Raw genomic sequence first — 1,153,433 nt, forward strand, 5'->3', positions numbered from 1 at the left:
CCCTGTGCTCCTTAAAAAAAAAGTCCATCTTGGGGCCCCAGAGCTGCATGTTGTGGAAATAAGCTGTGTGATAAATATTCAGTAGCACCTATTCCAATAGAGGAGCTCAGAGAAATTTGAAGTAAAAATACATTATTATTTTCTTACATCATCTCCTTAAAGGAATCACACAACAAATCCTGTCTAAGCCCAAATAATCACCCCTTAATTTTATCTCTTCTATAAATGCTGATTTTCATGTTTGAGAATGGTTATTCCTCTAGAGTGCAGGGCACCTGGGTATGTCAGCCATTTAGCAGCAATATGGTTAAAGCGTTGAGAGTTAATCATTTCTATCCCTGCTCCCAGCAAATCTATTTTGTATGCCCCAGCTTGGAGAATGTTATGCAGGACTCGGGCGAACATCTGAAGACAATATATCAGCTAGGCAGCCCAAGCCTCTCTAGGGTGTGATATTTATGGATGTGGTGACTACTGAGTCGGCCGGGAAAGGACGTAATGACCTCGAGGCCCTGATGGTGTCACTTCCCAAGATCATCCCAGGCGCACTGTTTCTTCTAGGACAAGGAGGATAACGCAATGCAGCAGAGGGTGTATTCTTCAGAGAACAAAGGCCACAACAATTAGAAAGTTGCTAAAACCAGGTTTGATCTACTGAAGTCCACACTTAACATTCTTCATCCTCCCAGGTATGAAAACGACATTGAACATTTAACAACTCACGGTGAATGCAGACCCAGTTGGAACTAGAGTGGAACTCAAAAAAACAAGTATGGATTTAACATCGCGAGTCAAGCAGCACAGGGAGAAGGACGTTCTTGCATTCAGAAGACAAACAAGCTAAATGTCAGTTTAGCCATGTCCATTACTCCTCTCCAGTACGAAGCCTCAGCATCTACAAAATGCACTTAATTCTCATAGACCTCCTGGAGGGGGAGTGTTGTGGTTGAATTGTGTCTCCCCGAAAGATATGTTGAAGTCCTAACCTCAGCAGCTGTGAATGTGACCTTATTTAGAAATGGGTCTTTGTAGATGTAATCAAGTTAAGATGAAGTTATACTGGATTAGGATAGCCCCTAATCCAATTATTGCTGACCCGATAAAATGAGGGAAATTTAGACACACACAGAAAAAGCACGCCAAGTGAGAACACAGACACTCAGAAGGAAGATGGCAAACAATGGCGATATATAGCTATAAGCTGAGGGCACCAGGGATTTCTGGGAATCACCAGAAACTAGGAGGGAAGTATGGGGCAGATTCTCCCTAAGGGCTCATAAGAAGGAACCAATCCTGCTGGTACCTTGATTTTCAGCTTTTAGTGTTCAGAACTGTGAAAGAATACGTTTCTGTTGTTTTAAGGTACCCTGTTTTTAGTACTTTGTTGGGGCATCTCTAGGAAGCTAATACCATGATTATTCCTTTAGTAGGAGAAACAAACACAGGTTTCAGAGATGTTAAAGAAATTGCCTAAGATTGCACAGCTGGTAAATGATTAACATAGAGAATTAAAATCCAGGGTTGTGACTTCAAATCCTAGATACTTCCCCCAACATGAACTTGCTTTATGAGATGCAGAGAAGCCCACATTGTCCTGTTCAGAAAATCCACTAATCTATATCTCTGAAAACAGTTGGCATGGAGGTGAGTAAAACAAAAGACGTGCAGCAATTCCACATCTGGGTATATGCTCAAAAAGAATCAAAATTAGGGTCTTGAAGAGATATTTGTGCACTCGTGTACACAGCATTATTCACAATAGCCAAGAGGTGGAAACAACCGAAGTATCCCACAGCAGATGAATGGATAAACAAAATGTGGTCTCTACATGAATAGAATATTATCCAGCCTTAAGAAGGAATGACATTCTGACACATGCTACAGCTTAAATGAACCTTTAGGACATGATGCTAAGTGAAATAAGCCAGTCACAAAAGGACACACACTGTACGATCCCACTTGGATGAGAGGCATCTAGAGTAGGCTAATCCAAGATGAGAATGAGGAATTGTTTAATGGGTTTAGAGTTTCAGTTTTGTAAGAAGAAAGAGTACTGGAGATTGGTTTGACAACAATGCCAGTGTAGTTAACAATACTGAACTGTATACTTAAACTTGATTAAGATGGTAAATTTTATATGTGCGTTGTACAACATTTAAAAAGAGAGAGAAAGAGATGCGCATGGGGCTTTTTCTGATAACAGCATTATTAGCTTGGCCTAGATGTGGGAAGGCAGTCTGATAGAACAGGCTGGTTTCCTCACTCAAGGAAATATTGTTTCTCACGCCTGTAATCCCAGCACTTTGGGAGGCCGAGGCGGGGGGATCACGAGGTCAGAAGATCGAGACCATCCTGGCTAACGCAGTGAAACCCCGTCTCTACTAAAAATACAAAAAAAAAAAAAAAAAAAAATTAGCCGGGTGTGGTGGTGGGCGCCTGTAGTCCCAGCTACTCGGGAGGCTGAGGCAGGAGAATGGCGTGAACCCGGGAGGTGGAGCTTGCAGTGAGCTGAGATAGTGCCACTGCACTCCAGCCTGGGCCACAGAACGAGACTCCGTCTCAAAAAAAAAAAAAAAAAAGAAAATATTTTTTCTGCCTGCCTGGGACTTGCGTCCTATGGAAGCATTCACAGAAAGGGGGCTGCCTACCTTGCTCCAGTGGGGCCTGGAAGCCGACAGCTCTGACAGGTGCTGGCTTTGCCCTTCACACCAGCACATACTCTGCCACTGTTAGTCCAAACTGCTGTTAGAGTCAGCGTGGCTCAGGTGTTTAGCATCTGCTCCTGAGACTGACAGTGCTAGGTTCTTTTCTCAAAAGACTTGGGGAACAAACTCTTTCTTTGCTAGTAGGTGAGCGATTCTAATTGCATTTCTTCTTTATTTTGCTAGCTTGTGGTGAAGATAAAAGTCATGAGAGTCTTTTCTATGGACTGTCCCTGCCTCCAAAAGCATGCTGCTTAGTAGCAGAGCTCTGGCTAAGAAATGGGAGACAGTGCTGAGCTGCTGCCAGCTCCCGTGAAGTGCCCCCTGGCCTAGGGGGTGGTAGATGGGTGGTATATGCCTCTATTTTGTTTGCACCCCCGCTTGTCTTTGTGTCACTGACATACACATTCACAGTCTGATTTACTTAATGTCTGCAACTAATTCTACTGAGAGTTTACAGAGTGCAAAAGGGCATCATAGATTAAGCAACATCATCGTGTTATGTGATAAATGTGTTGGTCCTTCTCTGTCTTGCTCTCCAGGTCCACTCTCCACCCTTCTCTGCTGACCTCTAGGCATGGCATGTCCAGTGCTTCCTTTGTGCTGTAGCTGCAGCTGGTTTGTTCCTGAGTGGCACTGGCCAGAGACTGGCAGGCAGGAGGAGAATCCATCCATGGCAGGTATTCTCTCTGCTCCCTCTCTGCTGGTCCCTACCAACATCGAGACCCATGTGGAGGGTTGGGTGGAGTGGCCTATCATGGCCGCCTCTCTCCCCAGGTTGCAGCAACAGCTTCCTCCCGTTGTCTGCTAGGCTGTAGGGGTGTAAGAGCTTCCTGTTGTTGCTAGGCCCTGGGAGATAACTATCTTTTATTGGCTTCTTTAGCTCTTACCCACACTTCTGCAAATACACCCTTCTGTCATTAAACCCTTCAATCACTCCTTTGGGTACGATCTGATTCCTGCTGGGACTCTGACTCAGTGAGTGCCAGGAAAAAAAATACCACAGAGAACCAAGGGGCTAGGAAACAGCAAATAATATCAAAAATAAAAGTGAAAAGTTGGTTGATACACTTAGGTTCACTGCCTCACTGGCTGGCGTTTTTGACATGAAAGGCCCTTTGGCTTGGTTTCTTATTTTCAGTAGTCTGCAAATCTTTTAAGGCATCCATCCTCTGTATATTTCAACCACATTCCTCTCCACAAATAAGGCGTGAGTGGTTTGAGGACCAACTATTAGGAAGAGTTATGCACCAATGACCCAATTCAAAAGGATAATAGTAATCATGCTGATAACAGTGACAGCTAATATTAATATTTATTGTTTATCATATACCAGGCATTGTGCTAAATCTTTTATGTATCATCTCACTGAATCTTCACATCAGCTCCATTAAGCAAAAACGTGATTTTTACAGGGAAGGAAATCAGACTTAGAGAGGCTAAATATTTGCACATGATTTTACAGCTAGAAGTTGAACCTAGGCAATCTGACACCAGAGCCAGAGCTCTTAACTAGTATTGCACAGGTATTTCCCCAAATGTGGCACTAGTACCACTAGCGGCATAGGAGACCATCTGGGGACAGTCTGTGGGTGAAGAGTTTGATTTGTTTAGTTATGTATTTATAGTTAGGATTACCTTGTATTTATGACAGGTGATATTGACTTTTCATTTTCAATAGTGATATAATTTCCCTTTCAAAATAAATATAATTAAAAATAAATAAATTTAAAGGAAAACATTGAGGAACTATGTAGGCTGAGTATAGATATGGCCAAAATTAATGACTGAAATTTGGGGAACTCTGGACATTCCACACTGGCCCGCAGTGTGCTCCACATGTTCACACAGAACAAGACTGCTAGAAATGAGAAAAATTATATACCATCTGCTCTTCAGTGCCTTTCCCGATTAACTTACCTGTGTGTGTGTGTGTGTGTGTGTGTGTGTGTGTGTATTTGGAGACAGAGGCTCGCTATGTTACCCAGGCTGGAGTGTGGTGACGTGATCACAGCCCACTGCAGCCTTGAACTCCTGGGCTCATGCGATCCTCCTGCCTCAGCCTTCCAAGTAGCAAGGACTACCAGTATGAGCCACCATGCCTAGCTTAAATCACCCATATTTTCCCATTTCCAGATACTATTCATAATACAGTCAGTTTTGCTATAACTAGGGTTTCTGTGTCACCAATTGGCTCATATGAATTTGACAAATAAGGAATAATGTCAGCATAGTATGGGGGTTGTTGGTCGACATGTATCTTTTCCCAGATGAGAGATGCTGTAAAAATGGGAGTAGAGTTAAAATCACTAGCAGGAAAGGAATAGTCGCCCTCTCCCCTGGTGCACAGATTGGAGCTCTTCCAACTCTCCTTGAATTAAAAAGGAGTGCCTGTACCCAGGGTTTCCTCCCAGAGATGTGCACCCCCAGGCTTGCATTTATAGCTCTTGCCCTTTCCACATGATAGTCACTACATTCCAGAAAAAACCAAATGTAGTTTACTAGCAGGATAGAGCCAGGGCCCCAAACCCTAGTTAGAGGCACTAAGACATCCAGCGGGGGCAGTGGCAGGCTCTGTTTTTTTTTTTGTTTTTTTGTCTCCCAGATGCCTACAAAATGTGCCACCCTAACATCAATACCACGAACACAAGCACCACTTCCTCCTTTCTCCTGAAGCTGAAGTCTCTTCCAAGTTCCTCATCCAGTCATGACTAAGGCAGCAAATAATCAAGTTGCTTCAGCTACATAGTAGTGGCTGGAAGAGGGTTTAGCGTGGGTGCATCCTAGCTGTGGGTCTGAGCGATGATACAACCTGGTATTAACCGCTGGGCTTCCAACTGGTCCTGTCCCCTTGAAGACTTGATTCTGACTGGGGATAGGGTGGGGTGGGTGGGGCCTTTTGCCAATTCCACCTCCTCATTGTTTGCTGACATAAGATGAGGGCTCCCAACCCCCACCACCTCTTGCCAGGCTGATCCTTGCTTGAGTCATAGCCCCTCAGATGTGATAGACTGAATCTAGAAACAGACCAGACCACATGTAAAAATAGATCTTTGACCCACTCTCTGTACCAGAGAAGGAAACCAACCCCCTATGTACAATAAATAACCCAGGAAGTCAGCCTGCTCGAGCTCAGACTTGTAGGAAGCCAGGCTGCTATCTCTGGTGACAATCCAGGAAGCTGAACAATAACTTCTGTAACAATCAGCCAAAAATGGCCAGGACCTGATTAATAACTGACAGCTTCCCTAACTATTGTCACCATTTTAAATTTAGGAACAACCAGAGAAAGCCAAATCTGTACCTACCCCTAACCAATCACACAGTGTGCCCTGCTTCCAGTTAGCCCACCTGCAGCTTCCCCAAGCCAACAGCCTCCCATCAGGGCACACCTCAAGACTTCCCTTTTTTTCCACTCTAAAGCTTTCCCAGTGCTTTGTCTGTGCTGGGGTCTCTGACAAAATGCAAGTGATGGTGGCCAACTTCATTGCTATAGCAAGCTCAGAATAAATAGCCTTTGCTTTTTCTCATTTGGTTGGTCTTTGTCTATTTCCATGGAACCTATAACCTGCTTACTGTCAACCCACCCACCCTAGTTCCCTGCCTAGCAATGAAACTCCATACCTCAACTTCTCCTATATGGACAAGAGTTCTTCCTCTGCTGGGAAGAAGATCATGGCCAGGAGAGTGTCAGCAGAAGCACTTTCCTGGGAAAGAGCCCAGGCAGGGCTTGGCTGGACTTCTGGTGGTCTCCTGAGTGAGGTGCATGGAATGCCTGTCTTCTTCTAAGAGCCAGTGACCAGGGAAGACTGTAACTGGGTTTTAGCTCCAGTTGCTATTTTATTTCCCAGTCCCACCTACCCCACGAGAGTTGGAGCCTAGCCACATTATTCTCAGTGATGAAAGTGTTGCGTATGAACCCAAGCCCACTAGTATGGCCCTAACCCCCAGTGGGTAAATGTCCTCTCTGCCAGCTGCCTGTTCCCACGGCCAAGTCCAACTGTCTGGATTCTCTTTGTCCCACCCCTGCTCTGCCTGCAGGGAGCCTCTCAGCTCTTTCTTTCTTAACCCCTTCCCCAGCACACTATTGCTGCCTGCATCAGATGTGTGACTAGCCAGCACTGCTCTACAAGCCTCCCAACACCATGAAACTGGAATAATTCAGTCATCCTGCCAGGCTTAGATCCAGCAGAATTTTTGAACAGATTGAGAAGTGGCCACATGATGGCACTATAAATCTAGCAATGCCCTCAGAAAGTTGGCAAACTGCAAAGCTCCAGGGAGTCAGGATCTGTATTTTTTTTTTTTTTTAAATGAATGTCAGAAAAGTGAAAACTGGTAATGGTCAATAGCCCCCAGAAAATCTTGATCTTATTTTGCTAAGGATTCTTCCTGATCAATGGCCATTTGTTTTTGACACTTGCCAAACATTAGCTATCCCTCTTCAGCACGCATCCCACCGCCCAACGCTGTCTTCGCTTTGTACTCAACGCATGCACATTTCTGTTCTAAATAGTCTGCCGGTTGCTATGAACACAAAAATAGACACACAAACATTTAAGAAAGATGGAAATGTCTTACCTAAGCATGAGTTAAATGATTTCTTCTTTTGTTTTGGTCCATCATTATGCTAAATAAACGGAAGCCTTTTCCCTCTTCACACGCAGAGCTGAGCCAATCACAGGCACAAATGAAAATTGCCCATCCCTAGAAACAAATCCCTTGGCCGTCCTGGTTGATTAGTCATTACACATTTACATAGCACAGAAAAGGTTGCCCAGGTAATCATACAAACATTTGATATTTTCCCATGCCTTCTCTTGGCTGATCCAAATTCTTTGGAATTGAGATTTGTTTTGTGTACCCTTTTAAAAATGAGCACTGTGAGATTTACTCAGACCTCTTGTTTTTTCATGTGAGTGAATCATAGCCTGGTATGCCCTGAGCTTTGCATGAAAGGCAGCACAGCACAGTGGAGAAAATACATCTTCAGGCTCAAGTGGTGATGGGTAGTGGCTGGGGGCAACCTGAATCCTGGCTCAACTCTTTCTTGCTTTCTTGGCCAGCTGCTCTCTACTTTGACTTTCAATTTGCTTATCTGTGAACTGGGATAAAGAGTACTGAACTTCTAAATTTGTTTAGGGGACTAAATGAGATAATGTAATGTATGTAATAGGTGTTCAACCAAGGGTAGTTAGTATTCTTCTGAGTAGAGTGGATGACTCCAGTGTGTAACCTATGGCCAAGCAACTGAAAGGTGGAGAAAGTTCCTCATGCTCTTTTGGAAATCTCTTGTGGTGATTAAGAGCATGGTTTTTTGCATCAAACTGTCTGCATCCATACCCTAGTTCTACTATCTGTGTAGTAGATGCAACAGAAAAGCGTAAGCAAAGCTTTCTAAGTCTCACCATCTTGGTTTGTAATGTCGGTAATCATAGCCCCTGCCTCATGATGCTGGTGTGAGCCTGAATGAGACAATGCATGTGTTAGGGGTTGGTTTGTGTCCCAGAAAACGTGTTGAAGTCCTAACACCCAGTACCTGTAGGGTGACCTTATTTAGAAATAGAGTCTTTGCAGATGATCAAGTTAACATGAAGTCATTAGAGTGAGCCCTAGTCGAGTGCAACTAATGTGCTTATAGAAACAGGAAATTTGGACACAGAGGTGCCCACACAAGGAGAACACTGTGAAGATGAAGGCAGAGATCAGGATGAGGCATCTGTAAGCTAACAAATGCCCAAAATTGCCAACAAATGATAAGATGCTAGGAGAGAGGTATGGAACAGGTTCTCCCCGACAGCCCTCAGAAGGAACCAGCACTACTGGCACATTGATCTTGGACTTCTAGCCTCCAGAACCGTGAGACAATACATTTCTGTTGTTTAAGCTCCTAGTTGGTGGTGCTTTGTTATGGCAGCCCTAGCAAACTAATACAGCATGGATGTATGTGACCCAGGGCATGCCTCCTAGTAAGCAGCCAGTAAATGTTCGACACTATTGCTGTTGATGTGGCTAGTGAGATCTCCACTTTATCTTATTTATTTATTTATTTATTTATTTATTTATTTATTTTTGAGATGGAGTCTTGCTCTGTCACCATGCTGAAGTACAGTGGCATGATCTTGGCTCACTGCAACCTCTGCCTCCCAGGTTCAAGCGATTCTCCTGCCTCAGCCTCCAGAGTAGCTGGGAATATAGGCGCACACCACCATGCCCAGCTAATTTTTGTATTTTTAGTAGAGACGGGGTTTCACCATGTTGGCCAGGATGGTCTCAATCTCTTGACCTTGTGATACATCCACCTCAGCCTCCCAGAGTGCTGGGATTACAGGCGTGAGCCACTGCGCCCGGCCACCACTTTTTCTAATCAGTAGCTTCGCACAGGAATATTCCCAGCTGGTTTCTCCTACCTGTTACTAGAACCCACTTTTCACTGTGATGCTTAAACATGTGCAGAAAAGAAAAGAATATCCAAAAGCAGATTTCGATCAAGCTGTTGTTTAGATTTTTGGACCATTTAAATACCTTGAGCAGAGATTATTAAATAGAAAGGCCAGTGTATAAAGAATGGTTTTATACAAGGTGAGGGTAGAAGCAGACAACACCCGTGATTACATTGCGAGGTGTTTTGGCAGATGTCAGATCCATGGCTAACACAAGACAAACCAGCAGTACCGAGTGTGGGGACGTGGATTCCTGATTTGCTGTTCACGCATCTCTGGGGAGGGGAAGTTCACCTCATGAAAGGCACATGATTCATAGCAGGGCTCCTTGGTGGCTGCTTTTTTTTTTAACACTTGTTCTGCAGCAGCACAAAGGAAACAGTTTTATTCTTTAATTACTTGATATGAACTGTCTCGCTGATGACAACTGTGCAGAAGTCTTGCAGAACCTATCTGGCCTGTAACTTGAGTTTGGATCTTGGCATCGTAACTGTCTGTAAGCCATCAGAATCTCTAAAACCACCTACACAGCAGAGAAGCCTGTACAGCTCCTGACTCATAGAAGAGTTCAATAGTAAGTATTCGGTGTTAGAATAAATGAGCTGTGGGCCAGGCGCGGTGGCTCACGCCTGTAATCCCAGCACTTTGGGAGTGCTCCAACTCCCAGCTCAGGAGTTGGAGACCAGCCTGGGCCACGTGGTGAAACCCCATCTCTACTAAAATACAAAAAAAAAAAAAAAAAAAAAAAAAGATTAGCTGGGTGTGGTGGCGCATGCCTGTAATCCCAGCTACTGAGGAGGCTGAGGCAGGAGAATTGCTGGAACCCAGAAGGCAAATGTTGCAGTGAGCTGAGATAGTGCCACTGCACTCCAGCTTGGGCAACAAGAGTGAGACTCCATCTCCAAAAAAAAAAAAAAAAAAAGCTGCAAAAATAAATACATATTTTACTAATACTTGATTCTGGGACATAAAGATCATTAGGACAGCTTTATAGGAAAATATGCTTTTGAAGTTTGAGGTAGGAAGCCTTGGTGGTCTTTTTTTTTCTGGAGAAATTAAAATTTCAAGCATTTCCTTCCTCTCATACATGCTGTGTACAAACCATCCCTAGAAATGAACTGTCTTGAGTATTTTATTTCTTAATTAATCCAGTTTTGCTATTTGGTATAAATAGGATGATGTTCAGGCTGAATGAAAGAACACGAAAGTTTAGGGGATACAATTCAAGGAGGAGTTTCAACTCCCTCCACATCTGCTGCTCTATTTTGCTTTAAATTAGATTTTAAAATTAATTTAATTTTTTATTTGAAACTGCTGCGCTCTCCCCCATCTCTCTTTCTTTTCTTCCAGTAACTGGTGCTCCTCTCTGTGGCCCTGGTCCTTCCCAGAGCAAACACTGCATCATCTGACAGTTCTTTTTCCATCATTTTTTTTTCATTACTTAGCCAGACTGGTAATTTATTAATAAGAAGAAGATGGTATCAGCTGGCAGGACTAGGCTTATGGGCATATGAGAAAGACAAAGATCTCTCTCGCCAATTATAGAAATTCCAAGTTGTGATCCACTTCTTTCTAGCAAGCACCACCCTCTTTTAACATGAAAAGACTCAAAACACAACAGTAGATAATTTGACACGTCACCTTAACTTCTGCATCTGGAAAACTGAGACACAACATGGGATACCTATTTCACGGAGCTATTGTTGGAAATCCTATTTTCAAGTATTTATTAATTCTCAGCTTCCCACCAAAGTTTTGATCTTCTGACCACAGACATCATACAAGAAAAGAATATAAGATAAAATAAAGGAATCAGGAACAACGAAATTACTCATAATAGTAGAGAGTCTAAAAAGTCAAAACTAAGGAAAAATATGTTCAGATGTTGGAGAGGGGTGGGCCACATAGTTTTGGTAAATAAGCTTTAAATATGACTCTGAGATCCTTGAAAGTTCAATGTTGTCACAGTGATGTCTGTGGTCAGCAGATCAAAACTTTGGTGGAAAGCTGAGAATTAATAAGTACATGAAAATATGATTTTCGGTTTTGTGGTTTTTCATGATCAGAGAGAAATTTAAGTCTTTTTTTTTTCTTTCTTTTTTTGAGTTGGAGTTTCACTCTTGTTGACCAGGCTGGAGTGCAATGGCGCAATCTCGGTTCACTGCAAACTCCACCTCCCGGGTTCAAGCGATTCTCCTGCCTCAGCCTCTCGAATAGCTGGGATTACAGGCATGCACCACCACACCCAGCTAATTTTTGTATTTTTAGTAGCGACGGGTTTTCAACATGTTGGTCAAGCCGGTCTTGAACTCCTGACCTCAGGTGATTCACCCACCTCAGTTTTCCAAAGTGCTGGGATTACAGGTGTGAGCCACTGCACCTGGCCAAGAAGTGTAGGTCTTCTACGAGATGATGTGTGGCACTTGAATGTCCTTAGCCCCACCAGCACTTAGGTACAGTGAGGTGACATGTTCATTAAAAACAGTTTCTCCCGACTTTTGTCCCCTGCTTGTTGATCATAGACTCTTCTCATTCCTTTACTGCTCTTCTCCATCTCCTTGCATCTCTCTATTTCTTGCAGCCACAATACAAACAAACAGTGACAATAACAGCAGGCACAAAACAAGAACAATTTCCCACAGACATCAATATGTGCAAACAGACCTGAGCAGGGCATGGTCACCAGTCTCTCGTGAATTACGTGAAACCAGACTCAAGATTCTATTTAGGCTCTCTGGGACCCTACCCCTATAAGACTCTCCTGTGCAAAGTGATACACAAGTGTAGGATTTTATCAGTGTGTCACTGAAGACATTTAAAAGCCATTTAGGAGGTGGAAAGGAAAGGTGGAGACTGAAGACAAACGCTGGCTCTTTCCTCAACTTTCTTTGCCTTGTCTCTAGGCTTTTTTGTCATTGTTGCTGTTTAAACCCCGATTTCCTTTGTATTCTTAAGAAATGGTGGTGGCCGATTCTTCTGCTTAGTGGTGGGGTGGGTATGAAGAGGGGGAATTCAGATCTTTTTGGTTTTTAATTTAAAGTGGTCTCTAAGTTACCTGTTTTGAACACAGTTGAAACCCCTTGGGTGGAGGGGATAATGAATTAGGGAATTAATAGAAGTCAAAAGAAAGAAACCAGGAGAAGTCTCCCTGTATTCTAGCTGAGGACTAGGCTGCTGACCAACAGCCCCTGTCAGGCTCTCTTCCTTTTTCGCTTTGGAGATCTTTTTAGGTTACACCCTAATATACCCTTAGCAGAGTATTAGCTCTGATGCTGGGCAGCATCACTTTTTATTAACTCGTCTGTCTCTCCTTCTGGACTGTGACATTACTTGAGGGGAGAGTTTTGTCTTTTATCTCAGTATCACCATTTCCTAGCAGATTCTTGGCTCCAAGAGGGAAGAGAATTTATTTTATTATTTCCTGTACCTCTTACTCAGTCTCCAGTAAATATTTATTGCACGGATAAATAAGTTACCTGGCAAATTGTAGGCACTTAATAAATATTCGTTCAATTATTGAATTGTACATGGAAATTAAATCATATTTTCAATCAGTCAGGAAGTTACCTATTTTGAGAAACATCTAATGTATCCTATGTGAAGTGACTTTCTTCTCCATTTAAAATTCCTAGTTTTCTTTTTAGTTTTTCCAGATTATGCAAATAATACATGTTACAGAAAATCAGGAAGTCACAGAAGAAAATAATAATGATGCAGAATCCTTTCATGTCAAATTAAAAACTTATATTGCATATATAATTTTAAATCCTGCTTTTTACATAATCATGACTATTTTGTTACATCATTAACTTTTTTGGCTTAACATCCTTTTTAGTGGCTATACAACATTCTGACTTATCAATTTGCCTTAATTTTAGCTATTTCTCTTGTTATTTACACCGTAGTTTGGTTTTAATTTTTCACTATTATAAAAGACATTTAGCAATGAAAAGTTTGAATATAAATTCCTGCTTGCGTTTCTGACTATGTGCTTAGAATAGATTTGAAAAACTCTTCTTTTTCTCCTAAGATGTTCAGGGCAGTGTATTTGAGTAAAGACTGGCATTTTCTGCCTTTCATTAGTGACGCTGGGTAAAGGTAAACATGGTTACTAGCTGTTAGTTTGCCGATTGTCCTTTCTTGAAAGATAGCGACCCAATACTTTTGAATACCATAGCCTTGTGACCAGCTCCTGAACTGTATCTTTAACCAGCCAGGCTTATAATCCAACCCTCTATCTCCCTCACCCTCTGACCCCAAACCTGGGTGCTCTGGACATTCCCATGACAGCCAAAGAAGGATTTTGAAAAAGCTGAGATTGATGGGGCCCATTCAGGCGTGCACTCTTTAGGTGAAAGGGATAAAAGGTAAATGCATTTTTATATAGCTTTCAGTCATCCTGAACACCTATTGCCCTAACTGAACTGACCCCCTGAGTTTATGCCCCTGGTAACCCTCTGAAGAGTACTCTGGGCTCTAATACAAACTCAAGGAGATGCTGATTCTTTTTTTTTTCTTTTTTGAGACAAGGTCTCACTCTGTCCCCCAGGCTGAAGTGCAGTGATGTGATCTCTTCTCACTGCAACCTCCGCCTCCTGGGTTCCAGCAATTCTCCTGCCTCAGCCTCTTGAGTAGCTGGGATTACAGGCATGCACCACAACACCTGGCTAAGTTTTGTATTTTTAGTGGAGACGGGGTTTCACCATGTTGGCTAGGCTGGTCTCAAACTCTTGACCTCAGGCGATCTGCTTGCCTCAGCTTCCCAAACTGCTGGGATTACAGGTGTGAGCCACCGCACCCAGCCAAGGACACGCTGATTCTATAAAGACAGTGTGGGGCAGCAGATCATCCTTTCTTCTTGCTGCCAAAAATAGCCCATTAGAAGAGGAGATGGGAGACCAGGTGACATGGCTCACCAGCACTTTGGGAGGCTGAGATGGGAGGATCCCTTAGGCTAGGAGTTTGAGGACCTTGTAAAAAAAGAAAAAGAAGAGGAGATAGGTATACTTTAGTCCAATATGTTGTATAAGCAATGCCAGAGCATGAGGAACAGCATATCTTTATATTTATTTAGAGACAGTCCATTCTCATCTAAAAACCTAAGTGGCTATTGATTTTAACTGAACCAAGTAGAAATTGCCACAGGGTGAAAAATCCAGAACTGGTTATAGACACCAGCTGTGCACCAGGAAGGCATCTGTGTAAATCCTTCCTGCCACTGGGTTATGGTCTTCAGCAGCAAGTGGGATAGAGGCTGAGTGACTTGTATGGTAAGACACAGCTGATGGTACAGGATGGAGCACAAGAAGGTCACATGGCTCAGAAGAGTGTCAAGAGAGTCAGAATACCAAGCACCCGCCTCTCCTCTTAGAAGTTGTGTGGGTTCCGGAGCCTGACGTGGGGTGGGGGGAGGGGGGAGGGATAGCATTAGGAGATATACCTAATGTAAATGATGAGTTAATGGGTGCAGCACACTAACATGGCACATGTATACATATGTAACAAACCTGCACCTTGTGCACATGTACCCTAGAACTTAAAGAATAATAACAAAAAATAAAAAAAAAGAAGTTGTGTGGGTTACAGTTCCCTGAGAGATTGGCAGGTCCGGCAGGAAGAAGTTCTTTGAGGGACAGGGGAGTTGGGGTCATGTATTGGGGAGCTGTGTGCCCCAGGCCTGAGATGAGCACAGAGGCAAGGACAGTCAACAGGGCGGTGGAGGGAGGGCAGGTAACTGTCACCATACCCACCTTCACAGCCAGTTAGTTCATTCTGTTACTCTGAGATTTTTTGTTTTAGAATAAAATAAACTGTGTCTGGAAATAGATGACAGGCAGGATTAAAGCAGGCATTTATTAATTAATAGCATGAACTTTAAATAAGTGATACACACACTTAGCTGTAGCCCAAACAGTGTGGTTTTTTTTTTTTTTTAAATCACATGGCCAACAAACCTCGCCAATATATTTTTACAAGGCTGTTAAATACTGCCAACACTCTGTGATGTTGAGCCAAATTATTCTGGAATATCGTGGTATATAGCACAACACCATGTTTTTGTGAAAGACTAGAGATACCAGGGGAGCAATCCACAAAGCTCATGAATGTCTCACTGTAAATGGAATGTCTCAGTGTGAGCCAGCCCCTTGGGGCTGAGGGTCTCACCTCCTTACCTTTGATGGCTTGTGGCGGTAGAGTTAGGCTCAGTGGGGCTTCTCATTTGGAGGCAGGGGAGCCAAAACCTGGGTCTGTCTTTTAAAACCCCAAGACTATATCTCATAACTAGAGTTGGGACTTTCACCTCAGTAAGTGCCAGTGATCTTTTCCAAGAGCCAATCTCAGAGCTGGTAGGAGCTCAGCTTGCAGGAGCCTGGAGCATATCTCCTTGACGTCATCAATTTCAAGCAGGCCCAGCATCCAGCTTTCACCAAATGCTCACTGCATCCAGGGCCAGGCTGGTCTGCCGCCTACCTTACTAGGCGCCATCCTGGCCAGCGCTGCTTGCCACCACTCCCAGTGGGACTTCCTTCCTGTCTTACTGCAGCCCCTCTTAATCCAGCCCGATTGCATAATTAGCAAACTGTGCTTCAGTCTGTACTTCAGTGCAAGGAGATGCAGAGGACTGGGAGTTTGGCAAAGATTTGAGTAGTAGACAAACCAGAGTACAGCTGAGAGGCTGTGGAGTGTGCAGACGATCCACATCTGGCTTTCTGCAGAGGTTCTCAAAGAGCTGGCATGATGCATGATCTCCCACGGTGCTAAGGGAGATAGCACATGGGTGCTGGCTGAAGAATTGAAATTTACTGGGGTACAGCAAACACACAGGTCATCAGCATCAGCATATAACACATGTCCTGGAGCAAAGAGTAAGTGTACCGTAACTATTTACTAAAAGAAAAAGGTCATTCCAACCATGGATAACATTGTGAAGGACAGAAAGAAGTATTTTTATACTGGGAAGTGTGGATCACTAGTTCTTTTCCCAGTAGCAACTCCCCTTCCTACCCCAATCTCTACCCTCTGAAGGGAGAGTCCTCTGGATATGTAATGGGGCTACATTTACCTCTTCGATGTATCCCCTGCAGTTTTTCTGCCATTAAGATGAAGCCATGACAACTGAATAGGAAAGAAAGAGGACTTGACCTAAGGAAGGTCTTACTGGGTGGAACAAGGAAAGGAGAGTGCTCCTTTCTTTGTGGATGGGCACGAACTTGAGAGGAGATGTAAGGTGGAGGCAAAGGTCAGCTCAAGCGCCTGGTGGCCGCCTGCAGTGGTTAGGTGAGGTGTTGGTGGCAGGGTAGGGTCTGCCTACTAGCAGTGGGCACTGGAGCACATCCTTCTGTCCCTCTCCTTCTCCACCCAACCCAGCCTTCTGTCATGAAGTATTTCCCAGGCTGCTGTGGCTGGAACCTGCAAATGCAAAATAAAAGAACAAAAAACGGATGGTGCCAAAACAGTGTGGTCTGTGCTTGCCATCTGTGAGTTTTCAGAGTGATTTTGCTTCCAGCCTCCCCTCCAGAGGCGGCTGACATTACTTTCATATGCAGAGCTTCCGCTAGCCTGGCAGCCTTCTTTGGCTGCCAGAAATAGAGTATCCAGGTCCAGAAGCCTCCCCAGAGATCTGATCCACTCAGGAAGAATGTTCTCTGTGGCTGTGACTCAGTGGGATCTGGGCAGCCTTTGCTTCTGCTGATGCATTGAGTGTGTGCTGTGTGTCTGGGCAGCCTTGTGCATGATGGGAAGCTGAGAAGGCTGTGCAGCAGCTCTTTCATCATCAACATCAGCCCAGCACATGGAACCTTCAATGACCCCATATTTCTCCATGGGTCATTTCTTAATGAAGAATTCTAAGCCTTTCTCCTTTGCTTTCGACACCCTGCTCACTCTGCCCCCATCCTGCTTATGTAAGTTGTTTTGCACTTGTCCTTAATATCCCTTCCTCTGTCTGGTCGCCCTATTGGCCTCATTATTAAATTTCTCATCTTCCATAGAATCTTCCAGGTCTTCTGGCTCTCCTCCCTTCTGATTACCAGTGGCACTTACTATACAGTTGGCATTCATTGTGCACCTTCTCGCAAAGCTCACCCTTGTCTTTTGTCAGTCTTTTCTCCCCCCCAGCTCATTTAAAACACATTGAGGTCAGGGTTATGATCTAATTCTTCTCCCCAGGCCCCATTTTGGTAAACACAGACAAGAGTGGAGCTTTCCTTGGAGTTCAGGAATTCCTAGGCAGGAGATCCAGTGATTTTCAGCTATGACCTCCTGTGGAACAGAGAAGGACAAGCCAGCTAGTTCTTAGAAGAGGAAGAGGAATGAGGCAGTTGCTGCCTGACAGGGAGGAAAATTCCTCCTCAATCCTTGGTTATTCTCAACTAATCACAAAGATACTGGAAAGCTATACCTATTATTTGGTGCATGAGCAGGAATAGTAGGCACCGCCTTGAGCCTCCTAATTCGAGCAGAGCTGGGCCAACCAGGAACTCTACAATGGGATGACCAGATTTATAATGTTAATGTTGCAACTCCTTCCTTTACATACAAGCAGAACAGCCTTCAGGATGGCCAAGAGGGGGTCTGCTCCTTCCTGCTGTTCTGTTCCTCAGCTTCACTTCTCCCTCAAGGCATTGTGACCTAAAGTCAGGCCTGGAGAAGAAACCCTAGCCTCAGTTCCTACTGGGAGGAAATCCACACCACTTCACCATGCTGGGCCCGTCCTTGGGTGGGGAGGGTCTGTGGGAAGGAGAGAGGCATTTGCCACAAGAAATTGCGCGTTTGGCAGTCTGGCTGCCGTAGGCTCCCATCCAAGCATCTCTTCTGCAGTAGGAAGACGACTCTTCTCCCTCTTGGTTTCCTCTCATTGGTCATAAGGGAGAAGTGGGAGAAACCACAGCCAGAACGGCTGCAACTCTCTCCCTCTACCCTAAGGAGGGTGGAAAGGGAAGCCCCCAGGTCCCCTGGAGTGAACATTCTGCTTCAAGGAAGACCTGCTACCTGCCTTCTGTCCCCTCTCTCATATGCCCTCCTTGTTTTTAAGAACCTGCGGTCCATACCCACTTCCCTCCTCCAAGAAGTACATGAGATGCTCTTTATTGTGCCCAGTGGCAACAACCAGGAGGGCCCACAGTGACAGTCACTGGGTGGCAGGATAAGACCCCACCCCACAGTTTAGGGCCCAGGCAAGCATGGGGGTGTTGGGGGAGAGAAGAGACAAGGGAGGGAAGGAGAAGCCCCTTGTGAACAAATGTTCCTCTATCTCAGACTCTCCCCATTGATGTTGAGTCTCTGGAGATTGTACAACCCCTACCCATTGCCAGGGGACTGAGAGAGCCTCGAGCTTGGATGCTGGCTGGAGGTGGGAGTCTAGGGCAGGGAAAACCTTCATATTTGTTGAAAAAAACTTTAAACATCTTATTTAAAAATTTGTGCACTCCACTACTCTGTTGTAGACCACAGCTCCCATTTCCCAGCCCTAATTTTGGGCTAATTTGTACGAATTATGTCATCTGGGGCAAAAGAGGGAGAAGAAAAACCACGGATGTTTATGGACACTCCACTGTGTGCTATGCCAAGCCCTTCACACCTGTTATCACCTTCTCCCAGCCCCTTGCAGAGATATTTTTCTATACATTGTATCAATGAGGAAGCGAGGGCAAGAGGAGGTGAGTTACTGCTGACAATGATCTTCACATCACCCTCCTGTAACTCTCTCCTATCATTTATGCCCTTGTCCACTCCAGTGCTGTTCACAGTGTCCTCACTGTTCCTTGACCTTCCATGCTTCCTTGTACTGTCAGTCCTTTGCTGTAGCCAGTGTCCCTGCTTGCAGCATTCTTCCCCTGGGAATCCCAAATAACTGCTTGGCTAATTCTTCATAGCTTTCATGCCTTTGCTCAAATCTCCTGTTCTCTACAAGGCCCATTCTGACTACTGGATCTTAATACTACAACATGTGCCACATCCACACTCCACATCCCTGAGCCTCCAGTCATCTTACTCTGTTCCACTTTTAAACTTTGCAATAGATCCTATCATCTCCTAACTCTTATATGATTGACTTACTTATGAAATGTATTGTCTTCTGCTAGAACGTAAGCTGCATAAGAGCAGGGAACTTGGCCTTTCTTGTCCACTGATGTGTTGCCAAGCACTTGGAATGGTGACAGGCGTATGGTAGGCATTCAGTCCATAGCTGATGACTCAATTTTTATGAAAGGTCACCCTAGCCTTGATCTAGTAAGAGGCAGAGCTGGACTCAACTCAAAAGCTGGTCATCTTGCCTTCCCACCAAAGAACCCATGGCCTGTCTAGGTAGAGAGCATATTGTTGGTTGCTCAAGAGATGCCCATTTGTTAGATTTCACCATTAGACTGCTCCTTCATAGCAGAGATGCCAGACTGGTGTCTGTGAACATAGGACCTTGCCTTGTCTTTCCTGAGTGACAGGTTTTCCCATGGGCCCACCTGCTGCTGGCATCCTGCTGTTTCAATGAGTTGGCACACTCCTGGTCATAGGGCACCAACCTCTATGGTCCTTGGGAGTGTCTCCAAAACAGCACAAGCTGTTGGGTCCATGCTAGATGCTTAAGACACATGCTTGAGATTTCTCCAAGTCAGACACCTGTCAAATCCAGGGTTGGCTCTCAGCCTCTGCTTAAAGGATTTGCTTTCTAGGAAATGATGGAAGGAAACAGCTGGGGCTTGTCAGATGTCAGCTGGAGGTGCCAGGCCAGGACAGAGCCTGAGAGGGTGTGAGGAGAAGCCAGTGGAGCAGGAAATCATGCATTACCAGGGTGGCTGCTTTCTGGGCAGGAATGCAGTTGAGTCTTAGGATTGGGCTGCTGCGGTGGTTTTGTTCTGTTTTGTTTTTTTGTTTTGTTTTTTCGACACGGAGTCTCGCTCTGTCACCCAGGTTGGAGTGCGGTGGCGCTATCTCGGCTCACTGCAAGCTCCGCCTCCCGGGTTCACGCCATTTTCCTGCCTCAGCCTTGCGAGTAGCTGGGACTACAGGCTCCCACCACCACGCCTGGCTAATTTTTTTTTGTATTTTTGGTAGAGACGGGGTTTCCCCATGTTAGCCAGGGTGGTCTCGATCTCCTGACCTCATGATCCGCCCTCCTCGGCCTCCCAAAGTGCTGGGATTACAGGCGTGAGCCCCTACGCCCGGCCTCTGTTTTGTTTTTAATTAGGATTTGGGATGGAGGTGTTTACTGCAAAGAAACTCCATACCATGAGGGCACACTTGGACCAACTGGTGGGGTCCACCAGCTTTAGATTACAAATATGTAGCTGTTTATCTCTACCTCAGTTTCCTCAGTATAGATCCTCTTCTGAACTCCCATTCATCTGATCTTTTTTACCTATTATGCATGTGGTTCTGGTTTCTGTTTTGTTTTTCATGTTTTTGTTCCTGTTATTGGCTGACCTTGTTTATGCTGGCATTAAGGGCAATTTTCATTGTAATCTCAATAGCTTGGTAATAAAAAGTTACATATTGTATGGATGCTGGGCGGAAGGGAACATTCATATTTATTCTCATACTCACTGGCTCACTATTAATGTTTCTACAATAGCCCAGGAATTAATGTTTTAATGAAAACTCCAACTGCTCAGGAATACCATCCTGGCACATATTAACCCAGTCAATGAGCAGCCAGTTAGACTGGTATTTGGTCAACAACAAGCATTTCTTTCTCACAAAGAGAGTAATGGGATTCATTTAGCATTTCCTAGCTTGTGGCATCTATTTCAACATAAATCTCTCTATGGAGATCGAATGCATCTATAACTATAAAGCAGAGTATTTGGGGGAATAGTATGATGAAGAAAATCAGAACACAAGCACAAATCAGGCCTTGGCTGACGGCATGCAGGAAGCCAATGCGTATTCTTGGGAACAGCACTTAGAAAATGGGCTTAATGAAAATAAATCACTTATATATAATTTCCCAGCACAAGAAGTTGATATCTGCAAATATCTCAGTACTTGGAATGAACATGGCATTCCTTTTGTTAATTTTGGATGATTTTCTTAGTTTTGCTCCCAAAGGAGATACATTTTCTCTTTATTAGCTGCTTTGTAATGAAAGATTTCAAAGCATGTCTCAGGATGCGGATTGTCACTTTTTGATCACTTAACAAATAAATGAAACAAATCTTTTAAAGAGCACCCGAGTGGCTTTGAGACAATATTCTCAACTCCCCAGAGTGCAGCGTTTAGCAGCATGCAGTTTGTCCATGGCCCCTTGACAAGCCCACCTGCTCTAGCAGAAATATACTGGGTATCGCACAGAAGCAACTTCCTTTTCCACATGTGCATATCTTCTTTCGTATTTCTTTCTTTCTTCCTCTTTTTTTTTTTTTTTTTTTTTTTGAGATAGAGTTTTGCTCTTGTCGCCCAGGCTGAAGTGCAATGGTTTGATCTCAGCTCACTGCAACCTCTGCCTCCTGGGTTCGAGCAAATCTCCAGCCTCTGCCTCCCAAGTAGCTGGGATTACAGGTGCATGCCACCATGTCCAGCAAATTTTTGTATTTTTAGTAGAGATGCAGTTTCATGATATTGGTCAGGCTGGTCTCAAACTCCTGACCTCAGGTGATCCACCCACCTTGGCCTCCCAAAGTGCTGGGATTACAGGCATGAGCCACCGTGCCTGGCCTCTTCTTTGGTATTTCTAATTGAAATTCCTAAATGAATAAAAAACCACGTTTACTGTCTGTTATCCGGGAGCATGGAAGACAAAATGAGCAATTTTAGCAGAATTCTACAGATCCAAATAGATCTGTGCAACAAACCTGCATTTGGGGGGGCTCGTGGTTAATGGAACCATCTGTATTTAATTGTTTACTGTAGGATCTGTCTGAAACAGTGGTTTCCAATCTTTTTCAGGTCACAGGCTCTCCTCCTCCTCCTCTTTTGAGAATCTGATTAAACTTTTGTATCTTCATTCCTGAAAAATACACATATACGCACACCCCCTGAGACCCCAGTCATGGGCCCCTGGGTCAATAATCACTCATCTGACACCATGCCAAAAATTTGTTGTGTTTATATGTTCTTAGGTGTGCACTCTAGAAATGTACCAGAATTGTGCTGTTTATATTAAAACATGTGCACATACTACCTACATATGTGAATGATATTTTTTCTACTGAATGATTACATGAAATAATGTGTATGAAGATATATCCTAAAAAGTCAAATGTGAGAATGTCAATATTGTTCTTCTTATTTGCACTGGCCATTTAAACATTCAACACTAAAGCTGCTGGGTGACGTTGCAGCTGGTAAGTTATCTTATGGAAACTGCTCTTAAATATGATCTTTCCATTCTCATAATCCAAAATGCTTTTTTATTCTTGTTTCATTTGAACGATTTATTTAAAAAAATCACAGCCTTCCTACTCTCCAGGCTTTACAGAACCGATATTTTTTGGGTGCATACTATGTGTAAGGCCCTTTGCATTCTGTGAAAAACAACAAAACAACACTTCTCTGTAGTATTCTGTCAAGCCTGCACATAGCTGTAATTCCAAAAAAGGTCTTGCCAAAAGCAGTTGAATTCTGACCTGAATTAGCAATTTTATTAATTACATTTCAAGCAAGCCAATTACTTGTTTGTTTAATGGATTTCTTATTATGAATTGATTATAGACCATTAATGTTCGTTAACATACCAAACTAGATTTCATGTCTCCTGCACCATATACTGGTGCATATACTCTTCTCTCTGAGAGAAGAGTAGGAAGAGAGACAATGTTTATTTTCCGTTTTGAAAAATAGCATCTTAGCTCAGTAGAATCAAGTTTGAATTCGTGTATTCATGCAAACTCTAGGGGCTTCAATAAAAAAAGACCTCTGGCCAGCCAGTATACACACATTTGTTGAATACCTGAAAGAATGGATGCCGTCTATTGATATGGATTATACCCCGTAGGAAAAAGGACAAAAGTTATATTCATAGTCATTTATTAGATACTTATTATGAACTATGAGCTAAAGTCAAAGATGAATAGGTGTAAGTACGATATTTTTCTATAAAAGGGAAACCATAACTTACATATTGTTTTCTAGCCAATCAACTTTAGACTTTAAAGTTTTTCCAATTTGTCTCCTGAACATGTGTTTCAAACAATCTTCTAAATTGGATATTTTGGTTGTTTCATCTTTTACCTATTACAAACAACAGAGTAGCAACGACTAGCTGAAAATAAATGAGGAACAAATGAGAAAAATGCCCAATCCCGTTTCTTAAAAAGTGACAAAAAATGTTTAAATTCTGGACCCATAAAGTGTTGAAAAACAACCCCATTGTACAACAGAATGATAACAGTTGGCAAAACGGACTGGGATATTAATTTTTGACCAATTTTTGGTATTGACTGATTTATATTTGTTCAATTTATAAAGTTAAATTCCTTTTGACAAGTTGTTTTTGTCTAAATCACTAGTAGAGAGAGATAGACTGGCAACAAATAATTGTAATATAATGTAATAAGTGCATCCATTAAGGCTTATAGAAGACACTAACAGAACAAAAAGGAAGGAGACAGGGAAAGCTTCAGAGGTGACATTTGAACTGGGCTTGAAAGAGTAGGTATTGCCATCTAAGCTCAGTGAGAAATTCAGAACAAGATGTTCCAAAATGTCTTTTCTCTAAGTAATTCTTTTAAAAAAATCACAGGGCTGCAGGCTGATGAGTACTGTGCTATTAAACTAATAGAGTCAGTGTCTTAAAAATAATCTAAGTTCTGTCTCTTACATGATCATTTAGCTTTCATCATTTTTATGCTCCACTTGGTAGAATATAAAACGAGGCTGGTATATTTGGGTTGGCAGATGAAGGCTTAGGAAAGTGTTACTGTCAGTTATATGAAAATTTGGAGTTAGGATCAGTTGTGATCCAAAGCAGGGTGGGCAAAGTTTAATCACGGACATTTAAAATGATAATTTTGACGGCCATGCCTTCTACAGGCTTTATTTTAGGCTTATCTGTCTTTCTAGTCTCTGAGAACAAGTCCTTCATGAACTCAGAGATTTTCTTCTCTGAAATCTATTCTTCAGTGGAAACCACTTATTAAATATCATTTTTGAACTTTCATGGGTGTGCCATTTGTAGCTTCTCATCAGCAAGTTCAGTACTGAAATATGAAGGAGCTCATAAAGGCTCAAAAAATACATCCAATATTTTTGCTGTGTAGGGTCAGGGAGGATACAGAGATCACAATCAAGGCTCTAAACCTGTCAATGTCTAGTCGCTGGTTTCTTCATTTCAATGAAGACCGCTCAAGCTAAGCAGAGGCTCCAAATGGTGAATCGTGACTAGGCTATAGTCACTTTTGCCAGTCATTTAACTGTTTTCTCTCATCTCTATTTCCCAAACTTCCTCAGGTTGGCCCTGCATCTCAGGGAACTCTATTTTTCAGACTCCCTTGTCCTGTTTTCTTGATAGTCTTGACCAATGGGAGGCACTGGCAAAAGATTGGAAGGAAGGGGACCCCAGGATATGTCTTCTGTTCACTGTGCTTCTAGTGATGTCTCTGGCAATTCCTACATCTCCTTCATATTCTGCCTCCTGTTGGACTACTGCTCCTCTCTGTCATCTCACTTTCTGCTGGGAAGTCCTCCATTGCATATCTATTAATAGTTCATGCTCTGCTTCCTATTTCTGGTCTGTGGTGACATCACCTCCACATTGTGTCTTTCCATCTCCTACCCCAGATAGAAGCATCCTGCTGTTGTTAATTTCAGTATTGTCATCAGAATTCATCATCCTTTGTGTGGCTTCTCAGCTCTCTCATCACAGGTATAACCAATTCCCTGTGTTAAATTTCTTCTTTTTGAGATAGAGTATTTTCTGTTTTCCTGGCTGATAACACCACTTGTAATGTCAAAGATAATGATTATGAAAGAACATGGGAGGCAGGACTAAACCAGGAAGAAGTCGAATCCCTGAATAGACCAATAACAAGTTCTGAAATTGAGGCAGTAATTAATAGCCTACCACCAAAAAATGCCCAAGACCAGACGAATTTGCAGCTGAATTCTATAAGAGGTACAAAGAAGAGCTGGTACCATTCTTTCTGAAAGTATTCCAAACAATTGAAAAGGAGGGACTCCTCCCTAATTCATTTTATGAGGCCAGCATCATCCCAATACCAAAACCTGGCAGAGACACAACAAAAAAAAGAAAATTTCAGGCCAATATGCCTGATGAACATGGATGTGAAAATCCTCAATAAAATACTGGCAAACTGAATCCAGCAGCACATCAAAAAGCTTATCCATCACGATCAGGTCAGTTTCATCCCTGGGATGCAAGGCTGGTTCAATATACACGAATTAATAAATGTAATCCATCACATAAACAGAACCAATGACAAAAACCACATGACTATTTCCATAGATGCAGAAAAAGCCTTTGATAAAATTCAACAGCCCTTCATGTTAAAAACTCTCAATAAACTAGGTATGGATGGAACAAATCTCAAAATAATAAGAGCTATTTATTATAAACCCATAGCCAATATCATACTGAATGGGCAAAAGCTGGAAGCATTCCCTTTGAAAACCGGCACAAGACAAGGATGCCCTCTCTCACCACTCCTATTCAACATAGTATTAGAAGTTTTGACCAGAGCAATCAAGCAAGAGAAAGAAATAAAGGGAATTTAAATAGGAATAGAGGAAGTCAAATTGTCTCTGTTTGCAGATGACATGATTGTATATTTAGAAAACCCCATCATCTCAGCCCAAGTACTCCGTAAGCTGATAAGCAACTTCAGCAAAGTCTCAGGATACGAAATCAATGTGCAAAAATTACAGGCATTCCTATACATGAAGAATAGACAAGCAGAGAGCCAAATCATGAGTCAATTCTCATTCACAATTGCTACAAAGATACTTAAATACCTAGAAATACAACTTACAAGGGATGTTAAGGACTCTACAAGGAGAACTACAAACCACTGCTCAAGGAAATAAGAGAGGACACAAACAAATGGAAAAACATTCTATCCTCATGGATAGGAAGAATCAATATTGTGAAAATGGCCATACTGCTGAAAGTAATTTATAGATTCAATGCTATTCCCAAACTACCATTGACATTCTTCACAGAATTAGAAAAAACTACTTTAAATTTCATATGGAACCAAAAAGGAGCCCATAGAGCCAAGACAATCCTAAGCAAAAAGAACAAAGCAGGAGGCATCATGCTACCTGACTTCAAACTATACTACAAGGGTACAGTAACCGTAACAGCATGGTACTAGTACCAAAACAGACATATAACAGCATGGTACTGGTACCAAAACAGACATATAGACCAATGGAATAGAACAGAGGCCTCAGAAATGACACCACACATCTACAACCATCTGATCTTTGACAAACCTGACAAAAACAAGCAATGAGGAAGGGGTTCCCTATTTAATAAGTGGTGCTGGGAAAACTGGCTAGCCATATGCAGAAAACTGAAACTGGACCCCTTTCTTACACCTTATACAAAAATTAACTCGAGATGGATTAAAGACTTAAATGTAAAACCCAAAACCATAAAGACCCTAGAAGAAAGCCTAGGTAATACCATTCAGGACATAGGCATGGGCAAATACTTCATGTGTAAAACACTAAAAGCAATGGTAACGAAAGCCAAAATTGACAAATGGGATCTAATTAAACTAAGGAGCTTCTTCACAGCAAAAGAAACTATCATCAGAGTGAACAGGCAACCTACAGAATGGGAGAAAATTTTTTGCAATCTACCCATCTTACAAAGGGCTAATATCCAGAATCTATAAAGAACTTAAACAAATTTACAAGAAAAAAAACCCATCAAAAATTGGGAAAAGGACACGAACAGACACTTCTCAAAAGAAGAAATTTATGTGGACAATAAACATGAAAAAAAGCTCAACATCACCGATCGTCAGAGAAATGCCAATCTAAACCACAATGAGATACCATCTCACACTAGTCAGAATGGTGATTATTAAAAAGTCAAGAAATTGGCTGGGTGCAGCGGCTCATGCTTGTAATCCCACCACTTTGGGAGGTCGAGGCAGGTGGATCATCTGAGGTCAGGTGTTCGAGACCTACTTGGCCAACATGGTAAAATTTCGTCTCTACTAAAAGTACAAAAATTAGCCAGGAGTGGCGGCGGGTGCCTGTAATCCCAGCTACCCAGGAGGCGGAGGGAGGAGAATTGCTTGAACCCGAGAGATGGAGGTTGCAGTGAGCCGAGATTGTGCCACTGCACTCCAGCCTGGGTGACAAGAGCGAGACTCTGTCTCAAAAAACAAACAAACAAATGAACAAACACACACAAAAAAACAGTCAAGAAACAATAGATGCTGGCACGGCTGTGGAGAAATAGGAATGCTTTTATACTGTTGGTGGGAATGTAAATAAGTTCAACCATTGTTGAAGACAGTGTGGCAATTCCTCAAGGATCTAGAACCAGAAATACCATTTGACCCAGCAGTCCTATTACTGGGCATATACCCAAAGGAATATAAATCATTATACTATAAAGACACATGCACATATATGTTTACTACAGCACTACTTACAATAGCAAAGCCATGGAACCAACACAAATGCCCATCAATGACAGACTGGATAAAGAAAATGTGGTACATACACACCACGGAATACTATGCAGCCATAAAAAGGATGAGTTCATGTCCTTTGCAGGGACATGGATGGAGCTGAAAACCATCATCCTCAGCAAACTAACAGAGGAATAGAAAACCAAACACCACATGTTCTCACTAAGTGGGAGTTGAACAATGAGAACACATGGACACAGGGATGGGAACATCACACACCAGGGCCTGTCAGGGGGTGGTGGGGTAAGAGGTGAAGGGAAGGAGGGCACTAGAACAAATACCTAATGCAAGTGGGGCTTAAAATCTAGATGACGGGTTGATAGGTGCAGCAAACCACCATGGCACATGTATACCTATATAACAAGCCTGCATGTTCTGTACATGTATCCTGGAACTGAAAGTTAAAAAAAAAAAAAAAAAAAGAACACGGGAGGGATCCTCACCTTAATCTCTTCACTATATGCTGCCTGCTTCTCAGGGTTCTATCTAGGTATATTGGTATATTCTTAACCATCAGAATCAAAGAAAAAGGAAGGGGGTTTTTCTGACCCCATTTGAGATGTGGGGTCCATCAATAGTTTAGCCAGTGGTCTCAAGGGAGTTTCTCCTGTGTACCGGGGGAGTCACCAAGTGACCTCTGCCCAGTGGAGTATTAATTCTTGGATATCTACTTGGAATTACTTGGAGTAGTAATTCTTGGAGTAGTAGTTCTTGAATATCCATCTCAGGAGGAGAAATACAATTTCATTGCCAAATGGATTATTTTCCTACTTCCAACTTTTTATAGAAATATTGCAGGCAAAAATGTAACATATATTTGTAGGATGGGAGAGGAGAGGCAATGTCTCATTTTTCCCTTTACACCTTTTACCCTAATGTAGAATAAAGCATTTATTTTGGAGAGTATTTAAGATTCGTTTTCAGCAGAATATCCTCTACAGTTAATCAATAGATAAAGAATCTTTAGAAGTCTTTGCCTGGACGTGCTGAAACTTCTATTTAAAGAATGAGCTGTGTACGTGAGCCAAGAATGCTTTTTTGGTTTGGCAGTCTTTATCTAATCTTTGGGAGAGGTTAAAAGCCCAGATATACAATGTGGAAATTTTGAAACTTCCCCTTAATGCAATCATCATTGTTTGAAGAGGACCAGAAAGAAGAAAGCAATCTATTGTATATTTTTTAAAGCAGCAAAATACATTCAAGAGCTTGTTAAAATTCTTTTTAATTGTGGCTTTGACATACTATATGGTTTTTTAAAAAATCTAGTGTTTAGAGAAATCCTGTATATTGATTTATAATGGCGACAAAAGTCACTTTCAGATTTTCAGGGACTGACTAATCTCTCTGAGATCGTTTGTTTTTCTCCCTCTCTGTCCTTTGATCATTTATGTCAGCACCTCCTCTGGAGGTAGAGACAAGAAGATAAGGTGGATGATGGCGAAATCGTAATCAATCATTTTGTTTCTGTTAGAATGGTTGAAGACAAGTCAGCTTGGAACAACAAAGTGAACTTATTTGAAAAAAATGTAGCAATACAATTATTAATGGATTCGCTTTAGCCCTAGAATCCTTGGTCCTATTACTAGAGAGGATTACAGAAAGGTTGCAGTCACTACAGAGAAGTTCTTTATTATTTACATCACTCACAGTGCTCTTCAAGTGTTCCATTGAACAGAAGAAGCCAGCCCTGGATGTGTGGGCATGCCAATTTAGGCATTGATAATGGCTCAAACAAACAAACAAAAACATCCCGACTCCCTTACCCTCAAACCAAAACCAAACAAGACAAACTCTAGCAGACTTGAGAATATCTGATATGTCTGTTGATCTCAAGGATAGTGAATAGTTCACAAGCAATGACAAGGGAAGAATATAGCTTGGACTCTTGTGGGTTTTCCCTAAGACAGTTGGTATATTTTGAACATACTAAAATATGAGAAAACCATCCTACTTTGGTAAGTTTATTTTGAAATTGTAGTGATGCAATTTTTCTAATGGCAGCTTATACTTAGGTGTCTCACAGTTAAGGTAAACACCAGATTTTTCACTAAAAATAGAATCTGTATTCAACTTTGTAGATAGAAGTACCACTTTGAGTTAGTAGGGCTTAGCAGGGCTGTGTTCTGTTGCAGACAAACTTAAGATGAAAATCATGTGGATGTTTTTGAACAGGAGTTTGAGACTCACTTTTTCTTCATTTCTTAACAATTTGTTCACTCTTCACCAAATGTTCACTGAGTGCCTCTTATGTGAAGAATGGAAGGGTAAACTTGGGTTGAAAACAAATGTGTTCCAGATGCTATATCAAATCCAGTATTTATATTAGCAAATAAGCCATGATGCCCTCCTTTTTAAATTTTAAAAATTCTATTTTTTGCCTACTTGCCTTTTTTCCTAGTCAAGACTTGCAAGAAGCAAGTCTAATTTGCTTACTGCTAAATTCCCCAGGACCTATGACAGTATCTGAAATATTCTGGTTACTTAAGAAATATTTGTGGAATGAATGAATGAATGAAAACCAGTAATGACAATATAGTGTGACACATGAATAGGAGTTTGCACAAAGTCCTTTGGAGTCCCATAAGAAGCAAGAACAAATTGGAATGAGAAGCAGACTGGTCACAGACATATAAATTGAGACTCAAAAGGAGGAATAGACATTTTCCAAGAAGTGGAAGGAGGTAGACCAGGAAGGCCTTTTCAGGGATAATACAGAAAAGTGAAGGCCAGCAGGAGTGAGGCATATGGGGGGAAGGAAGTGGACTATGGGTACTTTGTTCAACAGTGTTAGCCTCTCTTCAGAAGCTAACAGCCTTATTCTTGTGTGGGGAGTGCCAGAAGAAAAGGTAAGTGTTAGTTGCATATAATTTACATCTCCACTGCTATAGAAACCAAGAGCTTTTTGTTTTGTTTTGTTTTGTTTTTGTTGGGGGGGAATAGGTAAGTAGACTCTCAATCAAAATCACCTTATATATTTTTCTTTGAAAGTGATCAGTTTTAAGTCACTGTAAGTAATTTTCAAACATATAAGCTGATTTTGGAAGCAATGCTGGTTCTTTCAGAAGAGTTATTTCAGTAAGCCTTCCTAGTTCATAAAATTGATTTTGTTGGTTTCCAGAGCTACTCTGGGTTGAAAATAAAACTGACTTTCAATCTAAAAGGAGTTCTTAGCTGTTGTAGACACTGTCTTATTTTCATTGGATTGTTTGAATACACAAATAACACAATTGATAATAGTGCAACAACCATGCAGTTTGATCCCCATTTCTTCTACAAATGCTAAAAAACCCCCACAAACCAAAAAATAAAACTCTACTGCTCGCTAACAAAAAAATAAGTGGAAAAATGTCCAATTAGTTCATGATGCAGGTGTGAAGAAAAAGAGCTGGCTATTTGTGTCTTCTCATGTCAGAGAAGAGCTGAACTTTGACCTTAGAAGATGAGTAATAACATGTGTTTGAAGCAGTCTGACTGAAGGAAGGCATCCAAAAAAAGCCTAGGGTTATTGGAAACGGCAAGTAAAATAATAACAAATGTGTTGTCATAACAAAACAAGCTGGAGGCTTCCCAAGGTAGAGGAAAGATGATTATTTTATAGAATGGAAAAGCTGAAAGAAGGGGCTGGAACTCATGGATTGAAGGCATGAGCTAAGACCTTTTACATATATTAGTTTTTTAATTCTCTGGAAAGTAGATATGATCCCTCCCATTTTATGGATGAGGACACTAAGGTTTTGATGTCTTGTAATTTGGGTGTGGTGGTCTCTAGTCTATGCATGGAAATATTCTAGGCATGTGTACTGCTGTTTCTTGCTCAAGTATCCACAAGAGATGTCATGCAATGCACAGCCTAGCTGTTAGGCCTGGACTGATCACTCCTCTTATTTTTCAGATTAAGGAAAGGGAGATGTGAAGAGTAAGTGCTTGTTCCAAATCACGCAGGGAGTTAATGACACTATCTAAGGTTCGGAACCCTTGTCTGGATTCTTAGTGAGGTCAGCTTCCCATTGGTCCACTGCACCTACTTTCTACCCCTTCTGTATACTGCATCGTATACAGAAAAGAGACTTAGGCTTAATGTATTTTAATGGGGGCATTAAAAATATATTTTTGCAACTCCCTGCAATGATTATATAAGTCACAAAGTTATCAATTTGACAAAAGCAAGATAGAGAAGGAATGTGGATAGCTGAGAGGCACTTAGGGTTTATTTAACCAGTGAGGTTCATTTAACCAGTGAAGTGCAGTATTGAAAGGCAGAGTGGTAAAGAGGTTTTGCACAGGAAGGAAGATATTTAGTTTGCTTCTCCTTCAGTCACTTATTAAATAGAGAGCCTTGGGTCATAACAAGCCAAAGCTGTCACATACATGAAAGGGAACCAATAGCATCGTGCCTACCTCAAGAAGTTGTTATGGAACCTCCCATCCTAGTTTGGCGAGGTGATTGTGTTTCTATTTTCCACAGAGAATTCCAAGAGTTGGAAAGTCAGGAATAAAGTTCCCAAAGATTTTGTGAATGGGAATCATTCGTTTCTCCTAGGAGAGTTAAACAAAACTAAACAAAACAAACAAAAATCTCTCAGGTGCCAGTGATTTTGGAAAATACTGTTTGAAAAGCAGTACATTTTATGACCCTGTTTGCAGAATTGTGAATTAGTAAGTGCTTGTAGCCTAAGGCCAAAATATCCCAGTATGTGTAAAAGTTTTTAGAAACTATACATCTATCACTGTTTTCTAACGTTTCACGGTAATTTGCATTCACTGGGGAATTAAATGGATCTGTGATACACATTTAATTTATTCTGTCGGTAATGGCATGTTTTAAGGGGACTCAAAGTAATCATAATAATGGCAAGCCAACAAATCTTTGACAATTAGCATAGCAATGAATGTAAAAACGCGGGCGGGGGAAATGAAGGTATTTTTCAGAGGTCATTTCCAAGAACATTTTATACATTTACATGATATATAGCCAAACTAGAAATTCCGTGTAGTCTGTGCAAGTGACACTCACGTTAAAATCAACAAGAACAGTAGAAACAATTTGAAAAATGACTTAAAAATGCAGTTATTGGGAAAAGAAAGCCAATGAAACAATTGCTGAATAAAAACAAGCATGATTGTAGTTAATACTTTTGAGATTCCCCTAATAAGAAAGAATTATGTATAAGAATCTAGTGTAAATCTGTTTCTAAAAGATTTAGGTGTATGGCTTATTGCAGACTAATGCTTTTGCAGAAAAGGAAGAATCTGTGTTTTCAAAGTGACCAAAGTTATGTCAAATTGTACTTAAACCTTGAGGTGGAGACAAAAATGCAGGAAAAGGTACATATTCTTGTCATGATTTGCTAATTAACTCATTAATTGTTCTGATAGTCTTGGGATTTCCATTTAGCTAGAACTTAAAATTGTTTTTTTCAACTTTAGTGTGTGTAGGAATAACACAAAGGGCTAAACATGGGTATTCCAGGACCCCATCGCAATTTTGATTTGTTAAATTTGGGGGAAGGCTTTGAAATCTGCATTTTAACAAACCTTAGCTGAGATTCAGATTAGGTAAACTGTAGCCCACATCTGGAGAAAGAAACACAGCAGTAGGCCAATTCCTAAGGGTGAACTCTGAAATTATACCTTTATTTTGGAGTGGCTGGTTGGAAATAACATATGCGCTCATATATGGCCTTTTTTTTTTTTTTTTGAGGTGGAGTCTGGCTCTGTCGCTCAGGCTGGAGTGCAGTAGTGCATTCTTGGCTCACTGCAACCTCTGCCTCCCTAGTTCAAGTGATTCTTTTGTCTCAGCCTCCCAAGTAACTGGGATTACAGGCATGCGCCACCACGCCCGGCTAATTTTTTTTGTATTTTTAGGATTAGCATGAAATCTTACCATATTCCTGTGTCTGGCAGCACAGATGAAGGATAGAAAAACAGTTCCTGTTGCTGGGAAAATCCCGATTTCCTCATATTTAAAATGAGAGTTGGACTAAATGCTGTCTATATTCCCCTGTAATTCCAATACTTAAATATGTATCTGATGCCTGGCAAATATTTCTTGAAAACTGTGACTCATGTATTGGCTAGTATGGAGGATGGAATGAGCCTGGAAAAAATAGAAAGGAGGCTTCGGGCCATAAAATCAGTTAAAAAGTTTCCTAAGACTCCCCTTCCTGCCCTCACTCTTCAGCCACAAGGTAGGGAGCCTCGAATGGCAATTATATATGAACTCTATGTTCAAATGAAAAAGATTTTATCTTGTTAACTTTGAAAAACTTTTCAAGCAACCATCTACATATCATTATCAGTCATTAGATGTATTTGTTGCCAAGCTGCCATCTCTGTGTTGATGGCTGATTAGTATACATAAACACCATGCTTAGAATAAATTTTAATAATTCTGTAACCAACAACATGAACACAACCAACATCAATTTGTGCTACCATAATTTAATTCAGAAGGTTCCCATTTGACTCTGTTAGGTAATAAGCTAATTTCTTTGGTGCTGTTGTAATCATTTTTTGTTTTTTGTTTAACATATGAGGCAGGGACTGTGACATTAAGTCACATAAAACAACAATGGGCTGTTCAATACTAAAAACTCTATTGGAGGAGTCATGCCTTACTTTATTTTACATGATGTAAGTGGATTAAAAAATAACCTGTTGATTGAGAGTTGATTCTAGTCACAAACATGTACTTTAATTTTTTTTTAAAGTGTATTGCTCAGTGAAAGACATTTGCAAATAGTTGTAGCAAAGACTATGAATATAAGATCGAGTTTCCTAATTCATGCACTTTCTCACTCAATTGTGAACTACACTCTTGGCACTAGACAGAGAAATGGGGGAAAATGCCAGTTGAAGTTTCTTTTCTCATGGGGTTTCATACTAAGGGGTTAGAAAGACATAAATAAGGAAATAAATATGTAATATAGCAAATGCTAAGCAGAAAATAAAATAGGGTAGGGGACAAAAGGTGGAGAGAATTTTACACTGATTTGTCAAAGAAGCCATTCTGATGAGGTGACAATTGTGCAGAGACCTGATAAAGAATGAGCTATAAAAATATTAGGGAAAGCAAGTTCCAGGCAGTGGCAACGGCAACCAAAATATTTGAAATATTCTAAGAAGTACAGTACGAATTTGAAGAACTTAGAATCTGGGCTTTTTGAAAAATTTTGGAGGATCTCCTATAGCATAAGTTCTCCTTTTTCTATTAAGCCTCTTTGACCACTCAAACGCTATGGACCTCCTGTTCCCATGAACTTATATAGAATTTTAGCTTGTAATTTAACACAACTAAATGCTATTTTTGTCTTGTTTTGAGGGGTGGTGTGCGGTTAGTCTCATTTTCTTAGCTGCATTGCAAATTTATGAACAAAGAACATAGTTTGTGCTATTTCTGACATCAAAGCTTCTAGCCTGTGTGTCCTGGTGTTGAACATACGTTAGATCCTTAATAAAGGTTATTTGATTACCCAAACACTGTATATGCAAAATTATGTGCAATGTAAAGTTTCTTAATGGGAAATATTTCCTTGTCAAGACCCTACAGGTGTGGTATGGAAATGCTGTTAGGATCAAATATTTTTATTTGCAACTGAAGGCACTCACCCCTTAGATATACAAAAGCCTATACTAAAAAGGAGAAAAATATAACAAATGAGGAGATATATTAAAAGACTTTATTCACAATAGAGAAATTTTACAAATATAATTTTTAAAAATTATGTGTCAATCTATTGTTTCCCATAACACTGGAGATTTTATATATAAAGTTGAAAATGACAGAATGGATTTATGTAAAAATAAAAAACAATCAATGTACACAATGTGTAGCTCATATGAAAACCTCATGACAAGTCACTGAGTTCTGTAAACTGCCATACAACTTACATGTGTAATATTAATTGCACAAAGTATATCAAGACATATTGAAGAAACACAAAATTAAGTGCTATTTTAACAGTTCATCTTTCAGTATGTGAATACGTATATAAATTTAACTGCACAGTTTTGTTGAAAATAAGTTTCAACAATAAGACTTCAGTTGTTAAAATTAACCCAAAATATAACTTTAATTAAATTACATCACTACAATATTAATCTCTTATCTTGTTTACATTTTTGGTGTTTTGGGACTTTTGTTAAAAAAAAATCCAAGTTCTAGAATTGCAAAAACTTCATTGTTGCCACTGAGAGAACAACATATAGTACAGCTTCTTGTCTATTCACACCAGGACACCAAGGTACCTCATAGTGCAGTGTGTACACACAACCTGATTTTAATACTCTATCTGCTGCAGAAATACTTATCAGCTTTCAAATCAAAGTGAAAAGAAAATGAGTTAATTTAAATGGCAAATTCAAGGACATTTATACAAACATTATATTCTTAATACATACGGCCCAATTTTGGCAATAATTTTTAATATTTTGCCTTAAAGTCCTGGGAACAAAGGGCTCTTGCTATCCATTCATTTCATTAGGTGAACTGAAGATATGAGTGGGAGAAGTTATTCTGGATCACAGACACACATTAGCATGGAAATAATGATGTACAGAAGAGTCGTTTTCATTTACTAATTTTACTAATTTATTCTTTGACATACACCAATGTATGATATTGAAAAACAGAAAGCAGGTCATAAAGATGGTCCTGTCTGATAAAGGAAATCTTTTAAAACACTTTCAAAAGCTAAAATAACTAAAACTATTATGCCTATTGATAGCTAAGAAAATAATTGTCTTCAATAATATTAGGTGGAACCATATGAAACTGCTGACAGTTTTTAAACTACAAATGCAGCAATTTCATATGCTTCAGCCTAATTGATGGGGTTGTACTGATCTTTCTGACCATTCTCGGCTGAAAATTCACATGGTCAAAGTCTTTGCACTTCAGTATATGCATCGTATTAGCCCTTTCATGGAAGTATATCTACATAAATATATATGTATATATAGTGGGCCAATGTAAGCAAACACAAGGTATCACACCAAATCTATTCTTGAGAAAACCATTCCTATTTCAAACTTAATGTTTAAAAGAATCATATATTGATTTTGATTTACTCCAGGACTGTGGGGGATGGGGAGTGGCCATTTCTTTATATTTCTTCTAAGTTGTGATCTCTATGTTGACTATAACCATACTAAATATGCTATATTCTTATTTGGCCTAAAATTTATTAGATTTTCCTTGATTGATCATGAATAAATAAAATTGGCAAAGCTTCTTTCAGAGTCAAATCCTGCTTTCACAAACTGAAAGGAAATAATTTACTACATTTGAGATAGAGCCTTTTTCAAATCTGAGAAATCTGAACCAAATAGAATGCTTTATTTTCCGAAGAAAAAAATCAAGATGAAATACAAACAAATGAACTAAAAGCCATATGAAATACCCTCTCTTTAGACAGACCCAATTTCTTCATATATTCAGTTAAACCCAAAAGCTAATCCATTAAGTTGTACTATTTTCTTTAGATAAATGTAATTCAGTGATAGCAGAGCTCTGCAAAATTTGAAAGCTCACCTCTCTGTGTAGTAGGGAATGGAAGAAATTAACTAGTATATAATCCAGAAATGACACAGGGCATTTAAAGTAAAATTAAAGGACACATTTACAAAATAGAAAACACTAATATAATTAACTAACAAAAATATACTGCAGTTCCGATGAAATGAGGTCAACATGACATGATCCTTTTGGAATGACTTTCTAATTTGAATTACAATGTGAGTGAAGTATTTCAGAAGACATTCTATCAAATAATGATAGACCTGCATAAGGAGGCTGTCACAGTCAGAAGATCTGTCTCTGGTGGACAGACAAACCAGATTAACATGAAATTGAAAAGGAAAAAGCTTTTTTATACTTATTATTATGGCTTTTTGCAACATGGCAAAACATTACAGCTTAAAGCAGACATCATCTCCTCTTAGAGGAGGAAAAAGTTTTGCAGTCAAATCAAATTATAATTAAGAGGTCATTGCTATACAATTCTATTCAGTTTAACAAAAACGATATTACACCTTCATGAACTCCAGAGATAATAGGTTACTTAAAAACATAAACAAAAAACTGGTGGATACACTGGCTGAATTAATAAAGGATATGATAAGGAATCTAGGTCTACCTATACCTATGATAATAAACATAAAAGACTGCAAAACAATTTAAGAACTTAATCACAGACCTACTAATCAAAGTTCATCATGTGCCTGATTACCAGAAAAGGAATTATTAAGGTATACAGTGAAGGGAATGGAGCAGAATAAAATATAAAATGTCTTTTTATTCCTCTCTGATTTCAACTTCCTTTTTATCTTTAGGGAGGATAGGGAGAAGATGTGCCTCGCTATTGAAGATCCAATGCTCCAGTGGAAGAAGATCGTCGTCAGAAAATATTAGGTACAAATATCTGGTGAGAGAAACATAAGTATATGAGGCCCAAGAGACTAGGCAGGCAGTGAAACCACAAACACACAGCAAAAACCACATCAATGTCTCCATTCATCTTACCAAGAAACATGGACAAGAGTCAAATATATCAAAACCCTGAGGGGTTATACTCATTAACATGAAGCAGCTACTCAGTGCTTTGGTGTTAGCAGTACCAAGTCACTGAACCTAGTTATTGAGAATACGCCTGCAATTATAGCCATGCCTGATATTCTGAATCAGTCATACTTGATATTACTTGAATGTGTTCATGATAAAGACATCTACAAAGATCTGTCCAGGTACCTTAGCCACATGGTTTTAGAATAATTTTCACCTACTTCAATGTCTCTGCCAGGAAGAAACTCTGCTGCACGTCATCATAACTCTCATGAAGAAGGTAAACATCCCTTAGGCCTGAATAGCCTCCATTCACTCTGCAATGGTTTTCCAAGGCCTAAATTATAAAGAGGAGGGAAAAAAAATAGTCACATTTCAGTAAACTGATTGTCACTAATTTTTATTATTAGATTGTCAAGTTCAGATAAAACATTTTTTTTTTTTTTTTTGAGACAGGGCCTCACTCTGTTGCCTGGGCGGAGTACAGTGGCACCATCATGGGTCACTGCAGCCTCTACCTCTTGGGCTCAGGTGATTCTCCTGCCTCAGCCTCCCAAGTAGCTGGGACCACAGGCATTCACCACCATGCCTGGCTAATTTTTTGTATTTTTTGTAGAGATAGGGTTTTGCCATGTTGCCCATGGTTGTCTCAAACTCCTGGGCTCAAGCGATCTGCTTGCCTCGGCCTCCCAAAGAGTTGGGATTACAGGCATGAGCCACTGTGCCCAGTCAAAATTTATTTTTTACAAATTGGATTCAAATTACATGAAAGTTTGTTATAGAGTTTTAGGTAAAAAAAAATTAAAACCATAAACTAAATGTAAATTAAAAACGAAGTCATAGAACATATGGACCACATATCTTACCTAATTTGAAACACTTCTGCCTTTAGTTTTGGAAAAATTTTTCACTGATTTTTACCAATTCCCCCTATGGTCTGGAGCAGGGTTTAGCAAAGTATGAACTATAGGCTAAATCCAGTCCACTGTTTATTTTTGTAAATAAACTTTTATTAAACTACAGCCATGTTGTTTAAATACTGTCTGTGGCTGTTTTTGTACTACAATGACAGAGCTAAGTAGATGCAAAAGAGACTAGCTGGCTGTCCTCCAAGCCTGATATTGTCTGGCCCTTAACAGAAAGAGTTTGCTGACCCCTAGTTTGGAGAGACTGCTAATGTCAACTGGGATCATAAACCACTGGTTGAGAAACCGTACTGGAACAAATTCAGGTGCTTCTATAATCAGAGTATCTGAGTTTCTGAAAATTGATTGTAGGGTACTAATCAGTGATATTGGTAACAGAGCTAAAAGAAGAAAATGAAAGACAGTGAGAGACATGTGGCTGGGATCTATTCCTAAAATACATGTTTTTTTTTTTTTTTCAGTCTAGTATGGAAGAAGATGGGATGACTCCACTGACAACTCTCTAGAGAGAAATGATCCTACATTTCTGTAGTTGTCTGAATTTAATGAATATTTGGAAAACAGATGGGTTGGGCAGTGTGAGGATGAACATTTAGGTAACAACCTAAACCAACCTGCCTTCCACTTTGTTGGTTACCACTAAGATGGCTGCTGTTTGTGTTTTCTTTTTCCCTTTCAGAGCTCACTTTCTTTCTTTTGTTTGTTTCTATTTTTCTTTAACCTTTTTCCAGCTTTACCGATGCATGACAAATACAAATAGTATATACTGGAAGGTGTACAGTGTGATGTTTTGATATACACTACTTCTGTGGATATACATCATCTTCTGTGGTGGATATACATCATCTTCTGATGTGGATATACATCATCTTCTGTGGATATACACCAAGAATTAGGATTGCTGGATCATATGGTAGCTCTATCTTTAATTTTTTGAGAAACCTCCATACTGTTTTCCATAATGGCTATATCAATTTTCATTGCCACCAACAGTGTACAAAGGTTCCCTTTATTCTGCATCCTCACTAAAACTGATTATCTCTTGAATTTTTGATAATAGCCATTTAAACAGGTATGAGGTGATATCTCACTGTGGTTCTAATCTGCATTTCCCTGATGATTTGTGATGTTGAGCATCTTTTCACTACTGGCCACCTGTATGTCTTCTTTGGAAAAATGTCTCTTCAGGTCCTTTGCCTATTTTGAAATCAGGTTGTTTTTCTGCTACTGAATTGTAAGTTCCTTATATATTTTGGATATTAACTCCTTATCAGATATATGGTTTGCACACATGTTTGTTGTGTTTTTAGTTGATTGTTTCCTTTGCTGTAAGGAAACTTTTTAGTTTGATGTAGTTTCATGTGTTTATGTTTGCTTTTGTTGCCTGTGTTTTTGGATCGAATCCAAAAAATCATTGCCAAGCTCAATGTCAAGGAGCTTTTCCCCCGTTGTTTTCTCCTAGGAGTTTTATGGTTTCAGGTCTTACATTTAAGTCTTTAATTCATTTTGAGTTTTTTTTTTTTGTGCTGTTTATATTTTGAAATTACATTTGTTGCTCTGCTAGTTACCAGGCATATTCATCTCTAGGAAAGTTATTTTCTGCTCATCACATCCTAGTAATCCTATTAATTATATGGTCAAATAAAAATTTCCATCGTACAAAAATTGCCATCTGCAATCTGGTTCTCATTTATTGACTGTAGACAAAAATAATAAAGTTTAAGACTAAAACCCTAATATATTTTATAGTGAAACAAAGAAAATATAAACAAGATATACTTACTCTTAGTTTCTCCTGTCGTTTTTCACTTACGTTTTAGTTTTCTCCTGTGGATCATAATTCTGTCCCTCTTTTTTTTTTTACATGTATAATTGTACCCCATTTTTCTCCCATTTAATCCAACTACCAAGAAGATGGAAAGCATAGACTTTGCCTTATTAGTTGAGAAAAACCTTCTCTGGCTAGAAAGGATTTTGGAGGAAAATAAGGCTCTAAGAATGTAGAGCCCAGAAAAGAGGCGAGGGAAAGTAAGTACCAGCCACGGATTCTCATGAGCAGAGATGTTGCACTGAGAGCTCAGCTCCCATCTGCAGATACTGATAATGAGGTTATTGATTTTTCACATCAGGGCTGGAGGACAGAAGGGAGAGAGCAGAGAGACTATGAGGAGAAGCATTTAATTACCTGGTTAAAGAAATTCTGGCCAGCAGGCCACATGAATAAAGAAAATAAAGAAAATGCCTCATGATTTCATACTTTTAAAAAGCCCTGAAGAAAATAAGACCGATCAACTTAAAAACAGATGCTTTGATTAAATTCTAAGTTCCAGACAGTGCGTCAAATGGAGGATGAGCATGAAGAAAGAAACTTTCAAGTCCTATTATTTTTTCTTTCCTCCTCTTTTTTGACAAAGAGTCAAATACCAGATATGTAGAGTAAGCCAAAAATTATTGGTTAAAAAAAGGAAAAAAATCAGAATTTAGAAAAAATGGGCAAGCTTTTTATGGGAAACCCTATTTCCGGATATTTCTTTAAACAGATTTTAATCCCAAAACCTTTTCTTAGTTGTTCCCTTGAGGTTTTTTGGTAATGAGCTAATGAGAGGGCCAGCCATGATAAACAGCCACTCGTCCTCTCCATGGAAACTGCTCTAAGCTCCTTCTTTTGTTAGAGGAGTTGCTTTTGGGGTGGACAATGCCTAATCACCTTTCTTTCTAGTTCACCCTCTCATTCTTCTTCCCCACAAGTCCTCTTGGGGTAAGCTATAGTATTCAAGAACACAGCCAAAAATTTTGAGTAGTGGGCCAACTTCCAGCTTGAGACCCCCTTATCAGTGGCCCCAGAGGTTCCACGTCCCAGGCAGCATCTTCCTTCTCAACATGGGGTTGTACGTGAGAATAGAACAAAATGAAGAAATGCTTAGACAATAACAAGGGCTTCAGAGGTTTAGAGAGGCCCAGCCACTTTGTTTTTGAAGTTTTTGGTAAATTAAAAAAAGTTTTGTTTTTTTTTTTAAAGGAAAAGCACCCAAGAACTGCCCCTCACCCCTTACGCAAAAGTCTAGATTTTAAGACTTTAGGAATGTGAAGCTGGGGACAAATAGCTTTCCTGGGCCCTTACAACAGCCCTGATTCTATCAGCATCTCAACAGTGGAAGCTGTCACATGTTTGTATGACTAAGTCTAACCAGATCATCATTGTACTACAATCTGTTCTTGGGATTCTCAGCCTCTAGGCATAGGGACCACCTTGGTTTTGAGTAAATGCTTCTATTATTAGTGATCCTATGTGACTGGGATGTGCTAATAGCAGAGAACAGGATATGAGAATGTTTATAATGATTGGAGCTCTAAACAAAGGATGAAGGGTAGGTAAGAAAATAGCAAGCATCATGAGTTAAATCCTAAGTCAGAGGACAGAAGAGTATTCTCTTGCCTACCAGATATATAAATGGCTGATCCGTGGAGTAAGGCTGTCTGCTTGAATGTCGTCTGAACTCAAGGATAGAACACAGAGAATCAGGCACCTTGAAGAAATCAAAGAGGGTTTGGAAACAGGATGAAGCCTGAGGAGGCAGGAGTAGGAAGGAAGAAAAGAAGTCACTTTCTGAGAGTCGAAATGTCTGAGTGGAAAAGGTTAGGTTTAGAAGAGCAAAGAAAATGTCTGTGCAAAAAAACAAAACCAAAAAACCTGAAACTACCAAAAAAAAAAAACACCCCTAAAGCCAAAAAAAATCCCAAATCCCTAGGTAAGGCTTTACCCTTTACCATAGATTAGCTGAGACATTATATAATCTATGTGAATATATACATACAATATTCTGATAAAGCTCATGCTGTAAGTTATCAGATGTTTAAATGGAAGGAATCTGTCAGTTTCTCATGATTTTTTTTTTTTAAATTTTCGAGAGAGTCTCGCTCTGTTGCTCAGGCTGGCGTGCAGCAGTGTGATCTTAGCTCAAAATAACCTTGAACTCCTGGGCTCAAGTGATCCTCCCTCTTCAGCCTCCTGAGTAGCTAGGGACTATAGGAGTGTGCCAGCATGACGGGCTAATTTTTAAATTTTGTAAAGAGAGGGTGATGACTTGTTGCCCAGGCTGATCTCAAACTCCTATCCTTGAGCCATCCTCCCACCTCGGCCTCCCAACATGCTGGGATTACAGGCTTGAGCCACCACGCCTGGCTTTCATGACATTTTTGAGAAAAAGCAAAAGAAATTATCAGTTAAATATTATTTCTGTCAGGCAGACTCACAAGTGCTTGAACACCTGTGATTAATGGAGTGCTGTTAACCTACAAAAGAACTCTCTAGTGTTGTACTGCTGGATTATATACCTTTTCACATCTTATTTGACATTATTATTAGAAATTTAATTAAGACACAGAAAGCAGGTTTCTCAAGTGTATCAGTGAAAGAAGGCTGGGAAGGGAGTGCTTTGTTAGAAGATAGGAAGACGGCTTACAAATACTTTACAAACTGAAAGTATGGGTGAAAAACCACAGTGCAAAGGAGATGTGACTCAACAGTAACAAATGGAGAAGCTAACACTGACCATAATTTCAATATAAGCCAGTTTTTTTTTTATTTTTTTGGAGATGGAGTCTTGCTCTATCCCTCAGGTTCGAGTGCAGTGGCGTGATCTCGGCTCATTGCAAGCTCCGCCTCCTGGGTTCACGCCATTCTCCTGCCTCAGCCTCCTGAGTAGCTGGGACTACAGGCGCCCGCCACCACGCCCGGTTAAATTTTTTTTGTATTTTTAGTAGAGACGGGGTTTCACCGTGTCAGCCAGGATGGTCTCGATCTCCTGACCTCATGATCCACCCCCTTTGGCCTCCCTGTTTTTTTTTTTTTTTAAATATAAATCTACTAAAAGAACAAGTTGGACCATAAGCTGTGAAAAAATCACACTGCGAAGAGAGAAGAGAGGTTTTTGAGACACACTATTCAGCCCTAAAAGACCACAGCTGGAAACCAGGTCAGGAGAAGAAAATCAAGGGAAATGATGGATGAGGAAAGGAAGAGATGGCAGAACCTGCTGTCTTCGGATAATTGAGGAGCTGAAATGCAGAAGGGAGATTTTTTTCCCTCTGGTACCCCTAGAGCACAGAACACTGTAAATTGTGGCTTCAAAATAAATAACTTTCTAACATCTTCAATATTACCAATTGGAATGAGTTACTTTATTAGTTGATACATTCCCCTTTGCTGGAAAGTCCTTGGGTTGATGAGGAACACCTATCTTGCAAAGATATGGAGGGGAGTCTTGTCTTTAAGTGGAAAGCTGGATGAGGTGATTTTTAAGACCCCCTATGTTTCAGTTTGCGTTCCCTTAAAAATAAAGCATGAGACAAGCGTTGGACGCAGGATGCAGGAAGTCTATCAGGGAGGTGACATCAGGAAGTGGGCAAGTGGGAAGAGCAAAACAGGGACAGAAGAGCTAATGAATCATATTGTTAGAACTGTGTGCAATGAGGCTCACTCCTGCTAGAAACCCTCTGAAGAACCATGTAGCATGCATTCCAGAATGATTCTTGAAGGAAAGAAGACTGGGATAGTTATCCACCAACTCCAAAACCTCCTTGGTTGACAGCCATTAACTCCCCAGACCACAGCCAGCTGGCTAGGGAAAAGCTCTTCCACCTTCTTTTCCTGACATGGTTTCCAGCTGTGGTCTCAAGTATGCATCAGAACAGCCAAGTGCTGGAGGTGGGAGCTGCAAGCATATGCGGGGCTGCTGCTGAAACACAGGAGGCCACGGGGGTGGGCATAACACCAGGGGAAAAACGTGCGGCCATGCCTTCGAAGTCCCAGTTTTTCTGGTTTAAAAAATGCAAGACCCTACAGCACTCCTGGCTCACCACTATAGCTCAGGTTCTAGCAGAGGTTACTGGGGGCATCCCCAAAATTGAGACCTCAGTGTTGTGACACAGGGAAACGATTTCACATCATATATTATGTTAAAGAGTTGACAAGAAATAAAAATCATAACACATAAACCAACCTTATGATCCCATAAACAACCAACCCCCTGAAGAACACAGCAAACCAAAGCATCCTGTCTACCTGGCAATACGAATTTGCTTACTTCCCATTTTTGATCCCTTCTCGGCCATACATTTTGTACATTCTAACATCTATAAAATGGATGTCATAACTTAATTGGCAGTGTTACTTTTCTTAGTGGTATATAAAATAATGATGCTTCTTACTAATTATGGTGTTTTAGATTTGATGGAACGCACTATTCCTCGTATTTTCAACTTAAAATATTCAATTCATTTGCTGGCCAAATGAAGAGCAAAACAATTCCCTATCACCAAAGTTTAGAAAAGCTTCAATTTTAAGATTTTTTCCAGAGGAAAAAAAACAGAAATGTAAATAAATTACAATGACTACTGATTAAATGTAATAAAACTGCCCCCTCAAAGAGGCCTAGAGAATTGCTGTTATTTAAAATGACTGATGATTAATGATAAGACACATATTAAATGAAGAGGATAATAAGCAAGATTCACCGATGGCTTCCTAAGATATTAGTTAAATTTTACCAAAGGCAATATTCATTTTAGATTTCCTGAGAGAAGTCATTCCTCATGGACAGTTTTTAAAGATAGCTAACTTTCTAACAAAGAGTGCTAGAGAATGAGAGTGTAATTAAAGCATTTGCTTGTTCTTATCCCCTGAATTCCCTCCCACTCCTTGAGGAATAATAACTCTTACAATTAGACAGACATTGTTAGATGCATATCCTGCAGGTTGCCTCCTCAGGCATTCGGCACACAAAGCATTCACTAGATTGGTTTAGGAAGGAGGTATACTATCCTCGGCAGGAATAGACCCAAGAGGTGACAGACAAAACAACACACTGGGCAGATGGAAAGCTTACAGATATTCCAAGAAACCTGAGACTGGTAAAGGAATATCCTTATACAAAGTAATTCTTCTATAAGTGCTTTCTAAAAGTTAGATCTAAGTAGCTATTTACTCTAAGTAAAAGCATATACTAGCATTTTAAAGCCCAAAGACAGAAAAAAACATGAAGTGGTTTATTGAAATAGAGGTGAATATCCCCAAGCTGCCAACAACCCTTAGGTGGAATTAAGAGATCATCATTTTTGTATTAATGGGAACTTAATTTTAGACTATGCCTTTCTAGTTATCTCCTTCAATATCTAAGTCTATCAGTAGATATATCTATATCAATGTTATACAAAGCAAAGCTGAAGCCAGGGATATAAAATGACTTCAATGAAAATACACAGTCCTGTGTGGAAAAAATCCTGGTCGAAGCATTAAAAATTACAGAAAAGTTGATAAGCCTGATTTATGGGTATCACTGAACATTTTTTACTATGAAATTTATCTATAAGAAACATGCAAATTAAAACATCACCTCTACGGCTTCCCAGGCCCATTTCCTGTACTTTGGATCATGAGTCAGTCTCCACATATACATGTAAGTCTCCATAACTTCTGGCCGTAAGATGTAGTATTTTTCATTTTGTCTTGTAGCGATAGCTTCAACACCACCATCAAATCTGAAAGCTTCTGGTCCCAGTTTCATAACTAAAGGACATGGAATGAATGAATAAGGGTTATTTTCCTGGACAGTGCTTACAGTCAATAACTTAAATGAAACTAGAAAGTACAGTCATCCCTCAGTATCTATGAGGGATTGGTTCCAGGACCCTCCGAGGATAACAAAATCCATGGATCCTTGAGTCCCTTATATAAAATGGCAAAGTATTTGCATACAACCTAGGTACATCCTCCCATATACTTTAAATCACCTCCAGTTTACTTATACTACTTAATACAGTGTAAATGTTATGTAACTAGGTGTTATACTGTATTGTTTAGGGAATAAAGATAAGAACAAAAACTCTATAAATGTTCACTACAGACAGAACCATCCATTTTTTGGGAACATTTCTGATCTGCAGTTGTGGAACCCAGGAATACGAAGGTCTGACTGTACTTTAACAACACTGAAGAGAAATGTCAAAGTAGTCATTTTAAAAAAGAGTTATAAACATCATGTAATATATAATATTCATATACTTAAACAATTTAGTCATTGAAAAGAGTACATTTTAGAAAATATTAACAATTTATTTTTTTCATTTAACTCCCACTTACTGAGCACCCACCAGGCAGATACAAGGCACCATGAAATACCATTTGAGTTAGCCAGAAACTTAGTGGTTGACAATCCTAAGTAATTTCGTAACAAAAGGCCAGTTATTTACACTTTGTGTTTCAAATTCCTATTTTATAAGAAGGGAGTGGGATTCGTGATCTATTTCATGGGGGATGTGGAGAAGATTAATAATGGTTAATAAAATGCTAAGTTTCTCTTTGCAGGGAGATAGAGACCCTTGCCCAATGTTATTGGCAAAAGCAGAAGTCAGTAAATTAGGCTGGCTTTAACTCTTTATGGCCTGGATTTTTGTTTCTTGGTAAACTAAAGGTAGATATTTTTAGGAAGAAAAGCATTGCCTTTTAAAATAAAATATACATTCCTTTGAGACATTAATCATGATCATCAAGCTTCATAGGCAGAGTGGATAGTCTTTTGAGGGCAGCAATGACAAAACTGCATGAAATCAAAGCATGTGGGAATAGACTGTAAATGAAGAATAACATGTACTCACATGTTCGATTATATGATTCATGACAAGTACGGGCAATTTCAGCCCCGAGTTCAAGGTAGTGTTGGGCCATGCCTTCGGGAGCTGCATCAGCCCCGAGTGCGAACATGCCCCCGGCAAAGCAGGTCAGGTGGCCCATCTTGTGCTCCAGGAGGCCCCCTTTCCACTCTGCGATATAAGTTAGTCCGCTGCTAGACTTGCGGATCAAATGAGTCTCGATAGCCTGTGAAAAACACTTATTTTTTAACATTTTGTAATCTCTTCTCAAATTTATACTAAAAATATGCCCAACATTAAAAAAAAAGAATAGAATACACCTGACAATCAGAGTTTGGTGTTAAAAATCCATTCAACCTGAAATTACATGCTATTGCTTTCTGTATTCCTCCTCTAGTTTATGCCTTATTTGTTTGATTAGTCAGAATTAACACTGCTGCACCAGCACATTTGGTTTTGCTTGGTTCTGTGACCAAACATTGTATTCCTCATATTCAAAAAACTTTCCCCTTCCCAAAGACAGGCCACTGTGCAGCAGTAATAGTTGGTTTGGTACATTTTCATTTCCATAAGTGGTGAAATAACACAAAGCCCAGGCCCTAAGGTGGATGAAGAACACAGCATATTTGTGCATGAGATCCAGGATGGTGGCAGAACTCTTCCTTTCACTTCCGTAGGCTTGGAGGGATAACAAAATAGAGTGGCAAAGAGGAGGTGTTCTGGGGCCAGAAGACTTGGCTTCAAATTCCAGCTCTGACACTATCTCTAATTTGTGGGAGTGAACAATTTGCTTACTATATCTCTAAATCTCAGCATCCTAATCCATAAATGGGAAAAATAGGATCTCCTGATACGACTCTGCCACATTTTGTTTATAAAGCAGTCACTAATGCAAGTGGCACTTGATAAAAGTCATTTATAATTATCATTTACATCTCCAAAGTGGTGACACTTGAATCAAGTTCCTCTCTAATACTTCTATTAAAAAGCACACTATTATATAATGAATAAATGTATATATTTTACAAATCAGAAAAATCTTTAAATTTGGGAGAAATGATAATGTTTACAAAAATGATTTATAAAACATCTTTTATTTCTATCCCAGGTCTGTTGATATTCTCTTAAACTAGACAGGCAAGTAAAATATGCCTTATATTTTAAAAAGCAAAAATAAAGTGTGTTTGGCATTGCTAATCTCCAATTACTCTAACAGAAAATGTTCTCCCCACTGCCCCACAATTACTTCATGGAAGGAAAAAGGACATGACTGTGTCTATACCTGTACACTGCTATCAAGAGAGAGGGATTTGTTAGGAAGCACATTTGGGAATAATAGACACAGAAAAAAACTTGTGATAGAGAAGAATGAATGAAAATGAACACACAGGAAGCTAAAACCTTTCCTACCTTTATTAGAAATAAACGAATGAAACCAAGATGGTAAGAAATAAATGAACATATTACTGTGCTCATTAACTGTGGTTAAGCTAATGTTATTGATGGTTTAGTTATTACATTAATATTTCATTCTTATTTTATGCGACTGGAACATCTTAGCTATTTATACTTCTCATAACACAAATTGCAATAAAGTCCTTCAAGCAGATACTTGTTCATCACCTAAGAAATTATTCTTTCTACATGGCAAGAGTAATAGCTTTTGAGGATGAATTAGAGAAACATTATTACCCTGTTATGGATCCTAAATAAAGTATTTCTGGCATGATTCGGACCAAGTTGCTACCTCCTAATAAAAACTACAATGAAATTCCAAGACCTTCAAAGCAATAATTTTGTGTGGCCATGGGAAATATAAATAAATACAAAGAAGGATAGTCTTTAGTAGATCTGAAAAAACTGTGTCAAGGATACAGATAATTGATTAGAAAAAAGAGTACTATATATTTTGTGATTTAATCCTTCTATAATTGATTTAAAAAATTGGTTTGATGAAGGCTTCAGAATCGTAAGTGTCTTGATATGTCATCTGCCCAGGTATCATTTGCCATTGTGAGTTCCTAGTGTAGTCTCCAGATAGGGCCATGATAGCCAGTTGAAAGCTCAAAATATTTTGTTATTAAAATAATCAAATAAAACATATCACTCTGGGATTAAATGCTACCCAAAATCTACCTGAAGCTACAACAGAGTAGCCGTATCTTCAGTAATCAACTGTCCAGAACAATAGTGTACAGCATCCTCCCCTTGGTTACAATAATCTTCTAAAGTACAACTTAGCAGAAATAAACTTTGCTGTATAAGACAATGCTACTTCTCAAAACAGAAATTTAGTTGTTCTAGCTTTGCTTTCTAAGTTGAAAATATACAGTGGACTGAAAATTAGCTTTTACTACTAAGAGAAGCAGGAAACACTTTGACTTCATTTGTTCTTAATGGATTTTCCTGTCAATGATTTGTCTGAATACAATATACTAAAAGTTGTGTGGGTATGGTTTTAGGAATTAGGAAGAAAATATTTCAAATAATATTTTAAAGCTGTCTTTTTTTGAACATCAAGATCTTAGACGGCCAATTTAAGATTAGAATAATTAAAATGTCTGCCAGTACGGTAATTAGAGGATGACAGAATGGAAACTATAAAATATGGAGAACTCCCCAGGTTAAAATCTGAAACCTCAGAGCAATGAGGAAAAATAAACCTAAAAGAGGCCATGTGGATCATATCCTAGTTTGCTTTTGATGTTAATCACGTGCCTTTATAAAGGCTGTGCCAAATGTAGGCCAATGTTCTCACTAAGGCGCTTCTGGTTCCTACATGTGAAGTAGTGAAGACTTGTAAAGGAAACCAGTGTCATACTCAGTGTAGTTAACCAGAACAAAGCAAGCTGCATTTATATTTAAATAAACAAGTACGCCTATGTCAAAATAACCCAGACCTCTTGTTAGAAAGACCAATTTTATAATGGCTACATCTTTGGAATTACAAATTTCCATTTTTTTCCTATGAATTAACACTTTATTAAAAAATTTCTAAGCTGTCAAGAAAAATACAATTTTTCTGAGGACTGAGCCACTATTTTACAACACTACTTGAGAAGCCTTGATAATAATATTAAAAGAATATATGTATTACCACATAAAATACTTAATCGCAAAAGCACCTGATTCGACTAAAAAATTTTGTTCCTGAAGAGTACAAATATTTTAGATAAAGTAATTTTCTTTCTAACTTTATTTACTTTCTAACTTTATTTTCGGTTTTGATTGAGGCTTAACTGGAGGTGTTTCTTAGTTTACTTTTATACTAGTCTCCTCCTAGAGACTTTAAGTAGTTTCTAACTTACCTTACTAACTTACTGCTTGCAAATTAGTAAATGAAGATTTAAATGTAGAATGGAAATTCTTACAAATAAATCCACAGTGGATGAGCTAAAAGGAACATGTGCTGATATAGACAAACTTTAATCTTAATTTTGGTTTGACATGTAATCTATCTGAGGTACAGCAACTTTATCCGTAAAACTGGGTAATATCTCAAGTACTGTGAGAGAGAAAAAAACCCAACTCCACCACTTCATTTAACGGAGCTACCTAACACACAGCTTAGCACATGGTAGGCAATTCAACACTCAGCTGTTGCCTCTTACTTCTCCACTGTAAAGAATCTTTGATACTATTAATGATCTTCCCTGAAATATGAGTTTGTTCAGATTTTTATGTGTGGATTTCCTTAGAGTACTGTCCATTTATCTCTGGGGACAAGTTTACTTCACATGGAGGTAGCCATTGGGACTGTCTGTCTTCTCAGGCAATTTTAACTTAGGCAATTGTCAGAATACAAATTCAGGATATCCCCCTGCATAATTTAAATTGTGGTCCTAAGGAGAGAATTCATATTTATCAAAGAATACGACTTTTTCAGATATGTGACTCTTAACTGAGGTTTAAACCATGCAAAAACTTTACCAGCCCTATTAGAAATAAACATCAAATATGATTACCATTATTACAATGATATTAGCAGATATCGAACTCTACCTAATTGGAAATATTTTGTAACTCACTCATGTAGTATACCACTTATTCATTAAAACTTGATTAATATACAAGTTATAAGTTAGGGCTGAGTGGCAAAGATGATTTAAATATTGGGTTACCTGAACAGCATCAAAATACATCTTCTTAGCTTCCAGATCTGTCTTGTCAGACATTAACCAGGCCTTCAGCAAATATTCATAGAAGCTGTCTCCAAGTCCTCCAACTGATACATGATCTGGAAAGAGAGGGAAATGAATTTTAGAGTGATTCAGCTTTTAATTCAGATAATGCAGCAAAATCACATTAGCAACTAGGATGCAACCCTATGTCAACTGCAAGTCACTGTTACATTTAAATTCCAACAAATCTCTTATTTTCAGAAAGATATTCTGAAATGAGCAGATGGGCTATTAACTAATGTAACATACTCTAAATAATTACCAGAGTAGTTTTGTAAACATGGAAGATAAAAGATATGTAATTACCCCTAATTCTAAAAATCTGGTTCTCTAGTGAAAAACACCCAAGTAAAATGTTCACAGTATATATTTAAATACATTTTTTATTTGCTTTAGTTCTGAATAATATAAAATTCTGGCAAAGCTATGAGTATTAGCAAATCTTTTTTAGAAGGTGGTTTGTAATAACTAAAACAAGAAGCTTCTCAGGTTCTTGCCATTATTATTTCTAAACTCACTCTGTCACCCAGGCTGGAGTGCAGAGGCACGATGATAGCTCACTATAACCTCGAACTCCCGAGCTCAAGTGATCCTCCTGCTTCAGCCTCCCAAGTGGCTGGGACTACAGGCACGCATCACCACGCCATTTTTAAATTTTTTGTAGAGACGGCATCTTGCTATGTTGCCTCAGCTGATATACAACTTCTGGCCTCAAGCGATCCTCCCACCTGGGCCTCTCACAGAAGAGGGATTACAGGCATGAACCACTGTGCTCAGCCTATTATTATTTGATAAATTTTCTAGTGCTATGAATCTGAAGGGTCAAATACCTATGGGACAGGGGCAGTCAGAAAGAATATGGGGCAGAAGAAGTTTTTCCTCCTAATACTCCATTCCTATAGTCCACCTTCACTGCCATTTATCATGCCAGATCCACTACATGTATTATCAACAATCTCACAACTGTGGGATAGGTATCTTCATTTTTTTTCTTTTTTTTTTGAGACGGAGTCTTGCTCTGTCACCAGGCTGGAGTGCAATGGTGCGATCTCGGTTCATGGCAACCTCCGCCTCCCAGGTTCAAGCGATTCTCCTGCCTCAGCCTCCCGAGTAGCTGGGATTACAGGAGCCCGCCACCACACCTGGCTAATTTTTGTATTTTTAGTAGAGACGGGGTTTCACCATGTTGGCCAGGCTGGTTTTGAACTCCTGACCTCATGATCTGCCTGCCTCAGCCTCCCAAAAGTGCTGGGATTACAGACATGAGGCACTGCGCCTGGCCCAGAGTTCTAATGACAGTGCCCCTTCAATCTATTCCCCACATTAATGTCAGAATAGCCGTCTTAATACATGAATGCGATCACCCTTTACTCGAAGCCTTTCAATCCTGTGTGTTTGGTGCCATGCAAGATCTCAATCTTCTCTATGCCATTCAGTCTTGCTCCACTTGCTCTCTGCTCACTTGCTATACAGCCCTTCTTTTGGCTCCTCAAAAACATCAGGTTCCATCTCATCTCAGGCAGGGCTTCTATAGGCCTTGTTCTCTCTGCCTGAAATGGACCCTAGGACCCCCTTCCCCTTCTTTAGTAGTTGTTACTCATACTTCGTATCTGGGATCAAATGGCACTTCCTCAAAGGAGTGTTCTCTGACAATGCCACTAGGTTCCTTTGTCACACACTTTTTGGTAGCACACACTTATCACCTGCAATTTCATAATGTGGTAACATTTTCTTCTGTCTCCTCCACAAGATCATGAACCAAGAGGGCAGAGACCAGACCTATTATGTTTCCCAGTCCACCCCAGCCCCTGGAAAGTGTCTTGCACATGGTAGGTACTCAACAAATAATTGATGAACAAAGCAAAATTCTTCTATGTCAACCTTAATAAAGGGCTGTAACTACTCAAGCTAAAGAGCCATGTTTTAAAGTAGTTAAGTATGTGATTTTATTTTTGCAGAAAGTGTAGAATTATAGTTTAAATTTTAGTGTAAAAATATATTTAAGAAATTCTAAGTCTGATTCTTGAAGTGACCTTTACAGTTTCCTAAATCAACACAGAAACCTCTGACATTTACAAACTAAATAGACTAAGTACGAACTCATCAATAATAAGCCCTGTTGTTATCAACATGATTGCAGGAGACACATGCAAGTGATGCGTGGAAAAGCAAATCATGGTTTGGCATTGTCAAAACAACACTGACTTGATGAAGTGATAGGAAACGATGGCCAGGATCCAGACGTGTCATTTGGAGTTAAAGCAATGAGAGCTGAAAACCAATGGCCAGAAGCAGCTTGATGTTTTCCTCCCCTTGGGTTATGATTTTCTAATAGATGGAAGAAGCAAGTTTGAGCAGCTGGGGATTTTTTTAAAAAAAGAAAAAAGTGTTATATAAGAATACATTTGTTTTAATTAATTTTGGTAAGTGCTAGTTTTCTATTTTTAAAATTTCCTGCCTATAAAAATTTCACATTTGAAAAAAAAAAAAAAAACAAGACAAAGGAACGTAGAAGAGAAACAGGTCTTCTCATTAATTTAGCATGTCACTCACTAAGCTTCCTTCAGGCCTGGATGGCTGTTTGTCAACACAGTCCTGTGTAAACATCTTAGTGGATGTCGGGGAGAGCAGGCCTGATTTTATCAGCAGGAAAGGATCAACCTACTTCTGGAAATAACATAATATGGTATTTTTATGTCCAACTGCTCTAAAGGTGAGGTGTACTGTAGTCAGTCAAATATTACGCTCTTCTCTGAAGGAGTAATTTATTCTTTTCTTCATAAGAATAGGTCCCATAAAAGGATTTCTAATATCTAAAAAAGAGAAAAAGCAAGTAGCAAAAGAATCAAGACAAAGAAGAATTAAAATACTCAATATCTCCCTTTTAAAATTTTTGTTGACTTCATCTGAATTTCTCTCTTTGAAACAATCCCCCAATGATGCTAGTGACACTACACATAGCTAGACTAGATATAGATAGATGGATGGCTGTTACAGAAATCAAGGGATGATAAATACTCTGTGTACAGACAGGAAACCCTGCCATCTGGCCTCAATAGTAACAAGATCAGTTCATATTATCAGTGACCAGGACCGGATACTGCCTTTCAGCCACAACTGAGGAGCAGGGGCAACTGCTAAAAGAGAACAAGCAGAACAACCATTAAAAGCAGAGGCAGGTCCAGCGTGGTGTCTCATGCCTGTAATCCCAGAACATTGGGAGGCCGGGGAGGGCGGATCACCTGAGGTCAGGAGTTTGAGATCAGCCTGGCCAACATGGTGAAAACTCATCTCTACTAAAGATACAAAAGTTACCCTGGTGTAGGGGCGGGCACCTGTAATCCCAGCTACTTGGGAGGCTGATGCAGGAGAATCGCTTGAACCTGGCAGGTGGAGGGAGCTGAGACTGCACCACTGCATGCTACCCTGGGCGACAAAGTAAGACTCCGTCTCCAAAAAAGAAAAAAAAAAAGGTAAGGGGCAAAAAGGTAGATCAGATACAGAGCACATATGTATTCCCAAAATTCAAGTAAGTAAACACCTACTAGGTGCAAGACACTGCGTACTGGCTTAGTAAATATGACTAAGACATGGTTACTACCTGCAAAAGCTTTGGATCCTTAGGAAGATGCATATGGATGTGAATCATCAGGAAAAGGTTTGTGATAGGAAAGCACTCAAAGCGCTGGGGCAGGGAAAGAATAGAGGAAAAGTGGATGCTAATAAATCCCAACCGGAGCACTGAAGAGGGGATCCTGGAAGAAATGGCAATTGAGCTGGGTCTTGAGAGGTGGGAGGGCTAAGGAAATGGCACAAGCAACGACCTGAACATGGCCAAGCAGGCCTCGATTGAAGAATAAAAAAATAAGTGTGTTTTCCTCTGGCTAGAACACAGAATGGGTGTTGGGGCAGGAGAGAGAGCTAAGACTCATCAATCCTATTTTGTTTTTTGTTTTCTTTTTCCATCAGGAAATTGGCCCATAAGGAATCTAAATATAAAGGGCTCTTTGTACTAGGAAACATGGCCAAATACATAGCATACAGGTGACCCAGAAGGTGAAGCGGAGATGTTCCAGTACAACTGCCTCCTTCTGTCCCCCTTCATAGCAGCTTCTAAATCCTAAATCATAGGAGGGAAACAGTAAATGAAGGAGACTTTTCTTCAGCTTTTGAAATGTGTGGTGAGGGAATACTCCAAAAATGCTTGTGCTTTTAGAGAATCACATCCTGTCACCTTATACTTAGAAAAATATACAAGGGCCGGGAGCGTGGCTCACGCCTATAATTCCAGCACTTCGGGAGGCCAAGGTGGGCGGATCACCTGAGGTCAGGAGTTCGAGACCAGCCTGGACAACATGGTGAAACCCCCATCTCTACTAAAAATACAAAAATTAGCTGGGTGTGGTGGTACATGCCTGTAGTCCCAGCTACTCGGGAGGCTGAGGCAGGAGAATTGCTTGAGCATGGGACAGGGAGGTTGCAGTGAGCTGAGACTGTGCCACTGCACTCCAGCCTGGGTGACAGAGCGAGACTCCATCTCAAACAACAAAACAGAAATATACACAAGTTGTTTTATCCCCAGTCCTCTGGTGGCCCTCAAACTGTTGAGTCTCAGCACCCTTTTGTAATCTTCAAAAGAAATGGACACCCCAAATAATTTATGTAAATAATACCTATATTTACTACATTGGAAAATTAAAATAATTTAAAAATATTTTTGTTACCTCATTTAAAATAATAATTACATGCCCATTATATTAACATATACAATTTTTCAAAAAAGTTATATTTTACAAAACAAAACAAAAAATTAGTGAGAAGACTGACATAATTTCACATTTTTGCATATCTCTTTCTTGTTTGCCTTGACAGGAGACAGCTGGATACTCATGTCTGCCCTACTTTCAATCCTTTGCTATATGTTGTTTTGGCTGTAATATATCAAGAAAAGTCAGCCTCACACAGTAATACAGTCAGAAAAAGAAAGGATATTTTAAGAGGCTTTTCACACAATTGTGGATATTTTTCTTTGATACTACAACAATAGTCAACAAGTGGTTTCTTTTTTAAAGGTTAATTGCATTGTAAAATTAGAAATTACATCAATGAATTTTCGTATTGTTACATTAAAAGCCACTGGTCTATCTTGTACTTTACACAGATTGTTTTCCATATATGATCTTATAATAATATCATGCTTTGGTCATTTGGAAAATACTGGCTCACTGAACTATGCAGATCTTCCAAATATTGACCCATTCCATTATACAGTATCAGAAAACCACATTTGTTAATATCATCATCAATCTAATAGGAAAAGTATTTGTGTCAAGCTCATGGTTGCATGTACAAGTTTTCCAAAATTCTATTTTTTATTTAGAAACTGGGATTATAATCATTGGCACAAATACTGTGACTTTTCCTTGAAGTGACAAGCTCATTTTCAAGAACATGGCTCCTGATTACCTAGCCTAAATAACCATTTTTTAAGTTGTTCTTTCAAGTGAAAATGTTGAATCTGTGAAACAGTAAGTGGCTAGCTCAGCCTGCAACTCAAAACACCCAAGAGCTTTTCCTTGATGCAACTATCATTTTTCATAATTCAGCAGGAGTGATTTATGAGTATTTTCCATTTCACCTCACAGAACATGACAAAGGTGTGTACTCACGGGTTGATATTTATTAGAATCACTAATTTTTTTTTTTTACTGTTTCAGTAAGCACATTCGTAAATGAAACCAGTATCCTTTTTTTAAATGCTATTAAGAATACATTGGGGGCTGGTGTGGTGGCTCATGCCTGTAATCCCAGCACTTTGGGAGGCCAAGGCAAAGGGATCGCTCAAGCCTAAAAGTTTGAGCCCAGCCTGGAAAATATGAGACCTTCTCTCTACCAAAAAAAAAAAAAAAAAAAAATTAAAAATGGCTGAGCATGGCATCGTGCACCTGTAGTCCCAGCTACTCGGGGGGGCCGAGGTGGGAAGATAGCTTGAGCCCAGCTTGAGCCCAGGAGGCAGAGGTTGCAGTGAGCTGAGATTATGACACTGTACTCCAGCCTGGGTGACACAGTGGGACCCTGTCCCACAAAAAAGAAAAAAAAAAAGAAAAAATATGAATATTAGTACTATTTGGTGTTTGTTTGCCTTTGTTCTCAGTGAGGCTTCAGCAGTATCACCTAACACTGTAGGTGTAAATATCAACACATTAGAAAAGGCAGAAAGTCTTTCAAAGTACCACTATTAAAAGCAGAGGGAGAAAGAGAGATGAGATACACAGCACATATGTATTCACAAAATTTAAGTAAGTAAACATCCACTAAGTGCAAGATACTGTATACTGGCTTAGTAAATATGACTAAGACATGTATTATATGTCTTGTTATTATATATTATTATACTAGTATTATAATAAAAATAGTTTTGACCTTGTGGGCCTCCTCAGAGGTCTCAAGGACTTCCAGTGATCTGTTGACCACACTTAGGTAAGTGGTAACCTTGACTATAGTCCTAAGGTTTCAACAGCTAGGCCTTCCAGAGCTACAGACATATTTTAGCATATGGATTTTGGCATATTCTTTCCTATTAAATTATTCTTTAAGAAAAGTACTTCTAAAGTAATAGTGAGGTATCTAAGAAGATGATATTAAAATATAAAGAAAAAACCCAAATTAGAGTAAAATCTGAAGGCAGTGTACTCTTGCCACCGTTGGGTATCTCAATATTCTTCACTTGTTTTCAGCTATTTAATCTACTACTGTTTTTCCAAATGAGCTTGAGAACATTTCTTTCAACTACTCTGAATCTTTATGCCCCTGCTCAAAATCGTCTGAAGAGTCTTAAGTGCAGGCTTCTAGGATCAAAAGTTCTTGTGCAATACTTTCTCCCATCCTAAAGGTAATTCTACTGGCAAGAAACCTTTATATCTGGCAGCTTAAAATTAAGAAGAGAAAAACAGGCTGTTTGCTCTTCCAATTTCCCAACTCTTAAAAATTCAGGCTCCTCTCTCATTATATAGCCATGCAGAAACAGAATGTTAGGAAGCAGAATGGTCTACCTACTCTCTATAAAACCCTCACAGTCATTAGTACAAAGGAATGAATTTCCTTCCTATCCACATGACCAGCTTGTTACAGGTTAACATCCCCACACTACTCTGGCCAGATCTTCCCTTTCTGATTAATAGCTGTAAATGTGCTTATATGTCATCACACTTGGAGTTATATATGAAAAATACACAATCCAGTTTCCTAATAACACAATCTGATGACAGAAGCCTGTTTATTAAAGGAGCCATGCCCTTTTCTCCTTTTCTAAACATTTCTCAACAAAATCTGTGCTGCTTTTGTGCTTCCTCTCTCTCTACGAGTACAGTACCAAAAAGAGCTATAATAATGCAAATCTTCTGACTTACGTTGACCCCACTGTCCACTACTGGGATTCAGATAGTTAGGATAAAGGCCTTGTGGTTTTTCCAGTTTGTTCAGTACTGTTCGAATATTCATTACCTATAATAGAAAATAAAATGTTACCGTGAAAATCTAAAAAACAATTTTCATGCCATTCTTCTTCTTCTTGAACATACGAGTTGACTTAAATGATGCAGAGTTAGAACAAAGATAATTGCTGTTAGCTTATTATTACAAACATAATGGCAGTAAGTGAATATAGTCACACTGATTAGTTATCTACCATTAGCCAGATGCCATACTAGGAACAAGGGGCCAGTGGATAAACAAAGTCACCGCACTCTTAGAATTGTGCATCCTAGTGGGATGGGACAGACAATAAATAAAAAAAGTCTAGTCATGTGTCCCTTAATGACAGGGATACATGCTGGGAAACACAGGCAATTTAATTCTTGTACAAACATCATACAGTACACTGTCACAAATGTAGTTGGCACAGCCTACTGTTTCTAGGTTACAAACCTGTGTAGCGTATGTTACTGTACTGAAGTATTTGTGTATCTAAACATAGAAAAATACACTATAAAAGATGAAAAATGATACCTTTCTATAGGGTTATACATTTTATAACCCTATACATAAATACAGGGCATTTTGTATAGGGCATTTATCATGAATGAAACTCGCAGGACTAGAAGTTGCAGTGGATGAGTTAGTGAGTGAGTAATGAGTGAATGTGAAGGCCTGGGATGTTACTGTATAGTACTGTAAACTTTATAAACATGGTACACTTAGCCATTATTAATACATTTATAAAAGCATTTTTCTTTCAATAATAAATTAACGTTAGTTTACTGTAATTTTACTTTATAAACTTTTTAATTAAAAAAATTTTGACTCTTTTGTAATAACCATTAGCTTAAAACACACCTTGTATAGTCGTACCAAAATATTTTCTTTCTTTATATTCTTATTTATAAGTTTTTTCTATTTAAAATTTCTTTTTAAAGTTGTTTAACTTTTTAAACTTTTTGTTAAAAACTAAGACACATATACACATTAGCTTAGGACTCCACAGGACCATCAATATCACTGTCTTCCACTTCTACATCTTATCGCACTAGAAGGTCTTTCAGGGGCAGTAGCACGCATGGAGCTGTCAACTCCTGTGATAACAATGCCTTGAAGAGGAACACCTCTTGAAGGACCTTGCTTCTACAGCTAACTTAAAAAAAAAGTGGTACATTCTAAAATAACAATAAAAACCATAGTAGTACATAAATCAGTAATGCAGTCATTTAATTATCAAATATTATGTACTGTACATAATTATATGTACTATACTTTTATATGACTGGCAGTAGAGTATGTTTATGCCATCACCACCACAAACATGTAAGTAATGCATTGCACTACGACATTATGACAACTATGATGTCACAAGGCTGTAGGAATTTTGTCAACTCCATTATAAACTTACAGGACCACTGTCACACATGTGGTCCACTGTTGAATAAACACTGTTAAGTAACACCTAACTGTATAGTATGTCAGGAGATGATAAATACTGTGGAAAAAATAAAAGGGTGCTATGGATTGAACTGCATACCCCTAAATTCATATGCTGAAACCCTACTTTCCAGTGTGATTGTATTTGGAGATGGCATTTACGTTATGACGGCAGAGCCTTAAATGGGATTAGTGCCCTCATAAGAGACACAAGAGCTCTCTCTCTCTCTGTGACTCCTTCTCTCCCTCAGAGCACAAAGAAGACATCATGTGAACACACACTGGACAGTTCTCGTCATCTACAAGCCCAGGGAAGAGGCTCAGAATAAAACCTACCTCATGGGCAGTTTGATCTTGGATTTCCCAGCCTCCAGAACTGTAAGAAATAAATTTCGGTTGTTTCTGGCTGCATTTTTGTTATGGCAACCCGAGCCGATTGAGAGTTAACGGGACAGGGTGATGTGGAGAGGCTATCCCATGTTAGTCAGAGTGGCCTGGCGAGGCGGAGGTGTTTGAGCAGAATATTAAAGAAGTGAGGGAGTAGGCCACATGGAAATGTGGAGGAAGAGCACTTGGAATAGAGAGAGGAGCAAGTACAAAGGCCCTGAGGAGACAGCAGGTTTGCAATGCTACTGAGGCCAGAGGTGAGGAGACAAAGGGGAGAATGTCAGCAGGTAGAGGAGAGGAGAGCCAGGGCCCAGGTCACCCAGGCCCCACAGGCCACAATAAGGGCCTATTTTACTCTGAGTGTCATGGGAAGGCTGAGGGGGTAAGTGAGGAAGTGGTGGTCAGGTGGCTACTGTATGGTGTACATACAGTACACCAGGTGATCTGATGGATCCCAGATCAGGACAGCAGTAGAGGCAGTGAGACACCCAAAGGATTTCTTAGTGGACTGGGCCTGGGGTTTACCAAAAAGAAGAACCAGGAGGAGACCACTGGGTACAGTGAGATGTCATTTACCAAGATAGCAAAGACTGGAGGAGAAGCACGTCTAGGCGTTAAGTCCAAGGCATTTTAAGTGGGACTTGTCTATCAGGCCTCTTAGTGGAGATGTTTAATAAACAGATATAGAGTCTGGAGTTCAGGGGACAGGTTGGGACTGAAATAATAAACTTGGAGTCTAGAGTATAGAGATGGTATGTAAAGCCCAGAGACTAGATGCAACAATGTAGGGAGTGAATATAAAAAAGCAGAGGCACAGGATTGAGTGCTAGGGCTTTCCAATATTTAGAGGGTGGGGTGTTGAGGAGGACACAAAAAAGACAGAAGGAGCATCCAGCAAAAGAGGAGACAAACTGGGAGAGTATTACATGCCAAGCGCAAAGTGTATCTCAGGAATGAAGAACTCACTGACTGTGTCGAATGCTGAGAGGGCAAGGAAGATGAAGGGGAGAATGGTAAGTGGCTTTAGCACTGTTGTGCTCACTGGTCACTGTGACAGGTGTGGCTGGGGGAAAAGTCCTACTGGAGCAGGTTCAAGAGACTTGAAAAGTAGCCAACAGAGATGACTCTTTCAAGGAATTTTACTGTAAAGGGAAGCCAAAAAGCAGGTTGAAAATAAAAGTAGAGTGATGGGGGGAACATGAATTTATCCAAATATTGATGGGTTTGCTTTCGGAAAACGAGGGACCAATTCAGGTGCAACATCACATTTGTATGACACTTTCAGTCTGTCTTTCACATAGTTGGCTCATGTAGTGCATTTATTACTAAATATTTTTAGATAAGGAAACAAACTTCAGATGGGTTAAGTAACTAACTTAAGGTAGAGGGAACCAGAGGTGGAAGCCATGCCCTCACATCTTGAACTACAGTGGTGCACTGGAAAGGTTGTAGGTTTACAGTTTGGCTAAATGAAATGCTGCATGTTGCAAAACTTCAGAAAGAGCTATAACAAATTTGGTTATTATTTCCACTTCAAAAATTCCCAAACCTTCTGAGATGATACTGTTTCTCATAAGTGTTGCTTTGCAGGCCAAGGCACATTGAAGAATCTCACCTTTTCAGCAAAGATGGGGTTTCCTGATAAGTGGCTCAAGTGCATAAACTCCAAATGCAGGGTTCCAAATTCTGCCAGAATACTGCTGCCTCCAGAGGCCCAGGGCCAGTTCCTTCCAATACCACTAAAGAAGAGATGACATCGAAGAGTTATGGGTCAGACTAACTCCGTTTTTTCACTATCTAAATAGCAGACATGAAATAGACAGCTTTTAAAAAAAGGCATCCTAGCTAATAGTCCACTCTAGATATTATAAAACCAAGCACTGTCTTCTTTGGCTACCAGTTTTAGGGTTTGACTCCTATCTCCAAATTGAAAATTACTGTTGACTTAATTTAGAAAAAAGCTGCTGAGTACTTGCTGTTGGTGAACATGCAAATCTTTTGGAAAGTACAGGTGCTATATAGATGCATAACCATTCCACATAGAATATAAAAGAAAATCTGACCAAAACACTCCCACCATGCCCAAATGCCACATAAAGCTCTTCAACATTTCAATTTCAGCCTAAGAATCCAAGGAATTTTGGACATTCACATTATATACAAAATTTTATGTGGATAGAAGATAAATTTCAAAGATTCACTAATTATACACTCACTTCATCCCTCTCCAAATCTTCCTGCATTTACCAGACTTCCTTTCTTACGTGTATCTTCACACTATTTTATCTTTTTCTAAGCATATTACCTAAGGTGCTAACTCATTCTGTACTCTATATAACCTATGATCAAGAATCTCAACAAAATTATGTTATAAAAATCTGGAAAGGTGAAAGCCATGAGCTTCAGAAATTACTGCTTCATGGCCTTTCTTGGAGAAATGCTTTTTTAAAAAACCAGGCCTTTTAAAAAAGTTATAAACATACATACATACAAATACACATAAAGTGACTCCTGAGACATGGCAGTACTCTTGGGTACAGTTTATTTCTGGAGAGCCACTTAACACTTCAAGAAAGATGTGGTAATTCAAAGAATAAAGTTCGTTATTCTCCTAATAAATTCCCTTTCTGATAGCTAAAATCCTACACTTTTAGTTTAGATGCACATTTAGTGCATGCCTACTATTTGCTAGGACTATACATGGCATTGGGTTACAAGCATGGTTATGATAATCAATCACTTTTTCTCAAAGACCTAATAGTGCAATGACAGAACAAGAACTAAGCATAAATAGTTCCAATCACAGATGATGAATGCCGAGATAAATGTGTGAAGAGTTCTCTGAGCATCTAAAGCTGGGACACACAATCCAGCGTGGTGGGGATGGATCACAGAAGACTTCTTCAAGGAAGAGACTCCTGAGTTGATTCTTGAAGGGTAAGTACGAGTTGGTGAGGAAAAAATGATGAGAATCTGGGCAAGGGAGAACACACGAGCAGAGGGGCTGGCCAGGAACCAGAGGCAGCTCTTACACTGCAGAATGGAGGAAAGGGAGGTTGGTGGGAGAGAAGGCTGGAAGGACAGGCTGGAGCCAGGTCTTAACGGCTTGTGGAATTCTCGCTTTCCTCTCTTTCTAAGGTAGACCCCATCAAAATGCTGCTCTTGGTGTCCACCCCCACTTTGTTTTTTGCCACGTATCAGTCACAGCTCTGGGTAAACCCTTTCAGTCCTGTCCTGGCGTCTGCTGCCAGGCTGCTGAGGAATGCTGAGGAAGAGAGAAACCATGAGGATTACTGGCGCTTGCAGTCCTGGGCTCGCCTCACTCTCACTTCCTGCTCCTTTCTACAGCAAAACCTAGAGTTTCCTCCAAAACACTGATATACAGTACATCTAAGAAAAAGTAAAGAGAAATAAGACACAGAGATCTGAAAATGATATATTCATTTATTTTACAAAATGCCCTAAATTTATTAGGCTCTGGGAATGTGAGTCAGGTTTTATTTTCATAGTTGGCTTATAAAAAAGAATTTCCAACCATCCAAATAGGATGAATAGCTACTTTCAAAGTTTACTAACATATGGCAAATGCACATGGTAATTGGTCATTAACTAGTTGTCATGACATATCAATGTTTTATTCCAATCACTCCATCACTGACTAATGTCAATAAGCCTATTTAGCAAAACTACAAATTTCTGTGGTCTGGAGAAATATTAAAAACAAAGCTGCGACATAAGGCAATATCAGGGTAAGAGGAGATGATGACTTTATCCTGGAAAAGAAAGAGAACACAGTGTTGAGGAAGCCCAGCCCGCCTTCCAGATCTTCAGGGACTGGTTAAGTTTGGGGATTACAGCACGTGGTAGCACACTCAGATGAGAAAGTTAAGCAATATATATGTACTAAATGAAACCTCAAATTACTTTGTATCCATGTATTTGTTCTCTGCCATTAATGTGGTGAATCGAGAAAAATCCAGAGATATACTGGAAAAGCATTCAATATGTTTAGAAACATTTCTTAACATTTCTTTAATTTAAAAAGGGTTAAATTTATCCTTCCTCCCTCTTTGTACACATTCATATCAGAAGGAAAATGGTACTCTTTTCTGTCACCACCCCCCCAACCCCCAACCACGGAAGCAAGAACATTAAAATCACTAGCAGAGGAAATGTTACGCTAATAGAAAGAAAACTGGATTTAGAATATAAAGTATGTTCATATGAAAGGACATCTTTGGTTACCATTCATTCAGTCTGCAGAATTAATGTATTTCAGTAAGATTACTTATGAGATCAACGGTTCTACTGGCTCTTTATAAGTCAGGGAAGGGGTTCAAGAAATTAGAGATGGCACAACTATAGACATTAGATGAGGACATGGGGCACACATCTATCTACCACATGCCGCCACAGCTGAAATGTGTGTGTGTGTCTCAGAGAAATGGCTGCCTCCTGTCTTGCATAGCAAGCATGTAAGCTTTGGTCACTCACAGATTGAGGGAGATGAACTGAATGATTTCTGAAGTCATTTTTGTCTTTTAAATTCTATAAATCTACTGAGGAATCTATGTGTTTATAAGGCTTTAATGTTTAAAATGATGTATGGACATGGGCATTTGACACTCGAATGGGGGGGTTGGTGACAAAGGGAAATGAGGCCAGAGAGAGTTTAGCTCCCTTGGTCTGGTGGAGGGGGGTCACAGTGTCTCGGGCATTCCCGGTTACCAAAGGTGAGGCTGGGCCAAAAACGAATTTTATCTATGGCAGTGGGAGATTTAAAATGTCTCTAACTTCAGTTCCATTATGATAGTATTTTAAAGACAGCTATGGTGTTCTTTATCTGGTCTATTTTATAAAAACTACTAATATTTAGAAAAATATTTTAAAGATAAAATAATAATTTGTGTTCAGAAACCATTAGTTCCATAAGACAGGCATGAAAGGAAAAGATATTTAAATATTACCAATCTTGTTACAATGACTACATTTCAAGCCAAGACGACAAGTTGGCCAGTGGAAATATATACACAAAAAGGCAATAAATGTGGTCTGGGGAGCTGCCAAGTGTTTGGTTCAAAGGATTCTGCAGCAGAACTTCCAACTTCTACATCACTCTAATTATTTATTTCTGTTTCTTCCAATTCCTACTTCTTCCATTTTAAATTGGAGTATTACTTAATGTATATGTTTCAATTTTTAAATTTTCAGTATTCTATAAAGGTAATAAATATTTAAAAAGAAATATATCACAACTAAAATAATAGATTTTGGCAACTATAATTAGAAACATCTCTTTAAAGGAATTGAGTCACTATGATCTTTTGAAAGTGTGGAATGCTTTTGTTGCTTTGGAGGCTATAATTTGAATGTAGTTTATTAACTGTGGTAATATACTTCATCCTACTTTACTCAAACACAAGAAGGCATAATTATTTACAGACCTCAGAGCTCTGATAGCAATGGGCTTTATGTGCTTTTCCTCCTGTCTCCTGGGAATGGTTAATAGGGCCGGAGGAAGGAACGACAGTACTAATGGTGCTAGTCTATTCATATCTGAATCCTATGGGAGAGATGCTAACTCTTTTCCTAGAGCCCGTAATGATTCAACTAGTTGGAGGATTGCTCTGGATTGATGGTGTATTCTTTCAAAATAAACTTAAATTAAGGTAACTCAAGGTACAGGTTGCTGTGTGTGATGCATCATTCCGGTAATCCCAGCACTTTGGGAAGCTGAGGCAGCCAGCCCACTTGGGTTCAGGAGTTCGAGACCAGCCTGGGCAACATGGTGAGATCCCATCTCTACAAAAAATACAAAAATTAGCCGGGCATGGTGGCGTGCACCTGTAGTCCCAGCTACCTGGGAAGTGGAGGCAGGAGGATCACTTGAGCCTGGGAGGCAGAGGTTGCAGTGAGCTGATTGCCACCGCACTGTAGCCAGGGTGATAGAGTAAGACCCCGTCTTAAAAAAAAAAAAAAAAAGGTATAGGTTACAGTGACTGTCCCGATACAATCTGGATCATTAACAAATATATTTGGCTACCTATAATCATCAAATGTACCAGATAATTTATAGAACTGAAGCAATTCTAAAAATTGCCAGATGAATATATAAACAAAGCATTAAATAGTTATAAACTCTGGATTAGCTATGACTTTCGATTTATTCTTCCTCACTGCTTGCTATTTTATGCAAAATGGGAAATGAACCAAAAATAATTTTCTTGAGAATTCTGGTTTGAATAATTTCTGAGCTGTAAACAAACTTCATTCAAGTTCATAGTCCAGAATATAGCTGACTCCTTGGGGTTATACAGTTATCAATTTTTGGAAGAAAAAGACTCCCTCACATCCCATACAATTATTGCAAAGGCTCAGTCATGTATACAAATAGAATGGCAAACAGGGATATTTAATTCAAAAGAGCAGATAATCCAACACTATTCCTTTTGGATTTTAGCACAGATTGGGAAAGAATAATCAGAAATTTCATCAACGATTGCATCATTTAGCTGTATTCTCAAAGTGAATTGATTTTTAGATAAAGCAATTTGGGCTTCACTTACAAACGCGTCCTTCCTGAAAAGGTTTGCACAGTGCCGATCTTTCAAGTTTACACTCTTAAGACCTCACTAAGACCTGCAATAACAATTCCAGGGGACTGGCATTCTAAGACTAGCCACGATTCTATTGCAGCTTGCAGAAACTGACTGTGGAGGACTATTTCCCAATGACTATCCCTTGGGGAAAGGTGGCTAATAGAGGGCAGCTATTTACTGAATTAACCCATAAACCCCAGCTTCCTGCTTTCAAACAGCAGCAGGGTAAATCTCCACACAACTTTTTAACTAAGGGCCAAAATAATGTTTAAAATTAGTCATATCTTGCTCCATCTCATCACGGGTAGTTGTTTTAGACAGAGCTGAAACTGAAGATGTAACAATTTAGTTTACTCTAACTCTCAGTACTGCTGGTCTTACATCTGACTATCTTGGGCTGTGCAGGAAGACGGGGGTTATGAAGACAAAGATGGCGAGAGGCACTCTCTGATTCCACAAATAACCTGTTCCTGAGAGGTTCAAAGATGCCATATTTCTCGTTCCCATCCATCTTTTGGGTAAGATCTCCTTGCTAACTTCTATCAACAAATTGCAGATAAGTCGAGTGCAGTTTCTGTCCAGTTACTGGGCAAGTTGGGATATTCTATCAATAGCTTCAGAGAACACCACCAAAAAGGCGAGCAGAACTGATGAAAAAGCAGTTTGGTGTATTTAGATGGGCATGCATATACACCACTTAAAAAAAAAATCAGTCCTACATGTTGCTTTAAATATATACTGCATTTTTCACAAACATTTTCCATACCAATCAGTGTACATCATTAGTGCTGTTGAGTGCATACTACCTGACTAAACAGATACATTATTTAAAAAAATTTTCCAAGGATATATTCCAATTTGTTTAAACTCACTGCAGCACTGGACACTGAAGCTAATTTATTTTTATATTTTTGCCACTATAAACAATTCAGTGGTGTCTAGTTTCTTTTTTTTTTCATTCCTGTCATGTTTATGAATCATTTCTTTTTAAAGCTAACTTATTTTCAGACAAAAATGTCTACAAAGATGCCAGCTGGAAGATGTCAGTTTAATTATCTAAACTGATAATGAGGAAGGACTTGGGAATGTGTATTAGAGACATAAACATCCACTACTTACAGAGCTATTTCTCTTTCCAGTGTGGGCCAATGATATCCCACCTCATATGGTAGCCTCCACAGCCCTTGGGATTATTGCACATCCACCTGTTGTAAATCATCATATTGAGTCTTTTTAAAACTGGGGAGGAGAAATCTACACACAATCATTTATATCAAGATATTTTTCTAATAAGCTTCAAGATGGAATAGAAGCATAGTATATTCCATCTTCGGAAATAATAATATATGAAGTTAGTTTGCCAAACATCTCTTAAAATTTCCCCTTACTTTGATTTTAGATACAACTGTCCCATCACTGTAAGAGTTAAACACATATTTTCATTTCAAGACAGTACTTAAGACACTAACACCATAGTGAAATCTGGCTATGTTTTCCATCTCTGTCTTTCATTCTATGGGTCTGTGGATCATCTATGGCTTAAGACACATGAAATCAGTACAGACTTCAGGCTTTTAGCAACTCTCCAAATTCTGTCCTATGGTCTCTTACTGTAGCCAGTGTGGCCAGTATTACTCGCTTCTCCTAGTTTCTAAGATCATCAGCAACAGATATCTGTGCATCACGCACATGTTTTATCCCAAAGTCTACAGCAGTGCCAAGAAAACAGCAGTGCTCAATACATGTTTAATTTAATAAAACCGAAAAGCAAAAACAAAGAGGTTGTGTCATTGGCTCCCACCCTAAACTTACATCTAGATAATCTAATCCCATATTTAGTGTCACCACATACATGCCCCTCTTATAGCCAATTTAAGGAAAACTTCCTCTTCCAGGCTGATCCCATGATTTACTATCATAAATTTGCAATGGTCTGAAGTGACTTCTAAGAGTCAAGAAAAGGTGAAATGAGGAAAATAACAACAGGGTGGTAACTTCTTATGAAGGCTTAAATTTTATTTAATTTAAATGATTGTCTTTTATTCTGAATCTCTGTCCTTCCTATTTTTGTGATGTTAAGCTTTTTTTTTTTTTAAATGAAATAATAGTAGGAATTTTTTTTTTTTTTTTTTGAGATGGAGTCTCGCTCTGTCACCCAGGCTGGAGTGTAGTGGTGCGATCACGGCTCACTGCAACCTCCACCTCCCAGGTTCAAGCAATTCTCCTGCCTCAGCCTCCTGAGTAGCTGGGATACAGGTGCCCGCCACCATGCCTGGCTAATCTTTTGTATTTTTAGCAGAGATGGGGTTTCACCATGTTAGCCAGGATGGTCTCGATCTCCCGACCTCGTGATCTGCTCGCCTCGGCCTCCCAAAGTGCTGGGATTACAGGCGTGAGCCACTGTGCCCGGCCAATAGCAGGTTTTTGTTTTTTTGGTATACTTTTTAAATGAAATAAAAACATTGGTAACCTAAGGCCAATCTCTCAATAATTAGGAAGATTTTTACCTTGCCCATGAAAGCTACAAGTCTGGCACCATTAGTCTCAGGGCCCAGCTGAAGCACCAGAGCAATTACTATTGGAAAGAACAGTTCACTATCAATTATACCAAAAGTAATGGTAGTTTTTGGCAGAAATTCTGAGGCATAAAGGCCAATATTAAGTGATTCTGTTCAACAGGTTAAAAAGTAAGCACTTCGGGGATGCATCTTGCCAAACTCAGCAACTTAAGACTGAGCCAGTCAGTCAGGCATAATTTACTGAGTGCTTACTCTATGCCCGTTACCGTGCCATCCAAACACCAAACACCCTAGGAAATATGCTCAGGTTATTTTTGATGACCAAGATATCCTACCCTGAAATGTTGGAGGATTGGGGTCTCAACTGCAACTCAATTAAATTTTGTTCTGACAGCTGAGTAGAGGAAAAACAGTTTTTGGAAAACCATTTCTGTTCCTCCTCTGGGCATTACTTAGCCAAGATCAAGAGGGTCTAATTAAACTTCTATAAAATAAACTGAACTTCATCTGACTGGTATATGGAACACACTGATATCTTATTACCCATTTCAGCAGATCCTTACTGTAGGTCTTTTCCAGATATTAAACTACTTAGGATTAAATGGAACGGATTCATTCCTTGATGCCTAATACATTCATTATCACTACACTTCAGAGTGGGTAATCAACTGTTTTAAGGCAGGATCAGTAAAATGGATGCTATAAGGAACCCACGGGGAGAAAATGGTATTCAAATTCCCAAATGATGAATTAATATGAAGCGAGTTTAGGAAAACAGATGATGTCTAGGTAATAAGGATCAATAATTAGGGTGTAATTTTTAAGCTGCATGAGGTAAGTTTAGATAGTTCTCTTCAAATTAAATGCATCTACCCAACCAAAAGAAACCAGACAGTTAATTAAACCATCTTATAATTTAAAATGGTAGCTTTTCTTACTTTTGGTTTTTTTATGAAAGAAGTAATGCACAAATAAAAACGTGTGCATAGCTTGTGATAAAAACAAACAGATTCAGAGATTACTCTCAAACAGATGCTGAAGAATAAAGCTACCAAACTACTTCATTCTCATTTTTCTTCCTTCTGCCTACAACTTATGGTTTGGAGGTTGTTGGATGCTGTGTTATGAAACACTTTGGCATCTAAAATTTTAAAAACATAAAGATTAAAGAAAAAGACAAAAGAATAAAAAGGACAATAAAGAATAAAAAATGAGGAAAACTCAGCAATAAAGATAGATAATCTTTTCAACACAACATAAACTACTACAACGAAGTCAATGTGTACCCTGTTTTGGTCCTTAGAAACACCTTTATATAAAATATAGTCAGCGTTAAAGGACAATCTGCATATAATCAGCTCTTTGCTGCCTTGCGACATCTTCTGTGTTTCAACTTCTCATGCAGATCTAAAGGCAGAAAAACAATTCTGTTTCTTTTACTACCACCACCGCTCCCTCAAAAAGATAGTTATGTAATAGATGCCATTTTATAACTGCTGCATTTGTAATAAGGCAGCGACAAATCCATTTCTAACATATCACGGTAATCCATTATATTTTCTATGAAATAGAAAACAAACAAGGTTTATTACTCAAGAGTTAAAATATTTTCATGTATTGATACTTTCAATTTATGTTTACCTTTAATTTACATCTTTATACATTTTCAGTGATTAAGATTATATTATTGGATAAACATATTGCAAATGTAATGAAACTCCTAAAAACATTTTTTTTTTTTTAGATGGATTCTTGCTCTGTCAGCCAGGCTGGAGTGCAGTGGCACGATCTTGACTCACTGCAACCTCCGCCTCTTGGGTTCAAGCAATTCTCCTTCCTCAGCCTCCTGAGTAGCTGGGATTACAGGCATGCACCATAACACCTGGCTTAATTTTTGTATTTTTAGTAGAGACGGGGTTTCAACATCTTGGCCAGGCTGGTCTCGAACTCCTGACCTCGTGATCTGCCCGCCTCGGCCTCCCAAAGTGCTGGGATTCCAGGTGTGAGCCACCGCGCCCAGCCCTAAAAACCTTTATAAAGTAAGAATAATCAAAATGGGGCTACTTTTCATGCTCTGAACTTCTGGTAGCCTCTTAATAATGATACTAACATTAAAAAATGTTTCAAAGAACAAAGTAACTGGCTGATAGTAAAACTACATATTTTCTAGAAGAAATATTCAAAATATATCAGTGTTGACAGAAATAACTGCAGTTTATAAAATAAGTTTTTAAATTGTAAAATGCAAAAAGTAAAAACATCACTGTAGTATTTTGTATTTTTGTTTTGTGTTTTTTAGATAGGGTCTCACTCTGTCACCCAAGTTGGAGTGCAGTGGCATGATCTCAGCTCACTGCAGCCTCTTCTTCCTGGGCTCAAGCACTCTTCCCACCTCAGCCTCCTGAGGCTCATACCACCACGGCTGGCTAATTTTTTGTATTTTTGGTATAGACGGGGTTTCACCATGTTACCCAGGTTGGTCTCGAACTTGTGAGCTCAAGTGATCTGCCTGCCTTGGCCTCCCAAAGTGCTGAGATTACAGGCATGAACTACCACACTTGGCCCACTACAGTATTTTGAAACAAATTACCGTCATTATTTTGCCTTTAAGGAAATACTCAGATAAATGAATGCTGACACAAAAAAACTGTTAACTTTTGGAAACTGTATTTTTTAGAAAGCATTATAAAATGCTAAAATAAAAATCTCAGAATAGCATTTTGAAATTAGAGATACTACACTCATAGGTGGGAATTGAACAATGAGAACACACGGACACAGGAAGGGGAACATCACACACTGGGGCCTGTTGTGGGGTGGGGGGAAGGGGGAAGGATAGCATTAGGAGATATACCTAATGTTAAATGACGAGTTAATGGGTGCAGCACACCAACATGGCACATGTGTACATATGTAACAAACCTGTACGTTGTGCACATGTACCTTAAAACTTAAAGTATAAAAAGAAAAAAAAAACCAAAAAACAGAAATTAGAGATACTAATCATTCTCATTTTATCTTTAAGGAAAAGGAAGAAAGAAAATAAAAACCTTTCTTCTTTATATTCTGCTAATGGAATCTGGGCTTTACATGGCATCAAGCATACAGTATGAGGTAAATGGCAAAGGATACAGAAAAGTTTATGTAATAATTAGGCCCAAAACTCTCACTTCTAGGGAATCATTAGGGTTAGAGACTGGTAATGTGATAAGAAGAGTCTCTACGAGATAGATGAATCTGAAACAGCAGGAGAGAGGCTGAACTTCAGACTGTTTATACTAGACTAATACCAGACTTTTCCAGATAGATCTGGTGTGAAATGAACTGTTGAGAAATAAAGCAATGAGCCAGTGGGAAGATTCCACAATTTATAGATTGGGTCTACACTTGGCACAAAATATATCTTATGGTTGGGATGAGTTCCTTCTTTTTCCTTGAATGTCAATTTAAGTATAATAACAATATTTTTTGGGCTATTTTTCTCTTTACTCAAAATGAAAATGTTTTCTTGGATCCCAAGGGGGAAAACAGATATTCTTAGAATTTAAGATTACTTATTTCAGTTAACAGTGGAATGCCAATGTGAAAAATGGCAAAACTGTCTTGTAATGTGTGACGTGCAAAATAGAAAATAAAACAGGTTGATGTGATGGAGTCTGATGAGAAGCTTCTTTAGACTGGCTTGTGAAGAACATGTAGAAGCAGAGATCTTCAAGGTGAGACCAGAAACGATCGAATGAACCTGCCAGTGAAGACCTGGGAGTGGCTCTTACAAGTGTCCTAAGTTAGGCATGAGTCTGCAAAGTGTGAAAACAGAAGCTTGGCTGGTGTAGCTGACAGTCAGTGAGGGGACTCCAGTGCCAGGGCCTCTGGAGAGCTGATGCAGGGGCAGATTACACATGGACATTAGGTCAGATCAAGCGTTTCAATTTATTCTAAGTGCAGTGGAAAAGCATTCCAGGCTTTTAAACAGGGGATGATAAAGTCTGATTCACATTTCTAAAGTTCACTCTGGATACTGTGGGAATAATAGGTTACATAAAAGGAAGAGTGTAGGCAAGCAAGCAAATGATTGTATAGGCAAAAGGCAGATGGTTGGTGGCTTGGTCTGGGTGCTGATAGTAGAGATGGACTGACGTGGAGGAACTGGAGCGATGTTCGGGAGGTAAGAGTTGTCAGGAAGAATTGGATTTGGGGATGAGGGAAGACAGGATCAAAGATGACTTCTAGTTTGCTAGCTCTAGCAGCTGGGTAAATACTGATAGCATTTAAGATGGGGAAGAGTGAAGTAGGAGCAGGTGTGGTAAAGACAAGCATGCGTTCTCTTTTCAGAGTTTGCTATAATAACTATCACCCACAATTACAAGGAAAAAGCCAAATTCAAGCATTTTAATTTTCCTTTTTTAGTTATTTATAAAGATCAATTTGTTCAATTTGAGGAACATTTTTTCTGCAATGGCTTTTCTGAAATCATTAAAAAGTATAACAATAACATACATATGGTGAAAAATTGAAAAGAAACAAAAGATTATTTAACAGAAATGAATCTGCCACATACTCCAGATCCCACTGTCATTTCTCAGAGTAAACGTCAACGATGTAATGAAATCTCTTCCAAAATTTCCTAGTGCACAGTCATGTAATGAAGAGTCAATACAATAAAAAAAACCCAACAACAACAAAAAAAAAACAAATGGAAGTATACCATACATGTTGTTGTATACTGTGTTTGCTGAAAACAGAAAGTATCCTGGTGCTCTGCCTAATTACAGCTGCACAGTATTCTGTGGATGTACAGTAGTTACTTATTCAACATTTTTCTTTTGCTTCAAGTTTTGCTACGATAAACAATGTTGCACATGCATGGATAGGTCTCCAGGATAAAATCCTACAAGTCTAATTCCAAGTCATAAGGCATGTATTTAAAATTTAATAAACATTACCCAATTGCCTTCCAAAGAGTATGTCCTAATACACACTCCCTCTTAATGGGCATGAGAATGGTCTAGTTGCTCACTAACTGGGCATTTATCAAACTTTTAAAACTTGGTCAATCTTTTAGGTTAAAAGTAACATCTTAATGCTGCTTTAACTTGCATTTATTTAATGATAAGCTTCCAGTGTTGAATGGCAAACTGATTTTGTTTTGTTTTGTTTTGTTTTTTAAATGGAGTATTGCTCTGTCGCCAGGCTGGAGTGCAGTGGCCCAATTTCGGCTCACTGCAATCTCCCCCTCCCAGGTTCAAGCAATTCCCCTGCCTCAGCCTCCTGAGTAGCGGAGACTACAGGCATGCACCACCACGCCTGGCTAATTTTTTGTATTTTAGTAGAAACAGGGTTTCACCATGTTGGCCAGGATGGTCTCGATCTCCTGACATCATCATCTGCCTGCCTCGGCCTCCCAAAGGCGTGAGCCACTGCGCTCAGCAGCAAATGGAATTCTTTTTCTGAGAAGTACACCTGTTTATGAATGTCTCATTTACATATTGAGTGTCACTCCCTCTTTCACTTCTATTATGCTTTATAATTTTAAAAAATTACACAAATAATGCATACTCATTGTAATGAGTGAAATAATGTAAAGATGATAGAGAAAAATCTAACACTGTATCCCTACCCCATTGCAATTCCTCCTGCGCCTCCAACCTGCCAATCCTAGTTCAACAATGTTATCCATCCACATGCACACACATATATGGATATCTAGAAAGGGAGTTTGTTGTTTTTCTAATAAATAGGATTACATTGTATACATTACTTAGCAACATGCCTGTTTCAATTAGTAGTAGCTCATCATAGACACTTTTCTAGGATAATTTTTAACAGCTGCATAGTTATGTTCCATAAGTGAAGAATCACATTTCATTAAACCAATCCTCTACTGACAAACAGGTAGACATCTCCTAATTTTTAAAAATTCTACAATCTTGCCACATTAGCCACCAGTGGTCATCCTAATGGTTTTAGAAAGAGCTTTTTATACATTAAGAAAACTTGCCTTTTATCCATCCTATGTTTTGTATTTTTTTTCTTGATTTGTTGTCTTTTGATTTTAGTCATGTTTTGGGTTATACTAATTTTCATTTGATAAAAATTTTCAATTTTTCCCCATATGTGTTCTGGGTTCTGTACCCTATTTAGAAAGCTTTCTCCTCTCACCTAAGATTATGTTTAAAAGACCCTGAAAATCTGTACAATAACTTATTTTTTCCTAATTAGGTTCAGGAGAGAAAGTTGTAGTAGTATATACAGTATGTAAAGTTTACTGTTTTAAACTATAAATATTTATGTTTTTCACATCAGATAACACATTGTATTAGGCTCACCTCTTCAATATCTTAGCTAATTATCGCTATCAAATATTAAACCACTGAAGATCCTCAAATAAGGTCTTTTCAATGTCCTTTACTTATAACATCGATAAAAAAAAATACTTGATTCCAGGCTGGGGCCACTGCCTGTACAGAGTTTGCATGTTGTCTCATGTCTGCATGGGTTTTGAGTACTCCAGCTTTTCTCCCACATCTCAAAGCTGTGCATGTTAGGTGAATTGGCATGTCTACATGGTCCTAGTCTGAATGAATGAATGAATGAATATGTATGTATGAATGTACCCCGCGCTGGGATGGCGTACTGGCCAGAGCTGGTTCACACCTGGCACCCTGAGCTGCCAAGGTAGGCTCCGGCAACCAGCGACCTTGAACTGGAATAACTGGGTAAATAATTATCTGTTCTTTTTTAAAATTAATCTTTCTTAAATGTTAAGTATAGCTCATATGTACTTCAATGTTTAATATTAGAAATGCTTTGATCTTTAGAAGTTTGGTGATGTTTTTGTGACCATGAATGTGCTGTAGAAACTTAACCCTTGTTTATAACAATTAGCCAAGGGTAAAACTAGTTTGGTTATATGTCATCTTGCTTAAAGCTGCAGTTTCAAAGAACCTACTGATGACATTAAGTGAGGACTTACTGTATTCTGAAGTTAATTTTCACTTTGGCATTTCTTTCTCTTTTCCCATCTTACTGCAAAATTTCACTGATTTATTTTTTCTTTATAGAGATTTAGTGTTTTCATCAATATTTCTCCATAAAGAGAAGGGAAAATCATTGCATTTAAACAATAGAGAACATTTTATCCAGAGGAGTTTTGACAATAGAGAGACTAAAGGTAAATTAGGGAATGGGTCAGATAATCATTAAGCAGCATTTATGCACTTAGAGAATTTTCAGGTGTTATCTTGGGCATGTCCCTTCAACTCTTTGACAGCAATTCCCTGATCTATAAAACAAAGTAACACTTACCTATCCCACCTTATAGAGTTTTAGTGGATCAAATGGAATAATACACATGAAAATGCTTTGAAACTACAGGGATTAGTCCAGCAAAACATTTTTATCTTTTTGGATTAAGCAACTGACATTTAGCTAACCAAAAGAAATCTGTTTTTGTTTTTTTTCCCTTCAATTTTAGACATCTACTCAAAAAAAAAAATTCACCAAATGTTCACTTGGAGATAGAATTCTAACACAAGTAGTAATGAAACAATGTAAGGTATTCCCAAAATTTAAAAAGTGTAACAAATTGCTACTGTTAACAGCCAACTTTCTTAAAGCAATGTAATTGCTACACAACTACCAAATATGTAGCATTTTAAGAAAGCTCTTACATGTCATACGTCTTCTAGAAAAAGGTAATAGAAGTATTTGTAATAGTAAGAGACAGCCACAGACATCAATGACACATTATACAACTTAGTAAGAAAAGCTAGGAAAATCTTGTCTGGTGATTTTTTTTTTCCTCAAAGGAATATCTTGCAGGTGGCTAAGTAATCAACTATGAGTTCTTACAGAATCATCATTTAAAAAATCCATACACTTTTGAATATCCACATGCACAGGAAATTAATAAAAGTTATTCTCTTTATTCCATCATAAGAGGACTTTTACCACAATCTTCATTTTAGAATGATTTTCAAAAGACTACCACAGAAATCTTTCTTCTGCCAAAACTTGTTCATTACAACTACTTTACTATGGACAATATATAAGGTTTGTAAAGGACATCATGATATTTGGAGTTGCTGATCCAATCACCAGTGAACCCACTGGTAAAATGCAATAGAAAATTTAAAGCTTAATTCCAAGAGGTAAAAATTTGATAACATAGGAATTTATTTTACTTGGTGAGTTTAAAGATACATTGATTAAATTTTAATTTAATTAAACATTACTTTCACATAGTGTAAAATGTAAAATATGTAAAATGGTTTTATATTTATATGTAAAATGTAAAATGTATATGTAAAATGGTTTAAGTTTCCTTCTCTTTAGAATGACTTGTAAACAAATAAGGCAATGCATATAACCAATGTTAAACTTCTAGCCCTTCATACTTATTGGTAATCCACATTAAAAAAATTAACAGGCACCTTCTTTAAATGAGGACACTACAAGTAAGAGTTGTTTATGTAATTCAATTAATCACCACAACAACCTCGTAGGTGGTAGGATATTACTGTTTAGCAAAGGAAACTGGGACTCTACAAGGTTAAGTGACTTGCTCCAGTTATTAAGTGGCAAGGGTGGGTGGGTTTCCACCCAGGTCTGACTAGTTTAACAATGTATGCTCTGGTTTTTTCAGATACTACAGGATGTCATTTTTCATATAAATACTTTTATATAGGTTAGCAGTTAAATTAGCCAATTTCCTGAGCCAAGGAGAGCAAAGGAAATTTATTAGCACTGAAAATTGAGATATCACCAATCTATACTTATTTGAAACAACATGGCATTAAAAAAACCCAATATGTACAAAACTGACTCATAATATACTTTTTTCTTTAAAAGTCCCCAGTGAAAACATGTTATAAAAAGACAATAAAAGAAAAACAATGCTGACATGTTGTAACAAAGAAAAAGAAGTCCAATTTTTTAATACCCCCGAAGCAAATTCTAAATGTATTATCAGCAGGTCAACAACAGTTACAAGCCCAGTGCTTTAGCATTATCTGAAAAAATTTCTGAGCATAAAATAAATTTTTCTATTTTTTTAGGCTCCAATCTTTAATGACAATATTCTCTTTCAATATGTAATTTTTATTAGATAATAAAACGTTTCAAAATATTAAAAAGCATAAAAAAGTAACCACAAATTTTACTTCCAATTCCTGCCCCATCCACACTTTTCCTATTCCCTCTCCACAGATAACCACTGTTACTTGTTTCTTCAATCCCATTTTAAAGATAATTTTTGCATATACTGACAAATATGAATAGATATCTTCCTCATGTTACCTAATACTAGCAAACTAAACATACCATTAAGATCATATTCTTGCTTTGTGTCTAGAATATTCAGAGACCCATTTTCTTTTTTTTTTTTTTTTTCGAGACAGAGTCTCATTTCTGTCACCCAGGCTGGATTGCAGTGGCACAATCTTGGCTCACTGCAACCTCTGCCTCCTGGGTTCAGCAATTCTCATGCCGTAGCCTCCCCAATACAAAAAAATACAGGTAATTTTTGTATTTTTAGTAGAGACAGGTTTTCAACATGTTGGCCAGGCTGGTCTCAAACTCCTGACCTCAAGTAATCTACCCACCTTGGCCTCCCAAAGTGCTGGGATTATAGGTGTGAGTCACTGCGCCCGGCCTCAGAGACCTATTTTCCAAAACTTTATTTTTAATGAAAAATGTCAAATATATGAAAAAGTAACAGCAAGAGTAAGATAAACACTTAAATTTACTCATATACCCACCACTTAGATTTAACAAATATTAATAATTATTTTGTTGTAGTGGCTTCACCTATCTATATATAAGCATAATATTCTTTCTCCATATTAATATACTTTTGGGAAATTATTTTGAAGAAGTCACAGATATCAATTCACTAAATATTTTACTATGCATCTCCAAAGAGTAGGGAAATCCTCCTTTATGACCACAATACCATATGGCAACAAAGAACATTACAAAGAACAATAATTTCCTCAAATGACCTAGTATGTTGTTCATATACAAACTTCCCCAACTGACTTCAAAATGTGAAGAGCCATATTTTCCAGAGTTCATTTTTGCTACAGTACTATTAGCATAAGATAAATATTATATTTTGGCTAATATAAAACATATTACGGATAATACTTTTTAGCTAATAAACACCCTGAAGTGTTTTTTATTTTGGTTGTTGTTATTATAGTATCTTTCATCTTTTTTTTTTTAAGGATTTTTTTTTTTTTTGAGACAGGATCTCGTCCTGTTGCTCAGGCTGGACTGCAGTGGTGTGGTCATGGCTTACTGTAGGCTTGACCTCTTGGGCTCAAGCAATCCTCCTACCTCAGCCTCCCAAGTAGCTGGGACTACAGGCATATGCCACCATGGCTGGCTAATTTTTTAAGTTTTTATAGTGACAAGGTCTTGCTATGTTGCCCAGGCTGGTCTCAAACTCCTGAGCTCAAGAGATCCTCCTGCCAAAGTCTCCCAAAGTGCTGGGATTACAGGCATGAGCCACTATGCCCGGTCCACCTTTCATCTTTACAAAACAATGACAACACAAAATGATCTTGATTTCATTTTCACATTAGCACACGGAAACTTCTTCACCATGACTAGTTTTCTACAGTTTGAAAAATGCACAAAATTGCCTTTAAAATGTTATTTATATAATCACAGCTGAAATCCTGGGCAGAGTTTGGGAGTGAGGCGGAGAAAAATCCAGCTTCTCTGGTGGCAGAATCTCTCTTCTCCTTGCCGCAGAATCTCTCTTCTGCTTGCCCCATAATCTCTCTCCTTCCCGACCTTGCCACTGGGATTCCATTTGGTACTCCCATTTTGTTATTCAAAAGGGAAGGGAAATTTGTTGTACTGATGGTTGCACAACTCTGTGAATATACGCAAAACTACTGAATTGAACCTTTTAAGTGGATGAATTGTATGGTATGTGAATTACATCTCAAAGTGGTTTAAAAAGGGGGGAAGGGAAGAAATAAGAAATAGGAAAAGAATATTTTAGAATGAATATTTAGAATATTCATTCTAAAATATTTTGTGAACAAAATTAGTTCCCTATAGTGGAATTTAAAAATTTTCTGTTTTTGTATTTACTGAAATAACAGTCTAATAATTAAACTAAATAAACTAAAGCTCCTACTCATTCTACTATTTTGGTTATATAACCATATTACAAGTGATATTTTTCTTAATGTAAGCATAGCCTATGCAGTTTATAAAACAATCAGGAATAATTTTTTTGCTTATAAAACAAATCAAATAATTCTTTTAGCAGAAACGAAACAACACCAAATCTCGTAAGTTTAAAGTTATCTGACTTAAAAAAAAGTAAGTAACCTTACATTTCACAGGTGGCACTGAAAACTGGCACAACTATTCTGCAGGGATGTTTGGAAAAATGTATCAAATGTATTAATATTCATACTTACTAACTGAATTCATTTCTAGAAATTTGCCCTAAAAATTATAATTTTATCCCCAATAAAACTTATATTCCCAAGTAAAAATGGTTTATACATTATAGTACTAGTTATACTATTATAAAACTGAAAAGAGTTTGGATATCTAAAAACGGGAGACAGGTTAAAAATTATGGCCTATTTAGGAGATCTGATATTATGCAGCTACTAAAGGTCAGAGAATGCTTAATGACAGAAAATTATTTAGGATATTTTAAAAATGGAGGGACTTCTGGCCTCTAGTAATGGTGAAGAAAATTGGTTACCAAATACTCCAGTAATAGCAATTATAAAATCTGGGCATTATATATATATATTATAAAACTCAACTATTTAAAGGCATTAGAAAGTGACCAAAAGCAGGCACAAACTAACAGAGCATTAACCATTGAAAGACAGCAACAGCAATTAGTAAGAATTTGAGTTAAAGGCTTTTTAAAAAAACCTGATTTTAAAAAATTGCAGTTATATTTTAAGATGGCACAGGACAGAGTTAAAGGCTGGCAGGGTAGCTGAAAGTTCAGGGTGGAATCCTGGAAACAAGTAAGCCATAGAAGAGGTGGGACCAAAACACTGGGTATAATCTCTGCTGAAATCCTTGGATGACCAGTAAATAAGACATGCTATAAGGGAGACACTGGGGATCACCAAAATAGCTGAGAGAAACCAGAGGGACAGCTATCTTTGAAAGACAGACTGCACTAGACAAGATTTCATGTTTGCTACTTTTATAGACTGAGTACTCCTGAATCCATGCTCTACTCAGGATGCAGGAAGCGAAATCCTTACTGAAGTGTCAGAAGACAGAGCTTAGCAATGTCTACAAAATTTGCCAAAATCCTTGACTGAATGCTAAATTGCACAGGTACAGAGAAGATCCCCAGGGTGCCAGGTTAAAAACCAACAGCTGGAAATGGAAAGAACTGAGCAGAAATACCAGCTGTCGCACTCGGCAGGGGACACAGTTTATGGTTTGAATCCAAGAGAGTTAACGGCTAGGTAAACAATAACAAAATAATTCTCAGAAGAATGTAATATATCAAAAGCTACTCAACATATCTAAAATATCCAGTTTTTAACACAAAGTTAGTAGACATATAAAGAAATAGGAAAACGTGACCCATGCTCAGGAAGAACAACAATGAACAGAAATGGACTCTGAGTGGGTCTAGATGCTGGATTTAGCAATGACTTCAAAGCAACTATTTAAATACATTCAAAGAATTCAAAGAAAATGTGCTAAATAAATGGGCAGAAGAAACAGTAAACTTGAAGATATCACTAAAAATAATTGTATCTGGGGCCGGGTGCAGTGGCTCATGCCTGTAATCCCAGCACTCTGGGAGGCCGAGGTGGACAGATCACAAGGTCAGGAGTTCAAGACCAGCCTGCTCAACATGGTGAAATCCCGTCTCTACTAAAAATACAAAAATTAGCCGGGCGTGGTGGTGCACGCCTGTAATCCTAGCTACTCAGGAGGCTGAGGCAGGAGAACTGCTTGAACCCGGGAGGCAGAGGTTGCAGGGAGGCAGAGGTTGCAGTGAGCCAAGATCGCGCCACTACACTCCAGCCTGGGCAACAGAGCGAGACTCTGTCTCAATAAAAAAAAAATTGTATCTGAAGAATATTCAGAAAAGATTAAATAGAAATGAACAGAGCTTTGCAGACTTGTGAAATAACATTTAGGGGTCAAAGAAAAGTATAACTGGAGCCAGGTGCGGTGGCTCACACCTGCAGTCTCAGCTACTTGGGAGGTTGAGGTGGGAGGATCACTTGATCTTGGGAGTTTGAGGCTGAAATGAAGTGCCACTGAACTCCAGCCTGAGTGACAGAGTGAAACCTTGTCTCTTAGAGAGAGAGACAGAGAGAGAAAGAGAAGGAGGAGGAGAAGGAGGAGAAGGAAGAGGAGGAGGAGGAGAAAGGGTAGAAAAAATATCTGAAGTGGTACTGGCTAAAAACTCCAGATTTTGTGAAAGCCATGAATTTACCAATATAAAAAAACCAGCAAACACAAGCAGGATAACCATAACAAGAACCACCCTAGCTATGGACATCAAACTCAAACTTCTGATAGCCAAAGATAATGGGAAAATCTTGAAAGTACCCAGAAAATAAATAACACATTACATACATGGAAACAATGACAAGATTAATGGCTGACTTCTCAGAAACAATGAACAGCCATAAGACGCAACAATGGCATTTTCAAAATTTGATAAAAAATCTGAAAACCAATAACCCTTCTTTATATATTTTTTAAACAACAATATATCTGATGAAACTTTTCTTCAAAAGTGAAAGGGAAGTATTTTTGGATTGGCAAAAAATGAGATAATTTGTCACCAGCAAACCTGCTATAAAAGAAATACTAGAAGAACATATTTAGGCTGCAGGGAATAGCTACAGAGGAAAAAACTAAAGGCACTGAAAATGGCAAATTATGTAGGTAGATATAAAGTACATCTGTCTGCCTATCCATGCATCTATCTGAATTTTTTTGCAAAAGGTAAAATGGTTAAAAAGATCTCTACTATTTTAAAGTTCCTATAATTTACTTGAAATACAATACTAACTCTAAGTAAATTGTAATCCCTAGAGCAGCCATGAGAAAAGAAACTAATATGAAGACAGACAACTAACATGTCTAAAGAGGACTCAAAATGAATACTAAAAATATTTGATTGCCATAACACACACACACAAAGCACAGGAAAGGAGTGAAAGGAACAGCAGGCAGCATGAGCTTCATCCATGCATCAGTGCCCCTTGCCTTTAACGTTACACAAGGGTGACGCACAGCAGCCTGGGTGGACGCTGCACATGACACTGGCTTGTGTTACAGCTGAGGGAACCCTAATCTTTAAAAGGTGCTGCTAGGAAACATGCCCAATCTTTGTTCCAGAAGGAAACATCATTATTGTGGACAGCAAACAAACTAAAAACAAATGAAATCAAACAAACAAAAAACTGCCCATTGTCCTAAAAGATGGTATTTTAGACACATCTTCCCAGGCTGTTTAATAAACATCCTTGAAAAAGACAGTAGGGAATAAAAATTGATATGATCAATAATTCCATTCATAGGCATCTACCAAGAAGAATATATAAAATGTTCATACAAAGACCTGGATATGAACTTTTTATTTTTTAATTTGAGACAGAGTCTCACTCTGTTGCCCAGGCTGGAGTGCAGTGGCGCAATCTTGGCTCACCACAGCCTCTGCCTCCTGGGTTCAAGCGATTCTTGTGCCTCAGCTTCCTGAGTAGCTGGGATTACAGGTGTGAGCCACCAGGCCTGGCTAATTTATATATTTTTAGTAGAGACAGAGTTTTGCCATGTTGTCCAGCTGGTCTTGAACTCCTGGCCTCAAGCAATCCTCCTGCCTTGGCCTCCCAGAGTGCTGGGATTAGAGGTGTGAGCCACCATGCCCGGCCTGAACGTGAACTTTCATAAGCAGTTTTACTTATGATCACTGAAAATTAGAGATAACACAAACATCCATAAACAGGAGAATAAACTATAGTATATTCATACAATGAAATACTACTCAGCAATACAAAGGATTGAACTAGTATACACAGAATACTTACTAATGAACCGCAAACACCATGCTGTACCAAAAAAACTATACAGCAGAGTACATATTGCACATTTGCTTGTATAAAATTGTAGAAGAGACAAAACTAATGTATACTGACAGCAACATATCACTGGTTGCCTGGGGTCAGATGATGGCAAGTGAATGGCTGCAAAGGGTCACAAGGAAAGTTTTGTGAGTAACGAAAAGTTGTATATCTTGATTGTGGCAGTGTCCGCACAGACGTATACATTTGTCAAAATACACTGAAATTTACACTTAAAATGGGTGTATTCTTTAGGTAAATTATGCCTCCAAAAAGTGGATACAAAGCAAAAACGAATGGAACGAAAGTATACAATTTCATTGTTTTGTTTGTTTTTGAGACATGGTCTCAGTCTATTGCCCAAGCTAAGTGCAGTGGTGTGATAATGGCTCATTGCAGCCTTGACCTCAAACAATTCTCCTGCCTCAGCCTCTCCAGTAGCTGAGACCACAGGTGCACACCACCATGAGCAGCTATTTTTAAACGTTTTGTAGAGATGAGGTGTCACTACAAAACTACTCTACTATGTTCAAGACATAGCCCAGGCTAGTCTTGAACTCCTAGACTCAAGCTATCTTCCTGCCTTGGCCTCCTGAAGTGCTGTGATTACAGGCATGTGTCATTGCACCTGGCCTGTTTTTTAAAAATGAGAATTGAGTGATGCATATGTTAACACTGGATTGAAATTTCGAGTGATTATTTTTTCCCATGAAAATTTTTCTATAATCAGAAAAAAGAAACTGTTTTATAAAGTGAATTTAACAAAAAGTTTTACTCACTAAAATTTTAAGAGAATGCACTATATATAGAGAAATACATCTGCAATAATATTTCATTGCTCTGTTCATTGAAATGCTTAGGAAACCAAAACTTTTTTAAAAATATGAAAGTATTTATTGGAGAGAAAAAGAGACAAGAAACAAAACATTTTATATCCTAGTTCTTAGTTTAACATATTCAACTAAAAGTTAAACAATGTTGAAATTTATTAGACTTGTGAAAGGGATATGGTTCAGAGAGACCCCTGTAATACAGTTTTATAGTAATTACTTATTGATTGTTCACCAGCATATTTATTCCTCAATAACTTAACTGAAGAAAGTTTTACCTTTAGTTTAAGAGCAAAGAATGTGATTAACTTCATTCCAACCCTAGTGGTATTTCATGTGTTTATAATGAATCCGAAGCTTTGGGTAACACAAATGATCATAATGCAAATATCATGACATTGTGGTATTGACTTAGGGTTTTCTTTAATAATATATAGTGATAATTTTCAAAAATCTTAATAATTCTTACACCAAATTTTTCACTGAGAAACTCAACCATCTAGACTTGCCATTCAAATATACATAATGGAATACGTTATTAGAACACAAAAGACCCTTGTAATTCAGAAAAAGAATTCTATGACTATACATCCTAAATTTTTATCACAAAATAGCTCAGACTCTTTTAGAAAACTATTTTTTTTAAAGAAAAACCCCTAATTTCTTAGCCACAATGATATGAAATTCAGAATAAATCTGAAGAACTTAAAAAAACAAATTTGGAAGGAAATGTTAGAATTTTTCTAAATAAAGATACAAATTATGTACCTATCCATAAATGAAAATAAATAGTTATAGTATGTCAATCTTATACTTTTTAAAAAATGACAAAATATAGGCATAAAAAGTGTGGGCCCTTATATAGCGGCCCATTGCAAAACTTCATATGTGTAACTATGTGTGACTCTCCCTTGTTCTCACTACTTGGCCTCCCAGCGTTCAATTCTCTCATTGAGGGCAAACAGAAGCCTGCTTTTTTATTTTTATTAAAAAGAAGCATAAACACAGCAATAATGCTAATTTTCTGCAGTGGGTACTTTTTAAGATTTCATATTACACACCACAGAGTATTCTCATTAGTAACTAGTATACATGTGTAATAAATGACTTACCTCAAATTATTTTCAAATATATTTGAGGTAAGAACTTTATTACTAGGGTAATGATATTAAGATGACTATTTTGAAGGACATATAACAACATTTATCAGAATCAGTGACTATCAAACTGTGTTCTGGAGAGAAAAAAAAACACGCAGATCAGAAATACTAATAATTGTTTTGGATAAAAGAGGTTCCATGGTGAAAAAAGTTTGGGAAGCAGTGTTATAATAAAGCTCCATCCCAGAGATGAGCAATGTACATTGCACATTAGCCAGTTAATAGTTCTGCGAAGTTTACAGTAATGAAACCTTTTAAATCCAGTGTTGACAAACTTATTTATCTATAGAGCTGTTTTCTTTTCATAGATCATCAATTAATATTTCATGGACATAATATTCTGGGTAATGCAATTTGGGAAATATTACTTATCTATAAATTGTTATGTTAGCTTAAATATGTAGGTATATATTTCACAAATGCAGTTGAGCTGCAAGCATTTTTGACTGAAAATCAATGGCACCCACTTATGTCTTCTGAGTGTAAATACTTTAACAATACTAGCACAGACATTTCATTTTTCATGAACCTTTCTCTTGGTTTCCTACAGTGCTAATCCCTCTGTCATGTTTTCAACTCAGGCAATCCCCTCTTCTCTGTTTTAAAAATAAAGAAAATAAACAGATAAAGATATGTACATATATCTGCCCGTTCTGACTTCAGTTTTTTGGTAACTGGACTCATTCTAAGCTGTAACAATTGTGAACCTGAATCCATTTTACACGACATTCTCTTCTTCAAATTAAATGAAGATTCTTTTTTTAAAGTTATTTTTGACTATCTGAAACAAGCGAACAGAACTAAAAAATACAAACTTGCTAGCTGTGTCAAATACCTGCTCTATCTCACAAGTCAGGCCTTTGTTTTGGTAGCAGTCTCTAGTCAAATGATCTGATGACAGATGATCTCAAATGAAATCTTTACTGCTTGATGGTGAAACCAATTCCAGGAGACCAACCAGAGTTTAATATTATACCCAACATTTCAAAGGCCTATCCAGCTAGGAACTTGCATTGCAGGCTTGTGTTTTTGGGAAAAGGTAAACAAATATCAAAGAGGTAAAACATGACAATCTAAAACAATCGCTCCTGATAGCTGGCATGATTTGATCATAATGCTTCATGGCTCTTGAGACAGGGATGAGCAGTGAACCTGAATTAACTAAACACAAACACGACCATGTCCTCCTCAGGACCCTGAGTGCTTCCCACTGATGCCAAGACAAACCTGAGACCCCACCACAGAGTCTGTCAGTGTTCGCTCTCCAGCCTGCTGCTCTCTGCCCCAGGCGGCTTTGCCATCCTTCAGCCTCTTGGCCTTGTCCTGCTCCTTTTCAATACAGAGTTTTGACACTCCACATGCTCTGCTGCCTGGACCATCCACTCTCTTCTCTTCCCCTAGCTCTCATCTATACATCCCCTTGATCTCAGCTCAAAAATGACTTCTTCACATCCTGCAATTCGAAATGTTTTTGTGATTAACTAATGTCTGTCTCTTCCCTAGACTATAAACTCTGTGAGAGTCACCAAGAAAATGTTTACCACTTATCTCCTGCACCTGGTCCAGGATCTAGGAGAAGGGCGTTCACCTGATATTTCCTGAATATGAACATTTTTTTGTTTTAGGGGAAAAAAACCCCAAGTGAACATATTACTTTTTAATTCTCCCAAGAGCTTTCATTTTCTTGCCTTCTACACAGTTATGTATGAATGGAACTTTGTGGAGTCCCTCAACTCCATAGTATAGCTTATACTGGCAATGGGAAACCAAGTGTTATGAGAAGCAGGTGGTGATTACTTTTCCAAAGTGGGGAAGGGACAAGGATGAGAGAAAGAGATGATGACATCTTTCACAGATGAGATGACACAACGGAACCTTTAAAAATAGCAGGGTTTTGTTGGAGGTAAAGTCCTTCAAAGGGGCTACATGTGGATGAACATAGGGTTACAGAGTGCAGTGCCTAAAGACAAGCCCTGAAGCTTTTGGAAAACTATTAAAGATTCTTGATTAAAGGGAAAAAGTATGAAAAGCAGAGTGCTAATATGCTTTGAGACAATGAATCTTGAATTATAATCACCATAATCCCCACGTCTCAAGGGTGGGTCCAGGTGGAGGTCACTGGATCATGGGGCAGTTTCCCCCATGCTGTTCTTGTGATAGTGAGTGAGTCTCATGAGATCTGATGGTTTTATAAGCATCTGGCATTTCCTCTGCTGCCACTCACTCCGTCCTGCCGCCCTGTGAAGAAGGTGCCTGCTTCTCCTTTGCCTTCCACCATGATTTTAAGTTTCCTGAGGCCTCCCCAGCAATGCGGAACTGTGAGTCAATTAAATCTCTTTCCTTTATAAATTCCCCAGTCTTGGGTTTTTCTTCATAGCGGTGTGAGAACAGACTAATACAATTACTGAGGAGCTTTCATCTAGAGAAGCCTCCTCAAGGCTGGAGGCTTGAGGAGTCAGGACAACGTGGAGGGAAGACCAAAGGTCTCCTCATTCCCTGAGGGCCTGGCCAAGGCACTGAAGGAAGGATGAAGCCCCTGGACTTGGGGGGAAATGCTTTCACTCTTACCACTGAGGCTCTCACTGAATATAGTTTCACATTTGATCACATGATCACAAAGACGGGGAGAAGACAGAAGAGTAGTGGAGTCAAAAAGATGGCATAAAGGAAGGAAAATCAGTTCTAACAAAACATGTTTAAAAGAATTCAGGTTCTATAATCCTAGCTTTCACATCCAGGCAAGAAAGGTGCTATGTATATAGTTGCCACTTTTAACTCTTTAGAGAAAGATTTTGAACTTTACATTTATTTTTTATCTTTAAATAGTGAGAATAAGCTTAATGAAAGGTGGTTGTATATATCAAACCCTAGGATTACTGGTGAAATATAGTTCTGGTAGGTACGTAGAATTCAACCTGACCCATGGAAAACTTTTAAAAATAACACTGGAGGCTGGGCGTGGTGGCTTATGCCTGTAATCCAGCACTTTGGGAGGCCGAGGCAGGCGGATCACGAGGTCAGGAGATCGAGACCATCCTGGCTAACACAGTGAAACCTTGTCTCTACTAAAAAATGCAAAAAATTAGCCAGGCGTGGTGGTGGGCACCTGTAGTCCCAGCTACTCAGGAGGCTGAGGCAGGAGAATGGCGCAAACCTGGGAGGTGTAGCTTGCAGTGAGCCGAGATTACACCACTGCACTCCAGCCTGGACGACAGAGCGAGACTCTGTCTCCAAAAAAAAAAAAAAAAAAAAGAAAAACATTGGAATTACTTAATGATCAATATACTACAAATAGACAGAGTGATAGCCTACAATGCCAATAAGTGATAGCCTACAATGCCAATAAAATACTAAGATAATTTTATCTTCCCTGCCTTTGCCCCGAGTATTGGGAAGTTTAAAAGCATAAAATTATTTCTTTCAGTTCCAATAGTTCCAAACTATTTCAAAAGGAAATTCAAATTATAAAATTGGATATTCATGCTTGTACCAGATTAGATTAAATCAAATTAATGAGACTTTATATATACACATATATATATGTGTGTGTGTATATATATATATATATTTGGAAATCCTTGTAGGCTATAGAAAATTACAGAAGCATAAGGCACTAATATTAGCTTATCTGGCTGCCTATAGCTTCTAAATTCATAATTTTCCTGACTCCCGCCTCTTCTCTTTTACTCTCTTTTCCTTTAGAATCAACACAATAATGTATTTTGTAACGTCTTCAGTTTGAAAAGGGACCTATTTTCCCTTCTTTAGAAAAACTTGAAAAGCAAATTTATAATTCTTAAGGATTATTCTATATAGTGCTTATGCTTACACCACAAATTCCATTTTTTGAAACTTCTTTATCAAACATAAATATGAAATTATCACTTTCTTGCTCATTAGACTCAGAAACTCAGATTAGTGAATTCTATAATTTGAATCCCTTTGAATCTAGCAAAAATTTTGGATACTAGCACCAAATATGTTGTTCATTTATCACTCTTTTAGTACAGATTGACACCCTCCACCACTTTATTGCTTACCCAACCAATATTAGAGAGTAATGTGTTTAAGTACTTTCCAAGCGATTTCACATGAAAACCACCTAAGAAAACCTCTTTATCTAATCAATAACCTCTCTGGGCACATGAACACAGTTTGGCCTACTTTAAAGTGGAGAAAATTAATACAAATAAGAGTGTGCCACAAATTTAGTCTTGTAATATTTACATCTAGTTAAAAATAATTTAGAATTTTCCTTTAAGCCAATTTAAAAAATATTCTCAAGAGTAATCTAAAGAGGATCAAAGTCCACTTAATGTAATGAGACAATATGCCCATTATAAACTGTCAGATGATAAGAAACTGGTCTGGGCTTAAAGGTAAATGACATTTAGATATTTATTGTTTATGGCAGCAGCCTTTGAAGCCAAACGCAGGACTCTTAATTAGAGTGCAATAAGCACAGGGTACAAGAGGAAACTATCAAAGCTGCTAATTCTTAAATCTAAAAGCAAGAAAAAAGGCTTTCTTAAATCTTCAGACATACATTGCTCCCATCCCTTGGTGCTTCTGTGAAAGGTGACACACAAGAGATGCTAGAGATTCTTGCAGAGACTCCACAATAAGAAGTTGGTAATGGGACCCTCACTGTTCTACAGCTTTCAGAGGCTTTTGATGTATTGCGGATTATGAGTTATAGAGTGCCACCAATGCAATTAATTTTAAAATCCAAAACCTTTGCACAGTAGAATTATTACATTATCACAATACTTTGTAAAGAGCTAGACAGTGACCACAATAATATCTGCACCAGATTTTTGGATTGTCTTGAGGCAAAGTATTTAATCAAGAGTTGTCATTTCACAAAATAGAAAGGTATCCCCACATTTGCTGATTTTTTTTCTGTGACAAGTGGTTGTCAGCAAGTATGCTTCCTACCAGATAATTTGAAAAGAAGAAAACAACACACTTGATCTCCCACTTCAAGATAAAGGAGGTGACAATTTAACAGTAGAACAAATCCGCATTTTGAAAGAAACTCATTCTAAGAAAAGATTACTTTGAAACTAAATTTAATGAAAATATTTGTGAAAGTGGTTCACCTTTAAAATTCATGTTTGCATTTAACTTAAAAATTGAGTTTTTCTACCTTGTTTTAAAATCTTCCAGAGGAAAAGTTTCAGGAGTTTCTGAACTCATTTTTAAGAATTGTGTTTGTATATGTGTGTGTGTATGCATACAAAATAAACATTAAAAAAATTTTTTTTTTTTGAGAGACAGGGTCTCACTCTGTCACTTAGGCTGGAGTGCAGTCTTACAATCATGGCTCACTGCAGCCTTGATCTCCTGGACTCAAGCAATCTTTCCACCTCAGCCTCCCGAGTAGCTGAGACTACAGGCATGTGCCACCATGCCCGGCTAATTTTTGAAATTTTTTGTGGAGACCTCGTCTTTGTTCTTTGTTGCCTAGGCTGCTGTTGACCTCCCAGGCTCAGGCAATCCTTTTGCCTCGGCCTCCAAAGTACTGAGATGACAGAGTATGAGTCACCACACCCAGCCACACAATTCTATATATTAAAAATTATACATTTAAAAAATTTACATACAGGGATACCTCATTTTACTGCACTTTGCTTTATTGCACTTCACAGATACTGTGTTTTTTACACATTGAAGGTCTGTGGTAACCCTGTGTCAAGTCTATTGATGCCATTTTTCTAACAGCCTGTGCTCACGTTGTGTCTCTGTCAAGTTCTGGTAATTCTTCCAACATTACAGACTTTGTCATTATGATGATATCTGTTATGGTGATTTGTGATCAGATGGTACAATTCTAAGTGTTTTAGGGTGCCACCAACCACGCCCACATAAAACGATGAACTTAACTTGTAAGCATGTGTGTTCTGAGCTGCTCCACTGACCAGCTGTTTCGCATTTCTCTCCCTCTCCTCAGGACCTTCCATTCCTTGAGATACTACAATATTGGAATCAGGCCAATTAATAACCCAACAATGGACTGTAAGTGTTCACATGAAAGTGAGAATCGCATGCCTCTCACCTTAAATCAAAAGCCTAGAAATGATTAAGTTTAGTGAGGAAGGCATATCAAAAGTGAAAACAGAACAAAAGCTATGCCTCTTGTGTCAAACAGTTAAAGGAAATTAAAAGCTCCAGCGAAACCATGAATGATAAGAATGCAAAACAGCCTTATGGCTATATGGAGAAAGTTTTAGGTGGTGTGGATAGAAGATCACACCAACCACAACATTCTCTTAAGCCAAAACCTACTCCAGAGTAAGGCCCTAACTCTCTTTAATTCTATGAAGAAGTGCAGAATCTGTACAACAAAAGTTTGAAGCTAGCAGAGGCTGGTTCATGAAGGTGAAGAGAAGAAGCTGTCTCTGTAACATAGAAGTGCAAGGTGAAGCAGCAAGTGCTAGAAGTGCAGAAGACTTGGCTAAGACTACTGCACTAAAATGTGTTAGTGGCCACACTAACACATTTTCAATGTAGATGAAACAGCCTTCTATTGGAAGAAGATGCCATCTAGGATTTTCATAGCTAGAGAGGAGAAATCATTGCCTGGCTTCAAAGCTTCAAAGGACAGGCTGACTCTCCTGTTAGGGGCTAAATGCAGCTGGTGACTTTATGATTCCAGAAATCCTAGGGCCCTTAGGAATTACACTAAATCTGGCTGGGTGTGATGGCTCACGCCTGTAATTCCAGCACTTTGGGAGACCAAGGTGAGCAGATCACTTGAGGTCAGGAGTTTGAGACCAGCCTGGCCAACATGGCAAAACCCCATCTCTACTAAAAATACAAAAAATTAACTGGGTGTGGTGGTGTGCTCCTGTAATCCCTGCTACTCAGGACGCTGAGTCAGGAGAATTGCTTGAACCAGGGAGGTGGAGCAGTAAGCTGAGGTTGTACCACTGCACTCCAGCCTGGATGATAGAGCAAGACTCCGTCTAAAAAAAAAAAAAAAAGAATTATGCTAAATCTGTTCTGCCTGTGCTCTATAAATGGAAGAAAAAAGCCTGGATGATAGCACAGCTATTTATAACATGGCTTACCGAATATTTAAAGCCCACTGTTGAGACCTACTGCTCAGACAAAAATAATCTTTTCAAAATATTACTGCTCATTGACAATGCACGTGGTCACCCAAAAGCTTGGATGGAGATGTACAAGGAGATTAACGTTTTCATGCCTGCTAACATAATGTCTGTTCTGCAACTCATGGATTGAGGAGTAATTTTGAGCTGGGTGTGGTGGCTCACGCCTGTAATCCCAGCACATAGGAAGGCTGAGGCAGGTGGATCACTTGCTGGTGTCGAACTCCTGACCTCCTGGCCAACAAGGTGAAACCCCGTCTCTATTAAAAACACAGAAATTAGCTAGGCAGGGTGGTGGGTGCCTATAATCCCAGCTACTCGGGAGGTTGAGGCAGAAGAATGGCTTACACCTGAGAGGTGGAGGTTGCAGTGAGTCAAGATCGTGACACTGCACTCCAGCCTGGGCGACAAAGTGAGACTTTGTCTCAAAAAAAAAAAAAAAAAAAAAAAAGGAATTTTGACTTTCAAGTGTTATTATTTAAAAAGTACATTTCATTAGGCTATAGCTGCCATAGACAGTGATTCCTCTGATAGATCTAGGCAAAGCAAACTGAAAGCCTTCTGGAAAAGATTTGCCATTATAGATGCCATTAAGAACATTTGTAATTTATGGGAGGAAGTAAAACAAAAATCAACATTAACAGGAGTTTGAAAGAAGTTGATTCTAACCATTCTAACCCTCCTGGATGACTCTGAGGGGTTCAAGACTTCAGTGGAGGAAGTAACTGCAGATGTGGTAAAATAGCAAGAGAACTAGAATTAGAAGTGGGGCCTGAAGACATGACTGAGTTGCTACCATCTCATGATAAAACTTTCATGGATGAGGAGCTGCTTCTTATGGAGGAGTAAAGAAAATGGTTTATTGAGATGGGATCTGGTGAAGACACTGTGCACACTGTTGAAATGACAACAAAGGATTAAGAATGTTAAACACAGTGATAAAGCAGCAGCAGGGTTTGAGAGGACTGACTCCAAATTGGAAAGAAGTTTTACCATGGGGAAAATGCCATGAAAGAGTATCACATGTTACAGAGAAATCTTTCATGAAGGGAAGAATTAGAGCAGTAAACTTCATTATTGGCTAGGTGTGGTGGTGGCTCACACCTGTAATCCCTGAACTTTGGGAGGCTGGGATGGGAGGACTGCTTGAACCCAGGAGTTTGTGACCAGCCTGGGCAACATAGTAAGACCCCATTTCTACAACTTTTTTTTTTAAAATTAGTCAGGCATGGTGACTTGTGCCGATAGTCCCAGCTTCTTCGGAGGCTGAGGTGGGAGGATTGCTTGAGCCTGGGAGGTTGAGGCTGCAGTGAGCCATGACTGCGCCACTGCACTTCAGCCTGGGCAACAGAGTGAGACTTTGTCTCAAAAACCACAAAAAAAACTTTGCTGTTGTCTTATTTAAAGAAATTGCCACAGTCATCCCAACCTTCAGCAACCACTACCCTTATCAGTGAGCGGCCATCAACATCGAGGCAAGACCCTGCACCAACAAAACGATTACAATTTGCTGAAGGCTCAGATAATTGTTAGCATTTTTTTATCAATAAAATAATTTAAATGAAAGTATATTCATTGCTCTTCTTAAACATAATGCTATTGCACACTTAATGAATTACAGTATAGTGGAAACATGACTTCTATTTGGACTGCGAAACCAAAACATTTGTGTGACTCGCTTTTATTGCCATAGTTGCTCTATTGTGGTGGTCTGGAAACAAACCTGCAATACCTCCCACGTATGCTTGTATTTATATATTAAAATTACATACACATAACACCTATTTTTCTATTAATTTGCAAGAATGTATGATGATATCAGGAAAGACAGACATTTGCTAGCAGAATTTTAAGAAAATTCTTTGCATAACTGGAAGATGGGATTTGAAATAAACATGTTTTAGGAATGTCAGCCAATAACACACTTCTTTCATCAACACCACTTTGTGTCTTTTCATCATGTGGGACAGATGTTAAAACCAAGTTTTGAAATAAGCAACATAGACTTCTGAATCGCTCACCATACCACAAATGTTAAACTGGAATTTTAAGAATGAACGTATTCATTAAAAATATCAGTATCCCACATTGCTCTCACTAAAACTTTTCATCCATTCTCAGTAATTTATAAAGATTTTATTTCTTCATCTATATATTATCATTTTACAACTTTACTTTTTGAATGCATCAAAGTGAATATGACATATTAGTACAGTGGTGCATGTAAATATAATTTATAAATAAGAATACATGTTTTGAGGTGAATGCACAAAAATATTTTACTGATGAGAGAGCGATCAAAACAGTTTAAAGACCACGGGTTTACGGTCCTGATATATTTGTGGGATGCAAATTCCTACGCCATCATGCAACTAGCTATAGTAATTCACATGTAAATAGATGAAAGGACTGCATTTATTATAGTATAACATTAATTTTTCTGCTGTTAAATGTAAGAGCCTCATAATATTTCATAATTAAGGAAATCGCCACAACTTTAGTCCTTATTGTAGTTTCATTTTAGGGTATTGCAATAACTGAAAAATAATCATTCTTCAGCTGGGTAGTTTCACTGTATACTTCTCTTTGCTGTCCCAGATGATGACAATTACTATTAGGACTCTATAATGCTTCCTTGTTTGCAGAAGACTGTGCATTTTAAAATGAATACGTGGGGGATTGTTAGAACTACAGATGTGTATATACATCACACACACACACACACACACACACACACACACACACACACATAATTCTTTACTTCAAAATCCATTCTTCCTTGCTAAGGTCTAAATCAAACATAGTGTGGATGGCCCCTTGATGATTTCAGGAAATCTGGATGGGCACTATGCTGGCAGCAACCTGTATGAAGTCCTGAAATTCCATAATGATCCATTCTCTTGGGTGTAAAATATTGCTCAGCTCCTCAAATTTCTAGGTCCTGTCATAAATGTGATCTTTGTAAAACTGATACTACTTATTAGTCCTACTTTAACAAATAAGAAAGTCAATGCTTAAACAAGGTATGTTGACTAATGGCTGGGTAGCATGCTACTTTTTTTTAAATAAAAAAAGATATGTGATCACACTTAAAAAGATAGAGTTATATTCAATAAAGCACAGCACTTTAAATACACACAGTTAGATGGACCTAGGCAAATATATGTTAACTGTCACATTATTCTTAAAGTGATGGAAGCAAGACTTACATCCCTGCTCTTTCTGCCTTTTCTTTTCTGCTTATTTTTCTTAAACACAGTCAGCACAGTTATAGGAATTGGCACTGTCAGATATTAAAAATTATGCAAATATGTAACTCATAATTTACTCATTTTTCAATGTCCATTGAAAAATGTATAAAAAGGTACCATGCTGACTTTGTCCCCAAAGGGGACAAAGAGACAATAAGACAAGATATTCTATAGTTCTCAGTGAAGAGATAACACCAAGGACACAGGACATAATAAAAGTAGAGATGAGAGAACACATAAGAACATGTAATTGTTTTGTCCATGGCATACGGAAGACCTCTTGTAAAATTATATGCTCTAAGGGCTTCGCAAGTAGATTAACTGACCTTTGAAATAAACAAATGTAATCATATTTTAAAAGAAAGAAACATACAAATTCATACTACTTGTATAATGAACTCGAACACAGCTATTTGAAATGATACCCATCTTAAAATGGCATATATAGTTTTTAATGTACTTCGGGGGGTCAGAATAGATTTATGCTTAAATTTTGAAAAACTGTTCACTGATAAAGCCATTATAGTAATTGCATAGGGTCTGTTTATTAATTTGTCACAATTAAGTCAAAAGAGCTTTACTAATGTCCTATTACTTGATTAGTTTTGAAAGTGATTATCTTAAGAACTTGACTTAATTGGAAGCCTCTCAATTTACAAGGTACATTAAACTCTCAGTAGCATCTTAAGATTATTCAACATATGCAGGTCAATTACCAGTAATCACTGTTTTGTACAAATGTTCCATAAAAACCATAGCATGACATGACAAAGAGGGGAAGCAAGATTTAATTTATAATGTTAAACTCCAACTTACATTTTCAGGATAAAAGGGCAACATGAGCATTCACATAAAGTCCTCCTGAAACTGGGTCTCTCTTTTTTTTTTTTTTTGAGACGGAGTCTTGCTCTGTCGCCCAGGCTGGAGTGCAGTGGCGGGATCTCGGCTCACTGCAAGCTCTGCCTCCCGGGTTCATGCCATTCTCCTGCCTCAGCCTGCGGAGCAGCTGGGACTACAGGCACCTGCCACCACGCCTGGCTAATTTTTTATATTTTTAGTAGAGACAGGGTTTCACTGTGGTCTCGATCTCCTGACCTCGTCATCCGCCCGCCTCAGCCTCCCAAAGTGCTGGGATTACAGGCGTGAGCCACCGCACCTGGCCTGAAACTGGGTCTATTATTAAAAGATGAATAAAGGAATCCTAATAATTCTCCACCTTATAGATGAAGATAATTTGTCATGATTGCTAAATCACCAAATTGCACTGCCTTTACTTACGTGCAGCTGCACATTAATTTCCAGATTTGTAAATTACAATTAATTCTCAGTATTGCTCCATCACTTTTTTTCTCTAGTTAATAAAAAGAACTGCAATTAATAATTCTTCATCCCATTTTTCAGAACAGAACAACTATAACTATTACTGCACAAGCAGGAAACATGGAGTAGTTAATGTATCCACTGAGACTGTGAGGCCTTTAAAACTATTGGCTGTAGCCTAAATATTTTATACTGACCTTCCAATTCCCAAAGATTTAATGTAGTTAGTTGAATATTTACAATGATTAACAATTATGAGGGCTGATAAAGTGCCTTGATACCTGGGCTGATTTTCAACCATGTATTCAAACTATTTCATAAATTTTAAAATTAAACTTTACTAATTAGATATTTGAAAGGTTTGTCCCACAATAACAACATAAGACCAGTTTTGAGATTAATCACAGGAAAATTGATTGCTGGGTCATTAAAAACCTGGGGAATTCAATTCCTTGAAAAGATTATTCCATTGCTAGCTTGTGAGGGAGGTATATGAATTTATGCATTCTGACTTGTTCCCAATCTAAGTTCTGTACACACCATAAATTTCAAATTGCTGAGGCTGATTCGCAACCAATTGTGTGAACAGAGTGAACAAAGCTGAATCTGTAAAACACTAGTTCTGTGCATTTGAAAAACTTGAGATGAAAGCCACTTTGAAATTGTTGCATTAAAATAACTATAATTGTCCTTACATGAAATTTTCCTGGTGAGTTAACTGCCTAAACTGTGGTAGATGCTATGGGAAAAGTAGTGGTCATATTTAACAATCCAGTCCCATCTGCTTTGAACCAAGGTTCTATTTGCCCAAAATTGAAGGGTGAGGAAGCCCTCTTAACAGACTTCCCACATACAAGTCATTTAAAAAGGGATTTAAGCAACTCTCGGGATAAACTGCCTCTAAATTCTCTACACATCGCCTTGGATAAATTTCTGCACTTTAATTATTCATATGCTACAATTTACCCTTAAATTGTAGAACTTTCTGAAAGTATAGAAAAATATTTTAAAATATCTAATTTATTGTTGGGAAAAACGTGAACCTGGTCATTCCATTCATGTCAATTTCCTGCTCTTGCCCTATCAGAAACACAGCAGGAGCCTGAGCAGATGGAAATTCACAGAAAAGGCGGGAGGGTGGGGTGCAGAAGAAATGAGGAACGCTACAGCCTGTGTTCAGAGGCAGATATGGTCTGCTCCTGCCTTCAGAGAATAAAAGACACTTAAAAAACCCATTTACCTGAGTGTTAACTTCAATTATGACCAGAGAGGTGGGAAGAAAGGAAACTGTTCAGGCATCCTGAGGTTCAGGCATCCTGAGGTTCTTCAAATTCCTACTGCCTCACAATGCATGACTAAGAACATCCTTTGTTCAGACTTCCTTGTCCCTAATGTCTCCATAAAGGGGGCTATACACAAAGTACATTTAAATTAAGTGTTGCTATCCTGTTGTAACTGTCCACTTGCAATAAATAAATGTCCTTAGTTTGGTCAAGGTATTGAGTGCCTGGCAGAGCTGTAGTGATCCAAAGTTTGGTGACAGGATTAAATGATCACAGAAGAGACCTCTATTCCCTCCTGCTCATCTGGTGGGAGGGTAATCCCTGATTCTGCTTCATTCTTCGCAGTACCCTTAGGTACAGGGCCAGGTTACCAGCTGTTTATAGTAAAGCCATTTTGCCTGAAGCTACAAAGTGTGACTTTATGGAAATAGCTTTACTTTTAAACAGTAACCCAGAAGTTTCTAATTAAAAATGCTTATTTTTTCCCCTCTATGCTAAAAATGCCTAAAGTTTACTTTCTAGTCTCACTGGATTAAAAAAAAAAGTACAAGGGTAAAAAGGACATGCAAACTCTGGGTAATTACTGCTTGGAATTGGCTGCTTTCCAGAAGAAGCAACAAACTGCTTAGAGTTAAGTGGAAACTTTGTGTAACTATTAATGAAAGTAAACTAATGATAGAACACAGGCCCCACTCCTGCTTCCCCAACAGTGGACCTGGCTGCCTCACTGAACGGCTCTGAGATTTAACTACATGGCTCTGATGGCTCAGTCATTTCTTATTACAATGGTTCTGAAAGTGTGGTCGTTGGGCAAGCAGCAGCAGCAGCAGCAGCAGCAGCAGTAGCTTCCCCATCAGCTGGAATCTGGTTAGAAAAGCAAATTATCAAACCTTAATAAATACCTACAGAATCAGGCTCTCTGCTTATGATCCAGCAATGTATGTTTTAATGATCTCTCCTGGCAATTGTTATATATTCTAAAGTTTGAGAAGCACTGTTCTATTAAAGCTGGGTATTTTCAAAGTAATTTTCTAGGATTTTAAAATTTCAATAATTAAATTGACCATCAGTGAATAGGGAAACGTTTTCAACCCAATGTTTTCAAATGCAACTGAGATGAGAAATAAAAGCTAACCTCAGCATATAAATGCTGGGTTTAAAACAATGATTCTTGACCCTAGCTGAATATTAGAATGTCCTGGGAGGTTTTTAAAAAATGCCAGAATTTTATACCCAAACCAATTGAAACAGACTGGGGGAAGGGAAAGATGAAGGCAGCAATTATATGTGTATGTGTGTGTGTGTGTATGTGTGTGTGTATATACATATTAGAATCCCAGTTATTCTGAGGCATGGGAAAGTTGAGAGTCACTGATACAAAGCAACCAGAACAGTTAGACCCTTAGCAGAACAGTCCAAGAACTAGGAAACAGGGCTATGTGGCTATTTATAGCAGACAGACAGACAGACACACACACACACACACACACACACACACACACTTTCATAGACTGGGTTTGCACCACATTAATTAGGCACTAGCTAGCATGTAAGACTTAGGATAAGAACATAACTCTGGATTGCCTCGCATCCTTTTAAAACCTAATCGGCTGAACAGTTCTAGTTTCTAGTACATAATTCACTAATAAATATAATTTTAGGGAGCAAATTTAGTTTTGATCCTATAGGTTGGATCCCAAATAATTTAAAAAATAATAAAAGCTTGAGCATGGAGCCACCACTATCCTACATAAACCACATTGAGACATTCTCTCCACACATCCAATTGGTTCCATCATCTCTTTTCTGCCAGAGGAAAATACAACTCCAGCTTGAACAGGTCAGGAGCACTGATGGCTTAAAAATGAAATGATGTCCATGAAAGGACATCAGAACCAAGTTAGTCAGTTCTAGATATATACTATTTTATCATATACCATATTCATATATACTCTTTCATAATGAAATATTGAGAATAGAACCATAAATTAAGAAAAATTCCAATGTCCATCTGTTTCATAGCACTCTGCAAGGTTTAACCTTCTTCTGCACATTAAGCAGATTTCCATAAAAGCCTTATGAGGTCAAGATAGGCATTATTATTGCTATTATTTTAGTTTTACTTACGAAAAGTTAAGTGAATTTTCCAGAGACAGACTGCTAATAGCAGCTTTAACTAAGGTAATAATATTCTAATGTTTGACATTAATAACTACACACCACTATTAAAATCTTAAAGTATTGTTGATTACTATTTCCAGAAGACTACAAATGGCCAAATGAATTAAAATAGATAAAAGAGGGAAGTGGGAAACCCAATATTTAAAAAAAATCCAACTGGGGGAAGAAAAAGAAACCATAAAGAAGGTTAACTTAAAATACTTGGAAAGATGGGAGGAGCCAAGATGGCCGAATAGGAACAGCTCCGGTCTATAGCTCCCAGCAGTGAGCGACGCAGAAGACGCGGAAGACGGGTGATTTCTGCATTTCCATCTGAGGTACCAGGTTCATCTCACTAGGGAGTGCCAGACAGTGGGCGCAGGCCAGAGGGTGCGCGCACCGTGCGCGAGCCGAAGCAGGGCGAGGCATTGCCTCACCTGGGAAGCCCAAGGGGTCAGGGAGTTCCCTTTCCGAGTCAAAGAAAGGGGTGACGGACGCACCTGGAAAATCGGGTCACTCCCACCCGAATACTGCGCTTTTCAGACCGGCTTAAAAAACGGCGCACCATGAGACTATATCCCACACCTGGCTCGGAGGGTCCTACGCCCACGGAACCTCGCTGATTGCTAGCACAGCAGTCTGAGATCAAACTGCAAGGCGGCAGCGAGGCTGGGGGAGGGGCGCCCGCCATTGCCCAGGCTTGCTTAGGTAAACAAAGCAGCCGGGAAGCTCGAACTGGGTGGAGCCCACCACAGCTCAAGGAGGCCTGCCTCTGTAGGCTCCACCTCTGGGGGCAGGGCACAGACAAACAAAAAGACAGCAGTAACCTCTGCAGACTTAAATGTCCCTGTCTGATAGCTTTGAAGAGAGCAGTGGTTCTCCCAGCACGCAGCTGGAGATCTGAGAACGGGCAGACTGCCTCCTCAAGTGGGTCCCTGACCCCTGACCCCCGAGCAGCCTAACTGGGAGGCACCCCCCAGCAGGGGCACACTGACACCTCACACGGCAGGGTATTCCAACAGACCTGCAGCTGAGGGTCCTGTCTGTTAGAAGGAAAACTAACAAACAGAAAGGACATCCACACAAAAAACCCATCTGTACATCACCATCATCAAAGACCAAAAGTAGATAAAACCACGAAGATGGGGAAAAAACAGAACAGAAAAACTGGAAACTCTAAAACGCAGAGCACCTCTCCTCCTCCAAAGGAATGCAGTTCCTCACCAGCAACGGAACAAAGCTGGATGGAGAATGATTTTGACAAGCTGAGAGAAGAAGGCTTCAGACGATCAAATTACTCTGAGCTACGGGAGGACATTCAAACCAAAGGCAAAGAAGTTGAAAACTTTGAAAAAAATTTAGAAGAATGTATAACTAGAATAACCAATACAGAGAAGTGCTTAAAGGAGCTGATGGAGCTGAAAACCAAGGCTCGAGAACTACGTGAAGAATGCAGAAGCCTCAGGAGCCGATGCGATCAACTGGAAGAAAGGGTATCAGCAATGGAAGATGAAATGAATGAAATGAAGCGAGAAGGGAATTCTAGAGAAAAAAGAATAAAAAGAAATGAGCAAAGCCTCCAAGAAATATGGGACTATGTGAAAAGACCAAATCTACGTCTGATTGGTGTACCTGAAAGTGATGAGGAGAATGGAACCAAGTTGGAAAACACTCTGCAGGATATTATCCAGGAGAACTTCCCCAATCTAGCAAGGCAGGCCAACATTCAGATTCAGGAAATACAGAGAACGCCACAAAGATACTCCTCGAGAAGAGCAACTCCAAGACACATAATTGTCAGATTCACCAAAGTTGAAATGAAGGAAAAAATGTTAAGGGCAGCCAGAGAGAAAGGTCGGGTTACCCTCAAAGGGAAGCCCATCAGACTAACAGCGGATTTCTCGGCAGAAACCCTACAAGACAGAAGAGAGTGGGGGCCAATATTCAACATTCTTAAAGAAAAGAATTTTCAACCCAGAATTTCATATCCAGCCAAACTAAGCTTCATAAGTGAAGGAGGAATAAAATATTTTACAGAAAAGCAAATGCTGAGAGATTTTGTCACCACCAGGCCTGCCCTAAAAGAGCTCCTGAAGGAAGCGCTGAACATGGAAAGGAACAACTGGTACCAGCCGCTGCAAAATCATGCCAAAATGTAAAGACCATCGAGACTAGGAAGAAACTGCATCAACTAATGAGCAAAATCACCAGCTAACATCATAATGACAGGATCAAATTCACACATAACAATATTAACTTTAAATGTAAATGGACTAAATTCTCCAATTAAAAGACACAGACTGGCAAGTTGGATAAAGAGTCAAGACCCATCAGTGTGCTGTATTCAGGAAACCCATCTCACGTGCAGAGACACACATAGGCTCAAAATAAAAGGATGGAGGAAGATCTACCAAGCAAATGGAAAACAAAAAAAGGCAGGGGTTGCAATACTAGTCTCTGATAAAACAGACTTTAAACCAACAAAGATCAAAAGAGACAAAGAAGGCCATTACATAATGGTAAAGGGATCAATTCAACAAGAGGAGCTAACTATCCTAAATATATATGCACCCAATACAGGAGCACCCAGATTCATAAAGCAAGTCCTGAGTGACCTACAAAGAGACTTAGACTCCCACACATTAATAATGGGAGACTTTAACACCCCACTGTCAACATTAGACAGATCAACGAGACAGAAAGTCAACAAGGATACCCAGGAATTGAACTCAGCTCTGCACCAAGCAGACCTAATAGACATCTACAGAACTCTCCACCCCAAATCAACAGAATATACATTTTTTTCAGCACCACACCACACCTATTCCAAAATTGACCACATACTTGGAAGTAAAGCTCTCCTCAGCAAATGTAAAAGAACAGAAATTATAACAAACTATCTCTCAGACCACAGTGCAATCAAACTAGAACTCAGGATTAAAAATCTCACTCAAAGCCGCTCAACTACATGGAAACTGAACAACCTGCTCCTGAATGACTACTGGGTACATAACGAAATGAAGGCAGAAATAAAGATGTTCTTTGAAACCAATGAGAACAAAGACACAACATACCAGAATCTCTGGGATGCATTCAAAGCAGTGTGTAGAGGGAAATTTATAGCACTAAATGCCCACAAGAGAAAGCAGGAAAGATCCAAAATTGACACACTAACATCACAATTAAAAGAACTAGAAAAGCAAGAGCAAACACATTCAAAAGCTAGCAGAAGGCAAGAAATAACTAAAATCAGAGCAGAACTGAAGGAAATAGAGACACAAAAAACCCTTCAAAAAATCAATGAATCCAGGAGCTGGTTTTTTGAAAGGATCAACAAAATTGACAGACCGCTAGCAAGACTAATAAAGAAAAAAAGAGAGAAGAATCAAATAGACACAATAAAAAATGATAAAGGGGATATCACCACCGATCCCACAGAAATACAAACTACCATCAGAGAATACTACAAACACCTCTACGCAAATAAACTAGAAAATCTAGAAGAAATGGATACATTCCTCAACACATACACTCTCCCAAGACTAAACCAGGAAGAAGTTGAATCTCTGAATAGACCAATAACAGGAGCTGAAATTGTGGCAATAATCAATAGTTTACCAACCAAAAAGAGTCCAGGACCAGATGGATTCACAGCCGAATTCTACCAGAGGTACAAGGAGGAACTGGTACCATTCCTTCTGAAACTATTCCAATCAATAGAAAAAGAGGGAATCCTCCCTAACTCATTTTATGAGGCCAGCATCATTCTGATACCAAAGCCGGGCAGAGACACAACCAAAAAAGAGAATTTTAGACCAATATCCTTGATGAACATTGATGCAAAAATCCTCAATAAAATACTGGCAAACAGAATCCAGCAGCACATCAAAAAGCTTATCCACCATAATCAAGTGGGCTTCATCCCTGGGATGCAAGGCTGGTTCAACATATGCAAATCAATAAATGTAATCCAGCATATAAACAGAGCCAAAGACAAAAACCACATGATTATCTCAATAGATGCAGAAAAAGCCTTTGACAAAATTCAACAACCCTTCATGCTAAAAACTCTCAATAAATTAGGTATTGATGGGACGTATTTCAAAATAATAAGAGCTATCTATGACAAACCCACAGCCAATATCATACTGAATGGGCAAAAACTGGAAGCATTCCCTTTGAAAACTGGCACAAGACAGGGATGCCCTCTCTCACTGCTCCTATTCAACATACTGTTGGAAGTTCTGGCCAGGGCAATCAGGCAGGAGAAGGAAATAAACGGTATTCAATTAGGAAAAGAGGAAGTCAAATTGTCCCTGTTTGCAGACGACATGATTGTATATCTAGAAAACCCCATTGTCTCAGCCCAAAATCTCCTTAAGCTGATAAGCAACTTCAGCAAAGTCTCAGGATACAAAATCAATGTACAAAAATCACAAGCATTCTTATACACCAACAATAGACAAACAGAGAGCCAAATCATGAGTGAACTCCCATTCACAATTGCTTCAAAGAGAATAAAATACCTAGGAATCCAACTTACAAGGGATGTGAAGGACCTCTTCAAGGAGAACTACAAACCACTGCTCAAGGAAATAAAAGAGGATACAAACAAATGGAAGAACATTCCATGCTCATGGGTAGGAAGAATCAATATCGTGAAAATGGCCATACTGCCCAAGGTCATTTACAGATTCAATGCCATCCCCATCAAGCTACCAATGACTTTCTTCACAGAATTGGAAAAAACTACTTTAAAGTTCATATGGAACCAAAAAAGAGCCCGCATCGCCAAGTCAATCCTAAGCCAAAAGAACAAAGCTGGAGGCATCACACTACCTGACTTCAAACTATACTACAAGGCTACAGTAACCAAAACAGCATGGTACTGGTACCAAAACAGAGATATAGATCAATGGAACAGAACAGAGCCCTCAGAAATAACTCCACATACCTACAACTATCTGATCTTTGACAAACCTGAGAAAAACAAGCAATGGGGAAAGGATTCCCTATTTAATAAATGGTGCTGGGAAAACTGGCTAGCCATATGTAGAAAGCTGAAACTGGATCCCTTCCTTACACCTTATACAAAAATCAATTCAAGATGGATTAAAGATTTAAATGTTAGACCTAAAACCATAAAAACCCTAGAAGAAAACCTAGGCATTACCATTCAGGTCATAGGCGTGGGCAAGGACTTCATGTCCAAAACACCAAAAGCAATGGCAACAAAAGACAAAATTGACAAATGGGATCTAATTAAACTAAAGAGCTTCTGCACAGCAAAAGAAACTACCATCAGAGTGAACAGGCAACCTACAACATGGGAGAAAATTTTCGCAACCTACTCATCTGACAAAGGGCTAATATCCAGAATCTACAATGAACTCAAACAAATTTACAAGAAAAAAACAAACAACCCCATCAAAAAGTGGGCGAAGGACATGAACAGACACTTCTCAAAAGAAGACATTTATGCAGCCAAAAAACACATGAAAAAATGCTCATCATCACTGGCCATCAGAGAAATGCAAATCAAAACCACTATGAGATATCATCTCACACCAGTTAGAATGGCAATCATTAAAAAGTCAGGAAACAACAGGTGCTGGAGAGGATGTGGAGAAACAGGAACACTTTTACACTGTTGGTGGGACTGTAAACTAGTTCAACCATTGTGGAAGTCAGTGTGGCGATTCCTCAGGGATCTAGAACTAGAAATACCATTTGACCCAGCCATCCCATTACTGGGTATATACCCAAAGGACTATAAATCATGCTGCTATAAAGACACATGCACACGTATGTTTATTGCGGCATTATTAACAATAGCAAAGACTTGGAACCAACCCAAATGTCCAACAATGATAGACTGGATTAAGAAAATGTGGCACATATACACCATGGAATACTATGCAGCCATAAAAAATGATGAGTTCATGTCCTTTGTAGGGACATGGATGAAATTGGAAACCATCATTCTCAGTAAACTATTGCAAGAACAAAAAACCAAACACCGCATATTCTCACTCATAGGTGGGAATTGAACAATGAGATCACACGGACACAGGAAGGGGAATATCACACTCTGGGGACTGTTGTGGGGTGGGGGGAGGGGGGAGGGATAGCACTGGGAGATATACCTAATGCTAGATGACGAGTTAGTGGGTGCAGCGCACCAGCATGGCACATGTATACATATGTAACTAACCTGCACAATGTGCACATGTACCCTAAAACTTAAAGTATAATAAAAAAAAAATACTTGGAAAGATGTAACTTCTTTTTAAAAAACTTTTCTACAGTTTCTAAACTTGTCTCTGACTTCTTAATAGATCTATAAAGTATATAAATAAAACATAAAGTGTAAGATGGAGCTCTGATTTTATACTCAGGCTTATATCACTGCTACAGAACATTTTTAGGATAATTAAGCAATATTTTTGCCTCATAGAATACTAGCACCATTAAATCAATTTGATCTTATGTTCAGAAAATTTGTTTATTGATATTTTCATATTATTTCTATTATATTAAAGTATGGAATTGTATTCTGCTTCATTTGAAAATATACTTCTTTCAAATCTGAAACCAGGAACTTTAAAAAACTGTTAGCAAATTTAATAATGCAGAAATTTATGCTTTAACTGTCAAGTAAAAACATAGGGAGATATAGGAAAACACTTAAACAATATTTAACCTATCAGATCATCTTTCATAGTTTGTGTTTATTAAAATTAACCAACTATAACGTAATATTTAAACATTTTATACCACCAAAGTATTAATAAACCCAACAAGGGGGCTATCACCTTTTCTTAAAATATAGACATTATATGCTTCCCTAGGATAATCTTTCACTATTAGAAGACAGGCAGCTATGTACTATTCTTAATTAAAGCCCTATTTCAGTCAAAGTAGGGCAATCTGCAATTTAATTATAATAATATAAACTGTAATGTAACTAATGACATCGTATGTATTTTCATCAGATAATTAGAATAGTCAGTAAATAAAGCTTTACAAAGCAGGAAATAAAACAGGTGAGGGGTTGTGCCTCATTCATCACCTCACTGACTAATGAGAGTCTGCATGAAGATCAGTCATTTCCTATACATGCCTTCATGGTGTGCAATAAAAGCACACACTGTAGACAGCTCTACTAAATGTAACACCAAGCGGGAGTCAGAAAAATCCATACAGAGAAGTGATAAAATAGTGTATAGCTAAAACTAACTCATTTATCAGGAAAGACAGAAAAATTATTAGGAATGCCCAGACTGTATGCCCTGTGATAGAAATGAATAATGGGAACATTAACTACATTATTTTAAGAACACACTTTAAAAAACCCAAAATCTAAGTCTACTCTACCTAGACTTGAATTACCTTTGGAAATACAGAAATGGTGAAATGCCTGATTTTACAAATCACAGAGATAATTTTTCTGCTTCAGGTTCGAGAAAAAAAAGCATAGGCCTCTTGCTAATAGTAATAACAAGAATAGACACCAAACTTTGACATTTTCACATTAGAGAAATTGAGTTCTACCAAAACCTAATATTAGAAAGGCAATGATTTTCTTTTAGCAGAGGTGTGTAACTTATGCATTCTCATTCTATGATCATATTGGTGAAGGAAACATGTTACTCTAGTGAGGAACTGTATAGCATCTAGGTTATCAAATGAGTACTTTCCATTAAATCACAATTTCAGAATCTATTGAATTAAGAATTCTTATCGAATTAACAATTTAAATAGATGTGGCAGAAAAGACAATTAAATTTTTTTTTTTTCTGAACCGCTTTTGGGATAGAGTTCCTCATGTAGTATATGAGTGAATTATTTAGGGTCTCTGCATATATTCAGCTTGCACAAATACTGAAATACAACTTGACTTATTGATGTTTTGTCTCCAAATACATAAACCTCCCCAATTCAAATTGCTGCTTGCTTCAAATTCAACCTGGTGAGTACTTATTATCTCTCCTTGGTCCATCTTAGGTTTGTCAATTACATGTGTGAGTGTATAACACAGAAAAATAAATTCTGCTTTACCAACCAGGCAGTGAGTCCCCTGAGGGAAAGATGAGGGAAAGAACATGTCTGTTATCTTCTTGAATAAAGTGAAGAGAAGTAGAAACTCTTCCCAGGACTTAGTAAGAAATCTTTATCACAGCGGAGACTCAAATAAATGCTTAGTTTTGACAAAGAAAAGGTAAAGAAACCAATTATCTTTAGGCAATAACCAGAATACCAGAGGAATGTGAACAGATAATACGAATAAGTTCATACTGTTGTTAACATATAGATGTTGACAAAGAGACACATTCAAAACTATTTTCAAAATTGAGAGGGAAGAGCAGAATTATGATATTACAGCCAGCACATTCAGTGTCTCTCCAGTGGTAATTCTTGCCAAGAGTTTCAAAGCCAGTCAACAATGAATGCACAGCTAGTCTAAAAAGCATCTTTAAGCCCCCTTTTTTTCTTCTCCTGGGCAGCTTTCTACATTCTCTTATTCTGAGAAGGTAATTAAGAAAATAAGATTTTGCCAGATATATGTTTCCCCACTCCTTTGAAACTTTTGCTGGTGACAGCCTTCCAAAACTACGAAAGCAGCTCTAGGCCAGCTGTTCCCTATACCTTGACCCATACTGTGAAAATAAAGTGATTCGCAAAACAGTATATATGTACAAATGACACCAACAGCACATTTTGAAAAGTAATCTTGTAGATAAATATGAAATGTCCCTTCTTGCCCTACAGGAAAACTTTTAAGATGATAAATCAGTCTCACAGCTGGAAGTACAGCTGATTCAAGGAGTGTACTTGATTAGGCAAAGGAACAGGGGGAATTTTAGTGAACTAATATCACTATTAATTTTGCCAGTGCTTATTGTGTGAATTTGGGTAAGTCACTGGTATTCAGTAAATGGGATTGAGAGTGGATACAATATATAATTAAAAATTCATGCATGTTGCCAAGAAGAAATTATTATCAGCTGCCAAATGGTTGCTCAATTTCATCCAGTTTAACTTCAAAACATCAGTGAACACATAAATGAAAATGACACATTATTTTTCACCACATGCAATTTTTCTGTAATCTCTGAAATTAAATAAATTCTAATGTAAAATACTGCGCAAAATGAAGTCTTATAAAAAATTTGAACGCCCTGGTTAATAAATTCTTGACAGACAAAGGTATGAAAGATACTAGAGGAATTAGTAATTTAATAAATTAAGTATTTATGTACTGAAAAATATCTCCATGGTACACTAAGGATAGATTTAACTACGGAAAAATCCACTTGGCAGTTGGAAATAAACAGTAAAGTTAAATATACTTCAAAATAGTATATTCTGAATTCCAATTTCTTATGCTTATTTCAAGGGAGGCCAGTACTAATTAAGTAATATCAGCATCTCATAAAAATGAACTCGACTTTTGCAAAGATGTAGCCCACACCTCTATTAGATTTAGTAGGCCTTTCTCCAATTTCATTACCTTCCAGGAAACGAGATAAACTAGCTTCACAGAATTTAACAGAAGGCTGGAGTGATCATCTGCTCTAGGATTGTAAACTGGGGGTCATTGGTGGTCTTCCATTGTACTGTTAGCTTTTGGAAATTGTGTAAAAATCCATGTAGTCAGGAATATGCACTTTATGAGAGGGATATGTTCATCGGAATCTGAAAGTGGTCTGTGAACCCCAAAATGTTCACAAAGTAACTACTGAGTTCACCTACCTTCCTGGTTACAAATTAGCCAAGAGAGTTTAAATGACTGCTGCAAAGACAAACCTCGAGTAGCTGTGAAGACCTAGATTCAGGTCTCTTGATAACCAATTAGTTTAGTGTACTACTATGCCCATAACACTTTTCTCAGTAGGGAAAAAAATGAGTTAATTGTGCACGGTGCTTTTGTGACCAGATCTTGTTTTAGGTAAGAGAGTAGTATCTTGGTCAGAATACTACCTATAAATACAAATTCTGAAGATATAAAAGGTAAGAAAGAAGGTCTACAGGAGTCAAATACTCATGGGCCTCCAAACACAAACCAAGCTGCTTCCAAGCCAAGCTCAGAGCCACCCCTGCATTAAGGCCCTACAGTACATGTATGATCTTCAAGCTGACAGAGAAAGCCTGAGGACCCCTAAAGGAAGAACAGATCCTGAGGCATCACATTCTGCAATAGAGAACGATTAATATCTCAGTTTAACATGGCCCAGAGGTGTGAACTCTCCCCACCCCACTCCCCACACCTATAGATAGGTACAGGATGATTTCAAGGTGTAGATATATAATATACAAATGAAACTAAAGCATGGCATCTCACAAATTTGTTAAAGGAAAAATAAAATAAACTGATTAATTTCATGGTTTTATGATTAATATTTGGACAGAATGTCACTAAAATAAATAATTAGGAAGAAATGTGCATTAATCTTGCCAAATCATGCTATGCATTCTCTTGGTGTTTCTAAACCAGAAAGCTGTTTCATTTGTACATATGCATCGATGTGTGTATAGACATCTAAGTACATATTCTAGCTCTACCATTTACTTACTGTATGATATTAGGTAAATTAATTAATCTCTCTGTGACTAGAGCTTCCTACTGGTAAAATGGAGATAATAGCATTGACCTTACTGGGTTGTTGTGAGGATAATACGTGGTAAGAGGACTAAAGAGCCCATCACATTTTATAGTGACAATAATAGCTATCATCACTGTCTCATCATTATCACAGAGAGGTACAGGCAATTAATAACTTATGGGCAGGAAGGCGTTAAGAAGGAAGCTTAAGACAAAATCGTTTATTAATGAAATGCTTAAGTTATGAAAACTCCAACTACTCTCTGGGAGAACACCAGAAAGTCTGTTCAGCCTGGGATGTGTGTGTGTGTGTGTGTGTGTGTGTCTTTTCCAACTGGAGCCACATTCTCAAGAACTTGGCATATCAGGGTTCTCCACCAAAGAGGATGAGAAGGTTGGATTGATCTGGGTGAGTGCATTGGCTGCCTTCCCTTCTTACAACTGGGGGCTGGGTAACCACAGGTGCTCCCAGTCTCCATTATACCAGCTCCTTTTATGGGGGATCTGATTAGGCCAAATATTGTATTTCTGCCATATTTCTGACCAGTAGCTGAACTTAAATAAAGGTTCTTAGGAATTTGCTTCTTTGGAAGTGAAATGCTTTGATGACAATTAAAAGATAACGGGATTCTTTTGGTATTTATGGAGACAGTATCATTGATGCAAAGTCACTATGAAACAGTGTAAACCTCCAATCGTGTCTGGCCTGAATGACTCTGTTGAGGTTATGCCATCCCACAATGGGGACATATCTGAGGCTATGGAACACTGAAAAGCTAATAGCTGCCAACGAAAAGACAGATCTCAAGACTCCCAGTGGAGTCTGTTAGTCACCAGTATCATACAAGTAATTATCTATCATTAGATACTTATTAGGCAACAATCTGGAATATTTCACCTTAAAACATGTTGTTGAAAATGAAGAGTTTTACCTTTTCATATTCAGCAATGCCCAAGGTATTCCAGAGGGAGTATGAAATGCAGGTAGCAATTTTACCCCAAGTTCCACTGCTTTCTTTCGAAAAATCTGAAAAGTCAAACAGTTAACTGTAAGCTACTGTTGCAAGCAAAACAAGATGTACTATACTATTATCTAATAGTTACCGCTTTTCTACTTTAATATTTTAGTATTTTCTACTTTAATATCTGACAAAAAGTTTACCAAATTAACAGAATTACCCAGTAAAGCAACAATGGTCCAGGGGCCATCATACTGGGGGATATTTATTCCCAATCTTGGTTGCTCATTAGAATCATTTGGGGAGATCTGGATGCTACTGATGTGAACGTCTTACTCTTGAGATTCTAATTTCTATGGTTGTAAGCTTCTGGATCAGGATTTTAAAAGCATCACAGACGATGCCAGGTGATTTCAATGTGCAAGCCAGTGGGAGAACCACTGTTGTTGGAGGATAAGACCTGGACTGAGAACCAGGAGATCTGGTCTATCCTACCTTCAGCACTATTATTTACCAGAGCACAGAGAAAGAAGTTGGAAAAAGACGTTATCACAGGTCTGTGTGTCTCCTCAGCCCTTGCAGCTTTAACTTTCTCTGATGTTAAGTGTAAGTGATATAAAAAATACTAAGTTAAATTAGGTACAGAGTCTGCCCAGAGTTTACTAGGGAAGATAATTATATGTACATAAATATCTAGAACACAGATATAATGAGAGCTGGAGATAAAATACTAGGTGAGTTCAGTGAGACTGTATGCTGGAGATGGCATTTAGATGAGGACTGTATGTAGCATTGAACTGGGGCCGATAATACCACAGACCGGAGTGAAGATTGAAAAGTAAAGAGGGAATCCCTGAGGGATCAGCCTCCTCCCCACAGAAGAAGGCAAGTGGGGCCCTACAGAATACACAGGGAATGGGGCAGCCTGCCTGACAAAAAGGGGATACTGGTAAATGAGGTCAGGCATCCACAGCTCAGGCCAAAACATGGAGGGCCACAAATGCGAGGCTAAAACTTTCATTCTGGTTAGAATGGAAAAATAATGAAAGTCTAGTGTGCAGAACTGTGTTTTAGGAAGATTAATTAGATGAGACCCATCCTCAGTTTTAGGTTCAAAGAAAAGCTCTAGCTTATTTACTGAAGAAAGGCCTGCTACAGTTGTGGCACCAAGCAGGTACCTGTTCCCCTCTCCTTTAAGCTGTATGACTGAGCATGGTGGACTAGAAGCATACCATTTCCTCCTCAAACAAGGAAGAAGTGAGAGAGGCTGGAGGAGCCCTGAAGAGCATGGAAAATGGAGGCAAAGTTCTCTGTCAGCCACTGGGGAAGCATTCACTAAAGCAATCGACAAAGAAGTCACGTGTGGCTTCTCCAGAGGGAAGGGCTTCAGTGTCTAACTCCTGCTCTAAGTCCTTTGCCTCTCCACTGAGACATCCAGGCACTTGGGCTCCCAGACTGAAGGTAATCCAGTAATACCAATGTTGAGGCTACTTCCCAAGCCCTATCTTCTGGAATCTTAAAAAAAATTTTTTTTTAATTTAAAATTTTCCTCATGCATACCACTGATCTTTTGGAATCTAACTCTCATTTAGTAGTGGAAGTCAATAAAGAAATGACTTTGGTTGACAGTCAATTTAGATAAACTGACATTCCTTGTATACAAATAAGGAAATACATTTATAGTATACAGAAAATGCTAAAAAACAGAGGTGCCATTTTTTCCACAAATTATTGTAACTCTTGTCAAAGGGGACAATTTCCTGTATCAATAACTTGTAGTGTATGGAGAGGAGAAAAAAAAGTAGAGCAAAGGATATATTCTTCTTTCCCTTTCTCTGCCTTACCCCAGAGAAATTTCATGTTGTCTTCTGCTACAATGATTTATCCAATCACTGCCCAGCCATCTGTTGACTTTCTGGTTTCTACCCAACTTTTAAAAACTGTTAATTAACTCCTTTTCAAGAAACTTACATAAGATCGAAGTCAAACCACATAATTAAAACACCAAGTTGGATATAACCATATGGCACAGTTGAGGGCTTTGAAGCACAACGCCTGTGCTTGAATCTCAGCTCAGCTTCTCCAAACTGGGCAATCTTGTACAACTTGCCTAATTTCTCTGTCCTAACCTTCCTCATCTGTACAATGGAGATAACAACAGCATTTACTTTTTTAAAGGCTGTGGAAAGAAATAATAAGGTATTATATTTAAAGACTTTTAGACACATAGTAAACACTAACAGGTAGTTGTAGTTTTTATGGTGATAATGATAATGGTATTTCCTCAAGAAGGTGGCTTTTATCCAACTGTTGTTTTGGTGCCTTCTACTTATTCAGACTCCTCTCTCTTGTTCTCTCTCTCTCTCTCTCTCTCTCTCTCTCTGTGTGTGTGTGTGTGTGTGTGTGTGTGTGTGTGTGTTAGTTACTCCCCACCTGCCTCTTCCCCGACATACACACTTTTAATCATGTGCGTGCATTCTCAAGAGCTAAGGCTTCAGTTCTCACCACCTATTTGCATTCTCAAATTCAACCTTCTATTTTAGATCTAGTTCAGTACTTCTACCTGTGTACACACATCACAACTTGGGTGTCTTGCTATTTTCTGAAACTTAACATGTCCAACATGGAATTAATCATTTAATATTCTGGGCAAACTTCCCCAGCTCTATCACTGACATTATTTTCTGGTCAGTCCCTTGGACTCAAGTGAACAGGCATTTTGACTTTTGATTTACTGCCTCCATCAGTCACTAAGTATCACTGTTAACTCATCTGAAATGTCTTGTATGCAGTTCATTCTCTGATAGGAGCTTAGGCCATGTTCTCATCGCCAGGTACAATGAAATGCATGATTAAAAAAAAAAGAAGGTCCTCCTATCTAGCCTGCTTGTTTCCTTATTTCCATTAATAATTTTTCCTCATTTCCATTAATCTGTATTTACGTTACCAACTTTCTACCACACAATTTTCTTGTTCAAGAAATGATAATGACTTCCTGTGTTGTCTAACATCGGGTCAAATCTGCTCTACTAACGGTTCAACCACCTCTATGAATCAGACCCTTCAATTATTTTCTGTCCGTCTGGCTCTGGCTCCAGCTCCAGCTTTTGAGTCTTCATGGTCTTAAGTTCTCATTCATGTTCAGTCCATCTTAGCAACTTTATTTACACATTCTCTCATTTTAAATCACTCTCTTCTGCCTCCTTTTGGCTGATCCAAATTTACCTATTCTTTAAGGCCAAAGTCAAGTCCAGGCCAAGACTCCAGGTCAAGATCTTTGCCTTCTGTGAACTCCCACACTGATAACTAGTACCATACAATGCAGTCTTTGATACAGATCTCTAAATCAAGATACAGAAGGCAAGAGAGAGATCTCTGAACGTTTTCTTGTGTGTTTTCTCTCATATCCCCCAATAATTTTTCTTCCTAGAAGTAGAGAAAAAGACCCCAATTTCTCCTTCACTGACTATTATACAGATCTAACCCAGATTAAGTCATTTTTTATTTAAATTTACTGATATCACCACAAGGCTCCTATGAGTAGTAGGCAGGAAGATATTAATATTCTCAGTTAACAGACAGGAACAGTGGCCCCTTCCCATATAGGGGTTTTTGCACTTGCAGTTTCCTCTACCTGCAATGCTCTTTCCTGAGCCCTCTGCATGCCTCGCTCATTCTTACCTTCAGGAATCTGCGTAAATGTCCCCTTCAAGAGGTCTTTTCCTAACCACCCCACACAAAGTTGGCCATCCTTATTTATTATCATAACACCTTGTTTCTTTTCCATTATTTATCATGTCTTAATTATTTTATTTACTTGTTTATTGTTTGATAACTCCACTAGATATGATCTCAACGAGGGCATGGAAGCAGCTGGCACTCAATAGATGTTCATTTAATACATAAATGAATCAATTTAAGATTAATGATTAGGTGAGTACAAAAGTAATTGTGGTTTTTGCATTGTTGGAATTGGCCGTTTGATACTGGAATACATTCTTGTGGTTATGTTACATAATTTTAATGGGCATTTCTCGCTTTATTCATTTTTTCCTAATGAATTATTGTTTATTTTATGTTGATTTTAGACTATGGAAAGGATGTTAGACAAAAAGCAAATTCGAGTGATTTTCTTATTTGAGTTCAAAATGGGTGGTAAAGCAGCGGAGACAACCTACAACATCAACAACACATTTGGCCCAGGAACTGCTAACAAACATACAGTGCAGTCTTGATTCAAGAAGTTTTGTGGCCGGGCATGGGGGCTCATGCCTGTAATCCCAGCACTTTGGGAGGCGGAGGCGGGTGGATCACGAAGTCAAGAGATAGAGATTATCCTGGCCAACATGGTGAAACCCCGTCTCTACTAAAAATACAAAAATTAGCTGGGCGTGGTGGCGCATGGCTGCAGTCCCAGCTACTTGGGAGGCTGAGGCAGCAGAATCACTTGAACCCGGGAGGCGGAGGTTGCAGTGAGCCGAGACTGCGTCACAGCTCTCCAGCCTGGTGACAAAGTGAGACTCTTGTCTCAAAAAAAAATAAAAAAAATAAGTCTTGCAAAGGAGATGAGAGCCTTGAACATGAGGAGCATAGTGGCCAGCCATGGGAAGTTGGTAATGACCAATTGAGACCAATCATCGAAGCTGATCCTCTTACAACTACATCGGAAGTTGCCACAGAACTGGACGTTGATCATTCTATGGTCATTTTGCATTTGAGGCAAGTTGGAAAGGTGAAAAAACTGGCTAAGTGGGTGCCCCATGAGCTGAGTGAACATAAAAAAAAAAATCGTCGTTTTGAAGTGTCTTCTTCTCTTATTCTACACAATAATAATGAACAATTTCTCGGATTGTGATGTGCGACAAAAAGTGGATTTTATATGACAACCAGTGATGACCAGCTCAGTGGATGGATCGAGAAGAACCTCCAAAGCACTTCCCAAAGCCAAATCTGCACCAAAAAAAAGGTAATGGTCACTCTTTGGTGGTCTGCTGCCGGTGAGATACACTACAGCTTTCTGAACCCTGGTGAAACCATTATATCTGAGAAGTACGCTCAGCAAATTGATAAGATGCACAGAAAACTGCAATGCCTGCAGCTGGCATTAGTCAACAGAAAGGGCCCAATTCTCCATGACAACGCCCGACTGCACGTTGCAAAACCGCTTCAAAAGTTGGTTTTGCAACAAATTGGGCTATGAAGTATTGTCTCATCTGCCACATTCACTTGACCTCTTGCCAACCCATTAACCACTTATTCAAGCATCTCGACAGCTTTTTGCAGGGAAAACATTTCCACAATCACAAGGATGCAGAAAATGCTTTCCAAGAGTTTGTCGAATCCCAAAGCACAGATTTGTACACTACAGGAATAAACAAACTTATTTCTTGTTGGCAAAAATGTGTTGATTGTAATGGTTCCTATTTGATTAATAAAGATGTGTTTGAGCCTAGTTATAATGATTTAAAATTCATGGTCCAAAACCACAACTACTTTCGCATCAACCTAATAACATACCTGGGGCATTGTAATAAGAAGCCATTGATATTATATTGTTTGCAAAGTGCTCCATCCCGTTCCACTAGTTGCTACTGTCTGAAAATAATTATCTCCAGTATTCTAGAGTCTCAACCTTCAGCACAATTAGGGCACAATTACAAAATATTTTTAGATAAAAATATTAATTAGCTCACTGATGCTTGAATCACATCATACATGAGACTGAATCAACTTCAATTCTCAATGTTTGATTTGTTATCTCCTCCTGAGCTCTGATGAGGTTACTGGAGGAAGAATCCAGATTCTGAAAGAGAACATCCTTCTACCTAAACTGGTGAGCTTGTAATAAAACTAGCTTGTAAAATTAAAATTGTTGAGAGAATGAAGGAGGCATATCACAAATCATTCTAAAGGGCAATTAAGTTTTAAGCAGCACATATTAGATGATGTGCTGAAAAGCAAATTATTACAAAAAGTACACTAAATGGTACTTTAGTGCTACTTCAAATGGGGATAGGCATGATGGAGAGAGCCCCGGACCCAGGTCCTTGGACTGGCTGTACTACTGTTTCCATGTGAGGCCTGAGCTGGTCAGTTAACTCTTCTGGTTCTCAATTTCCCCAGAAAAAAGAGGGAGAGTAAGGCTGATCATTTCTGTTTTTGATTTATCACTGGAAAAATAAGTACTCAGAAGCTACAAAACTAGTACTAAAATGTGACTGGGAAAAAAGTAAGACAAATATCATCTTTTGAAGATAGGAAATGTTAATTTGCCAACCAATTCCAATCTTGGTTTCTGGTGTTTGTTGGTACCTCTATTTGGTGGGGAGGATTTTATAAAGTTAAGAGAGTCAGGTGAAAAATTACAGTTCATAAAATGTAATCCTTGCTAATAGAAGATATTTTTAAATGTCCACTAAAAGAAAATATGGTTTTTGTACAACTAGCAATCAGTTTGGGATGGGCAGACATCTTATGATCCAACAAGAATTTTCTAAAAGATTTTGCATTCTAGGGATTCTGATTACATTCATAGCAAAAGTCAAAACAATGTAACTTGCTGAAAGAAGGGTGGTAAAATATGATGCAACAGTTCTTTTGAGCATGTAACTAACAAATAACTTTAAATAAAAACTTTTATAGCCTAAAGTTAAGAATTTCAAAATAACTACATGAAAACTGTATCTTTTCTTTACAATTAAGTAACATCATCAGTCTTACTGCTGTTTTTGATCAACGTTTTAAAAACTTCAAAATTTAAAATCTATCAAATAAACACATTTATCTTTTTACTTTACCCTGACAGACAGTATCAGACAAGGCTGTAAACAAGACATATGGTTTTCTTTGCCTTTCTAGTTTGCAGTTCCCTAAAGAACTATGTAGGAATATATACATGCCAGAGCAAAGAATAAGGAAAAAAGAAATGAATAAGAACAGATGGCTTTGGAAGGAAATATTTTCAGTTCAGACATGCTTCAGTTTGAAATGCACAATCAATATCAAAGCTTTTCTTCAAATGCTCATGTTGAAAACTTCACCATTAAAAGATCAAACACTAATTCACCATTAGTACAAGTACAGTTTACCTATTACTCATTTTCACTACATAAAGCTTTCAGCACAAGATGCCATAGACACAACAAATATCTTTGGCTGCAAATAACTAAACCTATATACTGTTAGTTGAGTTGATAAACTTGCACATAATATGGGCCAAAATCAATCACTAAACCAGTATGTACTTATTAAGCTATTCTGGCTTTTTAGAGTAGACCCTTGAAAGATTTAAATATCAGAATAAAGGTATGTAAAAATAACTAATCCAGCAGAAACTTAGAGCTGGAAGGGACATCAAAGGTTATCTAGTTCCATAATCTGATACACAGATGAGGAAACTGAAGTTCAGAGAGGGCCTATTCTCCTAGTTAAATGCTCTGATGTGGGATGGTTTACTGCCAGCTACACCCAAGTGAATACCAGCTTCCTGTCATCTCAGAGATGGGTGATCCTTTTGATCCAGAGGGACTCTCCCTTGTGGGCACACATCTTTCTTTCTCTGTCTCTTTCTTTCTTCTCATTCTGTTTCTGTAATTGATCAAAACCTAAAACCGAAGTTTTAAATTAAGAAAAATTATGTGTTGTATTTGTCAAATTTCATTACAAACTTCATTTTTTAAAAAATAATATATTTAATTAGATGACTGCTTTTGTCAATTACTTTGTTTTTCTCCCCTGTGATTCAATACAATTCAATTTTTCGCCTTCAGGCAGTTAGATGAGAAGAGTGTTGCTTATTTTCCTGAAATATTAAAGCACAGAGATCTTCCCAACTTGTTTTTTTTCAAAATAAAAAGGCTACACATGCTATCCTGCCAATAACCATCAATTATAACCAAGAAGAATCAATGTAGCTGTCCTTTAGTCTTGAGTTTACTAATATATAAAAGCATAAAATTTAAACAAAGGAAAACACTTCCAATTGTAAGCATAGTTTAAAAATCTATATGTAGAATGTTCTAGTGAATAGGCACTTTAGATTTATCTAGCTTTTTAAAGATATTTATTCTCATGAAAAAATAAGAGGTAGTGAAGAGAAGTGGCTTTTATGCTATCTCCTAGTCAAAATGAGTAAATGTTGATAAATGAATGAATAAAATTGTATCTCATTATTTTTTTTTTTCCTGAGAGAGGACTCTCATTCATTCCCTAGTTCCTGAATAGAGAGGGTTTTACAAAGTTAAGAAGGCAAGATGAAAAATGGGGAATGCAGGGGAGAACTTCAGGCTGTTGTTCAGGACATGGATATCACCACTGTCCACGTGAGCAGCAGTAAATGCCATGTTCTAAGTGGCAGTGTTTCCCTGAGCATCAGCGTGGTCAAGGCTGCCTGGGAATAGGCACACTGAACTAAGAGTCAGGAGCCCTAGGTTCTAGTTCAGGGCTTGCTACTCACCAGTTATGTCATAAAGAAAATGGGTCACTTCACTGTTCCAATTTTCTCTTTTGTAAAATGGGAACACTCGATAAGACACTTCCTGAGGAACGTTTCTGCTCCACAAGACAGGCTTATTTTAAGACTTAATAAGCATTTACTACATATTTACCAATGTGGTAAGGGCTATAAGAGAGATACATGAGAAAAAATTAAATCCCTGATCTCAAGAAGCTTACAACCAGGAAGGTAAGTCAGCCATATAAAACCATATAAGCATAAGATATACAACATAAAATAATACAAACCATAGGTAGAGAATAAACTAAGTGATACATGCTGTAACTGTGGGAATTTTTTTTAAAAAGTGAGTTAGGTCTGGGGGAGAGGTAAGGTTGAAGAGGTGACACTTATATAGATGCAGGTGTGTACTTATTTGGGAGTAGGTATGTACATGTTTGTGTACATGGTCTGGATTAATGTGGAGGAAGACAAGAGATAAAGCAAAAGGGAAGAGGAAGTGCTTTTCATGATAGCGAGCAGGTGGAGAGCTACATTACTAGGGTCTAGAAAACGGTGAGAGAGAGACAGATTAAATAAGATAAGCTCATGGCCTTAAATACCAGGAAGAGAAGTTTAAAAGATAGTTAAAAGAGCACATCAGCTGTCTTAAGGAAGTCCTAACACTACCTTAGTGCCTCCCATTTATGGTAAGTGGAGAGATTTCTGGGTCATCAAGGTTATGAGAAATAGGGCAGGAAGAAAGGCAGTAGTTCTCATTGGTTATGGGACTTTTCTGAGTGTAAGAGGCAAACATATATGAACAACAACATCAAAAAAATACTGTATTGGCTACCTGATAGAAGGAAAATAAATCTTAAGAAATAGGGTCCTTTAAAAAAATTTTCCTCAAGAAGAAAGTATATGCTTTTGTACACATAAATGAGTAGCGGGCTGGGAGCAAGGAAATAGTATGATAAAAGTTACATGTCCTTCTAATATGCATTCAATATGGAAGTTAAAAAAGGGAGAGGAAACCCAATGGCTATACAGCTCTAGTGCTTCAAACTATTCTTAAGTGTACCACATGTGTTATTGTAGGCTTTCTAATTACTAAAATACCTGCCCAAGAATGATAAATAATAATAAATTACAGCAAGAACACCACAGTAATCCAAGTCATTATACAGTGCCTAAAGCTACTCATTCGATCTCAATTTTAGGTTTAAAAAATGGGCAAATCGCCAACATGACATTTAGAAAAATATGCAGTATATAGTGAATAATGTTTACACTAAATATGACAAATAATTTCTGAAAATACATTTCACATCAAAAGGAAAACATCTTTATTTTAAAAAATATAATGCCTACTAAAGGGATGGGAATTATGAAAGCACACATACTCTATCTGGCTATGATTTCTAACTGAATTTATGGACTCCACTACATAGATGTTAATATGTGACATCATAGGGTTAAAATTGGGGATGTTCTATTTACTATGGCTTTCAGACATCAGAAATCATTAAAATATACAAAATCCAGGCTTGGTGATCTTTGTTCAAGAAAAAGACAAAAGAAAAAATGATAGCCTCATCTATGCAAATACAATTGGACCTTTGTATCTGTGGGTTCCACATCTGTGGTATCAACCAGTTGCAGATCAAAAATATTTGGAAAAAAATGTATGGTTACATCTGTACTGAACACGTATAGACTTGTCATTATTCCTAAACTACACAGTATAACAACTATTTACATAGCACTGACATTATATTAGGTATTATAAGTAATCTAGAGATGATTTAAAGAATACAGGAGGATGTATTCAGGTTATATGCAAATACTGTACCATTTTATATAAGGAACTTGAGCATCTGTGGATTTTGGTATCCTCAGGGGGTCCTGAAACCTACCCCCACAGATACCTAGGCATGACTGTATATCATAATTCCCTGACATATTTTAGTTACGAGGCATTCTACACTAGTGAATTTTTTTCCTGTTAACTGAACCTCATCTCTGAAGAGCATCAAAATATTTATAGTTTAATAATTTATATAAGTTTTAAAGACATATAAGTTTATATAAGTTTAAAGACAGATAAGTTTATCTTTTTTATGATTCGGTGAAATGTAGAATGATCCTGCCTTTACTCAGCATCACCATCATACGCATACAGAGCTGGGACTAGGTGATGGAGTTTTCCATAATCACTTGAACAGTCTATACGATCTTGAACGCTCACTTAACCTCCTTTCTGTGCCTCAGTTTCTAAATATGTGAATAGAGAATAATCTTCCCAAATCACAAGATGGTTATAATTAAAGGAACAAGTGCTTTTTAAAAGAGCAACAATAGTTATTATTCTTGGCTATAAGATAGTGGTTTCCTCAGGAATAATAGAAGGATACTAGGCCTTTTGTCCACACACTAAATGGTCCAAAAGCTGCTGAGCTATCATGTCTGCTTTCTATAGTCCTACTGCTTCTTTGAGTTATTAGCTATCAGTTCATTACAACGAGACTTGTCACTGTTGTATTCATTCTTCTTCTGAGTTGCTGACTTATTTTGTAAACAGTTACCTGCACAAGGATCTGATAAGTCAAATGTCCTTCCTCTATCTTACGGTGAAGGGCACAAGCTTCAGGACATGGTCCCTTTTTGTGTCACATGCCTGAATTTGAACAATTAAACTCTACAGGTATGAAAGAGCAATTAATTACCACATTATGTAGCAGTAATAGTTTGCAAATTTACAAAGTCAACCGAATACCTATGTGTACAGGTTTTGTTTCTTTTAAAAAATGTAAAACGTAAGCTACTCATTTTTTCATTCTATTTAAGCAAATGTAAACCTATCCAGTACACACCTAATACCATTAGGCAGGTGGTTTGTTATTTCTGCATAATCCTCCTTTATCATATATTATACACTGATACCTTTAAATTGCCTTTGGGTACAGAGTCTATAGTTTTATTTCAGCTGACAGATAAGCATTTTAAATTATCAAATGGTGACACTGCTGGACAGAAAATTTGGCATCAATGCAAGTTTTGTCTTATGTTTGTGCCCCTCCAGGCAAGTAAATTAAACTCTTAGTCTCAGTTTCCTCATCTACAAAATGGAAAAACATATTTGTGCACCTTGAAACTCAGAGAAGTTCTCTTTTTCCCCATGCCAATATTAAATTTTTATCTTCTTAAACAATGAATACATTCTCATTATTGAAAAATCACAAAATTAGGCATAAAATATAGAATCTTATTAATCTTGTCTACCCAGAAGTAACTATTAACATCTTAAGTGTCTAAATGGTATTGATTGCATTTTTTTAAAAAAGGTATTGTTCTATATATACTATTTCATAATGTTTTAAACCCAACCCTACCAATTTAATCTACATTGTATACAACATTCTATATCAGGGGTCAGCAAACATTTTCTATAGAGGGTTAGATAGTAAATATTTTAAGCTTTACTAGCCACATACTCTGTCTCACGTTTATTTTTAATAATCCTTTAAAATTTAACAACCCACTCACAGCTCTGGTAGTATAAAAACAGGTCTTGAGCCAATTTGGCCAAAGGGCTGTAGTTTGCTGACTTTTGTTTCCTATCACTGGATACATTTCTGTAACATCTTTTTAAAAATAGCTGTATCATACACTAGTTCTGGTATAATAAGGATACACCAGAACTTATTTAGCCAGTCTTCTATTAGTCAATATTTAGGTTTCCCTTGTTTTGATATTACAAACAGCTTAGAATGAACATCCCTGTACATACTTATTTGTATATATAACTATTTCCTCAGGTTAAATGTTTGAAAGTGCAATTTCTGGTCAGCATTCATTCAATTCATTCACTCACTCACTAACTATAGTTGTAGGGTCAAAGCAGCCATAGACAAAATGTGAATGAATGGGCTTGGCTATACTTTGCTAATCCCTGAATTTTGCTAATTTACTTGAAAGCATCTTTATTTTTTTTTCATTTAGCGGCTTTAACATATTTTCATATATCCCATTTCATGACAACCCTGCATCTGTTTTTAATAGATCAGTGTTATATTCTTACAGTACTATAAACAACTCAATGAAACAATGCCCTGCCTTAATAACGATCATCATCAGAACATCAAAATGTCACATAACTCAGCATCTTTTTTATTAGAAGAGTTTTGAAAATATCAGACTGAAATAGTTTGGCAGGCAAACGCCTCTTTAGAATACAAACACAAATAATCACAAGAAACATAATTTATGTTGTCCATTGTAGCTACTCATGCACTATTTAAATGTTTTGTTTTTTTATTGCCTTTTTTTTTTTTGAGATGGAGTCTCGCTCTGTTGCCCAGGCTGGTGTGCAGTGGCGTGATCTCGGCTCACTGCAAGCTCCGCCTCCCAGGTTCATGCCATTCTCCTGCCTCAGCCACCTGAGCAGCTGGAACTACAGGCGCCTGCCACCACGCCCGGCTAATTTTTTTGTATTTTTAGTAGAGACGGGGTTTCACTGTGTTGGCCGGGATGGTCTCGATCTCTTGACCTCGTGATCCACCCGCCTCCACCTCCTAAAGTGCTGGGATTACAGGCGTGAGCCACTGTGCCACGCCTATTGCTTTTTAAAACTATTGCACACACACACATATTTCAACATAGTTGAAACTTTCTAAATTACAAACTTTCAAAAAGGAATTGCTTGCATAATTGACCTTTTAAAAATGTCAATCCATTTATTCAACAAATATTTATTTAGTGCCTATGTACTTACGCACCAAGTTGCACAAACACTTGGGATACATAAGTAAACATGACAGCTGTGGTCAATGACTCATAGTAACACTTGTTTTTGAAGTGTAACACTGGAAAAATGTGATACATAGGAAAAGGATCAAGTAATAACTTCCACTCCTCTTCAAAAAGAAAATGAAGACAAATACTATGAATACTACACAAGGTAATCAGATAAATTCTCACCATCAATCTTACCACATACAACTGGCAAATTTAGAAAGAGAATAGCACAAAACTGTAAAGAAAGTTCATTTAAGTGTTTTTGAAGATCTTAAATTCAGTTTTAGATAAAACTGACTTTACCCAATATGATTTATGTACATTACATGTATATGTTTTCTTCTGAGACTGGCCAACATCCTGAAGGTTATTGTTCAGACAAGAATCATCCTAAGTAGTGAAGTAACTGATCTATTAGATTTGTTGAAAAGGACTAGTTCTAAAAGAAAGAGTGAGATAGCAGCATGTGTGTTTAAAAAAGACCCAAAGCTCTAAGTGGAAAAAACATAGGCGGGCAAGGGTTAAAAGGGAAATAACAGAAGTGATGGTGGATGGCAAGGCAAGGGTAAAAGGGAGTAACAGAAGTGGTGGCAGTGCAGAGTCCCGTCCTGGGGCCGGGCACCAAACAATGGCTGTCTATAAAACCCACAGAATCAAGGTGCAAAAGAAATGGAGTCAAGCTGTTTCAGCACTAAACAAATACAACAACACACTGGTTAAAAACTTAATGTCAATACTGAACATTTCATTTGCTATAAAATAGAGTAAAAGTGAGGTACTGTTATTCTGGCCCTAATTTTAGTCACTCCAAACCAATACCATTGAGGGCAAATGGCTGATAACCATGGGAAAAAGAAACTATCTTATTTTAGGCAGTGATAATAAAAACAAATAAACAATTCTGGTAAAGGCCAACATGGATCTTTAAGGAAATAAGATTTCAAAAGCCTGTTTAAAAAACTTTATTATATGGCTATTATAAAAAGTAAAAAAAAAAAAAATAAATAAATAACAGAACCTGGTGGGGTTGTGGAGAAAAATGAATACTTACTCACTGCTGGTGGGAATGTAAATTTAGTTCAGCCATTGTGGAAAGTAGTTTGGTGATTTCTCAAAGAATTTAAAACAGAATTACCATTCAACCCAGCAATCCCAGTATTGGGTATATACCCAAAGGAATATAAATTGTTCTACCATAAGGACACATGCATGTATCTATTGTGCACTGTTCATAATAGCAAAGATACAGAATCAACCTAAATGCTCATCAGCAGTAGACTAGATAAAGAAAAGGTGGTACATACACCATGGAATACTACACAGCCATAAAAAATGAGACCATGTCTGTGAAGGTTAATACTGAGTGTCAACTTGATTGGACTGAGGGATACAAACTATAAATCCTGGATGTGTCTGTGTGGGTGTTGCCAAAAGAGATTAACATTTGAATCAGTGGGCTGGGGAAGGCAGATTCACCCTTACTCTTATGGGCACAATCTAATCAGCTTCCAGTGAATATAAAGTAGGCAGAAAAACGTGAAAAGGAGAGATGGGCCTAGCCTCCCAGCCTACATCTTTTTCCCGTGCTGGATGCTTCCTGCCCTCAAACATCAGACTTCAAGTTCTTCAGTTTGGGGACTTGGACTGGTTCTCCTTGCTCCTTATCTTGCAGACAGCCTATTGTGGGACCTTGTGATCGTGTAAGTTTTATATGTAAAAGGGGAGTTTATTAAGTATTAGCTTAATACTTATAGTTTATTAAATATTAACTTAATAATTATAGTTTATTAAGTATTAATTTAATACTTATAGGATATATGTAGATCTACAGATATATAGTTCTGTCCCTCTAAGAGCGCCCTGACTAATACAATGTCCTTGCATCAACATGAATAAAGCTGGAGGCCATTATCCTAAGCAAACTAACACAGGAATAGAAAACCAAACACCACGTGTTCTCACTTGTAAGTGGGAGCTAAACATTGAGTACATATGGACACAAAGAAAGGAACCACAGACACCGGGGCCTTCTTGAGAGTGGTGGGTGTAAGAAGGGTGAGGACTGAAAAAGTTACCTATTGGGTACTATGCTTATTACTTGGGTGAAAAAATAATCTGTTTACCTAACTTCCGTGACACGCCATGTACCTACCTATATACCAAACCTGCACATGTATCTCTGAACCTAAAGTAAAAGTTAAAAATAAAGGTAACTCAATTATGCAGCCAGGGAGATTAAGCAAAATATAATACAGGAAAAAACAACAATAAACAAAATACGAAAAAAAGAATCTTCACTATATATTAATGATAGAAATTTGTGTCATATATTCTTCAGGCATTTTAAGAGGGCTCTTCTACCTGTTTTATTTAACAGGAGTTTTCCCAAATATAAATGAAACCTCGAATAGTTTAACACTCCATTTGATAAATACAACATTTGTAAGACTTCAAGAAGAAGCTTTACTATGATCTCCTATAGAAGAAATGTTTCCTTCAGTTCTTGACCCAGTAAATTAGAACATGCTTTCCTAAAGAGTGGTGACAGCCAAATCATGAGGTCTATTTTTTGTTTTTAGCTAACTTTTTAAAAAAGAATTCTGCTCATTGTAGAGAGAATGGTTTCATGGTAATAGGTCAGTGGTTCCCAAAATGTGGTCCTCAAGACAGGCAGCATCAGCATTATGGAGAAACTAAGAAATGCCAATTAACAGGCCCAACCCAGATTTACTGAATCAGAAGCTCTGAGAGCAGGGCTTATACATTTGTATTTTAACAAGCTCTCCTCGGGATTCTGATGTACACTACATTTGAGAACCACTGAACTAGGTTAACTCAGGTAATTTGAAAGGAATGGGAAATAAATTGATTGGAAACAATACTTTAATCAAAATATTTGTATAATACAAGTACTGTATTGTTCCTGCAGTGAACAAAGCAAAAATTGTTAATAATCTTTAGTCTGGCAAATAGCACATGAGATATTAAACCATGAGATCCTGAATGTGCAGTTTAACAATCAACTCTCCATTTGCTGTTACATTTAAGAGTAAATAGGACAGCCAATTCCTGAACAAATGGCATGCCATCACTGCATAATTTTGGTTTTTATGTGCTTGCGGTTGTTGTTTAGGAGCTTATTTTACTGTTAAGTCATGTCTCTAAGTCATTTAAGAGCATTAGAATGAAAAGATATGGTCAAGTTTATGAGGCCAAGAATGAACCTCGTGTGAGTACTTTACACCACATTGAGAATCTAATTATTGGTCCATAACACAGCATTTATTACTGTTTTCTCTTTTCATACAGACTATGTTGCAAATTGGCATACAATAGTATCCAGTTTTAAAGGGCCATTTATATGTAAAGTAGCTATTTTTATCTATTTGTGGTAGTTCATGGGTAAAATACCCTGTTTTAGAATAGGACTGGTGATACGAGGTTAAAAACATTTTTAAGAAATGAAAACACCTTTCAACAGTGAAAGCTATGCCAATACTGTAGATTTGGAATAACATAATTGAGAAACATCTGTAAAATGAGGCCTGTCTTATTTTATGTACAACTTTCCTGAGATACATTTTGTACAACTTTCCTGAGATACATTTTGGACTTCTTTTAAGTGCCTTTTTTTAATTTTTTTTTTTTTTAAGACAAGGTCTCACTCTGTCACCCAGGCTAAAGTGCAGTGACACAATCATAGCTCACTGTAGCCTTGAAAGCCTAGGCTCCAGTGATCCTCCTACCTCAGCCTCTCAAGTAGCTGGGACTACAGGCACGCACCAATATACCCAGCTAATTTTTAATTTTTTTTGAGACATGGTCTTGTTTTGTTACCCAGGCTGGTCTCAAACTCCTGAGCCCAAGTGATCCTCCTGCCTTGGCCTCCAAAAGTGCTGGGATCATAGGCATGAGCCACTGAGCCTGGCCTCATTAAAATTCTTAATAGGGAAATCAACAGGATGGAAATATAAACTAGAGATGTATGTAAATATTTATTGATGTCTAAACACTTCAGGAAACTTGAACATTTTAATAAAGTTTAATAAAAATGTTAAATAAATAAACATTTAAAAAAATTTCCTAAGGTCTTTCCAAACTCTTCACACAGCCTAAACTTCCTCTACCAATGATTAATTAGAATCCAGAAGGCAGGGGAAAATAAACATATTGGTTTTGTGCTGGTTCAGCTTTTACATTTGAAAAATCATAATACGGTGAGAAATAGAAGATTTCCCACTAACATCAAGAACAAGGCAGGGATGTCCCCTCTTACCACTGCTTTTCAATATTGTACTAGATGTCCTATAAGAAAAAATAAAAAAGGAAATAAAAGGTATACTGATTAGGAAAGAAGAAAAATAAAATTTTGTCTGCAGATGACATATTTTCTATGCAGAAAATCTGAATCAACAAAAGAAATCTGAAACTAATAAGTGAGTATTGCAAGATTTCAGGATAAAAGGTTAATACAGAAAATCAATGTTTTCCTATATATCAGCAATGGACAAGTGGAATTTGAAATTAAAAACACAATACCATTTAGATTACATTGTGAGCACACACCTAAAAAGTGAAATACTTAGGTATAAATGTAACAAAATATGTACAAGATCCATATGAAGAAAACTGCAAAATTCTGATGAAAAAAATCAAAGAACAGATGGAGATATTACATGTTTATAGACAGAAGATTGAATACCAAGATGTCAGTTCTTCCCAACTTGGAATAATAGATTACTGCAATCCCAATAAAAATTCTAGCAAGTTATTTTGTAGATACAAACTGATTATGAAGTTTATGTGGAGAAGCAAAAGGTTCAAAATAGCCAATTTCTGACAATGATTGACACTACCCAACTTCAAGACTTTCTATAGAGATACAGAAATCAAGACAATCTTGTCTTTATTTGTGGTACTGGTGAAAGAATAAATCAATGGAACAGAATAGAGAGCCTAGAAATTGATCCACATAAATACAGTCAATTGATCTTTGACAAAGGAACAAAGACAATTAAATGAAGAAAAGATAGCCTTTTTAACAAATGGTGCTGGAAAAACTAGATACCCATATACACATACAAAAAAAAAATGAATGTAGACACAGACCTTATACCTTTCACAAAAATTAACTCAAAGTGGATCATAGACCTAAATATAAAATGCAATACTATAAAACTCCTAGAAGATAATACAGGATAAAATCTAGACGACCCTGGGTTTCCAGATGACTTTTTAGATATGACACTAAAAGCATGATCCATGAAAGAAAAAATTTGACAAGCTGAGCTTCATTAAAATGAAAAACTGCCCTGCAAAAGACACTGTCAAGAGAATGAGAAGACAAGCCAAGGCCTAGGAGAAAACATTTGCAAAACATGTATCTAATAAAGAACTGTTAATGAAAATTATACAAAGAACTCTTCAAAATAATGAGAAAGCAAAGATTCCAACTTTAAAAATGGGACAAAGATCTCAGTAGACACCTCACTAAAGAAGACAAACAGATGGTAAATAAGTATATGGAAAGATGTTCCACATCACAAATCATCAAGTAAATGCAAATGAAAACAACAACATACTAATTAGTACCTACTGATTAGAATGGTCAAAATCCAGAACACTAACACCACCAAATGTTGGTGAGGGTGTGAAACAACGGGAACTTTCATTCATTGCAGGTGGAAATGCAAAACAGTACAGATAGTTTGGAAGACAGTTTGGCAGTTACAAAACTAAACACACTCTTACCATATGATACAGCAATAGCACTCCTTAGTATTTAAACTAACAAACTGAAAATTTATGACCACACAAAAAACTGGACAGATGTTTACAGCAGCACTTTCAGACATGTATTATAGAATATTTACATGTACATATTTGAATTATGCTTGTTTTATGTTGAAATATAATCTGTAATTTACACACATCAAGATAACTCAGTACATTAAGTATTATTTACAGAGAGAGATCCAAAATATATCTCAAGATCTAAGGCAGATTCCATTAAGCTTGACTTTCTAAATAACCTTTTAAAAATTATGTAGTTATTTCAAAATATTTTTAATTAAAAAGAGACACACAGATATGAACTCTCCAACACAAACATACAGATGTATAGCCTAGTGTAACATTATAAGACACACGCCATACTAAGCAGCATCCAGATCAAGAAACAGGACTTTGCCAGCCACCCTAGAAACCCTGCGTGGGCCTTGTCCCAATTATACTTCCTTCTCTCTCCCCTAAAGTAACCACATCCTGGCATTTACTATCTTACATGGTTTTAGCAACCAAATCTACATGATTAGACACTATAGACAGTCATGATCATTTCAAAAAAGGATGACTTTGAAGCCTCTTATTTTAAACCATAGGCGTCTCATTTTTTCTTTTCTTTTCCTTATAATTTATGTGGACAAATTTGGGTTATTTGAACTGTGGGAGACTTATTCTATGGGTTCCTGACTGCATATGTGTGGTGGAGTTTGGCACATTCTTCCTTCTGTATTCATGACAAATTGGAAGCTGGATGTGGAGACTTGATGCCTTTGGCAAGACTATAGGTGATATGTTATCAGGAGGCACGTATGTGGTTTGCTCTCCTTTTGAGAAGTAAGCAGCTGTTGGTGACCATGGCCCAGATCCATTAATTCATCAGGGGTTGTAAAAATGGTGATTTTCTACTTTTATCATTTCACTTCCATTTGTAAGCAGGTATAATTTTAAGAGAAACATTGCTTATCTCCTATTTAGTTACCAGTGATATAGTTCATACAGGAGGGGCAAGATAAATGCCTGATTCTTTTCCTTTATTTACCAGACTTCTTTTTCTTTAAAAGCAATTTATTTGATTCGGACCACAAAATACAGGGAAGGAGCAAGGGCTACCCTGTAACGCCCTGGTCACACATCTTCCCAGTCTATGCTTCTATACATACTTCTATACATACTCTTTGTAAAACAGCAAGCTTATACTGTCATAAGTATGACATATGTGTTATGTCATAAGGGTTTTTTTTTTCCCCACATTATCACAGCTGCAGAGTATAGGATAAGGTGGGAAGTTAAAACAGATGGCCCATTCAGAAGGTAGGGCTCCCTCCAATGCATGTTCCAGCTCCCTTTTGCTAATCTTGAAACCAAGGTAACTGGCTCTTCTTACTATTGTTTTCCTTTTTTTTTTGAGACAGGGTCTCACTCTGTCACCCAGGTTGAAGTGTAGTGGTGCAATTTTGGCTCACTGCAGCCTTGACCTCCCGGGCTTAGGTGACCTTCCCACCTCAGCCTCCCAAGTAGCTGGGAGTACAGGCATGTGCCACCATGCCTAGCTAATTTCTGCATTTTTGTTAAAGATGGGGTTTCATAATGTTGCCCAGGATGGTCTCAAATTCCTGGACTCAAGCGATCTCTTGGCTTCTCAAAGTGCTCGGATTACAGGTATAAGCCAATGCGCCCGGCCCTCATTTTTCTAAAAGAACACTCTCATGAACGAGTAGGCCATAGACAAATTACGCCTGAACAATTCTTAGAGTTGTTTAAAGTAACAATATAGAAAGGCAGTTGAACAATGCCCTTTCCTTACCCCCAGCTTCCTAAGTCCCAGGCTGTCTGTGGCACCTGGATTGCCACCCTTGGGTCCTCTACACCCCACGGCAGCAACGGTGGAAGGGCAGGCCAGGCCAATCATAAGGAATAAAGTCTTTACTGGGCTCAAACCAGGAGTCCACAGGTCTTGAGGACCTCTGTGTAATTGCTTTCTCCTCCACATTCTTTTGGACCTGTTTACATAGCCTCATAAGCTGTTTCTCCTTCCAATAGCAGATATTGGCCTTCTCCTTCCTCTTCTCCTGGGTGGCTTTCACTGGCTGGTACTTCCAGCCAAACTCGTGAACCAGGCACCCCAGATAGGCAAATTTTCTCACAGGCTTCAGACACACAACCTTGGGAGCAGCAGGAAGCATCATCCACTTTTTCTTGTCATACGGCAGTGGGATCCCATTAAACACCTTGGGGTGGTCAGGGACGGCCTGGCCTCGCTTGGTCTTGCAGAGCAGCATGCCTCAAGCGGTCTGCCAAAAGATGCAGCTGGGAGGCCTCAGGAAGGGTTGGTGTTCATCTACTTGTGAAGGAAGGCCAGGTACTCCAACCTGTTTCTGTGGAAAGTGCCAAAAATGTTGATGCCTTTGCAGTGCACGACCACCACCTTCTGGCCCAGCAGTACCTGCCTATCCAGGACGGCTGTCAGGCAGACCAGAAGGTGGCCTTGGCCAGTGAGCACCAGGACCTGCCCCTCCATCTTTGGCAGCTGCCTGGGAAAATACCAGTTTTCAAGATAACTGCTTTCCTGTCATTCTTTGAAGGTGACCAATTATTTTTGCTTTTCATTATGATGAACTTATCCATTTATTGATTTTTATTTTTAATTAGAGATAGGGTCTCACTATGCTGTCCAGGCTGGTTTTGAACTCCTGGGTTCAAGCTATCCTCCTGCCTCAGCCTCTCAAGTAGCTGTGATTACATGCATGCTTCACTGCCCATGCCTTGAACTTATCAATTTAAATGTACTTAGTGGATTTTAATCTATTATAGTTCTTATTTTTACTGAAACTCAAAATTCTCATTTTTGGCCAATGGAAGCCTCTTCCAGTTGGCTCCTGAGTCCTTTGACCTTACTCTAGCAGTCTTTGTTAGCTTCTTTGTTACCTGGTTTGATATTTCAGACTAATCTTGTACATTTCCAATTTCAGTCTCTTCTCCAAGAAGCCCTGGTTAGTGGAAAATATTAATTCAAGCCTGCACTCTGTGTGTTACAGATGATCACAGCTACTGGTTTCGTTACTGTTTCTAGGTCTTTTCAGGGGACATACATATATACGCATATTTATGTATATTTAAAATACAATATATCATATGCTTATATTAATATTTTCAATTAAAACTCAGAACTACAGTGTTTTTCTTTTTAACATATCATACAATTCACCCATTTCAAGTATACACTTTAGTGGCTTTAGTATACTCACACTGAGTTGATTCACAATTTTAGAACATTATCATCATCTCAAAAAAGAAGTGCTGTGTGCATCAGCAGTCACTCCCCATTTCCCTCCAACCCCTCTTGTCCTAGGCGACCACTAATCTGCTTTCTGTCTCTATGAATATGCCTATTTTGGACATCATACAGTATTTATTTGGTTGTCTGAAGCTTGTTCCCAGGTATATTCATCAGGAAAGGCTCCTGGAAACAATATTTCCAAGTTCTTGCATGCTGATAATAGCCCGCTTGTGTCATTTACACCTGAAAGTCAGTTTTGCTGGGTATAAAAATCTTTGTTTCTCATTCTCACCACGGCTGCCAGAATATCCCTTGAGTTGGTCATTAAAATGAGAGATCTATTTATAATACAATAGAATGCAACCTGCAAATTTGGGGTAAGAAATGAGTTAAAACTGTGGTCATGCCCTAAGTAAAGAATCAGTACATATTCCCAACTGTTTCTGTGAATATTGCAGTTTATTGTTTTCCTTGAATGACTTCTCTACTTTTTAGCATCTTCTTTCCACTATCCACCAACTACTTTCTCTTCCATAGAACACAATATTTTTCCAGGGGAAAAAGATGTCCAACTTTTCTACTTCTTTTTCATTCCCATGTATACATATCTGGACTACCTAAGCATTGCATGGCAAGAAACACAACTCTACATTTCACTGGAAGGAGTTATTGTGTTTAGATACAAAAATGGGTTAAGAAGTTTTGAGTTACAGGAAGGAAATTTATCCCACTATACCCCTCCCCTAATTTATAATATTCTGTGAACTTGAATGTTAGTGTATCATAGGAATTTATGATACTTTAAAGGAATGCTTAAAAGACATTTATTTCATATTCCACTACTTAAATCAATTAAAAAAAAACAATGTGATAAACGGTTTGCTCTAGGTAATACATAATAACCAAACAGAGCCTGAGAAACCAGAATTCTAGATTCTAAAGGTAATGTTCTTTCCACCCTATAAGAGCTACTTCTTAAGTTCATTAGCTGGATGTCTCCAATACAATGATTATTTCAAGTAGCCCCATCTTTTTTTTTTTTGAGGCAGAATCTCACTCTGTTGCCCAGGCTGGAGTGCAGTGGCGTGATCTCAGCTCACTGCAACCTCCGCCTCCCGGGTTCAAGCAATTCTCCTGCCTCAGCCTCCCGAGTAGCTGGGGTTACAGGCATGCACCACCACACCCAGCTATTTTTTTTTTTGTATTTTTAGTAGAGACAGGGTCTCACCATGTTTGCCAGCCTGGTTTCGAACTCCTGACCTCAGGTGATCTGCCTGCCTCGGCCTCCCAAAGTGCTGGGATTACAGGCGTGAGCCACCATGCCCAGCCAACCCCCTGTTTACAAATGATTTACCTATAGGCTAAAAATTTGGTGATTTCCCTTAGAAAGAAAGAGAACTAGTAAGGGCCTCAGATCACTACATAAAAGTCTACTCCAATTACATGTTCTCAGACAAGTAGCTCGTATCCCATTACTGGAAGGAGAAACATAGTCTTAGGGTGACAAGGAAGTAAAGTGACAGAATACATTATTAGCTTTTTGTCACATCTATAGATTCCATGAAACAGCTTTAAAAAATTAAGTATTTCAAATTTACACACGGCTTCAATATCGGTGTAGTCATAACCAAACTATCAATTCCTATCATGAATAGTCTTACATTTGCTTTGGATAATTAAAAATAAAGCAAAATATTACAAAATTGTAAACATATACTTTCTAATTGTCTTCAGTTTCCATGGTAAAGCAAGTCTAGATTTTGATTTGTAAAGCCTCACGAGTTTCTGGTAGACTGTGTCCTTCCCTTTTAATAGTCACCTCTTTTATCTCTCAGACCAGGTTTTCTTTTTTCTCCGGCTCATTACTGAACAGCTTTTCTCTTACTCCCTTCTTTCTCAAGCAAGCATTCATTCTTTTTGAAGTTTCTTAAGGGCCATTTACTGCTTGTAACAACAGGAAAAAGGCTCTTTGCTATGCCTTTCCTAACACCTTTCAATTAGATCCTGTAGGAATAGACAAAGTCACTGACTGTGCCAGGTATCTCAGTAGCCCAAAATTTCCATGTATGTTAGTAATAAATATAAACTTTATTATATGCTTATCTATAGCAATAATATATTAATAGAGCTTATACACTTATCACAAATAATTCAACGTTTGACTTCTAAATGGTTAAGGAAAATGAAAATAGATTAGAAATGCTCAATTTTTTTAAAGAATACAAAATACATACTATTTTGTACCACACCTTTGATTGATTTATGAATGTGTGTGTGTTTTCAACGGAGAAATCTTGTTACTATCAGCAGCCTTTGTCTTTTTGAACTGCTTTGGATAATATAAAGACAAAGTAGTTGGATCTGAGACTGTGCAACGATTTATGACCAATCTTTAAGCTTTATGTCACCTCCATTTCCATGTGAATTGAGGATAATATTAACAGCTAATAGATGTTGTTGTAAATAAACAACCTTCTAAGATGGAAATCTATAAATTGACTATAAAGAAGGAAATCCAGTTACCACTAAGTCATTTTCTTTATGAAACAGATGTCAGAAAGGGAAAAAGGTGACTTTCAAGACTTTATAAGCTGAATTCCAGTATGAAAAGTTAAAAAAATTTAAATCTTTAGAGGCTGGAAAAACTGAATCCTGAGTAAGACTGGGGCAGAAATTTAGTTAATGATTGTTTTCCAAATCTGTTGTGATTTTCCTTTAATATTTTCTGATCAAAAGAATATTACAAGTTCAGTATGGAAATTCAGATGAGTACAGAAAAACAGGCAGGGGGAAGGATCACATACCAACCTGAAGCAAATATTTAGGAATATTAGGTTTATAGTTTAGAAATAGCTCCACATGCATTTTTCTCTATATTTTCCATAGCTGAAATCATATTATACATGAAAGTATCCTGCATTATTTATCATATCCATACTTGCCCATGCCCTTGAATAAACAAGCATAAATTTTAATGGCTGCATATTACTCTGTTATGTGAGCATTCCATGATCTGCTGCACTCCCTTACTGCTGAATATTTGAGATGTTTCTTCTTATTTACTAAATATATAAAATATTTCCAAGACCTGCTTCTGGCATAATATAATTACATTTTTGGATTATTTCCTTTGGATAGATTCCCCAATGCAGGATAAGAGTAACTGGAGCTAAAAGGATCTACTCATATACACAGCACTTGTTTTTCTTTTCCAGAACACTTTTATCACATTACATTCCCAACAGCAATGCCTGAGAGTAAATTTTTGCCCCACTCTTACCAAACTAGGTATTAACATGATTTTCTGTCTTTGTTAATTTGATAGGAAAAAAAGGTTGGGGGAGAGGAGTCTAAGTGTTGGTATTTTATTCTGAGTATTCATAAAGTGGGTAAATGCTGATTCGGCATCTATCTGGACATAGGGGAAAGCATTGAATAGATAAGGAAAAGTAGTGGGAATTGCAACACCAAGTAGTGGGGTTGCATGAGATTGAGAACATCTGTCAGTGTGGAAAACTGCCCATTTATGAGTAATAATTAAACTCCATTATTTGAGGGGACCTCCTGAGATTTCACTATGGGTTGGATCCCTATGGAAAACTCCTGACAGATGCCAGGTCACTGGATCTAATCTTAGTTTAACCTTAGAAGCACTGGTTTTGAGTGTTCTCATTTGTGAACAATTAACATAATTAAGAGAAAACATACTATAAAATGTTCACTGTAAATCTTTAACTATAATGAGTAGATATTTTGTAGTTACTTTTATGATATATGACAGTAAATCTGAGCAATCCTGTCTCACTTTTTCTAAGTGAATAAAATATAAAGAGCACTGGAGTCCAAATTTTTATTCAGTCTAGAGAAATTCATTAAAGTGCTGTCAACACATGGTAGATTTACGAGCTATTTCTAAGTGCTTTTTGGAGTTCTCTAATTACATAAAAGCATACCAATTGTATTGGTAAGCCTTCATAATTTATGTCTGTTGATAAAGCCAAAATATTTTAGTTTCATTTGAAATGACAAGGTATTACCTTTTCCCTTCATTTATATCAGATATGATTTGAAAATTGAAAATAATATTTTTTTCTAAATCGTGAACATCTACCTCATTCAGTGTCTCAACTACCTCAACTACTACCATTTTCAATATGCCTGAGAAAAGGCTGAAGGTATACCTTAACTGTCACAATGTCACACCAAAATATATACATTTTACCAACATTTTGAAGTGTATCTGACTTTAGTTCAGAACAGAGAGAGAGATTAAAGCTGAAATCACATGGCTGTCTTTATATATATTGAAAGTTTTTGTTATATGTACTTACTGGATAATGAAAACCATTTTACTCTATTGATGAAGAGAGTCAGAGATTGAGGAATAAAAACATGGGAAAGAAAATGAGAATTTTTTCAATTTAATGAACTATATTAAAAATTCAAGGACAGCTTTGTGTTTTGAGAAAGACTTAAGTGCAATGAATAAATATTTTCAAACACAACTTGTGCAAAAATCTATTATTAACTCATAAGCATTACGAGTGTGATTATGGTTTAGTTTTCATAACTTAATTATTCTTTTTTGCCCAAGAAGTGGAAGATTTCATGGGCTAGAAGGTTGCTGCTAGTTCATTTTTTTTTTTTTTTTGAGACAGAGTCTCACTCTGTTGCCCAGGCTGGAGCGCAGTGGCATGATCCTGGCTCACTGCAACCTCTGCCTCCCGCGTTCAAGCTATTCTCCTGCCTCAGCCTCCTGAGTAGCTGGGATTGCAGGCATGCACCACCATACCCAGCTAATTTTTTTATTTTTAGTGGAGACGGGGTTTCACCATGTTGGCCAGGCTGGTCTCAAACTCTTGACCTCAGGTGATTCGCTCGCCTTGGCCTCCCAAAGTGCTGGGATTACAGGCGTGAGCCACCGTGCCTGGCAACTGCTAGTTCATTTTTATGAGATTTAGGTATGTAACTGATGAGCAAGTAAACAGAAAAGGAAGAAAAGTTGTGGTACCAACCCTGGCAACACTGGTTTTGGGAATAATATGTGGACACGGTCATGTGCTTTGCTACAGACAGCAGAGTCTAATCCCATTTCTGTCATGTCCTATATGGCTAAGGAATTAGCTTCTCAGAGCTTCAGTGTATCTACAATATGGAGATGATGTAATTACCCCAGTACTGATACTGTGTACTTGGCACACAATAAACCATAAAAAAAAGTTTTATCACCATTGCTGCCCTCCTTCTCTTCTTCATTCCAAAGGAAAGAAAGAAATGAACCATCAATACAGAACTCTTAAGTTCCTCTGTTTAGAATGTTATTTCCTCGAAATCTTCCATGGTTGACCCTTCTATGTCATTCAGACTGTGGCTCCGATTTGGCCTAAAGTAGTCCTCATCATCTCCCTTTCTCACCCTCCATCACTTTATCACATGGTTATATTGTATTTTCTTCAGAGCTCTTACCGCCATCTAAAATTATCCTGTGAACTTGTTTAACATTTTACCCCCTTATCATGTAAATTTCACAAAAGCAGAAACTTTGTCTAATTTGTTCACTGCTGAATCCTCCAGAGACTAGAACATGGCATGGAACATAACAGATGCTTAACACATTTGCTGAATAAAGGAGTGAATCATAAGGGACTAGACATGTTAAAAATTGGAAGCCTGACCAGATGAGACCTGACCAGTAGAGAAGTCTACTATAACTAGTTATTCAGGGCTCAATTCTAAATTAGTATTATTCCAAGTTTAGTTATAAAGCATTAGACAGCAGAAACTCATAAATGCTGGAGTTGTTATTTGCCTTAATAGCTAAACCTAAACTGTATTATACAGTGTTCTTTCTACCTGACTATAGTAACTACATCAGAGAAAACTAAGGAAGTCACTATTTAATAATCATAATATCAAGTTGGACTTAAGAACTGAAATACGTAAGTTAGCAGTAATTTATAAATTAGAGCAACTGTGGGTATTGTTTTGTCAATAACTAAAAATAACATAAAATATCACTACACAAGTAAATGCATCAACCTAAATGGTATTTATAAAACTAAGATGACAATCTCTTCTGCTTATCTTTTCTAACCCTAGCCTTCTACCTAATGGCAAGAATGAAAAACAAAAGTGTTTAGAATAAAGAGCCACGAAAAAAATTCTTCTGTTCTATGCCTATCCTATTAAAGCTCTGGAATTTCCTTGTTTCTGAAGGACCTTAGAATCTCTATTTGTACTACTTCAGAGGAATCGGATACTTCAAATTATTATAAAATAAAGATCAATTGTTAAGTTAAAAACAAACATTGCCCTCAAGGCTTATGTTTATTTTATTATAAATTTAAATGAATTTTCAGCTAAATTATAAGACTGGAGCTGTTTGCTTTCAAATGCAAACAAATTGTGGCATACTCAGATATATGACCTCTCTTGGGAAAACATTTCATCATGTAGCAGAAGTGAATTCGTTATTAAAATGGTTAACCCTATGATCTGTCAATGAACTATTTTCTAAAATGTTTTAAAGAAAAAAACTTAAAAAAATACATAAACCATAAATCTACATCATAAAGTGATAACACAAGAAAGTATGGCAAATGAAATCTTTAGAGGACTTCCTTTAGAAGGCACCTAATTCCCAGACCATAAAAATTTTTAACAAAAACAAACTTTTTTATGAATCAAATGATAGTTTCATACATTAGGTAAGACTTAATTTATAGAAGAAATCCAGGCCAGGGGCAGTGGCTCACACCTATAGTCCTAGCACTTTGGGAGGCGGAGGCAGAGGCAGGAGGGTCACTTTAGGTCAGGAGTTCAAGACCAGCCTGGGCAAAATGGTGAGACCTTATCTCTACAAAAAAAATAAAAAGTAGCCTGTAATCCCGGCACTTTGGGAGGCCGAGGTGGGTGGATCACGAGGTCAGGAGATGGAGACCATCCTGGTTAACAAGGGGAAACCCTGTCTCTACTAAAAAATACAACAAATTAGCCGGGTGTGGTGGCAGGCGCCTGTAGTCCCAGCTACTCGGGAGGCTGAGGCGGGAGAATGGCATGAACCTGGGAGGCGGAGCTTGCAGTGAGCCGAGACTGCACAACTGCACTCCAGCCTGGGTGACAAGCAAGACTCCATCTCAAAAAAAAATAAATAAATAAGTAAAAATAATTAAATAAATAAATAAAAAGTAATTAGCCAGGCATGGTGGTGTGCATATATAGTCCCAGCTATTCAGAGAGCTGAGGCAGGATTCCTTGAGCCCAGGAGTTCAAGGATGCAGTGAACTATGATCGTGCCACTGTGCTCCAGCCTGAGTGACAGAGACCCTCAATTCTGAAAAAACAAAACAAAACAAAAACCAATGACAAAAATCCAAAACAAATTCACAGCACCACAATCAAACTGTCTACATTTATCTATGCAGACAAAATTCCAGTATAGTTTAGAAGAAACAGCTCTGTATAGGTATAGTTGCATTAAAATCCAGCTAATTAGATGATATTCATTTTGTTTACATTTCTACTGCCAACTCTAATTATCTGACTTACTTCTTAAGGCTCTAGAGTCATAATGTTTGTTCAACAATCACATATTTAAACTTCATTCTGCATGAATATTTCCCTCTGCTTTTTGTTTAAGCAGCAACCTTTGCTGAGTACATATTTTAGTATGGATTTATGAATTTTATAGAAAGTGTCTATATTTTAGCAGTATTAAAAATCAGTTCACCGGTACTTAGTTTTTTTTTAAACAGCAATTTTTACATCTTATTATTTTTAAAATTGAAATATGTTGCATCATCAGTGATAATAGATATCTGTCCCCTCAAAATCTCATCTTGAAATGTGCCCCCCCTCAGTGTTGGAAGGTGGGTCCTAGTAGGAGGTGTTTGGATCATGGGGGTGGATCCCTCATCAATGGCTTGGTGCCGTCCCCTCGGTGATGAATGAGTTCTTGCTCTGCAAGTTCACATGAGATCTGGTTGTTTAGAGTATGGCACCTCCCTTCTCTCTCTTGATCCCTTCTCTGACCATGTCACATGCCTGCTCCCCCACTGCCTTCTGCCATGAGTGGAAAGCTTCCTGAGGCTTCATGAGAAGCCAAGCAGATGCTGGAGCCTTGCTTATACAGACTGCAGAACTGTGAGCCAAATAAATCTCTCTTCTTTATAAATTACCCAGCCTCAGTATTCTTTTATAGCAATACAAAATGGACTAACACAGCCATGCAGATAGACTCTGGCAAAATCCCCCCTCAACCACTCAATCTCATGTTATCTTAGATTATGACATCACTTAAAACTGCTCCATTAAAAAAAACTCTTAATTCATACATCCCACCATATAGCCTTAACTTTAAAAGCTTCCAATAACCTGTTAAATTATGGCTACTACTGCTACGCTACTTCAGCTAAACCTCAAGCAATTCAACCAGTCCATTTTCTCTCTAACCACTACTCACCTGCCTTTTTCCTACTGCCTTATATTCATCTTGGACTGCATGGTCTATACATTCAATAAATTCTGCCAATACTTTAAAATCCATGCCTTTCTCTCTGTGTTACCTGGCTACCAAACCTCAACTAAACCCAACTAACTGCCTTCTCCATGCTTGTACCTAAAGTGCCGAATACTGTTGGAAAAAGTATCATACACCTATGAGGATTGAGGCTACCATAAATTCATGGCTACCAGCCTAGACACTGTCTAGAACCTCTACCATGTTTCTGTACTCAACCCTTTAGAATGACAATTTTAAACTGTACACGTTCACGTCAAACATCTCTCCTCTTCCCCTGAGTCTCAGCAGAAATCCTTGTCTTGTATTTAACAGGATCCACCAGAGAATAACTATCTCATTTATTTGCCACCAAGTCTAACAAGTTACCTACTTGTATTCCTACCTTCTCCTCCGCTTTCTCATATTGCAAAGGATGCCTCCCCAAAGGCCATCTGTTTTCGTGAATGCCACCTTCCCCTAACTGCTTAAAGACCTTGAACTAATCTTAATTTCCTTACCACCTTCTCTTCTTCAATCAAAAACAATTTGGATTCTATCCTATTACTCTACTGAAGTACCCTCCATAAAGTCATCCATGACCTCCATGTTGTAAGATGCTAAAGAGAGTCCGTATACAACTTCTAGCAGCAGCACTTGACACAACTGAACATCTGTTTTCAAAATAGTATTTTCTCTTGGACTCTGTGATGTCACATTCTACTAGTTTCCCTCCTACTTCCCAGACCACGACTTCTGAGTCTCCTTTTCTAGCTCTTTCTTCTCATTAACACTTAAATATTAAGGCCTACTTTCTCAGTGTATAATGCCCTGGACAATCTTACTCCTGTCCATTCTTTCAATTATCATTTAGTTGTTGATGACTCATGGGTTCAGGCCTATCAATATCTTATCTTCTGTGCTTGAGATCTCTAATGTCTAGCTGCTACTCAGTAGCTGGGAGCCAGAATGCCCAAGTTTGAAGCCTAGCTCTGCTACTTTGCATGTCCTTGGGCAAATAACACTCTGTGCCTCTGTTTCTTCCTCCATAAAATGAGAATAAAAACAGTTCCTACTCCTACTTTATAGGGTTGTTGTGAAATTAATATTTGAATTAACATTTGTCAATGGGGACTGTGTTTCTCTTATTCACTGTTGTTTCTGCGGCACCAACTGCAGTGCCTCAAAGCAGGTATTCAATAAGCATCTGCTGACTCACTTAATGAATGAAATTACCAGATGGTAAATTATCACAATTCTGAGGCATTTTCTGCTAGCCCTATTAAATTTTAAATTTCTTGCTATAGCTATCTTATATACCCTTCTAAAGGAGATCACAATTTGAAAGAAAAATAATTTGCAAGAACATTCCTGAAAAAAACAACTTTTGTTGAAAAACATTCACTCACAGGCAAAAATCTGTGTTAGAAATCCATGTCAATATGACTCAGGCAATAAAAATGATTTGAAGTATTGGTTTCAACAGTCATTATGAATTATAAAGTGATTCAATATAAATCAAAATAGAACATATTACCTCATCTCTTTCATTAGGCTTTTGAAAAATGAGAAGTGACTGACCTAGTGAGCACTGAAATCAAAGAAAAAGTGGTGGAAGGAAAAGCACCAGGTCTTTAACATCCAGGCAACACGGCAGGCCGCTGCCAAACAGCAACTGGCTCCCACCACAGACAACAGCCGTGGTGGTACAGAGGGCAGTATATGTCTGTCTGTCAACTTTACTGTTTCAAATCTGGAAGGCCGGGGAGAAGCCTATAGAGTAGAAGGTATTTTCAGGAGAGGGGAAACTTTGTAAACAAGTGCTTTTTACTTGAAAATTTAGTGAAGATGTGTGTTAGTGAAGATTCATATCCCAAGTCACACTCGTCACCCTACTTTGGTGCCACTTTATTGAAGGCTTTTTCCAGTGAGACTGGCTGGCTCCAGTTTGGGGACTCTTGACAAAGTTATCTTCTCAGTAATTCTCATCTTCTGCTACTCTGGGCAGTTAAGAGGGCTACACAGTCTAACCCAAGGAAGTGGTCTCTGTGGTGGTCATGAATGCTGTTCATCACCACCTCCTCACCCCTTTAAGTCGTAATGGCCCTATGACTTGCTCTGGCCAATGACATGTAAGCTGAAGTAACATGGGTCTTTCAGACAAGTGCATTAAAAGCCAGTGTGGGATTTGCCAGAATCTCTTTTGCCACCACTCCCTCTTCCCCATGACAACTAGAAATGACCTAGATGGCAGCTGCCCCAGCAGGTTGGACTCTGAAGGAAGGATGATGAGAAGCAGAGTCAAGGTAGAACATGCTGTCTTAATCCATTGAGATTTCAGGCTGTTGCTGAATGATAACACAGGTCTATTTCTCACTGATGTGAATTTGTAGTTTGCTGCTATGTGTAGGGAACTATGCTAAACTAAAAGGGATAAAATATTTCATTAAAAAACAACTGAATTTGGCCAGGTGAAGTGGCTCATACCTCTCATCCCAGCACTTTGAGAGGCCAAGATGGGTGGATCATGAGGTCAAGAGATAAGAGACCAGCCTGGCCAACATGGTGAAACCCCATCTCTACTAAAAATACAAAAAAAAAATTAGCCAGGCATGATGGCGGGAGCCTGTAATCCCAACTACTCGGGAGGCTGAGGCAGGACAATTGCTTGAACCTGAGAGGAGGAGGATGCAGTGAAGTGAGCCAAGATCGCACCACTGCACTCCAGCCTGGGCAGCAGAGCAAGACTCTGTCTCAGAAAACAAACAAAACAAAACAACTGTATTTTCTGACTTTCCCTTTCCGTTAGGTTTCAAGCACTCACTTGGCAATGAGGTCAAGGGCTAGGCCATTTTCTACCATTTACACATTAAGTATAAATAAGTTTCAGGGCTGGGATTACTAGTGAAATGTAGAAATGTGCTCATGAACTGTGGAGATAAAATTTTTACAGCTTATAAAACTATGCTTTCAAAAACAATTATCAGTACAAGATAGGGCTTATGCAGAGGGACAAACAGAACAGATCTGAGTTAAGGGGTAGGTATGATTTCTGTAATTCACTCTAGGACAAGAAAAAGCAGTAATTTCTTTTGACTAAAGTATGTGTTGTTTTTGAATCAACTCTGTACACTCATATATTCCTTTTAAAGTACAAATTAAATTTACCAATCATAATGGAATAGTCAATGTGTAACAGCTATAACTCATTAACCATGGAAATTTAATTATAAACATAATAAGCAAAATTACAATTCTCTGTTTTACTGAATTAAACTTTTAAATGAAAATATTAGCTATTCAGTATTTTACATTCCTTTCTTATAAAAATTTCAATAATGCCAAATAGTAAATTAATATTTAAAATATATGTAAGGCTAAATCTAAACCTCTAAGAAATCAAAGGGCCAAACACATTAATATACAACAATTACATAATTATATAATTACATTAATATAACAATCAGTATCACCTGATAAATATACTTAAAATTGTTCCTTTCTAGGAAATTGGCATAAATGTATCATTAAGTTTTAGTTAGTTTCCTCAAATTAAGGACCATATATATACCTTGTAGAATCACTTTCACATTTACTTTTTATAATTTCTTCTTAGGTTTATAATTTCAGAATGCTCTATGTTAAATCTATTTTAAAGGTCTACAATAAATGACCTACTGTATTTAGTAATGATATAATCTACAAATAGTCTCCAGCTGATTTTCAAAACTTTCTTTTTCAGAGAATCAGGATGTACAGAACAGATAAAAAGGAAGATGTTTTGCTAGCTGGGGTGGGGGTTGAAGGTGGAGCCACAGAGGCTATTTGTGGTTAGAGATCATGCGTATTGTCAATCACCTTACTACATTACATTTTCTCCTTCCCATCTCCTACCCCAAGCCTTCCAGGCTAGTTGCTTATTTATATTATCCATATACAGATTTTACTTTAAAAGTTACTGGAAGAATTTTCTGTTGCGGTTTTAAAAAGTAAAGGTCACAGAAAACCTGTTGAAGAGTTTTAGTCAATGACTAAATGACTAAACATTTACTAAATGTTTTCTAGTGCCAGGCATACAGCGTTAAGCATGAGGATATGAAAACAGCAGAAACGTCATTTTTATTTTTGAGTTGTACAAATCCTACTGGGGAAAAGGGAGTGAGTAGGTGAGAGGGCTCATAGAGCCATAAACAATGAACTATAATAATAGCGTACGCAGAGAATGCAGGAAAGGAAGTGAAGGAGGGGGAGGGGGTGTCTTAGTGTTGTACAGCCAGGGAGGGCCTCGGAGGGGCTGTATCTATCTTGGCGGGTGGAAGGAGCAGGGTGAAAGACATTCTAGGTAGAGGGAATGCAGATTTAAGAAGCACACAGATGTGCTTGGTGCGTTTTTTGGAAGAAAAAGGGTCTGTTATACAGTGGAAGGTCCATGAGGACTGTTAAGAAGGAAACCAGAAAAGGTAGGCTGAGGCTGAATTACAAAGGCTTTGTAGGCCAAATCAAAACGACTCAACTTTTAAGGCCACACGGACCAGTGGTGGTTTGCAAGAAGACTGTGTGGAGTGATGACAACTTTCCTTAGTGCCACAGTGGGGAAGAGACTGAAGAGGGGAGACGCTGGCAGTACGAAGGTCAGTTGGATGAACATCACTGTCGGTTTTCTCCCTGTGTACTGGCCTGTCATTCCAATAACAAAACCGACCAACTAGAACATCAACTTTTTTTCTTACAGGTCTCATCAAGTTTTCCAGTTTTGGTTTATGAGCTACATTTAATCACTAAAATGTAAGCTCCACAAGGCCAGGGATTGGGGGCTATTTTATCTCAGGCATATCTCGAGACCATGAGCAGTGTCTGACATATAGTTGGCACTCATCCAATATCTGCTGAAGAGATACTTGATTTCTTCCAAATAGTGATTGTGATCTGGAGCACATCTCTCACGGTTTTTTCCCAATCACCGCCCAATCTGATAAGCACCATTTCCATGTGCCACTCTGTACAGGTGAGGACACTATATAAAAACATGCCTAGAAGAGTCTTCCTGCTGAGGGGGCCACTCAAACTCACGGTCATCAAAACTTTCTGTCTCTTAATAAGTGAAAAACATGGTTCTTACTGCTCTCAAGGTCTTTCCCAGAAGACTGTCTCAATAAGGACGCTGTTGAGAAGGGGCAGAGAAAGCTTTACCAGCTTTTCTTTCATTTTGCAATCTATTTATATTCTTATTTTTGTTACGTCTTTTTGTTTTTTTTTCCCCTAAATTAATGAAATATAGACTTAACCACATATTCATTTTTTCTTAATGCAGACCTTTGGAACTATGTATTTTTTTTAAGTATAACTCTGGCTGCTTTCCAACAAATTTAATGTGATGCTTATATTGTAGTTGTTAAGTAGTCTAATATTGTATACTCATTCCTTGATCTAGTTATTTGAGAGATTTTTAAATTTTCAAGTAGTTTTACCATTTTAAATATGTGTACATTTCTAATGTTATATTTTGATTGGAGGTATGATGTACATATTTTCCTAAAATTTTCATTGTCTATAGCATATGAAAAATATTGTAAAGAATTTAATTACTATATTAGTCTGTTTTGTGTCACTATAAAGGAATACCTGAGGCTGGGTAATTTATAAAGAAAAGAGGTTTATTTTGGCTCATGGTTCTGCAGATGGTAGAAGCAGCATAATACCAGCATCTGCTTCTGGTGGGGCCCTCAGGAAACTTACAATCATGGCAGAAGGTGAAGAGGGAGCAGGTGTCACACATGGCCAGAGGGGGAGCAGGAGAGACAGGGGGAAGGGAAAGGAGGTAGCAGACTTTTTTTTTTTTTTTTAAAGTAGAGACAGAATCTGGCTTTTATTGCCTGGACTTGTCTCAAATTCCTGAGGCTCAAGTGATCCCCCTGCCTTAGTCTCCCCAAGTGTTGGGATTACAGGCTTGAGCCACCATGTCCGGCCAGATTCTTTTTAACAACCAGACCTTGCTGTAACTAATAGAGTGAGAACTCACTCATTACCCTGGAGGAAGGCACCAAGCCATTGATAAGGGATCTGGCCCCATGACCCAAACATCTCTCATTAGACCCCATCTTTAACATTGGGGATCACATTTCAATATGAGATTTGGAGGGGACACACATCCGAACTATATCGATTATCTAATTTTTAATTTCACTGTATCACTATTTCAATTCTTCCTTTTAACTGTATTGCATAGCTGTTATTTCTTCACTGTATGGGATTAACATATATTTTTATTTTAAGGTATTGTGATCACTGTTTTCAATTCTTTTTTTTTTTCCAATTAGGCCTTTTGTTGATATCTCTACTTTCTGGATTTAAATCTACCTAATTAGAGATCATAATTAAAGTTCTTTCCATATATAAGAGAGCAGGATAAATGTGAGCTCAATTTTTATAATTTAGAATTTAGGCAGGATTTGGGAGGGTGCTAATGTATTTCTGGTGGATCCAAATGTATTGTTGGATTTTTCTTGTTTATACCACATATTTCTACCTTTTATGGAAAATTCAATATAAGCAATATATGTGGGTTATTTTATGGTATCAAATTTTTTGTATTCATAAAAATAGCAAAACCAGATTGCTGTTAATGCTCTTCCATTCTTTGCTCTGGTCACTAGGAAACCGGAAGATACATTTCCATCCAAAGCCCAGATGATTTACAAACTGGCAGAATACACTGCTATGTGCTAACCTTATCTGAAACTTTAATATGCCCTAACTTTATTCTCTGTTTTTCCACAGCTCTGTTTGAATCATACACATTTTCTGGCACTCTGATTTTTTTGCAGAATCAGGCAGGAGACAGATGGATAGTCTGGGAGATGACTCACTTTCTAATGAATTGTGGCAGACATTGAGTTTGAAAGGTAACCAGTCATATATCCTAATTTTCTAGAGAATTTCTAAACATTTTTATGATTATCCATAACTAAACAAACTCTAAAAAATCAATTTCTAACCCCCAAATACTCCGAATGTCTTAACCCTATTATGAAAAAACAAATAAATCTTCCCACCAGTAAACTGACATTCTTAATCTTCTCTCTCTCCTCCCTACTCCACAATCCTACTCCCCTCTGTGTTTCCTCCTTGTTAGTCTTAAAATTTGGCAGTATTATATTTATTGAGTAAATCTCTTTCAGCAATATTTCATACTGGTGTTTGCAGCAGTGGATAACTTTTAGGGGGAATCTGAAGAAAAATCTTTTGCTGCCTTCAAAATGAAAGGTTATCATAGTAAACTCATCTACTGTAAAAATCCATTCTGTGTCTTTTACCAGTCTTGGATAAGATGTCTTCCGCATCTTTTTTCTTTGAAAGCTAGTTCTTAATCATTTTGGCTTCCAGGAGTTGGCTACTGTTTTTCTAATTTACAAAGTTAAAATGTACTGGCAGAATATTTTCTTTGAGGATTAAAAACTCTGGTCTATTCTAAATGTCGTCTCTTAGCTTACAAAATATTTTTGCAAATCAGATTACATTTTTTCAGATATCTTATTCAATTGTCAGTTTCCATATGGTTTGTCTATTTTCTCTGCCATATTTATATTCACCATAGTGGGCGAAATCTTATTGTTGGCTCCTACACGTCCTATCTCCCTGCTCTTCTCACAGGGCCTCGATTTCCTGTTCAGGAATTATCTATACTTCCTTATACTACTCAGTCTTCACGGGATATGAATCCAAACTTTGAGGAAGACTTCTATCGTATCCTTTTTCATTCTCCAAGATCCCCAAAGAGGCTGCATGTAACTGAAACCCTGACAATTAGCCTCTTTCTTCAGGGACTTTGTGTCTTGAGTAGAGTAACAGAAGGGTGGAAGAAATAGTCCATGTTACTAATTGCAGGGTGTCCCAAGGTGATAGTACAGCTATAGAGATCCCCTATGCCAACTTGACACTTTTTGTTCCAAGTTGCTCTTCAGCCCTCTCTCTGATTCAGTAACATTTCTATGTCCTATTACACTCACTTTCTGCTCAATATAGCTATTGGTTTCTGTTGTAAAACAAATAATGTTACATGGTATATTCACATAAATTCTTTTCTACATGTGTCATCTTCTCTTGCAATGTCATATTTTACACGTTTTGCACTTGTCAATTTCAATATCATCTTTGCTTTATTCTTATTCTGTAGTAGTATTTCCAAAATTTGTTCTGAAAAATAATTCTAATATACTGTTAACAGATGTCACTTTTTTTTTAATAGAGGAAGGCTATTGTTAAGTAAGTGTGGAAAATGCAAGGATAAATAAGTTAATTCACTTCTTTTTTTGTGCATTCTGAATTTCCAAGAAAGAATACAGGATGTAGCTCTTCCCAAACTTATTTTTAGTATGTATACAGATACAGATTTATCCTGCCATATCAAAAGAAACTAGTGGTCTTTAGAACATATTTTGGGTAATCATATTCTAGATGCTGCTATATTTACTATCTCCAGTGAGAACTTTAGCTCCCTTCCAGCTTATAATAGAGCAGTGCTATCTTTAAAATTTAATACTGATCCTTCTTATTTAATATTCATCTTATCCCCATCCTATCTGTTTGTAATTCTTGTGGTTGAGCTTCTTATATAGCATTTGAAAATACTGATGCTTGACTTTTTTATGGTGCTACAAAATATTTTAACTGAGCTACGAGGTTTCAAATTTTTGAATATGTGCCTGTAATCAAAGTTTACTACAGGTACTTCATGTTTCTATTATTTTTTTGGTAGCTTAGACTTCTGCTGGGATTCTTAACTATTGTCCAGTGTTTCTAACTGTAACTTTCCTGAAACACATATCACAAATCAGTAGTACTTCTTCTCCTGCTTTTGCATACAAATTTAAGAATCTTGAGCTGATATCAATGTGGGGTCTATCTACTTCTGATGGTGATTTGTTCTTAAAATACTCCTGAGCCTCAGTGATGAAATCAGAATGTTAAATTATGGTGGTTTAAAAGTCCCTCTATGAGACACACAGAAAGACGAATTGTCCTAGACACCTTAGTAAATTGTCTGATCTATGTAAAAAGTGTGTGGTATAAAACTTTATCAACTATTTAAAACCAACTTATTCATAATTTGCTATGTTGGTGTTCTATTAAATGAATGCTCATTTAAAAAAATTTTGATATGAATACAAATAGCTCAAGAACAGACCTGGGGTAAAAAATTTTCTGGATCACATTTCTAATGGCCAATTCCCCTGAATGCATTCATCAAATGAAAATCAATTGTCAGGGTCTAAGTAACTGGGAGAAATAGGCAAGTGATGATGTTAAAACAATCCAGTATTAATCACTTCTCACTTGCCAACACCACTTCAGATAAATATTCATTAATTATAGCAATATTATTCAAAATAAAAAGATACTGAAAATAATCTAACTCTTCAACATTCTGGAAACTATAAGAAAAAACATGCTAAGAATATGGGTCCCTATAACTAAAGCACTCTACAGATACAAAAATAAAAGAAAAAATCTTAAATTTTATCATAAAATTTAAAATACAGAAAACCTGCATGTAATAAAAACAAGTTTGTATAGTGATAAGGACAAAACAGACTGAAAGAATAGTTATTTGCAATGGAAGTGTTCTTTGTAGCCATTTGTTTACTAAAGTTCACTATACAGAATTAAAAAATATCCTTACAAAGTCTTAGGCAAATTATTTTATCTATAGGCAAACTATAATATCTGTGGGTATTATAATTATATATATACATATCAAGTATACACATATATAGAAACACATATATGTATGTAAACTTAAAACACTGAGTGAAAACGTATCCTAATCAAACATGATGTATATTTAGAATAGATACATATGTGTTTTTCTTTGTATGCTTTATTATCCTAATTGAGCCCAGACACAAAAGGATGCAATCCTTATTTCCTCCAAATTGTCTCACCTCCACATAGATTATGGAAAAAGTTAAAACCAAGGTCATCTTAGCATATCATGTTCAAAGCAATGAGAACATCCTGGCATTGGATACTCAAGGACAAGTATTCTAAAAGCAGAAACCTGTTAACTAAAATAACATTAGTTAATTTTAAACATAACTTTTTAAAAATATAGGGTTTTAGGGTTTTTTGGTTTTGGCTTAATCCTTACTATACCCTAAACTGAACTGAACATATGAAGTTATCTGGTAGTGGAAAAACAGAAAAAAGGGAGGAAGAGGCATAATAGACCAGGGGATCACATTACCCTGGCTGAGAAGGTAACAGAGTTCACAATGAACAACATTTAACACTAAAACAGGAGAGATATAGATGAATACAGAAGTCATCTATATACTTTGAAAAGATCTAAGGTAGAATAAAATCTAAACAGAGAGGAAATGTAAGATTGTGAGGTTTGTATGTTTTGGTTAAGAAAGTACTTGAGAGACAGGAACAAAGTCAAGCAGCTTTTCTCATTAAACATTTATTGTTGTGCTTAAATCTGTTTGAAGGAGCACAGCAATACATGAAATACTGGTTTGGGTAAGATCTACTCTTTCCCCAGCCGGAATGCTGAGGCTAACTCAAATCTGATTGACGTGCAACTGAAATATGTGACAGTTTTTCCATAATGTCAACATTTAACACTGTCAACATTAAAGATGAGGCCCATTCCAACAACCCTTAGTGGACACTCAAACGATATTCATAAAGTTGTCCAAAACCTTTCAAGAAAATAGCATCAGTGACCTTTATGAGGATGATACAAAAATCCTTTCTTAATCTATCAATAAAAGGCAGCTAAATTTAAAATTCCTGCTTTGCTCCAAGCAGTGGATAATTAATGAAGCCTTGACTCAGGAAGAGCTCCAAAGCACTTGATACAGGGATGCTGGCCTTTAGGACTGCTTACTTGGTAGCTACGTGTCTCACCCCCTTAATTACATAAAACTACAATTTTTATATCTTACTTGCCAGGCTTTATTCATTTAAAAAAATTTTTATTTGTATTAACATTAAAATAATTCTCAAAGAAAAAAATTCATCCACAAGCCTGCCACTACACTAAACTTCTTTAATTTGTCCATAGGCACATATAATTTGTAGCTATAATCACACCATACATAACATAATAGAGCCAGTTTCTAAAGGCATTACTTAACATTCCCTGACAATATGTTCTGCCAAACTTTCCCAGCTTGCTCATTTCATTAGTACATATTGTAAGAAATTCAGTGTAAGCTACAGCTTCATTGAAATATAAAAATTCCATAGATTCCTTCTAAATATATGTCACGAATGGCATATTTTACCAAAAATGTAGTTTAAGACACTTTATAATTCACATTTATATACCACTTTTCATCTTACCTCTTCTCCAGACAGATAGTAGGCTGAGAGTAGTCCCCCAACAAAGCGTATATTTACTTCAAAGACAGAAATTTCAGCATTCTATGGAAAAAAAAATTCAAACATGATGATAGTACACAATTCAGAAAACCATTATTGTGATAAATTATACTAAATACTTAAATTTTGTTCAAATCTTATGCTTGCCCAGAGAAGTTTATATACAGGGTGAAATGTTTTCCCTTTTAAAATTAAGGTATTAAATATCACTGTGCATTATACGTATTGAAACATCACTAACGGACCCCCAAAATACGTACAATCATTATATGACAATTTTTAAAAATAAAGGAAAAAACATACTTAAAATAAATGATATGGTTTGTCTCTGTGTCCCCACCCAAATCTCATCTTGTAGCTCACATAATTCACACATGTTGTGGGATGGACCCAGTGGGAGATAACTGAATCATGGGGAGGGGTCTTTCCTGTGCTGTTCTTGTGATAGTGAATAAGTCTCACAAGATCTGACGGTTTTAAAAAGGGAGTTTCCCTGCGCAAGCTCTTTCTCTCTTTGCCTGTTGCCATCCATGTAAGTTATGACTTGCTCCTAGCCTTCCGCCATGATTGTGAGGCCTCCCCAGCCATGTGAAACTGTTAAATCCATTAAACCTCTTTTTCTTCCCAGTCTCAGGTATGTCTTCATCAGCAGTGTGAAAACGGACTAATGCAAGAGATAAAAATAATTTTGACTCCTAAACAAAATTACAAAAATATTTGTCAGATAAAGTTCTTTCCTCTCTCTTCAACAGCAGATACAATACTTGATATTCTCTATTTGTGTAAACACAATGGGGCCAGGGCATTTTTTTTTTCTGCTCTGCATTCTCCTTTATTTTATTCATTTGTCTGCTTTTTCTTCCTGAAAGGCTATTCAGCCTATACTTAGGCTGGTACTTCAACATTAGTCTAGGAATCTTTTCATCATGATGCACAACTGGACTGCAAATAGGATTTGAAGTCTGAGGACCTGGGTTCTAGTGCTGGTTTCCAACTTTTTGCCTGTGGCTTGCGATTGTTCTTCTCATCTCTGAGAAGATATTTCATCTTCGCATAAAGGACATGATAATAATCATGTATGTTATATCATGCTGAAATAGCCCTTATTTACATCAATAATAGCTTGCTTTTATTATTTACAACGTGCCAGGTGCTGTGCTAATGTCTTTACATAGACTCTTTTAGTCCTCACAATGACCTTATGAATTAATTACTATTCTTATATCCATTTTAAAATGTTGAAGCTGAGACTTACAGTGGTTAATGTGACTTTTTGAAGTTCAGACAACTAATAATTGGTAGAAGCAGGATTTGAACTTGAGTACTGTGGCTCCTGATTCAGGGCTCTGCTATTCTGACTTCTATATACCTCATAGGATAATGCACCAAGTCTCTTTGTTCATGGTCATATAATTAGTAATTACTGCTAATATTTTATACTTGATTGGTAAATAGATCTGTCTTACATTCTGTTACTAGATAAGTTAGAATAGCTAACCTACTATTTAGATTATAAAGTACATTTCAAGCTTTAGTTAGCTTCTTTTCATGTTCATTGGGCCTACTGAGTAGTTGTTCACTTTTGCCTAACATCAAACCATTCACTAATAATCATGGGACTCACAGCAATTTATAATATATGGAGTCAATATCTGGCAAATAAACTTAGTCAAAATCATGAGATATTATTTCCTTTAACAAGCATTTATTAAGCAACTACTATGTGCCAGACCCTTTCCTAGGTGATAGGGAAATGGTAATAAGGACTGATAAGGTCCTCAAGCTCACTTGAGTCTACATTTTAGTGGGATAAAATATTTCCAGAAAAAAAAGGAGATATGTATTAATTTTATCCTTACATGCTCTCTGTAAAAAGGTTTAAGAATCTAACAATTAAAGCCAAGTAATTGCTTAAGTTAAAAAAATTCAAAAAAATTCCTGTAAAAGGACAATTATGAAAACAAGTTAGGAGACAGAATTACTAAGTCAAAGTTAGGCAAAAACATCACAAAATAAGACTGGTGTGTTTAACTGTATTTTATAATTTGTAATGTGCACCTGATATAATCTGATTAAAAGTACTATATATAGGTGTAATTTAACTTTGAGGTCTATCACTCTGAATGAATTTTACGTAAATATTGGCAAAGGCTTTAATATTCTACAAAATTACTGATAAGGAAAAGCGAAGCTAATCCATGTATTTAGTTTGGTTCACGTGACTACGTTTCCTATGTTTAAGAGTAATAATAACTAATAATAAAATCTAATAAACTTAAACCCTCAAATCATATTCCTCTCAATTAGTACTTGTATTTTTCAGTTTTTAAACCTGGTTAACAGTTTCCCACATTTCTGCCTATTGAAGACCATTAAGATGATTTTATATTCTTATTCTGGCTATAGGTTCTTGACATAATGCATTTTCTCTTCCTCCCGTGAAAATTTTGGATAATCAAGACCTTTATATAGAATATAAAAATTATTGCAAGGTGGAGGTCTGACTCATGTCAAACACCGCCAGAATTATATCTTCAGCTAGACATCAATCAACTGTTGGATGCAGTTATTCAACCAGTTATTGATCCAATTACATATTCTAAAACCTAAATTCTATTTATCTTGTACTGTACGATATTGAGAAATGACCCTGCAAGGTGCCATACTCAAGGTCACTTGCTATGGCTTTGGATTTCATGGATCTAATAGTCCGTCCAGTGAGCCTGTTTAAGAAGCAAATCTGGTTTGTTAGTCAATCCATGAAGGATACCAGTGACTGCTATGTCCTTGTCTTTAACAAATCTTGCTCTGGAACATCACACCACCAGCATCACTAGTTCTCAAGTCACCATCTTCTCTGTTTGAAAACCAGAACCACATTCGAATTTCCAACATATAATTCTTTCTCTCTCCTTTTCAAAGTTAAGTTTAAATAATTTAGAAACCTTAATTTGAGGTCTCTTTCAATATTCTAGGTTGTATTATGTTTTTAGGCCAAAAGATTGAAATTTAGACCCTTTAGTTAACTCTTTATAGATTCGTAGATGAAAAGGACTAAGAAGATAAAAATTCTTCCACCACACCAAATTGGTTGGCTATCCTGCAGAAATCAGAAAGACCTGGGATTGAAGGCTGATTTGGAAGCCATCTGAGTTTGAGGTCCCAGATAACTAATTTATTCTGAGTCTTGGTTTTGTCATACGTAGAAAGGGACAATGAATTCCTCCATGATGTAAAGCAATGTACACAATAGCTGGTAACGCACTCAACAGACACTCAATAGACAGCTGTTGCCGCTACCACTGTGCAGCTCAGCCTAAAAGAACTAAAACCTACCTTCCCAGGGTCGCTGGAAAATCAGAAACTTTAGAATCATAAATACTCATCTTCTTTGGCCCATATGAGGTCTTATTTCTCAAGGGCTTAAAAATCCTCTTTTGAAATATAGAAGTTGACCAACTTCCTTTGGGGCTTGATATATTTTGTATGAAATCTGGATTTTCAAAAGTGAATTTCTACAAATCAGGGTCTCAGGCCATTTTTATAAACTTCTGATTCTAATTTCCATTAAAATAATAAATTTAAATGAATACATTCTTATTAATAGTCATGATGTTCTAAAAGTTTTCTACCGACTTACCCTAATGACAGAGGGGGTATTTGCAGCAGGGGGAAGACAGTAGGCAGACAAAGCAGCCTGTAACACTAAATCTTGTGAGATTTATCCTAACAATTAATGTGAATTTTGCAGTCTACCTATCTGAGTTTGTTTTAAAATAAAATTAACTTCCCTTTTACATCTTTAGGATTGCATTCCAGTATGCCCCATGTATTCAGTGGCTTCTAGTACACAGTCTTACATCAGTGGCAGTTTAAGAAGTACATCCCGTCTTTTATTTAAATTCCATGTACCTATTAGTTAATGTCAACTGATAAGCAAGAGGAGATTGGAAGTTTTCGGTTAAGACCAACCAATAAAAAAATCAGAATTGGAGAAATTGTTCTTTCATTTTGATTTACTTATAGCAATGACCACTTAATCAAAGAACACACTAAACCAGATTCATCTAAATTGAATTCATATAAATTGAATAAAATACATGGTATGCCTAAATTTACACCTAAAATCAAGAGATGAGTATTACAAATCATGAAAAAATTATGCCTCAGTACTAATCTCTATTATTGTCTTGGGTGTTTGAGATTGATAACTTCCACCTTAGATCTATCCCTTTTCCATATATTTTTGTCTACTCATTTACTATACGTGTATGTAAATTTATGAGATAAAGTGACAAAGACTGCTAACATGAAAAAGAGAGTCTAATATATAAATTATTTTGTATGCTTCCCTCCTTCAGTTCTAACATCATGCTCCATCTCTCTGCAAAGAAAGGCTTCTTCTGAACCAACATATCATGAGATCATGGACAGGAAGTATCTAACCCCATCTAGGCAACAGAGAAAATGAACACTTCAAAATCTGTTTCCAAATGAGTACCTGAAAGACCAACCTCTTCACACTAGACAAGACAGCACTTTAAATAACTCTGAAATTTGATATTTTTATAGGCAACTTATTCACCAAAATTAGCTATACAATGACGTATTTTAATAGATTTCACTAAGTGAAATAACAGGCTTGATAATGAAAATAACAAATTTTAGTTTTGGAGCAGATTCAGCCAGTTTCCTTTTGCTTGAGGAGCTATATCAAGATGCAAGCTTTCCCTGAGGAACAGATAAATTGTTTCTTTGGATCTTCAAGCCTTATGATGTTTATTTAGAGTCACACTTATATTAGAATTCTCCTTAATTATTATCTTATGATTCCATACAGCATGACAGATCTGATTGATTGCATTAAATGGAAAAATATTTGTTGGAAAAGAACTTATCAGACATATTTAAATTCTATTCTGAGTGTTTGATTTTCAGAGTGAACTAAAAGTGTAATAGTTTTTGTTTTTAAAAGGACAATTCTCCGATCTCTACAATCAGAGACTACTCTTTCGCTAGCTATTCCTCCAAACTCTGTATCAGCTTTCTACTTAGTGAATTATGAGCCTGGGGTACGGGACTACTATCATACATGAGAATCAAGCAAGCTTTAATAACTGCCCACTACATACCAATGCAATATTTCTGTTTAATATCAACTGTTTCACCAAAATCCAATGTAAATAACAACTGCTCCATTACTAACACATGATAACGATACTTTAATCAATGGCTTTGTTAGAAGCAACATGAGACTTTTCAAAACAATTGATTAAAGACTGGTAACTACCAATAAGCCTTGCCTATGTTTAGGCTTAGCATACACCTTTATTTATAAATGATACTTCAAAGTGTGTGCTGGATTAACACTTTGAGGATTAAAAGTATACAACTCCTTTAAACGATTAAATTGCAATATTTCACAGTGTAAGTCAGTCTGTCACAGTGTGTCCTGGCAGCCTTTGGTTTCCTATTTAAGCAACGTGACAAATCTCTTAAGACTGCTAACAAAGTCCAAGTTCTGTGGGCCACAAAGATATGCAAATACCTATCTTCTCTATGTTAATAGATTGGTTTTACCATGCAGGTCCAGAGGCTCTCAAACAGCAGTCCTAATTACCATCAGAGAGAACAGCACAGTATCCTCTGAAAACCAAAACCCAAATCATCACTCTTGGTAGGTATTCCCTAGCATTCAGATGGAACACACTCAATAACTTCATTTAATAGGATAATTAATTTAGTTATCTGCGCCCATCAGGATGTAATGTGGCTCCAAAACAGACCTTTCTCAGGAGCAACACTAAGGCAAAAGTAACTTCTTTCATACTCTATGGCATGGAACTCTGGACCTAAGCCAGTACTCAGTCATGCATTTGAGAAGATCCAAAGTTGCTTCTTGAAGTCAACATATATCCTCCTGACGGGGAACCCTACAACTTACTTTCTTGAAAAGTAGGAGGGCATTCCAACTGGGTATGCAAACAATATGGATCTTAACATTAAAGAAAAAAAAAAGTCACTGTTGCCACCAGTACTTCTGTTCTCCAAAACACAAGGTGTTCATTACAACCAAAGGCATGATCCAGATGCTTGCCAAAGATCACAATTACAGTGTGTTGCCAGTTAGTGTCCACAGCAGGCTGATCATCTATCCTTTGCCATTCTCAAGGCTCTGCCTCTCATACTGAGATATCGCTTTACCGCAGTCCAGAAATACGGCTTTAAGGAAAATTTTAACACAGCTTTAGCTTTTACAGAGGGTTAATATAAGAAATTGTTATCTGGAGAAAAATTCTACATATTCTATAAAATTCATTACAGAAGATAGTTTTCAATATTTCTCATGTGAGGTTCTAGGTAACCAATAATGTTTTAAGTGCCAGTAAAAGAACACAATTGAAATTAGAAATGCCCAAATAGGAAACCCTTGATCATTTGTTCTTATGCAACTGATCTTCCTGTTATCAGGGGCCACTACAAATCTGTTCTGGAAATAGGTTAGGTAATAACAGGTAGACCAAGTGACTTGAACTCCAGATCATCTGTAACTATATAAACAGATGACACAATACAACTACCCTTGCACCTGAGCTTTTCTTCCAGCTGAGTATAGTACAGACTGTCAGGAAGTAGGATAAGATGGCTTAACTTCTCATTCATTTAACAAATATTTATCAAATCACTATTGAACAATAAACTCTAATTAGTAATCTACTATTAAGATGACATGCCTAACCTCAGAGGACTCAAATTCTCTGGCTGCGTATATATTTCTCAACTCTTTGCATTTCTTCTCCAATTAAAAAAACACAAGGTCATTGAGTTAGGCAGACTGTGTTCAAACCAGAGATCTTGCTGCATAATTTGGGACAGCCTAATTAACCACCTATTCATCTATAAATACAGGGAAAAATACCAGTTACTACTCTGTATGCTTGTCACAAAGATTAAACATGATACACCCATGAAAAAAATCACCTATCATAATACTTGGTATGTATCACATATTACTAAATAGTTTCCTTTTTTTTTTTTTGAGACGGAGTCTCGCTCTGTCGCCCAGGCTGGAGTTTTTTTTTTTTTTTTTTTTTTTTTTTTTAAATAGAGATGGCGGCAGTGGGGAGGGTCTTACTCTGTTGCCCAGGCTGCTCTTGAACTTCTGGGCTCAAGAAATCCACCAGCCTGGGCCTCCCAAAGTGTTGGGATTACAGGTGTGAGCCACCATGCCTGGCCAAATAGTAGTTGACCTCTTTTCATTTCTTCCCTCCTGAGATAGCCTGGCTCTAGCTAGGGTTCTCTGACTACTTTTCCTGCTAGACTAAATGCTCCATAAGGGTAAATGTTTGATCCTTAGAAGATACTTAGTAAATAACACATGAGTGAATGAAGAGTGACTAACCAAGAATCAGTTTTAGATCCTTTGTCCTAAGATTACTTTGAGTTAAAATTAGAAAATGCATTCATGGAGTCAATACTTAGGGTTTTCTGCTAATATCTATGTGCCTCTACAGATACTTGAACTGAATACAAGCTCCTTCTGTGAAGTCCTTGTTCCTTACTCCCCAGAACATATTATCCCAGTAACTTATTTTAAGCCAGATATTAAAGTCATTTGAACTTTGTGCTACCAAGTATGCAAAATGAATCAACTTCCTATGCCCTAATGAAAAGAAAATGAGTTTTAGTTAATTACAGTATAAACCAATAGAAAACATTTACTTTATACTTTTCAGTGATATAAATTGGATATTTCACATTAACAAATTTATTCTTGAGTGTAAAATTTGTTTATACTTAGGAGCACCATAGGATAAACCAACTCTCAACAATAGTGTTTGTTTCATTTTTATTTTCCCTTTGCAATAAATTTAGATGCATTAACTTTTCTTTTTTTTTTTTTTTTTTGAGTCTGAGTCTCACTCTGTTGCCCAAGCTGGAGTGCAGTGGTGCAATCTTAGCTCACTGCAACCCCTGCCTCCCAGGTTCAAGCTATTCTCCTGCCTCAGCCCCCCAAGTAGCTGGGATTACAGGCGCGTGCCACCATGCCTGGGAAATTTTTTGTATTTTCAGTAGAGACGGGGTTTCACTGTGTTAGCCAGGATGGTCTTAATCTCCTGACCTCATGATCCACCCGCCTCGGCCTCCCAAAATGCTGGGATTACAGGCATGAGCCACTGCGCCTGGCCAACTTTTTAAATAATACCCTTACACTGTCAATTAGAAGAGCTTATCAGGAAAAAGTGTTAACTAAAATATAAGTAATAATATTTATAAGCTAGAATGATACTACATGTTATTTAGTATAATTTTTCTTTTTTTTGCTAAGGCTTTTTCAATTTCTCCTTTCTTCATATAAATGAGAAAAATTTCTCAATGTTTTTTGAAGAAAAATCCTGTAATTTTAAAAATAATCATTTGGATTTCTGGATAGAATGGGTGAACATAAGACAAATTCTAATGTGACATATTAAAAACAACTAGAATACAGTAAGCTGGAAAACTTCACAATGTAATGATTAGAAAAGTTAAGTCAATATACCTCTCCAGAATTTATATGTTACTATTTTTAATATGGGAAACATTATTATTTGGATATTGTTGACAACATATTTTTTAAAAGGAAAACATGGTAATACCCAAAGAGACCTGCAACAAATATTTTTCAAGACCTCTTATATTAAGAAAATAGTATAATAAAGACATCTGAGAAATATGGCTGTAATTTTTTGAAATATGTATATTTAATTTTTATGAATACATAACAGTTGTATATATTTTAAAATTATATCTTGAAAGGTATAACCCAAAGCTATCATTAACAGGCCTAAAATATATATGCAAAAGTCTGCATACTAATTGAGTAAAATTTTATTAAAAACTAAAATAAAAATTTAAATAAACAAAGAAAACTTCAAAGTTCAGTATCTTAGCAATAACTCAATGTTAGTCTAATCCTTTCACCTTACAAGTAAGGAAGCCCAGTAAATTCTTCTCTTCTACATAGTCTGATATCCCCTACTAAATTCATCTTTCCTTCTCCCAGGTCCCCAGGACCCATGGAACACATTCAAGGCATCCTGTGGTGGTCTGAGGACAGCCAACTGCCTTCTGTTACAGTAACATCTTGTCTGTTACCTTTGCACTTAGTCATTTTAAATAAAACTGCTCCTCATCGTCCACCAACCCCAACCTCTGGCCCCAAGTCCAGAGCTCCTCAGACTAGCACAGGTTGCACAGGTCGTGAAAAGAAAAAAACCGCTATTATATTTGAGGAGGTTTGGGGCAACAATGCTACAATTACCAGATGGACCAACCCAAGATTCAGTAAGAAACTTGGACACTATTCATAAGTCAAGTGTTACTAAAGTATGCTTTCCAGTTTCCCATCATTAGTTTTTCAGAGGAATTTAGTTATTATTCCCCTACCCTTTCTTGAAAAGACAGATATCAGTTGGTTTCATATATAGCTAAAGAAAAGCCTGCAGGTTTTTGAAGGTAGGAGCTGATTTTAATAAGAAGGTAGAACTGAAGGTTTTTTTTTTTTTTTTTTTTTTTTTGAGATGGCGTCTTGCTCTACTGCCCAGGCTGGAGTGCAGTGGTGCAATCACAGCTCACTGCAACATCCGCCTCCTGGGTTCAAGCGATCCTCCTGCCTCAGCCTCCTGAGTAGCTGGGATTACAGGCACACACCACCATGCCTGGCTATTTTTTGTATTTTTAGTAGAGATGGGGTTTCACCATGTTGACCAGGCTGGTCTCAAACTCCTGACATCGTGATCCGACTGCCTCGGCCTCCCAAAGTGCTGGGATTACAGGTGTGAGCCACCACGCCCGGCCCACAGAATATTATTAAGAAAGCAAACCTCCAAAATGAAACAGTTTTTTTCCAGTGCTTTAATTTTTCATATTTAGCTCTATCAATATCAGCACTACCACAGGTCATTCTAATCAAATACCTCCTATAACCTTGAGCAAATCACTAGCTCCTTATGCCTGCTCTCTCATGTTTAAAATAGAAGGGTTTAACACATTGATCCCCAAGGTCCCTTAATATTGATTGGAATATTGTCTCCTTTATATTCTAGATTCAATTATTAGGCAAATTAAACACAGACTCATCTGCCTTTTAGGTCTCCCAAATGCGGTATATATAGCAATTAATTAGGGGAGTAGAAACAAAATATTAAACTTTTAATTTATATAAGTTTTTAGTTGAAATAGATGGGGGAAAGACTTAGCTTTACTGATCCTTAATATTCTACCTAACACTGGTGTCCTCATTTGGTCTCTGAGAGAACAAGAGTGCCATAAAGCAGAGGCAAAAAGCAGGGAAATTCTCTTTGTCCACTTTCAACATACAGCATGTTACTTGTGCGTGGTGACTGGGATTTACAGAAACTATCAAATGCTTACCCGAAAGACAAGAGACTTTACGAGAATTTCTGCAAAGTGGTCTCAGATTAGAATACCGATAACGCACACTGAAGTGAACGACTAAAAAATTCCATGGCCTACATGCTTTCTTTTCTTAGTATAAGTTCTTTGTCAATATCATTATAAAGTAAAACAATGACTATCAAATTAGAGCTGATAAGACATAGTCCTCCCCAGTCAAAATTATCAAGAAGTATTAGAAGTATTCACTATCCTTAATTCTGATTCTTTCCCTCAGTATACAATGGGCCATGAAATATTTGCTAAGAATGATAGCATACAGAATTTAAAAAAATATATCACATATATAATCAATTTATTTTTACTGAGAGATGAATAAGATCTACAAAATTTGAAGCTTTCTTTACGGGAAAATGAATGCTGCTGCTACTGCTGGATACACCATGACACAGTGTAAAAGCATAAGCACTGGAGCCCCATGGACCTACATCAGAATCATAGTTCTTGACACACAACCAGCTGTGCAGTCTGGAGTAAGCCTCTGAGGTTAAGATGTTTAATATACAAAGGTGTGAAATTAATGCCCATCTCACAGAGTTGCAGTGGGACTGAACAAGAATACTAGGCACATGTAGGTCTCAATAAATACTAATTTCTTTTCTCTTACTCTTAATTTGCCAAAAAACAAAGACACACATTTGTGTAGTGAGGACAATTTAAGAATATAGTATAAGATAATAACATTTGTAGTATCTAAAGTTGCAATATTTTTGTTAGGGTACATTATAATACAATAATACGGCCCACTACAGAATTTATCCATGTTAACTGAAATTTAAGGACTGAATTAGCAATTCTTATTTAACTTACCACATTAAAATCTAAATTTGCTTCAACCCATGATTTTGCTTCTTCAAATTCATGTTTCATTTCCATAATAAAAAGTGTATCCAGGGCATCTACTATAGTTGCTCCTTTGATGTTACCTGAAAAGATCAGAAAAATATTTGATAAAATACTTTGGCTAGACAAAATATATGTAAATTGACCATAGCTAAGAAAGGGAGAGGGTAATACTGGATTTATTAATAAGCAATAATATTAAACATAGTCTAAAATTCTTTCAATGAAAGTATAAAACGGCACCAAACTAAAAATTATCACGGGCTATCGACCGATATACTAATCTTTAAAGTTTCTTCTGAGTTATAAAAATAAATGTCTCAGAAACTTCTCTTAGAAATTTCATTAGTGATTGCATTCTCTCTCTTTTTTTTTTTTGAGATGGAGTCTCATTCTGTTGCCCAGGCTGGAGTGCAGTGGCGCGATCTCAGCTCATTGCATCCTCCACCTCCCGGGTTCAAGTGATTCTCCTACCTTAGCCTCCTGAGTAGCTGGGACTATAGGCGCATGCCACCACGCCTGGCTAATTTTTGTGTTTTTAGTAGAGACGGGGTTTCACCATGTTGGCCAGGATGGTCTCAATCTCTCGACCTCATAATCCACCCACCTAGGCCTCCCAAAGTGCTGAGATTACAGGCGTGAGCCACCACACCCAGCCTGTGATTGCATTCTCTAGCAAGAAAAGAATAGGCCTAAAACCAAGGAGCAACAGACTTATTAAGACTGATGTAATTACATCAAAGTGCACCTGTACAAAACTCTAAATATAATTAGATCTAAAATTGTTCAGTGATAGTTCTAAGAAGACATTACTCTAAAATGAAATTTCACCCCCGTATGAATTCTGACTGATGCTAACTACCCTCCATCCCCTACAAGTCCTGACCTCTGTGGTTTATTTCCTCTGAATTCCAATGACATGGAGACTTCCTGTTGCCCTGGCATTCATCACCTTCTATCTTGTATTAAAATTACACGTGTGCATCTTTTAGTCTATAAACTTTTTTTTTTCTTTTGAGACAGGGTCTTGCTCTGTCCCCCAGTTGTGCAATCATAGCTCACTGCAGCCCCAAACTCCTAGGCACAAGTGATTCTCCTGCCTCAGCTTCCTGTGTAGCTGGGATTATACGTGTGTGCCACCATGCCTGGCTAATTTTAAAATTTTTTTTGTACAGATGAGTCTTGCTATGTGGCTCAGGCTGGTCTCAAACTCCTGGCCTCAAGCAATCCTCCCACTTTGGCCTTCCAGAGTACTAGAATTAGAGTCATGAGGCATGCACTTAGCCTATAAACTTAGAACAAACAAGTCATGTCTTATCTCCAGATTCCTTATGGTGTCCTGTGGAATTGTGACAATGATGCCCAATTGTAATTGAGTAGTTTAGCTTCAAAACGCAGTTTAAAATGTTTTTCTTTGTCCTTTCTTCCAGTCTCAAGATGTAACCTTGAAACAAACTGTAGAAACCTTTTTCCTTAGTCTTAAAATATGCCCTTGAAACATGCTTTGAAACTTCACTCCCCTTTCCCACTATGCACTCCTTCACCCCATGAACATTTACGTAACTGTATATTTGGATCTAATTATGTGCTTACTAAGAAGTTCCAGGGGCTAATCTTGTGACAGATCAAGCATGGAGACCCAGCTGCAAAACTTCAGACTACCTCAAGGCAGTTAGTCAGCAACCCAGCTATTGTTGATATGTCAGCCCGCACTCCAGGTAGACTACAGCTAGAGACAGCCACCAGAACAAGACATGCAGATCTTATACTCAGGCACCCTTCCCATATGCCTCCCAGTCCAAGTCCCATTTTTAAGACCCTCTTCCCAGCCTCAAGTCTGAAGCAGTTTCTAGAGGAGTAAGCCGGCCACTCCTAGCTTTGGCAATAAAAGTCATTTTCCTTTCACTGAACTTCATCCTTGTTATTGGCTGTGCAAGTGGCAGGCAGCCGATCCTGCACTCAGGAGCACAATGAATTGCTGCTGAAAGACTGGGCACTACACTTCCTATATGTAATTAGCACTCTGGACGATCCAAGACCAAATCTATAAATATAAGTGAAAATTATTTCACTGGCACATGCCTTTCAAATGCGAAGTTAAGAAGTTATCGTTAGGAAACTATAAACAATAGAATATTAAAACCCTTGATTTTCAAAAAAGATAAAAATTGTAAATCTTATCTAATAATAATGAGAAAGAAACCTGAAGACCCTTGCATTTTGTGAAATGTTTTACTGTAATCCAATTTCCTTTAAATTTTTTGAAGCTAGAACTATGGATTCAGAGAGACACTGGAGGGAATATTTTAAAGTGGGCATTTTGAAATATATCAGCTTCATATTTTCATTGACATTTCATTTCTAAGTTATTAAGAGCCTTAAGTTAATATTTTTATTTCTTGTATTTTAGCTTTACATGAGTATAATTGGTCAAGCACAAAATACCTCTCTTTGAGGTACAGTTTTACTTGAAATCTTTTGTACCACTGAAATCTTGAAATAAATAGTTCTAGTTTCCTGTTTAAGATGGAATTGGGAGATCATGAATACTTAAGATTTTTTATATTCATTAAAGTTGTTTAGGAAGGAACCAGTCTTACTCTGTCTAGGAAAAAGATGGATGCTTCAACATAGCTGGTGAGAAACAACCATGAGAAGGAAGCAGACCTGAAGAGCTCCCCAACGGCTAATAACCGGGAAAAGATTCATAATGCCTAATACTTTCTCCGAAAAGGTTGTTTTTAGGGTCAAGACTCAAAATAACTTAGCTCAAACTAAAAACTATTTCCTAAGAAGCCAGGTGGTAAAGAACTTACATTTTCCTATCCTCTCCCTGGTTTGCTGAGCAAATATACGGTACTACATCCATTACACAGATAAGAAATTTGGCTGAGAAGTGGGCTAAAGAAATCATTTACAAGTTTTTCTCATCTATAAAAATGAAAACTTTGTATGTCTTTGTAACAAGTTCCACTGTATCGCTATTTCTATAAGAAAATCATTATGTATTTTATTTTAATTTGAAGATGGAATGAGATTAAATACCATTTGAATTATTAATATTTCATTTCCTTATGCTAATACCTGAAGCTCTTTTTCTAAGAGCAAGTTCTTGATTATGAAAAGTGTTTTTTACCGAAAAAGCCAATGAAAACCAAAAAGCAAAAGTCAGGCCTAAGAGACCTAGCATATTTTTAATGTTCAATAACAAATTTTAAAATCATAAATGTTTTAACAGAGAACCAAATAATCCCTCTGATAAAGATTACGGCAATTTAACACATTAACTGATTTCTTAATGGTACCAATGACTTTTATAGAGATGAAAGCAAAATGGAGTTATAATTTTTTCAAAAAATGTTATAATAAACAATGAAAAAATAAAGGCCTCTGGCTCTGCATGAGGTTTCAGAGTTTCTCTCTTCAATTCATACCTCTCCTTACCCATGTTAACTGGTAGCTGGGTCCTAAAAACACTACTTTAGAAGTGTCTGGAATTACTTCTACTGCCTCTACTTCAGGTATAGGCGCTCTTCATCTCAAAACTGTGTCACTCTGATAGACCAACAGTCTCTTTTCTTCTAGTTTTCCCAGCTCTTTCTACCTGTTCTTGCAAACCCTGCAATGCCTTTCTCCCAACCTGAGATCCTACTGGTTCCTCAGAACTTCATGGAAGTATATACTGAACCACCTGGTGCACTGATAAATTACTATTTACATATTATATGCTGTGTACTAGGCAAAGACTTGTGTAAAGACCTGTGCAAAGACTCGTATTATTTTCGTTATCACCAGTGCTACAAGTAAAGCCAAACACATGGAAGGTTCTAAATAAATGGAAAAGCAAAATGTCAGAATTAAGAGCATGGACTCTAATGTTAGCCACACCAGGGTTCAAGTTCCAGCTCTGCCAGTTAGTAGGTGGCTATCTCTGGGAAAACTATTCTCTGGGCCTCATTTTTCTCACCTATAAAATGTATATTTTAATGAGGCTAAATAAGATAATGCATGAATGGCACTTGGCACACAGTAAGTGCTCAATAAATGTGTGCTGAAACTGCTATTATGTGAATTGCTATTATTTAACATTTTCAGTTAAAGTATAGAAAGTGTTCTATTGTTGAATTCAGAAGTTCCAGAGTAACACCGTATTCCCTTCATCCTGTTACTTACAGACAAATTTTGAGGATTAGAAAGAAATCAAGTGCAGTGGGAGGATACTGGGCAGCTCTGTGACCCAAAGAATCCATGACACCCTTGTGTTACTTAGCTTCCTTACTTCCACAATGGAATGTTATTTAACACCCACAGTACCAGTCACAGAGGGCTGCTGTGGGAACCAAACGCAATAAAGCTTGCAAAAGTGGATAAATGGAAGTTCAATTAATCTAATCCATCCTCACTTTCTCTTCCATGGTACAAACAGGAGAAACCTACAGCCAAAATTGAGATACAGTGAAGATCACCATGGCTGGCTGCCTTGCCCAGATTATCTATAAAGGCACAGCTTTTACCTAACAGGAAGCAGTTAGTGCAGCCCACCAAGTGCTTCTATGCTAGGAATCACCCCAGAGGCTAAAAATTATGATACTGCACCCTATAACCATTAAGTAAGAATCTTTAGAAGTATGCCCCAGGCATCAGTACTCTTTAAAGTTACGCAGGTTATTCGAGCACGTTATTCGAACACATAACCACTACTCTAGCTGAAGGACACACTATGCACAATCCTTATCTAATTCCATCAGGTGTGCAAGTTTCCTAACCAAATGGCCTGGAGGGCCATATTACACAGACTTCTCCACCATCCATAAGCTCAAGCAATTGGGGAGAAGTTATTGTCACTAAGAAAACAAAGCACATCTACTCACCAAACAAACTGCTTGAATGGCCTCCTTTTGATATAGGTTTGAGTTCATTTAATCCCCAGGCATAACCTTTATAATTATTCCAAGCATGTTTCATCATCTGAAAAAAAAATAAAAACAGGATTATAATTTGAATGGAGATGTTTTTGCTACAAAATAGGTAATATATTGAAGAGCAAAGGCTAAAATGTTAAAATTCATTAGTTAAAAGGATGACTAAGTAAAAGAGTTATGATTATATAAACCAGAACACACATGCTCATATAAACATGCTGGTACACATACACACTACCTTTTTATGTTTACAAATGGGAAGTTTTCGTTTTTGAGTCCATTTAATCCTATTTAATACAAATACCATTTTCAAAAGTCAGTTCCCAACAATAGGAATTTAGCTTATCTTAAAAGCATGAACCATGTCTACATTTATCTAGTTCATTTTCATAACAGATTAAATCTGCAAAGACTATCTTTAAAATTTATATTTCTGCACAAAGTTCTTCTTACTTTGTTGGCCTCACAGCATACAGACAAATATTCAGGTTATCCGTTTAAACCACTTTGATGTTTCCTGACGAAGACTATATGGAGAAGTATTTTAAAATATTTACAGGAAATAAAAAATAACACTGTGATTATGCCTAGATTTTGGAAAAACTTGTTTATTTTAATGTAATCAATCTTTAATTGGATACATGTGTGTATATGTAACTGAAGATTGATCCAGTATATTCCTAATTGAGAGTCTACACACCAATAATGGTTTTAAAAGCCAAATCCCTCTGCCATAAATTAGTTGTATAAACTTTTTTCAATGACTCAAAGAACACATATAATTATTTTTGTATACATATTTTTTAAAAGGATTGGGACTCTTCAACTGTCTAGAACTCAGTAATCAAAATATGGACATAATTGAAAAAGGTTCCAATCAGGCTCCATATTCTAAAGTATCTTAAAGCATCACACAAAGTTATAGATATTATTTACGGGCCGTTTACCACTCAAAATCTTCATTGAGATATCATTTTATTAATAACAAAGTTTTCATATGTTCCTGAACACAACAATCAGCATCTTTAACCAACTTGTAAATTACCTTCCTAACTCACCACTATTACTACCAACAGTTACCAAGAATCAGTACTATCTGCTAAGTACTCTGCTAAATGCTATAACTTTAGTATTGTAACCAATTCGTGCTACAACCCTATGAAATATGTTTTATTACCATTGTTAGGGAGATGAAGAAACTGAGGGTTGGAAGTTAAAAAACAACTTTACTCAGTCACCACATTTTTCCACAGACAAGGTGCCAGGGTTCATCTCCAAGCTAGCCTGACTCCAAAGCCCATGGCATTAACCAACACACTGCATCACCTTCCTTTAATGAGAAGGCAAAAAAATCTTCCTTTACTGAATCAGATTATTGATCTTCCAACAATCAAAAGAATGTGTATATGGTAGTGTTTTCAGGATTTTTTTCTTATACATTAATTTTGTTGAGAAGTAAAACAGATTTGAGGGTCACATGACTTGATTTATAATCCCTACAACGCCACTGATGAGTCACATACTTAAGGATGAGTCACAGTTTTTGTGACTCTTATCTGAAAATTTGGGATAATTCCTTACAGGATGCATGTAAGGAATACATGATCGTGGTATATGTTTTTGCACCGTGCATACTGCTTGACAGATGGCAGGTAATCACGTTTATTAAATTTTAAATCTATATTCAAACTAATTAAATTCACATCACAGGAAAATAGAAACCAATGAGCCTCTGAAAGACTAGGTATATAAAAAATCTACAGAACACCTAGAGATTATATTTGAGTTTTATTTGTTTTTTTCCATTAAATGTACTACATTTAGTAAATTCTTCATTCCTGTAAATTCCCAAAGATACTTTATAAATTCAAAAGCTTTTGGAATATACTGAACATCAAAACAGAAAAAAAAGTTATGATAATTTGTTTCAGCTTTGTCAAAAATGATCATTTATACAATGTACCACTAGTAAAGGATCTCCTAAAGTAACCTCTGTAGTATGTATTAACTTTTCCTATCTTCTTCCCTCAAGGGAAAAGCTGACACTAATTGGTTAGTTTCCTACATTTCAAAAGTTGCTGACATATTTCTCAAAATGGGTTCCTGATCCCATGGGATTTCTATGAGTTAAAGTTAGAAAAGATGAAAATGATGTGGTCAAAATGCCCTGAACGAAGCACTGGGAGGGGTTTATCCAGCAATTATAAAGAGGAACAGTCATATTGTTAACCAATTCCACCAGCTGATCACTTCTGGAAATGATTTACCACATTAAAGCTAACTGTAAGACATTGTGTGAGTGTGTGTGTACACATGCATAGAATAACTATAAGCTTCAATTTAAAAGTCACATATAAAATCAACTTGTTAACTCAGATTTACGACTTATACAAATATTTGAAACATCAAAAGGCTACCAGCTTTTAATTTTGTAGTATTAAGCCATTACCCAGCTGAGTGGCGATGGGGATAAAGTCATTTAATTTCTCTAGACCCAGTTCTCATGAGCTGGCAGGACAAGGAAGTCACTTCTAAAAGTTAACTACTAACGAGGACAGAATTGATCCCCCCTCTTCACAGGCTCCTTAGGTTTCTTTTGTAGTCTTTCATTAACTTAATTAGGGTTCTAAAGCCTGACATTCCACGTAGAAGTAAAATGGGCCCAAATTTCAAATGCAGTAGTGAAACCCTCACAAAAAAAGATAAACTGAAAGCAAGCCAAAGATGTTTTCTTCCTGAATACGTATATTTGCTCCTGGTGAAAGGTAGAGCTGACACACTGTGTGAAAGGAAACAAAGGACCAAAATTTCATAATTGCAACCCATTATTTAACCCAGAAAATATTAAATTGGGTATAAGGCATTAAAGAAATAGTATTACTTCCCCTTGACTCCATGCTTATAAGAAAAGATTCTTTGATTTGTACTTTCTTCTTAATTGGCATCAGGGCTCATTAATTAGGCCAGGTCATTTATTGAGTATCTGCTACACTATGAAAAGATTCTAAAGGACTAAAAGGGAAGTATACAGGATGCTGTCTCACTTACTATCTCATTGATAATGTATGGAAACATAAGATACTGCCTGTTTACATACTAAGTAAATGTTTATGAATATAGAAAAGTAAGAAAACTAATTAAATGTTGTATACAACTCTATTGTTGTTTCTAACAAATTAAGTTTAATGTCCTGATCTAATCAAGCACACTGAAGAAAGAAATATGTTGGAATTTCCCTAGTATGCATAGACTTCATATCTTGCATATTTATTGCTAGAACTACTCTTAGCAAATACTTCTATTTGCTGAAGTTTTAAACACATAATCTTTAAATTTTTATATTAGACACATTAAAAGTCTTTGAAAATTACATGATTTTTCCAGACAGATCTCAGGAAAACTTTGGGCTTTCATTGCCCTATTTCACTGAAGCCTACAAGTTCAAGACCCACTTATGGCCTCCTTCTATGGGATCTTACATAAAATTTCCATAGTTTGTAGGATGTGATGCTGGCCCAGCTGAATGAACCGGGGCCTGGTGCCCAACTCAAAGGCAGATAGCTGAGAGCTAGCCATGAGCCTCCAAGGTGGGGCGCCCTGGTGTGTAGTTCTCACTAATGGATGGGATGAGTCAACCCAACCATCCACTCTACCTAGGGAAGTGTAACTGGGAAACATTCAGAGAGAACCTACAGGCCAGAGAGTGATACAGAAACAGAGAAGTACAAATACACAGGAGAAAGGGCTGTGAAGCAGTAGAAGCCATGAGGAAGAAGACAAGAAAGGCAAGGAGAAAAAAGTTAAGAGGAGGCTGAGGCAGAGATGATTTTGCCACTTGGATGGTTCCCCAGTGGAACTGTGTTAGGCCTGTACAGCAGCTATAGAACTATCAACAATGCTGTGGAGTCCTGAATGTTGGTGAATCATCTTCCCTTTTCCTCTTTGCCTTCTGGGACTGTTTGTTTACTTCCCCATGTGTATTTGTAGAAAAGCTTCTCACTTACTGAGGAGTAATGCGTAAAAGCGGGTCACGGGCGAACGCATATGAGAAACTGGGTTCATATCTGAGCTCTGCCATCGTCAGTGTGGCTCTAAGCAAGGCAATTAATCTCTCTGAGCCCACTTTCTGCACACACAAAATGTGAATAAAAACACCTCACTGGTTGTGGTGATGATTAAATAAAACAACGCATGTAAAGAGTTTAACATGCTGCCCGACACACATTAAGTGCTCAATGCATTTTAGGCATTATTAATACTTTTATTAAAAACCTAAGAATGTCTGTGATCTTTGCAATCTAAAAGAGCTTCATAATTTTTCCTAGTATAACACATAAATAGGAGGGACAAATATATGTGAAACCAGGCAAACTTATATTGTACACAAGCTCTTTATCAATATATACATTTAAAAATATACACAACTATTTGGTATCCAAAAGATGGAGGAAGAAAGAAAGAGTAGAAAGGTCCTCTCCAGGTGTAAGGCAATGTGGGGTAATCTTTAGCTATGGAGGTTCATACACTAGCTTTCATAAAATCTTAGTTGTGCCAAGGTACTGCTGTGTAGTGGGGGTTTGTTCGAGGGATTTGAGGTTGATCTGGGAAAAAGACAGGACCACAGAGGCAGTTAACACACAACAAGCTTTAATGAGTGGTGCTTTGTACAGGGTTGCATGGGAGGGCATCCAGAGGCTTAGGGTGAGGAGGTCACCATGCAGAAGGGGAGGAGGGCGAAGGAACTCCCAAGGGAGAGGTGCATCGGAATGAGGGCTTAGGACTAAGTGATGTCACTTTGCAGCATGATGGAGTATCTCTATTATCAGAGGACTTTGAAGGGCAGTAGCAGCTCAGTGTCTTAAAACCACAAAGCTCTATCTTATCAATGGCCAACGGATGCTAGGTAAGGTTTCACAGAATGTGTAAGGCAGGCTCTAAATAGCTAAAAATCTGCTTGTTTGGGCTATTTTTAAAATAATTAGATGTATTAAAAATTAGTTTGGTGTTGGCGGGCTCTTGAATTAACAGGTCTCAGCCTGCAGTGAGGAAATAACCTAGAGACCAACAGACAGAGGCCATGTTTGGCTCACTTATATAACAGTCCGCTGTTTGTCATGAAAGGGAAGAAGCTCTGTGGTCCAGTGATACTCATGTCCCTGCTGTTCTTGGGGACACAAGGGGCTGCGTCTGGTTCAGGCAACGTCTGAGGTGGAAGAGCAATCTAACTCACTGATTGTTAAACCTGAAAGTGATGTGCCATTTCTCTTAAAACTACACTTAGGGTTGATGCTTTGAAAAACAGTGATTTTAAAAGCCTGACAGCAATTTCCATCAAACTTTGCTTAAAATTACTTGGCTGTCATATAAAAGTAACTTCTAGAACTTTCAGATAAAATATTTTTAGGGTCATTGAATTAACCTTATTTCTTTCATTCTTTGGTGGAACTGGAAAACAGAAGGGAGAGACATAGATAAAAAGCAACTTGGGGGAAATTAATTCACAATTTCTCCAAACCTTCACTTATCCATTGGAAGAGAATTTCTCCACGGATCAACAAAAGACGGCAATCTAACCACCCCTTCCACCGCTTATCTAATGCTATCCCCACCACCTACATTTCCTTATGGGAATGAAGATCTGGAGGGCCAGAAGGACAACTGGGCAGCAAGAGATCTGATACTAAGGCCGGTCTATCACAGCCACATGGCAGAGCAGGTCACAGTGGATAAGCCTAAGGCCAGCTGCCTCAGGGTCTGCCCTTCTACCCCTTAGTTCTCTCATCTTTCAAAAAGAATAACCCATTTTAACAAATGCACCACTGTGGGTTGAGGTGCTGAGACTGCGAGGTTGTGCCTGTGTGGGGACAGGGTGTATATGGGAACTCTCTATACTTTCTGCTCAATTTTGCTACGAGCCTAAAACTGCTCAGAAAATACAGCTTACTAAAAAAGTAAGTATTATCTCCCTTACAGCACAGTGAGGAGATCAGGGGTGACAGGGCACCTGACTAGAAGACACTCAATGAGCCTGGCTGACCTTTATCCACTCACGCCACCTCCTCAGAGTCCTCCTAGGCTTCAGGAGGTTAAACAGAGATAAGGGAGAACTTAGGAAGGAAGTTCTCCTTCCTTTGATGCTTTGACCTTTAGCTGAACTCAGAGTGGGCAGAGCAATTACGGGAAAGGAAAGAAAAGAGGCTAATGTCACCAAGAGGTGACAGTGCAGAGCCTGATGTGACTCCGCCTTCACAAAGACTGCCTGCCTGGAGTCTACCACAATTACATCTGAAAGTATTTAGCACCCTCTCATGCAACAGGTATCAAGATGCCACCCAAGACAGTCTTAGGAATGATCCTTGTCCTCACATCATTCCTCAGTGAGCGAGGGCCACCTCCAGTCACCTTCTAGCTGTCATCACCCAGTATGTGAAAAAAAACCCTCTAGCCATGATAGTTTCCAATTTTACCCCATATCAAATTCAAACACTCATTCACATGCTTTGCTCTTTCCAATGCTGAAATAAATGTATCCCCTTCTCTCTTTCCCAAAGGCTGTCAAGGTGTTCTATTTTCAAGATTCTTTACCCCAATGTTACAATGACAATTACTACTTAGTAGCTACGGTTGCGAGGATGAGAATTATAAATGGGAATAAAGCAGTATTGCCAGATTTAGGAAATGGAAATATTACACAGAACCTACTTATACTAAAAAAAAAAAAAAGTTGTTTATCTGAAATTCAAATTTAACTGAAAGTGCTACATTTCATCTGGCAACCCTAGGACAATGGGATAGGACACATTCAGTCCCTGGTTCTGAGTCCACTGTCTGCTCTCTGGTTTGTGCCCCTGTTCTGTGGTAGGCTCAAAAAAGGGGTCAGAACATTTGAAGGGCCAGACAGGAACAGAACCACCAAATCTAGGGCAACTAGAAGTGAATGGGAAATGTGACAAAACGAGAGTCAAGCCCCTGACTAAAGCTATTTAAAAAAAAAAAAAAAAAAAAAAAAAAACAACCTACGCTGGCTAAGGGTTAAAAAAAAAACATCTGTGAGCCACAGTTAGCCCACAGCCCAGCAGTTTGCACTGCAACCTCTACTTTACAGGCACGCGTCTAGAACTAACCACTCTGTTTTTAGGTCTGTGGGCATGGGGCTTCCCACCAGCCCTGGTTCCCATAGGTCTGCGAGGAGCTTCTATTTCACTTCTAGCATAGGCTGCCCTTCAGGGCCAGCTTCCTGGACTGCTCTGGTAGCAACATATGTGCTATCTCTTTGCCACAAATTAGCAAAAGTCTTTGAGATCTGAGGTGCATAAAGCATTATGTGTAAGCTTCTCAACAATTCTTTCACTGGATGAGTAGTAGTTTCACATTTTAGAAGTATTATTTTGTTCTACAAATCAAACTGTAGGAGCTGTTGTCATCATGGGTTATGGAGGCCGAGGCTGTAAAGGAGGAAGTGAATTAACTTTGTCAAACAGCTACCACACTGCACTGTGAGGGGAATTTGATATAATTTAACACATCCAATCCTTACAACACCCTCTCTGGGGTATTATTATCCCTGTTTTACATATGAAGCTGAGGCCCAAGGTAATGTAGAGAAGAGCAAGGCTGGAAACTCTCTCACACTGATTTTCTCCACTATACACTGAACAGAGCCCTCACTTTTTTGCTGCTTGCAAACCTCAGACAGTCATCTGAGGCCTCTGAGCCCTCCTGCTCCTCCATGCACAGAAGGCAGCTCTATCTGGGGTCTGAGAAGCTGTGGCCAGGCCTGGCACCAAAATGACACACGCCGAATCAGGATTGGGAGCTGGCTCAACTGAAGACTCTCACAGCACCACCTTTCCTTGCCTGCCCTACATCGTTCAACTCTCACAGCCTTTCTCCTCCTCCACTTTGGCTCTCAGCTCCAGCTCTGTACCTAACTTTTCTCCTCCTGCCCTGTATGCTACTTGGGCAGACAAGATGGTGTTGCCCTATTCGACCTGGCCTGTCACTAGATTTATGGAGAACCATGAATTCCTCTCCTCATGCCAAGCTGCTGTCTACAGCTCTGATATTTTCTGAAGTTTACTACCACCACGGGAGCTAATGTGGACCAGCTTCTCTTTCCTCTTTCTGTATTACTCGACTTCTTTCTTGTTGCTATGTGTGAAATTCGTTTGTTGCCAGGTACTCGAGGTTGCCTCTTATCTACTGAGTGGAGAATATATATATGGATGGGGATTTTCTTCAGATTGAGGTGTCCTGAATTCTCCTACAGCCAATTTTAATGTACTTCTAAGTTGGCAGGAGATATATAAAGAAACAGTAATTATTTAATGCTATTGCATGAATTCTAATGTGCCACTGAGCATTAATTCCCCAGTGAAATGAAAGCGTGGTTAGCAATAGCAATTTCTTTAGAAAAAGAGTCAGAATGACTGATAAAGCCAGTTTTAAAAAATGAGAATTCTAGTAATCACTACTTGTAAAGGACAGATTGTTCTGTTTCTAAGAAGTATCTTGTTCTCCTAAGGAAAACCCAGTGTTTCCAGTTCTAGGTAAAAAAATTGGATCATATGCATTTAATGGTTCTCTTTTTTTATGGCCAAATTTTGACATTATTTTATAAAAACTCTTGTGCTGTTACGAAATGGCAGAGGGTACAGGGGAAAAGAAAAAGAATAAAGAAATACTTGACCAAAATATAAGTCCATTTCTCTAAAACATTCTAAGGGATTATAATTTAGCAACTCAAAAGTTAGAGGTCAGAAAGGGCTTACTCATAGGTGAATATCTAGTCGATTCCTTTTTGGAAGGAAGCACTATTGCTGAGAACACTTTCCTTACATAGAACAGTTTGGCATCAGCTTAGGGTCTACCATTTGTAGTTATTTCCTTATCAAAAATATCTGTCTTGTGGTTGATGACTATGGTCTCCAGGCAGAAGCTGTCACTGAGTTCAGAAGTTGTCACTTTGTGTTTGAAGGTTTAACCTCAGGGTTTTTGGTCTGTTTATTCGGCAGATTCTTAATTAACACGGAAAGTTTGAATTCATTAGATTAGCCTTGCTAAGACCTCGGTGGTCAATGTGAGGCCAGCAAGTGACCCCCCTTGCAGGCCTGTGGTGACAGGTGATCTTCCTCACTTGGTCCCCAGGCCAAGATCTTACAGGGCTTTCCCAACATGGGAAGCATCAGCAACTACAGATCTTTAGTGATCAAGAGAAAAAGGTATTCATTTTTTGTGGGTTTTTTTTTTTTTTTTTGAGATGGAGTTTTGCTCTTGTCGCCCAGGCTGGAATGCAGTGGCGCGATCTTGGCTCACTGCAATCTCCGCCTCCCGCGTTCAAGCGATTCTCCTGCCTCAGCCTCCTGAGTAGCTGGAATTACAGGTGCCCGGCTAATTTTTGTATTTTTAGTAGAGATGGGGTTTCGCCATGTTAGCCAGGCTGGTCTCAAACTCCTGAGCTCAGGTGATCTGCCCGCCTTGGCCTCCCAAAATGTTGGGATTACAGGAGTGAGCCACCATGCCCAGCCAAAAAAGGTATTCTTTGCTGGGATATAACAGATGCTCCCTTAATATCCTAAGGAGAGCTAAAAAAGTATTCCATAGAAAACAAATACTATTTTCATGTAATGTCTAATCTCAAAAGTTTTTTTTAATACTTGTAATAAAAAGGTAAGCCCAAACATTCTAACTCATACATATATCATTCTACAACTTCAAATTTTCACATTTTAATTTTTGCAGTAGTGACAAAATGATTTTTAAAATTGAAATGTGCTATCTTTAAAAGATTTGTTTATAGATTTGTCAACCTTATAAAGACTAAGCTTTTTCTTTTAGATTCCTTTTTTAAACTTTACAAATACTATGAGGTTATCACTAGTATTACTAGTAGTTAATAAAGTTACTAATTATTTAGTGATCGATGAAAATGAATTAGCTTGAATTTCATTAAAATGAGCAAAGTCAGATATAGTTACCTTTTTCAATTATATTCTTTTATTCTTCTTTTTTTTTTTGAAACAAGCTATCCCTAGAGTCAAGCCCCATTCTTCAGTTAGCAAGAGGAGAATTGCAGGGCACAAGTATTTCCCTTTTATCCTTTCTTTTGTGTGTGCATGTTTTCTAAAACAGACTTTTTTTTAAACAGAAGTTTTAGATGCACAGCAAAACTGAGTGGAAAGTACAAAGTTCCTATATATCCTCTGTACCCCAAAGGCACAACCTCCTCACTATCAACATTACGCACCAGAATCGTACGCTTATTACAACTGATGGACCTACACTGACACATCATTATTACCCAAAGTCCATGATTTACATTAACGCTCACTCTTAGTGTTGTATATTTCAATGGTTTTGACAATGTATAATGGCATGTATTTACCACCATAGTATCATAGAGTATTTTCACTGCCATGAAAATCCTCTATGTTGTGCCTATTCATCCCTCTCTCCAATCCCCAGTAATTTACTGTCTGCATAGTTTTGTTTCATCCAAAATATCATATAATTGGAATCATAAAATATGTAGCCTTTTATATTGTAGCCATGTTACTTCTTTCACTTAGCAACATGCATTTAAGGTACCTCCATGCCCTTTTATTGCTTGATGGCTCATTTCTTTTTACTGTTGAATAATATTTCTTTTTAGTGCTGAATAATATTCCATTGTCTGGATATACCGCAGTTTAATTATCCATTTACCTATTGAGGAACATCTTTGTTGCTTCCAAGTTTTGGCAATTATGAATAAAGCTGTTAAAGAAGAGAGTTGCACAGTATAAGCATTTCCTTTTCGAATTAAGGCCAGAAATCACTATTTTCTTAATTAAAGGATTATGAATTGTAATTCTGTAAGTTATTATTATTTGAAGGTAGAATTCATAAAAAATAGATTGGCCATAAAATGTCACATATTATAGGAAAATTTGTTTTTCCTAAAAAAAAAAAAAAACCTTCTGAAGTAACTGTCCTTAAAATTGTCCATTATTAATAAGTGGAATATCCGTTGTCATCTGGAATCCATGATCTTGTAAGATTCTGAAAGTAATCCTTTCATACTGCTGATAACAGTTTTACAAATTATTATCTCGGCGTAACAGTAATAAACATGTATAAAAGGACTTTACTTATGAAATGTAATACTACCAGAAATGCTGGTTCCTAAGGATAATCTTGGAGTAGCAACTAGTGATTCTACAAGACTTAAAATCCATAATTGGTGTGTCCCAAAAATGTATTTTCTTATCATCATCCTTGTCACAGAAATAGCATTTACTGAACACTTACACATCAGGAAGCAAGTAAAGCATTTCTCCACTCATCCCTTACAACAACAAGAAGGTAGTCTCCCCAGAGAGAGTCCCATTGCACAGATGAAGAAATCAAGAGGTAAAGTAATTTTCCCAACATCAGATCTTGGTGGTGGAGGTTGGCTATGAACTCAGATTGAGTCTGAAGCCTAACATATATTACCTTGTACACTGTCCTGAGCCAAATGTGTGACCCATGCAATCTGGGGGAAACTTGGCTTCCAAATAAAGTGTTACTCATGTGCTGTTGATATACATCTTTGTATGTTTCTGTTACTTATCTCATTATTCTGGAAAAATTTACATTATGTTTAAGAGTGAGGCTTTCAGAAACATGACATGCAAAACCAACTTCCAACCTTTCTTTTTTTGAAAACCTTGCAGATGCAGAGAAAGCATTAAACGTACTGCTATATTAAAAAAGTGAAAATATGAGTATCTCTTACTTCTGTACCCTGTAGGGAAAAAGTTACCTGACATATACTGAAACAGAACTTTGCTTTACATACATTTTAATAGCTAAAAGTTCCTTCCTTTGAAAGGTATCTGTTCACCTCTACTTGGGCATCCTACATGGGTTCTTTCATCACCATGAGTCTTGGTTTCATTGAGGATTGTATTTCATCACCAAAAGAACACCCTAATAATTTCATTTTGTTACTGAAAAGAGACATATTGCTCAATATTACTAGCTTGAATGTCAATAATACTCTAAACATTGCCACTAAATGGCAATATCAGATTTCTCATTAAACACATGCAGAAAAAAAGTAGAGATATGGATTATTTTTCAAAGCTCTCTTCTATGGTTTCATCTAGACTTCTACATTACTAAGATTATCACTAAAAATGGCAAATAATTATTTTAGACTATATGTGATACAGTACCATCTTGCAAGCACTAACATCTAATATGCCTGTATCATTACCACCCTAAAATCATATTTTCTATGGACTGAAGATCATCTGAGGTATTTTGTAAGTGATGGCAAATATTTCCTGGGCCTGCAAATGCATTACTCTAACCCTTCTGGTAGGGTTTTAAAATCTGATAGAGCCTGATTTTTTTTTCTTCAAAATGGTAAAAATAATAATAATAATCATCATCATCATCATTCATTCTATTGTTGATGGATGGCAAGTGGCCAGCAATAAATATATGCCAGATTTGGCAACCTGTTAAAATAGACTGCATTACTTAATATGAGCTTTGAATGCAATGACTTCCAATTTTCTTCAGCTATTTTATGGCTTAAAAATTGGGCAAAGACCGCCATAAATTTAAGAAGTAAAAGAAATGTCAAGTTTGTCAGCAGAGGTGAAATTGCTTTATTATTCCAAAAGACTACACAAAGCTGCAAAACAATAATAAAAATATGAATATCTATTAGACCTACTGCAGATAATATAGATATATTTACCCCACAACCAAACCTCTTTTTCCTTTGCTTCTTGCTGAAACTGACAACTGTAAAAGCGTAATGTTCTTTCTCAGCCTCTTCACAGCTAGAAGCGGCTACTGGTCAAAGTTCCAGCCAATGGGACTTTTGTCAAGGTCAATGGGTATCTTTGCTTTCCCTCTTCCTTCTGCCTTGAGAAAAGGTGTGGCACATGCAGATATGCTGTCGCAGTGGTTGTTCTGCTGTCATAAATGAATTAAAGCCAGGAGAACTGCAGTGGTATCTTCTATTTTTTTTTTTTTTTTAAGAGACGGAGTCTTGCTGTGTCCCCCAGGGTGGAGTGCAGTGGCGCAATCTTGGCTCAGTGCAACCTATGCCTCCTGGGTTCAAGTGATTCTTCTGCTTCAGCCTCCCAAGTGGCTGGGACTACAGGCGCTCACCACCACGCCTGGCTAATTTTTTGTATTTTTAGTACAGACGAGGTTTCACTATGTTGGCCAGGCTGGTCTCAGACTCTTTACCTCGTGATCTGCCTGCCTCGGCCTCCCAAAGTGCTGGGATTACAGGCATGAGCCACTGCGTCCGGCCAGTATCTTCTCTTAAGGATGGGTCAGCCAGTTGTGTTTAAAGTTCAAACTAAAGTTTGAACTACCACCAATCACTAAGGCATTTAGCATTTAAGTAGTTATACTTTGGTTGTTTTTTTAAAACTAGAGTGATCAGCTCAAAACTGGGCTATGCACTATTGCTCCAATTTGAGAAAACAGAAGTTTTTCTCTGCAGTATTTTTCATATTATTTGGTAGCTGAAACTACTCTAAAGGTTTGACAGTGAAAACTGTGTAATAATAAATAGTATGATTTACCAAAAAAATTACAGTAGCCAAGTCCTCTGATTAAGTTTTAAAGACTAATGTGGGCTTGGGGGAAGGCACAAAAGGTTAAAAACAAAAAAAAAGAGGTATGTGGTCGGGGTTCCGGGATTCACTCAGAAAACAGCAACATCATGGAATAATTTGAGGAGTTTTTCTCCACTTTCTTTGAAAAAAGTAAAATATTTGACCAAAATCAAATAAATTATTCAAGTAAATATTGTTATCAAAGAAGGCTATATTTCTTGGTATAAACCTCAAATATTAAGGCATCTTCTATAATACAATTTATCTGTAGTGCTAGTAAAAACTGAATTACCCCAATAATTACATACCACTCTGTTAATAACATTAAACAGCTTCAGCTTTGTGAAAAGGGGCTCTTGTTAAAAAATATTTTATAATAGTACTTGTATTAAATACTACGTTTCTAGTCAGCAAAACTGATAATACTATTTGAAACGTTTAATTTTTACCTAATTTTACAGGGTATCATAGCTGAATTACAATTTCTCTTTCTCAAATGTAAAATTTTGGACTCTCAAATATGTATATGTGAAAGAATACAACTTTCTCCCCAAAGTTTTACTGTAACTACATGAAATCTTATTTAAAATAGGTCAGTATACTTGTGATCTTCTACTATCGATTTCCATATAAACTGACTCTCTCACACTGTTTTCTTTTCAATGTTTGAACAATATTAGAATTTCATATCCTTCATTTCTGGAAACAAGACTGTTGTTCCAAACAGAGAAGTAGAACCTTCTACCATTGACAGAAAATACCTTCCCAGTACTGAATATAAAATGCTGTCCTTGGCTTAGGACTCTCTAACTTGATTTAAAATATCCTTGTTTAAAATGCTCCTCCAAACCAGAAGGATATTTTACCTTCTACAGGATGCTCTGTCAGGATTTATGAAGGATCTGTCCCTCTCGCCTGCTTCCTTGGTCCTGTCTCAGAAGGTCACCTTCCCAACAACTAACTACTCACCTTTGAATTTCACTGACAAAGAACCAAGGTCCTGAAATCTAGTGGATTGACTAAATGGCCTGCAATTTTTTTTTTTTTTTTTTTTTGAGACAGGGTCTTGCTCTGTCTCCCAGGCTGGAGTACAGTGGCACAATCTCAGCTTACCGCAGCCTCAACCTCCTGGGCTCAAGCAATTCTCCTGCCTCAGCCTCCCAAGTAGGTGAGACTACAGGCACGTACCACCATGCCTCGCTAATTTTTAGTATTTTTAGTAGAGACGGGATTTTGACATGTTGGCCAGACTGGTCTTGAACTCCTAACCTCAAGGGATCCACCCACCTCAGCCTCCCAAAGTGCTGGGATTACAGGCATGAGCCTCCGCCCCAGCCCTGCAAATGTTTACTTTGAGCAATGGTAAAAATGTTCCAGGGGCCGCAGCCCTCCATAACAGTGGCCCACTCCTGTAGAACTCACAGAGAAGGAAGCAGATCACAGCTTCCTGAGCCAGGCAGAAAGCAAATTCCCCAAGAGATTCAGTTGGGCAGCAGGGTGGAACCTGTCCTAGTACTGGACTCTCCAGACCAAATGCCATTCCCATGTTCCTTTGTGCCAGGCAGAACCATTCATTCCTTCCACAATCATCTTGAGCACCCACAGCTACATGGCCTATACTGCATTCAATTCCTGTCCACAAGGAGCTCACTGGTGTACAGCTGTATGTCTGTGATGATCTTATCCACATTACTAAGTGTTGTCATTCTGGTTCCATTTCTGCTTTTTTTCTTCTCCTAGGCTTGACCCTCTCAGTACTGGGCCCTGCTCAGCTTAGACCAATTACTACGATGATATGCCTTGCCAGTATTCTTTGGAATCCAGACTGAGATCTCCGTTCTATTCGCAGAACTAATGGTAACCACCTTTTGTAAAGGAATTGTCTTCCTAGTATGAGCTCTAGTCTTTGGGACCCTCTAGTCACTGGTCCAGAGTACCACAATAAAATGCCACTATGTACACCGAAACGAGGCAAGAAACATGGTCCTGTGTGTGCTATTTGCTACTACTCGGCCAGTCCTATTTACAGAAATTATATAATATACATAGACACTGATTCACTATAATCCAAGTCTCTCTTCCCCAGTGTTTAATCCGTCTCTTTTCCCCAGATCAACTAATTATTGATGAAGACACTTAAGTATTTCCCCATATTTCACTGATAAAACTGTTGAGTTTTTTCCAAAAATGTCTTCAGCATAAGGCTCTGAATTAGGAAGTAGCAAACCAAGGTGTGGGTAACAATCATTTCAAAGTAGAAGGAAGGCCTTAACTAGTTTTCAACCGCTACGTAGCTGGGTCTTTGATGTGGTGCTCAGCACGTAACTGAGCCCACAGCAAGGTGGTGGCTGATAGAAGATGTTCTCTGTTCTAACACCCTGACATCACAGGACACTGGCTGGACTTTGCCCAAACCCTTGAAAGGTGCCAATTATATTTAAGGCTGATCTCTCTTAATCACAAAGTCTGTGAAGAAGTACTTATCACTGTTACACCACTTTACAGAGTGTCAGAAAAACAAACTAGTCAAATTGAACAAAAGATCGCATTATAAAATGTAGTTCTGCTGTAAGCTGCTTTTCCCAGGTTCTAGCCCTAATTTAAAAATATGGCAGACATGATTTGAATCAAAAAGGTTTTGTTTCTTCCTTTTAAATAAGGAGTCAGGGTGTTTCCCTTTATGCCTATAGATTCAAAGTTGTAATACAATGATCCAAAAATGATGCAGTGGTTATCATCCTCGCTGCAATTAACACCTTCCTTTTGCCATATTGATGTAAGCCACAAATTTGTTAAATACCATGAGACAAATGTATTTCTAATATGATCACAATCTCATATGTTTTTTTAACCAATACTTAGCAATTGTATCATGTAATCAATTATCAAATATTTTTAGCACTTAGTTGATGCCCAACATATCAGTGTTCTGCTTAATCTTAATGATGAACAACTGCAGGTTATTTTTGTTTGTGTCTTGTGATTCTCAGTTTCTCCAAGTAGGTTAACAGAGTGGAAGGTATGGGAATGTGCCCAGGTTCTTTCCTACATGATCCAGGATGTCAGTCTCAACAGCTTCTGCACCCTGTGGTCATGCAAGTGTTGATGATTAAGTGACCTATCATCAAAAGGACAAATTCTGTAACCACAAGAATGAACAGAGTCTCAGACAGTCCTACAGAATCTTGTATGGACAAATCAAATAGCTAAAATTGATAGGAGAGGTGGTGGAGAAAAAAGTAGTTGAAGAATACCCTAAATTCTAAACTATTCAATATACCTACGGGATGAGACGGAGTGAAGAGAGCAAACACATAAGCCTTATATAATATTCAGAAATAAAAATAACAGTGGCAAAAACATTTTGGGACTTGCAAAATTTACCACTACTACAATATAGGTAAATTCCACATAAGCAACTGTAATGCATAGTTATCTTAACTCTCACTGTGTTTCAACATACACAGTAACAGCAAGTTTCCAAATCCAAGTACAGCTGACCCTTGAACAACACGGGTTTGAACTGTGGGAGTCTGTTTATACTTGGATTTTCTTCCACCTCTGCCTGAGACAGCATGAACACCTCTCCTCTTCCTCCTCCTCAGCCTACTCAACACGAAGACAAGGAATGAAGACCTTTATGATGACTCACTTCCACCTGAATAAATATATTTTCTAACAATTTTTTAAATAACATTTTCTTTTCTATAGCTTACTTTGCCATAATAATACAGTGTATCATACATATAACATACAAAAGACGTGTTAACTGACTGCTTATGTTTAGTCAGTAAGGCTTCCGGTCAGCAGTAGGCTATTGGTAGTTAAGTTTGGGGGGGAATCGAAAGTTATACGCAGGTTTTCAACTGCATGAGGGGTTGGTGCCCCAATCCCTGCATTGTTCAAGGGTCACCTGTAATTTCATCCCTTATAATCTCCAGAAGAACCTCACTGGAAAATTAGAAAATGAGAACTCCCATTCAATGATTCACAGGATCAGAGTATTTCTTACCCTTAATTATATATTCTAGAAGTTAAGCACACTCTTTTCCTGTGATATCTCTTTTTATAATCACCAGAACAATTATTTTCTACTTTTCACTTTATTGTAGAACTCAGAGCCCTATGGCTCTCAGTCAAGAATTTCCTCATTGTTAAAAGTCACTCATGATACATGAATATTTTATTTGAAAATGAAGTTGTAACTAAAAACATAAAAGGCCACTGGTTTAAACAGGGGCTTTTAATCTTGACACTACTGAAATTCGGGCTGGATAAGCCTGTGTTTGGGGGGTTGGGGAGGGCAGCCCTGTGCATTTTTGGACACAGAGTGGTGTCCCTGGCCTGTATACACTAGATGTCTGTATCTCACCCCAACAGATGTGACAACCCTTATCTCCAGACACTGGCAAATGTACCCTTGGAAGCAAAACAGCCTTAGTTTAGAGCCAATGGTTAAAGCATACTATTCAATTAAAATCATAATCCTAAGACTCACACAGCACTATATAGTAGTTACAATTCCAGACACTTTACATATATCAACACATTTAGTTTAATCCTCAATAATAACTCCACAAAGTTGGGCCTATATTTACCTTAACAGATGACAAAACTGAGGTACAGGGAGGTTAAGTAACTTGCCCAAGGTCACTGGACACATAAAAGAGAGGGAAATCAGAATCAGGGAGTCTGGCTCTAGAGTTTTTGCTCCTAACTTTTACACTATACCTGCTAAGATGCAGGGTGAATAAACAAAAATTAGAATTATTTTTCATTCAAGATTTTCAGTAGTCTGGCCAGACATGGTGGCTCACACCTATAATCCCAGCACTTTGGGAGGCTGAGGTGGGTGGATCACTGGAGGTCAGAAGTTTGAGACCAGCCTGGCTAACATGGTGAAGCCCCGTCTCTAGTAAAAATACAAAAATTAGCCAGGTGTGGTGGCATGCACCTGTAATCCCAGCTACTCAGGAGGATGAGGCAGGAGAATCGCTTGAACCCGGGAGGCAGAGGTTACAGTGAGTTGAGATTGCACCACTGCACCCCAACGTGACAGAGCGATACTCCGTCTCCGGGGGCAGGGGGGTGTGGATTTTCAGTAGTCTTACAACATTGGATACTTTAAATACCCCTATTGAGCCCAGAATACGAACAATAATGGAATTGAAATAAGATAGTTTGTCAAAGGCTTCAACAAAAGTCCTAAGAAAAAAAATGGAATATTCTTCCTATTGATCAATATTCCCTATATGTGGATACAGCATGTTTGCTTGCCTTCTCTATTTGCATATACTAGAAGTTGCTATACAAAGGAACTACTGTATGACTATCAACCTAGCTTCTTTTGATTTGCATTACTCCTATCAGCAACCTGAGGCACAAAATATCTCTTGGGTAACAGTTTATGTTTGTTGAACATAAATCACAGCAACAGACCTGTTGTTAGGTCTAGGGTCAGGTTCCAGCCCATGCTGAGGTCCGAGGGGAGTGGGTGGATGAATGGCAGATAGCTGAAAGAACACTCAGGGGCCGTAGATAGGTGAAATACGGCTTTATTCAGCATCTCTCTTACACTTTCTGCTCTGTCTCGGCTGCTTGAGCCGGCTGCTCCCACGTATACCTGTGTGGGCGGCTCTCCCTGCCTTCAGGGTCAGCAGCTTAACTCTTTCTCTCTCTGGACATAAGCAGGCCGAGCTGTGTCCTGGCTCCTCACTGTCTGTCTACAAAGATGGAAAAGACGGACAGCTCTAGCTCTCTCTTTCTCTGGGCACGAGCACCTGTATAGCGTCAGCAGGACAGTTATACCTTTTACAGACAATAGTGGTCCAGAACCAAGTACAAACTTACACAAACAGGTTATAACAAATGGAGTATGCACCTGTGCCCTAAACTCACTGAGTCATGCAGGCTCGGATGTCTGCCTTGGCCTACTCTTGACCAAAGTGCATCCATGTACATTATACCTCTATTAGTCTGTTTTCACACTGTTATAAACAACTGCTGGAGACTAGGTAATTTATAAAGGAAAGAGGGCTCATGGACTCACAGTTCAGCATGGCTGGGGAGGCCACAGGAAACTTACAATCATGGTGGAAGGTGAAGCAAGGCAGGGAAGGAAGAGCCCCTTATAAAACCATCAGATCTTGTGAGAACTCACTATCAAGAGCACAGCATGGGGGAAACTGCCTCCGTGATTCAATTACCTCCACCTGGCCTCTCCCTTGACACGTGGGGATTGTAGGGATTATGGGGATTACAATTCAAATGAGATTTGGGTGAGGACACAAAGCCTAACCATATCAAGACCACATGATTTACCACTGACTGTTGAGTAGCTCTACGTATGCAAGTGACTGTGCTTGACTTCACACACTGTACACATACATAGTACCAAAAGTGGTAAGCAGAGTGAATGACCACTCTACCCCAAATATTTCCATGCTGTAATCCCCAGACCTGTGCACATGTTATTTCACATGGCAAAGGGAGTTGGCAGGTATGATGAAAGTTACTTAAGAACAATTAAGTTGCCCTTAAAATAAAGAGCAACTTGGATTATCCAGGTGGGCCTGATCTAATAAGTGGGCCCTTAAATGCAAAGAACATTCTTCAGCTGGGGGCAGAAGAGATGCAGCAGAATGGAAAGTCAGAGATTCAGCTGAACAGGACTCCATGTGATGTTGCTGGTTTGAAAAAGGAGTGTTCAGTTCTTGCTTTGTCAACATGTATGAACACTGGAACAACACAGAGAAGATTAGCACGGCCCCTCCGCAAGGATCATGTGCAAATTTATGAAGCATTCCGTTTTTTTTTTTTTTTTTTTTTTGAGACAGGGTCTTGCTCTGTCGCCCAGGCTGGAGTGCAGTGGCTCAATCTTGTCTCACTGCAATCTCCACCTCATGGGTTCAGGCGATTCTCCTGCCTCTTCCTCCCAAGGAGCTGGGATTACAGGCATGCACCACCATGTCTGGCTAATTTTTGTATTTTTAATAGAGATGGGGTTTCGCCATGTTGGCCAGGCTACATTCCATATTTTTAAGATGGTAGTACAACATGGTGACTATAGTTAAGAACACTGTACTGTATACTTGAAAACTGCTAAGAAAGTAAATTTTAAGTGCTCCCACCAAAAGAAATGGTAAGTATGTGAGGTAACAGATATGGTGATTAGCTGAGTTTGGCCATTCCACAATGGATACATATTTTGAAATGTGTACACCATAAATATATACAATTTTTGTCTAAATGAATGAATGAATAAAAAGAAAATGAAGGAAGCAAACTGATGAAGAATGCAGGTGGCCTTCAGAAACTGAGGTGACCTTAGTTCTACAGTTGGCAAGGAACTGAATTTTGCCAACAACCTGAATGAGCTTGTAAAACAGATTCTCCCTGGAGCCAGAGAAGAGCCTGGGCCAGCTGACAGCTCATTTTTGGCCTTATGAGACTCAGTGCAGAGAAACCAAACAAGGCCACTCTGACTCTGACCTAGAACTGTAAGATATTAATTTGTATTGTTTTAAGTCACTCTGTGATAATTTGTTACAGCAATGAAAGAAAACACACCACACAACATGCCCAAGAAGAACAGTAAGTCACCCACTGCCATACCATGAATTACCAAGTGGCAGACAGGGATTTAGAAACCCGGTCTTCAAACCCCAAAACTATTTCCTTAAGTAATCAATATCTGCAAAGGTTTCCTAGCATGCAAATAGTTTTGCATCCGCTCACTTGCTGGCTCCTCACATCCAGGAAAGGTAGGCATTATCATCACTCTCACAGGTAAGAGATAAAGCTCAAATGCACTGTATATCTTCACAGGGTTGGACTGTTAATAAGTGGCAAAGCCACAAGCTCTCTCATCTCAGTGCCTTTGTGTGTGCTGCCTTTAACACTAAGAAAGTAGTAAGCAGGTTAAAACAAAGTGAGTCATAAAAACAGAGAAAAATAATTTTCTGCTGTTCAGGGGATAAGAACAGGCAAGAATTTATGGAATGAATAAGATTTAAATTGGGTCTTGATAGACAGGTAGGATTTCAAAAGATAAGACCTGATTATTTTGTAAATTTGGAATCAAATTCTTGATTTGATGTGTGCAGGTGTGTGTTTTAACTGGTCACCATTTACCTGTTTAGACTTCATCACATAATGAAGCAGCAATATGAGAGGCTGTGAAACGGTTACCATCTCAGGGAAAGTAAGTTTGGTTCGTGAACTGATATTTTGCAGGAATGTTTGTATGACAGTTAATGGAACAACATAAAATGCTAAAGGTGGGGAACTGTCACTTCAATAAGGTAAAACCTTCCATAATGAATATACAGCAGAACCCTGGACAACTTGCCTCTGACAAGTAGGCCCACAACAGAGAAATCTTCAATAAGATAAATACAGCAAAGCAGATGTCTGGATGCAGCAGAGATGCCAGAAAACCTCTGTGCAGCCAGGCAATCCTCTTCTTTCTGTCACTTAGGAGGCTCTGTGCCATGCCTACATTTGCACTAAAAATCAATACTCCACCCCCTGGCCATAGATGATTAGACACTTAACTAAAGCTGGGTCAGATTCTCCATTCTGGGAATTTGGAATTGAGCCTCTGAGATGCTTATTATAAAGTCTATTAGTGTTTAAACTTATTGGCCATGTAAACTTGAGTACTGATTCATAAGACAGCCTGTCTGCAGAGGAAAGAATAAAGCATGTATGACTGAAGACAAAAGACTAGGTAGCCCAGAGTAAGAAATGAGGAATAGTGGTCTTGGTTCCCGGTACCTTCACATTTGTAATTTCAGGCTCTGTGAGGTCTTCGCCTAAATCCATGAGAAATTCCTTTTTATAATAAATACCCCCCCCACCCACTGACTCCAAATTAAGTGGATTTACATTCTTACTAACAAATGATCTCTTGTATCAGATTCTCAAAAAAGCACTTGGGAACATGTGTCTTCCTTGATAGGTCAATCTACTTGTCTGTCTTGTCCAAATATGGCAGAGTGGTTGAATCCCGCTAAGGAAAAATCAAACGAGTGAGCAGAGGGGGCCAGCTGCTGGCTCCAACTGTGTGCTCAGCAGTGCCCAGCAAGTATTCTGTTTCTTTACTCAGCCTTCTCATTGCCCCTTGTCATCCTGCAGCTACCACCCCACCTCTCTGGCCTCGTTCACAGTGACCTTCTTGAAAGAATAGTCTGTGCCCTTCCTTAGCTCCACTGCAATACAGCTGCTACCCTGAATACTGCACTGAATCAGCCCCAGTAAGGGTCATCTTCTACCTGCTTCTTACCAAATCCACAGAACACTTCTTAGTCCTTATCTTGACTCTCAGCAGCATTTGACACTGCTGAGACTCACTCCTTCAAATACTGAATATCTAAAAATGCTCCAGAGTGCCACACTCTGCCAGTTTTCTTCCTGCATCTCTCTGATTGCTCCTTCTCTGTCACCGCTTACTCTGCACATCCTGTAAATGTTGATGTTCCTTGGGCTTCTAGGCCCTTGACTCTTTGTACAGGACACATTATCCCTAATGGATCTTATTTATTTCCATAGTTTGATGGCCTCAAGATTGGCATCTTTACCTAGACTTCTCTTTGCAGTGCTTGTTGTATACATCCAACTGCTCACAAGAGACCTCCACTTGGACATCTTTCTCCTCTAATGCCACATATCCTAAACCACATCCATTACCCCTCTCCACTCCTCTCTCTCTCCTGACGATTCCAACCATCAGAAAATCCGTGACCCAATCAGGAACCCAAGAACCTCTTTATCTCCATTTCCTCTCTCACTCTCCATTTTTAAGTGCCCACAAAGTTCTATAAATTCCAGTTTTAAGTATCCCAAGGATCTGTTCACTTTCTCTATCTTCACTACCCCTTTATGCATTTAGGCCAACCTCATCTCTCACCTGGATTACTGCCGAGCCTTCTAACACATGTCCTGGACTCCAGTCTTATCCGAAAATGCAGATTTGATATTATTTCTGCAACTTAAAACCCTCCCATGGTTCCTGATGATCTCAGGATAAAGTCTAAACACCTGGTCAGACGCCTTCTCTGCTTCATTTCTGTGGCCCACTTCCTCTTCTCAGCACAACTACTCTGGCTCAGTCCTCTGGCTGCCCTGGGGACCTTCATACATTCCATTCCTATCCTGCGGCCCTCTTCATCTTGCCTGCAACTGGCTAATTCCCACTCATCCTCAGGTCTAATACTTTACTTCATTTAGAAAATGTTCCTGAACCCCCCAATCTGCCAGAGTTATGTTCTACTCCAGGCTCCCATAGTACCTCTAGGCCCCTCCCAGGGTACTTGTCACACGGCCTCCTTACTCTCTACCCCTTTGGGGTCCATGTGGGCAGTGGTGATAATGGTCTTGTTTACTGTCATCTCTCCAGTGCCTTGCACAGGGTGGTACTTCTAAATATTTGTAGGAGGGTTGTTGGAAGTGATTCTTAATCTGATTTATTAAAGGAAAATAATATTAAAATTAAAAAAAAATTATTTGGGTTTGAATGATAACTGTATTGCCCCATTTGCAGAAAGAGTTATACTGTCCGGATCTCTTAAGATCAATTAAACAGAGCCTTTGTTGTCACTTCTATATACAACTTGACTGTCAAGTCAGTAACAACATATTATTTTGACTCATAGAATTCTTTTTGGTGATATACCTCACTGTGAATTTAAAATTCAAACTGCATTTTTGTTAATGTGGTCACACTTTATAGAATCTCTTGCTTAAAAATTAAATAATTGTAACATTATGTATTCTAAACTTTAGGAGTCATAGTTGCCCCAAGATGAGGGAGAATAAAGGAAGCAAATTTAGATTTGTTTCTTCCAGTGACAATTGTTTTTCTCTTGATTTAAACAACTTTCCAGAACCCCCAATAACTTTCATTAATGCTTAAGGTATTATTTTAGATAATTATATACATACACATAACCATGTACATATTATGCATATATATATATATATATATATATATATAATCAAGGGGATATAAACATACATGAACACATACTAGTAAATATAGTTGTTAAGTTGAGCACAATATTACTCTTGAGAGGCTTTTCCAAACAAACTGAGCACTGGTGTTGCTTTCAGAATTAAAGCATGTTGTCTGCCACAAGCTGGGGTGGAAATTGTGCCAGTCCTCACCTCACCTCACTTCCCTTTACTTCCTTCTCAGGCAGAGGAGTGACTGCAACAGGAGTCCTGATTCTTTATTCAAGGTGGGTAAGATCTGAGCCTGCCAAGGCCCCAGGGGATATGGGGAACCCAGCAGAGATGAGTGCACAAGAAGAGGGTGGAGGCAGGGACAAGACAGACCTGGATTTCAACCTCGCAGGAGCTGCTTGACCCTGGGCAATTTGCTTGCCCCTTCCTGGCTTCAATTTCCTATGTATAAAATGAGGAGAATAATGTCAAATATCCGTATTCTGAGAAAAACCAAATACTTGTTGTTGTGAGAATTTAATGAGAATATGTACATAAAGTGGTGAGCATAGTATCTAACAGGAAGTGAACACTCAACAAATGGTATCCTGTAGTTACCGGCATACTTTTCACCATTCCAGAATTAAAACTGCAGATAAAGGAGACAAAATCTATGCCAAGATGATATTTTAAAAATCTCATTATTGATTTCCTTAATTATATATAATAACACTAACTGATGGTATAAAATCAATTAAGGAGCCACTCTCAGAACAGGAAGAATAACAAACACATTCTATTAGGAGAAAAAGGGAATACATGATGGAGTATAACTGAGAAGTTGCACTTTTTATTAAAAGTATAGTTTTAACTGTTGCCTCTATTTTAAACCTAGAGAAAAAGATAAAATTATCAGACATTGCTATTATTGCTGTTGTTATTCATAAACCAAATATACTTGCAAATTAATAGCTGAGGTTTAAGAGCCAACTGGCCGGGCATGGTGGCTCACGCCTGTAATCCCAGCACTTTGGGAGGCCAAGGTGGGAGGATCACCTGAGGTCAGGAGTTGGAGACCAGCCTGGCCAACATGGTGAAACCCAGTCTCTACCAAAAATACAAAAATTAGCTGGGTGTGGTGGCGGGCACCTGTAATCCCAGCTACTTGGGAGGCTGAGGCTGCAGTGAGCTGAGATCATGCCACGGCACTCCAGCCTGGGCGACAAGAGCAAAACTCCGTCTCAAAAAAAAAAAAAAAAAAAGCCAATTGAGGAATATAATTTTTATTTTAAATACGAAGGCAGAATTCTTTTTAAAAGAGAAATATCTAACTTGGGGACTTGGTATATACCAGTGGAAGACTCTGGGTGGCATAACACACAACAGACACTCTTATGGCTACTAATGTGTTGTGTGCCCCCGGGGTTTGTGAAGACAGGGCACTCCAGAGTAAAGTAAAGGAGCAGAGATCTCACCCTGAGGTGGAGGAAGAACCCTCCCTCCCTGCCAGTTTGGTTTATTACCTTCAAATCAGCCCCCGAAAATGCTGTCTGCAAAAATCCCTCAGTGTTTTGGAAAACACTAGCAACACGGGTGATGCATGAGATTTCAAATCAATCAAAGGCATTACTTCCTAAGATAGCTTTCAAGCAATTCTATTGATAACTAAAGGTCCACAAATATGCTAACTAATCATATAACTAGACAGCTTCCTCCCTCAGGAATTCTAAAAGGTAGGAGTGAGTGCCCACAGGTCAGAAAAAGGTGATCCTTCTGAACACCAGTGGTAATGTATGGAATTCACCTCTCAAGGTTCCAGGAAGCGAGAGGGCTGCTCATTCCCTGCTGCCAATCATAGTCAATTACTGAGTATTAAGGTGACTAGTCTTCCGACGTGTGTAACATATATAATACCACTTCTGCAACTCTCCTGATGTCTGCCTTTGCACCATTAGTACCGCCTCTCTCCAGCAGAACACACTGAAGGATGGAAGATGATTAAGACCATGGGTAAAGTACCACAGAAAAAGACAGCTAATACTAAATTAAGCTAATTATTAAGCTAGAACTAACACCTGATTACCTGCAGCATATCTGGCTATAAAATCCTCAACCTCTATTACCAGATCAGTCAAAAGTGGAGAATTTCTGTCAAAACTTGTATTTATCAAGAATACATAAATTCAGACTAGTTTTCTAATAAATAATCTACCCATGGTTAACTCAGACCAATACCTGGTATTATACTTTGCCCATCTTCTTCCTAGTTTTCAAAGAAGTCCCTTCTAAATGTCTAAATTCTAGTGCCTTTACCTTATAAAAACCTAGGGTGTAATTCTTCAGATCACAGGTGGGTGGAGAACTACAACCACAGAAGCAAATACACTGACTTCCCAGACTCTCAGGTATATTCTAATAGGACCGTAGTTAAAGCTTTAAGCAAGAAGCAGATGGAAAGCATCACCATCCCCAACTCTCCCAAAGACACCTGTTTTAAACTTCCTATTTCAGCTCATCCTACTATACTATATCTTGGAATATAACTCTTTTTTCAATTTATAAAATTACAATGGTTTATTTTCGATCAATTTTAGAAACATTTGACAAGGTATGGGAAGTAAACAGAAATAACCTTTGATTTTAATTTTCCTATTTTCTTTACCATCAACAGCAAGCAGATTTTAAATTCTAAGATTGAAAAATATAGACCTAGGGGGATTTTAAAAAGCTTGGGAAAAGAGACCCAAATATCCTCGTGCCCAACAAAGAATATCTTTCCTTTTATTAGTTGGTTTTTATAAAACAATTCTTGCCTTGAAGTCTAACATGAAATACTTTAAAAGTTAAAATTAATATCACAGATTAAAAGCTTTCTATTGTTTCAGGTTGATTCATAAGAACTTAAGTGTACCTTGTATGTTAAGACTAAAACAGCCAAAATGTTCTTCTGGAAATCTTTAAGAGTATAATGTTCCAATAAAAGGAAGTAAACTTTTAGAACATTAGTTGGTGTTCTGTTTCCAAATCTAATCCTCCAGGCATAAACTACAAAGTTAATAAGGAGCAGATTAAAACCACCCAAGAACAAATTATTAATTCAGTTTTCCATTTCACTCTTGAATTCTTGTCTTAAATGCACTAGGAATCTCTGCTGCCAATGTAGTTAGAGCTGCAGCAGCTCTAATAATCAACGGATATTATCACAAAGGGTGGATACATCCTAAAATGAAAGCACCATATGCCTAATTATTGAGCTAAATTTACACATGTAGTTATCTCTGAATGAAACATTTTCAGCTTTTCAGCTCACAAAAATTATTTCTTTCTATGCCCTGAAGGTATTTCTCCAGATTTCTTTATCCCTGGCTTTCTTTCCTCCCCACATATCTGAGTGTTGTGTGACAGCAGGCCCAGAAGTCAGAAGTAACTGGACACTGATGAATGAACGAGGAACCACTCCATTCAACACCCTCTCTATGGTTTTCCTGAGGATGAGCATCCCTTCTGTGTAATAACAATTCTAACAAGGCAAAATAATGCTTACTTTCCTGCCATAGGAAGTGAGAAATTTGGCAACAACAACTAAAAGAGGAGGCAACAATAGAAAATAGAAGCTATTGGTCAATACAGCAATACTGCAGCCAAAACATACTTTTCTTTCCTGGAAATGACTTTCTGAATCCAATTTACTTACCAACCCCTTTCCTTATCACTCCCACCAATTCCTAGCTGCTAGTAAGTACATACTATGTATTGAATAATGAATGATACATGCCAGGCATTGCGCTGAGAGATTCACATACATTTTCTATTTTAATTCTTACAACAACTCTGAAAAAGAGGAATTATTAACTCCATTTCAAAGGCGTGGAAAGGGAGGACAGAAGTGTTTCTACTCTGCCATACTGCCTCACATTTATAAAACACTTTGTTGATATACTTAATCTGGGTTACATTTAGGATGAATTGCCTTTTATTGTCAAATTCTGGGCCACGGACCTATGAGATAAAAAAGGTGTCCCCACTTCTAGGGTGTCTGAAATCTACTTGAAAGATAACATATATGCACACAAAATCAGTAACACACAGGCCAAAGATAGAAATAATCAATAACATGGGAATTTGGAGAAGGGAGAAATCAGTGAAGGTTGAGAGTGTAGAGAGGGCTTCATGAGGACATGGATTTTGAGCAAGCGAGAAGACTCTCCTTTTGAGAACCATAAAGTAAACAAGGTGAAATCCTAAACTACATGTGTTCTGGAGATAGTAACTATGTAAGTTTTGTGGAAGCACAGTCCTTCCTGGGAAGTAACAGAGATACAACTCAAGAAATAAACTGATGCAGATTTACAGAAGACTACGGATGCCAAGCTAAACATTTGTGACTTCACTGTGACTTCATTCTAGAGCAAAATGTTTTTCTAGCTGAAGTCACTGGACCAGAAGCATCAGTATCACCCAGCAACATGCTAAAAATGCAAATTCTGGGGCCCACCCAGGCCTACTGAATCAGAAACTCCAGGCTTTTAAAATTTTTTTATTATTATTTTTTTTGAGACAGAGTCTCACTCTGTCACCCAGGCTGGAGTGCAGTGGCACAATCTTGGTTCACTGCAACCTCCGCCTCCTGGGTTCAAGTGATTCTTCTGCCTCAGCCTCCCGAGTAGCTGGGACTACAGGCTCACGCCACCACATCTGGCTAGTTTTTGTATTTTTCGTAGAGACAGGGTTTTACCACGTTGGCCAGGCTGGTCTTGAATTCCTGGCCTCAAGTGATCCTCCCTTCGGCCTCCCAAAGTGCTGGGATTACAGGTGTGAGCCACTGTGCCCGGCACCAGCAATCTGTTTTAACATGCCCTCCAGGTGATTCTGATGCATGTTGAAGTCTGAATCATTACTTTATAGGAAATGGAGGACCATTAAAACCTGAGTTGGGCAATATGAGAGAAGTGATGTTTTAGGAATATTAATAGTCATCTGTAGAATAAACTGCAAAAGGGACCACTGACAAATGCATAAAATTCATTGAGCCTCCACCATGCAATTATTTATATGACACAGCACTTTTCAGGAGAAACAATATGAAATTGGGAAATAGAAAACCAAGCTTCTTTCTCTTTCTCAAAATATCACACCTTCTTAGGGAGGAACATGTTTATGTAATTCTGATTTCTCTAGTGGAAAATAATAGCTAACCTATGACTTTTCATTTTAGTGTGGTACTGTAAGCATTACTCATTAAGACACCTTTATCTCTCAAAAAATTTTGCCAAAATGGAAACAAAACAGAACCAACTCTAGGTATATCCTGTATAAAATTGAAATACAAGAAAAATGGCAACCCTTATTAAATACTGTCCAGTATTCTAGGTAATAAAGAAAATAAATGAAGACTCTACCTACTTTAAAAATAACATATCTAAAAAAAATACTGGCTGTAGATATAAACACTTTTCAATAAAATAACAGAATCTTTATATTCGAGTGTTGACCTTTAAAGGAATCTCACAATCATCTACATTTATTTCAGCAGTGTTGTATTTGGTCAAAAGATTTTTTTTTTTTTTTGGCACCACTTTCACCAGTTTACAGCATATAAGAAAATAAATGCAGTTTTCATTTTATAAATCATTCTGGAAAGCAACTTGAAAACTGGAAAAGGCATTTCCTATATTCATTAGTCTCTTTATTCACTAGGTCTGATTCTAAATGACTTCTGACTGTTGTAAAAAAAAAAAATCAAAAAGACAAAGACTTGTAGCCCATGAGTATATACATTAGAAAGGACTTCAAAGATGAGTGGACACCACTTCTGGAATACCAGATTACTTAGTGCGAAATCACACTTAACCTGAGTAACTCCTGTAGGCATGTTTATTTTAAAGAGCATATTCATTCAACAAATACATACTGGGCCCTATTATGGGCAGGGCCCAGAGCTAACTGATCTGTTGGACACATGGATGAATAGGGGAAGCTCTTTCTCCTGCCCTCAATATGATAGTTCTGGAAGGGACGGATGACTGCGAAGAGCCAATGTCATAGAAATTCTGTGTTCTTGGGAGTTAGGGAAAACAGAAGTACTTCCAACCCTACACTGTGGCTTTATCTTATTACTGACGGAATACTTAATAAATCATCATTTTTATTCACCCTAACTGCTAAAGCAGCTTTCAACAGTAGTTAATAAATCATCTTCATTTTCTATTCTCCTCAACCACCCCCCTTTAAAGCTACTGAGTTCTTCATTACACATTCTATGTTAAGTAACCACAGGAGGATTAAATAATGAAGACCAACCAAAATGCTTAATATGAGTGAATGTATACAATGCATTAGATATATGCCAATTATAAAATACATTTTTTACTACATAAAGTTCATTTTATACTTCCTAATAAGAATGCCTTATAAAATTGCTGACTTGGGCTAATAACTCCTTAAATCACAATATGAACTTCTCAGGCATTTCTAATTATGAGCTGAAAACCTGTAGTTGGCTAGATAAAACATTCAACACTGCTAGTTGACTAAAAAAAAAAAAGTTTCCAAAAATAGCATTGTAAATATTCTAAAATTACTATCATGTCTAACCACAATTTATAAAAATAATATAGTACATTTATGTCAATCGTTATTCATCATGTTAACACAGTGTTATAGCCAAACTTAAATAGTTCTGGCGCTTGGCAGACTTTTATGAACCAAGGTCAGAATATAAATACATTTTGAAATATGCAGCTCTTCACTATCTTAAAAAACATGACTAAAAACATTTGAAGGATTTAGGGTGGAAAAAAAAAAACCCAAACTTCACACACAAAAAATCATGCTTTTCTTTAAAAATAAAATATCTTTGACAAAATGCATATTTATCCTATTTAGAACACTGAAGGCCTCTCACATACAAAAGATTAGCCTGCCTCTTCACACATAAGAACAAATATTTCTAGGAAATCTCATGATTTCCTTTTGGTTAATTTTTCTTCTTTAAGAATTCAGCTTTGTAAGACTTGCCATTTTTCTGGCATCATTAAAATCACTTCTGAAATTCTATTTGGACTACTTTTGATCTTCAACTATTAGAAAAGCATCCTGATTCATTCCAAAAGGAGAAAGATCCTTCCGCAGATCTCCAGAGAGGTCAACACCTTCCTCAAGTATCTGAGGCAAAATCCCAACTGTCACTTAAAAATGAAGATGCGCTGGTAAAGCTGGCTAGGTCTCAGCTGAAGGATGTGGGCTGTCCCAAGTGCCTGGTAAGAGCTCCTATCAATAAAGGATATTTTATCCTAAGTGTGCAATCTAGGGGAAAAATTTTTTTTCTTCCAACTTTGCTTTATAAAATCCTAACTCTCGCCTTCAGGACTTTGCCTCCCACAGGAGTCCACCTTCATTGAGCCGGCTTGCCAGATCCATCTCCCCTGGTGGATTTCACTCCTTAGGCCTCCAAGCTCTGCCATCTTCTCTATCTTCCTCCTTTCAAAATTTCCTTGTTCTATCTATACAACTCACAAGGAAGAAATGCAAATGATCAACACAGGAGAAAGTGTTGACAAAGAAAAGCAAACTGAAAATGCCATATACTGCTTCATCACCTATGAAATTCACAAAGAATCAACAGACTCCATTCATTATATGACACATGGGAGTATAAATGGTTTCTGGAAAGTTATCCCTCAAAATGTACTATCTGTTGGCCAATTTATTTCCCCTCTTAAGAATTTAAGAGAAAATCCCACTTACCAGGGTGTGTGCAATAAAAAGTGAGACAGAAATTTACTGGACAAAGGTGTCTGTCTCAGCATTTTTAATAAAAACAAAAAAGTGGAAATAATCTAAATGTTCAGGTCCAAGGGACTGGTTAAATAAAGTATCATGTTTTGACATGGATATACTGTGCCAACATAAAATGACACTTGCAAAGAAAATGAAAAACAAAAAGTATATATAGTGTGGTTATAACCCGGCGTGGGGGGGTGGGAATGAACTTACATATTGGGGTTAGGGAGGAGCATCATTGAGACTACTTAGTGACTGATAAAACTATGAAGGATTTGGGTTTTTTTCTACTCTAGTATGCTTTCAAATTTTTCTTTCCCAAGCAGACATGAGTTTATAAAGCAAAATAACACAGTGGAAGATACTTGCTTCAACAAACCTATTCTATCCTTTGATAAGACAAATCTCAAAGTATAATATTAATAATTCTGCTGAGCAACTTTATCCATCTATTTCTAAAGCAAGCCTTTAAGAATCAATAAATGGACACGCACGGTGGCTCATGCCTATAATCCCAGCACTTTGGGAGGCCAAGGTGGGTGGATCACTTGAGATCAGGAATTTGAGACTAGCCTGGCCAATGTGGGGAAACCTTGTCTCTACCAAAAATACAAAAATTAGCCAAGCATGGTGGCAGGTGTCTGTAATCCCAGCTACTCAGGAGGCTGAGGCAGGAGAATCGCCTGAACCTAGGAGGCGGAGGTTGCAGCAAGACAAGATTGCACCACTGCACTCCAGCCTTGGCAACAGAGCAAGACTCCATCTCAAAAACAAAAACAGTAAAAAGGAAACACTGGTGGTGAATTTCTGGCAGCTGGGAATGAGATTTTGAGACTGGGTAGATACCCCTGAGCTTCCCTAATCATTCCACAGGTCTGTTCTCGTCTTATGCCCCGATAGAGAGAGATACAGTGAGGAAACACACTCCCCTTTTAGTACGTAGCTCCAGCATGTATTCCCATGAAAGAGGAACTAGGGACAGACAATCATGACCTAAACATCAGCTCAGGAAGCTGGACATGCCACCCCCAGTGTAGGCTAGGATCCCTGGCTTCCTGTCCTATTTCTGAGATCATCCTGTCACTTAGAAGAATTGAGTGTTCAGAAGGGACCTTGAGAAGACCATTTAATGAGGAAGGATTTGGCAGAAATGGAGACACTAGCAATAGCTTGTAGTCTATGGATGGCTTGAGTTCACGTCTTGGCCATAGTCATTCACAGGCCTTCGGACACCAATTACTGCCACCCCCTTTCTCATAAACTCCTAGCACAGACAAACAGGCACCAGCAACAAAGGTTGTTTCAGAGGGTAGCAATGCTGTGTTATTAAACCACCCTTTCAGAACTTGGTGTCCTTCATCAGGTTTTTATCCCCTCATCTCCACGCCCTCTCTCATACTAAGCTGCTAATACTAAACACTCCCACACAAGACAGGATGATCTAATTAGTGACCCACATAAAACATGAACAATGCAAATGAAAAGTTAATATAATATGTTCTGAGTGTCACTTGAATGAAGGATGTAGAGCAAGAGTGATGAGAAAGCAGCAGAGCAAATCAGGAACTGGGCTTTTGGTAAACTTAAGAGCCAGGGAGATGAGCAGACTGAGAAACACGAGAGAGGAGGAGTCATTCTAGTCACAAAAGTCAAGTAAACAGAAAGGATACGTGTACTTTTCAATTTTATTATCTCTGTTCTGGATTATCTGCAGGACTGCTCAGCTCTAAAGTACCTAAAGCAACTACCAGAGTATTCATGACAGAAATGAGGGCTGTGACTTTTAAATGCTCTTAAGCCTTAATCTCATTTGGTTTTTTTTCAAGTACCTAATGATCACAGAAGTCTTTATCAAAACTCAGTGGGGGCGGGGCACTGCTGCCACATTCTCCTGAGCAAAGGAATTAGCCAGTATTGCTTTCTTAGGCAATCCCCTACCCAGCAAAGACGTCCCACCTCCCTCTAGGATGGTCTCAGTGGGGCTTCTGGCAGTTGGCCTGCCATTTAGGGCTGACGAGGAGGGAGGGCCTGGTCAGCCAGTCACCAAAGCACACGTTCTCATTAGAGTCAAGATTATCCCAGGTGGAGTGGGGCCTGGTTCTCAGTACTTCTCAACACCTAAGAAGCAATTCTCAGCTATTGTTTGTACACTGGGGGAATCTCAGGAAGTCACAGCTCACGGGCCTTATTTCTCATGCGTAAAATGAGTAGTGGGTCTGGAATCCTAATAAATCTAAATTCAATGTGAAGCTCTCAAAAAGACAAACTTTCTGAGCTACAAAATAAAACTGATTTATGCTAACTTTGACTACCAGGTGATGGACTGAGCTCTGATTATAGAATTTATCATAATTATATAATTTTTGCCAAGCCTAAAATAATAATTCTCACTTCTTAAAAACATTCCTCCAAGATGAAACAGATTGAAATTCACTTTACTCGATCTCTCTCTCTATTTAGAAGAATAACTTCAATACTTAAGATAGATAACTCAGCCAAGGCATGGTGGCTCACACCTGTAATCCCAACACTTTGGGGTGCCGAGGTGGGAGGACTGCTTCAGCTCAGGAGTTTGAAACCAGCCCGGGAAATATAGTGAGACCCGATCTGCATTGCGTAAATAAAAAAATTATTTATTAGAAAAAAGAGAAATTAAGATAACTCGACTGTGACTACTCTGAAAGATGGTATCTGCAGGAATAGGCATATTTGACTATGAGAAAGAGACAAATTAATTCTTTAACATATATTCTGAAGAAGCTGAAGATGTATATGCAGTAAGTATATCATTCTAAAGATACTTAAGTTTTTTTGGAATTTGGTAAATATCAAAGAAAATCAGAGTTGACCGTAGCACAATAAAATTATAGGTATATGGGAAGGTCTTTTTGATGAACTGGAAATGTATCCCTTTAAGCACTAAAACTCAATTTTAACTATTTTTGATACCCTTTTGAAACTACATTATCCACTTTCCTGAGTTATTAAACAGCATATGGATCAATGCAATCTTGGCTTGATGGCTTTAGGTGGTGACCAGTAACAGCAATAATCACAAGCAGCATTTATTGTGTCCCCACTTCATGTCTGATACCATTCTAAGTGCTTTACTATCACATTTAAGCCTCAGGATCCAACAAAGTGGGTACTATTAACCTCATTTTACAAATGAGGAAACTAAAGTTCTGAGAGATTAAGTAATTTGCAGACGGTCACAAAGCAAGAGAATGGTAGAGGCCAGATTCAGACCCACGTTATCCGAGTCCAGATCCACCCTTCTAACCACTACATCGCTCCAAATGGATGGATCAGAGACAGGTAAGTGCATCCCAAAAGAGAATCGCCAGAACCTACTTGGGTGGAGAGAATTGCCCATAGATTGGTGTGATTTTTACATGTCTACTTTTAAAACAATCATCCTTTAGGTTAGCTGTCATTCTTCTATTATCCATGGTGCAATATCAGAAGAGCACACACATTTATAATTTTAAAGCAGCCCTTCTAGTCATCACATGTCCCTTCTCTGGGTGATCCCCTTTCACCCTTTGTATATACAGTAACTCACTCTCTTCTTCTCTCCCTTCCTTCTTCTTCCCTACTTTTCCTCATAAAGAATGTTTAACTGAATGATTACAAATGCCTGTGCTTCTTGGAGAGCTCTTTATAAAGAAAACAAGATGTCCTATCAAGCTTTCCCTGGGTGTCTTTACAAAGAAGAAGATTTCTAAACCATGACACTGGTAAGATTTTTAAAAATTACTATAATTAACTTAAAAACTACTTTGATCCATCGTTGGCTGAAAAAAGAAAAACCACCAACTTAGTATAAGGTCAAATTTATAATAATGCAGAATTGTATGTTTTCTGTACTCTCTATTAGGGTCTGCAAATAATAAGCACGGATAATTTATACAATTCTTTGGAGTTTTATTTAGGAGACAAGCCATGTGGGAGACAATGCGCAACACTCACAGAAGACTGGGGCTTCCCTCTGCAACTCAACTCTGCCACTAGCTGGTGATGTGATTTCCAGAATGATCTTTGTGTCTTGGTTGCCTCTACTGTAAAATGAATGAGCTATCTCTTAGATCTCATTCAGATGCAATACCTTACGACTTGGAGCATACACTTAGTTTTAAAATCTGAGATTTAAAGTTATCATGGCATAATTTGCAGAGTTTGTGTAAAGGGCCTTTTAACAGATTGAGAGGTTGGGGGTGGGTATAAGATATAGTTCAATCACTGAACACCAAGCAAGGAACTAGGCTAAGAATACTGAGGGAAAAGTCAAGACTTATTTCCTCAAAGAGGGAATCTCTTCCCTAAACTACCAAACAGGTATCTTGTTTATTATTTTCGTCTACTTGGGGGGGAGGTTGTTTTGCCACTCGTTTCACAGTATCTCTGGAGCCCACAGTGGCTATTCCTATTTTGACTAATCAAACCCTTCTTTGACCAACATACACACGATTATAAAGAAAGAAATTTAAAAGACCACAGGTGCTTGACTGGGTTAGGGGGTATAACCAGGTTCCAGTGCAATTCTGATCTACCCTGTGTATTTAGCCCTCATCCCTCACACGGATCTGCAGGCATTCCTCCCCTCTGACCTTCGGACACACGCTTAAAATTCTCTTCAATGAAAAATTTGTACCACCACAGCTTATGAAATAATCTGATTCAAATATGTAAGTTCTTCAATGAATTCCAACCAATTCAGATCTCATACAAATGCATTTTGTGTAATACTAAGATAAATTTTTCAAGATGGTTTAGTTCATTAGGTCACCTAAGAAGTACAGATAGATGCATCTGTTTGAAAATACATTTTTTAAAACCTCTTTTCACACTTTTAACTAGTTTCTAAGTCCCATATACATAAGAAGCTCCTTTATATGAATCCTAGTTGCCTGATAAGAGGAAGACAGAATATTCTAGGAGAAACTATCAACAGCTTACAGAAAATGAAGCTGAACGTAATTAACTACCCATTAATGTATATATGTATTTTTTTGCTTTTGTATATTAACAGTCAGCACCTACTCCAGTACTTAAGCTGTTGAAAACTAACCTACTTGCTAAGGAGAGAAAAACCTTCACAAACACTCCCTGTCCTCCCTGCTCTGAGGAAGGGCCTCTGGGTGGAGCAATCCCACACTAGCCTATGTTCAGTAGGGAATGTGTCACGGCACAGTGGCACAGGCAAGCAACCTAAGGATGCTGAAGCTTCTTGGGTCAGGTCTCCAAATCATGGCTTTTATTATTTTGTAAATATTATTTTCCACCCCAGAACTACCCATAAAAATAAACTGGAAAGTTAATTGTCAAAATAAAAGTGTTTTGTTTTAACCTGCCAAGGCAGATTATTCTCACATCTGATCTTTACTGAAAGGGTATAAACTGTCAATAGTTAACATAAATTATAGGCTATATGCCTAAGGCTAGCATAAAGTATAATAAATGTGAATTTTAACTATTAGCCATCAATATGAAAATGTTCTTTAAATTCATGATTACACAAATAGGTCTGGAATAAAATACTAAAGTCTTGTTTTAGAACTGAGAGAAGAAAACTGTGACCCCACAGGTGCAGGGTCCTAAAGCCTTACATGACAAATCTAAGGCTGCCAGTCTACACATACCCCTAACCCCCACTTAGGTTGGTGAGGATTCCAGCCTGAGAAGAAAGGAGTCCCCTCTGACAACCTGACTGTCTTTAGCCCCAGCCCCTATTACTCAGGTCTCCCCTTAATTTCAGAAAAACGAAAAAAAAAAAAAAAGTCATCCTCCAAATTGGATTAAGGTTCTAATCCTAAAGGACAGCACAGGCTAATCGAGAAAATGGGAGGGGTTGGCGGGGGGGCGGGGGGGAGGGGAAGCTAAAAATGATTTCTGATTAAAAAAAAAAGTAAATGGACTATTTTTCTAAAACTTCCATGCTGCTATTTTAACTTTTGTGCTTCATTATTCTAACACTGCTTTTTAAAGCTAAGGACAACCTGAGTACAATTTTAAGATCAAACTCATGAAAATAAACATACACTATGTATGTATCATAAATCTCAGAGAAATCCCAGGGTTAATTTACAAAATTTTAACAGAGGTGAAGGGAGGAAGATCTTAATTCTATTTTGAAGTTTTACATCAAAGATTTACCATCCATCAAATTAGTAGTGGAAAGCATTTAACATTTTTTGTGAAGCATTCTGTACAATGACCTATTTGAAATTAACAGAGTATCTCCCCTAAGACACGAAGTTGTTAAAAATCTACTGCAGTACTAGTAACATAATTGTGCCGTAGATATAAAAAATAGTATTGACTGACTTTGAACCAAGTACAAAATAACAGGTTGACTCAAATTACAATCCAGTCTTCCAACATGTTAGACTTGAGTGCACTTTCTAAATTTTAACTATAAGTGTCGGTGCATTCAGGTGTGATAGAGAACCTAAGTATAAAGAGAATTAGAAAATACAGGAACAGGTCAGGCATGGTGGCTCATACCTGTAATCCCAGCACTTTGAGAGGCCAGGCGGGTCGATCACTTGAGGTCAAGTTCGTGACCAGCCTGGCCAACATGGTGAAACCCCGTCTCTACTAAAAATACAAAAATTAGCTGGGTGTGGTGGCACGTGCCTGTAATCCCAGCTACTTGGGAGGCTGAGGCAGGAGAATTGCTTGAACCCAGGAGGCAGAGGTTGGAGTGAGCCGAGATCGCCCCACTGCACTCCAGCCTGGGCAACAGAGCCAGACTCTGTCTCCAAAAAGAAAGAAAAGAAAACACAATGGTAAAGAAAAAAACTAAGGCAAAGATCTACTGGTTGATAACAAAATGTCCACAGTGGAGCCTGAAACTGAATCCAAATATGTAAAGTTAAAGTCCAGTGCCCTATTTACAATGGGCAACCACTCTTGCCTCTCTAAAGCCAAATATTTACAGCACAGTTTTTAGAACAGCATCATAATTTCTTTTTTTTTCTTTGGTTTACAAAGGAATACATCTGCCTGAACTAATCTGATGGAAAATCATAATCCATTTCTTCCCATTAGCCTTTGACTAAACGCTAAAGCTAATTATGCTGGCTCTTTTGGGTTCTCAGAGCAACAAGGAATTTTAAAGAACACATTTAGTTCCACTACTTTATGCAAGACTGAGCGGTTTCAAAACATCTAGGTGCTAAGATGTTAGACAGAGACTACGTAAATCTCGTTTACATGGTTAATTAAGACCTTGTGATTTAGGCATACAGACAACATGGATCTACTGGATGGATATGCACACTGTTAATATGCTGTCCTGAGTCTGAGACTGCTACTGCCCCACTGGTTCTGCTCTGAATGCACTTGTAATCACTGTTGGTCAGTACCAACAGCTTAACATCTATGTATCTTTCGTATTAAAATCTTTTCCTCGGACAACTGTGATTTTTGTACTAGCTAACTGGCAGCTCGTATGACTTTGGAGGCATGAAATGTATGAATTACACCGTTCAACTTTAACAGAAACACAGGCAGATACAGATCATTTGGGGTTAATTTCCTATGGTTTTGGTTGGATATTATTAAGGAGTCTGGGAGGATTTGGTAAGAGGTAGAGCTTTGTTCCACCTTCCTGATTTGGTAGCACAGGCAGGATTTCATGGAGAAAGGAAACTGCTAGACAGTTGTTCTGGAAAGTAGAATCCATTCCCCCAAGTATGGGAGGGTTCTGTCCCTGAGAAGGGGTCTCAGAAAAGCAGATATGCTGATGGACTGTGGAAGGAAGCTATCTGCATAGGAGGGATGAAGGCATTCTTCCTAAACTGAAAGGGATCCAAGTCCACTTTAACTTGCTCAATTACAGCTTAACCAAATTCAGCTGGTCTTATAATACAAAGTCACAAATCCCATGACAATCCTGCTGCCTTCATTCTGCAGCCACTTAAGCTAAACACCTCTCAACCACCTCAAAAATCTGTTTACTCTCTGAAAATGGGATCAGGGACTTCCTCTCCTGATTACCTACCCAATATGAAAATACAATATTTATTTTCACAGACTGTATTATTTTTTAAATGGCAAAAATATTACTTCCATTCATATCTTAGAAAATTGAACCAAGATTTGGAATGACATGCTTTTAATGTGGTTCCTACAGCTTTTCTATGTAAAACGCAGGCTGGCACCGTTTCACACAGGGAAGTAGCTCAGAGAGGAGGCATGTCCACAGACCGCGTGGTGACAGGTGACTGGGGGAAGTTCGGACCTCGGGCTTCAAGTCCTGACTCATCACTAATGGGTTCTAGAGCTCTGGGCCCTTCGATTTTCATCTTGAAAATGACAGCCTGAAAGGACGTTTTACGGCTCCCTTCAGCTTTAAGCTGGTCCTGATCTAATCACGTTTCACGTTCTAACTGAAAATTACGAGAAGGAAATTAGGAAAGATGTATCAAAGTCCATGTTTATCCTGGATTAAGTTTGTCACCATTGTGCTGCTGTGGAGGCAAACCTGTTGCATCACATGGAATACCCTATTTCTGGCTGTGCATTAGAAATACAAGAGGCAGCCGACTGGCTTTTTATATTTTCATTTTTTAAAAAAGTAAACAACAGTATCCCTCGATGATGGGAAGTTCTCAGGTTTCACCTTTATAGTCTGAAAGTACACACAGAATGCCACCTGGCAGACAAGGGCCACATAGCTGAACCCGGGGTTTGCTGGCTCGCTTTACCACGCGTGAAAACTCACCACGTCCCCAATCCTTACCAGGGGGCTGATCAGTGCCGTCGCTGTTACTGGTGGGGCGATTAACCGTGTAGCGGCCAAAGAATGAGGTTTGTGTATTACCTGCCCATGTATTTATACCCACCTCGTATGGCTTGTGGTCACCAGAGCAAGAGCATGCAAATTAAAAGCAACGAGATTTGACCTTAGATCTTACTGGACACATCTACTACTATATTGGAAACAGGAAACGAAAGAGCTTTTGACACAGCACCTGGTGGAAGGGGCAAACCTCCATCTCCCCATACATTGCATTGTTGCAGTCTTCAGAGTTTCAAAGGCTTGCCGTTTCTCCCTGAAAAACACGGCCGGTCGGGAGGGATTTCTGGCGCGGCCCACTCACCTCTTTGATCTTTGCCCTTTTCTCGCGGATGGCGGCGTCGGCGGGCTCCCGGCTCTCCACCCCGATTGGGGGCACGAAGTCCACCGGGGGCAGGCCTCTGAACGGCGCCTTGTCACGCAGCTGATCCTGGGCCACCTTCTTCTTCTCCAGTAGGATGTCTCTTTGGATCTCTTCGGGCAGCTTCTGCAGGGTCTCCTTGGCTTCCCTGAGAGCCCGCTCGTGGTTTTCGCGGATCCTGGCCAAGTTGTCCTCCAGGGCGGCCTCCGGGTCCCCGGGTGCCCCCTCCTCGCGGCGCCGGGCTCGCCCTTCGGCCGCGTCCTCGGCGCGCGCCCCGGGCCCGGGCTTGTGGTCGGCGGCCGGCTGCAAGGCGGGGCTGGAGTGGAACAGGACCCCGCTGAGCAGCTTGGAGGAGTCTGGCAGGAAGAAGATCGCCCCGAAGCAGAGCGTGATGAAGGCGCTGAATACCAGCAGCAGCACGAACTTCTCCGTCAGGCGGAGGGCGGCGGGGCCCGACCCCTTCCTGCCACCGCCGCCGCCGAGCCCCCCGCCCAGGCCGCCGCCCGCGGGGCTGCTGAAGAGCGGCAACAGGCCCCCCACGGGCATCGCTCCCGCTGTCCAGTGGTCCGGCGCCGCGCCGCTCAGCAGCCAAACTTCGCCGCCGCTGGGAGTCCGCGGCTGCGGGGCTGGGTCCTGCGTAGCCAGGCCGCCCGACCCCCTCGGCTGGGCTGCGGGTCCTCCCTGGGGGAACAACTCCGCGCCGGGTCTTCTCCCCGGGGCGGCTCCTCGGGCACACAGGCACGCGCGACAGACCGCTGGCTGCAGCCCCTGCGGGGAGAGAAACAGTAAAACGAAGTAATTAAGGCGATAAAGTTTCCAGCGGGTCTCCGCCCTCCGACTCCTGGCGAGCCTCCAGGACCGCTCCCCTTGAGCAGAGTCCCGTCCAGCTCCGGGCACCGCCCTCGCAGCCCACTCTTTGGACTTGGTGTGAAGTTTTCAGGTCCCGTGGGTAGGGGAGGGGTGTCCCGCGCAGGAGGGGGGCAGGGCAGCGCGCGAGCACCTCGGGGAGGGGCAGCGCACCTCTGGGCAGGAGGGGCGCAGCGTGGGCGGGGGACTCGTCAACTTCGCCCGCTCCCCATCTCCGCGCTGAGACTGCTGCCTCTTTCCTAGGCTGGGCTGAGCGCGCTGTCCCGCGGTCCCGCGGTCCCGCAGCCCCGGCGCGGCTTAGGTGGGCGAGCGCGCCGACCTGCGGGCGAGTGGCAGCGAATAGAGCAGCACGGTACCCTCCGCCGCGGCCCCGCGAGCACTAATCTCACTGCCGGTCTTGGGGCGGTAGGAAACGAGGGAGGCGACGCGGCCGGAGAGTGACGGCGCGGCCGGGCCAATCACGCGCCGTCCAGGGTCCCACGGGGGCGGAGCCGAGGCGATGAGGGGGCTGCGCGGGGCGGGGAGTTTACGGGAAGCGCAGCCTCGGCGGGGCCCGGCCGGCGGCGGGGAGGTCGCGGGGCCGGGAGGCGCGAGGTAGGCGGGAGCCGATGTGAGGAGGACGGTCGAACCCGTGGCTGAGGCCCAGCGCCGAGAAGCGGCAGGCAGAATTCGGGGTCGGGGAGTTTATCCTGCGCTGGCCTCGGCAGGGGTCCCCGGGGTGGTTGATCCTCGACTGGCCCGGGAGGCGCCTGGGCCGGCGCGGGACCTCTCTGCCTCCTCCTCCGACCCGCGCGGGGCTGTCGGGGGCGCTCCCGAGGGGGTCCCGGGAAAGGCGGGGTCTGGCAGGGGGTCCTCGGCGCTGGGTCGTTCAGAAGCACGGCTTTACTCCAGTTACCCTCTTTTTATCCAAGGCCGGGGTTCCCCGGGTGCCTGGTAGCAGTGAAACCCCAAGTCCCTCGGTTAGGGGAGCCGTGACCCTGGGAGCTTTTGAGCTCCCTGGTATAACATCCTTTTACATCCTAAGAGACACAGTTCTGTGCTTGTTTAGGACTTTTTTCGTATGCGCCCTTTCTTCCCCCAAAAAACAAAAAACCGAAAAAACTTGTCTCTCCCGCCCACCCCTACTTTCACTATTCATTTACCTCATAGAAGTTGGTCAAATTTTCCATTGGAAGACGAGTTTTATGCTGCGGTAGCTTCAAGCAATAAGTCGAACACTGTGTTGAAATTAAGTCTTGGATCCGACTACTTCCAGCGAAGTGAGGAATTGGTCCAATAGAAATTATTTTCCAAAATGTGTTGTAATTCCCCTGTTGCTCCACAAATAAGGGGTTATCAGAGAGGAAAACGTTGACTGACTTCGCATTTCTGAAAGCTGGTTTGTAGTCGCCTTATTTCATCCTTACCCTTCTCTGGAAATGTGACATTAGTTCTGTTTGTGCTTAAGACAAAGGAAACAGCTGGCACCTTTCGGGAAGGTGGCTCCAGTACAGTTGTTTCCAGGTGTTAAGCTGTATGAGAAAGTAGAAAAGTAATCAGCAATCCTTACTAGTTTTCATTTAATTATTATTAATTTTAACCATCATTATTTGTCGTCTACTTGTTTTGTGTAAAATGAGTCATACACTCAAAGTTCTTGTTAATAGGAAATTATTGTTTGATAAAGCTGGCTTTATGGCTTGGTTATTTTGATACCTGCTATGAAATTCTATGTCCAGAAGAGTGCAGCATATCCAAGCAGGGTAATAAGTTCAGAAGGACTGAAAAAGAAAACAAGGATGATTTTTCTTTAATGATGGAAAGGCAATTTTTATTTCAAACGATTATGCATTTGTAGGTTGTGCATAGGCTGAAAGGTTTGAATCATTGTGAAATAATGTTTCTAACAACATCCTTAAAACTGAGTTACCTCTTGAATGGATAGATAAATAGGAACTGGGTTAACTACCCCAAACGCTAATCTCTTTATGATCATCCTTTTTTGGAATGATTTATTATTTTAAAAATTATGTTTTAAGAATGGAATTATAGCCCCAGGAATATTTAGAAGCTTTATTTCAAATTAATGTTATTAAGTATTCCAGCAAAACAATAAATTGCACTTTTAAGTATATGTTAAAATGGTGATGAATAAAAGTTATAACTTAATTCTGACACTTTAATTTTGATACCAAATCAGTTTGGGCATTTAACTTCTGTAGTGGAAATATTAAAAATTTAGTACGTGGGTTTAAGGATTTTTTTCCCCTAAAAACTTTAAATTTATCTATGTTGTTTCTAAATCTTTTAAAGTAACTATTCTTTTTAAGGTCATCATGAAGCTTATTTTAAGGTTTTTTTCTTATTTTCCGTATTTCTTAAATGACAGGGTTATACTTGCAGCCTGGCTTTGATAATATGTTAAACAAGAAGTTAACATGGGTGGTTGATTATAGGTACATATTAAAGGGTGTCTGTGTACATTAGGTGGGATAGGAACTATATGGGAACACCAATATTTGGGCCAGAGCAAATTTGAAAAATTCACAAAGAAGGTATCTGAAGAGGCATAGCAATCGAATTATGCATCCTCTTTAAAATAATCACATGAAGCCCTGTGTGCTCATGGTAAGGGAGGAGTAGAAAATAGTCAACAAGTAAAATTGTGCATTTTGTAGAAGCAAAATCGGACACTTTCCTCTGATTTCAGTACTACAAAGCACTTGACATTCTACCATTGAAAAAAGTACTTTGTACCCTGAGATAAAAATAAAGGTGATTGGTTCTTGTCCTTCAAGTAATGAAACCTTGACTTTGTCCCCTAAGTCAAGACTCCCTAGCCACATCTACCTGAAGGTAATATCACCATCTTTATGAATGCAATGATAGTGCTGAAATTGCTGTTTCTCATTATGGATGGTCTAATGTAAACCTAAGAACCTTAGTAATTTTGTGGGATTTTAAAAAAAATACTTGCTATGTTTTTTTATTTGGCCAGCCAGTCCTTTTGAAGTATAACTCCCTTGTAATTTTTGCAGGTTTGCTTGCAAACTTAATTCTTACATTTTCCTTTTTCAACACTTAATGTTTTTGTGTATTTCTTTGATAATTTGTAAATTTTTGTGTTTCAAGATTATATCTTTGAATCAAGTAATTTTTTAAAAACCTGATCATCAGTGATATCACAAAACACTACAAAGAAATCCCCAAATAAATGTTGTTGCTTAGATTTTTCTACTTTCAAAAGAGATTACCAAAAGGTAGATTTAATTTTTACATTAACATGCCTAAAATGAAATACAGTAATAATTATGAGCAGAGTTACAGAGGAAAAATTGGCAGTATTTTTATAAAACTGATAAATTTATAGTTTTATAAAATTATAAGTTCTCAAAAATTGAAGTGCAAAAACATTTCTTAGGAAGTTTCTAGGCAGTACTAGTTAGAAGTTTGTGGAAGAATCCTTTTGAGGATTTTTGTTCTCTTTAAATAAAACTTAATCTAGTAAAAGAAATGAATTTAATCTACATGTATAGTAAATAATGACTGAAATTCTCCAACAAGTTAGATTTCTGATAAAATCTTTTAATGGGAGATTTTCTAGGTCCCAATAGGTCTTTGCTCTTATTTTTTAAAAAATCCAAATGTAATACGTAAAAAGTGATTCATTGTGAATATTAATCTTGAAGTTTCAATACTGCAATGGGCACTCTCAATTTTACATGAGATATATTAAGGTGGAAATTAACCAGAGTTTTAAAGGAAACTATCAGTGTTATTTGTATGCAAATTGGAGTCTACTGTTATATTTCTGATTCCATGTTTTTGCTCTTCCTCAATTTACTTTGGAACTGCCTGAGTGGCAGATTATTTTTATAGAATTCCAATCACATTTTTTTGAGGGGGCATGGGTGCCAGGGGCAGTGAGGGCAGGAGCCCTCTGTTCCTGCAGGCTCCTGTTGAAAGATACGGTTTTGTTTTGAACACATTTCATAAATATTAACTGTCCCCAACTTAAAAACATTGTGTCCTGCAAGTATTTGTGTGCATTGGCTCTTTGGAACTTTCAGAGCATTTTTTTTCATAGAAACAGGGTTGTAAATGGTGCTTTGGGTTGCTAGCCTGCACTGCAAAGACCTCACCCTAGGGAAGAATAACATGTTGGAAAAAGTACTGTTGCGATGCTGGTAATCAAAGTAACATTAAATTAGAAAGTGTTTTACTTATTATGAATGTTGGAGCCTGAGGACAAACAGATTTATTTGAAAGAGGAGATATAATGATAGTTTCAGAAATATTCTAAAATCAACTTGCAAGGTCAGAAAGGTGTATGGAAGTTCTTAGGTATAGTTTTCCTTCACTGTGTGTAGCTTTCTTTTGGTTTGAAAAATATCACGACTACTGCCCTTAAGGTATTTTTACTTTGGTTTTGTTTTGATTTGATTAACAAAGGGACTGAAAGAAATAACAGGGGGAGGTTTTCCTGAGGTCACTGGGCAAGGGTTTGAATAAGAGAGGAATTTATTGTAGAGCACGTGCATGCGCATGTGCTTGACTCTGTGACCGTGGCCAAGAAGTCACCTATTCTGTGTCTCTCATTCTTCATCTGCAACTTTGTTGTTCCTCTCAGGTTAAATGATGTAACTAATGTGTCTGGCACAGTAGGCATTTAAGAAATTTAAGTCCATTTTTCCCCTCTCTTAAAAGGGTAATTAATGTTGGGAATGAGGAAATAACAGTGTCTGTGGGATTCTTATAAAGAAGACCCAAGAAAGGATGGCAGGAAGGATATTTTAGATTATGTGGCTCTTCATATGGTTGTCACTTTTCAACTCCCAGCCCTTATTTGAATAATATCCACTGGAGAAGAAAGTATGGTTGGGAGGAACAGCGTTGGGTTTGGTAGCTGGAGAGTCTTAAAATGTTTCTTCACCCTTTATAGGATCAAAAAGGTGACCAACGAATCTACTGCTACTACTACTACTTGTTAATTGGCAATTTATAATTGTATAAATTTGTAGGGTAAAAAGTGGTGTTATGATTTCTGAATATAATGCAGAATACTTAAATCCAGGTAGTTAACATATCCATCACCTCAAATACTTAATATCTTTTGTGGTAAGAACATTTGAAAATTACTTTCTCATCCAGTTGTAAATGTACAGTATTCTATCATAAACTATATTCACCATGCTGTGTGATAGAACTAGAAACAGAAATTCCTCTCATCTAAGATTTTGTATCCTTTGACCATTATCTCCCCATCCCCAGCCTCCGCAGGGTAGAATGATGATTCTGTTCTCTGCTTCTGAGTTCAGTTGTTTTAGATTCTATATATAAGGGAGAACATGTGGTATCTTCCATGCCTGACTTATTTCACTTAGCATTGTTCTCCAGTTCCGTCCACATCATCACAAATGACAGAATTTCCTTCTTTTTTAAGACTGAATAGTATTCTTCATAGTTCTTAAAGCCTTGAGAAAATGTGAGTGATGGCAAAGTCTCAAAGTAAGGAGACTTATGGTTCAGTGCGTGAAGAATTAGGAAACCAAGGTCTTAGAGCAGAAAGGTGGCACTGAGAATGCTAACAATGACCACTGGGGTCCTTGTATATAAAATGTTTGAATTGTATGACTTGAGGAGAATATACTATTTCAACTAAGTGAAACAAAGGAAAAGTTTATTTCCATGGCCAGAGAAAGATATAAAATATTTCCTTTTTCAGTTTCTAGTACATTAAATATATTTTTAAAATAAATCAGTTTTTCTTTTAGAAAATCTTTTTTTCTCTCCATTCTCTGTCCCATAAAAACCACATGCTTTTCCAGAACAACAAAAAATTCAGAAAGGGAAAAAAATAGTGAGACGTCATTCTGCCCAGTTATAATTATTTTTCATGAAATAAAGTGAAATGAAACCACCACATGTGCTTGTTCCTATTTTGGAGAAACTATCTACAACTATGACACGACAGCACTTGGCTTCCCAATTTCATTGCAAAATAAATGTACTGTTTGCACAACATGTTCTGTCTTTCATATGGTCCTTGAGGACAGAACCTTGTCTTAGCCTTGGGTCCCTGTAAATGGATAGAAACTTGCCTGCGGTTCTTTGTCCACTAAACTTATTTTTTAAGTTCATCTGGAGCATTCTCCTGGAATGTATAGACTCATTTATGGGATAAGGTGAAAGCAGATCTGTGTTGCAGAGAGTATCTTGACAAATTATATTTCTGTATGTTTGATTTGTAGTCATTTCATTTGGCGTAATTAATACTGGTCTGGATTTGGGGAAGGAGAGAGAGACACACACTGAAATTACCATCGGAAAAAAGAAGGGAAGAATTCCAAATCAGTGACCCATGTATTTATTAGACTTAATTGGCTGGAACTGGCAGGATCTCATATACGGTTTCTAAATTACTGGGCTTAAAATGTGATGAGTTTGAGATACTTAGCCTGACTCCTAGATTATAAACAGTTTTTGAACATTCATTGAGATCATTAGGTTCTCCAGTTTTCTCCAAATGCTAAATTTGTGTGATATATTCTACCATGAAAATACTGACATATCTTCCACAGTAACCAACAAGAAATGAAAATATCAAGTGTTAACAGTGCCATCTATTTTATATTTTTATTATTAAAATTCATGTATATCTTCACCAAGAAATTGACTTCAGTATTGTTAAAAGCAAGTCAGCATTATAAATAGTTTACTTAAGTAATTCTAGGGCTATTTTTTTTTTATTTCTTAGGTATTCGTGGGGTAGAAAAAATTACTGTAAGAGGAAAGGAAATTTAAATTTGTGAAACTTCAGTTACTAGAGAGGTATATATAATATGCCATTAAGTACATTTTATTAAGTGTATGTAGCTTCATCGTTTCTCCTTAAAAAAAGTGTTTTTCTCTCTGGTAGAAATGTAAAATGGTGCAGCTGCTTTGGAAAACAGTGTGGCAGTTCCTCAAAAGGATAAATATAGAGTTACCATATGATCCAACAATTCCACTCCTAGATACACTCAAGAGAAATGAAAATATATGTGCACACACAAATCTGTACATGAATGTTCGTAACAGCATTATTTATAATAGCCAAATGCTGGAAACAACATAAATGTCCATCAACTAAGTGGATGAACAAGTGTTGTATATCCATACAAGAATTATTATTCAGCAATAAAAAGGAATGAAATGTTGACACATACTACAACATGCATGAACCTTGAAAGCATTACACTAAGTTAAAGATGTCAGTTACAAAACACCACATATGGTATAATTATATTTATATAAAATGTCTGAAATAGGTAAATCTATAGGGACAGAAAGTAGATTAGTGGTTGCCTCGGGCTGGAGGGATAGGAGGATGGAGGGTCACCATAACGGTATAAGATTTCTTTTGGAGGTGATAAAAATGTTCTAAAATTTACTATGGGGATGGCTGCATGACTTTGTGGATATACTAAAAAAGTATTGAATTGTACTTTAAACAGTTGATTTTTATGATGTGAATTATATTTCAATAAAGCTATTACTAAAATAATGTTTTCCTTTCAGAACTGTTTTATAAGAATCTTAAGAACCATGGAATATCTTACTAAAAATATATAAAAATAACTAGATGAAGTTGACATTATACTAAATAGCATTATTAAATTTTGAAGTCCAAAAAGTACCAAGAGGATAAGGTCAAGAACCATTTTCAGAAACACAGAAGAAAATGCTATTGTTTCTCAGCTTGAGAAATATGTATTTTTGTTTAGTAGTCAAACCAAGGGAATTTTTTAAAGTTGTGAATCACTTCTATGCTGTATGCTCATTCCTATTAAGTAAAACATAGTCAAGTAATATCGTTCATATTTTTGATGTGTGGAAAATTACTATTAAATGTACCTCACAGCACTGTACTGACCAAGATGTTTCCAGGAGAACTTAACTTGTTTGTAGTTGGTGACTTTTGTTGTTGTTGTTGTTGTTGAGGTGGAGTTTTGCTTTTGTGGTTCAGGCTGGAGTGCAATGGCATGATCTCGGCTCACTGCAACCTCTGCCTGTTGGGTTCAGGTGATTCTCCTGCCTCAGCCTCCTGAGTAGCTAGGATTACAGGTGTCTGCCACCATGCCCAGCTAACTTTTTGTATTTTTCGTAGAGACGGGGTTTCACCATGTTGGTCAGGCTGGTCTTAAACTCCTGACCTCAGGTGATCCACTTGCCTCGGCCTTCCAAAGTGCTGGGATTACAGGCGTGAGCCACTGCACCTGGCCGGCAGCTTTGAAACTTATACAAAATGATGCAGAGGCAAGAAAGCTGGATTGGGAATCAGAAGATCTATTTTTAAAACTGACTATGAGTTTTATGAATTTAAACAGCCTCAATTCCTTTGTAAAATAATGGGGACTCCTAACTGAAAAATTTGTTGTGAAGATCAAAATAGATATATATGTACTGCAGAACGCTGTACAACTGTAAGGTGCTGGAATAACAATTATTAATAATTAAGATAAATCATTGGGAACAGTGGCTCATGCCTGTAATCCCAGCGTTTTGGGAGCCTAGGCAAGACGATTACTTGAGGCCAAAAGTTCAAGGTCAGCCTGGGCGACATAGTGAGACCTTGTCTCTACAAAAAATAAAAATGTTAGCTGGCATGGTAGCATGTGCTTGTAGTCCCGGCTTAGGGAGCTGGTGTAGAAGGATTGCTTGAGCCCAGGAGTTTGAGATTACAGGTAGCTATGATTATGCCACTGTACTGCCTGGAGAAGAGCAAGACGGTCTAAAAAAAAAAAAAAGATATAAATAACACGAATATTATTTGCTAACATTTTGTATTATTGTTGTTGGAGAACCTAGCATTAAAATTCCAGGCTGGGTGCAGTGGCTCACCCTGTAATCCTAGCACTTTGGGAGGCCAAGGTGGGTGGATCGCCTGAGGTCAGGAGTTCGAGACCAGCCTGGCCAACATGGCGAAACCCCATCTCTACTAAAAATACAAAAATTGTCGGGCTTGGTGGCTGGTGCCTATAATCCCAGCTACTCGGGAGGCTGAGGCAGGAGAATTGCTTGAACTCGGGAGACAGAGGTTGCAGTGAGCCAAGATCGCGCCACTTCACTCCCACCTGGCAAAAGAGCAAAACTCTGTCTCAAAAACAAACAAACAAACAAACAAAACAGTGAAATTATCATTGAGAAGACCAAAGGGATAAAATTTCTCTCTCTGTCTCTCGCCCTCACTCTTGTTCTCACTCTCCCTCCGAGATCCTGAACTCAAAAAATTAAAATATTTTGGAGAACTTACTATTATTCCATTTTCTAGAGAAATCATGAATATTTAATAAGACATTATCAAATTTATAGCAAAACCTATAACTGACTCTTTTATGTTCAGTTAATCTCATCAGAATAGAAACCATTATCTTTCATGCCTTCAATAGCTAGTATCAGTATATCCTGAGATCTTTTCTATTGTGCTTTCATATAGTATTCCCCATTTAACTTATATTTCTTTTAAATGGATTTTTATCCTTTTTATTGTTATATATTCTTATAACAAATACAATACATAGGTATAAATAAAATTTAGAATATACAGACCAGCCAAAAAAAATGAAAAAAAAAAAACCTTAAAGTTCTTACAATAATAAGTTATACATGTCTTATAAAACAGCATAATTGTGCTGTCTTTCAAGATGTTCAAATAAACATTCTTTCTGGATTTCCTCCTCCTCCCTCCATCCTTTAAATAATTATTTGTAGTGAGTAGTATCTGTCTTTCTTGCCTGACACGGAAAGCAGATGGAGATGCGTAATGCTTTTGCTAAATCTCTAAATGTTCTCATTTTTGAAAAACAGTAACCAATGGTAAATGAAAGAAGTATTATCACTGATTCCTCTTTCTAATCAGTGGAGTTTTCTGTTTACTCTGACCACCTATTTCGTTACTCTTACTGGATGCCAAATCATTACAATGTGATTTGGGGAAATAAAAGACATTATAAAAAGAGAAACCAGTTATTCATACCTCATAGAAATAATCACATTTAATATATTTTATATCTGCCATATATATATTTTGTATCTGCCATATATATGTGGTGTTATATATATGGTTATATATATATGTAGTTATATATAACCAAAAATATTTAAACACGAAGATGTAAAACTGCTAAACCATTCAGGTGCAATTTCTTTTTCAAACCATAGAAATGTAGAGAGAATAATCTGAACTAGTCCAAGGAGACTTCTCTTAGCATCAGCTCTTCTATGTGCCTATGCTGTTTTTCTTAGTAGATTAAAATTATGCAAACCTTGTTTGGTTGATTAAAAGCTGTAATTACTCTCCACTTTTTTGTTGTGGTTTGCTTTCTCCTTGGCTAGAAGTTTTTAGTTAGATTTAAAATGTTTGGTTGTTTTTTGTTGTTGTTTTGTCTTGCCTGTCACATATGAAATCTACTGAGAAGAACCTGGCACATTAATTATTTCCACTTCTCAAAATAGATTTATTGTTAATTTCCCCTTTCAGTGTTACTATTCTTTCAAAGAGATAAAGATTTAATCCTGGGCACTGCCCTACAGAAGCCATACAGGACATTTTAGTTGACCAATCTTTAAGTAAAAACAGAGTCCTGTTTCATTTCATAAATACCTTGCTGTTTATATATTGCTTATAGCAAATAAGAGGTTCGGAAATCTGAAATGCAAAGATAAAATTCTTTGCAGCAGTTTTCAGAAGTAGTTATTGATAAACTGAATGCTATAACAATGAGTTTTAATTAGGATGCAAAGTAAACAGAACACATAATTGTTTATATTCTAATTTTCTTCATTTAGTACACGAAGGGAAGCATAAGCTGTTTTTGAAATAAGGGGTGTGTGTGTGTGTGTGTGTGTGTGTGTGTGTGTGTGTGTGTGTATCTCTAAGATGTTTGGCCAAAATTTCATTTCTAGCTCCTAAAGTTACCTCAGTATTCCTCTTTAAAAGATCTTTTTCTTAACTGTCCTCTCTGCCCACCAACCTACTTAGATTCTGTGGTTCATAATTCCAAGAAGTGCTTTGCCGTTTTCTACTTCATTTTTTTTTCCAACCCTCTAACTTTAGCAAACATCAACGTTTTCAGTACCAGCACCCTAGCAGCCCAGGTCTTAGCAGAAAAAGTACGGTATGGCAGATTGATTCCATCAGGTTTCAAATCTGACTTCAAATGATCCTCAACACTGTCTGGCAAGCCCCTTGTTTCTATTTGGTTGACTTACTTTCCCACTTAACAAGACACTTCCAGACTTTCTCCATTCTCTTCTACTCTCTCCAACCCAGTGGTTGTCACAAGAGAGTGGGGTTGTGGTGGGAGGAGCAATTATGCCTCCTACCCCTCGGTGACATTTGGCAATACCTGAAGACAGTTTTGACTGTCACTGTTTGGGGCGGGCAGGAGTGCCACTGAAATGTAGTGGGTAAAAGCCAAGGATGCTGCTCAACATCCTGCAACTCACAGGACATTCCCACACAGTATAGAATTGTCTGGTCCACGATGTCAGTATGCCGAGATGAGAAACCCTACTCTAGCACCTTCATCTCGGCAGATGCCTTCTTTTCTTTACAGAGAAATAGCAGCTAGCTTTTGGGAACTCCCTCATCTTTTCTGTTTCAAACACAAGACACGTTTTTCGGCACTGAGCCTCACATGTTGTTATGATAGAGCGATGATACCCTTCTCCTGGCTGAGGCTAACTCTACCACCCATGCGTTGGACTTCAAAACCTCTCATTTTCTCTGTAACATCAAACTATTTTTATCCATTTTTTGTTCATGTATATTCAATTTTGCCTTTTATATTCGCCCTTTTGACTTTAAAACAATACAATTTCTTCAACTAGACAAAATAAAACCAAAAGACTTTCTTTTCTTTCAGGTACTGCCCTGTCCTTCTCCCTCTTCACAGCCACATTTCTCCAAGTGGTTGTTAATGATACCAGCTGTCTACAATTCGTCACCACTCACTCACTGCCCAACCTACTCCAGTCTGGCTTCTGGTCCTACCACTCCATTAAAATAGCAATAATGAAAGTCACCAGTGCCCCTCATGTTGTGAATTCCTGAGGTATTTTTAAATCTTTCTTTGACTTCACGTTGTAGTAGCATTCAACAACGCTTATCTCTCCCTGCTTTTTGAAACAGTCTTCCCTTGATTTCTGCAAGACACAGTCTCTTGGTTTCAACATCTCTGGTCAATTATTTTGTTTCAGATGGATTCTTCTTCCTGGCCTTTAAATGTAGGCATTTCCTTAAGGTTCAGTCCTGGAACTTCTCAGTTTTCACTGGCTTCCTAACTCATGCCGTTCAAACCCATTGCTTTAGTGAGTATGTATATACAAGATATTTTCAAATTAGTATTCCTGTTTCAGACTTGGAGTTTGAGGTCCGTATGTCCAGGTACCTACTTCTTTTTCTGTATGTCTCAAAATATCTCAATTTCAACATATCTCTAATAGACATCTGCCTCTTTTCTTAGATGCTCCTCCTTCCAACACCCCTGTTTCTCTTAGAACATGTTTATGGTCCTCTGTGGTTGTAGGACCTCCAAAGTGACCTCAGTTTTTGTCTATTTTTCAAGCCTGGTCATTCAGAAAAGTAGAGATTGTTATAAGGGAGCTTATTTGGAAGGGGTCTTTCCCTGTGCCCTCATCCAATCTTTTGGAATCACTCTTTCACAATCAACTGTTATTTTCATGTGAGAACTAGATAGATTAATATTCAAATGTGGCAGCCCAAAAGTGGATTAATATTGGGAGTGGTGAATGTCTGGTTTTGGTTTTGGTTTGCAAGGTTGGAGGTGCTGTTAGCCCAGTAACTAAAAGTTCCTAGGTTTTAGTTCGTACCGTGAGACAAAAATTTATGTATTTGAATTTGATAATCTCTTTCTTTAAGATTACTAATGCCAACAAAAACACTGACTTCTGCTGATAGTCACTGAATTGTTTGAATTCTTCACTGGTGGTGGCAACATTGTCTCCTAGAGCTTTATATCCTGTTGGGCAGTTGAGCTCAGGTGACCAAGGAAGATAATTTAATTACCATTTAGTCATTTTACGCCATATACTTCTACATTATCTTCTGAAAATATTAAGGACACTTTCATGGCTTTATGTAACACCCTACTTCCTGATTCCAAATTCTTTCAGTTAAGATGCTTTTGATTGCAAATATAACAGAAAACAATACTGGTTTCCTTCAGCAAAAAAAAAAAAAGAATTTATTAGAAGGATATTAGAAGGATACATAGGCTCACAGAATCAACATGTGACTACTATTTCCTTAAATGAGGTGGTTATGCTGCTAGAAGGAAATAGAATGATTTGCAATTTATATCTAGAGTTAGAAACCCAGGCAGCCTCAGGACAACAATTATAAAGTAAAACCCAGGAGGAGAAGGCTTAGACATCAAAAGATTGTAGGTCTCCCCCAGTTTATATCAGTAGCAATCACATATACTCATGTAAGAATAGAATTTTAGGGTATATGACCAGAGATGGAGAAAAGTTTTAGATTAGTCTGAACTTATCAAAATGAGTTCACTTACTAGGGATTCCTGATGCCATGTAATAGAAGCTGGGCTGGTTAACACTAACTTGAACTTACATCTGAACTTCAGGTGTCACAAATGCCTTAGAATAACATGAAGAAGATTATTAAAATAAGTGGGAGATTGAAATCTTGGATTTGAGTTATCATAAGTGTCCTGCCACCCATCCAAAAATGTATCCCTAAAGCAGGCCCAGAAAACATTCAATTCATTAGGGCTTTTGAGATATACATTGTATTCAAAGCTCTGACATATTTCAAAAGGGTTGTGCTGGTTGTTCTTTGCAGGTTGTTCAAGAAGCTGAAATAGAAATCAATTTCTTGATTTCAGTAGGAATAGTGAGTCCCTGAGAGGGGAGAAGCCAGGTGAGTCACTTATCACTGGAGTAATAAACGGTGGGCCTGGTCACCATAATGGCAGCAGGGTATGAAATGGGATGACTACAGAAATCTCTAACAGGGAGTAATGGATCATAGAATTCTTGGGGCTGAAATAGAACATTCCATTAAGGCCACGTTTGATTTTACTATCCAAAAACCAAGTCTGGTGAACAGAGTTCTTTTCTGTATACTCTATAGTAGAATAAAATATATATCTTTTATTAGTGGAGGTTAATTCTAAAATTTATTGTTTAGACTACAGAATACATATCACAATGAAACTGGAGGGAGAAAGGATATAACCTGGAGACTGTAGATTTGTGACTAAATAGAGTAACTGATGCGATTTGTGATTAACTTCATTTGGAAAAGGAATATACTTTTGTAATATCCCTTATCCAAAATGCTTGGGACCAGAAGTGCTTCAGATTTTGGATTTTTTTGGATTTTGGATATTTGCATGTACATAATGAGATATCTTGGGTATGACAACCAAGTCTAAACATGAAATTCATTTATGTTTCATATACACCTTATATACATAGGCTTAAGGTAATTTTATATAATACTTTAAGTAATTTTGTATATGTGTTTTGACTATGACCAGTCTCATGAGGTCAAATTTTCCACTTTTGGGTGTAAAATTTTCTGCTTGTACCATCATGTTGGTACTCAAAAAGTTTTGCATTTTGGAGCATTTCGGATTTCAGATTTTTGGATGAAGAATGCTCAACCTGTACAAATAATACCTATATTACATTAGGAGGAACAATCTTTTGGGCAGTGTAATTTTGAGAAGAAGGATATGAGTGAATGTTGTGGTATACACTTGCCATTTTATTTCTGACTGTCTAATATTTAACCATGTTGTTGTTGTATGCTGTGCTCTCTATTTGGAAGCATTCCCCAGTGAATATAGTCTAGGAAATAAAAATGCTTCATTTCCTGCTACTGACATGAAGGTGTCAGATGCTCTCTCTCCCTATAATCATAGAAGCCAAGGCTTGGGTGTGTCACCTCATCAATTAGACACTGCTGCCAGGGATTGTAAATTTAAGTAAGAAGGACATAAATGAAGACAGGATTAGGATTCATCTTTGGTAGTACGGTGGCATGATGCTTGTAGTGTCGGGTCTCCTGGCCAGATGATTCTTGTCCAAAGACACTCTCTGGTTTTCAGGCATTTTGCTCTAGCATCCTTTGATTTGGCGAGTTCTTGATTTTCTCCTCCAATTTCATGTTTTTAGATAATCAGAGTTCATTTATATTGCTTGCATCCTACTGGACACAGAATTTAAAACCACCCTAATATTTTTTCCTCCCTAATCCTGGTCCTCTTCTAATATTCCCTGTCTCAGTGAACAAATTGAACAGGCCAAAAACCCAGGGTGTATTCTTGATAATCCCCTTTTCTCCAACTCATGTCTAATCCATCATTAAATTTTATTGATTTCTCTGCTTGAATCTATCCACTGCTCTCTAGCTCTACCACCATCAACACCAACACCCGAGTCCAAGCCATCCTCATGTCTCACCTGAACTACAACAATGTATTTGTTCAACCTAAGCTCTTTTCTTCCCCCAACCCATTCTTCCCCAAATCCTTTAAGTGTAAAATCTGATCATGTTATACACTACCCTGCCAGCCAGCCACTTCCACTTTCTCCCTCAGGGAAATCGCCTTGCTTCCTACCTCCAGGCTCTTTCCTCTTTCTGGAATTCTCTTCTTCCCCTACTCCCTCCACATAGTTAACTCCTATTCATCCTTCTTCACACCTTCTACCTCACAGTCTTCCCTTATGATTGCTGTCTTATTCTGCTTGGACTGCTAGAACAAAATGCTACAGATGGGGTGGCATAAACAATGGAAATTTGTTTCTCTCCATTTTGGATCTGGGAAGTCCAGGATCAAGGTGCTGGAAGATTAGGTTCTTGGTGAGGATTCTCTTCCTGTCTTGCAGATGGCCAACTCCCTATTGTGTCCTCATATGACCTTTCCTTGGTGTGTGCTTGGGAAGGGAGAGAGGGAGAGAGGGAGAAAGGGGGAAAGAGGTAGAGAGAGAGATAGACAGACAGAGAGAAAGAGAGAGAGAATCTTATAAAGCTACCAATCCTGCCATCTTGGAGCCCCACCCTTATGACGTCATTTAACCTAATTACCTCTTAAATTCCTTATCTCCAAATACAGTCACATGGAGGTTGTATTAGTCCATTTTCACGTTGCTAATAAAGACATACCTGAGACTGGGTAATTTACAAAAGAAAGAGGTTTAATGGACTCACAGTTCCACGTGGCTGGGGAGGCTTCAAAATCATGGTGGAAGGTGAAAGGTATGTCTCATATGATGGCAGACAAGAGAAGAGGGCTTGTGCAGGGAAACTCCCCTTTATAAAACCATCAGATCTCGTGAGACTTACTATCATGAGAATAGCATGGGAAAGTCCCACCCACATGATTCAGTTACCTCCCACTGGGTCCCTCCCACAACATGTGGGAATTGTGGGAGTTACAATTCAAGATGAGATTTGCGTGGGGACACAGCCAAATCATATGAGAGGTTAAGACTTTAAGTATGAATTTGAGGATGGGGAGACAAGATTAAATCCATGGCAATTGACTTCCTCAAACTCCCTGGCAAGGTTAGAATCCCTATTGTATGCTCTCATTGTCCCATGTAACTCTTCCTTAGAGTACTTGTCCTGGTTGCATTTTACATTTTATTTAGATGATGTGTGATTAATATTTGTCTACTTCTAGGAGGGTAGTTCCACAAAGACAAGGATCTTGTTTGGCTTTTCTTACCAGTGTTTCTTTGTAAGAACTGATGTAAACCAATCTGGACAAGCACAATGAGTATTTCTGTTTTATAGATAACAGAAGCTGCTAATAGTTAGATATGGGTGAAGGTTGGGTGCTCCCCCACAATCTCTTCTCCAGGTTATGATGAAAGCAAGCCTTAGACTAAATCCTGCCACTCAAATAATCATTTATTAAACAAATACGGATTAATAAAAAGGCAAAGCCAGTGTATATTATCTATTCTGGTAAACTGTAAAATCCCAGTATTCAGTTCTTTTATGTACCTAAATTACATTGGAGAAGAAAGTTTCACTGAAAGCAGATGCAACATCAATTTAGAGTCAGGATTCAGTTATCTTTATAGTTAGCACCAGATGCCAGAATTGTCTGAACCAATGATTAAATTCGAGAGATCAAGCCTTCAGTGTCATCCCACATGGTGAAAGATGAAGGATGAAGATGAGCTGTTCACTAGACTCTTATCCCCTGTTCATGGAAACATGGGAGTGGGGAAGGGGGCTCTAGAATACCCTACTTTAACCACCTATTTTGAATACCACTAATTTCACTAATGGGTATCCATTTCTAATATCCCCTATACTAACTAACAAGCCACTAATGTTACCAAAGAAAATGATTTTCTCATATTCTTCATACTAATTCATGGAAACCTCTGCTTGATATGTATAAGAATGCTATGTGTAAGGATGACTGAAACCCTTGTACTAGCTGGTTCTAAAATGTGGCCTTTCTGAGTACTGTATATGTTAGTTGATGACCCTGAAGTTCAGGGACAGACAGTTTTTGTTTAGGGCAACAAAGAAAAAAACACACATTTAGGGTACAACTTCAACATGTATTATCACATTGTTTATGCTAAAGTATTTTAAAGCAAATTACAGATAAACATTTACAAGTGCCCAGCACTCAGCCATTTGGTGAATGCTCAATAACCATGTGATACATACACACGTGTTCTTTGCAGCTCTATTCACAATAGCAGAGACACGGAATCACCCTAAATGCCTATGAATGGTAGACTGGATAAAGAAAATGTGGTACCATATACACCATGGTATATTATGCGCCACAGAAAAGAATGAGGTCATGTCCTTTGCAGGAACATGGATGGAGCTGGAGGCTATTATCCTTAGCAAACTAACACAGGATCAGAAAACCAAATACCACATGCTCTCACTTATAAGTGGGAGCTAAAGGATAAGAACACATGGACACATAGAGGGGAACAACACACACTGGAGCCTATCAGGGTGGAGGGTGAGAGGAGGGAGAGAATCAGTAAAAACAATGAATGGGTACTAGGCTTAATACCTGGGTGATGAAATAATCTGTACAAAAAACCTCCATGACACAAGTTTACCTATATAGTAAATCATCGAATGTACCTCTGGAACTCAAAAGTTAAGTGAAAATAAAATGTAGAAAAAATAACAGATATTGGTGAGGCTGTGGAGAAAAAGGAACACTTATACACTGTTGGTGGGATTGTAAATTAGTTCAGCCACTGTGGAAAGCAGTTTGGAGATTTCTGAAAGAACTAAAAATAGAACTACCACTTGAACCAGCAATCCCATTACTGGGTATATATGCAAAGGAATGTAAAGCATTCTGTCAAAAAGACAAGAGACACTCATTTGTTCATTGCAGCACTACTCACAATAGCAAAGGCATGAAATCAACTTAGGTCCATCAATGGTGAATTGAATAAAGAAAATATGGTGCATATACACCATGTAATACTACGTAGCCCTAAAAAAGAGCAAAATCATGTCCTTTGCAGCAACATGGATGCAGCTGGAGGCCATTATCCTAAGCCTATCAATGTAGAAACAGAAAACCAAATACCGTGTGTTTTCACTTATAAGTGGAAGCTAACCATGAGGTATACATGGATATAAAGATAGGAACAATAGACACAGGACTACTAGAAGCAGGAGGGATGGAGGCGGGCAAGAGTTGAAAAGCTACCTGTCGGGTACTATTGATAGAGACAGGAGACAGCCAAGGGTTTCTGATGAAACTCCACCTTCAAGCCTAAAACAGCCTGAAGGCTGAAAGACCAGACTGCTGGTCCCAGGTGAAACCCACGACCTAGAGGGAGAACTGCCCCTGTTTGCCCACACTTTCCTGACTGATTCTTTCTGAATAATGCCCACATGCACACTGGGGGAATGGGGTGGAGCCACTGGAAGTTTGTGCGTTGTGCAAGGATGAGCGTGGGCTCTTCAGCTTGGTATTCAAGCTGAAGGTGGCCTGGTATTCAATCTGTGAGGTGGGAGCCCGTTGGCAGGAATCCCTCTAGCTTTGCTGAGCGCTGTTTTTTTTTCGTTTTTGTTTTTGTTTTTTTTCCTTTTCACCCACTAAATTCTGCTCTGCTCACCCTTCAGTGTGTCCATATGCCTATCTTTCTTGGTCGTGACACAAGAACCCAGATTTAGCTGAACTGAAGAGCAAAAATTCTGCATCACTATGTTAACTATCTGGGTGATAGGATCATTCATACCGCAAACCTCAGCATGGCACAATATATCCATGTAACAACTCTGCACAAGTACCTGCTGAATCTAAAATAGAAGTTGAAATTTTAAGGTAAAAACTATGTGATGGGTGATATAAATGAATCCATGAATGAATGATGAATGAATGAACATTAGCCTGGTTTGTATTGTTTGGGAAAAGATTATAATGCTACTTTTACTTTTTGTTATATTAATCATTGAGTTAGTATATGCTACAGATGCAGTCAGTTGAAAATAAAACTGTTTTCATTTTGAATAACAAATTGGCTTATATGTCCTGAGGGCAATATTTTGGCCTCTTTGTAGTATCAAATGCTCTGATCAAATGTTGCTAAAGGACCCACTTGAGATAAAGAAGTTTCATGGAAAAAAACAAACTCTACATGGCTACAGAATTGCTAATATCTAACAGCGTAATGCCCAACAGGTTCTCCTTGTTGCTGTCTAGACAGACCGGATTTATCAAGACAGGGAAGTTGCCATACAGAAAGAGTTTAATTCACACAGAGCTGGCTGTACGGGAGACTGGAGTTTTATTATTACTCAAATCAGTCTCCCTGAAAATGCTGTAGCGGCCAGTGAGTCGGCGGGAGTGCTGATTGGTTGGGTCAGAGATAAAATCATAGGGAGTCTAAGCTGTCCTCTTGCATTGAGTCAGTTCCTGGGTGGGGGCCACAAGACCAGAGGAGTCAATTTATTGATTCGAGTGGTGCCAGCTGATCCATCAGGTGCAGGGTCTGCAAAAATATCTCAAGATGTTATCCCCAGGAGCGATTTGAAGAGGGTCAAAATCTAGCTGCATGACTCCTAAACCATGATTTCTAATCTTGTGGCTAATTTGTTAGTCCTACAAAGGCAATCTAGTCCTCAGGCAAGAAGGGGGTTTGTTTCGGGAAAGGGCTATTATTGTCCTTGTTTCAAAGTTAAACTATAAACTAAGTTCCTTCCAAAGTTAGTGCAGCCTATGCCCAGGAATGAACAGGCTCAGCTTGGAGGTTAGAAGCAAGATGGAGTTGATTAGATCAGATCTCTTTCACTGTAATGATTTTCTCAGTTATAATTTTTGCAATGGTAGTTTCAGTTGGAAAGAAATATTAATAAACTTCACATGGCTACAGAGTTGCTAATATCTAAGTCTCTCTTAGGATAAATGACAATTGGGAATGGGACTTCAAATGGTGTTCAACATACTGTCTAACTCATAGAAATGCTCAGCAGAGATTTACTGAACTATTACACGGAATGGGGGATGTTTTACAGCAGTGTTCCCAATACTAGGGCTCATTGAAGGCAACATGAAAGGGTCCTGAAGGTGAAACTCCATGGCCATAGCAGTGTTTCCCAAATTTGCTTGAAGATAAGATACACCAGGAATGGGTGATTAAAAACAGATTCCAGAGCCCTGAGCCAAATCTGTTATACCAGAATATCCAGAGACATGGCCTAGAAATCTGGTAGTCAATAAGCGCTGTAGGCCAGTTGTTCTCAAGCTTTACTAATACACCAGAAGCACCTGCAGAGCTTGTTAAAACAGACTTGAGAATGCTGCTCCCCTCTCCTCTCTAGCTTCTGATTCAGTAAGTCTGGGGCGGGGCTTGAGAATTTGCATTTCTAACATTGAGAATCACTGCTTTAGGCTATGAAAGTGCTTCTCAAACTGCATCTGCATCATCTGGAAGCATAGTCAGATTACTAGCTTCCAAATCTCAATGTAAATTTAACAACACATTTTAACATGATTCTGTGCCGATTAATGTTTGAGAAGCATGGTTCTAAGTGCTTTGTATTATCAGAAAATTTAGAAAAACTACCATGAATAATATGATGCACTTGCATTGCAGAAAACTTGTGAATACAAAATAAAAAGGCAACCAACAGATTGGGAGAAAATATTTGAAAACCATACATCTGATAAGTGGGTAATATTCAAAATATATAAGAAACTCCTACAACTCAATGACACAAAACAAAGCAAAACAACCCCCCCCCCCAATATCCTGATTGAACAATGGGCTAAGGACTTGAATCAACATTTCTCCAAAGAAGACATAAAATGGCTAGCAGATAAATGAAAAAAATGTTCAATGTCACTAATCATTAGTGAAATGCAACTCAAAACCACAATGAGATATCACCTCATTCCTGTCAGGATGGCTATTACTAAAAGGACAAGAGACATGTGTTGGCCAGGGAGTAGAGAAAAGGAAATTTTGTACACTGTTGGTAAGCATATATATTGATATAGCCTTTATGGAAAACAATATGGTGGTTCCTCAAAAAAGTAAAATTAGAACTACTACATGATGCAGTGATCCCTTTTTTGGGTATGTACTCAAAAGAAATGAAATCAGTACCTTGAAATATCTGCACTCTCATGTTCATTGCTGCATTATTCACCATAGCTAAGATACAGAAATAACCTAAGTGTCTGTCGATGGAAGGATGGATGGATGGAGAAATTGTGATGTGTATATATATATAATAGAATATTATTCAGCCTTAAAAATAGGGATCTGCCCATTTGAGACCACATGGATAAACCTGGAGGACATTCTGCTTCATGAAATAAGCTAGACAGAAAAAAATTGCATGATCACACTTAACATGGGATATACTAAAAAGTGAAATACAAAGAAACAGAGGTAGAACAGTGGTTACCAGGGCTGGAGAGGTGGGGTAAATGGGGAGATGTAGGCCAATGGATACATAGTTATAGTTCTGTAGTATGAATATGTCTAGAGTTCTAGTTTACAGCATGATGACTGTAGTTAGTAATACTGTGTTGAATATTGAAATTTTGGTAAGAGATTAGACTTCAGGTGCTTTCAAGGAGGCACACAAAAAAGGTAACTGTGAGATAGGTATATTAATTTGCTTGACTGTAGTAATTATTTCACTGTTATATGTGTATATATATATAAAAACATCATGTTGTATATGTTTAATCTATACAATTTTTATTGAAAAAATACACTTTGTCCATGAACAGTGGTATTTAGACAATATTCACTTCTAGTACTTTTATAAGCCACTTCTAAAATATATTACTTTTTTGATCTTGACAGCAACGCTGTTAGACAAGCAGAGCAAATATTCCTATTTCTGTTTGATAGTTGAGACACTAAAAATTAGTGTAGATCAATCAATCATTTATTCAAGGTCATACAGTTAATATACGACAGGATTTTAGTTTGAATCAAATACTCTGCCTCAAGTCCAGTACTCTTTTCCTTAAGTCATACTTCCAGATTCTGCTATCTATTTAAAAAATTACTAATCTGGAAATTGCATTACCTGAGAGAGAATTGATCTTTTCAACCAAACCTTTTAACATGATTTGTCAGCCTGCCTCTTCCAATTCTCTAAAAAATAGCTTTCATCCTTACTACTATCATTATGCTCTTCCAAGATGTTCTTTTCATTTTACTTTTTTGACACTTGGAATATAGCTCAAGTCAGGAAATAAAGAGAGCTCTGCACAGCAAAGATGGGAAGAACAAGATGAAAATACTAAAGCTTATGCAGTTCATTCATAGATAAATAATCTCTTACATAGAAAAGTTCCTGGAGCCCTCTCTCAAAGTTGGGATACTCTCAAACAAGTCCTAGAAGGATGGAAATTTCTGTTCGCCCTTCCTTTTCAATCTAAAGCATATAAAAAGCAGCATTTGGAAGGAGAAGAGTTGTTGTGACAGGCAGATATAATGACAGAAGTAAAAAAAAAGTGGACCTTTTACAGTGGAAAGGAGACAGTATCCATAAAGCAAAACAAAATAACTCACAAAGCTCAGCAATACTCAGTCTTATCCACCACAGTAGATCATGCAGCCACCATTGCTGTACACTAGAGTGGACTTTTATTTTAAAATAACAATAATCTTATATCATCTAAGAACAGATTAAATTATAGAGTACTTTGTTTAAGAATGTAGTGAAATAAGCAATGCAATTTAGAAAGATTTTTATAAGAAGATTCAAGTGAGAAAATCTTTGACATTTCAGAATGACGTATTCTCTTAAGGATTCCTGAAGATAAGATTTTATTATAATTTTCTTTCTTTTGTCTCCTTTCTTATTGTAGTGTTTTAGAGCATGGGGACGACATATTACACTTGCATTTTACTTAACAGGATTCAACTATATGTATCCAGGACAAAAAAAAAAAAAAATGAAGTGAAAGAATGAAGAAAATAATTTTTTTTTTTTTTTAACCAGCCACTCTACTCAAGGGGCATATATTTTGGCATGAGGTTGGGATAGAGGACAGGTCATTGCTGTAACTTCAATCTCAGTTACTCTCAGGGCTCACATGATGTGAACATTTTGCTCTGTGAATGTAGCATTTGAAGCCACATATTTTTTGGTGCCACATTGCCAAGTAAATGTTTTATCTGTTGAACAAGTTAAAAAACATTAAACTCTTTAAGCTGGAGTAAACCTCATTGTATTGTCCTTATTGAGAAATATTGTGTTTGTTTCCAGTGCGTAGTGTCAAATAAAAAACAAATTTGGACACAGTAAAGAGAGATTTTATTTGCAGCGATTATTACAAGGTGGAGAAAGGGCAAGAATCTCAAGAGTTAGGCAAAAAAAAAAAAAAAAAAAAAAAAGGTTTGGCTTTTCTTTTATAGAGAGGAGTAACCTAGGCTAGAATGAACTGGGTTGGGGGAAGAAGGATGAAATGGTGGCATGATCTGACAGAGAATGTTTGACTCTGAGACCAGTCTGCTCTCTTGGGGGTGCTGTTTGTTTAAGGAAAGTTGTGTGCTGGCTCAACTTGAGGGTAAGCCAAAGTTCAGGGATTTTTGGGAAAGGAAAAAAACTTAACCAAAATTTGGTTAATAAGCATCCTGTTTCCATCCGTCAGTGGGAATGAGCGGTTTAGCTTTTGATTTATGAGGTTAAGAATGGGAATTTCAATCTATCTTGAATTAATTTTTGTATAAGGTGTAAGGAAGGGATCCAGTTTCAGCTTTCTACGTATGGATAGCCAGTTTTCTCAGAACCATTTATTAAATAGGGAATCCTTTCCCCATTTCTTGTTTTTGTCAGGTTTGTCAAAGATCAGATGGTTGTAGATGTGTGGTATTATTTCCAGGGGCTCTATTCTGTTCCATTGGTCTATATCTCTGTTTTGGTACCAGTACCAGGCTGTTTTGCTTACTGTAGCCTTATAGTATAGTTTGAAGTCAGCGTGATGCCTGCAGCCTTTTTCTTTTGGTTTAGGATTGTCTTGGCAATGCAGGCTCTTTTTTGGTTCCATATGAACTTTAAAGAAGTTTCTACCAATTCTGTGAAGAAAGTCATTGGTAGCTTGATGGGGATGGCATTGAATCTATAAATTACCTTGGGCAATATGGCCATTTTCACAATATTGATTCTTCCTATCCATGAACATGGAATGTTCTTCCATTTGTTTGTGTCTTCTTTTATTTTGTTGAGCAATGGTTTGTAGTTCTCCTTGAAGAGGTCCTTCACATCCCTTGTAAGTTGGATTCCTAGGTATTTTATTCTCTTTGAAGCAATTGTGAATGGGAGTTCACTCATGATTTGGCTCTCTGTTTGCCTGTTCTTGGTGTATAGGAATGCTTGTGATTTTTGTACATTGATTTTGTATCCTGAGACTTTGCTGAAGTTGCTTATCAGCTTAAGGAGATTTTGGGCTGAGACGATGGGGTTTTCTAAATATACAATCATGTCATCTGCAAACAGGGACAATTTGACTTCCTCTTTTCCTAATTGAATACCCTTTATTTCTTTCTCTTGTCTGATTGTCCTGGCCAGAACTTCTAACACTATGTTGAATAGGAGTGGTGAGAGAGGGCATCCCTGTCTTGTGCCAGTTTTCAAAGGAAATGCTTCCAGTTTTTGCCCATTCAGTATGATATTGGCTGTGGGTTTGTCATAAATAGCTCTTATTATTTTGAGATACGTCCCATCAATACCTAGTTTATTGAGAGTTTTTAGCATGAAGGGCTGTTGAATTTTATCAAAGGCCTTTTCTGCATCTATTGAGATAATCATATGGTTTTTGTGTTTGGTTCTGTTTATATGATGGATTACGTTTATTGATTTGCATATGTTGAACCAGCCTTGCATCCCAGGGATGAGGCCAACTTGAACATGGTGGATAAGCTTTTTGATGTGCTGCTGGATTCGGTTTGCCAGTATTTTATTGAGGATTTTTGCATGGATGTTCATCAGGGATATTGGTCTAAAATTCCCTTTTTTTGTTGTGTCTCTGCCAGGCTTTGGTATCAGGATGATGTTGGCCTCATAAAATGAGTTAGAGAGGATTCCCTCTTTTTCTATGGATTGGAATAGTTTCAGAAGGAATTGTACCAGCTCCTCTTTGTACCTCTGGTAGAATTCGGCTGTGAGTCCATCTGGTCCTGGAATTTTTTTGGTTGGTAGGCTATTAATTATTGCCTCAATTTCAGAACCTGTTATTGGTCTACTCAGGGATTCAACTTCTTCCTGGTTTAGTCTTGGGAGGGTGTATGTGTCCAGGAATTTATCCATTTCTTCTAGATTTTCTAGTTTATTTGCATAGGGGTGTTTATAGTATTCTCTGATGGTAGTTTGTATTTCTGTGGGATTGGTAGTGATATCCCCTTCATCATTTTTTATTGCATCTATTTCATTCTTCTCTCTTTTCTTCTTTATTAGTCTTGCTAGCAGTCTATCAATTTTGTTGATCTTTTCAAAAAACCAGCTCCTGGATTCATTGCTTTTTTTGAAGGATTTTTTGTGTCTCTATCTCCTTCAGTTCTGCTCTGATCCTAGTTATTTCTTGCCTTCTGCTAGCTTTTGAGTGTGTTTGCTCTTGCTTCTCTAATTCTTTTAATTGTGATGTTAGGGTGTCAATTTTAGATCTTTCCTGCTTTCTCTTGTGGGCATTTAGTGCTATAAATTTCCCTCTACACACTGCTTTGAATGTGTCCCAGAGATTCTGGTATGTTGTGTCTTTGTTCTTGTTGGTTTCAAAGAACATCTTTATTTCTGCCTTCATTTCATTATGTACCCAGTAGTCATTCAGGAGCAGGTTGTTCAGTTTCCAGGCAGTTGAGCGGTTTTGAGTGAGTTTCTTAATCCTGAGTTCTAGTTTGATTGCACTGTGGTCTGAGAGACAGTTTGTTATAATTTCTGTTCTTTTACATTTGCTGAGGAGTGCTTTACTTCCAACTATGTGGTTAATTTTGGAATAAGTGTGATGTGGTGCTGAGAAGAATGTATATTCTGTTGATTTGGGGTGGAGAGTTCTGTATATGTCTATTAGGTCCGCTTGGTGCAGAGCTGAGTTCAATTCCTGAATATCCTTATTAACTTTCTGTCTCGTTGTCTAATATTGACAGTGGGGTGTTAAACTCTCCCATTATTATTGTATGGAAGTCTAAGTCTCTTTGTAGGTCTCTAAGGACTTTATGAATCTGGGTGCTCCTGTATTGGGTGCATATATATTTAGGATAGTTAGCTCTTCTTGTTGAATTGATCCCTTTACCATTATGTAATGGCTTTCTTTGTCTCTTTTGATCTTTGTTGGTTTAAAGTCTGTTTTATCAGAGACTAGGATTGCAACCCCTGCTTTTTTTTGTTTTCCATTTGCTTGGTAGATCTTCCTCCATCCCTTTATTTTGAGCCTATGTGTGTCTCTGCACATGAGATGGGTCTCCTGAATACAGCACACTGATGGGTCTTGACTCTTTATCCAAAAGATTAAATGGTAGACCTACAACCATAAAAACCCTAGAAGAAAACCTAGGCAATACCATTCAGGCCATAGGCATGGGCGAGGACTTCATGACTAAAACACCAAAAGTAATGGCAACAGAAGCCAAAATTTTAAATTATTTGGACTCTAAATTGATTGTAATTAAACTGAAGAGCTTCTGCACAGGAAAAAAAACTACCATCAGAGTGAACAGGCAACCTACAGAATGGGAGAAAATTTTTACAATCTGCCCGTCTGACAAAGGGCTGATATCCAGAATCTATAAAGAACTTACATAAATTTACAAGAAAAAATCAAACAACCCCATCAAAAAGTGGGCGAAGGATATGAACAGACATGTCTCAAAAGAAGACATTTCTGCAGCCAACAGACACATGAAAAAATGCTCATCACTGGCCATCAGAGAAATGCAAATCAAAACCACAATGAGATACCATCTCACACAAGTTAGAATGGCGATCATTAAAATGTCAGGAAACAACAGGTGCTGGAGAGGATGTGGAGAAATAGGAATCCTTTTACACTGTTGGTGAGACTGTAAACTAGTTCAACCATTGTGGAAGTCAGTGTGGCGATTCCTCAGGGATCTAGAAATAGAAATACCATTTGACCCTGCCATCCCATTACTGGGTATATATCCAAAGGATTATAAAACAACATGCTGCTATAAAGACACATGCACATGTATGTTTATTGCAGCACTATTCACAATAGCAAAGACTTGGAACTAACCCATATGTCCAACAATGATAGACTGGATTAAGAAAATGTGGCACATATACATCATGGAATACTATGCAGCCATAAAAAATGATGAGTTCATGTCCTTTGTAGGGACATGGATGAAGCTGGATACCATCATTCTCAGCAAACTGTCGCAAGGACAAAAAACCAAACACCGCATGTTTTCACTCCTAGGTGGGAATTGAACAATGAGAACAGATGGACACAGGAAGGGGAACATCACACACTGGGGCCTGTTGTGGGGTTGGGGGAGGGGGGAGGGATAGCATTAGGACATATACCTAATGTTAAACGACGAGTTACTGGGTGCAGCACACCAACATGGCACATGTATACATATGTAACAAACCTGCATGTTGTGCACATGTACCCTAAAACTTAAAGTATAATAAAATAAAAGCACAACAACAACAACAAAAGAATCTACTGCTTAAGATGACTCTATTAAAATTATTATATCCACAAATATAAATTTGAAATTTCAGTTCTTGGTATTTTGAAATCTCTAAAGAAATGAGATCCATATATCTAGATGAAATATAAAGTCATGCTATTACCTCAAAGAAGCCTTTCTCAATTCAGATCACTTCTGATTTAGAAGCCTGTTAGTTGCTTGAATTCTCCTTCTTAATATTTGTCACGTTTGTAAGCCATGCACTTAATATTTTTCTTTAGTGATAGATGGCAAGCTCAATGTGGACAGGGAGCCTACTTGTGTTTTTCACTATTATATTTCAGCACCTGTCCTATAATGCTCAGTCCATATTTCTTGGATGAATGAAAGATGTTTATATCATTCTCTCATTGTAGAAGAAAAAGTTACTTCACCCTATGTCCTCTATTGTGTGTGTGTGTGTGTGTGTATATATATATGTATATATGTATATATGTGTATATATGTATATATGTGTATATATGTGTGTATATATGTATATATGTGTATATATGTGTGTGTGTGTATATATATATATATATATAGAGAGAGAGAGAGAGAGAGAGTGTGTGTCTGGCTCTGTCACCCACGTTGGAGTGCAGTGGCTGCATCTCAGCTCACCTCTGCCTCCCAAGCTCAAGCTACGCTCCTGCCTCAGCCTCTGAAGTAGCTAGGACTACAGGAACACCACCACACTTGGCTAATTTTTGTATTTTCTGTAGAGACGAGGTTTCCGCATGTTGCCCAGGCTAGTCTCAAACTCCTGGGCTCAAGCTATCAATCTGCCTGTGCCTCCCAAAGTGCTAGTGTATATTTTTTTGACTATTTATTGTAATTTAGGTTGTGAAAACTGGAAGAAATGTCTGGAGATCATTTTATAATATTTTGCATAAGACTATGTAAGTGAAATATTGTCACTTATTAATCAATGTACCTAATATTTATTAAATGCTTATTATATGTTATATGCTATGCATAAATTATCTTTTTAAATCTACAAAATAATCTTATGAGTAAACTATGGATTATATAAGAATGGATCTAGACAATTTAGATACAAATACATGTTAGAACAGTCAGAATATCTTACTCCTATTGTAATCATAAACAGACCTGGTGCATAGAAAAAAATGGTTTCTCATGTCAGTGTGGTATCTTTATTTTCTGGAGGTATTTTGTACATCTGAAATACATAAATTGTCAAAACATAGTGGTAAAAAGAATTTGGAAAATAATTATTGCTTATGAAGTCCCATTCCAAATTTACTACCATAACAGTTTATAATGGCTTCTCCTCTGGCTGCAAATATAGATATTTTTGTGGGTGAAAAATATGAAAGAGGAAGTTATTAGCATTAGACAGAATTTATGTAGCGTAAATTCACTTCTGTAGGTCACGTAAAATGACTGAGAATGATGTAAGTTAAAAAATTATTACATATAAATTAGGGACTAATAATAAAATTTGAAAGACTATCCATTTGTCCTAGCAGGGTATCCAGAGTACAGAAGAAAATGAATGAAGATATAAGGGACAGAGGACCATGGTATTGGTTCCTTTGGCTGGGTCCAAAAATCCAGACTTCTGGTCATCATTTAATTCCTCACAACTACAGCAAGTTTAGTGTTTAAAATAACTGAGCACTCAGAGATGGAACAGCTTCCCAGATTTTACCTACTTTTAAATTATTTGGACTCTAAAATCTGGCTGGACCTGTTAGGTTGTGATGGCCGGAGTAGAAATTTGGCATTTCATCTTCCTCTCCCTTCTCGCCTTCCTAATGCCTTTGTGTATTCTATAAATGTAGGGGTTTGGGAAAGGATGAAGGAATAATTAAGAACAGAGCCTTTCTTGCCCTTTGTTCTTTGCCCTCTATTGCCCCAAGGCAGAACCTTAAATATAGTTCTGAAATTCAAAGCTAGCTTATTTAGATTAATAGGGAACTGTCATTTCAGAATAGGCAAAGTTGTGATTACTCCCAAATTATTTCCAAAATCCAGTCTGTTCTGGATCCTCTTTTTTAGGATTTTGTTTGGTGTAGGATAATAATGGTTATCAGAATTAACTCAGGTAGTTATTGGAAGGCAATTTTCTTTTTGAGCTAGTTTTGTATGCCAGCCACTGTTTTAGGACCTGGAGACAATGTATGAACAAACAAAGTTCTTGTTTCCTGGAGCTTAGGTCCAATGATAGAGCCGAGAGATAATCATAAACAAAAATATAATATGATTTCAAGTAGCATTAAGTACTTTGAAAGGAAGCAAAGCAAGATAAAGTGTAGGAAATGATGGGTATGTGTGTCCTTTCTGTTGAGGTAATGTATGGATAAGTGATTTCCACAAAATGAGAGAACAGGGCAAGCAATAATTTGAGGGAAGAGCTGTCCAGGTAACAGAGCAAGTGCAAAAGCTCTGAGGGAAGCATGTGCTTGGCAGAAAGCCAGTGTGATTGGAGCAGAGTCAGAGTATGTGTGAAGGGAACAATTAGAAAGGTATTCTGAGAACAGATCATAGAGAACCTAGGAGGTCATAGGTTAGGATATTACATTTTACATTAAGTATGATTGGAATTTATTGAGAGTTTTAAAAATATATGTATTTTGTTTTTAATTTTTGTGGGTATATGGTATATCTATTCATGGGCTATGTGAGATATATTGATAACAGGTGTATTAGTCCATTTTCACACTACTATAAAGATACCGTGTGAAACTGGGTAATCTATAAAGGAAAGAGGTTTATTTGACCCCAGTTCTGCATGGCTAGGAGGCCTCAGGAAACTTACAATTATAGTGGAAGGGGAAGCAGGCACCTTCTTCACTAGTCAGCAGGAGAGAGTGAGTGCATGAAGGAGAAACTGCAAAACACTTAAGAAACCATTAGATCTCATGAGAACTCACTCACTGTCATGAGAACAGCATGGGGGAAACTGCCCCCATAATCTGATCACCTCCCTCCCTCATCATGTGAGGATTACAGTTTGAGATGGATTTGGACAGGGACACAGAGCCAAACCATATCAACAGGCATGCAATGCATAATAATCACATCAGGGTAAATGGAGTATCCTTCTCCTCAAGCATTTATCCTTTGTATTACAAACAATCCAATTATACTCTATTAGTTATTTAAAATTATTGTTGACTATAGTCACCCTGTTGTGCCATCAAATACTAGGTCTTCTTTATTCTTTCTATTTTTTCGTATGATTAATTATCCCCACTTGCGACTCCCACCACCCCTACCCTGCCCAGCCTCTAGTAATCATCCCACTCTATCTCCGAGTTCAATTGCTTTTAGTTTCACTCCCACAAATAAGTGCAATCATGCGAAGTTTGTCTTTCTGTGCATGGCTCATTTCACTTAGCATAATGACCTCCAGTTCCATGCATGCTGTTCCAAATGACAGGATCTCATTCTTTTTTAGGTCTGAGTAGTACTCCATTGTATATGTACCACATTTTCTTTATCCATTCAGCTATTGACAGACACTTAGGATGCTTCCCAATCTTGGCTATTGTGAACAGTGCTGCAATAAGTATGGGAGTGCAGATATTTCTTTGATATAGTGATTTCCTTTCTTTTGGGTATATACCCAGCAATGGGTTTTCTGGATCATGTTGTAGCCTCTTTTTAGTTTTTTGAGGAACATCCAAACTGTTCTCCATAGCGGTTGTACTAATTTACATTCCCAAAAACAGTGTACTAGGGTTCCTATTTCTTCACATCCTCACCAGCATTTTTTATTGCCTGTCTTTTGGATAAAAGTTATTTTAACTTGGGTGAGATTATGATCTTGGCTCACTGCAACCTGTGCCTCCTGGGTCCAAGCGATTCTCCTGCATCAGCCTCCCAGGTAGCTAGGATTACATACCCACACCACCATGCCTGGCTAATTTTTGTTTTTTTGTTTTTGTTTTTGTTTTTTTGAGACAGAATCTCACTCTGTTGCCCAGGTTGGAGTACAGTGGCATGATTTCAGCTCACTGCAAGCTCTGTCTACTGGGTTCAAGTGACTCTTTCACTTCAGCCTCCCTGGTAGCTGGGACTACAGGCATGCACCACCATGCCTGGCTAATTTTTGTATTTTAGTAGAGACAAGGTTTCACCATGTTGGCCAGGCTGGTCTCGAGCTCCTGACCTCAAGTGATCTGCCTGCCTCGGCTTCCCAAAGCGCTGGGATAACAAGCGTGAGCCACCGTGCCTGGCCTGTAGTTTTGATTTGTATTTCTCTGATGATCGATGATGTTGAGCACCTTTTCATATGTTTGTTTGCCATTTTTTGTCTTCTTTTGAGAAATATCTACTCAGATCTTTTGCCTATCTTTTAATTGGATTATTAGATTTTTTTCTATAGAATCATCTGAGTTCCTTATATATTCTGGTTATGAATCTCTTGTCAGATAGGTAGTTTGCAAATATTTTCTCCCATTCTGTGGGTTCTCTCTTCACTTTGCTAATTGTTTCCTTTGTTGTGAAGAAGGCCTTTAACTTAATGTGATCCCATTTGCCCATTTTTGCCTTGGTTGTTTGTGCTCATGGGGTATTACTCAAGAAATCTTTGCCCAGTCCAATATCCTGGAGAGTTTCTCTGTAGGAGATGGGCCAGGGTGGTGGGAAAAATTATAGGGAAAGATGAAAACCTTCTTAGAAGGTCAGGAGGTTTTGCAAAAGCTTCGAATGAGGATATAGCTGAAGGCATCCAGATTCCCTTATCTGGAGCCTGAGAGCAAAAGGTAGATAACAAGGGAATGTAAATGAACTTATCTAGATAAATTTGTTTACTCTTTTCTCCAGAAACCAACCTTTGATCATTCACATGCAAGACTGATCCTGCAGTCAACAATGCTTATTACCCCAAAATTTTGTATGCTACAAGCCTTTGTCATTAAATCTGTACTAAATAAATATGAGCATCGCTGGCTTACGGGAACTGCTAACTCTCTTCAGCCCCTAATGCCAGCAGTCCTGTATCCCGCTCTTTCACTGGATACCTGTGTCTGAGTACTCCTTTCATCCGTTGCTCAGCCAGAGTCTGCAAGACAGACTCAGCATTTCCCCGATGGTTTCTTTTAATAGTTTCACAGTTTGAGGTCTTAGATTTAAGTCTTTAACCCATTTTGATTTTATTTTTATATGTGGTGAGAGATAAGGGTCAAGTTTTATTCTTTAGCATATAGATATCCAGTTTTCCCAGCACCATTTATTGAAGAGACTGTCGTTTTCCCAATGTATGTTCTTGGCACCTTTGTCAAAAATGAGTTCTCTCTATGTGTATAGATTTGTTTCTGGGTTATCTCTTCTGTTCCATTGGTAATGTGTCTGTTTTTACACTAGTACCGTGCTGTTTTTGGTTACTATAGCTCTGTAGTATAAATTGAAGTCAAGTAATTTGATTCCTACAGTTTTGTTCTTTTTGCTCAAAATAGCTTTAGCTACTCTGGGTCTTTTGTTGTTCCATATAAATTTTAGGATTGTTTTTTCTATTTCTGTCATTAAGAATGTCATTGGTATTTTGATAGGGACTACATTGAATCTGTGAATTGCTTTGGGTAGTATCAACATTTGAACAATATTGATTCTTCCAATCCATAAACATGAAATATGTTTCCATTTTTTTTGGTGTCCTTTTCAATTCATCAGTGTTTTATAATTTTCATTGTAGAGATCTTTCACTTGTCTGGATAAGTTAATTTTTAGGTATTGTATTTTATTTGTAGCTATTGTAAATGGGATTACTTTCTTGATTTCTTTTTCAGATTGTTTACTGTTGATATATAGAAATGCTACTGATTTTCATATGTTGATTTTTTATCCTGGAACTTTACTGAATTTATCAGTGCTAATAGTTTTTTGGTGTAATCTTTAGATTTTTCCAGATATAAGATTATATCATCTGCAAACAAGGATAATTTGACTTCTTCTTTTCCATTTTGGATGCCTTTTATTTCTTTCTCTTGTCTGATTGCTCTAGCTAGGGCATCCAGTATGATCTTGAATAACAGTGGTGAAAATGGGCATCTTTGTGTTCCAGATCTTAAAGGAAGGGCTTCCAGTTTTTCCCCATTGAGTATGATATTAGCTGTGGGTCTTTCCTATACGGCTTTTAGTATGTTGAGGTATGTTCCTTCTATTTCCAGTTTTTTGAGGGTTTTTATCATAAAGCCATGTTGAATTTTGTCAAGTGCTTTTTCCACATCAATTGAAATGACCATAGGGTTTTGTTCTTCATTCTGTTGACATGATGTATCACATTGATTGATTTACAAATGTTGAACCATTCTTTCATCCCTGGGATAAATCCCACTTGATCATAATATAAATGATCATTTTAATGTGTTGTGGAATTCAGTTTGCTAGTATTGTGTTGAGAATTTTTGCATCAGTTTTCACCAGGGATATTAACCTGTAGCTTTTTTTTTTTGGATGTGTCTTTGTCTGATTTTGGTATTAAGGTAATACTGGCCTTGAAGAATAAGTTTGGATGTATTCTCTTCTCTATTTTTTGGAACAGTTTAAATAGTATTGGTGTTAGTTCTTTAAATGTTTGGTAGAATTTGGCAGTGAAGCCATCAGGTCCTGGGCTTTTCTTTGCTTGGAGGCTTTTTATTATTGCTTTTATCTCATTTGTTTTTGGTCTGTTCAGGTTTTTTATTTCTTCATGGTTCAATCTTAGTAGGTTGTATGTGTCTATGAATTTGTTTCTTCTAGATTTTCCAATTTATTGGCATATAGTTGCTCATAGTAGTCACTAATGATCCTTTGAATTTCTGCAGTGTTGGGTGTAATGTCTCTTTCATTATCTCTGATTTTATTAATTTGGGTCTTCTCTCCTTTTTTCTTAGTCTGGCTAAAGTTTTGTCAGTTTTGTTTATCTTTCCACAAAACTACCTGTTTACTTCATTGATCTTTTGTATTGTTGTCTTAATTTCAGTTTCATTTATTTCTGCTTTGATTTTTATTGTTTCTTTTCTTCCACTATTTTATGGAGATGGGGGAGGGATGGTGCAAGCACTCCCTTAGGTGCTCCAGCTGGTGTCTCACTATGTTGCTTGCCTCCCAAGTCCACTGGCTGTGAGCCCATATAGTACAAGCACTTGGCCAGGAATTGCAGTCATTGTAGTTTAGACTGCCTTTCAAGTATATTTAGGATCCCAGAACACTTTAGTCTTAGTGGCAATGATTGCCAAAACCAAGTTCTGTCTGCTGGAATGGGCAGTTCCCCTCTTGTTAGGGCTGGTCTAAATCTTCCTTCTGTATGGATTTGCTTTCCATTGTGACAAGGCAGCACTGAGTTCAATGCAAAGTCCCGCAGTCACTGCACTCTTCCTCCACCAAGTGCACAGATTTTTCTCAGTGCTACACAACTGCTGCTGGGGGATGGGAAAGGGGTGCTTTTAGTAATTCAAGACTGTCTTTCCTACCCTCTTTGGTGCCTCTTTCAGCCATATAAAGTTCTAACCAGGTACTGTAATTGCTCACCTGATTTTTGGTTCTTATGAAGGTAATTTTTTGGTGTAGTTAGTAAATTTGTTGTTCCAAATTTAATAGGAGGGACAATTGGTGGAGGCTTCTATTCAGCCATCTTGCTCTGCCCCTTCTCTTGGAGAGTTTTAGTGGAAGAAAAACATGATAGTATTTATATTTGCAAAAGAAATTCTCTGGCAGAAGAAAATTATACTGCATAGAAATTTGGTCTACACAGAGGTATGAAGGACACTGGAAATGGTGACTATATGGCTAAATATAAAATACTTTATTGTCTTTACATCTAAATAGACTAAAAAGAAAGTTGACTGTTTAAAGTAAAAATAACAATAAATTGTAAGATTTATAACATATGTAGAAGTAAAATATATGTCAACAATAGCACAATAGCCATTTGTTCATTGTCTCCAGGACCCAGAGTGGCTAGCCTATAGAACTAGCCCAAAAAGAAAACTGCATTCTAGTAAGTACCTGAGTTAGTTTTGGGAGAGGAGGGAGAGGAGAAATGAAGTATGTTTTTTATGTTGTTACACTACATTTGTAGTGGTAAATTATTATTTGAAGGTAGACTGTGATAATTTAAAGGTATACACTATAGGCTGAGGATGGTGGCTCATACCTGTAATCCCAGCACTTTGGGAGGCCGAGGTAGGAGGATTGCTTGAACCCAGGAGTTTGAGACCAGCCTGGGCAACATGGTAAAGCTTCATCTCTACCAAAAAAATACAAAAACAAAAACAAAAATTTACTGAGCATACTGGCATGCACCTATAGTTCCAGCTGTTCAAGAGGCTGAGGTAGGAGGATTGCTTGAACCTGGGATGTGAAGGTTGCAGTGAGCTGAGATCATACCACTACAGTCTAGCCTGGGTGACAGAGACTCAGTTTTAAAAATATATATATATCTCACTATAAACCATAAACAACAAGTAAAATGCCAAAACAAAAAGTCATAGCTAATAAACCAATAAAAGAGAGAATATAAAATTATAAAAAATTAATTCAAAAAAAGAGAACATGGAAAAAGGGAATAAACAATAGATCAGAGAAATAGAACACAAATAGAAATGTGATAGATTTAAACTCAACCACGCATGAACAATTATTAAATATAAATGGTCTAAATACTCCAATTAAAAGGCAGAGATTGAGTAGAAGAAAAAGCAAGACCCAATTATGTATGGTTTACAAAATTCAAGTTACACAAAGTAGGTTTTCTGACCACAATAGAATTAAATTATAAATAAGTAACAGGAGGACAGAAAACCAAACACATGTTCTCACTCATAAGTGGGAGTTGACCAATGAAAACACATGGACACAGGGAGGGGAACATCACACCCTGAGGCCTGCTGGGGGATGGGGAGCAAGGGGAGGGATAGCATTAGGACAAATACCTAATGCATGTGGGGCTTAAAACCTAGATGATGGGTTGATGGGTGCAGCAAACCACCATGGCACATGTATACCTATGTTAACAAACCTGCATGTACTGCACATGTATCTGAGAACTTTAAGTATAATAATACAAAAATAACAGGAGGATAGCTAAGAAATCTCTAAATATTTGTAAACTAAATAACACTTTTCTAAAGAATCTGTGAATTAAATAATAAATTTTTAAAAAGTTAATTGTATTTTCAATGGAATACAAATAAAATGTGAAACAAATTATTTGATACAGTTAATATAGCAATTACAGAAACATTTCTAGCACGAAACATTTATATTCATTTGACAAGAAAAAGGTCTCAAATTAATGACCTCAGCTAAGAGCAAATGAAACACAAAATAAGCAGAAGAAAGGAAATAAAGATCAGATAAAAATAAATGAATTAGAAAATAGAAAATGAATACTGGAAATCAATGGAATCACCAGATGGTTTTTGGGATTAATAAAATTAATAATCCTGGCCAGGCGTGGTGGCTCACACCTGCAATCCTAGCACTTTGGGAGGCTGAGATGTGCAAATCACTTGAACTCAGGAGTTTGAGACCAGCCTGAGCAACATGGTGAAACCCCATCTCTACCAAAAATACCAAAAATTAGCCAGGTATGGTGTTGTGTGCCTGTGGTCCCAAGTATTCAGGAGGCTGAGGTGGGAGGATCGCTTGAGCCGGGAGGTGGAGGTTGCAGTCAGTTGAGATTGTGCCACTGCACTCCATCCTTGGCAACACAGTGAGACCCTGTTTGAAAATAATTAATAATCCTGTAGCTAAATCAATAAATATTAAAAGAGAGAAAATATAAACACCAAGAATATGAATTAAAATTATGATAGATTCTACAGGTATTACTTTGTGCCAATGTAGTTAGCCATTTAAATGAAATGTTCAAATTCCTTGAAAGTCAATCTACCACAGTTTACTCAAGAAAAAATAGATAACCTCAATACTTCTAAATCTATTTAACAAGTGAATTCATAGTTTAGATCTTTCCACAATAAAAATTCCGTGTAAGATATTTTCATTGATGAATTCTACCATATATTTAAGAAAGGAATAATATACATTTTACACAAACTCTTCCAGGAAATAGAGGGAAAGGAAAAGTTTCTTATTCTATGAGGATAGTATTATTCTAATACAGAAAGCAGGCAAAGATAATACAACAGTAGAAAATTACAGACCAGTATACATCATGAACATAGATAAAGATATTCATAGCAAAATTTTAGTCAATTCAATCAAATGATATATAGAAATGAGAACACATGACAGTCAAGTGGTGTCTATTCCAAGAATGCAAGGTTTAACCAACCTCAACATTTAAAAAATAATGAAAACAAGTCAGTGTATTACTAGACTGTATTAGCTCAGGCTGTCTAACAAAATACTATAGACTGGGTGGCTTAAACAACAGAAATGTATTTCTCACAGTTCTGGTGGCTGGGAAGTCCAAGCTCAAGGTTCTGGCATAGTTTCATTTCTGGTGAGGACTCTTTGTTTCACTTGCATACAGTCACCTTTTTGTCTTCACATGGTGGAGAAAGAAGTAATTCTGGTGTCTCTTCATTTGCTTATTGGGGCACCAGCCCTATTGGATTAGTATTCCAATCTTACGACCTCATCTAACCTTTATAATCTCCTCACAGGCCCTATCTCCAAATATAGTGACAACGGGGTTAGGGTTTCAATATATAAATTTTGAGGGGGAGGGGGACCCAAACACTCAGTGTATAACACAGACTAAAAAGAAAAAAAAAACACAATTATCTCAAAAGATGCAGAAAATACATTTGACAAAATTCAATGCCCACTCCTGATAAAAATTCTCTGCAAATGAGTAATAGAAGAGGATATCCTCACATTGGTAAAGAGCATTCATGAAAAACTGAGCTAATATCATATATCATGGTGAAAGACTGCCTGTATTACCCCTGTAAGGCATGGATTTTTGCTCTTACCACTTACTTCTATTCAGCATCCTACTAGAGGTTCTAGCCAAGCAATAAAGCAAGAAAAACAAATAAAAGTTATCTACATTAGAAAGGAAGAAAAATAAATATTTAGTCATATATGACATGATCATTATATAGAAAATTCTATGAAATCTGGAAAAAAGGCACTAGAACTAAGAAGTGAGTTTAGCAAGATTGTAGGATACAAGATTGATATGAAAATCAATCTTTCTAAATATCTGCCTTTCTAAATAACTGAAATGGCAATCAAAAATTCATGTTAAACAATACCATTTATAATAGCATCAAAAATACTGAATATGTACCAATAAAGCTTACAAGATGAAGGGATTACAAAAGGGTATGAGGAAACTTGGGAATGATAATTGTGTTCATTATCTTTATTGTGGTGCTGTTTTGAGGATATTCATAGGTTAAAATTATTCACTTTAATTAGTTTAATTTATTGTATGTCAATTGTGTTTTTCAATAAGGTGACTAAAATTGCATTATAATAAAACTGTGATAAATGTACTTTTATTTTTTCCCAGCAAAAATAACTTGTCCTATCTAAAAGTTAAATAGTAGGCAGAGTTTTATTTAAGAAACTTTACAGTGAAAGCAGAAATATGATCTATTGTTTCCTATTACATGTATCCATGGACCCTTTTATTGTATGTTATTCTCCTATTTTAAGAGATCATCTTATTTTCCAATTCTGGCTTGAAACAACTTAATAGATCAGTTCAATAAATTATAATATATTCACTCCATAAAATAAAACACAACTCTTCAGAAGAATCAACTAAGTTTACACTTATAGACCTGGAAAGCTATCCATAATGTAATATTAAAGTAAAAGAAAATTGCAGGATAACAAAATAGGATCCCATTTTTGTAAAAGGAAGGAACAGGCTGGGCGTGGTGTCTCACATGTGTAATCCCAGCACTTTGGGAGGCCAAGGTGGGCGGATCACAAGGTCAGGAGTTTGAGACCAGCCTGGCCAATATGGTGAAAACCTATCTCTACTAAAAATACAAAAATTAGCTGGGCGTGGTTGAGAGTGCCCGTAGTCCCAGGACTCAGGAGGCTGAGGCAGGAGAATCACTTGAACCCAGGAGGCGGAGGTTGCAGTGAGCCGAGATTGCACATTGCACGCCAGCCTGGGTGACCGAGTAAGACTCTGCTTAAGAAAAAAAAAAGCAAGGAACAATAAGCCATTTATAGATGATAAATTAATGTATATATTTGTGTGATAATGGAGAGGGGTGGCAAAAGATTTACATCAGCTATCAACGTACCTTGCTGGTAATGGGAATGGAGAAGCATAATTTTTTCCCCCTATCATTTTTCTGGTTACAATGGATGACTATTACTTTTATAAAAACAATCAATCAATGAATTAAAAAATAAAGTAATTTGATAAGTTTTCTAGTAACATACCCATGGGCTATAAAGCCATTATTCTGATTTGGTCTTTAGGTATATCTGCATAAATCATTACTTAAATATAACACTTTAAATATAACTACTATATTTTAATTCAGTGGATTTTAATATGAATGTTATACTATTTATCTGAGTAATGTATACTACTTGCTCTTCCCACACATACAAGCTAGAGGCAAGACCTTAGACAGTCTTCAGTTTCCTCCCAAGTTTATTTTTGAGATTTAAATAAACTGATCTATACTAAAGTACTGAGAAAAGTGACTGGTGCTTAATTAACATTCAGTAAATTCTATTTATTATTACTAAATGATAATTTATTCTTTTTTTATATGACTTAGTAACAAGTTGCAACAGATTGTGTTTCCCAAAAGTGGTTTAAATAATATTTCTTCACTCACATGTTCTTCTGCAATCTGATCTTACTTCTACTCCATCAAGCGGTGGAGTTTGGATGTGTACAGTAACTGCTTTGACTATCAGAATATAGTGGAAGCAAGACTCTGTGCCAGTTCTAACTAGAACTCTTAACTTATCTTAGCTTTCATTTCCTGAGCTGTGGAATGCTTGCTTTTGGGACAATATCTCTTGGAATGCAGCTGCCATTCTCTGAGAATCTGAAGCCATAGGGAAGACCACATGTAGATGCTCCAGTTGACAAACCCAGCTGAGCTCCAAGTTGACAGCCATCATTAGTCACAAACCACATGAAGGCATCATGGCTGTTTAACTCAGTTGTAACTTGTAATGACTCTAGGCCCAACTACCATCTGACTGCAACTGCCTAAGACACTCTAAGTGGATATTATCCACTTGAGCCTAGGAAATCTTCAGAACTGTGAAAGATAATGATAAGTTGTTTTAAGCGATTCAGCTCAAATTGTAGTACAATTTTCTTATCAAATATCATAATTTTACTATATATATTTTAGCATTTTAAATACAGCATGCTGTTTTAAAATACTTACAATATGGCTGCAAAGCCTATGAAATATTTATTTAAAAATTAATTTGTTGAGCTATTTCAGGGTAACATTTTATCTACCATCTTTGGAAACCAACTATTTAACTTGGCATAGAGTAGTATTCTTTGAAATTAGCATAATGTTTTTAACAGAGCAGACCTATCTTGCCTTTTACACATTCTCATTCCTTAGTTCATAAATATGTAAAATTTTTATCTTCTTAATCAAAAACATATATCCATTAGGCATTATGTTACTTTAAAATTAACAATCTGAAAGTCACCAACTACTAGGAGGGTTTCGATAGGAGTAATTTGAGACTGAGAAGGTTTAAGTCATTCTTCAATTTCTCTTTTAATATAGTTGACTTGTTAATTTATAATTCTTATCCCATCCTACACAAGGGTATCTATTTCATTTTTATAAAGTTCTTCATGTCGTAGATCTTGCAGCTCAAAGAGAACATATACATCTAAGGCTTAAGAAGGTAGAAAGTGCATAAAGCAAAGCTCTGGACTAGTACTCTGAAAAACTGGATTGCAGCTCCAGTTGTGTGGCTAGGTTTGGTCACTTCACCTTTTAGTTTTTATCTTCTTCCTCTATAGACAGATATTAGCTCTTCTTTAAGGTCCTTTCTACTCTAGTTGGTGACAAAGCAAGTCATTTTTATTATCAGTACTGTCCTCTTTTCCTGCAATGCCTCTTTTTCCCCTAACTTTTGAGAAGTGGCCAAGTTATGCTGTATCACCTTGTTTTTCATGGTTGGCTCAAAGTAAAGGTTATGTCTACCTATAACAGCTGCAAAAAAATAAACTAAATGTGTGAATATCTCCATTTTTAGACATCCTATTATTATCTGTGTCAATTTCTGTGTTCACATGTGTGTCAATAAAGAAAATATAATATTGGAAAAATTGTAGATAATATTATGAATTGTGTATGTATATAAATACAATAATTAAAAGCAATTAGAAACCATCTTCCTAAATCTGTGAATTTCTAACTTTACAATATACCTCTCAAAGTTGTAGTTACATATGGTTAGCATTTGAAGATGCCTGGCATATGGGAGCTAAGCTGACTTAGGAGGCTGACGTGAGAGAATTGCTTGAACCCGGGAGGCAGAGGTTGCAGTGAGCCAAGATTGCGCCATTGCACTCCAGCCTGGGCAACAAGAGCAAAACTCTGTCTCAAAAATACATATATATATACAAAGACATTGATAGATAAATCTGTAAAAGGAATAAAAAATAAATAGGACACAGAAAAATGTTCACCTTTTCAAATAATTGAAGAAAAGCAAATGTATGGTCTCTGAAATGTTTATATTCTTTTGTTTTTTTTCCTGCTTTATGGTTTCCCTTTTTGTATTATTTACAGCAGTAAAAACTAGAAATGAAAACCCAACATTAGAAGAATGACAATGTAAACTATAGTAGATATATTCTGTGTAACATAAATTCTTTAAAAACATTATTTACAAATGCTATGAAATAAAATGAAAAAATATTACTGAAATATTGTCATGTGAGTAAATAAAAACATAGCACTAAGTAACTTGACTGACCTTTTAAAAAATACTGGATTAAACATATATTTTTAAATTTTTGAAAAGGGATCCATGACCTAAAAGTAAGAAATATCCAGTCCAAAACGAAAATAAAATCAGGAACCCAGGTAAGTAAACAGAGGATTGAGGCTGGGGTATTATTATAACCTGGTGAACTTCAACTTTAATCTGCATTTTGGGGGTAGTGATTTTGGAGTGTGGCTTAGGCACGAGAAAGCAAGCCCAGAATTTGCCCACGGTGTGGGATTAAATAGAAAACATCTCTCACTAAGCTGGAACACTAAAGGGCTGTACCTTCTGCTTGGGGGTGAAATAAGAACATTTCAGACAAGATAAACTGAGACAGTTTGCCACAACCAGAGGCTAACCAAAGGAAATTTGAAAAGTTTTACTTCAGCTGAAGAAAGGTGATGAAAGATCTGAGATGCAAGAAGAAATGAAAGTGAAGAAAGCTGTAAATATGAGAATAAATTTCAGCTAACATTTATCTATACAAACAATTCTTTGGAGTTAAAAAATGACAGAAATAAAATTCTTGATACTAACAGCATGCAAGTTAGGAGGGAATTACATGAAATTAAAGTGTTCTAAGACCATTGTAATATACAGGTAGAAGAAAAATATATTGATCAATTTTTAACATTGTGAAATTAACTATGGATATTGAAATTTCTGAGGTAACCACCAAAAGAGAACACATAGAATGTTCAACGACCAAATTCATAATAGGATAAAACATTCTACAATCTAAAGTGACATAAGAAAGAAAGTGAAAAACAGAAAAGACAGAGTTTAAAAAATTCAGGTAGAAATCCAAATGCTTCAGTCAAAAAATCCAAGATTATTGGCTGGATAATCAGAAAAATAAAATAAAATTGAGAATGTAGACACACCAAAAGCATAATGCTACACAAACTTAAGAGTAAAAGAACAGAAACATGTTTTAGACAAAACCCAGACAAAACCAATGTGGCATAAGTTTATTATTTTTATCATACAAAATAGTTTTAGGCAAGAAGCATAAAAATAAAGAGGATTAACAATTTTCAGAGATTTTAATATACTTCTCTCAGTAACTGACTGACAAATGCAGTAGAAAAAAGTAAGATATAGACTATTTGAACATGATTAACGATAAAATAATCAGGGTGTCTCACAACTAAAGTGTAAACATTTTTTCCCCAAGCACATAAATGTGTATAAATAGAACATTTTAAAAAGTTACTTCATACTGAACCCTAAAGTAAGGATCCATTTTCTAAAGATTGGAATTTTGCAAACCATATTATTGACCACAATAAAATTAAGCTAGAAAATTTTAATAAAATAATTATCTAACAAATAAATTCTGTAGATAGAAAATGAAGAAATGAAGCAGGATGTTTCCCTGACGCCTTCCCAGGTGGGAGTTGGAGTGCATGAGCTCTAGCTGGCTGCTTCAGAGGTGGCAGGGGCAAACTCCACTCACTCGCTGGTCCACACCTCATGGGACGGGTAGTGCAGGTGAGTGGGTGCAGGAGCCAGGGCAAGTTATTTTCGGCACTGGAAAGAGTGAACTCCATACCGGCCCTGCAGCAGCATCCTGGGGGCGTGTCTGTGACCCCTGAAATACCAGGAAGAGTGTTACAGTGCCCTTTTGGCTTTGCTGTCCGTGGATGGCTTAAGTGTTAACACCTCAGTGGAGGGTCAGTGTGACAGCCTTTTGTACCTACACTCTTGGCACCTGAGTTGTTGTCTGGCATCCAGGAGGAATTAGGTTGCATGAATGAATTGAAGATGGTAAATGTGGGGGATTTTATTGCCGATGAAAGTGGCTCTCAGCAGGAAAGGGAGCTGAAAGGGGACAGAATGGGAAGGCAATCTTCCTCTAAAGTCCAGCTGTCCCTTGGCTGGACTCCTTTCTGAAGGTACATTGTCAGGCTGTCCCTCTGAAATCAAGCTGCTTCTCTCCAACATCCAACTGTAGCCTCTAACGTCCAGCTGCTTCTCCTCACTCTGCCAGCTGAGCCTGGAGTTTTTATGGGTGCAGGATGGGGGTGGGGCGGGCCATGAGTGGTTTTGGAAAAGACACATTCGAGCTGGAAAACAGTGATGTGAAATTCTCACTTGGTGGTATCAGGCTTTTTGGCTTGAGGGTGGGGCGCTTGCCAGGGATCCGCCCTCTTCTGCCCAGAATTTCCCTGCACTCTGTCCCTATCATTTCCCCACCTCTGAAGAGGCACATCTAACTGCTATTAGAATAGAGATGATGACCAGTCTTAGCTACATCCTGCTGACAGGGGGCATTGTTTTGGGGAGAACAGCAGTCAGATTCCTCCCACAGGTCTACCTAAGTGTCCCCGGCAAAAGGGAGCCATTGTTCAAGGCTCTGGTTGCCTGACCATTTAGAATTTGATGGCCTCTAGGTGAGAAGAAACAAGTTTTACAAGGTTAGGTATGCATGGATCAAACGTGTATTATACAAAAAGGGGTTAAAAGGAAAGAATCTAGTGCCAAAGATTACAGAAATAAGAGATGAAATACACTAATTATTCTGAAAACAACATTGTACCACATGGTATAGAACAGAATGAAGGTAAGAACAGCAAGCATAGGCAAGACTATAAAGAGGATATTCATGGAAGGTTAATTATTATCTTTTGTGATTTTTTAGCTTGAGGTCCCCAATATCTTCCCATTGGTACTTTTGGGTGCTCTTCTGGGTTGACAGAGGTAATTCTGTTGGTTTCCCAGGCCTTTACTCAGGCATAATGAATTCAAGAATCTATTCCAGTGGCCTTCATTGCCGTAGGAGTATAAAGAAGTACAGTGTAAGTTCCCTCCCAGTCTGGCTTATAGAGGGAGAAAGGGAAGGGACTACTTTTACCAGTACTAGGTCTCCTGGGTTGAATAGAGATGGTCCTAGTTCGTGGGGTTGGGCGTCTGACAGTTGTTTCAGTTCCTGTTGGAAATGGGCCAAAGAAGTTATATGTTTAATCAAATCAGAGGTTTCTTGGTCTAGTAAGAAATCACTGGTGTGAAAATGCTATCCATACATCACTTCAAAGGGACTCAAACCTAGCCTTGAAGGCATATTTCTACTATGTAGAAGGGTTATGGGGAGACAGGTAGTCTAGGGGAGATGAGTCTCCTGAGACAGTTTCCTGAGATGCCTTTTGATAATATCACTTGTCTTTTCTACCTTTCCCGAGGACTGTGGTCTCCAAGCATGATGAAGATGGTACTGTATGCCTAGTGCTTTTTGAGACCTCCTGGATGACAATGACCTTGAATGAGGGGCCATTATTGCTCTGGAGTTACTTAGGGCGTCCAAAGTGAGGAATTATCTCATTAATTAGTACATTTGTCACCTCAGAGGCTTTCTCTGTCTGACATGGAAATTGTCCTATCCATACTAGGAGATACTGGATGCCCCTTTCCTTTGGCATAGGGGTGAAATCCATTTGCTAGTCTTTCCCCAGGTAGCCTCCTGTCCTTTGGATTCCTGAGGGAAGAAGCCATTGCTTGAGGGTATTATTTTTAAGGCAAGTCTCACAAGCATTAACAACCTGTTTAACTATTTGTATCAGGTTTGTACCTGAGAACAATCTCTGGGACAACTGATAGGTTTTCTCCTTACCTAGGTGGAAGGCCTGGTGAAGTCTTTTAAGAACTTTCCTTTAGTTGGCAGCCAGTAGATGACGCTTGTCATCCTCTGATTGTAGCCATCCTGAGGACTGAAAGATGTATCCCTAAGAAGTGGCCCATTCTGTTTCCACAGGAGAATATTGAGGTTCTATTTCTCTTATGGGGCCCTCCCTGATTAATCAGGCTTCAAGTGGACCAGAAATCTGGAACCTTCTCACTGCTGATTTAGCTGCTTGGTCTGCCAACCTATTTCCCTTGGCCACTTCATCCATCCCTTTTGGTGGCCTTTATAATGTATTACTGCCACTTCCTGTGGGAGGAAAACTGAGAATAGTAGTCTGTTAATTTCCTGAAGGTATTTAATGGAAGACCTGTTAGCTGTGGGGAAGTTCTTTCTTTCCAGTTAGTGGCAGGGGCATGGAGGACTAGGAAAGCATACTTAGAGTTAGTATAAATGTTAACTGCTTTCCCTTTGCTTAATTCAAGTGCCCTTGTGCGGACAATTAGCTTGGTTAGTTGAGCACTTGTGCCCAAGGAGAGAGAGGTGCTCTCAACAGGATCATCCAGAGTAACTATTGTGTACCCTGCTTTATGGATCCCTTATTCTACAAAAGAACTTCTTTCTATGAAGAGAATCCAGTCTGGGTTCTCTAAGGGGGTTTCCTTGAGGTCTTCTCTGGCCACATAGGTTTGTACTACTATCTGTTTGTAGTCATGTTTAAGCTCCCGAGCTTCCTCTGGGAGGAAGGTGGCTGGATTTAGGGAGGGGCAGGTTCTTAATTGTACTGAAGATCCCTCTGATAACAGAGCTTGATACCTGAGGAGATGGCTGTCCTTTAGCCAGATACTCCCCTTAGAAGATAGTCCTGCCACATTATGCAGAGTATAAATGGTTAAGTTATTGCCCATGGTAACTTAGTAGCCTTTGGTGCCAGCAAGGTTATCACTGCAATTGCACAGAGGCAGGCCAGTCATCCTTTGGTTACCAAATCAAGCTCCTAATTTGGTACCCTACAGGCTGGTGGGATGGACCTCAGGCCTTGGTTAGAACTCCCAGGGCCATTCCCATTCTTTCTGACACATAAAGATTTAACATCTTCCCTATGGGGAAACTAAGGCCTGGTGCTTTAAGTAAGGCTTGTTAGAGTTGAGAGTTGGTCAAAGGCCTTTCTAGCCTCCAGTTCCCAATTTACAGAGTGAGTTTCAGCTGCCTGAGTCTCCTTTATTAAGTGATATAAGGGATGAGCTACTTTACCATACCCAGGTATCTACAGTCTGTAGAATCCTGTAATGCCTCTGAAACCCCTCAGTTGCTTGAGGGTTTTGGGGAGGGGAAAGGAGGAGATAGGCTTAATCCTTTCTTTGCCCAGTGCCCTGGTCCCCTCTGACAAGACCAAACCTAGGTATTTCACTGAAGTCTGACAGAGCTGAACTTCAGATTTTGAAACCTAATATCCTCTGTTAACCAGAAAATTAAGAAGACCTTTACTGCTCTCCTGAGAGATTTCTTCAGTTGGAGCACAAAGAAAACTATCATCTGCATATTTTAAAACTTTAACCTGAGGATAAAGGAATGTGGAGAGGTCCCTTGACAATGCCTTCCCAAACAAGTGGAGGCATCTCAGAATTCCTGAGGCAACACTGTCCAGGTTAACTGGGTGGTTTGGTTAGAGGGATCCTCAAATGCAAACAAATACTGGGAGTTGGGGTGTAACAGTATACAGAAGGCATCCTTTAGGTCCAGGACTGTGAACCATTTCATTCCCTCAGGTATTTGAGCTAGCAGGGTATACAAATTGGGACTCACCAAGTGAATTGGAACCACAGCCTCATTAATGAGGTAGAAGTCCTGAACTAGTCTCCATTCCCCATTGGATTTTGTATCCCCAATATCAGGATATTACAGGGGCTATTGCAAGGTTTGAGGAGGCCTTGCAACCTTAAGTTGTCAATGATGGCTTCCAATCCTTTCCTAATTTCTGGTTTGGAGGCATATTGTTTCTGGCTAGGAAAGATGGGATCCTTAAAGTGGACCTTGACCAGTATAGCAGTTGTGGCCTGACCAATTTCCCCTTGAATTGCCCAAACTTCTGGGCAATCTCCCCAGGGGGAGAAAAATAGTTTGTCCTGGGGCCATCAGGGTGGTGGTCCCATATGGGTCAGAATATCCCGGCCCAGCAGAGGAGTTGGGCTCTCAGGCATATTTAGAAAGGCATGGGTAAACAAGAGGCTTCCCCAACTACAAATCACAATTTGGGAAAAATATTGGGTTAAAGGCCTTCCTGAGACACCCCTTATGGTCGTGCTAAGAGAGAAGAGGAGAACTGAGAGACCAGCCCTGGTGTCTAGAAGGAGGTCCACTTTTCTTCCTTCGATTTTTAGAATTACTTGGGGCTCCTGGATGGTAATGGTGGTCTGGACCACTGCAGCTGGCGAGAGGGGCCCCAGGACCCATCAGTTCTGCTGGACCATTTGGGAGATTGGCTCTGGGCCCAGTGAGCAGTGTCCCTGGGGACAGTCCATCTTCCAGTGGTCCCTGTTGCAGATTGGACAGGATTGAGGTGGCTTCCTCATGCTGCCTGGGCAATCCTTCCTAAAATGCCCTGGCTTACCACATCTGTATCAGTTAACAGGTGCACCTCAGGAATTCTGGGGTTTGTGTGCTTGCATGGTGGCCATTAAAGCCTCCATCTCTTTCCCGTGTTTCCTCTCTCTCTCTCGGGCCTCCCTATCTATATTATAAAACACCGAGGTGGCCACTTTCAGGAGGTTCTCTAAAGTACTCTCTGGCCCCAGGGCCTATTTCTGCAGATTCCTCTTGATATCAGGGACTGCTTGAGTAATAAATTTATCCTTTAGGATTAGTTGTCCCTCAACTGAAATCAGGAGACAGAGAGATGTACTTTACCAAGGCCTCTCTTAGCCTTTCCAGGAAGGCAGTGGGGATTCTCATCAAATCCCTGGTCTATCATGGATAGATTGGTATAATTGAGAGGATTAGTTCTAGTCCTATGCAAGCCCTCCATTATGTACACCTGAAAATGTCTCCTCTTCCATTCTCCCATCTCATCATTGGGATCCCATTTAGGGTCATCCGCTGGTACTGCTTCTCTTCCCATTGGATAACGTTCGACCCTTTCCCTCACACTATGTGATACAAAGCTCATTCCCAAATTTCTCTGCTGCTTGCAGAGCGGCCTGCTTCTCAGTGTTAGTCAGGGTTTGAATCAAAAGTAACAATGTTTTTCCAGGAGAGTTCAAATACTTGGGTTATTCTGGAAAGACTCTATATATTTCAGGGTCATCTGAAAGCTTACCAAGATCCCTGCTAATTTGCCTGAAGTCCTGTAGAGAGAAGGAGACCTGACCCTTACTGTGGCCAAATTCACCAGGCATCTGTTGGAGGGGCAAGAGTGAGACTGGGGCTTGTCTAGGGTGAAGATTTCAGGGGGCAAGCAAGAGAGAGAAACTGGATAGGAAGGATGGAGTGGACCTGGAAAAGCAGGCTGGAGGGAGCTGGCCTCCCTGCTGGAGATGCCTCTAGGGTTTGTTTCTTTAGTTCCCTGGGATTGCCCTTGCAGCCTCTTCTGAGATAGCAAATAAGAGGACTGGATCAATCCTACACTGTTGGCAAAGGTCTGGATTACCCTGCAAGGTAAAGAAAGCCTGCACATATGGGGCCTCAGGCCATTTGCCCTCACATCTACAGAAAGGGTCTTACTGCAGGATGGTATAGAAATGAGTGGTTCCTTCCTGAGGCCAAGCCAGTCCTTCCTGCAGATTATAATTTGTCCAAACCTTTGTGCAGAGGGCTATGAGGCCAGCCCCACAGCAGCATCTGGCAGCGGTTGACTGTGACCTCTGAAGACCCAGAATGAGTATTACAGTGCTTTTTGAAAAACATATTTAGAAATAATTTATATATAAAGAAGAAATAAAAGATGGCTAAATAGGAACAGCTCCAGTCTACAGCTCCCAGCATGAGTGATGCAGAAGATGGGTGATTTCTGCATTTCCAACTGAGGTACTGGGTTCATCTCACTGGGGAGTGTCAGAAAGTGGGTGCAGGACAGTGGGTGCAGCACACCGAGCATGAGCCGAAGCAGGGCGAGGCATTGCCTCACCTGGGAAGCACAAGGGGTCAGGGAATTCCCTTTCCTAGTCAAAGAAAGGGGTGACAGACAGCACCTGGAAAATTGGGTCACTCCCACCCTAATACTGCGCTTTTCCAATGGTCTTAGCAAACGGCACACCAGGAGATTATGTCCTGTGCCTGGCTCGGAGGGTCCTACGCCCACGGAGCCTCGCTCATTGCTAGCACAGCAGTCTGAGATCAAACTGCAAGGCGGCAGCGAGGCTGGGGGAGGGGCGCCCACCATTGCCAAGGCTTGAGTAGGTAAACAAAGCAGCCGGGAAGCTCGAACTGGGTGGAGCTCACCGCAGCTCAAGGAGGCCTGCCTGCCTCTGTAGACTCCACCTCTGGGGGCAGGGCATTGCCAAACAAAAGGCAGCAGAATCCTCTGCAGACTTAAATGTCCCTGTCTGACAGCTTTGAAGACAGTAGTGGTTCTCCCAGCAGGCAGCTGGAGATCTGAGAACGGACAGACAGCCTCCTCAAGTGGGTCCCTGACCCCCGAATAGCCTAACTGGGAGGAACCCCCCAGTAGGGGCAGACTGACACATCACACTGCCGGGTACTCCTCTGAGGCAAAACTTCCAGAGGAATGATCAGACAGCAACATTTGCTGTTCACTAATATCCACTGTTCTGCAGCCTCCGCTGCTGATACCCAGGCAAACAGGGTCTGGAGTAGACCTCCAGCAAACTCCAACAGACCTGCAGCTGAGGGTCCTGACTGTTAGAAGGAAAACTAACAAACAGAAAGGACATCCACACCAAAACCCCATCTGTACGTCACCATCATCAAAGACCACAGGTAGATAAAACCACAAAGATGGGGAAAAAACAGAGGAGAAAAACTGGAAACTCTGAAAATCAGAGTGCCTCTCTTCCTCCAAAGAAACGCAGCTCCTCACCAGCAACAGAACAAAGTTGGATGGAGAATGACTTTGACGAGTTGAGAGAAGAAGGCTTCAGAAGATCAAACTACTCCGAGCTAAAGGAGGAAGTCCGAACCCGTGGCAAAGAAGTTAAAAACCTTGGAAAAAATTTAGATGAATGGCTAACTAGAATAACCAATGCAGAGAAGTCCTTAAAGGACCTGATGGAGCTGAAAACCAAGGCACGAGAACTATGTGACGAATGCACGAGCCTCAGTAGCCGATTTGATCAATTGGAAGAAAGAGTATCAGTGATGGAAGATCAAATGAATGAAATGAAGCAAGAAGAGAAGTTTAGAGAAAAAAGAATAAAAAGAAACGAACAAAGCCTCCAAGAAATATGGGACTATGTGAAAAGACCAAATCTACCTCTGATTGGTGTACCTGAAAGTGATGGGGGGAATCGAACCAAGTTGGAAAACACTCTGCAGAATATTATCCAGGAGAACTTCCCCAATCTAGCAAGGCAGGCCAACATTCAAATTCGGGAAATACAGAGAATGCCACAAAGATACTCCTTGAGAAGAGCAACTCCAAGACACATAATTGTCAGATTCACCAAAGTTGAAATGAAGGAAAATATGTTACAGGCAATCAGAGAGAAAGGTCAGGTTACCCACAAAGGGAAGCCCATCAGACTAACAGCTGATCTCTCGGCAGAAACTCTACAAGCCAGAAGAGAGTGGGAGCCAATATTTAACATTCTTAAAGAAAAGAATTTTCAACCCAGAATTTCATATCCAGCCAAACTAAGCTTCATAAGTGAAGGAGAAATAAAATCCTTTACAGACAAGCAAATGCTGGGAGATTTTGTCACCACCAGGCCTGCTGTAAAAGAGCTCCTGAAGGAAGCACTAAACATGGAAAGGAACAACTGGTACCAGCCACTGCAAAAACATGCCTAATTGTAAAGACCATCGAGACTAGGAAGAAACTGCATCAACTAACGAGCAAAATAACCAGCTAACATCATAATGACAGGATCAAATTCACACATAACAATATTAACCTTAAATGTAAATGGGCTATATGCTCCAACTAAAAGACACAGACTGGCAAATTGGATAAAGAGTCAAGACCCATCAGTGTGCTGTATTCAGGAGACCCATCTCATGTGCAGAGACACACATAGGCTCAAAATAAAGGGATGGAGGAAGATCTACCAAGCAAATGGAAAACAAAAAAAAGCAGGGGTTGCAATCCTAGTCTCTGATAAAACAGACTTTGAACCAACAAAGATCAAAAGAGACAAAGAAGGCCATTACATAATGGTAAAGGGATCAATTCAACAAGAAGAGCTAACTATCCTAAATATATATGCACCCAATACAGGAGCACCCAGATTCATAAAGAAAGTCCTTAGAGAACTACAAAGAGACTTAGACTCCCACACAATAATAATGGGAGACTTTAACACCCCACTGTCAACATTAGACAGATCAACGAGATGGAAAGTTAACAAGGATATCCAGGAATTGGACTCAGCTCTGCAACAAGTGGACCTAATAGACACCTACAGAGCTCTCCACCCCAAATCAACAGAATATACATTCTTCTCAGCACCACACTGCACTTATTCCAAAATTGATCACATAGTTGGAAGTAAAGCACTCCTCAGCAAATGTAAAAGAACAGAAACTATAACAAACTGTCTCTCAGACCACAGTGCAATCAAACTAGAACTCAGGATTAAGAAACTCACTCAAAACCGCTCAACTGCCTGGAAACTGAACAACCTGCTCCTGAATGACTACTGGGTACATAACGAAATGAAGGCAGAAATAAAGATGTTCTTTGAAACCAACAAGAACAAAGACACAACATACCAGAATCTCTGGGACACATTCAAAGCAGTGTGTAGAGGGAAATTTATAGCACTAAATGCCCACAAGAGAAAGCAGGAAAGATCTAAAATTGACACCCTAACATCATAATTAAAAGAACTAGAAAAGCAAGAGCAAACACACTCAAAAGCTAGCAGAAGGCAAGAAATAACTAAGATCAGAGCAGAACTGAAGGAAATAGAGACACAAAAAATCCTTCAAAAAAAGCAATGAATCCAGGAGCTGGTTTTTTGAAAAGATCAACAAAATTGATAGACTGCTAGCAAGCCTAATAAAGAAAAATTAAGAGAGAAGAATCAAATAGATGCAATAAAAAATGATAAAGGAGATATCACCACCGATCTCAAAGAAGTACAAATTACCATCAGAGAATACTATAAACACCTATACGCAAAGAAACTAGAAAATCTAGAAGAAAGGGATAAATTCCTTGACACATACACCCTCCCAAGACTAAACCAGGAAGAAGCTGAATCTCTGAATAGACCAATAACAGGCTCTGAAATTGAGGCAATAATTAATAGCCTACCAACCAAAAAAAGTCCAGGACCAGATGGATTCACAGCCGAATTCTACCAGAGGTACAAGAAGGAGCTGGTACGATTCCTTCTGAAACTATTCCAATCCATAGAAAAAGAGGGAATCCTCCCTAACTCATTTTATGAGGCCAGCATCATCCTGATACCAAAGCCTGGCAGAGACACAACAAAAAAAGAGAATTTTAGACCAATACCCCTGATGAACATCCATGCAAAATCCTCAATAAAATACTGGCATACCGAATCCAGCAGCACATCAAAAACTTATCCACCATCAAGTGGGCTTCATCCCTGGGATGCAAGGCTGGTTCAACATATGCAAATCAATAAACATGATCCAGCATATAAACTGAACCAACTACAAAAACCATATGATTATCTCAATAGATGCAGAAAAGGCCTTTGACAAAATTCAACAGCCCTTCATGCTAAAAACTCTCAATAAATTAGGTACTGATGGGACATATCTCAAAATAATAAGAGCTATCTATGACAAACCCACAGCCAATATCATATTGAATGAGCAAAAACTGGAAGCATTCCCTTTGAAAACTGGCACAAGACAGGGATGCCCTCTCTCACCACTCCTATTCAACACAGTGTTGGAAGTTCTGGCTGGGGCAATCAGGCAGGAGAAGGAAGTACAGGGTATTCAATTAGGAAAAGAGGAAGTCAAATTGTCCCTGTTTGCAGATGACATGTTTGTGTATTTAGAAAACCCCATCGTCTCAGCCCAAAATCTCCTTAAGCTGATAAGCAACTTCAGCAAAGTCTCAGGATACAAAATCAATGTGCAAAAATCACAAGCATTCTTATACACCCATAACAGACAAACAGAGAGCCAAATCATGAGTGAACTCCCATTCACAATTGCTTCAAAGAGAATAAAATACCTAGGAATCCAACTTAGAAGGGACGTGAAGGACCTCTTCAAGGGGAACTGCAAACCACTGCTCAATGAAATAAAAAAGGATACAGACAAATGGAAGAACATTCCATGCTCATGGGTAGGAAGAGTCAATATTGTGAAAATGGCCATACTGCCCAAGGTAATTTATAGATTCAATGCCATCCCCATCAAGCTAGCAATGACTTTCTTCACAGAATTGGAAAATACTACTTTAAAGTTCATATGGAACCAAAAAAGAGCCTGCATTGTGAAGTCAATCCTAAGCCAAAAGAGCAAAGCTGGAAGCATCATGCTACCTGATTTTAAACTATACTACAAGGCTACAGTAACCAAAACAGCATGGTACTGGTACCAAAACAGAGATATAGACAAATGGAACAGAACAGAGCCCTCAGAAATAATGCTGCATATCTACAACCATCTGATCTTTGACAAACCTGACAAAAACAAGAAATGGGGAAAGGATTCCCTATTTAATAAATGGTGCTGGCAAAACTGGCTAGCCATATGTAGAAAGCTGAAACTGGATCCCTTCCTTATACCTTATACAAAAATTAATTCAAGATGGATTAAAGACTTAAATGTTAGACCTAAAACCTTAAAAACCCTAGAAGAAAACCTAGGGAATACCATTCAGGACATAGGCATGGGCAAGGACTTCATGTCTAAAACACCAAAAGCAATGGCAACAAAAGCCAAAATTGACAAATGGGATCTAATTAAACTAAGGAGCTTCTGCACAGCAAAAGAAACTACCATCAGAGTGAACAGGCAACCCACAAAATGGGAGAAAATTTTTGCAATCTACTCATCTACAGAATCTACAATGAACTCCAACAAATTTACAAGAAAAAAACAAACAACCCCATCAACAAGTGGGCAAAGCGTATGAACAGACACTTCTCAAAAGAAGACATTTATGCAGCCAAAACACACATGAAAAAATGCTCATCATCACTGGCCATCAGAGAATGCAAATCAAAACCACAATGAGATACCATCTCACACCAGTTAGAATGGCGATCATTAAAAATTCAGGAAACAACAGGTGCTGGAGAGGATGTGGAGAAATAGGAACACTTTTACACTGTTGGTGGGACTGTAAACGAGTTCAACCATGGTGGAAGTCAGTGTGGCAATTCCTCAGGGATCTAGAACTAGTAATACCATTTGACCCAGCCATCCCATTACTGGGTATATACCCAAAGGATTATAAATCATGCTGCTATAAAGACACATGCACACGTATGTTTATTGCAGTTCTAGTCACAATAGCAAAGACTTGGAACCAACCCAAATGTCCAACAATGATAGACTGGATTAAGAAAATGTGAAACATATACACCATGGAATACTATGCAGCCATAAAAAATGATGAGTTCATGTCCTTTGTAGGGACATGGATGAAGCTGGATACCATCATTCTCAGCAAACTATCGCAAGGACAAAAAACCAAACACTGCATCTTCTCACTCATAGGTGGGAATTGAACAATGAGAACACATGGACACAGGAAGGGGAACATCACACACCGGGGTCTGTTGTGGGGTGGGGGGAAGGGGGAGTGATAGCATTAGGAGATATACCTAATGTAAAATGATGAGTTACTGGGTGCAGCACACCAACATGGCACATGTATACATATGTAACAAACCTGCACGTTGTGCACATGTACCCTAAAACTTAAAGTATAATGAAAAAAAGAGGAAAGCATAAAGAAAATTTGTATATAAACCAGAATAACAAAAGCATTATCTGCCAGAATTTATGGGAAGTAGCCAAAGCCTTATTAGAGGAAAAAAACTTTAACAACTTCATCAGTAAAGCTGAAAATGAATTATGTGTACATCTGTGAAACAATAAAATCTCTGGACCCCAAGCTTACTATGCCAAAGGGAAATTTAAGGTTGGAAACTGAGACATTCAAAACATTGTCTTCCTTTTGTTCCCAAACAGCTGTAATTTCACATACTTATTTTATCTTATGGAAAATGTAGATTTCCTGTGCATGAGACAAATGCATAATTAACTTTTTCCTCTACTCCCTTCTTTCCACATGTACAGTGTAGATTTACTGAGTGCTGGCCAGCTGCAATGTCTCACATCTGTAATCCTAGCACCTTGGGAGGCCAAGATGGGAAGATCGCTTGAGCCCAGGAGTTTGAGACCAACCTGGGCAACATAGTGAGACTTTGTCTCCAATTAGGAAAGAAAGGATTTACTGAGTGCTAATCAAAGCCTCACAATATGTAACCACTTGCTTCATTGCCTATTCTCCCTCCTTTTTTTCTTCCTTTTCTGCTTGCTCTTTCATCTTAAAATATTGAAGTTTCAAAAACTCTACCTGGAAAAAGCACAAGTCACAGATTCTACTGTAAGTTGTGTTTCCTTTTCCTAGGTGCATCCTCAACCTTGGCAAAATAAACCTCTCAACACTTGAGTTGTGCCTTAGTCACTTTTTGGTTTACACATCTTAAGAAGTGAGAAAATAAAGAGCTAAGTAATCTCCAAGAAAGTAGAAGGAAATAAATAATGAAAATAAGAGTAAATATTAATTAAATGGAAAACAAACATAAAATAGGACAAACAAAACAAAACAAATCTTTGTTAGATTAACAAAATCAATAAACTTCTGTCAAGCACACTCAGAAATAAATGAAAAAAGGCAAACAATATTAGAAATGAAGAAGTGGACATACCTTCAGATACTGTAGATATTAAAATGATGAAGACACTTAAAGCAATTTATTCCCATACATTGAAAGCATAAAAGAAAGGAACAAATTCCTAGAAAAATATTATCTACCAAGTGACTCAAGAAGATATAGAAAACCTGAATATCATTTGTCCATTAAAGCTGGTATAATATTGTGAAATAAATATTTGGTTTTCATTGGTCTAATCTCCTAAAATCCTTGGAATGTCCAAGTGATGTCTTTTTGTATGGTAATGATTGATTGATGGCTGACCTTTCCTAGGCAGCTTCAGGATGGGAGCTTCTCACCGGAAAGACCAAGGCATAACTAGAGGATTGGAACGTTTCAGCGTCAATCATGTCTACATAATGAAGCCTGCATAAAAACCCAGTGGGATGTGGTTCAGAGAGCTTGCAAATAGCCAAACACAAGGGGCTTACACATCGACATGCTGGGAGGGTGGAGCACCCCAACTGCATGGTAACAGAAGCTCCTGGGCTTGGGACCTTTCCAGACCTGCCACTATGTATTTATTTGGCTATTTATTTGTGTCTAAAATATTATTTGTAGTAAACTGGTAAATATTAAGTATTTCCCTGAGCTCTGGGCAGATAGTGTCAGAACTGAATTGAATTAAAGGACATTAGCTGATGCCCACTGCAGAACTGATAGCTTGCTTGCTGGTAGGGAGAAATACCCATACATCTAGTGTCAGAAATGTGCTGTGAGAGAAGACAGAAACTGCGTTTGTTTTTGCTTATCAGCTGAAATTGGCAAATGATGGTGTATGAGCTAAATCTGCACTGTGGTCAGTTTTTGTATAGCCTGCAAGCTAAGAAAGGTTTTTATATGTTTAAAATTTATAAAATAAAAAAAAAACCCAAAAGAGAATATGTTACAGAGTTTGCATGTGGCCCACAGAGTCTAAAATATTTACTATCTGGACCTCTATAATAGAAGGAAGAAAAAGTTTGCTGATCCTTGCATTAAAACAATTTAATCACTATTTAAAAATTCTTCAGGGAAACTCTAGGCCCATGTGATGTTAGGGGTGAGTTCTATCAAATATTCAAAGGACAAACAATTCCAGTGTTACCCAAATTTTTCTAGACTATAGAAAAAGAGCATTACCCAACTCATTTTAGAAATTAGTATAATCTTAATAACCAAACCTGACAAAGATAGAATAGTTACAGGACATTTGTACTTGTGTACACAGATGGAAAGCCTTAAAATATTTTTAGCAAATCTAATCATCAATATATAAAACATGTAATAAATATAACAGAAAAAGTATATCTCAACCCCTTTCCATTGGCTGGGTCAAAAGAGCACATCATATGCACAAGAATAAGAATGCCTGTTTCCAAGTCTGTAAGGTTTTTATAAACAGAAGTGAAGAGGGTAGCCAAATCCCTATTGCTCTGTACTCTCCTAAACTCAGCCTTACCATTACTACACCTACAGATTATCAGAAACAATATGGTTATGCTTGCTATATTTTTCTGTTAGTTTTACAAAAAACACCATATTCTTTTGTCATCCCCATCTCTTGTTTTCTCTTACCATTCATCTGAACATTCTATTCTCTTCCTCTCCCACCTTTCTTCAACACCTGAAATCTTTCCACTGGAACTTCTGGAGCTAACATTGAGTCATTGGCTAAATTCCTTAGGTTTTCAAACTTTTGCTTAAATGCTTACTTCACTTTCTTGCTTCTGTGGAAACCTGACTTTCACCAGAGGACATTGCTCCTAATACTGTCTTCTCAATCTCAAGTGGTGGATTATTCTCCCTCCACACTTCTCCCTACTCCCAGAATTAAATCTTGAGATTCAGTGATGTTCCAGATCATTCTTTCTCTCTCCTCTGAAGCCTCCACTCAAATTTTGCATTTCAGATTATCAGTTAACACAACTCTCCTTTTTTGCAGTCATTTACTGAGCCTGGTTCATTCATCCCCATTCCTTAAAATCTTACCTCCCAGCTATGTCTTACTCTCTCCAACACTATTCTTATCTTAACTATTAGAGATTTCAACAGTCACATAGGTAATCCCTTTAAGATCTTACTCTCTCAGTTCATTGACCTCCTATCTTTTAATGAGTATGTTATTTATCCTACCTTAGCTACTTATTCTCAGCAGCATACACTAGCCCTTTTCAGTACCAGTGTTAACACTTTCAAAATTCTCAGTTTCAAGTATCCCATTTTCTGAACACCATTTCATCTTTTTACAGCTTTGTTGCTGTAATACTCTTACAAGGTAATTTATGTAATGCCTAGAATAGTGCTTGGCAAGTTGGGGTAAAGGGCATACTTGTGAAATGAATGAATGATCAGTTTGGGTTTATTCCAGGAATAAAAAGTAAGTACAAAAATAGAATATTTATTAATGTCATTTGCCACATTAACAGATTAGAAAAGAAAAGCCATATAATTTAATATATGTAGAAAAATGTTGTGATAAAATAACACCCATTGAAAATTTAAATAAAATTAAAATCTTCTTTTAACAATCTAGCAATAGAAAGAAACTTGGAATAATAAAAGATATCTATTAAAAAAATATAGAAAACAGTATTCATCATAAAAGCTTCCCTTTGAGAATGAGAGTAAAGATGTCCCCTGTCTTCTATTCAGAGAGTCTAGACAGTAGAAAATGTCAAGGAAAAAAGCACACATATTACAAAGAAGTAAACTGTCATCATTGTCAAAAAATTAAATTGTGAAGAAAATCCAAAGGAATATGGTAAAAATTTATTAAATAACTCATTTCACAAGATTTTTAGATTTAAGAATCAATATACAAGTATCAATTTCTATGCAACACAAAAAATATTTAGAATATTGAAATTTAAAATGATGCCATTTAAAATATTATCAAAACATCAAATGTAGAGGAATTAATATAATCATACATGAGCAACACCTTTATAGAGAAAATTATAAAACTTTAATTAAAGTTATTAAAGACCTAAATAAAGGAAGAGATGTATCATAGTCATGGACTGGAAGACAATATTTTAAATATGTCAATTCTTCCTCTATTAATCTATGGGCTAATGATGGTTCAATAAAGTTCCAAATCAGGTTTCTGTTTGGAGATAGGAGAGGTTGTTGCAAACGTAACGAGGTGATTCTAATTTTTATGTAGAAATACCAAGAGCCAAGAATAACCTATGTACACTTAAATAAGAAGACCATAGGGGCATTAGCTCTACTTAATATCCAGATTTTTTATTATAAACTATAGTTGTAAATACACCGAGACATTGGTTCAGTGATAAGTATCTAAGTGGTACAGAATAGGGCACCCCCAAACAGATCACACAAATGAGACTTGACATATGATAGAGGTTTCATTGCAGATAGGTGGGAAAAGAATTTTTTAAAAATAAATTATGTGGAAAAATTGATTATTCATATCGAAAAAATTAAACTGAGATTCTAATTTTTGTACAACACAAAAATCAATTCCAGGTAGAATAAAGGTATAAATCTGAAAGGCAACATTTTAAGATTTGAAAGAATAAATTTGAGAACATCTTTATGAGCTGAGGTCAGGAAGAATTTATAAATAGACACAGAAGGACAAAACTAATGGAAAATACCAATCAATTTCCCTTCCTTATAATTAAGGAACTCTTTTTCATTTTAAAAAATAGCAAAAAATAGGTAAAAAAAAATAGCTAGGAGAAAACTTTGCAACATATATAACTGAAAAAGATTAGTATTTAGAATACACAAGGAACTTTAACCTGTCAATAAGGGAAAGAATATGACAGAAAAAAAATCACATAGTGTCTTTCTTTTTATGTATGTATTTTATTTATTATTTTTATTGTTATTTCAATAGTTTTTGGGGAACAGGTGGTGTTCAGTTACATACATAGGTTCTGCACATAGATAAGAAATCATAGTGATTTCTGAGATTTTGGTGCGCCCATCACCTGAGCAGTGCACACTGCACCCAATGTGTAGTCTTTTATCCCTCACCCCCTCCGATCCTTTAACCCAAGTCCCCAGAGTCCATTATGTCATTCTTATGCCTGTGCATCCTGAGAGCTTAGCTCCCACTTATATGAGAGAACATACGATGTTTGGTTTTCCATTCCTGAATTACTTCACTTAGAATAACGGTCTCCAGCTACATCCAGTTTGCTGCAAATGCCATTGTTTTGTTCCTTTTTATGGCTGAGTAGTATTTCACGGTAGTATTTCAGTATATAATATGTGATATATATATATTTCATATATATTTATATATCATATTTTCTTTATCCACTTGTTGGTTGATGGGCATTTAGGTGGGTTTCATATTTTTGCAGTTTCAAATTGTGCTGCTATAAACGTGTGTGCAAGTGTCTTTTTTTCATATAATGACTCCTTTTCTCTGGGTAGACACCCAGTAGTGGGATTCCTGGATCAAATGGTTGTTCTACTTTTAGTTCTTGAAGGAATCACCGTACTGTTTTCCATAGTGGTTGTATTAGTTTATAGTCTCACCAGCAGTGTAAAAATGTTCCCTTTTCACCACATCCACACCAACATCAATTATTTTTGATTTTTAAATTATGGTCTTTCTTGCAGGAGTAAGGTTGTATTGCAATGTGGATTTGATTTGCATTTTCTTGATAATTGGTGATGTTGAGCATTTTTTCATGTTTGTTGGTAATTTGTATATCTTCTTTTGAGAATTATCTATTCATGTCCTTAGCCAACTTTTTGATGGGATTGTTCATTTCTTGCTGAGTTCTTTGTAGATTATGGATATTAGTCCTTTGTCAGATGCATAGTTTGTGAAGATTTTCTTCCACTCCGTGGATTGTCTGTTTACTCTGCTGATTATTTCTTATACTCTGCAGAAGCTTTTCAGTTTAATTAAGTACGATCTATTTATCTTTGTTGTTGTTGTTGCACTTGCTTTTGGGTTCTTGGTCATGAACTCTTTGGTTAAGCCAATGTCTAGAAGAGTTTTTCTGATATTATTTTCTAGAATTTGTATGGTTTCAGGTCTTAGATTTAAGTCTTTGATCGATCTCGAGTTGATTTTTGTAAAAGGTGAGAGATGAGGATTCAGTTTCATTCTTCTACGTGTGGCTTGCGAATTATCTAAGCACCATTTGTTGAATAGGGTCTTCCTACGATTGTTTTTCTAGTTCTGTGAAGAACGATGATGGTATTTTGATGGAAATTGCATTAAAATTATAGATTGCTTTTTGGCAGTATGGTCATTTTCACAATATTGATTCTACCCATCCATGAGCATGGGATGTGTTTTTATTTGTTTGGGTTGTCTATGATTTCTGTCAGCAGTGTTTTGTAGATTTCCGTGTAGAGATCTTTTAACTTTTTGGTGAGGTATATTTCCTAAGTATTTTATTTTATTTTTGCAGCTGTTGTAAAAGGGGTTGAGTTCTTGATTTGATTCTCGGCTTGGTTGCTGTTGGTGTATAGCAGTGCAACTGATTTGTGTACATAGATTTTGTATCCTGAAGCTTTACTGAATTCATTTATCAGATCTTGGAGGTTTTTGGGTGAATCTTAGGGTTTTCTAGGCATATGATCATATTAGTGGCAAACAAAGACAGTTTGACTTCCTCATTACCAATTTAGATGTCCTTTATTTCTTTCTCTAGTCTGATTGCTCTGGCTAGGAATTCCAGTGCTATGTTGAATAGAAGTGGTGAGGGTGGGCATCCTTGCCTTGTTCCAGTTCTCAGGGGAATGCTTTCAACTTTTCCCCATTCCGTATAATGTTGGCTGTGGGTTTATCATAGATGGCTTTTATTACCTTCAGGTATGTCCCTTATATGCTGACTTTGCTGAGGGTTTTAATCATAAAGCAGTGCTGGATTTTGTCAAGTGCTTTTTCTGCATCTACTGAGATGATCATGTGATTTTTGTTTTTAATTCTGTTTATGTGGTGTATCACATTTATTGACTTGTGTATGTTAAACCAATCCTGCATCCTAGGTATGAAATCCACTTGATCTTGGAGTATTATCTTTTTGATATGCTGTTGAATTTGGTTGGCTAGTATTTTGTTGAAGAGTTTTCATCTATGTTCATCAGGGATATTGGTCTGTAGTTTTGTTGTTGTTATGTCCTTTCTTGCTTTTGGTATTAGGTTAATACTGGCTTCATAGAATGATTTAGGGAGGATTCCCTCTTTCTCTGTTTTTTGGGAATAGTTTCAGTAGGATTGGTACCAATTCTTCTTTGAATGTCTGATAGAATTCAGCTGTGAATCCATCTGATCCTGGACTTTTTTTTTTTTTTTTTGGCAATATTTTTACTACCATTTCAATCTTGCTACTTGTTATTGGTCTGTTCAGAGTTTTTATTTCTTCCTGGTTTAGTCTAGGAAGGCTGTATATTTCCAGGAATTTATCCATAACCTCTAGGTTTTCTAGTTTGTGTGCATAAAGTTGTTCATAGTAATCTTGAATAATTTTTTGTATTTATGTGGTATTGGTTGTAATATCTCCCATTTGATTTCTATTTCAGCTCATTTGGATCTTCTTTCTTCTTTTTTGGTTAATCTCACAAATAGTCTATCAATTTTGTTTATCTTTTCAAGGAACCAGCTTTGTGTTTCACTTATCTTTTGTATTTTTTTTTGTTTCAATTTCATTTAGTTCTGCTCTGATCTTGGTTATTTCTTTTCTTCTGGTGGGTTTGGGTTTGGTTTTTCTTGTTTCTCTAGTTCCTTAAGGTGTGACCTTAGATTGCCTATTTGTGTTCTTTCAGACTTTTTGATGTAGGCATTTAATACTATGAACTTTCCTCTTAGCACTGCTTTTGCTGTATCCCAGAGGTTTTGATTGGTTGTGTCACTATTATTGTTGAGCTCAAAGAATTTTTAAATTTCCATCTTGATTTAATTGTTGACCCAAGGGTCATTCAGGAGCAGATTATTCAATTTGTATGTATTTGTGTAGTTTTGAGGGTTCCTTTTATAGTTAATTTCCAACGTAATCCATTGTGGTCTGAGAGAATACTTGGCATAATTTAGATTTTCTTAAATTTATTGAGACTTGCTTTTTATGGCCTATGACATGGTCTATCTTGAAGAATGTTCCATGTGCTGATGAAAAGAATGCATATTCTGCCATTGTTGGGTAGAATGTTTTGTAAATATCTTTTAAGTCCATTTGTTGTAGGGCATAGTTTAAGTCCATTGTTTCTTTGTTGACTTTCTGTCTTGATGACCCATGCAGTACTGTCAGTGGAGTATTGAAGTCTCCCAATATTATTGTGTTGCCATCTGTCTCATTTCTTAGGTCTAGCAGTAATTGTTTTTATAAATTTGGGAGCTCCAATGTTAAGTGTGTATATATTTAGGATTGTAATATTTTTCTGTTGGTCTAATCCTTTTCTCATTATATAAAGTTTCTCTTTGTCTTTTTTAACTGCTGTTGCTTTAAAGTCTGTTTTGTCTGATATAAGAATAGCTAGGTACTTCTGCTCACTTTTGTTGTCAATTTGCATGGAATATCTTATTCTGTCCCTCTACCTTAAGTTTATGTAAGTCCTTATGTGTTATGTGAGTCTTTTGAAGACAGCAAATATTTGGTTGCTGGATATTTATTCATTCTTCTATTTGTATCTTTTAAGTGAAGCATTTAGGCCATTTACATTCAACATTATTATTGGGATGTGAGGTACTGTTTTATTCATCATGCTAGTTGTTGCTTGAATACCTTGCTTTTTTTTTTCATTCTGTTATTGTTTTATAGGTCCTGTGAGATATATGCTTTAAGGAGGTTCTACTTTGGTGTATTTTGATGTTTTGTTTCAAGATTTAGAACTTTATTTTAGCATTTTTTTTTTTTTTTTTTTTTGTGGTGCTGGCTTGGTAGTGGTGAATTCTCTCAGCATTTGTTTGTCTGAAAAATACTTTATTTCTCCTTCATTTATGAAGCTTAGATTTTCTGGATATGAAATTCTTGGCTGATAATTATTTTGTTTCAGAAGGCTAAAGATAGAACCGCAATTCCTTCTGGCTTGCAAGGTTTCTGCTGAGAAATCTGCTGTTAATCCGATAGGTTTTCCTTTATAGGTTACCTCATGCGTTTTCCTCACAGATCTTAAAATTTTTACTTTCATCTTGACTTTAGATAACCTGATGACTATGTGCTTAGGTTATGATCTTTTTGCGATGTATTTCGTGGGTGTTTGTTGAGCTTCTTGTATTTGGATGTCTAGATCTCTAGCAATACCAGGGAAGTATCCCTCAATTATTTCCTCAAATAAGTTTTCCAAACTTTTAGATTTCTCTTCTTCCTCAGGATCAACAATTATTCTTAAGTTTGGTCATTTAACATAATCCCACATTTCTGGAGGCTTTGTTCATTTTTAAAAATCTTTTTTCTTTGTCTTTGTCAGATTGGGTTAATTCCAAAACCTTGTCTCGAGCTCTGAAATTCTTTCTTCTAGTTATTCAATTCTATTGTTGAAACTTTCCAGTGTATTTTGTATTTCTCTGAGTGTGTCTTTCATTTCAAGAAGTTGTGATTGTCTTTTCTTTATGATATAAATTTCTCTGGAGACTTTTTCATCCATATTCTATATTGCTTTTTAAATTTCTTCAGGTTGATCTTCACCTTTCACCTTTCTCTGGTGCCTCCTTGAGGCATATAATAATTGACCTTCTGTATTCTTTTTCTGGCAATTCAGAGATTTCTTCTTGGTTTGGATCCATTACTGGTGAGCTAGTGTGATCTTTTAGGGGGTGTTATAGAACCTTGTTTTGTCATATTACCAGAATTACTTTTCTGGTTCCTTCTAATTTAGGTAGACTGTTTCAGTAAAAAGATCTGGAACTCAAGGACTGCTGTTCAGATTTTTTTGTCCCACGGGGTGATCCCTTGATGTGGTGCTCTTCCCTTTTCTCTAGGGGTAGGGCTTCCTGAGAGCTAGACTGCAGTGACTGTTATTGCCCTCCTGGGTCTAGCCACCCAGTGGGGATACAGGGCTTCAAGCTGGTGCTGGGAAATATATGAAAAGAGTCCTGTGATGTGATTGGTTTTCAGGTCTACCAGCCATGGATACTAGCACCTGCTCCAGTGATGGTGGCAGGAAACTGAAGTGGACTCTGTGGGAGTCCTCATTTACAGTGCACCTTTTTTTAGTGCACTGGTTTTCTCAAATGCTGGTTATGCTAGCAGAGAAGTTGTCATGTGGATAGACTCATGACCTCTGGTTGGCCAGGGTGCTGCAGGCAGTGGAATTAGCTATTGTTTTCTCCTTTTTTTTGGAGCAGGGTGTTTTGTTATGAGTTGCTGTAATGGCTTGAGTTGGTTGGCCTCCAGCCAAGAGGTAGTGTTTCAAGAGAGTTCCAGCTGTAGTGGTAGAAGGGGGATATAATATTGCCCTACATTGGCCTGGATGAGTACTTGGGTTTCTCAGGTGATGGTTGGGGCCATATAGCTTCCAAGAGATTATGTCCTTTGTCTGCAGTTACCAGGGCAGGTAGAGAAAAAACATCAGGTGGGGTCAGGGCCAGGTGGGCCTGAGCTCATACTCTCCTTGGGTGGGGCTTACTGTGGCCACTATTGGTGATGGGAGGTGGTTCTCAGGTGATGGAGTTATGTTCCCAGGGGGATTATGGCTGCCTCTGCTGTGTCATAAAGGTCATCAGCTAAGAGGAGGAAAGCTGCAGTGACAGGCCTCACCCATCTCCCACACAGTCAGCTAGGCCAGTCTCACTCCCATGTGTCTCCCCAAAAGCACTGAGTTTGTATTCAGGCAGCCAGTGGGAGAGCAGGGCTGAGATTTTGCTCCAGACTATAAGCTTGCTTGCTGACCCTTCCCCAGTTCCACTGGCTGCCTTCCCTTACCTAAGCACCTCTGTGAGATAAGGTCAGGAATAGCTTTCCTGGGGCTCTAGCTGAGGACCAGGAGTACCTACAGGGCTCTTTCCATTGCTTCTTCTACTTTTATATTTTTCTCAGCTCTCTAAATCTGCTTCAGCTCTAGATAAGGTTAAATCCTTTTCCTGTGATCTGGATTTTCATGATCTCCAGTAGGGATGTATGTTCAGAGTTCAACTTTTCCTCCTCTCATACTTTGGGTATTCAGTTTTTCAATTGTCTCACAGTGTTTGCAGTGGCAAGTTCCTTCTTTGAAATGGCCTGTGAATTTCTTCAGTTCTTCTGGTATGCTCCTGCAGTGGTTCTTGGAGCAAAAGTTCACAATGTGAGTCTCCAGACACTGTTTTCTTCATCTAAGTGGCAGCTGCACATTAGTCCTGTCTCCTATCTGCCATTTTTAGCCATTTCCTCCACTTAGGCTCTTTCTAGAAGAGGAAATCCAAACAACCAATTACCATATGAAGATTTGTCCCACATCATTAGTAATCACCAAAATGTCAATAAAATCATAATGGTTTATAATTTTTGATCCATCAAATTTTGAACCTTAAACAAGTTTCACAATGGCAAGTATTGTCAAGGATGTAGAACAATAATAATAATACACACTATTATTACTCTGCCTCCTGCAGCCTGGGTGGCCACACATCCGTGTCTGTCTGCAGGTGTGTGTGTGGTGGCATATGTTGGTAAAAACACTGTGGATTCCCAGGCAAGATGGCTGAATAGGAAGAGCTCCAGTCTGCAGCTCCCAGCTAGATCAGTGCAGAAGGTGGGTGATTTCTGCATTTCCAACTGAGGTACCCGGTTCATATCATTGGGACTGGTTAGACAGTGGATGCAGCCCATGGAGGGCAAGCAGAAGTAGGGCAGGGGTGTCACCTCACCCAGGAAGTGCAAGGGGTTGGGGAACTCCCTCCCCTAGCCAAGGGAAGCCGTGAGGGACCATGCCGTGAGAGATGGTGCTATCCATCCTAGATACTACGATTTTCCCATCCTTCACAACGCACAGACCAGGAGATTCCCTGGTTTCAAGCACAAAACTGGGTGGCCATTTGGGCAGACACTGAGCTAGCTGCAGGAGTTTTTTTTCATACCCCAGTGGTGCCTGGAATGCCAGTGAGACAGAACTGTTCCCTGCCCCGGAAAGGGGGCTGAAGCCAGGGAGCCAAGTGGTCTAGCTCAGCAGATCTCACCCCCACAGAGCCCAGCAAACTAAGATCCACTGGCTTCAAATTCTTGCTGCCAGCACAGCAGTCTGAAGTCTACCTGGAATGCTCGAGCTTGGTGGGGGGAGGGGCATCTGCCATTACTGAGGCTTTGGTAGGCAGTTTTCCCCTCACAGTGTAAACAAAGCCACTGGGAAGTTCAGACTGGGTGGAGCCCACCACAGCAGACTGCCTCTCTAGTTTTCCCCTCTCTGGTCAGAGTCAGACTGCCTCTCTCCATTCCTCTTTTCTAGGCAGGGCATCTCTGAGGAAAGGCAGCAATCCCAGTCAGGGGCTTATAGATAAAACTCCCATCTCCCTGGGACAGAGCCCCTGGGGGAAGGGGCAGTTGTGGGTGCAGCTTCAGCAGACTTAAGTTTTCCTCCTTGCTGGCTCTAAAGACAGCAGTGGATCTCCCAGCACAGCACTTGAGCTCTGCTAAGGGACAGACTGCCTCCTCAAGTGGGTTCCTGACCCCTGTGCCTCCTGACTGGTAGATACTTCCCAGCAGGGGTCAACAGACACCTCATACAGGAGAGCTCTGGCTGGCATCTGGTGGGTGCCGCTCTAGGATGAAGCTCCAGAAGAGGTAGCAGGCAGCAATCTTTGCTGTTATGCAGCCTCCGCTGGTGATACCCAGGCAAACAGGGTCTGGAGTGGACCCCCAGCAAACTCCAGCAGACCTATAGAAGAGGAGCTTGACTGTTAGAAGAAAAACTAACAAACAGAAAGCAATAGCATCAACATCAACAAAACGAAGACCATGCAAAAACTGCATCTGAAGGTCCCAACAGCAAAGACCAAAGGTAGATAAATCCATGAAGATGAGGAAAAACCAGTGCAAAAAGGCTGAAAATTCCAAAAACCAGAATGCTTCATCTTCTCCAAAGAATCACAACTCCTCGCCAGCAAGGGAACAAAACTGGACTTAGAATGAGTTTGATGAATTGACAGAAGTAGGTTTCAGAAGGTGAGTAATAACAAACTCCTCTGAGCTAACGGAGCATGTTTTAACCCAATGCAAGGAAGTTACGAACCTTGATAAAAGGTTAGAGGAATTGGTAACTGGAATAACTAGTTTAGAGAAAAACATAAATGACTTGATGGAGCTGAAAAACACAGCATGAGAACTTCATGAAGCATACAAAAGTATCAATAGCTGAATTGATCAAGCAGAAGAAAGGATATCAGAGATTGAAGATCAACTTAATGAAATAAAGCACGATTAGAGAATAAAGAATGAAAAGGAATGAACAAAGTCTCCAAGACATATGGGACTATGTGAAAAGACCAAACCTACATTTGATTGGTGTATCTGAAAGTGATGGGAAGAAGGGAACCAAGTTGGAAAACACACTTCACGATATTATCCAGGAGAACTTCCCTAACATAGAAGACAGGCCAACATTCCAATTCAGGAAATACAGAAAACACCACAAAGATATGCCTCGAGAAGAGCAACCCCAAGACACATAATTGTGAGATTTACCAAGGTTGAAATGAAGGAAAAAATGTTAAGGGAAGCCAGAGAGAAAGGTCAGATTACCCACAATGGGAAGCCCATCAGCCTAACAGTGGATCTCTCTGCAGAAACCCTACAAACCAGAAGAGAGTGGGGGCCAATATTCAACATTCTTAACAAAATCAACCCAGAATTTCATATCCAGCCAAACTAAGCTTCATAAGTGAAGGAGAAATAAAATCCTTTACAGACAAGCAAATGCTGAGGGATTTTGTTACCACCAGGTCTGCCTTACAAGAGCTCCTGAAGGAAGCACTAAACATGGAAAGGAAAAATGAGTACCAGCCACTGCAGAAACAAACCAAAATGTAAAGACCATTGACACTATGAAGAAACTGCATCAACTAGTGGGCAAAATAACCAGCTAGCATCATAATGATGGATCAAATTCACACGTAACAATATTAACCTTAAATGTAAATGGGCTAAATGCTCCAATTAAAAGACACAGACTGGCATATTGGATAAAGAGTCAAGACCCATCAGTGTGCTGTATTCAGGAGACTCATCTCACATGCAGAGACACACATAGGCTCAAAATAAAGGAATGAAGGAAGATCTACCAAGCAAATGGAAAACAAAAAAAGGCAGGAGTTGCAATCCTAGTCTCTGATAAAACAGACTTTAAACCAACAAAGATCAAAAGAGACAATGAAGGGCATTACATAATGGTAAAGGAATCAATGCAACAAGAAGAGCTAACTATCCTAAATATATATGCACCCAATACAGGAGCACCCAGATTCATAAAGAAAGTTCTTAGAGACCTACAAAGAGACTTAGACTCCCACACAATAATAGTGGGAGACTTTAACACCCCACTGTCAATATTAGACAGATGAACAAGACAGAAAATTAACAAGGATATTCAGGACTTGAACTCAGCTCTGGACCTAATAGACATCTACAGAACTCTCCATCCCAAATCAACAGAATATATATTCTTCTCAGCACCACATAGCACTTATTCTAAAATCGACCACATAATTGGAAGTAAAAAACTCCTCAGCAAATGCAAAATAAAGGAAATTATAAGAAACCATCTCTCAGATCACAGTGCAATCAAATTAGAACTCAGGATTAAAAAACTCACTCCAAGCCACAGAACTACATGGAAACTGAACAACCTGCTCCTGAATGACTACTGGGTAAATAACAAAATTAAGGCAGAAATAAACAAGTTCTTTGAAACCAATGAGAACAAAGACACAGCATACCAGAGTCTCTGGGAACAGCTAAAGCAGCGTTTAGAGGGAAATTTATAGCACTAAATGCCCACAGGAGAAAGTGGGAAAGATCTAAAATTGACACCCTAACATTACAATTAAAAGAACTAGAGAAGCAAGAGCAAACAAATTCAAAAGCTAGCAGAAGACAAGAAATAACTAAGATCAGAGCAGAACTGAAGGAGATAGAGACACGAAAAACCCTTCAAAAAATCCAGGAATCCATGAGCTGGTTTTTTGAAAAGATTAACAAAATAGATAGACCACTGGCCAGACTAATAAAGGAGAAAAGAGAGAAGAATCAAATAGACACAATAAAAAATGATAAAGGGGAGATGACCACTGATCCCACAGAAATACAAACTATCATTAGAGGATACTATAAACATTTCTACACAAATAAACTAGAAAATCTAGAAGAAAAGGATAAATTCCTGGACACATACATCCTCCCAAGACTAAACCAGGAAGAATTCAAATCCCTGAATAGACCAATAACAAGTTCTGAAATTGAAACAGTAATTAATAGCCTACAAACCAAAAAAAGCCCAGGACCAGATGGATTCATGACCGAATTCTACCATAGGTACAAAGAGGAGCTGGTACCATTCCTTCTGAAACTATTCCAAACAATAGAAAAAGAGGAGGGACTCCTAACTAACTCATTTTATTAGGCCAGCATCATCCTGACACCAAAACCCGACAGAGACACAACAAAAAAAGAAAATTTCAGGCCAATATCCCTGATGAACATGGATGTGAAAATCCTCAATAAAATACTGGCAAACTAAATCCAGCAGCACATCAAAAAGCTTACCCACCATGATCAAGTCAGCTTCATCCCTGGGATGCAAGGCTGGTTCAACATATGCAAATCAATAAACATAATCCATCATATAAACAGAACCAATGACAAAAACCACATGATTTTCTCAATAGATGCAAAAAAGGCCTTTGACAAAATTCAATAGCCTTCATGCTAAAAACACTCAATAAACTAGGTATTGATGGAACATATCTCAAAATAATAAGAGCTATTAATGACAAACCCACAGCCAATATCATACTGAATGGGCAAAAACTGGAAGCATTCCCTTTGAAAACCAGCACAAGACAAGGATGACCTCTCTCACCACTCCTGTTCAACATAGTATTGGAAGTTCTGCCAGGGCAATCAGGCAAGAGAAAGAAATAAAGCTTATTCAAATAGGAAGAGAGGAAGTCAAATTATCTGTTTGCAGATGACGTGACTGTCTATTTAGCAAACCCCATTGTCTCAGCCCCAAATCACTTAAAGCTGATAAGCAACTTCAGCAAAGTCTCAGGATACAAAATCAATGTGCACAAATCATAAGCATTCCTATACACCAATAGCAGACAAACAGAGAGTCAAATCATGAGCAAACTCCCATTCAGAATTGCTACAAAGAGAATAAAATACCTAGGATGCAACTTACAAGGGATGTGAAGTACCTCTTCAAGGAAAACTACAAACCACTGCTCAAAAAAATAAGGGAGGACACAAACGAATGGAAAAACATTTCATGCTCATGGATATGAAGAGTCCATATCATGAAAATGGCCATACTGCCCAAAGTAATTGATAGATTCAATGCTATTCCCATCAAGCTACCATTGACTTTCTTCATAGAATTAGAAAAAACTACTTTTAATTTCATATGGAACCAAAAAAGAGCCCATATAGCCAAGACAATCCTAAGCAAAAAGAACAAAGCTGGGGGCATCACGCTACCTGACTTCAAACTATACTACAAGGCTACAGTAACAAAACAGCATGGTACTGGTACCAAAACACATACATAGACCAAATAAAACAGAACAGAGGTCTTAGAAATAACACCACAGACCTACAATGATCTGATCTTTGACAAGCCTGACAAAAACATGCAATGGGGAAAGATTTCCCTATTTTATAAATGGTGTTGGGAAAACTGGCTACCGATATGCAGAAAACTGAAGCTGGACCCCTTCCTTACACCTTATACAAAAATCAACTCAAGATGGATTAAAGACTTAAATATAAGACCTAAAACCATAAAAATCCTAGAAGAAAATCTAGGCAATACCATTCAGAACATAGGCACGGGCAAAACTTCATCACTAAAACACCAAAAGTAATTGCAACAAAAGCCAAAATTGACAAGTACAGTCTAATCAAACTGAAGAGCTTCTGTACAACAAAAGAAACTATCATCAGAGTGAAGAGACAACCTGCAGAATGGGGGAAAATTTTTGCCATCTACCCATCTGACAAAGGGCTAATATCTAGAATCTACAAGGAACTTAAACAAATTTACAAGAAAAAAAAAACAACCCCATCAAAAAGTGGGTAAGGATATGAACAGACACTTTTCAAAAGAAGACAAAGCCAACAAACATGAAAAAAAGCTCATTATCACTGGTCATTAGAGAAATGCAAATCAAAACCACAATGAGATACCATCTCACACCAGTTGGAATGGCCATCATTAAAAAGTCAGGAAACAACAGATGCTGGAGAGGATGTGGAGAAATAGGAACACTTTTACACTGTTGGTGGGCGTGTAAATTAGTTCAACTGTTGTGAAAGACAGTGTGGCGATTCCTCAAGGATCTGGAACTAGAAATACCATCTGACCCAGCAATCCTATTATTGGGCATATACCCAAAGGATTATAAATCATTCTACTATAAAGACACATGCCCACGTATGTTTATTGCAGCACTATTCACAATAGCAAAGACTTGGAACCAACCCAAATGCACATCAATGTTAGACTGGATAAAGAAAATGTGGCACATATACACCATGGAATACTATGCAGCCATAAAAAATAATGAGTACATGTCCTTTGCAGGGACGTGGATGAAGCCAGAAACCATCATTCTCAGCAAACTATCACAGGAACAGAAAATCAGTCACTACATGTTCTCACTCATAAGCGGGAGTTGAACAATGAGAACATATGGGCACAGGGTGGGGAACATCCCACACTGGGGCCTTTTGTGAGGGTTGGGGGAAGAGGAGGGATAGCATCAGGAGAAATACCTAATGTAGATGATGGGTTTCTGGGTGCAGCAAACCACCATGGCACATGTATACCTGTGCAACAAATCTGCATGTTCTGTACGCGTATCCCATAACTTAAAGTTTTAAAAAAACCCAAAACACTGTGGAAAAAAGTTGACATTAACTAGAAGAGTTGAATAGTTTTGTAAAGCATTTTACTATAAACATTATGCAAGGCCCAAGCTGCACTTTCATTAATATGCTTAGGAATTTCCTCTGCTAAATATCTAAATTTTATTGCTTGTAAATTTTACTTTCCACAAAACACTAGAACATAAACACAATTCAGCCAAATTATTTGCTACTTTCTAACGAGGATCACCTTTCCTCCTGTTTCAATTAACATGTTCCTCATCCATCTGAGACCTCACCGAGATGGCCTTTAACATCTATATTTCTACCAACATTCTTTTCATGATTATTTATGTGTTTTCTAAGAATATGGAGCCTTTGTCTCCAGTCCTCTTCTTTTCTTTCTAAATTCTGACCATTATAACCAGTAACAATGGTATTTCTACCAACAGTCTCTTTATGACAATATCAACTTTTCTGAGCCTGCACCTCAAAACTCCTTCAGCCCATAACTATTACTTAGTTCCAAAGCCACTTCCACATTTTTGGTATTTCTTATAGCAACACCCTACTTCATATTACCAACATCTGTCTTAGTCTTCTGGGGCTATCATAACAAAATACCACAGATGGGATGGCTTAAACAACAGAAATTTGTTTTCTTATGATTCTGAAGGCTAAAGTCTAAGATAAAGTTCTAGCAGGGTTAGGTTTCTGGTGAGAGCTCTCTTCCTGGCTTGCAGATGGCTGGCTTCTTACTGTTTTCTCACATGGCAGAGAGAGAGAGAGAGAGAGAAACCCTTGCATCTATTCTTGTAAAAACATTAATCCTATTGGGATCAGGGCCCCACCCTTATGATCTAATTTAACTTTATCTCCTTATAGGACCTATCTTCAAATACAGTCACACTGGGATTAGAGGTTCAATATATGAATTTTGGGCAAGACACAATTCAGTTCACAGCAGGTTCTGAGGCTGGAATATCTCTGGTACCATTGAGGAAACCAAGTTGCCTGTGTGACTGGAGTGGAGCAAATGAGAAAACATTAAGAGATGATATCACAGAGATGATCAAGGCAGATTGTTAGGGCTTTAAATGTCATTGCAAGGACATTGGCTTTTATTATGGAAGAAATGAGTAGCAGAGGAGTGACGTGATCTAAATTACATTTTAACAGTGAAAAGCCAGTTGCTAAGTAGACTGTGGAGGAGCAAGAAGGAAACAGTGTCAGCAGGTAAGGAGGTATTATAATAATGCAGATAAGCGAAAATGGTTGCTTGAACTAGTGGTAGAGCAGTGTCAGTGGTGTTAAATGATCAGATTACAGGTGTCTTTTGAAACAAGTCAACTGTATTTGCTGAAGGGTTGGATAGGGATGTATGTGAGAGACAAGGGCATCAAAAATAACTACAGATTTTATGGCCAAAGAAATTGGAGAGATGGTCTTGCCTGAACTAAATTGAGAAGGATATATGTGAAAGTGTTTGAGGGGGAAAGTTGAGGGTTGAGTTTTAGTTATATTCACTTTAAGAGGTTTGTTAGATTTCCAGTGGAGATGAGGTGTTGGATATACGGATATGTAATTCAGAGGAGAGTGCTGGGATCAAAATATAAATGTGGAAGTTAGCAACATGCAGATGGTGTTTAAAGTTATGGGATTAGGAGAGTGAGTACAGATAAAATAGAAGGGTCCAAAGACTTCACCCTGGATTATACCACCACTAAGATAGGCTTTTTTCCTGTGTACAAAAGAGGACATGTACAAAAATATTTATAGCAGCATTGTTCATAGTAGCAAAGAACCAAAGATTATTTACATGCCTGTTAATGGTAGAATGGAAAATATAGATTGTGGATTACTATGGGTTATTTGAATGATGGAATATTACACAGCAATGACAACGAATGAACTAGAGTCATGCACCAACATGGGTGATTCTCATAAGAAAATGTTGATAGAAAAGCACAAACCACAAAAGAATACTCAAAGTGTGATTTCAATTATATAACATTCAAAACTGAGGCAAAATTGAGCAATTTATGCTCAATTATACTCAAAATTGAGTAATATTATGTTACAGGTACATTAACATCGGGCAAATATATAAAGAATAGCAAGGAATGATGAACACAGAAGTTGGAGTGAAAGATAGGAGGATGTGATTACAGAGAGTCATCTAGGGACTTTTAGAACATTGCCAGCAAAATATATTGCAGCTTTGATTTTAAAAACACATGCAGAGGAAACTAGAAAGAATTATACCAAAACGTTAACAGTTGTATTTGGAGAGTGACTTTCAGCACAATTTCTGCTCTGTGGATTTGAGTTAAAGTGAAAGTAGCAAAAGCAGAATCAATCACTTTGTTTCTTGCTTTAGTTGATTAACATAATTTTAATCACAAATATTTCTTCATGCTTTTATAAGTTTTGTAAACAAGGCAGATAATTCAGATAATTTTTCTTCCTTTTTTGGATATACATATATAGTTTAAAAACACAATATGTTGTGTTTATAATTATATAAACTTAAAAATAAATTATGCATTTTGTTTCCTCTTTCAAAGGTAGGACAATCAATTGAGAAGACTTTTAGAATGTCTTGATATGTTGTTATAAGCCAGAAAAGCATACTCTCTCTTTTGAAAGTGTGACAGCAACACCACACTTCAAATCCCACAGCATACCAGGAGATCTGACCGTGGCATGCCTGGGTCTGAGGCCAGCTTTAGAGTTAGGATTCATCGGCTTAGCATTCAGACTGGTGCCCAGCTGGTCTAGCGAGAAAGCCTTGGCTTGGCTATGACTCCAAACACACATGTCAATACTCCCTAATAATCTCCTCTACTGCCAGGTGGAGCTCCTGTGACAGAGGAAGAGAGAGTCTGGGAGTCCAGGCAGTCTACAAAGACTGCTGTCTTGTCAGTACCCAGAAATATTAGGCAGGATACAATGAGGAGAATGGAATAGGGTCCAGTTGGTGTTCTGTGTTACAAGGAACTGCAAATCTTGTTAGTTTTTGAAAACGAAATATAACATGATAAACTGGAAGAAGAGAGGGTCCTACACGTATATCTCCAAAGAGCCTACTTCTTGTCTTGTGTAAAGAGAAGAATGGATGTGGGAAGCTATGTATATTTATTTGCAGTATACCTCGATAATTTTACTCTACATTCTTATACTTTTATAACAATGAATGTGTTTCTCATTAGTAGTAACCTTGGTCCATAGGATACAGGTATGATTTGGGAGTTTTCTCTTTCACAGACAAAAAAATGAGGACCTATATTTGTGAAATGATTGTTTTAGTGAATTGGAGTTTAAATTAGTAAGTTTTAGACATAGATTATATTGTTTAAATAAAAAGTTAACATGAAATATTTTCATGATATTTCACAATGTGTTTAGTAAACCTGACTGCTTACTTTGCTTTGTCTAGTTTATCTTCCCTGAAAATAGGGTGAAATTTTTGATTGAGCTAGTTGGTTGATTTCTTGCTTGCTAAAGATTTGACTGATTGCTTAAGTTTCCTGGCTTATTTTTATTTGTTCTTCTATAAATTACCAGAGAAGGCTTCCTACTTTTCCTCTGTAGAGAGGACAAATATTCTAGAAAGAATACAGTTTCTCAAATAAACTACTTGTACAATAAGATTTCTCAAATACATAAAAGAAACAGAAAGCCTAAACTGTAATTTTTGTTAAGATATATATGTTTGAAGCTGGGATGGAAATAAAACCTCCTGGTCACCAAGCAAGGTTTTGAAGATCCTTTAAGCTAAACTTCTGTGATGACCTTTATTCCCTGGGAAAAGCTTTTTCTGTGTTCTAGGCCTTCTAAAGTTGTAAGGTCATGGATTAGACATGAAAAAAAATGACTTGGTGGAGAAAATAATTGATGTATGAATATCCTCCAATTCTCCTCCTTCTCTTGTCATGCGGCCTTGGGTAGATCATCCTTGGGCCTTTGTGCGGAATTCAGTTAACAGGTAAGGGAGAGGCAAAGAAGTTACATAGGCTTTTTTTTTACTTACATTGGATAGAGTAAAAACATTTCTTCAGGATGGAAAAAGACTAGACCCAGGAAAAGAAGGAAGGAAGAGACTCAATAAGGACCGCATTTCAGGGAAAATGTTTTAGGAATTTTTGGAGTAGAGGTGAGGAGAGAGCACTTCGTACTGTGTAAAAAATTGAGAGAAAGATGTGGTAAAGGATAATTTAAATTTTTGCTGTACCTTATAAATATAATGACTCAGGCATTTTTGAGAGACAACAGTAAAGATTTTAATTACTTTCATTTATTTTTGGTCATTGAATTTGGACTGAATTCTAAATCCAAAAGAAATGAATTCCAAAAGAAGTAAATCTTTTGAATGGGATATTGTGTAAAAACAATCCTTAAAGAAGGTGGGATGACAAATGTCCCAGTTTTATTCTAGTTGGAATCATTGTACCTTCCCTGAGTGTATTTGATACTTCAACCTTCAAGGAAGTTAATAAATACATTTGTTTACTCTGATAATCCCTGAACTTAAGGGGATTGAGATAGGCCTATGGGGGTAAGCAGGAAGAACAGGTAGGAGAGAGAAGAAACCTTTTGTTTTCTATCTTTCCTTGCACTGGAAGCTTTGTCTTTATCAAGCCCTTGATTTCTGAGTATAGCAAAGAGGCAAGAGGCCAGTATGTTTTCTCCTAATTAACACATGACTGATGAGACATTGCTACTGTCAGAAAAATAGATTCAGCCGAGAAAAGCAGCAGCAGTTCAAGGGGCAGAACTTAAGTGCCTTGGAATGAGAAGCTGACTCAGACGCTTGTCTTCTATCTTTATTCCCGTTTGACTCTGAGGTTGGTTAGGAATAAAGATAAAAGTAGAAAGAGCATGATGTCTTGGAGGTTGGCCTTTTGCAGTGAGCTAAGTTCTTCTGTGATTGTAGAGTCAAGCACTCCTATTTCTTGTTCCTTTCCCTAGGATTTTTCTTCTTGGCCTCACTTTTACTTGGGTCTGTCCTTCCATTTCTTTGTTTGCATTTTCTATCAATTGTCCATATTCACTGCTGTTTTCATTCCTGCAGACACATACCTATATACCTTCTCTTTTCTCTTTCTTCATATCTCTCTTTTGTTTTTACATTCTCCTGCCCCCTAATGCACACCCACATAATTTTTTTTTTTTTTTTGCTTCATAATATTCATCAATATTGATATTTATCAAGGTTTGGTTGGTTCCTATCACCACTCCTTCATTTCATACTTGCAGCACTACAATGGACCTATACTAGTTTTTTACAGAGCTAAGAGCTTTCCATTCTAAGAGACAGGATATGGTGTTCCAAGGGGCTACCAACCTTTCCTCCTTCTGAGGAACATTATTGCAGTAAATTCCTGTGATTTGCCCTGCAGCTGATTGAACAAAGGGTTCATCTGAAGGCACCATCCTTAGGTAGGTCAGTGACCTTGAGCAGCCTCATGGGAGAACTCTGTCTAGCAGGAATGCTCTTTCTGGATAGTGTCTAATTAATCACCTTGAGAGTTTGAATGCAGGTCACTAGAATAGGCAGAAGTGGTTGGGAACACGTGTACTCAGAAAAGAAGCAGCAGAAGTCGTGAGGCAGTGGAGGCATGAGAACGTAACAGATCAGAGGAAAAAGGGCTTTAGAGGCAGAGACAGAGAGAGGCTGGCAGTCACTAGAGTTGTTAGAGGAGGGAGCAGAAGTACTCACTTTTGAGAGTTCAGCTGCTTTTCCATCCAGGAGGCCTGGCACTGGAGCTGTTAGACTGAAGCAACCAGAATGTACCTTCCTTTCCCTGGCGGCCTGAAATAACTAACATGTATATTATGTTATGTAATACTCACAATTCCAAAAGGTTATTACCATTTTATTGACGAGGAGTCATAATTACAGATAAATTACACGATTTGACCATTGTCTTGTGAAAACCCCAAGTACTTGCTTGTAATGAATAATATTAAAGCAGTGTTTTTGGAGCCTATAATTCAAGTAGTCTAATGTGATATTTTTTCCTATTGTAATTCCCTTTTCTGTCTATATTCTGATGCAACTTTAATGCCTTACTATTTTCTTTCTTGCCACTCCTCTTTTTGTCTCATTAACTGATACACGTTTAGATTATTTCAACCATGTGCCCTTTGATGCCAATATTTTAAAGACTGTCTTTAATAAAGTACAATTGGGATGTTCTAATTTTGACACAATTTATAAAATGAAATAATCTGTACATGCTCAATCAGAGCTACACCTGATTTGAATTAACAGTGTACAGGAATATATGTATAACTTGCGACTTGAAAAACTTAATTTCCCCAATTAGGAACCAAAGGGCATGATATGGTCTGTAGGTCCATTTTGGTTTAAAATGTTTACTTATAATTATTGAGGTTTTTAGAAAATATTTTAAACTCAGGACATTAGAAAACAAATTATTTGGGAAGTCACTGCAATATGTATAACAAAAAAGGTTGTATTTAATTACTATTCCCTCCTTAAGATAAGGCAGATTTTCTCTATTGATTTATTATCTATCTATCTATCTATCTATCATCTATCATTATCTATCATCTGTCTGTCATCTCTATCATCTATCTTCTATCATCTGTCTATCTGTCTATCATCTATCTATTACCTATCTGTCGTCTGTCTGTCTATCTATCTATCATCTATTTTCGTCATTCCAGGATGAGAGGCTGTTGAGTCCTGGTCAGGCCCTCTTTGTTTTCCTCAGATCCTCACCTCCTCCTGAGTATTGACACAGAATTTCAATTTCCCTCAGGGGTTTTTCCTTCTTGAATGGTTGAGGATTATGTCTTGCTATCTTGCCTCAAACAAATTCTCTACTTTTTCTCAGACCTTTTGGGCTTTGTGCTGAGCTTGATTTCCCTCATGCATTTCTTGTGCTAAACTATGCAATCTAGCTATGTGCAATCTCTGTACATTCTCAGAAAACAAGCCTGAGGCCTCCTTGTCCAGGTGACATTTAAGCACTGGTGATTTCTCTGATTGCATAATATTCTTGTTTTCCACATTGCCATGGTTGTTTTGGCTGTGTGGTTCAATTGTCAGACACTACTATCTTAGCTTGGACTCTTCCAATTCTTTTTTTCCATGATCCTTGAAATGCCACTGGATGAACAGTCCTTGAGAAAACATGGACATCCTGGTCCATGGTCACTTCCCGCTTTCTATCCTTTTCCATATGTGGCTGAGAGAATTTAAATCATGCTGTGGCTTGCAGCTGGGGCTGTGTATAGCTGGAGAAAAGCCTCACAGCACAAGATTGTTTCTTAAATCCTCTATCCCTGCTTTATACTTTATAATGGTCTCTCATTGATGAAATAGAACCATAGAATAGCTATCAAATAGAAAAATAACAATAAAGACATCTGGCCCCAAATTTGGCTATTTACATTTTTTTCTTTACTGAATTTTTCCAGAAACTAAACTTAAAAAGATATTTTTCCATTCTCATCTAGAAGAGGGTCCTGTCATCATTCCTCAAGGATTGCTTGGGAAGAGAAGCCATCGTGGGCTATGCTTTCTGAGCTAATGTGGGGATAGATTTTATTTCAGTCACTAAGGGCTCTGGAAGCATCTAGCGTTGTCTGACTTAAACCTTACCTGGAGAAGCGTTTCTAATCTACCCAGTGGGGCTGGCTTCATGGGCTTGTGACCTGTGCAGTCACAGAGGGGCCCACATTTCGAAGGTCCTCACTCTTGGTTTATTACTTTGCTGTCACCATCTTGAAATTTCCAATTATTTTTTAGCAAGGGGCCTGCATTTTCATTTTCTACAAATTATGTAGCCAATCCTGCTCCTCAGACCATTTGCCTCAGAATCACTTGGTGTAGGAATATAAATCAGATTCTTACTGTATCAGATCCTCTAGGGCTAAGGCCCCTGAATCAGCATATTAATAAACATCCAATGTATTTTTTGCAAAGTTTGCAAAACTTGAGAACTACCTGGATAGAGAGTTAAAATATCAGGTTCTTGGGCAGCTCTGCTTGATGAAAGATTTAAAGCAGAATTCTTGACTTTTATTTCAAGTGAGGGAAAAAAGAAACATTCATAACTAAAAATGCTTTATTTGAAATATAATAGGTGGTTTTGTCTTATTGCCAAAACAAATATTTGGGAGTATGCCTAAATTGTTGATCTGAGGATTCTCACACACTCTTTGTTCATTCCAGCATTATTTATTTATGTTTATTTTTATTCATTTCCCATTAAGCCAGGGAAATGCTTCCCTTATTTGTTAACTAATTAGATCTGCTAAAAGAGAGTAATACTGTCTGAAAATAGTTTCACATTTCCTCCAATCCCCTCAATACCCTGACAAATCAGAAAAGATGGAGTCCTCATAAATTACTTGTAGGTTTTTGAGAAGTGCTAGTTGATGTTTCTGCAGGCATATGTATTTAGTTTTTATTCCAAAGTAGCTCCAAGATAGGAAAGAAACAGCATCAGCCTGCCAGACTATTTCAACGACAGATGTTAACCTGGCTCCAGAAGGCAAGGCCCCGGATTGAGGGCATCTGGGGATCTTTTTTGGGACTATGAACAGGAAGATAATTAGTATTAGTTGCTCTAAGATTGTAGCATTAAATATTTAATCTAGGCTAAATCACCATAGAGCCATTAGAAGGACACAGCTTTTCATTACAGTGCATAGAACAAGATTTTCACCAGCACTCTAGGGATGAACAAGTTCACCTGACACCAGAAAGTCTTGGATTCATCAGATGGCAGCACTGTTTGATATTTACGCTTCAAATTTTGTTCTTTCTGACCACACCTGACCAGATCTGTGAACATCAAGTATTTTTCTAACTCATATTCTCAGACACTTGCCGATCAATAGACTCTTTTAACTGATTTTTGGTGTACTTAAAAAATAATCTATATCACATTTTTTCTTTCTGATAAAAATAAGATTTCATGGCAAAAGATTCAGAAAAACAACTATGTATTTGGTATGGTTAGGCTTTGTGTTCCCACCCAAATCTCATCTTGAATTGTAAACCTCATAATCCCCACATGTCAAGGGAGAGACCTGGTGGGAGGTGATTGGATCATGGGGGCAGTGTCCCCCATGCTGTTCTTGTGATAGTGAGTTCTCATGAGATCTGATGGTTTTATAAATGTCTGACAGTTCCTTCTCTACACTCTTGCCTGTTAATATATGAGACATACCTCTTCCCCTTCCACCCTGATTGTAAGTTTCCTGAGGCCTCCCCAGTCATGAGAACTGTAAGTCAACTAAGTATCTTCTCTTTATAAATTCCCCAGTCTTGGGCAGTTCTTTCTAGCAATGTGAGAACGGACTAATACATTATTTTGGACAAATATTTTAAGGCCTTTTGAGATTTCATCTTACTGAATCCATTTTACTTAATACTTAAAATTGTTTATAATATATAGTTGTCATCTTTTTACTAAACGTGTGAATAAGAATGTTTAGAAGTCAATTAGGAATACTATAATTTAGATATTTTATCATTACTGATTTGCTCTCATTGCATGAGTTTAGATTTAAAATTAAAATCTTTTAGGATGGAGTACGTTTAAAAAAACACTCATTTTAACCTGAATTTTCAACAGTCTTTTGACAAATTCAATTTTTAGAGAGGATGGAAAAATATGCATAAGTCAGACCCAAAAGTAAATAATATAAATAGTTCCCTGATGGCCTCTTCTCATCTTTTCTGTGTTTCCTTTCTGATTCCTTTGCCTCCAAGCTTGGGGCGTGGATCAGTCCTGTGGCTAATAAGCAGCCCTTAACATAAGCCTCATCTGAACCTCTCCCAGAATGACATTTAGGCATCTATTCTGCCTGGATATAACAAACTGAACTTGATTACTAAAATAAGTCAAACAACTAGGCAAGAACCTTAAAAGATACAAACAGACAAAACTTCAAATATCTGAGAGGTCATTATTGTTTGTTTTTGATGTCATTATTCAGTTAAGTAGTTACAATTTGTGTAATTGTTCCTAATTTCGTTTGAGCCCTTTCTCTATAAAAGATCTGTCTCATCATTACAGAATAATATACTCTGTAAACAGATTTTATGTAGTTTATAATTATTTGATTAAAAAAGGTAAACATTAGCAGGATGTTGAAGAAATATTTTCACGTGATGTTCATTGCAGCATTATTTAGAACAACCAAGGTGGAAGCCACTTAACCATCCATTGATGGATAAATGGACAAAGAAAATGTGCTATATGCATACAATGGAATATTATTCAGCTTTAAAAGGAAGGAAATTCTGTCACATGCTACAACACGGATGAACTTTAAGGACATGATGTTAATTGAAGTAAGACAGTCACAAAAAGATAAATACTGTAATGATTCCACTTATATGAGAGATCTAAAGCAGTTGAAATCTTAGAAATAGAAAGTAAAATGGTAGCTTCCATGGGGTGGGGGAAGTGGGAAATGGAGAGTCGTTCAATAGGTATAGGATCTCGGTTTTGCAAGATGAAAAGGTTCTAGAGAGCTGTTGCACAACAATGGGAATATACTTAATACTACAAAACTGTACACAAAATAGTTAAGGTAGTAAATTTTATGTTACATGGGGTTTTTTTTAAACTACAATTAAACAATAGCAAAAACAAAAGCAAGAAGGTAAACACTATATAATGAGTGATTAGCTCAGTTAGAGCAGGCAATAAAATTTAGCCCTAACTTTAAACTTAATTTTAATGTAAAACAGTGTGAATTGTCTGTCTTTGAGCCAGTTAGCTCTCTCTCTGTTGTATGTTCTGATTCTACATTAGTTAGGTTGGCCAGCTCTTTCTGAATGCTTGCCTAATGTTTCATGGAATTGCTACTGAGCTGAAAATTTCAGTGGCATGCCTTTATAACAGCTTCGTGAATGGAAAGGATAGCACATTTGCTAAATACACCACCGTGTCACATAGCATTCTAAAAGTACAACTCTCTAATCTTCTTAAGTTTAAAGGTTGAGAAGAGGCAACAAAGAAATTCCCCACTGCCTTTCCATTTTTCCTTTCAAATTAATTTTTGTTTTACATTATAAAAGTATATTACATTTATAAACTCTAAAGCTGGGGAATTAAAAGGGAATTTTATTTTTAATTAAACATTTTGCTTAAACTATGCATTAGTATTTAATGGATAAAGTTCATCAACAGATTGCCCATTTTACAAGTTCATTTTCTATTATTTTATCAGGCACTGCACTATAATTAGGAGATTATATGTGTACGTTTTCTATGTGCAAATCTTGTACAGTTCTTGTAAATACTAAAAAGATGTATTGGGTTAAGTGTTTACAATTTTTTGCCAATGACTAATTTTTGACTGTTGTAAAATAAAAATGCTTTGGGAGGCCGAGGTGGGCAGATCACCTGAGGTCAGGAGTTCGAGACCAGCCTGGCCAACATGGTGAAACCTCATCTCTACTAAAAATTAAAAAATTAGCCGGGTGTGTTGGCAGGCACCTGTAATCCCAGCTTCTCAGGGAGGCTGAGGCAGGGAGAATTGCTTGAACCTGGGAGGCAGAGGTTGCAGTGAGCCGAGAGTGTGCCACTGCACTCCAGCCTGGGCAACAGAATAAGACTCTGTCTCAAAAAAAAAAACTTTGGATTTAATTTTGATACGGTCCAGTTACAGAAGTGCTTGGGAGGAGTAGTGCCAACTTTAAGATCATATAGTAACAACAAGGTTTACTGGCATAGCTACATTATTTTGTACCATATTCTCTGACTGATCTTTTGTCATTCTCAGTAGTGATATGTCCTTATAGGAATGAAACAGATTTTGACAAAAATATATTGAGCTAACTTATTACGTTGTGAAATGTTCAGCTTAATTTTTGTAGGCAACATTAATTTATACTTCATTGCATTATATTCTCAATAAATTATTGGGAGACTTACACCAAAAGTTTTTGCTCAGATTTAGATAATTACTTTTGGCTTAAGAATGTAACTCCATAGGGATTCAACTATTAGCCTTGTATGAAATTCGTTTTATTTTTAATCTCACTTGTATAGCATATTTCAATTACCTCAGTTGTATATCATCTATCCCCAATCCAAGCTAAAATTACTGCCGTGTCTTAATCATTGTGTCATTTATTTTATTTTACTATTCCCTTTTGGATAATCAAAATGCAATTAACGTAGAATTAGAACAAAATGAAAGGTTAAGAGAAAAAATTATAAGCAGAAGTCTATTATAATATAGCTCTTTGTAAAGGATTTAGATACACTGTGGTTACATTGTATTCTCTTCAATGTAAAAATTAAATTTATAGTTTTCCTGTTAATGTAGCCTTAGGCCTGTCTCCCAATACTAGTATCGTAAAGGAATTCCATTGTCTTGGAAAATAATGGAATTTATGGTAAATGTATACATAAGGTAAATATAGTGGGACAATAATTTTTTATGTTTGTTGCAGTAGTGTTGCAATTTGCTGTACAGAAAGCATTGCTGATTGTGTAGAATATGCTTATAGTGCTGGTGCCACTTACTGGCAGGGATCAAGGATTCAAATGAAATTAAGAAACAAGTTAGAGAGTGAAAGTAGTCATAAAAATAGTTTTAATTCTTTCATTTTGACAAATGTTTTTATTTTTGAAATTATTTTTCCAGTAAGCTATTTACTAATGAGCAAACGAGGGCTTCCATCTATTGAACAATTTTAGACCTTAACATTCTTCACTTGCCAGATCCTACCTGCTTCCTCATGCTCTCAGCAGATGGCTTTTCTTGTCTCCTAAGGCACAGAGAGGATCAAGTCTATCAGGAGACAATTTTCTCGACTTCCTATTTCCTCCTCCACCTCTTTCTATTAACATAGCTCTGTCTAGGCCAGGACATAGCTTACTCTCTTCATTTTAGAGGAATTGTTTCTCCCACTGTCTGAAATTTAATCTCCATTTGTTTTGCTGATCCTCTTCCTATGATTTTGAATGTTTTGTAGCAGACTACTCCCTCTCTTATACCTTTGTTTTCCCAGGATCTCATCTTGGCCTGTAAACATGCTGCTGTCTCAGTACCAAATAAGACAAAGCAAAAACACATTCACAAACCCACATCCCTACAAAACCCTTTATTGACTCTATTCTATCCGCTGACTTCTACTCTATTCACTATCTTATTTTTCTAATTCATTTGTAACTGAAATCATCCCAAGAAGATGACAATTGTCTCCACCTCTTTCTCTCTTTTTTGCACCTGAACTCACTGCAGTCCACTTCCATCATATAATTAAAATTTATCTTTCCAAATCATCAGGGTCCTCATTGTTAAATCTGATGCTTTTCAGCTATTTTCTCACTGTATCTCTCAGTGTTCGGCATTAGTGGCCATGTTGTCTATGAAACATTCTCATCACTTGTTTTCCCATTATACCAATCTTTCATAGCTTGTGGAATATCTTTTTGGCTCCTTCTTCTTTTAGCTTTCCTAAAACATGCATACTCCCTAGTAGTCTGTGCTTAGACCTCTCTTCTTTTCTTTTCTTTTCTTTTTTTTTTGGAGACAAGGTCTCACTCTCACAGGCTGGAGGCCGAGTGCAGTGGCGCGGTCTCGGCTCACTGCAACCTTCGCCTCCCGGATTCAAGTGATTGTCCCACCTCAGCCTCCCGAGTAGCTGGAACTACAGGCCCAGGCCAGCACGCCTGGCTAATTTTTTCTGTTTTTTGGTAGAGACAGGGTTTCACCATGTTGGCCATGGCTGGTTTTCAATTCGTGACCTCATGTGATCCTCCTACCTTGGCTTCCCAAAGTGCTGGGATTACAGGCGTGTGCCACAGCGTCCTAGTAGAGATGGGGTTTCACCATATTGGTCAGACTGATGTCAAACTCCTGACCTCCAGTGATCCACCCACCTCGACTTCCCAAAGTGCTGGGATTACAGGAGTGAGCCAACATGCCCGGCCAGACCTCTTTGCTTTCTAATCTACACACTTTCTGTGAAAGGCTTTATTTAGGTTGCTGGCTTCAACTATGACCTGCATGCAGATGAATCTCAGACCCACCTTTCCATCCCAGATTTCTCTTCTGGGCCTTTGATCCCGACTGTGCTACAGGCACCTCAAAGCCAACGTGTTCAAAACTGAAGTCTCCACTGAGTCTGGTCCTCTTCTGGGTGCTTTCTTGTTCAGTGGATGAGCAGCTAGCCAGTTAACCAAGATAAACTGGGACACAGTCTTGGTTTCAACGTACCCTCTTCACATTATGTCTAATTAGTGGCAGAGTCCTGTAAATGTTATATTTTTAATATCTCTGATCCATCCCCTTCTTTTGTCACTGGCTGAATTTAGAAACAGTTACCCTACTACTCTTTTTAAATCCAACCTTGATCCCATTAAAATCCATTCTTCAGCTTAAAAAATAGTAAGTTTTTGAAAACACAAAACCGGATCATGTCATTCATTGTCCAGTTTAACACCTTTAATAACTCTTCATTGCCTTTAGAGAAAAATTCTAACTCATTAGCATGGTAGAGCAAGTCCTTTCTAATTTGACCCCTACTGACTTTCCAAACTCATCTTGTAATACACTCTGCCATTTATTACCTACAGCCATCACTCAAATTGTAGCAGACCACACTCAGTTTGTGGAAAAGGCCAAGTGCTCTCCTGCCTCTATATTTTTACACACTCTATTATTGCTGTTTGGTACATCCTTCCTGTCCCTTTCACATTTGTATATCCTTCAAAACTCAGGGCAGGCATCAACTCCTCAGAGAAATGTTCCAGTTTGGTTTCATTGTCTGTCTTGTGAGCTCACTGTAAATCCTGTGCTTAGCTCATAGGGCTTTTTCATTTATATTAAAATTATTTTGCTCCCCAAACTCCCGGAGAGCAGGGACCTTTATCTCTGATTTCTCAGTGACTGAGAACACAGTAATTGTTGTTCAGTAAATGGAAAAGAATGAATGAAGATGAAAAGAAAATTAGCTGTTGTGTTACAGCCTAAGAAAGAACTTGAGATTCTGTTCTAGCTCATAGTGAGATTTGAGAGAGCCACTCAGTTTTGGTACCTAGAAGATAGAATCAATTGTGATGATGATTTCTATTTTTCCTTTGGACAGATTTTGATAATAGAATATCCTAAGTATAGAATTTTAGGACTAGAATATATGTTAGAAATTAAGGATGTGTCTACTAGCCACATATTTTAGATTTTGTAATGTCAAAGAAATATAAAAGTATATATACATGACTAAAAGACAAGATGCAACATCCTCTGATAATTACTCTTGAAGCAATCTTGCTTATTATTTTCAGTGGTGTAATGTATATAAAAATGGACCCATTGTAATAAAGCTTTTCCTAAGATATTCTTCTAGAAAAATTAACATTTCCTTGGCTTTATTATAATCTGTAATGTTTTTGAAACATGACTGTTGTATAAGTTCTTAATTAACAAAGTACAAAATCAGAATCATTGTAAGTATATAATTTCAAAATCAAAAGGAGAAAAGTGCTTTCCTTTTTTTTTTGTACCAATTCAGAAAAGTATTTACCAATTCAGAAAATTTAACAACCATAAGCAAGTAAGTTTCCATTGCCATTTTTAGTCTCTACCTTGTCAAAAGTAATGATTGAACAGTAAACTAATTCAGTCAACTGAGTGTTTTATCTCCTTGACCTATAATAATGGGTTTGGCTTTTGCCTGTATTTCCTGGAATTGTAAAAAAATCAGCCAGTAATTTTGATATCCTGGAATTATTAGGAGCTAAAATGTATTATCAGGCACTACAGTTGCAAAGTTTTACACAACTATTCTTTAGACATTTTTGGACCTGTGTGGAATGGTAAAAACAATAGATATATAATTCAAAGTAAATTTGAAAACCAGTCTAATAAACTGACATGTCTAAAGATGCTTTAATCTAAAAAGTCAAAAGTAAACAAATAGCCAAAATATAAACATTAGTACTCCCACAAAACCTGCAAATCCTTCTCAAATCTACCACCTAAATATTTCTCATTTGTGAGAATTTCTACCTGTAACCTCGTTCATTGGCTCTTGTTCTACCTACTTATGGAGGACTCTAGCCTCATAAATTCCTGGAACGTCTGGAAGTCCTCACATATATATACACACAAACAAGTCTCATCAATTACTGAGTGGCCTTACCCTTGCTCTCCTACACTCTCCCTCCCCTGTCCTATTTTCCCACCTCCTTCAGCTGCACTTCCAAGATTTGTCTTCTCTAAGCCAGTCTGGGGAGACATCCTCTCTTTATTTTGGTTTAATACACTTAGAAAGTTGCCAAAGTACCATTGCCTTGTGTCCCAATTGTTTAATGAGATTTTAGGGCAACTAGCTCTTAAATCAGTGGAGATAGGGCTAGGAACCATTCCATATCGTCTGCTTTTCTTGTTATATGCGTCACCACCCCAAATGCAAGCCTCTCCATGCACCAATAAATTCTTCTTTCTTGACTTTTTTAAAAAAATTATTTTTAACTGACAATAATTGTATATATTTATGCGGTATTTATGTGATGTTTTGATACATGTTTATATTATGGAATAATTAAATCAAGACAATCAACAAATCCATTAAGTACTTTTTTTTGTGATGAAAACATTTAAAGTCTACTCTTTTTAGCAATTTTGAAATACACATTATTATTTATTATAGGCACCATTCTGTGCAATAGATCACAAAAGCTCATTCCTCCTGTCTGCCTGAAACTTCACACTCTTTGATCAACATCTCCTCCTTCCCCACCCACCCCTCTCCCCTACAACAATAAATTCTTGAACAGAGGAATCACATCTTACTTGGAGGATGGATTATATAGTTATGAGAGGTGACAGCATGTGCCCTCGCTCGCTCTCGGCGCCTCCTCGGCCTTGGTGCCCACTCTGGCCGCGCTTGAGGAGCCCTTCAGCCCACTGCTGCACTGTGGGAGCCCCTTTCTGGGCTGGCCCAGGCCGGAGCCGGCTCCCTCAGCTTGCGGGGAGGCGTGGAGGGAGAGGCACGGGTGGGAACCAGGGCTGCGCGCGGTGCTTGTGGGCCAGCTCGAGTTCCGGGTGGGTGTGGACTCGGCGGGCCCCGCACTCGGAGCGGCCGGCTGGCCCAGCCGGCCCCGGGCAATGAGGAGCTTAGCACCCGGGCCAGCGGCTGCGGAGGGTGTGCTGGGTCTCCCAGCAGTGCTGCCCACCGGCGCTGCGCTCGATTTCTCGCGGGCCTTAGCTGCCTTCCCGCGGGGCAGGGCTCGGACCTGCAGCCCGCCATGCCTGAGCCTCCCCGGCCCCACCGCTCGGTGGGCTCCTGTGCAGCCGGAGCCTGCCGGACGAGCGCCGCCCCCTGCTTCACGGCGCCCAGTCCCATCGATCACCCAAGGGCTGAGGAGTGTGGGCGCACGGCGCGGGATGGTCAGGCAGTCCCACCTGCAGCCCCAGTGCGAGATCCACTGGGTGAAGACAGCTGGGCTCCTGACTGGTGGGGACTTGGAGAATCTTTATGTCTAGCTAAGGGATTGTAAATACACCACTCGGCACTCTGTGTCTAGCTCAAGGTTTGTAAACACACCAATCAGCACCCTGTGTCTAGCTCAGGGTTTGTGAATGCACCAATGGACACTCTGTATCTAGCTACTCTGGTGGGGACTTGGAGAACCTTTATGTCTAGCTAAGGGATTGTAAATACACCAATCGGCACTCTGTGTCTAGCTCAAGGTTTGTAAATACACCAATCAGCACCCTGTGTCTAGCTCAGGGTTTGTGAATGCACCAATCCACACTCTGTATCTAGCTACTCTGGTGGGGATTTGGAGAACCTTTGTGTTGACACTCTGTATCTAGCTAATCTAGTGGGGAGGTGGAGAATCTTTGTGTCTAGCTCAGGGATTGTAAACTCACCAATCAGCACCCTGTGTCTAGCTCAGGGTTTGTGAATGCACCAATCGACACTCTGTATCTAGCTACTCTGGTGGGGACTTGGAGAACCTTTGTGTCCACACTCTGTATCTAGTTAATCTAGTGGGGACCTGGAGAACCTTTGTGTCTAGCTCAGGGATTGTAAACGCACCAATCAGCGCCCTGTCAAAACAGACCACTTGGCTCTCTGTAAAATGAACCAATCAACAGGATGTGGGTGGGGCCAGATAAGAGAATAAAAGCAGGTTGCCCCAGCCAGCAGTGGCAACCCACTAGGGTCCCCTTCCACAATCTGGAAGCTTTGTTCTTTTGTTCTTTGCAATAAATCTTGCTACTGCTCACTCTTTGGGTCCACACTGCCTTTATGAGCTGTAACACTCACCGCGAAGGTCTGCAGCTTCACTCCTGAAGCCAGCAAGACCACGAACCCACTGGGAGGAACGAACAACTCCAGACGCGCTGCCTTAAGAGCTGTAACACTCACAGCGAAGGTCCGCAGCTTCACTCCTGAGCCAGCGAGACCACGAACCCACCAGAAGGAAGAAACTCCGAACACATCCGAACATCAGAAAGAACAAACTCCAGACGCGCCACCTTAAGAGCTGTAACACTCACCGGGAGGGTCCATTCTTGAAGTTAGTGAGACCAAGAACCCACCAATTCCGGACACAGTTAGTATTTAAGACAAAATTAGAATTATTTTTGGAAATCCTTTAAATTATCCATAAAGGATAGTGAATATAGTTTTGAGGATATAGCTCTGTTCAGCAGTTCTTTGAGAACCACCAAGGTGGACACGAGGAAGGAACAAAGAGAAAGGATATAGGCAGGTGTGTTTGACCTGTCTTCAAGGTAACCACTACATCCTTGGAGGTAAAAAGGGTTGAGGATTCTGGAATGTTCCAGCTTGACTGCTGATTACATCACTCTGTTTTAATATTAAGCCTTTATAATCTTAACACACATACACTTTGCTTTGTGGTTCTGAGGATTAAATAAGATAATATATGCAGATGAGCCTAGCTCAGGCCCTGCCATATAGTAGATGCTCAAAAAGTGTTTGCTGGATTCAAGGCTAAATCTTGCTTGGTCAGATGAACATGTGTACTGTTCTTCGAAAACGGCCACCTGTTTCCTGTTTTTCCAACTTGCTTTTTCTCTTTGAACAGCTGTTAGTTTCACGGCCGTTGAAGTGGAGTCACAGGGTTAGGAAGATCTAAAGTCAGCCTGTCTGGTAAACGTGCATGTCATGAGGGTCACTAAACTCTCAGCCCAACCGCGCACTTCTTTGTACACGTCTCTTCCGACTCAACAGACCTGCGTTATCCTCCCCGTTGCTCCATCCTCTAAAACCCCTCTTTCTTGAGTAACAAACTGTCCAGTATTGCTAGACTTTTATCTGACTCTTTTCTCCAATTCCTTTCCTTACCTGACACCCAGATGGGCACTCAGCCAGGAGTTTTTTTTGTTTTTTGTTTTCTCTGAGACAGGGTCTTGCTATGTTACCCAGGCTGGAGTGCAGTGGTGCAATCTTGGCCCACTGCAGCCTCAACCTCCCGGGCTCAAGCAGTTCTCCCCCCTCAGCCTCCTGAGTAGCTGGGATTACAGGCACAGGTCACTACACCTGGATAATTTTTGTATTTTTTGTAGAGACAGGGTTTTGCCTTATTGCCCAGGCTTGTCTTGAGCTCCTGGTTACAAGCGATCCACTGCCTTGGCCTCCCCAAGTGTTGGGATTACAGGCGTGAGCCACCATGCCCAGCAGAGATTTTTTTTTTTTAATTGTATAAATCTGATGTACTTTTTGGTTTGTTCCATGCTCCATGTTTTTTTTTTTTTTTTCTCTTTTTTTTTCCTACCAAAAAAAGGCAAAACCTTCCATGTTCTTCAAGGCCAGCAGTGGGTGAGTTTCTTCCTGGCTTCCCAGGGTTGCTTCCAGACCATCGCTCCTTATTAAAACCCTGCTCCTTGTCCTTTCTCCTAATAATATCGGTTAATGTTTATTGAACACTTCTAGGAGCTAGACAGTGTACTAATCATTTTGCACAAATTATTTCACTGAAAACTCACAAAAACCCCATAAGATAGGAACAAACCTTATCATATCATTGTGAGGTTTAAAGAGGACAAAAAACTTATTCTCATTTGTGTAATGTGAATTCAGAAGTGTCTAACTCGTTGGCTTATTGTGAGGTATAAATATATGTAAAGTACTTAGTAGATACCATCTGAGTGTTTGGTGTTATTTTTGTTGCCGCCAGGGTCTCTGTGAGAAGGTGGTTAAGCTGGGATTCAAACTCTAGCAGTCTGACGTTAGAGCACGTATCCTTAGTCATTATGCATGGCCAGGTGATGTTTTACCAACCTCTCTTCATTCAGGGGAGATATCCCTGGCTTACAGCTTTCGAAGCCAACTCTGCTGTAGTTCTCATAGGCTGTTTCATAATGCCTAGGCTGACTCATTCTCCACCATTGCTCTTATTTCCTTTGCCTTCTGATATGGTTTGGATCTGTGTCCCCACCTAAATCTCATGTTGAATTGTAATCCCACTGTTGGAGATGGGGCCTGGTGGGATGTGATTGGATCATGGGGGTGGATTTCCTCCTTTGGTGCTGTTCTTGTGATAGAGTTCTCACGAGATCTATTTGTTTAAAAATGTGTGGTTAATCCACCTGCCCCCACTCCTGTTCCAGCCATGTAAAACGTGCCTGATTTCTCTTTGCTTTCTGCCATGATCGTACATTTCCTGAGGCCTCCCCAGAAGCAGATCTTGTCATGCTTCCTGTACGTCCTGTGGAACTGTGAGCCAGTTAAACTTCTTATTAATTACCCAGTCTCAGGTATTTCTTTATAGCAATGTGAGAATGGACTATTATACCTTTTCTGTGACAATGTTCTTCTTTTAGCTTCTCTACCTTAACTGCCAAAACATCCTGCATCCTGCCTCTGAAATTTCTGACTCAGGTACTGTATTCCACTTTCCAGCTGCAGGCTAGTACCATTTCACTGAGAACTCCACTCCATTAATGCCACCACAGTTTCATTATCTATCAACTATCCCTCACTTCCCTTTTTGTCCAGCTTAGATTTTATGGTAGAAGTCATAATCATGTCCCTACAGACACTCTCACCTCCCTTATTCAGTTCTGCGATGAGCACACTCATCTGCCACAACTTTAGCACTGGTTGGACCTATCTACCTTCTTTGTATTTAGATCTGAACAAATGTGTATGGCTGGAGAAAAATCAATAAGGAGGCTGCCTGTTTCATTAAATAAATTGATCATCATATTTAGGTGCCTTAAATAGGTACTCTGCACTGCCTGACAGTGTTTCCCTAATAAACTTAATCATTCTCAAGAGAACTATTTTATACTTTCTCCCCTCCCCCTTACATCTTACTCACTCTCACTAATGACCTCATTTCTTATTTCATTAAGAAAATAAAAGTAATGAGATAGGAACTCTTTAAACTTCCCATTGTCAGGCTCTGTATGGCAGACACGCCTGATAACCGTAACTTAAGCATACACTGAGAATGATCCTGTATGGCAGATGCACCTGAATATGTGTTCAGAGTTACAAGTTAAGGAAACTGGGAGTGGCCAACTCAGAAATTCATTTCTTATCTATGAAGAACATATGAACCTCCACCTGTCCCATGGAACATGGGCTGTGCAGGGGGTTGAGGCCCTTTGTTTTGGGTTAAATGAAGGCTGCGAGGTGGAGGTTGCTGGAGGAGGATGCTATGCAAAAATGCTATATAAATTGCATGTTTTTTGCAAGTGGTAGCAGTTCTGTCATCCAACCCATTGCCACTGGGCCACTCTGTATCTAAGTCCCCTTAGTAAACCCTATGTCTTGTTTGCTCGCTCTGGGTCTCTTCTTGAGCCTCTTGAACCTGATACCATCCCTAATGAAGTTAATAGGGATCCAGCTTGACAGGTCCATAAAACCACCCCTGCATTAGTTCCCTCCTTTCCTTGCTTCTTGTTAATGTAGAGGAAGTGTCCCTCTTCTTGTCAAAGACCAGCCTCTACATGTGTTCTGGATCTGACTCCCTACTGTTTTCGCAAGGAGTTTTCTGCATGTCTAACTCTCCCTCTCAGTGGGGATTCTTCTCTTAGCATTCCGCAGTGTTCCAGGCTGGCCCCTCTTAAAAGCTCTCCTGCAGCTGCATATACTTTTCGATTTCCGGGAAGCTTAGATCTGAAGTGGACCGCTGTCTGCAATCTCTGTCTCTGCTTCCTTACCCCACATTCACTTTATCCCCACCTCATCAGCCCTCTCCTGTTTGGCATCTACACCACTGTTCCACTGAAACTGCCTTTGTGAAGGTCTCCGATGAGCTTGATGCTGTCAAACCAATGGATGCTCTCCAGTCTTTAGTTAACTTGCTCACAGTATGGCTCCATCTTTTCTTTCAGAATCACATCTCCTTAGAGAGGCCTTACCTAATGACTCAGCCTGAAATATTCTCTCCCTTCCCCCACTGTGGTGTTATTACATCACTCTGCTTCATTTTCTTCATAGCACTTATTATCTGAATTTATCTTGTGCTTATTTGTTCATTTGTTCACTGTATGTCTCATGCCTCCACCTAGAACAGTGCCTGGCACATCACAGATGCTCAATAAGGATCTCTGGAGTGACAGACAATGCTTTATTTAGAATCATCTCTCCCCTTCAACAACTCAGCTTTTGTTAACTGGATGGAGTTTGTCTGCCTGACTCTCTCTAACATCAGGATGAGTTCACTGCTGACAAGCTGCCTTGCCCGTCAATCAAGGAGATTTCCTGGTGGGCCCTCTCATTTTTGGACATATCTAAGCCCCATGTGTGATCGGCCTCATTTTGGATCTGGGCTTTCCCTCCCTTTATTCCTTCTTTTATTCTGAGTCACTCACATTATTCTGGCCACAGGTTTCTAGTCTTTTATTTTCTTTTTCAATATGAGCCTCAGTTATAAAACCTCCTTCTTTCTAAACACTAACTACAGGCTTCTCTGTTGGTGGTAATGAACAGGCATCTCAGAACCAGTTTGGGAATGTAGCAGTCTTACATTTGCCCCATAGTCTGGAAAACTTCCTTGTTTTAGGGCCAGCTGGCTAAGCTCCAGATCTTGTCTCCAGTCTTCTGAAATCTTAAGTATCTGGGTCAAAGTTATTTGCGGACTTGACTTTGGTTATTTAGCCACAAAACTATTGTGGCCATCCTGCGCAGCATACTGACAGTGAAAATTAGGCGTGTTCCAATGATAAGTCCAACCTGTATGTTTTTCTAGGGTGTGTTTGACCAGCAGGACAGGGAAAACCAGCAAAAGTACCAGAAAGAATATCCAATTAATAAATATCACCAACTGCCAGCCAGACAATGTTATTTTCCATTCTTCTATTGTTAAACAAACATGAAAACAAAACCCACAAAGTTATCATTGAGAAATTTTTAATGATAACTTCACTGTATGTTTTCTTTGAATTTGTTTCTTTTAACCATGATTTAATGATAACACAAATATTCCTATATGCACAGAAGCGTAAACATTTTCTTGAGACCTGGACTCAGCATGGGTATATGCTAGAAATCTAATATTAAAAAAATGCCCAGAGCATGACCCAGTGCCATTGGTTGTTCAACTTCAGCCCTTATTCTGACTATGTCCAATAGCTGTATCTAGGGTGGTCATTTAATTTATCATCCAAACTGGGACACTATTAATAATTATGCTGGAATAGTATGAGTAGACATAGGCTGTTCTGAGAAAATGGAAACGTATGGTCATTCTTACCCTAACTTTGTATAATAAGTGTGGAACTATCCAGCCTTCCCCAAGCAAACAAAGGCTCTGGCCTTTGCAGCTGTAACTCAGTACTGCCCTTGGTCCACAGGCTTGAAGGTGTACAGAGGCACAATTAGTCACTAACTAGAGCCTTCTTTAATTGCTATAAGTGCATTTTAGTTATCTTTTCACAAATTCATGATAACAGGGACCATATTAAGATTTACCACTGGGCTTGGTGGCTCACGCCTGTAATCCCAGCACTTTGGGAGGCTGAGGTGCACAGATCACCTGAGGTCAGGAGTTTGAGACTAGCCTGGCCAACATGGTGAAATCCTGTCTCTACTAAAAATACAAAAATTAGCCAGGCCTGGTGGTGGGCACCTGTAATCCCAGCTACTCAGGAGGTTGAGGTAGGAGAATCACTTGAACCTGGGAGGTGGAGGTTGCAGTGAGCTGAGATTGCGCCACCGCACTCCACCCTGGGCAACAAGTGCAAGACTCCATCTCAAAAAAAAAAAAAAAAGATTTCCCACCCCACTTCCCACAAAATAAAGTAGGCCCTCAAAAATTCACTTTTAGAAGGAAGGAACTGAGAGGGAGGCTTGACGGAACAAGCTTCCATTGTCCTAACACAATGACTGTCTAATTCAACCCATAGGCTGTTATGGTAAGTTTGTGTGTGTTTGTGTGTTGGGCATGGTGGAGCGGGTGGGAAAACAGAGTAGAAAAGTACTGGGATTGGAATTAGAGGTAAATTTGCTTCTCTGCCCAAACTGTGAGATACATACATACATATATATGTGTGCATGTGTGTGTGTGTGTGTGTTTGTGTACACACACACTTAATGGAAGAAACATATGAACCAATGAGTTTCTTAGAGAAAGGTTCTTAAATGACTGCCAAAAGCAAACAAATAATCAACTGGAAAATGCTTATATTCCAATAAATTTTTTAAAAAGTTCATGGTACCAGATTACTCTTCTTCTCTCCTTTGGGGTCATCAACTCCCACCTCCCTCTTGTTGGCAGCCTTGAGGTAAAGGCTAAACTATATTTGAGCATTTCAAGTGGTAGTAAAATTGTTATCTGCCTTTGAACAGCTGTCTTTTTGTTGTTTTATTTCATTTTAAAATAAAAATAAATATGCACATAAAATTGTGCATATTTATGGGGTTCAGTGTGACGTTTCAATACATGTATACATTGTATAATCATCAAATCAAAGTATTTAGCGTACCCTCAAACATGGATCATTTCTTTGTGGTAAGAAAGCTCTGACTCTATGTCTTTCTTTAATTGAACTGAAATCTGTCATCCCAGGTGACCAACTGTTCTGGTTTGTCTGGAGCTGTCCTGTTTTAACACTGAAAATTCTGCATCCCAGGGCATCCCTCAGTCCTGGGCAAACCAGGACAGTTGGTCACTCTGCCTCTAATTGCCATCTGTTGGCCTTATTCTCCATCTTGGGCTATGCGAAGAATGCTATTTTTTCTTCCAAACAACATCCATTTTGACACATTTAAGGCACATTCCTCTAGCTCCAATCATTCTTACCTGACACAGCTTTAGATTGTTTACTTTCCACTATATCTGCTCAGAGTCCACTATCCCCTCTTCCAGGAGGAGCTTTCTGTTCCAATCCACGTTTCCATAGAGAAGGGGAATTTCTCTTCCCTCTCCCTGGGGAGGGTGGGTGTGAACACTGGTTTCATCCTCCACATTGTCTTTCATCCCTCTGAGAGGAAGAGTTACAGTAAACCTGGTTTTTGAGAATCCCACATCCTTTGGGCCAAGGGTCTCACAGTGGCCAGGATTCCTCGACCTCAGAGGTGACAAACAGGCTCTGTACTGCCTCTTCCACTGCCTGCCTTGGCCTCATGGATTCACAGGAAGAACCTGGCTCTCCTCCTTCCTCTTTTCTGCCTCTAAGCAGTGAACACATTCAGTGTAGAGAGGCAGCCTAGAAGGAAGTTTCATGTTTTTGCTGTGATTTCCAATTTCCCTACTTCCTGGGTGAATGCTTAGGTCAGCTATGCCCTGTAAGCTTGGTTTTTTCGTTTAGAGTGGGTGGGAAGGCGGAGGCCCCCCACTTTCTCCTGTTTTTCTAGAGAGCCCAGCACATTGAAGGGTACATTTGTCATAACAAGTCTAATTCTTTGATTCCTCTTTTGGTTTAATTTCCCACACTTTTTTCTTCCTTGCTTGCAATAGTGATGGAAAGGAGAAGTGAATCTCTGAACTTTAAAGTTCATTAACCTGGCCTGTAAGATGTGGCGTAGCACTGAGTACAACACTGAGTGCCACACTCAACTTTATTTGCTCCAGTTCTAGCACTTCTTTAATCCAGCCTGTGACCAAATCAGTTTCGTACTGACTTTATTGTAGATTCAGTTTTCTTACTGATAACTGACATCCCTGATAAGGCACACATTTCTCCCCACATGTGTGCATTGATTGCTTGTATCAAAGTCCAAAGATTTGATAATCTCTGTTTCTGCTATTCCGTTCTCAGCTCACTGCTATGAGGCTCCTGGTCCCCAACACTTCAGAGCAAATGCTACCACTAAGCTTACTGATGACTTTCACTAAATGATGATCTTCATCTGTGACTCCTCCGCCTTATCTCTATTCACTTACTCTTCTGTGCCTCCTTCAAACCAATGGCTTTATCTATCACCTATGTATTGATGATTCTCAAACCTATACTCATGTTCCTGACCTCTCTTCTAGGCTTCATATTCACATAATCCACTTGTTTGCAAGAGAGCTCTATCTAGATATCATACTTGCACCTTAAATTCAACATGTTCCAAATCAAATTCATTATCTTGGTATAAGATTTTGATTTTACTCCAGTATTACCTATATTGGAGACTGGAACCACTATTCACATAGTCTTTTAAGTCAGAAATCTGATTACTCTTTACGGTTCTCCTCTCTTTTTCTTTCTCCATCTTTAATAGGTCCTGTTAACCCCACTTCTTAAATATCTTTTACAACCTTCTCTTGCTCTTTGTTCTCATTGTCGCTACTTTTCTGTGCCCTTTCCTTTTGGCATTGCTTCAGCAGCTTCTGAATTGTTCTGTCTGCCTCCAGTCCTGGCTGGCCCCATTGTCCACACTGTTGCCAGAGAACCCTTTCTAAATGGCAAATCATACCATGTCATGCCCTACTTTCTAAATCCTCCGTAACCGCTCATATTCTTCAGAATATGGATCAGATGTTTGGTTTAATATGGAATGTGTTTCATGGCTTGTTCCCTGACTGTGCTTTAGCCACATGTCCTGCCACGTCCCTGCCTCTTGCACCATCCTTCCTCCCATTCTCAACAACCTGAGAGTTCAAGAGTGTGTTACGCTGCTCTATGCCCCAGTGCCATTTCCACACACACTGCTTCCTCTACCTGGAGTGCCACTTGTCTTTCTCCCCCAGCAAACTCCAGCCCACCTACCCTTCAGGCTTATGTGAGGACTCACCCTCTGCAGATATTCCCCCGACCCCATTATCTCCTCACCAGCAACCAGTCTCATTTTTGATGCTTCTATTGAAATCTAACTAAAACTCATGGCTCAATAGATGGCCATTGCAGCTCTACACTGAGGTGGCTCAAAAGATTATTTACGGATGGAGTGTAGACTTTTCTGTAGAAAGCTCTTCTACATCTATACTATCAACAAAACATATATATATGATCAATGTCCCAAAGCTATACTATAGAATGCATGGGCACGTGTATGTGTGTGTGTGTAGATGGTGGTGGATATAACATATCCTGGAATATTTTCAAAGGAAGACTTGTCAGTTGCCTGTAACAGTCAGAGGGAGTTCTTAGTAGTTTGTTCAAGAAACATCTGGTTTAGTGAAACTGAGCAACAGAGCTTCCCAGTGAAACTGCCAAGTTCCTATGTAACCACGTGAATGATTGTTAGATGGAATTATTGAATATAAACTAATTAAACCAGGGAATAGCTGCCAAAAATAATGATTTTCATCTTTAGAATTATTGGTCATAACCTATTCTTTCTAACACTCAGACAGCTGAACCAATTAATTTTCTATTACTGTTATTAGTTCATGACAATAAAACTTTGTCATCAGCATAGGAAAGGGATATTTTTCTTTCTCTCTATAGTTGAAGACTGTGCGTTTAAATATCCTGAGGGGGTTTTGCTTCATTAAAATATGTTTAAGAGGTTTAAATTATAATTTGATCTTTTAGGAAACTTTCTACGGATCCCACTTCTCACGGTGATGCTAAAGAGAAGGTTCTGTATAAGAATTGCCAGCTGGGGGGCATCCAGCTTAAACTAAAGCTCTTGGTTTGCAGAGTTGAAAGCTGAGGACAGTCAACAATCTTTCATTTATACCAAAATGACTGCCTGTGTGGCCAATACTTGTTATACTTTTGTCTTGACAAATGTCTTCACAAGGTGATTAAAGTTTAACAGGGTCTACATTGAGATAGGGAACACTGAAAATTACCAGCTCGACTCATGCTTTTTTAGCCTAAAAATTTAGAACTAAATGGACATATGGGTTATCTACAAACGTGACTGTAGTTTGAATAAGCAAAGGATTGTTTATTTTTACAAATGAGACAACTGATATTTCATACCTAGCTAGCAAATATCACACCTAGATGTAATAAAGACCAATTAATTCTCAAGAATTGAGAGCCATCAGTGAGAACAAACAAATTCATTTTTTGGATATGGTTTATAAAACAGAGAAAAATAAGTCTCCTAGGTGCTAGTAAGAATCCAGGCTTCTGCAGACTGTACCTGATCCGTGCCACAGACAAGTTCATCCCCAATTACACCTAGATGTTTAATATCTAATTAAATTGATAAATGTCAAAAAAAGTTGTGTCGAAGAACATGTAATTAAGAAAATTCTTATCAATGTATATTTCATGAAAAACAAAATATTTAAATGAAAAAGCTTAACAAAAGCATATATAGTATGATCTTAATTTTTAAAGATGCATATATATGCCTATAAAAACATTGATGAAGCATTCGGAAAGGCATTTTATTTGTTTGTTTATTTTGAATAAGTAAAGTGAGGGGAAATGGCCAACACCATTTAACTATGCTTCAAAATCCATCCTCAGGATTATAGTAAGCAGATAGAGGCAAACTGTACTGTAGTCTCCAAACATGTGGCCCTCCAGAGATGGGTACAGGAATGAACATCTCCTCCATCTTCTCTCAAATGCTATCTTGGTTTCTGTTTTTGATTCTTTTTGGTGAGGAATTTTTTACAAGAGCTGACATAGCTGATCCTAGAAGAATGGCACGGGAGGAGATGGCCCTCTACCACACCGACCCTGGCAGAGCATGGTACTCTGTGGGTAATCAGTCCACACAGAGCAGTTTTCAACTGTACTGCAATTGTTTGTCTTCACTACCATACAGTTGTGCTTATTATTTCTCGATGTGCACATATCTGGAGAAGCCAGAACTTCTGGCTCTTACATGGAGGACCCCAGTGCAGATGAACCATTTTCACTGAAGAAAGACATTAGGATTGGTTTGGGGAGGCGAAGTAATGTTTTTCCTTGTTGCTGTCTCTGTCACAGGGTACATAGGCATATGGAAGGAAGGGTAACCACTCCTGACATCACTGTGAGCATTGTGTGGGCATGTGTGTTTGTGCGTGTGTGTGTGTGTGTGTGTGTGTGCTTGTGTTCATGGGTGCATGAGGGGATATGAAGAGGATGTGGTGGCTTGGTCTGTAGGATCAAAGGGTTTGAGCAGCATGGGTAGACGTTGCCTGCACACACAGGGATAGAAAAAGGCATGTTTTTGTTTCTGGTGGTTGGGGCAGATGGTGGGCTCATTCTAGCCTCTGTGTGCTTCGAGAAATGAGAAATCAGGCAGCACAGGGAGCTGAGCGGGCCCGGAGCTGGTCCTGCTAGGTTATGAGTGAGTGAAGGAGTGGGCTGTGTGTGTGTTTCCAGCTTCTATTGCAGGAACGACTTGCATACAGGCCTTAAATAGGAAAACTACTAGCGATTCTAGCTCAGTATCCTTTTTAGATATGCATGAGGAGAGAAAGTTGGGAGACACACATTCAGCTGGCAGGAAGTTCCTTTTTTGTGCCGACTCAGACATGGTTGAAAGCTGTCTCTACAGGACAGTACTCATGGCATTTTAGGCTGAAGCTTTGAAGCTTTGCCTCACTGCAGCTATTTATAGAGGAGCTGATTTTTATAAGAACAGAAAGTGTATTCTTGAGGGCAAGCTTTCCTTTCTTTTAAGATTTCTTGAAAAGATTTAGAAAGGTTAAACAGTTACTACAGAATCTTATGGTAAAAGGCATAACACTGTTTAGAGTAAATAAGGGAGTCTTTATGAAAACACCATGATGCATATACAGTAGCTTCTGCATGAATCAAATTGTATGCTTTGAAAGCATAATTGATATTCTTAGGTGGGATGATGGCTTGGTCCTGTCAGTATACTGAATAGACCAGTGCCATCCTGTAAGGGATAATGATTAAATCAAAAGAAATGACACCAGCAGAGGAGTACAAATAACCCATATTAGAATATCAGCATGAACTTGAGTTTGGGAATTATTTATAACCTTGAAATTCAAAAATAATTTCTAGGGAGCACATATGAACACATACAGATGACTTGTCTCAGCATCTAATAGAAACTGCTTTTCACTGGTTCAAGTAAATGGTAATTCTTAGGTGGAATTGTGTATCTCTGTTAGGAAGATTATGATAATTTGCTTGGTCTTGGAAATCATATGAATAAAAAAAGAGCACAATTCATAGATGGAGGGCCTCTTTTTTCTTCTTTCACTTTTTCTTAGCATATACATTTTAAAAAGTAACTATTTCAGAAAGCAAAATGAATACAAGTTATTGATAGAGTGTGTTGCAGAAGAATTTTTCTTTTTGAGCTTACAGTTCCTATGGGAAGGAATGCAAAATTCTTCTAGCTATTGAAAAGCATTGGAGTGTGATGGCAGAGCTTAAATAATGTCCTGTTTTTATTCAGGGAAAGGGTTCGATATGTCCCTTGTGTACCACGGTGAGAACAAATATACAAATACTTACATGACATTGGGCTGTCTTCCTCTAAATGTTTTTGTTCTGTCAGTGGTGTGAAGGGGGGAAAAAGCCAGTAACTCATAAAAATCGCATTTCTCCATTTCCTTTCAAGTGCAAGTTTTGTTCCTGAGACATATTCAAAGTGGTGAATAGGACAAAATATGTTTTATGTTCCCATTCATCTTTAAAATAGCCTCTTGACACTGTTAGCTTGTGACCGGACAATTACTTGGCACGTAACCCATGCAGAATTAGAGGAAATTCTTCTCCAAGGATGAAGTGTTCTTGAAGAATTCACTGGAAGCACTAGATACAAATTCGCTCTTTTTTCTATATCTCATGCATGCCAACTTGCTTGCTTACTCATTTTCATGTGTTATAAATGGTTTTGCTTGTTTCCTGTTTCATTTCCACAATTATCCCTTCCCTGTGGTTCACATCAGTTAAGCAGAAGATGGAGGTATTCCACAGACTTGTAATTCAGGTCTTCTCAGAGCATTTTTTCTGGGTTATTTTAGAGGGTGCTTACATGGTGTCAGCAATAACCTACATAATTCTTCAAGTGTCATAACGTCTGTAAAAAAAAAAAAGCCTCCATTTAGCTCACTTTTCTTGCTGAACAAAACGCATTCTCTGAGCATGGATTATAGTTATAAAGAATAACATTTATTCCAGCCCAACCTTAGGCTTCCCTATGCTCAAGTAATAGAGTGAATGACTTGCTTACTTAGGGAGACTGTTAGCTGCCATTCTGGATCTTCAAGGGGTAGGGTAGAAACATCTTCAGCACCACCCCCCCTCCCCAAATGACAGTACTATATGTGAGGAGAAGAATGGGGGTACAATCCTGAGAATTTCTTGAGAAGCACAATGCCTAAGTACTCCCACCTAACCTCCTGCCCAAGAAAACAGACACAGAGACGCTCATACCCTTTATCTGTAGTGTTGTGTCAAGGAACATTTTTAAGCTCAGTCTCCTGAACTCATTCTCTTGGTCTTGCCTATTCTCATTCTTTCAGACTTCTAGCTTCAGATCCCATTTTTCTACCTGGCCTTGGCCTTGATGCTTTAGACTTTCCCTTGCCTTCCAGCATACTCATGTCTAGGATGACTGCTCCTCTCTGATTTTATGTCCTGCTTCCATGGGTAACCTTTACCTCTGTGTGGTTTCAGATTTCTCCCTGCTCCTTACTGGTGCTCATCACCAGCAACAGCCTCAAGGGACTGTGGCAAGGGTCAGAGTTAAAGGAAGGGGAGGCTGTAGAGAAAAGAAAATGCTTTTTCTTCATCCTCTTTTGTTCGAGTCATGGCCATGAGTATCTGTAAGCTATGTGCAGAATTCTAGCAAGTTGTGCATGCCTGGAGAGATAGAGAGTTATAAGGAGGAGCTTTCTTACTCATTTACCTAAGACTCATTTTAAGCCTCTTTCCTTTCACTCTATAAAGTAGACCACTCTCTCATGATATCCATGCATTTATCTTTTACTCACATGAGTGTGTCTCTGTGGCTTCTGTGTCTCAGTGACAGTTTGGGAAGGATTGATCTAAGGTTGCATTCCCTGTTTGCCTTCAGTGGCTTTCCTTGTGCTCTGTTTTCACCATAGCAAGGGCAGGACCACCAGACAGTCATCCCCAAAGCAAGCCAACGTCAAGAGGAGAACTTGAAAAGGTCTGTCCACTGGGAATGTGTTCATAGGTGGTCACTCTTCACCACATCTTCTTACACAGTGCTTACACAGTGCCCTGTTGTGCTCTCCTGAGGGACACGGGCATGTGGAAATCAGGAGCTAGGCAAACCAGCACAGAAGGCACTCATGATTTTTACAAAAGTGGGGTTCAAAGCCTCACAACATTTTAATATTACAAAGAGTTAGATTTTAGCGTTCTATTGCTTCAAAGATTATCAAATGAAAGTCTTCTTCTGCAGTGTTATAATAAGCGTGGATCTTTTGAACATATTGGGCAGACTTCAACATAAATGATAGTGGTCTCATTCCCCTGTTAGAAGTTTTAGCTTGGAATCTGAGAATCATTAAATTATTATACAGTTCAGAGTGGTATTGAATCCATTCATTTTTGCAGCACCAGAGCCAAAAAAAAGTCTTTTAATGCCTTCCTAAAGACTCCCACTAGTAACAGTTTTAAATAAGGTGAAAATATATTTGTGTTATCTAAAGTTTTAGATTAAGTTTGCTTTGGAAAGATCTTTCAAAAGAAGAATTGTTTGAAGCTTCTAGTTGATTTAAAATTTATTTTATTATAATTTCAAAGGAGTTATCATTTTTTACCACTTACCCATGGCACAGAAGACATTAGCATTCCCAGGCAACATTGGTAAGGTTAGGTTTTCAATGTGAGATGCATACTGATAAATAATGCAGGTTCTTTCTCTTATCTCTATTAGTAGAGATGGCTTAGTGGTATTGACACTACAGGAAAATTATAAATTGATGTAACTCTGACAGAGGATAGCCCCCTGCAAAAAAAGTTGACTCATAATCTCTACTTTGGAATTGACACTTTAAATCCATTCCAATCACTGTTAGCCACACTTACGCTGATCTGTTAAAAAAAAAAAAAGTTGAAAGCACTGTTGTTTGAGTGATTCGATACTAATTTTTGGAACAATTGCTATATATGCCAGGGACTGTGCTGGGCCCCAGGGATAGAGCAGTGAACAAAAAGACAAGAGCCTGCTCTCATAAACTTGTGAAACAACATACTTAGATGACTCAAAGCCAAGAATCAAATAAACCCTACTGGTTTTCTCCAGATGTTTTTGTCCTTGCCTTTTCCCCCCTCTAATGAACTCCTGGCTCTAGACCCAAGCATTGGCTCCCACCATTGGGGAGCCATACCATATTTGAAGCTTTGCCACTCACCTCTGGGCATTAAGGATCTTTGCACAATTTACCACTTTCAGTTTTGCACTTCTCTTTGACTTCTGCTTCCCACATTGCTTCAGGCTAGGACTTACTGCAGGTGACCCTGGCCCTAAAAGACCTACCCGTTTCTACCTCCCCATGCCCTGACACCCAGAAATCTTGGCGCCTGCGTGGTGATGGTTTCTGTGACCACAGAGTCCCCTTGGAAGTGATGTGGATCTGTCTCTACTTCCATGATTGCAACTGGGAAATTACATGGAGAAATTTGGGGGACTGTAGCTGAAACCCCACCATGACAGATATTCAAATATGAGACAATAATGCAAGGATGACAATAAATTGGAAGAAAAACTTCTGAGAATTGTTTGATTTGCCCTCCTGATAGTTTCATTTCTTATAAATAAAAAGGGGAGCTGCCATCTTGGATCTAATTCTGATGAATAAGGGAAGCCGTTGCTGAAGTGGAAGTGACTATGTTATCCTATATGTACTAACCAGAGGAAAGAGCCCTCAACTTCTGGGGAGAGGCGGATTTTTCAAAAAGCAAAATTCTAAAACCTAATATTCCAGAAGGAATCCAAGAGGCATGAGTGGCTCTTAAAAATAAAATTAAAAAAATAAGATAAAATAAAATTCTGATAGTCCTGCAAGAAATAGTTCTTATAAGGGATAAAAGTTAGTCATCTAAAGAAGTAGGGAGCTCTCAGGTGAGCTCTCATCTTGAACTGTAGTTCTTATAATCCCATGTGTCGTGGGAGGGACCTGGTGGGACATAATTGAATCATGGGGGCAGTTACCTCCATGCTGTTCTCATAATAGTGAGTTCTCACGAGATCTAATGGTTTTATAAGGGGCTTTTCACCCTTTTACTCGGCACTTCTCTTTGCTGCTACCATGTGAAGAAGGACGTGTTTGCTTCCCCTTCTGCCATGATTGTGTTTCCTGAGGCCTCCCCAGCTCTGTGGAACTGTGAGTCAATTAAACCTCTTTCCTTTATAAATTACCCAGTCTCAGGTATGTTTTTACTGGCAGTGTGAGAACAGACTAATACAGAACATAAACCTGTTCTTGGAATCTAAAGTGAGTGTAGCTAATGAGTAGCTGTTTTATCAAGCCATGTCTTTCCTACTCACCCTTGTTCAGTTTACTTTGTTTGCCCTTTAATGCTTCCTCTGGCTTTTGATTTCCTTCTGCCTGTGAATTTACCTATGTATTTAAATTTCTCTCTCTTTCTCTCTCTCTGTCTCTCACTCTCTCTCATCTCTATGTTTGTTTCTTGGAATATCTCTCGTTGGATTTCAAACCTACTTCAACCTATATTTGCATGTGATCTCTTTCTCCTTCATGGTCTTGGTATACTCCTGGTACCATACTTACACTTTATTGGTTTCTTCTTCCCCTTCCCTAACCCTTGCTCCCTGTTGTGATGGCCAGAAAGACTCTGCAGAAAGACTGTGTCCTCAGTAGGGGTGGGGGACTGAAAGATTCGGAAGCTTTCTACAGTGATGCTTCCTTCTCATCAACCCTACCATGCCAGCTCCACTTTTTACATTCAAACACTTACCTGAAAATTTAAAGATAAATTCAAGAGTGAATTCATTCACTTTACAAAGTAAAGAGGGATGCGAGTCCCTTTAAGAAGCATCTTCTCAAGTGTTAGTTTACAGATCATTAAATATTTAACTTAGTAAGAAACTAAAAGCTGAAAATGTTCCAAACCACTGTTGATTAAATAGAAAACTGGAATTAAGATAAGGCAAATCTGAAATTGAAAGAACAACCAATTTGAAATTTTCATGTTATCAGACAAGAAGTTAAAATACTTGACTGGTTCAACAGGTGACATCTGGCAAGCCCAGATCTTGCCTTTTCTGGCAACTGAGACCTGATGTTGAGCTTTTGGGTCATTCTGAAACCTGTACTGCATCTCTCCAGGGCAGAGGGTGCCTGCTCCATTCTTAGCCCTGCTCCCTACCCGCTTTTGTGTCTTCACCCTTGGCCAAGATACAAACGATTGAAGGATGAGCTAATTTCCAAGGATGAATATTGCTAACGTGGCTAAAAATACAAGAATATAATCAGCAAGTCTAATCCGCATCATAAAAGTGCTAAAGATAATATAAAAGGATGTCCAAAACTGTACCTTGAACCAAAGAATGAGGAAGAAATAAAGGCTTGATGGAGTAGAGATGGGCGGGGTAAGGCAAAATGATTGAGAAAACAGAACCACTCAACTTTGAATTCACCTTCGTCTACTGTAGCAAGGAGAATGATCTTCAAACTGGAAAGAACAAAGCAAACATAGTTAAGAAGGAACAGAAACCCCAGATAAGGAAAGTGATAGTGAGAAAACACTTAGCTGACAAAGCATTCAAGTCTGTGGATAAACTGCGTTCTAGTAGAATTACAGTGTTTACAAAACTACTCTTGGTAATTGTGGAGAATTTATGAAGAGAGATACAGAAAGACTAGATGGATAAACATCTTAATTTTTTTTTGTTTTTTTTTGGATATTGTACTTGATATTATATTTGGTGTCTGTTACATATACAGCAAATTGCAAAAATAGATGATAGAAATATATATTATATATAATATAATGTATATTAGGCACCCTGAAACATGTTATGAAAAGACTAGCTCCAAAAGATGAGAGGGCACTGGTCATGTGGAGCAGTTGTCCTGTCGACGGTGTTGCAGAGACCTCATGTTGAATTCGTGTCTGCTTGTCCATCATCTGAGCACAGTGCTCATCATGTTGCCCCATCTTAATGGTTAATGAGGGGAGAAAGTGGATTTTAGACACTAAAGACAGATTAATTTGAAATCAAGATCTAGAAAGGGACATAATGACTCCTAGTATCAGCATGGATTTAGAAAGTATTTCGTTTCCTTTTTTCTATGTGAGTATTTAATTTCTTTTTATAAAAATTGCTGCACACTATGCCATTATTTACTTTACTGATTCAGGCATTTGATAAATACATACATATGAAGTACTTACCTGGCTCTGAGTCCAAGTATGGGAGGACAGAGATAATCAGACCCTGACTTTGACCTTGAGACCTCCCAGTCTATTTGAGAACATAAGGAATTGTGAAGAACAGAACAGATGTGGGTCAGTAGATGATGACTTTGGTCTTTGGGTGTGGTGGTTTTGAGGTGCCATGGATCTCCAGGTTGGGATATCTAGTAGTCATTTGGAGATGTCTGGAGCTCTGGACAGAGCTCTTGTCTGGGAATATAGGTAGGAGGTAGGTAAAGCTGTGGTCATGTTGAGAAGAAATGAGAGTGAATTATGGAAAGGGCTCAAAATATAGGTATCAGGAGAGGAGCCCGTTACTGTGACTGAGACAGAATCAACAGAAAGTTAGAAGGACCATGAAAGGCTGCCAGGTGGAAACCAAGGGAAGTGAGACCATCACAAAGGAAAGGATATGGAGGTTAGAAAGATGAATTCTGCAGAGTCTACTACTTCCAGAATTAGATCATTGATGATCTTAGCTAGGACAGCTTAGTGGAGTGGTGAGGACAGCAGCCAATAGCAGTAACCTAAAGAGCGATGGATGTGAGAAACTAGAGTGCCATGGTTTGGATGTGGTTTGTCCCCACCAAAACTCGTGGTGAAATTTAATTGTCAATATGGTGGTTTTGGGAGGTGGGGCCATTGAAAGATGATTAGGTTGTTGAGATAGATTAAGTCTTTCTTGAGAGACTGGATTAATTTCTGCAGGAGTGGGTTGTTATAAAGTGAAGTTGCCTCTCATGTTTTGCTCTCTGCATGTGTCCATTTCCTCTTCCACTTCTTTGCCATGATGTGATACAGCATGAAGCCCTCACCAGAAGCCAAGCAGATGCTGATGCCATGCATCTTGGACTTCCCAGCCTGCAGAATCATGAGCCAAATAAACCTCTTTTTAAAAATATGTAAATTACCTAGTCTCATGTATTCTGTTATAGCCCCAAATAAATGGACCAAGATCTGGAGAGAGTGAATGAAGATTTTTATGGTCTTGGTTATGAAGGTTAGAGTAGGGCATGAGGTAGATGGAGAGATTTTTTTCTTTCAAATGATGATACAGATGTAGTCATTTTCTAATAGATAATGCAAATACAGCTTCTGTTTATTGAATATTTAGGCATTGTGCTGAGCATTTTACCTACATTATACCATTTAATCTTCATACCATCTGTGGAGGTAGGTACTATCATTCTCAGTTTATAGATTAAAATATTGAGGCTTAGAGATGGTAAGTCATATGACCTCAGTACACAGATTGGAAGGAGCAAAGCAGGGCTCCAAACTCAGATTTCTTTGGTTGCAAATCTCTGTTTGTACTCAATATTCAGAGCAGTGGTTCTCAAACTTTAGCATGTATGAGAATTACCTGGAGATAAATACCTGTTGAAACACAGACTGATGGGCCCTAGCTCTGGAATTTCTGATTCAGTAGGTCTGAAGTGGGGCCTGATAATTGTGCGTGTCTAACCAGTTCCAGGTATGATTCTTGTTTCAGGACCACACTTTGAGAACCACTAGAAATGCAAACTCTTGAGTCCTAGCAATCTGTATTTTACCAAGTTTCCCAGATGATTCTGATGCATGCTAAAGTTTGAGAACCACTTTCCTAAGGTAAAGAAGAAGTTGGTGGAAAGGAGGACGTGGAAAATAAAGGAGAAGAAAAAAGTGATGCATAGAGGACCTGGAGGGGATGGGAAGTGCTGGGATTCATGACACAGGTGGACCTGGCAAAAAGAGTGAACTAGTTCTGAAGTGGGAGGAGGTGGAAAGAGGGGATGAGGATTTGCAAGTGCCTGAGAGAAGACTGGGGACTGGAAAATGGAGGGCAGTGCTATGGCTTTCAGTGTTTCAGGATTTTAGCAAGACACTTGACAGTACCTCTTTTGATATTTGTTTTGGAAGGTGAGGAAATGAGAACTCACTGAGAGTGTATTAAGTGGCTTTGAAGCTGGCTGTCTCCTAGAAGAAACTTTCAGGGATGTGCCACTACGTTCTGTCGAACTTTTAATCAACCAGTGGCAAAGCACAGAAAGTACACTCTTCAAATCTGGAGATGACATGAAGCTGGGAGCAATAACTAATTACTGGGACAGCAGAGTCAGGATTCAAAAAGATACTGACTGGCTGGACTGATGGGCCAAATGAAACAAGATGAAATTTAATAGGTATAAATGTAACTTCCTGCACTTAAGTTTTTAAAAAAATCAACCTTACCATTAGAGGGGAGATTTTAGGAATCTGAGGCCAGTAGCTCAGGCAGCTCAGCATTGTATTAGCCTTATGGCTGCCTGGTTTAGCCTTAAATCTGGGTTCTATAACAAAATTATTGACTTATTCCTTATGCCAAATTCTTTCCTTGTCACCTACCTCTGGTAACATTTAACCACCTTTTGTTCCTGTGTCTCCACTTGTTCCACACTCCTGACCTGGTTTTTCTGTTCCTAAGTTTCTCTGGAATCAGAGTTGGCCTTTACTCTTGCCATTCTTTCCTGAGCCCACAGTCTTGGCGTGAACTCAAGTGCCCACATCTCTCTAGGATTTCAGCCCCTGGGGATGCCTGACCTCCCAGATACCTATCACATCTCTTCACGTCTTAGTGTGTTATCTGTCTGTGATGCATCGTAGCTGTTGCCAAAACTGTGTGGGTCCTATTGCTACTTGGCAGTATTTCTGACATCACCTGTTTGCCTGCCACTTGCTCTTGTTTTCTGCTGTTGGGTCCACCCAAAGCTACAGGAAATACATAACTGTAGAGATTTCTAATGAAGTTTCATTTTGAATGAGTGGGAGCTCTAGTTTCAACTTATGTGTAATTGCTCACAAAAATAAAATCTTGTACTCATATTGCACTGTAAAATTTATGAAGTACTTTCATGTTTTTTTTTTCATTTAAATTTGACTGTAATCCTGTAGATAGGTTTTGGAATCTTCATTTTGCAGCTGAGGAAATTGGAGCTCAGTATGGTGAAATGACTTGCCTAAAGCCACACAGCTACTAATTGGTAGAACTGGGATGGAAACCCAGGCCTTCTGATGCCAGCTACCGCCTCACATCTGCACCTGTTAATCAACTGTTTGAAAACTTGGTTTTTCTCCCAAGTGTTAGCTTTTTCTAAAGATATATATATTGTGAGAGTGTCAAGTAGATAATGACTCCAGTGCATTCAAGTACTGCAAGGCCTTGAGAAGGGATTACCAAGTATGACATATCAGAGGGTTTCTAAAAATTATTATTTAACACATCAGCAACCACATCACACTTAAACTCTCAGTAACTAAAATAGATAATTGTCTTAAGGAAACATAAGCAATGCAGCTTAGTTCAGTGGGGAGACATCATTCATGTTTCTCTGGTTCTTGTCTAGGCCCTCATTAGTTTATGTTTGGATTTCTGTACCAATGGTTCACTGATGCACCTGGTTCCATTTTCTTTAGCACCAGTTCATTCTGCATCACACTATGAGGTGACTCTTTCTTAAACATTGCTTTTATTATTGCCTCACCTTGGATCAGATACTTTTATTGGCTTCCTCTTGCCTGCAGCATCAAGTTTAAACTCCTTGCCTGGCTTTCAGTGCCCTTCATAATTTGACCATATCTTATCTGGCACAAACCTATTCCTTAGGAAAGACCAATCTCCTCTCTATTTTATCCATGCTGGTTAGTCTTCATGTTTTCTGAACTTCTCAGATGGAATTCACTTCTTCACACATTTTAGTTATCTACCATAGGCAGTACACTGTGCTCAGCCTTGCATACTTGTGGGAATATTATTATAGTGACTGATTTAGCTAGAGAAAGCGTTTGCCACCAAAACAAGTAATTGTAGTGGAAAGCCAGGTTTCCAAGCATGACTGAGAAAATTTCCTTGAAGAGAACACAGATTGGGAGTTTAAAACCAACCCTAATAAAAAAAAAGCTTGATCCTGAGGAAGATATTGTTTGAAATCTGTGAAAATTGTGACTTTACAGAGGTCATGAAATCTCTTTGTTTCAGATATGGAAGGGGCATGAGAGGTTACTTTTAGATGATAAATATAGTGTAGTAGAAAGAACAAGAGGTTTGGTGTTAACATCTCATCTCTAACATTTACCAATTTGTTAACTTTGACCAACATTTTACCTCCTCAGGCCTCATTTTCCTCCATCTGTAAAATGATAATGATACTTACCTAGATATATGGTTGCTGAAAAAACAAATGAGTGAAGTGACTTACATAAGTGTGTACAGTACTTACCACATAGTGTGGTGCTTAATAAAGGAGCTACTATTATATAAAAGAAATGTTAATTTGGATGTTATAGTGTTTGGTGGGAAACTCAGATCCAGAGTATCCTAATCCTGTCTTATTTTTTAGGAAGTACCCAGGCAAAATAAACAACCCCAAACATATGCGCATAAGGCAATTGTCCTCCAACTCAATGTCCTGGCCTTCCCTGGAGAGCTGTAAGTTCTTTCTCTCAGGCACTAAGGAAGAGACCAAAGAAAGAGGCATGTGCCTCAGTGTGGGCAAACCCTTCACCTCCTGTAGAAATCACCCTTTCACACTCAGTGCACTCCGTCACGGGCTGACATGAAGTATGCAAGAGCAGAAGACCGTGCATCTCCTTGCCTGGTCTAGCATCCAGCTTCCCACAATCTTACTGATATGAACTTTCTTCTACAGACTCAAATTGTATATTTTTTATTTGAATGCAAAACAGAGAGAACTGGCCCTTCTTGGGGACAGTACTTTAGAAAACAGGGTGTCAAAAGGTCTCATGTGGAATCTATTTATCTTTAGGGAGTCATTGGACTATAGGTTAAAACTAATAACATGGGGTCCTGAACACATAAAGAACAATTTGAAGCAAACTTTGGGCCTTTTTCCTTCTAGGGAGTGAAAATTTGGAAATTTTAAATTGCTTAGCTCTTCCCAAAAAAAGGAAATAGATGTACTCTTTGATCTAACAAAAAAAAGTGACTAAATGATGTGTATTATGGCCTTTTGAGGAAGAGTGAAATAATTGAGGAAGAAAAAAATTAGGAAAAAAGAAGGGAAGAAACCAAGGGAGAGAAGGAGATGGGAAAAGCAATGCCTGGGAATAAAGAAGGAGTAAAAGGAGAAATAACAAATGCATGGAAAAGAGGGAGAGAGGATAAGAAAGAGTGGAGGGGATGGGCTAGGGGGAGATATCTATGTAGAAACATTTAATTTCAATATGGTAGCTGAGAAGACTTTCCTGGTTATCTCTGTAGCTCCATACCAGGCAAGGAAATGGGGACGGAGACTACAAAATGAATGTATGTATGGAGCGGAGGGGAATGATAGGAGTATGAGAAAGCCCAGAAAACAACAAAAACAAGGGAGAAAGAGTCTTCTAAACCCCCAGCAGAGTTGCCTACAAGATGAGTTCTATGTGCCCGGCAGGATACTGAAGCAGTGAGGAGAGGAGTGGGCCTGAAGAGACGGGCTAATGAGGATGTGATTGTCATCTGGGTGACAGTGACCTGTGAGGACTGCTGAGAAAAGACCACAGGGCCCGAGGGCATCTCACTGATGCTGCCATGGATAGACAGTATCCCAAGGGGAGAGATCCTGCATTGACTGAAACTTGAAGTTCATTGCTCAGAAGAATGGGGGAATTCAAAATAGAGATAAAGTTACAGAAAAAAAAAGGTATATTTATTTGTATGAGAATTTAGTGTCTGAGAATTTGGTCCCACTATATGGAAAGTAAGCATGGTTATACAGTTACCTTATTCTGTGCCTGTACTGGGCTGAATCATGCCCCCTCCACCACCCCTGCCCAAAACAGATGTCCACATCCTAATCCTGGAACCTGTGGATATTAACTTACTTGGAGAAAGAATCTTTACAGATGTAATTAAGTTAAGGATCTTGAGATAAGGAGATCATCCTGGATTATCTGAGTAGGCCCTAAATTCAATGACAAGTGTTCTTATGAGAGGCACACAGAAGAGAGACACAGAAGGGGAAAGGATGTGCAGATGGAGGCACAAGTCAAGGAATCCTGATAGTGACCAGAGGCTAGAGGAGGCAAGGAACAAAATCTCTCCTGGACCCACTGCAGGGAGTGTAGCCCTGCTGACACCTTGATTTCAGACTTCAGGCCTCTAGAATCGTGAAGGACTAAGTTTTTCTTGTTTTAAGCCACCAAGTTTGTATTAATTTGTTACAGCAGCCACAGGAAAACTAATAGTGTTCAAATTCATCTTGCTAGAGATCTGTCTCCCAGAACAATTCTGAACAAACACTCTTTTCTATAAAGTGTACACTTTACATACTTGAAGACTGACATAAAATGGCAGAAATTCAAAATAAAAGGAGATCTTAGAGACAGTCTAATTGTCTTGCATTGAGGTCCTTTGCTTGTGGTTGGCAAATGAAGTACTGGCCAAACAAAGATGAGAGCCACGTATCTGCCCTCCCAGTTCAGTGCTCTTTCTCCTACCCTGTGCTACCTCCTTGTAAGAACATAGGCTGTGTGTTCATCTGTTTTCATGCTGCTAATAAAGATATACCTGAAACTGGGTAATTTATAAAGGAAAGAGGTTTAATTGACTCACCGTTCCACATGGCTGGGGAGGCCTCACAATCATGGCAGAAGGCAAATGGGGAGCAAAGTCACATATTAATATGGTGGCAGACAAAGAAAGAGCTTGTTCAGGAGAACTCCCCTTTATAAAACCATCAGATCTCCTGAGACTTACTATCACGACAACAGCATGGGAAAGACCCACCCCCATGGTTCAGTTTACTCCCACCAGGTCCCTCCCACCACACTTGGGAATCATGGGAGCTACAATTCAAGATGACATTTGGGTGGGGACACAGCCAAACCATATCAGGCAGTATCTTACACATGTTTCATATATTCATCCATCAATTATGTATTGATCACAAATGATGGGCACTCTTCTAGCTATTAAAGATATAATAAAATATATTTTTAATTATAGTATATGTTAATGTATGTATTGGGGAGGGAGTGGTAGGAGTATGAGAAAGGCCAGGAAACAACAAAAACAAATCTTAAAAATAGAGAGAAGAGTCATCAGCACAGTTGCTTTCATAGAGAAGGTGCTCAGATGTTGGTTTACTACTTTCGCTTTCAGTTCTTTTCTTCGCTAAAGCTCCTAAGGAAACTCCAAGATCATTTTTGACTCTGGCAAGCTGCATTACACAGCTCCAGTTTCCTAACATTTCCTTGATGGATTATTGTGGTTTCTTAAGAATGATCTCCTTTAAAACAATATTTATGTTACTTCTTAAAAATGTAGCATGGCATTTAAGGTACAAAGACAGATGTAGCCTACATGGACTCATCCATATTATCAACACTGATTAAATTCACCCTGTGGAAATCGTGCCACACACAGGCTTGGTAAAATAAAATTTTTAACCAGATTGCAAATCAATTAGTAATATTCTGAATCATATGTTCCTAAGCATTATACTTAATTTTAAGTTTTCTATAGTGATTAAATATCCTTTCACATGTTATGTTTTATATCTTAGCCATTCTTAACAAATTTTGGTTATGCTGGCATCTTGCTAATAGAAACAAAATATTCCAGCTTTCTTAACAGCACTTCTAATAATGTTGTACTTATACTTGTCATCAACACACTTCACAGTATTTTTTTCTTTTAGACCAGAATTATATTAGTATTTCTCATAGCATTAAAAAAATTCCAGTTTTGCCCACTAAAAGGTCATAGTACTTAGACAAGGAAACTGATTATATTTCTTATGTAGACAAATAGAGACACCAGGAACACTTACAGACACAGACACAGACACAGGCTGTGAATACATAACTCCAAATGCCTAAATAAAAATTCAACATCAAGTTAACTTCCAATTACTTGGATACTTGCTGACTTTTGGGGAGAATTATATTTAATGGAATTTTAAAATGTTGTACTAAAAAACTTCCTATTTTATAGACTGTGAGCACCATGAAAATGAGGTAATTTTTATCTGTGTGACTTCAACAAGTTACTTAATCTTTTTGTGCCTGTGTCCTAATCTTTAAAATGAGGATAACAGTAGTAGGTACTTCAGAGGCCTTAGTGAAGACTAAATGACATATATATGCCAGAAAATAGAACACAGGCACTTGACATAGACTCTTTATTGGTATGCTTGCTGCCTTGCCCAGTGACTGACACAGAGGAGATGAACAATGATATTTGTAAATGAATATAGACAATGACAGGCATAGAGGGAGGCACCTGGAGTGCCCCCACAGAACATGACTTAGGAGCACATTTACAAATACATTGTGTTTCCTTTTTCCAATGCAGCAGATATTTTCTTCCTTTGCTACCATCTGGCTTTTAGACTGGGTGGTTGGGGAACAGAAGCAGGAAAATGTCATGAAGTAACTTTGCAGTCTCTTCATCACTCTCAGGGCAAAGGTGTCCAGAATTCAAAGTTTATTTGGGTCTCCACCCACCTACTGATTTAGTGTCCCTCTAAGTCTTTAGTGCCCCTGTGAGAGTCCTACTAGAGTGTTAATAGGTTGAGATTGAAATAAAAATTGCTAACATTTATTATGTACCAAATGGGCCAGGCACTAGAGGAAGCATTTCACCTGTTTTATTTCATTTAGGCTTCACAACAAACAGAAGAGGCAAGCACTATTATTTTGACTACTTTATGGAAGGAGAAACAGAGAGTTAAAGAGTCTGACTGACTTGCTCAAGATCACCTAAATTTGCGATGGATGGTCTGGAACCCAGCTGGGGCTCCTGCAGTTCATATTCTTATTTAGTCGGTATTCCATATCTGATGGCAGCCTGTGATCTTACACTCAAGGAAGTTTGGATGTCTCCCAATATTTCTCCCCAGGTTTAAGGAGTCACTAGCTGCTTGGACATTATCAGATACTGGGAGGTAGCAGTGAATATACTTATGATCACTGTCCCCATTTCACTCAGTGTGGCTAAATGCTTTTGTTCATTAGAGAAAAAAAATGAGATGGATGAGTCTCCAAGAGAGTATTGGATTCAATTACTTTAATTTTTGTGTGTGATTTAAATGCACTTACCACAGTTTAGAAAACAGAGGATCTGAAGCTCGGAGAAATATAACAAAGCTGGCATATGGAAAATGAAATCTAGGCCTCAAATCTCTCTTAGTGCAGCATTTCTGCTTCTTCTTCTGCTCCCTATGCAAGAAAAGTAGTTATTTGTAGGAAAAGAAGAGCAAGAAACCAGGTGAATTTTATATACTGGGCTGAAACAAGGCCAGTGGCAATGCCACTATATCAAAAAAAGTTGTGGGAAAACCAATCTTAAGACTGGTTATAAATGAACAACTTGTTGCAGACAAATGCTCCTGATGGGAACAGCTTAAAAAATCCAGCTAAAATAGAAAAATCATATGTTTTAAAGTCTTGGCTAATTGTCCGGGCAGTCAAGACTTGAAAAGCAAATCACAGAAAGAAGGGAAACTAACTAAGGTGAGCACAATATTAGAAGCTGGGCAGAAGGTGACAGCTAAGAGATAATGAGGCCAGCAGAACTTTAAGCAATTGCATAGCCATGTGAATAAAAAATTAGAATTCTGGCCAGGCATGGTTGCTCACACCTATAATCCCACTGCTTTGGGAGGTTGAGGTAGGAGGATCACTTGAGGCCAGAAATTTGAGATCAATCTGGACAACAGCAAGACTCTGTTTATAAAAAACAAACAAACAAAAATAATTAGAATTCTACTTTGCCATAATAGGCAGAGCTTAAAAAGCCAAGATCCTAGAGAGAAATGAAGTACAGAGAAGTGAGCCCAACACTTGAGACATTTACTGATGAAGATATGCAAGGCAAGAGGCTAAAAAACTAAGCAAAAAGTAACTGAATGTAAAAAGGAATTTTATGCAGCCTTGTGTGCTGGAGAGACAAAAACTGGAGTTCAGGAATTGGTAAGGAGGAAGGGCCCTAAGAAAGAACTGTAGATATTGGGCTTATTAGATACAGACTTAAAAATAATTGAGATTAACATATTTGATTAAATAGATGACAAAAATGAAGACTTTCACTACAGAATTGAAATTGTTAAAAAGCAAGTGGAAATTCTGGATAAGAAAATATAATAACAAAATTACTTGAATTAATTAACTCAGATGGGTTTAAGTGGAAACTGAACATACTCGAAAAGGGAATTAAAAAGCTGGAAAATAATCAGTACAAAATGTCTAGATTGAAGAGTTAAAAGTAAAAATTATAAAAAGTAGAGAAAATTGTGTAAGAGATTTATGGGGCATGGACTAATATGTATAATTGGAGTCACAGAAGGGTAGGAGAGAGATTGGAGTAGAAGCAGTATCTACTTCAACAGAAGAAGCATTAATGGCTGAGAATGTTCAAAACCAATGAAAGACAACATCACAAAATCAAAATGCACTTGCAACCCAAAGCAAGGTAAGTACAAAGAAATCATAGATAAATACTTAACAGAAAAACTGCCAAGAACCAAAGTGATAGATTAGATATTAGCATCTAGAAAAAACAAAAGCACAATACCTTCAAAAGAGTAATAACATGACAGACAGCTGGCTTCTTAAAAGAAATACCAGAAGCTGAAAGAAAATGTCTGCCAACTTAGAATTTTATATACAGCAGAAATATCCTTCATAATTATGATGAAATAAGAAATATTTCCAGACAAAATGAAGGAAATTATCACCAGCGGAAAATATGCAAAAGAAATACTCAGTAACTAAAGAGAGCTTTCAAGGCAGAAAGAATCTCAGCAGAAACAAAGTGAAAGCAATAACAACAGCAACAACAGCAACAGCAAAAGGAAAGGAAAAGCAACAGAAATGGTCAATACAGTCAGTTCTGTTACAGCACATTTCTAAAAATCACAAAACTATACAAAATTAGTAATGAAAACCGCAGGCTTAGAGGGAAAATGAGTTTACATTTACAGCATTTAAAAATTTCATAGTTGACACGAAAATATAGACAGAAACCTAATGAAAACTAGCAAAGTTTTACACATTAAGTGGTTAAGAAACATATCAGTTCTACAATAAATATGGCGTTTTATCTTCAAAAAAACTTTGTGTGTGTGTGAACATGGGTATCAGAAAGTTTGCAGCTTGTGAAGTGGTAAAAGTAAGGTTATCTGAAATTTGACAAAAAGTTGTAATGGATATAGCTCATAACACACATGGTGAACTGAGGCAGCTGACAGATGTTTGAGATGAATACCTGTGTACATTTTTATATTTTATTTTGCTCAGTTAAGCTGAGCACAGTTTTTCTTTTTTTGCATTCATCTGTGTTTCTCATGGATAAAATTGAGCAAAAGCAAATGCAAAATTTACATTATACTAAAGTGAGTTTCTAGTATATCAATTGCATTAAAACAAATTCATGTTTTCAAAGCAAGCATTATAGAAGCACTGACTGTATGAAAGAAAACCTAAATAAATATTGGTTGTACAAAGCAATAAGAGATATGTGCATAATTAACATTTATGACAATATTGGCACAAAAGTTTGCAAGGGGGAAATGATGTTAAATTTTTTTATGATCATAATATGGTTTGGGAAGTGGAAATAGTACTAATTTAGTCCTAATAACTCAAAAGGCATGTAGTAATTTCTAGGGATATAAAAAGTATACCTAAGAAACTAACAGAGGACAATGAGTAGAATTATAAAATAAATATGGGTTAAATCCAAAGAAAAGCAAGAAATGGAGAAGGGAAGAAAAACAGGTGGACTAAATAAAAAAATAGTAAAATAATAGATCCAAACTTAAATATATCAGTAACCACAGTAAATAAAAGGGATCTAAATACTCCAATCAAAAGACAGAGATTGTCAGATTATATTTAAAAAATTCTCTGTGATACTTACAAGAGACATCATGTATATATAAGTATGCACAAACCTGAAAAAAGTGAATCAAAAAAATATATTAAGTGTATCAGTTTGCTATTGATACTGTAACGAATCACCAAAAACATTACTTAAGACAATATGAATGTATTATCTTACAGTTTTTTTCAGGCAAAAATCTGAAATTGATCTTATGGGGCTGAAATTAAGGTATCAGTAGAGTTGCATTCGTTCTAGAGGGTAGAGGAGAGAATCTGTTCCTTGCCTTTTGCAGCCTGCATTCTTTGTCTTGTGACCGTATTCCAGCAATCATATCACTCTCACCTGTGCTTTTCTCATCATATTTCTTTCTCTGATGCTCCTAACTGGCTTATATGAAACACTGTTCTCAACAATGGCACCACACATACTTCGTTTAAATGCATGTGAAACATTTATCAAAATTGAGCATATAATATGTCATAGAGTAAGTCTCAACATTTTGAAAGATTAAAATCATTGAGAGTACAATCTTTGTGTCTGAACACATTGTAATTAAACTCAAAATCAATAATATAAAGATAACTAGAACATCCCCAAATGTTTTGGAAACAACCCATGTGTCAAGGAGGAAATAACAATGGCAATGAAAATATTTTGAATTGAATAATTTTGAAAATCAGACATATTAAAAATTGTGGAATGCAACCAAACCTGTGTTAAGAGGAAAATTTATAGCTCTAAATGCTTTACTATAAAAGAAAAAAAGCTGAAAATCAATGATATAAGTATCCATTACAAAAGTTACAAGATAACAGGAAATTAAACATGAAAAGTAGAAAGATTAAGATAATTAATGTAAAATAGGAATTAATAAAATAAAATAAGAGAAAAATTACCAAAGTCAAAATTTAGTTCTTTGAAAAATTAGTAAAATTGATAAACCCCAAGAAAGATTGATCAAGGAAAAAAGAGAGTACAAATTACTACAATTAGGCATTAGAGGAAATAACTAAATTTTCCACAGACATATATTAAAATAATGATATATTGTCAATATATTTGGTAGTATATATAAAATTAAAGCTTATAATTTACCAAAAATTATACAAAAGGTAATTAAATATAAATAGTCCTACATCTATTTATACACAAACACCTTCCCCCATCCCCAAAATCTCCAGGTCCAGAGCCTTCATCAGTGAAATTGAAACGCTTAAAGAAATAACATCAATTTTAAGAAGCTCTTCTAGAGAATAGAATGGCAAGCAACACCTTCCAACTTACCTTTCAAAGCCAGCGTAACTTTGATACTAAAATGTGAGAAAGATGTAAAAATACAGGCCAATTTCTCTCAAGGATGTAGATGCAAAATTCTACTCAAAATGCTAGCAATTTGAACCAGTGATGTATATGCAGAGGATAATACATAAACAGTAAACTGGGTATTAACAGTAAACTGGGTATATTCCAGGTATTCCAGGTATGCAAGTTGGCTTCACATGAAAAAAATCAGTCAATGTAATAAATCACATTAATAGAATAATAACAAATCACATACTCATCTCAATAGATGCAGTAAAATATATTTGACTAAATTCAACAGTCATTTCATGATTTAAAATAAAACTAACACCACCACCCCTGCCCCTCATGGAAAACTAGGACTACAGAGGAATTTCTTTAACCTGATAAATGATATCTGCAAAAAATATATAGTAAATATTCTATTTTGTGGTGAGTTATTTAAAACTCTCCTGAGATTAAGACAATGCAAGGATTGCCTTACCACCTCTTCTTTTCAACACTGTACAGAGGTTTTAGCCAGAGCAATAAAGCACGAAAAAGGTGTTAGGATTGGAAAGCATGAAATAGAACTGTCTTTATTCTTAGATGGCATAGAAATCTAAACATTATAGAAAATAGAAAAGAGTCTATGGTCAAACTATTCAAATAAGACAACTTAAGTGGGACTCTAGATACAAAGTGAATGTACAAATTCAATTGTATTTCTTTATACTAGCAACAAATAATTGCAAAGAAAATAATAAAAATATTGACATCAGCATCAGCAATCATCAAATACCTATAATTAAATCTAACAAAAGCTATATGAGGATTTTATACATAAATCTACAAAAACATTATTGAGAGAAATGAAAGCAGACAAATAAATGGAGAGTCATTCTATGTTTGTGGATTAGAAATTTCAATATTGTAACTATTTCAATTTTTTATAATTGGTCTATGGATTCAGTGAAAAAACAATCAAAATCCCAGCACAATATTTTTCCTGGAAATGGACAAGTTAAAATCTTAATTATGTATGGAAATTTAGAGGGCTGAAAATACTCAAAGTATTAGTCAGTTTTTCTAATTGAAGAAGAAAAAAAGCTAAGATACACACTACAAGATTTTAATATTTGCTACAACATTATAGTAATTAAGACAATGTTGTATCAGCTGGAGGATAAATAAATAGGGCAATGTAACACAGGAAGTCCAGAAATAAATCTACTAGTATGTGGTCACCTGATCACCGGATATAGATGACATCGACAGCAGTGAAGAGAGAAAAGAATGGTCATTTCAATGAATGGAATGTTTCAATTGGATATCCATGTGGAAAAAAGTGAATCTCACCTGTATGTCACTTTACACACAAAAATCAAATGCAGATGGATTATATTTCTAAATGTAAAAGGTAAATCAATAAAGCTCACAGAAGACAGCATAGGAGAATGTATTTGTGACTTTGGAGTAGGCAGAGAGTTTATCTTAAAGAGGACACAAAAGGCATTAGTCATAAAGGGAAAGATTGATAAATTGGAATTCATTAAACTAAACAGCGCCTCCGAAAAATACACGGTTAAGAGAATGAGAAGGCGAGCCACCATGGGTGAACATACTTGGGATACATATTTAACAAAGACACATTCTCAGTATAAAACCAATTCACAATAAGAAAATGATAGACAACATAGTTAGAAATATGCATAGACTTGAACACGCATTTGAGAAAAGGATATCCAAATGGCTAATCAAGAGTGAACAAATCAATTGTAGAATATTCACAAAATGTAGTAGTATATAACATGAGAATAAAGAAATAACTACTACATGCAATAACACTGATGAATTTCACAAACGTTGCTCAGAAGAAGTCAGACAAAATAAAATACATATTGTATGAGTCTATTTACATACTCTTCAAAAATGGGCAAAAATAATGGATAGTAATTGACATCAGAACAGTGGTTACCTCTGGGGAGCCAAACTACTGGGGAGAGAGAAGTGTGGGTAATATTTTATTTCTCAGTCTGGGTGATAGTTACATGTGTTCACTTTGTGAAAATTGAGTTAGACACAGGATTTGTTGCATTTTTCTGTACACTTGTTACACTTCAATAAAAAGAAAATTTTAAAAATGAGGTGATAGAACACTCAAATGCAAAGTTGAACTTAGATTAGACACTGCTAATATGTTTTTGGCACAATATGGGAATTTGAATATTATCTAGATAAGAGATGACATTAAAATATCTTTTAGTTTTTTGATGTATCATGGTATTATGGTTATTAAGGAGAGTGTTCTCATTTTTAGCAGAGGTAAACTGAAGGGATTATGAGTTAAGTGTCAAGATGTTGGCAACATACTTTGAAATGGTTCAGTGAAACATATGCATATATAAATACATATATATATGTGTATACACACAGGGAAAGCAAACACAGTAAAATGCTAACAAATATTTACAACTGTCAAATTTAGGATACTTATGATCAATGTACCAATCCTTTGACTTTTTGTATGTTTACAAATATTTATCATAGTGAATTAGGAAAGAACATTCTGAGGCTTTAGAGTTAGTGTTTGTCTCCATGTGGCTTATGTGCCTGAGGTCCTATGGCTATGTATATTAGCCAGAGTGATATGTAATGTTGTTTTGCCTGTTTCCTCCAAATCTTGATCAGCTCATTTCACATTCCCTGGAGTCAGAACACAAGGCCCAGGCCAGCTGCCCCCTCGGACTACCAGATGTCAGGCTGCCCTTTGCGGACTTCTCACTTGGCAACCTCTTCCTTTTCCTTTTCTCCTCACCTTGGACACTGCCTTCCTTTTCTTCAGCCCCTTCTCATGGCACCAAGTGGTTCAACTCCATTGTTTTGGAACAAGGGAAAGAGAAACAAGAAAAATAAATATATCACCCCAATTCACTGGAGGAGTCTGGAATTGAGCAAAATTAAAACAATTTCTCTGTAGCCAGCACCACAGCAGGAGCTGGGCTCTCTGAAACATGTGAAACACTCTTTCTGTGTGTAAATATTTTTAAATTGCCTTGTTAAAGAAAAGAGGAAACCCAGGCAGAGTCATACATTGCCCAGATGTATTGGATCAGAAGAATGAAAGTACAAAAGGTCAGAGACTCTATTCTGAAGAGGAGAGAATATCTCTATTATTTATAAAGGGCAGAATGAGGATTATGCGCATGAAGGAGACAGATACAGACAGGCTGCCCCTGGAAAATTAATGGAGCACTGGAAGGTGCAAGCAGGAAAAAATCCTGGCCACCTGTGAATTGGGTTAGAGAAAAGAGGAAAGGCTTTTGTACAGATATCCTGCAATATGAGGGCTAAAGGTCTCCCTACAAGTAGGTGATTGCTTATTGATCCTAATTTCCCCTATGTACACTACTAAGGAACACCAAGAAGAAAAGTTCTTCCAACAAAAACAACGTTTTGATGTCTGCCCCTCACTCAATTTTAAAAATTTTCAAGGTGGACTTTGGAGTCAGACTACTCAGACTCTATTACTTATTTATTAATGATGTGACCTTGGACAAGTCACTTAACCTCTATCTCTAAATATTTTCTCATTTATAAAATGACAATATTATTAGTATGTACCTTATGAGCTTTCATTTAGTGTTAGTTACTATGTGTAAAAGGCTTGGAATGATGCCTGGCATAGATGAAATGCCATCTACTTGTAAACTGTGACTATGGTAATGGTGATGATGATGATGAGGAGGAGGAAGAGGAAGAGCAAAGAGGAAGAGCAGCAAAAAGAGGACTGCATAGGCATTATCTTCTTTTCAACAGTCTTCACTTACAAATTTCTGTTTATGAAACCATCAGTTCAGCGGCAAGACCCCAGCTCTCCAAGTTGTTGCAGACTTCTTATTTTCTCTAACACTTCCAGCATTCAATCCATTAGTTGACGAGTTCTGTAGATTTGACCTTTTGTGTTTCTCCTATCTCTTACCCCATTTTATTAACAAAAATTTCACTCTAAGTTTGCTTCTTACCTGAAAAATTGAAGAGGACTTCTTGGTCTCACTGTCTCCCTAGACCTCTCCCCTCAATGATGTCTCCACTCCATGTGTTGACAGATTGGGTAACGTAAAAACCTGCTCATAACCCTGCAATGGCTGCCCATTGCCTGTCAACTAAGCATGAAACCTTTAATCCAGCATATGGAGCCTTGGGAAATCCTGATCTGCATTTCTAGACTTAGTCTTTTTATTTATTGATGTGTATGCTAAATGTTCTATTCACACTAGATTTCTCATGGTTACCTGAATCTTGGTCAATTTCAGATTGCGCTGCTTTTGGCTATATGGCCCTGGGCAATTAACCAGAGTATCAGTTTTCTCTTCTGTAAAATGGGAATAATAATAGACTTGACTTTGTAGTGTGATTATGAAGATTACAGGATTTAACACGTTAAGGATTTAGCACAAAGCCTCATACAAATTAAGTATTCAGTAAATGTCAGTTATGATGATGATAATGATGACGATGAATGCTCTTGGTTATGCTGTTCTTTTACCTACAACTTCCCTCATTTCTGTTTTCTTTTGACAAAACACATGCCATCCTTCAAGTCTTAAGTCTTTTCACAAATCCTTCCCATTTATAGTCTTTTCTTACTCCATCCAACCAGGTGTCTGGTTTCCCTCCTCTGAATCCTCCAGATGCTCCCTTTTCTTTTATAAATTAGATTCCTGTGTGACCTACAATTATTTTTGTACTTAAAATGCCTTTCTGCAGCTTATCCTCACTTTAAAACCATAATAAAAATTTCTAAACAGGCAACTAACCCTTTGAAGGTAGGGACTGCTGCTTTACTCACCTTGGTATCAGTTGCAATATCTTGTGCAGCCATATGAAAAGCCCTTATAGTGTCCTTAGTTGATAATTTAAGTTTAATGGATAAATTAACTATTAAGCTTTTTTTTTTTTTTTCTGTTTTAGACGGAGTCTTGCTCTGTCGCCATCCAGGCTGGAGTGCTCTGGGGTGGTCTCAGCTCACTGCAACCTCCGCCTCCCAGGCTCAACCGATTCTCCTGCCTCAGCCTCCCGAGTAGCTGGGATTACAGGCATGTACCACCACGCCTGGCTAATTTTTTTTTTTGTATTTTTAGTAGAGACAGGGTTTCACCATGTTGGCCAGTCTGGTTTCAAACTGCTAACTTCAAGTAATCTTCCCGCCTCGGCCTCCAAAAGCGCTAGGATTACAGGCGTGAGCCACTGTGCCTGGCCAATTAACTATTAAGTTTAACTGATAAGTTCACTTTGCTAGATTACCTGTCATAGCTCCCAGGAATCCTATATTTTGAGAAGATAACCATAGAATTAGGTCTTAAATACTTCCTAAAGTCTCTGACTCCTGTAGGGGACTAGCTGTCCTTAGTACAACCATAAAATGATGGTATCCAAAATTGTTTGGAAAAAGTATTATGTTTTATATATTACTGTTAACAAAGATCAAAATGATTCACATGATAATTATTGGGGGCAGGGAAGAATTCGCCATAATTTTTCCAGTGTTTAGGACTATAAAATTCTTAAGTCTCATCCTATTTTTTCTTCTCCCTCTGCAGGGAACTTTGCCCAAGCTTACCGTTTTTCCCCCGTATATTCTTCTGCACCCGTTTTTCACTTGTGTGTGAGGTGGTGGTGGGAAGTTTAAGGAATGAAAAGGATGCCTTCTCGTGGGAAGACTCTCTAAACTACATTTCCTTATCTCCTTTACCCCATCTGCTCAATTCTAAGGTAGCTACTTGCCCCTAAAACCCTGCAGGAGTTTTAGCAGCAGAGAACTGCTGATTCCAGGCTTCGGAGGAAAATCAACAATTTCCTCCAGCCAAAACAGAGACTGTTTCTCTGGGAGGCTGTTACACCTGGAGACTGCACTCCCTGGAGCACCCTTCAGCAAACCAGACCACCTTAGGCAAGATTTTGAAAAACCAGACAGGTGCGATAATGAGGACTTTTTTTTTTCCCCCAGATTTATGACTTTATTGATACTCTCTCTATAGACTGGCTATATAAGAATCCATGCCCCATAAGCTGAGTAAGTGAGGACAAATCTGACCTAACCTAAGGAAGTTATAGATTCAAGAACTAATGATTAGTAAGTCTTCATCTTAGGACCAAGGGATTGCTTATGCTTATTGGTCCTGCTATAAGGCCAGGTCGCAGTGTCTCTCACCTGGATCTGCTACAGTCATGATTGAAAATTGCTGACTTACACAGGTAATAGACTCTCTTTAAAGATACCTCTCTAATGTATTTACTTTCCAGAAAGCAAAATGCCAGGCTGCTAACAGATGAGTTGTTTGTACTTTAAAAGTTTACTGTTCCAGTTAGGACATTCTTGATGGTATTTTATATTCTCTTTGCAGTGCAGCCAGCTGATTCATGCTGTATTCTGAAGGTTATGAGTCTCCATGTGATGTTAAGAACTATATGTCTGAACCATTAAAGAAGAAGTGTATAAAATGCAATGCTGCTCAGTAGAAGTATACGAACCAGAAGTATTTCATTTTATGCCACGGCTCTGGTTACGTTTGTAGCTTTTGAGCACGGGCATGTCTTCTACTTTCTCTCACTTTTGGAGTTATAGCTGTCTTCTCTGTTGGAAAAACATAGAGCAAGGTTGTTACCAGATAAGCTTTCTGTATTTATTAGATATATTTTCAATTCAACTCAAAAATGCCTGTATCTATTGAGTTACTGCTGTAAGTAAGGTTTATGGCTAGATGCCAAGAGGCCTACCAAGCTGATTATGACATAGCTCCTGTTTTTTTTTTTTGGTGGGGGAGGGAGCTTGTAAGTACACCCATAACTGAAAGGCATGGCAGAATGTGCTAGAGATTCTCAGAGGAGTACAAAGAAATAGATTCAAAAAGAAGGGAGAAACATTTGTTTAGAAGATGTGGAAAAATTTCATGAAAAAATATCTTTTGAGATGTGCACTGAAAGATGAGTAGGATTTGAAAAGACAGAGCTTGTTCAGGGTAAAGGAATTCCAGGAAAAAGGAACACCATGAATTCAGCTATAAAATCTGGGAAAGTGTGAAGTGCAATTGAAGAAGAATGGGTAGTCATGGCTGAGGCCTTGGGGGCTTATAGAGGAATAGACAGATCTTTGCCCATCTAAGCCTCCTACTCCCCTCTCTAGTGTATATGAGTTATAACTCAATCAAAGACTACATTTCCCATATTACTTTGGAATGGAGGCAGAAATGATGGGTTATTTCCAGGCCTCATGTGCCAGTTAGATATTAAATTCTGGGATAACCTTGAAAGCCTCATATTGAAGTTGATATAGCTTCTGTCAGCTTGGATGCTGAATGACTGAGTGGAGCAGAGCACTCCCTACCTTTCCTTTCCTACCTTGAGTAGGAAAAGGAAAAAAAAATCCGTTCAGTGTGTTAAGCCACTGAGATATTGAGTTTTCTTAAGGCAGCTGTTTTTTACCTTTAATGTGGCAGTTAAAAGGGAAGGATAGACTTGGCCTATGTTTTTACAACTCAGCATGATATAGTAGAAAAAACTCTAGTCTAGAAAACATGGATTTCACTTATTTATTTGTTCATTCATTCATTTGCTCATTCATTCATTCATTTGCTCATTCATTCACTCATTCATTCATTTCCTATTTATTGAGATTTTACAGACTGTCAAATCTGAATGCTGGACATGTTATGATTAACAATGCATAGTTCATGGCCCTATGGAACATACGGTGGAGTGGAAGAGAATGAAATATAACCAGGCTGTGAGGATACACTGCAATGTCTTATTTCCCAAAGTGTGGTCCTCAGACCAGCAGCATCAGCGTCACTCAGGAGCTTGTTAGAAATGCAGAATCTCGGGCCCCACTCTCAAATCAACAGAATCATAGACTGCATTTTTGACAAGATTCTAAGGTGATTTGTGGGCACATTAAAGTTTGAGAAGCCCTGGTAAAACGAGTGGTATTGTAGGGACAGGCAGGGGTCAATGAGGACTCAAAGAAAGGACACTTAGACTTGAAAGTTTCCAGAAGGCTCCCTAGACTAGATGGCAGCTAAACTGGCTTGTGAGCAGCACGTTTTGGTCATAAAGATTGTGCGAATTTGGGTAAGCCACATATGTTCAGCTTTGATTTTCTTGTCTATAAAAATAGGGATAGTATTATGAGGCTGTTTTGAGCTTCAGGACCTTCCAAGATTGTTTTGAAGCTCAAATGTATGTAAAAGTAAGAGTGATTTGAATACTCAAAAACTGAATATGAATGGAAAACTTATACTTTTTCAATGACAGTTAAAGTATAGAAAAAATGTGTTCTTTGGCATAATAATGCATTTTAGCAGTGTTTAGTAAGAAAAAATATCTAGTATGGATTCTTTGTTTTGATTAAACACAGAACTGAAAGAAGTTTTTCCTCCTACTTATTGCAGAAGGGTGTAATATCTGAAAAATAGGTCTGGTATGTTGGTCAAATAGAGTGTCTGCTGGAGTTGGAAAATGCATTCTCTTGGGGTTTGTGCAGTCTGGACTTCAATCATTTGTGTTCTTATATAGTGTATCCAAAATATACATAGAGACAGTGGGAAGGGACTTTCTTCTGGCTAGGGGAAACATCAATTCCTTGACACAAACAAAAATCGAATTAAGAGTTTATTCTGAATTAATAGTACTGAGGAAGGTTAATGAAAAATAAACAAAGAGTAGTCATTTATTAAAAATATTAGCAATCCAGTAATATAGTCTCCATATGGAGCATCCTCACTACTAACAGGCATCTTTAGCATTTATTAGATGTCAGGCAAGGCTCTCTTTAGTAGCCTTTGTTCAGGCACACAAAATGACCTGCTCCTTTATACTTCTGTACTTTTAAACAATCTATTTATTTATTTAGATGGAGTCTTACTCTGTCACCCAGGCTGGAGTGCAGTGGCACGATCTTGGCCTAATGCAGCCTCTGCCTCCTGGGTTCAAGCGATTCTCGTGCCTCACCCTCCTGGGTAGCAGGTGCCTGCCACCACGCCCAGCTAATTTTTGTATTTTTAGTAGAGACGGGGTTTCACCATGTTGGCCAGGCTGGTCTTGAACTCCTGACCTCAAGTTATCCACCTGCCTTGGCCTCCCAAAGTGCTGGGATTACAGGCGTGAGCCACCTCAACCAGCCATTCTATGCTTTTGCACATGGTTTTTCCCTTTGCCTGGACTGTTCTTCCTCATCTTGATCACCTGGGCCACCATCTCAGCCACCAGAAGACTTCCTGCAAGACTTGGTTCAGACATCACAGTTCAGACAGGATGAAGCCTTTATCAACCTTCCTCTGTAGTGCTATGCAGGCAAGAAAAGTGTATTGAATTACACTGTGTCCGTCATTCAATGTGTTTATCTCACACCTGATACTGTGACAGCCTGAGGACTGTACTGTGTCAACTCATTTCTTATCCTTAGCATCTGGCATGGTGCCCAGCACATAACAGGTCCTAAATAAATGTTTGTTGAATGAATATAAAAGTCTGGCAGCTTTAAGAATAAATAAATAAACAAAAAACTTCATTCTAATCCTGATGGAAGTTTAGTTACTTCTGTCTCTCAGAAGGGGAATCCTGTCAAATAGTCTAAGAATGTGTAAAAGGAGGTAGTTATTCACAGATCGTAGAGGTTTCTATCAAAACATGCTTAGATATTAATAGGTACCTAACATTAGAAATTCCTTAACCCAGAAAGGCTACTTATAGAAATTTATCCTAAGGAAATTAAGAATGTGCATAAAGACGTAGCTATAAAGATGCTCATTTTATTCTGTTTATAATACCAAAACACTGTAAATGTGCTACATAGCCAACAATTGTGTATTAGTTAAATAAATTATAGTATAAAATTAAAGCAATGATGTAAAATGTATTTACTAATTTGGAATGATATTCATGTTACAGCAAATGTAAAAAGCAGGTTACAAAATTGTATATTCACTAAGTTGCCATTTTATTAAAAAGAAAAAGAATTTAGATACTAAGAAGGAGAAGTCTGGGAAGAGATATGCATGAAAATGCTAATAGAAATTTCCCCTAGCTGTTGAAATTATGTGTCGTTTAAATTTTTATCTTTGCCTATAGTTGTTCAACATTCTCACATTAAAATGTATTGATTGGATAATCATCTTTAAATTACAAAAGAAAACATATAATCCTCTTGAAGGCTTCTAGAAAGGCCCATCGCTTTTAACATTTCCATATTCTTTCAAAAGCCTTCCTCTTTCAGTGGATTTCTAGAATACTATAGGCTGGTGAAGAAAAAGAGGATGGAATTAAGGAACAGAAGGTGTAGGACATGAATTCATTGTATCCATACTCTCCAAGATTAGCTGCTGAATGTAACCACTAGAAGTTGATGTTTGGGCTGGATGAGTTGTCCTTTTGGGACACTGATAGCAGGACTTGCAGTAAAGAGGAAGATGTGAGCCAGAGGTCAAAGATATTGACAAAATGAGGTATGTGTGATGTGCTTCTTAGACATGACAGGGAGCAGAGAGAGAGAGTGAAACAGCAAAGACTCATGTTCTTTAAAAGAATGTGACATTTTTTTTGAAGTGAGTGAGGGAGTTTGGTTCTAAAAGCAGCAATGGGGAACAAAACACTCAGCACATCTATAGATCCTGAGGTCCATGAGATATGAGAGAACAAGTGGGTACCCCTTAGAGGGTCATAGGCGGATATGGAGTACTGGGAGAGCCAGGTTTCAGTTAAGGCAGGAGGTGTTGCTGGTATTAGATCATAATAGTTTTACACCTCCAGGTCAAGTGGCAGTGGCTATCCCAGGGATTGTGGACTTTCATGTGTAGCTTAGGTTAGTTATTCTTGTGGAAAACTGCCCAAGAAGAATGAGACATCGTTCCTGCTTTAGGTAACTTCTGCCAGGTAGGAAGCATACCTACCATACATAAAAAACATAGAAAACATTTTGATGTTGACCCATTGCAGTTGGCTGTCAGCCTTCGCTTATAAAACCAGTTCAGCTGTATCTAAGCTTTTGAACTTACCACCCTTTGAAGGCAATCCCTGCCGCTGAGTCCCTTCTACTTTCTTGGCTGCTATCCGACACAACATGCTGAAATTCCATGTCATCAAGGAGGCACCAGACTGACTCACAGTGCAGCAAGGATTTAGAGAAAACACATCAGAGTAGCAGGGAAGAGCTGGAATGGGGATGATGCATGAGATTGACTTAATCAGCTCTTAAGAGATGAATAAGTTTACTTTACGGACACTGGGAATAACGTGAGTGAGCAAAGACATAACAGTGAGGATGAGCATAATATGAATATTATAATAATTCTTTTTGTATCATTAAATTGTATTTTGTATCGTAACAGTTCTAATTTCCTAGCCCATATTTTAAAATTAAGTTTATTAAGGTATAACTTACATATAATAAAATTTGCCCTTTTTAGTGTATAATTTGAGGAGTTATGCATTCAGTATCACAATCAAGATACAGAACTGCATTGTCCAATAAACCACATTGTCCAGTAGAAATAAACCACATATGTAACTTTACATTTCTAGTGGCCACATTAACAAAGTAAAAAGAAACAAGTGAAATTTAATAATATGTTTTATTTAACCAAATATATAAAAATATATCACTATGTAATCAATATAAAAGTTATTGACATTTTACATTTTTTTCAAATCTTTGAAGTCTGATGTGTCTTTTATACTTACAGCACATCTCAATTCAGACTAGTCACATTTCAAGTGCTTAATAGCCACATGTGTCCAGTGTGTACTGTAATAGACAGTAAAGATACAGATTATTCCCATCACACCAAAACGTTCTCTTGTATCCCTTTGCAGTCAATCTGTTTTCCCCAATCCTGCTTGACTCCTGGCAACTACTGATCTGTTTCTGTCCCTGTACATATTTGTCAGAGTTGGAAAAACAGACCTGAGAGAGAGAGAGAGAGAGAGAGATTTTTAAGGAATTTGTTCCTGTGGTTGTAAAGGCTGGCAAATCTGAAATCTGCAGGGCAGGCCAGCAGGTTGGAGGCTCAAGGAAGAGTTGATGCCATAGTAGCTCAAGTCAGAAGGCAGTCTGAAGGCAGAATTTCTTTTTTATGGGAACCTTAATTTTTTTTCTGAAGGCCTTTATAAGGCCCACTCATATTGTCGGGGGCAATCTGCTTTACTCAAAGTTTACTTATTTAAATTTTAATCACATCTGAAAAACACCTTCCCATCCTTTTGATTTAGCAACTCCACTTCTGGGTATATACCCAAAGGAATTGAAAAGCAGGGTCTTAAAGAGATATTTATACACCCATCTTTATAGCAGCATTATTCACAATAGCCAAAAGATGGAAGCAACTCAAGTGTTCATCAAGAGATGAATGGATAAACAAAATGCAGCATATACTGTTACTCAGCCTTAACAAAAGGAAATTCTGACATGTACTATAACACAGGTGAACCTTGAGACATCATGCTAAGTGAAATATGCTAGCCACAAAAAGACAATAGTGTATGATTTTACTTATATGCGGTAACCAGAGTAGTCAAATTCACAGAGACAGAAGGTAGAAGGTTGATTTCCAGGGTCTGGGGGAAGGGGACTGGAGAGTTATTGTTTAATGGGTATAGAGCTGCCGTTCTGTAAGACGAAAAGATTTCTGGAGATAGGTTGTACAACAATGTGAATGAACTTAAAACTACTAAATTGTACTGTCAAAAATATTTAAGATAACAAATTTTATGTTACATGTATTTTACCACCACCACAACAAAAAAACACCTTCAAAGCACATCTATACTGATATTTGATGAAAAACTAGGTACCAGGACAGGCGCGGGGGCTCATGTCTGTCATCCAAGCATTTTGGGAGGCTAAGATGGGAGAATCACTTGAGCCCAGGAGTTTGAGACCAACCTGGGCAGCATAGCAAGATCTTTCTCTCTAAAAAAAAATTACAACAAAAAACTGGGTACCATGGCTTAGCTAAGCAGGCACACAAAATTAACCATCATACTGTAAGTTTTCTCTTTTCTAGAATATTAGACAAATGGAATTATACAATAAGTAGCCCTCGGTGGCTGGCTTCTTTCACTTAACCTAATGCTTTTGAGATTTTTCTATGTTGTTGGAGGTATCAGGAGTTTATTCATTTTTATTACTGAGGAATATTCCATTATATGGATATACTATAGTTTCCTTATCCATATACCAGTTGGTGGACACCTGGGTTGTTTCCAGTTTTGAGGTGTCATTAAGACTGCTATGAGCGTTCCCTTGTAGATCTTTGTTCTAGTTCATTTTGAGCATCATTGTATCATGTAGAATGCTTGTGGCAACAAGTAACAGAAAAGCCACCTCAAATAGAATAAAAATAAAGAAATGTATTATTTTATTAACAAAATCCAAAGAAGCATGGCTAACCCCACTCCCACCTGATGGTCCTTCCTTATCCATGCTGGTAGTGGAAGACAAAGGGCATATAATCTTGGGGGTTCTAGGGCCCTGCCCACTGCCAGTCCCTCTCCACACTATTACAGCTGATGCTTTCTGGAAAGCACACCTCCTGGCAGGAGGCCAAACAGCACAAAAATAGAGCATTAAACCACCAAAGCTAAGGACCCTCATGGAGTCCATTGCACCCTCTGCCACCTCCACTGGAATAGGTGCTGGTATCCACAGCTGAGAGATCCATAGATGGTTCAGATCACAGGACTCTGTGCAGACAACCCCCAGTACTAGCCCAGAGCTGGGTAGACTTGCTGGGTGGCTAGACCCAGAAAAGAGACAATAATCACTGCAGTTTGGCTCACAGGAAGCCACATCCATAGGAAAAGGAGGAGAGTACTGCATCAAGGGAACACCCTGTGGGACAAAAGAATCTGAACAACAGCCTTCAGACCTAGACCTTCCCTCTGACATAGCCTACGCAAATGAGAAGGAACCAGAAAAACAACCCTGATAATATGACAAAACGAGGCTCTTCTACCCACCCCAAAATCACACTAGTTCACCAGCAATGGATCCAAACCAAGAAGAAATCCCTGACTTACCTGAAAAAGAATTCAGGAGGTTAGTTACTAAGCTAATCAGGGAGGGACCAGAGAAAGGTGAAACCTAATGCAAGGAAATCCAAAAAATGATACAAGAAGTGAAGGGAGAAATATTCATGGAAATAGACAGCTTAAAAAAAAACAACTAAAAATTCAGGAAACTTTGGACACACTTTTAGAAATGCAAAATGCTCTGGAAAGTCTCAGCGATAGAATTGAACAAGTAGAAGAAAGCAATTCAGAGCTCAAAGACAAGGTCTTCGAATTAACCCAGTTCAACAAAGACAAAGAAAAAAGAATAAGAAAATATGAACAAAGCCTCCAAGAAGTCTGAGATTATGTTAAACAACCAAACCTAAGAATAATTGGTGTACCTGAGGAAGAAGAGAATTCTAAAAGCCTGGAAAACATATTTGGGGGAATAATGGAGGAAAACTTCCCTGGCCTTGCTACAGACCTAGACTTTCGAATACAAGAAGCACAAAGAACACCTGGGAAATTCATTGCAAAAAGATTTTGCCTGGGCACATCAGGTTATTCAAAGTTAAGATGGAGGAAAGAATCTTAAGAGTTGTGAGACAGAAGCACCAGGTAACCTATAAAATAAAACCTATCAGATTAACAGCAGGTTTCTCAGCAGAAACCCAACAAGCTAGAAGGGATTGGGGACCTATCTTCAGCCTCCTCAAACAAAACAATTATCAGCCAAGAATTTTGTATCCAGAGAAACTAAGCATCATATATGATGGAAAGATACAGTCATGTTCAGACAAACAAATGCTTAGAGAATTCACCATTACCAAACTACCACTACAAGAACTGCTAAAAGAAGCTCTAAATCTCGAAGCAAATCTTGGAAACACATCAAAACAGCACCTCAAGTCAGTGTGGCAATTCCTCATGGATCTAGAACTAGAAATACCATTTGACCCAGCCATCCTATTACTGGGTATATACCCAAAGGATTGTAAATCATGCTGCTATAAAGACACATGCACACATATGTTTATTGTGGCACTATTCACAATAGCAAAGACTTGGAACTAACCCAAATGTCCAACAATGATAGACTGGATTAAGAAAATGTGGCACATATACACCATATACACCATGGAATACTATGCAACCATAAAAAATGATGAGTTCGTGTCCTTTGTAGGGACATAGAGGAAGCTGGAAACCATCATTCTCAGCAAACTGTCACAAGGACAAAAAACCAAACACTGCATGTTCTCGCTCATAGGTGAGAATTGAACAATGGGAACACATGGACACAGGAAGGGGAACATCACACACTGGGGCCTGTTGTGGGGTGGGGGGAGGGGGTAGGGGGTAGGGATAGCATTTGGAGATATACCTAATGTTAAATGACGAGTTACTGGGTGCAGCACACCAACATGGCACATATAACTAACCTGCATGTTGTGCACATGTACCCTAAAACTTAAAGTATAATAAAAAAAAGCATAAATCGCATGAGACCTATAAAACAAAAATACAAGTTAAAAAGCAAAAACAAAAAACAAACAAAAATCCCAAAGTACACAGGCAACAAAAAGCAGGATGAAAACAGCAAAACAAAGGTACCTCACATTTCAATACTAACATTGAATGTAAATGTCCTAAATGCTCCACTTAAAAGACACAGAACCGCAGAATGGATAGTAACTCACCAACCAACTATTTGCTGCCCTCAGGAGACTCACCTAACACAGAAGGACTCACATAAACTTAAAGTAAAGGGGCGGAAAAAGGCATTTCATGCAAATGGACACCAAAATTGAGCAGTGGTAGCTATTCTCAGAGAAAACAAACTTTAAAGCAACAGTGGTTAAAAGAGACAAAGAGGGACTGTGTATAATGATAAAAGGCCTTGTCCAACAGGAAAATATCACAATCCTAAACATATATGCACCTAACACTGGAGCTCCCAAATTTATAAAACAATTGGTAATAGATCTAAGAAATGAGATAGACAGCAACACAATAATAGTGGGGGACTTCAGTGCTCCACTGACAGCACGAGACAGAAAGTCAACAAAGAAACAATGGATTTAAACTATATGTTGGAACAAATGGACTAAACAGATGTATACAGGACATTTCATCCAACAACTGCAGAATACACATTCTATTCAACAGCGCATGGAACTTTCTCCAAGATATTCCATATGATAGGCCTCAAAATGAGCCTCAATAAATTTAAGAAAATTGAAATTATATCAAGCCCTCTCTCAGGAGACAGTGGAAAAAAACCTGGAAATCAACTCCAAAAGGAACCTGCAAAACCATTCAAATAATGAAAATTAAATAACCTGCTCCTGAATATGAGCATTGGGTCAAAAATGAAATCAAGATAGAAATTAAAAAAATATTTGAACTGAATGACAGTAATGACACAACCTATCAAAACCTCTGGGATACAGCAAAGGCAGTGCTAAGAGGAAAGTTCATTACCCTGAACGCCTATATTAAAAAGTCTGAAAAAGCACAAACAGACAATATAAGGTCACACTTCAAGGAACTAGAGAAACAAGAACAAACCAAACCCAAACCCAGCGGAAGAAAGGAAATAACCAAGATCAGAGCAAAACTAAATGAAATTGAAACCTAAAAATACAAAAGATAAATGAAACAAAAAGCTGGTTTCTTGAAAAGATAAATGAAATTGATAGACCATTAGCAAGATTAACCATGAAAAGAAGAGAGAAAATCCAAATAACTTCACTAAGAAATGAAACAGGAGATATTATAACTGATACCACTGAAATACAAAAGATCATTCAAAACTACTATGAACAACTTTATGCACACAAACTAGAAAACCTAGAAACCTAGAAGAGATGGATAAATTCCTGGAAAAATACAGCCCTCCTAGCTTAAATCAAGAAGAATTAGATACCCTAAACAGACCAATAACAAGCAGTGAGATTGAAATGGTAATTAAAAATTACCAACAGCAAAAAAAGTCCAGGACCAGATGGATTTACAGCAAAATTCTACCAGACATTCAAAGAAGAATTGGTACCCATCCTTTTGACACTATTCCACAGGATAGAGAAAGAAGGAACCCTCCCTAATTCATTCTATGAATCCAGCATTACCCTAACACCAAAATCAGGAAATGACATAACCAAAAAAGAAAACTACAGACAGATATCCTTGATGAACATAGATGCTAAAATTCTTAACAACATACTAGATAAATGATTCAAACAACATATCAAGAAGATAAGCCACCATGATCAAGTGGGTTTCATACCAGGGATGCAGGGCCGGTTTAAAATATGCAAGTCAATAAATGAGATACATCACATAAACAGAATTAAAAGCAAAAATCACATGATCATCTCAATAGCTGCAGAAAAAGCATTAGACAAAATCCAGCATTCCCTTATGATTAAAACTCTCAGCAAAATCAGCATATGAGGGACATACCTTAATGTAATAAAAGCCATCTGTGACAAACCCACAGCCAATATAATACCGAATGGGGAAAAGTTGAAAGCATTCCCTCTGAGAACGGGAACAAGACCAGGATGCCTACTCTCACCATTCCTCTTCAACATAGTACTGGGTGTCCTAGCCAGAGCAATCAGAGATGAGAAAAAAATAAAGGACATCCAAATTAGTAAAGAGGAAGTCAAACTGTCCCTGTTTGCTGATGATATGATAGTTTACCTTGAAAACCCTAAGGACTCCTCTAGAAAGATCCTAGAACTGATAAAAGAATTCAGCAAAGTCTCCGAATACAAGATTAATGCACACAAATCAGTAGCTCTTCTCCACACCAACAGCGATGAAGCAGAGAATCAAATAAAGAACTCAACCCCTTTTACAACAGCTGCAGAAAAAAAAAAAAAACAAAAAAAAACTTCAGAATATACCTAATAAAGGAGTCGAAAGACCTCTACAAGGAAAACTACAAAACACTGCTGAAAGAAATCATAGATGACAGAAACAATGGAAACACATCCCATGCTCATGGATGGGTAGAATCAATATTGTGAAAATGACCATACTGCCAAAAGCAGTCTACAAATTGAATGCAATCCCCATAAGAATACCACCATCATTCCTCACAGAATTAGAAAAAACAATTCTAAAATTAATATGGAACCAAAAAAGAGCCTGCATAGATAGGCAAAGCAAGACTAAGCAAAAAGATCAAATCTGGAGACATCAAACTACCTAATTTCAAACTATACTATAAGGCCATAGTAACCAAAACAGTGTGGTATTGGTATAAAAATAGTCATGTAGACCAATGGAACAGAATAGAGAACCCAGAAATAAACCCAAATACTTACAGCCAACAGGTCTTTGACAAAGCAAACAAAAACATAAAGTGGGGAGAAGACACCATTTTCAACAAATGGTGCTGGGATAATTGGCAACAAATGGTGCTGGAATATAGGAGAAAAAAACTGGTTCCTCATCTCTTACCTTTTACAAAAATCAACTCAAGATGGATTAACGACTTAAACCTAAGACCTGAAACTGTAAAAATTCTAGAAGATAACATTGGAAAAACCCTTCTAGACATTGGCTTATGCAAAGATTTCATGAGCAAGAACCCAAAAGCAGATGCAATAAAAACAAAGATAAATAGCTGGGACCTAATTAAACTAAAGAGCTTTTGCATGGCAAAAGGAACAATCAGCAGAGTAAACAGATAACACACTGAGTGGGAGAAAAATCTTCACAATCAATACATCTGACAAAGGACTATATCCAGAATCTACAATGAACTCAAACAAGTCAGTAAGAAAAAAATCAAACAATCCCGTAAATAAGTGGGCTAAGGACATGAATAGGCAATTCTCAAAAGAAGATACACAAATGGCCAACAAACATGACAAAATGCTCAACATCACTAATGATCAGGGAAATGCAAAACAAAACCACAATGCAATACCACCTTACTCCTGCAACAATGGCTATAATCAAAAAATAAAAAAACAGTAGATGTTGGTGTGGATGAGGTGAAGAGGGAACATTTCTACACTGCTGGTGGGAATGTAAACTAGTACAGCCACTATGGAAAACAGTGGGGCGACTCCTTAAAGAACCAAAATTAGAACTACCATTTGATCCAGCAATCCCACTACTGGGTATCTACCCAGAGGAAAAGAAGTCATTATTTGAATAAGATACTTGCATACACATGTTTATAGCAGCACTATTCACAATTGCAAAATCATGGAACTATCCCAAATGCCCACCAACCAACAAGTGGATAAAGAAACTGTGAGATCTATCTATCTATCTATCTATCTATCTATCTATCTATCTATCTATCTATCATCTATCAATCTCACAGTTATATATATATCTCACCATATATATGTTATATAAATATATATTTATATGATATTTGTATATCATATATATTTATATTTTATATATTTATATATCATATATATTTATATTTTATATATTTATATATGTGATGGAATACTACACAGATATAAAAAGTAATGCATTAACAGCATTTTCAGTGACCTGGATGAGACTGGAGACTATTATTCTAAGTGATGTAACTCAGGAATTGAAAACCAAACATTGTATGTTCTCACTGATACGTGGGAGCTAGCCTATGAGGATGCAAAGGCATAAGAATGATACAATGGACTTTGGGGACTTGGGGGGAAGAATGGGAAGGAGTGAGGGATAAAAGACTACAAATTCGGTGCAGTGTATACTTCTCAGGTGATGAGTGCACCAAAATCCCACAAATCACAACTAAAGAACTACTCATGTAACCAAATACCATCTGTACCCCAATAACTTATGGAAAAAAGAACCCATTTTCTGGGGATGAGGCATGTATAATTTCCCCTAAAGCACAGAGCTGTGCAGATGAAAGTGGACACCTGAACAAAGTAGGCATTTGCCTGGAGAAAGAATAAATCTGCTCCATGCCGCTTTTACACTGATTAGATTGTTCCTGACTTATGACAAACTCTTCAAAATACTTGCACATCTATTATTCCATTTGTACTAAGAGTCTAACCAAAACAAAATGAAGCTCCAATCTCATCCTTTAGAATAGATAAATGAAACTTGTATTTATTCCCCCTTCAAGACTCAGTTCTAAATTGTTTCAATCATTTATTCAACAATAATCTGCTGAACCTCTATTCTGTGGGAGGCTTTTCAGGGCAACTGAGAGGGAATAAAATTAAGATTCTTGTTCTTATTACTTTACAATCTAGTTTGGAAGACAAATAAAAAGTGATAAGTTAAATAACCACAGAAGATAGAAACAGTGGTTCTACATAACGCTGCAAAGCTGGCACAGGTGAGGTTATGATTAATGGTTAAATGACAGTAAGTACCACAGCAGTTCAGAGGAGGACAAGATACCTGCGGGCTGGAACAAGCTGAGAAAGCTTTCCAGAAGAGGAGGGATTATAGATGGATCTTGACAGATACGATTTGCAGAGACAAACAGGAGCAAGGGAGGGCCCCAGCTGCAGCATCAGGAACTATTTGAACAAAGTCATGGAGCAGTAAAATATTTGCTTGTATCCAGGAAGTAGGGCAGACTGTTCAAATACTGTTTTTTTTTCACCCACTCATTAGCTTAATATTTGTTGTGGCTTATTATGTCTTAGGCAACTGTTATGGGAAATAGGGATACTGTAGGAAACCAGACAGGTAAAAATTCCTGTCCTCATACAGGCTGTGTTTTAGTAGAGGAAGATAGCCACATAAATAACGAAAATATATCTAATGTCAAATATAATTGGGAAAATAATGAAAAGGGAGAGGCAGTATGATACAGAGGGCATTGTGATTCTGAGGATATCTAAACCTGGGGGTCTGAACTGGCTTTTCTGACACATGTATGCAAAGATACAGAGCAGGGTCAGATTGGCCTCGAAGGTTTCAAGGCAGATGATGGGGGCAAGGCTGTAGAGGAGAAGATAGGGTGGGGGTCTTGCCAGGAGTATGCAGAGATCAAGGCCCCCTCTTTATTCCTGCCAATGGCGAAGGAGAGCCTAGAGAAGGCTCAGACTTACCCAGAGCTCATGAAACTCTTGAGGTTCTTCCTTACTTCTGCCATGGAGAGGAAAAGTTGAAAGGGAGTGTCTTACTCTTATGCACCGTAGGAGTTATGGCTGGAAAAAGAGGTTGGAGCCAGGTTACAGAGGGCCTTAAAAATCAGAGTGAGGAGATTAGGTGTGGCCTCGGTGAACTAGAAGATGGTTCAAGTCTTGTTGGTTTGTATGTCAGTTTGTCAGCATGATAAAAGCAGTGTGTACAATGAATCAAGTATTCCTTAAGTATCTTACAATTTGTAAAATTCCTGATGTGTTATAAAACAGAAGAAAACATGAAACGGGATAGCAAAAAATTGTGGACTATTTAAAATGTGTAAATTTCATAAATGAAGGCTTTCCTTAGGTATGAACACAATGTAATATAATTGTGCTTTTCATAAGATGTTACAAGATTTATTTTAGAAAAGTTAGTTCAAAGTGCACTTTTGATAGTAGGTTCAGTCACGGGACTGTTATTTAAAGTTGTGTGACAAGTGCCTTCTTTCAATCCTGTCAGCATGTCTCTGCAGCTGTGTGTGTAACCTCATCTGAGTGTAATAACCCTCTACTTTGGGCTAACCTTCAACTCTTGCTGATTTTCCGGTTGTTCATTGTTGGCCTTTTATCATTCTCTGTCCTCTGCTGTCAGTGTCCTTTTGACTTTTTTTTTTTTTGGTTAATGACTTCTGACTAACTCCGTTGCTGTTGTGACCCTCATGTTTTATCTGTATCCCAGTTTCCTGGTTCTGGCTGCCTGCCTGTTTCCCTTGACCTGCTGTCATTTACAACCTGGCATGACAGATGGCCATAGGCTAATGGCAAGGGCACTCCATCAGAGCCTTGGCTGCGCCGTCACTGAAGACGCGTGACAGGCAGCAGAGGGGAAAACATGAATAGGAAGCATGATGCTTTCCACGGCTCCGGTACAGTGCCAATTCTTGGCTGGACTGTTTGTTGCCCACCTGAATGAATAACTGTAAATGAGACTTTGCGTAAACAGAATCTCCCTTTGGGTTATACTACAAATTATTTTAATTCAGTGCATGCTTAAGTACCACAGCAGTTCAGAGGAGAACAAGATACCTGAGGGCTGGAATGAGCTGAGTAAGCTTTCAGGACCAGTTGTACACAAAGCTGCGCTGGGTACTGTGAGGGATGACACAATACAAAGATGACATGACATTGTTACTGCCCTCAAGGAGCTTATAGTCCAAGGAGGGAGATGCCCATATAGGCAGCAAATTGTAAGTCAAGATGGGTAAAGTCCTGTGGCAGACATCCAAATCAAGCCTCAGGAAGCACAGGGATGAAGCCATAAACTTGACCAGGTGAAGGATACATGGAAGACTGTAGGTTGTAGCTTTAGTTTTGATGGCTGTTTGTGGGCCTTGAGAACCACATTCATGGCAGTTGTCCCTGCTAATTGTTTTGAATAGTTTAGCAGTCATTTCAGCTTTAGATAGAATCACCATAATAAAGAATTTATCTACTCTGTAGATGGGATTCAAAAGTCAGTCGTAATTATAGAAGAGGAGGAAACAATGTAAAAAGGGCAAAGAAGAAATAGCTCATTACGGTAAAACTGATATATATTAATCAATGAATGTTAATGTTGAAGGTCAAACAGTATGTAGACTATTTTAATCATTCCATTGTCAGGGACCCACTGGGCCAACTTCAATAAGCCATTTGTCATTTAACCATTTTAGGCTATAAGTTTTTCACTTGAAAACAAAAATGTCTGTTCTTTACTCATTATATGTGGCCAAGATTGATCAGAAAAAACTCTTGAAAGTGTTTTGAAGTTATGGAAAAAGACTTTTCGGAAGTACACTATATGAATTACTTAAATGCTCCAACTGATATTCCTAGAGCTTATTTTTAAATAACTGTATTATCAAAACAAGCCACCTTATCTTTTTGAGAAAAAAAAAAACAACAACAACCTAATGACAATTTTAACCCCACAGAAAATGTACAGGAAGATTTTCTTTGTAAAATGTAGTTAATAGCAGCTGGTTCACATTTTTCCTACCAATGTTTGCTCTGAGAAATGCTGTACATATATGAATTCATGTAGCTGGACATATGCATGTATGTAAGCATCACCTGCTAGCCTGTTGTGCCACTGGAACTCCCATATACATGTATATAGAAAAATCATATCATCCTGTTTCATGTTTTGAGTCTCAATATGGACCCCAGTGTATAGAATGAGGTCTGCAGGAAATATAACTTTATTTTTCTAAAACCATAATTTCTATTTCAAGTGGGGTTAATTTATACTTATAAATACAAGCGTTCCTCCCATATCCCTCAGACTGATGACTGAGATGTAGGGGTCTCCACCCTGTCAAGATGTTGGAAAGTAGCTTGTCTAGTTCCAAATGCTATCTGTCCTTTCATAGAGACATCAGAAAAGATATCTTTTATTCGTGTTTTGAAGGATCCTAAGATAAAAACCAATTACCATCTTAAAATGTCCCAAGGCATTAAATAATGTATTATTTTACTGCAGTTCATTCTTTTAGGTATCTCGTTAAGTATTCACCCAACTGTTCTGTATGTATGTAATATCTCTATGAAAAAAGAATGAAACTGCGGTAAATATAATCTGAGTTTCAGTTATTTTTAGATATACCTGATGGAGCCATCTTAAATCCTTTATGCAAACAGATATAGATATAAATAAATAAATAAATCATATGACTGATGAATTTGTAAATTACATTATTTATAATTTTATTTCCTCCAGGAGAATTTTAGGAAGCTAACAGAAATTAATACAGTAATATATCATTAAAAAGTTCATACAGTAAGTTTATGGAAAATTGCCAGAACTGGGTTGCAAATTTGCTTCTGAGATTTTTAGTAGTCAAAGCAAAGAGGAGATCACGGTCTACTGAGGGATTCATGTGTCAACACAGTACTGTTCAGAGGTAGCACAATTTCCCCACCATTGGGGCCTCACAGAGAGGTCTCTGGTACTTCTTCATATATGGGACCTTAAGATTTTTATGGGCAATATCCTTAGTGGAATTTCTAAAAATTATCTAATACTATCAAGTGCAGTTCATGAAAGGTGATTTTCTAAGGGGCCAAAGCCATGTTTTTCAAGTCCTGAGTTCTTTGCTGGTGTGGCTTGAACCAGGAATGGTTTTTTTAAGACATCCAGAGGAGTAGAAGTCAAGTCAGCATTCAGTTGAACTGAACACTTCGATTTTGATTGAATGGAGGTCAGGGGTGTCCATCCAACAAGAACACATCCTAGCATAATGTTGGTATTTAGGAGCTCCTGTACCACTAATTGGAATCTAGTTGCTGACACACTTAGTTTAGAGTAAAAAACATAACATTATGACCTTAGAGTTGAGAGCAAAGCAGTCTTGGAGCCCAGGACAAGTAGAATGAAAAGCAAATTTGTCACCTATGTAATTTATGATGTCGCTTTCAGTTAGTGCTATTATCAGAGGGTACCATCTGGTCACTGCCTATTTTTACTGGTTATTTTTGCAGCTAAGTGCTGTGCTCACTTGTTTCTGTGTTGCTGAAAGGGGACATATACTGTAAACAAGTAAATGCCACATATTTTAAAAGGAACAAATTTAAATATATATGTAATATATATCAAATTATTACTTGATTCTAAATTCTAAATTGTGATGGCCCAAGACAAATGCCCAGGTACTCTAGTCCACTGTAGTCACATCCCAAAGTAAGCGCCTCAGAGCTTTGTGAATGTCTCCTGTTTCAGATCTGATCTCTTGTATCCTAGCCACACTCGTATCTCAGAAACCTGAGAATCAAAGTCCTTGCTGGTATATTGATTTTTATGAATTGCAAAGGTTTATTTACTGTTTGGCTCTGTATCATTTTGCAAGTTTCCTGGAAGCACAAAGTATTTATTTGACTTAGACATATATTTTTAAATTTTAACTTTCAAATATTTTAAAGTTTTTTTTTGGTAAATACAAAAAGTATAGAGAATTATTCTTTACCATATATCCGCCAATCAGGATTAACAAAGGGTGACTTTCTGTCATATTTTCTTCCACCTTTTTGTTGGGAGAAGAAGGGTTGAATTATAACTTACGTACAATAAGATATATAAATCTTAAGTGTGTGGTGTGAGGGATTTTGACAATTGTATGAACCCATTTAACAACCACCCAAACTAAAATATATGACAGTCTCATTAGTCCAAAAAGTTTCTTCATTCCACTTTTCAGTCTATTCCCTGCCCCTCCAGGGGCAACCACTTCTTGACTTTTCTGTCATAACAGATTATATTTTTCTGTTTTGGGACTTCATAATAAGGGAAATCATCCAAAGGATATTCTTTTGTGTCCATGTTCTTTCAGTTAGCATAATATTTTTGAGATCTACTCATGTTGGTGCATATTATAATTTACTTATTTTCATTGCTAATTAGTATTTCATTGCATTTGTCCATTTTCCTTGTTGATGTGTGACATTTAGTTTGTTTCTAGTTAAGGCTACTGTGAAGATTCTTGTACAAATAAGTCTTTTTGTGAAACTATGTTTTCGTGCTTTTTTTGGGTGGGATGGTGATGGTGGTATAAATACTTAGGAGTGGGATTGCTGGGTCAGAGGGTAGATGTATGTTTAACTTTATAGGAAAATGCCAAACTATTTTTTAAAGTGGCTATGGCATTTTACAGTTTCACCAGTAATATGTGGGAGTTCTAGTTGATTCACATCCTCCTCAACATTTGGTATTGTCAGTCTTTTCAATTTTAGCCATTCTAGCATTTTTAATTTGCATTTTTCTGATGACTAAAGATGTTGAGTGCCTTTTCATGTACTTATTGGACATTCGTATATCTTCTCTTTCTAAGTGACTGTTCAAATGTTTTTTATTGCTGTTTTTCATTTCATTGTCTTTTTATTACTAAGTTGTAGGAGTTTTTTATATTCTGGATACAAGTCCTTTGTCAAACATACATATTGCAAATATTTTTCCCCAATCAGGGACTTGACATTTTCATTTTTGTCTATACCAATTTGTAAAGATGTTCTCCATTTTTTTTTCAAAAAAGAAACTTTAAAGTTTTAGCTTTTTTCAGCTTGAATTAATTTTCTCTATGGTTTCAGGGTTCTCATTTTCTTCTCTCATCTGGATGACTAGTGATCACAGAACCATTCATTGAGAAGATTTTCTTTTCCTGTTCAAATATTTTCTTTGACGTCTTCATTGAAAAATCAATAGACTGGTTTAGTGTGGTCTATTTCTGAATTCTCTATTCTGCTATATTGACCTATTTGTCTGTCCTTATGCCAATACAATTCTATCTTGATTACTGTGGCTTTTCATTAAGTCTTGAGGTTAGGTGGTCTAAGTCCTACACCTTGTTTTTTAAAGACTGATTTGGTTATCAAGGATTATTGTATTTCTAAGTAAATTTTAGAACTGGCTTATAACATTCTATAATATAAGACAGCTTCTTGGGATTATAATTAAAATCGAATCAACAAATTAATTTTGAAAAAATTGACACTTTAATAATATTGATTCGGGCCGGGCGCGGTGGCTCACGCCTGTAATCCCAGCACTTTGGGAGGCCGAGGCGGGCGGATCACGAGGTCAGGAGATCGAGACCATCCTGGCTAACATGGTGAAACCCCGTCTCTACTAAAAATACAAAAAATTAGCCGGGCGTGGTGGCGGGCGCCTGTAGTCCCAGCTACTCGGGAGGCTGAGGCAGGAGAATGGCGTGAATCCGGGAGGCGGAGCTTGCAGTGAGCTGAGATTGCGCCACTGCACTCCAGCCTGGGCGACAGAGCCAGACTCCGTCTCAAAAAAAAAAAAAAAAAAAAATAATATTGATTCTTCCAACCTACTATCATAGTATATCTCTTTATTTAGATCTTTGAAATATTTTCTCAATTTTTAAAATCAGTGTAGATGTTATGTTTTTGATGCTATAATAAATGGAATGATTGTTTAAATTTTACATCTAATTGTTTGGTGCCAATGTACAGAAATACAACTGAATTTTTCATATTGACCTTGTATTTTATGATACTGCTAAATTCACTTAGTAGTTTCAGTAGTAGCTTTGTAGATTTCTTAGGATTTGCTGTATTACAATCATTTCATCTGAAATTAAAGATAATTTTATAAAATCCCTTTCAATCTTTTTCTGTCTTTTGTTTCTTTTATTTTGTTTACTGTAAAAATGGTAACATTCCATTATATTTGCTTCAGGTAATTTTTCTTTTTCATGGATTGTATCATATTACCTTATCCATGTTCTTCTCGTAGCTCTAAAACTCTCTTAATTCTTAAGATGTCCATATTTCCATTTCTGCTTGTAGATTAGTCATATTTGCATTGATAATCCATAGCATTTTAAAGTATTCATGTTAGGGAGGCTCAATGCGGAGCATTTTCATCTATGATTAATAAGAGAAAATTAAAATACACATTTTTGGGGAGGGCTATCCTTTACAGTCAGGAAATAGCAAAATTCTAAGTGGGTAGTGAATTCCAAGGCAGGGAATTTAGTGCAAAATTACCTGAATAAGTGAATTGCAAATAAATCCAGAAGTGACTATTTACTACTCAGAAGTGCCAGACTCTTTCTAAGGGCATCTTGACATTGCCTAATTGTGGAGATGTAAAAGTCCTATAAATTGCAAGTCATTGATATAACAGTTTTATTTGGTTCATTTAAAATGATAAATTGATAGAAAAAATTTGTTCATGGCAGCAGATGCTCCCTCATATTACAGCAATTATAAAGAAGACCTCTTCTTTCTCCCTACAAGTTACAAAATGGATTATTGCATACAAGTTCTAATCATAATTTTACCTTAAAAACTTACAATTGATTTAATTAATGAATTCATATGTGAAGTACTATTTTCTCTAAATTAACTGAGATTTCTCGTAGAAACAATAAGACCATCAAATGATAAATTGAAATTGCTTTACCAATATATAGTTCATGAAATAAATGGAAATCTATTTCATAAGAAGAAAATACTGATAAAATGCTGAAATCTTATCAGATTATTACTTTTCTGAATCTATGTGCTTATCCATCCACTTACTTATCTATGATAGTTCATATTTGAAATAAAATTTTATTATATAAGTACACCAAGACTCAACCTTTAAATACAATTAATTTTAGTTCTTAAAAATTAATGGGCGACAACGAAAAATTTGTGCAAGGGAAAAATGCATTCTGTATATTAAAATCTAGTATTAATTTTCAATTTATTGATGGTCCTAAATATGTGAGGATCTGTAGCACTGGATATGCAACACTTAACCTTTAGGGCAAAGGTTTTTGTCATGGATGTCACATGAGACTCATCTGTGGTGCTTCTAAATATCTTGATGTCTAAGCGACACTTCCTTCTTCCCTGTGAGATTCGTGTCATTTGTCCATATCAAGTTTTCTCCAACCTGGTCACTGGCACCACTGTATTAGCGTGCTATTGCTACGTAACAGATCACCACAAAGTGAGTGGCTTAAAGCAACAATCACTTATTAGCTCACAGATTTGTAGGTCACAGTCCAGGTAGGCTTGATTAGCTTCCCTGCTCAGGGTCTCACAAGGCCAGAATGAAAGTGTGGCTGGGCTGGGCTTTTTCCTGGAGGATTGATGATGGGGGTTGGGGAGGATAACCTTCCAATCTGATTTTGTAATTAGCAGAATTTAATTCTCTGCTTGTAGGACTGAGATCCCCATCTTCTTGCTGGCTGTTGAAAGTGAGTTGACCTCATCTTCTACAGTCTGTACTCAGGTCCTTCCCATGTGCCTGCCTCCTTCTTTGAGCTAGCATTGGAGAACTTCTCATGTACCAAAACCTCCCTGTGCTTCTACTCTCTGACTTCCTCTTTGCAACCAGCTGGACAAGAGTTTCAGTTTTGAAAGGGTTCATGTCATTAGGTTTGACCCATTTAGATAATCTCCCTGTTTGTAGGTCAACCGATTAGTAAGCTTAAATACATCTATAATTGCATTATGCTAGGTAATGCAACCTAATCACAGGAATAATACCGTCTTTGAGGAATGAGGACCATCTTTGAATTCTGCCTACCTTGCCCACCAACCTCCAGGCAATGTCCCCATATCCGCTAACCACTTGAGCATCAGCCTCCAAATTCCTTCACTTTGCTTAAATGATATTAATCTCTAGACCTTGTTATCATCATTGAGAAATACTGTATATCTGAAGTCTGAATACTTGTTTTCTACTCTTGGAGAACCGTCTCCTAATTTTTAAATTATAATCCATATTGATTTTATCATGAGGTATAGCATAAAGGAAAGGCAGAAAGTTAGCAATGGGTGCAGCCAGCGATATGGGGATTGACTTTGAATTCCAGGAGGTTTGGATGGTTTAGTTCAGCAGAGAAGTAGCAGGTCATTCGCTGTGTTCAAGAGACAAGGCTTAGTGTTGATACCTAAGAGTTCGCTTGCATGGCTGGGGCACAAAAGCTGGAGTTTTTGGCTTCAGTGATGCTGAAATAAGTGGAGTGGTCATGTTTTGGGACTGAAGGTAACTCCGGATTGAAGCTGGATCCCAACCCAGCAGGTGACAGCATAGTGACTAAGTTCCATGTTGGGTGTGAAGGCTGTCCGGGATTAGGTGTGTTGTTAGCATTGCAGGCAATTGTTTAGCATTATGGCAGGTCTCCACTCTCACTTTGGAGCTTCTGAGGAATCAGGAATTGGGGTATAGAACTGGGCAGCCACTGGAGGAGTTGGGGGAAGACTGTGGCTAAGGTGAATATGGAGGCTGGGCTTCAGACAGCAAGATTATTTTAGATCCCATGTGCTGGAAGGACAAAGTCTCTAATAATCTTCTGGGCTTGTAGTCTAGACCCAGTGACTACATCAGGCTAAGTGTGCTATCTAAACATCTAATTCCTCTAGCTGGATGGGGCTAGGAAGGGCAAGACCAACATCCTCTGGCTTTCTAGTCTCACTGAACTTCTCTCTCCACAGCCTCCTGCTTGGTCCTTTCCCCGTGTGGGAATTGAGAAAAGGGTCTCCTCTTCTAGTTCATCCCACAGGGACTCAGTGGGGTGTGAGGTCCTGGATGCCTTTATCCCCTGGTCACACTGCAGATGGTAAGCAAGTGGATGGATACCAAGTCAGGTCCTGGGGTGGGAAGTGCTGAAGTCAAAACACAGAAAGTGAATCCAAACCTAGGAGCCTATCAAGAGGGGTCAGCTGAGCAATGGTAGCCAGGGCACAGGGTGAAAGGAAGGGGTTAAAGAACCAGGAGAGTTAGGGCGGCAGAGAATGGGAGGCAGACTTGATGAAATGCAGGCCCCTAGGCCAATTAATTAATTAATTCATTCATTTCTCTCTCTTTCTCTGTCTCCTTCTTCTTAAATATTGTCAGTGCATTTTAATATGAGTCAGCCAGAGTAGGTAGACACATCTATATGCATCTTTTACATCATTATATTCTCCAGTGCTTAGGACAACTTTTTTTGAGTACTTAATGATAATTTAAATTTACAAAAGCATAATAAGAGAGATAAAAAAGATTTCGTTCACAATCAGGGCAGAAATATCATCCTAGGCTTGTATAATAATAGGATTTTAGCACTATCTTCCTCAAAAATGATTGGCAGCTAACAGTAGGCCCAAAGTATAGATACTATGGGTGTTACTTGCATTTCGTTTTGTGAATTTATAGTTGAGTTAAGCATTGTAAATGTACATGGTTTATTCCATTGCAAGGGGGAAATTCCTTTCAGCCTGTCCTGTTCCTGTTCTTATAGAGCTCTTGCAAGTAAAAGCTCGTCAAGTATTGTTACAGAGAAGTGCTTTAACAAAGTGTGCCCAGTTGATTGTTTCAGTGGCTCTGCTGATGTCCAGATCAGTAAACCCTCTTCCCTTTGGGGTCTGACTCTGGAGGTGCCCATGAAGTAAGAGTCACAAGACTACTGTATACCCTTTACAGCAAAACCAGATAAGGTCATGTCATGGTAATGTCATGCCACACCCCACAGGGCACCCAGTGTTCCAGAAAGAGTTTGAAGAGCTGCTCAGGTTGGGGTGGTCAATTATTGTTTTCAGAGGGCTTTGCTGTTTTTTTTCTGAGCAAGAATGTGGAAAACTGGCAGCACCAGTGGCCTGCTGTGGCCTGAAGTTTGCTGGTAGTGTTTGCTTCACCTTTCTCACCTGGCCCAAAGTGAGAGCACAGGCCTCATTCCTACCTGGCTCTCAGCAGCACTATTGGAAACAGCTGTGTATCACCAATTCCCTAATAATTCCTGAGAGACTGATGCATTTCTGTAACAAGCCTGATTTACACAGTGTGACTACAAATTAAAAAGATGGATTTTATTCTAGCTTGTTGAAATTATACTTTACAGACAATGTTTGAAACAACACTTATCAAATGCTCTGTGGTCTACTTACTCCCAGATATTAATCTCTGCCTGCAGTGCTGCGAGGCGCTTTTCCTCATGAAAAATTCCATTCTTGTGAATTTAGTCTATTCATGTGGAGTCAACCTTATAGGACTATTATTGCCTTCTCTTTTTTGAGAGAATAGAATAAAAAAAGAAAAGGCATTGGCAACTCATTTTGTGGCCTGGTTCATAGAAAGGGAGACAAATTATCTTTTCTTATTTTTTAAAGATATACAAAGCTCTACTAAAATAGAACTTCGTATTACAGGTTGCAGTTATTAGGAGGTAATAGGGTTTCTACTTTCTCACGATAAACGCTTCCTATGTTAACACCACCTACTGTATAATGTCTTGGCATGATATGCAGAATTTTCTTTGTTATGTAGTTAGTGAATGGCAGCTTTTCCCTCATGCATTCCAATTTTTAGGCAAAGATAACTGTGAGTCCTAAGAATGTAAGCTTGCATTCTCCTTAGGAACAGTGAGCAAGGAAGTAAAAGAGATACTATTTTTAGATTTCTTGTTGATCTCTTGTTTTATTATATGCCACATGTACATTATTCGGAAAACTTTCCTAAAACATGAACATGAATAAATAATTTAATTCTTTACCATCAACCTGATATTTCTAGAAAAATGTGTGGAGGAAGAAAGGAGGCATAAGGTTCTATGGCCTTCATTCTCAATCTTCCTGGCCCCACACTCCCGACATCTATAAACTTACAACTTCGCCTAGACCCTGTTCCCGATGACTCAGAAAGACAGGGTCAATGGATGTGACCAAGGAGACAAACTTTTTGAGATTCCCAAAGCTTCCTGTACTGGGGAAGGGGAGTGAGTGCTGAGGAAAGAAAATTTGTCTCTAACACAGGGATTGATTTGAATTATGGCTGTGGGACATAGGGATTTGTTCTTACTAATTAGTTGATAATGGTGACTTAAAATTTGCATAGGGCAAAATTCTTTCTTTTGGCAATCTCATTCTTATGAAGGAAAAGTTTTCCTCCCACCTCATATGCAAATTCTTCCTTTCTTCCCTTGAATTGTAATCTTTCTATATTGGCTATTTAGAAAATGTTTATTTGGAAAATGTTTATTGACTATTAGGACCTAGGAGTAGTGGCAAATTGTTTCCAACCAAATTGCTCCAAATCTTCATTTTGATTTGAGATCAGAGGGACAATCGAGGAGTTATTGGATTTCCATAACATCCATAACAATTTCAGAGTTTTTCTTTTTTTTTCTTTTTTTTTTTTTTTTTGAGATGGAGTCTCACTCTATTACCCAGGCTGAAGTACAGTGGCACAATCTTGGTTCACTGCAAACTTCGATTCCGGGGTTCAAGCGATTCTCTTGCCTCAGCCTCCTGAGTAGCTGGGATTACAGGAGTGCACCACCACGCCGGGCTAATATTTGTATTTTTAGTAGAGACAGGGTTTCATCATGTTGGTCAGGCTGGTCTCGAACTCCTGACCTCGTGATCCACCTATCTCAGCCACCCAAAGTGCTGGGATTACAGGTGTGAGCCACTGTGCCCGGCCTTGAGAGTTTTAAGTAGTGAAAAGATTTTTTAGTTTTAAAAATTTTCAGATTCATGTTGCAAATTAGGATGGACTTAGGGAAATATTGGTGTGTTGGAAAAGTATAAAATATAGTTCTGAATGTCTTTAGTGTAGGACAGTGGAACAGTAGATCAATAAGATTCAGAAATAATAGAATAATAAACCCATTTTTACTTTTAAAATATGGGAGACATTTCACTCTGCTTGTTATATAGAATAAATTGTAGAAGAAAACATTGAGAATGTCATGAAGTTTTGTGTTTTTGACTTAGGATTCTGTTTAGAATGCTGATTGTCATTCACATTTTATGCATGTAAAACAATAAGAGTTTTATAAAACTACAAAGTTTATGAGAGGATTAGGCAGGTTTTACTTTTATAGTCATAATGTGTTCAAATGCATTTGCATCAAATGGTAGATGTAATTTCTCTTTGTAATTGAAGTTTAAATTCCAGCATAAATATAGTGCTTAGAAAACTATTTTATGAGCCTTTCTTTTATAAGGATCCTGCATAAAAAGAAGGTTACACAGCTGGAGATTGTTTAGAGACAATTAAGACTTATTGGCTTTTCAGCTGGTGAGAAAAAGCAGGACTCTGAGACTCTTGCCATCTTGAAATTGTTACTCAGGTGAGTTTCCTTTACAACACCAGGCTCTTTAGTATTTTTAAAAAATTATTTAGCATCAGAAACTTAAGAGATGATCCATTGGAGTTTAAGTTCATTATGAATGCAAAGTGCACATTTGACTTTAACATGATTCATCTGGGTGAATCTGAGACCCTAGCCATTTTTTCAAGACTATTGCTCACCTCTTTTCCTAAGGCAAATATTCAAGTATGCTGCTGGTTTTTAGCACTCTCTGCTTCCTATCTCTCATCCTCTGAAATGGTACCCCACTCCCTTTAGATTTGAACATCTACCTCCTTCCCTTCTCTCCTCCAGCCTAGGAAAAAGGATGCCTGATCCAAATACCCTAATAAGGAAATAATTTTGTTTGATAGCCAAAATACCTCTGATTGGGGCAAGGGTTTTACGGATGACTCTTACAAGTGAGGAGCTTTCAGAATCTGTTGGTAAAGTATGTTTCATTGAAGGGATATTTCTGGTGGCTCACAAATCAGATCTATATTTTCACAAAACCCCAGAGAATAAGATGTTTTATAGTTGTACACTTTAATTTGGCAGTTGGCTTGATCCACTGCTAGAGAAACCCAAAAGTGACCCCAACACTCAGGTGCAAATAGATTACCTGAAGAAATCGATGTTTTAAGTGCTTTTATTAATGTGTCTACTAAGAAATTTCACTTGTCTTATTCTTGTTAGTGTGAATATGGATATTATACAGGTAAGGATGAATCTATGTTACAGAAGTTTGATTTCCCACTTGAGATTTTTTCCCCTTATTAAATTTCTCTAAATTTTAAGGTGACAGAATGTATTTCTTGACACGTAGTTCAAGGCAGGCTGAATACTAAGTTAATTAATTTGTCTTATTTTACCAGTTCTATGTGTCTATTAACTTTGTGTGGGGGGCACATATTGAACTTGTCTTTGATTTCCTGTTTCATGCAGGGATGAGAGATGGTGTCACAAACGCTTCCATCTCTACTTTGCTTCTGCTTGACATGGTTTTGTTCTCTTTGACAGACATTCAGTGGCAAAAAGTAGCATAATTATTAATTTCCCACTTGACATTGTGAACATTTCAATGCTAAGTTAGCAGGTAAAAATGTCACAATCTATTTCTATTATATCTACTCATGAACTTCAAAGGGTTCTTAGCAATTGTTCTTGAGTCAGAAGGAAGACTACTGTGACATGCAGATACCAAGTAAAATTAACTTTGTTAACAGTACTTGACCTTTCTGTAAAATACTCAGTTTTCTCAGATACTTTCTTTCATGATGATAGTTAGAAAAAAAATTAACATTCATTGTCTTATATTGCTTCTGTTAACTGCAAAGAAATTACTTTAGCAACAGATGCACATCGGTCCGCCACATGTTGAGAAAACTCTACTGCCTGGGGCTACAATAACTAAGCTGCAGAGGTACAAAGAAATACCAATCTGTTTTGCTGAAGTGATATATGGTGAGAGACAATTACTTCTTACAAATGCACTGCTGATTAATTGGCCTTAGAGAGTTACGTCTTAGTCATATTAACTTGAGTGTTACTGCAGTGAAGAGCATTGGCACACAGGTATGGAGAGGGAACCTAGTTTTCAGATTATCATGACCTTACAGCTCAGCCTAATAGAAATATAATGCTAACTGGACTCAAAAGGACTTTTAGTAGCCACATGAAAATTAGACACGGGGAATACATTTTTATAATGTATTTTATTTGACTCAGTATATCCAAAATATTATCATTTTGACATTTGACATTAGTCACTTTTCCAGTGCTCAGTAGCTGCATGTGGCTAGTCATTATTCTATTGGCCAGCATAGCTCTCAGGATCTTCGAGCTATTTGAGTTGCCAAATGCAAAGCCTATTCTCTAACCCAAATCTTGTGTTCATGTGGAACATATTGAAATATTATTTAGGCATTGTAAATATCATATTTTGCCTTTCATTGGCAGTTCTAGCTCTCTCTCTCTCTCTCTTTTTCATTAGCTGTGATCTGGATAGAAAGAAAGAGGTTTATCTGAATGCGATTGGTGTGGTGGAGACAATCCTGGGACAAGTGTTCAGACTACTGTAGTTTGTCAGGGTCATTTACTAGTGACAGGGACTATTTGAGCTAACCTCACTGCGTGTAATTTCCTTATCTAGAAAATAGAAATACTGTAATAAACTCCATCTAGCATAGTACCATGTGTAAGTAGGCATATAAAAGTACTTAAAAAATAACTGTGAAGAGCTAATTAGTACAAGGTACTTTTTGGGCTAAAATTGTTTGAGACATGTTAAAATAGTTGGAGTAATTCTTTGGGGGAACCTTGACTGGAGGCTTTATGCGTGATCCTAAAGAATTCTTTCATATGAGGCTACTTTCTTTCTCTGGTTTCTGTGTCAATCTCTCCTTTAAACTTATGGGTCAATTTTCATTCTTCTTCAAAACATCAATTTTAATTTTTTAAAAATTCACTGTCTGCTTGGTGTAGGTATTGGGCTGAGTGCTTTGTATACATCATCTCATTTAATCCTTATGACAACTCTACAGGTTTTGCTTAATTGTATGGATGAAGATGAAGCACAGAGAGATTAAGTAACTTGCCCAACATCCCATAGATTATAAGCTGCCATTTAAGCCAGGTCATCTGAATCCAGAGACTGTGTCCTTGAGCTCTAGACTGACTACTGCCCATCTTAATTGCTGATGTGCTGTGCTGCTGAACTACAGCAGGCAGGACAGGACAATATTAAATTGATAATAATAAACTTTTGAGTGAAATTTTGTTTTACCATACTATAGTGGTTTTTCAACGCGGGGTGGGGGGAGCATAAAGAACTGTAAATGACCAAAATATCATAAAAATGACTGGAGATTTCTATAAGTTTAGTGAAGACAATCCTACGGAGAGAAAAAAGAGAATTCTCTGTGTCATTGAAACATTTAAAAGGAGAGAAATTTTCTAAGTTTTCTTTAGAGACTGGTCAAGTTACAGTCAAATTTCAGTTTTTAGAGATATGGTGAAACTGAAATTTTGATTCTTGATATATTCTTGAAAAAATGTATTTGGAGAAAGACTATGAATGTGGATAACAGATGTGAGTTTAAGATAGAGTGGTGACAAAAAGTACAAAACTTCATTCTCTATTTTTGTCTGTATGGTGTCTCTAAAATGAGAAGTAAACAAATTAACAATAATTTATTGCACACACAATCTTTTTAGGGCACTGTTGGGTATAAAAATATGACAGCAATATTGTAGGTACTTGCTATCTTATTGGAGAGCTAAAGCACACCACATGGAAAGCCAGGCAATGTAAAAAGGAATAAAAGATGTGGGATGTGATTACTGGCTAACAGAAGGGTCAGGCGATACTTCCTGTGGTCAGGATAAGGTAAGAGCATTGAACTGGGAGTGCAATGGTAGAGCCTCTAGTGAGAGCTGAGACAGATAAGGGCCAGAGAGATGGTATAGGGTTTGGAAAGTCAACAAAGATGAGAGAGTAGATCAGATACTTAAGAAGGTATGTGATTGACTTAAAAAAATTTCCTTGTGGTAAAAACACAGGACATAAAATTTATCACCTTAACCGTTGTTGATCGTAGAGTTCAGTGGTATTAAATACATTCATAATGGTGGGCAACCATCAGCACAGCTCATTTCAGTTGGTAAAAATGAAGCTCTATACCCATTAAATAGTAAGATACAATATTGTCCTTTTGTGATTGGCTTATTTCACTTAACATATTGTCCTCAAGGTTCATCTTGTGTTGTAGTATTACAAATGACTTATATGTCATGATTAGAATATGGCAAGAAGGTGGGAGGAGACATAATTTATCTGTGTGTTCATGTAAACTTTCATAACAAAAATGACTCTCAAATGGCTCCAGAATGCAGGAGTGTGAGACCATTTGCCAGATGACTGACCTCATTGAGAAGAAGCTTTGATCTATCAGGATTGAATAATTTATCCTTAAGAAAATATATGTTCTAGTTACATGGAAGTGAAACTTAATTATAAACAGGATGAAGCTAGATGACCAGGAGGAAGGTCAAAAAACATCTCTGCTTGGTAAACTCGACCCTCCATAGGGTTGTGGAGTTCTTCAAGGCTGTGCTGGGACATGATAAAGTCACCTGCCTTACCAGTCTTCCAAACCCTCACTGCTACAAAGATTACACTTCCTGAGATCATGTGATCTCCATTGCTGTGTTCACCTGGCACTCTTCCAATCATTGTTTTCTGGTTCGTTCCCATTGATATGTTGGTTTTAGGTGCATATACTTGTCACAAATTGAAGGCTCAATAATACAAAAGAAATGATTGCTATTGCAGATTGTAGAGAGGTAAACTTTATTTCACAAGCCCAAAGGGATAATTTACTTTTCATCTCATCCCTGTCTTTCAAAATAGAGAACCTCCAGCAAATGGTATATAAAGGAAAACAGAGCAAACAAAATAGAGAAACTTTGCAATTTATTAACTCAAGCATGAAAGCACAGAAAATAAGCAGGGCTCAACTTAGTTGGAAAAATAAGTCTGAACTTATTGCATTAAAACATGGTGTTGCACTAATCTAATGAGTTTTTGGGCAAATGAGGCATGAAACTTTGCCAAAATATGAAGTCAGTAAAATATCCAAATTACTGTTTAATGTCATTATATGTTTTATTTTATTGGGAACTGGTAAAGAATAGATTATTCCTAAATATGCATTACTAGCAAAGTAAGTAGAATTATTTTATAAAGAATTTATTATTCTGATAAATTGTCAATAATGACAAGTCAAAAGCAACTGAAACTCCAACAAAAGATACACATGTGCCTAATTTAGAAGAAGGCATTAATGTAAGAACCTGCTTTTACTTCATTCATTCATATCCTAGGAATTCAAAATAATGCTAAAAGAGATAAAACATGGTAGTATATAAGCAATTTTGAGACCAGCATGAAATGATTAATATACTTTTAAGAAAAGACATAGTTATCAGACACATCCATAAGACTCATTTAGAAAGAATAAAGAAAATATCCTTATCCTAGAGTTAATTCTAGAGTTATTCTATTACATTCTGGATATGGTTGAATGCAGCATTTCCTGTAGTTTGAGTGGGATTAGTGAAAAGGTTTGGGTTATGTTTTCAGTAGTGAAAAATGAAAATGATTTATTCTAGAAGCCCTGATTGTATTATAGTACTGTCAAATTATTAAAATATTGCCAAATTATGTACAGTTTAGTAAGAGGTGGCAGCTCATGAATTTTTTAAATCCTTATTTATACGGTTGTTTGAATCTATTTGTGTGCTATTTGTAATTATTTCTGATGATTGGTACTACTGGCTATTACATGACAAAACCTTTTTGAGAGGAAAATTAATCTTTCATCCTCCACATTATCGAAGCAAACTCGTCACTTAAAGCCATCTTAAGTGACTTCTAGTGGATTTAATTTTGTATTTATTCTGCCTAGGTTAAGCAAGACTAACTTTATAATTTTTACCTGTCCTAGCTATCTCCAGTGTGTATTGACAGTTCATTTGCTTTCGAATGTCTCTGAACAATTCTTCACAGTTGGATAGATGTGCTTATCTAGGAACAAGCAGGTTTCTTGTGTGCACTTGTTTCTGTCACCTTGTGCTGATTTAAATGCCCTTGGTGCTCTAGAATCATATTGCAGGAGAAGGGCATTAGAAAAAGAAGCTGGTGCAACAAGAAGGAGAGGATCCTGAATTTCTTTCTGACAGGAATGAGAAGTTGCTCATTTGGTCTGTAGTCTACCACACCGCCAGGGGCCTAGCCAGAAACTCCATCATCATCCACAATTCTCCATTACTCCCTCCTACAACCAGCTGGTACTTACCTAATCTTTGGTGTTCATGCTTTATCTTCATCCTTATATCAAAAATTGAGACCCTCGTCCTCCTCACTCCCTGACCTAGCTCTGCACCTTACTTTCTTGTCAAATAGAGCTACTTGCGCTTCCCTAAATGAGTTGTATTATTTCCTTCTTCATTTCCAGAAATAAAACTAATGCCAGTGCAACTCATGCCTTCCATCTGATCACCTGGCCTTTAAAAAGTCTGGTGAGATAAAATTTCCAGTTGACCACTACCAATAAGTTATAATTAGCATACAAACAGCAATGTACTTGATGAGAAAAGAAATCTGTCTGGACTTCTTCAAAATATGCCTATGATTTTTATGGTAATGGAGCACATAATTTAATTTGCCATTGAGTCTCCATGACAAGAGATGAAATCTTTAGTCCATATCTACACTGTTTACAGCCCTTGCTGGTATCAAGGGCAAATTGCTTTGGTTTTTTATGAATAAGTGTGAGAGAAATAAAATAAATCTATTCCTATATAAGTAAATTTGTTTAGCTGTTAAACAAAATTAAGCAGATATATTTACTGATGCTTTTCTTATGTGTTAATATGCATTGTGAACCTCCAAGAGGAAGACTTCATCAGGCAGTGTTTCCTATGCTTATGTCAGCATGCCTATCTCTTCTCAGGACACAGTCTGTGAGAGGCTGCTCTACCAAATGACGTGTGGAGGAGTTCATAAGTCTACCTACTGTGCAGTGAAATTTAAGCCCTGCCTTCCCGATCTTTAATTGGCTTAAATGTTGAATCGCCAAATTATAAATGTCAGATTAAATATCTGTGAGCATATAATCAATACTAAAATACATCATTGTGCTTATTGAAGTTTTCCTGCTGTAATGTGGACTTTTCTGTTGTGCTAATAAAAAGCTCCTCCTGGCCCCATGTGGTGGCACATGACTCTAATTCTAGTACTCTGGGAGGCCGAGGCAGGAGGATCGCTTGAGCCCAGGAATTTGAGACCAACTTGGACAACATGGCGAAACACCACCTCTACAAAAAATACAAAAATTAGCCAGGTGTGGTGGCCTGTGCTCGTAGTCCCAGCTACTTGGGAGGCTGAGGTGGGAGGATTGCTTGAGCCTGGGAGATCGAAGCTGCAGTGTGCTGTGATCATGGTCACTACATTCCAGCCTGGGAGAGAGCATGAGAGCCTGTCTCAAAAAAAAAAAAAAAAAAAAAAGAAAAAGTTCTCCCAAATTAACAATGTAAATCATCAGAGAAAACAAAGAAAAGCACACTCTGCCTGGATTATTGTAATGTGGCTTATTTTTTTCATTGTTTTAGGGAGAGGCAGAAATTGGGGGCCCTTCTTAGACATTTTATTAGTTAGGTCACTGCTCCTTGCCTTTGCAAATGTTCCCTTAGTCTTTAATGTTATGATTCAGGGTTCTTAGCAGAGACTCATATGTGAAAAAACCTAGGAAAAGAAAAGGAAGAGTTACTGGCCCACACAAACTGAGGAAACCAGGGAAGGGCAGGAATATAACCAGAACCAGCCCTCGAATAGAGAAAAGACTCTTCCCCCGAGTTGCTCCTTTTCTCTGCTTTTGTCTGCCTGTTGGCTGCATTTTTTTCTCTGCAGTTCTGCTTTTTCCACATGGCCTTGAATATGGCTGCCAACAGCTTATTGCCTGACATTTTCCTTGCTTTACCACCAGAGAGCTGAAGGCTCTGTTTTCTTCCTTCTAATTTAGAAAACCAAGAAGGAAGATGCTGACCAGCCCCTCTTGGATCACTTGCCACCTGGACCAGTCACTGTGGCCCCAAGGGTAGCACCATTTAGGAAAATGGCAGTTTCTTGTTAGAGCATCCCTCACTACAGAGAGGAAAAAAGCAATGCTCTATAAGACACAGGGTATAGCTCTGGAATGTGAATAATTCCTCAAATATTAAACAGCCCCTTTGAATGTCCCTTTTTCTTTCCTGGTTAACTCCATCACTTTCCCAGATCTCACCTCAGGGGACTAGGGCCCTAGAAGCTTTTCCCAGCCTCTCACTACCCTCAGCCAAGCTGTCCGAGAACCTGAGAGCTTTTGGTGAGTGAAGGGGAAAGAAAGGACATAGGAAGGATAACAGAGCAAGCAATGTTTTCTTCATTAACATACTGAAAGTTAGTTATGTTTTGGGGAGTCTCTCCCATGGTGTTGGTGTGTATAAAACAGGAACATCTGTCCCTTAACTTTGTTGCTTGTAAAGGAATCAGTTTACCAGGGGTGATTTGTGTCTGTCTGGGATGATTTCTTAAATCTCTTCCAGTCCAGTGATTCTGGTTATTGTCCTTATGTCTGAGTCCTAGTGCTTGTGACATTTAAGCTAGTTCCAAATTAGTCTTTTATGTCCTCTTCAGGGAGAATGAAGAGGAGATGGGGGAGGAGGAATGATGCTTCCGTGTCTTTTCCTCCATCTGATGAACATTGCCAATGTGTGTCTGTCATTTAACTGAAATTTTGAGCATACTGATTCTGCTACCACTAGCATTTTGTTAGCTTACCTGATATCTGTGAGTGGATTAGATTTGTATAATTATAATAGATTCAAAAATGGAGTTATGAACTTCATTTGGTAGGGTTTACTTCAAATACACATGTAAATCAAATAGTTTTTATGTTTTATTTCTGCTAATGTCTACAATATGAAGTGAATATTTCATAAAATTTCAGAGTGTTAGAGGTATGTAGAAATTTAGAAATCACCTGAATCAATACTGTCTTTTTCTAGAGATGAGAATGCAAATGTCCAGCATGAAGACACAAGAGTTAGTTGAAAAAGTAGGTATCTTGACTCCCTCTATGCCAGAGATTTTTCTAGTTTCTATCGATGACTCTTAAGTCTTAAATCAAGTAATTGGAAAGTAATTAGAAAACTTATATTTCATCAATTTTTAAATATTAGTCCATGTGGAGAAGTCTAGATCACTGGGTTCCAAATTTAGGGTGGTTAATATAGAAACAGTATTAAAAGAGGAGTTGCCCCAGGGTTTTTTCCTCTTGAAATTACTTGATTGCAAACACAGTTTTAAATCTTCTTCTTTCCCCCTTCTTCTCTCCCTTCCATTCTTCTTCTAGTGTAATGATCATTTTAAATGGTCAGTATGCATCTTGGTGTCCAGTTGCTTGGAATTAAACATATGTCCCCAAGAAATGTACTTTTATTTTCAAGAAGGATATTGTTTAATTTAGGAAGAACAAATAAACTCACACAGCAAGATTTGTCAATAATAGATGAAAATCACAGAAGCCTGACATGGAAACTTCTCATTATTTATTTCAAAGTTGTAGTGGATTTTTAGAAAAACAGAGCTTACATTTGCTTACATTTTTTGTAGTCTTTTATAGATGGTAAAACACTTTCATACATATACGGTCTTGTTTAATCACAGTTGTCAGATTTACAAAAAAACAATACCCAGTTGAATTTGAATTCTAGGTACACAATGAATAATTGTTTTAGTGTAAGTGTGTTTCAAATATTTCATAAGACATTGGAAAAAGTTTTCATTGTGTATTTGGCATTCAAATTTAACTGGCCATCCTGTATTTTATTTGACCACCCTGTATTTGATCCTTCTGACAATCCTGTAAAGTTGGTAGGACAATGTCCCCATTATACAGATGAATCTGAGTATCCCCCTATGTGTCAGGTCCTGGGCTATTCTTGAATACAGCATGATGCATACATTATGCATATTTTAAGGATACTACAGCCCAGTCATCAGAAAACCACTTCAGTGTGTTGCATGTAGTAATAGGGGAAAGAACACGGTCCTATAGAATCTTATAGACAAGACACCTAATCCAATATTGGCAAATCAGAAGGCTTTGTAAGGGGGACATCTATGTTGAATCCAGAATACTGAATAAGACTTAAGTACAGACAAGACTGGGTAATGAAGAAAGAAATAGGAGAAAAGTTATTATGGTATTACTTAAGGAACTGTACATTGTTCAGTATGACAGGCTGGAGGATATACTTTGACAAGTGAGGCCGAAGAGGTGAGTGAGAAGGAACTCAAGAAATGACATGCATAATGCAATTGTTCATTTTCCTCAGGGCACCAAGTATGCTTCAAGATGAGATGAAACTATCTAATTTGAGTTTTAGTATGACTATTGTGTTGCTGTTTGAAGAATGGACTGAAAGGGGAAAGGCTAAAGAAAGACCGTTTATTTATTCAACAAATTTTTATTTAGTGCTAACTGTGAACTAGGTACAATTTGGGAGACCTGTAGTAATTCCAGTGACAACTGAACGTATTGAAAACTAAGATAATGGCTGTAGGGATGGCGAGAAGTGGATCTCTGGAGAGATACTAGGAAGTGAATCAACAGAAATTGATTATTAACAGGGCTTGGCGTGTGAGGAGGAAGAAATAAGTGAAGCCACTGGAAGCTGAATGAATGAGTGACATTGTTTGCTGATATAGGAAAAAAATCCCACATGGGGAAGGGATGAAAATACTTTTCAATTTAGGATATACTGTTTGATGTGCCTGTGGGGCTTCCAAGGGGAGATATTAAGGAGGGCAGTTTTTATAAACACCAAACCTTGAAAGGAGATGTGGGCTGAAGATTCTTCATGATTTATGAATGATGAGTTTTTAGAGCTGGTTATTGAAATAATAGGTGAGAACAAGATCACCCAGGGAGTGTTTGGAGTCAGAAGACTGGCTGCCAGACAGAATCCCCAGGGGAAATCCACACTTAAGAAGCAAAACTAACAGAGGAAGTTAACAACAGTGCAAGAAAAGCTGCAAGAGAAACTAAACAACAATGCCTAGAAAATAGAGAAAAACCGATGAATAAGACCTGTTCAAAGATCCAGAGGTCCAGTTTGTCAAAAGCTGAGGACAGATACAGTAAGATGAGAACTTAAAAAACAAGTTCCATCTTCAACTCTACAAGAAAAGTTGTTATTGATCTTTGGCTTAATGAGGACTGGCTCAGGAAATAAGGTGAAGTGTACCTACAGAAAATGAAGTGATCTGTACCTACAGTTGGGGCCCGTTTGTAAACAGAGTTATGAGTTTAGGAAGATCAGAATAGACCACAACACTTGTCTAACTGTATTTCTTGGAGCATTAATACAGTGAGAAGCTTCCTTGAAAACATTTAGAGCAAAAGAAATTTGGGAAATAATACATATAGTGTTAGCATATTTAATATTTTGAGAAGTTTTGAAGCAATGACATTCACCTAATCTTACTTATCCTAGTGTTGAGTGTAAATATAATGTATATATATATATAGTTTATAAAGATACATTATACACACATACACACACACACACACACACACATGCACACATAATGTCATGGACCACAGTTGGAGAAATTCTGGGCTACAGCAAATAAGTCCGTTGATGCAAAAAAATTGAACATATTTGTTTTAAGAAATCCAGACAATACTAGGTCGGGCCCATGGCTCCCACCTGTAATCCCAGCACTTTGGGAGGCTGAGATGGGCAGCTCACTTGAGCTCAGGGGTTCGAGACCCACCTAGGCAACATAGTGAGACTCCATCTCATTAAAAAAAAAATACAGGTAACACTGACGTAGCCTTTTAGCTTAAATAATATTGTGAATTATTTGAAGAGAAAATAAAAATTAACTATAATCCTACCACCCAGTTATAATAATTGCTAACACATTTCACATATATACACTTAAAAAATAAAAATGAGAACACCCCATTCATTTTGTTTGGTGATCTGGATCCCCCACCCTTTTAACTCTGACCCCATGTGCCAGGGGACCCTTGGAGATGCCAGACTTGCCTACTGGGGAGACTTCCGGGTTGTTAGCCATGCCATCATTACCCCTTTCTTTGGAAAGGTTTGGTTGATAACCTGATACTTTGGTTTATAGAGCTTGGCCTTTACTGTTTTATTTTATGAGGTAATTTATACAAGTTACAACCAGGACGGATCAGAAGCATAACATATTCTGCAAAATATGAATGTCCTCTGTACTCTGTCCAGGACAATTGCGTTACAATACTTGCTATTTTGTAACATTTTTATTTAGAGAATGGCAGTGACCTGGCTGTTCATGGAGTTTGTCTATGGGATGAAACTCTGCTGGTGGAGAGAAGTGTATTCCCCCTACTAAGAATTTTGATTAAAAAAAATCTCCCCAACAGAAGAATGAGAAACACAATAAATATTTGCTCTGAATCTTGATCTTACTGTCGTGTATATTTGAAAACTAGTTTAGGCCGGCAAAGAAAAGGCCAGCATTACCTAAAACACATAAGCATCTTTTAAAGTGTCCACACAGAAACCATCATTTAAAATTTCTAGATCTATTTTAGAGAACAATTTTTAATTTAATCAATTCCTAGTTATGAGGCATTTAGGGTGTTATAATTTATCATTACTATTTATAGTACAACACCCAAATCTTTTCATACAACATACACTCAAACACATACACTCGCATGCACACCTACACACACTCACAATCTTTTCACATGGTTTATTATTATTTTTCCCCTTGGTGTTAAGTTTCAGAAGCAGGATTGATGGGTCAATGAAAATATAAACTTAAAATTTAAAATCATACGTAATGTCAAATGGCTTCCTGAAAGCCTGTACTAATCTAACCGTCTAACAGCATGGATGTTATTAAGTGTTTTAATATTTGCCAATCTAAGTAAAATGAAATATTGTTTGATTTTTATTTATTTGATTAATAATAAATTTGAACATCTTTTCACATGTCAATAAACAATATTTTTTCATTTACTTCTTTTGAAATTACCTGTACATATTTCTTAATCAGCTTTCTATTACTGTATTTGTCTTTTTCTTATTGATTTGTAAAAGCTCTTCTTATATTAAAAATATTAATCCTCTTTCCATTGTATATGCTCCAAATATTTTTACAGTTTTCCTTTTTATTGTAACTTTTTTTGGTTATTTTCATTGTGATAGTTGAATCTATTCATCTTTTGTTTATAATCTTTGGCATTAATATTTTGCCTTATAATATATTGACATCCCAAGTTTATATTTATAGAAATATTTACACAAATTTCTTTCTAGATTTTCATCTCTCATATTTTGACCAATCAAAATAGATAGAATGTACATTCTCAGGTCATCCTTCAGCTTTACCAGGGCAAAGTTGGTAACTGAGACATTCATTTCACTTAATACTTGATTAAAAGAAAAGCAAAATCACGTTTTTACATCTCCTGGTCATCATTTTGGTGTAGCCAAGTCAAAATACTCATGTTTAAAAGGATAGGTTAATTCAATTGCCAAGATGTATTGTTAGGTCAGAACGAATGGAGGACTACCTTCTTCCTAAGGGAATTTTATAATCTTTAGCATTGAGTTTGTGAAGCAATAAGTGTAATCTTCTGCCTGCCCCACCACCCCACATTTGAATTTTTCAAATGACTTTCTGTTTTCTTGAAAGCCCACAACAATAATATTTTGCACTGCTATTCTGAAGAACACTAGAAATATATATTCTATATGCTAGGAAATGTCTGCTGAGTACATGGAATTAGCTCATACATGTGACGACAATAGTGGACATCTACTGCTTTCGCTTGATCACTATTTCTTTGTCTCTTAGAACCAACACACTGATTTTCTTCTGGGAAATATCCTCTCCTGAACTTCATGTGGTCCTGTGGGGCTATATGTTATTAGGCACTCTTTTCTCTGCTCCATGTTTTATGATCAGAATGGCCAATTCGATCACATCTTCCTCCTTTTGGTCTTTGTGATTTTTTCAAGGATAGTCCTGTGATCCAAAACTGGGTTGATGAGTTTCCTAAGATTTGGTACGTCACTCCTTGGGGTAGAGGAAGAGAGAGTCATGTATTTTTTTGGATGACAAATTGTATTGAAATCATTAGTTGGAATTATGAAGTTGTGTTCTTTTTTTCTTTTATAAAAGAAATTGAGATTAACATGGAAAGAAGCAGAGAAAGAGATGAGGAGTGGAGACCTGAACCTAGTCAGCCCTAAAATCAGCACTCAACTCTCAACTATTCGGTATTTATCTAATGAACTAACTCTTTCTCTTTCTTAAAAAGCTAGGTTGAATTATTATTTCTTGTAACTTGCAACTAAACGATTGTTGATTAACACCTCAATAGAGCCACAGCCTTAGAAATGGTAAGATTATTACTGTTGGGTAGAGATTGATTGCTAGATTTTACTCTTGCTATAAATCTGGAAACAGGTATGGAATGTGAAAGAACATAAGGTTGAACAATAAGACAATCCTCTGGTTTCCTAGTAAATGGGTCCTGAGAATTATTTTTAGATTTGTCACTGGCTGACTACCTAATTCTGAAAATGACTGCATTATTAAAGAATGATATTGGAGTGATACTAGTTAATTTTGGTAAGTCACTAAACAGCACTCTCCCATAGTCCCTGCAAATGAACAGTGGCTATTTAAGCTACACACTATCAAACAAAGGTGTGTGATAGGGATTGATTAAATGGTTTCAAATGGCTGGAATTCCCCAGAGAATATGGCTATGTAATAGACGGTGTCATTGCCTGTGTTTAAACAGCGTGTTTAGAGGTGGGTTTTTACTGCTGTTATCATGATTGACTTGCTATTGCAGCATTCTATATAGGGCACAATAAACACAGGTGTCACTCCTCATTGCATTGCTGACTTGGGAATACCAGATAGGTGATAATATTCAAACAACAGTCTTTTAAGAACTAAGTAGGTGTTACCACTTTAAGATGTTAAATGTAGCTCTCAAAAAGAAAAATCCTTCCATTTTGTTATCTTAGTACATGATACATTGCACACTTTTAAAAAGTCATACAAAAATTTAAGTAATTGAATGGCTTGAATGACATTCATTCTTTCCTTCTTCTTTCTTTCCTTAAGAAACAGTTTGGTTGGGGTGCTGTCTGTATTCCTATTTTCAGTTTTATTCTAGTTTTTGGTACGGCTTTTTCTCCACATAAACCCATTTCCTCTTCTCACGAGATATCCATTATCATAGATATCCATTATATCCTTCAGAAATGTAGACAATAGAGAGGTAAGAAGATGAGTTTGATGTTTGATTTTTCATTTTCCCACACCTTTTAACAAAATAACAGTATGACTTTAGTAACATTTTTCAGAAAATTCACACTCAACTTGGCAAGATGATGTTAGAAACAGAAGTGAAAGAGGAGGAGAAGAATGATGACATAAGCCAGGATATAAAGCAATCGATATAAGTGTGGCTTTATTTAAAAATTTTTATTGAACCATAAAATACAAAAATTTCAGCAGAACCAGTTTATTAATTTTTACATGTGTATGTGTCAAAGTAAGCACCACACAGGTGAACATACAGAATATTTCTAGACCTTCAGAAGTCTCCCTCTTTTCCCCTCTGGTCGGTCTCCACCGCAGTGATAACCACTGTTGTGATGTTTATCATAATGGATTGGTGTTTGCCTGTTCTTAAATTTCCATAAATGGAATCATATAGCCTATGCATTTTTTTGGCTTGGCTACTTATATTCAATATTTTGTCTGAGATATTCATCATTGTTATTGAATGTAGCTGTAATTTTTGCTTTATAAAAATATAACACAATTTACTTTTTGTAAGAATATAACACAATTAAGCAAATCTATAGAAACAGAAAATAAATTAGTTGTTGCCTGGGGCTCAGGGTGAGAAAAGGGATTAACTGTAAAGGAACATGAGGGATCTTATCAGGGTAATGAAAGTTTTCTAAAACTAGGCTACAGTGATGGTTGCACAACTTAGTAAATTTTCTAAAAATCATTGAGTTGCACATTTTAAACTGGGTGAATGGTATGGCATATAAATTATATTTCACTAAAGCTTTTTAAAAATGCCACAATTTATTTATCCATTCTACAGTTAAGGGACACTTGAATTGGTTCCGGCTTTGTGCTATTATGAATGAAGGTGCAATAAACGTACTTCAGTGTGTCTTTTGGTGAACATATGCACTCATTTAAGTTGGAGTAAGATTGTTTGCTCAAAGTTCATTACTTTTTATGAACTTATTGTAATGCAGTATTTTATTGATTACTAAAAGTTTTACATTTGTATTGTAGTATTCATCTTTAAAAGACAAAGACAAGAATCCAGGATGATCATACTTACCGTCCAGAATTGAAAAGTAACAGCACCCTGTCATTTGCTTTAGATATTTGTCTTTCCTTTTGAAAGAAAAGAAATGTAAGCCTAATTCATTGACATCTGGCATATAGTCAGTATTCATGAAATATTAGTGAAATAAATGTATTTAAGGTAACAGTTTTTAGATTGCAAGAGGAATGCACACTCAATGTAAGAGTCTTTTATAAACGGTATATTGAATATGCTTTTTTACTGCCTACTTTAAAAAATAATACTTAATATTTATTTTTCGTTTTCTCTGTGTCAGAAGGTTCTACTAAGCACTTCATAGACCTTATTTCATGAAAAACATATATTGTGCACGCAATTATTGTAACATAATTTATGATGATTGAATGTATTTCTTTGCGCAAATTTATCATAATTTATTTTAATAATCTTCTATTCTTGAACATTGGTTTGTTTCCAAATTTTTACTTTTCTAAGTGACAAATCAAATAAATTCTTTATACATAACTTTGATTATTTCCTTAGTATAGAGCTTTGGAACTAGAACTATAAGACCAAGGAATAGATACATTTTAGAATTGTATGGTTTGTTTTGTCAGAATAAACTTCAGAAAAGTTGTACCCTTGTAGACTCTCACCAGTAGTATAGGAGACCAGCTTAAGGCAAAGAAGTAGGTTTTGTTTCGATACAGGAAATAACATTTTCACAAAATAGCTGTCCTGAAGATATTCAGGCAGGTGTTGAGTGAACATCTGTCAAGGATGCTGGAAAGGGGAACTCACACTGGGTGGCAGTTGGTTTATAAATTTTAATGACCTTTTCTACTCTCAAATTTGTGAAAATACTATTTCCTATTCCTCATTCCTCATTGCTTAATTCTCTTAGAACAACATTTTAATAAAGACTTGTTGATCTTAATGTCAAGATTACCTTCTGTTTGCTATTTACAATTCTCATTAGGTCCAATGTTTGCATTTCCAAGTAAATAAACTGACATCTCTTTATTATTTTATTTATGACTAAACTCTTTCTAAAAGGGCATCAGCACTGTACCCATAAGAATAGTCTCATGTGAGAAACTCATTTAAAAATCATATTTTGGATCCTTGGTAAAACCACTCTTTTCTTTTTGTACTGGGAAATGAAATATACAGTGTTAATGCTTGATCCCTGTGAGATTAGAGTCTCCTTGAGAAAGCATTCTCAAATGTGCACTATGAGAATAAAAATATGGACATAAAAATTAGAAAAATAATGTACTTAAGTGAACTTTGGAAGGATTTTCCCACTATACTTTTACACTAAAGTCTTTTGAGACCAGCACGATTACTTATATTTTAGGTTTGTGTAAGATAAAGTATTTCATTGGAGGATTGACTATTTCATAATTAAGTCACCACTGAGCACAGTGGTAGTGGGTTTCATTTGGTGAAAATTATCGACATGGTATTGTGCTGCAATATCACACATGTATAAAAAGTACAACAACATAAGTTCTTTGTCTTTGAACACTGTACAATCAATATTCTATTACTACAATGCTGGTTTTGTTGCATTGTAGCTAAATTAGTGTGTCAGGTACAGAGATGCTTAAACCAGACATTCACATAATGAGGATGATGCAAGAATTCTAATCATTTTGTCACCTAATACACATTTATCTTTTCCCCCCAGAGGTTTCAGAAATACTTCTCAATTTAAAAGTCATTAAGATATTTATAAATATCTAAGGAAGTGTGTTAATTTGTATTATTGTAGATAAAATTGTATGATAAAACTGACATTTTAGTAATAATGATTATATTCATACAGGGCCCTATTGTTAGCATCCAGTGGGTGTTAATTCTCAACTTGGTATAAATATAAATCCTTAAAAGTATGGAAATGCAAGCTACTTAAAAAATATAAATGGAATATGGAAATGTTACTGAAATACTAATAATATTACATAGTGAGCCCTAAAGTGTGTCTAAAGTACAAGCTATCTGTATCCCTTTAACTGGGAACTCGCTAGGAGAAAGAGAAAATATAGTGGTATATACATATGTTATGACAATATGTAACATACCACCCGAAAAATGCATAGAAGCTAACAGAAATACTTTGAGCTTAGCTTAAGCAATGCTATATCATCTTAATGTTTTTATTAATATAAAATCCAAATTACTTAGGGCAAATACCATGTTGCATTGAAATATTTATTGCATTCATTTTTATTTACTAACAGGAATTAACAAGTTTAAGTGTATACATTTCTTATAGTTTTTCCAGCATTTTCAAGCAGGTGTTGCAATTTTGCCTACATTTTTTACAAGATTTAAAACATTTATATATATATTTTTCCTGATTTTAGAATAACTTTAGGAATTAAGGCTTTTTCTGTGTGTGTGCATATGTGTTTCTCAAGGACAGGACTGAGGCAAAATGACAATAACAAATATATATGTAGTTGAACAATTGCAAAGTAAGGACCACATTTTTCTTTTTATTATCAAGCATGATGGCTTAGTGAGGCTGAATAGTGACAAATTGGTTTTAAAAGTACCCCAAAAGATGAGAGGAATTTTATCTGAATTGGATAAGGGATATTTCTTGATTAGGACAAATATTTGAAATTTCTCCATAAATGATAGACTATACACACACATACACACATTTGTCTCGGTGAACCTGCAGGTTGTTCTTTGAGAATAATTTTGGCAGGTTATGTGGACAATGGCTTGCTTTTCTCTTTACCACCTGGTTTCTTAACCCCATATCCTATTATGATCTCTCCCTCCTGATTTCTATACCTGCGTATCATTTGTTTATACATGGAGGTGTCTACACAGCCTCCCAGTTGTGTGAAAACAACCTGGCATATTGCAGCACTGAGGTGAGTGCAGATGTGACTGAGGGAGTGGGTGGACCAGAGCAGGGACACACAACTGGGATGAAGACAGAAGTGATAGAAGTAATAACTGGACAACTGAGGGCCGGAAATGACTGTAGTACCAAGGCTCGGGAAGAGGTAGCAAAAAAAGTTATGAGTTATGAAAAGCTTAACTGCAAAAATGCGAAGAAATTAACATTTTAGGCACATTTGATTTTTGTGACTGAGTAAAATTCAAACCTGCTACAAAAGCAAATCACATAAAATGGAAGTTTTGTGTCTGCCAAGCTTACTCATCTTAGGGTCATCTATCATCCTAAGCAAAATATTAAGTGCACTATTCACTTAATGTCGAGAATTCATGTGAATCTTGAATAGTCTGCATATAATATTAAGTTTCAATGGCCATATTCATTTACTTTCAGTTAATAAATTGATTTGTCTGCTTCATGATGGGTCTTTGTTTTACATTTGAAAATCTCTAGCATGGACACCTTTTCTTTTGGCAGCTTTCCAAAATATGTTCTCTTATTCTTAGCTCCAAAGCACCCAGGAAATCATCAATGATGTCTCTAACAATCCTCTCAGAACTAAGTAAAGGACATATATCATGGTTAATATTATAAAACTCTTTTATTATGATTGACAGACAGATGATATAACCTTTAGGGGCTAAATTGTTTCTCAGATTAAAATTAAAGCAACTGATGGTTTCTTTTAAGAATAAAATAAAGATGAGTTTTACAAACATAAATAATGAATACATGAGAAAGTGAAAACGCCCTGTAATCAGGGGAGGGGTTATGTATAGAGGGACGATCAGAGAGATAGGGCACATGAAATTACTTGACAACATAAGACAGTGATTTTGCATTTTGACAGATTGTTTCACTGTGGCGGCATTAACATGACTGCATCAAAAATAAATGTCAGAATCTCAGCATCGGGAGATTGCTGTGGGAATGCAAAAGGGCTGAACCTGCCCCATCTGAAATGTGGGTCTGTTGTTCAATGGTGATCTCCTTTAATAAAACTGTATCAGATGAATAAACAAACCTGCTAATCAGATTATATATATTTGAGAATATGCAGTTCTGCTTTGTGGCAAAGGCATCAAAATACATAGCACAATGTATCAGCACCTTTTCACAATTTTTTTTTTTTTTGCCAGAGTGATGTCAACACAATCTTTCAAATTAACATTTTTATCTGTCAACCATTGTGGGTGAACATGGTTACCATGTCAGCATGAGTAGAGAGAGAGGGAAGAGTGAAAGAAGGGGAAAGGATAGAAGCATTTGCAGTTTGTAAGTAACTCGAGTTCAAGAAGCATTAAATCCTGGCCATTTGTGACAGCCTTATGACAACTAACATGTAATCCTACTCTGAAAAATTATTCCAACTTTCATTAACCGAGGAAGAAAGGAATAAAACCAATTAGCAAAACAGACTCCTCCACTCTAAGTGGCCTAGGCTTTATTATTTGAAACATTTAGAGCCAGACTCGTCAAAGTGCAAAACAATTCTCAGTATGAAGCAAACCTGTGCCAGTAGGGGGTGAGTAAGAAGATCAAATGGTTGGGCTTCCTCTCCTTCCTGATCTGGCTCTTGGGATCCCTGAAGCTGTTCTGCTGTAAAATTAAATTAGTACTTTTGGGTAGGAAAAAGGTTGGGTTAGAGTTTTTCTTTATGATAAATTACTTTAGGGGATTTGCTCTGTGAGAAAGCTTAATTATTTTTTCCATAAAAAATTCTCTCTAGCATTCTGGCTCCAGGGAGACATCTTTAAAAAGGAGGGAGACTTTGTGGAAGATCATATAGAAGGTCCCTCAAATATATGTAATGAATATGGAATAGCTGAGCAAAGAACACCCTTTTCCCTCGCAGCTAAAAAGTAAAGATTTTCTTTTTACTTAAACGAAAAACTAATGATATGCCATGGTTAAAATCCTTTATTGTGCTAACTCATCACCATACCCTGTCTTTCATAGGCATATATACACAATTCAGCAGTGTCTGCATGTTTTCTCATTCTTTAAAAACCACAGGTGACAATAGTGAGGCAACGTGGTGTTGAGGAAAGGACTGGGCGCAGGTCTAGATTTTGGCATTTATTGGCTGGTGAATTAACGCGAGGGAGCAAACCTCTTGAGTCTCAGTTCTGCACGTCTAAAAATGGAGATAACGATGTTTACTTCAGAGGTCTCTTTTGTGAGGAATAAATGAGATAACGTTATGTAAGAGAGGTTGATAAACTATAAATGCAAGTTAATTATTATTGCAGGGCAGGAAATCGAAATAATGATGTAAACTTAGTTCTTTTTAGGTGGGCAGAGTTAGAAACAGTTTGCAAAATAAATCCTTGAATGGCATAGATTCCAGGGATGAAAAAACCATCTAAGAGTGCTTAAACACAATTCCAAATATTGTAAACGCCCCTCCCCGCAATGATAAATATCTACTTTGCTTTTAGGATAAAAGCTAAAAGCCATCTTTTTCATTAAAACTAAACTTTAGGTACAGATGAAATTTCAAGATTCAGGCCCAGTTTTAAAAATTCTTTTAAAAATATATGTTTAGTCCTCTTCTTCCTCCTCTCAATCCACCAAATATTGTCAGCAGATCCTGTGCCAGATGCTATGTTTAGAAAAGAGTATAGGAGAAAGTACATTGAATTGGCAGCAAAATTACTTCAGTCTGAGTTTCAAATCCTTTGTTCTCCCTGTACCCTCCCTTTCCTGCCCACTTTTCCCACTCTCCCTGTCTCTTTATTGAACCAATTCTTCGCCTTCCAGGACCACCTCAAGCTCTTTCTGCTCCCGCGAAGTAATCAATGGTGACTCCAGCCCTTAGCAGTCTCTGCTTATTACACTTCTAAAACCTCTCATTTTGCACTTATCAGGTGCTCCTTGAGTGATTAGTAACAATTTATTGTGTGCTTGAGTTTGCTCCATCCATCCACCCATGCATCCACAAATACATATTTAAGCACAATTATGTGCCAGATATCAAACTAGATGATAGATGTGCAATGCAGTCATGGTATATACCCATGTGGATCTTAGATTCTAACTTATAGTCTCCTAAATTAGAATATTGCTCTGTGAAAATAGGGGCTGTGTCTCATTACTGAATCATAGAATTTGGAATCAAGATAAACAAGAAATGTCATCTTCTTCATCTATGTGTACCCAATTTCTATTTCAAGCCTTATTCTGCCAGGGTAGCAGAAACTAAATGTCAGTGAATTAAGAGATTTCTCCTTCTCCCACTTCCTCCATTCTGTGGGGTTGTGTCAAAGTTCCAAAGAGTTTAACTAGAGCCAGAACTAGGGAGTAGGGTGGGAAAGGGGTGTATTTCAGGTCCCTGCTGTCATCTGGCTACATGGGCATCTGCTAAAATAGCCTTTTCCCAATCAGCTGCTTGGTCAGTTGACCTCATGCTGGGCTGGAAACATCTTTGTTCTTGGCCACATGACCCCAGAAAATCAGGTACCTTTCTTTGCTGCTTCTGCATCACTTCTGGATACAAAATGCTCATTCTGTGTCTCTTCTACTACCAAGAGAGATTTGAAACTCACAGGCTGCCTATGACCCTATCTGCCTAGACTCACCAGGCAGCCATTTTTTTTTTCTCTGCATCCTCCCTGGGATTCTATCTGGAACTTGGTGAACAGATCCCACTTTCTCTCTTTCTTTTTGTCTCTCTATCTCTTTCTCTCTCATCAATGTTATTGAAGTATTATTGATAAGCAATAAACTATATATAGTGTATTTTTCAACTTTTATTTTAGATTCAGGGGGTACATAGGAAGTTTTTTTACACGGGTGAATTGCGTGTCACTGAGGTTTGGGCTACGAATGATTCCATCACCCAGATAGTGAGCATAGTATCCAAGAGGTATTTTTTCAACATTCTCCCCCTTCTCCCACCTCCTCGAGTAGTCCCAGTGTCTATTGTTCCCATCTTTATGTCCATGTATACGCAATGTTTAGCTAGCAGCCACTTATAAGTGAGAACATGCAGTGTTTGGTTTTCTGTTCCTGCATTAATTTGCTTAGGGTAATGGCCTCCAGCTGCATCGATGTTGCTGAAAAGGACATGATTTTCTCCTATCTTATGGCTGCATAGTATTCCATGATATATATGTACCACACTTTCTTTATCCAGTCTACCATTGATGGACATCTGTGTTGATTCCATGTCTTTGCTTTTGTGAATAATGCTGTGATGAGCATACGAGTGCAAGTGTGTTTTGGTAGAACAATTTATTTTTCTTTTGTTATATACATAATATTGAGATTATTGGGTTGAATGGCGGTTCTTCTTTAAGTTCTTTTAGACATCTCTAAACTGCTTCCCACAGTGGCTGAACTAATTTACATTCCTGAAAACAGTGTATAAATGTTACCTTTTCTCTGCGACCTCACCAACATCTGTTATTTTCTGACTTTTCAGTAATAGTCACTCATATTCATGTGAGATGGTATCTCATTGTGTTTGATTTGCATTTCTCTAGTGATTCGTGATGTTGAGCATTTAAATAATATATTTATTAGCCACATGTATGTCTTCTTTTGAGAAATGTCTAATAAACTACATATATTTAAAGGTAAAATTTGATATTTTCTGATGTATGTCTATACCCATGCAACCATCACTACAATAAAGAGAATGAACATATCCATCACCCACAAAGGTTTTCTTGTGCTCTTTTGTACTCCCTCAATATGTCCTCTTTTTCTTCTCTTCCTCTGGATCTCAGAAATCTCCTTTATTTGAACTAGCCTGAAAAGCCTGTATGGGGCCCTCTCTTTGGGAAACACCATTTTTATCTCTCCTTGGTTTTCCTCTGACTATATATCCTTGCTCAAGAGTAGGAAAACTTGAGGGGGGCATAAAAAGAGGAAGCCTTGGTTTTATTCATTATGTTTTTTCTCAACTCTGTGATGTATACTGTAAAAGCCTAGGTTATAGAAACACAGAAGTCAGAAAAATACTATTTATTTTTTTCCTTCTACTCTTAGATCATTTCTCTGAGGCAATCATACACCATGTTTCAGCTGCTTGCTTGACTGATTGAAGGGTGGATGATATGGTTTGGCTTTGTGTCCCAACCCAAATCTCATATTGAATTGTCATTCCCAGATGTTGAGGGAGGGACCTGATGGGAAGTGATTGAATCATGGGGGCAGTTTCCTCCATGCTATTCTCGTAATAGTGAGAGAGTTCTCATGAGAGCTGATGGTTTTAAAGTGTGACATATCCACGCTCTCTCTTGCCTTCCACCATGCCTTGCTTCCCCTTCACCTTCTGCCAAAATTGTAAGTTTCCTGAGGTCTCCACAGCCATGCCAAACTGTGAGTCAATTAAACCCCTTTCCTTTATAAATTAACCAGTCTTGGGTAGTATCTTTATAGCAGTGTGAAAACAGACTAATACAGTGGGTGAGTTCGGGAGGATAAAGGGAGACGTGAAATATTGAGGAGAGGAGACATCAGTGAATGTTTCAAAAAATGTTCTTGCAATATATAGCCATGAAAGATATTTTATTCTATCACACTTAAGAAACTGTACACACTAGATAAACAATAAATGACTGTTCAGTGACTGATCCCAATGACCTAGACATCCATAGGAGCTCAGCTGTGTAGGTAATATTGTGCCCAATAGACAGTGCCACTATTGAGGTGAGAAGAATAAAGCTGGGGAAAGAGGAAAATAGCTTTGAAAAATGTATAATTTATGTGTTTGAATTTAAGAAACTCAGCTGTCTCATCATTCTTTAAGGAGGATGATCAAATACAGTAAAATGATTGGGTTGGATAGGAAGAACTCTCAGGTACTCTTTTCTAAAATCAAACGATCCTATTATGCTAAGCATAACTGGCAAGTTCGATTATATGATCCCTCAAATTGCTAATTTCATTTGTTTTGTTGTTATACTGAATGGATAAAGCACGTGTACATTTTAATATTGGTTGCAAGGAAATATGTTCAATCTTTCTAGAAAGTAATTTATAGTAAATATTTATTGTAGTAGTGGAGAGCTTACCACTTGAGAGGACTGGACAGAATCCTCTCTTTAGCAACAGCAGCAGTAATATTTATCAAGGGCTTTCTATCTGCCAGGCTCTGTCTTAGTTTACATGTATTAACTTATTTTTGCCTTGCAATAATCCTGGGAATTAGGCATTATTTCTTCTATTCTAGAGATGAGGAAGCTGAAGCATAAAAAGATTAGCCCAGATTACACAACTAGTCTATGATCAGACTAGAATTCAAACCAGGTAGATTCAAGCTTTTAACCACTATGTCAAATGCACATTATTATATCATTTAATACTCCTAGGACTCTGCCACATGAATTATTATTCCCTGATTTGCAGATGAAGAAATAGAGCCTCAGAGAGGATAAGTAATATACCTAAGAGCATAAATCGCATAATTTTGGTGGATTCGGGATTCCATATAGGGTATATCCGACTTTAAAAATTCATGCACTTAATCATGGGGCTATAACATCAAGAATGGTAAAATGTTAAAGCACTTTGACCTAGCAATTTAACTTTTCTATACTGCGGGAGTAATCAGAAATTTTTAAATTTGAACATACAAAATATTACATACAAATTAAAATGTTTAAAGTATTCTAACTGATCATGGTTAAATAAACTATGTACATTCATATAATATTTTGGAATTATTGAAATGATATTTATAGAACGTTTTTAATAATATGAAGTGTTCAGATTATAATGATAAATTGGAAGAAATCCAGGATATAAAATTAAATGGTTATTTTGTTGCAAATGTTTTCAAAATTGAGCAGAGAAAAAAGAATGGAAGAAAATACATCGAAATGTTAATGAATAATAAAAATATTCGAATGGTTGGGTTATGGACAATTTTACTTTTATTCAGAATTTTCCATATCATAAAATTTTGTCTTAATAATATGAAGATCAGTGTTGAGTTTTCCATTTTATATTTGCTTTGATATAAATTTCTCACAAAAATGCAGTTGTTGAGAACAAATTTTTAAAAATATTTACCGTTAATACTCTCCTAAGTATACCAAAAAAGCAAGTTATTTAAATTTGTCAGTACAGTATGTTTAGTAGTTAAGTATAATTCTTCCTGTGAGGATATCCTTGTGGAAGCAAATTAAATTTGGTATGTAACCTCTGCACTTTGATAACATTTGATCTACAGCTGACCAAATAGAAAGTGCAATCTCTCGTTGAGAGACAAAAGCTGAATTCTACCCTGTATCAATTATACATATAAATTTACCTCACCAAGTCCTGCAGATGATGGGTCTTGCTTTAAACCTTAGTGATTGATGAAAGCAGACAAAACTTTCAGATTTCCTGTGTGAGTTAGAAGCATTGCCACCCCTTGTCCTGGATCCCCAGCCTGAGTTACAGAACACAGTTATAGGGAAACATCCCAAATTCCCAAACCGGCTGAATTGACTGAATTTCTGCTTACATTTTACTTTCATTTAGTGATTTTGGGTAGGTCACTTGCTTTTGAGAGTTTAGCACAAACACAAGATTTGTTTGAAGAATACTACTATGGAAAAAAATGTATTAGCAGAATTGGGCACTTTGAGGTTGGAATTGGGAAGAAAGTCTTTAGCACAAAGGCCAAGACATAGAATAATTACTTTCTGTCCTGAATGGGCCTGGAGAGAAATATTGCTAGAGGAATGATCTGTAAGAAAGCAGATGAAGGAGGGAGAGGGAGGCCAGAGGAAGGCCCAGTGGCACCTCTGCTATCTGTATAATTATGACATTAAATTTCAGTCAGTCTACAGCACATTTCCTAAAATTAAAACAAAGTTTTTGATGACTGTTTTCCGAAATGAATCATACGGCATCTGGGGAAGTGCCTCTAGGGGTTTTAAACAAATCCTCTATTAGTCATGAGCAATAGGCTGAGTTATAAAACCACATCTGGAGAATTACATTTCAAAAGACTCATCCTTTTACCTTTTATGTTACCAGGTGCTGAGCCAGGTGTTCTACATAAATTATCTCATTTGTTTTTTCTGACAACATAATAAGGTAAGTATTATAAATCCCATTTTATAGATGAGGGAATGAAAGCTCAAACGGTTCAACAGTTGCTCAGTGTCACTCAACTCACACTGGGATTTGACAGGTGATCTGCTCAACTCCAACGTCCTCCAATGTCCTTGCCATCCTCCTGTAGCCCTTGCAGGAAGGCAGGCATGGTATTTAAAGGTGCACAGAATACGAAAGGCACGTGGCCATGAGCTCACAGAAGGTAGTGATTATATGGCCAGGAAATAGAGGACATGAAGTAAATATATGCAGTAGGATCTATTTTTAGTACTATTACATAACAAATAGGTGAAAATATTTGATAGACGTGTATGGGGACGAAGCTATCTGGAAATAATAACACAGAAGAATTTAGTAGGTTGGAAAGAAGTCCAGATTCTACCAGGTAAATAGGCAGATCTAGGAAAATTACAGACGTGGCTTAAGGACCTTATTACAAGCATAATACCTTCTGATGGATGTAGTTTCAAGCGCATGCAGGTTTAAAATAATTTACATTTGATTACTTATGGATGGAAGTGAGTTTTGGGGAGGCAAAATGTATTTTGTTTCCTCTTGGGAGCCTTGTGCACTGTATCAAACAGCCTAAATTAAAGTAATTTTACTGGCCTGTGTGTGTTGATAAAATTACTATTTAAAGCAAACAGGCACCTTCAGTTTTTCAGAAGAGGAGAAAATTAGAGATAGAAAATCGGTAAGCTGTGACACCTGCACAGAATCCTTGTTTGAAATTCAGAAAGGGAATGAGCTACGTACAAACTTGGTTTTTAAATTTTTTTAAAAAAGAGATGCGAGATGTTACTGCTGTAGTCTAAATGAACAGAACAGGAAATGTAATGAATTAACTAAATAATTTCCGTATAGTCTAGTTTCCAAGAATAAGAGACATTTAATTGGGATGTGCATAGCAAGGTGATTCAGACAGATGGGTATAGGAATGTAGGACAATGTAGACCAAAGATGACTCCTGTTTGGAGCTCCAAACTAGCTTGGCAGAGTCAGACAGGAACATTAGGGGGCTCTGAGTTAGCACCAGGTATAAATGGGAAAGTCAGTTACTTGCTACTCTTGAGAAAAGAATACTGAGGTCCTTGGGCTGTTGATGAGAAAGGCTGAGGCTGAGTATGTAGAGTTCAGATGCAGCCTACACTATTAACCTACCTTCTGGAGAATGGAATCTGGAAAGTACTTTGCGATTAGCAGCTTGTGCCAGGTGGTCCAGGCCAACAGAGGTGTATCAGTCAGAAACCACTCCAGCTGGTTAAGAGAAAGGATTAATTACAGTAATTATAATCACTAAATTGATTATAGAATCAGTGATAAAATAGTGGAAACAGAAAATTAAGCTTTCAGAGACCACTTTGAATTCATATCATGGAACTAGGTTATCAAAAGAGCTATTGCCTTTCCTGTGATCAGTAAAGTTGTCATGATCAGGGAACAGCCATGATCTGGAAGACCAAGGGAAGCCATGGAGGTACAGCCTCATTTTCAGTTCCACATTTCAGTTATTGTACAAGTGTTGGGGGAACTTAATCATATCTGGAGTCCTAGCCCAAGTTATGTACTCTGACTGCAGAAAAGTGCACCAAAAGGAGGTTGCATGGGTCATGTGCCTGTTCACCACACCCAGCACAAGAAGCATTGTGTGTTTGGAGGGACATGCCTGCTGTGGGCCAGATAACTACCGGAGATGATGTTCCTTGTCTGTCACTCTTTCTGTTTTATTTTTTCTTGAAGGAAAATTCTCCATGCAAAACATAGACAAAAAACAAAAATAACTAAATTTTATGTTTTACAGTGTATGTAGCTAAATGATTAATTACATTTTCCTCATTTTTCTGGAAGAAAATATTTTGATATTGTGTTACTTTTAGGGAGAGTTATAGAAAGTGTAGGGCCAAGTGTATATTTTTCCTTTATAGGAATTAGTCTTCTACCCCAAATGCTATACTCCTCTTGAATAATGCTCTAGATGCTGTTGTCCAAAGAGAATGTGTTCTGACCCAGGTCATGGAAACAGAGCCACTCACGAGCTGTTATTTCACTATTTTTATTATTATTTTTTAAGACAGAGTCTCACTCTGTCACCCAGGCCGGAGTGCAGTGGCGCGATCTCGGCTTACTGCAACCTCCGTTCCCGGGTTCAAGTGATTCTGCTGCCTCAGCCTCCTATGTAGCTGGGATTACAGGCGTGTACCACCATGCCCGGCTAATTTTTGCATTTTTAGTAGAGACAGGGTTCCTCCATCTTGGCCAGGCTGGTCTGGAAGTCCTGAGCTCAGATGATCCACCCGCCTTGGTCTCCCAAAGTGCTGGGATTACAGGCGTGAGCCACTGCGCCCAGCCAGCTGTGATGTTTTAGTAAAGGGAGGGGTGTTTCTGATGTAACCAGTCAGTTTCTCATTTTATATAGTTTCTACTTCTTTTCTTCCTGGAAAATTCTTAGGTACTAAGGTTGCAGGTGTTACCTGAAATATGTTTAAATGTGCAGAAAAACATGTATATTCTTTGTTTTGTTTTCTGAACCCTTGCCCATGGAGAGAAATCTTAAGTACTCCCTCATATATTTTGAGGTTAATATCTACGTTTTAAAAAATCATAATTATATATTGTTGCAAAAGATGTACTTTTGGTTATAATTACTGATATTTTAAAAGAAAACGGTTACATCACTCAAATATATCCAATAGAATCAAAAGTAGAAAAAAGGTATAAATTTAGAACAATTCTATGGAATTATCAAATGGTTTCAGATAATACTAAAAATCTCGGGTTTATCATATTTCTGTGCTCTTCTGCCCACGCCCTTGCTGAGATGTTGCTGGGTGGGTTATGTGTGTGTAGGAGGGAGAGGATTCACTCAACCTCCTGGCAGAGGGGAGGAGTCACTTCCCAGAGGACCAGTTGGTGACAGGAGAAGAGAGAGCCCGACCCACTGCAGATATCTAACCTACTTTCCTCTGAATAGTACCAACAGTGCCAGAGACAGGGAAGTCGGGATATGGCTGGCTGTTTCACATTCTTTGCGTGTTCAAAAGAGGAAGACTTCTTTTTTTCCTCCTGTCTACCACAGAGCTCTATGCTTCATAGCTTAACTATCATAATCTTCTCTCTTCTGGTAGTCTTCAACTTCTTTTATTTGAATAACCTCAAAATGATTTTCAAAATCTGTAAACCTCATCATACATTTTCAAGTTATTGTCTAAAATTTATCACTTTAACTTTAATAGTTACGAAGAATGTAATTTATGGAGCATGGTAAGTATTGATATTTTTAAAGAAACCGTTAAAACGCTTTTTAAAATGTGTCCAATAGAATCTAAATATGATTGTAATTTGACCTGCTATTATCCAATTATAAAATATGAGCAAGTTCTTCCTTAACAATAATTTTACATTGTTTCTTTTTCTTCTAAAATTTTTATTTTCATTTAGTTTCTCTCCTAAGATTCTACCATACTCTTTAGGATAAAAATGCCTAATGTTTAGGGTAAAACATCCTATTGTTATAATATTATTAATATATGTTATTATGGGCATATACTTCTATGATAACATATTTTATTTCTAATCAAATATGTAAATTGAAATTTATTTTATTTCCTGTAGCTTTAAGTCTCATTTCACTGTCTGTCTGGTTTTGGTATTGGTGTAATACTGCCCTCATAGAATGAGTTGGGAAGTGATTCCTCCTATGCTATTTTTTGGAAGTAGACCATTAGCTTTTAATAAAATTATTGAAATGACTGGATTTAAGTCTACCATTTTATTATTTGTTCTCTATCCCCTGAATTTTCTGTTTCTCAGCTATTTTCCCCCACTCCACTTCTTTCTACCGTCTTTTGCATTATTTGAACATTGAATTTTTGGCTATACATCTTTGTATTATTTCTCAGTGATTGCTTTAGGTATTACAACATAAATACCTAACTTTTCATAGTCTAATATGGCTAATATTATACCACTTTATGTTAAATGTAGAAAACTTGCAACCATATAGCTCTTTAACCTGTTTGTCCTTCATGGTAAAATATCATATAACATCTCCATACATTGAAAATCCAGAGTAGAATGTTATAATTTTTGCTTTCAGCAGAACTTAAAAGAAAAAAATAGTCTTTTAATTTATACATATATTTATCATTTCTGTTGTTCTTTATTTCTAAAGAGTCCAATAATCTTGTGGTATTATTCCCCTTCAATTTGAAGAATCTTGTTCTATCATTTCTCGTAGATAATATCTGCTGTGGATAGATTTTGTTAGATTTTTTTTTTCATTTGAGAATGTCATCCTTTCTCCATTTTTGATGGACATTTTTGCAGAATATGGAATTCTGGGTTGACTTTTATTCAGCAGTTTAAAGATGTTTTCCCACTGCATTCTGGCCCCCAATTGTTTCTGATGGGAAACCCAGGGTAATTAAAATCATTGTTCCACTGTGTGTCATAGTTTTTTTCTCTAGCTACTTTCAAGATTTTTTCTTTATGTTTGGTTTCAAAATTTAGATTATAATGAATCCAGGAATGATTTTTATTTTTGAGGTTATCTTGTTTGGCAGTAGTTTAGAACTGTGAAGGGTCTGAGATTTTTACCTTACCTGCAAGCTAACAATTTCATGGATGCTGGTAGAAGATACAATACTCCTGGGTAAGAGACAAAGGACTTTATTATTCATGGCACTGCAGGCAGCATGAGCTTCATATACTCATTGGTTTACCTGCCTCCAAAGTCCCATAGTGTGATATGGAGTAGCCCAGGAAAGTGCTGTATGCGTAATAGAGTTGAATTATAGCTGAGGAAAGCCTGAAATTTGAGAGGGTACTGATAACAGACATACCCAACTTTTGCCTGAAAAAAGACATTATCTTTTATTATAATGGTCATGAAACAAATCTACCCTGTGCCTCAGAGGGACATACTGTCTCTATTACTCAAGGTTATTTGCTATACAGACATGCTTGAAAATATAATCTGAAATGAAAGCTGATATAAAATGTGCATAAATGCCATAGAGAATTGTTTTCCAATAAGGACATGCTGGACTTCTTGAATCTGTTAACATATATCTTTTTCCAATACTTACTAAATTTTTGGCCATGAGTGTTTTCAAATAATCTACCTGAATCTTTTTCTCCTCTCCTTTTGGGATTCCAATGTCCTGTATGGAGACCTTTTGATAATGTCTCATGGGTCTCTAAGGCCTGCTGATTAAAATATATAGTTTTATCTCTTTTCTTCAGATTAGATAATGATGGCAGCTGCAGCTCCAGATGGCCTGCTGCTGCTATCATGCCAGCTGTGGCAGGGAAGCACCACCAGGGTTGAGGAATCCATGGAGCTGGAAGGGAAAAGCAACATCCATGCCTCTTCTGAGTTGGGGTGGGAGCTCCCCAGGTGCCACAGCAGCTACCCAAATTGTGGCTGCAGACCTAGGCCTCCCACTACATGGAGCAGGAAGAAGCTCCACCCACCAGAGCACAACTGCAGCCTCCCAAATTGCTCTTGGGGGCCAGGGAAGGCACCCCTGACCTTGCAGGCTTGGAAGTGCCTGCTCCCACTGCCTGGCTTCTCCCTGCTGTCATCCCTGGCTCTGATCTTGGAGCAAAGTTGGGGCCAAGCCAGGGCACCATGAATGGCAGAAGGAGGAGATAGATTCCTGAGCAGAAGGGGGCAGGTCCCTGTTGAGGACCCACCTTCAGGCCAGGGCGGGCCTGAAGGCTGGGAGCTGGGCTACCAGTCCTACAGACCAGAGTGGGAATTTGTAGTGCCTTTTCTGGGCTGCCCATGGCTGTCAATGGACGAATCAGTGTGTACTTCCTCCCCACTGATGTCCATAAAAGCCTAAGGCTCAGCCAGAGCTGAATGGACAACAGGAGGACCAGTGGCAGAGAGGAGCTACTCTCTCTGCTGATAGCAGGAAATGTTGGGATGACCAACTACAGAGAGGAACTACCCACACTAGGGCCTCCTCTCTGCTGAGGTCTTCAGAGACTTGCAGAGATGTCTGGACTACCAACTGCAGAGAGGAGCAACTCACTACAGGGCCTCCTCTCTGCTAGGAGCTAGGAAGACAATGGGATCACCTGCCTGCAGAGAGGAGCAACCCATTCCAGGGCCTCCTCTTAGCTAGGAGCTGGGAAGACAATAGGATGACCTGCCTGCAGAGAGGAGCAACCCACTCCAGGGCCTCCTCTCTGCTAGGAGTTGAACACTTGTCAGGACACCTGGCTGTGGAAAGGAGCTACCTGCTGTGGACCTCCTGTGAGCTATTCTGTTGCTCAATGAAACTCTTCTTCAATTTGCTCACCCCCCACTTGTCGGCATACTTCATTCTTCATGGTTACAGGACAAGAACTCAGGACCTGCTGAATGGTGGAGCTAAAAGAGCTATAACACAAACAGAGCTGACACATGCCCCTTGCTTGCCACATTGTAGGTGAAGAGAAGGCGAGAAGAGCTGTGGCCCCTCATGGATACCAGACCTAGGAGCTTTCCAAGCCAGGGCTGTGACTCCCTCTTTGGGATCCTGTGGTACCTGGCATGTACAAGCTTCCAGGCACCACTGCATTCCCCGGTGCCAGCTGGGAAGCTGCTTGCAGTGCACCTGGTCCAGCCACAGCCTCGCAGAGAGCTGGTGTCCATGCTGGCACCTGGGGCACCTGCCCAGCTGCAGCAGCCAGTGTGTCTGTGCAGTGGCTGGACCCTGCGCTTGCTCACACACCCCTCGCTGCTGCACACCTGACTCACCCTTGGCAGGTGTGGAAGCCAGACCAGTAGTGTGAGCTGAGCACAATCTGCCAGGCTGAATGGGTGGAATGCGCCCAGTGGGCCCTAGCAAAGCTTGTGCTAAGGTGCCACTGGCCAGAGGTTTCAGGCCAGAAAAGTGACACCCCAAAGATCCTTTAACAATAACTTCTATTGATTCATCTTCGAATGCACTGATTTTTTTCCTCTCTTGTTTCCAAACTTCTGTTGAGCCCATCTGGTAATTTTTTAAATTTCAGATATTGTTTTTTCAGTTCCAAAATATCCATTCGGTTATTTTTTGTAGTATGCACTCCTCTAAGAACTCTTACCTTTCGTTCTTTTTAAATGTGTTATTCTTTAACTCACAGAGCATAACTATCACAGCTGCTTTAAAGCCTTTGCCTAATAGTTCCAACATCGAGTCATCTTGGGAATGGCATCTGTTTATTGTATCTTCCCTTGAGAACTGGTCAGACTTTCCTGGTTCTTGCCATGTTGAGTAATCTTGGCTTTTATCCTGGATGATGTGAATGTTATAATGTACAGTCTCTGGATCTGGTTATAATCCTCTGGGGAATGTTGATGTATAATCCTCTGGAGAAGGCAAACAACTTGCGTTGGTTAAGATCAAGTGTTCTGTCCGATCTTTTATGGCTGTGGTTTATATCTCAGTTAAGTTCTCAAAGCATTTTCAATGCTAGTTTGAGCGTGTGCCTGACATGAAAAACTCAGATGCTAGTCTGAGATATGGGCAGTGGTTTAAATCTCAGTTTATTTCTCGAAGCCTTACTGTGCTGGTTTGGGTCTGCCCCACACATGCACAGATGAGGAGTAAGCCTGAGCCTTATATAGATTTACAGATTTAGTAGATCTCCTTTTCTAGGTCTCAATATCCTGGGATTCCCTTACACTCTCCAGCATGCAGGACCTACTTCCAGGCAGAAATATGGGGTTCCCCTAGAAGTTTTGTGGCTGCTGCCACTGCCAAACCACTCTATGACTGGAGTTCACCCTGGATACAAAGTTGTGAGAATGAACAACAACAAAAGAAAATAATGCCCAGTTTTCTTTTCTCTCTGGCATCTGCCTGATTTGTTTACTTTTCAGAACCTTCAGTAGTTTTTTTCAGCGTTCTCAGTTAATTGACAACAAATTTCTAGTTCTAGTTCACTGGAGGAATGAACTTTGGTGTTTATATCTGGTGCTGGTTCTGAAACAACTCCCACCCCTTAACTATTTTAATGTGCATAATAATTTTCTCTGTAAGCTTCATCCTGAGAAGAGTTTTTGGTCAGTTATAGAAAAAATGGTGATTATATCTTTTCTTTTCTTTTCTTTTCTGATTTCTTGTCGTATCTTATATTATCCCATCTTTCCCTAAAACACGCAATACCCTTATGTTTTATGCTTTCTAGTGCCTGTGATTAAAAATCTTACCTAGGCACGTTCTCATCTCTTTCTTAGTATTTTCTCCACTCTGTTAAGAATCCCATTTTCTCAGTAATCTACTTGAACTTAGTTATCAGGTGAAGCACATTTGATAGCCTAATTCTCTTGAAGGTGCTGTTGTCTGATAATGGTTATCGCTGCAGTCAGTGTTCCACTGAAATACTTTAAGGTATTTTTGGAAAATGACTTTGTATCAAATCTAAAGCCTCATCTCTGATACTAGAATTTTAAATTTCAGTATCAGATAATTATAGACATACTTTCATACAGAGTAAATCAGTAGTAAAATTTTACCCATATATAAGGGCAATCATGGTTGATTATTTATATGTGACAATTCTTATATTTATATTTTATAATAAAAACATGTATGATAATTTTAAAAAACCATGTTAGTAATAAAAGTGAATATATGTTTTAGTAATGGTTTAAACTTTTAACTAATAATTTTTTGGTAATTTAGTTATATTTAGTAATTTTTAAAATTCAGCAATAAAATATAGAAAATCTCTCAGGAACAGCTGGGATTATTGTTTTGTTATTACTATCATGACACCCTTTAAGACATCATTAAGTACTTTTACTAAATAAAAGGAAAATGGTAAATATAATGAACTGTGAAAAACAGATAAAAGGCTTAATTATGTTTTAAAAATTCTAAAAACATCAGATTTTTCTACCTTCTCCTCAAGTCACCCAAACCTACCTGAGTGAAATTTCTAGGATGTAAATCTAATGTTACAAGTTCTCTTTTTCATATTGCCTGGAAGTAACGTATGAAAACATTGGCCAATAGCATAGCATTTAGGCAAAATAATTGATAGTCCTTAGAATTTAGGTCAGACATCATCATCTGCTTTGTAGCTTTTTCCCTGCCTTTGCTCAGAAGAATGAAGCAATTCACTGTGTATATATCAAGAAAATATTTATCATATTGTGTGCTAACAGCTTGTTTCATTGGCAGTCTCTTTCACTGGATTATGACTTCTTTGAAGTAAAAAACTCTGTCTTCCTCAATTTTGCTTCTTTAGAGTAACAGTAAATCCTCATTTAATGTCTGTCCAAAAGGAGCATGAAAAGTAGAGAAGGAAGGATGAAAAGAAGGAAAGATCATGGATAGCACCAGGGTTATTATGGTCCAAAGGAGCCAGGCATGGAACAGCCAAATATAATTCAAGTGAGTGGTAAAAAGTACAGTTTGGAAATCTAGAGCCCAGGGTCCTATGACATGGCAAGAGGAAGCCAGTTTGTTTGTGTTTGCTCTGGGTTAGGAGGTAAAGCATTCATCCAATCAACAAGAGAGGCAAGGCAAGCAAAGAGAGAATCCACCATGACATGCCATGACCAACTGGGTTGAGGTCCAGGTGGTTAGAGTTCAAGGCGAGCCAGATACTTACCACAGGAAACCATAAATGTGAAGAAACTCTGCTTTCAGGGGCATATTCTGACACAGTGGTTGAGGAGAAGGTGTGATGGCTGTTGGCATCCCTTCTTTGGTACCTTCTTTAAAAGCAGCTTTGGAGATTTTATTTCATCCCTAGACTTGGGTTATTTGAAAGAGTCTCTCAGGAGTCTGCTTAAAACAGCAAAGTATGTATTAAATGTCTAATGTGAGCAGACAGCTATGCAAGATGCTAGGAGCTGTGCTAACCAAAAGCTCAACAGACAAAGCATGTGCTTTAGGGAAAAATAATATGAGGGGTGTGTGTGTGTGTGTGTGTGTGTGTGTGTGTGTGTGAATTCAACTAGGCTGAAATAATGTGTTTCAAGCTTGGCCTGGTAGAAATTCATGTTGTGAAAAAGTCTTAAATAATATTGGGAGAGAAAATGCAACAAAGACTTGAAAATCAATGAAGGTTTAGAGGTTAGCGAAGGTGAAGCATTTTTCCCTTGTGCTTTACACTGTTTTCTTTTATCCATCAAGACATTGGGCTAGATTCTACCATATGATAAATAGAAATTTACTAACCCCATTTGGGAAACTAGTCATTCAATCAATTCAGTTAAATAAATATTTTCAAATACCTTCATGTGTCCAGTGTTGTGGCAAATGTGGAGAAAAGAGAATTATTGGCATCATCTTGCTTTTGAAAATTTATTGGCAGAGGACAAATGAAGCAGTATGAAATAACAAGAAGAAGGCTTATCACAAAGATCTTGAATGAATTTAATGAAAAGCCATGAAGAGCACCAATATACAAAGCTACTTCTTGCTTTCTCAGATTATCTGTTGCAGGGTTAGTCAAGGACTTGGATGACCATTGCGATGACTTTTGAATTGAGTTCCCTGCTTGATTTTGCTTCTGTTCTCCAGATTCCTTTCTTTCTCTTGAGTTCCTGGACAGTGCTGGGTAATATGATATCATTGTCATGGCTTCTGTGCTGGTAATCTGGCTATGTCTCTCCCAGTGCTGGGCCTGTGAGACAGTCCTAGGGATGGCTGGGCTTCCTACCTTCTAACTGGCAGTAGGAAAGTAACAGAGCAGTCTGTAAGCACTGGGTGGATGCCTTTGAAACAGCTGGAATGGGCACCATTAAGAAGCAAATGTTTTTTCAGCTTATATTAGGCGGTTATAATTGACTCTGTTTCTTTGGAGGTTGAGAAAACACATCTTTTTCTGCTCTAACGTCAGCTCTTATGGCCAACCCCAGATGATCTTATCTTGGGTGATCCCAGCTGTTGGTGTTTTAATTTCTCAGTAAATGTTATTGAAGAACTTAGAATACACTTTTCAGGAATGGTGTACTAGACCTTTGATTGCAAGAAACAAAGCTAGCTGAGTGAAAGGATATTTACTTAATATATAAACACGGAAATAAGCTGGGTCTTGTGAGAATGAAGTTGGAAACTGGAAAGCTTTAGGAATGGAGATAGATAATCCCTCTGCTTCTCTCTGCATTTCTGGCTTTTGCTTCTCTCAGCACATCTGCTTTAATCCCTTGTTTCGCTGTGCACTTTGGCTTTTTCTAACTTAAACATTAGTTCATACAATGGTCAGGCGGGTCACCCCAGCTCCACCTCTATGTGACCTGTCAGTGGAAGTTCCTGCTATCTGACTCTAGCTTTGTAAGTCTTAGTTCAAAATGTCAGAGAAGGAGCTTTCCTGGAGACATGTGCCCACATACTGCTCAATCACTGTGGCCATAGGAGCAGGGTCATATGGTAAATATGTGGCCACCAAGCTCATCCCTACAGCCGATGTTGTGCTATAACAAATAATATGATACCAGCTGTGCAAGAATCCCCAGACCTACCTACAGAAGTGCATAGGAGTGAGATCCAGCCTTGGAGCAATCCTTCTTGCCCAAGTCAAGTCACCTTGCTAGCTCTTCCTGAAACAGGATGACTCACTGCCTTTCTAGATCCAGAGTTTGAGAGTTCTCTCTTTGTTCAAGGGGTTCAGGGGTCTAACTGCCAAATTTCCAAATTACCTTTTTTTATTTTCTTAAAGAATATTTATGGATATGGGTCCTCATGTATAAGGAGTTCTGGTGGCCTGCCACCTGGATATCCCAAGGTTCTCTGGATGTGCTCAGCCTGCATTGGATATCAGCGTAACCCTGGTCACATACAGTTTAATAAATTGCATGTTGTTAAAAAAGGGGAAGAGATTAATATGGCTAAGTTGATATGGGAAAATATTTTCAGTGGCAGAAAATTCCCTTCTTTGATTGTTTCTTCCCCCATAGGCTTGAAAGAAAGTCAACTGTTTGGAGCAGACCAAAATCTGTCTTGAAAATTAGGGAGTAAATTTTATTTAATTCATTCAATGAACATTTGCCGTTCCATGCATCAGACACTGTGTGAAGTCCTATGCCAATAGAGATGATGTTCCTTGATTTGTAATGGGCCTCTCTGTATGCAGGATGGGCTACACAATTTGAGGGGCCCAGAATTAAATGAAAATGCAAGGTTCCTCCTTCGAAAATTATGAAGACTCTTCAAGTTGGTGATAGAGCATTAGATTAAGGGCAGGGCCTTTCTGAGTGTGAGACTCTGTGCGTTGTGCAACTTGCATGCGCACAAAACCATCCCTGGCTGTATGAGCATGGGCATACTTTAACTATGTTCCTCATCATGCCATGAAGAAAATAGGGGATACTTTATTTCCTTCCTATGGAGTAGATATATGAGGTAGCCCCAATTATTTCTCTCCTTCTTCAGACTGTTTGCACCATAGGCAAACAACAACAACAACAACAATAACTTCACAGTTTGTAATTATTTTAAACAGTAAAACTCATTGCTTTTAATTATGATCTATCATAATTTAGTTACAATATGGAATAATCAGTAGTCATTAGTTAATTATAAATATGTATTCCCTATAGCAGTTTTCATGTTAAATCTCCCTTTTTCTTGTTATTGTGTAAAACTTTCAGGTGGTATGTTTATAAGCTCCTCTGTAATAGATTTTACATACAGTTAATTTTGGTTTAGTTTGTATCCTGGATTATAATAGTCTACAAAATAGCAACTCAATACATTTTAGCTGAGAAAGACAATTGACCGGTTGTGTTTCAAAGGGATACAGTGATTTATAATGCCTGAATTTGCGAATTTCAAGTCTTTATTATGCGAAACCAGAGGGAAGTGGTTTATTCTGAGGGGAAAATGGCAGATTTCTACAAGCTGTATAATGTACCTTAAAATAATTTAAGTAATAAGTTTCATCTCAGGATTTTCATTAACTCAAGCAGCATGTATTATAAAACACATCAGGTTGATGTATTATAAAAATTCTGAATTTTTTTAAGAAAGAAGGGCTTATGTAAAATATTTAGATGAAAAAGTTTCTAAAGCGAGAATAAAGTGTCTTGGGAATTATTCATAAAAATTACAATAAAATTATCCTTTGTAGCATCAATATTTGGCCTGAAATTTAATACATAATCATATTGTGAAGGTCATTTTCTTTTTCAAGGCTGGACTTCTGAACTGATCTATCTTCCCTTATGTATTCTTTATCCTTCTGTGATGCTCCTGTGGACCTGGGCTCTGCTCTCTGCAGGACTGTCTCACTCTCCCATTTGCAGATGCCATCGTTTCAGGGGCAAGGAAAGGCTCCATGTTAGATGCAGGCAGAAACTGAAGCTCTGGGTATTCCAGCCTGCCATCCACAGGCTTGTTTCACCCTGCTTGGTTCCCTAAGTGGTGGGAACTTGAGAAACAATACACTGAGAGTCCCTTTCCTACCATTGAGAATGATCTGTAAATAGTCTGTTAATTTGAGCTCATTGTCTGGTACATGAGAAAGATTCAGCTCTGGCTAAGCAGAGGTCTGCATCTTCCCTTATTCTTGCAATCCCATTGGAAGTATGGCCAATCTGCTGTATAGATCTGCTTGATGGGCTCCTGCCTTCTGGTTCCTACTCTAGTTTTTTCCTGGGACTGGATCCTAGGCCATGGGGTTGCCTGGTACTCAACTTGATTTCCAAGTTCCTGTCAGGTTCTTCTCTCTGCTTCAAGCATTTATTAGAGAGACTTGAATATCTATCAAGTCTAATCTGACTCTGCCTGCCAGTTGACTGGACAACTCTTCCATTGACTGGACATTCTTCTGTGCTCATTCCCCTGCCCCTTGGAATTAGATGTTGGTAATGTTGCAGCCTGACCAGACACATGCAAGCATTTGCGATGCTCCAGTGAGATTGCTGATCTCTTCCCATAGTGGCCTCACCTTATTGGCAGATTTCTCTCAGCTCCTACTCTATGCTGGTCTTAAAGGCTCCAGATTGTTACCAGGGCTTGGGCAACTATAACAGCAACCAGGAAATTGATTGAGATTAATCATTAGTTGCAGTGGCTTATCAAAGTGCCTTGGATGTGATCTGAGTTGAGTGGTTGTAACTGAATTGATCTCCTCTATTGACAAAATATAAAAAATATTCCATCTATTTGCAGAACAATTCTTGTGAGGTAACAAAGAAAAGAAAGTACCATTATATGAGCACTTAGCCTACCTTCACCCCTCCTGTGGGGTAAAAATCAAAGTGTGCCTGCTTTTCTTTTAGCCACAGAGGCTGATGATCCACTATCCTCTCTGGTTTAGTGGCTCCAAGAGACTAAGAAGTTCTAGAGTTGACATGGGCTTCTGTTCTTTTCTTTGGTGGCTCCCTGACTAAGAATTGGCTCCAGAGCTTGCTCCAGAACACTCAGGGGGAACTGAATTTCAACTCTCATTAGGCAATCCCCTGACTACTAAGGACCTACTACTCTCCTTTATCTCTCTCTTCTCCATTCTGAGCCTGCTCAGAAACAGAGATTTTTCCCTGGACAAAGTTGCCTGGTAGTAAATGTAACAAAGAAGGGTCCTTTCAGCATCTACCATCTCCCATCCGGGCCCTGGTTTTTTGTTCCCTATACCCTCCAGGTTCCTTGTTTCATGTCAAGACCCATTTTCAGGTTCCATTTGGGAAAAAGTAGTACACTTTCATTGTAAAGTGTAAATAAATAATAGCTAGCTATTGTCTTATTTTTATTAGATATGTACATATGTATAAATGTGTATATCAAATATGATATTATCTATATGTATTGTACTTATGAACAAAAAAGACATGAGTTATTTTTAATGCTAGGTGCATAAGTAAAACAATCATTTGAATGAAGTTAACAAATCAAAACCCAAATAGTGAGGATGAGGAAATTTGAAGTTGGGTGAGAAAATTTGACTGAAAACATAGGTTAAGAATACTAATGTAATTGAGAATTAATGTTCTCTCTGAGCTTTCTGATATCTGAGGGCAAAATGACAGTATGATTGGGTTCATAGATCTTATTTTGTCCTTGATCAAAGGAAACACATACGTTTAAAGGAGAGATAAAATGATAAAATATCTATAATCTCTACACTATGAGAAAAATTTAAACTCACAAATCCTCTTATGTAAGGGTTATGAATATATATTACACATTACTGAATGTTTATGAAATATATACATGGACTATACATAGTGTATATGTATGAATATACATATTTATAGAGGGTATATATATGACTATAATTTTTAAAATTTTATTAGGGAATAATTATTGAGCCCAAAAGGATTGTGAAAGGATATTTAGGTGGTGTGCATTGTTCCTTATGTCCTCAGATCACACCACCAACACTACCCTTGGAGCCATGATTTTCTCTGCAGGAAGCAGAATGCTTCTCACCAAGTAGGAAGCACATTCCCATGATGCCCTTCTCCAGTACAGTGTCTAGGGGTTTCAGGACATGTCTAGTCCCGAAGCTGTATAAATAATTCAGTAACTTCTCAGGTTATGAGATTACCCTCTGGTGAAGTCACCTGGGCTTCAGGATTGGTTTGGCACAGATCGTTGTTAGTAGTTATTTGTCACTGGTCTTTTAGTGTATTACCTTTTTAGTATAGATTTTATACTTCAGGTCAATTCTGGCAGCCAGATTGGCTGCTGTAATGAAGATGTGTGGATATATTTTCTATTCAGGGTTAGTGACATAACTGAATAGGCTTTCTTTGGGTTAAGAGTGACAAGTTAATCTTAGCAACTTTAAAATTATTTTCTGCTTGCTATATTAGAACATATAAATACCTAAATGGGAATTTTTTTTGTTTATTCTTATTTTTCTTCCAATACTTAAGTAAAATGCCACTAGTAGGACTGATTTTCCGTTAGAAAACATTTTAATCTGTGCACGCATATATTCTTTCTAGAAAAAGAAAAACATCCATTCATGAGAGTTCAGGGATACGTGAAAATGAAGCAAATGAGGAAAGACCCATTCACATTCCTCCAAAAGGTAATAGAATATTAATACTGAAAGGAGTGTCAGCTAATACATAGAGATAAAAATCAGTAGTATTCTGCCTACAGTTCTTTCATTTTAAAATAATCTTTATGAAGAATTTGATAAAGATAATCAGCATAAAGTAATGAATCAAAGTACTTAGACTTCTAGAAGTATTTGGCTTGGGGTAAATATGACTTAGCAATGGGTATTTCCTTGGTCCTGGAGAATGCCACTGTGCTCACAAATGGGAACACACAGCTCTGAAAAGCTAATCACACCTGCGATGTTGGTGGCTGTTTCTCTTAGAAATTCTTTCTGAATCTATGTCATGTCCTCTTTCCAGATCTGCGGCTCACTGGAATCATGTTACTGGCTCCTGGTAGTCCCTGACTTTACCTGTTTGTTCCAGGAACTTGCTTTATGGCCATTTGTTCTGATGATCAGTTTGGACAACCAACCTTTATTCCTCCACCTCAGACAATATTCAACATCCTGTAATCATCATAGCGGTAAGTAAGTACTTATTTCTTCCCTCATAGACTGCTTTATTTTAAAACCATTTTTCAGATGGGGTCTTTCTTGGACAAGCAGAGGATGCTTGGAAGCATTCCTCGCATACATTGTGTTGGGTCATTCTTATCTTCATAACATATCTCAAATGTAGGCAAAATCTATAGGTGTCTAAACCTACCAGTGCATCTTTTCATGTTTGATGCTCCCTTAAGAGGAGAATTAAATGGAGAACAGGAATATCTATCACATAATTAGGGACAAACTCTAAAGAGCAAATATTTCAGAGAGATACTAAATATGGGGTTGAATTCATTCTAAGTGTAAGTGACTGATACCTAATCTTTTCCCTAGTCATATGGGTGGTGATGAGTGGAGGCAGAAACAGACAGGTAACAAGGGAAATGAATGTGTTCAGAGGAAATCTGGGATAATGTGGAGAAAAACATTTGGGATGGGTTGGGGAAGAGGCAAACCTGGAGACTGGGAAACTTCATAAATTTTACCGACCTCAAAATGGCCCCTGAAATCAGCTCTGCATGAAACTTAAAATAAGTTTTGGATTGCCATTCTGGTTACATGCCTCCCCTGGCCAAAATATTAATAATTGGAAGTTGATGAGACATGAAAATTTAGGTGGAAATCCCTAAAGACAAAAGTGTGTAAATGCTAATCATCACTCTACAATGCGAAACAGGTACCCACTGATTCTTAATTCACGTCTCCCTCTCAGTGCCAACTTGCTTTTCTCCTGGTTTTTCTCATGTCATTAAATGGCACTTCTTTTATTCCAAGACTCAGGCTGAAAACTTTGTAGTCATCGTGATTCCTCTCTTTCCTTCAGATTATGGGGTCAGCATAAAATGCAAATTTGTTTCCATAGCTGATGGGCCCTTCAGGGTCTGGTTCCTGGTTAATCCCTGACTTTGTCTCCTTCCATCCTCCCCTTGCTCACCACACTCCAATGCCATGGACTTTCTGCTGTTCTTGGTAGATATGTGCTCCACCTCAAGGCCTTTGCACATGCACTTCTCTCTGTGTTACTCTTTTCCTGGATATCCCTCTGGTTCACTCCAATCAGGTCTCTGCCCACATAGCATATTACAGAGGTCTTCCCTGGCTACTGTATCTTAATTAGCACTTCCCATTACTCTCTGTTTATTTTGCCTTTTTTTTCATTATAGCATTTACTATTACCTGACATGACATAATATTACATGCCATGATGTTATGTATTTATACATGTATTGATGTATTGATCAATTGTGTCTCTCCCACTAAAAGGTGTTATATCAGTTTTTCATATCTGTTATTTGTTTCTCTTTTGTAATCTCAAGATTTGTTGAATGAATAAGTAAATGAACAAGAGGTGATGTTTTTGGAAAGTAGCCATAATCTAGAACTATGTACATTAAAATGACTTTATGGTTCAGGCAAGGGTAAATAGCAGGCAACTACATAATTTTCAGGGTGCTAGGTGTGGAAGCCACTTACTTTTTAACCCTAGGTGCTGCCTGCTTTCCTTGGCCACCAAGGGGAGGTGTTACCATCTGGTGGGTCAGAGGTAAGAAACTATATCCTGGTGCCTCCCTGGGGAAACCCGTCCCCATGCAGAAGGAGATGACAATAAATCTAGGGAAGGTCTTTTTCAACTTCTTGAACCACAGTTTTTTTTTTTTATGAACTAGATTACTGTCAGGTGCTTTTCTAAGGAAACTCACATCACAAACACTTAAAAATAACAGAAGTAAACCCAGCAGTGACAGTGACTGCACATTCCTGAGGAACTTGGGGGAGGAAGGAGACAAGTTTCAAGCCAGAGTTTTGTGGTGACTAAGTATCCCATAACTTTGTCTGACAACCCTCCCAAACTGTGGGGGTGGCCTATGGGGACTGCTTCCAGTCTGGGCTACTTGGTACAATGGTATGAATACATTAACAATAGACAATATAGACAAATTACGTACTTGTATAAGGTAAAACTATATGATCCTTGTAAACAGAGAAGTTTCTCTTCTTTCTCAAGTAAAAGACAGACTTGAATTAGACCAATAAGTTGATAAAATGAACCAACAAGGGTATGGTGTATAGAATTTGTGAGGCCATGACTGGCCACACTCTTATTATGAAAGCATGGAAGGTGTGAATTTCGGAGACATGGAAGGGCTCAGCGACAACAGCGAAAAAATAATTAAAAAAACACAATCCAGGAAGAATACAATTGAAATTTGAGCCAGTAGCTGTTTACTTATTTATAAAGGGGTCTTTTGCAGAAAATATGGAACTGCTGTTTTTTACTGCCTTGTTTTTGAAATCCCCGTGACAATCTATTCCTGTGAAACTCATACCCAACTTTCAGAGCAGTTCCTCAACTATGTGATGGTTGAACTTTGCAGCCTGGAATGTCCTTCATCTCCTTTTGTTATCTGTTATTTAGATTTCAAGGTAGGCACCTCCCCAACCCTTCTATAAAAACAAATGCTCTGTGTTCTTTTCTTCCATGGCGTTGTAACTTGTTTACACCATCACTGTGCCACATTGGCCCACAGTAGTGCTTTCAAGACCTGCTCCCCGATAGCCTGTGATTTTTCATCAAGGCAGTATTGCCTTATTCATTTGTCTTAGTTTGGCACAGAGTAGAATTGTTAGCGGATTTCACCGTCTCTACCAGTATTTTCATTGCTTCAGTTTTCTCTTATTATTTATTTATATATTTATTTTTAAATTTTAGATTCAACGGGTACATGTGCAGGTTTGTTATATGGGATATATTGTATAATGCTGAAGTTTAGACTTCTATTGATGCCATCACCCAAGTAGTGAATATAGTACCTGATAGATAGTTTTTCAACGCTTGCTGCCTCTCTCCATCCTCCTTTTTGGAGTCTCCAGTGTCTATCATTCCCATTTTTGTGTCCATGTGTACTCAATGTTTAGCTCCCACTTACAAGTGAGAACATGTGGTATTTGGTTTTCTGTTTCTGCCTGAATTCACTTAGAACGATGGCCTTCGGCTGCATCCATGTTGCTACAAAGGACATAATTTTGTTCTTTTTTTATGGCTGTGTAGTAGTCCCTGGTGTATATATACCACATTTTCTTTCCAATCCATCATTGATGGGCACCATTCTGTTGCGGGAAGTCAGGGACCCTGAACAGAGGGACCAGCTGAAGCCATGGCAGAAGAACATAAATTGTGAGGATTTCATGGACATTTATTAGTTCCCCAAATTAATAATTTTATAATTTCTTATGCCTGCCTTTGCTATAATCTCTGAACATAAATTGTGAAGATTTCATGGACACTTATCACTTCCCCAGTCAATACCCTTGTGATTTCCTATGCCTGTCTTTACTTTAATCTCTTAATCCCATCATCTTCGTAAGCTGAGGAGGATGTATGTCACCTCAAGACCCTCTGATGATTGCGTTAACTGCACAAATTGTTTGTAGAGCATGTGCGTTTGAACAATATGAAATCTGGGCACCTTGAAAAAAGAACAGGATAACAGCAATGTTCAGGGAATGAGGGAGATAACCTTAAACTCTGACTGCCAGTGAGCCAGGCAGAACAGAGCCATATTTCTCTTCTTTCAAAAGCAAATGGGAGAAATATTGCTGAATTCTTTTTCTCAGTGAGGAACATCCCTGAGAAAGAGAATGCATCCCTGAGGGGAGGCCTCTGAAATGGCCGCTTCGGGGACAGCTGTCTTTTACGGTCATAGTGGAGGGATGAAATAAGCCCCGGTCTCCCATAGCGCTCCCAGGCTTATTAGGACTAGGAAATTCTCACCTAATAAATTTTGGTCAGACCAGTTGTCTGCTCTCAAGCCCTGTCTCCTGATAAGATGTTATCAATGACAATGCATGCCTGAAACTACATTAGCAATTTTAATTTCACTCCAGTCCTGTGGTCCTGTCATTTCGCCCTGCCTCCATCTACCTTGGGATATCTTATTACTCTGTGAACCATGTGATCTCTGTGACCCACACCCTATTCGTACACTCCCTCCCCTTTTGAAAATCACTAATAAAAACTTGCTGGTTTTACGGCTCAGGGGGCATCACAGAAACTGCCAACATGTGATGTCTCCCCTGGACACCCAGCTTTAAAATTTCTCTCTTTTGTATTCTGTCCCTTTATTTCTCAGACCGGCTGACACTTAGGGAAACTAGAAAAGAACCTACGTGAAATATCGGGGGTGAATTTCGCCCGATAGATTCCATGTCTTTGCTATTATGAATAATGCTGTGATAAATATACAAGAGCATGTGTCTTTTTGGTAAAATGTTTTATTTTCCTTTAGGTATATGCCCAATAATGGATTTCTTGGTGGTAAGGTAGTTCTATTTTCAGTTCTTTAAGAAATCTCCAAACTGCTTTCCACAGGTCACTCTCCCAATTTTAAAGTAATCCATGTCTCCACTAACATTGTGTTTGTATTTCTCCTGCTGCATTTGTCATAGTCTGTGCTGCCTTGGAACTACCTGAATTTATGTGGGACCCTCTTGAGGGCAAGAGCCAAGTCTGATCTTGTATTCTCTAACAGGCCTAGTGCAGTAGCTGGTCCTTAGTGAAGGCTCAAAAACAATTTCTACATTGTACTGAAGGAGCTATTGATGTAGTCGAAAACTTTTTTTTTTTACTTAGCTAAGACATTGCCTGACTGTGATGGTTGTTAATCATTGGTTTAGGTAATATGATGTGTAATTTATTTTTTGAAGATTATGTAATTAAAAATGGAATAAGTTCATATCTTTGAAGGGGGAAGAATGGATGTCATGACCTTACAACTTACTTCATTTTACATCCAAAATTTAGTAAATGTCTAATTTTAAAATGATATTTGTACTCTGCCTTAATAATTTTCAAGCATGCTAACCTAAACATGCATGTGAAGTTCTATAGCAAATGGAAATTCAGAAATACCAAAGGCTATTACAACTACAACAAGCTTGGCCACAAGAGACCATAGTACATTTAAAATAAAAATCCTATAAGATCCAAAAGATTGAATTGCTAATAGTGGAATTTCAGGCACAGAGGAGGAAAAGGGTGGATTTCATGATAAGATTTGTTCAGCCTTTCAAATCATACCATGAAGGATAAGTGTCTACTCATATTCTAGGCTGGTAAGAAGACAACCAATTATGCCATCATTTCCTTACATGATTGAAAGTAATTTCTTCAGATAAAGGGACTTATGATTAAACTATAAAAATGTAGAGCAATCTATGAAGTCTTTTCTGCATCCTTGCTTGCTCTATTGTTTTACTCACAGTAAGTCACTCAGCCAACCTTATTAGATGGTTGTGTGATGGATTTTGCTCCTCTATATAAGCAAATCTAATATTTTACTCTTTCCTTCATTCAAATGTTAGATATAATATTATAGCAGAGCAGCTTTTTCTCATTGGAAGAATGTGAAATACAGGTTCTATGTGTTTGGGGCCAGTGGAGAATACTCTCCTATTTCTAATAAGATAAATCGTTCACTGAAGTAAAAGAAAAGTCGAGGAAAATCTCCCTTTAGGTATTCATTTTGAAAATCTTACTGAATCAATGTGGTTAAAATTTTTCACTTCATTTTATAGATCACATAAACATACTTCCCTCTTTTCTCCAAGCCCCATTTGTCACGTACCTGTTAAGATACTATATGCATTGTTAGTGATATCTAATAGGCAATATCTAATATTTCTGTTAGTGATATCTAAGGCAATATCTAATATTTCTGTTAGTGATATCTAAGGCAATATCTAGTATTTCTGCAGAGGAGAAACAACATTGACATTTTTTGTTAGTCCCTTCAAGTAGAAGCTTAAGAAATTTCAGTGTTTGGGAATTTAATCAACCTTAAAACAGATATTCCTTGAGGCCTGTTTTATTTTAAGGGTAGTATTTTTGTTTTTGCACATAGTATATTCTAAAGTAGCTGGCAGAGAAGATATTATAAAAATGGATTCATTTTGGAGTTGCGCTGTGAGCTTCTTATTCTGTAGATGGCTCTGTTTATTAATCAATCCAAGTTCCATATTTTTACTATAAAAAGGATTGTGTTTCTTCAGAATTATGCTAACTTGTAACATAAATGCCTTTCTACGAGGCACCTGCCATAAAATAAAACTCCTCTAGAAAGAGCATAAGGATGGTGATGCTGAGTTATTCTGTATCTTCCAGGAAATCTCAAGAAGTATATGTTTCTCTGAAGGTCACATGCCTCATTGCTTTTGGAGAATAGGTTGACTTCAAGTTCATGTTCTTCTCTTTTACTGAAGTTGCATTTATTGGTCTTAGATTATCTGTCAAGAAGGATGGGAAGGAAAATTAAAATGCAAGCTCCAAGAGGGTACACGCTGTTTGTTCATCATTTTCCAAGTGTCTAGCATAGCTTGAAGCATAAATAGGAATTTAATAAATGCTTATTGAATGAACGAAGATCAGTGGTTTTCAGGTTCATAATTTCATTCTTTATACAGGAGATTCTTTATGTTCATAATCTCATTCTTAATTACTTCACTAAATCACAGAGATTAAGAATAAGAGTTTTGGCATCAAGCAGGCCTGGATTAATTGTTGACTTTGGTTAAGTTACTAAATATTCCTTTAAACCTCAATCTCTTCTTCTGAAAAGGTGAAAAATGGGGTTGTGTATGTGAAGTGCTCTGAAGTATTTGGCATACAATAAACTCATGATAGATGGGCTTTATTATGAGTAGTAGATTTTATAGGACATTTGCTTGTATTTATGCATATGAAAATCTACTTCAACTAAATAAAAAGTATCTAAATAAAGTGAGAGTTTTTTCTTTTTTTCTTACTTATTCTGTTACATAAAAATCAGCAGTCCTCGCCTGAGCTTAAACTGTATTTTATTCTTGAATTAATACTTCTCCATGTATGTCTGGAGAACTAAGTAAGGGTCTTGTCTGGGGATTATGTATACTGTAGAAAGCACAGAAGTGCTTCTTGGAAAAGGCCATTATAGCGGAAGTGAAATTTGAGGCATATTGCCTTGGTCAAAGTCAAAGGCAAAAGATTAGAGTATGGTTTTCCAGTTGCTCAGCCAGCTCAAGATTGAGTGCTAGATTAAAACTCGTAAATAACAGTGAGCAAATACTACTAAAAGCCAAAAGCAAACATTAAAAACACTATCGATTTCTCAGCAAAATCTCCATTAGTCTTTAAAAACATAAGACACCTTCAGCATCATTGGTTCTAGCAGTGTCTGCAGCTGTAGAGAAGGGTATGACTTGGGGAAATGGTACCATCAGAACACAGGATGCCTGGCCAGTCTGAAATAGCAACCTCAGTGGAGATATCTTCAGCCTCCCCAGCAGCACCATCAGCATGGCCACTCTTATTTGTGTATCACCAGTGGCATTGATGACCCAAGTATTATCATGACAGTGATATGGTGCAACAAAAGTAGGAAATGTGGGTTGCCAGCCACATGGTAACCAAGATCACTAGTTCAGATGTATTAATACTAGGAACTTGTTAGGAATGGCACCTAACAAGTTTTGTGAAATTTGTGAAAAAGTTGAGGAAAAATTCAAGTTCCTGCATGATTGTAAGTAAATTCAAATAAAATAGAGTTTTGAGATTTTTAGTGTGCCCTTAGATTTTGCCTGTAGACTGTGACGTATGGTCCACTTTGAGAGGAAATAAGTCAATGTAAATTGTGGTTAAAAAAAACCTTTAGATGATCTTGACTTGATAAATATTCAGTGTTATATAAATTTCTGTGGGTACAAAGAAAGTGCATGATTATCATCCCTGAACAAAAATTGCTTTGGAAGAAAACAAGATTAATATTTCAGAGTTTTTAAAAACTAAATTTCTCATTTTGTTCTGTGGAATCAATTATAAAATTCCTACTGGAATTACTCAATAAAAATCTGATTGTCATAATCCCTAGTTTTAGAGGGAGAAAGGGAATTATAAGTCACCTACAATTAGTGTTGCTCTATATTCTCTTTGGGATCACCTTTATTAGATGATGCTCATGAAGTACGAGTGGATTAAAATTTGTTGGTTCTGCAGGAAGTGAAAAAAGTATGACATTATGCTGCATATTCCAAAGATGAAGAAATTAGTTTATAAATTAGTAGTTTAGGAGTTTGGATGCAAACAACAGAAACTGACTATGGTTAGTAGATATAAATTTTGTTTTTCTAAAGATATAATGTAGGTCACAGAATTGATAGAAAAATCTTGATATTACTCCTATGATCCTCTTGATAGAGCATTATCCTGTATCAGTTAACTATTGCTGTGCAAAAGCCATCTAAAACTTAATGATTTAAAAAATAGGAGTTTTGTAATTGATCATGAGTTTATAAGTCAGATGGATGACTTTCTGATCTGCTCCAAACTTGGCTGACCTTGGCTAGGCTCACTCATGCCTCTGTTGTCAGCTGGGGCATCTGACATGTTTAGGGGCTAACCGGCTAATGTCTGTAGTGATGGTGATAACTCAGCCATATGTCTTTCCAGTGAGCTAACTTAAGCTTTTTCTTATAGTAGCCATATACATATGTAGTTCTTATGGTAGGTGTATACATCTATATGTACGTAGCTACTGTAAGACTAGTGTGTATACACACACACATACACAGTCACACACATACACATGTATATTAACTCTTGAGATCGAGGTTCAAGATTGGCATACCATCACTTCTGCCACTTGGCCAAATTAAGTCAATGGAGAAAATAAAGTCTATCTACCTCTTGCTGGGAGGGGCTCAAAGCTACATTGAGAATTGAATGGATAAAGATGAGGGCGACAGGGAAAGAACTGGGAACATTCTATTTAAGCCCACCTTTATTTAGTTCCCTAATTCCAGGATCCCCAGAAGCTTCCATCAATCATGACATCAAACTTGAATTCCAGAGATGAATGATCTTAATCAGGTTCAGATATGGCTCCTTAGATATAGCTCCTTTTGATTCAGAGATGTATGAACTTAAAAGCAAGTTAGCTCTCTTTCCCTCAGCCAACATACAGTTGTGAGATAGGGACAGATAACTGCAAGTGAGACTTCCATCAAAAACAGGAAGCATGGGAGTCACTGGTTTGTAGCAGCTGTGAAATCGAGCTGGAAACTTTTGCAGGTCGTCCTGTACTAGGAGCTGAGAATGCCCCTTAATTGGACGTGGGTTTTTTTCCCTGGGAATATCTTCTCAGCCCACTTGTCTCTACTGCTTCTTAGAAGTGGTGGGTTGCAGTCCACTGGTTTTTCTCGCTCTTTACCCTGTCATCCTTCCTTGTCCATCACCTCTTTGGCTGCTTCTGAAGAAACAGTTCACCTTTGCCAGCTAGTATGATTTTTGAAACTGATTCTTTCCCATAGAAAGTTGAAGGCTAAAACCCTTTTGCAATTTGAACAATTTCAGTTCCTTTTAGTCCAAGCTGGTGGTATTTTCACATGTGTACTTCCTAAAAAATCTTCCTATGAATTGAATCAAAATCCATTCCTTCTGACAAAAGATAAGCATGCCTCTTTTGAGTTACTGCTACTTCGGGATTACTTCTGTGGAACCACAGTCTTAAGATTCCTGATGTCCTTTTGCCTAAATGAGAAAACCTGTAAACTGCCTTAATTCTTTTTTAGGTTTTGACTCTTGGCTTAGTCTTTGTCCTCAGGCTGGGGACACTGGTAATGAGAAGTTCTATTTTCCAACTCGCCAAATTATGGTTTATTATATTCTCTCCAAATTCTGCTTTCAAATTTGTCAGTGATTTCTTTATGTTATCTTTTTTTTCCACCTCTGTATAATATCACACACAGCTAGAACACTTTTAACATCTTTCCTGGAGATTTCTTTAGTCAAATCCAAAAGTTCACTACATACAGTTTTCATCTTTCAAGTAAGGCAGGCAACTGTTCTGTCACCTGCTTCACTACCCCATAATACAGGCCACCATATTTTCATCCTCTAGTATTATTTTCTCACCATTTTTCTGACTTTTGCTAACAGTCTGCCCACTATTTTCCAGCCTCTGCTTCTTACCCAGTCCCCAAACCAATGGTGTCTTATGTGTTTTTAAGGCAGCATCCCATTTCAGGTATCAATTTTCTGTATTCTTTAGATATTGCTGCATAATAAATCACTCCAAAAAATAGTATGAAAAGCCCTGGCATTTTATTATTGGTCACAAGTCTATGGGTCTGCTCGGCAGTTTTGATCTTGGCTGGCCTTGCGCACATGTGCATCATTCAGTGCAATGGCTGAGTGAAAAAGGATGTCTGGAGGTTGGTTGCTGTTGGCTGATAGGGGTGACTTATTATCCAGCAGATGAGTCTGGAATTATTCTCATGATGCTGGACAGAGTTTCAGGAGAGAGAAAGTAGAAACATGAAAGGCCTTTGGATGTCCAGGCTTGGAAGTGGCACACAGCCACTTTGGTCCATTCCAAGAGCCACATCGAATCACAGGGCCAAACTACATTCAGGTGGGGAAATAGATTTTACTGCTTGATGAAAGAAACTTAAAAGTCACATTGCAGAGGCATGAATAAAGGAAAGGGTGAAGAATTGGGGCCATTTTTGACATCAATTCTGGCTCTTGGGGATCTATGGAGTCAATTCTATAAGTTGTTGGCTGATGCCTGGCTCTTCCTATCTTCTCTTGGAGGGAGTACAGCAATGCTCAATGAATGCATTGGAGTGTGGCCACATATGGGTTTACTGCTTGCTACTGACAGTAGTGGATAACTCCTAAAATACAATTTATCTCCATTGTTATAGCTAATAGCTCAGATCTTTGGGATTGGAGGACATCTTTGAAGTGCTTTGCCAACCCTACAACTTACTCCAAAAAATTATGCACCTAGCAAATTTAACCCAAGATATGGTTAGGCACAACCCCTTCAGGTGTTTTAGGGAGAATGTGGGCTAGATTTCATAGGATTACTGTTTTAGTGTTACAGTACTACCCCCTTATCTGTGATTTCACTTTCTGTGATTTCACCCACCTATGGGCAACTGCTCTCTGAAAATAGGTATGGTACAATAAGATAATTGAGAGAGAGAGAAGGAGAGACTACATTTGTGTGACTTTTATTACAATATATTGTTATAATTGTTCTGGTTTATTATTTGTTATTGTTATTAATCTCTTACTATGCCTAATTTTAAATTAAAATTTATCATAGGCATGTATGGATATAGGAAAAAGCATAGTATATATGGAGTATATATCTGTGGTTTTAGGCATCCACTGTGGGGGTCTTAGGAAGCATTCCCGTGGATAAAGGGTTACTATTACTGTATTGTATTTTGGCATGTTAACTTAAGACTTTTTTCTCTTGTTTCTACTATTCACCTTTCTTATTCCTTTCTCCTCAGCTTTCTGTATGAGCTGGCTTCAGGGTGAGTGATTATTCAGAGCAAGAAAAGGATAAAATCGTTAGCATTTGAATTTCTGGGGAGATATTTGTACATCATCAAAAGCCATGATTCTGGCATAAACAATAGGTTAGTCTGAATAGTTAGGCAGATTGTTGTGCCTTTGGGAATAAAGATAAATCAGTTGACCTAGGGTGGGAGTGAAGTTGAGAGAAGAGAAGAATAAAATTGGTTATTGTGAGTTCCTGGGAAAGGAATATACACCTGGCTTGTCTTTGGGGTTGAAGCTCTTTGTGTTAGCGGGGCAATAGAAATGTGAAACAAGTTTGGGGTTCTCCAAGAAGAGGGATCTATACCTTCCTCTCCAGGTTGCAATCAGGAGAAATTACAGGTCTCTCTGAAAAACGCTTGGTGTAGCATGGGGCCAGGACATGAGTATGGCCCTAGTTGACAGAGATGTGTAATCTGATGGGTCCTATATCTCACTGTAGGGTGGGAAAGGCAGCTGGGAGTGTCTGAGGTTCCCTAGTGATGGACAAAAAAGCTGACTGACTTGCAGGCATCTTGCAGTGTTGGTCATGCCAGACACAGAACACCTGGACTGGGAGAATAGAGACCTTGAAAGGGTTCCAGATGACCACAGCAGATTGCATCACATGTCAGCTGAGATCCTGTGGTCTGAGCAGAACTATGGCACTCTCCCTTGTGAAATTAAGAAAACAGCCCCTCTCTCTGAACTATCTCTAGGAGAATTCTGTTTACCCAGATGAGACTGAGTAAAATCCAGAAAAGACAGAGTTTACTTTGAACTGGGAAGATGAATGTGTCTGTTATCATCAGTAAAAAAGGAGTTTGAGAGTTAAGTATACTTATAGAAATACTTTAGTTCACTGATTCCAAGATGCACGTTTTTTCACATCTTAACATATCTGAAATTGAGATACGGCTCAAAAATCCATGGTGTATCATAGTTTAGCTGGCAGTGATTTCTCTTTCTTAATAGTACGCAAAATAACACTGCATCTTACAAATGATGGTATCTTAAATTCTATGAAATACAGTATAATGGAATTTATATCTTTGCATACTTGGGATTTGTAAATCTCACTTTTTGCCAGTGAAAATGCTAGTAATTCAAGACCTGTAGCTCAGCTATTCTTGGCATTCCTAACTCTTCTTTTATTCACAGTGACACCTTTACTTTTAGTCCCACAAGCCTAGGGAATGACAGCTTAAGGTTGTGGGGGCACCTAAGATCGAAGGAGCTAGTCACAGCTGCTTGGAGCTGAATGCCACTTGGGGCTAGGGCAGCAATGGCATAGGGGTCACAGGCCTACTTCTGATCTATCTTTAACATTTTTGCATGTTGTCAAACTTTATTGAGGGACCCTCTGAGATTCACCTGCACATGCAGTTCTTCCCCACATTGGTAATTGCCATGGAGCCTCCCCTTCACCACTATGAGGAATCCCAGGATGCTCAGATCCTTGAACAATCCCGTGAAAATCTGCCTGAAAGCCAGCATCCTGTGGGGTATGGGAGTGGAATGAAATCTTCTTAACTTTCACCATGCACCATCTTTAAAGACAGGGCCCTCCAAGACTAAATAATCTGACAGCCTTTTCATTCTTTAGAATGAATGGACTATTCTCTGGTATAGTCCACTGCTGTAACAATTCCATTGTAAAGTAAACATACAATTCATTTTTTTTCATGGCATTTACTCTACATACAAATTTCAGAACTTTGGCACCTAGTGTCATGATCTTAACATGGGCAGTGCCTGATTAACACTGGCTTGGATTCTCTTCTTAATTCCATCATTTCTCTCTGGTAATATCCCTAGAAATAATCTTTTCCAATATCACCAGAAGTAAGCTTTTCCAGAAATAATCTATCTTTCTCCACAATTCTGCATTCAAGGATGCAAAAGTATAGGTAATTCTCCGTGAGTCCATTTTCTCATACCCTCTGCATGAAATTTCCTTTAGAGATTAACCTCATAAATCCATTCCATGTTGCAAATCTCAGCTTTCTGGTTCTGAACTTTATTCTCCTAGAGTGTCCATGGTGCTTTGATCATATTTTTCTCCACTACATTATTCTCCCATTGAAGAAGCATTCCTATTCCCATGACTACGCAAGCTGAATCTACCCCATTCCTTGACACCACCTTCTAATAGTGCAACTTCTATAGTGAAGTGTTCCTGGATCTGTTCTATGCTGTCACTTTATTTGGGCCTGGTCAGACACTGCTTGTATCTCAATAATCCAAGATATTGGTTCTCCCAAATATAACCCCTTTATCATACCCACAACATCTCAAAGAGAATGCAGGTATATCCATTGGCAGAAAAATAAAATTATACCATTAGGTAATTATAAATATACAGGAAGCCTGAGGATGATGCAAGATATTACTTTTCCCATCAAGTCATCTTCAAATCCAGAGACTCTACCTCAGGTAGATGCCTAAGGTTCCTTTGTTTGTGGGAGCATGGCACCAGGTTCTTGAACTTCTCAGGGTTTCTCTCAGTGCCACTCTAGAAAGTTAATATTAAGAGCCTTACCACGAAGAGCTGGAAGAAGATTTTCTTTTCTTTTCTTTCCCTTTTTTTTTTTTTTTTTTTTTGTGACAGAGTCTCACTCTGTCACCCAGGCTGGAGTGCAATGCGCGATCTCGGCTCACTGCAAGCTCCGCCTCCTGGGTTCAAGCGATTCTCCTGCCCCAGCCTCCTGAGTAGCTGGGATTACAGGCATACACCACCAAGCCCGGCTAATTTTTGTATTTTTAATGGAGGTGGGGTTTCACCATGTTGGTCAGGCTGGTCTCGAACCCCTGACCCACGATCAGCCCACCTTGGCCTCCCAAAGTGCCGGGATTACAGGTGTGAGCCACCACACCCAGCTAGAAGTTTTAAACCCTTCAAGTTTAAGTGAAGAATATGCAAAAAAAAAAAAAAAAAATCTGTATTTGGAAAATGTTGACTTTATCTTCACATAACTCAATGGGCTCTTAGGCTAGCAGTGTCAGTATCTTTACTATGTTTTACCAAAGAGCTTCCCAAACCTCCTCAACATGACAAGAAGGATGTGTTCAGAAAACGGTGATGAGAAAAGAAAATTCTATTCTAGAAAAATTAGTTTCATTTTCTTTATGATAATTATAGTTTCCCCCTTCCTCAGAAAAAAAGTTTCCAAGTCTTATAAGTTACCTTTCCTTTGTAACTTGTACTTTTTCTTCATTGATGTCTCCAAAGTAAATATGTTTGATTAGGTCATTGGGATTATATCATAAATTATCCAAGCTATAGAAAATTAGCTATGGCATTTTCCTATTACAAGAGTGCAAAAAAATTTAGTGAGTTTGAAAATAATGCTGTTTCTCCACATAGTTGAATTTTGCATAAATGTATTTTATTTTGGACCTCATAAAAGAGACTTAGCTACTGAGAAACCCAAAGTATCTTGTTCTTATAAAACTACTTCACCTATAAAGTGTGGTCTTGTAGCATGGACTTCAAGGATAATATTACAGTAAAATTTATTTCTTCTTATTTTTTTAAGACAGAGTTTCACTCTGGCACCAGGCTGGAGTGCAGTGGTGCAATCTTGGCTCACTGCAACCTTTGCCTCCTGGATTCAAGTGATTCTTGTGTCTCAGCCTCCTGAGTAGCTGGGACTACAGGAGTGGACCACCATGCCTAGCTTAATTTTATATTTTTGGTAGAGGCAGGGTTTAACCATGTTGACCAGGCTAGTCTCGAACTCCTGACCTCAAGTGATCTGCCTGCCTTGGCCTCCCAAAGTGCTGGGATGACAGGCATGAACCACCACTCCTGGCCATATTACAGTAAAATTTAGAATCTATGTTAGCTGAAAGTAAGCAATATTTGTCTCAAATAAAATGGAAGAAAAAAGTTCTGGGATGCATATTGCTGGTGAAAGGGGATTGCTATAGTATTTCTACCAAATTTGGCAATGCATATTAAATCCTTAAATGTAGCCATAGCTCTTGACACAGCAATTCTTACCTTATGAGAATTTATCCTAAAGAAACCATTAAAAGTACACACAAAGTTTTACATATAAGGATATTCCTCACTGTATTATTTATAGCAGCTAAAATCTAGAAACAACATACATGTTTGACAAGAGGTATGGTAGATTGCAAATGGTCACAAATTCTTTGCAGTTGTCTCCCATAAAGAAGTGGAATCCATTTCCTCACCCCCTTGAATCTTAACTGACCTTGTGACTTGGTTTGACCAATAGAATGAGGCAAGAATGACATATAAATTCCAAGCACAGGCCTGAAGAGACTTTGCAGCTTCTGCTCTGTCTCTCAGAACCCTGCTACGACATGAACAAGCCAGGGCTAGCCTCCTTGAGGGTGAGAGACTTCAGGGCAAGTGAGGCCCAGCCATTTGAGCTGGCTCAGCAGGGCCCTGGCATGGGAGTAAGCCCAGCTAACATTACACGGAGCTACTGAGACACCTCAGATGTGCTCAGCCCAAATCGCTGATCCACAGAATTGTGAGCAAATAAATAATTATCATTTTAAGCTACTAAGTCTTAGGGTAGGTTGTTGTGCAGCAAAGACTAACCGATATGCAGAAGAGTATTTTAGTTCAGTGTTTCCCACATTATGTTGTATAGTCCACTAGTATCTCATAAGATATTAATAGAAATCTTAAAATGGATTATATAAGACTAATATAATAGATATGCATTATCTAATGTAGAGATATAATAATGTGTAAGAATAGATTATATAATAATAATAAAATCATGAAAAAGGATACCATTGGTAGTCAAATAAGCATGGGAAAACTTTAAATTTACTACTGATATAGGGGTTAAGGAGAAATTATTTAGGCAGACAGTGAGGATAAATAAGTCCTTGGTAAGGTTTTCCTTTTTATGAAAAGCAGCCCCCAAGTCATTTTCTTTTATAACAAGGAGTAGCTTGTAAAATCGAGCTGCAGACATAGACAAGTTCAAAGCTTGCGTGGGTGAATGCTGGCAGTTGTACCAATAGGAAAAAGCCACTTGGGACTAGGCATGTTCAAAATGGTGGCTCCATTTTCCCTTCTTTTTGCAGGCCACGTGTACAGTAAGGAACAGAAAACGTAGTGCTGCCAAGTGGAAAGCCCATTTGCATAATAATATTAGGGTGGGGTGCCCAGCCTTCCCCACACGCTATGTAAACGTCACACCTGGTCCAGCCAATCTCTGGGCCCTATGTAACTCAGACACCGCCTCCTCAAGCCTGTCTATAAAATCCGGTGCACTCTGCTGCAGGCCGGAATTCCCAGTCCGGCGTCCCTCTCTCTCGCAAGAGAGAGAGTCGTTCTCCTTTCTCTTTCTTTTGACTATTATATATCTGCTCTGAAACTCACTACCTACGTGTGCTCCTTCCCTAATTTTCTTGGCGCGAGATAACGAACCTCGGGTATTTACCCCAGACAAAGATGCGGCTGCACTACTCTCTTTCAGTCTGGTCATGCACATTAACGTATTATAACTCTGAGAATTTCTTCGTAAAACACTTATTAACAGTGTTTGTCAGATTTATTAAGACTGCTCTCTTTTTTTGTGTAATATCCTCTAACATCACACCAGATGGTACTGTTTCAAGGAACACTGTATGGGTGAAGCAGTTTTTGTAAACTATTATTATTTACATAATAAAATACTTGGCACCATTAACAACATTATTTTGCAGCGTTTTTAATAAAGGTAAATATTCTTACAGTATATATAACGTGACTAAATTTTGTGAAATATATTTTGTACTATATATTATATGTATTCTATACACTGAAAACAGTTTGCAAATATATTTTGATAGTAATGTATGCTGGATAGTAGAGTTATGAGTAATTTTCATTTTCATTTTAATAATCCTATCATTTCAAAATTTTCATAATTGCTATGTTCTTTAAAAAATTGTAAAAGATGATTTTTTAAAAATTACAATGGACCTTATGGACAATCTCCCAGCCACTACTGCTCCCTTCATCTCTTTACTTCATAGGCCACAAACAAAGGAGTGCACACCCTCTGCGATGTACATACCCTTAGCATTCCATGAACTATTGCTTTTAATGAGGCTCACATGCCAACAACACTTCTTATTTTCTTCTTCTTCTTTAATAACGCTAAAGTAGTTAGTAATGCTAGTTAATTGGTCAGCTAAACATTGTGTGTGGGAATTTTGAAGAAATTGCAAATCATACCCTCTAGAAAATATACTGGACATCGAAATATTTTTACATAATTTGCTCTGTAATATTTAGTAATTGCAATCTCAGAATACTAAGCATATTGCACCTCTAATAGGATTTACTTTCTTTCAGCTCAGTTAATTACTTTGTTTTGTAGTTTGTTTAATCCCTGATTAATAAATTGCAAAACGCTAGATAAGCCATTCTAAAATAATGTCTGATTAACTATGCTTGTAAAATATCAGGGTGAGGGACTCCACGCACCTTCAAATCTGTGTTTCACAATGTTCACCCTTTTATTATTGTCTTCTCACATACTATATATTCAATAAGCTATTACTGAACAAAGTGTAATGTCTAAACTAATACTCTACACTATAAAATAGTATTACATATTATGCTATAATGCTGGAATTTTATGCTCCCATAAAATTGTTTTAGGAAATGATTTTTGGGTCCAAGCTTCAGGCCCTTTTTCTTCCAGCACATCTCATTTGAAAAGCAGTTTAGTTGGCATTTATTTTTCTTAAAGATCAAACACCATGAAACATGATAGAATATTGATCACCTCCATTTACTATTTTCAGAATCCATCGTCTCCGTTGTGACAGGGAACTGTTAACACTGCATGGTTTGGTAGCTCACCAAGATTCATAGAAAGATTTTAGCAGAGGCCTCATGCAATGCACAGGATGGCATCCAGGGCACTTACAGGGAACTTCTTGGACTCCTCTCTGAACCCCAGTTCAAGCTCAGATAGAGTATGACTTTTGTCAAAATTTTTATTCATTCCTAAATACAAACAATTTTGATGACTATACAAGTTTCTCAACCTTTATTCTGCATACATGTCTATTGAATTTTACATTCATGGTCCAATTAAAAAATATTTGTAGAGCAAGTAAAACCATTCTAAAACAGTTGAGAGGAAGTAAAAACAACAAATAAAATAATAAAAAAAATCACGCAGATCACATATTGGTATAATGTTTATACAAATTTTTTCTGAAACAGGACCTCAAAAGATGGCATAGAACAAGGAAAAATGGTTACTCTCTTTATTAGAAAAATTCTAAAGGATATTTTATCTTTTTTCTAGATGCCTACTCAACAAATAATATAAATTTAGACCAGAACATATTTCTACATACACTATTGAAGAAAAGTCACGAATGCACATTATAATGTTACTTGTTTCTTAGAAATTAAAGAGATGTTGAACTTCATTAAAATTAAAACTTTTGTAATTCAAAGGGGTTTATTAACAAGGTGAAAAGAACTTACAAAATTGGGGGAAATATTTGCAAATCATATATCTGATAAGTTACTGGTATGTGGAATATATAAAGAATTTCACAACTCAATTATAAAAGGACAAACAACCCAATTACAAAATGGGCAAAGGATCCAAATGGACATTTCTCCAAAAAGATATACAAATTACCAATAAACACATGGAAAGATGTTCAATGTTATTAGTCACCAAATAAATGAAAACCAAAACAACATGCACTACAATGGCTGTAATCGAAATGACATAATAACAAGTGATGGCAAGGATGTGAAGAAATTGGAACCTTCATACACCACTGGCGGGAATGTAAAATGGTACAGGCACTTTGGAAAACAATCTGGCAGCTCTTCAAAAGAAGAAAAAGAGTTATTATAAGACCCAGTAATTCTTCCCTTAGGTATGTACTCAAAGAAATAAAAAAATCTACAAAGAAAACCTGTACACAATTATTTATAGCGCCTTATTCATTATGGCCCCAAAATGGAAGCAGCCCAAGTGTCCTTCAACTGATGAATGGATAAATAGAATTAGTATCTCTATACAATGGAATATTATTTAGCCACAAAAGGGAATGAAGTATTGATAAATGCTACACTGTGGATTAACCTTGAAAACATTATGCTAAGTGAAGAAGCCATTCATTAAATACTGGCTTTATATAATCCCATTCATATGAAATGACTAAAATAGACAAATCTATTGAGTTAGAAAGTAGATTAGTGATTCCCTAGGGCTAGGGAGTTCAAGGGAAACAGAGAGTGACTGCTAATCTATATGGAGTTTTGTGGGGGGCATGATGAAATGTTTTAAGACTGATTGTGGTGTGCCTACTTCTGTGAATATACTAAAACCATAGAATTATGCTTTTTTTTTTTTTTTGACAGAGTCTCACTCTGTCACCCAGGCTGGAGTGCAGTGGCGCGATCTCAGCTCACTGCAACCTCCACCTCCCAGGTTCAAGCGATTCTCTGCCTAAGCCTCCCAGGTAGCTGGGATTACAGGTGCATGCCACCATGCCAGGCTTATTTTTGTATTTTTAGTAGAGACGGGGTTTTACCATGTTGGCCAGGCTGGTCTTGAATTCCTGGCCTCAAGTGATCCATCCACCTTGGATTCCCAAAGTGCTGGGATTATAAATGTGAGCCATCGTGCCCTGCCAAATTATACACTTTTAGTAAGTAAATTGCATGGTATGTGAATTATATCTCAAGAAAATTATTAAATTGTATCTCTGTTAAAAATTGAAGCAAATACTTCTCGTTCTGCTGAAAAGGAGGATTTCTAGTTCCACCAAAAATTGATAGGTCCATTATTCCTCTCTTGTTCTCCTTACAACTAAATGTACTCTAGACATAATTCAAAAAGCATAGAAATACTCTGAAGAGTGGAAATAAGAAGGTGAGCAACTGAGGTACCTCAGGACTTTAGGAATGACATGGCAGTGATATAGCTGGGTTTACTTATTGCTTCCCATACATCATAGACAGAGCATCACGGAAGCCTCCAATCCAGAAATGGCAAGAGACAAAATTGGCTCCAAAAACAGCTTTCCTTTTAGGTAAGGGATAAAAAAAAGTGGTCTAACAGCAGAAAACCAATTCGGCAATTCCCACCCTACTCCAACCAAACATCAGTGGAAAAAACATCCTGTGCCTTCTACAGTTTCAACTTTGCCATATTGGGAGTTGATTTTCCACCATCCCTTCCGCCCCTCCACCCTGAAGAAGAAGGCAGCAATTCTGATTCCCCCATGGTGTGGTGTTAGTGGGACCAAGCTGAGAGCTGTTTTTCCATCTTCTGCCCAGCAGAAGCAGTCAGCAGTTATCTGATTCCCCTACTGATGGATTATTGGCAGAATGAAGGGGGGCAGCTGATCTTCTATCCTCCACCAGGGAGAAGCAGGCAGCCCTCTGATTCTCCTGCCGGGGTAGCATTGGTGAGGCTGTGGGAAGTGGATCTTGTATTTTCACCTGGTAGAAGCACATGATGCTAAGATTCCCCTTGTCAGGGTAGTGTCAACAGGGTCCAGTGGCATGCTGAACATATACTCCCACTCAGCAGTGACAAGACTTAAGGCAGTGTAAGGCAAGGCTAGTGAGGCAAGGCTAGTTGACAACACTAGGCTTTAACACCTACTATCCCATGTTAACAGAACCCGGTGGGGAACTGATCCTACATCCATGAGGTGGAAGGAGGTGGAGGCAAGTAAGGTTAGTTGGCACCTTGATTTTCCATCATCTCCCTTGATTCAGTGGAGAGCTGTTTCTGACTCCATAATGTAGGAACAAAGAGGTGTGAGTCAGTCCTCTATTCTAGTGGCAGTGGAACTCAGATTAGAGGTGATCTTACAAATCCACTCAGAGCCAACAAGGCAGTGCAAGTCAGCGGTACACTTTTGCTGTCAGGGCCCAGAGGGAAGCTGATCATACACACCTACCCATCCATTATGTTACACCTAAAAAGAGGGACTGCCTGCTGAAAAAAATGATTCAATAGCATCCAGAGTGTCACAACATAATATACAGAAAGTCCAGAGTATTATAGAAGAGTGTTATCATACCAAGAACTAGAAAAATAACAACATGAATGAAAGAAAAATCTATAGACACCAACACTGATATTAATCAGATATTAAAATTATCCAGCAAGGATTTTAAATGGTTCATAATAAAAATATTTAAACAACCAGTTATTAATTTTTGAAACAAATGAAAAGATAGAAAATCTCAGCATAGAAATAGAAATTGTAAGAAAGAACCAAACAGAAATTTTAGAACTGACAAATATAAGAACTAGCGTAAAAGCTCTCTTGATAGCCACATTAATACAGTGGAGATGAAAAGGACAGAATCAGTAAAATACAGATCAATAGAAATTACTCAATCTAAAAAACAGAAAGAAAACAGAATAACAACTCACTCCCCCAACCCCCCCAAAGCCCCCAGAATTTCTGAAGCTAGTGGGACAATAGCAATAAAGCAAGCATTCATTCTAAGCACATTTCCAGAAGGAGATGAGAGAGTGAACCTGAAAAATTTATTGAAGAAATAAAGGCTGAAAATCCCCCAAATTTGGCAAAAGACATAAATCTATGAAAAAAGAAGCTAAGAAAATACCAAATTAGATAAATCCCAAGAAATCTATGCCAAGCTACATCATATTTGTACTTCTGAAAACTGAAGACAAAAAGAAAAAAAAACTTGAAAACAGCCTGAGACAAGCAACACACTACTTATATGGGAGTATCAATTTGAATGACAGTGGATTTTTCATCTGATACCATGGAGGCCAGAAGTAAGTGGCATAATTTTTTTCAAGTACTAAAAGAAAATAAATATAATCCATGAATCCCATATTCAGGAAAAATATTGTCAGAAATGGAGGAGAAGCAAAGACATTCTCAGTTGAAGGCAACCTAAGAAAATTTGTTGCCAGCAAATCTAACTTTAAAAATGACTGAATAAAGTTCTTTAAATAGAAAGAAGACGGTAACAGAGTAAGATTTGAAGGTTTTAAAAGGAAAGAAGAGTATCAGAATGTGTAAAAATAGAGGTGAATATAATGCAGTGATCCCCAACCTTTTTGGCACCACGGACCGGTTTTGTGGAAGACAAATTTTCCATAGACTGGGTTAGTGGGGGATGGTTTCAGGATGAAACTGTTCTGCCTCAGCTCATCAGGCATTTGATTCTCATAAGGAGTGCACAGCCTACATCCCTTGCGTGTGCAGTTCACAGTAGACTTCATGCTCCTGTGAGAACCTAATGCTGCCGCTGATCCGACACGAGGCAGAGCTCAGGAGGTAAAGCTTTCTCTCTTGCCAGTCACCTCCTGCTGTGAGGCCTGGTTCCTAACAGGTGATGGAACTGGTACTGGTCTGCAGCCTGGGGGTTAGGGACCCCTGATATAATGGACTGTCCTACTTCTCATAAGTTTTTAAAATTATATTTGATAGTTGAAGAAAAAGTTATAACAGCAACTGATCTGGTATTCAATATATGTAAAGGGAACTACTTAGGACAATCATATTTGAAAAATAGAGAGGAAAAAGGACCTAAATAGAAGTTTTCTACACTTCACTTGAAACGGTAAAATGTTGTGAAAATTTATATATGTGTATTGTAATACCTAGAGCAACTACTGAGAAAGCTCTACAAAGTGATATTCTCAAAAACTATAAATAAATCAGGATGAAATCTTAAAATATATTCAAATAATTCACTGGAAGGTAAGAGAAGAGAAACAGAGGAAACAAACAGAAAGCAAATGATATAATGGTAGAATGTAAGCCCTAACATGTTAATAATGACAGATATTGACTGAGGTTGTGTCCCCTGCACATTCATATGTTGAAGCTTTAATGTTATGGTATTTGGAGGTGAAGATGTTGGGAGGTGATGAGGTCATGAATATAGAGCCCTCTGATGGGATTAATGTCCTCATAAGAAAAGGAAGGGAGCTAGTTCTTTCTCTCTCTCTGTCAAGTGAAAATACAAAATAATCGGGAACTTCAAGACTTTACTCAGCAATTGATAGAAATACTACACAGAAACTCAGCAAGCATATAGAATTGTACAATAAAATCAACCAAAAGGATTTATTTAACTTATATAGAATACATCATGCAATAATAGCACAATAAACATTTTCTTCAAATGCTCTTGGAACATTTACTAAGATAGACCATATACTATGCCATAAAACAAAATTTCACATATTTAAAAGAAATGAAATTATACAGTTTGTTCTCTGGTTATAGTAAAAGCAAACTAGAAATCAGTAACAGATAACAGGAAAGTCTCTACACGTGAATAAATTAAACAACAGAATTCTAAATAATCCATGAATCAAAGAGGAAATTGCAAAGTAAATAGAAAAATAGGTAAAATTGAATGAAAGTAAAATAAAATATATCAAAATATGTGGGATGTAACTAAGGCAGTGCTGATGAAAAATTTATAGTTCTAAATGCTTACATTAGAAAAAAGGAAGGTCTGAAATGAATAATCTAAGTAGATAAATCTGAAAATTAGAAAAAGAAGAGCAAAATAAACCCAAAGCAAACAGAAAGATGAAATAACAAAGAGAAGAAATCAGTGAAATAAAAAACAGGAAAACCATAGAGAAAACCAATGAAGATATTTCTAAATGACAAGAAAGACTCCAATAAAGTCAATAATTTCTAGCAAGACTGACAAAAATCCGTATCAGGAATGAATAGGTGATATAATGACATGTCACACAGACACTAAAAGGATAACAAAATACTATGAATAATGTAATACTCATAACTTTGACAACATGGAAGAAATGGATGAAAAAAATCTCAAAAACACAAACTATGAAACTTCAACCAAGATGAAATAAGCAACCTAAATGATACTATCACCATCAAAGAAATTAAATTTGTAACTAAGAACTCCTGAAAAATAATTCACCAAAAATAATTTCACTGGTGAATTCTATCTGGCTTTTAAAAATTAACACTAATTTGGCCAGGTGTGGTGGCTCACGGCTGTAATCCCAGCACTTTGGGAGGCTGAGGTGAGTGGATCACGAGGTCAGGAGTTAAAGACCAGCCTGGCCAAAATGGTGAAACCCTGTCTCTACTAAAACTACAAAAATTAGCTAGGCGTGGTGGCAAGTGCCTGTAGTCTCAGCTACTCGGGAGACTGAGGCAGGAGAATTGCTTGAACCCAGGTGGCAGAGGTTGCAGTGAGCCAAGATCGTGCCACTGCACTCCAGCCTGGGCGACAGAGTGAGACTCCATCTCAGACAAAACAAAACAAAACAAAACACTAATTTTTTACACAATTTATTTCAGAAGATGAAATGAAAGAAAAATCTTCTCACTCATTTTATGAGGCTACTATTACCTGAATATTAAAAGCAGATAAAGACAGTATCAACCCCACCCTTCAAAAAGAAAGAAAAAAACTACAGACACAATATCTTCCATGAACTTAGACACAAAATCTTCAACAAAGTATTAGCAAATTAAATCATGTAATGTATAGGAGTAATGTCATTAAGGTCATCAAATGTTGCAGAGTGGGAAGTCCTAGACTCTCTTTTCCTCCACAAACACATCAATTCAACAACAATTCATGGACAAATTCCCTGTGTAGGCAATTCAGAAAGTAATTGAAAGTCTCCTGCACCCTTGTCAAATGTGAAACTATACTCACCAAAGCTGATAGGGAAATTTGGGACACCCTCTTACTGGAATCCTTACCCCAGGCACAACACCATATGATTAGAAAGAGACTGCCAAACCCTCAGCTTTTCCGCGGAGAAAGAATTGTTTCATGCCTCTAGCACATTCAGGAGCTCAGAGTAGCTTGTCTTGCCAGCCACATGGGGGGAGAATAGAGATGGCTGTTTGGCCTTGTAGATTCTACAGTTCCTCCTTTCCCATCAGCACAGAGAGATCAGATGAAAAATCTCAGCTCTCAACTTCCTGCTGGGAGAGAAAGAGTTGATCCTTGTGTCCAGCGTTCTAACTTCTCTGGGGCTGCCCCAGAGAACTGGTATCTGTTTTGCCAGCCTTAGACCTCTAACGGGTGTTGTGCAGTCTAACTGCCTGGGGGAGAACAGAGACAGTGGCTTGGGTTGGTAGATGCCATAGTGCCTTCCCCTAACTCAGCACAGAGTGAGCAGACAAAAACCACAGTTATCTGCCTCTCTCTGTGGAGGAAAATAATTGGTCTCAGTGAATGATGACACAACATTTCCAAGGGCTTCTCAAAGGATTGGCCTCTGACTTGCCTGACTTGAAGTGTTGAAGGGACCTGAAGTAGTCTAGCCATGCAGGGGAAAGTTAGAGGAGAAATGGAGATTTGTGCTGGCAGTCACCATAGACCCACTTCCTGGCTTAGCACATAGCAAGTGGGCAAAAATCCCCAGCATATAGCTTCTCCCTGGGGAGGAAAAGAGTTAGGCATAGCATCCAATGATCCAACTTTTCTGGGGGCTGCCAAAAGAACTAGCTTTAGTCTCACTTGGCCTGGTGCACTGTGAGGACCCAGAATACCCTAGACACCTGGGGTGTTAGGAGAACAATGAAGCGGGTCGGACCAGCATGAAGGATTGAGAGGCTCCCAGAATCTCTGACTGGTGGGCGTCTTGTTCTCTATGAGGCCAATCTGTACAGTTTAGGAGAAAAGGTTGCTTTACCTAATGTACAGACACCAACACAGAGTGTCAAAGAAAATAAAAGTCAGGCAAAGATGTATCCAACAAAGGAACATGATAGAACTCCAGAAACAGACACTAACAAAACAGAAGTATATGATTTACTTGTCAGAGAATTCAAAATAACAGTCATAAAGGTGCTCATGGAGGTCAAGAGAATAATGCATGACAAAGCAAGCATTTCAACAAAGAGATAGGAAATATAAAAAAGTACTAACAAGAAATCATAGAGCTGAAGAACATATAACTGAACTAAAAAATTCACTATAAGTGTTCAACAGCAGACTATATGAAGCAAGAGAATCAGAGAACTCAAAAAACAGGCCACTGTAAATAATTCAATCAAAGGAGCAAAAAGAAAAAAGCAATGAAAAATTGTGAAGAAAACCTAAGGGAATATGGGACACCATCAAGTGGACCAATATACATATTATAGAAGTATCAGGAGAAGAGATAAAGGACCAGAAAGCTTATTCAAAAAAAATAATGTCTTAAGTTCTACAGATAAGTTTCCAAATCTGGGGAAAATACACAGACATCCAGATCCAATAATTCTAAAGGACACTAAATAAAATAAATCTATACCAGGACACATAATCAAATTGTTAAAGTCAGACAAAGACAGAATTTTGAAAACAATTTTGTACCTTTATAAAGGTACAAAAGAACTTTTAAAAAACTATCAGTGGGTTTTCCAGCAGAAACCTTGTAGTCTGGAAGTAAGAAGGATGATATATTCAAAGCACAGAAAGAACAAACTGCCAACCAAGAATACTGTATCCTACAAAACTGTCTTAAAAAATAAAGGAGAGTTAAATACTTTCCCAGGCAAAGAAAAGCTGAGGGATTTCATCATTATTAGAACTGCTTTACAAGAAATGCTACAGAGAGTTCTTAAAGTTGAAAGACAAAAACACTAAATGGTAACACAATATCATAAGCATAAAAATTGTAAAGGTAAACAATTGTAAGTATTAGACAAATACAGGACACTGTATTACTGTAATGGTGTTGAGGAAATCACTTTTAATTCTAACATAAAAGTTAAAAGACAAAAGTATTAAAATACCTATAACTAAAATATGTTAAAGATATACAATATAAATAGATGTGAATTATGACAACTATAGCATAAAGTATATGTGTGGAGGGGGACAAGCTAAAGTGTAGTGTTATTGTGTGTGACATAAATTAAGTCGTTATCAGCTTTAAATGGATTTATGTCTAAGATATTTTATGTAAACCTCAAGGTAACCACATACATACACAAAAACCCATGCACACAGTTACACACACAGAAAACATAAAAGAACCAAAACACACCAATAGAAAAAACTCAACAAAATACAAAGAGAGACAGCAAGAGAGGAAAAGACAAAATAATTACAAGAAATTGTCAATTAAGAATGCTATATCCCACAAAATTGTCTTAAAAAATAAAAGAGAGTTAAACACTTTCCCAGGCAAAGAAAAGCTGAGGGAGTTCATCACTATTAGACCTCCCTCACAAGAAATCCTACAGAGAGTGCTAACAGAAAACAACAATATGACAATAGTACATTCTTCTATATAAATAATTACTTTTAATAAAAATGAATTAAACTCTATAATAACAAGACATAGAATGGCTGAATGGATGAAAAAACAAGGCCTAACTATGTGCTGTTTATAAGAAACTCACTTTAGATTTAAGGACATACATAGGCTGAAAGTAAAGAGATGGAAAAGGATATTTCATAGAAATGGTAACCAAAAGAGAGCAGGGGTGGCTATATTGACATCAGACGAAATGGACTTTAAGACAAAAACTGCCACAAGAGATTAAAAAATGACATTATATAATGATAAAAGGGCCAATCTACCAGGAAGATATAACAATTATATATGCACCCAATATCAGAACATCTAAATATGTAAAGCAGACATTGACAGCACTGAATGGAAAATAGACATCAATATAATAATAGTAGACTTCAATAACCTACCTTCCATAATTGATAGAACATTCAGACAGAAGATCAATAAGGAAACGTGTAACTGAACACTATAAAACAAATGGACCTAACAGATTATACAGAACATTCTACCCAAAAGCTGAAGAATACACATTCTTCTCGAATGCACAGAGAACTTTTCCCAGGATAAATCACACATTAGGTCACAAAACAAAGCATAACAAATTTAAGAAGACTGAGATCAGATCAAGTATCTTTTCTGACCACAATAGAATGTAATAAGAAATCAATAGCAGAAAGAAAATTGGAAAATTCACAAATATGTGAAAATTAAACAACACACTCTTGTACAATCATTGGGTCAAAGAAGAAATAAAAAAAGAGTTTAGAAAATACCATAAGACAAATGAAAACAAAAACACAAAATACTAAAACTTAAGGAATACAACAAAGGCAGCACTAAGAGGAAAATTTATAGTGATAAAAGCCTGCATTAAACAGGAAGGAAGATCTCAAACAACCAACCTAACTTTATGCTTCAAGAAGGTACAAACAGAAAAATAAACTAAGCCCAAAGTTAGCAGAAGGAAAAAAATAACAAAAATTACAGCAGATATTAATAAAATAGAAAATAGAGAATAATAGAAAAACAACAAATAAGTGTTGATTTTTCAAAAAATTAAAACTGACAAACTTTTATTAATAGCTAGAATAATTGAAAAAGGTAAAAGACTCACATAAATAAAAAATAAAAAATGAAAGAAAAAACATTACAATTGATGCCACAAAAATAAAAAAGACCATAGAGAAAATTAAGAAAAATTGCATACTAACAAATTGGATAAATTGGAAAAAATGGATACATTTGAAAAAACATACAACCTGCCAAAACTGAATCAAGAATAAATAGAAAGTGTGACCAACCTGTAACTAATATGGAGATTGAATCAGTAATTAAAAACCTCCCAACAAAGAAAATCTTCAGACCAGGTAGCTTTAATGGTAAATTCTACCAAATTTTTGAAGAATTAATTCTCAAACTCTTCTAAAATTCAAGAAAAGGGAATCTCATTTTATGCAGCCAGTGTTATCCAGATACCAAAGTAAGACAAAGATACCACAAGAAAAGAAGCAATAAGCCGTATTCTTGATGAGTATAGATACAAAAATTCTCAACAAAATACTAGCAAATAAAATCTAACAGCACATTAAAAGGCTCATACACCAGGACCAAGTGGAATTTACCCCTGGGATGCAAGGATTGTTCAACATGTAAAAATCAATTAATATAATATACCATGTTAATAGAGTGTTGTATAAAAAATCACATGACTGTCTTAGATGCAGAAAAAAACACTCCACAAAGTTCAACATCCTTTCAGGATTAAAAACTCTAAACAAACTAGGAATCAAAGGGAAGTTTCCAGACATTATAAGGCTACGTAAGAAGAAGTCAAAGATAACGTCATACTCAGTTGTGATAAACTGAAAGTTTTTCCCTCCAAGATAAATAACAAGACAAATATGCCCAATTTCACTCCTTCTATTCAACATGGTACTGGAAGTCTTAGCCAGAGAAAATAGGCAAGAAAAAGAAAGAAAGGGCATCCAAATTGGAGAGGAAAAAGTAAAATTGTCCCTGCCTTGTTTGCAGATGACATAATGTTATATGTAGAAAACTTTAAAGCTTCCACCAAAAGAACTGTTAGAACTAATAAATTTAGTAAATTGCAGGATACAAAGTCACTCACCATCAAAAATCAGTTGTGTTTCTGTACACTAAGGATGAGTGATCGGAAAAGAAAATTATAATAAGACTTTCATTTACAATAGCACCAAAAATAATAAATTACATAGTAATAAACTAAACTAAGTAGGCAGAAGACTTTTGTACTGAAAACTACAAAACATTGGTGAAAAAATTAAAGAAGACACAAAGAGAAAGGCATCTTGTATTCATAGATTGGAAGACTTGGTGTGGTTAAAACGTTCACACTACTAAAAGTGATCTACAGATGCAATGCAATCCCTATCAAAATCCCAAGGGTATTTTATACAGAAATAGAGACAAAGTTCTGAAATTCATATGGAATTACAAAAGATTACAAAAAGCCAAATTACTCTGTAGAAAGAAGAACAAAACTGGAGGCATCACATTTCTTGGTTTCAAACTATATTATGAAGCTCCAATAATCAAAACAGGATAATATGGGCATAAGACAGACTTCTGGACCAATGGAACAGAATAGAGAGCGTAGAAATACATAAATGCTTATAAGACCAAGTGATCTTTGACAAGGATGTCAAGAATACATTATGAGGGTCAGGCATGGTGGCTCATGCCTAGAATTCCAGCACTTTGGAAGACTGAGGTGAGAGGACTGCTTGAGCCCAGGAGTTTGAGACCAACCTGGGAAACATAGTGAGACCTTTCTACAAAAAAATAAAAATAATTAGCCAGGTGTGGTTGAATGTGTCTGTGGTCCCAGCTACTCGGGAAGCTGAGGTGGGAGGATCACTTGAGCCCAGGAGGTTGAGGCTTCAGTGAGCTGAGTTCATGACACTGCACTCCAGCCTAAGCAACAGAGCGAGACCCTGCCTCAAAGTAACTAACTAAATAAAATAAAATAATAAAAAATAAAAACAATCAAACAATAAAAAAACACCACAAGGAAAAGAGAGTCTATTCAAAAAATGGTTTTGAGAAAACTGAATATCCACTTGCAAAAGAATGAAATTAGACCTTTATTTTACACCATAAACAAAAATCAACTCACACTAAAGACTTAAAAGTAAGGCCTGAAACTGTAAAAGACATGGAACAAAACAGGAGAAAAGCTTTATGCATTGGTCTTGGCACTGATTTCATGAATATGACATCAAAAGCATAGGCAACAAAAGTAAAAATTGATGAGTGGGATTACATCAAACTAAAAAACCTTTTGCAGAACAAAGGAAATAATCAACAGAATGAAATAGTAATGTATGGAATGGGAGAAAATATTTGCTGACTACACCTGATTAACAAGTAATATCCAAAATATATGAGAAACTCCTAGAACTCGACAGCCAAAAAAACCCCTGGTAACTTGATTTAAAAATGGGCTAAGGACTTAAAAAGACATTTCTCCAAAGAAGACATGCAAACAGTCAGCAGGTACGTGAAAAAAAATCCTGTCACTAATTATCAGTGAAGGCAAATCAAAACCACAATGAGATATTACCTCATACCTCTCAAGACGTATATCATCAAAAGGAAAAAGGTAAGTGTTAACAAAGGTGTGAAAATGGAAACTCTTTTACATTTGGGAATGCAAAATGGTGCAGCCAATATGGAAAACAGTAGTGGTTCCTAAAAATATTAGAAATAGAACTACTATATAATCCAGTGATTCCACTTCTGGGCAAAAACCACTTGTACCCCCAAGGCTATTGAAATAAAAATTTGAAATATAAAAATAAAAGAATTGAAATCAAGATCTTGAAGAGACAGTAGCATACTTCCATGCTTATGGCAGCATTATTCACAGCTGCCAAGATGTGGAAACGACCTACGTGTTCATCAATGGATTAATGGATAAAGAAAATGTGGTATCTGTACATATAATAAAGTATTATTCAATCTTTAGAAAGAATAGAAATTCTGCAATATGACACTATATGGATACATTTTGAGGTTACTATGCTAAGTGAAATAAGCCAGTCACAGAAAGACAAATAATGCATGATTCCTCTTATATGTGAGTAGAGTGGTAGTTGTCAGGGTCTGGGCAGTTACTAATCAAGGAGCATCAAATTTCAGTTAAGCAAGATGAATAAGTTCTAGAGCTCTTCTATACAACATTATACCTATAGTCAACAATACTGCATTGCACACTTAAAAATTGAAGAGGGTTGATCTCATGTTAAATGCTCTTGCCACAATATACTTAAATTAATAAGGTAAAAACAAAATGACAAAAAATAAAAAACTCAAATCTAATAATGGATAAAACTGATTATGTACTATGAACAAGTGGGATGTATTCCAGCAGTACAAGGCTAGGTGAATATTTGAAAATCAATCAGTATAATCTACCCTATCAATAAGCTAAAAAAAGAAAAATCACATGAATACCTTAATTAATGCAGAAAGTGTACTTGACAATATTTGAGAAGCCCTCGTATTAAAAACTTTCAGCATACAAGGAATGGATGGGGAACTTCCTTGTATTCATAAATGGTTTCTACAAAACACTTATAACTAACATCATACTTAATGATGAATAATGGAATGATTTCCTTCTAAGATCAAGATGAAAGCAAGGAAGCCCACCTTCACTTCAATAAAAGCCCACCTTCACCTCAATATGACAAGAAGAAGAAATGAAAGGCATACAGATTGGAAATGAACAAATAAATTTGTTTATATTTGTAAATGATATGATTATGTATGTAGCGATGGAATCAACATAAAATCTCCTGTTAGTAAGTTTGTTCAGTAAGTTCACTGGATACAAGAGATCAACTATATTTATACATACTAATAATGGTCACGTGAAACCAAAATTAAAAATATGATACCATTTATAATCACCCCAGAGAATATGACATATTAGGTATAAACTTAACAAAGCATGTATAATATCTGTATACTGAAAATTACAAAATGCTGATGAAAGAATAAAAGGACACCTAAATAAAGGTAGAGATTATATATATCATGTTCATGGACTGGAAGACTTCACGTAGTAAAGATGTTAATTTTTCCCAAATTTATCATAGGATTAATGAGATTCCTATCAAAATCCAAGCAAGTCTTTCTGTAGATACAGATAAGATTTTTCCAAAAGTTACGTGGAAAAGTACAGTCCCTAGTATAGCTAAATCAATCTTGAAATAGAAGAATAAATGGGAGAAATTATTCTACGCAATATTAAGGCCTACTATATAGCTACCGCAATCAAGACCACATGGTTTTTGTGAAGGGATAGACATCATTGGAAAACAATAGAGAATCTAGAACTGGATCTACACAAATACACCCGGCTGATTTTTTGATAAAGGTACAAAGCAATTAAATGGAGAAAAGATAGATTTTTCAACAAATGGTGCCGCAGTAAGTGGACACCCACAAAAATAAACACAAAAGAAAACAAAATAAATAATTAACATGAACCTCACACTTTCATGGATTTTTTTTTTCAATTTTTGTATCAAGATTGGCCTAGTCTCACAAAATGATTTGATTTCTTCCCTTCCCTTCTCTTTTTAGAAATTATGTAAGGCTGTTGTTGTTTCTTCCTTAAAAATTTAATATAGTTCATCAAGAATGGTGGAAGCTTGGTTTTAGGCATTGTTAGATAGGTCTTTATTTGATTTGCTCTTGATTCTTAAGACATGCTTCATTTTCGTTTCAATGGAAAGTTACTCTAACTTGGCAAAATATGAACTCTAAAGTGCATCTCTCTCTCTCGTGGGAAGCTGCAGAAATTTCTCCTCAGCTTTTTAAAACTCTCAGCTGTTGATAACCTCCCTGGGCTCTTTGGAGTCTTGTCTCACCATGTGTTCTGGAGTCAACCAAGGATTTGAGAGAAGTTTCTACACAGTTTTTGGTATTCACTGCCATGGGTCCCTCAATTTCCAGTCTCTATCTTCCCCTAAATGTGTCTTCTGACTTCCCAGGGCAGCTTTATTTTTTTATTTATATTTCTGTCTTGGGCTGGGAAAAGCCCCTAGGAAAAAGCTGAACAAATATTATCTTACCTAACCTGTCCCTTTCTCTCAAGAATTGAATCCCTTCTGGTCTTAATCTGCTGTTGGCTGCTGCCTTTAATTACAGCAGATTAATCTGCTGTAATCTGCTGATGTGCTGCCTTTACACAGTTGTACTTTGTCCTTCTTTTATAGCTTATGATTTTCTGGGCAAGAGGATCACTCTGATAACAAGCTATTCCACCATTACCCTTAGTGAGGACATAGTAAACTTCATTTATTGTTAACATTACACTAGAGAATTTACTGATTTTTATCTTATTATTATTGTAAACATTATTATCAACAATTTCACTTCCATTTCTTCATTATAATTTTGTCTTTAGAAAATAGAATTGTTGTGCTTTTATTAATAGAAGTGTTTTGGCATCATTCTTACATGGTTGCAAACTGGATGCAGATTTATTAGAGATATTTTATCCATTCATTTTTTTCCTTACTAAAAGTTAATCCATGGGTAAGATAAAAAAGAAACCACCAAAAATAAGACTCCCAGAACTCACAAGCATTTAATTCCTATGTCTATTAATTCACACCAGTAACTTGATGACTGTTAAATACTATTAATAGTACTTATAAATATTGCCCACCATGATCAAGAAGCTGGACGTGAAGATGTCAGCATGACAGATGATATGGGCTTTCATTTTTTTTTTTTTTGCCTTCTCACTTTGGCTTCATAATCCCATTGCTAGTCATGATTAGGGCCTTTTTGTCTTCAAGCTTCAATGAGCTGTGTTCATAAAGAAGCAGAACAATGGCAGAAGAATGAGGGAATAAATGAAGAGGCCATGGAGGAGGGAGTCTATTCTTGAACAATTATGAATTGTTCATGGGGAATGGTTGGATATATATATTAGTACTCTTGACTTTTGGCAACACATTTACTGAGAAAATAGCTCCTATTACTCTACAATGAGAGTGTTGAACATATTAACTGCTTACAGCTCCACTTCATGTTCTTTTCAAATTAATCTCCTCAAAGTCTTTCTTCAAGAATCCATTAGCAGGTCAGAAGGCCTAACATCAGTTTCATTCTCTATTATTCTTTTCCCTCCCATGGCTTTTTTTCCTCCCTTGCTTTGATTCTGTTTTTCCTCCTCCTTTTAGAGACTGTAAAATATCTCCGGGATATAATTTTTTCCTTGAAGTTAGAATCCAGAGTATTAGTAATTAGGTGCTTATGGTACTTAGTAATGACATTATTATCATTTAGTAAAATGGTTGTTTGTAAGGTAAAAAGAACATTGTTAATAACTAACATATAGATTTTTCTAAGTAATCTGGGGCATTGCTAGTATAAATCTAAATATAAATATTTTAGGTGGAGGAAAATATTTGCAGGAAATTCAAATTTTCAAACCACCACTCTTTCATCAGGCTTGTAATTTTCAGTAGGTGTGTTGAAAAGTTAATGTATGTAAGACTGGCCATTATAACTTATTCAGTTTAATACTAATGAGCAGTGTTTTTATTTACTTGAAAATGGAACAGTATTTAAGTGTTCTTAAGGAGAAACACTGCATTTCATTGTTTGTAAAACTTATAAGGCAGATCCTTTATTAATCTCCTTACAAAGTTTCCTATCTAATATTTCTCATCTTTTAATAAATATAAATAGGACTTTGGAAACTTTGTTAGGATAAAAGAAAGCTAGATAGTCACATGGACCTGGCCAAAAGTTTTAAACCATGAATTTTGGCCTAAAGAGAGAGTATAAGTGGAAGACAAAACTCTAACCCAAACCTAGAATTATAGACTCAATAATAGACATGAATATCTATATATCCAAATAAAAAGAGTATCACCAAAGAGTCTATAGGGTAGATCCTTCACCTGTTTCTCTGTATCTTATCCTCTAGCTGCCTGGCAATGAAATAAACAAGTTAGATTTGGACTAAAAGACAAAATGCTTCCTCAGATAATTTTATTTGTATCTGAATATATTTGATTTCTTATCATTGCTTTATCTATTGTGAATTACTATTACACTTTTTTATATTGATGTGTACATATAAAATTGTGGTATGTATCATTTTTAGAGTACTATAAATAACATAAGGACCAAGATGTTGGAATGATGTAGCTGCAACAGTGCTAAACCCATTAATTTACAATTTGACCCATTTACCTAAGTGGTTGCCTTCCTGCCTCAAAAGTCCTTGTGGATTTCTTTCAAAGCAGTACATTTGTGTGAAGAGGGCTACCCTTTCAGAGATTTTCTTTCATGAATGGTATGTGGGTAATTGCACTCTATTGCTAGACTCTCAAAGACAGCACAAAATGTTTGGTTTTCCAGCTACTAAATTTGAAGTGGTTTTTTTTTAGATACATAGGTGAAACTTCTAGTTTTATGTAACAGTTAAAATTTGAAATTGTAATGAGGTGAAGAATTCTCCAGAAAGTCCTCACAAGAATGTCTCATGAGATAGGAGTGATACTAAGGGGAAGTGAGAAGGGATGATGTATCGGAAGAGCACAAAGTAAAGGGCATCTCTAGCGGCCTTGCAGCAGCTGGCAGGTGGAGAGTGGGTGGGAGCTGAAATCATCTTGGTCTCTTCCTGTTCTGGAAGTGATGCTCAGTGAATTAGGGAAAATGAGGAAGTGAGATGGAGAGGTAAAACACAGAAGGGCAGAGTGCTGGAAAATCTTGGTAATAACATTAAAAATTTTTCTGGATTGGTGGATGAGGCAATAGAGAATAATTGCAGTGCAAGAGAATGGAAGAGGAAAAAATGATTTTTATAACATTGCTGTGGGTTGTAAATTAAGTCTCAAATTTTATTTGATATGCAAGGAAAGACTGCGATTATTTCAAAATTACTTTTTGTTGCTGTGCTGTGCTGCTTTGAATGTGACTTTGAGTTAAGCCTGAGCCACATGGGGTCCTAGATTTATTTTATTCACGAAATTCCTGGTTTCTAAGTGTGAAAAAGATACATTAACAGCTGACTTATCTTTTAGAATAAGAGGTTCAAAACTGAGAATAGAAAGAACAACAGACTCCTTGAGTTCTAGCTCTGAGTCTTCTACCACGTGCCTGTAGGACTTACTTTGGGGAGCTTTAAACAGTTCTGGACCACGTTTTCTTAATTTGTAAAAGAAAAGATCACATGAGGTAATTGAAAGGTTAACTCTCAGCTCTGAAAGCTTGTGCTCGTTGAGTTAAAAATGTCAGCATAAGCAAATGCAATTATTGTATTGTTAATGGCTGTCAGCATGCTTATAAAACAATAATTTCAATAATAAAACATTATCCCTCAATGAGTCCTTTTTTCTAATCAGAAATTATCTATGTATTATTTAAGTATGTCTCATTTAATTTTGACAATAGTCTTACAAGGTGGAGGTTGTTTTCCTCATTTTATAGTTGAGGAATGGAGACTTAGGAAATTTAAATTAGCTGAGACCAGAAGGTTTTAGCTAATTGGTACAAGAAGTGAGATTTGAAACAGGTCTGCCTGAGTCAGAGGTCAGGCTGACCAGCATCATGGGAATTTCCCAGCAATTCCCAGAACAGGGTTTCTCATGGAACTGTCACTGAGTCACCTGGAGCCCCATTGTGGCATCCAGGTTGACCTTCTCTAGCGCTGTAGCATTCGCTGAGTCAAGACCGGCTGCTGTTTCCTTCCTCCTCGAAAAAAATCACTATCCATATTCAAGGTGTGCCTACAGCTTCCAGTGTTCTGTGCAAGGTGAGCACCCAGCAACTCCTGGGTTCTATGTACAGAGGTGCAGAAGGGTATTCTTAAAAATGTCAGACTTTTTTTTTTTTAAACTTCAGGGTTAAAGCATTTTGCTTGTGTCCATTACTACTCTTGAAAGATATTATTAGGGTTTCCCTATTATGATTTGCCCAGAATCACAGTACGTATCAGGAAAAACAGTTCTGAGGGTCTGAGGGTGTGAAATATATATATATATATATATGTAGGTATATATTTTATATATGTATGTATATATATGCATGTACGTGTGTGTGTATGTGTATATATATATATACACACACATATGTGTATATATGTGTGTGTGTGTGTATACACAGAATCCTGCCCTGTCACCAGGCTGGCGTTCAGTGATGTGATCTCGGCTCACTGCAACCTCTGCGTCCTGAGTGGCTGGGATTACAGGTGTGCGTCACCATGTGCAGCTAATTTTTGTGTTTTTAGTAGAGAGAGGGTTTTGCCATCTTTACCAGGCTGGGCTTTAATTGCTGACTTCAAGTGATCTGCCTGCCTTGGCCTCCCAAACTGCTGGGACCACAGGCATGAGGAACCGCACCTGGCCATTTTTTTTTTTTTTGCCAAATACAATTTAAAACCAGTCCACAGGCCAGACAGGTTGTAAATAAACTATGATGGTCATCCTTCTCTCATCTGCCCCTTCTACCCTAAGGCAAACACATTCCTCCATTCTCTAGTTACAAAACCCAAGCTTCCATGCATTTCTAGGTCCTTCCCTGATGGGAAAGGGAGAATGGTGTGTGAAGCTGTCTGCATTTATTTTAGCCAGCCAAAATGCCACCTTCCACCCAAATCAAATTTATGGAGGAAATATCTCAGCTGAGTCCTGGACACAAAGAGTTTGTTGTTTTGACATCTAAATCAGGCCATGAAAGTTTAGGGAATACATCACGGTCTTCTCCCACATAAATTTTTATGCATAATTATGATCTTTCCATGTAGAATTAATTGCTTTCTCTTCTGTAGTCTTATACTATATTTATTTATAACTCTATTATAATATGGATCCTACTTTTTTCTTGCATGACCATGATTTATGTATTTGCCTTATCTCTGCTTCTGGATTGTAAATTTCTTAAGGCCAGATACCATATTTATAAACCTAAACTGAGTATTTAAATCTTTAGAAAGATAGCTTGAATATTTATGATATGCTTCTATCATATATCTGTGAAACATCTAAAGTTAAGTTTTAAAGTTCAGAATAATGACTTTAACTTAGAATTCAAGGTTGGCTAAGATACTTTGAATTATTTCTTTATAGTAAACAGAATTTTAGGAAAGAAGATTATTAAGATATATAACATGTTGTTACCACTCGGCCAGGTCAGATCCTAACAGCGGGAGCAATTCTGTGAAATAGAAAAGAAAGGCATATTTCTTTTTCTATTGACAGATAATTTCACTCCACAAAGCCAGGATACTTTCTTATTCTGGTGCACAGAATGGTGTACCTACAGCCATTCTAGGCTTATGAAAGATGCAGTTATCATTTCTGTCTCAAATTCAGTCCCTAAAAGGATAAAGACATACAGGATAAATAACATACTTCAATCAAAGTGAGACCATCACTTTATTAGAATATATATGTTGTTTAAAATTTTAAACTTTATTTACTTTGACTCAATCAGAGATGATTAGTCTTATTGTCATTCCAAAGCACTTTGGAGTTATTTATCCTGTTATTTGTTGTTTGGAATATGTCCTTTTCCTCTCGCTCCAGAAAAGATCAATGTATGAAATTTTAGAAGTTTTGGCTGATAAATTCTGAAAGGTCAATAAAGTGACACTTACATTAGAGATCCTGACAATTAAGTTGTATCAGGAGTTCTCTCTTGCTCTCTCTCTCATATCAATCATCTGTCTATCCATCCATCCATCCATCCATCCATCCATCCATCCATCCATCCATCCATCTACCTACGTATCTATCCATCCTTCAATTTATGTGCATTCTTAGTCCAAGAAGCTGCCTTAGATAACCAAATAATCCTCAAATTTTGCAAGCATAGTCTTCCTCCTTTCCTTCCTTGTTCCTCCTTCCTCGCCTCTCTTCCTTCTTTCATTCAATTTTTCTGTCCTTGAGTTCCTACTTTTGGCCAGGTACTGTATACAAAGGAAATAAAAACCTTAATAATATCAAGGTTGGAGGACTTTACAGCATAGCCATGATGCAAACTGGAAAACAAGCCATTTTACAAAACAATAAGATAAACAGCTCTCATGGTTATCTTCAAGGTAAAATGAGAGCAGAGGAAAAAAAGCAGGCAGGAAAAAGAGATAACATTTGAGTTGAAATTTGAAAGATGAGTGAGTAGGAGTTTTTATACAGACATTTCAGGCAGAGTGAATTATATATGCCAAGATATAGAGGAGGGGTGTGAGTCAACAGGGCATGTTCGAAGTATTAGAGACATTCAGTATTGCCTATGAGGCAAATTGTGTAGGAGGCATGGGGGATGGGATGTGGAGATGGTGACCTTGGATGTCATGCTAAGCAGTTTGTTCTTTATCCCAAAGGCTCAGGGAGCCCTTGGAAGATTTTAAGCAGGGAATGATAAACCCAGATTAGCATTTTAGATGGATGGCAGGGCAAGACTGGAGGAAAGGTACAGGAAAGTAAAGTTGGCCTTTCTCCTTATATCCTTATACATCATTATATTATCTCACTCCAGGTAAGACATGTTTGAGGGACTGAATAAGAGCAGTGGTAATGAGATGGAAAGCAGGGAAAGTTAAAGAGTTGCTTAGGAAATAAAGTTAGCCTAAGTCAGTGATTGGATAAGAGGGAAAGCAAGAGAGACTGTATAGTTCTTTTTAGCCCTTACTGCATTCTGTATATTTCTCATTTGAATTGTTTTATTAAACATTGAACTTTGGCATTTCATATGCTCTCAAATAATCTATTGATCAGAATAACCTATGTGCATTAGTTGAAAAAATTTTATTTTGAGCTCTACCATCAAATCATACGTGGACTTCTACTAAATTTCCAATAGTTTAGATTTGGAGTGAGAGATTTTCTTTCAGAGATCTCTGGAGTACCTCATAGGTCTGTATTCCTGGTAGACTGCGCTGAGATGACTTGCTTTTTACAAGTTTTCCCCATCAGGTGGGTGGTCTCCAGCTAGCACTCTTAAACCTTTTGAGGTAGTCTTATTCATAAGCATGTAAACTCTTTTAAAAATATCTGATTTGTCAGAGCAAACACTCCAGGAAGCCTCTGAGTTCTTGTGGTCTTTTCAGCATACCATAAAGATGTATGTTACCTCTGGCAAGATTAGAAAACATATTGGTTAATTGTCAGATATTCTGATTTGAAACAATTAGATCTATGAGATTCCTTTAATTATTAACACAAAACTTTTTGGCAGTTTTAAAATAATTTTTTTTGAGAAAATGCTGTAGTTGGCGTGATTCCTGTTTTTAACTTGTGTTTAACATTCTCCTTTTGTTCCATCCTGAATAGTTGGAGGAGTGCATGATTGAGCCTGTCAATTTGAAATATGGTTTTTAGATTTCAGGATATGGTAGAGATATTTTTTCCTCTTTTCTTCACATGACTGCAAGAGTTAAGTAGCTATTTTGGATGATATTTTTGTTCCCATTTTGTGAGACATTCCACTCAGAATATTCAACTCTTACTCATTCCAATAATAATAATAACAATAATAATGCTAGCTAAAGTTTATGGAAATATAGGTATATTTTGGTGCTACATAAATTTATGTTTTATATGATTTATCTCATATAAGCTTCACAATAAGACTATGAGTTAATGTTATTATAGTCATTTACAGATGAAGAAACTGAGGCATAGAAAGTTTGAGAAATTTCTTTAATGCTAAATAGCTAATACAAACAGAGCTGGGATTTGAAACCAGTCTGTCTGACTCTAGGATCTTAATCACTTTACTATATCAGACTCTATATTTTTGCTTAAATGTGGGTGTATATATACATAATCTTAGAAACAAACATTTTCAAGACTGGCCATCAGATAACTTCATCTTGCACTTTGTTTCTCGTGTTTCTAGCTAGGTGTGTAATTTTATAGCATCATTGATTTGCTTAAGGTAAAATTATATTGGTTGAAAACAGTAACAAATGAATATACATGTGACAAACAGGTAGGGTTTTCCTTAGATAAATAGATTCAAGTTTTAACTTTTACAGGGTTTGGGCAGAAGAGTTCTAAAATGTGCATTCAACTTAGTGAGAACCTTTTAACAGTGACAAGTCTGATGTTTTCAACCTATAACCACAGCTCTGTTGAAAACCTCAGGCACTTTTTCACTTCAATTGGTAGTGCATAAAATTGTTTTAAAAGTAGGTGTCTTCTGACTGGGGGAATTGCAAATATCCATTTTTATTCAAAAACTTGAATTATAGGTTATATCTTACACATATGAGAAATATGGCTTAATTCAAAAAATGTCCTGAAGTATTCAAACTCAGAAGTAGAGAATATCACTAAAATTCAGGGACATTAGGGATGGAAACTAGTTGGAAGGAAAATTGTGAAGTAGGCAGCTTGCTCTCTCGGTTGTCAGCTTTCCCAGTGCGCACTCTCTCCTTTTTGTCTGGGACAGCAAGTGTCTTTGGGCCTCACATCCACTAAGATTGTCTTCCTGATTCTTTGTAGGTCTGGCTTCCAAATGATTGAAAATAAGGGTATTGAAAGGGTAAGATACCCTTCCAATGATATTTTTGTCTTAAAGAAATAGAGATTTTACCTAAAAGGATGAATAGATAACAAATTTTAGGCAGGAACCAGGAAATAAAGGTAGTTACTTATGCTCATGGGGCCTTCTGGTCCTTCTAAAAAGCACAGCAATATTTGTCTATATGTGGAGCTGGCCCTGTCTCTTTAGCTAATTCTTCACTAGTCAAATTAGTCAACCACATTCAAATGTCCAGTGTATACAAAGGAGATCATAGCAATGATTCATGTCCTTTAATTTCAGACTAATGTGAGATAAAGGAACTAAAGATAATAAAAATTACAATTAACACTTGTTTAATGTGTCACAGTTTGCAGAAAACACTTTTTATATGCATCATCTGATTTCATTATTTCCACTTTATAGACAATGACACTAAGCTTTAGAAAGAATCTGAGCCAGTCTCAAGTCATCTGCAAACTGAGAGCTTGAACCATTGTCACAGCCTCTTACGGTTCTTGGGACATGGTAGCTAAGTAAATATTGATTTTCTTTCTTATTTCTCACTTGCTTTCTGCCTTCTTGCCCCCATTCATTGTTCCCTTCCTTTTTTCTTTAAACCTGTCAACTCATCAATCCTCCCTCCCTATGATTTATATGAAATAAAAACCATATAAATGTGTAATATCGGTAGTATCACATAAATTTTTAATAATAATTTGTCAATAAAACTGTGTGAAAAAATAAGTGTATGTGTGTGTACATATATATACATATATGTATATATGTATATACGTCTATACATATGTACACATGTGTATATATGTGTATATATATGTACACATGTGTATATACATATATACGCGTATATATGTATGTACACATGTGTATATACGTATATACGCGTATATACACATGTACATATGTGTATATATGTATATATACGTATATACACATGTACATATATGTATGTATATGTGTATATATACATATATATACATAGTTATATATATACGTATGTATGTATATACATATATATACATAGTTATATATATACGTATATATGTATATACACACATATATATATAATCCTTAGCAAATATAAGTTTGTGATGAAAATTAATGAGGGAATGTATGGTGAATGAATGAGTACATCAACCAATTAGAGCAGTGGAGAAATCTAGGCAAATTGAGAGCTTGTCAGCTCAAGAGAAGTAATAGTGTGGGCATCTGGAAGACTTTCTGACCTCCTCCCGTCTCTTAATGCATGCCTAGTCACTGTCTAGTGAAGATCTCATTTACTTTGTCCCTTAATGAGCCATTTACTCAAAGACAGCTTTCACAAAGCCTCTAATTTAGAACTGAGTTTCTTATATGTTTTAGTTGTGGGAAGTCATAAAAATTAGGGCAACATCTGTATAATCAGAAAATTGTCATTTTTGATCTTGCTCCTTCCCTCTGCCATATGCTTCATTGTGTTGTGGAGTCTGGAAGGCAGAGGCTGATGTTGTACATGTGTTGGACGGTAGGATGGTCTCATAGCTCATGGCCTGGTAAAAGTGACCTTGTAGGTTGGTCCTTCAGCATCATCATGTTGTCTCCATGTGAGGCACGGGGATGGAGGAAGTGATGATAGGGGGGACTGGAAGGCCCAACGCTATGGCTGGGAGTTGGACAGGAGACAGGTGAGAGTGTTGTATAGAGCAGAAAGCACAAAGAGGTGTGTCAAAGTTAGGCAGGCAGGACAATCAGACATGTCACATGAAAGCCAAGAGGACACAGCAACTGAGACAGATAAGAGTTAGAACACCTGGGTTCAAGGCTCAGCCCCCACAGCTCATTTCCCATATGGACTCAAGCAAGTCCTTTTGTGTGTAATAAACCTCAATTTCCTTGAAAAGAAATACAAAAGGATATCGGTATCTTTGCTTCTTATCATGAAGATGGTCTCAAAATCAGAAGAAATAATGCAATCCACACTTGTTTACCAAGACCACTTGAAATATAAAATGGGATAGATCCCAAAGGAAAACGAGGGTGTCTTACCAGTAGAATTGGGAAAAGACACTGTGCAAGCAAAAACAAAACGTGTTCACTAGTGGAGAGGACAGTAGGGATCTCTTTGTTAGATTTTCCTTATTAATAAAATAATAATGAAAGCAGTGGGTTAGCAAGTGTTCAAAAACTGGTTCCCCTCCTCCCTAAATACATACACTCACATACAATTATATAATTATATATTTATAATATAAAGGATATGTAGCCCCAGATTTACAAATAATAATACAAAATATAATACTCTTTATTGGAAATCTCAAGTGGCCAAGTGATTCCCATAAAATGCTTTCATTGATTTTTGTCGAATTTTTATATCCATAGCCAACTTATGACTGCAATTGATGAATGAATGTAGTTCCAACAGGTATGTTGGTTCACATTTATATTTATGTTAATGATTAAGATGAAAGCAAAAAGCTTGTATGCTTGAACTTCATTTATCTTTCAAAGATATGAGTGAGTTCTTTGCCAAATTAGCCTTCAAATAAAGATAATAGCCTTCAAATACAGGTATACCTCAGAGATATTATGGGTTCTGTTCCAGACCACTACAATAAAGTGAGTCACACAAATTTCTGGTTTCCCAGAGAACATAAAAGTTGTGTTTATACTACTGTCGCCTATTAAGGATGCATTAGCATTATGTATAATTAACAATGTCTGTACCCTAATTTAAAAATACTTCATTGCTAAAAAATGCTAGTGATTATCTGAGACTTCAGCTAGTCATAATTTTTTTTTGTTTTTTGAGATGGAGTCTCACTTTGTTGCCCAGGCTGGAGTGCAGTGGCGCAATCTCGGCTCACTGCAACCTCTGCCTCCTGGGTTCAAGCGATTCTCCTGCCTCAGCCTCCTGAGTAGCTGGGATTACAAGCATTTGCCACCATATCTGTCTCATATTGTATTTGTAGTAGAGACAGTGTTTCACCATGTTGGCAGGCTGGTCTTGAACTCCTGACCTCAAGTGATCCGCCCACCTTGGCCTCCCAAAGTGCTGGTATTACAGGTGTGAGCCACCGCACTCAGCCTAGTCATAATCTTTTTGCTGGGGGAGGGTCTTGCCTTGATGCTGAAGGGTGCTGACTGATCAGGGCGATGGTTGAGGTCATTGTGGCAATTTCTTAAGATAACAATGAAGTTTGCCACATTGACTGACTTTTCCTTTCACAGCATATTTCTCTGTAGTATGCGATGCTGTTTGATAGCATTTCACCCACAGTATAACTTCTTTCAAAATTGGAGTCTATCCTGTCATACCCTGCTACTGCTCTCCATCAACTAAGTTTATGTAATATTCTAAATCCTTTGTTGTCATTTCAATGATATTTATAGCATCTGCACCAGGAGTATATTCCATCTCAAGAAACCACTTTCTTTGCTCATCCACAAGAAGAAACTTATCTGTTCAAGTTTTTTGTCATGAGATTGTAGCAATTCAGTCACATATTCAGGCCTCACTCCTAACTCTAGTTCTGTTGTTAATTCACCACATTTGCAATTACTTCCGCCTCTGAAGCCTTCAACTCCTCAAAGTCATCCAGGAGGATTAAAATCAACTTCTTTCTGAGTCCTATTAATGTTGATATTTTAACTTCCTTCCATGAATCTTGAATGTTCTTAATCTAGAATGATTAATCCTTTCTAGAAGGTTTTCAATTTACTTTACCCAGATCCATTGGAGGAATCACCATCTCTGGCAGCCATAGTATAATGAAATGTATTTTTAAATAATAAAATTTAAAAGTTAAAATGACTCCTTGATCCATCGGCTGCAGAATGGATGTTGTTTTAGCAGGCATGAAAACAATTGTCTTATACATCTGCATCAGAGCTCTTGGGTGACTATGTGCATTGTCAGTGAGCAGTAATATTTTGAAAGGAATGTTTTTTCTGAGCAGTAGTTCTCAACAGTGGGCTTAAAAGATTCAGTAAGTTATGCTGTCAACAGACAAATTGTTATCCAGGCTTTGTTGTTCCATTTACAGAACACAAGCAGAGTATAATAGATTTAGCATAATTCTTAAAGACCTACGATTTTCAGAATGGTAAAAGAACATTAGCTTTAACTTAAAGTCACCAGTTGCACTATCCCCTAACAAGAAAGTCAGCCTTTTCTTTGAAGCTTTGAAGCCAGCCATTTTCTCTCTAGCTATGCAAGTCCTAGATAACTTCTTCTTCCAATAGAAGGCTTTGTCTACGTTGAAAATCTGTTGTTGAGTACAGCTACCTTCATCAATCATCTTACCTAGATCTTCTGGATGACTTGCTGCAGCTTCTACACTAGCACTTGCTGCTTCACCTTGTGCTTTTAAGTTATGGAGACAGCTTCTTTCCTTCAACTTTATGAACCATCCTCTGCTAGCTTCATACTTTTCTTCTGCCACTTCCTCACTTCTCTCAGCCTTCATAAAATTAAAGAGATCTAGGACTTTGCTCTGAATTAGACTTTGGCATAAGAAACTGTTGTAGCTGGTGTAATCTTCTTTCCAGACCATTAAAACTTTCTCCGTATCATTAGTAAGGCTGTTTTGTTTTCTTATCATTCACATATTCACTAGAGTAGCAGTTTTTTTCCATTAAAAAATGTTATGGATACATAATAGTTGTACTTATGGGATACATGTGATATTTTGCTACAAGCATACATTGTGTAGTAATCAAATCTGGGTAATTGGGACATCCATTATCTTAAACATTTGTGATGAGAACATCCCAAATCTACTTTTCTAGCTATTCTAAAATATACAATACATTTATTTCTAGTTGTAGTCACTCTATTGTTCATTGGAGCACTAGGTCAATTTTTTTCTAACTGTATTTTTTAATCCATTAACCAGCCCCTCTTAAATCCCCTCTCCTTACTACCCTTCCCAATGTCTCATAACCACCATCCTATTCACTACCTCCATGAGATCAATTTTTTTTGGCTCCCACATATGAGTGGGAACATGTGACATTTGTCTCTCTCTGACTGGCTTATTTCATTTAACATAATGTTCTCATTCTCCATTTACATCCATGTTGTTGAAATGACAAGATTTTATTCTTTTAATGGCAGAGTAATATTCCATTGTGTGTATATATCACATTTTAAAAATTCATTCATTCATTGATGGGTACTTAGGTTGATTCCATTTCTTGACTATTATGAATAGTGCTGCAATAAACCTGGGAGTGCATATATCTCTTTGATATAATGATTTCTTTTTTTTTGGGTATATACTCAGTAGGGGGATTGCTGGATCATATGATAGCTCTATTTTTAGTTTTTTTGAGGAACTTCCATACTGTTCTCCACAGCGGTTATACTAATTTACCTTTTCACTGGCAGCGTGTGTGCATTCCCCTTTCTCTGCATCCTCACCAACGTTTGTCATTTTTCTGTCTTTTTGATAATAGCCATTTCAACTGGGGTGAGATGATAGCTCATTGTGATTTTAATTCACATTTCCCTGATGGTTAGTAACATTGAACATTTTTTAATATACCTGTTGGCCATTCATAAGTCTTCTTTTGAGAAATTCTATTCAGATCTTTTGCCCATTTTTAATGAGATTATTTAATTTTTTTGCGATTGAGCTGTTTGAGTCGCTTATACATTCACACTGTTAATTCCCTTCAAGAAATTTGTATTTGCATTCACAGTTTGGCTAACAGTTTGGCACAAGAAGTATAGCTTTCAGTCTGTCTCAGTTTTTGATATGCATTTCTCACTGAGCTCAATGATTTCCGGCTTTTAATATAAATTGAGAGATGCACAACTCTTCCTTTCACTCAAACGCTTAGAGGCCATTATAGGGTTATCAACTGGCATAATTTCAGTATTGTGGTGTCTAAGGGAGTAAGGAGGCACAAGGAGAAGGAGAAGGGGAATGGCCCATTGGTGGGCCAGTCAGAACACACACAACATTTATCAATTAAGTTCACCATCTAATATGGGTGCGGTTCATGGTGCCCCCAAACAATTACAACAGCAACATCAAAGATCACTAATCACAGATCATTATAACAAAGATCACTGATTACAGATTACCACTGTTATTGTTTAATAACAATTAAAATTTTGAAATAGTGCAAGAATTACCAAAATGTGACACAGAGACACAAAGTGAGTACATTTTGGAGAAATGGCGCTCATAGATGCTTGATGCAGTGTTGCTACAAACCTTTAATTTGTAAAAAATCCAATATCTATGAAGCACAATAAAGTATAGTACAATAAAATTAAGCATGCTTGTACTGGAAAAATGTATTCTTATAATGTGATGGCTACAGAATGACATACTTTAAAGTTTAATCTGCTTTAGTAACATTTTCTGTATCACTTTTTGCTGTAGACTGAACTGTGCCCCCTGAATATTTATATGTTGAAGCCCTAACCCCTGATGTAAATGCATTTGGAGATAGGGGCTATACAGAGGTAACTGAGATTAAGTTATGAGTGGGGCTGTATTACAAGACACATGAGAGCTTGCTCTCTCTCTCTGTGTGTCTCTCTCTCTCTATCATACAAGACTGCCGTGAGAAGGTGCCATCTGCAAGCCAGGAAGAGAGCCCTTACCAGAAACCAAACCCTCCTGGACTTTGATCTTGGGTTTTCTAGCCTCTGGAAGTGTGAGAAAATAAATTTCTGTTTTTTAAGCCACCCAGTCTACGGTCCTTTCTTTATCATTGCTTTATGTAAGTAGATTAATTAATACACATTCTTAAGTCTAGTTCAGGTTTTGGCAAATTATGATCCTCAGGACAAACCTGGCTCACCAAGGGTGAAATTCTGCCATACTAATTTATTTACATATATATGATATGTACATATATAATATTTGATATATATATTTGATATATGGGATATGATATTTGATATATATTACATATATGTGATATTTACATATATTTACATATATATCTGATAACTTTTGTGAAACAATGGCAGAATTGACGAGTTGTGACAGATATTACATGGCCTTAAACACCTAAAGTATTTGCTATGTGGCCTTTTACAGAAAACATTTGCCAACCCTGGTGTAGGCAATCAAGACTTGTAAGTAGCATTTGCTGATTTCCTTGGTATAAATATTCACACTATGGCAGATTTCAAGCTGTCCATGTAATATCACTGAACAGAGTTGGGATGAGATGTGCAGTAGTAGTGTTTCCACCATAGTTAAAATAGATATAAATAACTTCAAAAGCACGTAATACTAATGTGTTCTAAAATAATTGGAAATTGATAACTTTAAGTATTTACCTTTGTTTTTAACATTATTAACTTGCAAGTTTGTATAACTTTTAATAGTAGCTGTGTTTAACAAGTGGTTTGCAAAATTCCTACATAACTAACAATTGACTCTGATGAGCCAATGTGAGCCAGTTTCAGCTCATCACAGCTCCCTTTAAATTCCAGGTAGTATTTAAGTTTTCTTTTAGAGCTACATTGCAGTAGCCTTAAATCTTTATGTTTAGCATAGTCCATAACGTGGATTTTCTAAAACAGAAGAAAAAATATTAATTTAGAAATTTACTTTTGAGTGTTTTTTTAAAGGCACAAATTAGTTTCATATCTTTCTTCTAATTGTTTTCCATACTTTCCTGATCATAAGTATCACTTGGAGTGCTTGTTAAAAAGATAAAGATGCCTGCCTGTGGAAAAGAAGGGATACAGGAAAAAAAAAATTTCTCTCACCAGGTTACCGAAGATAAAAATAATGGCAAAACTTTAAATCAATAAAAGTATGGGAAAAACTTTGAGACTATGTACTGTTAGTGGTAAACTGGAAAAACTCTTCTAGAGCGCTTCAAAATGTGAAATATTCATGGATTTGATTCAACAATTTCATCTCATTAATTTTTTTTTTTACTTTAAAGGATAATGACACAAACTTGAACTCGATGAAGTGATTTTTTTTTTTTTTTTTTTTTTGAGACGGAATCTTGCTCTGTCGCCATGCTAGAGTGCTGTGGCGCCATCTCGGCTCACTGCAACCTCCACCTCTTGGGGTCAAGTGATCCTCCTGCCTCAGCCTCCCAAGTAACTGGGACTGTAGGAACGCGCCACCATGCTCAGCTAATTTTTTGTATTTGTAGTAGATATGGGGTTTCACCATATTGGCCAGGATGGTCTCGATCTCTTGACCTCATGATCCACCTGCCTCGACCTGCCAAAGTGCTGGGATTACAGGCGCAAGCCACCGTGCCTGACTGAAGTGATGTTTTAATGGAAAAAAATTGGAGCAAACTTTAATGCCAGTTCATAAGGCACATGTATACCAAAGAGCCATTCTGACAGGCAACTTACATTGTAACATACACCTTTATTATAATGAAATAGAGTTTGCCTGTGGTTATTAACAGTTCCAGGTAAAATCCAGGGCTGGCTGCTGAACTTTTACACTGGGAGGTTTAAAGGAGCAAACTAGTTGAAAGTGAATGGTGAGGACTTCAAAGAACAATATATTTTAACCTTGATTGTTGCTTATTTAGGGTGGTTTTTGGAAGGAAATGCTTGTAGAGATCATTGGTGTTATTGATCAATTCCAAATTATCCAATACTTTCTAGGATCCAATTTTGCTAATATAAGTTTTACCATACTTTGCCTTATTTGCAGGCCTAGACCCCTCAAAAGCCTCCAAAGTCAGTTAATCATAATACACTGGCCTCTTTTAAGCTAGGAATTTTATCCTTATAAATGTTTTGAATTCTAAACTGAATATGTACTATGTGTTCTCCCAAGATTGATCATATCTTTTTTAGCCCCCTTTTGTCCTGGCCTGACACTTAAGAGACAGTGATCTCTAAGTCCCTTGAGCAGACTTTTTCTATACTTATAGTGGACCCTTTTTCTCCACCAAATCATCTTATTAAGGAGAAGATTCGACCACTGATGTATTATCTACCCCATATTTTGTCTTTAAAGACTGAGTCCAAGTAGGTTAGAGGCCTGCTTCTTAGATTGGTAGTTTGGTGCCCTCGGTGCACATGGGATAAACATGCAAAGCTTTATTCTATGAAAAATGATAGTCGAATTGGTTTACATTACAACCAATAATCATTCATTACAGAGGGTATTACATATTTCTTTTGGGTTTTATGCTAAACCAGGAAAATTCAAAGATATTTTGAAATTGTTGCTAATAGAACTTAGGGATCTTTCACAATTCCTAATCAACCCATCCCAACTGAGACTATAGTAGGTTCATGTTTTCACTCTTCTGTACCATTAGGGAGTTCATGGAAGCTTTAGAAACGTATTGGGTTGGAGGCCTGATTTCTGCTTTCTAGAGTGTTACACTATCCAACTTGCTGTTGGATTCCTTTCCCTTATACTTGGCCAGCCCGCCCATGTTGATGTATAGGCACACATGGACTTACTCCCTGATACCTTCTCATAGCCACAGAGCTTCCTTAAGATTCACCTGTCAGATCTGTTCAAGGTAGTGCTGATCCCCCATGTGAAGTGTGTTTTCATGCTTGCTTAGGGGCTTTACTGAGTTTTCAAGGCAGACATTGTCTGCACGGCTGGTGTCCTCCAGCTTTGATTAAAGTAATTCATATAATTCAAATGAACTAATGTGAACATAGGTACCCAACTCACATTACCTTCCCATTCTTGTTTCATGGATGCTAAAGGGCAACTTAAAGAGATAGGGGTTGTAGCAGTTGGAGAAACCAATAGAGGAAGCTGGCAGCATTTCTTCAGATATTCCTTCTCTGGAAACTGCTAAGTTTAGAGAGGACTTGAAGGGCACTAAAGTTCTTCCATGATTACAGATACCTGCAAGAGACTTAACCTGCCCATCTGTGACACCAGCACAGGCGACAGTCATATCCTCACTCTTATCACACCAGCAACAACTTTTTATTGATTTTTTTTCATGGTTCAGAGAGTAGAGTTTAACTGTTAGTTTAACTTATCTCTGTCGTTGTGTTGCTAGGCTATTTGGATTGGAAGTCATAGGAGCAGAAACTCTTGGTAATGTTGAAAAAAAGTTCCGTTAGCTTTCAAGTATTTCACTCAGTGGGTAAATCAAAAAATTATTTTGAATCTGAAGGTTACTCATGTAATAATTAAGATGACACATTTCAAACTCACCCTTCCTGACAAGTGTTTCTTTAAAGAGACACTGATGCCTCATAGAAAACTTGCAAGACATGACACATCAGCAGAAATTGTTTCTGTACAGAATGTTTTCCAAAGATTTTTTCCTGAGTAATCACTGGCATTTCCCCCCTTTTTTCTATAGTCTTTGCAAAACCTTCTGTTACTTCATGCTTCTTATTTTTTGTGCTGTTAGTAAAGGTTTCATTTTTTAAACAACTTCTAAAACCACAGTATAGGTAAGATTGGGTTTAAAATAAGTCAAATGCTCTGATTTGAATACTGATTAGGATAACACACACTCATCAATAAACATGGAGCCACAGTGACCTCAGGAGGACAAGGAGCTTGTGATGTGCATCAGTTGTGTTTGGCAAATAGCTTTTACTTATGACTCTGAAGTCTGCTTAAATCCAGGTTCCCAAATGTAAAGGACATGAAGCTTCTACCTCAACTGCTAGCACTGCATCAGGCAAAGCTTCTATTTTTGTCAGGAAGTCAAGCAGCATAATAACAACATAGTCAGTTCTCTAGATCATCTTTCTCCTCTTCCTACTCCAAATTGCTTTTTAGGGGTTTTAGGAGAGGTTTTCCATCCTGGACATGCACTTAGGGAGGTAATGAATCATTATTCCTAAGCCATATTCTTATTCTATTGCACAGATTTAAAAACAGAAGAAAAAAATCAAAATGCACTAATTTCCTGTGAGAGGAATAGGATGGTTTCATGCAGTATGACTAGATATTGATCCTGTGATAGGCTGATGAAGGCCAGCGGCTGGGAATTCAATGCAATTGATGTGATTGCTGCAGGAAGGGTCTGTTTAGGTGCCCTGGAAAGGAGTTAAGGAGCATCTGATAGCACCAAGCGTTTCAGCCTCTGTTTGGGGAGCTCATGGGCACAACTTTTGTAGTGTGTCCCACTGGGCTTCGGTGGCGAACAGAATATAAGTCAGCTGGAAGCTTTCCCTCATTCTGGAAGCCCAGCTTCAACAGCCTAAGGCTATGTGCCTTGGACTAGGATGGATGCCAGCCCCAGGAGGAAGAGGAGTGGGTGTGCAGGTCAGAGTGGGCAGCTCCATTCTGCCCCATTGGTAACTGGAGCCCCAGGGGGGACACTAAATTTGTGCAGAGGAAAACTTTATCTAGAAATTTGTGCCTGCTGGCTGCTGCTCTCCCACTCATGTACCCAAACCCGGCATTTCTCTCTCGCCCCTTTCCTCTTCTTCCTAGTTGGTGTTACCTCTCTCATGAAAGCTAAGACTCAGAGCAGAAATTTGCCTTGTTTGTTGCTGGAGAAACCTTCCACGATGTGGTAATTTCAGTACTAATTTGAAACTGAAAAAAAAATAATATGGTGGTTGGGAGGAGGTAAGGAAGAGGGCAGAAAGACATTAAAGATAAAAAAAGAGATTAAAAAAGAGAGAAGCCACATGAAATCAGGAGAAATTCCTGAAAGCAGCAACCCTTTGAGGAATTTACAGCTCTACTGATGCCTATTTAGCCACCCATCTGAAAGATCCTGGCAGGTTAATAAGCTTTGACAACTGGCGGCTCTATCTCATTTTTTTTCACAGCTTTATGAAATACTCTACAGACCCCAGCTTATTGATAATTGATATTAATGTTGTAACAGCTGCCCTGGCTCACCTGGTGTGTTATCAAACGCTGTGTGCTCAGCCCTGCCATGTGCCATGCCCTTGAGCTGCTTCCTATTCTGCACACAGGCCTGACTAGCAGGAGCCATCCCGCACCTTTTGCAGGTATCTAGGGCAAAGCTTTCAGCACAGGTGCCCTCATGTCACTTCCAAATTGGGATCCTGGTGGTTCGTTCAGATTTGACACAATTTGGTAGATTTCAAGGTGTAAAATGTCCTGAAACACAGGTGCTGGGGAAAAGATGTGCTTTGTTTTAGTCCCAGGCAGCTTTTGGCTACATTCTCATGAAGGAAATAACTCATGGGAAAGTAATTAAATGGGTTTGCCTCATTCAGAAAGGGAGAGGTGAGAATATCTTCTTTTAGCAAGTTCAGTAGGCACAGTTGGGACGCACAAAGTAATGCTTCACACTGTAAACACAGCCCTGAGAAGTACATTGACTTACTTTTAAATTTTAAGCATTCTCCAAGACTGAGTTTATGACTGAGTTCTTATGAAACAGCAAATTATATTGGATTTACTAAAAATCACTTAATAAAGAGTAGCTGTGGGGAGGAGACAGTCCTACTAGTGAATGATCTCAATATTGATTTCTGTTTGTGTTTCCTAATGGAAAATAGCTACAGTGAAATGCAATAAACATTGATGGAGAAAGATCATTATAACTAGAGGGTGTTACGATAATAAATTAGTGATTATCCTATGATATCAACAGCAGCTGATAGAAGGTGGGCAGGCAAAGAGCAATGGCCAGTGGATTACAACTATTAGTGATCCCAGATGGGGTACTGGCAAGTTTGGAATCATCTTAATCTTTCTTGGTGACCTTTCTTTACTATGTGGCTTTTGTTATGGAAATTTGGTGCTTTGACATAGAAGTATGAAGACATTTATATGATACACAGAAGTCTGTACTGTGGTACAGTGAATAAAAGAGAATCTAGAGGCTGAAGCATACTCTGAAGGAAGATGGCAAAATGATGATATAATGCATTTGCTACTAGGAAGAGCTATGCCTCAGGAGAAATTTCTCTCCACAAATAGGCCTCTATTCTTTCTTGCTCATGTGCTATAGTTCACTCTCTCATGGTGGAACATGAGGCAGTTCATCTCATAGTTGATTTCCTCATCTGTAGAATGGAAATAACCACATTTGCCTAACTCTTAGGGTAATTATGCAGTTCAGGTGAGGTAATAGGAGAAAACGCCTTTGAAAAATTATAAAGCCTCCTATAAATAACAGGGACTGCCTTAGTCCTTTTGGCTACTACGACAAAAATATCTTAGACTAGGTAATTTATAAGCAATGGTAATTTATTGCTCTCAATTCTGGAGGCTCCCAAAGTCCAAGATCAAGTCTCCCAAATATTCAGTGTCTGGTGAGGGCCTGTTCCTCATAAATGGCACCTTCTCTGTGTCCCCACATGGCTAAGGGCAAGAAAGCTTTCTTGGACCTTTCTTATAAGGGCAGTAATCCCCTTCATGAGGGAGAGTCCTCTTGACTTAATTGCCTCCCAAAGTCCCCACCTTCCTGATACCATCACCTTGGTGATTAGTTTTCAATATATGAATTTTGGAGAGACACAAATATTCAGACCACAGCAGTGACCTGCGTTTGAAGATCTGTAATGTGTACATTACCTTGAATGTGCCCATCTGAAATGGGGTGAGGCAATATGAGAATGGGTGATGGATTTCTGTTTCCATTCTCAGCCCATAGCAAAGACAAAGAGTCATGAATAACAACACGCTGGATCCATTCACTAATCAACAGGTGAATGGTTTCCTGAAGTCTGGAGGGACTGATCATTGAAGAATGAATATAATTTTACCAGATATCTAGAGGAGGTGAGAAGGGGAAGGGCACTGGAGCACCTGTTCATATTTCTAAAAGCTTGGGGTGCTTCCTGCTATGAACAATTTCTCAAGCCTTTAGTAAAACTGACCCCTCCTACTTCTCTGTCCCATGTGTACCCTGTGTGAGATTTTTATAACAGAACTTATACCATATTTTAAAACGTACTATTTACATGTCTGAGGTGCTCTACTCAATTGAGATCCTGAAAGTTGCAGAGTGTGATTTATTTTTAAATGGCTCATTTCTAGTATAATGCCTGGCATGTGGTGAGTGTCCAATATTTATTTCTTGAATAAATTCATAAATGAGGTCAAAGGCATGGTAGCCTAGAACACAAGATGTGAAGCTAGCATATTCATGAAACTGTAGTGCAGCAAGTCTAGTTTGTAGGCTACTTGGGTTGGGGAAAACAGAGTTACGAATAGGAACTCCTGGGCAATCAGGTTAAAACGGGAAGATGGATCAGATTAAAAATTTATGTTTAAGGAGTTGAGGTTTAATTTTATGAACCTTAGAATCTATAAGAGTTATTAAGTAGGAGAGTAACAAGATCAGAAAAGTCTGACAATGAGGAAGATGGATGGAAGGGAGAAAAACTAGAGGTGAAGAAACCAGTCAGGATACTATTCCAGTGGCCGTGGGAAAGATGATGGGATGATGAGTGTTTGAATGAGAGCAGTAACAGCTCTGAAGAAATAGGAAGGGAGAAGAAGGCATAGATTTGACAGCCATTTCAGGATGAAGCTGGTTAATTTCTGTAATACTTCCTCTTGATCGTCATCATACATGCCTATTGAAGCAAATTTGGTTCACACTGTGTTATGGGTTGAATTGTGTCCCCTACCCTACCCCTGCTCCCAAAGATATACTTAAGTCTTAATTCCCAGTACCTCCCAATGTGACCTTATGTGGAAACAGGGTCTTTAAGAGGTAATCAAGTTAAAATGATGTCATTAAAATGGGTCCCAATACAGTATAACTGGTGTTTATAAAAAAGGAAAATTTGAACACAGAGAAAGATATGCCCAAGGAAAGATGATGTGAAGACACATAGGGAGAAGATGGCTATTGGACTGGAGTGATGCACGACTGGAGTGATGTGTCAAGGGCACATCCCTTGACAAGGGATGTCAAGGATTGCCACAAACACCAGAAGTTACAAGAGGCAAGGAAGGATTCTCCCCTAAAGCCATCGGAGGGAGCATGGCCCTGCTGAAACCTTGCTCTTGGACTTCTAGCCTCCAGGCTGTAAGACAATACATTTTTGTTGTTTTAAGCCCCTCAGTTTTCAGTACTTTGTTACAGGAGCCCTAGGAAACTAATACATATACAATAGTATGTGAAATTAGGGAAAAAAACCTTAATACTAACTCACTGAAATAATTGCTATTAACATTTTGCTACATTTCCTTCAAAACTTTTTCAAGCCTCTACCAGGAGTAAATGAAAGTGCTCGATTTGCCACATTCTGTCTAGCACTGATCATCATATTTTGTGTTTATTTTGCTGATTTTATAGGTAAAAATAATTTATGCCCTTTCCAACTGGGGCCTTTTGTATAAAAAATGTCAAAGTATTACAGAGGATGAAGATCCCACTTCTCATACCAGTCATTCATAATTCCATGCTTTTGTGTCAATTAATCTCAATATTTTAACACTTTCTTTCAGTTTCATGTAAATATTTTCACAATTGAGTTTGTTATATTTAAATAAATTGAATTTTACTTTTAAAAGGAAATATTAAATTATATTTACTTTCCCATGTCATGGAGACTTCAGAAACTTACTATTCTATCATCTATTAGAATATTCTATTAATAGATGTACCATGACATATTAAGCAATTACTTAATGGGGAGCATTCATGTTGTTCCTATAATAAATACCCTTTTACTTTACAGAAATGATCTACATTTCTGGTTATCTCCTTGGGACATTTCACAGAAGAGTAACCTGGTGAAAAGAAAATGAACAATGATAAGACTCTTGATACCTATTGCCACTTACTGCTTTCTGGTATTGTACCAATTTGTTCTCTCACAAGCAGTATATGAGGGAATCTATCTCGTCCAATATCATTAGGTGCTTTCATTTAAAAAAAAACTTGGCTAATTTGACAGGAAAAAACCACTGTATATTATTGCTCTTTTAAGTAACAATCCTTTCATTAATGGTAAGTCTGAATATTTTCCTGTATCTTATTTAGATATTTTCATTTTCACTTTTTAATTTGTTCACATTCTTTGTACTGCAATTTTAATCTTTTTCTTATCAGTTTGTTTGACTTTATTATACATTTAAGATATCAACCCGGCCGGGCGCGGTGGCTCAAGCCTGTAATCCCAGCACTTTGGGAGGCCGAGGCAGGCGGATCACGAGGTCAGGAGATCGAGACCACGGTGAAACCCCATCTCTACTAAAAATAAAAAAATTAGCCGGGCGTGGTGGCGGGCACCTGTAGTCCCAGCTACTCAGGAGGCTGAGGCAGGAGAATGGCGTGAACCCGCAAGGCGGAGCTTGCAGTGAGCCGAGATTGCGCCATTGCACTCCAGCCTGGGCGACAGAGCGAGACTCCGTCTCAAAAAAAAAAAAAAAAAAAAAGATATCAACCCTTTGTAATATTGTTGCACATACACACACAATTTCCCTTTAATTCTTTCTTTTTTTTTTACACAAAGGAGTTAATGAATTTTAGAAAAAAAATTATTTTCTGTTTTTTTCCATGTATTCATGTCTCAAAGAAATGTAGTAGGGTCTCCTAGGTAACCTAAACTGGGATTCTGTTTCACTGTTTGTGGATCTTGTGAATGGTGCCATCTCATTTATGGAGCATGTATTTATTAAAACTGATATTTATTTTAGTTTGGGGAATTGGCTAGACAAAGAATGAGAAGGTTATCTTTGCAAGCTCATTGACTAGTCTAATAGAGAGAATGGAACACCACTGGTTTCCTCCCTGATCTTGAGCCCGAGTGGTAGTTCTAGGGAGTGAAGGGTGAGAAAGAGGATGGGGTAGATTTCTGAGAGGCACTGTGAGAACGGGGTGCCTGTAATGCTGCTTCTAGTTCAGGAAACAGCATGCAGCCTGAGTGGGGAGGAGGGCCCTGTCTTCACATGCATATGAAACCTGACATTCTCTGCTGTCTCAAAGTGTATGGCTTTAGGAAACCTGTGGGAGAGGATTCTAGGCAGCATCATTCATTTTCCGTGATTGGGCACCATCCACAGTGGCAATTATGAAGCACTTAAAGGTGGCACCATGGGCAGGCCTCACGTTCATAAGGAGACACTAATGCAGGGAAGAGCAAACCTTGAAGTTGGTTTGTGAGCACATGCGAGGCTCTCCCTTAGAAAATTATGGATACTGGGAGATCTATGTTCAGAGATTGTAAAGAGAAAAGGAACTTGGGTGATTGCACCTACAGGTGGGTGAATCCCAGAACATTATTAACATTTAGAAAACCTTCCACAATTCAGATCAAGTTAATATTGAGAGATATTTTAAATGTGGATTGACAAGATTTAGTGACTGATTGGCCCCAAGAGGTAAGAAAAGGCAGCTTCGCAGGACTGGCCATGCTGGAGTTTCTAGTTTGAGCAACTGGGTACATTCTTGCCTAAATCTTTCCTGTGGTTCCATGATATGTCCAGATAGAGGGTAAGAGAAAGGCCTTGGAACATAGTGAGTTGAGTTAGGAGAAAGATAGTACCAGAAGTACTTTTGGAAGTCATGGAATATGGTGAAAAGTTAAAGCCATGAAAATAAATTAGATCAATGATGGAGAATAACATCTATTCATGCATTCATCTTGTCTTTTATTCCATGATTCATTCTTTGGCTTTTGCAGAAAAAAATTTAAATCTGTGAAATGCAGAGCATTTAGAAGTCTTAGTTTCATTTCTGAGAGATGTTTCAGTGGAGTGAGCAGAGAGAAGCCAGATTGTAGTGGGCTGAGAAGCAAATGAGAAAAGAGGAACCGTGGGTACAGAATTTAGGGTTTGGAAGGAAGGGGAGGAAAGAGAGAATGTTGTAGTCAAAAATGGGAAGCAGAGCCTTGAAAGTGATTTGATTTTGGATGGGAAGAAGGAAAGGAGAAGGATGTATATTTCTTAGAGTGAGCATATGTACCAGGCATTGGGCTGAATGCTTTATGTACAGCATCTCATTTAATTATCCCCTAAAATCTTGTGAGGCATGGATTATTACTCCCATTTTGTAGAAGAGAAAATTGAGGTTAGAGAGGTTGCCCATGGTCACATATCTAAAAATTAATATCATAGCTAGAAAGATCTGTTGGCTTCATACCTCTCTCAGTGGATACAGAGAAAATGAAAGTTTAAGAATAAGGTGGCTAAACATGGTCACATTTCTAGAAATTAATATCATAGCTAGAAAGATCTATTGGCTTCATACTTCTCTCAGTGGATACAGAGAAAATGAAAGTCTAAGAATAAGGTGGCTGATTGATGGAGAGAAACCCTGGAAGATGTTGAAAGGGAGGGAATCCATATATGACATTACCTTGTGAGAAAACAGCAGGAGAGAAAAAAAATAAAGATAGAGTTAAATAAGGAGGAAAGAAAGTTTAGAAGAAAGAAATTGAAGAAATTTGTAATTTGATGGCCTCTATTTTTTAGTAGGATATTATGACATCTGTTGATAGATTTTGGAAGTGATTTCAGGGGATCTGGGATAAGATTAAAAGTTTGAAACAGCTGCATGGGGCACGGGGATAGGCCACAGAGTGGGAAAAGTGATAGAACTGCAGGCTATCACCAAAGGCCCTGAAGTTGAAACATGTTTAGAATAGGTCTTATTAGCATGTGCATGTGATTATTCATCAGCTCTGTCAGATGCAAGCAAGAATAGATATTTTAGTTCCTTTAGGAAATACTCCTAATTCATTCATCAGACACTTGTTGAGTACTAGAACCTGTGCTAAATGCTAGGGATATATGCACACATGAGTCAAAGGTCTTTTGTTAGAACACTGCCTGTGAAGGAAAGTTGACTTTATAGTTACAATATCAAGCTTTAAGGATTGTGTTAAACAACATTGCAGTGGAATAAGCTGTCTGGGAAGTAGCGAAAGTCCTCAGAGATGCAATTATTTAAGGTGGGCCTTGAAAGCATTCTAAGAATCTCTTATTTCTAGGCCTACTTGACTTAATTGTTATCTTGGATGACTTTCTCCTTTGTCCTGCAACAATCAAAGAGTTCCAAGTGAACTATTGGTTTCTGGCCGTTCCTTAACCAGCCCAAACATGCAAGGCTCTTCCTAAGTACACTTGGCCTTAAAAAGGTGAAGACTCTCCCTTCATTGACTCCTAGCTTAGAGACCTGCATTTAGTGTTCACTAGAAAGTATGAAATAGACCAGGTAAGACCTAACTTACGATGTGGAGGGCTAAAATTAAATAAAGCACTCACCGTGTTTAGGGAAGAGGGAGAATTCACTGAATACCCCAGGGTAACCCAGGAAACTGGAACACATTTCCCTCCACTCTCCTCTGGGTATTTTGCTCCTTAACAGGAGTCCTCTGCTGCCTAAAGTAAATGCTATGTGATGGCTATTTGAGAGTAAGCTGGAGCGGGAAATGTGATTTTGCCTGAATGCTGGATAGCTAACGTCCTTCAGTGATTTTTATAGCCTTCAGTCAGTATGTTCCAGGCAGAGGCTGTAGAACTGTGGACAAACATTCCTCTCTAGGTCAGACAGGCAGAAAACATTCATTCTATCTCATAATAACAAAACATCCTTAAAAGGCGGCCTTGGAATGATGGAGGGAGGCATTGAGTTGAATAGCTATTTCTTGCTTCCCTTAAATACAGTGCTAATATTCTTCTCAAAACTTTCTATATAAAGGCTATGGTATATTTTTCTTCCCTCTTTTCTCTGAGAATGAATATTTTCTAGAATATGCTTTAATGGTGAAACAGACTTCAAGCTTCTCATTTGCATTGTTGTGCTATGTTCTTTCATAGTTTCATGAACAATAACCTCCCACTTCTCCACAGGCTGATGGGATAATTTGCTCTACTAAGAAAATGAAAATCAAAATGTAGAGATTTTTTTTTTAAAGAGTGTTGTTCAATGGAAAAGTTTCCAGCAGTGCAGGCAGTGAAGTTTTAGGTGTTTTAGATTATAGACTGGGATAAAAGATCTTCCAGTAAGGAAGACTATGTACATTGCATATGATGGATTGTTTTAGACTTAAAATCTTTTAACAATACAGCTGTTTCTCCTGTGGTTTCCTGGCAGTGATACTGAGAGGAAACAATACGTCTCCCAGGCTTGGTTTCAACTTTGCCTGCTATTGGAATAATGATGGCAAGGGAAGATTCCCTCTATTCTTCACTTATGATCTGGTGTTTCCTAAATTTCCTTTATGATTTACAGTCATGATGAAAAGGGAAAGTTAGACCGTGGAAGACTGCCCTTGGGAGAGGAATTTAGCTCTGAGGGTCTTGTGCTTGAGTTTCAGGATTCTGACCAACTGCCTCTTCTTGGGTGCTCTCTCTTGGTGTCAGGGTTGAGAGCTGCAACATGCAATTCTATCTGCTCACACTGTCCTCTGAAAGCTACATCACAAGGCCAGTGGGAGCATAGAGAAAAATCCGTGGAATTTTGTGATGTCCTGCTTAGAAGTATTGTCTGTGTTCATAATACTGGGTAGGTAAAAGGCTGTTCTGTTCAGCTTTTGCCTCTGAGACTAGTGCAAAACAGATAAAGGGAGACCCTTGACTTGCTCACGTCCTTAGTGACTGGTGGTAAGAAGACACTTGCCTTCATTTCTCTAACACAGTCATTGTTAACCTTTTTCGGGGGAAGAAATTATGATTCCCCAGGGGACATTTTTATTAGTGCTCACAGGAGAGTCTAGGCAACCCTAGGAAAGCATAATGCCAAGAACCAGTAATAAGGGATTATGCTTCAGATTAACTTTGGGTGTTCAAGGTTTGTTTTGCTTGAGTGACTGACTCATGTGGTACTCTAATGGGAGCATTCTATAATCATTACTGTTGTGCTTTCTGTAGGAAATGCCATAATCTTAACAGATGCAATTCATATTTATGGAAATGTCTAATGCTTTCTTTGAGCTTCACTAAGCCCCACACTCTGTAACAGTGAAGTCAGCAGGTGAGCACAGGGCATAGCTGGCTTCTCATGCTGCAATTCTTCATTTCCAGTCCTCCCACCCCTGACTCCCTGGCAGAAATGCTGCAGTCAATTTGACACCTCAAAACACCCACTTAGAACACCAGAGGAGTAGAAGAGATGTAGATGAGGCTGATGTGACAATACACATATGTCCTTCTGGAAAAAAAAGCTTCTTTAATACTTAATAACTGATTTTCTCCAGAATTCAACAAGGCTTCTGAGTGAATTAAATCTGTTGCCCAGAGATTTCAGTTAGAGTAGGCAAGGCTGTAGTAACAAATAGATTTCTGTTCTCTATTTCTCTTTCTTTGTGAAAGTTTTGAGGCTGTTATTGTTAGGTACATTAAAATTTTGTCTCTTTGATCAATTGAAATTTTTAGGTGAAATGACCCACTTTATCTCAAGAAGAGCTTTGTGTCTTAGAATCTATTTTCTATTTGTATTTGTAGTTTATATAGCCAAACCATCTTTCTTTTGATTAGTTCTTATTAGATGCATCTTTCTCTTATCTTTTGTGATGTTTTCCTTTGTCGTTTAACATTCAAACTTTCTTCATTCATGTTTTAGCTGTGTCTTTCATTCAGTTTAAGATCTTCCTGATTCTTGGTAAGGTGAGTGATCTTTGACTGAAACCTGTACATTTTGGGTATTATGAGATGCTGGGTATTATTTAAAACTTCTGTTTTAACAGGTCTTTTCTGGCAGTGTTCTGACAACGGAAGTGGGGGTGAGGTTGAGACAGCCTTGTTACTGCAGAGTGGGGAGTGAGAGTGGAATTTCAGGTTCCCCATTTGGCTTTTCTTTGACACTCAAGGATGGGTGTTCCTTGTTACTGCTGGGCAAGAGTGAGGGTTCTGGCTCCCTGTTACCCTACACTGGTACCTCCATGGCTGGGGGGTATAGGAGTGCCTTTTTACTACTCCCCACATCTAGGGAAATAGGTGATGGTGAAAATCTTGGCTGTCTGCTAAGACTCACTTACACCATCCCAGTGGGGGTGGGAAAGGGTGCTTTGGTACTGCAGGTTGAGGATGGAATTCCAGGCTCCCCGTGTGGTTTCTGATGACACCACAGAGTGGGTGATTCCCTGTTTGTTGTTATCTGACACCACTCTTGCAGAGTGGGAGGCTGGAGTGCCATATTACCTTTATTATAGCCCAATAAGGGTGGAATTCTAGGCTCCCCACAAGTCCTTTGCTGGCATGGGTAGGGCCACAGTGTTTTCTGTAGTGTTTGTCTGGACTTGAACAGTTACTCTCTAAAAGTTTTCGCCCTGCTAGGCTGCTCCTTTCTTTGTCCTTTGGCTAGAGCAAGCGGTATTTTTGTTGTTGTTATTTGCACTTTTAGTGTTTTTCAATTGCTAGCTTCTTTGGCAAGAAATCTGAGATATATGAAAGAAAAAGGAAACCTAGGGAACTCTCTATTGTGTTGTCCTGGGGTCTTGAGGTCCCTAGTTGTTCTGCCTTTTTCTTTCCACTGTATAGGATCATCTTATGCTTGTTTTATATTTAATGCCCAAACTTTTTAGTTGCACTTAGTAGGACAAGGAAGGGAAAGTAAGTCTACTCCATCTTCCTGGAAGAGAAAGTCTCCAACCTGCCTTTTATAAACAGCATTTAGCTTTTGTTTTTTCAAAATCCATTTTGAAGACGTGTGTTGTAAATGAAGCATTTAGTCCTTTTACATTTAATGTAATTACTGATGCAACTGTATATACTGTACTGTCTTATTTTGGGCTTTCTGTTTGTTGCCTCTCTTATGTGTTTCTCTTCCTCTTTGTATTTCCTAAGATTAATTTTTCTCCTTTGTTTTTTCATCTACCTGTTTAGAAATTATATACTTCACTTCTATTATTTTTTGTAATGACAATATACATGCTTAACTTAACAAAAAAAGACCTTAGATGTGTTAATCCTATTCACCCTTCTCTTTGTTAATTTTTTTTTGGTGACTGTCTATTTTAATTATCTTATTTACTGTATAACACATTGTTATTGTAGTTTCAAATAATTAATGTTTATTTGACTGTGTTCATCAGTTTCTGTGTACCTCATTTCTTCTTAGTGATCAGGCCATCCGTCTAGGATCACTTGCCTTCTTCCTGAAATGCATCCATCTATGTCTCACTCTGGACTCCAAGTAGACATATGTAATACTTTCTCATTTTAATTGTTTATGTCTCTTAAGTTTTGTTTTCTACCACTTTATCTTTCTGTGCTACCTTTAGCCTGGGTAAATTCTTCACATCTGTCTGCCAGTTACAAGTTGTCTCTTTATCATTTATTTGCTGTTAAACCTATCTACTGTGTTTTGAAATTTCACTCATTTTATTTGGTTTCTAGAAATTATATTTGGTTGGTTTTACATATGATTTTCCTATCGTGCATATATTTGTTCTGGCTTAAAAAATTTTAAAACATATTAAACATAATCATTTCATGGTCTGTGTCTGTTGTCTGAATGAAGTCCTTTTGGATTTCATGTTCTTTCTGCCGGCTCTCAAGCATGGTGCCTCTTTTCCTTTTGTTTTTAGTTAATATTTGTGAGCTGATGATTTCTGGGAAATAAGGGCAATTTCTTTTGAGAAGATTTTTATTTGCTTTTGTCGGACAGCTAGGGGCAATTCCATTCCAGGTTAACTAATTTTAATTATTAATTTGAAGCTTTTCCAAACACTGAGGCAGTGTGCATTTGTTCTGTGGACATTTGCGAGGGTTTGGCTTGAGGTTCTAAATTCTCCATGAAGATTTTTCCCCCTCTAGTTTGAGACAGGCAAATTTTCTTGAAGGCCTCTGGGGTTGAGGGGCAGAGCATTCTTTTTGGTTGCCTATTACACTTAAGGTTTACCTCTCTGGGGTTACAACTCCTAAAATCTCACGAGTCTAAAATTGAAGCTTAAATATACTTAGGCAAATGACCTCAGCATAAAATAAGGCTTCAGTATTCTGCTTACTTCTTTGAGTTCTCGTTCTTAATTAGGATTTTTTTTTCCTGCTTGAGATTTTTTTTTTCATTCTAGCAGCTCATTGTTCCTTTTAGAAAGTTTAAAAATATTTATTATAGCTAGGATGATTGGTTATTTTCAACAAAAGATTGTTCCAGATGCTTAACTCAATGTATTACAAAAACAGCAGCAAAACCATATTTGAATCTGAACTATAGGAATTATATTGGCCGTATTTGAAGTATATTTGTATTGTTCTTTTCATTGGTTTGGATTTTTCTTTATTTTTTCCGTCTTAGCTTATGTTGATCCCTTCAGTTATTTTTCTTTTTCTTTTTATTTGTCTACTTAGAGCCCACCAATTCTAATACATAAATGTTCTATGTATGTATTTCTTATGTCTGGGACTATGTCATAGTACCCGAAGAGCCAAGACAGTTATTTTTGTCTCTTTGATTCCCAAAAAATCTTTGATTCAAAATATATTTGGCTAAGGAGTGTCTTCCAGAAGGTTATAATAGTATTGTTTAAATAATATTGCTAAGCCGTGATAGCATTTACTTAAAAAAGTAATACAGCATTTTAAAAGATCAAAGTAAGTTGATTTAGTCTCCTCACTCAAGGAACTCTGAAAGAGTCTATTAAAATCTTAATTTGTAAATCTATAAAATCTGTTCATATGCAAACACTAGAAATATGTAGGTTTTACTTCACTATAAGATTTTATAGAGGCATGAGATTTGTTCAACAACCTGAAGTATGAGCCACTTAAACATAACTTAGATGCTTATGTTACTAGAAACTTGATATAACTTCTGAAAGGATGGTTATTCAAAAACTCATTCATCACTTAATGCCTAAAGTTCATTCATCATGAGTACTTTATGTAATTCTTAAAAAGAAAAAATAACTTTATCAGAGATTCAAATTTCTGCAAGGCACATTGTGATATGTCCATATGGTGCATTTTGCAACTAACAAAAGAAGAAGGAAATAACATCCTAATCTGTTTCATTCATTCATCTGCTCTCTTTATGTCACTCAGGAGATTTTCAACAGAAGAGCTTCAGTGATGGTGGAAGCTGCAAAAATAATGTCCAGAATGCATTATTGGATGCAAATTTTAGAGAAGAGAGAGGAGCCTAAATATTTCTTCCTGTTTTGCTCTGCATGGCTAGGTCTATGTTCCTATCAGAAAGGGAGAGAGGTTTTCTCATAATATTTTCTATAGGAAAAGACAAAACAGGGGTTTTATTTTTTGCAGTGGAAGTCTCAGGTTAAAATACTAATTTAGAGTGTTTGGGGACAAACTCTTATAGAAAACGATATAGCTCAAAATATAGTAAGGCAATTGAATGAGCATAGTTCATCTAAACTAGCATGCCCATTAGAATATAATTCAAATCACATAGGAAATTTTAAATTATCAAATAGTCAAATTAAAAAAGGTGAAAATAAACAGATAAAACTAACTTTTGTACTATATAATTTTTGCCCAATGTACACAAAATATTATTTCAGGATGTGAACAACATAAACTATTAGTGAGATATTTTACATTCTTTTTTTTTTGTACTGAGTCTTCAAAACACAATGTGTATTTTACCCTTACAGCACATCCTAATACTAATATCAGAAATATTTTTCTGCATTTAGATTTCATAAAACATACAGCAGAAAAAGTAGATTTACATACCTGAGTTGTTCCAAAATTACTTAAAATTTCCCCAAAACTGAAAGCAATACCAGTTTTTTAATTTAAATCTCAATTAAAATTAAAATTAAATAAAATCAAAATTATACTAGCCACATTTGAAGCATTCAAGAGCCCCCTGAGCTAGAGGCTCCTTTATTGAACATTATAGCTCTGAGCCAGTGTTAGATCTGAGAAACAAAACCTTATTTAGTACATACAAAAGATGTTTAGACTAATGTTTTGATAATGACTTGGCAAACTTAATATAACTTATATAAAATTGCATAATTTATATCAAGTATATGACAATTCATGCAGCAATTTTTATGGTGATCTTGTCCTCAAGTCTAAAAGTTCTATGTCTAATTTTGGCAGGAGCATAGAGGCAACCACTTGTTCTAGATTTGCTATTTTCAGGCTAATCAGAGTCAGAGCTCATAGTCAGCAACAACAAAGTGAAATCTAGGTTAGGTGTGGGGCCTGGGTCAAAACCTTGGAGGTCAGGGTCCAGGGTGGGGTGAGGCAGTGGCAAAGAAGCCACAGAGAAAAGGGGCTTGCCTTTCACCCCAGAAATACTAAGGCTCAGAATGGTGTTAACCCCTAATTTCTAACTAGCCTGCTACACTGTACTGTCAGGTCTGTGAAGCTAGCTGGTAGGCAACCCAGCAATCAGTATTGTTTATTAACAAATTGATTAATGAAACAAATAAACATATTGTACCTCCCAGGCTTCATGTTGGAGGTGACTTAACTGGAATCACCAGATAAGATATTTTGATATTGCATCTCTGCAGATAAAATTTTGAATGACAGAAGAGAATACACATCTGCTAAAATTCCCAATTTGTTTAACCAAGGCTACATAACATAACCTCATGGAGTGGGGTTACTATATGGAGCAGCAGCAGAAGCAACATATTTTGCATAGCTTTTGCCTTGCCCCTTTTTTTACATGAGGTATGCTGCAGCTGGTGATAATTTCTTCTCAGCTAAGATCTTGCCAAAGTGAAAATGAAGGTGGATTTTTTATAAGCCACTGTTCTTTTTACTGGGGCTTATAAAACTATTTTAGAAGAATTACACTAACAATGTTGGTACTTCCATTTAAAAAATGTCTAAAAACATTAGCCAGTCATTTTCAGTTCTTGAACCAATCTAATGTCAACAAGTCCCCTTCCTTGCCAGGGCCCAGGTAACTCTGCATACATTCTGCTCTCTCAGTGAATTGGAAAGTCCATCTCCCCATAGATATGTTGCCCAATTTTGTTGATGTTGTTCCTCTCAGTAATTTCTCTTTATCCTTTGACTAGAATATGGAATGAAAATACGGGGAAAGAAGGTGGCAGAGAGCCTTAATTGACAAAGATCCCATTTCCATCACCTAGCAGAATGGGCACTCAAAATATAAAGTAAATTAAGCTATAAAAGAAAATTATTTCTCTTGAACACCTAAGATTGTTGACCTAAGATTAACCATACTTGTTACAAGTGGTAGCCTGTCCAGAATTTCTAAGAATCCTCATTGTCACCCATCTCTGAACCATAGACTTATTATAAACCTGAGTCCAAAGTCACCTAGAGGCAATGGATGTTATTCCGTGAGGGATTTCATGTGTGACAGATGAGGGGGACTTAGGGGGTCACTACAGATTTCAGTGAAAATTTTAGTATGAAGTGTCCTAGATTTCCCTTTTAAAGGAATTCGTAGATATAGGAGAACTGGCAAAAAGAAGGAATGTAGAAGGTGATTTTTAAGGCTATCATGGACTCTGAATTTCTAAAATAGCTAAATCTCTTCCTGGCAAAAGAAGAATCCTTCTAGCAGTGTCAGCTAAACTGCTCCCCGCCGCCCATTGAATCTGCTGTAAGCATACCAGCCTGCATATATGGGGAGAAGCATTCATTTTATGATATGTTTTTTTCATTTCCAGAAATTATTTTTAAACGTGTTCTTCCTCCACTTAAAATAGAATTTGTAAGGCATTCACTGCCACAGGACAAAGCACCAAAACACAGAAAGGAAACTTGGGATTTTAAAAATCTAGGCTATTGAATGTCAAAAGTCAAGACTGCATAGTAGGTCCTGACCAAACAACAGATTCAGAAGAATATGCATTTTATTAATAAGAACTGTTTTTCCCAACCTAAAATCTAGATACATTTTTCCAAATGAGAGGCAAGGGTAAGAGGCAAAGGTATCTTTAGGGCCATAAGACAATGTAGATTTTATTGGGTCCTTGTGAAGGGGCATCGTGTTGGCCTATCTTAAACAGTCCTGTGCATGAGATATATAATATGATGACAGTGGCTTGACCAGTGGTGGAAAAGGGTCGTATATGGACATGTTTTAACAAAATAGACAACCAAATTTGCATACGGATTGAGCAAGTGGTGTTAAAAAAAAAAAAAAGAAAGGAGTCAAGGATGACCCTAAGGTTTTTGACTTGAGTTTTAGCAGGGAATTGCTAACATTTGTGCCACAGAAGGCTGCAGGCAGAAGCAGATTTTTTGTTGCTGTTGTTTTATTTTTTTGGTGAGGGAGTGAAGATCAATGATTTAGTTCTAGGCAAGTTAAAAATGAGGTGGTCATGGTCGGGCGCGGTGGCTCACGCCTGTAATCCCAGCACTTTGGGAAGCCAACGTGGGCGGATCACGAGGTCAGGTGATCGAGACCATCCTGGCTAACACGGTGAAACCCCCCCATCTCTACTAAAAAAAATACAAAAAAATTAGCCAGGCGTGATGATGGGTGCCTGTAGTCCCAGCTACTCGGGAGGCTGAGGCAGGAGAATGGCGTGAACTCGGGAGGCGGAGCTTGCAGTGAGCCGAGATTGCACCACTGCACTCCAGCCTGGGCCACAGAGTGAGACTCTGTCTCAAAATAAAAATAAAAATAAAAATAAAAATGAGGTGGTCATTAGGTATCCAAAGGGAGTTGCTGAGTAGGCAGTAGGCCAGGAGTCAACATAAAAATTTGAGAATCACTGTCATATAGGTAGGGGGTAAAGCCCTGAGACTGGGTAAGGTAGCCAAGAAAGTGAATGTAAATAGAAAACAAAGAAGAACAAAGAAACACAACATGGGACATTCCAAAATTCTGAGGTGTATGGAAGAAAAGGATCCAGTAAAGAGGATGGAGGAAGAGCAATCAGTGAGGTAACAGGAAAACCAGGAGTCCCCTGAGGGACATACTCACCCAACAACCCCCACACTCTAACACTTTCTGGTGTAATCTTTATTACTTGAAAAGGAGCCATTTTATACATAGGAGGAGAAAAAAATGGAAAAATGTTGCCAGTCCTCCCTACCCCAGCCCCAAACACACTTTGCTGGTTTTCCATGAAAATACATGGATTTGTGGGCTGATTTTGTCTATATAAAACCCCCAGGTCTGATTCAGCATCTGCTCTTGGCAGATCAATCTTTCTGTTTGCTGCCTGCCTTCTCCATGAGTCACTGGTAGAATTTTTTGTGGCTTTAGGAGAGGCCTCTCATAATTCAAGTCCAAACGATGAATACCTCAATCTTTCTATATACTGGAATTGTCTCATGCTACCATTTCCGGACATTTTTACAGCTCTGCTTCTTGAACTGTTTCTCGTCATGAAGTTTCCTAAACACTTCTCAAAAAAGGATCTCCCATTCTTAATGAATTTTCTGCTTCTAGAATAAACTTGATTTAGTTAAGACAGATAATGTTTCTCATTCTTTTTCCCTTGTAGTAACTTCTTGTTTAGGTACGTTTGAATTCTACATATAAAGAGCACATGCTAACAAATTATTACTAAATCTAATGATTCAATGTCCGAATGCAATATTTAAAAAATAAGATAGACTATTTAGAAAATAAATGAGGATTAGAAGTCACGCCATTTTCTAGTATATTATGGAGGAACGTTTTATCTGAATGAAAGAGTTCTTGAGCCCAATGGCTCAAGTGGATGCATCAGAAGCCTTAAAGGTAATCAAATGGATTCTGACGCTTATGAAAAGTTGACTTCTAGAGAACAGAATGCCCTTTGCTGGCTCACTGATAAGGCAAAACTAGTAACTATCAAAAGCATTCCCTGCCTGTGCAATCCTTTGTATTTCCTCCATGCCTTATTTTGACCTTTTTGCCCCTAGGGAATAATACATTTAAGAGCTAATGTCATTTTACAAAAGGACAGAGCCATTTCTCTTCTTTTTATGCACAAATTCAGTTACCAATATATTCAGAACACAAATAACTGACCCTGAAAATAGAAAAAAACAATCTTTTAAAATCTTTCATAGTATTAACTATTTGTGTATTACACAGAAGTGTGTCTTTCAATGCATATAGCAATGTTGTCATTCATTTGAGCTCTGGAAGGAAAGGATTATGTCTCCTTCATGCGATTTGTAAAATACCTAAGCATCGTATTTTACCTCTACTTGAATTAAAATATAACTTAGTGATGACATTATGCTTGGATACATTAATGATATTTAATACTGCATTGAATAATAATGGGTATTTACCTGTCAAATGCAGACCATGTCTCTTTGTTTGATCGCCATTTCTACACAAGTTAATAATTAGGATGATTTTTCTATCTTTTCTTTGCAGAAATTGCCTTCAAGCCTTAGCTAAATCTTTAGCTGTATCTTGTGCACTGTGACATAGTCTATGGCACTGGAGTCTGACCATTATAGTATTTGCCAAGCAGACACAAAGGTTAATTGAAAATATGTAATAGCTACAATACTACATGGACAAAATCCTCATAGCTATTTTCTTCATTTATAAAGGCTTGAGCCTGTCTTACCATTAATGTCAGAAGCACAAATGATTCCTCTGAATGGGATTTTAGAGCACAGCAATCTGCAAAGAGGAAAGAGTTGATGCATGTGGATTGCTTTCCAGGAGGTATGCAATTCCTTTCACAGGCTTACTTCAAAAATGCCTTCCTTACATTTGCTTACAACAGATAAATATGTACTAATAGTGGAGAAAGAAATCAATTGTAAGACTAATGTAAGGTATAAGTAAGTCACATTTAGGTTATCTTGCAAATCATCAACTTTTAATTAGGCCTTTCAGATGATGTTCTAAGATGAATATTCAATTTTGTATGTGAGAACAAAAGGTTCCATGACCAAAAAAATAAATAAAACAACGAAAAACAAAACAAAACAAAATGAAAAAACAAACAACAGAACTAAACTGAGAGTTCACAAATCTTGAGCCTTAGTGTTTTCATGATGTTTTCTCACATAATACTCGGAGAATTCACCCTCTGGGTTGAGACGGTCAATTGAGACTTGAAAGGCTCTGATTTTGAGATTGTTTGCTTACTGACATTTGATCTTGGCTAAATCACAGAACCAGTTCTGCTTTATTTTCTCATGATAAAAGAAAGATGATCCTTGACACCTACTTAGCTCATGAGATGCCATTAGAGTACCTTTGATTAATGTGGTATTGAAGAACGTTTTTGATATCTTAAAAATCTAGGAAAAAGTCTCTATTAGTGTTATGTTGTTGCTATTGAGTTTTTGTGTATATAGGAAGAATTTATGTTAGGTCTATACTTGACTCTATAATTCTTTGAAAATCACATGAACTACAATATACTCTTTGTTTTATAAAGAACAACTAATGTAGAATATATGAAGTCAGGAAGAATTGCTCCTTGTGGCAGTCCATTAATTAATCAAATATTTTTCTTATCCTTCTGCTGAAATTTGAAAAGTATTTGCTTCTTTTAAAATCCCTAACTAGTTCCTGTCATCAGTTTGAATTAGAGCCTTTAACTTCACAGTAGAGAAATTGCCATGTAAATACTTTAAGTTGTAAGTTACCATCTTAAGCCAACAAGTGATTATCCTTCACAGTAGAGCTACAAATGGTGTCTTAATTAATGAATATCTTAAGTGCCTTTCCCTGTTTCTGTGACCTAAAGGAAGAAGGCCTAAATAGATGAGATAATCTCTCAGAAAAGAAGAAAGGAAAACCAAATAAAATACATCTGAGAACTAATCTCAAGTGTGCTCAAGACAGTCTCTCAGTCATTCGATTCACCTTGCAATTTGAAACATTGTAATGCTTTTGTGCTATTACTGCCCATTTTGAGTGTTTCCTAAGATTTCCATTTCTTTTGTTACTACTTTACTGCTGAGAATTGCTTTATTCTGCGTTACTGAGATTATTTTTCATTGTGCTTTTCCTTACAACTTCATAACTGTAGAATTTGTTCCCCTCAGCAGAAACTAGTTCCTTGTTATTTTCCCATCTTCACTTATTTCCAATATACTAGTCAGCCAGGCAACCAGTAAAATGAAAGGCCTGTTGGCATCATTATGTGTGAGAATTTCTGTGGGAAAGATTTTCTTTCACTCACTTTTTTTTTTATGGTGCCTAAGTTGAGGACATGAGGCAAAAAACTCAAATTGGATTTTAAAAAATAAAAATATAGGAAAAGGCACCAGCTCACAAACACAGGAGTCTAAAATGCCATCTTCATTCTCAGAACTGAGTATAGTTCTCAGATTGAATTCAAAGGGTTCTTCTTTTTGGGGTCAGCTCAGCTTAGAGAACAGAAGGCACCATATGGAACAGGCTCTAAATCAATTATACCAATCAGAGCTTGTAGTGGAATGGTTTAGAAATAATAAAAATCTAGATTAACTGAGACCCAGTTAACTGGAACTTTCTATTATCCATTTTTTAGTCTGCTTTTTCTCTTTTAGAAGAATAGCTAAGTGGTGATTAAACAAACTTATAAAGTTAAAAATCCTTTCTTTTGTTATAGCGGAGGAAAATAAGGCCTATGGCCTAATGATTACTACCCATTTTTCTGCCTAAATTCAAAGTTCTAGCAACTATCTCTTATTAGAGATGTGTTAGAACAGGAAAACTCCTAATTTGAAGATATCAAAGATCATTATAAAGTCAGTCTACTTGTCTATAATTTTTACAGATATATCTGCTATACTGTACAAAAGGGACTAGACAAGGTGCCAAGACTGGATTGAAGGTCTGCCACTATCTAAGTGGCACTGGGCAAGTGACTTCCCTCCTGTATCTATCAAAGTCCTCGTCTGTAGAATAAGGTTGGTCCTATCCCTTTCAAACACTAAAATGATTTTTTGAATCTAGTAAGCACTGATCTTCAGAACGGTCACACCACGGCACTGCCAGATTCTCAACAAAGATGAGTGATTTTTTTGATTCACAATAGTTATAATGTATCATGTGCCAGGGAAATTGCATACATCATCCTTTTTACAGAGAAAACAGCTCAGAGAGGCTAGATAACTGAACCCATGTTCACCTTGCCAGTTACAGCGTCAGAATTGGGATAAGGACCCACAGCTAAGTCTTTTTCACAAAATCAATAGATACATCCCAATGACTCTGTTGAATTTGAAATACTTAAATGGGAAATAAATATGAATGTAAACTAAAGAAGTACTGAAATACCCATTAAAATCCCATGAATTTGATCTGAAGTTTAGGGATTGCAGGAAATAGGGTAATTAATTCAACATAAATCAACGATACAATATAATGTGATAGGTTTTTAATAAACATTTATTCAATTTCAAATATACAGTTATATAGTTTGAGCATCCAAATAGGTGTTACTGCTTCTAAATTATGATTACTTGCTTCATTGTTGATTGGAATAGTCTTAGAGGATTTTATCTAAAGCCAACAACACATTTAAAAAAATGTACCAGTCTTGATGAAAAATTCTCATCTTTTGAAGATGGCTTATATTTTGGAATTGGTGAAATGTTGATAAATCCCTTAAGAGAAAAGGCTATATCTTCCTTGTGTTATGTCTCACCATGCCTATCCTAGTGTCTTTTACTTTATAGACAGCCAGTAAACAATTTTTAAAAATTTGATTTTTTTTTTTTTACCGTTCTAAAGTGTGAGAACTTTGTAAAATTCTCACTTTTAATGGATTTATATGGCAGGGCAAGGAGAGTTGTTTAGCATAAGACATTATGTTTGTTATTTTGATTATATCCAGGAATATTCTTTTTTGTCTTTTTGAGAAGGAGTCTCCCTCTGTCGCCCAGGCTGGAGTGCAGTGGCGTGATCTCGGCTCACTGCAAGCTCCGCCTCCCGGCTTCACGCCATTCTCCTGCCTCAGCCTCCCGAGTAGCTGGGACTACAAGCACCTGCCACCACGCCCGGCTAATTTTATTTTTGCATTTTTAGTGGACACAGGGTTTCACCGTGTTAGCTAGGATGTTCTCGATCTCCTGACCTTGTGATCCGCCCACTTCGGCCTCCCAAAGTGCTGGGATTACAGGCGTGAGCCACCGCGCCTGGCCAATATCCAGGAATATTCTTAAACCACTGTTAGCAACTACCAAAACTGAAGTACGTTTTGTCTGATATTTGTATCTGGATCCACAAAGACAGGTTTCAGAGGCAAGAACAAATACTTGCCCCATAGAAAATGGGTTTCCTCAGCCTAAGTATGCAACAATGGATGAACAGATTTTGCAAATGTGATTTGTATACACAATGGAATCCTATTCGGCCTTTAAAAATCAGGAAATTCTGTCATTTGCAACAACATGGATGAACCTAGAGGACATTATATTAAGTGAAACAAGCCAGGCACAGAGACATGAATACTGTATGTTCTCACTTACGTGTGGAAGCTAAAAAAAAGTCAAACTGATAGAAGCAGAGAGCAGAACAATGGTTCCAGGGGCGGTAGGGGCAGGGGATTGGGGAGTTGTGTAGAATATGGAATATGTAGAAAGAGGAGATGCTGGTCAACAAGTACAAATTTATAGTTAGGAGGAATAAGTTCTGGGGTTCTATTGCACAACAAAATGACTATAGTTAATTAAAATGTATTGTATATTAAGAAAAGAAAGTGGGTTTCCTTTTTATTGGAAACATGAAAATAATACATTTACTATTTATAGTCTTTTAGGTCACAGATGCATAGTGGGTCTTCTCATTTTCCATGTGACTCATTAGATGAAAAGCGTGCAATAAAAAATTTAAATTAAAAATGGCTGTTTATGCCAGGAGGTTAGCTCACCTTGTGAAAATCCTAAGGATGACCTGAGGATGACTTGCCTTGTAAAAGCTGCACTTGTGGGTTCTACACCTGTTTTGAATAGGCAGTGACTTTGTCTATCTGTGCTCAAATGTCATTCCCAGAAACAAGCTCATGTAGGCCACAGGACACCTGAGCAATTTAGACCTAGGCCTGAGGGACAAGACATTTTCTTTGATTTTATTTGATAACAGTCACTCCCCCTTTATTTTCTCGTGGGCAAAACAAACCCAAATGTATATTTTTTATGATGGTGTTTTAAACATTTCAAATTATTTATTGCAGGTCTGAAGGATTTTAAGCAAAGGTAGAACCCTCAGAGATCCCCATGATCCTAGAAGGACAAGAAGAATTTTTAGGGACAGAGGACACTATGTTATTTGCCACTAAAGGAGAATCACATGATTATTTTGCAAACTGAAAAGTCATATGCTCATATTTTTCCTCTGGAAGAGTCCAAGCATGGGTATAAGGCTCCCATTAAGGTTAATCTTTCTGAAACAGAGCTGGAAGGGTCAGAATTGCTGTGGCAGATAGGCAGATTCTGGGTGTTATTCCTCCTGCCTGTGAATCAGCACATTCTATTATGTTTGAAGGAATCATCACATTTTGCTGCTCCTGCAGTCTTGCAGCATTTCCAATTAAAAGTGCCTGCTCTACTGAACAGGTTTTGTAAGTTTTCAAAAGACACTTTTGTGTTTATTTTCCTTAATTTGTGTTTTTAAGGTCTTTTTTTTGATATTGCCTTAGCGAAGTAGTAATATGGAATGCTTATGTATACTGCTGCCAAAGGGCTTATAGCAGGAGTATGTGGTTTCTTACACAAATAGATATGAAATATTTGTTGGAATCTAGGAAGTTTCACCTGGACCAAAGGCTTTTTGAGGGCAGTGTTTGGAGTGAAGGCATGTAGATTGGGGTGAACGTCGATCTAAGACAGATTTTAATAAGGAATTGGAAATATTGAAGTACAATTCAGGAGAGAGTAGGAGCTGAAGCTGGAAGGAGTGAAATAAAAGGAAGCAGTAACAGATAAAGGAGAATCTGAAATGAGCAGAGTGGAACTGAAAAGGACAAATTGTGGGGAGACTTGGGCACCTATCGGTGAATTGAGACATCTGGGGCTGACGAGATCTGACTCAGTCACTGCACTTATTTTCCCAGATGTTGCAATGAAACACAGGGACATTAAGGCGTTTTCCCCAGATCATATGATTGAAGGATGATGGACTTGGGATTCAAAAGCAGGAGATCTGAAACAATTTTACTTTCACTGTAAAAAATGCATTTGGGATATGTGTCCTGCGTTATACCGTCTCTATTTTGATATGAAATTCCTCCATGATCGTACTCTCATTTGTGCCCCTTACTGCCAGCAAAAAAAAAAACTTCATTAGCTATTTGTGTTTGATACGTCTCTTCATCTTGAAGAGAGTGTGGGTATTTTCTGCCTTCTACCTTTCCTGTGCCGTGGGATGATGGCCCTCTGGTGATGATCTCACCTTATGACTCAAATTCCTGCAACTCCTTTCTAAGAGTAATTAGCCTGGGACCTTGTTCCTAAGCTCAAACCCCAGGCTTTCCCTATCTCTCTGTCTCGTTGCTGCATCAGCCTACTTCTGACAAGTAGAATATATTACCAAAGGTAACAGAGGGAGCAATAATTTGAATATCTTAAAGAGAAGGAAATAACCTTATATGCAGGCAGAGGGGACTAAATTAATATTGGGGACCAGCACTATTTCCCTGAGAGATGATTTTTATTTGCTTAACAGTGTTTATGCATAGGAGTGTTATTTATAATAGTTTCCCTTAGAATACCCCTGAGTGCTCTTTCACCTTCTTAATCTATTTGTTTGATTATGTTGACTTGGCAGGAGAAAGTGTTTGAACACAGTAATGTTCAAATATTCTTATTTGAAAAACAAGCCAGCAGAAGAAACTATACCCGACTTGTGTTACTACATTCATAAATCTCCTTATTTTGAAAGTCATAATATGTTTATTACCACTGCCCCTTGATCTCACCCACTCCAAGCTTTTGCGAGAATATAAAGGTTACTGTATGTTAGATACAAGAGAACGCAGTACTGTACATTTGTTTCACCAATTTATTGCCATAATATGAATAATATTAAAAGGAAATTGCTGGTCAACAATGGTGAATAGATTGTTAGAAAAACTCTTCAGTAGATAACAATTATAAACACTGAACAAAATGAACACACCACACACGTGCGCGCGCGCACACACACACACCTATTTAAAGGCATGGAGGGCCACCCTAAGCCGGCAGCAACTGAAGGTATTTCTGCCTTAAAAGAGGGCAAGTGCTTAGAGTGCAGTCCATATTTACAAGCATCTTTCTCCTGAGGACATCCCATTGAGTGTGGCCTGCAAAGAAGCCAGAACTCAAGGAGAAAGCTGCATTTTTCTCAGCTTGAGGTGTCAGTGGCAGAGTTTGGAAGTGCAAGAGAGACTGGTAATTAAAGAGGAAACTCCTGGAGTAAATGGAGCCCTCAAATCTGAATATAATTTCCCTAAAATACTTGGCTGAACCCTACAGAATGTTTTAGAGGACTCCAAGCTCCAAGGAGCTCAGCAGAAAACCACAGCTAGAGAGCAAAAAAGGATTTATGAGGGATTTTAGCAGCTAGATGTCACAGATGAGAAAAGGTTGATGTTTGAATCCCACCAAATTAGAGCACCTTGGTAAAGTAAACCAAGCCTCCGCAAGTTCAAAGTGATAAGCCAGTAATCCCACTGCCTGTTTGAATACAAGTCAATACTCTTTACAAGAAGAAAATAGAATTCAGTGTCTGAAATGTTTTATCTAAAATCTCCAATATATAATAGCAACGATAAGATATGCAAAGACATATATGATTCATTGTTGAGGGGAAAAAAAAGCAGTCCATAGAAACAGGCTCAATCATGACCAAGAATTTGGAATTAGAAGACAGGGACTTTGAAGTTGCTATTTTAAATACGATAAGGATCTAAAGAGAAGGTCATAATGGTTTAAGAGACAAGGAAATTCAAGTAGAAAAGCATAATTGACAAAACTAACCAAGTAGAAAATTAAAAACACAAAACCCACAATATCTGAAATAAAAAAATTTACTGGATGGGCTTAATTGTAGAGTGGAGAGAGATAAAGAAAGGGTCACCACACTTGGAGATAGATCAATGAAAATTATCAAATGTGAAACACAGAGAGAAAAATTATTGAAAAAAAATCACGGATAAGATAAAGGGTACTATTTAAAAAATTCTGTTAACCCAGAAGGGCAGAAAAGAAGGAACAGAGAAAAAACAAATAAGACAAAAAGAAAGCAAATAGAAAAACAGTACAGTTAAAACCAACCATGTAAATATTTACATTATATATAAGTTGATTAAATATTTGGACTAAAAGTCAGAGATTATCAGAATGGACAAAAAACAAAACCTAATAATATGTTCTATACAAGAGACATACTTTACATCTAGAAGCATAAATAAGTTTAGTCAAAGGATAAGAAAAGATATGCCATGTCACATTAAACATATTAAGATGAGAGTGGCTATTTAAGTATATCGGACAGAGTAGACTTCAAGATAAGAAATGTTACCAGAAATAGAGAAGAACATTTTACAATAACAGATTAATTCATCAGGAAGACATAGGAACCCTTAATGTGTATGAGTCCAATACAGCTTAAAAATGCATAAAGCAAGAATGGACAGAGCTAAAGAGTGAAATTGAAAATGTCAAATTATAACTAGAGATTTTAATGTATCTAAGTAACTGATAAAACAAATAGACAAATTGTAAAATGATAAATAACATTATCAACCAACTCAACCTATTTGACACTTATAGAGCATTATATACAACAATGCAAAATAGTCATTCTTTACAATTGCAACATTCAATCGAATGTTCACTAAAATAGACCATCTTCTAGGTCATAAAACAAGCCTTAATATATTTTGAAAGATAAAAAATTATAGAATATGTTCTCTGTCCACAGAAAAATTAAATTAGCATTTCATAACAATAGATAGCTAGAAAAACCCTAAAGACTTGGAAAAAATCACTTCTAAATAAAACATGAGTCAAAATAGAAATCACAAGGGTAATTATAAAATATTTTAACCAGATGATAAGAAAAATACAATACATCAAAATTTTGAATGGAGCTAAAGAAGTTATTAAAGGGAAACTTATAGCTTTCAAAGCTTAGAAAAGAAAAAAGGCTTAAAATCAATGCTTCAAATTTCCTCTTGAAAAATATAAAAAGAAGAGCAGGTTAAACACAAAATTCAAGAAGGAAACAACAGAGGTAAGAGTAAAATCAATGAAATAGAAAATGGACAAATAATAGAGAAAAATCAAGAAAGTAAAAAGTTGCTTATTTGAAAACATTAATATTTATTACAGGTTAAATATCCCTTATCTGAAATGCTTGGGACCAGAACTATTTTGGATTTTTAAATATTTGCATATACATAATGAGATGTATTGGGGATGAGACCCAAATTTATTGCAACTGAAGGGGCTGGGAAAGTCTTTTTTCCCCTGGGAATGTTGAATAAACTGTGTGTTTTGTACCTGCATTTTGACTGAGATTCATCACCTTAGGTCAGGTGTGGAATTTCCACTTGTGGCATCATGCACTCAAAAAGGTTTGGATTTTGGAGCATTTCAGAGTTCAGATTTTCAAATTAGGAATTCTCAACCTGTAAACCTCTAAATCAGTGTATTAAGGAAAGAAACACATATTACCAACGGAAGTAATAAAAAAACAGGATGTCACTACAGATAGCATAGATATTAAAATATAATAAGGGAATATTATAAAGTTATGCCAATAAATTTGACAACTTAGATGAAATAGACAAATTCTTTAAAAGCACAACATGCCAAAACCAACACAAGAAAAAAAAATCTGATAGCCCTTTAATGTTAAAGAAAAACAATGGATAATAAAATTCCCACAAAGAAAAATGCGGTTGACTCTTGAACAATACATGTTTGAATTGTGTCAGTCCACTTGTACAAATATTTTCTTTTGCTTTTGTTACCAATGAGATAGCAATAACAACCATTCCTCTTCCTCCTCTTCCTCAGGCTACTCAACATGAAGACAACAAAGACCTTGATGATGATCCACTTCCGCTTAATGAATAGTATATATATTTTTATTCCTTATGATTTTTCTTAACAACACTTTCTTTTCTTTATATTACTGTATTGTAAGAATACAGTAGGTAATACATATACCATATAAAAAGTGTTAATTAGCTGTTCATGTTGTTGGTAAGCCTTCCAGTCAATGGTAGGCTATTAGTAGTTAAGTTTTGGGGAGTCAAAAGTTATATGCGGATTTTCTACTGCATGAGGCAGGTGGCACTCCTAACCCCCACATTGTTTAAGAGTCAACTGTACAGGCCCAAATGTTTTCACTGCTGAGTTTTATAAAACATTTAAGAAAAAAGTAATATCAAACTTACCAAACTCTTTTGGAAAACTGAGATGAGGACACTTCACAACTCATTTTATGAGGATACCACAACCTTGAGACTAAAACATGATAAAGATATTACCAAAAAATTATGGAACTAATATTGTGTATGGAAATTCCACAAAAGCCCTTGACAAAATATAGCAACTTGACTCAAATTATGTATAAAGAAGATCATACATGATGATCAATGAGATTTATCCCAGGAATATAAGATTATTTTAACATTTAAAAATCAATTAATGTCATTTACGTCTTGACCAAATAAAAAAATAAAATTGAGTATCTCAAAATACACAGAACAAAGTATTTGATCAAATTAAACATCAATTCAGGAATTAGGAATAGAAGGGAATTCCCTTAATAAAAGACATCTACACAAAACTACAACTACAGCTAACTCCATACTTAATGGAAAAACCTGAAACATTTGATTTTAAAAATTGGGAACAAGTGTAGTTTTTCTGCTCTCACCTTTTTTGCTTAACATTGTACTGGAAGGTGTAGCCAGTGCAATAAGTAAAGAAAAAAATTAACAGTATACAGATTTTAAAGGAAGATGTAAAAATGAATCTATTCACCAATTGTCCACATAGAACACCTTACCACGAAATCTACCAGAAAAAAAAAAAAAAAAGCCAAGCCCCAAACATACAAGCAAACAAAATATCAGCAAAAACAAAATACGATTACAACTTACAAATATGTTTAGCAAGTTCTCAGGATACATGGTCAATATAAATAATAAATTGTATTTCTATATATTAACTGCAAACAATTTAAAAATTCAATTTAAAAAATTTTATTTTCTAAAGAATCAATAAAAATAAACATGTTAGGAATAAATGTAACAACGGGATATCTAAGGCCTCTTTACACTGAAATTTATAAAACTTTGCTGAGTGAAACTTAAGACACTTCAAATAAATAAAGGAGCCTTACCATATTCATGGATTGGAAGACTAATAGATTTAATATTATATCTCTGAAAATCTCAGCCAACTTTTTAAATAGAAGTGGACAAGTTGATTCCACAATTTATATGGAAATGACAAGAACTAAGAATAGCCAAAACAATTATGAAAAATAACAAAGTTGGAGGACTCAAAATACCGGATATTAACTCTTAATATAAGCTATTGTAATTAAGACAATATAGTACTGGAATAAAGATAGATAAATGATCAACGTAACAGAACAGGGAGTCCAGAAATAGGTCCATAATTATACATTCAAGTGATTTTCAACAAAAGTACCAATGTAGTTTAATGGGGATGGGCCATGCTTTTATAGCTGTGGGGCTGGAGCAACTGGATACATGTATCAAAACAAATAATCCTTGATTACTGCTTCATAACCCACACAATAATTGATTTAAATTGGATCAAGGCTTAAAGGTAAAACTAAAACTATAACGGTTGTAGAAGAATACATAGACAAATATCTTCAACATCTTGTGCCAAAGTTTCATAGACAAAATAGAATGTACTGAAGATGAAATTAAAAACTAATAAATTTTACCAAATTTTAAAAATGTTTGCTTGTCAAAATACATGCTAAGAAAGTAATGACAAGCTAGTACAATTGGGAGAAATAGTCTTAACACATATATCTACCATCTGGACTTGTATCCAGAATATATAAAGAACTCCTAAAACTCCATAATATATAAAAAAAATTAAAAATGGGTAAGAGACTGGGATAATTTACAAAAGAAGATATACCAATGGTCAATGAGGGCATTCATAGATACTCAACATCATTAGGTGACAGAGAGATGCAAATTAAATAATTTCATGCCCACCAGGATGGCTAAAATAAAGAAGACTAATAATTGAAAATGTTGGCAAGGATATAAATTAACTTGAACAGTCATTCAATGTGGGAGGGAGTGTAAAATAGTACAACCACTCTGTACAACTTCTGTACCAGTCTCTGAAATAAATATATGACCCAGCAATTCCAATGCTAGGTATTTACCTAAGATAAATGAAAGCCTATGTCCAAGAAAAGAATTGTACAAAAATATTTACAGTGGCTTTATTCATAATAGTCTCAAAATAGAAACAACCCAGTGTCCCTTTGAGTACGCATAAACAAATGTCACAGTAATAAAATAGAGTACTACTCAGCAATAAAAAATGCTAACTGCTATATATGCAATGACATCTCAAAAAGCTTTATGTTAAGTGAAAACGTCAGTATTATATGAAAGGGTACATATGATATAATTCCACTCAAATGAAGTTCAAGAAGTAGCAAAACTAAGATATAATACAAATTAGAACAAATGGTTGGTTGTGGGGATTAACTGGTAGGGAGTGCATGAGAATTTTTTGGAGTGATGAAAATGCTTTATAGTCTTGATGCAGGTGTTAGTTACACAGCTGTGTGCATTTATCAAAACTAATTTTTTGTACACTGAAGATTCATGAATTTTACGATATATAAATTTTAAAAAGAAACTCTTAGTTTCCTGTATGCTAGAACCAGCTCTAGACCTGCATTTGATTAACTAGCTATCCAATCCTTATTTGTCTGTGTCCTGTCTGATGTTTATAGATCACACCTAGCACTTTGCTGAGGGCTTTTATATGCACTGTGTGGTTTAATCATCATGGCCTCATGAAGTAGGTGTTGTAGGAGCTTTTTCCATCTGACTGTCCACACCTGTTGCCTGACTTGGCCTCTATCACCTGATCCTATTTCTTGCACTGGTTTTACTTGGTTCACTCTAATTCTAAAGTCCGCTGAGGGCCAATCAGACAAAATTTGTTTTCCTTATCTGTTCAATCACAAGGAATGTCAAACTCCTTATTTAAGGGGCTTTCTCAATTGAATGCTGACTTTCTACTGTCCAAATCACTTCATCTTGCTCTGCCTCACCTTTTCTGTTTTTAATGAGGCAGAAATGCATCCTTACTGAATGTGTGTGTTGAGGAATACGGAAACAATGGCTTTCAATGGGGGGTGAAAAATTATATGATGCCGGGTGCGGTGGCTCACGCCTGTAATCCCAGCACTTTGGGAGGCCGAGGTGGGCGGATCACGAGGTCAGGAGATCAAGATCATCCTGGCTAACACGGTGAAACCCCGTCTCTACGAAAAATACAAAAAAATTAGCCGGGCGTGGTGGTGGGCGCTCATAGTCCCAGCTCCTCGGAAGGCTGAGGCAGGAGAATGGTGTGAACCCGGGAGGCGGAGCTTGCAGTGAGCCGAGATCGCGCCGCTATACTCCAGCCTGGGCGACAGAGTGAGACTCTGTCTCAAAAAAAAAAAAAAAAAAAAAAAAAAAAAAGAAAGAAAAAAATTATGTGACTATCTATAGAAATTTCGAATATATACTTTTATTGTTTATTAATAATAATGACTTAGTTCATGCTCTTTAACACCAAATAGCACCAAATTTGTACAACCTAAATATCTAGTAAAAAGAAAAGACTGCCTTTACTGCTATATTTGTAGAAAATTCCAAAATGACTGCATGCTTTCGAAATGGACTATAGCTTGTTGGGGTGATTTCTCTAGAAGCCAAGTTTTAGGAAATCATTAAATAAAAGAAAGAAATTATAGCTGAGCAGCAAGATAGAAGCCTCGCAGCCAGCTCCACACGAATGGCTTCTGATACATAAAGGAAAATAGCAATTTCCCATCTCATTGAGGGGGGAAACAGGCAAGTGGTATTACATTCTCCTGTGCCTAATCAGGAGACCAAAACAGGAAAAGTTATGTATTCTCATCAGGAAAGCTGTTGGGTGGTGTGGTTGATGAGGGACAGATTATGATTTTCAAAAGAGGGAAATTTACAAATGTAGTAACACAAAGGTAGTGACAGATGCAGAATCAAAGAACCGCAGGGTAGAGGGAGGCTTTTTAGCTGTTGCTTATTAAAATACTGTGTGGGAAGTGAGAAACTTTTCATTCTGCACCAACGCATTCATCTAAGGGTATTTGTCTTTGTGATGCAAAGGAAGCAAAATCCTGTGATTCTTAAAATTTTCTACCAAAGGCCTCAACAGTAGATGAAATCACACATTTATTCAGGAATCTAAGGTGAGGGTAACAGAGGGACAGAGCAGAGCATAAGAAGGCTTGGTGGAGGGAAAGGATAGAGTCTACAATGATCCTGTGCCAGTGGGAAAGTTTCTTGAAATCCTGTTTATCTTTAAAAAGTTACATAAATAGCAACACATTTAATATAATCCGATTATTATTAGATAATGCTTTAAATTATTCTCAAAGTTAACTTGTTACATTTGTCATGTGGATTATTTTTTGGTATCTTAGATTAGAAAACTGGATGAATGTATTATCAATGGTCTTCATTTTCCTGCTAAGCTTTCCCATGCTTTAAGAGGACCATAAGAAGTCCACGTTGTTTCTTTTTCTACTATTTCCCTAATGTGCCCAACCTTGGACAGGTGGGGGTGATGGTTGGGAGGTGGGTGTGGTAGTGGTAAAGGTTGGAGGGCAGGCAAGCAATAGAGAGTGAGACCCAACTTCTTCCAGTTATGGGTCCCTGACATCCATATTTTCCTTCCACTCATCAGTGCTGGCAAGTGAGCTGGTTGAGACAGCATGGAAATATAACTTTAAAATTTATTGCTTAATACTGATGTCATCCAAAATTATCGGAAGGAGCTATAGATCACCAGTCTCAGGATGCTTTCTCGAGCAACAGGCTCAAGTTAGCCTTTTATAGTATGTCATATTCCTTTTTTTATGGCATCATTCTTTGTCTGAGAAACAAATTCTTCCAAGAGTTTTCCCAGATGGCTCTTGAAGACATCATCCATAACTACATTTCATTTGCATCTATATTTATAATTCTAATGTGGGTAGCATAGGTGTGGATGCTATAGGCAGGGAAAGCAGCAACAGCACACACACAGAGCAGCTTTGCCTGAGCCTTTATGTCTATGTGATCATGTTCCATGATGATTTTGCTTCTCTTACTCTGTGATTTAAAAAATGAAAGTAATTTCACTATTCTCTCCTTTTCCTCTCTTTTTTTTGGTCTTATTCCCTTGTTACGGCCTGCTTACAGATCTTCTTTCTCTCTTTCTCTCTCTATGCTACCTCAAGGTCAGCATAATTTGAATTTTTTCCCCTGAATTTACTAAGTTAACTTCTATACTTGAACCTTGATGCTTTGTCTTTCTTGCTCTAATATATATTTTTCTTCTCTGATCAATATTTCCACACAACAGTCTTACATGTGTTACAGCAGCAGCTATAATAATAATAATAACAATAATACTTTCTATTTGTGAACTTTGCAGGCACAGAGTACAGTACTTGTGTATATAATATTTAACGAATAAATGGATAATGATATTTAACAAATGGATAATGATAATAGCCAACACATATTGGGCATTTGTTGTATGCCAGACACTCATTACATGTATTTATTTAATGTTTATAACTTTTTGAATTTACAGTAATTATTATCATAGATTGCAGATGAGGAAACAAACACAAGGAACTTAGCAATTCATAAAGGGTCAGAGTTCTCATAGCAGTAATTGTAGAGCTGGGATTTGAACATAAGTCAGTTTGATTAAATATATTTTGGGTCTGCCGCCATCAACACTAGTTCTAAGTGTATTATGATGGTGGCCATCTTGATTGTTCTCTTTTATAAGGCTTTGCTAAAATAGTCAACACTGAGTTCTGGTAATCAAGTATATTTTAATTTCCCTGTGGATTTCTCATTGTAGTATACCAATAGTCTAAAAATTAGAGCTCACTATTAGGAAACCTACTTATGTTAATAGGCAAACAAATTATCAGTTCAGTGTTTACTTGAATCTTCAAGTAAGAATGTATTCAGAGATTGATGATGCTATGGAATGTGCTGTCATAAAATCATTGACTTTTACACCTGAAAAGAAAATTAGATAATGATGATCATAATAATAATAACAATAATAGTAATGATAATAATACCTGCCAGGCATACCAAGTTTTCTATATTCTGGGTCTTTTGTGATGATCATTATATACATTGTTTCATTAAATTCTTAGAATGACACTATGAAGTAGGCTATCATTTTGCACTATGATGATTTTACCAGTGAGAAAATAGACTTGTTATAGTTAGATAACTTCCTAAGTGATAATTGGCCAAGCTGAGATTCAAATACTGCAGAGCTTGTGCTCTTAAACATTGTTATTTGTTACAGTTTATTATACCCACAAATTTTCACAAATGCTAAAGTTGATGTTTAGAGAAGTTACTTGGCTTTTGCAGACCCTAAAGCTAGTCAGCATCTGCATCAGTCTGTTTTCACACTGTGATAAAGAACTGCCTGAGACTGGATAATTTAGAAAGAAAAGAGGTTTAATCAACTCACAGTTCTTCAGGCTTAACAGGAAGCTTGACTGGGAGGACTCAGGAAACTTACAATCATGGCAAAAGGTGATGGGGAAGCAAGCACCTTCTTCACATGGTGGTGGGAGGGAGAGAGAGAGCAAGGGGGAAAGTGCCATACACTTTTAAACCATCAGATCTTGTGAAAACTCACTATCGTGAGAACAGCATGGGGGAAATCAGTCCCCCATGATCCAATCACCTCCCACCAGGTCCCTTCCCCAACATTGGGAATTACAATTCAACATGAGATTTGGGTGGGGACATATAGCCAAACCATATCAGTGTCTACCACTGGCTTTTAGTTGAAGATTTTTCCCGTTACTGGTCACATTTTCTTTCACGCCACTTTGCTTTTTCAACAAAGCTTCAACTATTACCATCTTCTTCAATCATTCTTTCAACTAATCCAAAACTGAAGGTTAGGTTTATGCAGAGAATAAAGTATAATAGAGAATACATAGATGAATATGTCCTCTAAGATCTTATAAACTAATTATGATAGAGAAAAAAACTACATAAGCAGCTAATTATGCTTCAAAGAAAGAATTATACAATATATTAAAAATCCAAGCAGTCTTAAGTTGGACTTGGAAAAAGTATTCAGATGATATGGAATTTGAAATGAGCCTTGAAGGAAGGGTAGGGAGTTTGAAGGTAGGGTATTCCATCCAGATAGTTATGGATGAGAGCCAGCTAGGTGCTGTGAGAGGCACAGAGGCAGTCCAAGAAACAATCTGTCATCATGAGGACATAAATGCTACCTGATGAGGCAAGACTTACATATGTGGCATGAAAGTGCCCAGCATAGTGTTAAAGAGCTTGTAGAAGGTCAGAGACAGATAAATATTTGAGAGCCAGAGTAGCCAGGGAAGGTCTACACAGGGAGCAGAGCCTGAATTGAACTTTGAAACCTTGAAAGATAGGCAGTACTTTTATATGAGAAGAGGGGCAGTGCAGGCAAGGGGAGGGTCCCAGGTACAGTCAGGTAAGAGTGCATGAGGGTGTTGATGGCATAGTGAGCAGACACACAATAGTGTGTGTTTGTGTGTGTATGTTTAGGTGGGTACACACAGGTGATGGCTAAAGAATAACTGTGACAGACCAGAAGCTGGGTAAGTGATGCCAGCAGGCAGTATGACAACATGTTAACAAGTAGAGATGGGTGACCTAGTGCAGTGTTCTGTAGACTACAAAATAATGACAGGTCCTGGAGAAGGTTATATAGCCCTGAGTGATCGCAGCTTATGCATCCGTCATGTGAGTGCTGCTGGCTGAGTGTAATCTTGTTAACATCTTCATCTTTAAATAAGATTAGGAAAAATAGTCCATGGCAATACAAGTTGTTTATTTTTAAAGGCTATCTTCATTTTTTAATAGAGAAAAATAATATTGTTATGTGCAAAATCTAAACATACTGGAGAAGTCGGTATCAGCTTACATTACTTTTTCATCATTATTCATTCACACGGTCTCTAATACACTTGCATGAAAATTTAAATTAGATCACTAGTGATAACGATACTTGAATTCTGGCATACAAAAGTAGTAGAGTAGGAGAGACAGCAGAGAGACAAAACTGACTTAGGTTAAGAATCTGTTATGAGGAGTGTTAGGAGCTGACAACCTCCATCTGCCACACTGTTGGGATCTGCTTCAGCATTCACTTTGAGGCCATACTCCCATGAGCTGCTCCCAGCTGATGCTTGAGCATAGGGCCTGGCAATTTCTGCCCAATATGGGGCTTCTATATGTGTGATCTTTGCACTGGTGTTTCCCATTGGGTTGGCTCAAACTTTCTCAAAGCCCTACTGTGTCTGAGATGCTTCCTAATGAGTCCCCCTTCCTCCCCTCTCTCCTTTTGCAGGTATCAGCTTTGCATCTTGGCCTGAAGGCTTTCCCTGATTACTTCTACTTCCTATCCCCCCAATCAATCTCTTGCCCTTGAATTCTTTCTTGGTATCTGTTTGCTAGAGGACCCAAACTTACCCAGCATCTTTGTGATTATATAAATCAAATAAATAGAGCTATAGTTGAGAATAGAGGTCAGCAAACTTTTTCATAAAGGGGTAGCTAGTAAATATTTTAGGCCTGGTGGGTCACACATCGTCTCAGTCATATGTTATTCTTTATTTTTTCTTACAACCTCTAAAACTCTAAAAGCCATTTTTAACTTGTGGGCTGTAAAAAACTGGCAATAGTTTGCCTACTCCTGATATAGGGTATAAGGCATTTAATTTTAAAAGTATTTGCTTATTTTCTCCATGTTTCAATTTTACTAACTATAAAATAAAGCTAGATCTGCCCACTAAGCTCGCAGGGACTTTCTTTTAGCTTTATCAGTGGCAGTGAATAATTTCAATCTGGCCTTGAAGTCTGAAGAAGGAGGAGACTGAGATGTGGTAGAAATTCAGGAAGTGGAGGGGGTGCCAATGAAAATATGTGGATCTAAGGCAGGTAGTCTCTGATGAATAGAGAAAAATCATAGAAACAGAAAAAGTGAAATCATCAGAAGCCCTTCCTTCCAAAACTTCCATAAGCCAGCCATGCATGAGAACTTTGAATAAGAGGAAAGGCAGGGCGGAGGTAGAGAATAAGAATGGATGGAGAAAGAAAGGCAAGGAGACAATGAGAAGGGCAACAAAAGGGAGAGAAGTAGAGGCTGTTATGTTATTTTATTTTATTTTTACATAACAAAATGGTTGAGAAAATATAGAAATAAAAATATCCAACCTCTGGGAGTGGAGTAGACAACCTAAAATTTGATTGAAAGAAGTAATTGTCCAGAAGTCATATTTTTCACTGCATAAAAGTAGCTCTCTGGGAAGAGAGCAGTATGTAATGGAACCCTGATTAAAGTCAATTATAATAAACTCAAGCAACATATTCTTAATAATTCAGATTTGATGTCAATGTTAGCTTTCAGAAAATTGATGCTATTTTAATGACAGCCATGAGAAGAAAAAGGGATTTAGAGCACTTAATAGAACACTGTACAGAACAGTTCTGTTCATTCCCTCCAGGAAAATGTATCAGGATGTAGGAATCTTTGTTCTCTATTAAATGTCATAGGGGAAGGAACATAGGGTGTGGTTTTAGACTAGAGGATATAAGTATGAAATCAAACCAAAGCGAGGGTCTAAATGGTATTAACTCTGAAGCAGATGCCTGTTGTGCTTAATTACACCATTTCCTTTTTCTGGGCACTTAAGTTGGGGCAATACCTCTGAGTTTTAGCTAGTGAGATGCAGGCAGAAATGTCCCTTAAAACATTTCTCTTGACCTCTCTCTCCACTACTCTCTACTTCTGCAGTGATCTTGAAGGTCAAGCATTGCAGTTGGAATAGCTACAAGTTGAAGGAGGGCAGCCCTATCAATGCCATGCTATGTCCAAATGAGAAATAAATTGAAATTAGATTAAACCAATAATATTTTGTGGTTTATTTGCTACTTTAACAGAGGCTAGCCTATAGTGACCAGCAGAGATTCTGCAGGCATGAAGCCGTGGTCAATGACTTGCTACACGCGGAGCTCAGGAAAATATTTGAATGTTACATTTGGTAAGCCAGCGTGGTTAAAGGGGGCATACAGGGCCGCAAGAATGCCTTCTGTTGAAAAGCAGATTAAGAGGGAAGCAGATGTTGCTGGAGTCATTTCAAGGTTTCAGAATTTGTTTAAAGCAGAGCCCAAAGAATGATACCTGCCCAGATGAATTCAAGCAAGCCTTTCAAGGCTATCGGAAAAGAAAGAAAATCAGACCCGATATACCATCGATAGCAACACTGTGGCAGCATCTGAGGCCAATTGCTGGTGCTGTTGGGTTCTGGTTGAGATTCTGTTTCCTATTATTTAAAAATTAGTGAATAGGGAAGGTTTTCCTGAAGAGAAATTATTGTAGAAAATAGAGAGTGGGTAATACAGAAAAGGTAGATAGCTGTGCATTGGAGGCCTGATACAGTCAGCTACCTGCTCTGATCTTTCCTGGCCCCTGCTAAAAAGTGTAATGGGTCCTCTGTCTTCTCCCTAAAGCCCCATACATGTTTACCATACTGGATTATTTCCTGTTGCCCAAATGAATCTTCCATTCTCCTAGTTTAATGGCTTCACTTATCTTGGTTTCCCTGATAGACATGCTCTTCTTTCTCACTTTTTCCTGATGAAATCCCAGCTCTTTTTCAAGGCCTAGATCAAATGCCATCTTCTACACAAAGGATTTCCTGTTGATTCTACTCTATCATTTTCTTCCTCAATTCTCACATAGAACCACATAACTTTCTCATACCACTTTCCTTCTACTTGTACTGTAGTTATTTGTATTTATGTCTTTTCTCTCCAACTATTTTGTAAACTTCTTGAGATCATGTTGAATTTATTTTTTGTATGCCACGTAGTACAAATCAGAATTTCTGGTCTTAGTGTGTGATACATAAATGTTTAATTCAATTGAAGATAATTGAAGAATAAAAAGACTAATTTCTTTTGGCATTACTAGGTATGAAGACATATTAAATATGATGAATTAGCAGAATAGTGTTATAAAAAATGAAGTGAGATGAAGGGAAAAATTGGTAGCCAAACAGTTCTTAGTAAATATGAGGTGACACAAATAATGAAATATTATAAATTAATGATGGTGGGATAGTTACTTTGATATTTGTTTAAAAAATAGGAAAAAGAAACAAAATTGGTTTAGATCTTATCTTATACTCTACCAAAACAAATTCCAGAGAGAAATACAGAAATAACAATAAAATAATCAAGCCAGAAAACATAGAAAAGATTAATATCTATTCTGTGTCTAGATTTGGAAGGACTTATAGCCTTAAAAGCACTGGAAGAAATCATAAAGAAAAAAATTATAACAGACTTTAAAAACAAGTTCAAACAACTTTGGTACTTAAAAACAAACAATACAAACCATAATTTAAAGACAAGCCTCAACTCGGGGGTGGGGGAAAATATTTGCAAGGAATATCATTAAAAACAGAATTTATAACCCTAAAGTATAAAGAGCTTACATAAATTAGATGAATAATAGGACTACAACAGTACTTAAACTGATAATTGATAAAGAGAAAATAAAATGTTCAACCCATTAAAGAAATGCAAATTAAAAGAACAATGAGAAACAATTTTTGACCTATAGAAAATATTAAAGATTTAATGTACTGAATTTTAATGTGGGTCAGTGAGTCATTCATTTATATAATACTAATGGAAGTGAGAATGTTCTAGAAAGCAATTTAATAATATGTATCAATAGACTAAAATATTCATAACTACTTACTGATTAATTCCACTTTTAAGAATCAGTACCTAAAGAAATTTTGCACATAATGATGTTTATAAAAGTGTTATTAAGAATGGTGAATATAAGCAACAATCTACAGTGTATATTCAGCATGAGGAAAATTAGTAAATTATAACATATTTAGAGAGAAAATTTTATGTAGTCTCTGAAAATAATTTTTATAAAGAGTTTTGAACGATGTGAATAATTTCTTATGATATGATATTGAACAAAAACATAAGATATAGTATACCTGTGTAAAATTTCATACAGAGAAAAGTTTTTCAAAACATTTGTGCTGGTGTTGGCATAATACATGTATTTTTCTCTTTCATAATTTTCAGATTTTCTCAATAATCATGCAAAGATTTTTAGACAGAAAACTGTAAGCAAAATATACAAATTTTTAAGACTAATGACTTCAATACAAAACTGGGAAAGTAAGATGATAAAGGACCTACGTGTACAAAATAGAGTTTGAATTTCAGAGTATTTTCAAAGGCCTTTAGAAGGTATGACATTTAGAAGAACATTCAATTTGCATAGATTGAAGTAATTTTAATAAAGGGATCACTTATGAAACTACAAGAGATAGTTCATAATCCAAGGGCTACCAAAATGAGAAGCTGTTTCCACCCCTAGAGCTGAGGTGGCAATGAGATAGAGTGGTGACCAGAATCAGAAGAGGGTAGCTGTATGGAGAAGTTTGCCTAGCAGGGTCAACCAGTATGCAGAGATCAGAAGGGGGAGCAAGGGGCATAATGACCTCAATTTCACTTGCCTCTACTTGCCAAGCTCCTGCAGATGCTCTCCATTGGGTGACCCCAACTGGAAGTTAGGGACCAAGGGGGCCTGTTGGTGCAGATCAGCTTCCCAAGGCACGTAGCAGAGTGGAGGGAAGAGAGGAGATCAGAATGATAAATGAAAATACGGCACAGATGCTGTGGGGAAAAAAGAAAAGCTTGTCATGAAGGATCTCATAACGCATTCTTTACAAATTGTTGGTTAAAGTCAATATGAGTTGGGGAATTGATTAATTGAAGATCTTCCAATGGAAGAAGAAGCCTGATCAATAAGGTTTGTTGCATATGCTACACATAGCAAAAGATTTTTGGATACAGCTAATATTGTGGGGGAAATAAAACAGGCTATAGTAACAAACAATTTATAAACTCTCACTAAAATGAAAGCAGAATGGCAAAGACTCACCAATTTAGGGATAAAAATTTCCTGGAATAGCAAAAATGCTGTAGCTTACAGATAAATATGTGTTTGAATCAGGGAAAGAACTAAGAAGGTTAGGACAAATTGTAGTAAAGAGGATACAGAAACTGGTGAGGTGAAAATGATGGTAATTTGAAAAACTGGAATGTAGCAGAAGTTTATGTAAATTGCATACATTTTGGTATCTTTATGTAAAAAAGAACAAAAGTGGAAGTTTGGGAGGTGAAGTTTGAAGTTAAAAATCTATTATGGTTTTGTTATTTGTGATTATTTAAATCTAAATTTAATAACAAGTTTTGCAATCTGCCTGTCTGCTTTATCGAATGTTAATGTTCAATGATACTGCATTCATTTGAAACACATTTTTCGTGAATTACTTAGGAATGCGGTCATGTTATAAAAAGCAGAATATGGTAGCTTGCCAAAGTTTTTGGATAATTGTTTTAGTGGTCATAGTACAGTATCATTCTTGGCAAATAAAATGTGGCTGTTTTGGAAAGACAGCATTTCCTTCAAAGGTTAAAAATATATTGACAACCTCTGAGATTCAACAGGAACTCATCTTTAAGATAAGGCCCACATGAAAAGTTTAGATATTGCCTGATGGCAGAGAGATAAATGGTTGTCAGAAAATGAAAATGGCTCATTTTCTAAGTGTGAGTGGCAATTTTCCTATAACTCTGTCATATAGATAAAGTACATGCCTTTCTGAAGCAGCCTGGCTGAAGGGAAGGAAGGAATAGCCAGGATTAATGAGATCAATGAAAATAATATTTATTTTCTGAGGCACTCTATTAACATCTTCGAGTGGGTCTGCCAGAATCTTTCTCCCAATATCATTATGTGAATGACATAGTTAAGACATTTATTAAGTTAACAGAAGTAGAGAATAGAGGTACCCTGCAGAAACATCTTGGCAAAAATGAAGGGATCTGTTGCGACTCTGCATGTATCTGTTGCTCTTCTTTTGCCTAATTTTATCTCTGTGTGTTTGAAATGTGTTCACTGTACTTCCGTTCTATTTAGAGCTTGATAAAGGGAAGTTGAAAGGTATAATATGACATTTTTAACTCTTAAGAATAAAGATAACCTATGGCTTAGCTAAAATATTAATTTCACAGCAAAACTATTGCTTGTATCAGAGAGAGAAAGAGGAGAGGAGAGGAGGGGAGGGCAAAGGAGGGGAGGGCAAAAGAGGGGAGGGCAAAGAAGGGGAGGAGAAGAGAGGAGAGATTTGCTAATATAAGTTGTGACCTAAAACTTAAAAAGCATTTTTAATTGGTCAGACATGGAGTATGTTTGCCTGTTTAATCTTTTTACTCACTTGTGTATTGAAGAGTACTTTCAAATTTAGCTGAGTGTCCTCTACACATTCAGGAAAGTAATACTTATGGGAGATAGTCCTGTCAGATACATGTGTGATATATTTGTTAATATATAGTATAACACAAACTTGCATTATACTATAATTTCCCACTCACTTACCCTAAATGCTAACCCACTAATGTTAGTATGAGACCAGCCGTGAGGCAGTCTTGAACTTATATGCTACTTCCCTGTCTCGGTCATTTTATCTTGAAAGTACCCTACAACATCTACAGATATCTCATACAAAATACACCAATCAAAAGACCAACAGCATATGTATGTACATTTTGCCTTGCCCAGTGTATCCTTTTGGATGTTTTTGGTTCAATCTTCAGATCTGCATAAGTATTGGAGGTTCTCAAGGGCCCAATAATCCCACTCTCCAGAGGCAAACTCTGTTATTAGTATTTATCTTTCCAGTCTTACTAGATGCACATTTAAATGTGTATATGTTCTATATTATGCATACCGAACTGTAATCTGCTTTTACTCATGTAATATGTGGTAAGTCAGTACCTAAAAATTATCTGATCCTTTCAAGTGGCTGCATGGTATTCTGCTGTATGGACCCACTCTAATTTATTTTAAAAGTGATTGGTGAATTCTAGGTTGTTTCGGATATTAGTAATGAAATAACGACTTTATGAACCTCACAATGACACATACATTTGCATTTTTATTTATTCCATAGGATAAATCCAAAATGTGGAATTATTGAGACTACATACATTTAGATTGTTGGTGTGCTTTGCAACATTGTCATCAGAAAGCTTGTGCTGTCTATATTCCGGGTATGAGAATTAATTTCTTCACACATTCGCTAGCATTGGAATCAATAGCTCTTCTTTATTTTTGCAGGAATAATAGATAAAAAGTGATTTTTTTTGTTTTAATTGTTACATTTCAACTAGTAGAAAGGTTGATTAAAATTTTACTTTTTAGGCCAGGCGCGGTGGCTCATGCCTGTAATCCCAGCACTTTGGGAAGCCAAGGCAGAAAGATCACCTGAGGTCAGGAGTTCGAGAGCAGCCTGGCCAACATGGTGAAACTCGGTCTCTACTAAAAATACAAAAAAATTAGCTGGGTGTGGTGGCCAGCGTCTGTAATCCCAGCTACTCGGGAGGCTGAGGCAGGAGAATTGCTTGAACCCAAGAGGCAGAGGGTGCAGTGAGCCGAGATTGTACCACTGTACTCTAGCCTGGGCAACAGAGTGAGACTCCATCTCAAAAAAAAAAAAATTTACTTTCTAAAAGTTAAAATCCAAGCAGTTAACAAAAAAAGAAAAAGGGGGGTTGGATTTTCTTTTTTCTTTTTTCCTAGAATACACTCATTTTCCTCATTATTTGGGGCAGATGTTAAATGGTATCATTTTTCTCTCTCTCGTGCCACTTTATGAACCCTCGTGTTTGCCGGTGTTCCTCCTGTAATGTTGTGACCACAGTTACTGATCCTTATTATAATCCGTGTGGACTCTTCCCTTTCTGAAAGAATGCACATCCCTTTGTGGGATTAACCGAGAAGGAAAGGTTCTCTGTCATCTGATGAGATTGATGCTAATCCTGACATGACTCACTGAGTGGAACCTATTTCTTTCTAACTTAATGGTGGTGATTTTTGCAGCTTTAAAAATAAATTCTATTTAATATTTGCCTGTGACTTAGGATTTTTCCCCCGTGAACAATTTCCTTTGTACAGCAGCGTATATGATTATATGATTTCTGATTGTGTGAATTTCAGCTGGATCAGAGCATAAATGTCCAAACTCAATAGCCATTAGACATTGATAGTTGTTAAAACTTCTACCAGACACATTATTTCTCTGTGTGCTCAAGCATGGATTTCACAGTTTAACAGAAGACTTTTTCTGCATGTTATATTTAAGAAATCACATGAATCTTATGAATATAGTAAAAAGAATGTGTTTAAGATTTAAAGCCTTGTGTCTTATCATTTCAATGTTATAATAACATGTATTGGGGTAGTAAAAATGGCACTTTCTCTGGCTTTATACGAGACTGATATTATATATGTGCATGAAAAGAATTGATGAGAAATGGAACTGTGAATAAATTTTTTCATATCAGTTATACCTAAGACCATAAGAATATGATTATCTAGAATGTGAATTTTTGAGTTTTTAATCACACAGTGGTTTGTAAATTTAAGATCATAACATTAAGTAATTTTCTTCTTAGAACAAGGGTTATTTAATCTGGGAAATGAGGATAATATCATTCCCGTCCCACATATAAAACAATGTATTTATAATGTAATAAATCTGTATTTGACAAGAAAGAAAATATGCATCCATTTTCTAATCCTTGTTATTACCTAAATCCTGTTTTTGCTGCTTATGTAAAATGTCAAGAATTTTATGTGGCTGTTCTTGATGCTTCATACTAATTGTCTAAGTAATCCAAGTACATAGTTTATGTGTCCAACTTCAAAAAGAGATCACCCTCTAAAGGGAGAAACATGGACATCACTGGGGAACAAAAAGTTCAGGAAAAAATTCCTATTTTGTATTTTCATTTTGCCTTACATTCTTCTTTTCCACATTCCCAGTCTGATTTTTAATGCTGTGTCAAGTATATGTATTAAACCAATATCTGAGAGTTGACATTAAACACTTCAAAATAAAAACAATTTCTGCTTTACAGACGGTAAAATGGAATCCCTGCGAGGTTAAGTGACTTTCTGAAGAATGTGCATCTAGTAGGGAAGGAGCTGGGCCTGGAACCCAGAGCTCTTCTGTACCCAAACATTGTCCTCACCTAATCTTCCCTGCCTCCTTGGGCATTTTTTCTCATGTATCAATGTTGTATAACCTGTGTATTTTATGAGTACTAGCTGGTATAGTAAAAAGAATGCTGCACTAAAAGTCAGAAATCTGGAGTTCTAGGTCAACATTTTTATCTTATTAGTTCTGTGATCTTAGGCTTTGATGTAAATTTTCCTGAACTTTCTGGAGAATGAGGCTGATAATAATACCTACTTTTCTTACCTATTTTGCAGGAATTATGTATGCACACAATACAAATTTTATGTATTGTGAAGCTTTCTGAGAAACTATTATTGTTCAAAATTTTCACCGTGCCTCCCTATGGCAGGATTTATACTTCCTCTTTCCACTGATGTATGATTGGGCATGTGCTTTGCTTTGGCCAATAAAACATGAGCAGAATTGCTATGCTTTGTTATAAGCAGAGACTTTTGATTTTTTTTCCCTGACTCTATTTTCTTTTATTTCTGCTTGCAAACCAGGCAATTCTTTTCTGAGCTCATCTCTTTTTTGTAATTAGTTGCTAAACATAGCCAAGAGTAGCCCATATACAGTATTAAAAAGCTCCAACTGTTAAAAGACAAAACTGTAAAGGCCTTGAAGCCACATGAGCTAATTAAAACAAACAAAATGAGACAAAAGCAAGAGTATGGCCCTAAATTCCATTGTTAAAAATCTTCAAATTGACTGAGATGACACCTGCTAAATTATTTCAGCTGGATAAAATTTCCCGGGGAGAAAAGATCGTAACTCTCTGACAGAAGCCTGATATGCTAAATCTAATGTGGAGGTGTGTTCTAAAAGGAATTGCTGCTGTGGCTCTTGTCACATAGTGTGACTTGAATCAAATAGTCAAGACATTATTATTATTATTTATTATTATTATTTTGAGATGGAGTCCTGCTCTGTTGCACAGGCTGGAGTGCAGTGGCACGATCTCTGTTCACTGTAACCTCTGCCTCCCGGGTTCAAGCGATTCTCCTGCCTCATCCTCCCTCAGCCTCAGCTGGGACTACAGGTGTGTGCCACCATGCCCGGCTAATTTTTTGTATTTTTTAGTAGAGACGGTGGTTTTACTGTTTAGTCAGGATGGTCTCGATCTCCTGACTTTGTGATCCACCCACCTCAGCCTCCCAAAGTGCTGGGATGACAGGCGTGAGCCACTGTGCGCGGCTGACGTTGTGTTTTTATAGGCTAGTGTGACCCCAAACCCAATTAATCCTAAGTAAAAGAGACTCAATTTTCAAAACTTAATATGACTATTGGGCCTATCGTCTTTTATGGGCAGACAACAGGATGTCAAATTTGCTCAGGTTCCAAGAAGGTCTTATGATCTAATGTCCTCCTTAGAGATAAAGGAGGATGAGGGAAAAAGAGCTCCCATAGGGCAGAACTCATGGCTATTGAGAACAATGGAATAGAGAGCTTCTCCCCCAGGTAGAAGCAGAGCCTAATCAAGAAACATTTCCTACTGATTGGTCTGCTAGGGCTACCATAACAAAATACCATGGACTAGATGGCTTAAACAACAGAAATATATATTTTTCACAGTTTTGGAAGCTGGAAGTCTGAGATTAGGGTGCTAGCACGGTGATTTTCTGCTGAGGGCTCTCTTCCTGGCTTGTAGGCAGCCACCTTCTTATTGTGTATTCACCTGGCCTTTCCTTGGTGCATGTATGTGATGTGTGTGTGTGTGTGTGTGTGTGTGTGTGTGTGTGTATGTGTGGTAGGGTGTGGGGGTCGGTGGGGTGGTAAGAGGCAAGTTCTCTTGTGTCTCTTCTTATAAGTACACTAAAGATGATATCTCTAAGGAAGGAGGTAAGGTTAAATGAGGCCATAATGGTGGGGCCTTGATCTGATAGGAATAAAATACAACTACACTGGGCGGGGGCAGGACTTCATGATATGAATTTTGGAGGGATACAAACATTCACTTCATAATACCTACCTTCAAGGTTGGCTACTTACAATGCTTGAGAGCGGGGTTTTAGAATTGCTGTGAAACAATGGCTGGATGCATCTTTCATTCTTCTTGTTTCTGAATAGGAGTGCTTATTATGATGGGGAGTGGGGAAGGAAGGGCTGATAACTTGACTTTTTTGTTTTGGATCTTTGGACCAAGGGAAACCACACATAGACCTAATGTTGAAACTCTCATAAGAGTTTGAGTCTCATGCTTTGACAAGATGATGAATCTTTGAATTGCCTCCTTATGGAGATAGGAGGGGAATTATTCTGTTTTGTACATGGACAGAAGATGTTAAATATTCGTGAACAAGAGAGTAGAACTATGATATGACATGACACAATGTGTTTTCTGTCCTCCCTGCTGTGCCCCTTCTTGTGTGTCTCCCTGTGGAAAGATTATATATTCTAATCCCATTGATGTCAGATTTGGCAATAAGGCTTGTTTTGTGTGGCCAAGAAAATGTGAACAAAAGTGATTTTTGTCACTTTCAAGTGGCAACTTTAAGCTAGAGTGTGCTTCACTGGGAGGTGAACAGCATTCTAGATAAAGGTTACTTTGTCAGTCTGAATGCTGTTAAGATAACACTGAGCAGAACCATAATAGGCATGTGGGACGGATGTGGGATAGAGAGTAAAAGTACAATGAAACAAAGCTTTTGTTGTGAGCCACTGAGATTTTCAGATTGTTTATTAGCACATTATAACCCAGCCTTGGCAAGCTGATAGCATCCTGTATGCATATAAGGAATTAATTTACATTAGGTGTATATTATATTTAATTCATGCGAAATGATCAAAGGATTAAATAGATACTATTTTATTTAATTTGCTAGGATCTTGAGGGTAAAATTAAACTACAGAAAACCACATTTTCATATTGAGAAGTAGCCCAAAGCAGAGGTAAATAACTTATTTTGCTTCAGTGTTAGTATTATAAGATCCATTAAACTGTTTTAATACAAGTTTGGAATAACGTATTTTTTTTCTTTTTTCTTTCTTTCTTTTTTTTTTTTTTTGTGACGGAGTCTTGCTCTGTCACCCGGGCTGGAGTGCAGTGGGATGACCTTGGCTAATTTTTGTATTTTTAGTAGAGACGGGGTTTTGCCATGTTAGCCCGGCTGGTCTCAAACTCCTGACCTCAGGTGGTCCACCCACCTTGGCCTCCTAAATTTGGAATAACATCTTAAAATGAAGAGCAGAGATTTTGGAAAATAATTAGTTCTTCCGATGAGTATGCCATGACTCTCCAGCTCCTTTACTTTATCGTGTTGGGGTATAGTGCACTATTTTGGCTTCCAGAGATGACAAACATGCTGATGCACCCAGTCCCATTTTATTGTAATAAATTTAAGATGACTTCAGCAACATTTTCTATGAACTGGCCAAAGCTATTAAGAGGCTAAATCTGCTTTTTCCTAATTTAAATTCAATTGATGCTCCAGTCTGAGATCTCTAGCTTATCTGGTCTTCATTAAGAGCCTGTTAAACTATGGCAAAAGCATTACATTTTGGACATTTACACCATTACATATAATATTAATTGCCCAAGTGTACTAATTAGCTGATTAGAATAACTGTTCTTTGTATATATATCATTTTACTGACTCAAGAGTCTGCATTTTGACTAGCATTAGGAATGGAGAAAAAAAGATTTTTTGTGTTGTAAAGGAAAGAGTCACCCAAGCATTCCATGATCATCAATATTCTTTTGAAAGTTACCTCAACTAAAATTCTTTTAGTCACATCTTGTCTTCAATCACTCAAAAGGACTTGAGTGCTCATTAATAAGTTTCTCCAACCAATTTTTGGTGCTGGGCATAGTGTTGAAGGAGGGAAATGTAATGAACTTACTCAGCATTGCAGATAGGATCAATTGATCTTCCAGGCAGCAAATACTTGATCAGCTCTTCTCATACTTACCCACATCTTTATGTGGAGACGTCTGAAATCAGTGAACAGCAGCAGCTTAGTAAGTAAGATACCAACAGAATGAGCTATAATTATAAAGACATTCTGTCTGCCTACATTAAGACCCAGAATAATTTGTGGGCATGAGGGCTCAAGCTAATTAACAAGACTGTTTTTTGTTCTTCAATAATTCTAAAGTCATATACCGTCTGTTATCAAGTGAATGCAGAATGAGATCTCAATGCAAATACTTAAGTTTGTAGATATAAAATACAAATATTTGCTTAAAGTTTATATAATGTAAGAAAAAGAAAATTAAGATGGTTTTGTTATCAACACAGAATGATTCCAATTTATTGCTTTGGTGCCCAGGACTACTAAGTGTAATGTGATCATTTGTAATAACTCAAACTGGGAGATCTGAGTGGTGAGAAAGCTAAGTATTCTGGGAGTCAGACCACTGAAGTACTGCAATGAAAATATTTGAAAATAGGTGACTTCCTTTATGAAAATAGAAAATAAGGGCTATTTCTAGCATGAATAGTGTATTATTTGAAAAGTCTATGTCTTTGTTTTCTGAATATTGCCAATAGAAATGCTGATAAAACTCATGGAAATTTCCAAATATGGCCCCCAAACCTCTAATATTATATGTTGCATACTTCCTTGTTTTGCTGTTTATTTATATTTGTGCTTTATTTTCATTTTAATCAGTTTATGCTCTCCAAATATTTGGGGAAGGTAAATCCTTATTGTCAAATCTTCCTGCAGTGTAACAGGGATAATTTAATATTCTTGTTCATATTTATTCAATACCTAGCTTTCTCTAAGTGCTTATTCAGTTTTAACAATCAGCTTATGTGTTGGCAACAAATTTCTATTGATCATTCACTTGAGTAATTTCTTAAACAATGGCATGGCTAAGACTTATATTTATTTTTGTGCTCATTTTCAATGTTGATATCCCTTGCTGTGTAAATAAGACCATTGTTAAGGAAGACTACAATTTTTCATAGGTGTGTGTTGAAGAAAGTTTAAGTATTTACCATTGAAAAACACCATTAAGAGATTATTAACTAAGAAACTGATAGTCTGATGTTGCTAGTATAGGATGTAGTATATATATATATTTAGTAAAGGGTATATTCATATAGGATATCATAAAAGATAATCCAGTATTTAATCTAGTATAGGAGTCTGAGAAAATATTGGGAAAAAGATAATCAAATATGAAGATATTTCAAAATGATTTTAACTTGATTCATAAATAATTTAGAATATATAGTAACATTAGAAATGATTGTGTGTAACAGAGTATAAACCTTTAGATCTGAGAGTCCTCGGAAATTACTTTGTTCATCTCCTAAATATGAGAGATGAGGGAAAATGACCCAGATGCATCCAATGCCACAGTGCAAGGGAGTGACAGATTTGAGGTTTGAATAAAGGACTCAATGACTAATTAATGCTCTTCCACTTGAAAATGACTCCTTAGGTTCTTAAAAAATGATAACTTAGTAAATATATTAGGAAAATATCAGGGAACAATCAGAGTTTCTTTTTCTTGTCAGATCAGATGAGTATTGGTTGGCATTATGACCCAGCAAAATGGTGATTGTCCTTGAACTACATTCTAAAATTTGTAGTTTCAGAGAGAATTGGTGGAAATTAATATTTAATTGTCCAAAGACAGGTGTGATTTTCTGAAGTTCTTTTTATCTGGATTAACTCATCTTTTGTTTCTGTGTGTAATGTCTTTTTGTCCATTTACTGAACAAAAGGCTTGGATAAAGAATCTTATCAAAATCTTTTTATTCCATTATTTGTGATATGTGGGAATGCCTATTACAATAAAATGAGTGACAGTTATTTTTCAATATAACTTGCCTATGCTGACTCCCTACTCCATTGCAATATATGTCTATGTTAGGAGAACTTGATTAATATAGTTCCCATTATTTCTCCAACTCTATTCATTTTACTTAGGATGAATAAGGGTAGTTTATCTGATTTGAGAATTTGGGAAAAATAAGCTCATTTCTGCATCAGTTCCACCTTTTTTTCTCTTCGGGGCTAGCTGGCCCAGGAAAAAAGGATTCTCCACCATGCCAGCTGGAGAGAGGAGAGCTTCTATTGTTTAGTGTTGCCTGTAACAAGGTGGTAAAATCTGCCTAATTCTTGGGTTTAGTTTGCAGGTTAGTCATGGTTCTTGAAACAACCTGTGTCCTCTAACTCAGTCTCATGGGTAATAAATGTATATTTTGATCTATCTTTCTTCCCTATCTAAGTTTTCAATTTGGCAAAAACGAGGGCCCTACTCAGATATCTCAACTAATTCTCCTGGCATAGACCAACAAAATCATAACTCACAAAAATGTTATATCTTAAAATTCGCGGCCGGGCGCGGTGGCTCACGCCTGTAATCCCAGCACTTTGGGAGGCCGAGGCGGGCGGATCACGAGGTCAGTAGATCGAGACCATCCTGGCTAACATGGTGAAACCCCGTCTCTACTAAAAATACAAAAAATTAACTGGGCGTAGTGGCGGGCGCCTGTAGTCCCAGCTACTCGGGAGGCTGAGGCAGGAGAATGGCGTGAACCCGGGAGGCGGAGCTTGCAGTGAGCTGAGATTGCGCCACTGCACTCCAGCCTGGGCGACAGAGCCAGACTCCGTCTCAAAAAAAAAAAAAAAAAATTCGCTTAAAAATATAGCGAGAAGTAAACTCCCATTTTCCCCCTTTTCAATCGATTAGATTAGTGAACTCTTGAGTGAGTGGCCTCTGAGGCTGGTTATATATGAAGAGACTTCGCACTAGGACACCTTCTTGGTGCTGCAGTCCCTATCTGGTTCTGTATAATGAGATCCTTCATTTCCTACCTTCTGAAAGTCTGTGCTTAGCCTTCTCTCTCTCTTGGGAATCTGTCAACCTTGTACATCCAGTATTGCATAGAATCCTGGCTATCTCACACCTGCAAGCTTCTTCCTGAAAAGAAGCTCACCATTTAATTTTTATTTAGTTCTATGTCCATGTTTCTCTCCTTCCCCTAAAACTGTGTTCTCATTGGAGTTTCTCTCTCTTTGTCTCTCTTCCTTTCTCATACATTTCTATATTTCTTCCCTCAGATCTCCACCCTTGCATATAACATACACACCTGTATCTATATCTCTGTATAGTATACATTATTCTTATGTTTTGTACTATAGAAAATAATGATTTGCAGTGAATAACTCACCCACTTTGCCATGTATATCTCTATTTCTGTAGAGATATATACCTGCTATTACTCTTTAGACTCAACAGAGAAGAGTCACCGAAACTGACAGCCTAGAGAAACTGACAGCCTACCTCACTTCACCCCCAACCATTGAAGAGGGAAGTCAATAAAACAAATGGAGAGCCCATTACAATTTACTAGACTGCAGTGCTCGGTGTTGAGGTATAGTTGCAAATTTGATTTTTTGAGAAGAAAATACGTGCTGCTAAGAGTTTGATGAGCTTCGGTGAAGAGTCATTTTTTCTTTATCTGTTGCACCTTCTTTGTTCTGACTACAACTTTTGATATTTTATATCCTATAAATCTTCACTTTGAGTATAGTGAAAAGCAACATTTGAAATTTCTTTCTTTTGGAGCCATACTGTTAGAAAAGGAGAGATTTTACAAAAATTTAGAAAATGGTCAGTGCCTCATTTGGCAAAGCAGTATGAAGTGATAGGAATTGTTTCTAGGATGCTGAACGGCAGACCAAATTTAACAGTGTTGGAGGAATCTTGTTTATAAGGTCTTGAAATTCAGATCATCTATGAGGTCAAATTAAACTACTTAGCAAGTTTTAACTGCAACACTGGCATTACTCAGCTTCAAGGACAAGGACTAAAGTCAATTAAAGACTGAGGCAAAGTTCACTACCAATCAACTGTGTTGAGAGGATGTCAAGTAAATTGCTCTGTGATGGGCTGAAGAAAGGCAACTTAGTGCAAGGTAACAGAGGACCTCTGCTAAGCAGACCTCAGTTCCAGTCTGTATCAGCTTCAAACATTTGAGAAACAACTTAGATCAGGTTGATGTGAGGATAAGTGGGTGATCAAGAAAAATATCCAATTGATCGAGAGGTGAATGCAGAGCCTAAACGGGGAGTCTTAACGGGGAGCAAGAGAGTTTTAAAAATTAATCTTTGGTTTCATTTAAAATATTAGTGCTAAAATATCAACAGGAAAAGAGCCATTGACTATGTGTTGACATTTCAGGTCATAAACGTACTGGAAGTAACACAAATACACCCTTCAAATGCTGATACAATTGAGTAACATTTACATGGGAGAAAGACATTAAAACCATATTTTCCCCTCTCTTAAGGATATGCACCAAGGTTAGGGAATTAAATAATGGCCTTTTCTAAGGATTTTTTAATTTATAATGTCTAGTTTTGTTCCAGGGGCTTGTTGGGCATTAAGACTGATATCCAAGTTGACCCCAGGACCTGAGGGCTTTCAGATCCTCTTTAATGATGATAAAGCCCTCTCAGGGCAGTTTTGTGTAACCTTGTATCAACATTAACCAAAAGGGTAAGCTGAAACTGAGTCATATCTCAGAGCTGATGATGACAAACAATAGTGGTTCCAAAACTTTGTCATATTTTTGTTAATATTAGCCAAATTACGGAGCAAACATTTCCTTATGCATGTAATTATTTCCTTTCAGGACAGAAGTCACATATAGCATCCTTGGAGTTCAAATAGCTTATATATAGGTTTTGTTTATCCTTTTCAGTTTGACAAACATTGAGAATGTTTAAAAAGTTCTCCAGATCTTCAGATTCTTTTGAAAAATGAGAAGCCCTGGCACCACTCTTGCCACTTCCCTCATGGCAATGGCTTGATGAAGTTGAGTTGTGTTGCACATCCTAGCAGAGAAGCTACTTTCCTGGGTGATACCACTCCCTACCATGTGGTCCCATGTGTTAGACCAGCTGCCTTACTTACTTTTCCTGAGTGGCCTTGTAGATATTTGAATTTGTGACCATGCGTTTGACAATGTAGCACTCACGACTGCCTGGTCTATCTTCAGATTGTCTCCTGTAGAACTTTTTGTCTATCTTGCCAGTAACATCAATTTCCTATATATTTGAAAAATAAAATACTAGGACAGATGAAAAAAAATCAATCCTTATTTCCCTCACCAGCAACTGTGTCAGACTTTGCCATCTTGACCATTCTTTATTTTAAAAATTTACAGCATCTGTCATATTGGTGTGGTGGGTGGTGGTGGAGAATGTGAGAAGATTAAATAAGAAGAAATTGGTATACTGACATTCTTCTTTGTGTAATATAAGATTAGCTAAATAAGTAGAAGTTAGGAAATAGGAATATTTACTTGGTGTAAAACAGTATTCATGTTGTCCTTTGGGTTTCTGTCTTGTATTCTAACAGTGCTTTGATATGTTGGTCTTTCTCTTGAGATCTAACTAACCTGTGTCACTTTGCTGCCTTTCATCTCTCTGGCAATGTGTTACATTTAATGATTAAATTTCAGTGGATATATATGTGAACACCTCAGGCAAGCTGCTCTATGGGGAAGGAAACTCTCCTAACAGTCTTATTTTTCTTTGACTTACCAAGTAGCAAAACTCCAACTTGCTGCTCTGGTTCAGTGAGTGCAATAAATTAGGGTTAGGTATATCGGTATTGAAATTCCAGTTCTGATGGCGACCCAGTGTTAAACTGATTCCAATTTATTGCCTGTACTACATTATTCTTATTTTTTAGTTTTTGGTTGAATTTTTAACATTCTGTTCAACCAGACATTGACCAACATGATCCTTAATGTATGGATGAGGAAGGAGTGTTAATTGCCCTTTCTTTTCATCTTAGAAACACATAAACACATACAGTGAGTATGAAAGCATCCTAATCTTATTGTCATCTCTTTTAAAGAGTGCTTATACCTAATACTTCTTTACAAAAATTAACATGATTATAGAAGTTACCCCTCCCATTTAGACATTTTCTGGTCTGATTTCAAGATTTCAAGTAACACCAAACCTGAAGATGATAAGATAAAGTATACCCTCACACATTAGAAATTTGATTAGTTACTTGTTAATATTATATTTTGGAAAACAATGGTGGTATTTATTGAGTTTTACAATATGTACTGTAGGATGACTGGCAATGCAAATTGGGAGACTTGGTAGGTGAAAATATCTTGATCATTTGCTTAAAACCCAAATTTACCCTACAGGGGAATAAAGCCGAAGACAGCATATTCCATGAGACATGAGTAAATCTCAGAGGAAAGCAAATAGTTTGCACAGTAAGAAACAGAATTTTTTTAAAGTACATTCCAAGGTTGGAGATGTATAAATACCTTGAACACGGAGACTAGTTTTGTTCATCTGTGAATCTCCAGGGCTGAGCCCCATGCTGATCTATGGGGAAGCACTCAGTAACTGTCAGGTGAATACCTTGAATATGGTGGTGTGGGGAATTAGGCTGCTACTAAGATTTCTAGGGACAGACAGGCCCTGTGGGAATGCTTGTCTCCCAAGGACCTACCACTAATAACAAGTGTCCTTCAGACAATGTAAAAATGATATGGAAACATGTTACCGTTGCTGTAATAAAATATGCTTGTTAATTTAAAGACCAGTTGAACTCAGTGTATTTTAAGAGACCCAGATAGAGGCAAGCCTTGAAAACTGCTGACTGATGCAAAAACAACTGGAAACTGAAGATAAAAAAATTATGTAAGAAAGAATAATGAATTGCTCATTTTCTTTTTCTAGGATAAATTAATGCTGGAAGAACACAGAATTTTAGAGCTCTTGAATGTACGTTCTAGCACAGTGCAAATGAATGTTAGACATGACACTAAGGATAATACTGATTAAAGGCTTTGCACTTCAGTGATAGAGTTCTTTATGATCTAGATTAGTGGCTTTCAAAGTTTTCTGAACACTAGGTATGTCCCCTTAGATAGATGCATATACATATAAGTGAAAAGAACATGATTATAGAGGGTTTCTCCCAAGTGGAGACATTTTTTAGATTGATTTTAACATTTCAAATAAACTCATGATCACACTCATCCAGTTGCTCTGTGATAGTTATTTTTCCTTCTCTTTTACTATTTTAACTTAAAAATAGGTTGGATTCAATCCATTAAATTGATTTTATGACTCACTAATAGGTTGTAAAAACCTGTTAGTGAGTCATAACTTTCATAAGTTTGAAAATCACTGTAGTAGAGCCACCAAAAGCATAAGAAACTAAGTTGATACAAATGTTTGGTTTTGTTTATTTTTTCCTTAAAGCAGTGCTTACTAAACACCTTGAGAGTACTTAGTCATTCAGTCTTCCTTGGCTTATTTAGTTAATATGTGGTAATCATTGATAAGCACACCTGTGGGAGGCAGGATTCTAAGATGACCCCCAAGATTTCCCATCTCCTCCCCAGACTGATGTTCATACTTTGCAAAAATCTCTGGAATGATGAATTGGATTTTTACTTTGGTGGTAAAAATAAAAGATTATGTTAATCGAATAGTTGATGCTAAGATAAGGAGATTTATCTAGTGGCCTGAACAAGAAAGGAAATAAGAACCGAAGGGAATCACATAACACATTTAAAAGCAGAGAGTTTTCTCTGTCTAGCGGCAGAAGAAAAAGTCAGAGATTCAAAGCATGAGAAGAATTTGATGCTCCATTACTGACTTGAAGATGGTGGGTACCACAAGGCAAGGAACATGGGCCTTCTCTGAGAGCAGCTCTGACTGATAGCCAGCAAGGAAACAGGGACCTCAGTCTTACAAAGTCAAGGAATTAAATTCTGTCAAAAAATGAGAATAAGCTTAAAAATAGACTTTGTCTTATAACTTCAGGCAAAAAACCTTGTCTAACACATTGGTTTTAACCTTGTGAGTCCTTAGCTGAGAATCCAGTCGGGCTACATCAGACTTCTGACCTACAGAACTGTGAGCTAGTACATTTATGGTGGTATATGCTACAAGTTTGTGGTAGTTTGTTTTGAAGCAATAGAAAATTAATATACTGACAAAAGTACTTTGTCATTCTTGATCATAAAACATTCTGTTTAGCACATTCTCCCTACAAGGCAAGAAAGTATTGAATACATTATAGAATATTATAAAGACCAGTATTAAACAAGGAAGATTTTCTTTATTCTTCAATCATTCTGCTTAATTGAGGGGTTGCTTTGTGAATATTTCTGTCAATAATAATTTTTTCCATTTAAAAAACATGCCTCAGAAGATTTAAATGTCAAATTTATATACTAGATACTGGCCTGAGTTTATACGTGAAGATGAAATACATAAAGAGTAGAAACTTGCTTAATGTGGCAAACCTACAAAATGTTGGAACTGGCTAGATCACAGATATTGGATTAATTTATTCTTTGATGCATACACTTACTCAATACTATTTATCATAAGAAACATTGTTCTAGGTCCACAGAATATTGTGGTGGTCAAAACAGAAAAAGCACTTCTCTAATGAGGCTTATATTCATGTTTGGACAATATAAAATATTTTCTATAATATGGTTCTTTCAAGCTTTTTTAAAACTTGTGAAATATAACATGTATGTATATTTATGTACATGTATATATAATATATATAATTATAATATAATATATAATATATAATTACTATATAATATATAGAATTATTACATAATATATATAATTATAATATAATATATAATATATGTAATTATAATATAATATATTATGTATGTAGTTATCATATATAATATATTATATTATGTATATGTTATATATAATTATTATATATAATGTTTTTATATAATTATATGTACATATTATATAATTTATATAATTATATATATATATAAATAATATATAGTATAATTATTATATAATATGTAATATACAATATAGTATATAATATATAATACAATATGTCATATGCAATATAATATAATATAATATAATATATATAATAGTGCACAAACTAAGGATGTACAGCTTAATGCTCTATAGCAAAGAAAACCTTGAGTAAACACCAAATACAGCAAAACATGATAGATAATACTCCAGGGCCCTTCATAGACCCAGTCACAAACACTAGCAATCATATCCCTGATGGTCACCCTTTTCTTGAATTTTATGGCAAAGTCTTCTTGGTTTTATTATCTTACCTTCCAAGCTGGCATTCCTAAATGTAATTTTTTAAAAACTTTATAAAAATAGACCATATAGTATGTATTCTTTTGTATCTGGGTTATCTCAACATGAAAAGTTTGTGAGATTTATCTGTGTTACTGTGTTCATTTTCACTGCTGTGTAGCATTTATGTGAATATCGCAATTTACTTGTCAATTTCATTTGCTAGGCCTTTGGGTTGTTTCCTGTTTTGCTGTATGAACATTCTTATACCTGCCTTTTGTGTGTTTGTGTGCATGCATTTTTGTTATTTGCGCGGGAGTAGAATTGCTGGTCAGATGGCATGAGTTCAGCTTTAGTTGCAATTATAAACATATTTTCCCCACTAGTTTAATCAACAGATTCTAGAATGAGCCCCAATAAATTCCACTTCCTGGGGTCCATGCCTTTGTGTGATTTTCTTCCTTTCAGTGTGAGCAGAACCTGTGACTTCTAATCAATGGAATGTGGCAAATGTGAGGAAAAGTCACTCTCTTGATTAGATTACTTTATATAGCAAAGGTGAGAGGATGTCACCTTCATGATTGTTATATCAGATTCTATCTGAAGAGACTGGAATAAGACACTCTTGTTGGCTTTCAAGAAGTATGGTGTCATGTTTCAAGAGGGCCCATAGACATGGTCATGTGGTAAGGAACTTTGGGCAGCCTCTATGAACTCTCAAGTGATCTCTAGCTGACAGCTAGCAATAAAAGGAAACCTCAATCTGTAAGAAAATAAGTATGTTTTTCGATGAATGATGTTTCAAATCTATTAATCTTTTCCCCTTTCCCCCTTATAGTTGTTGCTTTGTGTGTTTTCATCTTCCCTGAAATAATGAATATATTATTCTATATTTATGAGTTTTGTTATTTTAGCATATAATTTATATTCATAATGTAACCGTAGTTTATTTTGTGTCAAGTGTATAATGGAGGTCATCTCTTTATTTTCCTTATGGTATAAATATCTGATTGGCTGACAACAGACACATGAAAAAATGCTCATCGTCTCTGGTCATTAGAGAAATGCAAATCGAAACCACAATGAGATACCATCTCACACCATTTAGAATGGTGATCATTAAAAGTCAGGAAACAACAGGTGCTGGAGAGGATGTGGAGAAATAGGAACACTTTTACACTGTTGGTGGGAGTGTAAACTAGTTCAACCATTGTGAAAGACAGTGTGGCGATTTCTCAAGGATCTAGAACTAGAAATACCATTTGACCCAGCAATCCCATTACTGGGTGTATACCCAAAGGATTATAAATCATGCTACTATAAAGACACATGCACACGTATGTTTATTGTGGCACTATTCACAATAGCAAAGACTTGGAACCAACCCAATCTCCATCATTGATAGACTGGATTAAGAAAATGTGGCACATATACACCATGGAATACTATTTAGCCATAAAAAATGATGAGTTCATGTCCTTTGTAGGGACATGGATGAAGCTGGAAACCATCATTCTGAGCAAACTATCACAAGGACAGAAAACCAAACACCGCATGTTCTCACTGTTAGGTGGGAATTGAACATTGAGAACACTTGGACACAGGGCGGGTAACATCACACACTGGGGCCTGTCATGGGGTGGGGAGAGGGGGGAGGGATAGCATTAAGAGAAATACCTAATGTAAATGACGAGTTAATGGGTGCAGCACACCAACATGGCACATGTATACATATGTAACAAATCTGCATGTTGTGCACATGTACCCTAGTGAGAGGTGACAGCATGCTGGCAGCCCTTGCTCACTCTTGGTGCCTCCTCAGCCTCAATGCCCACTCTGGCTGTGCTTGAGGAGCCCTTCAGCCCACCGCTGTACTGTGGGAGCCCCTCTCTGGGCTGGCTGAGGCCGGAGCCGGCTCCCTCTGCTTGCGGGGAGGTGTGGATGCAGTGGCGCGGGTGGGAACCAGGGCTGTGCGCCACGCTTGCAGAGTTTCGGGTGGGCGTGGGCACTGTGGGCCCAGTGCTCTGTGTCTAGCTAATCTAGTGGGGACTTGGAGAACTTTTGTGTCTAGCTCAGGGATTGTAAAGGCACCAGTCAGCACCCTGTCAAAACGGACCAATCAGCTCTCTGTAAAACAGACCAATCAGCTCTCTGTAAAATGGACCAATCAGCAGGATGTGGGTGGGGCCAGATAAGGGAATAAAAGCACACTGCCCGAGCCAGCAGTGGCAACCCGCTTGGGTCCCATTCCTCACTGTGGGTGCTTTGTTCTTTGGCTCTTTGCAATAAATCTTGCTCTGCTCACTCTTTGGGTCTGCACTTCCTTTATGAGCTGTAACACTCAGTGCGAGGGTCCGCGGCTTCATTCTTGAAGTCAGTGAGACCAAGAACCTACCAATTCTGGACACGCTAGAACTTAAAGTATAATAATAAAAAACAAAAACAAAAACAAAATATCTGATTGGCTGAGCACTGCCTGCGTCTATTCCCACTGTCTGCAAAGCTATTTTATTATCAATTGACTGTAAATAGATAAGTGTGTGTTAGTGGGTCCCTGCTCCATTGTCTATTGTGATATTATCTTTTCTTTTTTCTTTTTTTTTTTTTTTTGAGACAGAGTCTCACCGTGTCCAGGCTGGAGTGCAGTGGCGCAATCTCGGCTCACTGCAACCTCTGCCTCCTAGGTTCAAGTGATTCTCCTGCCTCAGACTCCCAAGTAGCTGGGACTACAGGCGCCTGCCACCATGCCCGGCTAATTTTTGTATTTTTAGTAGAGATGGGGTTTCACTATGTTGGCCAGGTTGGTCTTGAACTACTGACCTCATGATCCACCTGTCTCGGCCTCCCAAAGTGCTGGGATTACAGGCATGAGCCACCGCGCCTGGCCTTCTGATACTATCTTTTCAAATATTGCTTTGCTCCATTCATTCATGTGTTTTTTCCCCTTAAATTTCAGTTGCACGGGTAGATCTTTTCATTGTCTTTTATGTCTTTTATCCTTTCTCTATGTCTGTTGTCTCTTTGCGTTTAGCTTTAAATATATTATTTGTCATATTTAAGTTCACTGATTCTTCAGTTCTTTCTAATCTGCAGGCACATTGATCTGTTAAGTTCTTAATTGTGGCTATTTTATTGTATTATTTCTTGTCTAGAATTTCCACTTGTTTTTTATGTTTTCTAGTTCTTTACTGAAATTCTCAGTCTTATCTTTTATCTCTTTATGTGAAGACACGTATTTTAAAGCCTATGGAGGACAGTGCCTTAATCTGTAGGCTGTAAAGTTGTGTTTCTCTTGTATTTTATTCCTGCTGATTTTCTACCATACACATGGCTCCACATATGTACAAGATAATTTTTATTTTGAGGCTGACATTATGTTTGTAATATTGTATGAAGAAATAATTCAATGCTTAGAATGATGACATCTTCCTTTTGAGAGAATTTGTATTTATTTCTGCCTGGAGGTCTAACACTCTGAAGGTTTGGAACCACTTGCTCTCAGAGATCACCTTAATACAGTTTTAGGAACTGGTAAGATTCAAAGTTAGGCTACAGTTCTTACGAGACCTATTTCCATTACTAATTTACCTTTATTCCTAGATTCTAGCCCTTTAGAGTCAAAATCCATAGTGAGGTGAGTTCACTAAGAGATCCCACTTCATGGATCTGATCCTGGACTTCAATCACTGCTCCTTTATTCCCAAGAGACCATCCAAAGCTTTGCTCAGTCCCTTGGTCTCTCAGCTACTCCTTCTACAATCATTCAGTGCCCTCAGGGGGAAATTAGCACCAAACATAGACTCACTTTCCTGGGTCCCTGTACTTCTCCAGTTTGTGTTTTAAAAAGTTTTCGTTGGACCGGGCGCGGTGGCTCACACCTGTAGTCCCAGCACTTTGGGAGGCCGAGGCGGGCGGATCACGAGGTCAGGAGATTGAGACCATCCTGGCTAACACGATGAAACCCCGTCTCTACTAAAAAATACAAAAAATTAGCCAGGCGTGGTGGCAGGCGCCTGTAGTCCCAGCTACTTGGGAGGCTGAGGCAGGAGAATGGCATGAACCGGTTAGGTGGAGCTTGCAGTGAGCCGAGATCGCGCCACTGCACTCTAGCCTGGGCGATAGAGCGAGACTTCGTCTCAAAAACAAACAAACAAACAAACAAAACCCAAAAAGTTTTCGTTGTCTTTAATGCCTTCAAGCAGCCTTAAAAAATTTTGTCCAGTTTCTTTAGGTATTCCCAGCTGGAGAGTTGGCTCAAATTACTTATCATTACCAGAATTAGATGTTTTCAAAGCTTTTAGTTTATTGTTTATATCTTATTAAAATCAGTGATCATGAGAAAAACCTTTTTTTGAATAGCAGGATACATGTTGATATATGTTTTTGAGTTGAGTATCAGATTAGTCCCTTCTTAAGTGAGAATTTTTGAATTGGTTTTCCCTAGAAAAATATTATTTTTGGGATGATCTCTCTGCCAAACTAAAATAAACTATGTTGTTTACCCCACCGGTAGAACTTGTGAGCTACCTAAAGCTGTAGTCTTGCCTTCCTTTTTTAGAGTATTGCATTAAGAAGAACTCTAGACAGATTGGTTGACATCCTTTTAATTACTACCCAATCGCTTTGGGGATAGTAGTTGATCATTGAATTTGCATCTGCTGTATTTCCTTTGGAGATCATTCTATGTATATTATAATCTTGACATTGGGACATTAAAATTTAATTTTAATTTTTTCATAATTAAGCTCTTAATATATAACAGAAAATAATTTTATTTTGCTGAGGCATGAACTTGACTCATGTGCTCTTTGAGGCTGGTGTGGTGCTTGGGGAAAGTCAGCTGTTAGCCCGTGACTGGGCAAGCTGGCTACTTAGAACTCTCCTCTTACTTAGATATACTATGCAGATTTGTGCTTCTCTATAATGATATTTTAAAGTGTAAGGATAGTGAAAATTCCAGGAACTATCTAATCTAAATGTCAAGAGCCTAGTGTGTTTCATTTTAATTAGTAAAGAGAATGTGGTTTCCTCACTTAAGTTTTAAAATCTTACCACAGCTTTTGCAGACAAACAGTTGGAATATTGGGTAGCAAAAACATCTTGAAGAAATGAGCCTGTAAACTGAAAATTGTATGAGAAACTCTATCCTAATCAGCTTTGGAAGCCAACCACATTAGACCATTTGTAAACACATGCATCTTTATGTAGAAACATCTTGGCATTCTCTCTTTAATATATGAAAGTAAGAAGGAAGTGACTTCCTATCATTCAAAATATGCATATTGAGATTTAGAAGGCAAAATAAATTCTGATCTTGGGCACTAATAGTTAAATTCTTAAAATAGATTTTGATAAGTTAGTTAAAAAAGCTCTTTACTAGTATAGTGTAGTAAAATTGTTACCAAAGTATTGAGCTGTTTAATCTAATTTTCTTCTTTCTTGTGTAATTTCTGAGTTTTTATAGAAGCTTAATAAAAATCTTAGGGAATAGGGGTTTAGGGTTCACTGAAGTTTCTGATTAATTGGTGCTCAAGCTTATAATATTTTTATGTTGATGGAAATAAAAAAATTGCATCCACTTGACTAACTTAGTAAAATAAACTGAACATAATTGAATTTCCTCTTTTGATTGTGACACTTACAATAAATGATTCATAGTGGTCATTCAGAGCACCAGAGTTTCCTGTGTTGTTTAGAAAACTGAACTCAGGGGAAATAATTTCCTCAAATTGTGTGATATTAGTGTGTCTCTTGTAATTTCACTTTGTCCTTTACACTTGTAGACCAGAGAATGTAATGGCATGCAAATAATGGTTAATAGAGATAGGACATCCATGTATTGGGAATAAAGTTATTTGCATTAATTTGGGGAGGTGAAATATTCACTTTTTAGACAAGAACAAAATAACGAAGTTAAAATATTTAATTGTGTCTAAAACATAATTTACATCATTTGGTATTAGTGTAAATTTGGTGGCATTTTTGGCTTGTTAAATGACTGATGCTTGATAGGTAATTGGAGAAGCTATGGCAGCAATTTCCTGTAATAGCTTACAAGCTGTGTCTAATTTCTCCTTGGGGGAGAATTTCAATTGTGTATTGGTCCCCAAATATGGACAAATTTGGCTGCCAGTTCTTTCTTGAATTTGATATTCACTTTCTGGTGAGCTTGCAGTTTTCATGTGTTTATCACAATATTTTTTTCTTCAACTTTTATTTTAAGTTCTGGGGTACATGAATCGCATTTATTTTTTATGTGAAGAAATAACAAAATCCTTTGATATTTTCATAGCCAGGAATTAACATCTAGGTTTTAGAAAAATTAACGGCAAACATAAAAGCAAATGTCTTTGCTAGAAGTCTCTGAGTTCAGCTTTCAGTGCTAACAATCATCAGTATCATAATTATTCAATAAAGGGCTATTGGGAGCCTGCTGTTCTGCTGTGTGTCAGGCACAAGGATGAGCAGACTTTATGGATACATTGTGGAGCGTGGTCAACAGGGCTGTGGATCTCATGAGTTTACATTTTATAATCAATGATACCATTTCCTACATGCATACATACATACACACAGGATTTCTATATTTCAAAAGCTTTTAGCATCTTACTTGATCCCCAGGAAATATAACATTTTGAACTTGAAGTTTAGAAATTTGCTAAGGTTCTTCATTATGCTACTGCTGTGGTGTCCAGTGTTGTGTTGTGAGTTTTCTGGTCACTCAAAAGATTACTAATTTTCCTACCCTGTGTGACACATAGGAGATATCTAAGGTGACAGTGGGGGCTTTTCTTGTTTTCTTCTTTTAGTTCAGTATAGTGGCTAAGAACACAAGTATTGGACACTGTCCTAGTTCTGTCAAATTTTGAACAAATTATTTAGCCCTTTGGAGCCTTAGCTTCTTCACCTCTAAAATGGGTAAAATGGGGGGATACTAAGATTTAACTCATAAGATTGTGAGAATTTATCAGTGATGACACTTGTTGTTTTGGTATTCTGATATTTCTTGTGCTGCTTACCAGATTACTTAGCCTCTGAACTTACCAGCTCAGGAGCTGTTTCATCAGCAGAAAAATCTGTGGTCAAAACCGCTCTTCCCTGCACAATCTAACTTCGTTAACACAGAATATTTTTTTTAAAAAAATATTGTATTTAACAGAAGGAAAATTTTAAGGTTCAGTGAAAAACCAGCCAACCAAATGATTTCTGTTCAGGGATTCCAAAGTGGTAAAGAATGAAGGTCTTGGATATATAGATGGTAACAAGTTATAGTTATCACCCATTATATCAATTCTGCTGGTTTCCAAAACAAGAAATAGGTTGAACTATCTACCTGAAACAGTAATTGTGGAATCTTTCTGGTATTTTCAGATTGTCCACTTGAAACATATGCCTGATTCTACCCCAACCTTTTTTAATCTGCTACTCATCTTGTTTTATACCCTACATCCTATCCTGTGTATGACCTCACACATGCTTCTTTGGCCTTTGGTTTGTTTGTTTTTGCAGCTGGTGTCCCTGTCCTTGTCTTTGGCGTCCCTCCCTCCTTTTTCACTATGCGATCCTCAATTGAATACACAGCATGGGCTTTTTCAGCACTAGCCCAGGGCTTCTCAAACCTTAGGCACACAAATCACCTTGCCGTCTTGTTAAAATTAGATTCTGATTCAGTAGGTCTGGATTAGAGCCCAAGATTCTGTATTTCTAACAAGTTTCCAGGAGCTCCTGATGCCGTTGGTTCTGGGACCACACTTCCACTAGCAAGGCTCACTTCAGCTAGTGTATTGGTCCTCACCATCCACTGCAACCCAGTCTTAGCCCCTAATTGTAGCCATGCTGACTAGTCACAAACTGTGCTTCTGCTTATGGGATAATCTATTGAATGTACATCTGATGTCTATAAAAATCAAACTGAATCCACCTTATATGACTTTCAAGGGGGCAGAGGAAGGACAATCTTTGAAGTCTTAGTCTACTGTGGAACTATCAGATCATTAAAAGTTACAGCTTTTATGACTTTTATGCAAATATAACTACAGTTCTTTAGCAACTGGCCATATATCTTAGAAATCAAATATATTACTATTCATTTGAAATATGCTAAGATAGAAGGACTAAAATTTTGTTCCTAGCCATTCTATTAGACCTGAATAATATAGTCAAGATGGAATTGCAGCTGTTGCAAGCCCACAATCATTGAAAAGATTGAGCATCTGAACCAAAAGAAACCTGTAACGCTCATGAGATTTCTGAGGATGCCTGTTTCCCTGTTGACGGTCATAGGAGGAAATGCATGCATTTGGAAATGTCATTGAAGTTGGAATCATGTTTTTGTTTTTCAAAATTACTTCAGTGAAAGAAAGAAATAATAATATTGTTTCTGGGACTGTAAAAGTTGTATTCATTGATTTTGGAGTCAACTTTATATCAGCACAAGTTATCACAGACAATGCTAGGCTTTTGAGTGCCCGGTGTCCACTTACTTTCTCATTTAGGTAGGATGACTATTTTTGTTCCAAATTGCCATACTGCAGTAAGGTAGTTTCTATGTAGATTCAGATGTTTGTTAGTTAATATTTCATGAATTCACAAATATTCCATATCATTGCCCCAATTTATACCACCTTGTGGTTCAAGTTTATATGTTATAATACAACATAAGAGGACAAGTAATTTAGGGGAAAATCTTATCTTTTTTGACCTTCACAGAAAAATTTAATATACATTTAAGAGACTGAAGTGTAACCAAGGCTTTAATTCTGCTTCACTTGTAACAGTTATTTTTCCACAAGCAGATTACATTGTATATATATTACTGTCTGACCCAAGTTGCTGCTTCCAGGACTGTCATTTATTTGCTAGGTATTAAGTTTGCAAGAAAGCAATATAAAGCTGCTCTCAACCATTAGCTGGGGGAGAAAAAGCTATGAGTTTTACATCAGTGAATTTGGAAAGGGCAATATATTTAGTTACCTGTATGTGAGGTGATTATACAATTGCTCTATGTCTTTTTATGTAGTGATCAATTGAGAAGGCTTTAAAAGCTTATTTGAATTTATGACTGTTGCCTGGCCCTCCTCTGGCTTTATATTAAGCAGGGTAAACAGGGTGAATTCACCCATGTGGGCTCACTGTTTGACAACTTACTGGGGCTTACACTCATTGTTGCAGGCTCTGCAGTCACTCCACATGAAAATGCTCATTAACAACATAACAAAGGCTTAGCTGTCCTCCAGGAACTTCTTCCTAATCAATGGCTTTGTGGCTGATCTCTTTAGAGCTCCACAGCCTGCAGACTAGAACATGCTCAGCAATCAGATTCCGATTCACAGGCACAGTAATTTGCAATGACATTCTGAACATGTCAGGTGAAGGGGTCAGCTTCCAGGGCTGTACACAGCTAAAAGTTATTCAACAAATTAATCTGAAGCATTGAGTTTTCTTTTTTCCTCTTATCTTATTCTAGAAAAGATATCAGACCCCAAAAAACAAATGTCTTTTATTTTACCCATGAGGAATGATATTAGTGTTTTATATAAAAAATATATATATAGATAGATAAGGTTGTCTTTTCTGTGGCCAAAAGCAAGAAGCACTAAGCATGCTTCTGTCCATTTTCTTAAGATATAGACTGAATCAACAAAGTCTTATACAATAGGATCTTATAGCCTCTAAAGTCTAATATATAGGTCTCTATTTAGAGCCCATGGCTCAGATGTAAAATAACTATAGGAATTATAAAGTGAAGTTATAAAGCTCCCTTTGTCACTATTCTAAATAAGAGACATTCATGTAGTGTCTCTGAACTAGAAGGATAGGTTAAACCCTGCTTGAAAGTAGGTTAAAAAATCTTCTGACCAAATAAGTAAAATTTTCTAGCCTATAAGATCCATATGCATTCTAAAATCTAATCTCAAATTATTCTATCTGGAATCATTCAAATTTAAAAAAAAATCATAAATGGTAAATGATACTTAGCTTACTTCACATTTGAGGAGGCCTAGCTGCATAGCTAGTAAGACTACATAGCCATGAGCAAGGAAGTTATTCTATCAACAATAAGTAATTATTTTGAAATTTTATTGATTTATGTTCTATCAGTTTTTTCTTTAATGGCAGATATAATTTTTTTTTTCTGCAGATTTTCTCTTTCTTATAGGGAGTAGATGACCTTGTGGCTTGATTCTAATTTGTGAGCTAGTTCCTCTTTGTGAGGATTTTTGTTGTATTTGCAATTCTGGCTTTTCTTCATAATAGCAATCAAGGCTGGTTTGGGGAAGAAGGAGAAGACCTGGGATTTCCATTAAGAACACTTATCAGGTGCTCTTTTTTTTTTTTTTTTTTTTTTTTTTTGCTTTTACCACCTTTTCCATCCCAGAAAGATGTGTCATGAGAAGTAAAGAATTAAGAGTTTTCAACTGGCCCAAGGAGAAGGAACAGTCTCAGTTACTGTGTTATATGGCATCATAAATCAGCAAGAATAATGTCTGTGCGACTGTAATCTGGTATTAATTTGGACACTAAAAACTTAATGCTTTCCTGGCTAACCCTCAGAAATGTTGAAGGGCAATATGCGACAATGTTACTGGGGCACTCTGAGTCCTTCTGGAGGTGCGTATTTGGGAATTTGGAGAGTCCCTCTGCAGATGGGTTTTGTTAGGTTTATGTGTGATTACAAATGCCATCAATGAGTAATCCAGGGGCTAGGAAAATGGTGCATTGAGTGTCTTTAACAGTTCATCCTTCATTTTTTCTTAATGCTGATATCAAGTCTCTGCTCCACTCAGGTGTATAATAAATCCTGAAAACAAGAATGTTGAAATTTTTATGAAAAGTATAGGTTTATACTTTTCTTTATGGACAAATAGATTAACATTATTTGCCAAAAGAACCAAATCAACATTCCTTTCTGCCACTTCATTTATTTAGACTTGCCATGTGGGTGACTATTCCTGTCTGGATTATGTATTCTGGACTATGTACATAAGGCTCAATACAGACTTACTCTGAATATTGTCTATTCTTCTCATTGACTAAACTGATGCTATCAAGAGTGACATACTAATCCTATGAGGAAAATGTTTTGTGGAAGAAGAACTGACACTAATAGAATCTGTATAGTTTGATAAGAGTGCAAAAACATGTAAAATTAGTTTTGGCTGAGCCCGTAAGAAGAAGTTCCAAGTACCCTCACATTTCAAAGTGAGGCGCTAGACCCCCAGAAGAGGGCTTATAAAGTGGTAAGAACCATGGCTAGCCTCATCTGGGTGCATGTGTGTGTGTGTGTGTGTGTGTGTATATGACAGACACACATACACATACACATACACAGAGACAGTTAGAGAGCACGCATCTTGAGACACAAGATGGCTACCCAGAGTCTGATCCCTGATCCATCTAGGGGAGGAAAGGGACTTTTGAGGGATATATGACACCCCAGTTAGAAGGAGTTTGAGTGGAGGTCTACTGCCCAAAACTATGGACTAAAGGGGAACTCTTTCCTGTCTAGAGGGAGGATGAATACTTACGTCAGGGAACTGTAGGGGAGATATTTCCAGGGATAGAGGTGGCTGTGATTCTGAAGACTCCCTAGAAATGTCCAGGAGAGAGAGAGAACTTAAGGTAACTTAAGTAGGGCCAGTAGAAGACAATGCCACATGACATTGGTACCAGTCTTGGAAGATTTGTTCTCTTTATTTATTCATTTTTGTTTCCTTTCCTCCACATCCATAGGAATATCTGGAAGCTACAGCTATGGGGGGAGAATGGAAGGAATGGTTTTGGGGGATGAGGAGCTAATGAACAAAGAAACAGCCTACCCGTGCCTCCCTTTCCTGTTGTAGGATTCCTGCCTGCAGCAAGCCTAAATTGGGCAGAGATATTTTAGGTGTATCTGGGAAACAGAGTAAAAGCCAAAGTGATTGAAGACATATTGGGGAAGTTAAGAATGGTGTGAGGTGGGGTGAGAGAGGTTAGTAGGGGCACATCAGGTAGGGCTTCATAAGCTAGAGTAAGGCAGGGAAACATCTAAGGGTTCTAAACAAGGAAGAAATATTTATGAAATTATCTCACTGATGTAGAGAATGGATTGAAGGAAAGCAAGAATGGAAACAAGGAGACCAATTCAAAAAGATTCCAAAGTCCAGATTGAAGATAACCATGACTTGGATGAGAGTAATAGGGATAGAAATAGAGGGAAGTAGTTGGATTCTGGATATAATTTGGAAGTAGTCAGTAACCTTAATGATGCTTTGATGTGGAGGTGAGGAAAAATGTTCTCAAGGATGTGTCCTAGAATTTTGCTGGAACAACTAGGTTGATGTTGCTACCGTCCATCAGTCCACCACTGAGGAGACTGGCTTTGCTTCTACCATAACAGAGTTACAATGAAAAACTGATCAAGGTTAAAAAGAAGCTTTTCATTGGTGCTATCACCAGAACTGTAATAAAATCAACATCTGACCTCAGAGGAGTGGTAGTATTAATTCCTTCACTGGCAGCAGTTTTGGCTGCAAATGGTTACTGAATTGGTGGCAGTTAACAAAGGTATTTGTGACACTGGGACAGTAGTGTGGATTCTAACAGTGGTAGAGTCACTGGAGGAGCTCTAGTGTTAGACATCAGAAATCATATGAACATCGACATCATTTTTGATGCCTGCAAGAGTAACTGAAAGAGCAGTATTTATGGCTGACATAAGCTATGACAGTGGTCACAAGGCAGCATAGCTACCACTTTTGATGTTGGTTACAAAATGCATAAACAATAGAAACCTAAAGCAGGAAGGCAAGAAAATGATGGTAGCCAAGAGAAGTAATTACTTCTTGGTTTACATGTGAAAAATTCTATGCTGTTTCCTAGAACATTTTCCAAAGGATTTATAGGATGCTTGAGTTCTCAAAGAACTAGTGGGAGAGGAATAGAAACATTTGGTTTTGTAGTTATGTACTTGAATACCCTGCAAAATATAGATCACACACAAGTGTAGCAACTCTTAAAAGAGATAAAGTATATAAATGTGATGCTATATAAAAGCATTTGGGTATAATATAAATGGTTTAAAAATGAAAGCTATTAGGTACAAAAAATTATGGAGTGGCATCTAGAGATGTTATATGAAGTTTTGTGGGTGGGAGTGAACAAGCAATTTTGGTTGCAGTGGAGGTTTTCATTTTGAGCTGTGATTTTGGTATCTCTTCCCTTTGGAACATGAACTTTTAAAATGTTTCAACGGCTTCGGGGCACCTGGTTTTGCACTGAATTTTTGGGAGATAATTCACCATAAAATGGATGCTTGAAGCCAGATTTGGATTCGGAGCACTAGGAAATATAGCTTTAGTGGAGTCAAGGTTTCCCTAGGATGTGATTTAGTGGACTGGCCGTAAAGTTTGTTATAGTGTGGTTTCCTGGGACATATTCTCTTCCCAGCAGGGCTGTGACTCAACCTTTCAACCAACCAAATGGAGTGCGGGAAGAACAAGACTGTAAAAAAATAAACCTTTACCTGGACTTTGCAGGCATAATGTTGTTATGACTAACAGAAATTGGTCCAAAGTGCCCCCTTTCCTTTTTTGCCATTAGGTTCTTTTCTGTTTCCCCCCCCTCCCCCCCCCCCCCCCCCCCCCCCCCGCTTTTCCCCTATTCCTGAAGGGTTTACATTTCTTTGGTGAAACAGCATGTGTGGGATTTTGAGAAATGCTTTAGAGTGAAGTGCTATCTATCAATCCAAAACACTACCAAAAGATTTATTTGTTGCCTGCCTGCTCCTCCCACCTCTCTCACCTCTTTGCTTCCTAACACATTTTTCTTCCATTTCCGTTTTTCTTCTCTCTGCAGCAAAGAAAGGCTGCCTACAGCTTTTCCCCAGAGCCATTCAGCAGAACAGTCTTAGAGAGGAGTTAATGTGTTCAGTGTCTCCCCTGACAGGCACTAGATTTTTTTTTTTTTAACTCTAGCATCACTGATCTCTGGCACCAAATAGCCACCACCCTTCTCCTCTGCCCCAAATAAGGTATTCTTATCAATGTGATGGTGGATGGGCCAAGGGAACTGTTACCACTGTTACGAAGCCTGTTTTCACTTTTTCTTTTCTTTTTTTTTTTTTCACAGAGGAGAAAGTTGCCTTGCTGCACATGTTTTTAGGAGGAATAAATAATGCTACTCACATGATTTAAGTTGGCAAAATAACTTACCTAGCAAATTTTAGCTGGTTCAGAAATGCTATTGAAGCCCAAATAGCCTAACTATAATAAGGGTGCATCTGTCTCAGTGAAAGACCATTGCATGTATTAGAAAATGAAATAATGTACAGAATCACCCTGATTTGCCCCCCCAAAATGCCCCTGCCCATTATGCATTAGTATGTCAATATCTACATCATGCTAGTCCCTTGTTGTCACATTGTTTGAGCCATAGCAAAAGAACTGTCTTAAGGCTTTTGCTCAGAATAACGGAGTTCTTGTTTTTAGATGCCATCTTGTCCAGATTCTTTATTTAGTCAATAGCGTTAGGATAGGCTCATTGATTGAAACTCTGACCTGGTTATAACAATCAAAAAGTTTGGATGATTATCTAAAGCCTGTAGGAACTTAATCACATTGCTTTAATTATGGAAATAATCCAGGTTTCCACAATCAGCTTTTCAAGCAAAATATCTGTAGATCTGGGATTGAAAAAAGACAATGTGATCCTTCTTTTTAAATAAGACCTTCCTTTTCGAACAGGCAGTGGAGAGTCTGTGTTTTAGCAGGTTTAGGCGGCATGAAATGGTGAGGTCCTTGCTGTGATCATTAGTGGTATTTCTGAATTTCTAAGAGTTAATATCAGATTGATTGTGATTGAGAATTTAAAATATCCAAATCATTTTAGCACAGCTAAGTAAGTTTCTTTTTTGCTTTAGGGTGTTATAAAAAACCATCTTAGAAACAATTGGGTTCCATTTTAGAAGAAATGTGACTTCAAAATTCTAAAAGATTTAATTGATATTTTAACTAAGTGCTCAAGTTTTTAGTTAATGTTAATCCATCTTCTGTTGACAGGTGTGTGTCTCTAGTCTCTTTTTTATTTAAGGTCATTATTTGGCCCTGGATCTCACCCCCTCTGTCTGCCTGGGGTCACTTAGGGGCCAGCAAACTCTGGCCAGAGAGCCTGCTGGCACATTTTTTTGTCAGTAAAGTTTTATAGGAACATAGCTATACCCATTCGTTTACATACTGTTTTTGGCTGCTTTTTTGGTTGAACAGTTGTGATAGAAACCTTGTGGTCTGAGTCTAAAATATTTACTGTCTGGTCCTTTAAGAAAAAGTTTTCTAAGCCCTCCTTCAGTCTATAAATATACAAATATCTTTCTCATCCGCACCAACCCGTGACTCTGTATAGAGCTTCTACACCTATCTAGCCTGTTTCACCTCCCTTCTATTCAAATTTCTCGAAAAGTACTCGCCACCCACTGATCTATCTGTCTCCCACTCACTCTTCAACTCTAAACTCTTGCTTCTGCTCCTACTCTATTGTAACTACTGTTGTTTAGATTAAAAGTGATTCCTTGATTATCAACTCCAATAGCCACATTTTTTGATCCCTTCTTCATAGTATTTGATGCCAGGATCATGGATTCTCATGTAGGACTCCCTATGCTCTTGGTTTCTGTGACAGTGTTGTTAAACAAAAAAGTTTTCATGCCACTCATTAAAGACAAGTGTTAAAATTGGCTAAGGCTGACTATTCAGGGGGATGGTTACAATGGGGTTTTGTAGCAGGACAGAGTGATGGGACTCCAAATATGATAAGAAAAAGTGGGAATTTATAGCCAAGGAGCAGGAGCAGGATGGGTGTCAGTGGATGGAAAATTACTAAGAGGAAAACCAAAGCTAAAAGGATTCTGGCTAAACTGAGGATGATCACATACCAGCAGGATTTTTGCTAAAACTGGACGAAGCAGGTCTAGGATAGAGCTCAAAGTCAGGGCCTCCTCCAAAAGAGGACTCAGAGGAGCCCCAGTAAAGTTTGGTTAAGGAGAAACTCCTGTTAATGTATTCTCCTGTTTCGCCTATGACTTCTGTGATATTCCACCTTGTGCTTCTTTGAGGCCACATCTCAACTGCTATGACGATTTCAGCACCCATCAGGTCTCGCTTGGACAACTTAGCCAACTTCTAACTAGTTTTACCTTCCTGTCCTCTTTAAAATCTGTTCTCATATAAAGTGATATAATTGAAACCTAACAATACTACCCTGTTTACAAAGCTTCAGTAATTACTATTGTTTATAAGAAAACTTTAAAGCTCTTTCACAGCGGCAATGAACAAGCCAGGCCTTAGGCTGCTGCCTTACCCACCATCTCCTTCTGAGGAGAATTGTCCGAGACTACTATTTTATAACCTGGATTATATGCTAGGAAGAGCAAAGCACATTGTGAATACAGAGTGGGATACAGAATGTCAAGTGAAGTAGTTCAGTATTTCACAGGGTGCCTAAGGGTGATGGGGGTAGAAAGTATGCAAGAACTCTGAGTTGTGGACAGATCATAAGAAAACTAGTATGCTGTACTAGAGAATTTGTATTATTCAATAAGTATCCATTGAGTAATTATAAGCCAATTAGCATTGTCAGGTTTATATTTAAGAAAATCCATTCTTAAAATGCCACAATATTTCCAGAAAGCAATTTTTGTAATATATGTTAAGATAATGAGTGGATTATAGGTCTGTGTCTTTTTTTTTTTTAAGTAGGAGAGATTTGAACATATTTTTATACAGCTACTGAACAGGAGAAGGCTGAAATACAGGAGAAAGATGGGATAATTGGTGGAGTGATTTACCAGGGGGACAAAGGTTGAAGGATTAGCGTGGATGGAACAAGAGCTATCTCAATAAAGGAAAAAAGAAGAGTGGGAATATCTGTGATATCAGGAAGGGTAAATAAAATTGAGGCATTTCTCACGGGCCTTACTTAACTTATGAACTGGAAGCCATATGACCATCTGAGAATGATGAGAGAAATGGTGGCAGATGGTGTATAAATGAGGTGTTTGGACTAACAGTTGAGGAAAATGGGAGCTAGTGATAAATGTAGATGGGCAAAAAGATTATTTGGCAATGTTAAAGATCATATAAGATGGGGAGTCATAAATTTATGGTGACCTCCGTAGAAAAGTCTTCTGCTAAAGTAATCAGCCAATCATAGTGGACTAGGAAAGTGGGAGGTGGCTGTTTGGTTAGACAGGTACAGGCCCGAAGTTTTGTTATGTGAAGAGGTCACAGAGGTGAAGCATATTGACAAATACCATTTTTGAAGTCCTGCATCTCAGAGTCTAAGGCTGGCTGCAGATGGAGTTTACTTTCACAGATTCAGAATTATGATTGGTACACAAAGCATCAGCCCATCATGTTAATACTCTTCAGTGGTTCCTAATTGCTTTGCATGTTAATGCAATCTATCAGTAATCAGCTTTAATGTCCTCCAACTGTTAGCTCTCTTTTTCCTAGCAGTTGTGGATGTTTTAAGAGGGAGAATCTCAGGCAGAATTGAAATGAACTATGAAGAACACCCAGTTTATGGAGGCAGCCAGCTTGCCTAAGTCTGTATTCCTCATTTTGTTCCTCTGAAAATATTTTCTCATTCTCAAGCTTCCTTTGTCCTCTTCTATCTCAGAACCTTTTGTTGTTCATTTATTCAGCCAATAAATATCTGAGTATTATGTATAAAACTCAGTAATTAAAGTTTAATAACATCATCTGAGCTGGAATGTTTAGTCTTAGTATTTTTGGACAGGAAAGAATTTGAGAAGTATGCTTGGTTCTAACGTGTTGGGTGCTAGCAGGTCTAGCTGGGACTTTTTCAGAGCTAATGGGTAGTGCTATATGATAAGGGGCCAAAAACTCACAGAAAAAATAAGGTAACTGCATGAAACCAGCAAAGGCAAACATCTCTTACTTAGTGGGAAAAGACTCATTTGAACTTTCAGTCTCTCCTTCTCTGATACTATCTCTACTGTGTATTATAAGATATTGGTGGCTAAGGAGATAGGGGTTTTAATCTATATAAAGCTTTCTTTATATTTATTTATTTGTGCTTGACTTGAGATGGCATTTTCTTGCCTCTTCTCCCACCAGACTAGTCCAGGAAGGTAATGACTGATATAGGGTACATGCTCAAATGTGTGTGTTGAATGAATGAATGAATCATGCTGACAGACATCATGAGCCTAGTAAAGTTTTCTAATCTGCAAGCCAAGACTGGATTATGTTATAATCCAGAGAACCCAGTGAACCCTGGCTACTGATATGATTAACATAAATTTCCATAAACTCTTTTTCTATGATGTTTATTTCAGACAGGTCAATCATTTTTGCAACCTCTCATGTGATTGGTTACTGCCTTCTCTACTTTCTGTCTGAAATATCTTCCAGGCAAGTTGCATCTGAAAAACTGATCTAAAGAATACAAACTGTCACAAGTTATTTCCTGCCGACCATTACAATCACTGCCAAAGGCTTCACCCATTTCTTCATGTTTTCTGTCTCCTCATTCCACAGTGCTATCAAGTTCCGGGAGAAACAGCATTGCCCGATAATGTGTTAATTATATTTTTATGCCTTGACAAATATCTGGGACCTGATAGTGTGGTTTCTTGTATCTGCTGAAATAAGAAAACAAACAAAACAAATAATAAAGTAAACAAACAAAAATAACCAAATGCTTCTATGTGCAGGTTCTTAGAATACATAAAAGTCACTGTCCTGATGCCTATATCTGTAGCTATATCATGTCTTTAGATTTTTAAAATTATCTTTTTGAGACATAGCCCATACTGTTGCCCAGGCTGGAGTGCAGTGGTGCAATCTCAGCTCACGGCAATTTCTGCTTCCCAGATTCAGGCCATTCTTATGCCCTAGCCTCCGGAGTAGCTGGGATTACAGGTGTGCACCACTGTGCCCAGCTAATTTTTGTATTTTTTAGTAGAGATGGGGTTTCACCATGTTGGCCAGGCTGGTCTTGAACTCTTGGCCTCAAGTAATCTGCCTACCTCGGCCTCCCAAAGTGCTGGGATTACAGGTATGAGCCATCGCGCCTGGCCTAGAGTTTTTTTTTTTTTCTCTCAATAAATGTAAGTCTAGAATTCATTTACCTTCTAACTTTCCATAGTTTTTCACTAAGTGGATATTGATAAATGACATAGCCTGGGGAGGTAATTTTTCTTGAGAGCCTCATTTGGTTCTCATAATAAACCTATAAGTATTATCTTCATTTTGCAGGTAAGGAAGAGGTTCAGAGAGATTAAGTAAATTGATAATAGCAATGGTTGTTATTATTATCAGAGTAGCATTAAAATAGATGATAACAGAAACACCAGGCTAGGTAGGTAGTATTATCACCATTTTACAGATGAGCTAGTTTCAGTTCAGAGACAGAAAGTATTTTGCCCAAGGCCATTCAACTAGTACTAGATGTGACAGAGGCAAGTTTTTCAGCCTGGGTCAGTCTGACTTCAACATGCGTGCTCTTCCAGGCTGACTGACTTGTTTAACTAAGGGCTTTTCTCTCAGCAGGGGACTGTTCTTGAGTTTGTACAGCTTCCCTGTAACAGAGAAATTACTGGATGAAATTGTATGCTGTCTTGTCCAATTATAAGACAATTAGTGTTGAGAACACCTTACAGGCTAAAAGTGAATGTTAACACTTCTGTTCTTTTACCAGTATAGTTTAGTCCTGTTCTTAGGAAAGTAAAACATGATAAGCAACAACAAATAAAAATCCTACTGCTGTTCACTGTCTTTGCCTTCTTCGTTCTTTTCTCCTTAGTTGGTGCCAAGTTAATCACCTAATCCACAACCCCCACGAGAATTATGCTGACAGGTCCTGATGTTCCACTACTGTGTTTTCATTGAAGCTGTGTAGTTACGTCTTTGGTCAAATGGAGATAAGCTGTGAGAGATGCTGGATGGATTTTTCAAAAAGGAGTGAAGATCACAGCAGCCACTTCTTGCTGACTATCAGGGGAAGGGAAAAGAAGGAAAATGAAATGAAAATGAAAAATAGTAGTTTTTTTCATATTGCCATATTAAGGTACTTTTCTAGCTGTGGTCTCTACACATTTAATCACATCCAACTAGCTGATGAAATAAAAGCTCTCCTCCCTTGGCCCCATGCTAATTATTCTTGTTAATTATTTTTTAATTATCTTTCTATCACTACTTCTAGAGTAACTGTTATAATTTCCACCTCAGAGGTTCCAGACATGACATACCTATAAATGTAGTAGAAAGGATGGTGGCTGGGTTGTGAATGCTTTCAAAGGAAGCACAGAAGAGAAATCAAATCCAACCCCATCTTCTACCACATTAGCATGGGCGAGGCTTTCAAATTGCTTCTGTTAATTATTCATTATAGAAGCACATACACACTAAACCCCTTAATTAGTTGAGGGTTCACATTACATAGTTCATATCTCCATATTTGCAGGGTGTCTGACAACATGTTGGACAAAGCAGTGCTCAAACAGCCTGTTAAATTGTCTGACCTAACCTGGGTAATTAAAACAGGAATAAGGTTGGATATTTGCCTTTGAGGCCCACCAAATAATATCTAACTCTTTTGCAGTAGAGCGAAGCCATTAGCCCTGTGCTAAGCACTCAGTGTTGGGGGGGGATATAAAATTATTTGGTTTCTGTTCTGTATTCTCAAGTAATTTATAATCTCAATAGAAAGGCAAAATGTACACATGTCACATTAAAAAATTTAAGGACTAAAGAAGTGGTGGACATTGTAGTGCAGACCATTAGGACAAACTTTCTGTGAAGGAGAATTGGATGGGAGGACATAGCCAAGCATGCATAAGAATTTCAAGGGCTTAGTGGTGGCCACAGACATGGAGTAGTCAGTGGGAAGATGGCCTTATTGAACTGAAGACTATGTGAGAGAATACCAATAGATAAGATAAACAGCAGTACATATAAAATATAAGCTATGTAGTAATACAAATAGTAATACTTATAGCAATATGTATAGCTAATATATAGCATATATATCATATGAGGTGTTATACACCACTTACACAGGATATCATTGGTCAAGTTCCTTTTCGAAAGCCTGAAGTCCTGCAATACTCATAATACAGTTAGCTTTTCTTCTCTTATATGAGATTAACAAATTGTACCTAAAGTCAGTCCCATCAAGATCTGGGTGTTTGTTTCTCAGAAAGACAGATTTTTGTATTATCATCACAACTATATCACATGATAGTTATAAAGTCTCTTGCAAACTCTTTATCCAGAAATTGGGCCAGCCTTCAGTTTCATTAATGTGGCTATGAAAGATCTGGGAAGAACCTGTCCCTTAAAAATAATTCATATTAAATAATCAAGGTTGATTGGATAACCATCTCTTCCAATCATTTCTAAGACAGGTTATAAAGGTCTGTCCTCCCTACTCCATTAAAACAGGCAATGAATTGAAGTCAGAACCCTCAGTGTCTCCCCTCAAAGAGTTGGGTTATCTAGTTATGCTCAAATATATGAGAAAACAGATCATCTTTCAAGTAGAATCTAAAACAATGCTATTATGTCTGAATGTGTTGAAATGACTGAACAGTAAAATAACACTTAGACTGGTTTTCAAATTTTTTTATGTTCCAAAAACCATTAAAAAGTCTTGTAGTTTTTTTAGAGACTGATATTCATTTAAACTGCCTCGACCCTACCCAAAATTTCAGATTATAGAGTCAGCATAGATCAATGTTCAGATTCAAGCTCTGTCATTTATCAGCCATTGGACAATTGATTTAATGCCTTTTAACCTTATGTAATAAATAAAACTTCTTGCAGAAGTCTTAGAAGAAAAGAAACTTGAGAAAATTTTGTCCTGGAAAGATCTGTCTGGTGGTAGAAAGGGTATTAATCTTAGGTGCATACAAATTGGCCCTGGTTCTTAATCTAAAGGCTTCCAGAGAATTGTTTCTTAAAGCTTGGTTCATCAAATGCTAATAGTTTTTACCCATGTGAACAATACAAAAAATGTTCTAAAAATAAGAAGAGTAGGAAATTCAAGGTTAAACTAAGTGAAATAGTATTTTTCATTGCTGAACTTCTCAGAGTCTTAGATTTACCTATTTGGATGTCTATGGAATAATAGGCAGAATTTCCCCAAACTACTTGCTGATTGACCTGTTTTTTGTGGAGCACATTGTGGAAGTAATGATTAAATGCTCCTTTCCTGCAGACTTTTCCACTGGAGAAAGTAGAGGCAAGCAGTCTGATGGCTGCTCTGTCTGAGCCACAGTAGCTGAAATTAATGGTTCCAGCATCTGACAAGCACTTGGGCCTCTAGCAAAGGAAGGAAAGACTGATCCACATTGCTCTGCCACATTACACTGATGGTCCTGATAGCCAAGAGAACTGATGTGAATAAAAACATAAAAATGCTTACTTTTGTGGGTTAGGAATCTAGACTTTTCATATATATGGAAAATGAACTGGAAGGTGACACCTTTACTTTTATATTTCTGCACTGAGACAAATAAGAGAAGGAATAATAATCCAAATAAATCTGGACAAAGTTAGACAAGAAAAGGAAATGAAAATTATTGAGTGTCTGTACCTGTAGGCTGGTAGTATTATAAATAAAACACACAGCATGGGTGATGGAAAAAATTATGAGATATAAAGATTTGATATATAAAAAAGGTCTTATTGCTGCAGGATAACAGAAAAATTTTAAACATTATTGTGCAATGTGTTTGCAAATAGAGTGATGAAGGAGTATAAATGGGAGGATTATTGACTAATTTTCACATAAGAAGAATACATTTAAGAGAGAAAGTTAGGTTTTATAAAAGGTTTAAAAATAAAGCTGCTAGGAGTAGGTATATGTTACAGACCTCTAGGACAAAAGAGATAAGTCAAAGAAATATATGAAATGATAAGGGAGCAATGGAAGATAACAAGATTAGACTTAGTGCAGATTTCAAACTCCTTATTGTGATGTGTGATTTGTCAAACTTTTGAGACAAGGTTAAAGTGAGGGAAAAGGACATGATGGATTTTCTAAATGGTAGATCATAGGTTCTTTTAATTTGCATAGTCACAACTGACAAAGGCTTCTCAAGCCATTCTGGTTAGGGTGAAATTTTCAGTTCAGCTATAAATAGATTTCAAACACTGTCATATACAGGAGAAGTATAGATCAGTGCAAACTTTTATGGGGTGGCTTCTACCAAAAGAAAATATTCTTTGTACTATGCAAATGAATAGCAGTGAAAACTGCTCCAACAGTTTCTGATGTTCCCCTCAACATTCAGTATTATTCCAAAGCAATATTTGCTGGGATTGGGTAAAACTCGGTTACTCTGCTATTCCTGAATTCTTCATGGCAGCTGTCTCGCAGTTGAGTTCATACAATCTTAGGAAGTCCCTGCTTGAGCATCAGGGTCATGGTAAGTAAGTTTTCCTGCAGAGCCCCTGAAATGAAGGAAATAAAGGAATGAAATTAAAATAACCCTGTAAATAACTTATAAAGTAATAAATTAATCTTGGATGTCTATATGTGTGTCATTATGAGCATACTGTTGATTTTTACATACTCTTTACACAGAAAACCTTGTTTATTAACAATCCTATTCACCTAGGATTGGTCAAATCTTTCTGAATTCTAGGTAAATGGGAGCCAAATTGCAGCATGCTTCACAATGTGTTTCTTCCTCATCCTCCTTGAATTGTATTTCTGGCTTTGCTTTTTCCATAAAAGATCTAGTAATATCTTTCCATTCAAGATCTGAAAATATCTTGGCTCCATGGCCCTGCAAGCTCCTTCTTCATTTGATTTAAGCTTTAGTATTATTGTGCAAGTGTGTCTGTCTTTCCTACTGTTGCTGCCTGTGCTAGCCTTTTGCCACTGCTAGCCTTTTGCTACTGCTAGTCCTTTTCATTTACTTCTGTTTATGCATGCACTTTCATTATATTGTGGAGTTAGAGATACCTCAATTAAGTCAGGAAAAGTTACAAGTTTTTCTTTTACCTGTTTCGTTAATATTTTTCTAGCATAGAATTATGTGCTACTTTCTTGGGGCACCAATTTACACTTTTAATTAGGTTACCAATTTAATAATTTTACCCCCAAAAATTTCAGTATTTGATTGCAAACCACACATATTCTTTGGCTGCTTAATATGGGCCAAGTATTTCGTAAAGTGCAAGAAGAAAATATCTTCCCTTTCAAACAACTCATAATCTAGTGGAGGAACTAGAGGTAGGCAGCTATGTAGGACTATAGGTTGAGGGCTATCATAGAGGTTTCCATTTGGTACTATGTGAGCCTGGATGAAAATGGCAAAGCAAAAAGAAGTCAGGGAATGCTGTATAATGAAGATGAGGTTTTAGTTGAGTCTTGAAGTTATAAATTATTAGAAAGGTTCTGTTTAGACTTCAGCTCTCCTGATAGCTGTGATCTTTTAGCTATATCGGTTATATTTTTTATTTTGTAATATGTTAAATACAAAAGACTTAAGTTTAAAGACATCAAGCCTGCGCAAAAAAGGGAGGTCATATATTTGTAATAGTAGGGTTTTTCAAATTCTGTCATTTATTTTCTTTTATTTTCCAGTATAAGAAAAGATAAATGGAAAAATAAAAATATTCTTGTTCATTTTCTAGTTGATATTTTATGGTCCATTAACTCTCTTTTCATTACCCTAAACTATCTTGTCTGGGTTTTTTTTTTTTTTTAAGTTAAGCAACTGATCAAACTTTCAGTTTAGAAAACCCCAGCTATTGGCATTCTCCACACCATAACTTCACCAGAGCAGCTTAGCAGTGTTGGAGAAAGTGTGTAGAGGGAAGCATCTACATCAATGCTTAACAGTCTGTTTTTCTGGTTGCTTCATTCTCTTACTCCTTACATAAAAATGTATTCTCATTTATTTTCACATCTCCAATAGCTTTTACCTTGCTCTCCTTTGGCTTCGCATATCCTAAGCAGATTATATCTACCTCACAGATAAAACTGAACGATCAGGTGGGACTGGCCTCATATCAGATCCTACACATCTGAGCTGTCCGCTACAGTTCCTCTAGCCTCTGGCTTTCTTGTTTTAGAGGATGTATTTAATCCTTACACCATGGCTTTGGAATCTATCATTCCCACATTTTCAGGAAACTTATACCATGAATTATCGTTTGTTTCTTGAATTGTTTCAGCCCTTTATCACTCAACCGAATGTGTCCCATTGTTTTTATAATATACTCACAATACCTTAATAAAACTATGTCATAACAATTACTTTCCCCTGCTTGTAGCTATTGCCCTATCTCTCTTCTGTTCTCAGACAAACTGTTAAAACAACAACAGCAGGCTGGGCGCAATGGCTCTCACCTGTAATCCCAGCACTTTGGGAGGCCAAAGCAGGCGGATCACGAGGTCAGAAGATCGAGATCATCCTGGCTCACACAAGTGAAACCCTGTCTCTACTAAAAATACAAAAAATTAGCTGGGCATGGTGGCGCGTTCCTGTAGTCCCAGCTACTCGGGAGGCTGAGGTAAGAGAATCGCTTGAACCCGGGAGGTGGAGGTTGCAGTGAGCAGAGATCCCGCCACTGCACTCCAGCCTGGGCAACAGAGTGAGACTCCGTCTCAAACAACAACAACAACAAAACAACAACAGCAGCAGCAAACTTATTTATACTAGTTTTTGCTCATTCCCTCATTTCCCACTCATTAACCTACCTGATAAACTTTGGCTCTGTTTCCCCACCCAAATCTAATGTTGAATTGTAATTCCCAATGTTGGGGGAGGGACCTGGTAGGAGGTGATTGGATCATGGGGGCAGATTTCCCCCCCTTGCTGTTCTCATGATAGTGAGTGAGTTCTCCTGAAATCTGATGGTTTAAAAGTGAGTGGCACTTACCCCTTTGCTCTCTTTCTCTCCTGCCACCATGTGAAGATGTGCTTGCTTCCCTTTTTGCCCTTCTGCCACAATTATTAGTTAGCTGAGGCTTCTCCAGCCATGCTTCCTATAAGGCCTGTGGAACCTTGAGCCAATGAAACCTCTTTTCTTTATAAATTACCCAGTCTCAGGTAGTTCTTTACAGCAATGTGAGAACAGACTAATATACTACCCTAATCTGGATCTGGCCCAATCACTCCATAGTGAAACAGCTTTTGGTAATGTTACCAACTTATTGCAATAGATATTTTTTTTGGTCCTTATCTCACGTAACTTCTCGGAAATATTCTATCCACCTGACAAATCTTTCCTTTTAGAAATGCTCTCCTTGGCCTCTATGACACAGCATTCTCCTGGTTCTTTCCCTAACTCTCTGGCTTTTGTTTATTTTCTCATCACAGACTTATATTCTTTCTTTAGTTGACAGAATCTGGAATTCTTCAATGGTTAGTCCTAGACAGCTTCTTTCCTGCTATATTCTAAATGTTTGCTTCCCCACAAATTCATATGTTAAAATCCTAAACCCCAAGGTGATTGTCTTAGGAAGTAGGGTCTTTTGGGAAGTGATTAACTCACAGGATACTATTTTATTTGTGCCCTAATAAAATAGGCTGAAGGGAGCTCCTTTGCCCCTTCAACTATGTGAGGAAACAGCCAGATGGCCTTGTGTGTGAACTGGAACATGGGCCTTACACAGACATTAATCTGCCACTGCCTTAATCTTGATTTTTCCAACCTCTAGAACGTGAGAAATAAATATCTTTTATTTATAAGCTACTCAGTTCATGGATTTTGTTATAGCAGTCCAAATGGACTATGACATCTTTTCACCTTATATTCTTTTTCCAGGCTGTTTCACTTATATCCATGACTGTTATTTTAACCTATATGCAGAAGACTCATAAATTTTCTCTTTACTAAAAACATTACTGTCAGTTCCAGATTCATATATCCAATTCTCATTTGACATCCCTCCAGGGAGCCTCAAACTCAATGTAATAAAAAATTGAATTCAATATTTACCCCCTTCTCAAAATCTGATAGTTTTCTCACAACACCAACACAATGAATGGTACCAACTTCCATTCCCTTGTTCAAGCCTGAGTTCTAAGGGCCATACTTTGACATCTCCATTCCATTGTGTATATGTACCACATTTTCTTTATGCAGCCTATCATTGATGGGTGTTTGGGTTGATTCCACGTCTTTGCTATTGAATAGTGCTGCAATGAACATACATGTGCGTGTATTTTTATAATAGAATGATTTATATTCCTTTGGGTATATACCCAATAATGAGATTGCTGAGTCAAATGGTATTTCTGTCTAGGTCTTTGAGGAACTGCCACACTGTCTTCCCCAATGGTTGAACTAATTTACATTCTCACCAACAGTGTAAAAGCACTCTTATTTCTCCACAGCCTTGCCAGCATCTGTTGTTTCTTGACTTTTTAATAATCACTGTTCTGACTAGCGTGAGATGGTATCTCACTGTGGTTTTGATTTGCATTCCTCTAATGATTAGTGATGTTGAGCTTTTTTCATATGTTTGTTGGCCACATAAATGTCTTCTTTTGAGAAGTGTCTGTTCATGTCCTTTGCCGTTTTTTAATGGGGTTGTTTGATTTTTTTCTTGTGAATTTGTTTAAGTTCCTTATAGATTCTGGATATTAGACCTTTATCAAAGATTGCAAAGATTTTCTCCCATTCAGTAGGCTGTCTGTTCATTCTGATGATGTCTCTTTTGCTATGCAGAAGCTCTTTAGTTTAATTAGATCCCAATTTGTCAATTTTTGCTTTTGTTGTAATTGCTTTTGATGTTTCCGTCATGAAATCTTTGCCTGTGCCTATGTCCTGAATGGTATTGCCTAGATTTTCTTCTGGGGTTTTTATAGTTTGGGGTTTTACATTTATGTCTTTGATCCATCTTGAGTTAATTTTTGTATGATATGTAAGGAAGGGGTCCAGTTTCAATTTTCTGCATATGGCTGGCCAGTTCTCCCAGCATCATTTTTTGTTTGCTTGAAAAATACAGTATTTATTATAATGACTAGAGTAGCAAGAAGAAAAAAAAACTAAGTGGAACTACATGTTTAGCAACAGAGCTGAATAATTATGAATATAAAAAATTGCTATTTGGAGAAAATATATTATGTTCATTGCTTAGAACAATGAATGATACTTATATATGTAGGAAATATAGAAAAGTAAAATAGGTTAAGGTAATAAGGATATAGGCAATTACATTTTTATTTTAAATTTTATATAGACTTTTATTTTTCCTTACAAACTGGGGTAGTTAGGAAATCCAATAATAGCTACTTCGCTTTTATTTAAATAGGGGATCCTTTCTCTATTGCTTGTTTTTGTCAGGTATGTTGAAGATCAGATGATTGTAGATGTGCAGTCTTATTTCTGAGTTCCCTATTCTGTTCCATTTGTCTATGTGTTTGCTTTTTTTATCAGTACCATGATGTTTTGGTTACTGTAGCCTTGTAGTATAGTTTGAAGTCCAGTAGTGTGATGCCTCCAGCTTTTGTCTTGTCCATATGAGATCTTTTTTGGTTCCATATGAATTTTTAAATAGTTTCTTCTAATTCCGTGAAGAATGTAAATGGTAGTTTAATGGGAATAGCATTGAATCTATAAATTATGTTGGGCAGTATGGCCATTTTCTTAATATTAATTCTTCCTATCTATGGGCATAGAATGTTTTTCCGTTTGTTTGTGTCCCCTCTGATTTCCTTGAATAGTGGTTCGTGGTTCTCCTTGAAGAGGTCTTTCACTTCCCTTGTTGGCTGTATTCCTAGGAATTTTATTCTCTTTGTAATGATTGAGAATGGGTGTTCATTCATGATTTGGCCCCCCTGCTTGCCTGTTGTTGGAGTATAGGAATGCTTGTGACTTTTGCACATTGATTTTGTATCCTGAGACTTTGCTGAAGTTGCTTATCAGCTTAAGAAGCTTTTGGGCTGAGATGAAGGGGTTTTCTAGATATAGAATTATGTCATCTGCAAACAAAGACAATTTGACTTCCTCTCTTCGTATTTGAATGCTCTTTATTTCTTTATCTTGATGGATTGCCCTGGCCAGAACTTCCAATACTATGTTGAATAGGAGTGGTGAGAGAGGGCATCCTTGTCTTATACCAGTTTTCAAGGGGAATGCTTCTAACTTTTCCACTTTCAGTATGATATTGGCTTTGGGTTTGTCAAAAATGGCTCTTAGTATTTTGAGGTATGTTCCTTCAATACCTAGTTTACTGAGAGTTTTTAACATAAAGGGCTGTTGAATTTTATCAAAGGCCTTTCTGCATCTATTGAGATAATCCTGTGGTTTTTGTCTTTAGATCTGTTTATGTGATGAATTATGTTTATTGATTTGTGTATGTTGAACTAGCTTTGCATCCCAGGGATGAAGCCAACTTGATCATGGTGGATAAGCTTTTTGATGTGTTGTTGTATCTGGTTTTCCAGTATTTTATTGAGAACATTTGCGTCAGTGTTCATCAGGGAAGAAAGGGTATCAGCTCTTCTTGTACTTCTGGTAGAATTCAGCTATAAATCCATCTTTTCCTGGGCTTTTTTTTGGTTGGTAGACTATTTATTACTGCCTCAATTTCAGAACTTGTTATTTGTCTGTTCAGGGATTCAACTTCTTGGTTGAGTCTTGGGAGGGTTTATGTGTCCAGGAATTTATCCATTTTGTCTAGATTTTCTAGTTTATTTGCAGAGCTGTTTATAGTATTCTCTGATGGTTGGTTGTATTTCTGTAGGGTCAGTGGTGATATCCCTTTTTCATTTTTTTTTTCTTTTGAGATGGAGTTTCATTCTTGTTGCCCCAGGTGGAGTGCAACGGTGTGATCTTGGCTCACTGCAACCTCCACCTCCTGGGTTCAAGTGATTCTCCTGCCTCAGCCTCTCAAGTAGCTGGGATTACAGGCATGTGCCACTATGCCTGGCTAATTTTGTATTTCTAGTAGAGACTAGGTTTCAACATGTTGGTCAGGCTGGTCTCGAATTCCCGACCTCAGGTGATCCACCTGCCTCAGCCTCACAAAGTGCTGGGATTACAGGCGTGAGCCACTGTGCCTGGCCCCCTTTATCATTTTTTTTTGTGTCTATTTGGAGAATCCCCTTCTTAAAATCTTTTATGTACTCCCATTTCTAATTTGTAATAAGAACTTTATTAAGATAAGTTTATGTAATATAAAATTGACCCTTCTAAAGTATATAATTCAGTGCTTTATAGCATAGTCACAGAATTTTGTAATCATCACTAGTATCTAATTTTAGAATATTTTCATCATCCCCAAAGAATCCTCCTACCCATTGATAGTCACTCTCCATTCTCTCAGCTCCCCTCAGCCCTGGACATCTACTTTTTGTCTCTATGTATTTGCCTACTCAGTACATTTCTTAAAAATGAAATGATACAATTCCATTGCTTTTTGGATAAAGGCAAAACTCCTTAACTTTGGCTCTAAAACTGTACAAAGCCTGGCCCCTAATTCTGCTCAGGTCTTGTCTCAAATTATGCTCTTCCATAGTGTCTGGATTCCCTTCATATTGGGCTTCTTCCCTCATTCCCCACTTTCCAGGCTTCCTCTGAGTAACAGCTTTTGCACATGTTGTTTCCTCTCTCCCACTCTTATCATCTAGTAAACTCTGCCTCATTGTTCAACCAAAGCTCAAGTGTCCTGTTTTCAGAATAGCCTCCCCTAACTCCTCTGAGTATCTCCAATCTTCCAAGTACAGGGGCTGATAGCACCGATTACTTCTACTGTCCAGCACTGCCAGAGTTGTAATATCCATTTGCTTTTTGAATTGTTCAAGCAATGTCTTTTTCCTCTGGTCCAAGCTCCATGAGATCAGGGACCACGTCACTTTTGTACACCATTGTAGCCCTAGAGTCTCACATATGGTGGTAGAAGCTGATTAATGTTTACTTAACAAATCAAATAAGTTTGGAATAAAAAGATTTACAGAAAATAGGTGCTGAAGTTGAGCTGATTTTAGAAAGAAGATGAAAATACAACAAGCACAGTATTTAGTAGTGGGAGGATGCAGCAAATGTTAATGGGGTTAATATTTCTGGCATCCTGGGATATACTGTTGCTTATCTTTCTGCACCTTCTTGCCTCTCCTTCCTCATCTATAAAATGAGGATTACGTTTGCCTTTTTATGTCCCAGACTAATTAAAATACTCAAATTAGTAATGTATTTGAATAAGGTTTTCAAACAAGTTATTAGAAAGTGTTCTATTGGCCAGGCGTAGTGGCTCATGCCTGTAATCCCAGCACTTTGGGAGGCTGAGGCAGATGGATCACAAGGTCAGGAGTTTGAGACCATCGTGGCCAACACGGTGAAACCCTGTCTCTACTAAAAATACAAAAATTAGCCAGGCATCGTGGTGCATGCCTGTAGTCCCAGGTACTCGGGAAGCTGAGGCAGGAGGATTGGTTGAAACCGGAAGGCGGAGGCTGCAGTGAGCTGAGATCACTCCACTGTTTGCCATTGCACTCCAGCTTGGGTGAAAGAACAAAACTCTTTCTCAAAAAAAAAAAAAAAGAAAGAAAAAGAAAAGAAAATGTTCTATTAAATCACCAAGAAATGTATATTAAATAATCTGGTTATAGTGTATAAAACCAGATTATGTGAAAAAATTGGAAGAATGACAAAAATCTCCTCATTCTTGTCTGTAATATACATATTTGTTAGTTATGAAGATTAAATCTGTTTTTATGATTGAATGTGAAAGACACTTTGCAGTTTTATCAAAAAGAGGAGGAGTGATTTGATGTAAGGTAAGAAAGATGACATCTGTGACAACAGGGTTAGGTAGTAGCCAAAACCATGAAAGCTGGCAGAACTCCTTGAGAACATAGATATGATTGAATCACGAAGATGTTCAAGGTGAGTTTGCCGAGTAGGAGTGATGTAAAGTTTGTTTAGGAAGAAAAACGCAAGAGATGTCTATGGAAATGGGTGTTGCATTTGAAAATAACCATATTTTAGTTTCATATAGTTGATTAAATAAATTATACCACTTTAATTCAAGTATTTCTCTGAGTTCTGTGTATTCACTCATCAGTGGGTCATGTAGGATATTATGTGGAGACCAATCTCCTTAACACTAGAGAGAAGGAAGATCGGCTTTAACACTAAATACAGTGCCTGTATATAAGTGTGTTACATACATTTATGTGTGATTTCTATAGGCTTAGCATTTGATTTGGTTATTATATATGCCGAGGAGAAAAAGATCATTTATGAATGCTTAAATTCCTAATATTACAAAATTTTAGGAGAGATAGGGCATTAGCCATCATTGTGTTACAATCCATGGAAGGTATGGCTTTTTATGGACTCACAGCTGGTTAGAGGCAGAAGCAGACCTAGAGCACAGGTATGGTATTTCCAATCATTGTTTTTTACTACTCACACTCTTCATTCCTAAATGAAGGAGATTTTCAGCAAAGAGAAGAAAAATGGTGGAATTGCAGCAAGTAAATATTCTTGGTGGACGAGGAAGATAAGTTATCTTATTGTTCCATTCCATTTGCAGCTATCTCCATTTTTAGCTGTACCACCAGAGTTTGACTTGTTTACAATCTCACCTGCAGACCAGTGTAAAGGGGCCCATAATCCAGTTCCAGCAACATTACCCTTTCAATTTAGGGCTACCATGAGTCAGTTGAGAATGTTAACCAGGAAAGATTTGGGATAAAGGGTTGGACAATATATAAGAGTCTTTGGCAACCTTGTTCTTCTTTAATTCCAGTAAATGTCAACATGTATTAGCTAAAGAACCAAACAAAGTATTAAGAGTGTACTGATCTAATTGTAACTGAGGAATAGATTATACTGTTCAAGGACAGTCAATATACCAGGTTTTAAATATTTGATCTGCTGTTGAACCATGTCAGGAGGAACTTTAAAAAAAAAATCAAGCATCAAGACACTATACAGTTTCTCTATTATTTTGATGTTTACTTATATATGATTTAGTGCCAAGTGCCTTTCCTATACATTTAATGCCTGCAGTAGATGTGCTTTATACATATGTTTATTCTGGAATGAGTCAGACTGTAAGAATCTAGTCTTTGTGAAGGGATGGGACTGAAGATACATCCATGTTTGAGGTGATGAATATCCCAGTTACCCTGATTTGATCATTACCTCTTGTATACATATAAAAATATCACATATTCCCCCCAAATATGTACAACTATGATATGTCTATACAAAAAGTTTCTGTCAAAAAAAAGAAATAGAGTTTAAAAAATAAGTTTGGAAAAAATTTTGACTTTATGAAAATCCGTTGATAGCTGCAGAATGAGGGAAGCATTCAGAAGAGGATAATGGAAGAGAAGTGGTATTGCAGGAGTACACCTAAGATATGAAGGACAGAGATGATGGTAGTGTCAAATTATCTTTGTGTTTAGATCCCCATGGGCTATATTTTAAAAAGTAATTTAATGTTTTTTGTATTTTAAATGTCAATATTTATATTGCACCAGAAATTGTATCTTTGGTAACCATTTAAACTTAATATAGAAAAAAAAATCAGAAGTCAATCGAGTGTTTGAAGACGTACAAAATTGTTCAGAATTATTCGGAGTCATAAGGCAAATAAGCATGAAGAGCAGTTTAAATAGTTAACCTTTAATTTTTTTTTCCAGTTTTGAAATCCTGTGATTCAAGACACCAGTGTTAGCATTTATTTAAAAATACACAAAGAAATTCTTAGGAGCTGGGAAATTTGTCTTTGTTTTCTTCTTTGAACTCATATTTCCATACTTCTCTTGTAAACTTTTACCCTAATGCAATATACTTTTGTATTTCTGAAAGTATTTTATTGGTCACCTATCATATATCTCTGCAACAAAAACATATGTAGAAATTAAAATTTAATTATTTTTAGTTTTCTTACAATAAGGTTCTAAGTTTCTTCCATATTTAGTTTTATGAAAATTATTAGTAGTACATAATTGATCAAAACAACATAATATAAATTTTGATAAATACTTATTAAAGGTAAAAAGTAAACCATACTGAAAATGAATCCCTTAATAAAAAGAATAGCCTATTCCTGGATAAATATTAATTATTATCAGGTTGAGGTGAGATTCAACATCAATTATATTCATATTTTTATATTTTATATATATGTAAGCACTGAGAAAGCTTGTTATCATAAATAAGTAGATAGAAATGGAAGGAGTTTTAGTAGAGCAATGTCATTCAATTCTTTGAACTCCTTCCAAGTTATGTGCCAAAAATCCTTCTAGTAATATATCATCAAAAATATTTTTAATTATCTGTCAGCTGACAATTCAATTAAGTTCTCTTCCATTTGGATCCTGATTTGTGAAATGATTTGTCACCCTGTTATTAGGGTTATTTTCTTGCTCAATTTATAGAAAGTATATTAAAAAGGCTTTGTTGAGACGTATTCAATAACTTTTATTAATTTTGGTACACATCTAACAAATGCAATAGTTTTAATTAAATGCTTTCTTTTCATGCACTTTAAATACACTATTGTCAAAATCTCAGGACTACAGGATTAATTTATGGAAAATATTTATCATTTGCCTATTTGGCAAAGCCCATCATCATTTCAAACCAATCAGCCAATAGATTTACTGTCTGTCAGAAATTCTGACTTCATTTCTTAATTCAAATATGGGTATTAATATGCATCTTCATGAAACCCTCTCACATGAGAGTTCTAAGATAGAGAGTCATGACACAGAGACCTGATAAGACTTTATTGGTAGGATGAAATAAAGCAATTTTGGAGTTGTGTAAAAGATAAGCATCTTGGGTGAAAATGTCTTAGGATGCGTAAAACAAAAGTAAAGAGATATTAGTCCTAGTCGAGGATACCTCTAGATTTCCTAGAGGCTGGGCTCCCAAGGCTGACAAAAAAGAGATAGGCACATCATAAAACCAGATACTCTTGAAGGGAGATTAGGTCTTAGCAATAAGCATGTGACAATCTGAGAGTAAAATCACTAATTATTTTAAGGAAAAAAATAAAGGAAAGAGAAACAAAGAAATCAATGACACTTTACAGGAAATGTGATTAATTCAGGTTTTAAAGGACTCAAAAGTTGGAATGAGGAGGGCCTTATTACATGCATTGAAAAAGTGGCAGAACTCTGGAAGAACATCAAAACAGATGAAAGTGAGCAGAGAATTGTGAAAGACTGCTACAGAGGCACAAGATGAACACGTTTCACTAGATGCTTCATCTCTTGGATGAAAGATACAACTCAATTTGACCTTTTTTCTTCCATGTTCAAAAGCAGGAAAGTTACTTTTCCAGCCGAAAAAGTAGAATTGAAGTCTAAAATATGCTAATCTCTTTTACATGAAATCATCTTAATTTTAATTAAATTATCCTATAGTTTACTGAAAGGATTTACAAACACAATTGCAGAATTTCCATCAGTAATATTTAAGAAATAATAGTTAATATGAATGGTACCACACTAAGAGACTGACAATTTTCTAAAAAATGTATCATGTCCTAAAAATTGGGTGTTGATATACTTGATGACAATATTAGAAACTTTTTAGAACTGAAAACTATAATAGTTGACTCATGACCTCTTAAAAATTCTTCTTATCTCTCCCTTTTTCTCTCTCTTAGATCAGCCAGAATCTCCAGGTATAAAACACAGGGAACCAGATATCAGCTCAAGGAAGGACGAGTTTTCTTAAAATTTACAGTGGCCCAAATTTGGACCATCAGTAATAACTGCATGTTCTCAGTGTATGTAGTGGACTGAGGCCAAAGCAGAACCACCACCACAGCCGGAAGAGTCCTTTAAGAAATTCTCTTATTGGGCGGGGTTGGGATTAAGTGATCTCAAATTTCTGTTTTAATCCTGAGTTCCTAAAATTCTACACATCTGTCTTGGGTGAATGGAATAGACCAGCTTACAAAACACAGATCCATTTCACTGTCTTCTAGGTTTCACCCATTATTGGTATGAGATGGCATGAGGTCTAGAGGAGTATGGAAGCTCACGTGAGCATCCTTACTGAGGGGAGAGGACTTGCTGTCTGCACCCCCTGGGCTGTGTGCTTCTCAGAATGAGCCACCTGGAAGGTCGATCCAAGTACATGAAGATTGGATTTTCTGGTGTCCAGAGTAACCTCTTCACTTTGGGTCTCTGGCAGGCCCCTATTCCCTTTATGGATTTGGAGGCCAGGACACTTTCGGAAGTGCCTGAATCATCGACAAAATCTGTCCTTTTTTTCTTGTTTTTGCTTTATGCTACTATGTCTGTCCCTGACTTCTGCTGAAAAGCTAGTTATGCATTTCATTGATCATTCCTTGTGTGGATACCTGTATTGGCTTTATTAACAATGTGTTTATGGCCTTCAGTTTCTTCCTTATGTGAAAGAGGGACTCCAACTTCTCTCAACATTTAAATATATGGACGTTCTGCTGTATTCTCTCTCTCCTTCATGGTGAAAAAAAGGGATGCTGAAGGGTTTGTAGGAATTCATTAGTTTTCCACAATAAAAATTGTTTGAAAATTGCAGGCCATGGTAGAAGCAGGTATGGAGTTCCTTACAAGATAATTCTAAGAGGTGTGTGTGTGTGTGTGTGCATGTGCATGTTGAGATGAGTGGTTTCAGGCATCCATTGAAGTTACATTTTCGTGTGTGCTACAGACGTCACAGAGCAATCTCTTAGCTTCCTTTATTTACAAACCAGGAACTTCAGCTATTTTATTAAAGACTGGATGTGAACGCTGAGGTGCTTTGCCAACACAGACATCAAAGGGACACAAGTGCACTTTTCCCATATGTTTTAGTTAGTTTTTCCCTGCATGTCTGATATCAGTCAGAGAGAGTGCTAGAACATAATACCTCACACCTTGAAGATTAAACACCTTCTCAGCTGGTATTTCTGTTTTGACTTCATTTGCTGCCACCTTATATCATAAGCACCTTGCACCATGTCATAGACACTGTTGGTTCTGTCTATGCAATGAGATTGTGTTTTTCAAAAGCGTTTTTTTCTGCAAGTAAGTAAACTCTGCCTGGTCTTTGATGTGAGCTTAGTCACTGAATGAATAGCTTTGTTGGACAATGAGATAAGATTATAATAGAGTCTATAATAATGATGCCAATCACAGATGGCAGGAAGGCTGTTATTCTTAGACTGTTGTATTTGTAAATCATGCTAGATTTCCCATGACAATCTAAAAATGCCACCTTGTTAGTGATTGAGGTTTATATTTTAAGTTCCCAAGAAAAATATTCCAGAAAGAACTTCCTACTCTTCTTTACTGTGTAATAAATAAGTTCCAGGAAGGACTCACATCATTGCAGGAATTACCCAGGGGACATTTTTACTTCTTCACCTGACCCTGTAACAGGCAGGCAGTTGTCACATTCACTTATATGTAAAATGATTCTTACTTGTATTGAAGGTTATATATTTATTTTCTGTAGTTTTATTTTTACCTAAATTGGAAGCACATATTCTGTTATGGGCCAGGGAGTTGGAGTATGGAAGCTCAGGGGTTAGGGCACAGGCTTATTAGGAAGAAGCAGCAAGTCTAGGGACCCGTTAGAGGTGAGGCATCAGAACTTACACTTGGAGGTAGGTATTAAAAGGAAAAAAAAGAAAACAAAGTGTTTCTAAACATTCTTAACTTCTTGGATTTGGTATCTTCTTAAGGGCAAAACACTAAGGCATAGAAAAATCAGAATTCATGTTTCGTTTGTGTTATACCTTCAGAAAAGTTTTATGTTTTTATCTCAGAAAGTGGCTTCTCAAATTTTGGTTTTAAAATTTTCTGTTTACTTCCAGGTCCCTTCTCTATACATCCCTGTGACTAAAAAGCAGAATATGTGCCACGTGTAGCTAGAATAGCAAAGGAACTGTGGAATGTTCCTCTGTAAAGAAATGACCTTTTTCAACCATGTTCCTAAAGACGATGGTCTGAGTGCAGTGTCCTCTCCAGATTCAATGTTAAAATCCTAACCTTCAAAGTGATAGAAGTAGGTGGTGGGGCCTTTGGGAGGGATTAGGTCACAGGGGCAAAGCCCTCATGATTGGGATTAGTGCCTTTATAATAGAGGCCCGAGAGAGAACTCACTACCCTTCCATTATATGAACACACAGTGAGAAGGCACTGTCTATAAACCACAAAGCAGGCTCTCATTAGACATAGAATCTGCTGGTGCCTTGATCTTATACTTCCCAGCTTCCAGAGCTATGAGAAATAAAGTTCTGTTGTTTATAAGCTATTCAGCTTATAGTATTTTTTTACAGCAGCATGAACAGACTAACACACTATGTAGTAGCTGACCATGAGAATGAGAATCTAAAAGCTAGGAATGGTAGCTTTATAAACTACCACTTAAATGAGTACTAGCATTTAAAAGGAAATTTTAATGAAGTGGTAAAGAAACAATCATCGAATTTAGACTTAGAAAGAACATCAGATTATTTTGCTCAATCATTGCAGTTTAAAGATAAAATGAACATCAGAGAAATTGCAAATTGTGTCACAAGTTTTGTTAAACAAGTAAAATCCTGGTCTCTTGAATGTCATTCCTGGACTTTCTTGAGTATATTTGATATCTCCTGTAATGTAACTGTTCATACCCAAATCTACCTATTTTGTAATAGATATAAGATTTTTTTCAAACTAAAAAATGTCTTTAATCACAAATTGTCAGTCGTAATGAGGTAGCAACTAAAATCTAATACATGACTATTTTTCTCTATCAAAAAAGTTCTGAAAGATTAAACTCATATAAAATAATAGCATATTATAAGATGATTTATTTTGTATTGTAATTTTTAATTGTAAAAACGTTCACAGCTATTCTCATGTATTTTTCATTAAAAAAACTTGCAAAGTAAGTGGCTATTAGCTGTGTTTTACAGATAAGAATCCTGAAGGTCAAAATTTAAAAGATACATTTAAGATAATAGGACTAAGTCTCATGCCCAGGTCTTGGTCTTCTGACTCAAAATCCTGTGTTCCTTTCACTGCCTCGTAGTTTGCTCTTTAATGGATAATTGACCACCCTCCTTTACTTCATTGGTTATCTCTTAAATTGCATTTCATTTCAGGAAATAATAATGAGAATCATAAAACCAAGCAAATTGTAGTAGGGAATTTCTAAAATAATACTGCAACCGAGGAAACACATCTAGAAAGACTAATACGGGGAAGTGTACTCTTCTGCCAACTAGGAGGGACAGAGGCGTTGACATGCTGGAGTCAGCTCACACAGGCTCGCAAGAACTGACAAAGTTTCAGCAATTTTGCTGTTAAACTTAAATTATATAAACAAATTGAACATTATGTTAAAAACAGGTAATAAATACTCAAGGCTTGTCCTTTCATACTACATTTTACGCTTATCTATGCTATTGGTGTTATTTACATCTACTGTGTCTGTATGTATTATACGTATGTCTTATAACGGTGTGCTGCTCTTCTCAGTGTGGTGTGGGTGTGGTGTGGGTAGTTTGAAATTGATCATGATGGAAATATTAATACTATAAAAGTCATGAATGCTATAAATTATTGTTTTCTTCATTATCTAGACTTTAAAATTATGGACAAAATATTAACAATACGGATTAATCTTAAAATTGTATTGTGTTTGTAGCTGTTACATTGGAAGTAGCATATAAATGTAAGAAAATATTCTTCTAGTATTTGAAAACTCATATAATTTAGTAAAGCAGTTGTATACATCATCGAAAGCTGAGTGACAATGAGCAGTGACAATGAGTTGTGAACCCAAAATAACAAAGCAGACTGACTATTGATACATGGGATAATAGTCAATGGTTATAGTTCATAGAGAAATGGTTAAATGATTATTTAAAAGGGGATGGGGGCTGGGCACGGTGGCTCATGCCTGTCATCTCAGCACTTTGGGAGGCCAAGGTGGGCGGATCATTTCAGCTCAGGAGTTTGAGACCAGCGTGAGCAATATGGCAAGGCCCTATCTCTTAAAAATAAAATAAAAGGGGATAGGGTATAATATTTTAAGGAGAAAACCACAAATGTGGATCTCTTTGTTATCCATATATGAATATCTGCCTCTTGTACTGAGATCAGGACATACTTATAGTGAGATCTCTGTAACTGTCTGCTTAATGCAATTTCCTGTATTAGGTGATTGCTGATTTATTTATCTGAAGTAACCCTTTCCCTGAAAGCCCTAGATTACTAATGTTGTGCTCTTTTATTTTTTAAAATTTTACTGTCAACTTACCGTCTGATTGTTTTTCTAGATATTTATATATGTTATATGATATATAACTATTTGCAGTTAAAGTATAGAAATAATTTTTATTCACATGGAACATATTTGTCATGGAATATATCTCACTGAGTTTTAAAAGTAGTTTACCAAATAATACAATAACATGTTTGTTTAAAAATATGTATGCAAATAAAAATATCTGGCATAAAAAGAATTTACCAAAAAATTAGTGTGATGATTAATCTGGGTGGTGAGTTTATGGCTTGTTTTTATTTTATTGTATTTGCTCATCTCTATGTTTCAATTTTTCTACAATGAGCATTTCATATCAATATGGAGTATTCCATACCAACATAACCAAAAATAAAACAAAATCTTCATTCTGATATTTCTGATGAAAACAATTGAGCAGAACAAATGGGATCTATCACATAAAAGTCACTCAGGAGCAATAGTGTGTGTCCTCTTGCTGCCTGGATGCCTCTCTAACCCTCTGCCTACCTGGCTGCCCTGAGCATCACAGTATCTTTGAGGAGATGATGGACTATTGCACCTCAAATCAATCAAATTCTTACCTGGATGAATTTTCTAAAAGATGGGAACAAAAATCTGAACAAAAATGGGAACATTAATCTTCCCATCCCCACAGGACTCTTCTAGAAGTTTCCAAATCTTATATTAAGCAGTCAAACAAAATAAATAAAATAAAAAGAAAATAAGAAATAACCTTGTGAAAGCTGTCAACAGTTTTGTAGACGAAGTCTTTCATCTGGGCTCTTCAAGCAAACGTAACTCTAAGCTTTTTAATGATTATTCAGTATCCATGTGGTACTGTCAGTGACAATGATAGGGATATAAAGTGCTCTCAGCATTACGTTTCTTATAGATAAATCTTGAAAAGTACAAGAAGTACTCATCAGATATTACCTGTGAGACACTCACACAAGTGAGAGCATAACCCAGGAATATAATCCACCTGAGACAGCACTTAACTCCAGGTAAGAGATAAATGACATAACCAAGAATGCATATGGTTCTTGAGAAACTTTTATCATTCTCCTTATTCGCACTTTCTTTTTTCAGAGAAAACAAGATTGCAGACTTCAAGTTTTTTTCTCATAGCTCCTATGGAGCACTTGCAGTCAGCCATTGTGTTTATATTAATGAGAAGGTAGAGGAAGACTCTTGGGTTTATATCACTGTGAGATTATTAATTCCTTTAATATCCTTGTGATTTGCTGCATTTAGAAAATTGATAAATCATTTATGTTACACTGTTACGAAGCTTTAGGGGTAGTAGGCTGATTATTGGTCACATGCATAGGATAGCTGATTAACTGACATAAAGCCACGTATCTCAGAATGTAGGTCGTTTCCAAATGTAAGCAAATTATATGATTGTACAATTTTAATATAACAAATATTTTGATGACTTTTTACTGATTAGCAAAGAGGAAGTATAAATCCAAAATCATTGAAAATCTTGTCTTAGGTTTCTTTGCAGAAGTTTCTACCCTTCTCATTCTCTTTTAATTTTTATTAATGTTTTGCTGATGAGCCAGTTGGAAATGGATTTTCAGTAGTGATGCAAGTTACTATTGAGAAGGCCAAAAGCAAGCATGATCCATATTCTCTTCTTGTTCTTTTCCTCAGCTTACTTGCTTTGTTTTTCTGTTGCTTTCTTTGTATCTGCTTTTCTGTCTTTCTTTGATGGATTTTTGTTCTCCTCTGACTCTTCGATCGATTTCTTTTTATTTTCTCAAGTGTCCCTAATGTGTACATCTTATTCTCCCTACTGCTTTTTCCCATGATGATTCTCATTCCCCGACTTCAACACCTCAAGGTGCTGTTTTCCCATTATCTCCTCCTTGCAGTGCCTAGTATCCCCCACCATCTCTCTTCTTTCTGACCTCCAAGTAATCATTTTGACACTTTTATCCCTGTGTGAATTTGAGACTCATTGGGGTTTGTCTTACATTGGCAGCAGAGGAGAGTTTTATTTAGGGCATGGGACATGAGGTGCAGTGAATGCCTCTCATCGACTGTTTAGCCGAGATCTGGCCTCTTGCGAGAACCAGGAATCAGTCAGAGAGAACCAGGAATCAGTCAGAGTTCATGAGAGGGGAGTTTCGAGCGTAAAGGTCATGGTGATATATGAGGTCAGCTTTGGTAGGTTGGGTGATGCTGAAGGAGTGGACACTGTGCGGATTTGTAGGTCTTGGGCCCTATAGGTAGGTTTTAATGCTGATGAACAAGATGCTGATTATAACAGGGCAAAGTTATAATCCCTGTCCACTCTACATTGAATTTATGCTATATATTGTTGTCAAACTAATTCACCAGATTTGCTGCCTTAATCGCAATCTCTCGTCTCTTGAAACTTCTTCAGAAACTCCAGTTACTGTGCCACGCAACCCTCAACTCCTCAAGCATCTTAGTCAGCACTAAATGAAAGCCCTGACCTCTCTCTGTGCCCCCATTTCAACTTTTCTTCCTTCTCCCACTCCCACTCTTTGCATATATTTATTTAACATTTTCTCCCAGACTCTCCTTCTTATTTTTAGAGAGACTCAGTCCAGCTTTGCCAGCAGGATGTACCTCATTTGTACAGCCCCACTCATTATCCCCAGGTTTTCAATGTCCTTGTTAAAGCTTAGCTTCAAGCTTATGTTTTCCTTACACATTTTAATCCCATTTTTTTCTCTTTAGTATATAAGCTCTGTGCATAAACTCTACACCGATTTTGCCTATGTCTAATAAACATTACCTTTTAATGAGGACATAACTTCGCTTTAAAATTTTTTTATGATTGAAACAATTGTAGTACTTCTGTGTGTAAATAACAGTACTACAGAAGACAATGATCTTAAAAGAATTTTATAATATCACGTTTAATATTTAAGGAGTAAATATTCTTCCTACTCATGCTCCTTTTTCATAAAAAGTGTTGGGAATAATCACATTATTCTTTGGCTAGGCTTACATCCAAAGTCTTATTTTCCAGTCCTACTTTTAAGTGCCTCAAGGGAGTATCTTCAGGACTGTTCTCTTGGTGGAATGGTACAATAGTCCTTGAGGTTTAGACCACTTGCCTCTCTCTAGGAGATGTCAGGGGCTCTTTTCATGTGTTTACATGTCTTTTGTTTTTGTCCTGTACTATAATTTCCTGGCTCAGTTTTTGGACACTCTCTTTAAAGTCAAAATCAATGGGATATTTCAAGTACCCTAATGAATAGTTTTTAGGAAAAGCTAACGTTTTGGGGCCTTATTACACATGTAAATAGATATGTTTTCTGTAACTTCTATGTCCTTCTCATAGAGACTGAACAGCCACTGCTAAGTGTGCAGCTAGCCATGTGACACTCACTGAAAACCAGCCACAGTTTGAGATCAGCCATCTACATTTGGCCAACCAGATTCCCTCTCCAAAAATTTGAAATTGGGACACAGGGATTCTCCCTTGTCAGTATTTGAATTTATAAAGGATGTTAAGCCAGAACTGGAAGCGAGCCATTGACTCACATGTGAATGGATAGATAAATTTGGACAACATGAAAGGAAAACAATAGAGATACAAAGCTAGAAGCATAGATAAGACCTTGTGGTGTGATAGGTAGAGACAAGAATAGGCAAAGAGCAAGAGAGGCAAGGAGAGACAGATACACACAGAAATGGGAGAGACATATAGAGACAGACTTAGGGAGAAGGAGAGAGAGAGAGGAGAGATGGAGAGAGGGAGAGGAGAAAGATAGAATAGTTGCCTCAAATCCTAACAACTTCGCAGTTCTTGATTCCAACATCCCTTCCCCTACTAAGACAACAGAGGTAGAGCCCCTTCCTTGTGCTGAAGCCAGGTTGAATTGGTTCTGTTCCTTGTATCCAAATGATTCTACCATAAGATAAAGCCTACCCCTAATCTATGCATGTCTAACTCAGAATAGCTTGCATCATAGCTGTTCCATGTTCCTACTGTCAATTATGGTTTCATAGGTTCTGTTTCTGCAGTTAACAAGTTGTCAAAGTTGGCAGTCAGTATCATATTAAATCAGCAATGAAGACTTTTTTGTTAAATGATATTGAAACATTGTCATCAATTTTTGTAACTTGTTGTCTGGGCGCTCACGCCTGTAATCCCAGCACTTTGGGAGGCCGAGGCAGGTGGATCAGTTGGGGTCAGGAGTTCGAGATCAGCCTGGCCAAAACGGTGAAACACGTCTCTACAAAAAACACAAAAATTAGCTGGGAGTGGTAGTGCATACCTGTAATCTCAGCTACTTGGGAGGCTGAGGCATAAGAATCACTTGGACCCGGGAGGCAGAGGTTGCAGTGAGCCAAGATAGTGTCACTGCACTCCAGCTTGAGCAAAAGAGTGATACCCTGTCTCCAAAATAAATAAATAAATAAAAAATAAAAGTAACTTGTAGTGCTTTATTAAATTTATTGGTTAATCAAAATAATTCACCAGTGTGTAAAGAGAATTGTCTAAAAATAAGTAACATTAACAATGACAAAGACCCAAATGGTGGTCCATCAGGTTCCAAAGCATCTATGTGGGTGTGTTTTCCATTAAACTAACCTTACTAATTTTCTTTAAACCTAAGCAAATAAGCAAATTAAACAAATAATTACTTACATTGTCACACTAATTTAATATTTTAAAATATAATTTCATTGGTTTTGCCATTTTGCTATAATTTAACTTAAAAAATTGCTTAGGTATTTTCACTGTATAAGAGCTATATATAGAAGGACTTTATACCCATTTTTATGTCAGTACACATATAAGTAATATTAGTAAAGGAATTTAATATTTGTTTTTCTAATATTTTCCCTCAAAGAAGTTCCATACATTATTCGAATTTGAGAAACATTGAATTAAGAAGTTGTTTTTCTAAATGAAAGTTTATTATTTTTAATTCACTATACTTTTTCAATTTTTGGTAATATTCCCAGATTTATCCATGTATACTTAATGTTTTCTTATCTTATGGTAGGCTTTTTTAAGGGTCAAATAAATTTAGATGAGTTTTATTTTGAGCAGTTATAAATTTTCTGTCTGCATTTTTTTTTCTCAGTAGATTTCAATCTCTTCTCCAAAAAGCAAGAGGTAGTTGGTCAATTTTAGTTCGAACGCTGTATTGGTGAGGCCAAGCTTGTGGTGTGAAGATAGGGAACTACGTCATTTCTCTGTGGTTTCTCACTGCCCACGGCTGCTGGCCAGAACTCCTGTGGATGCTGCACTAGGATTCATAGGAACACTGGATGCAAATAATCCATCTTAGCCTCATGTAATACAACTCACGTTGTTAAACCAAAAACATTATTTTTGCCTTTACAGCTGAGTACATCACTGGACTAAACAGAAAATGGATACAAATAGCAAAAGCAGAATGAGAAATCATCATACATAATTTAGAAAGAGGCAATACTTACTTTTAAATCCTCCCCAAGCCCCCATATAATTTTTCACTTAAGGTGTAAATTAACTTCTGGGGAAAAATATCTACAAGCTCTGAAAAAAAGTTTGAGGAGACTCAAAAATAGACCCACTTCCCTGTGGATCCTAGATAAATTTACTTTAACAGTTTGTCCCTGTACACACACACACACACACACACACACACACACACACACACACGCACACACACACAGAGTTGACCCTTGAGCAACACAGGTTTGAACTGTATGGGTTCACTTATAATGTGGATTTTCTTTTGCCTCTGCCACCCCTCAACAAAACCAACCTCTCCTCTTCCTCCTCCTTAGCCTATTCAATGTGAAGATAATGAAGATGAAGATCTTTATGATTGATGATCTACTTCCGCTTAATGAATAGTAAATATATTTTCTCTTTCTGATTTTCTTTTCTCTAGTTTACTTTAAGAATACAGATTAACACTTTAAGATTAATACTTTAGGAATACAGATTTAATACATATAACCTACAAAATATGTGTTTATCAATTGTTTATGTTCTCAATAAGACTTCTAGTCAAGAGTATCGATAAGGCTTCTGGTCAGGTTAGGTGTTTGGGGAGTCAAAAGTTTTATGCAGAGTTTTGACTGCACAGAGGGGTTGCTGCCTCTAATTCTCACATTGTTCAAAGATCAACTGTATATATTTCAAGGAATTGGCTATGTGATTGTGGGTTGGCAAATCTGAGGGCAGGCCCTCAGGCTGGAAACTCTGGGGCAAGAATTCACGCTGCAGTCTTGAATCAGAATTTCTTCTTCTTCAGAAACATCTTAGTTTTGTTCTTAAAGCCTTTCCAGTGATTGAATGAGGCCTACTCACATTATGGAGGATACTCTCCTTTACCTAAAGTCAATGGATTGTAGATGTTAACCAGATCTACAATAGACCTCCATAGCAACATCTAGATCACTATTTGTTTGAATAACTGGACGCTATAGCCTAGCCAAGTCGACACACAAAACTAACCATCATAGTTCCTAAATCTGATCAGAATCTTCCACATGCCCACAGGTAGTAGCTCAGTTTTCCTCTTATATGCTCTCATATTCCCCAAGAAAGGAATTTATATTTGCTTCAACTTCTGTACCCAAACATTCTTCTCATCTCTCAGTGGCTCTTAGCCTCCATGCTGTAGTTGTCTTTAGATCTCAGGTGCTCTCCTGAAATTCCTGACCCTCTGACAAAGATATTCTTCCAGTGGTGCTGATGACTCCTTGTTCTATGAAATCTCCTTTCCCCACAACCTATTCTGCACTCTCTTACCTCTGCTAGAACTTTGGCAAGTTATACTTTTTACCTGATGTGGTGACTGTAACCTTTATTCCCATAGAATTTGAACTCTTTCTGGCTTTTAATAGAGGTCGTGTAGACTCCCATCAAACATAATTATGGATGTAATAAGAGGCACGCCAGTGAATCCAGTGGATACCCCATATAACCTCCTTGTCCCTAATCTGTAGCAGCAACACAAGCACCCTTGGCTATAGGAATAGGTCACCCCAATAGTACTAATAGCCACCTTTCTGCCCACCAATTCAGTGGCATAAGAGCCCCAAATTAGTAGGAGGTAGATTTAGCTTCCAAAGTAATGGAATTGTGACTTTGTTCTCAGTTAGAAGTATTATTTTCTTAGGAACTCATAATTCCAAATTTTTGAAACCCAAGGGTAAAGGAACAAGGTGCAAATTCTTCAGCATAGAGATTTTAGGCTTAAAATTGAGGGGACATGCCCACTTCCACTCTTTGGTTCCTGGACCTGGTTATGGTTGAAGTGGGGGGACATTATTATATATTGGTCACTTGTTTAAATACCCCAAACCCCTCCTCCTCAGCTTGTGCCAGAGCTGAGCCTTCAATAGGCCATCTGCTTCCAAATGATGGGACATGTGATAAGACTGATGAATTCCATGAGCATGACTATTGCTGCATTTGTTTCATTACAAAGCGACTTTCTTGGTTGAGGGTGATATTTTGTGGTATAATATGTCAGTAGATAAAGCATTCATTTAGTCCCTTAATAAGGACATGTATTAGTTTCCCAGAGACACTGTAACAAAATACTATAAATCGGGTGGTTTAAAAGAACAGAAATTTATTCTCACACAGTTCTGGAGGCTAGTAGTCTGAAGTTCAAGTGTTGGTAAGACCATGATCTCTCAAGGCTTTAGGAGAGAATCTCTTCCATACTTCTAGCTTCTGATTTCAGTGGCAATCTTTGGAGTTCTTGATTTGCAGCTACAGAACTAAAATCTCTGCCTCTGATGTCACGTGACACTCACCCCCCATGTCTTCATACCATCTTCTTATAAGGACACCAGTCAAATTGAATTAAGGGCCCACCTTACTCCAGTATGACTTTAACTAATTATATCTGCAATGACTGTATTTCCAAATAAGGTCACACTCTGAGATACTGAGGATTAGGAGTTTAACATATGTTTTGAGAGACATAATTCAACCCATGACAGAATGAATGTTAGAAGAAACATTGTGGACTGAGAGGCCAATCCATATCTAGGATTCCTGAGGACAAAATCTCTATTCCCAGATAGAAGGGATCCAGCAGGGAGCTGGCTGGTACCTTTGGGGAATGGTTCCATAGCAGACTCACCACTGGCCTCCATAATTGACAGACTTAGCACCTAGCAGTTGTGATAGCCAAAGCAGCATTGGGGAGAGAAAAATCTATGTTGCTATTATTTAAATGTTTGTGTTACTTCCAAATGCATATCTTGAGACCTAATCCCCAATGTGAAAGTATTAAGGGGTAGGCCTTTGGGAGATGATGAGGTCAGGAGGGTGGAACTCTCACAAATGAGATTAGTTCCCTTATAAAAGAGGCTTGAGGGAGCTTGTTTTCTCTTCAACATGTGAGGACACACAAGAAGGCACCACCATCAGGAAAGAGGCTCTCACCAGACACTGAATCTGCTGGCCAATTAATCTTAGACTACTCAGCCTCCAGAACTGTAATAAATAAATTTCTGTTGTTTATAAACCACTTGCTTTATGATATTTTGTTATAGCAGCCTAAATGAACAAGACACTGATGTATAACCTGCAGGTTTACTACCACAGCCACTTAGAATGAGCACAGCATTTGCTGAGCAAGGAGGCTGAATGGCATCTACACTAAGGATCACCTCTATCAGTATTAAGAGACTGTTCTGCAGTAGATGCCCTCTGGTAGGCTTTTATATATGATATGAATATTCTAATATTCCCGATACGGTTTGGCTGTGTGTCCTCACCCAAATCTCCTCTCGAATTGTATTCCCTATAGTCCCCACATGTTGAGGGAGGAACCTGGTGGGAGGAGATTGGATGAGGGCAATTTCTCCTATGCTGTTCTTGTAATAGTGAGTGAGTTCTCACAAGATCTGATGGTTTTATAAGTGTTTGACAGTTCCTCCTTCCCATGATCTCTCTCTGGCTGCCATGTAAGATGTGCCTACTTCCCCTTCAGCCATGATTATAAGTTTCCTGAGGCCTCCCCAGCCATGCTGAACTGTGAGTCAATTAAATCTCTTTCCTTTATAAATTACCCAGTCTTGAGTATTTCTTTATAGCAGTGTGAAAACAGACTAATGCAATTCCATAACCATTCGGAGAAATCTGTCCACATGTCTTGTCCCCGGAACACCTTGCCACCAATTCTTGCTTTTCCAAGTCACTAATGAAATGGACATCCCATTAGCTTTTCCCTGGAGTCATTGTGGATCCATATAGTAGACCATCTATCCCTCCACAGAAAGTGGAAAAGCAAATGTACTACCTGGAATTCTGTCCACTGGGAATATTTCCATTTCAGACTAAATTTCAGACTGCTACAAGTGGGTCTAGAGTGTAGCAGCTGTTCATTTCTGGATGGAGTTAACATCTATCAAACAGACAGGCAATTTTTCCTCCTTGCTAATAGTCATAGATAACTTCATAGCCATGGTTTGAGGAACTGCCTTCACAGCAGTAGGAGTAGATACTTTGAAGTCTGATTCTGTTCAGAGGAGTTATTTGAGTTTTCTGGACACCCTTTGTCCCTGTTAGGTATATTCCATTCCTATTTAATAATTTGATGCTGCTGCACACATCTACTTTTAGGTTTTCTTTTGATCAGATGATATCCAATTCATGATGAGCAGCTTAGGTCATATAGTCTCCTGGTTGCTGTGCTCAGGGGTTATTATTTGGTCGTACCAAGATCCAGTAGCAAATTAGGAACAGCTTTAAAGTGGAAATAGTTGTTTGCAGAACAGAGTTTGAATTTACTCAAAAATATTAGGGTCCACATTATGTTTTTCCTATAGAGGCATATTGGGGGCTCCAAAGGGTGCCTCTATTTCTGACAGAATTCAAATACCATTTAGATATGCTAGCTTATGATGTCTAATTGATGGGACAGCTTTTACCACAACCTGGACCTATTGCTATCCCTCTTTTGCTCTGGGCAACATTCAAAACTGGTATCCTTGTGGATTACTCAGGAAATGGATAACAGCAGTGTTCCCAAATATAGCATATGCTTCCTCTAAAGTCAAAAGACATGTTAAATGAGGTGCCTCATTCTTTATGGTAGGAAGTTCAAGGTGCAGTTAACTGCATTTCAGAGGGGATATCCCACATGATCTACAACAAAGGATTCCCAGAATCTTTGAATTTGGCAGAATCCCAAATCTTCGTGGTATTTGGGCAGAATTCCAAAGCTCTGTGGGTTTTATTTTCTATTCACTAAATCACAAGTGTCTTACTAAGGCATCTAGGTGCTTGCAACCTCCTGCTTATCAGGTCTAATTAATATAATGTCTTCACTGCAATGGATGAGATGTTTTCTAAGATTTCAATGTGGTCAAGATTTCTCTGGACTATATTATGACAGAGATCAGGAGAGTTGATATAGTCGTGAGATAAGACACTGAAGGTATACTTTTGTTCCTACTATTTAGATAAAGATGAATTACTTTTTATTTGTCCCTAATTCAGATAGGGAACGAAACAAAATAAAATGAAATCATTTTCTAGGTCAATAACTCATCTCACCAGCGCCAGCAGCTGTGTTGGTGGTACTGATATTTCAGGGTCATTCTAAAGTATCCATTTGGCTTTTGTATCAGCCAAACTAAAGAGCTAAGTGAGGATGGGATAGAAATCAAATCACCATTCCTGTTTCTTTCAATCCTTGATAGTAGCACTAGTTTCTGCAATTTTTACCCCAGGGATATGATATTGCTTTCTGTTTATTATTTGACAGGGAAAATTCCAGGGGCTCCAGTGGGCTCTTCTCAACATAATGACATCAGTGGCATCAGTCAGGAAACCGATGTGAGGATGTTTCTAGTTGCTAAGTATGATTATTTCAGGTAGTCAGGCCATGAACACAGAAAATAATGACTAGGAAGGGATGTAGCCCATCAACCACTCTAAGACAGATATAGGCCAAGACTCCATTTATTTTATGACTTTGTGCCCATACTAATTAGTGCTAAATTGGGGCAATAACTAATGGCTCCTAGGTAGTATCATTACTTTTCTTTCCTAGTTCACTCTCACCTTGTTAAATGGCCATGGGTTCTCTCGGGGAACGCTCGGAGGAAGAATTACAGTGTATCCTTGTGTCTACATTTCAGGGTGATTCCTTAACAGAAGCTAGCCTCCATCTCAGAAGGCTCTGGGTTTATGAATGGGGTATGAGGTCATGAACTCCTACTATAGCACTTTGATTTGATGTATTGCCTACTAGAAGAAGAAATGGTCTGATAACATAGACCAAGTAGTATTTTAGAAGGCTGACAATCTGTTTCATTTGTAAGGTCCTCCTAAAAATGTTAGCCACAATAAAAAAATCCATGTGGGTCAAAACACTTGTATTACCATTCTGTCCTTGTGGTTTGTTGGGGGTAATTGTTCCAGTCTCATGCCCAAAACTGAGCACTGCCACCTGGCCTCTAACACTCCAAGACCCCATAATTCTCATTAAGATTAGAGAGCCCAGATTTTCAGCAGCATCTCTGGTCTACAGAAAGTAGTCATCACAGAACTCTTATGAGATGTGATTGCTTAATACCAAAGTATTCTTATTGCTTTGGAGAAGGAAGTATTCTTCAACCTTTTTGTAGCTATAGTGACGGTGTGTTGGAATAAGTTACATAGAATGGATTCACTCCAGAATGTTCACCTCCCTATGCCTTTGGATGTTCCTCTTTGTGCCAGAGTCGTCCCAGCATCTCAACCTCATTATTGTAGGTCACCATTGAGCACAGGTTTCACCAAAGTGTTAGAGCCCATCCCAGATTCTTCCACTGACAAATTATATCTAGAATCTCAGGTGAGTTTTCTCATATTAATAAATTCTTCCAGAACTAATCTCATATTTTTCTCTCCTTGATGTAACCCCTTCAGAATAAATTTCTAAACACACTTTTCCAGTTGTCAATGTCCTAACACATCTCTGGTTTAGAATGTATTGCATCCTTGAGGATACCTTGCACTTCTCCTTCTTGCTGTGTAAGCAATGAGTGATGATTGGGGTTAACCTTGAGAATGAGAATCTCCTTGCAAGGTAAGTGCTGCTGATGAAGTCACTGAAAGTAGTTTTTGCAGACAGGTTGGAGGATTGCTTCAACTCCCAAAAAAAGATTCACGGGCCTTTAAGAATTTAAGTTAAGGACCCCATCTCAAGTCTCTGGGGTCCTCTTTTTCCAACTAGTGGCTCATTATAACAAGTTTCTAAGGTTACAACTGGGTCCCTGTTTACAATGTACTAGGACCCTGAGACTTGACATGGGCTAGTAACCCTAATTTTTGCATGAACTTTTGAAGCCCACTGAATTGATATATTTACCAACATTGAAACTCTGCTCATACCATCACATCTTGGTCCTGATCATCAATTATGTTTGTTCTGCAGATATACAAGACAAGGGATACATTTAAAGCTGATTAGTTCTCCCTCATGCTTTGAGTTGAGTATTAAAGGCACTAAGCTGATATTTTTATTTTTGTAAGCTCTTTAACAGAGTGAGAAGCAGCCTGTAATCTTTATTACTATAGTGATCAAATGACACACACATAATCTTCCAAAGCATTGCTCTCCACTGATTATTCTATACGCCCTCTCCCCAAACCCCAGCAAGGAAATCGTCTGTATATTATAAAATAATATGTGTGGAATCCACACTAGAATTTTAACCTGAAGGGCTGTTTCTTGAGGCTACTCCTGGTACCAATTAGTGCATTGCCAGGGGCCCAGCAGGAGACAGAAGGCACACTAATGGAATTCTGAGGAGAATTTAATGAATGTACTAGCTAGAGATATGTGGCATTTGGATTAGAAAACAAACAAGAGAAGCGGAGGGACCCCCCGACTGGCAACATCGAGGTGTTACCATTCCTAAACCTGAAGGGGTGGGGAACAGTTCACCAAAGCCCTGTGAGCCAAAGCCTCGGAGGAGGCGCTGCCTGGCAGGAGCTGAAATCAGAGAGAGTCCCATCCAATGTAAGAATCCTAGCATTAAAGCAGGCATGAGCAAGCCAATAACTGGCCTGACCTCTCTCTTCCTTCCTTCTGATTCCTTGTTAGGCTTTTCATTAGCCCATGCCATGCACTCTGTAGGGTTCAGCCTTTCAGGCATACACAGAGCACAGAGAGAATGGATCTGGGTCAGTGGAGAGCGGAGGGTGGCAAAGAGAATAATTTGCATGTTGTAGTGATGGTAGGAGCTGTCTATGCAGTAGTGGTGAATTCAAGGAGAGAGTCCTATTGCATTCGGGAATCCTTTTAGTATTGCTCCTCGTGGAGAATGTATTCTTTCAGGCTCATTGTATCTCAATAAGAAATCCCTTTCCACGCCATATCCTACCTCGGTATGCCAGAAATTCTTTCCTGTGGGCCTCATGGTCCCCAGGCAAATCGGGATATATGACTAGAAACTGCTTGGGTGTCTAAGTATTCTGACGGTGAAGGTGATTATATATGGTTGTAGCATATGAAAGCCTCCAGAGAGATCGTTGCTAGTGCACCTGAGTTCAAGCCAAGAGATCCTGTTAGAAGGTGAAGTAAAAGAAAATTAAGGTGAGCATTACTTGGAAGCAAAATTAATTTATAATATGATGTGGCAGCAGAAGAGCTGAATGTTTTCTGAAGATCTTTATGAAGAAGAATCACAGCCATAAATATTTCTTCCCACACAATTCAGTTACAATACTTCAGATATCACATCTGACTTTGAATGTCTGAGTAACAATAAGTTGCAGACATTTGGTGGATTAGTAGAAAGGAAAAGTGTGCAATTAAATAAACGAAAAAAGCGTTACTGGTGAAGAAATACCTGCCTCCAAAACAGAGCGAAATAGATTGATCTCTATGCCCCAAATTATAAAAGGTGTAATGTGTTTAAGACACATATTAAATGGTATGATAGAGACTACAGGGAAAATATAACTTGGGCATGAGAATGACTACTGACACTCGGGTATCAGTAATACAATCTTTTTGATAATACACAGAAAATCAGTAATGCACAGAAGAAAAACTTGTAATACATAGATGTGTGGACGGGATGTTGATTGTAAACTGTAACTTGTTTAGTCACAGGTGTGCATTCCTTTCTATGATGTATTCCTTAACTCTGTGAATGTGAAAATTCAAACTGGGCATAGACCTGCAAAATGAGGAAACAGGAAATTTTACTTTCTATTTCCCATAAGTAGAACAAATTTAGCTGTATTTTGCTAGAGGCAAGTTTTCTGAACTTGAATAACCTTTACATTGATTGCTATAGACATCTAGATATGATTGCAAAGCATTCTCTGTGGTGTTGCAGTTTTACACAGTGTAGGTTTTTGGTCATTGTGTCAATCTACATTGCTTGCCTCAGACTATCTCTATTTGAGAAGCTCTTTTAAATAGAAAATGGCCTTTACTTGAGTTACTGGATTTCACATTGCTATGCTGAGGGGGAGGGCATGCAAACTTCGAAGCTAGTTGAACAAAGTTGCAAACTTTGAAGTTAGTTGATCTTGCTTTCTTCACTTAGTAGCTGTGTGACATTGGGCACATTTTTAGCTCCTGTAAGCTTTGGCTTTCTTTTCTGTAACAGGGGATGATTAACGCTTATAGTTATGTTTTTAGGATTAAGGGGGATAATATATATAAAACATCCAACAAGGCTGGCATTTAGGGAGACTCAATAAATAGAAGCTGCTGAAATTCTTCTTCTTCATTGTCTTCTTGTTTCTCAATTAAGGAATCAATATGCTTTCCCTGTGGAGTAGAGTTGTGGTACTTCCAGGATAGGGAATGTTGGCAGGGCAGAGACTTGTCTCTGTTGCCAGAGTTAGACACCATTTACCTAAAGTAGCTTCTCCATTTCTACTTCTCAGAATAGACTGATTCAGCACCCCCTGGAGACTTTAAATTCTTCCCTAATAAATGAAAAGTTTGAATCTGAAGTCAGGTAACATTTTGCCTTAAAGCATTGTCTTAAATGGATTTTTCTTTCCTGCTTTAAAGAAAGTCAGGAAAGATTTATTATAAATGCTCTCAGGAGGCCTTTTCCAAAATGCTTCCCCTTAAAGTGGTAGTCACAAAAATGAGCACTGAATGCTGCCTTGGAGATTTAAAAATCAACAGCAAAACCATTTTCTGCATGTCTCTTACTGAATTGGGGATGAGTTTGAATATGCTCAAAATTAACCTAAAACTTCACATTTGATTAAATTAAGATCCACATCTGAAGACATGGATAACAATTCATTTTTAATAAAAAGAACCAATTATAAAAAGGAGATATATTAGAAAGCTGATAAGCAAGCCAAATTATATTAGGTAGCTGTATAGTTACATCTTTAAGGCCAGTATCTCTTTAAGAGATAATTTCATCAGTATTTATTTAAATTACTTTATATATTACATTCGGCTGAAATAGCAATTCTGAGTTTAATTCAGTAACATAAATAAGTTTTGCTTTTATTCTTTGACATTTTATAAATCTTTGCAAATAATGTTAATTTTTTCTGGGGGATGGGGTGGGGATAAAAATGAAGAACATTAAATTTGCCTTTTCAGCTGCCTTTTTCTGTCTGTAGGCTCTGAGCGCATTTTGAATTTTTGAAGGAAGAAAAAAGCTCACAGTTTGCACACTTGCTTCATTTCTACTCCCTAACTGCTTAACAACCATTGAGAAGGATTGCTACCTATCTAGAGATCCTTCCTAAGTTGACCTTTTCTCTGAAACATAATAATAGCCTAATAGATGAGCAAATAAATGTTAGGAAATGTTAGCTCTCCTTAGTAGATGTGATCATTTATTTCCTTTTCCAGTTTTATAATATTTTATAATCAGTTAATACAGAATGGTAAACTGAGAAATATGCCGGACTTGGCATAAAAACTCCTAGATTCTATTCCTGGTAATTCAATTTATTTGACACTGTGTCTTGCACAAGTCACTTAGATTTTTCTGAACCTCAGTGTCTCTATCTATGAAATGGAAATACCAACTCCTGCCTATGATGAATGTAGTAAATTTGTTTGTCCTTAGCATCCATTTCCAGCTTCTTTGGTCTGACCTTCTTATTCTACAGAGGCTGGGGAGCTAAAAAAAAAATCCATACTTCCCAGGGTTCCTCAATGCTAAAGTTTGGAAGCAAATTGCGTCCTATCATTTAGAAGTATTTATTCAAGCTTTAGAAAGTGGGGCTAATATGGAAGTCATATTCCTGCAGCTTTTGTTTTTTTCTTCTAGAAAATAGGTTGCAAAGCTACGGCGTTTTCCTTCAATAGTGTTCCAGCATTCATCTCTAGTTAGTAAAGGTGGCAGCAGAAGCAGTGGCAGCTTTCGCATTTCCAGGCCACAGCTATAGCAAAATGTTCTTGGCTTGACAATACCAGTGATGGCCTCTTGCTTTTTATCTTCCAATTTTGGCAAAATCTGCAGTCCTCCTAGTGGTTCAGTTGTGCAGTGTTTGGGGCTTGTTCCTGGAGACCCAGCTTAGAATGTGCTCTTCCCAAACTTCTAATTATTTTGTAAACATATATTTTATTGAATTAAACCCATTTTCTTAACATACGTAAGTGTGTATATTTATGCTTTTGAATGTTAATACTTGGTCTTATTTTAAGATGCTTTGTTAAAATGCTATATGGACATAGGAATTATACACACACACACACACACACACACACAACAAGATTTGCGACATTCTTTGTCTAGTAGATCTTTCTTTTCTTTTCTTTTTTTTGTGATAGTGTCACTGTCACCCAGGCTGGAGTGCAGTGGCACATCGTGGCGATAACAGCTCACTGTAGCCTCAAACTCCTGGTCTCAAGCGATCCCCCTACTTCAGCCTCTTATCGTGACTAGTGGCATTTAACTGGAACATACCTTGTAATGTTTTCTGCTTACACCATGGTAATGGGGTCAGGGCAGAGTGAATTGTGGTACAAGAGGGTGGCCTTATGCTTCTCAAGCAACTTAAGGTCTGGCTATGTAGGGGTACTTGGTCTTGAGTAATTTCCTTGCTCCTGGGCTCTATTCTTCATATCAACCGCCTTTGATTAGAATTTTCTGCAGCTCTTGTGAATTTCAAGAATCTCAAAGTCAGGGTACTGGGTTATGTCTTGCTTTCCCTTTTTTTCTTATAAGCAATGTCCTTTGGGAAACTAAGGTTAAAAGTTTGAAATTGTAAAGGATTGAGCCAATTCTTAACATCATTGGTTATTCTGAGATGCAATCCTGGTATATTTCCTGCAAGAAATCAAATAATTCAGTTTGAAAATATGATGATTCTTAAAACATAACAGGAAAGCTGTATGTGCTAAATCAGCACTCTGGGGTCTCAAAATTTCTGAGTTATGATTAGCTAATCTCATTATTACCACTCATTTAATAAAGCCACCTATAATATTTGCAACTTTGGATTTGTGGTGGGTATGGTAAATAAATCATGATTTTTTTCCTTAACCTTGGGGAACTTAAGATTTTTAATCAGTGGACTGCTCTGCTCTGATCAAACACAATCAATTTTAAAGGAAAAGTGTTCCTAGTACTATTCTGAATTGATAAGCACTTACCAAAAAACAAATGTTAGTTTTACATTAGTAATGTATGCATATTTTATACTTCCTTATATCAAAATGATGCAAAAGAGGGTTTTGACTGCAACATGTGGTAGGAATGAAATAATACCTGGTAACTGCCTTAACTGCCTGGTGGCTTTATTTTTTTATTTTTTTGTTAATTTCTTTTTATTCTTTATTTTTCTATAGGTTATTGGTGTTTGGTTACATAACTAAGTTCTTTAGTGGTGATTTGTCAGATTTTGGTGCACCCATCACCTGAGCAGTATACACTGCACCCTATTTGTAGTATTTTATCCCTCATTCCCCTTTCACCCTTTCCCCCAAGTCCCCAAAGTCTATTGTATCATTCTTATGCCTTTGCATCCTCATAGCTTAGCTCCCACTTATCAGGGAGAACATACGATGTTTGGTTTTCCATTCCTGAGTTACTTCACTTAGAATAATAGTCTCCAATCTCATCCAGGTCACTGTTAATTCCTTTTTATGGCTGAGTAGTAATCCATTATATATTATATATATATATATATACACACACACACACCTACCATATATATACCTACTATATATATAGTGTATATATATGCTATATACATACACTATATATATATTTATATATAGTGTATATATATAGTATATATATACACTATATATATTTATATATATACCTACCATATATATACCTACTATAGTATATACTATATATATATATATATACTATATATATATGTATACTACAGTTTCTCTATTCACTCATTGATTGATGGGCATTTGGGTTGGTTCCACAACTTTGCAATTGCAAATTGTGCTGCTATAAACATGTGTGTGCAAGTATCTTTTTCGTATAATGACTTTTCCTCTGGGTAGATACCCAGTAGTGGGATTGCTGGATCAAATGGTAGTTCTACTTTTAGTTCTTTAAGGAATCTCCACACTGTTTTCCATAGTGGCTGTACTAGTTTACATTCCCACCAGAGGTGTTCCCTGATCACCACATCCATACCAATATCTACTGTTTTTTGAGTTTTTGATTATGACCATTCTTGCAGGAGTGAGGTGGTATCGCATTGTGGTTTTGATTTGCATTTCCCTGATCATTAGTGATGTTGAGCATTTTTTCATATGTTTGTTGGCCATTTGTATATCTTCTTTTGAGAACTGTCTATTCATGTCCTTAGCCCACTTTTTGATGGGATTGTTTGTTTTATTCTTACTGATTTGTTTGAGTTCGTTGTAGATTCTGGATATTAGTCCTTGGTCAGATGTATAGATTGTGAAGATTTTCTCCCACTCTGTGGGTCATCTGTTTACTCTGTGGACTGTTCCTTTTGCCGTGCAAAAGCTCTTTAGTTTAAGTCCTAGCTATTTATCATTGCTTTTGGGTTCTTGGTCATGAAATCCTTGCCTAAGTCAATGTCTAGAATGGTTTTTCCAATGTTTTTGTCTAGAATTTTTACAGTTTCAGATCTTAGATTTAAGTCCTTAATCAATCTTGAGTCGATTTTTGTATAAGGTGAGAGATGAGGATCCAGTTTCATTTTCCTACATGTGGCTAGCCAATTATCCTAGCACCATTTGTTGAGAAGGGTGTCCTTTCCCCACTTCATGTTTTTGTTTGCTTTGTCGAAGATCAGTTGGCTGTGAGTATTTGGGTTCATTTCTGGGTTCTCTATTCTGCTCCATTGGTCTATGTGCCTATATTTATACCAGTACCATGCTGTTTGGTGACTATGGTCTTATAGTATAGTTTGCAATCAGGTAGTGTGATGCCTCCAGATTTGTTTTTTTGCTTAGTCTTTCTTTGGGTATGTGGGCTCTTTTTTGGTTCCATGTGAAGTTTAGAATTGTTTTTTCTAATTCTGTGAAGAATTATGGTGGTATTCTGATGGGGACTGCATTGAATTTGTAGATTGCTTTTGGCAGTATGGTCATTTTCACAATATTGATTCTACCCATCCGTGAGCATGGGATGTGTTTCCATTTGTTTGTGTCATCTATGAGTTCTTTCAGGAGGGTTTTAGGAGGGTTTTTTAGTTTTCCTTGTATAGGTCTTTTGCCTCCTTGGTTAGGTATTCTTAAGTTTTTTATTTTCAGCTATTGTAAAAGGGGTTGAGTTCTTGATTTGATTCTCTGCATGGTTGCTGTTGGTGTATAGAAGAGCTACTGATTTGTGTACATTAATCTTGTATCCAGAAACTTTGCTGAATTCTTTTGTCACTTCTAGGAGCTTTCTGGAAGAGTCTTTAGGGTTTTCTAAGTAAATGATCATATTGTCAGCAAACAGTGACAGTTTGACTTCCTCTTTACCGATTTGGATGCCCTTTATTTCTTTCTCTTTCCTGACTGCTCTGGCTAGGACTTCCAGTACTATGTTGAAGAGGACTGAGAGTGAGCATCCTTGACTTGTTCCAGTTCTCAGAAGGAATGCTTTCAATTTTCCCCATTCAGTGTTATTTTCGCTGTGGGTTTGTCATAGATGGCTTTTATTGCATTAAGGTATGTCCCCTGTATGCCAATTTTGCTGAGAGTTTTATCATAAAGTGATGCTGGATTTTGTCAAATGCTTTTTCTGAATCTATTGAGATGATAATGTGATTTTTGTTTTTAATTCTGCTTTATGTGGTGTTTTATTGACTTGCATATGTTAAACCATCCCTGTATCCCTGGTATGAAACTCACTTGTTCATGGTGGGTTATCTTTTGATATGTTGTTGGATTTAGTTAGCTAGTATTTTGTTAAAGATTTTAGTGTCTATGTCCATCAGAGATATTGGTCTGTAGTTTTCTTTTTTGACTGTGTCTTTTCATGGTTTTGGTATTAGGGTATGCTGGCTTCGTAGAATGAATTAGGGAGGGTTTCCTCTTTATCTTGTGGAATAGTGTCAAAAGATTTGTTACCAATTCTTCTTTGAATGTCTTGTGGACTTCTGCTGTGAATTCATCTGGTTCTGGCCTTTTCTGTTTGTAATTTTTAAATTACCATTTCAATCTCACTGCTTGCAATTGGTCTGTTCAGGGTATCCAATTCTTCCTGATTTAAGCTAGGAGGGCTGTATTCTCCCAGGAATTTATCTATCTCTTCTAGGTTTTCTAGTTTATGTCTAACGGTGTTCACAGTAGCCTTGAATGATCCTTTGTATTTCAGTGATGACACATGTAAATCTCCTGTTTCATTTCTTAATGAGGTTATTTGGATTTTCTCTCTTCTTTTCTTGGTTAATCTTGCTAATGCACTATCAATTTTATTTATCTTTCCAAAGAACGAGCTTTTTGTTTCATTTATCTTTTGTATTTTTGTTTGTTTCAGTTTTATTTAGTGCTGCTCTGATCTTGGTTATTTCCTTTCATCTGCTGGGTTTGGGTTTGGTTTGTTCTTGTTTCTCTAGTTTCTTGAGATGTGACCTTAGAAGGTCAGTTTAGGTACTTAGGTACTTAGGGCTATGAGCTTTCCTCTTAGCACCACGTTTGCTGTATCCCAGAGGTTTTGATAGATTGCATCATTATTGTCATTCAGTTCGAAGAATTTTTTAATTTCCATCTTGATTTTTGTTTTTTCCCTAATGATCTTTCAGCAGCAGGTTATTTAATTTCCATGCATTTGCATGGTTTTGAGGATTCCTTTTGGAGTTGATTTACAGTTTTATTCCACTGTGTTCTGTGAGAGTGCTTGATATAATTTCAATTTTTTAAAATTTATTGAGGCAAATTTTGTGGCCAATCATATGGTCTATCTTGAAGAAACTTCCATGCACTGTTGAATAAAGTGTGTATTCTGTGGTTGTTGGATAAAATGTTCTGTACATACCTGTTAAGTCCATTTGTTCCAAGGTATAGATTAAACCCATTGTTTCTTTGTTGACTTTCTGTCTTGATGACCTGTTTAGTGCTGTCAGTGGAATATTGAAGTCTGCCACTATTATTTTGTTGCTGTCTATCTCAATTTCAGGTCTATTAGTAATTATTTTATAAATTTGGGAGATCCAGTGTTAGGTGCATATATATTTACGATTGTGATATCTTCCTGTTGGACAAGGCCTTTTACCATTATATAATGCCCCTGTTTGTCTCTTTTAACTGCTGTTGCTTTAAAGTTTGCTTTGTCTGACATAAGAATAGCTAACCCTGCTCACTTTTGGTGTCTATTTGTGTGAAATCCCTTTACCCCTTTGCTTTAGGTTTATGTGAGGTTTTGTGTGCTAGGTGAGTCTCCTGAAGACAGCAGATAGTTGGTTGGTGAGTTCTTATCCATTCTGCAGTTCTGTATCTTTCAATTGAAGCATTTAAGCCATTTACATTCAATGTCAGTATTGAGATGTGAGGTACCATTCCATTTATCGTGCTATTTGTTACCTGTGTACCTCTTTTTGTTGTTGTTGTTGTTGTTTTTGCTAATTAACTTGTATTTTTGTTTTATAGATCCTGTGTGATTTATGCTTTAAAGATGTTCTGTTTTGATGTGTTCCCAGGATTTGTTTCAAGATTTAGAGCTCCTTTTAGCAGTTCTTGTCTTGGTGGCTTGGTAGTGGCAAATTCTCTTGGCCATTTGTTTGTCTGAAAAAGACTGTATCTTTCCTTCATACATAATGCTTAGTTTTACTGGATACAAAATTCTTGGCTGATAATTATTTTGTTTGAGGAGACTAAAAATAGAGCCCCAATCATTTCCAGCTTGTAGGGTTTCTGCTGAGAATTCTGCTGTTAATCTGATAGGCTTTCCTTTGTAGGTTACCTTGTGCTTTTGTCTCAGAGCTCTTAAGATTCTCTCCTTTGTTGTAACTTTAAATAACTTGATGACAATATGCCTAGACAACGATCTCTTTGTGATTAATTTCACAGGTGTTCTTTGTGCTTCTTGTATTTGGATGTGTAGGTCTCTAGCAAGGCCAGGGAACTTTTCCTTGATTACTCCCCCAAATATGTTTTCCAAAATTTTAGATTTCTCTTCATCCTCAGGAACACCGATTATTCTTAGGTTTGGTCATTTAACATAATCCCAGACTTCTTGGAGGCTTTGTTCAGATTTTCTTATTCTTTTTTCTTTGTCTTTGTTAGATTGGGTAAATTTGAAGGCCTAGTCTTCAAGCTCTGAATTTCTTTCTTCTACTTGTTCAGTTCTATTGCTGAGACTTTCCAGAGCATTTTGCATTTCTATAAGTCTGTCCAATGTTTCCTGAAGTTTTGATTGTTTTTTCTTTATGCTATTATTTACTTGAATATTTCTCCCTTTACTTCTTGTATCATTTTTTGAATTTCCTGGCATTGGACTTTGTTTTTCTCTGGTGCCTCCCTGATTATCTTAATTACTAACCTCCTGAATTCTTTTTCAGATAAATCAGGGATTTCTTCTTGGTTTGGATCCATTGCTGGTGAGCTAGTGTGATTTTTTGGGGGTGTTTTGTCATATTACCAGAGTTGGCTTTCTGTGTGTGTGTGTGTTTTTTTTTTTTTTTTTTTTTTTTTTTTCGCATTTGGCTTGGCTCTGTCAGAGGGAAGGTCTAGGGCTGAAGGCTGTTTTTCAGATTCTTTTGTTCCATGATGTGTTCCCTTGATGTAGTGCTCTCCCCCTTTTCCTATGGATGTAGCTTCCTGGGAGCTGAGCTGCAGTGATTGTTATCTCTCTTCTGGGTTGGCCAGCCAGCAAGCCTGCCAGGCTCTGTGCTGGTACTGGGAGTTGTCTGCACAGAATCCTGTGATGTGAACTGTCTATTGGTCTCTCAGCCATGGATACCAGCACCTGATCCAGTGAAGGTGGCAGTGGGGTGAAATGGACTCTGTAAGCGTTCTTAGCTTTGGTGGTTTAATGTTCTATTTTTGTGCTGGTTGGCCTCATGCTAGGAGGTAGCGCTTTCCAGAGAGCATCAGCTTTGCTAATATGGAGAGGAACTGGGGGTGAGCAGGGCCCTAGAACTCCCAAGAGTATATGCCCTTTGTGTTCAGCTTCCAGGGTGGGTAGGGAAGGGCCGTCAGGTGGGGGTGGGGCTAGGCGTGTGTGAGCTCAGGCTCTGCTTTGGTGGGTCTTGCTGTGGCTGCTGTCAGAGTTGGGGGTGAGTTTTCCAGGTCAACAGAGTTGTGTACCTAGGAGGATTATTGCTGCCTTTGCTGAGTCATGCAGGTTGTCAGGGGAGTGGGGGAAAGCTGGCAGTCACAGGCTTCACCCAGCTCCCACACAATCTGAAGGGCTGGTCTCACTCCCACTGTGCCACCTCCAACAGCACAGAGTCTGTTTCCAGGCAGCAGGCAAGCAGGGCTTGAGAACTTGCCCCAGGCTACCTGCCTCCCAGCTGTGAAAGAAAAGGACTTTAGTTCTTCCCCCACCTGTGGAATCTGCTGGCTGGATTCATGCCCTCCAGCAAGTTCTGGCCAGGAGGCTTCTCACCTGGTTCAAATTGTTATAAAGTTCAGCTGGAGACTTCCTTATCCCTGTGGCATTTTCCCCATACCTCTGGACACCCTCCTGAAGGATCCCTGTGGTGCCAGGCATGAATGGCCTGCTTGGGGACCCAACGAGTTCCCAGGACCCTTCCTGCTGCTTCTTCTACCCTTGTATTTTGCTTGGCTGTCTAAATTGACTCAGCTCCAGGTAAGGTCAGAAACTTCTGCAAACCTTCCGTTTCCCCAGTAGGGGTGTGTGTTCAGGAGCAGAGGATCTCCCTTTTCTACTTCCACAGTTTGGGCACTCACAGTATTTGGGGTGTCTCCCAGGTCCTGCAGGATCAATCTGCTTCCTTCAGAGGGTCTGTGGGTCCTCTGGGGATTCATGGTTTGTTCTTGCAGTCATTCTGGAGCTAAAATTCACGATGCGAGCCTCCGCATGCCGCTCTGTCTGAGTCAGAGCTGCAATCTAGTCCTGCCTCTCATCCACCGTGATGATCTCCTTAATTGCTGCTGCTCACCTCCTGCTATGCAGCTCAGTTACTAACAGGACACAGACTGGTACAGATCTGTGGCTTGGGGGTTGGGGACCCACAATTATGGAGGTTGAGAAGTTCCTAGGATCTGCAGACAGCAAGCTGGAGACCTGTGAGAGCCAGAGATGTAAATTCCAGTCTGAGTTCAAAGTCCTGAGAACCAGGAGAGTTGGTGGCAGTCTCAGAGAGTAGGAGAAAACTGATGTCCCAGCTTAACTGTCAGGCACAAAGAGAGCGTGAATTATTTCTTCCTCCATGTCTTTGTGCTATTTTGGGCCCCAGTGGCTTTAATATTTGGAGAAGTGAGCAGGATTTAGCTATATGAATTCTTTCTACTTTGCTAAATCAAACACATAATTGCACAAATTCAGATATAGTCTGTTTTTACTTCTAAAAAGTTTTTCAAAGCCAGGCTTAAGCCATGTATGAGTAAGATAAACCTACGTCATTGAACAATCTTCTCAACCCTTTTGAAACATACATTGTTACCCATGTGAATTAGAAGATTGCCTGGACAGCTGTAAATTTAGAAAATCATGTTTTAAAATGTTTTTAGAATTTATCTATGAATGTAATAAATGTTGGGCAAGTTTGAAACATTTAACCTCTATTAATACTTAAATAATTATCATCTCCAGGCTAATTTTTATCACTATATAACTGTATATACATCTATTTTTATATTAACAATTTTATAAATGTGTGTGCAGTAGTCCTCTCTTATTCTCAGTTTTGCTTTCCTCACTTTCGTTTTCTGCAGTTTCAGTTACCTGTGGTCAACTGTAGCCTGAAAACATTAAGTGGAATGTTTCAGAAATAAACAGTTCTTAAGTTTTAAACTGGATGTCATTCTGAGTCGGGTGATGACATTTAGCAGTTCTCACCTGGGACATGAATCTTCCGTTTGTCTACAGAATAGCCATAGTCGCTTAGGAGCCATCCTGTTTATCAGACCAACTGTCTGGGTATCTCAGTGCTAAATTAAATTGCTTGACATAAGGTTTGCTGGAGGAGATCCAGAATTAGACATTAATTATTTGTAGAAATTAGGCTTTGTAACTATAAAATAGTTATATTATTCAAATGTATGTACTGATTTTTTCAAAATGAGAGCATGCTATAGATGCACGTAATCTTTGCACATACATTAACATTGTCATATTTAATATACATCCAATACTTGTTCTAACTTATGAGAACTCAAACATTTTTCTTTTATAATTACTGCTTTTTATGTCATGTTTACATTTTTGCATCTATAATATAATGGTGTGTAATATAAAGTTGTATAATGTGTTACACTATATAAATATTTATCTCTATATGCCTATAGCACTTACATGGCTTTACTTTTAAATTTAATTTGTGATTCTTTTTAAATTTATTTTTGGGTAGAATAGAGCAGAACCTATCTGATTATTTTCTATATTGCTCAACAATTGTCCCAACTCCATCATTAAATTATTCTTTTCCTGTGTCAATTTAAGAAGCCATTTTTATCTTGTACCGAATTTTTATATATTTGTGTTGCTGTCCTCTCTTTTGAAGGTACCATACTTTCTTGATTATGATAAATTTAGACTATGCTTTAGAACCTGGAAGGATAAAGTCCTTCCTCATTAGCAGCCTTCCTTTTCATAGTTTTCCTGGGCACCTAGAGAACTTTAAGATAATTTTCATCAATTCACTGAAAAAATATTAGTATTCTGACTGAAATTGAATACATTCATAGCTTAATTTTGGGAAGAATTTGTCTTTATAAAAATGTGCCTTTCTCTCTCATAATATGTGTGTTTTCTACATATTCATTTTCCTTATATGCTTCTGAGTAAAATACTATAATTTTCTTCATATAGGTGATCTAATTTTCTGTGAAGTTAATTCCTTATTTTTATGTTTCTTGTTACTATTGTATGTTGCTTTAAGTTTTCTAATTTTGAAAACATTAATTTTTTGGCTTATATGTCCATTTCAATTATTTTATTTTCTATTTTTAATAGCTTCTTAGTTGGTTTCTTCATCTTTTTTGTAGGTATGTAAATATTTAGATTTTTCCTATATTTTTGTATTTTTCATTGTTCATATTGTATTTTCTTCTTTAATTGCATTGGCTATCTGATTCAGAATAATCATGTGTGCATTATTTGTGGGAAACATGATTATTATTTTTGGCATTGATGCCACTACCAGGTATTAATGGTCATGTATGCAATGTTTAAATAGGAAGTTGGCTAGAAGGGTTGTGATTGATTTTAATATATCAAGTCTTTCTATTCACGTTTTTAAGAGATTTTCCATTGGGAGTGGGTGTTAAATTTATTTAATGTCTTTTTTTCAATGTATTAAAATTATTTGAGATTTTCTTATTTAACTTAGTCATGATATTTATTTGATTAATAAATTCCCATATGTTACCTATGTATTCCTGGTATAAATACAAAGAATATTAATTTAAAAATGTACAGCTGGATTTGATTAGTTGATGTTTTATTTAGAGTTTTGATTCCTTATATTCACTATTCACATTAGGATAGATAGATACAGATATAGGCACAGATATAAAAATAATACATATAAATATATAAATATCAATATAATGTTTTAGTATTTAGACATAGTCTAGTTGAAAGCATGGCCACCATCAGCTCTTTAGACTCATTTCTCTATTGTTAAAAACGAACTGACTTTCTTTTTTTTTAATTCCTCTGCAAAACCCTTGAAGAAAGATTCTCGTTGGTCACTTTGAGACCAACTCACTGTGGTTCATTATATGCTTGTGAATTGGAAGAACAGCAGTTCCCCATTGAAGCAAGGATGCTGGACTATAATTTATATCTTTAATCTCTGTAACAATTTAATTGAATATTAATTGAATTTAAATGCTGATTTGTTTGTAGAAAACTTGAAGCAGAAGCTTTGGAAATTTCTTTTTTTAAATGTAGGACCTCTGGGGTTGGAAAGTGATGGGAAAGTGGTGGATAGAATATTTCTTTGACAATGTTCTCAATGTATTTCATTTTTTATTTCAGTTTCAATTTATTTCTTTGACAAGTTCTCACTTTATTTCATTTTTGGGGGATCTATTCATGTTTGAATTAATCATTAAAATATATTTTTAAATTCAGTTTTGTACATATCTCATATTTTAGATGTTATACTCTTTTCATATACAATATCATATGCTCATCTTTCTCTTTTTTGCCTAGTCTTATCAGCATTTTGCTTATTATACAAGTCTTTACAAAGAAGCATTTCCTGTGTTTAGTGTTAATTCTACTATTTTCTGTTCCTCACTTATTAGTTTTTCTTTTTCTTAATAATTTATTACCTTACTTTACTCAGAATAGTAAATGTATCCTCCATACTTGGGAAGAGAATGCAGACTGTAGAGTACAGTGTATAATTTGTTTTACATATAGAATACGAATGTTGATGTATATACGTATACCATATTTTGATTCTAATACATATTTTGTTTTCACATTTTAATCTCTTCAGTAAAGATTTGCCTTACAAATGATAGTTTAATTGGCAGCATGTTTACCTCTCCTAGTAGAACATAGTAAATGTACATTTATAAATAGTGACATTTTTGATTTGGTGAAACATGTATCTGTTAAATTACTTATCAGTAATACTATCATAACTCTTTAAATATAAACTTATGTTTTTATATATATACCTGATGTGTATATGTTAGTCTCTCCATATTATATTTTTACCAATTTTATACTCACCCAAATTTTTTTCTGAATGCAAATAGTAGTTACTTTCAGATATTTAATGTGACAGAAACTATAGCATTCATATATGCATCTGATATGGTTTGGCTGTGTCTGCACCTAAATTTCAACTTGAATTGTATCTCCTAGAATTCCCACGTGTTGTGGGAGGGACCCAACGGGAGATAATTGAATCATGGGGGCTGGTCTTTCCCGTGGTATTCTCATGATAGTGAATAAATCTCATGAGATCTGATGGGTTTATCAGGGGTTTCCGCTGTTGCTTCTTCCTCATTCTTCTCTTGCCACTGCCATGTAAGAAGTGCCTTTTGCCTCCTGTCATGATTCTGAGGCCTCCCCAGCCATGTGAAACTATAAGTCCAATTAAACCTCTTTTTGTTCCCACTTTGGGGTATGTCTTTATCAGCAGCATGAAAGCGAACTAATACAGCCTTTTAAATTTTTAGCTATGATATGGAAGAAACTCTAACCAGTTAAGAGAGAGTTCAAATTAAAATTTCAATGGATAAGGTGAATTAGTTAAAAAAATAATTAACTGCACAGCTTGAAAAAAGTCACCATATAGTTGACTAAAAATTGCTGTAAATTTAGTTGTTTAGAAAAAAATTAAATTATTTTTGAATGAAATATACATTAAAACAAAGAATAAGATAAATTGATCTAAATTCAAATTTAGTAGAAGTGTTGGAGGCAAAATTGGAAGATATGTCACCAGTTGTCATTTAGTTCACTATAACATCACTTTCTCAATACGCAAATCATGCCAGGTACTGAGCTGGGCACTGATGGGGCTGAGATGAAAAAGACAGCTTCCATATTCTGAAGGAATTATTGTCTAATCCTACATGGGCAGGATCTAAACAATACTGGACCATTCTTTGACTTCTATTCTTATGGATTCAATATCAAAAGATATTGAATTATTCTTAGACTTAGTTATAGAACAATAAATTAACTAAAATAGAATGTATAGTTTCCAGGCCACTGTAATCACTCCATGCTCCACAGAGCGATCATGCAAAATAAGAAACAAATATAAAAATATAACAAACTGAAAGTATACTTACACTGGAATATAAAACTTTTTGACCAGGTGTCACAAATGGCTACTGAGAATAATACACGGTTTCAGAACTTATAAGTTAGCATTTATGGAGCATCTGCTCTTGGGAGCCCTATTCTAGACTTCTCCCCTAGTCATCCACATCTTACAACTGCCTCATCATCCACCTTTTTTCCGACCAATAACCTAGATGTCATCTTTGATTCTTCTTATTTTCTCATGGCTTTCATGCAAACCATGAATGAGTCCTACCTTCTGGCTCTACTTTCAAAATATATTCAAAATCTTACCATTTTTAATCACCTTCACAGTTACTACCTCAATCCAAGGCACTACTACCTCCTGCCTGGTCCATTGCAATACCTCCCAACTTGTCTGTCAGCCTCCACTTTTACAATGCCCATTTCCCTCAAAGCAGCCAAAGTAATAGTCTTGAAATACAAGATGGATTACATGACACCCTTGCTCTAACTGTCTGTAAACTTCTTATTCCATAAATGTAAAATTTAAATATCTTACCACAGTCTATATTGGCTGTACAGGATCTGGCCCTTTTGAACTCTATCTTATATGCATCTGTCCCTCATTCACTTAGCTCCAGCCACACCATTCTTCTGAGGTCTTCGAGCTCACAGGGCTCATCACCACCTCACAGCCATTGTACCTTTTGTTTTCTCTACTTACAACATTCCTCCACCCAGATCTGCCAATACTTTCTTCAATACAATCAGGTATTTGCTTAAATGTTATTGGTAATTTCTTCTGAAATAGCCATCATCTTTATTTGTTTCTAACTCCTTAATTTGCTAATATGTTTTTATAACACTTTTTGCTAGCTAAGATTTTCATAGTTGTTTACTTGTTTTATCTTTACTCCAGCTCTACTCTCCACATACATATTCAATATAGCTGCATGGGGGCAGGAGACTTATCTCTCTGATTCTCTACTATATTTCTTAAATCTAGCAGAGTAACTGACACAGAGCAGGCACTCAAGAAATATTTGATGAGTGAGTGTGTGCATTGATTTGGTAAGAAAGAAGAATATGTGGTGATAAAAAGGAGTTAAGCAAAAGTCAAAATATGTGTTGTCAAGGAACTTCAGGTCTAATCAGAGGGAAAAAAAAGACGCCAATGCAAAATAATATGAAGGACTGCAGATTGAATGCATAATACCCGAGTAAGGCAGAGCAAAGCAGGACATTTTATTATGTATATTACATGGGCCATCTGTCTCCCTCCTGTTTCTTTTGCATTTCTCCATAATGCCTAATATGGTCTCTGCACATAAATGTTGACTATGACTAATTGATTATTTTTTAAAATATGCAAGTACAAGTAAAAAAATAATATTGAAAACAAAACTAAAGTGAAGGCTTGAAATAGCTTCAATTACCTGTGATTTAATTTTTCCATACTTAGTCACAAACAAGGATGAATATGTATTGGCTTTTGTTTAGCTGTTGGACATTCATCAAACCAGTTTTTTTTTTTTATGGCATGGTACCATCTTTTTAAGACACTAATAGCTAAACACAAATTTATTAAAAGTTTCAATTCCCAATGCTTTACACTTCCATGTCTGTGATTCTTATAAATTTTAGGAAACTAGGTTACACAGTTTCCTTGAGAATCAACTTTGTTATAAATTGACTATATTCTTAGGATGTAGATGAAGAACGTACAATTTATTGAGTTGGTTATTGATTTAAAAAACTGTTGCTCATTGATTTGGGTAGGCTGGGGTTAAAAATGTAAATAAGGTGCAGTCCCAGCTCTCAAGAAGCTTACATTGTACTGATTAATTCATCTGATGTTTTTAAACAATTGAGAATTAACAGATTCCCAACGCTGTCCCAGACATTAGGAATGTAATTGTGAAGAAGGCTGTCAAGGTCCCCACAGTCACAGTACTTAAGGTTTGGGAAATAGATATGGTGCAAATGTCAACAAATGTGATTTTACATAAAGAGAAAGAATAGAACAGAATGAGTACATTTAACAGAAGATGACAAATTTGAACCTTCAGGGAAAGCCTGCCCGAGGAGTAACATTGAGATTAGACTCCAAGTGTAAATCTGGGCAAAGGTGAGGGAAGGGGAGAGGAATGGGCATGCAAACAAATCCCCATAGTACAGTGCAGTTAAGGGCTTTAGTACAAGTAAGGAAGTGAGTATAGAATCTGATGGTTGCAATGAAAAAGGCAAGATAAACATTACTCTTTGGCATCAGCAAAGCTTTACCCAAGAGAAGATACTTGGGTTGCAGGAGTATGGATTTTCCAGAAGGATAAGGGAGTAAATTAGCAGTTGGAGGGAAGAGCATGTGCACCAGATGAAGATGCTAATACCGGAGGAGAAAGTGAACAAGTGGTGTGACTTAGCCTCACACAAAGTGGACTGGGGGTGTGAACGGGTCTAGGGAGCCTGGCTGGTGGACTTTTTCTTTCCTATCTGCATGTCAGAGACTGTGACATTTAGAAAGATGATTAACACTTGGGAAGAGTACAAGACAGTGTTTGGCCCACTGATCTCTCCCAAGAGCTGCCTAAGGCGAACTCATAGCATGACAAAGTGCAGTGCTGCAGACCAGGGATTTGCTCTTGCTTGGATGCCATGCTGGCTGAAAAATGCGCACAGTTGCAGGATAGAGAAATTGGCTTTATTGCTTTACACAACGCTGTCCTTGGCTCTGGACATGAAACAGAGAAGTGGGGCTAATAGGTTTCCAAAATGTTTGGGAAATGAACAAACTGTGTTACATAAATGTAGATTACATTGGTGTATAAAAGTGTAGATTAGGTTGTGTTTTTTAAAAGCATAAGAAATAAACGGGGGCCGTTAATTTTCCCTTTAAGAAAGATATTTATGAAGATGGTTAGTAATCTGTTCTGGACTGCTGAAGAAACTAGATAATCTTCAGGGGATTTTTTTCCCCACAAATCAAAAAATGTGTATGTATTATGACATCCGGTTTTACACAAATACAGAAAAAATTGAGATGAGAGAGATTCATAGCAACGAGTTGAATTCTTTAAGGCAGACTTTTTAAAAAAGGGATCTGCGTTAGAGAGGGTTCTTATTGCAGAGGACCGTGATTTTCTTTATGGTGGCCTGAGAACATGGATTTACTTGGCTGTTATATACAATTGCTGCCTTCTGTGGCTTTCTAGGCAACAACATTTTTCATATACGCAAAAAGGAGGCAACTGGATTTGTGAAATGCTGTGTTGTTCTGTGTGTTGTTGTTTGATTAGCTGTATGAAAGCTGCCTTCTCATGAGAAGTCTTAATTGTAATAATTCTTTGGCAGAACTTAGTGGTGCCTTTTAGGCAATGCTACTATTTAAGGCTTTGCTTCTGCCCTAGCCAAGCAGATGTATTTGTTTATATGTCTGATCTAAACGGGAAGACAAAAGGGATTCTGCTCACAGCCTTGCACTTCCTCTAATACAAATAAAAAGGGAGGAGAGATGCAAGCAACTGAAGCTCATGGAAATGAGAGTGGAAATGAAGAAGAACCATGTAGGTGTGAATCAAACTGAGGCAGCTGTGCTTTCCTTTTAAGTGCTGCAACAGCTGTGTGGGGGATGAAATGAAGCAGAGGGAGAGCTAGCTGGTGCGCTGGTTTGGGGTGGGTGGTCTCCTCTCTCTGTGTGCCTGAGAGAGAACGGATGTATAATTGTCCTGCCTGTGCAAAGATGCTACTGACAGGGCACTTTTCAATTCAGGTGCAGCTAAGCACGTAGGCATGTCACTGTTGAAAGCTGTGACTGCACAAGGACTAACAGAGGCAGAGGCTGCTTCTCTCCAAACATAGATTAAAAGCTTTGAACAGTTGGAAGAGCTTTGAAAGTGGAAGACCTGCAAATTTAGAGCATATAGAATGGAAGAAATGAGACTGAATAATGAAGTGGTCCTTTAGGCGGTAAAATGAGGGTGGTGGGACAGGGACTCCAGGGGAGGCTCACACTCCAGAGGAGTAGGCTGGGTAATAGCGGTGGGATCTATGGATAGCAGTGGAAAATGAAGAGAGCATTACACTTTTTCTTGACTAAAACACTTGAAAAAGGTGTCATGAATTAAGATTTTTATCTTCTGCTACTTCTTAATTCCTTTCTTTTATACTTAATGATGTTATACAATAATGGAAACCTTAGGCAGAAAGCCAAATCCAACAATTACAGTACCAGCAATGACTTTGTAATTTTGTCTGCTGTTTCTACTCAGTGAAAGAAAGGATGCTATTAGTTGTAATAATTCCTTCAAAATATATTTATTGTTCTTTTAGTCATAGGTTAAGAAAACAGGTACAAAATTGCACACACACACACACACACACACACTCACACTCTTACAGAAAAAATGTACCTAGGAACTTTGTCTATCAAACTCATTTGATTCTAATTTTGGGTTCTTTATCAAATTCTGTTTGTTAAAACTCATTGTCACAGAAAATAGCTTTACCAAAGAGAATGAATAACACCAATTTTTGTGTGGCATTTCTCTCAGGGCACTGGCCCTATACGTTGAAAATGGCACTAGAAATCAACAGTGAATTGTAGAATTAGAGTCAGCTAAGTTTGTTTTTCATTTTTAATTGGTTTGTTGGTTCACTAACATTAGGGCCAGGGATTCTCCACTTTCATTCTAAATATTTAGTACTTATTGTGAACAGTAAGAAAGGTGGCAGTCCTCCGTGTCTCATTTGTCATTAGTCTGCAATTAAGCAGGGTCAAATGCTCAAAGATAAATATGTATAACTTAGACTTCTGAAAACTGTTTTTGAAAATGAACATATCTTGACAAGCAAAATACATGTTTGTGCATAGATTTCCATTGAATGTGTGCTGAGGTTCCTAAAATTGTATATACATTAGGGGTGTGTGTGTGTGTGTGTGTGCATGCGCTTAATTCTGGCAATGTTGGAAATTGAAATGGGGACTTGTTTAATTTAATATGAGGATCCTAAATACAGATTTTTAGGACATGGTGTGAAATTGCACATTTATAAAATCCTATTTATTTCAGCAAAGAAAAATATTAACCTTATTTCTATTTTTCTTACTTAATCTTCAGGTCAGAAAGGAGCAAAAGAATGAATAGCAGGAGGTGATAGGGTTAGGCTGTGTTAGCTTTTTGGTTTTCTGATGGATGGGAGGGCACCAGTGCTCATCACTACAGCTCTGCCAAGGGATTGGCAGTAATATGAACCTGTATGTTTATTGAAAATAGTGTTTTTCTGCAGAGGATGTGTATTTAAAATATGCATTGCCATGGGTTCTCCAGTATTTGTTTTTAGTGTAAAGGTGCTTTCAAATATAGTAGGTGCTTTTCTGGTAAGCAAAGTATTCAAATATGTAAAGCATCTTGATCTTTGGCTAGCTGATGTGTTTACTAGCTATGTGAGTGGTTAATGTGTCAGGGGCTGTGAATAAATCAAAACTGTGTCTGGTTTCCTGTGATGGGAGCACCAGCACACTGCCTCTTTATGTTAACCTTTTTATAGAGACCTCCTTATCACTTTAGAAATCTATATCTACTGATTCTTAGGCATAAGGGCAAGTTACCAGTCGCTTTAAATTGTAAAAGAAACAGTAAAAGAAACAAGGTAATTTTCCATCTTTGAGAACCTCCTGCATGCTGCTCTGTGGTAATTCCAAATGTCAGCATTTAGCACTGGGTAAAGTGGGCTTTCTCTTTTGGGATGTAAAAATATGGACAAGGAGAAGAGTAAACAGTGACTTGCACTAGGGCCTATTTTTATTTCTGAATTAAAACTGTATGGATTTTTATCACATGGAAAAGCTCTTTTCAATTTTTAAATCAAGTATTTTGAATGTTCTAAGTATGAACTGGACAGTTTGTCGAGATAGTAATAACCTGGTATACTTTGTTATATTCCTTTATTCATAGGAATATTTGTATGGTATTCCTTTATTCATAGGAATTGTCGTATACAAAGATAACACTGCCTCCATGTTTCTCACTCCACCTTGAATGGTATATTCAGGGTGAATTCAGTGGAGAGGTTTAAAATGTGGAATTTTTTAGGCTGTCTATGAACTTGTTGATTTGATGTATTGGAAATAATTTAGCTCTTCATCTCAGTTCTGAACTTTTTCTATTTAGCTCAGAAAGCTGGTTCCATTTCATTTTCTTCTATTCAACTAAGAATATAGATTTGGAAATTAACTGGGTACTCTGGGTTATTTCAAAGATCAAGAAAGAATTTTGTTTCCATTTCTCATATGATATATACAGTTTGGAAGCAGGAAGATGATAACTGAATATGGTCATAACTAATTAAAATATTGTATTCAGGACTGGGATTAAATGTAGCTAAGGAGAAAAATACTACAGATGCTGGAAACCTGTAAGGCTTCTGAAATAGCTGAATCCCCAGCGAATCTTCATTATTGACTAGAGGTAATAGTATGGTATTCTTCTTTGCAAGGCTTGAAAATTTATTGAATTGCCACTAAAAGCTTACAGAAGGTAAGGGAAACTTCCTAGAAGCAATTATGCTACATTTTGCCATTGAAGTTTTCTAAATTTTTCCCTTATGTGATAGGATTTTGAATGAAACTAAGGAAAACAAAATGTTAAAATAGACCATCATAGTCTTGTCTTGAATTAGTCCATACTCACAGGGTTTGAAAAGTGGCAGTTGAATATAGATGTCTCAGAATACAGCTTATCTGCCAAATGACAGATGGTTCAAACCAGAAGAGAAATGCTCCAGAAAATGTAGCTGAGGATAAGGCTGATTCTGGAGAGAACTGAGCAGCTGTTTAGTGGTTGTGCTATCACCGATCATTAGCATAGCCTCTTTTTCATTCCGCCACATTAATTTGTTATTATTTTCACTTTTGTGATGATTCAACTATGCCTTTTGTTAGAAAGGATGATATGTGCAGCAAGGTTCACTGAGTACAAATATTCTAAAACTATTATGCTGAACTAAATATTTTCTTTTTGATGGAGGAGCATGAATGCTTTGTATCGCACATTAATTTAAAAAATTTTGAAAATGGGTTTTTGTTGTACTTCATTATAGTGTTGAGAGCATGTCATTGTGTCTTGCTATTAGAATTCAATTAAAAGAGGCTCCAGAGAAGTAAGAGAAAAACTTCATCATGTAGAGTTCATGAATTGTCATTTATGACCTTTCAAATTACCAAGTATCTAGTTTTTAATTTATTTGTTTAAGTCAACCTTATTGACATAAACGATAAAATGCACCATATTAAGTGTGTGTCAATGGGTTTTGACAAATTCAGCCACCCTTGAACCCCGCTCCCATGTAAACACCACCACAATCAAGATATAGAATGTTTCCATCACCTTCAAATGTTTATGTTCCTTTCTATTTAATCAATCCCACTGGAGCCCCAAGGGATCACTGATCAGTTTCCTATACCTATATATTAGACGTCATTTTTTTAGAGTTTCATATTAAAGGAAATCATATAGAATGTACACTTTTGTGTGTAGCTTCTTTTGCTTAACAAAGTCTTTTTAAAGATGCACTTGGTTGTTGTGTGTTTCAATAGTTCATTCCTTTTTATTGATGCATAGTATTTCATTGTATGAATATGTCACAATTCACCTATCGAAATACATTTGCGTTGTTTGGCCATTTTGAATAAAGTCGTATTGAACGTTTGCTTATAGGTCTTCATATGGGCATATATTTTCATTTCTCTTGGTTGAATACCTTGAAGGGGAATTGTTGAGTTATATGGTAAATGTAAATTTAAATTTATAAAAACTAGGAAACTGTTTTCTAAAGAGGGTATGCCATTTTACATTCCCTCTGGAAATATATGTATGAGATTTCCAGTTGTTCTATACTCTTGCCAAGACATGGTATTAACAGTTTTTAAAAATGTTGCCATTGTAATGGCTATATAATATTATCTTATGGTTTTAATTTGCATCACACTGATGACTAAATATGGTAAGCATATTTTCATATGTTATACATACATATATATGTATATGTATACACACACATATGTATATCTTTTTTTGTGGAGTGTCTGTACAGATCTTCTCCCGTTTTCTTATTGCCTTTTTTGTCTCATTGAATTGTGAAAGTTCTTTTTGTATTTTTGAAACAAGTCATTTTTCAGATATATGTGTTGTGAATATTTTCTCTGAGTCTGAGCCTTGCCTTTTAATTTTCTTAATAGTGTTTTTTGAAGAGTAGAAATTTTAAATTTCGATCAAGTTCAATTTATTGTTGTTGTTTTTTCTTTGATGGTACTTTGTGTTGAGATACTGATCTCAGTTAATTCTAGCACCATTTGTTCCCAGTGATCCAAAATAGAAATGTGGTCATTCTTCATTTATCTCTTCTCTTTGTAGTCTATGTTGATTGCATCTTCTAAATCTCTCCAGGCTCCATCTACTTCTCTCCCTCTACTTCTCTCCCCCTCACCTCCATTCATCTAGTCTAGACGATCATCTTCTATTGCCTGGTTTGCTGTAATAATGCTCTTGGGTGATCATTCAAAAATATGCACCTGATGACTATACTTTCTGCTTAAAACCCAGCAGTTGATCATATTTGTTCTTAGAACAAATTATAAACTTTTAAATATAGTCCTTAACGATCTGGACCTAACTTACACTTCCAATTTCCTCTTTTCCTACTTTCTCCCTCTAATGTACCTCTGCTTACAATGTTCAACTTTTTAACCATGCTGAACTTTGATTATTTCTTCAAAGACTCTAGCTTTTTCTCAGTTTCATGTCCTTGGTCAAGCTATAGTCTACTCACTTTTTGTGAGTCTAGCTAGGCATCCTTTCCTCTGGGGTATTTCCCCTATGCCCAAGGCTGGATTATGTGGCCCTGACAGTGCTTTCCATTTAGTGGGGGCATACATAGACAAGTAATTATGTATTTTTAAGAAAGTGAGATAAGTACTATGGATAGAACCTTATAAAGGAATTACTGTTAGTTGGGGAGTGTATTTTATGTTTCAAGTTATTCTTTCCAATGTGAAACCTTGCAGTTTTACCTGGGTACACTCTATACACTGCACTATGAAATCAGGACAAGGATTCTTAACGGTTTTGAACAGACATTAATCAAGGCCAGTGGGCAAAGTGGGAAGAGGCCCGTAGGGGGCAGCAAACGACCAGATACAACGAAAGTCATCGGCGGGGGCAAGTGCTTGTGCAGGGACCTCTGTAATTAGCCAGGGGGTTAAACCCTTTGCCCTTTTATCCTCCATAGTTAATAAAGATAAAAGCTAAAGGAGTTGAGGTGTAAAAACTCACAAACACAAGTGCCTATAGAGATGTGACAAGAAACATACTTCTGTGAATGTGACCAATGAAAGACAAAAGGTGATGAAGGTCTGTGGCCAAGTTGAGAGTACATGCTCTACCTGGAGGCATGCAAGTGAATTCAAATGCGTGCAAATGAAACAGCTTTGCTAGACAATCCACATGTGATATCTCTGCACATGTGCTGTGAGTTGGTTGCTCTGGGATGCTATCTGAAGAGGGTGGGAATGGCAGACCATACCAAGCCAAAAAGGAACCCCTTTTGAAGATGGAAAGGGGACAGGAAATGTCAGCTGAGTGAGAACTAGAATCAGGACTCGAAAATGATGGAAATGAGGATTTAGCTGAGGTCAGTTATAGGGGAGTAAGTAAGGATGGTGGTCAATAGTGATGTGAGGGCTGAGGAAGAAGTGATGGAATTACTACTTATTGGGTACCTACTGTGTGTATCATCAAATACATATATGTTTGATGATACTATATATATGTGTATATATATATAGTACTATATATATAAAACATATATAGTACTATATATATATACACATATATACACATATATATAACATATATATATATAACATATATATATATATATCTTCTCTTAATTCTAATGACAACCCTTGGGAAGAATGAGTTATTTTCCTCATTTGCACATGAAAAAACTGTATCTCCTTATGCAAGTTCACACAGAACTCAGGTCTATCTAGCTCTAACTCCATGTCTCTAAAGTAGGTGGGAGAATTGGTAAATCGAAGCTTGGTAATCAACCACAGGTTGGCAATAAGGTACTATTAGAGTTGTGGGCCAGTGCTTTTTAAGATTTAAAGTGCATCTGAATCCCCATGTAGGAATAAAGATTCTGACTTAGGAGGCATTGGACGAGGGTTGAGATTCTGTGTGTCTAATAAGCATTGGATGAGGCCTGAAATTCTGCGTGTCTAATAAGATAGATGATGTCCATGTTGCTGGCTCTGTAGATCTGTAGAAGCGAGGTTCCAGGCCAGGTTCAACTAGACCTGATATTGTTGCAATAGGTTTTATTGTACTCTCTAACTCAAAAGGCCAGAGTAGATTGAAGAAAGTAACTTTTATGGGGATGAGGGGCTTAATTGCACACAACCTAGTTTCTGAGCTGTGAGATCTTTTGTCAGAAGATCTGGATTTTAATCTGTCCTCCACTAATTCCCACCTGAGTGATTTTGAGCAAAGCAACTACCTTCTTGAATAATTAGTTGCCTCATCTACATAATGAGAATAATAAAAGTATCTACTATGAAATGAATAGTAACACACTTTTGCAATGTTAGTATTTCGTACTGTCAAATGTGACTGATCAAGATCATGGCACAATTTTGAACATCATAATCATCATAATACTTTTATATTTACACTCTGTTGAGGATGGATATCTTGTAATATTATTAAACATATACTCTTACTTTTAAGTTTACTCTCACTTTCTAAACTTACTTTTCCTGGACAGTACTAGGTTAAGGCTCCCACTTGAAATATCTCTGGTCTAACCCAATGTCTTGAGCTTCTCTCATTTACTCTGAACTCCTGACTGCCATGTTGCCATAATTCCCTATTGGAATAAATAAATATATACATGTGCCTTGCAAATAATTCAAAGTGAGAACTAGAGAAGCCATGGCTTTGGCTGGGACTATCTTCATTTTTCTTATCTCTTGTAAAATTTAACTGTGATATTTTGGAGATGACTCAATATTTGTGATAGAGGAGATTTTGATCTGTAAAGGATTGGAGATTGATGGTTTCCTGTGATTGACATCTTTTTGACTTCTTATACTCCCTCAAATCTCTAGATCTGGGTAGTGAACTTCATCACCTTTATATAGGGCTGTTTTTAAATTTGCATTTGAGTGACTTTTCTTGGATGCAGCTCGTTGGAGGGCCATGAAATACTGTTTATGGAGAAGGAAAATTAATATTGTGGTGACTGTATCTGGCAGATATTTACATCTCCCCATTCATGTAATCATTTATATGAAACTTCCTTCAGTGGGCAACAACTCACAGTTGAGGGAATTTGTCTATAATAAACCACTTGGCTTATGTTACATCAAATTAGATCAGATCAATTTCCTTCATTCTTAATTCCTTCCATATCACATCAGAATGCTTCTTAAATGAGATGCCTGCAAACAGATCTGGATCCTTAAGGGAATGTCAAACTGGTTTTAGGAAAGAAGATTTCCTTTTTGTGAATGATCAGTTGAGGAATGGCAGAATGCAGAACTAGGTATAGGAAAATATTTGAGCAGAAAAATAAATATCTAAGATATACTATTTTAATTTGTTGCTAAGTCAATTTATATATTTTTGACTCTGAAAGCTTGTGAAGTCCTTATTTTAACTCTTAAGGAAAGGATGTTGCTGCTTCATAAAGAATATAGAGAACAATGTTAATTTATAAAAGAAATAAGTGTCTAAGTGACCACTACAATATTGGAAGGCCTCCTGTGGGTATACCACTTTATAATACTGATTTCCCACAAGCATATATCAGCTCATATCAATGCGCATATAGATAGGTACACCATCTGTTAGGCAGTTAAATGCCAGAAAACATTTCTATGGGTTTTCTTGAATCATACTAATTCAGAGAGTGTCTATGATACTTGATAAACTTGCTGACCAAACAGGTAAGAAGAAGTTGTGTTTACCTCTTGACATAAGAGTTTTTTCCCTTTCAGACATTACTTGAAACTTTGCTATCCTGAAAATGTCTGTAGGATTTATTGCCTTACATCCCATTTTGAATTTTTATTATTTTTCCATTCATCCTAATTTTTCCATTCATCTTTCTTGTGAATGTGTGTTCTTTCTCTGTGTAATTAACAGACAATAAAAGCTAAGTGATGACTATAGGGGTTGAATGGCTGGAATGGTTTTTCTCTGCTCAAAGAAATGAATGTACATAATCACCTGGGTAATCAAACAAAGTAAGAGAAAGAGAAAGACCAATTTATTTCAACTTATTTTCTCCAAGATAAAATTGGATAATACAATATACTGTGGTTGAATGCATAGAGTATCAAGTTACTTAGTAGTAATTAGAATTTTTATATCAAGTGTTGACATGCACTCTATATGGATGGTTAAAGGAGAAAGACAACGAGAAAAACTTGTAGCTCAGTAACACATGAAATCCTTAGACTAGCAGAACTGTCAAGATCATGTTAAATATAAAAACAGATTTGAATAACTTTTTCAAACAGACAACTCAAATAACTCAGGAGAGGAGACAAATATTAAAATTCTATGGCTTGGGTCATATCTCATATCATAGACAGAGTGTTTGTGTGCTTTGTACCATGGCTACAAGTCATAGGAAAATCAGCAAGAAGAGAGGAATTCTTGTGGGATGTTTGAATCAATTCATGTCATATTTTAAGCACAACTTTTCCCCCCACTGGGTGAATATATAATGTCTATTTTCATGTGCAATAATAACTTGGCTGATATTTTTGGAAATTCTTTGTTGGTTTTATTTCTCTTTGTATTTTTATTTAATTTACTTGTTTGTTTATTTATATATTTAATTTTTGTAGAGAAAGGATCTCACTATGTTGCCCAGTCTGGTCTTAACTTTTGGCCAAAAGCAATTTTCCTGCCTCAACCTCTCAAAGCGCTAGGATTAGAGGTGTGAGACACCATGCTCAGACTATTCATTTGTTTTTAAAGACATTAGACAGACACTGGACAGGTAATGTACCAGACTCTAAATATCCCCAAAGTGTAGATTTTTCTTTTTTTAAAATTTAATAGAAATAAATAAATTAATTAATATTTAAATTTGAGATTTGGGGATACATGTGCAGGTTTGTTACTTGGGTATATTGCATAATTCTGAGGTTTAGGGTATGAATGATTCCTTCACCAAGGTCCTGAGCATAATACCCAATAGGTAGTTTTTCAGCCCTTGCTCCCCTCTTTCCCTTTCTACTCTAGTAGTCTCCAGTGTCTATTGTTCTCATCTTTATGTTCACATGTACCTGATGTTCAATCCCCTTATAAGTGAGAAGATGGCATTTGGTTTTCTTTTTTTTTTTAATTATACTTTAAGTTTCAGGGTATATGTGCACAACGTGCAGGTTTGTTACATATGTATACATGTGCCATGTTGGTGTATTGCACCCATTAACTCATCATTTGCATTAGGTATATCTCCTAATACTATCCCTCCCCCCTCCCCACACCCCACAACAGGCCCCGGTGTGTGTTGTTCTCCTTCCTGTGTCCAAGTGTTCTTATTGTTTAATTCCCACCTGTGAGTGAGAACATGCGGTGTTTGGTTTTTTGTCCTTGTGATAGTTTGCTGAGAATGGTGGTTTCCAGCTTCATCCGTGTACCCACAAAGGACATGAACTCATCATTTTTTATGGCTGCATAGTATTCCATGGTGTATATGTGCCACATTTTCTTAATCCAGTCTATCATTGTTGGACATTTGGGTTGTTTCCAAGTCTTTGCTATTGTGAATAGTGCTGCAATAAACATACGTGTGCATGTGTCTTTATAGCAGCATGATTTATAATCCTTTGGGCATATACCCAGTAATGGGATGGCTGGGTCAAATGGTATTTCTAGTTCTAGATCCCTGAGGAATCGCCACGCTGACTTTCACAATGGTTGAACTAGATTACAGTCCCACCAACAGTGTAAAATTGTTCCTATTTCTCCACATTCTCTCCAGCACCTGTTGTTTCCTGACTTTTTAATGGTCGCCATTCTAACTGGTGTGAGATGGTATCTCATTGTGGTTTTGATTTGCATTTCTCTGATGGCCAGTGATGATGAGCATTTTTTCATGTGTGTTTTGGCTGCATAAATGTCTTCTTTTGAGAAGTGTCTGTTCATATCCTTCACCCACATGTTGATGGGGTTGTTTTTTTCTTGTAAATTTGTTTGAGTTCTTTGTAGATTCTGGATATTAGCCCTTTGTCAGATGAGTAGATTGCAAAAATTTTCTCCCATTCTGTAGGTTGCCTGTTCACTCTGATGGTAGTTTCTTTTGCTGTGCAGAAGCTCTTTAGTTTAATTAGATCCCATTTGTCAATTTTGGCTTTTGTTGCCGTTGCTTTTGGTGTTTTAGACATGAAGTCCTTGCCCATGCCTATGTCCTGAATGGTATTGCCTAGGTTTTCTTCTAGGGTTTTTATGGTTTTAGGTCTAACATTTAAGTCTTTAATCCATCTTGAATTAATTTTTGTATAAGGTATAAGGAAGGGATCCAGTTTCAGCTTTCTACATATGGCTAGCCAGTTTTCCCAGCACCATTTATTAAATAGGGAATCCTTTCCCCATTTCTTGTTTTTCTCAGGTTTGTCAAAGATCAGATGGTTGTAGACGTGTGGCATTATTTCTGAGGGCTCTGTTCTGTTCCATTGGTCTAGATCTCTGTTTTGGTACCATTACCATGCTGTTTTGGTTACTGTAGCCTTGTAGTATAGTTTGAAGTCAGGTCGCATGATGCCTCCAGCTTTGTTCTTCTGGCTTAGGATTGACTTGGCAATGCAAGCTCTTCTTTGGTTCCATATGAACTTTAAAATAGTTTTTTCCAATTCTGTGAAGAGCGTCATTGGTAGCTTGATGGGGATGGCATTGAATCTATAAATTACCTTGGGCAGTATGGCCATTTTCACGATATTGATTCTTCCTACCCATGAGCATGGAATGTTCTTCCATTTGTTTGTATCCTCTTCTATTTTGTTGAGCAGTGGCTTGTAGTTCTCCTTGAAGAGGTCCTTCACATCCCTTGTAAGTTGGATTCCTAGGTATTTTATTCTCTTTGAAGCAATTGTGAATGGGAGTTCACTCATGATTTGGCTCTCTGTTTGTCTGTTATTGGTGTATAAGAATGCTTGTGATTTTTGCACATTGATTTTGTATCCTGAGACTTTGCTGAAGTTGCTTATCAGCTTAAGGAGATTTTGGGCTGAGACGATGGGGTTTTCTAGATATGCAATCATGTCATCTGCAAACAGGGACAATTTGACTTCCTTTTTCAATGTAATCCAGCATATAAACAGAACTAACGACAAAAACCACATGATTATCTCAATAGATGCAGAAAAGGCCTTTGACAAAATTCAACAGCCCTTCCTGCTAAAAAGTTTCAATAAATTAGGTATTGATGGGATGTATCTCAAAATAATAAGAGCTATTTATGACAAACCCACAGCCAATATCATACTGAATGGGCAAAAACTGGAAGCATTCCCTTTGAAGACTGGCACAAGACAGGGATGCCCTCTCTCACCACTCCTATTCAACATATTGTTGGAAGTTCTGGCCAGGGCAATCAGGCAGGAGAAGGAAATAAAGTGTATTCAATGAGGAAAAGAGGCATTTGGTTTTCTGCTCTTGTGTTAATTTGCTTAGAATAGTCGCCTCCAGTTGCATCTATGTTGCAGCAAAGAACATGATTTCATTCTTCTTATGGCTACGTAGCATTCCATGGTGTATATGTACCACATTTTCTCTATCCAACTAGCTGCCGGCATGGGCAACTGGGTTGATTCCATGTATTTGTTATTGTGAATCATGCTGCAATAAACATACAAGTGCAGATGACTTTTTGATAGCATAATTTAAATTTCTTTGGATGTATATCCAGTAATGGGAATGCCGAGTCAAATAGTAATTTTGCTTGTATTTCTTTGATGAATCTCCCAACTGCTTTCCCCGAGCGTTTAACTAATTTGCACTCGCACCAACAGTGTACAAGTGTTCCCTTTTCTCCACGAGCTTGCCAACATGTGTTATTTTCTGACTGTTAATAATAGCGATTCCAACTGCTGTAAATGGTATGTCCTTGTGGTTTTGATTTGCATCTCTCTGATGATCAGTGACGTTGAGCATTTTTTCCATGTTTGTTGGCATTTTTATGTCTTCCTTTGAGAAGTGTCTGTTTATGTTATTTGCCCATTTTAAAAAATGGAGTTATTTGTTTTGTTGTTGATTATTTATTTAAATTCCTTATAGATTCTGGATATTAGTCCTTTATTGGATGCATAGTTTGTGAATATTTTTTCCCATTCTGTAGGTCATCTGTTTACTCTGTTGATAGTTTCTTTTGCTGTGCAGGAGCTCCTTAGTTTAATTATGTCTCAATTGTCAATTTTTGGTTCTGTTGCATTTGCTTCTGAGATCTTAGTCATAAATTATTGGCCTAGGCCAATGTCTAGAAGAGTATTTTCTAGGTTTTCTTCTCGGATTTTAAAATCTTGAGGTCTTACATTTAAATCTTTAATCCATCTTAAGTTAATTTTTTTATAAGGTGAGAGGTAGGCATCTAGATTTACTCTTCCCCATATGGTTAGCCAGTTTTCTCAGCACCATTTATTGAATAGGCTATTATCTTCCCATTGTTTACTTTTGTTGATGATCAATTGATTGTAGATGTGCAGCTTTATTTTGGGGACTCTATTCTGTTCCATTGGTTGATGTGTCTATTTTTGTACCAGTAACATGCTGTTTTTGGTTACCATGGCCTTGTAGTATATTGAAGTTGAATAATATGATGCTTCCAACTGTATTCTTTTTTTTCAGAATTGGTTGGATATTTGGGCTCTTTGTTGGTTCAATATGAATTTTAGAATAGCTTTTTCTAGTTCTGTGAAATACGATATTGGTAGCATTGTATCTATAGATTTTCTTTGTCAGTATGGACAATTTAATGATGCTTTTCTTCCCATCCATGAGCGTGGAATGCTTTTCCACTTATTTGTGTTGTTTATGATATTTTTCAGCAGTGTTCTATGGCTCTCCTTGTAGCAAGATTTTATCTCCCTTGTTGGATGTATTCCTAGGTATTTTATTTTTTTTGCCATTATAATGTGATTGTGTTCTTGATTTGACTGTCAACTTGATTGTTATTGGTAAACTGATTTTTGTACATTGATTTTATATCCTGAGACTTTGCTGAAGTTGTTTGTTAGGTCTAGGAGATTTTAGCAGACTTTTTAGGGTTTTCTAGGTATAGAATCAGCAAAAAGATAATTTGACTTCCTCTTTGCCTATTTGGAGGCTTTTTCTTTCTTTCTCTTGCTTGATTGCTCTGGCTAGGACTTCCAGTACTATGTTGCATAGGACTGATGAGAGTGGTGACAGTGGACATCCTTGTATTGTTCCAGTTCTTCAGGGGAATGTTTTCAACTTCCATTCCATGTATTATTTGATGTTGGCTATGGTTTTGTCATAGATGATTCCTTATTTTGAGGTATATTTCTTTGATGCCTAACTTGTTGAGAGTTTTTGTCATGAAAAGATATTGAATATTATCAAACACATTTTCTGCATCTATTGAGACGATCCTATGGTTTTTGTTTCTAATTCGGTTTATGTAGTGAATAACATTTATTGATGTGTAAGTTGAACCATCCTTGCATCCCAAAAGAAAGCCCATGTGATTGTGGTGAATCAAATTTTTGATGAACTACTGGATTCAGTTTGCTAGTATTTTATTGAGGATTTTGTGTCTGTATTTATCAGGGATATTGACTTGTAGTTAACTTTTTTGGTGTATGTCTTTGCCAGATTTTGTTAAGAGGATCATACTGGTTTTGGAGAATGAGTTAGGAAACAGTTTCTCCTCCTTGATTTTTTGGAGTCATTCCAGTGGGATTGGTACCAGCTTTGTAAGTCTACTAGAATTCAGCCATGAATCTATCTGGTCCTAGGCTCTTTTGATTAGTAGGTTTTTAATTACTGATTCAATTTTATTATTTATTATTGGTTTGTTCAGGATTTCTGTTTCTTCTTGGTTCAGTCTTGGAAGGTTGTATGTTTCCAGGAATGTATTGATTTCCTTGAGATTTTCTAGTTTGTGTGCATAGAGATGTCTCTGAGGAACTTTTGTGCTTCTGTGGGATCAGTTGTGATGTCACCTTTGTCCTTTCTGTTTGTACTCATTTGGATCTTCTCTTTTTTTCCTTTGCTAATCTAACTAGTGGTTTATCAATCTCGTTTATCCTTTCAAAAAAGTAACTTTTTATTTTTCTGTTCCTTTATTTGTTTTTTTGGAGGTCTTAATTTTATTTAGCTCTGGTCTTATTTTACTTATTTCTTTTATCCTGCTAGCTTTGGGTTGTTTGTTTTTTCTAGTTCTTTCAGATGTAAGGTTAGGTTGTTAGTTTGAGATCTTTCTGTCTTCTTGATTTAGGTGTTTAGTGCTGTAAACTTTCCTCTTAACACTTCTTTTCTATATCCCACAGGTTTTGCTATGTTGTATCTCCATTTCCATATGTTTCAAAGAATTTTTTGATTTCTGTCTTAATTTCGTTATTTACCCAACAAAAGCCATTCAGAAGCAAGTTGTTTAGTTTCCGTATGTTTGTTTGGTATTGTGAGTTCCTCATTGCGGTTTGAGAAGATGCTTGGTATGATTTTGATTATTATGAATTTATTGAGACTTGCTTTATGACTGAGCATATGGTCAATCTTAAAGTACGTGCCACATGCATATGAGAAAAATGTATATCCTGTGGTTGCTGGATAAAGTATTCTTTAGATGTGATTAGGTCTGATTGGTAGAATGTTGAATTTAAGCCCAGAATTTATTTTTTAGTTTTCTGCTTTGATGATCTATTTAAAGCTGTCAGTGGGATGTTAAAGTCCTACACTATTATTGTGTGGCTGTCAAAGTCTTATTTTAGATCTAGAAGTAATTGTTTCATAAATCTGGGTGCTCCAGTGTTTCCCTTTGTGGTTTCCTTGTCCGTTTTTTGGCTGGGTAGTGGCTGCAACACATCAGTCCAACCTCAGGCTGAAGGTGAGTTGCATTCCAGTGTTAAACTCTTGAAATGATGCCTTGGGACTGGGACCAGAGAGGGTGGGGCATCACCTAGGCAAGCAGTGTGAGCAGAAAACTGTGAGGAGTGCGGGCCACTTGCATCTCAGCCTCAATAGCAGCTTGCAAGAGGGCAGCAATTACCCTCCTGGGAGTGTGCCTTTCTCTCTTCCTCTCCCTCCTTGGAGCAGTGCAGTGGCTGCAGCCCTATATGTAGGTACCCAGTATTTTAAACAATGCATTTTAAAGGAATGACAAAAACCACAGTTACTTTTGCACCAGCATAATATTTAGGATAGTTAAGTCTTCTTTTGAATGAAATCCTTCATCATTATGTAATGTCCATTTGTCCCTTTTTTACTGTTGTTGGTTTAAAGTCTGTTTTACCTGATATAAGAATAGCCATCCCTGCTGTTTTTTGTTTTCCGTTTGCATGACATATCTTTCTCCATCCCTTTACTTGAGCCTATGGGTGTCATTATGTGTTAGATGTGTCTCTTGAAGACAGCAAAAGGAATGATCTTGTTTTCTTTATCCAATTTGCCACTCTATTTCTTCTTAGTGGAGCATTTAGACCATTTACATTCAAGGTTAAAATTGGTATGTGAGGTTTTATTGCTGTCATAGTGTTGTTAGGTAGTTGCTCTGTAGTCTCAATTATGTAGTTTCTTTATGAAGTCGGTGGGCTATGTGCTTGCATGTGCTTTTGTGGTAGCAAGTATCATTCTTTTATTTCGGTGTTTAGAATTCCCTTAAGCCTCTCTTGTAGGACTGGTCTAGTGACGATGAATTTCTTCAGCAATTGTTTGTCTGCGAAAGACTTTATTTCTCCTTCATTTATGAAGTTTAGATTGGTGGGATATGAAATTATTGGCTGGCATTTCTTTTCATCAATGATGCTGCAAATGGGTCCCAGACTCTTCTACCTTCTAAGGTTTCTGCTGAGAAGTCTGTTGTTTGTCTAATGGGTTTCCCTTTATAGATAATATTACCCTTTTCTCTAGTTGCCTTTAAGATTTTTCCCTTTTGCGTTGACCTTGGGTAGTATGATGATTATCTGCCCTGGGGATCATCTTCTTGCATAGTATCTCCCATGGGTTTTCTGGATTTCTTGTATCTGTATATTGACTTCTCTAGCAAGTTTGGGGAAATGTTCCAGAATTATATCCTCAAATATGTTTTCCAAGTTGCTTACTTTCTCTTCTTTCTTGGGAATTCCAATAAGTCACAGTTTTGGTGGCTTTACATAATCTCATATTCTAGAAGTCTGTTCATTTATAAAATACTTTTTTCTGTATTTTTGTCTGTCTGGGTTGATTCAAAGGACTGTTTCTTTGAGCTCTGAGATTCTTTATTCTGCTTGGTCTAGTGTGTTATTAATGCTTTCAACTGTATTTTGAAATGTCTGCAGTGGGTGTTTCAATTCTTTATTTTATTTTATTATTTATTTATTTATTTATTTATTATACTTTAAGTTCTGGGATACATGTGCAGAATGTGCAGATTTGTTACATAGGTATACATGTGCCATGGTGGCTTGCTGCACCCGTCAACCCGTCATCTACATTAGGTACTTCTCCTAATGCTATCCCTCCCTTAGCCTCCCACCCCTCAACAGAACCTGGTGTGTGATGTTCCCCTCCCTGTGTCCATGTGTTCTCATTGTTCAACTCCCTCTTTTGAGTGAGAACATGCAGTGTTTGGTTTTCTGTTCCTGTGTTAGTTTGCTGAGAATGATAGTTTCCAGCTTCATCTGTGTCCTGCAAAGGACATGAACTCATCCATTTTTATGGCTGGATAGTATTCCATGGTGTATATGTGCCACATTTTCTTCATCCAGTCTATTACTGATGGGCATTTGGGTTGGTTCCAAGTCTGCTTTTGTGAATAGTGCTGCAATAAATATACATGTGCATGTGTCTTCCAGTAGAATGATTTATAATCCTTTGGGTATATACCCAGTAATGAGATTGCTGGGTCAAATTGTATTTCTGGTTCTAGATCCTTGAGGAATCACCACACTGTCTTCCACAATGGTTGAACTAGTTACACTCCCACCAACAGTATAAAAGCATTCCTATTTCTCCACATGCTCTCCAGCATCTGCTGTTTCCTGACTTTTTATTTATTTATTTATTTGAGATGGAGTCTCGCTCTGTCACCCAGGCTGAAGTGCAGTGGCACGATCTCGGCTCACCACAAGCTCCGCCTCCAAGGTTCATGCCATTCTCCTGCCTCAGCCTTCCGAGTAGCTGGGACTACAGGGGCCCGCCACCATACCCAGCTAATTTTTTTGCATTTTTAGTAGAGACGAGGTTTCACCGTGTTAGCCAGGATGGTCTTGATCTCCTGACCTCATGATCCACCCGCCTCGGCCTCCCAAAGTTCTGGGATTACAGGCATGAGCCACCGTGCCCAGCCCAGTTTCCTGACTTTTTAATGATCGCCATTCTAACTGGCACAAGGAGATGGTATCTCATTGTAATTTTGATTTGCATTTCTGTAATGACCAGTGATGATGAGCTTTTTTTCATATGTTTATTGGCATATAAATGTCTTATTTCGAGAAGTGTCTGTTCATATCCTTCATTCACTTTTTGATGGGGTTGTTTTTTTCTTGTTAATTTGTTTAAATTTCTTGTAGATTCTGGATATTAGCCCTTTGTCAGATGGATAGAATGCAAAAATTATCTCCCATTCTGTAGGTTGCCTGTTCACTCTGATGATAGTTTCTTTTGCTGTGCACAAGCTCTTTAGTTTAATTAGATCCCATTTGTCAATTTTGGCTTTTGTTGCCATTGCTTTTGGTGTTTTAGTTATGAAGTCTTTGCCCATGCCTATGTCCTGCATGGTTTAGAAAAAAAAGAAAAGCAGTGTTTATAGGGAAATTTATAGCACCAAATGCCCACAGGAGAAAGTGGGAAAGATCTAAAATAGACATGCTAACATCACAATTAAAAGAGAAGCAAGAGGAAACAAATTCAAAAGCTAGCAGAAGACAAGAAGTAACTAAGATCAGAGCAGAACTGAAGGAGATAGAGACATGAAAAACCCTTCAAAAACTCAATGAATCCAGGAGCTGATTTTTTGGAAAGATTAACACAATAGACCTCTAGCCAGACTAATAAAGAAGAAAAGATAGAAGAATCAAAGAGACACAATAAAAAATGATAAAGGGGATATCACCACTGATCCCACAGAAATACAAACTACCATCAGAGAATACTATAAACACCTCTACGCAAATAAACTAGAAAATCTAGATGAAATGGATAAATTCCTGGACACATACACCCTCCCAAGTCTAAACCATAAATAATTTAAATCCCCGAATAGACCAATAACAAGTTCTGAAATTTAGGCAGTAATTAATAGCCTACCAACCATAAAAAGCCCAGGACCAGACAGATTCATAGCCGAAGTCTACGAGAGGTAAAAAGAGGAGCTGGTACTATTCCTTCGGAAACTATTGCAAACAATAGAAAAAGAGGGAATCCTTCCTAACTCGTTTTATGAGGCCAGCATCATCCTGATACCAAAACCTGGCAGAGACACAACAAAAAAGGAACATTTCAGGCCAATATCCCTGATGAAAATCAATGTGAAAATCCTGAATAAAATACTGGCAGACTGAATCCAGCAGCACATCAAAAAGTTTATCCACCATGATGAAGTCAGCTTCATCCCTGCGATGCAAGGCTGGTTCAACATACGCAAATCAAAAAACGTAATCCATCACATAAACAGAACCAACAACAAAAACCACATGATTATCTCAATAGATGCAGAAAAGTCCTTCGACAAAATTCAACAGCCCTTCATGCTAAAAACTCTCAATAAACTAGGTAATGATGGAACATATCTCAAAATAGTAAGAGCTATTTATGACAAGCCCACAGCCAATATCATACTGAATGGGCAAAAGCTGGAAGCATTCCCTTTGAAAACTGGCACAAGACAAGGATGCCCTCTCTCACCACTCCTATTCAACATAGTATTAGAAGTTCTGGCCAGGGCAATCAGGCAAGAGAAAGAAATAAAGGGCATTCAAATAGGAAGAGAGGAAGTCAAATTGTCTCTGTTTGCAGATGACATGATTGTATATTTAGAAAACCCCATCATCTCAGCCCCAAATCTCCTTAAGCTGATAAGCAGCTTCAGCAAAGTTTCAGGATACAAAATCAATGTGCAAAAATCACAAGCATTCCTGTACACCAATAATAGACAAACAAAGAGTCAAATCATGAGTGAACTTCCATTCACAATTGCTATAAAGAGAATAAAATACCTAGGAATCCAACTTACAAGGGATGTGAAGGACCTCTTCAAGAAGAACTACCAACCACTGCTCAGGGAAATAAGAGAGGACATGAACAAATGGAAAAACATTTCATGCTCATCGATAGGAAGAATCAATATCGTGAAAATGGCCATACTGCCCAAAGTAATTTATAGATTCAATGCTGTTCTCCTCAAGCTACCATTGACTTTCTTCGCAGAATTAGACCATTTCCATTCTTAAAGTTCTGTTAGGTTCTTTCTCAATATATGTCTTCTTTCAAATCTTGGATTGTTTTTCTGGCTTGTGTTGGATTTCAGCTTCCTCTTGGATCTCATTGAGTTACTTTTGAATCCATATTCTGAATTCTACAACTGTCCTTTCAGATATTTCATTCTTGTTAGGATTCATTGCTTGGGAGCTAGTGGGATCCTTTGCAGGTGATGAGTCACTCTGGCTTTTTGTGTTGCTGGAGTTCTTGTGCTGGTTCCTTTTCATCTGAGACAGCTGACATCTGTAGCTGTTGTTGTTGTTGTTGTTCTTCTTCTTGTCTTCTTCTTTGAATTTGTTATTGTTTAGGTGCAGCTTCTTGATGTTTTTATTCTTTTTTCCTTTGGGGGTATGACTGCAATGTATATTGTGTACAATTAAGTGGCTTAGATTCTGGGTGCTTTTAAGGTGCCAAGGCTACTTGATTGCAAATAGTTTTGTACAGTGGCTCTCTCAGATGTTGCTTGTTGTGGTGATGTAATTTTGTTTGGCGATATCATTCAGGCTTCAGTCCAGTAGGTGTGGCTTATAAGTAAGAGCTAGCAGGTAGGACCATGGGCAGAGGCAATAGAGTATTGCAGAAACCACTCTACTGCAGCATTCATTTGCCTTCAGTTGGGATGGAACAGCTGGAGAAGCCTCAGGTGGGGTGGAACAGCTGGAGAAGCCTCAGTTGTGGGCCCATCCTCTCTGGGCCCGACAAGAAGAGTCACTGCTAAGTCTATGACAGTGTACTAAGGTTGGGGTGGGGGGCAAGAGCTAACCCTCTCTCTATGTCTATTCCCAGGGTTTGATGCTGCTGCCTTCAGTGGCTGGAGATATGTTCATGTTTCCTTTGACTCAGAGTGGGCTTTGATGGGTTATGCTTTCCTCTCCCTTAGCGGCTGACAGGGGAGTGGGTTCGCCTCCCTTCCACTCATCAGGGCTGATGGGGCACTCTCCTGCAAATGACCAAGGGAGCAGGCTGAGGCACTCAGCAGTGGCATAACCAGAGTGGTTCCAGGTTGCAAAGTTATCCCTGGCTGCGACTCTTGCCCCTCAGGAGAAACCTCAGCCTCAGCTACTTTCCTCCTGCTCTGGTCTTGTGGTGGGAGAGAGCCTAATTCTGACACCTACTGCTGGGACACTCTCCACATTTACCACTCAATTCTGGCTGTGGGTGCTCTTCTTCCATTCCAGAGCAAGTGCTTCAGTCTCTGGCTTGAGAACAAAGTGCCTGCTGTGGCTACCACTGCCACGTTGCCAGACAGTGTCTCTAAATGCTCAAAATGGTGCCAACTGTGGGCTTGTGACCAGAGAGGGCAGGGCTCCTATCAGGTTGACATCGTATCATGGGCAAGAAGCTGTCGGGAGTATGGTCTACTCAAGTCTTGGTCTCACTGCAGCCCATAATAGGGCATTGGGTATTGTCCTGGGTATGCATAGAAGGCCCTGGATTCCCTGTGTCTCTGGCTAGGTGGGGGCTACAGCTGTATCAGCCCAAATTCAGGCTGAGGGTGGGGCACAGCCTGGCATTGTACTCTCAAAATGATGCCTTGGGCCTGCATCCAGGGAGGGTGGAGCACTGCCCAGGCAAGCAGCACGGGCAAGAAGCTGTGGAGAGTGCAGTTCACTGGCATCTCAGTCTCACAGCAGCCTGTTGCAAATCAGTGGGTATTGCTTATGTTAAATATGTGTACGATGGCCTGGTTTGCCCGACCCTTTTTTGGCTGGGCAGTGGCTGCAGCACATCAGTCTAAGCTCAGGCTGAAGGTGGGGTGCATTCCATTTTTAAACTCTTGAAATGATGCCTTAGGACTGGAACCAGAGGGTGTGGGGAATCACCTAGGCAAGAAGTGTGAGCAAGAAACTGTAAGGAGTGCAGGCCACTTGTATCTCAGCCTGAACGGCAGCTTGTAAGAAGGTAGCAATTACCCTCCTGGGGGTGTGCCTCCCTCCCTCCCTCTCCCTCCTTGGAGCAGTGCAGTGGTTGTAGCTCTATGTGTAGGTACCCAGTATCTGGGCTCTCAAAATGGCTCCCAGCTGAGGCTGCTCCAGGCTTGGATGCCTGTGAGATTTTGTGTGGGTTCCCTTTCTGGAGCAACAGGTCTGTGCAAACTTCAGGCAGCTCTGTACAACAGGGATGAGGATCCAGTGGATAGAGGGTTTCTCCCATGACCTAGATCATTAAAGCCTGTTTTGGAGCTTTAGGGATTTCTCTCTTATTGTTTTCCCCCATCTAGGAGCCTCTCCTGGCTCCTATTCAGTCCCCAGCTGGGCAAGATGCCTTGAATCCTCTACTTAGTTACTTCTGGTACTTCCCTTCTCTTTGATGAATTCAAACATTCTCTCCTAGATGATCTGTTCTGAATGTTTCTACTTACTATTCTAGCTCTTCTCTGTGGAGGAGACACACACCACTTGTGTCTAGTCAGCCACTTTGATCCCTTCCAAATTCAGATTTTTCTTTGTTGTGGAAGTGTCTGATAAAGCCTGGAGCCTGATAGCGTGCTTATCATATGATAGACATTCAGTTACTATTTGGTGATGATGATGGATTTTAGGTCAAATATATCTTGAGAGCTAGAGTCTTTTTGTGAACAAGAGTAATAAAAAGAACAAATTATTAAACATTTATTTTAGGCAAGATGCTAAACATTCTGTATGGATTTGAAAAAAGGCATTGTTAAACTAACCCTAGGAGACAGATATTATTTTCCCTATCTCAGAGATGGAAACAAACTAAAATGAAAAAAAGAAGAAACAGAGTTAGAGGTATTGACCTATATTTTAGTTAGACACTGGACTGCTTGAGTCCTGCTTTGAAGCAAGATATTTTTACCCTAGAGTTCCTCCTCTTTACCAACCACTACGTTATTCTGCCTTTGCCATGTGATGCTCCAAAGTTGTGCTAATAACCATCCAAGAGGTAATTTAAGGGAAGCACTGAATTCAGTAAAGAAGTCTATCATAGAAAGTACACACTTTTGGACCAATCTGGTATGGTAACAGGAAGTCTTGATTTTTATAGAAGATGGCTTGTTAGATACCAGTTTAATTAGCCAACTTCCTCTTGGGTCTCAATGTACTTGTTATCTCCATCTACCCTGTGACTGACCCTGATAATTGTTTGTCTCCTGCAGCTGGCAATGCGCCTTAACGAAATAGCTATGTAGTAAGTGAGTTGCTGTCTACATGTTTTATGCCACAAAAATGAATGGAGTATGCCAAGAAGTGACAAGTGTGAGAGGGCAGATAAGTTTATTTAGCCATAATATACATGAGATGTAAAATATTAAATATATAAATGTATATGCTTAGACTCATTATCTTTCATATTCTTTGTCTCTTCTTTATAAAACTGAATACGAATAGTTCTTAGAAGCCTGTTGCAGAACAGGGCAATTCTTTTTTTTTTTTCCTTCAACTTTTATTTTAAGTTCCAGGATACATGTGCAGGATGTGCAGGTTTGTTACATAGGTAAACGTGTGCCATGGTGGTTTGCTGCATCGATCAACCCATCACCTAGCTATTAAGCCCAGCATCCATTAGCTGTTCTTCCTGATGCTCTTCCTTTCCCCAACCCCTTGACAGGCCCCAGTGTGTGTTTTTTCCCACCATGTGTACATGTGTTCTCATTGTTCATCTGTCGCTTATAAGTGAGAACATGTGGTGTTTGGTTTTCGAGAACAGAGAAATTTTATTCTAGGGCCAAGAGGTAGCACAGGGCTCATTTCAAGATGCAGCAGAGGCTTGCTCTATTGTCTACCTTGAGCAGGGAGTAGATTTCCCAAATGCATAACTTGAAAACTCCCAGAGTTTTCTTCAACAGAGGTATTATATGACTTCCAGAAGTTAAAAACCATGCTTGTCAGCCAGGAGGTGTATACCTTGAATTATTTCTTATACGTTAAAATTATTTCTCATAGGTTAAAAATATTTAGAGCTGCTATGCAGATAAATAGAATAATGCCATTTTCCTTACAAAAAAAGATCGATAAAGTAATTATCAGAATTCTTTATTTTTAGTTTGTTTCTAGCCAAGTAGGGATCAAGCTCTTTATTTTAGAATACCTAAACAAGTATCCCCAAACTTGTATGACATTTCTGCTTTTATAGTCTGGAAATACTCCAGCAGATTTGACATTCACCAAAATTATTCTCTTCTATTTTTTCACCTAATTTATATATTTTGTTATATTTATTCCTGTACAATTAATGCTCCCTAAATTGGAAGTTTATTGTTGTAATCTTGCCTTTATTCTCTTATTTTCATTATTTTAGTTTACAAATTAGTTGCATACATGTGTTAGCAGTTTAGTTATGATTATTGTGACTAGTGTCAGAATATTGTTGTTTTTAAAATCACTCTAAAATTTTTATCTTATCTTTTCTTAGTCAAATTTTGCATAGATGCAAAACCATTCTAACTCTAATAAGATTGAAATCAGCCATATTTTGCAGAACAATTTCAGCTTTTGTGCTGTTTTAAATTTTATTTATCTTTTATGTTACAATAATATCTGATTTTTCTAAGAAGCAGAAAAAGTGTATATATTTTTCTCCAACAGTAGTTGCCTTCCAAGCCTCTTTTTTTTTTAACAAGTTTTCAGCATAAGTGTCAAGCTAAATCGTTTTTTACTTCAGAACTCTAGTGTTCTGTATATTAGAGGTAACCTCCATTATATTATAAGCTATTCTTCAGTAACGGCTTCTCCTTCTGAAAAGGATCTATCTCTTTACTGCTTAGTGCCCACTGGTAAATTTTACTTGGTTGTGGATGAAGAACTGGGAAAACCAATTATCTCAGCCTTGCACATTTCCCTAGTCAGGGATCAGTCATGTGCTTTAATCATGGTGTCATGTAATGCCCAAGCTGTTTCTGGCTTTGCACTGAATTGCCACAAGTGTCTATCATACTTCGACTACTCTTGAAAATAGATCCACATCTCTTCGGTTTTATTGCCTGATTCATGGGCATATATTTTGCATTGGCGATAGTGTAGTGTGATGAAGGAAACATTAAAAATTCAGTGTCAGAAGGTCTGATTTCAGTGTTGGCTCTACCAATCATTAAACATTTGATGTTGGGCACATTGCTGATCCTGAGCAGTTGAGTTTCAGAAGCTTCAATGATAAAATGTGGTTTATTAAAACAACAATTTAAAAAATTTAAGGATTTTCACAATTTAAGCTTATATTTGTATATGATGAGTTTTATTACATATTTATAAGGTTATATATAATTATATGTAAATATAGTTTTAATTATATATTATAAATTATATGTTACATTTTACACATTACACATTACAGTATGTGTTATATGTTATGTATGCAAAAATATGTTTTTCCTTTTGGTTTTATTTCAAAATGATGTGCTTTATCCCAGATGAATCAGTGTATTCATTCCTTTGTCTTTTTTAGTTTCAGACATTACTTCTTTTTTGCTCTCAAAGCATGGCAGGGGACTTCAGCAGTCTCTTGTTTAAATAGTTGCTCACCCTAGCATACTGGTTGATCTTAGAGAACATGGATTGTAATGTGTACCAATTCCCAATACTTAGGAGGCTCCCTAGACCTAGGAAGTGTTTGTTTCAGGTTCAAAATATTTCAAGGACAGTCTCTAGTCACTGTGTTTAATAGAGTCTGCAATCTAAGTCTAAATGTCATACTAATGGATGACCAAAATATCCTAGTAGCCCTAGAATGGGAAAATTAATTATGTCTAGCCTGTCAGCAAAGGTTCCACATTATAGCAAGCCCTAGTAGTTAAGTAAGATTATGTTAGTCAGTCACAGCTGGGGTAAACATAGATTCTAAGAAGAAAGAATAGTATAAGCAAATAGAGAGAGATGGAAAATTTCTATGAAGTGTCTGAGAAATGGTGAGAAGTCCAATTTTTAAATTTTTATAAATTTAAGTATATTTTATAAATTTAATATAAAGAATAATATTCTTTATAAAAAGAGGAAAAGAATAAGAAAATAGCTTAAAAGGATCAGATTGTAAAAGATATGTTTTGGGTGTTCAAAGCTGGGTTAAATCCAAAGTATCAGGGTCAGAATTTTTTTTTAATTACTCTGAGATTCTTTATTCATAATAAAAATATCATGATGATATTTTATTTTATTTATTAATTATTTGACCCCACAGAGATAATCTTTGCATACACAAACACAAATGCTAGCAAAGATTATGATGAAGTATTAAAACTGGGAAAACTGGGCGATACATATTTGAACATAAAATTCCTCTAAAATATATTTATAAAAACCTGGTAGAGTTGATTGATAGTAGGATAAATTTTAGACCTATAGCCAACCCAACTTGTGGTTCAGCCTCATAAAGTTTATTATATTCAGTTCCTCTATGCTTTCTCCTATATTTAAGATGAATATTTTGGAGCTAGATGTGATATAATGATTTCCACTCCATTCCCCTCCCTCACAACAGCCTTACTGTCTACCTTGGAGACTAGAATCTGGCCCTGGTGATCATTTGTACTCACATTTGGACTGTTGAATTTCACAGGTTGAGAAGTCTAAGGTGAAGTAAGAGCCTTTTAAATCTTACAGGTATTATGTAAATAAAAGTCTTTATATAATCCATGATTAGAAAAAATTCAAGGAAGCAAAATGGAAGATGATGGAAAAACAGAGACTAGAGCTATGAGGACAAGTTAGATGTCAAGAAAAGGTTGTCGAAGAATTGAATTAGAGCAATGAAGATTTGATGTAGAGTGTATAATACTTGAGTGATTGTTAGGGAGTGAGAAATTGGAGAAGTTGAAGAAAATTCTGAAGTGTCTTGCATGGGTACCTGGTTAATGGTGATACTGTTAACTGGTAGAGAAGAAAGAACAAGCTGAAACAATATGTTGAGAAAATGAAATGGGTAAGGTGAATTAAATGGTTGAGGAAAGTGGCAAAGGTTTAGAATATCCTCTTTAGGTAAAATAAATGGTAGCAATAATAGCAAAAGGGATGAATAAAAATTATATTTAACCTCAGTAATGTCACAGCTAAGATTGACAAACAGGGATTGGCTGGGCACATTACAAGGTGGCTGGGCTACATGATTCTCTAGTGAAATGTAAGATTGGATGGCACATACCACTTAGTAACGAATGAAAGACTATTGTGAATGACAGGGTTTGCCAATGAAGCAGCTCAGATTCCAGTTCGAAGGGAAGATAATCAGTGTAACTCTGCAACATCTGCACAGTTAGAAATAGAGAAAGATGATTCAAATCATATACTCAGCAGTAGATAGAGGCATCTACTGAAAAGAAAACCTGCTGCTTTATTTCAAAAATGCATTCCCACAGACTAATACATACTTTAATGTATTGGTGCCTACACATCCTGAATATAGAATTATATTTTATGTTATTTTAATTGCACCCCTCTTTTGTATATCTTAATAGAATTAATGAATGAATCCAGGAATATTGCATCTTTAGGAAACTAATGGTCAGTGGTGTGTTTTGATCAATATCCAATAGGGATTGAATGTGGGAAAATGATTTTATGAAAATGTCCCTTTATCTTTTAGTGGCCTGCTCATTCAATTTTTATCCTAATGTTGCAGTGAGTTATTTTGCTTTTCTTATTTAACAGCTAACAGCAATGGCAACAAAACTTTTGCCTACCTCATTTGATTAGAGAATTTCAGTCGTTGGAAATAACACTCAAAATCCTAAGGAAATTGAACACTCAAACAAAGGATTTTAGCAAAGCAATTTTACTTCTGCGCAGAGGGGTGCTTCTCCTTGGCCAGTCGCCATGAGAGCACACCTGTACAAAGGGGTACAAGAACCTTTATTCCTGATGCAAGTCCTGTCCCTGTGCCCTTTCCCCATTGGGTCCGGCTGCACAATCTAAACTAGTCCCAGTTGGCTAAACATTTGAACTTTCTTTAGATAAGGTGGGCATGTAAAGGAGAGAGGGGAAAGGAGAAGCCATGTTTGCAAGGAGCTAGAGAGCGTCTTCTTTCCAAATAAGGAAAGGAATGTGAGCTGGTGCTGATAACACCTGGTATTGTGCTGTGTCTAGGCATGTAACAAAGGTAGAAAGAAACAGAAGAAAAAGAGAAAAAGTGGGGGTACTATGAATTAAAGAATAAAGGATTGATCCAGCTATTTGAAGAGAAACCTCATCATATCTCACAGCTTTCTCCTTCTTCTTTGTTTTTAACTCTTTCTCTTCAAACCTTTTTAGTATAATTTGGCTCCATTGTTCTACTTGGTCTTCTAGCAGGAAAAGCTCATTTGGATAAGGGGAAGGAGGGTGGTAAGAGGTTTTAGTGAGAGCTGTTTCAATGAGCTTTTGTATTAGTCCTTGGGCACAGGGTATGATGCGACATCCTACAAGAATAAGCAGCCTTATTCCGATGGCAAGAGAGATGAGGATTGAGGACATAAGTCTTTTCCATCTACTGAACCAATTTCCTATTAAATTTGTGAAGGGATCGTTTAGTCCAGAATTTTTGGATAGCTCATTTGATAAGGCGGTAAGACCTTGTAATGCTTTAGTTATGGTCCTGCCGGGAGCAGTATTATTAGGGATATAGGTACAGCATTGGGTCCTGATCATGACACAAACTCTACCTTCCTTTGCTAATATCATGTCTAATGCTATGGTATTTTCCTAGGCCATTTGAATGGTGGGCCCTAATTGTTTACCTATCCTTTTAATAGCAACTCTAGTATAATTAATACATTGTTGCCGAATGTAATAAATGTAATTTATCTAATTCACATTTTTATTTATAGTTAACCACTAGAAGAATGTGGATTCAAATCTGGCAGTTATTCGACTTTGGGCCTTAAATTCATTTGGCACTCCTTGTAGGACTTCAATGGCATTTGTATAAACATGAGAATCAAAGGACTCAACGAAGGCCTCTCTTGTTTGACGATGTTTGATTCTTATCCTTTCTGGTTGGTGAAATGCCAGGGTGAAAGGGATGGCCAATTGAATCAGAGCACAAATTCCGCTCCAGTTACTTGGCAGAGTGTCCAGTATTGGTCCACCACAATATCACCACACATCCACTCGAGGATGGCTAAGGGCAGACTGATGGGTAAGCGCTTGGAAGGGCCTAAGCTCAGTGCATCCTGTTACGGCTCCTAGGAACGCCAAGTTCTCCTTGTCATGAGAGACACAAAGTAAATTGGCATTGGGAGATGGACGCTGGATGGCCCTCAGGGGCTGACCTGCAGGGTGTTGAACTTCAGGGAACAGCAGAAAAAGAGCTTGGCATGATTTGTTCCCTCAGGCTGAGGGGTTTTGGAAGAGAGCTACCATATGGTTCATGCCTGGTCGGCTGGAAGACCATCCAAGTGGAAAGCGGACAATCTGGGTCTCTGGTCTACTGTGTGCACAAATGTAGCATTCACTTTTGTTTAAAGTGCAGACGGAATATTTAATCTATTCCAGCCAAACATTTGCATCTTGATATCCTGTCTTTACAGCTATGGTTTGCCTTAAGTTTTCTACCTCCACAACCATTACCTTGGTTGGGTCATTTTGTAGATGGGAGGAGGACTTTGGACTCGCTATACTTGGGGAGAGTGTTGGGTTCCATGTGTCTCTCAGACTCTGGGTCTGAATTTCTTTATTATTAACTAGTGGTTTAACTAACTTTAGAGAGAAGGTGCCTATAGGGTATTGTCTGGCAACGTCTGCTCCTAACCTATACCGTTCAAATATAGAGGGTTCTTGGGCCATTGTCTGGGATTATCTATAATCAGCAATAAGGGGTTACAGTGCAATGGCTTACAATTTGGTGGGGTGGGACCATGGACTAGTTGGAGTTTTTGTTTTAGTCCTTGTAACTTATTTGAAACAGGGGGCCTAGCTGCCCACCCTTTGTACTTAGTGGTCCACCAAACATCTGCATAGTCACTACGGGAACTTTTTAAAGCTCCATACTTAGTTGACTCTTTGTGGTATGGACATAGATAGTTATCAACATGGGATAGCTTCCTTTAAGCTTGCTCATCTCCACACGGGATGACTGGACAGGCATCGAACTGAAGGGTTAAAGGATGGCTGGCCTGAACTACGTTGACGACAAGAAGAACTTCTGTTGAGAAGAGAAAAGAAAATAAACAGTGATTATTAGGCTCTTTTTAGAGTTAGTTTGGTGGGGGTGAGCCTTGGAGTGACGGTCTATGATTCTGGAGGTGGCGGCGTCTTTTTGACTCGGGTGTGATGAATCCATCCTCTTTCAGCTGTCTGGACTGCAGTCTCAGTAGTTAGGAACACTAGGTAGGGTCCTTCCCAATCTGGTTTGGGTTTCCTTTCCTTTCACCCTTTGATGAGGAGGACATGGTCTCCAGGCTGATGCTAAGGTGCTGGAAACTCCAGGGGTGGTGCCTGTGCTAGGAGACCTTTAGTCTTAAGGAAGAGGAGGTAGAGGATAGATGAAGTATATAATTTTTGAGGAACTGATCTTTTGTTTAAAATGTAGGGATGTCAGCAGTGGAATATAAGTAGGGCAATCTGTAGAGCATATCATAAGGGGAAAGGCCAATGTCTCTCCGAGGGGCAGTCCAGATTCTTAACAAAGCAAAAGGGAAGACATTTAGTCCATGGCAATCAAGTTTCTACAACTAACTTAGTTAAGTAGTTTTTTAGAGTCTGATTCATCTGCTCTACTCTTCCTGAGGAGGATGGATGCCAAGGGATGTGGTACTCCTAATTTATATCTAATACTTAGGCTAACTTCTTAATGACATTTGCAGTGAAATGGGTTCTATTATCTGAATCAATATTTTCTATTAGTCCAAATCTGGGTATGATATTTTCAATTAATGCCTTAACTACATTATTGGCAGTTGCACTTGAGAATGGGATAGCCTCTACCTAGTGGGTAAAGTGGTCTATTATTACTAATAAGTATTTTAAATGACTAATTGGGGGCATTTCAGTATAAAAAATGTGAACACTTTGAAATGGTCTCATCCCTGGATTCCTTCCTCCAAAGGGTGATTTCCTTAGAATCTGCTTATTAGTCTTTTTACATATGAGGTGACTATCCGTAACTTGTTTGGCCAGGGTGTAAATTCCTATACACCCGTAAACCTGGAGAACTGCATCGCACATTGCTTGGGGTCCCCAGTGGGTCCTTTGAGGTAATTCAGACAAGACCTCCTTAATGAGAGGTTTTGACAACATCTCCTTTTGATCTAGTAATATCTATTTCCTTTCTGTGTTCTTTTTAGCTCCTATTCTTATTAACTTCCCTTTTTCAATGGGAGAGAAAATGGGGGTTGCGGTAAGAGAAGGAAGGCATGGGGTTAAATGAAAAACAGGCGTTTTGGAAGAAATGGCAACTTGCTTTGCTATCTGATCTGTGAGATTATTTTCTTTACTTGTGAAAGACAAGTCCTTTTGATGCCTTGGGACATGTACATTCGCTATCTCTTCTGGCAATTGGAGATTGTTGAGGACACGAACAATTAATTCTCTATGAACTAAATCTTGGCTTCTACTAATGATAAGACCTCTCTCCGTCCAAATTTTCCTAAATGTGTTTGCCACCTTAAAGGCATACTAGAGTCAGTATAGATAATTCCTTCTTGGTTTTATAAATGTTCTAAAGCTTGGCTGAGTGCAAACAATTCACACGTCTGGACAGACCAACTATTAGGCAGTCTTCCTGATTCTACTTCTTCAAGCGTTTCTCCATCAATTTCTGAAAAACTGTTATGTCTTTTCCTTTCAATTAGCTGGGAGGACCTATCTATGAATAAGTGCTGCCCTGTCTTGAAGGGAGTTTCTCCTAAGTCTCCTAACTTTTATATGGTAATCAATCAAATCTAAGCATGTGTGCTCTTTTTTTTAGGTTTGGATCCTCTGTTGAGAAGCCTGCTGGATTAAGTGAATTATCAGTAGTTAATATTAAATCATCTCTCTTCAGTAGGATAGAGTGACTGGGTCTAAGACCTTTGACAAGAAGGCCATGGCTGTTGACGGCCTCCATGCTCCTGGGTAAGCACTCCTAGAGTTACCTTGTTATTTACATTAACAAAAAGGCAAAATGGCTTTTCTATGGAGGGTAGAGTTAGAACAGGGGCAGTTACGAGCATCTCTTTTAATTCCTCAATTTTCTGGATATCCTCAGAAGTCCATAAGAGACGATCAGGCTTCCACTGGGCAAGTTCCTCATAAAGAAGTTTACTTTTTAATGCATATGAGTCAATCCATAAATGGCAATATCTAATTAGTCCTAAAAATTTCCTGAGTTCTTGTTTAATTTGAGGCAGGGATAGGGAAACAATTCCCTCCACTCTTTCAGGTCCTATTCTTCATTTACATGCACTGATTAGGTAACCTAAGAATTTAACTTCAGGTTCTACATACTGAAGTTTCCTTTTTGAGACCTGCAACCCCTCACATTGCAAGTGATTGAGAATGTGTGTAGAGAAGTCACCTACTTCCTTTATATCTTTACTAAGTATAAGAAGATCATCCATGTACTGAAGCAGGAATATTTGCTTAGGGACTGTGACTTTCTCTAGTACTTGTTCTAGAATCTGACCATAGAGGTTGGGGGATTCTGTGAACCTTTGGGGCAAGACTGTTCATCGATATTGTTGTCTCCACCCTGAATGGGGGACTTCTTACTCAAAAGCAAATACATCTTGGCTATCCTCAGCCAAGGGGCATGCCCAGAAGGCATCCTTTAAATCTATCACTGTAAACCACAGAATTTTGCTAAGAATGGTGTAACGGTTAGGAACAATGGGGTGAGGGGTCTGGACTATTTGATTAATAGCTCTAAGGTCTTGCACTAATCGATATGACCTATCTGATTTTGTGACAGGCAGAATTGGGGTATTGTAAGGAGACATGCAGGGTTCAAGAAGCCTATCTTTAATGAGACCTTCAATTACAGGCTTTTAGCCCTACTCTGCTCTCTAAAGGAATGGGGTATTGCTTTCTCCTTACAATTTCCTCAGGAGTTTTTAGTTTGATAAGTATTGGAGGGCAAGTGACACAGGTGAGGGGGTGGCCTGAAATGGCTGGGGAGTAACCTGAAACTGCAGCTGGAGGGACGGAAACCGGAGGAGTGGGATCAGGGACAACCAGAAGAGTGACGCAAGCAGGGGAGGGACCTGAAACGGAAATGGGAGCCGGAGGGGCGGGATCAGGGGCTGCCAGAAGAGTGACACAAACAGGGGAGGGACCTGAAACGAAAAAGGGGACCGGAGGGGTGCGACTGGGGACACTGAACAGAGAAAGATGATCTAGAGGGTCCCAGGTGTTAGTGGGTGTGGGTTGTCTAGACATGGGGACTCTTTCCCTTCCAGAGGGGTTGGCTTCTGGCTTTCTCCTCCTGGAGTCTAAAGGGTGAAGAAGGACAGGTCCCTGCTGCCAACAGAGGGCGTAATCGATTTCTTCCTTGGAGACAGGGCTCTTATCATTAACACGCTCGATTAAGAGCTGACAAATCTGCTCCTCATTAGACCTAAATTTTGGCCAGAAAAGTGAGGGTTTAAGATGGAATCTCAAACCCACATAAAACAACAATATTTTATCATCTGCTGTTTTTGTTGATACCTGGTTCTCTCATTATCTTTCCAATACTTTAGCATAGGCCCCAATGGGCTATCAGAAGGACTTTCATCAGTCTCTTGACTCTTTAAAGTTTTCCTGTCTTACTTGAATGTTCCTCATCTTAGGGGTTAGGGGGGGCTTCAACCTCTCCTGTTAGAGGTGTCTACCCCCCTCTTTCTAGAGGCTCACTGAGGCTTTAAGAGGGGGTTCAACCTCTTGTGTTAGAGGTGTCTTACCCCCTCTCTTTCTGGAGGCTTACTGAGGCTTTAAGAGGGGGTTCAACCTCTTGTGTTAGAGGTGTCTTACCCCCTGCTTTCTGGAGGCTTACTGAGGCTTTAAGAGGGGGTTCAACCTCTTGTGTTAGAGGTATCTTACCCCCCTCCTCTTTCTAGAGGCTCAGCCCCTCCCATTAGGGGTTTGCTGCATATCCTATAGCTCACCCCCCTGGAGGCTCTTTGCACTCTTCTTTTTTTTTGTCTATTCTGACTGTTCCTGCCCCTAGTTGATAGATGGCAGCATGAAACTGCAGAGAAGATTCACTCACTCCACACAACCATAAAGCTCAGTCCCATTTACACACTGTCAACCTTCAAATTATCCCGACCACCAAGGAAATACTTTGTCGTCTTTGTGAAGTCTCCTACCTTATTCTCTGCACAAGAATTACCTGGTCTCTTATTGCTATGGTCTTGCAAGCCTCTCTTCCCTGTTTTGCTGAGAACCCAGATTTATTCATCACAACGGGTGGGCCCTGATCCCCCTCATCCCCGGGCCACCATAACTAGACAGTGGGATGAATCCCTCTTAGGTAAGGTGACCAAAGACCCCCTTCCCAAAGGAGAATATTTGCCCCACATTGGATGCCAGAATTGTTGGAAATAACACTCAAAATCCTAAGGAAATTGAACACTCAAACAAAAGATTCTTAGCAAAGCAATTTTACTTCTGTGCAGAGGGGTGCTTCTCCTTGGCCAGTCGCCATGAGAGCACACCTGAACAAAGGGGTATGAAAGCCTTTATTCCTGGCACAAGTCCTGCCCTTGTGCCCTTTCCCCATTGGCTGGGGTCAGGCCACACAATGTAAACTAGTCCCGGTTGGCTAAACATTTGAACTTTCTTTAGATAAGGTGGGAAGGTAAAGGAGAGAGGGGAAAGGGGAAGGGGTGTCTGCAAGGAGCTAGAGAGCTAGTCTTCTTTCCAAATAAGGAAAGGAATGTGAGCTGGTGCTGATAATGCCTGGTAGTGTTGCATATCTGGGCATGTAACAAAGGTAGAAAGAAAGAAATAGGAGAAAAAGGGAAAAAGGGGCAGTACTATGAGTTAAAGAGTAAAGGATCGTTCAGGCTATTGGAGGAGAAACTTCATCATATCCCACACAGTTTTTCCCATTTTTCATTTCTATGTGTGTGTACCTAATACACAGAAGACAATCTGCTTTCAAGTAACAGATTACTTTAAATATTTTCCTACCAGTCTGTCAACTTTTTGTTTCAATAAACTTGTTTTACAATCTTAATTTTAAAATTAAGATGTTGATTTAAATTAACTGGTTACATTTTAGTGTCACTGCCCTGAAGGGCTACTGACTTCCTAGGGAGCAGAGGACAGGACACTTTGTGTTCAGCAGCAATGTGCTTTGGGTGAGGGCTCTGTCTAATTTTTCATTCAGGGCTCTCTCTGCATGTTTGAGTTTAAGACCACCTCCAACCCTGTACCCTGCAATTCTCTGTTTTTTTCATTAACATTCAGGATGTGCCACTTTGTTTTCATCAAGACCAATTTGACTAGACCCATTTTAGGTAGAACTTTTCCTAAAATTTTAATAAAATTCTTTTAATGGCAAGTTGGTGGTAGAGGTGGGGTGATAGTCTCCTTTTCTCAGTTTCTAAAATGATGGCCTAAGACAAAACTTTAAGGCAATCGAGGAGGAAGTTTAAAAAAATATTATTCCTTCTCTAGGATTTATAGTCTTTGGAGAGGCTCCAGCCATCCTGTCAGTCCTTTTCTTTCCAAGAATTGCCATTGGTAAGAAGATCATCTTCCCCTAAATTAAGGGCCAAACCCACAGAAGCCTGTTATGGACCATGGAATGATCTCAAGACCATTTCAGTTAGGTACTACTGAAAACCATATACTATTCTGGAATGATGAAACTCCGTTTTAATATCAATTGACTCATTTAATAGAAACGTTCACAGGGAATACACCAAATGGAAAAAGTTTTTACATTTCCTTTCCAATGGGATTATCAGTTTCATGTCCCAATTAAATACGTTTTCAATTTGATCATGGCTGGTCTAAGCAGGTACTTCTGACATTTGGCTACAAGGGAGTGAAGGAAAACTGTGTGTGTAATTTTTCTCCTTTGTTCTGTGTTCGCCCTTAATCTAAGGCTCTTAATCCCTTGGTGAGGGTAGAGGAAGTGCTTTTTTGAGTTAACTCTTTTCTCATGTCCAGCATCAAAGTCTTTTCTATCTCAAGTATCTCTTACCAAGGATATTTGGCATCCACAATCAGCTCCCTCAGTTGGGTGGTCAAATGTTTTTCTCATCTGTGCCTATTAGGATTTGGAGTCTTTGTGCACATTTTCACTTCCACATCCACATACATCGCTATTAGGAGAGTTCAGGCGATTGCTCTGACGCAGGTAAAGGACAGAAAATTCTTTATAAATTGTAAGCAAAGAGCTTAAGAATTTAATTGCATGAAGGTAGCTACACAAAAGAGGAAACACTACTATACTCAAATTTGAGGGACAAACATGCCTTACCTTCAGCTCTCTCTGAACAACTTCAATTAGTGATCAAGATGAGGTCCCCTTCTGGATTATTTGAGATGTTCAGCTCTTCTAATGTAAGAGAATCTGAAACCCTCCAGTCCTTACTGTCTACAATGTAGAAACTGGTTATGTGACTGCCACTGACCAGATGGACATAATTCCTAATACAAAGACCGGGTGAATGGAAGGTCATTTTTCCAACTACATTGCTCCTAACAGACCCAGACTTCAGTCCTTCAGTCGTGCTGAGGTCTGGGATCAATCTATTCATGTCATAGACTTGCCTGCATATAACACATTTTTCTGTATGAGTTTATTGGAATGAATTCGCCTCAATTTTTGTAGAATTTTATTTTCATGTTTGGGTTACAACAGAGACAAAAATAAAAATCTATAGGTATTAAAGATATCTGGGACTAAACTCTATCTTATATGTGTAAAGGCCTTATAATTTTTAAATAATAATAGCACATACCCTGGATTTGTGTTGTTGCTACTTTGACTTGTGATTTTGTTTGGGATTCTGATATTTCTTCACTATAATTTTATATGTTTTGGTAAATGGATTATTTACAATTTATAATGATGAAGACAATAAGATCTTGTGTGCTCACAAGTAGCAGTAAGCTGTCTTGACTGAATTAAGAACCTTTTTATTCTGGCAAAAGTTATATAGTTCTCATGATATTTTAAATTTTACTTCTAATACTTAACTTTAAGAATCTTGAGGGTAGAATTTGTGTCTTATTCTTCTTTGTCCTCTATAGTGCTTAACATATTGTCAGCACAAACCATATCTTCTTTTCTAGATTTTCCCTCTGATTGACATTCACCATTTTTCATGGCCACATATAAATATTACTACTAAAAATATCAATAAAGAACATTTACCTAAAACTTGCTATATGTCAAGCACTACGTAAAGCCTGTTACGTGGGTTATTTCAAAACATGGTTATACACATTAATCTCTCATTTTGTGGATGAGTACTATGAGGCACAGGTGGATAAAGTAACTTTGCAAGGCTACACAGCTACTGAGAATGAGTCAGCGAATATGCCTGCGGGAACCACACTTTTCAATTACTATAATACACTATAGTTTTACCCAATTTAGTCCAGAGTTTCTCTTATGGAGAAAAATGTTCTCTTGGGGGGATTTCTTAATGGGCTTTTTGTTTGTCCATTTAGTCAATTTGGTTAACAAATACATGTATTGAGCATAACATGCCAGTTTGATATAGAAATAAACTAGTCAAAATGCCCCCATACCTTCAAAGAGCCTTCATTCCCATGGGAAGACAGGAAATAAATAATCACTAATAAATATGCAAGTCATCAGAGAGTGATAAGTGCTATACAGAAAAAGAAATCAAGGTGAGAAGGAATAAAATTGTTTAGGGAAAAGGGGACTATTTGATCTTTTACATAGTATGAACAAGGAAACCCTCTTTGATAAGGTGAAATTTGAGTAGAGACTTGAAAGCTGTGAAGTGAAGACCTGCAGATACCTGGAGAAAAAAGTGCGTCTGGCCAAGGGAATAATTGTGAGGAGGCAGCACGAAAAGCCTCCAGAAGGAAACAATAGGAGGTTAGGTCAGAAAGTATCAAGGAAGGGCACAGACTATGCAACGTCTTGAAAGGGCTTGGCTTTTACTCCAAGAAGGAGATGGAAAGTACTTGGAAGTATGTGAGCAGAGGAAAGTCATGATTTGACTTATATTTTAGAAAGATCAGTCAGGATTCTGTGTTGCTAGCAAACTAGAGAAGACAATAATGGAAACTAGTTAGGGCGTACTAGTTAGTTGGCTACTGCAATCATCCAAGTGAGAGAGAGTGGAAGCTTAGACCTGGTGGTAGAGATGGACATGGTAAGAGGGGATCAGATTCTGGTCATTTTAAAGGTAGAGTTGCAGGATTTACTATTATTAGTGTTATGATTTATTTGTTTACTCATTAGATGTGGAATGTGAAAGAAAAAGATAAATTTAGGTTTGGCTTCACGTTTTTTCTTATCAAACTAAAGAAGAGAGTTGTCATTTACTGACATAGAGAAGACAGAGAAATGAGTAGAATCAGAGAAAATCAAAAGTTGGATTAAGCCAAAATGAGTCTCAAGGAGAGTCTGGATGGGAGAGTCAGAGCACAACAGGCACTAATACTACTTTAAGATGAGAGATGGACGAAAGTGAGTTTTAAATTGATTGCTGTTTGGTTTTGTACGCTACCTCTGTAGGCATCCAGCTTCATGAGTATTTTAGGAGAAAAAAATGAGGACTATGTCCAGATAAAACTGGAGAGATTTAGTGAAATGGCTGTGAATAGTGATGAGATAGAAGTAGGCAATGAAAGAAAAAGCCAGAAAAAGGAATTCATAGTTACATTTTTAAGTAGACCTAAGTAATATCTTTGGTGTTAATTTTTTTCTTAATAAATATAGATTCTTAAATTAACCTGTCTTATATGTGTATATTACTACTACAAATTTCCTTAATTTTTTAAAAAAGGAGATATAAGATATCTGTAGTACTCTCATTTTAAATATGCTGCTCTATGAAATTAAATATGTATGTATGTATAGATAGCATATACATATATACATATGTTTACCTCTGAGGTAAAGATACAAAATATTTTCAGATATCAAGAAGTGTATATTTTGTACCTTTCCAATCAATTTACCTCCTCCTCTCCCAAGAGTATGTATACTGTTGGATATGGCTTCTATTGTTCAAAATGAAGTCTGTCAAGAATTCATTACTTTTATCACAGTGTAGTATTCCGTTGCATGCTGATCTAATAATTATTTGTTCATTCTCCTGTTAATGGGCATTTAGATTGTTTCCAGTTTTTGGCTCTTATGAATAATGCTCTTAGGTACTTTTTGTACATGTCTCTTGAAGGATGTATGCATTCATTTTTATTGGATATATACATAAAGGTGTGTTGCCTGGGCTATGCAGTAGGCATATGATTAACTTTAGTAGGTATAGACAAAACTTTTCCAAAGTGTATTTGTACATATTTTACTAGTTTACACAATTAGTGGCAATGTCAGAGAATTGCCATTGCTCTAGATTTTGGCCAAAGCTTAGTATTGACAAATTTTTTAAAATTCTAGTCTTTCTGTAGGGTATGGGTTTTGTCTAGATTTTAATTAATTTTCATTTCATGAATGGATAATGATGTTGAGCATCTTTTAATGCTTTTATTGATTATTTGGATATCCTTATTTGTGAGGTAGTTTTTGAAGCCTTTCCTTTTAAGAGTTGGGTTATTTAACTTTTCTTATTAATTTTTAAGTTTTTAAATATATTGTAGATATAAACCATTTGTCACTTACATGCTTTGTGAATATATTCTTCCACTGTGTGCTTGTCTTTTTGCCCTCAATATAGATCTTCTGATGAACAATTCTTAATTTTATTGAAGTCTCTATATAATTTTTAAATGATTAGAGTCTTTTGTGTTCTGTTTAACAAATCCTTTAATTCCAAAAGCTTTATTGTTTTCTCTTTTATATTTAAGTCATTAAGTCTTTTAGATTAATAATCTAGAATTTGTTTTTGTGTATGGCATGAGATACAGATCAGTACTCATCATTTGAACATGGATTTACAGTGTCTCCAGCATTTTTGAAAAGATGGTTATTTCTTTGTTAAATGTCAGCAGCATCTTTACGACAAATCATATTGGTCTATTTGTCTAAGTACCAATAACACATTGTAATAATTAGCTTTATAGTAATTTATGGTAATTCTTAAAATTTGGCAACCTCCTTTAATATTGTTCTTATTTTCAAGAATATCTTGGATAGATTCTATATTTTTCATATAAATTTAAAAATCAACTTCTCAATTTCCTTAGGAAAAAATCCTGCCAGAATTTTGTTTGAGGTTACGGTTGGGATTGCACTGAATCTGTAATTCAATCTGGGGAAAACTGATATCTTTATTTAGTTTTCTTATCCATGAACATCACATACCTCTAGTTCTTCAAGAATTTATCTCAGTACTATTTGTAGTTTGAAGTGTATAATTTTGGTACATCTTTGTTAAGTTTTCTTGTTGGTATTAGATGTTTTTAATGTAATATAAATGATATTTAACATTTTTTCTCAAGAAAAAATGTTTTGTTACCACTATAATAATGATTATTTTTTGTGTATTGATTTGACTACAGAGACATTTCTAAATTCACTTATCAATTTTAATTCTTTGTAGTTTCCTTTGGGGTTTTTAAATGTATAATTATGTCATCAGGGATTAAAGATAGTTTTCTTCTTCCTTTCTAATATTTCTATCATTTATTTTCTTGTCTTCTTCCACTGACTAGTACTTCCCGTACAACACTGAATGGAATTAGTGATAGTAAACGTGTTTTTCTCATTCCTAAACTCAGGGGATAAATGTTGAATAGATCACCATTAAATATTCTGTTAGTATAATACTTTTTATAGATATTCTATCAGATTAAAACAATTTTTATACTCAGTTGGGTAAGATTTTTTTGCTATAAATAGCACTTAAATTTTTATCAAATACTTTTTGCACTTATTTAAAATATCCTATGAGTTTTTCATTCATTTAGTTAATGTGGCAAATTACATTGATAGATTTCTTAAATGTTAAACTGACTTTCTATTCCTAGAATAAACTCCCATGTTATAATGTATTCTAGGTCATAATGTCTTTTTTAAAAAATAATATATATGTATATCACTGAATTCTATTTGCCAACATTTTGCTGAGGATTTTTGCAGTAATGTTTAGGACACATGGTAGCCATTAATTCTTTCTTATAGTGCCCTTTTTGTGTTTTGGTGTTTAGAGTTATGCTGGCCTCATAAAACATATTAGGAATTGTTGTCTTCCCATATTCTCTGAAATAATTTAGTAAGTTTAGCTCTATTTTTTTTTCTGTTTGGTAGAATTCATCAATAAAGCCATTTAGACTGGATTTTTTTTGGTTTTATTTTGGTAGAATGGTTTATAGCCTTCAGATTCTCTATTTGTTTTTCTATTAGTTTTGACCATTGAAGCAAACTTATCAAATTTATGGGCATAAAGTTTTTTAAAAAAGTAGCCTGAAAAGCTTAGCTGACTTCCTTCCCCTACTAGAGTCTGTCTGCCTGTGTAAAGCCTGATTATCTGTTTATGTTAATCTTGGCAAGTGCCCTCAGGGAAGAAATGGCAGATGAAGGTTTTTCTGTCTGAGATTTTAGTATGTTTGGTCCTTTTTGCTTCATCAGTTCTGGAATGACTATAAGAATATGATTTTTTAAATAATTTATCTTTTTAAAAAATTGCTGCAGCAGAAGAAAAAATGACCAGCCTCATCTAATACCTGTATCTTGAAATTGAAGTTCCTCAGTGTTAATTTAAATAAAACGATACACTCAAGCATATGTTTAAAGGAGAAATTATTAGTCTTTTCATTTTATCTCTTTTATGTGAGAGAAGAAATGATTGGCACTCATCCCCTGATGATTTGACAAGGAGATTCCATCAGAATTATAGATTTTGTAGTGTAAATTAAATTTAAATTTCACTGTAAATTAGTTCAGCCACTGTGGAAAGCAGTGGCAATTTCTCAAAGAACTAAAAACAGAATTACCATTTGATCCATCAATCCCATTATTGATTATATACCTAGAGGAATATAAATAGTTCTACCATAATTTACCATGAAGACACATAAAGACACATAAACATGTATGTTCACTGCAGCACTATTCAAAATAGCAAAGACATGGAATCAACCTAAATACCCAACAATGGTAGACTGTATTAAAAAAATGTGGTACATGTATAACATGGAATACTATGTAGCCATAAAAAAGAGCAAGATTACGTTCTTCGCAGCAACAAGGATGGAATTGGAGGCATTATCCTTAGAAAACTAATGCAGGAACAAAAAACCAAATACTACATGTTCTTAGTTATAAGTGGAAGCTAAATAATGAGAACACGTGGACACAAAGAGGAGAATAACAGACACTGGAGCCTTCTTAAAGGTGGAGGATGGGAGGGAGGGAGAGGATCAGAAAAATACCTATCAGGTACTATGTTTATTAGCTGGGTGATGAAATAATCTGTATACCAAACCCCTGTGACACTAGTTTACCTATATAACTACCCTTCACATGTGCCACTGAAGGTAAAATAAATAAAAATAAATAATAACCATTCTGACTGGTGTGGGATGGTATCTCATATTAATACTTGTAAGAACAGTTTGTGATACCTGAAGTATTTGCTTTACTCTGTAGCTTTAAGGTACAAGAATTAAAAAAAAACTCTTATAGAAAAAATTTTCACCAGCAATTAGAAAGGCCTGTAGTTATTGTCTGCTTAGTGGAGTAGGCAGTGTATCAGTTTCATAATCTGAAGAAGGGCCTGTATTTTTCAAAAGTAAAAGGTATAACTTTATAAACTCTATGAAAAAAAAAGTCATGACTGAGATGCTCCAAATTAACTTCTCCCCTCAAATTAAGGGAAGAAAATAGGAGAGGAGGATTAATAAGAAAGTCAAATATCAGAAATGTAATATTTTGCGTCTGTACCATGAATACATACTCTGAAATATTGGAGAGGGATTTATTCTTAACTTTTTTTTAGTTCTGTCAATGAATCAGAAGTTTTGGATTTATTGAATAGTGGGTTTGGATAAATGCAGCAACTAATTTTAGTGAGTTTCCTTAAATGTTGAGTCTTTCACCAATTGCCACTGTCTCATTTTCTTTAGTCTCTCTAATTTGACTTCATTCCTTATTGTAAGGAGTTTTCGATATTGTCTATACAGGTCAAAAAAAAACCCAAACACTTTTGTCTTCCTGAAGTAAAATGTTTGCCTCCTATATCTATGGAGTCACAGGAAATTGTTTGTGTTCACAGGTAAGCTTCCATAATACCTCACTTAATTTGCATCAGATTCTTTTAGTGGAGCACATTAACTTTCATTTCTAAAGATTCCATTGAACTTACATTCATTCATTCATTCTAGTAGAAATGTTTGTGTAAGTGTTACATGGGCAATCATTGACTAGACTTTCCACTGGCATCAGTTCCATTTAATCCAGTATATGTATCTATTAATTAAGATCTCCCTTAAATAGTACTTAGAAGGATGCTACTAGACAAAAAGCTGCAGAAAAAGACCGTTCTGAGGCAGGATGTTGATTTCCTGCTTTACTGGTCTCTAAGGAAAAGGAGAATCCTACTTGAAATGTTGACCCATTATAAATATAAGGGTCAAAATATGTTTTGTTATAATTTGTGATTTTAAATATTGTATGTGTTGGAGGTGGGAAGGGGTGAAGTGGGGAATGAAAGTTATCAAGCTTTGAGTCCCCTTATTTCAGGGAGGATCACTCTAACTAGAATAAAATCTTTGAGGACAGGAAGACTGTTTTAAAAACAACTATATGTCTGAGTGGTTGGGGACAAATAGTAGGAACTTACTATTTTTTTCAATTATGTATTATAATTTGTCAGTCTGCCGACTTACCCAAAGATAGTTCATATCTGCAGGGGGTGGGGAGAGATAGTTGATATGTTTTGTTTACACTCTAAAAATTTAGGCATTATAAAGAGAGAAAGAATGTTTACAATATGCTCTTTAGACCTTTAAATCTTTTTTGACAACAAAGGGAAAAGGCAGCCACCAAAACGAATAGCTGTGCTCGGGTGAGCAAGCACACCATGACTATGTATGGCTTCCTTCTGTGCCTTTCCTATGCGTCCTCATTGATAAATCACAAGTGATTCTTGCTCTATGTTGGTGAAAGGATGGAAAAAAACCCAATGCGTATTTATTTTAAAAAGTCAATGATGAGTTTTTTTTTTTTTTTAAGTTTAGAGGTAACACTTGAGTTCATTTAAGTTTGACTCCTTTCACCTCTCTTTTTTTTTTTTTAGAAACCTCTCTACTTTTAATACAAGGTTTTCTGCTGTCATTTTCTTGGTGTTTGAAGTTGAGGTTTCCTGACCCCTGAGACTGCTCTCCCATCAGCATTAGTCAGACGTGGCTCCCGCGGCTCTGTCATGGCACCCTGGAGTTTCCGGGACACTTGTTGCACTAGATGTATTTGTTTCCCTTTCGGGTCTCTGGCTGTGCAGAGAGGGGCAGCTCCTGTCAGAGATTTGTGACTGGATTGCCTGGGTGCTGTCACGTTTCCTGGTTACCCTGTCTAGGGATGCAGATTCAGAAGGAACTGTGCAACACTGGAACTTTTTTGGGGTGAGAAGTTGGTAGACAAACATGAATCATCAGAGGATTTAATGCATCAGAGACAAAAATAAATAGACAATAAATAACTCTTTTTTATTTTTTTTTGAGACGGAGTCTCATTCTGTCGCCCAGGCTGGAGTGCAGTGGCGTGATCTCGGCTCACTGCAACCTCCGCCACCCAGATTCAAGGGATTCTTCTGCCTCAGCCTCCCGAGTAGCTGGGACCACAGGCGCCCACCACCACGCCCGGCTAATTTTTTAATATCTTTTTAGTAGAGACGGGCTTCACCATGTTGGCCATGCTGGTCTGGAACTCCTGACCTCGTGATCCACCCACCACGGCCTCCCAAAGTGCTGGGATTACAGGCGTGAGCCACCATGCCCAGCCGACAATAAATAACTCTTTTAGCTTCTCACCTAAGGAGCATTTACGTGACTGTATGAATTAGTAATTGGTGAAACATTTCTTGAGCACCCATATATGAGTCCGTACTCATGCTGCTATAAAGAACTGCCTGAGACTGTGGAATTTATAAAGGAAAGAGGTTTAATTGACTCACAGTTCCGCAGTGCTGGGGGGCCTCAGGAAACTTACAATCATGGCAGAAGGCAAAGGAGAAGCAGGCACCTTCTTCACAGGGCAGCAGGACGGAGTGAGTGCAAGCAGAGGAAATGCCAGACGCCTATAAAGCCATCAGATCTCATGAGACTCACTCACTATCACGAGAACAGCATGGGGGAAACTGTTCCCATGATTCAGTTACCTCCACCTGGTCCCACTCTTGACATGTAGGGATTGTTACAGTTCAAGGTGAGATTTGGGTGGGAACACAGAGCCAACCATACTAACCTAACATACACAAGATAAAGCTCTACTGAAAGATATGAAAAGAATAAGATATAAATTCTTTGCTTTAGGAACTTACAATCTTTTAGTGGAAACAAAAAGTATATGATTGATAGTATTCTGGGGTATAAACTGCCATACAAAGGGTCTATTGGAGTTTAGACAAAAAAATCATCAGGAGCATCAGTGACGTCTTTATAACCTTACAATTTCCTTGAGTTTTTTTCCCTCCATTAGATTATTCAATGGCAGTAACATGGGAGTTAAGTCAGATGGACTTGAAGAAGATATTTTTTTTTTCACTCATGTAACTAAAAAATCCAGTGGTAGAAGAAATGGCTTGCAGGCATAACTTGATAGGGGCTCTGCCTACACTTTCTTGTAATTCTTAATTCTTTTTTTTTTTTTGAGACGGAGTCTCACTCTGTTGCCCAGGCTGGGGTTCAGTGGCTGGATCTCGGCTCACTGCAATCTCTGCCTCCCGGGTTCATGCAATTCTCCTGCCTCAGCCTCCTGAGTAGCTGGGATTACAGGCGTATGCCAGCATGCCTGGCTAATTTTTGTATTTTTAGTAGAGATGGGGTTTCGCCATGTTGGCCAGGCTGGTCTCAAACTCCAGACCTTAGGTGACCTGCCCGCCTCAGCCTCCCAAAGTGGTAATTCTTTTATATTCTTATGAAGAATAAATAATTCAGTTATTATAAATTGAATGTGTGTGTCTCCACTTCCAGGCACACGTTAAAATTCGAACCCTTAAGATAATGGCATTGGGGATGAAACATTTGGGAGGTAAATGAATCATAAGATTGGAGTGCTCGTGAATAGGGTTATTGCCCTGATAAAGACATTACAGGGAGCTCCCTCACCCCTTCCACCAAAGTGAGGACACAGTGAGAAGTCACCATCTTTGAACAAGGAAGCAGAAAATAAGGTTTAAGTGTCCATTCTTTTTTGGTGCCCCAGGCACCAAATTTGCCAGCATGTTGATCTTGGACCTCCCAGCCACAGAACTGTGAGAAATAAATGTTTATTGTGTAAGCTACCAAGTTGATAAAAAAAAATTTGTAATAGAATCCCAAATGGACAGAAATGACAATAAGTGAAAACACTTTACGCACAAAGTAAGTAGTTAGTAAATGATAAAAAGTTTATCATCAATATTATTAGTATTATAGGTATGAATATATTTAGGGTAAAAACTTAATATTTATGGCTATCTTACTTCCTGTGCCACTGCTCAGTTAACATTTAATAAACTATTAAAATCCATGTGGTAGTGCAGAATTTTCAAAATTTTTGAAATCATAAAAAATTTATATTTAAAAAATACTAAAAACCCTTTATTGATTTACATTGTGTTAATAATATCTACATTAAATGCATCTGCATATATTTATTATGTAGAGGATGAGTATACATATTTTCAATAACACTCTTAATAATTATGTCATAATTCTTAGGAGTCATCTTGATAATATAATAAGTAAATATTTTGATAGTAAGACTGGAGGTAAAGGTTATAGGATTTTTATTTAGTTTTTTAAGTGGTTCATGCCATAGTAAAATAAGAGAAACATCTTGAATTTCCTCCTTCTAAGTGGTAATACTTCTGATCCTGCTTGGAAATTTGGAAACTTGCTGTATTTAAGAATAATTTGGAGAGATAAGAGAGGGGAACTGGATTCTGAGATGCCATCTACAGACAAACCTAGAAAGAAAGCAAATCGTATCATGATATCACTGAAAGCCTAATTCACTTATATAACATTCCATTTTAAAGTAATTTCCAATTTAAATATTTCCAATTTTAATTCAAAATAATTCAAGATCAAATGTATGATCCACCACAGCTTTGTGTTTCCGGACGAGCCATCTCCACATCTCTATTCCCAGATTTCATTTTGTGTAACTCAGGTTGGCCTAAGTGACTAACTTGTACAGCCTTTAATTCTGTGATTTGACATTCCCAATATGCCATTTAATGTATGACTTTCCCAAGATGTCATGCCATTGGTAGAGTCTTGTAAATAACTGGCATGGACTCCAGAAATTCTAGCTTCTGAAATTCTTCCATCCTTTTCCTTTCTGTTCACTTTAACTGCCATTACCTTCAATAACATCCCATCTTCCAGGCCAGGCATGGTGGCTCATGCCTATAATCGCAGAAGTTTGGGAGGCTGAGGAGGGCAAATCACCTGAAGTCAGGAGTTTGAGACCAGACTGACCAACATGGTGAAACCCTGTCTCTACTAAAAATACAAAAATTAGCCATGTGTGGTGGTGCAGTTCTGTAGTCCCGGTTACTCGGAGGCTGAGGCATGAGAATCACTGGAACCCAGGAGGCAGAGGTTGCAGTGAACGGAGACTTTGGACTATTTGCCTAATGCTGATTCTGTTAACTGCTCCTCAGCTAGTAACTGCAGTCTCGACTGGAGGTGCTGGTTCTAGTGTTGACCTAATGCAGAATCCAGGACAGCACTCAGAATCCGGGACACCAGGTGCATGGAACTGCAGCATCAATCAGGCTTTGTTCCTTTGATAAGTGATATTAATACTTATTATTGTTATAGTAGCAACAATACTTTCTATTTCTAGGCTGCTTTATAATTTATAAAGTACTTTCCCAAATATCCTTCTAAAGCACTGTGATTATATGAAAAAAAGATATTATTTTCTTTATCCTACAGGCTACAAAAACAAAATTTGAGAAGTAGGTATCCTACTCAATCAAGATAGTGTAAGTTAATAAATGGTAGACTTAGGAATCCAACCTGGGTTTTAATATATATGATGTTTTAAATTTATCACTCTTCAAGTACTTATGTACATTTGCAAAGAAGCACTACTTGATTTATGTTCCCTCTACCATGACTTAACTGGCTTCGTGTGTGTGTGTGTGCGTGTGTGTGTTAGTGGTGTTGAATTTAGAAAGAAAAAGTACCAATGAGACTTGTCTAGGTCATAAGTTGGAGTTAGTGGAGCTATGTGGGTTTCATTGTATAGATTTTGGAGTCTCTATCTAAATAATTTTACAGTTTAGGACATAAACCAAATGTTTAAAGCAAACAAAATTAAAGAAGAAAGAGACAGCAATGCCTACTTGCAACATGTATTTAACACATTTTACTTTCAGGAAAGTAACACCGAAAAGAGTACCTTCAGGAACAAAAATAGGGGAAAGCCCTTTTTCCAATCACGATTAATATCTAGCTGAAACACAAGGTCAAAGAAGGCAACTGCTCCAGGTCTAGAGGTGTGGGGGACTCTATTTGTCTTATCTGTATAGTCTCTTACAACTTACAAACTACTTTCCATATTTTATTTATGTACTTATTATAATCTGTCTAGCATATATTATGATATAATCTCCATGTTACAAAGTAGAAACTGAGCCCTAAATTTAGTGATTTTACCAGGGTAATATTTAATGGAACAGATTGATGCAGAGGAAAAGGTCATATTATTCCTTAAATCATCTAAATCCTAAGCCACATTCTCAGTTCTTGACCTATGAGATTTTCGAAGTTTAGGTTTCTTCTGTTTACTTTTGAAAATAAGGTTTAAGTGTCCATTCTTTATGTGAAAAAATTTTGGAGGAAGGGTGTGCTTTCTTCTGCAAACAGTTGGATACGTCACAAAATTTTAGCCTGAAAATGATCAACTATATGCTATCATTTCTAAGAAACATCTAAAGACAAGTTGATATTATAAATAAAATTGTTCACTTGTGCCCAGTTAAACAAAATTAAGCTTATATAGGATAGATGGGAGGTAGGAGTATATAGAATAGACGATGTAATTTAGAAAAATATTAGACATTTCCTTGATGAATTCCCAGAAAACTTTGATTTGCCTCATGTGGCCAGTACGTTTTCTTCATTCATGCTCCTTCAACCACGATGAGTTTTGAACTAGATTTGGATTGCAGTTTTTAACCTTGTTGTATTGCTCTTCTGTATTGTCAAATTGTCCTCTTTTTCAAACATGAGAAACCTATGCCCCTGTTTATAAACCTATAATATATAACACTGTTCTTTAACGTAATTTAAAATTAATTTAGGTCTCCTGATACTAAAAATTCCCAAGCAGACAAATAACTCTGTATGGGGATGAAGATTCAGAGACCTGCTCCGATGGACTTTAAAGGCTCCTGACACTTCCCAGGAGTGGGAGTAATGTTAACAGTAAAGAGGGAGAAGGGGTTAACTACAAAAATTTTTGCAATAATATAAGAAGGATTTGTTCTGTTTTTATTTTAGGGGGTGAGGAAAAGACTTTCTCAACCTTGGAAAAGTCTATTTTCTTGACGTAGGTTTGGAAGATTTTATTGCATGCTCCCATGATTCTAGAGTACCTCAAGACATCAGTATGTTTCCTGATAGTCTTAAGTTGGAACAATATAGAGTTCTTAATGGCTGTACAAAAGTCATTTGTGCCACAGGAAACAGACATTTGGGAAGATGAGGAAAAGGGATAATTAGGTTTCAGGAAGGAAGAAAAAGGGATTTCAATAGTTTGTATTTTAGAAAGGTATAAAACTACAATGGTGTAAAGAGCAGGATTCTGTAAGGAGGAGGATGAACCCAATGTGATAAGGAATTCAGGGCAGTAGGGAGATTGGTTTACAACATCAGGGGTTGGAGTAAGGTTCATGAATAGCCTCCCTTTGGCCTCAGTACTCATCTCTCCTGTTGCAGTGAATGAGGAATGGATGTCATAATCAACAGTGATTAAGCAAGCTGCCCTTTTCTGTAGGCCCTGAAGCACTACCGCTTGGGCTGGCCCAGGAATCTTTTCTCCTGGACTTTGTGCATGGGACCATGAGTACCTCCTCCTCAAGTAGCAGAAGTGCTGAAAGCTACTGTTTTCTATCATTATCTGCTACCATCACTCCCCTGTTCAGGGGAATGATGCTGTGTTAAACTAAGTTATTATGTAAAAGCCTTATGCTGCTGTGCTGATAATTAGAAATCCCCAACTTTATGTGGCCTAGTGTAACCAAGTAGGCTTGCTGGCATTTAGTGGTGAAATACATTTGCTTTAGAAAAAAGGCACATTTAAGGTGAATTTGGGTGCTGGCTAATATCTTTTGACAGGTAAGGTTCTTATGTGATACATTAACTGTGTCTTTGTGAGAGGTGAAGCCGGCTGGGCTTCTGGGTCAGGTGGGGACTTGGAGAACTCTTCTGTCTAGCTAAAGGATTGTAAACACACCAATCAGTGCTCTGTGTCTAGATAAAGGTTTGTAAATGCACCAATCAGCACTCTGTAAAAATGGACCAATCAGCACTCTGTAAAATGGACCAATCAGCACTCTGTAAAATGGACCAATCAGCAGGATGTGGGCGTGGCCAAATAAGGGAATAAAAGCTGGCCACCTGAGCCAGCAGTGTCAACCCGTTTGGGTCCCCTTCTTCACTGTGGTGGCTTAGTTATTTTGCTCTTCACTGTTTGCAATAAGTCTTGCTGCTGATTACTCTTTGGGTCTGCACTACCTTTATGAGCAGTAATGCTCACCACAAAGGTCTGCAGCTTCACTCCTGAAGCCAGCAAGACCAGGAACCCACCGGGAGGAAGGAACAACTCCGGACACGCCACCTTTAAGAGCTGTTACACTCACTGCAAAGGTCTGTGGCTTCACTCCTGAAGTCAGCAAGACCACGAACCCACCAGAAGGAAGAAACTCCAGGCACACCATCTTTAAGAATTGTAACACTCACCGCGAGGGTCTGTGACTTTATTCTTGAAGTCAGCCAGACCAAGAACCCACCAGAAGGAACCAATTCTGGACACATTTGCACTTGATAACCAACTCCAATTTGGGAATTACAGGGACAGTTGAAGTAACTAAAAATTATAGGTTGGCATAATACCTAATTTCTTTAAAAATGATCTACTTGGAGCTACTCCTCTCTATATAAAATACTCACTGTATCAGAGTTTTTTATAAAGTTGAAGACAATATAAACTTAAGCAGGTTATATCTGTTGATGGAGATAACAAGTATATAGATGCCCATATTATAAGACAGAGTAGTAAGTATCAAAAGACAGATACAAGCAAAATGTCATGGAAGCTCTTAGAAAAGCAATAAATCAGGAAAAACTTCAGGCAGGTGATATTATTTCAGACAAGCATTGAGAAGCAGTGATCTGAGAAGGAACTTACCATTATAAGTTGATAATAATAATTTTTAAAAACTTGGGTGTAGGAAATGGCAGAGTGGCCTTGAAGAGCAAAAAATAGTTTACTTATTCTAGAGTTGGAAATATCAGCTTTGTGTATATATATTTACCAAATGAAGTTTGAGGCTTAATCTCTTTACATGTCTTTTATCTTTGTTTCCTTCCATGCTTAAAGACTTAGGCCTTAGGCAAGCTTAGGCCTGACTTTAACTTGGGTAGAATAGTAAGAGGAGAACATAAAAGAATCAGCACAAATCCATCTGCACTCTGGGAAAAATAATTCGAAATACATGGGCCACTTATGATGTATATTATATTACGTTATTATGTATGTTACATGTTTAAAAGTAAATACTTCCAGGCTGAGCCCGGTGGCTCACGCCTGTAATCACAGCACTTTGGGAGGCTGAGGCAGGTGGATCACGAGGTGAGGAGTACAAGACCAGCCTGGCCAAGATGGTGAAACCTCGTCTCTACTAAAAATACAAAAATTAGCCGGGCTGGGTGGCAGGTGCCTGTAATCCCAGCTACTCAGGAGGCCGAGGCAGGAGAATCACTTGAACCCAGGCGGCAGAGGTGGGAGTGAGCCAAGATTGTGCCAGCGCACTCTAGCCTGGGCGATAGGGTGAGACTCGGTCTTCAAACAAACAAACAAACAAAACTAAGTACTTCTGAACACTGCCTCCAATGTAATAATGTGGAATGCTGGGAGATGAAACAATTTTGTCTCTATCTTTCTAACTCTTCAGGTTTGGAATTCACTTGAGCATAAGGTACATATGAGAGAATATTAGGAGTTAAGATTGGAATTTATGTAGGTGAGACAAATATTGTGGAATTTGAGTGTTTTCAATAAAGCAGTGATAATCACTAAAGATTGTTTATCTTGGTTGTAATATACTTGCACATTAGGATATGCAAAGATCAATAGGAGAGAATCAATAGATTCTGAAGACTTATAGTCTCCCAAGGGAGATAAACATATAAATAATGATAATTAAAGACAGTGTGATATATGGGAATATCAGAGAGAAATTCTTACTCTCGTTCCAGCGTGAATAAAATATTTTCTTGCTTTCATTTATTTGACCCTGCCTAGCCCTTTGGTAACTGAATGATAACATAATGGAAGTATTTGGACAGCTGAGGAACACAGTAAAAATTTTCCAGAATGGATTTGAAACTAAGAGAAACTGTAGAACTGAGACCAGTGAAGAGGTTATTGCAAAAGTCTAGGGAAGATTCTCAAATTATTTTTCAAGTAGCCATCAATGAAAAATTCCAACAAAGATCTAGGAAAAAGTGATTTTTGCAGTGTAAATGGGATGGTATCAAAGTGGTGCTACTGATGATTTAATTGAATTTTTGGTGAAGAGCTGAAGTATACAATCTGAGCTTCAATGACCTAGAATGAATTCCTCCTGAACTTACATATAAAAAGGAAAAAGAGCAGCCTTCTCAGTGTGGCGTCTGGGCATCTGAATTCAACAGACTGATTGCATAGTAACAACCTAGAGAAATGAGGTTTCAAGTTCAATCTCTTTACATGTCTTTTATCTTTGATTGGTTCCATGCTTAAAGACTGATTCCCAAGCACAGGCACCTGTCATTAACGTGGGTAGCAAAAGTAAGAGAACATAAAAGCATCAGCACAAATCCATTTGCACTCTGGGAAAAATAATTCCAAGTTCATGGGCCAGTTGTGTTCTATTAATTTCCAGAGGACATCCTGATGACTAGAACTCTCAGTAGAAATACTACATCTTCATTTCATATTGGGTCACAGGACCCAGAATATCAGTATAAATTTTTATTGTGTTCATCAATTGTGAAAATACCTCCATATATGTTGTCCTTCAGTTACCATGGACCAAGGAGCTGAGCAGACTCAAATAAATGAAGACAAGAAAATATTTATTTCATACCTAGATTGTAGTAGAAATTTCTCTTTGATACTTTCAATATATCATACCCTGTCTTTCATTACAGTTATGTATGTGTCTATTTCGCTCAGCAGTCTGAATCCTCCAAGTGCAGAGATTCTAACCTATTCGTCTTTGCATCCCCTGAAATATTTAGCATAGTATTTTTCAAAGCGTTGATTTTCAAGAAATGTTTGCTGATAGTGACAGAATTAAATACACACATTATTTAGTCATCTGTTAAATTTGGCAAAGATGTGCAGATACTGTTTCTCTCTCTAGAAGAAGTTAATATGACCAGCATGTCCTAAGAACTTTTTATGTGTTACATCATTTAATATTCACAATGATTCTGTGAGATAAGCATTATTATTATCCTAATTTTACCAATCTGGAAACTGAGATATAAGGAGATTAAACAGTTTCCCTAAGAGGCTTGACATATTTAATTGCCATCACAAACAACTCTGGAAGTTCATCAGGGCAAGTATCATCTATGTATTATTGGAGAAGAAACTAAAGCTCAGAGATGTGATTTCCCCAGGGACACAGAGCTCATAACTAGAAGGGCTTGCACTAGAATCATACTCTCATGCTTCTGATTCAATTGGTTTCTTCATTTGTGATCTGGGGATAATAATACCTACATTGCTGTCTTATGGGAATAATCAAAGTAAAGCACGTTATCACAAAACATATATTGAACGAATGTTTTCTTCTCAAGCATTATTATACCATGCTACATTTTTATTACATGATGACTAACATCAACAGCATCTCTCAAAACAAAAGCAAGCTTCTCTCTCAAGATATGGTTTAGAATTCTGTAATAGTTCCAGTTGGGTAAAGCTTTATTTTTCTTTATCATGCTATCTATATTTTTCTTCCCCTATCTGATCAAACTTGAGTATCAATGATTCTATTTGATCATTGCCTACATTGAAAATCGAAATCTAAATTGTTACAAGAGCATTTCTAATTCCTCATACGTGTCTTGCCTTTATTATGTTCTGAACTTAACATTTATAGTAATTGGTTGTAGTTAATTCTTGCAATACTGTGATGCTTCAGCATCTATTTTGAATACAGGAGGCAGCCTCATACTGGAAGCAGAGCTCATACCGGAAGAAATGCTCAGCCACTCTTGATGCAGTTTCCAGTTTTACACCACACCTAAGTGATTCAAGCCTGTGACCAGACATAAGAACTTAAAAGACATCTCTCCCTAGGAGGCCTTCAGTTTTCCCTCCTCTTTTTTTAAACAGACCATTCAGGCATTTGCCTGTGAACTTAGAGTGACTCACACCCTATTCCTCTTTATATACTGTTAGTTGCCATGGGCTTCTCTCTCTGTCTGTCTCTCTCTCTGCCAGACTCTTTATTCTTGCCTTGCATGACCTGGGGACAGAGGACTGCCCTTCTGACTCATTATCTCATTATGCCCTCCATGCTCAGGATCTCTAAGTAAAAATCTTCGAAGTTGTTTCCTATTGTGGTGCTGTATTAAATCTGCGCCTTCCATCTGAAGAATGAGGAACTGTTTCAGGCCGTTTCCCAACCTGACAACAGGGAGAACAAAAGGCCAGACCCCTAGCACCCAGAGTCAGGCATAAACTGGACATGGGTCAGACAAGAGCCACAAGGGCATCTGTCAGTATAAAGTTTCCTGTGTAAGGAAGCCCCCATGGTAGTGGTTGGACAACTAGCCGTTAGGCCATTTGCCAGGTGAAAAAAGTATCCCAAGAGAGGCATACTGTAAACACCCATGCCCAGCTCCCCTCCATTTTCCATTAGGGGAGGGTTGCTAGTCTCTCTGGTTCTGGAACCCCAATTTTACCGGGAGCTCTCAAAACACTAATATACCTTCCATAATTAATTTTGTTGATATAGTACTCAGATAGTTTGCTTTCATTGTTTTTATACTTGGTCATCAAGTTACTAAACTCTTTAAAACTTTATTTAAACTTTATTCTAGCTTTTTCAGGTTTATCTATGAAATGTCACCAACCTTCGCTAGAGTGTCATCTTTCAATCTTTGGCAACTACTGGAGACAAATCTTGAAATTCTGATGGACTTAATGGGTTTGTTGAATGTTTTTGAGATCATTGACCATAAAAAAAGCTCCAGAAATAAGTGCAAATTTTCTCTCAAAAAGGTTAATAGTACGGGCAATAGCATATTTTCTGAGAGTTATTATAAAGAGAGGATAGTGTCCTATTAATTTCGTTAATGTGTAATTGCTCAAAATTTCCTTGGCTTAATCACTCTAAGACTGCTTCTTTACTTACAAAATAAAGATGCATGCATTTATTCATTTTTCTTCAATAAATATTTATAGACTGTTTTATATATACCAGCCATAAGACAATCATTAGATAATAATAATGAATATAACAAAAACAATATTAATAGAAATAACAACCCTTTATACAGCTTTTTATGGAATTAAATCATATGATTTATGTGGCAGTGCATAGCATAGGTACACCATATAATTTCAGATTATATTATGTGTACATTTTAATTTGCTATTAAAGGGATTTCACTCAGAGCCATTTACAATTTAAGTGAATTCTTGCCTTAGGTTTTAATTTTTTTCAGACAGGCATGGTAATTATACATACCTATGCTTCTTGAAATACAAGATACCTGTAGGTTTTAATTCAATGCATTAACTCAGTGCTTCATGCATCTTCAAAACCTGCACCTTATCAGGACCAACAGTAAATGAGCATGTTGTCAAATGCACATGCAAATCTAACTGAAAGAACAGAAAAAAAAAAACACTTTAGAAGTTTTAATTTTATTTCTTTAACTTGCTGTTCTTATTTAGTAGATCTTCAATTGTATAACTTTTACTTTAAGTGCTCCTGTAACTTTGGAGATTTTTTTTCTATTGTTAACTACTCAGATTCATTATCATTTAGCACATATTTTAATTTTTTCAAATTACTAAAATACTTTCACTCCTTTGAAGATTTATACAAATATTATGTATCTTATGATCTTTGGGATAATCTGTATAAGGAGTATAGTCAAAAATTTCAAATGATTTTTGGGCTGGGATCTTAAGCATAAAATATTGGACAAATATTGGCTATTCAACATCATTTGTTAGTGGTTGCTAGTTTTATGTTATTATGTACTTCAATGTGAAAGCTTGGTTAATTTTTTTTTCCTGATTTGTGTTGAAGGTACAAATAAATTACAAGGCAAATGTGGTATTTTATTAATAAAATGGAATTATTACTCAACCTTCAAAAAATGAGATTTATCCTTGTGCCATAACATGGAAAAGTGGCCATTATAGATTGTGAAGTGAAAATAATAAATTTTGGAATACTATATACAGTATTTTCCAATTTGTTTAAAATTAGGCATTAAAAATATGTGGAAGTACATATAAAACTTGTTTCTATAGAGAGAACTGAATCTGCAGTCTATGCAGGAGGCTTACTTCTGTGATTTTATTTTTTACCTTGTGTAGGCATATCTTTGTAAATTATAAGAAACTTAAAAACATAACATGAAGCTTATAAAAAGGAAGAACCACAATAAAATATATTGTATACGTCATTAATTGATTCTTCTTCTTTTTTTTTTTTTTACTTATGACTTTAGAACTAATAGATCCAATAGATTTTTGGCTCTTGGAGGTTACCTAGTCCAATTTCCAATGGCTCCCACTGAAATTGAGGTTGAGTGAGCAGCCTAAAATTATTCAGGTTAATGGCTGAGTAAGGACTGGAACCTTGGTTAGGTAGAACTTAAAATTTCAGGGTGCATGGTCCCCTACTGTCTCTCTTCCTTCTTTCAACTTCAGTTTTGATGTCTAGCTAATGTCTATTTAAGGAGATATTATGTCTAGTCACATGTTTCAGTAGAACTCCTTTTGTAAATAAAGAAGAAAATACAACCCAGAAGACACTGCTGTACCTGCACAAAGGATGAAGAGCTGAAGAGCTTGTAGATATTGAAAGAAAGAAGTTACTTTGGAAGTTACATGGTCATTTGAGAAATCTGGAAGGTCAAGTGATGTGATATCTGATGTATGTGATATAAAATAAAAATTTACATTTGAAAGTAGGGCCTAGAGAACTGTGCCAGATTCCGATTAATCAGTAAAAGTTGAGAGTGGCCTTAGCAGCTGACACTTCTGTTGGCCAACATTGTCATCGTGATCGGTTGAGCTCAGTATCTTTCTTTTCCAGTTTTACCAAATTCCTATGGGCATATGAGTGCTATTTTTAGTCTGATGTTTAAAAACACACTGATGGCACATCTTTCAAAGTCTCTTGCCCTGAAAACTAAGAGAGAAAAGATTCATTCCTAGTGCACCTGGCCATTCTTTATCAAAAAAAGCATCCAGAAATAAATAAATTAGCTCTAAAATATAAAATTGTAACCTTACACATAGATGTCATATTGTTTTAGTCTTCCTGATACCAGCAACAAGTTGAACAAATGCTTTAATTCTCATATGGTTTATTTTGGTACTATAAAAACTACAGAAACACATGCGTGTCTATTCACTCACACACACAAACACACAAACATTGCACTATATAGAGACCATTGAGATTAAAAACACTTTGTGATTGAGTTGAAACAGTCAGAAAGACATCAGCAACAGAGGGGTCCCATCCTGTCTACTCTATCTTGGCTCTGAAGCTCCAGATATGACTGCATAGCAGCTTTCCCCACGTCACTGCTGAAGTCACAGGTTTGAGTTTCAATCTTGAAAAATGAAACAATTTCACTCAAAGAAAGGATTTCTCATGAATCACCATTGCTGAATAAGATTTTGCCTTAAACTGTATTTACAATTATATTAAATTTGTAGAGACATACCAAACCTAATAAACTCCTATGGTTATACTTTCATATAACTATAAAACTAAAGAAATTTGAAAATCATAAGTAAAGAATCCTAATATGAGTACCAAACCAATAAACACTAACGCTTCATTTTAATGTGACTGAAGCCTAAAGATGTCACTTTGTTGAAAATATTGCTGTGGTTGTAGAAGTGCATGGTGCAGATTGTCAGTGTTAAATTCAATGTAATCACGTTCTCCCACCTTGTGCTATGATATCAAATGGTGCAAATGCTAATTTTTGCATTGATTCACCTATTTTATCACTGGCCTTCAACCCAAGTAGTGCTTCTTGCTGCCACTTGGACTGTGAACGCAAACACTAATGAGGGCACATGTATTATTTGGTAGCAGATTCCAGATGACTAAATGTGCTTATTTTAATTCTTTCAGGCTCTAATAGAAGTGAAAGACCCAAATTAGAGAAAAATAAGCCCGCTTATGTCTTTAATCTATCTTGAGTTAATTTTTGTACATGGTAAGAGGTAAGGGTCAGTTTCCTTCTTCTGCGTATGTTTAGCCAGTTTTCCCTGCACCATTTATTGCACAGAAAATCATTTCCTTGTTGTGCAGTTGTGCCAGTAATTAATTGATTGTAGGTGTGCAGCTTTATTTCAGTGGCCTCTATTCTATTCCATTGGCTATGTGTCTATTTTTGAATGAGTACGATGTTGTTTTGGTTACTGTAGCCTTGCAGTATAGTTTGAAGTCAAGTAATATGATACCTCTGGCATTATTCTTTTTACTTAGGATTCCCTTGGCTATTCTGGCTTCTTTTTAGTTCCTATGAATCTTGGAATAGTTTTTTTTCTAATTCTGTGAAAAATGAAGTTGGTAATTTGACAGGAATAATGTTGAGGCTGTAGTTTGCTTTAAGAAAACCTAGGAAATATTCTTCTTCATAAACTGTTGGCCTAGGCAAACAGTTTATGATGATGACCCCCAAAACAAATACAACAAAATAAAAAATAGAGTAATGGGACTTAAACTAAGGAGCTACTGCACAGCAAAAGAAACTATCAACAGAGTAAACAGACAACTTACAGAATGGGAGAAAATATTTGCAAACTATGGATCTGACAAAGGACTGAAAGTCAGAAAATAACAGATGGTGAGGTTGTGGAGAAAAGGGAATGCTTACACACTGTTGGTGAGAATGGAAATTGGTTTAGCCCCTGTGGAAAGCAGTTTGGAGATTTCTCAAAGAACTAAAAACAGAATTACCATTTGACTCAACAACACCATTACTGGATATGTGCCCAAAGGAAAATAAATTGTTCTACCAAAAGACACCTGCAGTCATAGGTTCATTGCAGCACTATTTGCAATAGAAAAGACATAGAATCAACCCAGGTGACCATCAGCTGTAGATTGGATAAAGAAAATGTGGTACATATACACCTTGGAATAATATGTAGCCATAAAAAACAATGGAATCATGTCCTATGCAGCAACATGGATGCAGCTAGAAGCCATTATCCTAAGTATAATACATTAGCACAGAAACAGAAAACTAAATATTGCATGTTTTTAAGTAAGAGCTAAATGCAGACACAAAGATGGGAACAATGGACACTAGGGACTCCAAGAGAAGGGAAGGAAGTAAAGGGTTGGAAAACTGCCAATCAGGTACTATGTTCACTATTTAGACAGTGGAATCATTAGAAGCCCACAACTCGGCATCACGCAATATACCCATATAACAAACCTGCACATGTACTCCCCGAATCTAAAATAAAAATATAATAGAGTAACCTCAAGATTTTGACTGTATTTGATAATTTTTCTCTAGACAAATAAATGATACAATGATCAATAGAAAATTATAGCATTTTTATGTTTTTTTGCATCATTCATGTCTTAACCACTTTCAGATAGCCGTTAAATTAAGGCAAATATGAGCTTGATTTCACAACTTGTCAGAAAAGTTTTTAGCAGTTTTATATTGGATATTGAGAATTTGTCATTAACATGTTCTCCTAAACTCCATCTTCTTCCATCAATGCATATAATATATAGAATATAGGCCAGTCACTAATAATGGGACAGCAGTAGTAATTAAATATTTCAAGGTCTAGATTGTTTATGAGTTTAAATTGAAATAAAAATTGGTATACTACCCAATGTCCTCTTTGTCTACCATTTTATATGTTTGCAGCTTGGTATCATAATGATACAAGCTACATTTGATTATTTCTAACCTTCCCTATTACTCTGAATATTTCAAGTTTGTATTATGAACAGAAACCCATTTGAGTCACTAATTTATTAACTAAATATAACTTGAATCAGTAATTTATTATCTAAATATATTAATTCCAGTTTTACCTTTACTCATATCATCACAATAACCTCTTAGTGGCTGCTTACTGATTTTTTAAATATTATCTTATCATCTGAACAGCCAAGTGCTTAGAAATATACAGATGGACCTGATATTAAAGATGATATATACCTACCCTTTATGGTTTTGTGCATGGCAATGGAAATTATCTTCTACTTTTGGTCTTATTATTTTGATAAATAATAACATGATTTTTATTTCACATTAAGCAGTGTTACAACTATACACCTGCAGTCTGTGGCATAATACAGTTGCCTGCCTGCCTGCCTGCCTTCCTTCCTTCCTTCCTGCCTTCCTTCCCTCCCTCCCTCCTTTCTTTCTCTTTCTCTCTCTCTTTTTCTCTCTGTTTCTCCCTTTCTTTCTTTCTTTTTCTTTCTTTCTTTTCCTTCCTTCCTTCCTTCCTTCCTTCCTTCCTTCCTTCCTTCCTTCCTTCCTTCCCTCCTTCCTTCTTTCTCTCTTTCTCTTTCTTTCTTTCTCTCCCTCTCTCTTTCTTTTCTTTTCTTTTCTTTTCTTTCCAAGACAGGATCTCACTCTCTCTCCCAGGCTGGAGTGCAGTTGTGTGATCATGGCTCACTGCAACCTCGACCACCCTGAGCTTACATAATCCTCCCACCTCAGCCTCCAGAGTATCTCAGACTACAGGTACATACCACCATGCCTGGCTAATTTTTTGTATTTTTCATAGAGATGAGGTTTCCCCATTTTGCCCAGGTTGGTCTTGAACTCTTAGGCTCAAGTGATCCACCCACCTCGACCTCCCAAACTGCTGGAATTACAGGCATGAGCCAATGCAACTGACCCATTTGCATTTATTTCTGTAGCCAGGTAACATAGTTGAGTAAGTCAGATAATATCAATAAAATAAACAATAAGTATATAGGTTTTTCCTAAAACCTGAGTCAAGCCCAGTTTCATAGGTCATCCAGGGCACCTGACATGGGTCAAACTAATTTGTTAACTCTGGAAAATAAGTTATCATGATAAGCTCACTCTGTATAGGTAAAATATTTTTAGGAAAGATCACTTGAAGATCACTCGTAGGTACTCAAGCCTGCAAAATTGTACTTTTATAGAGGCAAACCATGGACAGTACTTTCCCTCTTTAATGGAGTCTCCTATTTTGGTAATCAATAAATGTATAAGATCATTATTAAAATAAGATTCTTGATTTTTTGTAATGTAAGTTCTTGATAAGATCCAAAATACCACGATTTTCCACTTTTAAAAGCAACTACCAGATTTAGAGGCATTCTTTTTTTTTCTTTAATTTCCTGTGCTATTATTTTCCCACCCTGAATTCTGTTTTGAAGCTCTTAGCAGCTTTTTTCCGAGTGAGAGGTTTTCACGCCCAACAGGAAACAACCACCACCAAATAAGAATATATTGTCATTTCAGTTACTTGATTCCATGTCCAGCATCTCGGGTCACCTGGGGAGAGAGCTCTGGTAACCTCACATTTTGCAAAATGAACATTAGGGTGAATTTGCGATATATTTTTGTGTTTTATTATATTCTTGTTTCCCCCACAATTTTGTCTTCTATTTTTGTCATGGTATCTCTCAAGTCTTCCTGTTGTATTTCTACAAGATAGCTCTTGCTCTTAATTGCACAGTCCCAGCACGTGTGTTTGTCTGTGTCTGTTTGTATTCTTACATGCCTGCACTTTTACAAAGAGTGAGTTTTTGCCTGTCAAAGGGCTCTATGTTAACAGCTCCTTCTTGAGCCAAAGGAAAATTAGAGTTGGATTTAAGGCCTTATAATCAGAGGAGAGCCTGTGCGCTTCTCCAGCTGACTTGGGTTCTATCGACTTGACCTTTGTAGGAGAAAGTTCCTGGAAAAAAAAATGAGATGCTGCTCTGTCTTTCACTCTCAAGTAATTGAAAGCCCCAAATGGGAATAAGGAGCTGGAGAGATAGAAGGCATAAATTCCCTGGACATCTAAGTGCACAATTTTCTTGTCATCACAATATATCACTGTGTACATTATGCTGACAAACTCCACATTTCTTGGTCTCTCTTCAATCTTTTTGATTGGCTATCAATAAGCAAAGGGAATGAGAAAGGCTCCCTTGAATTTCCGTAGCTACAGCCAACCCTCTATTTAGATCTGGCATTGTCTTTGAAAACAAAATGATGAATTCAAGCATTACAGTGTCTTGCATCTCAAGCATTCCGGTAAGTTTCCTTCTTTGCTCTGTTCAAAGCACCCATATTTTGTGTCTATTGTTGTGCTACATTAAGGAGTCTCAGTGCGTTTTCTCTCTGCATTTCCTTCACTTGTCCGTGCCAGCCTTTCTTCTGCTTCATCTTCTTTTGTTAAGCTTTGTTTTATTTCTGAGATTGAATTCTCAACCTTATAAAGAGGAGGTGGCCTCACACTTATTTTTCTTTATTTTCTCTTGAGAGTGGCCACAGCAGGGCATTTTTGCTGTGCTATACTTGGCAACTGAGTTCTGTATGGCAGATGAGTTGTTTTCTAATTGCATCGTATCTAGTAGCTATCTAGTTTTGTCTTCAGTAGGAGAACTCAAAAACTATGGTTTTGAAAGTTAATTCAGGGCTATTTATTTTGAGTTATGTTGCCTTTTGCTGTGATATCTCTTGGAGACTGACATTTTACTAAAATGTAGATTAAGTTCACACAACACATTTTATTATGTCACTATATACAGCTAGCATTAAAGACCTGAAGCATAAGCATATGACCCAAACCCTTGCCTACAAGGGATCTTGCAATCTAGTTGGGTGAATAAATATAAGGATTTTTTAAAATCTAAAAATACCAGTGAGGCTCTATTTTTAAAAAGGCATGATATAGGAGTGACCTCACATGTGCTAAATGCATTGTGTAAGATTAGCTCTGCCCTCATGTGATAAGTGAGACTATAGTTATGCAATTTTGATCTTATGAAACTATAATGATTATAAATTTCAGATGGCCTGTAGGAGGAGAAAAGGAGATAATTATAAGTTCATAATCAGAAAAAGCTGGGGACTAGAACTGGTCCTAGGAACTAAAGTGACTATGAAGCTGAAAAGCAGGAGAGACAAAAATAGAGATGAGAGGGTGGAGTGCGGGTGGAGGTTCTACAAGAGAAGATTAGATAGTATATCCTGGATGGAACTCTTGACCCTGGGAATAGATCCAAATCAAGTTCATCTCACCTTTAAGGGCAGCTTGCTCCGTCTATCATAAGTGCGGGAGTGGAAAGAGCATACACCAAATTGGCTTTAGAGACCTGAGTTTGTATCATGGCTCTGCTACTTCTTAGCTATGTGACCATGACCTATGTTTTCTCAGCTGTGAAACTGGAGAAATAACTACTTTGCAGTAAAGTCATAAAGATTAGAGCTCCTGATAGGATGCCAGGCACACAGAGGAGGCTAAGTGGTGGCTATAATGCATGCTGTAGCTCAGGTAAGGGAACTGGGTCATGTGTGTTGTAGAGCCTATTCTTAAAGCCAATCTTTCGCTAAGGGTTTGTGTTTTAGTATTTTGCATTTTAAGATTTTTGATTTTTCATATGTTGACCTTCTTTTCTATTGCCATTACTTTCTAAATGATGTTACAATTTAAAAAGTGGGGAAAATGTTCTTAGCTGAACTAAAGAGAAAAATAATTTGTTGTCAGAACAAGAGAGTGATGCCATTTTAGAGGTCAGGTGTAGGGGGCAGGGGTGTGGCCTCAGCTATCTGGATAAAAATGAGGAATTAAGAGAATAGCAGATAACACTAGTACACAGAGTAGTAAAGTAAGATTGGTGATGATTTTCAATCCACCTCTACTTGGGCTATTTATTCCCTTCGTCTTAATTTTTTCTTTCTGTCTGATGTTCTTTGGAAAAAAATCAGAGTGTGGCAAGTTGGTCTTGCTCGTAGGGGTGCTAGAAGAAGTTACACTTACCCAATGCATTGGATATTAGATATACTCAAGATAACAGTCAGGTCAAGTGGTGTGAAGACAGGGAAGATTTTGGAGCCAGTAATCAGGAATATAATGGGGGAAGGAAGAGAAGCCAGAAAACAAAGTCTAAAGTAGTGGTTCTTAACTCTGGCTGTATATTACAGCACATATGGTCCTTTGGAAAAACACTGAAGCTGGTGCCCCACATTCGGAGATTCAGATATAATCAGAGATTCAGATATAATAGGTCTGGATGAAGCTTGGGCATTGCTATTTCTCCAAATCTTTCTAGATTATTCCAAAGCACAGGCAAGACTAAAAATTAATGTAAACTAAGAGTAAGGGTCCTAGTAGATCTTTTTCATATACGATGCGAAGCCCAGGTTCGTAAAATTAAGGGAATAAAAGCAAGTCCTTAACGTACACACACACACATACACACACACACTCACACACACAGACACACACTTCAAGTAAAAACTAATCCTGATGCTGTTCCAGATCTTTGTAGGATGATGTGTGGATAGGCAAACTAAGAAGTAGACTTCTTTTTTCCCAAAGAAATAAGAAAATATACACTGTAGCTTTTTAATCTGGTTAAATTATTAAGTTGAAATCTTATAACTGGTAGGGAGTTACGTGTAATTATACTCTATTTTGCGAAAAAAGTAGCTATTTCTTCAGTCTCCATAAAAATGGACTATTGGTAGGAAGATAAAGCAAAGAATAAGGCAAAAAGTTTCTGGGACTTAGCACTCAGAAGACTGAATTAGAGAGAGACCAGGAGTCTGGGAAAGTGGGTTACATTCAACTGGGCAGACGTGGAAGAGAGTGCGAAAGGCATCCTCATCCAGCTGAATACACAGTGTATCACAGTGTTGCTTCTAAAACCGGGGAATCAGGGAGTTGACCAGGAACAAAGCAGGGCCATCATGACTGAAGGAAGAAAAACAAATGGAAAGCTAAACTATGTAAGCATCCAGGGAGTCTGTGAGATTGAGCAGTAAGTGCTTAGAAATGTAGCAGCAATAGTAAGTAATAATGCTATAGAAAGTATCATTATAGTTATTTAGATGCAAGCAGTTAAGTGAAATTAGGATGTCAGTTCCCAGCTGTCAGAACAGAGATTACAGGAAGATTCTGATGAGCCTGCACATTAAATAGTTAAAAATGCTTCAAGAAATGTAACAAAGAGGCAGTTTCAAAATATTGTAGATACCAGAGAGTAAACAGTCAATGATGGTGTGATCCAAACAGAAAAAAAAGAGGCAGCTTAAATTCAGAGTTAAAGAGCGACAGCTCTAATAGGGCCAGACTCTGTTAAAAAAAAAAAAATGAAAAAAGAATTGACATTTGTATTTCAAGTAGTAGAAATGTATAGACTCCTATAGTAATATATTAGATACTTCTGAAATGATTATAACACTTTTGCCACTGCTTGTTTTGATTATTCATTCATTTTAAGCACCTACTATGTTCGAGGCACTGATTTATCCCTATTCTAGGCTTTGGAACTTCCCATCCTCCTTTTTTAAAATTAGAAGCAATATATTGACTTGAATATTCAGATTATCTACTCTTTTATTTTTTTCAATCCAATCATTATCTATGATCTATTAGTTTTTAATGAATGTCAAAGTGTATATGTTGGTGGGTAGAGTAGTCTGTGTGTCAGGTGATCCTCCTCCCTTAGTCTTTATGCAGGTCTAGGAGTATGATATGCATTCTCCTACCAGCTATAGTTGTCTCTGAGTTTTATTTTGGCCTTTGGTAATCTTGCATATTTAGCATTTGTACTGATACCTCTACATCTCTGCCCATCTCCACCCTGCCACCACAGTGTCTGCATGGTTTACTTCTGGTCTGAATTATGCATTGTGCATTTACCTTTCCCTTATTGTAGTTTTCTTAGCTTTGACAGATCATCTCCTACTGACCCCAATTTAAAGTCATATTACTAGTTAACTCTGGTAGAATTTAATGTTCTGTGTCTGACTGAGGCAATATCTTTATTATAAAGCTGCTGATGGCATAACTTTACAGATCTTCAGGTGGGTCCTTGAACTACTTCAGCACAACTCATGACCCAAAGGAGTTAATATTGTGTGTGTGTGTGTTTTAATGCCATTGCCGTAAGATGTACTTCAGCAATCGTGTTCCATGTTTTTAACTGTCTCCTTAAATCTTACTAAACAATGATGATTCTCAACTCGTAATGTTTATCTCAGAAGAAATGGCCTTTCTATAATATGGAATTCTTTGGTAGAATAATGGGGACTAATGATCACAATAAATAGAAATAAATATAGCCAACATTTATTAAATGCTTACCATGTGCCAGCATGTTTTATCTCATTTAATTATCATGAAATGATATATGAAACATATACTATTTAAGATAAGTAATGTTCCTCAGGTGATACAGCTAGTATGTAAAACTGTGTTGTAGGCACAAAAGTTAGAGAACCACTACCTAGGTATACATTCAAGTATTGCAAATGAGAGAGAAAATTATTTTTTTCAGAAGAAAATCTACATTTAATTAAAACTTGTTTGGTTTTGACACCTCCAAATGATCTCTACTTTTAATTTAAATTTAAAATAATTATTAATCTAAAAATATTAATAATTTGCTATTATCTGTACTATATGCACAATTTTATTTTATAAACTCATTAGATAGAACCCTGATGTAGACATTTACATATAACAAATAATCTATTGTCTTAGGAAAACATGTATAATCTACAATGTCATGTTTTGTATATTTATTACACATTGCTTAATATTCTTAACAGAATGGCGACCCACAAACTCAACTTGAACTTTTGGAATGATGGTGTAGTTTTATATAACTGAGCAGAGTATCAGTATTTGATGGTAAAGAGCATAAAAGTAATAGGTTTAATATTTGCCATGACATTTTAATAAAATGTAGTTTTCCTGGAAATATAACTTCTTTATTAAAGTTATTTGAAATGGAGAAATATGACTTTCCTCATACATGTTGAGAACACATATTCTGCATGACTTCATGCCATGTATTGTAAACTCTCTACAAAGGTGTGTATTTGAGAATTTCCAGTTCTCAAGATTCCAGCAAGAGTATTCTGAAACTTTTCCAAAGGCTGTGACATAGTTCTTCTAAAGTGACGTTCTTTGACAGAAGCATCATTTTGTGTTTTTTTGTTTGTTTGTTTTGGAGACTGAGTCTTGCTCTGTCGCCCAGGCTGGAGTGCAGTGGTGCGATCTCGGCTCACTGCAACCTCTGCTTCCCAGGTTCAAGCAATTCTTCTGCCTCAGCCTCCCAACTAGCTGGGATTACAGGCGCACGCTGCCACGCCCGGCCATTTTTTTTTTTGTATTTTTAGTAGAGATGGGGTTTCACTGTGTTGCCCAGGCTGGTTTCGCACTCCTGAGCTCAGGCAATGCACCCGCCTAGGCCTCCCAAAGTTTTAGGATTACAGGTGAGAGCCACCACGCCTGGCCAGATCATTTTAATGTTGATTAGAGTTAGGTATTTTATGTTTTACTTCTTTCAATGATTTGAAAGCTATTGTCATAAGTATTTTTAATATAGTTGCTGCCTCCCCATCCATTTCTGGGCCTAACATAAGTTTTTGAAATCCAATCATACCCCATCACCTTTGGCCTAGTTAAAACCTCCCCTCCCTTTGTGGGTTGTTTGTGATACAGCCCTCTTGTTCCTCTTCCCACTAACTCAAAACACAGCACACCTACAGCTGCTGACCGCGATAAAAATCCAATGATCAACAACAGAGTCACGTAAATAAGTTCCCTCTCACACGTGTTTTCTTTAAAGTAGCAAATCCACAACTCCCGCAGGAAAGCCTAAGGAATAATGCCCATGGAGGACTGTAATAAAGGCGTAGTCCCACAGAGTCTCTCTCTTTCTCTGTCTCTTGACCCCCACTCGCTGGCTGAGCTCCCTGTCACCTGAACTTCCCATAGGCCTCCTGTTGGCACTCTTATCTCTGGGACACGTAAGTAATTTTTTTATACACATTTTGATTTTCTCTCCTCGTTGTTTGTCATCTGACTGATAGAGCCAAACCTAACTTTACTCCTGTCAGGGGTCTCTTAGAGAGTAAATATCTTGGCTTATGGCTACTCTTGACAGAGAGACTTCAAGATCAAATTAGAAAGAAACCGTAACAATAAAATAACAACAGCTGCTTTTCTTTTTTTTTAGTAATTTGAGTTTTATTTATACTTTATAAGAGACTTACAAATGATAGATTCTACGTGATTATTAAAGTACACTTAATTCGTAGTGGTCAGATGACAGACTATGAGATCAAAGAATAAAAGAAATGGCAGTAATAAGCAAATGCTAATTACACAGATTATATGGATACATCTTGGATGTCAATGAAAAATGAAAAACTATCAGGTCCATACCGATGCAATAATGAAAAATTTAGTAAGGCTTGGAACAAGCTAGGAGACTGAGTATATTTATCTTCTTTTACTTCTGCTCCAAATTTCTTGAGCTGAAAAGAAAGATCTATAAACAAATACCAATACTTCAATACACTAATAAATAAAATAGATTCCATAGTTATATTAGATATTCTAAGGGATTCACAAAAGGCATAAATTAGCCTGAATTATAGCAAAAAAGAACAAAATGACTAAAGGTCCCTGTTGGAGGAAACTGCTCCAGAGGAAGGATTACTTTTAGGGGAATGGCCTTCTCAGAAGTGGATGCTGGAGGAATCGTAATGATAAATAGCTGTGGAATGGTGTTTAAAACAGTTAGGGTTGTTGATTCTTCCTTTTTCCTATGCCTGTGCTAAACCTTAGGCACGAAAGGTATTTGCACTGAGACTAAAGCAATGAATGTTTGTATGAGATTCAGAAAGTTATGAGCAAGAGTGGACAGCCACTGAGCCACATAAGTGAAAAGAAACTATCCTCCAGACTGAAAAAAATACCAAAACTCAAGTGCAGTAAATCATGTCCCTTTCCCAAAATCATCACAGACAGGCTACAATGAGCAGAACAGTATCCACACAAGTCCATGGGGAATCTTACATGCAAAGATGAGCAAGCGCTCAGTAATCACCAAGGTTTGATTGAAACCAACAGCATGAAATGGTAGCATCAAAATCAATAAAGAGGGAATGAGAAACAGGGTTAGTGTAGCAAACAGGATAATATTTTACATTAAGTGTACTGAATAATTTTAGATAAATTTGGAAGGACTTTGCATCCAGAAAATTCTTGGAAATTAAATATGGTAGCTGAAATGTAAAAATGCCCCCCAAATGGAATGAATTTGGTTAAAGATAGACTAGAAAATAACAAAAAGATTTTCACAGGATGCAATGCAGAAGGACAAAAGGTTTAAAAACACAGAGTAAAATTGAGACAGAAAGAATAAATTAAGATGTTCAAACATGTATTGTTAATAAATACGGTGCAGAGAACAAAGGTAAAGAAAAAATCAAAAGAGTAATGAAAGATTGTTTCAAAGGACTGAGAAAGATACTTTTTGCTTTTGGTGAAAGGATTCACTGAGCATGCAATAAAATGAATGAAAAAAATCAGATTCTGACAAAGTGTGGCAAAATGTCAAAATATTAAGGATAAAAATAAACCCAAAAGATGTTTACAGAGAGAAAACCGGTTTCTTGCAAAGCAAGATTGCTTGCTGTTATGGTACAATGAAGGAGATTTCTAAAATAAAAAAGAAAACTATAAGCTAATGTCATTAACAATCACATACAAAACTTTAAAAAAAAACTAGTAAGTAGAATTTAGCAATATTGAAAAAGAACATTATGGCTAATAGCATATACATCTTATAAATGCAAAAATAATTCAATTTAGGAAATTTATGACAGCGATGTACTGCATTACATTTTACTGAGAAGAAAAGTTCATGGTCAGTCTGGAAAAAGTTGAAAAGAAAATAGAACACAATATTTGATGTAAATTTCTAGCAAAATAAATGCACTTAGTCTGATAAGAGATGGGCTTAAGGTAAAGTATACCTATCAGAGACTCATGGAAAATATAATGATGATATGAGGTTAGAAATAATTCCATTAAAGTTAAGAACAGAACAAATATGCCAGTTATCATCACTACTATTCAATATACATTGGACTTAGTTAATGATATAAGACAAGCAAAGAAACTAAAAAATTTAGTTTCTCAAGTATCTCCCTGTATTTCTGCTCAACATTTCTGTAAACTTAAAGCTTCTCTAAAAATAGTTGATTGCACCAGCACTTTGGGAAGCCAAGGTGGGTGGATCACTTGAGGTCTGGAGTTCAAGACCAGCATGGCCAACACAGTGAAACCCTGTCTCTACTGAAAATACAAAAATTAGCTGGGCATGGTGGCACACACCTGTAATCCCAGTTACTCGGGAGGCTGAGTCAGGAGAATCACTTGAACCCAGGAGGCAGAGGTTTCAGTGAGCCGAGATCGCACCACTGCACTTCAGCCTGGGCGACAGAGACTCCTTCTCAAAAAAAAAAAAAAAAAAAAAAAAAAAAAAGGTGATTGCAAAATAAAAACATTAGACATTGTTAAATGGTTATCAGAGTGTTTTTACTAATTTAAATTCCTACTGTCAGTGATTGGTATTCCCATTACTTCAAATTATTAACAACATTTGGTATTGCCAGTCTATAATTTTGGACGAATTGGTATATGTAGTGTTAGCTCATTGGGGCTTTAACTTGCATTCTCCCACCCACTGGTGACTTATAGTATTTTTCAACATTTGTTTAGTCACAAGTCAAATGTTCTTTTTATTATACGCCTATTAAAGTATCCTGCCTACTTTTAAAGTTTGCATTACTTGTATTTTTTCTTATTAATTTGTAAAAGTTCTTTATAGTATCCTGGATACTACATTTATTGTATGTATTGCATATTATTGATTAAATGTATTGCAAATATCCTGTCCTATCTTGATGCTTGTCTTTGCACTCAATGTTATAATTTGATGAACAGGAGTTTTTTTCTTAAGTGAAAGCCAGTTTATTAAGAAAGTAAAGGAATAAATAATAGTTACTCCATAGAGCAGCTAGGAGTTCTTAATTTTAAGTTTAATGTAGTCTTTTCCTTTGTAATTAGTATATTTTGTGTCCTGTTTAAGAAATATTTATCTATTGCAAAGTCATAAAAATGTTCTCTAGCTTCATCACTTAGAAGTGTCACTATATTACTTGTCATATTTACATCTACAACCTACCCAGAATTAATTAATGTTAGTGGTGTAAAGAACCACCAAGTTTTTTTATATGTAAATCCAGCAACTCAACATCATTTATTGAAGGATGTGCCTTACACATTGCAGTGAGGAGCTATTTTTGCCATAAATGAAGAACTCACATCTACACTGGAAAGGTTCTGGATTGGGAACTTTTTCTGCATTTTGTTCTATTTCATTGGTATATTTATCTTTCTTTACTCCAGTACCAAAGTTCTAAATTGCTAAAGTTTTTAAATTGTTTTTCTTATTAACTAGTAGGATAAATTCTCTTACTTTATTCTTTCTTAAGATTGTCTTGGCTATTCTTTGGCCTTTGCATCTCCATATACATTTTAGAAACAGCTTGTAATTTCCTGTAACAAATCTTTTCATATTTTGATAGGTTTTCTGTTAAATCTATAGATATATTTGAAAATATTTGACATGTTTATTATATCGAGTCATCTAATCACTGAACATGTATACTACGAATTTCTAATTTATTTAGTTTTTATCGATTTCTCTTGATAAGTTTATATTTTGTGGGTGGAGATTTTGCATATCTTTTAATTTATTACTTGGAATTTTATGGTTTTTTATGCAATAAACTAGTGAACAAGTTTAGTGTTCTGTTTTTTGATATATATGGAAAATACAAATGTAAATGTTTTATATATAGTTAAAAAGTGTGGATTTTGTATTCATTGAATTCAAAGTATTATACATCCAATCATTAATAATTTTTAAAGTGGTGCTGGTTATTGCATATATTAAGGTGAATCTTAAGATGATGCTAAGAAAAACAGCCTTTACAGAGACTTACCTTTTATATTAAAAATTTGTTTTATTTATTCTTTTTTTATTTTTCAAAGATATGCTTTCTTGTTTTTTGCTTTCAGAGCCTAAGGTGATGTTCTGTTCCTGCATGGGCATTAGATTCTAGCTGCAGTATGCTGCACATGTGTAGGGTTCCAGGAAGCCAACAGACCATTATGGGGCCTGTTCCTACCTTAGGGCTCTGGGTTGAAGTTCCCTCTTAATTTATGACACTTTTTTGTTGTGCTTTATTCCATTTGGTCTTGGCTATGTATTAACTTTTGTTTGTTGCATTATGTCTAGGATCCCTTCGTTTGAGGTAGGATATGGAATCGCATCCACTCTGATGTGTTGCCAGCAGTGTTCTCCAAGTATGCACTTCTTTATTTTCTTTTTTCTTTTTCTTTTCTTTTATTTAATTTTATTGACATATATTAAATATATATATTTTGGGGTACGTGTGATAATTTGATACACTGTTATTAAATCAAGGTAATTGGGATATCCATCACCTTAAATACTTATCTTTATGCTGGAGACATTCAAATTATTCTTTTCTAGGTATTATGAAATGTACAATTGATTAATGTTAACTATAGTCATCTTACCAATCTATTGAACATCTCATCTTATTTCTTCTAAGGGTATATTTGTACCCATTACTTCTCTTTTTCTTTTTAAAAGTCCATATAACATGATTTTTTTCAGGAGTGAAAAAAAATCTTTCACAATTACAATCTTTGTTCCTATCTGTGCCAAGTTCACTAAAATGCATTCTGTTGTCAACAATTTGTATTTTATTTTAATTTATTAAAATTAAAATATGAGTCTTTTGTCTAAGTATACTACATATGTAATTTAAGCTAGCTCAAAGAGGGGAGTGTCAAGTAAATCAAGTGGTGGCATTTTCCATAGTATGACTAATATTTGTGTTGTATATTTATCTGCACGTATTTTTAATGTAAAGTATTATCAGAAGAGAGGACTGAACCAATTCTTCAGGCCTATGATGTTTTTTAGCTCAGGACTTTTTCTTTGGTAGGTATGAAAATTTTTGTAGGGGCAGAAAATGATTTTGTTCTTCATAATTTCAACTTCTGAAAAGTTAGGGTTATATATCAAATATATTAGTTTTGTTCATAACCTATTATAAATTTATCATCCAAAAATTTATAGAAAGTTGTATTTTTGGGTTGTTCCACCAGTTAAAGGAATACATTTCATGAGCTTACTGCCTGCTGTGTAAATTAGCACTTTACTTTCTTTGTTTTATAACTACAGCTTTTAGGTTACCTGGTATGCCCTTTAATTCTGCTATTACAGAATTTGGTGAACAAGATTGTAGTGGATGAACATGGTTTTTAGATTCCGACCATGTGAGGAAACTGCCATATGACTGTTCAAAGAATATGATTATATTGCATTATAAGTCTATATTTAAACTGCTGAAAAAAAGGTATGACTACTTTGAAATTTTTATTTTCTGCCAGAAAACATCCAGTTTTGCAAACCAAAATAAAATTAGGCAGAGCTGTTTCAACTGTGAAATGTATTTGCTGAACCCAATGGCTGGGAGAAGCAGGATCAGAGAGAAGAGCTAGAAGAGGCGAATATGACATATGGTTGGAAGCAAGAGGTCCTTCGTGTAGCCTGTCAAGGTCTTCTTAAGTGGTCAAAATCTGTAATGAGAGTAAGAATGATGATAGAAATACATATTTTCTTAGCATTTGATTTTTCATTGTATCTGCCCCACAAATCACCAATGGATCAAATTGCCTTATTTATTCCAATATCTTGAATACTGAATATTTCCTGAGAAAATACCACACTTTTGAGTATTTTATGCCACCTTAAACTGATGAACTCCAATCTTAGTTGTCCCTCAGTGCTACCCAACTTTCTTACCACTGTCCACAATAAGCTCTGCCTCCATTTCTCTCTGTAATCATGCTACTTCCTCACCCCTACTCTCAGAATATTGCTTTCTGCTTGGGGACCAGGAGCTTCTGCTCTGCTTTGTCAGGTTTCCATTCTTTTCTCCTTCTGTCTGGACTCCATTTAATATGTATTTCTATTCCAATTCAAAATATCATCTGTTGGAAAAATGCCGCATGCAAATTCTAGTTACAGAGAACCATCATCTCCCTCCTGCTCTCATTTGCTTCTGTATCTAATTTAGATTCCATATTTCATTTTTAGGATTGCCTCTTATGACTACTCTCAATAACTTTTCTCCTCCTGTCTTCTCCAGTCACAGGCACTTGTAAAAGATCTAACGTAATTTGTTCCAACTCTATCTTCTCCATGCCCTTAACAGGACAACTGAAACTTCTGGGGGAAAAAAAAATCAGCAACCTGGAATAACTGGTTTTACTTTAATTACCATAAACCTGAACAACACTTAATAATGCCCAGCAATACTTTCAGGTTTCCATTATAAATCTGCTTTTCCATTCTTTGAGAGAATTATTTAAAAATGTTTCTTTTCCTCTTAACCTTCCTGAACCTTATGTACTCCCCGAAGTGTAAACTGATAGCCTTCTTCATACCTCATCAATTAAATACATGCAGATGGCAAGTGCTTCATTCTCCCATCTCTAAGTCAAACTTATCTGCATCTTCATCCATCCTCTCTCGTATTTTCTTCATTTATATTTGAAAAATTGTCCTTGTTCCTATGAAGGTCCAATTCTTTTCACTTGAACTCTCATGCTCTAGTATTTCCCATTTTAATTACAAACTCCCTTCTTTGACTTCACATCCTCCACTTTGCTGCTATCCTATTTTTCTGTTGTTTTCCAAGGCAAAGCTGTATACCCGAGTCCTCTTTGTATTTGCTCTTCAACCCACTCCAATTTGGCTTCTTCCCATACTGCTCCACTGCTGTAGTGTGGCAATCACAAATTGTCATATTTTGAAACCTAAAGGATAATTTACTATCTTCATCTTACTTGATTAGGGACATTTAACTCAGCTGACTGTTGTGCAAAAACTTTCCTTTTGGGGCCTCTCTGAAACTACAGTTGACCCTTGAACAATGCAAGGGTTAGGGGAACCAAGCCCTTGCGCAGTAAAAAATCCATGCGTAACTTCTGACTCCTCCAAAACCTAACTACTATACCCTACTGCAGACCAAAAGCCTGTGCATAATATACACAGTTGATTAACACAAGTTCTGTGTGTTTTATATTTTATATACTGTGTTCTTTAAAGTAAGCTATAATACAGAAAATGTTATTAAGAAAATCTTAAGGAAGAAAAATATATTTACTATTCATGAAGTGGAAGTAGATCATCATAAAGGTCTTCATCCTCACCATCTTCATGTGGTTGAGGAGGAGGAGAAAGAGAAGGGGTTGGTCTTACTGTTTCAGGGGTGGCAGAAGCAAAAGAAAATCCAAATATAAGTGGATTCACACAGTTCAAACCCATGTTGTTCAAGGGACAACTGTACTTTTACTTGAAACTACCTTCACCTGAAGCTACTTTCTAAGTTCTTCTCATCTGGCCACTTTTTTCAGTCTTTTTAATTGTATCCTCCACTTATCTTCATCTCTAAATGTTTGGTTGCTCCAGGGCCTCCATAGGCTTCTTTCTTTCTGTCCTCTCCTTAAGTGACCAAGTCTAATGTCACAATTTGAAATACAATCTATAACTAATAACTCTGACTTGTGTATCTTAAACCCTGGTTTCCATTCTGACTTGTAGACTCAAATATTCAACTACCTCTTTGACATTCTCCCTTGGATGTCAGTCATCCTAAGCTTAATTTATCTAAATGTTATTTCGTATTTCCCCCACTCCAAAAACAATTTCTTTATGAATTTCCCAGTTATAATTAAAGACAATATGTTTTACACAGTTTTTACACCAGAAACAGGCAACTCTTCCTTAATTCTACTCTCTAATTTATCCTCTTCATTCAACCTGTCAGCAAATCTTGTTGATGGAAACATCTGCTACTTTCATGTTTATGATATTGGTGGTATCCTCCTAGATGTGCCCCCTTGTGCATATGCAACCTGTGCAATCATGCTGGTTGGTCCTTGTTGTACTCATTAAAATATATCTCAAAATTGATTACTCCCTTACATTTACTGCCACCATGATTTTTCACTTGGACTACTGATGTTGCTTTCCAGTTGGACCTGCTATGTTTCCTTCATTTCATTTCACATGCAATTGTCAGCATGATCTTTTAAAAATATAAAGTGTGTCATATTGCATTCTTGATTAAATGGTTTAATTGATTTTGAGAATCCTTATAAACTCCCATATGATCTGACTCCTACTATCAGACCTCATCATGACCACTGTCTCCTTGCGGGTCTCTTTCCAAGTTCCTTTCCGCTTTAAATCTTCTGTTCTCTTTACTTACAATATTATTTCCTGGGTCTCTCAACATGCCTAAATGCCTTTTCTTTTTCAATTGTGAGCCCACAAATTACTGCCTCTGAGAGGTAGTTCCTGCTCAACCAATCTAAAAAATTAGCCAGGCGTGGTGGCGGGCGCCTGTAGTCCCGGCTACTTGGGAGGTTGAGGCAGGAGAATGGCGTGAACCCGGGAGGCGGAGCTTGCAGTGAGCCGAGATCGCGCCACTGCCCTCCAGCCTGGGCGACAGAGCAAGACTCCATCTCAAAAAAGAAAGAATTACCCACTCCTACTCACAGGCTTCTCTGCTGTAGGAAAGTGACTATTTCCTTCATAGCATTTATCACAATCTCTTATTAATGCAAACATCACAGACTTTTTTGTTTATTTACTTGTTTATCTTCTGTCATCGTGTGAGATTCATAATGTGGGGAAATTATTTTGTTTACCTTCTATCCTTAGCTCCTAGGATAGTGTCTAGGATAGAGGCTTGTCAAATATTTTTAAAATCAATTATTTTGTTCAGTGGATCTATGACACTGTGCATCCGTCACAGAAGTATTATCTCTTTTTAAAAAATTTAGACTCAGCAAAATTAGATCACTTGTCCAAGGATATATTACTGGATCATGACTGACTCAGATTTCAGGGAGTGAAAGGCTGTTTCCCCTGGGCTGCGTTTGATAATACGATTTCCAGAATGGTTGAGGGAAATCATGTAGAACTATCCACTATTTGTTTGACATAAATGACTAGAGCAAAAATCAGAAAACCCGTTCCTTTGGACACATAGCACCATGAACAAAAACATAATACCTGCTTTTGATGAAGCATAGGAGATGGTGCAGGGCATTGACAAATCACCTGGCTTATATTAGGCAGGGTATCATTTAGCTGTAGCAAGCTCTGTAAGAAACAACCAATGAAGGAATTGGTGGGGAGGGATAGATAGATGGTGGTATAAGATAAGTGACAACTGGCTATGCCGTGAGGTCATGTAGATAGCAATAGAAAAGATAAGGCCATTTGGGGACAGTACTGGGAGGCAAGCGAACCTAAGAGGTTCTGGCAAGTACTTAATAGTAGAAAATTAGTTATCATAAGCAGGGACAACCCACAAACTTGTAAATCCAAGCAGTAAATCAGAGTTTGAGTTAAGATTTCCTTGAAGCTCTGGAGAAAGGAACTCTGGTGCCACTGAAAGCTGATTTAGAAAATAAAATGAATCAAAATTTCAAATATCAATAAGTTAAATGAATAAAATGGAAACAGTAATAGACAATAGCGCTGAGACCCCCAATCCTTTGGCAGAGGGAGTTTGGCTGTTGTGAGAACCCTGATTTGCATAGGAAAGCAGATAGAGCCCCTGTTGCCAAGAGATCCTAATAAAGTATATTAGGGACACAAAATTATTCCTTCTGGCCACAGCTGTTAGAAGAAAATAGAACGTAGTGGTCTTAGTAATATCAATGCGTTCATTCTCACTTTAAACAAATGTCATCTTTATGGTAAGTTTTCCTAGTAATGTTTCTTACCTATTCTGTTATTTTTGTAATTACTTTTGTGTAGTAAAACCAAAGATGATTGACAGTTACTGATTTTAGTGTCATCACCAATCAGTATTTTAGGATCTCTTGGCCACTTGATACATTCCTCTGATAGTAGCAATTTCCCAAAATCACATGTATAAAGTTCTGTAAAATCATGTATAAACTGACACAAAACTGCAGATCATATTACTTTGTCTTTCCAAAACTCTTCCTCCCCTTTTGTTTGTTCTCCTAGACTCTTAACTGTCTTTGCTGCCTAGGAAGGTTAATTTCATGTGTCAACTCAGTTGGCTATAATGCCCAGTTGTTTAGTCAAACACTTCAAACACTTGTCTAGATGTTGCTGTTAAGATGTTTGTAGATGTCATTAAGATTTACAATCAATTGTCTTTAAATGACGAAGATTACCCTCCATAATGTGTGTGGGTCTCATCTGATCAATTGAAGGCCTTAAGAGAAAAAAACTGAGATTTCCTGGAGAAAAAGGAATTCTACTTCAAGACTGAAGCATAGAAATTCAGCCTGAGTTTCTAGCTTGCTAGCTTTCCTAGTGTATTTTTGACATGCCATTCCCCTTAATTGCATGAACAGATTCCTTAAAATAAATAAATGTGTGTGTGTGTGGGGGGTGTGTGTGTGTGTGTGTACACACACATATATCCAATTGCCAATTGGTTTTATTTCTCTAGAGAACCCTGATTGCTATGCTACCCTTGTGCGGATATTACTAGGCACTTATGTTCACTTGGACTTTTGTTTCAGGAATAAATGCATTACGTATGTCTATAAAAGTAAATGTTTTCTCTGTTGGTTTTTAATAACTTTATTGAAGAAATTTTTTTTTTTTTTGATACGAAGTCTCACTCTGTCACCCAGGCTGCAGTGCAGTGGCGTGATCTCGGCTCACTGCAACCTCCGCCTCCTGGGTTGAAGCAATTCCCTACCTCAGTCTCCCGAGTAGCTGGGAATACAGGCGCCCGCCACCACGCCTGGCTAATTTTTGTATTTTTAGTAGAGACGGGGTTTCACCATCTTGGCCAGGCTTGTCTTGAACTCCTGACCTAGTGATCCACCTGCCTAGGCCTCCCAAAGTGCTGGGATTACAGGCGTGAGCTACCGCACCGGGCCAACAATTTAAACAGATAGTAACACTACAATGTATCAACCTCTTTGAGAAGCAGTCTATAGTACATTTTTGATAACTTTCTGGGATTGTAACTAATGACATTGTCTAAACTGTGCTCAAAAGTTTACATTTATTTTTTTCTTACAGCTTAATTATCCTCTGTGATCCACACTAAAGTATTTTGAAGAATAACAAAGCTCTCCAAGGGTCTTAATACAGGTACAGTGCTACAAGTCACGTGTTTAATGAATACTGGATCATAATGGATAGCTCATTACTAACTGTATGGGTTTACATGGTTTTTTTACTCATATTGAAACTCACTTGCCATTTTATTTTTTCACACACACACACAGAGCATGATAGTTTTGCAAATTGTCTTTATTGGGGTGATATTTTACTATCTTCTGCAAACCAAAGAAATTTATTTATACCGTTTTATTGTGAGTACTCATGAAATTCTGATCCCTTGCGGAGCCAATAGTTTGAACTCTGTTATCTGGAAGAACTACTGTTTTATTCTCATTGATATCTCATTAAAACTCAATTGTCTTTCTATGACCAAACAATCATGTCTCTAAATTCCTGATGTGCTGAAATTACATTTTTATTGACGTGGTCTACTCAACTTTACAACCATCTTTTGAGCACCCAACAAATGTTAATTGCCTAGATAACCATTGAGTATACAGAGATAAAAAGGAACTCAGAATACGATCAAAGTCTAGTTGTTAAATATTTTCTAAACTAAATAAATCACATTTACTTGTTTTTAACATGCTTATTTTATATCTTGAAGTAGTCAGACCTGATTTCTTGCCATGTTACTTCTCCTTTTAAGTTTATGCCTGCTTCAGCATACTCTGAATTTACATTTATTATGAATTCAATCAGCTTTCCTGGTATGAAAGTAAGATTCATTGGTCTGTGGCTCCTTGGTAGCTTCTGAAAGTCTTATTGATAGAGGTATCATTAGTGTTTCAATGGGTTTCCTGCATAACAAATAGTCTGATTTAAGAAGCAAGTAAACTGATGATTTTTCAAAGGCATAAAGAAGATATTTTGTTTCCCCAATAGGGAAGGGTTATTTATTAGTTCAGACAAACAGTTTTCACTAACACTGGTGTTAATGTTATAAAAGCCAAACAGCATGTTTTAAGTTGCTTTTAAATATTAAAGAAAAATTTTAAAGGAAGCATTAAGTAACATGAAGATATGTAATATGATACACTAACTATAATATGCATCTGTGATTCAGACATGTAATATATTTATATATAATTTATTTACAAGGCATAATTCACCAATAGTAATAATAATTTTGACCTAAAAAATTAAATAATGGATTAAGGTAAGAAAAAGATCTAGCTTGAACAAGGTTTTGTATATTAATAAAATAGAAACATAAGCAAGAAAGAGTAATAGAGAAAATACATTGTGCTTTAATGCACATAACTGAGATGTAGTGGGATGATTCTTATAATGAATGTCAAAATTAATAGGTGCAGTATGTGTGGGACAGATAAAAGAAGGGTGGCAGTTTGTGCCAAAAACATTTACTAAGCAATTGAGAGTTCTTTAGAAATAGACAAAAGGCGAAAATAGTTTGAATAAGCCCTTTAAGCAAAGAAAAGTAAGTGCTACCCAAAAACCTTGTATTGAATTTAATTCACATATCGGTTTTGTGGACTGTTTTTCTCAAGAGGTGTCTTTTCTGATTTCCTGCTACTTTTTGGAGCTCTGGAAAGGACTGGGTACAATAGTCAACTGACCATCTCTTATTTTACTGTTTGAAGAGAGGCCCATGTAACAGTGGAATGATTCTCAGGCTATTTTACCATCCTGTGCGGTTTCCAGTATGTGCCCACCTTTGGTTATGTTAATCAGGTTGGGATCAAGCTGCTTCTGGCTTTCATCACTTATCTTTCAAATACTCAAATTTATTCTTCCAGCAGATTGTTCTCTCCCAAACCTTTAACTTACCTCATTGATCAGACTGTCTGCCTGCCTTAGCTCATGCACTTTTGTATGTCTGAACTATACTAAGCTTTTAATTGCACTTTAAAAAATCCTATTCTCCCTTCAAATACTCACTATCTGTATCCTCCCTTGTGAACTTCTCTGTAACCTCCATTTCCCCCAGCCATACTGACTGTTCTGTTTTCCCTGGTCTCATAAAATTAATGTCTGGATTACTCATCGGTTATTAACCTGGGTCTTAGAAAGCAGCAGGCTAAGAAAGCAGATTGGGGACCAAGAATTGAAACTGGGTATCCATAAAATATAGAGATAAAACTAGGGAAGTAAACAAAAATAAAACAGAGAGAGAGAAAGAAAGAGAAGGTTCAAAGTATATATAAACAACCAAAAGGTCAGTAGGATTTAAAGAAGAATGTCAGTGTAGCTATCAAAAGTCCAAGGAGAGATTGTCTAAGACAATCTCAGCTTTTCATTTCTTCAATTAGCTTTAAAAAATTAGTTTCCAGTGAGTTATAGTTCATACTTTGTGTATGTGTGTGTGTGTGTGTGTGTGTGTGTGTGTGTGTGTGTGTGTGACTTGTTGCATTGTACCTGTATTAAGACCCTTGGAGAGCTTTGTCATTCTTCAAAATACTTTAGTGTGGATCACAGAGGATAATTAAGCTGTAAGAAAAAAATAAATGTAAACTTTTGGGCACAGTTTAGACAATGTCATTAGTTATAATCCCAGAAAGTTATCAAAAATGTACTATAGACTGCTTCTCAAAGAGGATGATACATTGTAGTGTTACTATCTGTTTAAGTTGTCTGCAGGGTGCAGTAGCTCACGCCTGTAATCCCAGCACTTTGGGAGGCCTAGGCAGGTGGATCACTAGGTCAGGAGTTCAAGACAAGCCTGGCCAAGATGGTGAAACCCCGTCTCTACTAAAAATACAAAAATTAGCCAGGCGTGGTGGCGGGCACCTGTATTCCCAGCTACTTGGGAGGCTGAGGTAGGAAAATAAAGAGTGTTAACTCTTTATTTAATTTAGTTTAATTAATTAATTAATTAATTTTTTTATTATTATACTTTAAGTTTTAGGGTACATGTGCACAACATGCAGGTTTGTTACATATGTATACATGTGCCATGTTGGTGTGCTGCACCCATTAACTCGTCATTTAGCATTAGGTATATCTCCTAATGCTATCCCTCTCACCTCTCCCCACCCCACGACAGTCCCCAGTGTGTGATGTTCCCCTTCCTGTGTCCATGTGTTCTCATTGTTCAATTCCCACCTATGAGTGAGAACATGCAGTGTTTGGTTTTTATACTTTTTGCTGCCACAAAGCACCCAACACTAGCAGTTTACTTAGTAGGTGATCAATACATTTCTGAGTGAAAGCATGAATGAGTAAATCAAGTGATTCTTCCCATATTTGCAGAAGAATGTTTAGCATTCAGGATAACTGAATGGAAGGCTTATTCAATTCTCATTGAGAACCTAAGCTTGCTGATGTGTTTATTTGCAGGGAGATTTTTCAAAGAATCATAAACATCAGAGCTTGAATAAGATCAAGCTGTCATCAAATCCTTTCATTCTACTAATAAAGACTTGTTCAGGGCTAGTGATGGAGAAATGCATAAAAGTATCCATGACAAGCCCCGCCTTAAGTTCCTAATGAAAAATGATAATTTAACATAATCAGGGAAAGATGTTTTTATTAACTCAGATCAACAAATAGTCACAAGTACATTTTTGGTGCCCCCTAAAAAAGCATTGTGCTAGGTGCTGGGATATGAAGGAAAAATACACAAAACCCACTATCAAACAGGCAATATTATAATTCTTAAACAAGAAAGTGGTAGGCTTTATGTTTGTTTCCTAAGACATTTTAATTGAATTTCTATAGCTTCAATGCTTTTTATCAGTATAAGTACCTTCAGCAAGGGTAGTTAAGTTTTGGATGACCTAACCATAGAGACTTATCATTTATATCATGGGGATATTGGATCAGGAAAGGATAGGATTTTAATTCTGCCCCTGTGAATATCATTCTGCATTTTCTAGATACATGCTGCTTCTATTGTGCTTTTTAGAGAAGTGCACCTGAGCTTCTGTTTGTTTTATTTAAATGTGTGTCTTATCTGTGTCTTGTAGATCTTCCATGTGGTTTCATGCACCGTGATAGTAATTTCTACTATTTCCTTCTTAGGATTCTATTCTTCACCATTTTCTTTATTATGAAATTTTTCAAACATACAAAATGTTTTGAAATTATAATATCAGTCACTAATGTAAAGGTTAGAGCATTAAAAATATATTTAAATTTCTGTGTTTGCCCTCAAAGACTAATAGAAAACACAACAGAAAAACAAGAGCTAAAGTCAACCGCTGCTAAGAACCATTGTAGTAACAAGCATCAGACATTACTGAGGCCTAATTTGTCTTTGTTACTGGGGCTATAAGAAGAATTTGTATATACCTTCTGGCTTATTATAATCTAATTTTGTGGGATATATCTATAAGAGGTCTATTAAAAATTCAAGAATGTGAAATAGGTTTCACATAATGCTTCAGCAGTGATAGATTGATAATAGTTGTTTGGAGAGATGTGTTAAAAAGACTCTACCCAACGACTTAGCCAGAAAGAATATCAAGAATGACTAGTGAGGTCTGTCATGGGTACAACAGGAGGAAATAAAACACTCATACTGTGTTTGGGTGATATGTCATTGTCTAAGAGCCTCGTAAGTGGTATAGGCACTGAAGCCCAAAGTGACACACTAGAATAGTCAACATGGAAGAGGTAACATGTGAGCTGGGTCTTGAAAAAAGAGGAGGTCCTTAAATTAACTAAGAGTTGATTTAAGTGCATAGAAAGAGGATAAGCAGAGATGAAAATATGGCAATATATGTGATATTTTAGGGATTCTAAATAGCAGACTTTTAAAGGTAGAATAGGAAAAAAAACATGGTGAACTGTGTAAAATAGAATGGACTTTCATCTAATTTTCTGCTTACACTCAAAGACTGAGCATGAAATAATTACATGGCAGATATTCCCATATCCCAAATTAAAATATTAGGCCACCTTAGCACGATTTGCAAATACATTATCTCAGAACTGGTTTTGACAACCTTAATCCTCCCTCCACACATAGCCTTTACAAGAGGTTATAAAAGCTAGCAAAGAGTTGGAGTTTAGAGAGTATCCCCTCATGAGGATGCAGGGGCTTGCTGCGTCCTCTCCTCTCCTCAAATGCCAGGGGCTTCAATCAGAAAGCTTGGTGTGAGACAGAGCATACCTCTGGATGGTATCATCCAAGCTGTGTCTCATTCAGACATGACTGTCTGTCCCTCCTGGAGATTCTGTAAGCTGTTTGAGGGCCACAGAGGACAAGTGTTATAAACACATCTGAGAAATGTAAAGATGAGAGGCTAAGTCTAGAGTTCCTTTCTCTGACTGTAGAAAAACATTGTATTGACTGTATTTGTTTAACTTGCATTTCCATGAATTACTAAGTATGAAGTTTGTGTAAGTATTTCCCAAGGGCCAATAATGGTCTAGATGAGTGACATCTAGCCTAGCATTCTCTTAGATCCTATCTAAGAAGCCCACGTGGGTAGGTGAAGAGACCTAGGCAGAAACAGGTGGAAGATGCACTGGAAAATTTTCAGGAGTAAAGGAAGACTGAAATAGCCATTTTGAGGAGGTGCATTCACCTCATAAATACAAATGTAGGTGATTTTTTTTTTTTTTGTGATGATGGGAAGAGTGGTCTCTGGAGAATGCTGCACACTCCATGTATTGGTTAGAATTCTTCATTGTAAGGTTAAGCAGACAGGAATAAATTATAAGTTATGATTTAGTTACACACCCTTGATTGTTCTAGGAAACCAGTTTTGAATAATACAAAACTAGGACCATAAAGCAGTGAGAGCAAATACCCAACCTCATCACAGAAATGATTTTTGTATCAGAAAAAACTGTTGCTGTCTCGCAGAGATAATTTATATTTTATAATGTTGGACCAAATGCCCGAACTTCTACCAGAACCATCCTGAAGAATCAAAGGTCTCTGCTTATGAGAAGAACCCATCTCTCCACTCATGGCTGCTACCTGCTGTTGCTTTTTCCCTGGCTAGCAAGGAACTTAAGGCATGTCTAGCATCCTACCTGCAAATTAATGGTAATGCAGCTGTTTAGTGTTCTGGTCTGGGTAGTGTAGGAAGGAAATTCAAAAAAGTTGGTGTAGGCATTGAGCAAATGAAGTATGTGGTAGCAGTGAAGTATCTACCACATACTTCACTTGCTCAGTGCCTACACCAACGTCTTTCTTGAAGTATGTGGTAGCAGTACCTACCATATATATATATTGGTGTGAGACAGAGCATACTTCTGGATGGTATCATTCAAGCCGTGTCTCATTCAGACATGACTGTCTGTCTCTCCTGGAGATTCTGTAAGCTGTTTGTGGGCCACAGAGGACAAGTGTTATAAACACATCTGAGAAATGTAAAGATGAGAGGCTATATACCATATATATTGACATCTTTATTATTTATAAATATGTCTATTACTGGTAATAGTCCTTGATCTGAACTCTATTTTGTTTGATAGTAATATAGTTAATTCAGCTGTTTTGTGATTAGTTTTTGCATGGTGTTTTTTTCATCATTTAGCTTTTAAAATGTGTCTTTATATTTAGATTAATAGACTTCACCTATACATATTGATGCTAATGTACTATATACTATGTCTGTATGATCTATCTGTTTCTCCTCTCTCCCTCCTCCCTTCTGTCTCCAAATGGGCATTCTCTACATTTTATTTGGAGTCTTGGAACCTCTTATATTTAATGGAATTGGTTGAGTTTAAATCTATTATATTGTTATTTGATTTCTATTTGTCCCTTCTGTTCTTTTTCTCTTTGCTTGCACTCTCTTTTTGATGAATTTTTTATTTTTTATTTTTTAGTATTCTATTTTATCTTTACTATTGGTTTTTAGCTCTTGCTTTTGTTTTATTTTACATTTTAGGGATTGATCTAGGGTTCCAATATGCATCTTAACTTATCACAGTCTACCTCAAATAACATTGTACTACTTACATATAACTTAAGAATCTTAAAAGAGCACAGATCCATTTCCTGCTCCTGTCCTTTAAATGGTATTATGAAAAAATTTTCTTTTACATATGTTATAAACCCTACAATATATTGTCATTATTTTTTATTTAAAGAGTAAATTTATCTTTTTGTTTTTGAACTAATTTTAGACTAACAGAAATGTTGCAAAAAATAGTGTAGAGATTTCCTATATATTTATTTCCCAGCTTATCCTAGTGTTAACATTCAACATGACATGGTGCAATTCTCAAGACTGGGTATGTAACATTTATATGATACTATAACTAAATGACAATCTTATTAGAATTTTGCCAGTTTAAAAAATTGTAAAACAAGAAAGACTTTATGTTAGTCAACATACTGGTCACTTCTGGTGCTTTTTATTCCCTTGTATAGTTACAAATTTCTACTTGATATTTTTTTCTGCCTGAAGAACTTCCTTTATCATTCCTTACAGTGCAAATCTGCTAGTAATAATTTTTCTCAGCATTTCTTTGTCTAAAATATTTTTAAGATTTTTAAAATTGATTTTTAAAATGATATTTTCACTGGATATAGACTTCTAGGTTGACAGATTTTTTTTCCTTTGAGTCCTTTTAAGATATTACTCCATTATCTTCTAGTTTTCATTTCTGAGCGTATGTGCATGAAGTATGTAATCACTCTTTCCTTGTTCCTCTTATGTACTGTGCCTTTTGCCTTTTAAGAGTTTCTTTTTATTATTGGTTTTCAGCAATTTAATTATGATGCCTGTTGGTGTGCTTTTCTTTATGTTCATTATGCTTGGGGTTTATTTAATCCCTTAAACCTGGGAGTGTGTAGTTTTTGTAAAAATTTGAACATTTCAGCAATTATTTCTTCAAAACTTTTTTCCTGGCATCTCCCTTTTCCTTCTCTCCTGGGACTTCAAATTTCTAGTTACAATTTCCCCCACAGGTCACAAAAAACTCAGTTCCTTTTTTGAGTATTTATTATTTATGTTTTATTTTGAAAAGTTTTCTTCACTAGGTATTTGAATTTACTGATATTTGTTTCTGCAATATTTAATGGCTACTAATCCCATTCACTGAGTTTTTCATTTCAGAAGTTATGTTTCATATCCAGAAATTCTATGTGATTTAAAAAATATATTCCATTTCTCTCTTTATTTTATTCATGGTTTCCTTTAGATTCTGTCACCTAATTTCATCGTCTTTTTTATTGCTGGATCTGAGTTTATTGACTAGTAGTTAGGAATTTCATTTTTTATATTTTTCTGCCTTTTTTATATCTAGTAATTTTACCAGATGCTGTACCTGTGAATTTTTCATTGCTATTGCTGGATTTTGTTTTCTTCTTTTAAAGGGTGTTGAATTTTGTTCTGGAAGACAATGTTATATGGAAATAATTTTTTTCATTTATTTAGGTTTGTTTTGAAGATATTTAGAATGTATTTGAAATAGCCTTTTATCTAAGAATTGTTCAGTCCCACTGCTAAGGTGTGGACTTCTGTATCTCTGCTTCATACTTTAGGAGTTAACTTGAACTCTATTCTGGCTGAAGGGAACGTGAATATTTCCCAGCCTTATATGAGCTCTGGAAATTAAACCTACAGTTTCCAGTTATTGTTTTCTCAGTCTTATTTAATTTCATCATGTGCGAGCACAAATTAATATTTATCAATATACTTAAGAGCAAACCTAGGCAGATTTTTGTATCCTTTTTCCTATATTGCTCCCTGTCTTCTGGAAATTTGCCCTACAATATAAATCTCTTTTATATTTCCAAACTCTGATCTTTGTCTCCTCAACCCAGTATGATTGTTTCATCTCCTTGTTCATAAAGTGCTTCCAGAGAGAAAGCAATTGTTTTATTCCCCTAAAAATCTCAATCCTGTATCATAAAGACATCATACAATGTCTAAAATGTTTTTCTTTTTTACCTTTATGGAAAAGCTTTATATTTCTTTATTTATGGTGGGCCATTTAGTATGGCCTCAGTCCATGATGGACAGAATAAGATGTTCATTGGATAATTTTATACAGTGGAGTAACATGATGTATCTTGCATTTTTAAAGCGTCATTCTAGCTGCTTTCTAGAGAATAGATTTTTGAAGATCAATGTGATTGTAGAGAGGTCTTTTATAAGGCTGCTGCAGTTTCACAAGAGTGTGATGATGATTTTGGGATGTATTTTGCAAGAAGTGATTGGCTGTATTTAGTTTGTATTTGTGAGATGGGACTGGATAGTTTTTTGATGACTTGGATGAGGGGATGAGGTGGGGGTGGTAGGAGAGGAATCAAGAGAAAAATCAAGAATGATCTCCAAGTTTTGTTATGAGCAACTGGGTGAGTAGGGATGTAAGGATAGGAGTATGTTTTAAGGGAGCAGGAGAGTCAAGACTTTTTTGTACAATTTAACTTTAGCAAGCCTGTCAAGAATCCAAATTAGATTCAGAAGTAAATTTTCTGGAAGATAAGGAGTTAACAGTTTTGGAGATTTTGATATACTGACATTCTTTGTGAATTTTCTTTTAATAACAGCTTTATTAAGATACAATTTACATACCATAAATTCATAAAGTGCACCATTCAGTGATTTTTAGCATATTGTATTCACACAGTTGTACAACCATCACTACTAATTCCAGAACATTGTTATCATTCCAAAAAGAAACCCCATATCCAATAGCAGTCACTCTGCATACAATATGTGGCTTTTTGTGTCTGACTTCTTTCAACTAGTATAATGTTTTCAAGGTTCATCCATGTTGTAAGCATAGACCAGAACTTCATTTCTTTTTATGTGTGACTGACATTCCATTGTATGAATATACCACATTTTGTTTATTCATTCATCAGTTGGTGAACATTAGGTTATTTTCATTTTTTGACTCTTATGAGTAATGCAGCTGTGAACATTTATGTACAAGTTTTTGTGTGAATAAATGTTTTCAGTTCTCTTGAGTATATACTTAAGAGTGAAATTGTCAGGTCACGTGATAATGTCATGTGTAACTTTTCGAGGAATTGACAACGTGTTTTCCAAAGTGTCTGCACTATTTTACATTCCTACTAGTAATGTGTGAGGGTTCCAATTTCTCCGCATTCTCACGAATAGTTATTATCTATCTATTTGATTACAGCTATTCCCGTGGGTGTGAAGAAGTATCTTACTGTGGTATTGACTTGCATTTTACTGATGGCTAATAATGTTGAGCATCTTTCCATGGTCATGCATATTGACCATTTTTATATTTTCTTTGAAGAACTGTTTATTCAAATTCTTTGTCCAGTATTTGTATTTTTTTAAGTGGTTGAGCTGTGAGTGTTCTTAAATCTGGATATGAGTCTGTAATGAGACATATAATTTGCAAATATTTTCTTCCATTTTTGAGGTTGTCGTTCACTTTCTTTTAAAAAAATTATTTTTTGATTAATTTTTTATTCCGATAGGTTTTTTGAGAACAGGTAGCGTTTGATTACATGAATAAGTTCTTTAGCTGTGATTTCTGAGATTTTGGTGCACTCATCACCTGAGCAGTGTACACTGTATCCATTGTGTAGTCTTTTATCCCTCAACCGCCTCCCACCCTTTCTCCTGAGTCCCCACAGTCCATTGTATTATTCTTATGCCTTTGCATCCTCACAGCTTAGCTCCCACTTATTCGTAAAAACATACAATGTTTTTATGAGCTACTTCACTTAGAATAATGGCCTCCAATTGCATCCAGGTTGTGGCAAATGCCATTATTTTATTCCCTTTTATGACTGAGTAGTATTCCATGGTATATATACTACAATTTCTTTATCTACTCATTGATTGATGGGCATGTGGGCTGGTTCCATATGTTTGCAATTGTGAATTATGCTGCTATAAACATGTGTGTACAAGTTTCTTTTTCGTATAATGGCTTCTTTTCCTTTGTGTAGATACCCAGTAGTGGAATTGCTGGATCAAATGATAGTTCTACTTTTAGTTCTTTCAGTAATCTCCACACTGTTTTCCACAGTGGTTGTACTAGTTCACATTCTCACCAGCACTGTAAAAGTGTTCTCTTTTAACCACATTCACACCAACATCTATTATTTTTTGATTTTTTGATTATGGCCATTCTTGCAGGAGTAAAGTGGTATTTCATTGTGGTTTTGATTTGCATTTCCCTTATCATTAGTGATGTTGAGCATTTTTTCATATGTTTGTTGGCCATTATTATATCTTCTTTTGAGAATTGTCTATTCATGTCCTTAGCTCACTTTTTGATGGGACTTTTTTTATTTTCTTGCTGATTTGTTTCAGTTCCTTGTAGACTCTGAATATTAATCCTTTGTCAAATGTATAGACTGCAAAGATTTTGTCCCACTCTGTGGGTTGTCTGTTTGCTCTGCCGATTGTTTCTTATGCTGTGTAGAAGTTTTTTTTGTTTAAGTCCCATCTATTTATCTTTGTTTTTGTTACATTTGCTTTTGCGTTCTTGGCCATGAAGTCTTTGCCTAAGCCAATGTCTAGAAGGATTTTTCCAATGTTATCTTTGATTCAGCTTGAGTTAATATTTGTATAAGGTGAGAGATGAGGATCCATTTTTATTGTTCTGCATGTGGCTTGCCAATTATCCCAACAACGTTTGTCGAGTATGGTGTGCTTTCCCCACTTTATGTTTTTAAGTTTATGTGAGTCCTCATAAACACAGCAGATAAAGACATAAAGACAGCAGATACCTGGTTGGAAAATTCTTATTCATTCTGCCATTCTGTATCTTTTAAGTGGAGCTTTTAGGCCATTTGGATTCAATGTTAGTATTGAGATATGAAGTACTCTTCTATTCATTGTGCTGTTTGTTGCCTGAATACCTTGTGTTTTATTCATTGTATTACTGTTATATATGTCCTGTGAGATTTATGCTGTAAGGAGATTCTATTTTGGTATATTTTAAGGCTTTGCTTCAAGATTTCGAGCTCCTTTTAGCAGTTCTTAAAGTGAAGACTTGGTAATGGCGAATTCTCTCAGCATTTGTTTGTCTGAAAAAGACTACCTTTCATTCATTTATGAACCTTAATTTCACTGGATACAAAATTCTTGGCTAATAATTCCTTTGTTTAAGGAGGCTAAAGATAGTGCCTTTAGCCTCCTGTAGGATTTCTGCTGAGAAATCTGCTGTTAATCTGATAGGTTTTCCTTTATAGGTCACCTGAGGCATTTGCCTCATAGCTCTTAAGATTCTTTTCTTCATCTTGACTTTAGATAACCTGATGACTATGTACCTAGGTGATGAATCTCCCAGGTGTTCTTTGAGCTTCTTGTATTTCATTGTCTAGATTTCTAGTAAGGACAGGAAGTTTTTCTTGATTATTCCCTCAAATATGTTTTCCAAACTTTTATATTTCTCTTCTTCCCCAGGAATACCAGTTCTTCTTAGGTTTGGTCGTTTAACATAATCCCAAACTTCTTGAATGCTTTCTTCATTTTTTAATATTCTTTTTTCTTTGTCTTTGTTGGACTGGGCTAATTTGAAGGCCTTGTCTGTGAGCTCTGAAGTTCTTTCTTCCACTTGTTCTATTCTATTGTGAAGGCTTTCCAGCATATTTTGCATTTCTCTAAGTGTGTCCTTCATTTCCAGAGTTGTGATTGTTTTTCCTTTATGCTATCTATTTCACTGAAGATTTTTCCCTTCATATCTTGTTTTCCTTTTTTTTTTTTTTTTTTAGATGGAGTCTCTTGCTCTGTCACCAGGCTTGAATGCAGTGGTGCAATCTTGGCTCACTGCAACCTCTGCCTCCAGGGTTCTCCTGGCTCAGCCTCCTGAGTAGCTGGGATTGCAGTCATGCGCCACCATGACCAGCTAATTTTTGTAGTTCTAGTAGAGATGGAGTTTCACCATGTTGGCCAGGATGGTCTCGATCACCTGACCTCATGATCTGCCCACCTTGGCCTCTCAAAGTGCTGGGATTACAGGCGTGAACCATGCACCCAGCCATCTTGTATTATTATTATTTTTTATTTCATTAAGTTGGACTTCACCTTTCTCTGGTGCCTCCTTGATTAGCTTAATAATCAACCTTCTGAATTCTTTTTCTGGAAATTCAGAAATTTCTTCTTGATTTGGGTCTATTGCTGGTGAACTAGTTTTGATCCTTCGGGGCTGTTAAAGAACCTTGTTTTGTCATATTACAAGAATTGTTCTTCTAGTTTCTTCCCATTTGGGTAGACCGTGTGAGAGGAAAGATCTGGGGCTCAGGTGCTGGTGTTCAGATTCTTTTGTCCTATGGGGTATTCCCTTGATGTGGTTCTCTCCCCCTTCCCCCAGGATGTGGCTTCCTGAGAGCCAAACTGCAGTGATTCTTTTTTCTCTTCTGGATCTAGCCACCCTGCAGAGCTACTAGGCCCTGGGCTGGTACTGGGGAGTGTCTGCACAGAGTCCTGTGATGTGAACTGTCTTCAGGTCTCTCAGCCATGGATACTAGCACCTGCTCTGGTGGAGGTGGCAAGCAAGTGAAGTGGACTCTGTGAGGGTCTGTAGTTGTAGTTTTGTTTATTGCACTAGTTTTGTGTTGATTGCCTCCAACCAGGAGGTGGTGTTTTCAAGAGATCATTAGCTGTGGTAGTATGGGGAGGATCAGGTGGTGGGTGGGGCTCAAGAGCTCCTAAGAGATTATGTCCTTTGTCTTTGGCTCTCAGGGTGGGTAGAGAAAAACCATCAGGTGGGGGCAGGGTTAGGCATGTCTGAGCTCAGACTCTCCTTGGGTGGGGCTTGCTGTGGCTGCTGTGGTGGATGGGGGTGTGGTTCTTAGGCCAATGGAATTATGTTCCCAGGGAGATTATGACTACCTCTGCTGCGTCATGCAGGTAGCCAGAAAAGTGAGGGAAAACAGGCAGTTACAGGTCTCACCCAGCTCCCGCACAGCCCAAAGGGCTGGTCTCACTCCCACCGTGGCCCTCCCTGAAACAGCACCAAGTTTGTTTCCAGACAGCGGCTGAGCAGGGCTGAGAGTTTTCCTCAGGCTACCAGCCTTCCAGCTGATAAAGCAAGCAGGGCTTCCAGGTTTCATGTCTCCCTGCCTGCCACAGCTTCTGTGCTGTGTCTGCACTCCCAATTCACCCCTTCCTCTGGGTTCTGTCCAGGAAACTTCATGCTTGGTCAAAATTGTTACAAAGTTCAGCTGGAAGTTTCCTTCTCCCTGCGTTTTTTTCCCAGTTCCTCTGGCAGCCCTCCCCAAGGACTCCTGTGAGACAAAGTCAGAAATGACTTCCCTGGGGACTGAGAGAGACAACAGGGCTCTTCTCGCTGCTTCTTCTACCCCTGTATTTTGCTCAGCTCTCTAAAGTTATCTCAGTTACAGGTAAGGTCGAAACCCTCCTCCTGTGATCTATACCGTCAGGTTCCCCAGTGAGAGTATGTGTTCAGGGGTGGATGATCCTCCTCACACTTTCACACTTTGGGCATTCATGGTTTTTTGGCTGTCACCCAGGGCCTGAAGCTGTCACCCAGGGCCCTTCTTTCAAAGGGTCTGTAGATTCTCTCTGTAGATTCTCTCAGCTTTCCTGGTATGTTCCTGAGGTAGTTATTGGCGCAGAAGTTCATGATGTGAGTCTCCACATGCTGCTCTGTCTGGCTGAGTGGGAGCCACAAGTTAGTCTTGCCTCCTATTCATCCTCTCCCGCAATGACCTGTGAATTTTCAAGTAGAGGATAGAGTGTACTGTGTTTTCTGGTGTGTCCTCAGAACCTCATTTCTAAGAAGCGTCTTGTGGAACCAGTGTTATGTGAAATATATTTTGGAAAATTTGGCCTGGGCAAGGGGAAGCCAGTGAATGTTTTAAGGAGGGTGACATGGTCCAAAATATTTTATAGGGCCTTCTCTTGGCAGGAATATGATTTGATGAGAAAGAGGCTAGAGGCCCAGAGAACAGATGGGAGCTCATTGGCATCAGCACTTGGACATTTGAGGGTGAGGGCCCAGATGTGCGATGACAGTGGGATCAAAGTAAATATGTAGATGTGAGAGGGAGCGTGAAGAATAAGAAGTCATCAGCAAATGATAATTGTTTTCTAAACAGAGATAACCCAGATGGAAAATTTAAACAAAAGAATATATATAGGTGCTATTTGTTATATGACTGAATACACACACACACACACGCTCCATAGGTTAAGACAAATGAATTAATTTATCCAAGATGGCATGGATAAAATTAGAATAGCAAAGGTTTGAATTCAACTAATTTCGAAGGCCAAATTAGTGCCTCTGTGCTAATCTCTTGTAAGAAGAATAAGAAAAGATTATACCAAGTGGTGTTATAATTAAGATTTGATGGGCCATAGAGTTGAAATTTAAAAAGTGAGCAATTAAAAATACTTATCGTGAGATATACATGTAACATAAAAATCTTCTGCAATAGGAAGTAGATGAAGTAATTTAAACACGACACTTGAACCTGAAGGAATTTTGGCAGTAAAAATATATGATATATAATAAGACGTTATATGAGATATAATTAGAATATGATATAAAGTGCTATAGTATAAATTAGAGACTACAAGCATAACTAAAAGCCCTTTTCTCCCAAAATTTTACTTCTAAGAGTTGTGGCTGCTGAAATTAGACCAACTTTTGACAATAAAGTAATGAGTCAAATGAAAAATATAGAAATAACCACCTGTGACTCACCTTAGTAGACCTGGTGTACCATAGAGGTAAAAGCAAACAATTATGATACAGGTGTCCTACACAGTGAATTTTTTTTTCTGTATTAATTGAACAAATAATACCTTGCTAAAATATGTTAGGGACTATATAAATTACTTCATTTACATTATTTTCTGTAGGTGAAGGTGAGTATATTATGCTCATTTTACTCATGAAGAAAGTACAATTTAGAGGTTAACTCATCAAAGATCCACAACCAATTGTCTGCAGAGTTGGAATGGGACTTGGATTTGTGTGAGTTTCATGTTTGTTTACTTCACATTTGAAGAAACATTAACCTTTCTCTATACTGCTTTGTGATTTTTTTAAAAATCGTTCTTCAATGTCATATAAATATATCCAAAAGTTATCGGTTATTTCAGACTTCTTACAATTCCACTTCCTTTGTGAAACTTTTCCTGAGTTAAAAGATTCATCTTTCTTACCAAATAGTGATTACTCTCCCTGCAGGTAGAAAGCATAAATGCTAATTCATGAGCCTTGTATTTTGTATGTCTTGATTTGCTGTTTAACTACATTTATTCATCAAAGTAGTCTTAAAAAGTAATTCTCAAATGGACATTAGGATGGGTTTTAGACCATTTAAAACCTTTATAATGGGTTTTAGGATGGGTTTTAGACCATTTAAAACCTTTATAATAATGTGCAAGATGAAACAGATATGGCAAAATGGGGTTACATAGTTGGAAACAGCCTCCAGAATTAGAAAATTTGGTTCAATGATGTGATAAGGGATGGAAATTAAAAATAAATAAAGACTTTCATGGATATTATTGTAAATTAAAGTGACACAAACACTGGTAAGTGCAAACATATCTGAACGTGGTATTTTCATGACAAAAGAAATATGGACAAAGAACAAGAAGATGAATTCTGTATGGATAAAAGGAGGCTCGTATATCTCAGAAATATAATTAAAAACAAGATGTTTAGAGGAAAAAAAATAACCTGGAAATGATATCATCAAAAATACCTATGGTAATAAAGAAAAACAAATTGGAAATGTGGCTGAAATGTGGTGGCACACAGGAATACTGTTATGGTTTGCACCATCTATGGAAGCATCCCATTACCAAGGAGAAGGGAGCTGTGCCTGTTCATAGTTCTGAGACACGATCACAGTTGGAATCATAAATAATACTTCTATTTGGAGGAATATTATTACCAGGAAATTATAGTCAAAATGGAAGACATATAGAGACGTGCAATAATAGTGGTTAGGAACTGCCAGGATTGCTTCTAGAAGAGATGATTCAAAGAATTAAATAGCTTGGTATTTAACTCCTAGCAACTAGGAGTTCACGAGTGTTTATAATCACATGGAGATTGTTAACCCTAAAGAGACAGACGTCAATTATTAAGGGCTATAATTAAAAGCAATTTAGTAAGATTAGGAAAGAGAGAATTGAGGCAACAGTCATAAGACCCATTCGAATACTGAATGAGGAGTGTGCCTAGGATCACATCCTAGCTTCTTAGTTTGCAATATGGGCTTCCATTATTTTGAGCATTTCTAAACATCTCATGTGTTCTTTTTTCCCGCTGTGATTCCCTTTCCTCCTTATAGTTTTTATCTCTCTCGTTTGAACCATAAGTTCTGTGTTCCTTTGTGTCAATACATTTTATGGATCTTCTGTGGATTCCTGCCCACTTAAAAATACTGGTTTTTAAAATTTATGTGGCAGCCTTGAGCTAGCATTCATTTTGCAAGCAGTGAAAGCAATCTTTTCCTCACAAATTTACCTTTCTTTAATCCATGGGTATGTTATATTTTCAGGTGCTATGCAATACATTTCTGTAACCAGAATTTCTCAGTGTTCTAATAAAAGCTATAAAAAAGGTGTGACTGTCAGTAACTCATTTAAAATGATTTATCACAGCATTGTGATTCAATTAAATATTTCCTGGCAAACAAGTTTTCCTTAATGTGAACTTTAAATGAGCTTGGCTTTGAGTTATGTATACAGTGAAAGCAGCAAAATATGAGTCATAGAAGAATGTAAATTGGGGGACAATATTTTTATATTGTGAAATAGCTACTTTCTTTAAAAGAGTGACATCACTTCTTTAAAGTTCTGTCATTTAAGTTTTATCAAGAAGTAACTATAAGAAGAAAAAATTGAGAGATCTTTAGAAAAACAAATGCCATCTGTCCTCAGTGTTACAGAAATAGGTCTCAAAAGCAGATGAAAATGTGAGCAGTCTACACATCAGAGCTCAAGGAAGGCCAAAGTACTTTTACTGATGCCTGTGTTCATAGCTCTTAAACCCCCTTAGAAGGAATGTTCTCTTAATTAAAAATAAAAATATTCTGTGTTCTTTACAAAGTCTGGTATTATTTCCAGGATGTCTGAACAATGATGTAGGAAAATCCATCCTACAACTACAACAGAGAAATATATTTTAATTGCTCTTATGCTTTGGAAAGAATATTAAATTTGTATCTTGGGAAATTATTTCTCTTTCCTCTTTTCTTCATCCTTTCTCTTTCCCTTTCTGTGTCACTGAATACTACTAGGTGCGAGATATTAAGTTGTTTATGGCCAAGTGAAATATTGCAGCCTATAAGAGTCATAAGAAAGGTGAAGGATTGGCCTTTCTTTGGTTCAGATGATAAGCCTGACACACATATGGTGCTCATGGCCTCTTCTGCGATTGGAAACAAACACTGTGTTTAATTCCTTGTTCTAGAGCTTCCTTTTGCTGCTTGTAGTAAGTACTGTAGAGATTTACCCTTTGTGTTTGGTATAAATTATCTCAAGAGAGTACTGTGTACCTCAAAGTCCTCTAGATTCTGATTGTAGGGTAATATACAAAATGACAACCAATTGTTCCTGGTTTTACAGAAAAATTTCTTCTCTAACCTGTACAGATACTTCTTATCTCTAGATTCCTGTCCACTTCAAAAGAAACAAGTAGGTTGAACATGTGCCTTGAGACCTTTGCTCAGTATTGCTTAGTAAGAAAGCCCATAATTATTGCTCACCTCTGACTTACCATTTTTAGTGTAAAATATGAGAAACACATTAGAAGCCTGAAAATATAGCTCTTGACCTAGCTTTATTATTTTGCTAGGGCTGTGATGCTGGGAAAGAAGAAAGGAATTAAAAGGAGCCCATTTATATTACATGTGTGCCATGATTGCATATCTTTCTTAGTGAATCTCTAAGTGAAATGGAAATCTGGATTGAATAACAGCAGTAATATATATATATATATATAAAAAAAAGAGGAACAATTCCCAACAGTGTACTGTATTAAGGTGCTGACCCAGGACTTAAAAGCCAAAAAGTGTCAGTCCCCAGTCCTTCTCTTTTGTCAAACCAAGTTTAATATATACATTTGTTCATCATACATACACACACAAGTGTATATATGTGCACACTTGCATATGTATATTTATATTATGTAATGAATTATATATAGTTTATTTAAAAATTGACAATTGTAGAAAAATCAGAAAGTTAGAAAAATGAATAGTATTGCTATAACTGAGAGACAATGGGAAAATTATTGTTAGTATCTTTCTGTTTATTTTTCAGACTTCTATTTATTGTAGTTATCATCCCATATTTTATATCTTGTTTCTTATTTAAAATTTCAAATTATAACAACCATTTCATATGCCTCTATAAACTCTTTATAGGTATCATTTAAATATATCCTAAGAGTTCACAAAGTGGATAATTTCATAGTTTATTTAACCATTTTTATTTAACCATTTCCCATATTTGGGGCATTTAATTTTTCTCTCTCTTCTCCTAGTTCTCTTTTATCTAAAATTTTTTTTTGCTTTGCCCCCTTCCTTTTCTTTCTCTATTATTCTTTTTTCTTCTCATTTTAACAGGAACTCTATATCAAAACTGAGATGTGGCTGGAGCTTTAAGATAGGTGACATTCCTTACTTAAGGGGAATATTTATATCCACTAATTTTCAATTTTGAGGGACCTCATAAAGGGTAGAAAACCATGATGGCAACAACATCCCTCCAAAAAAAAAACCACCCTTGAATCGTGTTTATATATATGTATGTATGTATATGCATATGTGCATGCCTGTTTGTGTGTGAGTATGCATGTGTATTTGTGTGTACATGTGTGTTTATGTTTTTGTTGTGTAGATCTGTATGTGTGTGCAAGTGTGTATCTATGAATACATGTGTGATTTGTGTGATAGATTGGAGGTGTGGGGATGTCTAAAGCCTGCTCAACAAACTAGGCTTGAAAATGAAATGAGTATCTCTATCAAACTGAATGTCTAATATGTATTTGCAATTCAGCTGCCTCGGCAACATGGCCTCATGGTTTTTGGATTTAATGGGACAGCTGGTGTCAACGACTTTTTCAATCCAGATGCTCTGTGATCTGTGTGCTTTGAAGGAAAGGAGAGGAAGTGCTGTGTGTTTCAACTGAAGGACTCTATTGGTAATTCTTTGATATCCAGGTAATACTCTCAAAATCTGCCATGTAACTCCACATTGACATTAGTTTCCTGGCTTCAAGAGGGGACTGAGAAGGAGCTGCAGTATTACTGGTGAGCACTGGTGATGGAAAAAGTGCAGGGCCCACAGCTCAGGGCAAGGGAGGCCAGGCAAGCAATAAAGGCAGAGAAAAACCTCACAGTGACAGCTCTGAGTGATCAGGAGGCAAATGCAAGCTCTACTTTTGTACTTAAGTATTTTTGAAGAGCTCAGAGCTAGCATGGTTTAGGTATTTGGATTGAAATGTCAATATTAATGGGACTTCATTGATAGATTTGAGGAATATTGGGTCACCTGACTAAAACCACAGTGACCAATCTTTGTTTATCATGGTCCCCCTGCACAATATTTCTAATTGTTTTCTTAAAGCTAGATCCCCAGATGATGAGTTACCCAGTTTTTCAATTTGGGTTTGCCCCCAAACAAACCCTAAGGCAAGTATTTGTGTGCAAGGAGTTTATCTGGAAGATCCCAGCATGCCCAAGTGAGGAATTGGAAAAACTGAAATGGAGAAAAAAGAAAAACCAATGAAAGGTGCTTTAATAAGTGGATTACTCCCATGGGCAACAGGGACTGAAACCTACTAGGGACACTTTGAGAAACCATATGCAACACACTCAGAATCAGTCTACAAAGATTGGCAAGCTGAGGCATTGATACATTTGTTAGTATCTCCTTTCTTTGGAGGTTGCTCCAGGTTTATTAACTCCAGAAAATGGCTACTTGTGGCTGAGCAGAATGATAAGAGAGGTGATACATTTGAGATGTAAACTTGTCAGAGGGCTGAAAATTCTATGTGACCATTACCAAAGCACACAAGTAGGATGAGGGGTAAGGGATGGAGCATTGGCAGCATCGGCTACACTGAGTTTACCACGTCTGTATTTCAGTATACTGTTCTTGTGAATATGTGCCATATATTGAGGATTGTTACTCTTTTGCTTTCTTTCAACTAGGAATCACAAAGTATCTAGATATATAAGATAGACAATACCTCTAAAGCTTTTTTCAATCTCTGTGTCATAGTTCTGTTAAGCAACCAAAGCATGTGGGCCATTCTACTTTGAAATGTGGAAGAGGAATGTGCTACCATAGCAGCCTCACTCTGAGGGTGGCCTAAATTGACTTGGCATTTTGGCTCATAGCTTTGAAAATTCCCTTTATTTCTACCCCAAATTCAAGTTGTCTGATGTCAGTACCCATTTATTTATATAGCGTTTTGTTTTCACTTTCCAGTTCTCCCTCATTCTACTTGTAATAAATCAACCTAGAAATATTTTTGACCTTTCCTGTGTCCTATCATTATTCTTTTAGTTAAGATTTTTGAAAAAAAAAAATGAAAGAAGGAAAAAAAATAGTAGTTTACTCTTCTTCACCAAGCAGTCACACCTCAGCACATAAAAATCTGGCTTCCATTTCCACCACTTCCCAAGGAATGTTCTCATCATATTCAATAAACTCATAAAGCTAAGTTTAATCAGCACTTTTTGTTTTTTTCTGTTTGGAATTACTGATTGCTCTTCTGAGATCGAGACTATTATGTGCTACATAATGAACATTATCTATTTGTACAAAGTGCAGTGCTCAAATTAAAAGCTAAGTTTATCATCTCCCAAACTAGCCATACCTCCTTATCCTGCCCAAAATTTGTCCTTTGTATTAGATGTTTTGTCTTGGTGACTAGCATCACCATCTACCTACAACCTAAGTCAAAAAGTTGGAGTCATTTCAGACAATTATCCATCAGTTATTTTCTCCTTTCAAGGCTACACAGTAAATCATAAAACACTATTTCTTTGACACTGGACCTATTTAATCTTGGAAATTTCTGGTTTCCTTCAAGTTTTTCCTGAACTTTTCCTGGTATTTCCAGTGAGTGTCTCATAGTTATTTCAAGAACTTGACACTCCTTTGAGATCAATCTCTTATTAGCTTCTTATTCCCCCCAGTGCAATTGAGGTTTAATAGATAAATGAAAATTATATATATTTACATGGTATAAAATGATGTTTTGATTTACATTGTTAAATGATTACCACAAGCTAACTAAGATATCCATCATCTCAGGTAGTTACCGTTTGTTGTTGTTGTTTTTTTTTTTTTTTTTTTTGTGCTGAGAACATTTAAGATCTACTGCCTTAGGAAATTTCAAGTATACAATGCAGTATTATTAAGTACAGTCACTATGATTTATATTACATCTCCAGCACTAACTCATCCTGAAAAACTGAAACTTTCTACCCTTTGACCAACATTTCTCCAGTCTCCACACCCACCAGCCCCTGGCAAACACCATTCTACTCTCTGCTTTTATGAATTTGATTTTTAGATTCCACGTATAAGTGGGATCATGTGATGTTTGTCTTTTTGTGCCTGGCTTATTTCTCTTAGCATAAGGTCCTCCAGATTTATCCGTATTGTCGCAAATGAAAAGATTTCTTCTATCTTTAAGGCTGGATAATGTTGTTATCCAAATTCATCTGTCAATGGACACAGGTTGATGTCATATTTTGGCTATTGTGAAGAACGCTACAATGCACATGCGAGTGCAGATATCTCTTCAATATACCAATGTTATTTTCTTCAGATATATACTTAAAAATGGGATTACTGGATCACACCATAGCTCCATTTTAATTTTTTGAAGAACCTACATACTCTTTCCCATAATGGTTGTACCAATTTACCTTACCACTAATAGTTATGCCAGTGCTCCCTTTTCTCCCCTTCCTTGCCAACAGTTATTGTTCATCTTTTTGATAGTAGTCATTTTAACAGGTGTAAGTTGATAACTCATTGTGCTTTTGATTTGCATTCCATGCTGATTAGTGACGTTAGCATTTTTTTCCATATATCTGTTGACTATTCTGTATAATGTCTTTTGAGAATATCTATTTAGGTCCTTTGCCCATTTGACAAACTGGGTTATTTGTTTTCTTGCTATTGAGTTGAGCTTCTTAATATATTTTAGATGTTAACATCTTGCAAATATTTTTTCCCACTCTATAGGCCATTTTTTCACTCTATTGTCTCCTTTGCCATGCAAAAACTTTTTAGTTTGATGCTATCCTATTTGCCTATTTTTGCTTATGTTGCCTGTGTTTTTGAAGACATATTCAAAAAAATCATTGCACATATTAAGTAGCATAGTTTTTCACGCTGTTTTCTTTTTAGAAGATTTATAGTTTCAGGTCTTTGATTCATTTTGAGTTGATTTTTGCATATAGTGTGAGATAATGATTGAAAATCACCCTTCCAAGGGACAAGATCCGGTTTTCCCAACAACACTTATAGAAGAGACTATCCTTTCTGCATTGTGTATCCTTGGCAACTTTGTTGAAGATAAATTTGCCATAAATGCATGGACTTATTTCTGGGTTCTGTTTTGTTTCGTTGGTCTGTAGGTCTTTTTTTATGCCAATACCATACTTTTTTGATCACTATAGCTTTGTAGGATAGTTTGAAATCAAGTAGTATGATGCACTCAGCTATGTTCTACTCGCTCAAGTTTGCATTTGGGATCTTTTATGGTTCTATATAAGTTTTAGAATCATTTTTCTATTTCTGTGAATAAAGGCACTGGAATTTATGTAGGGATTACAATGACTGGGCTTAGTATCATTGGATAAGGAGTTAACATCTAAAATATATTAAGAAACTCGATAGCAAAAAAAAACAAAAAAAAACACAATTTTTTAAAATGGGGAAAGGACCTAAATAGACACGTCTCAAAAGACATTATATAGAATAGCCAACAGATACATGAAAAAATGCTTAACATCACTAATCAGCATGGAATGCAATTAAAAATTACAGTGAGTTATCACCTCACACGTGTTAGAATGACTACTATCCAAAAGATGAAAGATAATTGTTGGCGAGGAAGTGGAGAGAAGTGAACACTGGCATACTATTGGTGATAAGGTAAATTGTTGCAACCATTATGGGAAACAGTATGTAGATTCTGGAAAACATTAGAATAGAGTTATGATATGATCCAGTAGTACTGTCTTAGTATTTTAGTAGTATGGACTTATAAAACTCCTTTTAAGGTTTCCTGTAAGGCAGGTCTAGGGGTAATAAACTATCTCGGGTTCTGTTTATCTGGAAAAGTCCGTATTTCTTGTGTATTTCTGAAAATCAGACTCACTGGGTATAAATTTTTATTGGCCATTTTTTTTTCTTTCAGCACTTTGGATATATTATCCCACTCTCTCCTAGTGTGCAAGGTTTCTGCTGAGTTCCCTTTTATGTGATGAATTGCTTTTCTCTTGCTGCTTTTAAAATTATTTTTCTTTGATTTCTGAGAATTTTATTACAATGTTTTTTTGATAAAGATCTTCGCACATTCAGTCTATTTGGGGTTCTTTGGGCTTCATGGATCTAGAAGTTCAGTTTCCTCTCTAGATTTGGGAAGCTGACATTATGTCTTTAAGTAAGCTCTCTGTCCCTTTCTCCTTCATTGTTCCTTCTGAAATTTCCATAATCCATGTGCTAGTTTTCTTGATGGTGTCTCAAAGCCATAAGACTTTCTTCAATGTTTTTCACTCATTTTTATTTTTGTTCCTCTGACTGGGTACATTAAATAACCTGTTTTTGAGCTTGCTGATTCTTTCTTCTGTTTAATTGAATCTGCTGTCGAAGCCCTCTGTGGAATTTTTCAGTGCTGTCAATGTATTCTTTAGCTCCAGAATTTCTGTTAGGTTCTTCTTAATGGTTTCTGTTTCTTTTTTGAACTTCTCATTTGTTCATTTATTTATTTCCTGATTTTATTTAGTTGTCTATCTTTTGTAGCTCACTGAGAAAACAATTTTGAATTTCTTTGGCAGGCAATTTGTAGATCTTCATTTCTTTGGGATTGGTTATTGATGCTTTATTTCGTTCTTTTGGTGGTGTCATATTTCCCTGATTATTTTTGATCCTTGAATTGCCCTTTCAAAGTAGACATCTCTTCCAGTCTTTACATACTGGCTTTAACAGGAAAAGCACTTCAGCACTCAATCTGCTTAGATATTCTAGGCAGGGCATCCAGTGTAGTCCTCGGATCAGTTGTTCGTGTGTGTGGGTCTGTGAGAGCAGGCCTGAAGCCTGGGTCCACATGGGCCAACCTGACACATAGGTGGGCTTTGAACCCCATTCTAGGGCTGCCAGCCTGGGGTTGGGGTGAACCTGGATTCTGGGTCTTTGGAAATGGATCTGGTCCTGAGTCTGTGGCAGTTGACCTGGTCCTGGCATTCACTGGGGTGGGCCTGGCATCTGGGTCAATGGGGGAACATGTGGATCCTGGGTCCATGGGGTGGGCTTAGAGCCTGGTTCCATTTGAGCCTGCCTTATCCTGTGGTTGGCTTAAAGGCTGGGCTTGTGGGTTGGCCTGATGCTAGGGCAGGCCTAGATTCTGTGTCCACAGGGGCCAGCCTGGAACCTGGGGCCACAGAGGCCAGCCTTGCACCAGGATCCACTGGGGCGAGTCTGGTGCTAGGGTCTGAGGCAAAGTTGTGTGCTCAGTCTACTCCCTCCTTCCCCCTACAGAGTGTATCTCTCCTCCCTCTCTGTTTCCCAGGCTTAGGGAAGGAGTGACATAGATAATGAAAAGCTATCCTTGCTACCTTCTTCAATTCTTCATTTTTAAAAATTTCTGTCTTCCATCCAGATGCTGTAATTTCTCACCTGGATTCTTTAGCTCTTATAAAAGCATTTTTTTTTTGCATGAATAGTTGTTTTAAATTGATGTTTCCAAGAGAGGATAAGAGCTGAAAACTTCTGTTCCATCGTTGCCTTAGTATATTTTGAGCTGTTATAACAGAATGCCACAGACTGGATGATTTATAATAAACAGAATTTTTTGGCCCACAGTTCTGGAGGTCAATAAGTCCAATATCAAGGTGCCAGCATCAGGTGAGTGCCTTCTTGCTCCATCATAACGTGGCATAAAGCATCATGACAAAAGGGCAAAGTGAGAGAGAGAGAGAGAGAGATAAAAGGGGACTGAATTCATTCTTTTATAAGAAAGCCATTCCCATGATAATAAATCCACTCCATGCAATAATGGCATTAATCCACTTATGAGGGCCAAGCCTCGTGGCCTGATCACCTCTTAAAGGTACTACCTTTTAATGCTGTTACAAATGGCAATTAAATTTCAGGTGAGTTTTGGAGAGGACAAACATTCAAACCATAGTGGCTATCTTGCTGATGTCAGCTGGTGTCTTTTCCTTATATCTTCAATTGCTTCTGACATTAATAGTAAATTATGCCAGCAATAGCATATTACAGAAGTCCCCCAGAGCCACTACTACTGCCTTATAAAAATGTTCTACTTCTGATGTTCTACTACTGATGTTCTGATGTTCTACTACTTCTGATGTTCATCTTATTTGCATTAAGATGGTGGAAACCCAAAACAAAATGTACTAAGAATGCTGCTGCTTGGTGTCTAGGACACTAGAGATACCATGATTGCTGTTAAAGTTCATTATTGCCACTGCATGCCTGATGATTGCTGTATAAGCAAAGTCTTTCAAGTTATTAATTCTCTTTAAAATGTTTCCTGATTATTTATTTAATTAGACCTTTGACAGACTTATGGGAACCTATCTTTCAAATAAGCCCAGATACAGCTGAATCCTAGGACAAACAGAACTTAGGCTTAAGGTTGAACCTCTGCTACATTTTTTTTCCAGTAAAACACTTGAAATTTCTTTACGTGCCATACCTGAGAATCCCAACTTGGAATAATAGAAATATAAAAGTTTTTTGACTTGGGCCACTCCATCATTTCTTCTGGGACAGACTCTCAGACACAGAGACAGGCTACAGATGTGGGGCACCTTCTGGTACACTAGGGAAGTAGAAGGAAATCAATACCCTGGCAGTATTTCATGTACCTCCCACAACTGGTAATGACAGATTATTTCCAGGGGGGAGAGTTTTGACTTACATCACCTATACCTCTTGTAGCCAGCAGTGAGACCTCCACTCACCACTGAGAACTTACTTGAAGAAGTAGCACGTACAGAAGATACTATCCATGTCTTGCATCCTATACATATGGGATGACTTAGCTGCTCAGGCTAGGCTGTCAGTCATTATTTTCCAATCATTTTATGCACCAGTCCGTGCTAGGTTTCCTGAGAGATCAGACACAGTTTTAGAGCCTAAATGAACTTTTCTCCTCACCTTTATACTCACCAATTGGTCCAGGCATGAGGAGATTACAGTTCCTAGTGATTATTCTGTTGGATTCACTTTGTAATATGTTACACTAACTAATTGGACAGAGCCCAAATGATCTTCCTCTAGCTGGGGAGTAACTGCCTATTACTGACTTTGATAATCTTCTGCCATCTCCCACAGGCATTATGGCCAGCACACTTCCTGTGAATTTGTACCACCACCCCTTATCTCATCTATGCTTCTGCTCACAGCACTGCACTGGAGCCAGGGGATGGATACCTGGCACTTGTATGTCCTATGAAGAAGGAGGGGAGGATACATTGCTTCCCTATGTATCCTTAAGGGATAGACCAGAGGAAAAGTTAAGTAATAGATAAACAATCAATAATACCTAATTGGTTTCCCAATCAATTAGTACTTACTGTGTTGGATTTGTTCACTTTCAGCCATAGTTACACCTTGAATTTCTGTATTTCCAAAGTGAGCTCTTTTTTTCTAAGGGATTTCCTCAATTTTTTCATGTAAGTAGGCTTCTGAGGAATCTATTTCACTGATTTTTGTGATATATTTAATCATTCCAGGACTACAAAATTTAAGCTGAATTTAAATTATTCATAATATAACAATCTCTCTTCCTCTGTCTCTCTTTCTTTCTATATCTTTCATTACATATATGTAATAAAATATTTTCATTATATATCTGTATATCTTTCATAGAAATCTTTTCATTATATATTTCATATATATTCATGTATCTTTCATACATTATATATATTCACATATATATCTTTCATATATATTCATATATGTTTCATATATTATGCATATTCATATGTATCTTTCATATTTCTATATTTTTTTATTACATTTCTAGTCTCACTCCTCAAGTCCTCAAGGTCAGATACTAATTCCTAGAGCATGGTGATGAAATTCCAGGCTAGATAGACCTAAGTTCAAATCATAGTTCAGCTGCTTACTAATTATGTGGGCCTTGACAAGTTACTTATCTTTTTTAAGTTGACTAATATTTAAAGTAAAGATAAGAACTTTTTTAAGTTGACTAATATTTAAAGTAAAAATAAGAACACGACCTGACTTGTAGGGTGGTAGTGGAACTGAGTAAGCTAATGCATATAAAATCATTAAGAATAGAATCCAGCATATAATGTGTGCTTCATAAATGTTAGTTACTGTGATTGTTGTTATTTTTGCCTGGATTATAGCAGAATTGTCTTAACGGGTCTCCTAATGTTTATTTGGAGCTCTTCTAGTTCATTCTCCACACTGCTGTCAGAGTAATCTTTCCAAAAATTAACTGTGATTGTGCCATTCCTCTGCTTAAAACCAATTGATTTTCATAGTTTTTATCGTAATATTTAGATGCCTTAGCCTGCCATGCAGGCCCGTTGTAATCTCCTGCTGTCTCTTTAGTTTTGTCTCCTACCGGTCTTTGCCAAATTTTCATTGCTCTTAGCATAAACAAATACTTAAATTTTTCTGAAAGCAGCATGCTCTTTTGTTTCTCCTGGATGTTGTGTATATTAACTCCTATTCATAGAACACCTTTGTCCTCATTTTCCTCTGTTTAATTTCTACTCATTTTTCAAAACCCTGTAAAAGTATCACAGCCCCTAAGAAATCCTCTAATTCCCTGAATTTGACTGAGGGGACCTCATTCTCTGCTTTGCTAGGCACTTGTCCACAGTCTGTCTTGACACTTTTCGTATGGTGCAATTATCTCTTTCCTATCCGTGGACCCTTTTATATTGAAAGTTCTCCAAGGACAAACAGCATGTGTTATCTTATGTCTTCAATGCTTATAAGCTGCCTTGGAAACAATAGGTACATGTTTGCTGAATAAATGCCTGGTAGAAGAAGTGAGTGTGTGAATGGACAACAAAATATGAGTGGGAGGAGAGGCACAGTGATATACAAAGGAAGGCCAAAAGCTTTCCCTTCCTAGTTGAATTCCATTTTGCACTGCTAGGAGGGTGATGTGGAACTTGGAGAAAAGCTCTTGTCAGGGCTTTTCTAGGATCTTGGGAAGTATATGAGAAAAGCAGTTTGGGATTCTCAGACATTGCTGGGATAGGTTTGTATTTGGGTTGAGCTGTGGAAAGTATTTAATGGTCTGAAATTGCCGTTTCCTCAGGCTATGGTAAATAGCTGTGTTACTTATTTGTACTCAAGAACTCCTTAGAACAAATCTCAAATATCTAATATGTTGACATTTCTGTAATTTTATTTCATTCTGTAAGCTTTGTGGGGTCATAGATTCTCTCTCTTTTTTGTCCCTATGGCAAGTAAATGACTATGATGGCCTAATACATTTTTATTTATAAAATGATAGCCACATTACATAATATAGTGGTAGTGAAGAAAAACGTGGCTAAAATTTGAGCTAAATTTTTATGAAAAGAAAGTTTATTTTTTATTTGTTTATTTATTTTTTTTGAGACAGAGTCTTGCTCTGTCACCCAGGCTAGAGTGCAGTGGCACCATCTCAGCTCACTGCAACCTCTGCCTCCCAGGTTCAAGCAATTCTCCTGTCTCACCTCCTGAGTAGCCGAGATTACACACATTCCACCAGGCCCAGGTAATTGTTTTTTTCTTTTGTGTTTTTAGTAGAGTCAGTGTTTCACCATGTTGGCCAGGCTGGTTTCAAACTCCCGACCTTCAGTGATCCCTGTTTCGGCCTCCCAAAGTGCTGGGATTATAGGCATGAGCTACGGTGCCTGGCCTGAAAAGAGACTTTAAATTCATATTTGTGTTAAGGTTGTTTAGATAATCCAGTATTTTTTTCTTTCAACAAAATGTTCTCATAGTGCATAGTTTATTAATAAAAGTGCAAACAAGTACTAGAGACTGTGTAATTCAGTAGGTAAAATTCTTTATCTCTATTAAGTAAATGTGGTTTTAAAGCCTTTATTAGATGCAGAATTTCCCATGGTCATATTTGACCTAATAACCACATTAAAAAAAAACTTTAAGACTCTCCAATAATAAAAAATAATTTTCTATATGGCAGTATTATCTGAAAGGACTTAAACTATTTTATGCTTTCACAATAAATATACTGTAGTATTTCACAGTCTCTTCTGGTGAAATTCAATTATTGGGTTTTTAATAAACCACATCATCAGTAAATTGAAAAAATGGTTTAAGGCAAGAAAATTTTGAAACAACTTCATAAACATTTGAAACCATAAAATTGTAAACATTCAAAGCTTATAAATAGAATTTTACAGGAAGTCAATTTGGCTTCTTACACTTTTTAGAATGAGATATTTGTTGCTAGTCTTAATAACCATAAAAATATTTCAAATGACCTCTACTTTAAATTGGAATAATTTATGCTTATATAATGACATTAAATAATAAATCATGATGAATTCAGAGGACACTGTATAGACAATTTCCAAATTACAGATGAGTTATTCTCCCAAAGTTCTTTTGTGTATTTATTGAAGGGGACTTGGGGAATGCAATAATTAAAGGAGTGGTTGAGTTCCCAGACCAACAAATAGAAGTTGCTTCCAAAGGAAGTAGAGTACTAAATCTTATGACACTTAATTAGCACCACCTCACCGGGAATATGCATTAAGAATTTTGGCTGGGATTTCAGGAATACATCTTATTTTGTTGCAGTAGGAGTTAGAATTATTAATTCTAAATCACAGGCTTCGCATAGCTTCAGTAACCACGTGTCTTGGATTTTTTGAATTGGCTCTAGTATCATGTGATGTTAGATCAACCACTCTATAGCTTGAGCTCCACAATATAGTGACCGTGTTGGTTCAACATCCCAGCTTGTGCTCAGAATATAGCAAAGAATAAGACAGACATTATCCCTGCCTTCATAGACTCTTCTGTATAACGAAGGAGACACACAATTAAAATATATTTAATATGAAAAATTATTACCATTAAAACAAAATGTTACAAAGAGAATGAACAAGATACTAGGTAAGCAGAAAAGGGGAACTTACTATTGTTATGGTTTGAACAGGTCAGGAGATATGTCCATGAAGTGGAGCCAACAGGAAGAATTGGAAGGAGTTATCTAGGCCAAAAGATGGGGGGTGGAGGCCACATAGCATCATTAAAGATGCTGAATTACAAGGTGCAGTATATCAGATGAATGGAGAGATAATCAAGGTTAGTGGATTACAGCAAACTAACAATGTGACAGTGGGTGAGACTGGAAAGGAAATCAGGGACCAGATGATAGAAGGCCTTTCTTGGATGCCTTACTAATGATATTGGACTGTATACAAAGGGCAATGGGAAGTCATTGGAGGGATTTAGCAGGGAAATATCTTGATTAAATTCATAGACCATGTCAATTAATGCTGAACAGAACTGAATTGTCTGGAAAAAAGCAGCAGTAAAATCTAAAGGCAAATGCTACAGTGTGGGGAGTGCTCTCTGATTCCTTCAGGCCCCTAGCTGCCGCACAGCAGGAATTTTTGGCAGTAATGACTCTTTGCATCTACTTTGGTTGGCAGTACTTATGTGACAGCTGGCATGGCCAGCTTCATTTGTATGTGACCATTGCCTTTTAGCTGTCTAGTTCAACCATGTACTCAAGTAGGGTGGCCAACAATTCGAGCTTTTCCAGGACTGAGGGATTTCTAAGGATGTGGAACTTTCAGAGCTAAAATCCACATAGTGGCAGACAAAGCAGGATGGCCAGCTGACAAACAAGAATCATTTTTACCTTACCTCTTGACAAGCAAGAATCATTTTTTTTTACAGATTTTTTACAATTAGTCATTCAGCCTATTTATGTAAAATCCTGATGGTAGTAGGAAACATTACTTTTCATGATAGTTCATTCCATTATTACATTTATTTAAAAATTTATTTTTTGTTAATTATAAAATTAATTCAAACCGAGCACAGACCTTATAGGTAGAGAAGTAAGAATAATTTGAAATCAGTCCTATTCCATTTTTTCACATTTGATGAGCTCTAATTTCTGTAATTAAAATAATTTTTTGAGTCAAAATTTATTTCCTCATAGGTATAACACATTCATTGGTTTATTTCTCAGGCCATACAGAACAATGTCTCTGATATACCTGAGAGCTTCTCCCTTCAAGTATTTGACTAGAGGCATGTTGCTCTGTACTGGATCTCTGATCCTCCTCAGACCACCTTCGCCTGGGAGCTTCAACCACACATAAAACAGTATATATGGTTGCTTTCTCTTATGTAGAATGTATCTGTGTGTATACATATTAATATATACAAATATGAATATACAGTTTCAAATTTATTCTTTTTCACGTCTAAGAATAGTAACCATATAAATAGACATGTTTTAGTAGAGTCTTCAATGTTTTTTAAAATATTAAAAAGTAGATTTTTTTAAAGCTTCACTCTATTGCCAAATGTATATCTTAGTTTGTCTTTTAATTGGCAGACAATGTTATAGATGTTCTAAAGATATTTGGAATGACTGTAAGTCTGTAGTTTCTGACCATGTAGTAAGGTACCTGAGGTAGAATTTAGAATTACTGCCCATTTTAAGAGTGTGTACTTTAGTTTCCAGATATCAAAGTAAACACGAACTTCTTTTGTGGTTCATTCAAATGAATACATTTTGCACACCACGTATTCATTAAATTTCAGTTGTAAAAATAGGTCTTTAAGTTGGTTATGGTGGCTCATGCCTGTAATTCCAACACTTTGGGAGGTTAAGTGGAAGGATTGTTTGAGCTCTAGAGTTTGAGACTAGCCTAGGCAACATAATGAGACCCCATCTCTACAAAAAATTAAAAAAATTAGCCAGGTGTGAAGGTGTATGCCTGTAGTCCTAGCTACTTACGGGGCTGAGGTGGGAGGATGGCTTGAGATGGAGAAATCGAGGCTGCAGCAAGCTATGATTGTGCCATTGCACTTCAGCCTGGGTGACAGAGCAAGACTTTGTCAAAAAAAGAAGAAAATAAAGAAAAGAAAAGAAAAGAAGGTCCTTAAGACGCACTGTTATGTGGAATTTGATTCCTTATTCCTTTTCTTCCTCCTGTGTGTATCACACCCTCACCTTTCATTAGCATTTTGAACAGAGAACAAGGAACAGAGCAGTCTTTTGCTTTTTAGCAATACATTTTAAGTGGAGGAAGATAGAGCTAGTAGTTATAATTAGGATTCCAGATTATTCACACATTTTTCTCTTTCCCTTTTGCATGAAAAATTGAAGGCTACTTAAATGTTAAAAAAAAAAAAGCAGAGGGTATTATGTGAATTACTCCAGTACTGGTTTAATCATGGGTGCAAATTTCAGGTAGATAATCTAAGGCTCAATAAGCAGAATCATGACTTTGAGCCCCAGATGTTGATTTCACTTCGGAAATTATTCAGGGTTGTTTGGCTTCTCCCTTAAATAAAAATTTCCTCATAATTACTTAATATTTGAGAAAGTTTTGAGCTATTTTGTAGAAAGGTCCTTTACATTATCGTTTTTTGTTCTGAAGAAATCACCAAGTTTCGTAGAGATTATCTGAAGGAACTTACATGAAATCATTGGTGAAAAAAAATAGTAAAGGGAACCATCTCATGCTATCGTTGAATCTTAAAGACTGTTTACTTAAAAACAATCAATTTAAAGCCGAGTACCATGAAGCTATACATGCAAAAAATGACTTGTTTGGGATTGTATGGCTAATAGTTATGAAATTGGAACTATGACATGGGTAGGTTTTCCTAACTGCAATCTTAGTGTTCTGCTGGTTGCATTAACTACACAGATTTCCCCAACTTTGAGCAAGGTTGTCATTTAGGAATTTGACTTCATTTAGGCTAGTGGTTTTTAGGGGTGGGATGGGGTGAGAATGAGGATGGAGATTATTAGAATCACCCAGAGAATTTCTTCAACATAAATTTCAATGGCCTGCTTAATCTAGGCTCCTCATTAGCAATGTCTTCCCCCACCCACCACCAGACATGTACCATTTTAATACACTTTCAGGGTAGAGAAAAAAGGTGTAATTTTAAAAAGCTCGCTAGGCAATTCTGATATAAACTCCCTGCCCAGGATTGAGAACATTGCTCTAGGCAAATATCATATTATCATGGACTTGAAAAAAAAATAACATAAAGCCTTGGTTTAAAGATGAGTTTCAACTTATGAAAAGAGTATGAATAGTCTAAGAAGTTTATGATTTTATATTCGTACTTTTTTCCTTTTGTCACTTTATTTATAGAAGAGCACTGTTAGAACTGAAAAGTCAGAAAATCTTTAAATAATTAAATGTCAATATTTAAAAACAAATCAGCCATGATCTTCTCAGGTCAATATGCTCTTCGAAGCCGAAATTTCCATAATTCTGGGTCACAGCTAACCCACTGGGAGGCCAGGCTTCTTTTGACTACTGGGTACTTCTACATCGCCCACTTTGTTAGAGTGTTGAGAACACTTGATCCTACATTCCCTATCCCTTTGACTGGCATTCTTCAGGGGCACCCTTTTAACCTTTGACTAGTATTTAATGAGGAACTCAGAGTCAGAATTGTGTGCATGTTTCACACATTCCCAGCAGTACATGGGTCCTCAGCCTGTGTGGGTCATTAAGGACTCCCCTTTCAGGGCTTCTGGCTTCTCTTAACACTAAGCCTCTGAAAGCATCTGCAGCCTCACAGTCACAGCCTCAAAGCTATGGTATCCACTTCAGAATTCTGAGACTGTTTCGGCCCACTTTTTATTACCAGTACTCAAAACTCAGGTTATCTATTTTTCTCTCTTATACCCACTATTTCCTCTCCCCCAATTCATTTGCCCATTCATCTCTTCCTTTCATTAGAAATAATCTCTACGCTATTCTTAGGCTGTTGAGAAAATCCTTCTTTTTCCTCCTCTTTGCTTCAAATGGAACCTATAACACACCTCCTAGAGCAATCCCGCGTTGAGGCTGCTCATGTAGTCTCTACTAACATACGTGTATGGATCTTGGAAGTAAGAGCAGTATTCTCTTTGCTCGCCAATGCTTCCCCCCTCCTACATTCTAATGTAAGAGTTTTTTCTATTTTGATGTTTATGCTATTAGAGCATCCATCCTATAACTTGGCTTGTCCAGATCACTTTCATATATTCATGGCGAATATTCGCTCATAGACTCTCTCTCCACTTTAGTTCTTGAGACTGAACTTCTTTTATAAAGGTAAAAACTTACCAAATTCAATAAACACTTTTCTGTTTTCACTTATTTGACCTCCCTGAAGCATGTACTCTCACTTAAACACTAGGACCTTTTCTCCTAGGGGTCCTAGTAGGGCCCATTATACCACCTTACAGCCATGAGAAGAAATGCCTGTAAAATAAAAAAATTGTATTAAATTTTATATGAGTTCAATCCATTTTATCCTTGTAAGTATCATGTGAGGTGTTCAAGGCAGGTATTGTTGTAACCACTTTTTAAAAGAGAGAAAATGGGGTACAAAGAAAATGAGTAGATTTTCCTGAGTTGCACTAGTAGAAGCTGACAGAATGAGGACTAGCATCTAGGTCCCCCTTCTAATGCTCCTTCCACTATGTCAAGATATTTTAGTGAAAGATTTATAAGGATATAGAAAATGCCCTAATAGATGGATTTTAAATTTAAATTCTTATTGGTATTTGTGACTCAGTAGCATATGATGGAAACAACTATTAAAGTAGAAATGCTGATGTCGATTTCCTAGATAAACTTGCTTTCAGAATATTGTTTCAGAGCTTATTTAAATGAACTTAGATTGGGTGACATGACTTTCCTTCTGTAATTTCTATGTATTTTGGTATAAAAGAACTACTCTGTGAAACTTGCAATTAAAAGAAAGAAGAAGAATATTTTTTATGTAACCTCTGTAGCAGAAGAATCTTAATAGTGAGCAATAAAATGTTGAAATGAGATATATTTTAATTAGGTAATAATATCAAGCTTTGTTTATTAACTACTCTGAAGGTTCTAATGAGCTGTGAATTTCTGAGGGCTCTTTGGCAGGAAAATGAGAACATTTAACAATTTCTCAAACTAATCTCATTATGGAGAAGTCAGCCTTGCACATGCTTATTTAAAAATGAAGGAGAGATGGAAAACTTCTCTGGCTCCTTACACTACATCATGAATACAGCTTCCTTTGTTCTTTTATATATCTGAAAAATACTATTTGTATACCTAAAAATTAATAGGCCAAGTGTACTGTCCCAGAATGAGCATAATCAAGCTGAATTAACTTTCAGCAGGGCAGAGTTTCATAAAGATTTTCTGAGCGTGAGGTCTTATCAAATCTCTTTATGTCCTCACATTACTCAGAAGAAGTGTGCTGTAGCTCAGCTATAGTCCCCTACATCATTAGGGAGTTGTGAAAATATCCTTGTCACTGTTAGCTCTAAGATATGTGGAAGCAGGAGGGGACCAGGTCACTACAAGTTGCAAAGCTAGTAGACATGATTTCAGTCCAAATGGGTCTGGATCTGAAGCCTGTAGCCTTTTTGCTAAAAAATTGAAATTAGTATCAGTTCATCCTGATTACACTGCATTGCCACATTATTACTAAAATTAATTATTCAAATGTAATTTCATTGGTATGTTTTCGGGGTCAACAAACTCCAAATTTTGAAAGGTAAGTAAATAGCTATTTATTCTCTTGCCATGTAGGTTGCTGAGATACACCTTTATGTAAAGATTTTTTTTTTCTGGTGATTTATTGCTGATAGGTATGGCAATGAAAAAAAAAAGAACCTTGTGTTTTTGGCCTCTTCCTTCAGTTGAATGTTTATCTCTAAGAAAACTGCATGTTGCAAAATAAATATCCTATGATTTTTCAATTTAAGCCTTTTGTTTAAACTGGGAATAACACAAATTTTATTAGAAGTCAAAAAAGCTATTTAACTTGTAATCTTAGAAAAATAGTTTCACAATTTTAAGGCATATATAATGAAATAATATTTGTGTTGCTGATGATTCAGATATTTTATAGGACCACACTAATCTTAACCATTATCCTGAAAAAATGTAACAGATTCTTTGTCTTGTCATTTATTTTAAGGTGGTTTCAACTGACACAATTTATAATATTTTGCTAGAATTTTATCATTAGAAGATCATTGGAAGATGGATTTCTCATGGAATGTTTCTCTAGAAATAGTTTCCAAGATTATAGAGTAAAACTTGTAACTAAATTTACCCATAAGCACACTTAATATTGTTAGCTAATCACCTGTGGGACCAGTCTAGACTGAATTTGAATTTTCCCTCAAGCAGTGGTGGCAGTGTTATTGGCTACTTACCTATTAGTACAAGTTGTGCTTATTAAATATATGATTTAGATTCTGGTGAAAGATATAACTTTTCTAATTTCTTTTCTTTGGTATAGCTATCTAGAGTCTATTTGTACTGAATCAGAATTTTAAGAAGCTAAGGTAGAATAAGGAGATGTCTAACTCTATAAGCAAGCTGATGTTAAAGATGTTAATGATATACCAGTGGATTATTCACTCTCAAGGAGGCTTTACTCTCAAAGCTAGAACAACGAAATACTGTACATACAGTATGTGCCCTAGATATTATGCACTGATAGTAACATATTAACATTAATCCATTGTAGTCACTCCATATTACTCAGTTGTTTTATCAGTTTGGCTCCAGGTGTAATCCAGCTTGTGTTAAGATTAATTCTGTTAGTTTTTTTTTTCAAGGTCATATCAATAAGCATAATTTTTTAAAAGAAAGTTGTAGGCTTCTTGGACTCAAGTCTGCTATTTAGAGGAACCATAGCCAAGAATATCCTAGAAGCATGGAAAGTTTATTAAATTATTATTAGCTTTTGTTATTGTATAAAAATCAGCATGGATCAAATTATAATACTTCAGCATAGATTTCAGGATAATTTTTTCTTTACAAAGCCTAGAAAATAAGCAATTCTAAATAAGTAATAAATATTTCCAATAGGTTAGCTTACATTTGAATCTTGTATAAAATTGAATTGTTCCAATCCCTTTTATTTAACATATAGCAACTCCTCAGAGACCTAAGGACAGAAATACCATTCGACTCAGCAATTCCTCAAAGGATAAATAATTCTATTATAAAGACGTATGCATGCATATGTTCATTGCAGCACTGTTCATGATAGCAAAGACATGGAATCAACCTAAATGTCCATTAGTGATAGACTGGATAAAGAAAATATGGTACATGCACACCATAGAATACTATGCAACCATAAAAAGAATGAGATCATGCCCTTTCCAGGGACAGGGGTGGAGCTGGAGGCCGTTATCCTTAGCAAACTAACACAGGAACAGAAAACCAAATACTACATGTTCTCACCTAGAGGTGGTAGCTAAATGATGTAACCGCATGGACACATGGAGGAGAACAACACACACTGGGGCTTTTCAGAGGGTGGAGGGTTGGAGGAGGGAAAGGTTGGAGGAGAGGATTAGGAAAAACAACTAATGGACACTAGGCTTAATATCTGGGTGATGAAATAATCTGTACAACAAATCCCCATGACATAAGTTTACCTATGTAACAAACCTGCACATGTACCCCTGAACTTAAAGTAAAAGTTAAAAAAAACTAAATATTTTCTAGTTTAAAAAATTAAATCATGTTTTTCCTGCCATAAACATGGCATGAGCATCACATTCTTCACCAATGATTTTGCTTTATTATTGGACACCAGTAATATGCGCAGAAAACCATTAACTTAAATAATTACGGTTGGAAAGTTCAGTTCAATATTAACAATGCTAAGTCAGAAAAGTTTGATTTTGGTGGACCTTTTTCAAGGTTTGTATCTTAAATATAAAATAACCCTGTCTCTCTGATGATCTTTGTTCAGTTTCCAGTGCATGTTGCTGCTAACTCACCATACAGAGCCCACTGGGGGGCCATGCTGCTCAAACCACATAATGCACACTATAATACTGAATTTCTCCTATGGGTGATATGGATGACTAACACCACCTTCTCTTTTGATCCTTTCAGTTTCACTTTGAAAAATCTTCACGTACATAAAATTTGCCATAATAGTACAGTGACAACTCATGTACACTTACCTTGATTCATCAGTTGTTGACAGTTTACCATACTAGCTTTATATATTTCTCGAAAAATGTCATTTTTTCCTTTATTTCTCCCTTGTTGCCTTCCTCCTTCCCCCCTCCCTTCCTTTCTTCTTTCCTTCCTTCCTTCTTTACTATTTCTTTCTCTCATTTTTTTCTATTTATCCTATCTTATTTTTAGAACCACTTACAAAGTAGTTTCAGAAGCTTACCAAGCTCATTAACTAACATACTTTAACGTGTATTTCACCTAAGAACAAACATTTCAGATCACTGATCAGACAGTTCAATGATGACCTAAGGATATTTAGGAATTTTTACTAATTGTTTCATTAATGTAGCTCCCTCCCCTCACATATTACATTTATCCATTTCTCTTTAGTATACTTTAATTTAGAATTGTTTACCAGCTGTTTTGTGTCTTTCATGGCATTGATATTTTTAAAAAGTCCAGGTTAGTTGTTTTGAAGAATATGCTTCAATTCAGATTTTTCTGTTTCTTTATCTATTCTTAAAACACCGCATGTTCTCACTTATGAGTGGGAACTGAACAATGAGAACTCATTGACACAGGAAGGGGAACAACACACATTTAGGCCTGGCTGTGGGGGGCTTGGGGGAGGGAGAGCATCAGGAAAAATAGCTAATGCATGCTGGGCTTAATACCTAGATGATGGGTTGATAGATGCAGCAGACCACCATGGCACGTGTTTACCTATGTAACAAACCTGCACATCCTGCACATGTGCCCTGGAACTTAAAATAAAATAAACCAATAAAATCCTAAAAAAAGTACGACAGTAGGCCAGGCATGGTGGCTCAAACCTGTCATCCCAGCACTTCAGGAGGCCAAGGCGGGCAGATCACGAGGTCAGGAGATTGAGACCATCCTGGCTAACATGGTAAAACCCCATCTCTACTAAAAATACAAGAAAAATTAGCCAGGCGTGGTGGTGGGCGCCTGTAGTCCCAGCTACTTGGGAGGCTGAGGCAAGAGAATGGTGTGAACCCAGGAGGCGGAGCTTGCAATGAGCCGAGATAGCACCACTGCACTCCAGCCCAGGCAACAGAGCGAGACTCCATCTCAAAAAAAAAAAAAAGGTAAGGCAGTAATACAATCTCTGCTATGATTTATGGTATGCATTTTCTACAATCTATCCAAAGCATGTAAAATGTTGGAAGTAGGAAGATTTTCAGAATTATTAGTATGAGAGCATATGTCAACTCTCTACTTTCGTCATTGACTTTGAGGAAATTTGTAGATTTTAAATGTTTTTTGAAAATATTTAGTTCATTCTCTATCACTACTTTTGGATGAGAAATGATCCCAAGTATTGATAACATCTGCTTCTCTTGGTCATAAGAACTTGGATACAGAAATATGAAAATCAGGACACTGGCCATTGTTTAAAAATAAAATGTAAATCAATTCATAATCAAACAATAATCTATTATATTATTAAAAGTATCTATGAATATTTGTTAAATGCCAGATAGATAAGCCAGAAAAATTTAAAGTACTTATTTCTAGTGGTTTATAATAGGTGGGAGAAAAGACACAGACACACATACAAAGTACTCAAATAAGTATGAATAAAGAGATTAAAAAACAGGACAGATAACTTCTTATGCTGCCTAGAGAGGATTGAAGTGGGGGTAGGGCTGGAGTATCAAGACAAGCTTTACGATTGAGATGGAACTTGAGGTATGGAAGCACGTCAGTGTGGTGGTAACACACTCAAGTTTGAATTACTCAGGCTTAGGTTTGAATTCGAATATGTAGTATTTGGGCTGGGCATGGTGGCTCATGTCTGCAATCCCAGCACTTCAAGAGAGTGAGGTGGGAGGATCGCTTGAGGCCAGAAGTTCGAGATCAGCCTTGGCAACATAGCTGCCCCCAAAAATGAAAAATAAAAAAATATATCTGGGTGTAGTGGTGTGCGCCTGTAGTCTCAGTTACTCAGGAGGCTGAGGCAAGAGGATCGCTTGAGCCCAGGAGATTGAGGCTGCAGTAAGCTGTGAACATGTCACTTACTGCACTCCAGCCTGGGTGAAAGAGCAAGACCTGTCACAAACAAAAACAAAAACTAAAAACAAAATGACAACAACAAATATGTCATATTTGGTAAAATACAATTTATGATTTATAGCTTACTCTTCTGTCTGTTCTCTAAATTGAAACTTAAATACCTATCTTGCAGTGTTGTGAGTACTTAATGAGATAATGAACATGTGTAACCCAAATTAAGTAATAGATGGTAGCTGGAATTACTACTTAAATATGAGTGGTAGTTTGCTCCATACAGAAGTAGACACAAAAGAACAGAAAAGCGTGGTGTGAACAGTGTGCTGGAGAAAAGGGTGTCTTCCATTTGGTCGGCAAGCCTGTTAGGAGATTTCACACTACAAAATTTGGCCTTGGATTTTGTAGAATTATGTTTGCTAAGCAAAGAAGAGAGACTGTAGTCTATCAAACTGTTGCAGAATTTTGGAAAGGGGGTGTCAATATAAGATCTATGTTTTAGAAAAATCTATCGGGGCAGTGTGATATAGTCACTGGATCTTAAGAGGCCACAGATAACTTGAATACTGCATGTGCCCATGTAAAATATAAGGAGTTACAGACTTTTGAGTCATCTAATCACCATCCTGGGGCAGACATCTATGAGTCACTGGGCTTCAGGAATAAAATACTGGAATTTCTATTTATTTTTACTTCACCTTTTAAGTTTCTTTTTATATATTTAAAAATGTACATTATGCATTAGTAAAATAAAACAAGCACATCACTTATAAATAAATAAATGCACATATGTTGTGAGTACACACACTGGATTCTTTTTACCAAGAAGTGAGCAACCCAAAATGTTTTGAGACTTCCACTCCAGAGGGTCTTGGAATAGTTTGAGTGCTTCTGACCTGGAAATAGGAAAACCAATTAGTATAGTGTTTCAGTAGTCCTGATACATTTTACTGAAGATTTGATCTTGGTTACTAACACTGGAATAAAGAAAGGAGATACATTTGAAAGACTGTAAAATAAATTCATAATCGGAAGCTTGCAAGCCATAATATCATCATGGATATTTTTGTTTGTCAAGGATATGAAAGGGAGTTGTCAGAGATCAACAAAGTAATGACTGAGAATACACCAGTGATAGGCAATCCTAGGGAATAGGGATTTGCTTCAAAGACAAACTCAAGTTCTTTGATGCAAGGTTGCCTAATTGGATTATGAAATTAGTTGACAAATAAGAAAGTAAGGAAGTACAATCACGTGTATTTAGTTTTCTGTTTAGATGTAGTTCTATGTGGAAAAGGTGATTAGAGTAGAATGTCGACCTTCTTACATGAATTCAAAGGTAATAACTCAATTAAAATGATTAACATATGAGTTAGGTAGAAGACTGTAGGGAGGATAAGTTACATCCTTTAATGATAATAGAGACAATGGGCTAAGGTTAATTTGTGGAAATGCCCTTACATACTGTATCTGAAGGGATGAAATTTTGCTGAGCAACAAGTTGCTAAGCTGATGAAGGAACTAAAGCTTTTCTTCAAAAAAGCAAATATGAATTAAGGTACGTATTTATTTCTTTTATAAAATGACAGTAATATGTAATCCTCAGTCTTGTCAGTGTAGATGTATTCCTCTTTGATTTTATCCTATTCTGTTAAACTTGGAGGGTTGACTGATTCTTCTTACAAAATAGAAGGAGTATGATTAATTGTAAATCATGATTGTATTTATTTGTTTTCTTTATACCAATGTAATCAGAGCAAATCAAGACTTAAAAGGTTATACTGTACATAACAGAGCAGAATTTTTTAGAAAATTTCTACCCATTCACTAATTAATTCAGTCAGTTTTTCAATTGGTCATTCATTTATGAAATATTTATTGTATATAATCTGTGAAGTAAGAATTGTAGTATGGCTGTGAAGAGTGTCAACAAGACAGAAAAGGCTTCTTACTTTATGGAATTTAAATCTCCATGGGAAAGACAGACAATAAGTAAGCAAATATATAAATAGGATTAATTATAGATTATGATAACTAATACTGTGAAGTTTATAAACAATTGATACGGCTGAGAGTACTTGGAGGGAGGTGTGGTTTCTTTGGACAGAATGAACAGGAAAGACCTCTGAAGGCAGGTCACATTTGAGAATTGAAAGATAAGTGGGAGTCATATCTATCTCCCCATATTTCTACTCTTTATGGAAACTGAAATACCTTCATTTGCTATTATGGTTTTCTTTCTGTCCTCCAAGCGAAAATAAATAAAACTAAAATAAAATACCCCTCTCCCAATCAACCCATGATGAATCTCTACTCAATATATAACTCTAGCTCCTTCAGAAATCTCTGGTTACTCCTTTCTGCCTTTTTCCAGGTGTATTCTCCAGTTACTGCCATATCCTTTCCAGTATAGTTCAACTTAATGTCTCCTGCTACCTCACTATCTTTATCTTTTCCACAGTTCAGCCCAGCTTGACAAAGGGCCTAGAGCTGAATAGCTCAGTATGAAACTAAAGAGATTTCCTAGGTTGTTAGGGTGAGGGAAAAGGTGTAAGACTTACATTTTAATAAAGTTTTTGACTGTGTTATAATTTACCCTTTATCAAAAAGGACTATAATGTATACTTTGACACCCAGCATCCCTTTTCATCTAAATCTCAATCTTCTGAAGTTCTATTCCTTCTACTGGGTTTGTGCATTTGTTTCTGTTGCTTTTGCCCTTGTTCTTTCTGATTCAAACTGCTTGTGCTCAGTTTCTATGCAATCAGAGAGGATAATTGATGTTTTCATTGATTACTTTTTTTCTGAGGTATTATATGCCAACAGATGTTTGACCTTGCCATTAACTGAAACGAACATAGATGTTGCTACCTCCCAAAGTTCTTAGATGACTTAGGTTTGTTAAAGTATCTTTTCCTACATCTAGGTTCTGATGTGATTCAGGGAATTAGTAGTGCTAAATGGCCAGAGATGCCATCAATCATCAATCCCTATGAATAGAATATAAGTTAGGAGACATAATCCATACACTGGCACCAGGTTGGTTCTGAAAATCTCTTTATAGCAAGTGAATAAATGTTTCTATCCGTGTCCGTGAGGACCTGTTCATTTAAGGATTCTTTCTTTTTATGTTGTCTTTCCTATATCAGCTTTCCTGGCCCCCATGGCTGCCCTGACACCTTTACCCAGAAGCCTTCTATTTGCATTTACCCCTGAGGGCTGCCACAGGAACCTACTTTTCCTCCTCTGTAGTTACATTCACTGGCCTTGAGGGTACAGGTGACCTCTTATGATTCTGGAAAAAAGTCTTAAGTTTGAATGGAAACTTTTGGCTTTAAATATATCTTGTACTGACTTGATCCAGACATTCCTCTTTTGCTAACTCTCCTCTGGGTGATATGGTTTGGCTGTGTCCCCACCTAAATCACATCTTGAATTGTAATCACCATAATCCCCATGTGTCGTGGAAGGGAACTGGTGGGAGGTAATTGAATCATGGGGGTGGTTTCCCCCATGTTGTTCTTGTGATAGCGGGTGAATTCTCATGAGATCTGATTGTTTTATAAATGTCTGGCATCTCACCTGCTGACACTCACTCTCTCTCTCCTGACACCTAGTAAAGAGGTATCTTCCCCTCTGATTGTAAGTTTCTTGAGGACCCCCCAGCCATGCAAAACTGTGAGTCAGTTAAACCTCTTTTCTTTTTAAATTGCCCAATCTCAGGTATTTCTTCATAGCAGCATGAGAATGGTCTAGTACATTGGTACAACTGTGTGATGTGCTATTAAAGACCCTGGATCTCAACACTGTGCATAAAACTTCTTGCCCTTCTCTTACACATGTTTATAAATTGATCCTGTAAACTCCCTGTCTTGCTCTGCATTCTTTTTATGATGAACAGGCATTCAGTCATGGATATGATATGGAAGCCTACAGCTCTGAATCCTGAAATTATTCTTAATGCAAAGCCTACATTATCTATCATTACCCCTTTTAATCTCTGTTAATTTTCAGCACCTTAGAATTGTCACTGTTGTAGTATTTCAGTAACACATTCCTTTTTCCAGCCTTGAATTTAATTTATGAAAACTACTCCAGTTTCTTTAGGGAAGAATTTTTTCAGCCCTCTGAGGTCTCCAAGCACCAGTGAATCAGATCTTAGTCTGTGGGTCCAGGAAAGGACCCTAAAACAATTCAACTGTGCCTGCCACAGACCTCTTCTTTTTTATAGAAAAGACTCAAATGTTTCAATAAATTATGTGTGTGTAGATGTGGCTTAAATACTAATTTCTATCCTGTAATCTCATGAGAGGTTTCTTAGACTTTCACAGTCTGGCAATCTCACATAGTTCTAAGGCTCTCTATTCCATTTGATATATCCAGTTACAGATCAGGCACTCTTCTAGTGTCAGAGTAATTTTTGTAGTTTGCTTCTTACCTTACTGTGGTAATCCAATTATGGCTTGTACCTGCTCTGGCTTGTCTGTCAAATTCAGCAACCTGACTGTCATGATGAAAGTGGCAGTCTTGGCTCATCAGAGGTGCAGCTTTAAGTCTTTTTTTTTCATGACTTTAAAAGTCATCACAACATGTTGTGGCATTAAAAAAAAAGATGTTTGTTCTAAAGAAGCTAAAGAGAAATTCTGTATTTTGGGGGTACTCAGAGTTGGAGTAGGTAATTATATTGTATATTAGGTAGTATAATGCCTAAATACTTCTTCCTCAAAGTCCCATTTCTCATCAAAGCTGCCCAAATCTCAACTTCCCTATTTGCTTATCTTCTCTATACCTTGCAAATAAAAATCAGAAACGCACTAATCTCTTCCCTCACAACTCCTTCCTTACTGTAGCTCAGCTCCTCCAATATTGATTCTTGTTACTTATACCCCTTATTCAGTTACCACTAAAAATCTCTTTTCCATATCTCCATAAACTTTTTTTAACTTCAGTCAATTTAACCATTTTCTGATTTTCCTAATTTCCTTTCCAAGCCCGATAGCCTCCTCCTGGCTGAAGTGTGTTCAAAGGATCAAAGACAGTAGTCCCGTAGGCTGTGGATCCTTACAATTTGATCTTTTTTTGACTTTATCATATTAATACAAATTTCTTAACTCTAAAATAACTTACAAATATTTAAAAAAATGATACCGAGATACACTCAAGTCACTAATGAAAACTCTTGGCACTCAGCCCTTAATAGACTTCCTAATTTCCTTCTTAACATATGTAAAGCAGATCAAATTAAACACTCTTGACATTTAAACTCCTAAAACAAAACAAGAAGCCAATTTATACTTCACTCAGAATAAGAAAAAAGAAGTCCCAGATGTAGCCTGTCCCCCTCCCCTTTAGCCCTGCAGCAGGGTCTTATGGATGAGACACTTCACAGGAAAAGATCAAAGCAGGCTGCTGTGTTCACTGGATGTAATATATGGTAGAGGCCAGGTTAGTGAGGTTGTCACATTCTGGTCTTAAAGATGGCTTGAGGGTGAACCTGAGTCCAGTTGGTAACTATCCTATGTAAGAGCAGGACTCAATCTCAGCAAGCACCTCCAATATAAATACAACTCCTTCTCTGTATTATTCCTGAGACCTTATGATCTAATGATCATTTTTATAACATCAGAGATAGAAAAAAGTCTTGTACAAGCCAGTATGTAAGTACTTTGGCCCTCTAACTCCAGAATATTTTCTTAATCAAGATTGTCTCATTAATCCTTTATAAACCAGAAATAAAACTGTAAGCCCCCAAACTGACTAAATGGACCCCTATCTCAGCCAAGAGGATTCCCAAGAAACCTGAAAAAGAAGTTCAGGCCATGACGGAAGCAGGGATCAGACATGCCTCATTATACCCTCTCTGATTCAGAGTTTAGACACAACTGACCCACATTAACATTAAAACAGAGATTTTAAGACTGACAAACCAGACTTTTTGTAGCAGTAAGATGCCAAATTCCAACCTGACTCTAGTATAACATCACATGACAGATAAAGAAGAAAATCAGAATATTTTACTTAAAATATAGTTCTTTGCCATATTTTGAAATGGCTCTTTGCATATGTAAAGAATCTCTATTAAGATAACTAGATCCTCCCCCTTTCAGACCTTCCCAATCCTGAAGAGATTAACTAAGAGCCTGGTACCTTCTAAGGTCTGATAAGATACATTTACTATCTGTTCTCTTTGAAGCCTGCTACCTGGAAGTTTCTATATAACAAGAACCTTGGCTTGCACAACTCCCATTATCGTCACCTCAAGAATTTCTTTCTGCTAACTTCAGCTTTAGGCAAAACTTAACTCTTAACCATTTGGTAATTTGGAAATCTCTGAATTCACCTATGATCTGAAATTACTCCCCTCTCCCTGCTTAAAGATGTCCCACCTTTCCAGTCCAAACCCATGTGTACTTCACATGTATTGATTGATATTTTATGTTTCTCTAAAATGCATAAAACCAAGATGTCACCCCACTACCTTGGGCACATGTTCTCAGGATCTCTTGAGGCTGTGTCATGGGTCATGGCCCTCACAGTTGGCTCAGAATAAATATCTTCAAACATTTTACAGAGTTTGGCTTCTTTATGGTCAAAACTTCTGTTATACCTATATTGATACAAGTTACCTTACTTTACTACCCCATTTAGTTTGGTTAGTACAGGACCATTGGTTGCATATTGACACAGGATATCCAAGACACAAATTTTCAGTGATTGGTTGTTTCAGGTACATTGTCATTTTTATGATTTTATATTTAGAAGAGAACGGGTTAGTGACAAAATTTATAAAAAAGATATCACACCCAAGACATATAATAGTCATACAAAGAAAGATGAACATGGTAAGGATGATTTATGTGATAAAATATATTTTAATCAAAATTAAGGTATATCACAAATAATTAAAATCAATATTTTGAAAGACTTGTCAGATTTGGTTTTACCAGGCATAATTGTAGAACCTCAGAAAGGAAGGGAGTGAAATAGTCATGTGAACATCACTAGTTAAGAGCTATAACACTGAATAACATTTAAAATAAACAAAACAACTATATGAAGACAGTGGAAAGCATTTTAAAAAACCCCAGAAGCTAGGAGACAGTTAAACTCATAAAACTACAACTGGAATGGGTAAGAAATTTGAGTCTGTTGCTTCCTGACTTGAGCGTGTCATCCTCCCCCAGGGCAAAACTGTCTAAATTGGCAACAGGCTAAATGTGCCAGAGATCAAAGTTCAAAACTGGAAAAACAACTAAAAATTTATAGGAGAAATCCTGAACAGTGTGAGAAGCAAGGAGACCCAAATTCTGAACATAAACTGTCCACATATTTGTCAGAAAGCTAAATAACTTAAGTATAGGGGAGCCCTCAGGAGGCATGATGGGAAATCAGCCAGAGACCAGAGATAAATATATCCTTGAAACATGGGGTGTCACAGAATCAGATCTTTGAATTTGATAATTTTCATAACTGGCTGTATTCCTGAACCATGCCCAGTTCAGTCAGCAGAAAGTTTGAAGTGTCAGCGTACACAGCCCAAAGTCAACAGAGCAATTGAAAATTAAGAGATACCCTGGAAGCAAGGGAAAACAGGAAGCATAAGCCCCATACCTGCTTAAATCTTCAGCTTACTGACAAATTTTTCAGGCCTGAGGTGGTCCACAGAAAGCTAGGAAAAAAACACACCAGTGGGAAGGCATTAGAATAAAGTATCCGTATTAGCAGCTGCATACTGCCAGATCTGGAGGGTGGTTGAGTGGAGCAAGCGGGAGTGGAAGACTAGGGGGTAGCAACAGAGTTTGCAATTTGATTCCACACAAATTAACTGTCTACTGAAACAGAAGAGGATAATTCTTAGGAGTACATAATAAAATTTTGAGTCACTACAATATATTATCTGCAAAATATGGGTTTTCAACCAGAAATCAAGTGTCAAAAAAATAGCTATATGTGAAAAATAACCGGGAAAACAAAAGCAGTCAATATAAACTGAATCCAAAAAACCTAGATATTGGATTAGGCAGATCAAGCCTTCAAAGCATATAATTATTTTAAAAGAATTAAAAGAAAATATTTTCAAAGTACTAAATAAAAATATGACCTTAATGAAAAAACAGATGGGACAGAGAAATGACAATTAACTAAAACATATAAATTAGAGTGGAAAAGTAGAATTAATGAAATTTTAAAAATGAGTTGATGGTTTCAACATCAGATTGCAGATGACATAAGAAAGAATTGGTGAGCTTGAAGATAGATCAATAGAAACTATAAAATTTAAAGAAGAAATAGAAAAATGAATAAAGAGAAACAAAGTGAATCTTAAGATCTGTGGGAAAATATGAAGTGGTCATATGAAATGGTACAACATATATATAATTTAAATCCTAAAAAGAGAGACAAGAAAGGAAAAAAAAGCAAAAAAAAAAAAAAAAAAAGGAAAAAAAAGATGCAAGACAGTTCAAATCTGATGGAAAACATTAACCTACTAATCCAAGAAGTTCAAAGAACTTCATGCAAGTTAAACACAAAAAAATAAACCCGCAGACACATCATCATCAAATTACTACAAGCAGCCAAGCATGGTGGCCCATGCCTGTAATCCCAGCACTTTGGAAGCTGAGATGGGAAGATCACTTGAGGCCAGGAGTTCGCTACCAGCCTGGCCAACATGGCAAAACTCCACCTCTACTAAAAATACGAAAGTTAGCTGGGTGTGGTGGCACACACCTATAATCCCAGCTACTCAGGAGGCTCAGGCAAGAGAATCACTTGAACATGGAAGGCAGAGGTTGCAGTGAGCCAATATTGCACCACTGCTCTCCATCCTTGGTGACAGAGTGTGACTCTGTCTGAAAAAGAAAAAAAATTGCTAAAAGCTAAAATAAGTAGAAAATCTTGAAAGCACCTAGAGAAAAATAACACATTAGCTATTAGGGAAAAAGGTAAGATTCATGCTTGACTTCTCATCAGATTATGAAAGCCCAAAGACATTAGAAAAGTGTATTGAAAATGCAGAAGGAAAATAAAATCAACCTATATCCAGTGAAGCTATCCTTCAAAATAAAAATGGAATAATAAATTCAGATTAAAAAGGTTAGAGAATATATTGCCATTAGATCTCTATTACAAAGAACAATGACTAAAGAAAGTTAATTCATATTTGAAGAGAAATAATACTAGATAGCAATGTGGATCTATAGGAATGACACAGTCACAGAAGACTACATACTATATGATTCACTTATGTAAATTTATATTTCTATCAATCATACAGTATGGCTGAAAAGCCATAGGTATAAAACTTAACTAATGAAACTTAGTCAATAGCTTGTAGTGGCATGTAGTGAGCCATAGAAAGGGTAAAGACATAGTGATGGAAAGCACATCAATGAGCCAGAGTAGGGTGAGAATTGATGATAAAGGAACATGAGGAAAACGTCAGTGATAAAAATGTTGAATTTGGTGATAGTTACATAAGTGTATATACATTTGTCAAAACTCATTCAATTGTGCAGTTAAAATTAGATAAGTTTAATTTTACATAAATGACAGAAAACATAGGACCTAAATCAGAAAGAGCCTTACTAGGTCACTGGCTAAAACCTGATAAGCAAGGTTCTATTATAATATGTAAATATATATATATATATATTTAATGTATACATATATGTAAATATTTTAGTAAGTTGAATTTTGCATTATTTATACAACATACATATATCATTAGCCATTTTTTAAATAAGGTAATATGATTTGAAATATTTATCTTGCAATATCCATTTAAACCTGAGCATAATGGTTTGCTACACAAAATTATGTTAATACCAGCTAATAGAACTTAGTTGATAGCCTATAGTAGCATGTAGTGAGGAGGATGGACTTTGGTGCTAGATACACATGGGTTTGAATCCCACTTCTCTCCTTAATTGCTGCTTTATCTTGGATAAATTATTCAACTTCTCTGAGTTTCAGTTGACTCAGTTGTTGAATAAAAATGCTACTATCTGTTTCATAGGGATGTTATAAGGATAAGATGAAAAAAGGTATGTAAATTGCTTAGTGCAGTGCCTAGCACAGAGTTTTTATGCAATAAGTATTACCTATTTAAATAAATAAATAAAATAAATAAAATAAAATAATTTAAAATAAATAAAACCTCATATTCACATACACCTTACACTTCACTCTAAAGGTCAAGGTAACACTTACCTGAGAGGAAGTGAAAATAACATCCACGTAAATGTTGGAAGGGAAAATCACCTGGCAATAAAGACTTGGTTGAGGCATCCTCTTAGGAGACAGGTCCATTGTGAAAAAAAATTAATAAAATAAAAAGTGGTCTTTGGGGATCTTGGAAAAAAGCTGGGCAACATTGGAAAGAAAATGGTAAGAGTTCAAAACAAGAAGCCTGAAGTAATAAATTAACTCACAAATGATTATAGACGAGGACTCAAGGGAGGAGAAGAATGTGCTATTCGAACACTGAAGATTGTGGATTCCCTGGAACACTGGCAAAGAGTAATCAGTTTTTCATTCATGGGTGACCTGGAGATATTTACTGATGGAAAGAGTGAGTTGGATGACTTTGAGGAGAGTGGTTTATCTTGAGGCTGAAAAGGGTTTAGATTTAGTCTTTGCAGGAAAAAAACACACTTGTACTTTCCAGCTCTCTGGCGTTCAAGAGAATGAGGCAGAGCTAGATAAATGAAAAGGAGAGAGACAGAGCTCAAGAGAATGAGACAGAGCTAAATAAATGAAAAGCAGAGAGACAGAGTTCAAGAGAATGAGACAGAGCGAAATAAATGAAGAGAAAAGAGGAGAAATGAAAGTATCCTACATTTTGAAGGCTAAAGATGGATAGATAATGAATTATTAAGGAAAAACAAACCTGTATAATAGGTTTGGGCTAGATAAATAATAAGTGAAAACAAATGTACATTCAGAAGATACTTTAAATTTTTTTTAATATGCTATAGACTAATAGAGTAATGTTGGACTGAATGTGTGGTTTGTGCAGTAAAGTTTCCTCACTTTGGGGTAATGTGTACTAACAATTGCTGACTATCTACCTCATGCCTCTTCTGACAAACTTTTAGTTTCACATCTTATTTGTCTACTGCAATATAGTACCGTCTAGAACAAAACATATTTCAATCCTGTTTTTTCTTTTCCCGTTACAAACAACCCTGTCTGAAAGAAAATGAGATTTTTACTTTTCCTAAAAGTAAAATAGACTGCTTTAAGATTAACAGCAGCCTTGCCTCTGTCTGAAACTAACTCTTGCAACTGACCTAGAGAATGTGAAGAAAACAAAAGCAAGCAAACAAACATAATACCTGCAATTGTTCAGAACAAGATCAATGAAAAATTTTAAACATTTTCTTGAAGGGAAAGGATTAAATCAACATTTAAAGGCTGCTCTTTTCCTGTCTTCTCTTTTTCTACCTATCATCTTTCCTTAAGAACAGCCTAAAGCTTTCTCGTACTCGAGAAAACAGATACAAGAAATTTATTTTCTTTCTCAAATCCAATAGCTTTGTCCCTCTGGTTTCTACATTTTCTGCTGTCTGTCTCTGTATTAGTATCCCCCTACTGCATTAAACTCCACCCTGGCTAGAGGATCATTTCTCATCCAAGAACAAAACACTGTTTTTACTATCTTACTTTTTGATTGATACAACCCCATCGGCTATTTCCCTTGTCTCCCATTTGTTTGTCTTCTCTTCCCCTCATCCTCCTTCAGTGTTTGAACCATTAGTCAACATTTTTCTTCATTCTACCAATTCTGAAAAAAGTGTTGTTTGAAAACTTCTTTCTCCCCTATGATTCTACTATTTTTATTAATGTTTGCATTTCAGCCCAAGATTAAACAACTCTCTAAGCACTGATAAAATATCAGAGATCTGCAGTTAGAACCAACTTATGACCTTAAGAAATACCTGCCATAATGGAAAAGAACAAGATGAGTTAAAGGAAGGTTTTAATAATAAATACAATGGGACCCACGGCCAGTTGGAGACAAAACTGCAAAGCATATAAAGTTTACCTTTCTTCTGTCCCCTCCACCATTTCCTGCCCTCAGAGTCTGTGTGTGTTCCCACGCCACAAGATTCTTTTTTACCGGAGTCACCATATATGCCAGCACTTCCTGGTCTGTGTCTCTGGTTTATATATGACCCCTCTGGTTACCTCCATGAAACTCATCTCTGCAGTATAAATGGCACAGGCAAAGTGTTAGAAATTGATTGCGATCCACTTTAACAAGTTTACATTGAAATGTCAATGATGGATAGCTCAGCATAAGGTGCTAGGGATATTTTCATTTTAAAAGATGAAAACATTAGAACCTAGATAACTTTCTGATTTTCAGGTAGAATTATGGACTTAAGTTATAACTAGCCAGGAGACATGTTAGTTAGTAGGAGATAGAGGGAACTTCCTGCTCCCGAATTACACTACTACATGTCTACTGATAAGCGAGATCAGGGATATTAAAATCCCAAATGACAACAACAACAGTAAAATGTTGAGTGCCAGTGCAACACTACAGGGAGTTTATAAATAAAGCAAAAATAAACCCACAAAGACAGTTCTATTTTGGGTAGCACAGAAAGATAAGAATAGAGGCAAGATGAATATGTAAGGTGCACGTATACCAAGCAGCAGGCACACATAACATGATGATTGCTGTTTCCCAACTCTCAGAAGCCTGCCTGACTGAAAACTGATCACTCATTGCTCTCCTGGGCTTTTTCCATTCTTAGCAGCTCTGCAGTGTTGTCCCTGTGAGTTCTGTACCAAAGTGAGGTGATGGTCTCAAGCAGCCTAAGAAAGTTTTGTTATTTTATTTCCTCCATCCCTTTCTTTTTTTCTTCCTTCTCTTCTCTGCCTTTACAAAGAAAAATGTTAAAAAAGGAGGGGTGGTGGAGGGGAGGATGTGAGGTTTTGATGAAGAATTCTGAATCTGTTTGGAAGAGGGTCATGGAAATCCTCTGACTGGGATAGGTGTGGGTACAATAAAGCTGTGCTGAGCATACTGAGCTAGTTTAATTGAGCTTGTTCAGTATTGGTGGAAACATTCTTTTTTCTTTTAATTTGTTTCTGCCTTGTTAATCTATTTCTGATTTCTCCAAACTATACACATGGAGGTATGCTATCTTCCTTCTGTCCTCGGGGAAGGAAAAAGGCGTGCTGTTTGCAAGTTAAGCCTGTGCTCCTGTGTGTCACGACCCTTTTGGAGAGTCAGTTCAGGTTAGTGGTGTTTGCAAAGCTTTCTTGTCTCTGAAACCTACTCAGTGTCTCTAGAGTCTCCTGCTGAAAGAGGAAAACACTGTAACACATCATAGTGGGCTGCTTATTAGAAAACACAACTCTCATAGCAAATGACTTTTCTATGAAGTATAATAAATCATACACTTGGTAATAAGTAGAAAGTGTTAGCCATTGGAACGATCCTTTTCCTCTTGTCAAGATTAGGGCAATTAGATAGTCCATATGGATTTTCAAATTAAATATCTGCTCTGATTATGCTGCTTTAAAATATTTTATTTGAAGTAATAGATTGTTTGGTTATAAAGGCTGATATTTGTAGTGTACCAGGCTTCTTAAAAGAGCAAATTTTACTTCTCTATTTTTTAAATTTGTAAGTGAGTCAAAGACTTGGATTTAATTCATTATGTTCTCCCTCAAATATCTACCCTGCCTCTACCAGTTATTATAAGTCCAACCAAATACATTATAACCCCAAATTTAACCTTTCCCTGTTAAATTTGTTTAACTTCCCTGTTAAATGTGTTTAACCTGTTTGTAAGATATTTTAGTTGCTCATGACTGTTTTATATGCATTCTATATAAACAAGGAGTTAAAAATGAAATGCTTTCAGCTCATGGTACTGTGAACATTTTTACCCTACTTTTCCTTATTGAGTAACGTCTCATACTGCTTTTACTGCATCAACATAGTTGAAATTCAGATACAGAAATACTCATACTACCAGATTTAAACTTTGATTCCACTGGGGACTTCATTAGTAGGTGTCTTCTTCAGTTCAAAGGCAGCACTTGAGAGTTTTAAGACCCTCTAGTTTACTAATTAGCTTACCCCAAGGGCTGTTTTTAACATCGCTCAAACCTTTTTAACTTTTATGGATATGGGCATTTGCACATAACTGTTTTCAGTTTAATGTGTCCAGATCTCTAGTCACATTCAGGGACAAGTACTTTAGAACAAGTTGGAAATCCTGTTTAATGATTTTTTTTGTCATATTTATGTATATTTGCTTATGAACAAATAATTTGTTTTGACTTACCTTTTATCTGACTAAGCATATTCTCTTTGTTGCTATTCCCTTAAGCCTTTAGATTACATAAATTAACTACATAATTACATAGATTAACTACATAAAGGTAAATTCATCATGAATTGGTAAATTGTGAAGTTAATCCCACCTAGTGGGAACTAACAAAAATAGAAAACTGACATTAATCTGTATTTATCAGAAGATATTCTAGGGATTAGTGTGCTCTCATGGCAGGTAAATGTGTGATTAGTTTTATAAATGCAGCTGCCTTATTCTGTTTTCTGTAAATGATTACAATAAAATGTTTTGTTTAAATTATTTTATATGAAGTTATGGCCAAGTTTTATCAGGAATCAGGAAAAAGCAACTGACATTAATTTATTGTTGACATTAAATTTACACTATAATACCACATAAGATGATTTCAAACCTTCTCATCATCTCCACTGAAACCACCAGAGTCCAAGTGCAATAGTGTCATAACCACTCTTGGCTCCCTATAGTCCATCCCCTCATGCCACACACCATCATCCCCACCCCCATTATTCTCAGGGCTACAGCAAATCTTTTATGAATTAAGTTTGGCTGTGTCCTTCCCTTATTTAAAATTCCTCAATATTTTCCAATTGCAGTTAGGAAAAAGAGCCATCATTGTTAATATATTGTTAAATCAACTTCACTTTGGCTTGAGGTTGCCTCTGTACCTTGAGTTGCTGTGTGGCAAACTGCAACCTAACTTAGTATTTAAACAAGCCAAAATCTAATTTAGAAGTATAACTAAATAAGTATAAACAAAATCTAATTAGAAGTATAATTTAGAAGTCAAAGAAGATCTTCCTTCTCTAATGTGTGTGTAAATATATAACATTTAATTATATGTTTCTTTGTGTAACTTAGTTTAATATTTGTCTTCCACATAATAATGCAGGCTCTATGAGGACAGAGGTCATTGTCTCTTTTATTAACTTCTGCATGTGAATACTTAGAATACTGTCACATAATTTATCAATACCTGTTTGTTGCTTCAATAAGTGAATAAAATATGGTATTGGATTTTTTGAGTTATTTTCAAATTTATTTAGTCTTCTTAGTGGTCTAGTCTTTAATGCAAAAATTGGCTTTCTTTTATAACCAAAATCTCTTCATTATTCTATTTCACATGAAAAAAAATTCTGAGCATCCTTGGAGGAAACGTACACTAGCGAGTATTTATATGCATGACATATGGTTGGCAGAGAATACTGCATTTAACCCGAGAACTGATGAGTAATATTTGTGTTATGTTCTACATATATGACACAATAAATATGTGATACAAAAGAATCTAATCCTCAGCTGAAAAGGACATTCAGACCATGAAGTTTACTTGTCTCTTTAGACAATTCCAGGTTGTTGAAATAATGCAATTCAGTGTAGTTGTGAAATCTTTCTATGAAGAAAAACCCATGGCTTTCTTCTACAAAAGATTTTTTATATTTTTCTCTTATAAAATACTTTTATACCTAGTCTACATGTTTCTATTTAGTAGTGTTAGAATGGAGCTAATCACAAGTTTCTAAATTTATGTTCTCTCAATTATGATGATAAAGTCATAAGATTAATTTCCTTGCATGGCTCCTTAAGTAACTCGGAAAATATTTTCTGAGGGTGGGATTTTAAAATAGTGTCTAAATGATACAAGTTGCAATAAATTGCTTTGAAAGAAAAAATCATTTACGCATGTATGCTTACATGTTTCTTAGAAAACACTGGTTCCAAGTTCTGTTTCAATGGAATTTCTATACATTTAATGAAATAAAATATTCTGGAATCAAAGAGCAATTCTTGATGACTAAGAATAATTTTTTTTTCCAGATTTGTTAGGTTCTATGGTGTTGATCAAATTTTTTTCCAAAGCAATACATTATAAGGATATGATTGGTTACACTTTCTTATTCAAAATTCTGACTATGTGATATTGCCAGGCAGCTTCCTTTTTCACATAGATTAGTTTGATTCTACCAATCCCTTTCCGAGAAAATTGCCTATTGCATTTCATACCCATTCACTTGCCTTATGGATTGCATTTGTGGTTGATAGTCTATTAAATTACTGTGCAGATTGGATTCAGGCCAGTGGTTAAAATATTTCTATTAGACTTCAACAGCATACGTGTATCTCTTACAAATTCACATAACTTTCTCATCGTTCTCAGTGTTTGATTCTGTCCAGAGAGGTTGAATTGGGAGCGACTCAATTTCACAGGTGCACATCAGCCAGCGGTTTTTCTGAGCTGAGTGTTTGATAACAGAGAGCAGTACCCATAGTCAGTGCAGAGGTTTGTGCATCATGACCAGCTTGCTATCAAAAGAGCCTTATGTCTCACATAAGTTACATGTTGTCAATAGAGAAATTTCCCTTTACTTTAATTATTAACTCCAAGAAATGTACATTTTTATTGTTTATTATGGGTATTTGTAATGTGATTATTTCATCTGTGCCTTTTGTTGACCTTTTTAAAAAGGTAGCATGTGTTTGTTCCCTACTTTATTTAGATTAAAAACATCTGTCCCTACTTCATGACAAATAGCAGTCATGCTATCATTTTAAGAATCAAGAAACAGCTATGGATCAGTTTCAAGGATCAGTTTTATTTAGAAGTGACATATTTAACTCTGTTTATGCTTGCTTTTATTTTTGATTTCCTGAAAATCGCATGCGTTTTCTGAAAATGTCTGATAGAAACAGTAAGATGACGTCTTCCTTGTGTTATTTAATTGGCAAACAATATTTGCTCTTGGGATTCCTCATGCTGTGATACTGAACTGACTCTCTTAAATTTGATCTGTAATTCTCAGGGGATTGCAGAGACGTAGTAATGAAGTATGACAAAAGTTTCTGGGTTGGTACTATCAATCACTAATTATTATTTTGAAACTTTGAGAAGGCCATGAAGTTAGTGAGAGCTTGTTATTCAGGGTGAATAATGTATCATAGTTGACTCCTTCCTCATTTGGCTGTTCTTGGATTCCATTTAGCGTTTGGCCTTCCCTTCCAAGGTGTGATGGTTAATTTTATGTGTCAGCTAGACTTGTCTAAGATATGGCCAGATAGCTGGTAAAAGATTATTTCTGGGTGTGTCTGTGAGGGTGTTTTCAGAAGAGATTAGCATTTGAACCAGTGGACTGAGAAAAGATCTTCCTTCTCTAATCTGTGTGGGCATCATACAATTCGTCGAGGACACTAATAGAACAAAAGGGAGAGGAAAGGAAGATTTATTTTCTCTATTCTTGATCTGGGACATTCATCTTCTCTTGCCCTTGGACATTGGAGCTTCTGATTCTCAGGCTTTTAGACTCTGAGACTTTGCAGTCCAACTACATTAGGAAATTGTCTTAAGGCAGATGCCTTAAGGTAAATGGAAAATGAAGACATTGGTCTGAGTTTATCAGAGAAAGTATTTTGTGGCAATAGATTTTAAGCATTTTTAATAATGATCCAAGAGACTTATTTTTTCAGTTTGAGTTAGTGAAAATTCTATGATTTTCTTTCAAGGAAAGTCTAAAATTTCTTTTCCTGTGTCCCAGGGGAAGAAGAGAAGTCAGTATTAGTTTATACATATTATTTTAAAATGGGCTTTATTCAATGTACTTTATAGATCTATAATTTTGAAAAATGGCTTTCATTCCATTTTTACACCTAAAACATATTTATAAATTAGGGGATTTTTTTGTTGGTATTTCTGGAATCAAACCTAATTTATGTCCATCCTAAATCAAATATATTTTATACTCAGAATGAGAATATTTGGCCTGAAATCTTACAGTACTCACTAGTCTTTTTTAAAAAAGCATATTAGTCTAGCAATCTAATTTAGGCAATGCCTGTTGAACAGAGTCAACTAACTCCAGTTTTGGTATAAAAATGCAGAATTGAGTATAAAATGAGCATACACAGTTAAAAATGGCAGGTAATATATGTCCTGTGACCACATGTTCTTTAATGTAATCATAGTTAGGACCTTAGGCTTTTTGTAAAATGATCTAACTTTGGAGAATATACTTTATCAAGAGAAAGAAGGTGCTGTGTTTGAGAAATGAATTGTTTTTTCAGTGTCCTGAATCTGTTGTTAATACATTGAAATGTGATCTTTCTTTAGCATTGCCTCCAGTGTAATCAACTGAGGCATGTGAATGATGAATACCTACTAATTGTCCACTTACAAGTGACAAATAGTATACACATTATAAGTCTTGGCAAGAAAATAAGTCTCATCCATTCAAATTTTACCAATGAAGATGTGTAAAGAAGAAAACAAAACCCTGTACTGAAGAAATGCTACAGCTGCAAATATTTGACTGACACTTGAATTTGCCATGTTATTTTGGTATTTCTTATCTATTAATTCAAAAATATTTATAGAGATCTATTTATTTGAGGCCCTGTCTGAGGTGATGAAGAATGCAAAAAAGACCTTTTTGATTCTATTATTTTTCTTACAGCCAATCAAGGAGTTATATGCTATCATTTAAAGCAGCTTGAAATCATATTCCTACAGATACCTAGGAATAGCCTATATTAAATTTATTTCTGATTTTATTCAAATATCTAACAAATTTTTCTTTCTTATGTTCACCTTGATTTCCAAATGAAGGGGAGTTAGCAGACTTGGAAAACTGCAAGAGGAGAAGAGTAAGAGGACTCTCAAAGCATTAAGATTCTATTGAAGCAAATGTGAATGTTTATTAATTGTCACATTCTTTTGAAGCCTTGAAGCCCAGTAGCAAAAAGCATAGGTGTTGACTGTGATTAAAATTTCATGGCACCATTTAACCGGATAAGAGAAGGGCCTAAGGTGGGAGAGCTACACTCATGAGGTATATGGAGGAAAAAGGATAAAATCTAATATTGTTAAATGTGAATAGCATCTGTTTTTAACAAAGGATGGTAATAGTAATAGTGATAAGAACAATAATAGTAGCAGTTAATATTTTTTAAGTTCTTATGTTATCATTCTAAGTCCTTTACATGTATTATCTCAGCTAATTCATATAATAACTATATAACTACTATTAGTGTCATAATATGAACAGAGAAGCAAACTTAGGCACAAATCAATTGAGTATCCTCCAAAGATCGTCCATTTATTAAGTGTTCTGAGACTAAATCATTCTGCCTTTGAAGGAGAAGAATGCATTTGAATGTCTCCATACCACTTCAAAAAGCAAAACTTGCTTTGAAGAATATTTTATTCTTTCTAGAGAACCATTTACCATTACTTTGGAAAAAAACAACATGTGTTTAATACCAATAATTTGTAAGACTCTAGATTTTATGTTAGAATAATTTATAGACTGTATGCCAAGGAGCTGAACAAAGGAGATATTAAATTTATCAATCCCCTAAAAACTGATGACTGAATGAGGTATGATTCCTGTCTCACTTTGAGTTACATTGATCTAAGATGCCTTTTGTGCCATAAGAACTCACCACAGAGTTCTCTTCTAAAGCACAAAAGCATATCACTACAGCATAGGTTTGATTTATGCAGGATGATGTAGAATAAAGAAAATTGCATTGAGATTTCTGTGACCTGATTTCTAATCTTGGCTCTGCTGATATGCTCATGTGCAAGTCACTACGTCTCCCTAGCCCTTAGTTTAGTCATCTATAAAAGGAAGGGGTTAATTAGAGATTTCTAAGGCCTACCCCTAGCTTTAAAATGTTATGACTCCATGATTCCTTCTCTTAAACACAATAGAAGCCAGTGAAAAATCAAAAGAGGATTATCTTCCATAACTTCCCACCCTTTTAATAAGGTTGGAAATTGCATTGAAGATATCAGAACAACTAGTAGTAGTGTATTTGGAATGTTTCAGTTCTGTCAGCTTTTTTTGTGAGTGAATCAGGTTAAAACATTTATTTTTAACATACGGATTTGCCTATAAATGCTTTCAATATGAAATCACTTAATTTAGTTGATTAACAGGAACTCACTAAAAATCAACAATTTAATCTTTCATTTATTGTGTATCTAAGGCACAGCAACATGTACTAAGTGATAAAAAGATGAATCAAGCCTGTTATAAATGCATAATAACTGCCAATTACTGGGCACTGCCAACATTCTAATTGTTTTGTAGGTATTAGGTCACTGATTCTCAACAGCATCTCTGTACCAGTCACACTGGCCTTATAGAACAAATGAGTGACCTGAGATATTAGAGCTTGTAAGAGGTGAAGGTGAGAATGGAACCCCTGTCTGGCTGTAAATCTTGTGTTCTGTTTATTATAACACATTGCCTCTCCTAAATAGCTGAAGATCAGTTTTCCCTCCTTCATCATCAGGGGTCCTGAGACATCACTGATGAATTCAGCCTAATTACTGTGATGTATAATTACAGTTTTTATGGTAAAATTTAAAAGTAAATTTATCAAAACAGCCATATAAAGGTTATTATCTGAGGAGTATTATTTTAGGTTGAAGGAGAGATCAGTCAAGGAGAGTCAGTCATTCATTTCCAGACAGCTGGCTTCATGAATTCCTCCTACTCACCTTAGTGTGAGTCCATCTGTGTCTGTTGAGATGACTGTTTTAAATCTCCCGTTTTCCAGGTCAACTGTTATATCACAATCCAAAGGAAGTTGTCTGACTCCATAATGTGATTTAGCAGAGAGCATCATGAAATATTCTGTGAGACACATATGGTTTGAAGGTTGTAGGATGAATATCACTGTGAGATTTTGGATCCAATGATATTGAAAAAAACGTGTTTTTCTCAATTCCATGTGTTTTCAAAGATTAGAACAAGAATGTTTGGTTTCCAAGCTGGCTATAAAAAAGTGACTGCCTGATGTTCTCCAACTTAACCAAATCATGCAACAAAAATGAAAAAGCCCAGAAGTAAAACAATTTCATAAATTGCATCTATGGGGAAATTTGTACCTAAAGGAAAGGACTCAATTCTCCTTACTTAAATTAGCTGTTAATGCAACCTTAACAAACATCTTTTCCACTGATATCACTGAGGAGGCTGCTTGAATACAGATCAGAAACAAAGCACTGCTTTCTTATTATTTCCTTCAAAACAGTAATGAAATTAAATAAACTCACCAGTTTTGTTTGTTTGTTTCTATTGGGAAAATACATTTTTTGAATAATACTGTTACAGTTCAGTTTCAGAAAGGAAGCAATCATTTTGTTTAGAATTATCATAAATCTATGCTAGTTGCATAGGATATTCTGAACTTTGGTCAAAATGGAGTCCTCAAGCCATTTAACTGACACTGTCGGCTGTTACAGGAGGGGAACTACTTGAGCAAAAGGCCCAGTGGATTTGAGCCAAGTTCCAGAAGAGCAATGAGAATATCATACCCTCTCAGGAGGTGAGAGCCATTCGGAGGAAGGCTAAAAACTTAGGCTGCCCAGCTCCTTTTCTGATATAGGATATAGTCTTGGAAAAACCTGGGTTCTCTGTTAATATTCTGATTCTCTATTTAATATGTAGTTTTTGAACTTCGAATCCTGATTAAACTAGTAAATCTGTTAATGAAAGGCTACGGGATATACAGCATCCTGGTACATTTGTTACAAAAAAAATGCTTTGAAAGAAAAAATTGTTACCAGCTAGAAAAGCATATAAACAGTCTATAAACCATTATGAAAGTTATCTCCCTTAGCCCTTTCAGGAGTAATTTCTACACCTGCTCAACCTCTTCACACTGTTAGGCTAAGAGAACACAATGTATATCATCATCATGTTCACTCAGAGATGAATCATGTAAAATTGAGCAGGTTGCTGAGTGGGTCAGGACATGATGCATTTCTTTTAGGCCTGTTGCTTTATTTCCTTCAGAGCCTTTTTATTTGAACAAATTGCTGTTCTGTAAGGTGGATTTAAGGAATTAAGATGATTGAAGCTGCATGATCAGACTAAGGACAGATTTAAGGAAATTACCTTTTCTTCTTGCTGAAGTCTAGGTTAATGAGGAAAGACACACTATTCCCATTACATTATTAGAATACCTAGGCAGATCCTTATCCTGGTTTCTGTATTCCAATTTCAAGCTTGCTTCACCTTTTAAAACTCCCTTAGCCATTTTAAGTCTTCATATTCAAAAGATAACCCCAAATGTTACTTCACAAATAATTAGGGATATTCAATGAGAAGATTCTCAGCTACCTATAGCCACCATATCCTAAAGCTCCTTTCATTTGGCCTCAAGAGTGAGGTGCACTTCCAACCAAATCCTATTCTCCTGCCTCCTCCAGGACTCTGCTCTGCCATCTGCCCTCTTTCTGTTTTGGATCTTCTTTCTCTCCTCTAGTTCCAGCCTCTCTTTCTGCACTGGCTTTCTCCTTCAGCGTGCGCAGATGATTCATATGATACAGTCACATGTTCCAGAGCCACATCCAGAGACAAAACAAAAGAAAAACAAAAGGAAAGCTTTTTTCTTTGACTCTGGATCTGCCTCTAGCTATACTTTATTTCTCTTTTCTTTTTCTAAACCAAGCAGTTTGGATGAATTGCCTGAACATGCTGCCTCATTTTTATATGGTTGTTAACTTCATTAAGCTATAATGCAGCATGGTACATAGATCTTAAGTATACAGTTTGATGGGATTTGACTAATTTATACACTTAAATAACCACTACTCCATTCAAGATATAAAGCATTTCCATCATCCCTGGAAGTTTCCTCATGCCCCTTTTCAGTAAATCTTTGGCCTGCTTTTCTCCACACTTGTCTGATTTCTATACAGGTACATTATATATTCCCTGTCTTTTTTTTTGTCTTCAAGTTTTTCCAACAACCTCGAACTTAGAAACTTTTTGTAAACACAGTGCAAAAAAACGTTTTCACGAACCATTTAAAATTGCCAACCTGTTACCCCTCAAATCTGAATATTTTAGTGTGTTTTTCCTCCAGCAAAGACGTTTTCCTACTGGACCACAAAGGAGTTATCAGAATCCGGACATTAGCACTGAAGCAACACTAACAACTAATTCTCAGGATCCGATTAATTTTCACCCATAAATGTCCCTCACTGCAAGAGGAACCAGTTCAGAATCACACACTGCATTCAGTTATAGGTCTTGTTAGCCTCCTTTAATCTGGAACCAGTCCTCAGTCTTTCCAGACTTTCCTTACAGTGGCATCTTTGAAAAGTACAGGTCAAATATTTTATAAATTGTTTTGCAAATTTATTTGGCATTTTCTCATGAGTAGATTCAAGTTACACATTATAGGTAAGACAATCCCAGGAGTGATATTGTGTTCTGCTCATTGCATCCTGTCAGGTGGCTTATGACATTAATTTGTCCCTTTATTAATAATGCTCACAATGATCACTTAATTAAGATGCCACCTTTCAGGCTTTTCCACTGTAAATTACTCTTGGTCCCTTTGCGATTAGTAAATATTTCATGGGGGTGGTAATTTAAATCTATGTAAATATCTCATTTCTTACCAAATTTTTAGATTACATGTGTTTGTCTGTTCTTGCACTACTATGAAGAAATACCTGAGTCTGTGTAATTTATAAAGAAAAAAGGTTTAATTGGCTCACGGTTCCACAGGCTATACAGGAAGCATGATGCTGGTGTCTGCTCAGCTTCTGGGGAGAACTCAGGAAACTTACAATCATGGCAGAAGGCAAAGAGGAAGTAAGTGCATCTTACATGGCTGGAGCAAGATCGTGAGAGAGTGGGGAGGTGCTGCACACTTTTAAACAACCAAATCTCGTTGTCTTGCCACAACACCATCAAGGAGAATGATGTTAAACCATGAGAAACCACCCCTAGACCCACCAGGCCCTACCTCCAACACTGGGGATTACAGTTTGACAGGAGATTTGGGTGGAGACACAGATCCAAACCATATCATTACATATTTCTTTATTTCTATTTGTATAAACTCTGGTTTTCTATTTTATTAAATAAAGTAAAATCCATTACTATTATTGTCTATTCTGATACTCAAATTGGCAAAGATTTGACCAGGACCAGCTCGTTTGTGCTGGCTTCTTTGTCCTCTTGACATGTCTTTACTCTTTGATACTTATTTTATGGCATAACGGAAGATTCAGACTCAACTCTTATTTTTTTTGCCCCATGCCTGGAATCAAACATTTCTACTAGGAACCTTGGTTCTTTTAAAAGGAAAATGTTTTTTAGTATGCAAAATCTGGTTACACTCATGACTATGTATGCAACACTGCTTCCAGGCTCTCTCAATGATAGGACTAGGGAATATATGCAAGTTCACAAACACACACACACACACACACACACACACACACTCACTTGCATCGATATTTATAACTCTCTCCATATATACTGGAAACCATAAGTTCACACTGAAATTTCCAATTCCAATCTAACACCACAGAGTTCATTCTAGTTTTCTCTGTTTCTAGATTTGTAACTCCCTTCTCTGACAGTGAAAAACAGGCTCCCATTGTTCTAAATATTTTTACTTATTTGATGAATTTTCCTGTATGTAACTGATCTCATTCCTGCCACTGCCCTCTTCCCCCAAGAATATCCTTCTGCTATGGTATAGCAAAGATTATGTGCTGGAAACTTAATGCCCAATGCAATAGTGTTGAGAGGTGGGATGTTTATGAGGTGATTAAGTCATGAGGGCTCTTCCCTCATGAATGAATTAATGCTGATATAATGAGAATGGGTTCTTGAGAAGAAGGATGAGTCTGGTCTCCTTCCTCTCGTTCTTTCCCTCTGTTGCCTTTCTATCTTCTGCTATGGGATGACACAGCATGAAGGCCCTCCCCATATGCCAGTGCCATGCTCTTGGACTTTCCAGTCTTCAGAACTATAAGCCAAATAAACTTATACTGTTTATAAATTATTCAGTGTTTGGCATTCTGTTATATCAACACAAAATGAATGAAGATACCTCCTTAACACCACTCACACTCTGATAAATCTGTGCCAGGCTGCCACTACCATGTGCTTTTCACCACAATAGGGCTCTGAGATCCCATGCAAGGCACTTCCTCCACCAGCAGGGTCCCCTTCTTACCTCAGCTTGACCTCCTTTATCCTGTGCTGGCTGCTGTCACCCTTCCTGAGTGGATACTTTCCTTCTTTTGCCTGTACCCTGACACTTTGTGCTGGGCCTCCGTGCTGGGGTAGAACACTTCTTCTCTTTGCCTGGGCCCACTAAACCCATGATCAGCCATCTTCCCTAATTCCTGACATGGGTGTTCTCTTTCCCTTTCTTGACCTTGACACTCTGAACCTTGGTGTTCCTCACGCCCTTAGTGTACTGTAGCTGTCTTCCCATCACTATCCTCACCCCACAGAGGCTCTGACACACTGCACTAGCCCATTGCAGTCTAACCCCACCCAATCCTTAGGCTGATGCCTTTCTTGCTTGACCCTAATGAGAAGATTTTGGATTAAGTTGTTCAGAAAGGGAAAGGAAAGGAAGGGAACTGTTATTGACAAAGTTGTTTTCCCCTCTTCCACACGCACCCCCCCCCCCCCACCCCAGTTCATATGTTGAAGCCCTAACCCCCAATGTGATTGTATGGAGATAGGGCCTTTGAAAAGGTAATGAAGGTTAAATAAGGCCATTAGGGTGGGCCCTAATCCAATAGGACTGGTGTCCTTATAGAACAGGAAGAGACATTAGGGAAGTTCATTTAGAGAAAAAAAGGCCATGTGAAGGCACAGTGAGAAGGTGGCCTTCTGCAAGCCAAGGAGAGAGGCCTCAGGAGAAACCAAGTCTGTTGACATCTTGATCTTGGACTCCCAGCATCCAGACTGTGAGAAATAAATTTATGTTGTTCAAGTCACTCAGTCTGTGGCATTTTGTTATGGCAGCCCTAGTGGATTAATATACGAAGATAAAAGAAAGAGCTGCTTCTATTTTTTACTTTATGTTGCAAGTTAATTCAGTCCTCGTGATGGTATTGGATCTACTTTTGTTAAGGTCATGGAGAATTTTCAAATCTAAGTGAAATATTTTAAATCTCCAGTTAGGAAGAACTATAGCATTGAACACTGTTGATTACTCTTTCCTTCTTAAATCCATGACCATATTGATCAAATAGAGCTTGTCATTTTGGTATCAAATATACTAGTTCTTCAAGAAGCACATACTGTCTCCACCACTTCTGTCTAATATGAAACCACCACTTGCACTTTTGGCTTCCCAGATTAGGGAGATTATTTTTAACTGGTTAAATTAGTTCTGGTTATTAGGCGTTAAATATGGACATTAGCAGCATTAAAAAAGAGGTATCTAGGATCCCATAAGAAAGATTTGTGACTCATACTATTTATTTTCATCTTGCCTTGTAATCAGTCCCCACAAATCTGCATAATTTTTCTTGCATGCAAGGCATCTTCTTATGAAATGAGACCATATTTGTGACTTTCAAAATTCTTCCACATTGTCTATGATAGTGTACATGTGCAAACAATGGGAAATGCTCTCATGTCTGTGGTTGTCTTTGTAGTGGCCACTGGCAGGGAAGCCAGGAAGTTACTGCTGCAAACAGAAATAGGCTCTTAATTGCTTATGGAACTTAAATAAGTAAGACTTAGCAGCAGCTCTCTTTAAAACTGCCTAATTAGGTGTACTGGTCTGTCTGCTGGCAAATTAGGAGGCCCCATGTGTTATTCCTAGGCTGCAGTTTTGAAGACACATGGGTCTCAGGCCAATGCCTGGTAGGAAAATGCTTTTATCTTTTTCAGAACAAAGCAATATTCCACAGAATGTCAGCCCAGTTCATCTTACTGGTATTGTCCGTGGATGTTTTCATGTACATGTTACATGTACATGTACATTTACTGAGTCAAATAAAACTCAATTTTTTTTATTATACATACTTTCTTTCTTAAAATCTCTAGCTCAATTAATGTCAGCAATTTATCCAGCTGTACAAATTTTGGAATCCTTTTCTCTCTCTTCTACATCCAGTCCATAACTATGTCTCACTGACTTTGCTCTGTAATGTATCTCCTCTCAGTCAACTGCTCTCTGCACCCACTGTTAGCAGCTTTAGTTCAGAGCTCCATGCTTTCACTGTTGAACTACTGAAATGCCTTACTAGCTGTTCTCTTAGAGGAGATCTCATAGTCTAGTAGGAAAGAGTTATTATCCAGATATTTGATTTGTTGTATATATATATTTTGTTGGAGGTGGAAGATAACCCTTGTCAACTCCATAATCCAATCAATATCTTCCACCATCCCTGCAACATCACAACATAACATTTAGACACCCAAGAATACAAAAATACGAATGTTGAAAACCTGTTACCTAAATTGCTTTGTTTTGTGATAACCTAAGAACTTTTTTTTCATCAAGATAGAATCTAAAAATACAAAATACTGTATTATAAACAGTACTGCTACTGCTACCAAGTTCAGGTATTTATTCGCCCACAATATGCCACCTCTACTCCCTAACCCCCTACCCCCCACAGTGGCTCATCTGAACTTTATATAGACTGCATAGAATAATAGTATATGCTTTGAAGGGATTTTCATAGAGCAGGGTTATCTGCATTTTGGTGTCTTCTGGCATGGATTTGAGTGTCTTTACCTTTTGGTCAGGCACGTCTATGCTTAGGTCTCTGCCTGCCTTTCTGCTGGATGAATATTAGCACAGATGTGAAATCTGGAGAGGACTGAGGCATGCATTAAAGGTGAATAAAAGTAGTCATGAGTTCTGAGTAAGAAGAGATGATCAAGCAGAAAGAGCTCTCTGAAGATTAAATGAGGTTATACATATACGGTGAGAGATCTGTGTTCAGTGCTTGACTCATAGTAGAAAGTCAGTGTTAAGAGAATTGGTGAGTAGATGTTAGAGGTGTCAAGGATTGCCTTGAATGTTGGATGGTTTGTGAGTCTGGCAGGGTTGACAAGACGTGATACCTTGGGCTGGCTTAAGGGACTGTCATTGTGCAGTCATGCGTTCTTTGTGTCTAGCAGTGTTTAATTCATATTATATTCTGGTTAAATATGTTTGCATATTTAAATAGTTTATTGGATGTATGGGAAATTTACCAATTATTTGGCATTATTTTTTCATTGAGTGGATGTCAGGTACGCTGTTGATTTTTTTAGAAGGCAATGTATTAATAGATCTTTACTATCTCTTTGATATGACAATTTCCTATTATGGACAGAAAACTATGAACCATGCACTGTTATTCCAACCTGAGAGATATGCCCTTTTAGTATGACAGTGATCATAGTGGATCTTTGGCCTGTTTTCAGCTTTTCCATATCAGATGTTTATTTTCACCTGCAGTCAGCCTTAGGATTTAACTAAGTTTCCAAGGTACCTGTAGCATTTTTATTCCTGGCAGCCTAAAACACTCATACTTTTGCTCCCTTTCCCAGTATATTTTGGCAAGTGTTGAAGAGCAGCAAGGAAAGAAGAGTTTGGGCCCCCTTTTTGATCTAGATGAAATGGAGGCATTGTTGTCAAAGGCCCTACAACTTGTTCATATGCACCTATCACTTGATGGCACTTAAACCCTAAGGCAAGGAAGAAAGTAGCTTCCCTGCAGATTTCTCAGCATCTGAGCAGATGGGTGTGATCTTAAGCAGCCAACATTGCCCATATGTTCCTAATGTTGAAAGGAGGATTCTGAGCCAAGAATGACTGCAAAAGCCTGTCTCGTCATACCTTCTCTCTCAGGTGGCATCAATAAATATGGTCCCCAGTAGGATTAATTAAATAAAATGGAAAGCACTGTTGAACATTATGGGATGAAATGGAAAATACTGTATGGAAGGAAGTCCAATGGTGATTTGATCTCAGTGGGAAATGTTGGAGAAAATTCCTAACAAAATTTTCATTAGGACATCATCAAATTGGTCAGCATGTGTTTGCAACTATGAGTTAGTTAGTACAGAAGCTGTAAGCCATAAAAAACACATGTGACCAAGCTTCAGGCCTATAGAAGCAGATATTAAATACAATGTTTGTTAAATATCAGCTTTTTTTTCTGGTACATTATGAAGTGTACTCAATATTAAAAGACGCTTACTATACCTGAAGATTTTTTTTCCCTAGAATGTTTCAAACAGTAATTTCTTTCTGTAGCTCTCAGTGACTCTATATGCTTATCAAATAGCACAGACTAGAACCCAGTCTCTCCTTTTGAAAGTTATGATCTATGATGACACACTTTTGTGTATTACCACACCATTGAATATCTGTGGAGGTAGAACACACCACTAGGCTTTCTTTGATACTAAGTTTTTTTTTTTTTTTGAGACAGAGTTTTGTTCTTGTTGCCCAGGCTGGAGTGCAATGGCATGGTCTTGGCTCACTGCAACCTTCACCTCCCAGCTTTAAGCAATTCTTCTGCCTCAGCCTCCTGAGTAGCAGGGATTACAGGCACCCACCACCACACCCAGCTAATTTTTTTTTTTTGTCTTTTTAGTAGAGACGGGGTTTCACCATGTTGGCCAGGCCAGTCTCGAATTCCCAACCTCAGGTGATCCAACTGCCTCGGCCTCCCAAAGTGCTAGGATTATAGGCGTGAGCCACTGCACCCTGCTGATAGTAACATTTTTACAAATTAGTTGAGTAAGAATGAAATACTTTTTCATAGGGGCAAAAAATAAAGTGTTAATAATTATAATATTCCCACAGGAGAAACATAATGCAGAGAGGTTTATTTCAATTTCAATTGTAAAAATTAGAAACATAATCATTACAAAGTAAAATTTATTTCTTATATTTATCTGGATATATTCATATAAATGTATAGTTTAAATAAATTTTTGTTTTCTAAATGTAACATTCTACCAATGTTGTTGATGCTGTGTTTCAATTAGTCTTAAGCAAATAGATACTCTGGCTTCTCTTGTATAGGGAAAAGAAAAAATTGAATGACAGGTCCCAGTTTTTCAAAAAATTGGTTTCCTCTATCAAATATAAAATTAAGTGCTAGTTAAATATGAATATTAGTACTTATGGACTATACATACAGTGAGTCAAAATATTGCAGCTGTACATAACACTGAACCATAGCCATTACTATCAATTTTCTCCTCTGTATTGCAAAGAAGCTGGCCAAGAGTTTGAGGCTCACTCAGTTCAACAGAAATACTTAATGAGGGGTTTCTTGCTGCTGGATAAGAAAGTACCACTTTCTGTTTATCCCAGAGCACCTCAGATGATCAGTACTCAAGATCATAGAAGTCTAAATGAGTACAACTTAATGTGAAGTTTTGTTCATATCTAGATCAGAGTTTGGAGAAGGTGGAAAGATACTGGGTGCTATGATTTGAATTTTTCCCCAAAATTCAGGTACTTAAATTTAATCACCACTGTAACAGTATTAAGATATGAGGCAATAAGATTAAGTCAGGAAGGTATTCGATTAAGAGGGGATTAGGGCCCTTATAAAAGGACTTGAAGGAGCAGGTTCATTCCCTTTCCTTACTTCCACCATGTGAGGACATAGCATTTATCCCCTCCAGAGCATGCAACAACAGGGTACCATCTTGGAAGCAGAGAACAACACCAGACACTGAACCATTCATTCAGTTCCTAGATCTTAGACTTCCCAGCCTCCAGAACTGTGAAAAATACATTCCTATTACTTATAGATTACTCAGTTTGAGGTATTTTGTTATAGCAGCACAATTAGACTATGAAAGAAATTGATACCAAGAGTGGGATGTTGCTAAAACAAATACCTGAAAAGGTAGAAGTGGCATTGGAACTGGATAATGGATAGAGGCTAGACTACAAAGGGTTATTCTGCTGAGGGCTCAGAATCATAGAGGTAGGAAAAGCATGAATCTTCTTAGGGATTACTTAGGTGATTGTGATCAGAATGTTGATAGAAATATGGATGATAAAGGGCAATTCTGATGAGGTCTTAAATGGAAGTGAGGGACAAGGTATTGGAACTAGAGGAAAGGCCATCCTTGTTATAAAGTGGCAAAGAACTTGGATAAATTGTGTTTATGTACTTGTGTTTTGTAAAAGGTGGAATTTAAGAGCAATGAACTAAGATTTTGCAGAAGAAATTTCTGCAAAGTGTTCAGGGTGCTGCATAGATTCTCTTGACTGCTTATAGTAGACTGTGAAAAGGGAGAAATGTATTCAAGATGAAATTAATAACCAAAAAGGAAGCAGAACTGAAGTAGCTGGAAAATTCTCAGCCTGGCCAGGTTGTAAAGAATGAAATGTTATGTTTAGAATAGAACACCAAAAGTATAGCCAAGTGACTGATAAGATTAGTATGGATAGAAGGAAGCCAGATGCTATTCATCAGAACAATGGAAGAATGACCCTGAAGGCATTAGGGAGATTTTCAAGGCTGTTATTCCCATTGCAGGCCCAGAGTGCTTATGTCCTTGAGGGCAGAATGGTTTCAAGAGGTGGGCCCAGGGTGCCTGTAGAAACTTGGTTCTCACTGCCCAGGGCTGTTTCAAGTTTCTATTTCACATAAACTGGCTGGGTGATCCTTGGCTGCCTCAGCTATGGCTCATGCAGGCCCACGTGTGGCTTGGACTGGCCCTCTAAAGGGCACAAGTAGTAAGCATTGGCAGTGTCTGTGTGGTAGTAATTCTGCAAGTGTGTAGAGTACAAGAGTTGTGAGGGTATGGCTATCTCCACCTAGACTTCAAATGATTCCATAGAGAGACTTGGGGCACAGGAAAAGAATGGCTACACATGTATGGTTGCCACAGAGAGCCCCTACTAGGTCATTGCCAAGCAAAGCAGTGAAGTTGGAGCCACCACAGAGAGGCCCTGCTAGGGCAATGGTTAGTGGAACTGTAGACCCAGGGCCACCTCCCAGACCTCAGATCTATAGAGGCAGCAGCATGCAATACCAGTCTGGAAGAGCCTGAAAACACCTGACTCCAATGCCTGAGAACTGTTGTGTGGTTTATCCCCAGTGAAGACGTGGGGGCAGAGCTCTCTGGAGCTTTGGGGACCCAACACTGACCCCTTTGTATCCAGAAATAGGACATGGAGAAAAAATTATTCTCATGCCTCAAGATTTAATGTTGTTTACCTTGTTGGGTTTTGGACTTGGGACATGTTACTCCTTTTTTCTTTTCTATTTCTCCTTTTCAGAATGGGAATATTTATCCCATGCTTGTCCCACCACTGTATTTTGAAAGCACATATTTTTGTTTTCTTCAGGCTCACAGCTGGAGGGCAATTTGCCTCAGGATGAATCATACCTTGAGTATCACCCATATCTAATTTAGATTATATATGGATAAGACTTGGACTTAGACTTTAAAGTTAATGTTGGAAAGAGTTTAGAGTTTTGGGGCTACTGAGATGGGATACATGTATTTTGCCTGTGAAAAAGACATAAATTTTGGGAATGAGGGGGCAGAATTCTATGATCTGAATCTCCTTCAAAATTCATGTGTTCAAACTTAATCACCAACCTAATAGATTATTAAGCAGTGGTGCCTTTGGGAGGTGATTAAGTTCAAAGAGTGGAGTCATTATGTACTGATTTAGAGCTCTTATAAAAGGGCTTGAGGAAGTGTTCCTTTCTGTTCCGTTCACCATGTGAGGACAGCATTTGTCAGCCCAGAGGATGTAGCAATAAGGTGTCATTTTGGAAGCAGAGTAACCCTCACCAGACACCAAACCTGTCAGTGCCTTAATCTTGGTCTTCTCAGCCCCCAGAGCTGTGAGAAATAAATACCTATTATTTATTAACTACCTAATCTTTAGGTATTTTGTTATTTTGTTACTGTGGCACAAATGGACTAAGACACAACTAGGCTCTGCATCTTTCTCTGGTATTTGCTGGATATATGCTCCTGAATTTCCGTTCTTAGTCTTTAAAATGAGGGACAGTGGCTGGGTGTGGTGGCTCACCTCTGTAATCCTAGCACTTTGTGAGGTCAAGGTAGATGGATCATTTGAGGCTAGGAGTTCAAGACCAGCCTGGTCAACATGCTGAAACCCTGTCTCTACTAAAAATACAAAAATTAGCCAGGTGTGGTGGTGGGCACCTGTAATCCCAGCTACTTGGGAGGCTGAGGCAGAAGAATCACTTGAACCTGGGAGGCGGTGGTTGCAGTGAGCTGAGATTGCACCACTGCACTCCAGCCTGGGCAACAAAATGAGACTCCATCTCAAAACAAACAAACAAACAAAAAAACAAACAAAAAAACAAAATAAAATAAAAAAATAAAATAAGAGACAGCAATAACAACTCTGCCTAGTGAAAAGTTGTTGAGAGAGTATAAGTCTGAAAGTTTTTTGTGAATTCTGAAGTGTGGCCTCATTGTCATACACATTGTTGTTATGTGACATAGTAAGCAGTTGGGCATGACTTTCAAGTTTCTATCTGGGGTAGCATCTTTGATGCCCTACATTATTTGCTTGAAAGCTCATTACATTAGCCTTCTTATAACATTGTATGAATGGCTGTGATGAATACATTGAACTATACCTATAAAACCACTTGCATGCTGATCTGCTAATTTGGTTCAAGCTACACTGATATTTCTGATAACCTTTATGGTACAGCAACGCTTCCAAGCCCTTTTGTCAACTTGGTTAACCATCTCAGCTTTGAATAGTTAAATAAATATATGTGTGGGCAGAAGGATTTAAAGGTTGCAGTGGCCTTTAAAGGTCACTTCTAGGCCAGGTCCAAGAGTTGCAAAAGTAACCTTGTGTTTGGTAAGTGAAGTAAAATCTTAATAGTGAGGTAAAATGAACATAAAGTTTCCTAGTGTTAATACTTTGTGTTTGAAACTGCATGCTCATTTGCTTCAGCATTTATCTGATTGCACAGGTGCAATGCTTTCTGTGTCAGCAGGACTGAGGTAAGGGGAGTATGCACTTAGGTGCTTTGGTTATGCCATTTATGCACAAGGTTTTATTAATTCCATTTCATATAAACCTGATTTTGTTCTCTCTCTGTTTTTCTTTCTCTCCATCTCACACATACGTATACTCTTTCACATAGTATATTCTATGCACTTTAACTATAGAAAGGTCATTAGATTTGTATGCTCAGAAATTCACTCAGCTTGGTTGAAATGGGTAAAATAGGATTGACTACCAGTGCTAGTGAACGACCAAATTAGCTTTTGCTATCTCCATCTTTTACTCTGTAAATCATCTACAATTTACATTAAAAGTGTTACATTTGTCCTGGAAAGTTCATTCCATAAAGTCAGTGTTACTACCTGATTGGTCAAACAAAATCATATAAAATGTCGACTTAATTTGGGCATATATGGATAAATGGAGGAGAGAATGATAAGGATGATGGAAACAGGTAAAAAAGAAGAAAAAACAAAAAATGAGGAAGTAAAGATTGAAAGAGAATACAGAGAGAATGAAAAGGGCATTGAGCAGGAAGATGGATTGTAATTAGAGAAGTGAGAGATGAAGGGGAGGACTCAGAGCCTCTCCCCCTTCTTTCTAGTTGGGTATGGCCAGTGACCCTAAACTGTTCCAAATGGCATCATGATATTCTCCTTTTCTTTTTTCTTTTTTTTTTTTTTGAGATGGAGTCTCGCTGTGCCGCCCAGGCTGGAGAGCAGTGGTGCAATCTCAGCTCACTGCAAGCTCCGCCTCCCGGATTCATGTCATTCTCCTGCCTCAGCCTCCCGAGTAGCTGGGACTACAGGCGCCCGCCACCACGCCCAGCTAATTTTTGATATTTTTAGTAGAGACGGGGTTTCACCGTGTTAGCCAGGATGGTCTCTATCTCCTGACCTCATGATCCGCCCACCTCTGCCTCCCAAAGTGCTGGGATTACAGGCGTGAGCCACCGTGCCAGGCCGATATTCTCCTTTTCATGAATCCTTGTCCATGTCCTCAGAAGTTCTACCTTAGGCATAGCCTTATTCATGTCTTCCTCATTCCACTGTGGCTTAGGGATTCCTCCGTCCTGCCGTCACTTCCTGTCATCCCACCTAAGGAGAATGAAGCCTGTATTACTCTGCTTAGGCTGTCATTACAAAATACTATTGACTGGGTGGTTTAAGCAGCAGAAATTTAGTTTTGCAGAGTTTTGGAGGCTAGAAGTCCCAGATCAAGGTGCCAGATGATTCAGTTCCTTGTGAGGTCTCTTTTCCTGGATTACATATAACTACCTTTTTGCTCTATCCTCACACAGCCTTTCTTCTCTGTTCATTGTGGTGGAGGGGTATCTCTCTCTGTCTCTCCTCCCTCCTCTTCCTCCTCCTCCTCTTCCTCCCCCTCCTCCTCCTCTTCCTCCTCCTCCTCCTCCTTCTCCTCCTCCTCCTTCTCCTCCTCCTCCTCCTTCTCCTCCTCCTCCTTCTCCTCCTCCTCCTTCTCCTCCTCCTCCTTCTACTCCTCCTCCAGTTTTATTAGATTGAGACCTCACTTTATGACCATATTTAACCTCAATTATCTCCTAAAAGTCCTACCTCCAAATATAGTCACATTAAAGTTTAGAGCTTCAACATCTGAATTAGGGGACAGCGTGTACAATTAAGTCCACAGCAAAGCCTCTTTCTGTGTTGCCATAGTAAAAGGGGAGACCCACATTCTACCATCACAGAAATCAGAAATAGGTCACAAAAATACTCTGCTGTCTTTTAACTTTTCCGTTTCCTACAAGCACAGTTCATTGTTTAAAATATGCATCTTCAAACCTTCAAGCAAGACACAGTCACAGTGTGTCTTCCAAGATATGGAGATTTATTAATACATGAAAATAACTCAAAATGTCAAATAAAAGTGCCTGGAAATCTAGGTCCTTTTGTGTAGCTGATGTTTAGACAGCTTCTTCTGTTACTGGAGCCCACTTGGTTGCTGGCCACTCATCCTTGTCCACTCCAGTAGCTTTCCTGTGACTGAGTATGTGCTTGAGTGCTTCTCATTACAAGCAAGCCACTCTGATGTTTATGTTCATTGCTGGCCTGGCCTCTGACTCTTATTTTCCTAAAATATTAAGATTTGCTACTTCTCCCTTCCTTCTAGGGATCCTATCTGGCATCAACAAATCTTTGAGGCACTTTTTTCCAGATTTAGGTACTTTCCTAATATAGGCAACATGTCTACTTTTTAAAAGTTATTTGTCAAATTTTGAAATTTCAGAAGTTTCAGGTATTTATTTATTTTTGTAAATAGTTGGCACATTTCCTAACTTGGTTTACAGTTCTCAGATCCCCTAAATGGCAATTAAGTTTCTGATATTCCTTTCCAGAAGCAAACACACACTATTAATAAAACAGAGTATGTGTTTGTGTGTGTTTGTTTGTTTGTATGTCCTATTGCCTCTATCCTCAGAAGTTGGAGACTTCTGAAGATAGAGGCAATAGCATATATAAACACACACACAAAAGCCAGGACATCTCCTGTGTTGGTATTGTGTATTATTATTATCTATATATTCTTTAGTTGGTATTATCTATATATTATTTAGATGGGTTTCAGTCAGTGAATAAGGTTCCTACTGGATGCCCAAAACATCAGCGGGCATTCAGGTGAAGGCCCAAATTCTCGCATATTTGTTGCCTTTTGCCTTAGCCATTCAGATAGCTCCTAGTGGAAAAACCTAGGTCTGTAGTTGTGGTTTCTGAAACTCCGTGTAGGAGCTGCAGGAAGTCTGAATGGAAGGCTGAGTTGTGAAAACACTCAGGCCCAGGGCTGAGATTTCTCATCAGCAGCTATACCAAGAATCCAGCCTGGTGCTTTTCAGCCCTCAGCAAAATGCCTGCATTCCTTTAATCCTAGTGATGACATATGAGTAATCACTCATTAACACCAAGAACATTTGCTGTTTCTCTGTTGGCACTGTGAGGGCGACAACTAACAGGCTTTTCTCCTTTGATATAAGAACCCATGAAGAAATGCAGAATAGTCAATTAAGTTGCCATTAAAAAGAAATCATTCTTTGTGGTAATCTTTGTAAAGGTTTCCTATATCTGTCTAGAAAGTTTAGGTTTGAAAGCACTTGGAAGGTCAAGAAAACAATTAGTACATGTTGAGTTTGAGTGTGTGTGTGTGTGTGTGTGTGTGTGTGTGTGTTCTGAGACAAGGTCTTGCTCTGTTGCCCAGGCTGGAGTGCAGTGCCGTGATCATAGCTCAGTGCAGCCTCGAACTCCTGGGCTCAAGTGATCGTCTCATCTCAATTTCCCAAATATCTGGGACTCACAAGGGCACACAACAGCACCCAGCTTATTATTATCATTTTTAACTCTTTTTTTTTGTAGACACGAGGGTCTTGCTTTATTGCCCAGGCTGGTCTCGAACTCCTGTCCTCAAGTGCTCATGCACTCCTTCTGAATTGGCCTCCCATGTTAATCGTTTATTAATTAAATTAATTACGATTAAAATTAATCGTTTATTGTTTGTCCAACACATGAAGTATGCAATATATTTTCCATATGAATGTAATGACATACACACAATTGAGGTTTAAAATCCATTCTTTCTGTTTATGCACATATGATTTAAAAAATATTTCTCCCTTGTGACAAAGGGCATAAGATACATACGTGGAGGTCAGTCTAAAGCAAGGAACAGACATTTATAATCTGTATGGAAACTTAACTAATGGTTATAGCATTCAAAAATGATGACCCCCTTTTCCAGATAAATCATCTCAATCTCAAATTAAGGAAAGAAATCCTGTTCTGATACTGTTCTTCACTTGAATGTGTTTCTTGTCAAAGTGTCAGAGGTTTTATTTCTTTTCTCTTTATGGCCTTAGCCAGGATACAGTACTGATATGAGGCATTTGTTTTAATAACCTGGTAAAAGTTAATGCAGTGTATAATAGACTCTGAATGGGTTTGTCTTGAGCAGTCCTCATTCACTTGCAGATAGGATATGTGATTTGCAGAGACAGTACTGAAAAGGAACTGTGTTGGGTTGAGATCTGATGGTGTCTTTTTAGCCACAGTCATAGCAATGTTTTCTGTTTTAACTATTCTCAAGTGGCAGTAGCCACTGAGAGTATTAGAGAGAGACGTGGTGACATTTCAAATTTTAGTTGTCATATTTCACCATTGGTGAACCTTACTTTTTTGCAAAATATACTTATCTCCTCTTTCCTAAGGGTTAACCGCAGAAGATTCTAAATTGATTCAACTCTCTACTCCCAACCTCTCAGGTACAGTCTAATTTACACACTACATTACAGCATTTCTCATTTCATCCTCTTTGGTAGGACATTCTGAGGGAAATTGTTGAGTAAGGCCTATTATCCTTTTTACCATTCTATCTATCACTGGTCATTCCATCCTCCCAATAACCCCTGCTACCAGAAAGCCTCCCTACCACATGCTAGTTTCTCAGGGAATGCTCTTCCCTAGAACTTCTGGATTCTTCTCCTTTCTCGGTAAATGACCCCTGTTCCCTTGCTTCCAGGCCCTGTCCACAGCTGCATGGCAGCAATGGGCTTAATCAAAGAGAGCAACTTCAGTTAATGGAGAACCAAGCTGATTTTTTTCCCTCTCGTGGGTGATCTGCTGCGTTTAATGCCTTGACTCAGTAAAAAGCACTTGTCTCAGAAGGCCCCTGTGGAATGTAGAAATTAGAGCTGGTAGGAAAGGTATTTTTGTTTCCCATAGGCCTAATTAGTTTCTACAAATACTACTCAATAGAGAGAGATCAGAAGGAGGCAAGCTAACCCCCACAGTGAGGACTGAGACGTTTTCTGCTGCTGGATGAGGGGATAACACTAAAGATTGTTTGATTGCCAATGTTGCTGCACCATTTTGTTTCTCCAAAAACTTTTACACACTTAAAAAATATTGAAACAGCTTAGAACATGTTTTATTATTATTTTGGTTGGTGGAAGAAAGAGATAGGTATAGGAATCTTATTGAACTGTGTAATTTAAAATTATAGTTTTTTATGTTAATAAAAATGATGGATTTAGTTTATATAAAGCATGTAATGAAATCTGTTAACTGCTAAATTTTACTGTTAAATTTTCACTTTCAGTTCCTTCCTCTCCTATACACACACACATATATACACACATGAGAAAAAAAAACATTTCACAGAATAAACAGGACTCTTATAATATAATCAGAAAACTTCCCACCCTTCCCCCCTCCCCCGTACTTCCACACCAGGTTATTCAAAATCCTGTGGTCCTGAGTAAAATCTTTAGCAGACTTTCTGTCAATTCTTAGATAATAAGAAGTATTCACAAGAAAATTTATCTCAAGGCAATTAGTTTCATAATTGAAATGTCATGTCGTATTTTCTTTTTTGACTGTAACCTCTTTCCTTCTGTAATTCGGACTTGGTTCCCATGGGAAATCTTCATTGGGAAAGATGAGGAAGGCAATTTTGCATCTCTTTCTTCATTTTGCTCTCCAGTCCTCTCACCCTCCTCTGAGATTAGCAACCTCATCCATATGATGTCCTTTTCACGGCTGTCACAGAGGTCCTGGTGTAAGCTCAAGGGCACAAATGTTTTTCAATCTCTGATGCTTCAGATCTGTTAACATCCCACTGGCCAAAGGAAAAGAAAACAATGCCAATGAGGCAGAAGATCTTTCAGTGGAAGTAAGGGTAGTTGGGGGGACAGTAAATAGTTCTGAAAAGTAATTCCGTATACTATCACTGGGTAGCTCCTCCCCTTCAGCCTGAGCTTCACAATGAAATTAGGTGGAGCAGAACTGACCGAGAAGCCAACTTCACCTGGTCCACAGCTTAAGACAGAACTGTCCAGCTGACCCCAAACTGACCTCTAGCTGCCCTGCAGATGTGTGAGAACAATTGCTTATTTTGTGTGCTACTGATTTTGTAGTTACTTGTTATGCAACAATAGATGCCTGATAATGGCAAGACCCACAGCAACCCTGGCCAACTCATTCTCATATGACCCAGATCTGGTCTACAGGAAATATATACCTTTGCTCCACTCTGGGATTGTTGTTATGTCTCAAATACAGCCCTCTACTCTATGCTGATAAACTGCTTTGGCCAGTTTTAGACTCATTATAATTATTCAGGTGCAAATCTGTGCCTTGAATTTCTCAGTCACACATCAAGCTTTCTGAGTGGTCTTCCTGAAAACATCCTCATAAAAGGCTTGAGGAGAAGGGGAAGAACCTTCTACCAGTCCCTATGCTGGAGGACAGTTCAATAAAACTCCTACACTGCTGCTGGTTGTTCTTGGGACTCAGATGAAATGAGTACTCATCTGAGGTTCAAAAAACTGATATTGGTCACTCCTTTTGCACCTCTGTGACTGCCTTGAGAATGTGGGACTATTTGCTATTTATGGTTTTGAAACTTTAGTCAGAACTGATACAGAACGATTCCCATTTTCTATCCTGTTACACATACAAAAAAATCACATGTGCATGCACATACATAATGAGATCATGGTTTACAGATTGTTTTGCAGCTGACTTTTCATTTAATATGTTATGGGCATTTTCTGCCATTAAAAATTTATACTGCACACAGCCAGGTGCGGTGGCTCACACCTGTAATCCCAGCACTTTGGGAGGCCAAGGCGGATGGGTCACCTGAGAGTTCGAGACCAGCCTGGCCAACATGGTGAAACTCTGTCTTTACTAAAAATACAAAAATTAGCTGGACATGGCACCTGTAGTCCCTCCTACTTGGGAGGCTGAGGCAGAAAAATTGCTTGAACCCGGAAAGTGGAGGTTGCAGTGAGCCGAGATTGCACCACTGCACTCCGGTTTGGGTGACAGAGTGAGACTCCATATAAAAAAAAAATTATACTACATCATTTTTAATTAATTCACAATTTATCGTACAGTATCCTGTTCTGCACTTGGGTCATTTTTTCTTTTGTTTTTTTTTTTTCTATTATATTATACACTGTGATAAACATACTATAACTTCACAGAAATTCTTAGTGCCATATATCCAGTGGACTAAAGCTTAAATTTAATTCTTATCATATCTTCTCTCTATTTCCATGTGCTTTATTCATAACAGCTTTGGTATTTAAAATTTCTCTGTTTTTACCTATGTATAGAGATTATGATTTTAACTTTTCTTACATATTTGCTATCAGTGAGAATAGAGCTTGTTTTATAGTCTAAGTGTCTTATTTTCCTTAAGTCAAGCCAATTGAGAGTAAATTAAAAACAATAAGGGTTTTCACAATGTACTATATTTTAATGAAGCAATCACTTTCTTAGATATCTCCATTAATCAGGTGTCTAGTGGGTACACAGCATTGTTCTTGGTGCAGAAGAGAATAAAGAAGAATTCTGTTACTGTCTGTAGCACTAAAGGTCTAACTTCTTAGCCGACAATATAGATACACACAAAAATAAATAAATAATAAGATAATTATACAAGAAGTATATAATGGAACCGTATGAGGTACTAACATTCACTTAAGTTATCACTGTGGCTGAGGTACTATGATATATATAGTGTGACCTCCTAATTCAGATTAGAGATTTGAATCATTGTTTTGCCATTTATAAAATGGGTGACCTCTTTCAGGAGCCTTATATTTTTAAGGTTCAGGAATTTTGTCATTAAGAAGGGGCTAACAGTGCCATCCTAAAAGACTTGTGAATTTGACATGTTGTGCCTTAAAGTATAGGAACAAAATATATTGAGGCAATTATAATTATATTTGAGCAGAGTTAGAAAACCAAATCAGATTTGTAAGACCACACCAAATTGTTATTCGATATTATTGAGGTAGTTCAATTTCCTCAAACTTATGTGTACAAAGTAGCCTTGTAAGTATAAAAAAAATTCTTCACTCACTAGGACTATTTTTGTGTTCCGTATACATAAATCTTATGCTATCACGATTTTGGTGTTTTTTCTCAAGGTGAGCATATATAAACAAGAATGAAGGCTTTTTTTCAGAAATAGTTTACACAATATCTTATGAATAAATAAAAATTTTCATAATATTCTGAAGTTCATTACTTAAAAATAAATCACCCCATCTTAATGGGTACCAGTGTACACCTACACCATGTGGTTTCAGTCTATTTACAAGTTATAGAAAGAGTGATAAACATAACATCTCCCTAAATATATGCAGAGATATTGATCTCAACTGTCAGGCAATAGACATGAAATTGTTTTCAGTATCCCATGTGTGAGCCTGAATCATTTCATACAGTGTCTATAATAGATTGTAAACTTTTATATTTCAGCCCTTTGAAAAATTTTTGCATAATCATAGAATTGAGTTTTGCTAGACCGTCATATTGTAGAGCCCTCTTTTATTCCAATTGTTGAGACTGATGTAAAGAAATTGAGTTGTCAAACTTGTTTTCATGAAGCTGAAACTTTCAGGCTCATTAATCATGTAGTGGTGTTTTGTGTTTTTTTTTCCAAGGTGAATGACATTAAATAGGGTAATTATTATAAAGACCCTTATTCATGTAGGATTTTTTGTTTGTTTATTTCCAATATGCATATTATGATATTTAGCAAAGATTTTAACCACAGGAGGGATGGGTAGTCACTTTTGTCATTTTCCAGACTGTTCCCTGGACAGCGAGAGCACAAAGGAAATGCACTTACCTTTATATATTCATGACATTTCATCCATTGACTTTCACACAGTTTCAAATTATGAGATTTAGGACATTCCACTACATTCAACCTGAGGTCAACACACTGGGACTTAAGAGAATTTTGTTATTTTGTAACCATTTTATCTCCATACCTCTATATACTGTACTGACCTTTTGTAATAAATGAATATGACAAAAGTGCAGTTGGCTGAAATCTACCAATTACCTCTTCATCTACAATGATGATCTCCTGTGTTCATGATTTGTTAACTTGGGAGTTTAGAAAATGATGTGAACTGACACTCCTTTGCATATAATTCTGTATGTATGTTGTTGTGGAGGCGGAGAAAGCAATTAAATACTATTACAGTCTATGCTAGTTGTGATGCAGTGGAAATGTGTTAGTCTGATTTGATTTTTAGACTTTAGGAAGGCATTTCTACAAATTCAGAGAAAATTATGATTTTATGTTTCAAAAGGAAAGTAACTTGAACAGGATTTTTTCTTTTATTTCCAGAGTTTGTTCTTTTAAAACATTTTTTAAAAATTGTAGATTCCCTGGGTACTTGTGCAGGTTTGTTACATGGGTGTATTGTGTGATGCTGAAGTTTGTGCTTCTAATGATCCTGTCACTGCAGTAGTGAATATAGTACTCGATAAGTAGTTTTATAAGCCTTGCCTCTCTCTCTCCCTTCCCTCTTTTGGAATCCCCAGTACTAATTGTTTCCATCTTTATGTCTGTGTACCCAATGTTTAGCTTCCACTTATAAGTGAGAACAAGCAGTATTTGGTTTTCTGTTTCTGTGTTAATATGCTTAGAATAATGGCCTCCAGCTACATCCATGTTGTTGCAAAGGACATTAGTTTGTTCTTTTTTATGGCTGCATGTATTCCATGGTGTGTATGTACCACACTTTCTTTATCTAATCTATCATCGATAGGCACCTAGGTTGATACCACGAGTTTGCTATCGTGAATAGGGCTGTGATAAACATGTGAGTGCAGGTGTGTTTTTGGTAGAAAGATGTATTTCCCATTGGGTATATACTCAGTAATGGGATTGCTGGGTCGAATGGTAATTCTGTCTTTAGTTTTTTTGAGAAATCTCCAAACTGCTTTCTACAAAAGCAGAACTCATTTGCATTTCCACCAGTGTGTAAGTGTTCCTTTTTCTCTGCAACTTCTCCAACATTTGCTATTTTTTGACTTCTTAGTAATACCCATTCTGACTGATATCTCATTGTGGTTTTGAATTGCATCTCTCTGATGATCAGTGATGCTGAGCATTTTTTTACATTTTTTGGCCACTTGTATGTCTTCTTTCTAGAAGTGTCTTGAACATTAATTTTTCTGTTTAGATTTAGAAGAGAAAGGCAGGCCTAGGCATGATGTTTGGGGCTAGATGTGAAAAATGTTTTTTGAAAATGAAATACAGTAAATAAGTCTCATTTATTTGCCTGCAGCATTTCTCTGTTGGAGACAATAAGCCTTACACTCAAAAGGCTAGAAAATTTTTTGATAATAGAGAAATGAAGTCAAGGTATTGAGGAGAAGGCAAATGTGCAAATGACTGCTGTAAATGACTTTGACTTTTCTTAACTATATTAATTGCATTCTAGTGTCCTGAAGGAACTTATAGGTGAAAAACAAACATAAAAGATGAAAAATTATAGAGCAAGATACAAGGAATGGAAGATTGGACATCAGAAACTTATTCATACTTTCAAATGAAGTAAAAAATATATATCTATAAACAGATATATGGCTATAATCATAGAATATAATGTTATAATATAAACAGATATAATATAAATATTAGAGAACATATAAACATTAGAGAATGGCTATAATCATAGAAAAGTTTCTAGAATTAATAATTAAAAGGATGAATTATGAGTACTTAGTACAAGTTGCTGTGATCAATGGGAGGAGCCAAAATGAGTTTATATATGGCATATTGTGGCAGATATTGTAGTTTGGCTTATAATCAACCTTTTTTTACCATCTCACTTCTTGTTGTTCCATATCACAGAGGGTCAGAAGTTAAATATTTGATTTTTAGCCTCTTTTACAACTCAGGGTGGACATTTGACACATTTCTGACCTATGATATACAGGTAAAATTTGTTGCCACTGCTCTTCTGCCCTTTATCTTTCTTATTTCTTATTGCTGAGATAAGATGTAAGAATTGGAGGTATAGTATCTATCTTTGATCATGCAGTTATAAATCGTCAAGCTAAGGATGAATGTAATTTAACAAATCTATACTGATAGTAATAAAACTCTGGGATGTAGTTTCAGATACTATAACTGAAAATGTATGCAATGGAGAGATATGGCTTAAGAGAAGTACACTGGAAAATACCTAATTTTTAGTTGATAGTAAACTTAATTCAAAGCAACATATGGTGTGAATTTACCTACAAAATTATAGTTCATGCTTTTGCTACACTAAATGTAATAGTTTTACATTCCACAATTATCTGACCATTTCTAGACCAAGCTAAAGGGCAGTGGAAGATGTCATGATGGCCTGAAACTATGACTGACGATAACTGATTATTTAGCTTATGGAAGAGGAGATTTAGGGAGCATGTGACTGTGGAGTTTAAGTATTAAAAGGTCATAATTCAGAAGGGGAAGTAGACTTAATTTTAATGGCTCTAAAGTATAGAACTATGACTGGAGGCTAGAATTTATGAGACATTTTACCATAGGTTAGTAAAAGTTGAAATAAACTAGGTAAGCAAGTAGTTTATAATTTCTTAAAATATGCAAGTAGAAGTTGGATGTCCACTTGAAACAGATGTTGTAAGAATATTGTATTTGATAGGGTTTGAAATATATAGCTTCTAAGGTCCTTATCAATTATTGGATCCTTATCAGTTATATGCCTTGATGGTTTTATAACACTGATCTCCGAACCCTAAAGAGCAATATTTGGTTTTGTAGGTGTTTACCATTAATCACATTTGTAGATGTGGTAATGGTTCTAGCAGTCAATAAACCTACTTCAGTAGATACATATTTGTTTTAGCTTAAAATTTTGGCTGACATGCTAAGTTGATTCCCACTGTTTATGTTTTACCATTTTCCAAAATAAAAGATTACACATTTAAAGCTATTGGGCAAAAAGTTAACTGTTTGAGCTGTTAAGTTTGTTGCATGACTGTACCTTAAAGGCCAAGATTATATAATGTAATTTATACTAAATAGAAAAGCAAAAGGAAACACTTTTGGCAATAATATGTACCTTTGAATACTTCATCAGTGGTCTTAATGGTGCATCAGTTAAGAAAGAGACTGGATAGATGAGGTGAGGCTGAAAGTCTCAGAACAACTTTAGTAGATACCCTAGATTGACTCTTTAAATTCAATTCTGTCCTCATTAGAGTGGGAAAGATTGAAAAGCTGAAGGCTGCATTTCCCAGATTCCACTGTGTCAGGGATTCTGGAGGCAAAATATTCTCACCACTTAGATTCATCTGTGTGATTATTAGAGAGTGGAAAGGAAGCAAAGGGCATCTTTTGATCTGCATTTAACTGTTTTCCCTGGCAGACATGGTTATGGAATCAGTGGGTTTCCTGCAGCAATATTTAGGGCCCATTCTATGGACTCCTAGGAGTCCTGTGGCAGGGGCATGCCAGTGCAGCTAATGATTCCATCTAGCTCCAGAAGCATCCCCAGGGTTAGTAACTCTGTATAATTTTTGTGAGTTATTCCTGGAGGCTCAGGCTTTGATTTGCTGCTTCAACCATTCTAATATTTTGAGAGTTCTTAATTCTGTTTATAATCTTTTCCTGCAGAACATATCTGGAATGTTTTCTGCATTGGACCATGATGATTATTCATGACTAAATACAAAATAAAAATGACTAGGCAGTAGTTGTGGTGCTTCCTGGCATGTTATAAATGATTCAGCTACACTAAGATTTCCACAACTGTGTCCTGACTGCATCATGGTACATCATCTTTACCTCAGAACCTTAGCACATGTTCCCCCTGGGTCTAAAATATGATATTCCAAGTTCTTAGCTCGACCATCTCCATGTTATCTTTTAAGTCTCAGCTAAAGTACTCCTCAATATAGACTCAACTTTGACTTTGACCTCTAACCCTTACCTCTGATTTCTGGGATCTCCTAGTGTCCCACACTGCCCACTTCTTGCCTTAATCATAGGACCCCTTCTTGCTACACAAAGGCTTGTCTTTGCCCCCACACTGAGCTTTTTGAGTGTCAGTGCTAAATCTTTTATCTTTAGACCTAGCACAGTATCAGACAAATTGAAAACAGTTTATAATGTTCATTACATGAATTTATGCATAATTAATGCACAGCTGAGTGGAATATAAAAAAGACACAATAATATTCATGATTTTGAACTGCTTTGCACAGCTGATGCTCAAATGTTTTAGAAATCTTGAGGAAATGTATGTTGCAATATTTAAGAAAGAAGAATCATAATGTTCGCAACTTCAAATGATTCAGATGAAAATATATAACAAATATGGTAGAATAACAAAAATTATATCTAGGTAAAGGTCTCATGGGTGTTCATGGTGTTATTCCACCTTTCTGCATATTTGGAAATTTCTGTAATAAATTGAGACAATATGAAAATATAACAAAGGAAAAATATGAATATATGTGTGTTTATACATCACACACACAGACATACATATGTACACAAACTTTCTCCAACAAATTTGATAAAACCTACATGCAATATTCATAAGATTTGTGTTTTGGGGTGTGTGTGTGCACGTGTATGTGCGCATGTGCGTATATGTGGTGGAAAGGAATGTTAAATAAAACTCAGAAAAACTCAGGTGAAGGACATAAAGGAGTTTTGTTACAAGGGGAATTTTTAAAATAAACACATGTAAATGCAATCAAAAAATCATTATTCTATGTTACATTTTGCTGCGGGAAGTCAGGGACCTCGAATGGAGGGACCAGCTGAAGCCATGGCAGAAGAACGTGGATTGTGAAGACTTCATGGACATTTATTAGTTCCCCAAATTAATACTTTTATAATTTCTAATGCCTGTCTTTACTGCAATCTCTGAACATAAATTGTGAAGATTTCATGGACACTTATCACTTCCCCAATCAATACCCTTGTGATTTCCTATGCCTGTCTTTAATCTCTTAATCCTGTCATCTTTGTAAGCTGAGGAGGATGTATGTCGCCTCAGGACCCTGTGATGATTGCATTAACTGCACAAATTGTTTGTAGAGCATGTGTGTTTGAACAATATGAAATCTGGGCACCTTGAAAAAAGAACAGGATAACCACAATATTCAGGGAACAAGAGAGATAACCTTAAACTCTGACCGCCGGTGAGCCCGGTGGAACAGAGCCATATTTCTCTTCTTTCACAAGCAAATGGGAGAAATATTGCTGAATTCTTTTTCTCAGCAAGGAACATCCCTGAGAAAGAGAATGCGTCCCTGAGAGTAGGCCTCTGAAATGGCCACTTCAGGGGCGGCCATCTTTTATGGTCACAGCTGTAGGGATGAAATAAGCCCCAGTCTCCCGTAGTGCTCCCAGGCTTATTAGGACGAGGAAATTCCTGCCTAATAAATTTTGGTGAGACCATTGTTGCTCTCAAACCCTGTGTCCTGATAAGACGTTATCAATGACAATGCATGCTTGAAACTCCATTAGCAATTTTAATTTCGCCCCAGTCCTGTTGTCCTGTGATCTCGCCCTGCCTCCATTTGCCTTGTGATATTCTATTACCTTATGAAGCACGTGATCTCTGTGACCCACACCCTATTCATACACTCCCTCCCCTTTTGAAAATCACTAATAAAAACTTGCTGGTTTTGCGGCTCAGGGGGCATCATGGAACCTGCCGACATGTGATGTCTTCCCAGGACACCCAGCTTTAAAATTTCTCTCTTTTGAACTCTGTCCCTTTATTTCTCAGACCGGCCGACACTTAGGGAAAATAGAAAAGAACCCAAGTGAAATATCAGGGGTGAATTTCACCCAATATCTGGCTGAATTTCCCCCGATAACATTTGTTGTAGATGCTCATCACAATGCAGAATGAAGGTTGTGTATTGGCCACAGTCTAACCAAATGTCTGCAAAGCTCTTTTAAATCTATTTGAAACATGTAAGTTATCTAAAACTTACATATTTGGCCTGCTGAAAAGCCCAGTGATCTGGAAAGTCATATTCATTTGAGGATGAAGTGCCTAGGGGTGTGTAGTGGTTGTTACCTTGACATAGTGACATGTTGTCAGTTCAGCATCCCTTCAGTCCAGTTCTCTCTTCTCACTCCAGCTTCTCTCAAACTCAGACCAAGTATCTGTTGCCCTTTCATCATAGTGTGTGTAACTGTTGATTGTTTTTCCCTCGTAATCTGTAAAAGATAGGGAGGTGAAGTGTAGGAAACCAGGTAGTTGGAGAGGGTCACATGAAATATAGGGAAATATATTTTGGTGGAAATGAATGATATCCCTATGTGTTTAATATGCAAAAGTGTCTTTTAAAAAATACCACCTGGACAATACAATTCATTCAAATTGTCTGCCTGACTTTTGCAGGGATTTGAATTGACAATCCTAGAAAAAGAGAGAAAAAAATCCTTTTCAATAACAAATGTTACATGTTCTATTCCACATTGTTATTTAAAGGCTAAAGTAAAGATGAACGTATTATGTGCCAGACACTATTTGAAATGCTTTAGGTGTTTTCAGTCAGTCCTCATGGCAACTCAAGAATCTAAGAATGGTTACTAGCTTTATTTTAGAGTGGAGGAAACTAAGCCATCGAGTATAGTATTTTGGTGGTTAAGTAAATCACCCAAGGCTCACCATTCCAAGTTAAAGGAAAGATTCAGTTCTTTGATCATAGAGGCTATGCTCTAAATCACTATGCTATAGAATGCATGCTTACAATAGAATTTCTCTTTACTTCTCTCTCTCTTTTTTTTTTTTTTTTCAAACTCCACCTTCTGGGTTCAAGTGATTCCCCTGTCTTAGCCTCCCGAGTAGCTGGGACTACAGGCATGCGCCGACATGCCCAGCTAATTTTTGTATTTTTAGAGAGACGGAGTTTCACCATGTTGGCCAGGATGGTCTCAATCTCTTGACCTCGTGATCCACCCGCCTCGGCCTCTGAAAGTGCTGGGACCGCAGGTGTGACGCACTGCACCCGGCCACTCGCTTTAATTTTCTAACTAAAATATATTTTAAAAGAGTACAGTACCTCCTAGGGCACTTCTAATGCACTGACAGTTTCTGGACTTAGAGCCTAAAGATACACAGAAATTTGTCTGAATACCAGACCTTGCAGTTAGAAGAATTGACTGTTCTACAATTGAATTATCTGATCCAAAATTAGTATTCATTCCTGTCTGTTTAAAGAATTAGTAATCATTAAGTAATTTGTGCCCCTGAGGGAAAAAAGCTATACTCTAAAGAAAAAGCAGTCCCCCAAATATCTTATGGGTATTTCCCCTCTTTGAAATGAAGCCTTGAACAAAATGTTTATCAATTCTCACTCCATCTTTCCCATATATCCAAATGTGTTTGATTGGAAAGTGAACATCATAATTTTTTGAACAGAGCTGTTTTAACTTGTGGAATTCTAGGGCAAACTTCCCTCTGTTTACTCAATCCTCTTTCATAAAGATGCTTTTTTGGAGAAGAACAAAATATTTCCTTACATTGTCTGATCAAGCTTTTTAATTGGTGCCCATGAAGTAAATTCTCATGACAACTCTCATCATTTGAGAGTAAAATAGACCCTTCTACCTCTGCTAATTTAGAAACTGCTATTACCACCACATTTCTAGAAATATTTTCTTTTCCACCAGATAGGAAATTACATGTCAATTTTAAAATACCAACGTACATATTTTTAGTCAAATCTAGCTTTACATGACACTTCATTGAAGTAAGAAATGTAAGACAAAAAGAGGCTTATATCTCCTTTGCATGTCAAGTATGAAATCATTACTTGAATCATTTCAGATGAAAATCACCCCATGGCAGACACAATTAAAACAATAGCACTTAATTCATAAGTTTCACACCATTTATTTGAGAGAAAAGATTGTGGAAAGAGAGAGTCAGACATTGGACATTTTAATGGCATGTATTGCCAAGAGCCGAAGTATCATAGCAGTGAGGGAATTATATTTTTGAGGCTACAGAGTAAAGTCTATAATATCAATTATACTCCCAATGAGTGGAAGTTAGGTTATGCTAAATTTTAAAGCCAGTGACCCGTCCTAGATTTTCCTAAAATTGCTTTCCATTGTATAATATCACTGCATTCATATTGCACAGAATTTTATATTTAACAAATGAAGTATTACGTCCATGGCTAGATGTTGGATATTCAGTTCTCACAAGCATTGCAGTGTAGTCACTCTGTATACTACATTTTTAGACTAGGTGTTACTTGAAGTTTCAGACTGCAGCAGGGAAGTTAAAATTCAGGAACTTTCTTAGTAGAAATAAAGGTAATTTATCCCTGTTGTGAATAGCAAGGTTTTTTTCTTTCTTTTAGAGGGAGCAAAGTTATACCTCATTTAATTGCGCTTCACTTTATTGCACTTTGCCGATACTCTGTTTTTTACAAATTGAAGGTTTGTGGCAACCCTACATAAAGCAAGTCTATCGGTGCCATTTTTCCAACAGTATATGTTTACTTTCTGTTTCTGTGTCATGTTTTGGTAAGTATTGCAATATTTCAAACTTTTCTTATTATTTATCTGTTATGGTGATCTGTGATCAGTGATCTTTGATGTTACTATTGTAATTGTTCTGGGGCACCTTGAACTATACCCATATGAGACAATGAACTTAATTGATAAATATGCATGTTCTGACTGTTCCACCTGCCAGCCATTTTCCTGTCTCTCTCCCTCTCCTCAGGCCTCAATACTCCCTAAAACACAACAATATTGAAATTGGGCCAATTAATAATCCTACAGTGGCCTCCAAGTGTTCAAGTGAAAGGAAGAGTCACATATCTTTCATGTTAAATCAAAAGCTAGAAATGAATAAGATTAGTGAAGAAGGCATGTCAAAAGTTGAGATAGGCTGAAAGATAGGCCTCTTGTGCAAACAGTTAGCCAACACTATGTATGCAAAGAAAAAGTTCTTAAAGAAAATTAAAAGTGCTTCTCCAATGATAAGAAAACAAAACTTAAGCCTTACTGCGGAGATGGAGAAAGTTTTAGTGGTCTGAGTAGAAAATCAAAACAGCCACAATATTCCCTTAACCTGAAGCCTAATCCATAGCAATGCTGTCGCTCTCTTCAATTTTATGAAGACTGAGGGAGGTGAGGAAGCTGCAGAAGAAAAGTTGGGAATTAACAGAGGTTGGTTCATGAGGTTTAAGGACAGAAGCCATCTTCATTACATAAAAGTTCAAGTGAAGCATCAAATGCTGATGTAGTTGCTGCAGCAAGTTATCCAGAATATCTGGCTAAGATCATTGATGAAGATGGCTATGCTAAACAACAGATTTGCAATGTACACAAAAGAGCCTTCTTTTGGAAGAAGATGCCATCTAGAATTTTCATAGCTAAAGAGAAGTCAATGTCTGGCTTCAAAGTTTCAAAGTACAGCCTGATTCTTTTGTTAGGGGTTAATGCAGCTGGTAACTTGAAGTTGAAGACCATGCTCATTTTCCATTCCAAAAATCCTAGGCCCCTCAAGAATTATGCTAAATCCACTCTGCCTGTGCTCTATAAATGGAACAAAGTCCAGATGGTTGTGCCTCTGTTGATACCATGGTTTAATGAATACTTTAATCCCACTGTTGAGAATTACTCCTCAGAAAAAATACTCCTTTCAAAATATTACTGCTCATTGATAATGTTCTTGGTCACCCAAGAGCTCTAATGGAGATGTACAAGTAGATTAATGCTTTTATCATGCCTGCTAACATAATATTATTCTGCAGCCCGTGGATCAAGGAGTAATTTCAACTTACAAGTATTATTTAAGAAATGCATTTCTGGTGGCGGGCACCTGTAGTCCAGCTACTTGGGAGGCTGAGGCTGGAGAATGGCATGAACCCAGGAGGCGGAGCTTGCAGTGAGCCGAGACCGCGTCACTGCACTCCAGCTTGGGTGACAGAGCGAGACTCTGTCTGGAAAAAAAAAAAAAAAAAAGAAATGCATTTCATAAGGCTGTACAGATAGTGATTCCTCTAATAGATCTAGGCAAAATAAATTGAAAATCATCTGAAACGCATTCACCATTCTAGATGCCATTAAGAACATTTGTGATACATGAGAGGATACCAAAATACCAATATTGACAGTTTAGAAGTTGATTCCAACCCACATGAATGACTTTGAGGGGTCATTCCTTCAATGAAGGAAGTACCTTTGAAGGGTACTTCCTTTGGTGGTACCTTGAAAGGTACTTCCTTCTGTGAAGGAAGTAACTGCAGATGTAATGGAAATAGCAAGAGAACTAGGATTAGAAGTGGAGGCTGAAGATGAGCCTGAATTGCTGCAATCTCATGATCTAACTTGAATGGATGGGGGATTGCTTCTTATAAATGAGCAAATAAAGTGGTTTATTGAGATGGAATCTACTCCTGACAAATATTCTGTGGATTGTTGAAATGATAACAAAGAATTTAAAATATTCATTAAACTTACTTGATAAAGCAGTGGCAGAGTTTAAGAGAATTGACTCCAATTTTGACAAAAAGTTGTACTGTCTAAAATGTTATCAAACAATATTACATACTGCAGAAGAATCTTTTGTAAAAAAGGGCCAATTGATGCAGTAAACTTCATGGTCTTATTTTAAGAAATTGCCACAGCTAGTCCAACCTTCAGCAACCACCACCCCGATCAGTCAGCAGCCATCAACACTGAGGCAAAACCCTCCACCAGCAAAAAGATTATGACTTGCTGAGGGCACAGATTATAGTATTTTTTTTTAGCAATAATGTATTTGAAATCAAGGTATGTATACTGTTTTTTTAGACATAAGGCTATTGCACACTCAGTATACTACAGTATGGCATTAATATAACTTTTATAGGCACTGGGAAACAAAAACATTTGTATGACTTTGTTCATTGTGATATTCACTTTATTGTGGTGGTCTGCAACTGAACCTCCAGTATCTCAAAGGTATGCTTGTATTCAATATTCAATGTCAGTTTTTTCTGGAAGGGGGAGGCACATTTTAAATGCTGCAGTACATTTATTAATTTAGAATCTGCTATGAAATATTTTTATGATTAATATATGTAATCACAATTGTGGGATATATTACTGTTTTTAAAGAACAAATTTTAAGTGTCAAATATTTTTCCCAGGCTTGAACATTTATATTGGTACACAGAAATAATTCTCTAGTATCTCAGTATGTCATTAAGAACAACTGAAAGGAAAGACTGTTTTGGCCCCCATCTCTGTTGACTTAGTTATTGATATAGCAAAATATCTCATTATCGAGTATTCATGTCCAGCGCTGCAAAGATTACCTTTTCTTTGAACCTCCTCCTGCTTTTGCTTCTGTTTCTTCATCAACTATTCCTATTCCCTTTTCCTGACCCATATATTCCAATTAATTGCTAAATCTAGACCATTCTCTCTCCTATCATCTTGTTTCCTTAGTTCAGGACTGAGGCATCTCTCATCTAGACCACTGCCACAGTAGGTGGTTCTTATTCCTTTGATTATAGAAGGATGACATGGAAATAATAAGATTCATAGGAATAAAGAAATACATGTTCCCCATTACAGTAAATGACACGTAATTCTATGACTTGAGATATCTTTAAGGATCATATAGAAGGAAAACCCAGCAAAACACAGGGGGAATAAGTGTATGCTTTTGAGAGAAACATAAGCCAGATTCACCTTCCTGTTCTGCTACTTCCTATGTAATTTTTAGCCATTTATTTACATTTTGTCAGCCTAGGTTTTCCTGTTTTTAAGGTATAATGAAACTTATAAGTAGTAGTCATGTCATTTAAGTAAAAATAATTGATAAGATATCCATACAATAGGTCTCCAGGAGAAAGGAGGTCTACCATTCTTAAAAAAATCACCCCTTTTCCATATTATGTTCTGAAATATATATATATCCACTCATAACAAACAAACAAACAAACCCAAAACACAACTCATACAAATATTTATATAGTTTTTTAACAAGTATTCTAAGGAACAGCTTCCATCTTATCATTCTCGTGTTAAAATATGAGTATCATATATAAATAAACAATATACTTCCTCAGGAGAGCAGCTTCAAATTCAGAATTTGGTAACTGATTTGAGAGTTTTTCCTGCTGTCTAACCTGTATTCCTTATGTTTCAATATCAACCATATTTCTTTTGCTTCATATTTCTTAAGAATGAAGGAAGTACTAAAGTGCAGGTTTCCCTGAACTAGAATTAATTTATCTTCTGTATTTGCTTTCTCCTTCAGGAGTTATCTTGTGATGACTGAGCAAAACATTATTTTATGGTCTTGCAACATTTGCATTCGTTAGCATTCCATTATAGATAAATATAGTCCTTGCCTCTAAAGTGAAGTAAATGAAAAATAATGTAAGCTCCCATGATGGATCAGGTCAAGGCCTTAATCTAAGTTTCCTTCAGCAACTTGCCTTCTATACTGTAAAATGTCTTGTGGCATGGTAAAATGTTTCATATTTCATGATTTTTGGTATCTCCCAAATCCCTATATCCTAGGGTGCTACATCATTGAAACTTGCAGTTGCTTGTTGTTTAGATTTTTTTTCTTTTTTTTTTTTTTAGTCGGAGTCTCCCTCTTTCACCCAGGCTGGAGTGCAGTGGCGTGATCTCGGCTCACTGCAAGCTCCGCCTCCCGGATTCACGCCATTCTCCTGCCTCAGCCTCCCGAGTAGCTGGGACTACAGGCGCCCACCACCACATCCGGCTAATTTTTTTTATATTTTTAGTAGAGACAGAGTTTCATCGTGTTAGCCAGGATGGTCACGATCTCCTGACCTCGTGATCCGCCCACCTTGGCCTCCCAAAGTGCTGGGATTACAGGCGTGAGCCACCGCGTCTGGCCTAGATTTTTTTTCTTTTAATTTGTTGGGTGAGTTAAAGAAAAGCAAGATGAGCTACACACTTGCCTTTTAGTATGATTAATCCAAATAAATTCCCCATGTCTTTTAATTCCTTAGAGGTCTAGTTTGTGCTTTTGGAATTTACATCCTGTGGCTTTTTTCTTTTGGCATATTCTTTTGGTATTCTTTCTTGAGAAGTATCAGATCTTTCCAGGTCCCCTTTTGCATTTGGATAAGATCTCTGCAGAAATCTAAGTCTCTAGAAAGAAGATTGATAGAAAAGAACACAGTCATAATGTAATCTCAGCTGGTGGGGAGGAGAAGGATTGTTTTTTCTTTCCTTTGTATTGGTCAAGAACTAACTAGTATGCAAGCTGGTGTTGAAACGGTAGTATACTACCGAAATGATTTTCAAAATGAGAATTTCCGTTTGTTCAATTCTTTTTCCTCGTTTCTATATGTGTCTTCTGTTGTCTTTTGTTTAATTTAACCTTGGTTCTTTATTAAGAAAACAATCATCACTAGGGAAAGCATGCATGCTCATTTCACATCTTTTAGTGCATGAAAAACATTAACATATCCATTTCTCTTCTAAATAGAACCTTCTGAAATAACTTGGGCAGAATTTGTGTGAATGGAAACTCATTTGTTTTAATTACACAACCAGTGCAAAAGAAGTTCCAACATGTTCTTTTATAATTATTTGCATCCTGTATAAGAACACACATCCTATACAGACACTCTCATTTTTCAATTACAAGAGGATAATAGTTCCGTTTTCAAATTTCATTGGTCTCTTGATTCTTTCTTCACTGTAAATTTCTTTCAGTTTATTTTGACAAAAGATTTATTAATTCTCACCTTTTTATTGATATTCTTCACAATCCTACTACTGACTATTGTTATCTTAAAACCTGTGACCCTTCCAATTCTAATTAAGAAAATTAAACATGTTTTATCAGCTTGAGCTATTCCAAGAAAGTTACAGAATGATTCAGTTTTACAAATCTTTTCTCACAGCCACATACATATAGGTTGAGAGTCCTGATGGTCAAGTACAGACTGGGCTCTCTGGGGGCTCAGAATCCAGTGGAATAGATAGACCAGTAAATTGGCAATTAAAATGTATGCTGGTAAGAAGGGCTAGGGCATCCCTGTTTCCTCCTCGTAGCTGCACTCATGCTGGGACCAATCATCACCCACCCCTGGGCCTTATTTTTAGGACAACTTTTCCTTTTATTTATTGCCTTCTTCATACTCAGCCTTCCAAAGTTTATGGGAGCTGAGGAGACTCATGTTGATATCTGATGAATTCTCGGGGAACTGAGGCATGTCTTATTCTCAGTACTTAGTATAGTACCTGGCACAGAGTAAGCTCTCAGTAGAAGTTTGTCTACTGAATCACTGGATCTTGACAGCATTAGTAATGAATAGCTGCATTCAGAGAAGCCTCTAGGCCAAACTCTTAGCAGGATAGTATTCGGTTGGCTCCTCTATTTTTCTTTCTGTCATCACACACTCTGACTTTTTATGTAACAGGTATAGTGAGATAGAATCTAGTCATCTGTGACTTCCCAATTCCTACCTATCCCAGTGACCTGCATCTTTTTTTTTTTTCAGATGTGACTTCTCAGGTTGTGTCTATTTGAATCTTTGATTCAGAGACTTTCAGAGATATTCTGGCAAATACTTATATTTTGATAGTTAACTGTAGTACTTAGCCCATTAATTTAGAAATTTCAGGCAATATATTTTTCAGGGCTAATAGAAGATATATATTTAAGTATTTAAACTCTAAAAGACAACCTCAGCAGCATTATTACCATCAACTCAATATTTAACATTTACTGAATGTATTCTGTTTGGTAAAACTATATTAACTGTGTGACATTCATTACCTTGTGTATTCTTCACAATATTTCTATAAGATGAGAAAAGTGAAGCTCCAAGAGATTATAACACATGTTCCAGTTAACATGGACAGAAAGTGTTAGAGGTGGAATTGGAACATATTCTAAAGATTCTGCATGCACCACTACTATGTTATGTCACCAGACCCCACTCATCCACCTTGCCTACTCTTCTGGGTATGCTATGGTAGCACTTTCTCTAATTTTTTATAATTTTAAAGCAAATCAGTTGTGTTTCCAATTGACTGGCTTGACCTTCAGCAGTAGTTCTTACTGAAAACATGTATGCCATTAAAGTAATTCACAAAGCTCTTGGGCATTTTTGGACATAAGCACTTGCATGCCATTTGGTAGAATATCATTTCTTTATTAAAATTGTATTAAGATGACAGAGAAAAAAAAAAGTAAGTTAGTTACACTCATCTTGGCAATGACTTATCCTGAGAGAAAGCTCAGCATGTTAGGTCTCCAGATGCTTTATGAAATTGAAAGGAAAAAAATAGCCCTCATTGATCTTACTGTAAGATATCAGATTTAGTATAAAGCTTTCCTTCCTTCTTTATGACAATTGGCAAGAACTATCTGTATCCTACTTTACTGTTTATATAGCTTTACACAACTGGAATTAGAGTCAAGATTTATAGGCAGAAAAAGTGACAACTCTTATAGATAACTATTCCTCTATCCCTCCAACAAAGCAGCAAGGGTATAGAAATTGAAATTGAAACATACTCAAGTCCTTTAGGAGGCCTGTGCTTTAAGGCTCAAGAGACACAAAAGGATTTCTGAAGCAGGGAAGCCATTTTGTAAATCTGATGTTTCTATTAGTTGTAATTTTCTTTAAATAGTCTCCCATTTAATTTTCTCTCTTCTGCATGAGCAGTAATTCAGTGACAACTTTTTCAATCCATATAGGTATATTTAGGCATGCTGAGGAATAAAGCTGCTTTTGGCTCATAGTGTAGGCTTCTATCCAGTGCCCCAAACTGCTTTCAGAATTTACTTTTCCATTAATAAGTCCTTTCACACCATGGAAACCATGCAGGGGGTTTGTAGAGAGAGTTTTTTTTTTCTTATGAAAGAGTCTGAGTCTAGCATAGCTGTGAAGGACTAGATAAATGAACTGAAACCAGTAGCTACATGAGACATTTGGTAAAGTAAATCAATACAGCGGGAATTCCCTCTTCTCAATTGATCTCAAACTTATTTGAGAATTTTTTCTTTTATCCATCAACATTTTTTCAAATATATTCTTCAACGTTGCTCTCTGTTTGTAGTAGAAAGCCTGTCTTCTCTGAAGTGTGTTTATTTTCACTGTATCCTCTGTGTTTTCAAGAGAAGGTTGGAGAGAAGCAAGTCAGAGGCATATTGAGAAAAAGTCTCCAGATCAATTTTGAGTGAAAAATAAGGATAAAATGAGAATGAAGAAATCCAAGGTTTTTCCTAGTTTGTTTCTTACTTTCATTCATTAATTCATTCATCCTGGTCAGTCAGTGAGTCAGTCATTCAACAGATATTTATTTGGTGCCTACTATGTGTCAGGAACTCTTGAAGACACTGAGGGGGCAGATAAAGAAGGCAAGACTGGCCACTGTCCCTGGAAAGCTTAAAGTTGTGCCTTTGTTGCTAACTGGCTGGATGCTTTTAAAAAAGTAAGTTAATCTCTCTCGACTTCAGTTTCCTCATATGTAAATGAGATGGCTTATTAGATGACCTGATTCTAGGATTCCAGGGCTTAATTAGCTATTACACCCTGATATGACCAACTCAAATCTAAAATTTGAATAAAATAAAAAGGAATTTCTGTTCCCACAATATCCTCTCATTCCCAGCCCTTACACTTCCAAGGAGAGTTTAAAACGTTTGATACTAATATATTCAGGTTTTACTACAGGGATACTTTCACATATTTAACTTAAATTCCACATTTTTTATGTTCTATTTTTTCACTGGCTGGTCAACGTTATTTGCTTAAGGCTTAGGGGTAGGAGTAGCAATAACTTCCTTTTGAAAAGGAATTTTTGTCACTGTAAGCCACAATAAAGAGAGGTAACATGTCTTGATCACCTACCCTGTGCCAGGCCTGCAGCTTGGCATTTATAACCAATCTTCCACTTAATCCTAATGGTAAAATATTTAGCTGAAATCCTTTAACAAACAAGGGATGAAACCAGTATTTGAGCCCAGGTCCTCTATTTCTAGAGCCAGCATTTTTAACCATTATTGTGTATTCAAGTGGGGAAAGAGACTCAGAGGAGGTGATATTTTGGGAATGAGTGACCAACTATTCTGGTGTGCCAAGGACTGTGCTGGTATTAGCATGGGAGGACTTGCATACTGGGAAAGCCCAAGCAAGCTGGGGAGAAAGAGTCCTTAGTTATTAGATTGGTGCAAAAGTGATTTTGGTTTTTGTCATTACTTTTAATGTTTAGAATGGAAATAACTGAACACATTTAAGAGTATCCATCCTCTGAGGCTTAGAAAAATTTTAATGACCACTTTACAGAAATGTGTTTTGCATTGTGATATTTTGAAATAAAATTTTTCATTTTAGTGATAAAGAGGCACAAGTCACCCTTATATAGTTTAAATAAATAATGTACTTTGTTTTATAACAGCAAAATTTCAGGAGGTAATAAAATGGTAAAATCAAAAAAATTCTCCTATACTCGTCTCAAAGTCTCCATTTAAGACTCTAAAAAGCCATCTTAAAAATAATTTTTAAAGTAAAATTTTCAAAGAGAATAATGATATCAGAACACTGGAGAAATGTAACCAGAATATAAAAAAATTAAACATATTCAAAGGAAATTGAATAAAAAATAGTAACTCAAGAAAGAGAAAAAATAAATTTCAAATAGAGATGTATTAATCATGGCTCTGTTTGCATGATGCTGAACATCTGAACAGTATTTGAGAATTTTTGTCAAATATTTAAATGAATAATTAGCACATAAAGTTATGCTTTTGAAAATTGCTTTGAAGCTATCAGTTTTATAGCAATGCTTGGCATTTTCAAGTTTTAGTCTTTAATTTAAACATGTTTTAAAATCAACTTTTATTTTAGATACAGTGAGTACACGTGCAGGTTTGTTACATGGGGATATTGAGTGATGCTGAGATTTGGGATATGAATGATCCCATTACCCTGGTAGTGAGGATGATACCTGATAGGCAGTTTTTCAGCCCTGGTCTGCTTCCCTTCCTCTCCCCTCTTTCCAAGTTAGATTCTCTTGTCTAATTGCTCTTGCTAGGAACTACGATGCTGTATTGAATAAAGTGGTAAATGTTGACATCCTTGTCTTATTCCAGATCTTGGTAAGAAGACTTTCCATTTCTCCCCATTCAGTATGATATTAGTTGCAATCTTGATATATTTGGCTTGTATCTGGTTTTTTTAATGCTCAATTTGTTGAGGGTTTTTATTATAAAACAGTGTTGAATTTTATTAAATGCTTTTTCAGCATCTATTTGAATGATTGTATGGTGTTTGTCCTTGATTATGTTGATGTGATGTATCATGTTTATTGGGTATTTTGAACCATCCTTGCATTTCTGTGATGAATCCCACATGATCTTGGTGAATTATCTTTTTAAAGTGTTTTTGAGTTGTATTTTCTAGTATTTTGTTGGGTATTTTTGCATTTATGTTCATCAGGGATGTAAGCTAGTAGTTTTCTTTTTCTGTGTCTTTGGTATTGCTATCAGGGTAATGCTGGCCTTATAGAATGAGTTTGGAAGTATTCCTTCCTCTTCAATTTCCTTTTGAAGAGTTTGATTATAATTGACATTCATTCTTTAAATGTTTAATAGAATTCAGCAGTGAATCCATCATGTCCTGGGCTTCTCTTTAGTGGGAGACATTTTATTATTGCTTCAATCTCACTACTCATTACTGATTTGTTCAAGTTTTCTATTTCTTCATGGTTCAATCTTGGTAGGTTGTAAATGTCCAGGAATGTAACCATTTCTTCTAGATTTTTAAATTTATTGGTGCACAGTGGTTCATAATATTCTCTACAATATTTTGTACTTCCGTGATATCAGTTGTAATGTTTTCTTTTTAGCTCTGATTTTATTTATATGGGTATTCTCTCTTTTTTTCTTAGTGTAGCTAAAGGTTTGTCAATTTTGTGTTTTTTAAAAAGCTATTTTTTTCTGTTGATGTTTTGTATTTTTTTGTTTCAATTTCTCCTCTGCCTTTTATTATTTCTTTCCTTCTATTAGGTTTGGGTTTAGTCTGTTCTTGTTTTGGTAGTTCCTTTAGGTTCATCATTCAGTTTTTATTTGGAGTGTTTCTATTTTTTTACTGTAGGCATTTATTGTTATAAACTTCTCTTTTAGTACTGCTTTTGCTGTATGCCATAAATTCTGCTATGGGGTGTTTCCATTTTTATTGGTTTCAAGACATTTTCCATTTTCTTCTTAATTATTTCATTGATCCATTGGTCATTCAGCAGCATGTTGTTTAATTTCCATGTATTCATACAATTTCCAAAGTTTATTTCCTTACTTATTTTTAGTATTATTTCATTATGGTCAGAAATAATACTTAATATAGTTTTGACTTTTAAAAATTTGTTGAGACGTGTTTTGTGGCCTCATTTATGGCCTATTCTGAAGAATATTCCATGTACTAACAATAAATGTTTATTCTTCAGCAGTTAGATGAAATCTGTAAATATCTGTTAGGTCCATTTTGTCTAGAGTGTAGTTTAACTCCACTATTTCTTTGTTGATCTTCTACCTGGATGTTCTGTTGATGGCTGAAAGTGAGTTATTGAAGTCCTCTACTATTCTTATATTGCAGCCCCGCTCTCTCTTTAGATCTATTCATATTTGTTTTATATATTTGAATGCCTCAGTGTTAGGTACATGTAGATTTACTATTGCTATATCTCTTTCCTCATTGACCCATTCATCATTATATATAATAATCTTATTTGTCTCCTTTTACAGTTTCTAACCAAAAATTTATTTTATCTAATAGAAGTAAAACTACTATTGTTTATTTTGTTTTCTTGGTTTCTCTGCGTGGAATATCTTTTTCCATCCCTTTCAGTTTATGTGTGACTTTATAAGTAAAGTAAGTTTCTTGTAGGCAGCATACATGTGAGTCCCTTTTTTATTTATTTAGCCACACTGTCTTTCAAGTGGAGATTTAGTCCATTTACATGTAGTGTCATTATTTATAGGTAAAGACTTATACTGCCATTTTATTACTTGTTTTCTAGTTGTTTTGTAACTTCTCACTTCTTTTCTTCCTATCTTACTGTCTTCATTTGGGATTGAGATATTTTCTTGGTGGTATATTTTAATTCCTTCATTTGTATTTCTAGTCTATCTATTTTTAGTTTGTGCTTTGTGGTTACTATGAGCTTAAAAAACATCATATAGTTATAAAACACATTTAAAACTGAAACAAACTTAACTTTTATTGCATAAAAATGAAACAAATAACCTCTCCCCCAAAATTTTGTACAAATTAATTCCCTTCTTCCTTCACATTTTGAATTTTTGATGTCATGATTTTCATTTTTTAAATTGCCTATCTCTTATCAAATTGTTTTAGTTTTTAGTATTGCTAATAGTTTTGTCTTTTAGTCTTCTTACTAAACTTATAGGTGATTGAAACACCATGATTACAATATTCATATGATAATCATGTTAGCAATTTTTTCTTTCAGTTGGAAGAACTCCCTTTAGCATTTACTGTATGACAGGTGTGGCTGTGATAAATTTCCTCAGCTTTTGTTTGACTTGGAGAGTGTTTTTTTCTCTCCTTCATTTCTGAAGAATAGCTTTTCTGAGTAGCACATTATTCTTGGTTGGCATTTTCTTCCCTTCATTAATCTTTGTAAATCATCTCACTCCCTCTTGGCCTGTAAGATTTCTGCTGAGAAGTCTGCTTCCAGCTGTATTTGCTCTTTCTTATATATTATTTAATTCTTTCCTCTTGCTTCTTTCTACAGCCTATCTTTATCTTTGACCATTGAGAGTTTGATTATAATATTTATAAGAATATTAAATGTTTTTATTTGGGTTGAATATAATTGGTGATCTTTTAACTTCCTGTACCTGGAGAGATTATCTATATCTCTCTCCAGGTTTAGAAAGTTTTTTGTTATTATTTCTTTGGGTAAGCTTTGTACTCTTTTGCCTCACTCAGTTTTTTCTTTAACTCCAATAACCCAAATATTAGCCATATAGGGTTTCATAGATCCCATAAACTTTGCTTATTCCTTTGCATTCTTTTTTTAAAAAAACTTTTTCTCTTCTGTCTGTATTTTCAAATAGTCTCCTTTAAACTCGCTGATTCTTTCTTCTGTTTGATTTATTCTGCCATTGATGATCTCTATTGTATTTTTCATTTCATTTATGGTATTTTTCTGCTCCAGAATTTCTGTTTTATTTTTTAAAAATCATTTCTCTCTGCTAAATTTCTCTGTTAAATGTTTGAATTGGTTCTCTGTGCTTTCTTGAAGTTTGCTCAGCTTCCTTAAGACACATATTTTTAATTATTTTTCTAAGATATTATACATCTCCATTACTTTAGGGTTGATCTCTGGTATCTTATTTTGTTTGCTTGAAGAGGTTGTATTTCTGATCTTCCTGATGCTCGTGAAAGTGCAACAACATCCACTCATTGAAGGATTAGGTATTTATTTTGGTCTTCAGAGTCTGGCTTTGTTTTTACTTGTTCTTCTTCAAAGGGTTTTCCAGAGATTCTAAAGCAACTGACCATTGTGTTCCCTGAGCCTGTGACCACTGCAGCCATATTAGCACTAGAGGATGCTCCAATCAGGCTTGCCGTGAGTCTCATGAAGATGCCAAGGTTGTAATGGCTTCCTGGTCTTCATGAACATGGGGAAAACCCAAGGAGGGTACTATGTGGGAATGCTGGCCAGAAACTTCAGCTCAGAAATCTATCCTGATGGTCCACATAGGCATGCCTCACAGAATGTCTCTGCACAGGTAGGATGGGTTCCCAACAGCAGTGAGAGGGGCTAGAGCTGAGACTGGGCCCCCTTGGGATATGTGGTGGGAAAGAGGTTGGAGAGCCTGGTCTTAGCTCAGTGAATTTCATGTTGTCCTGCAAGTTCCTGCACAGATAGGATAGTTACAAACTGTAGAAAAGGGACGAGAGCTGTTACTGAGCTACATTGGGATATTCTGTGGGATGGAGGTTGGTGGACCTGTCACATTGTTTCAGATGGGCTTGTATCTTCCAACAGACTTCCACACAGACATGTTAGTTCCCCAACTGCAGCAGTAGTGGCTAAAGTTGAGACTGGACTCCCCTAGAATCTGCTGTGAGACAGAGGCTGGAGAGCTTGATCTTAGTCCAGAGGTGTATGTTCTTGGACAGATAAGATAGTTCCCTAACTGTGGCAGGAGAGTCCAGAGCTGAGACAGGCCCACTCAGTATTTGTTGAGGGAAAGAAGCTGGATAGCTTGTTCTTGTTAGCCCAGGCTGGCATGTGTCTCCCAGCAGGTCTCAGCACAAATGGGAAAGCTTCCCAACTGTAATGGGAAGGGTTGGAGCTGAGACTTGCACCCCCAAGATCCACTGTGGGGCTGAGGCTAGCAAGCCTGGTCTTGTTGGCTCAGAGGGTTTTACATCTCCCCACAAGATCCTGCAGAGCCAGAATAGTTCCCTGATTGCAGCAGGAAGTACCAGAACTGGGACTGGGCTCTCTTGAGATCTGCTGTAGAATGGAGGCCAAAGAACTTGATCATTGGCTAAGAGGAGTGCACTTCTCCCAGCAATACACTGAAGGCTCCCAAAGAGAGAATTTTGACTGCATATGGATGCAGAATTCTTGTCATGTGGGATATGAATGGGTCACCTTTTATTCTGCTATTTTGGTGACATCACTCCCTGGATCTCTTTTCTATTTATGCTAAGTCTGTTGGTGATCTCTTCCAGTTCCATTGCTTATAAATTAACTCTATGCTGTATCAGGGGAACCAGCCCCCAATATTTCAATGTAGGTTCTTTCTATTTTCCACAAGTGTCAGCCAGCTGAGAAATAAAGAGAAAGAGCACAAAGAGAGGAATTTTACACCTGGGCCTCTGGGGGTGACATCACATATCGGTAGGACCATGATGCCCCCCTGAGCCACAAAACCAACAGGTTTTTATTAAGGGTTTCAAAAGGGGAGGGGGTGCAAGAAGAGGGTGGAGGTCACAAGATCACATGCTTCAAAGGGCAAAAAGGAGAACAAAGATCACAAGGCAAAGGGCAAAAGCAAAGATCACAAGGCAAAGGGCAAAAGAAGAATTACTGATAAGGGTCTATGTTCAGCAGTGCAGGTATTGTCTTGATAAACATCTTAAACAACAGAAAACAGGATTCAAGAGCAGAGAACTGGTCTGACCTCAAATTTGCAAGGGTGGAATTTCCCAATCCTAGTAAGCCTGAGGGTACTGCGGGAGACCAGGGTGTATTGCAGTCCTTATCTCAACCACGTAAGGCAGACACTCCCAAGCAGCCATGTATAGACCTCCCCCCAGGAATGGATTCCTTCCCCAGGGTATTAATTATTAATATTCCTTGCTGGGAAAAGAATTTAGCAATATCTTTCCTACTTGCACATCCATTTATAGGATCGCTGAAAGAAGAAAAACATGGCTCTATTTTGCTCGACCCCACAGGCAGTCAGACCTTATGGTTGTCTTCCCTTGTTCCCTGAAAATGTTGTTATTTTGTTCTTTTTCAAGGTGCACTGATTTCGTATTGTTTAAATGCACATGTTTTACAATCAGTTTGTACAGTTAACACAATAGTGGTCCTGAGGTGATATACATCCTCAGTTTAGGAAGATAACAGGATTAAGAGATTAAAGACAGGCATAAGAAATTATAAAAGTATTAATTTTGGGAACTGATAAATGTCCATATTAAAATGAAATCTTCACAATTTATATTCAGAGACTGAAGTAAAGGCAGGTGTAAGAAATTATAAAAGTATTATTTGGGAGCTGATAAATATCCGTGCAATCCTCACAATTTATGTTCCTCTGCCGTGGCTCCAGCTGGTCTTTCCAATCAGGGTCCCCGACTTCCTGCAACAATGCTGAATACACCCACATTTCTTTTTCAAGCCTGAATTTATTTCCTGATCCCAGTCTCATGTATTCAACTCCTTAAATAACATCTCTACTTGGATATCTTTAAAAGTTTCTTAAATCTAATACATCCAAAATGGGCCCAGACTGCCATCCCCTAATTTTTCTTCTCCTACAGGGCTGTTCTCTACCACCTAGGGATTGGCAATTTCATCCTTCTAGTTCCTTAGGCCAAATACCTTAGAGTCATCCTTGACCTCTTTCTGTTCCCTGCATCTACATCATCTCTGTCAGCAAATCCTGGCAGTTCACCTTTGCCGTATAACCACTCATGACAGACTTCTTTGCTATCAAACCCTAGTCTAATACCAATATTTCTCATTTGAATTATTGCAATACCTCCCTAACTAGCCTCCATTCTTACTCTTGGTGATGGCAAACAAAATTATGTTTTAAAGAGATGTGAGAGCCTGTCACTTTCATGTTCAAATCCCTTCTCATACTGAGAAAAAGCCAAGAGTATTACAGCAGCCTGTTATCACACACAGTCTGCATTTTTTCATTCTTCTTTTTTTTGTTTTTATCTCCTACAGCTCTTCACCAGGCTCCCTGTCCTTGAACTGCCTAGGTCAAGCTCCTACCTCAGGACCTGTGCACTTGCTTTACTCTGGGCTTGAAAGGGTCTTCTCAAAGACATCTGCACAACTCCTTCTCTTTTTTCTTTAGTTTCTTATATCAAAGTTACATTCTTGATGTGGCCTTTCCTGACAACTTTACTTATCATTATGCTTATGTACTTCCTCAGCACCAGAACTGCCTACCTTCTCTGCTTTATTTTTATTTATTTTATTTATGTTGTACCCATAGTCTAAACTGGACCATCAATATCAGCACTATAATTTTATTAACAATGGCAGTGTTATCCAAAGTCATAGGATGGTGGATGTAATCTGAGAAGATGTTGACATTTAAGTAGGGTCCTGTTCTGTCTTTAGCAATTAGTCCAGTTCATCTTCATATCATATGACCAAAATATTTCCCAGAATAAGGCCACTACAGTTTGCAGGCCTCCATTTGATACTGTCAAATTCTCAAAACAGGAATGGCCTCAGCAATATATGGCTTCACCTTTTCAGGCTTCTGGTATAATTGAGCTAAGAGACCATATCATGTCTTACTCTGAGCCTCTTTCAAGGCATTAATGTTATATTGAGTTTCCTTCATTGCATAATCCATTTATTCATTTATGTACCTTCAACTACTATTCCTCCTTCTCTTAAAGTCAGATTTTACCCTATTGGAAGGTACATTAGGATCAGATACTGTGCTGGACTGCAGGCAGCAATACTAGTGTAGTAAGTGCCTCTCTGTCAGACCACTCCCATCCATATGGGGCAGACTGGGTACAGAATATGTGGGCTATCTTACCCACTGAGACATACAGCTGTGTTCACCATCAACTCTAGTTTTTCCAGATGGGGTGAGTACGGTTCACCCCATCAGGACCTTGGGAACTGTGACACTAAGGTTTAAAGCTATATTTGCACTTTCTTGCTTCCAGCAAGGATCATTCCAGCTCTGGCACTTACCATTGAAATTTAAGCTTTGGGACCACTGCATTAGGTTAAAAAAACAAGGTAATATGGAGATTTAAAAAGTTGAGGTGATATGGGGAAAATTGTGTAGTTATGTCAGCATTCTCCCTTGCCCCCTGTTCCTTGGGTCCAACATAAAAATGGAAGAATCTGTCCAATGGGGTCCCTCCCTTGCTTCCCTCCCCATGTTGAATGTAAGCGCACATTAGTGAAGATGTGTAAACCAGTCTTTCATTCCTGAAACAACCCATGTTTCAATTGCTCTTTCTAATTCACTGTCAAACCATTCTTCCAAGGATGTCATTTCTCTGCCCATTATTGTTGCCAATGTAAAGTGTATTTTGTAGTCTGTAAAAATGTGACTTGGTGGTCCAAACTGGTGCAATATCTTCTGTTCTGGCTCTTTTGTAATACTCTCAATATTTGCATCTACTAGCAGGTAAGCAAATCTTAGTCCAGAGTAAGTGTCTTTTCTTATTAGGACATATTTGTAGCCTCATGGAGCTAATGATATCAGTCTAACTTTCCAGTTAATTGCAAGGCCTTTTTCCTCCCAGGGAGTCTTCCCCATAGCCATCTACAGTCTCTGTATCACTTGTTGCTAAACAGAACAGTTATTCTTGGCGTTTTATGCATTAGAGTGCAATTCTAATGCAAATTCTACAAAAAGAATATGTCTAGATTCAGTCCATCTCTGCGTTGTTGTGGTACCTCCATTATTCCCCCCTCATTTCATGGTCCCAGGTGGCCACCTCAGTCAAGCACACCAGGCAATCTGTTAATCATTTCTGACCACCTTTCCATTCTGGAAGGGGGCTCCTTTGATGGGCATCAACATGGCTTAATGTAATGAACACCTCAAATTACATAGTGATGTCTACAGGGCCATGCACCATATTGGTATCACTTTAATAGGCTATTTTTTCATTGGCCTGTTACCTGACCATATGGCCAGACTTTGGACAAAACAAAAATGTAGGGGCAAACCATTCAATTCATCCCATCAAGCTTATTTTTTCTACCTTCTTCTATCAGAATTATAACCTTCCAAACAGGATGTTGTCCATTTACCTTGAGACTGCCATCTCTAAACCAAGAAGTTCCTTTTTTGGTCGGCCAAGAGCTATTTGTGGTCACCAGTCAAGTAGCAATACGATCTGGTTACCATTCAGGTGGTTCCACAGTCTTAGGGAAAAAGACACTCTCTGCTTGTTAGTACCTTCTTGTGTTGTTCTAGTAGCATTTTCTTATATAATTCATTTCATTTGTCTTTTAGAACTCTTCTGGAATTTGCCCTTCTTATTAGAACATTTATCTGACACCACTCAATATATTTTAGGCATTCAGTCTTCAAAATTATTTTTTGCCCTTCATCTACAGGGCAGTGTCAATCAAAGGCCAATATTTAGCTACTAATTGCCTCTTACATTGACATTTTCTGGCCTGAAATCCCAGTAGTTGTGGCTAGGTGCTGCTAATAGGATTTTGCAGTAGTCACCATCTATGTTTTCCTTAGACTACTGTACAGATAATTTGCTGGTATCAGCATTCCAACTTCTATTCTATGCTGTTTAAAATTAATGACTTGTATGGGCTCTGAAAATCTTATTGGCTCTTATTTAGTACAGCCATGCATCACTCAAAGACAGAAATATATTTTGAAAATGTTTTGTTGGGCGATTTTATCCTTATTTAAACATCTTAGAGTGTACTCACACAAAACTAGATGATATAGCCTACTACACACCTAGGCTATATGGTCTAGTGTATTGTTCCAAGGTTGTGACCATGTACAGCATGTTACTCTATTGAATACTGCAGGCAATTGTAGTACAATGCTAATAATTTGTGTATCTAATTACATCTAAACATAAAAAGTTACAATAAAAATGTGGTATAAAAGATAAAAAATGGTACAACTGTATAGGGCACTTGGTGGCATGAATGGAGTTTGCAGGACAAGGAGGTGCTCTGGATGAGTCAGTGAGTGAGTGATGAGCGGATGGGAAGGCCTAGGACATTACCATACACTGCTATAGACTTTATAAACACTGTGTACATAGGCAACACTAAATTTATTTTAAAATATTTAATTTGTTCAATAATACATTAACCTTAGATTATTATAACTTTTTAGCTTAATAAATTTAAATTTTTTGAATTTTATGACTCTTGTAACAGCTTAAAACATATTGTACTACTGTAAAAGTTATATTCTTTATGTTTTATTCTATAAACTTTTCTCTATTTTTACATTTTTATTTATTTTTACTTTTTACACTTTTTTGTTGTTGTTACAAGTTAGACATGTAGCCTCGGCCTACAGAGGGTCAGGATCATTGATATCACTGTCTTCCATCTCCACATCTTGTCCCACTGGAAGGTCTTCAGAGGCAGTAGCACACATGGAGCTCTCATCTCCTATGATAACAATGCCTTCTTCTAAAATACCTCCTGAAGAGCCTGCCTGAGGCTGTTAGAAAGTTTACTTTTTTTTAATAAGTAGAAGAAGTATACTCTAAAATAATGATAAAATGTATATTATAGTAAATCCTAGGAAATAAGAATTTTTCAGCTTCACTAAAATCTTACGGGACTATTGCCATATAGGTAGTCCATTGTTACCTGAAACATTGTTATGTGACCCATAACTGTATATTCAATTAATATGGCCTGAAGGGTGAATTTATGTGCATTCTGTTTTGTGATACTGGGTATGGAACATGTTCCCCTGTCAGATATAATATATTTATTTCTGTAATCACCCCAAGCTTATGATATATTCAGGTAGAGGAGATGCTACCACTTCACATAAAGTCTGCTCAAATATTCCAATATTCATCCCATTTTTCTCCATAATATCTCAACCCTTGCATTTCTATATTCTCTAAATTCAATTGTAGCCCCTGGTAGTGCTTCAACAATGGGTTTAGTATCTCAGTGCATGGGGGTCCCATGTCAAGTAGTCCCAGAAACATGTTTTCTCTATACCCTCAGCATTTTACCCCCTCATCTATACAAGGCGTTGAGTCTCCAGGAGGGGACTCAATCTTTGCAGTGATGAGATTTCTTCTGGGATCATCACCTAGATAATTCAAAGTCCTTGTTTCTTAAATTCATCCAAACTAGGTGAATAAAAGGTTTTTTTTTTTTGGTGGACCAACAGGGGCTCCCACTTGTCAATCCATCCTCTGAGCATGATTGGTCTGAGCGTGGGGGGCCAACAGGGGCTCTTACTGGTCAATCCAACCCCTGAGTGTGCTGCATTAAAATCTTTGTTTTCACCCCATTAATGTCTACTTTATTCAACTCATTTAAAAATAACTGCTTAAAGATTTTCATCCTACTGGGATGAGCTCCTTAACTCTCTCCTATCTCTTTCCTCTATGTTTTGCCCTCATGCATGCTTGATTTATTTACCCCATTTTAAAATAACTGTTTAATTATTTCCACTCTGGTGGATTGAATTCCTTGATTCTCCTTTTTGCTTTTTCCTATTATCTTGGGACTCCGTCTAAACCTTCTTCATTATTTGTTGTTTCAGCATAACTTTTCATTTTGGAAATGGCTCTGAAGCTAGCAGTTCTGCCTCAGGCCAGCCAGAATCTAAACTTGATCTAGTATCAGGTTCTCCTCCAAAACATTGCTATAGTGGGTGCTCTGAGACTAGAGGCCGTAGTTCCTAGGCGCTAGGAAAAGGAGCAAATGGGGGAAAATAAAGAAGAAAATATTAAAAGGACATACAGTGAGGAAATAATATAAAAACAGAGTTGTAATGTGTAAATAATCAGAACCCAAAAGCATTAACAATATAATACACAGACATTAAGAAACGCTGACCGTCTGTTCTCTATAGCACATATGCAAGAAATTAAAGGACAACAATAAAACCTGAAACATTGAGATACTGGCCCACAAGTTCCTGGCAAACAATACTTGTCAGCTTTCTGTGTAAAAAAAATGTGTCTTCAGTGCTGAATGCAAATAAAATAATGTATTTGTTTTCAATTATAATGTTTGTTTAGATATTAGGTTAAGTGCAAGGTTGAAGATAAGATACAACTAGATGATTCTTCAGCAAAATTTTTTCTGTTTTGTTTCAAGTTTCAGATTAGGAAGATATTGATTATATGGAATATCAGGAAACTTAACTGGCTAGAGTGAATTTTCTGTCATTGTATTATATACTGTGTTGAATATACAACAGCATAAAAAATGCTGTCGTAAGTCCTAAATGATTAATTCTTAGCTATTTCTTATATTTCTACCTAAGAAATATGAGTTTTTGGTAACTGCTAATTTTTTCTGCTTTATTGTGATATGAGACAAGTACAAATTATATATATTTAAAGTGTAAAACATAATGATGTGATATATGTGTGTGTCGTGAAGTGATTAATCAAGTTAATGAACATATCTATCACCTCACATCATTAACACTTGTGTGTTTGTGTGTAGTGAGAATACTTAAGATCTAATCTGTAGTTCCTGCTAATTTTTAAAAATTAGGTAAGATTTAAAAAATCTAGAGAATAATATAAACCAGTGCATACACCACAGGTATCTTCAGAAAAGAGTGTTTTCTAGGGTTTCTGCATATGACTGTATAGGTCATGGTATATTTACTTGTGAGGGTGGTATTTGTACAGACTACCATGAGGTGGCTCCCCTGAAGTTGCACACCAGGCTGACACACTTTGTAATGTCTGCTACAGAATTTTTAAAAGAAATAAAACATACAATTGAAGCACTTCTTTTTACCTTTCCTTAACCCTATTCCTCCTAAAAATAGAAAAATAAGTCTAAGGTTCATGCATATTTTTCCTCATAGTATTTTTACATTTTTAAAATGCTTTTTTTTTTTTTAAAAAAAAGATAATGTGTAGAAGGAATTGAAATCCTTCCATTAATAGTGTTTGTCACTCTTATTATCAAATGGTTGTAATTAAAGCATTATATCCTACCTACTTTAAGAGCAAATTTAACAGAAAAATATCTAGGACAAATTTTCCCAAGTGTGGTTACTAATGCATGAGCACTATTTGGATAACTTGTTCTAAATGTAGAATTCCAGACTCTACTCCCTGTGCCCATATCCTAAAACCTAATGCCAGAGAAGCTCTTCAGGTGATTCTCACATTCAGTAAACTTAAGGAACTCATGATCTAAGATGAAATAGTCATGTGACTGTAGGCTAATTTCATACCTACAACTAAAAGCCCTTATTATGGTTTGAATATGTGATAAGTATATCCATAATGATAATTAGTAGCAGCTAAAACATGTAAACGATGTTAGTCTGTTTTATGCCCAAGGAAGTTTATCTTTTATTGAAAGATAATTTTATTCACTACTAAAAAAAACCCTACCAATTAAGTCAGAAAAAATTGCTTTCTTATCAAATTTGTATATTGATCGAAATAGCTCTTATTGACTTGAAATAGAAAACATGCAACCTGTTCTCATGATCTGAATCCTTTAGAAGCTTTATTATTGATAGCATAATTTTGAGTCATGTCGATTCTAGCAGCCTTTTTTTATTTGATAAGACTTCAGCCTCATATTTGCATCAGTTGAATCACATGCCACTGGAAGAAGTTATGCAGCTCCTGTTCAAAGTTAGAAGTTTCTCACAAATCAATGTTTGATGACTTAATAATCACATGACTGTTCAACACATGAATCACATGACTTAGTCACTCCAAATTCTCAGGGCTTTGAGATGGCTTTCAATTATTTGGGTGATTTGCCAGTATTTTTCTTGTAATAGTGGTACGTGATACTAAGTAGATTTCTTGCAAAAGTAGCCTTAATTCTCCATTGTTTTCTTTTTTCTTTCTTTCTTTTTTCAAAATGGAGTCTAGCTCTGTAGCCCAGGCTGGAGTGCAGTGGTGCAATCTCGGCTCACTACAAACTCTGCCTCCTGGCTTCAAGCGATTCTCCTGCCTCACCCTCCTGAGTAGCTGGGATTATAGGTGCCTGCCATCACGCCCAGCTAATTTTTGTATTTTTAGTAGAGACGGGGTTTCACTATGTTGGCCAGGCTGGTCTTGAACTCCTGACCTTGTGATCTGCCCACCTCAGCCTCCCAAAGTGCTGGGATTACAAGCATGAGCCACCGTGCCCGGCCAATTCTCCATTGCTTTCTAAATGCATACTACTTACAGTGTGACATTTCAGCCCCTTCTATCAAGGGAAGGGGCCTGCTTCACCACCCCTTGTGTCTGCATTGGCCTTGTCACTTGCTTGAACTAAAAAAAATGTGGTAGAAGTAGCAGTGTACCAATTTGGAGCCTAGTCCTCAAGAGAACTTGGACATGTTTCTTTAGTCACTTTAAACATCTCCTGTCGTGTAAACAAGCCCAGCCTAGCCTGCTGGAAGATGAGAGACTGTGTGGACCAGAGCATTTCATTCCTCCAATGAAGTATGAAACTTGAAGTATTTACTTCAAGTTGATGCTCTGACTGTTTTGTTTCTGAGCATTTCTGTGTAAAATGACATTTCATTTTGAAGCAGAATCAGAATGTAATCTCTTTGAAACTAATTAAATTTCACACATGAACTAGCAATAGTACCTATACTCAAAGTGGTAACAATATAAACAGTTGTGATAAGTTTGTGCATATAAGGCAATGAGTATATCATGGCTGGCCCCTGCCTAATAGTGCTTTTAAGATGCTTCAGATATCAGAGGTTAATACTAACTGTGCCCACTTCCTGCACACGCACCCTCTGTTGTAGGATAGTTTGTTCCATTACACTAGATTAACATATTGAGGAGTTAATGAATTTTCATTTAATACACATGTAATCTCTAATCTGACCTGTATTACAACATTTTGCCAATTCATTTTGACTTTTAATTCTTATATTTTTGAGCATGCAGAATATTTAAGGATATATAAAAATTAAAAAGCATATATATTCTCCTTTCTTGCTTTCCCATTTTTTTAATGTTAGAAAGTCTTCTATTCAGAAATTTAATAAATATTCACTTCTATTTTAAAAATATTTGTTTATAAATTAATACACGTAATACATAATAATTAGAAAATTTGTGGAATGTGGAAAAATCACAAAAGAGAAAATATAATCATTCAGAATCTCACTCTAGAACTATTAATATTTATAATTATTTTAACCTTCTTGGTTTATATATATATTCTTTATATTATCAGCGTTTGTGAATAATTAATCACATTCTTATCTCCCTTTGAGTTTGGAACAAATTGCGAAATAATCTAAGAATTTGAAAAATGAGAGTTATGTTATCAGGTCTGTCATTGAAAACTTTGTAGACTGTAGCTGGACTTCTGACCAGCATTCGAACTATTTATGATTTAATCTTATACATAAATTTATTAACCTAATTGCAGGCAGAGCACAGATGAAATGTCTCATGGAGGGTAGGACCAGAGACAGGCCTGAAAAGACAAAAAGGAAGATCCCTTTTCTAAAAACCCACCAGATTAATGACTTAGAGGAATGGGGTAGATAGCAGAAAGAAGTGATAAAACTACTTCAAAAAGAAGAGAAGTTTATATTCAGTGAATCCTGGAAAAAAATCTGGAAGATCATGACACCAGTTTCTGTTATACAGATTGTGCACGCTCTTGTGAAATCTCTTCCCCTACCCATTTCAGAGTCTATTAAAAACATTTCCTAATTTTAAGCTCTTACTCAATAGCTTAAACTGCTTATTATGGCAATATATAGCTATCCCACAGTATGCTTAAATAATTATCAAATGTTGGACATTAAGTTTGTTTCCAAGATTTTGTTAATATCAATTAGAGTGTGCTAAATATACTTGAAGAAAAGTCCTTGCATATGTAATATCATATATATATGCAATATATGTAAAATTGAATATATAATCGTATATATTTATGTAGTTTTTAGAAATACGTTCCTGAGGTGCTGTTCAACTCTTGTTTCTTATGTGAACTGCCATTTTTTTTATGTTAAGAAAGTCTAACAGTTCAAAACACTTTGAGGATGTCACTCTTTCTGATACCAACATAACATATATTTCCAGTTTGATAGATAATTTATCATATATTAATTTTGATTTTCTTTTACTTTTGCTTTGAAATAGAGCTGAATATTTTTTCTGTTCATTTGCTATTTGAGTTTCTTTTATAAATGTCAGGTTATATCTTTTGTTTACTTTTTTATTGGTGTTTTTATTATTCATTTGAAAGAATTCTTCACATATAAAATTTAGTAACTCTTTGAATATATGTTTCAATACGTAATGGTATTTTGAAGTACAGAAGTTCTAACACAATATTTTTTATTCTCATTGTTCTGTATCTTTATGGTTCTTACTTTTGGTGTCAAACTAGAAAGAACTTTCCTCTTTTAGATAAAATAATTTTTTTTCTAAACTGTTTTTGGTTCTCATAGATTTTATTTTGGTACTTTAACTCTTAAAAGTTACTAGAAAACTTTTGAGAGAAAAAGTTAACAATTTGACCCATTTTCCCCTATTCATCAAAAGTATACTTTAAAACATTATTTATGTTATGTTAACTAATCCTCAATAATTTTGAATACCACATTTTATCACATTTTAAATAATTGTTAGCTTAAACTGCTTATATTGTTATAACTGGATTTTCTGTGCTCGTTCATTGACTTGTGTATCTATTTATAATATTTATAGTTATTTATACTGAATACCAAAATTTTGGTAAGTGTCTAATTTTCCTACTACTCATTACTTTCATTAAAAATATATTTCCTTCACTGAATTACCAGTGATTTTTTAAAATCTAAAGACACATAATCACATCATTAATCTGGAAGTTTGATTTGAGTTGCATTACATGTAAATAAGTGTGGAGAAGAAGAGGAATTTCATATAAATAGAATCATACAATACCTGCCTTTTGTGTATGGCTTCTTTCATTTAGCATAATGTCTTCAAGGTTCATCCACATTGCAGCATTTATTAGTACTTCATATCCTCTTATGGTTGAATTCATTTTCTATTGTTTATGTGTACCACATTTTGTTTATCTGTTCATCCATTGATAGAAATTCGGTTCATTTCCACCTCCTGGCTATTTTGAATATTGCTGCCATGAACATTCATATACAAATGTCTGTTTGAGTACTTGTTTTCCACTCACTGTATTGTAACTGAAGTCCTCCCCTACTCTAGGTTCATAAACATAATGGCAGATAAGATATTCCAGTATACTTACAGTATGTAGAGTTTTGCTCTATGTACGTCTTTAATCTGAAATTTATTTTCCCTGTGTGATGATAAAGGGATTATATTTTTATTTTTAAAGAAATTAATAGGCAAGTACCTCAACCTTGTTATTGAACAGTGTCCTTTTCTACTGAAACGAAATCTGTTTCTATTTCCATCTTATACTGTGGTTTAGGGTTCTATTCTGCTCTACCAACTTTTTCCCTTCTTATTCAAAACTGTTATCCTATTTTCTTCACCTATTTGGATAATCACAGATATTTAATGGACATGCTGAACTTTATTTTGGCTACAGTGTTGTGAAAAATTAGTCTACATGGTTCCCCAAATGTTCAAAGAACTATACAGTCTCTTGGTTTCTGTCAATTTCAGATTGATCTTTGTAATTTAAGCACCAGATTGTGATTAAAATAATTTTCCTTTTTTTTTTTTTTTTTTTTTTCTTGAGACAGAGTCTTGCTTTGTTGCCCAGGCTGGCTGGGGATTGCAGTGGCGTGATCTTGGCTCACTGCGACCTCTGCCTCCCAGGTTCAAGCAATTCTCCTGCCTCAGCCGCCTTGAGTAGCTGGGACTACCGGTGCAGGAAACCATGCCAGGCTAATTTTTGTATTTTTAGTAGAGACGGGGTTTCACCATGTTGGTCAGGATGGTCTCGATCTCCTGAACTCGTGATCCACCCGCCTTGGCCTCCCAAAGTGCTGGAATTACAGGCATGAGCCACTGCACCCGGCCAATTTTCCGTTTTACATTCAACCCTTACACAATAAATTCTTAGTAAAGAATCCTTACCAAATTCTTTTTAAAAAATCATTTCAACTTTTATTTGAAATGGGCACCTAGGTTGATTCCATGTGTTTGCTATTGTGAATAGTCCTGCGATGAACACAGGCATACGTGTGTCTTTTTGGTAGAATGATTTATTTTTGGGGATATATACCCAGTAATGGGATTGCTGGGTCAGATGTTAGTTTAAGTTCTTTGAGGAATTTCCAGACTGCTTTCCACAGTGGCTGAACTAATTTACACTCCCACCAGCATTCCCTTTTCTCTGCAGATTCTTCAGCACTTGTTGTTTTTTGACTTTCTGGTAATAGCCATTCTGACTGATGTGAGATGGCATCTCATTGTGGTTTTGACTTGTATTTTTCTGATGATTAGTAATGTTGAACATTTTTTCATAAGCTTGTTAACTGTTGCTATGTCTTCTTTTGAGGAGTGTCTGTTTATATCTTTTGCCCACTTTTTAATGGAGCTATTTGTTGTTGTTGTTGTTGTTGTTTTTTGCTTCTTAAATTACTTAAGTTCCTTATAGATGCTGGATATTAGACCTTTGTCAGATGCATAGTTTGTGAATATTTTCTCCCATCCTGTAGGTTGTTTGTTTAATCTGTTGCTAGTTTATTTGGCTGTGCAGAAGCTTTTTGGTTTAATTAGCTATCACTTGTCAGTTTTTATTTTTGTTCCAATTGCTTTTGAGAATGAAGTCATAAATTATTTCCCAAGGTTGATATCCAGAATGGTGTTTCTTCGGTTTTCCTCTAGGATTCTTATAGTTTGAAGTTTTATGCTTAAATCTTTAATCTATCTTGAGTTAATTTTTGCGTACGGTGAAAGGTAGGGGTCCAGTTCCATTTTTCTGCATGTAGTTAGCAAGCTATCCCAATGGCATTTATTATATAGGACCTATTTCCCCTATTGCTTATTTTTCTTGACTTTTTCAAAGATAAGATGGCTGTAGTTGTGTGGCTTTATTTTTGGGTTCTCTATTCTGTTCCTTTAGTCTATGTGTCTGTTTTTGTACCAGTATCATGCAGTTTTGATTACTGTAGCCTTACAGTATAGTTTCAAGTTGGGTAATGTGATGGCTCCAGCTTTCCTCTTTTTGCTTAGGATTACTTTGACTATTCAAGTTATTTTTTGGTTCCATACAAATTTTAGAATAGCTTTCCTAATTCTGTGGAAAAGGATGTTAGTAGTTTTATAGGAATAACATTGAATCTGTAGAGAACTTTGGGCAGTATTGCCATTTTAGTGATACTGATTCTTCCATGAACATGGAATGCTTTTCCATATGTGTCATCTCTGATTTCTTTCATGTGGGTGTTTTGTAGTTCTTGTAGAGATATTTCACTTCTTTGGTTATATGTATTGCTAGGTGTTTTATTTTTTTTGTGTGGCTATTGTAAATGAGATTATGTTCTTGATTTGTCTGTCAGCTTGAACATTATTGGTGTATAAATATCCTTGTGATCTTTGTACATTGAGTTTGTATCCTGAAACTTTACTGAAGTCATTTATCAGTTCTAGGAGTCTTTTGGCAGAATCTCTAGGGTTTTCTAGGCACAGAATTATATATATAGTGAAGAGAGATAGTTTGATTTCTTCTTTTTCTATCTGGATGCCTTTTCTTTCTTTCTCTTCCCTATTTACTGTGGTAAGAACTTTGTATTTTGTTGAGGAGTTTTGCATCTATGTTCATCAGGGATATTGGTCTGCAATTTTCTTTTTTGTTGTGTCTTTGCCAGGTTTTTGTATCAGGGTGATGCTGACTTCATAGAATGTCTTAGGGAATAGTCCTTCCTCCTCAATTTTTAGAATAATTCCAGTAGAATTGGTATCAGCCCTTCTTTGTTCAGCTGATAGAATTCAGCTGTGATTCTAACTTGTCCAGGTTTTATTTGTTGTTGCTTTTTTCTTGTTTTTGGTTGGTAGGTTTTTTATTACTTATTAAATTTTGGAACTAGATATTAGTCTGTTCAGGATTTCAATTTCTTCCTGATTCAATATTTGGAGATTGTGTATTTCCAGGAATGTATCCATTTCCTCTAGAATTTCTAGTTTGTGTGCATTGAGGTGTTCATAGAAGTCTCAGAATCTTTTGGATTCCTGTGGGATTGGGTTGTAATGTCACCTTTGTCACTTCTGATTGTCCTTATCTGGATCTACTCTCTTCTCTTCTTTATTAATCTAGCTCATGGTCTATCAGTTTTGTTTATCCTTTTGAAGATCTAACTGTTCATTTCATTGATGCTTTATATTTTTTTTTTGGTCTCAATTTCATTCAGTTATGCTCTGATTTTAGTTATTTCTTTTCTTCTCCTAGCTTTTGGGTTAATTTGTTCTCATTTCTCTAGATTTTCTGGGTGTGATGTTAGATCATTTATTTGAGATCTTTTTAACTTTCTGAGGCAGGTGTTTAGCACTGTTAACTTTACTGCTTTTGCTGCATCCCAGAGCTTGTGGCATGTTTTTTCTCTGTTTTTATGTATTTCAAATAATTTTATTTCTGCCTTAATTTTATTGCTTACCCAAAAGTCATTCAGAAGCAAATTGTTCAATTTCCATATAATTTTGTGGCTTTTAGAGATCTTCTTGGTATTGATTTGTATTTTTATTCCAGTGTGGTTTCAGAGTATAGTTTGTATGATTTTATTTTTTTTGGAATTTATTAGGATTTGCTTTATGGTTAAGCATGTGGTCAGTCATGGAGTATGTTTCATGTGCAAATGAGAAGAATGTTTATTCTGTGGTTGATGGGTGGACTATTGTGTAGATGTCTATTAGGTCCAATTGTTCAAGTGGAATTTAAGTCCTGAATTTCTTTCTTAGCTTTCTGTCTCAGTGATCTGTCTAACACAACCAGTAGAATATTGAAGTCTACCACTATTATTGTGTTGCTGTCTAAGTCTTTTCATAGTCTAGAAGTCATTAGTTTATGAATCGGTTCTCCAATGTTGAGTGCATATATATTGAAGACAGTTAACGATTCTTATTGAATTCAGCCTTTTATTATTATATAATAATACTTCTTTGTCCTTTTTTTACTGTTGTTGGTTTAAAGTTTGTTTTATCTGATGTAAGAATAGTGACCACTGCTCTTTATTTGTTTTCCATTTTGCTTGACAGATCTTTCTCCAACCCTTCACTTTGAGCCTATGGTTGTCGCTGCATGTGAGAAGGGTCTCTTGAAGACAGCAGATGGATGGGTCTTGTTTTTTTGTTTGTTTGTTTAATCCAACTTGCAACTCTGTGCCTTTTAAGTGGGGTGTTTGGACAATTTACATTCAAGGTTAATATTGAAATATGAGGTTTTTGTACTTTGAAGTTGTTAGCTGATTGCTTTGTAGTTTCTACTTTGTGGTTGCTTTTTATGGTCTGTGGGCTCTAAAATTAAGTATGATTTTGTGGTAGCAGTCATCATTCTTTCATTTCCATGTTTAGAGCTCCCTTAAGAATCTCTTTTAAGGCTGATCTAGCGGTAATGAATTCCCTGAATGTTGGCTTGTCTGGAAAATTATTTCTCCTTTGCCTTACGCAGCTCAGTTTTGTGGAATATGTAATTATTTTTTGGAATTTCTTTTCTTTGAGAATGCTTAAAATAGGCTCCTATCCTCTTCTAGCTTGTAAGTTTTCTGCTGAGGAGCCTGCTGTTAGCTTTGTGAAGTTCCCTTTTTATGTGATCTGATCTTTTTCTCTAGCTGCCTTTAAGATGTTTTTCATTAATATTGACCTTGAATATCTGGCTACTATATACCTTGGTCATGTTTATTTTGCATAACATCTAACAGCTGTGCTCCGGATTTCTTGTATGTGGATGTCTACTCTTTTGCAAGATTAGGGAGATTTTCTTGAGCTATTCCTTCCAATATGTTATTCAGGTTGTTACTTTTTTCTCTCTCTCAGAAATGCCAAGAATTCATAGGTTTTGTTGCTTATGCAATCCCATATATCTTTAAGACTTTGTTCATTTTTGTATGACTGGAATAGTTCAAAAGACAGGTCTTCAAGTTCTAAAATTCTTTTTCTTGGTCCAGTGTATTGATAAAGCTTCCAATTATATTTTGAAATCCCTGAAGTAACTTTTTTCAATTCCAGAAACTCTGATTGATTTCTTTTTAAGATGTATATCTCTTTCTTCATTTTCTGGATTGATTTAGAGGTTTCTTTGTGTTGAATCTCAACATTATCTTGGATCTTGTTTAGCTTCCTTGCAATCTATGCTTTGAATTCTCTATCTGTCATTTCTCAGTTTCCATTTTCATTAGGGACCATTGTGGAGAGTCAATGTGATGCTTCAGTGTTGTCACTACATTCTCATTTTTCATGGTGCCAGAATTCTTGACCTGGTTCCTTCTTATCTGGAGATCCTGGCACTTCTAATTTTTGTAATTATTTTCATGTGGGCAGAATTCAATCTTTCTCTCTCTGTCCTTTAGACAAGGTTCTGCTGTGTCACCCAGGCTGGAATGCAGTGGTGTGATTATGCCTTACTATAGCCTCCACATCTTGGGCTCAACTGGTCTTCCCACCCCAGCTTCCCTAGTAGCTGAGACTACAGGTACACACCACCATGCCTGCCTATTTTTTGGTGGGGGAGCAGGGGAGAGGCAAAATTTTACTTTTTCCCAGGCTGGTCTTGAACTCCTGGGCTCAAGAGATTCTCCAACCTCAGCCTCACAAAGTGCTCAGATTACAGGTGTGAGCCACTTTATAATGTCATTTTTTTCTCTCCCTTTCCCTTTCCCTTTCCCCTTCTTCCTAGTGAGTGTGAAAGTAGCAAATGTTAGGTTGGGTATTTTGGCTTTGCTTCTATAGCCCTATGCACTTCTGTCAGCAGGTTTTATACTGGGCTGTGTTCTTTGACTTACAAACCAGTAGATGGTGCATATGGGTAACAGCCAGCTGTGGATAACCTGGCTGGGTATATAATTCATCCTTGTTTACTGGAAGACGCTCTCTGTTGTCCCAAGCAATGGGCTGACCATGGAGTTCACAGTGGTCTGAGCTCCCTGCTAAATCCCAGGGCAGCAGGGGGCAGAATGGTTAGAGACAGACTGGGCAGGCCCACCTATAGTTCCCCTGATGGCAGGCACAAGCACTAATGCCAGGGGAGAATCCAGTGAGTGGTCACCCAGCACCCACAAGTATGCCTAGGTGTGTGGCTAGGAAGCCACACAATCTCAGGAAGCAGGCTGCAGCAATTAGCAATGACACATGCAGACCGGTTCCAGGCATCAAACTGGTCCTGGCTGCAAGTCTCATCTCCCAAAAGAAATTTCAAGCATAGCAACTCTTCTCCCACACCAGGCCTGTAACTGAGGAGAGCACAGTTCCAGTACCTACTGCTGAGGTACTTTACATAATTCTGGCTGTGGAAGTCTCTATGCTTCTCCAGAACAAGTGCTCCAATCTCTGCTCCAAGGCAAAAATGCCTGCACAGCTATGCTTCTGAGTTTGCCATAACTTTGTATGCACCTGGATTTAAAATGGGATCCTGCTCTCAGTCCCAGGTCTGGGAAATTGCCTGTAACTTCTTTCTCTCTCAGAGCCTCCAAGCCTTTCCCCAAGTTAGGTCTGGAGTTTGGGAGAAATAAAGTGCTCTCTCTTGGCCTGGGTTGTTGGATCCACAGTGGAAAGGTGAGTCACAGAGGGAGGCTCTCTGCCTCTCACATACTCGAACTTTACTAACTTTTATGAGCCACACACCATACAAAGGAGGATCTAGGGTGTTCTTCACGATTCTGATAGGTTTCGGGTTTCCATCTTCTTCTTGAATTAAAGCTCAGAGAGTTGACCTTTGTGCACCGTCTTGCTATTTCCAAGTGGCTGAGGCATGCTAAAAAACTCTGATTTGCCATCTTGGGAAAAACAAAACAAATCAAAAGAGAAGAAAAACAAAAACACCTTACTAATTTTTGTATCAGTTTTGTATAATCCAAATTATTTTCTTGTTTGAAAATGTCCACTTTTTTTTGCTTTTAAAATTAATCAATCTGTGGTAACGTTTCTTTTTTCTTTTCTTTTTTTTTGTTTTTTGAGACAGAGCCTTGCTCTGTCATCTAGGCTGGAGTGCAGTGGCACAATCTCAGCTCACCGCAACCTCTGCCTCGCGGGTGCAAGCAATTCTCCTGCCTCAGCCTCCCGAGTAGCTGGGACTACAGGTGCCCGCCACTACGCCCGGCTAACTTTTTGTATTTTTAGTAGAGACGGGATTTCACCATGTTGGCCAGGATGGTCTTGATCTCCTGACCATGATCCGCCTGCCTCAGCCTCCCAAAGCGCTGGGATTACAGGCGTCAGCCAACTCACCTGGCCAATTTGTGGTAATGTTTGTTAACCCACTTATCTGAAAATAATGCTTCTTCTGAATTCTTGCTTAAAATTGTTTCTGTTAAAATTTTAAGCTTTTATTCTTTGTCTTCTTGTTTCCAGCGTTGTCAGTGACAACACTGTGGTCCATCTGATTATAATTTTTTGCATGTAATCTTTTATCCTCCAATTTTCTCTGGAAGCTGTTTAGTATTTTGTCTACATGTTTGTTCTGTTTTTTAATGTAGAATTTGTTTTTGCTATTATTTTTCTTACTTTGCTTCTAAAATGCAGGCCCTTTTGGATATAAATCATATGTTTTTGATGTCCGTGAAATTTTCCTTTTTGTTTCCTTGAACATTCCTTTTCCCATATTATCTGTATTCTCTCCTTTTGTAAATCTTATCAGGTGGATGCTGTAACTTTTAGAGCATCACAAAGTGGTTACTAACAGCCTAAACACCTCTTGCAGACATAGCTTGCCTAGCCTGTACAATGTTTTGAAAATAATTATTCAGGTATATTAAAATTGGTAGATTTTATCTAAAAATATAGATTGCTTACTTTTTTTGCAAAGTGGAAGAGCTGGTAAACTGAACTTGCATTTATGAATGAAAACAATTGTCAAAAAGTAAGTAGTTGCTTCTGCTTTTAGATGGGATATACGTGCCCCAGATTGCCACTGTCCTTTGTGTGCCCTTTTGTCTTCCTGACCCTAAACCCAAGTATCGGTTGCTATGCATCATCATGCTTGTGCTATTTCTTTTTCCAGTTGGAGATAGACATCCTTCAATTGTGTATCTTTCAAAGTGTTCACAAGAAAGAGAAAAAGCACAATTTGTTTCCAAAAAGAACAATTATTTCTTAAACTATTTTTTTTACATATTTATACTGTTAACAAAATGTTGGAAGGTGCCTATACACACACACACACACACACACACACACACACTAAAAACAAAGCTTATCACGAATCTATGGAAAGATTCGTGATAAAAATCTTAATGAACCAAAATATGAACTAAAATTTCCACAGGCTTAATTTTTGAATACATATAAAATAAGTTATGTTGTTATAATATGTTACTATGAATTCGTTACAAAATTGCCCAGATGGCATTTTTATTACAGATGGTAGTTTTATAAAAGAGTATCCATTGGAGGCAATAGAAATTATATGTCCTCAACAGAAACAAACATTGAAAATGTAAGTAACACTGGAGATATGGCTAAGAATTTACAGGCTGTGCTGGGAGAAAAAAATAAGTCATTTGTGGCATTGTGTTTTGTAGCTGATGATAACACAGCTATAAATAATGCCAACCATTTATTTATTTATTTATATTTTTATTTATTTATTTATTTTTTCGAGACGGAGTCTCACTCTGTCACCCAGGCTGGAGTGCAATGACGTGGTCCTGGCGTACTGCAGCCTCTGCCTCCTGGTTCAAGTGATTCTCCTGCCTCAGTCTCTCAAGTAGCTGGGACTACAGGCACATGCCACCACACCTGGCTAATTTTTGTATTTTTAGTAGAGCCGGGGTTTTGCCATGTTGGCCAGGCTGGTCTCAAACTCCTGACCTCATGATCCGCCTGCCTTGGCCTCCCAAAGTGCTGGGATTACAGGCATGAGCCACCACGCCTGGCCAATGCCAACCATTTAAATGTATCTACTTATCATCACTGACTTTTTTTGTATGTTTAAATAATATTTGGAGATGGTAGCCATGACAGGCCCCAAATTACTTAATTTTTAGCATTGAGAAAACTTTAAAGCAAATTGATCAAAATTAACTAGTGTATTTATAGATAATACTTAACTGGTGATCAATGTTAGATTTTTAAAAAGATAACATTTTGCAGATATGGAATTTATGTTTTTACATTACATTATTTTCCAGAAATAGTTTTGTCAAAAAAAGTTTGAGAACAGAACATATAATAAACTGAAATTCTTCCTAAAATTTTAAAAGTCTTTATATTTCAGAGTAAATCCAAGTCCTTCCCATGACTTACACACAACAAAGTCAATTCCATTCCGCCCCCACCCCCAACAGACTACTTTGACCTCATCTTCTAATGCTCTCCCCTTTGCTTTATCCATTTTGGACATTTTACGGGCCAGATGTACAACAGCTCTGTGCCTTAGAGCCATTGTACTTGCTCTTCCCTCTGCTTTCAAAATTCTCTCACAAAGAGTTGAAGGACTGGATCCTTCACTCCATTTGGATATTTTCCAGTTTATTTCTCAGTGGTGTCTTCCCTAGCCAGTGTATTTAACACAGAATCCCCCATCCCTGCCACCTGCTAAACCACACCTTATATTGAGTTTCTGCTTTTCTTTTTCTTCACAGCTATACATCTTATTGTCCATATAATTTATTTTCTGCTGCCATCCTCCCAACACACTCAAACTCACATATATGCTTGGAAAGTAAATTCCATGAGGACAGGGCATATTGTTTTTGTATTCTGTTTCATTTGTTTGTTTGTTTTATTTTCAATCCCAGAGTTTAGAAAAGTGTCTCTAACATCAAAGGTTCTCAATAACTATTTGTTGGATGACTAAATGAACCAAGAGAATTTGGTATGTTTTTAGATCTAAAACCTTAGTCTGCTCAAGGTTTTGCTGAGCTGACGAAACACACAATAAGAAATTATTTAGCTTGGCAAAGATATAGAGTTAAAGAAAATTTTATGCTTTTGAAAGAAATCAACATATATCATCCACAGCAAAATTCTTACCCCAGATCACCCAGCAAATGTTGAATTATGTAACTGACCTTTTGGTTGACATTATCCCACATAGTTAAAATATTCTTCCAAATATAATTTCTCTGCAAGTGTGTGCACATGCATTTATATACGTGTATAAATCAATTTGATTGCCCTGGCAAATAAGTATACAGTCATGTGTCACTTATGGTGCAGATACATTTGGAGAAATCTATCATTAGGTGATTTTGTCCTTGTACAAACATTATAGAGTGTTACTTACACACACCTAGAAGGTGTAGCCTACTACACGTCTAGACTATATGGTATAGCCCATGGCTTCTAAGCTATAAACCTGTGCAGCATGTTACTGTACTGAATACTGTAGGCAATTGTAACACAATGGTAAGTATTTGTATATCTAAAAACATCTAACCATAAAAAGGAACAGTAAAAATGTGGTATAAAAGATAAAAAATGATACACCTGTATAGGGCACTTACCTTGAAGGGTACTTGCAGGACAGGAAGTTGGTTTGGGTGACTGAGTGATGTGTGAACATGAAGGCCAAGGACATTACTATACATGAGTGTAGACTTTATAAACACTGTACATTTAGGCTATATTAAATTAATTCAATTTTTTTTCTTTAAAATAAATTAATCTTAGCTTATTGTACTCTTTCACTTTATAAACTTTTATTTTTCAAACTCTTTTGTAATACCATTTGGCTTAAAATATAAATACATTTATACAGTTGTACAAAAAGGTATTCCTTATATTTTATTCTATAAGCTTTTCTCATTTTTAACTTTTTTTTTTTACACTTCTTTTGTTAAAAACTGAGGTAAAAACACACACATTAGATTCTACACAGGGTCAGGATCATCAATATCACTGTCTTCCACATCCACCTCTTGTCCCCCTGGAAGGTCTCCAGGAGCAAGAACATGCATGGGGCTGTCATCTCCTATGATAACGGTGCCTTCTTCTGAAATGTCTCCTGAAGGACCTGCGTGAGGCTGTTTTATACTTAAATTTTTATAACAAGATGAAGCAGTATGCTCCAAAATAATGATAAAAAGTTTAGTAAATACGGAAACCAATAACAATCATTTGTTATCATTATCAAGTATTATGTACTGTACTTAACCATACGTGTTATACTTTTATACAACTGGCAGCACATAGGTTTGTTTAGACCAGCATCACTATGAACATGCAAATAATGTGTTGCCCTACATTGTTATAACTACTACATTACTAGATGATAGGAATTTTTCAGCTCCATTATAATCTTATGGGAATACCACTGTATGTGTGATCTGTCATTGACTTGAAATAATGTTATGTGGTATGTGCCCTTATATGGGAAACTCATTTGGCTCATTTGTCTATGCTGACATTTTTTTCTTAAATGAACATGATTTCCTAAAATATTTTTCCCGTAATGTACTGTAAATACTGAATTCAAAAATGTGTTTCTGATATAAACCATTATGTAGTGGAACTATTATTGAGTTTGCCTTTCTCCATCAAACCTGATAGTGGCAACAAAGATTTAGGAAAAGATGTTATTGAATTACAGTGCATATGGTAATGTAAAACAAATATGACAACAACATAATACCAGCATTTTACCAATATCTTAGAATTACTTTAAGATATTGCAAAGATTCTGTTCAGGTTTTTGATAATGAATGATATGAAATATTGCTCCTAGGTAAGAGTATAAGCCCAAATTCTCTATTACATATGTATTTTCCAAAAACCAAAATTCATTATCGAAATTTTGGGGCAGAGGAAAATATTCCGGCTCTCCTGTTCTGTACAGAGGGAGTAACACAGTACAAAAATATATATTAATGTATATTTAATGTCTGTGTTTTCAATGACAGGTTTAATTAGTAACTTAAGTCCTATATGCTTCTGTTATGAAACATACTTACAAATAAGATAGCCCAGTTTATTTTATTTTATTTTATTTTATTACTTCCTAATTGCTAAAGGCATTAAGGCTAGCTTCCCTAAGCTGAGGTGTGGGGAGTGTGCATTGGACTGAATCTTCCTAAATTACATAACGTGGAGAGCTTTTGCTGTGGGGACAAATGACTCTGAGACTTTCTAGTTCTTCGCAAAAAGATTCTGTGATTTCACTGGAGAAAAACTCTACAGGTTTTCTTTTTGGTTGTTTTTTTGTTTTCTTTTGTTTTGCTTTCAAAATTTTCCCTGTATGGTTGAAAGAGATGAAATTCTGTGCACAGGAGATCCTTTTTATTTTGTGCAAGTTTTTTCTTTTTGTAATTTGTTTTTTAGCTTCTTGACACTGTTCTTTGACTTCATTTTTTTCCCTGCCTTTCTGATAGGTTTACAGTTATATTATCCTATTTTAAGTCTAGTCATTTGATTTTTATCTATTTTTCTCATCCTCTTTACTCTTAATTTTTTAAATAAATTGATTTGGAGATATCTTGAAAGATACAATTATACTTGATATATTTGTTTAAAGTAACTATTTTTCTAAGTGACTTTTAACAAATCATTTGATACTTAAGATAAAAATTCTCATTCTTTTATATATTAAACTTTAACATATACCTTACATTTGTTTCCTATTATAGTTGATTTCATCATTCATCTGAATTTTTATCACATAAAATATCATTAAATCTTCTAAATATATGGAATATTTGACAATGGTGTTTATTATTTTATTCTTAAATTAGTTTCATAGCCATTTTAATGTATTTATTCTTCCTTATGGTATTTTAAATCACTTGATCAATTTGAGAATATCTCCTTCGAGATTTTGCTAGAAATTTCATTGTCCATATATTAGGAAAAAATTCTGCTATTATAATATTTATATTTCACTTTAGAACTATATACTTTTCTTTTATTTACATTTTCTTTCATTCCACAATAAAGAGTTCACGGCATTCTTTAAGCAACTCTTACACATTTCTAATTGTTAGCCTGATTTAATTCCATACATATAAATTATATATGTGTGTATATATACACACACACACACACACACACATTTTCCTTAAAATGTAAAATGTAAAAATTTGCCAAGATACTTCCATTTTCTTTTTCTTTTTTAATTACACTTTAAGTTCTAGGGTACATGCGCACAATGCAGGTTTGTTACACATGTATACATGTGCCATGTTGGTGTGCAGCACCCATTAACTCTTCATTTACATTAGGTATATCTCCTAATGCTTTCCCTCCCCACTCCCCCAACCCCACGATAGGCCCTGGTGTGTGATGTTCCCCTTCCTGTGTCCATGTGTTCATTTATTTTAGATCTTATGAACTATTTTCGAGCTGCATGTTTAGTTCTTTTCATGTTTTTAAATTGTGATAGATTTTATTTCCCATAAATTTGCTTATAGATTTAGCTTAATTTATTGGGATTTTTTTTTCTGCTAGAATCTCTATATTTGAAAAAGAAAAAATTCTTCTCCTTTCTCTATATCTGTTAAATCTTCTTAGCTTTGCCATATCTTTGTTCTTTTATTTTTTTTCTTCTGAAATTTGAAAGAACATTGATGCTAGTCATTTTATGACATTAAAAAATTAAAAGTTAATTTTCTGGGTAATGCCTGATCTTTAAATTATTTTTACAGTAGGTTTTAATTAACCTACTAGATTTTCATGATCTTAAAATTATTTTTTATCTTGCTATTTTATTTTACCTTTCACATTAGCTAACTGCCTTCATCTGGACTACTTATAATATTTTAATATTGGCTTATAATTGCATTTATTTCTGACTTGTTTGAAGACTTGAGGCAGATATTTGAAAAATATTCATTTCTTATGCTAATTTTCAAGAGATTAGTTCTCATCTGGAATAATAATGCTACTTTTTTTGCACTACACTCTTTTAATAGTTTCCAGACTAGTTTAATTATTCATATGTGAAAGAAAATAAGTGTTATATCGAGCATTTGTTAAAAATAGGTTGCTATAATTGTTTTTAGAGCCTCTTCATGTACTTGGGTGGTGATAGACTCTTACCATGGCAAAGTGAGTTTAGATGTGTATAGCGTATAGTTCAGTGTAAAGATGTGTATAGTGTATAGTTCAGTTTCTGGTAACTGTAGGCTTTCATGTTACATTGTTCTGCTGAAGTAATAATTTTTTTCTCTTTCTTGCTTACATTAAAAAAAGTTTCTGAGAATTAATTCTCAAGAAAGGCAAGCAGAGTTTTTTATTTCTCTCTAGATGTGGAACCAGATTAAAGCAAATTTTGCGGTGCAAAATTGAAGGGGTGCCAAAAAACAGGAATCAAGACAAATATTTATAGGTAAATGTAAATATGTAAATAACATATATATGTGAATACATTGAATTATGTTTAAGTGGTGCGATATATTTTAAAATATTTTAAAAATTAAATTGTCAAGTAATGGCCATGTGTGACTCCTGCTTTTACAAATAACATTTTATTTGAACAAGAACTGGGATTAGGGTGTGGCAGGTGAGTCAGGGTCATAAAATGAGGGTCACATCCTGGCTTTATTTACAATTTTGATATTCTTCTCATCATGAATTTTTTGCATTTAAAAAATATTACTAAAATATTCTCTGTTTATTACTGAGCTTTATATGCCCCCCCTTAAATTTTGTGCTCAGGGTGAGTGCCTAATTCACCTAACCCTTGTTCCAGCTCCACTCTTAAGAATTTTATTCCTAATACATATATCTGGGTTCTGCCTTCAGCTGAATATTTAAATAAGGCTATCCAGCAGATCCTATCACTTCTTCCCATTCCTCTCTCCAGTCCCACCCCCACCCCAACCCCATCTCCACTGAGAATGGCTGAATAAAATAATTTTCATTCTTGAGAATCTACGAAGTGTTTAGTCCTTCTACAGGAACTCCATGAAATGTTTTCTTGGTTTCTTTTCATAAGGTACACATTCTTTTAGTGAGCACTGCCATATGCTATATTAATTTCTCTGTTTCTGCCTGATGCATGAGCAAATATCTAAATCATATAAAAGGGAAACTGATAGAGTAGCTACGTGTATTCGTCTTGTTTGGACTTCTATAAGAACATAACAGACTGGGTGGCCTGAGATGGCTTAAATGACTGTTAAGCAATAGACATTTATTTCTTACAGTTATAGAGGCTAAGAAGTCCTACATAAACTTGCCAGCTGATTCAGTTCCTGCTGAGGGCCCTCTTCCTGGCTCACAGATAGCTGCCTTCTTGCTGTGTTCTCACATGGCTGAGAGAAAGCTCTGGTTTCTCTTCCCTTTCTTATAAGGTCACTAATCCCACCATGGGGGCCCCACCCTCATGACCTCATCTAAAACTAATTACCTCCCACAGGTCCCATCTCCAAATGCCATTATATTGGGGTCAGGGCTTAAATATGTACATTTTCAGAGGACACAATTCATATTAGTATGTGACTGGTGGCTTTAAAATGTGATTCTTAGAGTCTAGCGTGGTGATGATTATGGAATAAACTTTATTTTCGGTGTATACCCTAAACATTTAAGATAGACGGAGATTGTCCTAGTTTTTTCTTGCCTCCTGATTATTTCATTCCTTTTTATTAGGGGAAAACTCTGCAACCTAGCTTGGCTACTTAATCTAACGTTATAAGTACTAGTTAGTTGAGTTTACTTCTTTGGCAAAAGGTTGACTGGTATTCTTACTCAAAGGAGCTATTGCAGCATTTGACTTTTGTTGGTTAAATCTTCAGAGAAAATGTATCAGAATCTGGCACGTGTCACCTTGTTGCCACTTTTACCTGAAAGGATAATTTTTATCTGTTTATTATATGTTACTTCCCAGAGCTATTCATTTGCTTACTCTCTTTCTTCTTTCATGGCACATATGGAAAGTTTTGACTATGTATCTCAAATTGCAGTCTTAATTACTCAATGGATGTTTTGGTCAATTTCTTGACAATGAAGGATTAGAGAATCTTAGAGTATCACTCAATTTTAACATTAGTTTACCATTACAGTCTTCTTTCTATGTATTATTACTATTGCAAGTGAGGATCTCAATATATCATAATTTTCGTATTTGTAAAATTGGAAACAGTTATAATGAAGAATATTGTCTGATCTCTAGTGATAGCGCAACATTGTTCCACCTGTGTGACCTAGAGTAACCCACTGAGCCACTTTCACCCCCAGGTTATGCAAATGTGTGGTGAGGATGCTCTCATTGCTCTATATGCCAAATAATGTTTGATGGTTTCATAGTAAAACAACAGGACTTCCAATTCAAAATAATTTTTGGAATATAGTTTTTAATACACTACCATTCCCAACTTCTCAAAAAATGGTTTTTGAAGATGCATTAAACGATAAAATTTCTAAATAGCATAAAATTTAAAGGTAATATAATTGCTAAGGAAAAAATAACATAATTAGGAAATACATTTTTGGATTGAGAAAATCATTCCCAAACTTTAGTTCAATCTTACTTCCTATTTCAGAAAAAGTAGACTAAAACTTTCAGTCTCCTACAAAATCAGTCCCCCAATTCAAAGATGCATAAATTCTACAAAATCGAAAACAAAAAGTGTCTTTATCGATCCTTTGTATATTGATCTGTGTGGTGTCATACTATTTCTATCTGTTATTCTCCATCATATTTTTATTTTACAGACTTTAGTGAGTTTAGATGAGTTTTAGTTTCATAGCAAAATTGCAAAGAAGAAATAGACATTTCCCATATCCCCCTTACCTTCACACATGCACAGTCTCCCTTATTATCAACATCCCCCACCAGAATGGCACATTTTTTACATTTTAGGGACCTACACTGACACATCATGATCACCCAAAGTCCATAATTTACATCAGGTTCACTCTTGGTGTTGTACACTCTATGGTTTTGGACAAATGTATGATGGATTGTATCACAATATATAAATTTATGGGCTCTGACAAATGTACAATAACATGTATCCATTATTATAATGTACAGAATAATTTCACTGCCATAAAACATTTTTTATGCTTCATCTACTCATTCCTTCATTGCTCATAATCTCTGGCAACCACTGATCTTTTTATTGTCTCCATAGTTTTGCCTTTTCCAGAATGTTTTATAGTTGGAATCCTACAATATGTGGCTTTTCATATTAGCTTCTTTTGCTTAGTAGCATGTATTGAAGTTTCCTCTAAAAGTCTTTTCAGGGTTTGATAGCTCATTTCTTTTTAGTGCTGAATAATATTCCATTGTCATGGAGTAACACAGTTTATTTATCCATTCACCCACTAAAGGACATCTTGGTTAGCAATTATGAATAAAGCTGATATAAACATCCATGTGCAGGTTTCTGTGTGGACATAAGGTGGATATCAAGTAGTGCGAGTGTTGAATTGTATGGTAAGAGTATGTTTAGTCTTGTAAGAAACTGCCAAACTGCTTTCCAGCACCACCGTACAATTTTGCATTCCCACCAGCAATGCATAAAGGTTCCTGTTACTCCACATCCTTGCCAGAATTTTGTGTCACTGTTCTGAATTTTTGTTATTCTAATAGGTGTGTAGTGGCTTGCATCGTATTTTAATACTTAAGCAGGAACTGAAGCGCCCAGGAAACCGTAGACTGTAAGAAATAACAGATTTACAGGCGTTCAATAAATTGAGGAAACCATAATTTCACAAGTGAAGTGTTACAAATGAACAGCAAAAAATTTCACAGCAATACTTATTTTGAATAACAGCATAAACGATCTTATCTAATATAACTGGACCCACTAATTAGTTTGCAATTTTTTTGTTTGCATAAAACAGTGAAGGTACATAGACACAAATTGTAATTTAAGTATTTCATTGTAATTAATTATAAAATAAAACACATACATAAATATACATTTAATAAGATTAAATTTTCTCTTGTTTAAAAGACAAATGATTTTCACATCATAGGTCCTTCACTTATTTATCATAATATTAGTGACTGCAGATTTAATCCTTTCTAAATGTAACAATAAAATATGTGGAGGACATCTTCGACTTCTAAAAATTCAATTTTTAAAATTCTGGACTTGATTGTGCTTTCATTATAATAATCAATATACCAAGCTTTTCTTGGAAAAGTGATTTTATGCTAATGCCACAGTATAAACAATGTCTTTACTGGAGAAGAATTTTGATTATGTTCAGATCTAGATATTGGTCTTAAATTTATCTTTCCCAAAACATAAGTCAAACTTCTGTCTAAGTTATTTCTTTAAGTGTTCTAACATTTCTTCAGTTAGACAGCATGAGGGGTTATAAATAAGTCCTTTATTTTGCTTTCTTTATAATCCTCAAAATTGGTCTGGAAGCCATATTATCTAGGTTTAAAGTTTTTTCAGTTAATTCCATTGTGTTTTTATTTATCATGCATTTTCAGAAAAATGAAACTTTAAATCAGAGTCAATTCATGTAAGTTTTTATGACTCTTAATATACTTGTATAGAATAATTTGTATCTTATTACATTTTATAATTTTTTGAATAGCCAATAATAAGAGGCAACAGCTTTTGAAGTCCAGTTGTATTGTCCTAGGCAACTAGTGTGGTTTTCTCATTAATGTTTTTCCTATCTTGTTATGTATGTTCTACTTTTTGCGGGGACCAAATTATATATATAACTTGTAGCTATTTTATTTATATAGCAGAGATGCTCTGAAGTCAATATTTTCTTGGTAAAATTTTAAAATAATATTATAAATTTTGAGCAACAGGTTTATTAGTGGATAATTTGGCCACTGTCATGCTCAGTATATAAATATTGTAACGATTTTTCTCCCTAAATTCAAACCATCTATCATTTGCTGTAATTTTTTTGTGTTTCAAGTCTTTTCATGGAGGAAAGAAGCCTTTCTTAATATTGGTCTTCAAAGTAGAATTTAAATTCTTCTTTTTTTTTTTTTTCATAAACCACCCCATAACACAACCTTTAGCATTTCCAATTTTATTTCCTTTTTGGGGGAACAATTACTTTGAAGTCAGAATTTTCAACTGCTGAGATGTTTTTTCCCGGTGATTTTGTAGTTGAGCACCCATATCTAATTCAGTAGCAAGAATAATAGTCTTGAAAGAAAAATATCTCTACAGGAAACTAAAAGAAGAATATCTAGAAAAATGTAGCTATGTAACTGTTAAAATGAGCTTTTGCTCATTATTAAGTTAGCTAACTTCCTTAATGGTATTTAAGAAGATTTAGATATTTAGATATTAAGAACATAAATCCTAAGAACAAAAATAACTTGGGTAAAGGGTAAAGTGCTCATATAAAGTGAAGCTCAATTTGAAAAAATAGTTGGAAACAAACAAAAAAACCATAGTAGTAAAGGCAGTCAATATGAAACCTAAGACTCTCAAAAATTTGGAATGTGAATATAGAAGATGCATTTGTGAAATGTTCCTGAAAAAGAATGTGGAAAGAAGATTAGGTATATGATAAACAGAGAAGAGAGATACTATATTGACAATAGCTTTTTCTGAAAGCAGAGACCAGCACAGATGAAACAGATGGGATAATTTAATACATATTGAGTGGAAATATTCTGAACTAAAGAATAAAATGCTATGTATGCAAATTGAAAAGTTTACAACTATATACTAGGAAAAATCAATGTCAAGTCCCAAAATGGAGATTTTACATTACAGTGGACCAAGCAAATATTACATGATACCAACAAAGGCAGAAGAAAAACCCTATCTTTAGACTTCTTCGTTATTAGAAGATGTTTTGAAACATGAGATTAAGGAGAGGGATTAAAATTGGCCAGCTAAGAAAACTTCCTATAAATCTATAGTAATTTAAAAATCATGGAAGAAAATCAGCCCCAAAGTCTATTAACCCATTCACATAAATACATGCATTTAGTAAACAATAAATATGATCTCTTAAATCACAGAAAAGATGTTGGAATAACTGATTAACCAAAATGAGTACTAGAAGAAAACATAATTTATAATTTCATAAACTTGGATTATGGAAGGATTTGAAGTTACAAATAATTCCACAAGAAACTATAAAAAGCTATATAATCTACTATGTTAAATATAGTAAAACTTTCTAGAAGGTAAAAGAAAATATAAAGAAACAACTAAAAATATAGTACATATGCCAAGCAGAAAGGCAATAATGAAAATTACATATAAATCAATATGTAAAAGACAAATGCTCTAATAGAGAAAGACGAAAGGATATGAACAGTCAGTATACACCTATATTAAGTCAAAACATGTAAAAATTTCAACTCATTGCTAAATATATAAAACTAAAAATTATAGCTTAGGATTTTGTTGACATCAGCAACATGGTGATACAGGAGGCCCTGGGCTTCACTCCCCCACACAGAAAGATCAGCTAGCTACTATCCACGGACAAAAATACTTTGGTGAAAACCCTCAAATGTGGGAAGAAGTCTGAGTGGCCTGCATGTTCCACAGAACTGAATAAAAATTAACATTGAAAGGATGGACAAATGGTCTTGCTTTGACCATATTGCCCCTTCCCCTACCTCAAGTCGGCACAGCACCACAAAGAAGATTCCTTAGGGCCCACAGTTTCTACAGTGGGAAAAGAGGAACAGGAAGGTGGACTTCCAGCTTCCCTAGAATTCCAAGATGCTTCACAGCTTACTCTGTTGTCATCTCACAAGGAATGTAGGAATGCAGGGCTAGACTGCCTAGTGGGGGTGGGGATGGGGCGGTTAGACAGAAACAAAGCAAGAAGGCAGAGCCTATAGTGACCCTTGCACAGATTTTGGTGATAGCTCCTTATCCCTGCCAGCGGTGATGCATGATCACAGGTACCAGCTAACAGCATACCTCCCCAACAAAGCTGAGCTAGCTGTTTCCAGCAGAGGTGGGAAGAGTTAATTGCCTTGCATCCCTAGATGACCAGCTTCCAGGCCCAGCCTCAGACACTAACCTAGAGCCCTGCTCAGGGAAGGAGAAGACCCCACAGTGAACTTTCACAAAAAGAAGGCAGAACACCTAGGCCAATGGAACAGGACAAAAAACCTAAAAATGAACCCACGCATCTATGTCAATTGATTTTCAACAGAGGAGCTATGAATATACAGAGAGAAAGGATTTTTTTTTTCAATAAATAGTGTTGGGAAAACTGGATATTCATATGCAAAATAATAAAATTGGACCCTTATCTCACACCATATGCAAAAATCAACTCAAAATATATTTAAGACTGGAATATGATATCTAAAACTGTAAAACTGTTAGAAGGAAACCTAGGAGAAAATCTACACAACAATGGCCTGGGCAATGAATTTTAGATGTGACCCCAAAAGTGCAGGCAACAAAATTAAAAAATAGACAAATGAGATTACATCAAAATTGGAAGCTTCACTACACAGCAAAAGAAACAATTAACAGAGTGAAGCGATAACCTATGGATTTAGGAAAATATAATTGTAAGCCATATATGTCTGATAAGAGATTAAATCCAAAATAAATAAGGAGCTCAAACATCTCTAGAAAAAGAAAACCAATAATCCAATTAAGAAATGACCTGACATAAGAAGAGACCTGAACAGACATTTCTCAAAGAAGAAATATGAATGGCTAACAGATACATGAAAAAATGGTGAATATCACTAATCATTAGAGAGATGCAAATTAAAGCCACAATAAGATATTGCCTCATACCTGTTAGAATGGCTATTATCAAAAAGACAATAAGAAAACAAATGTTGGTGAGGATGTAGAGAAAAGGAAACACTTTACACTGTTAGTGGAAATGTAAATTAATACAGTAATTATGGAAAACAGCATGGAGCTTCCTCAAAAAACTAAAAAAAAAATTCTATATGATCCTACAATCCCACTTCTAGATATTTAACCAAAAGATTTGAAATCAGTATGTCAGAGATATCTGCACTCTCATGTTCATTGAAGCAGTATTCACAATAGCTAAGTTATAGATTCAACCTAAGTGTCTGTCAACAGATGAATGGATAAAGAAAATGTGAGGTATATTAACAATGAAAGGCTTATTCAGCCTTTAAAAATAAAGAAATTCTATTACTTGGGACAACATGGATGGAATTGGGGAGCATTATCCTAAATGAAATAAGCTGAACACAGAAAGACAGATACCACATGTTCTCACTTATATGTGGAATCTAAAACATTTAAATTCACAGAAGCAGAGAGTGGTATGGTAGGAATATTATCAGAGGCTGGGGGAAGAGAGGGGATGGAGAGATAGTATGAGTACAAAGCCTAAATTAGGAGGGATAAGTTTGATTATTTTTTTGAGATCTGTTGCAGAGAGTGACGAATATAGCTAAAATTAGTACTATACATTTTAATATCTCTAAGAGTAAATTAGAAATGTTCTCATCACAAAAAATGTAAAATATTTGAGGTGATTCATATATTAATTGGTTTGATTAAATCATTCCACATGGTATTAAAAATCATAACATCACTTTGTACTCCTTAAATGTCTAAAACTATAATGTAATACATAATTTTAAAAAACAAACAAAAAACACAATGGTTTCCACTTTCTGCCTATATGGAAGTACCCAATGTTTCTGAGGCTTTTTGCCAGTATGAACTTTTATACTTTCTTTGGATCTTTGAATGAGCACAAAATTTTTGGATTATTGGTAGTAAGTGTTATTAGATTTACAAGTACACTTTGGCCCAGTGAATCTAATTCCAGGAATTTGCTTTAAGGAAACATTTTAATAAGAGTACAATGTTACATATTTAAGAATATTTATTGTAGCATTGCTAGAGATAGCAATCTATATAGTTCTATAGTTCTAGTTAAATATACCATGAGATTACCTTCAAGTGAAATATTATCCAACTATTTAAAATGTCAATTTGAATGTATGTTTTTTGATATGGGAAGATGATTACAAGACAACTTTTAATGTAACAAAAAATGTGCAAATCTCTATAAAATTTAACTTCATTTTTGAAAGGTATTATATGTGTCTAAATGCATAGAAAAACTTACAAAGTAAAAACAATAGCATTTTCAGTAAGATTTTACTTTTAATTTTTACTTTTATATTTTTTCATATTGCTTCCATATTTTTCTACTGAAATATGCATTTTTTTGAACACGTATTATTTGCACAACCAAAAAATTGAAAGGATTTTCAAAATGTTAAATTATAAGACAAATGTGAATGGATCATAACATTCACATGGGAAAGGTTTTTCCCAAATTTAGGATGTAACTCTAGAATTGAGCAGCAATAGCTGTGACATTTTCAGAAGCTCAGAAATCGGATCTGGCCCCCAATAAAGAACACCATCTGGCTATGGCTTTGTTAGAGGTTTTCTTTTCGATTACATTTTCTGTCATTTTTGCATAAAAATGCTTCTCTCAGTGCATTTCAAGCACGTGTTTGGAAGGTTCTATGTTGGGTTGCATTCAGCCCATTTAGTCGTATTGTGCAGGCATTTAGTAGTAAGCTTTAGGCACTTAGGCAGGTGTGTTTTTGACTTAAATACTAAAAGAGATGAGGTGATATGAACAGGGCAGGCAGCTTGATTGTCATGACCTAAGGCCTGGAACACATCCCTGGAAACAGACAGAATACTGCTGAACATGAGGAAGTGTCTTTTTTATTCTCTTTCTTTGGCTAGCTGATTGCCTGTGTGAATGTGCAATCAGATATTTCAATTCCTATTCTGCAGGTCTGGTTTGGCTTTTGTAAGACAGCTTTAAGATATAATATTTTGGCCATATATGTCTGAATTCATTGCTGAGCTAACAATATATAAATGTGGGGTTTTTTTCTTTCAGCATTTGACATTTCGCATTACTCATTAAGAGAACTGATATAAGGCAGAGGTCGTTTATAATAGCAGAAAACAATTTCTGCTATTATAAAGAGCAGAATTTCTGCCAAAATTCTAGTAAGACTGCCACCCATTTTGAAATAGGAAAGCATTCATTTTACAGCACACGAGTAAGTGATGAATATATGCAGGACTTTTCCACACCAAAATGCTTTATGTGGAAGCTGTTACTTTGAAATTCAGCTGCTGTGAGACTTTCCTCCACTTTTTGGATTGAACGAATATGACACACTTTCACAGAATTCACTCTAGGAATGTTAATAGTCTTTCTATGTGACCATTATGTGCTTTCTAATGCTTTTCTGTAACAATGTCATCAGGAACTTCTATTTTCCTACCTTACATATTTCAGTCAGTAGTGCAACAATCTATTGCTCAAAAGTTGTCATAATAACTTCCTACATTAATATCCTGGTTAAGCATTTATACAAGCATCAATAATTACTATAGCTAAGGCCAAATACTTGCTGATTGACACGATGGTATTTAATTAGAGTCAACTGGGTCAGCAGGGTACTTAATAGCGCCAGTTACCCATCATCATCATTCTTATGCTTGGAATGAGGAAAAAAAAGTGATTCGAAAGAGAGAAGTAAGGGGCAGTTTAAGGGGAATCTGGCAGAAATCTTAAAAAATACATTTTGAAAAGGAATTTGAAGGTAGCACATTTTGCTCAGATTCGTCATAGTCAAAGAGTCAAAGAGTTTTTATGGAAAACCTTCAAGTGGAATGGGCATTTGTGCGGCGTGGTGTTCTACTTTGCGTTAAATGTCGTGGCCTTTGTAAATCCATTACTGGCATCAAATGGCAGAAAAATGTCTGTCTCACATTGTGTAGAGGAAAAATTATTAGTGAAACATTTTGATATTACTTTAGGGTGCATTTGCAAGAGGAAAGCAAATAATCTTAGTTTTAGCTGTGCTTTATTGAGCAGAGCAGAGGGTGAAATCATTGGCATGGCGGTTTACTGGGCTTACGGGAAAAAAGGAAAATGTGTTGCAGGGGTAGCATAGGCAGTATATTTGTCATCACTCTTTCTTCCTATTTCCCGCTAACAACTATTCAGAAGCAAAGATAATAGAAATGGAATTTGGACCTTGAAAGATGACTAACTGTAGAACTCACAGTTTATGTCCAGTGGAAATCACAGGACTTGGTAGGCCTGCTTGCAAATTGTGAGGCTACTTCTAAGCATGGCGGAATGAAATAGGCAGGAAAGGTGACACTGGCTACAATTTAAGGTTTTCTCTAGTTATGCCTACACATATGGTGTGGTTGATTCCATGGCAAATTTACAGGTAGTATTTTATTATGATTTTCTAGAATTCATATTTTTTAAATACCTCTTTTTATTCTCCATCCAAACACCTCTTTTTGATTTAGTTGCCCTGCTATTTATGTACAAGAAACAACTGACAAGAGACATGGAAAGCTGACATTTTGGAGTACAGAAATGGGATGTTAATAGAGTCTTCTTTCCTGTCATTTTATTTGTTTCTTAATTAAATGTGTGTGTATGTGCACATGTGTGTATAGATATATGATTGCTTTGTAATTCAAAGGTAAGAGTGTGAAGGGCCAAAATACTTTTATTCTTCTAGATTTCATCTGGGCATGCGTATTTTTATACAACAAATGCCCACAAAAGTCTAACAAACTTAGTGTCTTAAAACAAAACACGTTTATTATGTCCCGATTCTGTAGGTCTGTAGTCCTGGAATGACAAGACTGGGTCCTCTGCCCAGAGTCTCACAAGGCTGAAATTAAACAGCTGGTAAAGCCGTATTCTTTTTTGGAGCTCAGGGTTCTCTTCCACATTCATGTGGGTTTGGCAGAATTTAGTTCCTTGCAGTTGTAGGGTTGTAGGTTCCCACTGTTCTTGTTGGCTGTTGGCCAGGGGCTGCTTTCAGCTCCTAGAAGCCACACAATTCCCTAATCTTTGGCCTCTCCACATCACAGGACTTCTTGTCTTCAAGGCCAACAGGAAAATCTCATTCATGCTTTCAATGGCTCCATTTTTAAAGGTTCCTGTCTGATTAAGTCAGGCCAACCTAGATAATAGTATTTTGATAAAATCAGAATCAAATGGTTTGCTGCCTTACTCTGCAAAATCTCTTTGCCATATAATATGTCTCAATCATGCCCATTCTCAACAGGAGGAAATTACACAGAATGTGTATACCAGGGGGATGTGAATCTTAGGAGCCACCTTAGAATTCTGCCTATTATAGCATGGTTTTGAAAACTCCACAAAAATCTAGGATGGGAAGACTAGAGAAGGAGCTGTGAGTCTGTATGTCCAGATTTAGTGGATTTTATTAAAATAAATCAACACCAAAAAGAAAGCTTTGGGGTCCAAGTAATTTTTTGACGGGTTGTCAGTGAGAAATGTACAATTCATGAAAACAGACAGAAATTTCAGGATTAGATAGGAAGCAAAAGCGATCAATCAAACAAACAAACAAAATATATTCTAGAGTTGTTTAAAACAATATATTCAATCCACCCTGGCATAAAAAAACCTGCTATATTTTAAAGTGATTATCTTTTTACTGTTTTCATTTTAAACCATCAGACATTATTTGATTAATAACTATAATGACCAGCTTGTTCTCTTTTTAAACATATCATGATAAACTTATCACATGATATCTTGTATTCACAGGGAAGACAAACATTTTAATGATAGTGTTGAAAAGATTACACATACATACCCAAAAATGACATTGCCCAATTTGTATTTCAAGTAACTTGTCTATACAGAAAAGATGGGAACAGAGGTGGGGTGGGAGCTATATGAAAGGAGGAATTGCCAAATTTAATTGATTTTTTTCTCTTGTTGTATGTAGAGCAAGTTGGCATTCACTTAATAATTATGCTTTCTTCTTTCAACAGTAAGTCACCTTGCAGTCCATTATTCTGTAGTTTAAATAATTCCAATTCAATTAATCTCCCCCTGTAAAGCCTGTTGTCCAACTATTTAATAGCTTTCATTTCTTCTCCTCTAAATTTATGTTTTTCTAGATGACTTTAAAACATTAGAATGTCAGCATTACGGTATAGTCTATTAGACATATGGAAGTTTTGTAATGCATTGATAATTATGAATTGTAGATTACATATGTATTCTTATTGTTAATCTAAAAATGAAAAGGTAGGCCTTGGATAAGAATATGACCACTTAATCTCACTTTTTCATTTTTGAATTTCCACTGGAAATATCTCGAGGCATATAATTGAATACATGTCTAGTAGGAAGGTCATTTCACATACTGTGGAAGAAGTAGCTGAGAAATTACCTTGGAATTATTCACTGCATTAGTGAGAGACTCTTGATGTTAAAGTGGTCTTCTGGGATCTCTTCCAGTCACTGTATTATTCTTTATTTCATGAGATCCTGCTAGATTACTTAATAAACATCATTACTTTTGTGCACTCAAAGATTTATGGAAAATGTTAATGCAGATTCCAAAATTGAGAGATATATTCACAGAGAATAGCTAATGTACAGATAGTTTATGGTACCACTGAATTGAAACATTCACTAATTCATTTTCTTTTTAAAAAAAAGCCTACATTGCATGGTTTTTGACATTACTCTACATGGTTATTAGTATGTTTGCATGATGGATATTAGGTTCCATTAAGAAACAATGCTCTGTCTACATTAAAATTTTTTTAAAAAGTAGCAGGAAGCCAACTTGTGTTTCAAATCAAGAATAAGACACTCAGAAATAAATTTATGTATAAATTATAACGCAAATAAGAAAACCATTGGCTGAATGTTTATAATGGTGTGAGGAATGCAGATCTGAAAATAACAGTTTTTTTGGCAAGGTATGAAGTATCCCAATCTAAGTAAGAAAAGAAATCCAAAATGAGTCTAATTGTACTTTGTGTGAGCAGAGATTGACAGACTAGTTTCACCTAGATTCTAAAATGTGATAAATAAAAACCCTTCATGAAAGGCTTAGTCAGGGACTAGTGGAAAAGCCCTGCTGCAGAATTTGAGTTTTAATGACAAATACATAATGTAGAGTTGAATAAAAGGGTTTTTATCTGGCCATGTCTGAATTTAGGAGGCTATCTTTTTCATGCAAGAGCCAAATAACATTGAAAATGGCCCAGTAAAGCATCTTTGTTGGCAAGGTAAAAAATCCTACAATACATTCCTCTTAAATGATTTTGAGGTGATAGTCACCTTTTAAGGATAAATAGTGTTTGCGTGCAACATAAAAAGCGATGGTAAGAGAAAAGACTTCCAGAAACCAAGGATTTTACTTCTCCCAAATGGGAGAAAAATATTTATGATTGTTCTGCAAATAGACACAGAAGTTGCATCTCACTTTTTCATAACACTAACTTGAGGAATATAGAGTAGTTTTTAAGTTTTATGTATATAAACATTAGACTTCTGAAATCATCGTGGACTTATTTAGCCTTTAATATCTATTGATTGCTTGCATGTAAAAGAAAATATAGCAGATCATTTATTTAAGATAAATTTCAGGTAGTTAGCTTTAATTTGACATACTTACTTAGAATATAGTTAGGCATACTTAGAACATACTTACTGTGAATATAACACTTACTGGGTTTGTTGACAAAAGAGCTCACAGAATATGTCTCACTCAGTAAACACCAAGATGCTGAAGAGAGTATAAAATAAAACCAAAAGTGAAATAAATTTGGAAATGTAGTGATGCTGGAGAACTGTGCTTTTGAAATATTACATGGAGAACATTTCCATAGAGATACCAATTTTGAAATGCATTGTGTTTTCATTAATTGTTCAATATGTACACTGTAATTTCCTGTTGGTGTGAGTAGTACATAATATGGAATTTTAAATTTCTAAATGCAATTATCAATGACTACTGTATCATATCATGTTATGAAAATGTTATAAGTTCACTTATGATGTACCAATATTCTTCTTATATGTACAGAATGCTGAAAAGCTTCAAAAATAATACGTGTAAAAGAATCGTTTACTTGTTAAAATAAGAGGCAAAGCCATAAACTTGCAATAGATAAGGAGATGATAAATATTAAATAATAATTGGGGGAGCAAAAAAGAGTTTAGATCGGAAGGTGTTTGGCATCCTAAGTGAACAATTTTTCACAAGGGGGTCATTTTTGAAATTCCTTAGCTGCCTTTAGTTCACCCAAGCAGAGAATCTGCATGAATGTGAACTTTGAAACAACGTAACATTTTAAAAGTTATATAATAAATTTTTTAAAATTTATTTTACTTAACATTATATTATGAAATGATACTCTGTAGTTTATATTACTGTACTGTGGATCTTTATTGTAAGGACTTGTGTCTTCTGATTTTTGTATATCCTTACAACTAACAGGAAAATAGCTTGTACATGGTAATGATACGGGAGCAGGGAAGGGAAGTGCTGGGTAGAGAATGGCAGATCCCTGGTGAGGGCTCCATCCCCGGGCCTATGCTCAGGGACCTACATAAGGACAGGCATTTCTGTTTTCTTGCCCAAATGTTGCATTTCCCAAGACCGCCCTGGCCCACCACGCACCCCCATTGTGTGCCTATAAGAACCCCAAGACCCTAGTGGGCACGCACACAAGTGGCTGGACGTCAAGAGGAACACACCAGCGGAAGGAGACACAAGTGGGTGGATATTGAGAGAAATGCACTTCGTAAGAGCACACCGACAGATGCTGGTTGGCAGGCAGGCAGGCAATTGACTAGCGGAAGAACGTGGAGTTTGGCTGGGGCCGTGGGAAGAGAGCCCAGCCGTTAAGCAGCCGGACTCCAGGGGAAAACCACCTTCCTATTCCATCTCCTTTCTGGCTCCCTCATCTGCTGAGAGCCACTTCCGCTCAGTAAAACCTTGCACTCATTCCGCAAGCCCATGTGTGATTCGATTCTTCCAGTATACCAACGCAAGAAACCCTGGGATACAGAAAGCCCTCTGTCCTTGTGGTAAGGCAGGGGGTCTGATTGAGCTGACTAACCCAAACAGCCTAAAGAGTGCAAAACTAAAAGAGCGCCCTGTAACACACGCCCTCTGGGGCTCAGGAGCTGTAAACATTCATCCCTAGATGCTACCATGGGGTCTGAGCCCCACACCCTGCTTGTCCGCATGCGCCCCCTAGGGGTTTGAGCAGTGGGGCATTGAAGAAGCCACACCCCCGTCGCATGCCCTGCAAGAAGGACAAGGGAACTTTTATCCATTTCAGTAACATTTAAGTAAACAAATTGATTAAATAAAACGTTGCTTTTCATAGTAGGTCCACAGTTATATATTTATTTATTTTATTATTATTATTTTTTTGAGCCAGGGCCTCACTCTGTCACCAGGGTGGCGCGTGGTGCCCAATCTTGGCTCACTGCAGCCTCAAACTCCTGTGCTCAGGTGTTCCTCCCACCTCAACCTCCCATGTAGCTGGGATCACAGGCATGTGCCACCACACTTGGCTAATTTTTTGTATACGTAGAGTTTTGTCATGTTGCCCAGGCTAGTCTTGAACTCTCCCACCTAGGCCTCCCAACATGCTGGGACTACAGACGTGAGCCACAGTGCCCAGACAAATGCTACATTTAAAAACAAATACAAGTGAGTTGTGGTGGCTCACTCCTGAAATTCCAGAACTTTGGGAGGCAGAAGTGGGCTGATGGCTTGAGGCCAGGAGTTCCAGACGAGCCTGGGCAACATGATGAAACCCCATGTCTACCAAAAGATACAAAAATTAGCCAGGTTTGGTGGTGCGTGGCTGTGGTCCCAGCTACTCAGCAAGAGGATCGCATGAACCTAGGAGGTAAAGGGATCGCATGAATCTAGGAGGTAAAGGGTGCAGTAAGCTGAGATTGCACCACTGCTCTCCAGCCTGGGTAACAGAATGAGACCCTATTTCAACAACTAAACTAAACAAACAAAAAACAAGTACAAGGCTTTTTGGAGGAATGGCTGGGCAGTTAATATACAAGATGAGACTTGAGCATCTTATACCGTCAGAAAGTAAGAAAGTAAAAAACAGCGAACCAATAATTAGGTAGATATGCTAAAAGAATGCAAGAACTAACAGAAAGAGCTCCAAATGGCCAAAGCTGGAACAATTTCAGCAAAAAATGAGTAGTATTGGGTTAAAGGCCCAAATACAAGATAAATATCCATAAGGTCATATGAATATAGATAAGTGATTAAATAAACAAGTAAATGAGAGAGAAGAGACAAATCCCTCTTGCAGAAAAATTTCAAATAGTTTATGTAGATACTTTGCCCTCAGGAAGGGAGTGTATAATTCCTTGATTTTTAAGTGTGGGCTGTACATTGTGACTTCCTTCCAAAAAGTACAGTGTTTGAAAATGAAGAAAAATAAGAGTAATTTTACAGTGCAGGAACTTGACAAACCCAATTTCAGCCAAGTGATTAGGATCAACAACCACGCTGAAAAGTCATGTTGACAGTATGTACCCTTGTTATTATGGTATAAAAATGGTAATTTGCTAATGTAGTCTTTCCTACAAAACCTGTAACCCCAGTCTAATCATGAGTAAAATATCAGACAAATATCAATTGAGAGACATTTTATAAAATGCTTGACCAGTAATCCTCAAAGCTGTCAAGGTCACCAACAATAAAGTCTGAGAAACTGCCACAACCAAGAGAAGTGTAAAGAGGCCTGATGACTAAATGTAATAAGGTATCTCAGATGCAATCCTGGAGCAAAAAAAAAAGACATGATATTGATCTATGTGGTACATTTGAGGTTTGACTGCAAGAGGGGTATTAGGCTCCATTAAAATAAAGCACTCTATCTACCTAAGTAGATACCTAAGTATGTAGGTAACAACACAGCAACAAGCAAAAATTATATATAGCTAGGATCACTGTATTGCCAAAACCAGGCAAAGATACTTCATACAAAAACTACTGAAACCAATTTCCTTCATAAATATAGATGCAATAATTTGTATTAAAATACTAGCATATCAAAAAAATATAAAAAAGGGTAGTGTATTATGACCAAGTAATGTTTATTCCAGGAATGCAAAGTTGGTTCGACATTCAAATTTCTAATTCAAAATTCTAGTCAATTTAATTCACCACATCAAAAGACTAAACAAAGTGACATAATCATTTCAATGGAGGCAGAACATATATTGGACAGATTTCAACATTTATCTATAATAAAACCTCTTAACAAAATATGAATAACAATGTATTTTTTAAACTTGATCAAACTAACCTAACCAACATCATACTAAATGCTGAAAGTTGGATACTTTTTCCCAAAGTTCAAAACCCAGGCAATAATGTTCAATCTTGTCAGGTGTAGTGAACATTTTACTGTAAGTTCCAGCCAGTGCAATAAGGTAAGGCAAGAAAATAAATAAATTAAATATAGATTTGAGATAACATGATAATGAATAGTATCTGAAGCAATCTATAATAAAAGGTACTAGAACTAATGTGAGTTTGGTTACATCATATTTTTGTGATTAATGTATAAAAATCTATATTATTTACTGTATATAAATAGAAATTAAAATTGTGTCATTTACAATAAGATTGATAAGAAAGACTTAGAGATGAACATAAACATGTTTAATACTGTACACTGAAACTACAAAATATTGCTAACAGAAAATTAAAGAAAACAAAATAGATATTCCATATTTATGGATTGGAACACTCAAAACTAATAAGACGCAAATTGTCTTCCAAATTGATCCATAGATTTAAGCCATTCCTAGTAAAAATGCCAGCAGACTATTTTGTTAGAAATAGACAAGCTGAATTTACATGAAAATGCAAATAACCTAACATAGCCAAACCAACTTGGAAAAGAAGGACGTGTTTGGAAGACTTTCACAACCTGACTTCAAGACTAACTGTAACATGCATGATTTTTCTGTAAAGATAGACGTACACATCAATGAAATAGAATAAAGTTCAGGAAAAAGGCCAACAAACAAATGGTAATTGATTTTGGCCAAAATGCCATGGTGATATACTAGGAAAAAGGTAGTCTTTTCCGCTGGGTGCAGTGGCTCACGCCTGTAATCCCAGCATTTTGGGAGGCCGAGGCGGGTGATCACAAGGTCACAAGATCGAGACCATCCTGACTAACACGGTGAAATCCCGTCTTTACTAGGGGTGCAAGGGATTACCTGGGCATGGTGGTGGGCACCTGTGGTCCCAGCTGCTTGGGAGGCTGAGGCAGGAGAATGGCCTGAACCCAGGAGGCAGAGCTTGTGGTGAGCTGAGATCATGCCACTACACTCCAACCTGGGCGACAGAGCGAGACTCTGTCTCAAAAAAAAAAAAAAAAAAAAAAAAAAAGTAGTCTTTTCAAGAAATGATGCTATAATACTTGAAACTCTGTTTATGATAAAAACAATTTTTTCACTTTTACCTCACTCCATATATAAAAGTCATCTTGAAATGAATCAGAGATGTAAACATAAGAGCTGGTATTACAAAATTTCTTGGGGAAAAAACGAGCAAATCGTTGTGATTTTGTTTGAGGGAATGATTTTTTAATATACGGCACAGAAACATAAACCATAAACAAAAATAGTTAAATTGAAAGTTATTGAACTTAAAAAAAACTTTTCTTCTAAAGTCATGGCTAGAATAATGAACCTGTAATCACAGACTGGAAAAATATACTTGCATCACATTTATTTTATGAAGTACTTGTATCTGAAATATAAAGTGTATGATAACTTATTAAGAAAAAGACAATGCAATTAAAAAGTCAATATTTTTAAACAGACTCTTCATAAGAGATTATCAAGTGGAAAATCAGTAGATAAAAATGTGCTTAGCATCATTATTCACTGAGGAAATGTAAATAAGTCACACTGAGGTAACATAGATCCCTACTATACTAACCCAGTTTAAAAGACTGACAAGAATAGGTGTTAGTGAGATAGTGGGACAAGTGGAACTCTGAAATATTCCTCATATAAATGCAAAATGGTTCAGCTGCTTTGGAAATAGGTTGGCAGGTTCCTATAGAGCTAACCAGACACTTTTCATATAATCTAGTCAATCTAATCTTGGTTATATATTCAAGGAAACAGAAAACATATCCACACAAAGACTGAAACTGCACGAATTTTTATAGCAGTTTTATCCATAATATCAAAAACCTGGACACAACTGAAATGCCCATCAACTGATAAATGCAGAAATATTTACTGTATAGTGGGCATACAGTAAATAGAGATGCCAGGCTGTGTATTACAATTTCATTATTCTAACCATGACTTTAGAAGAAAAGTTTTTTTTTAAGTTGAATGAGTTCCAATTTATCTATTTCTGTTTATGGTTTGTGCTTCTGTTCCCTATATAAAAATATACCAAAATATATATGATAAAAAACTCTTCGGTATTTAGAAGGAACAAATTACTGATACACATGACAGCATGGATGAATCTCAAAAACTTTATGCTAAGTAAAATAATCCAATAATAATAGACTATATACTGTATGAGTCCAATTATATGAAATTTTAGAAAGGGTAAACCATTAAAACAGAAAGGAAATCAGTTGTTGCCAGGGTCCAGGGTTAATGGGTAAGGGATTGATGCAAATAGATGTAAGGAATATTCTGGAGGTCAGAGCATTTTAATATTTTTATTTGTCAAAATTTTTACAATTGATTCTTCAAGTAAGTAAATTATATGGAAACTATACCTCCTTAAACTGACTAAAGTATAACTGAGACACCCACATGCAAGAAACTGAATGTACACATAGAACTCCCATTTTTCGCAAAAAATAATTTAAAATGAATCATAGACCTAAATATATAATGAAAAATTAAAAACTAGAAAATCTAGATGATTTGAGTATAGCAATGGCTTTTTGAATGCAATATGAAAGATATGATTTATGAAATAAATAATGGATAATTTGGGCTTCATTAAAATTAAAAAATTCTGCTCTTCAAAAGACAGTCAAAGGAATGAGAAGACAAGCCAGAAACTGAGGAAAAAAATTTGCAAAAAATATATCTGATAAAACACTGTTATCCAAAATAGGCAAAGAACTCTTAAAGCTCAACAGTATCAAAACAAACGATTAATATCTGATTTAAAAATGAGCAAAAAATTTGAACAGACACCTCATCAAAGATGACTTAGAGATGACAAATAAGCATATGAATAGACGTTCAACATCACATTTTATTAGGAAATTCCAAATTAAAGCAACAATAAGATGCTACTGCCTACCTATTAGAATGATCAAAATTGAAAACACTGAGGAGAACAAATGCTGACAAGGATGTAGGGCAACAAGAAGTCTCATTTACTGCTGTTGGAAATCCAAAATGATACAGCTACTTCAGAAGAGAGTTCGGCAGTTTCTTACAAGACTAAACATAGTCTTAACATATGATCTAGCAATCATGATCCCTGGTATTTACCCAGAGGAGTTGAAAATTTGTGTTCACACAAAAACCTGCACATGGATATTTACAGGAGCTTTATTCATAATTGCCAAAGCTTGAAAGCAACCAAGATGTCCTTCAGTAGGTGAATGAATAAATACACTGTGTTACGTCCTGAAAAGGAAATATTATTCAGTAATAATATTACTAAAAAGCAATGAGCTATGAAGCAATGAAAAGACATGGAGGAGCCTTAAATGCATGTAACTAAGCAAAAGAAGGTAATATGAAATACCTACATATTGTATGATTCCAACTATATAACATTCTGGAAAATGCAAAACGACAGATACAATAAAAAGATCAGTGGTCACTAGGGATTAGGGGTGATGGACGGATGAATAGGTGGAGCACATAATTTTTTTATGGCTGTGAAACTATTCTGTATATTATGATTATGGATACATGTCATTGCATTTTTCAAAACTCATAAATTGTATAACACCAAAAATAAGCCCTAATGTAAACTATGGATTTTGGGTAACAACGTGTTCATGTAGGCTCATCAGTTGTAACATATGTACCACTCTGGTGGTGGATGTTGATAGCCAGGGAGGTTAAATATGTGTGGGAACAGGGAGTGTATGGGAATTTTCTATACTGTCTATTTAATTTTTCTATGTAATAAAAACTGCTCTAAAAATAAAGTCTATTAAGATAAAAAAATACATAATTGATTAAAAAAACTAGCAAAGTAACTTAGGCTTTATAATATTTGTGGAAATAAAATATATGTCAATGATATCAAGAATGATACAAAGTGAGAGATGAAAATGAGAGATGTACCCTCATAAGGGTCTTTCAGTATGTATGAAGTAATATAATGTTACTTTAGGGCAGACTGTGATAGTTAAAGGGGCAAGTTGTAATGCTAAAGCAACCATTTAAAAAAATAAAGATGTATTTTAAATACCAAGTAGTAGAGAAAAAAATGAAATATATAGCATAGGCAGTTAATCTATGAAAACTTAATAAAAGAGGAAAAGAGAAAAAAAACTACAGCAGAAATTGAGATCAAATGGCAAGATTGTAGATTTAATGCAAACACATGCACACACACAAACACACATATTAACATATGTATGTGTGTGTATATATATGCATATATACAGAAGTATAAAGGGCTAGGTAAAATATTTTAGAACCCAAAACACTAACCATAAAAAAGGTAATATAGATTTCATTAAGATTAAAATCTCTATTTTTTAAAAGGAAAGGACATGAACAGACATTTTTCAAAAGAAGACATACACGAGGCCAACAATCATATGAAAAAATCCTCAACATCACTGATCATTAGAGAAATGCAAATCAAAACCACAATGAGATATATCTCACACTAGTCAGAATGGCTGTTATTAAAAAGTCAAAAATAATTGATGCTGGTGAGATTGCAGAGAAAAAGAAACACTTATACACTGTTGGCAAGAGTGGAGATTAGTTCAACTATTGTGGAAGACAATGTGGCCATTTCTCAAACACCTAAAGATAGAAATACCATTTGATCCAGCAATCCCATTACTGGGTATATGCCCAAAGGAATATAAATCATTCTATTATAAAGACACGTGCATGTGTATGTTCACTGAAGCACTATTCACAATAGCAAAGACATGGAATCCACCTAAATGCCCATCAATGATAGATTGGATAAACAAAGTGTTGTACATATACACCATGGAATACTATGCAGCCATAAAAAATGAGGTCATGTCTGCTGGGACGTGGATGGACCAAGAGGCTATTACACTTAGCAAACTAACACAGGAACAGAAAACCAAATACCGCATCTTCTCACTTGTAAGTGGGAGCTAAATGATGAGAACACATGGACACGTAGGAACAACAGAAACTGGGGCCTATAGGAGGGTGGAGGGTGAAAGGAGGAAGAAGATCAGGAAAGATAACTAATAGGTACTAGGCTTAATACCTGGGTGATGAAATAATCTGTCCAACAAAACCCCATGACACACATTTACCTATGTAACAAACCTGCACAGATACCCCTGTATATTTTATTGTAAGATAACTTTAAAAAAACGTTAAAAAACAAATTAGGCTACAGTATGAGAAAATACTTGCAACATTTTTTTGACAAAGATTTTGTATGTGGTGCATATAGATAACTTATAAATCAACCCGTTTTAATGAGGTTTGCCATTGTAACAAATGATGCCCATATTTCAATGGTTTAACACATTTTAAGTTAGTTTCTTGCTCATCTACTGTATCAGATACAGTCAATTCTCCAGAGAAACATAACCAATAGGAACTTGTATACATATATATGAATTTTTTAAATAAGGAATTGGCTCATGCAAGTATGAAGGCTGAGAAGTCCCAAGATGTGTAGTTGGCAAGCTGTAGACCCAGGAATAGCATAATTCCAGTTTGAGTCTGAAGGTATGAGACCCAGGAGAGTGAATAATGCGGTTGCAGTCTGAAGCCCTGCAGGCTTGAAACCCAGGAAGAGCTGATGCTTCAGTTCATGTCTAACAGCAGGGAAATGCCTGTGATCCACATAAAGGCAGTCAAGCAGGAGGAATTCCCTCTTACTCCTGAGAAAGTCAGTCTTTTTGTTCCATTCAGATGTTCAACTGATAGGATGAGGCCCACCCTCATTAGGGATGGCAATGTGCATTACTCAGTCTATGAATTCAGGTGTTAATCTCATTCAGACACACTCTCACAGACACACCCAGAGCAATGTTTGACCAAATGTCTGGGCACCCCATGGCCTTTTGCCCAGTTAAATTGACATATAAAACTAGACATTATGCACAGCCACGGCAGCTCTGCTTCTGTGTGTCCTTCTATTCTGGGTTCCAGGCTAAAGGCGCAGGCCCTTTCCAAGATTTGCTACTGCTAAGGGAGAGAGAAAAGGCAAGAGAATCAGAAAAACCATACCATCGCTGATAAAGCCTTTGCTCAGAAATTGAATACTGGCTACTCTTCCCAAAGTAGCCAGTATTTGCTAAAACAAATCACATGACTACGCTGATGTAAATAGGTGGGAAAATAGAATTAAACCACAGAAATATACTACTAGTCACATGAAAATAAGTGCACATAATCTTCCTAAGGGAGGCAGCATAATTGGGAACTATAATTCATTCCATTACATTATCTTCAAGGACTAAGATTAAACTGTCCTATAATTTTCAGATTTAAAATAAAATCACCTTAACAGCCAGCAATCTTTATCCACTTTATTAATTTGGCAAAGACCTGAAATAATAAAAAGTACAATAAAATTGTCAAAAATCATTTATTGACAAAAAATCATGGCAACATCATTTTGAACATACAATAGAATCAACAGATGCAAAATATGGTTCTTGAAATATTCTTTGTTGTAATTTTTATATGATTCATTAATACTACATGAATGAAACATTGTACTACTTAGTTCTTTTACCACAATTGACACCTAGAAATGTCCTCCATTGGAAAATGTTACATGAGATCCACTTCTAAGGCATGTTGATTGAGTTAGCTTTGCATTTTAATATGTGAAGAGACAAGCTTTTTGTTTTCTTTCATTACTTTTCCCTTTTTTTTCTTTAGAGCAATGGAGTTCTTCAAACACTCAGACACACACACACACCACACAGTTTTAGTAAGGTATGGTGTTGCATAACTTCAAATTTAAGTTTCCAGCTTCTTTTTCCCCTAAGTATGGCCCTGTGACTATGGAATGCAAGTAGAATAAATATGTACTATTGTCAACACACAGCCTTAAAATGAATGGTGATTTGCTTCTCTGTTTCTGCCTCCTTATTATCTAGAAAATGAAGATTATACTAGCTAAAGACATTAGACCTAGAAAGAAAAGGTGAGAAAGGCTCTTAATAAGGATGTCAGAGTCTTTATCCATGACCTGAGTTTCTGGATGTTCTTATGGAGCAGACTTGCCTTCCTAACCTGGACTGCTCTCTTCCTCCGGATTATTTTGTGAGAGAGTGAAGAAAAAAAAATACTATCTAATTTGAGCTTCTGTATTTTTGAGCTTCTTTTACAGCAGCTTAGCCTATGCCTAAGAAATACGTAGACAGATGTAGACTCCAGAGTTATGTGAGACTTAAAACCGGTTAAGTGAATAAAATCTACCAAATGGTCAAGACTAGTATCAGTAGGTCTTGGCAATTGGCTGTTTATCTAACCTCTCCTACTAGATTTATTGGCTCTATATGCCTCTTAGTGGCCTCTGAGACGTCTAACCCAGGTCATAAAGTAATTATCCCAAACAGATTTAATCAAATACTCTCAAAATGAATAATTTTTTAAAGTCAAAGTTTAGATTCTTTAATTATAAAAGAGAAACTTGAGTTAATTCCTTCACCTTTTAGTCAAGACATGGGCAGTTCAGTTTGATCACATTTGACTCTTGACCCAAAACCTAATTTTCCTAGACTTTCTCATTATTGTGCATGTGTTATATTAGTTATTATTACCATGAGACCCTAGAGAAGTGGTTGAATGCATAGGGGTTCCTTAAAATAAGAAACATTCACTTGATTGATTTCACAAGGCTCAGGGAATCTGATTTTATGATTTCCTGGGAAATGTCATCCATGATTTTTGAACAAAGCCAGTGTCCCAGCAATTCATTTTCTACCTTCCATGAAGATTAAACAATAGGAATTTCTGCCTTTGAATTATTAGAATTATTTGAATTATTTGTTTGTTATGCTAATTCTTCAGTATTTCTATAAACCCATTTATCAGTATATCGAAACCTCTTTCCCTTTTCTAACAACAGTAGGATTATTTTTTTTTTTTTTTTGAGACGGAGTCTCGCTCTGTCGCCCAGGCTGGAGTGCAGTGGCGCAATCTCGGCTCACTGCAAGCTCCGCCTCCCGGGTTCACGCCATTCTCCTGCCTCAGCCTCCCGCGTAGCTGGGACTACAGGCGCCCGCCACCACGCCCGGCTAATTTTTTGTATTTTTTAGTAGAGACGGGGTTTCACTGTGTTAGCCAGGATGGTCTCGATCTCCTGACCTCGTGATCCGCCCGCCTCGGCCTCCCAAAGTGCTGGGATTACAGGCGTGAGCCACCGCGCCCGGCCTATTTTTAAGAATATTTGGGTCATATTTGGTTTCAAGAGAAAATATATTTGCTTTTCTCTCCAAACCAAGGGCTGCTATTGTCATCAACACAATGTAACATTGAAGCCGTATCTCAGGTAAGACTCCTAAGAGAGAATTTAAAACCGGGGAAGGAGGAAAAAAAAGGAAAATTAAAGTGGTGTTTCATCATTTCCGAAGTTTCTTTGACCTTTGAGGGAAATGAATGGCACTGAAAGAAGTCGTAATGAACACTGGCTCCAGTGTTGTGACATTTCTATTACCTCATTGTTTGATAATTTGTTTCTACCCTGGTCAAATGATGTCTATAGTTTGCTTTTTCCATTTTTTACCTTGTGATTTATCCAGTGTGATTGAAGACTCAGTCTGTTTACTGTAACTGTATTTTTATTATCCTTGTCTAAGGATGGCTTTATGATTATGAGTTCCCTCTGAGTCTGCTCTAAATTCTTTGTTGCTAGCGTTCTACAGCATTACTTTAAGTCATAATGTCTTATAGTACACTGCTGAATATATTGTTGTACAAACAGTGCAGAAATTTATTTCTTTCTCTCCTCAGATTTTAATTCAGCAATCAACTGTCTTGGTGAGGAGTTTACTCAGTACAGGGCACAAAGGAGATAAGATCCCATAGTCAAATATGGCTGGTGAGAAACTTTCACGGAAACAGAAATATTACACATTCATAGCTTCTCTGCACAGTAAACTCCCAGAATTTTCATTTGTTTTGTAAATGTAAAGATAAACATGAAGGCTATCTTAAAATATATTGCACCATGGATACCATAATGGGATGTGAATATGGAGCTGTCAAGTTATGCTTATAAATAATGCTATTTCCTAGACAATTTTATTTTAGAGATTTGTACATATTTTTTCCTGAGTAAATATGTGGATTAGGCCAAGATATGTCAATATGTCAATAAAAGTGCTGCAGAAATGTCTTATGGATACGAATACATTATCTGATAAAAATTCTTATGTAGCTGTTTGCTCATGGCTGAAGATATAGATAGGCCAAAGATCATTGAAGAGGAAACAAATCCTATGCATTTGGGTTCTTCAGCAGACTGTTCACATACCTAATACACCAAAACAGCACAGAATAGTTTTTTTCTTAATCCACAATTGTGTTTATGATGAGCAAGAAGTATAATGGCCTTGCAGAGATAATTTTGACCTCAGCAGAACTGTGGTGTAAACCTATTTGTCATTTTGCTGGTACCGGGAAGAGTGTCCATTACCTCTCCCTGTCTTAAGTATATCTACAAAATTGGCATGTGCAGATAACTATTCCAAACAAGAATATCCTCATTCCTACACTTTTCTGGGAAGCTGCCTAGTACAGTCCTTAAGAACATATCCTCCGAGGTCATACAGCTTATTAGGATTTAAATACTGGCTTTGCCAAATTTTCTGGCTATATGAGCTTAGGATTATTTTCAGAACAGAACAGGGATGATAATGGTACCTGCCTCACAAGTGTTGTAGCGATTCAAGAGATAAAATGTATTATGCATTTGGCACATATTGAAGGAGGAATGATGGTGCCTAGATTATGGTTGCTGTTGCCAGTGATGTTACATCTATAGTAGAGCAATACATTCTGGCTTCCCTTACACTATAGTGTACATCCAGACCTGTTTTAAATACCATTGGCAGAATATTATCACTTTCTTTTTACATTTGGGAGTATTTGTTGTGCATATATCTAGTGTGGGCTCCCTCTGTTGGTTGGCCAAGAGACTGGTGGGCCCTGTATTTATAAACCTTGAGGCCCATTTACCTTTCAGAATTATTAGAATTAGGCATTAATGATTCACTGACTGAAAAGAAAAGAGAAAAAAGATTACTTTCTGAATCTTAGAAAAGGGCAATACCACTTAGTACGCATTATGTATCTAGGCATAGAGGAGGTGTTATTGTAAATAGTGAATATAACTGGATTTCCTACATCTAATTTGAAAATGGAATCTTTCAAACTATAATGTTGAATCAAAGCATTGTGCAGATTACTGAAATAAGCTATTAAAAATACCATAAAATGAAAAGAACAAGTAATATGAAAAATTAAAATAATTGCTTATTTCATTTGTATATTTTAAAAAGTGCAGAGCCTCCAAAGCAAGCAGAAAAGTCAGCCTCAGCAAGGACAAAATTAACTTCATAATAAGGTTTCATTTTTCACATCAGGCTGAAAGCTTCCAAATAAATCTAAGAAGAGTTTAAACTGTGATTTTATAACTATCAGAAGAAGTGGATAAAGTTACTTGAGAAAGTGTCTAGCTGGGATATTGGAGAGAAGCAGATTAATAATGTATGCTAACTGCTTTGTACTTAATTAGTGAGAAAACTGAAGTTTCAAGTTACTCTTATCTCATGAGAACATTGCTTTATCTAAACATAAGATGGTGTCAGTGCTTTACATTGTCAAAAATGTAGATACTTATCCACTTTTAGAAAAAAATTGTCTAGGTAATACATGCACAGTGTATGAAATTTAAAATGTGCTAAAAAGTATACAGTGCAATTCATATCTCTTCATAATTCCATCTACTCATTTCCTCCCAAAGGAAAACTGGTCTTAATTTTGCTCTATCTTGTTGAATACATTTTAGCTCTTCTTCTGGCATGATACCAGGCCATGGGTCCAAGACTTGTGGTTTCAGCTGTGCGATATTTGAAACTGGAATCAAGATTTTCTATCTCAACAACCAATATTGGGAAGTAGAGACCCTCCCCTGACATGACAGAGTTGTGTAAGACTTGCAGTTAACCCGAACTGATTGCCTTTTTACAGGGATATACTGTAGCCAATTGTCAGAGAAGCTTGGGTTTTCCAACTTCTTGGGAGGCCAACCTGCAAAGTATCAATCTTGAATCTTATCTCTCAGTCTTTGCTGTGAAATTAAATTTTAATATAATGCCTCTCATTCCATTTTCCATCTAGTGAGCTGCCAGTAACTATATCTTAAGCCTGAACTCAAATACCATGAACTGTACTTGATTTGTGATCAACTCAATATTAGGAATTATCCCTTCAAATATATTATTTTGGTAAATCATAGATTATATCTATCATATTATTTTCCATATATACTACCTACATCTACTTACACTTTATTAATTACACTGATCTGTCTATATACACTCCCTTGGTGATCTCATCCAGTTTCATGACTTTAAATTCCATCTAATATTATGCTTGATTAATCCATTTCAAAATGAGAATTACCTCTCTGATTCTGAAACTTGACTTATCGAGCTGGATTTTATCAGTGGAGGAGAGCTTTGTTGGCACTCCAAAGTAAACTCTAGAGGTCGCTATTTTTGCAAGTACATCAAGGACTTACTGTCTCTTTTTGAAGAAAATAATTTTTTCTGCTGGTATCATATTTGGGGTTAATGAATTCTTTCCACTTAATTATTTCAATAGATGTCATTATATTTATTTTTAAATCATCTTATTGATTTACAAACCATTCCTTTGTATTATGTTGACCTTAGATATAACATTCATGCATTCATGGATTCTGTGACATCTACCCCAATGTTTGTTTTCTAAATGTAAGGATTCAGATCTTTCCAGTTTCTTCTTATAAGATATACTGACTATTTTCCAGTCTTGTTCATCATCTAGATGTCTTTATTAATCTTTATATAAGTTTTTTTTTTTCATCTTGGAATGTAGTAGAGTTTCTTTGCCAGGCATAGGCTTTTGTTTTAATGATAAAAAAAAGATAAAATATGTTTCCCTTCAGTTTGTACGATTGTTTTAATAATATATAACAATTTGTACTTTTACTGGATCCAGCAGTTTCCAGGAGAAAGATATATAACAAAGCTTCCTCAATAATTTCTTCTATTACATATATATATATGTGTGTGTGTATATATATATATATATACATATGTTGATGAAAACGTTGTGTATGGCATGTATACAGTCATGTTCCTCATATGATGTTTTGGCCAACCATGGACCACATATATGACTGTGGTCTCATAAGATTATAGTACCATATTTTTACTGAACCTCTTTTATGTTTAGATATGTTTAGATACATAAATACTACTATGTGGCAATTGCCTGCAGTATTCAATACAGTAACATGCTGTATGGGTTTGTAGCCTAGGAGCAATAGGCTATACCATATAGCCCAGGTATGTAGTAAGTGAACTCATCTAGGTTTGTGTAAGTACACTATGATGTTCACACAATGATGACATCATTTAACAATGTATTTATCAGAACATATCCCCATCATTAAAGAATGCATGGCTTTGTAAATATACATTCATAAATATATGTGTGTATATATGTATGCTATGTATATCAGCTTCTTTGAGATATACTTCCTATACCATAATTAATCCACCTAAAATGTACAATTCTGTGGTTTCTAGTATATTCACAGAGTTGTGCAACCATCACCAAAGTCAAATTTAAGAAAAATGGATAACTCTTTAGAAGTCATTCCCCATTTTTTCTTAACCCCCAACTCCAAGTCCTAGGCAACCACAAATCTTCTTGCATCTCTAATTATTTCCCTATTCCAGACATATCCTAAAAGTGAAATCATACAATATATAGTCTTTTGTGACTACCTTATTTCATTAACATAATGTTTGTAAGTTTCATTTATGTCTTAGCATGTACCATACTTCATACATTGTTATTGCTGAATAAAATGTCATTGTATGAATATGCCACACTTTGTTTATCTATTCTCTGTTGATAAACCTTAGGTTTGTTTCCACATTTTCGATAATATGAATACCGCTTTTATGAATATTCATGTACAATTTTTGTGGGAACGTAAATTTTTATTCCTCTTTGGAATATACCTAGAAGTAAAATCTTGAGGTCATATGGTAACTCTGCGTATAACCTTTTGAAAAATTGTCAGACTGTTTTCCAAAGTGGCTGCACTATGTTACATTCCCATCAATAATGAGTATATGAGGATTCAAATTTCTCCACATTCTTTTCCACACTTTTTTATGTCCACACATAATTTTTTATTATCTCTTTGTTTTGATAAAAGCCATCCTAGTGGGTATGCAGTGACATCTTATTATGGTTTTGACTTATTGGATTGGTGCAAAGACATTGCGGTTTTTGCCATTGAAAGTGGCTGATAATGTTGAACATCTTTTCATGTGCTTATCGGTCATTTGTATATCTTCCTTGGGGAAATGTCTATTTAAATACTTTTCCTATTTTAAAATTTGTTTATTTGTCTTTTTATTATTGAGTTTGAGATTTCTTTATACATTCTAGATATAATAATATTTATTTAAATTTTCTAAATACAAGTTTCTTATCTGATACATGACTTGAGAACATTTTTTCCATTTTGTGTATTGTCTTTTTATTTTCCTGATGCTATCCTTTGAAACACAGTTTTTAATTTTGAGAAGTCCAATTTATTTACTTTTTCATTTGTCACTTTTGGGTGTTTTATTAAGGTTTATGACTGAAGGCCATAAAGATTTGCTCACATATACATACATATTTTAAGATTTCTTTACTTTTAGCTCTTGTGTTTAGGTCTAAAATTTATTTTGAGTTAATTTTTGTAGGTGATATGAGGAAGAGGTCCAATTTTATTTTTTTTGTATCTTTTTTTTTTTTCTTAATTAAGATGGCGTTTCGCTCTGTCACCTAGGCTGGAGTGCAGTGGCGTGACTCAGCTCACTGCAACCTCCACCTCCAAGGTTCAAGTGATTCTCCTACCTCATCCTCTGGAGTAGCTGGGATTACAGGTGCGTGCCACTGCGCCCGGCTAATTTTGTATTTTAAGTAGAGAGGGGGTTTCACCATATTGGCCAGGCTGGTCTGGAACTCCTGACCTCCGGTGATCTGCCCGCCTTGGCCTCCAAAGTGCTGGGATTACAGGCATCAGCCACTGCACCTGGCCTTTTTCGGTATCTTAATATGCAGTTGTCCCAGCACCATTTGTTGAAAAGCCTATTACCACTCCTCCGCTACCCCTCACTGAATTTTCTGGGGACTTGTTGAAGATGAATTTACCATAAATTTGAGTGTTTGCTTCTGAACTCTAATTCTATTGAATTGACCTATATGTTTGTCTTTACATGTTACTTAGTTTAGCTTTGTAGTAAGTTTTAAAATGGGGAAAATGTAAATTGTCAAACTTTGTTCCTCTTTTTCAATATTACTTTGGCGTTTCATGATCCTTTGAAATTTCAAACGAATTTTTATGATCAGTTTTTCATTTCTGCAAGATCACCATTTGGATTTTGATAGGAATTGTATTGAATTTATATACCAATTTGGAAGGTAATGTCATCTTAATAATATTGGTAATGTCATCTTAATACTATGTCCTGATCCATAAACATGGGATTTCTTTCTTTTTATTTAGGTCTCCTTTAATTTATTTCCGCAATATTCTGTAGTTTTCAAAGTATATGTCTTGCACTTCTTTTGCTAAATTGATTTTAAGTATTTTTTTATGTTACTTTAAATTGTATTGTTTCTTGAATTTCATTTTTGGTGGGTACAATTAATTAATGTACATTGCTCTATACCCTGCAAAATTGCTGAATTTGTTTATCTCCAAAAATAGCTTTTAAATGGCTTCATTAGGATATTCTCTATATAAGATCATGTTACCTGAGAATAAAAATAGATTTACTTCTTCCCTTCCTGGTTAGATGATTTGTATTTTGTTTTCTTGAATAATTGCCCTGGCTGGAACCTCTAGCACAGTGCTGAGTAGAACTAACGAGAGAAGGCATCCTTGTTTCTGATCTTAGGGGACCAGCATTCAGTTTTTCACTATTGTGTATGGCATTCATGTGGGTTTTTGTAGATGCCTTTATCAGATAGAAGAAGTTATTTTCTATTGACTAATTTGATGTGGATTTTTATCATTAAATGATGTCGGATTTTATAAAATACTTTTGTTTGTATCTATTGAGATAATTATTTGACTTTTGTCCTTTATTCTATTGATATGACATATCAATAGATATATAATCTTTTATTATGTGCATATATTATAATTATTAAATATTCATGATGGATTAAACATTTTTCAATAATAAATTCCTATTTTTCCTCTAGTATCTTTTTTGTTTGAAGTTTATTTTGTCTGACATTAGAGTAGCCATTTTAGCTTTCATAAAGTTTTCGGTTGCATGATATATTTTTCTCTTTCCTTTTATGTTCAATCTGTTTGTATCTTTGATTCTACAGTGTGTCTCCTGTAAGATAGCATAGTCAAATTCCATCTTTTTTTTTTTTTTTTTTTGAGACAGTCTCGCTTTGACGCCCAGGCTAGAGTGCAGTGGTGCGATCTCGGCTCACTGGAACATCCGCCTACCAGGTTCAAGCAATTCTCCTGTCTCAGCCTCCCAAGTAGCTGGGATTACAGGCACATGCCGCCACACCTGGCTAATTTTTTGTTTTAGTAGAGACGAGGTTTCACCATGTACCCCAGGCTGGTCTCGAACTCCTGAGCTCAGGCAATCCACCCACCTCCACCCCCCAAAGTGCTAGGATAACAGGCGAGAGCCACTGTGCCCGGCCAAATCCCATTTTTTTAATATCCAGTCTGACAGTCTCTGCTTTGGACTGGGTTGTTTAATCCACTAAAATGTAATTTTATTATCAATAGAGTTGAATTTATCTCTACCCATTACTCTTTGTTTTCTATATATCTCATTTTATTTTTCTTCTACTAATCATTCTTTTTTTTTTGCATTGTGAATATTTTCTAGTCTAATGTTTTAATTAAGAATTTTCCCAACATTTTTGAGTAATTATTATTATTATTATTATTTTTGAGACGGAGTCTCGCTCTGTCGCCCAGGCTGGAGTGCAGTGGTGCAGTCTTGGCTCACTGCAAGCTCTGCCTCCTGGGTTCACGCCATTCTCCTGCCTCACCCTCCCAAGTAGCTGGGACTACAGGCGCCTGCCACCTCGCCCGGCTAATTTTTTGTATTTTTAGTAGAGACAGGGTTTCACCGTGTTAGCCAGGATGGTCTTGATCTCCTGACCTTGTGATCTGCCCGCCTCGACTTCCCAAAGTGCTGGATTACAGGTGTGAGCCACTGCACCTGGCCATTTTTGAGTAATTATTATCATTGGTTGCTTTAAGATTTACCTTATATCTTTTAATTTAATTGAATCTACTTAAGATATATGCTAATTTAATTCCAGTAATATATAGAAACATTACTCTTATATAGCTGTATTTCTTCTTACCTTGTTTTGCGCTATTATAGTTACATATATTACATATATATTTTTTCACAAACAAAGCATGATATTGTTATAACTATTACTTTATATAATTTATATGTTTATGTTCTGTGAGTCTTTACAGTGAAAAATTGAAACTGAGTGTACTTTTGAGAATCCCCCTATATTAGTTTGCTAGGGATGCCATAACAAAATATCACAGACTGAGTTGTTTAAACAAATGAAATTTATTTTCTCACAGTTCTGGAAGCTGGAAGTTCAAGATCAAGGTGACAAAGGTGTTTTCTCTCCTGAGGCTTCTCTCCTTGGCTTGCAGATGGCCATCTTCTTGCTGTGTCCTCACACAGCCTTTTCTCTCTGATTGTACTTCCCTGGTGTCTCTTCCTTTTCATATAAGGGCACCAGTCATATTGGATTAGGAACCCCTATGACCTCATTTAACCTTAATTACCTCCATAAAGGACCTATCTCCAAAGACAGTCACATTGGTGGTTAGGACTACAACATATAAATTTTGGAGGAGCACGGTTCAGTCCATAACACCCCAAACTTGGTATTAGTGTCATAAGTGAGGATAGTCTTGTGTAAACTCTTCTTTCTAACTTTAGGCTTAGACCCTAACTCTTTGCAGAAGGGGTCAGAGGTTTGGGGAAGATTTGACAGCCTGGCAGACTGTGCCCTTAATCTTGTAGTTTGGTTAATTCCCAGGTTGTATCAAGTCCAGCTATTAGGCTACTCTAATTGCTGGCTGATTGCTCTATTCTTTCTGATAATGCCTTGGGGCATAGATTGCTTTGTAGTCTGATCAAATTAAATTTGGGATCCTTTGCAGGGGTAGTTTTTGAGGTCAGTCTTTGTGTTTTGTTCTAATACAAGGAGGGCTCTTCTTAGTTATCTCTTTTCCTGGTTTTCTTTAGTAAACTACTGGCCTACAGTTAAGTTTATTGCTTTCATGTGGCTGCCATCTTTCTCCTAATTGCTTACCACCAAAATCTCCATAGGACACCTTAGACTTAAACTTCTCCACACTTTGTTCCAAGTAAACTTAGTTACTTTGGAGAGAACTTAGAGTTCTTTGTTTTTACAGCCTGCCTCTACCCCTGGGCAAAATCTCTGAGTCACTATTTCAGAGCTGGGGGTGGGGAAAAAGGCTCACTGCTTTGAGAGTGACACTTCTGCTTTATGACAGAGGCATTAGTTCCTAGTCTTCTTGGCTGCATCTCTCTGTGTGGATCTTCTATTCTGCAAGTAAGTTGAGCAAGAACAGTCAGAGCTCCAGTATTCTCAGTGTGCTGTGCCTGGAGAAGACCCCTCACCCCACAAGTGGGGACTGTGTTGAAGAAAGGAACCCTCAGTTTCTCAGATAAACTTAGCTGAATTTATTCTCCACAACAGTAGAGGTTGGGATAATATGCGGCAGGCGGGTGGTGGGGAGGGCAAGGGAGTACTGGGTAAAGAAAGGTGCAGTCCACAGCCAGGGTTCCACCCTCGGGCCTGTGCCCACAGACCTAAGTGAGGACAGGCATTCCTTTTTTCACACCCAAATGTGGCATTTTCCCAGACTACTCTGGCCCACCACACCCTCCATCCTGTTTCTATGCAAACCCCAAGACCCTAGTGGACACACACAGGTGGCTGGATGTCAAGAAGAACAGAAGAGTGGAAGAGCACACCGACAGGCACCAGCAGACGCCAACAGGCCATTCACGGTGAGAGGACATCAAATTTGGCTGGGGGTGGTAGGAGGAGAGTCCGGTGCTGGGCGGCCTGACTCCAGGGGAAGATCACCTTCCCACTCCATCCCCCTTCTGACCTCCCCATCCACCTCGCTGAGAGCTACCGTCATTCATTAAAACTTTGCACCCATCCTCCAAGCCCACATGTGATCTGATTTTTCTGGTACACCAAGGCAAAAACCTGGTATACAGAAAGCCCTCTGTCCTTCTGATAAGACAGAGGGTCGACTTGAGCTGATTAACATAAGCCGCCTGCAGACGGCAAAACTGAAAGAGCACTGTGTAACACACGCCCACTGGGGCTTCCGGAGCTGTGAACATTCACCCCTAGATGCTCCTGTGGATTCAGAGCCTGAAAACGCTCCTCATGACCTGCCAGTCTGCGTGCTCCCTCTAGGGGTTTGAGCAGAGGGGCACTGAAGAAGTGAGTCACACCCCTGTCACAAGCCCTATGGGGGGATAAAGGAATTCCTCCTGTTTCAGGGAGAGAGATAAGCGATGCTGGTACTGTGCCCCTTTCTGGTGGCACTGTAGTAGTTTTGGCTGAGGGCTGGTGAGAGAGTGAACTCCATCTTCTTGGCCATACCAACCCAGAGCGGAGCTTGCATCATGCTGAGGTTGTATTGGCAGGAAGGAGTAGGTCGTGGCTTCACTGCTGCAGACTCTTGATGTTCTTGTTCACATTTAGTCAATTTTCTTTAATAAATGATTTTGTATTTGCTGTTTTCCCTTAGAACAATTTCTAGTCTTTAAATGATTGCTATAATTGCTCTTTTGTTGTTGTTATTTTTATTTTGAATGATTTTTCAACAGTTAACGATTGTTTTGCTGAGGAGTGGGTCTATGGAGCTCCTCACACAGCTATTTCAGAATGTAAGGATATTGGTACTTTAGGCTTCAGGGCAACCTGGCAGGTATGTGGTGGGTGGTGAGATTTGACCTGTCATTTCTAGCTCATATTATTTTTATCCCAGTGTCTAAGCAAATATTATCAGTTTCTATGGATGTCCTAAGATAAAGCCTAGGGAGAACTGAATTATGACTATTCCCAAATATCTTTCAGGTGTTGTAAATGATATTGGAGAAACATTTATTTTTTCAGCTATTGCTAGTATTTGCTTTCCTCATATAACTCAAAATTCTATCATTTGGGATTTACTTGTCTTTTTGTGTTGCTCTTTTCCATAACATTTAATTTAAATTGCTTTGTCCTTAATCCCTCATATTGGAAAAATCATAATCTTTTCCTTCCATCATCCTGATGTCCTTGAAATGCCTGGAAGTCTATCTAAACTTTTCTAATAGATTCCATTTTTTATTTCAATTCTTTTTTTCTGCTTCAACTGATTTTCTTTCTTCTTATTTTAATTTTTTCTTCTGTCTATTGTTTACACTGCTTTTCCTATTTTGGAGATTGTTCTTATTTTTCATCACATTATTTTTAACCCAAAGCTATTAATGTGTGTGTTACATTAGAAAATGTCTCCTTCCTGCCACCAAGATATCCACATTCTAACTACTGGCACCTATGGATGTGTTACCTTACATGGTAAAAGCCACTTTGCATAAGTCATTAAATTAAGAAGCTGGGGATGAGGAAAATATGTTAGGTTATCAGGGTGGGTCCAGTGTAATCACAAGAGTCCTGGTAAGAGAGGCGGAATGATTAGAATTAGTAGTAGGAAAGGCAATATGACGATGGAAGCAGAGATTGGGATAATGCAGCTACAAGTGAAAGAATGCAGCCGGACGTGGTGGCTCACACCTGTAATACCAGCACTTAGGAGGCCAAGGAGGAGGAATCACATGCAGTCAGGAGTTCAAGACCAGCCTGGCCAACAAGGTGAAACCCTGTCTGTACTAAAAATACAAAAAATTAGCTGGGCGTGGTGGCGCACACCTGTAATCCCAGCTATTCAATAGGCTGAGGCAGGAGAATTGCTTGAACCTGGGAGGTGGACATTGCAGTGAGGTGAGATAGCGCCATTGCACTCCAGACTGGGCAACAAGAGTGAAACTCTGTCTAAAAAAAAAAAAAAGAAAAGAGAAGAAAGAATGCCAGTAGCCTCTAGAAAAAGTAGAAGCAAGAACAAATCTTTCCCTAGAACTTCCAGAAAAAAGTAGCCTTGCTGACAACCACGATTTGAGCCCCACAACACTTGTATCAGACATTTAACTTCCATAACTATAAGACAATAATTTGTGTTTTTTAATCCACTAAATTTGTGGTAATTTGCTAGAACAGCAAAAAGAAAATGTAGCGCGGTAGATTTTCCTGCTGGTCTGAGTTATGGGTCATTGGAGCATCTCATAGTTCAGGCAGCAATGTACATTTGAATGTCATTAGACATCTCTTTCCTCAAGTTGATTGCTGTCCCCCCAAAATATTGATATCCTTGCTCTAAGACCTTCTACTTGATACTTTCCAGGCTTTACTTTATTTTGAGAGACTTTTCTATCCATGCCTCATTCTTTTTCTAGTTCTTCTCCTAACTACTAGAGGAAATGCCTAAAGTCTTGATAATTTTTAATTCAGACTAATTTAGCAATGTATTTGAAATACAATCCACTTACATTGTGCATTCTAAGCCAACAGTAGCCATCCACCATTAAGATTATATTTATCCCCTCACAGGTAAAGGCTCAGATGCCTTCTTAATTTTTTACTGCAAAGATCAAGTTTTTATTTCCAATAAAATATAAATAAATTACTATTTCCTTTCTGTTATTAAAACTCACTTGCCTCATTTCTGCTCACTTTTTCAGATGTCTAATGTCTTTTTCTTCTTCTTTTTTTTTCTTTTTTTTGAGACGGAGTCTTGCTCTGTCACCCAAGCTAGAGTACAGTGGCACAATCTTGGCTCACTGCAACCTCTGCCTCCCAGGTTCAAGTGCTTCTCCTGCCTCAGCCTCCCGAGTAGCTGGAACCACAGGCGCCCACGACCATGTCCAGCAAATTTTTGTATTTTTAGTGGAGACAAGGGTTCACCATATTGGCCAAGCTGGTATCGAACTTCTGACCTTGTGATCCATCCACCTCGGCTTCCCAAAGTGCTGGGATTACAGGCGTGAGCCACTGCACCTGGCCTGTCTAATGTCTTTTTCACAATCTATTTTGTAAGATTTTTAGTGTGAGTTTATTCAATGAGAATTTTAATCATTCATATTTTATTCTTTATCTTTAAACCTTGGTAGTCTATGCATCATTCTAATAATCCTTTTACATTAACAGGCACAATTTTTATAAAAAATTATAGTTTAATTATTCAATTAAAATTATTTATTAATTTTGAACTTATACTATGTACACATCCTTGTATAAGTGGTTTACCCACGTCATATCATTTAATGGTCAAAAAATAATTTATTAGGTAGATATCATTTTTTCCTATTTTATTGGTGGGTAAAATATCAGCTTTTCTAAAATAGAATAATTTTTCTCCATAATGCTTCTATTATATAATTTTTAGGCCATAATTAATATATTTATTACCTTTTGGTTCTAAAGAAGATGAGAAAAACAAATATACATTAATCATTATGTCCTATTTCTCTTTTATTTCATCTTCTACCTCAAGTCTTTTAAATTTTATTAAACAATTGTAATTGCCTGAGGCAGCTTGAAATATGTAAAATAAACAATGTGAATATGTAAACTAATACAAATTTGCTTCAGTTTTCTGGGTGGAGTAAATTTTTCTTTCAAGAAAGATACCTATTCCAACTGAATTTACTCTGTAGAGTACTTCAGTAGTGATTAGGAAAGCCTCTGAAGTTTTCCTACCTCAAATATAATATAAAATAACAAATATAATCCCTAGAAGTGCTGCAGGCCAAGCAATAGGAATACATTTCTAACGTTAATTTGAGGTAAGACAAAACACAAGTGTACATGAATTCCCAAAGCCTAGTTATAGGTATTAGTTACTTAATGTTTTCAAAAAAGTTAATGGTATAGAAACAAAAGTTTTTTACTCTGAAGGCTGCTAATGTTTACAATTAGATTTTGCAATAGATGGGTGGAGCAAAGAGATGAAATCATTTGTGTGTGTGTGTGTGTGTGTGTGTGTGCGCGCTCATATTAGCATTGTGAATTTTTAAGCAGGCAAATGCCTATTATTCTCTTAACTAAATGCTTCTTCACAGAGAGAAAATGTATAGATATACCGTTCACATTGATTAAACGAAGGTCAACAAATTCTAGAAAATAACACAGAAAAATGAAAACAAAGTGGGAATCAAATACAGGGAAAAAGTAATAATGTTTAATTTATTGACAAAAATATGGCCTATAAATCTGAAAATTTTCTATTTGAATTTCTATTAAACACATAATTTTAAGATTATAACCCAATAATTAATTTTTCTTGGTAATACTGACTAGCTTTATTAAATTGAAATTTGTCCTTGAGAAATTGGTCTAGGTCATGTGTGTTCTTTATCTTAATATATCACTGCCAGGGATCTACAGTTAGCCTTAACTTTATATCCATTTGTCATTTGTTATCAGTGCCAAAACACTACATAATTTTTTAAAAAGATAGCATCGACTTTCATGGAGGTCTGTGTATTCTTGAAGCTTCCAGTTAATTAATTAATAAGAGCAACTGTGACCCTTTAGATGATGTTCAAATTTTATCATCTTGTGTTCTGGATGAGAATGTGGCACTATGGCTGCCATCAATGGAAGTCTCAGGACAGTGGACAGGAGTTGGGATAAAAGGTTATGTGTTGTGGTAGCTGATGAGAAAGAGTCGATTAAACATTCTTGGGCAACAAAAGCATCATATGCACGGAAAGAATTTCAGTATTACTACCCTGCTTTATTTGTTCTACAAGATTTAAAGATCCCCTTCTATCTGGAAAACTTTCACGACTCCTATCTAATTTATTATTCTTTCTCTTCTTTTATAATGTGCTGAGTTTATGGTGATCTTAGCACTTAATGTAGAATACCATAACTGTGATTTTACTTGTGTGATTATCTCCTTAGACTGTGAGCTCCCTAAGGGATAGGATTGTGTTGGATTCTTTTTGAATCTGAATGCCTCAAATGGTACCTAGCCCCTATAAGACATTTAAACTATTTTTAGATGAATAAATAAATAGACGAACTAAAAGTGAAAACTTTCAATTTCTGTGCTATTTGGGCTTGCATGTGTAACTAAATTTTTAATAAAGAAAAATAAAACAGGTAAATTAGAGGTTATTTTCAAAACTCTTCAGAAGAGTCACTGAATCAACTTGGAAGCCAGAATGTTTCCAGATAATATTATAATAGAAATGCAACTTTGGGGAAAGATAGAATATAGGGAATGGCTCACCCTTGATATATTAATAAGCACTTTGGATTCATGATGCCACTTGAAGTATGCTTAGAATACTCATTTTATTAATAGCTGCTATGGTTTTCACGCGTGTGCCTTTCCAAAATTCAAATGTTGGAATGTAGTGCTGTAGACCACTAGAACTTACTACTTCTAGCTTTAATTTTACATCTGTTAACTAAGCTCTCCCTACCTCCCTACCCTTTGCAGCCTCTAGCAACCACCATTCTACTCTCTACCACTATGTGATCAAATTTTAGCTTCCACATATGAGTAAGAACATGTGGTATTCATCTTCCCATGCCTGGCTTATTCCCCTTAACATAATGTTTTCCAATCTCATCTGTTTTGCCAAGGATGACAGAATTTTATTCTTTTTATGGAAGAATATTATTTTGACATAAAAGTGAATGAAATACTGATATACACCACATTGTGGATGAACCTCCTAAATATTATGCTAATAAAGGAAGTTATACATAAATGATCCCCTATTACATGATTGATCAAAGGACTAATTTGCTCAAGTGAACTGTAGGCTAGAGAACTAACAAGAGAAAATGAGAGAAAAGCCACGATGAGGTACCATTTCATACCCACTAGGAAGAATATAATTAAAAAAAGGTGGGGGGATAACAAGTGTTGATGAAAATGTGGAAAAATTAGAACCCTCATATATTGCTGGTGGAAATGGTTCGATCTCTGTGGAAAACAGTTTTGTGGTTCCTCAAAAAGTTAAAAATAGAATTCCCATATAACTCTGCAATTCCATCCCTAGGTACAAACCAAAAAGAATTTTGAAAACGAGTATTCAAACAAGTATATGTACACGACTGTGCATAGCAGAATAAGCCATAATAGCCAAAAGGTGAAAACGGCCAAAATTTCCATCAACAGATGAATACATAAACAAATTATGGCACTGCATATACATACAATGGAATATTATTTTGATATAAAAGTGAATGAAATACTGATATACCCACACTGTGGATGAACCCCCCAAATATTATGCCAAAGAAGGAAGTTAGACAGAAAATGTCCCATGTATATGATTCCATTCATAAAATACTCACAATAGATCGTTCCATATAGACATTGTAGACTGGTGTTTTCTAGGGAATAAGGGAAGTGGGGAATGAGAAGAAACTGCTTAGTGGGTAAGGGGTTACTTTACAGTGATAGAAATGCTTTGGAACTGAAGTTGGTTGCAGAGCCTTGAGAGTGTACTAAATGCACTGAATTATTCTCTCTAAAATGGTTTGTTTTGTGCTTATGTGAATTTTACCTCAACATTTATTTTTTAAAAATATTGATAGATATTTATTTATATATTTATGCAAATGAGTTTAAGAAGTGGGGTGGTAGCACACAGAATTTGGATAAGATCTCAAACTTAATTTTAAGAGTAAATAGATTTATAACTAAGTTTCTTAATCATAGGAACTGTAAATGTAGGGTTTGAAAGTAAGGTTAAACTGCTCTAAATATGAACAGCAATGCCAAAGACTGTTTGTTTTAATTATAATAACAATAACAATAATAACAAACATCTGGAAAATGCATCTTCAAAGGTTCAATTCCACTAACAATGACCAAAACAATAACATGTTCAATCCTCTGTATCTGCTTTACATTGCTTTGGAAAGGGCTTCAAGTTTTCACTTTCCTTTTAAGAAATACTGTTGAATTGCTTGACTAAAATCAAAATGATGTTTTTCTATAAAAGAAATAACTTTCTTGCTGCTTTTTTCTAAATTCACTTTATATACAATCTTAGAAATAACATATCCTAATCTGCCAGCCCCCTCTTCATTATACAGCTATCACCATAATAACCCTCAAGGAATGATTTAACTTCATAATTATAAGGACTCAAAGAATGATTAGAACAATGTTTTCCTTCTCTCTCATTTCCTCTTGTTAATTTTCTAGCCTGCAATCCGCCTTTCTTTTAATGTTCACTGTCGGGGCCCAATAATGCCCTCTGGTAGAAGCAGGATGAGGCGTTTACTGATGCTGCAGAATGATGAATGTTTCTTCACAGCAGTGGGATACACAAGCATATTGAATTGATTGTTGGCTTGCTTTCCCCATTTCCTTTTAAAATTTGTTGTTTAAAAACCTGTAATGACAAATATTAATTTTGACTTTTTGGAAAATATCAATAGCTATTTTCAGAGTTCATCTGTAGAGCAATAGTGACTGGGCATACTTTACATGTATCTTCCATTTCACATATCTTCCATTTATATAACTGAATGTAAATGTACATTGTGATTTTATGGACATGTAAATTCATTGACATTTTATCCCAGAGATTGAATTTAAAACAGTGGATTTTGTATGTGTCTGCTTTTCACCCCCACTACTGGTCCTACTTAATTGGGGAGAAACTTTTGATTCTGGAAGATTGGAAAATAAGTTAAGGTGCAAATAAGGATGCAATTGAGGAGGAAATGTAAATACATTATAAAGATGGGGTCAAGTCACGCTAAAGAAAATTGAAATTTTAAAGTGGCTAAGATGAGAAAATACAAGCTATTAAATAAATGCCTTTTGAAAAGTTAGTTATTGATTTGTATCAAAAATAATGTTAAACCCCAACTTAACCCTATACCAAAAATTGAAGATGCTCAAGTGTCTTAAATATAGAAAAGATATGACAGTGCTTGATTGGAATATGAGAAAATAGTTTTATAATGATAGACATATAGGCTTATTACTTAATTTTTAGAACTGTAAACTTCGGATTTGGCAATATAAAATTATTTTTTTTATTTTTTATTATACTTTAAGTTTTAGGGTACATGTGCACATTGTGCAGGATAGTTACATATGTGCAGCGCACCAGCATGGCAATATAAAATTTTAAATCAGTATAGTAAAATATAAAAGATGGAATATAAGATGCAGGTTTGGAATACATATCTGTAGAATATTTATTAAATAAATAAATTATCATCCATTATATATGAATTCCTTTCTATACAAAATCCCCAAACAATGTAAGAGCAAAGCTTGCAGAGCATCTTAATGAAAAATTTATGGTAGGCCACACAAATGGCCAATAAGTACCTGAAAAATGCTCAGACTCATTGAAAATGAGTGAAAAAGAAATTGTTTTACATCAATCAATACTATTTGTTACATATTATATTGGAAAAATTAAAGGATGGATGATATTTAGTATTGAACATGAATGGAAATTAAGACAGGAAAATAAACATCATTTTTTGAGGTCTACTTATGCATAACTAAATTTTAAATAGACATAACCTTTTATTAGAAATTCCTTTCAAAGTATTCAGACACAAGAAAAGTTTGTACATGTGCCCAACTATGATCTGTAAAAGAGTATCAGGGTAACACATTTTAAGAGAATTTTTTTTTTTTTTTCTACAAAGACGGTGTCTCACTATTGTCGCCCAGGCTGGAGTGCAATGGCACAATCTCAGCTCACTGCAACCTCTGCCTCCTGGTTTCAAGTGAAACTCCTGCCTCAGCCTCCTGAGTAGTTGGGATTACAGGTGCCTGTCACCACGCCTGGCTAATTTCTGTATTTTTAATAGAGACGGGGTTTCACCAAGTTGGCCAGGCTGGTCTCCAACTCCTGATCTCAGGTGATCCTCCCGCCTCTCCCTCCCAAATGCTGGGATTAGAGATGTGAGCCACTGCACCTGGGCAAGAGAAATTTTTAAAAGCCATGAACATGTTCATCCGTAGAAGAATGTTTGATTGAACCATGGTACATCTGCTTTAGGGAATATCCTGTGCCCTTTACAAAAAATGAAGTAGATTTGTGATAATGTGGCAGTATATTCACGAATTTTTGTTCCATGAAGGAATATATATATAGATTTTAATTTGCAAAAGATATTTATAGTATGATTTTTTTTGTTTAAAAAATCCATATGATGGTGTGTATAGAATATGTACTAAACTGCATAGAGAAAAGGCCTGGATGGTTATTCAAATATTTTATCTGATGAACAGAAAAGAATGTATTGAGGAATAGTGAAGCTGACATTTAAACTTTACCTCATACACTCTGAGATTGTTTGATGTTAATGGAATTGTAATAATTTTAAATATGACAAGTGGAGTGGAGAAAAACAAGAGATACGTTTGAGTTTTACTTGTGTTTGATTTTTAAATTGAGATTTTAGATTTTTCATAAATTAGGTGTTCTAGGACAAACTCTCCTAAACATTTAGTTGGCCTTAATAGCTATAGCAATTAAAATGAAGTCACTTTTCAAATTAACCTTTCGATGACATTACAGATTGAAATAAGATGAATTTATTCTAACAAGGCTTTAAGGCATGTCCTTTGCATATGTGTTTCTACGAGAGAGCTCAAAATTGCAAGGTGTCTAAATCAGAATGGCCATGAGGGAATATGGACCTACACATCTTCTGAAGTGTTGGAGAAATTATAAAAACCAAACAGAAATTACTCATCTTGTGAAAAAGTAATCTTTAAGTGTTACAGATTTCCTTCGATCTTGAAAATAACTTTATCGCATTTCACCTTGCCTGAACTTGTAACTCACAACACATTTTTTTTTTTGAATGCTATGAAAACTACTCACTCTAATGTTAAAGCAAATCTTTGATATCTATACATGGTTTTCATTTATGTGTTTATGCTAATAAGTAGACCATAATAAGGGATTTGTCATTTTGGCTGCCTTTTCTAGCCTTTAATATGAAATAGCATATATTCAAAATAATTTTTAGTGAAATAATTTAATTATACTCAAGTTATAAAATGTGCTTTCCTAATGTTATATGAACAGGGACTTTAAATATATTTTTAAATAGTTTACAACCATTGTTTTGAAATGAGTGTTTAAAAAAGTATGCTTAATCCTTGCCTTTTATTTTCCTTATAATTAGTTGATTGCTATTTTTTTAAAATCTTAACTACTGAATTTCACAATAAAAATATAACAAGCTTTAAAACTTATAGACAGTAGTAGTGTATCTCAGCAGAATAGAAACATATCTGAATATGTTATAAATTCTCTACTGAAGGGGCCACTGAAATAAAACATTTTATTCATGCATTTATTCATTTTATTCATACTGTTTTCTTCATATGTTTATCTTGGTGAATCAGAATAAATAAGAGAGAAGAGACTGATTTATTACAGAGAACCGTCCAAAGGTCCAAAGATGATGTTGTCTTTTTTTTTTACTGGTACAAAAGTCAAGTAGGCATGATACTATTCTTTAATCAGTTACTTGGGCATATTGTCATGTGTTTTGTAGATGGAATAGTTTGTTAAAACATAGAAGTTATAGAGATATCCTCCTTATTCTTCCCACTTTTCACTCTTTTTGTTTTTCCTAATCTTTAGAACTCTTATTCAAAAAATTTAGACAATTCTAAATTAGTTACTGTTACTAAAGAATTTCCCTGACTTTAAAGGAAATGTTCATTTATGTACCTAAAAGTTATAATGTACGATAATCTGGTTTGGGCAGAATTATAGGCATTTGACATCCCTTTAGTTTTTGTGAATCTTTCTAGAATAATATGAATGCAACAGCTTTTCTGATAATGCTCATATCTATAATAGATGTTATTTTATAGCAGATTATATTTAATCTATTGCAAATATAGCCATCTTAGATAGATTGCACTCTGCTGTTGTGAGTTTCTCCCTGTGCTATTCCAGCTGTCTTCTTGAATTTCCGAAATATTAATAACCAGCATTTGGCGTAACGTAATTTACATGAAAAAACACATTGTATGAATTGTATGATTTTCACTCCTTCCATGTTATGCCACTCAACCTATATGGTTATGGCCTGCTTTTCTGAATTGAAGAGTAATTGCAAAGTGGTTATAAGGTCATTTTGTAAATAAGATACAAGGCATTGGTAATGTGCATATTCTGACTTCAATTCGATGTCTTTCGCTAAACTTGTAGCCTCAGTGTTGACATATTAATAGGAAACATGTGGATTTGGTTCTCTTTCAAGCTCTAGTTTGATGATTAGCTATTACTTATGACTTAGAAAAACCTGTGTAAAACAAACAAACAACATTAGAAGAAACTATATTGTGGCATGTTTTTAAGTAAAAGTTAATAGAGTCAAAGTAAGGAATATTACATATGTGGCATTTTATGCAAGTAGGAAACAGTCTCATTGGGACTTCCAAAACATTAAAGAGAAAAAAATCACAGCTTACTCTGTATTTATATCACTTTTCAGAGGCCTAATGAAACATTTTACATATTATATAGTATACTCTTTAAGGGAATTACAAAAATTGCTACTTTTTTTAAAAAAAAGATGTTCCACTAAAAGAAGATATTAAAAATGATTTCAGATGATGTAGGACTCCTGGCTGGGCAGATGGATTCTACCAGATAGTTTTTGATGAAAATATGGTCAATATTAAGAATAAATTTTCAGATATATTAGGAATTTGTATAAGCTAGATTGCTCCATATGGATAGATTTATATTATAAAGTTTAAGAAGAATTACCAATTGCAGTCAGGTAAACTAAACTTTAGAAACATTAAACAATTTCAAAATTTTAGTCCAAGCTCATTAAATGATTCCTGCACCTTTTCTAGTGCCCTTTACTAATAATGACAAAGGGGGCAATCATTTATTTTGCCAGTGACTGGGGCCTTGAAACAATCGAGTCCATGCTAATAACCTAGGAACCTTATTTCTCTAACCATGGAACAAAACACATGTATAGAGGGTAAATTTATTCCTGTTATCATGACTTCCCAATTAAATCCCAGCTCCAGTATCTGCACAGTTAATGTCAACTCAAAACTGTTTTTATTACTTAGCCACCAATGTGGTCATCATTTTCCAATCTCGAATGAATGTTTTCACCTCACCTTGAAATATAAATATTATTATATGTAATATAAATATATCAAACATATTGGGTGCATTAGTGACTAAGAAAGTTTTCCTTCTTTTTTTTTTAACAAGTAAACTTAAACGTGTTTATCTGGTGGATTGTATTTGTGAGTGTATGTAGAACATATGTGGCTTGAACACGTGTATTTCCTTTCTCCTAATCTATTTGAAGTATGCAACATCATCCTAAAGAGAGTTTCTATGAAGGCAAAGTTAATCTGAATTTTAACTTTTCTCTCCATGACTTTGATCCTTATAGCACAATTGACTTCAACAGTAGTTTCGAGATAAACTTACAGTGTTAAAACCCTTCTTGATGGTGACCCTATCAAATCTCTTGCAGTTTCTCAGGGCTCCTGTGCTTTCTCCGGCTCTTCACACTTTGCATATTATATTTCCTGTGTCTGAATTACCCTTTTCATATGGTTAACTCTCACTTATCTTTTAATACTCTGCTTTTAGCATTATGTTAATAAATTCCCCAACTACTTTAAATGGATCTTCTGTGGGAGGTAATAGGTTTCTTCCACAGCACTGAGTTACATTTTCCTATGATTTAAGGGAAGGACCATACCTTTTTTTTTTTTTTTTTGAGTCCTGGACACTTAGGAAGAGCTCGGGTAGATAATTGTAATTTAATTAATTACTTGATTATCCAATTAATATAGCAAATATTTATGCACTATTTAGATCTGTGGTTTAAATATTTGCAATTGAAGTTTATATACACATATAAATAACCCTTTTCACTCAACTGCTGCTGCAAATCAGAGAGCATGGGATATTCTCATGCATGGAATTCATAAGTTTATTTTAGTCAAAGAAATTTAAAGTAAGCCATTTTCTTATAATTTTTCCATAATCGCAAGATTTATATATTTTTTGTAGCTGCAGAATGATACAATAGTACTTAATCATTCATATTATTGCTATCTTACGGTATAGGATTTAGGGGATTATCTGTGAAACTTCATGTACATTAATTCACTGGCATCAAATACTGAATACTAACTTGGCTTATTTCCCTATCATTTCTTCCCACTTCACAGTAGGCCCAGTCAGGTGGTTGCTACATTAACTTCTCCACAAAACTGCCTTTCAAATAAATCTCTCTTAATATTGTCCTTACATATAATTCTTTATTTTTTATGTATTGATTTTAAGTAATTTTGTTTATCACATTTTCTTGCATCTGGCATTTATTAAAATTGTTTTGAGAATATATTAAATGTCAGGTATAGTTCCAGGCACTTGGAATATGACAGTGAACCGCCACACTTTCCTTGCCTTCAAGAATCTTAGCATTTCAGGAGGAAGACCAAATGAGTCCAGGGAAGTTTTTGTCCTTACCCTGTTTACCTCCTTCCAACTGTTTGCAAACCAAAAATTTTGATTTGCATGTAAGAAAATGAACATTTCTGGTTTGTTCTCAAATCTGCAGCTACAGGGGTCTTCTTCTCCATTTCATCCAGAGTATCTGCTTGGCCTCCACCATGTCTGACATCTATTTTACTTATTTTCAGTTCAGCTCTTTATTTCTTTGAAAAATGACATTGAACCATACATTGTACCTTTTCTCTGATAGTCTATTCAGGAAAGTTATATTGTTGTTGGCCAAGGGAATCAGCGTTAAACAATTCACATCATTTTAAAAAATATTTTAAGTTGTTAGAAGGGAAGAAAAGTAGCTCTAAACTAATGAAAATCTAAATTGTTCTGTAATAAATGAATTGATGAGAACTGATCCTATTTGGGATAACAAGATTATTGAATTTTAAATTAGGGGAAGTTAATGAATAAATTAATTATTTGACATGACAACTAACTTCTGGTTCTTTCACAATTCAGGAAAATGTCTCTCATCATATAACTTGGCTTCTTTTGTTTATGGGAAAGTTCTGTGTCCAAAATTCCATTCTATGACTTAGGGAATGTTTGAGATCCCCTCTGGTAGTTCAAATTGTGTTTCAGTGGCACATCAAGATAGTAAAACATCTTGTCTTGTAAATCATTGCAAAATTTGTGGCTAATGGTCACAGAAGGGGAAAGATATCTTTGAAGTATTGCAAATCAGATTCTCACAGTGTTCAAAATGAATCCTAAGATTATGAAATCATAGCACTACATCAAACTTGAATAAGGAAATAAAATATTTATTGAAAAATAGGAAAACCTACTCACTTTAACTGACAAGAGGTCTTTGTGTCATTTTTTCTCCTTCTTCTTTTTCTTCTTTATTCCATAATTCCTACTGACTTATTCTGGCTTGGTTTCAGAATGAATAGAAGAGAATAATAAAGAAAGTATAGTTTACTTCATCTTTTCCAGTGTTGCTATTGCAAACCAGAGCCAGAAATGATATTCCTTCTTGCTCAATTTTCAAAAACAAATCATAACATTATAGAAATTATTATATAAATGCTTATATCTTATAAGGAACTTATTTAAGCCTTACAAGAGTCCCATGAATGATCACATTTTACAGATGAGAAAATTGAGGACTAGAGCACATTGTAATTTTTCCAAGATCAAAGCTATAATTGTAACTATGAATTTACTAGTTGCAGGCTTTTACATTTCTGGTTTCATAAAGGGGATTATACTCAATAAACATAGCTACTTAATGCCCAACTACAAACATTCAGAGGTTAGAGGTTTTCATGTTCTTGCAAAGTATTAGACACTATTTGCTGTGACAGTCTCAAGCAGAGCAATATTCCAAAGAACTCTCAGTTTCAGAGCAGAGAGGCACACATTGATTTTACGGCAAGGCAGAACAGACTATGCCAAAATACAGAAGTCATAGTCATTTATGAGAAAGGCACTTAGGAAAGTTTATGGGCTCAAGTGAGGCTTCCTGGGGACAGTGACACCAGAGCTAGGTTTTGAGGGATGGGTAGGTAGTGATGAGAAGAACATGGATTGGATCAAAGAAGTGAAAGGTGACATCCAGTGGCGCTACAATGCTGTTGTCACTTCTAATCTTATAATGAGTGCAAGGTCAAGGCAATCACAAGAGAACAGATAGAAACTGCCATGTTTGGTTTTGCTTTGGATTGACAGGAGAAGGCAAGGTTAATTAAATGGGGAACATACTTTTCTTTTTTTCTTTTTTTCTTCTTCTTCTTTTTTTTTTTTTTTGCCTGATCCAACCCTTTGACTCTTAAAATATCCAATGATATCCAATGATGAAATATCCAATGATTATTGTAGAGGTGAACACTCTTCCCTTGAGGAAATAGCCTCACTGTTGATAGCTTTAGTCAAAATCACATAATTTCACTCTGTGAAGGAATATAATGCAGGGTTTACAGGTCAGACTTAAAAAACCAGAATGCTTGGATTGAAATCCTGACTTTATTGTCTTTTAGCAAGAATCTTTACCTCTTTTTGCCTCTGTGTTCTCATTTATAAAATGGGCATACTACTTAATGCCTAGACCTAGAATTTTGTATTTATGGAATGAGAGAAACATGAAAAGTACAATGTCTAGTACTTTGTCAGCACTCAATAAATATTAGCTTATTTGCTATTCAGTTGCAAAACTACATGGGACTCAACTCAAATATTCAAGCAAATAGAATCTTTATCTAAACTGGGACATGAAAAGTCTTGGAAACACAGATGCATTAGCTTGAATTTGGATATGGCTTATTTGGAGATTAATGTAAATCCAAAGAAAAATGTTCAAGAGAGTATGGGCAACTCACATTCTATCTGGATGTTAATAGTTAGCATTCCAACAGTGGATATGGCAGGATGGTAGAGTTGTTCAGGCTATAGCAGAACATGTCAGAACAATGTTTGCATAATAACCAAGGGTAGTAGTGGTGGTTGGCAGGGATGGGCATAAATTTAACGGGACCCTAACAGGAATAATAAGAATATAGGGAAGCCTCTTCTAGGATATTAACTAGATCAAGTCTCAGTAGGAACCAGAGCCAAATCAGATACAAAAGCATCATGCTGTACTATTGACTGTGAAGTCACTAAAGCATATAGAAGTTCTCAGCCTAATGAACACAAGGGTATACATTGTACCATGAGGCCCATGAAACTCAGAACCTAATAGGATAAATGAAAAATGAATATCTTGGATTGGCTTGCTCACTCCAGGTATACCAGTTGCCTTGGGTAAGAAATATACCTTCTAATTCTCTGTTATCTCAAATATAACACAAGCTTAGTAATATGTATTTTACAAGGTTGCTGTAAGGATGAGAAAAGATAATGTGTTAAAAATGATGCAAATTTTGAAGCATAGTAACACAAATTTTGTTGTGGTTATTGTATTATTTTTATTCCTTTGTATCTCTTGAGGGTTCATTCTTATTCTACATGTCTCTTCAGAGGAGAATCTTGTGAAGATTTTCTATGTTCTAAAGTGTTTTTTTCTTAATGTATCTGGGAACCCTCTTGCTTTTAACCTTACTTTACATACATTTTATTTACTCCAGCAGAATGTTTTTAACCCTCCAAACATCTTCTCTTACTTGGGAACTGTCCTCTCTAATGTAGATTATGTAGCTATTTGAGAAGTATTTATAAGCTTCAGTGTGAGTTAGAAGCACTGTTAGGGCAGTGTACTTGTGTTGGGGAAAAAAATTAAAAGCTGGGGACTGACTACTTATTTTTCAATTGGAATTGCAATGTCAGAATCACTGTGGTAAGAGTTTGTTTTGCCTTAACTGAATGAAGTCACCTATTCATATTCACCTATTTATATTTACTAAGGTAATTAATTTTCATTTATTTCAACTCAGAAGACCTTCCATTCTTTTAAGCTCAGCAAAAGATTTAAATTTACTTTGGATCTTGCTGTAATTAGAAAATTTATCTTTTAATAATAAGCAGTATACTAATCATGGAAATCTTTATTCTTACAGGATAATCATTTCATGACCTCCAAGTTGAAAGCTCACTTAAGCTAAAAGCATTGATGGTAAATTTTTATTTAGTTGTTTTCCTCTGTGTATATACTTCACAACTAACATCCTTTGGTGGATGGCTTTATTAAAGTACAAAATTGGTTCAGACTCTTGATTAAATTCTACTGACCTGAGGATAAAAATAAACCATTGTCTTTCCATGAACCACATTTACCTATTTATTCAGCGGCACTCACTTTTTTAACATTCTATGGAGTATTATTTGTAAGCTAAACATCATGTTTATAAAATGTAGCCTTTACTTTTGATTATTGTCTGAATTCTTATCTGGAAAAATTGAACATTCTCATCTGATCTCTGCATATAAAGTCATGACCAATAAATGTGAAGGAAGAAATGTGCATGGTTGACATGTTAGCACCTTCAAAATACAAAGAATTATATTGAAACAGCAGGCTTTGACCTTTTCCCCCAATGATATACATATTTTATTTTTGGATACATATCCCCAACTTGCTTTCCCAAAAAGCAGCTTTAATTCACACTCTCACCAGCAGATTTTATTGTGCTGGTTTCCACAGATTTTTTTGAGCAGTGGGTGTGCTCAGTCTTTAAAACCTTTTCAAATCTGAGTTATGAACGATAAATCTCAATGTTGCATTTATTTGTTTTTAAAGCAAATATTATGAATGAGACTATGTATTTACCACCATGTTTATTCATTAATAAGTTTTCTTACACTGTGATTTCCTTACTTATAACTTTTGCCTATTTTTCTTTTGGGGTGTTAGTCTCTTACCTATCTTTTTTATTAGGCCATTTCTACACTTTAATAGGTAATTGTGTTTCATAACTTATTACATGGTCAGCAGGATTTCACTTTTAAAGCAAAAGATCTGGCTAGGTATGTGATGGTTAGGTTCTTTCAGAGTTGTGAGTTCTTTACAAAAGAACATTCTCAAAATTCTGGCTTGAGACATTTGAGATATTTTTTTCCCATATGCAACATAGCAACATATGGTTACATGGTCTCTCATTGATCAGGAATTTTAAGTACTGTGACAGGTTTTTGATTCTTTCATTTGTTTTTTAGTTTTTGGTTTTTTTAAGTGCAGGTATACACAAGTGGATAATTTATAATTTTTGGTTAATGAAAGACTCTCATCATTGGTTCACACATACTTTGCTTTTGTTTAAGTAGAGATTTATTTACTTATTTATTGTTAAAAATGCACTGAGCAATCATGAAGTCACTCCTATAAATGAAAACTAGAACTTGACAATTATCTCTAATTTTCTCCCTCCATTCACCTGCCTCTGGCTACTCAAGGCAATCAGCACTCTAAATACACTACTTCCCGTTTTTATATAGTCATTTACCAATATACATCCTTAAATGTATATTCTTTGGTTGTAGTTATGTTTAAAAAAAACTTTAGACAAATTAAATAGAATCTATTAGAGCAAAGAACAACCCATGAATTGAACAGTACTGAGAACCAGAAGAGGTTTAGAGAGCTCTGCTCAGCAATATGAGGAGTGCGCTTTAACAGGCCAAATACAGAAGCAAATTACAGAAACCACCTGATTAGCTGCAAGTAGGCATCTTGCCTTTTGAGCGTGGTGTAACGAGCTGGTTGCTTGTGATTGGATGAAACTTGGCTGTTTGTTATACTTCTAAATTAGGTTTCAGTTTCTTTATGGTTTGGCTGTGTTCCCACTGAAATCTCATCTCAAATTGTTATCTCCATAATTCCCACCTGTGGAGGGAGGGACCTTGTGGAAGGTGATTGGATCCTGGGGAGTGGTTTCCCGGAAGCTGTTCTCGTGGTAGTGAGTTCTCACGAGATCTGATGGTTTTATAAACAGCAGTCCCCGAGGGGCTTTTCTGTTTCCTACCGTGTTGTGAAGGAGGTGCTTGCTGCTTCTTCGCTTTCTGCCATGATTGCAAGTTTCCTGCGGCCTCCCCAGCCATGTGGAACTGTGAGTAAATTAAACCTCTTTCCTTTATAAATTACCCAGTCTCAGGTAGTATCTTTACAGCAGTGTGAGAATGGACTGATACAATTAGTTTGCAATTTTCTACATAGGGGCTCAAGGGGTGTAGGCTGACTCAGGCCAAATTTGATTGAACAGTTGCTTGTAACTTTATGAAATATTATCGTTATGCTATATGTAATACTTAGGGGAATGTGTTTTTTACTTACCTTTTGTTTTAAAGATTCGTTTAAATTTTTGTGTCTAGGTAATTTGAAAAATCAGTCTTTTATAGTGAGTGATAGAGTATTCTGTTCTTCCAAATGTTACTCATTTTAATACTGAGATTTAAAAAAAAACAGCAGTCATTATAAGTTCAGAGAATCACTGACAGGATGTCATCACAATAAGAACTGCTTTTTTATTTGGTCGTAGTGATTTTACTTGTTTCCTCAAACTCATGAGAGTAGCCTTTATTTTGCTTATTATTAGTTTTATTCAAATAAAAGAGCTGGCTAAAATTGAGAGACTAAAATAAAGAATAATTTTCCCAACCGACGCTTTTAATCATGCTGCCCAGAAACCCCTCTCTGTTTATGTAGACTGCATTCCTACTTCACACAAACAAGGTTATAATTATTAGAAACACCTTTATAGTGTTAAACTTACGTAACTAGCCTTACACTAGGCATATTTTTTCTCACATTTACTTTAAGCAAACTATGTTTTAAAAATCTATTAAAATCTGACACATATGGGACTTTGAGTCCGTTTATTTGCTTAATTTAATTGGTTCTAATTAGGAAGTGAACACCAATTAGATAGGTATTAATTGATTGTGAGACATCTGTATCTCAGAAGTAGAACTATAACTATAGTGCTGATTATCTTTTTTCATCCTTCCCATGACAGCCATAATACCAAGTTTTCTAATGAGAAATAATCTTAATAATCACATAGTCCAGTGGTTTTCAATTCTTCCTGTATATTAGAAATACTGGGGAGTCATTACCCTGCCAGAATTATATTTATAATAATCAGAAACTGGAACAATGCAAATTACTGTCAATAAGTTAATAATTCTGTGATATAATAAAGTGGAATATTACCCACCAATGAAAATCAGCATATTCAGTAAGAGAAGCTAGACACAATAAAATACATACTGTATGACTCCATTTATACAAACGTCTAGAGTAGGTCAAATTAACCTATTATGGGAGGAATGAGAAGATTAGCTGTTTGGGGGCAAGAGAAGGGAGTATTAACTGTTTAAAAACAAAGGGGAATTTTCAGAGAAGATAATATTCCAAGTATTTTCTAACATTTTATTATGAAAACTTTCAAATACACAGCAAAGCGGAGGGAATTTTACAATAAATATCCATGCCCAAGATTCTACCATTAACATTCTACTATGATCCTTTTGTTACAAAAGTATCCATTTATCCATAAATTTATACATCCTTTGATGCATCAATTATTTTTGTGTATCTCAAAGTAACTATATTAACTGTATTAATATAGTTACCATTTGTTTACCATTTATTACCATTTAGTACCATCAGCAATCAGCATGCATATCATTAACTAGAGTTCAATACTTTAGTTTTTATCCTTTTGAGTAATATTTACATGCAACGAAATGCCTGAATGTTGTTTATATTTACAGAGTTTCGACAAATGAATACACCTGTGTAATCCAAACTCCCATGAATATATACAACATTCCTATTATCACAGAAAATTTCTTTATGCTCTTTCTTGGTACTGGCACTGTCAATACCCCCAGAGGCAATCATTGTTCTGGCTTGTTTGCACAATAGATTATTTTGCTTGTTCTATAATTTAATACGTATGTAATAATACAATATAAAATTGATTGTGTCAAGCTTCTTTTATCTTCTTGAGATTAATTCATGTTGATATGTGCATTTGCAATCTATTTCTTTTTAATGTTGAGAAATAGACCATTGCATGAATATATCAGCATTTATATACACTCCTATTCATGGACACTTGAAATGTTTCAAGTTTGTGCTGCTATAAATACAGCTTCTTTGACCATTTTTGTTCAAGTCTTTTTTTGCGAATATATGTTTTAATTTTTATTGGAAAAATATCTACAAGTAGGAGTGTTGGTCACATCACTGGCACATGTTTAATTTTATAAGAAACTGGCAGACTTGTTTTCAAAAAATTTGTCTTTTAAAATCTTTCCACTAACAAATGTATGTGAGTTTCAGTTGCCCAAGAATCCCCAGAATATGTAGTTTTATCAGTCTTTTTAACTTTGTGTATTCTGGTGGTAATGTAGTGGCATTTTGTCGTGATTATAATTTTCATTTCCCTAGTAATAATTTGAGTACTTTTTTTTTCCATGTGATCATTGGTTGTTTGTATATCTTTATCCATTTTGTTAATTTTTTACTGGATTATTAATCTTTTTTATTCAGTTGTAGAAATATTTTATATATTACACAATTGCTTTTTTGGATGTATGTTATGGAATATTTTCTCCCTGTTACTTAATTATTCATTTAATATCATTTTATGACCAGGCATTTTTAATGAGTTTATCAATTTTTTACTTTCATAGTTATTGTTTTCTGTGCATTTCTAAGAAATGTTTATATATTTCTGATTCGTGAAAATATTCTTTAAGGTTTTATTCTAAAAGCCTTATGTATTAGGTTTAGAACTATTGTCTATCTTGCAATAATTTTCTGTGTGATGTGAGGTAGGAGTCAAGGCTCATTTTCTTCACATGGGTATACTGTTTTCTCTGCATCATTTGTGGAAATTCTCTTTTCTCGTTGGATAACTTTGGTGACTTTAAAAAATCAAATGACAATAGAAATATTCTATTTCTAGAGTTTCTAAGTCTTGGAATCAGGTAATACAAATTTTCCAATATCGTTATTTAACATTGCTTTTGATACTCTGTATCTAAATTTTGATATATTTTGTAAAAATATTTGAATATGTACAGAATCATAGTATCAATGAATAGAGATAAATTGACTTCTTTTCCTGTTTGGATGCCTTTTATTTCTTTATCTTGCCTGATTGCTCTGGCTAGGACTTCCAATACTATGTTGAATAGCAGTGGTAAGAGTAGGCATTATTGTCTTGTTAGAGTTCTTAAGGAGAATGCTTCAGGCTTATGTTAAGTATAATGTTGGTTGTGGGTTTGTCATAGATGACTCTTATTATGAAGGTCTGATATCCAGAATCCACAGGGAACCTAAACAATTCAACAAGCAAAACATAACTATTGAAAAGTGGGCAACACACATGAACAGACACTTAAAAGAAGACATATCAATGGCCAACAAACATATGAAGAAATACTTAACATTATTAATCAGAGGAATGCAAAACAAAACCACAACGATAAAAAGCCAAAAATAGGCCGGGCACAGTGGCTCACACCTGTAATCCCAGAACTTTGGGAGGCTGAGACGGGCGGATCACGAGGTCAGGAGATCGAGACCATCCTGGCTAACACAGTGAAACCCGTCTCTACTAAAAATACAAAAAAAAAAAAAAAAAAAAATTAGCCGGTCGTGGTGGTGGGCACCTGTAGTCCCAGCTACTCGGGAGGCTGAGGCAGGAGAATGGCATGAACCTGGGAGGCGGAGCTTGCAGTGAGCCGAGATCGCGACAGTGCGCTACAGCCTGGGTGACAGAGGGAGACTCGTCTCAAAAAAAAAAAAAAAAAAAAAAAAAGGCCAAAAATAACAGATGTAGATGAAGAGTAAAGGGAACGTTTATTTCTGATGGGACTGTATGCTTTTGTAGTTGTTCTCTGGTTATTTAGGGAATGTAAATTAGTTCAGCCACTGTTGGAAGCAGTTTGGAGATTTCTCAAAGGGCTTAAAATAGAACTACAATTCGTCCCAGAAATCCCATTAGTGGGTATATACCAAAAGGAACATTGTTCTACCAAAGATATACCTGCACGTGTATGTTCAACCCAGCACTATTCACAATAGCAAAGACGAGGTATCAACCCACTTGACCATCAATTGGTCATTAATATTAGTTGATTGAATAAGGAAAATGTGATATATATATGTATATATCTCACATATATAATATATACACCGTGTATATGTGTGATTTATATATCATTGTGATAAATGTGATCTATATATATCACACACATGTATATGTATTTATGTGTCTGTGTATATATTACCATGGAATACTACACAGCCATAAAAAAATCATGTCCCTTTGCAGCAACATGGATGCAACCAGAGGCCATTATTCTAAATGACTTGATTCAGGAACAAAAAACCAAATACCACATATTTTCACTCATAAGTAGGAAGTAAGCATTAGATGCACATGGACATAAAGATGGGAATAATAGACACTGGGGACTAGTAGAGATAGGAGAGAAGGAGGCAGGCAAGGGATGAAAAACTACCTATCACGTAGTATACTCACTACATAGGTAATGGGATCATTTGTATCACAAATCCTAGCATTATGCACTATATCCATGTAACAAACCTGCACATGTACCCCCTGAATTTAAAATAACAGTTGAAATTTTATGTTAAAGTTTGTCAATTATTTCAAAATTTTTTGGGGGATTGCATTGAATCTGCAGATTACTTTTTGCAGAATTGACATCTTAACCATATTGAAACTTCCAATCAATCCACATATTTAGCTTTTAAATTTCATTTATCAAAATTGGTAGTGTTTGGAATATAGGTATTGCACATCATTTGTTACCCTTGTTGTTAAGCATGTTTTTTGGAACCTATTGTAAATCAATTTATTTTAAAATTTTATTCTGCAATTTCTGCTGGCAGTATATAAAAATAGAATGACTTCTGTGTATTAATATTGTACCCTGTGGCATTACTTAATTTATGTATCCTTAGTAGTTTTTATACTACACAGGAATTTTACGTACAAAATTATGTGCCAGTAGACGGTTTCATTTATTTTAGATCTCTAACTTTTATTTTGTCTCTGTTTCTTATTTCAATGGCTTTTACCTACAGCGTGATATTGAGTAGGAGGGGTAAGAATGAGCATCCTTGTTTTTTTTTTTTTTTTTTTTTTACCAATTATTGTGGGAAAGTGTTCAATAGTTTACCTTCATATGTGATGCCAGCTGTTTTCTCTAAATGTTCTTTACCAATTTGCTGATAATTTTAAAATAATAAATTGGTATGGATTGTTTTATATATAATCTTTGCATCTTTTGAATTAATCATATGGTTTTTCTCCTTTATTCCTTTGTAATAATGATTTGCATTAATAGATTTTTGAATGCTATACCAATCTTGCATTCCTGGCACATCCACTAACTTTTCCTCATAATCTATCTGTTTATATATTGCTGACTTTCATTTGCTTGTATCTTAGTAATAGTTTTCTTGTTTCTATTCATGAGGGACATGAGTACATATTACAATTTTTATGTTTTTGTCAAGTTTTGTAGTAGGATTATGCAAGCTTTATAATAAATGGGAATTATATCCTCTCAATTTCTAAAATAATATGTATCAGATTGCTGTTTTTTTTTCTTAAATATCTGATAGCATTTACAAGTGAAGTGATCTGTGCCTTGGGTTTTCTTTGTGGAAAGGTTCTTCATATTCTATCTCTTCCTGTCTGTCTGTCTCTCTGTCATTCTTTGTATATATCTATCTACACATATACACATGTAATTATAAAGGGCTATTCTGATATACTGTTTTATATTGTGCTACTTTTTCTTGGTAAGTTGTACTTTTCAAGGAATTTGTTCATCTTATCTATGTTGTTAAATACATTGGCATACCTTGTGTTATATCACAATGATAACATCTATATTGATAAGCCCTATTGTATTTCTGATGTTGGTATCTTGTACTTTTTTCCTTTATTAATCAATATCTCAAAATATTTCTTCATTATCTTCAGCTTTTCTATTAGCCAGATTTTGGCTTTGATAATTTTCTTGATTGTTTATTTTATATTTGATTTTCTGCTCACTTATTTATTCTTTAAGTAACTTGCACTTACTTTAGTCTTTTTCTCTTTTAGCTTCTTAAGGTGAAACCTTAGATCATTGAGTTCAGAGTTTTCTTGTTTTGAAATACAAGCATTAAAGCTGAAAATTTCCCTTGAAACATTTCTTTAGCTGTATAACACAAGTTTTTATATGTCTATTATTCAGTTTGAAATATTTTCTAATTTCCGTTGGGTTTTTTCTTTCACATGTAAATTATTTAGAGGCATATTTAATTTTTCAATATTTTGTGGTTTGTGGATATATTACTGTTATTGATTTCTAAATGTAATTACATATTGAATAACCTTACTGTGACTACTGTAACAAATTATGACAAACTCAATATCTTAAAACAACACAAATATGTAACAATATTCTGGGTGTCATCCATCTTGGGGGAAAATTCCTCTTCTATGGACTTCCGAAAGTAGAAGACAAGTTATCTGCCTCCAAGATACAATGGTTAGAGAGACATGGGATAACAATTGTAGGAATTACTGTTCCTAAAGGGAGAAAATGGAAGAAAGGAATAATCAGTTTCGAGAAATTTTGAAATCTAACTAGACAAATTCCATTATGTTTCAAAGCCTAGGATTAACTCTGTCGTTTGAGACTCCATGCCTGAGCCCAAGATTCTGCCCTTGAAGGTGTTCTTCCTTTTTCTGGAAAGAGAGTGCATATTTGCAGCTGAGTAGTTTTATCAGCCTGTTTCCTGTTTGTAAAATTTTGGGAGACCAACAACTTTTTTATTTTGTCTCCATCTCAATCCAAGCTAGTAATGTTTCTGGTGACATAACATTATCATTTAGGTATATGATCTGTGTTTAACATAGCATGTACACCTGGAAGAAATGTGTGTTCCGCAGTTATCTGGTTTAGTGGTCTATAAATATCAATTAGGCCAAAGTTGTTGATTATCTTATTTAGATCATCTGTATCTAATTTGTATCTGCATCTAATATGTATCATTTGTATTTCTAGTTTTAGTTTGTTTTTGTGGGTGCATAGTAGGTGTATATATTTATGGATGTTTTATGCAGACATGCAATGTAAAATAATTAAATCAGGGACAATGGGGGTATCCATCCCCTCAAGCTTTTATCCTTTGTATTAAGAACAATTCAATTATATCCTTTTAGTTATTTAAAAATGTATGATTATTTCTGACTATAGTCACCCTGTTGTGCTATCAAATAGTAGGTATTATTCTTTCTAACTATTTTTGTACCCATTAACCACCCCCAACACTTGCCCAGCCACCCACTATGCCTCCCAGCCTCTGGCAACCATCCTTCTACTCCCTATGCCCATGAATTCAATTGTTTTGATATTTAATTCCCACACATAAGTGAGAAAATATGATGTTTGTCTTTCTGTGCCTGGCTTATTTCACTTAACACACTGATCTCCGGTTCCATCCATGTTGAAAATAACAGGATCTCATTCTTCTTATGACTGAATAGTACTCGTTGTGTTTATGTACCACATTTTCTTTATCCATTCATCTGTTGAGAGACACTTAGGTTGCTTCCAAATCTTAGCTATTGTAAATACTGCTGCAACAAACATAGGAGTGCAGGTACCTCTTCAATATACTGATTTCCTTTCTTTTGTGTATATACCCAGCAGTGGGATTGCTGGATCATATGGTAGCTCTATTTTTAGTTTCTTGAGGAACCTCCAGACTTTTCTCTGTAGTAGTTATACAAATTTACATTCCCACTAATAGTGTACAAGGGTTCCCTTTTCTCCACATCCTTGACAACATTTATTGCTTGTCTTCTGGATATAAGCCATTTTAACTGTGGTGAAATATTTCTCATTGTAGTTTTAATTTGCATTTCTCTGATCAATGATGTTCAGCACCTTTTCATATGCCTGTTTGCCACTTGTATGTCTTTTGAAAAATGTCTATTCAAGGCTTTGTTTATGGATCAGATTATTGGATTTTTTTCTTATAGAGTTTCTTGAGATCTTTATATATTCTGGTTATTAATCCCTTGTCAGGGGTAGTTTGCAAATATTTTCTTTCATTCTGTGAGTTGACTCACTTTGTTGATTGTGTTCTTTGCTGTGCAGAAGCTTTTTAACTTGATGTGATCCCATTTGTCTATTTTTGTTTTGGTTGCCTATGCTTCTGGGACATTGTTCAAGAATTTTTTGCCCAGACCAATGTCTTGGAGATTTTTGCCAATGTTTACTGGTAGTTTATACTTTGAAGTTTTAGATTTAAGTCTTTAATCAACTTTGATTTTATTTTTGTACATGGCAAAAGATAGCGGTCTAGTTTTACTCTTCTGCATATGGATATCCAGTTTTCCCAGCACTGTTTATTGAAGAGACTGTCTTTTCCCAGTGTATGTTATTGGCACATTTGTGGTAACTCTCTAGATAAAGAAAAGCTGAGCACATTCATCACCATCAGATCAGTTGTACAAGAAATGATAAAGGGAATTCCATAAGCTGAAAGAAAATTAGCAACATGAAAAAATATGAAAGTATAACAATGACTGGTAAAACTAAGAAGTCAAATTCAAAATACTATAATAATGTAATGGTATATAAACTGCTTTTATTCTTAGTATGAATGTTAAAAGACAAAGCTACTAAAAATAGCTGGCTATAATAATTTTTAAGGGATACACAATAGAAGAACATATAAATTGTGATGTCAAACATAAGATGTGACAGTAAAAACAGTTTTAATGCAATCAAAGTCAAGTTATCAATTTAAATTAGCCTGTTTTAAATATACAATATTTTATGTAAGCATCATGCTAACCACAAAACAAAATCCTATAGTAAATACGCAAAAATAAAAGGTAAGGAATCACAGCATATCACTAGAGAAAATTACCTAATCCAAAAGGAAGCCATCAAGAAAAAGTAACAAAGGATCTATACAACATTTAGAAAACAATTAAAAAATGACAGTAGTAAATCTATAATTACCTTGAGTGTAAATGGATTAAATTCTCCAATAAAAAGTAGATAAATAGATATAAAAAAGTCCCAACTCTATACTACTTATAAAATTCTCGCCTCACCTTTAATCACACACATAGACTGAAAGTGAAGGAATGAAAAAAGATTTCATGCAAATGGAAACCAAAAGAGCAGAAATACCTATACTAGATAAGGTAGACTACATCAAAAATTGTAAAAGACAAAGAAGGGGCCGGGCGCGGTGGCTCACGCCTGTAATCCCAGCACTTTGGGAGGCCGAGGCGGGCGGATCACGAGGTCAGGAGATCGAGACCATCCTGGCTAACACGGTGAAACCCCGTCTCTACTAAAAATACAAAAAATTAGCCGGGCGTGGTAGTGGGCGCCTGTAGTCCCAGCTACTCGGGAGGCTGAGGCAGGAGAATGGCGTGAACCCGGGAGGTGGAGCTTGCAGTGAGCCGAGATCGCGCCACTGCACTCCAGCCTGGGCGACAAAGCAAGACTCCGTCCCAAAAAAAAAAAAAAAAAAAAGACAAAGAAGGTCACTATATAATAATGAGGTCAACTTATCAAGAGGACATACCAATTCTAAATACAAATGTATTCAACATCACAGCTCCTAAATATATAAAGCAAATATTAATAGATATGAATGGAGAAAATACAAGGAAACTTCACTATCCAACTTCCAAAAATGGTTATTCTTCAGAAAGAAAATCTACAGGAAAACATCAGACTGAAACTACACTTTAAGGGGACCAAAGAGATATATAGATATCAGCTACCTATATACCTGTTCAGTCTCTTTAAAGTGTAGTTTAACTGATTTTTTAATGGATATATACATATCAATGGAGACATATATAACTTATGGATATAGAACATTTCATCCAACATTAGCAGAATACATCTTCTTAAGGGCACATGAAACATTCTTCGGGATAGATTGCAGGGTAGGCCACAAAACAGGCCTTAACAAATTTAAAAATATTAAAATTATACTACATATCTTTTTTGACCACAGTGGTATGATACTATAAATAATTTTTAAAATTTCATAAAATTTCCAAATAAATGGAAATTTAAAAGTCATGATCTTTAACAATGAAAGATTCAAAGAGAAAATTAAAAGGGAAATTAAAAAATATCTTGAGACAGTGAACACACAACATGCCAAAACTTATGGGATTCAGCAAAAGGAGTTCTTTTAAGGTAGAAGTTTATATCAATAAATACCTATGTCAGAAAAAGAACATTATTAACAACTTAACATTATTTCTCAAGTTACTAGGAAAACGAACACACTAAGACCAAAGTCAGTAAAAGAAAGAAAATAATAAAAATCTGAGCAAAAATAAAAAAATAGACTGGAAAACATTAGAAAAGATTGCTGAAACCAAGAGTTGCTATTTTGAAAAAATAAAATCAGCAAACCTTTAGCTAGACTAAGAAAAATGAGAAAACTTATGGGCAAGGACTTCATGTCTAAAACACCAAAAGCAATGGCAACAAAAGCCAAAGTTGACAAATGGGATCTATTAAAACTAAAGAGCTTCTGTATAGCAAAAGAAATTGCCGACAGAGTGAACAGGTAACGTACAGATTGGGAGAAAATTTTTGCAATCTCCTCATCTGACAAAGGGCTAATATCCAGAATCTATAAAGAACTCAAACAAATTTACAAGAAAAAACAAACAACCCCATCAAAAAGTGAGCAAAGGATATGAACAGACACTTCTGAAAAGAAGACATTTATGCAGCCAACAGACACATGAAAAAATGCTCATCATCACTGGCCATCAGAGAAATGCAAATCAAAACCACAATGAGATACCATCTCACACCAGTTAGAATGGCTTTCATTAAAAAGTCAGGAAACAATAGGTGCTGGAGAGGATGTGGAGAAATAGGAACACTTTTACACTGTTGGTGGGACTTTAAACTAGTTCAACCATTGTGGAAGACAGTGTGGTGATTCCTCAGGGATCTAGAACTAGAAATACCATTTGACCCAGCCATCCCATTACTGGGTATATACCCAAAGGAATATAAATCATGCTGCTATAAAGACACATGCACACGTATGTTTATTGTGGCACTACTCACAACAGCAAAGACTTGGAACCAACCCAAATGTCCAAGAATGATAGACTGGATTAAGAAAATGTGGCACATATACACCATGGAATACTATGCAGCCATAAAAAAGGATGAGTTCATGTCCTTTGTAGGGACATGGATGAAGCTGGAAACCATCATTCTCAGCAAACTTATCTCAAGGACAAAAAAACAAACACCACATGTTCTCACTCATAGGTGGGAATTGAACAATGAGAACACTTGGACACAGGAAGGGGAACATCACACATTGGGGCCTGTTGTGGGGTGGGGGAGCAGGGAGGGATAGCATTAGGAGATATACCTAATGTAAATGAGGAGTTAATGGGTGCAGCACACCAACATGACACATGTATACATATGTAACAAACCTGCACATTGTGCACATGTACCCTAGAACTTAAAGTATAGTAAAAAATATATATATATAAAGAAAAATGAGAAAACTTAAAAATCAGAAATGAAGGTGGAGACATTACAATTGATACCACAGAAATACAAAAGATCCTAAGATTGTTAGAAACAATTATATACCAACAAACTGTATAACCTAGAAGTAATGTGTAACTTTCTAGACACAAATATCCTACCAAGACGGAATCATGAAAGAGTAAACCTGAACAGACCAATAATACATAAAGACATTGAATCAACAAAGTTTTCCATCAAAGGAAACCCTAAGGCATGATGGCTTCGTTAATGAACTCTACCAAATATTGAAAGAAGAATTAATGCCAAGCCTTCTCAAATGCTTCTGATCATTAAAGATGAGGAATGTATTAGTCAATTTTCACGCTGTTGATAAAGACATACCTGAGACTGGGAAGAAAAATAGCTTTAACGGAGTCACAGTTCCAAGTGGCTGGGGAGGCATCAGAATCATAGTGGAAGGCAAAAGGCACTTCTTACATGGCAGCAGCAAGAGAAAATGAGACAGAAGTGAAAGTGGAAATCCCTTGTAAAACCATCAGATCTCGTGAGACTTATTCACTACCATGAGACAAGATGGGAGAAACCACCCCGGTGATTCAACTATCTCCCACCAGTTTCCTCCCACAACACATGGGAATTATGGGGGCTATATTCAAGATGATATTTGGATGGGGCCAAAGAGACAAACCATATTGTTCCACCCCTAGCCCCTGCCAAATCTCATGTCCTCACATTTTAAAACCAATCATGCTTTCTCAACAAGTGCCCCAAAGTCTTAAAACTCTTTTCACCATTAACTCAAAAAGTCCACAGTCCAAAGTCTTATCCAAAATAAGGCAAGTCCCTTCCACCTATGAGCCTGTAAAATCAAAAGGAAGTTATTTACATCCTAGATACAATGGGGTTACAGGCATTGGGTAAATACAGCAATTCCAAATGGAAGAAATTGTCCAAAACAAAGGGGCTACAGGCCTCATGCAAGTCCAAAATCCAGCAAGGCTGTCAAATCTTAAAGCTCCAAAATGACCTCCTTTGACTCCATGTCTCGCATCTGGGTCACACTGATACAAGAGGTGGGTTCCCATGGTCTTGGGCAGCTTCGCCCCTGTGCCTTTGCAGGGTACAGCTTCCTTTCCAGCTGCTTTCACTGGCAGGTGTTGAGTGTCTGTGGCTTTTCCAGGCACATGATGCAAGCTGTCAGTAGCACTACCATTCTGGAGCTTGGAGGATGGTGCACTCTTCTCACAGCTCCACTAGACAGCGCCCCAGTGGGGATTCTGTGTGGGGGTGCCCACCCCACATTTCCCTCCTGCACTGCGCTAGCAGAGGTTCTTTATGAGAGTCCCACCCCTGCAGCAAACTTCTGCGTGGACATCCAGGCGTTTCCGTACATCTTCTGAAATCTAGACAGAGGTTCGCAAACCTTAATTTTTGACTTTTGTGCTTGCTCAGGACCAACACCACATGGAAGCTGCCAAGGCTTGGGGCTTGCACCCTCTGAAGTCATGGTCTAAGCTGTACCTTGGACCCTTTTAGTCACGGATGGAGCATCTGGGACACATGGCACCAAGTCCCTAGACTGCACATAGCAGTGGGACCTTGGGCCTGGCCCATGACACCATTTTTTTCCCTAGGCCTCTGGGTCTGTAATGGGGGTGGTTGCCCTGAAGGTCTCCCATGTCCTGGATAAATTTTCCCCATTGTCTTGGTGATTAACATGCAGCTCCTTGTTACTTACGTAAATTTCTGTAGCCAGGTTGAATTTCCTCTCAGAAAATGGGATTTTCTTTTCTATCACATTGTCAGGCTGCAAATTTTTTTGAACTTTTATGCTCTGTTTCCCTTTTAAAACTGAATGCCTTTAACAGCACCCAAGTCATATTTTGAATGCTTTGCTGCTTAGAAATTTATTTTACCAGACACCCTAAATCATCTCGCTCAAGTTTAAAATTCCACAAATCTCTAGGGCAGGGGCAAAATGCTGCCATTCTCTTTGCTAAAACATAGCAAGAGTCACATTTGCTCCAGTTCCCAACAAGTTCCTCATCTCCATCTGAGACCATCTCAGCCTGATTTCATTGTCCATATCATTATCAGCATTTTGGTGAAAGCCATTTATCAAGTCTCTAGGAAGTTCCAAACTTTGCCACATTTTTCTGACTTCTTCTGAGCCCTCCAAACTGTTCCAAACTCTGCCTGTTACCCAATTCCAAAGTTGCTTCCACATTTTCAGCAGCACCACATTTCTGGTGCCAATTTACTGTATTAGTCCTCTTTCATGCTGCTGATAAAGACATACCTGAGACTGGGAAGAAAAATAGGTTTAATGGACTCACAGTTCCATGTGGCTGGGAAGGCCTCACAATCATAGTGGAAGGTAAAAGGCACTTCTTACATGGCAGCAGCAAGAGAGATTGAGACAGAAGCAAATGAGGAAACCCTTTTTAAAACAATCAGATCTCGTGAGACTTATTCACTATGACAAGAACAGTATGGGGGAACCGGCCCCTACCATGATTCAATTATCCCCCACCTGGTCCCTCTCACAATATATGGGAATTATGGGAGTACAACTCAAGATGAGATTTGGGTGGGGACACAGAACAAGACCATATAAAGGAAATAATTTTAAAATCATTTTATGAGGCCAACATTACCCTGATACCAAAGTCAGATATCTATAAGAAGAGAATATTACAGGCCAATGTTCCTCATGAATATAGATGCAAAAGTCCTCAACAAAATACTAGCAAAACAAATTTAAAAGCACATTAAAAAATCGTTCACTATGATAAAGTGGTATTTATCCCAGAAATGCAAGGATAATTCAGCATACACAAATCTAATTTACCACATTAAGTGAATGCAGGATAAAAACTATATGATTATCTCAATCAATAGATGCAGAAAAAGCATTGACAAAATTGAACATTCTTGATAAAAACTCTCAACCAATGAGGTGTAAAAGGAATTTATCTCAGCACAATATTGATCACATAAGACAAACACACAGCTTACATCACACTCAACAGTAAAATATTGAAAGCTTTTCCTTTAAGATTGGGAATAAGACAGTGGTGCCCACTCCTGCCACATCTATTCAACATTGTACTGTACATCAATGTACAATGTACTCAACATTGTGTTCAACATTGTACTGTACATCCTAGACAGATAAATTTGGCAAGAGAAAGAAGCAAAAGGAATCTAAATTGGAAAAGAAGGTAAATTGTTTCTGTTTGCAGATGACGTGTTTTTATATATAGAAAACCCTAAAGATTTCACCAAAAAACTGTTAGAACTAATAAATGAGGTTAGTAAATTTGCAGGATACTAAGTGAATGTACAAAAGTCATTAGCATTTCTATATAATAATGAACCATCCAAGAAATAAATCAAGAAAACTCTTGCATTTAAAATGACATCCAAATATAAAATAAAATGCTTAGGAATAAGTTTGACCAAGGAGGTAAAAACTTGTACGTGGAAAACTGTAAAACATTGAAAAAAACTGAAGAAGAAAAGTAAATGGAAAGATATTGTGTGTTCATAGACAAGAAGAATTAATAGTTAAAATGTTTATATTACCCAAGTAATTTAAAAATTCCATGCAACCCATATCAAAATTTCAATGACATATTCCACAAAAAAGGAAAAACAATTTTAAAATTTATATGGAACTACAAATGACTGCTAATAGCCAAAGCAATCCTGAACAAGAACAAATTTGAAGGCCTCACACTACCAGATGTCAAAATATACTACAAAGCTATAATAATCAAAACAATCCCATGCTGACATAAAAACAAACACATAGACTAATGGAATAGACTAGATAGCCCAGAACTAAAACCACACATTTACATTCCATTTCTTTTTGACAAAGAAGCCAATAACACACAATAGGGAAAGGAGTCTCTTCAATAAATGGTGTTAGGAAAACTGAAAATCCACATGCAAAAAATAAAATCAGACCCTCATTCCACACTATATCCAAAAATCAACTCAAAATAGATTAAAGATTTAAATGTAAGACTAAAAAGTCTAAAACTACTACAAGTAAACATACGGGAAAAGCTCTATGACATTGTGCCAGGCCATAATTTTTTGGCTATGACCCCAAAGCATAAGTGACAAAAGCAAGAATAGACAAGTGAGATTTCATCAAACTGAAAAAAACGTTTGCACAGAAAAGGAAACAAAGTGAAGAGAAAACCTATAGAGTGCAAGAAACTATTTGCTAAGAACACATCTGATAAGAGGTTAATATTCAGAAGATGTAAGGAACTCAACTGAATAGCAGGAAAACAACCCAATTAAAAATAGGCAGAGGATCTCTGAGTAAACATTTCTGAAAAGACATACAAATGTTCAGCAGATTTATGAAAAATGCTCAATATCACGAATCATTGGGGAAATTCAAATTAAAATCACAATAAGATATAACCTAATACCTTCTGGGATGGCAATTACAAAAAATACAAAAAGGTAACACTTGTTGGTGAAGATGTAGAGTAAAGGGAACTCTTTCACACTGTTGGGAATATGAATTAGTATAGCCATTATGAAAGACAATATAAAGTTTCTTCAAAAAAAAAATCCTAAAAACAAGAACTACCATATGATCCAGCAATTTCACTTCTGAGTATGTTCACAAAGAAAATGAAATTGCTATGTCAAATAGATACCTGTATGCCTGTGTTCATTGCAGCATTAGCCACAATAGCCATCATATGGAATCAACCTAAGTGTCCATCAACAGGTGAGTAGTTAAAGAAAATGTGGTGTATATATACACAATGAAATACTATTCAGCCTAAAAGAAAATTCTGTCATTTGTGACAACATGGATGAACTTGTAGGACATTTTATTAGAAATAAGCCATGTACAGAAAGACAAATACTTCATGATCTCACTTATGCCTAGAATCTAAAAATTTGAAATCATAAAAATAGTAGAATGGTGTTTACTAGGGTCTGCTGAGGGTGAGGTGGGTGTAGGCAGATTTTGGTAAAAAAAATACAAAGTTTTAGGAAGAATAATTTCAATAGATCCATTGTACAACATGGGAACTATAGTTAATAACTATTATATCTTTAGAAAATCAATAAAAATAAATTATGTGTTCTCACCACAAAACATAAGTATGTGAGGTAATGTTAATTAGCTTGATTTAGCTGTTCTACAAGGCAAATATATTTCAAATGCTATAAATATATTTTATTTGTTAAATACATTTAAAAGTGTTTTTAAAGAAGAGATGTAATATGGTACTGTGGTTGGCTTTACTGTGAATCACATTTACAAAGATATAATTTTTTTTGGTTTAATTAAAAATAGTGATATAATACTTTGAGAGGCTGGGTAGGGACGGTTGAGTTGTAAGACTGTTTAATCCTTATCCATCCCTATTTTATTTACTAAAGTAATTAAAAAGTATATACCTGATTATATTAATTAGCAATGCAAATACTTTTTAAAACTGTAGCGCTAATTTAAATAATTTGAGTCAAAAGTGGTGGTTTCTGAGTAAAGAGACAAAAGGTTTGGACAAGTGGGAGCAGTAAATTTTTTTTAACATAACCTGTTTAGTACTATTTCATTTTTAAATCATGTACATGTATTCAATAAGTGAAGTGTGTATTTCTGAACACATATATATACAGTTATTCCTTGAACATAGGTTTGAACTATGTGAGTCCACTCATACATAGATTTGTTTTCTGCCTGTGCCACCTCCCCTCAGATTACTCAACATGAAGACCACTAGTTTGAAGACCTTTGTAATGATCCACTTCCACTTAATGAATAGTAAATGTATTTTCTCTTATCATTTTCTTTCTCTAGCTTACTTTTTTTGTAAGAATACAACAAATAATGCATATAACATAAAATATTTGTTAATCAACTTTGTTATTGGTAAGGCTTCTATTCAACAGTAACCAACTGTTAAGGTTTTGGGAAGTCAAAAGTTACATGCAAATTTTCAACTGTGCAGGGGTCTGCATCTCTAATCCCTGTTTTGTTCAAGGGTCCACTGTACATACATACATATACACATACATGTATATATGTATGTTTGTGAATACTAAAATATATATGAAAAATGCATCTGTGGGTTTGAATGAAATTACCCAAGGTGTGGTATAAAAACAGAATTTTATTTTGCTGTGCAGAACTCTTTAATTAGATCCCATTTGTCAATTTTTGCTTTTTGTTGTAATTGCTTTTGGCAATTTCAACGTAAAATCATTGCCCATGTCTATGTCCTGAATGGTATTGCTTAGATTTTCTTCTAGGGTTTTTATAGTTTTGGGTTTTACATTCAAGTCTTTCATTTCTTGAGTTAATTCTTGTATAAGGTGTAAGGAAAGGTTTAGTTTCAATTTTCTGCATATGGCTAACCAGTTCTTCCAGCACCATTTATTATATAGGGAATCCTTTCCCCCCTTGCTTGTTTTTGTCAGGTTTGTCAAGGATCAGATGGTTGTAGATGTCCGGTTTTATTTCTGAGCTCTCTATTTTGTTTCATTGGTCTATGTGCCTATTTTTGTATCAGTACAATGTTGTTTTGGTTCCTCTAGCCTTGTAGTAGAGTTTGAAGTTGGGTAGTGTGATGCATCTAGCTTTGTTCTTTTGCTTAGGATTGTGCTGGCTATATGAGCTCTTTTTTGATTCCATATGAATTTTTAAATAGTTTCTTCTAATTCTATGAAGAATGTCAATGGTAGTTTAATGAGAATAGCATTGAATCTATACATTTCTTTGGGCAGTATGGACATTTTCATGATATTGATTCTTCCTATGAAGCATGGAATGTTTTCCATCTGTTTGTGTATTCTCTGATTTCCTTGACCAGTGGTTTGTAGTTCTTGAAGAGGTTCTTCACTTTCCTTGTTGCTGTATTCCTAGGTATTTTATTCTCTTTGTGGCAATTGTGAATGGGAGTCACTCATGATTTGGCTCTCTGCTTGTCTGTTTTTGGTGTATAGGAATGCTTGTGATTTCTGTATATTGATTTTGCACAGCAAAATAAATTATCAGAGGAAACAGACAACCTATAGAATGGGAGAAAGTTTTTGAAATCTATCCATCTGACAAAGGTCTAATATCCAGAGTGTACAAGGAACTTAAGCAAATTTACAAGAGAAAACAAATCAACCCCATTAAAAAGTGGGCAAAGGACATTAACAGACACTTCTCAAAAGGAGACATACATGCGGCCAAGAAACATATGACAAAAAGCTCAACATCACTGATCATTAGAGAAATGCAAATCAAAACCACAGTGAGATGCCATGTCACACAGTCAGAATGGCAATTATTAAAAAGTCAAGAAACAACAGATGCTGGCAAGGTTGCAGAGAAATAGGAACACTTTTACACTGTTGGTGGGAATGTAAATTAGTTCAACCATTGTGGAAGACAGTGTGGTGATTCCTCAAAGATTTAGAACTGGAAATACCATCTGATCCAGCAATCACATTGTTGGGTGTGTATACCAAATGAATGTAAATCATTCTATTATAAATATACAAGCACATATATGTTCATTGCAGCACTATTCACAATAGCAAAGACATGAAATCAACCCAAAGGCCCATCAATGATAGACTGCATAAAGAAAATGTGGCACATATACACCATGGAATACTGTACAGCCATAAAAAGGAACAGGATCATGTTCTTTGCAGGGACATGGATGAAGCTAGAAGCCATTATCCTCAGAAAACTAAAGCAGGAACAGAAAACCAAACACTGCATGTTCCCAATTGGTGGGAGCTGAATAAGTGCACATGGACACAGGGAGGGGAACAACACACACTGGGGCTTGTGTGGGGAGTGCATCAGGAAAAATAGCTAATTCATGCCAGGCTTAATACCTAGGAGATGAGTGATAGGTGCAGCAAACCACCATGGCACACATTTACCTATGTAATGATCCTGCACATCCTGCACATGTACCCTGGAACTTAAAAGTAAAAACAAACAAAATCCACAGAGAAAAACGTCTTTCATTATAATCTCAAAGGATTACTTGACTCCTCCAAACAAATAAACTAGTGATTTGTGACAGTAGGTGCAAGTTAACATCCTTTGGCCAAATCTATCCTTCAGATATGTTTTCTTTGGTTACAAAGTGTTTTAAGAGTTTTGCATTTATATACATTTTGTCTGACAATGCATTGTTCAATTTAGCACAGCCCTTCACACTTTCTAGCTTTCAACATCTGGCTTACTTTACACAGGAAAGTTCCCTGCCTCATTCCAGAGGCATTTGATTTGTAATTCCTGGGCAAGTGAATACTATGGGGATGGGGAGACAAGGAAATGTCCATAGGAACCTGGGGACAGGGTAAAGGAGATAAAAGTTTCAAAACAGAGTAGATAATTCAATGGTAAAATTAGGCAACTAAAACTCATAATTGGAATTATCACAGACTCTAAGCTAGGTTAGCCACCTTTTTACTTTCAATGCTAACCCCTGCTAATCTTTTGGGTGTTAGCTGATGCTATATATCAAATCCAGTTGAGCTCATTAAATATAATTACACATAGAGAACATTTACCGCAGTCATGCAAATTATAAAGATATACACACACCTATGTTCTATAAATGATTTGTTTTATCTATAATATGGTGAAATTATGGTACATTGTAATGAAGATATGCAAGGCTTTCCCTAATACTTTAGTCTCAGTTTTCGAACTAAAAAACCACTCTAGCTCTATCATACTTTTAATGTAATACTGTCAGTGATGTTGTATTTTAATATTTGCCACCTAGATAAATGAAAATGGCTACAAATTATTATTTTAAGTTGTCACAGATGTTTTCTGATTTATCTTTGGAGAAAGTTAATTTTTGCTTTTGGAAAAATTATTGTCTTTATTATGCAGAATTACAGCCAAAATTCTTTTCTAAAATGGAAGCATTTAAATTAGTGAGGAGATAGATCACTTTGCATAATATATATTGTTATCTTATTTCTTGCCGGGGTTTTATTTTAACAGATTATATCTAATTGGAAAAATCTGAGCCAGATCCTGGAGGAGTCAGTGAGCAGGAGAAGGGCCTAAGCTGTACAAACGAGGAGCCAGGTCAACAGCCAATAGAAATGCCAGATAGCAACAACTTGTGTAAGGCCACGGACCATGGATAGGCAATACACAGCTTTTTGGCTTATTTTTGTCAGTGTAACACATTGCTACCATGCCATATATATGTGTGTGTGTGTACACGTGTATATATGTGTGTATATATGTGTATGTGTGCGTGTATATATATACACACATATATACACACACGTATATATGCACATACATAAATTGCTACAATGCCATATATATGCATATAAGTGTATATGTATACACACATGTTTACTTAAAGTAATTAAGACAGGGATATACATTCTTGGTGAAAACCCTACAAGTATGCGTCTAGTAATTTCAGACTAGTTAACTTAGACCAATTTGTAAAATAAAATTTTGTTTTGAGAGTAAAATATGATTTTTCTTTTCTTGCAAAGTGTTGAAGCAAAGACTATGGATTGGAAATGCTCCACTCTTTGCTTAGAAGAGCAACCTATATAGGGTTTTGGGTGCTTGAGTTATGGAAAATTAGAGGCTATGTTCATTTTCATTTGTTCTTATGAGGAAAAATAATGGGGAGAATTTTGAGACTGGATTTTAGCAAGATGTGTCTGTGGCTAAAAGTTTATCGAGATGGTACTTGAATGGATAAGAGAATTTCACTGGGCATGGGGCAACTTTCTAGGGGCCTTAACAAACCATTTGTTCAGGGATTCACAAGACTGAAATCAAGATATCAGCCAGCTATATGCTCATCTGGACACAACTAGAGAAAGGACACTTCCAAGCTCCCTCAAGTTGGCATTATTCAGTTTCTTGTTTTTGTTGTACTAGTGTCCGTGTTTTCTTTGTGGCTGTCAGAGACTGCTGTCAACTCCTAGGAGATGCCCTTAGGGCCCTTGTCACATGGTCTTTCTACAGGCAGTTCACAGTATGGAAACTGGCTTCTTCAAGGCCAGCAAGAGAAAATTTCTTGTGCTGAATTTCTTTCTTCAGGAAGAACCTAGTCTCTTTTAATGGTTCATCTAATGATTTCGTGCCCACCCAGGATAATCTGTCTTCTGAGTGGCTGAAAATCAACTAATTTGGAACCTATGGCCTTCTAACTGACAAGTCAGTCTAACTTAGTAAGTCAAAAGAAAAAAATGGTTAATGAAATACAATGAACAACACAACTTTTTTGTTCTAACCCTTCAAAATACTTTTAAAAATAATATAAGGAGTATTTCTACTATAGCTATCACTCAAGTGTTACAGTGGGATATAATAATTATCATGCTAATCAATTTACTTCTAAAAGGGGGAACATTGCACTTAAACTTGAATTGAATGGCAACATACTTATACATTGTATTTATGCAATGTAAAAATTAAAGCCACTACTTAATGGTTACTAATCAGTGACCAATAAAATAGTATTCAGGGCAAAAAAACTGAATTAAGTAAAAACATATGACCGTTAGTGACTCAAAAAGATAATATTCATCAGTTACGTAACCATGTTGTATTAGTATATTCTCTCATTGCTATAAAAAAATACCTGGCCAGGCGTGGTGGCTCACGCTTGTAATCCCAGCGCTTTGGGAGGCCAAGGTGGGCAGATCACTTGAGGATATTAGTTCAAGACCAGCCTGGGCAACATGGTGAAACCCCATCTCTACTAAAAATACAAAAAATTAGCTGGGCGTGGTGGTGGCCACCTGTAATCCCAGCTACTCAGGAGGCTGAGGCAGGAAAATCCCAGGAGATGGAGGTTGCCGTCAGCTGAGATCATGTCATTGCAATCCAGCCTGGGCAACAAGAGTGAAACTGTCTCAATTAAAAAAAAAATACCTGAGACTGGGCAGTTTATAAAGAAGAGAGGTTTAATTGGCTCATGATTCTGCAGGCTATACAGGAAGCATAGTGGCTTCTGCTTCTGGGGAGGCCTCATGAAGCTTCCAATCATGGCAGAGGGTGAAGTGGGAGCAAGGCAACTTACATGGTTGGAAACAGGAGGAAGGGCAGGGAGGTGCTACACACTTTTGAAAAACTAGATTTTGCAAGAACTCACTATCATGAGAAGGGCACCAAGGGGATGGTGCTAAACCATTCATGAAGGATCTGCCCCCATCATCGAACCACCCCCCACTAGGCCCCACCTCCAACCTTAGGGATTACAATTACTGTGAGATTTGGTGGGGATCCAGACCCAAACCATATCACATGTACGTAATAAATGCAGAGGAGAATGTTAGGGTAAGGAGCATGTACAATTTTGCCTTGCCTGTCTCAACAGTTGAGACATTTTTGAAAGTGTTTCTAACCTCGACGCTATTTTATAAAGATATATTTTCTTTTCTAGATTTCAATTTTTTCTTTTATTTCCTTGAGTATACTTTATTCCACAAACTCCATAACAATTGCTATGTTCCGGGATTCCAGTCTCTGATTTTCCCTTTTGCCTTCAACTGTTTTACTGGCAATTCCACCTATTTCTACATCTCCATTTGCCCAATCAATTACTCATTATCTCACCAATTCACCTCTTCACCAGATCTGCTCATGTCATGAGGCACTGTAAGCTTTGAGACCCACACTACTGGGGGCACTCAACTAGATTTAGTGCATATGTAAGATTAAATGACAAAGAGGAATTGAGCTTGCAGATAGAGTTAAAATTACTAATCAAATGAAATGACCTTAATATAGGGATACTATTCTGGATTATGTGGGGGGCCCAATGTAAACACAAGGGGCTTTAAGGTATAAGAGGAAGATGAAGGAAGAGAGATAAATTGATACAGAGAACTATAGAGAAGGAATCAGAGCAAGATGGCTGGATAGGAGCCTGCAACTATCATCTCCCCAATGAGAACACCAAATCGAACAACTATCTACACAAGAAAGCACCTTCATGAGAACCACAAATCAGCTTGGGTACCAAGTTGGTTACAGTGGAACAGAGCAACAAGAAGTCTTCTGGGGTCCCTGATTCCAGGCCTTGGCTCCTAGATGGCAGTTTTGCACTTACCCTGAGCCAGAGGGGAGCCTACTGTCCTGAAAGGAGAGGCTTGAGACTGGCCACATTCACCAAAGCAGATTGAAGACCCCTTAGGCCTTGAGTGAACATCAGTGGTGGCTCCTGAATGACAAATGAGTCAATGAAGAAATTAAGAAATTAATTTATTGAAACAAATGAAAATATAAACATGACTTACTGATACCTATGTAATATAGTGAAAGCATCAGTAAGAGGAAAGTTTATAGCAATAAGCACCTACATCAAAAAAGCAGAAAAACGTCAAATAAACAGAGTAATGCTGCATATTACACAACTTAAATAGCAAGAGCAAACTAAACCCAAAATTAATATAGCAAAAAATATAATGAAGATCAGAGCAGAAATAAATGAAATTGAAATAAAAAACACTTAAATGAAAAGTGGTTACTTTGAAAAGATAAAATTGACAAACCTTTAGCTTGACTAAGAAAAAAAGAGAACTAAATAAAATCAAAGATGAAAAAGGAGGGATTACAATTGATTCCACAGAAATTCAAAGGATCGTTAGTGACTATGAGCAACTATTTGCCAATACATTGGAAAACCTAGAAGAAATGGATAAATTCTTAGACACATACAGCTTACCAAAAGTGAACTCTCATACACTGCTGGTGGGAATGTAAATTAGTAAAACCATTATGGAGAAGAGTTTGGAGGTTCTTAAAGAAAACTAAGATCCATATGATCCAGCAATCCCACTACTAAGTATACACTCAAAAGAAAGGAAATCATTATATTGAAGAGATAACTGCACTCCCATGTTTATTGCAGCACTATTCACAATAGCCAAGATTTGGAAGGAAGCTAAGTGTTCATCAGCAGATGAGTGGATAAAGAAAATGTGGTACATATACATAGTGTAGTACTATTGGGCCATAAAAAAGAATGAGATCCTGTCATATGCAACAACATGGATAGAACTGGAGGTCCTTATATTAAGTGAAATAAGCCAGGTACAGCAATACAAACCTCACATGTTCTCACTTATTTGTGGGAGCTAAAAAATTCTAAGCAATTGAAATCATGGAGATGAAGAGTAGAATGATGATTACTATAGGCTGGGAAGGGTAGTGAGGAGCTGGGAAGGTAGGGGACTGTTGGAATGGTTAATGGGTACAAAAATATAGTTAGAAAGAATAAGATCTAGCATTTGATAGCACAAGAGAGTGACTACAGTCAACAATAATTTGTTGTGCATTTTAAAATAATGAAAAGATTATTGCATTTTTTGTAACAAGAAAGGATAAATGCTTGAGGTAATGGATACCACATTTATGATGTGATTATTACACATTGTATGCCTGTACCGAAATATGTACCCCATAAATATATACAATTACTCTGTATCCACAAAAATTAAAAAAATAAAAAATAAAGTTAGATTGTGGTGATGGTGTCACAACCACATGGATATACAAAACACAAGGAATCATATAGTTAAATGTGTGAATTATATGGTATATAACTGATAATAAAGCTCTTTTAAAAAATCTTTTGATAAAATAGAGCTATAGTGAGACTCAATGTTGTGGGCTTTGAAGAAGGAAGGTGTGTCTGTGTGCTAAGGAATGTACTCAGTCTCCAGAAGCTGGAAAAGTCAAGGAAAGATTCTTTACTAGAGTCTCCAGGAGGCAACCTAGTCTGCTGATACCTTGACTTTAGCCCAGTGATACTTGTGCTAGACTTCTGAAAAACAAAACTGTAAGGTAATTGTGTTGTTTTAAGCTACTAAGTTCGTGGTCATTTATTATGGCACAATAGAAGACTAATAAACTCCCCTTGCAGTTCTGCCCTTTTTGCTCCCATTGATCCTTCCTGGCTCTGGTCAACGTTGGTTTCTCTTCCATGTTTCCCTCCAGTTATTCTTCCAGTTATTGTCTACAATTATTGCTTCCAGTTATTCTTGTCTGCAATCAGCAAACTTACCTTCTCTAATTCTTTTCTTTATTTCATCTCCTTATTTTAAATGATTCTGAATTACCAATGCTTGGGTTAAACCAAAGACTAATTACTGACTATATAAGCATTTTGCAACAATTCTTTCATGTGACTGAATGTGCATCCAGATTTCAGAATAACTGCTCTGTCTGAAAACTGGGTCTCCCCTCAATACTATTTTTAAAGTCTTCTTGCTTTGGAAGCTCTTTCTGAAGTAACAGGAGCTGTTAATATTTTGGTAATTAAGTATTGCTGCTTCCAAAACATTTTAAAAAATAATTTCCACAGTGAAGCTCGTGCCAGTATGCTTTATGTCTTTTTTTCCCCTTTACTCTTTTGCTGTCTTCTATTTCTAGGTCCTTACCTAAATTAATTTCAATTTTGAAACCTATAATTTTCTTTTCATTCTAACTCCTGGCATAATTCTAAGATACTTCAGTATCACCACCTGAGGAATATATTATTCTCCCTTTATTAATCAAGGCTGCCAGGGAATGATTCTCAAACAGGGAAGGGAAGAGTATGTCGAGATTAATCATTGTAGACATTGCTTCGTGGTCCTCTGGGCAGCCAAAGTGGTGAAAAAAAATGATTGTTCTGTATTTTTGATCACCATTTCCTTCCTATCAATTATGTGCTCTTTATCTTTTGCCATGATTTTGTTATTTCACCCTTCATCCTGAAAACAGTATGTTCTTTAGATCACTGGCATTCCCTGTTCCATAGACCACGTGTGTGTTCTCAGAGGGTTCAGTAACTCATGGAGTGGCATTACATTTTATTTCATCTAAAGTTTCTTTTTTGGTGTAGTCAAAGGCATATTCTACATTTCTATAGGAGCTGCCATTCAGATTCAGAGAAGCGATTGCCCAAGTTGAGGTAAGATTCAGCAATTCTAGGAGAAAGCAGGTCAGGGAAGAGGGACATAGTCCATAGGTTTCTGAGCACTGTTGCTGCACATGTTGGTTTAACAACGTGCAACCTCCAAAGTCTCATTCATGGTCAGCTGGGTCAATAGTTGCTGCAATGAAAATCTTCCATCTCTATTATTTCCAGATTTTTCTCCATTTACCTAAAGAAATTTTCCATTAGTTCACAAAGGTGGCCAGCTTTTCTGGATATGACTTAAACACACTTTGACAATCCAAATTAAAAAAAAATGCTCGTGACCTCTAAGCTCTCTTTACGTGTGGCTCCATGCTTGCCATCTCTTTTTAGGCTAGGCTTTCCATCTATCCTCCATTTCTATTCATTTATTTTAAAGATATTTAAATAATTTGTCATAATACAGAACTGTTGTGTCAGCCTGGGGCTTGTGTTCTTAACTGACATCTTTTTATTTATTCAACTTTGCTCTGTATCTAAGAACAAGAAAGTGTTTTTATTTGTGGTATGTGGATGACACTTTGTTTATGCAAGAGTTTCCTAATTGTGAAAGCTTTCTCTTCTCATTTAATTTTTTGTTTTATTGTGACAAGGCTTGGACACCTTCTATTACTGGGACATCATTTTCTCAGAATTCCAAGGAACATTAACTGAGAAGATAATGTAACACAAAAAATGATCTTTTAAAAATATATTAGATAAAGATTGAAAAACTAGTCATAGATTGTTCAGTCATCCAGGGCTGTACAGATATGAGACCAATGTGAAACTATAAGGTGATTGTATGAATTAGTAAAACAGTACACTGACCTTGAGAGTTAAGTCAAAAGGAGTGTAAAGGAGATGGATAAATCTCAACCACACAAAGATTTTGAGCCAAGCCACACTAATTAAAATAGTTGCTACTATAGAGAATATGAAACACTGTATGAGACATATGGAGTGAGCAGTTTCTCCATGAAATTAACTGAAAGCTCTTTGGTGAGAAAAGCTGATTCTAGATATGTAAAGCTGTTTTGCAGATGTTATATTAAAATTCTAGCATCCCCATTTGAGCAGCTGCTAATTTGCCTTTGACATAATAAATGCAGTCCTTCAAAACTTATATTCAACTTATAGGTGCTGCTGACAAGTACAATTACCCACAAGTTGTTAGGATTCGTAGTTCCCATAAATGGGCATTGACAGTGTTGCAAGTTAGTTTTGCAGTGTTTCAGACCCGGAGATATTATGTTTGGTGTGCAAAATTTATATTGAATGCTTTGCAAGTGAATTTGCTAAGCGTTAGTTCCACGCCATGAAACTCACCAGGTTTCCATGCAACACAGAAGTATAAAGAAATTATTAATGTATTGGCCAACAATAATAAAGATTAACAACAACAGACAACAAAAAAACAATGAATTCACTAAGAAGATCAGGTAATAGGAAATATTAACACAATTATAATTTACAGATATTTTCTTTTTTTATGTTTATCTTTTTAAATTATTATTATCGTTTCCTTCAGTATACACTAGTTTGGTGAGACTTGGAGAAAGGCCAGGAATAAGCCCAAATTCAAGAAACAATTCCAGGATTAACAGATACGTGGATAATAGAGAATTGACAAAAGATCATGCCTATTTTACCAATGAGAAACTGGTTGGTTAACTTGGGTTGCAAACTGAAAACAGATTTATACTAAACTGGCAGGTGTCTCCAGATCTTAAATGCAGATCTCTATCTCTGAGCTAATCTGCTTCTAATCTTCAGTGGCATTCCTCTGAATTTTTCTCCCTCAAATAATCTATACATTATTAAATTTTGTTTATACTGCCATTTTAAGAAACACATTTTAAAACTTTAAACATGGGAAATGTTTTCTTTCTTTTTTTAATTATACTTTAAGTTGTAGGGTACATGTGCACAATGTGCAGGTTTGTTACATATGTATCCATGTGCCATGTTGTTGTGCTGCACCCATTAACTCATCACTTACATTAGGTATATCTCCTAATGCTATCCCTCCCCCATCCCCCCACTCCACAATTTACAGATATTTTCAAGGAAAATATCATGTTTTCTCCCTATAGTTAGTATTTTTTACTTACAATCCTGACATATGTAACATAGTTGTTAAGAAACATGTTCCACCCAGGTTAACATTTACTATTCCGTTATTTTCTAATTATATTTGTCTTTTCCTACAACTTCTCATATTAATGAATTAAGAAAACAAATTTCTATCTGTGGCAATTACATAAATTTCCTGTAAATAAGTGCTAGTAAAAAGTAAAAACAAAAATAGGGAAAATCATGGAATAATAAAGTAACTGTCTTGTGGATACCAGATTTTCATTAAGCCTATTTCAGCAAAAAGGGACTACTAATGGGGTTTTTTCATGGTTGTAAAATATTTAGTCAACATTGAGGAAAATACTCTTCCAAAACTAGGTTTTCTTATATCCTAGATATACTACTCTTTTGTTTGAGATACAACATTAAAGAAAAACAAAACAAAAAACTTATAGACAGTTTTAGGAGGGATAATTGGTATTCAAGGATAATACGAAATTGGCCTATTTGATCTGCCAAGTAGTCCAAGTGAATCAAGTGAATTGCCCATCTTACTACCCAACATGGGTCAAGTGAGCGCTTGCTTTATTGTTTTCTGTATGTGGTTCTCAATATAATGTTTCTGACTATAGCAGCTTTGAGGACAATATAATTATCTCATTATCCTTTGGGAGATAGTGCCTACAAGAAAAAGTGTAATCCAGATATGTGGGTACTATATATATATATATTTTTTTCTTTTGCAATTACCTGTGGAAGCATTTGTTTTAGAAAAAAAGAGCTCACCAGGAGCTCATGAATTTAGATTTTTTAATATCTAATGTTGAAAGTTCTTTAATAATTTCATTTACCTGGTATCTACATGTATTGGCATCTAAACTGACTTAAACATTTTTAGGTCCATTTTTATTAAGGGAAGCTCACAGTATAGATATTACTGAGATTAATATAGTCCTTTAAAATGCTGTCATAGGAAGATATTACAGAAAATAAGCACATACCATTTCATGCTTTTTAAACAGGCACAATTTTAGGTGTGTATATATATATGACTTATGCTAAGCTCCATGAAAACAGGTACTTTGCCCTTGTGCTCACCACTGAATACTTAGAGCTTATAGAACTTGACAAATTTAGATTTTCTGACATGGCATTGGTTTTCATTGAATTTTTAGGAAATGCATTCACCATCTCAAGACTTTTTGTCATGCCTTTTGGAAACTCCGTCCAGCATAAATACAAATTAACATTTCACTGAAGTATTTGTTTTATTGTCTTAATTAGACTCTGCCACAAGGAAAGCCTTTTATTTGAAGATGCTCCTAAAGGAGTGGATGGTTTTCCTGTTTGTGGTAGTTAATATTTAGTGTCAACTTGATTGAAGAATGCAAAGTATTGTTCCTGGGTGTGTCTGTGAGGGTATTGCCAAAGGAGATTAACACTTGAGTCAGTGGACTGGGAGAAGAAGACCCACTCTCAATCTGGGTGGGCACCATCTAATCAGCTGCCAGTGTGGCTAAAATAAAAGCAGACAGAGGAACATGGAAGGACTAGACTTGCTGAGCCCTGCAGTCTTCATCTTTCTTCTGTGCTGGATGCTTCCTGCCCTCAAACGCTGGACTCCAAGTTCTTCAGCTTTTGGACTCTTGGACTTACACCACTGATTTTCCAAGGGCTCTTGGGTCTGTGGCCACAGATTGAGGGCTGCACCATTGGCTTCCCTACTTTTGCGGTTTTGGGACTTGGACTGGCTTCCTTGCTCCTCAGCTTGCAGACAGCCTATTGTGGGACTTCACTTTGTGATTGTGTGAGTCAGTACTCCTTAATAAACTCCCATTCATACATACATCTATACTATTAGTTCTGTCCCTCTAAAGAACCTTGACTAATACACCATTTTATGGACCACTGAGTATCACTCTGATAATGCTTATTCTCAGCTCTTATTACTATATAAAGCTCATTACGCACATACTCGTTTTCATGTAAATCTTTTTTTTTGCAGTTATGCCATGTGATTATAAAAAATGCCTCCTCTAAGAAATATTATCTAGTTATTATCTACTATTCACCAGTGCTTCATCCCAACACCTGTCATGATTTATGGGACTTCTATAGCTATGAAGATTAATCTTGTAACTTTCATGCCACATATCCCTAACTTTCAATTTTTTTTTTTTTTGAGATGGAGTTTTGCTCTTGTTGCCCAGGCTGGAGTGCGATGGCGCGATCTCGGCTCACTGCAACCTCCACCTCCCAGGTTCAAGCGATTCTCCTGCCTCAGCCTCCCGAGTAGCTGGAATTACAGGCACCTGCCACCACACCCAGCTAATTTTTGTGTTTTTAGTAGAGATGGGGTTTCACCATATTGTCCAGGCTGGTCTTGAACTCCTGACCTTAGGTGATCTGCCCGCCTCGGCCTCCCAAAGTGCTAGGGTTACATGCATGAGCCACCGTGCGTGGCCTTAACTTTTTCAACTTTAACAAACTTCACTTCCACAAAATTCTGCCTCCTGTGTTCATGTTTATGTGCCAGTCTTTGACACCATCCAGGATTTCATCGATTTTTGAAATTATAAACTATAGCACTCATAGAACTTCTTACATAGTGTAGAGGTTGCAGTTTCCTAATTACTCAATTAAATTACTATAAAATCTCAGAAAGGATGAAAATTCATAATGATACTAAAAACAAAGACTGGTGGAGGTAATCAAAGGCACAGATGAAAGGAGAGGGAATGTATCATGAAGTTAAAACTGGAGTGAGAACACCCTACCCATACTTTCCACTTAGCAAGCCTAGCTTTTATCTTATGAGGAAAATGCCAACTGCTAAAAGGCAAAAAGACACATTACACTTTTTCACATGTGAACAGATAGAAGTAGAAATGAGTAGGCCTATTATTTCCAGAAGGATCTGTGTGTTTTAATTCTGAACACCATTAAAAATAGAAAACAGATATTTTATACCATTTTTCCTGTTTACAGCAGCATTTATGTCCAAAAGTTTGTCCTTCTTGAATCTTATATTCATTGTCTTTAATGATGCAGAATGTTTTCCTTTTTGGCTGTACATGTACTCTGTTTTTCATTTTTGAGCATGTGGAAATCTAAGACTGTTTTCACCATAAAGAGAAGGTGCCTTTTTTTCATTCCTTTTACTATCTGTGCTGGAATTTTCCTCTTACTCCTAACCACTTGAAGTACTAATTGATGTGTGAAGTGTCTAACCCCATTTCTGGAATACAGCTTCTTGTGTATACTAAGTAAGCCTCTTTATATGATATGTCACCTCCTTAACTTCTCCCTGGTATGAATAGATTGTTTTTTCCATAAGAGTTTTAAGCAGTCTGAATTTGCTATTTTATGTTTTATAATGTGCTTACTAGAAGGAACAGTAAAATTACCACCCCAAACTACACTATTCAACTCCTGTAACTTTTACCATTTGACTTGAGTCTTCATCCACATGAAAGGACTGAGAATTGCAGTCCTAAAAAAGTTAATGAAAAGAATGGGGGTATGAACTTGCTCTAGCTATGCTAGAAATCACTTTTACACAGTCTCTGCTCTCCCCTCAGGCAGTCAGTGGTCCAGGTCTGTGAAGCAATGAGAGTATAACATAACGGTTAATGGTACAGGCTTCTGAGTATGATTATTGTGCTATTGCATATGAGTCCTAATAGAACTAGTGACCTAATTACTTGATTTGTGAAGTTGCCTGAGTCTCTGAATCCATTAGACCTTTTCATTGCCTAATGCATGAAATGTCTATGATAATATACATAAGAATATAAGATAGTGTATGTATTGCACTTTGGCCATTAGGCCAAGGATGTACACTTGACCTGTGGTGGGATTATAAGAATCTTCGAGAATATTAGACTTAGTTATCAATGACATGGTAGTTTTTCTCCACTGTGGCAAGAACTGTAACATGGAAACTGTGGTATAATCATACCATAATTTGTATGTAATGCATACAAAAATACAATTAGAGAAAAGAGAGAAGACCTAGTGTTCAAAAAATCAGTAGAATGACTACAGTAAATAATAATCTATTATACATTTCAAAATAGCTTGTAGAGAATAATTTGAATGTTTTCACTGTAAAGATAAATGTGTAAGGTGGTGGATATTCCCAACTACCCTGTTTGATTATTACACATTATATAAATGTATCAAAATATCACATGAATTCCCCAAATTTGCACAATAACTATTATATATCAATACAAAAGAATAGGTTAAGATAGTTGATGATGACAGATCTCAAAATAGTGATAACCTCTGGGGAAGTACTAACTGGGAATGAGCACAAGGTAACATTCTTGAGTTCTAGAAATGTTCTGTACCTTAACTTGTAATTGTTTCATGGGTTTGTATATGTGTGCAAATAAAATGACATTGAGTTGTACACTTGATATACATAAACTATATTATTTTTATCTACTTAAAAAGAGAATAATCAGATGTGCAGAGCGAAGACAACATAAGAGACTGAAAAAGCATCTCGACAGTTTTCTAGGTCCTGGCTCCAGTCACCCTGTGATCCCTGGCAGATCCCCATCTTTGGGTTCTGTGAGATAGATGTGTTTTTTAATGACAAATTTATCCTAGTTCTATTACAATTATATGTTGAAAACTAGCTCCAATTTGCTTCTATCCCTTGAGAACAATCCATGGTAACTAACACATCTATCTTTTTTGTGCATCTGAGTTCTAGACACACAATTCTTTTTATATTACCCTGTGTTCTTGTATTCCTCTGAATATTTGCTTGCAATGCAAAATGAACAACCAAAGAGTACTATCTAATGCTCTTTATTCATTTATATACTCATTGAAATTGTATTTCCTTTGTTGTTTAGATGAACTAGCTCACTCATGAAGTCTTCCTCACCCATGAAGTTTTCCCTAGTTCCTCAGTTGAATTAACTGCCCTTCTGCTATGTACCCATGGACGTATGTACCTACTCGGTGGAAGTTATTTAATTTTGTGTCACGTTGTAATTACTTAGACTTGCTAGTGTCTGACTCCTTGAAGGACAGGACCATTTATTTTTATTCACTTTGATGTTCCCTTTGAACCTAATACATTTGCATATAATATGTATTCAATAAAACATATATGCGAATGATTGTATAAGAAAATCCATTGGCACAACCCTTTAATCATCACTTTCATCACATCTAGTCAGAGTTAGTTGAAGCCTAACTATATTTTGTGTGTGTGCGTGTGTGTGTGCACACAATAGTATATCACAGAAGAGCAAGTAAATATCTGTAGTTGAGTGATGAGGAAAAAAGCAAGTTAAAAATCAAAGCAGCAAGTTTCATTCAAGCAACTGTAAGTGGTATTCCAGGAACATAAAGCATAAAGTTTGATGAGGGTAGTAATGATAGATGAGGAGGGCAAAATAGCCATGAGCCAGGTAAAAGGGGGCCTTTTATAATGCAGTAAAGAGAAAACAAATTGCCAAATGTATGGAATGTAAATTAAGTCATTTGCAGGTATATTTACTTTTCCAGGTCACTGAAAGAACATTGAGTGAATGTGGCTGTAATTTTAAAGATAATGCCTTAATGGCCAGAAAGACTAATTTGGTTCTGTGGCATCTAGATAAGGTGATCTACTTTTAGTAGCACAGATTGATTCAAAATTAAAGAGGCTTTTAAACGCTCTGAATTAATTGCTTTAATTTTTTATGTCTGAGTATAGATGTGCTATATCCACTGTTGAATTTCAGTCCCTGGTCATCGTCCTCTGGGCAGGAACCCTAAGTTCAAAGGTACTCAACTGGACAGAAAGAACTATTTTTCATGTAATGCATAATTATAATTATGTAAATGTATGCGTTCCTAAAAGTTTAGTAAGCTGCAAAATAAGACAGGATTACGCAATGGCAATATTTACTTGTCTTTCTACTTTATTAATCTTTCTTATCTAAATGAAAATATACAGAGAAAATTGCCGCTCCTTGTTTCTCCTCAAAGTTGTGTTGAAAGCAAACTTTTCATCAGAAATGCTGAAGTTATTTTATTTCTCATTGAGGATAATGAATAGAGAACTTAAACGGTTACTGCGTAGTGTAAAATAAGAATAACTTAGCATAATATAAAGTTTTGTCATTTTTATGACTTCTGGGCCATTGATATTAAGATATTACTGCTGAAACAGTGACTCTGCCTTGGAGCTAAAGGACCTGGGTTCATGACTGAAGAGGTTGGAAGGTCAGAATAGTCTATTATGTATAGTTTTTTTCCTGTTTACTTCTCAGGAAACTTTTTAAACTTTAAATGGTCTGTCAAACATGTATATTTTGTGATCATCACATTTAAAATGTGTAAGATAATACATCAGTAGAGTACATTTTATCGTTGATCCCTAAATTTTACATATCAACTAATAGTATGACAAATAATACAGACAACTATATAGATATCTGTAAATATATGCATATTTATAAAATATTTATAAATTCATAAAAATTATATATATACACATTCCAGACAGAAACCCATGAAAATTCTGAGATTTCAGTATTTTGAATACATGTATAGTATCATCAATATCACTATATTTTATGAACGTTTTCTATTTTCTATATCATGAATTAAAAAATAGTGTTATTTCTCATTTTGACGTAGCTTGTCAAGCAAGAGGTAAGATTCAGCTGTTTTATAAAACCAGGTACACATTAATTAATTAAATTTGAAATTTATTTCTATACATTCTTAAATAAAGATTGCATGTATGTCAAAAGTGTTGCCTACATTTGTATGTGTATTTGTGTGTTTGGGGGCTTTTTCTTTTTTTTTGCAGGTGGTAGAAAACTGACTCAAAATAGCTTAAGGAAAAATGAGACTGCATAGGCTAAGGGCAGGGATACAGGTGTGATGCATGGATGTCCGGACTCAGAGATTTTAGTGCCTTCTGGGAGCTCTGTGGTTAATATTTTATTTTATCTGAGTGTTGAAGTCATTTTTCATTACTGCCAAGGATTTCCTTTACTGGGCATGAAGCAAAACCTGCCAAAATATCAGATACTCAAACATCAGAATGCTCACTGTCTTATAGAAGCATGGTGTCTCTGGTCCAAGTTAAAAGTTTATCTTGGAAAGGGAAATCATCAGAGTTGAGTAAGGAAAGCATAAGCTACCTAGGCAATCAATATAGAAAGAAGTTTAATTTAGGAAGGTAGAGGTTTATAAAACCTTTGCAATTCAGGAAAAAAATTAGAAAACTGAATTTTAGGAAATTTAGAAGAGCCAGAATCATAGAAAATCTATTACCTGTGATTTCTGCTTCCTGTAAGCACTTAATTGGATTCTTCTCGGAAAGATGTCCAGAAATTGCTGGCAAAAATCTATGTCTGCTCTCTCTCAATACCAGTGCACCTACATGTGGCTGTCTCCAGGTAATAACAATGCATCTTTGCCTTCTACTCTCCGAATAATTTGCAAATATCCCTCTTTGTCAAAATACAACTGAGGTTCTACTGGCAAGGGGATTTAGAAATTGCAGTTTTCAGGTTTTGTGCCCCTGTAATACAGAAAATTTAGAATGGTGGGGCATTATTGAATATCAGCAAACAATCTCAAGCACAAGCCTTATCTTTCAATATTCAGCATCTAAAAACACACTTCCTATAATATTTTCAACTAAAATATATTAGTGATAACAAGATGTAAATACTCCTTGTATAGAAAAAGATAAATTCCACCTTCTTCCCAAAGTGTGGAGACACAATGCCTTTTGTTCTCCCTGATTAATTCCTGGATGATTTTGACTTCTTATTCAGTCACAATCACTCTTTGGTCTCATGTAAATTGATGACAATTTAAATGTTAACCATAACCAGTTTATGTTAAAATAAATATGAGAGGAAGGTGAGAGTGAAAAGAAAATCAATTAATGTATTTAGAAATAATCTATATGACAAGTTACAGAATAAAATATATGCATAGTTTTTCATTACTGTATTAGTCCATTCTCATGCTGCTGTAAAGAACTGCCCAAGACGGGGTAATTTGTGAAGGAAAGCTGTTTAATTGACTTACCCTTCCACATTGTTGGAGAAGCCTCAAGAAACCTACAATCATGGCAGAAGGCAAAAGAGAAACAGGCACCTTCTTCACAAGGCGGCAGGACAGAGTGAATACAAGCAGGGGAAATGCCACATGCTTATAAAACCATTCTATATCATGAGACTCACTCACTATCACGAGAACAGCCCAGGGGAAACTACCCCCAAGATTCAGTTACCTCCACCTGGTCCCACCCTTGACATGTGGGGATTATGGGGATTACAATTCAAGATGAGATTTTGGGTGGGGACACAGCCAAACATATCACTCCTGTTTCTGAAACGAGGCATAAGACTATAGTTGGCATTTATAATATCCTTCCTCTAATAAACATTTCTTCTTCCCTTTGCCCTTAGCTAGAAACTAAGCTGGTTGTGGTTGTTTATCTTGATAAGGTAACTCAAAATTCATTTCTAAAATATCTGATCAACTAGAAGTCTTTCTTCTACATCACACTGAAGAAATTCTGGTATATCAGCTTACTTTAATAATGTACCACTGGCAATACATTAACCAACCAAGCAAATTGTGAATGCTATTCTCAGCTGCTCCAGCATATCTATTACATTGTGACTCTCTAGGAAATGTTCTTTCTCATAACTAATAAATTTGGACAAATTGAATATTCTACCTCCTTGATCTAATACCTTTAAAATCCGTCTCTTCACAAGGTTTCTGTAAATATGTATTGAAAAATCTTTCAATTTATGCACCTTCTCCTGGGACATACTTAAACTTGCCCTCTTGAGTTGGCTAGAATTTGACTCTATAGTTGAGAGGAATTAGCTTCCTTATGAGGCAGTTCACTCAGATGAGATAATTATAGGGTCCTCAGAAGGTGAAGTCAGTGAAAGAAAGCATACTTATTATGTCAGGGCAGTCTCAGTAAGATTTTAGACTGTAAAGTGTTCATATTAATGAGAATCTGGTCAAATGTTTTAATTTCAACACTGAGGGAACCATTCTTTCTTAATTAATGTCTCAACATTAATGATACATGCTTAATGAGGCTGTGAATTTAGCCTACATTGTAATTCAGCAACTCACAGGATCAACTTTTGTGTCTGGTTTTCAGAAACACTTGCCTGCTACTACATGAAGAAAGTGATTATTTCAGGGCAGTCTTAGGAACTCTCTGGTTGTCAGGCCATACCTTCACCTGAGAACTTCAACTCTAGACTTAAATTTCTTCTACAGACTTTCCATTACAGTGTGACTCAGCAATCCTGTATCTACAATCCTTATTTTCATTATTTCCATCATAATGTTCTATTGCAGCAGTCTTTCAACACCATTTTAATTACCAGTTTATATCAAACAATGGCCAGTCTAAATTTAAACTTTTGTTTTTGCCACCACATACCAATGTTTCACATCTACTGATAATGAGGTCATTGCTACTTTCAAATCTAACTAGGTCAGATAACTAGCCCCAGATTCTTATATCTATAGTTTTCTTTCAAATAATTTCTGGTAGCAAGTGTTGATTGGGTTGGGTTCAGTTTTGAAACTAAAGTCATTTTAGTTATATAGAATGAAATGATGTTTAGTACAGGGTGTAAGAAGCTTCTAGACACTTTGTAGCCTGGGAAGCAAATGTGAGGAAGACCATTTAAAAAAAATTTGGTTGTGTTTAGGTAATAGAAAAATTGTCAGCAATGGTCATAGCTTCCATCAACAATGAAGCTATGACTTCTCAAGAGACACCCAAAACCTTCAAAAGAGAGAAAGAAAAAAAAGAACACTATCCATTTCTGTTTATTGCTGCCAATTTCTTTTTTTTTTTTGGTCTTCTATCTTCCACAAATCGTCCTAGTCCTTCTCCTGGTGAAATATATCGGGACTCTAGTCACAGGAGAGTCTAGGAAAGTGTAGCTTCAAGCTTTTACATTCTTGTGAGCCAAAGATGATCTATGAAAGATGAAGATAGTACTGAGTATTAACAAGCAATATGCATAGTATCAGAAATGTTCTATTTTTCCTTGTACCTATAAAAATAACATAGAAGACATCATTATTGATAGAACATTGAAAGCCTTAGCTCTAAGTTCAACAACAACAAAAAGATGCAAGCAATCATCATGCCCATTCATCATTTTACTAAGTTCTAGCTAGAAAACAAAGCAAGAAAAAATATCAATTTTTTGCCTACAAAAAAGGAAAGGAAGAAACTTATGCATGCTTTAATAGACTATATGTGTCTGTAAATAATACAAAATAATTTATAGTTAAATGCTTAAAATTCTTTTAGTGCTTAGCAAGGTAGAGGATACAAAACAAATATACAAGAATCAATAACATTTTCTTAAATTCACAAGGAAGTAGCTTAAGATATTGAAGATACTATTTATAAGACTATCAAACTATAAAGTAGAAAGGAAAAAATCTAGCAAAATATTTAAGATATTTTTGAAAACTTAAGGACATTATTGAAAGATATTACAGGATATCTATGCAAATTATGCATGACTTAAAACTATGATTGTATATATATATTTGGATTTGTGTCTAATATTTTATTTACAATTTTTGTATTGATATCTAAAAGTGAGATTTGTTTTAGATGTTGGCATCAATGTCTTGAGATTCATAAAATTAAGTCCTCTTTTTTTCTATATTCTCTAATGATTTAAATGAAACTAGAATCTCTTTCTTCAAATTTCTCAGAAAAATTCTTTTTAAACCATGGAATGCTAGCAAATGTAAAGGCAAACTCAAACACCTGCAGGGGTTAGACAAAGAATCAACATGCACCTTAATTTGAGATTAAAGAAGTATTTTCTTCATAACATAGGCCAACTTAAAGGTGTATGGGCTTGATGTAGCCTATGGGCAGCCACTGTAGAACCCTATACAATAAGCCTTTTTTTAAAAAAATTATTTTACCTTAAGTTCTGTGATACATGTGCAGAACAAAGAAGAGTTTTATGTAACACACAAAATAGACAGAGGCTTAGTATCCAAAAATTATGAAAACTATTACAAATCCATAAGAAAAAATATAAAGTATAATAGAAAATCAGGCAAAAGAGATGAACAGGCACTATCCAAAATAAGATATCCAATGGCTAAATGTAAGAAAAAAATTTAGTACTATTAACAAGGTGAATACAAACAAAATAAAAATGAACTGCCATTATACAAACCCCAGATTTTTTTTTTTGTAAAACAACAATAAACCTAACATTAGCAAGAGTTGACAAATATGTAAAGCAAGTTGAATACAAATATACTGCTGAGTGGAGTGTAAATAGGAACCACCACTTTGGAAAAAGCATGTGCTTTTACTTTCTAGAGTTGAAGAAGCTCGTGCACTATAATCCAAAGACTGCATTTCAGTTAAAGTACCCTGGAGAACTCTCACACCTATGCAGAAAGACACAGGTAAGATGTTGAGAGCTATTCTGTGATGTTTTAGTTCCCACATATATTTTATAAGTATTTTTATCTACTCAGTATCTCATAAAAATATTCTTTAAAAATTCTTGGGGGCTATCTTTCGGTGTGCTTTCTTCAGATCAGCGATAGTGGTTAGAAAATAAGATGAGTTTTATTCACATCAAGATTGGAAGGAACACTTTCCAGACTAGTGAGTGTTGTTCTAAAGCATACGATTAAGGCAGAAAAAAAAAAAAGAAAGGAAACTACTCTTGCGTTACAATGAAATGGTAAAACTTAGAAGTGAGTGCAGAAGAAAGAATCGTGGAAACATAAAATAGTCCATAAATGAGGAATATCAATATGCATATGATAATGATCCACACCAAGTATGTCAAACTGTGGTATTAATTCTATACCACACCAGCTATGTAATTAATTTGTATACCTGACTGAAACTCTTGAGAAGGATATTGAGATGTGTAGTTCCTCAGCACAAAAGATGCTGTTGAATTCTTAATATAAACTATGGATTGAGTAGGATAGAATGATGGCAAAAGTGCTTCACAAATTTGTCTGTATATTATTTATATACTTGCTTAAAATTATCCAAAATTTTTACAAAAGCATTCTCTAAGCTACTTTAAATTGAAAAACTACATAATTGCACAATTTACAGAATTCATGAAAGTAATTCAATTACTGAGGAATAATACAACAGTTCTAAGGCAACCATTCTCTTGAAATCCTGATAGGTATATGCAATTTGATGTATTGTACTATGGCTTTTAAGATAATAGATGCAACAGGGAGTTGCACAGGGTTCTACCTTACATTGATACTCAATATAGGCTGAAGGCATTAGACCAAGAGCAAATCAATAAAAGTGATTTTTGCCTGCAAACAATACCATAGGTTCAGGTACCCATCTCTCTGTTGATTTATAGTTTGAATCAGAAATAAAATTATGTTTTATTAAATAGTATTCACTAAATATTGCTTTTCTCACTTTACAGTTTTAAGGATTTGAAATGTATTTTATGAATACAAAGAATTTATCTCAGACACTTGAAAAGGGGTGGGGGTTAGGTTTATACACCCTTGAAAGTTGAGGAGTTGCTGGTCTTTTACCTTAACATGGAAGTAAATTGGTAGTCTAAATGCAAGTTGGGACAAAATTATTCTTAAACATTGATTTTATTGTGCTCCAGTGTACAGATATATGAGTAATGGAGCCCCTAGAAATCAACTTCATGTAGGATTACACACTATGATTTTTTCCTTTAAAAATATGACTGACTTTGCTTATCGTCATCAAATAAGCATTTTCTTTAAAGAAACAAGACAGGTGGGGGCCTGTGAAGTCTTTTCCTATTTATCAAACTCCTATACCTTTCTTAGACTTTTACTTATCTTTTAAAATTATTATTATAAATATACTTTATTTTTGGAACAGTTTTAGATAAACAGAAAATTCAGCAAACAATACAGAGTTTCTATATATACCCCCACATACAGTTTCGCCGTATTAACATCTTACGTTACCATGGTGCATTTGGTACAATTAATGAATTAATATGAGCACATTATTTTCAACTAAAGTTCATGATTCATTCAGATTTCCTTAGTTTTGATGTTCTGTCCTTTTTCTGCTAAGGGGTTCTATCCATGATACCACGATGCAGTTAATAATTATGGCTCCTTAGATTCCTCTTGGTTGTGACAGTTTCTTTGTTTTTGGTGACTTAACAGATTTGAGAATTACTGATCAAGTTTATTACAGGAGTGAAATTTGTCTGATGCTTATTCTCATTGTTAAACTGATGTTATGGGCTTTTGAGATTACCAAGGTAAGGTGACATTTTCAAACATTATACATGACCACACTGTACCTTTTCTAAGGAGGACACTACATACAACCTATACTTAAGAAGTGATGAATTATGCTCCTCTTTTAAGGGTGGAGTGTCTAAATAATTAATTTGAGGTTTTCTGCATGGGGTATTTGCCTCTTCTCCCTCATTTATTAATATAGTCAGTTAGTCATTGCTATTAGCATGGACTCATGAACATTTATTTTATACTTTGGGTTCTAATTCAATGCTGTTTTATTTTGTTGCTCAATTTTTTTCAGCTTCCATTTGAGCTTTTTCAGTTGAATTCTGTACTACTTTGATAAGCCCTCACCACTTTTCTAAGGCTCACTACCTTCTGGAATTAAATGATGCTCCAGGCTCATCTTGTGTATTCTTTGTCCCAATCTCAGAATCAGCTATTTCTCCAAAGAGCCATGATTGTTTTCATTAGAGAATAATATTAGAAACCAAGATTTGGGAGCTAGATGTGCTCCTTATTACTGGGTGTCATTTCTTTTAGGCCCACTTATCTGCCAGAGCAAAAATATACTAATATACTAACCCTTGTATACACACAGAGAGATATATGTGTGTATAAATATATTTATTTATATAGCCATTTGTATCTATAATAAATAAAACATTAAATCTCATTGATGTCCGAAACTTTAATTCATTACCACATGAATCATTCTAGCCTCCCCTGTTTGCTTACCTGTATAGTCCCATTCCAACAGTGAGAAACCTGGTTCCTACCATCTGCTGATCATTTACTTGTTTAATTACACTATAAATTTATAGAAGCATCAGAATTGTTATGCCAAACTCCCATAAGAAATAATTTTATCAACTAGAATACTGTGCTTATGTGCAATTCCTTTTACTTTTAGTCTATAGATGCCATTAATTTCAAAGTTACTTAGGTTATTATCTTATTCCTTATCCCCTTCAGTGAGGTTTTTAAATACATTTTTAATATAGTTAGACTCTCTGTCACAATCTGCATATTTTTCCTTAGAGCGCTCATCTTCCTAAATGAACATAAAAATACACTTTGTGCTATACACTTCTATAGGTTTTGACAGATGCAAAATGTCATGTATTCACCATATCAGTATCATACAGAATGTTTCACTGCCCTAAAAATTCTGTGTATTCACTTCCCCATCATCCTGAAAACCTGGCAAATGATTATATTTTTGCTCTTTCTAGAAATTTGCCTTTTTCAGGATGTCATATAATTGTAATCATAAAGGATATTGTCTCCTCAGACTGATTTCTGTCACTTAGCAATGTGCTTTCAGGATTTCTCTATGTCTTTTTTGTGGCTCCATAGCTCATCTTATCACTAAATAATATTTCATTGTGTAAATATACCACAGTTGTTTATCCAGTCACCTATTTAAGGACATCTTTGTTGCTTTCAGTTTTTGGTGACTATGAACAAGCAGTTATAAACAATTTCTGGAGGTTTTGTCTAGATATAATTTTTCAACTCAGGTAAATTCCTAGAAGAGTGATTATTGGATCATATGGTAGGACTATGTCTAGCTTATGCCAAACTATCTTCCAAAGTGGCTGTATCATTTTAATTCCTACCAGCAATGAGTGAGATTCCTGTTGCTTCACATCCTCATCATATCTAAGTGTAGTTTTGATGTTTGTTTTTCCCAGTGGATTGTGTTTCATGGTGTCTTTCAGTATGCTTTGTAATTTTTTGTTGAAAGATGAGCATAATGTATCATGCCTTGGAAGGTGAACAAACCTTTAGTGTGAGGATTTAAATTAATCGGCTAGGCACTGTGCTGAGTGATTGTTTGCTGTAGCTGTAGATGACAGAAGCTTTGGGTTTTTCAGATGTCCTGTCTTTTTTTTTTTTCTTAACACTTTTTAGTTTTCTTAAGTAGTCTTTCTTACACAGTCTATGTTTTGTATCTCTATCAACTATAATCCACTGCTTTTATAGAGGAACTTTGTTGATGTAGTGGCAAGATAGGGGGTAAAGGAACATTCTATAACATTATAATTAAATCTCAGTCTTTTGATGAGCCTGAGCTCCTGGGCTCTGACTTTCAGAAGTATTTTGTAGTGTATCCCCATCCCATCAGGTGAGGCAAGGAGGCTAGAAGGACCTGGATTTGGCTGATTGCCCTTTCCTTAAGTTGTATAAGGCTCTGGTGGAGTTATTTCTTTTCAACAGCAGGACTGTTTTGGGGGATGTTCTGGGAAATTTTGAAATGGTTACATTACTCTTTCTTCTGCTGGAAACAGGAGGATATTTTTCTCAGATCCTTACCATGATAACCTGTTAGTTTCCTAGAGGTAAAACTCATGAATGCATTGCATCCCCTTTAAGGACTGAGCTCCTACGAGTTTCTTGGTCTCAAGCTCCTCATTACTTAACCTCCAGCAATTCACTAACATTGCCATTTCAGTGTTCCTACCTGTCAATTATTCTATGGGCTTCTGCTTCAAGTTAAGTTGATCTTGGCTCTAATTTTCTATATTTGCCTATCTCTTCAGATTTTGGGGTGGCACTTTTCCCTGTGACTTCAATTCTCTGATCTGATGGGTTTAATAAAAGTCATTGATTTTCAGTTTGTTCAACCTTTTTTTTTTTTCTTGTAAAAGATGGAAGTTACAAATTCCAAGCTTTTTATTTGTTGGAACTGAAACCAGAAGTCTTCTGCTTAATTTCCTTTGATAGCATCGTGTCACAATGCCACTTCTAGCTATGCATACTGTCAAAATTAGAGATTTGTTAGTAAATGAGAAAGGAAAGGTTAACATTGGGTAGGCAACTAACTAATAGAGATAAATTTTTTTCTTTTTTTTTTTTTTTGTTGAGATAGAGTCTTGCTTTGTCACCAGGCTGCAGTGCAGTGGTGCAATCTTGGCTCACTGCAACCTCCGACTTCCTAGTTCAGGTGATTCTCCTGCCTCAGCCTCCCAAGTAGCTGGGATTACAGGCACACGCCATCACGCCCAGCTAATTTTTGTATTTTTAGTAGAGACGGGGTTTCACTGTGTTGGCCAGGATGGTCTCAATCTCCTGATCTCGTGATCCGCCTGCCTTGGCCTCCCAAAGTGCTGGGATTACAGGCGTGAGCCACTGTGCCCGGCCATAGCGATAATTTCATTTACTAAAAGTAAAATAGCTTCAAAGAGAGAAAGTTTTCATTCTGTTAAGTTATGCTATCTTCTAAAGGGAAAGTTCTTTAAAGTTGATTCTTAATGTGAAATATTTGAGTTTGATTCAATTTCTTACAATTATGAAATTATATTTTCTCTACTAGCTCAAATCTTAGTTATGACATTTAAAATTCACATTAGTATTATTTTAATTGAGAGTTCTGACAACTTTGAAAAATGTCTGATAATATTGGTTAAAAAATTGAAAACAGAAGAATACTATATATACCAACAATGATGAATAGTTATCAAAATAACAAATTAATTTTGTATTGAACTTTTTGGTGTGCATTTTTAGATTCATACGCTAAATGAGTCATCCACACCTTGTTTAGAATCACATCTATTACCGTTTGTTGGGTAAGATATTAATTTATTTAGTTTTTCTCTAACTACTTTAGTGATCTTACCACATCTGTTTCTTCCTTTATAACCGAGGAAGCTACAGATAAACAGAATATAAACCTAGGCTAAGGTTTAAGGTAAGCAACATTTTATAGTTTTTAAAACAATATATTTAACCTTCTCTTTCTAAATAGCGAATAGAAAGCTAACCCCAAGAGTCATCACTTTGAATCAGCCTGAGAAGTTTCATTTTGCAATGGAAGAAATTAAACAGATTTGAAAGCTTATTCTCTTTTGGTTTCTAAGTGCTAACGCGTGTTAGTACATTTATTATACAAACCACTGATAGAGATATTGTTATTTAAAAATGGAGGGAAAAATGATTGGAACTTGACTATATCTACACAACTAATCAGTGACAGAATATAAATTCAATTTTTCTTTTCCAGAGTCGCTTCTCTCAAGCTCCTCATTGTAATAATTTCTATCTATAAATATGTCTAAGATTTTAAAAAGAAATAATTGTTGAATTTTCAGTTGAAATTTTGGCATGTATTAAACAAAGATGATCACATAAATTTCATTTTTAATCTGCTCATTTATTAAAAAGTATTATGCTCCAACAGAGTGTAAACATGTATTAAGCATTGGTGAGTCAACTGTGTATGAGAGAGCAAGGGTACTGTCCTCATGAGTAAAGTTCAATGAGATAGAAATTGATATTAGTTAAATTAATGCACAACAAATACATGCAAAGTAAAATAAAATTATTATAAATTTTCCACAAAAACTGAATGAGAGAAAATCATGGTGGTGTAAAAAAATACAGATGGTAAATTAATATTTGCATGGCCAATATGTACAAACTCAGTTATAAGATGAACATGTTTGGAAGATCTAATGTAAAGTGTGGGTGGTGATGGGTGTGTTAATTAATTTGTGATAATTATTACATAATATGTATGTATATCAAATCAGCATATGGTACACCTTGAATACATTCAATCTGTGCTAATTAAATATTTTAAAATAAAAAGGAAAAAGTATACATATATAAATTAAAAGATTTTCATGGAATGGTTAAAGTCATGGAAGACTTCTTCAAGGAACTAACGTTAGAAGATGAATAATGGGTAGAAGACAACTTTATTTAAAAGAAAGGATATATGTGAAGACTGTGTCCAGAAATAAACATAACTAGGGAACAGACAGCAGGCCACAGTGATACTTGGGTATAGTGAGAAGGGCAATGGATGCTTGTGAGTTCTTTTAATATCCAGTTTTTAAATTATTTGCAATGACTAATTCAACAGTATCCTGTATTACCTAATGTAATTAAACCAGATATTAGAAAGATAAGTTAGAAAGCAGGAAGCAAAACCATTTGCAGGCAATATATTAGTACAGTATGCTTAAAATGTTTACAGAATCAGTGATAAAATTAACTCAAACAAGAGAATTAAATAAGGGTATAGATTATAAACTTAGTGTGAAGAATCAATAGCCTTCATATACACAAACAATAACCAGAAAATGCAATGTTCAAATAGCTCTGTTTAATATAGGAAAAAAATCCTAGAATACATATGAATAAACTTAAGAAAAACTATTTAAAATCAATAAGGGAAAATGTTAAAACATGCTTGAAAGCCACAGACATACACTTGAACAATTCTAAAGGTATCCCTTGTTCTTAGACATGATGACCCAACATCATATAGATTTCAATTCTCCCTAAATATTAAATATTTCATGCTATTCCACAAAAATTATCTATTAAATTTCTGTGTGGAAACTGTAGTTGATACCTCACTTCATATGGTAAAATATTCAGAAATCAGTAAAATACTGAAAATAAAACCCGTAACTGGGAAATTGCACAAATTCAGAATTAAAACTGCTATGTGTAGGTACATGAATATAAAGATAGTTCAGTAGAAATACCCTTAAATATTTATTAGATTGTAAAGAGACATCTCAAATCACTGGGGCATCTTTTTAATAAATATTGTTGTTGGCTTACTGATTGAATATCCATTGGAATAAAAATTTGATTAACCTCTTACAAGAAATATTTCCAAATGGATTAGAGATCTACATGTAATAACACTATGTAAGTACTAGAAGAAGACAGAAGTGAATTATTCTATAACATAAAGGACAAGGTTTTTAAACTATGGCTCAAAACCTAGACGCAATCAAAGAAAAGAAAGACAAATTCAACTACACACACACACACACACACACGCATGGCAAAACAAAACAAGCAAAATCACAATCAAATGGTAAACTGAGAGAAAAAAATTGCAACATATATTGCAAGTGGCTAAAATCTCTGTGATATAAAAAAGTTGAGAAAAAGGAGACTATAGCCCACCAGGAAAAATAAGTAAAAAAATAAAAACATACAGTTCATTTAATAACAGAAAAAAATTGCTTTAAACATTTAAAAGTGCTTCCCACTCATAAGACAGAAACTCAACTAACAGTTTAGTAAATATTAAAACTCCTAACAATTTATTCTTTTGACTGAGCTGAGTAGACATTCTATAGCATTGCTGTTGGGAATGTAAATTGATAAATTATTGCAATCCTTATGTAGGAGTATTTTCCAACCTCAAAAATGAAATGTTTACATGTGCTTATATTTTAGATCAGCAAGCCCACCTCGTGAAATTTAACCTGAAGATATAATTCCAACAATTATACGCATACATGAAAATACACACACGTACATAGTTATTCATTGCAACATTATTTGTATTTGTGAAGAAGAGCAAAGAAATAAAAACAATAGAAGGCAAAATGATCAGGGAAAGTGACAACAATGTATAAAATATATCAATAAAATTATGTAATGTCAATAGTGATGAAGTAGTGTTAACTGTCAGAGAAAGTTGAGAGACTGAACATACAAACAGACAATGACTGGATCATGCAGAACTCTGACCTACAATCTACAACAACCTTCCAAGGACACCAACCTCTTTATCTACAATAAACAACCCAGGAAACCAGCCTTATAAGTCAGACTTGAAGACAGACTACCATTTCTAGTGACAATTCAGGAAACTAAGAAATTCTTAGTTTTGAACAATCAGTTCAAAATGGCCAGGACTTGATTAATAACTAACAACTTCACTATTTTTTGTTCCCAGTTCCAACTGAAGACAAATCAGATAAAGCCAAATATGCATCCCTAATTAATCACATAAGATATCCCACTTCTGGTTAGCTTGCCTAAAACATCCCTGGGCCAACACCCTTCAATCAGGGCTTACTTCAAGTCTTTCCTCTTTCCCAGTACAAAGCTTTTTCACTCCTCTGCCTGTTTTGGAATCTCTGCCAAAATGCAAGTGATGGTGTCTGGCTGCTATAGAATAAATAATCTTTGTTTTTTCTCATTTGGCTAGTCTTTATTTCCACAGTGCTAAAACCCATGCATTAAATATTGGGAGTTGTTATACCAGAAAATAAACTAGAAGTATTAGTTACTTCAGAACATGAAAGAGTGTAGGATAGGGTAAAATTGAATATGTAATTGAGGATTTCAATCTTCAAATTCCTCCCTTAAGCATACATACAGAAAACAAGATTGATAGAAAACACTGAGATTTAATAGTGAAATAACCAATATTCTTTTCTAGCTCTGTTTCTGGAACACCAACAACTAGGCTTATACTACTCAGCTAGAAAGATTGCTGTATTCTGGATTGGAATCCAACAACCTCAAAAGAAAAAGTTCAGAATATGAAAACTTTGAGATCCATAACTGCCAAGCCTCTATGCGATCAGCCTACAGTAAAGCTTTGAGTTGGGCAAGCACTGTTTCTACAACCAGAACATCCAAGCAAAATTTTAGTGCCACTGTCTCAAAGACGAATGGACAAGTATTGCTAGCAATTTGAGGAAGGTTTTCAACATGAAATATGGATACAAACATACAAAAAACTAAAACGAATTCACAGGCAGAAGAATCCACAGAAAAAAACAACTAACAACAATCTAGGTAATAACTTCTGAGAAATAAAAGCTGTTACACATGTGAAACAAGAGCAAGATATTTTAAAAAATGCATGTTCTTGGCAATAAAAGAAATATGTTAGTAGAAATAAACATTGCAATATATAGAGTCTTTTTTTTCAAGATGGCTGACTAGGAACATTGGATGCTAGTTCTCAGAATGAAAATCAAAGTTGAAGGTGAATGATCATGATCTGAATAGAAGGCTGAGGTGAGAGAGACAGGAGCTGTCATAGAGCCCATGGGAATAAAGTTGGGGTGCAGAAAAGAGCAGCAAGAGTCTGGCAGAGATTAATCCCCGATCAACTCAGAGTCCCAAGGGAAGAGTATATGAGGGATATGTCTCTGCTTTCCTCTGCCCTGCCACAAACTACTGGCTGCCAAATTGTCAGTGAGGCCATCTGCCATTGCAAATCCAGGCACGCTGTTGGTGGCGATTTGGGAACTTCTCAAGAAAAGGGCACTGGGTGGCCAGCTCCTACAGGTGTACCCCATGCCTGAACTGAGATGACAGGTGCCATACTGGTGTCATACTGTTCGTGCATCCATTGTGGGCCACTGGCCTCACTGGGTTACCTTAGCCCTTGCATCACAACATCATCAAATCCTCCACAAACATACCACAGACCTGCTCTGACTTGGCAGTTACAGGGGACTGGCATGTGCCTGGGTATCTGTGGAATCCCCAGAGATCTAGTCTTTGGCAGGGGTCACCACATGGGAAGGAAGGAGAGCAGCCTGCTAAAGCCCCACCTTGGGACAAAGGAAATGCAGGTGCAGTGCTAATTGCTGAAGTCGGTGGTGTGGGTGGTCAGAAACGAACCTGGAAAAGGAGTCATCTCCTGCACCCCCTATCCACTGTTGTGGATGCAACAGAGGATTTCTCTGCTGGGGGCTGGCACGAGTGCACTTTCCAGTACCTTTCATGGTGGCTGAAACCTTGTTGAAAGTGAGACCACATCACCTGGGCTTGCACAAAGGGCGAGACCCATCTTCCCCTCCCTAGAAGAGTGGCAGTGTCCCAGCAATGGAGGGCAAATAAGCCACAGGCTCTGGAGCTGGTAGGAGGTAGCAGGGATGTTGTTCTGCCAGGAGCCCTTTGTGGCAGCTACTAGAGGAGCATTTCTGTGCATCTTAGTTGCTTGCATTGCAGCTGGGAGCCAAAAGACACTGTCGATAGAAACTGAAGATTGTGGAACTTGCCTGCAATGAGGGCATGATAGGGAAGTGGATCACGTTCCTACCTGCCTAGGACAAGGAGCTGGTACAGGGACTCTGCACCCCGCCCCCATCCCTCAACCCCCATCAGGTAAGTGCCTTCAGTCATCATCAGTCTACCCAAAGGCTAGTTGGCACTTTCTCTTAAGCGCCTCCTACTGGACTGGAGACTGAACTGCACCACCAAGTGAAAATCTTGCTGTCAGAAGGGGTTAGTGCTAGTGTTTGAGAGAAGCTTCCTGAGATCTCCTCACTCCTAGACCCACAGAAGATAGTGTGTTGGCTCATATGCCCAATACACCGTGATAACAAGCAGCATTTGAAAAAGCCACTGAACCAAACTAAACTTCATAAGCAAATGAGAAATCGTCTTTTCCAGACAAGACTATAAAGAGTCTTGTTTAAAACAGACTTTAAACCAACAACGCTGAAAATGGAAAAGATGCATTACATAATGATAAAGGATTCAATTCACCCAGAAGACTTAACTATCATTAATATATGTGCACCCACCATTGAAGTACCCAGGTTCATAAAACAAGTACTTCTAGACCTTTAAAAATTCTTAGCCATACAATAATGGTAGAGACCTCAACACCCTACTGGCAACATTAGACAGATCATTGAGGCAGGAAACTAAAAAATTCTGGGCTTAAATTTTATGCTTGACCAATTAGATCTAATAGACATCTACAAAATACTCCACCCATCAACTACAGAATGTACAGTCTTTTCATCTTCACGTGGAGCATTCTCTTAGATAGACCACATGCTCGGCCATAGAGTAGTCTCAATAAATTTCAAAAAAATTGAAATCATACCAGCTGTACTCTTGAACCACAGTGGGGTAAAAACAGAAATCTGTAGCAAAAGGATGTCTCAAAACCTCACAATTACAATGAAATTAAACAACTTGTTCCTAAGTGATTCTTAGGTAAACAACAAGATTAAGGCAGATTAAAAACTCTTTGAAATAAATGAAAACAGAGACATAACATACCAAAAGCTCTGGGATGCAGCAAAAGCAGTGTTATGAGGAAAGTTTATAGCGTTAATCATACCTCAAAAAGTTAGAAAAATCTCAGTAAATGACCTAATATTGAACTTAGAGGAACTAGGAAAACAGAAACAAACTAATTCCAAAGCTAGCAGAAGAAAGAAATAACTATAATCAGAGCAGAACTGAATAAAATTGAGAACAAAAAATTCATACAAAGAATCAACCAAACTGTAAGTTGGCTCTTTTAAATGATAATATCAATAGACTGATAGCTAAATTAAAGAAAACAAGATCAAAACAACCACATTTAGAAACAACAGTGACATAAGCAACCGACAGAAATACAAAAGATCTCCAGAGACTGTTACGAACACTTCTATGCACACAAACTAGAAACTCTAGAGAAAATGAATAAATTCCTGGAAACATACAACCTCCAAATATTTAATCAGAAAGAAATTGGAATCCTGAACAGACCAATATTGATTGCTGAAATTGAATCAGTAACAAAAAACATACCAAACCAAAAAAGCTCCAGGCAAGATAGATTCACAGCCAAATCCTATCAGACATACTAAAAAGAGTGGATACCAATTATACTAAAATAATACCAATAATTGAGGCAGATGGACTCCTCCCAAATTCATTCTGTGAAGCCAGTATCACCCTGATACCAAAACCTGGTAAAGACACAGCAAAAAAAGAAAACTACAGGCCAATATCATTGATGAACACAGATGTAAAAATCCTCAACAAAATACCAGAAAACAAAATCCAGCAGCACATCAAAAAGTAAATTCACCATGATCAAGTAGGCTTCATTATTGAGATGCAAAAATGGTTCAACATATGCAAATCAATAAATGTGATTTACTACATAAACAGAATTAAAAACAAAAACCATATGATCATCTCAATTGATGTGGAAAAGGCTTTCAGTAAAATGCAACATTGCTTCATGATAAAAACCCTGAACAAACTAGGAATCAAAGGAACATACCACAAAATAATAAGTCATCTATGGCAAATTCAGAGCCAACATCATACTGAATGGGCAAAGCTGGAAGCATTCTCCTTGAGAACTGTAACATGATAAGGATGACCAGTCTTATCAGTCCTATTCAGCATGGTACTGGAAGTTTTAGCCAGCAACCAGGCAAGTGAAAAAAAATAAAAGGCATCCATTAGAAAAAGAAGAAGTCAAACTGTCTCTTTTTGCTGATGATATAATTCTGTTACCTAGAAAACTCCACAGACCCTGCAAAAAGCCTCCTGAAACTGATAAAATACCTCAGTAAAGTTTCAGGATACAAATCAAAGAACAAAAATTAGCATTTTATACAATATTATTGTTCAAGCTAAGAGCCAAATCAAGAATGTAATCCCTTTTACAATAGCCACAAAATATTAAAAATGCCTAGGAAAATATTTAACCAAGAAGGAAAGACCTCTACCAGGAGAACTACAAAACACTGATGAAATAAACTGTAGATGATGCAACCAAATGAAAAAAAAATCTCATGCTCATGGATGGAATAATGAATATTGTTAAAATGACTATATGGCCCAAAGCAATCTATAGATTCAATGCAATTCTTATCAAATTAACAAAGTCATTTTTTCACAGAATTAGATAATTCAATTCTAAAATATATATGGAACAAAAAAAAGAGGCCCAAGTAGTCCAGAGCATCCTAAGCAAAATTAAGAACCTGGAGGCATCACATTACCTCACTTCAAACTATACTACAAGGCTATAGTAACCAAAACAGCATGGTGACGGTGGAAAAATAGACATATAGTCATATGTTTGGCTATGTCCCCACCAAAATGTCATCTTGAATTATAATCCGCATAATCTCCATGTGTCAAGGGAGGGAACCGGTGAGAGGTGATTGGATCATGGGAGGTGGTTTTCTCCATACTGTTCTTGTGGTAGTGGTATAGTGAGTGAGTTCTCATGAAATCTGATGGTGTTATAAAACAGTTTTCCCTGCTCTTGTTAGCTCTCTTTCCTGCCACCATGTGAAGAAAGTCTTTGCTTCCCCTTTGCCTTCTGCTATGATTTTAAATTTCCTGACGCATCCCTAGCCATGCAGAACTGTGAGTCAATTAAACCTCTTTTCTTTATAAATTACCCATTCTCGGGCAGTTCTTTATAGCAGTGTAAAAATGGACTAATTCACGTAAATCAATGGAACAAAACAGAACCCATTATGAAAGCCACATAGCTACAACCAACTGACCTTTGACAAAGTTGACAAAGACAAACAATGGGGAAAAGACACTCTATTCAAATGGTGCTGGGGAAATTGGATAGATATATGCACAACAATGAAACTGGACACATACCCCTCAAAATATGTAAAAATTTTTCAAGATGAGTTAAAGATTTAAATGTAAGACTTGAAACTATAAAAATCCTAGAAGAAAGCCTAGGTAAAACTTTTCTGGATGTTGGCCTAGGCAAAAAATGTATAACTAAGACCTCAAAAGCAATTGAAACAAAAATAAAAATAGACAAATGAGAAGTAAAGAGCTTCTGCATAGCCAAATAAACTATCAACACGGTAGACAATTGTATTAGTCCACTTGTATTGCCATAAAGGAATACCTGAGGCTGGGTAATTTATAAGTGAAAGAGGTTTATTTGGCTCACGGTTCTGCAGGCTGCACAGGCATGGCACCAGCATATACTTCTGGTGAGGCCTCAGGAAGCTTTTGGTGAAGCTTCCTGGTGATAGAAAGTGAAGAGGGGGCGGGCATGCCACATGGTGACAGACGGAGCAAGAGAGAGAGCAGGGAGGTCCCGGACTCTTTTTTCACAATCATATCTCATGGTAACTCATTATCACAGAGAGAGGGCACCACGCTGTTATGAGAGATCCACCCCCATGACCCAAACAACTCCCACTAGGCCCCACCTTCAACATTGGGTCACATTTCAACATGAAATTTGGAAGGGAAAAACATTCAAACTGTATCAACAACCTACAGGATGGGAGAAAACATTTGCAAACCATGCATCCAACAAAGGACTAATATCCAGAGTCTGTAAGGAACTTAAGCAAATCAACAAGCAAAAAACAACCACATTAAAAAATGGGCAAAGACGAGTGCAGTGGCTCACGCCTGTAATCCCAGCACTTTGGGAGGCTGAGGTGGGCAGATCACAGGGTCGTCAAGAGATCGAGACCATCCTGGCCAACATGGTGAAACCCCGTCTCTACTAAAAATACAAAAATTAGCGGGGCATGGTGGCGGGTGCCTGTAGTCCCAGCTACTCGGGAGGCTGAGGCAGGAGAATTGCTTGAACCCGGGAGGTGGAGGTTGTAGTGAGCTAAGATGGTGCCATTGCACCCCAGCCTGGCAACAGAGCAAGACTCCGTCTCAAAAAAAAAAAAAAAAAAAAAAAAAGGCAAAGAACAGGAACAAACACTTCCAGACACTTCTCAAAAAGATAGATACAAGTGACCCACAAAATGCTCAACATTCAGTATCAGAAGAAAATATAAATTAAAACCACAATGAGATACCATCTCATACCAATCAGAATAAGTATTACTAAAAATGTGAAACATAATAGATATTGGTGAGGATATGGGGAAAAGAGAATGCTCATATATTATTGGTGGGAATGTAAATTAGTTTAACCCCTTTGGAAAGCAGTATGGAGATTTCTCAAGAAACTAAAAACAGAACTACCATTTGACCCAGCAGTCTGACTACTGGGTATTTACCCAAAGGAAAAGAAATCATTTTATCAAAAAGACACCTGCCCTCACATGTTTATTGCAGCACAGTTCACAATAACAAGGTAATGGAATCAACCTAAGTGTCCAACAGTAGTAGATTGGATAAAGAAACTGTAGTACATATACAACATGTAATACTATGTAGCCATAAAATATGAAATCATGTCCTTCGCAGGAACATGGATGGAGCCGGAAGCCATTATCCTAAATGAAGTCACTCAGAAACAGAAAATCAAATACAGCATAGTCTCACTTATAAGTAGGAGCTAAACGATGGGTACACGTCTCACTTATAAGTAGGAGCTAAACGATGGGTACACATCGGACATTCTGAAAATAGTAGACTTTGGGGACTCCAAAAGGTAGGGGTGTAGGATAAGGGAAAAATTGCCTGTTGTGCATAATGTTCACTATTTGGGTGATGGTTCACCAGGAACCCAAACCTCACCATTACACAGTATATACTCCTTTACAGAAACCTGCATATGTACCCTCTGAATCTAAAATAAAATAACAAAAAGAATGTTTAGGTTTTAGACTGAAGAACATATTTCAGATAGCAACTACAACTTAATTGGAAGTACTGTTTAACTGATTGTATTAGTCCATTCTCATGCTGCTAATACAGACATACATGAGATTGGATAATTTATAAAGGAAGTTTAATGGACTCTCAATTCCACATGGCTGGGAAGACCTCACAATCATGGTGGAAGACGAAGGTAGAGCAAAGGGAATTCTTACATGGCTGTGGGCAAGACAGCATGTGCAAGGGAACTCCCCTTTATAGAACCATGAGCTCCACCGGGCACGGTGGCCCACGTCTGTAATCCCAGCAGTTTGGGAGGCCGAAGTGGGCGGATCACGAGGTCAGGAGATCCAGACCATCCTGGCTAACACGGCGAAACCCCGTCTCCACTAAAAATACAAAAACAAAATTAGCTGGGCATGGTGGTGGGCGCCTGTAGTCCCAGCTACTCGGGAGACTGAGGTGGGAGAATGGCGTGAACCCAGGAGGTGGAGCTTGCAGCGAGCTGAGATCGCGCCACTGCACTTCAGCCTGGGCAACAGAGTGAGACTCCATCTCAAAACAAAACAAACAAACAAAAACCCATGAGCTATTGTGAGGCTTATTCACTGTCACGAGAACAGCAAAGGAAAAATCTGTTCCCATGATTCAATTACTTCCCACTAGGTTCCTTCCACAAAATATGGGGATTATGACAATTCAAGGTGAGATTTGGGTGGGGACATAGGGCCAAACCATATCATTGATGCAACACCTGAATAATGTGAGTTACAGAATCTTAGAATGATTGAAATAATACAAGAAGTGTTCTCCAAACTAAAGGATTTTGGATTGAAAGTGCCCATGTAGAACCCTACACAGTGATATCATAAAAAATATACCACGGTGTATATTGTGACTTTTTTAGATTTTAGGAACAATGAAAAATACCTAATATTCAGAGAGAGAGCGAGAGAGAGAGAGAGGAATATGAGAAGCAGGAAGCAAACAAGTTGCATACAACTATTTGGAAATGAAAATGACAACACCATTGGAATCTAGACGATAGTGGGGCAAAACCTGCAATGTTATGAGGGTAAAACATTATAATATTATACCAAGGCAAATTATTAATCAAGTGTTTGGAGAAAATAAATACTTTGTCAGATATGCAAAGTCTCAAAAAAATTAACTCCTGGTCACTTTTCCTCAGGAAGTACCAGAGTATGGGCCTTGTTCATGGATAGAAAAAGGTAGAATATTGTTAAAAATATTCTTCTTCTTAACTAAAATGTGGTAAATATTTACTTTCAAATCCTTATGATATATTTCATAGAACTTCAGAAGCTAATCCTTAAATAAATGGAACGTGTAAATAGACAAAATCTCTCAGATAAAAAATTAAGAGAGAGTATGCTATAACAAATATAAAAATTTGTCATAATGAAAGATGATTTAAATACTACAACATTGCTACAGAAGTATATAAGCAAGCCAATGGAATGATGTAGATATCTCAGGAACAGAGCTCTATATATATTGAACTTAGAATATGATAAATCTTGCATTAGGTGTTAGTAGGAAAAATGGCGCATGTGACACAGAGAACGTCAAAATTCTTTGCTTGCATATCCCCTCAAGTACATTTTAAAAATATAACCTCTGTATCATTCTCATTTAGAAAACTTGTAACTTCTATATACTTAAATATTGAGAGCTTAATAACTATGCCAGATTATTATATACTGCAGCAAGTTTTTAAAATATGCCCAATGGGATGTAAATATCTACAAATGATGTCTAGCAGCATCCACTTAATACATTCATGAACGTGCTCTTTTAACATTCTAAAATGTTACATCTTCTAGTTTTTGAAATAACATTTCTATTCCACTTTCCTTGCAGAATTATCTCCAAATTTAATACATTTTATGCTTAAAAGTTACATATTTATTTTTCTTCAGTGAAATACATATAATATTGACATTTTAACATGTTTTATTTATGATGTTACAAATCTAAGTGTTCAAATATTGTCTAGATTTTAACTCACTTTTATTAACTTCTCATTGAAATATTGCACAAGTCCATGTGTAAATATTCACAAATAATAAATGTATATTGGAAACATTTTCCCAATATGAAATCATGTTCACAGATCAAGAAAGTGAATGTGATCAGGAATCAAAAAATATCTCTCTCCCTCTTAATGCTTCTCCTAAAAATGACATTATTCTGATTCCTAATATTTAAGATTAGCTTTGCCAACTTTTGCCTTCATATAAATGGAATCATATGTTACTAATAAGTGCTTAGGGCCAGGTACAGTGGCAGTGGCTCATACCTGTAATCCCAGCAGTTTGGGAGGCTGAGGTGGGCGGATCACTTGAGGTCAGGAGTTTGAGAGCAGCCTGGCCAACATGGTGAAACCTCATCTTTACTCAAAATACAAAAATTAGCCTGGCGTGTTGGCGCACGCCTGTAGTCAGCTACTGGGGAGGCTGAGGCAGGAAAATAGCTTGAACCTGGGAGGCAGAGGTTGCAGTGAACTGAGATAGTGCCACTGCACTCCAGCCGGGGCGACAGAGTGAGACTCTGTCTCAAAAAAATAAAAAATTTTAAAAAGTGCTTATTGCTGCCTGGCTTCTTTTGCTTGATATTGTGCTTGTGAGAGACGTTCCCATTGTTGCATGTAGCAACTGGCCATTTTTTCTCAATGCTATGCTTGACTATGTGCCTGTAGCATGATTGAGTTATCTGCTCTTCCTCTGCTTTGCTCCCTCTATTAAGGTGTAGCCCTCTAGGGTTTCCAATGGAGTTAATTAGGTCTTTATCAGGGTGCCTCTCTTTGATGGGCCTTGAACTCCAAGTTTTGTCTTCTTGGCACTATAAAATGCAGAAAATATCCATTCGATTACCAGGAGTTTTGCCTAGCTTTTTATCTTTTATCCTGTGCAGTTCAAGAATAAGGCAATTGTCCTAAGGTAAAAGCCAATATAATGTTAAGTTTCTTTTTCTGTGCCACATTTCTGAAAAGAATATAACTGCTTGACCACCCCTCTTTTCTCCAAGTTCCAACTGTTGTTGTATCCATAGTTTTTATTTTCCTTTTCCTCCAGCTCTATAAAATTGATAAAATGCCTGCTAATTTCTCAGCATGTATTAATGGTGGTTCCTAGTGGGACTATCTTTAAAGACATATAACAAGAATAAGTAAGTGGCCTGAGGGAAGAAGAACCTGCAGAATTTGCACACTTCCCTGTACCCTTTCTCCTCAGGATATTGACTCCTTGAGTGCTGTTCCTTTGGGACCTCTCTATTATCTTCTAATAATTTTGTTGTGGTGGTGATGGCTCTTTGTTTTTTGCATTTTATCTAGCTATTCCAGTGTTTCTCAGCGGTAGATTTGACTATTACAATTACTTTATCATTGCCCTGTAGATAATTTTACTATCATTTAAGTAAACTTTTTATTAAAGCATAACATCCAAATAGAAAATTCCAAAAATACAGCCAGATGGACCCACGTATTTTTTAAAGTGAACATACCCTTGTACTAAGAACCCAGATTTTCAAAAACATAATAATATACTAACACCCGTGTCCCTGCTCAAATAACTCTCTACAACCACCCAAAGGTATCTATTCTAACTTCTAACACCCTAAATTCATTTTCATTGTTGTTGACCATCATAAATAAGAAACATCCATGAACTTTTCTTTTGTGATAGTCTCACTTTGCTTAACATTGTTTTTCAGACACTTGTGGTATTTTTGACAATGTTGACATCCCCTATTTTGTTAAGGTGGTGAATTGATTGATTTACCAGTTATACCACCTCTGCATTCCTAGAATAACACTTGGTTATTATATTTGGCCATAATATGTTATCTAGTAGTGATTTTCTGATATTTTTTTAATAATTTTGTATCTATGATCATGAGCATTTTTTGTATTCATGCTTAATGTAACATTTCATATTTCAAATTTCAATTTTTTAGTTTATGTATACATTTTACTATGTGTTTTCTATTTGAACTGCCTCTATTATATTCTTTTCATTAGTTCTTTCTTTCCTTTTTATGAGTCATGTATACTTATTGCATTTTCTCCTTTATTAAAGTTTAGTTTTACATTATTTTCCTACTTGTTTAATGACTACCATAGGATTTACAACACATATCTGTGTGGTTTATTATCATTTGAAAAAATGAACACCTTTTTTTCTCTCCCCCAATAATAGGGACTTTAAAACAATTTATTATCATCCATGTACCTCACTATTGCCTTTTGTTTTATTGTTTTGTGCGTTTTAATTCTATGTATGTATGAAATACCACAAGAAAATAGCATTATAATTTTCTCTCTCTCATACACACACTCCCACATGCTCACCAGTTCTCCTGCTCTTTATAGCTTCTTTCTTTTCCTTGTTTCCATCTGAAATTATTCTCAACCTACTGAAAGAATACTATTTGATCTTTTTTAAGGCACATCTAGTGGTGATGAATTCTTCCAGGTTTTATTTGTTTGAAAATATTTTTATTTTCTAAGTTGGTAATAATTTTTCAGCATATGTCTTGATTCTGTTGAGATGCCGTTATCTGTATATTTCAACTATTGTAGTTCTATTGAGTATAATGTAGCTTTATTCTTTAGACACTTGTAAGATTTTCTCTGGTGTTGAGGTTCAGCCATTTTACTGAAGTAACTAGGTTTGGTTTCTTTTGTGTGTTTTTTTTTCCTTAGGGTTTTCAGAGCATCTTGAATATATGTGCTATTATTTTTCATCAGCTCTTTCCATTGAATTCTCTTCCTTCTTTTTTCTTTTGCTTTTCTAAAACTTCATCTGAATATGAAATCTTTTTACCATGTCCCTTATGACCCTTGTTCTTTTATATAATTTTCATTTTCTTCTCTATGCTTTAGTTCACATATTTTCTCTTGGCTTATTTATATTGTTCACCAATCCTGTTTCCTATGATTTCAAATTTCTTATTATGCACATTGGTTTTTTATTTCTATTATTGAATTTTGAAGTCTAGATTTCCCATTTGATTCTTTTTTTTCAGTTATAATTTTTAGGTAAAAATTCTTTATCTTTTAATATATTCTTTCATCTTTTATTAAAATCTAAATCATAATTATTTTAAAGTCCTGTGAACATACTCCAATAACTGAATCACATGTAGGTTGTCTTCTACTTTCTATTTTCTTGGTGTTTTCAGTTATATTTTCCTATCTTTTGACAAGTATGTTTGTTGATTGAATCATGGGCATTGCGTGTAAAGATTTTAGGTGTTCTTGATGATATGTCCTTCCTTCAAATAAAATTTGCCTTTTCCTCTGGTAGGAATATAAAATGGGTGTCATTAATCTGATCAGAAACTTAGCTGAGTCAAATTGTTTTTGCAGATTTGCTATTACTCCATCTACCTCTGGTTTCCTCCCATTTTAAAACAAAATACCCAAGTGTGTAATTGAGAGACCAGTTCTCATGGGCATTCATCCTACTGGTATGACTTGAACTAAAATTCTTTTCTGTTTAACACATCAAAACAGTAAAATCTCAACTGTACTCATGTAGCTTTTCTTCTTAGCTTTTTTCTTCCTTACTTATGCAGCTTCTGAATCCTTCATACATCTCCATTAAAAAACCTGTTTCATTCAAACTCAGTTCTCTGGCCATTGCTTCTTGTTAAGACCTGATGTCTTAAGTCTCTAGTTTTGTTCCTCAACTCCTGAAAAACCACAAAAGCTCTTCTGATTTCTCTGTCCTCAGCAGTGTTCCTCTGTCCAGGAAATACTAAGGTTTTCAGCCTCTTGTCTTGCATCTAGTAGGAGAAAATACCAAAGGGAAAATGCAACTGCCCTATGTCAGCTCATTTCTTCCCAGCTCTTCCTTCTCTAGAATGTGACTCTTTTATTCCTGATTGCTTTATTAGTTATCTGATAACTTCAGACAAATGTTTATTACTATTATTGTTGTTGTTGTTGTTTAACATACTTTGTCTAGTTCTTAGATGGAACATTGGTCTTTTGCAGGCTACTTCATCATACCTGAAGGTGGATATCTAACTTCATATTTTGTAGGGTAACTATGATGGGTGTAAAATTATAAGCTTTTATAAGGGTATAAAATTATAGCTTTATAAGCTATTTTCTTTAAACACTTTAAAGATAACATTCCAATTTCTGCAGGAACCCATTGTTTCTGTGGAAATCATCTGTAATTCTAATTTTTACTTGCTAAATTTGAAGGTAACCATTCTTTATTTCTCTGCTTTCTTTCAAAGCGGTTCACCAAAGTGAAACCAAATAATCTCTTCTTTTATCAAATTGACTATAACTATAGGCACACAGTAACACTAATCTGTAGATGAGGATAACATGCAGTTTTTAAGATAGTTTTATTGCATTTCTCTTCTTTATTCTACACAGTGAGAATGGATTTTAATATATAAAGATTTATTTCTTATTCAAAATATCATTTAAATAAATGCTTATAAAGTTGAGAGAGGGGAAAAGAGAAAATTAAATAAATATATTTTTTGAGGTGAATACTATAATATGCCATATGTTTATATAAAAAAGTTGTTAAATGAATTATTTTAAAAATAAAATTCCACAATATTAAGTGATTTTTCAACAGAGAAATAATCCATAGCATGAATGCATCTATAGTATGCAATATATACATATACATATATATTTACAATTTTACTGCTATATGGTAAAAATGAAGATTGAGGAAGCAGAGAGAAGAATTATGAGAATTGGATTTTTTTTTCTGTGCATATATCAGCACTGTGACAGTGGAGATGAAGTGCAGTAGATGGGACTGAAATATATTGGGAGGTTTTATCTGCAGCAATGCTTTTCAAAGTATCTGTGATGTGGGATCATTTTAAAAAAATCATCAATCATTTAAGGCAGTATTTTTTAAGATAAAAGTAAATTACTAAGAAAGGAAATGACAAAGAAAGCAAAAAATATAATCTCATTTTTTATTATGAGGTTCAACTGACATAAAATCATTTTGTTAAATGCTATAGACATTTTTAAATATTTGCTCTGTATTTCTCTTCTTTTCTCAACCAAAATTGCTACCAAATATTTTGTGGACCACACATTTAGTAGCGCTGATCTAGAGTATGTGAAGAATGAAATAGAAAAGGACATATTACTTTTAGGCTGTTACTTTTGTACTAATATTAACACAATTCTATGTTAGTACTTTTATAGTATTGGTATTGGCTTTATAGCTTGAACAACTGAATGAGTGTTTTAAGCATTTATTAATATTGATAAGGCTTCAAAATAATTATTTTGACAAGCAACAAATTGAGTTTAGTATGTAGCACGTTAGGTTTGAAATGCTCTTGAGCATTCAAGATTAATATTTTATGTAGACACTTACCTTGTAAATCTCTCCCAGTTTCTTTGAAGCTGAGATTATGTGGGATTTTATTTCTTCTTTTAATAATTTTGAATAGTATACATTTAAAGTCATTGTATAACTGAAAATATTATTGTGTATTTCTCCTGCTTGAAAGTGAACCTTTTTTAATTTCTAATTTCAATTTTTGTTGGTACATAGTAGGTGTATATGTTTCTGAAGTACATGAGATATTTTGATACAGGTATACAAGATGAAATAAGCACAACATAGAGAATGGAGTAGCCATTCCCTCAAGCACTTATCCTTCGAATTACAAACAATCCAATTATACTTATTTAGTTATTTAAAAATATACAATTAAATTATTATTGACTATAGTCACCCTGTTGTGCTATCAAATAGTAGGTCTTATTCCTTTTTTCTAAATATATTTTGTACCCATTAACCATTCCCACCTCCTCCCACCCCCCAACTACCCTTCCTAGCCTCTCTGTCTCCATGAGTCTGATTGTTTTAAAATTTAAATCCCACAAATATGTGAGAACATGTGATATTTGTCTTTCTATGCCTGGCTTATTTCACTTAGCATAATTACCTTCAGTTTCATCCATGTTGTTGCAAATGACAGGATCTCATTCTTTTTTAATGTCTGAATAGTACTCCATTGTGTACATGTACTACATTTTCCTTTTCCATTCATCTGTTGATGGACATTTAGGTAGCTTTCAAATTTTGGCTATTGTGAACAGTGCTGCAACAAACATGGGAAAGAAGGTATCTCTTTGATATACTAAGTTTCTTTTGTTTGGGTATATACCCATCAGAGGGATTGCTGGATGATATAGTAGCTCAATTTTTATTTTTTTGAGGAATCTCCAAACTGTTTTCTATAGTGATTGTACTAATTTACATTCCCACCAATACTGTACAAGGGTTCTCTTTTCTCCACATCCTCTCCAGCTATTATGAATGGGATTACTATTTAAATTTATTTTTCAGATTGTTCACTGTTGGCATATAGAAAGGCTACTTATTTTTGTATGTTGACTTTGTATCCTGCAACTTTACTGAATTTGTTTATCAGTTCCCATAGTTTTCTGGTGGAGTCTTTAGGTTTTTCCAAATATAAGAACATATCATCTGCAAACAAGGAGAGTTTAACTTCTTCCTTTTCAATTTGGATGTCCTTATTTCTTTCTCTTGTCCTATTGCTCTCACTAGGACTTCCAGTACTATGTTGAATAACAGTGCTGAAGGTGTGAATCCTTGTGGTATTCCAAATCTTAGAGGAAAGTCTTTAAGATTTTTCCCATTCGGTATGATACTAGCTGTGGGTTGTCATATATGGCTTTTATAATGTTGAGGTATGTTCCTTCTATTCCCGGTTTTTTGACCATTTTTTTTCATGAAGGGATGTTGAATTTTATCAATGCTTTTTCAGCATCAATTGAAATGATAGTAATGTTTTTGTCTTTCATTCATTTCATTCTGTTAATATGATGTATCATATTCTGTTAATATGATGTATCACACTGATTGATTCGTATATGTTGGGCCATCCTTGCCTCCCAGGGATAAATCCAATTTGGTCATGATGAATGATCTTTTTTAAAATATATATATAACTTTTATTTTAGGTTTGGGGGTACACATGCAGGCTTGTTTTGTAGGTAAACTGTGTGTCACGAGGGTTTGTGATCTTGTTTTGTCAAAAGTTAGGTTAAAATTAATTGTGTTTTCAAGCTCTTGCTCATTTTCTTTTAAAATCCAGTATGGTCATTTCAGCACCAAATTTATACTTGTTTCTTTGTAAACATAGTCTTTAGTTTTCTACATATCTCTTAAAGATTTTGTAACTTTTAAATTTTCTTTTGCTTTTCTAAAGCTTTATGAGAATGTGGATAAGTATTCCTGTTTACTAAAATTTATTCCGCATAGCAATCGGAGAGCACTTACAATTTATTCAGTTTTAGAAAATGTTCTTTATTTCTTTGGTTATTTTCCCCACCAAACTTCAAACTCTCTGCTTACTCTTTTTGAGAAAGTATTGGAAATACTGAATTTTATTTCATGTACTTGAATCTTTATTCATCTTGATACCTTTAAGATAGAAATGAATCTCTTTTTTTGATCTTCTGGCTCCATAATTGGCTCTTCATCAATATTCACTCAGCAAATCAATCCCTACATTGCTTTTACTTATATCTCAGTAATCAAAAGTTGTCTTTAAAAATATATCTGTTTAGTTATATTTTATGCATGCACATTTTTCTGCATTTTCTCTCAGGATAATGACTGTATTTGTTTTAATGGTGGGATGTTAATTCTTGTTGAATTTGTTGCCTCACTGTCTTGGTAGTTTTAGTTTTCTCGTCACCTTTTATTTGAGAAAGCCCGTTTGGCCTTTTTAAAAATAAATATATAGCCTACCTTAATGAATAACAACCAGCCATCTTGCTTCTCCTACTCCACTGTAAATTTTACTACTTTGATTTGTTGATAGGTGTTACTGTTAAACTCAAGTATGTTGGGAGAATAAGAGGATATACTAATCTAAGTGTTGTCAATTTAATACTAAATTAATTATCCAGGTAAATGTCAAAGGAATTCCAACTACTTGTATCAGTAATGCTATGATTCAACACTATATTCTTTTCTGTACAATACACACTTAGTCTTTGTAGTGCAAATAAACTTATTGTCCATCATTAGTTTTTTTTTGTAATTTTGTTGATTTTTCTCTAATCATTTTTGTTGTCTGAAGCTTGTCTTCTAGCGCATTCTTCAAAAAATATTCATGGGAACAACATTTCCTACTTTCTTTCATATTGATAACACTTCATCTGTGACCTTTACTTTTGAAGATCTGTTGGTAAATCTAATATCTTTAGTTCATATTTTCTTTACATGGATGTCTTAGATATTTCACTACACATTCCACTAGCCTAAATAATTGAAGTTTCAAAGTCTGATGATGTGTTTTGCTGTCCCATACTATGTCCTTTGAGTTGGTATTTTTTTTTTTTGCTTGACTCAAGATCTTTTATTTAATGTCTATTAATTTTATGAGAATATGTTTCAGTGTAGATAATCCAGTTCATTTTCTAAAGGAACATGATATTTCCTTCCAATAAGTCATTTTAATTATTTCTGTTTAATTAAGAATGTTTCCTAGAACTATAATTTTTAGTAGCTTTTCCTCTACTCTTGCTTTGATTTTCTTCATTAAAGACCCCTATTAAATACATGATGGATCTTCTTTGTCATCTGAATGCTTCACTTTTCCTTTGTATGTCTTTCTGAAATTATTTTCTTCCTTTTTTTAAAGGGGTTATTAAGGTATAATCACATAGAAGAACAAATATGTCATAGATGTAAAGCTAGATAAATTGTCATGATCTGAACATACCTATGTATCTCACACACAGGTCAAAAAATAGAATGCTAACACTACCATAGAAGTCGTTTCCTACCTTTTTTATATCTCTGTTGCCCCAAAGAGCTAACTGCTGTCATGACTGATAACAACTTGGTTGTGTCTCTTCTGAGTTTTTCATAAATAGAATCTCTACATAGACACTGAGGCCATTTTCTTTTTTTTTTAAGTGTTTTATGACGTAAAATTTTAAATTATATCCTGGCATGTCAGCACCTTCAGGATCTTTACTATTTATATCATTACCAAAACTATGCTTTTTTTATCTATCTTGTTTGTTCTCCACTTGAAGTTTTATTTGTATTGAGGTACACTATAAAAAATACCCTGAATGTATGTTTTTAAATAGATTGTAAAATAATCGATACAATTTGTATTATTTGAATTAGTTTAGTTGTTTCAAATTGTAAGTATAATGAAGGGGATTTTTTTCTGATATGAAATAAAATTAACTTATTCTTCCTAACAATACCTCTTATGATATAGAGTTTGTTGTATGTATGAGTTTGAAATCTCAGATAAAACTAAATATGATCTCATTGTAGTTGAATAATGAAACTTGTTTTTGGAAGATGTAATTAATGAAACCATTATTAACATAATGTTATAAATTGATATCAGATAAAATATCAATTTATAACATCAACTAAGAAACCTGTTTATGTTTAACACCAAACAACAATCACCATAAAACCTGTGGAAATTTTTTTCACTTCTTTTTGATAAGATTTAATATAATAGTTTTCTCTTACCTTGAGTTATGACGTGTGAAAATATTTTATGAATGGCAAATATTTATACAAATATTAAGTATTATGGCTACATTTAAACTATAATGAATTATGAATTGATTTTATATAGGTAAGCTAAATAAAATTAGCTGATGTGTACTTCTAAGTGAAAATTTTCCTTACTGGAAAATTAAATTTTCAAGTATAATTTCCCTATATGTAACACATTCAATACAAATTAGCGTATGTTTAAGGAGTTGTCTAATAAAAATTCAGTTTTTATTCCTTCACAGCTAATGAGGACTGCAAGCCTGAGTAATAAGTTGACAATGTATGTTCATTCAACAAACGTTTTTGGACAGTTTCCCCATTACAAGAATTATTTTAGAAATTCAAACAGAAAAAAGACATAGCTTGCAATTTAGTTTTGGAAGGATATATATGGACATGGTAGGAACAGTAATGACCATGCTACTATGAGCATTTCATTAGGCTAGGATTCTTATATCATTTAATTCTTGCAATCATCTATGATGAAAAGTTTAAATATTTTATTGGTGAAACTGATGCTCAGTTTTTTGACTAACCCAAAGTTTGACATACAGTAAGCACAAACTGAAGTTGGAATTTGTGCTTTTCTTTTTTTAATCCTCGAGTTCTTTATATCACATCCCACATTTGTTGGCAGATAAATTTTAGTGTACTTATGTGAGAGTGTTTTCTAAATATATAATTAATTAAAAATTGGGAGTTTTTTTTTTTAAGTTCCAAGGTTAACTGATAACCTTTAAGAACCACCATGCATTGGGACTCAGAGAAAATGTTAGTCAGTCTGCATTTTCATAGAATTACTATGGTTAATAAATCCTGGCAAATCATTCATAAGTGATTAAGTTACAATGCAGTATTTGACAGCATTATGATTTTGTTTTTAGTTACCTATTTCCATTCTGTATTAAAATGTGCTAGTGCATTTGTAAAGAACAATACATTTTCCTATTTCTGCTTATACAGGAGCATTTTATAGCCAAATCAAATAACTCCAACTATTTCTAATGGCAATGTTAGGACTTAAATGATGAGAATCATTTGTTAGATTAAAGTGAATTTACTTCAGATTCCAATTATTTCTAGTGGTCATAAATCTTTCAGTTTACCTTAGGGGCTCAAGAAACTCCTTCAATGTTTTTGTAAAGGAAAATTGTGCCTTAATGGGAAATGTTATTCTAGATGGGATCCTGCAGCAATCATGATGTGCTATCATTACAGAGATTGATTCTGCTGGAAAGATATAATTCCTAAAGTATCTTTGATGTAACCTTATGTTCCACGTTACAAAAGGAGATAAATTAGCCTTTCTAAGCCGTGACAAATATATGATCATCTGAAATCCAAGATTAAGTCTAAATAGGTTAAAAACAGAAAATACTAGCACATTAAGATCTCTTCTTACAGTTTAAAATTGTGGCAGAGTGTCTAAACATATGGATACGTCTTGGTCCATTATCAGAGTCAAAACTATGAAATAGGAGGCCTCCAGATATTATCTTATTAATTTGCCTTTTTGTAGGGGAATTATTTTATTATTCAGATATCTTAAGTTTTTAGAACCAAAGCCCACATTTTTAAAGAAAAATATATAACTGTGTTTCTCAAGAGTAATGTATGGATGCCATTTAAATAAAAACTACTCTATTCTGAGAGTTTTTAAATTATTTTTATTGAAATATTTTTAAATTTGTAAAAACATAGGCTGTAAATTCTTATAGCTATAAACTATACAACCAAAGGCAAATTTGTAAATTGAATACAAGAAAAACAAAAAACCATTCTAATCAAAAGGATTAATTTTATGTAATGCCATTTGCTGAAATTGCATTGTTGCTCAGTGTTCCTTAGGTACCAATGCTATTGCACAGGTCCTTGTGAGCTTAACATGTCTATATTACCACACAAGATCTGAAAAGTGAATTATTCTACCATTTTCCCCTAGTTGAACTACTGTAAGACATTTACTTATACACTGTGTTCTGATATAATTTGGTCTTTACATAGCAGTGATGAATATGGTATACACATAATTCTGTTTTTATTTCTATTATTTTACTACAATTAAAGTCATCATTTGGCACCAAAAAATATAAGCAAAAACATAGTAGTAGGCATTGAAACTGAATAGCAAGTAATGAGTATTATCCAAATTGTTTTAAAATTATTTATTTACTTATATTTAATTCACAATAATTGTATATATTTGTGGGCATGATGTTATGTTTTGATCTACATACATTGTAGAAAGAGTCAATCAAACTAATATATCTATCACCTCACCAACATTATTTCTTTGTGGTGAAAATGTTAAAAATACAAATATTTTAAAATTAAATTTGGCTTTTCTAGTAGTTTATTGTTATTATAATAATAAAACAAACAAACAATAAAACCAAGAGATGCTGACCTAGGTTAACAGGCATGGAGGAGTAGAGATGACATATCAAACAACTTATCAGCCTAAGGGAACTAGTGTATTTCAAATGAATTTAAGAGACATGACCCTCTAATCATCTTGGCAATATATCTCTGGTCCTCCATGATTAATTCTGAGGTTCCTTCTAGATTAATTAATATCTTAATTTTCAGAATATTTCTATACTCTTTAAGCTGCAAACATCAGGCACATCAACTGTGTATATGCTATCCTTGAAATTTATACTCTAAAAAGCAATTCCAGGTATCAATACAATGGGGGGAATTTAATCGTCCTTCCTAGGTGGGTTATTTTAATTTCCACAAAATGTATTCTTTATCTGTACATTTTGGAAGCTATATGTATTACAAATATCTTCTATCAGTTCATGATTCTTTGTCAATTTCTTTGTGGTATCTTTTGAAAATATATTTTTAGATTTAAAATTATTTAAATTTAAATTTTTCATTTACAAAATTTTAGTCAATTTGACCAATTGTGTGTGTGTGTCCTATTTAATATATCCTTCCCTACTTCCTGTTCAAAATTTTTTTTTACATTTATTACAGATTAAAATTTATTTTCACATTTAAGTTCTTAATCCATTTGTAAATAATTTTTATTTGAGGAATCTGTTATGGGCTGAATTGTTGCCCCACAAAATTTATATGTTGAAACCTTAACCCCCATTACCTCAGAATATGATTATCTTTGGAGATAAGGTTTTCAAAGAGGTAATTAATTTAAAGTAAGATCATTAGGGAGGGTCCTAATCCAATATGACCAGTGACCTAAAAAAAAGAGGACATTCAGATAGAAACATCAGGGATGAGCACACACAAGGGAAAGACCATGCCAGGACACTGTGAGAAGGTGACCACCTGCTAGCTAAGGGGAGGGGTTTCAGAAGAAACCAAACCTGCTGACACCTCAGTTTGGTCTTTTAGCTTTCCAAATTCTGAAAAATAAATTTCTGCTGTTTAAGCCTCACAGTCTGTGGTATTTCATTAAGCAGCTATGGCAAACTAATAGACTATCACATTTTGTTTTCCACAAATGCAAGCAACCATTAAAGGGGCATTTTTTAGTCTCTTCTCTTCCCACTGCTCTGCAGTACAACTTCTGTTCATGTATCAAGTTTGCATTTATGCTTGAATCTTTTTTTTTAGGATCTCTATTCCATTTGGTTACTCATTAGTCTGGCCCATTCTACACTATTGCATCTACTGCAGCTTGAAAATATAACTTGATAGAGCAAATACACTTACATATCATTACCTTAATCACCATGATTCCTTTTAAATATAATATTTTTTTGAATTCATAGCCCAAGGTCTTAGTAAGGCAAGGAAAACAACAGGTAAGACTCTGAAGAACTACAAATAGTGAAGTGCCAAGAATGAACAAATAAATTTGAGAAGAAAAGTCAAAGTAATTGAAATGTTAGAAATGGAAACTATAGTGGATTAAATTATTTAAAAAACCTCATTGGGTGGCTTAAACAATGAAAATATAGGTGAATGGACATGTGGTAAGCTGTTAGATGTATCTAAAGTAATTCAACATGCCACACAGAAAGATGGAAAAATTTATATGAAAGAAATGGTAAGAGCTACATGAGAGAATATTAAAGTTTAACAGGTGTCATAGAATCATAGACAGAGAAACAGAAAATGGGTGCCTAATATTTGAAAGAAAATTGCTATAAGTTTTTCGCAGATAAGATATAAATTCACAGGTCCACGATTTGTTAGATATCTCTAGAAGCACTAAGAAAAATCAATCTGAGCCCAAACATGTTAGAGTATAAATATAGAACACAAAGGTAGAAAGAAAATGAAAATATTTTATGCAGTCAGAAGAAAGGAAAAAAAAAGAATGACAATTAGACAATAATAGAATTCTCAATTGCAGCAATAGAGGGCAGAAGAAAAATCTTCAAATTGTTGAGAAAAAAGTTATTAACTATCTACCTTTAGATTCCTACATAAAGTACCTTTCAAGAAAAATTATGAATAAAAATGTCACCAAAATGGCCAGCACAAAGGTAATCCTTTAGGATACATTTCAAAAAGAAGAAAAATAATCTGAGATTAAAGCTCTGTGTTACCAGAAAGAATGATCAGCAAATCATATGATAAATGGGTATGTGAGCAGCTGACTATGTGATCTTCCTCTGTAGGAGTCCTGCAGCCCTAAATTTGGTGAACTTTCCTCCAGACAAGTTTGCTGCTGCTTCTGCCTGTCTCCAGCGGCACCTACTGTCTGGAAACAGCCTCAGGACTCTTCAACTTTCTGCCTCAATAAAGGCATCTGGTTTCAATCAGTGCTCAGACACACCTGAGGGCAGCTTTGCCTGTGGCACCCACCCACAGGGAACCACAGTCTTCCCATTTGCCTCTTGCTCCTGGCTTCCAGCTTTGTTCCTAGGGTAGCATGTTTGTTTTGTTTTCTTTGAGTGTGTCTGTGTGTGTTTGAGGGGCATATTTATGTTGGGGTGGGTGGGGCGTGATGTGGTGTTATGATTACCTAAGGGTCTTCCTCTACTCTCATGTGGGCTAAAACTGGATGTTCTGCCCGTATATGTACTAGGGGGGCACCAAGAGCATCTGATTGGCCATGATGCTGGTCGCAGCCATTTAATACTTTCTTATCCTCTATAGATGACAAATGCAGCTTTTGTAGCTGTGAAGATACAACAATATATCTGAGGGCAAAGGAGGGTTGACTTGTTTTGTTTCATAGAAGTAGGGACATTTCATTCTCCTCATTTTTAAATGTCATGAAAATCTTTGCAAACATAAAAAACCTTGCAAACAACAATATGTAACAGAAACAAAAACAATGACCAACAGTAGTTTAGAAAGTTATAAAGAAACAGAGGCTTTTTTTTTGTCTTACTAACAATTCTCAAGGACTGCTAATTACCTCTTACATTGTTTTCCTGATTTCTTTGACCTGAATTTTGTTGTAGCATTTATTGCTAGAGTAAAGCAATGTTTTTTGCCCCTCCATCTATTCCATGTACTTTAGTTTATTACTTGCCGTTTTTAGTTATTAGATTAGAAGGGTCTGCTTAGTTCACATGTGCCTGTCTCTTTATATCTTTATCCATCTGGCAGTGGTAACTTAAAAGATTTTGAACTTTGGAACCTTATTAGAAGAGATATACTAAATATTTATATGCAGAAATATGCTAAAAAAGTTTAATTCATTATGACACATGTAGTTAATAAATAATAATTTCTAAAATTCTCTTCCTATATTTTTAGAATAATAATAATAAAACTGCTGTTTTGCTTTCCCCATTTAGAATGACTGCTCCCACGTAGAACTCCAGGTGGCCTTGTCCCTGTGGCATGTTAATTATTATGTAAGAATTGCTATGTTACATTTCTCCAAAAGAAAGTTATGGTCTGAGGACCATAAATGAGTGCACTAGGGTCTAAGATATTCCAGGAACTTTGCAACTTGTCCTCTTATTTTTGATTTAGAAGGTCAGTTTTATGTATCCTGGGATCACCAGTGAACTAAGTTCTTTTGATTTTTTTTCATAAGTTTTGCTGATTTGTGTATATTTATTTGACGTTGTATTCTCCAGTATGGAAATATTTTCCTAATATCAGTGTATATTTATTTTTGTGTGAGAACTACTGAAATGTGATAAATATAAATCATTGCTTTTTGTGGGACAATCTTATTTTACCAAAGTAACTAGCTATAGTAATTTCATCTGCAGCAACTCAGAATTTTGTTTATATGAACTTGCTCGCTAAAGGCTACGAGAGTGGCCTAGAATAGCTTTTGCTATTATACTTACCATGAATACTGTAGCATGAGCCTTTCTGCCAAATTTCTTGTCTTTTAGAAGCATTGGTTAAGAAGCTTTGGTGAGGAGTGGCTTTACTGTTTTCATATTGTAAGTCATATGAATCACTCTCCTGTTTACAAATTATGAAGTATATGAAGTACAAAAGCTCATTAATACAAGTGTTTGGTTTTGTTTTGGTTTATATTGCCATTTATGATTTGATTTTCTAAAGAAATTTTAGGTTTGCAGCAAAATTGATCAGAAAGGGTTCCTATTTACCTGCCGCTGTCATACATACACAACCCCCCACTATCAACATCTCCCACCAGAGTGGTACATGTATTGTAAATGATAAACATACACTGACGCATCACCATCTCCCAAAGTTTGTAGTTTACATTAGGATTTACTGTTTTAGTAGTGTACATTCTGTGGCTTTGGACAAATATATAATGAATAATATCATAGAGAGTATTTTCACTGCCCTAAAAATCCTCTATGCTCTGCCTATTGAGTCTCTTCCCACCCCAAGTCCCTGGCAATCATTGATCTTTTTACTGTTTCATTGTTTTGTCTTTTCCAGAATGTCATACATTTAGAATTACAGCACTTAGCTTTTTCAGATTTTCTTCTTGCACTTAGTATTATTTATTTAAGTTTCCTTTATGCTTTCTCATAGACATTTCTTTTTGGAAGTGAATAAATAGTATTTCATTGTCTGGGTGTATAAGGTTTTTTGGTCCATTTACCTACTGAAAAACATCTCTGTTACTTCTAAGCTGCAGCAATTGAATGAATGAGGCTGCTATAAATATCCAAGTGCAGGTTTTTGTGCAGACATAAGCTTTCAACTCCTTTGGAGAGTGATTGTTGGATCATGTGGACAGAGTATGTTCAGTTTGTGAAAAACTGACAAATTGTCTGCAAAGTTGTTGTACAATTTTCTATTCACATCAGCAGTGAATTTGCCTGTTGCTCCACATCCTCACCAGCCTTTCATGTCAACAGTGTCCCAGATTTTGGCCACTGTAATAGATGTATAGTATTATCTCATCGTTCTTAATTTGAGTCCCTGATGACAAATGATGTGGAGTATCTTCACATGCTTGTTTTCCATCAGTGTATCACTTTTGTAAGGTGTCTATTTAGGTCTTATGCACATGAAAATAATCAGGTTTTTTATTTTCTTATTGTTGAGTTTTAAAAGATTGTCGTATGTTTTGAGTGACAGTTCTTTGAGTGACAGATGTGTCTTTGCAAATATTTTATCCCTGTCTGTGGCTTATCTTCTCATTCTCTTGAATATGTCATTTGCAAAGAAGTTTTTAATTTTAATAAAGTCCAGGTTATCAATCATGTTTTCCAATGGGTCATGCTTTTAGTCAGTATCTAAAAAGTCATCTTCATAACCAAGTTCTTTCATATGTTTTCCTATGCAATTTTCCAGTTTTATAGTTTTACATTTTACATTTAAGTCTATGATCCATTTTTAATTCATTTGTGTGACAAGTAAAAAGTCAGTCTATATATGTATATGTATATGTGTGTGTGTATATATATATATACATAGCATATATATATACACACACAGCATATATATATATATATATATATATATATATATAGCATATGGATGTCTAGTTGTTCCAGAAACATTTGTTGAAAAGACTATTTTTTTCTCCATTGTATTGCCTTTGCTTCCTTGTCAAGGATTAATTGACTATATGTGGTTCTAGTTCTAGGCTGTCTATTCTATAAATTGTTCTATTTGCCAATTCTTTTGTCAATACTACACCATCTTGGTTATTGTAGCTTTACTGTTAGTCTTAAGGTGAACTAGTGTCAGTCCTCTGACTTTGCTGTTCTCTTCACTATTGTGTTGGCTATTCCGAGTCTTTTGCCTCTCCACACAAATTTTAGAATGCATTTGTTAATATCCACAAAATAACTTGGGATTTTGTTTGAGATTGCATTGATCTATAAATTATAAAGAAATGACATTTTGACAATATTGCATCTTCCTATCCATGAACATGGAATATCTCTCCATTCTTCGATTTCTTTCATTAGAGGTTTGTTGTTTTTATCATTCAGATCTAATGCATGTTTTGTCATATCAGATTTATATTAAATATTTCATTTTAGGAGTTGTTAATGTAAATGGTATTGTGTTTTTAATTTTTAACCCATTGGTTTATTGCTGGTCTATAGGAAAGTGATTGATGTTTATATATTAATCTCATTTCTCATAAGTTTAATCACCTGTTAGTCTTAGAAGATTTTTATTGATTTTTTTCAGATATGCTGTATAGATGACCATGTCATCTTGGAGCAACTATAGCTTTATTTCTTCCTTTCCAGTGTGTTAATTTTTATATCCTTTTATTTTCTTATTGCATCAGGTAGGACTCCCAATACAATGTTGAAAAGCAGTAATGAAGAGAGATCTTCTTCCTTATTACTAATCCTGGCAAGAAAACTTCTAGTGTCTCACCACTAAGCATTTTGTTAGCTGTAGTTTTTTTTTTTTTTTTAATCAAGTTAAGGAAGTTTCCCTGTATTCCTAATTTGTTCAGTGTTATTATTTTTTTTATCCTGAATGGATGTTGAATTTTGTCAAATGCTTTTTCTGGATCACTTGAAAACATTATGTGATTTTTCGTTTTCTTTTTTTATAGAGACAGAGTCTTGCTCTGTCACCCAGGCTAGAGTGCATTGGCACGATCTTGGCTCACTGCAACATCCATCTCCTGGATTCAAATGATTCTCCTGCCTCAGCCTCCCCAGCAGCTGGGATTACAGACACCTGCCATGAGCCTGGATTTGTTTTTCTTTTTTTTCTTTTTTACTTTCAGTAGAGACAGGGTTTTATCATGTTGGCCAGGATGGCCTCAAACTCTTGACCTTAAGTGATATGCCCACCTTGGCCTCCCAAAGTGCTGTGATTACAGGCATGAGCCACTGTATCTGGCCTGATGTTTCTTGTTTAGTGTGTTGATTACAATAGTTGATTTTGGAATATTGAATCAAACTTGCATGTATGAGATAAATCTCCACTTGGTTGTGGTGTGTAATTCTTTTAATATATTATTAGATTTTATTTGCTAATATATGGTTGAGGATTTTTGCATCTATATTTATGAGAGATATTAGTCTATAATTTTTATCTTTTTTTTTCTTCTATGTTTTTGTCTGGTTTTAGTATTGGGGTAATGCCAGCTTCATAGAATGAATTAGGAAGTATTCCTTCTGCTTCTGCTTCTATATTCTGGAAGAGATTACAGAGAGCTGGCATAATTGTTTCTTTACATGTTTGGTAAAACTTACCATTAAAGCCATATTGGCCCATGCTTTCTGATTTTGAAGATCATTAATTATTGATGCATTCTTTTAAATAGACATAGTTCTACTCAGACTGTTTCTTTTTGTGTAAGGTTTAGCAGATTGTATCTTTCAAAGAATTGCTTCATTTCATGTAAGTATCAAATTTGTGGGCATATACTTGTTCATAGTATCATTTCATTGTGCCTTTAATGTCCATGGGATTTTTACTGATGCCCCCTCTTTCCTTTGTCTCTCTTTTTTCCTCAGTTAGCCTTGCTAGAGGCTTAGTGCTTTTATTGATCTTGTCAAAGAACTAGTTTTTGGTTTTGTTAATTTTCTCTATCAATTTTCTGTTTTCAGTTTCATTAACTTATCCTTTATTTGTTGTTATTTCTCTTCTCTTCTTACTTTGGACTTTATTTGCTGTCCTTTTTCCAGTTGCCTAAGGTGAAAGCTTAGATTATTTATTTTAGATCTTTCTTCTTTTCTAATGAATGCATTCAATGTGATAAATTTCTAAGCACTGGTTTTGTGGCAGTTTGTGTTACTTTTGGCGGACTATTCTTGAGGATTATTACCTTGATTCTAAAAAGTTCATTTGCAAAGTTAACCCTATTTTTCAGCAGTTGCAGATTTGCATGTCTATACTTATATGATAACTACTGCTAGAAACAGTGATAACAATCACGTTGAGTTACAAATTAAGAAAATAGTTTAAGACATGTCTAACATGATGATTCAGCTTATACTAACACTTGCAAATTAAACAAGATTATACTGTAGATGCTACTGTCAATTGCTAATTTTTTCACAGGAGTTCTTGTTTGTTTGCTGGCTATGGAACCAGATCAAAGTGGATTTCTGCTACTCTTAAGAGTTATACAGTCCAAACATGCAAGGGTAAGGGTATTTATGTATAAGTGTGCTTCTCTGATTTTTATGAAGTTTCAGAAGAATCCTTTCTCGAGCATTCTGACCCCACCTACTGAAGTGACACCATTTTTTTATGGAAGAGTGGTGTGTCTACGCCAAATTTTATAAAATACATTCTCACCTTCTTAAAATCATACGGAAGAGGAAGTGAGCATAGCCTGGCGGGGAACAGGGACAGCTTCTGCTTTTCTCCTTTAACACATACTCCCGGTGTGTGATTGCATCAATATTATTTTTTAAAGGCAAAATGTTGGCATAAAGGTTTAAAGAATCACCTGGGGAGTTTGTGAAAATAACTGTTTTGTTTTTTTTTTTCGGCCCAGCTCCAGGTCAATTAAATGAAAATCTCTATGGGTGAGGACTTAGGAGTCATTACATACAAACTCCAGAGTAATTCTAAAGTGCAGTTAGTTGAAGAGCACTTCATTTATAAGAATTAGTATAAAAGTAGCAGTCTGTTTAAAACTCAGTTGAAATTCTTGGTTAGTTTTTTGAGATGCTTATAAAGATTATTAAAAGTTTGCACATATTTATATGCTGCTTTCCTACCAATTGATGACGTAGGTCTCCCCAATTTTTTCCTGTCCTGCCCTCAAACTTACTCCACCTGATGTAAGAAACTGACTCTGCTTCTCCAAAAAAAAATAGTATATGATCCAAAGAATATTCTGGTTCGTATAGTGCTATGGGTCTTTTGAGTTCTTTTGGCTTGTAACCTTAAGTGATTTAATGTGAAGTTAACACATTAGTCTGTCCAGGGTAAATGGAAGTAAAATGGAAGTAGTGCTTATTGGTTGCAAGTGTAATTACTAATGAGCACAGGTAAATCTGGCAGAGATTGAAAAACACATTTTTATTCTCTAACTTATAAAATTATCCTAAAGTTACCTGGAGTCTTTCTTTGTACAGAATTTACTACTGTTAATTTCATATATGCTGGGTATGTCTCATTATTTCCTATCACAGCAAGTAATGTGTAATGTCTATTTAAGGTGACAATATAAAAATATGAGGAAAGTAAGTCTCACAAGCATAGCAGATCTTGGCATGAAAATTATAACATCTTCACTGACAAGAGATGTGACTGACTAGTCAAAGAGGATGCCAATTTTAATATGAAACGAAATGAAATGAAAGTCTAAAAGAAAGTATAAAGGACATAATATATAGATGAGGTTTTATCTCATTAAAAAATGTCTATCTTTTATTCTTAGCAAAAGAGATGATTGTTCTACTGGGCCTATTTTGAATTATTGATTTTATTCATTACAGGTTTTCTTGTGTTTATCTTTCACCCTCAATTAAGGTTTAAGCCTCTGAAAAACTCTTCAAAGCTTATTGCTGTTGTTTGAGAACATTTTTCCCCAGGTATATTTTCTTTACTTTGAAACATTTTTTTTCTATGACTTCTGAATATAAAGCAAAAGTAAATGGGCATACAAGAGAAAATATGAATACTGGACTAATTATATACCTGTGTATTTTGTGAAGCTGACACTATTCAATAACCTAAAACCTAATGAACTTTTCCCATGATTGAAACTTTCAATTATTCACTCATGGTTACATTGGTACTTAAACATTTCAGTTATTGCCACAGCTTATTAGAATGTAAATGAAGACCAAAGATTGAATTAGCAAATTCAGGACCTGATTAAGTCAGGATTAGTTTACACAGATTTTCTTGCAGATGTCAGTTTCTCCTCTCAGGCACTAACAATATACATCACATCAAAGCAACTCTATTATTCACAAAATCTTCATCTGGGCTTTTAGCAGTACTAGATGTGCATATACATGGATTCATAATACGGACAGTTCTGCCAGTTGCTACTGGTCAACAAGAGATTCAAAGTGTGTATAAATAATGCTCCTGGAATAAAGGCTTGTTAATGTTTGATTGCAGTTTCATTGTTTCTAACACTTCTCATTAGTACTGTCACATTTGCTTCCCAGAATAAACTCTCCACACTGCAGTTCACCAAACTGGGGTTGTATGACTATATTGGAGAGAACTTAATGAATTGGTCAAGCTCTTTCAGATGACTAGCCTAGGTTCATTAACTTTTCCAAGTAAAACAAACACTTAAAACTAAAAACAGTATTTTTAATTAGTATCTTTGTATCTTTTCTTTTTTTTTATCATACTTTAAGTTCTAGGGTGCATGTGCACAACGTGCAGGTTTGTTACATATGTATACATGTGCCATGTTGGTGTGCTGCACCCATTAACTTGTCATTTACATTAGGTATATCTCCTAATGCTATCCCTTCCCCCTGCCCCCTCCCCATGACAGGCCCCGGTGTGTGGTATTCCCCACCCTGTGTCCAAGTGTTCTCATTGTTGAATTTCCACCTATGAGTGAGAACATGTGGTGTTTGGTTTTCTGTCCTTGCGATAGTTTGCTCAGAATGATGGTTTCCAGCTTCATCCATGTCCCTACAAAGGACATGAACTCATCCTTTTTTATGGCTGCATAGTGTTCCATGGTGTATATGTGCCACATTTTCTTAATCCAGTCTATCATTGTTGGACATTTGGGTTGGTTCCAAGTCTTTGCTATTGTGAATAGTGCCGCAGTAAACATACGTGTGCTTGTGTCTTTATAGCAGCATGATTTATAATCCTTTGGGTATATACCCAGTAATGGGATGGCTGGGTCAAATGGTGTTTCTAGTTCTAGATCCTTGAGGAATCACCACACTGTCTTCCACAATGGTTGAACTAGTTTACAGTCCCACCAACAGTGTAAAAGTGTTCCTATTTCTCCACATCCTCTCCAGCACCTGTTGTTTCCTGACTTTTTAATGATTGCCATTCTAACTGGTGTGAGATGGTATCTCATTGTGGTTTTGATTTGCATTTCTCTGATGGCCAGTGATGATGAGCATTTTTTCATGTGTCTGTTGGCTGCATAAATGTCTTCTTTTCAGAAGTGTCTGTTCATATCCTTTGCCCAATTTTTGATGGGGTTGTTTGTTTTTTTCTTGTAAATTTGTTTAAGTTCTTTGTAGATTCTGGATATTAGCCCTTTGTCAGATGGGTAGATCACTGATCCCACAGAGATACAAACTACCATCAGAGAATACTATAAACACCTCATGCAAATAAACTAGAAAATCTAGAAGAAATGGATAAATTCCTGGACACATATACCCTCCCAAGACTAAACCAGGAAGAAGTTGAATCCCTGTATAGACCGTTAACAGACTCTGAAATTGAGGCAATAATTAATAGCCTACCAACCAAATAAACATCCAGGACCAGATGGATTCACAGTCAAATTCTACTAGAGGTATAAAAAGGAGCTGATACCATTCCTTCTGAAACTATTCCAATCAATAGAGAAAGAGGAAATCCTCCCTAACTCATTTTATGAGGCCAGCATCATCCTGATACCAAAGCTTGGCAGAGACACAACAAAAAAAGAGAATTTTAGACCAATATCCCTGATGAACATCAACGCAAAGATCCTGAATAAAATACTGGCAAACCGAATCCAGCAGCACATCAAAAAGCTTATCCACCATGATTAAGCTGGCTTCATCCCTGGGATGCAAGGCTGGTTCAACATACGCAAATCAATAAACGTAATCCATCATATAAACAGAACCAAAGACAAAAACCACATTATTATCTCAATAGATGCAAAAAAGACCTTCAGCAAAATTCAACAGCTCTTCATGCTAAAAACTCTCAATAAATTAGGTATTGATGGGACATATCTCAAAATAATAAGAGCTATTTATGACAGACCTACAGCCAATATCATACTGAATGGGCAAAAACTGGAAGCATTCCCTTTGAAAACTGGCACAAGACAGGCATGCCCTCTCTCACCACTCCTATTCAACATGGTGTTGGAAGTTCTGGCCAGGGCAATCAGGCAGGAGAAAGAAATAAAGGGTACTCAATTAGGAAAAGAGGAAGTCAAATTGTCCCTGTTTGCTGATGACATGATTGTATATTTAGAAAACCCCATCATCTCAGCCCAAAATCTGCTTAAACTGATAAGCAACTTCAGCAAAGTCTCAGGATACAAAATCAATGTGCAAAAAACACAAGCATTCTTATACACCAGTGACAGACAAACAGAGAGCCAAATCATGAGTGAACTCCCATTCACAATTGCTTCAAAGACAAAAAAAAATACCTAGGAATCCAACTTATAAGGGATGTGAAGGACCTCTTCAAGGAGAACTACAAACCACTGCTCAACGAAATAAAAGAGGATACAAACAAATGGAATAACATTCCATGCTCATGGATAGGAAGAATCAACATCGTGAAAATGGCCATACTGCCCAAAGTAATTTATAGATTCAATGCCATCCCCATCAAGCTACCAATGACTTTCTTCACAGAATTGGAAAAAACTACTTTAAAGTTCAGATGGAACCAAAAAAAGAGCCTGCATTGCCAAGTCAATCCTAAGCCAAAAGAACAAAGCTGGAGGCATCACACTACCTGACTTCAACCTATACTACAAGGCTACAGTAACCAAAACAGCATGGTACTGGTACCAAAACAGAGATATAGACCAATGGAACAGAACAGAGCCTCAGAAATAATGCTGCATATCTACAACTATCTGATTTTTGACAAACCTGACAAAAACAAGAAATGGGGAAAGGATTCCCTATTTAATAAATGGTGCTGGGAAAACTGGCTAGCCATATGTAGAAAGCTGAAACTGGATCCCTTCCTTACACCTTATACAAAAATTAATTCAAGGTGGATTAAAGACTTAAATGTTAGACCTAAAACCATAAAAGCCCTAGAAGAAAACCTGGGCAATACCATTTAGGACATAGGCATGCGCAAGGACTTCATGTCTAAAACACCAAAAGCAATGGCAACAAAAGCCGAAATTGACAAATGGGATCTAATTAAACTAAAGGGCTTCTGCACAGCAAAAGAAACTACCATCAAAGTGAACAGGCAACCTACGGAATGGGAGAAAATTTTAATGAATATCTTTTCTTTAAAAATATCAGAATATTTAACATATTTTATAATTATTCAGTATAAAACTGATTTTAGTGTGATTTTATATACTTATGCTTTCATACACAAATTATGTAAGAACCTTACAAATTATTAGCATTCCTCCAAATTCTTTTGGTTAAATGAAAACAACATGGCACTTTTCCCTGGTTCTTTTACTATTTCTATTACTTCCTTTAATTGAGCCTATGAGAGCATCTATGTCTGTCTACATAAAATGCATTTAGAGGCCATTCTCTTACAGTTAAAAGTATTTATGGAAAAAAATGATGATGGCAGTAGAGGCAAAGATCAGTATTTTAATTATCTAGAATATTTGGAAAGAAGAGTCATGTGGGTAAAGAAAATCTTTAATAGAAATGTGTTTTTGTAACTTGTCAACCTATTTTGTTTATTTTTGTATTTTGACAGATGTGACAATGAATGGTTTTAAGTTTTATTCATCTATTAGTCTGTCTTTTCCAGCTTTTTCCTAAGAAGAAATGTCCAAAAATTAAATGTGTTGAAATATCCAAAACCAAATAGAGCAGAAACAAATGAAAAGGAAAAAGTAACCTCCATAATCCACTTACTTGTATGGACCCCTTCAATAGGAATAGTTTACACTTCAGTAAATTACTCATCAGGCCCACTGCCACCTGCGATTTTTCAGAATCAGGTCATATGAGCTGCTCCTTTTCAGGAAAATCTGAAGGATGAAAACACACTGCAAATATAATAGCTAGTCAGCCACAAGGATCATCCTCTCTAGGTAGAAATTACTTATTTGGCAAATCCACGCATGCTGCGTGCTACCAAAGTGGCAGAAGTAGGATGTCCTGCATATTGTTTCTGGCTTCATTTCAGTGAGAAATAAAGTGGTTCTCAGCCTTTATAGGATTTCATGGAAGGAATCGGATGAAAGGGTTCCTTCCTAGTTAGGGTTCTGGCCCCGTCTTATAGCAGCTTTCTGGACAGGTTTCTCTTGATTTATTCAGAGGACTGTTTGAAGATTTTATGGTGTGTAACTCTTCTTGCTTCAATCTCTCAATATGAGTATTTTCTTTATATTACTTCAGGTGTTAAATTGGTAATTAATTTTCAATTGACCTTACAGACATAATGTTTGACATAGAAATGGACTCAACTAAATATTGATTTTTAATGATTTCATGAATTATTAGAAATAACATAAAGGAATAATCCCTCCTCTTATTCTGAATCAATAAAACCTTTGTTGACGGCTGCTTCATAGCCTTGATTGAGAATCACTGGCCTGTTTACACTGTCTGGGTCTATGAAGAGTCTTACCCTGGGTTTGAAGGGAGGGAGGTAACTTGGGCTATATCCTAGATCTTTTGAAGAGAAAAGGATGCATTTCTCAAAAAACTAGAGGAATTGATATAGGACTTGAGCTTTATAAATTGGGATGGTAGGAAGAAAATAGTTTAGGTTATACATTATATCACCAAAAAATATTTTGCTCCTATTTATCCCAATTGGAGAGTTTATTTTTTTAGTGGGTTGAAGATCATTCGTTTATAGTTTCCTCATTTTCAAAATTTGACACCTTAGCCTTAAGACAATATGAACACATAAGAATTAAATATTTAAAAAGTGATAAAGCTAGAATTTGACCCTAGATGATGAAATGTAAGAGCTGCTGTCATGCATATACTTGTTTTAAGCATATACCAGGCATAATCTGCTCCAGTATTTACATTTACCCAAATGTATCTATTTTTTAAATTTAAATTAATTCTTGTGATATTTCTTGGTAAAACACAGAAAAGAGTGAGAAAAAAGGTAAATAAGTCTAATTTTTAAGAAACATGATAAACATTAACATTTTCTATTTTCTTTTAGTCTCTAGTCTACATTCTATATGTAGTTAAAATAACATAATAATTTTCTAACATGCATTGTTAATAAACATGATTTCAAAAACATTTGTATATTACTGAAAACCTACATAAAATAATTTCTATGTTAACAAGATATTCTGCTTACCTAAAACAGTATCAATACATGTTCATCAAAAAATACAAAACACAATAAACAGCAAAACTAATGTGGCACCTACATTGTGCCAGGTAGAATAATAAGAGTTTCACTTGTGTTAGCTAAACTGTAATAAAAACTCTAAGCTTTTAGCTACTGTAACGTAATATTTCTAGATAGTATAAATACATGAATTTATAACAAGTTAAAAGCTTTCACTTCCCAGAAATAAATTCTCTTGTTTATATCATGTATAGTATTCAATATAGTATATCTATATATGTATACATATATATATAGAGAGAGAGATGAAATAAGTGGATTTAATTAATTCCCATTTGTTGATGTATAGGTAGTTTCTATTATATAATGAATGCTGTGATGAAAAAACTTGTGGCTTAACATATTTCTGATTTCATATTTGTGTCTGTGTCTCTCAGTGTGGGATGTGCATTTGAGGAAATACAAGGGTGTGCCAAGATGCTCTCAGAGACGTGGAATACACATATTACATTTTTGTGAAGTTTAACTTACTCAAAGGTCTAGTTAAAAATGCTGAATTTTTTAAAACGTATCTATTCAACTCAAAATGTTTTTACTGAGTGCCTATTATATCCCAAGAAGTTTTTAGAAGTCAAGTGAACCAGACATATTTTATGCATCCCTCAAACTCTCTTGGCTTCAAGTGACTCCTGAGTTTCCTTCTTACTTTTTTTTTCTGTTATATGCCATCTATTCTATGTAATTATAGTCTGAAATAATTTGACATTTCTTTCCAAATGCATACAAAGAAAATAAATTTAATACCTTTATATTATTGTTTGCAATCTCATATTATAAGGTAAAAATTCTAGAAAGAAAGGCACAATGTGCTATTAAGAAATAGGACATCTATCTAGCAGGAAATACAGCTGTGTTAAACCTAGAGCACAATCAGAGAGAATAGGGTATGTCACTCCTTCTGTAATGTCACACAGTGAGAGGTGCTGGTCAGCTGCATTAAACATGCTACAATGTTAGATTCATCCGTACATCTAAAGAGGTCAAAGCAGCTATCTTCATAAATTGTTGAAATTGTCACTGTGCAAACAGTATTTTTAAAAATTCGATTATAGAAAATTAAATGGTGATACTCCTGAATGCATTTAAATCATGTCACAGTTACACTTAATCAAATGTTATTTACAGACACCATTAAATGATGTTTCATTCCGTTTCTCAACTCAGCGAGTTCTCAGATATAAAATTACAAAATTTTCTAGTTTGTGTTTTTGATACTATTCTAGTTAGTTTCTACATTTTTAACTGAGGTATAAAATACATACAATAATGAGAACACATAAGTGTAGAGCTCAATATTTCAAAAACTGAAAACAAACATATAATGGGCATTCATATCACGAAACAGAACATTCTTCAATTTGAACTCAAGCAAAAGTGCCCCATGCCTACAAAATCCTTCCTTGTCATGAATCTATAAAAAAAACCATTCCCAGGGTTCAGAGAGGAAATAGCTGCCTATGCTTCAAGGGCTCCACATTCTGGCATTTTGGACTGTCAGGTCCAAGTTATTTTTCAGTCCTCTGATGCTTATTAAAATATATTTACCTAGGAATTTTCTAGTTGTTGGCATTGGGACTGTTAGCATGTGGTAAACTGCTATATTCTATTTGGTGTAATAAACTCTCATTCTTCATTGTCTTTAAAGACAGCACTCCAATTACAACTTACTGTTTTATAATAAGGAGCTGGCAAAATCAATCTAACAGTTGTCAGATAGTCAAATATTGGCTTTATTACTGAGTAATTGGAGTGAGACTAGATAAACGTTGTATATCTTTGGAAATAAAAGTGTAAGAAATAACTGCATGAGTCTATTACATTATATAGATGTTTAAAATAAAATCAGGAATATTTCAAAGAAAAATAATTTTAATTGATAAATATTTTGGCTTAAGTATAAGTACAAAAGCCCCAATAAAAAGGGGAACATTCTATAGGCTGTCTGTTTACTCTGTTGATAGTTTCTTTTACTTTGCAAAAGTTCTTTAGTTTAATTAGGGCCCTCTTGTCAATTTTTGCTTTTGTTGCAGTTGCTTTTGAGGACTTAGTCATAAATTCTTTGCCAAGAATAATATCAAGAAGGGTACTTCCTAGATATTCCTCTGGATTTTTATAGTTTGAGATCTTACATTTAAATCTATTATCTATCTTCTGTTAATTTTTGTGTGTGGTGAAAGGTAAGGGTCTATTTTTATTCTTCTGCATAGGTCTGGCTAGTTATTCCAGCACCATTTATTCAAAAATTATGCATCTGACAAAGGTCTAATATCCAGAATCTGTAAGAAACTTAAATCAACAAGCAAAACACAAATAACCACATTAAAAAATGGGCTAAGGGCATGAACAGGCACTTCTCAAAAGAAGACATACAAGTGGCCACAAAAATATGACAAAAAAATGCTCATAATTACTGGTCATCAGAGAAATGCAAATCAAAACCAACCACAAGGAGATACCATCTCACACCAGTCAGAATAGTTATTATTAAAACATCCAAAAGCAACAGATGCTGGTGAGGATGCAGAGAAAATGGAATGCTTATACACTGTTGGTGGGAATGTAAATTGGTTCAGCGACTATGGAAAGTGGTTTGGAGATTTCTCAAAGACCTTAAAACAGAACTACCATTCAATACAGCAATCCTGTTACTGGGTATGTACCCAAAGGAAAATAGATCATTATGCCAAAAAGATACATGCACTCATGTCTTACACGATCACAGCATTATTCATAATAGCAAAGACATGGAATCAACCTAAGTGTTGATCAGTGGTGGAATGGATACAGAAAATATACACCAAGGAGTACTACACGGCTATAAAAAAAGAATAAAATCATGTCCTTTGCAGTGACATGGATGGAACTGGAAGCCATAATCCCAAGCAAATTAACACAGGAACAGAAAATCAAATCCTCTCACTTACAAGTGGGAATGAAACATTGAGCACCCATGGGTATAAACATGGGAACAGTGGACACTGGGACTTCTAGTGGGTGGGAGGCAGAGAGAGAGCAGATGGGTCAAAAAACTACCTATTTGGCATTATGCTCACTACCTGGTTGCAATACACCCATCTAATAAACCTGTATATGTACACCTGGCATCTAAAATTAAGTTGAAATTTAAAAAGTAAATAAAAAGGGTAGCAAAAAAGGCAAATGCATGAATTTCTCTCTCTTTCCAATTACTGTATATAGACAGGCTTCCATGATAGGTGAACATATTAGGGGAATCCATATAGTAAGTGTGTTCAAGCTGTTTTGAACTAGGAAGTAAAATTATGCTGAAAAATAAAATATATGCACCTAAAAAACAGATTTTAGTCATCAAAAAATCTGTTTGAACATCTAGTTGAAAGAATTACAATAATTTGTATTCTCAGTGTGTAGCTGGACGATAGAGAAGATGCTAATATTTTGGCAAATTAATTAGTTTTATCTTCTAAATGTATACTTATGTTTGTAAGCACTCAGTGATACTTTTATTTAAAAAATGGCTTTTGTAAGCAAGACACTGATTAGCAAAACATAAGAAGTATAAAAATTCAAAGATTTTTCAAGCACAGCATTAGCAGTTAATTTTGGAATTAAAGCGTTATCTACAACATGCAAGAATATTGTATTGAATAGATAAGTTTTTGATCAGAATTTAAAAATCAGAATGTGTGTGTTGTGTGTGTTGTATGTTATATTATAGATCATTTGGTGATTCTTTAGAGCTTATTGTACCTCCTAACAAGCTAAAGTAGCATTTGGTTTAGCTTGATATGTCTCTGTTTTTCTTTTTTTTCTTAAGAAGATAGCATTAGGAGAAATACCTAATGTAAATGACGAGTTGATGGGTGCAGCAAACCAACATGGCACATGCATACCTATGTAACAAACCTGCACGTAGTGCACACGTACCCTAGAACTTAAAGTATAAAAAAAAAGAATATCACAGAAATGAGTAAAAATAAGAAACTGAGGCCAGACATGTTTGATTGATTTACCATGGAAACCTGCAAATAAACTCTCTAAAGAGAATAAATTCTGTCCAAAACATAGGATAGGGTAATGGGGGGAGGGTGTCATTTGGATGTAAGAAAGACTTTGGGATCTTGCAAAAGAGATCATGTTTGAGGAAGAGTTGTGCTATATTTAAAAGGAATAATAAAAACAGAATTGTTGTGCATTTTCCTGAGAATACTGACAGGAATTCTCTGGTTCTTTGTGAAAGGGAATATTTTAAAAATGGCTTTTCATTTAATTTTTTGTTCCAGAGTACTGTGAAAATACTAGTGGCACCTACTGCTAAAATTCTTATCTTAAAACAGCAAATATCACACTTTTTTTTCATGGCAGCCAGAGTTTTATACAAAAGTAAACAACTCAACGAATCAAACCTGATGGGCTTTGGAACACGCTTGCAAAGTCAGAGCCATTCATCAGAGACTGCTTTGTGATCAGAATCAGAAACTATTAGGGACTTACTAGAAAAACAGAGTTAGGCAGGACTATATGCTTTCTCTAAAATGAGAAAAATCAATTTTCAAAAAATATTCCCCATGAAATTACAAACTATAGATCAATTTTATTCACATTCATAAACACTTCAATTCTTAAGATGTTAAGAGTACTTTCTAGATGAAGATATTAAGCAGTTGTCAAATAAGCTTTTATAAGTAAAATCATTGCCCTGCTACCCTGGCTGAAGTGAGTCATTGAAGGTTTGGCTATCAGAAACAAGTATTTAAAATTTCTGGAACCACTGATGTGGATTCTTTGCCACTAGGATCTGGAGAAACCAACTGGAATATTATGCTTATATCAGAAAAAAAGTGGATTTGGGTTCTTGTTCTAAAAGATAAGAAAACATTTCATGTGTGGATTGGGACAATCATATAGAAGGCTGATGGTACTAGTTATTTCTGTACTATCAAAACCAAAACTTGTGTTTGTGTTTTGATTGTGGGCTGCATCACTTCTGTAGAAAGTACTTAAAGCTGGTTGGAGTGTTTCTCAGAAAATTTTATTGAGTTTAGGAAAGCATTCTAAAAGAAAAACAGAAATGAGTTGGGCGTGGTGGCTCATGCCTCTAATCCCAGCACTTTGGGAGGCTGAAGCCGGTGGATCACCTGAGGTCAGGAACTCTAGACTGGCCTCACCAATATGGTGAAATCCCATCTCTACTGAAAATGCAAAAATTAGCTGGGCATGGTGGCACATGCCTGTAATTCCAGCTAGTCAGGCGGCTGAGACAGGAGAATGGCTTGAACCCAGGAGGCGGAGGTTGTGGTGAGCAGAGATTGTGCCACTGCACTCCATCCTGGTGACAGGGCGAAACTCTATCTCAAAAAAAAAAAAAAAAAAAAAAAAAAAAAGGAAAAAAGAAAAAAGAAAGAAAAAGAAAATTGTCACATAATTCAGAATGACATATAATTCAGATTTGAAGGAATTCAGTAGTCCACCAACAAGGATAGTAGAATGAGTCTTGGCACACCAAAAGCCCTACAAAGGTCAGCAGGGTGGAGGAGGGCACTGAAGACATAACTGTCTACCCTAATGGTCTTTGGTTACCTAGAGCCTGGGATGTTAATGTTAACATAGGCATTGGACCAATGTAAGGTGGATATTAATAACCGAGAAGATAAAATAACACCAGAATATTTGAAGAACTGTAGCTGTAATGGAATTGCCCACTAAAAATTTTATTGAAGAGAAGAAGGAGTGCTTTTTTTGTGGATTTGGATTTCAAATTCACACCACCTGCTTGGTGTGGGTAATTCCAAGCTGAGAAATTAATTGAAGATTGTGTTTTGGCACATGACAGAAGCTAACACAAATCCTTTCAAAAAGAATATATCCTCAACATGATGCTCAAAAAATTTCCATATTAAAAAAACCAGCTTAAAAATGCCACTTTTGGCCGGGCGCGGTGGCTCACGCCTGTAATCCCAGCACTTTGGGAGGCCGAGATGGACGGATCACGAGGTCAGGAGATCGAGACCATCCTGGCTAAAACGGTGAAACCCCGTCTCTACTAAAAATACAAAAAAAAATTAGCCGGGCTTGGTGTCGGGCGCCTGTAGTTCCAGCTACTCTGGAGGCTGAGGCAGGAGAATGGCGTGAACCCGGGAGGCGGAGCTTGCAGTGAGCCGAGATCGCACCACTGCACTCCAGCCTGGGCGACAAAAAAAAAAAAAAAAAAAAAAAAAAGCCACTTTTGGCTACCATGAAACAGCTTGTATGAGACTAAAACCCCAGTTGTCTGAAAGTACCAAGGTAGCAGGATTTGAGTACAAAGGATCTCAAAGGAAAATGCATGGTAGAGAAAATAACATTTTCTGCCACTTTTCAACTTTGATGTATTCACTAATTACAATATGGTGCTGCTCCAACTGACTGAGCCAAAAGAGGCACCTCAGCTTCCAGTAGCCTCACTGTCTCACTGTCCTAGAGAGACAAACATTGGAAGGTAGCACTTCTTAGGCAAGCAACAATTGACAAAAGCACTGGGAAAAAGGAAACTTGAGAGAAGAGAGCTGACATTCTACAGTGCTCTGCCTCTCTCAAAGCACTTGCTGAAGGTTGTAACAAGAGGATAAAAGACTAAGCAGTTAGTCAGTTTTATTGAGCTGGAGACACACACAAAAATATCACTTAGGGATCACCAAGAGAGAGGCCTAGTATAAACACTTGGCTTGCAGCTGAGATCCCGGAAAGGCTTTCAGTTGAGATAGTCAATGAGTAATGTATATTATAAATAGATCAGCCCTCACAGAGATGGATACGTGGCCTAATAACTTCAGTCTCTGATTGAAACAAGAAGAATTGCTCCTATTCTAACTGCCTGGCAAAACAAATGAATCGTTTCTGAAGGAGAATCACATGTAGGTCATCTACCTTACTTTATATGTAATAGCCAGCATGAAAAAAAAATCAAGACAGAAATAAATACCTATAAATGAAGACAAAAAGACAAGAGACACAAACCCATATGTGATTCTGATCCTAAAGCGATTCAACATAAAATTATAAATAATTTTGTAAATTATGTTCAAGAGAATAGATGGCAAGTTGGAGAATTTCACCAGAAGCTTAAATCTGTATCTATAAAAAATACAAATTCTGAAACTGAAATACAGAATACTTTATGTTAATCATTCAAAATATAGTATTAATATTACCAGATTAGACACAGCAGAGAAGAGGTGGGACTTGAAAATATGGACTAAAGCAAAACGTGATTAAAAATATATGAATTCTAAAGACACGGGGAAAATATTCAAAATATATATAATTGGAACTACAGATGAGGCAGAGAAAGACTATATGGCAGAAGCTGTATTTGAGAAATTACTAACCAATGAATTCCCAAGAGTTAAAATATTATGAAGCCACAAAATTAGAAAGTTTTGCAAACCTAAAACAAGTCCAGTGAAACCCACATCTGGACAAGCAAGGGTAAGATTTTGTAAACCAAATATAAAATTTTATAAATAGCAAAGAAAATGTAATATTAATTTTAAAGATGCAATAATAATTTGATAGCTACAATTTTAACAGAAAAAGTAAAAAAAATCTTTTATTTGATATTTTTTGTTTTTATTGTGATAAAATACATATAAAATTCATCGTTTTAACCATTTTAAAGTGTACAATTCAGTGGTATTTAGTACATTCACAGCTACCACCACTATTTAGCTCCAGAACATTTTTATCAACCCAAAAGGAAACTCTCTACCCATTAAGCAGTCACTTCTTATTTTCCTACACCGTGGCAAACACTTATCTGCTTTCTGTGTCTATGGATTTGCCTATTAGGGATATTTTATAGGACAGAATCATACAATATATGGCCTTTTATGTGTGGTTTCTTTCACTTAGAATAATGTTTCCAAAGTTCGGCCATGTCGTGGCATGTATCAAAGGTTCCTTTTTATGGTCAAATACTATTCAGTTGGCACTGAAAGTGCAAACAGAAAGTAACTGGCAAGGTATAATTCTATATGCAATAGAATTGTCCTGTAAAAATAAAGCAAAAGATTTTTTTCAAACAATCAGGAACCAAGAGAATTTTTCACAAGCATACTCCCATTAATAGAGATACAGATAAATATTGTCCAGGTAAATTTGTGTTCTGCATTGCATGGGGAAATGCATTTAAAAATTATAAAAAACAAAATAGTAAAACAGATTAATAAATATACATTAATACTTATTGATTAAAATTAATATTATAAATAATATTTTTGGAGTTTAAAATAAACATAAAATTAAATGTCAAAATAACCAAAATGGCTTAGAATAGTAAATGCAGTTACAGTGATCTAAGATCTGGTATTTACAGAAAAATGGTAAAAGTGATCATTTGTATTAGATTGTGATACATTGAACATACATAATATAATCACTATGATAACCCTTAAAATAATAAAAGGAAATTTTTAAATAGAAAATTAACATGGAGAAAGGAGAGAATATGAAAAGGTACTTGCTTAATCTAAAAGCAAACAAGAAAGGGAACAAGGCTAAGTGAATGAATGAATGAATGAATAGATTAAAGGAATAGAAAAAAGGGGCAAATATAAATAGTAAATGATAAAATTGAAAACAAATATGATATTTTAAAAATTTGAATATATACAGAAACCAAGTCATCTTATTAAAAAATGATAGTTGGGTCCAGGTATGGTGGCTCACACCTGTAATCCCAACACTTTGGGAGGCCAAGGTGGGTGGATTACCTGAGGTCAGGAGTTCGAGGCCAGCCTGTTCAATGTGGTGAAACCCCGTCTCAAAATACAAAAATTATTTTGAGACCAGGCATGGTAGCATACGCCTGTAATCCCAGCTACTTGGGAGGCTGAGGCAGGAGAATTGCTTGAGCCTGGGAGACGGAGGTTGCAATGAGCTGAGATCGTGCCACTGCACTCCAGCCTGGCCATCAGAGTGAGACACTGCCTCCAAAAAAAAAAAAAAAAAAAAAGATAGTTGGAATGGATGAAATATAGTTCATCCATATACTGATTATATTAACAGTAAGCAACACAACTTAAATAGGATAGAGAAATACTGAAAATAAAAGGATACAAAAAGTATACCATAAAAACACTAACCAATAGAACATGAAAGTCACTATCCATATTAATATCCAAGTCCACATTTAGTAAAATGGACTATTACACATTTCATAATAGACATCTCATAGGAATCCACTAGGAAGGTGTAACATAGATTCAGAAGAGATGAATAAAAACATATCAAATATTAAAGAAGAAATAGCAATTCCACATTCATGGTAGAAGAATTTAAACTACTGTCTTACTAGCTCAAAGTAAAGGACAAATAAAAAACAAGAACACAGACTACCCCCCAAAAAACAAAAAAATAAATATTTTGACTATGGTGATTAATAAATTCAAATATGTATGTATATGAATGCTTATGTATATGTATGTATAGATTTAGTAAATGTAAAGAGACTACAATTAAAAATATAGGTACATATTTTGTATGTATATCTAGAATAATCAGTAGATACGTGTAGAGGTAGGTAGATATAGATAGATATCACTGTTCATAAACATACATATAGATTATATAGATTTTTTCAGAGACCAAGAGAATTTGGTTTCTGCGCATGCATTTGCTTTCTGTGCATATGTATACATGCATAGACATTGCGGAGGAAAAGTTAAATATTAAATTTGAACTCAATTGAACGTGGACACAAACAATGGTCACCAAGTCCCAGAACAGGTTGTGTGAGCCCCTTGAGGTGTTCATCCAGTGCCGTTTTGGAGAAATCTCTATTTCAATCTATTCCTATACGTTTGTTATTGAAAAACAATAGACACTTACAAAAACAAGTTGACCTTTTTGTGTTCCTTGAGCCCAGTCGTGAACAGACCTCGTGACTGGGCCTCATGCCAAACAACTTGTTACAAAAAGAGCTAGGGTCCCAGACTGCGCTGAAGCTTCATGAGACCTTTTCTCATCTGTGCACGGATGGGTGGCCAACTCTGGAGCCCAGGCTCTTGCTTCCCAGTCTGGTGGTGAATCCTCCATAGTCTGGTGAGTGTAAGTATCTTTTCCCTTCTCCCCTTCCCATTGCAATTTGCTTATTGTATCAATCTGTTTATTATATCATTTTCTTATTGTTATATCATTTGCTTATTATATCTGCATTGCCATTTGCATGGGATAAAGATTGTTTACCCCTAAGGTATTTTGTGTATGTCTTTTCTTCTCCCCTCGCACATTTTCCACACAGAACAGACACGTATACATATATATAGGTATAGATAGATATAGGTTCATATATAGATATGGGTATCTCCACTCACTGAATTCAATTCTTTACAAGCACACATTTAATATTTATAAAAATTAATCATATGCTTGCCACATAAGCAAGATTAAAGCCCAAAGCATTGAAATAATATAGCGTATGATGTCTGAATATACTAAAAGCTAAAAATAAATAACAGTATGACAACTAGAAAACCCAAAAGTATTTGCAAATTACCCAGTATAATTATAAACAACCTGTAGGTCAAAGTAGAATGCACAATGGAAATTAGAAAATGAATCCTGCTGAATAACAATACAAATATGGCACAACAGCATATGATGAGTGCCTCCAAAGCAGTGCTTATAATAAAATTCAGAGTATTAAACACTATAAAAAGAGTGGCTTAAAAAAATGGATTATTTACATATTTCAAAAGTTGGAAATAGTATTCACTTAGGATGTTTGACAGAACTATTATAGAAAACAAAAGCGCAAGTCCAGTGCAAGTATTGTATTAAGAATGTATTCCCACATGTTATAATAATAAAAGAAGCAGAAGCAAAAATTACAGAAAGTCTAAGAAACAAATTATAACAAATTTGACCATATGAACATATATAGACTCCTGCAAGAGTAGGGGTATGGGTAGAGATAAGATTTTGGGTTCTAATGGAAGTCACAACAAATTTCAAAGCACTGAAATTATAAAAAGTCTGTTCTCAATTTAGAGAGGAAATATTTTAAAAATCAATAACCAAAAGAAAACTAGAAAATTTCAAACTGCTTGGAAATGAAGCAGTACAATTCTCAACAGTACATGGCTCAAAGGAAAAACAACAATGGGAATCAGAAAATATTATTTACTTTAGGATATGGAAAATATATCCAAACTTGTAGAATGTTGCTAAAATAGTGCTTAGCTTTACTTAGCCTTAAGTTTCTATATTAAAAAATAAGAAAATCTGAAAATTAGTGATCTCTCACTAATTGGTTCACTAATTATCAAGCTGATAATTATCAAGATGCTAGAACAAAAGGAAAGCATAAAATATGAAGAAAGTAGATGGAAGTGAAGAGTAAAGATAAAAACAGAAATCAATGAAATAAACAAATGGACAACAGAGAAAACAAGCTAAAATTTAATCCTTTAAAGGATTAACAAAATCAATAAATAACTGAAAGCCTAAAAAAAGAATATACAAATAACTGGTTTCAGGATAAAAATGTAATACCAGTACAGATATTATAGAGATTAGAAAGAAAATATAGAAAAATATTATGATCTATTTATACCAATAAATTTGGTTAGATTAAATGGGCACAATTCTTGCGAAACATAATGTATGGAAACTACACGAAAAGAAAAACACAATCTAAATATTCCAATGGCAGTTAAAGAAATTTAATTTGTGATTTAAACCCTTCCCACCAAGATAACTCCAGGTCAAGGTGGCTTTTGCTTTTATATCTTACAAATATTTGAGGAAAATTGATATAAATATATAAAGTATTTTAGAGAGTTGAAAAATAAGACTCATTACTCAGCTTTCAGCATTATTTTGGTCTCAAAACCTGGCAAGGGTAGGCCGGGCGCGGTGGCTCAAGCCTGTAATCCCAGCACTTTGAGAGGCCGAGGCAGGCGGATCACGAGATCAGGACATTGAGACCATCCTGGCTAACACGGTGAAACCCCGTCTCTACTAAAAATACAAAAACATTACCGGGCGTGGTGGCGGGCGCCTGTAGTCCCAGCTACTCGCGAGGCTGAGGCAGGAGAATGGCATGAACCCGGGAGGCGGAGCTTGCAGTGAGCCGAGATCCCGTCACTGCACTCCAGCCTGAGCGACACAGCGAGACTCCATCTCAAAAAAAAAAAAAAAGAAAAGAAAAAAAGAAAAAAAAAAAAAAAACCTGGCAAGGGTCTTACCAGTGGGGAAAATTATACACCAAGATCTATTTCACATGCATGCAAAAATGTTAAACAATATGTCAAGAATTGAAGCAACAAGCTTGCTTGCTCAGTAAGTCTAGGGTATGAGGAAGAGTTTGTTTATTTGGAAACACTCTCTTGAGATTTAAAAGGTAACGGCTGACAAGATTTTCAGGAGATAGTACGACCTTGCCATGAGAATGGTTCCTAGAAGAATAGAAAAAGCAATGATCCGTGGTAAGTGATGTCAAAATGCCGTCACTGCTGAAGATGACTTTGAAGGAAGGGATTAAAAGGCTCTGTAAAGTGAGCAGGAATGGATATACTATGTCTATTAAGAAGTGTTCCAAAGGAAGGACCTGGGGACATGCCAGTTACCAAGGCCATAAGGAATACATTGGTGAGAAGCACCAGAATCCAGGTCTGCTCTGTAGATCAGAGGGGACAGTGGAAAGGCCATTGTTGATCTATGAGCACTGACAAGGATGACGGAACCCCAAAGCAATAAGAAGTAGTGACTGTCCAACACCAGATGGATGTGATTTTATTGTGTGGTGAATTCAGAGTGGCAGCCAAAGGGCCTCAGATAATTCTGGAGATGGTTAATTGAATAAAGTGTTTCTATGGGCAAAACAGATAGGCAACCAACAAGGGAATCACTGAACATTTACAATGATAAGAAATGAAAGGTGGATGATCCAGAGGCTGAAGGCAGTCGGCACAATACAAAGTTATGCTACTTGGGAGGCTGAGGTGGGAAAATTCCTTAGGCCGAGTTCAAGGCCAGCCTGGGCAACATAATGGGACCCCCCCATCTATATTAATAATAATGATAAATATAAGAATCATGAGCCTTTGACTAATTTCCAATCCCTGACCCCAGTGTCTCAACAGGATTCGGATATCTAGGAAGAAGGACTCTAAGGTGTCATCTTTCCCAAAACAGATTTACATCCTACTACCTGGGTAACCATACACTGGGGAAAGGGAGATACCTAATTATTTTGGGTACTTTTTGACGTAGGGACAAAGTTGACACTGAATCCTGGAGGTGTGAAGCATTATCGTAGCCTCCTTGGTAGAGCACTGGCATATAGGTCTAGGTAATAAAAAGAAAACTGGTCAAGGCCCATCTCATAGTGGATTCACTGTCTCTGTGGTATCTAAAACCAATTACATTGATTAATACAATAAATATCTTCATTTTCACATTATATTATCATCTTTGTGCACTCATGTGCCTTGGAATCAGTCCACTGACTAACAGTATCAAGTAAATTTTGGCACACAAACTTCATCACAGATAAAAAAACATATTGTCTCATACCATTTTAGCAGAACAGGGTATTCTGGGCTCTTGTTGCAAAATATTGCATCATGTTAAAGACTAAGTGAGAATATCACATTTCTTATTTTTTTTGTCTACAGAAATATATTTATTGAGTTTTTAAAAGAGACATTCTAAAATTTATAAGAATAAAAGGGTCAAGAATAGTTGAAATTTTCCCTTAGAAGAGTATCAATATAGGTACATATATGTCCTACTTATTATCAATTTATTACTATTATAATATTTAGTCACATACCCATACTATGCAATGCAATTTTCCACATTTTTTGAATATATAAACAAATTTGGTCTTGTTAAATATTCAGATTACCTTTTGTAGATATTAAGTAGCGTGTCTACAGTCACACTGCTGACAGTGCAGAGCCAACAATTCAATCCACAATACTTGGTTGCTCTTAACTATTGTCTATATTGAAAAGTTAGTGCTAAGGGTAGATAAATAAAACAGTGGAACAAAATATCACAAAACACAAATACACATATCAATTGGAACTGCAGATCAATTCTGAAAGAATTACATAAATTATATTGAAACTATTATTCATATAAAAGAAAATATAATTTTATTTCTTGAAATCATATATTAAAACCTACTCCAGGTACATTAAGAATTAAATGTAAAAAATAAATATTTAGAAGATAATATAAAAACTATCTTTATGGATTGGGGTAAATAAATATTTATTAAACAATAAAGCAGGGCAAATTATAAAGCAAATGCCTATTGTAACTATAGTACATTAAAATTAAAAATGATTTATATAATGTTACCATAAAGTAGCAAAATAATTCAAGAACAAGGAATAACAATGATTATGTTTGAAAATATAATTTATACTTTATAAAGACATAAATCAAACATTTAAAACTATTTAATATAAAAATAAACTAAATATATGAACAGGTATTTTGCTAAAGAGCAGACAACTGGCAAATGTGTATAAATATGCTCAATCTTCTTAATAATTAGAAAAACACATATTTAAGCCACAATGAAATATTTAGTCCCATTAGACTGGAAATTATTTTAAGTCTTATTGTACAGGAGTTCAGAAGGACATAATGTCAGGTGTTTTGATCAATGATAATATTCATAGGTTGTAAATGAGAAAGAAAATGGCTACAAACTGTTTTGAAAACCCCATTTGATATTATCATGTAAAACTGAATGTGCACATCCTAGGAGTATTTTGAATTCAGCTCCTAGAAGTGTACTTTAATGAATGTCTTGTGTATGTGCACCATATGATATGTAAAATAATCTTCGTATCATCATTGTAATAATACAAAATTGAAAATTATCTCAATATTAAGAACAAAATGAAAAAGTCAATTGTGGTATAATTATAAAATATAAAATATATAAAATATGATAAAAAATGGGAAAAGAATGAACTAATGTATTAAGATAGAAAGTTTTAAAAGAATATACACAAAGTGATATTAAACCTGTATAATGTAGAAACATAGAAAATTATAATACGTATTTTAGAAATGTATAAAATATAGTAAATTATGAAGGAATAATTGCAGTGTTTATTTCTTAAGCTGTGTGGTGGATAAACGAGTATTATTCTATATGTCTGTTTGTATGTCTAAACTATATAAGTATATTTAAAAATACATTTGAAACAAGAGTGGTTAACTTTCTTAAGGTTCCTAATAAGCTGTTGTGCTAAAATTTAATCCCAAACAGCCTTACTTCTTACTGTAAGTTATTTGCTTTGTTTTGCTTTGTGAAAAATATGTGTTTTTTTAAGACAATTTTTAGAGTAGTTTTCATTTCGAAGCAAAATTATGGAGATTTCCCATATAACTCTGCCGCCATATATGCAACATGTTTTAGCCTCCTCCATTATCAACATCCTCCATCAGAGTGATACACCTGATATAGCTGATGCACCTACAATGACAGACACATCATTAATACCAAAAGTAAGTCCATTGCTCACATTACAGTTCATTCTCAGTGTTGTACATTCTATGGTTTTTGACAAATATATAATGAATAATATCATAAAAACTTTTTTACTGCCTTAAAATCTGCTTGCTTTGCCAATTCATGCCTCCCCCAACCCCCAACTCCTGGCAAACACTTTTTTTTTTTTTTTTACCTGCTCCATAATTTTACCTTTTCTGGAATGTTATATAGTTGGAATCATAAAATATGTAGCCTTTTCTGATTGGCTACTTTCACTTAGCGATATGCATTTCATGTCTTTCCAAGTTTTTTCATGGCTTGGTGGCTCATTTCCTTTTAGCCTTGAGGAATATTCTGTTGTCTGGATTTACCACAGTATATTTATTCATTCACCCACTGAAGGGCATCTTGGTTGCTTCCAAGTTTTATCAACTATAAATAAAGTTGCTCTAAACATCCATGTATAGGCTTTTGCGTGGATTTAAGTTTTCAGCTCTTGGGTAAATTCCATGAGTGTGACTGCTGAATTGTATGGTAGGTTTAGTTTTGCACAAAACTGCCAAACTGTCTTCCAAAGTGGTTGTACCATTTTGCATTCCCATCAATAGTATATGACAGTTCCTGTTATTTCACATCCATGCCAGAATTTGGTGTTGCTTTTGTTCGACATTTTGACCATTCTAATAGGTATGTAGTAGTATCTCATTGTTCTAATTTGCATTTCCCTGATGATATGTGTCTTCGTCTGTTTTGGCTGCTATAACAAAATACCTTATAAGTAAATAATTATTTAATTGTAAATAATTCACAGTTCTGGAGGCTGGGAAGGCCAAGATCAAGGTGTTGACAGATTTAGTATCTAGTGAAGCCTCATACTTTGCTTCATAGAGGTTCCTCTTGCTGCATCTTCCTATGCAGAAAGCACGAAAGACTCCTTAAAGCCTCTTTCATAAGGGTACTAATCTCATTTATGACCACAAAGCCCTCATGACCTAATAACATCCTAAAGGCTTTACCTCTCAATACTGCCACAATGGGGATTAGATTAAACCTAGGTATTCTGGAGGGACGGAAACATTCAGACCATAGTAACATATGATATGGAGCATCTTTTCATATGCTTATTTTCCATCTGTATATCTTCTTTAGTGAGGTGCCTGTGAAGGTCTTTTACATTTTTAAATCAGTTTTTCTTATTACTGACTTTTAACAGTTCTTTGTATGTTTGGATAACAACTCTTTTTTAGATATGCCTTTGCAAATATTTTCTCCCAGATGGTAGCTTGTCTTCTCATTATCCTGACCTTGTCTTTTGCAGAGTAGAAGTTTTTAATTTTAATGAAGCAGCTTATTAATGATTTCTTTCCTGGACTGTACCTTTGGTGTTGTATATGAAACATCATGGCCATACTCAAGGTCATATAGTTTTTCTCCTACGTCATTTTCTAGGCTGACCACTGTGTTCAACCACTATAATACGGTATTTCTTAAACTGTTAGATATCGCCTGTACCATAAATCTAATCAGAACAATGGGGATACAAAAGATTATTATAGCACTACTTGATGAGCATTATAAAACAATTACTTGGATAAAACCTAATAGACCGGATTACTGAAACTAACTGTTAATTTTTTAAGAAGAACTCCTCTCTACCACATACCAAACCAAGGAAATGAAAGAATGGGAAAGACAAAAGAAGGAAGAAAGAAGAAAAGAAAGAGACAGAGAAGAGAGAAATGGAGGGAGTAGAAGGCAAAGGGGAAAAAGGAAGTAAGGAGAGCAGAAGAGAAGAGAAATGTCTCAATTTTGATCAAGTAAATAGAAACACAATCATTAGGAATGAAATAATGACATAATGACAGATTCAAATAACTAAAAGATAATATATACAATGCGCCAATAACCTCAAAAATCTAATAATTATTAACGTTTCACAAGACATGTTTACAAAACTAATTCCAGAGATATATGAACTAACAAATGATAGGATAACAGAAAAAAATTGGTCTGTTTTCTTTTTTCCCCCTCTAGTCCCACATAAAACATAATAACCAAGGCTTAGATTATTGTAAAACAAATTCTCAGAAACCTTCTAGGACCTACACTTTTTTTTTTGACAATTAACTTGACCAGTGCATAGAAAATAACAAAACCTACTGAATGTATTTTATGGGTTTAGTGTATTCCACCAAATCAAGCTAGGATATACTTTTACTAATAAATATATATGCCAGAAAGCTAATAGACTGTCAGCAAGCTAAGTGCATTATATTAATATACATCATTACTGTGCCTTTTTAAAAAGAATGCAAGAATAATCTGACTTTAAGAAGTCTATCAATAGTCAGATACTCTCCTTCTATATTGTCTCTCCCATATTCCACCTCAAAGATTCTAGAAGTATTCCTCCAGCCTGAAAATTGTTAGAGGGAGATTGAAGAAAGAACATTTGTTTCTTGTTCACTTTAGGATGAGTGGGTTGAACAACCTGTTTGCTCACATGCCATTCCTGAGAATTGGTCACATGACTCCATCTAGTTTCCCAAGTGTAAAAGGAACTGTGAAGTATAGTTATGAGTGGGAAGCCACTTCTTAGCAAGCCTCTACTCCAGGATAGGGGCCCACACATTCATTTTCTGATGAAATTGTAGTCATCTCTACTATATCAAACACCAAAAATAAGCTCCGAGGACTTGAAACTAATTGGTGTAATCTGTACTCTTGGCCATGGTGGTTTCAAAGATAGGCAAGTGATTTAAATTGCTCTAATCAGTTTTAATCTTAGGACTTGGACTGGCAATGCCTGGATGCAGATTCTCTCTTAACTGCTAAATAGGATCTTGAGAGAATATAGCCTTGGGTGCTACTAACAGCCTCATGTGACCACAAGCGTAAACCATGTCCGAAAATGGAGCCAAGCCAAATCAAGGAGAAAAATCAAGAGCTACATCCTGATCTTAAATCCTTTTAAAGCCCTGAATCAAGCCTCATTTCCGAACACCTGATTAGGCCTAGTGTGTTTAATTAGGTGAGCTAAATTTTTGCTTGTTTGTTTGGTTGAATGTTTGCTTATTTGCAGCTAAACATGTACTTATATAAAAATTGATAACAGTTCAATAATGTGACCAGTTAGCCTATAGCTTTAGAGAAAACAGTAAACGATTTGTAATAACAGTGGGAAAACAAAATCCTACTAACATTTTTTAACATATTTTCAATTGACAAACTGTAGTTTCAAATATTTATGGGGTACAATGAGATGTTATATATGTATTCAGTGTGGAATACATAAATCAAACTAACATATAACTCATCTCATATAGTTGTCAATTTTGTGATAAACACACTTGAAATTAGTGTCATAGCAATTTTAAGATATACATTATTATTAACTATAGTCACCGGGCTGTGCAGTAAATCTCAAAACCATTCCTCCTAACTGAAACTTTGTACCTCTTAACCAACATCTCCCCTATTAACATTGACAACAAAATCTATTAACCAGGAATGATCAAAACCTATATGAAATATATTAAAATATACATTGTAAGGCATGGATTACACTTTTAATAAAATTATTTTTCAGTAAGTTTGGAAGATCTGAGTCATAAATTGATATGGATGAGAATCTTTGTTTTGAAGTATATTTCTTCAGCGTTTCCCCCCATTTTATACATTATTGGTTTTTCTCCTTTATGAGAATAATCTCATTTTTTATGTTTTCCTAGCAAATGATCCACTTTATGGAGGTTTTCAAATGCATGAGCACGGAGCCTCACTTAGTATTCTTTCATATTTATTGTTCCATGATGTCTTTTCATAACTGCAACAATAGCTTTTGTTTTTAATGTTTTGCACTTTTGTTTCTCTGTCCTTCCTGATTAGTTATATTAGATTTTTATAAAATTATTTTTTCCCTCTGTGACCTCTCTTTAACTTAGAGGAAGCAGAGGCTAATTGGGTTACAGAATATTAATTGTTTATTGATGTTATGATGCTCAAACTAATTAACATATACTTCATATTGCTTTTAGCATAGAAGTCTGGCGTTAGCTTTGGTCAAGCCTAAATCAGAGAGAAAAGACTTTATTTTTTTTTTAAATAAAAAACCTTTTTATTTATGTAAAGAGCAACCTATCATTTTACTACCCCTTCCCAATTCTACCCTCCCTACTTAGGAAAACTAACATCCCCCAATCTTTGCCTTTAAGTATAGATCTTTTCTGACAGAATATGATATGCAGCATTATCCCAATACGTTTTTTTCCCAGAAATATTGACAATCTCAATAATATTTATAGTTAATTTATAACATCTCAATGTCTAGCATGCATGTACCAAAAACATAAGTATAGATTTTATATTCCAAATGGAAGAGACAAGAGTGTATCATGAGCGCCACAGGGGAAAAAAAAAAAAAAGGAAAGAAGGAAAGCAGAGAAGAAGGAAGAAAGGGAAGAAAGAAGACAGGGAATGAGGCAAGAATGCAGGAAATAAGGCAGTCTTTTAAAGCAATCCTTAAATTAAAGAATAAACCCTTAGACATGAAGCTTCCTGAAGATTATAGTTCAAACACACATGTGAAGGAAAGAAAATCAGCTTAAATATTTCCAGTTCAACTGTATTCACTTCAATTATATTTGACAATTAGGTCCCCTTTATGTTAACAATAAGTGTCTCACGTTAAACTTTATTAGCATTTGGGTATGCACATCGGTAATACAATATTCAAATACCCACCATATCAATCAGAGCAGATGCTGGCCATTAACAATTGGTAGATTGTGCTGGTGTACACTGGATGAAAAATCAACCGAAGTGTTCATTGCCAACATGAGAAAGCAACGACAACAAACCTACTAAGCTCCAAGTGTAATTGTTTTTATGTTTTCTAAATGAGTGTTTTTATATTTATCTATATTTTTCTGTTTTCCTATGATCATTCTGTAAACATTTATGAGTTTATTTGATTAGACAGACTCAATGTTTTATTTAACAGTCTGTTTTATTGTATAGTCTTTGTATAATAATAAGGCATTTAAAGCTTTTCCTTCTGATTATAAATTAAACGTCATGTTTGAAATTGTTATTATAATTTTCTTTTCCCTTAGCTGGCCATGAAATTCAATGCTTTCGTCCTTTCTGATCCAAGTTTTACTTAAAAAGATTAGCTTCAATTATTTAGAAATATTTTTAACTGTCTTTACTTGGGGAAGTGTTATTTCTTCCTATTTTATGTCACTAGCATCAAGGAAAACATCTTGTACATTTTGATTTTTGAGATTTTATTTTCATTCTATAATAATTATTTTAATACTCCATATGCATCTGAGGAGTGCAATGTGACGTGAAAATATTGTAGGTTGTCTCAAATGTATCCTTTCTTCCTTTTTTCCTTATGTACAGTACATAAAAACTGTTCGTAGTTTTGAGTGCAGCTCAGGATGTGTCACGTCACAGACTCCGTTGTATCTTGGAGTGGTCATGTGAACCATTTCTGAGTAGTGAGCAGAAACTGTGACTGAGTTGGAGTCCTGGTGCTGACAGTAACTGCTACTTGATGGGATTTGGACAGCCAAAAATAAGACTTCCTGGGTGTTAGATGATTGAGCTTTATATTTCTTCAAGCTACTGTCTGTATAGAACAATAATTTGATTCTCCCTATCAAGAGCTGGCAAATCTTTTCTATAAAGTAGAATAGTAGATAATAAGCATTTTAGGTTTTGATGTGATATCTGTTACAACTGTTCAAATCTGTAAAGAAATGAGTTTGAGTATACATAACTGAAAATTTATTTACAAAAATAGACGGGGGCCAGATTTGATCCACTGGCCATAGTTTGACAGCAATTTCTCTGTATTGTGATGATTCTTTCTCTTTTTTGTCTATCTGTTTTCAATTTTATCTGTCAAATACTAAGGAAGATGAGGTACATTCTCCCAGTATTAGTGTTTTCTTTTGATTTTTTTCAATTTCTGTGTGTTTAATTCATCACTATACATTTTCACAAGTTGGAACTCATTATAAATGTTTTTATTATAATATCCAATGAACAATCAAAAAATGGAATTAAAACATTTTCACTTAAAATAGCATCAAAAAGAATAAAATACTTAGGAATTAAATTAATCAAGTAGATGAAAGAATTATATACTGAAAGCTATGAAATATTGCTGAAAGTAATTAAGGAATACATACATAAATGGAAAGCCACCCCCATTCACGAATGGAAAGATTTAATATTGTTAAGATATCAATACTACCCAAATCAATCTACAGATTGAATGCAATCCCTGTTGAAATCCCAATAACTTTTTATGCAGCATTAGAAAAGTCCATCTTAAAATTTATGTAGCATCTCAACAAACTTTAAATAGCAAAAACAATCCTGGAGAAGAACAAATTTGCGGATCTCATTTTTTTACATTTCAAAACTTATTACAAAGGTACAGTAATCAAAACAGTGTGGTGCTAGAATAAAGACAGGCATATGAAGTACTATAATAGAGAGCCCAGTAATAAACCCTCACATATATGGTCAAATTATTTTTGAGAAGGGTATCAAGACTTTCAATGGAGAAAGGAAAGTTTTGGTTTTTTTTCTCCCAACAAATGGTGCTGGGAAAATTAGATAACCACATGCAAATGAAGGAAATTGGATCTGTACTTTACAACATATACAAATATTAACTCAAAATGAATCACAGATCTAAATGTATGAGCTAAAATTCTAAAAATCTTAAGAGAAAATGAAAAGGAAAACCTTTATGACACTGGGTATAGCAATGATTTCTTGGGTATGTGACCAAAAGCATAGGCAACAAAAGAAAAAATAGAAAAATTGGACTTCATCTAAATTAAAACTTTTGTTCATGAAAGGACACTATCAACAGAATAAAAAGGTAACCCACAAAATGGGAGAAAATATTTGCAAATTACCTATTTAATAAGGAATTAAGATCTAGAATATACAGAGAACTCCTAAATTTCAGTGAAAATAAAACAATTTAAAAATGAATATTTGAACTATGCAAAGAACTTGCATAGACATATTTTCAAAGAAGATAAATGGCCAATAAGTGTATAAAAATAGATACTTAATATCAACTTAATATCACTAATAATTAAGGAATTGCAAGTCAAAACCACAATGACATACCACCTTATTTCCGTTAGGATGGCTAGTAACAAAAAAGAAACAATAAACAAAAACCAAGTGTTGACATGGATGTAGAGAAATTGGAACCCTTTTGCATTGCTGATGGGAATTTAAAATAGTACTACTGTTATGGAAAATAGTATGGTGGCTCCTCAAAAAATTAAACATGGAATTACCATTTGATCCAGCAATTCCACTTCTGAGGATATACCCAAAATAATTGAAAGGAGGAACTTGAAATATCTGGATACTATTTTTATCAGTATTCAGCATTTTTATCAGTATCAGCATTTTTCATAACCAAAAAATAAAAACAACTCATAAATCTAGCAGCATTTGAATGGATGAACAAAATGTAGTATATAACTACAATGGAATATTATTCAGCATTAAAAAAGGATGAAATTCTGATACATGCTTTAAGACATTATAGTATGTAAAATAAGCCAGATACAAAAAGACAAATACTCTTTGATTCCACTATATGACATATCTAGTGTAATAAAATTCATAGAGATGGAAAGTAACCCCTGGTTATGAAGGGCCAGGGGGAGAGGAGATTGGGGAGTTATTGCTTATTTGGTAGTTTTAATATGGGGTAAAAAAGTTTTGCAGATTATTAGTGGTAATGGCTGCACAACAATGTGAATAATAGTTAATTCCTCTGAACTGAACACTTAAAAATGGGTAGAATGATAAATTTTGTTATGTATATTACCACAATAAATTAACTTAAAAGTGATTTCTGTAGACCATTTACTAAATATTGCATTAAATTTTATTTTTACTGTTACATTTCCCTACTCTCTTTATCCTTTTGCTATTTTCCTATCTTTTTATCTTAACCATTTTATGTCAGGTAATTTTATATGTTTTCTTTGGAAAAACACATACTTGAATTTTATTGTTTGGTTTTATTTTAAATTATTTTTCTTTTGTTAATAAAGTTTATTGACGTATAAATTAAAAACAATAAAATGTCCAAAATTCAATAAGATTTGGCAAATACATGTCCCCCATGCAACCATCAATCCAATTAATTTACAGAACATATCTATCAAACCTGAAATTTCCCATATGGCCTTTGCAGTTCTTCTAAATTTGCAGTGAATTACTAATTGGATTTTTATCACCATATCATCTTTTTGCCTATTTAGATCTTAACATAAATGAAATAATATAGTATGTACTCTCTTGTGCCTGGTTTCTTTTGTTGAATTCATTGATAAGTCTAACAGTTGTTTATTAATTTTTAGTAAGAAGAGGCACAACATTGCATGAATATACCATAGTATGTTAATCTTCTCACCTGTTGATGATATTTGGTTTCTAGATTTTACTCTTATCAGTAAAGTTTCTAGGAATATTTGCATAATAGTCCATTGGGGACATATAATTTCATTTCACTTAAGTGAATACTCAGAAGTAACATGGTGAAATGGTATGTTATGTGTATGTTTACCTCTGTAAGAAATTTCCAAAATGCTTAAAAATTTACATTGGTACCTATCATATATAGGAATTCCAATAGCTCCACTCCCTTAGCAAAAACTGGTTGTTATTCTCAGTCTCCTTTAATATTTAATATTCTGAGAGTGTAAAGTAGTAATAATATAATATACTTTAACTTACCACACTCTACTTTCAAACAGTATTAGTGCATTTTAATTATAGTGTAAGAAACTTACAACCATGTCCATTTCTTTCCTCCCGTTTTTTGTGTTATTGTTGTCTTAATTTTCACTCCTATATGTGTTATAAACCCAATACATTGTTCTATTTGTGAACAGAGTCGATATTATCTTTCACTTGTAAACTGCTTTATTTAGAGTATAATTGGCCAACAATAAATGACACAAGTAAATCTTATAATGAGTTTTGGCATGTGTAAACTAAGAAATTTTCTTTCACTTTTGCATTCGTTTTCGTAAATTCTGTTGATCTTCCCATTTCTATATAGATCTAGAATTTCATCTGGTGTCACACTCTTTCTTCTTGAAGCATTTTCTTTAATATTTTATAGTGCATAGCTGTTGGCAATGAATTCTCACTTTGTTAGAAAAACTTTTTATTTACTAATCTTTTTTTCTTCTTATTTTTTTTTAAGACAGATTCTCCCTCTGTCACCCAGGCTGGAGGGCAGTTGCATGATCACAGTTCACTGTAGCCTCCACCTCCTGAGTAGCTAGGACTGCAGGCATGTGACACCACACCCACCTAAATTTTGTATTTTTTGTAGAGATGGGGATTCACCATGGTGCACAGGCTGGTCTTGAACTTCTGGACTCAAGCTATCTTCTTTTTTTTTTTTTTTTTTTTTTTTTTTTGATAGAGTCTCGCTCTGTCACCCAACAGGCTGGGGTGCAGTGGTGCAATCTCAGCTCACTGCAACCTCCGCCTCCTAGGTTCAAGCAGTTTTTCCTGCCTTAGCCTCCTGAGTACCAAGCTATCTTCTTTCCTTGCCTTCCCAAAGTGCTGGATTACAGGTGTGAGCCACCATACTTGGCCTGCATCCTTTTTTTTTTTTTTTTAAATGTCACTGGGGCTACAATTTTGTGTCAATTCATTTTGTGTGTGTGGCCTTTAAAGACGTCACTCCATTGTTTTCTAGCTTGTAATATTTCTTTTTAAAATTAATTTTTTATTTCAATAGTTTTTGGAGTATGGATGGTATTTGGTTCCACAGATAAGTTCTTTAGCACTGATTTCTGAGATTTTGGCTTGTAGTATTTCTAATGATTAATCTGGTACAACTATCATATTTGTTTCTCTCAATGTCTTGCAGTGTTTTGTTTTGTTTCTCCTGCCTCTAAACTGTCTTCGAGATGGACTTTTTATTTTTGCCTTTCTCTAGTTTGACCATGATGTGTTTGTGTGTACATGTGCGTCCTTTTTTTGTACTTTTCCTATTTGGGTTTTTCCAACCTACTTGGACATGTCGTTTGTTGTATTTCATTAATTTTGGAAAATTCTAGACCATTCTTTTTAAAATGTTTCTTCTGCGCATTCTGTTTCTATTTTTCCTGAAAAAAAGCAATTACATGTATATGCAGATTCACACTGTTTTCAGCTCTTGGGAGCTGTGCTCTGGTTCTTCCTTCCCCACCCTGGCTCTCAACACACATACTTTTTTCTTCTTTGTATTTCATTTTGGATACTTTTTGTTCACTTCTTCTCACTTTCAGGGATTACGGATTCTTTCCTTACCTATATCCAAACTTTCCCTGGGCCCACCAAAGGAATTCCCTATCTATGATATTTTATTTATTTTTTTATTTCTAGCATTTCCATTTGACTTTTTAATATACTTACATCTCTGAGTCTATTACTTCATTCTTGTTAATGGTTGGGTTATTTTCTTCCTTTATTGTGTCTCATGATTTTTTAAAAATTGAATGCCAGAAACTATGGGAGACACTTGAAAAAAAGATAAATAAAATCACTACCAGAAATGGGCATGAATCTTCTTTTGTTTATTATGTGGAATTGAGTCAATTTAGTCATAACTCGAGCTGGTTTGGGTTTTTGTTGTTACACTCTCTAGTTGACCACAGGAGATATTTCTAGTGTTAACCTGCTGTTACTTTGTGCTTAGAGTGGGGCATGAGATGATGGTGTTCTTTTTGCTTTTGGCTTTTTCAGGCTTATCTTTCAGCAGCCTTTGCACACCTGTGATGTGAGGACATTTCTCTCTATGCAGTGCCCCTCTCCCAGTGGTAGACTGCTGTTATTTACTAGGAAGGTACTTCTTTCATACTAAATACAGAGGAAGGTTCCAGTTTCTTGTTTCAGTTTCAGCCTTATGCAGGCCTTGTATCCCTGGCCTTGGAGATAGTTCTTTATCAGACTTTTTTTTCCTCCCATTTGTGGGAGCCCAACTCTCACATGTATTCTTGAGGCTTAGGAGGTAAAAGATCATTTATCCCTTCTCCTCTATCTCACCTAATGCAAAATTTTTATTGATGCAATATTAGGAGCCACAAAGAATTTTCTGCCCATCTCCATGTGCAGAGAGTTCTTGCTTGTTCTTGTACTCCAGAAGCAGCAGATCTCTACTTGTGTCCTGGAAGTAGGAGGTTTCCCTCTTCCCTTCTTCAAAGGAAGGCTTCTACTTCTACTTCTCCCAAGAAGCAATGACTTTTTTTTACTGGGTCTTGTGCTGGAGTGAGAGAATTTACCGTTCCTTCTCCATTTGCCTAGTATAAAAGGTCTTATTCCAGGAAATAAAATATAGATGGAAATATGATAAAGTACCTGCCTTCCAAGATCTTTCATTTTAGTTGAGGAGACAGATGAACAGTGACATAATATCACATATCCTATCACATATTAAGAAAATGAAATTTTTAAGAAAGGCTTAGGCAGGATAAGGGGTTAGAGAATGATGGAATAGAGGGCTAATTCTCTTTTTGATTGTGTGGTACAGGCAAAGTTTGTCAGAAAGAGTGACTTTTGAAAAAAGACTTGGATTAAAACCAGTGTAAAAGTTGGACTTAAATCAAAAGTGTCAAGGAAAGTTTTGTTTCTCCAGGGTAAATGGCACAGACTATATATTTTTAGAATATTGATATATCAGGAAGTTCAAGAAGAAAATCTCCGTGGCTTTTGATTATTTTAAGTGGTCTCTGTAGCCTCACCACCTGCATCTCTGAGGATTACCTTCTCTTTTCTTTATCTTATATCTAACAACAAAAAAACCTCTGAATCATCCAATAGCAATTTAATATTATTAAAAATATAAAGATGACCAAAGTATATCTTAGTTTAAATTTGCTCAGAGTTGCATAAGGTCTTTTAGAACGCTCCAAATCAACTCTGATTCTCACAGTGGCGTTGAAATGCAAATTATATTCTTAACTATTGACAAAAGGCCAATATAGAGTACATACAGAATAAGCTATAGCATGGTTTTTGTTAAGAGTAAAAGCCAAAGTCAATACCAGCTTCAGCAATGGTATACACACGAGATGAGCAATTATGCACACATAAAAATCAAGATATCAAATAATATTTTGATATGTGTCAGAAAAATTCCCTACCAGAACCAAGAATGACTCTCAGCAAGCAGAGGGCAAAGCAAACCATTCCATGTTGATAGATAGTCAAAGATTTATTCAGCAGGATATTTCATAAGAGGCAATCTTGGGCAGCAGTAAGGTGAGGTAAATCTCTGCATTTGCAATGCATACCTGACTAGTCTTTTATACCATGAAAAGAAAAGGGAAAGAAGAGAAAGAATAAAAAGTGTGTTAAGCCATCTGGTTGGTTTCTTAATCTATTTACTTTCTACTGAAAGGAACTGTTTGTGTCCCGCACAATCTGGTCAACATTCCTAAGGATGCGGTGGGACTGTTCTTCCCCACATCAGTTACCTTGGTGCTTTTATGTTTTCTCCAGTCACTGTGTCCTATGACTGACTTCCTGCTAGGTACCCAGAATACATTTTCACAAAAATATAATAAAAGGAATATGAGAAATTGACATTGGAAATAGACTAATACTAGGTGTCTAATAGTTTTAAAATATGTCCATTTTCTGCTTAGCTAAATTTGGGCAGAAAAATGATACTCTATCCCAAAGTTGTATGGTTATGCTTATTTATTAGAAAACTGTATTTTCTGATTCTGAATCTGCAAATAATTTTTTTTTTACTTTACATATGTTGTTTTTAAGGAACCTCCAGTTCTTTGTAGAACATGTTTATTTTACCAATTAACTACGTACATGCATTAATATTTTTTAAATAGTTCATGTGTCTGTCCTCCACTTGTATAATTAAAACATTTTTGCACAAATAAAAACATATGTGTACATATAGATCTATATATGTGATGAAATCATATATAATAAAAACATTTCCTGAACTTTATTCAATAAAACACATGACATTAAAAATTAGTCTGCAAAAAGGAGTGCTCTAGTCAAATATATTTGGGAAATCTTAGTTTAAATAACATTAAAAATATTTTTTTAGGCTCATTGTGGAACTCAATGAGGCGACCAATTTTGCATTTCCTACAAATAATTTATCACAGATTTTTGTTTTTCTTACAGAACTTTACAAACATCGCAGTAATATCATTTGCAAAACTTAACTAGTCAAATATTAATAATTACTCATAGAATTATGCACTAATAATGTAATATACAATATAACAAATATTTTAAATATAATAACACTTAATACAGTAGCTATTTCAATATAGTTCCGCTATTTTCTAACATTACTCTATCTTCCACATTCTACATAATAACCTAGAAAGTTGATGATACCAACATTACTATAAATTTTTGGCATTTCTAAGTGCTGTTCAATGTAAGACTTCTCAGCTATTACTTTGTAGACTCTTCAGCAAAATACAGATGACACAGGAAGATTTATTAGAATTAGATCTCATTCTTCAGCAGCAATCAATTGCTAAGTGTAGTCCAAGGAGGCAGAGGCCACCCATAGCAAGTCTACCACCCCAGAATTGCTAATAAACTATTCGATATCATCTAATTTCTGCAACCAAGATCTAAAGCCCACAGAGGGGAGACCTAATATGGAATATTCCTTTCAGAACGCTATTTTATTTGGTCTTATTACTAGAATTAGTTACAACTTTGAAGAAATACATTACTAGAATTAGTTACAACTTTGAAGAAATACAATCCAAATAGGACAAACTGAATTATTCAATGTCACTTAATTATCAAGAGGTTGATCCTGGAAAAGATTTAGAAAGAGCTCTGGGCTCTTACACTATTCCACTTTGAAGCATTGATAGAACTGTTTTCTTACCTTTGTAAGACTTCTTGATTTTAGAATTCTCAAAAGGAAATAGAGTAGAAACCCCTGTAGATCAGGTTTTCTGACCTTGTTCTTTTTATATATATAATTTCAACTTTTATTTTAGACTCGGGCTACCTGTACTGGGTATACTGCATGATGGAGGTTTGGGGTACAAGTTATTCCATCATCCAGTGTGATGATGGTTGAATGTCAACTTGATTGGGTTGAAGGAAGCAAAGTATTGTTCTTGGGTGTGTCTGTGAGGGTGTTACCAAAGGAGATTAACATTTGAGTCAGTGGACTGAGAGAGGCAGGCCCACCATCTAATCAGTTGCTTGCATGGCTGGGATAAAAGCAGGCAGAGGGACGTGGAAGGACTAGACTGGCTGAGTCTTCTGGCCTTCATCTTTCTCCCATGCTGGATGCTTCCTGCCCTCAAATATCAGACTCCAAGTTCTTCAGCTTTTGGACTCTGGATTTATAGTGGTTTGCCAGGGGCTGTAGGGCCTTCGGCCACAGACTGAGGGCTGCACTGTCAGCTTCCCTACTTTTGAGGTTTTGGGACTTGGACTGGCTTCCTTGTTCCTCAGCTTGCAGACAGCCTATTGTGGGACTTCATCTTGTGATTGTGTGAGTCAGTACTCCTTAATAAACTCCCTTTCATATATACATCTATCCTAGTAGTCTTGTTCCTCTAGAGATCCCTAACATACGCAGGTACTGAGCATAGTACCGAATAGGTAGTTTTTCAGCTCTTCCTCCACTTCCCTACTGCCAAGTAGTCCCCATGTCTATTGTTCTCATCTTTATGTGCATGTGTATCCAGTGCTTAGCTCCCACTTGCAAATAAGAACATGTGGTATTTTTTTTTCTATTCCTGTGTTAATTTGCTTAGAATATTGTCCTCCATCTGCATCTGTGTGGCTGCAAAGGGCATAATTTTATTTTTTTCTGGCTATGTAATACTCCATGGTATATATTTACCACATTTTCTTTATCCAGTCCACCGTTAATGGGCATCTAGTTTGACATGTCTTTGCGATTGTGAATACCTAGTAATGGAATTGCTAGGTTGAATGGTAGTTTTAAGCTTTTTTATTTTTATTTTTATTTTTTTTGAGAAATCTCCAAGCTTTCCACAGTGGCTGGCATAATTTACATTCCCATGAACCATGAATAAGCATTCCCTTTTCTCTGCAACCCCACCAGCATCTGTTATTTTTTGACTTTTTAACAATAGTGATTCTGACCAGTGTGAGGTGGTATTTCATTGTGGTTTTGATTTGCATTTCTCTGATTATTAGTGAATGCTGAGCATTTTTTCATGTTTGTTGGCTGCTTGTTTGTCCTCTTTAGAGACCCACTTTTTAATAGGATTATTTGTTTTTTTGCTTGTTGACTTTCTAACTTTTTTTATAGACTCTAGATATGCACCTTTGTCAGATATATAGTTTGCAAATATTTTTCCCCATTCTGTAGGTTGTCCGTTTACTCTGTTGATAGTTTCTTTCAGTATGCAGAAGCTTTTTAGTTTAATTAGATACCAGTTGTCAATTTTTGTTTTAGTTGCAATTACTTTTGAGGACTTAGTCATAAATTATTTCCCAAGGCCATTGTCCAGAGTGGTATGTCCTAGGTTTTCCTCTAGTTTAAGGTCTTACATTTAAATCTTTAATCCATCTTGAGTTCTTGAGTTGATTTTTGTATATGGTGAAAGGTGGGGATCCAGTTTCATTCTTCTGCATATGGATAGTCAGCCATCCTAGCACCATTTATTGAATAGGGAGTCCTTTCCCTGTTGCTTATTTTTGTCAACTTTGTCAAAGATTAGATGGCTGTAGGTGTGTGGCTTTATATCTGCTTTCTCTATTCTGTTTTATTGGTTTGTGTGTCTATTTTTGTACCAGTACCATGCTGCTTTGGTTATTGTAGGTTAATTGTATATAGTTTAAAGTTGGGTAATTTGATGCCTCCAACTTTGTTCTTTTTGCTTAGGATTGCATTGTCTATTTGGATTCTATTTCGAATCCATATGAATTTTAGATTATTTTTTAATTCTGTAAAAAATGACACTGGTAGTTTGATAGGAATAGTGTTAAATCTGCAGATTCCTTTGGTCAGTATGACCGTTTTCATGGTATTACCTTTTCCAGTGCAAAAGCATGGGATGTTTTTCCATTCATTTTTATCATTTATGATTTCTTTCAGCAGTGTTTTGTAATTATTGTGGAGATCTTTCATCGTGGTTAGATGTATTCCTAGGTATCTTATTTTGTGGCAATTATAAATGAGATTGCATTCTTAATTTGGCTCTCAGCTTGGACATTATTGGTGTATAGGAATGCTACTAATTTTTGTAATTTGGTTTATATCCTGAAACTTTACTGACATTGTTTATCAGTTCCAGGAGCCTTTTGATGGAATCTTTGGGGATTACTAGGTATAGAATCATATAATCAATGAAGAGAGATAATTTGACTTCTTCTTTTTCTATTTGGATTCCTTTTATTTTTTTCTCTTCCCTGATGGCTCTGGCAAGGACTTCCAGTACTATGTTGGATAGGAGTGGTGAGAGTGCACATTCTTGTCCTTGTTCTTGTTCTTAAGGGGAATGCTCACAGCTTTACCCATTCAGTTTGATGTTAGTTGTGGGTTGTCAGAGATGGCTCTTAATATTTTGAGATGTGTTCCTTCGTTGCCTTGTATGTTGAGGGTTTTTATCATGAAGGGATGTTGGATTTTATTAAAAGGTTCTCCCATGACTATTGAGATGATTTTTATTTTTAATTCTGTTTATGTGTGTCATCCTGTTTTGATCATCAACTCTTCATTTCATTGATGAGAGAGGGCTTCCTGCCCGAGGGTTATGAGGAGAGCTTAACAGTGACACCAGATCCTGGACAAATGAAACAGACCATAGTTTATTAGTCACTTATAGTCACAGCTCAGGAGATGAGAACACTCACTATTCAGGGCCACACAATGGATACTCTCAGGGAAAAAAGTGAACAATAGGAGGATTTAGGAGGCAGATTTTGTAGTGTCAAGAGGCCAAGGTGTCCCCTGGGCCCTGCAGAAGGATGTTATTGTTTCCTGTGAATAATTCTACAGGCTACCAATGAACCCACTACACAGGACTAAGCAGGAATTACAATTCACAAGGAGAAATTTCTTTTAGCTAAGGGATCTCATTTACCACAGCAGAGAGGAGGGTAATGTGGTTAATTTATTAAAACCTCTCTCAATTTTATCAGATGTCAAGGCAACAGATAATATTAATTTTAGGCCTTATACCACTTGCTCTTGGCATTATTATCATGTAGGGTTTGGATAAACCTTTGCGGTGGTGGCTCCCATGTGCATTGTAGGATGTTTTCCTGAAGCCCTGGCACCTAGCCATTTGATGCCAGTAGCCACTTCCCCCACCATCTCCAGATGCGACCATCAAAAATATCTCCCAGCATTGCTAAATGTCCACCAAGAGACAAAAGCATCCACAGTTGAGAACCATGCCAGACAAGCAGAATTGCATGCCCTCATCTACAAATGTGGATGGGATCTCTATAGGACACCTATGATTTCCATTTGAAAATCACGTGAGTCTTAGTTACTATAGGAGCATGAAGTACTCATTAGGATTGTTGAGGAAAATATAAGCTCTTTATTTGTATCATTTGTTCCCTTCCCTTCACACTTTTTTCCTCTGCATATTTGGTCTTTCATGAGTGAATCTATTGATTTATTAAATCTTTTTAGAGTATATATGTAGGTGCTTTGAATACAATGACAAGTAAAAATGATCTTGATCCACATGTAGTTTAGATTTTAGTAAGGGATGAAGATAAGTTAAAAGGAAATAACAGAAAATTCGTATAAGCACTATGGAACAAAAGGAGAGAGTCAGCTGCCAATTACTGGTTTTGGAATTTTCCAATAAGAAACAACTACTCTGAAACCTAAAGGATTATTAGAGTTTACAAAATAAGGAGACAAACATAAGAGTGTTATGTGTGGAGGGAGACCCAGATGGTAGAAATTACATTGCACATCCAAAAGAGTGAAAGTTAAATGCATTTCATTTTACAGTGTAAACCTCAACAGATGATTCTAGGTAGGTAAGTTGGGGCCAAATGATGAAGGGGCTTGTAGACAATGATAAGGTGATTCCACTTTATAAGAAAAAATGAGCTTATTTTGAAAGATAAAGAAGTGAATTTATAGCCTATAATACTTTCTTGAGTTTAGCATGGAGAATGGATTGAGAAAAGAAAACTTGGGGGCAGGCAGACTTGTAAAAAAGATACATGTTTTTATTGTTTTGTTGTTTATTTCAGTTATATAAGTGGGAAACACGTAAGTTACTGTCAATAGAGGCAAATAAAAATTGGTGGGTTTACCAACTTAGTACTAAGAATTTACAGAATTTAGTGGTATATAGAATGAGTTAAGGGGCCGAGTGAAGTTATTTTTAAAGTGATATGAAAGTTTTTGCATCAGCAACTGAGTAGAAAGTTAGACAACTTTCGTTGAGATTGGCAACTCAGAATCAGATACAGGTTTTAGTGAAAGGATAGGTCAGTCTTGAAGATAATGAATTTGAAGTGTGTATATGTCAACTCAAGTGGAATTATCAAGTTAGCATTTTACCTATGGATATAGGCAGGAGAACTGGTGATGTGCTATAGATGTGGATGTAACTTGCTTATAATATTCATTGAAACTCTAATGATGAATGAGATTATCCAAGAGGAGTGGGGAAAATACAGGAATCTAATACAGGTCTTGAGGAACAGTGTCATTAAAGACACAGGCAGAAGAAAAGAAGTCTGCAAAGTAGCATGTGAAAAACAGCAACATAGGTTAGAGCAAGCCCTAGGGTTGATTGTCACAGGAGGCGATATTTAAGGAAGTCCTAGTAATAAATGTTAAAAGCTTCTGAAAGAAAATAAAGTATAATGAAAGATTGATACTTGCCTTCTTGATTTAGTATCCAAAATGAGTTAATAAATACATAAAAATATATTTCAAAGGTACTTAAGGAAAAAAAACATCAAGCATTGTGTGAGAACAAAATAATAAGAAAAGAAAACTCAAATTTTGACTAGAAAGATAATCTGAATGATAAGGGAGTGAAAAGCAGAAAAGGCATTCAAGATACTTTATTGAAGAAATTGACACAAATAAAATTTGTTGTACAAATGAGAAAAATATGATTTTAGAAGCCTAAGAAGATCAGGAGGCAGTTTTGAAGTTGGCTTTGGAAGCTTCAATTTTTTTCATCATGCTATAAACTTTTGCTACTGTGTCTTTTTTTTTTTTTTTTTTTTTTTGAGACAGAGTCTTGCTCTGTCACCCAGGCTGGATTGCAGTGGCGCTATCTTGGCTCAATGCAAGCTCCACCTCCCGGGTTCACACCATTATCCTGCCTCAGCCTCCCGAGTAGCTGGGACTACAGGCATCCGCCACCACGCCTGGCTAATTTTTTGTGTTTTTAGTAGAGACGGGGTTTCACCGTGTTAGTCAGGATGGTCTCAATCTCCTGACCTCGTGATCCACCCACCTCGGCCTCCCAAAGTGCTGGGATTACAGGCATGAGCCACCACACCTGGCCGCTACTGTGTCATTTTCTAAAGCATCCTATGCCAAAGTGTAGAGAAGAAGCATTGGTTTAATCAAGTGGTACATTTTAAAAACTGAGTGGAATAATAGAAAATGAAGAAATGGAGCCTATGATATTTTGCCTGGTGTGGACTAGATATCTTAGTTGACTGAGATTAAAAATATGGATTAGAAGAGACTGATATACAGAGGAGAATTAGGAGTGTCCTTGTTGATAAAAGAATAAATGCAATGAGAATCAGAAGAGAAAGAGGAGTCTTTTTGGCAAAAGGGTGAGTTTATATTTAGCATTTAAATAGAGCTGTTCAAGGAGATGACAGAGTGGAGTGTGTTGCAATTGGATGGGGAGGCTAAAGTGGAGTGGACTTCCGGGTCACTCAAGTGCTACTAAACTAAGAGACTAACATGGCTGTTGAGTTATGCTTACTTCTGTTTTCTGTGAATAGATTAACATTCTAACTGAACTTACTTCTGAAGAATTTCATCTTAAAATTGCCATTTACTTCTTTCAAAGCTTAATGAAAAAGTGGAGTAAACTCATTACCTCTATTTCATCATCAGTCACTTCATCTGATGGGATATTGATAACTTCTTGTCTTCAATTTCTATCTTCTTCAGGGATATTTCCACAACATCTGAAGGCATTGATTTCACCTGGTTAGATATTATCTTCTCAAATTTACTGCACAGCAACGTGCACTCTCAATTCTCTTCCATCTCTGATGATTATTTCCACGTCTCCTCTTTGGCAGCTTTCCTTAAGACATATCTGTCTAAATATACAAGATTTACTGACCAATAGTTTTGTCTGTTTCATTGGTTCACAAAGCTTCAGCAAGTGTCATTTTCGTGAACATTACTGTCAAATCTATTTTTTTAATAAGAATTTTTAAAAATAGTTTGAAAAGTATAATCTTATAGAGACTTATTATGACAAAATAGCTGATATTCATTTATTCATTTCCAAATTCAAATTGCTAATTAATTGCTGGACATTTCAAGTAAGTATATGATCTCTTGGCTCCTCAAATCCAACATAAGAAAAACAAACTTTTACTTCTTTTTAAATCAAACTTCATCTTCCCTATTTAGTAAACACTTTCACAATTATTTTTTAATACAATAAACAATAATTTATTGGCTCACAGTTCTGGAGGCTGGGAAGTCCAAGATCAAGATGCCAACATCTTGCAAGGGTCTTCTTGCTGTGTCATCATGTGGTGGAAGGTGAGAGGGTAAGAGGGAGTGAATCCACTTTTTCAAGCCCTTTTTATGATGGCATTAATCCATCATAAAAGGCTCTGCCTTTGTGACTTAATTACCTCCTAAAGGCCCTACCTTCCAACATTATAACATTGGGTGGGTTAGGTTTCAACCTGTGAATTTTGGAGGGGACACACACATTCAAACCATAGCACTGAGGTATCAGAAAATGAACTATTTGAATGTTGAAATTACCAAGAATTATGACAGGATTAGAGTTGGAGAGAAACGAGTACAATTTACCAGTAGAAAGTATTAGAAGATGAATAAACATATACAGCAAATGACCCATTTGTACATAGGAATCATTTCATATATATGAATTCATAATTTAAGATGATTGTTCAAATTTGTGTGGAAAGGACGGGATACACTGTAAATGATACTGGAACAACTCTATTCACTGGGAAAATAATACAATTTTACTCATTCCTCACGCTATCTACAAGAGTAACTTTTAAAGTGACTAAATTCTCATAATATTGAGATGCAGAAAGTTTTCCTAAGTCTGAGATCACAAGAAATGGTAATAGTTAATATTTATTGCACCATATCCTATGGTGGTTACCATTCTAAGAACTTGGTTTTTAATTTACCTTTTTTTATAAGTTCAGGGGTACATGTGCAGATTTGTTATATAGGTAAATTTATCATGAGGGTTTGTTGTATAGATTATTTCATCATCCAGGTATTAAGCCTAGTATCCATTAGTTATGTTTTCTGATCCTCTCCTCCTCCCAGCCTCTACCCTCAAGAAGGCCCCAGTGTCTGTTGTTGCTCTCTATGTGTTCATGTGTTCTCGTCATTCAGCTCCCACTTATAAGTGAGAATATGGGATATTTGTTTTCTTTTTTTTTCCTGTTCCTGCATTAGTTTGCTAAGGATAATGGCCTCCAGCTACTTTCATGTTCCCACAAAGGACATGATCGTGTTCTTTATTTTGGCTGCATACTATTCTATGGTGTATATGTACCACATTTTCTTTATTCAGTCTGCTATCGATGGGCATTTAGGTTCATTCTGTGTCTTTGCTATTGTGAAGAGCACTGCAATGAACATGTGCATGCATGTGTCTTTATGGTAGAATGATTTATGTTCCTTTGGGCATATACCTAGTCACGGGATTGCTGGGGTGAATGATAGTTCTGTTTTCAGCTCTTTGAGGGATCCACCATACTACTTTCCATAATGGTTAATATACTTTATACTCCTACCTACATTGTATAAGCATTCCCTTTTCTCCACAACCTCACCAGCATCTGTTATTTGTTGACTTTTTAATAGTAGCCATTCTGACTTTTGTGAGATGATATTTCCTTGTGGTTTTGATTTGCATTTCCCTAATGATCAGTGGTGTTGAGCTATTTTTCATGTAATTGTTGCCTATATGTACAACCCCATTAAAAAGTGGGCAAAAGACATGAACAGACACTTTTCAAAACAACACAATTATTTCACTCATTTGAACTGTAAGACCTCTACTTTAGTCATAACCTAAATCTCTAGCCTGCTTTTTTGTTGTTGTTGCAGTTGGAATCTGGCGCCCTTTATAAACTTCAGTATGTTCTGTGACTCCTGTCTTTATTGCTTCTACATCCTTTTACTCTTGCTATTTTGTCAACCTAGAATAACTTGTTCATTCTTCTCTGCCTGGTGAAATTCTACCCATTCCAATAGGTACTGGTTCAGATATATCCTTCACTCCGTAATCATTAGAGGAATAACCATGAAGCATACATATTATGTTCTCTATTTTTCTTTTTTAATATCCAACTTTATACACTCATTCTGCAGATACTAAACCTGTTTGAAAATCTCTCATCAAAAGACTGTGTTTTCTAATTAAGTATTGAATGAATATTTTATACATTTATTATTTAATGAATCTCTTTGCCTTATTGATATTTTTTCTATAAATCCATGAATGTCTTTTGATTTAACATCTGTCTTTAAACTTATACTTTCGTACTTCATTTTTGGAGGATTTATAAATTATTAAATATACATTTTGAAAATGAAAATAGCATCTCATTGAGAGTCTTACTTAAGACCTAGTAAAATCAATAGCTTTTTGCTTTCAGGAGGCCTGCATTATTGTTGTCGAGTTCAAAATCATCTTTCAAAATCAAGAATTGACATCAGTTCATTACCCACGGGTGAGTACACACATACACACACATGCACACACACACCATATTTACACATAGGTGCTGAGAATCTGTTCAGTGATAAATTTGCAAATAATCTTCAGAAATATGATTTTCATATTTGTGTGGACCTATTTATGCATTTCCTCATTCCTCATATCAATTAACCTATTAACCAAGAATTACAAGAATATAGAAAGGAAGAATGAGACAGTGACAGTGTTTGTTCCTAAACAGAGACTGTTAGAAAATTCAATATGATAAGAAAATAAATGATAAGGCAAAGCCTACTACCTGATTTCCAGGTTTAATTCACATTTACTGTTTTACCAATTCTGGAAATAAGGAATATGGTTATTTTTATTACTATCTGTGCTTATGTAGTAACCAGCCTCCATCAAAGAAAATGTGAAATGTAGTAGAAAAAAGAAAGTAGCAAAAGTTTAAAAATAGCTTAATTTCACAGTAATTCAAGTAATCATACTATGCTATGCCATTAGTGAAGAAATGAGATTTCCTCTGGGAATCTCTTCTCCAGTCCCAGGCCTTTTGCTTTATATTAGATTCTAGTAAAGCCACAAAATATTTATCTATATTATATTTTATGACATTTTATGTTAAGAAATATAATAAAGTGTTTCATCATTTATACACATTTCTTTATTCATAATTTCACTTTTCGTGTTCTACTGACTGAAGTAGCAATAACATTTTTTTTCTGAATGTACAGACTGCTGAGGCCTAGATTAAAAACCTATATTTAGTTAGTTTGTTTGCATTTCATTTCCTGTATCTGTGAGAAAATGAATGCTTAAATGACTTTTAGCATGGTTGCTTAAGTATTTGTTCCTTTTCCTGTTGTGGTGGCAAGAGTCTTATTAAATTTTGTTTTAAGGTGGATACTTTAAGTGGCCTTTCTTTGTATAAACTGCAAAACTGGCAATTTTAAGGAACATTTAAAGGTAGATACAGTTAAAATAAAACATTTATTTGCATTGCTCTTGGAGATAAGAATGAAAAACATTTAAAACAAGAAAGAGATCTTTTTTAGGATTTTTATTTTTGAAATGTATTATGAGAAAATTTTGAGTAAACTATGTTAAAGTTAATTAATTACAGTAATGTAGGATTAAATACAATAAAATTTTTTATTACTTTTTACTGTATTGTTTCTTATAAGTTTTTATTTTTCTCAACAAGATATATTCTCTTTCACTTTAAAGAGAACTCTAATAATACTAATTAAACCCTAGTATAAATTCTGATATTGAAATTATGCTTGTTTGTAATTATTAAAAGGGCTTTAAGATAACAGTTTTTGGGAAAAGGGGCTTAAGACAACAGGCTCTTTGGGTTTATTATTATTTATAGCAGTCAACTAAAAAATAAGTAGTGATATTATTAGTAGTAATACTACTATTAGTATTATAATAGTAGTAATACTATTAGTAGTAATACCACTATTAGTATTATAATAGTAGTAATACTAAAATCAAGTCATAGACTCTAAAATGGACATGCATCTTTTCATTAATATTGCAAGACAGTAGCAAAAGTTGTCAAAGAGCTGAGTACAGATAGGTTCCAAGAACTGACAGTGAAACAAAACCATTTAGTCATTCATCACTGATTTCAATGTACAGATACAAGGCAAACGTTGAAATGCCTAGGTATATCTAATAAAGAGTCACTGAGTCATCAAAAATCACTACAAGGCAGTTTGAGAAAAAATGGCAGCATGAAGGCAAACATTCTGTTTACTACCATTCTTAAAACTATCTGAAACAATCAAAAAATAAAAATCAAGGAAAAGTATGTTAATAAAGCAGAGAAAGTAAAAATTCAAAACCAAAAATATGAAGAAAAATAATTCATACCATAAATTTGAATATAAAGTACAATGTTGACAGCATATATGCAAATCAATAAACCTCAGGTGGATGTACATTTTCCTAGAAGTAGTAAAGTAACTGTCACATCTTTAAGGTTCCACCTACCAATCTGAATTACAGTGAGCATATCTAACAGTGAGGGCCTACCATGGAAAAAGCGTGTGTGTGTGTGTGTGTGTGTGTGTGTGTGTGTGTGCACGCGCACGCGCATACACACATAACATAATGTTATGTTAGACAGCATTATCTCTAAGCAGATCCAGATATGCATGAACATATTGGAGAGAAACTGGACTCATGCCAAAATTGAATTTTTATTTTCCGTAGCCTATGTATATGACAGAGATTATTGTGGCGAGATGTCATAAAAGAAGGAGAAGCAGCAATTGCAAGATTATCACAGCTGAATTCCTTCAGTAATTGCCACTAACTTGCTGAAATTAAGGAGAGACGTCCTTTCAGGGCAATAATCTTCTGGGGAAGAGATGTTTTATCGAAAACATAAAATTAAAATATTCTCTAGTTCTCTCTTTTCATTATTTTCCCCCTTGAGTTGAGTGATTTTCAAAGGTTAATACTAAAAACAAATAAACCATCATGGAACTAGAGAACATAAACTTAAGCAAATGAAAAGGAATGTAGCAAAATGTAGATAAATAATATTGCAAAAGGAGTGGCCTAAAGAATCTTCTGAGGGTAGACAAACAATGCTTCATAGTTTCAAAGAAATTACAGAATGTTACACATAAAATGAATTAAAGGAGAGATATTAAGAAAAGATATAAAGAGGGAATGTGAATTTAAAGAAGTGATCATTAAAAGAAATAACTACAAAAGAAATAGAAAACATTTAAGAGATGAGAGACATAATAAAAATAACAAAATGTAGACTCAACAGGAAAGAAAATAGAGTCAAGTAAGGATACAATGGCTATGCTCAGTAAAATCACACAAAAAATGAAAAACAATTTCATTAAAATGATTTGAAAGATGATAGATATTATAGAGAGACTAAGGCGATCCAACATAAACATAATTGGGAACATTAAGAAAAGAAAAATCACAAATATACGCTCACCAAATAAAAATACATAATAGAATAAAATCTTTTGGGCATAGAGATTTTAATGTAAATATTTTAAAGGTATATAGTCAAGAAAAATAAATTGCTAGAAAACTATCACTCACGAATAACCTTTTAAAATTTCTGAAATTCAATGGGAAGAATAATTCAATAGGCCCTTAGACAAATAAATCATCTCTATGGGAAAAATGTCAGCCTGCCTTATATTTCTCTATAATGATATTTAAGCATGGAAGGTGTTGAAAAACTGTATAGTAAATTTTTTGTCAACTTACACATGACCCAGTGATTTTCTATGTTTTATCTTTCATACATCTTGAAATGTGTAAAAACTCATAGAGCTCATAGCTCATTCTGAAAAGGAAATCTTGAAGATAAATTTTAGAAATCCCAGAAAATAATCAAAATTAAGTATTCAACAAAGGAAAGCTATTGTAGAAGGACAAATAGACAACAGAAGATTATCTTTTAATACAGAAATAGGTGGAACAACTGTATGTGTTATAATTAATGAGGATATTGTGAAATATAAACTTGGCAATGTAACAGTAAAGAAAAAATGCTAAAGTAAAACGAAGCAAACACAAAAAAATCCTAGAGAGAAGAGAGGTGAGGAGTGGAGGTGTACTTTTCCTATTCTTCACCTTTTTTTTTGCAGAGAGTAAATAGCTGCCTTTCTTGCTTTGAAATATCTATCGTCTTTCAGATCATTTTAATGAAATTGTTGGTTTCCATTTTTTGTGTGTGTGATTTCACCAGACATAGCCGTTGTATCCTTACTTGACTCTATTTTCTTTCCTCTTGAGTCTACATTTTGTTCTTTTTATTATGTCTCTCATCTCTTAAATGTTTTCTTTCTATTTCTTTTGTAGTTATTTTTTCTTTTAATGAACACTTCTTTAAATTCATACTCTGCCTTTATATCTTTTCTTAATATCTCTCCTTTAACTCATTTTATGTGTATCATTCTGTCATTTATTTGAAATTATGAAGCACTGTTTGTCTACTCTCAGAAGATTCTTTAGGCCACTCCTTTTGCAATATTATTTATCTACCTTTTGCTATATTCTTTTCATTTGCTTAAGTTTATGTTCTCTGGTTCCAGGATGCTTTATTCATTATTAAATATCTTAAACAAGATATTTAAAAAACAAAATATACTATACTCTGCACAATAGCCCAATTCTGAATCTCTTCTATGTCTTTTCAAAGAAAGCTATAAAAGCAAAAATAACAAATAAAACCACACAGCCACAGCCTCCATACATATTTTCTTATTACTAGTAAACAGAGAACATCATATCCTTGAAATACAGGTAAGTAGAATAATCAAAACCAATTCTAAAAGAACTCCCATTGCAAAGAACAAAGAGTGGAGGTTTAAGGCATTCTGTGACACAGAGAGGAGAGGAAGAAAGGACCTAGCAGAGCACAGATGAAATCACCCCCAGAATAAAGAGAAAGTGCAGATAAATGCCACATTACTAAACGCAGATCAGCAAGCGGTAGTTCATAGCTTTGACTAGAAGGAAAGGACTAGAAGCTATGTATAATAAGGGGTATCCATCTCTGGAAAACATGGTTTCTTGGGTAGAAGTAGGTATGTAGTGAAGTGCTGGTAGTCCTTGGAGACATTGTAGGGGAGAGAAAGAAGAAATAAGAGGGGAAAACCAAAGATCCTAAGAAATTAAAGGAAAAAACTATGCCTTCTCTTCTTTTTCAAGTAGAAAAAAATGCAGTTATGTTATACCTAAATGTTGTATTAAATGCTTTACTCTGAAAAGAGATAACAAGCCATTTTTCAAGTGCCCATGATATTTACACAATAACTAATTCTATACTTAGAGTTCACATATAAGAGAGAAATGAAGATTCCAAATATATCTAAATAGTGAAAATACATAGATAACTTCATCCAATTGTAGCTCGGTAGCAATAGAAATTAATGAACTAAGAAAAAAATGTGCTCTTTTAACTGGAAATAAGAAATGTTCTCCTTCAATGCTTGGCCAAAAAATGAGTTTATAATGTAAACTTAAAAATATCTAGAAAATATCAAATATCCTATCATATATAGTTACTCTCCCTTGGTTTGTCTTCCGTTTTCCTTGTGAAAATGCATGGAAAGAGTTTACAACTCTAGTTATTTCCCCAATTCTGTTTTAATTCATTTAAAGGAGAGTGCTGGTCCTCTTTACCAATACCTATTGTTCAAAAGACATATGTTGGTATGCATCTACTCCAAAGAATGAAGTAGAATTCTAGGTGCTGACATGCAAAGTTCTCCAAGAGATATTTTCAGTGTTATATGTCATATAATCCTTGTGTAGGTTTTTAAATAGTGTATCTCCAGGGAGACACATATACTAGGGCAGTGGTCTCCAACCATTCTGGAGTCAGGGACTGGTTTTGTGGAAGATAATTTTTCCACAGACCTGGGGTTGGAGGTGGCTTTGGGAGGATTCAAGCATATTGCATTTATTGTGCCCTTTTTTTCTATTATTATTATGTTGTAATATATGATGAAATAATTATACAACTGACCATAATGTAGAATCAATGGGAGACCTGAGCTTGTTTTCCTGCAACTAGATGATCCCATCTGGGTGTGATGGGAGACAGTGACAGATATCAGGCATCAGATTCTCATAAGGAGCACACGACCTAGATCCCTCGCCTGCACAGTTCACCATAGGGTTCATGCTCCTATGAGCATCTAATGCTGCTGCTGATCTGACAAGAGTTGGGCAGTATTGTAAGCCATGGGAAGCAGCTGTAAATACAGATGAAGCTTTGCTCACTAGCGTGCCACTCACCTCCTGCTGGGTGGCCCTGTTCCTAACAGGCCACGTGGGTTGGGGACCCGTACTAGGGTATGCACACTTTTCGCAAGGAATAATAGAAATATGATGTTAACTATTAAGGATGATTGGAATAGATAAAACATTTTTACTTTATATTTTACTGCATTTTCTACAATTTTAATTTCTAAACCATGAATAATAAACTTTTATTTAAAAATAAAACGAGGTGTATGTGAATAGTGGGCTTATTGACCACTTTTTTTCTTTTTAACAGTACTTTACATTAGTAATATGCCTTTACAAAAAACAAATGTAAGTTAAGAGATAATGCCAAAGTGGGTACTATATGTAAAATGAGGAGGCCTACACACACAAAAAAAAAGAAAGGAAATTTAACATCAAAATTACTTAAAATATCAATGCAAAATCTTAGGTTATTATTAAACAGAATATTTCATATACCATGAACAAGTGAGATTAATCATGGGACTTAAAGATGGTTTACTATTTATGAATCTATGGTATAATTCAACATATCAAAAAAATAAAAGACAGGTCATTAGAATAAGTGACAGTAATGCTTTGTTAAACTTCACCTTTTTTTACAGTAAATAAAACTATATAATAAAGATATTTACACAATTCCTTATCATACCAAACCAACTTTATCTCAATCCCAGAGTGACATCACGCAAAAGAGAAAACTTACAGTAACACTCAATTAAAATAAATAAAGATAGCTATGTCTATTATTGCCAATATCAAAAAACATTGATTTGAAACTCTTAGCCATCAGGAAAAATAAGAAAATAAATTAGAGTTATAAAAATTAGAACTAAGGTTGAAAATTACCACTTTATTCAGACGATATGACCTGGAACACAACATCAGATCTAGTGGAAAAACTGCCCGAACACTAAACAGTATCACGAAGATGTCTAGACAAAAAGTAATAAGTAATCCATCAATTTCATACATACAAAAGCCACTGAAAATATATAATGAAAGAGGAAACCCATTTAAAGTAGCAACAACAAATAAAATACCTAGGGCTAACACTAACAATGGCGAAATACTTATACAAAGGTAACTTTAAAGTATTTGTAAGGGACATAAAAATGTCTTGATGAAATGTAATAGTATGCTTTCCTTTGGGAAGACTTGAAGTATAAAGATGTCACTTCTTTTTAAAATAATCTATTAACTTAGGGCAATCTCAATAAAAAGTACCTACAGGATATTCTTTGGTGAAGTTAATACTCATGTAGGTAATAAACTAGCAAATGTGTCCAGGAGAATTTTGAAAAAGAAAGCAACAAGAAGGAACTTATTCTATTAGATATGAAAACAACTTACAATGCATGTCCTGGTACTCGTTAGTGAATAAGATGAACAAGCAATGGCATGCAAACAATTGAATAAAGCTACAAAGTAAAACTTGAAATATTATATGTGTGGCGTACTAATTAGTAAAAAAAAATCTGAATTATTGAGAAAATTCTATTGTAACATTACAGTCATATTGCAAAAGTAAAGTTGGATCTATTCCTCAGTTCTTAAAAATTATTAAATTTAAATGGAAATGATACTTAAAAATAACATTAAAACAAAATATCTTAGAAATTTCTTTAGACATTATAAATGTCCAACTCATGAAACAAGTATATAAAGATTATCTACAGATAAATAATGCCCATAAACCAACATGAAAAAGACTAAACACAGTACTAAGAAATTGGGAAAAGACAGACAGTTCACTAAAAGGATATAAAAGGGCCCTAAAGCATATGAAAATATGTTCAGCCTCTTTTATAATATGAGAAAGACAGGAAAGATAAACCTTTGCTGATATACAGTTTATCACCTATCAGATGGTTAAAGATAAATGTCTAATCATTTTTACTGAAAAATATCTTATGGATGTGTAAATTGGTATAACATGTATGGAGGGCAATTGAGAATACCCATCAACATTACACATGATAGATATCCTTTGGCCAGCAACTCCAATTTCCAGGAATTTATCCTGTGGATTCAGTCACACTTATAAGCAATGAGGTATGTGGTTAATGAGTACAACACTGTTAGCAATTGCAAAAGATAATAAAGGATGTCATGTTCATGTTTGAAGACAGTTGGCTACATTGTGATACATCCATAGGTTGCCAATTCAGCCAGGAACACAAAAACTAAGTAGAAATTCTTTATCAATATTGAATGTTCTCTAAGATATATTTTAAGTGGAAATATATGCAAAACAGTGGTACTTTTCATACATGAAAATAAAAATATATACACATGTATACATATGTATACCAAATATATGTATGTATATATATACAAAATGATTTCTGGGATGATATACAAGACATTGATAATGTTAACTGAGGAGAGGATCTGGTAATTGAGAATTAGAGGTAGGAGAGAAAGATTTCACTTTATCACATTTTGAATTTTTTTGTATTTTAAGCCATATCAAATATTTTCTGTTCAAAAATAAACTCTAAGCATTTTAATTTAGAAAGATTAAAAGTCAAAAGTTATCATAGATTTCATTCTTGAATATTATAAATAAAAATTAATTATAAAAGTTTATAGAACAATAACAATAAGCCTGAAGAAATAAAAACCATTCTCCTTAATGACTAATAAATCATGAAAAGATCAAATGTGCAATTAGAGGCTTAAGAAAAACATGGCAATATACACATCACACATCAAAACAAATGGGATCCCATTAAAACTATATGAAAATTAAAACCATAAATTTTAATAAAAGGAGAAAGACAATAGCTGAACTTTGTTTGTTTATAACTCAAGAAATTATAACTATAACCAAATTGAGGGAAAAGGAAAAACCTGGAATAGCAGACACTTATTAATGAATTGTATAATTTAATTATTAATAGTAGGATTCGTGATGAACTCAAACACTGGCTTCTGATGCACTGAAGTAACCTCTGGTAAATGTAGTCAATAGCAACAGAAAATGAAATAACATTGTATATGAGGAAGTGGGGGAAAGAGACATAGGGATAATTATAATATATTTAAAATCTATATGCTCATATACTATTACCTATAAAATACAATGAATGTAGAATCTTACCTGACTTCTTTTTCTTTTACCAGCACCCAAAACACAGAAGTGTAACAAAAAGATATGAGAAAAGTTAAAAAAAAAAAAAACAAAAAAAAACCAGTAAACGCTCTCTGGAATAAGAGAAATTGTTGATTCAAGAAGAAATGCTGACTATGTTATTTATACTGAATTTATTACAACCTAAGAATTACCCATGTAACAAGATAATGAAAAAAATAAGATACAAAGTAGGGAAAAATATTTAAAATTGCTAAAAATTTTTACTCTATATCAGGTACTGTCCTGTCTTAATAACCAGTTTAATCTCTCTCAACAATCATTTTATATAGGTCCAAATTTACAAATGAGGAAATTAATGAAGCAAGACACTGAACAATGTGTCTAAGAGTATACACAGAGTACATTGCTATGTCAGGATTCAGACCTAATCTGTGTGGTTGTAGATCTGAGATTCTTAACCACCGTGCCATCCTCTCTACCCAGAAATTCTCAAAGCATTGACCAACCGCACTTCGGAACCAATGAGTCCAGTAACACAGAAACAAAGGACTCTAGCAAAGTAACCACAAAGTAATTTCATAAAAATCAGTAGAAGACTGGTTTAGCCTGAAATAACTCATGGTGGTAGTAATCTACACCATGAAAAACAGCTACTTTTAAAACATTCATTATTATATCACTGAATAGAACTAATGATATACTGTTAACATGTTGACACATGATAAAATTGGCATCAGTTGGGGAAGAAGCTGTACAGTGATCCCTATCTTATGGTGACAATTGTCTCAATACCAAACTATGTTCTATATAGTACAATATTTTTATAGAAGAATGTCTGAAGGGAAATATATGGTCATGAATCACCTAACAGGAATATAGTTTGAGAAATGCACTGTTAGTAGATTTTGTCCTTTTGTGTGCGTCATAGAGTGTACTTTCACAAACCTAGATGGTATAGTCTCCTACATACTTAGGCTCAATGATATAGCCTATTGCTTCTAAGCTACAAACCTGTACAGCATGTTACTATACTGAATACTGTAGGCATTTGTAACAGAGTGATATTTGTGTACCTTAACATATATAAACATACAAAGGGTGCAGTAAAAATATATTTATATTATAATCTTATGACAACATCACTGTATAAGTAGTGCATCATTGACTGAAATGTCATTATGCAATGCATAACTGTATATTCTTATGGAAGGTTTATAAATAGATGTTAATTGTGTTTTTAAAATTTTTTCATTTAACAACATCTTGCCTATGGACATGGCTTTATTTTCTTTTATCAGAATTCTGTCATTTTTTTATCCTATTGCGTGGCTAATTATTTTTTTCTTAACATCATTTTTATGCCAAAAGCTCTAATACCTCAGCTTTTTATAGTCTATCCTAGAGCCTAGGGTTAAACCTGACATCAGTTATCACTATCTCTTATTTCTTGGACTCAAATTGATTCTTATCTAGTCTTTCCCAGACACTGGCATTTGTGTAATTCTTCTTGATGCTTGAATTTTTATTATTTTTTTCTTCCTTGAGACAGAGTCTTGCTCTGTTGCCCATGCTGGAGTACTGTGGCACAATCATGGCTCACGGCAGCCGCAACCTCCCAGGCTCAAACAGTTCTACCACCTCAGCCTCCCAAGTAGCTGGGACTACAGTTGTGGACCCACCACCACACCCAGATAATTTTTAAAAATTTTTCGATATTCAGAGATATGTTGCCCATTCTGGTCTTGAACTCCTGAGCTCAAGTGATCCTCCCATCTCAGTGTCCCAAAATTCAGCTGGAATTGTAGGTGTGAACCACTACTCCTGGGCTGTACTTGATATTTTGATAGATGTATATGACATAACAAATGCTTAATTCTTTTCTTTAGTATCCTTGGTAAATACTAATTAAAATTAAACCTGTTGACTTTGAAGTAGAAGGGTACTCACTAGTTTCTGGGAGCAAGTTTCATCTTTGAATGGCTATGGCTTTTAGAAAAACTTCATATTATTTGTGTTAAAATTAGGCACCCTGTAAATCTGTTGACTCAATGCTAGTGCCTGGAGCTACAAAGAAAAAGTTAATCCTTTCTTCATACCCTGTGGCGCGCATCGCAAACTCTACCTGCAGCAACACCTTTGCAATGTAACTTTGTAACTCCTCCTATTAATATCAATCAGGAATTGATGGGAGAAGTGAAAATAGTAGAATTGCTATGGAATAGGGGATTTATTAAATAAAATTGGACCAAAGGCCACTGTGGGAGCTGGTTAAATAATGTTATGTGTCTTAGTTTGTCTTCTGTTGCTATAACACATATCACAAACTGGGTAATTTATAAAGAAAATGAATTTATTTCTTATAGTTCTAGAGGCTTCCAAGTCCAAGGTTGAGGGCCATATTTTGTGAGGGCTTTTGTGCCACATCATAACATGGCAGAGGGCATCACATGATGACAGGGCAAGAGTGTGCCAGCTCAAGTCTCTCTTCCTCTTCTTAAAAAGCCAGTAGTCCTATCATGGGGGACCCACCTGATGAGCTTATCAAATACTAATTACCTCTCAAATTCCCCACCCTTAAATGCCATCAACATATGAATTTGGGGATTAAGTTTTTAACAGGTGAAATTTAGGGGACACATTCAACCCATAGCAGTATGTATACCAGTTGCTTTTGTGCCTACTACCAGGCAGTTAGGAAGATGGGCTTGTATTGTGGGAGAAGGAGGACAAACTTGGAAACTATGAGGGCTAACTTGGAACCCACAAGTGCAAACTGGAAGCAACATTGCCTCTCATTACCTCCAAGCATCAAATGTGATGAAATAGGTAACCTATAGGAGAAGTTGGCACCCTCCATTAGGAAGCTAAATACCTTCTCTAGGAGTGGGATAAGCTGAAGGAGGAGATTGTTGGGAAGAAAAGGACTGTTGTGTCTCTCAAATTTCTGTACATTTTGTGAGATGAGGTAGATGACTTTAGTTCCAGACTCTTTTCTCAAGAATGTGTGTATAACGAACTGCCTTGGAAAATATAGTTTCTCCTTTCAGGGCAAAGATCATATTTGTTTGCTGATTAATATAATAAAAATACTGTTTTCCTCTGTGCATAGGTTGGGAAGGTTTGCTTGTGGCTCCTTTAACATATTAGGCCTTTTTAAGCACCGTGTTTCTCAATTTCAGTGTACAGTATAAACCTGGACCACTCCAGGCTGACCGTGTGGGTTTTGGAAAATAAGGAGAACCAGTACAAACATGAAGTTTATGCTGATTGTTGTGTCCTAAATAATAAAATCCTTTGATTCTGATCCAAGAGTTTTGTATCTTCTGCCAGCTTCCATGAAATTGTAGCAGGATAATATGTTAGATTGCAAGGTGAGTAAAATCTGAGATCTTTCACAGTTTTTGACAGAGATTCATAGAACCTGGAGGAGATGTAAGCCTGGCTATGGCTTCACAGGTAGTTCAACAGGTAAGCCAGCAGATCTGTAACAATTTGCATTTGCTACAATGCTGCAAAAGTGCCTGTCTTACACCCACATTCCTAATATTAACATGGCTGCTGCTTCACTTTCATCTTCTAAGTTCCATGCAAATTTCTCTAGTAGCCAATTTTGCCCAGATCCATGCAGGAAAGAGAATTCTAGGATACACAGTTTCAGTTTAGATAAATCAGTGGAATACGCAGCCACTACACAAGAGGAGTTTATTTCTTTACCCATTCAATCTGGGCTGTGTGGTGTAAGGCCTGAAAGTAACATGCAATTAATTAAGTGGTTTCTTGATATCTTTGAGTCTCACATGGACCCAACACCCTATCACGAGTTCCCCAATTTTTGCCAGATATACCTTCCACCAAATAGGCAAGCCTCTCATCTAAACAGTTCCTTTATCAGCCAGACCAGGTTCACTCTACCTGGTTCTCAACCTAATGGGCTTCACCTTCCTTCTAGCTTACAAAATTACTCAAACAAGCCAGTTACATTCTCCCATGGGAACCAGAAGGTACTTTGGGGGGGTTCAGTCAGGATGGTGGGAGAAATTGTAAAATTACAGGAATAGAAAGAAGGAAACCTTCTTGGAAGGCTGGGGAGTTTTGCATAACTTCAGATAGTTTGGCTGAAGGCAGCCAGATTTTCTTTTCAGGAGCCAGAGAGCTTAGGGCGCAGATAGAAAGGAACGTAGTTTACCTAAATAGCTTGTTTACTCATGTGGTCCTAAAATCAACCTTCATTCAAGGGCAAGATGGCCCTGTCCCAGGTCGGGGTGACCAGATTAATTACCCACAGGTGTGTTGACTCAAGCCTTTGTCAATTAAATCTATACTGAATAAATGTGAGCTTTGCTGGCTGATCTGGGCCATGGCTGCTGCTCTTTACAACACCTTCCTTGGTGTCCGTGAGGGGCCCAGACCCTAAGCCGGACTGACAAGCAGAATATCTGTGTCAATGTACGTTATTTGTCTGTCATTGGGTCAGGGTCTGTGGGATGGACCCCTGCAGCACTCCTATGAATGTTGCTGTCCACAGACTCGTCTGGTTCCCTCTGACCCAGAGAGCAGCTCCCATGTGTCCCTATGTGTAATGTGGTTTCCTCTTCCCCTAGGCTGTAAGTATATATGCTCACTAAACTGCCATCAAGGTCATCTATCAAGACTCAGATGTTGTGTGTTTAGCAATAACCTAGGACAGGAATTCCTTCCTCATTGACTGCTTGAAGACGGGGTAAATAAAACAGACTGAACTTGAGACTTGTTTTGGCTTAGGTGATTCAGTGGAAGTGATGCTGTGGTTCTGAGCCTAACCTTGAGAGTCTGCTATGATTTGAATGTATGTCTCTCCAAAATTCATATGTTGAAAGTTAAACACAAAGGTGATGGTGTTAGAAGGTGGGGCTTTGGGATGTCATTAGGCCATAGGGCTGTATGCTCATTTGAATGGGATTAATGCTACTATAAAAGAGGAGGAGGGAACTAGCTATCCTCTCTTGCCCTTTTTGTCCTTCCACCAGGTGAGGACACAGGGTTCAAAGTGCCATTTCAGTAGCAACAACCAAACCCTCACTAGCCACCAAAGCTGCTGGCTCTTTGATCTTGAACATTCCAGCCTCCAGAACACTGAGAAATAAATTTCTATTATTTATAAATTATCCAGTCTATGGTATTTTGTTATAGAGGCAGGGACAGATTCAGACAAGGTCATTCATGTTTCCTCTTCTCTCTCAAAACACTTTTGAGCCTAGTCTAGACAGCTAGATAACAAGGGATGCATGGCCCAGGTGCCCAGTCCACCACTGTTTTCCCAGCTCCAAACAAGCAAACACCAAGAAGCACAGTTCCCTCCTGACTACAGATTCAAGAGAGAGGCCAGCTGAGATTGGAACAATTAATCTGATGAGCCTAGCCTAAATTGCAGACTCCAATAATTATTACCTAAATGAATGGTCATTGTTTGAAAGCATTCATTTTTCTACTGGTTTGTTACACAGCAATAGGAAACTGACAGTCTACAATGTATTTTAAAAAGAAAAGTTACAAGTTTTTTTATGTCTCCAGAGTAACAAACGTAACATTCTAATATCAGGACGTATGTTGTAGAAAGAGCATGGGAGTTGCAGTCAGGAGAACTAGATTGTAGATCAGGCATTACCACTTACTAACTGTAGAATTTGTCAGATATATATTCCTTTAGAGCTTCAACTTTATAAACCTCTAAAGGATTATATATCTGACAAATCCTACACAGTGAATTAAAGCATCAATCATACACAATGATATAAAGCATTAATACAATGCTTTATATTATTGAGTTTAGTGATAACATATAAGGTCTACTGCTCACTTCTTCCTATTGTAGGCACCCACAAAAAATGCTTTTGTCTTAATATCAATTCTTTGTCACACTCACTGGCCTGTGGATTATGAAATGGAGCTTCTGTGTTTCAAAACCAGGAAGGTCATTTTCCCATATCCATTCTTTGTATCTCCTTCATGATTTCTCAGAGTACAGTAACATGCCACAGTTATTGAATTTGTCCATTTTCTTAGACTCTAAGCAAATCATTTTTCTTGACTAGGATGTATGGATTCTTTTATTACATGCTTCTCTCTAGTATTTGGTTTCAGTTTTCTATGACCCAATTTTGTTCTAGTATTTGCAAGATTTTATGATCACTTCTGATAAAGGTAGTAGAAGCAGATTACCAAGGAGTCTAACAACTATTTTACCCGAGAAGCCACTAACAGCTCCCCTTAAACATACAGAGCTGGAAGATCCTCCATGTTGTACTTGTCTCCGACTTTTGAGGTCTACCTTGTGGTCTTTAGAGGTAAAAACTTTGAAATATTTCTTTTTATGTATTCGATATGCTTCTCTGTCTTCACCACTTTATATACGTATTACTTTTTTTCTGCTTCTTTGGGGAATTTTCGTCTGTTATATCTTCATTGCTTCACTTAGTTTTCACTGATGGCTTCTCCACAGGTCAAAATTGTCATATATCTTCATGGTCTAGGTTATTTTTCCTTCTCTCATATTATTCCATTTCAAATGAAGTCTTAATGATTCAAATTATCTTCCACCTACTAGCATATCTTATTTATTTGTTTTTATTTATTTTTTAATATTTAGGCTCATTTCATCTTCTCTGATAAAAAGTACTAACAATGGAATACTTTGGAAATTTCTAAAGCTTATTAGGATCTTCTTTAATGGATAAGGCAATAGCCTCAAAAATGTAACAGGTTTTATTAAAGTTTATATGGCTTGTAGATGCTAAATAGCAGTTTAATTTACCTTTTATAACAGGTGTAGGTTATCTTAGAAGAAGCGTTGTTACCACTGATTTCCAACTATACAGGCTACAATCCCTCATATACTTAGCTATTCAGATAGACTAGAATGTAAATAAATATACTCAAATACTTTGAGAAATCTTGAATGTGTGGGTTAATCTGCCTTCATTATATCTGCATGTAAAGATTACTTCTCATTGAGATTTCAAATTAACATAAAACTTTTGTATCCCTCAGGAATTACTGCTTTGACAAACTGCCTGTTTCTTCTCAGGCTTATTTTTTAATACACATAAATTTGAAAATTGAAATTCATACTACTCTTCATGTAATCTCACTCAGTTCCACAATCACATGGCTATTACCAAATACATACAACCCATTATCACCAATCAATGCCAACTGGCAATAAAGTTCAGAATCCAAATAATGCAGAAAAGAGAGAATTGTTAGGAGAATTTTTAAAATAACATTTTCCCTCTACATTTGTATGCACTTTTTTCCTAACTATAAAAATATTAACTTTATTGGTTAGGATCATTAGTGCCTATTTAAGTAAAATGTTTTTGGTTAAAACAGAAAAGTCAAATCACAGTTAAATACAGCAGGCTAAATAAAGTTAAATTGGAAATTTATACAAAGTCTATATAGCACCCTTTATGTAATGATTACCAGATTTAAATATGTTATTAGGAGGAAAAATTTCAGATTGCAAGATGCTCCCTCCAGATTTTTTCCTCTCCTCCCCCTATGCAAAAAAGTAAATAAACCACCAGGGAGTACCTACACTATAAAATTAAATCTGTAAATCTTTATGTTAGGTATCAATGTTCAACATAAAATCTATTCAGAATCATACCTGAGTTAATACTTTTGCCACATATATTGCCTCAATACTAAGAATACTGCATACTGTTGGATTTTTAATTTAGCTAAAGTTTTATAAAGACAAAATATTTTAAACCTAGAAGGCATACTAGGGACCAACAGGTCCAAACCTCTCATACTGTGAATAAAGAAAATAGACACAAAATGTATTAAGTAATTTCCCAAAGGTCACACACACAGTTATGGATAGAACCTAACTTCCTTACATTTAAGTCTATGTTATTTTTAACTTAATTGATTGATTAAAATTAAATTCACAACACATTAAATCTTTTTTCTTTAGTAGTCAAGATACCAGTTTCCAAAAGTTTAAACACTATATATTTGAACTTTTAAGATTCAATATTGTTTGTGACAAATCAAGAATATATTTTACTTATTTTATTTAAGTCCTTATTTGATAAAATCTCTTGAAAGCTCAGTTGAGATATTTTACAGGTGGAAATTATGTTGGTAATTGATTTCATTAATACTTTCAAATACTTAAGTTTGGAGAATTATAGGGTATAGTCATGATAGGAAGAATGTGAATCTGTTAAAATGAGTTGTTCAGATGGTCAACAGACTACATTTAGTTAGCTATAATATGTAACGCAAGCCTTGAGAAATAGGAAAATTATAGGTTTGTGCACCTCGGTCCTCTTTCTGATAGAGAATGAACATAAAAATAATGTTACATATGGTTATTTATGTGAATACAGTGATAGGCATAGTTTTTGAGATTGGTTATGATATTCAGAAATATTTATAATATTCATCCATATCAAACTTTATAATACTAAGTGATAATATTGATCCTGTGTTAATTAAGGCTGGCATAGAAATATTTCTCTGGCCATATTTAGGCTCTGACATCTTTAGGGAGCAATGAAAAGTAGATTTAATCAAGATGAACTTTTTAAAGATGGTATGTTGAATTAAGAAAAAAAATCAATAACCTAAGTACCAAGGATATATTGTTCAGATGGTCTCCAACTTACAATACTTCGATTTAGGATTTTTTTTTTTAACTTTACCATGGCGTAAAAGCAATACACATTCAGTAAAAACCATACTTTGAGTACCCATACAACCACTTTGGTTTTTACTGTCAGTGGAATACTTAATAAATTACATGGGACTCAAAACTTGTTTGTACATATACATCAAATTAAACAGTTTACTATAAAATAGGCTTTGTGTTAGATGATTTTGCCCAAATATAGGCTGATGTAAGTGCTCTGAGCACATTTAAGCTAGACTAGGCTAAGCTATAAAGTTCAGTAGGTTAGGTGTATTAAATTCATTTTTGACATGATATTTTCAATTTACAGTGAGTTGATGAGGACATAATCATAAGTCAAGGAGCATCTGCAGTTGGAGAGATGATATCCTGTATTTGAAAGAATAGAATGTATGCTTGGAAAATTGAAAAAGCTCACTACATTTTGAAAATCAAATGCAGCTTCAGTAATTAGTACAGAAAATGAGAGGCAAGTGCTTTTTGCTGAATTATTCATTTTTCTCCCATAAGTACACTGGTACTAAATATGCTCTGGTACAACCAGTGAATAATTATCTCACTAAAATTGAGACCAGCAATCCCGAGAGGACCCACAGACCCTCCTGTTCCTGCTCCTGCTCCTGCTCCTGCAGGACCCAGTAGACCTCCCCCACTGAAACTGTGAGGATCCCAACTGCGGAGGTGGAAAAGGGAGACCCTCCTCTCCCGAACACACACCCCCAGTGGAGATGCTGAAGGTCTGTTTGAGGGAGAATTTTCCGACTTTACCAGGAGCTGAGTCAATTTAGAGAGCCAAGTGAAATACACAGATAGGAGAAACAGCAGAAAGGCTCTGGGAGCTCGCTGGGTCCCCAAGCAGCCCATTCCTGCCTGGCACCACAGGGATCCAACCAGAGAGGAGCAGGGGGTAAAACTACACAGGAAGATGCAAATCTCTAGCTGAACTTTGTAACAATTTGAACCAAGTGAGAAGCCTCCGGGCTAGAACTCAGGGCAGGGTGCAAATCCAACCCTTTCCTTTCACAGCTGGGAGGTGGATAGCCTAGGGCAGGTTTTCAAGCCCTTATTGCTTGGAAACGGTCTGGGGCTGTTGTCAGGGACATTGAGGGAGACAGACCAGCCCTTTGGTTTGCATGGATGCTGGGTGAGGCCAGTGACTGCTGGCTTTCCCCCACTTCCCTGACAACCTGCATGACTCAGCAGAGGCAGCATTAGTCCTAGGTACACACCTCCAGTGACGTGGGAATTTCAACCCCATGCCCCACAGCAGCTGCAGCAAGACCTGCCCAAGGGGAGTCTGAGCTCAGACACTCCTAGCCCCACTCCCACCTGATGGTCCTTCCCTACCCACCCTGGTAGTAGAAGACAAAGGACATATAATCTTGGGAGTTCTAGGGCCCTGCCCACCACCGGCTCCTCACCATAATACCACAGCTGATGCTTTCTGGAAAACGCTACCTCCTGGCAGGAGGTCAAATAGCACAAAAGTAGAACATTAAACCACCAAAGTTAAGAACCCTCACAGAGTCCATTGCAACCCCCACCACCTCCACCCTCCACCACCTCCATTCAGTCATGGTATCCATGACTGAGAGACCTATAGATGGTTCACCAGAGCCAGGTAGATTCACTGGGTGGCTAGACCCAAAAAGAGACAACAAGCACTGCAGTTCAGCTCACAAGAAGCCATATCCATAGGGAAAGAGAGAGAGTACTACATAAAGAGAACACCCTGTGAGACAAAAGAATCTGAACAACAGCCTTCAGACCTAGACCTTCCCTCTGTCAGAGCCTACCCAAATGAGAAGGAACCAGAAAACCAACCCTGGTAATATGACAAAACAAGGCTCTTCAACACCCCCCAAAATATCACACTAGTTCACCAGCAATGAATCCAAACCAAGAAGAAATTCCTGATTTACCTGAAAAAGAATTCAGGAGGTTAGTTATTAAGCTAATCAGGGAGGGACCAAAGAAATAATTCAGGAGGACAGTTATTAAGCTAATTAGGTAGAGACCTTTCCAATGCAAGGAAATCCAAAAAATTATACAAGAAGTGAAGGGAGAAATAGTCAAGGAAATAGATAGCTTAAAGAAAAACAATCAAAAATTCAGGAAACTTTGGCCACACTTTTAGCAATGCAAAATGCTCTAGGAAGTCTCAGCAATAGAATTTAACAAGTAGAAGAAAAAATGCAGTGCTCAAAGACAAGGTCTTCGAATTAACCCAATTCAACAAAGACAAGGTAAAAATAATAAGAAAATTTGAACAAAGCCTCCAAGAAGTCTGGGATTATGTTAAACAATCAAACCTAAGAATAATCAGTATTCCTCAGACAGAAGAGGATTCTAAAGCTTGGAAAACATATTTGGAAGAATAACTGAGGAAAACCTCCCCAGTCTTGCTATAGACCTAGACATCCAAATACAAGAAGCACAAAGAACACCCTGGAAATTCATCACAAGAAGATCTTTGCCTAGGCACGTTGTCATCAGGTTATCCGAAGTTAAAATGAAGGAAAGAATCTTAAAAGCTGTGAGACAGAAGCACCAGGTAACCTATAAAGGAAAACCTATCAGATTAACAGCAGATTTCTCAACAGAAACCTTACAAGCTAGAAGAGATTGGGGCCCTATCTTTAGCCTCCTCAAACAAAACACTTATCAACCAAGAATTTTGTATTCAGCAAAACTAAGCATTATATATGAAGGAAAGATATAGTCTTTTACAGACAAACAAATGCTGAGAGAATAAGCCATTACCAAGCCACCACTAGAAGAACTGCTAAAAGGAGCTTTAAATCTAGAAATAGATTCTGTAAACACATGAAAACAGAACCTCTTTAAAGCATAAATCACATAGGACATATAAAACAAAAATACAAACAAAAAACAAAAGCCCAAACAAAAAACAAAACAAAACAAAAATAAAGTACACAGGCAACAAAGAGCACCATGAATGGAATGGTACCTCACATTTCACTATGAACATTGAATGTAAATGGCCTAAATGCTCCATTTAAAAGATACAGATCCACAGAATGGATAAGACTTCACCAACCAATTATCTGCTGCCTTCAGGAGACTTGCCTAGCACATAAGGACTCACATAAACTCAAAATAAAGGGGAGGAAAAAAGCATTTCATGCATATGTACACTAAAATGATTAGGGGTACCTATTCTTATGTCAGACAAACTTTAAAGCAACAGCAGTTAAAAGAGACAAAGAGGGACATTATAATGATAAAAGGCCTTGTCTAACAGGAAAATATCAGAGTTCTAAACATATATGCACCTCACAGTGGAGCTCCTAAGTGAAACGATTACTAATAGACCTAAGAAATGAGATAGACAGCAATACAATAATAGTGGGGGCCTTTGATACTCCACTGACAGCACTAGACAGGTCATCAAAACAGAAAGTCAACAAAGAACAATGGATTTAAACTATACTTTGGAACAAATGGACTTAACAGTTCTATACGGAACATTTCATCCAACAACTGCAGAATATACATTCTATTAAACAGCACATGGAACTTTCTCCAAGCTAGACCATATGATAGGCTATAAAATGAGCCTCAATAAAATTAAGAAAATTGAAATTATATCAAGCAGTCTCTCAAACCACAGTGGAATAAAACCAAAATCAAAGGGAACCTTCAAAACCATGCAAATACGTGGAAATTAAATAACATACTCCTCAATAAGCATTGGGTCAAAAATGAAATCAAGATGGAAATTAGAAAATTCTTCAGACTGAGTGACAATAATGACACAACCTATTAAAACCTCTGGGATACAGCAAAGGCAGTGCTAAGAGGAAGGTTCACAGCCCTAAACACCTACATCAAAAAGGCTGAAAGAGCACAAACAGACAATCTAAGGTCATACCTCCAGTAACAAGAGAAACAAGAACAAAGCAAACCCAAACCCAGCAGAAGAAAGGAAATAACCAAGATCAGATCAGAGCTAAATAAAATTGAAACCCAGCAGAAGAAAGAAAATAAAGAAGATCAGAACAGAATTAAATGAAATTGAAACAAAAACTAAACAAAAGATAAATGAAACAAAAAGCTGGTTCTTTGAAAAGGAAAATAAAATTGATAGACTATTGGCAAGATTAACCAAGAAAAGAAGAGAGAAAATCCAAATATTCTCACTAAGAAATGAAACAGGAGATATTACAACTGACACCACCAAAATACAAAAGGTCATTCAGGGCTGCTATGACCACCTTTATGCACATAAACTAGAAAACCTAAAAGAGATGGATAAATTCCTGGAAAAATACAACCCTCCTAGCTTAAATTAGGAAGAATTAGATACCACGAACAGACCAATAACAAGCAGCGAGACTGAAATGGTAAATGTCCAGGACCAGACGGGTTCACAGCAGAATTCCACCAGACATTCAAAGAATTAGTACCAATCCTTTTGACACTAACCCACAATACAGAGAAAGAAGGAACCCTCCCTACTTCATCTGATGAAGCCAGCATCACCCTCATACCAAAACCAGGAAAGGACATAACCAAAAAATAAAACTACAGACTGATATCCTTGATGAACATAGATGCTAAAATCCTTAACAAAATATTTGCTAACTGAATCCAACAACATGACAAAAAGATAATACACCATGATCCAGTGGGTTTCATACCAGGGATGCAGGGGATGGTTTAACATATGCAAGTCAATAAATGTGATATACCAAATGAACAATCAAAAATCACATGATTGTCTCAATAGATGCGGAAAAAGCATCTGATAAAATCCAGCATCACTTTATGATGAAAACTCTCAGCAAATCGGCATACAAGGGACATACCTTAATGTAATAAAGCTGTCTGTGACAAACCCACTCTCACCACTCCTCTTCAACATAGCAGTGGACGTCCTAGCCAGAATAATCAGACAAGAGAAGAAAGAAAAGGAAAGGAGAAAGAAAAGGAGAGGAAAGGAATCCAAATCGGTAAAGAGGAAGTCAAACTGTCTCTGTTTGTTGATGATATGATTGTTTACTTTAAAAACCCTAAGGACTCCTCCAGAAAGCTCCTAGAACTGATAAAAAGAATTCGGCAAATTTTTCGGATACAAGATTAATGTACACAGATCAGTAGGTCTTCTATACACCAACAGCAACCAAGCAGAGAATTGAATCAAGAACTCAACCCCTTTTACAATAGCTGAAGAAAAAAATAAACCCAAAAAACTTAAAAATATACCTAACCAAGGAGGCAAAAGACCTCTACAAGGAAAACTAAAAACCCTCATGAAATAACTCGTAGATGACACAAACAAATAGAAACACATCTCATGCTCATGGATGGATAGAACCCATATTGTGAAAATGACCATACTGCTAAAGCAATCTACAAATTCAATGCAATCACCATCAAAATACCACCATCATTCTTCACAGAACTAGAAAAAACAGTTCTAAAATTCATATGGAACCAAAAAAGAGCCTGCATTGTCAAAGAAAGACTAAGTAAAAAGAACAAATCTGGAGGCATCACACTACCTGATTTCAAACTATATTATGAGGCCAAAGTCACCAAAACAGCCAGGTACTAGTACAAAAATAGGTACATAGACCAATCGAACAGAATAGAGAACCCAGAAAGTAACCCAAATAATTACAGCCAACTGATGTTCGACAAAGCAAATGAAAACATAAAGTGGGGAAAGGACATCCTTTTCAACAAATGGTGCTGAGACAATCGGCTAGCCACATGTAGGAGGATGAAACTGCATCCTCATGTCTCACCTTATACAAAAATAAACTCAAGATGGATTACAAATTTAAACTAATACCTGAAGCTATTAAAAATTCTAGAAGATAACTTTGGAAATACCTTTCTAGACATTAGCTTAGGCAAGGATTTCATGACCAAGAACCCAAAAGCAAATGCAATAAAAACAAAGATAAATAGCTGGGACCTAATTAAACTAAAGAGCTTTTGCACGGCAAAAGGAACAGTCAACAGAGTAAACAGACAACCACAGAGTGAGAGAAAATCTTCACAATCTATATATCTGACAAAGGACTAATATCCAAAATCTGCAACAAACTCAGACAAATCAGTAAGAAAAAAATCGAATGATCCTATCAAAAAGTGGGCTAAGGACATGAATAGACAGTTCTCAAAAGAAGATATACAAATGGCCAACAAACATATGAAAAAGGGCTCAATATCACTAATGCTCAGGGCAATGCAAATCAGAACCACAGTGTGATACCACCTCACTCCTGCAAGAATAGCCATGATCAAAAAATAAACAGTAGATGCTGAGGTGGATGTGGTGAACAGGGAACACTTCTACACTGCTGTGAGAATGTAAACTAGTACAGCCACTATGGAAAACAGTGGGGAGATTCCTTAAAAACTGAAAGTAGAATTACCATTTGATCCAGTAATCCCACTACTGGGTATCTACCCAGAGGAAAAGAAGTCATTATTTGTAAAAGATACTTGCACAAGCATGTTTATAGCAGCACTATTCACAATTGCAAAATTGTGGAACCAACCTAAATGCTCATCAATCAACAAGTGGATAAAGAAACTGTGACATATATATCACATATATGTATATATCTCACATCATATACTACTCAGCCACAAAAAGGAATGAATTAACAGCATTTGCAGTGACCTGGATGAGATTGGAGACTATTATTCTAAGTGAAGTAACTTAGGAATGGAAAACCAAACATCTTGTGTTCTCACTTACATGTGGGAGCTAAGCTATGAGGATGCAAAGGCATAAGAATGATGCAGTGGACATTGGGGATTTAGGGGGAAGAGTGTGATGGTGGTGAGGGATAGAAGACTACAAATATGGTGCAGTGTATACTGCTAGGGTGATGGGTGCACAAAAATCTTACAAATCACTACTAAAGAACTTACCCATGCCATCAAATAACACCTGTACCCCAATAACTTATGGAAAAATAAATAAATATTAAATAAAACTGAAATTATTTTAATATGATATATGAATTAGTATAATTGAAATATAAAATAGATATGTTTATTCAGTGCAATTATTGTCATAGGAACAAGCAAGAAGACTTGCATAATTAATGCATACTTTGCCTGTGAATGAATAATTTGTACAGAATTTATTTCAATATGTATTTCATTAATATATCAGAAAAAATCAATGGAAAACTAAGAACAGGCTATTTAGTTTTTTCTTGAGGATTTGACCTTGTACTTATTAAATGAAAAAATCAAATTCTTCTATACCAACAAGAACTACAAATGTCTTGCAGTATTGATCTTCAGCAATTATATTTTTAAACAGTAAACAGATACATATCAAATATTTATACAGATGCCAGAAGGAGAAAAGGCAGGAGTTTTTTTTTTTTCTCCACACACTGTACAAAAACTTAGCAGTTTACATCTTAAGCCAATAGCCCTGTATTTTCTGTACATAAAGATTTATTTAGAAACTTGAATAAGAATGCCACCATTATATTCTTTCCTAATCAGTGTTGATCATAAATAAATTATTTTTGTAATCTAATTTATAGGCATGTGTTGGAGATATTGTGGGTCCAATACCAAAATAAAGCAAATATTGCAATAAAATGAGTGACAACAAATTTTTTGTTTTCTCATGCATATAAAAGTTGTCTTTATAGTATAGTCTATTGAGTGTGCAAAAGGATTCTGTCTTAAAAACAATCTATATACCTTAATTAAATATATTTTATTGCAAAAAATCCTAACGATCATCTGAGCCTTCAGGAAGTCCTAATTTTTTGCTGATAAAGGGTCTTCGATGTTGATGGCTGCTGACTAATCAGGGTGGTGGCTGCTGAAGATTAGGATGGCTGTGGCAAATTCTTAAAATAAGACAACAATGAAGTTTACTTCAGTGACTGACTCTGCCTTTCATGAAAGATTTCTCTGCAGTATGAGTGTGAGAAGCTATTTGATAGCATTTCAGCCACAGTAGAATTTCTTTCAAAGTTGGAGTCAATTTTCTCAAATCCTGCTACTGCTTTATTAGCTAAGTTAATGCAATGTTCTAAATCCTTTGTTGTCTTTTCAACAATGTTCATGGCGTCTTCACCAGTAGTAGATTCCATCTCAAAAAACCACTTTGCTTATCCATAAGAAGCTACTTGTCATCCATTCAACTTTTACCACGAGATTGAAGCAATTCAGCTAAATTCTCAGGGTCTACTTCTAAATCTATTTCTCTTGCTATTTCTACCACATCTGCAGTTACTTTGTCAACTGAAGTCTTAAACCCCTCAAAGTCATCCATGAGGGTTGGAATAAACTTCTAAACTCCTGTTAATATCGATATGTTGACCACCTACCATCAATCCCAAATGTTTTCAATGACATCTAGAATGGCGAATCATTTCTAATTTACTTTGCCCAAATCCATGAGAGGAACCACTATCTATGGCAACTATACCCTGATGAAATGCATTTCTTAAAGAATAAGACTTGCAAGTCAAAGATCAGATGGTTGTAGATATGCGGCGTTATTTCTGAGGGCTCTGTTCTGTTCCATTGATCTGTATGTCTGTTTTGCTACCAGTACCATGCTGTTTTGGTTATTGTAGCCTTGTAGTATAGTTTGAAGTCAGGTAGCGTGATGCCTCTGGCTTTGTTCTTTTGGCTTAGGATTGACTTGGCGATGCGGGCTCTTTTTTGGTTCCATATGAACTTTAAAGTAGTTTTTTCCAATTCTGTGAAGAAAGTCATTGGTAGCTTGATGGGGATGGCATTGAATCCATAAATTACCTTGGACAGTATGGCCATTTTCACGATATTGATTCTTCCTACCCATGAGCATGGAATGTTCTTCCATTTGTTTGTATCCTCTTTTATTTCATTGAGCAGTGGTTTGTAGTTCTCCTTGAAGAGGTCCTTCACATCGCTTGTAAGTTGGATTCCTAGGTATTTTATTCTCTTTGAAGCAATTGTGAATGGGAGTTCACTCATGATTTGACTCTCTGTCTGTTATTGGTGTATAAGAGTGCTTGTGATTTTTGCATGTTGATTTTGTATCCTGAGACTTTGTTGAAGTTGCTTATCAGCTTAAGAAGATTTTGGGCTGAGACAGCGGGGTTTTCTAGATATACAGTCATGTCATCTGCAAACAGGGACAATTTGACTTCCTCTTTTCCTAATTGAATACCCTTTATTTCCTTCTCCTGCCTGATTGCCCTGGCCAGAACTTCCAACACTATGTTGAATAGGAGTGGTGAGAGAGGGCATCCCTGTCTTGTGCCAGTTTTCAAAGGGAATGCTTCCAGTTTTTGCCCATTCAGTATGATATTTGCTGTGGGTTTGTCATAGATAGCTCTTATTATTTTGAGATACGTCCCGTCAATACCTAATTTATTGAGAGTTTTTAGCATGAAGGGTTGTTGAATTTTGTCAAAGGCCTTTTCTGCATCTATTGAGATAATCATGTGGTTTTTATCTTTGGTTCTGTTTATATGCTGGATTACGTTTGTTGATTTTTTGTATGTTGAACCAGCCTTGCATCCCAGGGATGAAGCCCACTTGATCATGGTGGATAAGCTTTTTGATGTGCTGCTGGATTCGGTTTGCCAGCATTTTATTGAGGATTTTTGCATCAATGTTCATCAAGGATATTGGTCTAAAATTCTCTTTTTTGGTTGTGTCTCTGCCCGGCTTTGGTATCAGGATGATGCTGGCCTCATAAAATTAGTTAGGGAGGATTCCCTCTTTTTCTATTGATTGGAATAGTTTCAGAAGGAATGGTACCAGCTCCTCCTTGTACCTCTGGTAGAATTCGGCTGTGAATCCATCTGGTGCTGGACTTTTTTTGGTTGGTAAGCTATTGATTATTGCCACAATTTCAGAGCCTGTTATTGGTCTATTCAGAGATTCAACTTCTTCCTGGTTTAGTCTTGGGAGGGTGTATGTGTCGAGGAATTTATCCATTTCTTCTAGATTTTCTAGTTTATTTGCGTAGAGGTGTTTGTGCTAGCTTTATCGCTTATTATCACAATGACACTGAGTAAGCCACTTAAGTTCTCGGAAAATTGCTATGATGTGTAAAATGGACATAATTTATACTTGCCCCAACCTATTTCCCTGGATTGTTATTAAGAATAAAATGATAATGGATGCAAAAGACTTTTGCAAGTTATGAAATATTATACAGATGGGATATATTGTATTATATTTACTTATATATTAGACATACTGATACATTTTAAATGATTCCAGTTCATCCTTTTTTTGAATTTCAGTTAAATACACATTCTAACATCTCGCTCAGGAAAAAGACTATTGTTTTCTTTGATAATAAACTGAAATATGTAACCAAAAAAAAAAAAAAAAAGACTTGCAAGTCAAAATGACTCCTTAAATCCACGGACTGCAGAATGAATGTTATACTAGCAGGCATGAAAACAGCATTAACTTCCTTGACCAGCTCTATCAGAACTCTTGGGTGACTAAAGGCATTTTGGTGAGTAGTAATATTTTGAAAGAAGTATTTTTTTTTTCTGAGTAGTAGGTTTAAATAGTGGGCTTAAAATATGAAGTAAACCGTGCTTTAAACAGATGTGCTTTTATCTAGGCGTTCTTGTTTCATTTATGGAACACAGGCAGAGTAGATTTAGCATAATTCTTCAGGACCCTTGAATTTTATAGTAGGAATGGTAAATGAACATTGGCTTCAACTTAGTCACCAGTTGCATTAGCCCTAATGAGAGAGTCATCCTGTCCTTTGAAGCTTTGAATCAAGGCATGGTCTTTTCCTTTCTAGCTATGAAAGTGCTAGATAGCATCTCCTTCCAATAGAAGGCTATTTTGTCTACACTGAAAGCCAGTTGTTTAACATATCCAGTTTCATCAATTATGTTAACTAGATCTATGGATAATTTGCTGCAGTGTCTAGATCAGCACTTGCTGCTTCACCTTGCACTTCTATGTTATGGAGATGGCTTCTTTCTTTAACGCTCCTGAACCAACCTCCGCTGTCTTTCAACTTTTCTTCTGAAGCTTCTTCACCTCTCTCAGTCTTTATAACACTGAAGAGTTAGGGCCTTGCTGTAGATTAAGCTTTGGCTTAAGGAAATGCTGTGGCTGTTTTGATCCTGTATCCAGACCGCTCCAATGTTCTCCGTATCAGCAATAAGGCTGTTTGGCTTTCTTATCATTCATCAACAGAGTAGCACTTTTTAAATTTCTTTCAATAACTTTTCCTTTGCATTCACAGCTTGGCTGTGTGGTGCCAGAGGCCTAGTTTCCAGCATATTTCATCTTTCCACTTGCCTCCTTACTAAGCTTAATCATTTCTAACTTTTGATTTAAAGTGAGAAACATGAGACTCTTCCTTTCACTTAAAAACTTGGAGGCTATTTTAGGATTATTGATCAGCCTAATGTCAATATTATTGTGGCTTAGGGTATATATGTGGCCTAAAGGGAGGCAGAGAAATGGGGAACAGCCAGTCAGTGGAGCAGTGAGAACACACACAATATTTATCAATGAAGTTCAATGTCTTATATGGGACAGTCCCTGGCACCCAAAGCAATTACAATGGTAACATCAAGGATCACTGATCACAGATCACCATAACTATATAATAATGATGGTAATACTAATATTTGAAATATTGCAGTAATCATGGAAATGTGGCACAAAGACAAGACATGAACACATGCTGTTTTAAAAAATGGTGCTGATAAACTTGCCTGATGTAGGGTTGCCACAAATCTTCTATTAGTAAAAATCACTATATATATATGAATGCAATAAAGTGAAGTATAAAAAAAATGAGGTGTGGCTGTATTCACATCAAATTACAGAAGCTACCTATGTCCTGAAGTGGAAATGAGCCATTGAGTGAAGGTTAAAAATGCCTGAGTCTTACTAATGCAAGAAAAAGTTAAGTGGAAGAGAGCAAAGTATGAATATATGTACACACATGCTCCTAGTCTTAGTTTTAAGTATCCACATATAAAGTCGATGTGTTTCTAGAAGGAATTTTGTATTCTTTTGAAAACTCTTTAATATTTTTGTTCATTTGTTCCTATTAGTATTTTATTATTTAAAATGTTTAATGAGAGGTATATTTATCTATTTGCCTTATCCATTTTAAGTTATTAGAATGCTATTCTTCATATAGATAATGTATATGGAAATATTTGAAGGAAATGGAGCCATTTTAAAGACCAAATTGTTAATAGAATGCTGCTTTTAGATCTCTTGTTCAGAAAAAGAAAAAAAATACTCATTTTTTTCTGCCTTCCTTTTTGTCTTTCCTTGCTTTTAGTCTTACTTGCTTTGAATAAATACATTAGGATTTTGATATATGTTAGAAGCATATGAGGCCCTCTTCATCTTCAGTTAATGCTACCAATAGTCACAAGCAAAAATGGTGGGTTTAATTCCATACATATATTTGAATTCTTTCAATTCTTGGGAAATTCCTTCAGCAAAATACACTGTTTTTCTGCTCTCTCTGGGCTTTAGGTGAGCCTGGTCACAAAAACAGTTCTGAAAAATACCTGGAACCTTCTTGAAATGAGTGTCTGGGAAGCATCTTCTCTCTTTTCTACCTTTTCATTGTTAGAAATTAGTGGTAATTAGCATCAGTTAGGCGAGGAGCTCAACCTTCAGCAGTCAGTTGCACAGATATCAACATTATGACAGCATTTCAAAACATTCTATTTTCATCTTCTTCTTTCCTTCATTGGTCTGTTACCTCTGATTTCCTGATTATATTGGGGACTTTTGCCTGGAAACCAAGTTTTTGACCCTAAGAAATATATAATATTAAAAACTTTTTATGCTTTTTCATGAAAGAATGGAATGTGTTGTCAGGAAAATTAATTATTGTGTATATCTCTAGGGAGCTTAGTAATGCCTTTTATCAGTTCAAATAATTATAAAATTCAGAAATAACCTGTGATGTTATCTTTCTGCCTCTTGAGAGTTCAGTATAAATGTGCTCCCTCTGGCTGCTCCTACAATAGCAGCAAAAGTGGTTGTTTTGATGTTATTGTGTCTCCTACCAAATTATCATAATTCTTCTTGTTTGAGTAGCATATATTTTATCTTAACAAACCTCAACATAGTATTTCAGTGAAATATTTTCCATGTATAGAGAGTCAACACTAAGTCTGTTGGTAAGCAGCTTCTGAATACAGTTATACTTTCTCTAATGGTAAAATATCCAGGGAAAATAGGTAAGAGAGTTGGAAGATGTTCAAGGCAATGAAAATACCTTCACAGATGGTACTGCAGAATGGAAATATGAAAAAGGAAGGTGTTTGGCTTCAAAGACCTAGAGTCTCTTGTTTTTTTTTTTTTTTTCCTGCCTGTCTAGGCTCAGAATGAAGGTATTGTGACTGTCCTCTGTGTTGAATTTTTTATTTTTATTTTACCTGAAGTTCTGGGATAAATGTGCAGAACGTGCAGGTTTGTTACACAGGTATACATGTTCCATGGTTGTTTGATGCACCTATCAACCTGTCATCTAGGGTTTAAGCCCTGCATGCATTAGGTATTTGTTGTAGCGCTCTCCCTCCCCTGGCACCCCACCTCCGCACAGGTCCTGGTGTGTGATGTTCCCCTCTGTGTCCATGTGTTATCATTAATCAGCTCCCACTTATGAGTGAGAATATGTGGTGTTTGGTTTTCTGTTCCTGTGTTAGTTTGCTGAGGATGATGGCTTCCAGTTTTGTCCGTTTCCCTGCAAAGGACATGATGTCATTCTTTTTTATGGCTGCACAGTATTTCATAGTGTATTTGTGCCACATTTTCTTTATCCAGTCTATCATTGATGGGCATTTGGGTGGGTTCCTTGTCTTTGCTGTTGTAAATAGTGCTGTAGTAAATATATGTGTGCAGGTGTCTTTATAACAGAATGATTTATGTTTTTTGGGTGTATACCCAGTAATGGGATTGCGGGGTCAAGTGGCATTTCTGGTTCTAGATATTTGAGGAATCACCACACTGTCTTCCACAATGGTTGAACTAATTTACATTCCCACCAACAGTGTAAAAGTGTTCCTATTTCTCCACAGCCTCACCAGCAGATATGCAAAGCATATGAACAGACAGTTTTCAAAAGAAGACATTTATGCGGCCAACAAATATATGAAAAAAGTCATCATTGATCATTAGAGGAATGCACATCAAAACCAAAATGAGTTACTATCTCATACCAGTCAGAACTATGATTATTAAAAAGTCAAGAAACAGTAGATCCTGCTGTGTTGAAATTTCAAAGAGAGAATTGATATTTTATCTCTTACAAAATTCAGAACGAATTTAGGAGTAGATGTATAATTCAGGCACACCTTTATTAGTAATACAAAGATTGAAGAGTATTACTTTATATGTGTGAACAATATAGCTTACCGATCATTCACCCCAGAAGAAAAGATTTACCTACCCAGTTACTGACTATCCTGGACAGTTCCAGCCCTCCTGCCCCATTCTTCATGGAGCAGAACCCACTCCCCTAAACTTATACCTTATAGCTGAATAGAATATGCCTTCACTGAAAGCAGACAGGTTAAAATGATGAAAATAATAAATAATAGCTATGACAGTGATGGTGATGATGATGAGGAGAAGGGTGCACTAGAAGAGGAGGAAGAGAGATTAAAAGAAAGGAAGGGACTGAGCACCTTTTTCTCAAACCCTCCATTTACATACATATCCATATAGATGTCACTTTCTCTCACTTGGAAAGGAGTTGGAAGGAGAGTGGAAAGATTCCAGGAAAGTTAATATAGTGGAAGTCTTTCATCTGTAAATGTGAGGTCAGGGAGAAAGGAAATGGCCATCCAGCCTTCTGGATTAGTCTATTTATAATTATATCACATAACCAATAGATAGTAAACTGAATTATTACAGCTCATGAAAATTTCCCTAGGTATTCTCAGGGGATTTGATATTGAAATAGAATGTATAGTTCTATACCAGTATATTAAGATCATAACAAATTACAAAATCTGAATTTAAAATTTCATAATCATACCGTAAAAAAAGACAGAAATTTTTTCTCAAATTTATCAAGTGATAAAATGGAGCTATCCTCTAGGGCCAAATAAAATCACATAAGAAGATAGTGCCTTGTACAGTTACTCATTACTTTCCAAAATTTAATCTTCAGCTTTGCAGATGCACAAAGTAATTAAAAATTTGATATCCCCAAAGTAGTTACCCTCTTAGGAACTGCATCTTTGTGGCCAAATTTACAAGAGACTGGTATGTAAACAATCCCAGATCTAAGAGAAATCGTATATCTACAAAGCATTTTGGAATATTAGTAGTCACCGATTATTGGTGGGATGCTTTTTTTTTTTCAATTTCCTCATTTAAAGAAATGATCCCATTTCATGAATTCTTTGTAAGAAGATTATGTATTTAAACATTTACTTTGTTACCTAGTTTACAGCAATTAACTCATTATATGTTAATTACTATTTAGAGCTACTTAACATTTATTAATTAATATATGACAAACAGAACTTTAGATATATTTATTCATTCAATCCCCACAACAATCCTGAGACACTGATGGTATTACTGGTCTCAATTATGTATGCAGGAATTAAATCACAAGTTTAATATCCCAGAGTCACACATTTGGTATATCGTGTCTAGATTCAACCACACTCAGGCATCTGATTTCACCAGTCAATGTAAATAGCAAAATTAGAATTATATGCCGAATATATGATTCAAGAAAGGGGAGTGAAATAATCTTTAAGACTCTGGATTATTATTTTTTAAGCCCTTAACACATTTTATACCAATTTACTGCATCTAACATAAATCTATCAAGATTGGATACTTCTATTCACTGGTATGGCATCCTCTCCCCATGCCACCAGAGTCAAGATACAATAACTAATTATTAACTGATTTCTTAGTTTCTTTAAAAATTATGTTTTTTTTTTACTAATCTAGTGTCTATTCAGGTAATATGCAAAACAATTGATTACATTTAGCTTACTTATTTAAAAGCACATTATAATTTTCCAGTAGATATATTTAATCAGTGTATTGGGAGTTTGAGAAGAAGGAACAACTACTCAGTATAATAGATATCTCTCTCTCTATATGTAGATATATATTTCTGAATATGAATTTTATTCGGTAAGTTAGAATTTAACTTAAATCTGAGCTGAAATAATAATATTTTAAAATTTTTTTTGAGAGTTGCAACTTTTATTTTTATGTATAATTGCTTTATGTCAGCTAAAATTTAATAAAGACTAGATACTTAATATAAATAATCATGACAATAAAGAATTATATGACTCATAATTCAGATCATCTCTCCTAAAATTTTAGCTCTACCACTTGACTAATTAGTTTGATTAAAGTACTTAAAATCGCCAGGTCTGCTTTTCCTACTCTGTAAAACAGCAACTTATTAGTATTATATTAAGAGGGTTATTTCAGGTAATGTATATGTAGATTCTTTATTAGTAAATGTTTGTGTAGATATATATAATAATTATACAAATTATTAAATGGAGAATTTTGCTTGTCTTATAATTCTTAAAATCATAATTTATATATAATTTTCAAAATTTAAGTAGATAATATCCTTTCATTAAAGAAATCCAAAGCATTTATTAAATCTCAAACTATGTATAATAAGGAACATATTCAAGGTAGTTAGACATTTTACACTTTTTATAAACCAATATTTTTATTAAATTAATCCTAGTTTTAGTCAATAACTGTTTAATGGAGAACAGCCAGTTTAATGAACTACATAAAATTCCTACTTTGAAAACCAGTTTTAATATCTACTCTCTAGAGTTTAGAGTAAGGAAAGGAGAGAAAAATGAATTTATTGATGATAATGATGAGGAGACAGACAACATATGGGTTCTGCTTTGTTCTCTCCTAAATGGAAAAAATAAATATGATTGTTAAAATAAACAAACAAAAAACAAAGACCTTTTTGGGAGAACAGAATTTTATCCCCAATATTTTCTCAATAGCTTTTATAGAAAATAAAGGTACCTGTAATCCTACCTGCACTGCAAATACAACATAATGGTTTGTAGTATTTTAATAATTTTCAGTTATTTATTTTTATTATATATTGCATTATTTTATTTTTTATTAAATTCTATTGTGTATTCAGATTTTTAATATGAAAACTTTATTTTTTCCTATATTTTGGTTATATGTCATTTCTACTGTATCATTCCTAGTTCCATGTAAAAGGCAGAAATCTTTTAAGCTGAAAAGATTAAATACAGGGAATGTTATACTTAGAAAAATTACTGGGAAGGGTGGCTATGTGGGAGTGAAGTAACTGCAGGCAGCCATAGAAACTAGTGGGGCTAAAACATTCCTCAGCTCCTAACTCCACTGTTGCTTACATAGCTACACATGAATCTGGTGAGTAGACTTTGGAAAGCTGCAATATCCTCTTGCTATGTGGATCTCCATGTTTTCACCTACCTGTAGAAAAATTGGAGCAGGCAAGAGAAAGAACTTCCCTTTAAAATCTTACATGAATATTCAGTTGCATTATGAAATTCACTTCCAGAACTGTGGCAGCAGAGCCTGGAAAATAGGGCTTTAAGCTTCTAGACTTTACAATACAGTAGAGGAAGGTGATAGGGCAAGTAATCCACAGAAGATGCCACACATGCTTTCAATATTCTACATGTTATAGAGCTTCAAAGGAAAGCCAGAAATTTCCAATGGAGTAATGTGCATAATTACCTCTGTTAGGGATGTCTTAAAATAAATTACTAGATCTCGAGTTTTAATTCTTTTCTGCAACTTGCATGATTGATATGATTTACCTGTGTGACATATTCCAATAATAGAACTAAAATTATTACTTGATTTAATGCAAAATATCTGCTTTCCTTTGTTTTTGTTTTTCACTGAGAACAGTATGTCAGAATGTAAGGATGAAGAATATCATTAGCTATTTCATCTTTAATCTGGTTACATCTGTGAAAAAATTCATTGATAAATTTAATAACAGTTGATTATTAACAAAATATACATTTTGACTAATAATAAAATATATCTTACATAATGCAGGACTGATCAATTAGCAAAAAACTCAGGACCAGATGGACTTTTGATACTACTAAACACTGAATTACTATGATTCTCAATCTAGTCTAATATTTTGAAATTGGTCTCCAAAAGTCATCCTTAAAAGATGGACCAAAGACTATAGGATATTCTTCAAACGTATTCAAAGCTACAAGTTATTTCTTTGTTTCTTATGGCCAAATAGCAAGCCATTTTTTTTGGCTTCATTCTATATACATGTAAGAGCTATTTATTATTGACTTACAAAATTTATGTGAGTTACTGTAATCTTCTAATGTGTGGAGGATCTGCTCCTTTTTAGACTCCTGAACTCTGCGCCTTGTAGAGCTCAGATGGCAAGTAACATCTAAAAGCATTATAGGGAAAAGATACATGTAAATATACCATATGTATGGTGAGAGAAATAAGCCAAACACAGAAAGAAAAATGTTGCATATGCTCACTTATATGTGGGAATTGAAATATGTATCTCATGAAGATAGAGAACAGATTGGTAGTTATCAGAAGCCAGAAAGGAAGCGATGAAGAGAAGTTGATTTATGAGTGCAAATATACAGTTTGATAGAAGAAATAAAACCTAGTGTTTAAAAGATCAGTAGAGTAACAATAGTTTACAAGAATTAATTGCATATTTCAAAATAGCTAGAGTGGAAGAATTCAAATGCTTCTGGCATAAGGAAAAAAATGAATAATTAAGTTGACAGATATCCCAAGTACACTGATTTGATCTTTACAAGTTATATAAATATTAAATTATCGCAAGTATCCCAAAACTATATACATCATTATGCATCAATAACTGTTTTAAAAAAAGCTCCAAAATATAGAAACTATCAATTTCCACCTCTCCTGATCCAGATCCATTCTTTCTCATGGAAAAGCAACTTGAGTCATAGTATAAAAACTGAGTAATGTATTTTCAAAAATCAACCTAGAATGATATTTTTGCAAAAAATTAATTTTAAAATATTCCAAGAAAAAAATATCTGTGGATAAATAAGTGGGGTGTATTCTGATTTGAACAATTTAAGCAAATTTATCGACTGTGGACCACATAAGTCTTTAATATGCTAATAAGAATTATAAACCTCTATGAGGCCCTTATTGTATCTGGCATGTATGTAGCATTTTCCAAATGTGTTTCATCTTGTGACCTCTCTAAAAAATTTCTATCAATATATCAAAAGACTAATACCCAATTAGAAGTAATTTCTGGAAATATTGAAGAAAAATCTCAATGCTTACACCTACCTCTTCTCCTCTTCACTGTCACCTTTCTTATATCCATTAACACACATTCATATATATACACACATATATAAAAGTTAATTTATGGTCACTGATTAAATTATAAAAGTTTTTTTTTCAGTTAAGTTTTTATACATGTGTTTTCTGCAGTTATCATCCTCCATCTCTTCCTCTTGCAATCTTTCTGGTCTATATTCAAGAAGGTTTTTCATAAATACTTAGTATTGTGGAAACATAAATCGGTTTCTTTTTCTTTCTATGCATCTTGATATACATCCATATAATTCACATTTTTTGCTTGACTTTAAAATATACAACCTTCCTCATGTAATGATTCCTGGATTAAATGATTTTTATGTCTCTCAGTGGTGATACTAGGTAAGCTAGTGATATTTTCAGCTTCTACATATTTTCTTGCCTGATAAAGTTATAGTATTGATATAAACAACTCCCAGATAACTCTACAAGTTACAAGAAATGATATACCTATATTCCTCCTACAGTTTTCTATAATGATCCGAGAAGCTTCATGCTTAGATTTGTCAGTAAAAATGATGTTTTACTTGGCTTTGCTTTTGCAATTTAATTCTGGATTTACTTGTTGCTAAGATAGTTAACATTTGAGATAACCTTTATATATTGTGAATTCAGATCTTTTTATCCCTGCTCATTGGTTACCTCAGCTGAAGAGCCCAAGATATTCCATCTGTCATTAAAAATGATCTTGGCTAAGAATCACACTCATAAAGATATAAATTACTGATATATTGTGAAAGGGTCTTACATTGCATTATCTTGCCTAAAAGCCTCACACGACCACCTGTGTCATTTTCCTTGGAATTTTAACAGAGGGGTATTAACAATGAAATAGCAAAAGAAGTAACATAATAAATTTCATTTTTAAGGGGACTTTACTCATTCCTGACCATTGAAAGGATAATTTTGGAACACTGGGATAATATGCAAAAACAGCAATCACATAATTTTTGTAACTAACTCTGGGATTAAATGGGAAGCATGAAAACAATTATGTATTGTTAAAGATTTATAGGAACATTGTGACCTGACCAAGAACAAAGAAGTTCCCAACCTCCTCAGACCCTCGCTTGCCCAGATGTCTGCAGTCCTTGGTCACCTCTTGATACCAACCCTCTACTCTTCCTCATATCCTTTCCCATAAAAACCCTCTGGCTACTTTAGAATGCTAGTTCACCATCTTCCCAGTTTTGCTGGCTTTCTTAATAAACCTGCTTTTTCTACCACTGACCTCATCTCTTGTGTTTGGCTTGCCAGTGGTGAGCAGTTGAACCTGGGCTCAGTTACAGAAGGTTTCAAATCTTAGGAAATAAACTCTAATTTGAAAATTTCAATACATTTCACCATGCGTGCTACAGGTATTTGCAAGTAGAATTTTCATTTCCTTGCATTGCAATACATTTTTTTTTCAGGAGAAATGAAGCTTTCTGAATATTTTAAATGAGTCTGAGAATTATTCATAATTAGCTATGTTTTAAATGCTGTATTAGAATATCAAAGGACCTTTGTTAGATAATTCAGACTCCACTTCATTTTCAGAATGTCTGTGACCTTTAGAATGACTCACTGGGTAGGTACGAATTGATATGTCAATGGGTGGCCTGACCTACCTGACATAACTCTGTTTAAGAAAAAGACATGAAAACACGTGCAGATACATCACACACAATTACATAAAAGTAGTGAGTGTACCATATCTTTCAGGCAGAGAGGCATTGTGAAGTGATAAGACTTTTTTTTTCTTATTTTACTTTTCTTTGTCAGCATCAACTATTTGCCTTTTCGTTTGCTCTATGTGGAACTTGTGCACAATTGAGAACAGAAGTAAGGACAGAGCATAAGACGAAAAATGAGTAGAATACTATTTTAAACAAACAACTTTGTTGAGGTATAATTTACATGCAATTAACTACATAGGTTTAGAATGTACAATATGAAAGTTTTGACCTGTGTATGCAATCTTGATACCATCTCCACAACTGAGATACTAAGTATATTCACCACCCCAGACTTTCCTCATTTCCATTGTAATTCATCTCTCCTGCTTTTTTCCTTGACTTATTTCCAAGAAAACCATTGGTTAGATTCCTATTAGTTTGGTAGAGTTTAATTTCAGTAGAATAATGCAGTATGTATTCCTTTTTTATTTAGCAATAGTTATGTTAATAGTATTTCATTGTATTTGTGTATCAATATTTCATTTTTTTGTTGCTGAGTAGTGTTCCACTTAATGGATATACTCACACGCTTATCCATTCACCTAGTGAACAACATTTAAGTATTTTCCAGATTTAGGCTACTGAAAATAAACCTACAAACATTTGATGAAAATGAACAAGTTTATTTTACGCTTTTGCTTAGGTAAATCGAAGATATAGAATGGCTAGATCATATGGTAGGTATATGTTTAACCTTTTAATAAAGTGTCAAATTGTTTCCAAGGTATTTGTACAATTTTACATCACTACCAGTAGTGTGAGAAAATTCCAGTTCCTCCACATCTGTGCCATCACCCAGTATATGCAATGTTATTTTAGCCATTCTAATAGGTGTTTAGTGTTATCTCATTTTAGTTTTAATTTGTATTTCTCTAAAGGCTAACAATGTTGAGCATCCTTCTTTGTGCTTATTCACCATCTGCATATCTTCTTTAATGAAGTGTCTATTCAAAGACTTTGCCCACTTTTAAGCTTGTTATTTACCCAAGTAATTATCATTTCCAATGCTCTTTACTCCTTTAAGTAAATCCATATTTCCATATGGTATCATCTTCCATCTGTCTGAGGGACTTCCGTGAATAGTTCTGGTAGTGAAAGTATGATGGTAATTATTTGTGGTTAGTATGTCTGAAAAGGATTTATTTTGCTTGTTTTTGAAAGATGTTTTTGCTGAGTATAATATTTTATTTGTGCAGGTTTTGCTTTTTCTTTCATATTTTAAAGATGTTCTGTCTCCTCACTTCTTTGTTTCTGACATAAAATCTACTATCATCTTAATTTTGTCTTTCTGTATGTAATATTTTGTTGTTGTTGTTCTCTGGATACTTTTCTCTTTTTATCAATGGCTCTGAGCAATTTTACTATGACTTGTCCTGTTATAGTTTTCTTTATGTTTCCTGTGCTTGAACTTCTTGAATATAACAGGTTCCTTGAGCCCCTTGGTTCGGTAGGTTAATAATTTTAATCATGTTTCAAGATTGCGTGTCATTTCTTCTAATTTTTTTTTATCTTCTCCTTTCTCTCCTCTATTATAGGGACCCTAACATACATACATATATATATATATATATATATATGTATATATATATATATATATATATATGTATATATGGAAGCTTGAAATTATCTGCATGTTTACTGATGTTATTCCACTTTTTGAGGTTATTTTCTTTCATTTTGGATATTTTACTGCTACTTCAAGTTCATTGACATTTTCTTTTTGCAATGTCTAATTTGATGTTAACCCCATCCAGTTCACTTCTTCTTTTTTTTTTTTTTTTAGCTTAGGCATCTCTAGAAGTTCATTTCAGGCCTTTTTCATATATTCAATGTCTTTAACTTTTTGAACATATGGAACCTAGTTAAAATATTTGTTTAAATAAACTTGTCTTTAAATTCTAACATCTGTGTGAGGTCTGGTTTGGTTTTGATTATTTTTTTCTTCTCATTGTGTTGTATTTTCCTGCACATTTGCAAACTTGGTAATATTTAGCTAGATGGCAAACATTGTTAATTTTAACTTTTTGTTTGCTGGATATTTTTTGTATCTCTATAAATATTGTTGATCTTTGTTCTGGGACACTGTTAAGTTGCTTGGAAATAATTTGTCCTTGTGAACCTTGTTTTGAAGATTTGTTGGGGTTGTTCAGAGCATCTTGTAATATAGGAGTAATTATTCCCCACTCTTGTGGCACAAGCCTTCTATTCTACTAGATAACCCTGAATTATGGGATTTTCAATCTATCTTGTGAGAACAGGTGCTGTTTCTGGTCCTATGTACATTGGGCATTGTTTGCTCGAATCCTCCCATAAGGTTCTTCCTCTGGCCTCTGGAAATTTCCTCACATGCATAGTCTGAATATACTCTGCTGAATATTCAAGCATACCTCAGCAGCTCTCCAGAGCTTTATTTCAGTGCTGCTCTTTTCTCTCCAGTACTCTGTTCAGCAAAATGTAAATACCTTGTTCTCCCCTGATCCTCATCTGAGTCTCCGCAGGAAGTCTGCCATACTTCTGGGTTTTCCCGTGTTGCACTATGGCCTAGAAACATTCTCAAGGCCATAAGTTGAGACAACCATAGGAATCATCTTGTTTGTTTCTCACACCATAGTAATTATTCTCATTGCCTGATATGCAATCTCTTGAAAGCCATTGTTTTATATAATCTGTCTGATGTTTGATTATTTCAGGCAGGAGGGAAATTTAGGCCATGTTACTCCATCTTGGTGACAAACCAAAGTCTGAGTAGATCTTTAAAATTTTAGTTATACATTTATTTCAACTTTTAAAAATTACATATGTTTATGCAATATAATGATTCATTTAGTCCTAAACTTCTACTTTCAATGTTTTATTATTTAAATTCCTACATGTCATGCTTATTTTATTATAAATTATTTCGTACAAGGAAATGGTAGATTTACTAGGGTAACAGACATACATTATACTATAGTTCAAACAGTTCATGGTTTTTTGGGCATATAATTAATACTTATTTTTTCTTAGTATGTTGAAAAATAATGTTTTAATGATAGACTGGTCATGATTGCAACAATGCTGCCATGTGTCAAAAAGTTAATATTTACTTATATAGGTTTTACATTCCTGTGGCCACTGAGGTACATTATCTCCAGGACTATCAACAAAGTTTTAGCATTCAACTTCAGTAGAACTTATCAAATGAGTCTGGTTTCCTGGTAGTTCAGTCAGAGTTTCTTTTTCTTTCCGAAATGCATCTATTAGGTGTTCTATTGAAAAGGAAGTCAGAATCACCTTGCAAATAGAAAACATTAGAGTTTCTGTACCACAGTAGTATATACTTATAAAGTATTTTATAAACAATATATCATCCTGTTGCAGGGATAGATGAAAAGAATTTGAGTCTTTGGTAAATATTTGATTCTTCATTAGGTGTATATTTGTTTGCTCTTGTGGAAAGTACAGATTCTCCCATACACTTTTGTTAAACTTAAATATTTTATGCACAAAGTAGTGTGAGATCAGTACGTAGGAAGGGGTTATGTCGAGTAAATTTGTTCCACTAATTACATGAATATTAAAAACATTTAGGAGAATAGGTCAAGGTTAAAAATCAGTTACATTTCAACTGAATATTACAATGAGGTATAACATAGTAAAATATTTAGTGCCTAACACTTTTTCCATGATGATTTTTTTGTTATTATTACATAGATTTTGCATAGATGAGTGCTGCATGGATATTTTGAAACCCATAGTTACAGTTACAAAGCTATTTGGCAATAGGACAAGCTCTACTATGGGGAAATTGCGTACAAATAAGTTGAAGCATAACTAAGTACTTTTTAACTTTCCTTGGTGGCTTGTGCTTAAACATACATATATAGTATATATATATATATACACACACACACATACATATAAACATACATATATATATGTATATATAGTGGGAGAACTCATTTTACTATGTAAAACTTTAATTCACATAATCCAGCTCATATTTCTCAAATACTACATTCTGCTTCATAAGTGATACTAAGTAATTGTCTATTATTTATCATTTATTGAATATCAGCATAGTCTAAATATTAAGGAAATGTAAAATTATATACAGTTTTTTCTACTTAGAGATTAGGATTGCCTACAAAGAGTTACTAAGTTGAATGCTACTTTCACTTCAAAATTAATGAATATAAAGATAAGACATTTGGAGAAAGAAAGAAAAATATTTAGGCCAGAAAATGAATTACTAAAAAAGTTTTCCTGACACTCATAAGTTGGAATCTGATTAATTAGAATTCTTTTCGTTCTGGGATAAATCAGAGAGTAAGATAAGTGTTCAAATGATGTTATATGTTCCCATCCTCACCTATTGATCTGGGTCATCTTGCTAACCAGGATAATATGCTGGACTTTTGCTGTGTGCAGTTTTACAGTTTATCACATTTTGAGAACTATCATATGAAAAGAATGTACTATCTAAAATATTTCTCATCTGATAAGGAGAATTGTAGCTTTTGACTCAACATTTTTCAAGAAAAATAGCAGTAAGCACAATAAAAGATGTTACTGCTTTTCACCATAATGAGCGGATATTCTATGTTACTTGTCAATACTGGTGAGTTAAATTTCTCCTTTTAAATAACCGAGGTATCAGTTTAGAGAATAGATTATGTTCATCTTTTATTATGGAAACTTAACTAATCCTGTACTACAGTGCTTCAAGTAAATACACATGTGATGGTAGATATGGAGTGGTGCATATTTGATCCCATTAGTATTTATTTCTAGTTTATTTCATATAGCAAAAGCAATATATGATAGAAAAAATAATAAAACACAGAACAACCTTAGCTGAATCATGTATGATCAAAGGTCTTTTATTTAAAGTCATGCTCATTATGTTATCACACCTTTGAAATATTTACCAAGTTTTATCTTTCAGTAATTATATCCTGTTGCTTTTAAATATTAAAGAACACTGAAAGAAATGCAAGAGTCTAAGAGTCAAGCATCAAAATTCACTTTATAACAGAGGATTGAATTAATTCTGGTGGGGAAATCAGAAAAACAAAAACAGGAAGTGTGTGATATTTAAAATATGTTGTCAATTAATGACATTGAGTAATATCAACAATTTTTTCCTGAAGTAAGTGAAGTTTAAAAAATATATGTCATATATGTTAATTATCAATCTCATACTGCTTTCCAATCTATATAAGTTAGCCAGTTTCATCTACAAAGAGAGCAAAAAATTTGGGTCTGTCTCAAAGAAACCAGTTTTCAGATATAAATCATAAACAAATCACAGTAAAAAATCTTATATTCAACAAAATTAGAAAGTTGTTTCCACTCAATGTATGATTTTTTTATCCCTGATTTATAGGTGTATCTGTCCAGGGTCCAGTCAAGAAAACAGAAATTATACTAGTTCTTTCGATAGAGGGAATTTAATAAAGAAAATTGTTTACATGGGTACTGGAGCATTTAATGAGCAAAAATGAACCTCTGAGGTTACTGCAAGGTAGCATCAGAAAGCAGGTAAACTCCCTTAGGGATGGAGTAAAGAGGAGGATGCTCCTACAGCATCTAAGTAGGAGTCTCCAAAGCTGGAGCTCAGATGTTAGAGGTGAGATGCTTCCAGGCTGGTGTCACCTCTGAAAGACCCTCATAATATTCAGTCTGAGTATGCCAGGGCAATTTGGTGTCTAGAAACAACTGCTACCTCCAGGGGAAAATATCATTGCTAGAGTGATGATGAAAAGCAGTATCACCCTAAAACCTTGGCTGGGAGGGGGTCCCTCTAAGTCCTACTCTCAATGCTTGGGCCCAACGTGGGCTGGCAGGAACATCTTGGTCATATTGCCGGAGCCTCATCCAGGACCTCTGAGTTCTGGTCTCTATTTTCCAGTTTGTTCTCTCTGACCATATACTCTAGGTATAGGCTCAACTGGTTGTCTTATGGTACTAAGAGACTTGAGCCTATGAGTTGCCCTGAGCCTGAGTTAGGGGAAGGGCATTCTAGCGAGAGGAGCAGATTCTTCTCACTGGCTGCTGTGGCCTTTCTTTCAAATGATCACATAAGATTACGCTACCAGGATGGTGCTGATTTGGGCAGTTTCTCACTCAAGTCAGACATAGGGTGACTTCAGGGCTCTAGGCTATCGGAGGTCTGTTGCCAGCCTCTGGGCTTGAGTCACATGTGTGGTTTATGTATCAGACCTTGCCTGTCTTTGTTTTGATCACAGTGCCTCCTCTAGTGGGGGTGGCTACAGGCATTCTTCACCCTGTGCACTCTTCACTTCTGGCATCCAGGGTAGACACCCTAACTCGTCCACAGTCTTCATGCTACATTTTGAGCACTTTCATGAGGCCGTGCCTTTCTCTGCAAAGGGCTTTGTCAGTGCTTGACACTGACAAAAATTCATTAAGATTGCTGTTTTCTCTCGCCTGTGGTAAATGGGGTACTGTCCTGTTCTGAGTCAGTCTTGAGCCATGCTGGAGAGGAACAAGTATTCTTTAGCAAAAGGGACTGCTCTTTTCTCTTCCTTTATTTTTTCTATTGTGATCAACGTGTGTGAAGGGGTTTAGTCAACTTTGAAAGAGATCATATTATTGGAATGTGTTGATTATGACCTTTGAAGTTCAACAGAAAAAGTGGTTTGAACATGTGTCATTCCACCTTGACAGTATTGAAATTCTGAAGAGTGAATTAAACATGACTAGAAAATAAATTACTGTTTACATGTTTCTGCATGATTTAAGTAACACATGCTTTTGTGCTCATAGTCAATGAAGCATAGTAATAATTTTGAGAGAATCCTTGGAAACTAATATTCTCATGTAGTCCAATAGATGATCCAACATCATGAATAAAGATATAACCAGCACTAAATAAATATTAGAAAACTGTAAAAGCACAAATCTGCTTGTTTCAAGACAAGCAGATTTCAAACAGCTTTGGCATTCTGAATAATAACAGAGTTGCTAATTTTTATTTTCAGAATGGGATGTAAAAAAGTAGCTAAAAATGGCATATTTGATAATAGAATAGGAGATTTGTGTGTTTCAATTGATGTAAATTTATCTCAAGAAGTACATAATAATAATGGGAATAGTAACTGATTGAGGTGCTGTGGAGTGGAGGGAAGGACTGTTGATATAAAATAATTAATAGGATATTAATATTTATGGAGGGTGTGTAATGGGTGATAGTTGTATTTTACATTTGAATTTTTATGGTGAAATTGCTAAAAGATTAATAATTTAAAAAATAGACAAATACAAAACAATAACATGACAAAAATGCAAATGCACATCATAGCTAAATAATGTTTATCTAGGCATGCAAAGATGGCTCAATATTTAGAAATCCAGCTGTACAATTCATCATTTTGTTAGAGGTAATTAGAAAAATCAATTGTGTGATCATGTCCGTTAAATGGATAAAAGCATGGGGTAAGATTCAAGAACACTACCAGAAGTTTGAGGTTGAGAATGATGATTAATATGGTCAAAGAGGATAGTTTTTTTGAGCAGGTATTAGGGTAGAGAAGCATGGTGAGTGGATCTGAAAGGCTAAAAAGAAAGCACTCCGAGAATAAATTTTCTAAAGTTCTCAAATAAAAAATTGATCTGTTTAAACATTATATCTCAAATAAGGTCACATTTAATAACTTGCCTTTCCTTAAGAAATTGTCCGTCTCTCCCATGCTATAGGTTGCCTGCTCAATCTGATGAAAGTTTCTTTTGCTATACAGAAGCTCTTCAGTTTAATTAGATCTCATTTGTCAATTTGGCTTTTGTTGCAATTGCTTTTGGCGTTTTTGTCATGAAGTCTTTTTCCATGCCTGTGCTGAATGGTATTGCATAGGCTTTCTTCTAGGGTTTTTATGGTTTTGGGTTTTACATTAAAGTCTTTAATCAACCTGGAGTTAATTTTCATATAAGGTGTGAGGAAGGGGCCCAGTTTCAGTTTTCTGCATATGGCTAGCCAGTTTTCCCAACACCATTTTCTGAATAGGAGATCCTTTCCCCATTGCTTGTTTTTGTCAGGTTTGTCAAAGATCAGATGATTGTAGATGTGTGGTGTTATTTCTGAGGTCTCTGTTCTGCTCCATTGGTCTATATGTCTGTTTTGGTACCAGTACCGTGCTGTTTTGGTTACTTTTAGCCTTGCAGTATAGTTTGAAGTCAAGTAGCATGATGTCTCCAGCTTTGTTCTTTCTGCTTAGGATTGTCTTGCATATACGGGGTCTTCTCTGATTCCATGTGAAATTTAAAATAGTTTTTTCTAATTATGTGAAGAATGTCAGTGGTATGGTGGGAATAGCATTGAATCTATAAGTTACTTTGGGCTGTATGGGCATTTTCACAATATTGATTCTTCCTATCCATGAGGATGGAATGTTTTTCCATTTGTTTGTGTCCTCTCTTATTTCCTTGAGCAGTGGTTTGTAGTTCTCCTTGAAGAGGTCCTTTCACATCTCTTGTTAGCTGTATTCCTAGGTATTTTATTCTCTTTGTAGCCATTGTAAATGGGAGTTCACTCATGATTTGGCTTTCTGCTTGTCTATTGTTGCAGTAAAGGAATGGTTGTCATTTTTACACATTAGTTTTGTATCCTGAGACTTCGCTGAAGTTGCTTATTTGTTCAGGAAGTTTTTGGGCTGATATGAGGGGGTTTTCTAAATATAAAATCATGTCATTTGCAAACAGAGACAGCTTGACTTCCTCTCTTCCTATTTGAATATGCTTTATTTCTTTCTCTTGCCTGATTTCCCTGGCCAGAACTTCCAATACTATGTTGAATAGGAGTGGTGAGAGGGGACTTCCTTGCTTGTACCAGTTTTCAAAGGAAAATGGGCAAAGGGTATGAACAGAAACTTCTCAAAAGAAGACATTTACATGGCCAATAAACATGTGAAAAAAAGCTCAACATCACTGATCATCAGAGAAATGCAAATCAAAATCACAATTAGATACCATCTCATGCCAATCAGAATGGCGATTATTAAAAAGTCAGGAAACAATAGATGCTGGAGAGGATATGGAGAAATAGGAACACTTTTACACTGTTAGTGAAAATGTAAATTAGTTCAACCATTGTGGAAGACAGTATGGTGATTCCTTAGGGATCGAGAACCAGAAATACCATTTGACCCAGCAATCCCATTACTGAGTATACACCCAAAGGAATATAAATAATTCTACTATGAAAACACATGCACACACACTTTATTGCAGCACTATTTAAAATAGCAAACACATGGAACAAATCCAAATGCCCATCAATGAGAGACTGGATAAAGAAAATGTGGTATATATACACCATGGAACACTATGCAGCCATAAAAAGGAATAAGATCATGTCCTTTGAAGGGACATGGATGAAGCTGGGAGCCATCATCCTCATCAAACTAACCCAGGAAAAGAAAAACAAACACAACATGTTCTCACTCATAAGTGGGAGTTGAACATTGAGAACACATGGACACAAAGAGAGGAACCCCACACACCAGGGCCTGTTGAGGGTTGGGGGGTGAGGTGAGAGAACTTAGAGGATGGGTCAATAGGTGCAGCAAACCACCATGGCACACGTATACCTATGTAAACAACCTGTATGTTCCTCATGTGTATCCTGTTTTTATTTTTTTAGAAGAAATAAAAAAAGAGAAATTGTCCATCTCATCTACATTTTCAAAAATATTTCATTAGAGGTCAGCAAAGTAGTCTCATCATTTAAAAAATAATTATTTTATTTTAATGGCTATTTGCCTCTTATTTCTTATTTCCTATAATTTTACATTCTTCTTGTTCCCTTAGATTTTCTAGTTGTTTTCTATTTTATTGTTTTCAAAAACTGAATAATTTATTAATTAAATATATTTTCTAATTTTTATCTCATAATTTATGATTTTATATTTATTATTTTCTTTATTTTCTTTTTATTTCCTTTATATTCTTGTTCATAATTTTTTTGAGTTAGAGATTTTAGTTATTTTTTATTATTTTATTTTTAATTGATGAAAGTGTTTAGTGCAATGAATTTACAGCTTATCTGCCCTTTAATTGCATTTTATAAATTCTAATATATAACATGCTTGTTGTTAATTTCTATTTCATTTTTACCCAAGAGATATCTAATAAGTGGTCTATAAATTTCTAGGTGGAAGGACTATTCTGTTTTTGTTTTTTTGAGTAAATTCCAGTTTTACTTCAGTGTGATCAAAGAGTCTTGTTTGTAATTCTTTCTCCAATAAAGTGCTAATCAAAAGTATTCAGGAATATTTTGACTTGTTCTCAGACTCAGATGAAAATAATGTTTTCATAAAATTAATTCTCATGAAAAGATATTTGCTGTTTTCCAGATTTGGTGGCCAACAAAAATATGCATTTTATAAAAATTTATTTTAGAAATACATTCATTGCTAATTCAATTCTGGCTATAATCGGAAATTATAGTGAGTCCTTTAAACATACACATATGCAGGGTTTATTTCATATTTACATATTCAAAATCTCTGAGTTGAGACTTAGGCAATAATATTTTAAAAACTCAGTATGCTATTTTTGTTGAAGAAAATAAAAGCTGCATTTTTGTGGGTAGTTTCCCCATTTTATACAGCTTTCTAGATCATTCAATTCATTGATGTGTGGTAAATATAAAGAAAATATTTGTTCATAGTTACCCAATTATTTAGTATTTTTTGATTAACTATATTGATACAAAAAGAAGTTTAAATTTATGTCAAATTAAGTGACATAATTAAGGAGAGAAAAGATTTCAGGTGTAATGTTCCTGACACAAAGAAAATATAAATGTTTGAGGTGATAGATATCCCAATGACCTTGATTTGATCATTATATATTTTATACATGTATCCAAATATTACATGTACTACCCAAAATATGTATAACTATGAAAATCTAATCAGGACATGGAAACTCATATTGAAGGAGATTTGTTAGATATGACTCAGATCTTTTTAATAGTGCTAATTGGCTATTTTCCTTTCACAAATCAGAGAGGAGCAAAATATTTTTGGTGAGTCATTCAGTATTACTAATCTCATATCATCTAACTTAGCAAAAGCTATTTATAACAAGCACCATATGAAAATGGGCGAACATTATGAGATATTGTATGTCGATGCTCTTCATTCTTTGCAAATATTAAAACTGTGTTTTATGCATAATTTCAACAGTCTGGGAGAAGATAAGCATATGAATTAAATATTTAATTGCCTTTAGTAGAAAACCAGTTTCATATTATACATTTCTTGGTAAAAATTGCAGCATATATTTTTATATCTCTTTATTGGTGTCATAGCCCACAGTGTCACCACCCCAAAGCGTTTCCTTTATCAGTAAAGAAGCATCTGTAAGAAGGAAAAAAGAACATACAGAATTATATTCATACACAAACAAGCTGACCAAGTGGTCTTATTTAGCTAAAATGTGAAGAAAACAGAAATAATTTTTCAGACTTTTCACATTTATTGGGATAAATAATGAAAGCCTGGAATACTAGCAGTTGTGCTCATAATTATTTCTTATTCCCTGTTGGTTTTCTCTTTTTTCTTCACTGAGTGCACATTTTTATGATTAAAAGAAAATTATTACCATAGAAAATGAATACTGTATGGTACTAGTGATGGTAGTGGATAATTTGAAAGAAGCAATATAATACAAAAATAATAAACTCACTTTTCAGAGAGTTGCTTTTATAACAAGGCATTTTGGAAGCCATATTCTGAAAAAGAGAACAAGACAAAATCCAAGTCTACTAATATGACTGGTTTATGAGTACAAGGCCTAGAGTTCCAGAGAGATGTGGGTTTTGTTCCAGGAAAGCATCTATTAAAAATAAAAGATCTGACGTGTGTATATGCGCACATACACACATACACACTTACACACACATGCACACACCATTTTTTAATGATACTCCCCCAATTAAGGATTAAAAGCCTTCTGTTTAAACATGTATCATCCTAGAGTGTTATGTTAGATACATCAAGTTAGGAACCATGTTCAGCATGTTCACATTGCACATGGCAGATACACATTTGATCAGTCAGTCAATGAGTTAGTATCCATGACCAGAAAAACATGATCTCTTTTTCCACCTTGTTTTCACAAAGCAATTAGATAAACCCAATGAGAAAGAACACAACATCAAAAAATATATTTGAGATAAAGGGAAATAGAATGAACTACCTAAGGGCAGTAATCTCTAAAGATAATAAAGGCCCAGAAGTGAAAAATGATAATCCTGAACAGTCAAGGAGCAACATAAAGCCTGAACACTGGAGAAGTGGTTTTCATGGCAAGATAGAGGGATACTAAGGTCTCTGTAGTATATGTAGAACATCTGTAGAATAGATGTTTTTCAAATGAATTTTGCCAGGACCATCCTGGGCTATCAATATTTGCCTAGGAGCTATTTTAATCAGGTTAGGTAAGAAAGATCGTGTGAACAAAGGCTGATATGACCACTCCAAAAATTCTACTCATTCTGAAAGGTGTGGATCATTTCACGGAGAAATGTAAACATTTATTTATTTAGGAAAATCTAAAAGCTAGTCAACCAAACTTCAGGATAGTTTTATCTTGGAAAAACAACAACAACAAGAAGATATGGTATTTACTTGTTAGTTTTATAGCTCTAGAAGTTAGATTTAATCACTGTTTCCAGAAAAGATCATATTCAGTTTGTCTGATTTATTCTAACCAATTTATAAGAGAATAGCATCATCAAGAAATTGATAATTTATTCATTAATGTGGTAAAAATAACTTACAAAGAGACTTAAAATAAATACTCCAGTAAGTGCATTTTTCCTTCTATGGCTTGAAAAAAAATCAAATTATAACCAGATTTTGCTTGGCATAAAGAGATGTTATCCAATATCTTAATTAAGCCTCTTTCCAGACCACGGCAAAGCTAAATGCACTATTCTATCACTAAAATGGAACATACCTAATATGAAAATGTTTCAGTGCTCCTGTAAAAAGACCTGCCTCCTCTGATATGGAGATGTAGGCAATATAAAGAAGTGTTTTCATTTATTTTCCAAAATACTTTTCTCCTCACATACCGTGAGAATTAGAGCTGTTGCCATTGGTCTAGTTAATTGTGCTGATCCAAAAAGGACAATAAAACTGCTATCTACCTAAGAGGGCTAATGGTTATAGACTACACTAAGCCTCTAAGTTAAACTCCCAAGCTTCCAGGAAGACTAAAGATCTATCTCCCTAGATATCTACATGTAAAGGGATAAAGCCTAGTCCTTGGAGATATATCTGTATTATGACAGTGAGGCTTATCTGGCTCTCATTATGTATTTATACTTTCAAAGAGTTAAGAGTAAGAGCTTAGTGTCTTTAACATCACATAAAAGAACAGAGACTTATCTCCATTCTTACAGGGGAAGAGGAGATAGAACCCACCTCTTGCCCACATAAAAGCACAGAAAATTCATTGTTCTCCATTTCATCCCTAGTCTAGGGAGCGTAATCCATCTCTCCTCTAGGCAGTTTTTAACCAGATCTTATAGCCTTGCCTACAGGTCTAGTTTTGTGTGTGGGTAGGTGCAGGGTGGATGCTAATCATGTTACTCTGGCTGTTTAGATCTAATTGTATCAAGAAAGAGCTTCTGCGCCAGGTGCAGTGGCTTATGCCTGTAATCCCAGCACTTTGGGAGGCTGAGGTGGGCGGATCACTTGAGGCCAGGTGTTCAAGATCAGCCTGGCCAACATGGCAAAACCCCATCTCTACTAAAAATACAAAAAATTAGCCAGGTGTGGTGGTGCACGCCTGTAATCCCAGGTACTTGGGAGACTGAGGCAGGAGAATCGCTTGAACCCGAGAGGTGGAGGTTGCAGTGAGCCAAGATGGTGCCACTGCACTCCAGCCTAGGTGACAGAGAGTGACTCTGTCTAAAAAAAAAAAAAAAATGAAAGGAAAGAAAGAAAAAGAGCATCTTCACAGCAAAATAAACTATCAACAGAGTAAACAGACAATCTATACAATGGGAAAAATATTTGCAAACTACATATCTGACAAAGTTCTAATATCCTGCACCTATAAGAAACTCAAGCAAATTTACAGAAAAAAACAACCCTATTAAAAAGTGGCAAAGAACATAAACAGATACTTTTTGAAAGAAGACATCCATGTAGCCCACAAGCATATGAAAAACTCAACATCACTGATTATTTGAGAAATGCAAATCAAAACCACAATGAGATACCATCTCACACTAGTCAGAATAGCTTTTATTAAAAAGTCAAAAAATAACAGATGCTAGAGAGGTTGTGGAGAAAAAGGAACACTTATACACTGTTGGTGGAAGTGTAAATTAGTTCAACCATTGTGGAAAGCGGTGTGGTGAGTCCTCAAAGAGCTAAAACAGAATTACCATTCAACACAGCAATCTCATTACTGGGTATATACTCAGAGGAATATAAACCATTCTACCAGAAAGACACATACAGGCAAATGTTCACTGCAGCACTATTCACAAGAGCAAATATATGGAATCGACCTAAATGTCCATTGATTCCAGATTGGATAAAGAAAATGGGATAACTATACACCATGGAATGCTATGCAGCTATAAAAAGAATGAGATCATGTCTTTTGTAGGAACATGAATGGAGCTGGAGGCCATTATGCTTAGCAAACTAATGCAGGAACAGAAAACCAAATGCTGCATGTTCTCACTTGTAAGTGGGAGCTAAATGATGAGAACTCATGGGTGCAAAGTGGGGAACAATAGATACTGGGGACTAATTGAGGGTAGAGGGTTGAGGGAGGAAGAGGAGTAGAAAGAATAATTATTGGGTACTAGGCTTAGCACCTGAGTGACGAAATAATCTGTATACCAAATCCCCGTGACACGAGTTTGCCTGTATAACAAACTTGCACGTGTACCCCTGAATGTAATATAAAAGTGAAAAAAAAGCAAGAGTTCATATCTCATGTTTTCAGTACAGACACACACACACACGGTAACATGTCAGACTACTCATAGTTCATTTTTTTAATGACAAGAAAAATTGTATATATTTTTGGCATACAAAATGTGTGTGTATATATGTGTATATATATATATGGGTGTTTGTATGTATATATACACATAAATATGGTAGAATAATAAAATCAAGCTCACATACTTATTTTTTTGGGGGGCGAGAACATTTAAAATTTACTCTCTCAGAAATTTTTAAGTATACAATATATTATTAAGTGTAGTCACCATGCTGTAAAATAGATCTTCAGATCTATTCCTCCTGTCTAACTGAAACTTCTCACCCTTTGACCAATATCTCCTGGTTTTCTAAACACTTCTACTAGCAGTGAACAGGGTTCCCTTTTCTCCACATTGTTTCCAACACCTTTTGTCTTTTTGATACAGCCATTCTATCTCATTGTGGTTTTGATTTACATTTCCCTGATGATGAGTGATTTTGAGCATTTTGTAATATACCTATTGGCCATTTGTATGTCTTTTTTGAAGAAGTATCCTCAGGCCATTTGCCCATTTCCCAATCACATTTTTTTTATTATTGAGTTATTTAAGTTCCTTACATATTTTAAATATTAACTTTTATCAGATGAGTGGTTTGCCAATATTTTCTCCCATTCCACAGGTTGTCTTTTCACTGTGTTAATTACTTCTTTTGCTGTGCAGAATCTTTTTAGTTTGAAGCAATTTTATTTGTCTATTTCTGGTTTTGTTTCTTATGCCTTTGAGGTTGTATCAAAAAATTATTTGCCAAGACCATCCTCAAGTACATTTTACGCAGGTTTTAATTTAGCAGTTTTACAGTTTCAGGTCTTACATTTAAATCTATAATCCATTTTCAGTTGATTTTTATGCATGGGATAAGATAAAGGTGCAATTTAATTTTTGTGCCTGTGGAGAGCAAGGTTTTTTTTTCAATTTTGGAAGAACTTTACCTATTGTGTGTTCTTGGCACCTTTGTCAAATATCAGTTTGTCCAGAAATGTGTGGATTTATTTCTGGACTCTCCATTTTGTTCTGTTGATTATACATTTATTTTTATGCCAGTGCCATACATTTTTTCTTATTACTGTAGCTTTGGAATAGGTTTTGATATTAGAGATTTTGATATCTCCAGCTGTGTTATTTTTACATAAGATTGCTTTGGTTGTTTAGGGTCTTTGGTGGTTCCATACAAATTTTAAGATTATTTATTCTATGTCTGTGAAAAATTTTAGTGGGAATTAGGAGTTTTAGTAGGAATTGTATTGAATCTGTATATTACCTGGGTAGCCTGACTATCTTAACAAGATTAATTCTTCCAATCCATTGACACAATATATCCTCCATTTATTTTTGCCCTCATCAATGTTCTGTTGTTTTCAGTGTACAGATATTTCACCTACTTGGTTAAAATTATTCCTAAGTATTTTATTCTTTTTGATGCTGTTGTAAATGGCACTATTTTCTTAAATTTTTATGGATAGTTCATTGTTAATGTGTAGAAATGCTACTGATTTTTATGTTAATTTTTTATGCTACAACTTAACTGAATTTGTTTCTTAGATCTATCAGTTTCTCTCTCTCCTTTTTTTTTGGCTGGAGTCTTTAAAGTTTGCTATATATAAAATCATGTCAGCTGCATAGACAAATTTACTTATTCCTTTCCAATTTTGGATATCTTTTATTTATTTTTGTTTCCTTTTGCTTTGGCTAGGACTTCCAATTCTATGTTGAATAAGAGTGGCTAGAGTAGGCACCACTATCTTTTTCCTGATATTAGAGGAAATGATTTCAACTTTTTGCCATTGAGTATGGTGTTATCTGTGGGCTTGTGATATATGGTAATTATTGGGTTGAGGTACATTCTATAATAGATTTGTTGGGAATTTTTATATTCAATTTTATAAAATGATTTTTCTGCATCTATTGAGATAATTATATGATTTTTGTCCTTCAAAAATGGTAATGTGTTCTGTCACATTTACTGATTGTCATATGTGGAATTATTCTTACATCCCAGGAATAAATCCCACTTGATTGCTAAGTGATCCTTAAATTTTGTATTGTTTGCTAGCATTTTGTTGAAGCTTTTTGTATCTATATTCTTCAAGGCTATTTGCTTGTAATTTTCTTTTCTTGTAGCATTTTTTAATGACTTTGGTATCAACGTAATGCTGGTCTCATAAAATGAGGTTAAAAGTATCCCACTCTTTCCTCTTTATTTTTTTTTGAAGAGATTGAGAAAAATTGATATTTTAGTTCTTCTTTACATGGTTGATAGAATTGAGCAGTGAAGGCAACAGAACTTGGGCTTTTCTTTAATGGGATTTCTTCTATTACTAATTCAGTCTCCTTATTCATGATTTGTCAGTTCAGATTTCCATCCTTCCTGGTACAGTCTTAGTAGATTGTTTGAGTCTAGGAATGTATACATTTCTTCCAGATTATCATATTATTGGCATATGAGTACTTTTAGTAGTAACTTGTTATCCTTTATCTTCTGTTGTGTCAGTTGTAGTGTCTTCTCTTTCATTTATAATCTTATTTGAATCTTCTTTCCTTTTGTCTTAATTGAGCTAAAGGTTTGTTGTTTTTGTTTGCTTCTTTTTTTTTATTTTGGGTGAACTGTTTTTTTTTTTAATTATACTTTAAGTTTTAGGGTACATGTGCACATTGTGCAGGTTAGTTACCTATGTATACATGTGCCATGCTGGTGCGCTGCACCCACTAACTCGTCATCTAGCATTAGGTATATCTCCTAATGCTATCCCTCCCCCCTCCCCCCACACCACCACTTTAAAAAAATCTCAGTTAATCAGGTTTATTATTTTCCAGTCTCCATTTTATTTATTTCTTCTCTGTGTTATTTCCCTCCTTCTACTAACTTTGACTGAGTTTGTTCTTCCTTCTCTAGTTCCTTGAAGTGTCACATTGTGTTGTTTATTTGAGATCTTTCATCTTTTATAATGTAGGCATTTATCATTATAAATTTCTCTCCTAGAACTGCTTTTGCCACATCCCATATGTTTTGACATGTTGTGTTTTATTTTGTTTTGTCTTAAGATACTTAAAAATTGGTTTTATTGATTGATTGATTCATTGGTTGTTCAGAAGCATGTTAATTTCCATGTACTTGTGAATTTTCTAAAATTCCTCTTGATGTTGATTTCTAGTTTTATAACACTGTAGTTAGAAAAGATACATGATATGATTTTAGTCTCTTTAAATTGTTAAGACTTGTTTTGTGGTCTAACATATGATCTATATGTGATCTGGAGAATGTTCTGTGTGGGCTTGAGAAGAATGTCTATTCAGATGCAGTTAGATGGAATGTTCTATATATGTCTGTTAGATCCATTTTTGCTAAAGTGTAATTCAAGTTCAATGTCTCCTTACTGATTTTCTGTCTGTATAATCTATTCATTTTTGAGACTGGAGTATTGAAGTACGCTACCATTATTTTATTGTAATCTATCTCTATCTTCAGATCTACTAATATTTCTTTACATATTTAGTTTTTCCAATGATGAATGCATACATATTTACAATTGTTATATCTTCTCATTTAATTGACACTTTTATTATTATCTAATGACCTTCCTCGTCACTTTTTACAGTTTTTGATTTAAAGTCTAATTTTGTCTGATAGAAAAATAGGTATCTCTACTTTCTTTTGGTTTCTATTTGCATGAAAAATCATTTTCCATCCCTTCCCTTTCATTGTGAATATCGTCAATGTGGAAGTGGATATCTTTTACAACATCTTTTTGTTTTTACTTTTTAAAAAATTTTCAGTTATTATGGGTACATAATAGCTATACTGCAGTGAGTCTCTTATAGGCAACACACAATTGAGTCTTATGTTGTCATTTTATATGTCTTCATAATGTTAATTATCTCCTTTTGTTTCAGCTTGAAGACTCACCTCAACATTTCTTGTAAGGTAGGTCTAGTGGTGATGAGCTACTTTAGCATTTGCTTCTCTATGAAAGTTTCTTTTTGCCTTCACTTCTGAAGGAAAGCTTTGATGAGTAAATTATTTTTGGCTAGAAGCTTTTCTTTTTCTTTCTGCACATTGAATATATCATTCCACTCCTTCTTGGCCTAGTTTCTGTTGAGAAATCCATCGTCTTATGAACATTCTCTGGTATGTTAAGATCTTAGTTGTTTTTTGTTTCTGTTGTTGTTGTTGTTGCTGCTGCTGCTGCTTTCAATAATCTCTTGTTTTGATTTTTGACAGTTTGGCTACAATATGTCTTGATGTCATTTTCCCTGGATGAGTATCTTTGGAGACTTTACAGCTTCTTGTATTTGGTTGTTTATATTCTCTTCAGATTTAGAAATTTTTGAGCCATTATTTTTTAAATCAGATTTTTGTTCCTTTCTTTCTCTTCTCTTTGTAATTCTATAATAAGTAAATTAGCTATCTTGATGTTTTACTGTAAATCCCATAAGATTTCTTCATGACTTTTTCAGTCTATTTTTCCTACTAACTGCATATTTTTAAATAACTGTGTTTGAGTTCAAAGGTTCTTTATCTTCCTTGATCAATTCTGCTGTTGATGATGTGCTCTACTGCATTTTTAAATTTCATTCATTGTTTACTTTAACTCCTGAATTTCTGTTTGGTTCTTTATTATTATTTCAGTTTTTCTGTAAATGTCTTGTTTTGGTCATGTATTATTTTATGATTTTGTTTAGTTGTTTTTCTGTGTTCTTTTGAAGTTTGCTGAGCTCCCATAAAATAATTATTTTTAATTATCTGTCATGTAATTTATAGATCTCCATTTATTTGGGGCTTGTTACTGTGAAATTATTATGTTCTTTGGGTGGTGTTATGTTTCCCTATTTTTAAAAATATTTCTTGTTGCTTTGCATTGATGTCCACACATTTGATGGAGCAGTCACCATTTTAAGACTTTATGAACTGGTTTCAATAGGAAAAGTCCTTCCTCTATGGGTGGGTGTGGGGGTGCTAGCAAGGTAGTTTGTAATACTTCTGGCTCTGTGGGCATAGGAGTATCGTTTACATTGAGCTCTGTCAGCTGAGGTCTGTGTTGGCAAAACTTGTAGGGATTGTATGCAGTCAAGGATGTGGATGATTACAGTGGCAACCATAGCTTTGGGGCCTTTGGTGGAAAAGGCTGCTAGGGCCCTTCCAATCTGTTTATCCCACTTGAAAAGTCATGGCCAAGGGGATCCCTCTTGGTGCTGGCTCTGGCTGGAGGGCTTTCTTGTGGTAATGGCCATGGGGTCTGGTTTGCAATGCCCATGGAGCTGCCACAGAGCTGGAGTCTGAAACATGGACATACATAAAGAAACCAAGGCTCTAGGGTTGGGGCAGAGGTAACACCAGTGTCACAAACACAGACACCCTCACTGTCACATTGGGAATGGTGTATGAGGCATGGGTGCTTGTGGGACAGCCAGGGATTTGGGGTCTGGAGTCCAGGCATGAGCAGAGCTGCAGCATTTCAAAGGCCAAAGATGCAAAGTAGCCTATAGTGACACTGGCTCCAGTGTCTGAGGCATGGGTGTACACAGTGCAGCCACAGAGTTAGGATCTAGAGCATGGGAATGTAAGGAGCTACAGCAACTTTAGGATCTAGGGAGTGGACTAGCTTGCTGTACTGGTAGCTCAAATGTCAGAGAAATGGGTGCTCATGGAACAGCTGTGGAGCTAGAGTCAGAAGTTAGGGGACATGAGAGCAACCATGGTTCTAAGGTCCAGGCTGCAGCTAGCCCATAGCCACAGTGGTTCTGATGTTTGAGGCCTTCATGTTCCCGGCATGGCCATAAAGTACAAGTCTGGAACACAAGCAAGCATAGAGTGGCTAAAGAGGTGAGATTTGGTGTATGGGCACATGTGGGGTGACTATGGCACTAAGGGCATGGGCATGCATGATGCTGGGAAGGGTAACAGCTCCAGTCCCAGGAAGATACAATAGCAACTTCTTTTTGCAGTATGTTCCAGAGGGAATAGAACAGGGATGACTGTTGGTTACCTCAATGGCAAAAATTGTCAATGTCATTTGCAAAGCAAGCTGATGAGGATTGTGGTGGCACCCACCCTGTGGCTGATACTAATAGCCATAATATTTCTTCTTTATTTCTAGCCATCTCCAGGCACCTCAGATATACCAAACTTTGTAGCAATACCTTTTATTCAGTTATTCTTTTTCTTTTTTATATGTGCTCCACCATGTTGCTGCATGTGCTTACATGCACACTTGAGCCCTCCCAAAGCTGTTTTCATTGGTGGATAACTATCAATTTTTTTATTTTTTTTGTGGAGACGGAGAGTAGAAGGCTTGCATTTTCTACTTTGCTCTCTTATTGGTGCCATCTCATTCACAGTACTTGACAAAACATTTTCATGAGCCAAAGACAATTCTCTAAACATTACTGGATTTATTTGTATCATAGTTACCCTAGCTCTACCTGGCTCTTTTGTTGATATACTGAATTTTGAGTAGTAGCCATTTTCAGGAGGGAAGTTTGAACAAATATTTATAAACAAAAATTCAAGTGATAATTTAATATAAATATATTCAGAACTCTAGAAGTAAGCTACATACATTAGGTTAGTTCAAAAACCGCAATTCCTTTTTCACCAACATAATACAATGTGCTGAGATGAGTATCAGATAATAGGAACATCAAATGAAGTCTATCTGGTACTAGAGAGTGAGTTGTGAATGTTGTAAAGGACCCAAACTGGAAGTGGAGATAGCTGAGATATGGGATCACAGAACATGTTTAAATAAGGTCTCCACATATTTATATAGGTGGATTGGCTAGATTTAAGATGGCATAGCCTGGAGGTGAAAGGCATCTGTTCAGAGGCTATTAGTAGAGCCCTAATGAGAAATAATGAAGTTCTCTATTACAGCCAATAACAGTACTTAGAAACCAGAATGTGAATTAGAAATGCAACTACTTTCTGAATGCACTTAACAGAAGTAGTTTCTTGTGCAAAATTAGAATATAAGTTTAAATTTTAATAAGGAAAAAACTGGTATCTCTGTATCTGGCTATTTAATTTGCATTTTACACTATTAACTACATAAATTGCAGTTACATTTACTTGCCCTCTCTTCAAGTTGTCCTAAATACTTCTTAGACATATAAGAGATATGTAAATTGAATGAGTCAAGGAAAAAATGAATTAATTAAACAATTATTATACAATTACATTTCTATATGTATGCTAAATATTAGATGAAAGCTTTTAAATCATTAAATACTGTCATGAAATAGATCTGTTTAATCTAGAAGCATCTTAATTTTATTTAGACACTTTGGTATAAGCAACTATTAACATTAGATAACATTTAATATATAATAAATTGTGTTTAAAAATTTAGTGATTTTTCAGGTATTTCTGGCTATCTTTATAAGAATGGAATCTCCTTGAGAACAGAAACTTTATCTTATTCACTACTGTATCTTTGAATGCTAGAGCAATTTTACGTCTCTTTCAATAAATCTTGAATAAATGAATAAGGATGAGCTCTCTAGAAATGTCACATCCTGAAAGCTCTTACTTTTGAATATTAATAAACATATAAAAGCAAGTAAGTAACTTCTGTATTAGGAATAGGAATAAAAGGCACAATTTTAGAAGGTTCACAAAGAGTATTAATGAATGAAGAAGTTCTTATATTAGTTAACATTTTCCAGAGAAACAGAACCAATAAGATGTATGTTTGTGTGTGTGTGTGTGTGTGTGTGTGTGTGTACAGACAGAGAGAGATTTTAAGGAATTGGCTCATGTGATTGTAGGACTGGTAGTTCCAAAATCTTCTTAGCAGGCCTGCAGGCTGGAGACCTGAAGAAGAATTGATGATGCAATTTTGAATCCAAAAGCAGTCTGGAGGCAGAATTTCTTCTTGTTTGTGGAAACTCAGTCTTTAAAGATCTTCAATTGACGAGATGAGGCTTACCCACATTATGGAAGATAATATTTTCTACTCAAAGTCTACTGCTTTAAATGTTAGTCAGAAGGCTGTCCAAGATGGTTGACTAGAGATAGCTAGTGTGCTCCAGTCTCATGGAGGGAAATACAAGGGATGAGTAAATACAGCACCTTCAACTGGAACATCCAGGTACAGTCATTAAGAATCATCAATAAAACAACTCAACCCATGAAGAATGGAGTAAAGCAAAACAAGATGACTCCCCACATGGGAGCAACATGGAGCCAGGAGAGCTTCCCCCATTCAGGAAAGCAGTGAGTGAGTGAGTGACCCTGGCCACCCACACTTCTCCCACGGATCTTTGCAACCCTCAGGTCAGGAGATCCCCTTGTGAACCCACTCCACCAGGGCTTTCAGTCAGACACACAGAGCTACATGGGCGCTCAACAGGGCAGCTGCTCAGGCACACATGGAGCCCCAAGAGATTTAGAAATCTGGGATTCCCAGCAAAGGCAGCTACAACTCTGGCAAAGCAGGAGGTTAGAACCCTGTACATACTCTTAGGAAAGGAGCTGAATCCAGGTGGCTAAGCAAGAGGTTAAAACCCCATACATACTCTGAGGAAAGGACTTGAATCCAGGTGGCTGAGCAGCAATCATCTGCAAGCTCCATTTCCATGGCATTTCACAGGGTAAAACCTAGTGGTTTGGAACTCCAGTCAACCACCAGTAGCAGTCTTACACCTCCCTGAGACAGAGCTCCCAGAAGAAGGGGTGGTCTACCATCTTTGCTGTTTTGCAGCCTTAGACATTATTGCTTTCATTGCAACCACTCTATGGCTTGATCCATCACAATCAAGTAGGCTTTAAGGCTGGGATACAAGGTTGTTTCAACATATGCAAATCAGTAAAAGTGATTCACCACATAAACAGAACTAAAGACAAAAAAACCACATGATCATCTCAATAGATGCAGAAAAGCATTTCGATACAATTCAACATCCCTTCGTGTTAAACACTCTCAATAAACTAGGTATTGAAAAAGTATACATCAAAAAAATAAGAGCCATCTATGACAAACCCACAGCCAACATCATACTAATTGGGCAAAAGCTGGAAACATTCCCCTTGAAAACCAGCCCAAGACAAGAATGCTGTCTTTCACTACTCCTATTCAATACAATATTGGAAGTCTTGGCCGGAGCAATCAGACGAGAAAGAAATAAAGGAAATCCAAATAGGAAGAGAGAAAGTCAGACTATCTTTGTTTGCAGATAACATGATTTTATATCTAGAAAACCCTATAATCTTGGCCCAAAAGCTCCTTCAGCCAATAATCAACTTTAAGTTTCAGGATACAAAGTCAATGTACAAAAATCGCTATCATTCCTATACAACAACAACAGCCAAGCCAAGAGCCAAATCAGGAACGCAATCCCATTCACAATAGGCACAAAAAGAATAAAATACCTAGGAATATAGCTAACCAGGGAGGTGAAAGACCTCTGTAATGAGAATTACAAAACACTGCTGAAAGAAATCAGGGATGATACAAACAAATGGAAAAATATTCCATGCTCATGGATAAGAATAATCAATATCATTAAAATGGCCATATTTCCCAAAGCAATTTACAGATTTAATGCTATTCCTATCAAACTACCAATGACATTCTTCACAGAATTAGGAAGAAAACTATTTTAAAATCAATATGAAACAAACAAAAAAAAGCCTGAATAGCCAAAGAAGTCCTAAGCAAAAATAAGAAAGCTGGAAGCATCAATTTCCAGGTGAAAGCTAGAAGCTACCCAACTTCAAACTATACTACAGGGCTACAGTAACCAAAAGAGCATGATAATAAAACAGACACATAAACACATAAACCAATGGAACAGAACAGAAAGCCCAGAAATAAGGTCACACACCTGCAACTATCTGATATTAGATAAAGCTGACAAAAACAAGCAATGGGGAAAGGATTCCCTATTTAATAAATGGTGCTGGGATAGCTGGCTAGCCATATGCACAAGACTGAAACTGGACCCCTTCCTTACAGTATATAGAAACATTAACTCAAGGTGGATTAAAGACCTAATTGTAAACCTTAAAACTATGAAAACCCTAGAAGATAACCTAGGCAATATCATTCTGGACATAGGAGCTAGCAAAGATTTCATGACAATGACAAAAGCAATCACAAGAAAAGCAAAACTTGAACAAATGGGATCTAATTAAACTTAAGAGGTTCTGCACAGTAAAGAAAACTGTCAACAGATTAAACAATACACAGAATGAGAGAAAACATTTGCAAACTATGCATCTGACAAAGGTCTAATATCCAGCATCTACAAGGAACTTATATATATGTGTGTGTGTGTATATATATATATATATAATATATATATAACAATTCCACTAAAAAGTGAGCAAAGAACATGAACAGACACTTCTCAAAAGAAGACATATATATAGCTTACATATAAAGCATGTGAAAAACCCTCAATATCACTAATAATTAGCGAAATGAAAATCAAAAGTACAATAAGATACCATCTCACACTAGTCAGAATGGCTGTTATTAAAAAGTCAAAAATAACAGAGGTTGGGCTGGGCACGGTGGCTCATGCCTGTAATCCCAGCACTTTGGGAAGATTACTTGAGGCAAGGAGTTCGAGACCAACCTGGCCAACATGCAAAACTACATTTCTACTAAAAATAAAAATAATTAAAAAAAAAATTAGCTGAGCATGGTGGTGCGTGCCTGTAGTCCCAGCTACTTGGGAGGCTGAACCTGAGAGGTGGAGGTTGCAGAGCTGAGATCGGGCCACTGCACTTCAGCTTGGGTGACAGAGCTCTGTCTCAAAAATAAAATAAATGAAATAAAAAAATAAATGAAATAAAAATAAAATAAAATGAAAATAACAGAGGCTGGCATGTTTGGAGAGAAAAAGGAACACTTATACAGGGTTAGGAGTATAAATTAATTCAGCCATTGTGGTGATTCCTCAAAGAGCTAAAAGCAAAACTAACATTTGACCCAGAAATTCCATTGCTTGTTATATACCCAAAGGATTAAAAATTATTCTATCATAAAGACACATGCACATATATGTTCATTGCAGCACTATTTACAACAGCAAAGACATGGAATCAACCTAAATGCCCTATGATGGCAGATTGGAAAAAGAAAATGTGGTACATACACACCATGCAATACTATGCAACCATAAGAAAGAATATCATGTTATTTACAAGAACTTAGTTAAATCTGGAGGCCATTATCCTTAGCAAACTAATGCAGAAACAGAAAATGAAATACCACATGTTCTCACTTATAAGTGGGAACTAAATGATGAGAGCACATGAACACAAAAAGGGGAACAACAGACACTGAAGCCTACTTGAGGGTGGAGGGTGGGAGGAGGTAGAGGATCAGAAAAAATAACTATTTGGTACTAAGCTTACTACCTGGCTGACTAAATAATCTGTATACCAAACCTGTGAGTCACAAGTTTACCTATATAACAAACCTGCACATGTACCCTGAACCTAAAATAAAAGTTTAAAAAATTAAAATATGAATTTCAAAGAAATTATATAAATAGAGCAGACAATCCTCTGTAGATCTGGAACAATTTGATGGCTGCTACGTATATGAAATTGCCTGAATCATATTTGCTTTACTTAGACATAAAATCAGTGTTAATTACAATTTAAAATACCTTCACAGCAATGTCTAGACTAGTGTTTGACCAAATAACTTGCCACAATAGCCTAGCCAAGTGACATGTAAGATTAACCATCATCACAGCTCTCCACGGCAAATAAAAGAATTTCTTTTAGTAGTATCTGGTTGAGTGGAGTACATATTATGAGCACAGTATAAATGCATGAATATAGCATTACAGATACTTAGACAGTGTAAGAGATTGAAGTTATTTTTTGTTGTGATACCAAAATATTTCATAGTGCTTTTTCATACACACAGAAGAAACTACAGAATCATTAAAATTTTGTAATTAAATTACTTGTAGAGGTGAATTGATATGTTTTTATGAGTACAGCATAATTGACAAGTTTTAAATTTTACTTCCTTATAATTCAATCCTTTTCTTGGTTCACTTTTTAAAAAATTCTCACCTATTGTTTGAAATTCTTTCAAGTGATGATTTACCCTGTCTGTTGAACTCTGTGGCAGTTTTGCATATGGTGGCTCTTCAGTGTGCTTTTCAATAATTATTAGCGTAGGAATTAAAATGATAATTGGGCTGGAAGGAAAATATTGATGGCCATCATTTGCATTTCAGACACAACTGTTGAAGGTACAATCTTTAAGCTGAAACTTCATCCCTAAGGCTAGAAAATATGAGATTATTCTTTTAATTCCCACCAAGGATATAGTTTATTTTCTCATCAGCTCATGGATCTTTGCTCTGCCACAAGCTCTGTAAGTATATCAGTGATTAAGTGAAACAGCCAATGATAAAAGTATAGCATTGACTGCTGGAGGCCATTGCTATTTCCCTCCGCCTCCCCCTTGGACTACAACATTGAGCTATTGATTCATTATTAATAGCTTTTTAGCCTCAAAGCAAGCTTTTACTGTTACACTGCTGTATTCTGAAGATGGCAAAAACAAAAGAAATCATCCTTCAGATCAGCATGTTTTCCTTCTTGTAAAAGTTTCCAAAATGTATTCATAGCAGTGTCTTGCTCAGAGTTCCAGCGCTTTGTATTCTCCAGGAAGATTTATTCAGGCTAAATTATGAGATGATATTCAGCCAGTGCATTTTCTACCATTTCCTGCAAATGTCCATCATGGCATTCTCAGATGAATTTGCTTGGTACAAAAGTGGCAATTGATTGTGAATAAGTTTTACTTTTTCTAGTAAGCTCTTCATTGAGTATAATTACACGGTCTAGGGACAAATATTTTGAAATATATTGATATTCAGTTTTTCTCCTATTCTTATCAGATGGACATATAGTAAGAAATCTGTTCCAAAAGGATTCATAAGTACCGAATAAGAGTGCCTGTGAGGATTGCTTACAGCTATAAATGGTTTATAGAGACAAGATTTAAAATTCATTGGATCTCTGTTAAAAATAATATTGTTAGTGTGTTGGATAGATCAAAGGTTTGAGCTATCATGAGGCAGAGTGTTTCACCTCTAGCTCAGTGATATGATTCTCTTTCAAACCGTCCTTAATTTGAAGACCGAGAAGTGAGTTTTCTCTCTGTACACTTCCAAGTAAAAAAGCAATGTTAGTAAATATAAGTAAAAAATTAAAAAAATAAATTTATGCTCCAAATTCTCTCTCTCTCTCTCTCTCTCTCACACACACACACACACACACACACACACACACACACACAGATCTTTAATTAGATTATTATTTATAATCTAAGAAAAAATAAATAAAAGAAAAATAAAGGACTTTGCTTGTTATGGCATAATGTCATCCAATAAAATAACTGAATAATTTTACCAGGAAATTGTGTTCTTTTTGAGGTTTGCAAGTGTTTTTCCATCCAAAATATCTGCATAAAGGTTTTCATGTATTTCCTATTTATCTAAAATATAAAAAGCAAAGAAAATATAGTTTCCTTTTAGTAGTGCTCTAATATCTGTCCCAATTGTTCTTATTTTATGAGTGCATCCTAACCTTTTTGTCTGTAAGTTCATTGTAATTCTCATGGCTCTTAGCATATAGCATTACAAATTTCTCAACAACCTGCTTAGTTCCACTCTGTGCATTGTGTTTATTTCAAATCATATAAATTGGTGTCAATTCTGTTATTAAAAACATTGAAGGAATAAGACCTTGCTTTTTATAAATTTCTTCATTTATCTCAGTATTTAATGACCTTTGCAAAGAGAAGGTTTTAATTTATTTTGAGCCCAAATCCTAACTTTGTGATTTAAGCTTAGTTTATTTCTTATAATAAATATTTATATATATATGATGATTATAGTCAGTCTCCTTACTGCCCAAGTTAGAGACAGCCTCAATTTTGTAAAATGCCTTTTTTTTAAAAAACAAATTTTAGCACCATCTGTGGTTTAAGTCCCTTTATTTCAGTTCCAGCTGCATACATGCAATTCTACTCACTAGCTATGTCAAATTTTGTCTTCTTAGATGATCAATCAGTTATACTTCCTTCATTCTATATTAAAGTAGTATAGCCCTTTCATTTTTACTAAGTAATGCTTGTTATAATATTTCCAAGTGGCTCCAACTATCCTGAGCTAGCTAGAGAAAATAACATATTTTGAAATATATTCACTTCTGAAGCCTTGTTAGGTGTTGGTCAAGATAAAAAACCATTAACTTGTCTTCAAAATTTCCATGTGTAGCCGTGAGTACAAAAGAGAATTTACATTTAAAAAATGTAGACTTTCAGAAAACAAACCAAACTTTAAGGGATAATTTTGATTTGTCTTTGAAGTGTGACAAAACAGAAAAATGACTAATAAAAACCAAGAAATGAGATACTTTGAAGAAGGACATAGTAAATCATGAAATTCTGCAGAAACAGGAATACAGAGGCAGAAGAAAGATTACTTATTCTGTTATAAGAAAATCGTGGGTAATATTAGTGTAATTTCATTAAAGTGGCATGTAAGTTAAATAAAGTTTGTGTAGGAGGAAGAAAGAAGCATGTGAAAACAGGGCCAGCACGGTGGCTCACAACTCTAATCCCAGAACTTTGGGAGGCTGAGATGGGTGGATCACCTGTTGTCAGGAGTTGAGACCAGCCTGACCAACATAGCGAAACCCCATCTCTACTAAAAATACAAAATTAGCCAGGCATGCATAATCCAAGCTACTTGGGAGACTGGGGCAGGAGAATCACTTGAACCCGGGAGGTGGAGGTTGCAGTGAGCTGAGAGCACATCAATGCACTCCAGCCTGGGTAACAAGAGTGAAACTCCATCTCAAATAAATAAATAAATAAATAAATAAATAAATAAATAAATAGATAGATAGATAGATAGATAGAAGCATGGAAAAACAAAGTTGAATGCTGAAATCATCTTAGCCCCCAGAAATGTCAACATGCTATCAGTAAGATGCAAACATATTTCTGATTTTTAGTGAGGCCCTGGATGAAGTTAAGCAGTATGAGTTTGTATTAAATTCAATAGACAAAATTAAAAAAATGTATCTGATAATGTTTAGGAGACTGAATTTAGAGGGGGAGAACATGAAGAAGAGTGTTGAATTAGCAAATAAGGAGACAAAGTTTTATAGAGCAAGGAGCCTTATAAGGCACATATTTATTTATTTATTGAATCTTATGACTAAGGGCTTGGAGGAATGAGGGACTCACAGTCTTGCTGATGAGGCAGAGGGAGTAATGGGGAAAGGAGATAGATGGGTGCAGTCCCAGAGAAGAACTACAGTATTATAGACATTGAAGACAGTATATTTACAACCAAGCTAGGGGTGGAGGAGTGACAGTGAAGTAGAGTGGAGACGGAAAGCACTAGGGCTTCCTCCCTTCTCAGCAGGAGAAATTTCTCTCTTTCTGATAGAGATTACTATCTCCATCTGTGCTTTGTATAACTCAGGCAAACTGCCTCATCCATCATCCCTCCTCCTCCTCAAGCTCTGGGCTATTTTCCTGTGGCTTCTTTAGCAGATAAGCATATACACCAGTTAAAAACACTTCTATCATGGAAGGAAGAAAGGAAACAAAAAGGAAATGTGATGGTCAACCTTATGTGTCAACTTGGAAAATGTTTTTGAATGAAATTTACATTTATATCAGTGAACTTTCAGTAAGCAAATGGCCCTCCATAACATGTGTGGACCTCATGCAATCTGTTGAAGGCCTGAATCTAATAAAAAGACCTACCTCCCAAACAAGAAGAAATTGTCCAGCAGATTGCTTTCAGATTAGAATTGTACCATAGGCTCCTGTGGGTCTCAAGCCTGGCATCCCACACTACCTTTGGACTTCCCAGTCTCCATAATCATTTCTATAATCATGTGAGTCAGTCTATATATACACACACACATATTGTGAAAGTTGTCAAATTAAAATAGAGTCAGTTGTGTCAAATCCTGGCAAAACAGAGCTGGCAAAGGCCATGAAGGGAGGGCTCTCATGCACAATTTGCCTGATAACAGAAACTATCACAAGAAATTTTTCCAAACCACAGCTTACTGCATGAGTCACACAAAGACAGATAGCAGCACAGGGACAGCTAGCTGCTTATACGAAAACATTTGCCTGACACACTGTCTCACAAGCCCAATCCTATGAAACAGCCTGCTGTATCTAAGATTACAAGTTTTATCTAGCAACCGCCACCACTCACCAATCACAGCTTGCCAGCTCCCAAAAGACATTCTGACACCAATAAGCTTATCTTTTCCCAGTGAAATCCTGTTTATCCTTTGTTCTCCAGACATACTGGAGACCACCCTGATCTGTATGTGTGTCCTGAATTGCAGTCCTATTTCTAGTATGTTATTCCCAAATAAAAGAAAAAAAACTTTTTACTTAGAGATTTGTCTCTCTATATTTTATGTTGACTCTGTGTGTGTGTGTGTGTGTGTGTGTGTGTGTGTGTGTGTGTGTGTGTGTGTGTCCTATTGGTTCTGTATCTCTGGAGAACCCTTACTAATTCAGGAAGGAAGAAAGGAAATAATCTAGACCCTGATTCTGGTGCTATTCTATAGTTCTTCTACTTTGTAATGCTAAGGTACCTGAAAGAATGGTCTAGAACACTTTCAAACCTCAGAAATAGTCTTACCTTTCAACATAGAATGACAGCTCTAACCATGCTAATCATCCACACGCTATCGTAGAACTCCAGTTTCAATTTCTGTATTAGTTAGGTCAAGGAATACTAGTTCTTACATGAAAACAAATACATGATCAAGGAGTTCTGTGACTTAATATAACATGTATTTCTCAATAAAAATCTAATGTAGTTATTCTTGGTAGCATGATTCTTTGGGAATTTTTCCTTTTATCAAATACTCCAGGATTCAAGCTGTTCCAATTTAGGATGCTACCTTAAATACCTCTCTCATAGAGGCCTGTATCCAGCTGAATTTGAGGAAATAGCAAGAAAGTGAAGGAGATTTTGAGATATTTTAGAGAACATCTAGAAATGCTATACATTATTTCTGTTCATAGTCCATTGGTCAGAAATAATCACTTGGCCATACATAAAATCAAGATGAGCTTTTTACTCTTTTCACATACCCAGTACGCAATAAATTATTACTTAAACACATCAGATACTTATGCCACAGTAGTCATAATTTTTAGTGAAAGAAATATATATGAAGTATATTATTATTGCTTGTTAATACCATTCTCAGGTAGGGCATATTTATATTTTTATACAGTTTTTCTGTTTTCTTTAGAATTAGTCATTTTGCTTTTGCGTTTTTTCTGTATTACTCTTATTAACTAATTTCCAATCTCTCTAAAGTAAATATAAATCTTAAGATAATCAAACATATCACATTCTATTAATTTCATTTTCTTGAAGATATTTCTCCTATATAAAATTTCTCACTCGTAATCTTGACTATTTACTTCCTTTTTGTCACCTATAGTTTTCATTCTAGGGCCTTTTTTGATTGTGATCAGTATTATCTCTTTTCCTGCTCTCTCTCTTTTTTTTCTCCGGTTAATTTTTGTTGTCATTTTGTCCTTTTACTGTATTCACTTGAGCTTCAATACACATGTTCAATCAACAGTCTTAAAACACAAGCTAACTATATTACATTTACCTCCTGAAATTTCTTTACCCTTCATTTAGACATGCTGAATTCTTTGTAGTTCTAAACTTGTCATGTTATGTCATTCCTTCCTGACATTTGCAATACTGATCTCTCCAGCAAAATCAATCTTTGAATATTTGAAAGTTGGAGTGTAATTATTAGCTCCCTCTCTTCTGTTTGACAAAATATTTTCCATTAAAAATCATGAAATGAGATGATCAATTTTAATGGCCAGAAAAGAAAGAAAACAAAACAAAATACCACAATCTTCTTGAAGGTTGTTTACATAATCATGCTAGGAAAAAACAGAAAAAACACACTAAAATAATTCTATAGTATGATAAAATAACTGATTAATAATTTTGATTAAATAAATATATATTTTAAATGGGGATTATATTTATATATTGGCTTGTTGATGTCTTAATAGCATTGTTCTTCCTATTTTGAAATCTTAATCCCTACAAGTTTGTCATAGATTTCATCACAGTTTATCTTCTTTGCAAAAGGTACATGGAACTAAGCATACTTCTTTTTGTATTTTTTAGCAAAAGGCTTCTAAAAAGCCTATGCAGAATTTTTGAAGCATGGTCTGTGAATATGATGGAATATGACTCTCATGAATAGGTAACTAATCTCTTAACTTTGAGTTAATCAAAATGAAGCTGAATGTGGGTGGTCCTGACCTAATCAGATGAGCCTTTAATAAAAGAAGCATCGTTGAGGCATTCTGCTGGCCTGGAATATGCAGCCTTCATAATGTCTACAGCTGAAAGGAAATTGAATTTGGTAATAATCTTTTGAGCTTGGAAGAAAAGCCCAAACTCCAGATGAGATTACAGCCTAGCTGACATCTTGATTTCAGCCTGTGACACCCTGAGCAGAGAGTTCAATTATGCTGTTCCCATTCTTCTAATTCTACTCCCACAAAATCTCTGAGATTATAAATGAATGCTGTTTAATTTTAATTTTTATTTTTCAATCTGGGGTACATGTGCAGGATGTGCAGGTTTGTTACATAGGTAAATGTGTGCAATGGTGGTTTGCTGCACCTATTAACCCATCACCTAGGTACAAAAACAGACACGTAGACCGATGAAACAGAATAGAGAACTCAGAAATAAGATTGCATATCTAAAACTATCTGATCTTTGACAAACCTGACAAAAACAAGCAATGGAGAAAAAATTCTGTATTTAATATATGGTGCTGGGAGAACTGACTATTCATTTGGAGAAAATTGAAACTGGATCCCTTCCTTACACTTCATACAAAAATTAACTCAAGAGGGATTAAAGGCTTAAATGTAAACTCCCAAACTATCAAAACTCTAGAAGAAAATCTAGGCAATACCATTCAGAACATAGGCATGAGCAAAGGTTTCATGATGAAATTGCCAAAAGCAATTGCAACAAAAGCAAAAATTGACACATGGGTTATAATTAAACTAAAGAGCTTCTGCACAGCCAAAAAAAGAAAAAATCTACCATCAGAGTGAACAGGAGAACTATAGAATGGGAGAAAAGTTTTACAATCTATCCTCTTACAAAGGTCTAATACGCAGAGTCTACAAGGAACTCAAACAAATTTACAAGAAAAAAAAACATTAAAAAATACGCAAAGGTCATGAACAGACACTTCTCAAAAGAAGACATTCATGCAGCCAACAAACGTATGAATGTTGTTTTAAGCCACTAAGTTGGTAGTAATTTGTTATGTGGCCATAGAAAACTAAAAAAAAAAAAATATATATAGTAAAACTGCAGGCCCTAATCCTTATGGATATAGACACAAAATTCTCAAAAATATTAGCAAATGAAATCCATGAATATATAAAAATAATACATCATTCCCAAATTGGGCTTATACTGAGAATAAGATGGTCTTATATTTAAAATATAAATCAATACAATCTACTATATTAACTACAAAGGAGGAAAAATATATGCTAATATCAATTTATACAGAAAATCGTATGACAGAATTCAACCCCCATTTATAGTAAAAAGTCCCCCAGCTAGCTCTAGATGGGAGTTACTCAACATGATAAAGGGCAGCTAGGGTAGACTTACAGGTAACAGCAACATTAATGGTAAAATAATGATTATTTTCCTCTAAGATCTGTGAGAAGGGAAGAACGTCTTCTCTCTTCACTCTTAAACAACCTAACATTGATAAGTCAGTGCAAAAAAGAAGTAAAACAAATAAAAGGTATACCAATTGAAAGGGAAAAATACAATTTTTCTTCCTCACACTGACATAAATCATTTCTGGAAAACTGCGAAGAACCTACAATGAAAGGAAAAAGATAGCCCTTCTAAAATATTAGCTAGAATATAATTTCAATGCACATATTTCAATAAAATGTCTATATAGTAGAAATACAAATGGAATTTGAAATTTCAAAATTATACCATTTACAAGAACTCTTCAAAATTAAATACTGAGGCATAAATCTAACATAATGTAACTCCATCTCAAAGAGATATCCATACTCTTACATTTATTGAAGCAGTATTCATAATAGCCAAGATATGAAAACAACCTAAGTGTCTATTGTTAGATGAATGAATAAAAGAAGTGTGTCTATGTATTTACAATAAAATATTATTCAACCATAAAGAAGAAAGAAATCCTGCCATTTGCAACAACATGGATAAAGCTGGAGGACATTATGCTAAGTGATATAACTCAGGCACAGACAGCTGAATACCATCGAACGATCCCACTTCTGTGTATATATCCAAAGGAAATGAAGTCAGTATCTCAAAAATAATTCCACGTGATCTCACTTATAAGTGGAATCTAAAAAAGTCAAACTTCTAAAAGCAGAAAGCAAAATGGTGGTTGTCAGTGGCTCAGGATGGGGGGAATGGGAAGATACTGATCAAAGGATGAAAACTGTCAGTTATAAGATGAGTAAGTTCTGGAGATCTTATGTACAGCATAGTGACTATAGTTAATAATTCCATATTGTTTGAAATTTACTAAGAGTATACATCTTAATTGTTCACACTACACACATACACAAACAGGGATAAGTGTAGAAACTCTGTGTGGCAATTAACGTGTCAATCTGATTGTGGTAATTATTTCACAAAGTATACACATAGCAAAGTAGCACGTGTACACTTTGAATATATATAACTTTTATTTGTCAATTATACCTCAATAAAGCTAGGAAAAAGGAAATAATCCAACTAAAACATGGAAAAATACCTTAGATGATTCACCAAAAATAATATATGGATACAAAATAAAAACATGAAAATAATTTTCTATATCATGAGTCTCTTAGGAAATGTAAATTATTAACACCACAATGACACATTATTACACAACCATTAGAATGACTAATATGAAAATCAGAGACAATATTGAGTACTAGAAAGCATGCGGAACACCTGGAACTCTCATACATTGCTGGTGGAAATGCAAAATGATACAACTGTTATGGAAACAGAGAGCAGCTTCTTTTAAAATTAACATACACTTTCCTATGGCCCAGAAATACAACTGCCAGACATTTAGGGAAATGAGAATTTATATCAAAAAAATCCCTACTCTGGGTGTCTATAAAATTTTTGTTAATAATTACCAAAAACTGGGGGAAGAAAAGTAACTTCTAAGTACAAGTGGACGAATAACGTGTGGTATATCCACATACTTAAATTCTACTCAGCAATTAAATGGAGCAACTTATTTATATATGCAAATACTTGGAGGTATCACCTAGGTATTGTATTGAATGAAAGAAATAGACACAAAGGTTATATACTATATGGTTTAATCTGTATGATGTTTTCCAAAAGGCAATGCTTAATATCCATTGTAAATATTTGCCACTTTTTAGGGGTGGGTAGAGGCTATGAACGCAAATGAATAACCTGAGAAAATTGTGGTGATTGTGCTTTTTTGTATTTTATTTGTGGTAGTGGCTATATGAATCTGACAACTCTAAAAGCTAGCGTGATTTCTTTTTTTTTTTCTTTGTCACCCAGGCTGGAGTGCAGTGGCACGATCTCGGCTCACTGCAAACTCTGTCTCCCGGGTTCACGCCATTCTCCTGCCTCAGCCTCCCGAGTAGCTGGGACTACAGGCGTCCGCCACCATGCCTGGCTAATTTTTTTGTATTTTTAGTAGAGACGGGGTTTCACCATGCTAGCCAGGATGGTCTCGATCTCCTGACCTCGTGATGCACCCGCCTCGGCCTCGCAAAGTGCTGGGATTACAGGCTTGAGCCACCGCGCCCGGCCAAAGCTAGTGTGATTTCTTACCTCCAAATGACCACACTAGCTCCCCGGCAAGTTTTTATTTGGCTGTTCTCTCTCAGACTGAAGAGGCTGAAATGACAAACAGAGAATTCCAAATCTGGATAGCAAAGGAGGTCAGTGACATAATATAAGACTGAAATCCAATCCAAGGAAAGCAGTAAAATGGTCCAAGATTAGAAAGAAGACAAAGCCATTTTAAGAAAGAACTGGCCAGGTGCAGTGGCTCATGCCTCCCAGCACTTTGAGAGGCCAAGGAAGGTGGATCACCTGAGGTCAGGAGTTCGAGACCAGCCTGACCAATATGGTGAAACCTCATCTCTACTAACAATACAAAAATTAGCCAGGTGTGATGGTGGGTGCCTGTAATCCCAGCTATTTGGGAGGCTGAGGCAGGAGGATTGCTTGAACCTGGGAAGCGAAGGTTGCAATGAGCCAAGATTGCGCCACTGCACTCCAGCCTGGGTGACAGAGTGAGACTCCATTTCAAAAAACAAAAAAACAAAAAAACAAAAAAAAAAACATACTAAACTTCTGGAAATAAAAAATTCACTACAGGAATTTCAGAATGCAATTGGAAGCACTAATAACAGAATAGACCAAGCTGAAGAGAGAATCTCAGAGCTCAAAGACCACTCCTTTGAATCAACACAGGAAGACAAAAATAAAGAAAACAGAATTGAATGAAATGAACTCCAAGAAATATGGGATTGCCTAAAGAGAGAGCACCTGTAACTCACTGGCATTCTAGAAAGAGATGGAGAGACAGCAAGCAACTTGAAAACATATTCGGTATATTGTCTTGAAAATTTCCCCAACCTTGCTAGAGAGGTCCACATGCAAATTCAAGAAATTCAGAGAATCCCTGCAAGAACTATACAAGACAACTATCTTAAAGACACATAGTCGTCAGATTCTCCAAAGTAACTGTGAAACAAAAAATCTTAAAGGCAGCTAGAGAGAAGGGGCAGGTCACGTACAAAGGGAAACCTATGAGGTTAATAGCAGAACTTTCAGGAGAAACCTTACAAGCCAGAAGGGATTGGGGGCCTATATTTTGCATCCTTATAGGAAATAAATTCAAACCAAGAATTTCATATCCAGCCAAACTAAGCTTCATCAGTGAAGGAGAAATAAAATCCTTTTCAGACAATCATATGCTAAGGGAATTCATTACCACAAGATCTGCCTTACAAGAGGTCCTTAAGAAAGTGCTAAACATAAAAATGAGAGACCATTACCTGCCGTCAAAAATACACACTTAAATATATAGCCCACTAGCACTATAAAGCAATTCTACAATCAAGTAAACGTAACAACCAGCTATGACAGTATCAAGTTCTCACATATTAATACTAACCTTGAATGTAAATGAGCTAAATGCCCAACTTAAAAGACAGTGAGAAGTTTGATAAAGAAGCGAGGCCCAACAGTATGCTGTCTTCACAAGACCTCTCTCACATACAGTGACACCCAGATGCTCAAAGTAAAGGGTGAGAAAAGATCTATCAATCTAATACAAAACAACAAAGAGCAGGGGTTGCTATTCTTACTTCAGACAAAACAGACTTTAAAGCAATAATGATTTAAAAGGAAAATGAGATGGTATCTCATTGTGGTTTTGATTTGCTTTTCTCTGATGGCCAGTGATGATAAGCATTTTTTCATGTGTGTTTTGGCTGCATAAATGTCTTCTTTTGAGAAGTGTCTGTTCATATCCTTCACCTACTTGCTGATGGGGTTGTTTGTTTTTTTCTTGTAAATTTGTTGGAGTTCATTGTAGATTCTGGATATTAGCCCTTTGTCAGATGAGTAGATTGCAAAAATTTTCTCCCGTTCTGTAGGTTGCCTGTTCACTCTGATGGTAGTTTCTTTTGCTGTGCAGAAGCTCTGTAGTTTAATTAGATCCCATTGGTCAATTTTGGCTTTTGTTGCCATTGCTTTTGGTGTTTTAGACGTGAAGTCCTTGCCCATGCCTATGTCCTGAATGGTACTGCCTAAGTTTTCTTCTAGGGTTTTTATGGTTTTACGTCTAACATTTAAGTCTTTAATCCATCTTGAATTAATTTTTGTATAAGGTATAAGGAAGGGATCTAGTTTCAGTTTTCTACATATGGCTAGCCAGTTTTCCCAGCACCATTTATTAAATAGGGAATCGTTTCCTCATTTCTTGTTTTTGTCAGGTGTGTCAAAGATCAGATTGTTGTAGATATGTGGCATTATTTCTGAGGGCTCTGTTCTGTTCCATAGGTCTATAAATGAAAGGCATTACATATTGATAAAAGTCTTAATTCAGCAAGAAGACTTAGCTATCCAAAATGTATATGCACCCAACACTGGAACACCCAGTTTCATAAAACAAGTTTTTAGAGACTTATGAAGAGATTTAGACAACCACATACTAAGAGTGGGACCACATTATTCAACACCCCACTGACAGTGTTAGACATATCAAGGTGAAAAACAAAGATAGGGAACTAAACTCCACACTTAATCAAATGGACCTAACAGACATCTAAAGAGTACTTCACCCAACAACAACAGAATACACATTTTTCTCATCTGTACATAACACATACTCTTGGATCAACCACATGATTTGCCCTAAAACAACTGTAAACAAATTTTAAAAAATCATACCAACCACACTCTCAATCTACAGCATAATAAATATGAAAATCAATGTAAGAAGTTTTCTCAAAACCATACAATTACATGGAAATTAAACAACGTGCTCCTGAGTAACATTTTAGGGAATGACATGAAGGTATAAATCAAATAATTATTTGAAAATAATGAAAACAAAGATACAACCTACCAGAATCTCTGGGACACAGCTAAAGCAGTATTAAGTGGAAAGTTTACAGCACTATATGTTTGCGTCAGGAATTTAGAAAGATCTCAAATTAACAGCCTAACCTTACACCTAGAGGAACTAGAAAAACAAGAGGAAATCAACCCCAAAGTTAGCAGAAGAAAGGAAATAACCCAAATCAGAGCTGAATTGAATAAAATTGAGATGTGAAAATTCACACAAAAAATCAATGTAACAAGAAGTTGGTTTATTGAAAGGAGGAATAAGATTGATAGAATGTTAGCTAGACTAATAAAGAAAAAATAATATCCAAATAAACACAATCAGAAGTGACAAAGGTATCATAACCACTGATCCCACAGAAATACCAAGATCCTTGGAAACTATTATCAACACCTCTATGCACACAAACTCGAAAACCTAGAAGAAATCAATAAATCCTTGGAGACATACAACCTCCCAAGATTGAACCAGGAAGAAATTAAAATCCTGAACAGACCAGTAACAAGTTCTGAAGTTGAATCAGCAATTAAAAATCTACCAACCAAAAAAGCCCTGGACCAGGCAGATTCATAGCCAAATTCTACCCGAGGTATGAAGAAGAGCTGGTGCCAATCCTACTGAAATTATTCCACAAAATTGAGGAGGAAGGATTCCTCACTAACTCATACTATGAGGCCAGCATCATTCTGACACCAAAACCTGGCAGACACACACACAGAAATTTCTGGCCGATATCCCTGATGAACATGGATGCAAAAATCCTCAGCAAAATATTAGCAAACTGAACAGAGCAGCACATCAAAAAGCTAATCCACCATGATCAAGTAGGCTTTATTCTTGAGAATCAAGTTTGGTTCAACCTACACAAATCAATAAATGTGATTCATCAAATAAACAGTACTAAAAAATACCATATGATAATCTCAATAAATGCAGAAAAAACTTTGAAAATACTCAACATCTCTTTGTGCTAAAAATCCTCAACAAACTAGGCATCAAAAGAACATAACTCAAAATGGTAAGAGCCATTTATGACAAACCCACAGCCAACATCATATTAAATGGGCAAAAGCTAGAACCATTCCCTTTGAGAACTGGAAAAAGACAAGGATGTCCCCTCTCACTAGTCCTATTCAACATTGTACTGGAAGTTCTAGCCAGAGCAATCAGGCAATGGTAAGAAATAAAATATATCCAAATAGGAAGAGAGGAAGTCAAACCATCTGTCTTCACAGAAGATATAATTCTATACTGAGAAAACCGCATAGTCTCTGCCCCAAAATTCCTAGATCTGATAAACAACTTCCGTAAAGTTTCAGGTATAAAATCAAGTGTCAAAAAATCAAGAGGATTTCTATATACCAATAATGTCTGACAGCCAAATCAAGAACACAGTCTGACTTATAATATCCACAAAAGGAGTAAAGTACTTAGTAATACAGCTAAGCAATGTACAAGTTTGATAAAGAAGCAAGGCCCAACGGTGTGCTGTCTTCACAAGACCTATCTCACATGCAATGACACCCAGATGCTCAAAGTAAAGGGGTGGGAAAAGATCTGTTAATCTAAGAGAAAACAACAGAGTAGGAGTTGCTATTTTCATTTCAGACAAAACAGACTTTAAAGCAAGTACGATTTGAAAGGAAAGTGAAAGGCATTACATATTGATGAAGAGCTCAATTCAACAAGAAGACTTAATTATCAAAAAATATATATGCACCTGACACTGGAACACCCAGATTCATAAAACAGGTTTTTAGAGACTTATGAAGAGATTTAGACAACCACACACTTTTGTTTTGCATAGTGCTGAAAGAAATTAGAGACAACACAAAGAAACTGAAAAACATTCTGTGATAATGGATAGGAAGAATCAATATTATTAAAATGGCCATACTGCCCAAAGAAATTTATAGATTCAATGCTCTTGCTATCAAACTACTCATATATTTTTTCACAGCATTAGATAAAACTATTACAAAATTTATATGAAACCAAAAAATAGCCCAGATATTCAAAGCACTCCTACACAAAAGGAACAAAGCCAGAGGCATCACACCACCCAACTTCAAACTATACTACAAGCCTACAGTAACAAAAACAGCATAGTACTGGTAGAAAAACAGACACATAGGCCTATGAAATAGGCTAGAGAAATGAGAAATAAAGTTGCACACCTACAACCATCTGTTCTTCGACAAAGTTGACAATAAGAAGCAATGGGGAAAGGACTTTCTGTTTAAAAAATGGTGTTGGAATAAGTGTTTAGCCATATGCAGAAGATTGAAACCCCTTCTTTCAGTATATGCAAAAATTAACTCAAGATAGATTAATGACTTAAATGTAAGACCTAGAACTAAAAAACCCTAGAAGAAAATCTAGGGTTTTCAGGAAATTTCATTTCTAGAAATATCATTCCAGACATCGACCTTGGCAAAGATTTTATGGCAAAGTCTTCAAAAGCAATTGCAACAAAAAAAAATGGAGAAGTGGGGCCTAATTCAACTAAAGATCTTCTGCACAGCAGAAGAAACCATCAACAGAGTAAACAGACAACCTACAGAATGAGACAAAATATTCACAAACTATGCTCCAACAAAGGTCTAATATCCAGAATCTACAAGGAACTTAAACACCAACAATGAAATAGCAAAATATCACATTAAAAATTAGACAAAGGACATGAACAAATACTTCTCAAAAGAAGATATACCCATGGCTAATAAGCATATGGAAAAATGCTCAACAGCACTAGTCATTAGAGAAATGCAAATCAAAACCACATTGACTTACCATCTCACACAATCAGAATGGCTATTATTAAAAAGTCAAAAAATGACATGTTGGTGAGCTTGTGGAAAAAAAAAAAAAAAAACACCTGTACACTGCTTTGGGGAATGGAAGTTACTCCAGCCACTTGTGGAAAGCAGTCTGAAGATTTCTCAAAGAACTTAAAACAGAGCTACCATTCAGCCCAGCAATACTCCCCGAGTATACATCCAAAGGAATACAAATGCACGTGCACTTGTATGTTCAACACAACATTATTCGCATTAGCAAAGACATGGAATCAACCTAGATGACCATCAACAGTGGACTGGATAAAGAAAATATGGTACATATGCACCATGGAATACTATGCAGCCATAAAAAGAAATAAAATCGTGTCCTTGGCAGTAATGCAGATATAGCTGATGGCCATTATTCTAAGTGAATTTATGCAGGAACAGAAAACCAAATATTGCATGTTTTCACTTGTAAGGGGGAGTTAAACACTGTAAATGCGGACACAAAGAAGAGACAAATAGACACTGGAGCCTACTACAGGCTGGAAAGTGATGATTGAAAAACCACCAATCGGTACTATGCTTGCTCCCTTGGTGATGAAATGGTTTGTACACCAAACCCCAGTGATACACAATTTAAACACATAACAAACCTGCACATGTACCCCCTGAACCTAAAATAAAAGTTAAAATGGAAAAAAATCAAGACTATACACCCAAATGTCTATATAATTTATATTTAATACAAATATGTAGACTTTTTAATATGTTTAACTTCCACAGGCAGTATAGCCACATTATCATCAACTTTTTCTGCTTGATTGATTGAACTATATTTTTATATATTTTAATATAAAAAATTCTTTCACATGAAAGGGTGCGTCAAAAATTTCCAAAATTGCTAATATATTTATTAAAATTCCTAAAGATTTGTTTACACTAAAACAAACAAAAAAGGCTGAAAGATGCCAAACATGGATGTAACTTTCTATAGCAAACTTATGATAAGGCCGGGCATGGTGGCTCATGCCTGTAATTCCAGCATTTTGGGAGGCCAAGGCAGGCGGATCCCCTAAGGTCAGGAATTTGAGACCAGCCTGACCAACATGGCGAAGCCCTGTCTTCACAAAAAATACAAAAATTAGCTGGGCATGGTGGCACACGCCTGTAATTCCAGCTACTCGGGAGGCTGAGACAGGAGAATCGCTTGAACCTGGGAGGTGGAGGTTGCAGTGAGCCGAGATCGTGCCATTGCACTCCAGCCTGGGCAACAAGAACGAGACTCTATCTCAAAAAAAAAAAAAAAAAAAAAGAAAGAAAAGAAAGAAATGAAAACCCATGATAAAAAAAACCAAGTCATTCAAACATTGACAATTTAATTTGTGCTGATAATGTAAAAGCAGTGTCTTTTGTCATTTGTCCTGGCATTTGAAAATGACAGGATAGAAGTAATTCAGTTTCTATTGCTTCATCTTACATTCACTGTGCTATTGTTGCTTATTTCAAACCTACTGTTTAAATGCAGAAATATAAAGCACTGCCTGGGTGGAAGACAAAAATCTCACCAGAACAAAGCTCCATACTACTACAAATTCTTGAAACCAACATATGTACCTGAGCACTAAATAACTAGGGGTTCTTTAAATTAACTGCTGTGTGAAGTGTAATATTTATTTTAAAAATATCTAACAAAAATTGCATTATGTAGCATAACATGTATTGTGCAACTGCAACAATAGTTTAGAACATAAACATTATAGATAGATATGTTCATATAGATAGATAATATGTATATGTTTAAAACTGTTGTTTAGATAGTTTGATTTAGAACAACATATCTATTGTTTAGGTAGTTTAGAACATAGATAATAGTTTAGAACACTAATATATTTTTATATCAGTGATAAAAATTATATTGTGATAATAAAAAGGACTAATTTTGAGTAGTATTATTTTTTTTAATTATCTATGAAGAAATGCATCACCTTATTGCCTGCTCCTGCCAGCCAACTCTGACTGCCTAGCACTTGATGCTCCAGGGCCACTTGATGAAATGTTCCAAGCACCTGCCCTCTTTCTTTCTGTTTTAATCTACCTAACTCCTACTGGTCCTAAAACTTTTTTGTCTTTCTCTTCTCCGTATTTCCTGATTCTCCTCCCTTTCTTCCTTCTATGGCATTGTAGCATGTTCTTATATATTTAATTTAGTATTTTTCAGGTTGTGACACCTTAAGTATCTTCACAATCAAACATGGTTATCATAGTTTAGGATCCTCCAAGAGCAACTCTTGAGACAAAAATTCTAGTGCAAATAAGTTGTTAGGAAAGATTCCAGATAAATCTGGTAGGCAAATGGTGAAGGATAGCAGACACTATCTGTATCCTACTAAGCATCCTCAAATCTTCTCATTTCAATTTGCGTGTTCGATTTACAGAGACCAGTATCTGCATCTCCATGCATAAGGATTTTCCCCAATACATAGCCCGCTCTGCTTGTGCAATTGGCAGGCTAGAAGTACCAGGGAATTAAATGTACCACCCCAAAAGCCCTCAATTAATAATTTATGGTTGTTGCTATATAATCTCAGATGATCTCTTCTCTTGGTTGACACAACTCTGAGGCATGCTTTTGCCCTTTGCCCTTTCCCCTAGAGTGAAGCAATCCTGTGGTTTTTAGATTAGTAACGCACACTTCGAGCTTGGTTTCTTCTCTGTAGCACCTACCCATTTCCCTTCTAATGTTTCCTGCATCTTCCAAATACTATGCCTCTGCTTCTGGAGGGTCATAAAATAAGACAGGAAGAGAGAAAGTAAGAGAAAACTGTCATTCAAAGGAAAGCCGTAAAGCAAGTTACCAATATAAGCAAGTTCCTGCATCTCCCAAATACTATGCCTCTGCTTCTGGAGGGTCATAAAATAAGACAGGAAGAGAGAAAGTAAAGAGAAAACTGTCATTCAAAGGAATGCTGTAAAGCAAGTTACCAATATAAAGCAAGTTACCACTAGGGAATTATGGGAGACAATGGGGAATAGGAGCCTCAGAATTATTTTACACAAAAGAAAAGGGAGCCTCTATACTGATATACTGACACCCACCAGTCACTGGTTAAGTGATGATGATCTTAGAATGTTTGTATTCTCTGGCGTGTCTGGCCTGCTGTGGACAAAGTAGAGAATGAGATTGCTACTAGAGAAAACTCTCAGAAAGGTAAATGTAGGTGCTGACTTTTGTAAGCCAGGCCAGTCTGCCTACGGAATGAGGAAGAAAGGTTAGTTTCTTCCACACTGGGATCCTCAAGAAGGTTACTGTATTTTATTTGTTTTTCCTCCAAAGGGTTTATCACCATGCCCGACACAAAGAAGGTATGAAGGTTTTTTCTAAACCACATAATTGAGAGGATAAAGCAACTATATGGTTAAGAAATCATAGATACATTCAATACAAGTACTTTAGGATAACTGTGAAATGGAGTTTATGAGGAAATCTGAGCAAAATGTTGAGCTTCCTGAGTGAGGCATTTTCCGGAGCTTCAATATCAAATTATATAAAATGAGCTCTGCCAGTGAGAAAGATAGTTTAGACCTCTGAAAATCATTCTGTCTTCTAGTTGAAGAAAACCAAAGGGGTAAAGTGAGGAAGAACACACAATATCTAGGAAACATCTCACTTTCTAAAAATCACAATGTGAATGGTTCATTTTTTCAAAAATCACATGGAAAATGAAAAACATTTCTTAGAAAATAGAATGAGTTTCCAAAAGATACAGAGGAATATAGAATATAAGTGTGTCAGAAAATAATAATGAGATAGTTTTACTTCTAGGGGAATAATTATCCAAATTATAAATGAGTCTCAATATATTTCAGAAAAATATTCTGAAAATTATATGACAAACATTTAACCCATTTTAGGACTGGTGTGGTGAGGCTGCAGCATTTCTATATTCATTCTTCTGATCTCAGGCCACTTCACTGATTAAACTTTCTTCAAGAAAGAAAAATTTCTCTACTTTCTTGGTCAATAACTATTTACTAAGACTTTTGAGGGAACAGGCAAATCAACTTTAATGTAAAGAGAAGGTTGTTCCATCTTTGGAAAGGGGCAAATAAAGATGATGGAATCATTGTCAAGCTTATGGCTGCTAATGATAATGTCAGAAGTTCTTAATATGAACAGCGTATTAAATTTTCAATATGCCATTGAGTGTGTTAGATGTAACATAAATTATCTTGCCAACTTTATCTCATTTAAAGTTCTTTGACACCAATGCTCAATGACAAAGTACATCTCACTATGAACCAGACTGATCTATTTTGTTTACCCTTGATTTTTTAAATTCTTCATCTTGGTTTTGTCAGGATTGTTTTTGCCATCTGTCTGTTACTTGAAAGACATTGGTAGCTGTAAGGTCATCATCTTCTCACAGATATGCCTGGACTGACATGCACTGCTCACAAGCTGAAGCACTGTCTTCTTCAGGGAGCCAGGTAGAGTGGCAGATTTATTACCTGTTCCCTGGAGGAGTCTGCTTCAAAGTGGAAATGAACTTGGGAGCTCAAAATGTCCAGCACACCAAAAACATTTGCCTTACATTGACAACAGCAATAAAGTATTTTCTCCTTTTAACAAAAACATCAGGAAAATGTAGCATTTGCATTACAGTAACACAATCCCTGAAATATCTCTTCATCAGACAGACTTGCTTTCTCTGTCATTTGCCCATCTTTGTAATTGCTGTGTCTGAATTTTTTTTCCTATGAACTTAGCAGTTGACATTTACTCCCACAATGCTTTTTCAAAGACTGATGACTAACAGCATGGAAGAAATATGTACTTTATCATGATTGTTTCAAGGAAGAATTCCAATATGATATTTCATTAGTTTTCGTAGTGCAATTATGATGATTACAGTTACAGCTCTGTTCAAGTGTTGCTTCTGGTGCTGTTTCTTCTGACAGAATTTTCCTAAAGTACACTCCTTAGGTCTCTGTGTTTGTAGAAGAGGATGAAGCATGAATGGTGACCTTTATACTCTGTCAGATAGTGTCCTGGTTCTCACCAAGTTTCATGCTTTTTAGCTTTGAGTCTTCAAACCAAAATATCACTGAAAGATTTTTTTCCCCCGACTGAAGTCCACTAACCATCACAAGTCTAAATACTGTTAAAAAAAAAAAAATCAGTGCCTTACCTTATAGTTTTACTTTATTGAGCCAGCAAAGCTAAGCATTTTTTTAAATTTTACTGAGAATTTTGTCTTCCCTTTTGAATGCAAATGAAAGTAAATCACAATCTCCATAGAAATACAATAAAATTATTAGCTGGTGATTCTCTTTGATTTATGAGAGAAAATGAGTGTGTGTGAGCATGTGTGTGCGTGCATGCAAGTAAAAATGCTCACTTTTTTTAAAAAGTGAGAGATATAGGAATATCCTACAAGCAAAGAAATTAGAAAGTGATGACCTTAAAGCTAAATGGATTCAGTGGCCTTCCCAATAAACAATGTAAGTGAAATGAATTTATGAGTCTCAGCAGATTCCTGAGGTCCTGTAGCAACTGAAACAAAAGTCATCTCTGATTTGACAAATACGGGTCCCCTTGACTGGGGAGATTATTTAACATACCACCTAGCCCTTTCCTTATAAATACCTCTGAATGTGCAGAGTACTTGTCAGTAGTGACTGAAAAAGGAGCACAAGCAACAATGGAGATAAATATTTTTCTCAGGGCACTATTTCCTATGATTTCCCAGAAACCCCTTTAAGTTTAAAAATGAAAAAAAAAAATCTATGTCAGAAGACTCGTTTACAAAAAGAAGACAGATCTCAATCGGTTACCTCAGTTATTCTCAATTACTTTCATTGCAATTATTAAGCTATGGTTGACTATGAGCACTCCCAAATGTAATTTGTTCTATATCCTAGGATTTAGATTATATCACAATAAAGAAGAGTTTCTAAGACTATGTAGAGAATGGCAGAATAACTACATCCGCTATAGTTAAAAAAAATGAAATGTATAAATGATTATCCAGTCAGATTTGGATTGTGTAACCAGCCACTACCAACAGCTATTGTGCTGAATTCTTAGTGTATTAATTTTTTAGGGCTGCCACATAAATTACCACAAATCAAAAGGCTTAAACAACAGAAATTTGTTTTCTCATATTTCTGGAGGCTAGAAGTGTGCAATCTAGGTGTCAACAGAACCATGCCCTTTATGAAGACTTTAGGGTCCTTCCTTGCCTCTTATTATCTGCTAGTAGCCAGGAATCCTCAGCCTTTCTTGGCTTGTAAATGCATTACTTACCTCTGTCTTCATAGGATTCTCCTCTATGTCTTCACATAACCTTCCCTGTGTGTATGTCTCTGTGTCCAAATTAACTTCATTTCATAAGGGCACCAGTCATTGGATTTAGGGTCCACCTTTAATCCAGTATGTTCTCATTTTAACTTGATTACATCTGTTTTCGGCAAAACACTATTTTCAAATAAATTTTCATTCTGAGGTTCAAGTAGAATGAATTTTGAGGTGGCACTCTTCAAACCAGTGCATGAGCTAAGTAGGAGGAAACAGTAAAGCTACTAATAATTTATTTTGTTTCAAAAGACACATTGGGAATTCTGTCCTCTGTAAGAAATCAAGGGCATATGATGTTCACAAAAGTAGCAGTAAGACAGGAAGGCTTTTATATTCTACTATATTTCATTTTCTTGGAGGCAATGTAAAGCCATCAAATGGTTTCTAATCAGGGAAGACAGTTATTGATGATTATTTTAGTAAATTTATTCTCTTCGAACATAATAGTAAAAAAGTAGAGGCAGCAAGTTTGGAAAATTTATTGAAGGCCTTCATGCTAAAAGAAAAGAGAGGGCAGTACTTCAAGGAAAATAGAAGCTCAGGGGTAGATATACTTATTAGCAAGATAATTTGAATATTTATCCTCTGCAGTATATATCCTAGAGAGGAGAAATTTGAAAATAAGTGAGAGAAAGTGAATAGGCAATATAAGAACAAAGATACACATGGTTGGCTTACACTATAAAGCAAACAAACTCTTTTTTTTTTTTTTATCAGAATGAAGACAATGTCAGAGGTTAATGCAGATGCAAATTTTTATAGGTAAAAGCTGGAGAAATTGAGAGAATTATGCCTTTATGAAACAGGAAGCAAGGCTGAGTGCATAAGTGCCTTGTTTGCTGTGAGCTAGCCAGACAAAAATGAACAAAGTAGACACAACTCTTGCCAATTTAAGAATTTACAAGTTTGCAGAGATACAATTATAATATAGGTAATTTTGAAAGGTAAGGTATGTCACAGAAATACATGGCAAGAAGGTAAAATTCAGTTTGAGATAGTCAATGAAGCAGAATTTAAACTGAGACCTAAAGAATGTATAAGAATAACTATCAAAGCAGTATACGGTATAGGAAAGAGTATTCTAAGATAGGAAACAGCATGACCAAACCCAGGAGAAAATTTATATGGCAGTTTCAAGGAATTGAAAGAAACTAAGTGTGGCTGATTTGCTAACTCTAAGAGATATATTGAGATATATTGATAAATAATGCTAAAGTAGAAAATAAGCAGACCAGACCATGGACCAGAAAATTAGTGGACCAGAAAGTGTTAGCAGCTAGTTTAAGTTTAGACTTTATTTTAAGGAGAGATGATAAGCCATTTAAATGTTTTATGTGGGAACATAAGACTGTAAGATTAACATATTAAAGGGTGGCTGTTGTTGCTTGTATAAAATGTATTAAAGGAGATAAAAAATGAAGTGGGAGGGAACAGTTTGGAGTCTACAGCAATAATCCATGTGAAAGATACTGGTAGATGTAGCCAGAATAGTAGACATGAATATAAGAATAGATAAATTTTAGGTACATTTTAGGTACAATGATTTATTTAAGAATATATTTAGGATTAACTTAGGAATTATTTAGAATATTTAGAACAATAGGTAAGTGAGGCAAAAGAGAATGATGAATCAGATCTCACACTCAGAATTCTGATTTGCACAGTGGATTGATGCTGGAGCCATGCACTGATACATGAAGTTGGAAAGATTATAAACACTACATGAGAAATGTGGCATTTAGGATATATGAGAAATATTCACATGGAGTTTTCCTAAACTCTAGATGAGTGCTATAGGCTAGAGTTAGTATTTTGGCGATTATCTAGAACATGGAAACTTATGTAATGGAAGGGCAGGAAAGAATTTGTAGAGTGATGAGGAAAAGAAGCTAAGAACTGAACCCTGTTAAGTTAAATATTTAAAGCAGAGTAGGTGAAGAATAGAAAGCAAATACATGGAGAAAGATCAAAGTAGCTGAAAGTCTTAGAATGTGTGATTTAATAGCAATAAAAATAGACTTCTTCAAAAACAGGCATGTGCTTAGCTCAAAGGTTAAGTAAAATAATCCATGAGAAATGTACATTTGGATTTTGATACGAAAAAGGAATTAGATGTCAATGGGGGATAGACTAAAAGGATGTAAAAGTTGAGGAAGTACAGGTAGGCAATTGTTTCAAAAAGTTTGGCACTATAGATTATTTCTTTCTATAGATTCATATATATTTGTTTCAGATGATATCTTTATCATGTATCTATTAGCTAGATGAAGCTGTTATGAAATAATGTTTTTGAATTTCATATAGTACTTGTATTCATCCTATTTTATTACACTAATTTATCAATTCTAATTTCTTTCACTTTTCTAGGTATATATCATGCCATCTAAAAATAATGATTGTATAGTCTTATTAATTCTAATATTTGCTCTTCTTAGTTTCATTTGATAAAGTGCTTCATTGATCATGACTTCAAAAACAATATGAAATCAAAATGAGGAATGGTTTATCCAAGATGGCTGGCTCACGGGCTGATTGATTGTCTAATCTTTGAGGAAAGGAAATTATTGAGTGTCCTAATTATAGTCACAAGGCTTTAAGCCTTTGACATATATAGTTTTTCCCATTTGAGGCACTGTCTAGTTACTGACTCACTGCATCAAGAAGTCAGTAACAATCTATTCTACCCAGAGACTTAATAATCTGGACACTGTCTTGAGATAACATTTTTCCTTTACTTACTGAAAATTTTTTTTTTATTAATTTCCTAAATCATTTAATTTTTTTGAAAAAAATTTAATACTATGGAAGAGTTGACAATAGTCATTCCTTTCTCCATACATCTTCAGCCCTCTTCTCTTCTAGATAAGAGTTAATTTCAATAACTGAAAATCAAATCACATCTATAAGCATTGTTTACTACAGAGCCAATTAGTTTTTTTAAATTATGTTTTCTTCTTCAAAATTTTTATATCACAATACCTGTTTCACATAAACAAAATGATTCAGGGTAAGTGAATTATTTTCACTTGAGCTCCATACTTAGCTCAAAACCTTGCCACTTGGCTTTTTTCATATGACAACCTCAACATTTTTCTCCTAGAGTTAATAATTATTTATTGTTTTTGATGCTGATGGAATTTAATGATTATTTTTATTCTCTATTTGATTTATCTCTTTTAGAATATTTATTATTTTCTTCCTTCTACTAGCTAAGGGTTCAGTTGACTCATCTTTTGCTAATTATTTAAAGTGTACAATTAGTTTATTCAAGATGTTATTTTTAATGTAGACATACACAGCTATACATTTCCTCTCACTACTACTTTCAATGAATCCTATGTATTTTAGTGTGTTTCATTTTATTATAATTCAGCTAAAAGTATTTTTTAATTTTCCTTGTGATTTCTTCTTTGACCTATTGGGTTTTTAGAGTGTGTTAATTTCTACATATCTGTGAGTTTTCCAGTTTTCCTTATGTCATTGATTTCTAGCTTCATTCCATTGTTGCCTGAAAACATTCTGTGTATGATTTCAATATTTCTGAGTTTTTTAAGACTTGTTTTGTGCCTGAACATGTAGTCTATTCTGGAAAATGTTCCATCTGCTCTTGAGAACAATGTGTCTTCTGCTGTTGTTAGGTGTAGTATTCTGTACAAACCTGCTAGGTTCAATTGGCTGATAGTGTTGCTCAAGTCCTCATTTTCTTATTAATCTTTTGACTTGTCATTCTATCCATTATTAAAAGTGCAATATTGTTTGATGGTACCTACTTACATTGGAAAAAAAAACCCTGTGATATTGATGTCTCCAACTATTATTGTAGAACTGTCTGTTTATCTTTCCATACATTTTGAGGGATCTATTGTTAGGTCTCTACTGGTGACTCTGTTTAAATATAATTTGTCAGAAGACCCTTTACTAAACAAATAACTCCTTATTCTCTGTCTCCCTGCTATTCAAAGTGTGATAAACAGTCCAGCATTTGTATATCCCTGGGAAGCTATCAGAGATAAGGATCTCAGTCTTCACTTTGGACCTACTGAATCAGAATCTACATCTTAACAAGACCCATAGATGACTTTTGTCAAAATTCAAGTTTGAGTAGTTTTTTTTTCTATCCCCTAACTGTTTTTATCTTTTTAAATAGTACATATGACTTCCTCATATTTATGTATTAACTTGTAATTTGGTTCGTCGATTGTCTTCCTCTACAACAACAGAAGCTCATTGGGAAAAGAGCTTCCTTCGTTGTGTTCCTTTCCAAATCACAATATGTAGAGCAGTCTGGTCCACAGTACGTGCTTAATAATAATTGTTGCATAACTGGAAGAAAGAATGAATGAGTTAAAACATCTCTTTAATGAGTAAAAAGTTCAAATGATCTTCCATTGCCCTTAGAATGTAAGTCTTAAATCTTCTGGTATCTTCTCCTGTCACACTCCTTTTCTCATTATTTCCCAAACACACTGGACTTTTTGAGTCCTTGAATATATCATAATCTTATGTACCTCAGGTCCTTTGGGAGTGATGGTCCATCCTCCTAGTGTACTCACTTCTCCCCTCTTTATAGAACTTATTCCTGTCCCTTATTTAGTTTAAACAGCTTTTTTTTTAAATCAGATCAAACAAGAGTATGCTATCTATGTTTCCCTGAATTTCTTCACTACAGATTTTATCTCAATTAAATTTGTTTTAATGTTGCATCTCCAGCTCCAATAGAGAAAAGATGTACTTGCTTAATTACTAATGTAATAATATTTACTAGGCTAAGAATATATCTTTTATTATACTTTTAAAATTAGAGCTATACTTGGTTTATATTTAATCATATATTTTCTGTAACTATTGAGGAATATGTTTATTTTTATTGGTGTGATGAATAATATTTAGAAATTGTTTTCTTTATTTTGAAGTATCCTCTTTTCAGAGTAAATTCTATTTGAATATGATGTACCATCAAACATTTGCTTAATGACAAGGGTATATTCTGAGAAATGTGCCATTAGGTGATTTCCTCACTCTGCAAACATCATAGAGTGCACTTACACAAAACTAGATGGTGCAGACTACTTCACACTTAGGCTATATGGTATAGACTATTGCCCTGAGGCTACAAACATGTTTACTACTTTACTGAATACTATAGGTAACTGTAACACACTGGTAAGAATTTGTGTATCTAAACCTAGAAAAAATATAGTACAAATTTGGTATTATCATCTTATGGAACCGTTACTGTATATGTGGTCTATTGATGACTGAAATGCTGTTATGGAGCACATGACTATATTATAATGTGATTATTAATTATGTTTTCCATTATAAACAACAATTCTAAATTATATTAGCATGATTTGTTTTCTCATGTTGTTTTCTATATAAAAATATTTTTTATTTCTCTAAGTAGCAAACACTTATACATGTACGTATTCTTCCTTCAAATGAATCTGAAGATACAAATTGTATCTTTTCTTCCAACACCTCCTACTATTTAGCTAAATAGATTTTTAAACATATTTTCCATTACTGATGGGGCAAGTAGTTCATTGTTTATTATTACACAAGTTGAGTTCAAGGAAACTCAGTTTACATTCCAGCTCCAAAACTAATAAGCAGAGTGATCATGAGTGATTACTTAATTGTTCTAAACTTCTGTTTCCATTTCTGAAAATAATACCTATTGTGTTATATTGTTTTGTAAAAATTCCATGAAATAATACATGTTTGTTGGTTAGAATTTCTTGACAGAGTGAGTAAGCCTTCAATAAATGGGGTGTTGTTATTTAGCGGTGTACCTCAATGGGAAATATTTATGAATTTTTCTAAAACTCTTTTGAGAATGCTCTACTTGCACTGCCAAGTCAAACAGAATAATCTGTACTTTCTTATTTCATATAGATCATGATGAACCATGGCTAAGTCAAATAAGCTTTCCAAGTACCTGATTAATATTTTCCTGTGCTCCTTACAAATTTAGACCTCAAATATGAGTAAATCTAAGCATGGTCCTTGGTTAAAAAACAAATGACAGAAAAACACTACACATATGCATTGTAAAACCATGCCTACTTTTGCTTTACTTAAGAGAATGGAAATGTGGAGAAATGTGCTGAAGATGGAGTATGGAAAATGTCTCATTTTATCTGGTTCTTATTTCTTCCTTAATTTCACTCAACTCAAGGATGATGATTATTTGATTATCCTTTCACGTGTTGGTTAGAAAATTTCATCTTCTAGTTTTCATTAAATGAGACTGAAGGATAAAATGACATAGTTTCATGTGCATCATATAAGTAAATTGTGAGTCTAAGCTATTTGAAATAATTTATAAAATGCTTTTAATGCACTTAGTGTATATTATATAGTTCAGTGATGCTGCCTTTGTTCTTGCTTCCTTTCCTAATTGAATTAGTACAGATACTGCAGGCAACTCATGAGTGAAAGGGATCAAGGGTATCTATTTCCAAATTTTCTGATCAGTTGGTCAAAGTATCTTTTCATGTTGCATATCATTTCAGTGCTCTGCTATTCTTCTAAGAGTTTCCCTTCTCCATCTTGCTATAAATATTGGAATTTTCATCTTTTTTTCCTTTCTTTTTGGTAGTTTTCTCCCAAAAGGCTAAGCAACTTAGAGTTAGGGATGCAATACAAATCAGGAAAGGGCAAGACAGCTGTTATGAACTGTAACATTGTGCACCGGGAATTGTAAGTTTTCTCTGGGAGAGAGAGGGATTCATTTTTGACATAATGTATCTGATACAAATTGACAATAGAAATGAGTGAAATACTCAGGAATCACTAATGCTTGACTGTTCTCCTGCCCAACTGTGAATAATAATTTATTCCTTGGATAGGTGTTTATTCCCTGAATAAGTGAGAGCTTGACCTGATTTAGCAGGAAATCCCATCCTAGTGAGGAGAATCTAGAAATAAATTGCTCTTCTCTCACTGACTCTTTGGTGTACTGAAGGTTAGGATATTGTCAAAGGTAAACCCACAAAATGTCTTGGTGAGCAGTGTGTCCAAAAACCTACCTCAATCTCTGGTTTCACTTGTATAGATTATGATGCTTCAGCCACGTGAACAATAATCCTTGCTTCAAGTTGCCTTAAATAAGAAAGCTATTTATTATCTCATGTATCAGAAAATCAAGAGGTAGGATGGTTTGGAGGTTTATTTAATTCAGTCACTGTTATCCACAAGGATCCAGGTTATTTTTATCTCTCCACTCTGCTGGCCTCAACGTTGGGTTTATCATCAGGCATAAAGCAATACTTTCAGATATCCTATCCAGATACAAACATCAGAAAATAGAAGATATAGTATCTCTTAATGAGGATATCACTTTTAATAACTTAAAATATTCTTAGAATCTACTCCAGCAGTCTCCCTCTCATACATCTACTGGTGAGAACTGGGTCATATACCCATTTTTTAAATCAAGAGTTAGCAAGAGGAATGGGATTATATTAGAACAATCATGCCCATCGATTGGTCTAATGCTTATTGCATGGTGCTCACCATGCTCCCTTGGACTTAGTGAGTACATATCGGGTAATTCCTAATGAGTGCAAAGTCTTCTATCCTAGATAGTTTTCTCTAGACTTGGTAGACGCCCTCCTCCTTGCTATGTCAGGAATAATCTTTCCAGACCCATTCCATCAGTAAGGACCTTCACGGCCCTTTTCATGAAACTAAAAGGGAGTGAGAATAAGAGAACTGTGTGATGAGAGGAAAAAAAATATTGAAATAGAAAGTAATTTATTACTGCCTTTTTGAGTGTTTTGTATATATTTGGAACAATTAGGAAAACTAGTCAACTTTTGCTCCCATTGTGTTTGCTGCTACTTTACGGAAAGGTGAGCAAATGTATGTACATTGATGGATTTTTTAAAAAAATATAAAAGATCATTGAAATGGAATGTTACGATTTCATAAACAGGCATCCAATTATATAGTAATATTTTAAATAGCATGATGACTTATTTAAAAATATTTCTTTGGAATGAATAATAATTCTCTGTAATGCTATCCAAAATATGTTTTATGTTATAGCAAAATATTATGTTGCTTTTAAAATACACCAAATTCTGGCTGGGTGCAGTGGCTCACACCTGTAATCCCAACATTTTTGGAGGCCGAGGTGGGTGGATCACCTGAGGTCAGAAGTTTGAGACCAGCCTGACCAATATGGTGAAACCCTATCTCTACTAAAAATACAAAAATTATCTGGCATGGTGACATGCACCTGTAGTCCCAGCTACCCGGGAGGCTGAGACAGGAGAATTGCTTGAACCCAGGAGGCGGAAGTTGTAGTGAGCTTAGATCACACCACTGCACTCCAGCCTGGGCGAGAGAGTGAGACTCTGTCTCAAATAAATAAATAAAAACAAAAAATAAAAAAAAAATACACCAAATTCTTTCCATTAGTCCCATCTTAAATACAAGTAAGGCTGGGCGTAATGGCTCATGCCTGTAATCCCAGCACTTTATGAGGCCAAGGTGGGAGGATCACCTGAGGTCAGGGGTCCTAGAGCAGCCTGGCCAACATGGTGAAACCCCGTCTCTACTAAAAATACAAAAATTAGCTGGATGTCGTGGTGTGCACCTGTAGTCCCAGTTACTTGGGAGGCTGAGGCAGGAGAATTGCTTGAATCCAGGAAGCGGAGGTTGCAGTAACCCATGATCACACCATTGTACTCCAGCCTGAGCAACAGAGCGAGACTCTGTCTTAAAAAACAAAACAAAACAACAACAAAATACAAGTAAGCTCTTTTAAACTTTGAACATTTAATTATGTCTTGTAGTTGGGTTTCATAGAAATATTATAAATTTTTTTGGTTACTATATTTCATGAAGTGTTTGGATAATTATCTGGAGGAATTTTCATTCTTTTGTCACTTAAAGGATGATGGAAAATTGTTTAATATTTTAGCAATGTCATTAGAGTGTTTATATTTTTTCATTATCATAAGGATGTCTCAAGGGGTAAGTTATTTTTAAGAGTGCTGTAGAGGTGGGAATTTTTAAGATCTGGATGAATCTTTGCTTCAAGTAGCTTACAGATTGCTACTGAAACATTTATATGTATTTTATATGAGCAATAGATATCAGAATTTTGGAGGCTAATAAGGTAGATGGAAATAATATGTGAGGAAAGCTATAATCATTTCTGATGAATTAGACTTAAGAAGAATTCTAAAGTACACTTTAGACTCTGAAGAGAGCTAATCTTCTTACAAAGGAAGATGGACAGATCACGTATGGTTTAAAAGGGTATGATGCTATTAAAATTAATAAGAGAATTTGGCAATATCTCAGAATACAAAGGAAATATATAAAAATCAGGTGTATTCTCTATTTTAGAAACAAGCAATCAGAAAATAAATTTTAAACCATTATTTCAAAAATATCTATGAAAACAAGGAATGCTTAGTTATGTTTTTAAAAAATATATGTGAAAGATCTGCACATAGGAAATTATAATACATATCTGAGAAAATTTAAAGAAGACCTAAATAAGTTGAAATATATACTATATTCATGGATTATATACTAAATATAAATAAATTGAAATATATACTATATTCATGGAAAGTTTGATGTTATTAAAGTGTAATTTCCTTCTAATTCATCTAGAAATAAAACACAATCTCAAAGTCCCAGAAGACTTTTGTGGAAATTAACATACTGATTCTGAAGTTCATAATAGAAGTGTGAAATGTTTCTAGAATAGCAAAAACAATTTTGAAAAGATAAAAAAGTCAAAATTAGAGAATTTATGCTACCAAATTTCAAAGTATAAAGCTACAGTAATCAAGACACCATGGTACTGGCATAAGTCTGAACATATTAATAAATGAAACAGAATATAAAGACCAGAAAGAGACATTCAAAGACAATCGGTTTTTGAAAAGCCAGGAGAGTACTTTATGAAGAAAAAAATAACCTTTTCAACGAATGGTATATGAACAACTCCATATACATGTAAAAGATAATGACTATATCACACCATACATAAAAATTAAAATTAATTATAAACGTGGCATATACATAAACTGTATCCTTTTTTTTTTTTTTTTTTGACATGGAGTCTCACTTTGTTGTCCAGGCTGGAGTGCAATGGCATGATCTCAGCTCACTGCAACCTCTGCCTCCCAGGTTCAAGCAATTCTCCTGCCTCAGCCTCCTGAGTAGTTGGCACTATAGGTGTGCGCCACCATGCCTGGCTAATTTTTTAATTTTTAGTAGAGACAGGGTTTCACCATGTTGGTCAGACTGGTCTCAAACTCTGACCTCAGGTGATTCTCCCACCTTGGCCTTCTAAAGTTCTGGGATTACAGGCATGAGCCTCCACACCAGGCCATAAACTGTATCTTTAATAAAGCATAGGCCTAAACTAAAACTTCTTGAAAAATATATAGAATTTTTTTTTTTTTAGCTAGGGATAGGAAGAGGGTGTTCACACAGAATTAAAATATAAATAAATATTTAATAAAGCATAGGCCTAAACTAAAACTTCTTGAAAAATATGTAGGAGAAATTATTTTTTAGCTAGGAATAGGAAAAGGGTGTGTATACAGAATTGAAATATAAATACAGATATTAAATACAAAATATAAAATATAAAACCTAAATTTAAAAAATGGACAAATTGATAAAAGAGACCTTAGCAAAATTAAAATATTTCCTCTGTAAAATATATGTTGGGGAGGGGCTTCAAGATGGCTGATTAGAGGCATCTGCTACTTGTCTCCTCCACAAAGAACCAAAACAGCAATTAGATAATAGCACTTTGAATGTATCCTCTAAGGGAACACTAAAATTCAACAGAGAAGTGAAAGGGAAAAACCTAAGAGAAGGAAGGAGAGGGAAGTGAGAGAGCTCGCTAAACCAAGATCAACTGCAAGCCTGGAGATGCTCCCCAATGTGGCTAAAGGGAAGGTGACGGATCCTTAGAGCTCCATAATCCCAATGAAGAATCCTGCAATCCTATCCACAGGAAAGCCCTTCAACCTTCATGGGCCTTGAGACTAACTAACATAAGGAGCTGTCTGGAGACTGCATGATGAAATTGCTCCAGAGAGGGAGATCACACTGGGCCGCACACACTCCTGAGTTTCAGGCAGCTACTGTATAGTGCCATTTTGTAAGCCCATCCCACACCAGACTGCATCAGGCCCTGGGCTCAACAGTCCTTGCATATTCTCATTCCTAGAGCCCCACTGACTTCCTACACTTACAGCCACCACCACAGCTGGCTGCTGTCACCCTGGTTGAAGCATGAGACATTGGCAGCAACCCAGCTGCCCCAATGTATTCGTCTGTTCTCACATTGCTATGAAGACATACCTGGACTGGGTAATTTATTAAAATCAAATAGGTTTAATTGACTCACAGTTCCCCATGGCTGTGGAAACCTCAGGAAAATTACAATGATGGTAGAAGGGGAAGCAGGCGTGTCTTACATGGTGACAGACAAGAGGGAGCATGTGTGTAAGTGCAGGAAAAACTACGATTTACAAAACCATCAGATCTCATGAGAATTCACTCACTATCACAAGAACAGCATGGGGGAATTTGCCCCCATAATCCAATCACTTCCTTCCCTTGACATTTGGGGATTATAAGTCCCTCCCGTAACATGTAGGGGTTAAAATTCGATATGAGATTTGGGTGGGGACACAGTCAAACTATATTATTTCACCCCTGGTCCCTCCCAAATCTCATGTCCTTTATATATTTCAAAACCAATCATGCCTTCCCAACAATCCCCCAAAGTCTTTACTCATTCCAGCATTAACTTGAAAGTCCAAGACCAAAGTCTCATCTGAAACAAGGCAAGTCCCTTTTACCTAGGAGCCTGTAAATTAAAAAACAACTGAACTACTTCCAAGATACAATGGAGATAAAGGCATTGGATAATTGTTCCCATTCTAAATGGGAGAAATTGGCCAAAACAAAGGAGCTACAGGCCCAATGCAGGTTCAAAATCCAGCAGGGCAGTTACTAAATCTTAAAGCTCCAAAATAATCTCCTTTGACTCCATGTGTCACATCCAGGTAACACTGATGCAAGAGGTGGGCTCCCATGGCCTCAGGCAGCTCTGCTCCTGTGGCTTCGCAGGGTAATCCCTGCACCCTCATGTTGAGCGTCTGAAGCTTTTCTAGGCACATGGTGCAAGCTATTGGTGGATCTACCATTCTGGGGTCAGGAGGATGGTGGCCCTCTTCTCACAGCTCCACTAGGCAGTGCCCCAGTGGGGACTCTGTGTAGGGGCTCCAACCCCGCATTTCCCTTCCACACTGCTCTAGCAGAGGTTCTCTATGAGGGTCCCACCCTGCAGCAGACCTCTGCCTGGACATCCGGGCATTTCCATACATACTCTGAAATCTAGGCAGACTTTCCCAAACCTCAATTCTTGTCCTCTGTGCACCCACAGGCAGGCCCAATACCACATGGAAGTGGCCAAGGCTTGGGGCTTGCACCCTCTGAAGCAACAGCCTGAGCTGTAGGTCAGCCTCTTTTAGCCACAGCTGGGATACAGAGCACCAAGTTCTGAGGTTGCACAGAGCAGCAGTGGAGCCGTAGGCACAGCCCAGGAAACCATTTTTTTCCTCCTAGGCCTCCAGGTCTGTGATGGGAGGGGCTGCTGTGAAGGTCTCTGACATGCCCTGAGGACATTTTCCCCATTGTCTTGTGGATTAACATTTGGCTCTTCTTATTTATGCAAACTTATGCAATGGGTTTGAATTCCTTTCCAGGAAATGGGTTTTTCTTTTCTACTATATTGTCAGGCTGCAAATTTTCCAAACTTTTATGCTCCGCTTCTTGTTTAAACATAAGTTCTAATTTCAGATCATCTCTCTCAAGTTAACAGTTGCACAGATCTCAAGGGCAGGGGCACAATGACACCAGTCTCTTTGCTAAAGCATAGCAAGAGTGACCTTTACTCCTGTTTCCAGTAAGTTCCTCCTCTTCATCTGAGACCACCTCTGCCTGCACTTCATTGTCCATATCATTATCAGCAGTTTGGTAAAAACCATTTGACAAGTCTTTAGGAAGTTTCAAACTTTCCCACATCTTCCTGCCTTCTTTTGAGCCCTCTAAACGATTCCAGCCTCTGCCTGTTACCCAGTTCCAAAGTTGCTTCCACATTTTCAAGTATTCTTATAGCAGTGTCCCACTCCCAGTACCAATTTACTGTATTAGCCTGTTCTCACACTGCTGTAAAGATATATCCAAGACTGTGTAATTTATAAAGAAAAGAGGTTTAATTGACTCTCAGTTTCTCATGGCTGGAGAGGCCTCGGGAAACCTAGAATCATGGCAGAAGTAGAAGCAGGCATGTCTTACATTGTGGCAGGCGAGAGAGAGCACAGGTGTGACTGCAGGAACAACTTCCATTTATAAAACCACTAGATCTTGTAAGAATTTGCTCAGTCTCACAGAAACAGCATGGGGGAAACCACCCCGATAATCTAATCACTTGCCTCGCTTGACATGTGGGGATTATATGCCCCTCCCTCAACATGTAGGGGTTACAATTTGTGATGAGATTTGGGTGGTGACACAGAGTCAAACCATATCACCTAAGCAGTGAAACTGCCACATTTTTATAAGCACTCAAGGACAGGCTGCACTACCCACAGTTGTGATTGGGGTCAAAATACATGCTCTCCAACTGCCTACCTAGAGCTGGTGCCACTGAAGGTAACCCTGCCCTCCCCAGCAGCTCTTGTACCCAACTTGAGCATTCTGCTGGGGGTCTTGGGATCACCCTGTGACTGCCAACCACAGCCAGCACCTGCATGAACCATGGGGAGGTGGGGCTGAGAACAGGACTGACCAGCCTACCTCACTTCCTTCAGTGATTAATATGCCATCCAGTGCCCTGGGGATCTTCCAGCCCCTTCTACTACTTACTGTTGGCACCTGAGCACTACTTCTGGGGACCTGAAGTTGGGTTGAGTTGACCTGCCACTACCACTTCAGCAGGTACCCACCTACACCCACTGTCTGTGGGCCTGGAGCCTTTCCTGATTATCCCATCACAGCCATCACTTTCCTGATTATCCCATGATCACCAACAACCATCACTGAAATGGTGCTGACCATTGCACACCCAGAGGTTTGTCTCACCAATTTTACAGAAATCACCCAGGCCACACTCACTGCCAGGGGATAGCAGACCTGCCTAACCATCTGGCCCACCACTATCACTGCCAGCAATCAAACAAGCTATAGCCTGGAAGCCCAAGAATCAGTATATTTAGATCTGCTAATAGTGGTGTAAACCACCTTGGGCCCCAAAAGCAGGCATATGTGGCCCTCTGCTGCCACCACTGGTCCCTGAGGACTGGCTCACCTGGTATCCCTATTCCCAGCAAAACTTCACCATAGCCTCCACTAACAGCAGCACCTTACATCATTGAGGAAATCACAGACACCACTGACATAATACTGTTTACAGTCAAATAAATCATATAGAGACCACACTCTATACACATCCAGAATCAAAGCCAAAGTGCCCTACTCAATTAACACCATAGATACATCTTCAGGAAAAAGCTCTCCCCTATGATAGCACATTAAAAAAGTGGAAGAAGCAACTGTTACGCTACATGCATAGATATCAGTGTAAGAATACAAGAAAAATGTAAAAGCATGGAAGTGTAACACCTTCAAAAGAACGAAATAATTTTCCAACAACAGATTCCAAAAATAAAGAAATTTTTGAAACCACAGAAAAAGAATTCAGAAAAATGATATTTTAAAAGTTCAGTGAAATACGAGAGAGCACAGATGAATAAGACCAATAGATCAGAAAAACAGTTCAGTGTATGAATGAGAAATTTACCAAAGATATATATATATATATATATATAGATTATATAGATATATACAGATATAACAGAACAATCAAAAATTCTGAAACTGAAGCAGTCATTAAAAAAAATACAAAATGCCTCTGAAAGCTTTCAAAAATAGACTAGATCAAGTGGAAGGAATTTCAGAATGTGAAGATATGTCTTTTGAAGTAACCCATTCAGACCAAAATAAAGCAATAGAATACAGCAAAGCGTACATGACATGTAGGACATAATATGGTTTGGCTCTGTGTCCCCACCAAAATCTCATCTCAAATTTTAATTCCCGTCTATCAAGGGAGGGATTTGGTGGGAGGTGATTGGACCATGAGGGTGCTTTCCCCCATGCTGTTCCCATGATAGTGAGTGAGTTCTCACAGAGCTGATGGTTTAAAAGTGTTCGGCTATTCCCCTGGCTGTCTCTCCTGCTGCCTTGTAAAGAAGGTGCTTGCTTCTCCTTCAGCTTCTGCCGTAATTGTTAGTTTCCTTAGGCCTACCCAGCCATGTGGAACTTTGAGTCAATTAAACCTCTTTCCTTTATAAATCACCCAGTCTTGGGTAGTTCTTTATATCAGTGTGAAAACAGACTAATACAGGACACCATAAAGCAACTAAATATTTGATTTTTCAGTCTCCCAGAAGGTGAAGAGAAAACAAGGATTGACAACTATTTAAGAAAATAATAACTGAAAACCTCCCAAATCTAGGAAGAGCTTTAGACTTCCAGATACAGCAAGCTCATAGATCTCCAAAGAGATACAATTCAAAAGGTTTTCTCCACAGCATATGATAGTCAAACTGTCAAAGATAAAAAGCAAATGATAAATCATAAACATAGCAAGAGGAAACATCTAATAATCTATAAAGGAAACTTCATCTGATGAACAATAGACTTCTCAGCAGAAAGTTTACAGACCAAAAGAAAATAGAACAATATATTAAAAGTGCTACAGTCAAAACAAAAATCTGTTAGCCAAGAATACTCTCTGCAGCAAAATTATGCTTTATAAATGAAATATAAAGTATTTTTTAGACAAGCAAATGCTAAGGGAATTCATTACCTCTAGACTGCCCCTACAAGAAATGCTTAAGAGAGTCCTAAATCTGGAAGTGAAATGATAATATCTACTATTATTAAAAATACACAAATCTATAAAACCTACTGGTAGTGCAAACACACTAATATTACCACTACAGAAAACCAACAAACCACAATGATAAACAATATGAGAGAAAAAAAAAGGGGAAATACAAAACAACCGGAAACCAATTAATTAAATTACAGGAATAAGCCCTCACATATTAATAATAACCATGAGCTGTAGTAATCAAAACAGTATGGTATTCGTATAAAAAGACACAGAGACCAATGGCATAGAATAGTGATTCCAGAAATCACATATTTAGAGACAATTGATTTTGGACAAAACCACCTAGAACATACATTGGGGAAAGAACCCCCTTCTCAATAAATGGTGCTGGGAAAACTGGATAACCATACACAGAAAAATAAAACTGGAATCCTATCTCCCACCATATGCAAAAGTCAAGATGAATTAAAGACTTTAACACAAAATCTGAAACGTAAAACTACTGGAAGAAAACAGGTAAACTCTTTAGGACATCAGCCTAAGCAAAGATTTAATGGCTAAAACCTCAAAGGTACAGGAAATAAAACAAAAACTAGACCAATAGGACTGTATTAAACTAAAAAAAACCTTCTCCGCAGCAAAATAAACAACCAATAGATTGAAGGAACAACCTCTTGAATAGGAGGAAATATTTCCAAATTATTCATCTAACAAGGGACTAATATCCAGGACATACAAATAATGCAAACAACTAAAGGGTGACAGAACAACAACAAATAATGCCATTACAAAATGGGCAAAGGATATGAATACACATTTCTCAAAAGAAGACCTACAAATGGACAATAAATATACTTAAAATTACTCAACATTTCAAATCATCAGGAAATGCAAATTAAACCCACAATACAACATTATCCCAGTTAGAATGGCTATTATTAAAAAGACAAAAAATAACAGATGCTGGCAAGGATGTAGATAAAAAAAATCCCTATATGCTGTCGGGGGGAATGTAAATTAGAACACTATAAAAAATAGTATGGAGATTCTCAAAAAACTAAAAATAGAACTATCATACAATCCAGCAATCCTCTATGGAGAAATTATCCCAATGAAAAAAAGTAAGTATATTAAAGAGATACTTGGTTCAAGATGGCTAACCAGAGACATCTGACACCCATCCTCTCCAGAAAGAAGAACAAATTTTATGAATAGATAATCATACCTCAAATAGGACATCCAGTAGAGAACATTTGAGTCCAACAGAGAACTCACAGGAAAAAACCTGTGGCACAGAAGAAGAAAGAAAGAAGTGGTTAGTTCCCATTTAGAGGTTGAGATTTCCTCCCATTCAAGAGGTTGTTCCTTCAATCTATTGGTTGTTTCTTTTGCTGTGGAGAAGTTTTCTTTAGTTTAATATAGTCCTGTTTGTCTATGTTTTTGTTTCATCTCCTGTGCTTTTGAGGTCTTACCCATTAAATCTTTGCTTAGGCTAATGTCCTAAAGAGTTTCCCTGTTTTCTTCCAGTAGTTTTAAGATCAGCTGGAAGCCCTAAGGGGCTTGTTTTTGTGGGAAAACGGTAAGCGAGAGAGCTTCAGTGGTTCACATTTTCAATGCGAACTGTCATGATCCAAACCATGGAAAAGCATCTCTAGCCCAACAAACCCTGACAGTAATGTGGATGATGATTTGAAGACCCAGTGAGAGCACTGCAGAAGACAGGGAACTCATGCTGGGTCACAAAACACAACCCCCTCTCCCCATGGCACCAAGACCTGAGAGGCTGTGCCAGTGTGATACTTGGGAGTACAGCCATCATAGGACTACATCCAGCCCTGGGAACCACTATCCCCATATCTCCACATCTTGGAAGCTCCCACTGGTATTCCTCACTGTCCACCCAGAAGGCTGCCGCAGCACAATGCTGGCTAGACCCAAAGGTGCTGCAGGGACTCCACTACTGTAGCCCACAGGGATTACTACTCTCTGGGGAAAGGATGGTGCATCATAACAAAAAAGGCAGCCCCTGAGACATAAAAAAAAAAAAAAAAAAAAAAAAAAAGCACATGCTTCCCAGTTCCTGAAAGCTCCCCATCCAGGCCTGTTTGAAGTGTCCATACCCCAGCAGTGCCACAAAACACCACTCTCTCTGGTGGCACAAACTCTGTGCTTGGCTTTGAAAACAGAGGGGAAAACCCCCTCTGAGTGGAGAAGCAAACTGTGTGCTCAGGCTTCCATATAGAGTGTGATCTCTCCTACCCATCTGCATGCCCACTACTGCTGTCACTGTAGGCTAGGGCAAGCGAGCTGGAGGGCTGCCTTTTTGAGGTTGTGAGTGGAGATTGAGACTTACTGGTCATTGGCCTTATTATCCAGGCTCAGGTGCAAAAGAGCAGGGTTCTTCCCACACTTTTCTCTGTGCTGTGACACTGCTGCTGCAGAGCACAGAAGATCTGAGAGTAATGCATCTGCATCTGTGTGGGGCAACTCTGTTCTACAGCCACCAACAACACCAATTCACCCTGCTTGGGACCCAGAGGGTTGTCCCACCACTGCTACTGCCACCATGCCCATAATGCCAGCTTCCAAGAAACCGAAGAACCTTCTGAGCCACCTAGCACACTGTGAAAACCACCAGCCCAAGAACTGGCCTACTGGTAACTGTCAACCCAGGTGCCTACCTACACTGCCTTGGGGCGCAAAGATAGGCATGCTCAATCCACCACTGCCAATACTGGGGCCTAAAGACTGGCCCATCTGACATCCAAGTCCCCAGCACAACTTCACCACAGCCTCCACTAATATCCCTACCCTTACTGTCCAATGAATCACAACACTAACACTATTTTTAGCCAAAGAAATCACATAGACACATGAGTGCATGCACCCTGAATTATAGTCAAAGTCCTTCACCTAACCAACATCACAGATACATACACAGAAAAAATTCCTCTCTACAAAAGTAAATTCAAGATCAGGAAGAAATGACTATTACACCAGACACGGAGATTTCAATGTAAAAACATAGAAAACATAACAAAGCAAGAAAATATGACACCTACAAAGGAAAACAATAATTCTCCAGCAACACATCTTAATCAAATAATTTTTTTGAAATCCTAGAATTCAAATAATTCAAAATATTGATTTTTAAAATGCTCAGAGATAAAAGAGAATCCTGAAAAACAATATAAAAAAAAAGCAGAAAGCAATTCAGAATATGAATGAGAGATTTACCAAACAGATAGATACTTTTTAAAAAGAACCAAATAGAAATTCTGGAAATGAACAATTTATTGAGGGAAATACAAAATACATTGGAAATCTTCAACAACAGACTAGAATATACGGAATAAAGAATCTCATAACATGTAGATAGTTCATTTGAAATGAATATAGTCAGACAAAAATAAAGAGAAAAATTAAAAAGAATGAGCAACATCTTTGCGACATTTGGGACAACATAAAACAGTTGAATATTGTTTTATATTAAGGCATATGAAATATGAAACAGGCATATGAAAAGTTACTCAAATTATTGACATTCCCAAAGGCAAGGAGACTAAGAAATGTATAGAAAATCTATATAACAAAATAATAGATGGAAACTTCCTACATCTGGAAATAAATTTAGACATTTCTATATAGGGACCTTAGCAATCCTCAGGCAGATATGCTGCAAAAATGTTTTCCCCATGGCACATTATAGTCAGAATGTCTAAATTCAAAAATAAAGAGCAAATTCTAAAAACAACAAAGGTGTCTACCTATAAAGGAAACCTCATCAGACAAACAATAGATTTTTCAGTAGCTATTTTACAGACCAGAAGAGAATGGGATGATATATTTCAAGTGCTGAAAGAAAAAAAAATAAAAACCCACCTGTCAGACAAGAATACTGTATCCAGCAAAAATACACTTTAGAGAAATAAAGTCTTTCCCAGAAAAGCAAATGCTAAGGGAATTCTTTACCACTAGACCAATCCTACAAGAAATGAACAAGGGAGTCTTAATCCTGGGAACTAAAGAATGACAATTACCATCTCTATTAGTCTGTTTTGAATTTCTATAAGAAAATATCTCAGACTGAGTAATTTATAAAGAAAAGATGTTAATTTGACTAATCGTTCTGAAGATTGTACAAGATATACAGTGCTGGCATTTGCTCTGGAGAGGGCCTCAGGAATCCTAGATCACAGCAGAAGGCAAAGGGGGAGTGAGTGTGTCACAATGCATGACAGGAAGCAAGAGAGAAGAGAGGAAGACATCGCACTCTTTTCAACAACCAGTTCTCACATGAATTAATAGAATGAAAACTCATTACCATGAAGAGGGCAACAAATATTCATGAAGAAGAAGAATCCATTCCCATCACCCAAACCCCTCCCACTAGACCTCACCTCCAACACTGGGGATTATATTTTAACATTAGCTTCGGAGGGCAAAGGCATCCAAAGTATATCAACATCATGAAAACATAGGAAAGTATAAAATTCACTGGCAAAGGAATTACAAAAAGGAGGAAGGGACAAGACTCAAATGGAACCACTACAGAAATCCACCAAACTAAAATGAAAATCAGTGAGAAAAAGAAAGAAACAAAGAATATATACAATAACCCGAACTATGACAGGAACAAAGCCTCACATATCAATAATAACCCTGAACATGAATGGATTAAATTATGCACTCAAAAGATACAGAATTTTTGAATGGATTTTAAAAATTACAAAAAAAATCATGATTCAAATATTTGCTGCTTACAAGAAATTCACCTTATCTGTAAAGACATATAAACTGAAAGTAAAGAGATGCACAAGCACAGGCAACCAAGGCAAAAATAGACAAATGGGATCACATCCAGTTAAACAGTTTCTGCACAACAAAGAAAACAATCCACAAAGTGAAGGGACAACCCACAGAATGAGAGAAAATGTTTGCAAACTGCCCATCTGACAAGGGATTAATAACCAGAATACATAAGGAGTTCATATAACTGTATAGGAAACAATCTAATCTGATGAAAAAATTGGCAAAATATTTGACTAGCCATTTGTCTAAAGGAGACATACCAAGAGCAAGCAGGCATATGAAAAGCTGCTCAGCAACATTGATCATCAGAAAACTTCAAATCAAAACTACAATGAGATATTATCACATCACAGTTAATGTGGATTTTATCAAAAAGACAAGAAATAACAAATGGTGGAGAGGATGTGGAGAAAAGGAACACTTGTACCCTGTTGGCAGGAATGTAAATTAGTACAGTCACTATAGAGAGCAGTTTGGAACTTCCTCAAAAAACTAAAAATAGGGCTAGCATATGTTCCAGCAATCCAACTCCTAGTTACATACCCAAAAGAAAGAAAATAAGCATATAGATGAGATATCTGCACTCCCATGTTTATTGCAGCACTATTCACAATAGTCAAGATTTGAAAGCAATCTAAGTGACTATCAACAAATGAATTAATAAAGAAAATATGGTACATAGACACAAGGGAGTACTCTTCAGCCATAAAAAAGAATGAGATACTATCATGTGTAACAACATAGATGGAACTAGAGGCCATTAATTGAAATAAACCAGGCACAGAAAGACAAACTTTGCATTTTTTCACTTACTTGTGGGAGGTAAAAAACAAACAAAACAAAACAAAAAACACTAAATTTTTATAAAACTCTAGAATGGACAAATTTAACTAATTAGGAGTATGGTGGCTACCTAGGACAAAAAATGCAGAGGATTAGGGTAGAGCAAAAGAAACAAGAAGAGATTTTGCCTTCTCTGATATGATTCAGGGTTTCTTATCAGGAAAATATTATCTGCCAGACTCTCTCATCGTTTAGGATGAGAAGTCTCATTCTCAGGAAGTCTCTGATACATTAATTAATCTGCTATATAAGCTTTCTAGACATATCATAGATGAGTTTTAATTTCAGCAGTGAATGCACATTTAGTTCAAGTTGGTAGAACAGCGATCTATCTACATAATAGCATTTTAATTAAAGGAAACATCCCAGGATAGCTTGAGCATTAGAGTGCAAGGAAACTTATCACATAGTAGGGAGACAAATTCCAGTGAAAAAAAGACTATGAGCAAAGAAATTTGTATTATACAAAGGACAGTGTTAGCACATAGACGCTATTTACTCTATTAAAGGAAGTAAACTGTTATTGCAACCACATTCACATTTTAATACTCAAACCTGACATTCATTGATACTGTAACATAAATTTATGTCATAAAAATGAAAGTTCTTGAAATGTTGCAGTTTATATGTGAAGAGTAACTTCTGTCTTAATCTCTATGGTATGATTTCTATTATTTATGTCTATAGTTGATATTAGTAGATTTTCTTGGATAGAATTTACAGTAGATTCTTGAATGCATAAAATCATTAGAATAACTCTACCTGGAATAACCTGAAATCACATGTCTGCAATAAGATATTCAAATAAATAAAAGTTATATTTAAATTCACAAACGCAAATCTATGTAAACAATATTAATATATCACAGGATTTCTGTAGTAAGTACCAAATAAAACTTTTTCTGCCATAATGTACCTTCTAAATCTTTTCTCTGGTACCCCAAATTCGATAAAAGTGCATGTATCTCATTTTCTTTCTGAAATTTCTTTATTGTCTAATTTTATCTTTATTGTCTAATTTTATCTTTATTGTCAATATTATTACCTTACCATTTTGCTAATTTTGATTTAAGCCACCTTTTATTTTCTAATTTCTATTGTTTTAGTTTCACATATATTAACTTTCCTCTTTATCTTATTATCATCAGTAAAGCACTCATTATGATATTCTTACCTTCACATAATTAGCTCTCAAAATTCCCCTTGTCTGGCCATTTCTAGCTATTGCTTGCCCTTAACTCTATTCACAGTTATTTTGTATGTTCATTGTTTTGACCCAATTATTTTTCTTCCTGAAATTCTATCAATGGCAAATTGTTGTCATTTAAATTAAGTGCAGTCTTCTGTCAGTAAATGTAAAGAAACTTCTGCACTCTAATACTTTATATCCTATGCCATATTTAACTTTTAAAAAATAAATCCTACTTCATACACAACTCACCATGAAGCTCCTTTTGAAGGCGAGCACTCATGAGCTGTCTCCTCATCCATCTGGGTCTCCTCCTTTGGGAAGTCATTCCTCATTAGGGCTAATTCCTCATAACATAGACACAGTAAATGGACAGTGCTGATTTGGTCTGTTCAGACTTTGGCTTTCCTTGGCAGCCCTGACAGAAATTCAAACTTTAAGCAGCCTGAGAAAAGCATAAGCAGCAATTTGCAGTTCAATCTGGAAGTAGATTAGAGATTGCTGGGAAAAAAAAAAAACAAAAAAAACTCCTTCTTTAAGACTTGCTCATATTAAGACAAAAAGATTAGGTCACTTATAAACTTTTGGTTCTGATTTTTTTTCAGTGTATATTCAATCTTAAAGGCAATGGCCTGACTAATTGGGTGTGGCTTTCTTTTTTCTATTTGTCCCCTTTTTCACCCTATAGCCGTTTCTCATCTTTATTCAACAAAACGTGGACTAAAAGTGTGGCTTTTGTACTGTGCCTAGATGTATTCCTGTTTCACTTCCTAAGGAGTGAAAGAATTTTGAAAGCATTTGATGTACTTTCCTTTCTCTTCCTGTCATAAATGCAATCATACCCATTATGAACTAAATATTTGTGTCCCTCTAAAATTCATGTGTTGAACCCCAACCCCATGTGTGAGGTAATTAAGGTTAAATGAGATCATAAGGGTGGATCCCTGATCAGATATCATTAGTGTTTTCACAAGGTGAGACACCCAAAGAGATCATGTGAGGACATTGCCAGTAGGCAGCCAGCCATGTGCAAGCCAGGAAGAGAGCCCTCACCAGAAAGGGACCATACTGGCACCCTTATCTTAAACTTCCAGCCTCTGGAAGTGTGAGAAAATAAATATCTGTTGTTCAGGTCGCCCATTCTGTGTTATAATGGCAGCCCAGTCAGATTAAGACAGCACCTAAATTCCTGTTGGTTATTTTCAAAAGCATAATATTTGGTCAGGACCTAACATACCTAACTTTACTCAGTCATTCTGCAGTCTGTCCTTATAAAAGGTTCATATATATATATCACAACCAGAAAAACTAAGGACATTTAAGTTTCAAAACCCATCAGTCTCTTGATTACTTGGGCTTGGCCACAGAGAGTTTTCATTCAGCTATTCAGCCTTGTCCATGGGCAGACCTCAGTGATCTACAACATTAAGGTATGCTAAGCAGAGCCAGAGATCCACAGAATTCCTGGCTTTACCACATACGTGGCAAGGCATCTTACGGCACAGATGACAAAGCGAGGGAAAGAAACTTAAAGGAAAAGAATAATAAACTAAGGGAGAGAAAAAGATGCTATCTGGTGAGGGTAAAACTTTGATAATAGTCATACTGACTGGAGTTACACTTGAACCGTAGGCAACTCAGCAACTTGATTCAGCCTACTCCTTTGGAAACATTCTTCTATCAGAAAGTCCTGGGCATTTTTGAAACCTTGTTATACACATACTCTTCTGGTTGCCTAAAGCTTTCTGGAAATTCTTTGTAGATAGGTAAGAATTAGCAAATGAAAAATGAATTGGCCAAGGTCTATGCATCCTTGATTTATCAGAAATTAACATAGTTAATTTTGTTATCAAGAAACACCCATAGAGGTTCTCAATGGGTGTTTATTCATAATAAAACTTACATTGTTTACACACAAAGAGGTATAAGTAGATCATCTTATTGTGACAAAGTTTAGAGATATTGAATTCAGTCCATGTTAGATTGATGAGAAATTTTTGTACAGGGCAATAGAGTGCGACTAACTTTGTATAAGAGAGTGCCCAGAAAACATTAATGACATTTGAATACATTTTCATAGATTTCCTGCATGTTTTTCTATTTGTAAGAAAATTGATCTCCATCAATTCTACTCAGTGTCTCTGTGGATTTAATCTTAGTGAATGTTCTCCTTTTATAAAGTGTTAGTATATCTTGTTTTCCCTGTATGACATAGGCTAGAGAGAAAAAAGAACTCTATGAAAAATCTCTTGAGAAAAAATACTCTGAAAACATAAATATTTAGAGAAATGTATATCTTTTAGAAAGATATTACACATAATTTATCATAAAGGTAAGAGATTTTTTAACTGGCAAGGTTTTTATGCATTCCCTCTTGTAACACAAATTCTAATTGAAAATTTATGTAGTTTAAGTTTGAACAAGTTATACAACTGCTTTTTTATTCAAGATATTTTAATAGCTTGTTCACAATATAGAAATAAACAGTACACCATTGTACCTCAACAATAAAGAATTTTAAGAGAGTACAAAATAAATATGCAACAAAATTAAATTATAAAAACTTATTGACTCTAGGAATGTTCACAATAATTCATCAATATTGCTGGAATGTAGAAATGCAAGTCATGAAATGTCTCAATTTTAGTGTTATTATCTCAGGTTTATCATTGTTGCTGGTAAATAGTTAGATAAAAAATAAATTTTATCTAGGAATACAAAGCAAATTAGAATACATTTTGGCACAAATTTCCACAGGGAAAAAAGAAAGCAATATAACAGTCTTAATTCAAATTCAAAGAAGGTTGGAATTGATATAAGTTTCCAAGTTGTCTCCAGCAAGCATCACTTCTGGACTGGGAGTATGGAAGAGAACAAGGTAAAGTCTATTAAAATGTTTAATTATAATTCACTGGGTTAAGTGTTCATTATTCAAGGAAAACTGAAAAACATCATTTATGCTGCATTTTCTTCTTTCATCTTCCTGGCTTGCATATAAACTTAGTCTTGGAATAGTGTAAGTGAAGCCAGCTCTGAATGTTCACTCTCTACTTAATATGATCACTCAGAAATTAGGAAATGTTTTCATGTGTCATTTCATTACTAGATGAGATGGAAAATTAATTTAGAAACAACAAAAATGCATAAAAAGTTGGATCTGTAACTATTTTATTGTATAAGTTAATTTTTTTAAAGATTAATTTCTTCTTGAATAAACTTTCATAATATATTAGCATGGCAAACATTTTTATCTGTCTTGTATCCAGTGTTATTAGGAGACATTTTTCTGTTATGATTCTTTGTCAATTTGTAATTATATAATTATATAAAACTTGTTAAATGTTTTTTGTCACAAGTTTAGTAAAGCAAAGAATGCAAAAAATATACTTTATTTTTGTAATAGCCTTATGTAGTGTCTGGGTGAATTTCATTTTGTTGATAAGATTTTACAAGGAAAATTAGTTGAAAGAGGACAGACTAAGTGGCAAATATGACATACAAGAATAAACATTGTTAATTGAACTTGTCATTTGAAAATGGTAGCCATATAAATTTACTTATTCTGTAATGCATCATAAGTTGTGTGTGATCATATTGACAAAAGATATTTTCTGTAAGTAGAAAAGAGCTGAAGGCCCATAGTCTACAGTAAAGTGGATGAGATAAACATTAATTTGTTTTGACAAGAAATATTATATTGCATCAGAGCAGCTCTACAAAAGGTATATTGCTGTTTACATTGAGACTGCCTCTCATAATTAGGTGGTGATGAATGTGTCAATGATAACCAAGTGAAACTAAGGACACATTATCAAATACATATGTCTAAGATCGCAATATCTTAGTCAAATGGCATCTCATGGGTATAACTCATCAAATACAAATGATAAAATGTCAAGGAACTAAATATCCATAACATAAATATTCCCAAATTTTCCTGACTGAACAAATTTCTCTAGAAGCGTAATACACTCTTGAGTTTCTTCTTTTGCTTGTTTTTGATTTGCTAATCAAATCATGTTTTCCTTTCAATAGTGAACACACTGAATGTACACTTAACACAGGAATCTAAGACAACTTTTTTTTTCCAACATCTCCTATAGCCCCATTCCCCCACCCACAACCCAAATAAGCAATTCCAAGAATTGCATTTCGCCATGAGGGAAATGGCCCATTAAATACACTTTTCGAAACCTTCAAGTGTCACTGAAAATTAGAGAAGGGAGTATTTGTAAGTAATTTAAAAAAAACTTTCTGCTCCTCATTGTAATCTGAATAAAGACACAGGCCTAACTAAAAAACTATTCAATTCTGAGACAACCAGCATTCTCAGAAGTGAGTAGAAAGAATTGTGTCAAGATCACACTAACCACCATTTAAAGGATATAGGGCTAGAAAGAGATGTGAGCCATGAGCCTCATGATGAACCTTAAACCTATAATCTCTTTCCTATCGCAGGTTGGAAAAGTTGACAGCAACTTCACTGAGGAACCCTAGGGTTTTTGCAGCAACTATAATAACAGAAGACTTGGAAGTTCTATGGGATTTCTCCCTTAGCGGTAGCAGTGGGCAGACCTCTATTGTAGCATCTGTATAAAACACAGACAAGATAAAAAACACACACATAAGAAAAGTTTCAGGTTCAATATACCTTCATATTGCACTGGATGTTCTATAAAACTCAATCTAAGAGGTAAGCTTGCATAAAACATCATCCAGATTAACATAAGAAAAAAGAATTTTAAAAGCACAGAGATGAACAGTGAAGGTGAACAATGTTTGTAGAACAACGTGAAGCCTGAATAGGTCTTCCTCATTTAAATATTGGAAGTACCGTACCGTAGTTAAGAGTATAATTCTGCAGATAAGTTATGCTCAAAATCTGGATCTTCCACTTACTAGCTGTGTAATTATTGGGAACAAATTTCATTTTATTTTTGCCTCTGTTTCTTTACATATTAATATCATCATGTCTTTCTTTTCTATTTGTCAAAAAACAAAAGAAAACAAACAAAAGAAGCCCTAAAAACCCAGATTGCCTTCTTCTAGGGTTTTTATGGTTTTAGGTCTTACGTTAAAGTCTTTAATCCATCTCGAGTTAATTTTTGTATTAGATGTAAGGAAGGGGTCCAGTTTCAGTTTTCTGCGTATGGCTAGCCAGTTATCCCAACACCATTTATTAAATAGGGAATCCTCTCCTCATTTCTTGTTTTTATCAGGTTTGTCAAAGATCAGATTGTTGTAGATGTGTGATGTTATTTCTGAGGCCTCTGTTCTGTTCTATTGGTCTATAGATCTGTTTTGGTACCAGTACCATGCTGTTTTGGTTACTGTAGGCTTGTAGTATAGTTTGAAGTCAGGTAGTATGATGCCTCCAGCTTTATTCTTTTTGCTTAGGATTGTCTTGTCTATATAGGCTCTTTTGTTGGTTCCATGTGAAATTCAAAGTAGTTTTTTCTAATTCTGTGAAGAAAGTCAATGGAAGCTTGATGGGGATAGCATTGAATCTATAAATTGCTTGGGGCAGTATGGCCGTTTTCACGATACTGATTCTTCCTATCCATGAGCATGGAATGTTTTTCCATTTGTTTGTGTCCTCTCTTATTTCCTTGAGCAGTGGTTTATAGTTCTCCTTGAAGAGGTCCTTCAGATCACTTGTAAGTTGTATTCCTAGGTATTTTATTCTCTTTGTACCAATTGTGAATGGGAATTCATTCATGATTTGGCTCTTTGTTTGTCTATTATTGGTGTATAGGAAAGCTTGTGATTTTTGCACATTGATTTTGTATTTAGAGATTTTGCTGAAGTTGCTAATCAGCTTAAGGAGATTTTGGGCTAAGATGATGAGCAATCATGTCATCTGCATACCATTCAGGACATAGACATGGGCAAAGACTTCATGACTAAAACACCAAAAGCAATGTCAAAAGCCAAAATTGACAAATGGGATCTAATTAAACTAAAAAGCTTCTGCACACCAAAATAAACTATCATCAGAGTGAACAGGCAACCTACAGAATGGGAGAAAATTTTTGCTGTCTGTCCTTCTGACAAAGGGCTAATATCCAGAATCTACAAGAAACTTAAACAAATTTACAAGAATAAAACAACTCCATCAAAAAGCAGGTGAAATATATGAACAGACACTTCTCAAAAGAAGACATTTATGCAGCCAACAAACATATCACAAAAATCTCATCATCACTGGTCATTAGAGGAATGCAAATCAAAACCACGATGAGATACCATCTCACAACAATTAGAATGGCGATCATTAGAAAGTCAGGAAACAACAGATGCTGGCGAGGGTATGGAGAAATAGGAATGCTTTTACACTGTTGGTGAGAGTGTAAATTAGTTCAACTATTATTGAAGACAGTGTGATGATTCCTCTAGGATCTAGAACCAGAAATACCAGATGACCCAGTAATCCCATTACTGGATGTATACCCAAAGGATTGTAAATCATTCCAATATAAAGACACATGCACACATATGCTTATTGCAGCACCATTCACAATAGCAAAGACTGGGAACCAACCCAAATGCCCATCAATGATAGACTGGATAAAGAAAATGTGGCACATATACACCATGGAATACTATGCAGCCATAAAAAAGATGATCTCATGTCCTTTGCAGGGACATGGATGAAGCTGGAAACCATCATTCTCAGCAAACTAACACAGGAACAGAAAACTAAACACCACACGTTCTCACTCATAAGTGGGAGCTGAACAATAAGAATACGTGGACACAGGGATGAAACCTCACATACTGGGGCCTGTCAGGGGCTGGGGGACTAGAAGAGGGATAGCATTAGGATAAATACCTAAGGTAGAGGACAGGTTGTTGGGTGCAACAAACTGCCATGGCACGTGTATACCTATGTAACAAACCTGCATGTTCTGCACATATACCCCAGAACCTAAAGTATAACTTTAAAAGCCCACATTGTCCATCCTTCATCTGCAACTAAACTATATTTTGTTCCATTTGTTACCTAGCTCAAACTCCTAAAATGATTGCATTTTGTTCTGTGGAATGTGTGGCCCATCAAAACCAGGATCCCTGTTTCTCCAACTCTTCTAAAGGTGATCTTCATCACAAATGGCATCAACAGAAAACACCACTTGAAACATAGGGGAAAAAGTGGCCCCACTTCCTTCATTGGCTATTTTCCTTTTTTTGTTGTTGGATCCTTTATGCAATAAAATATATTGTAAAAGTTATATCTATTAACTCTGTTCAATTCCTCTTCTACCACTTATGAATCCATTTTAATCTGATTTTCACTGTATCATTCTATTCAGGCTGTTCTTGTCAAAGTTATCAATGACTCAGTATTACTAATTATAATGTTTGATTATCAGTTCACATCTTATTTAATCAATAAGACACATTTTAAACAATTTATCACTCCTTTCTTCTTGACCTATTTTGTTTTTCAGTTGGCTCTTGAGACACCATACCCTATTTCCTAAACACACACTTTGTTCCTTCTTTAATTTCATTCAGGTTTCTGCTTTTATTCCTGAGTCTTCTTATATTTTCTATAAACACATACCATCTTTGTAATTTCATCTGGTATCACGGCTTTAAATATCATCTATATGCCTAAACTCCAGGAATTCTAACTTCTGAAATCCAAATTAATATGTACAACTTTTAATTCAACAATACCCCTTAGATGGCCTGGATATCTATAACTCAAAAGGACCAGATCAAAAATTTGCATCCGTTCCAATTCTTCTTACCTTACAATCTTCCTCAGCAATTGATGGCCACTCCATCGTTCTGCCTTCTTAGCACAAAATACTCATGGGCTTCATTGAGTCTGTTTTTCTCAAAATACAGATCTCATTCATACACCATAGAGCTAATCCATTAATTAATTAATCATTAATTAATGATATTGGCCATACCATCAAAATATATTCAAAGTTCTATCACTTCTCAATATCTACCTTGCTATCATGTCAATTCAAGTCATTATCTGGATTATTGAATTAGTTGACTAGTCTCACTTTGTAAAGTAGGAAGAAAAGTGATATCAACCTGACATCTACTCTTAACACGGTGGCCAATATGCTGCTTTATATAAATAAATCACATCATGCCACTCTTCAGTAAAGCCCCTGTATTGACTCTCAATTTCATTCAGAGTAAATGTGATTGTCTTGAAATGGCCTAAGTGGCTTCATATTATTCTGGCTCTGTTTCCTCTTGGACCTTGTCTCATACTACTCACCTCCTGCCATATATCTTAAATTGTTTGTAGGAAATTGTAACTTACAAAATTTGGTTGATTACAATCTCAGTGGGGAGAGTGAGGGAATTTGGAAGTGGCCAGCAAAAAAAAAAAAAAAAAAATGTCTAATGTACATATTCTATGACCAAGCAATTCTACTTGTAAATAACCTTCTTCCAAATGATTGCGATGGCTAACTAAAGAATTCCTGATAGCTTGATTTGTAGAGATCTCTGGATAACCTACCTAACTCCAAGTATATGTATTAAGCTCATAAATTTTCTTGGATGAGGCTGTGTTTATCTGGGAGTTGAGACGTATTGATGAAATCATGTTTATATTTGAGTGAACTCTAAACTGTACCTTGGCATGCATATTATGTATTGTAAAAATGAGATCTATGCATTACTTTTGCCAAAGTTGGCCTTTGGCATATATTTATATAGGCCATACATAGAGAATTCACCTAGCTTTATGTCTGAAAAGAAAGCTTGACCTGGAGGTTTGGAGCTATGCTTATAATAGTTCAAGTGTAGTCATCATTTTCACACTGTTATTCCATAAGCTGGATACCTACTGGCTAGATACAAATTCCTGGACACCTGCACCTCTCCTAAAGAACAGTGTTTATCTCCCTGCAGTTAATTTTGAATCTACTTTCTTCCGCAGAGTCTTTAAATAAATAAACATATTTGACTTACACAGACAGTTTCAGGGCCCAGATTTTCTTTTAGTCCTTTTCTACTATTTACATTTCTCACAATAATTTTCATCAAGAAGGGACTTATGCCAAAATACCAATTTTCTTTTAGTAATTTTCCTCAGGGAATGAAATAGGATAATGAAGAGAAAGGAGGTGATATTGTGGAGACTGGTTTAAGTGTATCTGTTAAAAAAAAGGCTAAATTTAGACAAATTATAAGAAAAAAAATCTATCAGCAGTTTAGGAAGATGATGATTATAAACAACTAATTGGGTGAAGAAAGTTAAAATAGAAAGAAAGGTAAAGGTTTTATGGTGGCTTTGTATGGTATAATGTATTTTTTATTAAATACATCTGACAAGAGGTTAATAACCAGAATATGCAAGGAACTCAAACAACTCAATAGCCTAAAAACAAACAACCAGTTAGAAGATGGGCAAAATATCTGAATAGACATTTTTCAAAAGAAAAGACACAAATGGCCAAGAAGTATATGAAAACAGTCTTCAATATCCCTAATCATCAGGGAAATGCAAATTGAAACCACAATGAGATATCATATCACCACAGTTAGAATGGCTATTATCCAAAAGACTGTAAATGAATGCTGGCAAGGATGTGAGAAAAAGGAAAACACTTGTACACTGTTGTTGGAAATGTAAATTAGTACAGCCACTATGGAAAACAGCATGGAGGGTTCTCAAAAAACTAAAAATAGAACGACAATATGATGCAGAAATTCCACTGCTGAGCATGTATCCAAAATAAAGAAAATCAGTATATTGAAGAAATATTTGCACTCCCATGTTTATTACAACACTATTCACAATAGCCAAGATATGGAATTAATCTAAGTGCGCATCAACAGATGAGTGGATTTTAAGAATGTGGTATATACACATTATTCAGCAATAAAAAAATGAAACCCTGTCATTTGCAACAACATGAATAGAACTGGAGGACATGATGTTAAGTAAAATAAGCCAGGCAAAGAAAGACAAATACCACATGTTCTTAAACATATGTGGGAGCTGAGAAAAATGATCTCACAGAGGCAGAAAGTAGAATGATGGTTACCAGAGGTTTGGAAGGGGGTAGGGGGAAGGATAGAAAAAGAGAAGTTGTTTAATGGCCAAAACAATACAGTTGTATAGAAGGAATTAAGTTTTATCATTTAATAACAAAATAGGGTGATTATACTCAACAATAATTTATTATATATTTCAAAATAGCTAGCAAATAATGTTCCCAAGACAAATAAATGATAATTGAGGTAATGGATAAGCCAATTACCCTGAGTTGATCATTACACATTGTATGCATATATCAATATAGCAAATTTAATCTGTAAATATGTAAAACTATTAGGTATCAATCGATAAAGTTTTATGGTGGATAAAACTTTTTTGATGTACTGTATTTATTAAATGTTAGCTATTAAATATAATCTGTTTATACTAAAATATTAGTAACACATTAATAATATATTGAAACTATTTCACTCTCCTTAAGGGCATGAAACAGACTGAGAAAACTGGTCAGTTCTTACAGATACTCTGCTTTCCAGTGTCCTCTACAGATATATCCCAAGAGTATAATGAGAATTGAAGTCCCCCCCAGAAGGCAGAAGCAAAACTATGGAGAACAATCGACTGGACAATTACTCCCAAACCATGGAGAGTCATTTCTCTCCTGGCTCCAATACTTAAGTGATCAAAAACCAGATAGGTTTTTTTTTATATACAATGAATGGGTTGGAGCTTTTTAATGCAAGATTCTCAATCTGATGTGACATTAAATGCATAGTTTGTTAAATCAGACTGGTTAGTGAGGGAGGTGCAGGACCCAATTCTTTTCATTATTGCAATTAAGTTGGGAACTCATCATGTTTAACATTAAGGATAAAACTTTCTCAAATATTCCACTGCAGAAAAATAGAAAATGCTTTCAGAGGTAGTGTGAGTATTACAACTGAGGGTATTTTTTGAATCAATAAATGTGATAATGTTGAAAGATTGTGAGGGCTAAACTCATGCCTTTTATTCAGTCTTTGAAATAATCATTGCAAAAATCCCTGCTCATGTATTACAGTGACAACATTCTGAATTAACCAAGGATAGTTGTTGTTGTTGTTGTTGTGTGTGTGTGTGTGTTTGATTGTCTATTTGCTGGTTTGGCTTTCCCTGAGTAGAACCAAATAACAGATAAATATTGTTCTCACATTATGTTCAAAGAAAAGTAAACAAAAATAAAGATATTTAAAGGAGTAAGGCAATGGGCTGCTTGTTGTCTTAAACACAGAAGATGGACCAGGATTTAGGAAGGTTATAATGATTATCATTTTTATACATGTGTGAAATTTGAGCATCCACATAATGGTATAAAAGAGGTGATTGAATATAGATATGAGGTTTCAGTTGAGATCCTTAACCTCAGAAATAGTTTTGGAATAAATCATTACAGAAATAATAATTCAGGACATGGAAATAAATAAGATCCCTCAAGGAACCTGGATTTAAAAAAGAAGAGAAGAGGCTGAGTGCAGTGGCTCATGCCTGTAATCCCAGCACTTTGGGAGGCCAAGGTGGGCAGATCACTTGAGGTCATGAGTTCAAGACCACCCTGGCCAACATGGTAAAGCCCTGTCTCTACTAAAAATATAAAAATAAGCTGGGCATGGTGGCACACGCCTGTAATCCCAGCTTCTCAGGAGGCTGAGGCAGGAGAATCGCTTGAACACAGAGGGCAGAGGTTGCGATGAGCCCAGATTGTACCACTGCACTCCAGCCTGGGCGACAGTGTGCCATGTCTCAATAAAAAAACCAAAACCAAACAAACAAAAAGCCCAACCAAAAAAAGCCCAAGACCGGAGAGATTCACAGCTGAATTCTACCAGAGCTGGTAATATTCCTTCTGAAACTATTACAAACAATAGAAAAAGAGGGTCTCCTCCCTAACTCATTATATGAGGCCAGCATCATCTTGATTCCCAAACCTGGCATAAACACAACAACAAAAAAAATTTCAGGCCAGTATCCCTGATGAACATCAGTGTGAGAATCCTCAATAAAATATTGGCAAACCAAATCCAGCAGCACATAAAAAGCTTATCCACCATGATCAAGTCGGCTTCATCACTGGGATGCAAGGCTGGTTCAACATATGCAAGTTAATCAACGTAATCCATCGCATAAACAGAACCAATGACAAAAACCACATGATTATCTAAATAGATGCAGAAAAGCCCTTCGATAAAATTCAGCACCCCTTTACGCTAAAAACCCTCAATAAACTAGGTATTAGTTTATCTCAAAATAATAAGAGCTATTTATGACAAACTCACAGCCAATATCATACTGAATGGGCAAAAGCTGGAAGCATTCCCTTTGAAAACCGGCACAAGACAAGGATGCCCTCTCTCACCACTCCTATTCAATATAGTATTGGAAATTCTGGCCAGAGCAATCAGGCAAGAGAACTAAATAAAGGGTACTCAAATAGGAAGAGAGGAAGTCAAATCATCTCTGTTTGCAGGCGACAGGATTGTATATTTAGAAAACCCTATCATCTCAGCCCGAAAACTCCTTAAGCTGATAAGCAACTACAGTAAAGTCTCAGGAGACAAAATCAGTGTGCACAAATCACAAGCATTCCTATATACTAATAATAGACAAACAGAGAGCCAAATCATGAGTGAACTTCCATTCACGATTACTACAAAGAGAATAAAATACCTAGGAATACAACTTACAAGGTACGTGAAAGACCTCTTCAAGGAGAACTACAAACCATTCTCAAGGAAATAGGACACAAACAAATGGAAAAACATTTCATGCTCATGGAGAGAAAGAATCAATGTCTTGAAAATGGACATTCTGCCCAAAGTAATTTATAGATTCAATGCTATTCCCATCAAGCTATCATTGACTTTCTTCACTGAACTAGAAAAAACTACTTTAAATTTCATATAGAACCGGAAAAAGCCTGTATAGCCAAGACAATCTTAAGCAAAAAGAACAAAGCTGGAGGGATCATGCTACCTGACTCCAAACTATACTACAAGTGTACAGTAACCAAAACAGCATGGTACTGGTACCAAAACAGATATATAGACCAATAAAACAGAACAAAGGCCTCAGAAATAACACAACACATCTACAACCATCTGATCTATGACAAACCTGACAAAAACAAGCAATTGGAAAGGATTCCCTATTTAATAAATGGTGCTGGGAAAACTGGCTAGCCATATGCAGAAAACTGAAACTGGACCTCTTTTTTACACCTTATACAAAAATTAACTTGAGATGGATTAAAGACCTAAAGATAAAACCTAAAACCATAAAACCCTAGAGGAAACTTAGGCAAAACCATTCATGACATAGGCATGGGCAAAGACTTCATGACTAAATCACCAAAGGCAATTGCAACAAAAGCCAAAACTGACAAGTGGGATATAATTAAACCAAAGAGCTTCTGCTCAGCAAAAGAAACTATCATCAGAGTGAACAGGCATCCTACAGAATGGGAGAAAATTTTTTCAATATTATCTATCCAACAAAGGTTTAATATCCAGAATCTACAAGGAACTTAAATAAATTTATAAGAAAAAAACAACCCCATCAAAAAGTGGGTGAAAGATATGAACAGACACCTCTCAAAAGAAGACATTTGTGTGGCCAACAAATGAAGAAAAGTTCAGCATCACTGGTTATTAGAGAAATGCAAATCAAAACCACAATGAGATACCATCTCACACCAGTTAGAATGGCAATCATTGAAAAGTCAGGAAACAACCGATGCTGGTGAGGATGCAGAGAAATAGGAATACTTTACACTGTTGGTGGGATTGTATATCAGTTTAACCATTGTGGAAGACAGTGTGGTGATTCCTCAAGTATCTAGAACCAGAAATACCATTTGACCCAGCAATCCCATTACTGGGTATATACTCAAAGGATTATAAATCTATGCTATACTACTATAAAGACACATGCTCATGTATGTTTATTGCAGCACTATTCACAATAGCAAAGACTTGGAACCAACCCAAATGCTCATCAATGAAATACTGGGTAAAGAAAATATGGGACATATACACCATGGAATACTATGCAGCCATAAAAAGGATGAGTTCACGTCCTTTGCAGGGATATGGAAGAAGCAGGAAAGCATCATCCTCAGTAAACTAACACAGGAACAGAAAACCAAACACTGCATGTTCTCACTCGTAAGTGGGAGTTGAACAATGAAAACATCATGGACACAGGGAGGGGAATATCACACATGGGTGCCTGTCAGGAAGTGGAGGGCAGGGGGAGGGAGAGCATTAGGACAAATACCTCATGCATGCGGGGCTTAAAACCTAGACGACGGGCTGATCGGTGCAGCAAACCACCATGACACACGTATACCTATGTAACCAACACGTGCACATTGAGCACATGTATGCCAGAACTTAAAATAGTTAAAAAAAAAAAGTGAGAGAGAATCCAAAAAAAGGAGAATCAGAAACATCATTATTTGAGTGATAGCCTGATATTAGAGAAGCCAGCAAAATACTTTGAGAACTGGACGTCAGAGTGTGCTGTCATAGAAACCAAGAAGATAGAATTTAAAGAAAAAAGAAGAATTGAAGAATTAACAATTTGAAATATCACAGATAGTTAAAGGAAAATGAAACTGTGAGTGATCCATTATATTTAATATCAAAGAGGTCCTGGGTGAAACTGATGAAGGCAATTTTCTTGAAGTGGTGGAGACTGATGCCAGACTATGAAAGGTGGAGAAATTATCAGTAGTTCAAGAATGGAGAAAGTGATTGTAGATTTTTAAAAAAATATTGCTTTAAAAATAATATTGTCAGGTATTGGTAGTTGACTAGATGAAAGTGATTGTAGGCTTTTAATAACAATATTTCAAGAGAACGGAAAAGTAAAAAAAAAAAAAAAGAAAGAAAACATAGATTCAAATAATGCCATCTTTTAACCTTTATTCTTTCACACCGGGCAAACTTGAATATACTTAAATATTGATGGAAAGGGCATATGGAGAAGAAGGAAATGATGAGACTCGATATGTATTAAAGTATACTTATTCCTTTAATAAGTATCCATATGGGATACTTTATTCAAAAATGGCATTCATTTGGGTGGACAGAATTAGCACATGGTGCAAACAGAACATTAAACTACAATTACCAGAATAGGCATAAATGCAGGTTTGCTGGCAGGATATTGAGAGAGTTCTCTTCTCTAAATATTTTATCTGTATATAGTACAGGTGAGGTATTTATGAAGAACAACAGCAGTTGGATTAATGTTTGGGGAAAGCGAATCTCACAACAGACGATTTGGAGTAGGAATGAAAGACATGGAAATCAAGGAAGGATTTTCTGGCATCATGGGGGGCTCACTTTAGTATAATGGGTGAGAATATTAGTGGCAATAATGTGATGGCATGACTGTCTCCAATAGTGTTCAGCAATTTGGATAGATCTAAGGTTGTGGCTTTGTCAGACAAGTGAGACAGGAAGTTCATGGGGGAACAGTTGGGTGATTTTGGGCAGAGGGTGGTTTAAATGGTGGCCCAGTTCACATAAGTGAATAAATTGAAGACAAAGAGTTTTATTCTGTAGAAAGCAAGCAGAGAAATAAAAGGAATAGAGATCCCGCTACTTAGAAGACAAAGATGAAGATGATGAACAAAGAGGAGGAGATGGAGGAGGGAAACAAGAAGAAGTGAAAAACAAAAGTCAGTTGTAGTGAAAGCAATTGGACAAGAAATATGAAGGGAGAACTGATGTGGAGAGAGTGCACAATGTCTGAATTTAACATTTTTCAGGTGGCTCAGAGATTTAGCCATTGGTGAGGGTAACAAAAGTGCTGTGTGGAAGAACAGTTTCCTGCAAATGAGACAGTAATGAACTGTGACTCTAAAGTACCATGTTCCCCTGGACTATTTATGTGTTGCAGGGAAGATAAAGGCAAGCCAGAAAACTGGTGAAACCAAAAGTTAGAAGTGCGGCGGCTAATGTCTGGAACTGGGAGTCAGACAACAACTGCTTAGGATGGGATTAGAATGTTCTTCGAAAGCATCAGAAGACCCCTGGCTTAGACTAAGCAAAAAGAGAATTATAAGGACATAGAAATGTCTTCTCTAATGAGAAATTAAAGCTATAGTGAGAGACTTAAAAAGGACCAGGAACTAAAAATGATCATGTCATTTGGAATTGCCTCCATACCTTTCATACCCTCCTCTTTGTGTGTCTTCTTTAATTCTCTCCATGAAGGCTGTGTTTCTCTAATGTTTTTATCTAGAAAAGTTGACAACTTAATATCACCTATAATCAATAAATTAGTCCTAAACAAAGGGGAGCACTGTGTGACATAGAAAGCTCTCTTTAAAAGAAGTCTGAAATTTTTTGAATTCAACGCCAAGTTAGAAATAAAATTGTTTTTAATTTCCAGTGGAAAGAGTAAGAAGAGTTGAAACAAAGGCATTAGTATGCTACTAAAGCTGTGGGGGCCCTGGGAGCATTTGCGATATCGTGTGAGGTGACAATGAAATGAGAGCACTACAAACATACTGAATGTGGAAGAAACACACCTTTATAGAAGGGTATATGTGCAAATTCCACCAGATAGCAAAAGGCTATTTCAAGGAAACTTGTCTGTAGTTGGCCTCAGATTCAAGCAGGAAATAGGTCACTTCTCTAAGAATTCTTAGCAAAAGCTCTACTGGCCTCACAGACATGTATACACTTCCTGTATTATACAGCAAATTCAAACTAATAGTTAAAATAGTTACTGATTGTTATCTTACTAGGCAGCTGCATGAAGTAAAAACCCATTCTTCCTAGAGAAACAGATTTTAGTACTCTTAGAATTCCTACAGATGAAGTGCAACTTAACATGGAGTCATGATAAAACGTACAAGAAAAAGTAATGCCCCATGAGGAAGAGTCACCAGTAACTCCCTCAAATAGCAGATTCAGATTTACAATGACTTCATATATTAAAATTTTCAGACATATAGTGCAGTGATTTTTTTTTAAATAGAAGAAAGTGGAAACAGAAACAGAAAATGACTGGCTTTCCAAGATGGTTAACAGGATTGAAAAAAGAACAGTTTCTAGAAACAGTAAATGCAATCACCAAAGTTAAAAACCCACACAATAGGTTAACACGGAATACACATTATGGGGGAAAACTTGTGAACTGGAAAATAAATCTGAAGAAATTACTGCTAAGCCAATTCAGAGAGACAATGAAATTTAAAAAATATATGAAAGACATGTTAATACATATGAGAGGCAAAATGAAAACATCTAATTTGTCCTGCAAAAATATTTTAATAGGAGAGCAAAGATGGAGGACTCACCCAACCTGATTTCAAAACTTATTATAAAAACACAGTAAATAAGACAGTTTGATAATCACAAAAAGATTGATATTGAAATCAATGGAAAATAATAAAAGTAAGAAAAAGAGGAACACACATATAGATCATTTATTTTCAAACATGTTGTAAACATTGTTCTATGAAGAATGGTCTCTACAACAAATTAAACCAGACAATTGTATCAAAAAAAAAGAACTTCATACATCATGTAATATAAAAAATGAAATAAAAATATAAATGAATAAAAACAGAGTTAAACTTAAAACTCTAAATCTTCTTGCAGAATAAATTGTTACCTTGGGTTAGGCCAAAAACAAATCACTAAAGAAAAAAATTATAATCGTACTTTGTCAAAATTAACAACTTCAGTTTTTCAACTTCAGTTTTTCAATCTAAGTGTTTCACTTAACAGATTGAAAAGACAAGATACAGATCAGGATAGAATATTTGCAAATCATGTATCTGATAAAAGACTGGTATATGAAATATATAAGAGCTCTCTAAAGTCAATAGTAAGAAAACACACAACATAATAAAAAGAATGGGAGCAAAGAGCTGAAGAGATACTCCAACAAATAAGATACATAGATTATAAATAAACACATGAAAAGGCACAAATTAAGACCACAAAAAGACGCCACTATATGCTTCAGAAAATGGCAAAAAAATAATGCAAACTGATAATACTAATTATTGGAAAGGATCTGGAGCAACAGGAATTTTCACACATTGCTAATTAGATTGCAAAATTGTGCAACTACTTTATAAGCAGTTTGGCCTTTTCTTTGAAAGTTAAGCGTACATTTACTATATGACTAAAAAATACAGCTTCTATGTATTTACCCAAGTGAAAACAAAACATATTAGCACAAATCCTGATATGAACATTTTAATCAAAAAGTATACATAATGTCCTTCAATTGGTGAATGGATAAACAAATTGTGATATATTTACATACTGGGATATTGTTCAGTAATAAAAAATAGTACTAAATACTGTTACATGACAACATGGATGACCCTTCAATGCATTATGCTAAGTCAAAGTATTAATCGCCAGACTCAAAAGGCTGCATATTATAGATTACATGACATTCATTAAAGGCAAAAATGAAGATCAATGACTGCCAGCGGTTGGAGGTTTGGGAAAGTTAAACTATGAATAGGCACAGAATTGAGGAGGGTTAATAGAGCTATTTTATACTTTGATTAAGGTGATGGTTACACAAGTGTGGGCATTTGTTAAATTCACAGAACTCTTCACTAAAATGGCTGAATTTTACTGTATTTAAATGATATCTTAATAAATGAAAAACAATTGATAATTTTTATAGTATTTAGGTTTAAGTACACTACAATGTCATGGTTTTTCAACCATTTGACCTATAAAAATGTCAATTTTATATGGTTAAACCTAAAACACTTTAAAAATTTTAATGCAGTTAGATCATACTTTGAGAAGAAATTGTAGTCCATAATGGACTCTTTAATAAAAGAAAGACTAAAACTTCAATAATGAAACTTCTTATTTAATAAATCAGGTTAAAATATGAATAAATCATTGAGTGCCAATATGGATAAATTTGATATCTCAAAATAACTACTCAACTAAAAACACATTTAAAATATGAAAAAAAGTCACCTGTATTCTATGGGGACTTTGTGGGAGAAAATATATGTGTCAAGTGAAATTCATAATATATGATTTTCTTAAATATATAAATAAGTTCAGCAAATCATGAGAGAAATTTAAACAAGCAGAAAATGGTATACAATTGCGAACTGACAATTTATAGAGATAGAATCATAAATGGGCAATAAAGCATGAAATCCTTTTCTTGATATGAAATAAGTAAGTACAACTGAAAACTACAGGAATTTTCCTTCTGGATATGACAGAATGTCTTGTAGAAGATCAACACTTCTGTCACAAACAGAATTTTAAAAATCCTTTGAAGTCACAGAAGAGCTGCTGAGGCAGCCCTGGCTTGATGAGAAAGGATCCTTGAGAAAATGCAAGTGTGTGTGTATGTGTGTGTGTGCGGGCGCTTGTGAATGTGGGTGTGGTGCGTGAAGCATGACATATTGCCATCACTTTTGCCCTTGGATCATTTGATGATTTTAATTATGGTAGGGCATCAAACTGAGAAGTTAGGCAAAAGGCAGTGGAGCTTTTTGCAATCTATGTGAATAGAGACATAAAAATTAGAGTTTGGGTCTATGAAAGCAGCTAAGAGATTTAGGTCCAAGATCCCAGGGAGAAGGGAAGCGTGAAGATATCGAAAGTCTCAAATGGTTCAGAGTGTCTTTTTTTTTTTTTTTCAGTTATGCAGCGTAAGCTTAGGTGCTAACATGAATCACTAACTATTAAAAAAAAACCTTTTAAGAACAGAATAATTTTCAAAATAAAATACTGAAAATTATAAAATAATAATCTAGAGAACTAGCTGTGAGGATAAGTTATCTCTGTAGGTCACATTATACTGTGGTTAAAAGAGCTGATAATATATTTAATGTGTCCTTAAGATAAAAAGTTATTTAAACAATTTTATTAACTAAGCTATAAACAAGGAACTATTAAAAATTTATATTTTGCTAAAACTAAATATTTTAGTAAGTGCAAGTCATTACTAACTCCTTTAATTAAAAAAAAAGGTTTTTCATGGATTTCAACTTACCCTAAAATAGAAGAAACACTAACAAAGGCTATTTGGCAGGCATTTCTTTTTACTGAGACAGAGATAAAAACTAACATGAATAAATGGTCTATGATGTTCCAGACACTGCTTGACAAATATTAAGGCTATCATTACTACAATATTTGGATGAGGGACTTGGCATTACCATCACAATTATCAACAAATCCGTTTTCTTTTCATTTGAGCACAAAATTAAACCATGTGTCCTAGCCCTTTTGCATCTAGCTGATGCCAAATGAATAGGTATCCCCCCCAAAATTTAAGGTAAGTGATCTAGATCAATTGCATTTCAGAACAATGGAGAGCAGATATGCCTGCCTTCTTTATCCTCTCTTTTTGCCCTTCTTTATTCTTGATAATGCTAGGAAAACCTTAAAGCCACGTATAAATGTCCAATGGAAGCTGGCCCTCTGAATGAGTTCGAAGACATAATGTTCCCACCTGCTCCATAGCTCCATAGCTACTTTACTTTCTTCTTTCTTCTCTCTCTCTCTCTCTCTCTCACACACACACACACACACACACACATACACACACACACACACACACGCAGAATCAACCTTCAATGGATGCTTATGGAATTAAGAGATAAATTTTATTTCTAAATAAAAGTAACTGAATCTCTGGGCTTTATCTAGCAGCTAGGATTGTTTACCCTAACTCACAGAAGGAAAATAAAGTTCTGAGAAGCTAGGTTACAGAAACTTGAGTTATCTTAATCATTGGGTTATCGGATTATATTCTTTGTGGTCAGTTAGGTAATTATTATCTATAGAACTGATGACTTCTTATTGAGAAATGCTTGTAGAGAAGATTCCTTGATAATATTTCTTGTTATATAAAAAGCTCATTAATCAATGCTTTATTTTCATGTGTAAATTCCACTAACAACGAGGAAAGGGGCAATTATTAAAGTGTTAGAAATTATTAAAGGTCTATTCATAAAGTATTTTCAAAATGTCACTTAGATAAATCCTGCACATAATGAATAAAGCACAAATATCTTTCTTCATCTAAATGTGATTGACCTTTACAATGGCAACAGAAATTCTGAGACAAGTATTGTAAGGCTAATTTTAAGTAACTGTAAGATTATGCAACATTTGCATAAAATGATATTTTTGTATTAGATTCACATGTATGACCTCATTAGTTTTGCATTTCAGGTCATTGATGCATTATTTTGTATATTTTTAAAAATATTCCTTGTTTAATGAACTGTAAAGTGATGAATCTTTGCTAAACCTAAACCTGGAAGATAAGAAAATTAATTTCATTTTCTTCTTCTGTATTATGCATTTAAGGCTGTCCGATGTCACCCAAAGCTCTACTGTAAAAATGAAAACTCAGGAGGTCACATATATGTTCAATAAAAACCTGGGATTTTAAAATTTAAATCTGTTGACATATGCTTTTGCAGAATTTTTAATAATTATAAAAGAGGCTTTTTTCTGAAATTGTGAAAAATTTGTAGTATTTTTATTTTGCTTTATATTTCTTTATAATGTTGATTGGAAAACAGTTTTTCTATAGATGATTTTCTGCAGGTTACTCTCTAACCAAGTTGCTAGGAAAATTCAGAGAGCTTGCATTTAATTCCCAAGGCAAGCTTTATGCTACGATTTCTAGTTTTAACAAGGTTAGACTGGAAAGAACAGACATAGCCCTTAAGGAAATCTAAATCTGTTTCTCGTTTAAATGTCCAGAAATGAACATAATTATTTACAGAGAGGGAAAGTGATATACATTTTTTCCTAGCAGAATATTAAATCATTGTTTGGATAATTGTAGTCTTGGAGAGTAAGATACTTGAAGCTGAAGCCCAAAGCCCTATGAATAAGAGATGTCAGTTGGAGACTACTTCCAAACTTGTTCCCTCATAATGACAAGTTGGATTCATGAAACTCCAAGAATTATCCCCTTGGGGTAAGGGGTTGGGTAACCAGAAATTGAAAAACAAGTACAATAGTTCCTTCTCTCCATTTTTTAAATTATTAAAGATTTACAAGAATGCTTGTAACAGATATATCCCACAGTACTAATTGATAAAAATCTTGTCACCTGTCCAATCCTAACTTAATCACCAGTAATTAGAGTAGGATTAATATTACGTGACTGGCTTAGATTAATAAATGTTTATCCCTGAGGTTTGGAAGTTGCCAATCTCTCTTGAAGTTTACAGATTCCTAAAGCCAAATGCAAGTGTGATCCGTTAAGGAATACAAGGAATGATTGTAATGCAGCAAGCAGCATTGCCCACCACAATATGTAATCAATATTGTCTGAATAGATAATCTGGCATTTTTGAAGGATGCCACGATTTTGTATATTGTCGTTTCTTGGTTAGTTTAGGTTTTCTTTACTTTTTTAAAGAGCAATTAAGTATTCAAAAGAGGCTTTTGAATTGGATTATAGTTGATATTATCTGAATGAAGCATTTGATTTCTCATTGAATTGATATAGGAGTAGCCTAATTCAAACTAATTAATTAGATGCGGCTTCTTCCCCCTGCATTTTACTCATCAACAAATAGAATAATTCTTTAAAATTGTTATGTAATTATAACATTTATACTAGTATAATTTATACTAGTATAATTCTACATATATACTAGTATAATGTACTAGTACAATTATACTAGTATAATTCTTTACAATTATACTAGTAATGTTAGAGATAAATGTATATAATGAATATCATACATATGTCTTCAATTGACCTAATGATAGTTTTGCATCCAGAAAAATGGTAATCTTGTTAGAGAGTGCCCTAGGCTTGGTTCAATTACTGGACCCCGGCAATCAATAGAGTTGTAGCAGAGACTGCTAGTTGCAGTTTCAATACTCATTCTCTCCTTTTTTCTTAGAAGCAAAAATGAAAGAAAAAAGAAACAGGAATAAAAGGAAGGAAGAATGAAGAGAACAATACAAAAGCTCAGTTAAGGTCTACATATCCCTGCCTATATTACAGCTAACTATTCACAACTGCCCATGTAAAAAGGTTCTGGCTGATGGTACAAGCAAAAATGATTTGGGGGAATAACAGAGAACCCCTCAAATAGGGACAAAAAGACTTTGGAATGGCTTTTTTTTAAAGCTTTTATTTTATCACTCTTATCAAACACACATCAGAAAGCATATCAACAGTGCATCTTATGGTAAGTCAGTTTACAACAAAGCTGAACAAGGCAATTGTGTTTACAGAAAAACTCTTCAGCAAAAAAGTATGCAATATAGTCAACTGAAACGCATTGTTCATACTTTTTAATGAGAACTTTGAAGGCCGAAGTGGAGAAGGGTTCCAGGTGAACAAAAGTTGAACGTGTGTCAGTCAGTCCTGAGAGAAGGGCCAGCGTCATTCCAATGGAATGGCTTTTTAAACAAGTCTTTATTCTGCTTTTTGGTAGTCAATGTATATATGGTGGTTGGAACTGCCTCTGCTGTCTTAGACTGTAGGGGTTTGTGAAGATAAATGACAAAGACGTGGAGCATAAAGATAAATGGGACACATCTGCAATGACACAGATGAACCTGCAGGGCATTATATTAAATGAAATAAGCCAGGCACAGAAAGACAAACACCACACAGTCGCATTCACATCTGGAATCTAAGCAAAATGTTAATTTCACAGAACTAAAGATCAGAATGGTGATTACCAGGGGCTGGGGCAGCTAGGGTTGTGGGGGAGTTGGGGAGATGTTAGTTAAGGAGTACAAAATTTCAGTTAAATATAAGGAATACATATTGTATTCCTATTGTACCACATGGTGGCTATAGTTAATAACAATATATTGTATCCTTGAAAAATGCTAAAGGAGTGAAGGAGCGTTCTCACCACAAAATTGATAACCAGGGAAGGTAATGCACATATTCATTGGCTAAATTTAGTCATCTCATAATGTAAGTATACTTCCAAACGTCACATTGCATATGATAAACACATAGAATTGTACCTGTCAATTAAAAGTTTTAAAACAATGTAAGAGATAAATTGAACCCAATAACAGTGGACCGTACATGAGCCCCAGCCTGCCCATATGAAGACATTTTTTATGTAGAACACATAAGCAAACAGATATCTTTTTAGTTATTTCTTGTCTCTAGTCATAATAGATAAATGCACTTCTTAGTTATGTTTCCTGAATCCATAGGAATGTACCATGGAACAGATAATTATTATATTAATAATAATAGCAATAATGACAAAAATAAACATTGCTGTGAATCACTTTACCAAGAAATACAATTAATAATCCTTCATTTTACAAGTTCATGGGAGGGAAATAAAACCCTATAGGCCATGTATAACTGGCATTTGAAAACACTTTAGAACTTGGATATCTATGATGTGGTTTTTTAAATTTTATTATTATTATACTTTAAGTTTTAGGGTACATGTGCACAATGTGCAGGTTTGTTACATACGTATACATGTGCCATGTTGGTGTGCTGCACCCATTAACTTGTCATTTAGCATTAGGTATGTCTCCAAATGCTGTCCCTCCCCCCTCCCCCCACCCCACAACAGTCCCCGGAGTGTGATGTTCCCCTCTTGTGTCCATGTGTTCTCATTGTTCAGTTCCCACCTATGAGTGAGAACATGTGGTGTTTGGTTTTTTGACCTTGCGATAGTTTGCTGAGAATGATGGTTTCCAGCTTCATCCATGTCCCTACAAAGGACATGAACTCATCATTTTTTATGGCTGCATAGTATTCCATGGTGTATATGTGCCACATTGTGTTAATTCAGTCTATCGTTGTTGGACATTTGGGTTGGTTCCAAGTCTTTGCTATTGTGAATAGTACTGCAATAAACATATGTGTGCATGTGTCTTTATAGCAGCATGATTTATAATCCTTTGGGTATATACCCAGTAATGGGATGGCTGGGTTAAATGGTATTTCTAGTTCTAGATCCCTGAGGAATCGCCACACTGACTTCCACAATGGTTGAACTAGTTGACAGTCCCACCAACAGTGTAAAAGTGTTCCTGTTTCTCCACATCCTCTCCAGCACCTGTTGTTTCCTGACTTTTTAATGATCGCCATTCTAACTGGTGTGAGATGGTATCTCATTGTGGTTTTGATTTGCATTTCTCTGATGGCCAGTGATGATGAGCATTTTTTCATGTGTTTTTTGGCTGCATAAATGTCTTCTTTTGAGAAGTGTCTGTTCATGTCCTTTGCCCACTTTTTGATGGGGTTGTTTGTTTTTTTCTTGTAAATTTGTTTGAGTTCATTGTAGATTCTGGATATTAGCCCTTTGTCAGATGAGTAGGTTGCGAAAATTTTCTCCCATTTTGTAGGTTGCCTGCTCACTCTGATGGTGGTTTCTTTTGCTGTGCAGAAGCTCTTTAATTAGATCCCATTTGTCAATTTTGGCTTTTGTTGCCATTGCTTTTGGTGTCTTAGACATGAAGTCCTTGCCCATACCTATGTCCTGAATGGTATTGCCTAAGTTTTCTTCTAGGGTTTTTATGGTTTTATGTCTAACATGCAAGTCTTAATCCATCTTGAATTAAGTTTTGTATAAGGTGTAAGGAACGGATCCAGTTTCAGCTTTCTACATATGGCTAGCCAGTTTTCCCAGCACCATTTATCAAATAGGGAATCCTTTCCCCATTGCTTGTTTTTGTCAGGTTTGTCAAAGATCAGATGGTTGTAGATATGTGGCATTATTTCTGAGGACTCTGTTCTGTTCCATTGATCTATATCTCTGTTTTGGTACCAGTACCATGCTGTTTTGGTTACTGTAGCCTTGTAGTATAGTTTGAAGTCAGCTAGCGTGATGCCTCCGGCTTTGTTCTTTTGGCTTAGGATTGATTTGGTGATGCGGGCTCGTTTTTGGTTCCACATGAACTTTAAAGTAGTTTTTTCCAATTCTGTGAAGAAAGTCATTGATAGCTTGATGGGGATGGCTTTGAATCTATAAATTACCTTGGGCAGTATGGCCATTTCCATGATACTGATTCTTCCTACCCATGAGCATGGAATGTTCTTCCATTTGTCTGTATCCTCTTTTATTTCATTGAGCAGTGGTTTGTAGTTCTCCTTGAAGAGGTCCTTCACATCCCTTGTAAGTTGGATTCCTAGGTATTTTATTCTCTTTGAAGCAATTGTGAATAGGAGTTCACTCATGATTTGGCTCTCTGTTTGTCTGTTATTGGTGTATAAGAATGATTGTGATTTTTGCACATTGATTTTGTATCCTGAGACTTTGCTGAAGTTGCTTATCAGCATAAGGAGATTTTGGGCTGAGACAATGGGGTTTTCTAAATATACAATCTTGTCATCTGCAAACAGGGACAATTTGACTTCCTCTTTTCCTAATTGAATACCCTTTATTTCCTTCTCCTGCCTAATTGCCATGGCCAGCACTTCCAACACTGTGTTGAATAGGAGTGGTGAGAGAGGGCATCCCTGTCTTGTGCCAGTTTTCAAAGGGAATGCTTCCAGTTTTTGCCCATTCAGTATGATATTGGCTGTGGGTTTGTCATAGATAGCTCTTATTATTTTGAGATACGTCCCATCAATACCTAATTTATTGAGAGTTTTTAGCATGAAGGGTTGTTGAATTTTGTCAAAGGCCTTTTCTGCATCTATTGAGATAATCATGTGGTTTTTGTCCTTGGTTCTGTTTATATGCTGGATTACATTTATTGATTTGTGTATGTTGAACCAGCCTTGCATCCCAGGGATGAAGCCCACTTGATCATGGTGGATAAGCTTTTTGATGTGCTGCTGGATTCGGTTTGCCAGTATTTTATTGAGGATTTTTGCATCTATATTCATCAAGGATATTGGTCTAAAATTCTCTTTTTCTGTTGTGTCTCTGCCCGGCTTTGGTATCAGGATGATGCTGGCCTCATAAAATGAGTTAGGGAGGATTCCCTCTTTTTTTATTGATTGGAATAGTTTCAGAAGGAATGGTACCAGCTCCTCCTTGTACCTCTGGTAGAATTCGGCTGTGAAGCCATCTAGTCCTGGACTTTTTTTGGTTGGTAAGCTATTGATTATTGCCACAATTTCAGAGCCTGTTATTGATCTATTCAGAGATTCAGCTTCTTCCTGGTTTAGTCTTAGGAGGGTGTATGTGTCAAGGAATTTATCCATTTCTTCTAGATTTTCTAGTTTATTTGCATAGAGGTGTTTGTAGTATTCTCTGATGGTAGTTTGCATTTCTGTGGGATCGGTGGTGATATCCCCTTTATCATTTTTTATTGCATCTATTTGATTCTTCTCTCTTTTCTTCTTTATTAGTCTTGCTAGTGGTGTATCAATTTTGTTGATCTTTTCAAAAATCCAGCTCCTGGATTCATTAATTTTTGAAGGGTTTTTTGTGTCTCTATTTCCTTTAGTTCTGCTCTGATTTTAGTTATTTCTTGCCTTCTGCTAGCTTTTGAATGTGTTTGCTCTTGCTTTTCTAGTTCTTTTAATTATGATGTTAGGGTGTCAATTTTGGATCTTTCCTACTTTCTCTTGTGGGCATTTAGTGCTATAAATTTCCCTCTACACACTGCTTTGAATGTGTCCCAGAGATTCTGGTATGTTGTGTCTTTATTCTCGTTGGTGTCAAAGAACATCTTTATTTCTGCCTTCATTTCGTTATGTACCCAGTAGTCATTCAGGAGCAGGTTGTTCATTTTCCATGTAGTTGAGCGGTTTTGAGTGAGTTTCTTAATCGTGAGTTCTAGTTTGATTGCACTGTGGTCTGAGACACAGTTTGTTATAATTTCTGTTCTTTTACATTTGCTGAGGACTGCTTTACTTCCAACTGTGTGGTCAATTTTGGGATAGGTGTGGTGTGGTGCTGAAAAAAATGTATATTCTGTTGATTTGGGGTGGAGAGTTCTGTAGATGTCTATTAGGTCTGCTTGGTGCAGAGCTGAGTTCAATTCCTGGGTATCCTTGTTAACTTTCTGTCTTGTTGATCTGTCTAATGTTGACAGTGGGGTGTTAAAGTCTCCCATTATTATTGTGTAGGAGTCTAAGTCTCTTTGTAGGTCACTCAGGACTTGCTTTATGAATCTGGGTGCTCCTGTATTGGGTGCATATATATTTAGGATAGTTAGCTCTTCTTGTTGAATTGATCCCTTTAACAGTATGTAATGGCCTTCTTTGTCTCTTTTGATCTTTGTTGGTTTAAAGTGTTTTATCAGAGAGTAGGATTGCAACCCCTGCCTTTTTTTGTTTTCCATTTGCTTGGTAGATGTTCCTCCATCCCTTTATTTTGAGCCTATGTGTGTCTCTGCACGTGAGATGGGTTTCCTGAATACAACACACTGATGGGTCTTGACTCTTTATCCAATTTGCCAGTCTGTGTCTTTTAATTGGAGCATTTAGCCCACTTACATTTAAAGTTAATATTGTTATGTGTGAATTTGGTCCTGTCATTATGATGTTAGGTGGTTATTTTGCTCATTAGTTGATGCAGTTTCTTCCTAGCCTTAATGGTCTTTGCATTTTGGCATGTTTTTGCAGTGGCTGGTACCGGTTGTTCCTTTCCATGTTTAGTGCTTCCTTCAGGAGCTCTTTTAGCACAGGCCTGGTGGTGGTGAAATCTCTCACCATTTGCTTGTCTGTAAAGGATTTTACTTCTCCTTTGCTTATGAAGCTTAGTTTGGCTGAATATGAAATTCTGGGTTGAAAATTCTTTAAGAATGTTGAATATTGGCCCCCACTCTCTTCTGGCTTGTAAGGTTTCTGCTGAGAGAGCTGCTGTTAGTCTGATGGGCTTCCCTTTTTGGGTAACCCGACCTTTCTCTCTGGCTGCCCTTAACATTTTTTCCTTCATTTCAACTTTGTTGAATCTGACAGTTATGTGTCTTGGAGTTGCTCTTCTTGAGTGGTATCTTTCTGGCGTTCTCTGTATTTCCTGAATCTGAATGTTGGCCTCCCTTGCTAGATTGGGGAAGTTCTCCTGGATAATATCCTGCAGAGTGTTTTCCAGCTTGGTTCCATTCTCCCCATCACTTTCAGGTACACCAATCAGACGTAGATTTGGTCTTTTCACATAGTCCCATATTTCTTGGAGGCTTTGTTCGTTTCTTTTTATTCTTTTTTCTCTAAACTTCCCTTTTCGCTTCATTTCATTCATGTCGTCTTCCATCCCTGATACCCTTTCTTCCAGTTGATTGCATCGGCTCCTGAGGCTTCTGCATTCTTCACGTAGTTGTCGAGCCTTGGCTTTCAGCTCCATCAGCTCCTTTAAGGACTTCTCTGTATTGGTTATTCTAGGTATCCATTCATCGAATTTTTTTTCAAAGTTTTTAACTTCTTTTCCATTGGTTTGAATTTCCTCCCGTAGCTCGGACTAGTTGTATCATCTGAAGCCTTCTTCTGTCAGTTCGTCAAAGTCATTCTCCGTCCAGCTTTGTTCCATTGCTGGTGAGGAGCTGCATTCCTTTGGTGGAGGAGAGGCACTCTGCTTTTTAGAGTTTCCAGTTTTTCTGCTCTGTTTTTTCCCCATCTTTGTGGTTTTATCTACTTTTGGTCTTTGATGATGGTGACGTACAGGTGGGTTTTTGGTGTGGATGTCCTTTCTGTTTGTTAGTTTTCCTTCTAACAGACAAGACCCTCAGTTGCAGGTCTGTTGGAGTTTGCTAGAGGTCCACTCCAGACCCTGTTTGCCTGGGTATCAGCAGCGGTGGCTGCAGAAGAGCAGTGGCTGTAGAACGGTGGATATTGGTGAACTGCAAATGCTGCTGCCTGATCGTTCCTCTGGAAGTTTTGTCTCAGAGGAGTACCTGGCTGTGTGAGGTGTCAGTCTGCCCCTACTGGGGGATGCCTCCCAGTTAGGCTATTTGGGGTTCAGGGACCCACTTGAGGAGGCAGTCTGACCGTTCTCAGATCTCCAGCTGCCTGCTGGGAGAACCACTACTCTCTTCAAAGCTGTCAGACAGGGACATTTAAGTCTGCAGAGGTTACTGCTGTCTTTTTTTGTTTGTCTGTGCCCTGCCCCCAGAGGTGGAGCCTACAGAGGCAGGAAGGCCTCCTTGAGCTGTGGTGGGCTCCACCCAGTTTGAGCTTCCCGGCTGCTTTGTTTACCTAATCAAGCCTGGGCAATGGCTGGTGCCCCTCCCCCAGCCTCACTGCGGCCTTGCAGTTTGATCCCAGACTGCTGTGCTAGGAATCAGTGAGACTCCGTGGGCATAGGACCCTCCGAGCCAGGGGCAGGATATAATCTCCTGGTGTGCCATTTTTTAAACCCGTTGGAAAAGTGCAGTATTAGGGTGGGAGTGACTCGATTTTCCAGGTGCTATCTGTCACCCCTTTCTTTGAGTAGGAGAGGGAACTCCCTGACCCCTTGCACTTCCCGAGTGAGGCAATGCCTTGCCCTGCTTTGGCTCGCACAGGGTGCGCTGCACCCACTGCCCTGCACCCCCTGTCTGGCACTCCCTAGTGAGATGAACCTGGTACCTCAGATGGAAATGCAGAAATCACCCATCTTCTGCGTCACTCATGCTGGGAGCTGTAGACGGGAGCTGTTCCTATTTGGTCATCTTGGCTCCACCCCCCCTGCCCCCCGATGCTTTTAATTATTTGTTTTGAACTACTCCAAGTTCTAAAGTCTTTTCAAATGTGACCTACAGGGATTTATTTCCCTCCCATGTATTTGTAAAATGAAAGATTATTAATTGTATGTTTTGGTATAGTAACTCCCAGAAATGTTTACTTTTTTATGTAATGTGGTATATAATGTAATGTAATGTGGAATATAAAAAAATCTGATATATAAGTTGATAATTATTCTCACAGTTCTTCAAAAAATTTAAGATCTAATTGCTCTAAAATTCTCTATAATGTTATTTTAACACCTCATATTCACTTAATATTTTATTGTTTGGATGTTACATTTATTTGTATAATCTTTCTAATTAACTATTAAAGAAGAGGTCTAGTATTTTGTATGTTTTAGTGATCCTCACAACTTACTGTAATGCCACATATACCTTTTCAACAATGTGAAAGCTCTATTTCTTGTTATTAGAAGTTTGCATTGATAATAATAGCCTAAGTTCCCCATTAGGGAACATTTGTATATGGTGAAAGTTTGGCTCTTATGCATTATGTGAAAAAGGAGAACTTTGCTCATAAATATTTGATCATTGCTTTGCTTATTTCTTTAGAATATATTTTTAAGCGAATAATTGGTTCAAGATACATAAATTATTTTAATATTATTAATGCATAGTGTCAAATTGTTTTCCAGACATTTGTATCATTTAAAACATAGTTACAATAATCAAAAACAGCAGCGTAGACTTTAAAAATTGAACTAAAGATAGACCAATGCCAGAATTTCAATCAGGACAATGGATAAGAGGGTAATACATACATGAGACAGATAGAAATAGTATTGTAAAGGCTTTGAAAACCAGGTAAATCCTAGAACCACAACCCATGGGAAGCTGCTTAGAACTTAGTTTCTAATACTAATCTAGTTGATTACTTGATAAAGGAAAAATATCATTATTCTCTAGATGATTCAAACATGACCTAGAGTCTAGTTATATAAAATTAAAACTATTCAGGATATAATTTAAAATTACATATGTATAAATAAGAAAATCCCAACTTGCATCAGAAAAAATAAGTAACAGAAGCATATACCAATATGATGTAGATGTGACAATTATCTGGCAAAGGTTTTAACTCACATCTAAAAATGCACCAGCATGCACAATTACAAACATTCTTGGGTAAATGAATAAATGAAAGACTTAGCAAAGAAATAGAAGATACAAATAGCATTTTTAAAAATATAAAAGGAAAATTCTTAATAGCTGAATAACTGAATAGCAGAATTGAGATTTAAAAACAAAGGCAGTGAATTTGAAGATAAATAAAGAGAAATTATGAAACCTGAAAAACAGAGAGAAAAAAGAAAGAGCACAATTTGGGACCTGTGGGACTTTAACAAAATATCTAACATTCATGACAGTAGAATACCATAAAGAGAGGAAAAAAGACTGCAATGTCAAAAAAAAAAAAAGTTTTGAAGAATTGTTTGTAAACTTCCCAATTCGGTGAAAGACATAAGACATACAGATTCAAGAATCTAACTGAACCCCAAACAAAATACATTCAAAGAAATCTATGCTCTGGTACATGATAATAAAACTGGTGAAACATTTTCAAGATGGCGTTTAAAAGCAGCCAGAAGGAAATGATACATCAACTATAGGGAAAAAAATGTTTGAAGGACGGTTTATTTCTCATCAGAAATCCCAGAGAATAGAAGGAAGTGGCAAAATATTTTTAAAGTGCTTGATATGGTTTGGCTATGTCTCCACCCAAATCTCATCTTGAATGATTGTAACTTCCATAATTCCCACATGTTGTGGATGGGACCTGGTGGGAGATAACTGAATTATGGGGGCAGTTTCAATCATAGTGTTCTCTCAGTAGTAAATAAGTCTCATGACATCTGATGGTTTTATAAAGGGAAACCCCTTTCACTTGGTTCTCATCCTTTTTTTCTGCTGCCATGTAAGACATGCCTTTCAGCTTCTGCCATGATTGTGAGGCCTCCCCAGCCACGTGGAACTGTGAGTCCAGTAAATCTCTTTTGCTTTATAAATTACCCATCTCAGGTATGTCTTTATCAGCAGCGTGAAAACGGGCTAATACAATTCTTAAAGACAATCTGTCAACCCAGAAATTACAGACATTGTTAGAATGGAGTAACAGAACAAAACAATCATGGCTGTCTACAAGAAACTCACTTTGAATATATTAATAGATAGCTTAAAAGAAAGTTCTCAAATTACTGATCTAAACTTTTTCTGATCCCCAAACAAATATAAGAAAATAATACTAGAGATTAATATCCATTATAATAAACACAGAGGCAAAATTTTTAACAAAATATTAACAAATCAAACCTAATCATATATAAATGTATTTTATAACAGGACCAGCCTGGGTTTATCTAAGAATGCAAATTTGATTGAATAATTTAAGATCAATGCATATTATTCACAAATTAAATATTACAATTTTTTTGAAATACATGATCATTTCAATAGGTACAGAAAAGGTACTTGACAATGTTCGACAAACCTGATAAGAAAAAAAACATAATAAATTTAAAAATAAAGGGATAAAAATCAAAATTGATTTAAAAATAAAAATCATAATAAATTAAAAATACATCCTAAAAATTCAAAAATAAAGGAGATAAACTGTTTTCAGTCTCTCTCCTGATTGTGGTGGTGGTGACTCTTATTGTTTTTCAGTGATCTAGAACTACATCAATAACAGATACTCATTTCACTTATTTTATATCTCAATTAAAAATATAAAAATAAAGCTATAAAACCACATACACATATATACATAAAATATTGACTTATGTTTTAACTTTAAAGTTATAAATAACAATTCTTATAATTAACATTCCATGTTTCACATGTCCTATTTGAACTTAAATGTATAATAATTAGAAAATCTATATTCACCCTGATGAGGAAATCAGTTCTGTTATTATGTAGTACTGACCTTTTCATGATGCCAGATCCCCTTAATGTCTAAAATTACCCAAATTTATTTTTTCATTGATACTCTAGCCTTCCTGCTCACAATATTTCTGTTATATAAAATTTTCAAGTTTCATGGACTTTAATCATGGACATAACTTAAGAGTGTATTCTTAGAGAGAGAATAATTGTCCTAAGGTAAAAGGTAATATAGCAAATATGGCAGTAGATGCATTTTTGGTATGACAACTTTTTTCAAAGTAGGGTATTTTCTTAGTGTGTTTTCTGCTGCTATAATGGAATACCACAGGCTGAGTAATTTATTTAAAAGGGACATTTATGTCTCACAGTTCTGGGGGTTGGGAAGTCCAAGAGCATGGCACTGGCATCTGGTGAGTGTGATCCTATCATGGAAGGCAGAAGGCAGATGCAAGCAAATGAGTCAGAGAGAAAATGGGGACCAAATTTTCCCCGTTTACCAGGAGCCCACTCTTGCAATAACTAACCACTCCTGAGATAATGGTATTGAATAATTCATGAGGGCAGATCCCCCATGCTCTAATCACCTCTTAAAGATCCCACCTATCGACACTGTGACTATAGCTATTACATTTCCCACACATGAATCTTGAGGGATGTATTCAAACCATAGCATTACCTCCTTGCCCTCCAGATTTATATCTTTTTCACAATGCAAAACACAATCATTCTATCATAATATTTTCATAAGTCTTAACTTGTTCGACCATCAACTCAAAATCCAAAGTCTAGAGCCTCATCTAGATTTGATCTGGGTGAAACTCAAAGCATAATTTGTAATGAGGCAGATTCCTCCAATGGTGAGTCCAAAAAATCAAATCAAATTACCTACTTTCAAAATACAATGGTAGGACAGGCATAGGATAGACATTCTGAAAAGGGAGAAATGGGCAAAAAGAAAAGGACAACCATCCCCAAGTAAGTCCAAAATCCAAAAGGAAAAACAACAGTAAGTTTTAAAGCTGGGGAATTATCTCCTTTAACTTCCTGTCCCACAACCTAGGCACACTGGGCAGAATGGGCTCCCAATGCCTCAGACAGCCCCACTCCTATGGTTTTCCTGGGCTCAGTTCATGCTTCAGCTCTCTCGGGTTGGAGTTACATACTGGCTCTGGGTTCCTAGGGGCTGTCTCACTGCCACAGCTTCACTAGGCATTGCCCTACTGGGGAATCTCTCTGGAAACTTCAAATCCACATTTTCACTAGGCATTAACCTAGTAGGGTCTGTCTGCATTGGCTTTGCTCCCATGGCTCTGGTTTGGCTGGCAGTTCTGAAGGTTGGGATTCTAAAGCATGATACCAGCATCTAGCAAGGGTCATCTCATGGTAGAAGGTATAATGCAGTAGTAGGCATGTGAGAGAGGGAAACTGAGGGCTAGACCTCCCCCTTTCATCAGTTTCCCACTCCCACAATAACCAACTTACTCCTGTGTGTTCATAACATTAATCTGTCCTGAATACAGATTCCATATTACCTAATTACCTCTTAAAGTTCCCATCTTCCAATACTTACTACGTCAATTAGAATGCAACACATGAACTTTAGGGGATATACAAAAACCATAGCAGTTTTGCTAATCAGATATTTTATCTCTAGTGATCCATCCAAGAGTAAAACTACTCCAAAGTGCTGATATTCCAAAGTTTAGAACTGAGCTCATTAGGAGTCAATGCATTTATTGATTTTATCTCTAAACAATTTGGCAATGAAAGAGTACAAAATAACTCTAGGGCAGACAGCCAAAAAATAGCAGCAGATCCCTCTTATATAGAAGACACATTCTTTGTCTTATAATCCAAACAACGCTCTAAAATGTCATTAAGTTGGGCTTAATGTTTTGTGTTTAATGTTGTGGTTGATGTCACAGGGTTTTAAAAATACATTAGTTTTTCAAGCTCCTTTTTTAGTTTATTAGACTCTATTATTCAATTCTGGGCCCCCTCTCTCTCATTCCTCTCTTCCATTTTTTTTCTCTATGATTTTCTTAAAATACTCTTAATTACCGAAAATGCATCATTTTTTCTTGGTCCATTTACTATGTTAACCCCTAGTCAGAAACCTGACTAGGAACAGAATAAAAGGCTTAGTGGGGTATATGAAGAGTTTTAAGAAGATAATTTATAGAGGAGTAGGCAACAAAAATGAAAAGAGTTTAAAGCCTCTGGGACCAAGCAACAGTGGGAAATTATCATCATGTTTTGGCCTAAATGGACAAGGGAAGGGACCCTTGCTGGAACCCAGCGAAGGCTATTTCCTTGAGAATAAGGCCAAGACAGAAGCTATGGCTCTAGTAGAAGAATGCAGAACCTACTGAATTGTGGACTGAACGGCAGGAAACAAAGGAAATCAATACCAAGCCACTATCTTTTTTTGCCAGACTCCATTTAATTGAACTCAAATGGAAACTCTAGGAAACAGTTTCTCTCATTCAAAGAGAAAGACAGCGAAGGATAGAGAATACACCTAGAGGTTCAAACGAAGAATATATACTACAATATAGCAACCACTCTATACCTTTGGTTGAAAAAAAAACTGTGTTCTCAAAATAGAAAAATACAAATCTTCAGTAGTTTTGTCTTGAGTTTCCACAGTTTTCCATGAATAGTGTTATCAAGTGATACGGTTTGGCTCTGTGTTCTCACCCAAATCTCATCTTAATCGTAATCCTGATATGCCAAGGGGGGACCTGCAATCCCCATATGTCGAGGGAAGGAGGTAATTGGATCATGGGGATGGTTTCTCCCATGTGTTTTCATAATAGTGAGTGAGTTCTCATGAGTTCTGTTGGTTTTATAAGTGTTTGACAGTTCGTCTTTCACATGCTCTCTTCTGCCACCTTGTGAAGAAGGTGCCTGCTTTCCCTTCTGCATTGATTATAAGTTTCCTGAGGCCTCCCCAGCCATGTGGAACTGTTAGTCAATTAAATCTCTTTCCTTTATAAATTACCCAGTCTTGGGTATTTTTTTTATAGCAGTGTGAAAATGGGCTAATACATCAAGCATGGGAATACTACGTGTCAATGCAGTCAACACTGATTCTGACACACCTCCTCCTTGCCCCCATTTTGTATTATAAGTTTTAATTAGGATCACTGACTCACTTCTCTTTGATTCAGTGATATTTAGATAACAAAATTGCCAGGTGACTCAATTTTCATTTCATTGAAACCAACTGTTTGCCCTGTAGAAGCACTTATCTCTTAGTCCTACAAGTTTCGAGTATATTGTCCCTAGAGTTGTAAGAAAATAAAGTCCTTAAGTGTGTTATTATTATTGGCTATAAATGTGAAGGGGCCCAATATACTTCTACCCTTTTTGTTGGTGTACCTGCGTAATCTGGCTATGTGGGAAATGGCAATACATATTGACCATTGATTTAAGGTTTAATATGTACCCTGTAGCACAGCACTTCAGCCTTTTAGAATGTTTTCTCCCAGTGTACTTTGTGAATGAGTCCTTACCATTATGCCTCATCATTCTATGGGAACTGGCACATGGTAAACAATTGAATACTTCAAGTATTAACCCATAGATGTACCTCTTTCATATAAAATATATCCTTTAGTCAAAGACAATATTGTGTGATAGACTAGGCACTCTGTAAGTCCAAAATAGTGATAATAGCATGAGCACTGAGTCACAAAAGGAAAATTCATATTCTAGTAACATATGTATTTCCTTGAGTACAACCCCTACCCCCTCCAACCCTCCAAGATAGAAACCATTCTATGTAATCAGCTTGCCATCACCAACCTGCACCTGGTGGCATGCTGCCTCCCTTCCATCCAGGAAATAGTGTCATACAGGCCTTAGTGTTAGCCCCTTGTAGGCATACAGATGATCCTTACACTCTGTGTCCATTCGAAAATGTTTATCCTCATACCTCTCTTCCAAACTGCCTTGCCAACAATCTTCTAATTTTGTTTTAGTCGAGATCCTGACCAATGTAGAACATTTTCTGAACTGTGTTATTGAATGGACACAACGAGGTACATACTCTGAACTTCACAAGACAAGATGATGTAATCTCTAGTCTTTCTTTCTTCTCTTCTCTTCCTCCATTCTTATGGCCTAAATACATGTCTCCACTCAGGTTTCCAAAGCAACAAAACTTTGTGGAAACTTGACAAAATATCTATTTATTATATCTGAAACTATTCTCATATGAATAGGAAAATTATCTTCTCACTCTATTTTACAGTGCAAAAACATGATTGAATGATCGAGATAAAATGTTAGTCACAATTTCATGATGTGTTTTACCCAGAATCTGCCTGACATTAATTGCAGTATTTCTTTGTCATGCAGCTACATCTGCTGTATTCTGATCTCATCATAGCAGTGGATGAAGTGTGGCAAAATTTGTTTGTGTTTAGCTGATTAAAATTTGCTATAAAGATTCAGGCAATATGAGCTGTACACATTGATTTATGAATTTATCTACACATAGAAAAATATAACATTTGCTGTGTAAACCCCTAAGGGTTAGGAACCAGAGTTTCTGTGGGTGAACACTAATGCATAACTATTGCCTGTGGAAAGTTGCTAAATAAAACGTTTACCAAATTACACTCACAAAGATGAATACACTTTTGCTTTTCTTTTCAGCCAATTATAATCTTTCAGTGATGAAATTGGAAACTATTTGAAATGAACTTTTCTATTATATAACATAATCAATAAATTTGCATGAGGATTAGAAAGATAATGTTAATATTTCTTTACATTTGCTCTTCTTGAATGTAAACATGAACTTACTAATTATATAAATTTTATTGAAGAATTAAATAATCTTGTTGTTTCCTTGCTTCTAAAAATATAGTTACATTAATGAGACATCAAAACTCTCATTTGAGATTTGAAACCTGGCGTTTTATTTTGTCAGCAGGGAAAGGAGGAGGTACACTTCCTCTTTTTCATCTGTAAGCATGGATTAGAAATCTTGTAATTTTAAACAGCTCAGAATGTAAAGTTTTGGCATAGTCATCTAATTTTTTTATGAGACATTGCCTCTGGTTAACAGCAGTAAAATGTTAATTTAGTCTTTGATAGGACATATTTGCATTATAACTCAGAACAGTTTTGGTATATGCTAATTCTGAAATAAAAATGCTCTGATTAATGACTAAATCAATACAAAACTACTAAATGTCTGAAATGGCAAAGCTGATCAAAGGTGCCATAATAGTATGGCAATGCACAGTGTAAATGAATTCCCAGTGTTATATGTTAAGTGATTTCAGGGACTTATAAATAAAACATCTAATTGATAATATCTAAAAGCATGCACAGTATGCTATCTTCCATGAAATTACCTGCTTGTACACATTTTTGAACTATGCCAATGAATATTTTGAAATTTATTTTTCTCATATGCTTACTTTATTTTGCAGGTGATAAGTAAACCTGATGAGAAACATCAATTTTTTTCAGTGTTTGCTGGTTAGGTTCATATAACAAATTTTAAAAATAGATTGTTATAATAAGAAAATAAGGATAACAGTAAAATAAATTTCTCCTACCTTGAGTCTGTGGATATGCTAAGCATGATCTGTTTTTATTGCTATTAAATTCTTGCATTGTAAGTGTAGGAAGGCACTGATAGCCAACATATCTAGTTTTTTAAAAAAATTTAAATAAAGGTACAGCTCACACTTACATTTACTATATTTTCCCTATATTGTGTTATGCTTCGGTTTCATAATCCTCATTCATGATTATTTCATGGTCATTCAGAGTATACTTTAGCTGATTTCCTGAAACATTGTGATCATCAATGGTTGCTAGCTTTATTTACTTAAATTCTACTGATAGAATTTAACCTTAAATTCTTCTACTGATAGAAGTCTGAACCTTAAATAAAACACTTTAACACTGGATATTTTTGCATGAGGCAAATGTTTCTGTAACATTGAATATGTCATGTTCCTGGCCCACCCACTCTTTTTTAGAGATTTCTATTGGGTTATAAATTTATGTTTAGTGGTTATCTCCACATCAGCCAGTATATTCAATTTTACAATGTTATAGTAAGCTTCACAAGCACTCTTGGTAAGGATATTCTAGTATAAAGTATTATGCAATCTGTTTGTCGATTGGCTTCACTGTCAGAGACAGTTAGAATCTCATTCCTCTTGTCAACATCCTCACTAAGAATAATTTATCTGAGGACAATGATAACTGCATGTGCTCAAATTATCAGAGGGCATGACAAATAAATGACATATGTAATTTGTGAAAGTTGAACTAACTAATGAGCTATGAACAGGACCTAACGGTCTATATATGCATTTTTTGTAGTATCTGGGCTTATAGCATTAATAAAGTTTTACGTCAATTTACTTAGCATATTTTTCTGAATAGCTCAAAGTGATTTTAAATTTGTTCACTACCTGACTTTTTACTCATTTCTACCCTTCTCAGAACATAAATTGGTGATAAAACATCTAATAGAATCATATATTCTGTGTATTATAATACATACAGCTCTCATTTTTCTTCTAAATATATTTTTATATGATTTATTGTATACATGACTATCTTGTTTTTAATTTTAAATAGAACCATTGAAGACCGGAAGAGTGAAGCACCATGACTGTACATTTTGTAGGATTATTATTTTTAATTACTCAGTGTTTACTCTGTTTATAAAGATCATCTTTTTTCATATTATAAATTGCTTCAATTTTACAATCCTTCTAAAAACATTATGTCCAAAATTTTAACTTGCGACTTAGCACAATGGCAAAATTTTCACATTTGCATCTGTTATCACTGTTTCCTAAGCAGTAACCAGAAGTAGCAACTAATAGGACAACTGAATGAAGCACAAAGAAAATGCATGTCTTTAGCAGGAAAGCTGACAGCAAAAACAATGTGAGTGTCTCACAGAGCAGCTACATCTGCATCAAAAGAGGCTTAGACACTTTCTGATATTGAAGGGATAAACAGAGAAATATTCCCTAACCACAGACTGCTCTCTCATTGTCGACCAGACTTAGGCCAAAAGGATCAAATTTATGGGAAATAAGCTATTAAAAATATCTGGCATTGATTCTGGAAATACCCTTACTAAATTCTTGATAAGTATGTTTGGAAAGAGAGGGAATATTGAAGATGAGGTGATGTCACTTGTGTCATTCCCTATGTTGTTACCAACCCAGAAATGCCTTACAGGTGTCTCTTGCCAACTTGAAAGAAGCTGGTTCTCTACACTTGTTAAAATATAACACATGGTAGTTGTTTGAAGTCATGGAAGCTTATTTAGCAGAACAATGAGCAGTACTGGCTGCCAATCTCATGAGCATATTTAATGGAGAGGATACTCTTGAATTTAATAGCTGTGTATTTTTGCACTACTTCATTTGGTTCCATATGGAAAGAAAACATATGGGCTGAGAAGTAGCAAGGAGTTGCATCATGTACAAGTGTACATACATTTCAAAACCCTGCATGAAATAATTTCAAACTAAGTCTCAGTGTCATAGCATTCAAGGGTATGGAAATCTCAACGGCCATCTAAATGTTTCCAGACATTCTGTGACAAGCTATATTCTTGTTTAAATCTAAGTAAGCTTCAAGAATTTTAATACACTCTCATATGCCTATTAACATTTAAAAGCTACAGTGGAATAAAAGTTTAAAAAACAAAAAACAAAATTGGACCTAAATGACAAGCCTGAAATTAGAAACGTATTGCCTTGTCTCTCATAAGTTGCAATATGTGTTATGGGAGACAGCTGCAAATCTCAGAGCCAGCTACGACTATGACCTTTTCACTGTCACTCATTTGAAGTTATGGTAGTGTGGTAAATGTTTTATGGACTTCAAATCAGACTACTGATTGATGTGTGTGGATGCATTCCATTTCTGTCTTATCTTGTGATACAATTAGGACTAAAGTACCAAAGGAGGCCTAGAGGAGGGCCTCAGACTAAACAGACTCATCCCCTGAAGCAGTTAAAGGGCTGGAGAGCAGACCCAAGTTAGCACTGAGGGTACTCCATGGTGCTGACAGAATAGCATACGAATGTTGTCAGGGTGGAAGTTGGCAGATGGTATTGGCAAATCTGTTAAGAGTTGAGTGTGGGACACCGAGAAGCAAATTAGCAGGCAGAGCCCTGCATGAAAAATTGTGGGAGATGTAACACTAGATTGTAGAAGCAGGCAAACAGGCCTCTCGAAGGTAGTCTGTTAGGAGATACCAAGACCTCATTCTTATTTTGGATTCAAAGGAAATATTTCACATGTGGTCGGGATCCTGGCAACACAAAGACCAGGTTCTAGATCTTCATGCCTTTTATCCAAGACAGAAATTTATACACAAGGAAATAAAACAGTAATCTAAAGCCAAAGCTGAATTAATTACCTGATAAGATGACTTTATGGTAATGGCAGTTATCAGTTATGCCTTATGTTAAACATGATCCCTTTTGATAAACATAGTCCCTTAATGAAACAGAACTATGTGAGAGGAAATTGGAAAAATTGGAAGAATTTTATAAAGGTCTCAACATTTCCTCAGCTGCAAAATGGATATAATAAAGCTTCCCCAACTTACCTTATGTAATTGTGAGAATTTCAAAAACTTAATGCATTCTACATATGATTCTTTACTCACATTTTCTTGTGGTAAAGGCTGCTAGATGTTCATCAATGTCTTTTTTTCCCTTCTTTTAATCTTATTAGTATGTTGGGTTTCTATCCCTGCTCTGCACTTATGTGTGTTGGCAATAGATCTAGTGAAGTAGTGATAAGAGCCACTTGTGGACCAAGAATTTAAGAAACAGGTATTCCTCCTCTGAGTTCTGTTCCTTTCTCTTAGATGCATGTGGATGGTAACCAGAGTCTAAAGGATAGTGGGTGGAAGGAAGGAGGCTACATCCTTAAATCACTGTATGTAAACGATCCATACAGCATACACATCCACACTAGACTGTGGAAAGGGAAGCAAGAAAGAAACTTCTACTTTTCCTAATGCATGTTTGGATTTGTTAGAGTGATTTCAGCACGTCTACTTTAATAAGCCTCTGGATATTTCAGACTCAAATGTTAGTAAAATTTTCTGTCATTGCCTTTATATCTATTTTTCTAAAGTGCAGTATCTTCTGTCTTCACAGTTCACTACACCAGCTTTCTCTTCACTAAATTGCAGCCCTTTGCTGCTCAATCTCATAATCTGCTGTTTTTTTACATGCTACAGATTATTGATATATTACATATTATTTTGTTTTGTATTTTTTTACCTATTTATTTTGTGTGTTTTATTGGTATGTATTATTTATATGAATTAAAAAACAAACTTTAACCTACCAAGTAAAATATTCATTTGGCATCAAGTATTTATTCATAGGAACTATATATAAAAATAAATATAGAAATTTATATTAATCTATTTATATAAATCTATCTCAAAGAAGATAAATGTTAACATGAATGAGGGTTTTGGTGAACTGAAATTTACCAAGTGTGGCTATGACTTCTGTCTTTTTCCCCAGTAGTAGATTTAATGCATTTTCAAATAATATACCTCTTTTACTGTCCTTATAAATAAAAATATAAATATGCAAATAAAAATATTTCTAATTTGTTATTCTCCATGACTGATTCACATTTACACAAAATATTTTATTTAGTTTCCCTGTGCAATCATTTAAAATTTACCTTTACCAACTATCAAGCTCACACCTCTAATCCTAGCACTTTGGGAGTCTGAGGCAGGCAGATCACAAGGTCAGGAGATCGAGACCATCCTGACTAACACGGTGAAACCCTGTTTCTACTAAAAATACAAAAAAAAATAAATTAGCCAGGCATGGTGGCATGTATCTGTAGTCCCAGCTACTCAGGAGGCTGAGGCAGGAGAATCGCTTGAACCCGGGAGGCGGAGGTTGCAGTGAGCTGAGATCGCACCACTGCACTCCAGCCTGGGTGACAGAGTGAGACTCCATCTCAAAAAAAAAAAAAAAATCCGTTTTCTACAAAAACCTACTGTTTCTATCATGGTTTAGGAAGTGGAATGCTAATTATTGCTTGTAAGTGTTTTACATCGCAAGCATCTCTTTCAGTTTCCCTGTGTATGAAGCTGGGAAAGCCTCCACTTAGAAAATTGTTCAACTTGGAGAGTACATATCCTATAGCCTGACGATAAGCTATAGAAAAAATATCTTTTCAGGATTCAAAATAAGAAATATGGTGTTGGATAGAGACATAAGTTGTCAAAAACCTGCCATATCTCTAATCAGAGACATTTAAAAGTGACATGTGAGACAGATGTCCAAATGACAGTATGATGATTCACCTTGATAGGTCTCTAATCTTACTCTCTCCAGTATATATCCTAAAGCCTATGTAACTTGACTATATTTAAGCTAGGAGATGTGCTTCCACAGAAATGTAATGTAATTGTATATCCATGAATTTTATTGGCAATTGATACAAGAAATGGCCACATAAAGCCAATTTTTATTCTTTATGTAACTGCTCCAGAGGATATTGAAAAACATTCTTTACAGAGAAATCAATACCATAAATTCACTCAGCATTTAGAAAAAAAGCATTTTCCTCCCAAAGATAATAAGACCTGGATAGTTCATATTTCTAGTTCTTGGTTGCCAGTATTCTCAGGGTACATTATTTCTAAATTATGAAAACATGACGTATATCCAGAATTCTGATTCAGTGTTTTTCTTTGTATTGTTAATATTGTTTTACTTATGATATAGGATTGTTGTAACTTTAAATGATTTTGTTTTTGTTTATTATGTATTATTCAAATTTATAGTATAGATTTCAAATGATAAGTAATATTTTGAATATGTTAGAAATATTAACTAATGGATTAGAATATAGCAACGCATTTATATATAATATATATATTTACATAGATACAGATAGAAATAAAAACAATTATATATATAGTCATGCATTGCATAAATATTGGAATACATTCTGTGAAATGTGGTATTGGGCAACTTTTTCATTGTGCAAAAATCAGAGTGTACTTATATAAACCTGAATAATCCAGCCTACTACACACTTAGGCTATTGCTCCTAGGCTACAAACATGCACAGCACGTTACTATACTAAATGATGTAGGCAATTGCAATGCAATTGTATTTGTATGTCTAAACACAGAAAAGATATAGTAAAAATATGGTATAAAAGATGAAAAAATGGTATATCTGTTGTATTAGTCAGGGTTCTCTAGAGGGACAGAACTAATAGCGTAGATATAAACATAGAAAGGGACAACTGACTGTGTTAGTAAATTTTTATGCTGCTGATAAAGACATACCTGAGACTGGCAATTTACAAAAGAAAGAAGTTTAATGGACTTACAGTTCCACGTGGCTGGGAAGGCCTCACAATCATGGCAGAAGGGGAAAGACACGTATCACATGGTGGCCGATAAGAGAAGAGAGCTTTTGAAGGAAAACTCCAGTTTTTAAAACCATCAAATATTGTGAGACGTATTCACTGTCATGAGAACAGCATGGGAAAAACTCACCCCCATAACTCAATTACTTCCCACCAGCTTCCTCCCATGACACATGGAAATTGTGGGAGTTATAATTCAAGATGAGATTTGGGTGGGACACAGCCAAACTATATCACATGTGTATAGCACTTACCATGAAATGAGCTTGCAGGACTGGAAGTTGCTCTAAGTAAGTCAGTGAGTGAGTGGTGAATAAACGTGAAGCCCTAGGACATCACTGTGCACCATTGTAGATTTTATAAACTTAGGCTGTACTAAATTTATTAAAAATACGTTTTTCTTCCATAATATATTAACCTTAGCTTACTATAACCTTAGCTTACTATAATAGTTTAAAATTTTTAAACTATTTTACTCTTTTGTAATAACAGCTTAAAACACACATTTTACAGCTGTACAAAAATATTTTTATATTCTTATTCTGCAAGCTTTTTTCTATTCTTATTTTTTTTAACTTTTTGAAAAATTTCATTAAAAACTAAGACACAAATACACATCTTATCCTAGGCCTACACAGGATTAGGATCATTAAATCACTGTCTTCCACCTCCATTATCTTGTCCCACTGGAAGGTCTTCGGAGGCAATAACAAGCATGCAGCTGGCATCTCTTGTGATAACAATGCCTTCCTCTGGATTAACTACTGAAGGACCTGCCTGTAGTTACGGTTAACTTTTTAAAAAATAGATATAAGAAGTATACTCTAAAATAGCAATAAAAAGTAACTCTAATAAATACATAAATCAATAACATAGTCTTATTATCATTATCAAGTATTATGAACTGTACATAACTGTTTGTGTTATGCTTTTATATGACTGGCAACTCAGTAGGTTTGTTTACACCAGCATCACCAAAACATATGAATCATGTTTTGCAATACTGCCTCAGAGGGCTATAACATCACTGAGTGATAGGAATTTTTCAACTCCATTATAATCTTATGGAACCGTCATCATATATGTAGTCTGTGGTTGACCAAAATGTCATTATGTGGCATGACTGTAATAGTGTTCACAAAAGTAGGTTTATAAAATACAATTTTATTTTTAGCATTATTCATATAACATTAACACAAGATAATTTTTAATTCATTTCTACTGATTTCATCACACCTTATCTCATGAATGAATCATTTTTAATGTACCAATTTCCAAATCGTTGGCTATTTTTCCTTCTTCAATGTTGTGTTACATAAAATGTGGTAGTGAACATCACCATCCATCAATTTTTTGTGCTAGATTATTTCTTTAGACATATTTTTATAGGTAAAACTACAGGGCCAAAAACTTTAAATGCTTTGAACTTCTTGAAACACAATACAAATTTAATTTATATAAAATTATATATTCATATTGTAAGGGTTAATATCTGAGACATATCACTTCATATTTTCTACAACTTTATTACAATTTTTAAAACTTCTAATTTGATAGTTGAAAACTACTTCACTGATCTTTTCAATAATATTTTGTCAACTACTAGTGACATTTCACATGCTTTCTGGTGTTGCTGGTGATCTTTTATCTCCTTACGTGAATCCTTATGCACTTTCTGCCATTTTCATTTGAGTTTCACTCTTATGCTTTTTTATTTAAAAAAATTTATATATTAGTGAAAATAATCTTCTTTCTTATCTACTACAAATATTTCCAAGTCTGTGATTTATATCAAAATGTACACTTTATTTTTGGTGCAACAATGTTTACATATTTAACTATATTAGTTATATTTATTCTATTTTCAGCTCAACAATTTCCTCTGCCTTGAAGCCTTTTTCCAGCATACCTCAGCTTACAATGATTTTTCATATGTGATTGAATTCACTGTAAGCATTTTCCCTTATTCAATGGTTAATTGCAGACTGCTTTTAAATGTTTCACATTTTATACATATTCACATTTGTCATTTTACTTATACTTTGATTTTACCACTAAATATTGAATTTTATTTAGTATATAAATTATTTATATTTTATTTTATTATTATGTTTCACCCCTTTCACAGTGAATAGCACACGACCTTGCCCATGCAGTTATTTAGTAGGAATTTCTTACAGATTTCTTAATTTTTTGCATATAGTAGGTGAAACAGATATTTTATACACAGTTTTCTTTTTAAAACTCTTGATTATTTTTATATAATCCGTGGATGGCATTATCTAGTTCAGTGGCTTTCTATACAAATATACCTGTGGCTGTACTTTACTTTAATCCATTAGGGATGCTATGCTTTAGGAATGGTTTAGTAATATCCTTAAACATGCCTTACCTTGACTAGGCTATTACTTGAGCAATAAAAGAAGAGCGGACTTTGCCAAAATAAAATATTGAGTGTAAACTGTATCCCAGATAAGATGAAATAAGTATTAATAATGAAACTTGGGCTTATAATTTAAATCCTCTAGGGCATTTTGTGAATGTGCATGATTAATTCTGTTTATGAAATTTTGTTGCTTTTTACTGAAAACAAAATTTGAAACTTTCAAGGTTCAGTAACTAAACCTTGAGGGTAATAACATATGCAGTCTGTGCTTACTGTGCAATAGTGTAACTTTTTTTTTTAAGATCTCTATTTTCTCCTAGGGTATTTTTTGATTGAGATATCTCTCTCCCTGCTAGAGTTGCAGGTGGAATTACCTTCCTGCTAAAGAAAACCTAGCTCTTTACAACTGGCTGTTTGTTGAAACTAAGTAAAGAAATTTAACGATTAAAAATAAATAATAAATTTGAAAGAACAAAATTAAGATTGTCACCAGTAAGATTATGTTTACAGAGACTCTCCAGTCCTAATAAATAATATTAGATAAGACTCTAATAACTTTGACCAGTATTCTTCCTGATTAAATTTGAAGAGAATCACCTAAATTTTTAATGTTTAATGACTCTGTATTAATTCTCTTCATTCCTGGGAAAAGTAGGAGGATAAGGGTAAACATTTAAAATTGTACACAAATAAAAAAATGGACAAAGTTGTTTTTAAAAGTGGAACTCCTATCCTCAAAGAGCATATTTTAATTACCAAAACAAGTTCTAGTATTTGATATTACAGTAGGAAAATTACTGTAACAAAACATGTGTTAACAATACATGTGTTACCTTGCCTTGGCCTTACAGTACAGTAGGGAAATTATAGCTAACAACCGTTTATTATATATTTCAAAGTGTCTTGAAAAGAAGAAGTATAATGTTCTCAACACAAATAAATAATAAATGCTTGAGGTTATGTATGTCCCAATTTCCCTTATTTCACCATCACACATTGTATACAGGTATCAAAATAGCACGTGTATCCCCAAAACATATACATTAGATATCAATTAAAAAGTAAACAGTTGTACTGCTATGAGATCAGAAAGACAGTCTGCTAAGGTTTTGTTTGTTTTTGTTTTTTCCCTAGGGTTTGGTTAGAAAATATGCAAAGCCTAATGGTGATCTTTAAAGGTTACCTGTAATGTCACAGAATAACTCCAAGTTGAAAAAGAAAGCTTAAGTAATAGCCTGGAAAATAGTTCATATAATTTATCAATATAGATTAAAAAGATTTGTCATAATTTGTTTCCGATCATTCACCCTCTACTTCTTTCATCCTAAAAGCACACAAATGATTTTCAGAAGCCTATGCTCCTACAATATAATGCATGCCTCATTGAATCTGATATTATAATTGGTTCTTGAGTGGGTCTCAGTTATCAAAACCAATTGTAATCAAATCCCATATTCTTGGCCAATGATTATTTAAAGAAATTAGATGAAAACAAAGCAACAACTAGTTGGTTCTCATGAGCACATCACATTACTGGTTCAATGACATTGTACAAAATGACATTCATTTTATCTCTTGGGGTTCTAGTTGTTGATGGCAGTAATCTTGTTTTTTCTTGGAGACAGAGTGAGAACGTTCAGAAGTGAATGAAACCAAGAGAATCAAGAGACATAAAGTCAGGGCTGTGTTTTCCCTGTTCCTTCTGTGGATTTGTCTATGATGTAAAATGATTGCATTAGTCAGGGTTCTCCAGAGAAACACAACCAGTAGAAGATGTGAGAATGAGATAAATTATTTTAAAAATTGGCTCATGCAATTGTGGAGGCTGGCAAGCCACCCAGGGAAAAGTTGATATTGCAGTCTTGATCCTAAAGGCAGTGTAGAGGCAAAATTTCTGATGTCCTCTTAGGGACATGAGTCTTTTGTTTTAAGGTCTTCAACTGACTGAATGAGGCCCACCCACATTATGAAGGGTAATCTGCCTTACTCAAAGTATGCTGACTTAAAAG

General features: G+C 36.6%; 2 protein-coding genes, 2 long non-coding RNA genes, 1 other non-coding gene and 1 pseudogene across 6 annotated transcripts; 2 read left to right on the forward strand and 4 right to left on the reverse strand.

The window, feature by feature from the left end:
• Positions 1 to 35,415: 35,415 nt before the first annotated feature.
• On the reverse strand, positions 35,416 to 216,277 carry MAN1A1 (mannosidase alpha class 1A member 1). The gene is made up of 13 exons (XM_019029503.4): positions 216,180 to 216,277; positions 214,114 to 214,938; positions 172,617 to 172,713; positions 167,713 to 167,828; positions 156,406 to 156,486; positions 114,238 to 114,332; positions 62,983 to 63,106; positions 59,477 to 59,570; positions 52,008 to 52,123; positions 47,893 to 48,112; positions 46,632 to 46,804; positions 38,533 to 38,648; positions 35,416 to 38,171 (listed from the first exon to the last, which is right to left on the reverse strand). Exons 1-13 carry the CDS (start codon positions 216,204 to 216,206, stop codon positions 38,045 to 38,047), a joined length of 2,211 nt encoding a protein of 736 aa, XP_018885048.3. The 5' UTR covers positions 216,207 to 216,277; the 3' UTR covers positions 35,416 to 38,044.
• Positions 134,549 to 136,470, reverse strand: LOC129534540 (large ribosomal subunit protein uL13-like; annotated as a pseudogene).
• On the forward strand, positions 192,987 to 193,091 carry LOC115935108 (U6 spliceosomal RNA). The gene has a single exon (XR_004070818.2). It is a non-coding gene; the product is annotated as a U6 spliceosomal RNA (small nuclear RNA).
• Positions 215,572 to 710,004, forward strand: LOC109027227 (uncharacterized). Its single transcript, XM_019028973.4, has 5 exons — positions 215,572 to 215,631; positions 416,115 to 416,200; positions 416,535 to 416,700; positions 707,988 to 708,029; positions 709,488 to 710,004. The coding sequence occupies exons 2-5, from the start codon at positions 416,135 to 416,137 to the stop codon at positions 709,682 to 709,684; spliced, it is 471 nt and encodes a 156-aa protein (XP_018884518.2). The 5' UTR covers positions 215,572 to 215,631; positions 416,115 to 416,134; the 3' UTR covers positions 709,685 to 710,004.
• On the reverse strand, positions 318,458 to 357,309 carry LOC101144110 (uncharacterized). The gene is made up of 6 exons (XR_004070642.2): positions 357,058 to 357,309; positions 338,302 to 338,335; positions 335,481 to 335,600; positions 322,809 to 323,075; positions 322,004 to 322,269; positions 318,458 to 321,087 (listed from the first exon to the last, which is right to left on the reverse strand). It is a non-coding gene; the product is annotated as an uncharacterized lncRNA (long non-coding RNA).
• Positions 710,005 to 953,808: 243,804 nt separating the features above from the next.
• Positions 953,809 to 991,537, reverse strand: LOC129534224 (uncharacterized). Of its 2 annotated transcripts, none has more exons than XR_008680719.2 (3): positions 991,466 to 991,537; positions 990,864 to 991,092; positions 953,809 to 953,925 (listed from the first exon to the last, which is right to left on the reverse strand). It is a non-coding gene; the product is annotated as an uncharacterized lncRNA (long non-coding RNA). The 2 variants fall into 2 exon arrangements; XR_008680718.2 differs by lacking the exon at positions 953,809 to 953,925 and adding an exon at positions 987,466 to 987,596.
• Positions 991,538 to 1,153,433: the final 161,896 nt, after the last annotated feature.

This window comes from Gorilla gorilla, chromosome 5, assembly GCF_029281585.2.
Source record: "Gorilla gorilla gorilla isolate KB3781 chromosome 5, NHGRI_mGorGor1-v2.1_pri, whole genome shotgun sequence".
Classification (NCBI taxonomy): domain Eukaryota; kingdom Metazoa; phylum Chordata; class Mammalia; order Primates; family Hominidae; genus Gorilla; species Gorilla gorilla.

Bases quoted from the DNA above. Each gene is read 5' to 3' on its own strand.
- MAN1A1 (XM_019029503.4), bottom strand. From the start codon at position 216,206: ATGGAAAATTTGACCAACTTCTATGAG. The intron at 52,124-59,476 runs GTAAGTCAGAAG...CTCTCTTTCCAG, and splicing joins TAGTGGACAGTGGGGTCAAC to ATCATGTATCAGTTGGAGGA. The intron at 46,805-47,892 runs GTGAGTACATGT...CATGTCCTTTAG, and splicing joins TGAATCATATAATCGAACAT to TTATGAAACTGGGACCAGAA.
- LOC109027227 (XM_019028973.4), top strand. From the start codon at position 416,135: ATGAGAGTTCAGGGATACGTGAAAATGAAGCAAATGAGGAAAGACCCA. The intron at 416,201-416,534 runs GTAATAGAATAT...TCCTCTTTCCAG, and splicing joins CATTCACATTCCTCCAAAAG to ATCTGCGGCTCACTGGAATC. The intron at 708,030-709,487 runs GTGAGTGCCTTC...CATCTCCCACAG, and splicing joins TATCAAGGTGCCAGCATCAG to GCATTATGGCCAGCACACTT.